General features: G+C 45.7%; 2 protein-coding genes across 9 annotated transcripts in view; both read left to right on the forward strand.

Annotated features, from left to right (window-relative positions):
* The first annotated feature begins 101698 nt into the window (after positions 1-101698).
* Positions 101699-715274, forward strand: LOC138265564 (von Willebrand factor A domain-containing protein 5A-like). 7 transcript variants are annotated; one of them, XM_069213382.1, is made up of 25 exons: positions 101699-102217; positions 157101-157154; positions 196237-196439; positions 242075-242297; positions 250683-250855; positions 281431-281545; positions 283498-283667; positions 307503-307591; positions 342416-342560; positions 460708-460787; positions 470572-470686; positions 483713-483871; positions 484568-484671; positions 486187-486395; positions 489898-489924; positions 498439-498501; positions 562285-562311; positions 564979-565074; positions 565539-565565; positions 568237-568332; positions 571495-571590; positions 595009-595089; positions 663383-663516; positions 710892-711018; positions 711256-715274. In XM_069213382.1, the coding sequence occupies exons 2-25, from the start codon at positions 157103-157105 to the stop codon at positions 711333-711335; spliced, it is 2691 nt and encodes an 896-aa protein (XP_069069483.1). In that variant the 5' UTR covers positions 101699-102217; positions 157101-157102; the 3' UTR covers positions 711336-715274. The 7 variants fall into 7 exon arrangements, 6 of the variants coding, with proteins under 6 accessions (XP_069069483.1, XP_069069485.1, XP_069069484.1 ...); XR_011199384.1 differs by lacking the exon at positions 565539-565565 and having other exon boundaries at positions 571495-571616; XM_069213384.1 differs by lacking the exons at positions 565539-565565; positions 571495-571590 and adding an exon at positions 568796-568822.
* Positions 715275-801908: 86634 nt separating this feature from the next.
* VWA5A (von Willebrand factor A domain containing 5A) overlaps positions 801909-1153433 on the forward strand; it is a 368835-nt gene continuing 17310 nt past the window's right edge. Inside the window, exons 1-19 of one of the 2 annotated variants that reach the window (XM_069213388.1) lie at positions 801943-802170; positions 851600-851657; positions 906677-906879; positions 907324-907546; positions 912376-912548; positions 928122-928236; positions 929301-929470; positions 935110-935198; positions 952188-952332; positions 982865-982944; positions 1007725-1007839; positions 1009930-1010088; positions 1010768-1010871; positions 1034025-1034233; positions 1047821-1047862; positions 1059839-1059874; positions 1062537-1062578; positions 1074388-1074444; positions 1141883-1141978. In XM_069213388.1, coding sequence (XP_069069489.1) covers positions 851606-851657; positions 906677-906879; positions 907324-907546; positions 912376-912548; positions 928122-928236; positions 929301-929470; positions 935110-935198; positions 952188-952332; positions 982865-982944; positions 1007725-1007839; positions 1009930-1010088; positions 1010768-1010871; positions 1034025-1034233; positions 1047821-1047862; positions 1059839-1059874; positions 1062537-1062578; positions 1074388-1074444; positions 1141883-1141978 — 2110 coding nt within the window. In that variant the 5' untranslated portion in view covers positions 801943-802170; positions 851600-851605. Of the gene's footprint in view, positions 802171-851599; positions 851658-906676; positions 906880-907323; positions 907547-912375; positions 912549-928121; positions 928237-929300; positions 929471-935109; positions 935199-952187; positions 952333-982864; positions 982945-1007724; positions 1007840-1009929; positions 1010089-1010767; positions 1010872-1034024; positions 1034234-1047820; positions 1047863-1059838; positions 1059875-1062536; positions 1062579-1074387; positions 1074445-1141882; positions 1141979-1153433 lie in introns of both variants that reach the window. The other variant, XM_069213389.1, reaches the window with a different exon arrangement.

A 1153433-nucleotide genomic window follows, 5' to 3' on the forward strand; every position in this document is an offset into this window, starting at 1 on the left:
TAGGGATCCAGTATCTGGGAGAGGAAGGCTATATAAAGCAGAGGTTTTAACAATGAGGGATGAAGGGATCTGTGAAAGGGAAGACAACGTTTGTGGGCACTAGCAGATGGCAAGGCAGCAGCAGAAACAGCTCCAGCAGCAGAAGGCCTAGGGCTTAACGCGTACACAGAAGTGGGTAGCGGTGTGAAGAAGAGTAGCATGCTTGTACTTAGAGTGGATTCACACCACCAGACCACAACACTTAACAACTGTGTTGATAATGAGATGACGTAGTAGGAGTCAAGCCAGAAATGTTGCAAGGAAATCTCCCTCTGTCGATCTTGGCAAATTCCAGTTGACGGATTGGAGGGAATGGCAGGCATAGGTCAGACACCCACATAAGGCAGCTCAGGCCTGGGAACAGAAACTGTAGAGACTGAGTATAAGCTTTCTGCAATACTGTAAAAAATGAATCATCATTCAGTAGTAAGTCTAACTTAGCAGCATACATTTGAGGGTTGGAAGGCACCGTCATAGGGTGTTCCATTACTATCTTTTAGGGGCTTAATTTATTTGTCTCTCCTGGTACAGCCCTGATTGGCAACAAATCTAAGGGTAGAGCATTGGGCCACTTCAACTGTGTTCGCTATTTTTTCTTATGGATGCCATTATTCTTTTCCATCTTGCCTGCTGGCTCCAGATGATAGGCTCAGTGGAAGTGCTGATCTATCCTAGAGCTTTGTAAATGTACTGCACAACAGTTTAAATGAAGTGTGTACCTCAGTTGATTGAGAAGTGACTCAGGATTATGAATCATGGAATAAAGTCTGTAAGTAAGTTATTTGGAATTGTGATGGATCTGTTCTTGCACAGGAATAACCTTCCACCCACCACAACGTACTAATTATCACCAGTAAATACGAACACGAAGCACACCTCTGTATTGTTGTGTAGCCATTTTAGTTATAGATTCATACACATTATTTTAGCGAACTAGGCCTGCTGCTGTGCCCTTTAACTTAGATATATTTTATCTATTTTTGTTTATTATTTTAACAATATCCACATTTGCGGTCTTGTTTTATTTTCTCTATCTAGCTGTACTTTGTCTAGGCCAGCACTGCGTTCTTAAACAAGACATTTATTTCACTCTGTGCTTTTCTCAAGGCCTCAGTAAGATAGGTTGCCGGCAAACGTGGTAACGCTTTGTCTCTAGTATTCATAGAAACATACACACTCTAACATAGGGATCCTTTCTTGGAACATCAGCTGTTTTATTATAAAACACTACTTTGACCCATGTACGTTAGAGGGAAATTCCAGCCAGATGACCACAACTGTATACTGATGGCCGAGTGCTTTGCTGCAGCTGCTTATGTAGACTATAGGCCTCTTGCTCAGGTATGAGGGTTGATGTCTTCCCAGGGGAACCTGAAGGGCAGAATTAGAGGTTAACCTGCTGTGCTCTAACATAGCCTAGGTAGGAACTATTTTAACGACTCCAGTGACAATATGGTAGCATTATTTTTATGCTTTACTCTCCTTAACACAATTTTAATCCTGTCATGCTTCATCGTCCTAGTTATTGCAGTACATGCTTTATTATCTAAGATGCAGTTACTTCAATAAAACCTTATTGAATTCTATTCTGCCTCTGATTGTCCTTGTATATGTGAGACTAATGTAACTGAGAGAAACAGATAAGATGTGAGTGGCCGCGATTTCCCTGAGGAGTCAATTGTGTCATGTGCTCGTTGCCCAATCATCCCTGCTCTTGGGTGGAGATGAGGCACTGCTAGTCAGCCGGAACAAAACCCGGATTAGGCCGTCAGGTGTCACCTGTAGTAGGTTCAGACTCAGTTCCGCACAATGCAAGTGATCCTCCCGCCCAAATCCAGTAGTCTCATTAGGATAATGAGAGCCTACACAACAGTATCTGGATATATTCCATCTGCAGGTGTACAGAAGTGCTCCAAGGAGGAGGGTGAGCAGTGGGAGTTGTCTTGATCCATTACCCAGCATTATGGCACTGACAGGTGAAAAGGAGTGGCAATGATTTTGAGCCATAGAGGAATAGATGGGCACATACTACTGGGTTGTTGAGGCACATAATATTCTGTCCCTACTGACATGATAAAACCATACAAGGTTGAGGAGTAGAAATTTCGATCCAACCCCACACCCAGTGTTGTCTCTCCACAAACGCCAGGATCTCTTTCCCATTTCTGCTTGGTTCAGCATTGTTCCTTACTCTCAGAGGCTTGTCCCCGCTACAGAGATAAATCTACAAGGAAAAAATCAGTTTGTGCAACATAATAAGAGAACATCAGCATTTTCGGACAACACTGCCTTTCTAGTGGCTGAATCAGCTAGGACTTCCCCTCTGGGCACAACGTCATGAGGATATTGATGGGCAGCACATGTGACTACAGCAGTTTGCTTCAATAATAAATATAAGGCATTGAGTACATATTGTACATAGTGGACATTTTGAAGGGGGTCCCAGCAGATGTCAGGAAGCCCTTTTGCACACAGAGAATCCCAAAGTCTTGAGTTACTCAATACGCAAGATGTAGGCTTGAGTAAGTGCAATGAGCTCAGCCACTTCAGCAGATTTTACATCAGGCAAACAGCAACTCTCCATAATTTAATATACAATATATACAGTGTAGCCTGCACCCAGGACACCCTCTGTTAGACTTTTCATCATTGGCGTGGTTTCCCCTAACTTTTTGCCTCTGTTTCCCAGGTTCTTGATGTGCTCTGAACCAGTGCTAAGGTGCAAGTGCTCCTGTATAAAATGTGTATGTAATTGGCCTTCCATGATTGGTATATTTGATGTACTGGTAAGTCTCTAGTACAGTGCATTAGAGGTGCCCAGGGCCTCTTAATCAAATGATACTAGTGGGCCCGCAGCACTGGTTTTGCCACCCACATTAGTAGCTCTGTAAACATGGCTCAGACCTGCCACTGCAGTGTCTGTGTGTGCAGTTTTAAACTTCCAATTCGACTTGGCAAATGCACCCACTTGCCAGGCCTAAACCTTCCCTTTTCTTACATTTAAGACACCCCTAAGGTCGGCCCTAGGTCGCCCCATGGACAGGGTGCAGTGTATGTTTAAGGTAGGACATATACTAAAGTGTTTTATATGCCCTGACAGTGAAATACTGCCAAATTCGTTTTTCACTGTTTCAAGGCCTATCTCTCTCATGGGTTAACATGGGGGCTACCTTTAAAAAATGATTAAAGCGTAGATTCCCTTTGGGAGCAGATAGACATGTGGAGTTTGGGATCTCTGAGCTCACAATTTTAAAATGTATCTTGTAGTAAAGTTGGTTTTAAGATTGTGTGTTTGAAAATACCACTTTTAGGAAGTGGGCATTTTCTTGTTTAAACCATTTCTGTGACTCTGATGAGCCATCTGTGCTTGGAGGAAGAGGAGGAGTGGTCACTTACACCTGAAAGGGCTGTGCCTGCCCTCACACAATGCAGTCTCCAACCCCCTGGTGTGTGTCTGGGGCCTGGCCTGGGCAAGGCAGGATTTCACAAACAAGAGAGACTTTCCTTTGAAGTAAGCCTACTTCAAAGGCCAAAATGGGTATAAGAAGGGCACCCAAAACCACAGACTTTAGATCACTTCTGGACATCAAGAGGAAGCTCTGCCTGGAGAAGAGCTGAAGAACTGAGGAGAAGTGCTGCTGTGGCTGAGACTGTGCTTTGTGGAGCTATCCTGCAGTTTCTGCTTCTGCCTGTGCAAGAGGACAAAGACTGGACTTTGTGTCCCTTCCTGCTTGTGAAGAAATCTCGAAGGGCTTGTCCTGAGCTTGCCTCCTGTTGTTAAAGTCTCAGGGCCATCAATGACTTCTCCTGCCAGCACCTGGACTCTCTGCTGAGACTCCTGCCCTGCCAAGTGGTGCCCTATCCAGTTCCTGGGGCCTTGGGAGGTGAAGCTGGCAGACCAAGACTAAAAGTCTATGCACAGACCGCCGTGCAGGGAAAATTTGATGCACCTTCCAAGACGTGGCTGAAAAATGACACGCTGCTGGCTTCGCAGCAGAAATCGATGCTCCACCAGCATCGCGGCAGGAACATCATCGCACGGAGCTAGAAGAACAACGCGCAACATCCGCTGACAGAGGCTGTTAACCTTGCAACCCACATTGCGCGGTTTTGCTGAGACCGTACAGCAGGATTTTAGATGCAAACCTTGCTGGGGGCATAAAAACGTCACAACGCCTGCCTGGACCCAAGTGCTGACCGGATTGACGCATCGTTCCCCTGCGGGGAGGCAAAACGACGCACGCTGACCCGACCAGAGAAGGAGAAACGATGCACGAGCTTGATTGAGGGTGAGAAATCGACGCACCGCTTACCTTTTTCGACACACACTCTCCCATGCGTGTTATTTTGACGCTACCCAGGTACTTTTCAACGCTAACAGTGCTTTACCTGTTTTCTCAAGGATTTAAGACTCTTTTTGCTTTTTAATTAATAACTTGACTTTTGTATGTTGGATTTTTGTTGTTTTGGTCTTGTTTTGTTTAGATAAATATTTTCTATGTTTCTAAATCTGTGTTGTCATTTTGTAGTGTTTTCATTAAGATACTGTGTGTGTTGGTACAAATACTTTACACATAGAACTCTGAAGTTAAGCCTGCATGCTCATGCCAAGCTACCAAGGGGGTTAGCAGGGGTTAGCTGAGGGTGATTCTCCTTTACCCTGACTAGAGTGAGGGTCCTTGCTTGGACATGGGGTAACCTGACTGCAACCAAAGACCCCATTTCTAACACCCTCTCATTTCTCAGACATTATGTATCAACAAAATACATCAGTTGACAACTGTAAATGGGGATGTCAGTTAAACCAATGTGGAGATTAGTGACCAGTGCAGTGACAATTAAGCAGTCATGCAGTTCTCCCTCCCCAGGGTGGGAATTAGGCAGGCGGGGTTCAAGGTGGGACAGCAGATAAGAGTGTGATGAAAAATGAAGAACAGTAGAATTTCATATTTTAACAATCTGGTTGTAAAGAGGTGCTGGGTTTTGGTGGTGAGGAGGTGGGCACCAACAGCATGGGGCACAGCAGCAGTCGATGAGGAACTCTATACAATGTTTTCATAGGGTTTAAAAGGATGTGCAACCTTATCCACAAGGCAGAGGTGTAGTGGAAGCCCAAGGCTGCAGAATAATAACCACAGGCCTTTTATGATCCCCACAGTCATGGACGAGTAGCCTAAGTGCAAATCCATTGCTTTCATGACAATACCAAGTAAACGTTTCAGCATAATCGGGAGCTCCAAAAGCTGGTACAAAGATCGATGTTTTACTTGTACAAATGCAATTTTTGCCTCTTTAGACCACTGCAATGGTTCAGGGGTGACCTTTCTGACAGTCTTTGTTGTTGCAGCATAGCCCAAAATCGACACAGTATCCAGTCATAACCAAGAAAGTATGTACCTGGGAAATGATCATTGGATGGGTCAACTTGCAAATGGCTTCAATGTGGTCAGTTGGTAGATGGCACTTGCTGGCAGAGATTTCATGGATGAGATATTTGACTCGGGAGAGGTAAAAGTGCAGTTTCTCTTTTTAATCCTTCTGTCCCTTTTTAGCCAATCTAATAAACAATTAGAGTGAGTCCACCTTGCAGTGTTGTAAAGTAACAGATGCTAAAGGCAGGTCATTAACCTATTGAACTTAAGTAGAACCCAGGGAGAAAAACAACATATCTTGCCCCTTTTTAAGGCTTGGCAACAGATTGATGGAGACTCTGTAAATCCTTGAGGGAGCCTTTAACAGGAAAGTTGAGACCCTCTAAATAGGAATGCAAAGAACAATTGACTCTCTTGGTGTATGCGGATGGAGAAGGAGGAACAAAAAAGGTCTCCTATGGTAAACCATTTAGCATTTGTCAGGTGCAGGAATGAATGGTATCAGGGCTGGGGACCACAGGGAAACTAGGGATGACCAGATTATTTATTGCTCATACATCATTCACAAACATGTATATGTTGGCTTAATCTGCCTTCTTTATAGGCAAAATCAGGGCATTACACCTGCTGACAACAGGTACAGGAACGCCTCACTTAAGGATACCAGCTATTACCGGACTAATCCCTGCCTCAACCTCTGGTTTGTGTGGATTCTGTAGTAGTCTAGATCACATTTTCTGTGGGTCAATCCTGATTTTCAAAGGTTCTATGGAAACTATGAATCCCATATCATTGCCCCCTGTGGACCATAATGTGGGTGTTACCTGGGTAAGCAAGTCTGTTAAATCTGGAGACACTTCATTGTTACTCACACTATGTTGAGAGTTAGTGTTTTCACACAGAAGAGCGAGCACTTCATCCTCTCGCTGCTCAGGTTTTTTAAAATACACTTCTTTAGGGGTGCAAACCAGTGCAATTTAATTTACAAAGGATGTCGTGCCCCAACAGGTTAGCTGGTGAGGTAAGACTGAGTAGGATTGAATGGTCATCACCAATGTGTCCAACGGAGATAGAATCAGGATCTAAGTTGTGATAGGAAACACGCCAGTTAGAAATATTGACTAAATTTATGTACAAGCCCGACAGATGTAAAAAGGTAAACTCAACGTTTTTTAAGGCAGATCTGCTAGGGTTGTTGCCAATGAGGCAAGTGGTATATATACCATTAATAAGATTAATAAGGTTATATATATATATATATATATATATATATATATATATATATATATATATATATAAATATATATATACATAAGGGACCTTCTGATCTACTGAAGTTGGGTATCCATGACACAGTTGGAACCTCTTGGGCGGTCTTAAAATTCAGGATAAGAATTTTGAATAACTTGGTGAAATTCGGATGGATCAGTGACACCAGGTATATTTGACACAGTGTTCCAGCCAACAGATTTCCCATCCCCCAATTGCAGTCATCCAAAACATGATCCTCTCATTACTGGGTTCTACCCTGCTCCTTCCTTTACCCCTTTGCTCTACCTATTTCTTGTTATGCCCTTGTTTCCTCCCTTTGGTTTTGCCATCTGAGGGGTACCAGCCTCTTCCCCTTCGAGTTTGAGGCATGTTTAATTATTTGACAGGCATCAGTTTTGATTCAAAACTCTCTTTCTTTTTCTCTTGCAAAGCCACACACTGGTTTGTAGCAGTCACTAACTCTACTAATGTCTTAGTTTGCCATCCAATACATATAATCATTAACTGACTTCTCACATTCAGTACTGATCCCTGTACAAAGGCAGCACCTACAGCTTCCTTAGCCATCTCTTTCTAACAGGCTATGCCTAAGTACATCTTAAATGCATCCTTAAGCCAGACTAAACAATTTGTGGGTGATTCACCCTTATTCTGTTTTCAGTTTGAGATCTTCGTACAATCTGTTTTCACCGAGAACACATCTGCAACCAAATTCAACATCCTTTTCATAGCTCAATGCCCTGCCATTTCCACAGTGTAGTGTAGGCCACAACAAGTTTTCCACCAGCCGATCTCTACTTCACTACGTACCACCAAATGCAGCAACTCTTTCACATCCATCCAATTCAGTCTGTAAACTTCAAAGACACTCTAATTATTTTCAGAATTGGGTTGGGGTTTGCCTAATGCTGAGAAACTGCTTCTTTAAACTCATTAGGTGAGAGGGATCTACCTCTGGTCTCAGTACAGTTGTGTCTTCAGTCTGACAGGCAAATGATCAGCTCTGCAGCTGCTCATGTAACCTGTCCACCAGTTAGTCAGCTCTCCACTCTAGAGTCCTTTCACGTGCCTCTGATAGCTTGGGCCCCACTTTCTCTTCAGTGTCCTTACCCCATGAGTCTTTTCTGGGGCCACCTTTGTTCCGGCATTGGTGCTCTTCGGTCCGTTGTCCATCCTCACACTGTTTTTCCGATTTCAGTTTTAGGTCTTTGAAAGGAAAAGCAGAAGTCTTTTTTTCTCTATCCACCCATTTCTGCCCCTGTCGCAATTGGGTTCTGCCCCTGCCATATGCTCAGATTTTTTGCTTTTTTTAATAAACTCGGTTTGGACTTTTCACTGTGGGTGAGTATCAATACTGGTGTCTCACCCACAGTAATTGCATGGAAAACAGACTGCACAGGTTTTTTCACTAGTGTCCAACTTTTAACGTAAGGCTGATGTGATGCAGCTAGAATTAGGGGGACGTGGCTGGTTACACATGAACAGATGTGTAGAGGCGTGTGCAGGCTGCACGTGAGAGGCTTCTGTTGTGCACAGCCTGGAAACTGTGCACAGGTGGCCTGGCGCAATGAGGACTCTGCAGGACTAGGTATTCACCTGGGATATGCCTTATAAGGGTAGTGTACATAATAGGGAAAGTCAGTGTGATTTACTGTTTTGTCTATGGTGACACCTCATTATACATATAGGTAGATAACTGCCTTAGAGTGCAGTTTCACTCACCTTTGGCCTACAGAGACCAATGACGTCTTAAACAGGATCCAAGCCCAGGGCTTTTTTCCCCCTGCTATGTCCAGTTAGTTACATTTCTCTCCAACAGCAGGAACAAAAAAGGAGCAATAGGCAGTACCACTCCCAGCATCTGAGGAGGAAGAAGGTGGGGTGGAATAATCTGCATCAATCACTCAGCTGTCAAACTGTACCAGGGATGGGCCTGCCCAAGCCCACTGAATAAAGGAGAGTGCCCAGAAAACTGGAGCCAACCCGCTTGTTGGCTCCCTTTAGAATTCTAGTGTGCAAGTCACTGGCATAGATGTCAGCAAGGGGTGGAGTTGAGACCCCAGGAGCTGATGTGACCAGTGACTTCTGGATGATCCCATTTTGCACTGTCACAGCATGCTGTGCAGTGGGGTTGGGACAGGGATGGAAATGTGACGTGACACCCTAGGATTGGCCAGTGGTGTCTGACATCTGGAACCTTCCTCTACCCTTTAAAAACTCTTGCACAAGGGGGAAACACTCTTTATCTGGTGTTTTTTTTTAAATTTTTGCTGCTGGATCCTGGGACCGCCATGGGGAACTGGAAGGAGGAACTGCCTGACCCCCACCCAGGACAAAGAGATCTGTCCAGTTGACCCTAGGACCAATGGGTCTCCCCAAGGGCCAGTGAACCTGTCCCTCTTACACCCACTAAGGACCACTTGAGGGAAAGCCCTGGACCTTTCTGTGCCCAGGAACAAAGATCAAGAGGGCGGCTGACGTAGGCAACCAGGAAGACCAAGCCTTTTGAGGAACTCACCACTCTAAATGTGAGAAGTGTTGCTGCAACTGCCCCTGGTGGCTAGAGCTCTCCCCCAGGAGTAAACTGAGCGCAGGATTCTGCAAATCGGCCCAAAGTGACACGAGTTATGGTATTTTAAAGTTTGCCCTTTTCTGCCACTGAGTGAGTGGGGCTCCACTGCAGGTTCAGTAAATTCCTCTGGGGTGAGCCAAAACCCGGGGGATGGAGCAAGGAAGAGATATCCCCAAAAATTATATTATTGGGTGAGGGCTTGTTTTGGGGCGCCTCCCATGTTACCTTTCCTCCCCTTGGGGTCCCATCCTCAATCCTGACTCTGTTTAGGGGGCCAAGACCCCATCCCTGAATCCTGCTGCAAGGGGACATCCACATGCTCCACTATGATGTTGGGAAAAAGCCTGTCCCTTGGCCTGAGAACCTAGGGTGCCTGCCCACTAGAGCGGGCAGGCAGAGAACAGCGCTATCAGCTCCAGCGACAGGTATTATGTCAATGTGATGCCCTTTAAGGGCTGTTTGAATAATGCAGTTTGTTGGTATAAAATGTATAAGAAATACCCAAACACAATTTACTTATGACAAATGCCCTATTGGTTCATCATAACGATTTTAAATGCTTTATTGATTCCAATAATGATGTCAATGATTACTGATCACAGTATGTATGTTTTATTATCCTTCATAGTCTAGTTATGCTGGAGTGTTATGTTTTAATAATTGCATCTAGGTACACAATGATTTTAACATGTTGTTTGTTGCTCTTGAACCATGACAAAGCTACTAGACTTACTTGATAGGTTTGTTTCACTCTTTTAGGGAGTCAAAGCTGTTCACACAATGTCATATATGGTATTTTCCATTTGCCAATGCATATATTTGTAAATTATTGCATAGTATTTAGTAGTGTGTGTAATAAATATTCTTCCCCAAAATACTGACTGGACAATCATTTATTGAGTGTTATTATTGCCTACTAGTGATTGGCAATCACTAGCCCACACCACCTCACTTGAATATGCCTTGGAATGCTCCGCTCTGCTATTCTGTGAGAGTCAAGCATTACATCAGAGTGTTTGGTTTCCAATAAGGACAATTGTTGACCTATTACTTTTTGAGGCCATGCAACTAATAGCCCAGTTTCCTATGGCCCCTCTTTGTTGTTTATTCCTTTGCCGTCGGAGTGTTAAAGTGGCTGTCTTTGTTGGCGGTTTCCGCCATGGTCATAATTCCAATTTTTTTTCCGCCGGCTAGTTGCCCGTGATTGTGGAGAGGGCCTAGGACATTGAGGCCCTGTGTGACGGACCCGGCGGCCCAGCTGAGGCCACTCTGCCAGAGGCGACTAGGGACTTGTGTGGTGTGATGCCCTCCCACCCCCCCCGTGGACAGTGGAGTCGGGGAGGACCCTCGGAGGTCTGACAGAGAAGCAGCGACTGCCTGGCGGGCCATCTCCCCGACCTGGGGACTGCGGCCCCTGATTGCTGCTCAGCTGCCAGGGCACAAGTTGGAGCCGGGCCAGCCTTGTGTGCAGTTGGGGAGGCAGGTGAGGAAGTAGAGGACACACTGGGCCCTGCAGCTCCCATGTGGGGTAGACGCGGGGCTTACCTGGGCTGACTGCGCTCTGGTGGCTATGGTGGTGAGGGGCCTGCTGTGATGGCATGGTCACCTCTGGGAGTTTCCCCACTGCTGGTCTTTACCATTGCCGCAGGAGAGGGGGGCTGTCTGTGCCCCCTGCCACCCAGACAGACATCAGCACAGCTGCCTCAGACCTATGTGTCACAGCCCTGCCTCACCCTGCTGGACCTCCTGATGCCCCAAGAACAGTGCATCATTTATAGTTGACTGCCCTGGAGTGGGCGGTCTGCTCGCGCCCCCCTGTGGGGTGTAGCGTGGTCTGGCCCCTGTGGCAATAGGACTGCCCTGGGCCCCTGTCCTCTGATACCGGCTGACCTGCTTTGTTGCTCCTTGGTGGGCCTCTCCTGCGTGGGACCCGGCCTCCCCCATCCTCTGCGGGGGTGACTTGGTGTCCCAAGCCTAGTGGTGACCACTGGAGTCATTTTTCCACTGGCCCACCCTGCTGGGACATCCAGTTGAGATGTGAAAATCCAACACCAAACAATCTAAGTTGTCCTTCCAACAGCACCCCCAGATGCGCACCGCTGACCCAGAGCTCGAAGATGCCCAGCCATGGCAGGCGCAGACAGCTAGCTCCATGCAGGACACAGACATCTATCCGTTCAATGTTCTTGGACCTGAAGGTAAGCCTCAAGGCTATTGACACCAAAATAGATTTACTGACAGATTTGATCGCCTAAAAGACAAAGTAGACAAACATGATGAACAACTTGACCAGCTTAAACTTCGCACCTTGGAGGCTGAAAATGCCCAACATGCTACTGGTGAGAAGCTAGTACAGATGGAAAAAGTCCTGGAAGTGAATCACAATAAGAACAAAGGCTTGGATGCGCGGTCCTGAAGGAACAATATAAGGATCATAGGAGTTCCAGAGTCAACGGTGATGAGCCGCATGGAAAACAACGTTTAATCCATGCTCCAGGAGGGATTGGAGGATGCCCTTTCCAGCATACTCATCGTGGAGTGGGCCCACCGTTTCCCTTGGTCCGCGACCTCTCCCGGGAGCACCTGTGCGGCCCATCATTACCAGCCTTCTCAATTACTGGGACCGCAACATGGTTTTGCACCTGGCCAGGGAGTGACAAACTCTACACTACAAGTGTGACACAACATCAATCTTCCCGGACCTTACGGTAGTGGTCCAGGCTGAGCTGAGGGACTTTTTACCAATTAAATGCTTCCTCATGCTGACTGATGCAAAATACTCACTTCTTTACCCGGCCAAATTCAAAATGTTTCTTTCAGGAAAAACTCACTTTACTGATCCGAAGGCAGCTACTAAATTTGTTAAAACCATTCCGAAAACTGCTCCTCAGCGGTCCCTGGTTACGGGACATACTGAAGCTGATCATTTTAGTGATAACGACTAACTGAGAGCTGTGACCTTCTTGTCTGTGGTGAGCCTCCGCACTGGGCACTGCTATCCCTGAAGGAACTTCGAGAGGGTTGTTTTATTTTACTTCCCCTGTGACTCAAGTTGGGGGGTCTGTCTCGGTGGGCCTCAGCCATGCGCATGCTGTCATTCCAGCCACTCGGCTATGATGTGGCTGGGAGTTGTCCGGCCTCTAGTTCGCCCCCACGTATGTCTTCTCTTTATCATCTTTATCTTGGTAATGTTCGGTGAGAGGAATGGGCAGCTTTGGCCTTATTGGGGGTGCCAATGTGGAATGCTGAGTAAATGTTGTTGTTTACTGCAATTAAACCTTGTGGTACCTTTCACTTTTTCTCTCCCTGCCCATTCAGCACCACTCCACGAATTCTCAAATTGACAGCTCATATTAAGCTTTTTGGGTATTTCTTATCTATCAGGAATTTGCTCCCTACTTGTTGCCTCTGTGATATCTGCCGCCTTTCTTCACCTAGCCCCTCTGTGGTACTCAGACTCACTGGCCCCACCTCGTGCTGTTAGCTTACCACCAATGCATTTGCTCATGCAATCTCTCAGCCACCCCTGGCCATGACTAATCTTACTTATTTAACTTGGAATATATGAAGCCTCAACGATGCATGCAGAGTCCGATTGGTAGCTGCATACATGCACTGTCTACTTCAGGAACTGCACCTCACTACTAATACCAAGACGCAGCTGAGAGCTGGATGGTTTGCCGAGTACCATGTGGCACCCTATTCCAGCTACGCCCGAGAGATGGTGATCATCATTCAGAAGGGAATCCCCTGGCACAACAGAACAGTGCTGTGTGATCCCCTGTGGTGCTATGAGCTTTTAGTTGGCGTGCTGTGCGGCCGCCCATTGTGGCTGCTATCAGTATATGGCCCCAACTCGGACTGCGCCAACGTTTTCGCTGAGGTCTGGCTCTTGGCTGGCACGCAGGGTCCGGGAGATCTTCTGTGGGTTGGCAACTTTAATACTGTGCTAGATCCCGCGGCAGACCACAGTAGTGTGTCCAGACCACCACATCTTAATGTATCCACACTGCTGCACTCACTTATGAGAGAGAATGACCTAATTGACCTTTGGCACCCTAAATACACACTCAACAGGGAGGGCACCTGTATCACAACAATACATAACACTTGGTCACACACTGACTTTTTGCTTGCAACTGGGGATGTTGAGTCTTGGACTTATCGAGTTGTGCACTGTCTGTGCATGCTCCTCGACCATGCTCCTGTTCTTCTGGAATTGCACATCCCCTGTGGCTTCCAGAAATCATTCTCTTGGTGTCTCCCTAGCGGTGCTCTCAGGGACCAGGTCTTCCAGGCAGGAGTCAGAGAAGCCATAGTTGATTACTTCGACCTGAATAGGGCATTGTACAGTCTCGCTCCATCCTGTGGGAAGCATTTAAGGTAGTCATCAGGGGAGTCTTCATTGCGAAACAATTTAGGATCCTTCGGATGCTGCGTCGTGAACTTGCCTCACTTGAGGCAGAACTACAAGACCTTGGACACCAATACCGGTTACATGTTGAAACCACGAGTGCTTCAACCACCCATGGCTCAACAACAAGTTTGTAACAACGACCTCGTTGGTATCACTAATGCCTTTACCACCAATGCCTTTACAATGATTTTTCGTTGTAAAGGCATTCCTGGTAAGGGCATTAGTGATCAGCATGCACGGTTCGAGCATGCGTCCCCCCTAGCCCCACCCCTAAAAATTACCTCGCCCCCACCCCCACAACCACCCCAACCCCCACCCCCAAAATTACGCCAACCCCAACCCCATCCCCTAAAACCTAAAGCACCCCAACCCACCCCTAAAACCTAAACACTGCCTCCCCCTCCCCCAAACCCTAATCACCCCAAGGACCCCACCCACCCACAAACACAAAAAATACCCCGAGTCCCCACCCCGCACCTAAAACCTAAAGCACCCCAACCCACCCCTAAAACCTAAACCCTGACCCCTTCCCCCGTAAACGCTAGTCACCCCGAGCCCACCACCCCACCCCACCCCACCCCCCAAAAAACAGCCCCAGTCCCAGCCCAACCTACCTCCTCCTTCACCGCGTCAATTCCCTTCTTCTGTGCCTGAACCACACATGTACGTGGTTCACACATGTGTAGTTAAGGCCCGAAAACGAGGAAGTAGTGGAAAACGAAAAAAGTTGTTTCTCTTTCGTTCTCCACGACTTTGTGGTTTAGGAGTCGTTGTTTCAGGTGTTTCCCCACCAATACCATAGGACAGAGGACTACTCCCCTCTTGCGCAGATTAGAGCGAAGACAGACAAATTGGAGGAGGTGGTGCAGCGCAAAGTGTGCTATCTGGGGTACGAGGCATAGGCCTGTCATTATGGCGAGAAAGACAGGGCCGGTAGAACTCTCACAAATCTCCTGCATAGGCCCTAGGCTACTAAATGCATGGTTGAACTTGAACATCATCAAACGGATCTTCAGGTCGGTATGGAGGTGGTCCAGCAAACAATGGTTGCCTTCTTTACCTAGCTTTATTCCATGTCGCACCAGGTCACTCCAGAAACCTACACTGACTACTTTGACAGACTCCAATTTCTGTGGCTGGATGATGGCCACAGATGCTATATTGATGCCCTGTTACAGTTATTGATATTATTGAAACAATTTGTGGATTTCGTGGAGAAAAGGCACCTGGCCTTGATGGCCTTACTGCTGCCTTTTATAAGGAATATGCTGAACTCTTAGCACCTTATCTCCTTAATGCGTATGCCAGATCTACCGCAGTGGGAGTCCTCCCCCCATTGTTGAGGGAGGCACTGATCATGACCATCCTGAAGCCTGGTAACGACTTACACAAATGCAACTCCTAATGCCCACTCTCAGTGATCAACATTGACAACAAAATTCTGGCCAAACTGATTGCCTCAAGATTGCTCCCTATGTTGCCCCTCATTACCCGCCTAGACCAATCTGGGTTTATACCGAGAAGGTCTACGGCTCATAATTTACACACCGACTTTGTGGTAGCACAGACTGGCAACCCACTTAGCAAGGCCGCTGCGGTTTTTCTAGATGCCTCCAAGGTGCTTGACCCCTTGGAGTGGTCATATCTATTTTTGCCACTGGCCAAATTCAGAATGAGCACCAAGCTTCTACAACTTATAGGGCAACTGTATGAACAGCCTACTGCCTGTCTGCGTATTAATGGCACTATGTCCACACCCTTCTCAGTGTCGAGGGGCACCCGTCAAGGTTGTCCCTTCTCACCTTTACTTTTTGCCATGGTGGTAGTGCCCTTGGCTGCTCTCCTATGCCAACACCACAGGGACCTTGCATTTATACCTCGGGCTGCGCTAGTATTTATGTATGCGGATGATGTCACACTCTATGTGAAGGATTCGCAGGATAATGAGGACGCCCTTATCAGAGAGTTCCTCTCTGGCATCACGAACAACTGGGCCAAGGTCATCATATTTTCTTTGTCCAAAGCCACCACCCATTCTGTCTCTGTGTTTCCGTTCTGCTGGGTATCAGAAGCCTGTGCAATATTTGGGAATCCGACTTAGCTGGGACCTTGATGAACTATGGAGAGCTAACTATGGCCAGGCAATTTCCTGGCTTTAATGATGGGGCTCCCTTCCACTTTCTTTGACAGAGCAAATAGCACTAGCCAAAATGGTAGTATTCCCCAAGTTCCTCTACTTTGTGAATATTCCTGCGCCTCTGTTGCGCATCTTCCACACATGCCTGTGCTCATGCCTGATCACCCTCGTCTGGGCTGGGAAACAGCCCAGGGTAACTTGGGAACTACTCACTCTTCCCTTTGAGCAGAGGAGACTGGCTGCTTTGGACATGGAACTCTATTATAACTGTCCACAACCACAAATTGCACACTTCTGGGTTCACCCTAAACAATACCGACCACCCACCGAACATGAGCATGACTGCGTTCAAACCTGCCTGCACGCTACGGCATTATACTTGTATACATCACAACCGCGGGGGGGCTTGGACAAGTTGGCTTGCACGACGTGGGCCTGGCATGAGCTTCGGCATAAGGCCCGGTTGAACTCCTTTTTAACCACCTAGGTGCCTGTCCTTAGTCACCCAGCACTACCTTTTACTTAGAAGGTGGGTACTCGCACCTGACTCTGAGCACTGCATTTGACGAATATGGGCACTGTGTACCCAGAGGGTCAGTTTACTGAACGGTAGTAAGCTTTGCAGGAACCTCTTGGCACCCTTATGTACGTACTAACTTAATTCCAGCTGTGCGCTGCTCTTTGCTCCTAACATGGATCCTGAGGCACTCCCAGCGCAGGAGGTGCTGCTCTCCTCACCATCCCCACACCGCTTGACACACTCTTTCCCCTTATTACAGGCTGCGCCTGATCCACTTTAAATATCTGCACCATCTCCATTACACCCCGGCATGCCTGCATAGACTGGGCCTTTGGACGGACACACACTGTCAGCGCTGCTGTGCCCCATGGTGGACTTCCTGCATTTGGCTTGGACCTGCCTCGGTGTGCAGACTTTTTGGCAGGACATTTTTGACATCATTGAGTCCCAGACTCCCCACTGCTTGCGCTGCTCATCTTTGTTAAGGATACGCCCGATATAGGGCAGAGGCTAGCAAGCATGCTGTTGATACTGGCAAAGTGCAGGATTGCAATGTGCTGGGGAGGTCGTTGTGTCCCCTGGAAAATGGAATGGCTCCGGGATGTGGCTTACTGCCAAGAACAACTACAGGCTTAATGGGACTTGATGCCTGCTGGTTCACGCTCCCAAAATATTTGGTCTCCCCTGGTGACTTACCTGAGGATGCATGCTGATGATACTCTGAGACCCACACCACGCTCATTAACAGACCCTAATGCTGGGAACAACTCCACTGCGATTACTGAGCTGCAATGGAGTTTTTATGTTGACATGGTACAGGCCACACCACCTTGATGGACCTGAGTGGCCCATGTCCCCCTCTTAATCACCTTTCACCTCCCCATCCACTCCCCTTCTATAACCTGTCCCTCTTGCGGTACCCACAACTGTTGTGAGGACTTATGTGTACTACAAAACCTATACAATTTTGTGCAGTATACCTGACCTGCTCATCTCTGTTGACTCCTGCCCCTTTTTTTTATCTTCGCCCATGTGTCTGTTTGTGTACCACTTGTTTTTAAAAATTCATTAAAAAAAGTTTTAAAATATGTGTAACTGACCATCACTATTAAGGTTCCAGTGATCTTGAAGCTCGCATTAAAACGACATAGCAATTTAACAGAGTAGGTAACCGTACGTTAGGGCACATATGAGCATTGGTGATGTGCAGTACACATTCATGTATTAAGGCATGTATATATGTTAAATTACGTTCTCAATCAATGCATATAAAGGGCCAGTGGGCCTAATGGAATATCTTTTTACACAAGGCCTTTAAAACTCAAAGTTCTACCTAGTAGTGCATAGGTTATAACAAAATGCAATGGAAATTCTGAAGCAATTAAAAAGGTTCCTGTCCACATTTTATTTCCTAATGATTGATGTTTACATAATATTAAGAGGCAAGAATCTATTGTTACAAGATAATAATTGCCCTACTGTGTGTGCTATTTAAAAAGGAGCGGGGCAGGGCAATGATTAATTGCTTTTGTCAAATTGATTTAATCAACAATAGTAGAATGGTTTACATGAAGAAAGAAAACAAAGAACAGGGAGAAAATGTCAGATTTATAAACAAAGTATTGCTTGCTAGGTAAGTACTCCTCCTTCTGAACTAACGTGATAGTTATCTTTTCTGTTACGCCTTTATTGGCCCTTTAAATGTGTTTTTGAATTGGAGAACACAATTGCTGTTAACGCTGCTTGTGATGTTAGGAATTCAATTTTAAAGAGACTCTTAGACCTTCAGATACAAAATGTTTAACCTACATAAGCATTCTGGGCTATTTTTAAGAAAGCTCCACATGCAACATACTGAACATAAAAAGAACCATACACTGAAGTCCACGAGAAACCAAAACTGCAATTCTGCAATTTTGGTTAAGATAAAAAAACATGAAGACCATTTGTAGGCGTGAGAGTAGTTATTTGTATTTTAATAGCTGTTCTCTTTAGCTGTCTCTTGTGAACGTTAGAATGTAGTGAGAAATAATGTAGTGTAACTAACAATGCCCAGAAGAGACGCTGTGTAAAGCCTAGAATTATAAAAAGGTAAAGCCTCTTCTGTATCTCGTTTAGGGTTAGTGCAAAGAAGTGCTCACACAACACCCATCTTGCAGCACCAAGTCTGCCATTGCTGACTCTACCTGCCGCTCTCCAGCTGCAGCTCTCCAACACACATCTGGGAAAATGTGACCAAAAGTGTAAGTGGCCATTTTCACTTGTAAGAAGGAAACCATTTGGGCGCAAGAGATTCTGGCCAGCTCCGCGTCAGTTCCTCCACTCAGTGGGTGTTCTCCCAGCATTCCAGCTCAAGGGGCGGCCACCACAGCCCCGGCTGGCGCGCCTTGGACTTGAACTGCGCAGGGCTGCAATGGTCCCGCTTTAGATGCCTTTTTGGGATTTGTGCTTTGTTTCCCATTACAACCGTGAACAAAGGCGACTTCTGGCGAGGAGGGCGAGGGAACTGTTTGAATACTGGAACTATTACAAGCAAGGAAGAGTCAGTGCCAACAAGTTATTGATAAATGCTGATAACGTAGTTGAGTGGGTGAAGGCATGTGCTGCAGCATTCTGTGTCCAACATCCATGTGTGCTCACAGTAGTCCTAGGAATTAGGAAAGTATGAGTGCTATTCACAGTACAGAGTAAGCATACTCTAGATAATAGTGCAGCAACAGGGAAGATAGTCAGAAGTGCCGGGACCCATAGCACAGATCTGTGAAAAATGAATGTGTGAGTGAAAGATGCTCCTTGATAAAGCCACCTCTGCCACTTTGCTGTGCTCCGCAGGCACACAACCGAAGACCAGCTGAAAGAAAGATGTCTTTGAGTGAAACTGAATGTTAGAAATGGGGTCTTTGGTGGGCGGTCAGGTTACCCCCTGTCCAAGCAAGGACCCTCACTCTAGTCAGGGTAAGTCACACACAATCCAAATTATCCCGTGCCCACCTTCCGGTAGCTTGGCACTAAGCAGTCATGCTTAACTTAGAAGGCAATGTGTAAAGTATTTGTGCAATAAATCATGCAATAACACATTAGAACACCACAAAAATACACCACACAGTGTTTAGAAAAATATATAATATTTATCTGGTAAGATGCAGGTCAAAACGATCAAGATTCAATAAGTATACGTTGAGATGTCACTGTAAAAATGATATAAAGTGCCTTTAGTCTTTTAAAAAGCAACAAGTGTCTCTTGCAAGCACAAAGTACCTGGTTTGCGTTCAAATTCTAAGCAAGGGACTGCAGAGGAGGAGTTGCGTGGAAAAGGGGGAGGTGTGCAGTGATTTTTCTGGTGCACACAAACGATGTGTCGTTGAGTTTTCACGCAGGGCAGGCTTTGTGTCGATTTCTGGCACGGAGACTGGGATCATCTTTGGGTTGCGGGGTTTTGGGACGCCCCTGGGACGATGCGTTGAAATCTTGGGTGTCCAAGACAAAGTCACAGGGGTTGCGTCGAACCGGTGGGCGTTGTGTGGAAAGTTCTACTGCATGGCAGGCGCTGCGTCGATTCCTCTCAGGAAGTCGGGCTGCGTTGTTCTGGTTCAGCTTTGCATCGATCCAGTGGGCCGTGCGACAAATTTCCAGTCGCAACACTGGTGCTGCGTCGATCTCCTCGTCATGAAGTCGGGCTGCGTCGTTCCGGTTCGGCGTGTGGTGATTTTCTCACCGCGAGGCAGGCTGGGCATCGATTTTCACCGCACAAGGAGTTCTTTTGCAGAGATTAAGTCTTTTTGGTCCTGAGACTTCAGGGAACAGAAGGCAAGCTCTATCCAAGCCCATGGAGAGCACTTCTCAGCAGAGCCAGAGGACAGCAAGGCAGCAGGGCAACAGCAGGGCGGCAGTCCTTTGCAGAAAAGCAGACAAGTGAGTCCTTTGGGCAACCAGGCAGTTTCTCTTGGCAGGTTGCAGGCTCTGGTTCTCCAGTGGTATCTTGCCCAGAAGTGTCTGAGTTGGTAGGGTCAGAGACCCTGCTTAAATACCCAAATGTGCCTTTGAAGTGGCAGAGACTTCAAAGAGTGGCTTAGAAGAGCACAAGGTCCCCTTTCAGTTCCATCCTGTCTGCCAGGGTCCCAGTATGGGGTGTGGCAGTCCTTTGTGTGAAGGCAGGCTACTGTCCTTTGACATGTAAGTGTCAGGCCCTCCACCCTCCCAGCCCAGGAAGACCAATTCAATAAGCAGATGAATGCAAGTGTGACTGAGCATCCTGTGTTTGGGGTTGTCTGAGTGAATGCACAAGGGAGCTGTCAACTAAACAGCCAGATGTGGATTGTAAGGCACAGAAGGATTTAAGTGCAGAGAAATGCTCACTTTTTAAAAATGGCATTTCTTAAGCTGTAGTATTAAATCCAACTTCACCAGTCAGCAGGATTTTGTATTACCATTCTGGCCATCCTAAATATGACCTTGTTACTCCTTTTAGATCAGAAGCCACCACTCAAACAGTATATGAGGGTAGCCCTAATGTTAGCTTATGAAAGGAGCAGGCCTCACAGCGGTGTAAAACAAATCTAGGAGTGCTACACTACCAGGACATGTAAACTACACAGGTACATGTCCTGCCTTTTACCTACATAGCACCCTGCCCTATGGGTTACCTAGGGCCTACCTTGGGGGTGACTTATATGAGGAAAAAGGGTATTTCAAGGATTGGCAAGTACTTTTAAATGCCAAGTCAAAGTGGCAGTGAAACTGCACACACAGGCCTTGCAATGGCAGGCCTGAGGCAGGGTTGGAGGGCTACTTAGGTGGGTGTCACAATCAGTGCTGCAGGACCACAAGTAGCATTTAATCTATAGGGCCTGGGCACATGTAGTGCACTTTACTGGGGACTTGCAAGTAGACTAAATAAGCCAATTGGGTATAAATCAATGTCACCATGTTTTAAGTGAGAGAGCATATGCACTTTAGCACTGGTTAGCAGATGTAAAGTGCGCAGAGTCCTAAAACCAGTAAAAACAGTGTCCAAAAAGTGGAGGGAGGCAGGCAAAATGTTAGGGGTGACCACCCTAAGGCTGTCAGGTCTAACAGTGAACAACACCTTTCCTTACTTCGTTAACTCCATGATGTGACTTAGAAAAAAAGTAACTAAGGAATATCCTTTTCTGTTTCCTTCTCCAGCCTCTTCCCTCCATGGGATGACCTGCAACGCTACTCAGGCAAACACCTGGTGTTTCCATGTATGAATGAAGAAGCTGTCCCGGAGGAAGAAAAATCTAAGCTTAATAATGAGCCTCCGCTGAAAGGAACTCCGCAACACTATGGGGGTCATTCTGACCTTGGCGGTAAAAGGCCTATACTGCCGGTCAGAACTCCGCCATACTACCGCCGGTCTTTCAACCGCGGTATTCCATTGGCAGTACACACCGCCGCGGTCAAAATACACACACAGCTCCAAAACACTGCCACATTGGCCAATTTGAAATACACACACCTGATACACATACACACACCACTCCCACACATCCATACAACTATAAAACACACACCCACATCACCCACAAACCCCTACGACCGAAGATCAGAGACGAAGGAGAGAGAGACACATCACAGAATAGAGAGCTACATCACACAGAGGCACACTACACCATCACACACACCACATAGAAGCACAAAGCACCACACACCAACACACTCATCACCATATACACCACCCCACACCTCATCCACACCACCCCATGGCACCCCAAAGGCACCCACGCTTTTCGGACCAAGAACTCCGGGTCATGGTGGAGGAAATCATAAGAGTTGAACCCCAGCTCTTCGGCTCACAGGTGCAGCACACCACTATAGCCAGGAAGGCGGAGCTATGGCAGCGGATCGTGGACAGGGTCAACGCGGTGGGACAGCATCCCAGAAATCGAGACGACATCCGCAAACGCTGGAACGACTTAAGGAGAAAGGTGCGCTCGATGGTCTCGCGACACAACATTGCAGTGCAGAAGACTGGCGGGGGACCCCCACCCACTCCACCCGAATTCACAGCATGGGAGCAAGAGGTACTAAACATCCTGCATCCTGATGGCCTCGCTGGAGTACACGGAGGAATGGACTCTGGTAAGTACAATCTCAACTACTTCACCCCCCCCAGCATGCTAACCCCCACCACCACCCTCACCCCCAACCCTCCATCACACATCCTCCCTGAGAATGTCTCACCAGCACAACCCACCCAACACCAACCCCTGCATGCCACCACAAACTATGGACACCCATCACCCAAGCATGACCACTGCACATACCCCCTCCCCCAAAACACCCCCACAACACCTCCCCCAAGGGAATGGCAGCACTGGGGGACAAGGGCACCAATCAATGGCACGCAATAGCACACACAGAAACAATAACCATACTCTCTTACCCCATGCAGGACCCGAACGCCAACACACCGGCCAGGAGGGTCCAGAAATGTCCATCCCCCCCCGGAAGAGGCCCCCAGTGATGACAGCAGCTCTGTCGACCTGGAACCTGATGACCAGCCCGGACCATCGGGGACCTCTGGACAGTCGGTTCCCCACACACAGGCCACAGCAGACCCAACCCCCTCTGGGAACAACAGCACAGCTCCCTCCCAGCGGGCCCATGCCTCTGTCTCTAGGACAGGTCAATCAGCGGTGTGTCTGCCACTACAGGGCACCCAGGCTAACCCACCACCCCAACAACAACAGGGACCTGGGGGCAGTGGTAGTGGGCACACCGTCCAGGGGACAGAGGCCGGGGGAAACAGGGCAACTCGGAGGGCTGCTGTGCGACAGGGGGGGGAGGAGAGGCCCAGGGAACCCACTCTCCAAGAGGCCCTCACCACCATCATGGCAGCCTACCACCTCTCCCAAGAGACGATGGCGACGGTACTGGCCAGGTTCCAGGAGATCCAGGCACAGCAGGAGGAACACTACATGGGGTTCACCAATCAACTCACCAACATCTCTACCGCTATGGGGAGCATAGTCCAGGCCCTCAACCGGATAGAAGACACGTTGCGGGACCATGTGGCACCACACAGGGCCCCTGTCACTAGCCAGGAACAGCCTACCACCTCCGCCGGCGCTAGTGGACAGGAGGCCCCACCACAACGACAGGCCACCAGAACCCCACCTCCTGCTGAAGAACAACCACCCCGCAAGAGGAGCCTGAGATCCAAAAAATCGACAGAGTAGGATGTCAAGACCCCCGCCAGCATGATACACCCCCTGAAGTCATCCCACTGTCCCACATTGCCACCCTGTCCAACCTTGAACTGCCCCTGCTCCATCCTTCCACAGGCATATGGACAATGCACTTGTGAGACTGAGAACTGGACTCTGCCATGGCCATTACTCCACCCCCACCCATCACCGTGTTTATATCATGTACCATTATCTAGCACAAAAAATAAATCACTCAATGCACTGAAATCAAACAGGAGTCAGGCTGTATTATTTACAAATGTATAACACATTACCGATCAAATATGTTCTGTTAACTTTGTGCTGAACACATACCGAGATCAATAAGCATTAGTCCATGGGCTAACCAAGCAGTGGGTCATACAGCACTGAAAAGGGAAGGGAAGGGAAAATCAAACATCAGTTTAAAAGAACTGGGGGGTCATAGACAAAGTTGAGAAGCAGGAGGCTTTCAGGAAAAGTAAAATGGCGTGGGTGATTCTTACCTGTGTGCTACTGAAAATACTGTTGGATAACTCTGTCCCTGTTGTCTGTGTCGTCCTCTGAGTCTTCCTCCTCTTCACTCTCCGCAGGCTCCACAGCTGCTTCAACACCACCATCTGGACCATCCTCCTGCAGGAAAGGCACTTGACGTCGCAATGCCAGATTGTGAAGCATACAGCAGGCCACGATGATCTGGCACACCTTCTTTGGTGAGTACATCAGGGATCCCCCTGTCATATGCAGGCACCTAAATCTGGCCTTCAGGAGGCCAAAGGTCCTTTCTATGATCCTCCTAGTTCGCCCATGGGCCTCATTGTACCGTTCCTCAGCCCTGGTCCGGCGATTCCTCACTGGGGTCAATAGCCAAGGCAGGTTGGGGTAACCAGAGTCACCTATTAGCCACACACGTTGTCCCTGTAGCTGTTCCATCACATAAGGGATGCTGCTATTACGCATCACATACGCGTCATGCACTGACCCAGGGAACATGGCATTCACATGGGAGATGTACTGGTCAGCCAAACAGACCACCTGGACGTTCATAGAATGGTAACTTTTCCTGTTTCTGTACACCTGCTCATCGTCTTTTGGGGGGACTAAGGCTACATGGGTCCCATCAATGGCACCAATGATGTTGGGAATATGTCCAAGGGCATAAAAATCACCCTTCACAGTGGCCAAATCAACCTCCTCAGGGAATATAATGTAACTCCGCATGTGTTTCGTCAGGGCAGACAACACTCTAGACAAAACTTTGGAAAACATAGGCTGAGACATTCCAGGTGACATGGCCACTGTTGTCTGGAATGAGCCACTTGCAAGAAAATGGAGGACTGACAGAACCTGCACCAGAGGGGGAATTCCTGTGGGTTGGCGGATGGGGGACATCAGGGCTGGCTCCAGGTGGGCACACAGTTCATGGATAGTGGCACGGTCCAGTCGGTATCGTAGTATGATGTGGCGTTCTTCCATTGTCGACAGGTCCACCAGCGGTCGGTACACGCGAGGATTCATCCTTCTCCTCGCAACTCCCAGCGGACGGTGCCTAGGAATGACAACATGGAGCACAGAGTCAAGCCAATCACTGGTACGTTCACCACAGCTTGCATAGCACACGGTTATCTATGTTTTGAAAGGCGTGTATGTGTGGCAATGCAAGGCCTAGGCCTGTGTGTCGCAGTAGAAATTATGCCATGTGGGCCCTTGAAATGGCGGCTGCCTGACCTGTGAAGTGGGACAGTGGGATGTGAGGTCAATGCGCTGGCGGAGCACACCGTGGCGGTAGGCGGTCGAAGACCGCTACACGGAGCCGCATTGGTTAACATTGAAGCCTATGGGTTTCAGGAGCCAATGACGAGGTGCGCGGCGGTAGCGGTACGCACCGCCGCGGTACGCACCGCCGCGGGCGTGACCGCCATTTTCTATCTGCCTAATCACTCGAGACCTGATCATCCACAGGAGAGGACCTATACTGCAAGTGCTGCTGTGACCTCGGTCTGGAAGTGACAATGGCTGCTGCGACTGGGGAAAGGGCCCCTGCCTTCACGTCTGAAGAGTTGGAGAAGCTCGTGGATGGGGTCCTCCCCCAGTATGCGTTACTCTACGGTCCTCCAGACCAACAGGTAAGTACACCTGGTGCACATGGAATGGGCGATGCCTGTGTGGAGTGGGGTGGATGTAAGTTGGTGGGGTGGGGGGCGAATGAGGAGTGCAACGCACGCCAGATGAGAGCATGTGCCATATGGCAAGGGTGGGGAGGGGGGGCCAATCACATCTAACATGCAGTAAGTTGATGAATGTTTCCTTCCCACCCTGTACATGTCACATAGTTCAGCGCCCATCAGAAAGTCGAGATTTGGCGTGCCATCGCCAAGGAAGTCCGGGCCCTGGGGGTCCACGTCAGACGGGGCACCCACTGCCGCAAGAGGTGGGAGGACATCCGCCGCGGAACCAGGAAGACCGCCGAGTCACTGCTGGGGATGGCCTCCCAACCTAGGAGGGGTGCCAGTCGTACCCTGACCCCCCTGATGTCCCGGATCCTGGCGGTGGCCTACCCTGATTTGGATGGGCGCTTGAGAGCATCACAGCAGACACAAGGGGGTGAGTATCAGCACATTCTGCTATCTTTCTGCGCAGTGGAGGCGTCTGGGTGGGGGAGGAGGGTTGTGGGTGACATTAGGCCAGGGCGCTTTCTGTAGTGTAGTCCTCTCCCTTAGGCATGGCCCTGTGCTCCCAGCCCCCACCTCTGTAGGGTGACAAGTACAGCTATTGATGGTCCAGCCTCACACATCTGCGTGTTTGTCGTCTCTTGACCTGTTATCTTAGTCAGAAGTACTGAGTAGTGTACCCCGAATGCGCGGCTTAGTGCATGAGGCTCCTGTGTCTGTCCTCTCCGCCAACGGTGTTGACATTGCATGCACTCAACCTGGTCTTCTTTTTTCTCCCCCCACCCTTCTTCTTCATCTTCTTGTGCATGTGTGCATTAGCATCATCAGGCGGAGGAGATTTGGCATCGGAGCACGAGGGGGCTGAAAGTCACAAGGCCCCGGTGGGCCCAGGAACAGACACCGAGGGCACCAGTGATCCGGAGGGCGAGGGGAGCACCACAACGGGGACCGGTGGTGAGAGCAGCGACACAGACACGTCCTCGGATGGGTGCTCCCTAGCGGTGGCGGAAACATCCGGGACCCCCGCCTCTACAGGTACAGCCGCCACCCAGTGCACCAGCCCCGCCCTCCCTGCAGCCCCTCAGCCTACGCTCCGTGCCCGCTCGCCCAGGAAGGCGGGTGTCTCCTTCGCCCCAGGCACCTCAGCCCCTGTCACCCCTGCTGCCCTCAGTGCGGAGCTCATTGACCTTGTGAGGACGCTCATTGTTGGGCAGACTACCCTTTTGAATGCCATCCAGGGGGTAGAAAGGGAGATGCATCGGAGCAATGCCTACCTGGAGGGCATTCATTCGGGTCAGGCCGCCCATCAACGATCGTTCACTGCTCTGGCCTCAGCACTGACGGCAGCCATTGTCCCTGTTTCCAGCCTCCCTCTTCTGACTGCCTCCAGCCTGTCTCTGTCTCCTGTTCCTCAGCCTATCCCATCCACACCGTCTGACCAGCCTGCACACACCTCAACACCCAAGGGCAGCTCATCCAGACACAAGCACCACAGATCCCACAAACACTCACCCAAGCAACACCCAGATGCAGACATTCCAAAAGTCACTGCCACCCCTGTGTCCCCCTCCTCCTCGTCTCCCTCCTCCCTCCCTGTGACGTCTACACTCACACCTGCATGCACACCAACATCAGCCAGTGCTTCCATCACCACCATACCCTCCTGTACAGTCCGCACGTGTGCAGTCACCACCCCCACTGCCATTTACACGTCCCCTGTGTCCTCTCCCACTGTGTCTGTCACCCCCTCTTCCAAGACACACAAACGCAGGCAGCCACCCACCCAACAGCCATCCACCTCACGACAGCATACAGCACCAGCACCTTCACCCAATGACAGCACACCTGACTCTCCTACAACCACATCCTCTTCCTCCACTCCCATCACCACTTCTCCTACCCTTTACCTTGGCCCTAAAAAACTTTTCCTGGCTAATCTTGACCTCTTTCCCTCCGATGACCTACCCCCTCCATCTGCAAAGAGTCCCAAGAGCACCACAGCCACCACCAGCCCAGCTTCGGGTGTCACTGTTGTGCATGGGTTCTGGAGCCCACCCTTTGCCAGCAGTGACACCTCAATCAGCAGCAAGGACACATCCAGCCCCCCCCCGGCAAGAGGACCAGGAAACACAAGGGCCGCCGTGCGAGGACTGACACAGCTGCCCCCAAGGAGCAAAGTTCGCCCACTTCACCAGCCACATCATCTAGGGGAGGCAAGGGCCCGAGAGCCCCATCTAAGGAGCGTAAGGGCAGCAGGGCGGAGAAGTCAGGCAGCAGGAGCGTGGAGCAGGTGGGCCCCACATGCCACATCCCAGCTGGAAAGGAGGACACCAAAGGGCCCAGGACTCCGTTCCCGAAGGGTCCAGAAGCATCACGGTCGGAGGGCGACTGAGCAGGGAGTCCAGGCCAGGTCTGGCTCCCTTGACCTACTGGATGTGCACCGCTGAACAGGGCCCGCCGGGGAGAAGAGCACCGCTGAACAGGGCCCGCCGTGGAGAAGAGCACCGCTGAACAGGGCCCCGCCGTGGAGAAGAGCACCGCTGAACAGGGCCCGCCGTGCAGAAGAGCACCGCTGAACAGGGCCCGCCGTGGAGAAGAGCACCGCTGAACAGGGCCCCGCCGTGGAGAAGAGCACCGCTGAACAGGACCCGCCGTGCAGAAGAGCACCGCTGAACAGGGCCCGCCGTGCAGAAGAGCACCGCTGAACAGGGCCCCGCCGTGGAGAAGTGCACCGCTGAACAGGGCCCGCCGTGCAGAAGAGCACCGCTGAACAGGGCCCGCCGTGCAGAAGAGCACCGCTGAACAGGGCCCCGCCGTGGAGAAGAGCACCGCTGAACAGGGCCCGCCGTGCAGAAGAGCACCGCTGAACAAGGCCCGCCGTGCAGAAGAGCACCGCTGAACAGGGCCCGCCGTGCAGAAGAGCAACGCTGAACAGGGCCCCGCCGTGCAGAAGAGCACCGCTGAACAGGGCCCGCCGTGCAGAAGAGCACCGCTGAACAGGGCCCGCCGTGCAGAAGAGCACCGCTGAACAGGGCCCCGCCGTGGAGAAGAGCACCGCTGAACAGGGCCCCGCCGTGGAGAAGAGCACCGCTGAACAGGGCCCGCCATCTCAAGCACCGCTCCGCTGGGCCCTTCCTGTCAAGCTCCGCTCCGCTGGGCCCCGCCGTCTCAAGCACCGCTCCGCTGGGCCCTTCATCTCAAGCACCGCTCCGCTGGGCCCTTCCTCTCAAGCACCGCTCCGCTGGGCCCCGCCGTCCAAGCACCGCTCCGCTGGGCCCTTCCTGTCAAGCACCGCTCCGCTGGGCCCTTCATCTCAAGCACCGCTCCGCTGGGCCCGCCGTCCAAGCACCGCTCCGCTGGGCCCCGCCGTCTCAAGCACCGCTCCGCTGGGCCCTTCATCTCAAGCACCGCTCCGCTGGGCCCTTCCTCTCAAGCACCGCTCCGCTGGGCCCCGCCGTCCAAGCACCGCTCCGCTGGGCCCCGCCGTCTCAAGCACCGCTCCGCTGGGCCCTTCATCTCAAGCACCGCTCCGCTGGGCCCTTCCTCTCAAGCACCGCTCCGCTGGGCCCCGCCGTCCAAGCACCGCTCCGCTGGGCCCCGGCATCTCAAGCACCGCTCCGCTGGGCCCCGGCATCTCAAGCACCGCTCCGCTGGGCCCCGGCATCTCAAGCACCGCTCCGCTGGGCCCTTCCTCTCAAGCACCGCTCCGCTGGGCCCCGCCGTCCAAGCACCGCTCCGCTGGGCCCCGCCGTCTCAAGCACCGCTCCGCTGGGCCCTTCATCTCAAGCACCGCTCCGCTGGGCCCTTCCTCTCAAGCACCGCTCCGCTGGGCCCCGCCGTCCAAGCACCGCTCCGCTGGGCCCCGCCGTCTCAAGCACCGCTCCGCTGGGCCCTTCCTCTCAAGCACCGCTCCGCTGGGCCCTTCCTCTCAAGCACTGTTTATGGTTCACTGTGCCCACCATGCCTCCTCCTTGAGCAGTGGACACTGTCATCCACCAGATGGACTGTGGCTTTGCACTCCCCAGGATGGTGAAGTGGGCAACCCTCCCACTGTAGAGACTTGAGAGACTGTGGCTTTGCACTCCCCAGGATGGTGAAGTGGGCAACCCACCCACTGTAGAGACTTGAGAGACTGTGGCTTTGCACTCCCCAGGATGGTGAAGTGGGCAACCCACCCACTGTAGAGACTTGAGAGACTGTGGCTTTGCACTCCCCAGGATGGTGAAGTGGGCAACCCACCCACTGTAGAGACTTGAGAGACTGGGGCTTTGCACTCCCCAGGATACATCAATGGGCATGGTGGCCCCTTCGTGGATCTGGCGTCGTGGACTCATGTGCTTGTGGTGCCTCCCCATTCCCTTCCCCCTGAGGTGCCTGTAATTTTTTCATCAGATGCCCCTGCAGTGTTCTCTCCAAAGGACTCAGGTCTCCTGTGTGGGCTTTGCCCTTGTGTCGCTACACTGTAGCCCACGGACTGTTCCATTTAACATTCATGTACAGGACTAATTGCCTCGGTTCTCAATGGCAGTGTAAATATTATCATTTTGTTATGGATATTTTGCATAGTTGACCGCTCCATATCAGAGTCTATTTTTTCTATAAATTTTTTGTCCCAATTTATTTCTGTCTTTGCATTCTTAAGGGGGGTTTGGGTGGTGTCACTGTGCATTGTTGCTCTGCATTAGTGTGTACATAGTTTGGGGGGGTGGGGGTCGCATATGTGTGTGGCGTAAGCTTCCCTCCTCCCCCCTCCCGTGTGTCGTAGGTGCAGTACTCACCGTTGTCGTCTGCGCCGGGGTTCGTACTCGTGGTAGATGAGAAGGTAGATGAGAGCAGGTAGGATGTTTAATTCGGGTTCCATGCTGTCCTCCTTCCTCGTGGAGTGTGTTTTGGTGCGCGTTTTCCCGTTCGTAGTCTGTTTCCGCCGTGTTTTTGTCGGCGGGGCTCCGGCCCCGGAAAAGGTGGCGGATTGGTGAGTTGTGATACTGTGGGCGGTACATTGTCTGCCGCCTGCCTGTTGGCGGTGGCCGCCACGCTGTTTGTCTGCACCGCCGCGGCGGTCGGAGTGTTAATGTGGCGGGCTGTGTTGGCGGTTCCCGCCAGGGTCAGAATTCCATTTTTTCGACCGCCGGCCTGTTGGCGGGTTGGCCGCCGCTTTATCACCGACCGCCAGGGTTAGAATCACCCCCTATGTATCACCAGTACTGTAAAGACATGCAAGTTTCTGAAAAAGCATGCAGGACTTACAAGGATGGGAAGAACTACTTTCCAGATAATAGCACCTTTGATCTAAAAAGATTAAATAATTTGAAGAAGAAAGTGAAAGAGCTTAATTTATTCCAACATTTCAGATGGCAAAGCACTGACCTGTTGCTTCATAATCTTGCGCTTAGAATACTTTTTATGCTGACATCCTGATTTGCATAAATATGTCATAAAATTCTTTAAGTCTCCTGAATCTCTGATTCATTTCACACATCAAACAAAGTACATATTCATAAGAAAGATCTATCCAGTCACCTGGTCGAACTTTAACTTTAAATCAGTACACAGTATTAGGGAGTCAGAGGACTCTAGGGCCACAGTTAATAACAGAACACAGTTTCAGGGGTCATAACATACTAGGCTGAGCTAAGTGCATTATATATAGTTGCAAGTTGCTTCTGCCATTATGGAGTTGTCATTGTTGGCCATCCACGCTACGGCTCTGAGGAGATCGAGGAAGTAAAACCCTTATCAATCACTATTGTATGTAGAGTCCAGATCCCCACTGTGTCTGCACTGCCCTGAGCTGTTGAATTTGAATGTCTCAAATCCCGAGTTTGGCAACCTAATGCAGGCATTTATAAAGACACTGTGAGAGACAAGTGACGTACATTTAAAATATGTCTGTCACCAGTGTTTTTCATTTATTGACTAACTGTTGTTGGGCTAACACTGAAAGCATGACGTTAGATGACAGCACATTGGGCTGAAGTGGTCATCAAAGTGGCAAGGCCGAGAAGATACAAAGTATTTGTCAGCTTTAACATGGGAGGATTGGGCTTGCCCTCTTTATGGTTGAAATGAACTACTGAATCTCCGAACATATGTCAGAGTTTCTCTGAGGGGGAGTATGGATGGGTACAATCACCATCCGGTGACTTTGGACAAATCTCTTTATCTCCCTTTTCCTAAAAAAACAAAAAACAAGACTGCCCTAAGATGCAGGCTGGAGTGGTTTAACTCTACATCACTGCAGCTTTAACTTGGCCGAAAAGCTTAATGCTCCTGCCAAAAAATGCCGAACTGACTCCTGGGGTTTGATGTAGATGTGGACACCCCCTGGGGTCGAAATAGCGGGCACTCGGAAGCGGTGTGAGGCCCCATACAAGCTGTTGTGCAGCTGGTGGTGAAGTGAAGCTGTTCGATCTCCTGGAATCTCGGATAGGCCCGTGGCAGAGAGGTGCTCTAGGCCTCTGAAGTGGAGCATGCGGCAAGTGATGCTGCTGCCACTTGGCTGTGATGAGGATGTTGGCCAATGTCAGTGAGCCCCAGCGTTGAAATCTCATTGACCCCGTAGGACCTCATTAACAGATGAACACAGGACACATCGGACTACCCTCGCACCACACCTCCATTGTGTGTCTCACACGTTGATCCTGGAGCACAGGAGATAATTCGCCGAAGATAGCACCATCCTTTGCACAGCATCTTGGCGTAGTACCTTGTGAGTGAAGGAGACACACTTCAAGAAACCACGAATGGCGATGTGAGGATCCACATGCCCCGATGCCTTCGATGGGGTTTCAGAATAGCTGCACCTGATAGGTGGCACATCTCGCTCTTAGTACTAGAAACTTTGTGTTTCTCCAAGCAGGGCTATCTAAAAGGCTCAATCTCGAGCATTCAAGTCTCAATGGGAGCTGTTGCAAAGGGAATTCCATAAAGGGACACTGGTGAGCTGCTGCGATTAAAGAAATCTAACCTTATTTAAGTGAGCCAGTACGTGTATTTATGTGGCCTCGCAATAGGGGAGTTCCCACAGCTCATAAGTAGTGGTGCCTAGCGTTATACTAACTTTCATTGTAGATTCTAGGCGAGGGACATCACCAGACAAGCATGTCATCAGTGCTCCCGAGGCATGTGCAGCACAACATCACCGACTTCATTCGAGTTAACATATCAAAGGTTTCTGTGGCTTCTTGACTTGGCATTATGGCAGCACAAACTACTTGAGCATTAATTAAAGAGGACCTTAAGACCTGCCTGGCTGACTCAAAGGTAAATATAGAAAAGTTATTGGAGAAAAGTATCTGAAAAGGTGCAAGGAAATTACCGAAGTTAAAGCTAATATCGAAGCATTCGGCCAGCGTCTGGTGTCCACAGAAACACAACTCAAGATGCTTTCGGACATGGATAAGTTCAAAAATAACCACCCAGTGTCATGCGGAACACCATCATAATTGCTTAGCGTCTAAGTGTAAAAATGTAGGGAACAGGTTGGGTAGAAACAACAACATATTTAGAAGAAATAGGAGAGAGGAAGTGAAAAGCCCTGATATTGTGATATTCGTTCGATACCTGCTCATCAATCATTACGGCGCAGAATAACCAGACAAATCTAAGAGCAAAAGGCTGCTTTATTAGGACAGGTATGCAGCTGAAAATTATATACATTACATGTGTTTTAACAACCTCACCTCAATATTAAATTTGTTCAGACTATCCTTAAGCCTCCCCTCAACATGAACAACCCCCAACAAACCCTCCAAGCATCCAGCTAAAATTCAGTTTACCTCCTTTCACACATGAACCAACCATTGCTCCCTTGTACACCCTCTGACAACATCTGCCATGCAAGGTCCCAACCCTTCCGGCTTAGTGCGTGCTCTCTATGCTCTTCTGCTACCTATCCTAAGGGATGATAAAAGCCTCAGCCTTTCACTGCCATAACCAATTTTTAGGCTTGGCCGATTCTGCAGGGTCATCCCCAAATCTTTTGCATTCTCCCTCCTGATTTTTTAATTTGTTTTTGCTGGTCTTGAGGACTCTGCAAGTTAAATACACTGATTGTGTCACCCACTTCAGTAGCCCTTTAAACATCTCAGGTCTGCAATTGGAGCCTGTATGCGCAGCTGTTAAACTGCCATTTCAACCTGACAAAAAAAACCTTTTGCAAGGTCCCAAGCTTCCTTTTTAATACATATTAGGCAGCCCTAGGGTAGGCCCTGAACTGCCCAGAGGACAGGGTCCATTGTATTTAAAAACCTGGACATGTACTTTTAAGTTTTACATGTCAGTAGTGAATAATGATTAAATGTTTTTAACTACTGCAAGGTCTGCCTCTCCCATAGGATAATCTTTAATGTTAACATCAGATTTGTAGTCACAATTCTGAAAATGCCACTTTTAGAAAGTTGGCATTTACATGTCATAACCATTTCATGTCTGGAGCCTGATCCTGGGTCACATGACTAGGTGTAGCTGGCAGATGGTCTTAGTGTCTTGCTCCTAGACATTGAGACAAATGGAAGATAGATGTTGTCAGGATGGGGCATTCTGAGTTAATGAGGAGGAGGAGCTGTCACCTACCATACTTACACATCACAAAGGCTCTGCCTGAGCACTCTCGCAAAGGGTTTGCCACTGGTCTCTTATGGCCCAGACAAGCTGGGGCCTGGACAGGGAGGAATGGGATGCCTGACACCTCAGGGACGCAGAAACCTCTAGAAGCTTTTCCTACTTCAAAGTGGGCACCAGGTATAAATATTCGATATCCAACCCTTCAGTGCACTTCTGGACCTGTGGCCTCAGAACATAACAGACTTTCAACAACCTTGAACCAAGCACCTGGACTCTGTCATCTGTGGGCCCTGCCCTCTCAAGTTGTGCCACCCAAGTCTGGGACTCCTGGAAGTAGGCCTGAAAGTGCTCTGCCAGCCAATCTGTGGATTCAGCAGAGCCAACACCTCTCGGGCGTGGCACATCTCCCACAGAACTGACCATTGCCTTTTTCTGCATGAAGCATCACCCTCAAAACTGACCCATCGCCTCTGCTGCTTGTATTTCTTCGATGCAAGGATGTCGCATTGCCTATCGCAGCCCATTGGAGCAGACAAATCTTCATGCAAGGACACTACCTTGCCCAATGCAGTCCAGTGGAACCATCACTGTGCCATGCATCATACTTCTCAGCTGTGCAACACATCCTTGACACAGGACTCCACATCTCAGCAGCCAGGATTAAGGTACTGTGTTCAGTGGAGTTAAGTGGTCCCTGTAACCGCCCTGTGCTCCATCACAGTCAGCCTGAACTTGTGACCTTGTCCTGGTCTGGTATGCCCAGATATCCACAGTTGGTGCTTTTTTGTGCTATTTTCATTAAAATATTTAAAACTGCATAGCTTCAATTCTACTGATTGGATTTTTGTTGTTTTGGCTTGACTCATTTATTACATTTATGCTGTTTTCCTAAATTGGTGCAAGATTTTCTTTGTGTTATGTTTTCACTTTATTATCGTTTGAAGTGTTGCATAAATAATTTAAACATTGCCTCTATGTTAAGCCTGACTGCTCTGTGCCACGCTAGCAGAGGGTTGAGTACAGGTTAATTTGGGATTTCCCTGTGACTTCACCCTGACAAGAACTATGGTTTCTGTTTGAGTAGGGTTTCACCCCTCTCAACCAATAACCCAGGGCCAGTAGCAGGGGCCCTGCACTTGTGGCGGTACCTCTGCCATGAGTAACTGCAGTGCTGAGGTCCCACCACAAATGTAGGCCCTCCATCTCGACCATGGGGCCTCCACCATGAATGCGGAGGTCCATTGTGAATCTGGCCCCACCAATGACTAACACCAATAAAGGAAGCCACGTAAAAGCAAAAGCATGTCTTCCAATGGGCAACAACATAGCGACGGAGCACTTAGCAGCTGGCACACTAAGCAGGAGGAAAATGTTACAGGATATTACCAGAGAACTCATAGCTAAGCCAATTAAATATAAATGGATTCACCCAGAGGACCTAAAAGTCCAGTAGAATGGGCAGGATGCCACAATAACTTCAACCTGACGAGGGATGGAAGTTGCTTAATCTAGAAACCAATGCTGATCATCAATAGGCATTATTTAACGTTTAATTTTGAGGTGATACACGTTGGGATGCATATAGGCCACAGTTGTGGCGGCCATACAGTAACAACTGCAATCAGAAAGTGTAGGAAGTTGGCTCTGTATGTGCTATTTCAAAGTAAGGAATAGCATGCACAGAGTCCAAGGGTTCCCCTTAGAGGTAAAATAGTGGTAAAAATAGATAATACTAATGCTCTATTTTGTGGTAGTGTGGTCGAGCAGTAGGCTTATCCAAGGAGTAGTGTTAAGCATTTGTTGTACATACACATAGACAATAAATGAGGTACACACACTCAGAGACAAATCCAGCCAATAGGTTTTTATATAGAAAAATATATTTTCTTAGTTTATTTTAAGAACCACAGGTTCAAATTCTACATGTAATAGCTCATTCGAAAGGTATTGCAGGTAAGTACTTTAGGAACTTCAAATCATCAAAATTGCATGTATACTTTTCAAGTTATTGACAAATAGCTGTTTTAAAAGTGGACACAGTGCAATTTTCACAGTTCCTAGGGGAGGTAAGTATTTGTTAGGTTAACCAGGTAAGTAAGGCACTTACAGGGCTTAGTTCTTGGTCCAAGGTAGCCCACCGTTGGGGGTTCAGAGCAACCCCAAAGTCACCACACCAGCAGCTCAGGGCCGGTCAGGTGCAGAGTTCAAAGTGGTGCCCAAAACACATAGGCTAGAATGGAGAGAAGGGGGTGCCCCGGTTCCGGTCTGCTTGCAGGTAAGTACCCGCGTCCTCGGAGGGCAGACCAGGGGGGTTTTGTAGGGCACCGGGGGGGACACAAGTCCACACAGAAATTTCACCCTCAGCAGCGCGGGGGCGGCCGGGTGCAGTGTAGAAACAAGCGTCGGGTTTGTAATGGAAGTCAATGGGAGATCTAGGGATCTCTTCAGCGCTGCAGGCAGGCAAGGGGGGGGTTCCTCGGGGAAACCTCCACTTGGGCAAGGGAGAGGAACTCCTGGGGGTCACTTCTCCAGTGAAAGTCCGGTCCTTCAGGTCCTGGGGGCTGCGGGTGCAGGGTCTCTCCCAGGTGTCGGGACTTAGGATTCAAAGAGTCGCGGTCAGGGGAAGCCTCGGGATTCCCTCTGCAGGCGGCGCTGTGGGGGCTCAGGGGGGACAGGTTTTTGTACTCACAGTCTTAGAGTAGTCCTGGGGCCCCTCCTGAGGTGTTGGATCGCCACCAGCCGAGTCGGGGTCGCCGGGTGCAGTGTTGCAAGTCTCACGCTTCTTGCGGGGAGCTTGCAGGGTTCTTTAAAGCTGCTGGAAACAAAGTTGCAGCTTTTCTCGGAGCAGGTCCGCTGTCCTCGGGAGTTTCTTGTCTTTTCGAAGCAGGGGCAGTCCTCAGAGGATGTCGAGGTCGCTGGTCCCTTTGGAAGGCGTCGCTGGAGCAGGATCTTTGGAAGGCAGGAGACAGGCCGGTGAGTTTCTGGAGCCAAGGCAGTTGTCGTCTTCTGGTCTTCCTCTGCAGGGGTTTTCAGCTAGGCAGTCCTTCTTCTTGTAGTTGCAGGAATCTAATTTTCTAGGGTTCAGGGTAGCCCTTAAATACTAAATTTAAGGGCGTGTTTAGGTCTGGGGGGTTAGTAGCCAATGGCTACTAGCCCTGAGGGTGGGTACACCCTCTTTGTGCCTCCTCCCAAGGGGAGGGGGTCACATTCCTAACCCTATTGGGGGAATCCTCCATCTGCAAGATGGAGGATTTCTAAAAGTTAGAGTCACTTCAGCTCAGGACACCTTAGGGGCTGTCCTGACTGGCCAGTGACTCCTCCTTGTTGCTTTCTTTGTTCCCTCCAGCCTTGCCGCCAAAAGTGGGGGCTGTGGCCGGAGGGGGCGGGCAACTCCACTAAGCTGGAGTGCCCTGCTGGGCTGTGACAAAGGGGTGAGCCTTTGAGGCTCACCGCCAGGTGTTACAGCTCCTGCCTGGGGGAGGTGTTAGCATCTCCACCCAGTGCAGGCTTTGTTACTGGCCTCAGAGTGACAAAGGCACTCTCCCCATGGGGCCAGCAACATGTCTCTAGTGTGGCAGGCTGCTGGAACCAGTCAGCCTACACAGATAGTCGGATAGGTTTCAGGGGGCACCTCTAAGGTGCCCTCTGTGGTGTATTTTACAATAAAATGTACACTGGCATCAGTGTGCATTTATTGTGCTGAGAAGTTTGATACCAAACTTCCCAGTTTTCAGTGTAGCCATTATGGTGCTGTGGAGTTCGTGTTTGACAGACTCCCAGACCATATACTCTTATGGCTACCCTGCACTTACAACGTCTAAGGTTTTGTTTAGACACTGTAGGGGTACCATGCTCATGCACTGGTACCCTCACCTATGGTATAGTGCACCCTGCCTTAGGGCTGTAAGGCCTGCTAGAGGGGTGTCTTACCTATACTGCATAGGCAGTGAGAGGCTGGCATGGCACCCTGAGGGGAGTGCCATGTCGACTTACTCGTTTTGTTCTCACTAGCACACACAAGCTGGTAAGCAGTGTGTCTGTGCTGAGTGAGAGGTCTCCAGGGTGGCATAAGACATGCTGCAGCCCTTAGAGACCTTCCTTGGCATCAGGGCCCTTGGTACTAGAAGTACCAGTTACAAGGGACTTATCTGGATGCCAGGGTCTGCCAATTGTGGATACAAAAGTACAGGTTAGGGAAAGAACACTGGTGCTGGGGCCTGGTTAGCAGGCCTCAGCACACTTTCAATTGTAAACATAGCATCAGCAAAGGCAAAAAGTCAGGGGGCAACCATGCCAAGGAGGCATTTCCTTACACAACCCCCCCCCAAACGAAAGAGGATGAGACTAACCTTTCCCAAGAGAGTCTTCATTTTCTAAGTGGAAGAACCTGGAAAGGCCATCTGCATTGGCATGGGCAGTCCCAGGTCTGTGTTCCACTATAAAGTCCATTCCCTGTAGGGAGATGGACCACCTCAACAGTTTAGGATTTTCACCTTTCATTTGCATCAGCCATTTGAGAGGTCTGTGGTCAGTTTGAACTAGGAAGTGAGTCCCAAAGAGGTATGGTCTCAGCTTCTTCAGGGACCAAACCACAGCAAAGGCCTCCCTCTCAATGGCACTCCAACGCTGCTCCCTGGGGAGTAGCCTCCTGCTAATGAAAGCAACAGGCTGGTCAAGGCCATCATCATTTGTTTGGGACAAAACTGCCCCTATCCCATGTTCAGAGGCATCAGTCTGCACAATGAACTGCTTAGAATAATCTGGAGCTTTTAGAACTGGTGCTGAGCACATTGCTTGTTTCAGGGTGTCAAAGGCCTGTTGGCATTCTACAGTCCAGTTCACTTTCTTGGGCATTTTCTTGGAGGTGAGTTCAGTGAGGGCTGTCACAATGGATCCATATCCCTTCACAAACCTCCTGTAATACCCAGTCAAGCCAAGGAATGCCCTGACTTGAGTCTGGGTTTTTGGAGCTACCCAGTCCAGAATAGTCTGGATCTTGGGTTGGAGTGGCTGAACTTGGCCTCCACCTACAAGGTGGCCCAAGTAAACCACAGTTCCCTGCCCTATCTGGCATTTGGATGCCTTGATAGAGAGGCCTGCAGATTGCAGAGCCTTCAAAACCTTCTTCAGGTGGACCAGGTGATCCTGCCAGGTGGAGCTAAAGACAGCAATATCATCAAGATAAGCTGTGCTAAAGGACTCCAAGCCAGCAAGGACTTGATTCACCAACCTTTGGAAGGTGGCAGGGGCATTCTTTAAACCAAAGGGCATAACAGTAAACTGATAATGCCCATCAGGTGTGGAGAATGCTGTCTTTTCTTTTGCTCCAGGTGCCATTTTTATTTGCCAGTACCCTGCTGTCAAGTCAAAGGTACTTAGGAATTTGGCAGCACCTAATTTATCAATGAGCTCATCAGCTCTTGGAATTGGATGGGCATCTGTCTTGGTGACAGAGTTGAGCCCTCTGTAGTCCACACAAAACCTCATTTCTTTCTTCCCATCTTTGGTGTGAGGTTTGGGGACTAAGACCACTGGGCTAGCCCAGGGGCTGTCAGAGCGCTCAATCACTCCCAATTCCAGCATCTTGTGGACTTCCACCTTGATGCTTTCCTTAACATGGTCAGATTGTCTAAAGATCTTGTTTTTGACAGGCATGCTGTCTCCTGTGTCCACATCATGGGTACACAGGTGTGTCTGACCAGGGGTTAAGGAGAAGAGTTCAGGAAACTGTTGTAGGACTCTCCTACAATCAGCTTGCTGTTGGCCAGAGAGGGTGTCTGAGTAGATCACTCCATCTACTGTGCCATCTTTTGGGTCTGATGACAGAAGATCAGGGAGAGGTTCACTCTCTGCCTCCTGATCCTCATCTGTTACCATTAACAGATTCACATCAGCCCTGTCATGGAAGAGCTTAAGGCGGTTCACATGGATCACCCTCTTGGGGCTCCTGCTTGTGCCCAGGTCCACCAGGTAGGTGACCTGACTCTTCCTCTCTAGCACTGGGTAAGGGCCACTCCATTTGTCCTGGAGTGCCCTGGGAGCCACAGGCTCCAGAACCCAGACTTTCTGCCCTGGTTGGAACTCAACCAGTGCAGCCTTTTGGTCATACCAAAACTTCTGGAGCTGTTGGCTGGCCTCAAGGTTTTTGGTTGCCTTTTCCATGTACTCTGCCATTCTAGAGCGAAGGCCAAGTACATAGTCCACTATGTCTTGTTTTGGCTCATGGAGAGGTCTCTCCCAGCCTTCTTTAACAAGAGCAAGTGGTCCCCTTACAGGATGACCAAACAGAAGTTCAAAGGGTGAGAATCCTACTCCCTTCTGTGGCACCTCTCTGTAAGCGAAAAGCAGACATGGCAAGAGGACATCCCATCTCCTTTTGAGCTTTTCTGGGAGCCCCATGATCATGCCTTTTAATGTCTTGTTGAATCTCTCCACCAAGCCATTAGTTTGTGGATGGTATGGTGTAGTGAATTTATAAGTCACTCCACACTCATTCCACATGTGCTTTAGGTATGCTGACATGAAGTTGGTACCTCTGTCAGACACCACCTCTTTAGGGAAACCCACTCTGGTAAAGATACCAATGAGGGCCTTGGCTACTGCAGGGGCAGTAGTCGACCTAAGGGGAATAGCTTCAGGATACCTGGTAGCATGATCCACTACTACCAGGATATACATATTTCCTGAGGCTGTGGGAGGTTCCAGTGGACCAACTATGTCCACACCCACTCTTTCAAAGGGCACCCCCACCACTGGAAGTGGAATGAGGGGGGCCTTTGGATGCCCACCTGTCTTACCACTGGCTTGACAGGTGGGGCAGGAGAGGCAAAACTCCTTAACCATGTTGGACATATTGGGCCAGTAGAAGTGGTTGACTAACCTCTCCCACGTCTTGGTTTGTCCCAAATGTCCAGCAAGGGGAATGTCATGGGCCAATGTTAGGATGAACTCTCTGAACAGCTGAGGCACTACCACTCTCCTAGTGGCACCAGGTTTGGGGTCTCTGGCCTCAGTGTACAGGAGCCCATCTTCCCAATAGACCCTATGTGTTCCATTTTTCTTGCCTTTGGACTCTTCAGCAGCTTGCTGCCTAAGGCCTTCAAGAGAGGGACAGGTTTCTTGTCCCTTACACAGCTCTTCCCTTGAGGGTCCCCCTGGGCCCAAGAGCTCAACCTGATAAGGTTCAAGCTCCAAAGGCTCAGTTCCCTCAGAGGGCAGAACTTCTTCCTGAGAAGAGAGGTTCCCTTTCTTTTGCTGTGTTGCAGTTGGTTTCCCAACTGACTTTCCTTTTCTCTTGGTAGGCTGGGCCATTCTTCCAGACTCCAGCTCTACTTGTTCACCCTGTGCCTTGCACTGTGCTCTGGTTTTCACACACACCAGTTCAGGGATACCCAGCATTGCTGCATGGGTTTTTAGTTCTACCTCAGCCCATGCTGAGGACTCCAGGTCATTTCCAAGCAGACAGTCCACTGGGATATTTGAGGAGACCACCACCTGTTTCAGGCCATTGACCCCTCCCCATTCTAAAGTAACCATTGCCATGGGATGTACTTTTCTCTGATTGTCAGCGTTGGTGACTGTGTAAGTTTTTCCAGTCAGGTATTGGCCAGGGGAAACCAGTTTCTCTGTCACCATGGTGACACTGGCACCTGTATCCCTCAGGCCCTCTATCCTAGTCCCATTAATTAAGAGTTGCTGTCTGTATTTTTGCATGTTAGGCGGCCAGACAGCTAGTGTGGCTAAATCCACCCCACCCTCAGAAACTAGAGTAGCTTCAGTGTGGACCCTGATTTGCTCTGGGCACACTGTTGATCCCACTTGGAGACTAGCCATACCAGTGTTACCTGGATGGGAGTTTGGAGTGGAACCTTTCTTGGGACAGGCCTTGTCTCCAGTTTGGTGTCCATGCTGCTTACAGCTATGACACCAGGCCTTTTTGGGATCAAAGTTTTTACCCTTGTACCCATTGTTTTGTGAAGAGGCTCTGGGCCCACCCTCCTGTGCAGGTTTTTGGGGGCCTGTAGAAGACTCTTTACTATTTTTAGTTTTGGTTGTCTCATCACCCTTCTGCTGGGGAGTCTTTGTGACCCCTTTCTTTTGGTCACCCCCTGTTGAAGTCTTGGACACCCTTGTCTTGACCCAATGGTCCGCCTTCTTTCCCAATTCTTGGGGAGAAATTGGTCCTAGGTCTACCAGATGTTGATGCAGTTTATCATTGAAACAATTACTTAACAGGTGTTCTTTCACAAATAAATTGTACAGCCCATCATAATTACTTACACCACTGCCTTGAATCCAACCATCTAGTGTTTTCACTGAGTAGTCAACAAAGTCAACCCAGGTCTGGCTCGAGGATTTTTGAGCCCCCCTGAACCTAATCCTGTACTCCTCAGTGGAGAATCCAAAGCCCTCAATCAGAGTACCCTTCATGAGGTCATAAGATTCTGCATCTTGTCCAGAGAGTGTGAGGAGTCTATCCCTACACTTTCCTGTGAACATTTCCCAAAGGAGAGCACCCCAGTGAGATCTGTTCACTTTTCTGGTTACACAAGCCCTCTCAAAAGCTGTGAACCATTTGGTGATGTCATCACCATCTTCATATTTAGTTACAATCCCTTTAGGGATTTTCAACATGTCAGGAGAATCTCTGACCCTATTTATGTTGCTGCCACCATTGATGGGTCCTAGGCCCATCTCTTGTCTTTCCCTCTCTATGGCTAGGATCTGTCTTTCCAAAGCCAATCTTTTGGCCATCCTGGCTAACTGGATGTCCTCTTCACTGGGGTTATCCTCAGTGATTTCAGAGGTGCTGGTCCCTCCTGTGAGGGAGCCAGTATCTCTGACTAGTATTTTTGGAGTCAGGGCTTGAGAGGCCCTGTCCTCCCTAGATAGGACTGGTAGGGGGGAATCTTCCTCCAATTCACTATCATCTTCCTCTGAGTTGCCACCCTCAGAGGGGTTGGCCTTTTCAAACTCTGCCAAAAGCTCCTGGAGCTGTATTTTGGTAGGTTTGGGGCCTATGGTTATTTTCTTTAGTTTACAGAGTGACCTTAGCTCTCTCATCTGTAGATGGAGGTAAGGTGTGGTGTCGAGTTCCACCACAGTCACATCTGTGCTAGACATTTTGCTTCTAAAAGTTGGAATACTTTTTAAGAATCTAAAACTGGTTCTAGAATCTAATTCAAACTTTTACAAACTTTTAAACTCTAAAAGAAATGCTAAACAGGATCTAACACAAGGCCCTAGCAGGTCTTTTAAGAATTTAGAAAACTTTTCAAATTGCAAAAATCAATTTCTAATGACAATTTTGGAATTTGTCGTGTGATCAGGTATTGGCTGAGTAGTCCAGCAAATGCAAAGTCTTGTACCCCACCGCTGATCCACCAATGTAGGAAGTTGGCTCTGTATGTGCTATTTCAAAGTAAGGAATAGCATGCACAGAGTCCAAGGGTTCCCCTTAGAGGTAAAATAGTGGTAAAAATAGATAATACTAATGCTCTATTTTGTGGTAGTGTGGTCGAGCAGTAGGCTTATCCAAGGAGTAGTGTTAAGCATTTGTTGTACATACACATAGACAATAAATGAGGTACACACACTCAGAGACAAATCCAGCCAATAGGTTTTTATATAGAAAAATATCTTTTCTTAGTTTATTTTAAGAACCACAGGTTCAAATTCTACATGTAATAGCTCATTCGAAAGGTATTGCAGGTAAGTACTTTAGGAACTTCAAATCATCAAAATTGCATGTATACTTTTCAAGTTATTGACAAATAGCTGTTTTAAAAGTGGACACTTAGTGCAATTTTCACAGTTCCTAGGGGAGGTAAGTATTTGTTAGGTTAACCAGGTAAGTAAGGCACTTACAGGGCTTAGTTCTTGGTCCAAGGTAGCCCACCGTTGGGGGTTCAGAGCAACCCCAAAGTCACCACACCAGCAGCTCAGGGCCGGTCAGGTGCAGAGTTCAAAGTGGTGCCCAAAACACATAGGCTAGAATGGAGAGAAGGGGGTGCCCCGGTTCCGGTCTGCTTGCAGGTAAGTACCCGCGTCCTCGGAGGGCAGACCAGGGGGGTTTTGTAGGGCACCGGGGGGGACACAAGTCCACACAGAAATTTCACCCTCAGCAGCGCGGGGGCGGCCGGGTGCAGTGTAGAAACAAGCGTCGGGTTTGTAATGGAAGTCAATGGGAGATCTAGGGATCTCTTCAGCGCTGCAGGCAGGCAAGGGGGGGGTTCCTCGGGGAAACCTCCACTTGGGCAAGGGAGAGGAACTCCTGGGGGTCACTTCTCCAGTGAAAGTCCGGTCCTTCAGGTCCTGGGGGCTGCGGGTGCAGGGTCTCTCCCAGGTGTCGGGACTTAGGATTCAAAGAGTCGCGGTCAGGGGAAGCCTCGGGATTCCCTCTGCAGGCGGCGCTGTGGGGGCTCAGGGGGGACAGGTTTTTGTACTCACAGTCTTAGAGTAGTCCTGGGGTCCCTCCTGAGGTGTTGGATCGCCACCAGCCGAGTCGGGGTCGCCGGGTGCAGTGTTGCAAGTCTCACGCTTCTTGCGGGGAGCTTGCAGGGTTCTTTAAAGCTGCTGGAAACAAAGTTGCAGCTTTTCTCGGAGCAGGTCCGCTGTCCTCGGGAGTTTCTTGTCTTTTCGAAGCAGGGGCAGTCCTCAGAGGATGTCGAGGTCGCTGGTCCCTTTGGAAGGCGTCGCTGGAGCAGGATCTTTGGAAGGCAGGAGACAGGCCGGTGAGTTTCTGGAGCCAAGGCAGTTGTCGTCTTCTGGTCTTCCTCTGCAGGGGTTTTCAGCTAGGCAGTCCTTCTTCTTGTAGTTGCAGGAATCTAATTTTCTAGGGTTCAGGGTAGCCCTTAAATACTAAATTTAAGGGCGTGTTTAGGTCTGGGGGGTTAGTAGCCAATGGCTACTAGCCCTGAGGGTGGGTACACCCTCTTTGTGCCTCCTCCCAAGGGGAGGGGGTCACATTCCTAACCCTATTGGGGGAATCCTCCATCTGCAAGATGGAGGATTTCTAAAAGTTAGAGTCACTTCAGCTCAGGACACCTTAGGGGCTGTCCTGACTGGCCAGTGACTCCTCCTTGTTGCTTTCTTTGTTCCCTCCAGCCTTGCCGCCAAAAGTGGGGGCTGTGGCCGGAGGGGGCGGGCAACTCCACTAAGCTGGAGTGCCCTGCTGGGCTGTGACAAAGGGGTGAGCCTTTGAGGCTCACCGCCAGGTGTTACAGCTCCTGCCTGGGGGAGGTGTTAGCATCTCCACCCAGTGCAGGCTTTGTTACTGGCCTCAGAGTGACAAAGGCACTCTCCCCATGGGGCCAGCAACATGTCTCTAGTGTGGCAGGCTGCTGGAACCAGTCAGCCTACACAGATAGTCGGATAGGTTTCAGGGGGCACCTCTAAGGTGCCCTCTGTGGTGTATTTTACAATAAAATGTACACTGGCATCAGTGTGCATTTATTGTGCTGAGAAGTTTGATACCAAACTTCCCAGTTTTCAGTGTAGCCATTATGGTGCTGTGGAGTTCGTGTTTGACAGACTCCCAGACCATATACTCTTATGGCTACCCTGCACTTACAACGTCTAAGGTTTTGTTTAGACACTGTAGGGGTACCATGCTCATGCACTGGTACCCTCACCTATGGTATAGTGCACCCTGCCTTAGGGCTGTAAGGCCTGCTAGAGGGGTGTCTTACCTATACTGCATAGGCAGTGAGAGGCTGGCATGGCACCCTGAGGGGAGTGCCATGTCGACTTACTCGTTTTGTTCTCACTAGCACACACAAGCTGGTAAGCAGTGTGTCTGTGCTGAGTGAGAGGTCTCCAGGGTGGCATAAGACATGCTGCAGCCCTTAGAGACCTTCCTTGGCATCAGGGCCCTTGGTACTAGAAGTACCAGTTACAAGGGACTTATCTGGATGCCAGGGTCTGCCAATTGTGGATACAAAAGTACAGGTTAGGGAAAGAACACTGGTGCTGGGGCCTGGTTAGCAGGCCTCAGCACACTTTCAATTGTAAACATAGCATCAGCAAAGGCAAAAAGTCAGGGGGCAACCATGCCAAGGAGGCATTTCCTTACAGAAAGCAACTAAAGGGAGCCTTAAAGCAAAAGAATATCATTTTCGGTACCCAAGTTTGGAACCCTAAGTTGGGACAGGGGCATGGAGGTTGAAGGGGCAGGGAATTTGTAAAAGGCTGGTGTTAAGTTCTCAAACAAATGGCCCATAAGTCTACAAATAAATGAGGTTATCTTCTTTATTAAGATACAAGCTTTGGATACCTCAGCCACAGCAACATCCAGGAACCAACTGCATCAGAATCCCTTTGTCATCCCACTCCATCTCAGCAACTACCCACACATTCTAGAACATACTATCATTAAAGAAGTACAGAACACCACATCACCTCCCTCACCCAAAATTACCAAAAATAAACGTTTTACATTTAACAATATTACAAAACAAAGAATGTAACCAAACAAACGGGGCCAATGCTTTAACCATAGTCTTGTAGCCAAAGAGGGACTCTCTTGATGTGTTGGTTTCTCGCCACACAAATTTTCTTTAATTGTGCATCAAGAGAACCCTAATAGTCCCCTTCCACATAATAATATTTGGCTACCCTGTTCAGGTTCCAGAGTCTATGATCACTAATTTTCACAGCGTTGTTAAACAATTTCACAACTTTCAAGGGCTAGCTAAATTTAGAGATCCTACTCTCCTTTTTTGGAGATTTTATTTTTATTCAATCACCAACATGCACACTTGTTCTTTTGACTGCTTTCCTCTCATCAGAAGGATTTTTCTGTTTCACCATTTTCTCTCTTTCCTTCTTCTTTCACCCTTCTACTTTGCCCACCTGATCATCAACCTCCACCCTTTTCTCATTCACCCAAACATGAACCAGTTCGCTATTGGGAATCCTTCCCTTGAACAGCTGAAAAGGTGTAATACCTGTTGAAGGGCGTGGAGTGAGGTGGTATTTATGCAGTTTTTTACTGATCTCACACTCCCAATTCACACCACTTACTACAGCTTGTTGCAAACTCTCCTTCAACACTTTTATAAACCTTTCCACAACACCATTGCTTTCTAGGTGGTACAACGCTGCTCTTTTGTGTTTTATGCCACTTGCTTTCAAGAACTCTTCCACCATACCTGGAGTCAACTGCACTCCATTTCTATAAGAAGCATTGAAGGAAAACACTTCCTCTCAAGTGACTCTTCCAGAAAGTCTAGCACTACCCCAGACTTCACAGAGTTCACTATCTTGATTTCAGACCAACATGAGAACATGTCGATGCACACCAGGAGATACCTATCCCACGTTTTGATCCTCACAGGACAAGGAGTGTCCAACGCAATATCTATCCATGGGCCAGAGGCTTCTTCTCTCAAAACCATAGGTTGTGTCCTGCACTTTAACACCCTATCACTATGCATGCCCTCTATGCAATTCCTTACCTCCTTCTCGATCATCAAATTCATCCGTGGCCACCAATAGCCCTCTCTGATCCTCTCCTTAGATTTGGAAATACCCATGTGACTGGCATGGGCATTGCTCACCAAATTGTTCCTCACATTTTTAGGAGGTACCAGTTTGCTTCCTCTGATCAACAAACCCTCAACAACAACCAACGCATCCTTCACCTGCTAAAATACTCTAAGATCCTCCTCACACTCACGCTTACCACACCAGCCACCAGATATCATCCATATGACTTTCTGCAACATCATGGCTTCCTTTAAATCTTATTCCAGAATGATCCCTCAGTGATTAGGCAGATGTTCACTTCTTCTTCACACTCCTCACCACCAAAGAAATCTCCCTCTTCTTGAGCCTCATCCTTGGTGTCACACATCCTTGAAAAGCAGTCTGCCAATACACAATTGACCCCAGGCACATTAGATATGCCAAGTTCAAATTCTTGTAGGGAAACTAGCCACTTGTCAAACCTATGTGACACAAATCCACTCCTTTCTTCAAGAATTCCTCCCTAAACACTTGTGATCTGTTTTGATCTCAAACTTGTATCCTTAGACAAATTTCTTTAACTTCCTCATCTCCCAGAAGACTCCCAGCACCTCCTTTTCTATCACTCAGTAGTTGAGCTCTGCTCCCTTCCACCCTCCTGATATAAACAATATGGTTCTGTACTGTCCATTTGACCTCTGCATTAGAACAGTTCCCAATACTTTTGAGCTGGCATCAGTCATCACATAAGATTGATCCCTGGGTTTAAAGCTTCCCATATTTCAAGCCTCATTTAAGTAGGAATTCACACTTTGAAATTTCCTTCCACATTCCTGGCACCAGAGAAACTCTCTGCCTTTTGTCAAAATGCGTTCTGTTTTCCCAGCAAACTGGGGCACAAACTGATTATTAAAATCACCCATGTCATGGAATTTTACTAGCTCCTCCTTATTTTGAGGTGACTGCAGAGGCTTGACGGCTTCCACCAAACGAGTTTTGTGCAAGATGTCAGATGCAGTAATCAAGTGACCTAAATATTAAATTTCAGTCACAATGAATTTAAATTTTTCTGTGTCAGTCCAGAATCTTGCAATCTTGCCAGTACATCCTGTAGTCTACCATTGTGTTCATCCTGGTAAGCCCATATACCAGCACATCATTCTGGTAAACTTTAAGACCTTCAGTCCTCTTAAGAATCTTCTCCATTGCCCTCTGAAACACAAAGGCTGCTGATATTAGCCTAAAGGGAATCCTCAAAAAGTTGATGGTGCCAAATGGTGTAACAAAGCCCATCAATTCTTGGGATCAGGGATGGAATTGTATCTGATGATATGCAGATGTTAGGTCAAGGGAGGGGAAGTGTTTGACACCATTAAGAGAACTCAGCATTTCATTGATGTTAGGCGGTGGATAGTGATCAACTACCACTGCTTTGTTGAGTTCTTTCAGGTCCACACAAAGCCTGGAATCACTATTACACTTCCAAACCATTACAACTGGAGACAGCCACTCTATAACTTCCACCTCCTTTATTATGGGATCATTAATAAGTTTGTCCAATTCCTTTCTCATGCTGCTCTTTTCTGGTAAATGAACATTCCTCACCTTAGCCACCTTTGGTAGTGTATTGGATTTGAGTCTTATCAGATGTAGATAATCTTTAAGACAACCCAACTTATTTGTGACAACCTCAGGAAAGTAATTCATCAACTCCTCACACCCTCCTGAGACGCTTCTGACAGATGGCACCTCTTTAACTCAGACAGAGAGATCTTAACTAGGATCTAAATGCACATACAGATCTCATTGGTGAAACCAGCTGAGTGAATCAGCCTTTATGGATAGATACATTTTCCCTGGTATGATCCTGTCCTTGATCTCAATTGTGCCCCAAAAATACCCAAGTAACTCAATAGGTTCCCCACCATACCCCTTTGGCCTTATATCAGGGCTCAATTACTTTACCTTCCCTTTTTAAATGTTCATAAAAGTCATTTGGAATGAGTGTCACTTTGGCACCAGAGTCAAACAGCATTTTGACAGGTTCATCATTGGCCCTCCGAAAAACGCTCTCTCACTTGAAGAATTTTGACCTCCTAAACAATATCATTATCAACATACTGAATTTTTCTCACTTTCTTCAAATTTCTAGTAGTAGCAATTGGCAAAGTGACTTTTATGTCCACAGTTTTTGCAAACAACTTCCCACCCCCGACAGTCTCTGCTATTTGCCATATGACCCAACTTTCCACAGTGGTAGCATTGGCCCTCAATAACTTCGTAGTAATAGCCCCCTCAGAATTAGATGTGGGTTTATCACACATCAATTTATCTTGCACTGCTTTTTCAGTTGCACTTTCTCCTTTATCAGTAAAAGACGCATCATTGCGAATTATGTCTACACAGGCTTTAGAATGCTCATGCATCTTGGCTGTTGTGAGCACCTCTTGTAAGAATGGATTATCTTTGTGCAACATGCTTTTCCTGCCTTTATCTTACACACATTCCAACATGAATTGGTCTCTCAACCGTTCTTCAAAAGAGGGCCCAATACTGCATGTGGAGGCCAATTTTGTCAGAAAACCAAATGCAGTTCGGGCCTCCCTTTCCAGATATTGTGGGTGTTTCAGAGTGGACGGTCCATGCAAGGTTTGAAGGCTTTGTTGTAGAGAGCCTTATCGAAACGGTGGTCTCTCAAGATGGTGGCTGCCATGACTCGTAGTTGCTGTTCTAGTGTTGCTGCAGAAGGAGGTCTCGAGAATTACAGAAGAGTGTGAAGCGCACGCGTAGCTTCTCTAGTGGTGCACTTTACTGAAGAGAGTTTCCGAGACAGTAGTCCTTTTTGAAGCGGTCGCGAATTAGAGTAGTGTGTAGGGATAGTGTTCATTGTGCTTGTCTGTCGAGCAGCTTAGAGTTTTCCCCTTGGTGACAACAGTGTTCCGGTGGAAATTCATTGTATTTTTTTTTTTAAAACTAAAAAGAACTATGCATTCCTGATGTTAAGGCTGAGGTGATAATCCTGCTCTTGTGGAGAATTGAAACTACAGAGTATTTTCCTTAGATACTCGTGTCCAGTCAGGCAAGTATTTCTATAAAAAGAAAGAGCATGGAGAGCATAGTATTAAGGTTGCAGACTTGACCAAGAAGTTTGATAATTATTCATTACATGTTAAAATGCTGGTACTACATTAAACAAACAACTGAATGAACAGAAGAGAAGCAAATGCCTCTCTACACTGGGGTAGGTTACACAACAGTCTTTCTTAGAATGTAATGTACTGTTTAACTAAAAGAAATAGAAACTAATGAAGAGTGTATTAATGATCCAAATAATGTTACAGCTCATGAAACATTATCACTGAGTCCCTCAGAAAATAGATGAAGTGACAGAAGAGCGCAGTGTAAAAGATGAGGCAATCTCTTCTCTTATCCCCAACCCCTTTCCCCTCCTGGAGCTTTTTAGTCTCCATACATGAAGAATATTGGTGGAAACTTAGAGCTTGGGAGACACATTGAGTTCCAGAATCATTCTGCTCCTGTGAAGTCTGGAAAGTTAAGGTACTGCTCGTGACAAATTTACCCAGTTCAGTGATATATTGTTTCACAGATTCCCTTGCCGTTGCATTCTGATTCTAAAGTGATAGCTTTCCAGTACAGTGGTTACTTTGGGGAAATAATGCAAGTCAAGCTGTTAAGGACAAATCTCATAATCATCCAGATTCACTGAATCACTGTCAGAAAGGTCAGAGAGATGTTCAAATAGCACTTGACATTCAAGCCTTAGACAGTGATAAGGACATTTCCTTTCTGCACTAAGTGAGGTGCTATAGACCCTTCGGTGACCGAAGACTTTCCTCCATTTTAACTATTGTATGGAAGGTCACCAGGTGTTGTAAGAAAAATGGAGGAGCAGTAGCATTTTGCATGATAAATTAAAAGTTTGGCAAAGTATCCACCAAAGAATACAAACAAATTCACATAATAAAGAACACGCACAACATGACAACTTTAGGAAAGGGCACCGCTATTCCACCTCAATACCGTAAAAATAGATATCCAAAACTATACCTGATTGAGTGTATCACAAACCAATACTGAGGTTGGAAGCTTTTCATTTCATACAGTGTCAGTGTGACCTGTTCACATAACAAGAAAACAAATAAAGTTAATTCAGTTCTGCGCACACCCAAAAACTATGATAGAGTTCCTGTGATTCCATACTAACAGTAAATATTGCTTAACAGCTGTAGTACTATGTGTTCAGTGCAGCAGTCACAAATTACCAATCATCAGCGGCGAAGGCGCTAAGGAGACTTTTGATGAAGGGCTGCACTAGCGCAAACTTTTCCTGGTGTACCAAGCGACACTGTGTAGCAGCTTTGCTGACCCAGTGTTGCACAGCGACACAGAAGTGTTAAGATGTTTCACACAAAGCCTCCTTGTTGCCACCCAAATCACTTCCTAGTTCCAGGATTGTATTGCCCATCAGCACAGGAGAATTCCTCAAGAGAATCATTGTGTTTATTCCTGTTTCCTGGTGAAGGCAGCACGCTCAGTTGCAGTACACTCACTCCCCTCCACAGCGTTACACTCTCCACTTTGTGTCTCCTTGTTGCCTAGTGACGGCATCACACCTTGTTCTCCTTGTTACTTAGTAATGGCAGCATGCTCACTCCTCTCTGCACCATCACGTGGTGCGCTCTCGAGCATTTCCAATGCTCCACCCACCCAGACCCCAATTCTGATGAAGGGCTAAACTCTCTTGAGGTAAAAATACCTTCATGTGTAATGAAACCTGGCAGCACTTGGGGTAAATTGTAGATCGCAGCATTGTACAGATCGTAGTGTTGAGGTCTCTGTATAAAATTTTAGATTTTCCCTATGTAGCTCTGCAGGCAGCACGTCACTTGTCTCCAATGTTAAGTTCTCAAACAGGTAGCACACAAGTCTTCAAATAAAAAATAACATTAAAAAGACAGTCCATCAAGGAAGAAAGAAAAGAAAAAGGAGAACATAGAAGGGAAAGAGAGAGAAAAAGGCTAGACGAAAAACCCCAGAGACCAAAAGAAGAAACAATTAAGAAACTATCAAGAGAACCACTTAAGGAGGGTAACAGTGAATAGAAATAATGAAAAGTACCATCTTGAGAACGAATATCAAGAGTCATCTGATTTTCCATGGTCTTCTAAAAGAGGGGGGGAGGGCCTTCCTGAACAACCCACCACACATCTTTTCATAAGTCATATAGAAACATAAATATAATTAGGGTCCAATTGCAGACACTTAGAACCAAAAGGGCAGAAATGGTCTTGATGGGCTAAAAACAGCATTTTTCTGCAAGAAAGAACACAGCAGATAGTCCCCTGGCAAAGTGATTTTGTGATCAAAGGGCAAAGGCACACATTGGAAAAGTTATGAATGAACAGGAGTTCTAGCCACAGAAGAGCAGGACTAGAGGCAGTTTTTGTGGAAATTCTACCAGAGGCTATATGAAACAGAATTTGGGTGGTCCAATGTGATCTGAGCATGGATGTGCAACGGGGTGTGTTGGAAAATGGGTTATTGGTAAGGGCAGGTAAGTACCTACACTTAGCAATAGGCCACTACCTTTCACTTAGGTCCACGTAGGTCTCAGTAAATTAAACCTAGCTCAACCCTTGGTAGATTGGCAACAGGCGACAAGGCTTAATTTAGGAGACAAAGCGTAAAGCATTCAAATATCACAAAATAGTAATTAAATAAAACACAGGAAACTGTTTAAAAATCCAAAACCAATTTATAAATATAGGAAATAATTTTAGCTTAAAAACGACTAGAATTGGATAAAGGGAACCGGAGATATGAATTTTTAAAGAATTAATGCTTTTAGCGCTTAGAAACGAATAGCGCCAATCTGGTCATCTGGTTGCACCTTGATTGGGGCAAAGTCAAAGTTTGAGGCCGACCGCGATGGAGCCCTGCTCTGCTACAGCTCGCAGAAGGCCTCGGTCAAAAGTTTACCTTTGGACTTAGTTGTTTTTCTGGAGATTTTCTTCAGCTGGAACATGTCACCAGTCCAATCTGACCTCCCGGAACTCATCCTCGGATACGTGTTGCGGTAGCACTTGGTGGAGGTTTTTACCTTTGGGCTTAGTCATTTTTTCAAGATGAAAATCCTTCGTCAGGGGCAAACCTGAATCTTGATCCGATGTCCCTGGAGTCCTCTTCAGATACACTGCCTGGGAGGTCCCGGTCAACTTCCTACGTTTGGACTTAGTCACTTTTTCTGAGATTTTCTTCACAGGGACGAACCTGCAAGTCAGACTGGGTCGCGGTTGAGGCAAGCCGGCTAGAGTTGCCGCGGTGGGCCGGTCCCTTTATGGAGCTTTTTTCCAAACGTTCTCCAAACTTCTCGATCTTCATCCAGATATTCCTTTAAGGTTCTTTTGAGGTCCACAGCTCACCCCAAGGTTCAGGAGGCTCTGAGATGATCCTTGAGGGTGCAGACTACAACTCCCAGAATGCACCTAGCGCAAACTCCTTTTTGGCCACTGGACAGTGGTCAGCTGGTTGGTTTCTTCAGGAGTTGGTGCAGGGGACTCTGGTTAGCAGGTTTTCACCTGTAGCAAACAGGGAGTTCCTCTTTGAACCAGTTGAAGCCAGGCAAAGTCCTTCTTGTGGTGAAGCCCAAGTGTGCAGCTGGTGCAGTCCCCCAGACTGCTGTGTCCAGATACAGGCCAGGGGTCCAGCAGGGCAGTCCTTCTTCTCCTGTAATTCTTCCTTGTAGGGATCTGGTAGGGATCTGAGATGTGGGTGCAGGTCTGCCTGGGGGAGGAGATCTTCCCACAACTGGAAGTCGTGGGATTTATTATAACAATTACTTTGATACCAAACTTGAGGTATCTTTCACTTAAGGGGAATTTTAAAATTTAAATAAAGTCTCCACATTCTACCTATAATGGCCATTCACTACAATGAGGGAAAAAACAAATATGGCTGTTTTACCTCACTAGGGCTTGTAAAACTATTTGTACAGGGTCCCTGCTTATAGTTATCACCTATGCTGGGGTCCCTAAACCTACATGCCCTACCATATACTAGGGACTTATAGGTAGGTTAATTTTGCCAATTATAATTAGCCTAATTTGCATACCCACTTAACACAGAGCACTGGCCCTGGGACTGGTAAGCAGTACCCAGGGCACAGCCAAGAGTCAGTAACCACCAGTATCTGTCCAAAAAGTTTGGGGGTGACCAGGGCAAAAAGGAGGATTTTCCTACAGGGTGATTGTGACGGAATGGGTAGAAAAGGTGGATAGGCCAATAGAGAAACAGAAAGATAGTGCTGGCTGTTAAATCAATGAAACCCCAAAAGGCCCCAGGGATAAATGACATTTCTCTGGGCTTCTATAATGATAATGCAGATCTACTGCTGCAACCCCTGTGAAATCATTAACTCTTTTGGCATGAGTGGAAATGTCATTCCTTTGATATGCAGCGCTAAGAACACATTTTTACAAAATCAAGAAAATTTCCTGAGTAGTGTGTATCCTATCACCCCATAGTTGTTTAACTTCTGATGTATTTTTTTCCCAAAACCTTGACTAAAATATTGGATAAATTAAGGCCATCATTAGTAGGGGTGGACCAGATGGAGTTTGCCCAGGGTAGACATTGATTTCAGAATATCTGTATAGCGGGTCATCTTATTGAGAAGGCAAAGTTTAAGCGGATCCTAGCTCTCCTGGTGATGCTGGACACTGAAGGTGTTTGACAGGGCGAGCTGAGACATCCTGAAAGAGGTCATATCCATGATAAGGCTGGGCCACAGAAAGCATGATTGGTTCCTGTGTAACTATTAAACTCCTATAGTTAGAATGCAGGTTAATTGCTTATACTATAGTGAAATTAATTTAGGGAGGGCCAAAAGGCAGAAATCACCCCATCCTTTAATTTGTTTGTGATAGAATCATTAGCACATGGTATTAGAGAGGATCGCAAGATTAAGGGCCCAAAATTTAGACATGTAGAGCATGAGATCAGTCTTTTTGCTGATAATATCTCATTAACTATCATGGAACCCAAGAATAGCCTTCTAGTAGTGATGGATCTGCTTGGTGAATTTGAACTGGCAGCTGGTTTTAGAATTATAATATGGTAATATGAAATACTCAATATTAGTGCCATTGCAACATTTGAAAGAATTGAAGAAAATGACTCCACTCGCGTGGGCTAAGAACTCCATTAGATGTTTGGGTCTCAATATTTCAAATTAATTGAAGGATTAGTTCAAACTTAATTGGCCTAATTTAAAAACGCTTACCCTTAACGAGCTGGCAACATGGAATGGGTCATATGTTACATGGTTGTGCAGAGTCACATAATCAAGATGAATGTCCTGCAGTGCTTACTGTAACTATTTCTATGTATCCCCAAGGCTATCCCATCACAGAGCTTCAATCCCTGCAAACAGCTTTATTATCATTTATATGGGCCAAAGAAAAAGAATGGGTGAGTAAAAAGGTACTCATGACCCCTACAGGGAGAGGGGGAATGGCATGTACCAACATCATTCATTATTATTGGGAATTACAGTTGCACATAATAGTTCAATGGTCCATGTGGAAGCCGGAAAAACATTGGATTCACATGAAACAAGCCCTGGCTCACCCGCCCTTGTGGAGATGGCTGGCCAAGGTGCAAAGGCAACCCAGGCTCTACATATTGGAGATTACTAAATCACCCCTTGAGATATGGGATAAGATACCACTGAAAGAGAAACTTGCCACATTTCCATCACCATACACCTGGCTACACAACAACCCACATTTTACCCCTGCTCTAATATTCAATATGATCAAATAGTATCCGGGACCACTCAATAACTAAGTTCTAGATCAAGAGAATACGTTTAAAAAAAATTATTAAAGCAAAGCTTAGTAAATGTGTTACAGAAAAATGCAAAAAATGTCATGAAGACTCAGATACAGAATACACATTCAGAATCAGATTAATTATTTGAATCTCTCTAGAATGTGTTAAACTCAGGAAAAATACTGACAGCAATCTAAGGTAAAGTCTCAAGGAAATTGGACAATCACTGGAGAAAAATCAGAAGTTGCCCCAATGCTCAAAATGGGCAAAGATTTAAAAAACAAACAATTCAGCTTGACATGATCATGGTTAATACACTTTGGGCAAATCAGAAGTAATATCACAATAGTTAAGACCCTTAGCAATAACCAATTTCTTAGGGTAAAATAAATCTTCCATTTGTTCCCTGAGCACCTGCAGTCTGAAGATGTAAAATAAAATATGAGGAATTTTAAACAAAAACCCACACAAGTAAAGTTATTATGAAATCCTACACTGGAACTTCCAGTGGAAGTCCTTCAAAATGATACATAGGGAACACATTGAAAGTTTCATTCACAATATATGCTTTCTAAATAAAATTATAATTTACGTCATAACACACTGTGGTCTGTGGAAATTGTGAGGAGAGAAGACTTGCAACAGGGATGGCAGAATGAGCAGGATAAACAGAGCATCAGAAATTGCATGCATTTGTCAAGGTATCAACAATGAGGCATTTACCTGAGAACCCCTACTGCTTGGTTCACAGGGAAGAAATGGACCCAACTCCACAGACCCTACCTTACCGCCTGTGTATTTTGAAATGCCCACAAGGGAGCTTGGTAGAGGCTAGGGAAGAGGGCCTGGTTGTTGGGACATGATTGATGCCCTTTTGCAATGGTTGACCTTCAAAAGAAAACAGGAGATACTGTATGAGTACTCAGAATTTTTTGGTATTCTGTTCCTCTCTGCCTAAACAGCCCAGCATCTGTACCCAACCCCTACTACCTGCGAACAGCTGCTGTAGTCCTGACATCCTTCCATTGTCAATGTAATGTTTATGTAACTGCCAATATTTGTGTTTCCAGATTTGTCTCTGAGATTAGGAATCGAAAAGCTGAAGTGCCCAAGTGTGGACTAATAACATAAAAGAAATAAGTCACACAACAAATCTACCCCTCTTTTACCCCAAGTTAGTTGTACAAAGGTTAATAAACGCACTTGCAAACTATTCACCACTGCTGTAGTTGGGTTCTTGTAAAGATTGTGTAAGTTGGTTGGTTGAGTGTTCCTATAGCACACTCATATCAAATGTCTTTAGCACTAGTTCTACCCTGTTAGTGGCATGAGGTAAGTATCAACACTGTTAGTAGCACAAGGTAAGTATCAGCGCAGTTGTATAGAGGATTTGAAAACAGCAATGGAAAGTTCCATAAAAGACAGAGGCATAAGAAAAGTTAGCGGCGTGCTTGCCCCATTTTTTTACGCCAAAGCGGCGCTAATTTAGCAGCATATTTTGATTTTGATGCTAGAGCAGTTTAGCATCAAAGATGTTGACTTACCGTCATTTTTTGGGAGCGCATGGTCACCTTGCATCATTTAACAACAATGATATGCAAAGTAGCCATTGCCTCCTAAAATATTACACTAGGCCTCTAGTGACAAATTTACAACCCAACGGAAAAATGAAACAGACAAAGGACCAGCTCCAAAAAATGGCGCTAAATCCGATTAGCATCAAAATTTTAACACCTGGTCAGACCAGGCATTAAAATGAGACCCACACACTACTACATAAGGGGAACAACCAGAAGGAGCATTGGAAAGCAACAGGACACCATGGAAGTGTTAATCCTACAGCTTGGCACCCACAGAAAGTGACAGCGATGATGCCAAGTGGTACCAGCACCACTGCATCAACCACAAACACCAGCACAGCAGTCTCAAACACAGCGTAGAAGCCTGGAGAGGATCTTTCGCCAGCATGCCACCATCCTGGCCCTCAGGAAAGAAGCGGTGATCAAACTCTACCGTCTGAGGCTGGAGTTCATTGTATGCCCGCTCCACCATGAAGCGCCTGACATCACAGCAAGAGTGTTGAGTCACACAGCAATTCTACCCATGACCAAACTCCTGGCTGTCCTCCACTTGCTGGCATCAGGTTCATTCCAGACAACTGTCGCACAAGTGGGTGGGATCTCACAACCATTCCCCTCTGCCTTCCCTACAAAGGTTCTGGACACTATCATCAGACTCACACCCCACCACATCTGCTTCCCCAACAACCCGGAACTACAACAGGAGACCAGAAAAGGTTTCTACCAGATTGACGGCTTCCCGCATGTGCTGGATGCTATGGACTGCCCCCATGTCCAACTTGTCCCTCCTACAACAATCGAACACCTGTACAGGAACCGCAAACATACCCACTCCATCAATGTGCAGGCCATCACGGACCAAAGTGGACTTATCACAAACATCCTTGCTAAATATCCTGGAAGCGGCCATGATGGTTACATCTTCAGGCACTCCACTATAAACCAACAATTCCAGAATGGACAATATGGCAATGGACTATTTGTAGGTAAGATAACATACAAATCATAACAGTACTTGTAGTACAAACAATACAAACATAACATCAAACATACATGGGCAGGGAAACACAGATGTATAGACCACAACACATAAGCCACATGTCACATTACACTGCATGCAATGCACATCACTCTCCTTATGTACAAGTCCCCGGCACCACCTGACTGACACATCACAGGCAGGTATAGCAATGTCCCCTATGAATACAAAAGCTGGACTCAAACAAATACATGTGTCTACAGGTTCACAACAAAACACAGATCCTCACATATAAAACACTTAGCAAGGAATCACTCTGCTATGTGATTTGCATTGGGCATTCAAACGCCAAACAACTCACATATTGGCACTGCCCCACATTTACTATGCTGTAGAAGTCTCAGGCAGCACTGATATCTATTGCCACCTGAGTGGTCACACCACCATCTACATATCACCTAAATATGATAGGTATACTCATTTCGTACAACTTTCCCTTGTGTAATGCATAGTGCAGCACACATTGAAATACAACATCACCATCAATGAAAGATCATGTGCAGGAATGGACACCTCACAGCACACCATAAACATACCAGTAAATCTCACTTCTCCATGCCATGATATAAGTGTACCAACAATGGATTGTGACAGATGTACTACTGAAAATGTACAGGGAGATGCCAGAAATGCACATGAATGAGGATACATGGAACTTAGCAGGGCTGGACTCCTGATGCAGGGTACTGCTGAATAGCACAGCATGCCCTGTCCTGTCCCACAGCAGTCTGAAAAATCATGCATACATCACCACACATCCCATATAACTGTCCCACATTAGGCATATGAACCTTATGCACATATGTATGTCAGCCAGCAATTTCCAACAACAACATTCTGTGCAAGGGAGGTATTCCTAGGGCAAAGGGGTGGGATTCACATACAACACACAGGGCCCTACACCTGTTACATGGCACACAACACACAAAATAGATTAAGTGAAGGCTCTAAGGGCCACATGTCAGAAAAGTTGGACAGCATCTAAAGCAGTGCTACCTTACTTGGGCACCTTAGCACCCCCTTACACCCAACATGTGTATGCTGTAGTCAATATATGGTGCACCATGGTGCATAGTAGGGGCAATGGTGTCAACATGATGGATGCCATCAATGGACTGTGTATGATAAATGCCAAATGTATGGTGCAAATCCTGCACAGTACACATGCCCACATTTAAAGCAATGGTGTGCCCATATTTATGCATGCTCTGTGCAGGCATCAAACGTACCAGATAAAATATATTCATTGGAACCTCTTCTATACATCTGCACCATTTTAGCTTTAGCCCAATGGGGGAACACACCCTGTGCAAGCATGATGCTTTTCACAGGCATAATGGGGGTCATTACAACATTGGCGGTAAAAGCCGCTTACCGCCGTGCAGAAGACCGCCAATACACCACCGCAGCCGCGGAATTCCACCACAGCTATTATGACACACATCTCGGAATCCGGCAAAATTCAGACACCCACACAAGTACGCCAAACCAAAGGTCAGTGTTAAACTGGCGAAAACAATTCCTCCACCGTCACGCCAACAGAAACACGCCCATGCTATCACGACCCACGAATCCACGCGGCGGTCTTTCAACCGCGGTATTCCATTGGCGGTATACACCGCCACGCTCAAAATACACACACATCTCCAAAACACCGCCACATTGGACAATTCAAAATAGACACACCTGATACACATGCAAACACCACTCCCACACACCCACATCACCCACAAACCCCTACAACCAGAAATCTTGAGGAAGCTGAGAGACAGAGAGCACAGCAATTGAGAACCCCACCCCACAGAGGCACACAACACCATCACCCATACAACATTCCACATACAAAACACCACACGCCACTACACATCACCACACATATCAACACATACACCACCCCACACATCACCCACACCACCCCATGTCACGCCAAAGACACCCCAGGTTTTCCGAGGAGGAGCTCAGGGTCATGGTGGAGGAACTCCTACGGGTAGAGCCACAGCTATTTGGCTCACAGGTGCAGCATACCTCCATAGCCAGGAAGATGGAGCTATGGCGCAGAATCGTGGACAGGGTCAACGCTGTGGGACAGCATCCAAGAAATCGGGAGGACACCAGGAAGAGGTGGAACGACCTACGGGGGAAGGTGCGTTCTATGGTCTCCAGGCACAACATCGCGGTATAGCGGACTGGCGGTGGACCCCCACCTCCTCCCCCACAACTAACAACATGGGAGGAGCAAGTCTTGACCATCATGCATCCAGAGGGCCTCGGAAGAGTCGGTGGAGGAATGGACACTGGTAAGTCAAATCTTAACTATCATAGCCCCCACCCTACCTGCATTCTATCATAAACCCCCACCCTCACCCCCTGCCCTATCACTCCAACTCCTTACTAATGTACTAATAACACAAACCACACATCCCAGCACCAAGCCCTGCATGACACAACTAAGCATGGTCACCCCTCACTAAAGCATGCTCACTGCACATACCCATAACAACCCCCTAAACCATCATCACACAAACCCCCACACAGGAATGCTTGCACTGGGGTACACGCACACCCACCCATTGCACACCATGACACACACATGCAATAATCCTGCTCTTATACCCCTGCAGGACCACTATGGAACGTTACCACACAGGAGGGTCCAGACATCTCCACTCCACCCACAGAAGAGGCCCACAGTGACGACAGCAGCTCTGGCCAACTGGATCCAGATGACCAGCCCGGACCATCGTGGGCCTCAGGACAGTCGGTTCCCTTTGCACAGGCACAGCCGAACACTGACCTTCCACCCTCTGGTAACACCAGCACAGCACCCACCCAGCGGGCCCATACCTCCGTACCCGGGACACGTCAATCAGCGGTGTGTCCACCACTACAGGGAACCCAGGATAACCCACCACCCCAACATCAACAGGGACCTGGGGGCAGTGGTAGTGGGCACACGGTCCAGGGGACGGAGGCACAGGAACACAGGGGAACTGGGAGGGCTGCTGTGCGACAGGGGGCGGACAGGCCAAGGGAACCCACTCTCCACAAGGCCCTCTCCTCCATCATGGGAGCATACCACCACTCCCAGGAGACGATGGCGACGGTCGTGGCCAAGTTTCAGGAGACCCAGCGCCTGCAGGAGGAGCAGTATTTGGGGTACAGGGAGGAGCTCAGAACCATCAGCTCTGGGCACCATCGTAGGGGTGCTGAAGGACATACAAAAGACCATGAGGGACACCGTGACACTCCAAGGGGCCCCTGACACTAGCATCGACGATAAACTGCCCACCACCTCTGCCAGCGCTAGTGGACAGGACGCCCTGCCACAGGACCACCACACCAGCACCCCACCCCCTGCAGACGGACAACCACCCCGCAAGCGGTCCCTGAGATCCAGGAACAGGACAGAGCAAGATGGCAAGACCCCCGCCAGGAAATGAGACCACCCTGATTGTCCTCCTACTGTCCCACTTTGTTACCCTGTCCACATTGGAACTGCCCCAGCTCCACTTCCTATGCCCATATGGGCAAAGCACCTGTAAGACGAATAGACTGGACTCTGCCATGGACATTCCTCCACCATCAACCATCACCATTTTACAACCCCCCTCCATTTTTGAGCACTTAAATAAACACCCTTGAAGCACAAAACAATCTGGAGTTAGTCTGTGATTTGGCAAATTTTTATTATCAATGACAGTGTCAAAATGCGTTCTCAATTGTAATGTCAACATACCTATGTCACACATCACAAGTCCATGAAAGATGCAAGCAGATGACACACGTTGGTAACCACACCTGTGAAACCGTAATGGAAAGGTACAACTCAGTTACCAAATACTGCTACTAAATGACAGACAGGATAGAGGTAGAAGTGTGAAAGTGAATGTAATAGTAAAAAAAAATATTCTCACCTGTGTGTCACTGGAAATATTGCTGCATGACTGACTCCCTGTTGTCTAAGTCTTCTTCCTCAGCTTCCTCCTCATCACTGTCCACAGGCTCCACAGGCTCCACAGCTGCCACAACACCGCCATCTGGACCATCCTCCTGCAGAAAAGGCACCTGGCGTCGCAAAGCAAGACTGTGAAGCATCGAGCAGGCGATGATGATCTGGCACACCTTCTTTGGTGAGTAGAATAGGGAACCCCCGGTCATATGGAGGCACCTGAACCTGGCCTTCAGGAGGCCGAAGGTGCGTTCTATCACCCTCCTAGTCCGCCCATGGGCCTCATTGTAGCGTTCCTCTGCCCTGGTCCTGGGATTCCTCACTGGGGTCAGTAGCCATGACAGGTTGGGGTAACCAGAGTCCCCTAACAGCCACACTCGGTGCCTCTGGAGTTGACCCATCACATAAGGGATGCTGCTATTCCGCAGGATGTAGGAGTCATGCACTGAGCCAGGGAACATAGCATTTACCTGGGAGATGTACTGGTCTGCCAAACATACCATCTGTACATTCATAGAATGATAACTCTTCTGGTTCCTGTACACCTATTCACTCCTGCGGGGGGGACCAGAGCTACATGGGACCCATCAATAGCACCTATGATGTTGGGGTTATGTCCAAGGGCATAGGGGTCACCTTTCACTGTAGCCAAATCCTCCACCTGTGGGAAAACGATGTAGCTCCTTACGTGTTTCAGCAGGGCAGACAACACTCTGGACAACACGTTGGAAAACATAGACTGGGACATCCCTGATGCCATGGCCACTGTTGTTTGAAATGACCCACTTGCAAGGAAATGGAGCACTGATAGCACCTGCACATCAGGGGGGATTCCTGTGGGATGGCGGATTGGTGAGATCAGGTCTGGTTCCAACTGGGTACACAGATCCTGGATTGTGGCACGGTCAAACCTGTAGGTGATGATTAAATGTCGCTCCTCCATTGTCAACAGGTCCACCAGCGGTCGGTACACCGGAGGATTCCGCCATCTCCTCACATGTCCCAGCTGACGGTGCCTAGGAAGGACAACAGCGACCACAGAGTCAACAAATTCCCAGGTATGTACCCACAGCTACACAGAACACAACACCAAATACAAAACTCTTCCTGTATGTGTGTTGAGTGTAGGACTAGGTATGTGTGATGCAGTAGTAAATGAAGCCATATGGGCCCCTGAAATGGCGGCTGCCTGACCTCCAAACTGGGACAATGGGATATGAGGTATCTGCGCTGGCGTTGTACACCGTCGCGGTAGGCGGTCGTAGACCGCGGCGCAATGCTGCATTGGTTAACATTGGACCCTATGGGTCCCAGGAGGCAATGATGAAGTGCGCCGGCGGTGATGATATGCACCGCCGCGGACGTCACCGCCGCGGACGTGACTGCCATTTTCTATCTGTTCAATCACTCGATACCTGATCTTCGACAGGAGAGGACCTACACTGCAAGTGCTGCTGTGATCTCGGTCTGGAAGAGACAATGGCTGCTGCGTCTGGGGAAAGGGCCCCTGCCTTCACTGCTCAGGAGGTGGAGAAGCTCGTGGACGGGGTCCTCCCCCAGTACACGCTACTCTACGGTCCTCCAGACCAACAGGTAAGTACACAGGGATCACGTTGTATGGGCTAAGCCTGGGTGGAGAGGGCTGGATGTCAGTAGGAAGGGGGCAGAGTTCAGGGAACATGAAGGACTGTGAATGCATGTGCCACATGGCAAGGGTAGGGATGGGGGCCACCCACTTCGACGGTGCTGTTGTTCATGACTTCTCTTCTTCCCTTGTACATGTCATGTAGGTCAGCGCCCACGAGAAGAAGGACATTTGGCGTGCCATCGCCAAGGACGTCTGGACCCTGGGGGTCCACCAGAGACGGGGCACCCACTGCCAGAAAAGATGGGAGGACATTCGCCACTGGAGCAAGAAGACAGCGGAGGCTCAGCTGGGGATGGCCTCCCAACGTGGGAGGGGTGCCCGTCGAACCATGACTCCCATGATGTTCAGGATCCTGATGGTGGCCTACCCTGAGTTGGATGGGCGCTTGAAGGCATCACAGCAGACACAAGGGGGTGAGTACACTCTCATTCTGCGGACTTTGCGTGCATTGGAGGGGTCTGGGTAGGGGAGGAGGGCTGTGGGTTTCCCTAGGCCAGGGCGAGTTCCGTAGGCTAGGCCCCTCCGTAATGCAGGCCATGTGCCACTCCACCCCACATCTGTAGAGTGCCAAGTACAGGTAGACATGCCTATGTGTGCGGATGACCACCATAGCCATGTAGGCCAGATCCCAGGAATTGCATCTGTAGAGGCCAAGAGCACGGCGTAGTGCAGGGGGCTGCTGTGTCTGTATTGTCCACCAATGGTAGCGGTAAGCCATGCACTCAACCTGTCTTTCTTCTGTCGTTCCCCCCCCCCTTTTTGTGCTCTCCCTGTTCTTGTGTGCATCAGCATCATCAGGCGGAGGTACAGTGGCACCGGAGTACGAGGGAGCTGCATCCCACATGGCCATGGAGGGCCACACCACAGACACTGAATACACCAGTGGGACGGAGGGCGAGGGGAGCTTCACGTCCGTCACCGGATCACCAAACAGCGGCACGGACTCGTCCGCCGATGGGAGCTCCCTTGTGGTGGCGGCACCATCTGTGCCCCCCACTTCTACAGGTACAGCCGCCATCTACCCTACCAGCACCGCCCTCCCAGCAGCCCCTCAGCCTTCGCCCTGTACCCACTCACCCAGGAGGGTGGGCATCACCTTCGCCCCAGGCACCTCAGCCCCTGCCCCAGTCACCCCTGCTGCCCTCAGTAAGGAGGCCATTGACCTCCTCAGGTCACTCACTGTTGGGCAGTCTACCATTGTGAATGCCTTCCAGGGTGTAGAAAGGGAGTTGCAACACGTTAATGCATTCCTGGAGGGCATTCATTCTGGTCAGGCTGCCCTTCATCGAACCCTGCAATCTCTGGCCTCAGCACTGATGGCAGCCATTGTCCCTGTGTCTAGCCTCCCCCCTCCAACTTCCTCCACCCAGACCCAGTCCCCTGTACCCCAGCCTATCCCAAGCACACCATCAGACAAGCATGCATACACCTCAACACACAAAAGTAGCTCAGGCAAACATAGGCACCACACATCCCACAGGCACTCACACAAGAATCACCCACATACAGACACAGCAACATCCACTGCCTCCACTGTGTCCCCCTCTTCGTCGTCTCCCTCCTCCCTCCCAGTGTCGTCTACACTCTCACCTGCATGCACTACATCGACAGGCACTAATACTCGCATCAGAACACACAGCACCACACCCCGCTCACCTGCATTCACCACCCCACTACCATTTACACGTCCCCTGTGTCCACTCCCAGTGTGTCTGTGACGCCCCCTCCCAAAGTACACAAACGCGGGCACCCACACACCCAACATCCATCCACCTCACGACAGCCTCCAGTACCTGCACCTGCACCCAAATCACCTAAAGTTACACCTCCTACAACCACCTCCTCTTCCTCCACTCCCAGACCCCCTCCAGCTACCCATCCCAGCCTTCGTCAGCAACTCTTCCTCAGCAACTTAGACCTCTTTGCCACCACCCCCACCCCTACAATTCATAGGTCCTGTAGTAGCACCTCAGCCAAAAAAAGTCCAGTACCAGTGGTGCGTGTTAAAGGTGTGTGGAGTGCACCGGCCACCAGGGCAGCCAGTGTGACACGGAGCCAAAGCACTGCCAGTCCACCCCCTGTAAAGCACCTTAAGTTGAAAAGTGGCCAACGGGACAGGGTGAAGACTCCTGGCAGGAAAACTGCTCACAAGGGTCCCAGGGGGAGTGCCGAGTCAGCTGTGACTCCTCCAAAGGTGGTGAAGGGCCAGAAGAAGTCTGCACAGTCTGGGAAGAGCAGCACGGCGGAGAAGGGCGCCATCCTGCGTGGCTGCCGGGACGCCACCGCTAGCACAATCGTCACTGGTCAGGAGACCACCGCCAGAGTCATTGCCCAGGAGGGCAGCACAATCGTCACCGGTCCGGAGACCACTGCCAGTGTCATTGCCCAGGAGGGCAGCACAATCGTCACTGGTCAGGAGACCACCGCCGGAGTCATTGCCCAGGAGGGCAGCACAATTGTCACTGGTCCGGAGAACACCGCCAGAGTCATTGCCCAGGAGGGCAGCACAATCGTCACTGGTCAGGAGACCACTGCCAGAGTCATTGCCCAGGAGGGCAGCACAATCGTCACCGGTCCGGAGACCACCGCCAGAGTCATTGCCCAGGAGGGCAGCACAATCGTCAGTGGTCAGGAGACCACCGCCAGAGTCATTGCCCAGGAGGGCAGCACAATCGTCACTGGTCAGGAGACCATCGCCAGAGTCATTGCCCTGGAGGGCAGCGCTGTAGTCACTGGTCCTGAGAGCACCGCCAGCGTCAGTGCCCTGGAGGGCCCCGGCAGCCACAGCCCCGCTGGGCAATGAGGGACCGTCATGCCACACACCAATGCACAGGCCAGACAGCAAAGTAAAGCACCGCTGAACAGGGCACAGACTGCCATGGCAAAGCACCGCTGAACAGGGAAAAGACCGCCATGGTGAAGACCGCTGAACAGGGCAAAGCACCGCTGAACAGGTCAGAAACTGCAAAGCAAGCACCGCTGAACAGGGAAAAGACCGCCATGGTGAAGACCGCTGAACAGGGCAAAGCACCGCTGAACAGGTCAGAAACTGCAAAGTCAAGCACCGCTGAACAGGGCACAGACCGCCATGGCAAAGCACCGCTGAACAGGGAAAAGACCACCATGGTGAAGACCGCTGAACAGGGCAAAGCACCGCTGAACAGGTCAGACAGCAAAGTCAAGCACCGCTGAACAGGGCACAGACCACCAGGGCAAAGCACCGCTGAACAGGTCAGAAACTGCAAAGTCAAGCACCGCTGAACAGGGAAAAGACCGCCATGGTGAAGACCGCTGAACAGGGCAAAGCACCGCTGAACAGGTCAGAAACTGCAAAGTCAAGCACCGCTGACCAGGGCACAGACCGCCATGGCAAAGCACTGCTGAACAGGGAAAAGACCTCCATGGTGAAGACCGCAGAACAGGGCAATGCACCGCTGAACAGGTCAGAAACTGCAAAGTCAAGCACCGCTGAACAGTGAAAAGACCGCCATGGTGAAGACCGCTGAACAGGGCAAAGCACCGCTGAACAGGTCAGAAACTGCAAAGTCAAGCACCGCTGAACAGGGCACAGACCGCCATGGCAAAGCACTGCTGAACAGGGAAAAGACCGCCATGGTGAAGACCACTGGACAGGGCAAAGCACCGCTGAACAGGTCAGAAACTGCAAAGTCAAGCACTGCTGAACAGGGCAAAACGGACATGGCAAAGCACCGCTGAACAGGGCAAAGCACCGCTGAACAGGTCAGAAACTGCAAAGTCAAGCACCGCTGAGCAGGGCACAGACCGCCATGGCAAAGCACTGCTGAACAGGGAAAAGACCTCCATGGTGAAGACCGCAGAACAGGGCAATGCACCGCTGAACAGGTCAGAAACTGCAAAGTCAAGCACCGCTGAACAGTGAAAAGACCGCCATGGTGAAGACCGCTGAACAGGGCAAAGCACCGCTGAACAGGTCAGAAACTGCAAAGTCAAGCACCGCTGAACAGGGCACAGACCGCCATGGCAAAGCACTGCTGAACAGGGAAAAGACCGCCATGGTGAAGACCGCTGGACAGGGCAAAGCACCGCTGAACAGGTCAGAAACTGCAAAGTCAAGCACTGCTGAACAGGGCAAAGATGGACATGGCAAAGCACCGCTGGGCAGGGAAAAGACCGCCAAATCAAGCATCGTTAGCCCATGTGCAGCTGGGACAGTGACGGAACAGGAACCGTCACGGGGAGCCTGATGCAGTCTGGGCACCAGTCCCCCTCCAAAACCAGTGGAGACTGTTGTCCACTTGAGAGACTGTGGCTTTGCACTCCCCAGGATGGTACAGTGGGCAACCCACCCACTGTAGTGACTTGAGAGACTGTGGCTTTGCACTCCCCAGGATGGTACAGTGGGCAACCCACCCACTGTATAGACTTGAGAGACTGTGGCTTTGCACTCCCCAGGATGGTACAGTGGGCAACCCACCCACTGTAGAGACTTGAGAGACTGTGGCTTTGCACTCCCCAGGATGGTACAGTGGGCAAGCCACCCACTTGTGAGACTTGAGAGACTGTGGCTTTGTACTCCCCAGGATACATCAATGGGCATGGAGCCCCGTCGTGGATCTGGCCTGGTGCTGTAATCTGGCTGAGGTGCCCCCCCTTCCCTTCCCCCTGAGGTGCCTATTGTATTTCTATCTGATGCCCCTGCAGTGTTCTCTCCGTTTGTGGACAGGTATCTAGTGTGGGCCTCGCCCATGCATTTTGGGCCCAGTGGTGCACGGACATTGATATGTGCATACCTGCACTACTAATCGTCATGTATCAATTCTGGAATGTGTAAATATATTTGTATATATTAGCTTACTGTATTTTGATACATTACAATGTTTGACCTGATTTCCTTTTGTCTTTGCATTCTTCCGGGGGGGGGGGGGTTGTTACTGTACTGTTTGGACATGGATTGGTGTGTGTGTTGTAGTGGGTGAGGGTGGGGGTGGGTGTGTTGCGTGTGTGTCCCCCTGACTTTTGCCTCCCCCCTCCCCTATGTCATAGGTGCAGTACTCACCGGTGTCTTCGGCGCCTACGTAGATGGTGATGGTAGAGGAGCAGAAAGACAAGCGCAGGGATTATTTGTAGTTCGGGCTCCATGGTGGCCTCCTTCCTCATGGATTGTGTTAAGGTGAGCGTTTTCCCATTGCAAAAGCTGTTTCCACCGTGTTTTTATCCACGGTGAATCCGCCCCGGAAATGGTGGTGGATTGGCGGGTTGTGATACTGTGGGCAGTACTTTGTCTTCCGCCTGTCTGTTGGCGGTGACCGCCGCGCTGCTTGTCTGTTCCGCCGTGGCGGTCGGAGTGTTAAAGTGGCTGTCTATGTTGGCGGTTTCCGCCACGGTCATAATTCCCTTTTTTTTTCGCCGGCCTGTTTGCGGTATTACCGCAGCTTTAACACCGTCTGCCAGGGTTGTAATGACCACTAATGTGTTGCTAAGGTGCACTAAGTGTTGCACAGGTATTTTCTAAACAATCCACTGTGATTATTTGCCTAGTTGGCCCACAATAGTGTCTACAAAAATGAGGCTAATGTGGTGCAAGGAGGTTCCAGGACCTTGTAACTTTAACCCCCTGGCTCAAATATAGAGAACACTGCCCACATTTTGCATGGGTGAACTGTCAGATAAAAATTCCAATTACAATCACCATGTACCTAAGCCACAACCCATGATTGGAAAGTGCACCACCACAGACCAATGCAACCATACATCCAAACGGGGAACACACACAATACACCACTCCACTCCTAACAAATATGGGCCATGGAACCTAGCAATTGACTAATGTGCATGACTGACACATGTTCTCACATCCCTTGGCAGCTGACCAAGGTTATGCCATCGAGCCATGGGTCATGACACCTTTTGGAAATCCTACAACGGATACAGAGCGGGCCTTCAATGAAACCCACATAAGGACCAGAAATGTTGTGGAGCAGAAATTTGGCATCCTTAAATCAAGTTTCAGGTGCCTACATCAAAGATTTTGACGCATACCATAGTCCTACAAACATCGCAAATTCCAAACTCCTGGCCTCTGCACGTCAACTGCAAGTCGACAGGCCTTGCCAGCCTTCATGGAAAAAATCCACGCATGGCTGTCATGTGTCAAAAAACATGGTATATCAGAAAATATGACGCTTACGCCCAGGAAGTAATGTAACAGGACTTCCTTGCTGCACACATGGTAAAGTAAATTTACTTTCGGTTTTACTTTACAGTCTATTTTGTCTGTGGTTCAGAGAGGTTGTGTGGAGCTGGTGCTGATTGAGGAGTGGTGGTTGGTGAGAGTTTTGTGCTGTGTCCTGTTGTTGTTCATCCTTTTTGTTGTATTTGTAAGTTTTGTGTAGTGTAATTGTCCTGTCATTGTATTAGTATGGTCAGGTGATCGCCTTGGGGTAGTGTGGTTTGTTGGAGTATTTGGGGTTAGATGGGTTTATATTACATATTTTTGGGGTCATTGGTTGCTGTGGAGGGAGACAGTAGGATGTCTGGCAAGGGAAGGGCCCAGCGCACGAGTCCAGATGAACTGGGGTGGGGGTAATTTGGTTAGTGTGCCACTATCTCCCCAACATGTTGAGAATGGGTGGCCGTATCATCATGAGCTACCCCATGAAGGCCAGGAAGCTGCGCTGGGGGAAGGTCCTGTTCCAGCTGCGCAGGACCTTAAAGGTGGACCACACAGACCACCAGATCAAGCACCGGTAGGCAGACCTCATTGCAGGGAAGGTGATCTCCTGGATCACCTGGTGGTGTGGGTTGGCGGACCTGTTGGTAAGTAAACCTGTAACATTGCTACATCCTCTTTTGCATGTGCATGACAGTAGGGCATAAGGAAAATAATAGTATTTCATGAGAAAGGTGAGGACATCAAGGGGCAGATGTAAGGAAAGTGGTGCTGCCCCCAGTCCAGAACCACTTTCCTTCCACCCCTTAGTACCCCCCTACCACCACCATGTTTGCACTATATCTAAGATACGACGCACCATGGCACAGATTAGGGGGCATTTGCGCCATGTTTTTTTGATGCAATTGATGTACTGTTAAGGGCATTCCAATCAATTTGCCTAAAGCCCTCACCAGTATATAGTGGATCATTAACATAAATGGTGTGCCCCCTTTTCAACACATGCTCTGAGCAGGCGTTCAAATGTGCAAAACAAAATTAAGCTAAATGTACCTTTAGGTTTCAATATGCTATTTCTTCAGCCCCCCCCAACGGGCAAAGGCCAACTTTGCATACTTAATGGCTAGTGCAGGCATAATGTAGAAGAAAGGATGATAAAGTTGCACAAGGCATGCATGGTGCCACTTTGTGAGCCTATGGGCAATGTGATGCCTACGCCATGCATGATGTATGCAAGGAGGCCATTCCCCAGTTGGGTGGGCAAATAATGAAAGGCACAGAGAAAACAGAGAAAAATCTTTGTGTAATCATTCTGGCATTTTCTATGCCTGCTCAGACCAGGCATCAAAAGGGCGTACACTATAAATTAGGATGTGCCCCTATGTAGTGTTCCGGGTTCAACCAAATTCTTGCCACTATCCTTGAACTGTATATCAGTACCGTCAACAATTATGATGCCATTGCCCCCTACCCTGCGCCATGGTGCACCTTATCTTATATATGGCGCACACATGGTGGCAGTAGGGGGTGCTAAGGGGTGCAAGGAAAGTGGTGCTGCACTGGGTGCAGCGACTGTTCCCTATTATCTGCTCCTAAGCTTTGCCCAATTAACAGTGACCTGTTCCCCAGTAAGTGTGACGTATGAATCAGAGACATCTATGTATGGGTGAGTCACATTGCTATATATGTTTTTGGGTTCTACCAATGTCTGTGTGACTGACGTGTCGTAGGTGGCAGTGGGTCATTCCGAACCCTAAGTTGACTAGGTCACTCAGCTAAACAAGTGCAATGTGTAACATCTGTCCATGCTAATCTTTGTTCACAAATCATAAAGCTATGTTTTCCTGTTGTGTCTTGGAGGTGGACCTCCAAACTACACCATAAGAGAGGTTTCCACTGTTGAAGAGCTCGATGCAACCAGTAAGTGTCACCTGGTATGTCACATATGTACAGACACTGTTGTGTCTGAGAGAGTTTGATGTGTATTATGCCATGTACAAATGGCATGTGTGTCAATTTCGACACCATCATCTGTCCTTGGGTATCAACATCATGTCTGATGGTATGCTGAGGATGTGAAATTTTTAGAATGTGGCACAGGTGCCAATGTCTGCTGCCATGGATTAAAGGGTCTCAGGAAATGTTTTGTATGGCCACAAACAAACTGATGTCAGTCACGATATGTGTCAGAGGAGCTGGCTCTCTGCAATGCATGGATATAGCAAACATATGTTTTCACAGCACCCGTTCCAGCACTGTGTGCCACATGTTACACAAATTTAGTCCGGACACGGTACAATAAATACCTAGTTATAGCTCTCCAAGGGCCTTTCGTAAGGAGACTCTTGCATCCCCGGTACTACACTGCTCTTCAATAATAAAGTGAGGCACCAGATGTACAAGGAGCTCTGTTGAGAAGGGCAACAGTCAGTTGAGTATTCAGTGAAATTTGCACTCTTCTCTAGACGGATGTGGGACAAGTCAATGGATTGCAGCAAATAAGATGTTTGAAGATGAAACAAAAGGTTTTAGCCATCATGATAGTTGTGAGCAAGCATGATCACATCACATGTGTATGAAATGTGCATGGTGGATGTGTACCTGGTAGTTAGGAGGTGTATTAAGTTTGTGAACAGATAGGGTAAACATGCACTGCACTCAGTGCTGCACCACTTATCTTGCGGTTCTTAGCTATCCACCACCATGTGTGTGCCATATATGATATACAGCACACCATGGCACAGGGTATGTGCCAATCGTGGTTAACATCTTGATAGACATGATGTACTATTCATGGTTAGTGCAAGAGAATCTAATGCTACCTTGGGCTGTACACAGGGGCCCATTGTGACCAATGGTGTGTCCCCTTTTAGTTCCAGCTCTGTGCTGATATTAAAACTAGGAAAACAAAAATGAGGCAGCTGAATCTCTTAGATTGCAGTGCACAATTTAGGCAGTTACCGTACTGGGGTAACGCAAACCTTGCATACATCATGCCTGTCACAGGCCTAATGTGGGGCAAGGGGTGACAAACTGGCACAATACAGGTATTGCACAACTTTGTAGAGATTAACAATTTGGCCTTTTTGTGCCTTATTTGCATCAAGCTTATGACACTAATGTGGTGGAAGGAGGCCCTAGACCCTCTCACATCTTGGCCCTAGTATGCAACTTTGGAGAACCATTATCCCAGTGACATGTGCTAAATACTGTAGATGCTTGCCAAGCAGATTTGTATGGACTTGGGTCTTGTCTTTGTTGTTGGCTTATTGATTAACAATGTGTGTCATCACAAAATGCTGTTTACAATGCATGCTTGTTCTTCCTCTACCCAATGCACTTACTGATGATATGTTCTCCCCATATTTTAGCTGCCACAGTGACTCCAGCGCAGAAACAGAAACTGACTACACATGTAGAAAGGTTCTGACACATTTGCAAGGTTCAGGCTGGTTACAGGAAGGTGGCGAGGAGATACTGCATGGAAAAGCCATCTGGGGCATGGAAGGCCTTCCCTAATGGTAGACCAGCCAAACATCCTAAAACCACCTCAATTACAGGAGCATCCTCAGCACCCAGAGTCTGTGGTGCTCCTTGAGGCCCGGCACCCTCAACATCTGCAGCAATCAGACAGCATCAGCACCATGACAGCCACCACTATCTGCCACTGGGTCCAGCTTTGAGGCAGAAAAGCCAGAAGACATGGCTAAAGGCTAGGTTGGCCAGACTTGAGGCAGACAATGCCTGAAATTATAAATTGCTGACATTTATAAAGAGAAAGCTCAAGAAGCTGTAGGTGTGGCCACTCTCCACTTTCCTGGACCTTCCCTTCCCCAGTGTGCATCGTTCAAAGTTTTAGTGGGTTTTAGGTAGGATAGTGTAGGTTAGTTGTAGGATATGGTTAGTATAGTTTTGGTGTGGAATTTAGGCATTGTTTTTGTTTTGGGGGTAGTTGGGTGGGGAGTTATGTTTATGGGTATATGTACAAAAAATGTAAAAATATATATATATATATATATTTTTTTTTAATACAAAAAATATATATTTGTTTAGAACATAGGATTAGTTAGTATGTGTGTAGTTTAGTTCATGTTGTCATCCTACACTTCTATTGTCTCATAAGGGGGTGTGGGGCAATGTTTTTTGAGTAGTGTTATGTGTATAAGTTAAGTTTAGAATAGCATAGATAGCTGTAGGGTTAAGTTAAGATAACTTAGTATAGGTTGGCTTAGTGTAGCTTAGTGAGTAGGTTAGGTTTTTAATAGTTCGTGTATTTAGGTACCAATAAATCCTGTTATATTTCCGACAATTAAGTGTCCATGATGATTGACTGTCTAGGTGTTCTCATGTCTGCACTGGACAAGTTGGGGTAACGCTTTAGGGTACGCATTCGGAATTGATTTACATATATGACTATGTGTATCCCCAATGACCAAGAACCTGTCTCATTGGCAGGGCTATGACATCAGCTACTCAAGACAGTTATCAGCGCATTTCCTTACACTCTGATTTATAGGGATGCAATATATTTGGCAGGTAATGAAGCTACATCCATTGTCATTGCTACCATATCTCACAATCTTTTGCACATTATATTCCACCTTATTTGGGGTATGACTAGTGGCAAACTGACAGCTGCCTGTCACAGTTGTGAATATGCTTTTCAGTTACTCACATATTTGTTTTATTGGTACATTCATCAGGACAATTCCCTCATACTTGAGTTCGGAACTATTTATGCCATATGTCAACTTGTATGGAAATGTGTTCAATACATGCTTGTGAGGCTCAGTAAGGTGTTTGAAGTCCACAATAGTATTCGTTACCTTTATCATGTTTGAGTCCTAGTGTGTGCCTTTGTGTCTGACAGTAAGCCACACGTCATTTGGTTCTATTCTCATTGAACCTGCTTCACACAATGCAGACATTTATATGAGCTGATTAAACTGAAAAAAGTGCATGACACATGTGATTATGGTGATTTATTTACATGTGCAATTTTATTTTCCTATGCAGTACAATGTCCAGTTCACTTACCCCAAAAGAGCTTCTGAGCCATTTGATGTACATTCAGAGTCCAAGGGTGAGGGACATGCCATGAGACATGTGTAGGAGAAGTGTGCATTAGTGAGGAGGTGTCCAAACTGACAATATAGGTAGGAATTGAGACAGTGACGGTCCATATCAGATATGTCAACAGTTGTTAAGTGAGCAGGGCACATTGCCAGCTGTCACAACACTGGCATGATCTTAAGCACAGAACTAAGGAGATACTGTCCATGTGGCACAAACTGGTGCCACGGGTGGTTTTAGCCGAGAATGTTGTTCCTTCCATATCTTCATCCTCTGATGTGTGTTGTGCCTCCTGTGTCATGGGTGGTGGTGTTGTAGAAGTTGAGGAGGTCACACACACACATATCAGGGTATAGAGATATGGAATCAAAGGTCCCAGCAGCTGCCATGTGTGGGAACACAAGGCATCGCTGCATCAAGGAGGAACTGCTGATTTCTCAACACCACAGCTATATCACGGTGGTAGGCAGCAATGTTTACCCTGAGGGAGGCCACTTCCCACTGTATGGACATCTGGGCATTTTGTATCACCTCAGCCTGTTATCTATCATGCTGCTGCCACTTTGGGAGTGCAATTGTTGAAGCCTCTGTCTGTCTCATGACAGCAGCTATGTCGGCCAGGGACTGCTGGAGTCCACATAGCGGGAGTGGGTGCCTCTGACAGCAGCTGAGTTGTCCTTATTTGGTCTGAGGCACCTCTGCACTCCCTCTAGGCTACCTGCCATGGTCTCCATCCCCACCCACACCTGCTTGTCCATCTCCTGCTGGACTCCTACCACTGTTCCTCTGAAAGGTGATTCTGAGTCCTCAGAGTCCAGGGCTGTGGCAGGACTGGTTGGTGCTGTGTGTTTGTAGTTGGTACATATGGAGGCCCGCTATGCTGTGTGTCCTCCCTTCGACTAGAGATGGTGTCTGGAAGGAACCTAAGACATCCTGGAGAGTCTCTTTATTGATGGTCGGCAGCTGGTCATCCATGTCATCTGTACAATTCAGGACAGGCAGGTTGGCAGGAGGTATGGCATAATTCTCTGCAATGGGACAGTGAAATGTCAGTCTTTGACTCTAGTGGCTGTTGACATGGCTCATCATTTACTTGCTACTGGTGGCTCAGTGACAAGTTACAGACTGCAGGTTGTGGTTGTTTATTATGTGTTACGTTGTGCATCACACATAAGGCAACCTTTCAAGGTATTTGGTGCATTGATCCCATACCACCATATTCCTTGCAGACCCCTTGCCCCAGCCACTGAGACCATGGTAGTACGTCATTTACATTCCTATTCACCATGGTGGACATTCCGACAATAGTCTAATAAGTGATGTCAGTATTTTGGTGCTTTACTGCTTTGGCACCATGAATGATGGCACTAGTGCAGCAAATCACAGGTAGGACCATTGCTTACAATAATTGTGTCACTTTGGGCCAGATGAAGCAAAAGTAGATTTTGCGACTCGGAAATTGCGACTCGGTGCGACTCGCAATTTTCGAGTTGCAAAACCATATGCAGAATGGTGTCTCAGACACCTTCTGCGAGTAGCTATGGGGTCGTAAAGACCCACCTCATTGATATTAATGAGGTGGGTTGCATTTTGCGACCCCATAGCGAGTCCCTGCACTCACAGGGATGGTGGCCTGCTGAAGTCAGCAGACCTCCATGTCCGTGACTGCTTTTTAAATATAGCATTTTTTTTTTTTATTGTGCAGCCCATTTTCCTTAAAGGAAAACGAGTTGCAAATTAAAAAAAATAACGAAACCATTTGGTTTCGGTTTTTCAGAGTAGGCAGTGGTCCACTGCCTGCTCTGAAAAACCCTTTTTGGCAACATTCACAAAGGGGAAGGGTTTACCACCAGTTCGATTTTCGCAGTTTGCACCATGCAAAATGTTTGCTACATCTGGCCATTTGTCATCTGCCTTTAGCAGGCCCCACACATGTGCTAATTATATGGCACAGTGCAACCTTTGTGGATTGTGTGCCCCATTAGTTCATCCCTCCCTACATAAGGGACTTTCCTTACATACAGCATATCTGCCACAGGCATATGATGGTGTAGGGATGTACAATGTGGATCAATGCATGCCTTTTGAGACTTTGTTAATGTGGCACGAGGGGGGACAAGCCTCTGTCCAATCCACCAACCTAGGCTATTTCTTGGATGTCACTTCGGTTAAGGGGGCTACTATGGTGCCATATCTCTTAATGAATCTGCTATAATATCCTGTGAGGCCTAAGAAGGCTCTCACCTCTGTTTGTGTTTTAGGTGGTTGCCAGGTCTTGATTGTTTCAATCTTGGCCTGGAGGGGTTGCACCTTGCCACCACCTACTAGGTGTCCCAAATACACCACGGAACCCTGCCCAATCTGGCACTTACTGGCCTTGATGGTCAGGCCTGCCTGTTGCAGGGACTGAAGCACCTCCTTGAGATGGAGCAGGTGTTCCTCCCAGCTGGAACTGTAGACGGCAATGTCATCTAGGTAGGCTGTGCAAAAGGCATCCTTGCCAGCTAGGACCCCATTAACCAACCATGGAAGGTAGCGGGGCATTTTTCAATCCAAAGGGCATTACTCTGAACTGGTAATGGCCCTCAGGAGTGGCGAAAGTGGATCTCTCTTGAGCCCCTTTTGTCAAGGCGATCTGCCAGTACCCTGACCTGAGGTCAAAGGTACTAAGGAACTTGGCATTGCCAAACCTGTCTACAAGCTCATCAGCTCGGGGGATGGGGTGAGCATCTGTCTTTGTGACAAAGTTGGTCCCCGGTAGTTCATGCAGAACCTAAGTTTTGGCTTGGTACCAATAGGAGCAGCCTTGGGAACCAACACCACTGGGCTGGACCAGGGACTACTGGACTTCTCCATCACCCCAAGAGTCAGCATCTTGGAAACTTCATCCTTGATGCTGGACCTCACTTTGTCTGATACCCTGTAAATTTTGTTCTTCACAGGTGGACTGTCTCCTGTGTCAATATTGTGGACACACAAGTGTGTGAACCCAGGTGTGAGGGAGAACAGGGAAGAGATCTGCTCCAATAACTCGTAGCTGTCTCCCCTCTGATCCAGAGTCAGGGAGTCAGAGAGATTAACACCATCCACTGACCCATCACCTTCCTTGGCAGAGTGGAGGTCGGGGAGAGGTTCACTCTTCTGTTCCATGCCCTCATCTGTCACAAGAAGCATACTGACGTCGGATCTCTTTGAGGCTACAGTCTCTTGTGGTAGAGAACCCTTAGGGGGTTTCTAGGGGTCTTGAGGTCCACTAGGTAAGTGGCCTCCCCCTTTCGCTCCTTGACTTTGAATGAGCCAGTCCAGCGGTCCTGGAGAGCTCTAGGCTCTACTGGCTCCATCACCCAGACTTTGTCGCCACGTGAGAATTCTACCAGAGTGGCCTTCTGGTCATACCACTCCTTCATCATCTCTGGACTGGCCTCTAGGTTGCTCTTGGCCTGTTTCCAGAAATGACGTGTCTGGTTGCGGAGGGCCAGCATGTAACTGACCACATCTGGGGAGGTTTCTTGGAAGCTTTCTCCCATCCCTCCTTTACTATGCTTAGGGGTCCCCTGACAGGGTAACCATAGAGAAGTTGAAAGGGGCTGAACCTCACCCCTTTCTGGAGCACCTCCCTATAAGCAAAGAGAAGGCATGGTAAGAGGACATCCCACTTAAGCCTCATGGCCTCAGGTAGGCCAGTGATCATGCCTTTCAGGGTCTTGTTGAATCTCTCAAGAAGCCCATTGGTTTGAGGATGGTAAGGTGTGGTAAACCGGTAGGTTACCCCACAGTCATCCCACATGGACTTCATGTACGTTGACATGAGGTTTGTGCCTCTGTAAGACACAACCTCCTTGGGGAACCCCACACGGGTAAATATTCCTATCAGAGCGCTGGTCATCACCGGTGCAGTCACTGTACTTAGAGGGATTGCCTCTGGATACCGGGTGGCTTGGTCCACCAAAACCAGGATAAACCTGTTGCCTATGGCTGGTTTTGGGGGCCAAGGGGCCAATGACATCAACGCCCAACGGGAGTGGGACGGGGGGCCTTAAGCCTTTTCCCTGTCTTCCCACTAGCCTGGCAGGTTTGGCAGGGCCTACAGAACGCATCTGAGGCTACCCACATTCGAGGCCAATAAAAGTAGTTGACAAGCCTGGAAAAGGTCTTGTCCTGCCAGGAGGATGTCGTGAGCCAGGCCCAGTAGGAAGGCCCAGTAACACTGGGGGACCACCAGCACACATGCTGCCCCAGTGGCCGGTACCTTAGGCTCACTGTAGAGGAGATCATTCTCCCAATATATGTGGTGATCACCAGAGGCTTCACCTGCTACTTGGGCTAGGGCCTGTTGCCTCAGACCCTCAAGAGTGGGACACTAATTCTGCACTTTGCAGAATTCCTCCCTGTTTGGCCCACCCTCCACTTGCCAGCCAGCAAGCTCAGGCTATTTACCCAGGGTGGCAATATCCTCCCCAGTTGGCTCAGGGGCCTCCTCTTCTGGGACCCCATCAACCACCGCAGGAATATCTGGGACCAATTTCCTATGTCCCTTGCCCTTCCTCTGTGCAGCTGTCTGGGCCATTGTTCCAGGCTCCAGACGCCCTTGACTCCCTTCCCGAGCAGCCATGGACCTTGTGGTCATGCAGACCCATTCAGGCAAACCTAACGTCTCCAGGTGGGATCTGAGCTCTACCTCCTTCCAGGCAGTGTGCTCAAGATCATTGCTTAACAGAATATCTACAGGCATGGCAGAACTCACAGCTACTTTTAGAGTACCAGAATCCCCCCCCCCCACTCAAAGGAAACCAGAGCTACCGGTAGGTGGCTCTCGCGATTGTCAGTGACTATGACCTGGTGGAATGTATTAGGGATGACTTGCTCTGCTGACACCAGCTGACCCCTGACAGTAGTCATACTGGCTCCTGTGTCACGCAGATCCTCCACCTTTTGGCCATCAATGGTGACCCACTGCCTATACTTGGAAGTATTGGCAGGTATGTGTGCTTTGGCACAATTTCCTTATCTCCCAGGGACACTAGTAATACCTCTATCTGTTCCCCCATACTAACTGGGACTATCCCCCCCCCCAAGTGCCACACTAGCCAACCCAGGTGTGTGCCCTCCAGTGGTGGGCCGTGCACTCTTGGGACACTTGGAATTGCCTTTAGAGTGTCCAAACTTGAGGCATTCTAAGCATTTGGGAAAAAACTTCCCTTTCTTCTTGTCAAAGAATCCTGGCCTCTTCTCAGACTCAGGCTGAGACTGGGTACCACCACCCCCTTGGGTATTGTTTTGGGGGCCTTTTGAGAACTCCTTATTTTGAAGTTTTTCTACCCCCTTTTTCTTCTGGTGACCACCTTTGTGGGTGTCCCCCCCAGGTACCTTCTTGAAAACCCTGGTGCTAACCCAGAGGTCCGCCTCCTCGGCAAGCTTCCAAGGGTTAGTCAGCTTAATGTCAGCTAGGTGCTGGCGCAACTCTGTAAAGCAAACACTGAATATATGCTCTTTCAGGATCAAATTATATAACCCCAAATAGTCGTCTACTTTACTGCCCTGCACCGATCCATTCAATGCCTTACTGGAGAAATTAAAAAAGTCTACCCAGTTTTGTGTGGAGAGTTTGGTTCTCAGGGGTCATTCCAAACTTGGCAAACAAAGCAGTTTTCATGGTTGCGTATCTGTTTTGATCCTTAGGATCCAATGCAAGGAGTGTGTCCCTCCCCACTACCGGTACATACCACCACAAGGCCACCCACCCCCAATTGCTCTTCAGAGACCCCATGAGCCCTAGTGCAATTTCATAAGCAGCCAACCACTTATCAATGTCATCTCCCACCACATAACTTGGCACCACATTTTTGGGTATACGAACTTTCCTTTCCCCAGCAGGTCCTGCATGTATGCTGCCAGCATCACTGCTGGACTCAGACTGTCTCACCTTAATATCAAGCTCCTTGAGACTCAGTTCATGAGCCAACAAAAGTTTATTTTCAGCTAAGTCTCTCTCAGCTGCTCCCTCCGCTCTCTCAGCTTCAATTTTTAACTTTGCCATTTGCAGTTGAAACTCTCTCTTTTCCCTCCTTTCCTCTGCGGTTAGGCCATGGCTAGAGACACTGCTCCCTGGTTTAGCAAGGGGCACAATTTCAGGGGTAACATCCTCCATTACAGGAAAGAAATCCTCTGAGGGGCCATCCTCTTGCTCCTCCTCCTCAACATTCTCATCTGAATGGGCTTCTGCCCAGGGCCTCAGCGCGTTTTGGTATTCCTCCTTCCTGGAGGCACCCCGGGTTGGTACTCCCATCCCCTTGCAGAACCCCTTCAGCTGGTTAACAGCGTATGTCTCCAGCTTAGCTAGGCCAAAACCTTCAGCTCCTGCTTGAGACCAAGCCAGAGGCATGTTGAATGAGGATTTAGTTAAAAATGTCAGGCAGAAAACGAAACTGCAGAAAGAGATAAAAAATCAAGTTGATCTTCAACTGTGGGTAGGTAGTGTACATGTAGCTATTGTATTTCACTGCGCAAATACAAGTCCTATCCTCACCCCTGATCACCAATGTTAGAAATGGGGTCTTTGGTTGGCAGTCAGGTTACCCCATGTTTAAGCAAAGACACTCACTCTAGTCATGGTAAGTCAGACACAACCCACATTATCCTGTGCCCACCTTCTGGTAGCCTGGCACTCACCTGCCAGGCTTAACTTAGAAGGCAATGTGTAAAGTATTTGTGCAATAAATCATACAATAACACAGTATAATACTATCAAAATACACCACACAGTGTTTAGAAAAATATAGAATATTTATCTGATTAAATGCAGGTAAAAATGACCAAGATTTGAGAAGTACACGTGGAGATATCACTTTAGAAAATGTTAAAAAGAGTCTTTAGTCTTTAAAAACCAACAAGTGTCTCTTGCAACCACAAAGTACCTGATTTGCATAGAAATTATCCACCAGGGGCTGCAGAGCAGGAGATGCGTGGAAAACAGGGAGGTGTGCATCGGTTTCTGCGGGCGCACACAGACAATGCATTGTTATTTTTCATGCAGCCAGGGCCTTGCATCGATTTCCGGCGTGCCGGCTTGGATCCTCTTCGTGTTGCAGGGTATTTGGACACCCCATGGACGATGTGGAGAAGTTCTTGGAGTGCAGGACGAAGTTGCAGGAGCTGCGTCGATCCGGTGGGGTTGCAGGGAAACTTCTGTCGGACTGCAGGCGCTGCGTCGATTCTTCTTGCATGAAGGTAGGCTGATTCGTTCCGTCTCTGCCATGTGTCGATCCAGTGGGCTGTGCTTCAATTGCTACAGGGTGAGGGGCTGATTTTTTCCTAGTCTCAAGGTGATACGGTTTTACTAAGGATACATGGACTACTGGATGTATTTTGTATGTGTCGGGAAGAGTTAATTTTACTGCAACTGGATTTATTACTGTGCAGATTGGGAAAGGGCCTATAAACTGGGAGGGGAATTTTCTCTTTCCTTTGAGTATTAGATTTTTGGTGGACAGCCAGACTTCATCACCTATTTTGTATTGTGGTTCTTGTTTACAATGGTGACCTGCAAATATCTTTTGAGCTTTTTGGATTTGGCCAGATGAAAGTGGGCCTGCTACAGAATGTTGTTTAAGACAGTGTGGAATTCTTAAGTGGTGGATACTCCATGTTTAATGACTTACACAAGGCCTTTCAGAAGTGGGAAACAAATTGAGTTCCACAATAGGAGATCAGGGCGGAAAGTATCCCATGCAGTCATACAACATTTATCATAAAAATGGAAGCTAGTTCAGAGGCGATAGGGTAATGTTTTCTGCTGGTAACAGTTATTGTGAATAATAATAGGCAATGGGGTGCATTTGGCCGGTTTCAGTGAGCATCCGAGAAAGAATTCCCTCAATGGCAAATTGAGATGCATCTTATTCTGCTATGAAAAAATGAGCTGGATCCAGATGCATAAGTTTGACTGCAGCTGTGAGCTTAGACTTTGGTTCTTAGAAGGCTCTTTCAGGTGCTGGGTCCCACTCAAATTTTATTCCTTTACGGAGGAATCAAATTATATTAGTAATGATGCTAGAAAACTTATCAATAAACCTATAAAAATTGACAAAGCCAAGGAAGCTCAAAATCTGTTTTAATGAGGTGGGTCTGGGCTAGTTTATTATTGCTTCAACCTTTTTTGGGTCCATCCCAACCACCTTGGGGCTGATGATATAACCAAGAAATTCAACCTGTGTCATATGAAATTTACTTTTCTCCAATTTCACATATAGTGAGTGTTTTCAGAGCTGTTGGAGAATGGCCCTTACTTGTTTTACGTACTCAAACATGGCTCTTGAATAAATTAAGATATCATCAATGTAAACCACACAGCAAATATCTAGGAAATCCCTTAATACCTCCCCAGCTTCACGAATGAACTGAAGATATGTCTCATTTTATCCAGCTACGGTACATGCTACACCCTGCACCTTGAGACCCTAACGGGTGAGTAGCTGCACTTTATAAACTCTGATTGATTGACTGATTGATTAATACCTCATCAATAAAAAAATTGGAACCCTGAGGGTCTGATTGTGGTATTCTATTTGTCACCCTTTTGGATTCACAGTAGATGGTATGCCTCACACAGATCCAATTCAGTGTAGATTGTTGTGTCCTTAACCTGCTCTAGTAAGGGGGGATCAATGGTAAGGGATAGCAGTTTTTAATGGTTACATTGTTTACTGTGTGGTAATCAAGGCATGTCCTCATTTCCCCTGCCTTTTTGGAAACAAAAAACAAGTGTGATGACACTGGGGACTTGGAATGTCGGATAAAACATATTAGCTAGGTAAGTATGAAGATGTTCAACCTGCTATTTGTAAGTAAATAAATATGACTGCAGGGAAGTTTGCCTCATGTTAATAAATCTATCCTGCAGTTGTAATGCCTATGTGGTGGGAAGGTGGTTGCTTTCTGTTTATCAAAAACGTCAACTAGGTTGGAGTATTCTTTTGGTATCCCTTCCACAGCTAATACACTGCTGATATGTCATAGGAAGCCATGACCCTGAATCGTGCTGTTTATTGTGGAGCTTTGAAAATACGAGATAGTGCTCAAGTATGTTGAAATGACACATGACCTAATTTATATTTTGTCAGACAGGATATCCCTCACCGTTGTGACAGGGTAACCCATCCGCCGAAATCTAAGTCAGGCCCAAAGACTTTTTTCTACCAGTCAATTTGAGGGTTGTGCATGGTTAACCAAGGGATCCCCAAGATCAGTCAGAACTGTGGTGCATTTATGACATCAAAATGTATGTTTTCAGTGTGTGAGTTGTCGCAATTCATCTGTAGGTTCTCAGTCTGATATTGAATTAGTCATGAAGTCAACTCTTTCCCATCGACTGCCCTGACTAATTCAGGTTTATCTTTAGGGGCTGCCTATATTCCTATGATGTGTAGAAAACAAGTGTCCAAAAAATTCCTGTTGGCTCTGGAGTCTATAAGAGCCTCCACTGCCTTCGATTGCTGGGATTCTGAAGCTAACCCGCCAATGTGCCACTCTGTCCGCCATGGCGGTAGCAGGCGCTGGGCTGGAGATAACCATCTCCAGCCCAGGGGCCGCCATTGTGCCGTCGGTGGGATTATGTCCCTGCCTACCACCATGGTTTCCGTGGCATTCGTAAAGCCACAAAAACCATGGCGGTAGGCCCTTTCAGTGACAGGGAATTCCTTTCCTGTCACTGATAGGAGACCCCCCCCATACCTCTCCAAACATCCACCCCTACATCCACAACCCTCATACATACACACACACACAGATACACACTCATTCACACATACATACACACATGCATTCATCCATTCACGCACACATCCACACACATATCAAAACATATACGCAGACACGCATTCCAATTTCCATACATACACACACTCAAACTTCCATACATACATGCATTCACTCACATTCATACACGCACGCACACAACATGAAACACACACTTGCATTCACACACACACTCACACATACATGCACATCCCTCACACACAACCACACAACACCCCCCATCCCCCTCCCCTGTCGGAGACCCGACTTACCTGGATCCAGGGGTCTTCTGGCAGGAGATGGGACGGGGCACTGCTACTGCCAGCAGCGCCTGCCAGCAGAACACCGCCAGGCCGAATTATTTGACATAATACGGCTGGCGGCGGTACTGGCATGGCCCTGCTGGTGGTAGTAGCACCACCTCACCGCCATCCGCCAGTATGGCCACAGACGGATTTCCACCCTTCTTGTGGAGGAAATCCGGCTGTGGTCATAATATGGTGGACGGATGGTAGCCGCGGCGACGGTCTTTGGCGGTAGGCAGCATTTATCCCCTATCTTAAAATGAGGGCCATAGTCTTTAGTACTTGTTATACCCTCTTAGTGGCACAAGGTAAGTATCAACCCTGTTAGCAGTTCAAGGTATCAGTGCAGTAAGTTAGAGGGTTTCAAAACAGTGATAGAAACTGCCTTAAAAGACCGAGTTCTAGAAATGTTGCAGTGCTTGCTTACATTGGGTACCTTAGAATTGGGTTGCTGTTAGGCCTTGTTGTTGCTCTGGATCTGCAGGGGCTTGTTTATTGTTGCTCTCAATTCTTTATTTCTTTTCAGGTGGCTGAGTGGTGGGTTCCGGACGTAGAGTTGGCTGCAGAATCCTCAAGGAAAAGTGCCTTCTACAAGCCAGGTATGGCCTTAAATACAGGACCAACGCCCAACATGGCTGCTGGGGTTTGCTGAGATCCCGGAAGATCTCTGCGGATTTTCAGTCTCAGCATCAAGGAATTAGGGTGAAAAGCTAGAGTGCTGGGAGAGGCTAAGATTACTGCCAAATACCGACATTAGTACCACAATAAGCTGCCAAATAACTAAATACTCAAGTAACACCAAATATAAGCATAGCATGAATCAAGTAGTAGAACATAACAGCAACACCAAATGTAATCATACCAGAATCATCACGGTAGTGCAGCGTTTAGGGTATGATATATAGTGCACATCAACATTATATATACTGGTTGCACGGGCTAGAGGAGGACTTTTATGAACTTACGAAGTCCTGTGAACTGGGACTCTGGAAACCATGACACCATTTTAATGAAATGGTGTCTTACATGAAAATGTGTCACAGCTAAACTGCATTTCAAATACACTTCTAAATCACATCATTTTGTTTAATCAAGTGCAACATCGTTACTTCATTGAAACAGATATGACCATATGCAACCTAAATATTAGGAATTTATAAAAATGATCTGTCATCTAAAATTGCACAGCAGAAAACCTAACAACATTAGACAGCTCATAACCTTTCAGAAATACCTATCTCTAGTGTCTTGCGTGATTTCAAACGGAACCTTTCTGGCTCCCCGAGGACTCTGTATCAGGTACACACAGAGGAATAAAGACGGGTGATTTACAGCTCTGTGTGTGGCCTAGGCATTCAGTGGGTACCAGGCTGGGGAAGATGCTACAACTGGCGACGAGATAGGGGATAAGTAGCCCGAAGAAGAAAGTGCTCTCCTGGAGAGTTTGCCGTGGTCCAAGCAAACTGCTTGCACGTGCCAGGTGTACCTTCGTCGAAGTGCGAAGTCGACGGTTGGCATGTGTGGAGTCAAATCACAACTCCAGCCAAAAGTGTGTGAATGGAAGGAGAGATTGACGGGAAAGTCTATGCATTGCTGGTCAAGAAACTACAATCAATATCCTACAAAAAGGTACAGTGCTCCAACGCAAAATAAAGTTTTACCAGTATAAGTAATGTAAACGCTAAAGGCAGATTTAACCAAATTTATAAAGCACAGTTAAAGACAATTGTAATTTATCAAATAACACTGCAAACAAAAGCGCTGAAGGCCGATTAACCAGGTGTTAGGAAAGGCAAATTGAAGTGTTAAAGAACAAAAAGAGATGATTTACCCAATCCACTAAAGAGAGTCATCCTGCCATAGCATCACCAAAGTGGCTCAAAGAGAAGCACCCGGGGTTGAGTTAGCGAAGCAGTCCATTTCTACATCAGCCAGAAACTTGGCAAACAGCCGTTCGGCTGATAGAGACCGTCAAGGGCGACCCCAAGACTGGCCCATCACAAGGCCAAGGCCGGGAAATGAATGGAACTGATCCTGCTTTCAAGTCAGAGAGGTTGGGGAGAGCTCCAATCCCGAAGTCAGTAAGTTGACAGTAGTCTACAATGCTGCCATCTTCTTGAAATCACCACAACCACTCGACACCATCAAAAAGCAAACTATTGGTGATAGATGAACTGCCTGGATAGGGACTTTTGAAGATTTCTTGATGCACTTGATACTGGAAGATTATCAAATATCTCAAAACCCTGCTGTTGATGATGTGAAAGAAGTTATAACGCAAATGCTAAGAACTGATGATGAAGTCACACACCGTCAATTTATGAATGCGTTGAATCTCAAATTTAATACAGTACCAAATGTTGACTATCAACAATATGTTTTCAGTCACGAACGTCAAAGAGTTGGTGAAACAATCAATTAATTTGTGGAAATACTCACCACACTCATCAAACACTGTAAGTTCAATTACTTTAATGATGAAGAAGCCATGCAGCTTAGAGTGAGTGATAGATGCTTGTTGATTCATTCAGATGACGAATACTGAGAGAAACTCTTATTCAGGAACAAGTGTTGATGACTGCCAGAGTTGAGGAACATGCTGAAAGACAAGCTGCTGACATGGAGGCCGGAAGTGCCCAGAGCAATTCAGTCATGAGTGTGAAAAGTAATCTGAAACAAAAGACTGAAGGACACAAAGTGATGCCTACATGCAAAAAGAAGTTGTGTTTCAGATGTGGATTTGCTTTTCCACACAAAGGAAAGTGCCCTTCCATTGGTCAGATATGCAAAAGCTGTGGTAAAGAGAACCACTTTGTGAAGATGTGCAGAGCAAAGGAAAAAGTAAGTGCGTCATGGCGTGAAGACAAAATGGCTGCCAGAATGTACCAGAAGCAACATTCGATGCACGCCCACAAGGCAAAGCGACAACATCAGTAGGGGCAAATAGATACTAAATGAAGTTGATTGTTATCTAAATCATAGCCAAACAGGTCTTCCACTTCAATAATAAGTGAAAGTGAAGAAAGTGATTGTGTTGAGTCAATGTTTACCTCAGATAAATGTCCACATGTTGGGCTTGTCGCCTGTGAGGTTAAAAGTCAGCCAAAGAAAAGACGACATGTCAAAGCAACAAAATCGTACAAACACTATCCAAAAATTATATTGAAAATAAATAGATGTTCAATATCTTTTATTATCGATAGTGGTGTATCGATAAATATAATGCCTGAAGAAAAGTACAATGAAGTGTGTCCATTACCGCTGCTTACACAGTCAAAGACCAAAGTGTCCAATTGCGCTGCACTGACATCCCTGAAATACTAAAGGTTAATTCATGGCAACAACTAAACATAAGAAAATAAAGGTACTAGTACCAATCCATGTGCTTCAAGGCACAGCAGCAAGTGCCTGTTGCTCAGTTTCAACAAGAAAGCTGACATGGGACTGATTTCAGTGAATTACAACATGAATGCTCAACATTAAATGGTAAGTCAATTGCCTTCATTTTTCATGGTTTAGGAAAGCTGAAGACTATGGGCCCGGTTTAGATATCGGTGGACGGGTTACTCCCTCACAAAGGTGATGGATAGCCAGTCTGCCAAAATGTAAATCCTGTAGGATATAAAGGCATTTATATTTAGGCGGACGGGCTATCCGTCACCGTTGTGACAGAGTAACCCGTCCGCTGACATATAAAACAGGCCCCATGAAAGTAAAGCTGCATATTATTGAGGGTGTTGGTCCTGTTGCTCAGAGACATAGACGAGTTGCTTTCCATTTACAAGAAGCTGTTGAAAAAAAACTTGAATCATAACTTGAACACAACATTATTGAACATTCTACTGGTCCAACACTATTGGTTTCTCCCATAGTAGTAGTGGGTAAAAAGGACCACGAAGGAGCTGTGTGCATATGTGATGACATGCACCAGGCAAACAAAGCAATTGAATGAGAATGACATCCAGGACCGCACATTGCAGAGATGATAACACAATTGAATGGTGCCCAGGTCTTTTCTCGACTTGATTTGAATAAAGTTTATCATCAGTTAGAACTTGAAAAATGCTGCATATATATATATATATCACAACCTTTTCTACACATATTGGTTTCTTTAGATACAAGAGACATAGGCCCTCATTACAACCCTGGTGGTAAATCCTGCGTACCGCTGTGCTGACGGCCGTCAAGATACCGTGGCCGTGGCAGAAATACGCTACAGGTATTACAACCCACATCTTTAAATACGCCACAATACAGACACCCACACAAGTCCGCCACACCAAAGGTCAATGATAAACTGGTGATAGCAAAACCTACACCACCACGCCAACAGAACTACGCCCACACTATCACGACCCACGAATCAACGCGGCGGTCTGTCAACAGCAGTAATCCATTGGCGGTACACACCGCTGCGCTCACAATACACACACACTAACAAAGCAACACCACATTGGACAATTCAAACTACACACACCTGATACCCATACACACACCACACCCACACACCACTATAAAACACACACACACATTATCCACAACCCCTAACAACGACCTGTTTGGAAGAAGCCCAGAGAGAGAGAATGGCAAACACAACACCAGCATCCATAGGCACACAACACCATCACTCATACAACATCCACGCACCTCAAACAACACACACCAACACATCCCCCCACACATCACCACAGACAGCACCTCACACATCACCCACACCACATCATGGCACCTCAAAGACACCCCAGGTTCTCTGAGAAGGAGCTCATCCGGGTAGAGCCACAGCTATTCGGATCACAGGTGCAGCAGACATCCATTGCAAGGAAGATGGAGCTATGGCGGAGAATTGTTGACAGGGTCAACGCAGCGGGACAGCATCCAAGAACCAGGGATGACATCAGGAAGAGGTGGAACGACCTACGGGGGAAGGTGCATTCTGTGGTATCCAGACACCAGGTAGCAGTACAGAGGACTGGTGGTGGACCCCCACCTCCTCCCCCACAACTAACAACATGGGAGGAGCAAGTCTTGGCAATCATGCATCCTGAGGGCCTCGCAGGAGTAGCAGCAGGACTGGACTCTGGTAAGTCATACCTTTACTACTATATCCCCCCATCCCTACCTGCATGCCATCACAAAATCCTACACCCTCACACCCATCACCCCAACACCCCACAGATGTCCCACTATCACAACCCAAACATCCCAATCCTAAGGCCTGCATGTCACACCAATGCATGGACACCCATCACCAAAGCATGTCCAGTACAGATACTCACCCAGGCCCCAAAATCACCATTCACACAAGGCCAAAGACAAGAAGCCAACCACAGGAGTAGAGGGTAACTCACACATTGGACAAGAGGGCACACACAGATACAATAACTATGCATTTACCCCCCAACAGCACCCCTACCCAATGTCACCGGACAGGAGGTGTCAGACATATCCAGTCCCCCCACAGAAGAGGCCCACAGTGACGACAGCAGCTCTGCACGCCTGGATCAAGAGGACCAGCCCGGCCCATCAGGGACCTCAGGACAGTCGGTTTCCCTGCCCCTGTCACAAACAACCACAGAACCCCCTCCCTCAGGAAACACCCCCACAGCACCCACCCAGCGGACCCATGCCACTGTCCCCAGGACACGTCAAGCAGCAGGGAGTCTACCACTACAGGGACCCCAGGCAAACCCACTAACCCAAGACAATTAGGGACCTGGGGTCAGTGGCAGTGGGCACACGGTTCAGGGGACAGAGGCACAGGACAACAGGGAAGCTGGGAGGACTGCTGTGCGATAGGGGGAGGACAGGCCCAGGGAACCCAGTCTCCACAAGGCACTCTCCAACATCATGGGAGCATACCATCATTCCCAGGAGACCAGAAGCACGGTACTGGGCAGGAGACCCAGCGGCTGCAGGAGGAACACTACCTGGGGATCAGGGAGGACTTGAAGTCATTAACAACACCGGGTCACCATTGCAAGGGTGCTGGCAGACATGGCCAACACCAAGAGGGACACAGTGGCACATCAACGGGCCCCTGACACTAGCCTGAACGATGAACAGCCCTCCACCTCCGCCAGTGGACAGGAGGGCCTGCACAGGACCAACAGGCCACCAGCACCCCACCCCCTGCAGAAGGAGAACCACCCCGCAAACGGTCCCTGCGATCCAGGCACAAGACAGAGATCATTGACAAGACCCCCACCAGGAAATGGGACTCTCCTGATAGTCACCCTTCTGTCCCATTCTGTTACCCTGTCCACTTTCAACTGCCATTACTCCACTTCCTATGCCCCCTTGGACAATGCACCTGTGATGCCAATAGACTGGACTCTACCATGGACATTCCTCCACCATCACCCCAGCTCATTGGACAGCCCCCGCAACTTATTAGCACAGAAATAAACACCCTTGAATCACAAATCAATCTGGAGTCAGTCTGTACTTTCACAAATGTGTTATTGCAAACTTTCAGAAAAATAGCAATGTCAATGTTCATTTTCATATAACAATGTTAGACAGTTGTTGGGCAGCAGTAAACATAGCAGAAGGCAGAAAGTGCTACACAGATCTGTAAAATGGAAAGCCAAAGTGAACTGTCAGGGTCCATACACAGGGGCAAAAATGCAGAATCATGCAATGTCCTACAGTAGTCTGATAATGAGAGGAGCAGTGCCAGTCTCTTACCTGTGTCTCATTGGAAGTATTGCATGATGATGTTGGTTATGTCTTCTTCTTCTGCCTCCTCTTCTTCACTGTCCACAGGCTCCACAGCTGCCACAAGACCAACATCAGGCCCATCCTCCTGCAGAAAAAGCACCTGGCGTCGCAAAGCCAGGTTGTGCAACATACAGCATGCCAAGATGATCTGGAACACCTTCTTCAGTGAGTAGTATAGGGAGCCACCTGTCAGATGGAGGCACCGGAACCTGGCCTTCAGGAGGCCGAAAGTACGCTCAATTATCCTCCTAGTCTGCCCATATGCCTCAGTGTAGCGTTCCTCTGCCCTTGTCCTGGGATTCCTCACTGGGGTCAGTAGCCATGACAGGTTAGGGTAACCAGAGTCACCTGCAAATATAGAGGGACAACTATGAGTCATACACCAACCATGAGGAACTCTACCATAGCCAGACACCTACGTAATCTGTGTTGGGACCTTGGGCTCACCTACTAGCCACACCCAGTGCCTCTGGAGTTGGCCCATCACATAAGGGATGCTGCTATTCCTCAAAATGTAAGCATCATGCACGGAGCCAGGATACTTGGCATTCGCATGGGAGAGGTATTGGTCTGCCAAACACACCATCTGCACATTCATTGAATGGTAGCTTTTGCGGTTTCTGTACACCTGTTCATTCCTGCGGGGGGGGGACAAATGCCACATGTGTACCATCAATGGCACCAATGATGTTGGGGATTTGTCCCAGGGCATAGAAGTCACCTTTCACTGTGGGCAAATCCTCCACCTGGGGGAATACGATGTAGTTGTGCATGTGTTTCAGCAGGGCAGACAACACTCTGGACAACACGTTAGAGAACATTGGCTGTGACATCCCTGATGCCATGGCCACTGTTGTAAGAAAGGACCCACTGGCCAGGAAATGGACTACTGACAAGACCTGCACTAGAGAGGGGATTCCTGTGGGATGGCGGATAGCTGACATCAGGTCTGGCTCCAACTGGGCACACAGTTCATGGATTGTGGCACGATCAAGTCTGTAGGTGATGATGATGTGTCTGTCTTCCATTGTCGACAGGTCCATCGGGGGACTGTATACCGGAGGATGACGCCATCTCATCATCCACCCCAGTGGACGTGCCCTATGGAGGAGAAGTGTGATCAGAGGGTCATACACCACATAGGTTTCACAAGGGTGTGTAAAACAAATGTGATGTAATCTGTGTTTAGCGCTCTATGTCCGTATTCCTGCACAAAACTGCTGTGACGCAGTTAGTTGCCCTGCCATGTGGCCACCTGAAATGGCGGCTGCCTGACCTGTAAGGAGGGACAATGGGAAATGAGGTAACTGTGCTGGCGTTGTACACCGTTGCGGTAGGCGGACGAAGACCGATGCGCAATTCAGCATTGGTTATCATTGGGCCCTATGGGTTCCAGGAGCCAATGACGATGTATGCCGGCGGTGACGGTACGCACCGCCCCGGGCGTGACTGCCATTTTCTATCTGTTCAATCACTTAATACCTGACCTTCAACAGGAGAGGACCTACACTGCAAGTGCTGCTGTGACCTGTGTCTGAAACCGACCATGGGTTGTGTCACTGGGGAAAGGGCCCCTGCCTTCACTGCGGAGGAGTTGGACAAACTGGTGGATGGGGTCCTTCCCCAGTACACTCAACTCTAAGGTCCACCAGACAAACAGGTGAGTACACTGTGAGCATGATGGATGGGACATGAATGTATGGAGTGGCGTCGATGGAAGATACAGGTGGGCAGAGGCCAGCATGTGTGGATGGTCAGTGGATGTGTTTGTGGGCCAGGGTGGGTGGTTGTGGCCAATGAGTAAGAATAACCGGACAGGGGAGTAAAATCCATTCCTACTTTACATTTCCTCTAGGTCAGCACCCACCAGAAGAAGGGTATTTGGCGTGCCATCGCCAAGGAAGTGCGGACCCTGGTGTCTACCATAGACGGAGCACCCACTGCCGCAAAAGAGGGGAGGACCTGCGCCGCTGGACCAAGAAGACGGCGGAGGCCCAGCTGGGGATGACCTCCCAACGTGAAAGGGGTGCCCGTCAGCCCATGACCCCCCTGATGTACTGGATCCTGGCGGTTGCATATCCAGAGTTGGATGGGCGCTTGAGGGCATCACAGCAGCCACAAGGGGGTAAGTACTGTCTCATGCATGCAGCTGACTCTGTATGCTTTATAAGGTTTCTGGGTGTGGGAAAAGGGCTGTGGGTCCGCCTAGGGCAGGGCAAGCGTGCCAGGGTAGAGCCACTGTTAGGAAGGCTCAGTGCCAGTCCAACTTCAAAAGTGGTAGTGACCCTCTACATCTAGTCAGGCTCCTGTGGGTTCCAGGTGTGCATCAAATGGGTATAGCACAGTCCATCATGGGCATGTGATTTCCCCCTGAAATGTTAGTGCATGGCCTAGTGCATAGGGCTGCTCCCTGTGTGTTGTGTCCACCAACTGTGGTGTTGTTGCAGGCATTGACCATGTCTCTCCTTTGTGTCTCCCCCCTTTTTGTTTTGTCACCCTGTCCTTGTGTGCATTAGCATCATCTGGCAGAGGAGCAGTGGCACCGGAGCAGGAGGGAGCTGCAACCCACATGGCCCTGGAGGGTGATTATATGGAGTCTGAAGGCACTAGTGGGACGGAGGGTGAGGGGAGCTCCACGACGGGGACAGGAGGACACACCAGCTCCTCTGATGGGAGCTACTTTGCGGTGCCAGGCACCTCTGTGCCCACCGCAACAACAGACACAGCCACCACCCCCCCTACCAGCACCGCCCTCCCAGCAGCCCCTCATTGAGTTTCCCATGCCCGCTCACCCAGGAGGATGGGCATCTCCTTCGCCCCAGGCACCTCAGGCCCTGCCCCAGTGAGCCCTGCTGCCCTCAGTGAGGAGGCTATTGACCTCCTGAGATCCCTCACTGTTGGGCAATCAACCATTTTGAATGCCATCCAGGGTGTCTAGAGGCAGTTGCAGCAAACAAATGCATACCCGGAGGGCATTCATTCTGGCGTGGCAGCCCAACAGAGAGCATTTCAGGCTCTGGCCTCAACACTGATGGCAGCCATTGTCCCTGTGTCCAGCCTCCCCCCTCCAACTTTCACTACCCAGACCCAATCCCCTCTACCTATGCCTATCCCAAGCGCCACCATCAGACCAGCATGCACACTCATCAACACACAAGTGGCGCAGGCAAACATAAGCACCACACATCCCACAGGCACTCACACAAGCACTATACCCATGCAGACACACCAACATCCACTGCCTCCACTGTGTCCCCCTCCTCCACATCCTCCACCTCCCTCCCAATCTCGTCTCCACTCACACCTGCATGCACTACATCCTCAGCCACTACCTCCATCAACAGCACGCCCATCACCACACACCGCTCACATGCAATCACCACCCCTACGACCATTCACACGTTCCCGGTGTCCTCTCCCGGTGTGTCTGTGAGCCCTCCTCCCCAAGTACACAAACACGGGCACACACCCACTCAACAGCCATTCACTTCACAACAGCCTCCAGCCCATGCACCCTCACCCAAATTCAGCAGATGTACACCTCCTACAACCACTACCTCTTCCTCCACTCCCAAACCCCCTCCATCTTCCCATCCCAGTGTGTCTCAAAAACTTTTCCTAGCTACATTTGACCTCTTCCCTACACCTCCCCCCCTCGTCCTTCCCCTAGGGCTAGGATGTCCAGATCCCAGCCCAGCCCAGCACCTCAGCCACAACATCCTCCAGCCCTGTGGACCCTGCAAGTCCTGCAACATCGCGGGCCTCACCCTTCAGAGCTGCCAGTGCGCCACCTAATGAGGCCAAGGATCACCCTATTCCGCCACCTGCCAAGGTGAAGAGGGGGACAACATGCCGTAAGGACAAGCCGCACCAACCAAGCAGCAAGGCCTCGGCCAAGACAAAAGAGGACAGTGCCAAGGTCCCATCAGCGACTTCCAAGGTGGGGAAGGGACACAAGGCTAAAGGGAAGGCAGCTCAGGGCACGGAGCCTCAGGATGAGGGACTGGTGACACCCCTTCTGCAGGTCAGAACAGCAACCTGTACTACGGTGGACACCGCCGCAATCACCGCCACCAGCACCGCCACCTGCATGCCTGCTGCCTCTGCTCCAGTCCCCAGCATCATTCCCAGTGGGCAGCCGTCCGAGGCTGCAGGAGACGTCCTGGTGTCTCCCTCCACAGGTGCTGACACATGCACCCCCGCCAGCATGTCCGCCGCTATCACCGCCGCAACCACCGCCACCTGCCCCGCGACGTACTCTTACTGTGCCACATCAGCCGACATGGACATCATCCCCAGTCGTCAGCCGTCCGAGGCTGCAGGAGACGTCTGGGACCCTGCACCTCGTACACGAGGCACCACACTCAGCACTGGCAGTACCAGCAGTTGGCAGGCTGAGTCGCTGCAGGCTGGAGTTTGTCTCTGCCTCCATGGAGTATCATGCTATCTGATCCCAGGAAATCACGTGGCTCTGACACTCATGTGCGGGAATGGGAACTACCACACACCATGTAAAGCACTCTGGGCACAAGGCCCCCTCCAGAACCAGAGGAAAACAGCATCCACTACCCCAATCCTCGGCAGGATGAAGCACTCTGGGCACTAAGCCCCCTCCAGAACCAGTGGAGAACAGCATCCACTACCCCAGTCCTTGGCAGGATGAAGCACTCTGGGCACTAAGCCCCCTCCAGAACCAGTGGAGAAAAGGATCCACTAAAGAGACTGTGGCTTTGCACTCCCCAGGACCAAACAGTGGGCAAACCACCCACTTGAGATACTTGTGACACTGTGGCTTTGCACGCCCCGGGACCAAACAGTGGGCAAACCACCCACTTGAGAGACTTGTGAGACTGTGGCTTTGCACTCCCCAGGACCAAACAGTGGGCAAACCACCCACTTGAGAGACTTGTGAGACTGTGGCTTTGCACTCCCCAGGACCAAACAGTGGGCATGGAGCCCCCTCGTGGAGCAGTGGTGCCGTCTCTTCATCCGGCTGAGGTGCCCCCCTCCCCGTCCCCCTGAGGTGCCTGTTTGTATTCGACCTGATGCGCCAGCAGTGTTCTCTCCGTTTGGAGGCAGGTATCATGTGTGGGCTTCGCCCATGAATTTTGGGACCACTGGTCCAGGGACAATGAATGAATGACTATCCGGACTTGTGTAGTTGGTGTACATATGTGTACATACTGATCTGTTACGGACCTGTTTCCATATCTGCATTTTAGATGATTACACACGTTACAATCATTTCCTTTTGTCCTTGCATTCTTCCAGAGGGTTAAGGGGTGTATTTGTAATCTTGCGGCATGTATTTGTGTGTATGGTGTTGTGGGTGAGGGTGGGGGGGCGGGTGTTGCGTGTGTGTATCACTCTCTTTTTCCTCCCCCCTCCCCTGTGTACTAGGTGCAGTACTCACAGTGGTCGTCGCCGCCGTCTTTGTTGCTCCTGGTAGAAGAGGAGGTAAACCGACATTGGTAGCACCTGTAACTCAGGCTCCATGGCATCCTGGTTCCTCGTTGGGTGTCGAGAGGTGTTCCCACCGTGCTTTTGATGGCGTTGGTACCGCCCAGGAAAAGGTGGCGGATTGGTGCCTTGTAATACAGTGGGCGGAAAATTGTCTTCAGCCTGTCTGTTGGCGGTTACCCCCGCAGTGTTTGTTGCTACCAAAGTCGGAGTGTTAAAGTGGCTGTCTGTATTGGTGGTTTCCGCCATGGTCGTGATTCCATTTTTTTTACCGCCGGCCTGTTGCCGGTATTACCGTCGCTTTAACACCGACCGCCTAGGGTTGTAATGAGGGCCATAGTTTTGGTGTGTCATCGGCTGCAGAACTTTTTCAAGACGTCATAAGATGCCTCAAACAGGTTTTTGTGAATGCATTTAATTATAGCGATGACATATTGGTTTTTGGAGCAACATAGGAACACGAGTATCTCAAATACTCAATGATGCATAATTGACCTTGTCGTGGAATAAACTCATTCAACCTCTCAGTAATAAATACAAAAATGTTAAAGCTGAATTGTCCATAACTCAGGAAGGAGTTATACTGTGAGAATCGAGGATCCTGCTTCCAGAGAGTCTACGACAAAAGGTGATTGAAGGGGCTCGCGAAGGACATCGTGGTATGTATGTATTATTGCTACAAAGAGAGCTCTCTGAAACCAAGTTGGTTTACCATACTTAGATGAAAGAGGTGAAAAGGAACTGAAGGCCTGTCACATATGTAATTGCCTGTCAACCAAAGTTACTCAACATACAACTTGGCAGAACTCCCTGAACATACCTGGAAGAGAACAACCATCGATTTTGTTGGTCCACTTGACAATGGACATCATTTGGTGGTGATTATAGATAAATATTCACGTTTTGCTTTGATAGAAGATATTTCATCCACAAAACATGAGTGAGTAATCAAAAAACGTGACAGCATCTTTGCAACATGGGGCATAGCAGCCATTGCAAAGTCTGACAATTGTCCACCCTTCAACAGTTAAAAGTTTAAAGAATTTCTGGAGCATCTGAACAGAAAGCATCAGTAGATCACACCCTTATGGCCACAGGCCAATGGACTTGTTAAGGGTTTTATGAGCATGCTAAAGAAAGCAGTGCAGCGTGCAACTCTTGAGAAGCTTAGTTTAAAGACAGTATTAAACTCTACTTTACGAGCTTATCGTTCGACAGCCCACTCAACCACAGGTGAATGTCATGCTACTTTGATGATCAGGGGGGCAATGGTGACCAAATTACCTCAATGACCACAGAAAGAGATAAAAGTGAAAACATGAGTTGCGCAAGGGACTTGATTCACAAACAGAAAATGACAGTTTATGCAGACAAGAGGTGACATGCAAAAGATCTCTCATTCAGAAAATGAAATTTGGTGATCACTCAACAGTTTTGCAAAAGAAAATCTGATGCTCCTTACAATCTGAAACTTTCCAGGTAGTGTCTACCAAAAGACACACAGTGACTGCCCAGCACCCTGGTATGTCTATTACCAGAGACTCTTCTAACTACAGGCCAGAATTTCATCGTTCTTTTGCTCGGGTTGGTGACAGAAAGACTGATTCTGACAACTCAATGACTGTTGCTGATTCCTTACCATCTTGAATGATTTCCGACATTGAAGATTACAGTTTAAAGCTTCCAGTAAACAGATTGGCCTGACTGACCTACGCACCAAGAAGATTAATTGAAGAGATATAGTTGTACAATATGTAGATAATTGTGTATGTCCAATGATTTTCTATAAAGAATTGAAATTGTTCATTTAACAGAGGGGGCAATGTAGTGTCTTGCATGATTTAGAACATAACATTTCTGGCTCCAAGAGGACGCCGTATCAGTGAGATGTAATCACTAGAATAGAATGTAATGAAAGCTTGGTTAAGAATGTGGGAGTTCACACATACACGCAGAGGAATAAATCCATGTGACTTACATCTCTGTGCATGGCCTAGTCATTCAGCGGATAACAGGCTGGGGAAGACACTACACTATCCACCTTTGACTCTACTAAGGGCCTGATCTCTACACTGTACAACATGATTAGCTTGAGTATCCCCACACCCCAGAAATGGAAATACCAAACACAGTTGAAAGTTAATTAGGATTTGAAGCTGGGAAATGCGAATGGAACAGGAATGATGAGACCTTGGGATTTACAATGCCTTCTCCAAACAGAAAATGGGTATTACTTTCCATATGTACAAAAATCATATTGGGAAAGTAGGAGATTGGAGTGTATTTGCTTCCTGCACCCTGTTGATATGGTTTGTAAACCAGTCATGAGCCATCCTGGGCTACTGTGACCTGCCCATAAACCTACTCCAGAAGTGGCATGATTTGATTGTAATTTTTGGACTTTGTAGGATCAACGCTCAAGTGGTGACTTCCACTGGTCCTTTGTGGCATATTCTCTCTTAATTGGAATAGTAATCATGACCAAGCCAGTAGATTTTTCCACGCTACGGTTTTCTGGAGCCTGTAGTTTCGCACCCAGTGACGCAACTGGGGCGTGGGCAAAACCACCAGGTGCTGGCACCGGAGGGGAACTGAGGGCGTACCCCCGAGTATCGCCACCTTTAGGAACAGCCTCATGATCACGTGACCAGCCTAATAAATACTGGTGGCTGCTGGACGTGGTCAGGAGAGAAGTGGGACTGGTCCGTGCAGCCCACCAGCAACACTATAACATGTGTCACAGAGTTTTATTTCATTCGCACTAGGCCGCGACAAGCTTTAGTGTGCAACATCAGTAGAGAAACACATCAGAGCCTTCTATAAGATTCTTAAATTTGGTCCTTCTACAATGGTTATATGTTACCACTTGTACTAATTCTAATGTATATATGTTGCTATAGTCCTTACAGAATAAAACAGCTGCTTTCTTTTTCAAGTACATTTCCTCTAAATAAAACCAAAAAACAAAGTCTGCAAAGGTATGGACACTGAGTCTCCAAAATGTATGGGGTTGCAGAATTGACATCACGTTCCATTTGACTTCCAAAAGCAACAACTACTGCTTGCCCGTCTAAATTGTCAGCAGTCTCCTGTTTGCTGTTGTGGTTTTTGGGTGGGGTTGTGGGTGGCACCGGTGGCCACTAAAAATGTCAATTAAGGGGGGGCGACAGGGAGGGGGAAACAACTTAAAAAAAAAAAACACTTACCTTTCTCGTTGCCGCAGCTCGCCACAATGCGCTCTTCTTCTGGTGTCCCAGCATTCACTGGGACACCAGCACAGGCTCCCCAGCAATCCTGGTGATGCTTTCATGCTAAACATAGCATGAAAGCAGTGCCAGGATTAGTCTGAGCGGCTCGGACTGCTGCTCAGACACAGTCCTGGTCAGACACAGCCTTGGGATCTGTCCAGTTTCTCAGGCTGGAGAAACCTATGTGCGAATTTAGGTGCACTCTCTCCTCCTCCCTCCGACCTCCCATCACCCAATCCCGCATCATTTTATCTTTCATCTGAGGAGCCGCCCCTGGAAGATGTGGGTTGTCCTACCGTTTTTCTGACATTTACAAGATGCAGCCTTTCATAGCGATTTATTTTCTGATATGAGAGAAGACTCTCCGGGGCGGGAATGTTTGTTTTATGCGGGGAGTGAAAGATTAATAGACAAGCCTTGCTTCGGGTGTTTCTCAGTAGTAAACATCTTCTGCTTCGATGACGTCTCTGCAATGCTGAAGACCAAACAGTGAGAGTCGCAAAGCACTCGGCTTGAACCCGGCTCTTGCAGCAAGAGGAGAAGGAATCACAGGGACACCGACAGGACAGAGAGGCGATCGCAGCAGCACACAATCTAAGCCCCAAAACAGAGCCAGCAGAGGTCTGTGCAGGAGGTGAGCTGCTGCAGGAACCGAGCACACAAGAGTGCTGCAGGTAGGCAGCGCAGCGCGCAGGAGAGTGGCATTTTCATTGTTTTCTTGCGCTACGTCGTTTTTTAAATGAAACAGAAAGGTGACATTCTTGGGTTAAAGGTGTATTACCGTTTTTCCAAAAGGGTGCGGCGGAACGACTCGAGTTCTCCGCTTATCACTGAAGTTTGTCCACCATGCACGACCCTTAGTCATCCCTGTTTCTGGGCTTGTTTATGCTTTAGTATCTGCTTATGAGACGAGTGGATTAAAACCCCTGTTTTTATTTAGCTTACTTTAAAGGGTTAACTGATAACGATAGAAACTCCGAGTCAACCACATAATATAAAGTTTTTGTAACTGTTAACCAGCGGTGGAAGTGCATTAAAAAAAGTAAGGGAACTGAAATGCTTCATGCGGGCAGGGTCAGTGAGAGTTTGGGCGGGATCGGAGTGACTAAAAAAAATATTCTAATTTTTTTTGGCCTTTCACCGTTAGGTAGATACATATAAAATAACATGTAGCTTAAGTGAAAATGACATTTAAAAAAGTTGTTACTCATTTGGAAATGCACTACAGTACATCATGAGTAAACACTGAGCCACAGAATTAAGTCTTGGTTGGTGCAGTGGAGAAAAGTTACTTGTATTTTTAGTGCTTTGAGGTCACAGAAAGCACTGTGAATATATAATTCATTATTTTAAACTTGCGTTAAACACAGTATCAGAAGGACTGCTACAAAGTGTTCAAAATGTTTAATATAAAATGGTACTTCCAAAATACAGATTTTAGTAATTTCCAGAGTGTATGTGATGATTTTTGTTTACATTACTGTCCCTTCAACATCGCCAGGTGTATTAAGCAGGCTATAAATACAATGACAATTAAAAACATGCTCTTCACATACCAGTTGTTAACTCTCTGCACTACCACTGTAAAAAAAAAAATATTTGTCATCACAAAGCTTGAGTGATTAGGTCAGTTAACCCCCTGGGTGCCCTGGATGAGACCAGCTCATCCTGCACCCAGCTCACGGGAGCGCTAGCGCTACCCCCATGAGCCTCCCACCCACACCCTCAGGGCAGGGATGGAAGGGGAATTGCTTCCCCTTACACCCCATCCCCCCACAGCCCCCTCAGTGACACCTGATGACATCCGTGGAAATCAAGCTCTGATCTCATTAGAGGTCACCACGATGCAGAAGAGAAATGCTAACCATTTCTCTTCCGACCGGAAGGTGGGGGCAGGCAGAGGCATGAAAGGAAAGGAAAGGCCTTTTCTTTCATGTCTCTGTAAGCATTTCTGCAGCCCGATTGCGATGCGATCAGGCTGCAGAAATGCCCACTAGACACCAGGGAGTTTGTTTTTATTTTGTTTGTGAATAAGGGGAGTGGCCCCTTGGGCAAGGGTCGCTCCCTAGGGGGGCAATTTTTTAAAATCCTTTTCTGCTCACCTCCCCCCTCCAGGAGCAGATCGGCAAATGTAATTAGGCCGATTTGCCCCCGGGAGGGGCAGAAACCATTAGACGCCAGGGATTGTTTTTTTTTTTGGAGGAGGGGAGCAATCCCTTAGACAAGGGTCGCTCCCCTGAGAGGGACATTATTTTTTAGCCCATTTCTGCTTCCCTTGGGGGCAGGTTGACCTATTTTTATTAGGCCAATCTGCCCCAAGGGGGGCAGAAACCACTAGACACCAGGGATTTGTTTTTATATATAAATGAATAAGTGGAGCGGTCCCTTGGGCAAGGGTCGTTCCCTGGGGGGGGGGGTAAATTTTTTTTAAAGCCTTTTCTGCCCACCATGGGGGCAGACCGGCCTACTGTAATTAGGCCAATCTGCCCCAGGGGAGGAGGGGGGGTGCAGAAACCACTAGGCACCAGGGATTTTTATTTTTTTACAGATGGGTAGTGACCCCTTTGGCAAGGGTCGCTCCCCTTGGGGGGGGCAAATTTATTTTAGGCCTTTTCTGTCCCCCTTGGGGCAGATCAGCCTATTTTTATTAGGCCAACCTGCCCCCAAGGGGGGCAGAAACCACTAGCAACCAGGGATTTTTATTTTTTTTGCGTCAATTTCACGCAAGGGGAGCGACCCCTTAGGCAAGGGTCTCTCCCTTTCTGTCCCCCTTGGGGCAGATCAGCCTATTTTTATTAGGCCAACCTGCCCCCAAGGGGGGCAGAAACCACTAGCAACCAGGGATTTTTATTTTTTTTGCGTCAATTTCACGCAAGGGGAGCGACCCCTTAGGCAAGTGAGGTACCATTTTTATTGGGAGACATCGGGAAACATAGAATAGCAGAACAGGTGTTATTGCCCTTTCTATTTCTCTACATTTTTTCCTTCCAAATGTAAGACAGTGTGTAAAAAAGACATCTATTTGAGAAATGCCTTGTAATTCACATGCTAGTATGGGCTCCCCAGAATTCAGAGATGTGCAAATACCCACTGCTTCTCAACACCTTATCATGTGCCCATTTTGGAAATACAGAGCTTTCCTTAATATCTAGTTTTCACTCTTTATATTTCACCAAATGAATTGCTGTTTACCAGGTATACAAGGAAAACCCATTGCAAGGTGCAGCTCATTTATTGGCTCTGGGAACCTAGGGTTCTTGATGAACCTACAACCCCAAATTTATCCCTGCAACCAGAAGAGTCCAGCAGATGGAACGGTATATTACTTTTGAAAACCTCACATCACAGAAAAAAGTTACAGAGTAAAACGTGAAGAGAAATTGCTTTTTTTCACCTTAATTTCAATATTTGTTTATTTCAGCTGTTATTTTCTGTAGGAAAACCTTGTAGGGTCTACACAAATGACCCTTTGGTGAATTCAGAATGTTGTCTACTTTACAGAAATATTTAGCTTTCCAGGATCCAGCATTGGTTTCACACCCATTTCTGTCACTAACTGGAAGGCGGCTAAAAGCACAAAAATAGTAAAAATGGGGTATGCCCCAGTAAAATGCTAAAATTGTGTTGAAAAATGTGTTTTTCTGAATCAAGCCTGCCTGTTCCTGAAAGCTGGGACGATGGTGATTTTAGCACCACAAACGCTTTGTTGATGCCATTGTCAGGGAAAAACACACAAGCCCTTTTTCCCATTTTAAAAACAAACTCTGCTATATTTTGCCTAATTTCTTGGTCTCCTGCAGGGGAACCCACAGACTCTGGGTACCTTTAGAATCCCTAGGATGTTGGAAAAAAGGACGCAAATTTGGCATGGGTAGCTTATGTGGACAAAAATTTATGAGGGCCTAAGCGCGAACTGCTCCAAATAGCCCAACAAAAGGCTTGGCACCTGAGGGGGAATGGCCTGGCAGTGAAGGGGTTAAAGCAATTACATGCTCCTAAGCATCCTTTACAGTTGAAGATTGAGGCAAGCAGGCACCCTGCCAGTACACTTGTTTAGCTGTCTGCCTGGCTTTGGCTTCACTGCACAGGAGATTCACTGAATGACACTTCAGCTGAGGATTTAAACTCTCCTAACCCACTCAGGATGGTTATCAATTTACAAAAAGTAGGGAAACGGTGTTTCATAAATCCTAAAAGTAGGGGCACATCGTGGTCCTTTGATCCTGTCCACTTCGACCAATGCTGTTAACAGTATGACACCTCTGACAAGAGGATCCACCTTATCTGGGAGACTTTCAGCCAGGTCTTGCCGGATTCCCTTAAATATATGTCAAAACCGGAGGCTCGTATTAACGTTTTCTCTCTTGCATTGAATTCAATAGCAGTCAGGTAATTAAATGGTTAACAAACAAGAAAGAAAACTACAAATCCTATCAGGCTGATGAACAACGGATGGAGGCCACACAGGGTGTCTACTAGAGTCACAGGATTTACCGTGTTCATGAGTGTGTCTCTTCTGCTTTGTCCTGCCGCCTCCGCCAGAGCTCACGTCCTTTTTATAGTCTCTCGGGCTGGCCGTTGCTTGTGACCAGCTGTGGAAAGCTCCTCAGAGCTCAGTTTACCTAGCACAGCTGTCAGGGGTTACGCTTTCTATATGTACTAGAAATCCAGTGCTACCTATTACATTTTACTTATTGTAAAAATAGTGTTAGTGTGTTTGCTTTTCACGGTATGTTTTAGAAAAAGTCATCATATTCTTCTGGGAAAGTATTGTGAATTGTGCTAGTCCGTTTACTTTGCTGCCACCTACTGGCTGGTGGTCATTATAAACCATAAAACAATGTCAGAACAAATGTCTGATGAAACAATCAATAAAAATGAGGTTTTTAAATCAAATTCAAAACAAATTGTAAGTACTTCTGTCTCCACAGCAGTTAATTCCTCAATGCATTCTACTGTCCAGGACATCAGCAGGAGTGTCGTGAAGCAATTCTGGCCCAGATCCTTTCTGCTGGTAGGCGCAGTCTTCCTCACATTATACTAAATAAGGGCACTGATTCATACAAAGTTCATTTCCACTTCAAATCTGTAAAAAAAAAACGTGTTTTTCGAAGGGCTCAATGTCTAATTCCCTGGGACCAGGCAATTCAGCAGATCAAACTGTTCTCAAGATTACTGACGCCGCCTGTGCTATGATTGGAGATGTTTTATCTCTACAGGAAGGTGGTGACAAATCCGATACACTACCCTCTTCTCTAGAGGTACGCAAACATACAGAAAAACTTAAACATATGGATAAAGGTATCCTTTTCAATGAGGATGATGGCTCTGTTCAATGAGGATGACGGGTCTGAAGTCGTTCTATATACTCCGGACACGAATTCCGATCAGACTGATTCCACTTGGTTTCAACCCTCTAAGTGGAAGTTAAAGAAAATTTCAAAGCCAGATTCAGATTTATTGCTCGTTCACCCATTGTCTACAGATTGGTCCGCTTCCTCCCGTGTGGAGGAATATATTAAACATAGGATGCGACAACCGCTTTATAAACCAAATAGAAACAAATGAAATCTGAATGCCCTAGAACTCTCATTGGCAACAAGGTGCTCACAACTCTGACCAGCATCCAAATGTACTGACTTTTTTCTCCAAATATAACAAGGACCCCAAAAAAGGTATTGACAGAGCATTGTCCTCCTATTAAGACAAACTTTTTGGTGCAATGAGCCCAGTGACCAAAACTTTTGAGATGGCAGAACAAGCTAGGGACATTGATCCCAGTGACTTCTCAAACTGGATCCTGCTTTCTAGGCAATGCTAACTCTGCTATATCTCTGGAACGCCGTAAAGGTTTGCTGATTAAAATAGATCCCAAACTAACTGAATTAGCCTCTATGGAAATGGGTCCTCAGGCTAATGGCCTTTTACTTGGTGATTCTTTCATCAAGGACATTTCTAGACAAGTTGATACACTAAGGTCTATCGGCAAAGCACAGCTGTCCCTACGGAAGGTTTTTGAACAGCGTGTTTTCACCAGGACTGGTAGAAGAGGGGGCCGTTCGGCCAGTTGTTTTCACAGCAACAGGTCCCAATATCCAGAAAATCCAGGTCAAACAGGATACAATCACCAACGTCCAACATTCTACCCTCAAAGACAGCGCAGCGGCAGAGGTCGCTTTTGAGGGCAATCCAGATACATCAATGAGAATGGTAAGCATGCAACCAGTTGCTATTGCTCTAGGGGGACCATCATGCTCGGTCAAACCTAACCAGAGATCCTTTGATATTACAAACCGACCAAGGTTATCACATTGAATTTTTAGACACTCTGTATCAGATTCCTCTTCCACACAATATTCAGTTTTCACATGCCTATTCCCTCCTCGTAGATCCAAAGGTTCAGGATTTATTACTCAAACAGGCAATCCTTTCAACTAATTTCCTTACATCAGGTTTTTTAAGCAATATTTTTCTTGTAAGTAAAAAGAACATAAAATGATGTCCCGTCATAAATCTTTGATCGTTCAATCACTTTGTTCTTTACCTGTATTTTCAGATGGAAACTATTCTTCATCTGTGTGATTCTCTTCAGTCCATAGATTGGATGGTGTGTTTGGACTTAAAAGACACCTGCCTTTCAGTCCCAATTTTCCCTCCACATCAAGAGTATCTCCAGTTTCACTTGAGTCATTTTACAAATTCACTGCCTTTCCCTTTGGGTTTTCATCTGATCTTTGGTGTTTCACTAAGCTTCTTAAGCCAGTTATCACACATCTCCCATCACAAGGTATTTGTCTTCTTGTTTATCTGGGCGACATTCTGATAATATCACAGAACAAAGATACTCTCTATTCTTATCTACAATACACAATTATCCTTTGTGAAACTTTGGGTTTTGTCTTAAACCAGCACAAATCCCATCTATCAGCTGTTCAGTCTCTGGAGTTTCTAGGTTTTGTAGTGAATCCTGTGTCCACTACTCTCCATCTTCCATTAGAAAAAATTAAGTTAATAATAAAAGAATTGCCTTGGCTCTTACACTCACCTACCATAGCCTTACGCCACTTAGCTCGGATAGTAGACCTCCTATTTTCATCCATTCATGATATCTTCCTAGGCCCTCTATACTACGGAGCATTACAAAGACTGAGAAAAGAGGCCTTTTATACTCAGATCATATAACCTTAGATCAGGAAACCAAGAGTCCGCATGGTAGCTAGAAAAACATACAGGCCTGAAACAGCACATCAATCTTCAATATGACACCAAATCTTCTTTTAGAATCTGATGCAAGTTTGTCAGGGTGGGCCGAATGTTGCGGCTAATTCTCGACTGGAGGCGCATGGTCAGGGAGGAAGTCTTCAATGCATAGCAACTATTTAGAGCTTTTTGTAGGTTCCTTTGCTAACCACTGTTTCACAAAAGATTGAGTATGGTGCTCCATTCTTCTTAGGATGGACAGTCTCACAACAGCGAGATATATCGATCGTCTCGGAGGTACTTGTTCTCATATTCTGGCAAATCTGGCCAAACAGTTCTGGGAATACTGAGTTCTTCTTCACATTTCAGTCAAGGTGGAGTACCTTCCCGGTTACCTCAACATAGAGGCAGATTGGTTTTCATGTCACCTCAGAGCTCCAGCGATTGGCAGCTACATCTTCCCATATTTCAGAAATTTCAGGCTCTTTGGGGCCCTTTCTCAATAGACATTTTCGCCTCCAGGTTGAATGCACAAATCCCACACTTTTACAGTTGGAGGCTGGTTCCAATGGCTCTGGCATCAGATGTGTTTCTCCAACCTTGGTACAGAGGCCTTCCTTATTCTTTCACTCCCTTCTTCATGGTTTTACATTGCCTGTCAAAGGCACACAGTGAACCGTCATCCCTAGTAATCATAACTCCCTATTGGCCTTCTCAGATCTGGTGTCTGGATCTTTTGCAAATATCAGGATCTGATGAACAATCCCGGTGGGGTCACTCACAATTTCATACTTTCAGGCCAACTACAATTAATGATTTGATGACCTGCCTTATGCAAAAAAGAAGGAAGGACAAAGATTGAAGGGACTGACTCTAATGTAGCACCTGTGTGTCCTCCATCTGTAGTTCATCACCTAAGCCTGATGAGATGTGCAGTTTTCTTTTCTGTTTGTTAAGCATTTATTTACCTGGCTGGTATTGAATTAAATGAAAGAAGGTTAAAAAGCATAATACTTACCTCCATGTCTTTTATAAAATTAGGACTTTCCTACATGTTTACTTGGAAAATCCACATGAAATAAAAGTACAAGTCTCAGAATGGAAAAGTGTGAAATGCCATGACTGACTGAAGGCGTATGCGTGACCCTGGGACATAGAGGATATGTGCCTACATTTCATGGTGATAAACAGTGTTGTGTTTATGTAACACCATATTACATATGTTTATATGTATTACAGTTACAGATGTCAGAGACCTCACGTCTCGGGCTTTGTGGGAGAGACTCACAAAATTTGAGACCTGGCTTATCTCTCACTGACAGCAGGCTAACTAGCATACCTGGTGAGAAGGTGTGGAACCTGAATTGGAAATGCAACTCCAGTCAGAGCTCTTTTGTGGGCAAAGCAGGTCTTGGGAGAAGTAAAGAGTTCTATAAATGATTCCACCACAGGTATCACTCGTGCAGACCTGCTTTAGAGTAGGTCCAGGCAAAATATTTGTTGCATCAAAATAATCTCATGTTACATTTTTTAATGGAAATTCTCAAAATTGTGTTACTACGCACATCTGGCAATTTCATGTCATTTTTCCAAACTATTGCATAATTACGTGAAAGCAAATTACCCGAATTTCTCACAACCCTATTTCAGATACATGAGAGTACTGCTCCAGTACTTTTGTAAGACAAGGGACTAGTGACTATTTGGTGGTATTTTTTTTTTAACTTTCATTTTTTCAATTTTACTGATGTCTCTTTTCATATTTCCATTGATGTCATCGGTTACGTGATGTCAGTTCATGTGATAATTAATTCTCACTCTCTTGAAAAACTTGAGTGCTTTGGCACGTTGCTATCTCCCAACACATTGGAAAGGGCAGTATTGACCTCCAGAGGTTGAGACAAAATCTGAGATTAAAGCCTATCCTGGAGGTCGCACCCAAATTCATATATTTCTAGACCTGGCCATTTGACCGAGTCTCCAATGTAAGCATGACCTATTTTTTGCTCATTTTAATGTGATTTGTTATTACCGGCCATAGCTGCTAATATTTCTTTTAAGCCTCAGCCATTTATGGCTTACTGTGTGAGAGCTTGTAGCAGCTTATGGGACCATCTCTGTACTGCACGAATTATATCAGCTTTGGTCCTATTTCAAGATTTTCTTAGTGGCCTTGGCATCTGCAATACCATCGAATATGTTTTATATGCTTTGGTTGCACCATCCACTGAACATTATCCTCTGCTTGACTTTGGGTGTAATTGACCCCTCAACAATCAAGGTCAGAATTCAGTTTTGGTGTTGAATGGTATGCTGGGGCTGTTACCTGTACCTCTCGGAGAGATGTCCAATAAACCTCTTATGAATAGTTCACTGATGGTCTTCCCCGCAATTGTGTTTTCATGTAATGAATGTGGGAGATTCCCTTTGCACAGAAAACTGTTCCCTTAAAAGGGACGCAGTGACTGGAGCACAAAATGGAGGGTCTCCTAACAAGATGCCTTCATTGTGTTGAACATTGCAACTTCCTTGTTAACTGCTTCAGCAGTAGTGAACCTCAGAAAGCACATTGACATCTCGGGAGGCTTTAGAAAATCCACCTCATACCAGAGCTATACCCGCCAAGCAGCATTACTTCACTTGATTGCAGTATTCCGAGTATGTCCTGTCCTTGGCTGCAAACGTCCTATTCTTTCATGACCTCTCAATCCTGATAACACACATCTCACTAACTACTTACTTTTCCTTCCTGTCTCCCCTGTAGATCGCCTGTGTAAACGTATATGAATAGGCACCTGTAAGGAAATGCCTCCTTGGCATGGTTGCCCCCTGACTTTTTGCCTTTGCTGATGCTATGTTTACAATTGAAAGTGTGCTGAGGCCTGCTAACCAGGCCCCAGCACCAGTGTTCTTTCCCTAACCTGTACTTTTGTATCCACAATTGGCAGACCCTGGCATCCAGATAAGTCCCTTGTAACTGGTACTTCTAGTACCAAGGGCCCTGATGCCAAGGAAGGTCTCTAAGGGCTGCAGCATGTCTTATGCCACCCTGGAGACCTCTCACTCAGCACAGACACACTGCTTACCAGCTTGTGTGTGCTAGTGAGGACAAAACGAGTAAGTCGACATGGCACTCCCCTCAGGGTGCCATGCCAGCCTCTCACTGCCTATGCAGTATAGGTAAGACACCCCTCTAGCAGGCCTTACAGCCCTAAGGCAGGGTGCACTATACCATAGGTGAGGGTACCAATGCATGAGCATGGTACCCCTACAGTGTCTAAACAAAACCTTAGACATTGTAAGTGCAGGGTAGCCATAAGAGTATATGGTCTGGGAGTCTGTCAAACACGAACTCCACAGCACCATAATGGCTACACTGAAAACTGGGAAGTTTGGTATCAAACTTCTCAGCACAATAAATGCACACTGATGCCAGTGTACATTTTATTGTAAAATACACCCCAGAGGGCACCTTAGAGGTGCCCCCTGAAACTTAACCGACTATCTGTGTAGGCTGACTAGTTTTAGCAGCCTGCCACAAACCGAGACATGTTGCTGGCCCCATGGGGAGAGTGCCTTTGTCACTCTGAGGCCAGTAACAAAGCCTGCACTGGGTGGAGATGCTAACACCTCTCCCAGGCAGGAATTGTCACACCTGGCGGTGAGCCTCAAAGGCTCACCTCCTTTGTGCCAACCCAGCAGGACACTCCAGCTAGTGGAGTTGCCCGCCCCCTCCGGCCAGGCCCCACTTTTGGCGGCAAGGCCGGAGAAAATAATGAGAATAACAAGGAGGAGTCTCTGGCCAGTCAGGACAGCCCCTAAGGTGTCCTGAGCTGAGGTGACTCTAACTTTTAGAAATCCTCCATCTTGCAGATGGAGGATTCCCCCAATAGGGTTAGGATTGTGACCCCCTCCCCTTGGGAGGAGGCACAAAGAGGGTGTACCCACCCTCAGGGCTAGTAGCCATTGGCTACTAACCCCCCAGACCTAAACACGCCCTTAAATTTAGTATTTAAGGGCTACCCTGAACCCTAGAAAATTAGATTCCTGCAACTACAAGAAGAAGGACTGCCTAGCTGAAAACCCCTGCAGCGGAAGACCAGAAGACGACAACTGCCTTGGCTCCAGAAACTCACCGGCCTGTCTCCTGCCTTCCAAAGATCCTGCTCCAGCGACGCTTTCCAAAGGGACCAGCGACCTCGACATCCTCTGAGGACTGCCCCTGCTTCGAAAAGACAAGAAACTCCCGAGGACAGCGGACCTGCTCCAAGAAAAGCTGCAACTTTGTTTCCAGCAGCTCCAAAGAACCCTGCAAGCTCCCCGCAAGAAGCGTGAGACTTGCAACACTGCACCCGGCGACCCCGACTCGGCTGGTGGCGATCCAACACCTCAGGAGGGACCCCAGGACTACTCTGATACTGTGAGTACCAAAACCTGTCCCCCCTGAGCCCCCACAGCGCCGCCTGCAGAGGGAATCCCGAGGCTTCCCCTGACCGCGACTCTTTGAACCTAAAGTCCCGACGCCTGGGAGAGACCCTGCACCCGCAGCCCCCAGGACCTGAAGGACCGGACTTTCACTGGAGGAGTGACCCCCAGGAGTCCCTCTCCCTCGCCCAAGTGGAGGTTTCCCCGAGGAATCCCCCCCTTGCCTGCCTGCAGCGCTGAAGAGATCCCGAGATCTCTCATAGACTAACATTGAAAACCCGACGCTTGTTTCTACACTGCACCCGGCCGCCCCCGCGCCGCTGAGGGTGAAGTTTCTGTGTGGGCTTGTGTCCCCCCCGGTGCCCTACAAAACCCCCCTGGTCTGCCCTCCGAAGACGCGGGTACTTACCTGCAAGCAGACCGGAACCGGGGCACCCCCTTCTCTCCATTCTAGCCTATGTGTTTTGGGCACCACTTTGAACTCTGCACCTGACCGGCCCTGAGCTGCTGGTGTGGTGACTTTGGGGTTGCTCGGAACCCCCAACGGTGGGCTACCTTGGACCAAGAACTGAACCCTGTAAGCGTCTTACTTACCGGGTAAAACTAATCAAAACTTACCTCCCCTAGGAACTGTGAAAATTGCACTAAGTGTCCACTTTTAAAACAGCTATTTGTCAATAACTTGAAAAGTATACATGCAATTTTGATGATTTGAAGTTCCTAAAGTACTTACCTGCAATACCTTTCGAATGAGCTATTACATGTAGAATTTGAACCTGTGGTTCTTAAAATAAACTAAGAAAAGATATTTTTTCTATATAAAAACCTATTGGCTGGATTTGTCTCTGAGTGTGTGTACCTCATTTATTGTCTATGTGTATGTACAACAAATGCTTAACACTACTCCTTGGATAAGCCTACTGCTCGACCACACTACCACAAAATAGAGCATTAGTATTATCTATTTTTACCACTATTTTACCTCTAAGGGGAACCCTTGGACTCTGTGCATGCTATTCCTTACTTTGAAATAGCACATACAGAGCCAACTTCCTACATTGGTGGATCAGCGGTGGGGTACAAGACTTTGCATTTGCTGGACTACTCAGCCAATACCTGATCACACGACAAATTCCAAAATTGTCATTAGAAATTGATTTTTGCAATTTGAAAAGTTTTCTAAATTCTTAAAAGACCTGCTAGGGCCTTGTGTTAGATCCTGTTTAGCATTTCTTTTAGAGTTTAAAAGTTTGTAAAAGTTTGAATTAGATTCTAGAACCAGTTTTAGTTTCTTAAAAAGTATTCCAACTTTTAGAAGCATAATGTCTAGCACAGATGTGAATGTGGTGGAACTCGACACCACACCTTACCTCCATCTACAGATGAGAGAGCTAAGGTCACTCTGTAAAATAAAGAAAATAGCAATGGGCCCCAAACCTACCAAAGTACAGCTCCAGGAGCTTTTGGCAGAGTTTGAAAAGGCCAACCCCTCTGAGGATGGCAACTCAGAGGATGAAGATAGTGACTTGGAGGGAAATTCCCCCCCTCCAGTCCTACTTAGGGAGAGCAGGGCTTCTCAAGCCCTGACTCCACAAATAATAGTCAGAGATGCTGGTTCCCTCACAGGAGGGACCAACAACTCTGAAATCACTGAGGATAACTCCAGTGAAGAGGACATCCAGTTAGCCAGGATGGCCAAAAGATTGGCTTTGGAAAGACAGATCCTAGCCATAGAGAGGGAAAGACAAGAGATGGGCCTAGGACCCATCAATGGTGGCAGCAACATAAATAGGGTCAGAGATTCTCCTGACATGTTGAAAATCCCCAAAGGGATTGTAACTAAATATGAAGATGGTGATGACATCACCAAATGGTTCACAGCTTTTGAGAGGGCTTGTGTAACCAGAAAAGTGAACAGATCTCACTGGGGTGCTCTCCTTTGGGAAATGTTCACAGGAAAGTGTAGGGATAGACTCCTCACACTCTCTGGACAAGATGCAGAATCTTATGACCTCATGAAGGGTACCCTGATTGAGGGCTTTGGATTCTCCACTGAGGAGTACAGGATTAGGTTCAGGGGGGCTCAAAAATCCTCGAGCCAGACCTGGGTTGACTTTGTTGACTACTCAGTGAAAACACTAGATGGTTGGATTCAAGGCAGTGGTGTAAGTAATTATGATGGGCTGTACAATTTATTTGTGAAAGAACACCTGTTAAGTAATTGTTTCAATGATAAACTGCATCAGCATCTGGTAGACCTAGGACCAATTTCTCCCCAAGAATTGGGAAAGAAGGCGGACCATTGGGTCAAGACAAGGGTGTCCAAGACTTCAACAGGGGGTGACCAAAAGAAAGGGGTCACAAAGACTCCCCAGCAGAAGGGTGATGAGACAACCAAAACTAAAAATAGTAAAGAGTCTTCTACAGGCCCCCAAAAACCTGCACAGGAGGGTGGGCCCAGAGCCTCTTCACAAAACAATGGGTACAAGGGTAAAAACTTTGATCCCAAAAAGGCCTGGTGTCATAGCTGTAAACAGCATGGACACCAAACTGGAGACAAGGCCTGTCCCAAGAAAGGTTCCACTCCAAACTCCCATCCAGGTAACACTGGTATGGCTAGTCTCCAAGTGGGATCAACAGTGTGCCCAGAGCAAATCAGGGTCCACACTGAAGCTACTCTAGTTTCTGAGGGTGGAGTGGATTTAGCCACACTAGCTGTCTGGCCGCCTAACATGCAAAAATACAGACAGCAACTCTTAATTAATGGGACTAGAATAGAGGGCCTGAGGGATACAGGTGCCAGTGTCACCATGGTGACAGAGAAACTGGTTTCCCCTGGCCAATACCTGACTGGAAAAACTTACACAGTCACCAACGCTGACAATCAGAGAAAAGTACATCCCATGGCAATGGTTACTTTAGAATGGGGAGGGGTCAATGGCCTGAAACAGGTGGTGGTCTCCTCAAATATCCCAGTGGACTGTCTGCTTGGAAATGACCTGGAGTCCTCAGCATGGGCTGAGGTAGAACTAAAAACCCATGCAGCAATGCTGGGTATCCCTGAACTGGTGTGTGTGAAAACAAGAGCACAATGCAAGGCACAGGGTGAAAAAGTAGAGCTGGAGTCTGGAAAAATGGCCCAGCCTACCAAGAGAACAGGAAAGTCAGTTGGGAAACCAACTGCAACACAGCAAAAGAAAGGGAACCTCTCTTCTCAGGAAGAAGTTCTGCCCTCTGAGGGAACTGAGCCTTTGGAGCTTGAACCTTACCAGGTTGAGCTCTTAGGCCCAGGGGGACCCTCCAGGGAGGAGCTGTGTAAGGGACAAGAAACCTGTCCCTCTCTTGAAGGCCTTAGGCAGCAAGCTGCTGAAGAGTCCAAAGGCAAGAAAAATGGAACGCATAGGGTCTATTGGGAAGATGGACTCCTGTACACTGAGGCCAGAGACCCCAAACCTGGTGCCACTAGGAGAGTGGTAGTGCCTCAGCTGTTCAGAGAGTTCATCCTAACATTGGCCCATGACATTCCCCTTGCTGGACATTTGGGACAAACCAAGACGTGGGAGAGGTTAGTCAACCACTTCTACTGGCCCAATATGTCCAACATGGTTAAGGAGTTTTGCCTCTCCTGCCCCACCTGTCAAGCCAGTGGTAAGACAGGTGGGCATCCAAAGGCCCCCCTCATTCCACTTCCAGTGGTGGGGGTTCCCTTTGAAAGAGTGGGTGTGGACATAGTTGGTCCACTGGAACCTCCCACAGCCTCAGGAAATATGTATATCCTGGTAGTAGTGGATCATGCTACCAGGTATCCTGAAGCTATTCCCCTTAGGTCGACTACTGCCCCTGCAGTAGCCAAGGCCCTCATTGGTATCTTTACCAGAGTGGGTTTCCCTAAGGAGGTGGTGTCTGACAGAGGTACCAACTTCATGTCAGCATACCTAAAGCACATGTGGAATGAGTGTGGAGTGACTTATAAATTCACTACACCTTACCATCCACAAACTAATGGCTTAGTTGAGAGATTCAACAAGACATTAAAAGGCATGATCATGGGGCTCCCAGAAAAACTCAAAAGGAGATGGGATGTCCTCCTGCCATGTCTGCTTTTCGCTTACAGGGAGGTACCACAGAAGGGAGTAGGGTTCTCACCCTTTGAACTTCTGTTTGGTCATCCTGTAAGGGGACCACTTGCCCTTGTTAAAGAAGGCTGGGAGAGACCTCTCCATGAGCCTAAACAGGACATAGTGGACTATGTACTTGGCCTTCGCTCTAGAATGGCAGAGTACATGGAAAAGGCAACCAAAAACCTTGAGGCCAGCCAACAGCTCCAGAAGTTTTGGTATGACCAAAAGGCTGCACTGGTTGAGTTCCAACCAGGGCAGAAAGTCTGGGTTCTGGAGCCTGTGGCTCCCAGGGCACTCCAGGACAAATGGAGTGGCCCTTACCCAGTACTAGAGAGGAAGAGTCAGGTCACCTACTTGGTGGACCTGGGCACAAGCAGGAGCCCCAAAAGGGTGATCCATGTAAACCGCCTTAAGCTCTTCCACGACAGGGCTGATGTCAATCTGTTGATGGTAACAGATGAGGATCAGGAGGCAGAGAGTGAACCTCTCCCTGATCTTCTGTCATCAGACCCAAAAGATGGTACAGTAGATGGAGTGATCTACTCAGACACCCTCTCTGGCCAACAACAAGCTGATTGTAGGAGAGTCCTACAACAGTTTCCTGAACTCTTCTCCTTAACCCCTGGTCAGACACACCTGTGTACCCATGATGTGGACACAGGAGACAGCATGCCTGTCAAGAACAAAATCTTTAGACAGTCTGACCATGTTAAGGAAAGCATCAAGGTGGAAGTCCACAAGATGCTGGAATTGGGAGTCATTGAGCGCTCTGACAGCCCCTGGGCTAGCCCAGTGGTCTTAGTCCCCAAACCTCACACCACAGATGGAAAGAAAGAGATGAGGTTTTGTGTGGACTACAGAGGGCTCAATTCTGTCACCAAGACAGATGCTCATCCAATTCCAAGAGCTGATGAGCTCATTGATAAATTAGGTGCTGCCAAATTCCTAAGTACCTTTGACTTGACAGCAGGGTACTGGCAAATAAAAATGGCACCTGGAGCAAAAGAAAAGACAGCATTCTCCACACCTGATGGGCATTATCAGTTTACTGTTATGCCCTTTGGTTTAAAGAATGCCCCTGCCACCTTCCAAAGGTTGGTGAATCAAGTCCTTGCTGGCTTGGAGTCCTTTAGCACAGCTTATCTTGATGATATTGCTGTCTTTAGCTCCACCTGGCAGGATCACCTGGTCCACCTGAGGAAGGTTTTGAAGGCTCTGCAATCTGCAGGCCTCTCTATCAAGGCATCCAAATGCCAGATAGGGCAGGGAACTGTGGTTTACTTGGGACACCTTGTAGGTGGAGGCCAAGTTCAGCCACTCCAACCCAAGATCCAGACCATTCTGGACTGGGTAGCTCCAAAAACCCAGACTCAAGTCAGGGCATTCCTTGGCTTGACTGGGTATTACAGGAGGTTTGTGAAGGGATATGGATCCATTGTGACAGCCCTCACTGAACTCACCTCCAAGAAAATGCCCAAGAAAGTGAACTGGACTGTGGACTGCCAACAGGCCTTTGACACCCTGAAACAAGCAATGTGCTCAGCACCAGTTCTCAAAGCTCCAGATTATTCTAAGCAGTTCATTGTGCAGACTGATGCCTCTGAACATGGGATAGGGGCAGTTTTGTCCCAAACAAATGATGATGGCCTTGACCAGCCTGTTGCTTTCATTAGCAGGAGGTTACTCCCCAGGGAGCAGCGTTGGAGTGCCATTGAGAGGGAGGCCTTTGCTGTGGTTTGGTCCCTGAAGAAGCTGAGACCATACCTCTTTGGGACTCACTTCCTAGTTCAAACTGACCACAGACCTCTCAAATGGCTGATGCAAATGAAAGGTGAAAATCCTAAACTGTTGAGGTGGTCCATCTCCCTACAGGGAATGGACTTTATAGTGGAACACAGACCTGGGACTGCCCATGCCAATGCAGATGGCCTTTCCAGGTTCTTCCACTTAGAAAATGAAGACTCTCTTGGGAAAGGTTAGTCTCATCCTCTTTCGTTTGGGGGGGGGTTGTGTAAGGAAATGCCTCCTTGGCATGGTTGCCCCCTGACTTTTTGCCTTTGCTGATGCTATGTTTACAATTGAAAGTGTGCTGAGGCCTGCTAACCAGGCCCCAGCACCAGTGTTCTTTCCCTAACCTGTACTTTTGTATCCACAATTGGCAGACCCTGGCATCCAGATAAGTCCCTTGTAACTGGTACTTCTAGTACCAAGGGCCCTGATGCCAAGGAAGGTCTCTAAGGGCTGCAGCATGTCTTATGCCACCCTGGAGACCTCTCACTCAGCACAGACACACTGCTTACCAGCTTGTGTGTGCTAGTGAGGACAAAACGAGTAAGTCGACATGGCACTCCCCTCAGGGTGCCATGCCAGCCTCTCACTGCCTATGCAGTATAGGTAAGACACCCCTCTAGCAGGCCTTACAGCCCTAAGGCAGGGTGCACTATACCATAGGTGAGGGTACCAATGCATGAGCATGGTACCCCTACAGTGTCTAAACAAAACCTTAGACATTGTAAGTGCAGGGTAGCCATAAGAGTATATGGTCTGGGAGTCTGTCAAACACGAACTCCACAGCACCATAATGGCTACACTGAAAACTGGGAAGTTTGGTATCAAACTTCTCAGCACAATAAATGCACACTGATGCCAGTGTACATTTTATTGTAAAATACACCCCAGAGGGCACCTTAGAGGTGCCCCCTGAAACTTAACCGACTATCTGTGTAGGCTGACTAGTTTTAGCAGCCTGCCACAAACCGAGACATGTTGCTGGCCCCATGGGGAGAGTGCCTTTGTCACTCTGAGGCCAGTAACAAAGCCTGCACTGGGTGGAGATGCTAACACCTCTCCCAGGCAGGAATTGTCACACCTGGCGGTGAGCCTCAAAGGCTCACCTCCTTTGTGCCAACCCAGCAGGACACTCCAGCTAGTGGAGTTGCCCGCCCCCTCCGGCCAGGCCCCACTTTTGGCGGCAAGGCCGGAGAAAATAATGAGAATAACAAGGAGGAGTCTCTGGCCAGTCAGGACAGCCCCTAAGGTGTCCTGAGCTGAGGTGACTCTAACTTTTAGAAATCCTCCATCTTGCAGATGGAGGATTCCCCCAATAGGGTTAGGATTGTGACCCCCTCCCCTTGGGAGGAGGCACAAAGAGGGTGTACCCACCCTCAGGGCTAGTAGCCATTGGCTACTAACCCCCCAGACCTAAACACGCCCTTAAATTTAGTATTTAAGGGCTACCCTGAACCCTAGAAAATTAGATTCCTGCAACTACAAGAAGAAGGACTGCCTAGCTGAAAACCCCTGCAGCGGAAGACCAGAAGACGACAACTGCCTTGGCTCCAGAAACTCACCGGCCTGTCTCCTGCCTTCCAAAGATCCTGCTCCAGCGACGCTTTCCAAAGGGACCAGCGACCTCGACATCCTCTGAGGACTGCCCCTGCTTCGAAAAGACAAGAAACTCCCGAGGACAGCGGACCTGCTCCAAGAAAAGCTGCAACTTTGTTTCCAGCAGCTCCAAAGAACCCTGCAAGCTCCCCGCAAGAAGCGTGAGACTTGCAACACTGCACCCGGCGACCCCGACTCGGCTGGTGGCGATCCAACACCTCAGGAGGGACCCCAGGACTACTCTGATACTGTGAGTACCAAAACCTGTCCCCCCTGAGCCCCCACAGCGCCGCCTGCAGAGGGAATCCCGAGGCTTCCCCTGACCGCGACTCTTTGAACCTAAAGTCCCGACGCCTGGGAGAGACCCTGCACCCGCAGCCCCCAGGACCTGAAGGACCGGACTTTCACTGGAGGAGTGACCCCCAGGAGTCCCTCTCCCTCGCCCAAGTGGAGGTTTCCCCGAGGAATCCCCCCCTTGCCTGCCTGCAGCGCTGAAGAGATCCCGAGATCTCTCATAGACTAACATTGAAAACCCGACGCTTGTTTCTACACTGCACCCGGCCGCCCCCGCGCCGCTGAGGGTGAAGTTTCTGTGTGGGCTTGTGTCCCCCCCGGTGCCCTACAAAACCCCCCTGGTCTGCCCTCCGAAGACGCGGGTACTTACCTGCAAGCAGACCGGAACCGGGGCACCCCCTTCTCTCCATTCTAGCCTATGTGTTTTGGGCACCACTTTGAACTCTGCACCTGACCGGCCCTGAGCTGCTGGTGTGGTGACTTTGGGGTTGCTCGGAACCCCCAACGGTGGGCTACCTTGGACCAAGAACTGAACCCTGTAAGCGTCTTACTTACCGGGTAAAACTAATCAAAACTTACCTCCCCTAGGAACTGTGAAAATTGCACTAAGTGTCCACTTTTAAAACAGCTATTTGTCAATAACTTGAAAAGTATACATGCAATTTTGATGATTTGAAGTTCCTAAAGTACTTACCTGCAATACCTTTCGAATGAGCTATTACATGTAGAATTTGAACCTGTGGTTCTTAAAATAAACTAAGAAAAGATATTTTTTCTATATAAAAACCTATTGGCTGGATTTGTCTCTGAGTGTGTGTACCTCATTTATTGTCTATGTGTATGTACAACAAATGCTTAACACTACTCCTTGGATAAGCCTACTGCTCGACCACACTACCACAAAATAGAGCATTAGTATTATCTATTTTTACCACTATTTTACCTCTAAGGGGAACCCTTGGACTCTGTGCATGCTATTCCTTACTTTGAAATAGCACATACAGAGCCAACTTCCTACAGCACCCTAGATCTTTACTCTCCTGAGAATGCTTATTTGTGCCAGAGCTTTCTGTGGTTAGCACCAAAGTTTATGTGTGCACTGCCAGAGTGGAGCTTGAATCTGAGCACTAACAGCTGGATATACAGCAGTAAAGTGACCTTAACATCCTCTCTTACAATGCATTCTTTACATACGCCCAGATACTTGAAAGAAAACTTTAAAAATATAGTACCACAATACATTATTTTTTATCAGGAAAATGATATTTGTGATCTTTACTAATCCGTAGTCACAGTTCAAAAAGTATGCCGTGTGAAACTCAACTGTACAATACACAAAATACAATCATACACTGATACATGGGGAGTGTGTAATGTAATCTGCAGAGCAAGAGCTTACACGTCACCTCACCACTATTAAATTGTTTGTTTAATTTATTTACAGTCGTCCTTGTTTATTTATCAGTTCCAAAACAAATTCTAGTCAAGCTTGTTTTTTTATTAGTCGCAAAACAAATTCTGTGGTGTTAGCAGACCTTACCCATAATGAAGATCACCGTCCTATCTTGTCCATGGTGTTGGGATTTGTTGGTCATCTTGCTTTTCCCAAGGGTGGGTGTACAGTAGTATTTGGTCTCAACCACCTCTTTCGACTTGGCCATGGCTGTTTGCAAGCCTCTTTGTCTTTCCCAAGAAAGGGTTCTATATGTGATCTTACTCCATTTTGCCAAAGTACAGGATGTAATTTGAGCCACCCATTCTCACCTTGCCCCCAGTACAGGAAGGAAGGTGAGTATTTTATCTCACCTTTTTCATCAAATGCAAGGGTATTTGGTAAAATCTGCTACCCCGATAAGTGGTGAGGTTTTTTTGTAGGCCTTTCACATTGCTCAGTACGAAAGGGGTTGGCTACCACCAGGGTCAGGGTTATTTCCACCCCCCAGGCATTGCTCTAGGGCAGAGGCCTCCCTGTCTTTCCTGGAGATGGAGAGGATATTTCCAACCCCCTGCTTTGTGCAAGGATGAGGGGAATGCTTGGACCCCTTTTCATTCATGTTTGATATTGTAGTTTAAGTGGGTAGTCAGTATAGCACAGAAGACTATCATAGGTGTCAAAAGCAAAGATGTCAGGCCACCCCAGGGACCAAACATGAGCAAAGCAACAGGGAGTGCCATCCCAACTTGAAAAAGGCAAGTCACAATCAAACAACAGCCAATGTGGCTGTCATAACACTGTCATCATTCATAGCACTCATGTAGAGTATTCCCTGCAATACTACAGCGTACAACAGCATTTTACTGAAAGCCAGTCAGAATTCACTTAGCAATTCACTGGAAAATAATTAAACATTCAAAGACTTTGGCCCTCATTTCGACCTCGGCGGTCTTTTGTAAAGACCGCCGAGGTACCGCCGTGCTGAAGACCGCCAGTGCAGACGGTTTTCCGCACGGCGTATTATGACTGCTGGCAGCCCTCTGTCCTTTTTCGGACAGAGAGCCGCCAGCAACCATACTGGCGGTTGGCGGGGAAGTGGAGGTTGCCCCACCTCCACCGCCACGTCATCAGAACACCACCCACCGAATCACATCCGATGATTCGGTGTGGCGATGTTCTGGTGATGGGGTGCTGGCGGTGGAGCAGCCCCCATGGAGCCCGTCTCCTCCCGGAGGATCAACGGACAAGGTAAGTTGATCGTCCGTTAGGGGAGGGGAGTGGGGGGGGTGTTGTGTGTTTTGTGCGTGCATGGGAGTGTGCGTGTGAGTATGTAGAGGAGGTGAGTGAGTGCGTGTATGCATGCGGGGGGTGTGTTGTTTGTATGAGAAATGTATGCGGGTCGGTCTGTGTGCATGTCTGTTTGTATGTGTGCGGATATGTGTTGTAGTGTATGTGTGTGTGTGAGGGTGTGTGTATGTGCATGTTGGGGTGGGGAGGGTGTGTTTGTATGTTGGTGTTGGGGGGGTGGGAGGGGGGTCCTGCCACCTTTGGGGGGCGGTAGGGGGGTCGGTGGTGTGGGGGGAGGACTCGGGTGAGGGAGGAGGGTGCGGGAGACCCCTATCAATGCCAGGGAGGGAATTCCATGGCACTGATGATGCCTACTGCCATGGATTTGGTGGCGGTTCCAAACCACACGAAATTCATGTCGGTATGCAGGGTCCTGATACCGCCGGCGGTCTGGTGACGGCCGGCCAGCTGGAGACCGAAGTCTCCAGCCCAGCGGTCATCACCGCCTTGGCAGTCGGAGTGGAGAAGTGGCGGATGACCATGGCGGTAACTGCCATGGTCATAATTCCATTTTTTTTCGCTGGGCTGTTGGCGGTATTACCGCCACTTCTCCCCCGTCCACCAGGGTTGTAATGAGGGCCATTATGTGGAAACTTAATTGCACCCTTGCTGCTTTCATAGGAGTTGAGAAGGTCATTGGAAGCAGGTGTTTCTAAAGAGGTTTTATATTTAAGATGAGAATGGAGCACACACGAACAAAGTTAATAAATTCTCCATTATGTTCATGGATCCTTAAACTTAGAGAGTTTAAGCAATTTAGAGATTTTAAGCAACAAACATAGTGTAAAGCAGATGTGGCATCAATATGACAAGTGATAATTACAAAGAATGTATTATTCCATTGGCAAATTTAATATAAATAATACAAATATAACACAATTCCATTAAATAACATACAAAGAATTATGACAAAGCTAAAACTGTACAAAACTAGTGTTACACATAAACACTTAGCAGTGTTTTCTCACACATTGCATATTTGAGTCAATGATAAAACATTTCATCTTTTTCCTTTCCATCCCAATGAAAGAATTGATCTTGAAATTCAACCAAATTCAGCCGACACGTGTTTCGTCCTGTGAAGGACTTTATCAAGGCTGACAAGACAAATGATACAGTCACTTGTTACAACCTGTTTTCCCACTGGTTGTTCAACTTATTACCACCACAACATTAAACAAATACCACAATACAATAACATAGTAATGACACTATAAGTGTCATTCCACAGAATAAAAGTATGCAAATAATTAAAATATACCCTGATGCCACAACAATCACCAGATTATAGATAAAATTTAAGACAAACAACAACCTTACTTCCAGGTGACCCCAATCAGTGTCAATACTATTAAGCACCAAGTACGAAACCAGAAGTTACAAAAACGTGAACCAATAGACACAATACCCTCATGCAAATGAATAATAATCATTATAAAAGGGGGAAATGTGAAAGGTGCCACAAAAGACCAGAGTTAAAAAATAGTCAATGATTTTTCATGCGTGTTCAAAAACCCAGGTTAGCACACTGACAAAAAAGTATTAGAACTATATGTACCTTATTCTTTTTAAGTTTGTTAGATTCTATTCGAATTGGGATTTCCAAATTTCTTGCAAAACCACGGCAAGTCTGTAAAATAAAACCATCAAAGTCCCATATCCAATAAATCAATTCAGACCTATACTAATTAATCAAACCAATCATCCACCAACCTGTACTTATTGGTCTTCAATGAAGTAAAAAATTTGGTATTTATTGGGTGTTTATGGTCACAAAAGCAACCTATATTGTCATGAGTTGGTCAGAGGTAAAAATGTATAGTATCTGTAACAAATCAAACGAAAGTAGAAAGTATTTTAATGAGCATTCAATTATGGAGGTGAGTCCAATAGACTCTCCCCATGTAGTTTAGAGTAACAGAACAAAGAAAATTTAGAAAATAACTTAAAATATATAGGCATATAAGTTTATCTCCCTAACTTGGTAAATTACCTTTATGTCCTGTCCATCATCATTGCATCGAGTAATCCAGCTCTGGGGTACCGGCATCAAACAGCCGAAGCGTTTCAAAATCCATCTTTTTGTAATAAATGAAAATGGAGGAAGGACTAATCCTTTTTCCCCTTCATTGTGAGTCCATAGCGGTGGTTATGAAAACCATCCGCCATCTTGAAGTTCCAAATCGGCATCTTGATAAGTATGCCGACATGAAGAAGGAGAGAGACGAAAGAGAACACTTGGCCCTAATCTCGTTTCTAAAGAGGTGCACTGGATCAAGATTTGCACCACCACCTGTGTATGAGATAAGTATGAGGTAGTGCATCATGCCTTAGTCAAAAGATATCTATGATGGCTGAAGAATTGTTACTGCTGAGACTGTCTGTGGAGAGTTACAAAGCAGTCCCTGCAAACCCCAAACTTTGTCTAAAAAACACATTTTCCTCACATTTCTTTGATAAAAAGTTCTGGAGTCTGTGAGAGCCACAAAATTCCACCCACCCAGTATTCCCTAAAGTCTTTCGATAAAAATGGTACCTCACTTGTGTGGATAGGGGTAGTGCCCGCAACAGGAAACAGGCCAAAACACAATATGGAAGCATCAGATATTTCCTTTGAAAACAGACCCTTTTTAGGTTGAGCACCTCTTGTATATACTTTAGTATATACTTCTATTCTTCTTTGTGGGGTCTCTCCTTTTTTAATGGTTTGTTTCAGTGGCCTTAAAAAATCCTTGCTTGCTAATGGTCAGACCTTGCTCTTTGTCCCACCTTTTCCACAGTTGTACACTCCCCTGGAGTATGGCCCTAGTACTTGTACCCTTCCACTTGTGCCTATGTAGCATGTGCTTAGGGATTACTTTTTTCTTAGGCTAATAGCATTTGACCAGAGCGCTGGATGTTTTAGTGGCTTCAGTCTATTTCTGTTAACAGGACTCTAAATTATGTTGTTCAAATGCTTGTTCTTTTGATTTCCAGCGCAATTGAAAGCAGGTCTGTAAATCTTGTCAGGGTGCTGCTTTCATGTTTGACCATCATGCACGCTTCATGTTAGAACAGCCTGTCTACAGCTGGTCCTTGGCACTGCAGTGACTCTGGTATGTGAAGTCTCACTGCAGGAGCCTACGAGCACAAGCCTCTTGTTAATATTCACAGGACAATGAACATTTCAGGCTGTGTTTACACTTTGTGGGATGGTTCGCTATTGGGTTAAAGGCCAGGCTTGCTTATGTTGTTTTTCCCTAACCCCGTGCAGCTGTAAACTCTCCTCCTTACTATTACCGCCCCTTTTCTCTGTTCACAACACTTCCAAGTGCAGGATATTTTCACTCCTGCCCCTTGTTTTACCACACTCCCTTCCTCCCCAACCAGCCCCCAGCCAGTCCTTTGCGGCACTTGGCACTAGCTTGGTTTTATTTTGCCTTTGCCAATGCTTGATTTGCTTCAGAAGCATTACCAAAGGCTGCATAGCTCCCACGTGCCGGACTCGCACTTCAGAGCTGAGGAGACCCGTCCTCCATGGCTGTAGACATCTCGGAATTGTTGCTGTTGTTACTCCACGCTGGGACATGCAGCTGCTTCCTTACTCTGCTTCTAAATCTCTTATCAGCTCGCAGCCTCTTGTTTACCAGGGCACATGAGCTGAGGTACCAGGAGCCGTTTGTATTGTTTTGGGCGCAGATCTGTGGTAATGCTGTGTTGGAAGGAGAGAGGGCTCCTTCCTATCAACTTCCCACCAGTGCCAGGGAGAGCAGAGAAAGGTGGGCAGGAATTGATAACTCTTGTTGCACGCGTTCTATACATTCTCTATAATGGTGAGTTCAAGTAAAAACATGCGTGCTGTGACCCTATGGCTAAACGCACTGCTACTGTGCATCAGAGACCCATAAAAATCACTGCTTTGCTCCCGGGCATTATCTCAGCTTTATCCAAGCAGTTTAGAAGTGCTGCTCATGTGGAACTGAGAAATCTTTTCTTTCACGTCTTCGTCACACAGCACTTTACAGAGCCCAGGACTGTGTGCAACCCATTATTGAAAAAAATTGTACCTCTGCCAGCAACATGGCAGTAACTTGATTTCAAATATCGCCAAGTAACACACTTCTGCTTTTTGTGAACACTATAAAACAGGTAAATAGTACCTATTTCAGCACATGTGACCTAATGAAATATGTTATAATAGTGCTTAATGTAAGGTCCATGCTCTTCATCTGTTGTGTGCATGAAAAGAAAAGCATGTCAGGCTTTATTAGCACTGGAGTCTTAGAAGAATATGAAAGGATTTGCTGTCTTTTCATCTTTCTTTTCTCATCGTTGTCTCTTTCAATCTTACTTTCATTACTCTTACACTAAATTCTACCAGCACCAAGTTTTACTACTTATACCTCCGGTTACTCCTAAAGATACTCCTACTGATTTTTGTTTCTACTCATAGGTTTCATTCTTACTCTGCTACTTAACCTCTTCATTTTACTTTCTTCTTTCTCTTACACCTCATTTTTGTCCCTACTCTTATATTTTATTATTCCAACATGCTCTTACAGACCATTGCTTCCACTTACAACATGTTACGCCTATTTCCTCCTGCTCCTACTCATTTATCTGCTTTCTCCTATTATGTCTACTTACTGCTGTTCTTTCTTTTTTACTTTTACTACTGTATTTTCGTATTCCCATATTACTGTTACACTTAGTCTTACCTACTGCTACTTACACTCTTACTCCTACATGCTCCTACTTGAACTTACCTTCTACTACTTTTACATATTTCAGCTCTTCTGCTTAGCCCTTTGTATGCCTATTCTTACTCATACTTACTCCTACATGCTGCTATTTACTCCCATTCTTCAACCTGTACACTCTTACATGCTTATATTTTTTGTGCTACTTCCTCCTACTTTTCTTCCCACCCTTCTACTTTCTGCTAGATACTACTTATTCATGCTTGTACCCCTACTCTTGCTTGCATTTTATTCTTTTACTCCTACTTAGTCCTACTTACTCCTATGTACTTTTACCTACCTCTAATAACTCATCTTACTTTTGCTTACTACTGCTCTTCATTACTTCTAATCTGTGCTCTTTTTCATACTCCGACACATAATCTTAGTCCTACTAGCATGTCTAATTAGTCCTGGTCACTTATACTCCTACATCTACTCTTAGCCCTTCTTATCCCTAATTTTACTCTCTCTTACTCCTACCTACTCTTACCATCTTGTTCTTACTCTTAGTTTTTATTTCCAACTATTCTCTCTACTCCTGCCTACTTTCATACTTAGACCTTTTACTTCTATTTATGCATATTTTACTTACTTCCACTCTTAATTGAACCTACTCCTACCTTTCCAAATTTATGCTTACATTTATTCCTGCTCCCACTTCTTCCTACTATTATCTATACACACTCCTGATCTTACTGCCACTAAGTCCAATGTACTTCTGTTCAAATTCTTACCCCATTCTTACCCTACACAGATTCATACTTACTCCTGTTCCTAGAATTACCCCAACTCTTTCTCCTTTGCTTACTTCCGCTTATGCCTTCTCTTACTTTCACATACTCCTACATATACCTTCTATTTCTACTGCTACTCTTGCTCCTACCATTGCTTATCTGCTACCTACTCCTACTTGTTGGAATCTGTGTTTGCTCAGCTCACAGCAGAGCCCTTTATCGCCTATATCCAAACCTTCACAGGGGAGAGGTTTGTCTGCCCTAAAAGATGGCTGCTGTTTAACGTTTGCACTGTCATAAATAGAGGAAGAGCCAGATGTGTTTTTACTGTCTGGATATAAACCTGCTGTTGCACGTTGCTGTAGTTACTAGTGGGTAGAAAATACATGACCAACACTACACAATGAAAGTGTCTAAGCCGGGGTACACGGGAAGAACCTGTGAACCATTGCTTATTCTGGTTCTCTTCAAAAGAGATCACTGATCCTAGCTCAAAGGAGGAACAAGTTACTGATTCCTGATGCCTAAATTAAATTAAGTAGGATTTCTGTGTCAAATTAGGATTTCTGGGTCAAAGCAACACATTACAAATTATTCATTCCCTCTTCAAAGATGCAAATCTAATAGGTAGTAAATATTCCAATTACACGTAAGGCATTCATAAAGTTATGCTTCCTGAGCTAGAGGGATATTGATGTACGGAGTACAGATTCCTAACTCACAGGAGGAGTTGCTGGCTCCCCAAAAAGCAGCTTCAAACCCTAATGAGTCATTATTCAAGATCTACTTCTCTGTGTATGAAACCCTTGCAAAAGAGGTGGGTGAGGACAGAACACAGACCTATGAGGTGTACAGAGAAGGCAGAGCGAGGAAACCTTTGCTTACGCTACCGATCCTAAACATACCTATACGCCCCCTTAACCAATCCCTACATTCTGGACTGCACCACTTACCTGAAACACTTGAGGATACCTCAGTACCTACACTCCCCCAGGCTTTCATCAGGCATAATGTTGCAACCACAATCGTCATTAGTGCGTAAAAGGCTTCTGTAATTAACTGTGCCACATACTTCCACTACACCAATATACTCCACACCACACAATTCCACCCCAAACAATTCCACAATTAACAATTCCAATGCAATGCGCATAATTCCACTCCACACCATAAACATCCACTACACTCCAAACCAAAACACATAAGTAAAAAACATTGACATTTACAGCGCCAATAGCTCTAACTCTTACAAATGCGAGACCTATTGCATTGCAAATACTTGTTTCTAATGTTGGTAGCTTGTGGATTGGGCCTTAGCTCAGCCGGCACCTAAGGAAACCTAGCAAACCTCCACATTTTTGGAAACTAGACTCCTGGGGGAATCCAGTGTGGGTGTCTTACGTGCCTTTCACCATTTTTTTACCCAGAATTCCTTGCAAACCTCAAACTTTGACTAAGAAAAAGCTTTTTTCCCTCACATTTCTGTGGTGGAAAGTCAATTGAAGTACTACAGTATAACTCCCATTGACCTCGATTTGATCTGTTCCTGTTGCGGACACTAGGCCCAGCCACACAAGTAGGGCAGTGTTTTTATTGGGACAATTGGGGAAATCCTGAGTGATAGCAATTTTGTGAGCTCCTCCTGGTACTAGATTTTTCCATCACAGAAATGTAAGGAAATTAGTAATTTAAGGCAAAGTTTAGGTTTGCACAACATTGTGGGTAAGAGAAGCTTGTGGGGTTCATGCAAGGCACACCACTCTGCAAACTCCAGGTTATCTAGTTTTCAAAAATGTCTGTGGTTCATAGGTATGCATGGGTGGCATCACAGCATGGCTCAAAATAATGCAGCTATCCTTATTGCTTGTCTCTCTACAGATGATTTTATGAACTTTTGTGTGGTGGGCTTTTGAACCATCCACACAAATGTGGTACTGTTCTTACCGGAAGACATGTGGGAACTTTGTGGCTCCCCACAGATTCCAGAACCTTCCATCACAGAAATAAAATGTGTGCGTTTAGGCAAAGTTAGAGGTTTGCATGCCATTGGGGTGTTCGGAAAACGTTATTAGATCCACAAAAGCACGCCACCCTAGACTCCCTCAGTTGTCCAATTCTTAGAAATGTACAGCACTATCAATATTCCTTCAGAGTCTATCCACATCCGAAGCACAAATTTATACTGGTTGGTTTTATCACTATCAGTACTAATAGGGTCAAAGCATCAACAGTATTAACAGTATTAACAGTATCTGACTGTTAAACACATCACTTAGCGTTAGTGAGACGTAAAGCTGCCTCAAGGCACAAACCACTTTACAGCCCATTCTCACGCCTTTGATGCATGCCACACAATGCCACATACCCAATACACACAACACTCACATCAACAAACTACTGACACTCAAGGGCCTGTCACATTTATACTTCAAGTGGACGAAAACGACAATCACACTGCTAGTCAGTCACTTATCAGCCTAATATGCGAACACACCTCCTACAAACCAATCAGCACATTCCATCAACCTACAGCTACCCTTTCGGTGCTTCCGCTAGCCAACAGCCAAACAATCTGCCAACCAACAGCCTCACATGACACCAGCCGACAGCCACACTTTCCGACAGCAACACTTTTGCCAGTTGACAGCCACACTTTCTGCCCCATCCCGAAAATCTAAATCATGTCCTAAATTCCTTAAAAAAGCTGATCTGGAAAGACTAAGAACCTTAGGGTTTGGTGAACAGGGTACTCCATCAAAATGCAAACGAACCACATGTTGGCTCTGTTTCTGGATGCTGCTCAATGTTGAAACCTGTTTTGAAGACTGTGGTGGAACTATATGCCAAGTTGTGTATATTAAAGAATCTTCGATGGAGGACTAATTTCAGTACTTTTTTGTGAAATTATTGTGGAGTGTTTGAAATCTACTATTGTACCTTGGCGGACTTTCCTGATTCAGAGGTGGCTCTTTTGGATTTCGAGCACCCAGTATTATTTGGAACTGAGATATGTTTGTTGTAGTGAAGGAATAAACACTGAAAATGTGTGCGTCATAATCCCAGCCACCAATTGTTTGTTTCTTATGAAACATGACACATGTCCCATTGACAATAATGAACAGTGCACTCACTGAAATCTATTTGTAATACGGCAGCCAGAACTTCCTTCACATTTTTGATGGGAGATGAAGGTGGGAAGCGGACAAAAGCAAGATCAATGTGTGCCTCTTTACTGGAGTCAGTAAATACATGGTGACTCAAATCTAAATTTGAAATAAAGAGCCTTCAATTAGAGTTTGTCTTTTAAAATTAGATGCACTAATTTCCAAGGCTGCACAGATACACATTTAATTGCCCATGAAAGATTATGGGCCTGATTTGGATCTTGGCGGTTACAGGTCCAGCACCACTTTTTCAACAGAAATCCAGCCCGCCTCCTTGATGGTCCACCCGCCCTATTTAGATGTTGGTAGTCCTATATACGTCAACCTGCCCTAGTTCTGCCGACTCCGTCAAGGATTCCCAACTGTCTTGACAGTGCCATAGGAAATAGTGGCTGACGGCAGGACTCCCGTCACACTTACCACCATACTGATTTTGATGTGCCTTACTGCCAAGCAAAAAGTGACAGTGTGACCTCCAGTTCTGAGTTGGCGGAAGGTGGGGTGAAAACTCCCCTTTTTCCCCCGATTCTGATCCAGTTTTTGACCACACAAAACCCTCTGTCGCTGCTGCCACTAGACCCTGGAGAAATCCAAACCCCCCCTTCGCTGGACGCAAAGGGAGGGAACCCGCATTGGAGCTCGGGACTACTGAAGACATGTACATGTCACAGTAACTTTTTTATTTACTGTGACATGCATATGTCGGGGACACCAGTGTGTCAGACACGGATGGGGTCACAATGGTACACAGCACATATAGCACACATTCACAGTTGTCATTATGGCTTCAGTGTTCATTGCTAAATGAATGCTGGCACCACAGTGACGGAACAATCACACTTGACAACTATTTAAATGTGTTCACATTGCATGGGAATCTGTAACTACCATGTTGTGCATCGAATTGTGTGTGTGACTCAGGTCGTGTATGTGCGTTTAGCTGGTGAAGGGAGGTATAGTGAGTGATATGGTTGTGTCAGTATGTGTTCCACTTACATTTGGCTTGGATGTTGTTGTGTATGTTGTCTTGCTAGTGTGTGTTGCTGTATGCAACATTCAGGTGAGTGTTGTTCTGTGACAGTCGTTGTGGTGTGTGTACTTGTGCTTGTGTATTCTTGTGTGTGCGTGTCTTTGTTTAGTTGAGTATGTAGTTGTGTTGATTGTGTCATGTGTGGGTGTGGAGCCAATAGTGTGTGTATGTTATGTCATGGGTATACATGTTCGGTGGAATGGAAATTGATAATGGTATGTATGTGGTGTGTTGTGTTGTGTGTGATGCAGGGGACACATATGGCAAGGGCACAGTGTGAGTGTGACTCACCACTATTCCACAGCCACTGCCATTGTCCATTGTCCATTGTGGCCAGCGATGTAATCCCTCGGACAGCAAACCGCCTGCAGACTGTAACATATAAACACAGGTAGCGGGAACCTGCCTGCCTGACGGCTAGAAAGAGAAGTCTGTTGTGGCGGTCTGCGCCTCAGCCGTCATACATGCTTTCTTGTTGAAACTGTATTGTCTATAAACCAAATGGTCCGTATACATAACCAGAAACTCATCCACATATATATCTTTTCAAGGACAGACCAAACATTGAAGAGACTGTCACAATTGTGTGATCTTGTGGCAATGCTGCAGCAGTATCCACAAAATAAAGTGTCTGCTGAAGAAGCAAATAACAAATTCATCTCATAGTCGCTGGAAACATAGCAGTTGCCATCAAGGGGCTAGTAGACCAGTATAAAGACAGTGGTGGCCTCCTTATCAATCCAATCAGTAAAGTTAAGCTCCAGAACTACTTAATCTCATGGAGATTTGTGGGAGTCCACAAGAAAGCTCTGGAGAGGTCTTAAGTTTGGCACTGTTGTCATTTAAAACTGTTCTGTAGACAAATTAGTCTGCTCAATAATAATATCCATAAGCTCTTCATCAATAAACAGGTGGAAGAAATTGACAGACAAAAATCTCTCTGTACCTACTCTACACCCTGAAACTCCACTAAAGGCAGGCAAAACAGACTGTACCATATTTTGGGCAACCCAGGGTTCAGAACTTCCAATGGGAAGACTTCCAGCCCCTGGCTTCAGTCCAGCTTGCTCTTGCTGCACTACCGGCATATCACTGTCCTCCTCTAAAAGAGGCATTTCAACAGCGCTAATAGTGGATTCATGATTAGATGATTCCTCTCAAACAGAAAATGTACAGCCAGAACTTGGTCCTCTGCCTCAGATGCAGCGTCAGTCTCAGTGCCAAGCTCAGAGGTCGTTTCAGAAAGCAAACTTGGAACCTGCAGGACCGTCTGCTTGCAGGCAGCCAAAATGCTTACATATGAATCTAACACAGCAAACACGTCAACAATAAGCAATGCTGTGTCAGATAAGAACTCTATAAACTCAGCTGTTTCACAAAGTAAATTTAACTATTGACATATGATCTGGAAATAAATATCAATACAATCCATGCAGTGAACTTGATACTCTAAAATGATACGACTCACATGCCACAGACAGGTAGACTGAGAATCAACTGCACCTACTCTACACAGACACAGAAAGCACCAAAGATATCCCACTAGATATGAAAAAAAAAAAAAAAAGATTACATACAAGATAACACAATACAGATCTTACACAAATTAAAATGTGAATTTAAAAAAAAAGAAAAAATCATAAGCTAAATATGCTACAGTTATTACAACTATTTAAAAAATACATTCATGGAGGGCAATGATACTCATTTGAAGAAAAGATTACAGAAAGGTTTTGTTACCAAATACATGCAACTGCAGAAACTGCAGATCTATCAGTGCCAAAACACCAAGCAGTAGTTGCCACCAATGAAATCCAAAGATTTGCACTACAGTAAAAAGGAGAAATAAACACTAAGATCACTAATGCAAATTGTGACAAGAAATAACACAGTTAATATTTTAAAACACTGCGAAGTCTGGCCTTGGCTTGGCGCCGATCGGTCACCAAGGTCCGATCTGGTATTAAAGGAAGCACAAAGCAAAGGCAAGAAGTTGGCACCCCAGAGGGGGAATGACCCTTACTCCAGCTGCCAGCCAAACACAAGTCAAACACCAGTTTACACACACAACCATCCAAACGCCAGCCACATACATCCCCAGCCAGGCTCCATTCCACAAACACCGCCTGCAAAAACCTCATTCAAACACACCATCAGCCATACACCAGCCTCACACCAGTCCACACCCACCACTAGCCAAAGAGATTACACACACACCGCCAGCCAAACGTCAGTTCACACACACACACACAGAAACCTATTCCCTGGTGTCTAGTGCTTTCCTGTCTACCTTCTGTGGGCAGATTTGCCTAAGGAAAGTGGGATCTCCCCGAGGGAGAGCAGAAAAAAAGGATGTGTGGGAAATTTACAGAAAGGTTTTGTTACCAAATACATGCAACTGCGCAAACTGCAGATCTACAGTGCCGAAACCCCAAGCTGGAGTTTCCACCCAAAAAATCAAAAGATTTGCACTACAGTAAAAATGAGAAAAAAACATTAAGATCACAAATGCAAATTATGACAAGAACTAACACAGGTAACATTTTAAAACACTACAAAGTCTGGCCTCTGCGCCGATTGGTCACAAAGGTCCGATCTTCTACTAAAGGGGATACAAAGCAAAGGCAAGAAGTTGGCACCCCATAGGGGAAATGACCCTTACTCTAGCTACCAGCCAAACACAAGTCAAACACCATTTTACGCACACAATCATCCAAGCACCAGCCACATACATCGCCACCAGTACAAACCCACCGCTAGCGAAAGAGCGTACATGCACACCGCCAGCCAAACGTCAGTTCACACACACACTGTGGGCAGATTGGCTGTCGCCTAGGGAGAGCAGAATAAAATGACATGTGTGGGAAATACCGGCGAGGGACTCTATACTGAGGGGCTGCGCCACCAACATATAAAAATATAATCCTTGGTATCTAGTAGTTGTCTGCCTCCCCTGGGGCAGATCAACATAAAAAATGTCCCCCGTTGTGGGGGACTGTAAACAGCCAGAACAGGTACCCAAAAATGGGGAGTCACCCATGCCCAAGGACCACTCCTGGGCATACATATACATATACAATAAAGACCCTGCAGGGGCATAGCTTCAGGGGGTTGTATGGAGTGCTAGACCCTGTAATAAATGACTTTTCTAATAAACAGTTGTCTACAGATGCTTTCAGTCGAGTGTGGTGAGATGTCCACCGGATTTCACCAATAATTTTTATATACATTCAGACAGAACACACATACTCTCCCTTTCAGTTTTAAAAGTCATAAAAAATATTGGTCATTTTACAAAATATTGTGTTTTCCCGCACTTAGTACCCCTACCAGTCCCCATTTCTCTCACTTTTCACTGCCCCTTAGGTTTTCCCATGCACCCTGCTTGTTGTATAATGTATTAAACATTATACACCAGACTGATTGACCGAAAATCTGAATCTCACCCCCCCAATCTTACTGACCAAGCCACACCCCTAAGTCCCTGATGGCTAATAGGTTTGTGCCCCGTCCCCCACTGGGGGGGCAGAAAATGGCCAAAAACATAACCCCAAAAATGATGAGCGACCGTTGCCCATGGGGCCACTCTCCAGCATACATGTACCACGAAATGAAATCCCTGGTGTCTATCGGCCTAAGAAATGGCTGATCTCCTCAGAGAGGGGGCGGAAATGGACAAAATAAATGCCCAAATAGGACAAAATAAATGCCCAAATATTATCTGGAGCAACTATGGCCCAAAAGGCCACTCCCAAACATGCAGAAATTTGAAATTCATGGGATCTAGTATGTTACCAATGCCCCAGAGGCGCAGATAAGCCTAAGAAAAGTCTGATCTACCCAGGCGGGTGGGGGGTCACAAAGGAAACATGTGCACCTGAGTGGGAGCAGTCTCAAAACAGGGGTGACCTTCCCAGAGGAGGTCGGAAATAGCCAAAACAAAATACCCAGATATTTTGGGAAGCTACCTGTTCATAGGAGGCTACTTTCTGGCGTTGGCACACCATGTAGGCACTGATGTCATCATCGTGCTGGGGGAGGGCGAGAGAGTGACAGTGTTTCTGTTACCACCCCTGGTGGGTAATACATAACAAAAATAGTCCAATCAGAAGGACCTATACTTTAAGGTAAAGGGGGAATACTAGATTATCCTACTCTTCAACCGTAGCCCAGAGCCCTTTTGACTAGAAGTAGATCAGATTTTATCAATGCAGCACAATGTATATATATATTGTTGTCAATACTTATCACACACACAGACATATACATGCATAGATTTGATATTTTTATATTTAAATCCAACAATATAAATACATTATTAACATAATCTTGCACATGGTTGCCCCAAACCAGAAGACTTCAGAGAGAAGCAAAGAAATTGCTTCACGGAAAAAGTGCTTGTGAGTGAAATTAAGTAGAAACAAAGAAAAAAACATATATACATCATAATCAATACAGAGAAGCCTGTCAGTAACAATTCTGGAATAATATTAATGTAGTCTCATTAAGAAAATCCTAATTGCCCTCCAGTGGACTAATTAACCAAACCAGGCTAGATACAAATGTTGACGTTTCAACCTTGTGAAAAAGGGGCTGGGCTAATTGTAGCCTCAGCAGTGGGTCTTCATCAGGACTCAAATAAAAGAAACAAAGGGAGCAACCTATTGGAAAAGGACGATCATCTCAAAATCTATTAAAAGGTTGTAAATGTGTGTACTGTCTCATACAAATGCTTACATACGAACCCAGGCTGCACAGACCTACGGTGAGAAAACTGCAAAAAATGTCATATGGCAAAGGCCAGCTGGCACTATTTATGACATTTCAGGAGTGTTTCTTCGCTGCCCATCCATATCAAAAGGACATCATCAATATAGCTCTTCCATAAAGTGATATGCTCAAACTTTGGTGTTTCTGCCTCATGTATATAAAGGCCCTCATAATGGTCCATGCAAAGGATCGCTAGGTCCTGTTCAAAAGTCGCCCCCATAGCGCCTCCTTTGGTCTGTAAATAGTAATCCTCTTGAAAGTAAAATAAGTTCTTTGTCATGGCAATCTTAAGCAATCAGCTGTAAAGGTGGTAGGTACCTGTACTGGGTGTGGTTTTTATTTAAAACTTCCCTGATCAGTTCCAAGGCTGGTCTTTTAGGAATGTTGGTATAAAGAGATGTAATATCCATAGTTACTGGAAATTATTCACTAGGATTGAACACCAGATTGTCAGTTAGCTTATAATTTCCATGGTGTCCCTCAGATAGGCCTTTGTGGATTCAACACTGGGTTTAAGAAAACAGTCTACATACTTGCAGAGTGGTTCTAATATAGAGCCACGACCCGATACTATTGGATGACCGGGTAGCTTCTCCAGATTTTTGTGAATTTTAGGGAGAGTGTAAATGGAGAGAGTGCGGGGATGCATTTTTTTCATCAAGTCATACTCCAGTTCATCAAGGTAACCCTCCTCCAATCCTCCATCCGTCACACTCTTAATCAGACCTGTTACTTCCTTAGTCGGGTCAGAATTGAGTTTATTGTAACTTATCCCATCCAACAATTGGTAAATGAGCTCAGTCTTATCATCTACAGTATTCTAGAGCACTATGGCTCCCTCCTTGTGAGCTGACTCTATGACTATGTTACTATATTGTTTCAAAGTCATTTTGGCCTCCCTTTCAGCTTTGGAGATATTGTATTTCACATATCCTCCATTGGAAATAAGGCTCATAGTATTCCTCATAACTACGTGGTTAAATGCAAGAATATTATGTGGCATGAGATGTGCAGGTGGTGTGAAAACTGATGGTGTTTTAAAACCTGCGTTCAAATGGGGTGGTTGTAAGGGGATTTTGTTAAAATTTTACCTTAAATGAACCTTAGGGAAAAACTGGTGTAATTCCATTTTTAGATTGAAGGAGTTAGGTGATGCAGTGGGTACAAATTATAAACCCTTCGAAAGCATCTGTTCTTCTGCTGGTGAAAATTCATAGGTCTTCATCTCGTCCCAGGCGAAGACCGCCAGGGTTGCTGTAGCGGTGTCACCACCGAGAGGCCAGTGGTGAATACCGCCAAATTAGGAGTTTGGCTTCGGCCAAACCTCTGAGCCTCCAACCATCCTGCCAAATTACAGTGTTCCGCCGGGCCGGATGTGAGCTCCTCCAGCATGGCAGATGGCATGATACCGCTAAGTGGTATCACGAGGCGGGAGACCGCCAGCATTTTTCTGCCAGTCGCACCACCAGAAAAAGCTGGCGGCCTTGCACCCTGGCGACAGGAATAAGCATTCCTGTCACCAGGATGCACTCGCACATATGTCCACATACCAGCACACATGCACTCACACACTTCTACACATAGACACCCCCAACTCACCCACGCAAATGCGACATATACACCCATTCACACTGACAAACACTGCATACACGCACTCATTCACTCCCCCAGCGCATACATACATTCACACACCCTCCCCCTCCTCCCAGCACATACATACATTCACACCCCATCCTCCCCAGCTCATACATACATTCACACCCCCCTACACTGCATACACGCATATACCCGCTCTCCCCGTCCACTGACACACACGCACCCGCTGTCCCCATTCACTCCCACAAACACGCACCCCCCTCCCCGTTCACTCACACAAACACGCACCCCCTGTTCACTCACACAGACACGCACCCACCTCCCCAGTCCATTTACATACACATGCACACGCATACACGCACTCATCGTGTCCATCTGCTCAATCGCACTCATGCAGTCAATCACTCACACCTGCACACATGCACTCATGCACTCACCCCCTCCTCATCCACAAACACTCACCCCCTCACCCTGTCCACAATCACTCACACACACAGACATGCACCCACAAACATCCTCCCCCCCGCATTCACGACATTCACACATGCACCATTCACTCATACATGCGTGCACACACACACACACACCCTCCCCCATCAGACAAACCACTTACCGTCCTTCAAGGAGGCCGTGCGAGAGGGGGCAGGTTCTGGCGCTTCCACCACCGGCAGCACCTCTGCATCTGGACACCGCCACACAGTATTACAGGTTGAAATACGGTGTGCGGTCTGTTTTTGGCATGGCGGTACCGCCTCTGCACAGCCGATCACCAGCACGACTGGTATCTGAATTCCACCCGATTTCGGAAGTCAGAGATCAGTCGTAGTAGGGCAGTCTGGCGGTATTTCGACACCCGTGGCTTCAGCGGTCTTTGCAAAAGACCGCTGAAGTCGTGATGAGGGCCATAGTCTGGGAAGTAAAATCTGACCTACCATTAGTCAAAAGGGGTTTGGCCTACAAATGAAGAGTAGGGTAAGCTGAGTATTCTGGTTTTACCTTAAAGTATAGGTCCTTCGGATTGAAACATTTTTGTTATGTATTACTTTTACCCAGGTCCTTCAGGTTAGTGTTGGGTTACCCTTTTCTTATGTATTGCCATTCCTGGTGGGGGCATGTTGCAGGGGCTCATGGAGGGAGCGCCAGAACTTCCCCCTTGGGTGGGTGCAAGGAAGTGCTGGCCACATCCTCAGCACCCAAGCACCAGTTCTGAGGACGTGTCCACCACGTGCTTAGCACCCAGCAGGCTAAAACTCTGTATGTCGTTGCAAATGTAGTCAAAGTTTTACCTATCTAGGTCAAGGGCATTCTTCAAGATTATTGCCCTTATGTGTTTCCTTGTTTATTTTCTCTGTTGTACATGGTGTTCCCTATTTTAACTTTAAAAAAAATATTTTACATGGGCCTGAAAGTTTCATAGATAATGCTGCCTGGCCGTTACAGACCCTTGCAGTGCGCCACAGCCTCCCCTCTCGCTCTTCCACTATATGCCAACACTACATGTAAAACTATTCAAATATGGCCACTCATGTAAATGCTTGTGCATGCAAGCATATTTTTGGGTGATCATCTTTAAATTATTTTGGAGTACTACATAGTCATGGACTACAATCTTTAATGATGTTTTGCAAAGTAAAAGAAATTATATTCCAAGTGTATGCCTCTGAATCTGTGCCGTGCACACACGTGCGTGCACACACTTTTTGTTATACCTGAATAAAAAACATTTAAAGGAAAGGAACCTTGGAAAATCCAATAGCTCGAACCCTCTCCCTCCCCCCCGAATTCACATCTATGGACTTTGCTATTGCTTATTTATCTTGTTTGTTCTCTCATTGGTTCTGTTTTTAGGGTCGAGACTGCAAGGGCATGCACTTGCGCTTATGTCTCGCTTGCAAGACTTTGTTGTTAACTAGAATGGTTTGGAGCTCGCCCGATGTTTACTATTTGCTTGCTTGCATGGCACCACTCTTCATTAAAGCCTCATAGTTGATCACTGCAGTCCTAGCAAAATTTCCATTCCTGTCTGTGAAGCAGGGACCAAGCACTGATTGGTTCTGCTTAATCAATTCCCGTCCGCTGCTCGTGACGTGATCCAGATACTTATTTTCAACTTCAATGGCCCTGCAAACAGAAGGCATGTCACTGGCAAAAAAGTTTTATTTTCTGTAGTTTACTCTTTTCTTTTATTTTGCCAAGTCTTTTTTCTCACTTTGCGCTCATGTTTTTTTGTTTTTGCTTGTGGGCCCAGTTCTCAAAAGATGACGATTATCTTGTTCAAAATATTGCAGAGCGACATTGTTTCTTTCTTATGTGTAATTTCCGAAATTATGCTTTAGAACATAATTGTGCAGTCCACCACACTCCAATCTAATCTACCTCACTCCAATCCACGCCAATCCACACCACCTGAACTAATCTACCTCACTCCAATCCACGCCAATCCACACCACCTGACCCACACCAATCCACTCCACTTAATCCAAGTAGTCCCACTCACTCCATTTGACCCCTTGACCACTCCACTCCACCCCAACCCACCCCACTCCAAACCAAACCACTCACCCCAATCCACTCGAATCCACCACATTCCAATCCTCCCAGCCCACCCTACTCCAATATGCCCATCTGCCCCGTACAGTCCGCCCCAGTCCAATCCCAACAATCTGCCCCACTCCATTAAAGAACAATCTTCCCCACTTCAGTCCCAAACAATCTGCCCCATTCAAATCACAAACAATCTGCTCTACTCCAGACTGGCCCTCACCAAACAAATACAATCTGCCTCGCTCCAATCTGCTCCAGTCCAGTACAAGACAATCTGTCCCACTCAAATCTAAATCAGACCCCCGAACTCCAATCTGCCCATTCCAATCCAAACCAATCTCTCCCACTCTAATCCAAAATAACCTTCCCCATTCCATTCTGCCCCACTTATTTCTGCCCCAGCCAATCCAAGACAGTCTGACCTTCTCTAATCTGCCCCACTTCAATCCAAGACAGTGTTCCCTACTCCTGTGTGTCCCATTCCAATCCAAAACATTCTGCCCCACTCCAATCCAAATCACTCTGTCCATTCCAATCTGACCATTCAGATCCAAAATAACCTGCCCCACTACATTTCAAGCAATCTGCCCTACTACAGTATGCCCCATGCCACTCCAAAACAATCTGCCCCCCTCCAGTCTAACACAATGTGCCCCACTCCAATCTGCCCTGCTCCAATCTAAACAGTCTGCCCCACTCCAATCCAAAACAATCTGCCCCACTCCAATGCAAAACAATCTGCCCAACTCCAATGCAAAACAATCTACCCACTCCAATCCAACCAATCTGCCCCGCTTCAATATTCCCCACTCCAATCCAGAACACTCTGCCCTTCTCCAGTCTGCCCTACTCAAATCCAAAACGCTCTGTCTGCCGCAATCTGCCCTACTGCGGTCTGCCCTACTCCAGTCCAAAACACTCTGCCCCACTCAATCCAAACCAGTATTCCCAACTCCAATCCAATACAATCTTCACACTATAATCTGCTGTACTCCATTCTGCCCCACTCCAATCCAAAACTAAGTGCTCACTCCAATCCAAAACAGTTTTCCCCACTCTAATCTTTCCCAGTCCAATCCAAAACAATCTGCTCCACTCCAATCTAAAACAGCCTGCCCCACACCATTCCAAACAATCTGCCTTCTCCAAACTGCCCCACGCCAATCCAAAACAATCTGCCCCACTCTAATTGGCCGCATTAAATCCCAAAGCATTCTACCTCATCTAATCTAAAACAGTCTGCCCCACTCCTTCAAAACCAATGTGCCCCACTCCAATCCAAAACAATCTCCCCAACTCCCATCCAAAATAATCTGCCCCACTTTGACCCAAAGTGGCCTGCACCACTCCAGTTTGCCCTATACCAACCAAAACCAATCCTCCCCACTACAATCTAAAACAATCTTCCCCACTCCAATCTGCCCCACTCAAATCAAAAAATGATCTTTCCCACTCCAATCTTCCCCAGTCCAATCCAGAACAATCTGACTCACTCCACCCTGCCCCTTTCCAATTCAAAACAATTTCCCCATTCAAATTTGTCTTACTCCAATCCAAACAATCAGCCCTACTCCAGTCTCCCCCACGCCAATCCAGAACAATCTGCCCCCTTCCAATCTAAAACAATCTGCCCCACTCCAATCCAAAACAATCTGCCCCACTCCAATCCAATACAGTCTTCCCCACTCTAATTAAAAAAAATCTGCCCCCATTCCAATCCAAAACTATCTGCCCACTCCAGTCGGCCCCACTACAGTCTGCTGAATTCGATTTAAAAGCAATCTGCCCCACTATAATCCAAAAATATGTGCCCCCACTCAATTAAAAACAAACTGCCCCAGTTCATTTAAAAAAATCTGCCCCACTCTGATCCCAAGCAGTATGCCCCATTCTAATCTGCCCAATGCCAATCCAAAACAATCTGCCCCGCTCCAGTCTAAAACAATCTGCCACACTCCAATCTGCCACACTCTAACCCAAAACAATCTCCCCCACTCCCATCTAAAACAATGTGCCCCAAACAAACCAAAAACGACCTGCACCACTCCAGTCTGCCCTACTCCAATCCAAACTAGTCCTACCCACTCCAACCCAAAACAATCTTCCCCACTCAATTCTGTCCCCTCTAATCCAAAACAATCTTTCTCACTCCAATCTGTCCCAGTCTGATACAGAGCAATCGCCTCACTCCACCGTGCTCCACTCAAATCCAAAATATTTTGCCCCACTCCAATCTGTCCAACTCCAATCCAAAACAATCTGACCCACTCCTATATAAACAATATGCCCTACTCCAATCTCCCCCACGCCAATCCAAAACAATCTGCCTCACTCCAGTCTAAAGCAATCTGCCAATACAAAGCAATCTCCCCTACTCCAACCCAAAACAGCCTGCCCATGCCAATCCAAAACAATCTGCTCTATTCCAATCTAAACCAATCTACCCCAGTCCAATTCAAAACAGTCTGCCACATTCCAAATCAAAACAGTCTGCCCCACTCCAATCCAAAACAATCTGTCCCACTCCAGTCCAAAACTATTTGCCCACTCCGATCCAAGACAATCTGCCCGACTCCAATCCAAAACAATCTGCCCCACTCAATTAAAAACAATCTGCTGCACTCCAGTCCAAAGCAATCTGCCCCAATCCAGTCCAAAACAGTCTGCCCCACTCCAATACAAAACATTCTCCCCCACTCTAATCCAAAACAATCTGCCCCACTCCAATCTAAAACAATACGTCCCACTGCAATCTGCCCCGCTCCAGTCCAAAACAATCTGCCCCACTCCAATCTAAAACAATCAGCCCCACTCCAATCCAAAACAATCTGCCCCCTCTAATCCAAAACCATCTGCTCCACTGCAATTGAAAACAATATGCCCCACTTCAATCTGCCCCACTCCAGTCCAAAACAATGTGCCCAACTCCAATCTGCCCCACTTCAAATCTAAACTATCCTCACTCCAATCCAAAATAATCTTCCCCACTCTGATCTGCCCAACTCCAATATGCCTCATTCGATTTCTAAACAATCGGCCCCACTCCAATCCAAAACAAGCTGCCCCGCTCATTTAAAAACAATCTACCCCATCCCAATCCAAAACAATCTGCCCCCACTCCAATCCCAAACACTCTGCCTAACTCTAATCAGCCCAAGACAATTCCAAACATTGTACCCCACTCCAATCTAAATCAACCTTCTGCACTCCAATCTGCCCCACTCCAATTCAAAACAACCTGCCCCACTCTAGACTGTCCCACTCCAATCCAAAACAATCTTCCCCACTCCAATCTGCCCCAATCCAATCCAGAACAGTCTTACTCACTCCACTCTGTCCCACTTCAATCCAAAACAGTTTGCCCCACTCCAGTCTGTCCCTCTCCAATCCAAAACAATCTGCCCCATTCCAACCCAAACAATCTGCATTAGTCCAATCTGCCCCTCGCCAATTCAGAACAAACTGCCCCACTCAAATCTAAACCGGTCTGCCCCACTCTAATCGAAAACAATCTGTCCTACTCCAATCCAAAACAATCTGCCCCAATACAAAACAATCTGCTCCAATACAAAACAATCTGCCCTACTCGCATCTAAAGCAATCTGTCCCACTACAGTATAAAAAAGTCTGCCCCACTCCAATCCAAAACAATCAGCCCCACTCCAGTCCAAAATGGTCTGCCTCACTCCAATCGAAAACAATCTGCCCCATTCTTATTCAAAACAATCTGCCCCAGTCCAATCCAAAACATTCCACCCACTCAAGTCTGCCACACTCCAATCCAAAACTATCTCTACACTCCAATCGGCCACATACCAATCCAAAACAATCTGCCCCATTCGAATCCAAAACTATCTGCCCACTCCAGTCTGCCCCACTCCAATCCAAAACATTCTGCCTCCACTCCAATCTTCCCCACTCCACTCTGCCCCATCCAAATCCAAAACAATCTGCCCCAATCCAATCCAACACAGCCTCACTCCTCATATCCAAAACAATCTGCCCCACTCTAATCTGCCCCACTCCAATCCCAAAAAAAATCCGTCCCACTCCAATCTACCCCACTCCAAACCAAAATAATCTGCTGCACTCCAATTCATTACAATCTGCCCCACTCCAAAATAATCCACACCACTACAATCTGCCCCACTCCAAACCAAAACAATGTGCCCCACTCCAATCCAACACAATCCGCACCACTCTAATCTGCCCCTCTCCAATCCAAAACAATCTGCACCACTCCACTCTGTCCAGTTCCAGTGTAAAAAACTATCTCCCCCATTCCCTTCTGTCCCACTCCAATTCGAAACATCTTGCCCCTCTCCAGTCTGTCCCACTCCAAATCATTCTGCCCCACTCCAATCCAAACAATCTGCTCTTCTCCAATTTGCCCCTGTTCAATCTGCCCCACGCAAATCCAGAACAATCTGCCCTACTCCATTCTAAAGCAATATGCCCACTCCAAACCAAAACAATCTGCCCCACTCCAATCCAAAAGAGTCTGCCCGACTCAATTCCAAAACAATCTGCCCCATTCTAGTCCAAAATAATCTGCCCCATTCCAATCTGCTGCAATCCAATCCAAAACTGTGGCCCTTATTACAACTTCGGAGGTCTTTTCGTAAGACTGGCGAAAGACTGAGTGCCGAAAGCCCGCTAATGCTGGCGGTCTTAAGACCGACCTATTACGACTGATTTCTGAATTCCAGCGGACGAGGTAAGGGGGTCGTCTGACAAGGGAGGGGGTGTGTGTGTGTGTGTGTGTGTGTCTGCAGGTGTGAGTGCATGTGTAAATGTCGTGATTGCAGAGGGGTTGTTTGTGGGTGCATGTGTGAGTGATTGTGGATGGGGTGAGGGGTGTGTGTGAGTGTTTGTGGATGGGGTGAGTGTAAGTGTTTGTGGATGGGGCAGAGGGGTGAATGAGTTTGTGCGGGTGTAAGCGTTTGAATGCGTGTGTGTATACATGTGCATGTAAGTGGACGGGGAGAGGGTGAGCATGTGCGTGGACGAGGAGGGAGTGCGAGTTTGTGTGATTGGGTGGGGAGAGCGGATGAGTGCGTGAATGCGGTGCAGGATTCACGGCATGAAGTCCTCCAGAATCCTTCTGTATAGTATGGGGAACTAGGTTAATATCGGTTCTTTTGAGAGTAAGACAAAGTAGTCGTAAGTATGTCAGGCATGTAAGTTCTATGAATTCCTGTGAAAGGTGCGCCAGACTGGGCCCCCAAGTTTTGTCGAATTGGGGGAGTCTTTGTTCCTCTGTAGCAGTCAATTTCTCCATGCTGAGCAGGTCACATAGTTTATGGAGCCATTCTAAATGATTCGATACGATGTCTGTGCCACAACGTGCCAACAACACTTGTTTAGCTGCACAGATGGCTGACATAATAGCCCATCCCTGTAAGTATGTCAGTAACTAATGTAGAACATCTGGTAAGCCCAGGAGGGCATAACTCGGGTATCTTGGTATCTGTATAATATACATCTTATCAAGGGCATCTAGGACCTCAGACCAGTACCAATGGAGTTTCGGACATTTCCAAAGAAGGTGGGTGAACGTCCCTTCTTGTGTGCATCCCCACCAGCAATGTGTCTCCCCATCACCCATCCACTTAGCTACTCTGGCCGATGGATAATACCAATAATGCATAACTTTTAATAGGGTTTTCTTCCCCATTACGCTACAGGCTGAGGAGGTGGCCCATTTAAAAATATCTGACCACTTTCGAGGTGTAAAGGAGCGCTCTCATTCCTTTTCACACCGATGCTGTGCTGAAGATTTACAGATAGGTTGAATATTATTGAGAAATACATAGATATCAGAGAGAATGAGTTTATCAGAGCCTCTAGTCAGGAGCCATTTCTCAAATGGGAGCAGAGAACAGCTTGCATGGGGCTTAATTGAGGATTGTGTGGCCCAATGACTAATAGCAAGATATTGCCATCAGGCAGTTTCGGATAGACCATAGAGTTGCTGAATATGAGGGAAGGTCAGAAAGCCTGATTCATCAAAGAGATCACCAATCTTTTTACAATTTGCTTGCAGCCATGCTAAATAACCGGAGCCCTGGGGAAGTCTGGATTATTCATGATGGGAGTAAGGGGGGAAATTCGAGTAGAGAGCTTCTTATTCATCTGTATTTTATCCCACACCCCCATTGTGGCCCTCAGAATAGGAGAGTTATACACTCCTGGTGGTCTTTATGATTTAGGAAACCATGGTATCTTCGTTATATATATTCCTGCAATGGCCTGGTCTATGAAGCACCAATGTTTTTTCGTGTGTGACCTGCTCCACTCCACTAAATACGCAGTTGAGCTGCTTGGTAATAGTGGGTAAGGTGAGGGATCCCCAAGCCCCCTATTATCATCAGTAAGTAAGTCTGTTTCTTGGCAATATGTGGTTCCTTTCCCTCCCAAATGAACTCCTCAATGTGTTGCTATAGCTTCTCTAAAATCTGTGGAAGGGGAGCTAGAGGCAGTGTCTGCATAACATATAGAATTTTGGGTAGTAAAGTCATTTTTACTGCTGTGATACAGCCCAAACAGGAAAGTGTGTGGTTCTTCCACCTGCTGGCCTATTAGTGTCCCTACCCTCTGTTTGGTTGTCTGGGCCCATAAGCGATGTGTTAATAAATGGCCCGCTTTGTTGCTCCCTCCATAGTACTTTTGTTTAGTGCGAAGCAGGGCATATGTTTCTCTGTCCATGGCTAGTTCACATAATTGCTTGTGCACTGTGTTCAGTGTTCTGCGCGTTTTGTGGGATCCTGTACGTTTGTGTTCTACTTCTAACACTTTCACATGTCCTTTGAGGGAAGCACTCTTATCCCTTCGATCTCTTTTGAGTCAGGTCTCCAATGCAATTAGTCGGCCTCGAAGTACTGAATTTAATGCATCCCAGAGTACCGCTACCACTTTATACGGCTGGTCATTGTGTTTTAAAAAATCTGTAATTGCACCTGTCAGTTCGGAGATGTGTGTTTCACTGATAAGGAGTCAGAGGTTAAGACGCCAGGTACACTGCTGTGTGGCTGGGTTGGGGAAAGAGGTTGTCACATGTAGTGGGGTATGATCCGAAAGTGCAGCTGTGCCTATATCTACCTGCATGATATTTTGTAGAAAGTGAGGTGTAGCTAGAGATCAATTTGTACGTATGTTTGCCGAGCTGCTGAGTTAAAAGTATAATCTCTCTCTGTAGGCTGACGAGGTCGCCAAACATCTGTAAACCCATACTCTGCTAATTTCTCCAGGCTCTTCATTAAGAATGCCCCTGTCTGTCCCACTCACTGCAACAACTGGTCAAGTCCAGTATCCTGCACCAAATTAAAGTCCCCTTCAATGAGCACAGCCCTGTCTATGGTGGCACACACTTTATCTAGGGCTTCTAGTATAAAAACCTCCTGATGTTTGTTAGGTGCATATAGTGTAACCAGGGTGAATGTATGCAACTGTAGTGTAATGCGAAGTGATAATAATCTACCAGGAATGTCGACCTGAATCTGTGTCACACTGCCCAAAAAATGGGTAGCCAATAGAATAGTCAACCCTGCTTTTTTCCCATACCCAAAGAGAAGTATTGCCTGTCAAACCTCTTAGAACATAGACATTTCCAATCTGCTTGGACAAAGTGTGTTTCTTGTACTAAACATATTTCACACTTAAGGTCTCAGATCGAGGATAGGAATGCCAAGCGTTTTGCGGGTGCATTAAGCCCCCAGATGTTCTAACTGATAATGTGTACCATTGTGGGTTCAGGATGTAATTACGTTTCTGTGAATCATGTCCCTGTATGTTTGAGGGTCGCCACTGAGTGTCCCAGATGTATCTATGTCAAGCCACTGACAGTTCGTACTGTGTAGGGTGTAGAGGGAAAGGCAAAAATAGATAACATGAAGAGACAAACATATAAACCAAAACAAGAACCACTGGGGTTTACCCCAGTACTACTTTAAACCAATATTATGGGGTCCATGGCCAGGCATCCCAGTCCGTGCGCGATTCCCTTCCTGAGGTCAAGGACCCTGCCATTGGATCATGTCTTCTCAACGATCGGCGATGGTCCTCTCCAGCCTGTCGTCATGTAGCACCATCAGAGAGGTGGAATGCTCATATGTGGAGTCAGTGTATTGCCTATGCTAATCATTTATCTCTCAGTCATTGTCCATATCAGAGGTGTGTTCCTGAGGCTTCAACTGTCAAAGAAGTGCGTCCCTTTCACTACCGCTTTCCATTACAGTAGGCCCCCACTTTTTCCCTTCTTCCTTCTTGTTGGACGTTTGCAACTTGCCAGTAGGTCCATTGCACTTAGTTGCGATGGATGTAGTTCTTCTTCATTTTGGAGCTTAATTAAGGGTAACACTATTTGCGCTTATTCCAATATGCGTACACTGTGGGTCTCTGCCTCCCATACAAAAGTGAGTTTGAAGGGGGGACTCCAGCGATAGTACACTCCTCTCTTTTATAGAAATTATGTAGCTGGTCGTAGTTAGTGGCGTCTCTGTAGGTGTTATGGGTGAGAGGTACTGATATAGTCAGAGCTTATTACCTTCAAAGTCAATGTGGTTGCGATCTCGTGCTACCGCCATGATGATTTCCTTTTGTCTGTAGTAATGCATGCAAGTTAAAATGTCTTTTGGTTGCCCTGAGGATGTAGCCGGTCTCCCTGCTCTGTGAACTCTGTCAATAACAATCTCTTGTGCCACGAGATCGGGTGTAATATGGTGGACTAGTCTGCACGTGTATTCCTCCAGATGCCCTCTGGTTGCTTGCAGCGGAACCCCTTTAATCCTTATGTTTGCTCTCCTAGACCGATTTTCTAGGTCTTCCACCTAGGTCCGCATTCCTATCTTGCAGTTCCAATATTTCATGCCAGTGGGGGTCCAGTTCTTCTCCTTCTGTGTCAGCAGTGCGTTCAAGAGTGTCTACAAGATCCCCTAATTTGTTCACGTCCTTTGTGAGGCCTTTAATATCTCTGGTAAGGTCCTGTTTAAGTGTAGCTATATCTGTGCACAATGCTCCAAAGAGAGATTCCAGGAAGGTCCGTGTAACCGGTTCAGTGTTGTCAGTCGAGATGATGGAATTGCTCATTGCGCTGGATTTCCCCGATTGGGTGTCGTCGTTGGTCTGTGCTGCTCCTTTCCCTGGCGCCTTCATGAGAAAGTCTATATTTGAGGCGTCTTTCTTGTGTGAGCGCGGGCCCACCATGTTCTCCCCTACGCTGCCTTGCGGTATGTCTTCACCGAGCTGCTGATTAATAATTCACCCTAAAAGCACAATATTGTCGTGTTACCCTCGCTATTTCAGGTGTATGAGGGTTTTCTGGGTGGTGCCCCCAAAAAGGCTGATTCATTTAGGGTGCCCGTACGTCGACCTTGGGTGTTGCCAGCCACCTACTCCAATCCAATCCACCCCACTCCAATCTAGTCCAACCCACTCCAGTGCACTCCACCCCACTCCAGTCCAATCTAATTCACATCACTCCAAACCAACCCATTCCAACTCACCCCACCCAAGTCCAAGCCACCCCACTCCAGTCTTATCACTCCAGTTCAATCCACCCACCCCAGTCTAATTTACTCCACTCCAATCCAGCCCTCTCAAATCCACTACAATCCGATCCACTTCACCCCAATTCAGTCCACCCCACTCCAATAAACCCAATCCAGTCAATCCACTACAATCCGTCCCACCCCACCCTTTCCACTCCACTCTACCCCAATACAGTTCATCGCACTCTACTCCAGTCCAGTCCAGTCAACCAGACTGTCTGAGTCCACTCCATCCCATTCCACCCCACTCCACACCATCCCACTCTACAGCACTGGACTCTGCGACACTCTGTGCCACTGAACCACTGAACTCTACTCCCCTCTACTCAATTCTATGAAACTCTAGTCCAACAAATCCGCTTTACAACATTACTCCCCCACTCCACTTACGACACTCCACACTACTAACTTTTAACCATGCTGACCAGCACCCACACTGATGTCCAAAATGGCAAAAACACATTGCCAAACCCACAGCTCTTGTAAAGGTGAGTCCTATTGGCCTTGCCATTGCTTGTTTATTTTTGTACTACCACAGAGATCTTTCTTTTGCTTTCATGTATTGCCTTTGTGTTTCGTTTTTTTAATCTTATTTTTGACATGTATTTATTTCTTCTCTCCCAATACCCAGTCTGGAGCCTCGTTTCCAAGCTTCAAAGTCGGCAGCTTTGGCCTTTATGCCACCTCCTCTCCCCTTCACCCCACCTAGCTCTTACGCCGCTCCTATGTTGCTTCATAGCACTATGGGAGATAGCTTGGGGCGGAGGAGGTGGCATCAAATAAGTACAGAGAAGAGAAGCAAAAGGGGGCATCATTTTATGGCACGTTACTTTGTGGTTAGAATGTAGTTACCAGGATAATATCAATGAAAAAGCTTTTACAGTTCTCTGACAAGAAGCCTAAAATGAGCAGTTGCTTGACCTCTCGATGGTCTGTGTGGCGCAATTCTTTGTGCCCACACTGGCAACCGCCTGTCTGTACATGCACGTGGCCACTCTCCTTGGTGGCCCTTGCGCCAGTCTCTAAAGGCATTATTTAGTCAGGCATATTTGGTGGATCTGGTGTCTTTCCACGTCACTGTACCCCCATTGGTGGTCCTGTCACTGCGCTCCGTATTCAGTATGTTATGTTATGTTATGTTACACAATTTATAGAGCGCATGGCTACCCTCGGGTTTCCCAGCTCTACTAAACCCTAACCACAGAGGGGAAGAGAGTGATATGCAACAAGAAAGGAATAAAAACAACTGGAGCTGGAATAACCAAGTTTTCAAGGCCTTTCGAAATTCCAGTTCTTGCTCCATCAGCCGAAGATTAAGAGGCAGCGAGTTCCACAATTTGGCTCCTAAAAACATCAGAGAGGACCCACCCCATCTTGCTTTCTTTATTTCCGGTACAGTTACTAAAGCAAGAGTAGTGGATCTCAAATCTCTATTCGGCCTATAAAAAGTGGCCAAGTTCCTAAGGAGCATAGGTCCTCTATCATGCAAAGAACTGTGGATATGACATAGAGCCTTAAATTTGATCCGCTGTACAACAGGCAACCAGTGCAAGGAGGCCAATCCAGCTTTCACAGAAGAACTTCTTGGGATGTTCAGTAGTAAACGAGCCGCAGCATTTTTAACTCTTTGTAATTTCTTTTTAACATATACTGGGAAACCTAGAAAAAGGCCATTCCCGTAGTCTAGCCTTGAAAGAATAACAGCTTGCACAATGAGTCTTCTAGCCAGTGCTGGAAGAATAACAAAAATCTTCCTAGGAAGTCTCAGTAAGGCAAAGCAAGTAGTAGATATGTTCATAGCCTGCAGGTCTAGCGTCAGAAGGGGATCCAGACTGATCCCCAGGCTCTTCACATGCTTTTTGGGAGGAGGGAACTCACTAAGTGCCGAAGGACAGGTGCAAGAAATGCCAGGCTTTGGTTCAGGGCCCAGTATCATGACTTCTGTCTTCTCCTCACTTAGTTGCAGTTTACTCTGAGTCATCCAGCTTGAGACCGCTTGCATACAAGTAAGGAAAGCGGCTCCTTCTGAGGTCTCATTAGCAGAAAAGGAAACCACCAGTTGGGTGTCATCAGCATAGGACACTAATGCTAACCCAAATGATTCCACCAAAGAGGCCAAGGGAGCCATATAAATGTTAAACAGTGTCGGACTAAGGGCAGAGCCCTGAGGTACACCACACCTGCACTGTAGTTTGTTTGATAGGAACGATCGATCTAGGACCTGAAAGTATGTCCTAATTGGTTTGATTGTGACTGGTCTTGGTACCTGTCAATGCATTCTGATAGGCGATCCTCGCACTGACTCCAGCATGGCCACTTTGGCGCTCTTTGGTTTGTTATTTGTCATGGCATGTGTTTGCGCTTTGTGATTCATGAAGGCGGTATTGTTCTCTTCGTGAGTATATGCCCATTCATTGGTGACCCTGGCTTTGGTCACACAACGCTTCTTCTTGCACTATAAGAAGTGCAAACCTAGTCATCATTGTATCTTGCTTCATAATCTGTGCTATAGAGTCCAGCAGATGGTGTTTCCTCCTGTCTCCAAGTCCCAAGCACAGGGTTTTATTGTCACAGGTCACTGTTACCTAGTGTATAGTTCCGAAAGAAACAATTAATGACTCCAACTCCCAGAACACCCCAAGTAGTCACATAAAAGACCGGACTGGAGACATGGTGCTTTGATAACATTGAGCGAGGTGACTGCCCAGGCCCGGTACAGTCCGTGTGTATGTGATAATGTGACCTACCCCTGACCTACCGCTTGAACCCGGGTCAGTCTGTTGGTTGCTAGGGTTAGGGTTTCAACAGGACACTGAAGGAAAAACGAGGGCCGCCATAGTTTTGATTAGAGTAGTAGAGCTCTCAATTTCTGAATAATGTTAGGAGGGAGGACTAACTAGCACATTTGAGGACATAGCAAAAAGTGATGTTACCTGGCAATATAATCAGTAACACCTCAGAAGGGACATCAGTAACAGGATAACAAAAAATCCAAATAAATGAAAAAACCTAAAAACTAATACGAAGACCTCGTTAAAGTACACTCGTGCCTCGAGGTCCAAAAAGTAGTGGTGCAGGACCCTGATGAGGCTCCTCTCTTTCCTTAAGGAGGGCTCCTGTGCAGTGGGGTCACGTCACGAAGCCTCGATATCTCACAGACTTCTTGTTCCAGAGCAGAGCTATGAATAGAGCTGGATTTGGAAATCAGTGCTGGCGTCCCCACTTCCGCACCAGGTGTGACATTTAGCCACCTGCTTTCAGTAACACCTCAATGCAATCTCTAACTGTGATTTTCAAGCAAAAGTGTGCTCCTGGGATTGTGATGCAATTTCTAATATTTGGTCTCAAAAAATGGTAACATTTTGGGGGACTGCTGGCAATATTGACAGCAGTCATCTATCAAACTTGTAACTTTTTTTGCTTTTCAGAAACAATCTCCCAAAGGGTTCACTTTTGAAAAATAAAAGACTAATGACCCTGAACCCCCATTATTCTCCCAGGGGTTGGCGGCAAGGCCAGACTGTTCCTACTGGGCATCAGGCATTTCCCTTTCCCTGGGAGGCTGGAAGGGTAAGGGGCTCCTTTTGTAACTGGGAGCATGTTTTGTAGCAGTGCAACAGCTTGAAAAGCACTGCAGAGTTCCTTGTATATCCAACAATTTTCAGTCAACAATAAAATTGGCAAGATAACTCTGGTGATTTTTGTACCTGCTGGAGAGAGATCGGAGTTTTTCTAGTATCAGTTTTGACTCATCTAAGGTAGCGTGCAAGGGTTAATATGCCTGCTGCAAGAAGGTGTACTATCCAGATCACAGAACAATGTTTTATGTACAATGCTCATTGGAATACTGCTTTTGTCACAGAGATAATTTTGTTACTGTGCAGTTCATAAGTTACAATCACAATGTAGCACAATGAGCTGTGAACTGCATCAAAGAGCTTCATGCAAAGTGCATGGTACATGTTAGAAAGGTATGTTTTTGCCAGTCTTTAATGATCCTAGTTCTGCTATAAAGGGTCTGATTGGGTAGAAATAAATTGCTATTAGTAAAGTCAACCCTAACCATTGTGTTAGTTCTGAATCCTAAGTGTATGCTTCCCCAGGCTAAGCACTCTCAAAGAGTGCCTACCAGTATGGATGACTTGAATCCTACACCTTGTAGTCCCCTCTGTCTTATGTAACCTTTTCCATACACCAATTTACATATGTATGATTCATCTTCTCTGTGTGTATGTGAGATGTAAAGTGCTCCAACACCCTATTCTGGTAAGAGAGACGCTATAAAACAAATGAAGTACATGCGAAAGAGGGGCTATGGAGAGAGGAGAGGCACTGTTAGAGTCCGGCCCTGGTTGGGGACAGAGTTGGTTTATTTTTTCTGTATCTCACCACCAAGTATGTCCTGGCCTTGATGGTCAGAAAAAAGGACTTTACACTGTTCACTCTCAATAAGGTGGGTACTATAATGCCCTTCCTCTGACGGACACTATTTCACTGGGCTGTCAGAGGAAGCGTTTTGTAGAAAGAGCCATCCAGGGCTCCTTCGACAGAAGCTTCACAGTCTGCCTGAGGCAGGTGGGCTGAGAGTTTAGACCGAGAGTGTGGAGGACAATGTACTACATCCATTTGTGACTTAGTACCAGGTCCTTAGGTCTTCATAAACTACAATGCCAGAGCAACTCAGGGCTTTTTAGTAACCTCAGTGGAGCTAATGTCAACAATTGATGTGGTCTAATCTTTAAGATGTTGATGTAAACCTGGCTATCTGCTCATCCTCATTCCATCAAACAATGATAATGATAAATGGAATTGTCACCATGTGCGTCATTTTCTCTTTCCAAGCCCAAAATGGTAGCTCTAAGGGTCAATTTAGTTTTCCATGTGTGCTTTCCAAAAAAACATTTTTCTTATGTTAGGTTTAATGTTCTCCTTTTGACTTCTTAAAAGGATGACCATGCCTGGGACTTGGTTGGTCTTCGCTAAACGAGTACAATGTCAATGCCTTTTCATTTCTTAACAGCTGTCACCCTGCAATGATGTGAACAGTTTGCATCTTGGTAGGTCGAAATGATTCTGATCTCTCTTACTTTTAGAGGTAATTACGACTGTGTTTTATGCTGTCTCTGTCTTTTCCACCATTTTGATGAGCGAAAGGCAAGAGGAGGAGGCAGAGGAGAAGATGCTACATCATAATTTGATCAGTGGCCAAATGGAGTCCTTAATGTTTCTTGCTTTTTCACACAGTGATGGCTGACGTAAACCTGTGTTGTGGACTCCTCACAGCTTCCAAGGAACCAGGTGCGTGCTCTTGCCCTATTTGAGTATAGTGTGTATATATCTCATGTCTAGCTCTTTCTTTGTGTGCCTTGGGTTTGACGATCCACCTACTTGGTCAGAGATATTGCTAATTTCTGGGGCTAGGTTGAGATATGATGTCCAAGGGATGAGATTTATTTCATTGTAGATTCACCCTCGTAAATATTTTAGAATGTATTCTCTTTTCAGCTTTTTGACAGCTTTGATATTTAGAAAATTTTATTGGAATCAGTTATATTGTGTTTTGTCTTTTGAAGCTAAAGTACAGGCAGTCTAGAGAAGTTTCCTAAAGACGGCCAGATATGTCAAGATGGACAGTGTCAGCTTTCCAGTATGATGCCTCAGTGTTAGGTTGTAGGAATTCATAATAACAGAGCTCCTTATGAATGGCCCAGTTCCTCAAAATTGAGATACAAGCTCAGTCTCAGCCGAAGTGAGCAATTAAATCTACAGAAAGTGTTTTCTCAGACAAAGGTGGTTGTGAGAAGAAGAGATATCAGTTGAAGCTACAAAGGCCAGGCCTTAAACGAAATGTCTTACATGATGTTTTGCTGAATCTTGCTCGGGTAAGTTGTGTTGCTCGGTTTAATTGCTTCTTGATGCCAAAATGACAGGACTAATTATTCTGGAAATCAGAAACAATTGAATCAAAAACTTCTGGACAATACAGCTAAATATTTGGGGTTATGGTGACATAAAGGATGAAATAGAAATTAAAGTAGGAAATAAATGCTAAACCTCCCCAGTTTTTTAAATAATTGTAGTAAACAATGAAGGGAATTATCTGAATTCCAGAAAATAATGCCCGAGGCAATAGAAAAATAATAAAGAATAGGGCTTTGACATTATTCACTTTCGAGATAAATCACCCAATGCTACCATGATAATTGATGCCAAAAAGACCACATGTGGAACCCCATCCTGGCGGCTACTTGTTACTCTTTGTATAAGATACTTTTATTTGATAGGCTGAATCGGAAAGATGACTGAAAGTCTAAACTTGTGAAGATTGCAGAATGAAAACAATTCACAATGTCTCTAAGCAGAGTGGAGTAACAGCATTCTTCAAGTTTAATTTAAAGGCAAAGAAAGTACCTACTGTGTTAAGGCAGAGGCCATATTCTCTTTTAGATGTTTGAATTATTCTCTTTGGTAATTTGACATTTTTTATGTATGGATAGGGCATTTCAGTCGTATGAACCTAGGCAAAAGGAAGCGCAGTGCTGTAGAGGATCAAAGACAAGCATAAAATCAACAAGAGGAAAGCAGGCTGGATTGTGAATTGTTATGGCGTTGTGTTTTTGAAAGAAGTGAGTCTTCAACTTATTCCTAATTTGGAGCAGTGCAGGGGTGGTCCTGATGGATACAGGAATGTTGTTCCAGATCCTCTGTGCATAGATGGAAAATGTCTGCAGTCTAGTTTTTACACTTCTTTAGTAGTTTCCTGGCTTTGGATTTGCCAAGACCACCAAAGGTAGTGAGCTTGTCTGCAAGATTAACAGGATTGCTGTTTGGTTTGAAAATGATGCAACTTTGTTGAAGATGGTGTGAGCAATCATGGGGAGCAAATGAATGTCCATCAGGATGGGGGGTGATGTGATCATATTTATTCAGACTCTGGATGAGACACTGGATGAGACATGTTTCAACACGTAGGATGGTCCTAAGGGGTGCCTTTGTGTAGTCTGGGAGGGCATGTAGAGTGTATTACCACTGATGATGCTGTATGTGATAATCTGTTAAGATATAGATAAAGTGTCTGCATAGGATCATGGTGGTGTTATCCTCACTAGTACATGAGGTAATGTGCCATTAACACAACATGATAGATAATGCATCAAATAGGGAAACGTCCTCAACAGCGACTCCGGAATAACGATTACCCAAGCAACGCAAGCGTAACCACGCTTGCCGGAACAGCAACTGCCTTTTTCTCTGCCTTAACCTTGCATGTGCTGAACAACGCATATTCGTGGTTAAGGCAAAGAAAAAGTCAGAGTGGATCGGGAGAGGACGTGTCAGGTAAGGGGGGTTGGGGCAGGGTTGGGGGGTAGTTTTTAGGGGTGGGGATGGATTAAGGGCTTGGGGCAAGGTGGAGGGGTCGGGGTAGTTTGGTTTTTAGGGGCGGGGTGGGGGATTGGGGTACTTCTGTTTTTTAGAGGTGGGGTCTGGTTTTTAGGGGCAGGGGTGGGAGGATCAGGTTAGTTCTGTTTTTAGGGGCAGGGTGGCGGTCGGGTAGTTTTGTTTTTGGGGTGGGGGTCGGGGTAGTTTTGTTTTTAGGGGCGGCGTGGGGGGATTGGGGTAGTTTCGTTTTTAGGGCCGTGGGTGGGGGTTGGGTGGTTTTGTTTTTAGGGGTGGGGTCAGGGTAGTTCTGGTTTTTAGGGGCAGGGGTGGGGGAATCAGGTTAGTTCTGTTTTTAGGGGCAGGGGTGGGGGGATCAGGTTAGTTCTGTTTTTAGGGGCAGGGTGGCGGTCTGGTAGTTTTGTTTTTGGGGTCGGGTTGGGGTAGTTTCGTTTTTAGGGGTGGGGTGGGGGATTGGGGTAGTTTCGTTTTTAGGCGTGGGTGGGGGTTGGGTGGTTTTGTTTTTAGGGGTGGGGTGTGAGGATCAGGGTAGTTTGGTTTTTAGGGGCGGGGTGAGGGGATCGGTGTAGTTTGGTTTTTAGGGGTGGGGGTTGGCTAGTTTTGTTTTTAGGGGGAAGGGGGTAGTTTGGTTTTTAGGGGCTGGGTGGGGGGTCAGGTAGTTCTATTTTGAGGGCGGGGTGGGGTGAGGGGTAGTTCTGTTTTTAGGGGTGGGGGTTGGGATAGTTTGGTATTTGGGGGTGAGGGGTCGGGTAGTTTTGTTTCCAGGGGCAGGTGTGGCGGGTTCGGGGTAGTTTTGTTTTTAGGGGTGAGTGCGGGGGGGTAGGGGTAGTTTTGTTTTTAGGGGCGAGGTTGGGGGTGTCGGGTCGTTTTGTTTTTATAGGCAGGGTGGGGGAGTTGGGGTAGTTTTGTTTTTAGCGGCGGGGTGGGGGGGTTGGGTAGTTTTGTGTTTTAGGGGCGGAGGTGGGGAATTTTAGGGGCAGGATGGGGGGATCGAGGTTGTTAGGTTTTTGGGGGTTGGGGTAATTTAGTTTTTGGGGGTGGGGGGTTGGGGTAGTTGGGTCAGTTAGTTTTGTTTTTGGGGGTTGGGGTAGTTTGGTTTTTAGGGGTGGAGGATCGGGGTAGTTCTGTTTTTAGGTGTGGGGGTTTGGGGTACTTTTGTTTTTGGGGTGGGGGATCGGGAAAGTTTTGTTTTTGGGGTTGGAGGGTCAGGGAAGTTTTGTTTTTAGGTGCGGAAGTGGGAGGTTGGGGTAGTTTGGTTTTTAGGGGTGGGGTGGTGGGATCGGGGTAGTTCTGTTTTTAGGGGTGGCGTGGGGGTCGGGGTACTTTTGGTTTTGGGAGTGGAGGTCGGAGACGTTTTGTTTTTAGGGGTGGGGGTCTTGGTAGTTCTGTTTTTAGGGGTGGGGTGAGGGGGTCGGATACTTTTGTTTTTGGGGTGGGGGGTCAGGGTAGTTTTGTTTCAAGGGCGGGCGGGGGGATCAGTTGTTTTTAGGGTGGGGGAGGTCATCAAAGGTTTTAGGGCTCAGGGTGGGTGGGGGGTTTCTGAGGTAGTTTTGTTTTTAGGGGTATGGGGTCGGGGTAGTTTTAGTATTAGGGGTGGGGTACTTCTGGGCCTTAGGGCAGATGGGGCGTGGCATGCCCTTCCCACACATACCTTTACTAGGCATGCTTTTAAGCATGCATGGTAAAGGCATTTGTGGTAAAAATGTGGTCATTGTTCCGACCGCGTTGTTCAGGCATGCGTGGTTCTAGCATTTGTTGTTCCATAATACATTCATCAAATGGCATTAGAATAGCATCATTAAAGAAACAAGCCTTCCTGGGTCAGCAGTAAATTGAAAACAATGAAGGTTTAATACAATTTTAAAGAACCATCTGGCTAACCTCCAGATGAATCCCCTTTAATAAAAAAAAAATAATAACAATGAAATTCAGAGTCAGGATCAAAGTTAATAATATGTTTCATGGCTCACCCAAACAAAATACAGAATACATTCCACATTACTAAGTACCATCCCTTAATTGTTATATCATTGAATGAACTTTGTCATAGATGGGACAGTACAAATCGTTTTACACACAAAAAGTGACGACCTTAATTAATGACTAGTCCCTCAGAGTCACAGTGTGAGAAAGCGGAAAAGGCCTTGAACTGTACATTCTAGAAGTCTGAGTTCACCAAGAATGTGATTTTGCTTCAGACACACAGGAGAAGGGGGTTGTCTTCTGAGCAGTCAGTCACATCCTCTTCAACCTCCCTGATATGGGCCTCTCTGGAGGCTCAGGCCTTGTGATTTTATGCAGTGTTGGGATCTGTTGCAGAGGAGCGTACCGGTGGACAAGTCCCCCTTTATACAGAGGAAGTTAGTGTGCAGGTGCGATTACACTTTCTTGTTTTTGGGAGAGGGTGTGAAAGGTCCTATAGTTCAGGGTACCTGTGTGTGCTGACATCTCCAGTTGTACTGACATACCAATATCCACAGTCTAGTGCAGTGGTTCCCAACCTTCTGACTTCTGTGGACCCCCACTGAATCATTATTGGAATTCGGGGACCCCCTACTGAGACGTTACTGTAAACTGGGGACCTAATCTGTTAATATTATTTAAGTTTCTAAGTAGTCGCGGACCCCCTGAGGAGGCTCCGCAGACCCCCAGGGGTCCCCGGACCACAGGTTGGGAACCACTGGTCTAGTGTGTAGAGGACTCCATCACAAATCCCGAGAGCTACAGCCTATAATACATTTAGAACTGCATTTCCACTGGTAAACAACCAGAATATCATTCATTTGGATGTCAGATGCTAGTTTGGTGGCAGAAGTGCTATCCATCAGTTTTCTCAGAAACGGTAATTTGGAAACTGTTCTGCAATTGAGTAAGATCAAGATTTGTTTTTTTGTTTTTAAAAAGGGTTAGTTTGACAATATTTCTCAGAGCCTGGGAAGACGTATTGCTAAAATGAAATATTTTTGAGTATTGAAGCAGATGCTAGGGGGGATGCACTGTTGGTCAGGTCTCTTTTCGGTGTTCTGTGTGCACACTGTCTGTGATGCAACCTTTCCTATTCTGTATACTGTACCAGATTTATGAAGCCACCATTTCTGCATTTGCAACTGCAACGTGACAGAACTACAGCTGTCGGTGGTTGCAATCCCATAAAATGGAGATCATGGAGGGGACTGCAGGCAGCAGTCTAAGGGACCATTGTATGCTTGCTCCCTTTCCAACACCCCAAAGCTCTAATTTCCTCACCGAGCTCTGTCCCATATGGACAACTTACACTGTGCAAACGGTCACACACTAACAAAGGCAGGGAGTGACCTGAATTGCCTTGTGATCGTCGGTGTGGTTGTATTCATCCGATACATTTCCTGTAAATCATGCGAATGAGGAAACACCTCTTTGCATTGCCCTCAGCCTTGTAATTTACTATGAATCTTAAGGTTAAAATTATAAGTGAAAAAAGTTACTAGTTACTCAGTGTCATTTAATTCATGGCAATTTGTTTATTTCTATGCAAACCATAACATTCTGTGCAGCACTGAATTTGTAAAGGTGAAAATATCTTAATGCACTGCACCCAAGATCAGTGTTTACGAAATGTTTGATAATGGAGACTCTAAAATTAGAGTTTCAAGAAAGATTGTGCGGTTATATTTTAGAGCAAGAAGGAGACCAGGTTAAATCTGCTTTTTTATATGAATATTTTGCTCGTCATTCATCTTTCAAATGGACTATTTTGGTGACTTTCTTCATAGAGTAAGGGATGTCAGTTTCACAAAAGAGTTACAGAAGTGCTTTATGTTTGGAAAGTTAGCTTAAATAGAAACGTGATGTAGTAATTTGGATACTAAAATAATGGGCCTGCTTCACAAAGATAAGTTACACTTTAGAGTATAGTTACACTTTTTACTAAGTTTACTTTTTTCAGTATGCATAAATTCCAAGTGTAAACTTACTACAAAAGTGTATGTTACATGTATCCACCCCCAGAGTAATAAAATTGGTTTGCCCTTGTGACACCCACCCTCCTGTCTCCCTCCCACATTTACTGCTAAAATCTATACTTACATGTGTGGAGACTTCGCAGTCGGGGAAGAGAATTCTCCACATCTAAGTATAGGGAAAACATACATTTTGTTTTATGTTCTGTAATGCTACAAAACATACTATGAAGTGCAGTTTGGAGGGGGGGGTGGCTTGCTAGCTGGAGGTGGCAGACGCTTGATGCTTTATGCCAGCCCACCTATAATCCTGAGCCGTCTGGGAATGTCCCAGGCCCTGGCAATTGAAGGGAACAGGTGCTGGGGCACCAGAGCGCCATCTCTTTGAGGCATTCTGCCCTTTCTTGGAGACACCAGCAGCTCCCTGAGATATGCATCACTGCTGGCTTCTCTCCGCAAGATGGCGACCGAGGCCTGAGGTAGGAGCCCTCCTCGGGGCTTGTGGTAGGTGCCCGGGAGCTGCAGAACGCAGCAGAGGCACTGAGGGGACTAAAGTGAAGGAGAGCCCCTGCTAGGCTTCTACAAACTGAGCTGGCATGGTACTGTATACATGTTAGCACGCTCTGGGCTTATCCATTTCATAATAGTAAGTGTTTGGATGCTGCTTTGAGGTCGATGAACCTTTTGACTCATTTAAATTATATAGATTAACATATTGATTAGTGATACATAAAGCAACAACATTAAACAATAAAATGATAACCAAATGTAGGAAAGTAGTCTTTTTCTAGCATAGTTACCCCCACTTTTGGCCTGTTTGTGAGTGTCAGTGTGTTTTCACTGAGTCACTGGGATCCTGCTAGCCAGGACCCCAGTGCTCATAGATAAAAACCCATATGTCAGTGTGTTTTGCCAGTCTCACTGGGATCCTGCTAGCCAGGACCCCGGTGCTCATAGTTTGTGGCCTAATGTGTATGCCTGTGTAGTGCCTAACTGTGTCACTGAGGCTCTGCTAATCAGAACCTCAGTGCTTATGCTCTCTCTGCTTTTCAATTTGTCACTATAGGCCAGTGACCACATTTACCAATTTCGGTTGGCATACTGGACCCCCTTATAAGTCCCTAGTATATGGTACGTAGGTACCCAGGGCATTGGGGTTCCAGGAGAACAATATGGGCTGCAGCATTTCTTTTGCCACCCATAGGGAGCTCAGACAAACCCTTAAACAGGACTGCCATTGCAGCATGCGTAAAATAGTGCACACACTAATTCACAGCCATTTTCACTGCACTTAAGTAACTTATAAGTCACCTATATGTCTGAGGAGCCAAAATGGCGGCCGGGACGGTCGCTTGAACTGAGCGCTCCGTCTCCGGCTCGACCACAACATCCTGTAGGGCGCCCCTTGGAACCCCGACGCCGCAGCCGAGGCGGTGGCTTGGTCGGGATGGACTGGGGCACTAGCCGCGGATCGGACGCAGCCCGCGAGGTGTGGGTGAGCCGAGGCCGGGCCGCGAGGGGCTTGCGCCGGACGCGGCGACCGGGGAGAGGAGCTGCTTTGGCGGTTCCGGGCGCGCTTCTGCCCCGTACAGCCGGCGCCCGCCTTATTTATTAACGGCCGTAGGTGCTGATGCACCACGACCGCGCGGGCTGAATCAGGTCCGCCGACCGAAGTGGGGTCGGAGCGGGCCGTGACCCGGGGGCGGCGTCCTGTGCTCATCGCGGCGCGCGGCCGGCGCAGGGCCGGTGCGCATGGTTGGAGCTGGCCTGGGGAGCTGAGGCGCCATTTTGGACGACGCAGCAGTGGAGCTGCGACGACACATCCTGCTGCAAAGAAAGGGCACTCCTGCCCAGAACTAAAGTACATTGCAGCCAGTGGCCCAGGAGAGAGCAGAGGAACATGGGCAAGAGCCGGCATTTCACGGTAAGGGGGGAAATATGGGGGGATCAACTCGACCTATGAGGAGGGGACACTCCTGGACTCTTGGCCCCCCCCCACTGCCTCATTATTAGCACAATCCACCCGCGCCCCTCAGGATGGAGACAAGCACCGCTTGAACCCCAAAAGAAAAAGAGCTCAAGCCCAGTATGCACCGCGGGCCTCCACGGGCTTGGTCCTGACAGCCTGCACAGCGCAGTCGGCCGGCGCGTGCTGTGGGCACTGGGGCCGCGCCAGTGCCCCGCGGTTGGCACTTACTTTAATTGCCCTGCGCCAACGCGGAGCCTGCCCGCAGCTCCAGAAGATCTCCCCGGTCCCTTCCGGGCTGCGCCGCCTGCCTCGGCCTTCAATTATGTTCCCCCCTCCCTCTGGGGACACCTCTGGCACCATGCTCCGCCGCCACCTATGAGTACAAGGGTGCTCTCCTCCAGCTGTTACGATCCCCATGCGCACCGGGAGGCACCGTAGATAGCCACACGGGGACCCAACTTCAGACCATCGTGGAATCCGGCGGCCGCTGCACCTATCAGTGAACACATGGCCACAGGCAACAATCACGCATAATCAGGAATACGCTCTCCCTTGGCACTACTGGCCAAATTCATGCCCCCAACGCCGAACGTGCACACCATAACGAGGACATTCAGCAAAAGTTTAACTTACCGAACCAACAGCGCCAAACAGTGCGAAACTACTGAAGATCAGGAGGAGACCCCGGGACAGCTAAAATAGCTGGCAGAGCCAAATCAGCCAAGAATTTGGACCGAAACACCCATGGACCAACACCCACCGACCAACAATCTAACCCGTCCCTACAGTCACTGGAAAACACGTTCATGACGCATTCTGCTCAGTTCGAGAAAGTATTGCAGGCGATCTTGGACACTAAATCATCTCTAGAAAACAGAATCGACGCAGTTGCACAAGACTTGAACCTCATACGATTGGACCAACGAAGTCTAGCTGAAAGAGTGAAAACAGCTGAGGTTGAAATATCCGACTTAATCCCAATGGCGCAAGGAAACCAAAAACAGATCCAGCGCATGGACGCGGAGTTGAAGGTACTCTGGAGGAGATCGGAAGAAATGGAGAGCAGGGCGCGTCGCAACAACGTGAGATTTCTGGGCTTTCCAGAAAGTATGCGGCAAACGGAGTCGGAAATCCCCCTGGAGCAATGGCTAATCAAGGAGGTGTTAAATGGGGCTCCATCTAAGTTCTTCTCAGTTGAAAGGGCTTACAGAATTCCAGGCACACCCCCGGCTCCTGGCCAGCCCCCTAGACCACTGATCGCTAGATTCCTGAACTACAGAGATCGGGGTGCAATATTGCAACAATTTCGCAGCAAAGGCCCATTTAAGTATGAAGATTCGACTATTAATGCATACCCAGACTTCACACAGGAGGTGCAGAACCAACGCAACTCTTTCGTCAAAATTAAACAACGCCTACGAGAACACAACATAAAATATGCCTCGCTCTTCCCCGCGAAACTAAGGGTAGCAGCGGAGGACCGCACCCACATAATCACAAACCCTGAGGATGCCTGGACATGGCTGCACGCCAAGGACCTAGCTCATCCTCAGGAAGACACGGAAGAGGATGAGAAATGGCAAACTCCTGCTGCAAGGAAGCGATCCAAAAGACGAATCAGGGGCCAGCCTAATGACTGGCAAGCGGCAAAAGAAAGGGCAAAAGTGCTGAAAGAGACGCCCTCACACATGCAAAGCAACTGTGCAATTGCTGGGAAACCCCCAGAGCTGGGTTCGGACTCTGACACGGCCAGCTCCACATCTACAATAATAGGAGAACTGGGTGGGCCAAAGGTCACCCCCAGATCCGCAGACGAACTTTAAGCTACACACATCCACCCTGAGAGTCCGCCAGTGATGATGCTCAAAACCGGGAAAACTCCAGTGACTCTGTGGTGCCGTCGAGGCCTGGGGTGAATGCGCCTCCAGCAATGTGTATCTTTGATATAAACAATAAGCTAAGTTATTGGGGGCGAGCGGGGGCGGCTCGCAAGTGGTGGAGCAGTGCTGGAGGGAATAATCTTACGTCCCGAGGGGCGCCCAATGATATTAGCAGACTAAGGGGGTTATTACAACTTTGGAGGAGGTATTAATCCGTCCCAAAAGTGACAGTAAAGTGACGGATATACCACCAGCCGTATTACGAGTTCCATAGGATATAATGGACTCGTAATACGGCTGGTGGTATATCCGTCACTTTACCGTCACTTTTGGGACAGATTAACACCTCCTCCAAAGTTGTAATAACCCCCTAAGTCTGTGGAAAGATGTGAGCCCCTTATAAGAGCCACATCTGGACGATATGAGAATCCCACTATGCAAATCCAACCGGATATGGGTTATTTCACGTGTTTTTAAGTTTAGTAGTCTCACAATAGTTATAAGTAGTAACGGGGATTCATTAAGGGGAGTTGGGGTTAATAGTTTAGTAGGAACGCATGTACCGGAATCACTCAGAACACAAAATGAACAGCTGCACCCGCTATATTTAACAAATACCAGCTATAGAAAGGTAGTGACCAGGTGAGCCAACACCAGAGCCCAGACCCTTAGCACAGGAACTAACCCCCGAAACCCCATATGACGCCTTCCAGCAAAAATACCAAAATCCAGTACACCATAGTAACATGGAATGTTAGGGGCTTAGGGGTGCTGAGTAAACGGACCAGAGTACATGCTCGGCTCAAACGACTAGGAGTGCATATTGCCATCCTACAAGAGACACACATGCTAGAAGGGGACTTACACGACTTGCGCATGAAATGGGGAGGCCTGCTGATAGGCACAACGTACTCGGCCTTCGCGAGGGGGGTGTTGGTTTGGATAGCGGTGGGAGTCCCATTCCTTTTATCGACACATAAGATAGACCAAGGAGGGAGATATGTGGTAGTGGAGGGCAGACTTGACGGCAGACAAATAGCAGTGGTCGGCATATACGCCCCAAACAGTGGTATCACGGGTTTTCTCACCACCCTCACTCCAACATTACTGTCCCACCCCATGGCCCTGGCCGTCTGGGGCGGTGACTTCAATAGCACACAATCTGTAGGATTGGATAGAACCAGTGCCTACCCGAGCACACTAGCCAACAGGAAACCCTCGGGTCCCCTGCAAGACTGGGCAAGCGTTATGAGACTCTACGACATATGGCGACTAGGTCACCCAGAACAAAGAGAATATTCATTCTACTCAGCACCACATACCACCCACTCCAGAATAGATATAATATGGGGCACTCGCGAAATAGGGGCGTTGGTTAGCGAAACGGGATACTTAGCAAAGACACTGTCGGATCATGCGCCATTGAGAGTAACACTGAATTGGGGAAGGACAAGTCAGGCGGTCCCCACCTGGAGGTTCCAGGCGGAGGCATTACAGGACCAAGCATTTGCTGAATCATTGAAAGAATCTATAAGTCAGTACTGGGATATAAATGCTATGTCCGCAACAACACGGGCGACAGAGTGGGACGCCCACAAAGTAGTAGCGCGCGGAGTATGTATATCCACCACGTGGGGAGTGAGACGCTCTTTACAGGCAGAGGTTGGCAAACTAGAGAAGGAACTCAGGGCAGCGGAAATAGCAGTAGCACTAGGGGAAATCCCCAATACGACCCTAAAAGCAAGGCGCTTAAAATATAATGACGCAGACAGCAGACTCCGCTGCCATGACTACAAATATCACTTAACCAGGTTGCAAACGGAAGGGGACAGATCAAGCAGAATGCTAGCATGGCTGCTCCGCGAGGATCAACAGCAATCTCCAATAGGTGCCATCCGAGTGGGCGCACAGGATATGGCTACCACACAAGTAGAAATAAATGAGACGTTTAGAAAATACTACTCAAACTTATACACTAAATGCACCTCATGCACTGCCACACAACTCGAGGCTTTTCTCGCCGATTCCCTCCTGCCCCAATTATCACAAACAGATAGAGAAACAATCGAAACTCCCATAACAATGGAAGAAATAGCAGAATGGAACAGAGCTTTGGCTTATCCCCGGACCGTCGCTCGCAGCACACGACTGAGATATATACAATATAATTACCTCCACAGAACGTACCTCACCTCACATCGACTAACAGTAATCTATGGGGGAGATCCTAGGGCGTGCCCCAGATGTAAAAATGTAGACGCAAATTTGGACCACATGGTATGGGCCTGTCCAGAGATCCAACTGGGGTGGGACGAGGTGATGTCTGACCTGTCGAGACTCCTTAATATGAATCTGACTCCGACCCCTGACAGATGTCTGCTGGGCTTTGGGGATGGGCTGCCATGGGGAAGAGTGGAAACCCGCTTTCTGAGTCTGGCCCTGGTGGAGACAAGACGTTACAACATGGACCAGAGCCGAACTCGAGGTCCTGAAGAGCGAGGAAGGGACGGGACTGCGTCGCCACCCTATTGCGCAGAAATGGGAAGTAGCAATGACAAGCTGGGACAATATAGTGAGAACAGCGGACACAGACACAGACACACCAACGGAAGTGGAGACTGGGTAAACATAGGGAGGGAAGAGATGTTGCCGCACCCTCTAGGACATGGTTAGGGAAGACACGATAAGGCTGAGATTGAATAAAAGGCGGACAACAGGGGATAGAACCCAGGACATTGAGTAACAGACAGGTTGGACACAGTAGACGCCCCACCCACCTGAAATCAGACAAGTCTATGAGTAATGACACCATATATACTGGAAAAGCCAGGTTGTGGCATCCCCCTGCATAAGCAACTTCCACCTCTTACATTGCCATTGTGTTCAAGTTTAAGTTGATTAATGTTTGAAATTAGTTAAACGTGTTGTATAATAACATGATTCTGTTACACCCAGCCAATTGGGCAACCCAAACGAGAAGAAGCACCACTGATATTCTATTCCTGCATAAGTTTAAAGTATAAAGGTTATCAAATAATGAAGTAGAACACTCAAACAATGTAGACAGTAGTGATATTAACACTGTTACGCATAAACACGAAGCAAACGAGATGGTGCTGTAAACAAGATACTGTTTATTAAATAATAAAATGTTAATAAAAGATTATTTAAAAAAACTAAGGTAACTCACTTTAAAAATATGCTGGTGTAATTATCTAAGCTAAAAAGGAAACAAGAAACCACATTTAATTTATACCTCTCCTCATGGGACAGCGGACAGGAAAGTTTTGTCAAGAAGAACGTTCACCTTCTCCCAACATTAGTAGACAGCAGCATCAGGATGGTGCAGAGTTCGGGCTGCACTGGACAAGTTAGCAGTTCATAATTGTTTGGGCATATTAGTACTGAACAGCATAAACTGGAAGGGCATATAGAAAGGATACCTTTATTCTTCAGAAAATAGTTAAGAGTTAGAGGGAGTCAGAAGAAGCAGAGATACTCCGCCACGTCCGAGATCATCAGCATGTCAAGACTGACTGACTGACTAAAAGTTTCAAAAGTCTCTCTATAATTAGAAATGTCCAGGAGTTTTTTGATTGGTCCTCCAGGTGAGCTCATCTTACACACCAGATTCAGCATCCCATGGTAGCCGCCGACACCATCAAGTTTGCAACTTTTCCGTATTTTCTCAGAGAAAGTACATAATCACCTCAATTAATTCATACAGTTCAACCAAAATATTACATTTTCTAATTGATTGTTACTTCAAGATCTTTTGTCATGGAATGCAGGATGAGCTAAACAATTCTCACATGAAGTTAATAAGGCTTTCTGTCTTGTTCAACAGCTAGAACAAATATTGTTACATTGGGCCAGATGTTCAAAGACCTTTTGCATTTGTTAATGTTTCTGATCGGTATTTCGGGCCGTTAAGAAATGCACAAGGCTTTTCTTATGTACAAAGGCCTTTAAGAAATCGCAAATTGTAGAAATGGCCTGTAGAAATCGTAGTTTATGATACCCCGAATAGGAAATCGCAAATAGGGATTTCCTATTTACGATTCCTATTCTGATATACAAAGCATTTCCTAAATGTGACGTGGGCATTTAGGAGATGCAATTTCCACTGACTTGAGGTTGGTGGTAATCAGATGCAATTTAAAACAAAATCACCCCAAGGTGCTTTTTTTAAATTGCAATAGAGCACACACATGCCCCTTAGTTATAAGTGTGCTTTACAGGTGCACCCCTATTATTGGAGGTCACCAAGGGGGGGGCTTTCGCCCTTTGCCATCCTTAATAAGAAATCGCTATTTAGGAAATGCAAAACCGTCCCACTGACTAAAATGCAAAGGGATTTCTTAATAATGATTTTGTAATAGTGATTTCTACTACTGAATTAGGAAATCGCTATCTCCGTACATAGCATTTTGCATTTTTATAAATCTGGCCCTTAGTTAACACTGAAACGTTCTTCATCTCAATACAATAGGTCATTCACTAATACATCACCAACCTAGGAAATAATTCAGATCAGGGGGAACAGATTAAGTTTGCATTTCTTCAATACTACTTCAAAAAAGGAATCTTTAGGGCCTAGTCTACCTTAGAAAGCAAAATACACATTAATACAGTTAATACACATATATCCTATTGCACACATTACAATTTAATCAAATACTGAAAGCATCTTATTTTATTGCAAACATTGTTTACAACATATTAGAACACATTTAAAATATGCATGTATTTTTCTGCACACGTAAACCAGGTTAATAAATTCATTTTAATCAATATGTACAGTTAATTCACGTTCATTTAGTACTTCAATTATAATATTCATTTAATAAAAATACTTTTACTGTCAATTCATTTCAGTAATTCACTTGAATATAAATGCACAATATCTTTCATGTTAAAACATGATGCCGAATACGAATGGAGGCCTCATTGTCCACCATAATTTAAACATGCACATTTACCACCATAAATGTAAGTCACCAAATGCTAACTTCTATATTAGTAAAATTTGATCTCTATCAGTCCCTCCTCTGACGGCAGTTTATGCCATCACAAAATAACTTTTTTTCATTTACAATGAGACAAATCAAAATCTTGTAGTCTGATTACACATAGTTCTAGATCTGCCATAATTGTCAGTTCTCTTCAGGGGTGTGGAATTTATTAAAATATCTACTTGTCCAGGGGACAGGCTGCTTCTCAAATCTACTTGTCCTGTAAAAAGATCTACTTGTCCCTTTGGTGCCATGTAGTGTGCGCCAAATTATGGCAGCAATCTCCTTATGTAAGAGCTCTGATAATAGCCTCTCTGATTATGCCAGGGCTACTACCACAGTAGGGCTTGAATACTTGCAGTTTCAATCCCTACTGTAGCAATTTCCTTATTTTGCCACCTTTCTGCAGATCTGCATGCTGGGGCTGGAGGAAGCAGTAAGCAATAGTTCCAGGGCCTGAATTCCTTTGAGTCTGCAAACCTACTAACCTGCATGTTTCAAAGATTTTCACCAGCTTCTCTCTAATATTTTCCCATAATAAGAAAGGTTGGACATTTATTCCTGACAATGGCAGAATTAGAACTTCTTCCAGGGTTGGGAAGAAAGTGGCTGGAGGGAAAATGAACTTGCAAATGCTCAATAGATTTTCACATGAGCAAATCTACACATGCATATTTACCCATGCTAAAATACAGTTCACAAATATTTTATAGGGGTACGACATATACCATGGGTGCACTTTTGTGACTTTCTTTAAGAATTTGGGGCCACATATAGGTACGTTCAGATTTGCGACCCGCAAATTGCGAGTCAGAGTGACTCGCAATTTGCGAGTCGCAAATCCGAATGTAGGATGGTGTCCCTGACACCATCTGTGATTCGCAAGGGCTTCGCAAATGCCCACCTCATGAATAATCATGAGGTGGGTCGCAATTTGCGACCCCCTTGCGAATGGCGGCCCTCACAGGGATGGTGGCCTGCTGGAGACAGCAGACCACCATGTCTGTGACTGCTTTTCAATAAAGCAGTTTTTTTTTTTTTGTAATGCAGCCCGTTTTCCTTAAAGGAAAACGAGATGCATTACAAAAACGAAAAATGAAACGTTTTCATTTCATTTTTTCAGAGCAGGCAGTGGTCCGCAGGACCACTGCCTGCTCTGAATTTTGTTTTACAGTGACATTCACAATGGGGAAGGGGTACCATGGGGAACCCTTCCCTTTTGCGAAAGTGTTAGCACCCATTTGAAATAGGTGCAAACTGCGATTGGTTTGCGCCCACGTTAGCAAAACATTCCTACATTGCACTGCGAGTCGCAAACAGGAAGGGAACACCCCTTCCTAATTGCGAGTCGCAAACCCGTTTTGCGATTCGGTAACCAGGTTACTGAATTGCAAAACTGGGTTTGTGCATCGCAATGTGCTTTTTGCAAGTCGCAAACAGCGAAAGTCGCTGTTTGCGACATGCAAAAAGCTACCTACATGTGGGTCTTGGTCCCTAATTAGGTCTGGTGTTAACAAAGGCATTTTGTTTTTATTAAACTTCTATTTCTCTCCCTTTCGGCTGGCTTTACTGTGAGTGATCGCATTCTGCTCTTCCACAAGGAGCATATTGGCACACAAAGTAGTTTTGTTCAGTGTCAGGAACTACAGTGGCAATCAGTGACGTAACGAAACTGGAGGGTGCCCCCTTGCAATTAACATGGAGGAGCCCCCTCTCCAGACTCACTCAGGGCAGGTGATGTGCTGAAGGGGCCCCCTGGAGGGCGGCTGCGGGCCTTTGTTATGCCACTGGTGGCAACGTGTGCTTTTAGAGTTCAAAAACGTTTTTTTTTTTTGCCAGTGTTTGTTATAATGTTGAGGGCCTGGTAGCTCCCACAACAATAAAGTGTTACAAAAGCCATGTCAAAACAAGACACGCATTGATGAAACTAAAAGACTTATAAAAATATGTCAGATCAGTTGGCCTTGTCAGTGTTTGTTTATTTTCATGCTTCCCATAATCGTGTTGAAAATGGTTACACTGATTTTCCATTAGAAATATTTTTGGGAAATACTAGCATGCATCAAAACATTTTACTAAATGACACTTCATTTGCATCTAATCAGAGAGCATTCTGGGAGCATTATACTTAGCCTCATAGCCTAAACTTTTCAAACATGTGTATACACGTTTTTTTGTTTTGTACTGGAACCAACGTCAGTAGTGAAGTGTGACCTTAAAACATTTATTTACAGCACTCACCCTAATAATGAAGGCTTTCAAATAGTGAACCATAAATACAAGTTCGAACAGCATTATCTTTTGGAAACACATTACCTCAACTGCAGAGAGAAACTTCCACTTACTGTAAACAGGCAGCCAAAGGGTTTGTGCTGCAGAGGGTTGGGCCTACTTGTTCCAAGGACAAAGTAAACATAAAAACTTGTTGCCCTTGACCCCAAACAAGATGTCCCAGGTGTCGGGCTATAGGAATTCCACATCCCTGACTCTTCATTGTCTGGTAATATCTGTTTCTTATATTCTCCTTTTCCGTTTCTTCCCTCCTTTGTTTATTCTGTACACTTTGGGGGTTATTCTAACTTTGGAGGAGTGTTAATCCGTCCCAAAAGTGACGGTAAAGTGACGGATATACCACCAGCCGTATTACGAGTTCCATAGGATATATTGGACTCGTAATACGGCTGGTGGTAAATCCGTCACTTTTCCGTCACTTTTGGGACGGATTAACACCTCCTCCAAAGTTAGAATAACCCCCTTTGTGTTTTCCAGAAATTGTAAGCCTTGTAAAATCCAAATGTACAAATTATGCACACTGTCACAATTAATAAAGGTTTCAGGATCATCCTTAGAAATCCATTTCCCAAATTTCCAACCCAAGATCCTACCTTTGAGAATCCCTCACCTATTGTTTCTCAAACATTTGTCTGTTTCGTGTTATTCAAGTCATTTTTCAGACTCGTCAAAATAGAAAGGTATTTCTTTATCTCTTTACTGTTGTCAGGTATGTAAGTGCAGTAATGTTGCATCTTTAAAGCTTGGCAGACTCTGCCTTCTTTTGCTAAAAAAATGTCTAATGCAGGGCGATTCTGCAAACCCATTGATTTTACCACATCCATTTCCGTATCCATTAAGAGAATGGTAAATGAAAAACCAGTTTACATCTTATCTGCAATCTTTGATAACTTCCTTGTCATTCAAGATTACATCCTCTTATGGCATAAAAGCTCCAAGATATTTGTTGCAATCTCTGAACTACTCGCTCCTGTTTTAAATCTCATTTTAAGTCTCTGAATCCCTACTGGATTGTCAATGTTGTCTACTTCGTAGATTTTTGGAAAACCCAGTCCTAAATAGCACATTCCATTCAAACCTTTTGGTAGCTTCTAATAAGCATTCTATCCACAGATGTAAAATACACCAGGCACAGCGGGGTCTTGTCCATTTAGCATAAAATCTCATACATTATTAAATAAAAACATGTCTGCATTCACTCATTGCTACAAATTTATTGTCAGTTTTCAATTGCAGCCTCTATATACACAAAGCTTCCCTACATGTTGTCAATCTAAAGCTAAGCCTCCTTGTGTGTCAGATGTGAGGTGAACTGTTTTCTTCTTGGAAACTATACCCTTATCTATATTTTCTTTAATTGCCTTTCTTCTGTCGTCAACTTAATTAATGAACTCCTTTTCTACCTGTGTGAGAAGACATGTTAAATTATTCCGATGTGCATATGCTGTGCTAATAGTTAGTGTAGGTATAAAGAACTCACCTAGTATATCTTTGTTCTTAGCCTCTGCACTGCTACTCAAATGCTGATTAATGGGAACAAAAGAGAAAACTAAATCAAAGTTAGAATAAAAATATTGAATGTACTCTTGATGGTACAGACGTGTTAATAATACGCTGCAACTAATACCATACGTCAGTGGTAAGCTGCGATAAGTGATCTCTTCTTGTACTGACAAAGGAATTTGTGTACACAAATAACAATCGTGCACGTTAAATGTATCCACGTACTCATACAGCAAGCTATAATAAACATTGGAAGATAAATCTCCCTTTGTGTCATCGAAATTAAGCAATCCCTCGTCCTTATACATCTTACCCTGCTTAGATGTTGTCATTCTCTGTTCTGGAGTTGCTGTGCTTTGCATATCTCCTTTCATTGAAACACTCATTCCTGCAATCAATAAAATGCACGCAATCATTAATACTAAAATTAAACCAATGCACACATATTTACGTTTACTCCGTTTACCCAGTCCTGGGTTCATGGCTTCTGTAGAATCAGAGAAAAAAAGAAAAAGAATAAATCCAAAAGCAAAAAGCAAAAAGCGAGCAAAAATCAAATCCAAAACAGCTTTTTAAAGTCTCTTTGCACTATTTACAACAGTTCTTGGCCTTCAAGAAAATTAATCAAGTTTCAACTAAAACAGTTCTGAAAAATAATTCAAAATGTTTGTTTTTAATAAAAACACATTCTGATGATCACTTATGGGCACCTCCAGAGTGTAATGTCTTTGTTGATCAATTTGGAAGGTTATTTCAGAACTCAGTTCAAGTGCAATTTCAAGTTCCAGAATGTTTATCTGAATTCTCACGGTCTAAACAAAAGGCCATCAACTTGTTCTCCCATTCATTTGTGACAAGATATAACCATTTAGGGGAAGAGTATTTGTGGCTTGGCAGTCTTTTCATTCTTTTACTTATAGCTGCAAGTTTATCAGCAACCAGTTCAAGTGCAGATGTAGGCCATTGATCTCCTTTTACAGTTCTCTTTTCGGGTGCAACTGGGTTCACAATGTTTGCTGTGTTGGCAGGATTCAGTTGGTTTTGACTTTTTTCTCCTGCATCTTTGCCTTTGAAATGCTTGCGTTTTCACCATTCTCCACGAGCTCAGTTCAGCCACTTTTCAGTCCTCACAACTTGATTAATCTGAACCCTTTCTGCTGCATTCATTCTTAGAGAATCAGACTCTGTGTTTTCAAGAGGACACAGAACATTGTGTGTACGGGTTGTGTGAATCCAGTTTGGAAGACCAGCACACTTCACAGCTGTTGTTGTCACCAAGATACCTTGATACAGTTCTTTCCAGAATGGCTCTAGGCAAGTCTTCCTTACGTGCTTTTTAATAAGAACCCAATCCCCAACCTTCAAGCTGTGGCACTGTTCTTGAGCCATTTGAACTGTTGCTGCTTCAACCTGATGAGGCAAAGAGCGAATCATAGCAGCTAGATCTTTGCAATAATCCAGCACTAAGTCATCTGTTACATGTTCACAAGTGCATTTGCAGGTACTGCTAGCAACCTCATTGCACGCCCCATAAGGATTTAATGTGGTGATGGGCCTGTCTTCCTGTCAGGGGTGCTACGCATGCTCATCAGGGCAAGTGGCAATGCATCAGGCCAGTTTAACGTTGTAGAAACACAAACCTTTGCCGATCAAGCTTTCAGTGTTTCATTCAACAGTTCCACCTTTCTGTAACTGCAGTGCAATTGTTTCTCAATGTTCAGTGCTGCACACAACAATTTTATGATCTCATTATTAAAATGAGTTCCTCGATCTAGTTACAAAGAAGTTGGGAAGCCAAACCTTGGTAATAGTTCCCTGAGCCGGAGCATAGCTTCAGTAAGACTGTCTTTCCTACATGTTGGATAGGTCTCTGTCCAGTGGGGAAACATGCACACAACAACAAACACATACCTGAACAAGTTGTCAACTCAGTAAAATCAAGCTACATTCTGTCAAATGGACCTTCCTATTTGCCTATGTGGCTCAGATTACCCACTGTGTATTTCCGTACATTCATTTGTTGAAATGTAACACACATACCACTCCTTCAATGAACCTCAATCTGGGGTTGTACCTTGTCTGTTTGAATGTGCGAATCATTGCATCTCTGCCGAGAAGAACTTGACCATGGTACTATCTAGCTATTGAGGTCAACAAACAATCTGGCAACAAAACTTTCCCTTCATTTGAAATCCAGATACCATCACCTTTTCTTTGTACTCATCCTGCTTTACTCCAACCTCTGTGTTCTTCCTCTGATGCCTCTCCACGCAGTCACTTAACTTCATCCCATATATCAACCACGGACATTAAGCAACTTTAATTTGTCTCACTTCCATCACCCCACTCTTCCTTGAAAGTGACGCAATGGATTGCACAATATCTGGTAATATGTTCAGTATAGGCATTGCCCAACGATACATAATCAGTTGATCTCTGGTGGGCTGTGCACTTCACAACTGCAATCTTCTCAGATAACTACAAAGCATTCAATAAACTGTGAATTCTCTCAACATTTTGAATGAAGGATCCTGAAGAGGTCATAAAACGTCGCTAGTTACATAACTGTCCAAAATCATGAACCACACCAAAACCATATTGACTGTCTGTGAACATTGTCACTTTGAGCTGGTCAGATACGCAGCATGCTTGTGTAAAAGCAACCAATTCAGCTACATGGGCAGCAATGGCTCTCTAAAGCCATGAAGCTTCTACTACTCCTGAGAGTGTGCAAACTGCATAACCAGCTCTCAGAGTACCTTTGTTGTCTCTTAAACAGGAGTAAATACAACTTGATTATTCTCCTCTAAAGGAGTGTCCTGAATATCAGGTCTCTGTTTGGTGTACAGTTCAATGACATTGAGGCAGTTATTTTCTATTTCATTAATATCATTTAAATCATTAACATTAACAGGTAACAATGTAGCAGAGTTTAGCATAGAACACCTCTTTATCGTCACATTTGCGGAACCAAGGATCAAGTACTTTCGGGGCCTTTGAATTTGAAATTGACTGTTGTCAACCATCAGCGCAACACCACCACTTTCCACCAAAGTATTTACATTATTATAGTAGCTTTTCCTCACCTCTTCAGACGGCACACCTGTTACTGCATCCCTTGGCGGCTCACTCGTTGGCCAATCAACACTCCCCTTACACTCGACCCACAAATCTGCTGGGACTACAGTCTCAAATAAAGTGTTCAGATCTTCCCATAGGCACTTTGCAAACGTGACAAATCTCTCCGTTTGCTGGTACCACTCCACTGGTTTCTCCCTCAACTTCAGGTAATCATTTGTAAATAACAGTATGTCATTTCTGCTCCGTGGGACACGGACAAAATTTCCTCTCGGAATTTCTCTTATTGGCTTCATTTTTACAGCTCCTTCAGCCTGCTGCACATCATTAGAAGATGCAGTTGGCTTTTTCTTCTGTTCTCTTTTCTGTGCCCATCTAACCTCCTATTTATCTAATGCCCCCTTGTTTGAATGCTTTGAATCAATTCCTTAATACGAATTTTCATTCCAGGTGATCTCATGTTCGCAATGTCTCTCAAATCAAATTCTAATCTGTAACTTCTCTTTAACTATTTGGATTTATTCATCTCAATTTTATATTTCTCAGCTAAATCAGATAGTTTCTCATAAATCTGTCCTGCACGAAGAGTAACATCCTTGCACGTGAAGTGCAAGGATGTTACTCTTCGTGCAGGACAGATTTATGAGAAACTATCATTGTAAGAATCCAACCTGCCCAATTCAAGTGTTCCCTCAATCATTTCATTTAATTCTAATTTTAGTCTATCCATGTTCAATGTCTTTTCCCCCTCTGGGGTGTTTTTCAAACCTGACCCTTCATTTAAATGGTCTAACCATTTGGTTAACTGTTTTGCTGATAACCCTTGTGAACTAATGTTATGACTTTGAGATAGGGGCTGTGGATGATTACAGGATGTTCTCATAGCCTGCTCCTGAGCTAATACAGATGAGCCTGTAGAGCATGGGGGCATGTCATATTAATCAGTGGACCTACCGAATCACATGTCTGGCTAAGACTAAAATAATTCATAGGGGTCATCGCTGATACAGCAGTGCTCAGTCTCTCCATTTCTGCATTAGTTTCAAAAGGAGAATTTATTGCTGATACCAGATTTGGAATCTGTGAACCTCTCTTGTTATTACCCTGGAACAGGAACTTTCAAAGTATCTGGTCCTGATAAATTTGTTTGATTTAGCGGCAGCATTAGTCCTTTACCTTGACCAGTTAATACTGTACCGTGAGCCTGATTTGACTGATTTGTGGCAACATTCGGTGGTGTCATCACTGGGAAATATATAGGCATTGTCTGTCTCTGGTTCACAACTTGTGCAGGTGTCTGTATATTAAGCGTTGACTCAAATTGAGTCATTCTTGCATTCTGAATCGGCTGTGGCATAGCTGGAACTGAGACATTCTGGGCTGTATTAACAATTGGAACTGTTGGATAAACTGCTGATATCGGTGCAACATTAGCAGTAAGTACATTTGGAGTGATCTGAACCTGGCTTTGCACAACTGGAGCAGTGGCAACACTTGGGACTACATTCTGATTTACTGATTCGACTGCATTATAGAATGGAGATGATTCTGTAACAACTGAATTATAAATTTGTCCTCTGAATCACTTTCGGTGTCCACTACCTTTTTGTTTTCTCCTAACCCCTGTTCTGGGTCTTCTTCAGATTTTTTGGGGGTTTTAGCTTTAACATTTCCATCTCCTTCCTGAGTAATTGCTGGGAATAACTTAATTGCATGTAATGTATCTGCTCTCCACATTCTCTGCTCCTCATCCCATCTAGCTTCTGCCAACGTCTTTTCTGTTTTCCTCATTCTCCATTCAAATTTCTGAGCCTCTTTCTGCCTCGCAACTAATTCCCAAATGGCAAGTACTTCAAATTGTGTCGGTCTAGGAAGGGGTTTCAATTCATACAACACCCTCCTCAGATTCTCTAATACTCTTAAACTCAAAGTTCTTTAACAGGAAAAAGCGAAGTCACGTTCCTTCTCAGTTATTCTGAACTACTGATTTACCCAAAGACATGCTGAAACTCCTCTTTCCTCCATTACCTCAAATGCTGGTGTACTCTCAGGTAGAGTAGGCTCACCCTCTCTAACTGGAATAAAAACATCTCCTCTCAGCACGCTTTTTAAAGCTTTAAAAAACTTAATTTTTACACAAATTTAGTTCACAAATTCTACAAAACCAGGAAAAAAATGGCAATCCCACAATCCTATTTATGAGCTGTTCTCAACCTATTACAGTGCAGTCTTGTCCACCAATCCGTGCGTGGCTTTTCTTACCAAATGACCAATCCCAGCAAGGACCAAATTATGTCACACTCTCTTTACTCAGCAGCTGTGACTCACTTAAGAGCTGTCTCATACACTTTTCACGTAAACACCTAAATGCAAATATTGTGAGCACAAAAACCAAACTTGTCTGCTCACTACGGGTATGACTTAATCACTTTGAAAGCTATACGGCTTCATGACCGACTGTGGTGAAAATAAGATTTGACCTGCAAATCTCACTCTGATTGATACGGATTCTCCCTGCGCACTCAGGATTCACCTAATACCAGCCAACAACTCACACACACTCAAGGAATCTACTGGTATTGTCGACAGCGCTCAATCAACCAACACCTCACTGCAGACAATAAATTAACCAATGGTCTCCATGCACTTGTGCGGAACTCCGGCGTTTTAGGCTTCACAGGACCCATAAACCACAACAAACACATGGGCAATTTTTGAGCACAAAGCGCAACATTCACTTGGAGTATGCCAACTCCCCACTCTCTTACTTGGAGTACACAAACTCCCTACTCATTTACTTGGAGTACACAAATTCCCTACTCACTTCATACACTACACTTCACCAAAATTTAGCCAAAAGTGCAACCCTACTCAAAACACAAACCGTACACTTGTAACACAACACTTCACTAAGAACAACTCCCAGTGTGGGCATATTCAGACTCCCCTTTTTATGAGGCAAAACCATATTTCTGCTAGCTAAAAACTGGTATAGACATACGTGAAAACCATAGGTTGACCAAAGCATCTAAAGAGATTAAGGTGGTCATTACGAGTTTGCCGGTTTCTTGGGAAAACCGCCTCACTGGCGAGCGCCAAAACACTGCTATGTTGGTGGTAATCCAACGGCCTTATTAAGATCCACACTGTGGAGTCTGCCCAAAACAGCCAAAATTCGAAACTGCCAGGAAACTGGAGAACGGAAAAGAGGCGGTTCTACCCCCAGCACCAACAGCCCGACATAAATCCTCCCATCAGATTACGATCTGCTAATCACCACTGCAGTTCTTCCATGGTGGAAAGCCACATTGGACATTTGAATACCCCACACCTGACACACATTCACATGCCTGCCTACACACTGCACTAATTAACACACCCCTGCACAACCCACAATCCTTTACAACCAGAACGCCACTTACAGCCGCATACAAGGAATAACTATACAAGATATTACGGAAAAATCTTTTGGCACCTATACACATTTCACCAGGTATACATCCCACACCTGCACAACATACACAACATTCAATTTACTATCACACACAATACACAACAGCCGTCACCCACCCACATCTTAGCACCTACACCTCATCACTAACATTTAATCCCACCTTTTTTTTACACTACCTCACCGTCTTTACCACCACTACCATGTCCCCACAAAAAGAGTGATGATGAGTTCAGTGTCATGGTAGACGGAATTGTCAGGGTAGAGCCGCCACACCTTTTTGGAGCACAGGTCCAGCACATATCAATAGCAAGGGAAATGGAGTTGTGGCAAAGAATAGTAGACAGGGTCAATCCTGTAGGCAGCTGTCCACGCACAAGGGAGGACGACAGGAAGAAGTGGAACGACCTCAGGGGTGAGGTAAGTTACATGGCATCCAGGCACCAGCTGCCGGTACTCAAGACTGACGGTGGGCCCCCACCTCCTCCCCCCAACTTTCACATCTTAAGAGGAGGTGGTATTGGATATCCTACATCCTGAGGGCCTGGCAGGAATCATTGGGGGAGTGGAGTCTGGTAAGTCCCTACAACATTCATATCACCAAAATGTATTGTCTTGCATGTTCCCTCACCACCTCCCCTCCCCCCAAATTACCAAACCACCCACCACCTCTCTGTGCCAAATGTACAAATACCCCTCTCTAGCATGCCATGTGTATACTAAACTCACCTGGGTCCACAGTCCTTGGAAATGGCATGCGAAATGCTGGGAACTCACAGCACTACAACTCCCAGAAGGCACTATTCCACCATAAAGAAAACAAGACCAGTGCACCAAATTAGAGATGTCCTGCAGGTGGCACTAACAAGCAATGTAACCCATCATTAATGTTCCACTATGAAACATTTTATGGCAATGACAGCAATGCAATGGCCCACTCCCACTTCCATTACAAGCAAAACACAGCTACAGCTGAGTGCCCCATGAAACTGCCCTTAGAAAAAGTTCCTTAAGGATGAGAGTTACTCGCCTGGGGTGGAAAACTAGATGCCAAACAGTGCAGTGCAGTACATCCAGATAGAGGCCAATGTCAATTGCTTATTCATATACTGTGTGCCAACTCTGACAGTATTGCTCATTGTTCATCCTTTAATACTGTGTATCATGCCATACACTTCAATAGGCAAAAACTGTAATTACTTATGTCATTAGTCAGACTAAATAAGAGGGTATCAGCAGTCATATAACTACCAACATAGTCAAACAGCTTTGAGCATGGTGTATGGAAATGAAAAATGAAGAGTCTCATCTTGTTCTAACTGAGAATTGTTAACAGCTGTCATTGTTATTTCTGGGGATCATGTTAAGGCACTGTGTGCATCTCACACAACATCACTACTACTGAAACTTAAACATCACTTGTATCACTTACAGCAACTGTGCGTTCCACTTTTCCCATGGGTAACCTTGCCATCGTCACCATGGAGAGGATACCAGAGACTGCCACAACCACTTTGGATGAAGGCCCCAGAAAGTATAACATCCCTGGCCCATCAGTGACACCTGGTCAGTTTGAAACTGTCAACCTCACTCTGCCCCCATTTATTCCTCCCAGCCCTGTTGCATCTACTTCATAGGCAACTATTTGCCACCAAACCTGTGTGCCAAGGACAGTATCTTCCATTGTTTGCCCCCCCAGTACAGGTACCTGAGTCTCCTCTTATCACTCCTGACAATGATGGTCCTGCCACCACTGGGAGTGGTCAGACTGTGCCAGGGGCACTGGCATGTGGGGGTAGGGTGCATGAAAGGGATGGCACCTGAATAGACACACCAACTGTAACACATGTAACTGTACCTACATGATCACTTGCCCATGTGGACTAACGTACGTGGGCATGACCACTAGATCAGTTAAACATAGGATCAACGAACATCGTAGTAATATTAGGTGCGCTCGCTCAATCACTAAATTGAGCGTACATTTTTTGGCAGAAAAACATGGCCCTGATGACTTATGGTGGGTGGTGCTACAAGCTCCTCAATTTACTCACAATGATTCCAGGATCCTTTTTAGGATCGAACAACGCTGAATTTTCAAACTTAAGACACATGTTCTGGGACTCAACAACGACATCCCTTGGGGTAGTATAACATTATGACTAGACATAAGTACCATAGCTCAGTTTTGCACATTTAGTATCACATTGTGAGAATTTTTTCCCTTGGCCATATATACATATTTTTGTGATCTTGGCCGTTCTGCTCTTTTTTGTTACATATATTGTGACTATGCTGTTTCCATGTTTTAGACCATAATATATACCGAATAATTACGTCATTTTTTATGTTTGACATCCTTCTTTCCATACTAAGATATAGCTATGGACCCTAGCTTGCCCTATTTTTGCAAGGGTGGGCTAAATTTGAAAGCCTGCATGTCCTTGCAAATATACTATTAATATTTGACCTGTATGTCTTGTCAATATACCATCTGTATATATATGCCGATATATTGTAGATCGACATTTTCTGCACTAGTCCTGTTTCTATTACAATGACTTCTGTACACACATGACTCTGGACGACCTGTAGGCATGCCGGCCCAGGTACCTTGGACTAGCTCCCTTATTTGCCGCTAGTCGGTTTTATAGTTTGATGTGCCACGTGACCGCGCAAGCCCAATTGGAACGCCAGGAGTACTTCCGGGTTCCGCTGGACTTTGAAGCTCCCTCCGTTTTATAAACGCCGCAACTACGTTTCCCTGCTGTCTGCAGGAGTGTAGCCCCGGGTAGGTTCCCGGTCCGAAACAGTTGTATGAGCAAGTGAGTATTCTCGTCCCCTCTATATATATTTTTTACCTTCACTCCGAGTGATTACGGACTCTGTTTTCTTTGTGTTTTTTTGCCATTTAGCCACAGCATTTGTGGTCGGCATTATGAACTCTGCTTTAGGGACATTGAGTCAGAGTTACCTTAAGATTTATAGTCCCTTACATTATTCTGTTTGGGTTACACTTATTTTAGTTTCTTTACATCATTGGATTATGTGACTTTTTAATCCTGAAATTGAGACTATGTATGAGCTGCCATTTCAAAGGGTTTATGACGATGAATGTTGCATGTATATGCCTCTCTAATTCTGTGCATATTGTATATCTCTGTTCAGTAACACATACCTGTTTCTGGGCGCGTTTATTCCTATGGAGCCTGTGCCATAATTTGGGACGGTGAGCTCATATGTGTTTTTGACTGCCTTCACCTTTTACCATTCACGAGCACAGAGGTTTATTAACACTTGCCTGTTTTTGAAACACAACCTGCTCATTATTATGTGTACCATTGCTTTTTATACTCTACAGGGTGACTTGCTGACTAAGACTGACCTTGACGTGCAGTTGATATGAGTAAGTGACCTTATATGATTTGCTTTATTGTATTCGCATTGGACCTGGTCAAAATCTGTTAGGAGAAGATATGTTTTTGGTCCTGAAGAAGCGTCACTGGACCCTAGGTGGCCACCTAGACGCGAAACATGTTGACCTAGCACTCTAGGAATTTGGAATAGTGTCCATCTTCCTATATATGGTATGTGAGTGCGGCTGAGCATTATCTCTACAAGCACTCCCCATACTCTTTTAATCTTGGCCTGAACCACTTTCTGAAGTATTAAATGTGATGGGTTTGGTTTAGGGCCAATTTTATATTTCACTCTTTTTTCTCTCCTTCACACATCTAGAGTTGGTGTCCACTATAGGCACATTTACCATTGGTAGATAAATCTCCAGTTAAGAGCCACCTCCTTTTTCTAAAAGGGGTGGCCCGTCAGACATTGCAGTGCCGGTCTGATGAGGAGCTTGCCCAGTGATGAAACTTGACATCCTATTGGATGTGTGAGGGCTGTTCCGCTCCTTACGATGCATGCTTCCCTGACTTTTAGGTGTGTTTCTTCCCTTTTTTTGTGGAACAGTGTACTTTATTATTGGTATTGATTACAGTAGGGAGAGTGTACACCGGACCCGTAATCTCCCTGTTCCCTCTTTCATTATTTACATGTGTACATGTGCACAGATAGATAATACAGTACTGATACATAGTAGATGTGTAATCTATCTTCCTTGATCCACATCATATATAGCAGCATGTACCACAATAATGGTGTGATAAATGTTAGTAGAGACATACCATGTGATGGACAATCATGTGGCCTAGTCATATGTGTCTAGTCAATACCTGGTACTGATCATGCATGTTGTATAGGTGACTCCACATCAGACATGGGCTGTCTGTGAATGGTAAATTAGTGTGAACTGAGAGGAAGGGAATGGTTGCTTACTTGCTCTGACTGAAGTTTCATCCCCACTTGTGTTGGGATGGTGGGTATGGAAATAACTTTCTCCTCTTGGCTGTGTCATCCATGCAGGTCAAAGGCCATCAAAAAGAGGGAATCTGGCTTGCCAAGCAAGTGCAGATCCTGGGGGTCCATACCCACTGTAGGAAGCGGTGGGAGGACATGAGGTGCTGGGCCCAGAAGACCACAGAGGCCCAGCTGGGGATGTCCTCCAAAGAAGGGAGGGGTGCCCCTCGGACCTTGACCCCGCCCCTATTGGATCACATTTTGGCAGCGGCCTACCCTAAGTTGGATGGGTGTTTTGAGGGCAGCACAGCAGCCACAAGGGGGTAGGTACTGACTAGACACATGTACATACCTCTGCAGTTCAGTGTATGATGTGTAAGTATTTAAGCTGTGTCAATGTGGTAAGTCCTAAAGGTAAAGGGTCTCCTAGGAACACCTAGGTATACAGTTTATACCATGGATACACAGGCTTGGACATTCAATTGTGTATAGGGACATAATACTCACCTATGTTAACCCTATTGTAGAAAAGCATGTGGTGATGCACATATGACTGTTCCATATGTGTACCACTCAACTATTCCAAATGTACCCTGCTGGTTCATCCTTCCCATTGATCCATAATCCAAATATCCTGTTGGTAAGTTGTTCAGGTCTTTGGCCTCTGTCCTTTCCAATGCCCCTGGATCTAGCTCTATGTGCAGCATAGGGCCTAGCAGGTGAGAAACAGTCCAAATGTTCCTGAGTAGTGAAATAAATGTCAAGTTCATGTCAGTGTGTGATCTCTATCTGAGATTTCACATGGAATACTTGCTACACTTACTCAGAGGTGTGAGGAGATGTCCCCATTGTTAAGTGTGGACTGTACATTGGCACCTGGTATGTTTAATCAGGATGGGCATCCTACAGGCTGAAAATCATGATGGTATTACTAGATTCCTAGTGCAACTCATATCATTGACATGGTAGTTCAGACTATTTGTACCATGTACATGTTATTGTGAATGTAAGTGGCTACCCTGCTATTCACTTAGCCAATGTTGTGTGGGCATACTACATCGGGCAGGACATCTTCTATATAGGTACAATATGCACTGTTTTTAGCCCAAAGTATGTATACATTGGTAATTCCTGCCAGTTTTAAGTTTTGTGATTTAACTTTGGCATACTTAAACCTTTGGTATTCTGAATTTGTTTTGAAGGCTTTTAGTATGACAAACCTAAATTTGCACTGACTTAATTGTGTTGCAGGTGTTGTAGTTGACAATTAAATGTTGGTGAAATGGTATATGTTGTTAGTTGGCTTGGCTCTAGGTGTATGGCTCAATCATGATTACCTTAGAAGTGGTTTATGCCAGTGTAACTTTACTGTAAAGATGTAAGATTACTTATGTCTGAAGTGTGGATAGTGATGTTGGTTCTTAGATAATGGTATTTTGATGTTGACACTCATCATGATATGTTTAACTGTATGTGGCCTTCAGGCACATGACATGTGTCCATTGTATTGATTGTATTGAAGATGTTGGTATGATCCCTGGGGTAAGCCCCTATTACTGTACATGACTGTTTTCTATGTTAGGATCATCAAGATGATTAGGTCAACATAGTCTGTATCAACCTTTGCAACAACACAATTGATACATATGTTGCTAAAATGGATATGGATTTAGATATGCCAAATGGAGTAGGTGCGTCTGAGGTATTTGACATTGTGAATGTTATAGACAGTGACATGTGATGTATGAGATTGCTTAGCAAAATACTGTGTTGTTATTGGAATTTGATGAGGTCACTTTCATGGAACATGCCATCTGGTAATCATCTGAGCATTTGTAGATTTGGAGTATGTATGATATTTAAACCAATGTTAACATTAATTCCTATTGGTGGTTTGTTGTTTCACAGTGATGCTCTGTATAGGGACCCATTTTCATGTTGACAAATCATCTTGTGCAGGAATTGTTTGTGTTGTTTGTGTTATAGCTGTATTGATATGATGGTGATGTTGTGGTCAGATAGTTGGCTTATGTGGTGTGTGACATTGTTGTCGTATATGGTTGTGGAATGTATGTTTTTGTGACATGATGTTGGCTCAAAACTGTTCCTACCTGGGGGTGTTTACACAGAGATGTTATGTTGCTATTGTGTATGGTGTGATGTTAGTGTATCTAAAGAATGTGATGACCCTACCTCTCGCTGTCTGTTTCTCAGCATTAGCATCGGCAGGCGAAGGAGATGGGCAAGCCAAGCCAAGTGGGCATGCTGCTGGCCACGGACCCAAAGTCATGATACCACCGACACCTAGGGATCCAGTGCCCCTGTCCCTGTCAGCCCTGCTGCCTTCACTGAGTAGGCTATTAACCTCCTGAGGTCCATCTCTGTAGGACCATTGTGAATGCCATCCAGGGACTGGCAACTCAAATCCAACAGAGTAATGCACTTCTGGCGGGCATTCACAGTGCACTGGCTGGCCTACAGAAATCCTTTCAGGTACTGGCCTCCACACTGACGGCAGCCAGTCACCCTTTGTCTCCCATCCCCCCTCCACCCTCCTCTTCCCAATCTAAAACCCCTCTTTCCCAACCCAGCCAAAGCACACAGACAGCCACGCATGCATCCACCTCAACATCCAAGGGTAGCTCAGACAAACATAAGCTCCACAAAACACACCTCAAGCATGCACACAAGCAACATTCGGATGCACACACAGCAACAGTCACAACCTGCCCTGACACCCCCACCACCCCCAGCATCACTGACAGCACACCTGACACACCTGCAGATACCACACCAACATTCAGTGATCCAGGCACTACACCAATCCTACCCACAGACAGCACCACAGCAGACCCTCAGACAGCCACCACAGTCACCACACCCACAGACACCCCAACCACTGTCACACGTATATGCAGCACATACACCATACCTGCAGTCACCACTCCATCAGTCACCCACCCACTACAGCATCCCTCAGCACCTCTCCCACCTTATCCCAAGACACATAAACGTCCTCACTCACCTACCCAATAGACACCCGCCACACACAAGTATACCTTGCACAATCATGCACCCAAGACATGCACACCAACACCTCAGACAGCCACTTCCTTTCCCTCCACACCCAGACCCTTTTGCAATGATGGTCCCCGTGTGTCTAAAAAAGCTTTCCTTTTGGATTTTGCCCTTTTACTTACTCCTCTGCCCCTCCTGTGATACCCCTAGACATTCCGTGTCCCTCCCCAAGTTCCCTTTGACCGCCAAGTCCTCCCCTGCCTCCATTGCAAGTCCCCATGCCCCTCCCCCTGCCAAGAAGTCTACCCCTCCGAAAAAAATCCAACCCTCCTCTAAGCCTAAAGTGAAGCCTAACCCGTCTCTCCCAAGCCAGATCCCAAAGGCCCCCCCTCCAAAACCTAAGCCCAAGTCCCTCTGCCATCCCCCCTCCCTGATAGCCCCTGAGGTGCCTACCTGCCTTATGGATGCCCCTACCTGTAGAGGTTACATGGCAGTCAGGAGTCAGGTTTGGGGCACACATCTGTGCACTGTGTGCATACAGACATTTTAACTGGACTGGCCTCTGGCTTTTGATTTGCACTTTTCAAATACCTAAAATATATTTCAGCCAGCCTGTTGTTGGTTCAGTGGTTAAATCTTTGTCATGCATTTCTTTCCCTGGTATGGAGTTGTTCCTCGCCAACATTAGATGTGTGTCTGTATTTGTGTTTGTGTGTGGTGCTTGTGCTACCTGTGTTGTTTAGCCAGTATGTGAGGTTGTGTGCAGGGCTTTTGTCTGACAGTGCAAGGGTGTGTGTTGTGTCATGGACATGTGTATGTTTGACACATTTTATTGTGTTGATATTGAGTGGTGTTTGTGTAGACATGTGTTTGTTGGTGTGTTGTGTGCCTTTGTGTGCTATGACTTTGTGCATGTTTTGTGCATGGTATGTTATATATGATGTTCTGTGTACGTCGATCGGTAAGTACTGTGATTTGTGTAATTGTGTTTATTTGTTCTCTGTTGGTTGTACGTTGTGTTGTATGTGTTATGTGTCCCTAGCTAGTCTCCTCTGTGGGTATCTGCCAATAGATTGAGAATGGTGCGGTTGTGTTGCAGTTGTGATGTGTTGTGGTGTTGTGTGGTACTGTGTGAATGTGGGCCTGTGCAGTGTTTCAGTGCGTACCTGTGTGTGTTTGTGATGTGTGTGTGTGTGTGTGTGTGGTGGCCGTAGCGTAGGTGGTGTGTATGTGCATTTCTGTGTGTGAATGTGACTGTGCGTGTCAATGTGCTGTTACTTGTCAGTGTCGCTCTCGCACCCCCTCCCAAATGTATGGTTTGTATGTGTACAAAAACTGACAATATACAACAATAACAGGTGAGTGTGTGTACTTACGGTTGCTGTCATCGCTGAAGATTCTGCAGTCTTTGTGTGAGCAGGAGCAGCGGGATGACGTATAGTTCTGGTTCCATGGCAGCTCCGGACGAGTACGGCTTCCTGAAGGTGGATGTCTCCTTTTATGCAGATTGTTTCCGTGGTGGTGCAACCGCAGTGGAAACCTTGGCGGAGTGCAACCTCGTAATCTGTCCGGCAGAAGCATGGTCTCCGCTGGTCTGCAGGTGCCTTCTGTCGTGCATAGCGGGCAGACCACAATGGCGGTGCCGGTGGTGCTTTGACTGTATTCTGTTGTGAATACCGTCAATGTCATCAATTGGAGGTCCTCTCTGCCAGCCTGTTGACGGTACGACCGCCAACATGGTGGTCCTGAGACTGCCGAACCCGTAATGAGGAACTAAGGGGCTCATTATGATCCCTGGTGATGGAGCCCACCATGCCAGCGGCGAGTAAAAAGACCGCCACCGGCATGGCGGGCCGAACCTCCATATAATGTACACAATGGCAGACAGCCTGGTGATGGAAGGAATCATCATCCGACAGGGCAGCGCTGCTGCACCTCAGATAATGATCCCTACAGCCACCAGCCTTTCCCTGGCGGGTTCCCCCGCCAGGAAAAGACTGGCGGAAGGGGTGCTCTGGGGGCCCCTGCATTACCCATACTCTTGGCATGGGCAGTGCAGGGGCCCCTATGCAGTGCCCCATCACGCAGGTCACTGCCTGATTTAAGGGCAGTGATCTGCGCGACAGGTGCAGCTGCACCCGCCGCACAGAGGCATTGATGGCTGCTCCATGTGGAGCCGCCGCCAATGTCCCGGCCAGGCATTCTGCTGGGCCGGTGGGCGGAAACAATGTTTTCGCCCGCCGGCCTAGCAAAATGTTCATTATGCGCCAGGCGGGGCCCCAGGGGGGCTGGTGGTCAGTTAAATGACCACCAGCCTGAACACGGCGGTTAACACCGCCGTGTTCATAATGAGGGCCTAAGTCTACTAAATATCAAAAAGAATAGCATAAGTTAGTAAGACCACAATATGCTCAGCAATTTCAGATTTCAAAGCAGATGATGGTGACATCAGTAAATCATCAAAATTCAATCTTAATAATCAAATTATCAGGGCTGGGCCATCCTTAAGTTTAACACAAATTTGGACATGCATGTGATTGAACTGGCTAGCACGTGGGCAAAACAAAAGAAGAGACAAAAATAATTTAGAACAATCTTCTAACTAAGGTAATTCACTATAAAAAATATGCTGGTGTAATTATCTAAGCTGAAAAAGAAACAAGAAACCATATTTAATTTATACCTCTACTCATGGGACAGCGGACATGAAAGTTTTGTCAAGTAGAGTGTTCGCCTTCTCACAACATCAGTAGACAGCAGCATCAGGACGGTGCAGAACATGGGATTCACATTGGACAGGTTAGCAGTTCAGAATTGCTTGGGCATATTATTACTGAACAGCATAAACAAGTAGGACATATGGAAAGGCTGACTTTATTCTTCAGAAGATAGCTAAGGGTTAGAGGGAGTCAGAAGAAGCAGAGAGCTGACCCCACGTCAAAGATCATCAGCATGTCAAGACTGTCTGACTGACTAAAAGTTTCAAAAGTCTCTCTCTAATTAGAAATGTCCAGAAGTTTGTTGATTGGTCTTGTAGGTGGGCTCATCTTACGCACCAGATTCAGCATCCCATGGTAGCTGCTGACACCATCAAGTTTGCAACTTTTCCAGATTTTCGCAGAGAAAATACATGATTATCTCAATAAATCCATACAGTTCGGCCAAAATATTACATTTTCTAGTTGATTGTTACTTCAAGATCCTTTCTCACGGTACACAGGATGAGTTAAACAATTCTCACATGAAGTTAATAAGGCTTTCTGTCTTGTTCGACAGCTACAACAAATATTGTTACTGAACACTGAAACATGTTGTTCATCTTCAATACAACGGGGCATACACTAATACGTCAGCAACCTAGGAAATAATTCAGGTCAGAGGGAACAGAATGAGTTTGCATCTCTTCAGTACTACTGCAAAAAGTAATCCTTCAGGCCTAGTCTAGCTAAGAAAGCCTAAATACATGTTAATGCAGTTAATACACATGAATCCTATTGCGCACCTTACAATTTAATCAAATATGCAAAGCAACTTATTTTATTGCAAACATTATGGCTTATCAAAACACAATTTAAACTTGCATTCATTTTTCTGCACACGTGTAACCCATGTTAATAAATTCATTTAAATCAATACATATGGTTAATTCATGTTCATTTAGTACTCCAATTCTAGTTTTCCTTTAATAAAAATACTTTTACTGTCAATTCATGTCAGTAATTCACTTGAATATAAATGCATAGTATCTTTCATGTTTAAACGCAATGTCAAATACAAATGGAGGCCACATTGTCCACCATATTTCAAACATGCGCGTTTTATATTTCCATATTAATTTCTCTGTTAGGCTTCTGAGTGAAGATCTGTAAGTCACCATATTCTATGCCACTAATGTATTATAAAATGTGATCGCTATCAGGAGTATGGAGGTGCCCAATAGCTGGACTGTGGGCAGAGGTACTAGAGAAATGGGAACATCTGGACAGTGATGCAGAAGAGGGTCAGGATGAGCAAATTGGACTGGTAATGGGAGGCGAGGGAGTCACCTCAGGAGACAGTGAAGAGATTACCACCTGTTTGCAGCTTCCTACCAGAGCCCAATGAGGGTGGCATGCCCACCCCTTTACCTGTTGTGCATGGCGCAAATGTTTTCCCCTATTGCTCCTGGATTCCCCATTTCACTCCGGCTCCCATTGGTCACCCTCCCTCCACGCATCAGAGGATGCACACTTATACCTCCCTTGCTATTTACCATCATGGCCGTTAGGCCACTCCCTGCAACAGTTTTGTTTCTTTTTGATTGTTTAACTTAGTTTACCTCCATGTTTCCTTTCGCCTTTCCCTCACTCCTAAACCACTGTGACATGGAACATGTCCTATATTGTAGGCAGTTACACATACACAGGACTACATTGCTTTGGTCACTGGGCATCTCTAGGATGTGTCTCTGAGGGATGACACTGGGAAGGTACCGCTTGCATTGTTAATATGTGTCAGGAGTTTATTCCATAATAGTCCTTCAATGTGGTGCACACATGGTACTAGATCCCTGGTCCCTTCAGTGATTCCTTCTGATATATCTGAAATTTAAGATCACTCTTTGTTTTATTGTGAAACTGATTACCTGGTTCATAGTGGCTGACTTGACTTATTTTGGGCTATCTTGGATCTCTTTTGTACTTTGTTCATTATAAATGCCAATAAACGTAAGTTTAAATTAAAAAGAAACAACAATCCGCAGTTTGAAAATCAGGCTCGCTAAGTGTAGGTTTCAAAGTTTCTGATTATGCCATTAACGAAGTCAGGAGATCAAAGAGTTCTACATTTATTCTGATTTCTTATTTTGCTTTACTTTACTTGCCTTAGTAGCATTTACTTATTGGTTAAACAACAGTGTTGTTTAACTAGGTTTGGAAATTTGATTGGACTAGAGCCAGAGATTTGTTTAGTGAGCTCTTCCACTGATGTTTGCAAACAACCCCACTCCAGTTACATTGTAGCAGTTCACTTACAGGAATGACATTGGTCCATACGGAGGAATTCAGAATTCCCAGTGTTTTCTGAGGACTTAGGTTGAATTGCTAAAGACATTCTATTAATGAATGCTGTTACACATTGTAAGTATTCCGACTACAGATGGTTGGTCCTTTGCTCTAAATTTCTCTAAAGTGTTGGAATCTAGAAATGTCAGAAGGTTCAAGGACATTTTACTATTTTGTATTATTCATCACTGTAACCCACTACCTGGAATTAAAAACCCAGATGTACTACTTACTGCTTGCAAAAAAACAGTAGCTAATTGTGACCAGTGAAGATTTTTAAGTATGGACCTATCAAACAATACGTCAGTTCTGAAAGATCAGAATTATAGTGTGTTGCAGTCTGATTTACCTCATAAATCTTAATGAGGTAGGTTGCACATTTTGACCATAGTTCAGTCATAAAATACTGATACAGGAACACCTACAACCTGTCCTTTCCTTTGCCGAAACCAATTCAGCATCCATTTGCAATCCCATTTTAGGAATTGGAAAAGCTTTTCGACTCCCAAAATGGGATTAGTACTTAAGAAAAAACATTTTAATGGTCACAAACGCTGACCTTTAAAATGCCAATAAACACCTGGGCTTTATTCCTTTTAATAGACTTACATCTGAGTAGACACTAACACCATTGAGTGCAATTTCTGTATCTGAGTTCCAAAACCCTTTGGAGTTGACCTTGGCTTGGTCTAACTACCCATGGGCTGTTGAGTATAAACAAAGTAATGGCTACCTAGTTTGCATGCAGTAGTATCTGTAGTGCTGAGTCACTAGTGGTAAAAACAAGTATCCAAGTGTTGACTACCCCAGCAGAAGAAAATAGCTCTGGTTATACTAAGTCAGGAGGCAAAATGACTAAGTCAGGTGTGTCCTTTTGTTGTGCTTTAGATAGACAGACAGCTAATGCAGTTTGCTCAGAGAACGTGTGTTTCCAGGACATTAATAAAATGGTTGGACAGTCTCTGGCACACATTGCATTGGGAGATATTCCTGATTGCTCAAGTATGTCCTGATCACTTTAATGATTGTTAAGAGATTTTGTGTTTTGCACATTTCAGTTGCCAGCATAAACTCTTTCTGAGATGCTTTCATTGCTTTTTGCCAAGGCCTGGTTGCCCTGTGTTTTCCATCTTTCTCTGTGCTCAATTTTCCAGCAAGCTAAGTGTTCAAGTTAAGGGTGTATGCTCGCCTTAAGTAACATATTTGGAGTGCTACAGATGTGTTTACTTATTCAACTATTTGGTCTTTTTTCCAGTATTATGTTGGTGTATATATGTTTGTAATATGTTGGGGTTTCACTCATTAGCCAGTGTCTTTTGTGGTATATCAACTGCTCCTTAGACAGGTGTTTTTCTTCTTCTTCTTCATCCAGAATAGTTTGGTGGGTTATGTCAAGAGAGACCTTAAGCATGACAATGTAACATGTTGTTTCTTTTCCAGTTCCTCTCAAGGGTATCTCTGTGGACATCCAGATAAAAGGTTTTGTAGCTGATGTTTCAGCAAACCTCACTTATAAGAATGAGGAACAGAACCCCCCGGAAGCTATATTTGTGTTTCCCATGGATGATGATTCCGCTGTCTACAGTTTTGAAGCTATGGTGGATGGGACTAAAATAGTAGCGGAGATTCAAGAGAAGAAAGAGGTAATGGGGTCACTGTTTCAAAAATGGCCACCTTCGAAACACAGAACTGTTTGGTTTGATGTGGACTGTGTTATGTGAATGGCCATATATACATATATAGTTTGTTATGTTATAACACAATCGGCTCCCAGTCCTTCCGTCCTTCCGTGTGTCAGATAGCAGACAATAACAGCGGCACAACCAAGTCAAGAATGAAAATATTCCATTTAGTTCATCACTCCTTAAAGTGCAAGGTGCAAACAGGAAAAACAGAAACATGTTTCGGCCTGGAGCCTTCTACTGGCCATAGAGTTATGCAATACCAGAGTGTATTTAACACGTGTGATTCCATCCTCCACCAATTAAAATACTAATAGCAGGAGACTGCTAACTATCTCATCATGTGATCACCAAATTGTCTCTCTTCAGTGGAGGTAGGGTTATTTTTCTGGGATATTTATGTTGATGATCATTTGCATATTATTATGATTTTTATTTAGTTTTCTTTTTCTTCCTTATTTTTATTTTGTACATGATGCTTTATTTTATTTATATATTTATCTTAAGAAAAGTGCTACCAGTCCACCCTACAACAGAGTACTACATATGGTCAATTGATATCACCATGTTGACCATTATTACCAACCTTCTAACTAACTCCATATTCTTATGGTTCTTATTACAAAAGAGTGGCCAATTTGGCTAGTTGGACAGTCAAAATCTACCACTTGTCCCTGAGATTATTGGTAAAGTATCCAACAACCTTTGTTATCTGGTTTTTGACCTCCATACCATAGTCCTTATCTGGGAGAAAGGGCTTCATGATCAAAGAGATACGGTTGCTATCACTGATCTCCAACTTCCATAGAAACGATGTTACGGGATACATTTTAGAGCAGATAAAAAAGGGGACCTCCATAAACTTCAGAAGAAGAATTACAACAAATACATCCTCTTCTTATGTTATCATAGTGGCAAGAGGACATCTCAGATCACCCATACCACTAAAGTGCTGAAGTGCTATTATTAACAATAAATTGTATTTAAAAAGTGTTTTATTCTAACTATAATTAAACAATTAACCATAGTTCAAAACAAATATTCTACTTCTTATGAGTCCCATCCCAGTCAGAGCTCTCTAAAGTGCAAATGCTTTGTTTTAACAGCACTATCTTTGGACATTTCCCTCTCTTCTTCCTATATTACCCATACTTTCTCCCATTGGCTATATTATTAAGTTGCTAATGCATCCAATCAGCAATGCTTCTGATTCAGAGGGCACTTGTTACCCTTTTTATCAACATTTGAGGTAGTCCAAAGTAGACTGATGGCTTGGTTATCATCTTTGGGCACAATGTTCTCTTATCCCTATGATAACAGTGGCATTTCACATTGTATCACACAGGTGTAAATACATTCTATTGACAATGCATTTGATTCAGAGAGTATTTTCTACGACTTTCAGTCAACAATTCAAATAATGCATAACAAGCACATGATCATAATAGGTTCAAAGAACCCCAACCATAATAGGTTTAAAGTGCAACTGCATTATTTCTAAAAGAGTTTTCATGGAGCATTTAAGTTTGTTGATTATCCTTCATGTCCATTTTCTTATTAGTTAAATTATTGTCTTCCTTGATGTTGCCAGGATATTTAACAGGATAATGATATCATCATTGCATAGGATCCACACAAGGACTTAAAGACCCCCCAATTGTCCAGTGGATGGTGGCTCTAAGTCTTAAGAGAGCCAGAAACATTCCATGTGTTCAAGATCTACAACTCGACTAGATAATATTCCTAAAGTGCACGTCCATGTTTCAACACAAAACATCGCTGACCATATCTTTTTCTTTTTTCACCTTTCATCAAAGTTCTTGTCATCATGATAGACCAACTATATTTTCTCCATTCAAAATTACACAATGAATTCATTTTGTATATCTTGTTACTGACCCAAACTGCCTCTTTCATATATTTCCTTCCACTGATTCATTGTATTCCTCTATGTCAACACTTCTCTAAGGGGCCACTTATATCACTTTATCTACTTTATAGATTGCCTTACTTTCATATTTTTATAAATGTACATGTAATTCCAAATCTGCATTTAGACCCCATGGAATCTCAGTTCCCAGTAGGATAGTCAATTTTGATTCTGCTCTACGTAAACAAACATATTTCCCAGTCTCCTCCTCTGGGACTGGGATTAATGTGTCGAATTGCCATAATATTTTAATCCAGTCTGGTTCCCAGATGTGTTCGCCATCGAATATGTTGTGTCCCTATTATTAATTGCTCTGAGGTGCTGTAATATGCGGAGTTTAAGTTTGTTCACAGTACTACCTACATACGTTTTGCCTCATACACACTCTAGCACATAGATCATGTATGAGGTGTCACAATTTATTCTTTCCTTGATTTTCATCATTCTTTTATCATGTAATTTAAATGCTGTCATATGTTTTCCAAATGAACATGCTTTGCACTTTATGCATTTCCAGAAACCCATCTGTTTTTGTTTAAACAAATTTGGACCACATCTGTTCTGAGGAGTCTTGTAACTTCTTGTCAGTTGGTCTCACAACAATTGTTTCTTTTTGTAGGTAATCTGTGGGCGGATAATCTGTTAATATGTTTTTAATGTTTCATCTAATAATAAGAACTTCCAATTCTCTTTCAACAGTCTTTTAGTGTTTTGGCTAGCGGTATAAAAATGCATATTATATCTCATCTCATCATATCATAATCCAGCATGGTTAATCTTACAGTTTCCTCCCTCTTACGCTTCTTCGCCCTTCCCATGGCATCACTGAGAATTGATTTAGGATATTCTCTTTGAATTAATCTCTCATACATATCATCCATCTGAGTTTTTAACTTCACCTCTTCTGAACAGTTGCGTTTCACTCTAAAAAATTCACCATATGGCACGCTCCATTTTAAGGCACGAGGGTGCCCATTATTTGCATGTAATAAACTGTTGACAATTGTTGGCTTCCTGTAAATCTTTGTGCATGCCATATCATCATTTATGTAAACACCAATGTCCAGATAGTTCTCTTTGTTGTGCTGATCTCATAGGTGAACTCTAAGTGGTGAGGGTTATTATTGGGGGAGACAGTAAACTTCACAAGGCTTTCCTGTTCCCCTTCCCACAATTAAGAATAAATCATCTATATAAGGTACCCATAGTACCACATGTTCTAAAACTTCCTGACTTTTTTTGCCAAATTTGTTCTGCCTCTCACCATCCCATTGTGAGGTTAGCATATGTCGGTGCAAGTGATGTTCCCATGGCTGTTCCTCTTTTCTGCAGATAATAATTTCCATCAAACACAAAAATATTATGTGTCAGACAATACTGCTGCATTTCCAGTAACATTTCAGTGTGTTCTAATAAGCTGGTGGATCTAGATCTTAACAAATTCCTACAAGCTTTTAAGCCATCCTCATGTTTTATTGAGGTATAAAGGGAAACTACATCGATCGTGGCCATTATACAATTATTTTTCCATTGTATGTTGTTGATTCTATTCAGAAAGTCCATGGAATCCCTCAAATAGCATGGAAGATTTGGAACACAGGGAAACAGAAAGATGTCCACAAATCTGGACGTGTTCTCAAGTAGTGATCCTATGAAACTTACTATCGGCCGTCCAGGTGGTTGGATTTATTTATATGTACTTTTGGCAAGAAATATATTGTGGGGATGATTGGATGGTTCACTTTGAGATATCTAACTTGTTCCTCTTTTAGGTTTAAGAACTCTTTTATTAAGTTTGAAACATTACAACAACACCCACCTACAACCACAGGCCGGTGGGGGAAAAACAGTAGGAAAAAAGAAGAGTAGGGGGTAGAGAAAGAGAAAGACAGGACACCCTGAACAATGAGCCGGTGTCTTCTACGAAAGGGGTAACCGAAGTAGCAGTGATCTCCACAAATGGGAGGATGGGGTGGGTCCACCAGTCAGTTCTGGGGGTTAGCCCCACTGGTCAGCTGCAGTATACGGAGGTAGGAGGGGCAGGACAATTCCCGGAAGTCTGCTGACAAGTATATAATAGCCGGGCCCCACATTTTATCAAAGAGGAGCAGTGTGCCCTTGCCGCTCCTGTCAGCTTTTCCATGCTCATCAGAGCTCACAGTTTGTGTAGCCAGTCCGTGTGAGTCGAGACACTCTCCGAGCCACAGCAGCCCAACAAAAGCTGCTTTGCTGCCCCTAAGGCCAGTGCGCTAGCCCGGTATCTAGGAGAACCGAGCTGATACGTCAGGGGGTTAGGGAGGCCCAGCAAAATGAAACTAGGAAATTGTGGAACGCTAGTGTTGTAAATATCGTCTATTGCTCGCAGGATCGGGCCCCAAAAGGGAGCAATCCTCAGACAGAGCCACAGCAAGTGTGTGAGTGTGCCCCCCCAATTACGCCAGCATCTTCCGTCGCTCCTCCCTCCCCATTGAGCCAATCTAGCAGGTCTGTAGTACATGTAGTGGGCTATTTTCAGAAACATTTCTTTGGTGTTCATGGCGCGAGCTGTCACCCGTGCTCTGTGATGGATATCCCTCCATTCGGGGTCAGTAAAGGCGAGTCCACATTCGGACTCCCATTTACGTTTAGCTTGTGTGTCAATAAGCTGAGGCGGTGTAATCAAGAACGCGTAGATATCAGACAGGAGGCGCTTGTCCGTGTCCCTTGTTATGAGCCACTGCTCAAAGCGGGTCAGGTGCCTACTCGCATGGGATCGTATTGCAGGGGAGGTTACCCAACGATGGACGGCACAGTATTGCCATGCAGCGCTATCCAGTAGACCATATACCGCCTGTAGCCTGTTAAAAGTCATGATCCCGTTCTCTTCAAAGAGATCTCCAATTCTCTTACACTGTGCATCCTGCCATGGTAGGTACGCTGGATCTCTGATCAGAGGAGGGAAGTCAGGGTTGCCGATGAGCGGTGTCTGGGGGGAGATGAGGGTGGACAACCCCTTTGACATCTGCACTCTGTCCTAAGCCTCCAATGTGGCACGCAAGCCCAGGGATACATACACACCAGACGGACGGCGTCCCCAAGGAAGCAATGGCACTTTCCGCATGTGTACACCCGCGACAGCCTGGTCAATAAAGCACCAATACTTTTAGTCTGCAGACGGGCCCACTCCACCATGTACCGCAGCTGGGCAGCATAGTAATAACTCAGCAAGTGTGGAACACCCAGGACGCCCTCCGCCTGCGGTAGAAAGGCCTGGGCCTTTGACATTCTGGCCCTTTTTCCGTTCCAGATGAATTCCCACATTAGCACCTGTAATTTGTCTAGGAGGTGGGGTGGCGGACGCAATAGCAAAGTGTGCATAAGATAGAGTATTCTAGGCAAGAGAGTTATTTTAACCACCGCAACCCACCCCAGCCACGAGAGGCCGAAAGCCCTCCACTTTGCCAATGCGGTACGAGCGGAGTCCAACATCCTCGTATAGTTACTTGCTACTGTTGTGTCGAGTGTGGGGTGGATTCTCAAACCAAGATATGTAATGTCCTGAGCGGCCCAGGAGAAAGTGAGGCCGGCCTCCAGGGCACGCCTCTCCTCTTCTGGGACGGTCAAGTTCAGAACTGATGACTTAGCGAGGTTTGTTTTAAAGCCCGAAACAGCTCTGAATGCTGTCAGCTCCGAAATAATCCCCACCAAGGAGGGCTGAGGCTGCGAAAGCTGGAGCAGCACGTCATCCGCATAAAGAGCCAATTTATGTGACCTGCCTCCCATCGGAATGCCAGCTATTTCAGGGTTGCTACATATACGTTCAGCAAAAGGCTCCATATAGAAAGTAAGTAAGAGGGTTGAGAGGGGACAGCCCTGCTGCGTGCCTCTAAAAATAGGAAACTGCCACAACAGCCTACCATTCACAGACACCATACCTCTAGGCCTATCATACAAGCAATGTACCCAGTCACAGAATCTAGGGCTAAGCCCGGCATGCCGTAGAACCTCATGAAGGTATCGACAATGAACCCTGTTGAAAGCCTTTTCGGCGTTGATAGAGAGAAGAAGCACCGGAATTTGAGCTTGCTGAACTTTGTCCAGTAAATGACATAACCTTTTAGTGTTGTCACTACACAAGCGCACAGGAATAAAGCCAGTTTGGTCCGGGTCGATCAAGCTCTGCATGTACGGTTTCCGTCTGTGGGCCCGGATACCTGTAAAAATCTTAGCATCCACGTTCAATAACGTAATGGGGCGATAAGAAGCACAGAGGGATGGGTCTTTTCCCACTTTTGGGTTCTTCCTCTTTTAGTAGACCCTTGTCTAGCCACACTTGTAACTTTTGATGGTATTCTACAGTGTATTCTTCCATCTGATTTTTCTCTAATTTAATGTAACTATCTTTATCTTCAAGTTGTTTCCTAGCGTCTTTTATATAATCTTTATGTTCCATAATCACTATATTCCCTCCTTTGTCTGATGTTTTAATGATGATTGTGTCATCATCCAGTTAGTCTTTCATTGCCACCCAATCCCCTTTTGTCATGTTTGTGCAGTTCTGTTTTTTTTTTTATCAAAGAGCAATCTTAGTCAACCCATCTATCACTGCTTCTTGAAATAGATCTATCTTATTCTCAGTAGGGAGTTGGGGACAGAACTGTGACTTTGGTCTACATTGGCTTGAGATCGTTACATCTGTTGACAGTCCTAATACATGACATAATTCATAATCAGATAAGTCACTGAGACTTGGTCTTCCTGGGGTCACCTCGGATTCTTCCTCCAAGTCAGAGAGATTTCTTAAAAACCCCATACCCATAGTGTTAAGCGGGAAAATATCTTGGGAATTACTATTGTCACATCTCTCGATATTTTGTTGATTCTTCTGTGCAAAGAACTTTTTCGATTTCAGTTTCCTGGAGAATTTATATAGATTAATCCTGGCAGTCGCTAAGTCTATACCTGCCATTGGACAAAAACTCAGTCCTTTATTTAGTAGTTTTATATGTTTATCATCAAGTTTTTTCGAGGAAAGCTTAATTACCAAATCATCCAGAAACTTCAAATTACTCAGTGCTTCTATTCTCCTCCTCTTTCTTTGCCCTTTCCTCTTCCTCTTTGATCTCCTTGTGCTTTTGCACCCATTTTGCTTTGTGTTCCTCTCCCTCACCGCCTCATTTCCATGTTGTTGAGGCGCATCTCCCGAAAAAATTCCAATCTTGGTCCTAATACCATTGGAAACCTGTCCCCCGAACTCAAATTGGAACTTTCAACATTTGAAAAGGCCTTATCTTGTTCAATGGTTTTGTCCATAATTTGTTTAGTGTAGAAAGAATCAAAGTGTTTTGCAAATGTATATATCCTGCTTGTGGGTAATCTGTCTTTTCTTTGTTGAATTTCTTAGCATTTTCATTTGTATCTTCTTCTCATGTTTCTCTACTCTTTTTTCCATTTCTCCTGTTGCATTTTTTATTTCCATTTCCTTTCTAAATTCCGCTATGCTTGTATCACAAGTGTTTGCATCAATTTTATGAACATTCTGTTGTGTCTGCATGCCAATGTTTAAGTAAATCCAGATCCATATCATTTAATGCTGGTAATGCAAAGATCCTTATTTCCCTAGGGACTCTCCCACATTCAATATATTTTCTTAATGTGGCTTTCTCCCAAAATTTATTTATCTCCATTATTTTTGCTTGTTTCAGTTCTTCAACAATATACTGAGTGGCAACTCACATTTTTTTGAAGTGGATAGTTCTTGCAGCTTTTTACTGCCATCCTTCTCAAACAGGATTTTAAAAATCTGTTCTCATTGAGCTATCCTCTCAGCCATTGTTAGCGATGTAGTGATCCAGACTTGGTAACTCAAATCACTATAAAAAATAGAAGTTCATTAGAAGTTCATTACTGAATATGAGTATGTGATTCTGAGATAAATCGGAGTATACTCTCACTTCCGTTTTGGTTCTTCCGGGAAACCACAGTCCTTTGTGTTGTTTATCAGCTTTTATTTCCTCGAGGGAAAGTTGGGAAGAATGACAGAAGGTATACCCCAGCTCGCTTCCCCTCCGAGACGTCAGAGTCCAGGCCTCCTCCCTGCCCACTCTCTCCTCAAACTCCTGCTTACCGTCTTCGTGGCAAAGGAAAATGTCGGGTTTACCCGCTCCAAGCAGTGACATACATAGCTCGTTCAGGTCCGTCAAACACTTCGCCAGTGCCCAGTGAGATCTGGCAATGCATTCACTTCCTTCATTCGTGATCAACAGATCTCCAATCCATTCCATTCCGCTCTGTCATGAACTCCACCTTGCGCTTACAAATCTCCCATTGTACACCACGATTTGTTTACGTCTTGCTTCCACTGCCTTGCATTAGCATTCTCTCCTGGACATCGTATTCATGTCTGTTTAACGGCTTTCAAAGATTACATGAGTAGAGAAGAAAGAGATAATGGAGTCACTGTTTGAAAAATGTCCCCCTTCGAAACTCAGAGCTGTTTGGTTTGATGAGGACTGTGTTATGTGTAACTGAATGGCTATATATATATATATATCATTATATAATCTCAAAATAAAACCCTTTCAGAGGCAGAGTGATGCATAAATAATGCACAAAAGAAAAGAGAGTGCTGGGTAGTTCCCACATTTAGGTGGAGGGCAGCTCCAGTATAGAGCACCCTGCCACACTCTAGATTTGCTCACCTCAAATGTCTGTTGTTCTAGTAAAGTTTTTAAGCATAAGATTATCACAGTGCTATCCAATGCAAGCTACAAAGTGACAAAGTATTTTGCCAATCATAGAGCAAAGTCTTTAAGCATAGGATTAGCACAGTGCTATCCCTGCCGAGCTGTAAATGACAAAAGCCTTTCACCACTCCATGCACAGTATTACAGCTTTGAATTGGTAAAATACCATCCAAGCCAATTTGGAATTAGCAAAACAAACCCCTGGCATGTGTTTTGCTATCAATATAGCTCTTCAGAGGTAGTTATAGGTAGGTCTGCTTTACCATAGACAGATTGTTTTTTGGGGTGCTAATAACTTTGGCCCCTTTTGATGAATCTTCACAAAACATTCCCAAAAAAAAGTTCATCCACTTCCGCTCCTTCCTGGGAAGTTTTGGGGTAATCAGTCAAGATGTGGGTCCCAAATCCCCATGCACGGAATTGCACCAGATTCAGCAGGAAGCTAGAGCTTGGTCCACAGATTGTGTTTTTACGTAATGTGGTGTAAATCCATTCAGTTGTTTTTGAGATATTAGGGGGTGAAAAATGTAAATATTTGGGCTGTTGGGCTCGCAAGAGTCTCTGAGACTCTCATGGGAGCATACATGTAAAAATAGGGCATTCTGATTGGCCCAGGGAGATTCATTTCCCACAGGTCATCTCGCTTCTGTGGGACGCAGTGAACATTGTTCTGAGCTACTGAGGGCCAATGCACTTGTGCAGTGTTACTAGACACTCCCCACCCAGCTAGTTGACTAAGGGGGTCATTCTGACCTCGGCGGTAAAAGGCGCCTACCGCCGGTCAGAAATCCTCCATAATCCCGCTGCGGTCGCGGAAACCCGCCACGGTCATTCTGACCCGCAGAAGGCAAACCTCCGAAAATCCGACCGCCACAACAGACCGCCAGACCAGCGGTCGGCGGAAAGGTAGAGGTGACAAAACCTCCTCCGCCACGCCAACAGAAATACGCCCATGCCATTACGACCCACGAATCCACGCGGCGGTCATTCAAACGCGGTATTCCATTGGCGGGACACACCGCCGCGGTCAGAATACACACAAACGAAAAAAACTCAGCCACATTGGACGATTTGAATCCCACACACCTGATACACATACACACACCACTCCCACACACACAATACAATATAAAACACCCACCCACATCACCCACAAACCCCTACGCTAAAAAATTCGTAAAGAAGGCAAGAGCGAGACACCAGCATCCCAAAAATAACAGCCACAGCCACTCAACACCATCACCCACACACTATCCACACACAAAACAACACACACCACCACACTCAACTCACTTAAATACACATACTCCACCCCACACATCATACACACCACCCCATGGCACCCCAAAGACAACCCCGCTTCACAGACGAAGAACTCAGGGTCATGGTGGAGGAAATCGTTCGGGTAGAGCCCCAGCTGTTCGGCACACAGATACAATACACCAGCATTGCCCGGAGGACGGAGCTATGGCAGAGGATTGTCGACAGGGTGAACGCAGTGGGACAGCACCCCAGAAATCGGGAAGACATCAGGAAGCGATGGAACGACCTACGGGGGAAGGTGCGTTCCATGGTATCCAGGCACAACATCGCCGTGCAGAAGACTGGCGGAGGACCCCCACCTCAACCCCCACAATTCACATCATGGGAGGAGGAAGTCTTGAACATCCTGCATCCTGACGGCCTCGCAGGAGTCGGCGGAGGAATGGATACTGGTAAGTTGAAGCTTCAATACTGCTTCCCCCCCACATGCATGCCAAATCAGACCCCAACCCTCACCCCCATCCTCGAACCCCACCCTCACCCCCACCCCCATCCTCACCCCCACCCTCACCCCCACCACCATCCTCACCCCCACCACCATCCTCACCCCCACCCCCAGCACACCTATTCCCCACCAATGTCTCACCATCACAACCCACACATCCCAAAACCTAGGCCTGCATGCGTCCACTAAGCATGGACACCCATCACCAAAGCATGCCCAATGCATATACACATCCCCCCCACAAGCCACCCTCACCAAAGCCCCCACACACGAATGCCAGCACTTGGGGACACGAGAACCCACAGATACCCCCATATGCTACACATTGAAACTATAACCATACCTCTATACCCCTGCAGGACCCGACCGTCAACACACCGCGGCGGAGGGGCCAGAATTATCCACACCCCCCACCCAAGAGGCCGTCAGCGATGACAGCAGCTCTGTCGACCTGGACACCGATGACCAGCCCGGACCATCGGGGACCTCTGGACAGTCGGTTCCCCTCACACAGGCCCAGGCCACTACAGACCCAAACCCCTCTGGGAACACCAGCACAGCTCCCACCCAGCGGGCCCATGCCTCTGTCTCCAGGGCGCGTCAATCTGCGGTGTGTCTACCACTACAGGGCACCCAGGATAACCCACCACCCCAACAACAACAGGGACCTGGGGGCAGTGGTAGTGAGCACACCGGCCAGGGGGCAGAGGCCCAGGGAAACAGGGGAACTCGGAGGGCAGCTGTGCGACAGGGGGGGGAGGAGAGGCCCAGGGAACCCACTCTCCACGAGGTCCTCACCACCATCATGGGAGCATACAACCGCTCCCAGGAGACGATGGCGACGGTACTGGCCCGGTTCCAGGAGATCCAGGTACTGCAGGAGGAACACTATCGGGGGTACAGGGAGGACATCAGAGCCATCAACACCACCCTGGTTACCATGGTAGGGCTGCTGCAGGACCTCGTCAACAACAGGGCGGACACTGAACAACACCCAAGGGCCCCTGCCACTAGCCTGGACCAAGAACAGCCAACCACCTCCGCCGGCGCTAGTGGACAGGAGGCCCCCGCACAGCAGCAGCCCACCAGACCCCCACCTCCTGCAGGAGAAGAACCACCCCGCAAGAGGGCCCTGAGATCTCGCAAGAAGACAGAGTAGGATGTCAAGACCCCCGCCAGCAATGGATACCACCTGATGTCATCCCACTGTCCCACATTGTCACCCTGTCCATCCTTGAACTGCCCATGCTCCATCTCTCCACAGGCCTCTGGACAATGCACCTGTGTGACTGTTACTCTGGACTCTGCCATGGACATTCCTTCACCATAGCCCCCACCCACTTGAAACCACCCATCCCATTTTGAGCACTTCAATAAACACCTATTTTGCACCAAAATATCTGTAGTCTGGCTGTGATTTCAATAGATTGTAATTGACATGACAGTGCAAATATGTCCTTGTACATGGTGAAGTCAACAAACAGCTGCCACAAAGCTGTAGTCCATGGGGAAACGAAGCACAGGACTCGTAGTGGGGACCCCAGATCTGAAATAGGGAGGGAAAAGCCAAAACTCAGTCATCATACACTGGGGCAAATAGACAGGCAGCAGAGATGCTGGAGAGTAGTTAACATTTACTAAATTATCTTTGAAATGTTACCTGTGTCCTATTGGAAGTACTGTTCAATGATTCTGTCCCTGTTGTCTGTTTCAGCCCCGTCGTCTTCCTCCTCGTCACTCTCCTCAGGTTCCACCGCTGCCACAACACCACCGTCTCGACCATCCTCCTGCAGGAAAGGCACCTGGCGGCGCAAAGCCAGGTTGTGAAGCATGCAGCAGGCCACGATGATGTGACACACCTTCTTAGGTGAGTACATTAGGGATCCACCTGTCATATGCAGGCACCGAAACCTGGCCTTTAGGAGGCCAAAGGTGCGTTCGATCACCCTCCTAGTACGCCCATGGGCCTCATTGTACCGTTCCTCTGCCCTGGTCCGGGGATTCCTTACTGGGGTCAGTAGCCACGACAGGTTGGGGTACCCAGAGTCCCCCACTAGCCATACACGGTGTCTCTGTAGCTGTTCCATCACGTAAGGGATGCTGCTATTCCTGAGGATGTAGGCGTCATGCACTGACCCTGGGAATTTGGCATTTACATGCGAGATGTACTGGTCAGCCAAACACACCACCTGGATGTTCATTGAATGGTAATTTTTTCTGTTCCTGTACACCTGCTCCCTGTCTCTTGGGGGAACCAAAGCCACATGGGTCCCATCAATGGCACCAATTACGTTGGGAATATGTCCAAGGGCGTAGAAATCACCCTTCACTGTAGCCAATTCGCCCACCTCAGGGAAAATGATGTAGCTCCTCACGGATTTCATCAGGGCAGACAACACTCTGGATAACACCTTCGAAAACATGGGCTGAGACATCCCAGAAGCAATTCCCACGGTTGTCTGAAATGACCCACTTGCCAAGAAATGGAGTACTGACATGACCTGCACCAGAGGGGGAATCCCTGTGGGTTGGCGGATGGGGGACATCAGGTCGGGCTCCAGCTGGGCACACAGTTCATGGATAGTGGCACGGTTAAGACGGTAGGTCAGGATAATGTGGCGTTCTTCCATTGTCGACAGGTCCACCAGCGGTCGGTACACGGGAGGATTCATCCGTCTCCTCGGCCAACCCAGCGGACGGTGCCTAGGAAGGACAACATGGAGCACACAGTCAAGCAACCCACAGGTACGTACTCACAGCTAGCACAGTATACGATTCTCTATGCAGTGAATGGCGTGTCTGAGTGGCTATGCAAGGCCTAGGCCTGTGTGACGCAGTTGAAATTGAGCCATGTGGGCCCTGGAAATGGCGGCTGCCTGACCTGTGAAGTGTGACAATGGGATGTGAGGTCAATGCGCTGGCGTGGCACACCGCGGCGGGCGGCGGGCGAAGACCGCGGCGCAAAGCCGCATTGGTTAACATTGAAGCCTATGGGTTTCAGGAGCCAATGGCGAAGGGCGCCGGCGGTGGCGGGACGCACCGCCGCGGTACGCACCGCCGCGGACGTCACCGCCATTTTCTATCTACTTATCCACTTGCGACTTGAACTTTCACAGGAGAGGACCTATACTGCAAGTGTTGCTGTGACCTCGGTCTGGAAGGGACAATGGCTGCTGCGCCTGGGGAAAGGGCCCCTGCCTTCACTGGAGAGGAGTTGGAGAAACTTGTGGATGGGGTCCTCCCCCAGTATGCGCTACTCTACGGTCCTCCAGACCAACAAGTGAGTTTAATTCAATATGGATTTGGGGCCACTGGCTGGCTTGGGGGCCTGGCGGGGGGCCTGGCGGGGATGGGGGGCATGTTGGGCCTGGCGGGGGTCCTGGCGGGGGGCCTGGCGGGGATGGGGGGCATGTTGGGCCTGGCGGGGGGCCTGGCGGGGATGGGGGGCATGTTGGGCCTGGCGGGGGTCCTGGCGGGGGGCCTGGCGGGGATGGGGGGCATGTTGGGCCTGGCGGGGGGCCTGGCGGGGATGGGGGGCATGTTGGGCCTGGCGGGGGTCCTGGCTGGGGGCCTGGCGGGGATGGGGGGCATGTTGGGCCTGGCGGGGGGCCTGGCGGGGATGGGGGGCATGTTGGGCCTGGCGGGGGTCCTGGCGGGGGGCCTGGCGGGGATGGGGGGCATGTTGGGCCTGGCGGGGGGCCTGGCGGGGATGGGGGGCATGTTGGGCCTGGCGGGGGTCCTGGCGGGGGGCCTGGCGGGGATGGGGGGCATGTTGGGCCTGGCGGGGGGCATGGCGGGGGGCCTGGCGGGGATGGGGGGCGTTGGGCCACTGGAAAGGAAAATGCTGACAAACTTGAACGTGGTATTTCTCCCTCCCTGTACGTGTCACATAGGTCCGCGCCCATGAGAAGATCGGGATTTGGCGTGCCATCGCCAAGGAAGTCCGGACCCTGGGGGTCCACCATCGACGGGGCACCCACTGCCGCAAGAGGTGGGAGGACATCCGCCGCGGGACCAAGAAGACCGCCGAGTCTCTGCTGGGGATGGCCTCCCAACGTAGGCGGGGTGCCTGCCGTCAACTGAGCCCCCTGATGTTCCGGATCCTGGCGGTGGCCTACCCTGAATTGGATGGGCGCGTGAGGGCAGCACAGCAGACACAAGGGGGTGAGTACAAGCATTATCTACTCTGTTGTCGCGCAGTGGAGGTGTCTGGTTGGGGGAGGAGGGCTGGGGGTCCCCCCTAGGCCAGGGCGATATCTGTAGGCTGGGCACCCCCGTAAGCCCCTGTGTCCCCAGCCACCACCCTCAGTAGTTTGTCAGTACAGCCATCCCTGGGCCGTGTCATCCATGGGTGCAGTTGTCAACTCTAGGCGTGTAGGGCATGTTCCACGGAATGCGTAGCGGACCCCAAGTGCGCAACTTAGTGCAGGGGGCATCTGTGTCTGTCATGTCCGCTAACTGTACCGGAGATCCATGTACTCAATATCCCTTTATTTCTCTCTCCCCCCCCCCTTTTTGTTTGTCTTTCTGTGCTTGTGTGCATCAGCATCATCAGGTGGAGGAGAAGTGGCATCGGGGCAGGAGGGAGCTGCATCTCACATGGCCCAGGAGGGCCATGCCACAGAGTCAGACTGGACCAGTGAGACGGAGGGCGAGGGGAGCTCCACGACGGGGACGACTGGACCCTGCAGCGACACGGACACGTCCTCGGAAGGGGGCTCCCTTGCGGGGGTGGCACCATCCGTGCCCCCCGCCATTACAGGTACAGCCGCCACCCAGCGCACCATCTCCGCCCTCCCAGCAGCCCCTCAGCGTTCGCCCCGTGCCCGCTCTGCCAGGAAGCCGGGCATCTCCTTCGCCCCAGGCGCCTCAGGCCCTGCCCCTGTTACCCCCGCTGCCCTCAGTGAGGAGGTCATTGACCTCCTCCGAACGCTCATTGTTGGGCAGACTACCCTTTTGAATGCCATCCAGGGGGTGGAGAGGGAGGTTCATTGCAGCAATGCGTACCTGGAGGGCATTCATTCGGGTCAGGCTGCCCATCAGCGATCGTTCCAGGCTCTGGCCTCAGCACTGACGGCAGCCATTGTCCCTGTCTCCTGCCTGCCTCTACTAACTCCCTCCTCCCAGTCTCCTGTTCCTCTGCCTGTCCCACCCACACCATCAGACCAGCCTGCACACACCTCAACACCCAAGAGAAGCTCATCCAAACATAAGCACCACAGATCACGCAGACATTCACACACGCAACATTCCGATGCAGACATGCCAACAGTCACTACCACCTCTGTGACCCCCACCTCCTCGTCTCCCTCCTCCCTCCCTGTGACGTCTACACTCACACCTCCATTCACCTCACCATCAGCCAGTGTTTCCATCACCAGCACACCCTCCACTCCAGTCCGCACACGTGCAGTCACCACCCCCACTGCCATTTACACGTCCCCTGTGTCCTCTCCCACTGTGTCTGTCACCCCCTCTTCCACACCACACAAACGCAGCCACCCACCCACCCAACAGCCATCCACCTCACGACAGCCTATCCCTCCTGCACCTGCACCCAAAGACAGCAAACGTGACTCACCTACAACCACATCCTCTCCCTCCACTCCCATTCCCACTGTACCTACCACTCTCCATTGTCCCAAGAAGCTCTTCCTCGCCACTACTAACTTCTTTCCTGACCCTGAGCCCCCCCCTCCTTCTCGTCGGGGTAAGAAGAGCACCTCAGCCACCACCAGCCCTGCAGCCCCCTTGACAAGGGTGCAGGGGTATTGGAGACCGCCAGCCCGCATGTCTGGATCTTCGCCCAGCAGCAAGGGGACAGCCAGCCCACCCCCTGGGAAGAGGAGCAGAAGGCGGAAGGGGCGCCGCAGGAGCCCGCCTTCTACATCCCCCCGGACACCACCCAGAGACAGTCACCAGCCACAGCTCCAAAGGGAGGAAAGGGCCACAGGCCCACGACTAAGGAGGGCAAGGGCAGCAAGTCGGAGAGGTCAGGCAGCAGGCCTGCTGCCCAGGAGGAGCCCACAACCCCCATAGCCGCTGCCCCGGGAGGAACCGGCACAGCTGCCCCGGGAGAGCCCACCACCCCCATAGCCGCTGCCCAGGGAGGACCCAGCCCAGCTGGCCAGGAGGGCCCCACCACCCACAGCCCAGGTGGGCAGTGAAGGAGCACCATCCCCGCTGCCCAGGAGGGCACCACCAGGCAATTAGCAGTTGGCCATAGACCGTCCGCCGTCTCAAGAACCGCTGAACTGGGACCTTCAAGGCAAGGACCGCTGAACTGGGCCCCGCCGTCTCAAGAACCGCTGAACTGGGCCCTTCAAGGCAAGGAGCGCTGAACTGGGCCCGCCGTCTCAAGAACCGCTGAACTGGGCCCTTCAGGGCAAGGACCGCTGAACTGGGCCCCGCCGTCTCAAGAACCGCTGAACTGGGCCCCGCCGTCTCAAGCACCGCTCCGCTGGGCCCCGCCGTCTCAAGAACCGCTCCGCTGGGCCCCGCCGTCTCAAGAACCGCTGAACTGGGCCCTTCAAGGCAAGGAGCGCTGAACTGGGCCCCGCCGTCTCAAGAACCGCTGAACTGGGCCCTTCAGGGCAAGGACCGCTGAACTGGGCCCCGCCGTCTCAAGAACCGCTGAACTGGGCCCCGCCGTCTCAAGCACCGCTCCGCTGGGCCCCGCCGTCTCAAGCACCGCTCCACTGGGCCCCGCCGTCTCAAGAACCGCTCCGCTGGGCCCCGCCGTCTCAAGAACCGCTGAACTGGGCCCATCAAGGCAAGGAGCGCTGAACTGGGCCCCGCCGTCTCAAGAACCGCTGAACTGGGCCCCGCCGTCTCAAGCACCGCTCCGCTGGGCCCCGCCGTCTCAAGAACCGCTCCGCTGGGCCCCGCCGTCTCAAGAACCGCTGAACTGGGCCCTTCAAGGCAAGGAGCGCTGAACTGGGCCCCGCCGTCTCAAGAACCGCTGAACTGGGCCCCGCCGTCTCAAGCACCGCTCCGCTGGGCCCCGCCGTCTCAAGAACCGCTCCGCTGGGCCCCGCCATCTCAAGAACCGCTGAACTGGGCCCTTCAAGGCAAGGAGCGCTGAACTGGGCCCCGCCGTCTCAAGAACCGCTGAACTGGGCCCCGCCGTCTCAAGCACCGCTCCGCTGGGCCCCGCCGTCTCAAGAACCGCTCCGCTGGGCCCCGCCGTCTCAAGAACCGCTGAACTGGGCCCTTCAAGGCAAGGAGCGCTGAACTGGGCCCCGCCGTCTCAAGAACCGCTCCGCTGGGCCCCGCCGTCTCAAGAACCGCTCCGCTGGGCCCCGCCGTCTCAAGAACCGCTTAACTGGGCCCTTCAGGGCAAGGACCGCTGAACTGGGCCCCGCCGTCTCAGGAACCACTGAACTGGGCCCTTCAAGGCAAGAACCGCTGGCCCTTTGGCAGACGTGGCAGGGCAGGATCTATCTCGGGCAGGGCTGCAGGATGTCCTCTGGCCAACTTGCCTCCTCCAGTGGCAGTGGGGTCTGTTATGGACTGTATGGACTGTGGCTTTGCTCTCCCCAGGATGGCCCAGTGGGCAGGCCACCCACTGTATGGACTGTTTGGACTGTGGCTTTGCTCTCCCCAGGATGGCCCAGTGGGCAGGCCACCCACTGTATGGACTGTATGGACTGTGGCTTTGCTCTCCCCAGGATGGCCCAGTGGGCAGGCCACCCACTGTATGGACTGTTTGGACTGTGGCTTTGCTCTCCCCAGGATGGCCCAGTGGGCAGGCCACCCACTGTATGGACTGTATGGACTGTGGCTTTGCTCTCCCCAGGATGGCCCAGTGGGCAGGCCACCCACTGTATGGACTGTTTGGACTGTGGCTTTGCTCTCCCCAGGATGGCCCAGTGGGCAGGCCACCCACTGTATGGACTGTATGGACTGTGGCTTTGCTCTCCCCAGGATGGCCCAGTGGGCAGGCCACCCACTGTATGGACTGTTTGGACTGTGGCTTTGCTCTCCCCAGGATGGCCCAGTGGGCAGGCCACCCACTGTATGGACTGTATGGACTGTGGCTTTGCTCTCCCCAGGATGGCCCAGTGGGCAGGCCACCCACTGTATGGACTGTTTGGACTGTGGCTTTGCTCTCCCCAGGATGGCCCAGTGGGCAGGCCACCCACTGTATGGACTGTTTGGACTGTGGCTTTGCTCTCCCCAGGATGGCCCAGTGGGCAGGCCACCCACTGTATGGACTGTATGGACTGTGGCTTTGCTCTCCCCAGGATGGCCCAGTGGGCAGGCCACCCACTGTATGGACTGTGGCTTTGCTCTCCCCAGGATGGCCCAGTGGTCATGGAGTCCCCTCGTGGATCTGGCGTCGTGTACTCAAGTGGCTGAGGTGCCCCCCCTTCCCTTCCCCCTGAGGTGCCTGTCCTATTTTCTTTCGGATGCCCCTGCAGTGTTCTCTCCGTGGAGTTCTTGTCGTGGGACTGGGCCTTGCCCCTTTGCACAGGACCCCTGTGATCCACGGACAGTGGTTGGACTACATTTAGTAGCTGTATATATTTTGTACATAGTTTATTTATTTATTGGGATTACTGGTGTACATATTTCAATATATCTGCCCGTTTAAGATCTCTTCTTTTGGTCTTTGCATTATTTCGGAGGGGGGTGGTTTGTGGGTTGTGACAGTGATCTGTGGGAATGCATTGATGTGTGTGTTGTAGTGGGTGTGGGTGGGTGGGTGTGTGCCGATAATCTTTTCCCTCCCCTGTGTCGTAGGTGCAGTACTCACCGATGTCTTCCGCGCCGCCGGGCGTGCTCCTGGTATATGAGCAGGAATAGGAGTGCGGGGATGACCTGCAACTCTGGTTCCATACTGCCGGAATCTCGCGTGGAGTGCGTAGAGGTGAGCGTTTTCCCGTTCGTAGTCTGTTTCCGCCGTGTTCTTATCGGCGGTGCTCCCGCCCCGGAAAAGGTGGCAGATTGGTGGGTCGTAATAGGGTGGGCGGTACATTGTCTGCCGCCTGGCTGTTGGCGGGAACCGCCGCGCTGTTTGTTTGTACCGCTGTGGCGGGCGGAGTGTTAAGTTGGCGGGCTGTGTTGGCGGTTCCCGCCAGGGTCAGAATTGCATATTTTAGACCGCCGGCCTGTTGGCGGCTTGGCCGCCGCTTTATCACCGACCGCCAGGGTCAGAATAAGGGCCTAAGTCTTATGTCCATACAGCCAGAAACTATGGTTTGAACAAAATACTATTTGACTATGGGCCCTATGGCAGGGCTGACTTGTGCCAGAGAGAGTGTGGTCTTGTGTGGGTATGAATGGGATATATGTGAATAGGTGAAAGAGAGCCTGTGTCATATGTACTTGTGGCACAGGACATACCTTTCCCCATATGTGGAACCGTTATTTGTAAAAATGCAAACATAAAGCTTTTTTTTTAATGGGAGAATTTTAAAGTGCATAATAATGTTCCTCACAAAATATTTCTAATATGGAAAATTTTTCCACTCTTTAAAACATTTCAAAGTGTTGCATTTACAAACATAAGGTATCTTGCACCCAGTGGCCTGTAGACAGTGTGCCACATTCATGACACAAAAATACAGCCATTAATTTAAATGGGAGGAATTTAGAGTGAAGAACATGCTTCACAAAATATTTGTTCTTCACTTTAAATTTCTTCAGTTTAAAAAAAAATGACCGTACTTTGCAGCTATAAATATAGCACAGTATCTACTTGCCACTAGGAACAAGAGGCCTGCTGTTTGTAAATGTGACACTTTGAAATGGGACAAATTTAAAATGAAATGTTAACTTAATCATTAATTTAATACTTCATTTTAATTTTCTCCCATTTAAAAGCATTCAGAAACATCATTTTGGTATCACACTAGTAGACAAGGACTTTTAGTTAAGATTTAAGCTGCTGAGTGCTTCAGTTCTTCACCTCTGTGCCCTGAGGTCATATATCTGACTCCAGCACTACTCATTATCAGGCCTTGCTATCTGCACCCTGAAGATATTATTGTAAAATAAACACTGCCTTCCTTTAACCTAAAAAGGGAAATGTGACCCTGTGCTTATTTAAAAATGAACTCAAGGGTGTGAGCTACACCAAAGGTGTCTTCGAGCTACCGGTAGCTTGCGATCGACTGGTTGGGGACACCTGCGCAAGAGGTCCCGGGAAGCCCAACCCCAGGGCCGAAAACAATTTCTATGGGAAGGGGGGATTCACAGCACCTCCTTGCTGAACCATTAGAGGCCCAGGGAGCCCACCCCATGGGCTGATCTTATTATTCATGCTTCAAGAGGCCCTGAAGAGCCCATCCCCAGAGCTGACATTAGTTTTTATGAGAAGGGGGATGCAGTGTCACTGTCTGCAGCATGACTGGAAGGGAAAATCTGTATTTGCTCTCGCTTGGCAGGAGTATTTTTAAATCTCCCGCCAAGCAGGAGCAAACATCAAGTCTGGAGGGGGGCCCCTTGACCCCTCCCTTTTGAACATGGTGCAAGGCCCGGGGATGGGATCTCAAGAGTTGAAATTATCCTGGGGAGGGGTAACAACTTTGCTAGCCCACAGGGGATGGGGTCCCCATGGTCAAAATCGTCCTAGGGAGGAGTGATGAGTGTCTCCCTCCCCATAAAAATTGTGCCGGGGATGGGGTCCTTGGAGCCAAAATCAGTGTGGGGATGGGGGCTGCGGACCACCTACCCAAACAAGCATGCGGGAGCCTAGGGAATGGGGATAAGAGTGTTGCTCTGGGATGGGGTCCCCAAGGCCTAACAAGGTTTGAGGAGGGGGTCAACATGGTCCCCCTCCCCTTTGTTTAAATAAGTGGCCCCTGGGATGAAGCCCCTAGGACTGATACCAGTTTGGCGAGGGGGACTATGCAGCCCCATCCCCCATTTAATTTAAAGGAAGAAGGGCCTGGGGCCCTCAAGGGCCAGGCCCTAAGGCCAACACCCCACTGTGCACGGCCAAAGACCTTGCACAGTGTGGGGTTGGCTGTATGGGGGATTGTTGGCAGCAGAGCCTGGGTACAGGCCATGGCCCTGCAGCCAACCACAACTGCGCACAGCCAAAGTCAGTGCATGGAGGGGTTTGAATTTATTTATGGTAATCGATTATTAGTTTACGTTAAAAAAATACCCTAAACAGTTCCCTGAAGAAAACCAAAGGTTAAAGTAATGTTATAGTTAGGTGTGTTAGAAGTATATGTTTTTTTTAAAAACCTTAGAAATTCACTGACCAAATACAAAGATTAAAATAGCGTTATAGTTAAGTGAATTTGTTAGTGACAACATTAACATTTTAAACTAAAAAAAAACACAGACATTCACCAATTATGGTTAGCAGCGGTAACTACAACTTGAGCCCCACCACGCACTGCTTATGACCTCACATATGTTGACATCACTCTTAACATGTTCTTTGACATAATTTATGACATCACTGATGAATCTCAAATTACATCATTGATGACATTACTGATGGCATTATCCAAGCTTTTTCTCCCCGCTTGTTGCCGTATAAATTGCCATGGCATTACACATAGCATAATTCACATTGATAATCAACTACTGACATATTGGAAACTCTCATTAAGTACGGTATTCAATCTGTATACAACTGTTCACAGAAAGCCAAAATAGTGAATGCTAATAAACAAATACCCTACTATGGACATCTTTTATCTGTATGAAGTTTGTGAAACCCACCAAACTAACATTAAGAATGAAGTTGATATCAGTAGAGAACTGAGTACTGTAAATAGTGTTTACTCTGTAGAGAGACAGCGGCGGCCCCGGCATATGCCAAGAGGGGGTGGGGGCGACGAGGGGAAACAACATTTAAGAAAAAAAAAATACCTCCGCTGCCCGTCTCCCGCCGCTGTCTCCTGCCGCCTCGCTTCTCTAGTGGTGTCCCAGCATTCTCTGAGACACAAGCTCCCCAGCAATTCTGGAGCTGCTTACATGCTAAGCCTAACATCCAAACAGTGACAAGATTGATCTGAGCAGCAGTCACTGCTGTTCAGACACAAGCGTGGGGTCTGTGCTGTTTTTCCAAACAGCCAGGTTGTAGAAACCTAAGTTCGCATGTGTGTTTGGCTGGCCTCAGATGTGCACTCTCCCCTCACACCTGCCCTGCCCCAGCCACACCCCTCCCTGTACACTGTGCTGACTGAGCCAGCAGCTGAAATTTTTTGAAAAATAAAACAATAGTAAGCTATTGTTTTATTTTTCATCTGATGGCTCAGCCGGGGGGCGACGCCCCTCTGCCACTGCAGAGGAGCCACCCTTGTAGAGAGAATTTATTCTATTTCACACTTTGCCAACAGGAAAACTCTTGAGAAACACACCATAGAGTATTCAAAAGAATCTACTAAAACACAGTGCATATTCTGTGCAACAGTTGTCACAAAAGACACTACTTGCTAACAATAACCAAGATCTTAATGTGCTAATATTGTGGTGAAAACTTTACAGAAAGCCCATCTTCTGAAGCAAAACAAGCACAAATACATAGGTTAGTACCTGGGGTACACACTCTTCTATGTTAAGTATAAGTTATCATTCTGACACTATTTTCTCTAATAACTCAAGCCTGCTTACAAAATGTAGTATCTGCTACGTATAATCTTCCTTCTGTTGGACCTTTTCCTGCAGAACCTAAAAGTTGTGTGGAGCATAATGAATACAAGTCAACTGTCACGTACACACAGAGGTGGTCATTACGATGTTGGCAGTTCCATGACTGCCATGTTGGCGGTCGTACCGCCAACAGGCTGGCGGAGAAGACTGCCAAATCATGACCATGGCGGTAGGTCCAACAGAATACAGCCAAACCACCGCTGGCACCGCCAGTGCTGTCAGATCTCCACAGATGGCGGGAGGCACCTTTAGGCCAACGGAGACCATGTTTCCGCCAGACAGATTATGAAGTAGCATACCGCCAAGGTTTCCGCCGCGGTCACACCACCACAGAAACCCTGGCGGAAACCAACAGTATAAATGGAATCCACATCTGTCTGGATCTGCTATGGAACCTGAACTACACATCTTCCCGCTGCTCCTGCTCGCTCAGCGACTCCGGAACCAGTGACAACGACAATGGCAGCAACCATGAGTACACACACTTACCGGTCACTGTTGCAAAATGGCAAGGTTTCTACGTACACACAGCATACACATCTGGAACTGGTGGTGAGGGCGACACACACACATACTCCTACACTGACAAGCACATTTACACACAGCCACATACACACACGCACAGACCCAGGGCACACATTACGGGCACAACACACTACCAAAATATTCAAAGCCCCAGACACACAGCACTGACACTGTCAAACATAACAACACCACCAAAGTAAACAACTACACAGCAACTGCAACATCTGAACCGCACCGTCAAAACGCCACAACTCACACCTCCACCTAACAAAACATATATACAAAACAACATTACAACACCATAGTACCAATACATACAATCACACAGCCATACAACAAGGCATACGTCACAGCACGCAAACAAACCACACAGCGGTTCGGAAATACCAATCACCACACAAATGCACACACAGTACAACCACACAAGGGAGCACTACAACCCAAACCACAACAGCCAACACAATCGTTCCACACAAATCAACCTAATAGTATGTCCCACACACATAAATGCGAAACACACCATGCCAAGCCATTACTGCTGGAGATATGCAAAGCACACAGCCACACAAGTAGCTCAGACACAACTTAGCACGACCATCACACACACATGACACACTCACACACAATATGAAGCAGGCAAGACCACTACAGCCATGATGAATGAAAGGCAGGACAAAGATGATAACGATGGGAACAACAACTGGCTGGCCCAGATGCCTGTAAATAAATAGAGTTAAAAAACGTTAAGATACCATAATATACAATTGTAAAGGCCTAGGCCAGTCCCATAGTCCAAGGTGCAACATGCACAGCTGGCATGACATACTTCCCCAACTTGAATCCTGACTACTAAATACCTCCACAGGTAGAGGCATGAAGGGGCAGGGATTGGAGGGAGAGGGTGGTGGTGGGGGTTTGGGCCTAGGTTTGGGAGGGAGGGGTCTTTGGGTTGGGAGCTAGGGCTTCGGACATGGCTTAGGGGAAGGCTGGGGACACTTAGGATTGGTAGACTTCTTGGCAGGGGAGGGGCATGAATACTTTGGGAGTCACACGGGGAGGGAGAGAAGTAGGGAAAAGGTTAAATTCCGAGAGGAAAAACGTCTTAGCCACTTGGGGACGGTCATGGCAAAAGGGTTTGGGAGTGGAGGGAGAAGGAGTGCTTGTAGGAGGTGTTTTGGTGGATGTTTTGGGTGCAGGTGTCGTGTGAGGAATGCTTGTGTGGGCTGGGTGTCGGGTGGGTGAGTGTGGGCGTTTATGTGTCTTGGGTGGAGGTTTTAGAGGAGCTAGGAGATGCCATGCTGGATGGGTGAGTGTCTGTTGGGGTGGTGACTGCAGGTTTGGTGGATGTGCTGCATGTGGGTGTGTAAGTGGTGGCTGCGGATGTGGTGACTGGGGTGGTTGTCTGTGGGTCTGCTATTGTGCTGACTGTGGGTAGGATTGGAGTTGTGGCCAGATCTGTGAAAGTTGGTGTGGTGTCTGCTGGTGTGTCAGGTTTAGTGTCTGTGAAGGCGGGGGTGGTGGGGGAGTCAGTGCAGGTAGGTGTTGTTTGTGTGCATGCTGCTGGTGGGTCTTGTTGTGCTTGTGTTTGACTGCTGTATCCTTGGTTGTAGGGGTGGATTCATTTGTGTCTGTCTGTGTGCTTTGGCTGGGTTGGGGAAAAGAGGTTTTGGATTTGGAAGAGGAAGATGGAGGGGGACGGAAGGCAAAGGATGACTGGCTGCTTTCAGTGCAGAGGCCAGAGCCTGAAAGGATCTCTGTTGGCCAGCCAGCACACTGTGAGTGCCCTACAGGAACACATTGATCTGTTCTACTTGAGCTGCAAGTCCCTGGATAACATTCACAATGGTTGACTGACCCACAGAGATTGACCCCAGGAGATCAATAGCCTCACTGAGGGCAGCAGGGTCCGCACTTGCTTGGCGATTGCACGCCAAGTCCCTTTCTTCTGATGGGCGTTCACCTGCATATATGATACAGACAAAAGGAGAAAGTAATGTACACATGCACCATACTAACATTAGTTGACACTACATAACTGTAACAGCAAGTGGGCACAGATACCCATCCACCATGCCCACACGTCTGTACGCTATGCCACATGCATGCATTTACATCAACTAGAGTTAAATGGCCAACTCACTGTTACACACAACACACATCACACATGGCTGGGGCATTGGACTCACCTGTTCATCTGATGCCCCATACAGCTGTTCATACATAGGTAGGACCTCCTTCACTAGCTTTTCCAGCTCTTCCTGTGTGAAGGCATGGGCCCTATCACCTGCAGGACGTGGCATGATGGCTCCCAGAGGCAGTACACTGCAGCACACTTAGTGGAGGTCTGCTAGCAACAGTGACCTGGAGTCAAGTGAACAAGGCTGCAGAAAATGGTGGTCACGACCTCCACGTACAGGACCGTCACCGCCGGTGGTAATTGCCATTGGCTTAACTCCACCATAGGCAGCAATGTTAACTTATGTCAAGTTACACAGCGATTGCGACCACCTACCACCATGATGAACTCCGCTGGTGGACTGAGGTCACTTTCAACTGTCCAGAACAGTAGGTCAGGCACCTGCCATTATGTGCACATGTACTCCATGCATGTTCTTAAGTAAGTGTGTAGTACACCTGATCGACCCTAATTCTATGTGACACAAGTAGTGTGTTTATGAGAGTGCTGCATAATGGGACAAACATTTAAAAATGATCTGTTGTGCCTGTATATATATGGATAGGTCTGTGTAGCTACTCTGAGGTACATAGGCTTCTGATAGTGATAGGTATATTTAGTGACATATGTGTCATCAGTGCAGTACTGCACAGCAACCCACATATGTCCACATACACATGTGTCACATCTCCTATCTGACTGACATTCTATCAGCCAATGTGCTGCAGTGACGATGTCTGATGTCCATTTCTATGGTCTGTAATGTTTATGTCAGCACTGATCCACAGCCCCAGCACATGTAGGTGTCCACAAGTATTTAAAGTGCTGCTGTTGTTTGCCAACTGCATGACTTATTGTTCATTTTCTACTCTCAATTTAGATATCCTGCCATGAGGGGAATGATACAACCACCAGTGTACCGTCCACAGGTAGACCTGGCAACCATGCAGGACAGGCATGTAATCCAGACCTACAGTATGAATCGCCAGACCATCATGGATTTATGTAGACAGTTGGAGCCAGATCTGATGCCAGGCAATCCCAATCCCTATTCCATACCACCCAATGTTCAAGTACTGTCAGTGCTCCACTTCCTGGCCACTGGCACATTCCAGCATACTATTGCTTTAACAGCAGGGATGTCTCAGTCCATGTTCAGTCAGGTTATGAGGAATATACTGTGTGCTTTCTTGCAACACCTGGACAGCTACATCAGATTTACTCAGAGAGCGGATATGGCCAATGTGAAGGGTGACTTTTATCAGATGAGACTGATTCCCCATGTGGTAGGGGCCAGTGATGGCACCCATGTATCCCTGGTCCCTCCCACTGTCATTGAACAGGTGATAGGAACGGGAATAACTCAGTAAACGTGCAGGTGGTGTGTCTGGCAGACCAGTATATCTCCAAATTGACTGCCTAGTGTCCTGGATCAGTGCATGACTCCTACATTATGTGAAACAGCAATGTCTCAACCATGATGGCACATCTACACACAGAAAGGGCCTGGTTGGTTGGTGAGTATGCATTGTTATGTTTCAAAATGTTATGTGACCTGTCATCCCAATCTGCACAATCACAATTGTTTTTGTTCTGCCATTGTGTTCACAGGTGACTCAAGCTATCCAAACCTTCCTTGGCTGTTGACACCTGTGAGGTACCCAGCCATGCCAGGGGATCTCTATTTTAATGAGGCCCACGGGAGGACAAGGCATGTAATAGAGCTTAGTTTTGGCCTCTGGAAGGTAAGATTCAGGTGCCTGGACCTATCTGGAGGTGCCCTCCTCTACTCAACCCACAAGGTTCACCAAATTATCGTTGCCCTCTGCATGCTCCACAATCTAGCCCTGAGGCGTCGGATACCATTACTAGCTGATGAGGGTGAGGCAGAGGCACCTGTGCCTGCAAATGTGATATGGAAAATGATGAAGAGCCAGAGGATGAAGGAGCTGCTGACTGTCGGGCTAAGCTCATCAATCAGTACTTCCAGTGACAGACAGGTATGTGGGGAGGACCCTTTCATGTCTTGTCAGTGCACAATCAGAAGTGGATAGCAGACATTACACCTCCTGACCTTTGGGAAATGTGATGGTATAATGATGTCCTGTGCCTGTACGTGAGTTGTTGTAGCAGACAGAAGGAATGTTGGTAGATAGTATTAGTGGTTCTGCCCTAAAATGTGTTGTGGCAACTGACTCAAACATTCACTTCTCTCATGGACTGGCCAGTTTAGAGCTGATCTTCATGTATTCTCCTGTCGCCAGCTCCTCCCACCCACAGAATGTGGATATCTTCTGTGGGACTGCTAGTTAGGGCTTGGGGTATACATACTCACCAGTCAGTGGTTATAGAGTACAGTTCTGAGAGGTTTTCAGGACAGGTAGCTTGTTCACATGATATTAGGAAGGCCCTGAAGCTTGTACTGTATAGGTCCTATCTAGATGCTCATGATTTGGACTCTTACTACAATAGGCACATAGTCGATTATGTGTACATGTGCTTACTGTTTACTCATGCCTTCCATCCTGATGGTACTCTCTGTCTTGCTCTATTTGCAGATGCCTCAAAGGTCTCTACCCTGGTGTTACTTTGTATTTCTATATTATCCTGTGACATCTGTCCATTGACATTTCTGTTGTCATGTGTGTCCTGCTGAGGGAGCCTCTGTCTGATGGCCATTATATTGCCAGTTGGAGTCAGGGGACCATTACCAGACCACATTTGAGTTAAAGGACATATGTTGCTGTACTATTAAACACACGTGTACAGCAGCTGTGTCCATAAATAATTTATTGTGCATATCAGTATTGTGAGAAGCCAAATCAAAGTGTACAACATAATAAATAGGTGATGAGTGGAGTCACAGGGGATGGATTGATCAGAGTAGCTGCTACAACATTTGGCCACACAGGTCCTGTATCCTTGTCTCATGGGAAAATGGAGTTAGGATTCAGAACAGTCAACAGGGTGTCTCAGAGGCACAAAAAGGTGACAAATCAGGAGTCCCTTCCTGGCAGTGGGTTTGGTCTTTGCATCTGCTGCAGCCGGACCACGTTTGCAGGAGGGCTCTTCTGCTACAGAGAGAGGGGTGTATGAGGCTTGGGGTTCCCCTGGCAGGGCCCCCATTCCACTAGCTGCCGCTTATGTAGAGGGGGCAGATATAACGTTGCTAGTGGAAGGGGCCTGATGGCGGGTAGCTATATCACGCAGGGTGGTGTTGATGTCCTTCAGCACTCCTGTTATGAAGGCCATGGTGGCATTGTGGGCCTGCCACTGCTGCATGGCCTCCTAGTGGTATTCCCTCTGCAGCCTTTGATTTTCCCTCAACATGGTGATGATCTGGCCCAATCTTTCCTGGGAAGACTGGTATGCTTCCAGGTCTTGGGAGATGGTTTCCTGGTCAGTGGAGTCCCTTGGCAGCCCCGTCCTCTGTCCCACAGCATCCCTCCCATGCCCCCTGCTCCCAGGTGCCTATGCCCCTGGCACTATGTACCCACTCCCAGTGTTAACATGGCCATCCTTGTCTGGGTTGTCAAGGACAGACACAGGGCCCTGTACTGGGGGCGCACAATAGTTTGAACAGTCCTTGGAACAGAGGTCTGGGGGCACTTCCTTGGCTGTGATGTCTGAGCAAATGGGGTGGGGGGAATGATGTGGGCAGGGTGAGGCTGGGAAGCATCGACTGACCATATGTCCCAAATGGGCCTGGTAGGTCGTCCCCGTCCAGACATCCAGGCGTGTTGTCCTCACTGGGGCCTTCAAACTGACGAGGGATGGCAGTGTCTGGTATCCTCTCCATGGTGGCAATGGCAGGGTTGTCTGTGGATGGAGTGAGACACAGAGTACAGTTAAGAAAGTTTGTTTGGTACCCTCTTTGTGTGATACAGACAATAGCTTAGCAAGATTCCCAGCAATGACAGTTGCTGCACAGCATAGCTTGGTGGTACATAGGAGTCTGTGACAAGAGTGCCATACTCCATGTTGTGCTGTCATCAATGTTTGGTGCACATGGTACTGCATATGTGACATAAGATCGTGCATACCATCAATGTGAATGCACTGATATAAACAGAAATTTGCTAACCTAAAAACGTATGTCATCAATGTAAATACAGTAAATATTATCAAGACTGAATTAATCTACAAATTATGCATATAAAATCAATATCCCTGCCCAAATAAGGTGACTTAGTTACTTAACAAATTAATGCAACCAGACCTACATAGCCTTCACCTGATTCTCCATGCAATCATCAGGTATCTGGACAAAGCATAAACTATCACTCTCTAGTGTCACTTTTGAGGATCCTCATAGTGAACTTCAACTGCTTGATTAAAAAATACGACAGATTGGTAGCAAAAAGGTCAGTCTAGCCTCATTGTAGTGGGGACAAAAGAATAGTCAGTGCTCTTCTGATTCTTCAGTTTTGGCAAAGTGGGCACCCTGGAGAAATGTTTGTCACTTTCCATTTACTACAAAAACTGTTGAGGGGCATTATACTTGGTATAAATTTAAGATACAGGGATTTCGCTTCTGGGGGGGAAGGGCTTTTGGGGGGCTGGCTCAGTCAAAATCATAAAATCCTTGTAATACAATGAGTCTTTAAAAACTAAAACTCTATTATTCAAATCCCCATTACTGGCTGTATTTAACCATGAGTTGCATATGTGAGTCCAATATCTTTCCTTAAGAAGCGTTATGGAACTTTTCCTAATACTTAAAGGATTAGTCAACAAATCACCCATGCCCAATGTATTTAACCAAGATCTCACATATCTCAGCCAAGGGATGCTATCACTCTAATTAAACTCCAAAATCTGAAACAGTGATTCTTGCAGTGGGAATGGCATTATGTTTGTCCAGACTTGAATCCAGCACGCCAAGGGTCTGAATGCAGCAACATGCGGAATATTGCATAAACCAAGATCTAACCGTAAGTGGGTAAGGGGTGTGTTCTGGGGTAAATTCACAGCCGATCTCATAAAACTGTTTTCAGTTCTTTCTAACACTCCCAAATTATGAGTTCCCCATAACTCTTCACCATAGAGCGCAGCACTAACCCTTTTAGCTCAATAGATTTCCACAGTGGGTCTTGCTGGCCTGAATTTGCATGTTTTCAATTTCCTCAATAGAGCAAAACTCATTTTTTGGTAGAGAAAACAGGCTTTTAGTGAGCTGTTGGGACCATGCTACTGAGTTGGCAAGCCTTACTCCTAGGTAGTCAAATTATTGAACTTGCTCTAGGTACATTCCATCCACCTTTACTTTGCCATTAAACGATTTATTGGGATTGAATCCCATACATTTGACTTTATTGATAGCCATTTCCAATCCCAAATCATTGCAAGCCACAGAAAATCTGTTCAGCAGGTTCTGAAGTCCCACTGGTGTCCTTGAAACCAGTAGGGTATTGTCATCAAAGAAAAGTGAAGCTACTGGTTTACCAGCTAACTTAGCTGGATGTCCACTACACCCAACTAGAGACTCTATGAACCTATTAATATACAAAGTAAATAGAGTTGGGGCCAGGACACACCCTTGCCTTTCACCTCTTTCCATATCAATATGGCTGGAAAGTTCCTTATTCTGGCCCCATCTAATTTGCGCGTAATTATTGTGATGTAACCTTATGATGGTCTGTAAAAGATAATTTGGGATACATAAACCGATCCAAAGTGTCCCACAGTTTGCCCCTGGAAATCAAATCGAAGGCTGTTCATAAGACCACGAAAACCACATACACATGTTCTCTTATCATTAGCACATATTTCCTGAGTATGAGCATACATCTAAACAATTGGTCTGTAGTTCCAGTATTTGCACTAAATCCTGCCCGAAGAGGTGAAAGAGTATTATTTTCCTCTATCCAAAGCAATAGCCTATCTAAGACATGCCTAAAAAACTGTTTTTGAGAGACGTCTCTAAGGCTACCAGGCCTATCATTGGCAGGATCAGATTTATCTCCCTCTTTGAATATTGGGACCACCTCCACCTTTAGCTGTGTATCTGGAATTTGTGCACCTTCCATTATTGCATTAAAATGTGTTCAGAATCACACACCAGACCCCCCTTACTGAGAGGAACATGTCACCCAGAATTTTATCTAGACCTGCAGCCTTATTCCTCTGTAAAGTTAGGAGGGCCCGATTAGTATCCTCCAGACTAAAGGGCACCAGTTCAGACTCCCTCATATTCCAGGAAGCACCCTGACCTAAAGAGCCAGTTATCCCCTTGTTCCTGTGACCTGGAGCAGCATATAAGGAGCTGAAATGCCCTTCCCCTGCCTGCAGTTGTATATGGGAGCCTTCTTTAGTAACCTGCCTCCTAGTGCCTTTTGCCACAAGATGCCAAAACATCTTCCCCTCCTTGTTAATAGCTGCTTGTAATAACTCTCTCAAGTTTCCTCCCACTCACCTCTGGCCATCCTTTGAGCTTCTGCGTACAACATCCTTTTATGGACCATCAATGCTCTACACCCCGTTTTCAAAGCTTCCATCATTTCCCTTCTAGCTACCTCACAGGATGCCATTTGTTTTTATTTTTATTCAAGTAATTTCCTTTCCCCTTACCCTTTAGTACTTGAAAAAAAGAGGGCTTGATGTTTCCCAACATTTTACAGAAAGTGGTCACAACATGATGTTTATCACCCCAACAAACTCTTAACTCAATAAGGGCCCTTGCCACTTCTCCACAAATACTGCCCATGGCCTCTGCACCGCTGTCAATCTTGGGCCATTTAACCCTCCTTCTCTTGTTAGTGGTGACAATGGGGAAAGCTATTACTTCTGTCAGAGAAGTATCAGTCATAGGCTGCAAAAAAGAAATCTAGATCCAGCTCTGCAGCCAAAGCATTATGATCACTATCCAATTTCTCAATAATGTCTCATGTATCTCCAAGTTGGTAATTCCAGCAGGATGTAGTCAATTTGCGTACAACAATTGACCCCCTTAAATGTATGCTTAAGCAGCTTATCCGGTTTAGATCTCCCATTGCAGGCTCATAATCCATGTTTAAGAGTTACCAAAGAGACCTGAAAGGCAACTTTAGATTGTGTAGCGAGATTAGCAGCTCCCAGCTCCGGGATACCCCACACCTGGTCCTCCTCCTCTGAGGCTATAGTCAAATGCTCTGAGGGCTCATAGGTGGTAATGAATTCTCCAGCGACCAAAAGAAGATCATGGCCCTTAGTTTGATCCAACAGGTTGTTCAAAACAGCAATTGTATAGAATTCCTGGTGATGTGAGACAAATCTATTATAAACATTAACCACCAACGCTGACTTTGAAATTCTTGGGTCATATACCATGATTGCCAGTACATCCCTAGATTTAACATCTAGGGGGTCAGTACAACATTGGCGGTAAAAGCCGCTTACCGCCGTGCAGAAGACCGCCAACACACCGCCGCGGAATTCCGCCACAGCTATTATGACCAACATCTCGAAATCTGACAAAATTCAGACACCCACACAAGTCCGCCACACCAAAGGTCAGTGATAAACTGCCGAAAACAAAACCTCCACCCTCACGCCAACAGAAATACGCCCACACTATCACGACACACGAATCCACGCGGCGGTCTTTCAACTGCAGTATTCCATTGGCTGTACACACCGCTGCGCTCAAAATACACACACTTCTACAAAACACCGCCACATTGGACAATTCGAAATACACACACTTGATACACATACACACACCACTCCCACACACCCATTGCAATATAAAACACACACCCACATCACCCACAAACCCCTACGACCACTATTACAGAGAGAAGGCCAGAGAGAGACACCACCATCCACAAACTAGCAGCCACAGGCACACAACACCATCACCCACACAACTTCCACGCACAAAACACCACACACCACTACATATCACCACACTTATCACCACACACACCGCCCCACACATCACCTATACCACCCCATAGCACGGCAAAGACACCCCAGGTTCTCGGAGGAGGAGCTCAGGGTCATGGTGGAGGAAATCGTCCGGGTAGAGCCACAGCTATTTGGAGCACAGGTGCAGCACACCTCAATTGCAAGGAAGATGGAGCTATGGCGAAAAATATTCGACAGGGTAAACGCAGTGGGACAACACCCAAGAAATCGGGATGACATCAGGAAGAGGTGGAACGACCTATGGGGGAAGGTGCATTCCGTGGTCTCAAGACACCACCAGGCAGTTCAGCGGACTGGCGGCGGACCCCCAGCTCCTCATCCACAACTAACAACATGGAAGGAGCAGGTCTTGGCGATTCTGCATCCTGAGGGCCTCGCAGGAGTCGATGGAGGAATAGACTCCGGTAAGTCAAACCATTAACTACCATATCCCCCACCCTACCTGCATGCTATCACATACCCCCACCCTCGCCCCCCACCCCTATCAGTCCAACTCCTCACAAATGTACCAATATCACAAACCACCCATCCCAACACCAAGCCCTGCATGCAACACCAACGCATGGACACCCATCACTAAAGCATGCCCACTGCACATACCCATACACCCCCATAAACCTTTATCACACAAGCCCCCACACAGGAATGCCAGCACTGGGGTACACAGTCACCCACCCATTGCACACCATGACACACACAGATGCAATAATCATGCTTTTCCACCCCTGCAGGACCACTACCCAACGTCACCAGACAGGAGGGTCCAGACATCTCCACCCCACCCACAGAAGAGGCCCACAGTGATGACAGAAGCTCTGTCCAACTGGATCTAGATGACCAGCCCGGACCATCGTGGGCCCCGGGACAGTCGGTTCCCCTCACACAGGCACAGGCCACCACAGACCTTCCCCCCTCTGGTAACACCAGCACAGCACCCACCCAGCGGGCCCATACCTCCGTCCCCAGGACACATCAATCAGCTGTGTGTCCACCACTACAGGGAACCCAGGATAACCCACCACCCCAACCACAACAGGGACCTGGGGGCAGTGGTAGTGGGCACACGGTCCAGGGGACGGAGGCCCAGGAACACAGGGGAACTGGGAGGGCTGCTGTGCGACAGGGGGCAGACAGGCCAAGGGAACCCACTCTCCACGAGGCCCTCTCCTCCATCATCGGAGCATACCACCACTCCCAGGAGACGATGGCAACGGTCCTGGCCAAGTTTCAGGAGACCCAGCGCATGAAGGAGGAACAGTATTTGAGGTTCAGGGAGGAACTCAGAACCATCAGCTCCGCCCTGGGCACCATCGTAGGGGTGCTGAAGGAACTACGCAACACCAGGAGGGATACTGTGGCACTACAAGGGGCCCCTGACACTAGCATGGACGATGAACTGCCCACCACCTCCGCTGGCGCTTGTGGACTGGAGGCACCACCACAGGACCACCACACCAGCACCCCACCCCCTGCAGACAGAGAACCACCCCGCAAACAGTCCCTGAGATCCAGGAACAAGACAGAGCACGATGCCAAGACCCCCGCCCAGAAATGAGACCACCCTGATTGTCAACCCACTGTCCCACTTTGTCACCCTGTCCATATTGAAACTGCCCCAGCTCCACTTCCTATGCCCATATGGGCAATGCACCTATGAGACAAATAGACTGGACTCTGCCATGGACACTCCTCTGCCATCACCCCTCACCATTTAACTTCCCCCTCCAATATTTTGTATGTAAATAAACACACCTAAAGCACCAAAAGATCTGGAGTCTGTCTGTGATTTTGAAATAGTGTATTTGCAATTACAGTGACAACATTTTCAGTAAATAGTAATGTCAACATACCTATGTCACACAGCTCTAGTCCCTGAGGAATCTAAGCAGATGACACACATTGGGACCCACCCCTGTGAAACCGTAAGGGAAAGTGACAACTCAGTGACCATACACTGGGTGAAATCAACAGACAGGATAGAGGTAGAAGTGTAAAAGTACTTGTAGTAGGCAGGAATGTATTCTCATATTCTCACCTGTGTGTCACTGGAAATATTGCTGGATGACTGAGTCCCTGTTGTCAATGTCTTCTTCCTCTGCTTCCTCCTCATCACTGTCCACAGGCTCCACAGCTGCCACAACACCACCATCTGGACCATCCTCCTGCAGAAAAGGCACCTGTCGTCGCAAAGCCAAGTTGCGAAGCATACAGCAGGCCACGATGATCTGGCACACCTTCTTTGGTGAGTAGAATAGGGATCCACCTGTCATATGGAGGCACCGGAACCTGGCCTTCAGGAGGCCGAAGTCCCGCTCGATCACCCTCCTAGTACGCCCATGGGCCTCATTGTAGCGTTCCTCTGCCCTGGTCCTGGGATTCCTCACTGGGGTCAGTAGCCATGATAGGTTGGGGTAACCAGAGTCACCTAATAGCCACACACGGTGCCTCTGGAGTTGACCCATCACATAAGGGATGCTGCTATTCCGCAGGATGTAGGCGTCATGCACTGAGCCAGGGAACATGGCATTCACATGGGAGATGTACTGGTCGGCCAAACATACCATCTGTACATTCATGGAATGATAACTCTTCCGGTTCCTGTACACCTGTTCACATGGGTCATGGGTCCCATCAATGGCACCTATGATGTGGGGGATATGTCCAAGGGCATAGAAGTCACCTTTCACTGTAGGCAAGTCCTCCACCTGAGGGAAAACAATGTAGCTCCGCATGTGTTTCAGCAGGGCAGACAACACTCTGGACAATACGTTGGAAAACATAGGCTGGGACATCCCTGATGCCATGGCCACAGTTGTTTGAAAAGACCCACTTGCAAGGAAATGGAGCACTGATAGCACCTGCACTTGAGGGGGGATTCCTGTGGGATGGCGGATTGCTGACATCAGGTCTGGCTCCAACTGGGTACACAGTTCCTGGATTGTGGCACGGTCAAACCTGTAGGTGATTATCAAATTTCTTTCCTCCATTGTCGACAGGTCCACCAGCGGTCGGTACACCGGAGGATTCTGCCATCTCCTCACATGTCCCAGCGGACGGTGCCTATGAAGAACAACAGCGACCAGAGAGTCAAACAAGTCAGAGGTATGTACCCACAGTCTACACAGAACACGATGCATACACAAAATCTGGCCTGTATGTGTGTTGAGATTAGGCCTAGGTATGTGTGACGCAGTTGGTAATTAGGCCATGTGGGACCCTGAAATGGCGGCTGCCTGACCTGTAAAGTGGGACAATGGGATGTGAGATAACTGCGCTGGCGTTGTACACCGTCGCAGTAGGCGGTCGAAGACCGCGGCACAATGCTGCATTGGTTAACATTGGATCCTATGGGTCCCAGGAGCCAATGACGATGTACGCCGGAGGTGATGGTACGCACCGCCGTGGACGTGACAGCCATTTTTAGCTGTTGAATCACTTGATACCTGATCTTCGACAGGAGAGGACCTACACTGCAAGTGCTGCTGTGACCTCGGTCTGGAAGAGACAATGGCTTGTGCGTCTGGTGAAAGGGCCCCTGCCTTCACATCGGAGGAGTTGGAGAAGCTCGTCAACGGGGTCCTCCCCCAGTACACGCTACTCTACGGTCCTCCAGACCAACAGGTAAGTACACAGGGGCATGTTGTATGGGCTATGCCTGTGTGGAGAGGGCTGGTTGTAAGAAGGAATGGGGCAGAGTTCTGAGTGCATGAAAGACAGTAGGTGCATGTGCCACATGGCAAGGGTAGGGATGGGGGCCACTCACTTTGACGGCGCAGTTGGTAATGACTTCTCTTCTTCCCCTGTACATTTCATGTAGGTCAGCGCCCACCAGAAAAAGGAAATTTGGCGTGCCATCGCCCAGGACGTCCGGACCATGGGGGTCCACCACAGACGGAGCACCCACTGCGGGAAGAGATGGGAGGACATTTGCCGATGGAGCAAGAAGACGGCGGAGGCTCAGCTGGGGATGGCCTCCCAACGTGGGAGGGGTGCCCGTCGAACCATGACCCCCTGATGTTCCGGATCCTGGCGATGGCCTACCCGGAGTTGGATGGGCGCTTGAGGGCATCACAGCAGACACAAGGGGGTGAGTACACTCTCATTCTGCTGACTTTGCGTGCAGTGGAGGGGTCTGGGTGGGGGAGGAGGCCTGTGGATTTCCCTAGGCCAGGGCGAGTTCCGTAGGCTAGGCCCCTTCGTAAGGCATGGCCCTGTGGCCCCCCACCCCACCTCTGTAGAGTGCCAAGTACAGGTATTCATGCACCTGTGTCATCTATGTGTGCAGATGTCGTCCATAGCCTTGTAGGCCATTTCCCAGGAATTGCGCTGTAGAGCCCAACAGCGCGACGTAGTGCAGGGGGCTGCTGTGTCTGTCTTGTCCGCCAACGGTAGCGGTAAGCCATGCACTCAACCTGTCTTTCATCTGTTTCCCCCACCTTTTTTGTGGTCTCCCTGTTCTTGTGTGCATTAGCATCATCAGGCAGAGGAGCAGTGGCACCGGAGCACGAGGGAGCTGCGTCCCACATGGCCATGGAGGGCCACACTATGGACTCTGAATACACCAGTGGGACGGAGGGCGAGGGGAGCACCACGGCGGTGACAGGAGCTGAAACCAGTGACACGGACTCGTCTTCCGATGGGAGCTCCCTTGTGGTGGCAGCAACATCTGTGCCCCCCACTACTACAGGTACAGCCGCCACCCCCCCTACCAGCACCGCCCTCCCAGCAGCCCCTCAGCGTGTGCCCCGTGCCCGCTCACCCAGGAGGGTGGGCATCACCTTCGCCCCTGGCACCTCAGACCCTGCCCCTGTCACCTCTGCTGCCCTCAGTGAGGAGGGCATTGAACTCCTCAGGTTCCTCACTGTAGGGCAGTCTACCATTTTGAATGCTATCCAGGGTGTAGAAAGGGAGTTGCAACAAACCAATGCATTCCTGGAGGGCATTCATTCTGGTCAGGCTGCCCTTCATCGAACCTTTCAAACTCTGGCCCAGCACTGATGGCAGCCATTGTCCCTGTGTCTAGCCTCCCCCCTCCAACTTCCTCCACCCAGACCCAATCCCCTGTACCTCTGCCTATCCCAAACACACCATCAGACCAGCCTGCACACACCTCACCACACAAGGGAAGCTCAGGCAAACATAAGTACCACACATCCCACAGGCACTCACGCAAGCACCACACATACAGACACACCAACATCCACTGCCTCCACTGTGTCCCCCTCCTCCTCGTCTCCCTCCTCCCTCCCAGTCTCGTCTACACTCACACCTGCATGCACTACCACTACAGCCACTACGTCCTGCACCAGCACACCCACCACCACACCCCGCTCACGTGTAGTCACCACCCCCACTACCATTCACACGCCCCCTGTGTCCTCTCTCAGTGTGTCTGTGATGCCCCCTCCCAAGATACACAAACGCAGGCACACACCCACCCAAGTCATCCACCTCACAACAGCCTCCAGCACATGCACCTGCACCCAAAGCCACAAAAGTTACACCTCCTACAACCACCACCTCTTCCTCCACTCCCAAACCCCCTCCAGCTACCCATCCCAGTGTCTCCAAACAACTTTTCCTCTCCACCCTTAACCTATTTCCCACCACCCCCCGTCCAACTCATAGGTCCCGTACTAGCACCTCAGCCACAAAATCTCTGGTACCAGTGGTGCCTGTTGTCACAGGTATGTGGAGTGCACCGGCCAACAAGCCAGCCAGTGTATCACGGAGCCAGAGCACAGCCAGTCCCCCCCCTGTGAAGCACCAGAAGTTGGCCAGTGCCCGGCTCCAGCCTCCCAAGCCGCTCACAGGGGTCCCGGGGGGGGAGTGTGGACTCAGCTGTGACTCCTCCCAAGGTGGGGAAGGGGCAGAAGAAACCCGCAAAGTCTGGGAGGAGCAGCACGGCGGAGAAGACCGCCATCATCCCCACTGTCCAGGAGGCCACCACCAGCCCCATCGTCGCTGTCCAGGAGGACCCCGCCAACCACAGCCCAGCTTCCCAGGAGGGCCCCACCAGCCACAGCCCAGCTGCCCAGGAGGACCCTGCCAGCCACAGCCCAGCTGCCCAGGAGGACCCCGCCAGCCACAACCCAGCTGGCCAGGAGGGCCCCGCCAGCCACAGCCCAGCAGCCCAGGAGGGCCCCACCAGCCACAGCCCATCTGACCAATGAAGGACTGCCAGCCCCAGCCAAGCTGGGCAATGAAGGACCGCCAAGTCAAGCACCGCTGAACATGGCAAGGACCGCCAAGCCAAGCACCACTGAACAGGGCAAGCACTGCTGAACAGGGCAAGGACCGCCAAGTCAAGCACTGCTGAACAGGGCAAGCACCGCTGAACAGGGCAAGGACCGCCAAGTCAAGCACCGCTGATCAGGGCAAGCACCGCTGAACAGGGCAAGGACCGCCAAGTCAAGCACCGCTAGCCCATGAGCGGCAGGGGCAGTGATGCAACTGGGACCGTCACGGGGTGAGTGATGCACTCTGGGCACCAGTTTCCCTCCAGAACCAGTGGAGACATGCATCCACTCCGTCTGTCCTGCACAGTATGAAGCACTCTGGGCACCAGTCCCCCTCCAGAACCAGTGGAGACATGCATCCACTCTGTCTGTCCTGCACAGGATGATGCACTCTGGGCACCAGTTCCCCTCCAGAACCAGTGGAGACATGCATCCACTCATCTGTCCTGCACAGGATGAAGCACTCTGGGCACCAGTCCCCCTCCAGAACCAGTGGAGACTGTTATCGACTTGAAAGACTGTGGCTTTGCACTCCCCAGGATGGTACAGTGGGCAAACCACCCACTGGAGAGACTTGAGAGACTGTGGCTTTGCACTTCCCAGGATGGTACAGTGGGCAAACCACCCACTGGAGAGACTTGAGAGACTGTGGCTTTGCACTCCCCAGGATGGTACAGTGGGCAACCCACCGACTGGAGAGACTTGAGAGACTGTGGCTTTGCACTCCCCAGGATGGTACAGTGGGCAAACCACCCACTGTATAGACTTGAGAGACTGTGGCTTTGCACTCCCCAGGATGGTACAGTGGGCAAACCACCCACTGGAGAGACTTGAGAGACTGTGGCTTTGCACTCCCCAGGATACATCAATGGGCATGGAGCCCCCTCGTGGATCTGGCATCGTGCACTCATCCGGTTGAGGTGCCCCCCTTTCCCTTTCCCCTGAGGTGCCTGTTGTATTTCTATCTGATGCCCCAGCAGTGTTCTCTCTGTCATGTCTGGTATCTTGTGTGGGCCTCGCTCATGCATTTTGGGCCCAGTGGTCCACGGACTATATATGGTGCAATACCTGGACTACTAATCGTGGTGTATATTTTGTTAATAGTGTATATATGTATATATTTGCTTACTGAATTTTGATATATTACAATGGTTACACTCATTTCCTTTTGTCTTTGCATTCTTCTGGGGGGGTTGGGTGTGTTACTGTAATGTTTGGATATGCATTGGTCTGTGTGTTGTAGTGGGTGAGGGTGGGGGTGGGGGTTGGGGTTTTGCCCTGTTTTTTGCCTCCCCCCTCCCCTATGTGGTAGGTGCAGTACTCACCGTGGTCTTCGCCGCCGGCGTTGGTGCTCCTGGTACAGGAGCAGGAAGACTAGCGCAGGAAGAATATGGAGTTCCGGCTCCATGGTGTCGTTGTTCCTCGTGGAGTGTGTAGAGCTGAGCGTTTTTCCTTTGAAATGCCTGTTTCCGCCGTGTTTTTATCCGCGGTGAATCCACCCCAGAAAAGGTGGCGAATTGGCCTGTCATAATAGTGTGGGCGGTACATTGTCCTCCGCCTGTCTGTTGGCGGTGACCGCCGAGCTGTTTGTTTGTACCGCTGTGGCGGTCGGAGTGTTAAAGTGGCTGTCTTTGTTGGCGGTTTCCGCCACGGTCGTAATTGCAAAATTTTTACTACCGGCCTGTTGGCGGTCTTACCGCCGCTTTAACGCCGTCCGCCAGGGTTGTAATGACCACCCTAGTCTTTTCACGTCACACATAGGTTGACATTGACCCATATAATAAGGCCACCTGCAGGCCATCCCCTTGGATACAGAGTTGCTGCAACTCTAAAATTAATATAACCAACCCTATGAACTAGGTCAGTCACCCATGTCTCTTGAAAAACACAGATGTCAAACCCATCTATGAAATTCCCCCACCACTCACAATCTAGTTTAGACTTGATGCCTGCCAAATTCCAAGAAAGAATGATTAGCTTTTTTGAAGGTAGGGGCAGGGACAATTCAATGGAATTGCTTCGACCATTAATCAAGTTGCACCCTAAACTTAAGTTACCACACTCTCATAATGCAAATTATTGGGGGAGGAATTAATTTTGTTTAACTGAAGATCTTCCATCCCAAACACACTCACATCCTGTTAAAATGACACTTCTCCATCCTTTACCTACATGGTAGATGATTTATTATGTTGACATCAATCCAGCTCATCAAGAGTAGCTAAGGGTTCAAATAGGTTATGGGTAGAAACTATAGGGGGTAAAGTTCTCGCAATTAGCAAAGAGTTAGTCAAAGAAGAACAGTCCATCTAAGGCCGGGACTTCGGCTTATAAAAGTAACCGAATGGGACTGCGTGGATGTTTTCAATTGGGTGATGAGATAAGTTCCAACTCAAGGCATTAAGAAGAAATTCCACAAGTTTTGGGGATTTAAAACATATAATTACACAATCTCCCATTACCTCCTTCAGCCCTGTCCAGGGTGTCCTCCTGACCATTTTTATCTCAGTCTGGAGGTTAATAGACCCCCTCCACACAAGAAGTTATCCAGTTCATGGTCTTGTTTTAGGCTAAAAAAGTCCTCAACTGCACCTGGGACATTATTTATTATCATCATTTATGGTGTGCATTCAGGGGGTAATTGCATTAAAAAAACTCTGACCTAACTTCTATGTTAATTGGGAGACATCCATTTATCTCTGACACCCAGAGACTATGGTGACTAAATACTACCTTAGTGCCTGTGTTCCTCTGCTTTACATTAGAAGATGGCCTAGTGAAATTATCTGTTAATCTGGAAGCATTACTGGTCATGGGCAAGTCTCCACCCTGGCTCTGCTGCTCCCCGCTATCACTGATTTGACCATCATTCGCCACACTATTTACTTGCTTCTCTTTAGGGGATATTTGCAAAGAACCCAATTCATTTACAGTAGTTAGAATGCCAACATTACCAGTGCATGGCGAGGACACTAGTTATAGTTAACTTAGGCCGTGTGTTTTAGTTACTTGAAATAGCTCTAACTATAACTGCTGAATTTCTCTAGTTTTGTGTGAGTAAATTTAGAGCCTAACTAGAGCGTCCCTGTAGCCTTTGTTTTTTTCAGTGAATTTCTATGTTTTTTTAAAGTAAAGTAATTTTTATTTCTATGCATCAATCCAAAAACTGCCATGCACTGCTGAAAGCCGTGCCTGATGGGGGTTGGCCACAGGGCCTGGCATGTGGCCATCTCCTTATAACCACCCAACCCTGTGCTGCTCACGGCTTGTGGTCAGTCCCTGCGGCCAACCCCCCCTAACCACCCATCCCCATGCTGCACACAGCCTTTCACCATATGCTGTGGGAGTATGCAGCTGGGCCTGTCTCTCTGGGTGTGAGAATAGTTGTGAGAAGGTTTCTCTGAGTGTGAGTAGGGGTGTGAGAGTGTCTGGCTGTGGGAGTGTAATTGAGAGGGGGTCTAAGTAGATGTGAGAGTGGGTGTGAGAGTGTTTGCCTGAGTGTGAGAGTAGATGTAAGAGGGTGTCTCTGGGTGTCACAGTGGGTGTGAGAGTGTCTCTGTGAATGGGTGTGTGAGTGTCTGGGTCTGTGAGTGTATATGTGAGAGTCTGAGTGGCTCTGTGAGTGGGTATCTGAGTGGGTCTGTGTGTGGGTGCGTGAGTCTCTGGGTCTGTGAGTGGGCACATGAATCTTTGAGTGGGTCTGTTAGTGGGCGTGTGAGTCTCTGAGTGGGTCTGTGAGTGGATGTGTGAGTGTGTAAGTAGATCTGTGAGTGGGTGCATGAGTGTCTGATTGGGTCTGTGAGTGGGTAGGTGAGTCTGTGAGTGGGTGCAGGAGTGTCTGAGTGAGTGAGTGCATCTGTGAGTTGGGGTGTGAGTGTCTGTGGGTGTGTCAGTAGCTGTGTGAGTGACTCTGCCACAAAGGAACCTCACCTGCCCTTTTATCCAACAAGAGTCCACAGCTTTGCATGAAATATCTACCCAAGTGGAGTTCTCTCTGCCTTCTTGGGTAAGTGTCTATTATGTATTCTACTCTACAGCTGCGTAATGGAGCACAAGGAAATTTCACCAATAAACATTTGTGCCTTCGGCAATGTGATTGTTCCTCGTGCATCTTTCTCCAGAATTCTGTGATTACATGAATTCTCCTATAGAGAGGCCAACCAGACTACAAAGAATTAAATCTCCACCAAACCAGAGTGCTTCCTCTTATCTATAGGAAGTAAGTGCTTCTCTGTTTTGTGGAGATGTTCTCATATTCCTCGCGGCCCCCCTCACTCAGCCTATTTTGGCACAGGGGACCCCATCCCCCGGGGCAGGCCATCTGTCCTGGGTGCCCAACAGGGTACCCAGCGTGCAATGGAAACTCAGGGGGAGCCTTAACGCCCCTTGGTCCCAGCCAGCTTCCCGCCACCTGCAGGAGCCGGCATTTTTTATGCACACAGGGAGCTGCTAAATATGCAGCGCCCTGTCTGCAAAAGCAATTGCTTCCTCTATTTCCCAGCCCTTATCTTTACAGGCAGGGAAACAGAGGAAACCTCTGCTTCCAGCGGGTGAGAGAACTTCGACAGCTCTCGTCCACTGCAAGCAAAGTGTTGGCTCTGACTTGGCAGAAACGTTGACAGCTCCTGCCAAGTCTGAGCAAACCCGCTATGTCCCAGGGGTGGGCACTCCGGAATTAGAAGGAGCCAGCCCTGGGTGATGGTGGTCCCCAGGGCCACTATTGGCTCCATGAGGGGAGCCGCGCAGCCACCGTCCAAAGTTAAACAGCCTGGGAGGCGGGGGCCGCGACAGACCTCCTTAATTATATTTTTTTCAGCCCCTGGGAGGTGGCAGTCCCTGGGGCAGGGGTGTGGCTGCGTAGCACTCCCCTTCATTACTCGGGGAGGTTGTGGTCCCCGGGGCTGCCCGGCTCCCCCCGCTTTCATATCACATTTAGCCCTGGGGAGGTGGTGGTCCCCCAGGGCTCTGACGAGGTCATACAGGCCTCTGCCATATCAAATTATTGTTTTTGCCCCGGGGAGGTGGTGGTCCCCAGAGAGTGGGGGGACTGTGCCCCCTCACCCCGCATATTTATCTGTGAATGTCTGGGGAGGTGTGGTCCCTGGAGCTAATACAAGCCCTAGGAAGGGCCCCCCTCTTTTTCAAAGCCCACAATGGCCCCGCTTGACGGATCACCCCAAAACTTTCAGCACAGTAGCTGAACCGATTGAAGTGTAAGTTTTGAAAAATGTTTGAAAATTTATTTAACAGCACCAAACTTATTGGCAAAACAAAAAAAGCACAGTCTATGGATAAAAATGGTCCTCCGCCAGTAGGTAAAATATATATTAAAAAAATATATATATATAGAGAGAGAGAGAAATATATATATATATATATATATATATATATATATACACATTTAGTTAAATAAATGTCCCCACACTATACATCTGTCCCTTTGCTCCTCATTACTACCTTCCTCCAAGACATAGAAGTTCTAAATTCGTTTTGCAACTTTTGTGGCTCACACTAGATGATTTCCATAATGGCAGTAGTTGTAACCCTTTTCTCAAAATTGTAAAGTTGTCATTAACTAGCCTGTTGTATCCACCATCAAACCTGGGCTTATAATTCCTGTCAGGCATGTTCCACTTAATGCATCTGGGTTGAGTTGACTTACACTGTACTATAGGACTGACCTTTGTATGTCTTTTGACCTTTTCAGGCCCAGGAGACATATGGAGATGCCATCAGCCAAGGGCAAGAGGCCTTTCTTCTGGAAGAGGATAGCAGCTCTGGTGATATCTTCTTATGCAGTGTTGGTAACCTACCCCCAGATCAGGAAGCGGAGGTCACACTGTCCTTCGTGAGGGAGCTGCCACTGGAACCTGATGGTGCTGTCCGGTTTGTTTTACCCACTGTCTTGAATCCACGTTATACCCCTCAAGGTGAGAATCAGATGGAAAAAAAGAGAGTCAGTAGAATAAACAAGCATTTATAATGCAATGGGTCTCACATTTGCTCGAGTTAGAGCTAATAGCGTTGTAAATTCCTGACTGGACTTTACTTGCCACATAAATTGAAAATGAAAAGTTAAACAATTGAAATAAGCAAGCAGATTCAAAGCACTCCGGCCGCAATGAGCATGAGTGCGAAGGAGAGACACTAAAGAAAAAAAGAAGTTTGCACGCAGTCAAACGTATCGGCAAACAGGCAATTATCCATATAACAGGGTTGATGGCCAAGGCGATAACAAAATTACCCCAAGGAGGGACAAATGTAAAGCATATACCAATGATAACAAAGGATTTTTGAAAGGTAAGCCCATAAACTAGTGATGGGCGTGCGGTGGGTATGGTTAAAAGCCCACAGATAGATTACAACAGGTCAGAGCGCTTGCGCGCTCGACCTAAAAAATAATCTTTATACAGACTTTAGACCCAGTTTCTCCTTGGGTGTTGGGACAGGTCAAGGAAAGACTATCCAAATGAGTTTACCACCCACACATTTGTAGCTTTTAGGCCCGGGGTTCCCAACCTGTGGTCCGTGGCCCCTCCAGGGGTTCGTGACATATTCGCAGGCGTGGGCTGGCACGAAGGCACTTTTCCAGCTGGGGCCTCGCCACAGAAACACATGCGTATTTTTAGATTTATTACTTCCTTTGTGCAGCAGTTTTAAAAGCACTGCAAAGTTCCTTGTACATCCAGATGCTTTGGGGCAAAAATAAAAGCATCAAGATAACTCTGTTGATTAATGTACCTGCTGGAAAGAGATGGGACTTTTGGCTGGTGTCAGTTTTTACTCTTCTGAGGTAGCGCAGATGGTTAATATGTCTGTTGCGAAGAGCGTGTATCATGCAGAATACAGTATTTTATGTGCATAGCACAGTTGCACAATTGGTTACTGCTTTTGTCACAGAGATTCTTTTGTTACTGTGCAGTTCATAAGTTTAAATTGTAATCTAGCACAGTGAGCTATGAACTGCCATCAAAGAGCTGCATGCAAACTGCATGGCACAAGTTAAAAAAGATATGTTTCTTCCCGGTCTATCATTATCCTTACGGTGCACGTCAATGTTAATCAGTGTGTTATATTCTGAATCCTGAGTTTGTGCTTCCCCAGTCCAAGCACTCTTAGAAAATGCCTACCATATTGGAAGACATGTGAATCCTACACCTTGTAGTCCCCTGTAAAGTGCCCCATCACCCTACACTGGTTTGAAAGGTGCTATAGAACAAATGAATTACAAGTGACAGAGTGCCTATGGAGACGTCCTTCGCCCACACATATTTGCGTGAAAAAGCTGTCTCAGATATTATGTATCTAAAAAATAAAAACAGAAATCACTTGGGAAATGTCGAATCTGACCTGAGGATTCAGCTTTCCTAAATAAAACTAAACATTGAAAATTGGTCGCCGAGATGCAGCGCCAACCTTCCTATGAAAAGTTTTAGATTTTCACATATTTTTTTAATATAAAATAATTATATCTTTAGTAATTCGAGAATTTGTTTGGTGTGTACTTGTTTGTGTATTTTTTGCGAATTACTGTTTTAGTGTTTGAAATTGAAATCGTACACATTGCTTGGGGGTCCCCGGCTTCCAGTAGTGATTTAGTGGGGGTCCTCAGGAGCCAAAAGGTTGGGAACCACTGTTTTAGGTTATTCTGAGTTATGCTTATCTCACTATCTGTGCGTCCAATGTACAGCAAAATGGTTCAAGGAAAACTTGTGTCTTAAATTTGGGAAGGTGCACCAATCTTATCAGCTCCCAAGGTTTGCGTTTAGGAAGGGTTGAAATGGACAGTAAAAGTATTTAAAGTGAGAAATTAAGAACAGTAAAATATTGAAAAAAAATCATAATTTCCATTTCACGCGTGTAGGATTAGGAAAAATAAGCGGAAACAGGCATTATATGTGAATAATTCACAAAGGGATAAATAAGTCAATATGAGTAATTTATGCATGATTTGGAAGAAAACATTCAGGAAGAGTTGTGAACTTTACACATGCATTGGCATACAAATTGCCCAGAGTTGCTCACACATATAAATCTCTAATTTTGCAAATCAGACTCAGGTGCTCATTCCGATACGCCGCCAAACTCAACCTGCCACCTGACCGCTGGTGCCGTTAGGACACAGCCGGCCCTATTACAACTTCCCTGCAGGGCCGGTGGGCGTAAACAGTGTGTTTCTGCCCACCGGCCCTGTGGTGAAGAGGGCCTTAACATTGATTCCGGTTCGTAATCGAGCTGGCGCCAATGGGGCAGTGCAGTGGGTGCAGCTGCACCCGTTGGGCATTTCACTGCCCGTAATTTGGACAGTGAAATGCGCAACGGGGCTGTGCCTGGGGGCCCCCGCCACACCCATTCCAGCAGCTTTTCCACAGCGGTGTGAACCGCCATGGAAAGGCTGGCGGGATGGATCTCGTAAGCCGGTGGGCAGCACTGCTTGCAGCGCTGCCCTGGCGGATTACAACTGCCGGGACTGCCAGGCTGGAGTCCGCCCCCAGCATGGCAGTGTCGGCGGTATTACCGTGGCGTTTTGGCCGCAGTCGGAATTTGGCTGATCGTACCACCTAATTCGGAATGAGCACCTCAGTGTGCAAATGGGAGCTCTTTCTGAATTATACAGAATTAGAGTTGTTTGTATCATATTTAGGATATTTCAGAATTCGCAGAAAAAATAACTAAAATAGAAATATCAGTTAAAGGAAAGTATAAAAAAAAACGTGAATGTCTGTCCCGTACATCCCCAAGATGGACAGCAGAGGGAAAGACCTGAATACATTATCATGAGTCCAATGAACAGACATAGATAATCATAGTGTAGACAATGCAAAAATAAGCCATCTTTCAACTGGAATATTTGATATGCTATAAGCGCTGCCAGCAGCCTCTTCGCAGGCCGCACCTGGGTGTGAGATTTGCCAAGACCCAGCGCATCGTCGGCCATCATCGCCCAGAGGAGGCCGCGCTGTGCCATCCTCCTTTTATTGGCTTCTAAAGAGGTACTGTCTTTTTTTTTCTTGGTTATTCACTGTCAGCCATTGTGCTTTAACCACTTTTGGGAGGTCTTTGTGCTATTTTCTGACCTCTTGCTATGGGGAAACGCAGAGCTGTTCATTTGAATCCAATCCCGGGTACCACCTTGGACAGCTTCCTCCAGCAGGCTGTGAGGTAATTAGCAGGGAAATCAAACTTGCACAACAACACTTATCTCTGTCATCCTCATTTAAAATGGATCTTGAGGTGCCACGGGCCCCCCTGAGTACAACATAGCTGCCACGTGTACCAACTCATCTCAGCAGGTGGAGAGCTCTATTGCTCCAGATATCCCTTCTAATTCTATTAACTCTTGTTCCATCGTGGCTCCTGAGCTTGTGGATTACTCCAAGAGGGCTGAAACTTCTGCAAGTATAGGTGACACGGGCAAGGCAAAAAGACTAGTGGGGGAGAGGAAGAGAGCTGACAAGGGAGCTAAAGCCATAGAAGAGTGTTTCATCTAGCCTAGTTCCTGTTCCCACTCTCGACCCTAGTAGTCACCTATCAAGCAACATCGGAATCCCCACAACCAATTTAGCTTGGGAAATATGCAAGAGGTTGGTGACCTCATTTACATGTGCACTAGGGACATTCTGGCCCACCTAGAAAAGGTTGAGGAAGCATTGACAAAGCTGAAGGGTGCTTTCTTGGAAGCACCCCACAAAGCTATCTCCATCCAGCTTGTGGGCGGTGTAACAGTGACAGCTTCATCTGTCCAGTCCCTTGCTCTAGAGGACCCAGTGAACGTCCCTTTGGTGGGGGAGGAGCTACCTGTTGCAGCGAGGGTAGCGTAAATGTTATTGGGAATGGGCTAGGCTTGCATGATACTTTTGTAGGGGGACGAGGTACGGTACCCCCACAACGCAGAGGGCCTTGCAGCCCAAGAAACAACAGACCAGGGCACCTTCCAATGCCACCTCCTCCCAGGCTTCCCTGCCATTTTCTATTTCCCCCCCTCATCCAGGCATCCCCTTTTGTTATAATTCTGAAAAATATTCCACTGCTGAGGCATGATTCATGTGAAGACCATGATCAACTGATGAAGAAAGTGGTACTCTGGGCCGATGGTAGACTGGGTGGGTCTGAGTTATCTCAAAGCCAATCAATCTTGTCTGCAGAGTCTCTTGGGTGGGAATTACCTCAAAGCTGGATAACAATGACTGCATCGTCATTAACTTTAAAGACAAGGGCAGCTAAAGACATTTTGACTAAACTTAACTTTGCTGGGCCACCCACGTCGGCCATGGAGGCACTCGCGCTAGGTTTCTTCTATAAGCCACTGGCAGGCCTGATGACTCTCCCTATGCCGCCCTGTTGTTCTGTCCCCACCACAAATAGGTTTGCACCATTGGATTAGCTGGACTGGCTTCCTGCCGTCACCCCCACTATTGGCCCATGAATCCCCCTGCCATTAGCAATAGCTCCATCTGCAAAATGGACCCTGGAAGCAGTCAGCTAAGCCAATATATGTAGCCTCATGGAATGTGGCTGGCTTTGCGAGCCAAATGGGGCAGCCAGAATTGGTATAAGTTTATTGAATGTTACACAGTCATTTGTCTGCAGGAGACATGGGTAACAGACTCTGGACCTGATTACAACTTTGGAGGAGGTGTTAATCCGTCCCAAAAGTGACGGTAAAGTGACGGATATACCACCAGCCGTATTACGAGTCCATTATATCCTATGGAACTCGTAATACGGCTGGTGGTATATCCGTCACATTTGGGACGGATTAACACCTCCTCCAAAGTTGTAATCAGGCCCTCTGTATTTATGGATGAGTATGCCACTTATTTTTCACCAGCTATCTCAGGTTCTATGGACAGGGCTCAGGAAGATTACCTTTATCTCTCTTGCATTCCCTGGCCAGGCCTTATGGTCAAGTCTTGGCTCTGTGCATTATCAGCTTATTCTCCTGCAGTGTCTAACGACGCAAATGTTATTAACATCTATAATAATGTTTTTGATTCAACTGAGGTAGAATTGGCCAGGTCAGTGCTTAAGAACGTTGAGAGCTATGTGGTGGTTCTCCTGGGGGATTTTAATGTCAGACCTTGTCAGCTTTCCTCTATCAAAGCCTGTGGTTTGGTGGTTGGTGTGAGGGACCCAGAAGCTCATTTTGCTCACAACCCCCTGTTCACTGGAGGACAAATTCAATGTAGACTTGATGAAATATAATTTAGTTTTTGCTTTCGATGCCTTGACATCGGACCCAGTTACTTCCCCTAGTTTTGTAGGGAGGGACACCTCCAGTTACACTGATTTCTTAGTTTTCTCTCAGACTCTGAGGGCATGGGCATTGGATTGTACTCTTGCTGATTCACCCCTTTTATTATCGTTCTCTAAGAACAAAGCGGTGTTAAGAGCTGGTCCAAGTTGGATAATATTTTTTTTTCTATTGACTTTGGTGGGTTCCTCGCTCCCTGATTTCTTGGTTTGCCTAGATGATAACTGCATACGGGGGTGGATAAGGGCTGCTTGATGGTTTTTACGGAATTTGTAATAAAGCACGTGATTTGCTCTTGGTCCCAATTAAAGCTGGCAATAGGAAGCCTGACAAATGGTTTGATGTTAACTGTACTAAGACCCATAATCAGTTATTGGCGACCCTTAAACGAATTTTCAGGGATCAGCAAAGCTTTAGGGTCCTCTACTGAAGTGCTCGAAAAAAGCCAGAAAGAAAATTATTAGGGAGACAGCCTATACCTTCCTATTGCAGGCCAGTGAATTAAAGGACGGTAGAGTCTTAAGGAATCTGGCATTGACACAGTGATTCCCCCTGAAGCCTGGTTACACGCTTTACAAATCTTTACTTTGACTCTGATTCTGGGGACACTTGCCCTCTTGGAAAAGTTGCTGCTATCTCGCCTCGACCGCCACTAGGCTCCCTCCTGCCCTCCGGTCCTTTGCCTGTATCTCCTGCTGGCTCGGAGTTTGAGCTTAATGAGGTCATATCAGCAGTAGCGAGCAGTAGCCCAGATGAGATTCTTTCTGATCTGTTCAAGGCCAATATACTGCTGTGGACCCCACTCCTAACCAACGTTCTCAATGCTTTTCTACCAGTAGGCCCGCCGAATGCCTGGTTGCATGTCACCATAGTTCCTATTTTAAAAAAAGGCTCTAAAAGTGACCCACAATGTTATCACCGCATTTCACGGATAAATTTGACCACTAAAAGTATGGAGAGAATATTGCTGGACCATTACAAACATGGACTCGTGAGCAAAACGTGCTCTCAAAGCTTCAGTTTGGGTTCTGTCCTGGTCAGGAGACAGTCGAGCAGGCTCTTACCCTATATCTTTTAATCAACAAATACATGGTGTCTAGAAAGGGCAGGCTGTATCTGCCATTCATGGATCTGAGTTACGCTTTCGATTCTGTAAATAGAACCAAATTGTGGAGCATTATGTCTGACATGGGGATAGATCAGAAAATTGTCAACTTCCTAAGAGAACTCCACAACGAAGTAACTGCCAGTGTCAGATATGGCCCATTTGGGGGAGACAACTGCAGCCTTCCATTTTGACGGAGTCTGCCAGGGCTGTGCTCTTGGCCCATTTCTTTTTTATCTTGAAGAACAACTTTTAGATTTTGGTGCAGACTGTCCTTGTATAGGAGATAGCAGTGTCCATGCCCTGATTTATCCTGACGACACAGTTCTAATTGCAAGGACGGCTATTGATTTGCAGCGCTTGCTGGACCACTTCTGCAGTTTCTGCCATGGCAAGTTTGGGCCTGTGAGTTAATCAGTCTAAAACTCATGTCATGGTTTTTGGTGATGGAAGAAGGAGTCTAGTCTTCACAGTTAAAAATAAAAAGTCATGACTGTTCCCACATTCTCTTACCTTGGAATTCCTTTTGATAAGAATCTTACCTGGTGCCCAGTAAAACCAGTAGAGTTGCAGCACTCTCCAAAGCAGGTTGAGACAGTGCTTAATTTGTGCTTGTTGTTTCCGGTTTTTGAGGGCCGGTGCCTATTATTCTGCCTCAAGCATTTGCTGCGAGCAAAAGACACATTTGGGAAAGACGGAGGAAGAGAAAAACGAAAAAGCGTCACAATAACAGTGAGCTGAAGGGGCAGGGAGTGGCTTTAGATGTACTGAAGAGGCCCGAGATGGCTTCCAGATTACGCTGCCTCAGTATTTCGTGCTCGCACATTTAATTGCAGCAGCTGCGTGTTTCAGAGAAGAGCTCTGAGCTCCGGCACGTTTTCATTTACAAATTAAGGACTGGGTTGAGACTGTCCTTAGTTTCGCCACCAGATTCGTCAGGTAGCCCATCGATTAACTCACAGCCATTTGTAAAGCATAATGCTGTGCCATTGCTTCTCACAGGGCAGGTGTTTGGTGCATCAGGTGGGGTTGGAAAGGATTGAGAATTGTTTTATCAAGAGACTGCTGAGCATCCCCAACTTCACCAGCTCTTTTATATACACTGCGAGGTTGGGTTAGGGTGCATTAGTGACACGATGCAACCCATCCTGTGGTTTAGGACTTGGCAAGGAGTCAAACCTTTTTTAACCGGGCAGTTAAAAGGCAGCTTATTGACTGCCTAATTTGAATCAATGCTAAAAAATCCCTTGGATAAGGTATATTTGTAACATTTGTCTCAGTCTGGTCCAGGAAGATAATTTCAGCTCCCCTGTACGCTTGAATGCAAGCTTTGTAAGCACCCCGAAAAACAAGCTTTTATCCAGATGCACAGACGAGAGAGTGCAGAAGGAGGCTGGCCTGTCAACTGTCCAGGCATATGCTGAGATCTCCACCTGCAACGGCATCGAGCCGTATTTAACATGAGCGAGTAGCCAGTATCACAGATGTTTGGTAGTAAGATTTATGCTCAGCACAGATCACTTTTTAGCCTCCCGCCTTCAGTGTTCCTATTTTACCAATCTATCTCCATGCCCTTGTGACGGCCAGACATCTTTTTGCAATCATTGTTAACTGTGAGGATCTGTTTTGCTACTTCTGTTTACATTCAGCGTACCATAAAGCAGAGGGCATCTGTTGTGGCGTAAAGAGCTTTTCATATATTTTTTTATCTGTATTTTATTCTGTGTCTCGTTTACTATTTATTTTATTGTTTTTATTTTAATTGTATTATCAAACATTGATCGAATAAAGATTGTTGAGTCATAATTCTTCGTGTAACTAGAAAGAGCCTGATTTTATGATGATTGATGTTTTCTGAGGTTTCCAATAAGTAATGTTCATTTGAATTCGAAAACATTAACATATCTTCTCAATTTAAATCTCTCAATTTGTTTCGCATGTCTTTTTTTGTTACAGACGTTGAAATGAAGAGTGTCACCACCAATATTCCTCGTGTGCCAACAGAAAAACTTCCCTATTCTCTTAAAATGACTGCAAACATCATGTCCCCTTATGGTGTCAATCGAGTGCAGTCCAACTGTGACTTGACTCCCATAGATTATCTTAAGGAGGACAAAACATCTGCCCAGGTAAAGAACCTCTGCCAGGCTCCTCTCTTTACTAACTAATAATAGTATTGTATGCTTAATAGGTGCTAATCAGCAATAACAATAAAAACAGTATGTTTACCACAAATAATAATAGCTAGCAGTTGAACAGACATTCTGGTTAGGTGTGAGGATGTTGGGTGCCAGCCTCTACTCTGTAATACGAATATCTTGGAATGTGAGCTATAGTGCAACTTATGACCTTCTTGCTTCTAGTTTGGCACTATAAGTGACTTTTGAGATGTGAGCTGCTTTACAAGACCTTAGGGGCGAGGTGTGATTTCCACCCGTTCTTTTGTGGACCTGACTGGCCATCATGCAGCTCTATCTTTTTCAGAAGAAAGGACAGTATACATTGAGACTCACTTAAATATACCAAAGTGTCATTTGCATGAAGGAAGAACATACGGATTGCATAGCCACTTATACTCCCCAACCTGCATAGTCTTCCTGAGTATTGCCATGAGCAGCTCATTTCCAGTGCATCTCTGATCAAAGTGCATCTGCTAAGTGCCTCCCATCAGAGTGCGGTCCTCAGACATCACTCCTCCTGTCCTAATTCTACGTTTCCAGCAGTCAACAATAATTTAATTCACCCAGTGAAATAAGGGCCAATGCTATGCCAGTCCAATGAACAGAAAAGGAATTCCCAGCTGACAGGACCGAAGGAATTTTCAGTGTCGAAGGAAGCTACTACACAGTCCTTTTTACTGAGGGTCAGATACTGCTTAATGGTGCTAGCGCGCCTGGTCCTTAATAAATAAACTTACAAGGGGACGCGCATAGGTCGATGAACCTTTTGATTCACATGGAGTATCCTAGCTAGGGTATGGCTGGTACTCCAATGATCAATACATAGATCAATAACATTAGTCATCAATCGGCAATTAATAAAATGACTACAATGCCCATAACCATCCAGTCATGAATAACCACAACTTGTTATACATTTCGTGCTTTTTATTTCCCTATTTGTTACAATACTAAGTCATAAGATTAATTCCACACAAATTCAAATCAAATCAAAAGAATTCCATCTTAGTTATTATAAGGTGCCAAAAACACAATCTAACCAAAACCTGCATCAAGGGAGCGTTGGGAGAACATGGCGGCTGGCAGACAGCAGCAGAGACGCTGCTGAGCGGGTCGCAGCACTTGATGGGCCCCGGGATATAGAGGTGGAGTGGAGGAGCCCGAATTAAAGTAAAGAGGGCTTCCTTCCCGCTTTTCCCCAGGTCTTACCTCTTTTTTCTGCAGCGCATGCCACCCCGAGTGTGTCCCGATGCGAAGAGTTCCCCGGATCGGGACGTCGTAATTGACGGACTAGACGACGAGGGAGAGTGGAGGTCAATGGAAGAGATTCGCCCTGGAGGTGAGGAGGGTCAGGACCGTCACATCCAGGGTTGCGCTGAGGGGAGTAACTGGGAGCATTCCTGGCAGAGGCAGCACCAGTAGAGGAACGTTGCGAGGCAGACGGAGAGAGTTGGTTGCAGCAAATAAGGGAGAAGAGACGCTCTCCTTCCCTTGTGTACTGGAGGAGCCTACACTGCCAGATAAGTGAACCCCAATTTTTCAGAAGTGGGGAAGAGGGAACACCATCTTGAATACTATTATACTGGGCGAGTTAAGGGGGAATTCTTTACCTCGGCAGATGGTGGAAAGAAAAGGGGACCTTCCCAGTGAAAGGAGTGCCTCTGGGTGTCAGGGAGGCATTAGGGAAAATCCTCCCAAAGAATTTAAAACTATTCCGGGTCAAAAGAAATCCCCGAACCAGACAACATCACGGGGGAGAAAGAAAAATCAGACCTCTACTGCACGACAGCAGGGAGTTACCCCCTCATTGAGGTCTTACTTTAAAGCACAAAACCTAGTTGGTTCTATGGCATCCCCTTCTACCCCCCGGCCTCTGTACTGGGTAAAGGGTTGCATGGTGAGATGGAGGGGGTAGGTGAAGGGCAAATGAATATATCTCTGATTTCTCTGACACCTCAGTGCTCTATGGCTGCCGGGGGGGTGGATCCCAGTTTGCCCTTCCTAGGGGGTCCGGTGCAGTCATTGGACCTTTTGGTGAAGGAGCCAAGAGATTCTTTGGAATGCCCTGGTGGAATTGACTCAGAACATCTGATCTCAGTGGAGTTTGTAGGACCCCAGAGTGTGTTCCCTGATGAGATTAATACATTGACCCCTCAGCCGGGCTCTTTAGAATCCTTGCTTCACTCCCTAACAAAGGAAGTCAGGGAAGGTTTTTTAGTCTCTCAAGCTAATCAGAAGGAGATCCAGAAAGTCTGTGAAGGTTTAGCAAATAAGCTAGACCTTTTGACTCAAAGAACTCAGGCCTTGGAAACTCAAGTTGAACAGTTAAAAGATGCCTCGGCGAAGAGTAGGCAGGAAATAGATGAACTGAAGGGCAAGAACAAACAGGGGTCTGAGAGGTTGGAAAGAAGGTAAAGATATTAAGGCATTTTTGATAGATTGACTGATACAGAGCTGGGCCTGGGAAGGGGCAGAGGCGTTACTGAGTAGTGATATACAGCGCATGCATCAAGATCCTCTCCAGAAAATGGCAAATAGAACCAAACCTAGGAGGACCCTGGTGACATTTCTTACTTATACAGCCAAATAAAGGACTTTGTCACCTGGGTGTCAGACCCACAGGATTTGCAAGGGCCAGGACTGTACAACACCCCTTGGACACAGGACTAGACACTGTCCGCCAACAGTGACAGCTGCTCAGTGGTGGCAGTGGCGGTGCTGGTGTCGGGGCTGGCATGGGTGGGGGGAGGCTCCAGCCCATCCCCTGCAGCATTGGACGGCTGCCCACTGGGGCTTCTGCTGGCATTGGTGCTGGTGGCGGTGCTGGCAATGGTGGGGGAAGGCTCCAGCCCATCCTGTGCATCCTCAGACGGCTGCCCACTGGGGCACCTGGCAGTGGTGCCGGTGGCAGTGCTGGGGGCAGTGCTGGCAGTGGTAGGGAGAGGCACCAGCCCTCCCCCTGCAGCCTTGGATGTCTGCCAACTGGGGCTGCTGCTGCTGGCAGTGGTGCTGGTGGCGGTGCTGGCAGTGGTGGGGGGAGGCTCCAGCCCATCCTCTGCAGCCTCAGACGGCTTCCCACTGGGGCTGCTGCTGCTGGCAGTGGTGCTGGTGGCAGTGCTGGTGGCGGTGCTGGTGACAGTACTGGTGGCAGTGGTGGGGGGAGGCTCCAGCCCACTCCCTGCAGCCTCGGAATGGTGCCCACTGGGGCTGCTGCCGCTGGCAGTGCTGGTGGCATTGCTGGCAGTGGTGGGGGGAGGCTCCAGCCCTTCCCCTGCAGCCTCGGATGGCTGAACCACCATGGTTGGTGGTGGGGGATCAGAATGAGTCCCAACACCAGGCCTCCTGTCCTTCCTGCCTGCTGGTGCAGGCCCCTTGCCCTTCCTTGTCAGCAGCCGGGGATTGCCGCTTGCCCTTCCCACCTGCAGCTGGTGGTGCCTCCTTGCCCTTCCTAGACGATGCTGGTGGTGCCTCCTTGCCCTTCCTCGACGCTGCTGGTGTTGCCTCCTTACCCTTCCCTGTCGCAGCTTATGGTGCCTCCTTGCCCTTCCTTGATGCACCTGGTGCAGGCACCCTGTCAGTGTTGCTGCCTGGTGCCCGGGATCCTCTCCCACCAGCAGTAGCCGTTGACACTACTGTGGCCGTGGACTGGGTGGCAGAGGTGCTCGCCTGGGTTCTGACCATCCTGGCCTGACGAGAAGGACGGGGGGGGAGTGGTAGGGAAGAGGTCAAGGGGGTGAGAGGAAAAGCTTCTTAGGGCCAACATTGGGGCGGGAAGAGGGTGAGGGTTTGGGAGTGGAGGAAGAGGAAGTGGTTATAGGAGGTGTCTGCTGTGTTTGGGTGCAGGTGTATGGGCTGGATGCTGTTGTGAGGTGGATGGCTGGTCGGTGTCTGAGTACTTGCGTTTGTGTACTTTGGGAAGAGGGGGCACAGACACAGTGGGAGAGGACACAGGGGACGTGTGCATAGATGTGGGGGTGGTGACTGCCAGTGAGGGGCGTGTAATGATAGGCGTGATGGTGGTAGTGGATGAGGATGTAGTGCATGCAGGTGTGGGTGTAGATGCTACTGGGAGGGAAGTGGACAAGGAGGAGGAGGGGGACACAGTGGAGGCAGTGGGTGTTGGTATGTGTGCATCTGGATGGTGTTTGTCTGAGTGCCTGTGTGATGATATGTGGTGCTTGTGTTTGCCTGAACCACTCCTGTGTGTTGTCCTGGGTGCATGCTGGTCTGCCTGTGTGTTTGGGATAGGTTGAGGTTGAGGGGAAGGGGATTGGGCAGAGAAAGTTGGAGGGGGAAGCTAGAAACAGGGATAATGGCTGCCATCAGGGAGGAGGCAAGAACCTGGATTGATCTCTGTTGGGCCGCCATGCCAGAGTGAATGCCCTCCAGGAATGCATTTGTTTGTTGCAAATGGGCTGCCAGCCCCTGGATGGCATTCACAATGGTTCACTGTCCAACAGAGATGGATCGCAGGAGGTCAATAGCCTCCTCACTCAGGGCAGCAGGGCTAACTGGTGCAGGGCCTGAGGTGCCTGGGGCAAAGGAGATGCCCACCATCGTGGGTGTGCAGGCATGGGAAACACTCTGAGGGACTGCTGGGTGGGCGGTGCTGGTACAGGGGTGGCAGCTGTACCTGTAGTTGGGGTGGGCACAGAGGTGTCCGCCACCACCAGTGAGCTTCCATCGAAGGAGGTATCACTGTCAGAACTGTCCCCTCCAGTCCCTGCCGTGGTGCTCCCCTCGCCCTCCGTCCCACGGGTGCCCTCACAGTCAGTGGATTCGGCCTCCTGGGCACTGTGGGATGCAGCTCTCCCCGTCGCCAGTGCCTCTGCTCTTCTGCCAGATGATGCTAATACACATAAGGACAGGGTGACAGAACAAAAAGGGGGGAGAGACAAAGGATACCCTTGGTCAATGGTGGCAACAACACCACTGATGGCGTACATGACACACACACAGGGAACAGCCCTACGCCGTAGGCAATGCACTAACAGTCACAATGCTAGTCACCAGCCCATGGACGAGGATACCTAATGCCAATTGCAGCATATCTGAGACCCACAGACACCTGCCCAGTAGTGGATGTCTACTAGCTTGGTTGGAGAAGGTGTACATCAGACCCTGCCGAACATGGGCCCTACCCTGCAATGTTCCGCCTGGCCTAGGGGGACCCACAGGCCCACATCCCCCACCCGGATGCCACCCCACCACGCGCAAGTCATATATTGGGGCACTGTACCCACCCCCTTGTGGCTGCTGTGATGGCCCCAAGTGCCCATCCAGCTCCGGATAGGCCACCGCCAGTATGCGGGTCATCAGGGGGGTCAGGGTTCGATGGGCACCCCTTCCTCGTTGGGAGGCCATCCCCAGCTGGGCCTCCGCCGTCTTCTGTGCCAAGCGTCTCATGTCCTCCCACCCTTTGCGACAATGGGTGCTCCGCCTGCCGTAGACCCCCAGAGTCCGCACGTCCTTGGCGATGGCATGCCATATGCCCTTTTTTTGATGGGCACTGACCTGCAGAGAAATAGACATAGGAAAAGGTATCAGTCAGACCGTCCTGCCTGTAACACTCATGGCCCACCATAGTCCTCACATCCCCTTACGCACAGACATTGCCCACCATACATTTGGCACGCTGCCCAGGGCCCTTCCACCAGCCCCCCCTAAACAAGGCCCTCACACACAGCACTCCATGCATTCATGCCCCATGCATCGTGCTCACCATTGGCCACTGTAACCAATAGGGCCCAATGGTATCCAATGAGGAGTTGCACGGCGGTCATCGATTGCCTCCCACAATGGCACACAACGTCAGCGGAATTACCTCATTTCCACCTGTTCCTCCATAAAGGACAGGCCGACGCTATTTCAGGGGAGGTGGGCAGGCCATGGCACCTAACTGTGTCACAGTACACATAGGCACCATTTGGGCCTATCCAACAATATACTGTTACAGTCACAACATGAAATGCAGTGTAGTGTTTGGAAACATCGAATACTGACCAGCTGCTCACCGTTTGCCCCCTAGATTGCAACCGCTGCGGATGAATAGGAAATGGAGACATCCCCCATGTACAGGCCCCTGGTGGACTTGGCAGCAATGGAAGACAGGCACATTATCCTCACCTATAGACTGGACAGGGCCACAACCACAGAGCTGTGTGCCCAATTGGAACCTGACCTGATATCTTCTATCTGTCAGCCCATCGACATCCCCCCTCTTGTGCAAGTCTTATCAGTGCTCCATTTCCTGGCAACTGGCTCCTTCCAGGTGACTGGGCTTGGCAGCAGGAATGTCTCAGCCAATGTTCTCAATAGTGCTGACCAGAGTGTTGTCTGCCCTGATTAAACACATTTGCAGCTACATCATTTCCCCCCAGGTCGAGGATTTGGCCACAGTGAAAGAAGATTTCTATGCAATGGGACATATCCCCAAACATTATTGGGGCAATAGATGGTACACATATTGCATTTGTTCCCCTCCCCCCCGGAGAAATGAACAGGTGTTCAGAAATCAAAAGAGCTTTCACTCCATGAATGTGCAGATAGTGTGCCTGGTGGACCAGTACATCTCCCATGTCAATGCAAAGTATCCTGGGCTTGTGCATGATTCCTTTATCCTGAGGAATAGCGGCATCCCATATGTGATGGCTCAACTCCAGAGGCACCAGGTGTGGCTAATAGATGAGCCCTGGTTCCCACCCAGTAGGTGTTGGTATATGGGTATGGTGTGGGCCCTAAGGGTTAGTGTGTGTCTAACAGTTGTCCCTTGATGTTTGCAGGTGACTCTGGTTACCCCAACCTCTCATGGCTACTTCCCCCTGTGAGGAATGCCAGGACAAGGGCAGAGGAACGTTACAATGAGGCACATGGGCGAACAAGAAGAATAACAGAAAGGACATTCAGCCTCCTGAAGGCCAGGTTTCGTTGCCTCCATCTAACAGGTGGATCCCTGTATTACTCACCCAAGAAGGTGTAGCAGATCATCATGGCATGCTGTATGTTGCACAACCTTCCTTAAGTCGCCAGGTGCCTTTTCTGCAGGAGGATGAGGCTGGAGATGGGCGTGTGGCAGCAGTGGACCCTGTGGACAGTGAAGATGAGGAGGCAGAGGATGAGGACAACAGAAGTGCAATAATACGGCGATACTTCCAATGATACACAGGTAAGACACTGTAATTTCACTTTACATTGACTGTTTTGTGTTTGACATTGTCACTGGCAGGATGATTTTCCCACTTCTATGGCCACTTACTGTACCCTTTGCCATCTCTATTTCCAGATATTTGTGTTCCACTATCGCTCCTGGTGTGTTGATTGCAGCCAACTACAGGTCATTCCTATGTATACATTACTGTACAGTTGTATTGCAGTGTTTAAAGCTTGTTAAACAAATACATATTTCAATCATTTGACAGACTCCATACTTGTATTTATGTAAATGATGTGTTTTTAAGTGCTAATAAGTAGAGGGGGATGTACAGTGGGCTGGGGTAATGGTGGAGAAATGTCCAAGATATAGTCCAGTCTATTTGTATCATGGGTGCATTGTCCACGGGGGCATAGGAAGAGGAGCAATAGCAGTTTAAGGTGGACAGGGTGACAGTGGGACACAAGGGTGACAATCAGGAGAGTCATATTTCCTGGCGGGGGTCTTGCCATTAGTCTCTGGCTTCTGCCTGGATCGCAGGGACTGTTTGGGGGGTTGTTCTCCTTCTACAGGGGGTGGAGCGCTGGTGTCCTATTGTTCCTGTGGTGGGGCCTCCTGTCCACTAGTGACAGCAAAGGTGGAAGGCTGTTCATCGGTTTGGCTAGTGTCAGGGGCCCGCTGGTGTGCCACTGCCTCCCTCATGGTGTTGGCCTTGTCTGCCAGCACCCCTGCAATGGTGACCACGGTGGTGTTGATTTCCTTCAAGTTCTCCCTGATCCCCAGGTACTGTCCCTCCTGCATCCGCTGGGCCTCCTGCAACTTGTCCAGTATCTGCCCCATTGTGTCCTGGGAATGGTGGTATGCTCCCAGTCCTCCTCCCTGTCCTCACCCTGTCGCACAGCAGTCCTCCCAGCTTCCCTGTTGCCCTGTGCCTCTGTCCCCTGAACCGTGTGCCCACTGCCACTTACCCCAGGTCCCTGATCGTCCTGTTTGTGGGGTGGCCAGGGTTCCCTGTAGTGGTGGACACACTGCTAATTGACGTGTCCTGGGGACAGAGGGGTACTGTGCTGGTGTTTCCTGAGGGGGGAGGCTCTGTGGTGGAATGGTATTGTGCCTGGGTTACCAACTGTCCGGAGATCCCTGATGTGCCAGGTTGCTCATCCAGATCCAGGCGTCCAGGGCTGCTGTCATCACTGTGGGCCTCTTCTGGGGGGGACTGGATGTTGCTGGCACCTCCTCTCCGGTGACGTTGGGTGGGGGACTTATGGGGATGTAAATGCTGTGGTTTTGTTTCTGTGTGTGCCATCTTGTTCATGGGTGTGTTGCCATCTATGGTTGTTATTGCCCTGTCAGCTTTGCCTTGTGTGAGTATTTATTTTGTGGGCTAGGTGATTCTCTCTAGTGTGCATGCTTTAGTGATGGGTGTCCATGCAGGTCTGTGATGGGGGTCAATACATTGGTGTTAAATGTAGGGCTTGGTATTGGGATGGGTGGGTTGTGATGGAGGGGTGTGTGGGAGGTGGTGGAGTGATGGGAGTGAGGGTAAGGGTAGGGGTATGTGATGGCATGCAGGTAGGGGGTGATAGTAATTGAGATTTGACTTACCAGAGTCCAGCCCTCCTCCTACTCCTGCCAGGCCCTCAGGATGCATGATTGCCAAGACTTGCTTCTCCCATGTTGTTAGTTGTGTGGGAGGAGGTTGGGTCCACCGCCAGTCCTCTGTACAGCTATTTGGTGTCTTGCTGCTGTAGAACGCACCTTCCCCTGTAGGTTGTTCCACCTCTTCCTGATGTCATCCCTTGTTCTGGGGTGCTGTGGATAGCTGTGGCTCTACCCAAATGATTTCCTCCACCATGACCCTTAGCTCCTCCTCTGAGAACCTGGGGTGTCGCTGTGGTGCCATGGGTTTTGTGTGAGTGGTGTGGGTGAGGGTGTGTGTGGTGATCTGTTGGGGTGTGTGATGTACAGTGTGTGGATAGTGTATAGGTAATGGTGGTGTGTGGCTGTGGTCTTGTCTGTGGTCCTGCTATCTCTCTTGTGGCAATCGTTTGTATTTGTAAAGGGTTGTGGGTAATGTGGGTGTTTGTTTTATAGTGCTATGGGTGTGGTGTGTGTATGTGTGTCAGGTTTGTGTTATTCAAATTGTCTAATGTGGTGTTGCTTTGTTAGGTTTTGTGTATTTTGAGCACTGCGGTATGTAGTGCCAATGGTTTACCGCCGTTGAATGTCCACTGTGGTGATTCGTGGGTCATAATGCTGTGGGCGTAGTTCTGTTGGCGTAACGGTGTGGGTTTTGCTGCTGCCAATTTAGCACTGACGTTTGGGCTAGCGGACTTGTGTGTATGGCTGTATAGTGAGGGATTGCTATGTGTGTGTCATAATATGGGTGGCGGTAATCCGCTGCGGCGGTGGTATGTTGGCGGCAGTCAGCAAGGTGGTAAGCGGTACTTACCGCCAATGTCATAATGAGGGCCTAAGTCTTTTTTTTAGTTTGATATTAATTCGGCGGCTCCCCATGTGGTCTGGGACTCTTATAAGGCTTTTATCAGGGGAATTTGATTAGCCTGTCCGCTCAGAAAAATAGAGATTATAGCAAGGTAATACAGAGTCTTGAATAGGATATAGCGTGTTTAGAACAAAGGTTGGGAAAATTACAGAGGGAAGGGAAGAATGAAGAATCTACATGGCTTGAATTGTTATCTAAACAGGCCTCGCTGGTAGCCGTGATAGAAGCTAGAGTGAAAGGAAAGTGGGATGCAAGTAAACTAGCTCAGTTTAAGTATGGTGAAAGTGTGGTGAAGATATCGGTGTGGAAGGTTAAGTCACATCTTGCAAGAAATTAGGTAGTAGAGATAAGGGATTCTACTACTGGGGAGATTCTGAGAGAGGCTTCTGAGGTGCAGAATACATTTGTGAGTTTCTTTGAGTCTTTGTATACAGAAGATTTACCAAGTACACCCGCGGACAAGCTGCAAGGCTTCGAGGATTTACAGTTGAGAAAACTTGCCGATGAAGGGAAGGTATCCCTGGAGGAGGAGATTCTATTGGGAGAGTTAGCTCAGGTTATTTCTAAATGTAAAAAGGGGAAGGGAACAGGGCCCAATGGCTCACCAATTGAATTTTATTTAAAAATGCAAACAGTAGTAAATCCGGTTTTAATAAATCTTTTTAATGTTATTTTCAAGGGAGAGAGCCCCCTTCCAAAATCTTGGAATGAAGCAGTGATTACCCTTATTTTTAAACCAGGGAAGGATCCCTTATCTTGTGCATCATATAGACCAATCTCCCTGTTAAATAATGATTATAAATTATTTACTAGTATTCTGGCTAATAGGTTGAGCATAGAAATGAGGGGATTTATTCAGGGTGATCAGAAGGGCTTCTTAAAGGGTAGATATATGCTTGAGTTGTCTCATGAGCTGATCAGGGCAATTGATTTAGCAAAAGCATGCAAATTAATGTTGGCAGTTGTAACATTAAACACTACTAAAGCGTTTGATAGAGTAAATTGGAAATATCTAAACTCTATCCTAGAACCTCTTAATTTTGGAGTGAACTCCCGTGGGGTTTTGGAAAGTATTTATAAAACTCCATCAGCCAGACTAGTGTTTAATGGTAACTTAACTACGCCTTTCTCTATTACAAGGGGAACTAAGCAGGGCTGCCCCCTAGCCCCGTTGTTATTTAATCTTTATATAGAACCATTGGCTCTTATGATAAAAAAGGATTCTCTAATCAAGCCATTTACTTATATGGGCTGGGAGAAGAAAATTTCCTTATACACAGATGATATTATGATTTTTACTGAAAACTTGTTTCGCGCCAGAAAGACTTGAGTCTTTGACGGTAGACTTTGGACAGGTGTCAGGGTACGCTGTGAATATGGCTAAAACAGAAATTATGACGTGGAATATGAATGAAAAACACAGGTTAATAAAAAATTAGATAAAATATTTGGGCATTAAGATCTGTAATAACTTAGAGGATATTCCATTAGAAAATCTAAAATGTGTGGCGCGAGAGATAAATAAACTTTTGTTGAGTTGGTCGCATCTACCTTTGACCTTATACGGAAGAGTAAATTTAACAAAAATTCATATTCTTCCCAAGCTTATTTTTCTTTTTAATATGATTCTGTTACATTTTAAGAAAACAGGGATACAAAAACTTCAGGCAAGAATTGATAGTTTTATTTGGTCTTCTAAGGGGGTTAGGACCGCCAGAAAGAAGCTTAGAAGGAAATATAATAAAAGAGGCATTGCGTTGCCTGATATCCAGTTATATGCTTGGGCCTTCCAGTTAAAGAATGCAAGTGATTTACTATCAGGGATGGAGGGTAGTCACCCGAAGGGGGTCATGTTAAAATGTGAGAGGAGAGACGGACAAAAAGTTATGTACAAATTTGGTCATCCTAACTTTTACAAAACAGTAAGATTGAAAACGTTACAAGTGGACACTTTACTGTGGGCACAGATAAGGAACATTACTAATTTATCTTTTTATAGTGCTTATGCTCCTATATGGGGCTCCCCAGGCACTCCAGAATGCCTTAAGGATTCCTTATTGCTACCCTTGAAGGAAGTAGGCATTGTGGAGTGGGGCCAGGTATTTTAAGAAGGGAAATTAAAATCTTGGGTGGAATTTGCGATAGTGACACAGGGCTTACTATCTAGGTTTAAGTATTATCAATTACAAAGTTGGGCTTATTCACTGCGAGAAATAGAAACTGATACAAATGAACTAGAGGAGTTGCTGATTAATGGTCCAGTTGCTAGGAAAGAAGTAGCAAACTATTATAGATTTTTTTTAGATAGTTTGGATCAGGACTTTCACGGTTCCTTATTGGATGATTTGGCCAGGAGCGAAGAGATCTCCAGACTATGGTCAACTTCTTGGCAGCTCCTTTGTCAGGTGGTGAAGCCTGCATTCCTGAGAAAGAACCACCTTTTTGTGCTACATAGGATATCCTACACTACAATGAAAATAGCTAAATTCAGCTCAGAAGAGGATACGGCTTGTAGGAAATGTGGTCTGACTGGGGCTGATGATGTCTACATGTTTGTGTTCTGCCCTCAGCTTTTGGGTTTCTAGGCAGAGGTTGTTGAAATTTTAGGTAAAGTATTAAAGCTACAGTTAAGATGTACCCCAAAACTAATTCTGTTGGCTGGTCCCCCGGGATACATCATTTGTCTGGTTATAATAGAAATTTTATTGTTTTTTTCTGATATTGTTGGGTAGGCCGGAGATCTGTAGACATTGGATATGCTCAAATCCACCTACTCGATCAGAATGGCTGTATGCTGTAATTAAAATATGTAAATTAGACTTTAGCCGGTCCTGTGCAAGAGATATATAAAAATTATGAAGACCTTGGGTAAGCTGGGTGGACCAGAGTGTTTCCCCTTTCTTTGATGTCCGATGATTACGTCATATGGAAAGAGATATGTCTGTGGAAGGGTTTTCACAGATAAATATGTCTTCTCCTTCCCAGACTTCCTATAATGATTGCTTGGACCCCTCCAGGGACAAAAACACTGGAACACGGGCCCTATTTTATCAGAATGGAAGTATATAAAGCGAATGAGGACACCAAAAAAAAAATTGCATCAAAACATATTCTAAGGCATTAGTAAGATTCAATAGAAAGATCAAAGGTAATAAGTTTCCCCTCTTCATAGAGTTCAGCAAAACAGTCCGTTAATCATTTGTCTCTTAAGTCAGTCCGATTGTCATATAAGAGAAACCTCATCTAGTCCAGATTAGCATCAGCATGTGGGACTTCATGCAAACAATTTAGATCAAGAATTTTGGACAAACCGTCTAGCTAAGATACCTATTTAGACAGCGCAGTTGGTACCTAGAAAGAAAAGGCATAAAGTTATATTCAGTCACATTATCATATCTACCTCAGTATGGATCAGCAACAGAGTGAGTCTTCGTCCTAAAGGCCATCAGTCAGTCAGCATCACATCACACTCACAAAAGTATGAGCCCAATGACAGAATCTCGAATCGCCTTAGCAACATCTAGCATCTGCGTCTGGCATCTGACATCTCTCTCTCCAGTGGTGTAATCTCTGTCTCTCTGTCACGTTGTTATATCGAAGTTACCCAGACTATCCCCCAATTTCCAATCGGTCAATTAATCACCAGTTATGACTCTACCCAATTATTGTTTTATTCCAAATCTATGAATTCTAATATTTCACTGTTCTCATGTCGTTGATTGGTCCGCTTTACGATGTCCTCATTGTCCGGCTCGTCAGGTATCGAAAATGTTGCATCTTCTCCAGTCAGTGCCTTAATTGTTCAAGTCCTGGGGAAGTACACTCAGTGCGCTTTACACTCTTAATCGCTACAATTCTAGTTCTATCATCTCCTGTCCATTGGTTTAAGTAGAGGTTCCAGCTAAGCAAATTTGATTAAACAATGAGCAGTTCACGGTTAGTTCAGCTTGCCAGCATTTTCCATTAAACGCAAATAAATACAGCTTCTGCATGAGGCCTGGTAAAACTATGCCAAGACATTAGCTAAGTTAAGGTCTACCATCATTGCAAAACATAGGTTATATCTCTCAGTATGACACATTACTACATTATCTGTATACGTTTTTCTATATTTCATGTATGCTAGTCATTTTATTAGTACATTCGTGAATCTTGGTGGACAGTCTCCGAGGTCACAATTTCAAACGTGCACATTTATTTTCCTACGTTAATCATTTTCTAACAAATTCACATAAACACTCATTAATCATTTTTAATTAAGTCATTTTGCATTAATAATGGCCTTGTGAGGAATGAAGCTGGACTGATCATCATAGATCAGAGTCTGGGTCACATGAAGCTGTTGTAATGTTATAGTCTTTTCTTCCCATATTAATCATCAAAAGTGGTATGTAGGCAAGATGGCGGCCATGTGAGACGGCTGTTCCGTCCTCCTCCCGGACTAAACAGTGGCGTGCCAGCATGTTCTGGCCCCTTCCTCGTTCCTTAGCGGGGGATAGATTTTGCAACTATCAGAACAGAAGTCTGGTGCATTTTTCTCCTGATCTCGGGATTGGGAGTTCCTTCGGCTCCCTTGGAAACAGCTTGGCTAGGCCCTTTGCTGGCTCCTGTGTGGGAAACTGGCGGTAAGAGCAGCTCTTGTGCTCCGTAAGGCTCAGAAGGCTGCTCAAGCCCCTAAAGCCCCGGCCTGCTGTGGTGGAGTGTGGGAGGAGTGAGGCGTGTATCAGCAGAACAGGCCCCAGCAGCAGTAGGACGGCCAAACTACTCCTAGGGATGAGTGGTCCTGCTTGTGCTGCCGGGGCAGTGACGAGGGTGTCAGCAGTGGAATTTATTAAGAGACCTGCCCGAGGCTTGACCCAGGCTGGTAGAAGGGATGAAACCCAGATCCCTGATGTTTCTGGGTCAGAGCCTTTCCTAATAGTCAGAAAGAAGAAGCCTCGGCAGGAGGCTAGATTCACAGGGGGTCTAGGGGCTGGTCTAAATTAGGACTGTGCTGTCATCTCTGGCATTAAAGGTCATTTGTTAGGAGAGAAAGGACCTGGGGTGTTAAATCCCAATGAGGGGGCTTCACTTGAGGCAATATGGCAAAATATCATGGTCCACCGCGAGGAAACTCAGCAGGTAGCCGGAGGGCCCAAACAGCTAATAGGAAGCTGCAGGGGCTGTTCACAAGGTTGCTAAAGCTTGCTAGGAGTTTTCATAAAGAATGACGGAGGTAGAAAATAGAGTGCTAGCCCTGGAGTCTGAGGCTGATATCAATGGACAGGACTGAGGTACTGGAATCTCAGTTTACTGACAGTCACGGGAAACTTGAAGAGTTCGAGAACACACTCAGGCATAATAACCTAAAAGTGTTGGGGGTTGCCTAGGGAGTTGAGAGAACGTATGGCCATAAATATATAGTGGGATTGTTTAAAAGTGTGTTTCCAGAGTTACAGGTTTCCTTTTAGGTTTCCTTTTAACCAACAGGCCTAACATTTAAAAGCTGATGACAAGCCAAGGGCAATTTTGCTATTCTTTGAGAAGTTCTTACTTCGGCAGGCAGTATTTGAACTGGACCATCCAGATTGCAAGGGCATGTATGACAGGATTCGTTTTTTTGTCAGGCTGGATTTTTGTCTTGCCACAGTAAAAAGGCATTGGCAACTAACACAGATGAATCAGCCTTTCCAGCAGAAGGCTGCTCAGGTCTTCTTGTTGAGCCCAGAAACACTGAAAGTAGTTGTCCAGAAATCAAGGCAAAGGAGTTCCGTGATAGATTGAATGAAGGATAAGTGGATGATGCGGTTTTAGATGGATTTTGATTCTGGAAATTATATTGACATTGGATAAATTCTCTTACTGAGATAATCATAGAGGGAGGCCAAGTTGCTAAGATCTGTTGTTTTTTTGTTTTTTTCTGCTAGTAGGGGGTGAGTTGGAACAGGCTAATATATTTTGGGGATGATTTATGTTTGGTTGCGATCATCAAAAGTAGTCTATACGATTTACAGTCTGCAGTAGTCCTAACAAGTTTAGGAACACTGATTGTAAGAGGTTGTCTCATGTTACAGCGATAGGATTCTGCTGGGACCCAATCCAGCCCTAGTTATTACCCTATTTTGTATTTTAACTCAAGACCAGATGTTTACTGTAGACAGTGACAACTTCATAAACACGTGATGCTACCTGGAGAGATCTGAAATGCTACATTCCAAAAGATGCCTATTCATGGATGTATAGATGCCACATATGTCTCAGAGGTACGTCAATTATATGAACCTGGGTACTTATATTTCCAGCTTGTGCAGCAACAATATGCTGTATGGTATCCTATGAGCGCTCCCAGTTTAGCAGCCATGCTAATAGTTTATCGATCTATCTCCATATAGGTACAGTGTCTGGGAACTTGTTAAGAGCGTCAAACATCACACCCGCCTTTCGCTTACTATTGATGATATCAGCTGTATACTAGGGCTCCTGTGGAAAATCTCTATGTGTGCTCCTTGTCTCCATCATCTTCAATTGAGTGTAGCCTACCTCTCGTAGAACTCGGCATATGCCTATACAGAAACCCCTAAGCAACACCTTAAAAGTCTCCTACTCAAGCGCCAAGGATAAAGTGCTGTTCCACTTCAGTACGAAATATGGCATCTTATGTCTGTTCAACTTTCAATCATCAAGACAGAATAAATCACGTATAACTCCTCCATGTACATCTAAGCTTTGGATAATTAGGCCAAGAATATTCTATCCTTGGAATTACATACCTTTTTTTGATCGTAGTGTTTTTTAAAAATGCATTTCATCCTTATTTCAAGCCAAAGGCCCTCATTCTGACCTTGGCGGTCTTTTCGCAAGACCGCCGAGTTACCGCCGCGGTAAAGACCGCCGACCGCGGCGGTATGCCGCTGCGCGTATTCCGACCGCTGGGAGCGTTCCGCCGGAATACCGCCAGCAGCCACACTGGCGGTCGGCGGGAAAGTGGAGACTGGTCAACCTCCACCGCCACGCCAGCAGAACACCGCCCCCAGAATTACGACCCACATTTCTGTGTGGCGGTCTTCTATTGGCGGTCTTCTGTTGGCGGTCACGTCCCTATGGCTCCCGTCGCCTCCCGGAGGACCAACGCACAAGGTAAGTTGATCGTCCGTGAGGGGAGGGGGTGGGGGGGTGTTGTGTGATGTGTGCGTGCATGGGGGTGTGCGTGGGAGTGTGTAGAGGGGGTGTGTGAGTGCGTGCATGCGGGCGGGGAGTGCTGCTGTGCCTATGGGCAATGTGTTTAGTTCGGCGGGTGTGCATGTCGGCATGTATGTGTGCGGGTATGTGTCCCCGTTGTGTATGTGTGTGTAGGGGGTGTGTATATGTGCATGTTGGGGGTGTGTGCATGTCGGGGTGCATGTATGTGCATGTCGGGGTGGGGGTGGGGAGGGGGTTCGTACCACCTCTGGGGGGTGGCAGGGGGGTGGAGGGTGTGGGGGGAGGACTCGGGTGGGTAGTGGGGGGTGGGGGAGACCCCTATCAGTGCCAGGGAAGGAATTCCCTGGCCCCGATAGTGCTTACCGCCATGGTTCGCACGGCGGTTCCCGCCCGCAAGAAACCGCGGCGGTAGGCAGGGTCATAATACCCTTGGCGGTCTTGGGACGGCCGCCGGGCCGGAGTGCGCAAACTCCAGCCCCGCGGTCATGACCGCCGCGGCGGCCGGAGTGGAGAAGTGGCGGTCGGTCGCGGCGGGGACCGCCGCGGTCAGAATGCCATTTTTAATACCGCCGGTCTGTTCGCGGTCCGACCGCCGTCTCTCCGCCGACCGCCAGGGTCAGAATGAGGGCCAAACTGTGTGTAACAACTGTTTGATTCATTTTATTATCCAGAGTACACAAACTTTGGTTCAAGAAAGACTCGGGCAACATTTTTAAGTCTCCATTACCTGTGATTATTATTCGATTGACTACATTTGCACTAGAGGGAGTATCTTTCCCCTGTTCTCACTGTGAACACACATGTAACTTTCAGTTGATGCTGGGCAGCCTGTGTTTAGGTCTTTGGAGATTTACTAAATCTAGAGGTATAATATACTTATAGTTATACTCATTTCTTGTAGCTCCTTTTAGCCAGCCATACCTAGCTATAGATACAGGACTCATAATGCTCTGGGTTTGATTTTGTTGTGTAGCCATTTTAGTTATAGCTCCATGCATGTTATTTTAGCACACTAGGCCTGCCGCTGTGCACTTTAACCTTGATATATTTTATTCAGCTTCATTTATTATTTTAGCAATAGCCACATTTGCGATATATTTTATACAGCTTCATTTATTATTTTAGCAATAGCCACATTTGCGATATATTTTATACAGCTTCATTTATTATTTGAGCAATAGCCACATTTGCGGTCTTGTTTTATTTCTCTCTATCAAGCTGTTCTTTGCCTAGGCCAGCACTGTGTTCTTGAACAAGACATTTCTTTCACTCTGTGTTTCTCTCAAGGCTGCAGTAAGATAGGTTGCCGGTAAACGTGGTAACATTTTGTCTCTGGTATTCATAAAAACATACACATCCTTATGTAGGGACATTTTCTCAGAACATCGGCTGTTTTATTATAAAAACACTTCCCTGTCCCATACACGTTAAAGGGAATTCCAGCCAGATGACCACAACTGTTTGCTGATTGCTGAACACTTCAACACAGCTGATTATGCAGACTTCAGGCCTTTGCTGAGGTATGGGGGATAATGTCTTCCAAGGGGAACCGGAAGGACAGAACTAGAGCTTAACATGCTGTGCTCTAATATAGCCTAGGTAGGAATTAGTCTATTGACTCTAGTGACAATATGGTAGCATTATTTCCATGCTTTACTTTCTTTGTCACAATTTTAATCCTGTCAAGCTTTATCATCCTGGTTATTGCAGTACATGCTTTATTGTCTACGATGAAGTTGCTTCATTAATACCTTATTGAAACATATACTGCCTCTGCTTGTCCTTGTATATGTGAGACTAATGTAACTGAGAGAAACTGATGAGATCTGAGTGATTACAATTTCCCTGAGAAGTCAATTGTGTCATGCGCTCAGCTGCCCAATCATCCCTGCTCTTGGGTAGAGATGAGTCACTGCTAGTTAGTCAGAGCAAAACCCGGATTGGGGTCACAGGTGTCACCTGTAGTGGTTTAAACTCAGTCCCCGACACCGCAGGTGATCCTGCTGCTCAAATCCAGTAGTCTCATTATTAGAATAATGAGAGCCTACGTGACAATTTCTTCAACCGCTTGAGAAATGCCTGTCACTGTAGGGTATGTTGCTCTTGGGTTTACTTGGCATGTTTTTACTGCAGTTTTGACTCTTCGGATGTTTATTTCCTACTAACCATTTACTTGGATTTTCATTGCTAGACTAACTGGAGATTACTATATCTCGATTATTGGCACATGTCCACCCTTATCATTTAAGCTTACTCGTGTACTTTGGACAGGTTAGTGTATCAACAACTTTTGTGTGAGGACAGTAATATTTTGCGAGTGCATCATTTCACATCTGCACAGTTATCGTCTTTCAGGGTTATAGCCAGATATTTTTATGGCCATTTTTGGACTATTGCATACACCAACAGTGGATCTACGTACTACTTGATAGTAGGTTAGCAAAATTGTTTTGACTTAGTCTCTTTTGGTTAGACCTGGTGCTTTCTCACTCTTTCAGTCATACCTACATGTGGATGTCAGTATCCACACCTTCTATTGTATTGCAATTGGAAACATTTGCCAATTTGCACGGAAACACGATTTGGATTTATTTGCTGGGTATTCGGGATAGCACTTTTGGTGGAACGTTTTGTGTCACCCTGGTCTGTTGACATATTATAATTATACCTACCAGGTTTTTCTCTGTCATCCATTTTCGTTTTACTGTGTTTGGTGTTCTTTATATACTTCTACAGCCTTGAAAAAGTCACTGGTGTGACGAAACACGTGTCGGCAGTTGTGTTGGAAATTTGATTACGTGGAAGAACTGATCACGTCACATAAAATAAAGAAATTTAACTACGCTTGGCTTTTACACTTTTCCTTACCACGTAGAATATTGACAAGTTATTGGAATTTGTTGTGTGTGCATTTCGTACTTTTTGGACTTGTACTGTACAGTGGACCCTTCTGGCAACACTGACTACCAACTCTTTTGCAGTAGGGCTTGCATTCCAAATTGCACCCAGGGCTTACTTTTTGTTGCATACAGACTTGCTCATTACTTTGCATGTCAATTGAATATGGAAGAGTGATTGTAACACTATTACTGCCACTTCTTATGTTGTAACACCCTTTGCTATTGACTGCACACCACCTGTACCCTGTGCATTTCGTCTACACCAGTAGCTTCGCCTTTCCACCATTACTCCTGCCCTCCACCTTGCACTCTGCATTACCCCAGCACCCTGTCCTCCCAATTGAATTCTGTGCTTCATTTTGCACTGTGTGCCCCCTTTCAACCCCATGCTACCCGCTTACAGCTTAGGGTCCTGTTTGCACCTTCTCTTCCCCTTTCCATGACCCTGCCAATACATTTGGCTTTTACTATGGTGAAATGGTGTTCACCAAACTTCACTTATATACAACACGGGTGGAGCATGGATAACAGCAGTGTAAGGTTTTGAAACACAGATACCAGTTACAGGACAGGGTACTGCAGTATAGGCTTCCTCATTCAATTAACAGGTATAACATGTGCAACAGGGAACAATTCCCTGCGTATGCCAAAAAAAACATTCATCTCTGCTACCCTTGTACTACCTTTTTCTTAGTATTACTCTTGCTTCGGAACATCTTTTTAATCATTGTTTGACCTTTAAAAATATATTTTGTGATAAAAGATTAGGGCCTTATTTAGAGTCTGATGGGAGGACTTTCTGTCAAATTGTGGCAGGTATTGTGTCCGCCTTATTACAAGTGCATTATATCCTATGGCACTGGTGATAAGGTGGACACGATATCCATTAAACTCGTGATGGAGGGACCGAAGCCCCTTTTTCTTTCATCTGAACAGAATTCTAACAGAAATGGGAATTTGCAAAATAGTTCTGAGGGGCGATTGGAATCTCACCCCGGATGTGATGTTAGACAGAACGAGCCCCCCTAGATAAGAGGCGGCAGAGACACAACGATACTGGGAGGCACCCAAGAGGATCTTGGTTTCATTGACATCTGGCATTTACTACATGCATCAGATAAGCGGTTTACATATCACTCGGCAGTACATGATACCCATTCTAGAATAGATAATTTCCTTATTTCATATTTATTATCCCACAAGTTCTAGATTGTGACATTTTAGAAATTGCACTCTCTCACATCATGCTCCTTTTATTCTCCAGCTTCATGAGGGGTCTGAAACACCTTTGTAGGAAACTGTGGCCTTTAAACATACCTCAATACAAACTACCAGTAGAATTCACAATGACAAATACAGTTGAAAATATGAAAGAAACCAAAGGCTCAGCATCTTCCCTTTAAAGTTTTGTGGGATGCTGCAAAAGCCACCTTTAGGTGGCAAATTATGAGTGATTCTGATATAGCCAATAAGTGCAGAACAGAATAGCAGACCATTTTAGAAAATGATATAGAAACCCTGACACATGCTCCTTTTATTAATCCAACTGAAATGTCTAGATTGGAAAAGATTAAGATGGGGCCTCATAAACTATATATTTTGAAAGCAAAAAAATGTTATACAGGCTTAAGGCTCACAATTACAAACAAGCAGAAAAAAGCTGGCCATTTCTACTGACTACTGATACAATTAAAACAGAGAGTAGCTATGACAGCTTTTCCAGCTATCTATAACTCTGAAGGTAAGATAATAGCTGAGACTCGACAATACCTAAGACATTTGCAGATTATTATACAAAGTTATATTGCTCATAGATTGGTGATCGCCACCTCAAAGAACAGGAATTCTTTGAGAAAATAGCACTCCTCTGCCTCATTGAACAGGATCAGCTCATACTGGCGGGTGAAATAACAAGGTTGAAATTATGCAAGCAATCTTCAATCTCCCATACAATAAACCACTGGGAGAAAATAGTTTTCATGGGTAATTTTACCGTTGGGTAAAACCAGAAACAATAGTTGCCCTTTATGTGGCCTACAAAGAAGCGAAGGAAACTGGTAGTCCTCTCACTCTGAAATAAAGCTATCATTACCATATCCCCCTAATTATTTTCCTTGGTGTTTGACAGTGCAGCGCCTGTGTGTATTCTTTTCTATGCTGTGTGTGCAAATGATATTCAACAGGGATCATAATGCCACTAAGCGTGCAACCTCTAAGGATGACTGGGGGGCAACCTCTTAGTTTAATTTTTTTTAATTAAATATTTAACTATTATTAGTCTTGCTAAAAGCTACAGGTTTTAAAGAAAATGCTAGATCAGGTAGTGGGACTTCTGAACTAATCCAATATTTCACAATGTGCCAGCATACACAGAAGAATTATTGACCGGAGATAGAAAGTTCCTTTGCCGTTTATTTGTTGAGTGTCATTCTTCTGGTGCATGGTATAATTTGTTGGTACAGGATTAATCATGCTAACCTATGAAATTAAGCCACGTTTTATATCAAGAGAAATATCATCCATTGTGAATGCTATGAGATGAGATGCAATGGCTGTCTTTTGTAATATAGCAACACAAAAGAATAATGAACGGAGTGCTGAAACTTTCCAAACACTCACACCCAGTCACAGATCTGGGTTAAATCCATTGTTCTTTTGTTGCTCACCATGCCACCCCAGTTTGGACAGAGCCATATGCAAATCAGTCTTGACCCTGCTCCCCATGGGAACAGTCCAGCCTGAACTGCTGGACCAGGTCCTCCCTGGATGGAACACAAGCATCTTGGGACCAGTTTCGGGGTATCACCCCCTCGTCAGCCAGACTAGCTTGAATCCAGTGGCACAGTGAGCAAGAGACCCATGTCTGGGCACACCCTGGCGACATAAGGCAACTTTAGCAACACAAAAGAATGATGGATGGAGTGCTGACACTTTTCAAACACTCACCCCCAGTCACAGATCTGAGTTAAATCAATTGTTCTTTCACTCACCATGGCACCCTAGTTTGGACCCAGCCATATGCAGATCAGTCTTGAACCTGCTCCGCATTGGAACAGTCTAGCCCGAACTGCCAGGCCAGGTCCTCCATGGACCAGAAACAAGCATCCTGGGACCAGGTTTTGGGGTATCGCCCCTCATCAGCCAGACTAGCTTGAATCCAGTAGTGAACAGCATTCATAGGAACCTCAACCGAAGAATGGCAATGCTACCAGGCTACCAACATATGTTTAGAGATCAAAAATACAATGAATATTGCAAAAAAGCAGTTTACAACTGCAGATTGATTGATCCAACATGAAAGTCCAAATGTAGCAGAAACATAGCTTGTTTATCACATATCATTGCTGATAGACTCTTACAGTGGCTTAGTATTAATTCCAGACAGTAAGTCATTGCAGTGTCATGGAGGGGCAAGAAAGGGAACTCACACTCCCCTTCAACCTTCCCCACAACTAAAAGTTGTAGAACACTGTTGTTTTAAGTATTTCCCTAGGTGTTAAAAGTTCAGCATGATCCAACAAACATATTTCAAGGCACACATCCCACATCTTTTGTCTGTTTTGCAGACATGCTTCCAAACAACCAATGGGTAAAAACAAAGGTTTTCTAAAGATGTGATGAAAAGGGCAACACTTTTAGTGTGCTACCTGCCTCTCAGACATGTTTTCTGAGCATGCCACACTAACTTCAGCACAAGAGCAGATTGCAATCTGTCCAATTAGAAAGAAGTTATTAATTGAGCCATAAAATGAACTGTAATACACTTATCACCTTGACTTAAATTACCGATTCAGAGCCCAATCCTGCCATGTATGACAGGATCCACTTCCTCTCATTTTAGCAAAACAGCTTACACATCAATAGTCTTCACTTTTGTTTTATTTACATTCTGCTTTTGCCATTTAAAGGTGCTGCTGTTGCTCTGCAGAAAATCCCTTAGTAATGCACACTCATTCAGGCCCTCTGTGCGGCAGTTAATGACAGAATATGTGGCCGCCCAGGTGCGCATCTTACAGGGACCTGTGATCATAACTATCCTTCCCAAACCCGAGAAAGATCCATTATACGGCAGTAACTATCATCTGCTTTCCTTTCTGTATACAGATTCAAAGATATTAGCTACCATTCTCGCCAAAAGTTTCAAACAAGTTAATTCTGAACTCATAGATAATTCTCAAGTTGAATTCATGCCAGGCAGACACTCTTGTAGCCATCTACACACCTTGGTTCACATACTCCAGCTTTCAAAGTAATGCTGAGGAAGACAGAGTAGAGTTAGACTTAGATGCAAAGAAGACCTTTGATGCATTGAATAGAGTTATATGTTCTATACATTATTATATAGGTTTGGATTAGGCAATGAATATATCCCTAAAGTCAAATGGTTATATGAGACACTGTCCGCACAAGTGAACTGTGGAGGTTTCCTTTCAGAATCTTTTTTGGTGCAAAGAGGAACCCACCAGGGTTGTCCTTTATCAACCCTTTTTTCCCTTATTGCACTTGAATTGCCTGTATCAGCAATAAGACAGTGTTCACAAATAGCAGGCATTCCTACACTGGCAGACATCTCAAAAATACTTTTATATGCTGATGTAATGCTATTTGTATTTAACCACCAGCTCCATCTTGACCACTGACTCCATTTTGTTTTTAGCTTAGCTTCATACACGGTCAGTTATTTTTCCACGTACAGCTTGTGCAACATGTTTTCGCTCTCTTTCTCACCAAGGCAAGGACATAACCCAGAGGAGTGAGGGAAAGATAAGGATGTACCAGAGAATGTTTAGAGTACAGCAGGGGACAGTTCGTTCTTAGGAGCGCACCTTGGGATGTGGCCAATCTCTAACGTGCTCTTTCAACACGGACTGGTACAGCCAGCTTTTGAACAACAACAACTTACAGTATGGGAGTAGGGTTTCTAGAATTCTCCTCTCCAGCTTGTTTAAGGTATTTAAGAGAGGAAGCTTGACGACTGGGTTTAGATCGAACTCATTCCGGAAAGGGGACGCCTTTGCATGCTTCATTCCCATTGAGAGTGGTTCTTTCTTTCAGCAGTCGTCTGGGTTCCTGACTTGAAGTTGGCAAAGAGATGATATCCATGTCAAGCCCCATGGTGATGCATTTCTAATTGTTATTTTTAACTTTGCATTGTGCATGAATATATAATTACTATACATAGATATATTATCCATAATTGAAGTAGTGTATTTTCATTGTTTGTTTCTATGATCATTATTATTCTATTGCTGTGATTATTTTCAGAAGTGTATTCGTGTTGCTGCATTTGACCTGCACACTTTCCCTATATGAACCTTGAAAAGTTCCTTAATAAATTTATTATGCAGACTAAGAGTGCTGAATTGTTGCATTCGTTTCATTTAGTCTTGTCTCAGTCTGAAGTATAGCAAAACAGTGGATGACATATCACTCACAATTACTGCTCTACCTACTTCACTCCCTGCACTCATGTCTACCATTTCTCACTTCTTGATCATTTACGGCTACAACGTCAATTGGAATAAGAGTGAAGCTCTTCCGTTGTCCTGAGGTGCAACAAACGCAGCTATCTTTGGCTACAATTTTCAATGGAAAGTGGATCCCCTGAATTATCTAGGTATTTATATCAAAGCAGACTTAGAAAGTATGATTCAAGATAACTTAGATCCGCTTATTGCCAAAACGAAGGTGGACTACGAAAAATGGTCCTATCTTGTCCTTCTAGGGTAGAGTACAGGCAGTGAAAATAATTATAGTGCCTTGTTTCACTTATGTTTTAGGTATGTTGTCTTTGACAGTTAAAATATCAATATTGTGAGACCTTGACAAAGGTATTAAAACCTTTATTTGTGGATCTCTGATACCTAGATTTGAAATCTCCAAATTGATTGCTCAGGGGCGCTATGGTGGCCTTAGTTTACCATGCATTGATTAATGTACAGCCCTTCATTTATCTCAGTTGGATAATCTTTGGCCTAGATTTGATGATCCTCTACTGTAGGTTCTTATTAAAAGACAATCTGTACAGGCAACTTCAGGTTTCCAGATGTTTTATATTCATAAATCGCTTGCTTTACAAATTTCCAGCCCTATTATTTAATCTATGCTTAAGATTTGGATACACGCCAACTGACTATTCCCAGGGATATATGGGAGAGAGCAGCTATTCAAATGTTGGATCACTTACTCACTTTAGAAGGTGAACTTAAAAGTTTCAGATAGAATTTCAACTCCCTAGTTCTCAAGAGGGGAAATACTTACAACTAAAACAAGCTGTGTTTAGTAGATTAGGACTATATCCTTGGATACATGAGGAGTTCTCAGTGTTACAATGCTTAACAATTTGAGGGAAAGACCAACGAGTTGTCTCTGGATTTTATAATCTCAAAGTGCACAAACTACACTCATGCCTATTACTATCACAACTCCACGTCAATAGCAAGGGTTACCTAATGTAGCTTTTTCCGGTGAGGAATGGGGAGAATGTTATTGTGAACATGGATAAAGCAATCAGAAAGGCCAGAATTAAATTTACTCTTTTCAAAATTCTTCATAACTGCTACTAGTCACCACAAAAACTCCAGACAGCAGGTTTACTACACCATTCTACTTGTTAGAGGTGTCCAGAGGAGAACTGCAATACACTACACATTGTATTCCGATGTCCTGTTTCGAAGGAATACTAGTCTTCCATAACTACCTCTCTACATAGAGCTATACATTTGTAAATTCCTTTAACAGAAAAATTAGTTCTATTACATGGTGTTACTGATCTTCCAAATCAAACAAACCGTACATGATGATTAATAGCTACCGCACTCAATGTAGCAGAAGAAATGTGTATATTATGGCATCGGAGAACACCACAGTGCCCTACAGTTGAAGAATGACTTCTTGAAAGGTTTAAAATGGCATCATATGAAAAACTCAGTTACAGATTGCAGGGTAATGATGGAATGTTCATCCAAATTTAAAAACCCTTTCTAGCTTATACACAATCTACTTCTGGTAATACTTGACATTTTGTCTCTGAATAAGGCAATACAATAAGGGAGTCCCTTCCTTTTTCGTTGTTGTAGGAGACTGGCCTGGCTTGTATAGGGTACCAAGGGGTACTTACACCTTGCACCAGGTCCAGGTATCCCTTATTAGTGTAGAGGGGTGTCTAGCAGCTTAGGCTGATAGAAAAGGTAGCTTGGCAGAGCAGGTTAGGCTGAACTAGGAGGCGTGTAAAGCTCCTACTATACCACTGGTGTCATATGCACAATATCATAAGAAAACACAATACACAGATATACTAAAAATAAAGGTACTTTATTTTTATGACAATATGCCAAAAGTATCTCAGTGAGTACCCTCAGTATGAGGATAGCAAATATGCACAAGATATATGTACACAATACCAAAAATATGCAGTAATAGCAATAGAAAGCAATGCAAGCAATGTACAGTCACAATAGATTGCAATGAGGGCACATAGGGATAGGGGCAATACAAACCATATACTCTAGAAGTGGAATGCCAACCACGAATGGACCCCAAACCTATGTGACCTTGTAGAGGGTCACTGGGACTGTAAGAAAACAGTGAGGGTTAGAAAAATAGCCCACCCCAAGACCCTGAAAAGTGGGTGCAAAGTGCACCTAAGTTCCCCAAAGAGCACAGAAGTCGTGATAGGGGAATTCTGCAAGGAAGACCAACACCAGCAATGCAACAACGATGGATTTCCAGACGAGAGTACCTGTGGAACAAGGGGACCAAGTCCAAAAGTCACGATCAAGTCGGGAGTGGGCAGATGCCCAGGAAATGCCAGCTGTGGGTGCACAGAAGTTGCCACCGGATGGTAGAAGCTGTGGATTCTGCAAGAACGACAAGGGCTAGAAACGTCCCCTTTGGAGGATGGATGTCCCATGTCGTGAAGAAGCTTGCAGAGGTGTTTCCGTGCAGAAAGACTACAAACAAGCCTTGCTAGCTGCAAGGGTCGCGGCTAGGGTTTTTGGATGCTGCTGTGGCCCAGGAGGGATCAGGATGTCCCCAATTGCGTGAGGAGACAGAGGGGGCGTCCAGCAAGACAAAGAGCCCACTCAGAAGCAAGCAGCACCCGCAGAAGTGCCGGAACAGGCACTATGAAGTGGAGTGAACCGGAGCTCACCCGAAGTCACAAAGGAAGGTCCCACGACGCCGGAGGACAACTCAGACGGTCGTGCACCTCAGGTTAGAGTGTCGGGGACCCAGGCTTGGCTGTGCACAAAGGAAATCCTGGAAGAGTGCACAGGAGCCGGAGCAGCTGCAAATCACACGGTACCCAGCAATGCAGCCTAGCGTGGGGAGGCAAGGACTTACCTCCACCAAACTTGGACTGAAGAGTCACTGGACTGTGGGAGTCACTTGGACAGAGTTGCTGAGTTCAAGGGACCTCGCTCGTCGTGCTGAGAGGAGACCCAGAGGACCGGTGATGCAGTTCTTTGGTGCCTGCGGTTGCAGGGGGAAGATTCCGTCGACCCACGGAGATTTCTTCTGAGCTTCTAGTGCAGAGAGGAGGCAGACTAACCCCACAGCATGCACCACCAGGAAAACAGTCGAGAAGGCGGCCGGATCAGCGTTACAAGGTCGCAGTGGTCGTCTTTGCTACTTTGTTGCAGTTTTGCAGGCTCCCAGAGCAGTCAGTGGTCGATTCCTTGGCAGAAGGTGAAGAGAGAGATGCAGAGGAACTCTGATGAGCTCTTGCATTCATTATCTACAGAATTCCCCAAAGCAGAGACCCTAAATAGCCAAAAAAGGAGGTTTGCCTACTTAGGAGAGAGGATAGGCTAGCAACACCTGGAGGAGCCTATCAGAAGGAGTCTCTGACGTCACCTGCTGGCACTGGCCACTCAGAGCAGTCCAGTGTGCCAGCAGCACCTCTGTTTCCAAGATGGCAGAGGTCTGGAGCACACTGGAGGAGCTCTGGGCACCTCCCAGGGGAGGTGCAGGTCAGGGGAGTGGTCACTCCCCTTTCCTTTGTCCAGTTTCGGCTGAGGGATCCCTGAACCGGTGTAGACTGGCTTATGCAGAAATGGGCACCATCTGTGCCCATGAAAGCATTTCCAGAGGCTGGGGGAGGCTACTCCTCCCCAGCCCTGACACCTTTTTCCAAAGGGAGAGGGTGTAACACCCTCTCTCTGAGGAAGTCCTTTTTCTGCCTTCCTGGGCCAAGCCTGGCTGGACCCCAGGAGGGCAGAAACCTGTCTGAGGGGTTGGCAGCAGCTGCAGTGAAACCCCGGGAAAGGTAGTTTGGCAGTACCCGGGTATGTGCTAGAGACTCAGGGGATCATGGAATTGTCTCCCCAATTCCATGATCTTAGACATGTTACATGGCCATGTTCGGAGTTACCATTGTGACGCTATACATATGTCGTGACATATGTATAGTGCACGCGTGTAATGGTGTCCCCGCACTCGCAAAGTCCGGGGAATTTGCCCTGAACAATGTGGGGGCACCTTGGCTAGTGCCAGGGTGCCCACACACTAAGTAACTTAGCACCCAACCTTTACCAGGTAAAGGTTAGACATATAGGTGACTTATAAGTTACTTAAGTGCAGCGGTAAATGGCTGTGAAATAACTTGGACGTTATTTCACTCAGGCTGCAAAGGCAGGCCTGTGTAAGAATTGTCAGAGCTCCCTATAGGTGGCAAAAGAAATGCTGCAGCCCATAGGGATCTCCTGGAACCAAAATACCCTGGGTACCTCAGTACCATATACTATGGATTTATAAGGGTATTCCAGTATGCCAATGTAAATTGGTGAAATTGGTCACTAGCCTGTTAGTGACAATTTGGAAAGAAATGAGAGAGCATAACCACTGAGGTTCTGGTTAGCAGAGCCTCAGTGAGACAGTTAGACATAACACAGGTAACACATACAGGGCACACTTATGAGCACTAGGGCCCTGGCTGGCAGGGTCCCAGTGACACATACAACTAAAACAACATATATACAGTGAAATATGGGGGTAACATGCCAGGCAAGATGGTACTTTCCTACAGTTGTCTTCTCTCTTTATTTACTCTTATTATTATTTATATTCATGCTGTTAATATTGACTGTTGAAGATTTATCTATTAATTGTTATTTTGATTAGGATATACTGCTCACCCATTGGACATTTTTTAATTAGCAGGAATATTTCCATTTGTAATGTTATGTTTATGGATTTGTATGATATTATCTCTACTATCCTCTAACTACCAATAATATATGGCTTCATTCATATTCTTTAACATCTACATAATGTCCTCCCTTGTCCACCTCCCTATTTCTTTCTTTTCTGGTTGTCTTTGTGGGTCTTTTTTTAAAGATCTAATTCACAGTCAAATGCATTATGAATATTATCTCCGCTATGGTATCTACTGATCTCTGTATTATGTTTTTTGTGTTTAGAAATCTAAGAAGTTAACATTTCCTAGTATTTTACTGTGTGATCATAATTCTCTTTTTGTTGTGTTGTTTATATTCTGTCATTTGCTTCTCAATAAAAATATACAACAGAAAAAGTGCCTCACAGACAATTTTATGTGCAATCTCCTTAGGCAATGTTAACCAAGAAACCATCACAATGCAATATTTTAATAGTGTACTGCTATCTGATTTACAATAAGAAAATAAAGTTGGGGTATATAGATATAACATTCCTCTATGTTATCCTTATTTCCAATCTATCTCTCTTTGATACTTTCTTTGTCTTCTTTTTAACACTTTCCTTGTCCGAATAACTGTTTTTGTCTTCCCATATCTTTTTTGTTCTCCAGGTGTCACTTGCAGATGACCACAAATTTGACAAAGATGTGGAGCTCTTGATTTATTTTCATGAGGTGGACAAGCCCAGTGTCCTAGTGGAGGCGGGACAGCCAAGTGCAGAATCAGGTTATCTAATCAGAAACACCACTGGCATTACAATCCCAACTATGACGTCATAAGATTGCATCTCTCATTCGTGCTTTCTGTCTCAATGTACCTATGGCATTCTCTCCACTTAATGCATTTTCTTAAAATTAATGGACAACCAATTATATTTCCCACGTATAAGTTGGCAATACCAAATTGGACTTTCATTTTCTAGCCAGTAAGGCTATTAAGATGTGGCCACAGTGACTGCCAAGTTGTTCTCTCCCCGGAGACATCTGGAAATTTCCATTTAAAAACGTATTCAGTGTGATATTGCACTAAAAGGCTGCTTCTTTCCAGTGTAGATAATCCAAGAAATGATTTCTAAGTTCTCTAGTTTAGAAGCTTTTTATGTGCGTCACTTGATCGTGGGCCCATACACATATAGGCCCTCATTACGACCTTGGCGGGCGGCTGAAGCCGCCCGCTAAGATCGAACCGTTGTGCGGCCGCCAATGCGGCTGCACCCCCTCCGCGGCCATTTGGAACTCCCCGCTGGGCCGGTGGGCGGAACCCTAGTTTCCGCCCACCGGCCCAGCAGAGATCTTGGCCGCAACACAGGAGCCGGCTCCAAATGGAGCCGGCGGTGTTGCGGCCGTGCGACGGGTGCAATTGCACGAGTCGCGCTTTTCACTGTCTGCATAGCAGACAGTTAAAAGCTGCACGGGGCCCTGTCAGGGGTCCCCTGCACTGCCCATGCCAGTAGCATGGGAAGTGCAGGGGCCCCGCAACTCCCTGTACCGCCAGCCTTTTCCTGACGGTTCAAACCACCAGGAAAACGATGGCGGTAGGGAGACTCGTAATCCCTTGGGCAGCGCTGCTAGCAGCGCTGCCCTGGCGGCTTACAACTGCCGGGGCCATTGTGGCGGGAAACCGCCGGCCCCGGCGGTGCGACCGCAGCGCTTCCGCCGCGGTCATAATGACCTGGGAAACACCGCCATCCTGTTGGCGGTGCTTCTTTCATAACAGCCCTGGCGGCCTTGGACCGCCAGGGTTGTAATGACCCCCATAAACTTTTAAGTTATTTATATGTAATACTAGCATTTTGCAGCTAAGACACTACTTAGCCTAAACGTTTCTGCATACATTTCAAGCCTTTAGGCAGTTTCCTAAAGTTCTTCCAATAATGGTCACAGATCAAAACGATCCAGTTTTGCATTGGGTTTATATGCCAAATATATTTTCATGTTTCCAAAACCTGCCACCTTTAAATCAGTTTCAGTGTAAAAAATACTTTATGGAGCTCCCAAATAAAAAAATCCAGAGAGTCCGAAGGTGCTTTTCTCAAAACCCCTCAAGCCTTTCTGCAGGTCTATGAACGCATCTCTTATGCCTGATGTTCAACCCACTATCATTAGCCTATAGGTGGACAGCTGGAAATTCTTGTGCAGGAGGTTAAATCTGAGGCAGGCTCCTGCCATGGCCGTTTTAACAAAGATGCCTCTGGGGCCTCTCTAAAACTTGCATTTCTGTGTTTCCCAAGAAGCATGGTTTTCAGTACTGCAAATTGGGTCCCTTTGCTTAATAGAGTTGTTTTAAATTGAAGTTATAATCAGTGAAGCAGAAACCTTACCTTTTTATATCTCAAAGGGAGAATGGTTTGCCTGAGTATCCTATTGCTGGTTCGGAGATACATTAGGGCTAACTGTTATCATCCTACCAGGAAACATATCTTGTGTCTACTGGTGGACTGTCCTATTCAGTCACTGATGCTTGTGTTAAGTTCTACTAGTGACTACAGTCTTTGTTTTGTATTTTGCGGCATTGACTAGTAAATTGTTATGCTGAAAATATTCAGAACTGTTTTTTGTTATTCCATTGTTCCATCTTTTTCCACTTTCCACATTTAGGCTCACTCTTCTTTTTATCTCTGCTTCTTCTTTCTCTCATATTTGTAAGTTTGTAATTGGCAACTTCTCTGTTCCTGCAAGGTTCCCTGATGGCGAATGTAAATCTGATGTTAAATTTTTACCCAAACATCCCGGAGAGCCAGGAGCTGTCCAGTACTGGGGAGTTCATCTTTCTTATTGATCGCTCTGCAAGTATGGGTAGACGCTTGAACAAGGAACTTGGTTTGCCACGGTGTATAGAAAGCGCAAAGGTGAGGCTATGGAGACCTAGTGATTTTAAGCTTGCCTTTTCCATCAAATAAGACAGTATGAAAACCCTTCCATGACCACCTCTTGTGTACAAACCCTTACAAAATAGGTCAACACACTTTCCAGAAAGGAACTCATGCCGGTGCCCAAGTGCAATGGACCACAGGTTGGTTTGCTTTTCTTAATAGATGCAGGGGCACAGGTAAGTGGTGCTCTCATGGACGCTGTGATAATGGGCATGTGAGCACGAGCATGATGAGTTGTTTTCTTCATCTTCTCCCTTTTCTCTCAGAAGATGTAAAATGTCTGTGGGACTTTGTTTGTAATTTATCATCAACTGCTAGAATTTACAAATCTGATTCACAAGTCATGTGAATTCCTGAGATGTTCCAGGGAGCAAATAGTTGAGACTGCATAGTCACGGGTTGGCCTGTGTATTTCTGCCATGCTACATCTTAGCACCATGACCGTCTATCTGCTTGCGAAATCAGTCTTTCATTTTCACAATTTCTAAGTGCCTGCTCCCATACTGAAGGGATTTATTTTTGTTCCCCCCTCTTTGATGGTCATGATAGCAAGATGTTATCTGCTCGGGTTCAGGACCAAAACAACACTTTCATTCTTCTCAAGGACTAAGATCCACAGAGAAGAAAAGTCAATCCTCTCAATTGGAATGGTTATTTAAGGGTCTTTTGGGTTCTGCAGACTGTTGCCCCAGTGATAATTATGAAGACATTTCTGTCATAACCATATGATTTCCTAGAATTCTGAATTGTATGGACTTCCTATAAAAAGTGAGAACTTTCTTTTAATTTGTCCAGCAGTACTGCATTTTTGGCCAGGTGCAGCTTACCCTCCTAATGTATTTTTCAGCATATCATTGGTCCCAGTAGACTGCTACATACATTTCCCTTTTCCAACTTTTGTGGTCAAAGAAAGTATATCATGTTTGGATTTGACATAAGCAATCTTGATTTTCCTGGACAGGAGAGGCCCCTTTGTTGATCCAATAGACTTTCTATCACTTCAATTAAGGGTGGAAAAACTTCAGTCACATAAAGCAGCTGGCCAAGGACCACACATTCCTTGGCTTACTCCTTGGAGTGGGTTCCTCTTTCCGTGGCAGTTCAAGGCAGACCGATTGGCAAAGCAAGAAAGCAGCATGGGTAGCATGGGCAGTGACTTATATTTTCATACTGAGGTGAGCAAAAAGTGAGGGGTGTAATGTTTGAATTAATCTCAACCACTGGTAATTACTCTGGCCGTATCCCATTCTTTCATTATTTTGCCCACTATTCCACCTCATAGTAGGCCTGGCCAATATGCAAATCAGTCTTGGTCCTGCTCCAAAATGAATAGTCTAGCACGAACTGCCAAGCCAGGGCCTTTCTGAACCCGAACATAAAAGTAACCCAAGAACTGGTTTCAGTCCAATTGGGCCTGTTCAGTCAGCTGCATCTTGATCCCCGTGGCACATTGAGCACAGGCCCCACCCATGTCTGGGCATACCTGTCGCATTTAGCACTGAGAAAAATTCCTAAAGATTTTCTTAGATGTTCAAAGGCAGCATGTGTGAGAAGAATTCTCTGTGAGCTATAAACTGATTTCTGCTGCGCTTCCTGACCTGGACTGATATTCAGAATACAATTTGCACTTGATGCTTAGTCCAGCAGTTCTTAACCTGTTGTCCACAGACCTCTGTGGTTCGGCAGCTGCTACTCAGCGGGGTCCGTTTTTGTAGAAAATTAAATAATATGTGCGGATTAATAGATTCTTAAAGTATATGTAAGTAAAAGATCAAAGAGTAAAATTGAAAACTGTAAAACATTTTGTACATGTGAAGGAATTTGAAATTGGAGGTTTAAAATGAAGTTGGTACCTATGGCTTGATTTGGGAGCTTGATGCAGGAGCAGTGGTTGAGAGCAGTGGGCTTCCAATTATGTATTAAAAATGATCCACACTGAAGCTTAACAAACCATACTTCAAGTCGTGAAGGCGCACATCCTCTAAGGGGCATGAGTCAGAAAAGCATGGTCTCTTTCTAAAGTAGGGATTACCCACTGTCTCTTGGTCACCATAGTAGGAAACCGTTACAGCTTCCAGCACGAGATTCTAAAATGTGTTACATGATTAAACATGCTTTTCTCAATTCAAAACTAACTGTTCATAAGTAAACAGAAAATATCAGCTCAACATCATGCTTTTGTGTTCGTTTGAGAGTTAAAATTGTTTATTGAAAATGAGAGTTTCATATTTTGGTGCTATTCTTCCTTTAAGCTATTTTTGTATTCTACAGGTAACAGCTCAGGCCTCTCTTTAACCCCTCCACCATACTGTGCAATAGGTTTTAGTGGTGTTGTTACATTGGAGGTGGGTCTGGTGTCCCACGGCAGAGGGGAACACTCTGTCACAAATACTTCAGACGGGATATCCCTTACATTTGTGACCGATTATTCCATCCGCCAAGTTCTATATCTTGCCCTTGTTCCTTTTCCACCCTCTTCATTAGATCTCATGAATGGAATGATGCAAGTGCAGTTTATATTGACTAGTTGCTCCAGGGGTATCCACCATCTGCCATATTGTTTAGATGTGGATGCGCACAAAGGTCTACTACTATGTGGGCACAGAGTGTTTGCATTTCTGTATGTGGATGGCATGCTTATGGTTATTAGAAACACACTTATACTATTCAAGTAACCATCCCAGATATGGTCACACTCGGCTGCCTCCCTTGTTTTGACATTTAATTTGTGTGATTCCGGTTCTAATAGTGGTCCCTGCTCTACAGCGTGCCTCCCTTTGTTTACATCTTTCAACATACTGTACTTTCCCAGGGCTATACAACAACAATCACCTACACCTCATTTCAACAATGTCCCCTGCATACTTTTAGCCAGGATAAGAGGTAGCTTCTTCTTAGTACAGACGTACATATTGTGGAATAAACTGCCAAAGAAAATCAGATCCATCAACAATCATTTACAATTCATTAGAGCCGTAAAGATGTGATTATTTCCATGTATTATTCACTTACTTGTCTTGTTTGTATATGGTGCTTTTAACCCTATGCTCACACTTCGTTTCCTACCATCTCATACACAAAATATACCTTACACTCTACCGCATCAAGGTAGGAGCACACTCTCCACACTCAACACCAGTACTCAACATTAATAGTTGACACCATGACCATTACCCTTCTCTCATCCATGCACCTGAGACTCTGGACCATTGACCACAGGTCTGAAAAGCACTTTGGGACATCAAGAAAATGTAGAAAAGTGCAATAGAAATACTGCAAAACAATAGGATATGAAACAGTTAACCACTGGAATGTTTTCACTTTATCAATGGCCAGAAGATCTCAACCATCAAGAGGATAGTACTCCCAAGATAATTGTATTTCCTTTTGTCTATTACTATTAATTTAGCACAGACATTTTTTATGGAATTGAAATTGTTAATGACAAGACAGATGTGCAGGAATCACAGCTGCTTACACATGATTCAACATTTCGAATAGACACTTCTAATAAAGGGCCTCAAAGTCTAACAAATCCACTTTGCTAGTATGAAACTAGTACTGCACCATATGAATATTGAGCATGAGGTGTAATATAAATAAAAACAAGAGAAAAAAAACATCCACTTTGCCATAAGCACTTTCAGGTCTTCACATTCTTAGAAAAGGCTGGTTTTCTGCTCATACTTTACTTTAATATTTAGTTCCACTTGGGAGGTGAGAAGGTTGCTTGATTCTGCCATTTCCGCAGCACAAGATATGTCCCAGGCACCTAAATTTTTTAACATCCTACAGGTTCATTTAATGTGGGTTTCACCAAAACCCTAGGTGATAATGGGCTGTGGAAAGCTAAATTAGCCTCCACTGACTAACTGACATTATCAAGGGCATGGAAATGACCAGAAATATTTAAATGAGTTCTAGATTATAGGATCTTCACTATTAGTATGCATATTGCCTACGTAAATACACTAGGTAGATGAGCCCTTCTTGGAACACTGTAAGTAATGTACCTTTGCACCTGCAGACTTTATTAATTTGGCTTGGCGCAGCCCATATATCCATAACTTATGTTTGAAGGTGACTACATTGCACTCTGATGTTCTGCCACTGACTGCTGATCCACTTAGATTTACCTGTTGACATTAATGTGCCATGGCAGGCATCCTAGGCTTGTGAACATGAAGGCTCACAAAAGGATGTCTCAGGCTTGATTGGTAGTAGGTTTCTCTGTTGTGCCAAGTGGATCGTGATAAGGATATATTTCACTAACATGAAAATGCTTTAATCAACCTATTTGACAAGGGTTGTACACCCTGCAGGTTATGGATGGAATTTGAAACTCACATCACCAGGGGAGTAAAGTCAGTCATACCACCTTTACTTTGAAGTTCTGTTATCCTTATGGAAATATATTTGTGCTTACAATGATATTTGAGTGTATTATTCAATTCGGTAACAATAAAGAAGTTAGCATATGCTTTTGGCACCAGAAACTTACTGTTGGCATCCGCCTTTATACTTCCTTATTTACCCAGTTCGTGACACAGTGAGAGTTGTTGTATGTTTCACTGAAGCTTATAAATATAATAAATGTTTGCCTCTTAAGCATTTAAAATCTTGCCCATCTTTCCATCGTATTGTAAGGTATTATCCATCCTCTCTGAAAACAGTAACGATCATATGCCTTCCCTGAAAAGCAAATATCAACCGAGCAGATCCTCACCATGTGCTGCATCATCAAATATCACACTTTTTGTGGCACAATAATTGAAATGACAGCAGCAACCTTGCCTGAACTCTCAGAACTCTCAACTGGCTGTTTGCTCTGCTTTACAGGTGGTAAGAAACTTCCTTCGTGCACCATATGTTGCCACCTCTTGTCAGCTGGTCCTTTTGGACCGACTTGCTGCTTCAGGTGCAGTGGATAGCACTATCATCATTGTAACCCTTGCTGGGTCACAAGGGATTCCAACAGATATTCCTGGGCTGATCTGCTTCCTGCCTTCTGCTTCACAGGTTGCTCCCAAATCACCCACAGGTAAACAACCTATCCTCCGATGCCACTCCATTGCAAGGACTTTTTGGCCTGGTGCAGGAGACCCTCCCCCCATCAAAAACCACCCAGATTACTGTTGCACAAAATGGAGAGCAACTTGAACTAATATTCCATAGACATGGATATGAGGGCTAGTCTTCGGTCATGGAATGCTTACCAGACATGATGGTCATCAGATGCGGTTTGAGTGACTGTATCCTGTTGTAAAATGACAAATCGTTTGGAGTGGTTGAGTAGGAGAGTCTTTGCTTGAGCTCCATAACAAAAGGATAGGTAGAATAATGCTGTAGACAGTCGCCACGCCATTCTACACATGCAGGCTTGGATAGGCATACCTTATTGAGGGTTTCGAATATAAAGGGCCACTTTCAAATAGCTTTTTATGGCAAACCCTAAAAGAAAAAAATATACAGCACTCAATAACTGTCCTTGAACTGATAAGCGAACATGAAACTTCTGCTAATCAGGAAGAATTTACAGTTCACAGCATGGGACTCACATACAGGTGTTAAACCCTTTGCATACAAAAAGGAAATCAGAACAGATAGGATAATCCTTCTTATGAATATTGCACGTATAATGGAGGCTCCTACCACTCGTGTATATGGCCAGAAATAACATCAGAGGCACAAAATAATGTAAGGCAAATCCTTGCCCACCAACTTCGATGGCATGCTTCATCAATGGGCTGCCTCATTCGTCAGTAACTATTTTAGTGATGAATGGAATTGATAGTGCGTCGGTCCTTAATAAGTAAACTTACAAGGGGACGCGTATAGGTCGATTAACCTTTTGACTCGTTTAAGATGTTCTTACCCTAGCTCCAGTATAGAAACAATAAGCAATACACAATAATCAATAATCATTAGTCAAATCAATAATCAATGGAGTCAGTAATTGTCACGCACCATGACCTTTCAGCCATGAATAACCACACCTTTAGTAAAATTTAGTAATGTTATTTCCCTTGTATTAACAATACTAAAGTCATATAGATTAATCTCAATATTTAATCAAAACGCATCAAGAATAATATTTATTAACCAAGAAGATGCAAGAAACACAACCATATCAAAGCTTGAATCACAATACATTCTATAGCATCAGTGCAAATCATTAATAAAGTCAGCTTCGATAATGCAAAGCCATCCATAAGTTCAGCAGAGTAGTTTGTCAATCATTTGTCTCTGCAATTTGTAAATTGCCATGTAGATAACCTCAAATAACCCAGATTAGCATTAGCATGTGGGTCTTCATGCAAAACAATTTAGAACATGAATTTGGAAAACATCTAGCTAAGGAAACAAGACAGCACAGTTGGTACCTAGAAAGAAAAGGCACAAAAATGCATTTCAGTCATATTATCATATTTACCTATCCACGGTATGGGTCAGCAATCAGAATCATTGTCAGGTCATCAATCGATCAGCAACACATCAGGCTCTCAGTCAGAGAGTATGAGCCCAATGACTTAATCTCGAGTCTCTTCTTCCCAATATCGCGGTGAATCTGAATAAGGTCTAATCTCTAGTTCTCTCCTAAAATCTCTCTCCAGTGTGAAGATTTTCCCCTCTGTCCCGTTGTTATATCAAAGTTTCCCAAACTATCCCCTAATTTCCAATAGGTCAGTTAATCGTACGTTATTACTCTATCCAATAATATTTTCGTCCCAAATCTATGAATTCTAATATTTGTCCTTTCACATAACGTTGATTGGTCAGCCTTACGATGTTCTTATCATCCGGCTCGTCAGGTATCAATTTTCTTGTAGCTTCTTCTCCAGTCAGTTTCTTCATCGTTTGCGTCCTGGGAAAGTACATCTCACACATATTACACACGATTGTTGCACTTTTAAGGACAACGTCTTCTGCTAGTCAGTTCTCATGGAAAGCTTCTGCTAAGCATTTTATTAATACAACAAGCAATTCATAGTAAATTCTCTCTGTTGGCATTTTCTATTAAACACTAAGAAATACAGCTTCTGCATGAGGCCTGGCAAAACTAGGCCAAGACACTTGCTAAGTTAAGGCCTAAAATTAATAAGCAAGAACATATTTCATAACTCTCAATATGACATATTAATACATTAATCTAATACATTTTCATTATTTCATATGTATTAATCATTTAATTAGTACCTTTCGTGAACACTGGTGGCCATTCCTCAAGGTCACATTTCTAAGCATGCACATAACTTTTCTTTGTTATTCATATTCTACATAATTCATTATTCAATATACATAACATTCATAAATAATTTCTAATTAAGATATCTGCTTTAGCAGAATCAGTATTCAATATTTACATGGAGTACTTTTTTGAGTGTATGTGATCCATTGTGACGGATTCTAAAAATCTTTTTAGTACTGCCAGGAAATAATTTTATTCTTCAGAGGCTAGAGGGATTGTTAAACAAGCATTGGCAGAGCCAATTGGTTTCACCTATGGAAGAGCTGTTGGCTTTTCCTGTGTGTTGTACACCTGCTTGGCTGCTTTTCAGCATGGCTAACAGCTAGTGGCATAGAGGTGAGGGGGGGAGTGTCATAGAGTGGAATAGCGAAGAGTTTTGTAGAGTGGAGTGGCGGAGAGTGTTGTGTATTGGAGTGGCATAGTGTGAAGTTGCATAGGGTGGCATACACTGGAGTGGCATAGAGTATAGCAGAGTATAGTGGCATAGAGTGCAGTAGCATTACATTAAGTGGTGTACATTGCAGCACTGTAGAATGCAGTGGTATAGATCAGTGGTTCCCAACTTGTGGTCCAGGGACATCTGGAGGTCCGTGAAACCTCCTCAGTGAGTCTGTGACTGCTTAGAAAATGAAATAATATTAACAGATTAGGTCCCCCGCTTTTAGTAATGGCTTAGTGGGGGGGTCTCCCGATTCCAATAATGATTTATTTAGGGGTCCTGGGTTCCAGTAATGATAAAGTGGGGGTCCACAGAAGTCAAAAGGTTGGGAACCACTGGTATAGATTAGAGTGGTGCATAATAGAGTGCAGTGTTGCAGAGTGCAGTGATGCAAAGGATAGTGGCTGAGAGTGCAGTGGCTTGGAGTGGTACAGAATGGAGTGGCATTGAGTTGAGTGATGCAGAGGGCAGTGGTACAGAGTACAGTTGAGTGGCATTGAATGCAGTGGCGGAGAGTGAAGATTAGTCGAGTGGCATAGGGTGAAGTGGCAAAGTGGTGCAGAGAAGAGTAGCATATTATAGCGCTGAGTAGCGTATAGTGCTGTAGAGTGCAGTGGCGTAGAGTGAAGTAGCGTAGAGAGTAGTAGTGTGGTTAGAGTAGCAGAGAGTTCAATGGAGAGTACAGCGTCAGAGTGCAATGGTGTAGAGTGGAGTAGGTGGCGTAGAGAGCAGTGGCATAGAGTACAGTGATGTAGAGTAGAGTTCAGCGGTGTAGAGTGCACTGACAGTGCAGTTGTGTAGAGTGCTTTGGCATAGAGTGTGGTTAAGAGTAGAGTGGTGTAGGATGCAGTGGCGTAAAGTGGAGTGGCACAGAGTGGAGTAGAGTGACATAGAGCAGACTGTTTCAGAGCAGAGTGCAGTCGCATACAGTGCAGTGGCGCAGAGTAAATTAGAGTGGCATACATTGGATTGGTTTAGAGTGCAGGGGCATAGAGTTGAGTGTTACACAGTAAAGTGCATTGGTTTAGAGTGCATTGGCACAGAGTGCAGTGTCTTAGAGTGCAGTGTTGAAGAGTGTCATAGAGTACAGGGGCATAGAGTGGAGTTGTGGAGAGTAGATTGGTGTTACGTAGACTGGCGTGGCATAGACTGCAGTGGCATGGAGTGGAGTGGTGTAGAGTAGAGTGGTGAAGAGTGGTGTAGAGTAGAGTGGTACAGAATAGAGTAGAGAGGCACAGCATGAGGTTGAGTAGAGTGCAGTGGCATAGTGTGGAGTAGTGCAGAGCGCAGCGATGTGGGGTGGTGCAGCGTGGAGTATTTATGGTGTAGTAGCACACTGCCATTACAGAGAGCACTTTTTCAATTGAAATGACCATTACATTTGTACAGGCATACAGTTTTACTAATAAGACTGTACAGTGCACATACAAAAATGTGTGGAAATTGCACCGCTTAGTGCACTGATTCCCAACCTGTGGTCCGGGGACACCTGGAGAGCCACAAATCCTCTTCAGGGGGAAGGTGACTGTTTAGAAAATGTAATATTATTAACAGCTTAGGTCCCCAGCTTTCAGTTATGACTCAGTGGGTGGGCTCCCTGAATTCCAATAATGATTCAGTGGGGGTCCACAGGTTCCAGTATTGATAAAGTGGGCATCCACAGAAGTCAGAAGGTTGAGAATCACTGACCTAGTGTAATATTTGTTTGATCATTTTATAGAATTTGTTACCAACACCCTTCCGAAATAGCATAAAATGTGCTGCATTTGTGTTTCTAATCCTGTTATATTCTGAAATACCTACACAGTTCATTTAAATGTTGTCATGTGCTAGAAAATAACTTTTTCCTACCCCCATCCAGCAAGGTTGTTACATAAATCCTCTCACTTTGAAGTCAGAGAAAGAAAAGTAAACAAGCGCCATCCGAAGACAGTGCCTGACATTTGAACTCTGTCTTTGAATGCACCCACAAATGCAGCAAGATAAGAACAAGATTTACAGGCCTGTTTACATAAAAAAGGGAGGACTCAGAAGGATACTGTAATTAAGGTTTTGACTGGGGAAGGTACGATCTCAAGCTGGACAGCCTAAAACAAATAAAGCTAGCAAATGGAAGGCAAGAAATTTTACAAACCTCAAATCCACTGAGAAGCAACTGTCAGAATGCATTCACAGTATCACAAGCCCTTATGTCATGTAAACAATGCAGTGCTAGTTTAAAAACAAACCATGGAATGTTGTCATTGAGACCCTTTATATGGGTCTTCAAACAATGCACCCATTTTTGTTGTTAAGTCAGGAGGGTCTGTTGATTGTTGGTCTTTACAACCTGTCTAACATTTTCCAGTACTACCAATTTAGGCCCGGAATTATACTTTTTTTTGCGCCTCATTTGCGTCATTATTTGACACAAAAGCGGCGCAAACTTACATAATACAATTGTATTTTGTAAGTTTGCACCGCTTTTGTGTAAAAAAATTATGCAAATGCAGCACAAAAAAAGCATAAATGAGGACCATAATGTCGTATGCAGTATGTTCTTTTTAGGTAATAACTAGTAATGTTAGTGGAGCACAATTTATATATTTTATTACTGGGGTGATCCCTATATGGATACTGGCCTTCCTGGTTAGGCTGCAGGGGCAAGTAATGATATAGAATAGATTATTATTGTTAAGATTTGTGTGTGTCCTGATTTCCTATGGACTGATAGAGCTTAACTTGACAGTTTTAGTGGTGCAAGTGAACAGGCATACTGAGCATCTTCCACACAGGTAGTGTGCACTAACCAGTGGGAGGGCCCATAGAGTGCTAGTCACTGCTAGGCAGTGTATGTCATATGTTTGTTGTTATACTAGTATTATGCAGTTCCTGAAAATTTAGTAGGACTGTGTGTTAGGTCCACAACACTTTCATGACATATAGACTGTCTACTTATGCAATAAGTACATGTTTGTTTGTTCAGCTAGCTCACAGTGCCACATCGAAACCACCAACCCTTGCAGAGTTGTAGATTTTGTTGGTAACCTTGAACATGACCACTCTGATTCCCAGAGAGTTCATGGAAACAGATCTAATCCTTTCATTTGTCACCTTTGCATGCCCAAGGTGTTACAAAAAAGATGTGTTAATGCATTTTCAAATGTTTATTGAAGAGCTCTAATCCTTGTAAATTAAATGTAAACTGCATTTATTAAACAGATGAAACACAAAAATTTTAAAAGCATTATGGTAAAGAAAAACAAACAATTCAACCATGTTAATTGTTAATATTTCTAAAGTTACTCCTATCTATCACTTATTTCTCTATGCCTAAGAGACCATATCATCAGTACCCATCTGCCGGACATGTTGGAATGATCTAACCCCATACCCTTCTAAGGGGGTCATTCTGACCTCGGCGGTAAAAGCCGCTTACCGCCGGTCAGAAGGCCACCACAATACCGCCGCGGCAAGCCGCCACGGTCATTCAGACCCACAACTGCAAAACCTCAAAAAATCCGACCTCCACTGCAGTCCGCCACATCAGCGGCCAGTGGTAAACTGGAGATGACCAAACCTCCACCGCCACGCCAACAGAAATACGCCCATGCCATTACGATCCGCAAATCCACGCAGCGGTCTTTCAAACGCAGTAGTCCATTGGCGGTACACACCGCCGCGGTCAAAATACACACACCTTTACAAACCTCTACCACATTGGACAATGTGAAAGGCACACACCTGAAACACATACACACACCACTCCCACACACCCATTACAATATAAAACACACACCCACATCACCCACAAACCCCTACTAACAAAAATCAGAGACGAAGGAGATAGAGACACATCAGCGAAAATAGAGCTACATCACACAGAGGCACACAACACCATCACACACACCACATAGAAGCACAAAGCACCACACACCAACACACACATCACCACATACAACACCCCACACCTCATACACACCACCCCATGGCACCCCAAAGGCACCCACGCTTTTCGGACCAAGAACTCCGGGTCATGGTGGAGGAAATCATAAGAGTAGAACCCCAGCTCTTCGGCTCACAGGTGCAGCACACCACGATAGCCAGGAAGGCGGAGCTATGGCAGCGGATCGTGGACAGGGTCAACGCGGTGGGACAGCATCCCAGAAATAGGGACGACATCCGCAAACGATGGAACGACCTACGGGGGAAGGTGCGATCGATGGTCTCGCGAAACAACATTGCAGTGCAGAAGACTGGCGGGGGACCACCACCCACACCACCCGAATTCACAGCATGGGAGCAAGAGGTACTAAACATCCTGCATCCTGCTGGCCTCGCTGGAGTATCCGGAGGAATGGACTCTGGTAAGTACAAGCTCAACTACTTCACCCCCCCCAGCATGCTAACCCCCACCCCCACCCTCACACCTAACCCCCCATCACACATCCTCCCTGAGAATTTCTCTCCAGCACAACCCACCCAACACCAACCCCTGCATGCCATCCCCAAACTATGGACACCCATCACCTAAGCATGACCACTGCACATACCCACCCCCCCCCCACAAAACACCCTCACAACACCTCCCCCAAGGGAATGCCAGCACTGGGGGACAAGGGCACCCATAAAACGCAAGCAAATGCACACACAGAAACAATAACCATACCCTCTTACCCCATGCAGGACCCGAACGACAACACACCGGTCAGGAGGGACCAGAAATGTCCATCCCACCCCCGGAAGAGGCCCCTAGTGATGACAGCAGCTCTGTCGACCTGGACCCTGATGACCAGCCCGGACCATCGGGGACCTCTGGACAGTCGGTTCCCCTCACTCAGACACAGGCCACTGCAGACCCAACCCCCTCTGGGAACAACAGCACAGCTCCCACCCAGCGGGCCCATGCCTCAGTCTCTAGGACAGGTCAAGCAGCGGTGTGTCTGCCACTACAGGGCACCCAGGGTAACCCACCACCCCAACAACAACAGGGACCTGGGGGCAGTGGTAGTGGGCACACCGTCCAGGGGACAGAGGCCCAGGGAAACAGGGCAACTCGGAGGGCTGATGTGCGACAGGGGGGGGAGGAGAGGCCCAGGGAACCCACTCTCCAAGAGGCCCTCACCACCATCATGGCAGCCTACCACCACTCACAAGAAACAATGGCGACGGTACTGGCCAGGTTCCAGGAGATCCAGGCACAGCAGGAGGAACGCTACATGGGGTTCAGCGACCACCTAACCAACATCTCTACCGCTATGGGGAGCATAGTCCAGGCCCTGAACCGTATAGAGGACACGTTTCGGGACCATGTGGCATCACACAGGGCCCCTGTCACTAGCCCGGAACAGGAACAGCCTACCACCTCCGCCGGCGCTAGTGGACAGGAGGCCCCACCACAACGACAGGCCACCAGAACCCCACCTCCTGCTGAACAACAACCACCCCGCAAGAGGAGCCTGAGATCAAAAAAATCGACAGAGTAGGATGTCAAGACCCCCGCCAGCATCAGATACCCCCTGAAGTCCTCCCACTGTTCCACATTGCCACCCTGTCAAACCTTGAACTGCCCCTGCTCCATCCTTCCACAGGCATATGGACAATGCACCTGTCAGACTGAGAACTGGACTCTGCCATGGACATTACTCCACCCCCACCCATCACTGTTTTACTTTCATGTACCATCATCTTGCACAAAAAATAAATCACTCATTGCACTGAAATCAATCAGGACTCAGCCTGTCTTATTTATAAATGTATAACACATTTCATATCAATTACGTTCTGTTAACTTTGTGCTGAACACATACCGAGGTCACTTCGCATTAGTCCATGGGTTAACCAAGCAGAAGTCACGCAGTGGGACATACAGCACTGAAAAGGGAACGGAAAATCAAACATCATGTTAAAAGTTCTGTGGGGAAATAGACAAAGTTGAGATGTAGGAGGCTTTCAGGAAATGTAAAATGGCATGGGTGATTCTTAACTGTGTGCTACTGAAAATACTGTTCTATAACTCTGTCCCTGTTGTCTGTGTCGTCCTCTGAGTCTTCCTCCTCTTCACTCTCCGCAGGCTCCACAGCTGCTTCAACACCACCATCTGCACCATCCTCCTGCAGGAAAGGAACCTGACGTCGCAATGCCAGATTGTGAAGCATACAGCAGGCCACGATGATATGGCACACCTTCTTTGGTGAGTACATCAGGGATCCCCCTGTCATATGCAGGCACCTAAACCTGGCCTTCAGGAGGCCAAAGGTCCTTTCTATGATCCTCCTAGTCCGCCCATGGGCCTCATTGTACCGTTCCTCTGCCCTGGTCCGGGGATTCCTCACTGGGGTCAGTAGCCAAGGCAGGTTGGGGTAACCAGAGTCACCTATTAGCCACACACGTTGTCTCTGTAGCTGCTCCATCACATAGGGGATGCTGCTATTTCGCATAACATACGCGTCATGCACTGACCCAGGGAACTTGGCATTTACATGGGAGATGTACTGGTCAGCCAAACAGACCACCTGGACATTCATCGAATGGTAATTTTTCCTGTTCCTGTACACCTGCTCATCGTCTCTTGGGGGCACCAAAGCCACATGTGTCCCATCAATGGCACCAATGATGTTGGGGATATGTCCAAGCGCATAGAAATCACCCTTCACTGTAGGCAATTCACCCTCCTCTGGGAATATGATGTAGCTCCGCATGCGTTTCATCAGGGCAGACAACACTCTGGTCAAAATCCTGGAAAACATAGGCTGAGACATTCCAGATGACATGGCCACTGTTGTCTGGAATGATCCACTTGCCAAAAAATGGAGGACTGACAGAACCTGCACCAGAGGGGGAATCCCTGTGGGTTGGCGGATGGGGGACATCAGGGCTGGCTCCAGCTGGGCTCACAGATCATGGATAGTGGCACGGTCAAGTCTGTAGCGTAGTATTATATGGCGTTCTTCCATTGTCGACAGGTCCACCAGTGGACGGTACACGCGAGGATTCATCCTTCTCCTCGCAAGTCCCAGCGGACGGTGCCTAGGAAGGACAACATGGAGCACAGAGTCAGGCAAAGCACAGGTACGTTCACACAGCTTGCACGGTTGAAGAATCGCAATGGATTGAAAGGCGTGTATGTGTGGCAATGCAAGGCCTAGGCCTGTGTGACGCAGTCAAAATTAAGCCATGTGGGCCCTTGAAATGGCGGCTGCCTGACCTGAGAAGTGGGACAATGGGATGTGAGGTCAATGCGCTGGCGGGGCACACCGTGGCGGTAGGCAGTCGAAGACCGCTATACGAAGCCGCATTGGTTAACATTGAAGCCTATGGGTTTCAGGAGCCAATGACGATGTGCGCCGGTGGTCGCGGTACGCACCGCCGCGGGCGTGACCGCCATTTCCTAGCTGATTGATCACTCGAGACCTGATCATCCACAGGAGAGGACCTATACTGCAAGTGCTGCTGTGACCTCGGTCTGGAAGTGACAATGGCTGCTGCGACTGGGGAAAGGGCCCCTGCCTTCACGTCTGAAGAGTTGGAGAAGCTCGTGGATGGGGTCCTCCCCCAGTATGCGCTACTCTACGGTCCTCCAGACCAACAGGTGAGTACACCGGGTGCACATGGAATGGGCTATGCCTGTGTGGATTGGGGTGGATGTAAGTTGGTGGGGTGGGGGGCGAATGAGGAGTGCAACGCACAACAGATGAGAGCATGTGCCATATAGCAAAGTTGGTGGGGGGGGGGCAATCACATCTAACATGCAGGTCATTGATGATTGTTTCCTTTCCACCCTGTACATGTCAAATAGGTCAGCGCCCATCAGAAAGTCGACATTTGGCGTGCCATCGCCAAGGAAGTCCGGAACTTGGGGGTCCACAACAGACGGGGCACCCACTGCCGCAAGAGGTGGGAGGACATCCACCGCGGAACCAGGAAGACCGCCGAGTCACTGCTAGGGATGGCCTCCCAACCTAGGAGGGGTGCCAGTCGTACCATGACCCCCCTGATGTCCCGGATCCTGGCGGTGGCCTACCCTGATTTGGATGGGCGCTTTAAGACATCACAGCAGACACAAGGGGGTGAGTATCAGCACATTCTCCTATCTTTCTGCGCAGTGGAGGCGTCTGGGTGGGGGAGGAGGGCTGTGGGTGACATTAGGCCAGGGCGCTTTCTGTAGTGTAGTCCTCTCCCTTAGGCATGGCCCTGTGCCCCCGGCCCCCACCTCTGTAGGGTGACAAGTACAGCCATTGATGGTCCAGCATCACCCATGTGCGCGTTTGACGTCTCTTGACCTGTTGTCCTAGTCAGTAGTACTGAGTAGTGTACCCCGAATGCGCGGCTTAGTGCATGAGGCTCCTGTGTCTGTCCTCTCCGCCAACGGTGTTGACATTGCATGCACTCAACCTGGTCTTCTTTTTTCTCCCCCCACCCTTTTTCTTCATCTTCTTGTGCATGTGTGCATTAGCATCATCAGGCGGAGGAGATTTGGCATCGGAGCACGAGGGAGCTGCAAGTCACAAGGCCCCGATGGGCCCAGGAACAGACACCGAGGAAACCAGTGATCCGGAGGGCGAGGGGAGCACCACAACGGGGACCGGTGGTGAGACAAGCGACACAGACACGTCCTCGGATGGGTGCTCCCTAGCGGTGGCGTCAACATCCGTGCCCCCGCCTCTACAGGTACAGCCGCCACCCAGCGCACCAGCCCCGCCCTCCCTGCAGCCCCTCAGCCTACGCTCCGTGCCCGCTCGCCCAGGAAGGCGCGCGTCTCCTTCGCCCCAGGCACCTCAGCCCCTGCCTCTGTTACCCCTGCTGCCCTCAGTGCGGAGCTCATTGACCTCGTGAGGACGCTCATTGTTGGGCAGACTACCCTTTTGAATGCCATCCAGGGGGTGCAAAGGGAGGTGCAACAGAGCAATGCGTACCTGGAGGGCATTCATTCGGGTCAGGCTGCCCATCAACGAGCGTTCACTGCTCTGGCCTCAGCACTGACGGCAGCCATTGTCCCTGTTTCCAGCCTCCCTCTTCTGACTGCCTCCAGCCTGTCTCTGTCTCCTGTTCCTCAGCCTATCCCATCCACACCATCAGACCAGCCTGCACACACCTCAACACCCAAGGGCAGCTCATCCAGACACAAGCACCACAGATCCCACAAACACTCACCCAAGCAACACACAGATGCAGACATTCCAACAGTCACTACCACCTCTGTGTCCCCCTCCTCCTCGTCTCCCTCCTCCCTCCCTGTGACGTCTACACTCACACCTGCATGCACCCCAACATCAGCCAGTGCTTCCATCACCACCTCACCCTCCAGTACAGTCCACACGCGTGCAGTCACCACCCCCACTGCCATTTACACGTCCCCTGTGTCCTCTCCCACTGTGTCTGTCACCCCCTCTTCCAAGACACACAAACGCAGGCAGCCACCCACCCAACAGCCATCCACCTCACGACAGCCTACAGCACCAGCACCTTCACCCAATGACAGCACACCTGACTCTCCTACAACCACATCCTCTTCCTCCACTCCCATCACCACTTCTCCTACCCTTTACCTTGGCCCTAAAAAACTTTTCCTGGCTAATCTTAACCTCTTTCCCTCCGATGACCAACCCCCTCCATCTGCAAAGAGTCCCAAGAGCACCTCAGCCACCACCAACCCAGCTTCGAGTGTCACTGTTGTGCATGGGTACTGGAGTCCACCCTTTGCCAGCAGTGACACTCGATCAGCAGCAAGGACACATCCAGCCCCCCCCCCCCGGCAAGAGGACCCGCAAACACAAGGGCCGCCGTGCGAGGACTGACACGGCTGCCCCCAAGGAGCAAAGTGCGCCCACTTCACCAGCCACAACATCTAGGGGAGGCAAGGGCCCGAGAGCCCCATCTAAGGAGCGGAAGGGCAGCAGGAGCGCGGAGCAGGTGGGCCCCACATGTCACATCCCAGCTGTGAAGGAGGACACTAAAGAGCCGAGGACTCCGTCCCCGAAGGGTCCAGACACGTCACGGTCCGAGGGCGACTGAGCAGGGAGTCCAGCACAGGTCTGGCTCCCTTGACCTACTGGATGAGCACCGCTGAACAGGGCCCGCCGTGCAGAAGAGCACCGCTGAACAGGGCCCGCCGTGCAGAAGAGCACCGCTGAACAGGGCCCCGCCGTGAAGATAGGCACCGCTGAACAGGGCCCGCCGTGCAGAAGAGCACGGCTGAACAGGGCCCCGCCGTGAAGATAGGCATCGCTGAACAGGGCCCGCCGTGCAGAAGAGCACCGCTGAACAGGGCCCCGCCGTGAAGATAGGCACCGCTGAACAGGGCCCGCCGTGCAGAAGAGCACCGCTGAACAGGGCCCCGCCGTGAAGATAGGCACGCTGAACAAGGCCCGCCGTGCAGAAGAGCACCGCTGAACAGGGCCCGCCGTGCAGAAGAGCACTGCTGAACAGGGCCCCGCCGTGAAGATAGGCACCGCTGAACAGGGCCCCGCCGTGCAGAAGAGCACCGCTGAACAGGGCCCCGCTGTGAAGATAGGCACCGCTGAACAGGGCCCCGCCGTGCAGAAGAGCACCGCTGAACAGGGCCCCACCGTGAAGACAGGCACCGCTGAACAGGGCCCCGCCGTCTCAAGCACCGCTCCGCTGGGCCCTTCATCTCAAGCACCGCTCCGCTGGGCCCTTCCTGTCAAGCACCGCTCTGCTGGGCACCACCGTCTCAAGCACCGCTCCGCTGGGCACCGCCGTCTCAAGCACCGCTGCGCTGGGCCCCGTCGTCTCAAGCACCGCTCCGCTGGGCCCTTCCTGTCAAGCACCGCTCCGCTGGGCCCTTCCTGTCAAGCACCGCTCCGCTGGGCCCTTCATCTCAAGCACCGCTCCGCTGGGCACCGCCGTCTCAAGCACCGCTGCGCTGGGCCCTTCATCTCAAGCACCGCTCCGCTGGGCCCTTCATCTCAAGCACCGCTCCGCTGGGCCCTTCCTGTCAAGCACCGCTCCGCTGGGCCCTTCATCTCAAGCACCGCTCCGCTGGGCACCGCCGTCTCAAGCACCGCTCCGCTGGGCCCTTCATCTCAAGCACCGCTCCGCTGGGCCCTTCCTGTCAAGCACCGCTCCGCTGGGCCCTTCATCTCAAGCACCGCTCCGCTGGGCACCGCCGTCTCAAGCACCGCTCCGCTGGGCCCATCCTGTCAAGCACTGTTTATGGTTCACTGTGCCCACCATGCCTCCTCCTTGACCAGTGGAGACTGTCATCCACCTGATGGACTGTGGCTTTGCACTCCCCAGGATGGTACAGTGGGCAGCCCACCCACTGTAGAGACTTGAGAGACTGTGGCTTTGCACTCCCCAGGATGGTACAGTGGGCAGCCCACCCACTGTAAAGACTTGAGAGACTGTGGCTTTGCACTCCCCAGGATGGTACAGTGGGCATGGTGGCTCCTCGTGGATCTGGCGTTGTGGACTCATGTGGCTGTGGTGCTCCCCCCTTCCCTTCCCCCTGAGGTGCCTGTAGTTTTTTCATCAGATTCCCCTGCAGTGTTCTCTCCAAAGGACTCAGGTCTCCTGTGTGGGCTTTGCCCTTGTGTCGCTACACTGTGGCCCACGGACTATTCTATGTACTTTGGTTGTACAGGACTGATTGCCTCGGTTCTCCATGGCAGTGTATATAGTTTGATTTTTGTATATATTTTTTACATAGTTGACGTATATTTGTCCGAGCCTATTATTTACATAAATTAATCCTCACAATTTAATTATGTGTTTGCATTTTTCTGGGGTGTTTGGGTGGTGTCACTGTGACTTGTTGCTCTGCATTGGTGTGTACATAGTTGGGGGGGGGGTCGCATATGTGTGTGGCCGTAACCTTTCGTCCTCCCCCTCCCGTGTGTCGTAGGTGCAGTACTCACCGTTGTCGTCTGCGCCGGACTTCGTACTCGTGGTAGATGAGAAGGTAGACGAGAGCAGGTAGGATGTTTAATTCGGGTTCCATGCTGTCCTCCTTCCTCGTGGAGTGTGTATCGGTGAGCGTTTTCCCGTTCGTGGTCTGTTTCCGCCGTGTTTTTATCGGCGGGGCTCCCGCCCCGGAAAAGGTGGCGGATTGGTGAGTCGTGATAGGGTGGGCGTTACATTGTCTGCCGCCTGCCTGTTGGCGGTGACCGCCGAGCTGTTTGTATGTACCGCCGTGGCGGTCGGAGTGTTAATGTGGCGGTCTCTGTTGGCGGTTCCCGCCAGGGTCAGAATTCCATTTTTTGGACCGCCGGCCTGTTGGCGGGTTGGCCGACACTTTATCACCGACCGCCAGGGTTAGAATCACCCCCTAAGTGTGTAGGTCTGCACACTTCTCTCACTTATCTATCTTCCTACTCAGGATGATGGGTGGGATCAGCAGGGCTGCATCTCAGTCACAGCTCACAGCAGCCTCCAGAGTAGCTCCAGCATGAAGTGAAACACCTCTTACAAACTTTAGCATGGATGCTGCTTAAATGATAAAACAGCATGCTTATAGGACTATGCAAGAGGTGCCGAACAATGTCTTTAATTAGTCTGGGGAGAAAGATTGGTCTCCTCCGAGCAAAATTAAAACAAGCAATTGCGTTCTAATTGTGTGACTCTGGAACAAGTTGTGTAGACTAAAGGCGACAATGCCTACCTGGAATAAATGATTCACAAACTCGTATTAGGGGAAAACATGTGCAAACCACTATTAGAAAAATATGCCAAGTTAAAAAGGAAAGCTAAAATGGAGGCTAAATGTAAGCCCTACAACACTAGCATATCCCTGGCGTTTCATCCTTGCTTGGAAGAGTAAACAGGTAGATTCCAATGGTTCCCTTTACTGTTTAATATTCTCAAAAGTTTTGTTATGATCTTTTTAACTTGACTTGAGATAGGTGAAAATGTAGTCACACAGCTTATTTTATCACTAATAGGTTTAAGATGTGTTTCGAGCAGTGCGTCTCTGTTTCCAGGTCCTATTTTTAGCTTTTTTGATAACCTTATTAGAATATTGGTGGTCAGCCAGTTTCTGGAATAGTTCAGAAGCCTTTTTGTCATATTTGCTTAAATTGGAGCAGTTGTGTCTGATGCGTAAGAACTGTTAGAAAAATATATTATTCCTTAGGGCATGGGGATGGCAGTTGTTGTAATGGAGAAGTCCATTTCTATCAGTTGTTTTATGGAAGATGTCAGTCAGAAACCATGTGTCACTGTTTTTATGTTGATATTGATAAATGACCGTTTAGTCTGACTCGTAGTGTGCCGGTAAATCCATAGTGTTTGAATTCCACCTCAAACTAGTGGACATAAGGACAGGCCACACTCTGTGGTAGTGGGTGACACTATATTCAAAGAAATTTTCCATAAGAGGTCGATGGGAACTCTGTATCTATCACAAAACGTAAGGAGTGTTGTAGGTCCATTCTGGTTTGGAAAGGTTCACTTCTACAACAAGAAGCATTCGTACTTGAGGGATTCTCAAGTGCAGAGCTTTGATGTCAAGACTTAAAAGGATGTTGGTTTCTGCATTGATGATGAGAACCAATCAAAAATGTGTGATTAGGTTGACAGGGTTGAGTTATTCCCAGGCTCAGTTGGTCTGCCGGGGACTTGAAAACTGTGGTTTGTGGATTTAACAAACAAGGAGTATTGGAGTTTTTATCCACCAGAATATCTGCCTCCCGTTTGGTAATCCAACCACATGTTTCTGCTTCTTCAAACATTCTACATATAATGCTTTTAAGTATGGGAGTGAGGTCTTCATTAATGGTCTCATAGTTACCTGTGTCTGATAAAAGTCTGAGACATTCAGCGTTGTACCTCTCACAGGAGAGAATCACTGGTTTTATAACCAATTCACAGTTGCTTTGAAGGGTATTGAATGCCTCTTTTTCATATCTTGAACAAGATGCCCTACATAAATATGCTCACATAGACCCCCTCAGTCCAGGATGTTTTACACTTGCATGGTTGCAGATACAAAGTTTCATCAACATTGCAAAACTATCTTGGATTTTGTCCTCTGTTTATTGCAATTTCTTCTCACCTTTTGCCTCAATGACCAGAAAGGAAGTGTATTGTAAATGGTCCTTCAAGACCCATCAAGTACAGGCTTCTCTTGCATTCTGAAGAAACCCGCTTCAGAAACGCATGAACAGATACACCTGAACAATCCTGCCCTTTTTTTATTGACCAAGTTATGGAATACAAAGGAGAGATAAGCATCAAGTAATATTTTATTGTTGGAGCAAAATTCAAGATTAGAGTAATAAAAGAAAAATAAAAAAGGTATAAATTGAATGTTAATATTCAGCAGATTTAATTAAATTACTTATTGACAATAGTCTGTGTTAAACAACTGATAATAGCTGTACACAGTAACTGCTATTCATCAGTAAAGCACTTCTATACAAAAATGTAATAATTTGTTTTGTTTCCTTCCTAATTTTGGCCCAAACCTATTTCTTCTCTTGATGCACATTCACGTTTTACAACAATTCAGAAATGTTGTTCATCATTGGCTGTCTGCTAGTTGGATGAATCTACCCTTTTCTCAACATTAGTTTAGCAAGTGATAAACAATTAAAACCCTGTTAACTGCTCCACCAGTGATGTCGCCCACTTCAAATAGAATGACCTCTGGGGAGACAATATCATCACCTTGACAAATACTCATAGCCTTCCGTGTTATCCTTCTAGAATTTAGCCAGTACTGGGCAACATGCCAGAATAAGAGGCAGATTGGCCTTGTCCTTATATCTAGGGCAAGACACCAGGGAGTGGCCCAAATCGGATCGCTTTTTTTTAACATTGTATTAAGATCAATGCTAATCATAACTTCTTGGAATATCTCCAATTTTTCTGGAACCACCACTAATTACCATTTTTCCCCTTTAGCTATTGGTAGTATTATGGTTATTTCATCTACAGTAACCCCATGTGTAGATTATCACTTGGGTGGTTGAAAATGCAAAAGTACACTACACCTATGGTGACCACCTCAGTGCAGATCACTATGGACTCTGGGCCTGATTTAGATCTTGGCAAACATGTTATTCGGTCACAAACTTAACAGTTATACCGTTATACCATCCGCTGCACTACAAATTCCATAGGATATAATGCAACCATAATACGGTAGACGGGATATCCATCACATTTGTGACAGAGTAACCACGTCCGCCAACGTTTAAATCAGGCTCTCTGTTTCCTATACTCAACATTTTATCTAGAAATCACTAATATCTGGTTTGTTAGTCTAATTAGTACATTGGAACGAAAATGAGACTAGAGTACACAAAATGTATTAGGCTATGACACAAATATGCAGGTATAGAAACAGTGTGCGTTGTGACCTAAGGGCAGGTGGGCACCCTAACTGTGTCAGAGGCTTGTTGTGGTGGAAATACACTACAAACTGCACAGCCCATTGATTTTGAATTGTTCTTCTACCAAAGAAGTCCCCTCATAAAGTGACTTACTTTACGCTCTCTAATCAAATGTATTTTCAACACTTAAATTAGGAGCCTTGTACAACCCACATATTGAGAGTGAACGTGTGCTAACAAATTATTGATTTATGGCACTAGGTTTATGTAATACCAGACGTTGCATTGTCAGCCCGCAAAACAATTATTTGTGAAGTTGTATGGTTATCTGTAAACCTTTTTTTTAACTACTAAATGTGATAACTGGTTTGTGTGCAAAATAGTTTGTATTTATTGTTCTTTTTTATCCCTTGATGGCTAGAAAGAGGCAAGAACTCCCTAGAGTATCCGGGTGGATTCGGCTCAAGCAGTCAATTTCTTACATCTTCTTTGATTTTAGAGGTGGTTTTTAGGGTGTGCGTCAACAAATTACCACAACCACTCTACTTTTTTATTGTCTCGTTATTGTTGCATTTTTCTGGTGCATGGACTTTCTCTGTGGATGTGTTTGTATTTTAAATTGCCTCCTTTATACTGTTGTCTCTTCCCTAGTTCTTGGTTTTTGTATTTTATTTTTTAGAGCCCGATGCAATTAGTGATGAGTCACCCTTGTGGAGCTAGCCCCACTAGTCAGGGAAAAACACTGGTGTAGCTGGGATATTGGAAACAAGAGCAAACTGATGTCAAGCCAATAACATGCTTGCGTTTATAATTTTAATAATGTTCTGTCTCATCCTTTTGACCTTCAGCAAACAATGGTGCTTCTTCTCAAGAGTTTGCCCCATGGCTGCTACTTCAACATTTTCGGCTTTGGAAGCAATTTCCAGTCATTCTTCCGGTGAGTTGCAGATTTGAGTGTGGAGCTGAGTGATGAAAATTTAATAATGCATCATGAAATATCATTGGTTACAAGTGACTCAATTAATGTTTGACCTTACTTGGCTCAATCCATGGATCTTTTGCTCTCTCCATGTTGTTGAGTATGAATATCAGTAAAGATTTGGTACAGAAAAATATTATTTCCTTTGCTGTCAACTAGATGAACTCTTTCAACGATATAACTTTAAGATGGGTGGTTTTGTTTCTAAATGGCCTTAGCCAATTTGTGCCCTGAAGTAACTGTGAGAATTGTGGTGTATTATGTGGTATGGTTGTGCAACCTTACCATACAATACACTGCCTTGGGTCCAGTCAGGCTCGTTTGCAAAAACTCTAGCTCAACCCTCTGTAGCTTTGGCTTCAAGCAGGAAGGCTTGAACAAAGAAACTAGTGTAAAGCATTTAGAAGCACAAACCCATGAAAAAAAAGCCACACAACACGTAGGCAACCTGACACAAAAAAGATATTTAGTCCAAAGCACAAACAAGCATTAGTAACCATAAAGTTTAGACATTTTTGTAAAGTTTGAAAGAGTTGTGTTCCGCTACTCCGGCCCAAGTGGGGGTGACCATTTCTGCCAGGGAGAAGGTCAGGGTGTCCAATAAGGAGTATTTGAACAATTACCTGTCCAGCAAAGAAGTCTGAAGTCCAGTTCCACACCTTACATCAGTACCACCATAGACTTCACTTGAGTGATCCTGATGCTGGGATGCAGGATACTGAGGATGCTGAATGAGGCTGTGGGTGCTGTACAGGCAATGGAGGTTTCCTGTGGCTATTTGTTGGCCCACGGGTAAGGTGGGTTGACTTTGGCCACAGGGGTCAGTGTCCATCAAAGTCCTCTTTGAGCCAGCAGAAAGCCAGCTGTGGTGTGGCTTGATCTCCATGCACAGTAGGTCCAGCAGTATCCTTTAGTGAAGCCGGGTACCAGTCTTTGGTGACCAGTCTAGACTCAGCTGAAACGCCATGGTCCAGGAGAGTCAGATGCAACTTTTGAACATCAAGAATTGGTCTCTTGGGTTGCCCGACTGGGGGGATACAATGAATGTGGCTACTGACTTTCCAGAAGAGGTTTACTTCAGCTTTGATAGCTACGGTTCTGGTTCCAGGGGGGTCAGCTGACTGACAATTGGAATCTCTTCTTTCTTCTTAGGTCTGGGGCTCTGGAGCAACTTTTCTCTGAGCCAGGAGCCACAGGCACAGTCCTCTCTTTGCTAGCCTATGGTGTGGCAAGTGCAGTCCATCAGTCTGGGTGCCTCTTTTTTCTGGGTCAGGTCTCAGCAGGGCAGTCCTTTTTCAGTCCTTTCTCCAGTTTCATTGTGATCTGAGGTTCTTGGTGCCATATTTATGCCCAGAATGTGCACTGGGGGAATGATGCGGCCACTAGCCTGTGGGTTACTAGGATCCCTCTTGCTCTTTGAGATTTTCCGACTATGTGTGGCATCTAACAATCCCAGAGTGCACTATTCTGCCAGCTCTGAAGATGTCTGAACCCTTCCTTGGATGTTTGGAGCATGGTCGCTCACCCTAGAGCTGGGACTACATGTGGGCCACACCCCATTGGAAAACTGGTTTGGATACTAGTTTCCACTTAATGTTCCCACTGCAAACCTGTCTACCTGAACAAAGGGGCAGCCTTACATGTGTGTCATCACCATTTGCCCACTAAAGGCAGCTTCGCTTTTGAAACTTCCCTTTGGGGCCAACGCCCTGAGTGGCTTCCTGCAAGGGGGAGGTAACACCCACTGTAGCATGCTTCTGTTATTCCTGGGCCTGGGAGTCATTCACACTACTTCAGAGGAGGGCAGAAGGCCATCTGCTGGCTAGCAACTGTGCAAGGCCGCTGGACAAACTGGACAACAGAGTAGTAACTTTCTAAAAGTTACCTTTCCTTAAAAGTGACATTAATTTCGACTTAGGCATCAAGTCTGGTTTAGTGCCATGATTAATTTGATTCCTTGAAGTACCCATTTTATTATTCCCATTCAGACATTAGCCAAACTGAAGGGTCAGCCAGTAACTCTGTATTAGCCAATGGAGCTACTAACATTTCCACAGCAAAAACGTCAATTTGGACGTTTTACTGTTAGGACATAATAAAGGTTTATGCCCTATCACAGCTTATAGGTCATTAGGCCTTCCTTAGGGGAAACATATATATTGTTCAGGGAAGTGGGAGTTTTGCCATTGGTTTAAATGGCAAAGTCAAACTAGCAGTTTTAATACTGTTCTTTCAGGCTGCAGTGGCACGCTGGGAGCCATGTACTTTGTCACATACAGGGTTGCACAGTCAGTGCTGAAGCCCTGAGTAGACACTCTTATCTGATTGCCACAGGTACCCTTTTTTGAACAAACTTTATTGTCATTTGTAAGACAATACAAACCAAGATGGGGGTCAAATTCATATACAGCAACCATGATCAGTGTTGCGACATGTCATCACACAGGCAGCATTACCCTGTGAAGAAGAGAATAACCACAGGAGATTCCAGGTTGCTCTATCCTGTGAGCTCCACAGCATCATCATCTGCTCTATCTCATCAATCACCAGGTCCCCAACTACCTACCCCAAATGTCAATCCCCTCACACAGCTAATTCCCCCACCCAACCCACTCAATAGTGTGTTGACATAGACCAGCACACGTAAGGGAGGCCAGAGTCCTGCAGGACACAGAGTGACAGAGCAATTCTAAGAGGGGAATATCCCAGCATTGAAGCACCTCATGGGACCTGGCCAGTTGACCATTCAAGAGTCCTCCCTTGCCAACTTCCTACCCCCATATCAGTCCTCTGCTACCACTTCAGTATGACACTTCAACCCAAGGGTCTCCCAAGGCTGTATTGTCATCAGAGCTCCTATCCTTCGTTTTCCAGCTCTTCCACCAATGCCTCCTAAGCTCTTGCAGCATCTATGCAACTCACACATATCTTTGCATCTCTCAGGAGGCCAACACTTTATAATCTACCCATCAGATCATCTCTTGTAACCACCCCTCTACTGTGGGAGCCACCGCTGACTTCCATTTGAACATAATTTGTTGTTTAGCCAGGATAAGCTCATAACTTTGTGCTTAGCAGGGTGTGTGTAGTATCTCAATAGGCACAACGCCGGCGACACAGCTATGGTGTGACCCATAACAGCATTGAGCAGGGTAAGGATCTCACCCGAATAGGCCCAGAGCGCCGAACAGCCCCAAAACATATGCAAGAATTATCCCCCTTACACCCCACATTGTGGGCAAGGAGCATTGGTCTGCAGAAAAATCTTATTAATTCTGCCAGCGGTCAAATACACTGTATGCAGAAAATAGAAATTAATTAGTCTAAACCTCACAGTGTGGGCAAGCAGCATTGGTCTGCAGAAAAATCATATTAATTCTGCCAGGGGTCAAATACGCCATATACAGAAAATATAAATTATTCCGACACAGCTATGGTGTGACTCGTGTGACTCGTACACAAGAAAGTGACCCACAGGCAGGTAAAATTCTGGCTGTAGGTCCTCAAACAAAAGCACCTCCCTGGCTCTGTACAAAGCCTCAGCATTACCCATGTCCCTCCCCCCCACAACAGGAACCTACCCTGAGTAGCCACCGACGGACGGTAGGCCAGCCAGCAAAGTGGAAAATTTGGCGAGCATGGGTGCTTCACTTTAGTTTAGAAATATTTAGTCACTGCCTCCAAATCCTGCATGGTCACCTCCACGTTACAGAGTTCCAGTGGCAACCGCACCAGCCATTGCCCAGGCCCCCCCCCAAACAGCATCTTAAGTAACCCCCTCCTCCCACACCCCAGACAGTGCAGTACCCACTGCAGCTGAGCCACTAGATTGTATGCCTGAAAGTCTGGTGCTGCCAGGCCCCCCTCTGCCACCAGTTCCCTCAAAGAAAGACAACAAGCATCAAATCCAGTTACCTGAAAATAACCCTTAAAACCACCACAGGTAATGTACCAAAGAAATATAGGAGTCTATGGAGCACCACCACCTTTATTTCCGCCACCCTCCTTGCAACCAACTGTGGCATGGTCTTCCAGAAGGACATCACCGTCCAGAGGGAGGACAAGGCTATACCTATGTTGCCCTCTACCAAGTCCTCTACCGACCAGTAGATACGGACCCCCAGGCTCCCAGATGACATCCTGAAACAGGTACCCTGTGTCCATGCTCTGCTTTATCGAATACAGGCAGGTCTTACTTCAATTAACTCACAGGCTGAAATATTCCCAAACAGATCCATAAGCTTAATAGCCTTGCCAGGGTCAGACTCCCTATCCTGCAGAAAGAGCAACATGTCTTCCGCGTATAACACGATCTGAAGCATGCCTAAGCGGCTGAGCACCCTGTTGTAATATCTATCTGTTCGAGCTGCACTCATCAATGGATCTACTGCCAGTTCAAATAATAGTGGGGAAATCGTGCCCCTCTCCACCTGATAGGCAAATGAGATCACCCCACTGTTTCGTACCTGTGCCATAGGGTCCATACACAACAACTATGTCCACTTGAGAAAGCCACAACCTAAGCCCATCTGGGCCATCACAGCATACAGGGAGCACAGTCCAAACAGTTGAAAGCTTTCTGAATACCAACAGACATGACTTCATATCTGGGGCAGTCAACAGTATGTAGATCAGTTGCCGTATTTCAAATGCTGTGTTTTGTCCCATTGAAAAACCTGCCTTGTCAGCATGAATCATTCACGTCATATATGGAAGGAGTTGTGCTGCCAGGATCTCACTCAGTATTTTATAGTTGATGTTCAGCATCAACAGCGGCCGTTATACTTTAATGTCTCACTGATCTCGACCCGGTTTAATGGGTGCCTGGCCACTTTATGAACCTTCTCTAGCCGGGGGCCATTGTCTCAATATAGGCAGCATAAAATTTCACTGGAAGCCCACAACCTACCAGGAACTTTGCCCCTGACCGCTCTAATTTCAGGCAGGGTGATGTCACCACTCAGGTCCTCCCCCTCCTTCAGAGTAAGCGCCGGATCAGCAATGCCTGAAGAAAGGCCTGGGCATCAGCCTGGGTGTTCTACCTTGTAGAGTTCAGCATAACACCGTCAGAACACATCATTTTTCACAATTACTTAGGTTCCATCAGCCATATCTAATTCAAGGACCTGAGTGCCCCTTCTGTGAGGATCCACCAACCATGTCAGCAATGTGCCAGCCCTATCTCTCTCAGTGTGAGTGGTAACCATAAACCTCTTAAAATCATAACAGCGGAGATGCTCAATCCATTCTGCTAACTTCTCCTTCTCCAACAGCGCATCCTGCCTCTCAGTGTCCGATGAACCCAACCATCAGCGGAATGCACTGCCTCCTAATCACAGACTTAAAGGTGGCCCATTCTATCAGTGCTCAAGTAGCCGTCCCTGCATTGTCCTCAAAATATTGCTGAACCCCCCTCTCTAATGTTGTGGTGAGAGATTTGGCCCTCCAGATTCTCAACACACAACCTCCAAGAGGAAATATCAGTTCGTAATTAAACCCATGCCAAAGATATAATAATAGGGTTATGATCAGAAGCTGTCCTGGATAAATATCCTGAATGGCCCACCACTGCATTAACAACTGGGGTACAAAGAAAGGTATCCAATCGACATGCAATTCATGCAGCGCAGAGAAAAAAGAATAATCACGTATGTGTAGGTGCGCCACGCTGTAAGTTGCAACCATTCCCCAGTGCCCTTGCTAATCCCTGAATTTTCTTTTCGGAAGCTGGACTGCCAAGGCACCAGGAAGAGGGGTATGTGAACGGTCCAGCAGGGGATCCGCTGCCCCATTAAAGTCCCCCAACCAGTACCACGCCAGGCATATTGGGGGCCAACACTTGTGAGCACTCATCTAGGAACTAGGCCTGAACCATGTTGGAGTCATAGACATTAACCAGCGTAAGGTCCCTGCAGCCTAAGTGCCACCTGAGGAGGACATAGTGCCCTGCTGCATCTACAAACTGTTGTGTGACCTGAAAGGGGACCTCAAGCGCACCCATATGAGAACACCCTGTGCAGAAGCAGAGTGGGTGGTATAGTACGTTTGCTCATGCCACCGCTTATAGACAGCCATATCTTTTGCAGCAGTCAAATGTGTCTCCTGTAGCAGGGCTATCTTGTCCCCCCAATGTTTCAAGTATGCTAGTACTCCAAAGCATTTGATCAAGTTATTGAAGCCCAAACATTCTAGGAGATTATTTTATACTTCTCAAGGGTCCCTGAAGTTAGCACCCTCTACAACCCCTCCCCCCTCACTACAACACAGCCTGCCAACTGCATCCTAGCATTGGTTATAAGCAACAATAAAACACCATACCGAACCCCAGCACGCCACTGTAGGAGAGCAATGCAACATCCCTCCATCCAGTCTAGGCAAAAAAAATCACATAACTACTGTGCCAACAACAGACATGCACACATGAGGACAAGTGGCGACTTAGTATACCTAACGTGGCCCACCCACACCGCAACCATCAAAGACCATCCAATAATGATAGAGAACATAGTAGAAACATTGCCCCCACTGCACCCCATATCAAGAGGACATTTTCCACCACAAGTAGTACACCAATCCCTAAGGCATGGACCTCAGTTATAACCATACATTTCAGATAACACAGTAACCCCTATCATAGGTCACACCATGTCATCCACAGATTGCGAGGTCACTCCGGACCCATCCAATTTGGAACCTGAATGCACTGTAGAGTCTGTGTCCACGTCCTAGTCTGTAGACTGCAAAGAAGTTCAGCATGTTCCGATACCTGCTCTAAGTTCATCAACTGTAGCAATGCCACTGGTACCACAGCTTTCATCTTTTCTAAGCATGTTTGTTCTATGGTGCGGAACCCTCCCTCCTCCCAGATTCAGACCATGGGCTCTGCCAGCCTTGTGTAGGTCGCTGCAATCATGTCAGCAGCCCTCCAGCAGCCTCCGCCTGTGTGTCCAGCCAATCCCACACCTCATCTGTGAAGCAGTGAGTACCCTCCGTCATAGTAACCTTCAGTCTAGCGGGGTAAAGCATTGCACATTTGAGGCCTAGCAGCCGAGGCTGTTTCTTAACATCTATACATAATGAACAAGCATTGTAAAATCAGTGAACATCATTACCTTGTTATTGTCCAACACCAGGTCCCATTTTCATGGACCTTAGTCAGGATGTCGTCTCTGTCCCTGAAATGGAGCAATCTCACCACTATCGGCCGCCGGGGCGCTCCAGTATGGGGCAGCCTCGCCAGTATCCGGTGGGTGCCCTGTAAGGCAAAGAAGGGTAAAAGGCTTTCAGGTGCCACCTCTGTCTGAAGCCAAGACTCCAAAAAGGCAACCAAGTCCGCACATTGCACTGTTTTGGGTAGGCTCACAAGGCTGCTGATTTTATTATGTCCTTCCCTGCCAGTGACATCCTCTACCTGGCATCCTAGCACTCAGGTTAACTCCTCGATCCCCTGGAGTTGCTACTGCAGAGTGAGTGTTGGGGGCTCCAAGACCGCCAATGACCTGTCATTGTACTTGATCCTGTCATCCATCTTCCGCTGATCATCCTGCAAGAGGCTCATATCAGCTACTACAGTGTTTTTCCAGGGACTTCCTAGATTCTCAAATGATCAGGAGGAAGGCAGGTGGGCTCCTCTGACTCTGCCACAGCAGAGGGTCTCTGCTCCTGCAGATCTTCCTCCGCAAGGGGCTGTGGCTCTCCTAGTCTGTCGTCCTCAGCTCCTTTCCATTTTGAGTGCCACCCCAGCCCTGCAGGCCTCACAATGTTCCACCGCCAGTAAGGTAGTGAGTGACCGGCCATGACACAACCAGCTCACTAGGTGACTAGGCATTACCCAAGTCTCACAGCTCAGGCTGGGCTGTTCAAACAAACCCTCATATCAAGCTGCACAAGAGCCCAATCCAGTATGGCTCACTCCACTTCATCTAGGGCCCCAACAGGCAGGGCAGGCATCCCTTCAGGACTGATAAAACAGTAAGCACAGTCAGCCAAAGGTGATTCCACCAGCTCCTCCGACCCCAGTGCAGGGTCACAGTCCCCAGCAGCTCGGGCCTCTCGCCTCCACTAGCCACTTTCACGGTGCCTGCTCCCCGGTGGCAAAGTACCTCGCAGTCTCGTCAGCAGGGCCCCAGACCCCTTGTATGCCATGCCTCAGGGCACCGGTCCACAAGCAGTTCTTGGTCCAGTATGTGGGTATCTCGGCAACTCACCTGATGCTTCCTTCACCACATGGGTCAATTATATGGGTTTCCATGCACTCCTCACTAGGAGGTAAGATCTATGTCTGGTTGTCGGCCACACGCTAGCTGAATACCAACTCCACTCCCAGCAGCTTCACAAGAGGGGTGCCTTGAATTTCTAAGGCTGCTGCCACCCCAAAGGGGCTCCACACAACAGTAGGCAGCCCGTCACTGCTCCTCCATTCTTCATGGCCCGCTGCTCCTGCAGTTCCAGCTGGCCGGTCCTCCCAGCCCCATTGCGTCATCTGCACTTCCGCCAAAAAAGTGGGCCAACATGTAGTCAAGAGGGGCCAATGCGCACAGGTCCCGGGGCCTCAGCATGCCTGGCAAAACCTCTCCAGCCTCACTCCTTCTGTTCGGCCCTGGAGGCCTCAGGACAGCTGATCAAGGCATTGCAGCCTCTATCTTGGACCACGACTACCGTGTGGGTCTTTCGGCCCAGGTTACCATGGCCCGTCAGTAGGGTCCTGGTTGAGTGCAGGAGTTCTGGGAGCAGCAGGGGGTGCAGGATTACCATGGATGGACGGGCAGCACCGGAGAGGTCGCCCTGCTCCATCAGTGCCTAGTCATGTATCACCATGGGTTTCCTTTACGCCATATACTAGAGGCTTATAAGTAAGTAAGCTTATGCCAACTGAAGGTAGTCAATTCAACATCATTTTGGAATGGGGTACAACACTGGTATTGAGGTTTGGTTATCAGGCCTCAGTGTACTCTCAGAGTTGAAAAACCAGCAGTCAGTAGTAGAAAGAGGGCAAAAAGTGAGGGGGAAACCCACAAAATGCAGTAACTATAGCTCGCTCCCTCACCATGCACTCCTGATTACCTCACATAGTATACCACTTATGACATGTTCTGTGACATCATTGATAATATGATTGCAACATCTGAAATTATATCACTGATGACAAAATGTATGCATGGCGTGGGTGGGAGTTACAGTTACTTTAGGGCACTATTCATAGTAAATCGAGATTACTATAACTTGTGAATTTCAATGTTTTTTTCATTTCAAATGGTATGTTTTAACCGTCATTTTCACCTAACTATATTGTTCTTATCGCCTTTGTTTTTTTTAGTGAATTATCAAACTATAATGTCACTTAACCTTTGCTTATATATTACCTAGCGGCAGTCGCCACTAGGTAGTTATACTTAGAACCTAGATTCTTTATAAAAAAAGCATTTTTTTACTTGCCTATATCTATGGCGCCGCTTGACGAATCGTCACGAAAGAAAAAGAAATGTCCGTTCCGTCAGCTGCTGTCTGGAAAGTTTTAGAGTGATCCGTCCACGGGGAGCCGAGAAAAAGGGCGGGGTCCCAAAACATGTTTTTTCCATTCATTTTTCCATAGGGATTTTGAACAGCAATACCACACAAACTACTGGACGAAATTACAACAAATCTCGTGCAGAGATCTGCTTGGCTGATAACACTTCAACAACAGAAGTCTTTGAAGTGTTGTCAGCCATTTTGGGACTCGGCCGAAGCAGAGTCCCAAAACAAAAGTCAAAAAAAAGAAAAGGTGCCAGGGTATGAACAACCTGACCCCTTAGCTCTGGTGGTCAGGTCCCAAAGGGACGACCCCGGCTAAAAAGCATTTTTTTGTTATATTACGAGCGGAGACATTGTGGATCCGCAACTCCGCTGTAAAATAAAAAAAATAATTAGGCTTCTGCCCTTCATTACATTAATGTCCCTGGGTGGGCCAAGTTCCCGGGGCTATTTTATAAAAAAGCGGGCTGGGCTGCTGCCACGGGGACCACAACCCCCCCGGTGCTATGTACACATGCGGCCACCCTCGAGGAACCATTGATGGCCGGCTCCTGCTATGTCCCGGGATGCCCACCCCCGGGCCATAGCTTTTAGCAGTGGCTTGGCTGCAGCTCTGCAGCTGCAGCCAAGCCACAGCAAACACTTTGATTTTGAGAGAAGGACCTTTAAAGCAGGTCCCACTATCAAAAGTCAAAGTTTCATTTATATATCCTGCATGCGTGCAGTCGACAGAGATGAGATGCTTCAGCAAGCACGGTGCTGCTGTTAAAGCAGCTCCCTGTTTGCTGAAGCAATGGCACTGCGAGGGAAGCCTTAGCCAGTAAAGGACTTTTTATTCACTTTTTAAAAATAATATATGTATATATTAAAAAAAGGGTCCGCCGGAGAGCCCTTGAAGGCTCCCTCGTGGTCCCAGAAAGCCCATAAAAGGATAAAAACAATTTAAAAAAAACATAAACTCCCATAGGTACGGGAGAAGGCCACAGACCTGCTGGACTCATTTCCCTTTTTTTAATTAAAAAAAATATAATTTTTTAAAATAATAAATATGTGTATTTTTTTAAATCAAACAAAAATATCTCATTCTAAGTATATGAGATATTAAAGCCTAACAAAACTTCTTTGCCCCTCACTTTCTTTCTCTTTCTGTCTCTCTTTCAATCAATTTCTCCCACTCACACACCCTTACGAACCCACACACAGACCCCCACAGACACTCATGCACCCACTCACACACCCCATGGCACCCTCGTGCACCCACTCACAGACACACTGACGCACCCACTAAAACCCTGATGTATGCACTCTCACACACAGACAGATAATCTGACAACCACTCTCACCCCCAGAAACACCCTCTCACACCTATTCTCACACCCATAGAAGTTGCGGCCAATTCCTGTTGTGCACGGTCAAACGGTCAAAGGGCTGTGCACATCGTGGGTATGGGTGGTTAGGGGATGTTGGCTGCAGGTTCTGACTGTAGGCCAGGTCTTGTAAGCAACCTCACCTGAGCATGGGTGAAGGACATGCACGGTGTTAGGTTGGGTGTTTCTAGGTGTTTGTTCTCAGGGCCTGGCCGTTTGCGGCGGTGGTTGGATTAATGTATAGTAATTAAAATTACTATATGTTAAAACAAAACCACAACATTTCACTTACAAAAAACAAACGTTACAGGGACGTTATAGTTAGGCTCACATTTTAAACGTACCATACCATAGAAATTTACCAATTATAGTTAGAGTTACTGCAAGTAACTATAACTCATGCCCTAAGGTGACTATAAATGATGCCTTTGCCATTCACATTTATTTTGTCAAAAATTTTACTGCAACTATTACATTGATATTATCAATGATGTTATGAAAGACGGCATGATTGCAGTACTTTGTGGGGTAATTAGCATCGCAATGCGAGGGCAGAGTTATAGTTACCTTAGGACATGAGAATACATATATATGTAATATATATATATTCTTCACAGCAACAATCCTTTCAATCCAAGGATGTCCAGGACACCTCCGTAGTGTAAAAGTTGCAATTTAATTTAGAAACTTAGTAACTCCAACGTGTTTCGGCTGTAGCCTTTGTCACGGACCTTTGCCACAATTATATAACACATGAGAAGAGTATGAAGAGTGTCACAGAAGTGGGATTTTATTGCTTTATGAAGTGCAAAGCCTGCAAAACCAGCATCAACTGTAAGAAATTGAAAATACCAGGCAGATTGGAAGAGTTCACCATCAAAGGCAATTTTAACTGCAACACTGTGTATTGTGTGTACTGCCTAATATGCCCCTGTGACAAGATATACATAGGGAGCACGATTCATTTTGCGAAAAAGAGGGTGCTGGAGCACAGACGAGCAGTTAAAAATTATGATAGGAGTTACCCAATAGCCAGACATTTCCACGAAGTACATTTTGGTAACAAGAATTTACTAAGGTTTGTAGTGATTGACCAGGTAAAACTGAATAATCGGGGAGGAAACAGTGAAAGAACTTTAAGAATTCTGGAATAAAAATATATAATAGATTTCTATACATTGGACCCCATAGGGCTGAACTCAAGTGAGGAGATGAGCATACATTTGGGATAAGTCAATAGGCTATTGAAAAAACATGAGCTGCATAGAGGAAGGACTGTTTGATCCTTTTTTAATGTTTTCAGCAAGTGGTTGTGTTTTTCTTTTCTTTGGGGTATTATATGTAATGACAATGGTGGCTGAGGAACAATCTTCGTTTGAGGTAGAAATTGCAGGCGGTTGGTTGGACATGGGGTTTTAAATAATGCGATTTTTTGCAGGGTTCTATTTAATATACTCATTTTGTGGTGTGTGATATCAACATTGCATTATAAATTATGCCCACTAGGGCTTTCAGACAAGGTATTTAATTGCTATTATAGTTTTGATTATTGATGAGTAAAAAAGTATTTTATTGTATGGTAAAGGCATTGATATTGTTGAAATGCTATACTTGAACCTTCAAGATGAGTGGTGTGCGAACTTAATATGGTTCCCTGCTGAGTGGTATTGTTGAAAAGTCGATGCCCAACTATTACGACATGAACATTCTAAGATGGCCGCCGCTTTTCAGTTAACATTTTAATGAGATGCAAGTTTGTCCGTTTTTTATTTTTTATTTTTCATTGGTTATTTAAATCTGTGTGTTACACTCCCACTCCATCCGTGACAAAGGCTATGGCCGAAATGCGTTGGAGTTACTAAGTTTCTGAATTAAATTGCAACTTTTACACTACAGAGGTGTCCTGGTCATCCTTGGATTGAAAGGATCGTCATTGTGAAAGTTTTGGGCATCTTGGAGGCCGACCAGGACCACTGTGCAGAGGCTTCCGCATTCCGGGCATTGTTGGTTGATTTTGAGATATATATATATATATATTTATATATATATATATATATATCACCCATTACCACTGGGTAGTTATAGTTAATCCAGCGTTTCCATCGAAAATGCATTTTTTGTGTTGCTAATAACTTTGGCACCGTTTAACAAACCTCCACAAAGCCTCCCAAAAAAGTGCTATATTTTGCCTAGTTTGAACATGGAAAATTGTGGGGTGATCAGTCAGCGGGAGCCAAGAAGAAAGGGGAAGTCCCAAAACGCAAATTCCGCAATGCATTTTCTAGAGACGTCTTTAAGAAGCCCTACCGCAAAAATTGCTGAATGGAATTACACCAAATTTGGCAGAAAGCTAGCTCTTGGTCTGCAGATTGTGCATTTTTGGGTGTAAATCCGTTCAGAAGTTTTTGAGAAATTTAGGTGTAAAAATAGTTGTATATCTGGACAGTTGGGTCCGCAAGAGTCTCTCTATAGTCTTGCAGGATGGCAATTTAAAAACAGCGCAATCTCACTGGCCCAGGGAGCTTTTTCTCCTAGACCATATTCCTCCAATGGGAGTCAGACCCCTGCAGGAGAGAACTCTCTGATTGGCTGCCAGCATTGTGAGAAAAATATTACTGGCAGCCATTACAGGACTCAGAGATTCAGTCCCCTGTTCTGAATTTTAAAAAAATAACATAAGGGGGCAGGTTAGTGATACTGTGACCCCTCTGCCCCTTGGGGGGACCCATAAGGACCACCCTGGGGCTAAATAAAAAAAAAATATATATATATATATATTTTTTTTATTATTATTATTTTTTTTTTTGTGTGATCCTGTGGGACTCCAGCCGGATTGTGGTAAAAAAATGGTGTCCCAGAGCTACGTTGTTGAATTAATGGGAGGGGGTGTGGCCTCCCTCCACAAGTCATTATAGGTCCTGCAAAGCCAACCCTGGGACCAAAGTGTCAAAAAAAAGGAATAGGTCCAGGGATCCCACCCCCCCAGGCCAAAATGTCCAAAAAGAGGGAGGGTGCAGGACAGCTTCCCTCTACGAGCCTTCAAAAGCCCTGGGGATCCCATCCCCTGGAGTCAAAAACATTTTTAAAAGGGAGGGGACCGCCTCCCCGAGTCTTAAATGATAGGGGCATCCCACTTTCCGGGGCTGACTCACTGGCTGTGTCCTAGGGAGCCCACCCAGGGAACAGAGCTAACTACAACTAGCACCTGCCGCCATGCACTGCTTATGACCTCACATATTACATTACTCATGACATGTTCTGTGACATCATTTAGGACATCACTGATGACATCTCAAATGACATTGATGACATCACTGATGACATCTAGAATGAGTGTGCTAGTGTATTTTATAGTTTACATAGTAGCGGATAACTACCATATTACTTTTCTGCACAGCCTGTGTCCAGCTAATGGGTATAAGTGTTTAAAAAAGCATATGCATCTAATGCATCATAGGTTTGTAGAGTTATTGGACACGTTATAAATCTTTGATTCGAAGAGTAACTTTTTGTGCAACTGGCAGTATGTTCCACACAAGTTTTTTGGTTCTGCAAAAAAGTTACTAACAGGGCAAAGATTCTATGGGGTTGATACTAGGTTTTGTAAGCAGCCTTGAGGTATTAGGCAGAATTGTCTCAGCATGACACTTTCTACATAAAATAGAAGACTGTGCACCATGTACTAACTTGTGTGCATGTGGTTGTTTTCCTTTAGAAGATGGGCCATATTTAAAGTTTTCACCACTGTCTGAAGGTAAAAGGTGTCGTAGTTGGACTCTTGATCTAGGTAAGACTGCTGATTCACAAGCAGTACCTCGCCAAAAATGCAATCAGTAAAAGGTGATTTGTGGCAGCCTTTATGCATGGACTCATGAGTACGACATCTCAGGGGAGTCGTGGTTAAACGAAGATTACCCTTTTCTCACATGAGCAACATGTCTCATCACACACAAGCAATGAAAGAGATGCAGTGAAGTTTTCAATAGGTTTTATTAACAAGAGTGTATACTATTATAAATTGAATGAGCTGCGATGACTACGATAATGAACGATGCAAGAAACAGAATGGTAAAACAAGTCATGAATACAAAGACCCCCACCATCTTGCAATAACCTAAAATGTAAAATAGATGTGAAATAAACCCTAATACCCTGGATGTGTTAATCCTAATCCGCCAGTACCATGTCCATGACAAGAGCCTCCCAACCCTCGATACCTTGGAATGAGGTCTCTAGATCAGACTCCGTGGTGACACGAAGGCTGGGTCAGCATCAAGGTGACGTGTAGCATAGATAGCGTTGATGGCATCCAGTAGGATTCCCTCTGATAATTTTGTCTGTGTGAGATGTATTTATTCAGATCTTGTAGGACCCCTGACGCAGGTATGTTCCCAAAACAATAGATAAGATGGCATGCTTGGGGTGGCAATTATATAAACAATTGCCTGAAGAGGGTCATTATGTTACTGTCACACGAAAGTGGGAAAGTACATGATGTGAATACCTATGTATATTATTATTTATCTTGGATGCTGATAGTGACACCTTTACTGAGTGGATTGATAACATGAAACTAAAACATTTTCCTAACTATAAACATAGCAGCCATTTTGGAAGAAATAATTTAATAAATGTACTAAAACAGAGCAAGCTAAGTAGGTTAGAAGTCACTAGGTGAGGGGGGCACAAGTCTGCAAGCCAGAAGGCTACGCTAAACTCCTGATTCCTATTAAAACTAAATAGGATCCACTACAAAGGTAGAATGATCTTTAGGGCATTCAGACCTTGGTTGTTTTAAGCAAATAGTGACTTTTTTGACAGGTGTTGCAGGAAGTGTACACTGTTCTTAGTAAATACTTTTGAATACTCTGGTGTACTTTTCATGAGAGTCTCGTTGTCTGCAAACCATGCAGTACAGATTACAGCTCTCTCTGTAGAGACCATGTCCTACAGTAAGCACTTTTTTACTCATATCAACTTTATTTTTCAATGTAGGTTCGGCAACTGTGAGGGGTTTGATACAGATAAAAACTTTCCGTAGTAGGACATTAATTTTGGAACAGCTTTTGAGTATCTTGAGGAACTTAGCTTTTTCTGAATAGTTGTATAAATATTGAACACTATGTGCAATAAGGGTTTCCCATATATCTGTAGTTGACTGTTAATGTCAACTAGGCGATCCGTGGAGTGTATGGTATGGAGTAAATGTTGCACATAACACATGCTTGCTCTACCTAAGGGAGTTGTATCTTTGATGGTATTAATGATCCTATATATTATTTTGACCTATTTTGTACTTACTTTCAGGCCTCAAATGCCAACTAGTTTGTTGAGTTATGTGTACAAAAGAAACTTGGATGATGTCAGCTATACCGTCATTTGAGATCTCCTCAGTGATGTCAGAAATGATGTCATTGAACATGTAATGAGTGATGTAATATGTGAGGTCATAAGCAGTGCATGTGTGGGGCACACAATATAGTCAGCTCTGCTAACTATAACTGGTAAATTTCTGTGTTTTTTTAGTTCAAAATGTTAACCTTGTCACTGACATATTCACCTAACTATAATGTTACTTTAATCTTGTTTTTTTCAACTCCAAAAAATTGGTATATATATATATATATTTTATTTTATTTTTTCACTTAAAAGACAAAAGGTTACAGAGACGTCATAGTTAGGCTCACATTTTCAATGTACAAAACCATAGAAATTCACATTTTTATAGTTAGAGTTATCTCAAGTAACTATAACTCGTGCCCTAAGGTAAATATAACTCACGCCCTCACCATTTACAGTTTTTTTCTCAAACTTTTTACTGCAAATTTTACATAGATATTATCAATTATTTTATCAGAGTTGTCATGAGTGCCGTAATTTGTGGAGTAAATAGCAGTGTGTGGCCAACCCCCCTAACCACGTGCGCAGCAGGAGTTGGTCGCGGCCTGTCTCTCTGTGTGTGGCAGTATGTATGAGAGTGTGTATCTGGGTGTGAGAGTGGCTGTGAGGGTGTCTGCCTGGGTGTGAGAGTGGGTGCATCAGTGTCTTATTGGATCTGTTAGTGGGTGCATCACTGTGGGCCTCTGAGTGGGAGTGGCAGGGTTACAGTGGGTCTTTGAGAGTCTGAGTGGGTCTGCAAGTGAGTGTGTGAGCATCTGAGTGGGTCTGTGAGTGGGTGCATTAGGACCTGAGTGGGACTGTGAGTGGGTGCCCGAGGGTCTGAGTGGGTTTGAGTGAGTGCATGAGTGTCTGAGTGGGTTTGTGAGTGGGTGTGTGAGTGGGAGGAAGATTGAAAGACAGATACGGAGAGAGAGAGAAAAAGAGTCAGCGGAGAGAGATAGAGAGTTTTTTAGGCTTTGATTAATATTGTACTTAGAATGAGATATTTCTGGACAAATTGAAAAGAAAAATGTATCATCTTTCAGTATAAACCTTAAACGTTTGAAGTTTAAAAGAAATGAAAGAAGGAAAATTACAACAGACACACCTGGAGTAGAACCCTCAACTCTCATTGTGAGGGTCTGTGACCTCAACCTTTAGGCCATAGGTGAATCCTTACTGTGATGCTTCCAGACATACCTATGACAGTCAACCTACGCACGCGATTGGAAACCAACATGAATGTTCCATCACTAGGAAGGTTTAACTGCCAAAACACTAGTAAATAGAAAACACACTGCCAAGCGATAATAGGATTTGAACCTTCAGCCTATTGAGTGAGAGCAGAAGACCTTGACCATTAGGCCAGAAGTGATTCTGTTCCACTCTGCATCCAAATATAACTATAACATTCTTACCAAACATCTTGCTAGTCTGACTCTTTGAAGTCATTGTATGGAGAGTCTATTACAATAACAATCTCCCTCTCTCTCTCTTCTATCCCTTTATGGGATGGAAGAGAGAGAGAGTGACAGGACCAGGGGGGAGCCTCAATGCCGGCTCCCCACGTCCTGTAGGAGCCAGCATTGCTCCCACAAGCAGGGAGCTGCTTTAAATAGAAGCTCCCTGCTTACGAAGCAATATTTTCATCTTTTTCTCTGCACGCATATTTGCGTGTAGGGAAACAAATGAAAACTTCACTTTCAGTAAAAGAGAGCTGTTTGACAGCTCTCACTTGCAGAAAGTGAAGTGTTTGCTCTGTCTTGCCAGGAGCTGTCAAAGCTCCCACCAAGTCAGAGCAAACAGCTATGTCCCGGGAGTGTGCACCCCAGAACATAGCAGGAGCCGGCTCTGTGGGGTGGCGGTTCCCAAGACCATCATTGGCTCTTCGAGGGGAGACGTGCAGTCCCCCTCCAATGTGTTTTGTCCTGGGGGGTGGAGGTCCCTGGGGCCGGGGTTCTGAAACATCATTGCTATTGTGCAACTAGTGGTCCCCATGGCTGCGGGGGGAAGGAGGGCAAGCAGCCCCCCACATTTAATTAAACATTAGTCCCGGGTTAGGTGGTGGTCCCCAGGGCTTGGGGGTCACTGCACTGCCACCCCCGCAGGAAAATAAGGCCCATATTTATACTTTTTTTGTGCTGCATTTGCGCCACTTTTTAACGCAAAAGAGGTGCAAACTTACAAAATACAATTGTATTTTGTAAGTTTGCGCCGCTTTTGCATCAAAAAACAACACAAATGCGGCACTAAAAAAGTATAAATATGGGCCGAAATCTTTGCCCCGGGCAAATGGTGGTCCCGAGGACTGCAGGGCCAGACGGCACCCACACCTAATTAAATACTAGCCCTGGGGAGGTGGTGATCCCTGGGGCTGTGGGGGCCATGCGCCCCTCCCTGCATTTAATTAAACTTTAGTCCCAGGGAGGTGGGAAGCCGCACAGACACCCCACATGCAAACTATTAATCGCCTGGGGAGGTGGTGGTCTCCAGAGCTCCAGGAGGGGGACCCCGTGTGCCCCCTCCTTATTTTTGGCATAACCCTGAGACCTGGCCCACTGAGGGGGCTTCAGTAAAAGAAAACGGCAGGACACAGCCCTTTTTTTTAAACATCAGAAAAATCTGCAATTCCACGTCTGCAAATTTTTCTGATGTTTTAAAAAAAATGTTTTTTTAGCCCTGGCGGGGCAAGAGAGTTAAGGGCTGAGGGTGTCCCTACCCTTGCCCACATTTTTTTAAATTACTTTTTTCCTGGGAATCAGCGGAAGGAAAGTCCTAATATGGCTGCCAACACTTAGAGGCATATTCATACTCTTTTTGCACCGAATTAGCGTCATTTGGTTTACTCTAATTCGGTTCAAAACTAACTCCATACTTATACTTTGGTGCTAGACCCATCTAGCACCAAATTTATAGAGTTAAAGTCATTTTTTGGAAGTAGAAACCTACCTTGCCCTAATGAGATGCAAGGTCGGCATTCCTGTGTAAAAAATGACTCTATGGCCTTAACGCCATATTTATACTCCTGTGAAAAAATTGTGCACAGGAGGGAGGAGGGGTCAATAAATGGTGCAAAGCTTGCTTTGCCCTGGTTTTTAACTCCTGGGTCAGGGCATGCGTTAGGGGACCTGTGGGCCTATTTCCATGGCGGAACACCATGGAATAAGCCTGCAGGTGTTCTCCCCAGGCCCCAGGGGCACCCCCACCCACACCAGAGAAACTGCGGAGGATGGGGGACCCCATCCCAGGTAAGTACAGATAAGTACAGGTAAGTATTGCATTTTATTTTTTAAAGTGCCATAGGGGGGCCTTTAATGGGCCCCCATACATGGCACAGGGTGCAAGGCCATACCCAGGGGACCCTTGTCCCCTGTGCTGGCCATTGGGGTGGTGAGCATGACTCCTGCCTTTTCTAAGGCAATGATAGGTTTAGCACCATAAAATGACGCACATCTAGTTAGAGTCTTTTTATTTTTACTCTAACCTGCCTAAAGTAATTTTTTGGTGCTAAACCCCCTTCTTCTATACCACCAGCCCTACCCGACTAAAGTCAATTATTTTGACCCTAGCCTACCCTTTACACCTGCTTGCACAATTCCATAAATATGGTGCCCGGCTGGTGCACAGAAATGGTGCAAGCCAGTGCTAAAGATTTTGGTGCAAAACTGCTTTAGTGCAGTTTTGCACCAAAAAGTATAAATAAGGGCCTTACTGCTTGAAGTGTTTGCAGCCAATTGGCAGGGGACAGTTGGATCTACAGAGGATCTGTGTCTCTAGATATCTATATTTTTTTAACTCTGATTTCTCCAAATTGTCTGAAGGGATTTACACCAAATCACAAAAAGCCTGCTTTCTGGATCAAGACCTAGCATTCTGCCAAATTTGGTTTAATTCAATTCATTGGTTCCGGCTGTTGTTGTGTTAAAAAATGTGAAAAGTCCCATTGAATTAACATGGGGGAGAAGTGTTTTTGGACCACCCTTCTCATCCCTGCTTGACAGATCACCCCAAAACATTTGACACAGCAGCTGAACCGACCAAAATATAGGTTTTGAACATTTTGTGAAGGTTCGTGAAGCGGCGCCAAAGTTATTGGCAAAACAAAAAATGTTCTGTCTACAAAATATGTATACTGAAAAAAACAAAGATTAAAGTAATGTTATAGTTTGGTGAAAATTTCAGTGACAATTTAATGTTTGAAGCTCAAAGAACCACTGATATTCACCAGTTATAATTATCTCTAGTAACTATATCATGTGCACTAGAGTAAACAACTCTCTCCCCCGCCCTGCACAGTCTTGCCATTAATAATATCATTGCAGATGTTGCAGTGCAGTGATGTTATCAATGATGTCATAGACCATATCATAAGTGATATAATATGGGGGTAATTAGCAGTTCATGGTGAGGGTGCAAGTGAGTCAATAAACACTGGTTCGAGGACGCCTGAGTGAGAGTTTTTCTTGCTGTGTTCAAGACTATTTGCACATTTTTGGTGGTGACTTTGGCACGCAATTCGCCACCCCCGCACATCATCAGCGGTGAATTATTGTGATGGTGATATATATATATATATATATTTTAATATACATATTTCAGACTGGCGGTCGCTACTCTGAGGATATAGTTAGAGTTTCCAGAAATAGGAATTCCTGGATTTTTGTCCCTTCTTAACTTTGGCCCCTTGACAAATGATCACCAGACTTTACAAACCTATTGCACTCGCTACTTTGGTGAAGGATTGAGGGTTTGGTGCAATTTGTTCAAGGGCGTACAAAGAAAAAAGGTGGTTCCCCAAACACACTTGCACTCCAGCTTACATAGACTTTTCTGTTTCACGTATGGTAAAAATAGTCAGTCAGATTTCCATAAAAGTTCAAAGAACTGCACACTATACTATGTAGATAATCATTTTTCACATGCCAACTAAATTTGTGCAGTAGTTGTTGAGTTTTAAGGCAAAACAACTTAGTGATATCATTAGATGATTGGCTAATGACTGCGTTTACAAAAGTTAAGGGCAGCCGTGTTGTTTTTAAGTGGAGTTTGCCTGTGCTTTGCCTTACGCCTTCAGATCTAAGTATTAGGTTTGGTATATTTCCAATACCTATTATAACTTTAGTAAAGTGAAAATGGTCAGGGAAAAATCTTTATAAGTTTTTATATATTTAAAAAAAACTTTGAAGTGGTTTACAAATACAGGCCCTCATTACAACCCTGGCGGTCGGTGATAAAGTGGCGTTAATACCGCCAGTGGGCCGGCGGTAATACATGCGGAATCATGACCACGGCGGAAACAGCTCATACAGAAAGTCACTTTTACACACCGACCGCCAGGGTGGAGTCAAAAGGCACCATGGAGGTAACCGCCAACAGCCAGGCGGGAGACAATGTGACAATGTTCCTCCCACTGTATAATGACACACTAATCCGCCACCTTTTCTGGGGCGGTACCAACGACATCAAAAGCCTGGCGGAAACACTGCACAGAAGGGAAACGACTCACCTGCGGAGACTCAGGGAACATCCGCACCGCCATGGAGCCCGAGTTGCATGTCTTACCAATGTTGTTTTACGTCCTACTCCACTACTAACATCGACAACGGCAAAGACGACCACCGTGAGTACTGCCGCCTGGCACACAGGTGAGGGAGGGAGGAAAAAGAGAGTGACACACACACGCAACACTCTCACCCCCAACACCATACACATAAGCAAATGCAGTAACATAACGTATTCACCCCATACCACTCAGGAATAATGCAAGGACAACTACTATAGAGTAAAAAGATTGTAATAAGATAAAGTAATACCAAGACGTGCATCCAAATAAAAAAGTATATACATATTTACAATTCAGGAGACACTGCCCAGTCCTCAATGTCCATAGGCCACAGGGCCACATCACAAAGTCAAAGGCCCCACCTCATTCCTGCAACAACATGGAGAGAACACTGCAGGGGCATCAGGTCGAAAATAGCCAAGCACCTCAAGGGGGCGGGGAACGGGGGGTCACCTCAGCCGGAAGATGGTACAATGCCACTGGTCCTAGAGGGGGGCAACATGCCCTTTACTCTGTCCTGGGGAGTGCAAGGCTACATTCTCTCAAGTGGGTGACTTGCCCAATGGCTCTGGAGGGGGCATCATGCCCATTACTCTGTCCTGGGGTGTGCAAGGCCACAGTCTCTCAAGAGGGTGACTTGCCCACTGGATATGGAGGAGGCAACATGCCCTGTGCTTGGCCCTGGGGACTGCAAGGCCACAGTCTCTCAAGTGGGTGACTTGCCTACTGGCTCTGGAGGGGGCAACATGCCCTGTGCTTGGTCCAGAGGAGTGCAAGGCCACAGTCTCTCAAGTGGGTGACTTGCCCACTGGATCTTGAGAGGGCAACATGCCCTGTGCTTTGTCTTGGGGAGTACAAGGCCACAGTCTCTCAAGTGGGTGACTTGCCCACATGCTCTGGAGGGGGCAAAATGCCCTTTGAGCTTCATCCTGGAGAGGTTGAGGTGAGTGGAATGCTTCTCCACTGGTTCTGGAGGGGGCATTGTGCCCAGTGAGATTCATCCTGAGGAGGATGGGGTGAGTGGAAGGCTTCTCCAATGGTTGTAAAGGGGGCATCGAGCCCAGTGAGCTTCATCCTGGGGAGGATGGGGTGAGTGGAAGGCTTCTCCACTGGTTCTGGCGGGGGCATCGTGCCCTGTGATGCAGATCTTAGGGAGTGCAAGGTCACAGTCTCTCCACGCTGGGTCTCATACCCACAGGATTTGCAGGGGCCAGGCCGCACAACAGCCCATGGACGCAGGACTACACACTCTCCACCGGCAGAGACGGCTGCACAGAGGTGGCAGTGGTGGTGCTACTGGTGGAGCTGGCAGTGGTGGGGGGGAGGCTCCAGACCATCCCCTGCAGCCTTGGACGGCTGCCCACTGGGGCTGCTGCTGCTGCTGCTGGTGGCCGTGCTGGCAGTGGTGGGGGGAGGCTCCAGCCCATCCCCTGCAGCCTTGGAAGGCTGCCCACTGGGGTTGCTGATGCTGGTGGCGGTGCTGACAATGGTGGGGGGAGGCTCCAGCCCATCCCCTGCAGCCTCAGACAGCTGCCCACCGGGGCTGCTGCTGCTGGTGGCGGTGCTGCTGGTGGAGCTGATGGTGGTGGGGGGAGGCTCCAGACCATCCCCTGCAGCCTTGACGGCTGCACCACCATGGTTGGTAGTGTGGGCTCCGACTGAGTGCCAGCACCAGGCCTCTTGTCTTTTCTGCCTGCTGGTGCAGGCCCTTGCCCTTCCTTTTAGCAGCTGGGGGTGGCATCTTTCCCTTCCGTTCAGCATCTGGGGGTTGCATCTTTCCCTTCCGTTCAGCAGCTGGGGGTGGCATCTTTCCCTTCCTTTCAGCAGCGGGGGTAGCATCTTTCCCTTCTGGTCAACAGCTGGGGGTGGCCCCTTTCCCTTCTGTTCAGCAGCTGGGGGTGGCACCTTTCCCTTCCATTCAGCAGCTGGCGGGTGGCATCTTTCCCTTCCTTGCAGCACCTGGGGGTGGCACCTTTCCCTTCCTTGCAGCAGCTGGGGTGGCTCCTTGCCCTTCCTGGCAGCACTTGGGGCTGGCACCCTTTCCGTGTGGCTGCCATCAGAGAGGAGGCCAGAGCCTGGATTGATCTCTGTTGGGCCGCCAAGCCAGTGTACATGCTCTCCAGTAATGCATTTGTCTGTTGCATTTGGGCTGCCAGCCCCTGGATGGCATTCACAATGGTTGACTGCCCAACAGAGATGGATCACAGGATGTCAATAGCCTCCTCACTCATGGCAGCAGGGCTAACTGGGGCAGGGCCTGAAGTGCCTGGGGCGAAGGAGATGCCCACCCTCCTGGGTGAGGGGGCATGGGATACTCGCTGAGGGGCTGCTGGGAGGGCGGTGCTAGTACGGAGGGTGGCGGCTGTACCTGTAGCTGGGGTGGGCACAGAGGTGTCTGCCACCACAAGGGAGCTTCCATCACAAGAGGTATCCAAACTGTCCCGTCCAGTCTCTGCGTGGTGCTCTCCTCGCCCTCCGTCCCACTGGTGCCCTCACCGTCAGTGGATTCGGCCTCCTGGGTCCTGTGGGATGCAGCTCCCTCGGTCACCGGTGCCTCTGCTCTTCCGCCAGATGATGCTAATGCACAGAAGGACAGGGTGACAAAACAAAAAGGGGGGGAAGAGACAAAGGATACACTTGTTCAATGGCAGCACCAACACCACCGTTGGCGTACACCATACACTCACACACAGGGAACAGCCCTACGCATTAGGCAATGCACTACCAGTCACAATGCTAGTCACCAGCCCATGGATAGGGACACCTAACGCAAATTGCAGCATACCTGAGACCTACAGACCCCTGCACAGTAGTGGATACCTACAAGCTCGGTTGTAGGACTTTCACATAAGAACCCTGCCCAACATGGGACCTACTCAGAAATGTCAGGCCTGACCTAGGTGCACCCACAAGGCCCACAAACCCCACCTGGATACCACCCCACCAGGCATAAGTTGTAATGAAGGGCACTGTACTCACCTCCTTGTTGCTGCTGTGATGCCCTCAAGCGCCCATCCAGCTCCAGATAGGCCACCGTCAGTATGCGGGCCATCTGGGGAGTCAGGGTTCAACGGGCACCTCTTCCTCATTGGGAGGCCATCCCCAGCTGGGCCTCCGTGGTCTTCCGTGCCCAGCGTCTCCGGTCCTCCCACTGTTTCCGACAGTGGGTGCTCCGTGTGCCGTAGACCCACAGGGTCTGCACTTCCTTGGCGATGGCATGCCATGATCCATTCTTTTGATGGGCGCTGACCTGCAGTGAAATGCACACAGGGAAAGGTAGTAGTCCGACCATCCTGCCTGTTACACTTATGGCCCACCATGCCCCATCCCATCCCCATTAGCACAGATATGGCCCAGCATAGATGCTGCACGATTTCCAGGACCCATCCACCCACCCCCCCCCCACATGAGGCCTTCACACACAGCACTCCATGCATTCACGCTCCATGCATCATACTCACGGTGTACTCACCTGTTGGTCTGGAGGAGCATACAGCAGTCAGTACTGGGGTAGGACCCCATCCACCAGTCACTCCAACTCCACCGAGGTGAAGGCAGGGAACCTTTCCCCAGTCACACGAGCCATGGTCGCTTCCAGACACAGGTCACAGCAGCACATGCAGTGTTGGTCCTCTCCTGTTGAAGGTCCGGTAGCAAGTGTGTGAACAGATAGAAAATGGCGGTCACATCCACGGCGGTGCATACCTTCACCGCCGGCGTACATCACCATTGGCCACTGTACCCTATAGGGCCCAATGATAGCCAATGAGTAGTTGCACAGTGGTTCTCGACCACCTCCCGCAACGGCGCACAACGTCTGCGGAATTACCTCATTTCCACATGTCCTCCATACAGGACAGGTGGACGCCATTTGGGGGGGGGGGAGGCCATGGGTTCTAACTGCGTCACAATACACAGAATAACATTATGGACATATCCCACCACAATATTGTAACAATCACAATATGCGTTGCACTGTAGTGGTTACAATGTACAGATAACGACCAGCTGCTCACTCTTTTTTCCCATAGATTGCAACCGCTGCGGATGAATAGGAGATGGAGACATCCTCCCGTGTACAGACCCCTGGTGAACTTGGCAATAATGGGGGATAAGCACAATATCCTCACCTATAGACTTGACAGGGCCACAATCACTAAGCTGTGTGCCCAATTGAAGCCTGACCTGATATCTGCTATCCGTCACCCCACTGGGATCCCCCCCCCTCTTGTGCAAGTGCTATCTGTGCTCCATTTCCTGGCAACTGGTTCTTTCTAAGTGACAGTGGGCTTGGCAGCAGGAATGTCACAGCCAATGTTCTGAATAATGCTGACCAGAGTGTTGTCTGTCCTGATTAAACACATGTGCAGGTACATCCTTTTCCCCAGGTGGAGGATTTGGCCACAGTGAAAGCTGACTTTAATGCAATGGGACATATCCCCAAAATCATTGGGGCAGTTGATGAAACACATATTGCATTTGTCCCCCCGGCAAAATGAACAGGTATTCAGAAATCAAAAGAGTTTTCACTCCATGAATGTGCAAATGGTGTGCCTGGCAGACCAGTACATCTCCCACGTCACTGCTAAGTATCCTGGGCCTGTGCATGATGCCTTTATCCTGAGGAATAGCAGCTTCCCAAATGTGATGGCCCAACTCCAGAGGCACCGTGTGTGGCAATAGGTGAGTCCTGGTTCCCACCCAGTGGATGTTGGTGTATGGGTATGGTGTGGCCCCTAAGGGTGAGTGCGTGGCTAACAGTTGTCCCTCGATATTTGCAGGTGACTCTGGTTACCCCAACCTCTCATGGTTACTGACCTCTGTGAGGAATGCCAGGACAAGGGCAGAGGAACGTTACAATGAGGCACGTGGGCGAACAAGAAGGATTATAGAAAGGACCTTCGGCCGCCTGAAGGCCAGGTTTCTGTGCCTCCATCTAACAGGTAGATCCCTGTGATACTCACCCAAGAAGGTCTGCTAGATAATCGTGGCATTCTGTATGTTGCACAACCTTGCCTTGCATGTTCTTTTTCTGCAGGAGAAGCAGGCTGGAGATGGCCGTGTGGCAGCAGTGGACCCTGTGGACAGTGAAATGAGGAGGCAGATGATGAGGACAACAGAAGTGATGTCATTTATCAATACTTTCAATGAGACACTGGTAAGACAGTGTTATTTAGCATATCAGACAGTTTGATGTGTGACATTGTCAGTGGCAGGCTGTGGATTCCTACTTCTATGCCCACTCACTGTATCCTTTGGCATCTCTTTTTGCAGATGTTGGTGCTCCACTATAGCTCCTGGTGTGTTCAGTGAAGCGAACTACAGGTCGTTCCTATGTAAACATTACTGTACAGTTGAATTTTAATGTTGAACCTTGTTAAACGAATACATTTTTAAATCATTTGACATACACCATACTTGTATTTTATCAAAGTGTGTTTATTGCAGTGCTCTGAAGAAGAGGGGGTAGTGCAATGGGCTGGGGTGATGATGGAGGAAAGTCCAAGTTAGGGTCCAGTCTTTTTGTAACACAGGTGCAGTGTCCAATGGGGGCATAGAAAGGGGAGCAATAGCAGTTCAAGGTGGACATGGTGACAGAGTGGGACACAAGGGTGACATTCAGGAAAGTCTTATTTTCTGGAGGGGGTCTTGGGAATAGTCTCTGGCTTCTGCCTGGATCGCAGGGAACATTTGCGCGGTGGCTCTCCTTCTGGAGGGGTGCTGGTGGCCTATTGTTCCTGTGGCAGGGCCTCCTGTCCACTAGCGGCAGAGGAGGAGGAGTGCTGTTCTGTAGTGTGGCTAGTGTCAGGGCCCCACTGTTGTGCGACTGCCTCCCTCATACTGTTGGCCATGTCAGCCAGCACCCCTGCAATGGAGACCAGGGTGGTGTCAATGGCCTTCAAGTCCTCCCTGATCCCCACGTACTGTCTTTCCTGCAGCCGCATGTTCTCCTGCATCTTGTCCAAGATCTGGCCCAGCATATCCGGGAACTGTTGATATGCTCCCAGGATCGCTGTTAGTGCCTCCTGGAGGATCGGTTGCCAGGGCCTGTCCTCCCCCTGTCGCACAGCAGTCCTCTGGCTTCCTTGTTGTCCTGTACCTCTGTCCCCTGAACCGTGTGCCCATTGCCACTGACCCCAGGTCCCAGATTGTCTTGGGTTTGTGGTGTGCCCTGGGGTTCCTGTAGTGGTGGACACACTGCTGATTGACGTGTCCTTGGAACAGAGGTCTGGGCCTGCTGGGTGGGTGCTGTGCTGGTGTTTCCTGAGGGGGAGGCTCTGTGGTGGTGTGAGAGTGTTCCTGGGTAACCGACTGTCTGGAGGTCCCTGATGGGCCAGGTTGGTCATCCAGATCCAGGCGACCAGAGCTGCTGTCATCACTGTGGGCCCCTTCTGGGGCGGGACTGGATGTCGATGGAACCTCTTCGCCGGTGACATTGGCTGGGTTACCTGTGGGGATGTAAATGTAGTGTTATTGTTTATGCATGTGACATCTTGTGCATGGGTGTGTTGCCCTCTATGGTTGTTATTTCCCTGGCAGCTTTGCCTTGTGTGAGTTGTTATTTGGTGGGCTAGCTGTTTCCCTCTAGTGTGCATGCTTTAGTGATAGGTGTCCATGCAGGTCTGTGAGTGGTGTCCATGCATTGTTGGTGCATGCAGGGCTTGGCATTGGGATGAGTGGGTTGTGATGGTGGGGTGTGTAAGAAATGGTGGAGTGATGGGAATGAGGGTGAGGGTATGTGATGGCATGCAGGTAGGGTGGGGTGATAGTAGTAAAGGGTTGACTTACCAGAGTCTAGTCCTCCTCCTACTCCTGCTAGGCCCTCAAGATGCATGATTGCCAAGACATGTTCCTCCCATGTTGTTAGTTGAGGGGGAGGAGGTGGGGGTCCACCGCCAGTCCTCTGTACAGCCAGTTGGTGTCTTGCTGCAATGGAACACACCTTCCCACTTAGGTCGTTCCACCTCTTCCTGATGTAATCTCTTGTTCTGGGGTGCTGTCCCACGGCGTTGACCCTGTCCACGATCCTCCGCCATAGCTCCACCTTCCTAGCAATGGATATCTGCTGCACCTGTGATCCAAATAGCTGTGGCTCTACCCGGATGATATCCTCCACCATGACCCTTAGCTCCTCCTCAGAGAACCTGGGGTGTCGTTGTGGTGCCATGAGTGTAGTGTAAGTGGTGTGGATGAGGGTGTGTAGGGTGATGTGTTGGGGTGTGTGATGTGGGGTGCATGGGTGGTATATAGGTGATGATGCTGTGTGGCTGTGGTTTTGTCTGTGGTCATGGTGTCAGTCTTGTGCCAATTATTTGTAGTCGTAAGGGGTTGTGGGTAATGTGGGTGTGTGTTTTATAGGGGTGTGGGTGTGGTGTGTGTATGGGTGTCAGGTGTGTGTAGTTTGAATTGTCCAATGTGGTGTTTTGTTTGAGTGTGTGTATTTTGAGCGCAGCGGTTTGTTCTGCCAAGGGTTTAGCGCCATTAAATGTCCACCGGGGTGATTCGTGGGTCATAATGTTGTGGGTGTAGTTCTGTTGGCGTAACGATAGCGCCAGTTATCACTGACCTTTGGGCTGGCGGACTTTTGTTTGTGGCTGAATAGTGACGGATTGGTGTGTGTGTCATAATATGGGTAGCGGATATCCGCCGCCACATCGGTATGTTGGCAGCAGTCAGCATGGCGGTAAGTGGGATTTACTGCCAATGTCATAATGAGGGCCATAGTGTACTAAAGTCTATTTTCTATTTTTAACATATTTGAATACACACAAAAAAGTCTACAGGGTAGCACATTAATACCTACAAGTTGCTGCTCTACTAAAAAATAACTGTGCAGTTCTCCATAGACTGCTATTAAAACACAAAGAAAATTGTGAATTAAATTCTCCAACTATTACCACTAAAATAAAGTGGTACTAGGTAGTGAGCAACAGTAAAACCTAATATTTACCTATAGCTAAGACCCTCAGCCAGAACACAGCAAAAGGCACACTGCAGAAAGCAGCAAAACTGTGTTATAACCTACATGGCTACCTTTTACCTTTGCTAAAAACAGCCATTAGCCAATACTGACTTTTTATCCCCATGTATCGAGGTATACCACAAACTTACCACAGTACACCGCAGAGCAATACATAACTATGGGGCTCATTATAACATTGTGAGAATGAGTGTGTGAATGCGTGTGTGGATGTGTGAATGAAGGTGCATGAATGAAGGGGGAGGTCTGGAGAGGAGGGGGCGGGGGAAACAAGGGGAGGTGGAGGGAGGCGGATCAGACCTCTATCAGTGACAGGAATTCCCTGATTCCCTGATAGTGCCTGCCGCCATGGTTTTCATGGCGGTAAGGTTGCCACGAAAACCATGGCGGTAGGCAGGGTCATAATCCCGCAGGTGGGCTAGTGACGGCCGCCGGGCTGGAGACTGCAGTCTCCAGCCTGGCAGCCGTTATCACTGTGGCGGACGGTGTGGCCAAACCGCCAATGTCTTAATATGGGGAAAAGTACCGCCAGCCTGTTGGCAGTACTTTTCTCAGTTTTACCGCCGTCTGCCGGGGTCATACTGACACCCTATGTTTTTCAAAACTTCAAACTTTGACACCAATTACACGATTTACACATGCTACCAAAAATGAATATGCACACCTCATAATGTATATTCCTACCAGGTAACATTTACATCCGTTCACACATTTTGGCGCTACAACTGCTTCAATTTACACACTCCAATCTATGCCTCTTCACTCTGTGCCACTTCACTGTAAGCCAATACCCTCTGTGCTAATCCACTGTACTCCACTCCACTGTACCCCACTCCAGTGTACACCACTCTGCTCTACGCTATTATACTTTACAGCACTTTATTCTATGATACTCCAGTCTATGTCACTTCACTGTATGCTCCTGCACGGTACACTGCCCCATTGCACACAGCCTCACTCTACATCACTACACTCTATGCTGCTCTACTCTCTGCCATTCCACTCTGCACCAATTCATTGTACACCACTCCAGTTTACTCCACTGCAGTATAGGCCACTGCACTGTACCACAATCCAGTGTATGCTATATTACTGTGCAACACTACATTCTATGCCAATCCATTACACCCTACACTTCCACAGTCTATGCTGTTCCACTGTCCAACACTGTACTCTACACTGCTCCACTATATGCCACTCCACTGTACGTGACTAGACTGAACCCCACTAAACTCAATGTTATTACACTCGACACTACTCCAGTGTACCCCACTTCACTCTACACCACTGCACTCTACATCTTTTCCACTCTTACACCACTTCAATCTTTGCACCTCCACTCTGTGCCACTCCACTCAATGACACTCCATTGTATGCAACTCCACTTAAGCCCACTCCCTTCTGTGCTTTTCCACTGTACACCACTCACTCTATCACACACTAATCTACGCCATTGCACTGTACGCCATTCCAGTATATGCTGTTCCACTGTATGCCACTACACTGTACGACACTTCAGTCTGGCAATCCACTGAGTACTATTCCACTGTACGCAACTCCACAGTACCACACTCCACTCTATGCTATCCTGCTCTATACACTCCACTATATGCCACTCTACTGAATGCCACTCTACTATACGCTATTCCTTTGTATGCTACTCCACTCTGTCACTCATATCTACCTCACCCTACCCCACTTCACTCTACACCACTCCACTCTATGAAACTCTGCTCTGTAACACTATACTGTATGACAGTAGACTTTATGACACTTTCCTCCATTGTAAAGTACCACACTACACATAGTGACACTCCACTTGACAAAAGTAAACTGCACAATTAGAAAAAAAATTGCATTAAAAAATCAAAGGCCTTTGAAATTCCATGACAAAAACCCAAATGTTAAGGATAAATTAGAGATAGGTAAACATCATTTGTATACAGCCTAAACTACACAAACTTTAGAAATGTTAAAGTCATGGTTATAACGTAAATTTATATTTTACACACCACCTTCAAATTACTGTGAGTCCTACACCTCCGTACACAGTCTTGCCACTTCACTTGCCACACTACATGAACTATAACTCATCCCTTCTTTATGCACTGGTTATACCCTTGCATATTACTTGTTATAGTATGTGAAATCATAGCATTCATGACAACACTTATGACATCTGAAATCACACGATTTACCAGATAGTTAAGTTATATCTCTACCTCAATTTTAAAATTTCAGTTTGTGTAGTTTAAGTTGGATTTGTATAAAAAGAAGAATAAAGTTTTCTTAACTATAATTTATCCTTAACCTTTTTTTCATGGAAAATATATATATCCTCAGAAAATAAAACATTGTTTGTTCAGTGGTTGCACAGCTAACACTGCTGGATTTTCAAAAAGCATCATGAGTGAAGGTTCAGTTTGGAATATGAGACAGTCCTAAGATCTTTTGGGATATGCAGTTATCAGGTGGTATTGTCAGTGATGTTCAGTTCATCTGGTTACAATGATTTCAAACACTACATCCAGAAGTTTTCTCTGGAGTCCAGAAGGTCCTTCTTTAAGACATGTTCTACAAGGACAACTGTCAAGTCTGATAACAAATGGTCCACAAGGTTAAAACAATTAGCTACAGGTTGGTCAGTTTTTTAATTCATTATGGCTGGTTTGTAAATCATCAATGGAGGTCATACACTTTTTGCCATACCAATTGTTTTTTTATAGCTTTCAGACTGAATCACATAAGTAAGCATGTTGAACCACATGTAAGAATAAGTTTAGGATCCAATCTCGGACTTTGAACAAAAAAAGTTACCATTTTAGAACATCTAGAATGACCTAGAAGATGGGCAGTCTGATAGGATAAAATGGTTCTCTGTGTCATAATTTGTGCTTGTTGGAAATTGGCCTCTCTATATGGTCACCCCAAACGTCTTGCCTTCCTCCTCCTACTTTTTGCTCTATTTTTGCTTGTTGGCCTTAGGACTCAGTGCACTTTATCACTGCTAACAGTGCTAAAGTATTTGTGCTCTCTCCCTAAAACATGATTTGATTGGCATATACCTGATTGGAATATTTAATTTCCATGTTTAAGTCCCTTGTAGAGTGGTCTGTAAATTAAATGTTGGCAGCCTTTATTGTGCCACCCACTTAAGTAGCACTTTAAAACATGTTCAAGGCCTACAATTGCAGCCTGATGGCAGTGTCCCACTGTCATGTTGACATGCCAAGCCTTAAACTCACCTTTTATTCCATCTAAGTCATCCATAAGGTAGGCTCAAGGTAGCCCATATGGCTGGTGCTGTGTAATTAAAAGGCAGGACACGTACTTTTAGTTTTACATGTCCTAGTAGTGAAAAACTCCAAAATGTGGTTTTCAGTACTGGGAGGCCTACCCCTCCCATAAGTTAACACTGGGGATTCCTTTTTATATTTAGTAAGCTACAATTCCCAAACCAGAAGTGGTAGATAAATCATTTTTGGTATCTATGAACTTGTAATGATAAACCCTCTTTAATGGTAAAGTCAGATTTATCAGTACAAGTCTGAAAATGCCACTTTTAGAACGTTGGTATTTTTTTGTCCTTAGCCCTCTTTGCCTGCAGCCTGCCTTAGTTCATATGACTGAGCGTAACTGATAGTTAAAACTTTGTGAATTCTCCCCACACAGTCACACAATAGTGGGATTAGCATAGCCTGAATGGGCGATTGACTGACTTGATGGGGAGGCAGCAATAAGCACAGCACAGCCCCACTTGCACCTGAATAGCCTATACTCTGCCACCACACTGCAGGCTTAAGAACCCTGAATTATCAGTGTAGCCAGCTAGGAGCCAGGGCACGGGAGCAAGGAAAGAACCCTTCAGGAAACTTCTCCCAACTTCTAGGAGCATGGCACCAGGGTATAAAAATAGGGCTCTCAGACCGACTGTGCATTTCACTCATGCAACTGCAGAAGGACTGTCAGAGGACTGCCTGCTGATGTGACCTGTTGTGCACTCTGCTTGACTGCTGCTGTAGCTGGACGGACTGCGTTGGTTCCTGGAGCCTCATTGAACCTTCAGAGGCCAGCCCTGCTGCAGAGTCCTGCATCTTCACCTGCACCTAAGGCTTCAGAAGTGGCTCCAAGGGCTAGTTTAGCTGGCCTCCTTTTCAGAGCCTCATGGACATAACAGCCTCCCACAATCTTGAAACCGCACCTGGACCCAGCTTGAGTGAGTCTTGAACCCCTAAGAGGGCTCCATCCACTCCAGACCCTTAGTTGTGGTGTTTAAAGTGCTCAGTTGGTTATTTTCTAAAACTGAGGACTTGCTATTTTGAACCTTAAAACGTAGAAGTTCATAACTCCGGTTCTACTAATTGAATTGTGATGGTTTTGTTGTCAGATAATGTAATACAATTTACTCTATTTTTCTAAATTGGTTTGGGATTTTTATTGTGTTGTGTTTTCACTGCATTGCTGTTTCAATACTGCATAAATACTTAACACATTGCCACTAGGTTTAGCCTGACTGCTTTTTGTGCCAAGCTACTCAGGGTTAGGCATAGGTTAAATGAGTGACTTTTTGTGGTTCACCCTGCAAGGGATTGTGGATTGTGGGATGTTATTTGGACAGGGCTCAGACCCTAGTCAACCAACCACCCGATTTCTCAGTGCTGATGAGAAAAACATAGGGTACGGCATTGGGTGACTGCCTCAAATTTATCCCATATTAACTCCATTCCATTAAATGAGTATTACTTTCATATGCCACCAGAGTGTTCTTTTGTTTATCTTTAACTGTAGCAGTCACAAACAGATTATCACTGGTGCTTTATTTCCTTATAAGTCCCACAAACAGACTGTGAATCAAACCATGTGAATTGTTTTTAATTATTGAGTCCTTTTCTGTATGATTGTTTGCCTTCTCTGTATGATTGTTTGCAACTGTCCTGGCAGTGGCTTGAATCTTGTCTTTTCTTTTCAATATCTCACAGGAGCAGCGTGAAATACACACAGAAATCCATGAAGTCTGCTTTGAAGCAAATAAAAAAAATAAAAGCAAATATGGGTGGCACTAATATTTTACCACCTTTAAAGCATATTTACAGCAAAGCTGAAAAACCAGGACATCCAAGGCAGGTAAATGGTTAAGGACAGCTGGGAAGTAGGAATTGATGGGTATAAGGGGAGGCAAATGGAGAAGCTTTTAAGTGATAGATTGGGGGAATTTCAGAAGTGACAAAAAGAATGAGGAACTGCAAGGGACATGCAAAATTGGATAGGCAGAGGGAGTGTGGGAAAAGGTAGAATTAAAAATGTGTAATAAAAGGATGTTGACTGAGCAGTTCCAAAGCAAATTAAAGATTACAGATAGGAGCACAAATTATTATGTCTGAGATATGGTTATTGGGTATTTTGAGACAAGCATTTCATACTATGCCAACAGTATCTCCTGCTTGTTTCTGATCTTGCACATTAATGTAACACTACTGGTTATGTTATTACTAGTTATGTTGTAAATGCCTATTATTGGGTTGGGATACTCACTGCATAGTGTACAGTCATGTTCCCCTGCCATGAGAGCCCAACTGCATTTATCTAGTGTCCTGGCTTTTTGCTTTGCACTAGCCTCACAAAAATCTAGTGTGTGCACGGAGGCCTAGACCTGTCCCTTGGCATAAATGAGGTCTTGGACCTGTCCTAGACTTGGAGGTACAGGGGCACACCAAGCTCACTGACAGCTGACTACTGCCCATGTCACAGTTTTATTTTATAGAGTGGCAGTGATGGTATTGGTATCATACGTTGTTTACTGGATCCATAGTTGTGGCTAGCCCTATTTACTTGTGTAACAGGAGTGAATGCCTAGATACTACTGCTGTCATCTCAAGTGTATGCTGTGCACGTTGTGGATGTGTCCTGCATGATACAGGTAGCGTGTGTATGAGTGTCCCATGGCTATGGAAGCCTGTGGCTCCATTTTGGATACCCCTTATATACTCTCTCTTTTTTTTCTTTAAACAACTTTTTATTTCATGTCGGGAGAAACATACACAACCTGTCTTGCATCAGTATCTTAAGCATTTGTACATTCACCCTACATACTTTTCACGTTACTTTTCACGTTAATCAACATGTTAAGCTGATTGCCCCTCATCTGTCTGCCTGTGATTGTGCCTTGGTCAACAAGCTGTCTGCTCAGAGTTGCATCACTCTTCTTGGCCTGGTAGTCCATCCCAAATTTGCATTTAACAATCCTGCAATAGCCCCTCACCCCACCCCCCATGCTGCATCCATTCGTTCTGTGGGGTATGTCTGCCCTATAGGTCCTGTCCCATATAGTGCCGCTCTGTCCTATTACACTCTCCCCCTGGGATTTTCGCTTACCCAACGTTCCTTAGCATGAACTTTGTGCAGCTACCCCCTGGTGCATGTTTTTATGCCTCTTCCTGTGGTGGTTCCTCTGGGTCTCTTAGGGTGTCTACTAGTGTACCCCAGGCCTGCGCACCATCAATCGAACCCTTCCCTCGTTTCGCCTCCCGGAGACTCCCCTCTGTCTCCAGATCTGCCTACTTCCTGAACTCTCATCTCCATGCTTGTAAGCAAGGACATCTTGGGGTTTTCCCACATTTCGTAATCTCCCTTTTAGCAAGGACCAGCACCAGCACCAGGTCCTGGAAGCGGCCAGTGACTTTCGTCTTTGCTGTCGGGCAAAACCATCCCAATAGGCAGTGTTGGGCCTCGCAGGAGACCTTGAGCTCTATGCTATCAGTTAGCCTTTCCGTAATACCCCACCCCCAGAACATTCCAAGTGCAGGGCAGCTCCAAAACATGTGGTGAAATTCCGCCCCTAGCTCACCACAGTGCAGGCATCTGTCTGTGTCCCCTCCTCAGAGAGGGTATCTATTGTAGTTATGCTGGTGTCATGCCAGGCTATAAGTCCATGCCTTGTCCCTTCATGTTGTAACTCCTTCATATAGGGAAGGGGTGTATCCGGTCAGTAGGGGACACGTATTCATGCATTTAGGAGTCTGTGCATCCAGCACTGCCGTACGACTCGAAACTCAGCGGTGCCTGCGGATCTCTGCAGGGGAAGGGCGAGCAGAACTCGGGTCAGCATGGTTGCTTCAAGGTTAGCATCTGGACCTCTCCGTCAGGTCTTTGCTGGCCACCTATTGTGTGACCCACTGCAATTGTGATACTAGGTAATAGGCCTCATAACCTCGGACAGCCAGCCCCTCCTTTGTCGTTGGGAGCTGCATAGTGCCTGCCTTGGCCCCATATAAAGCTGGTGATAATCTGATTAATATTTTGAAAGTACAAGGCTGGTATCCAGACCGGGAGGGTCTTGAAGAGGCAGAGCAGTCTGGGCAATGATATCATCTTCAGCAGGGCCACTCGGCCTGCAACCGACAAGGTCAGCATCGCCCAGAATGTAGTTCTGGTCCTAAGGGTCCTGATCATCCTGCCTATATTGCCTTCTAGCAAGTCTTCCAGTTTATGAAACACTCAGACTCCGAGATATTGGAAGGTGTTAGGTTCCCACAGCAGGGATCCCAGTCTTCTGGTGGTTGCCTCGAGTTATGAATAGGGAACAAGCAGGATTTGTTCAAATTGACCCGGAGCCCAACAGCAGTTCATATCGATGTAGCATCGTCCGAGCACTGTCCCTCGCCTCCAAGTCATCAAGGAGGAACAGAAGTGCTATGTGGTGCACTCGATCCCCTAGTAATAGGCCTTGATAGTTACTGCCTGTGAATGCCCAGTTGGTCAGGGATTCCACTTCTAATGCAAAAAGTAGGGGGGAGAGAGAGCAGCCCTGTCTGGTCCCCCTCTCCACTTCCTATCCCCCTGATACCTGTGCGGACTCTAGCCTTTGGGCCTGTATACAACAGGCGGGCCCAAGACGAGAAGTCCTCTCCAAGGCCCTGTTTCCACATGGCACCATATAGGAAGTGTCATTCCAGACTGTTGAATGCCTTCTTGATATCAATTGCTAATATTGACGGCCTCTCCCTCTCTCTATCCTGGTTCCTGAGGATCTGGCACAGCCGTCTGATGTTGTGGCCCGTGCTGCGCCCCGGTATAAATCCTGCTTGGTCTCAATGGACTAAGTGTGGCATGTGGGATAGCAGTTGTGTGGCTAAAATTATTCTGAGGATTTTATAGTCAGTATTTAACATGGAGAATGGCTTGTAGGCTCTCCTGTCATGCAGCTCCTTCCCAGGCTTCAACAGAGAGAATATAAGGGCCTCCTGAGTGGTCGGTTGTAAGAGTTCTTCCTGTCTGACCGCGTTATTCAGGTCACCAGTTTAGGGGCCAAGAGCCCCAAGTATGCAGCATAAAACTCTATGGACAGCCCGTCTGTCCCCGGGACCTTATTCCTAGCCAGCGTTTTCATGGTCGCCTTAATCTCCTGAAGGGTGACTGCCTCTCCTAGTGCCTGTGCCTCTTCTCGGGTGAGGGTTGGTGGCATAGCCGCCCCAGGAATTCCTTCAGCCGCATCTCTGAGAGGTCCACCATCCTTCTGTATAATTTGGTGTAGTAATCGTGAAATTCCCTATTTATATTGTCCTGCCTGTGCAGCCATCTGCCATCATCTGTGGTCAGCTCCACAATGATCGATCCACGTTTAATAGGGGTTGCTAACCAAACTAGGAGCAAACCAGTACGGTCTCGCTGAGTATGGGCTTGCACCATGTAGTTGTGCTAGTTCAAGATCCTTAGCCTCTCAGCCATCTTAGCCACCTTTTCATATGCCTTCAGGACCGCCGCCTGAATCTCTGGTTGTCCCTGGTGGTGTTCTTCCAGCAGTCTGAGGGACTCCTCTAGCAGTGTGCACCAGATTCCAACCGTTTTGGAGATGCAGCTCCCCCTTATTACCATCCATAAGGCAAGTGGTGCAAGGAGCTTGTAAATAAGCCCCTCAGTGCTTAATTTTATATATGCACTTTATTTATTTAGAGAAGTCCATTCTGACCCTGCCCCAAGCATACTACGTCATTACATGCCCCCAGTGCGGCAGTATTATTAAGATTAGTTATTTTCCCTGCCTAGACCTTGACTGTTCGATAGCGGCACTACCCGTCTGTGAAGCATGATGGCAGTCAGCCATTCAAGAATTTACGGAGGCTATGAGCTCATTTATAAACCCCTTGCCCCAACTTAGGCAAAACAAAATTTATGCTGCAGCGATGCAGAACAGTCCCCACCCCCACACCATATTTGCAAACTGGCACAATGGTACCATTGTGGCAGTATGTAAAGCCTTGCACCTCATTATACCTGCACCAGGTGTAATGTATGCAAGGGAGGAGTTCCCCCGCTAGGAGGCCCGCAGGAATGGTGCAATGAAATCTACAAGATTTCACTACGTCATTCTAGCATTAAGGGCAGGCGTTAAAGTGTCGCTAAGCTGTTCTAAATGGGCCTTCCCGAGTTTTGCTGGACTAGTGTCAAACGTTTTGATACTAAAATCACCACAACTGCATCAGAAATTCTGACAGAGCTGTGCTAACGAGCGCCATGGTGCAATGTATTGTAAATACAGAGCTGCCATGGTGTCAATAGGAGACGCATGGCAGTGCAAGAAAACTGGTGCATCGTGATTGATGCACCAGTTTGTTGTAAATGAGGCTCTATGAATGGTAAACCAATTACATCACCTTAATATTTCTTTTTAAATGTGCAATGCGTTGCTCACTTCTTGATTCTTTCATGCTAATCGATTATTGGATTAATTTTCCACCTCGCTTACACCAAAACAAGAGGGCACATACTCAACAGTCACAGGCCCTCTTACAAAGCACGCCCTAAACTACTAATGCGTTGCTCACTTCTTGATTCTTTCATGCTAATCGATTATTGGATTAATTTTCCACCTCGCTTACACCAAAACAAGAGGGCACATACTCAACAGTCACAGGCCCTCTTACAAAGCACGCCCTAAACTACTACGTACAGGTCACAACAACTTTCTAACCCCACAGCTAGGACTCTCAGCACAGCTCCCCATCAGCAGTGACCTCTGCTATGCTAAGCAGGTAGCCCTCTTGCAGCTCTGAGGAGCAGAGGGGGTCCCGCCTCACACAAAGGACTAGCCTTTATCTTTAGCCACGGTGTCCCTTGCTCTGTATAGTGGGTGATTACAGTCAGAGTTGCATAAAAAGACTTGGGGTGCTTTTCCCATCCCATCATACCTGTTATCACATACATTTAAGTGTTACTAGTTGAACTGTGATTATTGCAGATGGATGCTAGCAATCTTTTCCAAAGAAAATCCTGCAGCATCTTGCACCATTCTGTTGCTTTCAAGAGGTTCTCCTGGAGGGCACACATTTTTTGCCACTATGAAGCCACTATAGCACTTATGCTTCAGCAATGAAGAGTGCTGCTGCACACATCCAGAAAGCAGCTAACCCACTGAGCAGCCACATGTCTATGAGTGCTGCCAGGTATAACTTGATTTACTTCTTGTCAAGAATAAGTACTATGTCAAACCTATTTTTCCTTTCACCCTGATTCTTTTTTACTTTCCCCATTAGAAAGTAAAAGTAGAAGAATGCAAAATAAAACAAGAATTAATGATTTACCCACCCCTGCAGGATCACTTCCTAATACGGTATTGAACAAATGGTGCAGCACCAAAAGTGGCATGAGTCCCAGTACTTATGCTTTTTTTTTTTTTTTTTTTTTTTTTTTACAAATTAGCATTAATTTGCTAATGCTCCTCATGGTTGAGGATATGTCCTTCAGCTATCAGTCTAAGTCTTGGATATAATGTTTTTTTATGTCCGTGCTCTGGGCATCGTTCATGTTTTACAAGCTAACAGCAGATGCTCCTGCAAATATGGCATTTGCTGTTCTCGTCCAGTCATTACATATTCCTGCCAATGATACTATAAATATGGAGATCCGCCTCCTCATTCTACATGCTTCAGTGCATAGACCACCCAATTTTACAACTAGTGCAGCGGGTGCAGTGGCATGGTGGCCGAGAGCCTTGAGGGAGCCATTGAACCCCGTAAACTACTGTATTTTATTAGCCCAACAACAGTCAAATTGGTAATTTCCTTTGCTTGTAACAAAGCTCATGGCATCCTTGGTATGCTACTGGCTATTACCACTATGCATTCTGCATTCTGGTCTTTTCAAAAATATTAATAAACCCGAACTGTTATTACTTGCATTGATAAAGGTCGTACCTTCTGGTAGGAGAGTCGATTTGCTCAGGACCGTGCACAGATAAAATTATCATCATTACGCATTACTGCAGTACCACTGACTGAGAAGAAGTGAACCCTCCATCTCCCACTTCTTAATTCATGCAGAACTTCATTCTATCTAAAATAATGTTTTCTATGTGTTTAATTTAAAAACACAATTTGCTTCTTAAATGTAATAGCAACATTTGATTTAAGTGTGTTTAACAGTACCTTCCGTTAGAACGTCATGTGCTTTGGAAATACACAATAGACACACACACACACGCATGCATCAACTGTTTTAAAAATATCCAGGCCCTATATCCATTACACTGTACTCCACATGTTGTTTAGGATTCCCAGGCAAGGGGAGAGGATTCCTTTATAAAAAGAAGGGTCCAGGATGTGCTGCATTCTAAAAGAGATATTAACACTATTAGTCTTCAAGTCTGTGATCTGCATTCTGCAGATGCCTGTAGCAGAGGTAAAGCTTGTTGGTTACAGGTACGTTCAGTCGGGTATTGTGAGATGTCTGTCGGACTCCCCCAGGTAATTGTACATACACACAGGCAAAAACACACACACACACTTTGACTCTCTTTTTTTTTTTATTTTTTACAAACTATTGTGCTTTCTCTCTCAGTACTCCTACCAGTGGGTCCTAAAGCTGTTCAGAGTACATGCACCTCCAATCTTTGTCCTGTTTACTACCCACTCAGAGACATGTTCACATATGTGCAAACTGTAATTGTGGGAAAGTATTTGGAGGAGTTACACTACAGTGCCAAAGGGAAACAAAATGCAGTGCTTAAGGCATGTGGGTGGTACATATGTGGTGGGATGTTAAAGTAAATGAGATGAAAGGAAGTATGTGAAGGAGATAGAAAATATGATGCTAAAGAGGAAAGATATGATGTGCAAGATATGCATATTGAGGATTTCAAAAAGGTGTGGGGAGGAAAGGGGCATATGTGTTTAACAAGTGAGAGACTACAGAGACAGTTAGTGTGAATGGCAGAAACTTTCAGTTCTCGTTATCACAACAAAATCATTATTGCTCATCTGTTTGATACAGGTAACAAGCATTGACTAAACCAATAGGTCTGGTTTGTTTTAGGCAAAGGTCTGTCGTTGTTATGTCTGGATGTGGTAACAGAAAAATCAAAGGTGTCCAAATACTGGTTAGCTTGGGTGCTCTGTGACTCAAGGATTCTTGTTCACATATTTTTTTGCCATATCTTTTTGAAAGGGTTCTTAGTTGCACTTCTTTGGCCATGCAACAATTAGAGCTCCCACACCAATTTCAGCCCTTTGAAAGTACTGGCAATGCAGAGAACGGTACCCACATGTTGTCTGTAGCCTCACCGAAGGGCCAAGATCAAAGTGTGCGCACATCTTTTCTGCTCCTCCGCACAACACGTACATTTAGAACACTCTACATACTATTTGTGGGAAAGTAAAATGACAGTACTCCAACTGAGAATGTTCAGTAAAATAGTCTAATTGTAAACGCCTCGGCATACTGTCCCTTTCTAAATATGGAGTATACAAGCCTGTATGAACAATTCATGTAATGGCATGGGTATCCACATTGCAAACCTAATTCAACACCTTGTTACATGGAGCTGTATGTGTGGAAATGCACCTTTTTCACTCTTGTTGTAAACACATTTATAGATTGGTATTTGCCACAGATTTTTGTAGCTGCGCTCGCACGCATGGGCATTTTCTTGGCACACATAGCCTTGGCTGCAGTGCACAGCGACCTTACACTGCCGCACACAGAGGAAAAAAATTAGAGGGAACATTGGTCTGGTAGTTCTATTACTGAAGTCTTTCTCCAACTAAGGAGTTGGGTCCAACACCTCAAAACCTTATATAGCAAATATGAAAAAGGCCATTCAGCTGTTCCCTCAATAAATTAAAATTCCCTGACTACTCAGTCGGCTACAAGTAATCTAAATCTTACTAATGGTTGCCCAATAAAATTTACTATGGGGTCAACTAGATTGGCCCTTACATATGTGAAAAGAGAGAAAGCTCCTGGTCTGGTCTATTTCATTTGGAGCTTGAGATCTGGACCGCATGTCTGAATTTGTTATCGAATGCAATTGCCCAGTGTAGGAGAAGTTCCTGAAACATGGGGTGGCGCAATCATTGTCCCTATTTATGAAAAAGAGGATTAGGACACCCCTGCTAACTATAGGACAGTTGGCCTAATTCCTAGCTCCTAGAAGATTTTCTGTTGTCAAGTATTAGCCCAGGTCTAAGACAGGATCACAATGTCCTCTCACTCTTCCAGGCAGGTTTTCGGGAGAAGACAGGGACAGTGGACCAGACTTTCCATTTTAGATTACCACTGGGAAAGAGCATTTGTACGTGGCCTTTATGGACATGAGGGTGGCTTTCAACCTAGTGCCGCAGCAAACACTTTGGGAGGTGCAGGATCAGATGGGGCTGCCTCATGGCCTTTTGCACCTCTTAATTAGTTGCATCCAGACATGTGTGCCCAGGAAAGGTGGAACGATCAAGATAGTCTAACCCCCTAGCATCACCATTGAGCGGGGGTACATCAGGGATGTTTACTGGTTCCCACTCTTCTCATTGTTTATGAATGGTGTGGTGGATGATGTGTCTAATTGCCAACACAATACACCAAAAAAAGCTAGTGTGCCTGTACCAGTATTGCTTTTTGCAGATGACACCCTGTTGATTTTGCATCTCCCTATGGGACTACAAAATCTGTTTGATCATTTTGTTGTGTTTAACAAAGGTAGAGGACTTGAAATTAATTCAGGGAAGTCTAAACTGATAGAGATAAATCCCCCCCGCTCATTCAGAAACAATATGACTGTTAAGGGAATCTTAATTGAATAAGTTAAGAGCTTTGATTACTTAGGTGTTAGGATATCAGAGCAACTTACATTGGAGTTACAGCTATGAAAAAGCAGTTCCATTCTGTACAGGCCTGCGGAAATCTCCAGGAAATATAGATTATCATTCAATAGAGTAATTTCCTGGGCACTGGACGTTTACCATGCGATGGCCGTGGGTAGAGCACTCTATGGGGCAGAAATATGGGATATGGTAGACTCTTCCAAGCTCACCCTTACAGAAAATAAGTTTATTGGGTCTTGAGTAAATGTTCCCACTAGCACCCTGCTAATACCTTTAATGTGGAACTTAAAATGGAAAATAATCTATCATGTTGCACTCCTTAAAGTTTTGACCTATTGGGTCAGACGTTTGACCACTTTGAAGTTGACCCCATACAAAGCAGCCTTGCAGGAACTGGTTTCCATAGATAGGATTTTGTTATATCCTGGCTGAGAACTATAATATCCCTTTACAGTGATTTAAGTATGTATAGTTTCTGGGAAGACTATACCTCAATAGGCAGGACCACAGTGAATCAAATAAAGGGTCTGTACTGGGAACATGTACTACAAAGAACATGGTGTGAAGTAAGGTCTGAAGGGCTCGTAGACAAGTTCCTGAACCACAAACCCTTACCATAATTTGAAGCTTATCTTGACAGGATCTCACCAGCAGAGGCTAATTTCCCATATATTCTTTTTTTGCATTGGTACACTACCGTTACAACATTAAAGTGGGAAGCCGGTGGTTCATTTTGCCCTACTAATGTTGAAACTGAAGTACATTTCCTAATATTCTGCCATAAGTACAAGGCCCCAAGAGCCAAATAGATTCTCCCCTCTGCCACAACCTGGGTGTGAAGCAATGCGGGATAGCCATACGCATACTGAAAAATGATACCAACAAAGTTATTGTGTTTGCTTTGTCAGGTCTCTTCGCATAGCTGTGCTGAAATTTGGGCGGTGAGGTGCGCCTGTTATATCCTAAAAGTTATCTGGATTTGCTGTAGTTCAAGATTTAGCACTGATTTATTGCACTTTGCATTTTAGGTTCCTTGGGTAGCCTTTAGCTCTCTCTTCTCAAATTGCAAGTTTTATATGCATTTTATGTATTTTGTATTTTATTTTATTTGTGATATTTTATTGTCAGTTGTTTTTATATGTAATGATGTTGCAGTTTGTGATCATTTATTGTACTGTTATGGTTTGCATGACCGAAATAAAGTAATTATGATGATGAGATCCATGGAACCACAGCTGCCTTGTGCTACTACACATGCTGCTGTTACTTAAAATATGTGACCACTGTGATCCAAAGAAGTAAGGCCACTGCTCATCAGGGCTGCTATGACCCAAAAAGTGTGAATACAGCTCATCCCATGCAACTGTGATCAAAGAATTGTGACCTTTGCTCATCCGTGCTGCTTTGACCCAAAAAACTAGGGCCATGACTCATCCTGTGCAGCTCTGACCAAAAGACTGGTGTGAGGACCTTGCACCATGACTCAGATGCTTGAATCACAAGGGAAAACCTAGCACCCAGAAGCAGGTATGTATGTGGCCGTAATGATTTTCGGCCACTGGGACTACCGCAACTCCAGACTAACTGAAGCATCAATCTGAAAGGCTCTTGGGAGAGGAGACTGTGGGTCCAAGGACAGCCAGCCTCGTGGTGACGGTCAGACCACAGCAACTGTGACAGTCTGACCGCCACATTACAACCCAGGTTGGCGGACCCACCAGGAGACCGCCATTCCCACTGGGAACACTGTTCCTGACAGGGTGATGGCGGTCTGATTTTTACTCAGCCAGGGCAGCGCTAAACTCAGTGCCTCCTGGCTGATTACAACTCACCATAACGCCAGCCTTTTCATGGCAGTCACCTTGCCATAGAAAGGAGGTTAATCTTCACCTTAGCCTTTATTCATTGTACCATAAAGTTTCCTATGACAATTGGAGAACCGGCCAATTCAGAGGAGTTGGGAGAAACCGAGGAGTATAGGAATGAAAGACCAGATTTAGGCACGTTTAGCACAGTGCCCAGTTCATTAAATTGTGCCTGCTCTTATTACTTTCGTAGTATTTGGTTTTGATGTATTATAAAATACTTTTCTTTTTATAAGTAAAGCACTGTGCTGATTAATCTGATATTGGGCTCCAGTGTAATTTTTGTGTTCCGAATTCTAGCACCCCCACACCACCTCCCTTAGAGGTCTGTGACTGCTGGCCTTCGCCACCACTGTAAGTCAAGTGCTGAAGGGTTTGTACTTGACCCAGTATGCATAGCTATAAAAGAAGACACCCAGGGGCATCAGAGACAAACAACCTTAAACCCTACGGTCGAGGCCCAGTAGCCCCTGCTTGGCCTGTGGCCAGTGGTGGCTGGTAATTTTAGGAGGGAGGGGGGTGGGCAGCACACTCACAATTATACTTTCACACATGAACACACAGCTATTCACAACACTCATCAACATTCAAACATACACGCACGCACCAAACATTCACACACACACACACACACACACACACACTTACCTTCAGCCTCGGAGGTTCCAGGAGGGTTGGGACTACTGCCTTCCCTCTCTGACTGACCTTAGTTCACCCAATGAGGGAAGGCAGCAGTCCCAACTCGTCACAGAGTGGGATGGGCCAGTGAGACTGCTGACCCCACCCCACTCTGTGACGAGGTGTCACTGATTGGCACTCACCCTGGGCGCTTCAGGGCTTAAACTTGAAGCGCCCAGGTCGGAGTCAATGGGTGATGCTTCCCCCCGTCACTGAGGGGAAGCGCCTCAAGGCACCTTTGCTGAGCTGAGGAGCTCACCCCCATAGGAGCTGTGACCTCTTCAGCCCAGCAAAGTTCAGCTCAGACAGCCAGGAGTCTGCGCAAATCACGCACGTCTCACCAGGAGTCTGCGCAAATTGCGCATGTCTCACTCCTGGCTGCCTGAGCTGAACATGAAGAGTGTCTGTCAGGCTGATCTTTGCTCAGCCTGACAGGCACTCTTCATGAGGGGCAAAAGTTGGGGGGCCGTGGCCCCTCCACCGTAAAGGACGGGCCACGGCTGCCTGTGGCTCCAGAAGGGGTCTGACAGGTATGCACAACTGTTCCGTTGCTTAATTAATATGTGTAAAAGATAAGAGGAAGCCTACGTCTTTCCATTCAATTCACTGTAACATAAAAGTAAGTTTGTGCAGAAAACTATAGATTTACTATTCTTAACTTCACATCTATGTAGCTAAATATAGTGAACCGCTGCGTATATTTGTACTTACCCTAATGATATTCTGAATCTGTAGTGATATTTTGGCAGCAATATTTTTGCAGGTCGTTTATTAATTTCAGTATTCTGGTAGTAAACTAGACTTGAATTTACTGTCTGACGATCAGTTGGCCATAACAGTAGCAAGAAACTTTCTAGGCCAGAATCTATATGAAACTGTGAAGGCATATTGATTTATTTTTGTAATTTTCAAATCATTGAATATTTTATATAAAATTATGTACTCTAACGTAAAGTATTTTTTGTCCCACAGTTGGTGTAATTTATTGAAGGAGTCCTTCCATAGTTTAAGGAGCCAGTCTTCAGTAGAGTTGTGGACACACTTTATGAAAACAACACCAATGTGTGCTTTTTATAAGGTGGTAGATGTAGGCCTTGCATTTTTATTTCATTTTTATTTTTCATTTAAACAAGTTAATAGTATTTAGTGTTCATAATGTTCTCTTAGATTCTATCTTCTAATTTAATGAGTACATGTAAATCTGTTTTCACTGAAGTAACTTCCTGAAATCATGGCATTTCATTAAAACTATTAAGAGGAGATTAACACCAAATTGTGGATGGACTGACTTGTAGTGCTTCAGGACATTTGTTAAATGGTAAAAATACCCAAGTCCCTCTTTCAGCAAGGGAGCCACCCCCATGGGACAGACTACCAGTCGCAAAAGCCAGATATTTTATAGTTTTGACAGAGTTGTGATTAAACCCTGCCACAGCAACACAGATCCTACCAAATGTTTGTGTCTTCCGTAAAGCGCTATGTCATTGAGACAGACGAAGAGCGGCATCTGGCAAATGTTTTGTGGACTACTTAAATACACCAAATTTATTAGAATCCAACATATCGATCATTTCGATTTTCAATGGCCAGGAAAGAAGCTTGGTCAGTAACACCAGAAGGGTGTGAGCTAAGATTTCCAATCGCGCTGGTTTAAAATACATCATCTAAGAAGCGAGGCCGGAGAGAAGCTTAAGGAGCAGTAAGAAGAGGGGGGAGTGCAGATTTTGAGGGGTACTTAAAACTCAATATTTTGTAAAGTGGCCATGTTATAAGACCTTTAAAACAGAGAGGAGTGTGTGTGTGTGTGTGTCTTTGCCCTTGTGTGAATGTAAAAATCCCAAGTGAAATCTGACAAACACCTCACCATACCGTCTTAAAGCACGTGTACCCAACTGTTTACTACAGTATACGTTTATTAGGGGTGTGTAACACTTCAAACGCCCCCTTTGAAGCTACACCTCTGCTATGGACTAAACAAGTAAATCATAACTACAAAGTCACTTTTGGCAATTGTGCTACATATTCCCCCCAAAAAACTCAAGTCTATGGACATTATGGTTATTCTTCAATCAATGAAAACACTGAAATGCGGACCAGAAGTACACACCCTTTTGTGTTTGCAAACTATGCAGTTACCAAAATCAGACTCCTTTTGGCTACTTCAAATATGTTCCCAAATGGGATTTTTTAAGCACCACCTCTTCCTTTAGTGGACATGGGCTGCTTTTGAAAAAATACTTTCTGGGAATGCAGCTGTAGGGATGGAGGACAGCTGTCCCTTGCAAACTTCCCTCTCTGCTTTCTGAGCCATTAATAAGGGTCACATTGGCAACCTGCCTCATTAGTATTCATTAGGCTGGTCATCTTCTGAACCCTTGTGAATCCACAATTGTGAAGAAAAAAAAACTATTACTGCATACATCACATTGCAAACTGCACACTCATTAGCAAGCCGCACGCACAATTACACACGGTTTGTAAATGGCTGTTCGTACTTTTCACTTTTCATTAGTTATACTGAGCTAGGTCAATCATAACGCTACCTAGTGCACTACTCATGACCTCACATATGTCACAGATGTCATAAAAAATTGATGACATCACTGAAGCTGCTCGAAGACAGTGCTCCCCATATTTCTAAGGGCTAAACCACTGGCCTTACACAGTCAACTTAGGGTGGAGGGGTTGGTGTCTGCCAGGGCTTTTACTGATACTGAAGTAGATAGAGTGTTGGGACAAAAGCTCAGTTTGACTATACAAACCAGATCAGTGACCACAAGCACTTTTTGAGTAAACAAGGATTCACAATATTTCCACATTTTAAGTTAATTCATGTATTTCTTTTCCAAAGCTTTCAATATATTTGGAAAAATGCAGTTTGCCTTTTTGTGTTTGTTTCTTATTTTCGATTGATTCATGTACACACATCTTACTGCATGGTGTGGAATCAACGGTTGCATCTTTTTAGCACAAAGGCCCTCATTACAACATTGGTGGTAAAAGCCGCTTACCGCCGTGCAGAAGACCGCCAACACACCGCCTCGGAATTCCGCCACAGCTATTATGAGCCACAGATCGGAATCCACCAAAATTCAGACACCCACTCAAGTCCGCCACACCAAAGGTCAGTGATAAACTGGCGAAAACAAAACCTCCACCGTCACGCCAACAGGAATACGCCCACACTATCACGACACACGAATCCACGCGGCGGTCTTTCAACCGCGGTATTCCATTGCAGTACACACCGCTGCGCTCAAAATACACACACATTGGCAAAACACTGCCACATTGGACAATTTGAAACACACACACCTGATACACATACACACACCACACACCCATTACAATATAAAACACACACCCACATCACCCACAAACCCCTACGACCACAATTACTGAGAGAAGGTCAGAGAGAGACACCACAAACAACTACCAAGCATCCACAGGCACACAATACCATCACCACATAACTTCCACGCACCTCACACAACACACCACTAAATATTACCCCACTTATCACTACACACACCACCCCACACATCACCCACACCACCCCATGGCACGGCAAAGACACCCCAGGTTCTCTGAGGAGGAGCTCAGGGTCATGGTGGAGGAAATCGTCCTGGTAGAGCCACAGCTATTCGGATCACAGGTGCAGCACACCTCCATAGCTAGGAAGATGGAGCCATGCCGAAGAATAGTGGACAGGGTTAACGCAGTGGGACAGCACCCAATAAATTGGGATGCCATCAGGAAGAGGTGGAACGACCTACGGGGGAAGGTGCGTTCCGTGGTCTCAAGACACCACCTTGCGGTTCAGCAGACTGGCGGCGGACCCCCACCTCCTCCCCCACAACTAACAACATGGGAGGAATACATCTTGGCGATTCTGCATCCTAAGGGCCTCGCAGGAGTAGATGGAGGAATGGACTCTGGTAAGTCTAAGCTTTACTATTACATCCCCCACCCTACCTGCATGCCATCACATACCCCCACCCTCACCCTCACCCCATCACTCCTACTCCTCACAAATGTCCCACTATCACAACCCACCCATCCCAACACCAAGCCCTGCATGCAACAACAAAGCATGGACACCCATCACCAAAGCATGGCCACTGCACATACCCATACACCCCCCTAAACCACCATCACACAAGGTCCCACACAGGAATGCAAGCACTGGGGTACACTGTCACCCACCTATTGCACACCATGGCACACACAGATGTAATAAACATCCTTTTATACCCCTGCAGGACCCCTACCCAACGTCACCAGACAGGATGGTCCACACATGTCCTCACCACCAACAGAAGAGTCCCACGGTGATGACAGCAGCTCTGTCCAACTGGATCTAGATGACCAGCCCGGCCTATCGGGGACCTCGGGACAGTCGGTTCCCCTAACACAGTCACAGGCCACTACAGCGCTTCCCCCCCTCTGGAAGCACCAGCACAGCACCCACCCAGCGGGCCCATACCTCTGTCCCCAGGACACGTCAATCAGCAGTGTGTCCACCACTACAGGGAACCCAGGCTAACCCACCACCCCAACAACAGGGACGTGGGGGCAGTGGTAGTGGGCACACGTTCCAGGGGACGGAGGCCCAGGAACACAGGGGAACTGGGAGGGCTGCTGTGTGACAAGGGGAGGACAGGCCAAGGGAACCTACTCTCCACGAGGCCCTCTCCTCCATAATGGGAGCCTACCACCACTCCCAGGAGACGATGGCAACGGTACTGGCCAAGTTTCAGGAGACCCAGCGCCTGCAGGAGGAACAGTATTTGGGATTCAGGGAGGAACTCAGAGCCTTCAATTCCACCCTGGGCACCATCATAGGGGTGCTGAAGGAAGTACTCAACACCAGGAGGGACACTGTGGCACAACAAGGGGCTCCTGACACTAGCTTGGACGATTAACTGCCCACCACCTCCGCTGGCGCTAGTGGACAGGAGGCACTGCCACAGGACCACCACACCAGCACCCCACCCCCTGCAGGTGGAGAACCACCCTGCAAACGGTCCCTGAGATCCAGGACAAAGACAGAGAATGATGCCAAGACCCCCGCAAAGAAATGAGACCACCCTGAATGTCATCTTTCTGTCCCACTTTGTCACCCTGTCCATCCTCAAACTGCCCCAGCTCCACTTCCTATGCCCATTTGGGCAATGCACCTGTGAGACTAATAGAGTGGACTCTGCCATGGACAATCCTCCACCATCACCCCTCACCATTTTACAACCCCCTACAATATTCAGCACTTAAATAAACACCCTTGAAGCACAAAACAATCTGGAGTCAGTCTGTGATTTCGAAATAGTGTATTAGCAATTACAGTGGCAAAATGCTCTTTCAATTGTAATGTCAACATACCTATGTCACACAGCTCTAGTCCATGAGGAAACAAAGCAGATGTCACACTGTGGCACACACATCTGTGAAATCGTAAGAGAAAGTGACAACTCAGTGACCATACACTGGGTGAAAACAACGGACAGTAGAGAGGTAGTAGTGTTAAAGTACATGTAGTAAGCAGGTTTGTATTCTTACCTGTGTCTCACTGGAAATATTGCAGGATCACCGAGTTCCTGTTGTCCATGTCCTCTTCTTCTGCTTCCTCGTCTTCACTGTCCACAGGCTCCACAGCTGCTACAACACCGCCATCTGGACCATCCTCCTGCAGAAAAGGCACCTGTCGTTGCAAAGCTAAGTTGTGAAGCATACAGCAGGCCACGATGATCTGGCACACCTTCTTTGGTGAGTAGAATAGGGATCCAACTGTCATAAGGAGGCACCTTAACCTGGCCTTCAGGAGGCCGAAGGTCCGCTCGATCACCCTCCTAGTTCGCCCCTGGGCCTCATTGTAGCGTTCCTCTGCCCTTGTCCTGGGATTCCTTACTGGGGTTAGTAGCCATGACAGGTTGGGGTAACCAGAGTCACCTGCAAATGGCGAGGGACAACTGTTAGACACACACTAACCTGTAGGGATATCCCCAGACCCAGACAACCATTCCCACTAACTTGCTTCCAGGTGCTCACCTAATAGCCACACACGGTGCCTCTGGAGTTGACCCATCACATAAGGGATGCTGCTATTCCACAGGATGTCATGCACTGAGCCAGGGAACTTGGCATTAATATGGGAGATGTACTGGTCTGCCAAACACACCATCTGCACATTCATGGAATGATAACTCTTCCGGTTTCTGTACACCTGTTCACTCATGCGGGGGGGTACCAAAGCCACATGGGTCCCATCAATGGCACCTATGATGTTGGGGATATGTCCCAGGGCATAGAAGTCACCTTTCACTGTAGGCAAATCCTCCACCTGAGGGAAAACGATGTAGCTCCGCATGTGTTTCAGCAGGACAGACAACACTCTGGACAACACGTTGGAAAACATAGGCTGGGACATCCCTGATGCTATGGCCACTGTTGTTTGAAATGACCCACTTGCAAGGAAATGGAGTACTGACAGCACCTGCACTTGAGGGGGATTCCTGTGGGATGGCGGGTAGCTGACATCAGGTCTGGCTCCAGCTGGTCACACAGTTCCAGGATTGTGGCACGGTCAAGCCTGTAGGTGATGATCACTTGTCTTTCCTCCATTGTCGACGGGTCCACCAGCGGTCTGTACACCGGAGGATGCCGCCATCTCCTCACATGTCCCAGCGGACGGTGCCTATGAAGGACAACAGCGAGCACAGAGTCAACCAACTCAGAGGTACGTACCCACAGCTTACACAGAACACTAATCATAATCCAAAAATTGGCCTGTATGACTGTTGAGGCAAGGCCTAGGTATGTGTGAAGCAGTTAAAAATTAAGCCATGTGGGCCCCTGAAATGGCGGCTGCCGGACCTGTAAAGTGGGACAATGGAATGTGAGGTAACTGCGCTGTCGTTGTACACCGTCGCGGAAGGCGGTCGAAGACCGCGACGCAATGCTGCATTGGTTAACATTGGACCCTATGGGTCCAGGAGCCAATGACGATGTACGCCGGCTGTGACGGTACGCACCGCCGCAGACATGACCGCCATTTTCTATCTGTTAAATCACTCGATACCTGATCTTCGACAGGAGAGGACCTACACTGCAAGTGCTGCTGTGACCTCGGTCTGGAAGAGACAATGGCTCGTGCGTCTGGGGAAAGGGCCCCTGCCTTCACATTGGAGGAGTTGGAGAAACTCGTGGATGGGGTCCTCCCCCAGTACACACTATTCTACGGTCCTCCAGACAAACAGGTAAATACACTGGGAGCATGCTGTATGAGCTATGCCTGTGTGGAGTGGGGTGGATGAAAGATGGGGGGGGGGGAATTGAGGCGTGCATGAAACGACAGTGAGTGCATGTGCCACATGGCAAGGATAGGGATGGGGGCCAATGACTGTGACGGTGCATTTGGTAATAACTTTTCTTTTCCCCCTGTACAACTCATGTAGGTCATCGCCCACCAGAAAAAAGATATTTGTCGTGCCATCACCAAGGACGTCCGGACCCTGGGGGTCTACCACAGACGGAGCACCCACTGCCGTAAGAGATGGGAGGACATTCGCCGCTGGAGCAAGAAGATGGCGGAGGCCCAGCTGGGGATGGCCTCCCAACGTGGGAGGGGTGCCCGTCGCACCATGACCCCCCTGATATTCAGGATCCTGGTGGTGGCGTACATGGAGTTGGATGGGCGCTTGGAGGCATCACAGCAGCCACAAGGGGGTGAGTACACTCTCATTCTGCTGATTTTGTGCGCAGTGTAAGTGTCTGGGTGGGGGGGTGGGCTGTGGGTATCCCTAGGCCAGGGCCAGTGTGCTAGTTAGGTCCCCTTGTTCTGGCAGACCCTGTGGCACCCCACCCCACCTTTGTACAGTGCCAAGTACACCTAGTCAGGCTCCTGTGTCATCCATGTGTGCAGATGTCATCCGTAGCCTTGTATGTCATGTACCAGGGATTGAACAGTGGAGCCCAAGTGCGCGGCGTAGTGCAGGGGGCTTCTGTGTCTGTCGTGTCCGCTAACGGTAGCGGTAATGCATGCACTCAACATGTCTTTCTTCTGTCATCCCCCCCCCCTTTTTGTGGTCTCCCTGTTCTTGTGTGCATTAGCATCATCAGGCGGAGGAGCAGTGGCACCGGAGCAGGAGGGAGCTGCATCCCACATGTCCCTGGAGGGCGACACTACGGACTCAGAGTTCACCAGTGGGACAGAGGGTGAGGGGAGCTCCACGGCGGGGACAGGAGCTTACACCAGTGACACGGACTCGTCCTCTGATGGGAGTTCCCTTGTGGTGGTGGCAACATCTGTGCCCCCCGCATCTACAGGTACAGCCGCCACCCCCCCTACCAGCACCGCCCTCCCAGCAGCCCATTAGCCTTTGCCCCGTGCCCGCTCACCCAGGAAGGTGGGCATCTCCTTCGCCCCAGGCACCTCAGGCCCTGCCCCAGTCACCCCTGCTGCCCTCAGTGAGGAGGTCATTGACCTCCTCAGGTCCCTCACTGTTGGGCAGTCTACCATTGTGTATGCCATCCAGGGTGTAGAAAGGCATTTGCAACAAACAAATGCATTCCTGGAGGGCATTCATTCTGGTCAGGCGGCCCTTCAGCGAGCTTTTCAGACTCTGGCCTCAGCACTGATGGCAGCCATTGCCCAGTGTCTAGCCTCCCCCCTCCAACTTCCTCTACCCAGACCCAATCCCCTCTACCTCAGCCTATCCCAAGCCCACCTTCAGACCAGCATGCACACATCTCAACACACAAGGGAAGCTCAGGCAAACATAAGCACCACACATCCCACAGGCACTCACGCAAGCATCACACACATGCAGACACACCAACATCCACTACCTCCATTGTGTCCCCCCTCCTCCTCGTCTGCCTCCTCCTTCCCAGTCTCGTCTCCACTCACACCTGCATGCACTACATCTACGGACACTACTTCTATCACCAGCACACCCCGCTCACGTGCACTCACCACCCCCACTGCCATTCACACGTCCCCTGTGTCCTCTCCCAGTGCGTCTGTGACGCCACCTCCCAAGATACACAAACGCAGACACACACCCACCCAACAGCCATCCACCTCACGACAGCCTCCAGCGCATGCACCCTCACCCAAAGTCACCAAACAAACACCTCCTACAACCACAACCTCTTCCTCCACTCCCAAACCCCCTCCAGCTACCCGTCCCAGTGTTCCCCAAAAACTTTTCCTGTCCAACCTTGACCTCTTTCCCACACCTCCCCCACCCTGTCCGTCTCCTAGGGCCCGACTCTCCAGGTCCCAACCTAGCACCTCAGCCAGTGGTGCCTGTAGTCACCGGAATCTGGAGTGCACCGGCCACCAGGGCAGCCAGTGTGGCACGGAGTCACAGCACGGACAGTCCCCCACCTGTCAAGCATCAAATGTTGGCCAGTGCCCGGCGGGAGAGGGGGAAGACTCCAGCCACCAAAGCTGCTCCCAGGGGTACAGGTGGGAGTGTGGAGTCAGCTGTGACACCTTCCAAGGTGGGGAAGGGCCACAAGAAAGTCTGCAAGTCTGGGAAGAGCAGCACGGCGGAGAAGACCGCCATCATCCCCGCTGCCCAGGAGGCCAGCACCAGCCCTGCTGCCCAGGAGGCCACCGCCACCAGCCCTGCTGCCCAGGAGGCCACCGCCATCATCCCCGCTGCCCAGGAGGCCACCGCCAGCACCAGCCCTGCTGCCCAGGAGGCTACCGCCACCAGCCCTGTTGCCCGGGAGGCCACCGCCATTATCCCCGCTGCCCAGGAGGCCACCGCCAGTACCAGCCCTGCTGCCCAGGAGGCCACCAGCCATGCTGCCCAGGAGGCCACCTCCATCATCCCCACTGCTCAGGAGGCCACCGCCAGCACCAGCCCCGCTGGGCCAGACAGGACCGCCAGCACCAGCCCTGCTGGGCCACACAGGACTTCCAGCACCAGCTTCGCTGGGCCATGAAGGACCGCCAGCACCAGCCCCGCTGGGCCATGTAGGACCGCCAGCACCAGCCCCGCTGGGCCAGACAGGACCGCCAGCACCAGCCCCGCTGGGCCAGACAGGACCGCCAGCACCAACCCCGCTGGCCCATGAAGGACTGGCAGCACCAGCCCCGCTGGGCCAGACAGGACCGCCAGCACCAGTCCCGCTGGGCCAGACAGGACCGCCAGTACCAGCCCCGCTGGGCCATGAAGCACCGCCAGCAGCTGAGTCACTGCAAAGGACCCCGCCGCAACAAGCACCGCTGAACAGGGCACTGCTGCCACAAGCACCGCTGAACAGGGCACCGCCGCCACAAGCACTGCTGAACAGGGCACCGCCGCCACAAGCACCGCTGAACAGGGCACCGCCGCAAGTGACAAGGGCACGGACGCTACTGAGTCCGTCACGAGCAGGATGAAGCACTCTGGGCACAAAGCCCCCTCCAGAACCAGTGGAGTATCACATCCACTACCTCTGTCCTTGGCAGGATGAAGCACTCTGGGCACAAAGCCCCCTCCAGAACCAGTGGAGAAAGGCATCCACTACCTCTGTCCTTGGCAGGATGAAGCACTCTGGGCACAAAGCCCCCTCCAGAACCAGTGGAGTATCGCATCCACTACCTCTGTCCTTGGCAGGATGAAGCACTCTGGGCACAAAGCCCCCTCCAGAACCAGTGGAGTATCGCATCCACTACCTCTGTCCTTGGCAGGATGAAGCACTCTGGGCACAAAGCCCCATCCAGAACCAGTGGAGTATCACATCCACTACCTGAGTCCTTGGCAGGATGAAGTACTCTGGGGACAAAGCCCCCTCCAGAACCAGTGGAGAAAGGCATCCACTTGAGAGACTGTGGCTTTGCACTCCCCAGGATGGAACAGTGGGCAACCCACCCACTGTTGAGACTTGAGAGACTGTGGCTTTGCACTCCCCAGGATGGAACAGTGGGCAAACCACCCACTGTAGAGACTTGAGAGACTGTGGCTTTGCAATCCCCAGGATAAAGTAGTGGGAAACCCACCCACTGTAGAGACTTGAAAGACTGTGGCTTTGCACTCCCCAGGATGGAACAGTGGGCAAACCACCCACTGTAGAGACTTGAGAGACTGTGGCTTTGCACTCCCCAGGATGGAACAGTAGCAACCCCCCCCCCACTGTAGAGACTTGATAGACTGTGGCTTTGCACTCCCCAGGATAAAGCAGTGGGCAACCCACCCACTGTAGAGACTTGAAAGACTGTGGCTTTGCACTCCCCAGGATGGAACAGTGGGCAAACCACCCACTGTAGAGACTTGAGAGACTGTGGCTTTGCACTCCCCAGGATAAAGCAGTGGGCAACCCACCCACTGTAGAGACTTGAAAGACTGTGGCTTTGCGCTCCCCAGGATAAAGCAGTGGGCAATCCCCCCACTGTAGAGACTTGAGAGACTGTGGCTTTGCACTCCCCAGGATGGAAAAGTGGGTAACCCACCCATTGTAGAGACTTGAGGGACTGTGGCTTTGCACTCCCCAGGATTGAACAGTGGGCATGTGCCCCCCTCGTAGATTTGGCGTTGTGCACTCAACCGGCTGAGGTGCCCCCCCTTTCCCTCCCCCTGAGGTGCCTGTTTTATTGCTATCTTTGCTATCTGATGCCCCTGCAGTGTTCTCTCCATCATGGTCGGGGATTGAGTGTGGGCCTCGCCCATACTGTGTGGGCCCAGTGTTCCACGGACTTCAATGGGGCACTACCTGGACTACTATTCTTGGTGTATATTGGGTGAGGGTGGGGGTGGGGGTGTTGCGTATTGCGTGTGTGTGTATCTGTTTTTTCCCTCCCCTGTGTCGTAGGTGCAGTACTCACTGTGGTCTTCGCCGCCAGCGTTCGTGCTCCTGGTAGAGGAACAAGAAGATAAGGGCTGGCAGGATCTGTAGCTCTGGTTCCATGGCATCCTGGTTCCTCGCGGGGTGCGTAGAGGTGAGCGTTTTCCCTTTGAAGTCCTGTTTCCGCCGTGTGTTTGTCCGCGGTTAATCCACCCCGGAAAAGGTGGCAGATTGGTAGGTTGTGATACTGTGGGCGGTACTTTGTCCTCCGCCTGTCTGTTGGCGGTGACAGCCAAGCTGTTTGTTTGTACCGCCGTGGCGGTCGGAGTGTTAAAGTGGCTGTCTTTGTTGGCGGTTTCCGCCACGGTCGTAATTCAAATTTTTTTTACCGCCGGCCTGTTGCCGGTCTTACGCCGCTTTAGCACCGTCTGCCAGGGTTGTAATGATCCCCAAAGTACCTTTGATGCATCAAAAATAACGATGCAGGAGGCCTCAGAGGAGGTGATGCATTAGAAAGTACATTTTGTTTCAGTGTGGCATAGGTGATGTGTCAATTCTTTCTTCTGGGGCAATGTGATGGGTTGATTTCTGGATGTGCAGACTTGGCTCCTTACTGCTGTGCAGGGATATTTTCATGCCTAGTGATGATGAGTGGATGAGTGGAAAATCTAAAACGTGATGGGGGGATGAAACAGGTGATGCGTTGATCTGGTAGGTGATGCAGCAATGTTTCAGCCGCGAGACAGGCACTGCATTGAATTTTGTAGACATTCCATCGATATTCCGAGGCAGTGGATTTTCTCTCTCTGGTGAAGTCTTTGATGGCCCTGAGACTTCTTAACAGGAGGCAAGCTCAGTCTAAGCCTTTGAAGATCACTTGTGGAGGGAGGCAGAGCCCTACCAGCAGAGTCAGGGAGCAGCAGGGAGCAGGGCAACAAGCAGGAGAGCAGTCCTTCCAGAAAAGCAGTCCAGATGAGTCTTTTAGGCAGCACGATAGTCCCTCTGACAGAATCCAGTTGTAGGTCCAGAAGTGTCTGATTTGAGGGGATCACAGACTCAGTATATATACCCAAATGTGTCTTTGAAGTGTACCAGTTCCCCTTTCAACTCAGTCCTGTCAGCCCTTTGTATGAGGTCAGGCCACTAGCGCATGCAGCTGTGTGTCCTGTGTTTATGGCTGCCTGGGTGGAATGTTCTAAGGAAGCTGTCAACTAGCACAAGTCAGACGTCGATTGGAGACAGGCTGTAAGGCACAGAGAGCAGTACTTGCGGAGAAATGCCTACTTTCTCTAAAAGTGGCATTCCTAAAATAGTAATGTTAACCAGTAAGTATGATTTCTTTTCTTACTACCATTCCAACCATACAGAACATGACAATACCACTCCTTTCAGATCAGGAATTTCCACTTAAAAGTATATAAGGGCATTTCCAATGATGGCTTATACGAATAGAAGGCTTCATATTAGTGAAAAATGACTTTGGGTATTTTTCACTACCAGGGCATGTCAAACTTACAAGAACATGTCCTGCCTTTTACTTACAAAGCACCCTGCCCTATGGACTACCTAAGGCCTACCTTAAAGGTGACCTATATGGTATAAAAGGGGGGTTTAAGGCTTGGCAAGTAGTTTTTTAAATGCTGAGTTGAAGTGTCAGTGAAACTGTACACCCAGGCCTTGCAATGGCAGGCCTAAGACATGGTTAAGGGGCTACTTATGTGGATGGCACAATCAGTGCTGCAGGCCCACTAGTAGCATTTAATTTACAGGCCCTGGTCACGTGCAGTGCTCTTTACTAGGGACTTACAAGTAAATTAAATGCGCCAATTGGATATGATCCAGTGTTACAATGTTTTAGGGAGGGAGCACATGCACTATAGCACTGGTTAGCAGTGGCAAAGAGACCAGAGTCCTAAAGCCAGCAAAAATGAGGTCAGAAAAAGAGGAGTAGGAAGGCAAAATGCTTGGGTTGGCCATTTTCCAACAATTGTGCTGTACAAAATACATAACAAATCAAAGTTGAGTTCTGTGCATACTGACTGCTTATATACATGATAGAAACATGCAGTTTAACAAAAATATATTGCCCAGCTGAACCACTGTTTAGGTCGAGCTTGGCAGCATGTAGCACTGTCTGCAAGACATTATGGTGGTCATTCCAACCCTGGCGGTCGGTGTTAAAGCGGCGGCCAACCCGCCAACAGGCAGGCGGTAAAAAAAATTGAATTCTGACCCTGGCGGAAACCGCCAACACAGACCGCCACTTTAACACTCCGACCGCCATGGCGGGACAAACAAACAGCGCGGCGGTCACCGCCAACAGACAGGCGGCAGACAATGTACCGCCCACCCTATCACAACTCACCAATCCGCCACCTTTTCCGGGGCGGGAGCCCCGCCGATAAAAACCGATAAAAACACGGCGGAAACAGACTACAAACAGGAAAACGCTCACCTCTACACACTCCACGAGGAATCTGGATAGCATGGAACCAGAACTACACATCCTACCAGCAATTGTCTACCTGCTCCTCTACCAGGAGCACGAACGCCGGTGCAGAAGACAACGGTGAGTACTGCACCTACGACACAGGGGAGGGGGGAGGAGAAAAGGTTACGGGCACACACATACGCGACACCCCCCCCCCCCCCAACTACCTACACACCAATGCAGAGCAACAACTCAGAGTGACACCCCCCAAACCCCCCGGAAGAATGCAAAGACAAAAAAATATGATATCGAAATCCAAAGATATTGTAAGGCTAAGTAAATAAGTAATTTGAACATCCGATAACTATATACACATATGTAAATTGTCCCGTCAAAATTGGCTTACAGTCATTGTACGTGGGCCAATGGTCCTCAACACATGGGCAAAGCCCACACAGGAGACCCGAATCCATTGGAGAGAACACTGCAGGGGCATCAGATAGTAAAACTACAGGCACCTCAGGGGGAAGGGAAGGGGGGGCACCTTAGCCAGATGAGTCCACGACGCTAGATCCACGAGGGGCCTCCATGGCCACTGTTCAATCCTGGGGAGTGCAAAGCCACAGTCTCTCAAGTCTCTGCAGTGGGTGGCTTGCCCACCGCGTTATCCTGGGGAGTGCAAAGCCACAGTCTCTCAAGTCTCTGCAGTGGGTGGTTTGCCCACCGCTTTATCCTGGGGAGTGCAAAGCCACAGTCTCACAAGTCTCTACAGTGGGTGGCCTGCCCACTGTGCCATCCTGGGGAGTGCAAAGCCACAGTCTCACAAGTCTCTACAGTGGGTGGGTTGCCCCCTGTGCCATCCTGGGGAGTGCAAAGCCACAGTCTCACAAGTCTCTACAGTGGGTGGGTTGCCCACTGTGCCATCCTGGGGAGTGCAAAGCCACAGTCTCACAAGTCTCTACAGTGGGTGGCCTGCCCACTGTGCCATCCTGGGGAGTGCAAAGCCACAGTCTCACAAGTCTCTACAGTGGGTGGGTTGACCACTGTGCCATCCTGGGGAGTGCAAAGCCACAGTCTCTCAAGTGGATCACAGACTCCACTGGTACTGGAGGTCTTGGTGCCCAGAGTGTATCGTGCAGCCCTGCCCGACACTGATCCGGGCCTGCCCCTTCTGCCAATGGGCCAGCGGTGCTTGAGATGAAGGGCCCAGCGGAGCGGTGCTTGAGAGGAAGGGCCCAGCGGAGCGGTGCTTGAGACGAAGGGCCCAGCGGAACGGTGCAGAGACGGAGGTGCCCAGCGGAGCGGTGCTTGAGATGAAGGGCCCAGCGGAGCGGAGCTTGAGAGGAAGGGCCCAGCGGAGCAGTGCTTGAGAGGAAGGGCCCAGCGGAGCGGTGCTTGAGAGGAAGGGCCCAGCGGAGCGGTGCTTGAGATGAAGGGCCCAGCGGAACGGTGCAGAGACGGCGGTGCCCAGCGGAGCGGTGCTTGAGATGAAGGGCCCAGCGGAGCGGTGCTTGAGAGGAAGGGCCCAGCAGAGCGGTGCTTGAGAGGAAGGGCCCAGCGGAACAGTGCAGAGACGGCGGTGCCCAGCGGAGCGGTGCTTGAGATGAAGGGCCCAGCGGAGCGGTGCTTGAGAGGAAGGGCCCAGCGGAGCGGTGCTTGAGAGGAAGGGCCAAGCGGAGCGGTGCTTGAGAGGAAAGGCCCAGCGGAGCGGTGCTTGAGAGGAAGGGCCCAGCGGAATGGTGCAGAGACGGCGGTTCCCAGCGGAGCGGTGCTTGAGATGAAGGGCCCAGCGGAGCGGTGCTTGAGAGGAAGGGCCCAGCGGAACGGGGCAGAGACGGCGGGGCCCTGTTCAGCGGTGAAGGTCTTGAAGGGCCCTGTTCAGCGGTGCAGGTCTTGAAGGGCCCTGTTCAGCGGTTCTTGAGACGGCGGTGCCCTGTTCAGCGGTGCTGGTCTTGAAGGGCCCTGTTCAGCGGTGCAGGTCTTGAAGGGCCCTGTTCAGCGGTGCAGATCTTGAAGGGCCCTGTTCAGCGGTTCTTGAGACGGCGGTGCCCTGTTCAGCGGTGCTGGTCTTGAAGGGCCCTGTTCAGTGGTTCTTGAGACGGCGGTGCCCTGTTCAGCGGTGCTGGTCTTGAAGGGCCCTGTTCAGCGGTGCAGGTCTTGAAGGGCCCTGTTCAGCGGTGCAGGTCTTGAAGGGCCCTGTTCAGCGGTTCTTGAGACGGCGGTGCCCTGTTCAGCGGTGCAGGTCTTGAAGGGCCCTGTTCAGCGGTTCTTGAGACGGCGGTGCCCTGTTCAGCGGTGCTGGTCTTGAAGGGCCCTGTTCAGCGGTTCTTGAGACGGCGGTGCCCTGTTCAGCGGTGCTGGTCTTGAAGGGCCCTGTTCAGCGGTGCAGGTCTGGAAGGGCCCTGTTCAGCGGTGCAGGTCTTGAAGGGCCCTGTTCAGCGGTGCAGGTCTTGAAGGGCCCTGTTCAGCGGTTCTTGAGACGGCGGTGCCCTGTTCAGCGGTGCTGGTCTTGAAGGGCCCTGTTCAGCGGTTCTTGAGACGGCGGTGCCCTGTTCAGCGGTTCTTCACATGTGTCTCCAGGGCACCAGATCCGGACAATAGATGGTGTTCACTCGCCATCCGACTTCTCACTTGCGGGCCCTCCGGTGCTGGTGTCCCGTGCCCGTGGGTGTCCTCCTTCACCCCAGGAATGGGGCTGGTTGGGCCCTCCTAGGCTGCTCGCCTGCTGCCAGACTTGTCGGCCGTGCTGCCCTTGCCATCCTTCCGTGAGTCTCTGTGGCCCTTGCCTCCCTTTGTAGATGTGCCAGGTGGCACCCCGCCTCCTGACAGTGCCAGGGTGGTGGCTGTGGAGGCTGCCGTCTCTGTCCTCTCGCGCCGGGCCTTCCCTTTTTTAGATTTTTTCCCAGGGGGTGGGCTGGCTGTCCCTTTGCTGCTGGCCGATGTAGCTGCCCTCGAAGGTGGTGGACTCCAATATCCCTGGACTATGGTCCTTGTAGGTCCAGGGGTTGTGGTGGCTGAGGTGCTGATTGGACTTTTACGAGATGGAGGGGGTGGGTCAGGTGATGGAAAGAGGTAAATTTTTGAGAGGAAAAACTTTTTCGGAGCAATGGGAAGGGTAGGTGGAGTGGGTATGGGAGTGGAGGAAGAGGATGTGGTTGTAGGAGAGTCAAGTGTGCTGTCTTTGGGTGCAGGTGCTTGTGACGGAGGCTGTCGTGAGGTGGATGGCTGTTGGGTGGGTGGCTGCCTGCGTTTGTGTGGTTTGGATGAGGGGGTGACAGACACAGTGGGAGAGGACACAGGGGACGTGTAAATGGCAGTGGGGGTGGTGACTGCACGTGTGCGGAGTGTTCTGGTGGGTGTGCTGGTGATGGACGTAGTGGATGATGATGTTGTGCATGCAAGTGTGAGTGGAGACGTCACAGGGAGGGAGGAGGGAGACGAGGAGGAGGGGGACACAGAGGAGGCAGTGGCTGTTGGCATGTCTGCATGTGGATGTTGCTTGTGTGAATGCTTGTGGGATGTGTGGTGCTTATGTCTGGATGAGCTGACCTTGGGTGCTGAGGTGTGTGCAGGCTGGTCTGTAGGTGTGTCTGGGATAGGCAGAGGAACAGGGGAGTGGGACTGGGTGGAGGGAGTTGGAGGAGGGAGGCTGGAGACAGGGACAATGGCTGCCGTCAGTGCTGAGGCCAGAGCGTTGAACGATCGCTGATGGGCAGCCTGACCCGAATGAATGCCCTCCAGGTATGCATTGCTCCGATGCACCTCCCTTTCTACCCCCTGGATGGCATTCAAAAGGGTAGACTGCCCAACAATGAGCATCCGGAGTAGGTCAATGACCTCCTCACTGAGGGCAGCAGGGGTAACTGGGGCAGGGCCTGAGGTGCCTGGGGCGAAGGAGATGCCCGCCTTGGTGTGCGAGCGGGCACGGGGCGAACGCTGAGGGGCTGCTTGGAGGGCGGAGCTGGTGCGCTGGGTGGCGGCTGTACCTGTTGTTGCGGTGGGCACGGATGTTGCCGCCACCACAAGGGAGCTCCCTTCCGAGGACGTGTCGGTGTCGCTGATGTCTCCACGTGTCCCCGTTTGGAGCCCCCCTCGCCCTCCGTCTCAACGGTGAAATCAGAGTCCATTGCATGGCCCTCCGGGGCCTCGTGCTCCAATGCCACTTCTCCTCCGCCAGATGATACTAATGCACACATGAACAGGAAGAGCAGAAAAAAAAAGGGGGGGGAACATAAAGACATGTTGAGTGCATGCATTGGCAACACAGTTGGCGGAGAGGACAGACACAGAAGCCCCCTGCACTACGCCGCGCACTTGGGGTACACTACTCAATCAGTGAGACCTGGCCTACAAGCCAATGGACGACAACTGCACACATAGGTGACACAGGGCCATGGATAGCTGTACTTGCCACCCTACAGAGGTGGAGGGCGGGGACACAGGGCCATCCCTTACGGAGGGGACTAGCCTACAGAAAGCGCCCTGGCCTACGGATACCCACATCCCTCCTCCCCCACCCAGACACCTCCACTGCGCGCTAAGATAGCAGAATGTGCTTGTACTCACCCCCTTGTGTCTGCTGTGATGTCCTCACGCGCCCATCCAAATCTGGGTAAGCCACCGCCAGGATCCGGGACATCAGGGCGGTCAATTGACGACTGGCACACCTCCTACGTTGGGAGGCCATCCCCAGCAGAGCCTCTGCGGTCTTTCTGCTCCTGCGGCGGATGTCCTCCCACCTCTTGCGGCAGTGGGTGCCCCGTCTGTTGTGGACCCCCAGGGTCCGGACGTCCTTGGCGATGGCACGCCAAATGTCTATTTTCTGATGGGCGCTGACGTATGTGACACGTACAGGGAGAGAAAATAAAATATAAACATTTTCTGCATGCTCGATGTGAGTGCCCCCCCCTCCCCACCCTTGCCATGTGGCACATGCTCTCATCTGTTGTTTGATGCATGCCTCATTCGCTCCCCTCCGCACCGTCATTCATTCACCCCACTCAACCCAGGCATTGGCCACAAGGAATGGTCCCAGTGTACTAACCTGTTGGTCTGGAGGACCGTAGAGTAGCGCATACTGGGGGAGCACCCCATCCACGAGTTTCTCCAATTCTTCAGAAGTGAAGGCAGGGCCCTTTCCCCAGTCGCAGCAGCCATTGTCTCTTCCAGACCGAGGTCACAGCAGTACTTGCAGTATAGGTCCTCTCCTGTGGATGATCAGGTCTCGAGTGATTAATCAGATAGAAAATGGCGGTCACGCCCGCGGTGGTGCGTACCGCGGCGGTGCGTACCGCGACCGCCGGCGCACTTCCTCATTGGCTCCTGAAACCCATAGGGTTCAATGTTAACCAATGCGGCTTTGCACCGCGGTCTTCGACCGCCTACCGCCACGGTGTGCCACGCCAGCGCATTGACCTCACATCCCATTGTCACACTTCACAGGTCAGGCAGCCGCCATTTCACGGGCCAACATGGCTTAATTTCTACTGCGTCACACAGGCCTAGGCCTCGCATTGCCACTCATACAAGCAATTCAATGTATAGAGAATCGTGTACTGTGCAAGCTGTGGGAACGTACCTGTGGGTTGCTTGACTCTGTGCTCCATGTTGTCCTTCCTAGGCACCGTCCGCTGGGACTTGCGAGGAGATGGAGGAATGTTCCCGTGTACAGACCGCTGGTGGACCTGTCGACAATGGAAGAAAGACATGTCATACTGACATACAGACTTGACCGAGCCACTATACAGGAACTGTGTGCCCAGCTGGAGCCAGACCTGATGTCACCCATCCGCCAACCCACAGGGATCCCCCCTCTAGTGCAGGTTCTGTCAGTACTCCATTTTTTGGCAAGTGGGTCATTTCAATCTACAGTGGCCATTTCATCAGGGATGTCTCAGCCTATGTTTTCAAAGGTGTTGTCCAGAGTGTTGTCTGCCCTGATGAAATACATGCGGAGCTACATTGTTTTCCCTGAGGTGGGCGATTTGGCTACAGTGAAGGGTGATTTCTATGCCCTTGGACATATTCCCAACATCATTGGTGCCATTGATGGGACCCATGTGGCTTTGGTTCCCCCCAGAGAAAGTGAACAGGTGTACAGGAACCGAAAAAGTTATCATTCGATGAATGTCCAGATGGTGTGTTTGGCTGACCAGTACATCTCCCATGTAAATGCCAAGTTCCCTGGGTCAGTGCATGACGCGTACATCATGCGAAATAGCAGCATCCCTTATGTGATGGAACAGCTACAGAGACACCGTGTGTGGCTAATAGGTGACTCTGGTTACCCCAACCTGTCCTGGCTACTGACCCCAGTAAGGAATCCCAGGACCAGGGCAGAGGAACGGTACAATGAGGCCCATGGGCGTACTAGGAGGGTGATCGAGCGAACCTTTGGCCTCCTGAAGGCCAGGTTTAGGTGCCTGCATATGACAGGTGGATCCCTAATGTACTCACCGAAGGTGTGTCATATCATCGTGGCCTCCTGTATGCTTCACAACCTGGCTTTGCGACGCCAGGTGCCTTTCCTGCAGGAGGATGGTCCAGATGGTGGTGTTGTGGCAGCGGTGGAACCTGTGGAGAGTGAAGAGGAGGAAGATGACGGGGACGACACAGACAACAGGGACAGAGTGATACTACAGTATTTTCAATAACACACAGGTAAGAATCAACACCGGCATTTTACAATTACTTACAGTCTCCTGCCTCTCTACTGTCTGGCCTATTCCCCCAGTGTATGTTAACTGAGTTGTGACTTTCCCTTCCAATTTCAGAGATGTGGGCCCCACTGCGTGACCTCTGCTTTGTTTCCCCATGGACTACAGCTGTGTGACAGTGGTATGTTCTCATCACTATGTAACTGGACATTTTGGCAGCGTTATGTCTAATACATTTGTTCACAATACAGGCAGACTCCTGATTATTTTTGTGCAATAAGTGATTTTATTAAAGTGCTGAATTTAGGGACATGGTTTAAAATCGGTGATGGTGGAGGAATGTCCATGGCAGAGTCCAGATTTTCTGTCTCACAGGTGCATTGTCCATATTCGTGTGGAAGGATGGAGCAGGGGCAGTTTAAGGTTGGACAGGGTGACAATGTGGGACAGTGGGATGACATCAGGGGGTATCCTTTGCTGGCGGGGGTCTTGGCATCCTACTCTGTCTTCTTCCGATATCTCAGGCCCCGCTTTCAGGGGGGTTCTTCTTCTGCAGGGGGTGGGGTTCTGGTGGCCTGTTGTTGTCTGGGGGCCTCCTGTCCACTAGCACCGGCGGAGGTGGTAGCCTGTTCTTGGGCCATGCTAGTGACAGGGGCCCTTTGTGGTGCCACATGGTCCCGCAATGTGGTGACAATCTGGTTGAGTGCCCCAACGATGGTGCCCATTGCGGAACTGATGCTTCGGAGTTCTTCCCTGAACCCCATGTACTGTTGCTCCTGCATGACCTGGATCTCCTGGAACCTGGCCAGTACCGTCGCCATCGTCTCCTGGGAGTGGTGGTATGCTCCCATGATGGAGGTGAGGGCCTCGTGGAGAGTGGGTTCCCTGGGCCTGTCCCCCCCCCTGTCGCACAGCAGCCCTCCCAGTTCCCCTGTTTCCCTGGGCCTCTGTCCCCTGGACCGTGTGCCCACTACCCCTGCCCCCAGGTCCCTGTTGTTGTTGGGGTGGTGGGTTAACCTGGGTGCCCTGTAGTGGTGGACACACCGCTGATTGACGTGTCCTGGAGACAGAGGCATGGGCCCGCTGGGTGGGAGCTGTGCTGGTGTTCCCAGAGGGGGTTAGGTCTGCTGTGGCCTGTGGCTGTGTGAGGGGAACCGACTGTACCGAGGTCCCCGATGGGCCGGGCTGGTCATCTGGGTCCAGGGAGACAGAGCTGCTGTCATCACTGGTGGCCTCTTCTGGGGGTGGGATGGACATTTCTGGACCCTCCTGGCCGGTGTGGTGGTGTTCGGGTCCTGCAGGGGTATAGAAGTATGGTTATTGCTTCAGTGTGTGCCATATCGTGCAATGGGTGGGGGCCCGTGTACCCCAGGGCTGGCATTCCTGTGGGGGGGGCTTTTGTGAGGGTGGCTTGTGGGGGAGATGTGTATGTGCAGTGGGCATGCTTTGGTGATGGGTGTCCATGCTTTGTGGATGCATGCAGGGCTAGGTGTTGGGATGGGTGGGTTGTGATGGTGAGCCATTTGCAAGGATTTGGATTGATGGGGGTGGGGGTGAGGGTGGGGGTATGATTTGGGATGCAGGTGGGGTGGGGGGATGAAGTAGTGAAGATGAGACTTACCAGAGTCCATTCCTCCAGCTACTCCAGCGAGGCCTTCAGGATGCAGGATGTGCAAGACTTCCTCCTCCCATGCTGTAAATTCTGGGGGAGTAGGTGGGGGTCCACCGCCAGTCTACTGCACCGCGATGTTGTGCCTTGATACCATGGAACGCACCTTCCCCCGTAGGTCGTTCCACCGCTTCCTGATGTTGTCCCGATTTCGTGGATGCTGTCCCACAGCGTTGACCCTGTCGACTATTCTTTGCCATAGCTCCATCTTCCTGGCAATGCTGGTGTGCTGTACCTGTGTCCCGAAGAGCTGGGGCTCTACCTGAACTATTTCCTCCACCATGACCCGGAGTTCAGCGTCTGAAAACCGGGGGTGTCTTTGGGGTGCCATGGGGTGGTGTGGATGAGGTGTGGGGTGTTGTATGTGTTGTAGAGTGTGGTGAGTGTGGTGATGTGTGGTGTTTTGTGCGTGGATATTGTGTGGGTGATGGTGTGGTTTGCCTCTGTGTGATGGTGTTCTCTATTCTGTGCTGTCTCTCTCTGGCTTTCTGTCGGTTTTTTTGGTCGTAAGGGTTTGTGGGTGATGTGGGTGTGTGTTTTATATAGTTTTGGGTGTGTGGGAGTGTTGTGTGTATGTGTATCAGGTGTGTGTATTTTAAATTGTCCAATGTGGCTGTGTTTTGATAATGTGTGTGTATTTTGACCGCGGCAGTGTGTACCGCCAATGGAATACCGCGGTTGTAAGACCGCCGCGTGGATTCGTGAGTCGGAATGGAATGGGCGTATTTCTGTTGGCGTGACGGTGGAGGTTTGGTCATCGCCAGTTTTCCGCTGGCCTTTGGTGTGGCGAACTTTTGTGGATGTCGGGTTTTTGGCGGTTTGCCAGTTGCGGGTCAGAATGACCGTGGCGGTTTACCGCGCCCGCGGCGGTGTTATGGCGGTCTTCTGACCGGCGGTAAGCGCCTTTTACCGCCGAGGTCAGAATGACCCCCTATATATTTAATATGGGCTTCTAACCACACCCACTCTAGCCATCTGTTCTTTGTTGTGCCTGTCTTAAATGCTTTCTTTTTATTGGTCCATTTTTCAAAATGCCCCTTCCTTTTGTGCTGTAATTCCCCTCCAGGAGATTTCACACAGAGAGAACATTGTTGTTGGCCGTCACAATATGTCACGCTTCCTCTTGTTACAGCGTGTGATGGCTCCTCCTCCTGTCTGGTTTTGGTTTTGACTTTAATCCCAGCTGCGATCCTTTCTCCTGTATGTTTTTTTTAACAGTTGAGCCTTGTTTTCCTTGTGTCCGAAATTAACTGTTGAGCCTTGTTTCCCTTGTGTCTGAAATTTGCCTTTATCACACTTTGATACGTTTTTGGTGAAGACCCTCATTATCATTTGAGCGCCACCCGGTGGCATCTTGGCAAGTAGCTCTCAAGATCCTGCCAGAGATGTTATCTGCTCTAGTCACAGCAGGGCTGAACCACTGCCAATTGATTCAAGGGGCACTTGGTAATTGGAAAGGTGTAGAAATGTGGCATGTCATCGCCTGGTATGCCGGAAGAGGATTTAGAATGCACCTAAAGCTTTTATGTGCCTTGTGAAAGAGCATAGCATCTCCCGATTTAGTGCACAGATCTTTGCTTTAATGCCGCACTCTTACGTCCACCATGCAAGGGTGTACATATGTGCATGATGGGGGGCAATGTCCTCCATGTTAGATGTTTGTGAAACATGACTCAAAGGGAGGGGCCAGGCCAACAGTCCATTGATCGCATGTTACTTTCACGAGAGGCTTCTCCAGCAGTAGGGCAGATCTGCAGGCCAGCCTCTAAGTAAATTTTAAAGCATTTAAAGCTGGTCTGAAGACCCTACACACAATTTGTTGGGACACGTGGCGCAGCGGGGTTCTATTGCGGCCAGTCTTCATGTAGGATTTCTGACCCTTTTGAGCGGGCAAGACAGTGAAATAACCAGCCCAAGTAAGGGTGAAAGGCTGCCTTTAATAGGACAAGTTTGCAGTTCTGACACTTTCATTAAAACATTTTTCAATACAAAATTCATAGCCTCACTAATACATAAAACAACAACCTATCACCCAACCTATAAACATCCCCTCCCAACAATAAAAATGCACCAACATATTCTCCCAACTTTCTTTATTTCATCCCCAGCCTTTCTCCCCTGACCCAACCATGGTCCCCCTCTGTCAAAGTTAATTCTGCAGTGTCCCCAACCCTTGCGGCCTGTTGTGAGCTTATTACTTCCAGCCATCTGTCCAAAGCGACAACCTAAAGCCTCAGAACCACAAACCCCTTCCCAAAAGCAGAACCTAAGACTTTTATTTTAAAAACGGGGGAGGGTGGATGGGACAAGGAGAAAAACTACCAATGGCACCCTCCTCTACAGGACCACAGTGTCATAATGGCGCAAAATGGCCCCCACTTACTAAGGGCTCCTAAGCCCCGTCCTAACTATAACCCATCAGTCAGGACCTCCCACAGGCTGGAAAACAACCACTCGCCCGAAGACACCAGGGGTGGACATAGTTCAGATGCCATCCGCAGGAGCCCACATTTTGGCTGTCACTGAAATCTAGCTTTAAGTTGCCTGGGTGGGAGGGGTAACACACGCCCAGAGAATTGAATGCTTTATTATGGTGGTGCGTTTGTGTGTTATCAGAATACACAGCTTTAGCTGTCAGCAGCCATTCTGCAAGCTCTGTGCTTCGCTAATGTGTGCTCTCATTGGGACACGTGCACGAGTACACTCTTAGTGCTGCACTGTGTTTTCCCAGATTGCTGACCTTTACAAACGTAAATTTAAGAGGTACTGATATTGTTTAGAGTACACCTGTTAGCGCATCAGACCTTAATAAGTAAACTTACAAGAAGCAAGAATAGGCTGATGGACCTTTTGACTGCGCTTCGAGTTTTTTCCACCATATTACCCCGTACCAACACAGATCAATTCCAATAACAATCAATTACATTAACAATCAATAATAGTTTCCACACAACATGACCTCGCAACCATCACTAACAACAACTTTATGTAAAAGTTGGAATGTTTATTTCCCTATATTAACAATGCAATTGTCATGTAACTTAGTCTCAAAATCAAATGATAAACATACAGAAACAACACTGGCTGACCAAAGCTTCAAAAGAATCCCAATCTAATCAAAGCTTTAGCTACTACACGTTCTAAGGTTACAATACAAATTAATAGCAAGAATAACTGTGCAAACAAAATAGCATACATTTAAAATTCAGCAAAGAGAAAACATCAACAGTTATTACCGATGGCGAACATAAACGGTGAGGCCTGTGACTAAAATCAGATTAGCATAGCATGTTTGGGCTTCATGCAAAACAATTTAGCCACCCAAATTTAGAAAACATCTAACTATGGCTCTATCAAAAGTAGTGGTTGGTACCTAGAAACAAAAGCAAAGAGACATATGAATCAATAACATTGTCGGTCCTCAATATGGATCAGCAAGCTATGACAGTCTTCGTTAATAGGACATCAGTTCTGGTCAGCAAGGCATCAGGATTCAGCATTAGAGTTCAGTAAAAGCAAAGTCTCTTTAAGTGATAAAGATAAGAACATCTCTGTCCAGGACGGTCAAGAAAATAATGGCCTCTCTCCTCTCAGTGCAGTCTGGCTAACTTATATTTCCTAAAACTATTTCCCATGTCCCTATTGTTTCAAACAATCGCATGTTCACAGTTAGTGCAATGAAATAAAACCTCAAATCAAAAGTTCCACTAGTACGTGGTTCACATGTCGATGATTGGCTCCTCTTCTTCCGTTCTCGTCATTGCGCTGATCAGGTAACAATATTGTTGCAGCTTATTCTCCAGCCAGTACATCCATTGTCTTCTCCTGGGAAGGTCAGTCTCACACATACTACATTAAACATTGTTTCCTAGCTAGTACATCATCTCCTAGCAAGCAGTTCTCATGAGAACGGATTTCAGCTAAGAGCACTTAGTCAGCACAGTAGAAAATCACAATTTAATTCTCTAAACAGACATTTTCTAAGTCACTTAAGAAAAGTAGCTTGACATGAGGCCGTGTAACTAGGCCCAATACCTTGCACCTCTCGGTGCAGTCTGGCTAAGTTAGATTTCCTAAAACTATTTCCCATGTCCCTATTGTTTCAAAGAATCGCATGTTTACAGTTAGTCCAATGAAAATAAAACCTCAAATCAAAAGTTCCACTAGTACATGGTTCACATGTCGGTGATTGGCTCCTCTTCTTTCGTTCTCGTCATTGCGCTCGTCAGGTAACAATATTGTTGCACTTATGCTCCAGCCAGTACATCCATTGTCTTCTCCTGGGAAGGTCAGTCTCACACACACTACATTAAACATTGTTTCCTAGCTAGTACATAATCTAGCAAGCAGTTCTCACGAGAACCGGTTTTAGCTATGAGCACTTGGTCAGCACAGTGGAAAATCACAATTTAATTCTCTACACAGCCATTTTATAAGTCGCTTAAGAAAAGTAGCTTGACATGAGGCCGTGCAACTAGGCCCAAGACCTTGATAAGTTAAGCCCTAAGATTAATAAAGCTAATACATGATACATAACCCTCAATATGGCATATTACTACATTAGTCAAATATTTGCTAAATATTTCATATTAATAAACCATTAATAAGTACACTTCGCTAATACTGGAAGCCACTCAGGTAGGCGCACCTTCGAATGCGTGCTTTATTTTTCTCTATGTTAATACATTTTCTATACAAATGCAATGCTCAGAATACATGAATTAACATGAATAAATGTAATAATAAACTCGGCGTTAACACAGCTGAATGGTATTTTTTTGTTTGCATTTATAGACGTTAGATAAAGGGGCAGTTGCTTGAAATGTCTCGGGGAAAATGCAGTGCGTGCTCCATAAATGAATCCCATGCATGGAATAGGGTGTCTCCTACTTTTGTCGAAGACTCATTTTGTAAAACACGCTGTTAGTTGCCTTGGCTCGGAAACCGAGCTCTGAGCTATAGCCACAAAACGCAAGTGTATGTGGCAGTGAAATATTTGACTGGGACAGTTGTGAATATAATACTAATGACCCTTGGAGATGGAGCCTATAGGTAGCTGTTAGAAATATTAGTTGTGAGATGTTTAGCACACGTAGGTCGCTGCTTTTCAGTTTGACGATGACTAGGTCATGAGAACGCCATTCTAGCCCAAATATTTCATATTGAAATTAACTTGAAACAAAAACTAATATTTAGGAGGGCACGGGCAAATTTGTACTTCCGTGTGGACGTCTATTGGCCAGCGGCGTCGTATGCTTCCTTTGCTTGCCCTTCGGTGCTCCGGGCACTGCCCTTTATCTACCTCTCATTTGAGGGGTCCTGCAGGTATCTTCAGGAGCAGGATGTAAGCAGACTCGTACGGCTGTGATTACATTATACAGTTTCCACTTCCCACAAATCCTTCGCCGCAAGCAGCTTGTTAATGAGCTAAGAGAAGTGCTAAGAATCTCTCTGATGTTTCTGGGGTTGTGGGTACTTGGTGGTATTTTTGATACTCTTGGAGTTATAGTGATTCAACGTCCCTGCACATCCGACTGGTGTATTTTTGGTACCTCCGTAGACATATGATGACATTTCATATGTTGGAAAGTACAATGCATCTTTAAAAAAATATTGTGATGTATTAATAATCTTAGTGTAGATTTATGATGAATTTGTATATTGGTACGGTAGTGTTTCTGTGGATTCACTACTAAGTTAAATAATGAAATAGAATTGACGCCCTTCTCATGTTTGTTTGAACACCTTGTTAAGTTTGGTTGACCTTTCTGGTTTATTTCTCCTGCTACTCCTCCGTGGCTGTCTTGTGACTTTTTTGGAGAATTGTGTTAGTCAGCCAGGAACTCTGATGGTGGGGTGGAGGTGGTATTCTATTGGAATTAGCATGAACGATTTAAATTAGGATGCTAAATGGCAACATTGTCAATTTTGGCTACAGATAGAGGAAGAAGGTAAATGGAAGTGCTTTAGCTATATGTAGGGTCACTTGGATTATGTGGCAGAAAAAGACCAAATGATGAGGCAGGGTTGACTTATTTATGTGGCCAAATAAGTCCAGTTATGAATTTATGATGTCAATAGCTCTAACTCAGGCAAATGCGAGACCTATTGCAAATTGTTGTTTTTAAGAATTTACTAATTTCCTAGACCCTGGTAATGCGTCCCTTTATGATAATTTATTACACATCAGGACTCGTTTTAGGCCAATGAATCTTTTGACCCAGTTGAGAGACACCTTAGGACGAGATAGCTAATCAATATGTCAATCAATACCTCCATAATGTCATCAATATTTATCATAACAACACATTTCAAAGTCATTAATCAATTCAAAACTCTACCATGACCTTGCAGCCATGAATAACCACACCAGTTTAGTAAAATGTTATAAGTTTTATTCCTTATTTATTACAAATCTATTAGCAGATGCGTTAATCTCAAAACCAAGAAACATAATAACATAGTCACGATATGGCAACTTTGGTAAGATTTCATTAAGGCGAGAATCACAAACATCAGAACATAACACGGCATAAACATAGAACAATTTAGCAGAGTGTCAATAACGCATCAGTTCAACAAAGCATAGATTCGGTTGTTTGTCTATTTGCTTCAGTTTAGTGAACACCTGTCCTAACCACTGATTAGCATTAGCATGTTGGGCTTCATGCAAAACAATTTAGAACACTAATTTGGAAAACATCTAACTAAGGTCCCTGTCAAAAGTAAGCAGTTGGTACCTAAAAAGGAAAAGCAAACAGACAAATCACAATTGCATTGTCATAATTACCCTCCAAAGTTTAGGTCAGCGCACAGGTTCAGTCTTCGTCTTCAGGACATCAGTCAAGTCGCCATCAGTCAGTACTCAGTTCCGGGGAAAAAATGGGCACTTCCCTCATAAGGAGGTTAAGTGTAATATGGGCAAAACTAAGGGCGAGGATGGTTTTAGTAAAGCAACCAGTCACCAAACAGAGGGGGTTATTCTAACTTTGGAGGAGTGTTAATCCGTCCCAAAAGTGACGGTAAAGTGACGGATATACCACCAGCCGTATTACGAGTTCCATAGGATATAATGGACTCGTAATACGGCTGGTGGTAAATCCGTCACTTTTCCGTCACTTTTGGGACGGATTAACACCTCCTCCAAAGTTAGAATAACCCCCAGAGTGACAAAGTTTCTGGATAAAATCAATAGCATTCCCTAACCCACCTAAATGGCTCCCCGTGTCATGGGTTTTTATCCCTTTTTCATCGTACATTCCCCCAAAATTCTATTGGACATTTGTTATACCCCACTATCTTTAACCTATCAGAAAACACATTAGGTCACCTAACTCTTCACCCCATATTATTTTACAGGTTTTTGATTGGTTCTCCTGTTCGATATCCTCAGAGGTGGCACGTCCGGTATGATTTAATCCTTCTGTAATTCTTTGCACATCTTTTGGTCAGTAGCTCAATTGTCTTCACCGGTTTGAATGACCTTGACCATTACATTAATCTACACTGTTTCATTTTGTTTTAACATTATTCTACAAGCAATGAAAAATTCATGGGAACGGATCTAGCATGGTTACATTCGTCTTCTAGTTTGAAGAAAAAACAAAGGTTGTGTCCTTTTGTGAGTCAGCATACTGCAAGATAGGAAAAAATACATTTAATATGAGAGCGAAGCAGCTAAACTTCGGCTCATGCTAACTTAAGGCCTAAAAGGATTTCAGCACAAATTCAATAACACAATTATTGCTAATTAGTATAACATATCCAATATATTGATACATAAACATTTTATTATCATTATTAGTCTGCGTATGTATTGGCGACCACTCCCCGTGGTCACGTTTCAGGTGCACGTTTAAGCAAAATTATTATTACAGTTTCTATGCGGCATTATCACACATTAATTCATAAACATTTCATGTTAATATAGATTATATAAGCTACGCTCTCTCAGTCCCTCCTCTGATGACGTTCGTCATCACACAAAACCTTTCCCTTAATTTTTCACCTTGCGCATAATGCGCATTTCAACATCTTGTCCCTTGTGTGAACTTTCCCAAATTTCATTAAACATTTTCTCCCTTTCACTTTCCTCATTCCTTTTATTTCTGTTTGTCCAATTTCTTTTAATTTTGTCATTGAATTTGCATGCTCCCCATAAACCTAATAAACAGGCCAGAACAATTAATAGACCCCCTAATGTTTTTGCAAGTACCCCATTCCAAATGTTGCTAAACCAGCTCCCTACTCTGGCAATTCCTTTTCCCACGTTCTCCCACACTCCAGGTTCCTTCAAATCCTTCAAATCTGCACTATCTTGAGTTAGGTTAGTAAGCATACCTCTAATCTTTTTACTATTGTCAGATATATATGAGCAACAATGACGCTCGTTGAGCATCTTGCAGACTCCGCCGCACTTTGCTAAAAGAATGTCTAAAGCAAACCGATTTTGAAGAGTCATAGCTCTTTCCGCAGCAAGTTCAGTATCCATCTTGAGTATAGCCCCTGTTAAATTTGTCAGCATGTTATCCACAATAGTAGATAACTTTCAAATCTTTATGGAGTTTAAGATAACCCCTACTGAAGGAATTATGGCTCCAAATATGTTGCCCACGACAGCAGCCACTGTCTCTCGTTTTTGTCTAGCATGTTGTAATTCAGACGTTTTAGGTATTTGCTTTAAGTCATCAATCTGGTAAATCTTTGGGAAAACTATTCCCAAATAACATGTTCCATACACTCCCTTAGGGAGACGGTAATATGCATTAAGTCCACAGATATAATAGATTCCAGGGATCGCTGGATCCTGTCCATTTAACATGAATGTCCATTTACTCTGAAACAAAAACACATGCCTGCATTCACTCATTCCCACAAATAAAGTGTCATGTTCAGATTTCGGCCTATACATACAAAGCCTTCCTACATGTAATGCATCTATAGCTAGTTTGCCTTGCTTCTTTATTGCGGTGTAAGCATAATCATTTGCATATGTGCGTTTTTCTAGACCCTTTTCTTATCTTTCCTTCAGTGCTTTGCATCAGTGTGATCTAAAAAGCTTTTCTCTACAGGTGTCAATAAGCAATTCAGATTATTGCGGTGTGCATAAGCTGTCCCAAATGTAAGCGTTGGTTCAAAGAAACCTCTGACTAATTTTATACTATGCTCCTTAGCTAACTTGTTCAGAAACTCAATCACAGGTACAAAAGAAAACACCACATCCAAATTTGAATAGAAGTATTACACATGCTCTTGATGATAGAATCTTGTTAGTAGCAAACTACAGCTTATCCCGTATGTTAGTGGCAAGCTATGGTAGGTGACTCCTTCTACTCATTCAGCAAACGATAGAAGACATTAGTGGAAAGTTCCCCTTTTGAGTTAGTTCCCTCATGCAAGTGTCTTGCACCCTGCTCAAACTTTTCCCACAGTGTTAATGTTGCAGTTTTGGGTTTTGAAGCATTGTTAGTCGCTTTCTTATCCAACCACGGCATTCCCACAATCACACCTACAATTATTATTGCATACACAATACCTAATATAAGACTCAATCAACCACACACCTTACCCTTTTTGTTACTACCTCTATTATAAGCCATGTCTGTAAAGAATTAGATAGCAGAATAGCTTCAAAGCAAATAATCAATCTGAGGACGATATATAACTTTTTTTTTTTCTTGATGCAAAAGTCTCTTTCTCTCTGCGTGTATTTACAGCGTTTCACTCACTCCAGGACCCCTTTTGTCAATCAGGTTAGCAGCTTGTCATAATCGGGTTTTCAAAGTCAATTCAGGTTATCAGTGTCACATCCGGTAATTTTATTAGTCTCTTTCTTAGTTTTTCAGCTTTCTATTTTCCTTTTCAAATTTCAGTTTTAACACAGTCTCTTTCTCTGATTTATTTCAGGTACCGTAATATTGGCCTGGTACTTCTCAATCAAAACAGAACGCCAAGAATTCTTGTTGCCATTCGGATGTTGTTGCATATGCCCATTCGGGACCTGCGTACCTTCTATTTGCGGTTCTTTTCCTTTTCAATCTGCGTTCGCCTTGCAATTCTCCTTCACTTAGATCCTCTATTCGGGATGTATCAGTTTCTTCTGTTATTGTTTCACCTGGTACAACCCTTTCTTTCGCAGCCTGCTTCTCTGGCCAGTTATCTCCCTTATGCATCTTTTTCCTGCTTGTCCTTTCAGGACACTGAACAGCACCCTCCTCTTGTGCAATGGTGTTTTCTCTTGATGGACCTACAACTGGCTCAGGGGATGCCGGTGTGCTTTGATCTCTCTCTACTTTTTCTCCTTCTTCTTCTGGATCTGTAACGGGTTCAAGCTCTAACCCGTATCCCTCTGCTTCTGGGAGAACCTCTCCTTGATTCAGTTCTCCTGCTGCCTCTACTGAGATAGGCACATTGTGTCCTCTCTCGAACGTGTTCACTGTTTGAGGGACTAGGCGGTTTTCAGTGGGCTCTCCTACAGTCTCAGTTCCCCGTTGGCTATTTTCAGGCCCTGAGACTTCCTTCTCTGTAACTCTTGAGTCGGAAACTTCAAGTTCCTCATCAGTTGGACATGTTACCTTCTTTGTGTGACTGGCATGTATCCAGTTTGGAACACCTGCACATTTCACAGCAGTGGTTGTTGTCAGTATTACTTGATATGGCCCCTTCCAGCGTGGTTCCAAACACAACTTTCTTACATGCTTCTTGACAACCACCCAGTCACTGGCTTGCAGGTTGTGACCTGGATCACTGATCGGTGGCAATTTGTTGGCCTCCACCTGGTGGGAAAAAGAGCGAACCACATCAGCCAAACCTTTGCAGTAGTCCAACACCATATCATCCGTGATATTCACAAGAGCATTTGCAGGCACTGCGGGCAGACTCATTGCTCTACCCATAAGGATCTCATGTGGTGATAGTCCTTTCTTCTTATCAGGGGTGTTCCTCATCGACATCAGTACTAAGGGCAATGCATCTGGCCATTTCATATTGGTAGCTGCGCACATCTTTGCCATTCTCGACTTAAAGGTACCATTCATCTGTTCCACTAATCCTGATGCTTCAGGACAGTAACTACAATGCAGTTTCTGTTCGATGTCTAACGCAGCACACAAAAGTTTAATCACCTCATTGTCGAAGTGTCTGCCCCTATCTGATTCTATAGAGACCGGAAACCCGAACCTGAGTATTAGTTCCCTAAGCAGCAGTTTTGCAACTGTGAGACTGTCATTTCTACATGTGGGGTAAGCTTCAATCCAATGGCTAAAGACACACACAATCACCAACACGTATTTCAATCCTCCACAAACAGGCATTTCAATTAAATCCATTTGCATCTTGCTAAATGGACCGCCAGCTCTCCCTAAGTTACCACAGTCCCTTTTCCGGCATTCATCTGTTGACAGATGATGCACCTGTGACAAGTAACCTCTGCGGCATGTCTGAATTTTGGGTTAAACCAATCAATCTTGAATGACCTGATCATTGCATCTCTCCCAAGATGTGCCTGTCCATGATAAAGCCTTGCAAATTGCGACAGTAGACTATTTGGTAGAACCAATTATCCCTCCTCTGAAACCCATAAATCATCAGCCCTTTGTACACATTGCATTCACTGCCAGGAGCGTTTCTCCTCTTTACTAGCACGACCCTGTAGTGTTTTTAGTTCATCTTAGTATATCAACGACCCTTAATGCAAGGTTCAGGCATGTTTCATTTTCAGTCTGCGGTAACAATTCCCACTGATCCTTGAACGATATACAGTTCAATGCGCAAAACTTCGCGACTTGATCTGCATAGACGTTTCCCATGGATATGAAATCTTGTGACTTAACATGAGCATTGCATTTCACCACGGCAATTTCAAGAGGTAACTGAATCGCATGTAACAAATCCTTAATTTTTTCACCATTTTTCACAGCAGAATCAGAAGAGGTCATAAAACCTCTCTGTGACCACAATTGGCCAAAATCATGTACAATTCCAAATCCGTATCTGCTGTCAGTATAGATAGTGACTCTCAGAATTTCAGCTGCGTGGCATGCCTTAGTAAGGGCAATTAGCTCTGCAACTTGTGCGGGGTACACTCTCTCGAGCCAGGAAGCTTCAATAATACCAGCTATGGTACACACAGCATAACCAGCTCTCGGCATTCCGACTGAGTCTCTCAAACAGGATCCATCAACAAACATAATGCAGTAATTTTCTTTTAACTGCGTATCTTGAATATCAGGTCCGGGCTTGGTACATAGTTCTGTTACCTCAAGACAATCATGCTCCACTTCCTCTTCATTATTAATCTCGGTACTCTCAACAGGAAGTAGAGTTGCCAGGTTTAATACAGTACATCGCTTCAGTGAGACATTAGACGCCCCAAGATAATTGTCTCATATCATGTGAGTCGGGCATTTCTCATGTGCTGAGTTTTAGTTCGAGTTAACAGAATTTCAACTGAATGTGGAACCATTACTGTCAAGTGATGTCCCATCACTATGCCTTCACACTGCGTGAGGCTTTGACCAACTGCTGCAAGTGCGCGCAAACAACCCGGTAAGGCTGCTGCGACGGGGTCCAAGGTAGCTGAAAAATATGCTACAGGGCGGTTTGCACCTCCATGGACCTGTGTCAGGACAGACAAAGAACAAGCATCACGTTCATGACAAAACAGTAGAAAAGGTATCGTGTAATCAGGCATACCCAAAGCTGGTGCCCTGCACATGCACTCTCTCAATTCCATGAATGACTCAAGCTCTTCTTTGGATAAGGTTATGGTATACGGTTCATCCTTAATCTCTTTGCCTGTCAGCTTTATCAATGGTTTAGAGATAATTGAGAAGTTGGGTATCCACTGGCAACAGTAGCCCACCATTTCCAAAAACATCCTGACATCTCTCTTTGTTGTCAGGGGGTTCATTTGCAAAATAGCTTCCACCCTTTCCTTTGATATTCTCCTGGACCCTCTCTCAATCAAGTGTCCTAAGTACTTCACCTCTTTCTGACAGTACTGCAGCTTCTTTGGCGACACTTTATGTCTGTTTTTTCCCAAATGATTCAGTAAGGGAATTGTGTCATATTTACAGTCATCTTTTGTCCTGGACGCAATCAGCAAGTCGTCAATGTACTATACTAGAGTTGAATTGAAAGGCAATACTAGGGATTCAAAGTCCTTTTTCAATATCTGATTGAAGATAGACGGTGACTCAGAAAAAACCTTGAGGAATTCTGCACCAACTGTACACCTTGTCCAGGAATTTGAAGCTGAATAAAAACTGGCTGTCCTCATGAAGAGGTACAGAAAAGAAAGCTTGTGACAAATCTACAACAGTGAACCATTCAGCATCACACGGAACCTGAAACATGATCACTGCTGGGTTTGGCACTATGGGGCAACATTTTACCACAATCTCGTTTATTTTCCTCAAGTCCTGCACAATTCGAACCTTCCCACAAGGCTTTTTCAGACCCATTATGGGTGAATTACATGGGATGCTCAACACTACCTTCAGGACTCCTTGTTTTACAAAGTCTGCAATTATTTGCGATACCTTAATAAGGACATCTTGTGCCATGTGGTACTGCGGCACCTGGGGAAACACTGCATTTGGCTTTACTTGTACTTTAACTGGTTCCACTCCTTTAATCAGTCCCACTTCCTTTCCGGTCAAATACCACACCTTCTCCGTCACTGTTCCCTGTAACTCGGCTGGTAAGTCAGTCACTGTAAGCATCGGGAATAAGGTTATCAAAGGGTAATCTTCATTCGCAGTTTCTGTCTCTAACTCTGAGAACTGACCATCATCCCCTTCATCATCACTGTTTGTCTGTACCTCAATTCCATCATTGGAACAGGTAATCGAGCATTTCGTTTTGCACAGTAAGTCTCTTCCCAGTAGGGACACAGGACTTGAATCGCAGACTACAAACTTATGCAGTCCCTGGAAGTTGCCAATCTCAACTTGCACTGGATCTGTAATCGGATTTGTCAAGTACTGGTTTGCTACTCCAAACACCCTTATGATATGTCCTGAAAGTGGTAACTTTGGAACTTCTGCACTTATGACTGTAGAGCGTGTAGCTCCGGTATCAACCAAGAAGGAAACCTTGTGTCCCATTACTTTTCCCTCTACATAGGGTCCCCTCTGATCTACTTCTAGGGACGCTGCAAGCCTGCACTCTTCACTGTCTGAACTGTCATCCGACCATTCCTCATTCATTCCATATTCACCACGCAATGGGAACTGCTGTACTGTATTATTTTGGCTCATCACTTGACCTGTGACCTGCTGAGGAAGCATCACCTGTTTCTGTCCCATTGGAGCTAATGATAGTTGCATTTGCTGTCTAGGTACCATGGGAACCTGCTGTTGTACTTGCTGCATTTGCACTGGTTGAACACGCGGCATTTGCATTTGCTGCATGGGCTAACCATGTTATTTTGGAAGTTCGGATTTCGACTTCTCAGTTTTGGACCTCTCATATTTTGTAATGTACCGACATTAGTGCTTTGTTGAACGACACCATCCTGTACCACATTTGGGCATTCCTGCTTCCAGTGCCCCACGCCCCCGCACGCGTGACATGGTGACATCCTTTTCATTCCTTGCGCATCATTTTGAATCACCACAGTGTTCAAGTCTGGACCACGAGTTCCAAAACTTCGACCTCTCGGTTGTCCCTGAAACACTCCATTCCCTTGCGGTTGCTGCTGTATCATCTGCTAAATTCCATTTCCCTGCATACCTGCCTGTGCTGCCCTTATCTGCATCACCATCACTTTCTCCTTCAGTTTTCTCTGCTTTAGCTCAATCTCGTCACTACAGTATCTTGCGTACTGCAACACCTCATCAATCGGCTTCGCTTGCCAACAGATCAAATGATTCTTAATCATCTGGCTAACATCTGGTCTCAGCCCTTCAACAAATCTGAACACGAGATGGTTCATGTCTTGCGGCTCAATAGTGTCAGTACCACTGTAATGTTTGAATGCCTTCAACAATCTCTCATAGTAAGTATGTATCGATTCTTTAACCTCCTGTGAGGTCCGGTCGATTTTCTGCCAATCAGTCACTTTCGGCGATACTTTCTGCTTCAAAAGCTCAATTACCTTGTGATAATACTTAATCACTTCCTCGGATGGTGCTTCAGTCACCTTATCCCTTGCCGGCTCCTGTGTTGGCCAGTCTACCCCTCTCTTGCACTCAAGCCATAAGTCGGGCGGAACAATGATCTCAAACAAGGTATTCAAATCTTCCCAGAGACACTTCGCAAGCTTCACAAACCTATCTGTTTGCTGATACCACTCTATCGGCTTCTCCCTCAACCTGGGATAATCATTTGTGAAAGATAGGATGTCTCCCCTGGACCATGGTGCATGGATTAGAACCCCACCAGCTGTTTCTCTCATGGGTAACATTTTTACTGATTCCGTATCCGGTGAAGCTTTAGCTTTACTCGATCCCGGACTGTCACTTTTCTCCTTGTCTCTTTTCTTTGCCCACCTGCCTTCCCACTTTTCTAAAGCCCCCCAAATTTGCGCACTTTGCAGTATTTCCTTTAAATGTGCTTTCATTCCGGCAGACCTCATATGCTCGAAGTCTTTTGAATCAAAGTCTAACCTGTAGCTTCTTTTCAAGTGCTTGGTATTCTCAATATCAATATTGTATTTGTCTGCCAGGTTCGCTAATCTCTGATGTACCTTACCTACTTCTTTAGTGATCTTAGGGCACAGATATCTCAATTCTGCTTCGGTGTATGACTCTAATCTGTTTACCCCCATTGTTCCTTCCACTAATTCAGTAGCTTCCACGCCCAGTCTCACAAAGTTCAGATAATCATCTCTCTCCAACCTTTCCGGTTCTACTGCAGTTACTGTAGTCTTTTGTGAAGCATAGGTCTTCTCTAACCACTCATTTAACTGTTGTACTGTAAAACCTTGCAATGAAATGTTCCCTGCATGCATCATTGGCGACTGTGAAGCATTCGTACTTATTGTCTGTGGTGTTAGTACTCCTAGCCCTGCCTGTCTCATTGCCTCCAATGGTGCTTCAGCCGGGTTAAGGTCTAACAAAGACCTGGGTTTTTCGACCAATTGCTCAACTGGGGAGTTCCTATGGACCTTCCTCTTATTACATCTTGGGTCACTACTCCCTGCTCACATATACCAGGCTTACCTTGTGCATACAATGGCACCGGTGGACCAACAGTAATTGGCAATGATACGGCTGCTGGTGTCTGACCTGGTCCCATACCTCGTGGAGCAGCGACCCCAAAGGTCTGAATCTCTGAAGCCGGGGCAGGTATTAATGGAGGTCCTGCTGCTGGTTTATATCCCGGTATCAGTTGTGGCTGCGGCTGGGGCAGCAATTGTGAAGTTGGCTCAATCTGCACTAACCTTGATTTTGTATATATCGGGTCAGATTTGTAGTATTCTCTAGTACTGGGACGTCTGAATAGATTCTCTGTATCTGCGGGGGAGGTTGCAACTGTATCTGCATGTCTGGCACAGTGGGTACACTGACACCATTCTGTATCGAACCCGTATCACTAGTCTGTGCTGTATCAGTAACTCCCTTCTCCTGCGTCTGGTTCCCAGGACCAGCACTAGTGCTCGGGACATTGTCACTTACCACATAAGGTGGCAGGCGATCATGTAATAACTGATTTAGAAGTTCTTCGTTATCTAAATCATCTTCTTCTTACCAAGATCTCTTAGTCTCTTTAGGCTTACTAGAGTCCTTGTCTGTTTTACATGTGGCTTTCTTCACCTGCGTCTCATCTCCCTGTGTTATTGCTGGGAACAATTTTAGTCCGTCAACTATTCCCCGTCTCCACATTTTGCTCTCATTAGCCCATCTAGCTTCCGCTAGAGTCTTTTCTGCCATTTTCATTCTTCTTTGGAACTTCTCTTGTCTCTGTTTAAGAGCCATTAAATCCCAAATTGCTAAAGCCCCATACTGACCTGGCCTCGGAGGTGGCTTCTGAACACTTAACATCTACCTTAAATTCTCTAGAACTCTCGTATTGAACGTCCCGTGTTCCGGAAATGCCAAACATCCCTCTTTTTCCAATTTGTGCTACTGTTTCATCCATAAGCAAGACGCATTACCTTTTTCCTCCATAACTATATAAGCTGGAGTACCCTCAGGCGGTGTAGGCTCCCCTTCACTCGCCATAATGTATGTGTCTCCTTTCAGAGCGCTCTTAAAAGCTTTGATAAAGTTCATCTTTGTGTCTTTTCTTTTGTTTGTATTTAATCAAGAAGTGTCTTTAATTCCCAGGACACTCTTCACCCACCTTTCTCTACCTATTAGCTCTTCAGGGGCGGCACCCAATCCGTGCGCGACATCTCTCAACAACTGACCTATCTCAGCGTGGCACCACTGACGTCATACTCACACACTGCAGCTGACAAAGTCTTGCGGCTCGTCCGCCCCTCACTGGATTCACACCAAACTAATGCAAAAATTTACTGCGAGCACATTAACAATAACAACAACACAAATTTGCCGGTTTACTACAGGAAGGGTAACACATTTGCTTCAGAACATTACAGAGATTTCACTTGAAGCCTCGGCCGCTACTCTCTCCTTCTCAGTTCCCGCACCCGCAAGCAGAATTCGACCTGCAAATCCTACTCTCGACTTGTCAATAGTTTGCTTTAGTGCACTTTAGAACTTGCCAAATCTCCATCGAAGGATTCACACATACAATTTGACTCAAACTCGACTTGTCAGCCACGCCTAATTGACCTATTTAAATCGCACAAATGACAACATAAACCTCAAGTGTCTCCTACACGTGTCAATATACTCCGGAGTCTTAGACCGCGACGGGTCCGTACATGAACAACCAACCAAGTGGATAAATTTAAGAACAAAGCGCCACACTTATATGAAGTATGCCGACTTCCCTACTCTCATACTGCGGAGTACGCCCACTCCTACTAAAACAACATCTGACCTAAATACATACAAACCTCACAATCACCTACAAAATGCATAAGCTGAGCAAGCGCAAATCCTACACCACACATGCTAGAACGCCGAGAACATCCCCAACTCACTTAGGCAGGCTCTGAGATCCCGTGAAAGTCATGGTGAATCTAGAAACACATCATACCTCCAATTTGCATTATCGCAGAAAAACAAATTAAACAATAATACTCCGTCCTAGGGCCCCAAAGGGCCAAACCGTTGCTCTGCTACCAGAACTGGTAACGCGTCCCTTTATGATAATTTATTACACATCAGGACTTGTTTTAGGCCAATGAATCTTTTGACCCAGTTGAGAGACACCTTAGGACGAGATAGCTAATCAATATGTCAATCAATACCTCAATAATGTCATCAATATTTATCATAACAACACATTTCAAAGTCATTAATCAATTCAAAACTCTACCATGACCTTGCACCCATGAATAACCACACCAGTTTAGTAAAATTGTATACGTTTTATTCCCTATTTATTACAAATCTAAGAGCAGATGCGTTAATCTCAAAACCAAGAAACATAATAACATAGTCACGATATGGCAACTTCGGTAAGATTTCATTAAGGCGAGAATCACAAACATCAGAACATAACACAGCGTAAACATAGAACAATTTAGCAGAGTGTCAATAACGCATCAGTTCAACAAAGCATAGATTCAGTCGTTTGTCTATTTGCGTCAGTTTAGTGAACACCTGTCCTAACCACTGATTAGCATTAGCATGTTGGGCTTCATGCAAAACAATTTAGAACACTAATTTGGAAAACATCTAACTAAGGTCTCTGTCAAAAGTAAGCATTTGGTACCTAGAAAGGAAAAGCAAACAGAAAAATCACAATTGCATTGTCATAATTACCCTCCAAAGTTTAGGTCAGCGCACAGGTTCAGTCTTCGTCTTCAGGACATCAGTCAAATCGCCATCAGTCAGGACTCAGCTCCGGGGCAAAAATGGGCACTTCCCTCATAAGGAGGTAAAGTGTAATATGAGCAAAACTAAGGGTGAGGATGGTTTTAGTAAAGCAACCAGTCACCAAACAGAGTGACAAAGTTTCTGGATAAAATCAATAGCATTCCCTAACCCACCTAAATGGCTCCCCGTGTCATGGTTTTAATCCCTTTTTCATCGTACATTCCCCAAAATTCTATTGGACATTTGTTATACCCCACTATCTTTAACCTATCAGAAAACACATTAGGTAACCTAACTCTTCACCCCATATTATTTTACAAGTCTTTGATTGGTTCTCCTGTTCGATATCTTCAGAGGTGGCACGTCCGGCATGCTTTCATCCTTCTGTAATTCTTTGCACATCTTTTGGTCAGTAGCTCCATTGTCTTCACCGGTTTGAATGACCTTGTACATTACATTAATCTACACTGTTTCATTTTGTTTTAACATTATTCTACAAGCAATGAAAGATTCATGGGAACGGATCTAGCATGGTTATATTCGTCTTCTAGTTTGAAGAAAAAACAAAGGTCGTGTCCTTTTTTGAGTCAGCATACTGCAAGATAGGAAAAAATACATTTCATATGAGAGCGAAGCAGCTAAACTTCGGCTCATGCTAACTTAAGGCCTATAAGGACTTCAGCACAAATTCAATAACACAATTATTGCTAATTAGTATAACATCCAATATATTGATACATAAACATTTTAATCATCATTATTAGTCTACGTATGTATTGGCGGCCACTCCCCGTGGTCACATTTCAGGTGCACGTTTAAGCAAAATTATTATTACAGTTTCTATGCGGCATTATAACACATTAATTCATAAACATTTCATGTTAATATAGATTATATAAGCTATGCTCTCTCACCTATTGCATTGCAAATTGTTGTTTTTAAGAATTTCTTGCTATTGTGTTAATAATTGGCATATAACTGATAAGTTTAGATATGACTGTTACTGATGGGAGGAAATAATTTGTTCAGTGTCTTGATGTTGCTCTCTTTTTTTAATAATGCTACTCAATTAATGAGGTGTCCGTATGGTGTACGATCAAGAATTCAAATGCGTGACACCTCAGAGCAGAGCAAAAAGCAGGAGTGTACAAAACAGTATACCTATGACTTCATGTCCATTCCAATATTCTAAAGGCTTGTCATACAGTTAATACAAAATACAACATTGGGTATAGAATCAGAGGAGCAGCATCCAACAATAGCGGATGTGCTCTAAAAGTGCTCCAGTGACCGGCCTGATAATTAGCTCTCATCCCGAATGGGGGGGAGTGGTAAATGGTACCTTTACCAGGTGGAGGAAGGGTAGACTACTTCCCGGCTCACCAGTAAGGCTTGGTGAGAGGACGGTGCTGGCACTCAGCACTCTGCAATTTTTGGGACCCATGGCGAGAGTGTGAAAGCCCGTGGGGGGTCATTCCTTTAGCCCACCACACTAACAGAGGAACCTCGCTCAGGATCAGCTGGAGGTGTGTCAATTATGCCACATACTGAGGACAGAGCCTCCCTTCCTTGCTGCCTGGGGTTGATTGACTCCCTGAAAGGCTGGAGCAGCGGCAGCCCTGGCCTGCTGTGAACCTGGGGTTTTCCTGACTGGGCCTGGCGCTGTCCTTGGCCCTACTTGGAGCATCTCAGTGCTATCGCAGGTGTATTAATAAAAATTATTAATAAGTGTTCATGTATTCTGAATAACTAAGTTTGTGTAGAAAATATAATAACGTAGAAAATGAATGAACGCATTTGAAAATGTGATTACGAAGAATGGCCACCAATGTTAAAGAAATGTACTAATTAATGATACAATAATATTAAATATTGAATATATGTTTGATTAATGTAGTAATATGTCATTTTAAGGGTTATGCAGTAAGCTTTAGCTTTATTAATTGTAGGTCTTAACTTAGCGAGTGTCTTTGCCTACTTGCCAGGCCTCATGTAAAATATGTATTTCTTAGTGTTTAATAAAATGGCTGTCCTAGAGAGTTAAGCTGTGATGTCTATTGTATTGTTTAAATGTGCTCATAACAGAAGCTTTCTCATGAGAACCGACTGCTAGAGGATGATGTTCCTGCTAGATGTAACATTTTGTGTGTAATGTGTGTGAGACTGACTTTCCCAGGAAAAGAACAATGAAGATACTGACTAGAGTGGAAGCTGCAACAATATTGTTACCTGACAAGCCAGATGATAAGGACATTGCAAGACAAACCAATCAACGACCTGTGAATGGAGTAATATTAGAATTCATAGTTTTGGAGTTTTAGTTTTATTGGACAGAGTGTGAACATACAAATAACTGACCAATAGGGTTTTGGGGGGTAGTTTTAGCAGTTTTGACTTAATAGGATTCCACTGAGAAGAAAGCATGCATTTGTAGCCAGAAATTCTGCCCTTACATTTTGCCCATTATGCGTCTTGACAAGAGACGTGCTTAACTTTAATGCCTAGAGACTTTACGATTTCTGAACTTTGATGCTGAATCCTGATGCCTTGCTGCTTGACTGATGTCCTGAGGATGAAGGCTGACTCTGCTTTGCTGATCCCCCTTGAGGATAGGTATTATGATCCAGACTGTTGAGTGTTATGCATTTGCTTTTTCTTTCTAGGTACCAACTGCACTGTTTTGCTAGAGCCATAGTTAGATGTTTTTCCAAATTAGTGTTATTAAATTGTTTTGCATGAAGCCCAACATGCTGATGCTAATCTGATATTAGTTAAGGTTCCTTACTAATGAAAATATGATGACAGGGATTAAGGCTTGATGAACTTCTCTTCAAAACTCCATGTATATAATCACATTGACTCAGTTGACTTTGTTACTGATTTGCACCATAACCTTAGAATGTGTTGTAGTTCAAGCTTTGATTAGATTACGTTTCTTCCGCCGCTTTGGACAGCCAGTATTGTTTCTGAATGTGTTTCATTTGATTTTGAGATTAATCTACATGACCTTAGCATTGTTAATATAGGGAAATAAGTATTCTAACTTTTACTAAAAGATGTGGTTATTCATGACTGAAAGGTCATGGTGTGTGACAGTTACTGACTCCATTGATTATTGATGTTATTGAATGCTAATGATTATTGATTATTATGTATTGATTATTGATTACATACTGGGGCTATGATAAGAACATCTTAATTGCCAGTCAAAATGTTCATCGACCTATTCGCGTCCCCTTGTAAGTTTATTTATTAAGGTCAGACGCGCTAACACCAGTACTCACCCTATGGCCCTGATCCCAGAAAACAAAGATAGGATTGGGCGACCTGCAAGAGGATGTGGCCAAATCCGACCCCTGGACCTCTCCTGGAGTGTAGTTGTTAGATTGCGGATGACTGTGAAGCAGACCCTTCTATAGGACACAGTGGTGTGCAGCAGAGGAGCCTTGCTTCTTACCTACACTGTGGACTGTGGACAAGGTTCGTCACAAGGCCCTTGATTCCTTTTTATTGTTGATTGCGGCAGTTAGACACTTAGGAGCCATTGTAACCCCGCTGCCTGACAACGCTACCCAACCCCCCAGCACCACCATTCTAAACTTGGCTTGGTCCCACTGCAAGACCTGGGGGGGCTGGAGGAGACGAATCGTGGTTGCTTCCTGAGGCACTCCCTGTGGGGCTGTGCCTTTGGTCCCTCGTATAGTCACTTCAACAAGGCTGGGAGATGAACCCCACTAGGCTACTTCCTCACTATTCTCAGTGACAACCACTGACCTAGATAGTTTTCATTCAGTGGACTTCCCCTGTATTCTGGAGAGCTACAGCTGTTTATTTGAACCCTATTCAAACCTCTGGATGGGAAGCCCATCTGGGCAACGTCCCTGTCTTAATCTTAACTACTGGAGAAGTAGCCCTCCTTGAAACTATTTGGGGCCCCATTCAGCTGTTCATGACGACCCCAGTGATGACAACACACTGGACCTCTGCTTTCTCTCCCTCTGGGTGCCTTGTGGTGTCAATATTGGACTGTCTTAGGCCACACATTCACCTCCTGAGAGTTTCACTGGGAGATAGACCATCCAAGCAATGGGCAGACCTAGACACACCTGCAATGTGCAATCCAGGATGAGCCCAAGGAGAACATAAGAGACCTTGAGGAATCCTTGCAAGACTCAAGCTCAACCATTACTAAAACCCTTGTGACAGTGGATAAACTGGACTTATAAATTATTGGCAATCAGTGTTACCACGTCAGCGCTGTAGACCAAGGAAGCATTATTTTCCCTCGGCCTGGGAGGTCTCTGTGAGTACCAATGCAAACATAAGGAGAGACTCCACAACAATGAAGCCTTCCTGAAATAACTCGTCCTTTGTGACAACACAATGATGAAAGAGCTGCAGAAGTTATATGATCAGAGAGGAATAACTTCTGGATAGTGGTCCTTCTGGAAAATGCAGAAGGTACCGACTCAACTTGATATATTGAAAATTAGTTGAAAAAAACTTGGCTGAAGGGTCCCCTCATAGTGAACTCTGCCATAGAGATGATATTCTTCACCTTTACAGTTGTGACACACAACTGAAGGGCCTCATTTGTGGGATGAAGGAAAAACTTTGGGAACTTAATATAAAAATATATGCAATTCTGTTTCCTGCTCGATTTCTTGAAGGTGGTTGAGAACCAAAACACCCATTTCTTCACATCCCTAGGAAGGTCTGGACCTGGACTGAAATCCTATATTGCCTGCCTTCCATTAACCAGAGAGGCTTGGCCCCTCCTCGGAGACTGCTTCTCCCTCCACATGACCCAGGGGAACTGCCGCAGGTTTGTGGGGATGATCCTGAGGAAAGAGCACGCTCAGGAGGGTGATCAAGCTGCCCTAGATTCTGCAGCAGCAATGCATGAACCTCCTAAATACCCAACTTTGGAAGCATTAGTGGAATCCTCCTGAGCGTCAGATTCCGCAGACTGTGTGCTCTCCTGGTTACTCCTCAAAATGCTGTCAACCTTATTTAGAATTCAATCCCAGGACTGGATCCAGGTTCTTTAGTGACCCACATTATCTATCATTCATTCCTGATAGTTTCTTCAATTTGTAACTTTTCCACACCCTTAATGCATGCCTTCATGCTTAATTTCCTGAGCTTCCCCAGGGGCTCTCTGCCAACTCATATATCAGTATACCCTCCATTCCCATGGATGGTCTAATGGCCTGGTCCTGTTCTTTGCCTTAGCACTCGCAAGCCAGACCTTAATCCCCAACTGTCTCAGTGGCTACCCTATACTCACCAGTTTAGACCTTCTGTTTAGAAGATGACAGCTTCCTTGAGAGTACATACACTTTGACTCTTTTCATTTTTGCCTTAGCCTTCTCGTGCTGAATTCACAAGTTTATCATATATCCACCTAGGCTTTCTTACTGTTTGGTCAGTTGACAGTTCCTTCACTGAGCTATTATTGTTATTGTTTGTTGAAGTCAAGTCCTGCCCTATATTAATAATCCAGTCACCTTACTAACCCTAGCATCTACTTACTAGGAGAGAGAGTGGGTGCACTATTATATTTATTTTTGTTGACACTATATCTCCCTCATAAATACCTAGCGTCAGTACAAATTGATTATGTGGAATATAAGCGGCAAGGGTTCAATCTGTAAACACCATAAAATACAGGTGCAAGTAAAGAGACACAGTGCAGGTATAGTTTACCTTCAGGAGACTCACCTGAAATTGGTTGAGGGTGACTGACCTTGATGCAGATAGATGAGTCAATTATATAATTCCTCATCTTTCTCCTTTGCTCTTGGGGCTGTGTCTGGATACATCCATATGTCAAAGAGAAGGAGCCACTTGACCTGGGTGGTCGATTTGTCATCCTTAAGGCCGAATAGATCAACTTCCCCTAGTCCTCAGCAGCATATATTCCACCAAACACCAATCAGTATTTCTTTCTCCAAACACTTTCGCTGAAACTAATAGACTGGATAGAAATACCATAGCTGATCAAAGGAGATTTTTCCTACTCACTATCTGTTTATTAGGTTTTCAACTATCAGTACAGTAAAATAGCATGGAGTTGCATAGTATTGTTGTCACTTCTGAGGCAAACTTTATACATATATTCCGTTACAGTATTCTACAGTTGCAACATATAGAAAAGGTATAGCAAGCTATGCAGATGGCGGCCAAAGAGGCCCAGGGTAAAGGAGACAGGTCGGTTACTCCCAACACATATGGTGCCCCCCTGTCACTATTTTCTGGGAGGAAATCCTGGGCCATATTAAGAACACACTGGGTGTAGGAAGTTGGCTCTGTATGTGCTATTTCAAAGTAAGGAATAGCATGCACAGAGTCCAAGGGTTCCCCTTAGAGGTAAAATAGTGGTAAAAAGAGATAATACTAATGCTCTATTTTGTGGTAGTGTGGTCGAGCAGTAGGCTTATCCAAGGAGTAGTGTTAAGCATTTGTTGTACATACACATAGGCAATAAATGAGGTACACACACTCAGAGACAAATCCAGCCAATAGGTTTTTATATAGAAAAATATCTTTTCTTAGTTTATTTTAAGAACCACAGGTTCAAATTCTACATGTAATATCTCATTCGAAAGGTATTGCAGGTAAGTACTTTAGGAACTTCAAATCATCAAAATTGCATGTATACTTTTCAAGTTATTGACAAATAGCTGTTTTAAAAGTGGACACTTAGTGCAATTTTCACAGTTCCTAGGGGAGGTAAGTATTTGTTAGGTTAACCAGGTAAGTAAGGCACTTACAGGGCTTAGTTCTTGGTCCAAGGTAGCCCACCGTTGGGGGTTCAGAGCAACCCCAAAGTCACCACACCAGCAGCTCAGGGCCGGTCAGGTGCAGAGTTCAAAGTGGTGCCCAAAACGCATAGGCTAGAATGGAGAGAAGGGGGTGCCCCGGTTCCGGTCTGCTTGCAGGTAAGTACCCGCGTCTTCGGAGGGCAGACCAGGGGGGTTTTGTAGGGCACCGGGGGGGACACAAGTCCACACAGAAATTTCACCCTCAGCAGCGCGGGGGCGGCCGGGTGCAGTGTAGGAACAGGCGTCGGGTTCGCAATGTTAGTCTATGAGAGATCTCGGGATCTCTTCAGCGCTGCAGGCAGGCAAGGGGGGGATTCCTCGGGGAAACCTCCACTTGGGCAAGGGAGAGGGACTCCTGGGGGTCACTTCTCCAGTGAAAGTCCGGTCCTTCAGGTCCTGGGGGCTGCGGGTGCAGGGTCTCTCCCAGGCGTCGGGACTTTAGGTTCAAAGAGTCGCGGTCAGGGGAAGCCTCGGGATTCCCTCTGCAGGCGGCGCTGTGGGGGCTCAGGGGGGACAGGTTTTGGTACTCACAGTATCAGAGTAGTCCTGGGGTCCCTCCTGAGGTGTCGGATCTCCACCAGCCGAGTCGGGGTCGCCGGGTGCAGTGTTGCAAGTCTCACGCTTCTTGCGGGGAGCTTGCAGGGTTCTTTAAAGCTGCTGGAAACAAAGTTGCAGCTTTTCTTGGAGCAGGTCCGCTGTCCTCGGGAGTTTCTTGTCTTTTCGAAGCAGGGGCAGTCCTCAGAGGATGTCGAGGTCGCTGGTCCCTTTGGAAGGCGTCGCTGGAGCAGGATCTTTGGAAGGCAGGAGACAGGCCGGTGAGTTTCTGGAGCCAAGGCAGTTGTCGTCTTCTGGTCTTCCGCTGCAGGGGTTTTTCAGCTAGGCAGTCCTTCTTCTTGTAGTTGCAGGAATCTAATTTTCTAGGGTTCAGGGTAGCCCTTAAATACTAAATTTAAGGGCGTGTTTAGGTCTGGGGGGTTAGTAGCCAATGGCTACTAGCCCTGAGGGTGGGTACACCCTCTTTGTGCCTCCTCCCAAGGGGAGGGGGTCACAATCCTAACCCTATTGGGGGAATCCTCCATCTGCAAGATGGAGGATTTCTAAAAGTTAGAGTCACCTCAGCTCAGGACACCTTAGGGGCTGTCCTGACTGGCCAGTGACTCCTCCTTGTTATTCTCATTATTTTCTCCGGCCTTGCCGCCAAAAGTGGGGCCTGGCCGGAGGGGGCGGGCAACTCCACTAGCTGGAGTGTCCTGCTGGGTTGGCACAAAGGAGGTGAGCCTTTGAGGCTCACCGCCAGGTGTGACAATTCCTGCCTGGGAGAGGTGTTAGCATCTCCACCCAGTGCAGGCTTTGTTACTGGCCTCAGAGTGACAAAGGCACTCTCCCCATGGGGCCAGCAACATGTCTCGGTTTGTGGCAGGCTGCTAAAACTAGTCAGCCTACACAGATAGTCGGTTAAGTTTCAGGGGGCACCTCTAAGGTGCCCTCTGTGGTGTATTTTACAATAAAATGTACACTGGCATCAGTGTGCATTTATTGTGCTGAGAAGTTTGATACCAAACTTCCCAGTTTTCAGTGTAGCCATTATGGTGCTGTGGAGTTCGTGTTTGACAGACTCCCAGACCATATACTCTTATGGCTACCCTGCACTTACAATGTCTAAGGTTTTGTTTAGACACTGTAGGGGTACCATGCTCATGCACTGGTACCCTCACCTATGGTATAGTGCACCCTGCCTTAGGGCTGTAAGGCCTGCTAGAGGGGTGTCTTACCTATACTGCATAGGCAGTGAGAGGCTGGCATGGCACCCTGAGGGGAGGGCCATGTCGACTTACTCGTTTTGTCCTCACTAGCACACACAAGCTGGCAAGCAGTGTGTCTGTGCTGAGTGAGAGGTCTCTAGGGTGGCATAAGACATGCTGCATCCCTTAGAGACCTTCCTTGGCATCAGGGCCCTTGGTACTAGAAGTACCAGTTACAAGGGGCTTATCTGGATGCCAGGGTCTGCCAATTGTGGATACAAAAGTACAGGTTAGGGAAAGAACACTGGTGCTGGGGCCTGGTTAGCAGGCCTCAGCACACTTTCAATTGTAAACATAGCATCAGCAAAGGCAAAAAGTCAGGGGGCAACCATGCCAAGGAGGCATTTCCTTACACAACCCCCCCCCAAACGAAAGAGGATGAGACTAACCTTTCCCAAGAGAGTCTTCATTTTCTAAGTGGAAGAACCTGGAAAGGCCATCTGCATTGGCATGGGCAGTCCCAGGTCTGTGTTCCACTATAAAGTCCATTCCCTGTAGGGAGATGGACCACCTCAACAGTTTAGGATTTTCACCTTTCATTTGCATCAGCCATTTGAGAGGTCTGTGGTCAGTTTGAACTAGGAAGTGAGTCCCAAAGAGGTATGGTCTCAGCTTCTTCAGGGACCAAACCACAGCAAAGGCCTCCCTCTCAATGGCACTCCAACGCTGCTCCCTGGGGAGTAACCTCCTGCTAATGAAAGCAACAGGCTGGTCAAGGCCATCATCATTTGTTTGGGACAAAAGTGCCCCTATCCCATGTTCAGAGGCATCAGTCTGCACAATGAACTGCTTAGAATAATCTGGAGCTTTTAGAACTGGTGCTGAGCACATTGCCTGTTTCAGGGTGTCAAAGGCCTGTTGGCATTCTACAGTCCAGTTCACTTTCTTGGGCATTTTCTTGGAGGTGAGTTCAGTGAGGGCTGTCACAATGGATCCATATCCCTTCACAAACCTCCTGTAATACCCAGTCAAGCCAAGGAATGCCCTGACTTGAGTCTGGGTTTTTGGAGCTACCCAGTCCAGAATAGTCTGGATCTTGGGTTGGAGTGGCTGAACTTGGCCTCCACCTACAAGGTGTCCCAAGTAAACCACAGTTCCCTGCCCTATCTGGCATTTGGATGCCTTGATAGAGAGGCCTGCAGATTGCAGAGCCTTCAAAACCTTCCTCAGGTGGACCAGGTGATCCTGCCAGGTGGAGCTAAAGACAGCAATATCATCAAGATAAGCTGTGCTAAAGGACTCCAAGCCAGCAAGGACTTGATTCACCAACCTTTGGAAGGTGGCAGGGGCATTCTTTAAACCAAAGGGCATAACAGTAAACTGATAATGCCCATCAGGTGTGGAGAATGCTGTCTTTTCTTTTGCTCCAGGTGCCATTTTTATTTGCCAGTACCCTGCTGTCAAGTCAAAGGTACTTAGAAATTTGGCAGCACCTAATTTATCAATGAGCTCATCAGCTCTTGGAATTGGATGGGCATCTGTCTTGGTGACAGAATTGAGCCCTCTGTAGTCCACACAAAACCTCATCTCTTTCTTTCCATCTTTGGTGTGAGGTTTGGGGACTAAGACCACTGGGCTAGCCCAGGGGCTGTCAGAGCGCTCAATTACTCCCAATTCCAGCATCTTGTGGACTTCCACCTTGATGCTTTCCTTAACATGGTCAGACTGTCTGAAGATTTTGTTTTTGACAGGCATGCTGTCTCCTGTGTCCACATCATGGGTACACAGGGGTGTCTGACCAGGGGTTAGGGAGAAAAGCTCAGGGAACTGTTGTAGGACTCTCCTACAATCAGCCTGCTGTGGGCCAGAGAGGGTGTCTGAGTAGATCACTCCATCTACTGTGCCATCTCTTGGGTCTGATGACAGAAGATCAGGGAGAGGTTCACTCTCTGCCTCCTGATCCTCATCTGTTACCATCAACAGATTCACATCAGCCCTGTCATGGAAGAGCTTAAGGCGGTTCACATGGATTACCCTCTTGGGGCTCCTGCTTGTGCCCAGGTCCACCAGGTAGGTGACCTGACTCTTCCTTTCTAGCACTGGGTAAGGGCCACTCCATTTGTCCTGGAGTGCCCTGGGAGCCACAGGCTCCAGAACCCAGACTTTCTGCCCTGGTTGGAACTCAACCAGTGCAGCCTTTTGGTCATACCAAAACTTCTGGAGCTGTTGGCTGGCCTCAAGGTTTTTGGTTGCCTTTTCCATGTACTCTGCCATTCTAGAGCGAAGGCCAAGTACATAGTCCACTATGTCCTGTTTAGGCTCATGGAGAGGTCTCTCCCAGCCTTCTTTAACAAGGGCAAGTGGTCCCCTTACAGGATGACCAAACAGAAGTTCAAAGGGTGAGAACCCTACTCCCTTCTGTGGTACCTCCCTGTAAGCGAAAAGCAGACATGGCAGGAGGACATCCCATCTCCTTTTGAGTTTTTCTGGGAGCCCCATGATCATGCCTTTTAATGTCTTGTTGAATCTCTCAACTAAGCCATTAGTTTGTGGATGGTAAGGTGTAGTGAATTTATAAGTCACTCCACACTCATTCCACATGTGCTTTAGGTATGCTGACATGAAGTTGGTACCTCTGTCAGACACCACCTCCTTAGGGAAACCCACTCTGGTAAAGATACCAATGAGGGCCTTGGCTACTGCAGGGGCAGTAGTCGACCTAAGGGGAATAGCTTCAGGATACCTGGTAGCATGATCCACTACTACCAGGATATACATATTTCCTGAGGCTGTGGGAGGTTCCAGTGGACCAACTATGTCCACACCCACTCTTTCAAAGGGCACCCCCACCACTGGAAGTGGAATGAGGGGGGCCTTTGGATGCCCACCTGTCTTACCACTGGCTTGACAGGTGGGGCAGGAGAGGCAAAACTCCTTAACCATGTTGGACATATTGGGCCAGTAGAAGTGGTTGACTAACCTCTCCCACGTCTTGGTTTGTCCCAAATGTCCAGCAAGGGGAATGTCATGGGCCAATGTTAGGATGAACTCTCTGAACAGCTGAGGCACTACCACTCTCCTAGTGGCACCAGGTTTGGGGTCTCTGGCCTCAGTGTATAGGAGCCCATCTTCCCAATAGACCCTATGTGTTCCATTTTTCTTGCCTTTGGACTCTTCAGCAGCTTGCTGCCTAAGGCCTTCAAGAGAGGGACAGGTTTCTTGTCCCTTACACAGCTCTTCCCTTGAGGGTCCCCCTGGGCCTAAGAGCTCAACCTGATAAGGTTCAAGCTCCAAAGGCTCAGTTCCCTCAGAGGGCAGAACTTCTTCCTGAGAAGAGAGGTTCCCTTTCTTTTGCTGTGTTGCAGTTGGTTTCCCAACTGACTTTCCTGTTCTCTTGGTAGGCTGGGCCATTTTTCCAGACTCCAGCTCTACTTTTTCACCCTGTGCCTTGCATTGTGCTCTTGTTTTCACACACACCAGTTCAGGGATACCCAGCATTGCTGCATGGGTTTTTAGTTCTACCTCAGCCCATGCTGAGGACTCCAGGTCATTTCCAAGCAGACAGTCCACTGGGATATTTGAGGAGACCACCACCTGTTTCAGGCCATTGACCCCTCCCCATTCTAAAGTAACCATTGCCATGGGATGTACTTTTCTCTGATTGTCAGCGTTGGTGACTGTGTAAGTTTTTCCAGTCAGGTATTGGCCAGGGGAAACCAGTTTCTCTGTCACCATGGTGACACTGGCACCTGTATCCCTCAGGCCCTCTATTCTAGTCCCATTAATTAAGAGTTGCTGTCTGTATTTTTGCATGTTAGGCGGCCAGACAGCTAGTGTGGCTAAATCCACCCCACCCTCAGAAACTAGAGTAGCTTCAGTGTGGACCCTGATTTGCTCTGGGCACACTGTTGATCCCACTTGGAGACTAGCCATACCAGTGTTACCTGGATGGGAGTTTGGAGTGGAACCTTTCTTGGGACAGGCCTTGTCTCCAGTTTGGTGTCCATGCTGTTTACAGCTATGACACCAGGCCTTTTTGGGATCAAAGTTTTTACCCTTGTACCCATTGTTTTGTGAAGAGGCTCTGGGCCCACCCTCCTGTGCAGGTTTTTGGGGGCCTGTAGAAGACTCTTTACTATTTTTAGTTTTGGTTGTCTCATCACCCTTCTGCTGGGGAGTCTTTGTGACCCCTTTCTTTTGGTCACCCCCTGTTGAAGTCTTGGACACCCTTGTCTTGACCCAATGGTCCGCCTTCTTTCCCAATTCTTGGGGAGAAATTGGTCCTAGGTCTACCAGATGCTGATGCAGTTTATCATTGAAACAATTACTTAACAGGTGTTCTTTCACAAATAAATTGTACAGCCCATCATAATTACTTACACCACTGCCTTGAATCCAACCATCTAGTGTTTTCACTGAGTAGTCAACAAAGTCAACCCAGGTCTGGCTCGAGGATTTTTGAGCCCCCCTGAACCTAATCCTGTACTCCTCAGTGGAGAATCCAAAGCCCTCAATCAGGGTACCCTTCATGAGGTCATAAGATTCTGCATCTTGTCCAGAGAGTGTGAGGAGTCTATCCCTACACTTTCCTGTGAACATTTCCCAAAGGAGAGCACCCCAGTGAGATCTGTTCACTTTTCTGGTTACACAAGCCCTCTCAAAAGCTGTGAACCATTTGGTGATGTCATCACCATCTTCATATTTAGTTACAATCCCTTTGGGGATTTTCAACATGTCAGGAGAATCTCTGACCCTATTTATGTTGCTGCCACCATTGATGGGTCCTAGGCCCATCTCTTGTCTTTCCCTCTCTATGGCTAGGATCTGTCTTTCCAAAGCCAATCTTTTGGCCATCCTGGCTAACTGGATGTCCTCTTCACTGGAGTTATCCTCAGTGATTTCAGAGTTGTTGGTCCCTCCTGTGAGGGAACCAGCATCTCTGACTATTATTTGTGGAGTCAGGGCTTGAGAAGCCCTGCTCTCCCTAAGTAGGACTGGAGGGGGGGAATTTCCCTCCAAGTCACTATCTTCATCCTCTGAGTTGCCATCCTCAGAGGGGTTGGCCTTTTCAAACTCTGCCAAAAGCTCCTGGAGCTGTACTTTGGTAGGTTTGGGGCCCATTGCTATTTTCTTTAGTTTACAGAGTGACCTTAGCTCTCTCATCTGTAGATGGAGGTAAGGTGTGGTGTCGAGTTCCACCACATTCACATCTGTGCTAGACATTATGCTTCTAAAAGTTGGAATACTTTTTAAGAAACTAAAACTGGTTCTAGAATCTAATTCAAACTTTTACAAACTTTTAAACTCTAAAAGAAATGCTAACCAGGATCTAACACAAGGCCCTAGCAGGTCTTTTAAGAATTTAGAAAACTTTTCAAATTGCAAAAATCAATTTCTAATGACAATTTTGGAATTTGTCGTGTGATCAGGTATTGGCTGAGTAGTCCAGCAAATGCAAAGTCTTGTACCCCACCGCTGATCCACCAATGTAGGAAGTTGGCTCTGTATGTGCTATTTCAAAGTAAGGAATAGCATGCACAGAGTCCAAGGGTTCCCCTTAGAGGTAAAATAGTGGTAAAAAGAGATAATACTAATGCTCTATTTTGTGGTAGTGTGGTCGAGCAGTAGGCTTATCCAAGGAGTAGTGTTAAGCATTTGTTGTACATACACATAGGCAATAAATGAGGTACACACACTCAGAGACAAATCCAGCCAATAGGTTTTTATATAGAAAAATATCTTTTCTTAGTTTATTTTAAGAACCACAGGTTCAAATTCTACATGTAATATCTCATTCGAAAGGTATTGCAGGTAAGTACTTTAGGGACTGCAAATCATCAAAATTGCATGTATACTTTTCAAGTTATTGACAAATAGCTGTTTTAAAAGTGGACACTTAGTGCAATTTTCACAGTTCCTAGGGGAGGTAAGTATTTGTTAGGTTAACCAGGTAAGTAAGGCACTTACAGGGCTTAGTTCTTGGTCCAAGGTAGCCCACCGTTGGGGGTTCAGAGCAACCCCAAAGTCACCACACCAGCAGCTCAGGGCCGGTCAGGTGCAGAGTTCAAAGTGGTGCCCAAAACGCATAGGCTAGAATGGAGAGAAGGGGGTGCCCCGGTTCCGGTCTGCTTGCAGGTAAGTACCCGCGTCTTCGGAGGGCAGACCAGGGGGGTTTTGTAGGGCACCGGGGGGGACACAAGTCCACACAGAAATTTCACCCTCAGCAGCGCGGGGGCGGCCGGGTGCAGTGTAGGAACAGGCGTCGGGTTCGCAATGTTAGTCTATGAAAGATCTCGGGATCTCTTCAGCGCTGCAGGCAGGCAAGGGGGGGATTCCTCGGGGAAACCTCCACTTGGGCAAGGGAGAGGGACTCCTGGGGGTCACTTCTCCAGTGAAAGTCCGGTCCTTCAGGTCCTGGGGGCTGCGGGTGCAGGGTCTCTCCCAGGCGTCGGGACTTTAGGTTCAAAGAGTCGCGGTCAGGGGAAGCCTCGGGATTCCCTCTGCAGGCGGCGCTGTGGGGGCTCAGGGGGGACAGGTTTTGGTACTCACAGTATCAGAGTAGTCCTGGGGTCCCTCCTGAGGTGTCGGATCTCCACCAGCCGAGTCGGGGTCGCCGGGTGCAGTGTTGCAAGTCTCACGCTTCTTGCGGGGAGCTTGCAGGGTTCTTTAAAGCTGCTGGAAACAAAGTTGCAGCTTTTCTTGGAGCAGGTCCGCTGTCCTCGGGAGTTTCTTGTCTTTTCGAAGCAGGGGCAGTCCTCAGAGGATGTCGAGGTCGCTGGTCCCTTTGGAAGGCGTCGCTGGAGCAGGATCTTTGGAAGGCAGGAGACAGGCCGGTGAGTTTCTGGAGCCAAGGCAGTTGTCGTCTTCTGGTCTTCCGCTGCAGGGGTTTTTCAGCTAGGCAGTCCTTCTTCTTGTAGTTGCAGGAATCTAATTTTCTAGGGTTCAGGGTAGCCCTTAAATACTAAATTTAAGGGCGTGTTTAGGTCTGGGGGGTTAGTAGCCAATGGCTACTAGCCCTGAGGGTGGGTACACCCTCTTTGTGCCTCCTCCCAAGGGGAGGGGGTCACAATCCTAACCCTATTGGGGGAATCCTCCATCTGCAAGATGGAGGATTTCTAAAAGTTAGAGTCACCTCAGCTCAGGACACCTTAGGGGCTGTCCTGACTGGCCAGTGACTCCTCCTTGTTATTCTCATTATTTTCTCCGGCCTTGCCGCCAAAAGTGGGGCCTGGCCGGAGGGGGCGGGCAACTCCACTAGCTGGAGTGTCCTGCTGGGTTGGCACAAAGGAGGTGAGCCTTTGAGGCTCACCGCCAGGTGTGACAATTCCTGCCTGGGAGAGGTGTTAGCATCTCCACCCAGTGCAGGCTTTGTTACTGGCCTCAGAGTGACAAAGGCACTCTCCCCATGGGGCCAGCAACATGTCTCGGTTTGTGGCAGGCTGCTAAAACTAGTCAGCCTACACAGATAGTCGGTTAAGTTTCAGGGGGCACCTCTAAGGTGCCCTTTGTGGTGTATTTTACAATAAAATGTACACTGGCATCAGTGTGCATTTATTGTGCTGAGAAGTTTGATACCAAACTTCCCAGTTTTCAGTGTAGCCATTATGGTGCTGTGGAGTTCGTGTTTGACAGACTCCCAGACCATATACTCTTATGGCTACCCTGCACTTACAATGTCTAAGGTTTTGTTTAGACACTGTAGGGGTACCATGCTCATGCACTGGTACCCTCACCTATGGTATAGTGCACCCTGCCTTAGGGCTGTAAGGCCTGCTAGAGGGGTGTCTTACCTATACTGCATAGGCAGTGAGAGGCTGGCATGGCACCCTGAGGGGAGGGCCATGTCGACTTACTCGTTTTGTCCTCACTAGCACACACAAGCTGGCAAGCAGTGTGTCTGTGCTGAGTGAGAGGTCTCTAGGGTGGCATAAGACATGCTGCATCCCTTAGAGACCTTCCTTGGCATCAGGGCCCTTGGTACTAGAAGTACCAGTTACAAGGGGCTTATCTGGATGCCAGGGTCTGCCAATTGTGGATACAAAAGTACAGGTTAGGGAAAGAACACTGGTGCTGGGGCCTGGTTAGCAGGCCTCAGCACACTTTCAATTGTAAACATAGCATCAGCAAAGGCAAAAAGTCAGGGGGCAACCATGCCAAGGAGGCATTTCCTTACACTGGGGTACCCCATACCAGCAGAATATTGCACAATCATTTCAGGAATACGACCACTTATGCTAACAGCGGCAAGCCATGCCGATTGGTACCTTGTCTGCAACTTAACAGGATCAGTGAAGTAACTAAAAGCCCTAGCCTAGAAAACCATGGCTGCCCCCTCTGTTGAGGCTTGGTTTATATGGCTGTGGCTCATCTTAGACATCATGTTTATTAGACCTCATGAGTTTACATGCAGAGATATGGGCATGACCACCATATGTGTTGGACGTCACTGATATCTCCAAAAGGTAACCCAGGTCACGGGAAACATGGAATGCAACCGTGCGGGGCTATGGTACCACAGTGGCAAGAGCTTATACACTGTTTCTTGCTGTGAAATACTCCTGTAATTTTTTGGGATCTCCCGCCAGAGGAGTTCCCACTGTTTCTGGGAGATGCCCAGGGTACTATCTAGCTCCCATTTAGCTTGATAAGGACAGTGGGGGAGTAGGCGGGACTGCTGTAGAAAACTGCACGTTTTGGAGATGAGGCTTCTATATCCCTCAAAGCCATGCACCAAGGTCTCAAAGGGCTTGAGGGTCCGCATAGAACCTGCAGTGCTAGGGTAGAATAGAGCCAAGTGACGAAGCTGGAAATGCTGATGCTGAGGTTTATCAGGAATACCAGATTCATATTTTCACTGCTCAAAGGACTTGATGGTTAGCCCATGAAATGGGTCCTGCAAAGTTCTGCAGTCACCCGTCTCCCAGTCCGGGGGAGAGCAGGCGTGAAATTAGGGTTACGGGCTATAGGGATATTCAGGGAGGGAAATGAGGTTAGGCCTCTCCCGACCACCAGTTTGTCCTATATTTCTAGGACCCATCTGGTCAAGGTCACCAGGTATGCACTACGGGGGTGATGCTGCCTCAGGCTAGGTCCCACAGAGGTCTACTGGCCATCGCGCAATCCATGTGCAGCCTGTGCTTTTCATAGGCCATGACCACCCGTTCAGAGATGTAGCGCAGATAGGCAGCCCAGTAGTTGTCTAGGAGACTGGGACAAGTGACGTCCCCACATTTTCTGGGCAGCATCAGGAGAGTATTTGAAATGTGGGCTTGCTTCTCCTTCCAGATGAAGGATCAGAGGTCCTTTTGCATGTGTTAAATATCAATAACAGGGATAGGAGTAGGAAGTGACTGTAAGAGCTTCAGTAGTCAAGGGAGGACATTCATTTTAACCACATTTATTTGCCTCAGCCAGGAGATATGAAGTGTCTTCCATCTCCAAAGTTCTTCCAGGATGGCCTTACGAAGAAGCGGCCAATTGGCCCGGGACCAAGTCTGTAGGGAAGAGGTGATAATGAGGCCAGGGTATTGTATGGAGCCCCCACTGGGAGGGGGCTATTCTCGATAGTTGCGAAATCTGGTACTGCAGGATGGATAAGTTGAGTATTTGAGATTTAGCCAAGTTAATCATATAAACAAAACCATTTCAAAGGCGGGAAAGCTTTGGACCAATGCGGGAAGAGATGTTTCCGCCTCTGTCAGTGCTACAACAGGTCATCAACAAAGAGCAGGACTTTGTTTTGCTGTGCCCGGAAAAAGTTCAGTCTTGCCTTCGGTGGATGGCCAAGTGTTCCACCACAAGGTCAAAAAGCAAAGGGGATAGGGGATAACATTGCTGGGTGCCCCTGCGGAGAGCAAAAGATTGGGTGGTCTGGCCATAATCATTTATTGTAGCCGTGGATGCAACAAAAGAGGTCATAATTTAACTGTTCATGTTGGGGCCCAATCTTGTGTAGGACCGCACGCAGGAAGACTCAACTAACCCAGTCAAATGCCATCTCTGCGTCAAGGGAGAGATGGCAAGCCAGGATACAGTGCATTCGAACCTTTTCGACTAGGTGGGCAAGACGCCTAATGTTGGAGCCTTGTCTTTGCTTAATGAACCTGACACTTGGTGTGTGCCAAAGGTTGCTGTTTGTCCGAGTGATCTAGGGAGCAGGTTTCAAACAGGTGGTGCTCCTGTGTTCCAGCTATGGATATGGAGGATATGACACCCCTTTTAGTTGCCTTAAAGCCATCCCAGAGCATGTCGGGGGAGTGTCCGGCAGGACGTAAAGCTTGAAGTATTCAGTTATCGCTTCCTTAATAGAGGCTGTGTCTACTGGTACGCACAGTCTCTGGGGGCACAAACGCGAGCGGTGAGGACCCAGTGTGAAGGCCTCGTGTGGAAACCATGTGAGCTCAACAGGGGCATGGTCTGAGAAGGAGATGTCTGAAGGCTGGGCAGTCTATATGCCGCTCAGGAGCAAGTGCATGAGAAATACGTATTCAATGCAGAGGTCAGACAAGTGTACGTGTGAGGAAACGTAGAAGTCCCTCGCATCTGGATGCAAGTACTGCTATGAGTCGACTAAGCCTGCATCTGTAAATGCCGTTTGGAGCTGCCCTGGAAGTGAGACGTGCTCCTGTCTAATTCAGGGTCCTAGACCAAGTTGAAGTCCCCTCCCACGTTAAGGTTTTCTCTAGCAGCACCCAATTGGTCCTTAAGCACCCTTCGCAGGAATGTGTCCTGTGCTTGAATCAGTGTATCTTGAATAAGGAAGGTCAAGACAGAGTTTCCTCTTTCAACCGTTAAACTACGCCCTCCCAGATTTCTTGTGGTCTCGATGTGTTGGAATCGGAGTATGCCCAGTGTTGACAAGGGTATCGGGGTGGGTTATGCAGTGACAGTCTTCCCAGGCAGGTACGTATCCTGCAGGAACAATTGGTATTGCTGGAGAAAGTAGTGCAAAATTTGTTTTCACTTGTTGGGGGAATTGAGTCCCCTGTCATTCAATGGAAAGAGTTTAAAATTGGTTAGGGACCCAATGGTCTATAGAGGGTGAGCAGCACAGTAGAGGAGCAGTGTAATTTCCCATGGAACCCCACCCCGAGCTCTAACAGGCATGTAGCTAGGAGGAAAAGAAAAGGAACGTCGAAAGCACAGTATAACAAAAGTGCTAGCGAGCCTAATGTGATGGGCTTCTCCATCAGTCGGCAGACAATGAAACCTTTCTGTCCCCACAGAGGCATCACCCTTGACGGAATAAAGCCCAGTAGAAATGAGGGAGGTGGTAACCAGGACAGCATCTAACAAGGCAAAAACTGTGGCCTGGGGTGTGGTGGTATATATTTGACAGTGTATAATAACAGTAAAAACAATAGAACAATAAGGATAAGAAAATGTCTGGCTGACGTCCGTGGGCACTGCAGCAATAAAGGGAGCAAGATCAACATGCTAGTGCATCCTGTGAGGGCTGCGCTGTCTCAGGCGAGTGTAGTGTGGCATTCATCATGTTTTATCATTAGAGGCCTGTGAATGTTCCTTTTTCATGTTATGCAGGTGCGATAATATGTCCTCTTTTGCTTTATGCAGGGCTTTCGCTTTGGATTTGCAGTCCGGACCACGGCTGATGACTGTGTGCCAGACAGGATGCCAACCGTCCAACCTCTCGGGCAGAGGGAAGGAGGGTGTCCAGCCAGGCAGTGCCTCTCGCAGACCCAGTAGACATTTGGCCTCGGCCATCTCTCTCACCAGTTATTTTTTGCCAAGAGAGTAAGAGAAGGCCAAAGGGGTGAGTCCATTGTTACTGAAGTCCCAAATCAAGTAGCTTCTCTTTTACTGGCTGAAAGTCCTCTCTTTTCTTGAGCGTTAGAAGGGAGAGGTCCTAGTAGTTTTTCACCCTATGGCCACGAAAAGACGATGTCAGCCTTCCACCGCACGGCTCTCAGAATGGCTTCCTTATCCTTGAAGAAGTGTACCCTAGTGAGGATACCTAGGGTGCAATCTGGGGGACCGGCTATTACCATGATGTGATGTGATGCACCCTTTCCAGGATAAGCGGTTAATCTTCTAGCCCTCCCCGGATGGCCCAGAGCAAGCTCCTGGTGAATGTCATGATGCTGTCTCCTTCCGCTCCCCATAGGATGCATCCGGAAGGGGATGCTGTATCTGTGATTGTGATTGTTGAGATCCTCATAATTGGCCTGTAGTTCAATCTGTTGCTCTTCCAGGGTGACCATGTGGTGCCATAGCATCTCCTGTTCCTCCACTCATGACTCCATTGTTCGCCCCAAGACGTCCACTCTTGTGCCCATATCGGTGATGTCCTTGATGTAGCTTTTGTAATCTGTTTGGAGGGAGCGAATCTGGAGTCCGATGTTATTTAGAAATTTCTGCATGTAGTCTTGCATGATGGGGAGGGAGGTGGGAACTCCCTTGAACTGTGAGGACATCTCACCCCGCCACTCATGTCCACAGAGACAGATTGGTACAAGAGGGAGACATGCAAGCTGTCCCTGGTTGCCCTGCCCCATGACATAGAAGGGGAGAAAGCCCCTGATGCAGGCCGGGCATTGATTGTCAGAGGTAAGGGAGGAACGGCACTGGCACAAATTGATGTCCCACGGCTGCATAGTGAGTTATGATCTTGGTCACGCAGGTTGGGGCAGCCAATCGAGGGGCTGCAGCAGCGATAACAGAGGGACAACTGGTTCCGCTTGTCCCCTACAGAAGCAGTATAAGCATTGCCGGTGGGCTCCCACCTGATGCTTCTATAGCTCTTAGAGCAGAGTCCAAGGGACGGAACTGTCAGCGTGCCCCGTGGCCATCAGGGGCGTATGTGCCAGGTCACTGCCGCTGTGAAGCCCCAGGGCCTTTCGCTCCTGAGCAGGTGTGGGGGGGGGAGAAGTTTAAAGGTACTAGGCAGGAGGAAGTCTAACTATTCATCCCACTGCTTAGTCCATGGGAGGGTCAAACACAAAACACTGTCAGAGGAGCACCCCCAGCCATTCAAGTGCAGTCTTTCGTTGCGGCCCCTCAGGATCACCAAGCTGAGTCCAAGCAAGAGCCCCTCCAAGGTCCATGGCTTAGACCTGTCGTCAGGGCAGTCAACGTGTGGGAATCCTAGAGTGGTGGCTTGCAAAAAGCAGCTCAGCCCAGGGTACCCTCCGTGGGTAAGAAAAAGAGTGCACCGGCATGCCGGGTCAAGTTTGTCTTTCCCGGGGGCCTCTCTAGGGTGTTTAGGCCAGAAATCTGGGTGGGCACCCCAAAGACACCAGACCCGCTCTACACTGTTTCAGCCCCTGTGTCCTGCCACCACCAGGATTGACCCCCCAACATACGTTTAGATAGCAGTTCAAACCCTCTCACCTGACAATGCAGGCCTCCACCGGGAGAGTCGCTGATGCCTCCAGTGCATGCATGTCTGTTGCTTTGTTGGGCAGGGAGGCGCCATCCGATGGTCAAGCCTCACCAATCCTAGGTCCATGGGCCTCTCTCCAAGCCCACTGATGTTGCTGCGGTGGGGCCACCCAGTTGCAGGATGGCAGCCAGGGCCTCTAATCGATCGCAGTGTGACACCGCTCCCAAGTGCCTGGGGCCTCTTCTCAGTGCCTGCCGCCTCAGGATGGGAGTCCCACCTCAATATTGTTGTTCCATTGATGCCTGCATTGGGCTGTTTCAGGTGATGCCTAGTTGCTGCAGCCGAGCCCCTGTGGGGTATCTTCCTCGTTACGGTGGCTGCTCTTAAGCATATTTGCCTGGGAGCAAGCGGGGTGGTGCCGCTTCCAATACCACTCACCTGTTTGCGGTGGGGGATGCACACTAGCTGTGTCATCACTGGGGTGTCGCTTGGGCCCCCGGGATTCCTTTTTGCCATTGGGTGGCACTGCGTTAGGTACACTGTGGCGCCCCTGACAAGATGCCGGCAGTGTTTAGGCTTGGGGGTCCAGGAGGATGTTTTGACATTTTGCCCCTAGAAAGCGGGCATCTGGTCAAAAGCAATACATGGTGCTGGCCCTTTTAAGCACCCGCGCCACTCTTCTGGACGTGGGAGGAACAGCCCTGTCCCACCACAACGAGCCTGAAGATCCACAGGAATGCGGAGCTCAGGTGGACAGCATCCTACTTCATTCCAAGTCAGGTCATCTCAAAGGGGATTTTAACAGATGTAGCCCTGGATCAATCCCATCCACCCATTCACCCATTTACTGGCAATCTCCAATTCCAGCACCCTGGACTCCTGCTTCAGGCCTAGGACCTTGTGAATTGTTGTCTTGTACATAATGGGCAATGCACGGAATACTCTTATCTTTCACCCCATTTAGGCTTTATGTTAGATTAGAGTTCGTGGTGTGGTCTGGAAGACGTCAGCCATACATCTACCACATCACATACCTATCAAATACTTTTTCCCTTCACAACCACTAGGAGATGTGGCTGTCCTAGGGCAGGATCACTACTCCCATATTGTCCTAGCATATGCAGCTGCTTGGGTAGAGTGTTTGATTTTGGACACTTCAGATTTATTAGTCAAACTCCAGACTTTACCACATTGGGGTCATTGTTGATCTTTGTTCCGTTTAGATTTACTGTTCCCACTCCAAACGTAACTACATTGGAGACAGTATGGACTTTGGGGAGATGTAATTTGTTATTCCCCTGCAAACTTAAACACTTTAAGAGAGTGCTGGAATTTGTTGTTTATATCTATATTCCAAGTCCAAACTTCACCACATAGAGGAATGTGTTGAACTTTGGAGGAGGGGTGTCAAATTTACTATTCTCACTCCAAACTTATCCACATTGGGAAAAGTGTTAGATTTTGATAGTACAAATGTACTATTCTCACCCAAAACTTAATCAATTTGGAGAAAGTGTTGGAATTTGGGGAGGTTACATTTATTATTTCCACTCCAAAATATAACCATATTGAGGAAAGCATTGGACTTTCTTGTGTGTGAGGCAAACTTGCTATCCCCACTCCAAACTTAATGACATCAGGGAAAGTGCTGAACCTTTACATTTAAAAATTAACTACTACAACAAATTTTTAATAAACATCACACTTAAAGGAAAAGATTACAGAAATACATTGTAATTATCCAAAAAGGTAAACCATACAATATAAAAAATTAAATTGACAATACTACCAAAATAATAAAAATAGCAAATATTTGTAATAACATTCACATTAATAACTATAATTACTTAAAAACAAACAATATAAACAATGAAAATTGTTAAACAATCAATAAAAAACCATGTTGTAAATTATAAAATTAAATTATATAAATTTAGAATGCTGAATCTAAAAAATACACAAATTACAAATATGCGTATAATACCCAGAAATGTATTCAAATTAATTAAATTAAGTTACTAAAAAAAAAAAATAGTATTATCATTGAAAACCATTATATAAAATTATATGGAAAAAATGTAATAACATGTAAAACAATAACAATATTGAATAGGGACATTTCTTTACAAAATTAAAACTTTACATATAAACATTTGAATTTTAGACAATTAAAAAATACATCCATAAACAAGAAATACACAAAATACACTTAAAAAATATTCACTATAATACACAACAATAAATAAATTAAATCAGCAATTGTTTTATCTGCAATATTTTGAACCCACAATATGTAAATGTTTGTGTCTCATTATTATTATTTCCATAGCATTTTGTTGGACAGCACATAATAGAAGAAAATCTTTGTTTTCAAGATAATGCTGGTTTGAGAATGAAGTTCTGTCTAGGTACAATTTGAACAGCTTTTTTTTCTGAACAGAACATGTGTGTCTATACAGGTTTGGCCTATTCTGAGAGTGTTCCTAAGGTAAGGTGCTGCACCTTAGATGGCTTTGGAAGCTTCTTTGGGTGGATCTGCAAGTTTATTGTTTCTATTAACAGATTCTGAAGACTTCTTAGGTTCTTATTCACATCTGATAGCTTTAGTGAGTGGCAAAGATATTCAGGTTGTTAAAGAAAGTGGGCCTCATTACGAGTTTGGTAGTCCTGTGACCACCATGTTGGCGGTCTGACTGCAAACTGTCCGGCGGAGAAGACTGGTGCACACAGAAGACCGCCAAAGCACCGCTGGCGCAGTCAGACCCCACAGACAATTCGAGCCACCATCAGTTCAGAGGTGACCATGTATCCGCCAGACTCATTACGAGGTTGCACACCGCCAGCAGTTCTGCCGTGGTCGGACCACCACGGAATACCAGGCGGACACGAACATTGTAAGAGGAGTTGCTCACCTACAGGAAGCCATATCCATCCGGAGTTGCCATGAAACCAAAACTAGACGTCATCTTGCTGCTCCTGCTGGTAGAAAGACAGCAAAATCATAGCAGACGAGGACAACAACAACTGTGAGTACCCACTCTTACCTGCTACATTTGTAAAATGAATGTCGTTGAACTGAAACATAACATACCACAGGGAGGGGGTGCGAGGGCTAAACTCACATGTAACAGTACAGTGACACACACACTCACACACAGCAGCAAATCCATCCACACATACACAGCATGCATACTGCAGCCAGCACACACACTCACATCACATCTCAAGGACACACAGTTACTCACAGCAACTCAGCACAGACCCAACCACACAAATACACATACATCGTACAAATTCATAACAAGAACACTACAACCAAACAAATATAAACACATGTCAAACACTCACCTCTGACTCTGGCCAGGGACTACACACACAAAGAACACAATGTACAATCCTCTGTTATGGAACACACGCAATTACACCTTCACACAACCTAGCAATCAACACATTCATCTCACACACACATTACACCAAACCTATCATGCCATGCACAATACACACAGACTCAAACTGTCTAAACACACAAAGCCACACAGCACTACACAAGCACATATCATCACCAACACAACACACTACCATGACAACAACATTTCAGCTATATGCACATACCCATCATACAAAACTCACCCTATCCCTGGGGAATGAAATCACTGCACACAACCTCACAGACTGCTCAGACAATACAGGAAGCATCAAGCAAAACACACACACACATATACTGGCACACGACCAATGTCAGCCAGGAACAGCTCAAACTTGGGAAAGAAAATGCAGGACAAGATGTAACTAAAAAGCCAACAACTGGTTGGTTATATTTATGCAAATATTAAATATGAAAATATGTCTCTGCAAGGCCATATGACAGTCCATTGTCGATGACAAACCGCACCGAAGGCACAAAATGGTGCCCCTTCTTGACTCATGACTGCCAGTAACCTCCACATGTATGGGCATCAAGGGGGCAGGCAGGCACCTCAGGGATTGATGTGGGGTGGTGGAGAAGGGGAGGGGTTTGGGGTTAGGCTTGGGGGAGGGTTTAGGGTTTGTTTGGGAGGTGAGTTGCACCATTCTGGGAGTGGTGGATTTCTTTTTAGCGGGGGTAGAGGCATGGGTGCTGGCAGGGGGATAAGGGAGGCCTAAGAGGTAGAAGGTATGGCCTTGGAGAGGGAAGTGATCCTTTTAGGGGTGTCATGGGGGTGGAATAGGCAAAAGGTCAAACTCAGAAAGAAAAGTGTTTTTGGACATACAGGGATGGTCATCTGAAGGGGGTTTGGGTGTGGAGGGTGAGGGAGTGGTTGTATGATGTGTCGGTGTGGGTGTTTTGGGTGCATGCTTGTGGGAGGTATGCTTGAGGGTGGTGGGTGTCTGTTGGGTGGGTGAGTGTGGGTGTCCATGTGCCTTGGGCTGAGGGGGGTGGAGGTGCTGGTGGATGCGGTGGTGGGTGGCTGTCTTTTTGGGTGGTGACTGCAGGTATGGTAAATGTGCTGCATGTAGGCATGTCAGTGGTTGTGGTGTCTGCAGGTGTGGTGACTGGGGTGTATGTCTGAGGGTCTGCTGGGGTGTCTGCAGGTGTGCCTGTGATGCTGGGTGTGGTGGGAGTGTCAGGGCAGGTTGTGACTGTTACAGTGTCTGCAAGTGGATGTTGTCTGTGTGGTGCTGGTGGTCTGTCTTGTGGTGCTTATGTTTGTATGTGCTACCCTTAGATGTTGAGGTGGGTGCATGCCTGTCTGTTTGTGTGCTTTGGCTGGGTCGGGGAAGGGGGGAATCTGATTGAGAAGAGGAAGGTGGAGGGGGGACGGTAGACAAGGGGTGACTGGCTGCCATCAGTGTGGAGGCCAGAGCCTGGAAAGATCTCTGTAGGCCATCCATTGCACTGTGAATGCCCTCCAGGAATACACTGCTCTGTTGTATTTGAGCTGCCAGTCCCTTGATGGCATTCACGATTGTTGACTGACCCACAGAGGTCAACGTCAGGAGCTTAGTAGCCTCCTTACTGAGGGCAGCAGGGCTAACAGGGGCTAGGACAGAGGTGCTTGCAGCAAGGGAGACGCCCATCCTCTTGGATGAGCAGGCACGGCCAACTGGGTGGGGGGCTACAGGGAGGGTGGTGGTAATAAGGGGGTTGCGGACAGAGTTGGTGCTGGGTGGTCCACAGATGAAGACGTGGACCCTGCCTTCCCCATAGCACTCCTCTTGCCCTCTGAGCCCCTGGGTCCCTCGGTGTCGGTGGTATCATGACTTTGGGTCCCGTGGCCAGCAGCTTCCAAACTCGGCTGTGCCCCATCTCCTTCGCCTGCCGATGCTGATGCTGAGAAACAGAGGGAGAGAGAGAGGTAGGGACATCACATTCTTTATATACACTAACATCACACCATACACAATAGTAACATAACATCTCTGTGTAAAACACCCCCAGGTACGACAACTGGGGGGGAGCGGACAGAGATGGTGATAGAATGGCGGTGATAGAATGACATTGGGCTACTGTAATGAGGGGACTGCATAAATGAGTAACATGCTTCCAAATTCATAGTTATGTGCACACCTGAGTGCTATAGATGGCTGTGGTACTTCAATGTGTACACAGCAGATCTGTGATATTTTGCACTTAACGCATTGTCAGAGCTGACATACTGTGCACTAACTCAATCACCTGGTAAAAGGACAACCATTCTTGAGGCCTGTACTTACACCCTTGTGGCTGCTGTGCTGCGTTCACACCCCCATCAAACTCAGGGTAGGCCACCACCAAAATGCAGGCCATTAGGGCAGTCATGGTCCAATGGGCACCCTGTCCTCATCGGGAGGACCTGAGACCCTGGGCCTGGAAGACTGCAGAGGCCCAGCTAGGGATGTCCTCCCACCTCCTCCGAAAGTGACCGCTCTGCCTGCTGTGGACCCCCAGGGTCCACACTTTCTTGGCGATGGCATGCCAGATTCCCTCCTTCTGATGGACGCTGACCTGCCGGGATGACAAATAAAAATAAAAGATTGTCATGTCCCCATGTTCCATACTAAAACAGGCAGGGTAACTAAATAGTACAACTAGCCAAACACTGACTGTCTTGAACCTTCACTAATGGATGAGCATATGCAGTCAGGCAAATGTGAGGTGGACACAGACAGACGATATGTTTCTCCAACCCCAGTTTCCATGTTATCACATATGACCAGACAGCAAACACACATGCCAATATGGTATTTCAGCAGGAGTCCGGTATACCATCTCCACTAACCCTGTGCAACAGTCACAAAGTGGGTCAGGGAAAATACATCAATCAGTCTCCACAATGTCTCAGGTCTCAAAATCTGTCACCAAACATAGATACATGACCAGGAACTCATCTCATTCTATCACAACTTTGGGACCTTACAGACTTTGAGGACAGATTCTGAAATATTGCTCATCAGCCTTTGTTTAGTAAAACCAAATATAGTTGAGCTCATAAAAATAATTTTGCACATGCTGCACTTACCTGCTCCTCTGGTGCACTTTAGAGCTGTCCATACAGGGGTAAGACCTCCTATACCAGCTTCTCCAGCTCCTTGGGTCAGAAGGCAGGCTCCCTATCACCTGTAGGACGTGGCATGATTGCTCCCAGAGGCAGTACACAGCAGCTCATATTGTGGAGGTCTTGCTGGCAGCAGTATCAAGAGTCAAGTGAGAGATGAAGTATTGAAATGGCAGTCACGTCCGCCACGTAAGAGACGTCACTGAATGCAGTCCACGCCATTGGCCCAAGACCACCATAGGCAGTTATATGTTCAAATGGCAATATCCACTGTGGTAGTATCCCCCTACCACCATGAAGATTTCAGCCGGCAGTCATAGTTCATTTCCTGATGTCCAGTTCAGTAGGCCAGGCAGCTGCCTTTTTTAAGGACCTTAGATGGTCTGGAAAGTTATTATTGAGATGCGCCACAGGGTCTGAAACATATCTAGTCCATGGTTTTCAGTTCTGGCTATGAGCAACCATATTACTGAAATCCGATTTGAATACCTGTTGTAATATTCATGGGATGTGAGTTATGCATCACTGGTGGCATAGTCTGCACCATCATGGCAATTAGTTAGATGGTATTTGTGTATATAATATGTGAAAACATGGTAAGAATGTCATCACTGAGACCTTCATTAACATGCATATCCATTTTCAAGTCACAATTGAGGAAAGGGGATGACATTGCAGCAATAAGCCATTATTTCCCTAGGTATGTCCTGTGTACCCTATTCTTAATTTCATATGGCATGTCCAAGCATCATGTGTGACATATATTTTCACACTTACAATTGACAAAATGACTGATAGACATATCTTCTTATTCCCCTTCATCTAGTTACCTGATATGAGAAGTGTCAGACAACCTCCAGTGTACCGTCCACTAGTATACCTGCAGACCATGGAAGATTGACATATAATCCAGATCTACTGCCTGGATAGGCAGACAATCATGGATCTCTCATCACTTGAAGCCAGATCTGATGCCTGCCATTCGTCAACCCAGTAGCATTCCACCCATTGTACAAGTCATGTCAGTGCTACACTTCCTGGCTACAGGCTCCTTTCAAAATACTGTGGCCCTAACTGCAGGGATGTCACAGCCTATGTTCAGTTTGGTCTTGAAGGATGTCCTTTCAGCCCTGTGGAAACACCTGGACAGCTACATCGATTTCCACTGCGTGATAATTTGGCACATGTGAAGGCAGATTTTTATGCTCTGCCACACATTCCACAGGTGGTAGGAGCCATTGATGGTACCCATGTAGCCTTGGTTCCCCCAGGTGGCAATGAACAGGTGTATCGGAACAGGAAGAACTTCCACTCCATAAATGTCCTAGACATCTGTTTGGTGGACCTCTACATTTCACAAGTATGTGCAAAGTACCCAGGTTCAGTTCATGATGCATTCATCATGCGAAATAGCAATATCCCACAGATGATGACACAACAGTACACAGGGAGGGCTTGGCTGGATGGTAAGTCATATGGGTAATAAGTGTTAGTATTTAATGCCTGCTGTCAAATGTAGGATGTCTAATATTTATGTTTGCACACATGTAATGGTTCCTTACAGGCGATTATGACTACCCAAACCGTCCATGGTTGTTGACACCAGTGAGGTACCCAACCTCGCCAGGGAAAGTTAGCTTCAATGAGGCCTACAGAAGGACGAGGCATGTCGTGCAGTGGACTTTGGGCTCCTAAAGGCTAGATATTGTCGCATTGATAAGTCAGGTAGAGCCCTCCTCTACTCACCTGCCAAAGTTTGTCAAATCATTGTTGCCTGCTGTATGCTCCACAACCTAGCCCTGAGACGTCAGATCCCATATATACCAGATGAGGGGGAGCCAGCAGTTCTAGTGGGGGAGAATGCAGAATTGCCAAGTGAGGATGACAGTGATGAGGATGAAGGTGGAGACAGACATGCAGATCGCATACATGAGTACTGCAACTGACTGAAAGTAAGTGTTGTTCAGTAAATTACTTGACCCAGTGGGTATTTGGGGGGCTTAGAGATGTTTTTGAAGGGTCTTTGTATGGCCATCAGACAGCTCAATAGTTGCTTAGCAGTACATAGCTCAGGTGTGCATGCAAAATTGTATGGAGTTGTGACTGTCGTGATGATCTCCTTTGTTACTGTTTGCAAATAGCACACTCACTGTAACTATTGTATTTAGAGCATGCATTTATGGCCACCATTACACCATTACCTGCCTATAGCTTTTCTAATACATTTATGCTTTGCGGATTTCTTCACAAGGTCATCCTTATGTGGTCAAATCTGAATTGTGTCACAGACAGGTGAGATTTGCAGGTACGACATGTGAAGTGAACATGGATTGATCCAGGTACTATATGGCATCATATTGGCGGTGTCTGAGTTTCATGCCCAGACTGTCAGGACAGTGGTATGGTAGTGTACTATTCCACACAACAGAACTGTGTGACATGTTGTCTGGGTCCAATGGTGTCATATGTGTGGTCTTCTGTCTCTGGCACATGTCATCCTGTGTACTCCATCTGTACTGACCATGGTAAGTAGAAGGTTCCATGACTGGGTTTAGAAGTACTGACCTCTGTCAGTAATATGGGATATGTTCATTTGGGAGGTAGGGTATGGGTATGTGATAAGGCTTTAGTTGATGATACATTGAACCTATTTGTTTGCCTATTTGGATAGACAAACTCTGACATATCCCTAACTTCAGTAGTCTGTGGGGTGCCTGTTATTCACACCTATGCTGATGTTTTACATTGCGAAGCTATACAACACTGTGTGAAATTTGGCATGTTATCAACCTATGTGCTGGAAAGTGCACTAAGTAGGAAAATAAGTTAGTCCAGTTGTACAATTATACATATGTTCGACCCAGATTCAATAGTACATGTGAGATAGGACTAAACGGATTTGGAACATATGTGAATATCATTTGTATGCAACATTTTTCTCAGTTAACTGTTCAATATAGCTAAGAAATTACTCACAGACATGCTATGTGTTTTAGTTGTGTTTATTTACACATGCAAAATGAAGTATGAGGATTGGGAAGAAACTGTAATGTGCAAACAGTGAAGGGTTAAGTCATGGTGGATGTAATCATCAGGGTAGCTGCAACAACAATTGGAGTCTCAAGTACAGTGTCCCTTTGCCTTTGGAAAATTAATAGTGGTGGGGTAACAGTCAACATGGTTATCTGTCACACAAAAGGGGAACCAATGAGTAGAGGATTACTTCCTGGCAGTGGTTGAGGTCTTGACATCTGCTCCTCCTGGATGTTTAGGTGGACGACCACGTTTGTGGGAGTTCTTCAGTTACGGAGGCAGGGGTGTCTGAGCCATGTCCTTCCCCTTGCAGAGTCTCCATTCCCCTGGCTGGCACAGATATAGAAGGGCCTGATGTAATATGGCCAATGGAAGGGGTCTATAGTGGACATAACCTACTCAGGGTTGTATTGAGGTCTCTCAGCACCCCTGTTAGGGAGGCCGTGTTGGCACTGTGGGCCTCCCACTTTTGCATGACTTCCTGGTGGTTGTCCCTCTGCAGCTGCTTTATCTCCCCCATCATGACAAGGACCTGGCCCATCACACCTTGGGACTGTTGGCAGGCTCCAAAGACTTACGCAATGGTGTCCTGGCCAGTTGTATCCCTAGTATCCTTAATCTGCTGGCCCATAACATCCCTTCCACCACCACCCCACGTGCCTGTGCCCTTGACACAGTTTGCCCACTTTCACTGGTGCCAGGTCCTTCATTATCTATGTTCTTTAGTGGTGAATCCAGTATCTGTACTGGGAGGCACATGATGGTATTAACTGTCCTTGGGACATAGGTTTGGGGGTGAATGGTTGTCTGGGACGTCGAAGCAGCAGGGCTAGGAGTAGTAGATGTGGGCAGGATGAGGCTGACAGGTGTAGACTGACCAGGTATCCCAGATGGGCCAGAGGCATCCTCATTGACCTCACATCCAGGGATGTTTTCCTCACTGAGGGCTTCATTTAGGGAGAGGTGGCTGTCCCGGGTGTCCTCTCCATGGTCACAATGGGTAGGTGACCTGTGAAAGAAGTGGAACAGACTGTTACAGATTGTAATGTAACATGTGTTATCAAACTTTGAGAGACAGATATGCTTTCAGCCATTTATAGAAAGGCTTTACTTGATCTCCTGATATGACAGTGACACCTGCTTTCAAATCTGGGGTACACCTATATCGGATACAGGGCATTCCTATATCATACACCTTACTACAGGATATCAGTTTAGCTTGGCAGTTGGAGTTCTGTAGATAGACTCATGTCTTGTCTGCTGTGTAGCTTGATATTGTTCATGTTACTTCCCAGTTAGCAGTAGTTCAGTGATGAGTCACCAGACAGCTGATGAATGTAATTGAACGCTGACCTGTCAATCATCTTATGAGTGACTCTTCTACCTGGCCATATATATCAGGTTATTTCTAGTACAGCATACTGGAGATATGTGTGTTCCCCCCAGGTAAGTGTCTGTCAACGAGTGATGGGAGGTAAAAAGGCCATTTTAGCAGAGGACACAGCAGTAGCTGTGTGTTGATGATATTGCACTGGCAGATGCCCATAGCATTACAGTCATTGCCCTAGACTGTGAAATTGTGGGTCATTCAGGTGGGATGAGTCGATTGTGTAGCTGACATGCAAGTCTATTTTCATTATGGTACACTGTTCTGGTTTTCTCAATGGTAGAACAGTGCCTGCTGGGAGTTGTAGTGCTATTAGTCCCTGTATTACCCACACCATACACCGTCACTCTGTTCCCAGGTGAGTTTAATTGACATGTGGTATGATAGAGAGCTGTTTTGGACAGTTGGACACAGGGGTGGTGAGTGAGTTGTCTGTTAAGATATCAAAAGGCTATCAGTGGGCATGCAAGACAGAACCTTATGGTGATATTCCCAGTGTTGTTTCTTACCTGACTCCACTCCCCCAGGTATCCCTGTCAAGCCCTCAGGATGCAGGATGTCCAAGACCTTGTCCTCCCATGATGTCAACAATGAGGGAGGAGGTGGGGGCCCACTGACAGTCTTGCGGACTGTCAGCTGGTGTTTGGCTATGGAACGTACCTTCCCCTGAGGTCGTTCCACCTCTTCCTGATGTCCTTTCTTGTGCATGCATAGCTGCCTATAGAATTCGTCCTGTCGACTATGTTTTGCCACATCTCCATTTTCCTGGCAATTGAGGTTTGTTGGACTTGGGCTCCAAATAGGTGTGGCTCTTCTCTGATGATTTTGACCACCATGACCTTCAACTCATCCTCTAAAAAGTGGGGATGTTTATGTGGGGACAAGGTAGTGGTGGACGACACGAAAAGGTATTTAAACTGGTAATGAGGTGTGGGTGCTGTGTTGTGAATGGGTGACAGGTGGTCTGTGATGTGTGGCGAAGATTAGTGTGATAAGTTTGATGTACAGGTGTGGGATGGGTGGTATTTGGAGTGGTGAGGGGTGCCTATTCTATGGTTCCTAAATTCGGTGTGGCCTCTGTCTAGCTGTGTATGTCATTTTTGATGCAAAGGACTGTGGGGTGTAAAGGGGTGTGATTTATAGTGCAGTTTGTAGGTGTGTCGGGTGTGTGGGTGTGTCTAAGGTATGTGGAATTCAAACTATCCAATATGGTGTAGTGTATTACAGTGTAGACCACTGCAGTTCGCACCACCATTGGTTTTCCACCATGGAAGTACTGCTATTGTGATTTGTGGGTCGTAATTGGATCGGAGGATTTTTGTCAGGGTGGCAGTGCTGTTGGTGGAACCGCCTACTTCCTGTCCTCCAGAGTCTTGGTGGTGTCAGAATTTTGGGTGGGTTTTGGCGGCCCTGCATGTGTAACTCATTATACGGCGGTCTGTGTGACTGCCAATATGCCGGTCTTTTGGCGGCCGCCACCGCAGCAGTCTTATAGTCAGACCACCAAACTCGTAATGAGGCCCATAATGCGTCAAAGGTGATGCATGCTAGTTTGAATTTTGTTCAGGGTGGGCCTAATGGAGGTCCCCTAAAGCAGAGGTATTATAGTCCCATTTTCTCCTGTGCAATGTAAGTTTTACTGCTAAATAGAGAACAGTTTTGAGCAGTGTTTGCAAGAGTATTGGGGGGCCCAGGATAAGAGTCAATTCTGGCTAAAACCTGCAAACCATTGCAAAAATTATTTGACTGAAGAATCGGATGGATATTTTCATTACAGCATGAAGCAATGCTCTCTCTTTGCATGCCGCTTGATCTATTTGAGTAGACACAGTTGAATGAGAGTTAAGGCACAAGCCTTGTGATGTATTGCTAAGAGAAATAATTAATTCATCACAGTGCAACAATGCAGCTCTTCATAGCCAGTCTTTTTAAAAAGTCTGATTTTAGTGTTTTTGGGTCAATTAAACAGATGAATTCTTTCACTGCAGAGTTAAGCTTGAGTAGATATGCACAAATCCAAATATGTAAGTTTGAAAGGTATTTTTTCAGTAGTATGCCCTGCATTTAGCAAATCTTTAAACCGATCCTTATTTCTTTAGCATATTGGGGAATGCCCATGCTTGTTTGCCCTAATTGGATTCTAATTGGCTTCACTTATAGACTGAACAATATAAGTGCTACCACAGACCTCTGGGGAATACCACATATAATACACCAGGAATGGAGGTGAAATAGAATAACCAGACTTGTTGCTTACAGTTTGTCAGGAACAAGGTAGACCAGTTCACGACTTTGCTCAGTATGCACAAGATTCTTTCCAGAACTGGGGGCGGTGATGATGATTGATCATATCAATGGCCGCTTGCTGATAAATCTAGAAGGATGAGTAGGTAGGCAGCATTATCGTCCAACCAACAGTGAATATTGGCTAATATTTAGAGTTAATGAATCACACTCCCATTATATTACTTAGAATTACATATTTGCACCACATTTACAGTACTATTGTATACTTGTTGCACAAGTTTCTATATTGGTCTTTGTTTTACAAGATGGACAATTTTCCAATAGTATTTATAAAATATGTTTTTTACCCAGCTCCACTAAAGATCATATTTAAATTCATTTTTTAATTCACATTCACGTTCATCTCCCCTGTTGTCCCTCTGAGTCAATGCATTGAGGCCTCTGACCTTCTTCAGGAGAAATCATTTAAATCAATTCATGTGAAGTGCAGAAAGCTTGCGGTGGCAGAGTTCTTCGAAGGTTAAGAGAGCACAATAACAGCAAGGTTAAATGGACAAAGAAGGAGCACACATACGAAGCATGGTGCCTTCTTTTCAAGGTGAAGAGACTAATATAAATAAGTCTTGTTGGAAAATGGGTTATTGGTAGGGCAGGTAGGTACCTACACCTAGCAACAAGCCACTAACCTCCACATAGGTACAGTTAGGTCTCAGTAAATTAATCCCAGCTCAACCCTTGGTAGCTTGGCAACGAGCATCAAGGCTTAACTTAGGAGACAAAGTGTAAAGCATTCAAATATCACAAAACAGTAATCAAATAAAACACAGGAAACAGTTTAAAAATCCAAAACCAATTTATAAAAATAGTTTATATTTTTATCTTTAAAATGACACACAAACGATTAAAATCGGTTTAGGGGAACCGGAGATATGAATTTTTAAAGAATTACTATTTTTCTAGCGCTTAGAAACAAAAAGCGCCAATCGGGTCATCTGGTTGCACCAGGACCGGGGCAAAGTCAAACTTTCAGGCCGACCGCGATGGAGCCCTGCTCGGCTACAGGTCGAGGGAGGCCTCGGTTAAAAGTTACCTTCTGACTTAGTCTTTATTTTGAAGTTTTTCTTCACCGGGACGAACCTGCCAGTTGAATCCGACCTCCTGGAGCCCTTGTCCGGATACGCGATGTGGGTTTCCTCGGTGGAGACTTTTACCTTCGGACTTAGTCGTTTTTTCGAGATGAAAATCCTTCGACCGGGGTAAACCTGGATCTTGATCCGACGTCCATGGAGCCCTTCTCGGATACGATGGCTGGGAGGTCCCGGTCAACTTTTTACCTTCGGACTTAGGGGGTTATTCTAACTTTGGAGGAGTGTTAATCCGTCCCAAAAGTGACGGTAAAGTGACGGATATACCACCAGCCGTATTACGAGTTCCATAGGATATAATGGACTCGTAATATGGCTGGTGGTAAATCCGTCACTTTTCCGTCACTTTTGGGACGGATTAACACCTCCTCCAAAGTTAGAATAACCCCCTTAGTCTCTTTTTTGGATGTTTTTCTTTACCGGGACGAACCACGAAGTCAGGCCGGGTCGCGGTTGAGGCAAGCCGGCTAGAATTTCCGCGGCGGGTCGGTCCCTCTCTGGAGCTTTTTTCCAAAAATTCTCAAATCTTTTCCAAACTTCTGGGGCTTCATCCAGATGTTCTTTTAAGGTTCTTTTGGGGTCCACAGCTCACCCCAAGGGTCCAGAAGTTCTGTGATGGTCCTTGGGGGGTGCGGACTTCAACTCCCAGAATGCACCTGGCGCAAACTCCTTTTTGGCCACTGGACAGTGGTCAGCTGGTCGCTTTCTTCAGGAGTTGGTGCAGGGGACTCTGGTTAGCAATTTTTCACCTGTAGCAAACAGGGAGTCCCTCCTTGAACCAGTTGAAGCCAGGCAAAGTCCTTCTTGTGGTGAAGCCCAAGTGTGCAGCTGGTGCAGTCCTTCTGAGTGCAGGTTCCAGGTGCAGGCCAGGGGTCCAGCAGGGCAGTCCTTCTTCTTCTTTAGTTCCTTTCTTGTTGAATTCTGGAGGGGATCTGAGGTGTGGGTGCAGGTCTGCCAGTTTTATCCTTGCTCCTGGGTGAAAAGCAGGGGGGTCCTAGTTCTCCAATCAGGGACAGGGTCGTCCCCCTGTGATGACCACTTCCTGGGAAGTGTGGCAAAAATCCATCCCAGAAGGCAACAGTCTCTAAAAATCCAACATGGATGAATCTGATTTTTGGAGGTTACATCTGGCTGAGCCCACCCACTGGTGTGGCTAAAAATCATAAACACACCCCTCTCCTGCCCTCTCCTAATCTAATCAAGGGGGCACCTAATTGTCTGGGGTTGCAGGATGTGGGGGTGTTGCTGGGTGCTGCAAATGTCCTTCTCTGCCTTTGAAGACCAGTTTGGCAGCCCTCCCCCTTCCTGCCTCACCATCTGCTGAGGGGAGATTCTCTCCCCCAAGCACATTCCTTTGTGTGAAGTCTGGCCACTTCACACCTCATCAAGGCAGCCTGGCAGAAGCTGCTGCAGGCTGGCCAATCAGAGCACAGCAGCAAAAACAATGCAGAGCTGAAATTGGCAACTTTTTAGGTAAAGTCTAAACTTTTTACCTGGACAAGTTATATTAAATCCAACAACTGGAAGTTGTGGGATTTATTACAACAATCAATTTGATACCAAATTCTTGGTATGTAACATTTAAGGAGACTTTAAAATTTAAAATAAAGTCTGCCCATTCTAGCCTATGAAGGCCATTTACTTCAATGAGGGAAAAACGAATTTGGCTGTTTTTACCTCACCAGGGCTTATAAATCTATTTTTATAAAGTCCCTGCTTATAGTTACATGGCACCCAGCCCTAGGGGCACATAGGGCACACCTTAGGGGTGACTTATATGTAAAAATAAGGTAGTTTAAGACTTTGGAAGTACCTTTAATTCCAAAGTCGAATTTGCATATAACTTTAATTTAAAAGCAGCCAGCAAGTCAGGCTTGCTTTTAAAATGGCACTGGGCACCTCAGCAGTGCACCTAGGTGTGCACCACCTATGCTGTGGTCCCTAAACCTACATGCCCTACCATGTACTAGGGACTTATAGGTAGGTTAACTTAGCCAATTATAATTAGCCTAATTTGCATATCCATTTTACACAGAGCACAGGCCCTGGGACTGGTTAGCAGTACCCAGGGCACCATCAAAGTCAGGAAAACACCAGCAAAAAGAGGAAAATGGGGGCAAAAAGTTATGGGGCCTCTGCAATCAGCCCTGTTTTCTCACAAGTCTGCTCAATATAGCACAAAAACAGCACTCAAGGAAGATGGACTTGGTGCACCATGACTCTAGGTGTGCTGGAGGAGCCCGACTCTGGGTGTGCTATTTAATTTATTAAACGTGGGTCTCAGTGCAAATGCAGCATTGTCTCATGCAGACTAGAAAACGTTCCACAGACCATAGAGATTTGATGTTGGGTAAGTCTGGGCACTTGTGAACACTTGCAAACAAATGCAGGGAACATTCCAGTCCCACTAAATCACATTGCGTCTAGCCCACAGAGTGTTTTTGGGTGCCTACCTTTCCATTGTACCACTTTGTGTCCTTATTGGACACCAACTAAATGAATGCTGTGTTCCAATCAGCTCTTAAGAAATTTTGCTTAGTGTACATCCATAAAGGTATACATTTTGAGGATCCAAACTGAAAATTGACAGGTTTTTGAATGCTTATTTTGCCAGACATATATTTTTTCTTTTCTTTGTATGTTTAAGAAGTATTTTGTGTTAAAGATTTATATAGCCTGTTTCTGACTTCTTAATAGAATCTGTGCTTACCCTGCAAATTACCACAGCTAATTTATCTATTGTCCATTGTGAGAAATTGGGTTGTTGGTTGAGTGGATTGGTAACACTGCTCAAGCAACAGTCACAATCCCCGTCAGGGTGAACTACAAAAGCCACTAAATTAACCTGTGTGTTTTACCCTTTAGTAGCTTGGCATAAAAGCAGTCATGCTTAACTTAGAGGCCATGTGTTTAGTATGTATGCAGAACACAAACAGAAATAAAGTGATAACACAACACAAGAAAAATTCCACATCGATTTAGAAACATAGGGTACATTTTAATAAATTATTTGACACCAAAACAACAAGACTCCAGTTAATAGATCCAGAGTTATAAATGTTTAAACATTAAGGTAAATCTAATTCCTTAAAGTTCAAAGCGCCAAACCTGTACCTCTAGTCGCTCAAGACCTGGTCAAAGTTTCTAAAAAAAATGGCCAACTGGGATGGAATACGAGTCAGATACAAAAAGTGAATTGGACCCGGTGGGCACTAACCTTCATACTTAGATGAAATTTCAAGGAAAATGTTGTGAGAAAGTATAGTTCAGGGAGTCAATACTGCAGGGGTTATCTGTAGAGGGAGCTTCATCGTCAGGTAACCGCTGGACGAAGTTGTGGTGAAAATGTCTTTGTTCTGAATTAGTCACTTTTTTACAAGTCGAAAATCTCCAGCGGGACGCAGCTGGAGGCTGTAGCCAATGGAAATTCTAGGAGGCCTCATACCTCTTTGCTGAAGGGCCGATTAACAGATATTGCTGCTGTGGAGATGAACAAAGTGGAAGCTGCTGAAAAGTCAGGCCAACCAGCCATGCACCTTGGGAGTATAGATGAGCAGGTTGGTCCCAGTCTTCTCTCAGTTTTCAGAGCAGTTTTTAGCCTAAAAGTCCTGAGTTTGAGATTTGTTTATCTGAGCACCTTTTTGCAGCATCAAGGATCCAGGGCTGGAGTGGCATCCCTTGGGGTTGTTAGAATTCACTCACTCTAAGTGCTGGTTCAGGATGGTTGGAGCCTTTTCTATCCCTGAGGCTTTGATCAGAGGCCAGCCAAAAAAACGTTGAAGTCACTCTGTTAGTCCTGGGTTCAACAGAAGAAACAGGGGTTAAGCAGCAGGGCAGGACTCAGAGGGTCCAAGGCAGATTTCAGGGGGCAAAACAGTCCTTCGAGGTGAAGCAAAGCAGTCTTGTGGTGTACACAGCAGGCCACAACAGCAGCAGGCAGTCCTCTGAGTGTCGTTCCGAGGGTCAAGAAAGTGAACTGAAGAGTGGGTTTGAGGTTCCTATTTTTATACCTGGTGCCTTCTTTGAATTGGGATGAGTTTTACATAATTCCCCTTGAAGTGCTTGAAGTTTCCTGACTCTGCACTTGGTCCAACCTGGCTGCCTAAACAAGGCAGAGATGACAAGCCCTTTGTGTGAAGGCAACACCAAGCCTGTTTAGTTGCGAGTGGGCCCGTGCCCAGCTCTGCCCCCACCAATCCTGCCCATTGATGGCTCATCCAAGTACACCTAATGCCACTACAGTGTGGCTGTCTGGGAGGAATATATACAGTCCAGCTGCCAACTATACATTGAGTCATGTGACCCAGGCTGCAGGTTTGAAAAACACAACGTTCAAAAAAGCGGCATTTTTCAAAATTGTAACTTAAAATCAGACTTTACCATTAAAGAGGAATTTAATTACAATTTCTCAGACACCAGACATGACATTTTTACCTATTCCCAATCAAAAGAAAGCACTTATTAAATATAATAAAGCAACCCAGCGTTATACTATGGGAGAGGTACACCTCAAATTAGTGAAAAAATAATTTAGGAGTTTTTCACTACCAGGATATGTAAAACTTAAAAGCACCCTGCCTTCTGGGCTACCTAGGGCCTACCTTAGGGTATCATATGCAATAAAAGGGGAGTATAGGGCTTGGCAAATGGGTAAATTACCAAGTTGAATTGTCAGTCTAAAACTGCATTCAGCCTTCAAAGGCAGACCCGTAATATGTTTTAAGGGGCTATGACAGTGGACGGCACAATAAGTGCTGGAGGCCCACTAATAAAATTTAATTTATAGACCCTGGGCACATGGTATACCACTGTAGAAGGGACTTTTAAGTGTATTGTATATGCCAATCAGATCTAAACCAATGTTACCTTGTTTAGAGGAGATAACACAAGCACTGTTTAGCAGTGGTAAAGTACACAGAGTCCTAGGGGCAATAAAAACAAATTTCAGCAAAACGTGTAGCGTAAATTCAAAATGTCTGGGGTAAGACCAACCTAAAGCTGCTAGGTTTAACATCCATGTTGAAAGGATAAAGGAAATCTGTGGCAGCATCACTTAGTGCAGCTTCTTTAGTAATATCTGACACTAGCTTTATCTTTCAAAGCATTTATGTTGTTTAACAAATTCGCTCAAAATCCATGATAGTTGGTGAGAGTAAATTGGGATAGGTTTTTAAGTAGTTGCTGAAGGAGGCTTTGGCCCACAGTCCTTATCAGTGCTTAACAGCTAGGGTCCTGTGTTAATTGAAGACTGATTCTCAAAGGATATAGAAAAGGCAGAAATACTATCCCCTAAATGTAGGAAGTTGGCTCTGTATGCACTATTTCAAAGTAAGGAATAGTATGCACAGAGTCCAAGGGTTCCCCTTAGAGGTAAGATAGTGGCAAAAAGAGATAATACTAATGATCTATTTTGTGGTAATGTGGTCGAGCAGTAGACTTATCAGAGGAGTAGTGTTAAGCATTTGTTGTACATACACACAGGCAATAAATGAGGAACACACACTCAAAGACAATTCCAGGCCAATAGGTTTTTGTATAGAAAAATATATTTTCTTAGTTTATTTTAAGAACCACAGGTTCAAATTCTACATGTAATATCTCATTTGAAAGGTATTGCAGGTAAGTACTTTAGGAACTTTGAATAATCACAATAGCATATATACTTTTTACATAAAACACATATAGCAATTTTCATAGTGGACACAGTGCAATTTTCAACAGTTCCTGGGGAGGTAAGTTATTGTTAGTTCTTGCAGGTAAGTAAACCACCTACGGGGTTCAAATTGGGGTCCAAGGTAGCGCACCGTTGGGGGTTCAGAGCAACCCCAAAGTCACCACACCAGCAGCTCAGGGCCGGTCAGGTGCAGAGGTCAAAGAGGTGCCCAAAACACATAGGCTTCAATGGAGAAGGGGGTGCCCCGGTTCCAGTCTGCCAGCAGGTAAGTACCCGTGTCTTCGGAGGGCACACCAGGGGGGTTTTGTTGGGCACCGGGGGGGACACAAGTCCACACAAAAAGCACACCCTCAGCAGCGCGGGGGCGGCCGGGTGCAGTGTGTAAACAAGCGTCGGGTTTGTAATAGGAATCAATGGGAGACCAAGGGGTCTCTTCAGCGTTGCAGGCAGGCAAGGGGGGGGCTCCTCGGGGTAGCCACCACCTGGGCAAGGGAGAGGGCCTCCTGGGGGTCACTCCTGCACTGGAGTTCCGATCCTTCAGGTCCTGGGGGCTGCGGGTGCAGGGTCTTTTCCAGGCGTCGGGATCAGAGAGTCAGACTGTCGCGGTCAGGGGGGAGCCTCGGGATTCCCTCTGCAGGCGTCGCTGTGGGGGCTCAGGGGGGACAACTTTGGTTACTCACAGTCTTGGAGTCGCCGGGGGTCCTCCCTGTAGCGTTGTTTCTCCACCAGTCGGGTCGGGGTCGCCAGGTGCAGTGTTGCAAGTCTCACGCTTCTTGCGGGGATTGCAGGGGTCTTTAAATCTGCTCCTCTGGAAACAAAGTTGCAGTCTTTGTTGAACAGGGCTGCTGTTCTCTGGAGTTTCTTGGTCTTTTGGAAGCAGGGCAGTCCTCTGAGGATTCAGAGGTCGCTGGTCCTGGGGAAAGCATCGCTGGAGCAGTTTTCTTCTGAATGAGGGAGACAGGCCGGTAGGGCTGGGGCCAAAGCAGTTGGTGTCTCCGTCTTCTCTGCAGGGGTTTTTCAGCTCAGCAGTCCTCTTCTTCGTAAGTTGCAGGAATCTAAATTCTTAGGTTCAGGTGAGCCCTTAAATACTAAATGTAAGGGCGTGTTTAGGTCTGGGGGGTTAGTAGCCAATGGCTACTAGCCCTGAGGGTGGGTACACTCTCTTTGTGCCTCCTCCCAAGGGGAGGGGGTCACATTCCTATCCCTATTGGGGGAATCCTCCATCTGCAAGATGGAGGATTTCTAAAAGTTAGAGTCACTTCAGCTCAGGACACCTTAGGGGCTGTCCTGACTGGCCAGTGACTCCTCCTTGTTATTCTCATTATTTCCTCCGGCCTTGCCGCCAAAAGTGGGGCCGTGGCCAGAGGGGGCGGGCAACTCCACTAGCTGGAGTGCCCTGTGGTGCTGGAACAAAGGGGGTGAGCCTTTGAGGCTCACCGCCAGGTGTTACAGCTCTTGCCTGGGGGAGGTGATAGCATCTCCACCCAGTGCAGGCTTTGTTACTGGCCACAGAGTGACAAAGGCACTCTCCCCATGTGGCCAGCAACATGTTTCGAGTGTGGCAGGCTGCTAAAACCAGTCAGCCTACACAGGTAGTTGGTTAAGGTTTCAGAGGGCACCACTAAGGTGCCCTCTGGGGTGTATTTTACAATAAAATGTACACTGGCATCAGTGTGCATTTATTGTGCTGAGAAGTTTGATACCAAACTTCCCAGTTTTCAGTGTAGCCATTATGGTGCTGTGGAGTTCGTGTTTGACAGACTCCCAGACCATATACTCTTATGGCTACCCTGCACTTACAATGTCTAAGGTTTGGCTTAGACACTGTAGGGGCACAGTGCTCATGCACTGGTGCCCTCACCTATGGTATAGTGCACCCTGCCTTTGGGCTGTAAGGCCTGCTAGAGGGGTGACTTATCTATACTGCATAGGCAGTGTGAGGCTGGCATGGCACCCTGAGGGGAGTGCCATGTCGACTTACTCGTTTTGTCCTCACTAGCACACACAAGCTGGTAAGCAGTGTGTCTGTGCTGAGTGAGGGGTCCCCAGGGTGGCATAAGATATGCTGCAGCCCTTAGAGACCTTCCCTGGCGTCAGGGCCCTTGGTACCAGGGGTACCAGTTACAAGGGACTTACCTGGATGCCAGGGTGTGCCAATTGTGAAAACAAAAGTACAGGTTAGGGAAAGAACACTGGTGCTAGGGCCTGGTTAGCAGGCATCAGCACACTTTCAATTCAAAACAAAGCATCAGTAAAGGCAAAAAGTCAGGGGGTAACCATGCCAAGGAGGCATTTCCTTACACCTAGGTATACTTGTGCCTTTGTGTTGGTTTTTGACCTGTTGGGGGGGTTCACAAGGAATGTATTCCAACTTTACAACGTTTGTTACTAAGAATTTTTTACGTATTTTTCTTTTTATTAAGGAAAGGTACATCCATAATATATGAGTAGCTCAATTTACAATCAGCTTTTACAATCATCTCTTTAACATTTCATAATAAAGTCAATATTCATATAGAGAAAACATTTCCCCAGTTCCTTGTCCCAGACAATCAAAGCATATTTCATTATACCATTGTTATCAACAAAGTTCTCTTTCTAGCAGCAAGAGTAGTTTATAGGCTTAACAAAATAAATTAAAATCTTCATAATAATTCCCCTCCTGTGCCAAGGTGAAAAATGGGCAAACATCATGTCTTATAAAGTGACTGTGCTTCTCAAAATGTAAAACTTAAAGCGAAATTCCTTTATTCACATAAATTGGCAGTGCTTATATATTTCATACTCATTCTAAATCAAATACTCTATCAATTTAACCCTCTGTTAACGTGACAGTTCTTTAAATCATAAAATCTGTCTCCTACTATCATGACTAATTTCTCAATTTTCTACAATATACTGACTGGCTGGCCTACCCCCCACATTTTTGGTAACTCATTCATGAAATCTATGGGGTGGCTGAAGATTTCCAACTGGTATTTACTAGTGACCAGGCTCAGAGCACAGAAATAAATACAAAATGTTTTATATATTGATCTTCTAACCTTCCCGTATTTAATAAGACAAGGAGGGTCACTTTAGGAGAGGCCAGATTAGCCCGCCTTATTGTGATTCTTGCAACTTGAATTATACCCCCTCGAAAATGCCTATAAGGTACTACAGGACCAGACCATATACAGTCTATCTCCTTCAGAGCTGCATCTGGGGCACTTGCAGGCAACAGAGGGAAACATTTGGTCAGAGCCTGCGGTGTAAGATATAACATTCACCCATTAAAGAATGCAATGCGCTGTAAATTAGCCCCTCTAAAATGTGAATAGCTTAGATCAAAATAGCTTTTCCATTGCTCTTCTCCTAACTGGATCCAGGTATGCTGTGCGCATTTTAGTCTCATCATTTCTGAGGTTCCTGCAGAATTTGGTTTCAGATACTGAAAGCAGAAACTGAGAGGTAGGTTAACTTTTTCTTTTATAAACAGCTTCTTTACAAGACTCTGAGAGGAGTTTAATTCTTGTCTGACTAAGCACCTGACCGGAGGGAATACTCTGTAACAAACCTGGCTGATATCCCGCCATCCCCATAAGATATAATAGGATTGCAATTCAGGTGACCAGATATCCGTCACGTTTTTGACGGAATATCCTCCTCCACCTAGATCTAAATCAAGCCCTACATTTTGTTCTTATTTGGGCCTACATACAAAAAAATTAAGTGCCCATGAAGTAATTTTACTAGAAAGAGATTTTGGAAGGATTGTAAACTAGCTTCCTGTTTTTGTAATCAATAAATCTGAAATTTGCCTGTTGTCCCTTAAGTCAAACTAAGTGACAAATGGTGGCAATACCACAAAGGCGGTTCAAAATTTATGACAAGAACTTTATATCTCCCAATGGCATTGTCTGCGCCAGAAGTGACACGTCCAATGCCTATATAGGTGCCACCCCAGCGTGCTGTAGTCAGTTTTTTTCTTTCCGTGCCAGTCAGCGCTGTTTCAGAGAGAGCTACCCTCAGTTAGTTTTTGACTGTCTTTTTTTAGCTTTTTGTTGGATTTTTCTTTTAGACTTGTCTCCTCTTGTGGCAGGGATGTTCACGAGGAAGGCAGTATTCAAGCCCTGTGGTGCCTGTCACCTGCGAATGTCGGTGAAGGAGGCGCACCTCATCTGTCTCTGGTGCCTTGAGCATGAGCACGACCACAAGACCTGCATCGATTGTCATGCCATGCACCCCAAAGCCTTGAGGAATTGATTCCTCATGCTCCTTGGTGCTCAATGTGCAATGTCGCAATGGTCTTGATCCCAGTCGAGAGGAAGGTCCTGGGTACAGTCGTAGAGCCATAGAGCCTCATCACAGGCAAAGTCATCCCACTCCGGTAAGTGCCACAAAAATAAGGAGAGTAAGAAGTTGATGAGGTCTTCGACTTCGACCCATCTGTCGAAGTCATCTGATGAGATGAGGGAGTGTCATAATTTGAGGCTTGACTACGCAGTTGAGAATGCATCTGGGCCGTCTCTGCGCCTTCATGAGTTTCCGGTAGCCTGTACGACCCCTGACCAATTCTGAAAATTCTGTGCAACTATGCGCCTCGTATTTAGTTCACGAGGGACCCCTCCTGGTTTAGTGCCGGTGGGTGAGCCCTTGGTGCCAGTCGGGCACCTGGGATCCATAGATGTATCCAGACTAGCCTGGTAGTGCCATCTCAACCTTCTCCGACACTGATTCTACTGTTGACACCCATTTTTTTCATCCTTGACTCCGACACTTAGCCGGAGCGGGATCATGCAATGCTGACTCTGAATGGAGACATTCCCTTCAGGCCAGAGCCTCAGACCTATTCTTATGGGCTAGGAGTTGGGGAAACCTTCACCTCCCAAGTAAATCCTGGCGCATTTTCTATCACCCCGTTGGATAGGGAATCCAAAAGGCTAGACACCTTGAGCAGGAAAATGTTTTCTTCTGCCACCTTGGCATTGCGGTCTGAGAACACTGCATGACGTTTGGGCCATTGCTCCCATTCCCTGTGGGACTCGGTTGTGCAGGTGATGCCCCTGGTCTCAGAGGAGGCATGAGCCATACTCTCCCAAGCTGTGACTTATGGGAGACTTGCAGCTAAGTTCACAATCAGATGTGTCCTGGACATGACCGACTCACTGGGCAGAGCGGTTTCTTTTTGGTGGCCTTACGGCACCATGCCTGGCTGAGGACAACTGTTTTGAGGGATGTCCAAGCTTCGCATATGCACATGCCCTTCGATGGCTCCAGTCTCTTCAAAGATACTGCCCTAGAGCACTTACGGCAGCAGAGCTACAGCCAGGTCCTTGGTCCTTTCCACAGCACCCCCGCCAACCCCAGTCCACCTCTTTCTCCTTTTGTGGCCAACGAAGGGTTGTCCAGCCGTGTCTCTACCCACCCAGCCACCATGGCCCGCAAGCTTCCCATCCTCTGCGTGGCCAAGGACACAGCAACCACAGACCCCATGGGTCAGGCAGTCAGAGATCAGCCCAGTCCACTATCCCCCTGGTAGCTGCAGCCTCCAAGCATCTTTAGTTTGCCATCCAACCATCATGGACAACCCGTGGGTGGCAGGATACTCCATCATCTGCACTACTGGAGGTCAGCAACATCAGACCGCTGGGTTCTTCAGATTGTCTGAAGGGGTTTACTTCCTCCCCTTCATGAGTACCACTCCACCCATGCCACCCACTTACGACATGCTGACGGAGGACCATCTTTCTTTACTCTGCCAGGAAGTGACAGCTCTCTTTGCCAAGGGGGCAATAGGGAGGGTGCCGGCATCAGAAGTAGGTCATGGTTGTTATTCCCACTATTTTCTGGTGCTCAAAAAGGTCAGAGGACTTCATCCTACCCTAGACCTGCGTGCTCTCAGTTTCTTCTTGAAAAAAGAAGAAATTCAGAATGCTGACACTCGTACAAGTCTTGCCTGCCCTGGACCCGGGAGACTGGATGGTGGCATTAGTATTGCAGCATGCTTATTTTCACATCCCTGTCCTACCTACCCACTGCCATTACCTGCAGTTCACTATAGGTCACAAGCACTTGCTGTGTTGTTCTTTAACCTATCAAACATCCCTCTGGTCTACACCAAGGTGATGATGGTGGTTACAGCTCACCTGTGGAGATTGGGGGTACCAGTCTTTCCCTATCAGAACGACTGGCTGTTGAAGGCGGCTTGTCCCAAATAGTCGGCTTCCACCTTCAGACTACGCCGAACCTCTTATTCATTGGGGTTCACTTTCAATATGCCAAAGATGCACCTGACGCCTTCTCAGATGCTCATTTTCATCTGAACTTTTCTGGCTTATCTTCCCTAGCTGTGTCTCAAGGATATTCAGGCTATGATACCAATGTTTTGGTCTCTATCCTGCGTTTCAATTAAACTGACTCTGAGGCTGCTGGGCTTTATGGACTCCTGCATCCTGCTTATGACACATGCCCACTGAGATAGGTGCACTCTGCAGTGGGACATGAGGGTCCAGTGGGCGCAGCATCAGTAGAATCTTTCCGACATGGTCCAGATCTTGAAGGACACTGCAAAACATCTGCACTGATGGTGGTTAATGAACCACAATTGGGTCAGTGGCAGACCCCTCTTTCTTCCCTCACCATATCTGATGGTAGCGACAGATGCATCACTCCTGAGATGAGGTGGCCATCTGGGAGAGGTGGAGATCAGAGGCCTCTGGTCTGCGGTGGACTCCAAACTCCACAACCACACCACTGCCATGTAGTACTGCTACAAATAGGGCTGGGTGGGGTCGTAGACCCTTTGTCAAGAGGCCCTGCACCTCTGTATTTGACTGAAAGATCAGGGCATTTCCCTGGTGGTTCAACACCTAGCGGGCTAGGAGAACGCCAGACCGGACAACCTCAGCTGAAGATGCCTAGTGGACCACAAATGGGGTCTCCATTCAGAGGTGGTGCAAGGTTTTTTTCAGCATTGGGGAGTGCCTTGGTTAGATCTGTTCATGACCGCCAAGAACGCACAGTCAGGAGTTTTGCGCACTGGAGTTTCCAAGGTGGGTCTCAATCAGACGCTTTCTGTCTCAAGTGGAACTCAGGCCTCCTGTATGCCTTTTTGCCCATATCACTCCTGCCCAGAGTTCTCAGGAAGATCAGGAAATGCCGGGCCCAAGTCAACCTTGTGGCTCCGGACTGTACTTGGAGAGTTTGGTATCACAAGCTGTTAAGCATGGCCATTGGTACTCCGAACAGGCTTCCCCTTCGGGAGGATCTTCTGTCACATCAGCAGTGGAGGTTTCGCCACCCGAGCCTGGGTCCTTCATGCGTGGAGACTGGGTGGTGACAGTTGACAGCATTAAACCTTCCCCCTGAAGTCTGAAATGTTATCTTGGCAGCCCGGCTCCCTCCACCTAGACTGTATACACCGGCTGTTGGAATGAATTTGTGGCATGGTGTGCTGAGAAACTTATCTGCTCCCATTTCCCAGGTTCTTTTGTTTCTCCTTACACTATCCCAACAGGGCTCTGCTTTAGGGCACCTTAAAGGGTTTTCATCTACCATCTCTGCCTTTCTGTGGCTGTGCCAGATCAGCCTTTGCGCTTCAAGTCCCCTATTGTACATAGATTCCTTAAGGGTCTACAGCACAATTCCCCCAGCTCCCTTTGTTATGCCTTTATGGGACCTTTACTTAGTTATTACTTTATTAATGTGCACTCCTTTTGAGCTGCTTCACTCTTGTCCTCTTAGGCTCATCATCAAGACGGCCTTTCAGGTGGCAAATACATCTGCCCAGAGCGCCAGTGACCTATCTGCACTGGCCTCTTAGTCTTCCTACATCTCATTATTCCCTGACAAACTGGTCCTTCAGACTTGAGCATCCTTGTGGTCAAAGGTAGTCACCCCGTTCTACGTAGGCCAGTCCATCACTTTGCCTACCGTTTACAGTTCACCTCATCTCTCTAAAGAAGAGGAAAGACTCCACCTGCTAGACCAAAAAGAGTGTTATAATTCTACCTTGACTGCACAAAACTGTTCCAGGTGGTTGTGGGGTACCTCAGGGCCAAGTTAGGGACAGCTGTGCAGAAACGGGCCACCTCCCAATTGATTGTGCCCTACATTAAAATCTGCTACACACTGGTGAAGAAGCAACCCCCTGAGGGTTTGCATACCCATTCGACCAGAGCCACCACTGCGTTAACATGCGGAGTTCCGGTCCTGGACATCTGCCAGACAAAACTGTGGGCATCTCTGCACATGTTTACCAAACCCTACTGCCTGGACAGTCAGGTCTGTAGGGATGGACAGTTTACCCGTTAGGTCCTGCAGGACCTTCTAGTGTGACATTGTTTCACATACCCTCATCCATTGAGGCATTGCTTGGGTATCCATTCGAAGGTAAGGAATCTGCAACTAGAAATCCCTCTCAGATGAACAAGTTACTTATCTTCTGTAACATGTTATCTGGTATAGGCTCTATCTAGCAGCATATTCCTTGCTGATCCACCCATCCTCCCTCCTCTGCAACAGATTTCTAGGGTCAAAGCTGTTCCCCTTTCAGGGCCCTAGTTTTTCACACCGGTGGTCAGTGTGCTTTGTGGCTCTACACTTGTTAGAAATGGTGCCTCTAGTTGGAAGTGGTTTGTACCCAGTCGAAGTATGTACCCTCACTCTAGTCAGGGTAAGGGAGTCACACAGCTAAGATAAACCCCTGCTCACCCACTTGGTAGCTTGGCACAAGCAGCCAGGCTTATCTTAGAGGGAATGTGTAAAGTATTTGTACACACACAGTGTAACACAGTGAAAACACAAGGGTACTCCACACCAGTTGAGAAAAATAGCTAGTATGTGTCTGAACAAGTCCAAAGCACCAATAATCTAACATACACAAGCAAAGATATGAATTTTCAAAGATTAAATCTCATTATAGCACTTAGAAACACAGTAGCTCTCCCAACAGTCCAACACCACTGTTTTTCCTTTTTCTTTTTTTACAGTTTATTAGTTGTCTAGAATTTCTAAACAACTTGCATATATTTAAATATATCTATAATATATATATATATATATATATTTATATATATAAAAATAAATTCTAAACAACTTACATATATTTATATATATCTATATTATTTATATATATATATATATTCTAAACAACTTACATATATTTATATCTATATTATTTATAAATAAAAAAAAAATAACGTATATAGTTATATATATTATTTATATATATATATGTGTGTGTGTGTGTATATATATATATATATATATATATATATATATATATATATATATATATATATATATATATTCTAAACAACTAATAAACCATAAGAAAAAGAAAAACTTACCTTAAAATTCGTTGTTCAGGCAATTGTTATTCAGGCAAAATCATTGTTTAGACAGTAGTTGTTCAGTACTTCGTTGTAGAGACTTTTTAGTTGTTTAGGAGTAGTGGTTCAGGCAAGTAGTGGTTTAGACCTCGTTGTTCAGGATGTTTCCCTGTTTCCCCAACTACCCATGTGATGAAAGGGCATTTTCAAACTTGCATTTCCCTGCTGCTAGAGAGCCACAGGCACCTGGAAACCTGAGGCAGCTATATGACTTCAACAACAGGCAATCCAAACATAGAAGAACAGTTTACCTAACCACAGTCCCCAAACTGAGAAAGGATGCTCACGAGGATACTGATTAATTAATCAACAAGGTTACGCACTTGCTCAGATCCACAAGAGGTTGTTTATCCATAGTGACGTCTGATGTGAAGAAAGCTATGAAGATTTCTATGGGTTCCTATTTTTTTGACTGTTGTTAGAAATAGGGTCTCTTGTTGGCTGTGGGTTGCACCCTATCCTAGTAGGTATCCTTACTCTAGTCAGGGTAAGGGAGTTATGTAGCTAAGATAAACCCTGCTCACCCCTTTGGTAGCTTGGCTCAAAAGGTCAGGGTTATCTCAGAGGCAATGTGTAGAGTATTTGTACACACACACAGTAACACAGTGATAACACCACAAAAGTACCAGTTTAGAAACATAGCCAATATTTATCTGAGTACAACAAGACCAAAACAACAAAAATACAACATTCACAAGCAAACATACGATTTTTTAAAGATTGAATCTCAGTATAGTGCTTGGAAAGACAGTAGCTCCAACTCTGGCTATCACGACGTCTTGACTGAGTCATTACCCCCGGTCGAACGCCACTCGTGGGGGAGTGTGGGACGGTCATGGAGTCGTATGGACCGCAGGTACAGTACCTTTGGTAAACGATGAGGAAAGAAAGATATTGCACGGAGTTGGGGTAGTGGGATGTCGCTGGAGCCGTGCGATGTCAGTTCCTTAGTGCCACCCGGGGAGGTGAACCATTGGTTCCTTTGTGCTAGTCAGGGGAGTTGAAGCGTCGGTTTCATACAGTGTCAGGGTAGGTGATGTGGCGTCGGTTGTGAGGTGTTGGTTTCTCATGACAAGGCACAATTGATGAACCTGGCAGATAGACACAAGGCGTCTAATTTGTGGTTTGCAATCACGCCACGGGTCCACAGGTGCTGCATCGCAGTCAGGTGCCACAGGTGTGGGTGACATGGCGCTCTGGCAGGACTGAGGTGCTTCAGTGGCATCAGGCCTATGGCTTGAGTTGCGGTCATCGCAGTAAGCGGAAACCACGGCTCCTGTGCAGGCACTGGCACTGAGTCAGTCAGCAGCCCCCGGTTCCGAAGTCACTGTGGAGTCATTGTGCTTAGTTTGTCCTTGGTTGTACCAGAACTCACTTCCAATGGCAAAACAACTGGATTTGGTACCACTTGGCATGTCAGGACTGTCAGTAGAAAGCCCAGGTGCTGGCAGATGAAGTCTTTTATGTTCCTGAGACTTCTTAACCGGAGGCAAGCTTAGTCCAAGCCCTTGGAGAAACTTTGGAAGCTGGATGTAGAAAGCGAAGTCCAGTTCTTTTACTCCCAGGACTGAAGAAGCAAGCAGCAGGCCAGCACAGCAAAACAACAGGCAGAGTGGCAGTCCCTCCTAAAGCATCCAGCTCTTCTTCCTGGCAGAATATCCTCAGTCCAGAAGGATTCTAACTTTGCGGTGTCATAGGTCCAGTACTTATACCCACCTCTGTCTTTGAAGTAGGCAAACTTCAAAGAGAAGCCTTTGTAGTGCACAAGACCATGATTTCCCTGCCCTGGCCTAGATACACTCCAGGGGGTTGGAGACTGCTTTGTATGAGGACAGGCACAGCCCTATTCGTGTGTGTCAGCTCCTCCTACTACTCTAGCTCAGAAAGACCCATCAGGATATGCAGGGCACACCTCGGCTCCCTTTGTATTACTGTCTAGAGTGAATTCACAACCATCCCAACTGTCATCCTGACCCAGACATGTATTCAGCAGACAGGCAGAGGCACAAAATGGTTAAGTAAGAAAATGCCTACCAAAAGTTGTATTTTTACATTAGGAGAGCCCAAGCTCGACATCTCTATCTGCTCCCAATAGGAAATTACACTTAAAAGATATTTCAAGGCAATCCCCATGTTACCCTATGGGAAAGATAGGACTTGCAGTAGTCAAAACAAATTTAGCAGTATTTCATTATCAGGACATGTAAAACGCGCCAGTACATGTCCTACCTTTTAAATGCACTGCCTCAGTCTAAACCCGGAGAACCTGTAAGTGGTATACATTCCATTATCTCTGAACAGCAAATTAAAATTTATAATTCTGAGCTGAATTCGACTGATTGTCTGGGGCAGGATGCTGCTACTAAGGGAAAAGCAAACTTTTCAGTTCTCCCTTCTAGCATTGTGAAGTCCACTACAGGAGATTTTGATGTATGGGGCTGTCCCATGTCGACTCCCAGCATCATGATTATTCAATCTAAGGACAAAGAGCGGGAGTGTAGTAGCCTGTCACAGTCATCCACCCAACAAGATGGACTTAATCTAGTATCATAGAATTTGGCTGGGGTTAACTCAAAGTTAAATGACCAAGATTGGCTGACATTTATAGGGTGGCATGATGTCTATTTCTGTCGTGAAAGCAGAAATCCCTAAGAAATTTGGACAGGCATTAGGAGGGCTGATGATTTTAGTAAAATGTGTCATTGTATGCTTTCACGAACTGTTGAGTATAGATTCTTTTGATCTGCTGGGTCTTTAGCTTAAATTCCTAACAAGTTTGAACTTGTCTTTTTTATGTGTATGCTAGGGCTATGCCCTCCCTTAGTGACTCTCCAATTATTTAAAAAATAGATGATTTAACTGATATATACCAACATGCGGCTAGAGTTATTGTAGCTGGTGACTTGAATGTCTCATTTGAGCCTTCACCACTTATCGGTCTTGTCACCAAACCAAAGGACGAACAGTGGGGTATTCCCAGTCTTACTGGTGCACTGCAGCGATATTTCTCTAAAACTGCCATGCAGATTATGTCAGTGGTGGTGGGACGAGGGCTGAGAACGTGCAATGGAAGAACCCGATCTGATCTTGGTAGAGGGGTTATGTTTAAGAGGGGCCGCCAATCTGTTTTTATTGATTGTTTTACTTGATGTTAGTCTTTGGCCTAAGCTTCTTGATATGGAGGCCGTTCGTCACAGTAACTGTGATCACAATTCCCTGGTTATTATTTTAATCAGGAGTGATTTTAAAAGATCATCATTATCCTGTCCTGCTGCATGTTCAGCACCTATTGTAGCAAATAACTTCAGAAGAGTTTCTTGACCTACAGTACTGGAGAATAAAGAACTAGACGCTGAGATGTATCAATGGTTTGTCCATTTTACATCAAAGTGTAAGAATACTTCTGAGTCTGTCATTCTGATTTTAAATATTCACAAGCATCTTTTTTAGCATGCTGCAAGGAATCTTTTTTAAAAAGTCGCGTAGTAAGTCAAAAAGATGTCTGAATGATCCGAAGTGGTATTCACCAGACTGCAAATTGGCCAAACAGGCCCTAAGAGGGGCTTTTAGAGAATGTAATTGTTTAAAAATGTGTGAAGCATGTACTCGATATAAAGCAGCGCTCAACCAGCGCAAGTGCAATTGGGAGGATTAAAACTGGCAGGACATGCTACAGGCCCTGAAAGTTAAGGACAGTCAGGCATTTTAGGGTATACTTACTCACTGGATCGTTGACAGTATAGAACCCAGGCTTAATCATTTTCAGTCTAAGAGGTGGGAGGAACACTTCTCTGAACTCTACGCATAAGCTAGCCTGAATGAATATTTGCTGAGTCTACCAGTATTTCTGGGGGTCTTACTCCAATAATATGCAACAGGTAGATTGCAAGTGTTTCCTTTAGATTAGAAGACACCCTTTCAGCTATTCAAGGCCTTGAAGCCGTAAAGGCACCTGGCCCCGACCGTATCCCTGGAAATGTGTTTAAGTCTGAATCCCAGTTTTGGGCCTTTTATCTGAATCTCTTGTCAAATGCGATTGCAGCCGGGCAAGAGATCCCCGATACTTGGAGGGGAGCTTAGATAATCCCCATTTTAAAGAAAGGAGATGCAGGATACCCCACTAATTACAGGCCTATTAGCCTGATCAACAACCTGAAAAAAATCTTACCCAGGCAAGTGCTCGATAAATTACAAAAATGGATGGCTGTCGAGCAGATACTGTCCCCTTTACAGACAGGGTTCCACGCCAAAATCAGCACTACAGATCAGGTTTTCAAATTTTCCCTATGTCCTCCTCAGCGGTCAGAAATGATATGTTGCATTTGTTGACCTCTGTGCTGCATTCAATTTTGTGCCACGCGAGAAGCTCTGGAAAGTGCTAGAAGATATGGGGGTACCCAGAGGCTTATTAGACCTCCATATCTGACTTCATGAAAATAATTATGCACATGTTCATTGGGGGGACAAGGGCGAATCGATAGAGCGGATTTGAAAACTTCACGGAGTTAGGCAGGGGTGCGTTCTTGCGCCTACTTTGTTCACCCAATATATTAATAATGTGGTAGAGGAGCTAGAGAACTGTGTTAATGATTCCCCTATCCTAAATGGGGTAAAGATACCAATACTGCTGTTCGCAGACAACTCACTGCTAAGACTCCGATGGGTCTCCAAATACTGCTAGATAGATTTTGAGAGTTTTGCAATTAAATGGGTTTAGAGCTGAATGTAGCCAAAGCAATGTTTATCATGTTTGGCAAGAGCGCAACCAGGAGCAGTGCCATGAAGATTGGGTCTGATGTACTAGATAGGGTGTATAGTTTTGATTATCTGGGAGTGACGCTAACAGATAAGTACCACTGGGGGGATCATATCACTAAAGGTTCACTTACACTGTCCCATAGATCCAAAACCATACTCCGATTTTATAAAAAGACAAATACTCATTATATTTCACCTGCCCTGGAATCTTATCACGCCAAGGCACAGAGTGCTGTCCTATATGGAACAGAATTTGGGGTTACAGCGATACTCACAAGTTGACTATAACAGAGAATAACTTGTCAAGGGCATTGGCATTTGTTCCTGTTAGCACCTCACTCACCGCATTATACCACCACTTAGACCTTAAACGTGTTTCAGATTTGGCCCATCTGATGCCCTTAATATTCTTGATATCAATTTGGTCGACCTTAGAGTTTTTTTATTTTAGAGCCTCCTTGTGCGGCTTAATAAAATTAGATCACACTCTAAAGGTCCCTTGGCTTAGATTTATTTTTAGCTCATGCAGAAAAATTGAGATTACATAATGTGGGGATACCCTGAATCAGTCGGCAAAGGAGATAAAATAGTTTTAAAAATGATCTACTGGTTTTACGTGGAAGAGCCTCAATTAACTAGGGGCAATTTGGGACACCTGACAGAAATGTTTTTGAATGTAAAGCCCCTACCTGATTACGAGAATTTTTTAGATACTATAACACCACCCCTGACTAAAAGCTTATATATTAGATTCAGATATGGTAGTCTTCCTTTAAGAACATTTCATAGAAACTAGAGGGATGATCATGCTGTCACCCTTTGCCCAGCCTATGGTGCCGATCCCGAAACAGTGGATCATGTCATGTTTGTTTGCCCAGGGTACCACGTGTATGACGTAAATGGCTACATTGTCATTCGGGATCACAAGATCTTCTGAGGCACAGCACATCCGGAGAAATGACACATGTGGCCCGATTGTATTTTCTGTTAGTCGTTTTTTTTTTTTTGTTTAATGTCTAACCTATCCGGGAGAAGACTATGAATCATTCCCCAATCTTGCCAGTGTGATACTACCCGGGACAACGATTGTGGCTTTAACTACTTGCACTTTAGGCTAATTGCACTTTGACCCTGGTTTATATTGTAACATACAATGGGGGAACAGTGTGTTTTACCAGTGGGTGCGTAGGTTCCAAATATGTTCTATTGTTTTTATCATTAGTTGTCATGGTTTAAGCTATACATACAAACCCAGCTGTCCACGTAGAGTGTTTTAATGAGGAGTCCGATTATTTTTATGATCATGGTGTTTTTTTAGATTTAAATCTTTGCACTAAATACATATGTCTATTAGTACCATTTTAAAAATTCGGTGTTGCTGCGAACTGTTTTAACAAAAGGGAACATAAGGAATGGTTTTTGATTTAGTTTATGCACTTCATTATTGTTGATAAGGCAGAGGTTACAAACAATTGTTAAGTTCCTGCTGACATTTATCTTTGTGTGGTTTTATGCATTTGAATATGTCTCATGCATGTCACGATTGTTTTTATGTATACTTTAATGGTTTATATCCTCAGAAAGTTTATTTGAATGAGTCTAAAAGCGGAACCCACGCTACATCACTTTGCTAGAGTTCTAAATTCTTCTTGACCACTGAAGGGAGTACTCTGCAGTCTACTCAAAGACATGCTGTGAGAGTAAGAGTTGTGTCTCCATAACAGCCTGTCTCCCAGATGGGATCTCCCCTGAAGTCTGCGCAGCTTGCTGAACAAAGCTTGGGTTAGCTTAACCCCTAAAAACCTGCCTGCCTGTCAGCTCAAAAAGGGTGGGCCTTGCCCTGAAGGAATAGAGACTGTCAAGGAAGAGAAGCTGATCTGTTTTCATGGTTTGGGAAACTCCAAGAAGAAGCTGATTGGCAAGAGGGAACTTCACCACAACTGCCCCATATCATCAGGGGTCATTGGGTCTCCCAGAATGTGGTTCTCAAGCTGAACATCATAAAAGAAACTTTGAGCAAAGCAACAGCATCTTGTCGGACTCCACTGCAGCCCAAAGGTGCCACAGTCAACATGACAAGCCACCTCAGAGGAGCCATTGCCACTGAAGCAGGAGACCATACCTGCCCGGAGGCAATAGCTGGAGAAGAAGACAAACACCCAGAAGACCAGCCCAGAGCCTTTTTTATGCCAAAGAAGGCAAACACCTACAAGTCCCAATAGAGTCTGCAAGTGTTGTGGCACACAAGCCTCTGCCAGTCCATCCTGCCATGCTAATACCGTTAGTGGTCCAAGCCAGGTGTTCAAGACTGCTGCTCAATTTGATTGATCCCAAAGAACCTGCTGTTGTAAGTCTACATGTGCACCCTTCTGTGCAAGCAACCTGCATCTCCACTGAGCAGGTAAACTTGAGACCCAGCCTTCAGAGATTGAAAGACTGTATTGCAAACAAATGTAAGCCTCAATAGGAAGTTGTCTTTATCACTGACATTCTTGGATTAAGAACTGTTCAAAAAAGTCTTTCCGGGACCTCCAGTTGGAAAACAACTTTCACAATAGCAAATTTTACCAATACCTTTACCTGTGTCAAACACTTACACAACATCAAAACACTTGATCAAGATTTCTGAATTTAGTCTATTAGAAGACAAGATCCATGTGGGCCCATTGGGGGAAAGTTGGGATATCCTGCAAATGTAAATCATTGATCATTCACTCCCCTGTTCCTTTTGTGACCCTGAAAGCACAGTGGGCTAAATTGGTGGGTCTGTTGGCCGATTACAATTGGAGGGAGGCGCTAAGGACCCCTGACACTGGCCATGCCTTCTCGACTCTTCCTCTTCCAACATAATTATTTGTATCCTCCTATCTTATTTAAAACTCTGGTGGGCTGGATGGTGCCCTACGGAAGAGTGCTTCCAATGCGCCTGGAGGCAGAGGGGAACATTTTTCATGTGGCCTAAGACCGCTCTATTATCACTTTACTTCACACAATGTGAGGCCCCCCTTTTCCCCACAGTTGCCTGTTCCACAAGTCAAGTAAGTCAAAGCTCGAATGAATAATGTTCACAAAAAAACATTCTATAGATTGTACGCCAATTGTTGTACTGTCCAGTCCAATCCAGAAATGTATTGAATCACGTCTTCAAATTTTACAGCATCGTCCATGGAAATACACTCCGAGCCAACACGTGTTTCGTCCTGGGAAAGTCCTCTATTCCCCAACGACTTCTTCAGGGCTCTACATTATAAGCAAATTATTTACATTAGAAACCAAAATGCTCATACTACAATGTTAAATAAAATATATAGGTCCCCTTCATAGCAATTTGACAGGTCCCAAAGTTAAACAAGAGGAAAGATTCCATCCGTTGTGAAAAAAAACCACAAAGATATATTAAATTAGCACACCCACATCACCAATCAAAGAGTCACCACGTGAAATCAATAGAAGTGCTACCAGTCACCAAGTAAACTGCATTCCACATGCAATTCCAAAACCGTGTAACAGTGTAGTCAATTCCATCGTTCACCAGAATAACAAACCCTGTACCAATATCAAAACGCCCAATAGATACTGTCCAGGACTGAATCCAGTGAAATAATAATGAACATCCACAAATAACCTGTATTGAATTTGGTATAACTCCTAATTGTACCTTATATGCTCCAGATTCCAAATACTTTTAAGTCCCTTCCAGTAATAGACACTGTTCCTCATATATCTGCTCTGTATAAATACATCACCCCTATTCAAGCAAGGAAGAGTAAAAAATCCATTTAAGTATATAATGAATAGTCACAAATCCCTTAGCAGTTGTAGCTCATTCTTAATTACAGCCAAATGGCAAAAAAGGAAAAACTCAAACCAAGTATCTTACATCAGGCTCCTTGTTTACTGTATGCTCGGTATTTGCAAACCGTTCCCATTCAAAACTATAATATAAATAAACACGTAGAATCTAACTTCAATATTAATCATTACTTCAAAATTTAAAATCTAACAGCCTCCACCATCAGAGAACACCGTTCTATAAGCACTTACCTAATATAATATAATCCGATCAAGAGACGGCGTTCAGCTACTTCGGAACGCCATGTTGCGAGTACGCATCACAGCGCGTCTGAAAACGGAAGTTAAATACACTTCCGGGAATGCAGCAGCAGCTCGCATTCCCAACATAAAAGACGGACTGTAGTCCGTTGTTTACAAAAACGAAAGTAAAGTGCCAGAAATCGAGATCATATATCAATGTACCTAAATACGGAGGCTAAATGAACTTCTCGAAAGCGCGTAACAACTTGCCATCAAACAATAAAGACGAACTGCCGTCTATTAATATAAAACGGGACTAAACAATATCACTGAGTTTCTGAATAGGAAAACACAATTTAAACAACAAATTACTCATACCGTGTAACCATAAGTTAAACACAGCCAAATGAAACGAAATGATTAACATTTCATATTTAATTGACAATTAATTAATTATCCAATCGAAAAAGAAATCTCTATCGTGAAGAAAAAAACAACATAATCGATATAGTTTCTCTAGTCCACTTCGTCTAATAGAGATGTAAATTAAGTAGCAACTGAATAAATTGGCACATATGATACTCCTGCTCATTCAAGAGAAGAAGAAAAAGCCACCTCATATCAAAAAGAAAAAGAAAGAAGAGGCCATCTATTCTCATAAAGTACTATTCTACTTACAAACTCAGCCCTGAGCAGTACTCAGATTTATAACTGAATTATATTTCACCTACTAAATTACAAAAAACATTAAACCTAAACTTACAGTCATCCTTGTTTAAATCAGAGCGCCCATCTCAAAACCACGTGATCAAGAGAAATCGACAAAATAGAAATAGAAGTAGAAATGGTTTAGAACCAATCAAATTGTAAAACCCATAAATTTCATATGTTTTAAATTGTTGTAGCAGTTTTATAATTTGAGAATCTTGGTTCATAATTACATTAACTGTAAACATAAATTAAATTTTAAATTAAAATTTAAACCAATAGCATAACATCATATCAATGCACCTTAAATTGAATCTGAATCACATATATGTTTCGTGTTATCCTTGATCACCCAAGAAGAATTCCAACTCCCTATCTGAGTTAAGGCCCGATTCCACAGCCCTCAATCTCATTATCCATAATGCCTCTTTCCTACGTAGCATTAATTCTCTATTAACCCCTCTCGGATCACGGGGAACATGTTCTAATCCAAAAAATTCAAAATTTTTATGAATTGATTGTGAGTTACAAGTTGTAATATGAGCAACTAATGGATATCTTACATCACCATTTTTTAGCATCCGAATATGCTCCCCAATTCTTGCCTTTAGTGGGCGTATTGTACTTCCCACATATATACGGGTACATTTGCATCGTATTACATAAACAACATGAGTGGTGTTACAGTTAATCATTGTACAAATTTTGTAAACTTTCCCATCCAGAGAAAATTCCTTAATTTTGTGGCATGCCCAACGACATGTTCCACAATTACCACATTTGAAAAAGCCCATTGTTTGTGTAGATAGCCCATTGTTTGTGTTGGAAGACCAAGTAGTAAAACTAGGACTCAATATATTTCTCAAGGTCCTTCCTTTCCGGTAAGTTGTGAGCACTCTTTCTGGTATTAAATTTTTAATTGACTCATCATGTAGTAGTATATTCCAATGTTTAGCCGCGAACTTAACCATAATCAAAGAGGCATCATTAAAATCCGTTATGAGACGTACCTTATTAGATTCATCACTCATATTCTTCCGATTTTTAGTTCTCAAGGTATCAATCCTGTTCACACTTCTACTTCTAGATTGTGCTTTCTTGATCACCTTATTAGAGTAGCCACGTGCTTTAAATCTTCTACCCATATCGTTTACATGATACAAGAATTCATCATCCAAACTGCAGTTTCGTCGTGCCCTTATCATTTCACCAAAGGGAATAGAAGCTATTTGATGTCTCGGGTGTGCACTGATGTTTTTCCCATGAAGCAGCTCCCACAATGGCTTTGTGAGCCGTTTGAGAGAACGTCTAACACTCTGATGACTAATATTAAATGTTGGAGCATGCCCTCCATCGCTGAGTCTGTGGTGTTTTCTCTGCAACACTAGTCGCTCAGCAATCCAACATCAGATGCTTACCTCAGTCCCTCTAGTTCATTGTTCCTTAGCTCGCAGCCCACCGCAGCCAAGGATGATGACGATATTTGGACCAATCACAAGATATAGTGGCTTCCAATAAGCGTGCTATCTTTGAATACTGTTTATTTGCTCATGTATGTCTTTTCCAGACAACCCAGGGCCCATCCTTTAACAGTTCTTCCGTGGTTGAATTGTCCTTCAGAGTGAAATTAAAGGGGCCATCCAGCTAATATCATCCAAGAAAGCAGTGTTCTAGACCAGTTACTATCGATGATTGTTAGAGATGGAGAGCTGGGCAAAGGGAACTGTGTTTTTCCATACACTGAATGACCTATAAGGTGTTAGGATGAGAATGGTATATTCTGGGTTTAAATATGATTAGTAATTAGCACGTGTACGTGTCAGCTCGCAGGCAATGGAACATAAACATCACCGTCCTGTAAAAAACACACACATTAACTTTGGACCTGTTATATATATTACTTCTCCAAGTAATGCTACTCAGTGGGCCTAAGTCGACTTCAGTGGAAAAAATGGAAGTAGAGAAACAAAACTTAAAAAGAAACATTATTACATACAGACGACCCTGCTCTCAGTAAGCCCTCTCCCAAACAAGGGGACTAACAGCCCTTCTTGTACACTAACTGAACCCCAGAACCACAGAGTACCCCAAAGTGAACCTCAGTATTTTTCTCAGAATGCCGCCACCCAGTGTGCAGAGTCAGACTATCCAGAATGACACTAGCGGGCTCCACATGAGAGAGAACTAAACGCATCCCTTGAATTCAATCTGCAGGGGTAAACTGACTGATGCCACCAAGCTCTTAACCGCAACATATTTCTACACTGCACTCAGGTGTTTCTTTTTAGCTTAGAGGATATGTTTAGAAATCAGGGAAGAAAGGGAGCTTGTTATCCCTCACTTTATAGTCTCCCTTCTCGTTAGTGCCATCAGCATCTGGGCCCTCCTCTCTCCTCTGCAGAAGTTGACTAACATAGTGCTGCATGCGGTTCTATTGCCAGTTACCACAAATTGAAGCCGAACCGCCTTCTCCTGTTTCGGCATATTAACTTTACCAGAGTCCTGTATGTTCCCCAACACCTTATTTATGTATATTTCTAATATCTTGGCCATGAGCCCAAGGACTCTGAGGAGGTTCCCTCTACCATAGGTTATTAGGTTGTTCAATCTTGGCTTTCACCCTGAAATTCCCTTAGTTGCATTGGTGGCACATCCAGCATCAGTGAAGTAGTCTCCTCTGAGCGATGATCCAGGTTTTGGATCCTATCACACTTGTCTCTTACACCTGTTTAGTACTCTGAACTTGTCCCAAAAGGTCCTTAAATTTGCCTTCCACATCCATCACTGCATTCTGTATACTAGTCATCTTTACAGCCAAATGCAAAGGAAGCACACTAACCAGGTGTTCAGGGGTCCATAAAACATCACACAGTCCCATGTCATTGGTTCTCCAGCTGGTCTGAAAAAGCTCTTCCAATTTTACCTCTCAGATAGGCTGAGTCACAATATATTTAGCTATGGCGTGAAGCACATAGGTTTTACCACTACAAGGCCTATGAAGTGTGTGTTCAAACCAGTGTCATACCCTGGCCGGAGCAAGTTTGATTTTATTACCCATTTTCTGCTAGTTCAAGTCTGCCTGATGCCAAACCATACTAAATTATATGTCAAACGTTAGCAATGTAACACAAAAAAGAGAAAATAGGTATTGCTCCACACTCCAAAAATCATTACAATGATAAAAGGTAGAGAGAGTGGTACTGGCAGGCAGAGAGGCTCGGATAGAGAAACAGGATGAACAGCAGTCAAATAGATAGAAAATTAACTTTCCCTGGGGACTTTTGGAAAGCTGAGGCCCTAATCAATTGCCTAGTTTGTCCACGCCTTAAAATGTCTCTGTTTCTAACACTGGGTCGCTCTATCCAAATTACCTTGCTGAGATGGTGTGAACCAGAGGCTTGATGTCTAAGAGTAGAGACCGTAACAGGATGGGACTCTCTCAGCACTGTTGTACTGTCCAGCAGATGCACCCACGTATGGTCCTGTCATCACCTTCACTCCAGATCTCCCTTCTCACCTTAGAGCTCCACTACCAAAGTGACCATGCTCATTCCTCTGCTATTCTACTTATGCTGCAGAACACAGACGGTTTTTGATGGATGTTATCGGGCAGGAGTGGGCAGACAGTTAAGAGTCAGTCCAGGTCAGAAATGGCAGCAGCAAGGACCACTTTTCACAGCAACCATCTTTCTGATTAGTAGATTCTGTGTTTTCTGGTGCAGATGCTGAAATCTAGAAGTCATAACCAAAGAGCCCCCTGTGTTTTTTGTACTGGCTCGACAATTCTATGAAGTAGATTAACATTTCTCTATCCAGACCTTAAAAGGGCAAGCTTTATTTTGAAGTGTTACATTTACAAATGTATGTATGTTATTGTGCAGTGGATGGTACAGGAACTACAAAGTGTTACATCAAGTAAAAGCATGTTATTGCTTCAGTGGCTTATGTTGAAAAACAAACTACCTTTAGTTGGAGGTTTAAAGGTTATTCTTGTAACATACTGGACGATTTGACTGGACGATTCGTGCCCCAAAAATGCCTCAGCTATTCTCGCCAAAACTTGGTCTTTCTAAGATAATTCTGAAGAACTAAAAGGACAAATTGAGAATGTATTTAGATATTTTGTAAAAATGCTTTAAGATATTACTGGTGTTATTAGTTGTTAGGTGAGACATGTTAGGATGTTATGTTATATTGTAGGGGCTTTGTATGTTTTATTTACGTTTTGTACAGTGCCCAATCGAGCTGTGAGGTCTAATGCACACTTTATTAAACTACATAACAAAATTAATGAAAATATCCTTTACCAGATATGCCTCTTCCAATGTTGTATAATCCTGTGTTTTTGTTAAGTGTGCTGAAAACAGATGTCTGCATCAAATGTTTATGTTATTCCCTCTTCTGATGACTTTCCCCCTCTGTAGCTCTTTGTATTCACAGATGGAGAAGTCTGGAACACTAAATCAGTGATTGCAGATGTTCAGGCCAACAGCTCTAAACACCGGTATGAAAACTCTGATCTTTATCCATCTTACCTAGCATGGCCTCCCGTCAGTAATCATAACACACATCACACTGTCCCAGCATGCCTTATTTTTTTCAATATGCTCTCACTCTATTGTATATTTTGTCATGGAGTATTTCCTTTTATACCTTACAATGCCCAGTGGTTTAGTTTGATTCATTATCCCAGCATGACAAATATCCCATCCCCCTTTTTACTGTATACTTCTGGACTCTCACATTTAACACGTTAGAAGTCGGGGACATCCCCTCCCGAAAAGCGCACTTTAACCTGCCAATTATGGTGATATTCATTAAGGGCTAATACAGTGTCTTTCCACCCTTACTTTATTACAAGAGAATTGATGATCTCTGTTAAGGCTTTACATTGTTTCTTACTTGAGTCATAATGTAACATGGGCTCCAAACAGCTTCTTATGAAGGTTCAGTTATTATTGCCATCTAGTGGCACCATGTTCTACTATGACACTTGGAACAACTGAACTGACATTTGTGTAGAGCAAAGTTAATTGTGTCTGTGATGGATATTTCTAACCAGTGATTCCTCATCTTTAGAATATCCCCAGGCACTAGACTTGATCTGGAAAACTTCAACAGCAGTGCTAGCATGTGCCAACAGATGGAACCGTGCAGCTCAGTGGTGGCTCCACATCACCACAGATGGTGGAGCCACATATATTCAGTTTGTTTCTTTCATGCCCTGAGATGCGGATCCATAGTTCCCAATTTTGTTGGTTCTTGTACGACTTTCAGATTCAAATGACAGTGTGCTAGGGAAATATCTCCAAGGCTCCCCCCACCAACACCACTGAAAACTATAGGCTTCAAGCCATGCCAAGATTGCAAAAGGCTGGTGTTTGTCACTCATTTATACCCAGTTTGAATTGAGAGCAACGGCTCCAGCCACGACTGATTGTACCCTTTGCACCCCAAGGCAATTTGAGACCGGGCTTTGAAACTCTGTATTGCTCAACACAAAAAAAGGTCGCAGTTGATGCACACGTCCCAGATCTACTACAAGTTGCGGGCCTGGTCCCATTCTCTGAGTAGCTGCTGCCACCACTTGACATCGTATTTATGACCAAATCCATGTGGAAGAATGAGACAGCGAACCATGACTCATCACTATCCTGCCCATCGAATTCTTCCAAAAAGGCACATTGATGTCACAAGAATTGCATCCCTTCCACTTCTACACACTTGCAGCCAATCTCGCAACTGGTGTTGACGCAACCCGAATTCCTTGCTCCATTGTCGACCCCCTATCAGGACACACCTTCAAGGTTTCCATGCTACTGATTGTTGGTGCCATGCTGATTCCCTCTGGTGTGTCTTCGGGTCTCATGGGGCCACACGGGCACCAGTTGGATTATCACTGGTGGGACCTCCCTGCAGTCACTGACTGTTTCCTTGGACCCATGATGTGGCCCATGCTGAATCTCGTACAGACTTCCACTTTGCCACCTAGAGCCACACTGAATTCACCCACTCCACTACCGACAATGACCCCGCCGACGTATGACATAGTGCTGATGCTTATGTCAGACTCCAAATCGACATAAGCTTGTATTTGACTGATGTCACACTGTGAAATAAATAAAGGGCAATCCGTCATCATACAGCCTTAATCTGACAGACCTCTGACAGACAGACCTCTGACTAAGCACACCGATCAAGAGTCTCCATACTGTTCATGGCTGTGACTCTGATCCTGTTCAGGAGGAGCTTCTTGCTCCTTTGGACACTGATGATGATGGGGAGGTGAAAGGGCTGTTGCCCTTCATTATACTGGACGGTGTTACTTACCCTATTTCCTAGTTCTGATGCCCTTTATGTTGCCTTACGAAATGCAAGTGGTCTTTATTCTTCTACAGAAACAAAGCTTGATTTACTGCTTGGCCCACCTATAGAAGAAAGTGCTTCATTGCTGTGGTGTTTCGAAGGGCAGCTGAAACACTTGGTTTACAATTACTCTCCATTGAGACAGAATGTTAATCCCAAACCCCTGCTCACTTCTAATGATGCTGTTACATCTACATGGGCCAAACGTAGTTCTTACCTGCCAGCCATCCGACTCTAGCTCAGTGGCATAGACCTGCTTCTAGTGATCCAGGTTTTCTTACTAAACATCCCAGAGAGCCTTACACTTCAGGCCTTGAGAAGAAAAAATGAATCCCATCCAGTGAATCTTCTGGATAGTGAATCCAAGAGGATTGGTGCTTTGTGGAGGATGCTCTCATCAGCCAGCCTCAACTTTAAATCCATCAATGAGGTCTGTTTTTTCTGTAAGCATACCCACACTGTGTGGGATGTAGCTAGTGAGATTTTTACTGCAGTCCCTGAGAACCTTTAAGCCTCTGTGCCTCAGAAAGTACAGGTTGGCCAAGATGCAGTGAAATATGCCATCCGTGCTGGGCTGGATTATAATGACTGCCTTGGCAGAGCTATTGGCACCAATGTCGTGCTCAGGAGTCATACCTGGATGTGGTCAACCAGTTTTTCTGGTGAGGTATACAAGCATTTTTAATGGATATGCCCTTCAGTGGGTGTAGATTATTTGGCGACAAGGCTAATTCAGTGCTGGAGCCCTTTAAAGATAGCTGCACAATAGGCCAGTTCCAAGGTGTCTTGATGTCACAGAGATAATTCCCTCAACAGTTTTGAAAATTCTGGGGTTGCTCCAGGGAGTTGACTTATAAGCAGCGTCAAACCTCTCACCCTGTAAAGCAGCAGTCTGCCCAATCCTTTTGGAGGTGTAGACCCAGTTGCAACTGAAATCATACAGGCCTGAAGGGGCAGTAGTGTTCCAACTCATCATCTCCTGCTGCAACTGCTAACAAGCCTTTTTAGTTTGCCTATGAAAATCAAACAGGGCCACTTGTAGGTAGGGTGTGTTACTCATTACCTATCTGGGAAGCAATTGCATATGCTACACGTATCTTGCAGATCATTTAAAGGGACTACAGCCTTCCATTCATATCACCCCATCTCCCCCAACCACAATAGTCCAGGTTTCAAAGGAGCCCTATGCAACCCTGATGCAGAAAATGACTCTTCTACTTTCCAAGTTGATAGTTGAGTGGTTCCCAGTCTCGGATAAGAGGGGACTACTCACGCTATTTCTCAGTTCTGAAAAAGGAAGGCGGTCTGAGGCCCATTCTGGACCTTGGCCAGTTCAAGATCTTCTCTGATGATTTAGATCCTGAAGATTGGATGATGTCCCTGGCCCTTCAGGAGGTTTACTTTCATATATCCATCCTGTAGTCCTGCAGGCATTAGCTGCGGTTCCAGGTGGACATATTTTGCTGTGCTCCCCTTAAGTCTTACATCAGCCCCTTTGGTGTTCACGAAAGTGAGGTGGGTGTCGTTGCCTATTTTTGGAAGTCATGGATTCAAGTTTTACCCATACCTCAGTGTCTGGTTGCTGAAGGCAGGGTCATTGCTGTCAGTTGTAGACCATCTCCACGTGATTGCTGAACTCTACTTATTGCTGAGGTTCACTGTGAATGACCCAAAGTCCCACCTGAGCCCCATTCAGAGACTTCCATTTATTGGGGCAATTCTAGACTATGTGGCGTTCATGACCTTTCCACCGCCACAGCAAGTGGACATTGAGGGTATGAGCCCAATATTTTGAGATCAGTCCCCAGTCTTTATGAGGTTGGCCCGCAAGGATTCTTGGTTTAATACAGGCTCCGCATTCCCAATGCCAGGTGCCACATGCAGGTCCTACTATGAAATCTCAAATTCCAGTGGACTCAAAATCACTGCTGCCTCTCTGATTAAGTTTGGATGTCAAAGGAGATGTCTTGGGACTTTGTAGTGGAGGCTTGTGGAGACCAATCTGACGCACAGTAGGCTGATACAGTTGTGACAAACACAGCACTGCTGGGTTGGTGGAGGACATCTGGAGGGGGGTGAAGATCATAGGCATCTGGTCTTGAGCTGAGAGACAGCTCCATGTAAATCTTTTGGGTCTGCGTGCGAAACTTATGACCCTAAAGGCCTTCCTGCTTTCCCTTTAAGGGAGACTGGTGCAGGTACTCATAGAAAGCACAACCTCCATATGGTACTGCAACAAGCATGGCAGTGTGGGGTTCTGGACCGTGTGCCAGGAGGCCTTACATCTCTATAAGTGGCTGGGCCAACAGGACATCTTGTGGTTACCAACCACTTAGCTGGGTCCCCGAATGTCAGTGTAGCTGAACTGAGCAGGCATCAGCTGATGGATCACGAATGGGGTCTACACCTAAAGGTGTTTCAGGATATCTTCGATCAGTGGCGAATGCCCTGGTTAGATCTGTTTGCCATGGCTGAGAATATGCAGTGTCAACAATTTTGCAAGCTGGAGTTTTTTCTAAAGTATTAGTTAGGAGTCATATTCAAGTTGGAATGAAATGAGAGACTTCTGTATGTTTTCTCATCACTACTTCTCATGCCTTGTGCCTTAAAGATCAGGAATTATTGGGGCCAAGTTGTTCTAATATACCCAGACTGGATGAGGGGGATGTGGTAACCAGAGCTTTTGACTGTGAGATTCTGCCCAGAGATCATGTTTCTGTCTTAGTGGGACCTCCTGTCTCAACAAAAGCACTAACGTTCTGCACCTAAACCACTACAATTACCACTTTCAAGAATAGAGGTTGAATAGCAGCACTTAAATGCATTTGATTTTCCAGCCGAGATGGTGGATGTTCTGGCTGCCAGAAACCCCTCTGTGACAGCCATCTAAGGCGTGTGCTAGGACAAATTTGTTGTCTGGTGTGTTGGTTGAAATACTGACCTAATACAAGCAAAACATTCAAACATCCTTCTGTTTGTTCTTTCATTGGGCCAAGAGGGCCATGCTGTTGGTACTGTAAAATGTCATTTGTCAGCCCTTTCGACTATTTTGTATTTTCCTGACCAACCATCCTTGTTTAAATCACCAGTTGTGATGCGCTTTATTAAATGTTTGATACACGCATGTTCATTCACAAACTATTTGTGGTGCTCCACTGGAGCAGCTAAGTCTGGTCTTCATCTTTCTAATGCGCCCTCCCTTCAAGCCTATGCACAGCTGCTCCCTGAGGCTTTTGATGCTGAACATAATCTCCATTGTATCATCTAACCATGTGAGTGAGTTGCTGGCATTATCTGTGCAGCCACCATATACTATATTTTCCCTGTACAAGCTGGTACAGGGGACCCAGATGTCTTTTCTCTCTATGGTTGTGACCCCCTTCTATGTTCACCACTCATTCACCCTTCCGATTGTCAATGAACAGCCTCACCCCTCATCAGAAGAGAAGAGACTTTGGGCCTGATTACAACTTTGACGGAGGGGGTTAATCTGTCCCAAATGTGACGGATATCCCTCCTGCCGTATTACGAGTCCATTATATCGTATGGAACTCGTAATACGGCGGGCGGGATATCCGTCACATTTTGGATGGATTAACCCCCTCCGCCAAGGTTTTAATCAGGCCCTTTGTCTCCTTGATCACAAGAGTCTGTTCAATTAGCAACATCAATCAGATGAATCACCACAGAATAGCCAATCAGCTTCTTGAGTTCCAAGAAGGACAGGGCAGTGCAGAAGAGGGCCCTTTCAAGGTGGATAGTTTTCTGCATCAAAATTTCATATGCACTAGCCAAAAAATAACCCCCAGAGCCTGAGGTCACAGCCCCACCAGGGGGCAAGGCTACCATGATGGAGCTGGTAAGAGAGGTGATATCTGGCAGGCTGCAACCTGGTTGTTAAGGCATACGTTCACAAAGCACTCCTGCCTTGACAGTTAGGTCCAGCGGGAAGGTCACTGCAAGACATTTTAATCTGAGTCAACTTCCCAGACCCTCCACCTGGAGAACATGGTACTTTGGTATCTATTCTAACCATGAGGAAACAGAAGTTAGAAGCATCCATCAGATTATCAAGATATTTACCTTCAGTAACAGTCTTTCTGGTAGATACTCTAACCACATGATCCTCACTTCCCTCCCACCTTCCCATCCTGTGTAGTGGCCTCTTTCCACCTTCAATTGCTTCCAAGTTAAAGATCTGCACATTGTCTCTAACAGTTGTTCAACACTCCATGTCGCCACTCTGAGGTGGCACATATAACAGCCATGGTGGCACACAGAAACGCTGCTGTTGAGGTTTTTCTTATCCAGTCTAGCACCTGGGAATATTCTAAAAGTGAAGAACCTGCGGTTATATAAACTGTCTACCAGACGTGATGATTCCAAAGGTATGTAACTCATTCCTTTCTAAACATTTTTCTTGAGGTTGGGTTTAGTTTTTATAATATGACAGTAAGTTTTTTTCTTCCATGAAGTTGCATAATTGAATAGTGCTCTATTTTTCATTCGAGTTTACTAACACTGGACAGTTGGAGGTAGGCTAATAGATAACGGGGTCTGCTGGATGGAGGTTTGCCTCTTTGATGTGGGACGTCTTGGGAATAGGTGACTGATGTAAGTTGTTGAAAATGTTTCTTGGTGGCTTGATAGCAGTTTGTGACACAAGGAGGTCCTTGAATAACTTACAGTGACAGGAGTGTGACAGTGAACTAGCTGGGCCAATTGCCTTGACCAGTTTCTAAAATTGGGTGTCTGTCCTGAAATATTCTACTAGCACATTTTATTTTGAAATGTTGCCTATGGCTGTGACATTGCAGGAAACTTGAGAGTGACAGACTTTGTGATAGTGTACTTCAGATTGTAAAATTCTTTGAGAATGCTGCGAGCTTCCCTGGTAGAGCATTTGGTGTTGGAAAACTGTTAGAGGAAGCAGAGCCTTCTTGAGGAAAGATTTGTGCATTCCGGTGAGATGTTTGAGTCGGGTTTTATTTATGTTGGGTGCTGGATTTCTTCCAGTGGGCCACACTACTCATGGATTTTCAGCAGAGGGTGAGCAACGACAATATGTCTCAATGAGATCATTTACACCTGCAATGTTACCCCCTGCAACTCCACAGCTAATACCCAAGCTGATACCTCATGCGCATTGTCTGTGCCCTCTCTCCTCCTTCCTATCTGTGCCCTTATAACTTCTCTCTCCCCTCTGACTCCTTCTGCCCACCCCGCCGCCAAAACTCGTAATCAGCGCCCAGTTCTGAGCTCTGCCAATGTCTGTCAGATCGTACCACCCTAATCCACTCAAACAGCAGAATTTCCTCATAGCTAATGCTCGGCACCAGTATCGCCCCCAACCTGGTTATATTGTTTTCCCAAAGTTATTGACATTCAGACACAGCGAAAACAAACTTTATCGGCTCATTAAGCAACAACACACGGCGCCCTGATACACAGGCCCAAGGTTTTTATATACTTGTCTTTCATCACTGTTTATTGCTCATTTTCTATTTGTACGACGATGTCCACTGTATCATTGTGCACTGACTTCATCCTAATTTCAACACTCTTTCCTTTTAAAACCCAATACAAACATGTTTTAAAAATGTTTTACAAGTTCGTGAATTGTTGTGTGGAAGTCGGTTTATTGTATCGAGGGCTTCTGTTTCTGGAGTATCATCTGGGACTAGGCAAGTAGTTATGTTTTTACTTACTTTTTCTAGAAAAACAGGTTGGATTTCACGTAGATGGCCAGCTGGTAAAGGGAGGGGGCATAAGCTTTTTAAGATCTTTTTGAATACCCAGGATGCTGCAAGAGATCTATTTGACTATTCTTCAGTTACCAGGTCTACAAGAATTCAGGTTGAGGGACCAGATGATGTGATTTCTAGTAGTAATGGGATAAAGAATGTTATTACAAAGGTCTTCTTTCATCACTGTCCACTGAAAGAAATAACATATTTATTTTCTTTTGTCAGGAGTGGAGGTACATTGATTGAACTGATGGGTTTAGTTCGTGCCTTTGCTCAATCATTTGCCACCTAAAAAACGGCAGTGTCTAACCATTTTTAAAAAGAAGATGCAGACAATGCCCACCCGACAATGAAATAATTTCTGTAAATTCAGAAAAATAAATGATTTTATCCCTTCAAGAAGTAAAAACATAAATGGGATCAATAAAACATTCCTGGATATATAAAGTTTGTGGTAAGGAGTATCCACAATCAAATCAATATTTTGCTTAACTCCATACTTTATGGACAATTATTGCTGCATCATTAAAGGTGTGGGCTTGTTTTAATTCAGTCAGGATTCACGAGCAGTAGGTCATCCACAAGAGGTACCAATAGGGCCTAGGGGCAGTCTTGTTATTACATTTTTCATGTTCACGTTGAACTATTTATTGCGTGTAGTTGCTGGAGCTTCGGTGGATTATGAACAAATGGTTATTTATTTTTCAAGGTATTTAAACAGAAGTCCATGGAGGTAATGTAGGGGTCGCCAGGAGTCACACCTGCGACCCCTAGCTTGCCCTTTGCGACCGCTGGCACTGGCTTTGCGACCCCTGACCTCAGAGGTGGCAAATTCAGTGCCAGGAACACAGTGCAGCTCGCCCTTATGGACGTCAGTCAGGGCTCCACCCCCTTTGCTTTTTGTCAATGTTTTATTACACTAATAGTGATTCATAATAAATAATTCACTATTAGTGTAATAAAAATGGGAATATGCCCTTTCATGGCAGCGGAGGAAAATCAAAATTCTTTTAAATGTACCTTGCGTGCGTGCTTGCGGGTGAGTGTGTGTGTAAGTGTGAACGTGGGTGTTTGTGCAAGTACGTGTCTGTGACTGAAAGTGGAAGTCAAAGGGCCCGTAATGTCACTTCTACTACCGCTGGCATTTTGGTGAATTGACGCCCATGCACGGAACTAGATATTTGGCAATGTACGGAATCACAAAATGTTAAAGTAGTTTTCAATGTATTTAAAAGAATTGTGTTAACAATTTTAATGAGTTAGCCGTTTTTGGAAAGCAAACACACTTCCTCTACCTGTGAAGTAGAAATGATTCTGATTGTGATTACCGAGTTCCTTTCATCCACTCAGGGCAAAACCTCATCAATGGAATTTGGGTTGCCCTCTTTCATTTGCACTAAAACGAATGTTTTTCTTTCCACATTTAGTGCCGTGTTCTTATGTTTTAAACTTTAAGGCGCTTTTTTTGGATCAGTTGATCGGCTGTCGTGCTTTTACCACAATTCAGATGTTACGTTGTGTGTGTGTGTGAGTCTGTGTGGGCGCGCGTGTGTGTGTCTTTATTATTCTCTTGGGGTGATCTCTTGCGCGTGAGCGGAGATTATCTAAATGTAGGCTGCCCGTGATTTAGTTTACTATTCTGGTTATTGATAACTGTGTAATCCCCATCCCTTGCTTTTTGCGTGTTGTTAGTTTATAATTAACAGTCTGCTTGGTTTACTCCGGCTCTCCCTCGGGTTCCATACATCTGTTTTTGTACAATCAGTACATCCATGGAGCTATTTAGGAGAGCAACTGGAGAAAATGGAAATGCAGTCAGTTGTTAGTAAAGTATCTTGGCTGGATTATAACCTAATTCTGTGGTTATTTGGATTTTCATTGGAAATATATGGTTGGTCAGATGGTTGGCTGAATAAACAGATTAAGCAGCACAGGTACGCCTCTGATGTTTGGTGGGCTGGATAGCAAGCCATTAAAATGGATGGCCATTTGGTTGATTGTATGTTTGGTAAATTAAACGGATGAGCAGCTGTTTGGATAATGATGTGTTGATGGTACTTGTGATTCCCATCACACATATCCAAGCTTTTCTCATATATGATTTGAGGGTGACACGAAGAAGCTATGATCACCACCAAGATTTGTCAATATTTTGTCTTGTCTGTTGCTTTACAGAGGTTTTGCATTTGGGATTGGACAAGGTGTCTCCACAGCTCTAATTAAAGGCATTGCTCGAGAAGGCCACGGCACATGCGAATTTATCACTGGGAAGGAGAGGATGCAACAGAAGGTGCAATTCTTATTTTCGCTTCGGAATATATATTATTTGACATGGCATACACCTCTTACTTTCTTTTGCTCATTCCACATATTTAGTCTGTCTTTCCTCCCTCTGTCTCAATCTTGTATGTTCCTTTGAATATTATTCAGACTTTATTTAGTGGTTTGGCTGAAAAATAATAATCCATTCTTAACCTACAAATAATGCCAAGTAAATGTAAAAATCTTCAAAATTTACAGCCAGTCGAAAGGGTTACTTTTTAATGCATTTAAAGATGTGATAGAAATTTACACAGAGAACAGGAGAAGTTTAGAACATCAAGATCGGAAGACTACAATGCCCAGTCTCAAAAGTGTATTTCTTTTTGTGTTAATAGTACCTTCAGCGAGCTATAGTTTCTCAGCAGGGATGTGATGATGCTAAACGGCAAGCACTTTGAAAGAGCTTCAACATGATCAGTTCCGTAATGCTAGCTCGCTCACCCATCAGAAGCAAACTATATGGTTAATTGTAAACCAGATTCAAACATTTTATTTTAGAAACCAGGCAAAATACAGATGTGTAGGTGTAATTCTTTTCATAAACAACTTTTATTGAGTTTTCAGAAGAAAAGTCAGACACAGCACAATTAGCCTCGAAGGCCAGCACCACATAATGAACAAGAACAAGCAGGCACTTTACAATAGTTAACGGCCAATTACATTCAAATTGCCAAACATGGACAGCAGCAGGTTCAAAGCCTCAAAGAGTGTTCATAGTATTTGTCCCAACCACTTCCCCCATACTTTATCGTGTTTGCGCAGGCAACCCTCAGCTTCATAGACTGGCTTCTCTAGCTTGCACACCAGTCCACCCCATTGCCACCTCGAGAGGGTAGGTGTTGTAGTTGATTTCCATCCGGTTTCCATGCCTCTTTTAGCCACAATCAAGGCGGTTCCTACAGAAGTTTCGTTCAGCTCGTGTGCCATCTATACCTTCCATGACTCCTAGCAGATGCACTAATGGGGGCCGCAAGACCTCCCAACTCAAAACCTCTGCAAGCTTGCTCAGCAGCACAGACCAATAGTGCTGAATTGGAGGACATGTCCACGTCATGTGAAAGAAATCTGCGGGGGCTCCTGCACACCGGGGATATGTGAGGTCCCGAAGTAGCCCGCCCAGTGTAACCTAGCTCGTGAAAGATATGCCCCATATAGGTAATATGTTTGTACTAGTCGTAGACGAGACAACATGGTTATAATTCTGAGAGCCAATAAGACATCACACCAGTCTTCATCCTCAACGGGTCCCAACCACTGTTCCCATCAGCCTGTGATGTGACGTAAGTCACCTGGAGCATTACTAATCAAAATGTTATATATTTGCAACACTCCTCCCTTCCCCAGAGCTCTCATCAGAAGTTTGGCCTCAGGCAGACTATATTCAGGGAGGGAGTCAGTGAGGGTAAGATGTTTATGCAGAGCGTGGCAGAGTTGGAGATATTTGTAAAATTGGGTGCAAGAGAGCTGGTATCTAGTTTGTAGGTCTTGAAAGGATTGCATGTGTGTTCCCACCCACACATCCCTGAGATGGGATATACCCCATAGGTCCAATTTGTCAAAACCTTGCAGTGCTGCTGGTTCTTGGAGCCAGGTGCGCCGCCAAAGGGGTGTCTGCTCTGTCAGGGTTTTAGTCCAGCGGCTATGCCATAGGGCCGCTCACCATGCTATGTAAACCACTCTGATCACCAAGTCCACACTACTAGGGATCGGGTTTGCCATATAGCAGATCTAATATCTAAGGAAAGCTAAAAAAGGAAAGTTTGAGTCGATACGCCGGGTCTGACCACCCCGTTAAACCAATCATGTATTACTAGGAGCTGAGTTGCCAAGTAATATAGATAAAGGTTAGTCATACCCAGCCCCCATCATATGGGCCCCCCTGACAGTGCTGCAGTGCAATTAGATGTCTGGAGCCGCACTAAAGGACAATATTGCAGCTGTATCCAAGGCACGGAACTAGGATCGCTGCAGGGGGATCAGGAGATTCTGAAAAATGAAGAGGAACTGTTGGAGGATTATCATTTTATATAGCGCTATGGGACCCAGGACATTCAGTGGGAGGGACCGCCACCTCACCGGATCAGCCTTGGCTTGCTGTACTGGCAGGGTGAGATTCAGGGTCCAGGCCAATTCGGGAAGGAGAGCAACCCAGATATTTATGGCTCAGCCGGCTAATGGGCGCTGCCTCTTGCCAGGCAAAGCAGTCTCAGGATAGTCAGGGGTACCAATAACGACTTAGATGGATTCATGTGGAGCGCAGAGGCCTCCTCAAAGAATCAAAGAAGTTGGAAGCAGCATGGACCACTTGTAACGGGGTCTGCTAAGTAAAGGAGGACATCATCCACATATAGGGTTATGCGGTCCTCATGATCCCGGTGCCAATTCCATCCTTGAAGAAGAGGATTACCTCTGATCAATTGTGCAGGTGGCTCAATTTCCAGGGTAAAAAGGAGAGGGGACAGCCCTGATGGGTCCCTCGATGAACGGGAAATGTGTAGGAGAGGGTTCAATTAGTTTGGACACGAGCTGTGGGATTCACTTATAAGGCCTGTACCAGTCTACAGAAAGAAGGTCCCATGCCAGTACGACTTAAGATCAACTGCAAGTACCTCCAATACACCGTGTCAAACGTCTTCTCAAAGTCGATAAAAAATAGGGCTAGGTCAGAAGGCAGTCGATGGTGCTGGGCCTAGGCCACATGAAGTCGGCGGATACAACATCTCGTACCGCGGTTTGGCATAAACTTGCATTGGTCAGGATAAACTAGGAGTGGCAACACTCTTTTTAGGCAGGTTGCCAGGACTGTGCCATAAATTTTAATATTTCCGTAAATAAGTGAGATTGGTTGATAGCCTGCACAGGACTGGGCTGAGGATAAATCTTCGGGATAACCACTATGCTGGCCATGTCCTAGTCGGGTGGGAAGGTACCCAAATGGTCAACCTCACTATAGAGGGCGAGGAGTCAGAGAGTCAGGATGTCTCAAAACGCTGCATAGTATTCGGGCCAGGAGTCTTCCCATCGGCTAGGGTGGAGATCTCTGAGGCTATTTCCACACTCGTAATAGGCCCATCCAGTATTTCTTTTTCAAGTAAGGTCAGCCAAGTGAGGGACACGTCCTCGAGGAATTGAGCAGAGTAGTAGTTGGGATCAACGTCCGAGGAGGCTGCATAGAGTGACTGGTAGTAGCTAGCGTACGTTGCAGCCACCTCCAGGGGCGTATTTACTTTATTACCCCCAGCATCCATGAGTTTGGACACAATTCTGGATATTTTTGGTGGTGGGAGGCTAGCCAATAAAGTAGCTTCCCATTTTTACTGCCCCAGCCATAGATCAGGTGGTGGAGGCCCGGCAAAGATACTTTGGCGGCCTCCATCAACTGGCTGCGTATTTCCTTCCATATTGAGTAGAGGTGACAGGAGTCCATTTCCGTGGGACGCTCTTCCAAAGTAACCTCATGCCGGATGGCCTGGGCCTCTAGTAATTTGCGATAACCGTGTCTGCTCTTGGGATCATATAAAACCCTTAGCGAGGCCTCACAGCACTGCCTTACCTGCCACCCAGAGGACACCAGTCGAGGAGACTGAGCCATCATTAGGAGCGAAATACGGCTGAAGTTCTTTCCGCAAGTACTGAACGTAAGGCTTATTTTGCTGGTGCCAGGCGTTGAGGTGCCACATGGGGCGGGTCCCCGCCCCACGGTATCCTGTGATGAGGAGGAGAGGGGCTTGATCCGAAATGCCCCTTGAGAGAATCTCAATGTGGGTAAGGTGTCAGCAGTCTGGGGCGGGCATGAGGAGAAGATCTATTCTGGACTGTATGTGGTGTGCCACTAAGGTGTGAGTGAATTGTCGGCATCGTGGATTACATCGCATAGCCCCAACAAAGTCAGCCAGTCCGATAGGTGGTGTGCATTAGTGCATCTGGAAGTGGAAGGGGGACTGGATGTGTCCTTCACAGGTTCGAGGACTGTTGTAAAGTCTCCCCCTATCAATGTCAGCCCACGGGGTAAGACCAGTATTAAAGATCTCCCAGGAAGATGCAGCGAGCCGCTGGGGGTGCATATACACTCACCAAATTGATCATATGCCCCTCTAATATACCTGTAAGGGCCAAGAACCTTCCCTGTTTATCTTTCACCACCCGTATGACCACCGTGGGGAAGGTACGGCAAAGGAGTATGGCCAGCCCTCTGGACCTTCGGGTAAAACTTGCATGATGGACCCTATTGTAACCCTTGCGGGGCAGGAAGAGGTAAAAGTCCCCCAAGAGATGGATCTCCTGAAGTAACAAAACATCCGGATGGTGACACTGGGCGACGGCAAGCACCGCCGCATGTTTCACTTTATCCAGGAGGCAATTAACATTCCAGGATAAAGCTTGAACGGGCCCTACCATGAGTTGCATCAGGTGGATTGGAGTGTCGCAGGGAAAGACCATCCCCTACTCTTGCCCAACCGCCAAGTGCCAAACCTGTGCAGACCAATAACTTTGCGGATGCAAGGGGAGAAGTGCCCGCCCCTTGGAGGTGTGTGCTCATACTTGTAGAAAACTCAAGGACAAGGTAAAAAACATATACCCAAACCAACAACAACATGAACTTATGATTCAGTTTATACTTCTTCCCCCAATCCCGGCCCTCCCCATACTTCCTCCCAGAAACATCTGTCGCCCGTATAGAACAAAAATTCTCTAGAACTCATAATATAAAACTGATGGACAATGGCTGACCCCTCTATTATGTAGGATTACATTTAGCCTTCACCTCAACGTAGAAAGATTGAATAATGAACATGCCAGGTCGCTGGGCACGGTTCCTGGAAAAGTATTAAAGTGTGGGACCGTGAGGCAACCCGCTCAGGGGAGTTTTTAGACCTGGCAGCTTTTTGGCTGCCCTGTCTTTTTGCCTTCTGACTTTCTGTTTTTATGGTGTATTGGACTTTGCTGGTTTATTGTCTCTGGGCACTTTACCACAACTAGTCAGTAATAAAGTGCAAGTGCTCCCTACAGAAATTGTACTGTTGATTGGTTTATCCATGATAGGCATATTTGATTTAGTGGTAAGTCCCTAGTAAAGTGCACTAGAGGTGCCCAGGGCCTGTAAATCAAATGCTACTAGTGGGCCTGTACCACTGGTCGTGCCACCCACATTAGTAGCCCTGTAAACATGGTCTGACCTGCCACTGCAGTGTCTGTGTGTGCAGTTTTAAACTGCCAATTCGACTGGCAAGTGTACCCACTTGGCAAGCCTACACCTTCCCTTTTACTATATGTAAGACACCTCTAAGGTAGGCCCAAGGTAGTCCCATGGGCATGGTGTAGTGTATGTTAAAGGTGGGATATGTACTTATGGGTGTTACATGTCCTAACAGGGAAATACTGCTGAATTCGGTTTTCACTGTGCAAGGCCTATCCCTCTCATAGGTTAACATTGGGGCTGCCTTTAAATATGATTAAAGTGCAGATTCCCTTTGAGAGCAGACAGAAATTTGGAGTTTAGGGTCTCTGAACTCACAATTTAAAAATGCATCTTTTGTTAAGGGTTGTTTTTAAATTGTGTGTGTTGAAAATGCCACTTTTAGAAAGTAGGCATTTTCTTGCTTAAACCATTCTGTGACTCTGCCTGTTTGTGGATTCCCTGTCTGAGTCAGTTTGACAGTTGGGCTGTTTGCACCTCTCTCTAGACAATGACACAAAGGGGGCTTGGGTGTAGCCCGCATAATCTGATGAACCATCTGTGCTAGGAGACGGGGGAAGAGTGGTCAGTCACACCAGAAAGGGATGTGCCGGCCCTCACACAATGCAGACTCCAACCCCCTGGTGTGTGTCTGGGGCCTGGCCTGGACAAGTAAGGATCTTGCAACCACTTAAGACTTTCCTTTGAAGTTTGCCAACTTTCAAAGGTAGAAAGGGGTATAAGTATTGGACCCAAAACCCCAGACTTTTAGAATTTTTCTGGAATCAAGAGTAACCTCTGCCAAGGAAAACAGCAGAAGGAGGAGTACTGTCCCTTTGCTGTGTTGCTTTGCTGTGTTGGCCTGCAGTTGCTGTGTCTGCCTTAAAGATCGCAAAGGGTGAACTTTGCTGTGTATCCTGCTTGAGAAAGATCTCCAAAGGCTTGGAGTAGGGCTTGCCTCCTGTTGGAAGTCTCAGGGACACAAAAGACTTCAGTTTCCTCGACCTGCAGCACTAGGAACTGTGTGTTTTGTGCTGCCCCAGAGGACAAACTACTGCGTCGCTGTCAACGATGCCACTGGCTTGCACTGTGACCTGCTGACGGCGCACAGAGCCATACTGCCCGCTTCGCACCACGACCCTGGTTCACCGACACCGTCATCGGAGGACTTCCTGAGCCGCTGCTCACACCGTGACCTGTGGGCCCCGCACTCTGGCATTGCCTGCTCACACCACAGCCTGGGCTTCCGCGACGCCACTGCTCCTGCTGACACCGACGCCACTGCCTGCACCGTGGCCTGTTGACACCACTCGTGAGGTGCACGGAGCACCATTCCGTCCCGCACCGCAGCCCAGGTCCACTGACGCCAGCACCATCGACTCCAGAGTCGTCAACAGATGTCCCAGTCTGCACCACGACCCATGGATCCTGCACAAAGCCCGTCCCGTAACACACTGCGGACTGGGGCCTACCGATGCCACTGCCTGCACCGTGACCTGGTGACACCGCACGTTGCACTGCCCCGCTTCACATCGCAGTCTTGGTCTTACCGACACTGTTGGACGACCGTCACCAAGCCGCTGCTGGCACCGTGACCTGTGGGCACGGCACGTCCCGCTTCGCACCGAAGCCCCGACGCCATCCATGCCAGCGCTTCTGACTTCATCAGCCCGGAGCTCGATCTGCAACGCGTGTGACTTCAAGGGCCCAACGACCCCCGCACCGACTCCTGAACTGACACCGCAACCCCAGTGACGGCGCTCTCCGGAGCTCACCGCGAGGATCACAACGCCCTGCAAATCCAAGGTACTGTTTGCGGGTCTTCCCAACACCGTAACTGGCCCGACGTCGCGGCTGGCCTGAACAGTTGGTTTTGTTGATCACAACGCCATGGTAGCCCCAGGTGGAGCTACCGACTTCAAGGAACTGTATTTTTAAGTGAAACCTTGCAAAATTTATAACTTTATTTGTGTATGTCGGATTTTTTACGTTTTGGTCTTGTTTTACACAGATAAATATTGGCTATTTTTCTAAAACCGGTGTGGTGTCCTTTTGTAGTGTTTTCACTTATTACTGTGTGTTATGTGCAAATGCTTCACACATTGCTTCTGAGATAAGCCTGACTGCTCATGCCAAGGTACCAAAGGGGTGAGCAGGTGTTATCTGAGCTGGGTATCTCTCTTATCCTGACTAGAGTGAGGGTCCCTACTTGGACAGGGTGCAAATCGACTGCCAACTAGAGACCCCATTTCTAACAAGAGGACCTCCCCAGAGGTGTCCCCGGGACAGAGTTCGAAGAAGCAATTGCAGTGCCTCTTTCGGCATTTGTCAACAGAGGAGATCCATTGCGGATCCAGGGTGATGGGGATACTGATATGGATTGCTGGAGTGGCCTCCGCCGCCGGGAGCGGGTGCATTTCCGCCAAGCCCTGGGTCGGGGAGCAGGGCGGTCGGAGAGAGCCAATGGACACTCCTCCATAAGCCAAGCCCAATCGGAAACCGATTTCTCAAAGAAGCATGTTTTATTGGCGTAGACAGTTCTAAGTCGAGCAGTGAGAAGAAGCTGGTATGATATCCCCATCTCCCTGAGTTTCTGCTTGACATCAACATATGACCGGCATTGCCGTTGGACTTCTTTGGTGTAGTCTGGAAACAGGAGGACCTTAGCATCTCCGCAGCAGAGATTATCTCGAGCCCGGGTCTCCTGTAGAACCATATCCCGGTCTCGAAAATTGAGATATCGGACTATCACTAGTCTGGGTGATGAACCCGGAGGTGGCTTAACAGAGAAATCACGGTGGGCCCACTCAATTGCAAACCACTGCGATATTTGGGTGGAGGGTATCCAGGTTTTAAACCACTTCTCAAGAAAAAACACCATTGGTTGGGTCTCCACATTTTCAGTGATGCCATTTATGCTCTCAACATTGTGCCGTGAGTGGTTCTCTGCACCTTCAGCTTGACTGTGCAGGTCCGAGGTAAGCATGCGGAGGTCTGAGACCTGGGATTTGAGGCCCTTAACATCGTCTTCCACAGTGGCCATTCTAGTTTCTGCCTCAGGGTTGTATGACACAATAACACATGCAAAAACAAAGCATGCCTGAACAACACAGTCAGAACCACAACCTTGTCTTAACCACACATGACTTTACCATGCATGCCTTTACAACAAATGGTGTTGTAATAGCATATGTGGTAAAGTAATATGTGTGATAAATGTCCCCCTTGCCTTGCATCCTAATGCGCCCCTGTACTTAAAACTACCCCACCCCCACCCTGAGCCCTAAACCTAAAATCTACCCCAACCCTGCTCTTAAAACTACCCCAAGGCCTAAATCCACAAAATTGCCCCGACCTGCCGGTCTCCCTACCCTTAAATCTAACCCTCGCCCCACACCTGAACCCCAGAACACATCAGCCATCCACCACACCCCTGCCCATAAATCAACGCTGACCTGAGGCCCAAATCCACTACACTACTCCTACCCCCATCCCAAATCTATCCCGACCCCCCACTCTGCCCTGAGGCCTAAATTCCAAAAACTACCCCAACTTCCCTCGCCTTGAGCCCTAAACCCCCCCCATCCACACCTCAATACCTCCCCAAACTATCCTAAACCCCCCACCTAAATTTAAACAATTACCTGAGCCCTAGAACCCGTCATGCACAACTAAAACCCCCCCTCCCAAAACTACCCAGCCCCCCACCCCCGCCCTGAGGCCTAAATCCACTAAACTACCCCCCAGCCTGCCTGCCCTTAAATATACCCCGGCCCTGAGCTCTAACCCCCCCCCCCACGCACCCCTAAAATAAAAAATAAATCCCCCAGCCCCATTTACCTCAACCGATTCTTCTTTCTGCTCCTTCCTGCTTGCCTACCCATTCTCCCCCACCCTGAGCCCTAAACTCCTCCGTGCACCCCTAAAAACCTCCCCCCCGGCCCCATTGCCCTTTAATCTACTTGACCCTGACATCCACCAAACTACCCTGATCCCCCCCCAGCCCCTCTGCCCTTTAATCCACAAGGCATGCACCCTAAATTCCCCCACGCAACCCTAAAATAAAAGAAAAAACTCCCCACCCCTAAAAAAAAAAGCCCTACTTACCTCAACAGATCCGTCTTCCTGCTCCTTCCTGCTTGCCCACTCATCCTCACAGCTAGATGCGGCCTGCCTTAACCACGCAAAGACGTAGTTAAAGCATTGCAATGTTATTTGTATTTGACCACCGACTCCATCTTGACCACTGACTCCATTTTGTGCTTAGCTTCGGGTGACGTCACATCAGTGGCGCAGGTATTTTTCCACAAAGCTTGTTTTCTACACTGAATGTGTTTTCACTTTTCTCATCAAAGCAGGGAACATATTGTGGGGGATTCAGAGGTGATAAGCGTGTACCAGGGTGAGAATGTTTTCAGCAGAGAAAGGTACAGCTCTGTCTCAGGAATGCACATTGTGGGCTGGCCAGGTCTTTTGCGTACACAGACCAAGTACAGCCAGCATTTGAAGTCAATAACTGAAGGGAGGGGTCGATTGCTAGAATCTTCCTCTTGAGTTAATTCATGGTATATAAAACGGGGAGAACTGAGCACTGACACAGAGGAACTCATTTTGGGAGTGGACGCACTGCCCAATCAGATCCTGTCGGGTAAGTTCTGCTGTCTCAGCCGTTCAGGGTTCCCTGCCTTGGTGTTGGCAGGGATGATGATGGATTCGACCCCCATGGTGATGCATTTTAGTTATGAATTATATAGCTTGGCTGTGCACATCCATTCTAACCACCCTAATTTTCAGTTTGACTGCTGCCTGTGAGGACTGGATCACCTGAAGGATTGTGGCTAGGTCCCCCAATGGATGGGTTTTCACGCTCAATCCGGCATCCCCCAGGTGGTCCGCAGGTGGGCTAGTGGAGTACTAATCCATGAGTGTCTGGGTGGTTGAGGCGCAGGTCACCTTGTCCTTGCCCATGTCAGTCTCTGTCACCAGCCAGGAGTGCGCTCTTTTGAAACTCAGCCCGCATATCACTCTTTGTGGCAGCACGAGCAGCTTAGTCTGAGGGAGAAGACCGGCGCCCCCACCTAGGGAGGTGAGAGCATGGAATGGTGGAGTAGCCCCCAGACGGTAGGGGCACCAGGGGGAAACCCCTGGAACCACAGCAGATGTGTTGTCAATGTAGGGAAGGGGGGACACCATATCGAACCCGCCACCCCAAGGGACTAGTAGGTGCACAAGAGTTCCTACGTCCCAAGGCAGCAGCACAGACACAAGATTAAGGCTGACTCAAGGCATGGTGCCCAGGCTCAACCCGCTTACCGCCGTCTGCAGCACCACAAGCTGAGTCTTGGGGGACACAGGTGAATCCCAATCTGAAGAAGCAAAGGTGATGAAGCTTGACGTATCACCCAGGTGGGGTCCTCCTCAAATCCATCGACCAGGGTGTCTTCAGTACAAGCAAGGAGGTGGGGGACCACAGACATCCCCCCCCGTACCCAGACTCCAAGAGGTGCACCAGAGTCAACACAGCACATGGCAGCAACACGGTGAGAGTCACAGCGGTGACCGGGGCTTGGCAAAGAGCACAATGGCGTCACCTGTCAAAGGCAGACCTGCAATCCCGAGGGGGATGTCACACATGTCGGCCACCAATCCCCTCCAGTACCTGGGATGGGTAGAGGCTCAGGGCCCCACTCCAGACGTCCCCCGCTGACCTCCCCCAGCTCTCAGAACCACTCCCACAGGCCGGGACAGGTTTCAGGGTGCTCCATACGTGACCCAGGTGCCCTCACCTGGGCAGCGGGCAAGCACTGCTTGATGTGTGCCAGGGCCCAGCCAGCGTGCTGAGATACTAGGCCCCTCTCTCCCTCTGCCCTGGCCCACCACTGTCCCCCAGGCCAGGCGGGCTGCACAGTGCCTCAGTGGCATCCACCAAACTATGCAGGCACCGGCAGGAGTAGGCTGTAGATCGCAGGCATGTGGGACTGAGGGTCACCATGGGTCCCCCCGGTCCACAGGCAGCGCCACTCCCCTGTGCCCAGCGACAGCAGATGTACAGCCCACTGTCTCCCCCTCTGAATCAGCTCGATCCACGGGCCTTCGGTGCTTCAGCAGTGAACGGGCGAGAGGAAATAGGTGGGGTGGGTATGGAGGGCCCCACCACAACACTCACTCAGCTCCCTCCGTGCAGTGGTGGGGTTCCCGGGTACTCCGAGCCCCCAAGGCAGCTCCCTTCTTGAGAGAGGCATGGCCTCGGCAAGGCTCTTCAGGTGCTGGTCACCATTTTGTAATCCCTCCGGGCCATCGGGAAGCCCCGCTACAGTGCTCTCCTCGCTCCCACAGCACCACCTGATCCACAAGGGGGGTCAAAGAGGGGCTCCCATATTCTGCAGGGAGACTTTCCCGGTCCGGGATGGCGGTGAGCTGGGCATAGATCAAGGCAGATGACAGAGTCGTCCGGAGCACTTTTAAAGTGCGACCGCCATTTTGACGCCGTAGCGTAGGTGTAATTTAATCACATTTCAGAGCCCATTCAACAAGCCATCCTCCTAAATGAACTATAGCTATTATTGGCTATTGAGAAGAAGTTGACATACTCAGTTATATGTCCTTACTACCATCACACCTCAAATCAATTTAGGCTTGAATAGAATATCGGAGTTCTGGGGAGTTCAAAAATTATTATATGTTCTTGAAAGATGTGGTTGAAAAGTTCAGGATTTGATAAGTTTGTCACTGTGAATTTTGAATGATAAGAAGGAATTAAGATAAAAGATAAAAGCCTGTGTTTATTGCCAATTAACTCAGTGTGAAATACCCCAAGTATACAGATCACAGTTCATTGGAGATCGAAAATGAGGTGGACCTAAGAAAAAGGTTAGGTTTAGTTGATTGTAGTTTCACTATGTTACATAAAGTATTGTTGTATAGCACTCAGACGGACAACTCATCAACCAAAAGATATCACACAGAGAAGACACCATGAGATATAGATGAAGATTGTCAGCATCTCTGTTTCTAAGTAACAAATCCACCAAGCCCTTGAAGTCCTTGGACAATTAATCAATCAATCAATCAGTAGATTTGTAGAGCGCTTCCTGTCACCAGTGAGGGTACCCAGGCGTTGGCAATGTCCAGTTCAACAGCCGAATAGCCAGGTCTTCAGGGAACTCTGGAAGAGGTGGGGAGGTCTGGAGATGAAAGGGTAGCTCGTTCCATGTCTTCGCTGCTCAGTAGGGGAAGTAGTGACCTTGGCATCTGCTACTTTGGCTGCAGGGAGTGAGGGTTAGAGAAAGGGAAGCGGAGCGGACATGTCTGGTGGGCTAATAAGTTCAGTCTGGCTGCGGCATCTTGTATGGTCTTCAGTTGGAGGAAGTGAAATGTGATTCCTGTGTAGAGAGCTTTGCTATAGACCAATCGGTGGAGATGAGGGCCTTGGTGATGGTGCGTCTTGAGCTTTGGGGTAGCCATTTGAATATCTAATGAACCATGTGGAGGATGAAGAAGCAGATTTTGAAGAAACCTTTAAAACAGTGTCACAATATTAACTTGCTCTACTTAAGCCAAGGGCTTTGAAGAATCTTATGTGTGATGAGAAAGTATTTGATGACCCAGTGGGAGCAGGTGTTGGGGTTTTACAATAAATAAACGTTTTGAAATTTCGATTCTCTACTGTCTTTTTTTCTCTATTCTACATATTGCTATTGTAAATAAATATTGCTGCAGCTAAATAAACTCTGCAGCTTGCACAAACATCTTGGTATGTGCATCAATCCCTATTCCTTCTCTGAATGAATAGCACACTACTATTTTGCTTCCTTACAGGTCCTTCAGACCTTGAAATGTTCCTTACAGCCTGTGGTGAAATATGTCTCTCTGAAGTGGACACTTCCAACTGGTATAGAGTCAGTACTTCTTTCCCATCCCCCAAATGCTATCTTTAGTGGTCGGAGGTCCATTGTTTATGCCCAGTTGAAAGGAGAGGTGAGTGTGCAGAAAACTGTGTGGGGACTTAACTTGTTCTTGAAGTCTTGTGCAAAGAAATATGCTTTTATGTGTCCTGCTTTATTCACTTGGATACCTCTACCCCTCTCTATTCACACATTATGTATTGTTATCCTCTTTCCAAGTGCTTAAAATGTTACTAGTAAAATATTTTTGCATCCCATAGTAAAGTATACAACGATTAATACAGTGCCTCAGGTTCTCTTTCTCTTTCACTAAGTGAAACTCTACTATGGAGAAAGACTCTTGGGTGTGAAATTTCAAGTCATTGACTTAATCTTGGATGGTTGACGTGTGGAATTCAATCATCCCCTGACGTTTATTTCTCTAAGAATCCTTTTTTGTTAGTGTTTGCAAAATAATCCACCAGGATCATGACGTTATGCCCAACTTTTCTGACTATATATGCAATGTTTTGTTTTACATGATGTTTCTGACCTGACCGAGGTTGTTTACGTGAGTAGTTCTAACTCCCTATCAGATTTAAAATGTGTCCTTGTTCTTTTTTTAATGCCAACTACTCTAATACTGAGGTTGGTGCAGAAAAAAAGTTAAATACATAAATACATATTGACTTTAAGATTTGCATTAGTGCAAAGCGACATTCTCCTGTGATTTTATCATTCTGACTCTCTTTATTGTTATCTTATCATTTTCTCCCTTTGCATGGCGTAGATTGATCAAGCAACAAATGCTGAGGTTTATTTGGATTACACATTCAAGGACGAGAACGTCAGGAACCCACTGCAGTTTTCTCTTCACCCAGAGGAAGAGTCCAGGTATTACCTCAATGGTCCCAGGCCTATGTGGGCTGATGGCTGGGTCAGGAGTACCTGTCACCCCACAACATCTGCCAGTTTACTACAAAATGCCTTGATACGTTACAGCTAATGTGTGGGCTTTTTTACTCAAGTTGCTGATAAGTATACAGCAGGCTTCTCTGCAGAGCCGCTCGGGACCTACTAGTAGATCTCCAGCTACCTAGAAGTAGCGTTGCTGTGTGCGGTCCGCCTACTACATTAGAAACTTTTGCTTGATTGAAACAATATATATATGATTACCAAATTTGAAAAACGTATATTTAGTATGAAAATGTGTGTAATTTCAGATCCCATAAGCTGATTTTTGGTTGAATATCCAAAATGTAAATTTCATTTTTGAGCAATGAATCATGCAGTGTTGGGGAGACACTTATGACTAATAGTATTACCTTGATACCAAGTGCACAGAGGCATAGCTGCTATGTATCACAAATTGAGCGGCACTATAAATTGATAAAACCTTTTTTACATTATTGCTGGTAGCACTATGTGATGAACTTTGGTACTAGTTCTGGTAATCTTGCATTCTATAAATGATGGTTCATTCATTCGTTCACTCATTCATTCACCACTGCTGGTAATCTTGCATTCTGCGGCCACTATTTTAATATTGTCCTATGTGGTCGCTATCACAGTACTAATACTATTAGTATGTCTGGATGAGTTTCAATGTACAAAAGTAGCGCTTATTACAAAAAAGGTTGTAGACCCCTGATATACAGAGAAAGGGGAGCATGTTTATCACAGGATCACTTTCCTACCAGCTCTGCGTACCCTGTACAATCAACATGTACAGCAGGTGTGACTTAAGAGGAGAAACATTTGGCCAGAAGTTCATTCTAGAGTTCTGGATAAACCAAACGATGGTGCTCACGTTTTAGGAAACATAGTGATCAATCATTACCATCTAGATACTGCCACTGCAAAACCAATAAGATCCTTACAGTCCTGACAAGAGTGCTTCTTATGAGGAGTTACAAGAAGACATCCAGGATCTGGCTAAGGGTTCTTTTCCTTCTAAAAGTAACATTGCTAGACGTCATCATCAGGCTGTAAGTTAATACAGAGAAGTCTGGTATATGCTGTTCGAACAACAGGTGTAGAGATTCCCCACTGTCCAATAAATGCCCGCACAGCTGCGCATTTCCTGACTCTGAAAAACGTCTTCTGTCTTAGTTTTTCAAATAGGTGGGACAAGTTCTGTGACAGAGAAACTCCTTTAGCTGCTCCTCCCGATAGACCCGTTTGTAGTGAGGTTCCTATTAAGAATGTGTTTTCACTCTCTCTATGGAAGCCACCACATGAAATGCCAGTCGTCCAGGTGGAATGTTTCACAGTATAACTTTTTTTTGGTTGGGTGCGTTCTCAGTCCCTAGTAAAGATGTCATTATAATATACTGAATTTTACACTTAGACTCTTTCCTAGTGCACCCTGTGAATGCAAAAGCAGCTCTACGCTTATTCTTTTCCTAGACTCCCCATTCACCGTCTTGCAGCAAAGAATGTGATTCGAGACTTGGAGACAGGAACTGACAGTGATGACAAGGATGTAAAGAAAAAAATTCTGGAGACGAGTCTGCAGTCTGGAGTCATCTGCTCACTCACAGCGTTCATTGCGGTAAATAAAGACTTGAACCAGCCCATCCAGGGGCCCCTAACGCAGAGGTACATGCCACCGCAACGTAAGTGCAGATCGATGCTGGTCATTTCAGAATGAGAATCATGCTTGGTTTTGTGAAAGTGTGAACAGGAGAAGAGCTGTAGAATAAAGACCAGGATATAAATGCCTCGTTTTGGAATTAACTGAGTGATTTATTAAAACCACCACTTGAGAGTTGTAGCCACAACGGGTCAAGTTTGCACTTACAGATTGTAATAAATATTAATGCCCATGTTTCTTATTAACGCTTTATGCTGAGTGATGAACTGTAACAAGGAGCTGAAAGTTTAGTATAAAAGATGTTCCTGTTTCACAAGTTTGCATTCATTTTACAATTTGTTTTGGGGTCTCAGAACTCTTGGTATCAAAAATGTGTATTTTTATAGCGCTAGTGCTAGCTATCACAGTTTTGGAGGTTTGTAGAGCTGGGCATAAGAAAATGTATACATTTTATTGACCTAACAAAAAATGAATGCAGAGTCAAACATTTTGGATGGAAACGTGTCATCAGGTTGTAGAGATTAAATTAATCAGGCCAACTCTTATGATTAGGACACAGAAAGAACAAGTGAGTTGGAGAAGGAGCAGTAGTATCTGAAGGGAAGATGTGCAGGGGGAAAAGTGTGAACATTAACAGGCAGAGCAAGGCAGATTGGTACCTAGCTTGACCCCAAATCCATCGATTTTGAAAGTTGGAATGTTGTTGACAGTTGTACATTTAAGTAAACGTGATCACTGTGCATTTGGTTCGTAGGCCATCCCTGGGGCTGTGGGGGATGCCGACAAGCCCCACATAAGTTAAATATAGTCCCAGAGAGGTGGTGTCCCCGGAGCTGCGGGGGAACCTCGGCCCCCCGCTTTAATCTTTATCATCACCCCAGGGAGGTGGCGATTCCTGGGACAGCAGGAGGGGGGCCAGCTGCCCCCACTTTATCATAATTTATCATAAATTCATAAGCTAACTATAACGTCCCTGTAATGATTGTTTTTTAGTGAACGTCTGAGTTTTTTTTACTCTATTTCCTAACTATAACGTCCCTGTAACCTTTGTTTTTTTCAGCACATTTAGTTTTTTTTTTTAACGTTAAGTGGGATGCCTATCGCAGTGCACGGTGGGGAGGGGTTAGATGCAGGTACTGGCCTGGAATTGTGCTGCCTCCACCCAAGCTTGCTGCTCCTGGCCCCCTCCTTGCAATCCATTGTCCAAGTCCATTCCCCTGCGCCCTCATAACAGCTCTGTGTGGCCATTGTTCTGCTACTGCCCTTTCCGCCTGCCCTGAACAGTTAGCTTGCTGACCTATCCACCTCCTCCCTACCCTCTATTGTTCGAGTCTATACACCAGCTGCCTCCCTCCTGCCCTGCATGGGCCCATGTGCTGCCACTGTGCTCCACTTAGCTTGATGTTACTGCCCAGTCCTCCTGCCCTCTGTTGCCCAATTCTGTGCCCCATGAAGGCCCTTCTTCTTAGCCTCTGTGCTTAGCTTGCTGCTCATACTCTCCTTACCCCTGCTCACCGATGTCTGCTTGCATGCCCCTGCGCCCTCCGTTTTTTAGTGACTATATAAATCTATATATATATCACTATATCACTCCATTAATTTAATCCCTTCTGCTCCGGTCATATACCTGTTTTTCTATATATATATTACACATGGCTTGGCAGAAAACACATTAAATCCAGAGTGAGTGATATCACCATAAAGCAGAGGTCTTCAAACTGTGGGTCGTGACTCCCAGGGGGGGCCGTGGAGCCATCGGAAGGGGGGGGTGCGCATTCCTTAGCCACTTCTGCCTCAAATCCAAAACGTTTTCATTTTGGAAAATGACAGCCGTCCTGGGACGGTTAATTTTTATAGTTAAGAAACCTTCAGCTGAATTGTCATTCAGTGTGTCTCCTGTTAAGTGAATCCAAGGGATGGGCAGACATCTAAAGAAGTGTTCTTGCCAGGGTGCTTACTTGCCTGAAATAAATGCAAATATGCGCTACCAGTTAATCTGCAAATGTAAACTGTAATCTGAAAATGTAAAGGATGCTTGGGAGCCGGTACTGATCGAATCACTGGAAGCTTTGTGATGACAAAGATCTATTCCTTTTGAGTGCTAGTAAAAAGAGATACCAACTTAACTGTGAAGGGCATGCTTTTAATTGTAATTGTATTTACATAGTGTTTACTACCCCATAGGAGGTGATGAAGGGGCATTTATGTAAAAAGATTGTATTACATATGGTCTGCATAATATTAACATCTATATTTTGGAAGCACTATTTTATGGTAAAACATTTTGCACATTTTGTAGTAGTCTATTTTATAAAGTGTGTAATGCAAATACAAAATAATGACTTACATAGTTACAGTGCTTTCTGTCCTCTCCGGTTACACTCAGACCTCTGCAGTGCATTAACTAATAGAGGTTTCATAAAGGACTACAGTGCATTTCCCACTGAGTAACAACTTTCTTTTATTTATTTAATCTGGATGTTATTTTATATGTAGCTACCTGACAGTGAAAGACCTAAAAAAACTTACAGAATATTTTGGAGCTTATTTATGAGAGGCCTGCATCACCGGAGCATCACTTTTTTTGATGCCCGGCAGCACAAGCCTGTCAATCACAACTAATCAACCACCCTATGTGGCTTTGCATGTCCTCATAGATATCGAGAAAGGCAAAGCAGCGCAAGCCACTGCGTTGCCTTACTCTGCGCCAAGGAGGCACCCAATGGGCATTGCGGTGGCTGCTCCCACACAACACCCATTGATTTTGCCGCTGCCCCAGATTTTCAAAATCACGTAAACTGGAGCAAATGCCAAAACTTTATGCCTCCCCAGAGCAGACATAATGAGGAGAAATGTTTTAATTTCTCCTTGTTTTTTCCTCTTTTCCTGGGTGTTGCATTCTGCAGCACACATAGAAAGAGGAAAATGCCTCTCGGGATTGTTTTTATGCAGGAAGGTGCCCCTTCCTGCACAAAAACAATCAATCCTACCTACATTGGAGATAGGCACCAATTTGTGAGTCAGCGCAGGGGTAATGGACAGGAGTGCACTGTATTTCATAAATGTGGTCCATTCCTGCCCTTTTATATTGGCGTAAGGCAGTGTAGCAAGAAGACTTGCGGTGCTTCCCTACGCCAATTCCTCATAAATGAGGACCTTTGTTTTTAGCCACACCTTTGACCACTCCATCACACTCACTGACCTTTGGTTTGCTAAACACTGTTTAATATTATTTCTTCACCCTAAAAATGATTTGCAGTGGGAACTGGGGACATTTATGATTGTCGATTATGACGAGTACCAGGTTCTAGACATTCTTTTCAGGAGGGGTCATTACGCCTAAACATTTTTCTGAGGGGATCCCAGCATCAAAAAGTTTGAAGACCTCTGCCATAGAGGAATGGATGGTGTTTCCTATCCCAGCATAGACACTGCATATTTTGTATGTATGTACATCATAGTTTTTTATTTTTACTTGTTTATTAATTTAATTTTGAATTCTTTTTCATGAAAACGGGACCCAGAACTGTGCCTGAGGGAGTATCATCTGGGTAGGTATAATTCATTTCAGTTGTAAAGCACTAAAATGTAGTTTTATGAAAACTTATTGAAGGAGTATTCATTAAACCAAAAAGTTATGTCCTAAATGTATTTATAAACAAGATGACTTAACCTCGAGTAATTCTATTTTTATACCTAAAAGACTCTAAACATGTTCAGAAGGGCTGACCTTATTTTAATACTGTCAGTAAGAATCAGTGAACTCAGTAGTAGAAATGTAATTACCTTCTGCTACTACCTGATTCTGCGGCGTTTGAACAAAATATCAAATAATAAATATTGTGATACCTAAATATTGTGTCAAGAATGTCTCGAGGTCCACAATATCATGGACAGTAATACTGGAGCTAAGAATAGCATTTATGTGTTGTTTATAATATCATAAAAAATATTGTTAGATAAAATGTCGTATAGAATATCACTTTTTGTGCTTTTATGTGTATTATCTTGTATTTTGTTGTATTTTAGTTATTTTTAAATTTGTTTACTAAAACATTTCATTTATGTAAATAGTGATTTTCTTAAAGTTTCATTAATGTGTATAATTCATTTTTAGGTCATTGTGTTGACATAACATAAAAACGTGGTTGTGGGATGTTGAGTTTTTAGGGGCTCAGGATAGGAGATTTTTTAAATGTGTATACTTACATATGATGTTATGTGTAATTTTTATTAGTATGGAAATTAATTATTTAACATTTAAAATTTTTACATTTTTTTTTAATTTTTAAATAATGGAACTATTTTAAAAATAATGTTATTTTTTGGTACTAGTGTGTTAAAAGTCATATTTTTATTCATTTTATAAATAAATTGTTATTATGTTTTACTATGGAGTATATATTTTGTCTGTATCTTTTTTAGTGTCTACTACCTGCTTTTTGGTATTGATTAGAATGGGAATAGTAAATGTTAAGTCTTTAGTGTCCATCACCTGCCCCAAAATTGTTTAGTTTATAGTGGGAATGGTAAAAGGTACTCCTTTAGGGGCTTATTTACAAGCCCTTGGGACAGGGCAGTACAGCAAGTAACCTTGCTGGGCTGCCCTGTGCCACTGGGAAAGGGCAGAAATACAGAATATCTACAAGATACAGTACAATTCTGGCGCACAATGGGCTGCCTCGTAATGATGCAGGCACCCTTGCACTATGGTGCAAGGAAGCCTGCTTCGCAACCAGGATTGGTTTTGTGCAGGAAGAGAAATCTTCCTGCACTAAAAAGAATCCATGGGGACATTTTACCCTTGCTATATGTGCAGTAGAGTGCAGCACACATAGAAAGAGGAAACAAACAAGGAGAAATAAAGATATTTCTCCTGGTTGCACTTACCCTAGGGAGGTGTAAAGTTTTGATGCATTCCCTGGTTTACAGATTCTTGTAAATCTGGGAATGCATCAAAACCCATTGGTGTTGCATGGGAACACCCACCACAATGCCCATGTACACCTCCCTGATGCAGTGTAAGGCAAAGCAGCGACTTGCACTGCGTTGCCTTACACTATATCTACAAGACCATTAAAAACACGGAAAGTGGCTTTGCATGGCCTTGTAGATATGGGCCTCCACTATGCCCCACCTGTGAGTCACAAAAAGTGACGCCCCTGCGACACACATAGCTTGTAAATAATACCCACGGTGTCCAACATCCTTCCCTAAAATTATTTAGATTGGAGTGGGAATATTAAATTTGACCCCTTTAGTGTCCAACACTTTCCCCAAAATGGATTATATTGTAGTGGAAATAGTAAATGTGACACCTTTAGTGCCCAACTTCTTCCCCAAAATGGTTACTTTTGTAGTGGGAATAGTAAATGTGATTTCTTTTCTGTCTAACACATTCCCCAAAAATGGTTTAGATTGGAGTGGGAATAGTAAATGTAACCCCTTTAGTGCCCAACACCTTCCCTAAAATGGTTTAGTTTGGAGTGAAATTCAGTATATCCGATCCCTTTATTGTCCAACACCTTCCACAAAATGGATTAGAGTAGATTAGAAATAGTAAATGGGACCCCTTAAGTATCCAACACCTTCTCCAAAATGATTTGGGGTCCGATTACGAGTGCGGCGGTCCGACCATCACATTACAACCCTAGTGGTCGGGCCGCCTGGGAACTGCCAGCTCTGCCAGGATCTCAGGTGGCGGTCGTAATCCTCAGGGCAGCACTGCTTGTGCTGCTTGCAGGGTCATGAAAAGGCTGGCGGAGAACAGGTGCAGGGGACCCCGGGGGGGGGGGGTCCCTGCACTGCCCATTTACTTAGCATGGGTAGTGCAGGGATCCCCCTGGCCAGCACCATCACAATGTTCACTGTCTGCTTTGCTTTGCAATCAGTGAACATTGCAAGGGTTCTTGTGCACCCTGCAGGCTACAGCATTGCCGCAAGCTCGATTACAAGCCAGAGACAATGCTGTAGCCTGTTGCCCGAAACTCAGATTTCCGCCTGGCGACTTAGCAGGTAGCTCTTAATAACACCGACGGGGAGGTTGCCGCAAAGGTGGCGGACAACCTTTCAGAGTTTGCTCATAATAGGTCTCTTAGTTTGGAGTGGGAATAGTAAATATGACCTCTTTAATGTCCAATACTTTCCCCATAATGGTTCACAAAATTGTTTAGATTTGAGTGAGAATAGTAAGGCCCAGAGTTCTGGTGGCCTAGCTCCATTCCAACACTGCATTAGCATCATTTCTGTGGTGCTAATGTGGCATTGGAAGGGCAAAAACGCTGTGCCATATTTACAAAGTGGCGCAATGCTTGCATTGTGCCACTTTGTAACCCCTTGCGCCACTTTATGCCTGCGCCAGGCATAATGTACGCAAGGGGGCGTTCCGGCGGTATGGGGGCCGAAAAATTGCACAAAGGAATCTATGAGATTCCTTTGAGGCATTTTTATCGGCATTTTTTAACACCTGCTAAGTGCAGGCGTTAAAAAGAGGCTCCCATTGTGTTCAATGGGTCTCTGTGTGCTTTGCAGGATTAGCGTCAACATATTTGACGCTAGTCCTGCAAAGCGCCAGACTAGTGTAAAAAAGTATGACGCTAGTCCTCCTGAGTACGTTCATGGTGCACCATAGTTTAAATATGGCGCACACATGGTGGAGTTAGGGGACGCTAAGGGGCGCAAGAAAAGTGGCGCTGCACAAGGTCCGGCACCACTTTTCTTAAATCTGGGCCTAAATGTGCAAATGTCTTATATGTTCAACATTTATATTACTTTTTTACTTTTTATAAAACATTTTTAACCCTTTTTTCATATATTTCCATTGTTTTCTATTGGGAGATAGACTTTTTTTATTTCATTTAACAGCGATGTTTCTTTACCACTACCTTCTATTTTGAAGTCTGCTTGTCTCATTTTTAATCTGTTTTCCTGGAAGGAGGTCACAAGAAGGTTTTGCTGTTGATCAGAACAGGTAACACCTTTTTAAACGTTTTTTAGGGTTTTGAGGATAAGGGGCATATAAGGGGGAGTTGTAGACTTTAGTTATTGTGTTGTTTTGGGGGGTTTCTTAGATTTACTTGTATTTGTTGTAGTGTCATTCACGAGTGTGTTGGTGTAGGTGGACTTTATTAGTAGTATATTGTTACTCTGTGTTATATTATAGTATGTTATGTGTTTTTTCAAGATTAGGGGCCTGATTACGAGTGAACCGCTGTACTGGCAGTGGTGGTCCGATCACAACATTAGGATGCTGGCGATTAACTGCTATAAGACCGCCGCCACCGCCAGGATCATGGATCCTGATGAGTTGGCGACGGTGCAATTCGTGGTCAAGCGAGGCGGAGCTGATGTCAGCACTGCTGTGCTAATCACGACTTGCCTTTCCATGGTGAAGACCGCGCCATGAAAAGGATGATGGAAAGGCAGAGACGGGCCACAGGGGAGCTCCTGCACTGCCCTTGCCCATGTCGTAGGTAGTGTAGAGGTTAGCACACTCAGACAGTGCGTATTCCGAGTGTGCTTGTGGCACCAACAGTGCAGGGACATTGGCCTCCGCTCTCCCTGAGAGCCAAAGCCAATACCGCCACACTGTTTCCGCTGGCCAGCCTGTCAGGGAGTTCATATTATGGCCGTGGGGAGGCAAGTGGCTTGGTGGCATCCTCCCCACTGCCGTATTGGCGGTCCGGCAGTCGGACCACCTATATCGTAATCAGGTCTAAGTGTGATGTATATTCTGTTTTTGAAGTTACTGTTTTTTGCAGCTGGGTATTGTGTTTTACTTTTCAGGTTTTCACTTGCCAGTGTCTTTTATTGACATTTGGAATTAGCTTTAATTTAAAAGGACATCAATTTTGATTTCTAATAAACCAGTATTTGTTACTTTGTTTTCCTTTTTTCAGGTTTTGGGGGGTGTTTTTGTTTTTATACACTTTTTCAGATTTTTTTTATGTTTCCTTTTATGTTATGTTATGTTGTTTTAGGTAGATTTGTATGGCACAGCTTATCACCCATGAAGATATCCAGGCATTGGAGCAGGAGCATAGGTCTGGAGATGCTCTTAACGGGACATCCAGGTTTTCAGCTTCTTGCGGAAGTCAAGAAGTGGAGAGATGATCCTGATATATAGAGGGAATAAATTCCAGCTTTTAGCTACAATGACAGAGAAAGAGCAACCTCCTGTCTTGCTTCTGTGGATGCGGGGAATTTGTGCGAGGGAGAGAGAGGTGGAGCATAGAGGACTAGGGAGTTAATAGAGTTGGAGTCGGTCATTGAGGTCGGCTGGCCCTGCATTAAAGAGAGCTTTGAAGGCATGGATGACATGCTTGAATTTGCAGCATTCCTTGAAGGGAAGCTTTTGCAGTTCGTTGAGGAAGGGTGTGATGTGTTTATCAGCACTTCAGACCTCGTCGATAGATTGCTTTTGGACTAGTTTATTTAAGCATTTTTTTGAGCTTTCAGTTTTTTTTCGTTTTTGGTTGATTATACATTTTCATTACATGAATACGGAGGGGGATTTACTGTTAATAGAAGAGTAAGTACTATTTAAGTATTTTTTCTGGGTGGGAAAGGTTAAAATTTGTGAATTATGTCAGTTTTATTTGGTTGATATTTGTTAAAATATATTTTATGTGCTGCAATTAATTTTACACTATATTTTATGTCATTTGAAATTTGTGGTTGATGAGATTCATATTTTTAATGTAATTAATATACATCATATATTTATTCATCGGTCTTATTTCAAATTGTAGTTTTATTTATTTTACATCTGATGTTAATAATATGTATAATATTTAATTAAAAATGATTTTGTTATGCTTGCTTGGATTATGTTTTTCATTTTCTGGGTTTTTTGCAGGTTATGATTTATTTTATAATAGGGTTTTGGCTGTTGATTCTAAGTAGTGTACGCCTTTGCTGTTTATAAATAGTTTTAGCTTACATTATAGCATGTCATACATTCTATTGGTTTGTTTTTGCTAATTTTTAGTTTAATTTGGCAACTGATTGTTCCATTCATAATTGTTGGTAGCTTCATTCTTTTTGTAGAGGTTCTATAAATTTATGGAGTGTAGGTTGGGTTAAGCCCAGTGTGGATTGGAAGCTATTGTGCTATTCTACCACTGTGATGTTTGATTTGACTTACTGTGCCACTGTGCTGTTATAGACACTCCACCATGGTATTCAGAATTTGGGTTGCTGTCTGTGTCCTGAGTGATGCAGTCTGCCAACCCAAGTGTCTTTAAGATAATCCATTAGGTTGCTTAGTTTGTGTTTGTTGTGTTGATAAAAAGGACTTTCTATAAGTGTATTGTAAAGGTTTGCTACATTTTATTTATTTTCAAAGGCAAACAGACTGTTTTTATCATATTCTACACTAAGGTTTGGCAGTCCGACCACCAAATTAAGAGTTTGGTGGTCGGACCGCCAAACGACCACCGTCTCAGCTGGGAACAATGTTCCCAATGGGCTGACGGCAGTGCAGTTGAGAATCGGCTAGAGTGGCGTTGAACTCAGCGCCGCCCTGCTGATTACGACCTGGTTCTGTGCCATGAAAAGCCTGGCAGAGAACAGGTGCAGGGGTGCACAAAAGGCCCCTGCACTGCCCATGACATGGGCAGTGCAGGGGTCCCTCTGCCCAGCACCCTTGTAATGAGCAATGTCTGCCTTGCAGACAGCACGCATTACGAGGATGCTGGTGCCCCCTGAGTGCGGCAGCATTGCTGCTGGCTGAATTACAAGTTGAAAACAATGCTGCTGCCACTTTCCTGCTGGGCTGACAGTATCTGCCCTTGAGCCCAACGGGACATTTGTAATGGGGCTGGCAGGGAGGTCCTCAGTGAGGCTGCTACCTCTCCGTCGAAAGACATGTCCGCCAAGCTAGTAATTAGCCCAATAATGCAGATTGTTGAAGATGTCTCCATGTGATTTGATTTGAAATGTTAATGTTAGTATCAGCCTTGTATGGGTGTGTGTGGGTAATGTTTTAAAATGGTTTGAATCATAGCTTGTTCAAAATCAATTATTTTATGTGTGCATGAGTTGCTTGTTTTAATTTTAATGTGGTTTAACAGGTCTTAGTAAATACTACTTTATTTATTTGTTAGTAGGGCATATATGATTGATATATTTGTGTGTTGATATTTACCATGTTTGGTCTATATCTGAGTGAATGTTTTGGGGCACATTTTAATGGTCCAAACCATCATCCATGTTTGACAATGGCTTAAATTTATTAAGTTATTTTATAGAAAATATTAGGATTTGTTATCATTCTTTAGGTTATCACATAAGAGGAATGGATCCTCATTATGTGTGTTTGTTAACAATTCAGGTGTTTGTATATCTTTGTATCTTCTAGGGGCAGGAGGGGGATCACTTGTGGCTTTTTTATTTCCTGCAGGTAAGCGTTTTAAGGTGGGAATAGCTGGTAGTTGGCCTGTGCTGTGTTGCAGACTTTAGGGAGTATATCTTTTAGGATTTAGTTGCGGGCTCTTGAGAACTAGTGGTAACTTCTCTTATTTCTTGCAGTACACATATTACTTCTATTTCTGTCACATTTGGTGGGTGGTGGTGTTCCCTTACATTAATTACAAGATCATCTTTTGTAGTGGCCCTCCCATAGCAAGCATTAGAGTACTAATAGTAAATGTCCAATTTACAGTTTCCATCATTGTATTTTCTTGGTTGTAAGTATAGTCCATGTGAGATAATAATTGCTTTCCTTTCTGTGAAGTATCTTACACTTTTTGTCATTATGTCTAAAATAGTGTAATCACATTCAAAACAATGCATCTTTTTTGTTTTATACTTACATTTATATTCTTGCTAGATATTGCACACTTTCTTGGGAGGTTTTCCTTTGAGGTTTAAAAAAAGTGTGCATTACTTTTATTTTAAATGTTAATTTGTTGGTAGTTAGTGATGGTGAGTTAGGTGGGTTTTATTTTTTAACTGTTTTAGCATGAAGTCCTGTTTAGTAATAATTTTAATGGAGTTACTTTTTGTATGTCCTTGTCCAGATATGTGACTGGTTTGTTTTTCAGTAGATTAGCAGTTTTTCTATGCTGTAGTACCTAATTTATAATAACTAAATGTAAATATATAGGAGTAGTAGAGTGCTTTGTTAATTATTTATTTGTCATTTTTAAATGTAATCAGTATTATGCTTTAGCTTCAATATATACTTACTTACTTTGCAGGATGGTTGTATATGCATATCTCCACTCCTATTTTCTGGTTCTGGTTCAAAAATGTAGGAGAGTCTCCTCTTCTTGCAGCTTTTGTGGTTTTTAGAGTAGTACGTTGTTAATATTTATGTTTTATTACTGTTGGTCTAAATATTTGGGTGACTATACTGCTTAAATTTGTTTATGGTTATTTTTTATTGGCTAGTTTTCTTTTGGTTTGATTTTTTCAGTTATGTCCTTTTATGGTGAACTCTAATGTGCGTTTTATAATGTTTAATTGAATATGTATTTAGTTAATTCTGCTTTTATTTTATTATAAATATATATATATATATATATGTTTATGTTTTAAATATTGTTTAAATGTTGTTATTACAAGTAATTGTTTCATTGAGTTTCTAATGTATTTAGTTTTAGTTTTATTTTGGGTGATATATATTAATTTTAGCAATCTCATATATTTATTATGTTGTTATAATACATCTATATGTTGTTTAATGTTTATTTTCATTTTTTGTTTTACGTAACTCTGTTATTTTTATGTTTTGTAATTATAATTTATTTATTTTGGCAAATATTAACTTAGTCTTTATTGTGTGAATCAATATTTTTTATGTTTATTTAAAGGCTACAGTATTTTTGTTTCTGATATTTTTGTTATCCATTGTAGAGGGTATGGCCAGGGTCTTATTGTTTCTATGAATTACTAGGAACCAGACTTATTCTGGTGTTTTCAACTCTCTTTATTGAGTGTTGTTTTGGTTTTTTTTTCCGTAGTTTCATCTTTCTGAGTTATCTGGTCTCTTTGACGTCCTTTCTCTCCTTCTCTTATCGGTCTCTTTCCACTCTTATTTTCTATTCTTTTGTCTTCCTTAGTTGGAGAACATAGTGACTCACGGCACTCAGACATGGGACAAATAACAGAGGATTGTACATCAGGTAAGTGTATTTTCTTACCAGGTTTAAGGGTAGGGTGGTGTGTGTGAGGAGTTGGGGGTTTTAGGAGGTGCCCACCAGTCTAAGGTCCATGCTTTCCCCTGGTTCCCACACCTCAAGTCCCTTTTGAGTCTCCTCTTATTATGGGAAGGAAAAGTACACGTGCTCCTGCTAGTGTCCCCCAACCAAGTTGGTGCAGACCCCCCTTCCAGCCACTCCACCCCTCACACTATTCTATTGTTCTAGTGAGTGGTCTTTCCTAAATAAGGACTGTACGTGGAGGGATGTGGCAGGTATCAGAAGTCTTCAGCTGCTCTCCGTCCTCCTGGGCCTTCTCGAGGCTCCGCGCTTCTCTCTGCTCGTTCACTGTATGTGTTGCGCCTCCCCCTCCACTTCTTTCCTGCTCGGGTCTTGTGTCATCCCTCACGCCTCCGTCCTGCTGGTCTCCCTCTTCTCTATGTCTTCCTACATGCCCCCTCCCTCTTGCAGGCTCCTTTTAATCCTCTCGTCACCCGGAAGCTTTCAGGTTTTCTGGGCGATTAAGGTCCGGATGTCCCCCCCCGGGTCACTGAACCCGTGGCAGAGTTGTGGCTGAGTCGCTCCTTTCTCTAGGGATCGCGACCCTGTGACATCCATATTTGTGGGAAAAAAAACTGTATTTATGACAGCTGTATTTTCGTTATGGATATTTGTGTTTTTCTTAGTTATGTATAGGAAGCCAATATTTTGGTGAATCAATATTGTGAGCATAAATTTTGTGATTAGTAACAGATAATGTATTTTATTGAGGAGTATCAATATTGTAAGCATCTGTATTGAGTGTAGTATTAGATCATCTGTTTTACTGAGGAGTACAATTTGTAGAAACAATTGGGAGTATTATGTAGTATAAACTGGACTCTTAAATGAGCCGAAAGAGGAAGTGAATAGGCTGATGCCACACAATCTGCGCTTGTAGGGAACATTTAATTGAAATTATACTATCTGTGGGTTTAAATTCCTTCAGATTAATTTCTTTTCTCTAGTGTGTGAAGAAAATGTGTACACAAATTTTAGTTATTCCTTTTATGAAAGGATCTTTTAGTTTTTAGAAGCTGTGCATTGAACGATTCCTTCTACAGGAAATTGATAGGATTTCCAGTTCACAAGTTTGGAAAATTTCTCCATTTCTGAAGTATGTAAGAGCTGCTTTCTTGCAGCATGGGACACTCATTTGTGGATTTTTTACTTGGAAGGTTTGAAGGAGAATTGAAAATGGGTGGTTAATGTTTGCAAATTAAAAGGAGCAAACCACACTCATTAAATCAAGAATGAGTATAATAGGGCACTGTTATCCTGTTTGGAATAACTCTAGGATCAAGGTGGAGAGCAAAAAGTGCTGTAGGAAACTTTTTTTAGTGACGGCATTGAAGATATCTAGTGTGTTCAAGGATGAAAGATTGTTGTCTTTTAAATGCTTATAAAAACTCCTGTTGAAGCCAGTGATAGAAAAGCTTTTTTTTAGGGCACCAATTTACCCAGTACTGAAATAGAATAATTGTCATATATTAAAAGTTTTTTTGGGCACTGGAAGATTTGAACAGTATCTAGACTTTACAAAACAATAGGGCAGGGCTGTAGGAATGTGTTTTGAAAGCTCATTTGGAATTGTATCACAACACTACACAGCACAAGAAAAATCTCACTCCAATTTAGATAGTAGTGTAATTTTTTATAAATAAAATGACTCCAAAATAGTAAAACTCCAATCACTGAGCCAGAGTTATGAGTTTTAAATGTTTTAGATAAAATAGTGGCAAAAGGCTAGAAGATCCAACTGTGTGTGTATCTGGTCACCCTGGACTGAGACAGAGTCACATGTTCAGGCTGAGTACAAGGGAGTGCAGGCTTGGTACAGGGCTGTGATCGGTCCACTGTGAGTCATACCTTCCTTGATGCAAGTTCTGCACTGCTTCACTTTGCAAGGCTTCACTTCTCTCGGGGCAATTTCCATTGAAGCTTTCAGATAGTCTTTGTGGGGCTTTGCGTCACTCAGCGTCAGATTTTGATAAGCCTTTGGTTTGGAGCTGCGCAGCTTTGCAAGACCTTGCGTTGCTTAATGTTGTATCTGGTGAATCCTACAGATAGACAGGGAGAGGGACACTGTGACTCCAGCTAAGGGTTAAGGACCTTGCTGAGAGCACAATGGGGGTTAGAACTCACTCTTCTCAACAGAGAGGAACAGGTTAGGTCCAGTGGGTCTGTTTAACTGAGAAGCAAGATAAGCCTCAGGAGGTTTTTTTGTGTCCCTGTAGCTTACACATGATGTCAGCCAACTGTGCCTTAGAGTCACTCTGGGTAGCCTGGGATCAAGGAAAGCAAGTCCAATCATCCTTCAGACAACAAGGCAGACCTTCCAGCAGCAGGACAGTCCTTCTGTCAGCAGGGCAGTCCTTCTTCTGAATCTTTCACAGGTCCAAGAGTGGCCTGATGAGAGGTTCTGAGGGTCCCAGTTACATATTGGACAGCAGTCTTTGTGTGGTGAAATTCCCTTACCTAGCCACATAACTGGTTCTGATCAGTTCTTCCACTTCCCTTGTTCTGTTCCAAACTGTCTAGGGTGACAAAGGCAAGGGCATGCCTGGTGTCAGGTTTCTTTGTGTGTACTGCAGACAGTGCCCTTTGAAATATATTCAGGACACGGTATAGCTCCTCCCCAGCCATCCTGCCAGGAAGACTCTCTCCCCTCACACCAAGGCTTCAGTTTGTCTCACTGTCTGGAAGCACCACACAACTCGCAACAGCAGAGCCATTCACAGTCATGGACTCAGGACAGTGGCAGAAAGGCACATTTGGTTTGGGACAAGAAAATGCCAACTTTCTAAAAGTGGCATTTTCAAAATGTTAACTTTAAATCCAACTTTACCATTAAAGAGGATTTTAATTATTATTAATTTGAGGGTAAATGGCGTATCACTAGCTACTCACAATCTGAAATGAGTACTCATTAATTGTAATAAGGTAACTCACTGTTAGGCTATGGGAGAGCCAGGCCTTACAACAGTGAAACATGGCTTTAGCAATTCTTCACTGCCAGGACATGTAAAACTGAAACACACATGTCCTACTTTTTAACTACCCTTCACCCTGCCCCTTGAGCCTGTCGGGCCTACCATGGGGGTGATGTATAAGTATTAAAATGGAAGGTTTAGACATGGCAAAAGATTTATTTGCCAGGTTGAAGTGCACTGCAGTGACAGGCCTGAAACGTTTTAAAATGCTACTCATAGTTTGTGACACAAAGAGGTCTGCTGCCCGCTAGTAGCACTTAATTTACAGATCCTGGGTACAGGAAGTACCAATTATAAGGGGCTCACAAGTGAATCAAATGTGCCAAGTAGGTGTAAGCCAATTTTCCAATGCTTTAAGGAGAGAGCACAAGCACTTTAGCACTGTTTTTTAGAGCAAAGTGCACAGTCCTAATGCTGAATACAATGAGTTTAGCAAAGTAAGGGACTGAACACAAACATTTCAGAGGAACACCACACAAAGGATACCAGTAATAATAATAATAATAATAATAATGACAATAACAACAACAATTGTTGTAGTTGTTATTATTGTTAGTGTTGTTATTGTTATTAATATTGTTATTGTAATTAATATTATTGGTGTTTTTGTGCAAAGTTTACATTTAATAGCTTTTAGTATTGTGTTTCTAAGATGCATTTCATAACTTTCATCTTGTTCTTACTAGACCGATTTAGTGTAAATTTGTGAGAAAGAGGTAAAGTGTAGGCGAATATCATTTAATTTAGAGGAGTATGAAAAGTCAATGCATCTAGAAGTTTTATGCAAACATACAAATGCATGGTGAGAGGAGTAAGATTATTATGCGGTTAGGAAATGTTATATTTTAGGGGAAGAGCTCATAGAAGGCTAAAGAGGCAATTTGATTTAGTGTTTGGTCGGCAATAAGAAGTAGCTTCTGGATGAGAAGTGGGTGGTAGCAGGAGAGACATCTGATAGGGACAAAGGTAGGGTTGATGGTTCTTACATGTGGGCAATGGCCACATACTGTATTGTCTTCATATTTCGTTTGGCTGCCAATGGTCAATTGACTGTCAATGTATAGCTCGATTTTAAGATCTCTTTACAAGATAATACTTTGCAAAATTTGCAAACCCTTTAAATTGTGCAAGGGTTGATGCTGACCATTCACATGAAACTTAAATAGAACTCCTCCTAATCCCTCCTATCAAGTTCAGTCTTGGATCAGCTTCAGAAGCATTCTCATTTGTAATCCTATTGGTATTGAGAGTGCAAAGTTGTCAAGATTTCATTCTTGACAAATGATTAAACCTTTAAAACAAAGTCAAGGCCAAGAGCCCATGATTCCATTAGAGGCTACTGTTGGGAGATCAGACATCTACTGTCCTGAAAAAGACCTTCTCACTCTAGTATAATCTGTCAAGATTTGATTATGGCACCTTACCCTTCTCAGGCATAACTAAAGTGCAGCCAGCATCTATGAGAGCAATGTTACACACTTTAGTGCGCTTTGAACCAAAACATTTTTACCACATCACTCCTGCTTCAATCCTGCCCAATCAAGAAAAGTCACTGTATAAGACAGAATGTCTCACTCGAAGTCTTACACATAGGCATCCCTCTCTACCTGACAAAAAAGTTGAACATCTTTGGAGGGCAGAGATACCTAAGCTGTACAATATCCCTTCTACTTGAACTAGTATCATACAAAAGCCATGTACCATGACACAATTTGTAACAAGGTAACAAGGAGGGCAGCCAAAATGTATAACTCATTCCCACAGCTCACTGCAGCATCACATCCCTGGCAATGTATAACATGGATCCGAAACTCCTCCTTTATCAAAGGGACTTTAACCAAGTTCCTCGTTTTCAGTTTTTCCATCTTTCTGCTGAATAGATTTGTTTCACAGTTTACCTTCTAGACTCTCCCTTTCATCAACTTTGTTACACCTCTCATTTATACTCACACACCTCACTGCCTGCTGTTGTTATTTTTCCCTGAATGAGCCAAAATATCCTATATAGACTTTGGGGGTCATTCCGACCCCGGCGGTCAAGGACCGCCGGGGCCGGGGATGCGGGAGCACCGCCAACAGGCTGGCGGTGCCCCGCCGGGCATTCTGACCGCGGCGGTTTGGCCGCGGTCAGACAAGGAAAACCGGCGGTCTCCCGCCGGTTTTCCGCTGCCCTTGGAATCCCCCATGGCGGCGCAGCTTGCTGCGCCGCCATGGGGGATTCTGACACCCCCTACCGCCATCCTGTTCCTGGCGGTTCGCCCGCCAGGAACAGGATGGCGGTAGGGGGTGCCGCGGGGCCCCCGTAAGAGGGCCCCACTGTGTATTTCAGTGTCTGCAATGCAGACACTGAAATACGCGACGGGTGCAAACTGCACCCGTCGCACATACCCACTCCGCCGGCTCCATTCGGAGCCGGCTTCCTCGTGGGGAGGGGTTTCCCGCTGGGCTGGCGGGCGGCCTCCTGGCGGTCGCCCGCCAGCCCAGCGGGAAAGCCTGAATGGCCTCCGCGGTCTTTCGACCGCGGAGCGGCCATATGGCGGTTCCCGCGAGGCGGGCGGCGGCCTTTAGGTAGCAATGGACATGGCATATACTGTGTAAAATGCCAACCCACGGTCTTTTGTGTGTATTATTTAGATACTGCAATTTTCCATCCTAGAGATGTATCAGTGTTCCACTACCATTAGTTAAGTAACCTAGCATCTCCATTGTAGAGTGTTCTATTGCTACTTGACATAGTGTCATTTAAAACTGCAAAAGTAAATGAAGTGACACAAAGATATGAGCACTTATGTTGGTATTATGAAGTAGATTCACAGAGGGTTATCGGAGTCAGATTGTGGCAACTAACGCTTTTAACTGTTCATTTCCTGAGGCTTAACCTTACTTTTGAGCCCAAAATGGAGCACCACATTAGCACTTTACTCAGAGAATTTGAACAATCCAAGGCTTACTCTCTAACTCAATGTTCTTGTCATTGCTTCGTCTTTGAAACAGAAGTACTTTACAAAATCACACACAGTGTAATACTGTACACAATCCTTTAAGCATCAGCAGATTATGTTAGGTGTACACACAACTATTAGAGTCTGCTAGGGAGACAGTCTTTGGGCAACCTCTTATGGTACCTGCTTGCAAAAGTTCTAAACAGTTACTGTGGATCTTCTTGAAATGACGTTAGGAGTGGCCACCCTGGTTGAGAGCCAACCCTTGTGTTGTACTTATTTCAAATAGACTTTGTTGTCACCACTATTTGGGTTTTCACGAGTTGCCCACTACCTTTGTTGGCCTTTCAGTGGTTAAAGTGAGCTGGCAGTACCCACTGTCTCTTGTGTTTGATGAGGCAGCACCTCTCCACATGGTGTGATCCACCTGGTCCTCTGAGTGCAGAGAACAGTAACTTCACCGCAATCCAGCCCACTTGTGCATGAGCAGTGGTGACAGAATAGTGGAACTGTTAATAGTGCCCCATCTGTCTAGGAAAAGAGGTGCAATGGCTTTGAAGTTTAATCCCCTGAATGGATGTCCCTAGAGTTAAGTGATAGTAAACAACGCTAAGAGAGAGTCCCAACATAAGAAAAAAGGGTTTGAGGGTGTGGGAACAAAGAGGAGACAGAACCCGCCTTTGTGTGTAATCCATCCTGTTTTAGGTTTAAAACTATAACAACTCATAAACCCCCACCAAAAGGGAATTAGCCCTTATCAGGGTAAACATATACACACCGATGAATACCTACATGTCCACAAACTAAAATGTCATTCAAAGACAACAAAGTGAGAGAGAATTTGTCAGTTTTTGTCTCTTCTTGAATGAGTGAACACAATGATCCTTTGTTATATAGGACAGCAGCAAGAATTACTGACCTACATATTGGCGGTCATTATGACTTTGGCGGTCTTTGAGCAAGAATGCCAAAGGCACGGGAGCCAGAAGACCGCCAGTGCTGGCAGTCTTCCGCCCACCATATTACGGGTACTGCTGGATTTCCGCCACATTTTGGGTGGAAATCCAGCAGTAGTTGTGGTGGTGGGTGGAGGCGCTGGGGCGGTTCTACCACTAGCCCCGCCCCACCAGAAGGACTTTGCCGGCCGTATTATGTGCAATAATACGGCCTGGTGGTGTCCGGCTGGCGGGGCGCTGCCGGAGGTGGAAGCACCTGTTCCCGTTCCCTTCTAAACAACCTCCTCCCCAGACCAGGTAAGTTGATCGTCCGACAGGGGAGGAGGGTGGGAGGTGTTTTGTGTATGTGTGTGAGTGTGTGTTGTCTGTGTGCATGAATGTGTTAATGCGTGGTTGTATGTAAGTCTGAATGTAGAAGTGAGTGCGTGTATGCATGTAAATGTGTATGCATTTAAGTGTGTATGCGTGTGTGCATGTATGCGTGAATGTATGTGTGTGTGTGTGTATGCAAGTATGAGTGTTGTGGTGAATGCGAGTATGGATGCATGTGGGTGAATGCGTGTATTTTAGTGTTGGTGAATGAGTCTATGCGTGGTGTGTGTGGGTGTCTGTGCATGATGAGTGGTGTGGGGGGCATTCTAACTGGAGGGGTTGTGGTGGGAGGGATTGTACTTGCGGAGGAGTCGTCCGCCGGTGACCGGGGAGAGATTCCCTGTCACCAGTAGCCTTTCCGCCAGGGTTTTTGTGGCGGTGCTACCGCCACAGAAACCCTGGTGGAATGGCGGCTCCTAATACCACTGGCGGTCTTCAGTGGACCACCGGGTCAGAGAAGCTTGTCTCCGGCCCAGTGGGTCCGACCGCCCTGGCGGTATGATCGGAGATGTGGCAGGTTTGCAGAGGCCAATCCGCCACACTTGTAATGGGGCGGTCTTCACCACCAGCCTGTTGGCAGTGAATCCGCCACCTTTGTGGGTCATAATGACCCCCTTATTCTGTTTGCATTGTCTTATTCAGTAACTACACTAAAATGTTTCTTTTTACTTTCACCTCTGCCAGTTTAGTGTGCTTGCATTAAAGGTTCAGGGTTTAGATGAATATATTCAGGTCTGACATTATAATTTCAAACACTGCACAGTTACCTGGGAACATTAAATCATATCTTCTGGTTGCGTTAAAATTAGTCACTGATTGTTGAAATTGCTGGGTCAATATGTGCTGTCACATATTCCCACGGGCACAGAATGAGTAAAACTTTAAAAAAAACAACGTTTTATTGGGTTTTCCAGTACACAACCCAATGCAACAACAATCACCATCACACCTGCGCGATCCAGTCGTGATTTACCAGTATCTTCCCACCTTCCCCCCCTCCCTACCCCCACCAGATCCAGGCACTATAAGAAATCACATTGGAGAGCTGCTGTGTGCTTCCCTAGGTGTTTCAGTAAGCCTCATTTTGTATGGGTGCGATCGTGAGTAGTATGCTATGTGTACAACCCGGAACTGCACCATGCAGAATCCCAATCTTATGGCAATTTTGCACATACCCTGCAGTGCCTCTTCTCATTCCTCTTCTTCTAATTTACCTAGCTCTTGCTTTCACTTTGTTTTTAGTTTCTGCAGGACATTTGGATAGTTGTTAAGTATTTTTGTACACTACAGACACTGCTTTTTTGGTTAAAGGGACCAGCAGTAGCCTATTTTCTAGGGCACAGACTCCACCAGCTGTGTGCCATAAGAAATATGAGAGTGAAAGGCATGTCTGGAGGTATCTGTACCATTCTGTGTCTGCTAGTTGGTTATCGCTACTTAGGGTTTCATAGGAGATCATCTATCCACACATCCATAGGTCGCCCAGCTTGAGATCCATATTGTGTTTGACTATGCAAAGACTTTTACGTTGCCTTATAGAGACCATTGTGTCTATACGGAATGGCATCTTCTCTGGGGGAAAGACCCTGTATAATAGTATCCACTAGCCCCCATAGCGTGTCTATCCATCTTGAGGGCTGGCTCATCGTGGGGCCCCAAACACTCAGGTTTTAACTCTTCATAGTTGCTCAGCCCACAAGTCCATTTTTTATATTTGGCCCAGCTAACTCCTCGTCATATGTCCCCCTTGTTAGCTTATGGAGCGCTATGCATGGAGGACCACTGCTCCAGAGCAGCAGTCTTAGCTCAGCATCTACTTTCTGGAAGAAGTCAGCTGCTGTCCAGTATGGAGTCAATAAAACTCTTTTGATACATCAGACTCCTTTTCTCAAAAGTCAGTAGTGACAGCAGACCTGCTTAACAGCCCTGTTTTTTTAAATATAATTGTATTCATTTTTTGTAAACATTGCCATGTGGCACAACAATCCGTACGTAAATTTTGTCTGAGAAATCCTCAGCCTTTAAACATTTGATGCAAGGTGTAGTGACAGGCATCTGTGAAAAGTGTATTGTCACTATGTGCATTTGACAATGATGAAAGCATTACACAAGAGTTTTTGTACTTCAGAACAGCACACTAATTAGAATTATTGCTTCAAAAAATGTGTCCCATTGTCATGAGTGACACATTCAGCTAATCCTGACTCTTTATTGAAAATGTTTTTGAGCTCTTACTAAATATAACATTTTCAAGTAACAAAATACAACAAGCTATCAGTCAAGACTGACTTACAGTTTTACACTTGACATGGGGACACTTGGTAGCTATGACTCTTCATGCAACAATATCAGCATCACTTTCATGTAGCCAGGCAAATAGTATAGAAAAGCAGTGTCAAGCATTTGAAAGGATAACGTGCTGCATATTAATCTTGTGTAATTCAAATGATAAGTTTTGCAAGGTACTATACCGTTGGCAAAGTTGACCACTCCTACAATATCATAATATTTAACAAAGAGTGACCAGGATTTTTTGTATTAACAACATTTGAAGATAACAATTTCTTACTTTCTTAATCCCCTAATAGTCATGTAAACTAGGGAAAGCCTAGAAGGAGTGAGTGTGAAAGATAATGAGATGTGAGAGAGGGCATTTGAGATTCTGTAAGTATCAGTGAGGGTGCAATAAATAGACTGAAATACCTTAAGCCCATTGGACACAATATCATTGGGAAGACAGTACCTACTCTGCGATACTTCTTCTCTAGATTAGTTATGTACCTTAAAAACTTAAAAAATCACTGCACAAAGCAACTTGTTTTGTAAACACCTGCAAAATATAGCTCCTGTTGATTTTGGGGTTCAGCAGCTGAATAAATGCTGATAGACACAGATTTTAAACAATTTGGAAAACACAGAGAAAACACCACTGAAATCCACAAATGATATACACTGAAAATTATATAGCCTACTTATATGCAAGAAAACAGGCAAAGCAACAGGTAAGGAGGTCTTTCTAGTTTCTGCAATGGGGGGGGTGGGGAGCAGAGGGGCACATAAACCATAGATGGAACCCAAGTAACAAAAGCGAGGTACACAAAGCTAGTTCTGACTAGAGGCATAGCCTCTGGGGCTCCTTAGGGGGTAACACCCCCTAATAAATGTATTTCCTTGTAAATAGTTGGGTAAAGGTGCTTTCAGTTGGGAACGGTGGGGTGTCTGTCGGATTTCGCCAGGAATGTCTACCTAAACACAGACAAAAACACACACACACACAATCTCATCTCTGTTTTGAAAGTCTTCAAAAAGTTTGGTTATTTTACAAAATATAATTTTTTCTTTCACTTAGTAATCCACGTTCATCTCCCTTTCCACTGCCCGTTTAGCCCCTCTCATGTGTCCTGCTTGTCGTCCAAGGCATTTTAACATTATATGGCATTGTGATGTTTGGAAGCTCTGAAGATCACCCCACCGCCCAATCTTACTGACCAAGCTATGCCCCTGGTTCTGACTGTACTGCATCGGCTGGCCCGACGGAAGGAGTATTTCTGCAGTCCTGTTTGTATGTTCATCAGCCACCACGACCCTGGCTTTCTTTCAGACTCCATAGTCTCTGTTTCTCCATCGTATATGTTTTTTCACACGTCTCTTCTTTTGTGTTTTCCCGCCCAAAAACCTGACAGAATCTGCTAAGCATACACAGTGCCTGCACCAGTTGAGGAGGCTACAGTGAAGTCAAGGTGCTTGTGGCCCAGCGGATCTTGAAGCTTGGGTTCCTCCTCCCTTATCCCTATGAAGAACTTTCTGATTGAAATGCAGGGCACGTCATTGGAAATCATTACATTCAATGGAGAGAAATGGGACCAAAACAAAGGCAAAAAGCCTCCAGTAGAATGTCTATTGATTGAGATCTTTGCTTCTGTTCAGGAAACAATGTTCCACAAACGGCATGCACAATCCTGAAAGCTGCAGACAGTGATACATACAGTATTGTTGCAGACATTTTTAAATAAGACAAGAAAATAATATGGTCTAATTTAGAGTTTGGCAAAGCAGAAGGACCTCCAAAATTGGCAGTCCTCCTGCGGGGTAAAACTCTCAGTTCTACCCCTGAAGTCGGAATTGGGAGATGCTCCAGGTTTACTCCAATGAAGCCTGTGATGGCTCAACCCATTTAAACCTTTGACTTGGGAGCAGGGATATGAAGAATGTCCTATAGCCCCATGGAGAAATCTCCTTTCTCATCAGGGCATTTATTTTTTTAACTAATTCTCACTTTGGAAGTCTGCTGAGCTGCCATTGCAAAAGTGGCGCCCACTCAGAAAACATTTATTGCTGTGAAAGGAATATCCATCTTGGAGACAGATATCCCTGCCAGGCAGGTGGAGATCTCTCAATAGGGCAGATTGTTCTCCACCACCTTGGTAAATTGGTAGGCCTTATGCCAGTTTCTAAACAATAAACAACAAAAGCAATATACCAAATGAATCAGAGGAGTGTATGCTCTGAGCAAGAATTGTGCAGTGGCAGCTACAGTCTTGGGAATGTAAGGGGATTTCTACTGTCAAAATTAAATTCATAATCTTGCGCAATTCAAAGCATCTTGTAGCACAGATATATTGGGACCAATTTGGTATCTTTTTGCACAACAGAATAAAGGATGTCCACAGTAACTGCTTTGAATACCCAAGACGTCTGATCCATTAAATGGGGTGAAGAAATGGTAACTTTGTTACTGTGCATGATAATGGAATAGATCAATCTCACATAAGTATTTATGATATTTCATTTGTATACATATATTAATGTGTAAATTCCTAGAAACATTCCTGATCTCTTCTTATGGGGAAGCTGTTTGTTTTTGTTTAGGGCCAGAGTCAGAAGGAAGTTTCAAGTTTGCAATGAGGCACACTTTGATGATGAGTCTACTAAACAGTTTTCCAGTCCAGAATGAGAAATGTACACTAGCAGACCAATTGACAAGACTTTATCTCACTAGATTATGTGGTACAACTCATACAGGCACTATGAAAAGCCTTGAAAAAGGCCCAGGCACTATTTGATGCCAGTAAAACATGAATTGGCTAACTATTATATGCTAAGCTGTAACAAAACAATGTTGATGGCTTACAATAAAGCATAAATTGAAATAAATCTCTTGAAACATGTTACACCATAGAGTTATTCTGTCAAGGATTATAAGAACAAAATTGGAAGTCCACTTCCGGAAATAGTAAGGGCCGTTCCTTCTACCTGGATAGGGACCACTGTTGTGCCTGTTGATGTCAAGGTACAAAAACTTTGGTTGACGGCTGCCATCAGTTTTAACAACCATTCACCAAAATTTAGCAAAGCTTTTGTTTTTCAGTGTTATTGAAAAGAAAATAACTAGTGACTCCGACACCCAGGGAGTATTTTCTCTGAGTGTGAGGGTCATGGTTTGCTTTTTTTCTGTCCCTCACTAGCAGATTTTAAACTGGTCATGAAAAACAAATAAAGTACATAATACCGTCCACCCTAAATAGGGCTAGCTGGGTACTCCTTCGGACTTTGGAGCAAGCAGTCAGTGAATGGAGTGAACGTGGGCTCGGCTGACGGAAAGATTATGGTCCACTCAACTCTCAGTGAGGCAGGTAAACTGAGGGTTTGACTGATTGGGTACTCCATCGTGTTTTTCATGGAGTGCTATGTTGCCAAGCTCTAAATTTGACCTTATATGCCCAAAAAAATAATTTTCAATAGTTTCCTCGAAATTGTGATGCATCCTTCCTACAACTCAACACTTTAAGGGCAAATTATTAAACAATTGTATGACTAGCACCAGTTTTCAAGAAAGCACCCTTTAAAAAAAAGAATAGTTGACCTTCTTTTGGTAAGAAGAAGTTGCAGACCCTTAATATTAGTTTTTTTTTCTATTTCAGAATTCAATGCAATGTACACAAGTGGTAAATATACCAACATTCATACCCAACTTAAAACATGCAATTTTGTATTTATTAGCAATGACAGAAGACATATGCATTCTGTTAGATAATATGAATTTATGATATTTGTTTAGCATGAACAATGATTTTTCATCAGTGTAGCTTGGTTTCATCTAGGAGCAGATTTGTTGTACATCAAGCCAGGCTGCATTAGGAAAACTAAGCAATGGCAAAGCCAAGAGGTGTCTGCTTGAAAATGCTGATCTATTGGCTTTACCATTGCTTTTATTTCAAATGCATGCTTGTGCATGTTTCGAGTCGTATGCGCATGCTTGGCTGGCAATCTTGGAATGGGTTTTCTATTCACTCCTTAGTTCACCCAGAAGCCTTCGCAACTTTATTTTCACAAAAGATAGAGAGCCAAATTTGTATCCTTTTTTTCCCGCATTTTAGGGAGTCCACCAACCCAGTGTTTTCAGATTCTCTTGAGGGAAACCGAGAAATAGCCAAGATATAGGAATTTGTTTTAAAAAATGGGAGAAAAAGTGCTCTTTTTCTGGAAATTGCATTATCAAAAAGTGTCGTTCGCTAAGACCACCATCTTTCCTGCTTGGAGGGGCAAGCATAATTCAAAAAAATTGCCACAGCTTTTGCATTTTTCTTACAGGTTGTTGATTTTTCTTATTTGTTTCTGGTTTCTACCTACTTGCAATTTGTTGCGGTAACACATGTGAGACCTATGGGTGAACCAGAAAGCTTTACATTTCTGAAAAAACAGACAATGTTTGATACTCAGCTAAGGGTCACTTGTGTAGATTGCTCAGGGATTTCACAAAAGAAATGAATTTGTGAAATCAGAAATAATGTAACAAATAAGAAGTTATGGATGACAATGTTTTCATCTGTAATTTTTCGCCAATGGGCGATTTAAGTAATTAACATAGCATTACATCCATCAGTCAGTCCCTTCTGGCTGCAGGAATATATAGGTGGTCACGATGACAATGGCAGTAACTGTTAAAGTGGCAGTAATACCGCCAACAGGCTGGTGGTAATTACTGCCAAATCATGACCATGGCGGTGATAACTCCCATAGACAGGCAATATACCACACCAACCGCCAGGGCGTTAACACCACTCACCACAGCGGCAGCCATCAACAGCCAGGCGGAAGACAAGGTACTGCCCACCATATAATGACACAGCACACCGCAACGATTTCCGGGGCGGTACCAACGCCCTCAAAAGCCTGTCAGAAACAGAACACAGAAGACAAAACACTCACCAACAGAGACACAGAGAAGATCAACGCCGCCATGGAACCGGATCTTCAAGTCTTCCCGATGCTCTTCTATGCCATGCTCCACCTGGAACACCAACACCGACGAAGAAGATGGCGGTGAGTACAGCCGCCTAGCACACAAGGGAGGGAGGGAGGAAAAGGAGAGTGACACACACACGGACAATGTACACCATTCACACACACACCTGTTTGCAAACATCAGGATAAGCTACTGTGGATCTTCCTAAAAAGGACTTGGTAATACAGTTAGTCCTTGATGAGGACAACCTTGTTGAGGGCCAACAATTACATTGTACTTTCTCCATTTACTATGAACTCTGTCCCCTCTTTTAGATTCGCACAGGTTGCACAACACTTTGTTTCCGTTTGATTGATGAAGAGTGTGGCAGCAATTCACTCTAACGTTTGGTGGGAAGTAATACTTCACATGCTGTGCTCTATCAGATTCTCTGCATGCAGGAGTCTGTGTCTGCAGACTGGCCAGGTCAACTTATGTCCCAGCGGCATTTATGGTATGGCACTGTGAAATGGATAAGTGAATACGTCACCAGCATCCATCAAGGAGGCTGCTGTGGAGCTGTGCTGCTCACTTCTCAGCAGATCTTGAAGCTTGGGTTCTTCTCCCTTTAGTCATACCAAGACATTTCTCATTGAATTGCAGCACAAGCTTCAATTTCCAATTGGAAATCTTTAGAAAATACATTAGAAAATGTGACCAAAACTAAGGTCAAATCCTCCAGAAGAGCGTCTTATTAAATCTTCAATAATATTCCAGGCAAGATGTGCCACTTGTGTGGGCCAGTGATAAGTCTCTTATTATGATCAGGGACCACAGACACCAGGTACAAACACAGACACGATGTACAAAGCTGCACACAATGATACATACTGTATAATAGGAAACATTTTCAGTAACGTATCGTAAATAATACAACAAAAGAGCTAGGCTCTGATATCAAGTTTGCCGGAGTGGAAGGTCTGCCACAAATCAATGGTACTGTTAGACTAGCACTTCCAACACTCGATTTTGATTTTGGTAACTCCACCATAAAACGAGACCTGGCAGCTCTCCACCTCCAGGATGCCAAGTCACAGTGATATTTTGCCAACCCTATTTTGGGTGGGTTGACTGTCACTCTTTTTCCCTGCCTATGACTGCACTGCAAGGTAGGCATAAAAAATGCAGAATCTCCCCAGTCACAGGCTGAAATCTCCCTGCACGTCAGGTCCATTTATGTTGGTATTGAAAAACGAAACGTCTCCTCTGGGAGTTTATTTTGTCAATGCAAAAAACATTTGCAGAGTGGGTGCTATGAATGCAGTGCCCACTTGGCAAGCCTTCAGGGCTGTGAAGGGAGCCTCTGCTGTGGTGATTCCGTTCACAGCACAGAGATTCCTGACATGCAGGTGGGGATCTCTCAGTAGAGCAGATTGTCCTCCGCTACCATAAGCCTAAATGACCCTAATAATCTGGACACAGAACAAAAGTGAAATAACAAATGAACCAGAAGAGAACTAACCAGAACGCAGCAGTCAGATGTGTCCTCAATCCCCTACTCCAGACTGACATCACACCACACCTGAGGACAGTCCACTGGCACCCAACAGACAAATACATACAATTCAAAACGCAGGCCTAGTCTAACTGAACAGCTGCATACATTTCCACCATCCTCCCAGCCACGTTCACTGGGCTGCACTCTTACTAGCACACATCTGTTAGAAATTGGGCTTCTGATTCTGATTGGCAGAAGTATGCACCCTGTCCCTGCTGGAACCACAATCCTAGTCACCGTAAGTTTTAAACATACCCTAAATGAATCTGTGCTCACCCCCCGGTAACTTAGCACAGACTAGTCTGGCTTCACCTAAGAGGCAATGTGTAAAGTATTGGTGCAACACTTCAAACAGTAACACAGTGAAAACACCACAATAAGACCCCACACCAGTTTAGACAAATAGCTTATATTTGTATGAACAAAACAAGACCAAAACAGCAAATATCTAATAAGAACTTGAGATATTAAGTTTTAAAGAATACACTTAATTATAGTGCTTAGAAGCATAAAGTGCTAACCGGGGATATCTTGTCATGCTAGACCAGGTCAAATCTGAACAGTCATGCTGACCATGCTGGAGCATGGGTCAGATACAGGGACCAGCCGTGGCCTGCTGAAACCGTACCTTGGTTCGCGGTTGCGTCCATGTCGAGAACAAGATGCAAGTAGCAAAAGAGGAGCCGCGTTGTCGTCAATACTAGGAATGTAGGCGACGCGTCAGATCTGATGCTCACAAAGTCAAAGATGGTCTGGAATGGAGCTGATGCACCATGCCAACGCGATGCTCTGTCCTCGATCCTCTCAGCAGCTGCGATGCATCGATAGAGAGAAGCCAGTTCTGAGCGGGTCAACAGCATTGCTACATGGATTCTGGACTGGAGCAGCACTTTATACTCACTTCCATGGACCCAGAACTGGATTGGCACCACTCTGCAGGGCAAGGCTCTGAGATTGCAGAATCCAGGTGCTGTAGAAGATGAGTTGGAAGTGTTTTGTGTCTTTGAGACTTCAGAAGAACAGGCGGTTAGCCAGCAGTTCTTCTCACCCAGGCAAGGAGGGAAGCACGCGGCAGCAGGTAAGCACAGCAAGAAAGCAGCTCTTCCCCAGCAGCAATCCAGCAGAGTAGCAGTCCTTGTAGCAGCACAGCAGTTCTTCTTGGCAGAGTATCCACAGGGCCAGAGTGTACTGAGTTGGTAGGGTCAGAGGGCCAGTACTTGTACCCAGTTGTGCCTTTGAAGTGGGGGTCTTAGAAGTGCACAGATGTATGTTTTTGGTGCCCTGGCTGCAGAATCCCTACAGGGGGTATGCAGCCCCTTGTGAGGTGACAGGACACAGCATATTCAGGTGTAAGTGTGAGGCTGTGCCCAGCTCCTCCCTCCTGTCCTGCCCAAGATGCCCCAGCAGGATATTGATGGCCCATCAGTCACACATAAGCACCCTTGGTGTGTGACTGTCTAGAGGGAATGCACAAAGTCCAGCTGTCACCCCTCCCTGATGTGTATTGGAGACAGGCTGGAGGCACACAGGGCTAAGAGCAGAAAATGCCAACTTTTTAAAAGTGGAATTTTCAAAATTGTAACAATAAATCCGACTTTACCATTAAAGAGGATTTTTTATTGCAATTCCATAGTTACTAAACAGGACATATCTACTCCTTCTCAATTAGGAATTAAAGCTTATTAAATGTAATAAGGAATCTCCAATGTTATCCTGTGGGAGGGGTAGGCCTCACAGTATGTAAAACTGATTTAGGAGTGCCCAAATGGCCCTTTCGTCAGGGTACTAACTAGACTTTTTGCCTACTTTCTCTTCATTTTCTGACCTTGTTTTTGTTGGCTTTAGGACTCTGTGCACTTTACCACTGCTAACCAATGCTAACGTAATTGTGCTCTCACTTTAAAATGTGGTAATATCGGCTTTTCCACAATTGTCAAATTTAATTTACTTGTAAGTCCCTAGTAAACTGGCACTACATGTGCACAGGGCCTGTAAATTAAATGCTATTGGTAAGCCTGCAGCGCTGATTGTGCCTCCCACTATAGTAGCCCCTCACACATGTCTCAGGCTCGCCAATACAGAGCCTGTGGGTGCAATTTTAAATTGCCATTTCAACCTGGCAAGTGCACCCACTTGCTAGGCCCAAACATTCATTTTTATTACACATAAGTCACCCCGGTAGGCCCTAGTAAGCCCCTAGTGCAGGGTGCAGTGTATTTAGATAGTTGGACATGTGCTTGGTAGTGAAAAACAATTATATTAGTTTTTCACTACTGCAAGGCCTATCTCTCCCATAAGTTAATATTGGGATACCTTGAAGCCGCCTTTAAATGTAACTTCTAATTGGGAAAAGATAGAACTTTGGAAATTGGTATCTCTGGACTCAATTTAAAATCACAACTTATGGTGAAGTCAAATTTTAAATTGCAAGTTTGAAAATGCTGCTGTTTAGAAGGTTGGCTTTTCCTACTTTAACCATACTGTGTCTCTGCCTGTCTCTGAATACATGCCTGGGGTGGATGACTGCTGGGCTTTTTGCATTCCCTCTAGACAGTCACACACAATGGGAGCTTAGGTGTGACGTAATGGGTCATTAACTGTCTTGATGGGGGCAGAGCTTAGCACTGCCCCACTTACACCTGAATTGGGATATGCCTCTCCAAACACAAAGGGCTGCATAACACCCTGTTGAGTGCCTGGGGTCAGGGAAGGAAGGCCAGGGGCCTTCTGATCTTGAAAGGCCTCTTTGAAGTCTCCCCACTTCAAAGGCACAGTTGGGTGTAAGTACTGGACCCCAAACTCCACCAAATCAGTACATGTCTGGACCAGTGGATACTCTGCTAGGAAGAAGGGCTGTTGTACTCCCAGGAGGGACTGCTACTTTGCTAACTTCCTTAATGTGCTGGCCAACTGCTTGCTGTATGCTGTAGGGGGGCTGCCACTGTTCTACCTGCATTGCTGTGCTGGCCTGCTGCCTGCTGCTTCCTGCCTGGGAGTGAGAAGGACTGGACCTGCTTCTCTACAACCCGGAACCCAGAGTGACTCCAAGGGCCAGCACACTGGTCTCCTTTTACCTGAAGGCTTGGGGACACAAAAGACTGCCAACCAACCTACTTCTGCACATGGACTCTGCCATCTCTGAGTCTGCCCTGCCAAGTGGTACCACCCCAGCCTTATACCCTTGGAAATGAGCCTAAGGTGCTCTGCTCTCTGTCGTCCTCATAGAAACCTCTGCGAAGCCTTGCATAACTTCTTATTGGATTTTGTTGTGTTGCTATTGATTTATTCAGATAAATATTCTCTAGTTTTTCTAAACTGGTATGGAGTCCTTTTGTGGTGTTTTTACTGTTACTGTTATTAAGTGTTGCACAAATATTTTACACATTGTCTCTTAAGTTAAGCCTGACTGCTCTGTGCCAGTCTACCACAGGGTGAGCACAGGTTAATTTATGTTGTGAACCTGACTCATCCTGACTAGGATTGTGGTCCCTACTTGGACAGGGTGCATACCTCTGCGAACTAGAGTGCCAACTTCTAACAGGACATTAAAACTTAAAGGTATATGTTCTGCCTATTAATTAAGTAGCACCCTGCCCTATAGACTAACCAGGGCCTACCTTATTGGTGACCTATATGTAATAAAAGAGGACTTTAAGCCTTGCCAGGTCGACATGGCAGGGAAAAAAGCACACGCAGACTCTGCCATGGCAGGGCTGAGACATGTTTAATGGCTACTTGAGTGGATGGTACAAGCAGTTCTGTAGACCTACTAGCAACATTTAGGCCCATATTTATAGTTTTTTTGTGCCGCATTTGCGTCACATTTGGACTCAAAAGGGGCGCAAACTTAGAAAATATAATTGTATTTTCTAAGTTTGCATCGCTTTTGCCTTAAAAAATGACGCAAATGCGGCGCAAAAAAGTATAAATATGGGCCTTAATTTACAGGCACTGGGCACATTTTGTGCACTTTACTAGAGACTTAGAAGTAAATTAAATATGCCGAATGTGGATATACCAATCAAACCATGTTTAGGGGAGAGAGCACCTGCACTTTAGAACTGGTCAGCAGTTGTAAAGTGCTAAGAGTCTTAAGACCAACAAAAAGAAATCAACAAAATGTGAGGCAAAGCAGGTACAACGTTTGGGGTAAGGCCACCCTAAGGCTGTCAGGTCTAACAACATCAGGCAAAGGATATTCCGAGATCGAGCCTTTTCATTCATCACTCATAAAGCATGGAACAGTCTCCCACTCCATATGAGAGCCTCCCTCTCTCTTCTAGAGTTCTGCTAGAAGCTGAAGACATGGCTTTTTGAGTAAGTCCCCCTCTGAGTGCTAGCCTCACACACCTGCAAAGCTTTGGGATACCCTTACGGGTCATGGTGCGCTATACAAATACAGATACCATAACGTGCTGCAAGAACAGAGCAAGAATTCTGCTGTGTGACTAATCATCATTATAAAGAAGAATGTCACAGTAGAAGCTACTTCATATTCACAATGATTCTCATTCCACCCACCGTTTTAAATGAGGTGAAGAGATGATAATGTAAATCTTTCCTGGATTCACATGCTGTGCATTATTCCACTAACCAGGGTTGAGTTCCCATTTTTCCCCTTTTTATCTTTTGGACATTGAACAGTTGGTATGTAGTGCCACCTCCTATGACTTTGGACTAACACCAACAATAACCCAGTTTGTGGGTGTCATCTTTAGGTTCCTTTTTTCCTTTTCTTGGTGACCTGTCCTGCTTTGAGATTCATTATCTGTCTACTCTATAATTGTGATCCCTTTTTGAATTATCAATCTTCTCCATTGAGAAGCTCATCTGTGAATTCAGAAAATTTCTCAAGCTGCAAACCTGTTGTTGTAAGTAGGTATTTTTTTCTTTTACAGTATGAATTTGTTTTCAAATGCTTTGCTTAGATTAAGTAGTGGTATTACCTTATGGTGGGAGGCAGAGTACAAGTGCCAGCCTTGCCAAGTACCATTTTAGTGCTGGTCTCCACATTCCAGCACTAAAATGCATTAATCACGCATATTACAGCTCTTCAGGGATGAGGCACTGCAGGATATAATGAAACAAAAGCAGCCAGCTCTCTTCAACTTGCTTTGAGTCATCAGGGACGTAGGGTAATCATAGTATATCAAAAACATAATACCTACACATCATATACAAGCAGTGTTATATACCAGCTGGTAGTTTCTTTGTAACAAAATGATCATTACAAATCAGCAACTATGGTGCAGTGGGTGCAGGAGAAAGAACGTGCTCTGTGCTTTCTTATATGTGATACACACGTCAAAATATTAGTCAGAGTGCACATCTAAAACAAAAACATATTAGCCTGTTACAGAGTGATCAACAGTGCAAATAGGGTGTTGAACAACAGTCGACATTTTGATCCATTAAGTGGACGTCGAGATCATCATCAGGACTCATAGAAATCATTTTGGGAGCCTAACATATGAGGAAAAAGCCTCCAGGCACTCAGGTTTGTCATGCAGCAGATGCAGGTGCAAAAGGAATCCACAGTTAGAGGAGCCAGTGTCACAGTGTTCTCTCAATAACAGTGCAGTGCTGTCTGGGGACAGCAGGTGCATGAGGGAGAAGGAAGGGGGGCGCCTTCAATTAAAGGATGTCCTGGTGATCACTGTGTGCTGCAATTAGAGAGTTAATTCTTGAGAAGCTCGAATGGGAAGTGCCCCAAAAATAAACAAGTGTCCTGAGAGGAGGTATTACAGGGAGGGGCATAGCTTGGTCAGTCGGATTGTGCAGGGGGAGGGCTTCACATTTCTCGACAATCATGCTGGCATATAATGTTAAAAAACTTTATATGACAAGAGCGGCTTATGAGGCAGTGGAAAGGGCGAGATATGCAGATTGGTAGGAGTAGTGAGAGAAACACAATATTAAATAAATAGAGATGAGAGAGTGAGTGTGTTTTTGTTAGTTTGTGCGTGCATAAATCCCAGATAATATCCGACAGACACATCACCACACCCGAATGAAAGCTGCTGCACCCAACTATTCTCACAAAATACATTTATGAGGGGGGTGTACCACCCAACCTAACCCCTTTACCACCCTCTCCTGACGCAGCTGCACCCCTGAATGCATGGAGCCACCTGATCAGTGGTACACAGAGGAGCTTGGGCTCACTGGGATGATGAACCTGACATCTGCTTAAGGGATCAAAACATCAACTGTTGTTACAGACCCGATTTGCACTGTTTAACAATTTGTAAGAATGCTGACACTGTATGTATAGGGGCCATTGTTCTGATATACCAGGTAATTTTCAAGCCTGCCCAAGCACCTCGGCCTTACAATCATCTCTGTCTGCCCCAAGCCTTGTTTGAAGGTGCTCTTTAGCGCACCCTGGCAGTGGCTGAGAAAGCACTTCTGAATGCCAAAGGCAGGTTCAGCAGACCACCAAACTCATCCTGGGTGTAATAGAGGCAGTGTCAGAGTGTGTGGTCGGGGTTTAAGATGTGGCTAAAAAGGATAAAATATTCTGTAAATATATTTTAGTCTTTCACCTTCAGGTAACTGCATATTAAATCACACATACACCTCATGTATAAATGCATTTTAAAGTAATCAGTAGAAAGTGCACTAATTTACATTATGAAATCTCAATTTCTGCATGAAATTGCTGCAGATGTCTGTGTTTAGCCATACAAAAACAAAATTTAATCCTATTAAGTGCAGTGGAGGCTAATGACTTGTTTATTTAAACTGCAATGACATCCCAGCCTGAGACTGAGAAGTCACTGTGAATATGCAAGTAATTATTTTAGAATTCTATAAGACACAATATATGGCTGCCATAAAATTCAGAAACAGATATAGGGCCTCATTACGACTTTGGCGGTCTTTTATCAAGACCACAGCATTGGCGGCTGCCTAAAGACTGTCATGTTGGCAGTAATCCAACCGCCGCATTAAGAGTCACATTGTGAAGTCCACCAAAAAAACAGCCAGAATTCCAAAACACCCAGGACACTGAAGGACGGAAAAGAGGCGGTATTACCACCAGCATAGTTAAGCATAGCATGGATAGTTTTAATACCCCACCCTGACACACATCCACACACCAGACACACCTACTCAAGCACCATATAACACACCCCTACACAATCCACAATCCTTTGCATCCAGAACGTCATACACATACACCGAGATGCCAAAATAATAACATTTAGCTCTTCAATACCATAGGCACACATACACATTTCACTCAGCACACATCCCACATCAGTAGCACACACAATCCGCTACAACCATGTCCAACTCACATTGCAGCACCCACACCACATCATTTACCCAGCACTGCACCCTTACTCTCACAACACCCTCACACACCGTCTACACAACCACGTCCCCACAAAAACACCCATGTTATACTGATGATGAGTTGAGGGTCATAGTGGATAAAATTGTAAGGGTAGAGCCACACCTGTTCGAAGCACAGGTCCAACAAACATCTATTGCCAGGAAAATTGAGTTGTGGCAAAGGATAGCCAATAGGGTCAGTTCTGTAGGCAGTCATCGTCGCACAAGGGAGGACATCAGGAACAGGTGGAATGACCTACTGGGGGAAGGTGTGTTCCATGGCATCCAGGCACCAGCTAGCCATACAGAAGACTGGTGGTGGGCCCCCACCTCCTCCCCCTACCTTTACATCATGGGATGAGAAGGTCTTGGACATACTGCACCCAGAGGGCCTCATAGGCATACCAGGGGGACTGGAGTCTGGTAAGTACCCACAACATTTATGTCACACAATTGTCTTGTCCTGCATGCTTCCACACCACCTAAACCCACCCAATTACACTATTTACGCCACTACACCTCTCACCAAATCACCTAATACCCCTCTCTGGCATGCCACCTCTCCACTGAGCCCAACTGCCCTCACAACCCTTGGAAATGGCATGTGAACTACAGGCTAATATTATCACTACGAATTTTAGAATGCACTAACCCATCATTGTGGAAACCTCGAATGTGGACAACACATCACATGGAATGCATGTACAACTCAGTTACTAGCTATACCATCTAAATTGTTCCAGTGAGGACCAACACATGGCAATGACAGCAATTAAATGGCAAACTCACAATAGCAACCAAAGCAAAACACAGCTACAGCTGAGTGACCATTCATACTCGCCACAGATAAAATATCCAAAACCAGTAATAGACTGACCTGGTTTGGAAAGGAAGATGGCTGAGTCGATGCACATGCACAACATCAACATATAGGACAATTTTCCTTGCATACCCACATACTGTGTTCCCACTAGGACACCTTTGTGCATTGTGCAACTTTGATGTGTGACATCTAGCAAGCCTGACTAGTCACTAGGTAACAGAGGTGAACAGTTATTTCAATAATCAAATAGCCAGATCCCATGTGCCATGCAATCTGTACCATCCCAGTATAACAACTCCAAACATGGAGCATGGAAATCCAGTCACAGAGTAGTATGTAAAACAAAGGTATGCTGTGCAGTAGCTGTCAATTTAATTGCAGGAAATCATGTTAGGCCACTCTCTGCATCACACACAAATGCAACTAAACACAACGTATACTGAACTCTTGTCTCACTCCCTCCATAGGTAACATTTCTATTGCTACCATGGAGAGGATTCATGAGTTTGTCAGTCCCCCTCAGGATGAAGGCCCCAGTGAGGCCAACTGCTTTGGATGTCTGGACACTGACAAACAACCTTGCCCATCTGGGACACCTTGTAAGTCAATGACTCTCAGCCTCACCCGCCCACAGCAACTCCTACCAACCCTGTTGCATGACATCTTAGGCAACCATTTGACCCCAAACCTGTGCCCCAAAGGCTGTGTCTACCATCTTGTGCCCCCCAGTAGAGGTTCCTGTGTCTCGTGTTGTGACCCCAGACAATGATGGACCTGCAACCACAGGGGGTGGGCACAGACATGTGGAGGTAGGGTGTGTGGGAGGGATGCTGTGGGTCAGACGATGAGGGTCTCAAAGGGACACCACTGACCAGGAAACCATCTCTCAAGTCTTAGGACCATACCAAAGTTCACAAGACAGGATGGGCCATATCATCACACTGTTGGGGGGAAATCAAAGGCTGCAGAGGGACCACCACCAGGAAGGCATGCAGCAATGGCAGGCACAAAATGCCCATCAGGCATCTTCCACTAGAAATGTTCTTCTGCTCCTTCAACATCTGTGGCTGCTAGTGGAATGGAGGCCCTACCAGGGGAACCTCATGCCTCAACACCCCTCCCTCTGTAGCTGAAGAACCCTCCTGGAAACATGGACGTCTACCCAGACATCCAGCAGGAAAAGATGCCAAGATCAAACCCACTGCCAGGAAGTGAACCTCTCCTGATTAGTCCCCCTTGTGTGCCACAGTCTCAAACCTAACTCCATTTTCCGATGTTACAAGGACACTGGACTTGTGTTACCAACTGGTGTAGCAGCTATCCTGGTGAAATTGTCCAGCATAATTTCACCCATCACTGTTATGTACATATTTATCAGTAGTATTGTTACAGTTTACTCTTTATATGCAGAATAAAACACACTTAAAAACACATTCTGTGCATCCATTTACAATAGTAATGCATGCCTATTTTTTGTGGTAATCCCCCCGTTTCGATCAGACATTATAATGGATATCAATTGGAGACACCTTCAGCAGGAGACTCTCTACAACAGAAATGTTACAGGATAGATGTTAAACAGGTCGAATTCCTGGTCAATACAAATGTATAGTCAATATTGCAATAAACACATACAGCATGACAGAGAGTACCATCAGGATGTATGCAATTGTGTCATAAAATGCATAGACCCAGGATACAGATATCAGGCTCATAGTAATCTAATTACATAACAAGTCCAAAGTGATAGGTCCTCTGTATCACCTGATATAGGCACTTCACATACCCATACCATAGTTTATAATTCACATATCCCATGGAGCATACAAAGATCAGCACAGAGGAACCCAGAATTGAAAGCATACACTAACATTGGTCCCATACCTGCACGTTTGTAACTCACCTATGTCAGTCTACAGTGACATGTGCATTGGACTGCAAAGTCAGAACAAAATGAAATCTAGGTACAATGCAGATCACTATTTATTCCACCTATTGTGAAGTGAGAGGCTATGATCCAACCTTAACACATGTGCCAGAGACTCCTCCAGACCCATGATACATCATTTGACATTCTTCTCTACCCCAAAGGAGAAAAAAGTGGAGAAACCATTTACCACCCCAATCTTATGATGGTTACATCATTAACCTTACACCCTACTTACATTAAACTTATATACTCAGGTATCTGTCATGTACACCTCTCATGTCTGTCAGCAATTCCCAGCTGTTTCTGACACAGTATTCCTCAAGCCAGGGTTGCAGAGCCAACAGGATGTAGGCAATCTGTAAGTGAAAGGGAAAGAGGATAGGACATTGCACATAACATACCTCAGATCTGGGAATACATTACCAGAAGTGTAACTTAGCATCTGCTACAATAAGATATGTGAATGCAGAACAATCTGTCCAGTACACAATACAAACTTTCAGTCTGCATTCACAACTCACTCATAGGCATTGGAGCTAATTACACCCCCACAGAAGAAGCAAGAAAGGAGGTGTGATGCCACATATCTACATCTGGCTTCACACTAACATCTCTACAATAGGTCTAATTCACATACCTGTGTGTCAGGTAAAGTACTGATTGATGAGATCGGCCCTAGAGTCACCAGCTCCATTTTCCTCTGGCTCTTCATCACTTGGCATATCAGCATTACCAGCCACAGCTTTAGCTGGCTCCACCTCATCTGCTATCAACAGTATATGAAGTCTTAGGGCTAGATTGTGGAGCATGCAGCAGGCAACTATTATCTGACATACCTTGTTGGGCGAGTAGAGGAGGGCACCTCCAGATAAGTCCAGGCACCTAAATCTTGCCTTTAGGTGCCCAAACGTCTGCTCAACTACATGCCTTGTCCTCCCGTCGGCCTCATTGTAGAGGACTTCCCCTGGAGTGGTTGGGTACCTCACTGGTGTCAACAGCCAAGGACAGTTTGGATAGCCAGAGTCACCTGTGAACACATTGTGTAGGCCTGACATGCTATAATGTGATGGCAGGAGACATAAATCGCAAATACACAGTTCCATGGTAACTTACCAACCAGCCAGGCCCTCTCTGATTACAGTCGTGCCATTAGGATACTTGAAGTATACACCTGTTCATTTGCACTGGGAGGGACCAAGGCTACATGGGTACCATCAATGTCTCCTACCACATGTGGAACATGTCCCAGCTCATAAAAGTCTGCCTTCACATAGCCTAAATGCACTTGGTGGGGAAACCTGATGTAGCTGCCAGGTGTTTCAAAGTGCACACTGTTCATTCTTCAAAACCAGACTGAACAGGGGCTGACATCCCTGCTGCAAGAGCCACAGTATTGTGGAAGGACCCTGTGGCCAAGAAGTGTAGCACTGACAAAACTTGAACAATGGGAGGTATTCTAAAAGGATTGAGAATAGCAGGCATCAGATCTGGCTGCAACTGGTCACATAGACCCATGATGGTATGACGATTCAGACGATATGTCTGAATGACTTGCCTTTCCTCCATGATGTTCAGGTCTACCAGTGGACAGTACACTGGTGGTTGTCTTACTCTCCTCATGGCAGGATAACTATGTGAAAAAAGTAAACACAGTATGAGAAATGCAGAATGCTTACATCTATTACAGCTATTTACATTCCTCACTCTTAACAGCTGTCAAGGACAGCTACTACATCTGACATATACTGTACCGCACATAACTATGTATCTTAATTGACCCTCCTTGTTGCACATTCCCAAATATAACAATGGGATAAACTTTTGTAGCTATTGTAACTGTTAATGTATGAAAGACTTAGCACTTATACATATATGCACATATTGTTGGACTTAATTGTTTTATTCCGACAAATAGTAACATCTGAGTAGCTGTACAGAGCTATCACCACACGTCCTCACACAACACAGCTTATATTGCACATATGCACAATATGTCACCCAAACACGAGGGCAGTACGTACAGATGTATAGCACAAAAGAGGGTAAAGTATATGATTCAGAGTTGGAAACAGCAGCATACATGAAATGTGCTCAAAATGGCAGACACCTGACCTACTGTACAGGATAGGTGGAAGTGACCTAAGTCCGCTGGCGGAAGTCGTCATGGTGGTAGACGGTCACAGCTTGCCATTGGAAGACATTGCTGTCTTTTGCGGAATAGGGCCAATGGCGATGTCATCTAGTGGTGCCCGTGACCTCCATCTTCTGCAGTATTGCTCACTTGACTCCTGACACTGCTGCCAGCAAGACCCCACTACCTGAGCTGCTCTGGAAGCTACAATGCCACATCCTGCAGGTGATAGGGCCCTAGCCTTCACCCCAGAAGAGTTTGACAAGCTAACGGAGTAGGTCCTACCCCTGTATGGACAGCTGTATGGAGACCCAGAGGAGCAGGTGAGTCCAATGTCATAGAAATGCATGATATGTGTTGTGTCAGACAGTGTACAATTGATGTGAACTCGTCAAGGTGTTGATGCATGCAGATGGTATACTTTGGAGGTGTGTGAGCAGAGAGTATGGTTATGTGTGCCAACTTGATGTGACTGATCTGATGTGTACTGTCCACTCCTATTGGTATGGTGCATGTGGACATGACCTTCTCCTTTTGTCTGTGTCATCTACGCAGGTCAACCCCCATCAGAAGAAGGGGATTTGGCGTGCTATTGCCAAGCAAGTGTGGACCCTGGGGATCCACAGCCGGTGGAGCACCCATTGTAGAAAGCGGGGGGAGGACTGGAGTTGCTCAGGTCAGCTGTAAGTAAAGTATGTATACACATGATGTCATGTTGTGGCTCTGATTCAGCATGTCAGATGAACTGGTATGAGCCCTCATAAGACATTATAGGATCTCCATGGTCTGTTGTTGTAACTATGCTCTCTCTGATTGTCTGTGGATGTATCATGTATGCTAGGTAGCTCACAGTTCCAGTACATGGAATCATGGTGTATTTGGCAATGCCTGAGAATAGTGACTGCGGTAAATCCTGTCAGATTTGGTACACGTATTGACATTGCTGTTCTCAGACATGGAATATCAAATTGAGATGGACACTGTATGGGACTGCCACATGTTGTGAATTCATCAGTGTATGTTGCCATTGTGTTGGGTATGTGCACAGTGATCAGCTAGGCATGTGATAGGAAGACTAGGTGCTGTCTCATATGTGATGAGAAATGACATTCCTTGCATGGAACATGACCTTTGGTGATGGACTAGGCAGGTGTGTAGTCGGAGTAGCCATGATTAGGGATTATCTGTCAACTGCATTACCTTTGACTGATAACTTGAAGGACAGTGATGTGTTGTATGGTGATGAAATATGTGCTTTGGCTAGGACATGATGACCATACTGCCTTTGAGTTACAGGTGATTTGATGAAATAGCAAAGTAGTGTTCAAATACTTGGCTTATGATCTTGGTGCACAAATGACAAATGGGGTAGTTTGAAAATTCATATTTGGACATGATGTGGGATCTGAGGGTTTTAAATTGTGAATTCCTTGCAGGCGATGTGTACTTACAGCTCTCTCCCTCTATCTCCCTCCCTCTCTTTGTGCATCAGCATCGGTAGACAATGAAGACGGGGCACAGCCGGCCATGGGATCAGGAGTGCTGAGACCACTAACAGTGAGGGACCCAGTGGCCTGGAGGGCGAGGGGAGTGCCACGAGGCGACAGGATCTGCATCATCATCATCGGAATCCTCCTCCTGTGGCCACCCCCTGGCAGTGGCGGACCCATCTGGGACCACTCCAGCACCATCTTTGTCCACCACCCCCCTTTCTACAACCGCCCTCCCAGTAGCTCCCTACCCAGTGGTCCGTGGGCATCTCCTTTGCCGCAGGCACCTCTGCCCCTGTCAACCCTGATGCCCTCAGTGAGGAGGCTCTTGACCTCCTGAGATCAATCTCTGTGGGTCAGTCAACCATCATGAATGCCATCCAGGGACTTGCAACTCAAGAGCAACAGAGTAATGTGTTCCTGGACGGCATTCACGGTGTACTGGCTGGCCTACAGATATCCTTTCAGGCTCTGGCCTCCACACTGACGGCAGCCAGTCACGCTTTGTATTCCGTCCTCCCTCCACCTTCCTCTTCCCAATCCCAAACTCCTCTTCACTGACCCAGCCACAGCACACAGACAGACAAGCATGCATCCACTTTAACATCCAAGGGTAGCTCTGACAAACACAAGCACCACAGGACACACCACCGGCATGCACACAAGAAATATCCACCTGCAGACGCTTCAACAGTTACAACCTGTCCTGATACTCCCACCTCCCCCAGCATTACAGACTTGACACCAGACACACCTGCAGACACCACACCAACATTCACAGATCCAGCCACTACACCTATCTTACCCACAAACATCACAAGAGCAGACCCTCAGACATCCACCCCAGTCACCACATCTGCAGACACCACAGCCACAGATTCGACTACTTGCAGCACATCCACCATACCTGCAGTCACCAGCCCAACAGACAGTCACCCATCCACCACAGCATCTCCATCGCCTACACTCACCCACCCAACAGACACCGACCACCCACAAGCATACCTCGCACACACATGCACCCAAAACATCCACAACTACACCTCTTACAACCACTCTCTCTCCCTTCACACCGAAACCCTTCTGCTATCACCGTCCCGTATGACAAAGAAAATTTTCTTCTCCGAGTTTTCCCTTTTCCCTACTCCTCTCCCACCCCGTGATACTCCTAAACGTTCCGTGTCCCTCCCCACATCCGACCCTACACCTCGAAGACCTCCCCTACCCACCAAGAAATCAACCCCTCCGAAGAGTACCCAAGCTTCCCCAAAGCCTTGACCTAAGCCCCTCCCCTAAACGTCAATCAAAAGGTCCCCCTCCCAACCCTAAGTCCAAATCCCCTCCCGCCTCCCCAACCCCTGAGGCGCCTGCCCCCTTGAAGTCCCTATCTGTGGAGGTTACATGGCAGTCAGGAGTCAAATTGGGGGCACTAACACGTGCTTTGTGTGCATGTTGCACACACATTTGTTGGACTGGCCTCTGGCCTTGGACATTGATATTTCATTTATGGTGATAATATATATTAGGACCAACCTGTTGTTGGTTTCTACATCATATCTTTGCCCTGCATTTCTCTACTTAGGGCAGTTTCGGTCTTGGCTGACATTGTTTATTTGTGAGCATTTGTTTGTCAGTGGTGGTTGTGCTACCTGTTTTGTTTGAGCAGCATGTGTGGCTGTGTACATTGCATTTGTCCACGAGTGATGGGTGTGTTGTGTGATGGCCATGTGCATGTTATAGTGCTGGTATCGTGTGGTGTTTGTGTTGACGTGTTAGTTGGAGTGTTGTGTGCCTTTGTGTGCTTCAACTGTGTGCATGTGGGTGTATGTGGTAAATGGTATGTCTGGTAATTTGTGAAGTGTGCTTGTGGGGTATGTTATGTGCTGCCTTTTTTGAATGTGTGGTTGTGTGTGTTTGTTCCCTGGTGGTGATACTGGGTGTTGTATGTATGATTTGTCAATGGGTATTGTCTATTATGTGTTCTTGAAAATGTTTTGATAATGTAGCGGTTGTGGTGTAGTTGTGTCCTTTGGTGGTGTTGTTGTGTGTTACTGTGCCGGTGCTGTGTATCGGGAGGTTGGTGTATGGTTTAGACGTGTGTGTGAGATGGCCGTAGGGTGTGTACCATGTATGTGCGGGTGTGAATGTGGCTGTGTGTGAGTGTGTGTGTGCCAATGTGGGGTTAAGTGTGTCGCCCTCGCCACCCTTTCCCGATTTGTATGTTGTGTGTGCGTAGGTACTTTGACAAAATACAACAGTGATAGGTATGTGTGTGTACTCACGGTTGCTGTTGTCGTCGCTGTTTCCAAAGTCGTTGGGCGAGCAGGAGCAGTGGGATGATGTGTAGTTCTGTTTCTATGGCGGCTCTGGATGAGTATGGCTTCCTGAAAGTGAGTGTCTCCTTTTATACAGTTGGTTTCCGCCTGGGTTTCTGTGGTGGTGCGATCGTGGCGTAAACCTTGGCGGTGTGCAACCTAGTAATCTGTGCGGCGGAAACATGGTCTCCACCGGTCTGCAGGTGGCTACCGTTGACTGTGGTGGCCAGCGGTGTTTTGGCTGTATTCTGTTGGAAGTACCGTTTTGGTTATAATTTGGCGGTCTTCTCTGCCAGCCTGTTGGCAGTTCGACCGCCACCGCCAACATGGCGGTCCTGGAACTGCCAAATATGTAATGACCCCCTTAGTGGTTAATATAAAAAAAGTGCTTTCAATATATATATATATATATATATATATATATATATATATATATATATATATCTTTAGTACTACACAAAGGTAATTGCATATAAAATAACATATGCCTTAAATGAAAGAAAAATACAAGTTAAATAATGGGTAGGAAATGCACTCCTTTGCATTATGAAACATCACTTGGTTAATTAAATCAGTAATTAAATCAGTACAAATGTCTGTGTGTAACCAGAGAGAAACATAATTGAATCCTGGTTGGTGCAGTAGTGATTAGTGAATTATCTATTTATAGTGTTAAGAGGTCCCAGCCTGTGACTGAGAAGGCGCTGTGAATATCAAGTTATTGCTTTAAAACTATATTACACGCAGTATTGGTCACTCAAAGGTATTACTCATTTGGCGGTATAATGTCATTCATCAGTATACCCAAACCATAGAAATGTCACACATTAGAAATCTGAAAACTAGGAAGCTATGAAATGAAAGTGTGGTTGTAAAACGGTGTCTTGAATACCTTTTGTCCCATTGAGCCTCTCTATTGACGTGGATGTCAATACAGTAGTGTTTTGTAAAGGTATGGTTTGATGACCACATGGCAGCCATGCATGTATCATTTATAAAACTTTGCTATAAAGGCTAGTGTGGACCCCTTTTACCTGATAAAATGTGCTTTTGATGTGCAATCCAGCATTGTTCCTGCTGATTTGTAGTTGGGTTGGGTGGTTTGCACCATCAATCTTGAGATTGTTGAGTTTATGACAGTAAACCTCTGTTTGCAGGCATAAATGTAGCAAAGAACTTGGGCCTAATTTATATTTAGGTGGACATGTTACTTCATCCCAACGGTGACAGATATTGTGTCCACCGCAAGATATAAATTCCTTTGTATCCTATAGGATTTAGATTTCAGCAAAAGGGGTTCCCATCACCGTTGTAACCCTTACTTCGAAATATAATCAGACCCTTATTGTATTTTCTATTTTGTTTTTTTTCTTGCATGTAGTACACATGGAGCATTCATTAACTGTGCTAGAACAAGGTAAAGGTGTTAAAAGGATGCACCATGATTTTAAGAATAGTGTTAGAGAATTGTATTACTTGCGCCAGTGTTCAAGTGCTCAAGACAGCACCCTTCAAATAAAAAGAGCATTGCCTTCCTTCAAATATATATCTTCTTTTGGCAACAAGGGGAATTTGCAGAAACCCTAACATTTCTTTTGTCTTTGTTCTGTTTCTGCAGAATGCATAAATTCTATGCCTGGTAATTGTATCAACATCAGTACCTGATTAGAAACGTGTCATTTTGTATTTAGTAACAATGACAGAAGGCTTGTGCATTCTCTTATGATGTCTTGAGCTACATAATAGGGTTTTGGCAGAAGATTCTCCAACTGATTCCATTGAGGTGCAGATGGTCCTAGAAGAAACAAGATGGGCTTAGCTATTAAATAACAATTACAGGAGAGTCCTAAAGCTGGGAGAGAATGGTCATTGGAAAGCTTTGGTTAACAATATTCCTTAAATGGTATCTTGAAGCCCGGTCATTGCACGGATCTTGTGGGGTTTGTAGCTATTTATAGAGGGCAGAAGTACTTTTCTCAAAGACACAATACTGTACACAGGGGCATATTTATACTCCGTTTGCGCTGAATTTGCGTTGCTTTTTTCGACGCAAATTCGGCGCAAAACTAACGCCATATTTATACTTTGGCGTTAGACACGTCTAGCGCCAAAGTATGAGGAAAGAGCGTCATTTTTTTGCGTGAACGCCTTCCTTGCGTTAATGAGATGCAAGGTAGGCGTTCCCGTCTAAAAAAATGACTGCGACGCAAATGCGTCGTATTTATACTCCCGGGCAAAAATCACGCCCGGGAGTGGGCGGGGCAAAAAACCCCGCATTTGCACCTCTTTTTAACGCCTGGGTCAGGGCAGGCGTTAAGGGACCTGTGGGCTCAAAATGAGCCCACAGCTGCCCTCCCATGCCCCCAGGGACCCCCCCTGCCACCCTTGCCCACCCCAGGAGGACACCCAAGGATGGAGGGACCCATCCCAGGGACATTCAGGTAAGTTCAGGTAAGTATAATTTTTTATTTTTTTAATATTTTTTTTTGGCATAGGGGGGCCTGATTTGTGCCCCCCTACATGCCTCAATGCCCAATGACCATGCCCAGGGGACATAAGTCCTCTGGGCATGGCCATTGGGCAAGGGGGCATGACTCCTGTCTTTACTAAGACAGGAGTCATGTAAATGGCGTCTGGGCGTCGTTAAAAATGGCGCAAATCGGGTGGAGGTGATTTTTTGGCGTCAACCTGACTTGCACCATTTTAAGACGCCCTAACGCCATTTTCCCCAACGCCGGCGCTGCCTGGTGTACGTGGTTTTTTTCCACGCACACCAGGCAGCGCCGGTCTGCTAGCGCCGGCTAACGCCATTCAATAAATACGGCGCCCGCATGGTGCTTCAGAATGGCGTTAGCCGGCGCAAAACTTTTTGACGCTAAACTGCGTTAGCGCAGTTTAGCGTCAAAAAGTATAAAAAAAAGTATAAATACGGGCCACAATGTTTTTAGAAAGGGGTAAAATCATCCTCGGTGTTCCAACAACCTTCAGCTATTGCTGGGGAAGCAACCTATACCGTTTCCATGAAGCAACCTCTTATGGTACTCTGCTTGCAAATGTCTGAAACGTTTACTGTGGATCATCATGAAAGTGTACTTGAAATAATGTACTTTTTGGGTGAGTCATCCCTGTTTTAGATCACCACATGCGCTGTACCACCTCCCTATTTAGTAAGAACATTGTGCTGTGATTCTTCCAGGTTACACAATGCCTTTGTTGTCTATTAAGAGGCTGAAGAGTGAAGCCAATACCCACATTCTCTGATGTTTGGTGGTGTGCTCTGGACAGTTCACTCACTGTAAGGGGCAGTTTCTTCACCCAGGCCCAGCTGACAAGCACTGGTTATGTTGCTTGTATAGAAAAATAGGTAAGCAGACCCAGCTCCAGATGAGGAAGCTGTAGCGGAGCCTCTGTGCTTGCCGTTTAGCAGCTCTTGAAGCATAGGTTCTTCCTTGGACTCAATAAAAAAAACAGCACTCCAGTGAGTGAGGTGACCACCCCTCGTCATAACAGTTAGTACTTCGTTCCTGATGCAGGCCTCTTATTAATGTAGGATTTCCTTCAACACTCTGGTATATTCTTAGGTCGGACTGCAGCCCATCTTCTAGCACCTCTTGACTTTTCATTGCTCATGTTCACAATGAAGTTTGCATAAACTTGAGTTCCTCAGTATGCCGTTTTCATGATTACCTAAAGTATTGTCTCCTTTCCACTTTGTGACTCTTTGGCATCACCCTCACAGAGTGGTGCTGGTCTTCCCCTTTTCAGCCCATGTAAGACTTGTGGCAAGAAAAGGCTGCATGTGGATGATCCACACAAAAACTGCTTATACTGCCTGTATCCAGAACACCAGGTGTAAGACTGCAAGATATGCCGTACTTTCTCTGCAAAAACCCTCAGGGACCGTGAGGGTAGACTTTTAACATGGCTACAGGCAAAATCCTGGTGCTGGTCTTCCCCTGGTGCTGCAGCTGGACTTTTTCAGCTCATCCTGCCTCTGCTCTTTCACTGACCTTCACCTTCTGTGCAGCATGTTTCTCATGCAGTAGCCCCTCTGGTGCAATTGTTCCGCCAACCTGAGCCCAGCCAGCCCCTTTTAACAATCCCAGATTATCCAGTATTGGATCTTTCATAAATTTATATGCTTGAATCATCCCCGTCGTCGAAGTGGGAGTCCCATGGTACATGAAAAGCAATAAGCACTAAAAAAAATTCCAAAGGCTATAATGTTAACCCAAATGACTCATATAGCCTATCTCTGTCCTTTTGTGAAAAGGACCCATACCTGGCTGCTGGCCAATCAGGCACCAGCACCCTCTAGAATACTCTCCAGAGAGGCTCTTTCCCTCAGATTTTCTACTGAACGTTGTGTGAAGGGAGTCTCCCTGAGCTCTGCTCAGTTTTCTACTTCTTCAGAAGATTTTCTCTCAGCAAACCTCAAAAAGATGTCATATTCTTCTACTAAAGGCCTTTTCAGCCCATGTAAGACCTGTGGCAAGAAAAGGCTGCATGTGGATGATCCACACAAAAACTGCTTATACTGCCTGTATCCAGAACACCAGGTGTAAGACTGCAAGATATGCCGTACTTTCTATGCAAAAACCCTCAGGGACCGTGAGGGTAGACTTTTAACATGGCTACAGGCAAAATCCTGTACTTCAGGTAAGGAGAGTGAGTCAGAAAGGCCACATAAAAGGTCCGGAACTGAGGACCTGGTTCAGGCTGAAAGATCCAGAAAGTGTAAAAAAATGCATCATAAATAAGGTGCAAAAGGCACACAGGGCTCAATTTCATCTGAGCCATCCTCTACTCGGCAAAAGGAGTCATCACACTGTTCTCCTTCATCTGAGCCTTCTACCTCTAGAAAGGTGTCTATCAAGATCAAGTCGACAACGGCACCACAGTTGACGACAGTGATGACGACAGCAGTTTTCACATCTACCGTCTCCACCACCTCGTCGATGAGATCGTCATCGATTACGACTACATCGATGTCCGTGGTAAAGGCTCCTATTCCTTCCATTAAACCACCGTTGACGAAGGCTCCAAAAAAGACTTTGTCACTCAAGATAACGTTGACGCCATGGTCGATGAGAACATCGTCGTAGATGACCCTTGACCCAAGGGTAGGTCGCTCCCCCTGCCGCTGCAGCTCCTCCAAGTTCCCGAGTTCCTGTGTTCCTGAGACCCACCTAACTGTAAGTACCCCCCTCCTTCCAGCCCCTCGCCCTGCCCCGCGCCACTCACCTTCTCTCCTGCTCCTGCTTCTTTTCCTCCTCTCTGTCTCTTCCTCCTCGCTCCCCCTCTGCAATCTTCTTCTGTGTTCTTCTGTTCTTCTCTTCTGTTCTTCTGTTCTTCCCTTCTGTTCTTCTGTGTTCTTCCGGTCTTCTGTGTTCTTCTTCTCTGTTCTTCTCGGTGCTTCTGTGTTCTTCTTCTCTGTTCTTCTCTGTTCTTCTCTGTTCTTCTCTGTTCTTCTCTGCTCTTCTGCTCTTCCGATCTTCTGTCTTCTGTTCTTCTGTTCTTCTGTCTTCTGCTCTTCCGGTCTTCTGTTCTTCTGTCTTCTGTTCTTCTGTCTTCTGTTCTCCTGTCTTCGGCTCTTCTACCTCCTCCGTCTTCTTCCCCCGAGCCTGCCCTCCTGCTCCTTCCTCATCCCCCTCCCTCACTCGCCTCCCCCTCTCTCACCCCTAGCTAACCCGTTCGCTATCTACCTCCCTCACTCCTCCTATCTTCCTATCTCTCTAGCTCCCTATCTCACTATCTAACTCCCCCACTCTCCACCTCCTCCTACCTACCTATCTGTCTATCTATCTATTTCCCTATCTATCGACTTCTCTATCTATTTTCTCTATCTATTTCTCTATCTCTCCCCCCTCCCGCCACCCCCTCTACTACCTATCTCCCTATCCTCTCACTCTACCTCTCTCCCTCACCCACCTCTACAACCCCCCCTCCCCTATCTTCACAACCCTACTCCTATCTCTCTCCCTAATCTCCAAACCTCCTAACACTCACCCTCCTCCACCCTAAACCCCCTCCCCCAGCTCCTCTCACTCTACCTGTCCCCCCCCTCCCTCGCGCTTTCCCGCCGCGACCTCCTGCACGCCCCCGCCCCCCAGCTCCCATTCGCCCCCAGCTGACCCCTCCCCCCCCTCCTACCTCTTATGGCGGCCGCTGCGCGACAGTGGTAGCGACCCTTGACCCAAGGGTAGGTCGCTCCCCCTGCCGCTGCAGCTCCTCCAAGTTCCCGAGTTCCTGTGTTCCTGAGACCCACCTAACTGTAAGTACCCCCCTCCTCCCAGCCCCTCGCCCTGCCCCGCGCCACTCACCTTCTCTCCTGCTCCTGCTTCTTTTCCTCCTCTCTGTCTCTTCCTCCTCGCTCCCCCTCTGCAATCTTCTTCTGTGTTCTTCTGTTCTTCTCTTCTGTTCTTCTGTTCTTCCCTTCTGTTCTTCTGTGTTCTTCCGGTCTTCTGTGTTCTTCTTCTCTGTTCTTCTCGGTGCTTCTGTGTTCTTCTTCTCTGTTCTTCTCTGTTCTTCTCTGTTCTTCTCTGTTCTTCTGCTCTTCCGATCTTCTGTCTTCTGTTCTTCTGTTCTTCTGTCTTCTGCTCTTCCGGTCTTCTGTTCTTCTGTCTTCTGTTCTTCTGTCTTCTGTTCTCCTGTCTTCGGCTCTTCTACCTCCTCCGTCTTCTTCCCCCGAGCCTGCCCTCCTGCTCCTTCCTCATCCCCCTCCCTCACTCGCCTCCCCCTCTCTCACCCCTAGCTAACCCGTTCGCTATCTACCTCCCTCACTCCTCCTATCTTCCTATCTCTCTAGCTCCCTATCTCACTATCTAACTCCCCCACTCTCCACCTCCTCCTACCTACCTATCTGTCTATCTATCTATTTCCCTATCTATCGACTTCTCTATCTATTTTCTCTATCTATTTCTCTATCTCTCCCCCCTCCCGCCACCCCCTCTACTACCTATCTCCCTATCCTCTCACTCTACCTCTCTCCCTCACCCACCTCTACAACCCCCCCTCCCCTATCTTCACAACCCTACTCCTATCTCTCTCCCTAATCTCCAAACCTCCTAACACTCACCCTCCTCCACCCTAAACCCCCTCCCCCAGCTCCTCTCACTCTACCTGTCCCCCCCTCCCTCGCGCTTTCCTGCCGCGACCTCCTGCACGCCCCCGCCCCCCAGCTCCCATTCGCCCCCAGCTGACCCCTCCCCCCCCCTCCTACCTCTTATGGCGGCCGCTGCGCGACAGTGGTAGCGACCCTTGACCCAAGGGTAGGTCGCTCCCCCTGCCGCTGCAGCTCCTCCAAGTTCCCGAGTTCCTGTGTTCCTGAGACCCACCTAACTGTAAGTACCCCCCTCCTCCCAGCCCCTCGCCCTGCCCCGCGCCACTCACCTTCTCTCCTGCTCCTGCTTCTTTTCCTCCTCTCTGTCTCTTCCTCCTCGCTCCCCCTCTGCAATCTTCTTCTGTGTTCTTCTGTTCTTCTCTTCTGTTCTTCTGTTCTTCCCTTCTGTTCTTCTGTGTTCTTCCGGTCTTCTGTGTTCTTCTTCTCTGTTCTTCTCGGTGCTTCTGTGTTCTTCTTCTCTGTTCTTCTCTGTTCTTCTCTGTTCTTCTCTGTTCTTCTCTGTTCTTCTGCTCTTCCGATCTTCTGTCTTCTGTTCTTCTGTTCTTCTGTCTTCTGCTCTTCTGTCTTCTGTTCTTCTGTCTTCTGTTCTCCTGTCTTCGGCTCTTCTACCTCCTCCGTCTTCTTCCCCCGAGCCTGCCCTCCTGCTCCTTCCTCATCCCCCTCCCTCACTCGCCTCCCCCTCTCTCACCCCTAGCTAACCCGTTCGCTATCTACCTCCCTCACTCCTCCTATCTTCCTATCTCTCTAGCTCCCCATCTCACTATCTAACTCCCCCACTCTCCACCTCCTCCTACCTACCTATCTGTCTATCTATCTATTTCCCTATCTATCGACTTCTCTATCTATTTTCTCTATCTATTTCTCTATCTCTCCCCCCTCCCGCCACCCCCTCTACTACCTATCTCCCTATCCTCTCACTCTACCTCTCTCCCTCACCCACCTCTACAACCCCCCCTCCCCTATCTTCACAACCCTACTCCTATCTCTCTCCCTAATCTCCAAACCTCCTAACACTCACCCTCCTCCACCCTAAACCCCCTCCCCCAGCTCCTCTCACTCTACCTGTCCCCCCCCCTCCCTCGCGCTTTCCCGCCGCGACCTCCTGCACGCCCCCGCCCCCCAGCTCCCATTCGCCCCCAGCTGACCCCTCCCCCCCCCTCCTACCTCTTATGGCGGCCGCTGCGCGACAGTGGTAGCGACCCTTGACCCAAGGGTAGGTCGCTCCCCCTGCCGCTGCAGCTCCTCCAAGTTCCCGAGTTCCTGTGTTCCTGAGACCCACCTAACTGTAAGTACCCCCCTCCTCCCAGCCCCTCGCCCTGCCCCGCGCCACTCACCTTCTCTCCTGCTCCTGCTTCTTTTCCTCCTCTCTGTCTCTTCCTCCTCGCTCCCCCTCTGCAATCTTCTTCTGTGTTCTTCTGTTCTTCTGTTCTTCCCTTCTGTTCTTCTGTGTTCTTCCGGTCTTCTGTGTTCTTCTTCTCTGTTCTTCTCGGTGCTTCTGTGTTCTTCTTCTCTGTTCTTCTCTGTTCTTCTCTGTTCTTCTGCTCTTCCGATCTTCTGTCTTCTGTTCTTCTGTTCTTCTGTCTTCTGCTCTTCCGGTCTTCTGTTCTTCTGTCTTCTGTTCTTCTGTCTTCTGTTCTCCTGTCTTCGGCTCTTCTACCTCCTCCGTCTTCTTCCCCCGAGCCTGCCCTCCTGCTCCTTCCTCATCCCCCTCCCTCACTCGCCTCCCCCTCTCTCACCCCTAGCTAACCCGTTCGCTATCTACCTCCCTCACTCCTCCTATCTTCCTATCTCTCTAGCTCCCTATCTCACTATCTAACTCCCCCACTCTCCACCTCCTCCTACCTACCTATCTGTCTATCTATCTATTTCCCTATCTATCGACTTCTCTATCTATTTTCTCTATCTATTTCTCTATCTCTCCCCCCTCCCGCCACCCCCTCTACTACCTATCTCCCTATCCTCTCACTCTACCTCTCTCCCTCACCCACCTCTACAACCCCCCCTCCCCTATCTTCACAACCCTACTCCTATCTCTCTCCCTAATCTCCAAACCTCCTAACACTCACCCTCCTCCACCCTAAACCCCCTCCCCCAGCTCCTCTCACTCTACCTGTCCCCCCCCCCTCCCTCGCGCTTTCCCGCCGCGACCTCCTGCACGCCCCCGCCCCCCAGCTCCCATTCGCCCCCAGCTGACCCCTCCCCCCCCCCTCCTACCTCTTATGGCGGCCGCTGCGCGACTGCGCAGCGGGCGCGCGCAGCGGGCACGCCGCTGGCGCGCCAGAGGCGCGCCAGAGGCAAGCCCGTCTGCGCCCGTCTGCGCCTGGCCCGCGCCCAGCGCCACGACCCCTGGTCCCCAGCTCCCCCAAGCCCCGCTGATCCGCTACGACCCCACCACCCTCCACGCCCTCAACCCAGGGCGCTCCAAAACCTGCTTCCTAGCTCACCCCAAACGCACCCATGGACCCTTCGCCTGCAACTCCTGCAAACGCATCTTCCACCACGCAACTACCACGACCACAAGCCCACGCGCCATCAACCACCTCAAGTGCATCCTGATCAACGCTCGTTCCGTCCACAAGCACGCCGTTGAACTTTGGGACCTCCTGGACTCCACAGCCCCGGACGTCGCCTTCATCACGGAGACATGGATGAACGCCTCCTCTGCTCCAGACATCGCTACCCGCCATCCCCGAAGGCTACAAGATCTCCAGAAAAGACCGCACCAACCAAGTAGGAGGAGGTGTCGCCATCATCTTCAAAGACTCCATCAGCGTCACCACCTCCACCGAAGACCCCCCCCTCGCCGCTGAACACCTGCATTTTCAGATTCGCACCGACCCAAGGACCACCCTCAGAGGATCCCTCGTCTACCGTCCTCCCGGACCTCGCGCCTCTTTCAGCGACGCCATCGCCGACTTCATCTCCCCGCACGCCCTCGCCTCACCGGACTACATCCTCCTAGGCGACCTCAACTTCCATCTGGAACAAAACAACGACCCCAACACCACCACCCTGCTCGACAACCTCGCCAACCTCGGCCTCAAACAACTGGTGAACACCGCCACCCACATCGCCGGACACACGCTCGACCCTATTTTCTCCGCCAGCAAACACGTCTTCTTCAGCCACACCTCTGCCCTACACTGGACCGACCACAGCTGCGTCCACTTCACATTCCGACGCGAGACCTCCCACCTCCGCACTCAACCCATCCCTCATCGACAGTGGAACAAGATCCCTGAAGAGCAACTCTTCTCCGCTCTCGCCGCCAACCAACCCACCCTCACCACCGACCCCAACGACGCAGCTCTCAACCTCACAAACTGGATCTCCAACTGCGCTGACAACCTTGCTCCCCTCAAACGCACGCATCGACAGACCAACACCAAAAAACCTCTCTGGTTCTCTGACACCCTCAAAGAATCAAAGAAAACTTGTCGTGCCCTTGAGAAGGCCTGGCGCAAGGACCACACCGCTGACAACATGACCGCCCTCAAGAACGCTACACGCGAACACCACCACCTGATCCGCACTGCCAAAAGGAACTTTTTCACCGACAGACTAGACAAAAACAGCCACAACAGCAGAGAACTCTTCAGCATCGTCAAAGAGTTCTCCAACCCCAGCGCCAGCGCCAACGCCGTCACGCCCTCACAGGATTTGTGCGAATCCCTCGCCACTTTCTTCCATCGCAAGATCAGCGACCTCCACGACAGCTTCGGACACCAGACCCAACCATACACCACTGAACCCGCTTCCCCGGACATCACCCTCAACAACTGGACCCACATCAACACGGAAGAAACCAAATCCATCATGAACTCTATCCACTCCGGCGCCCCTTCGGACCCCTGCCCGCACTTCATCTTTAACAAAGCCGACGACATCATCGCCCCGCACCTCCAGACCGTCATCAACTCTTCTTTTTCTTCTGCTACCTTCCCCGAATGCTGGAAGCACGCTGAAGTCAACGCCCTACTAAAGAAACCTACGGCTGACCCAAGCGACCTGAAAAACTTCCGCCCCATCTCTCTTCTACCTTTCCCAGCCAAGGTAATAGAAAAGACCGTCAACAAACAGCTGACCACCTTCCTGGAAGACAACAACCTGCTCGACCCTTCACAAACCGGATTCCGAACCAACCACAGCACGGAAACCGCCCTCATCTCAGTCACAGACGACATCAGAACCCTGATGGACAACGGTGAAACAGTCGCCCTCATTCTCCTCGACCTCTCGGCTGCCTTTGACACCGTCTGTCACCGCACCCTAATCACCCGCCTACGCTCCACCGGGATCCAAGGCCAGGCCCTGGACTGGATCGCCTCCTTCCTCGCTAACCGCTCCCAAAGAGTTTACCTCCCTCCGTTTCGCTCAGAACCCACCAAGATCATCTGCGGCGTACCTCAAGGCTCATCGCTCAGCCCGACACTCTTCAATGTCTACATGAGCCCCCTCGCCGACATCGTACGCAAGCACGACATCATCATCACCTCCTACGCCGACGACACCCAACTTGTACTCTCCCTCACCAAGGACCCCGCCAGCGCCAAGACCAACCTACAAGAGGGTATGAAGGACGTTGCAGATTGGATGAGGCTCAGCCGCCTAAAGCTGAACTCTGAAAAAACGGAAGTCCTCATCCTCGGCAACACCCCGTCCGCCTGGGACGGCCCTAGGCACCGCACCGACCCCCGCAGACCACGCCCGCAACCTCGGCTTCATCTTGGACCCTCTTCTCACCATGACCAAGCAAGTCAACGCCGTGTCCTCCGCCTGCTTCCTCACTCTCTGCATGCTCCGCAAGATCTTCCGCTGGATCCCCGCCGACACCAGAAAAACCGTGACCCACGCCCTTGTCACGAGTCGCCTGGACTACGGCAACACCCTCTACGCCGGGACCACCGCCAAACTCCAAAACCGCCTGCAACGCATCCAAAACGCCTCGGCCCGCCTCATCCTCGACGTACCCCGCAACAGCCACATCTCCGCACACCTGAGACACCTGCATTGGCTCCCAGTCAGCAAAAGGATCACCTTCCGTCTTCTCACCCACGCACACAAAGCCCTCCACAACAAGGGACCGGAATACCTCAACAGACGCCTCAGCTTCTACGTCCCCACCCGCCCCCTCCGCTCCGCTGGCCTCGCACTTGCTGCCGTCCCTCGCACCCGCCGCTCCACGGCGGGTGGGAGATCTTTCTCCTTCCTGGCGGCCAAGACCTGGAACTCCCTCCCCACCAGCCTCAGGACCACCCAGGACCACTCCGCTTTCCGGAGACTCCTAAAGACTTGGCTGTTCGAGCAGCGATAACCCCCCCTTTCCCCCCTAGCGCCTTGAGACCCGCACGGGTGAGTAGCGCGCTTTATAAATGTTAATGATTTGATTTGATTTGATTTGACATCGTCTATGAAAATCCCATTGACTGCAACACCGTTGAAAAGAGCTCCGTCGGCTACATCACCTTCGACAAGGATACGGTCGACGAGGCCGCCGTCGACAAGACCACCGGCGACGACTCCACCGTCGATGACACCACCGTTGACGAGACCGTCGTTAATAGAAAAATCATCCACGAAATTAGTGCCGTCAACGGGACCATCGTCGTCGACACCATCGACGATGCCAATGGTAGCTGTGAGTCAAATGGATGTTATTCCTATTTCTTCTGGGTCTCCTGATCTTCACGCTACAGTTAAAATCACAGCAATGTCCAGGTCTGCAATATATCCTCAGGATACCTCACCAAGTAAGGTGACAACCTTGCTGCCTAGTAATCTGCTGGACTGGGAAGAGTTAGATGAGGGCCATTTGGGGATGCACACAGCCCATCCCAGTTGCATGTCAAGTATCAGGAGGAGGATGATGATGAGTACGATCAATACCAGCCTTATTACTTCAGTGAGAGCTATTATGAACCTCCGTCTCAACCAAGAGACACTGTCCAGATGCCTGCCTACTTGACTCAGGACTTGCAGTCAATTTTGCAGGATTATAGGAGGAGGTTCCCAGCTACAGCGGAGGAGCAACCACCCCTTCCAACTTCTCCTGTTACACCAAGGAGTGTACCTCCACCTCCAGCTACTCCTAGGATGACTCCACAATCTGTGTTAGCCGCTCCCCCTAGAGATGAGGTTTCGACGTCTGGGGAAGAAGAAGGTGAAATTTCAACACCACAGCATCCTAGTGAGGAATGGGACGACTATCTAGCCCCTACTCCAGCTCCACCACCTCCTCATCCTTCAGATTCTCCACTGGAAGATATAGGTGGTTTTCACAATTTGATGGATAGGGCGGCCACGCGTTTCCACTTGCCAACATTGGTCTCGCAGTCTCAATGCTTCCTCCATGACTTTAAGGAACAAGCAAGGAAGTCTGTGAGGGCCATCCCTATCATTGACTTCATTTGGAGTGAGGGGATCAAGATCATGCAGAACCCGGCAACAGTTCCACCAGTGCCACAGAAGCTCGACAAGAAATATAAGGCAACTCAGGACTCTCCGGCATGCTTGACTGGCCATCCAAAACCAGTCTCTGTCATCTCTCAAGCTGCTCAAAGGCGTTCTAAGAACCCGTCAGTGCCTATATCTACTCCTCCTGATAAAGAAGGAAGCAGACTGGATAATGTGGGCAAGAGATTCTCATCCATGTCGGCCATTACTCTTCGAGCAGCTAATTCCCTGGCGATTTTGGGTCGCTATGATCGCCAGATTCTCATCCATGTCGGCCATTACTCTTCGGGCAGCTAATTCCCTGGCGATTTTGGGTCGCTATGATCGCCAAATGTGGTCGGATATGAATGCTTTCATGGACCTCATTCCGGAGAGCAAACAAGCAGAGGCACGAAAGATCCTAAAATAAGAGAGCGTACGTCTGAAGAAATAATTGACTGCGCCCTGGATATAGCCTCCACCGGTTTACACCAATTGGCAGGAGCTGCGGTATTACGCCGCCATGGTTGGTTGAAAGCCACCTCTTTCAGACCAGAGGTACAGTCCAGAATTCTTGACATGCCGTACGACGGAGAATCTCTCTTTGGCAAACACGTAGACGACGCATTGCAGGCCATCAATGCTGACACAGACACTGCTCGGTCCCTGGGTACTTGCAGTACCTGAAGCAGCCCTATTACAACATATTGAGGTTCCTGCCACAGGCAGTATCAACACCCTCAGTACAGACCAGCCTATCAGCAACAGTATAGGCAACCATCCACTGCCTCATACGCCAGACAGGGAGGAAGGAGAAAGCAGAGTTCCCAAACACGGAATCAACCTCAAAAACAATGATTCTTATCAGGCACAGGCTACGCTTCCCCAGTATTCACGGAGCCATCAAGTGGGAGCGAACATCTCCAATTACCTCCAGAATTGGAAAAGCATAACATCGGACAAATGGGTGCTGGATATAGTGGTTCGAGGTCATACGTTGGAATTTATACAAGAACCACCACACCATCCGCCAGGAAAATCCAAACCGCTTCATCTTCGCCTGCTTCAGCAGGAGATGTTCCTGATGCTCGCCAAGGGAGCGATAGAGGAGGTTCTGGTTCAGCACAGAGGACTTGGGTTCTCTTCCCGGTTCTTTCTAATAAGGAGGAGGTCAGGGGAATGGAGGGCGATCCTAGATCTCAGGAAGCTGAACAAGTTTCTACGGAAGCAATCCTTTCATATGATCACGCTGTCGGATATCCTGCACCTTTTGAACCTTGGAGATTCTATGGCAACAATGGATCTCCAGGATGCTTATTTCCACATACCGATACAAGTAAACTATTGCAAGTATCTCTGCTTCACTGTGGCCGGTGTCCATTATCAATTCAAAGTCCTCAAATTCGGATTGAAGTCAGCGCCACGATTTTTCACAAAATGTCTTGCCCCAGTAGCAGGCTTTCTCCGCAACAGGGGTTTTGAGGTGTTCCCATACCTGGATGCCTGGCTGATAAAAGCTCCTTCATCACAGGTAGCGTCCAAGGCTACAAACGTCTGCCTATAACTGTTTCGCAGTTTGGGACTAACGATTAATTTCCAGAAGTCAGTCACTCTTCCTACATGCAGGATAGTCTTTTTGGGTGCAGAACTCGACACCATTGAAAACAAGGTGTACCTCACTTAGGCACGGCAGTAGAAACTAGCCAACTTGGCTCCTAGGCATGATTTCCTCATCCATCGTCCTGGTTCATCTAGCAAGATTGAGAATGAGACCTTTGCAGGAGGAGTTACTGCTCCAATGGACCCAGTCACAAGGATCCTTTGAGGATTTGATAAGTATTACACCAAAGATAGTGAGGGCATTGCAATGGTGGTCTCAAGTCAACCATCTCTCTCAAGGGCTAACCTTTCTCACACCAATGACAGACTTCATCATCACAACAGACGCTTCATTGGAAGGTTGGGGAGGTCATTTACAGGACATGTCCATTCAGGGAAGATGGTCAGACACGCAGAGAGGAATGTACATAAATCTGATGGAATTAAAAGCAATTTTTCTCACGCTCAAAGCATTCCTTCCACGGATTACAGGGTCATCTGTGTTGGTCCGTACGGACAACACAACAACCATGTTCTATATCAACAAACAGGAAGGAACAAGATCCCTCTCCCTCTCAAGGGAAGCTCAATCTCTTTGGGACTGGCTCACACAGCACAACATTTGCCTCAGGGTGGAGCACCTGCCAGGTGTCAACAACGTCCTGGTGGACTCTCTCAGCAGAACGGACAACAGCCATGAATGGGAACTCGACCAGAGGGTACTGGACAGCATCTTCCAATGCTGGGGACGGCTGACCCTGGATTTGTTTGCAACCAATCAGAATGCCAAATGCCAATTCTCCCGGGGTCGTGGGGAAATGCTCTTTCAATGAGATGGTCTGGGATCTTTGCATTTGCTTTTCTCCCCATCCCATTAATTCCCAGACTCCTGAGGAAGAAGAAGTCGGAGGGATGCAAGACGATACTCATAGCGCCCAGGTGGCCCAGGCAGTATTGGTACACGGAGCTTCTACTCCTGTCGGTGACCAATCCCAAGCACCTTCCCTGCAACCACAACCTTCTCACGAAGACTCAAGTTCAAATTCTTCATGCAGATCCAGCATCTCTGCGATTGCACGCTTGGCTCCTGAGTTCCGTGAGTTCCAGGGTATAAACATTGTGGAAGAATGCAGACTGATTTTATCTAGGGCAAGAGCGGACAGTACAAATAAGACGTACAAACTCAATTGGAAGAGATTTTGTGTCTGGTGTTTGCAGAGCAAGTTCCATCCATTAAAGATTGAGCCGGAGCAAATTCTCTCATATTTTCTCACCCTGTCAAAGTCTGGGCTATGTCACGCATCTGTTAAGATCCATTTGACAGCTATAGCTTCCTATATGCCCTCGCTTGGCTCATCCAAAATTAATAAACAGTTCATGAAAGGCCTCTTTCGCACTTTCCCTCCAGTGCGTTCACCTCCGCCTGAGTGGCATCTGAATGTAGTCCTGTCCCAGCTAATGAAAGCTCCGTTCGAACCCATTCACAGAGCGGAACTCAAATGCATCACATGGAAGGTGTCAAGTCTGCTTGCTCTTACTTCCACCAGAAGAATCAGCGATACACATGCCTTTACTATTAAGGAACCTTTCCTTGTCTTTTCAGATGACTTTGTCCTTCTTAGGACTAACCTGAGGTACATTCCTAAAGTGCCCTCATCCTTTCACCTGAATGAGCCGGAAATATTAAGAACTTTTTTCCCGAATCCATCAACAATCGCAGAAAAGACTCTGCATTCGTTGGACATCAAGTGATGCCTGAAATTTTACCTTCAAAGTACCAAGCAGCTTAGGAAGACAGATCAGCTGCTGGTATCTTATGCTCATGGACGGCAAGGGGCAGGGGTCACTAAGGCCACCATGGCCTGGTGGATTGCATCTAAAATTCAGTTTTGCCACACGAAAGTAGGAAAACCGTTGACTAAACTCCCGAGAGCGCACCCCACAAGAGCTGTCTCCACTTCGGCTGCTTTGTTTCAGGGTATTTCTCTGGATAAAATATGTCAGGCTGTGACATGCAAGACTACATACTCCTTTACGCAGCACTACTGTTTGGAATCGTCACAGGGAACTGATTCTCTCGTTGGTCAGGTGGTCTTACGTCATCTTTTCCACTAGGTGAGAGCTTTCCTTTAATGTATAGACATTATTCTGTCACGTAGGCTCTCATTATCCTAATGAGACTACTGGATTTTTGGGCAGCAAGATTGTTCACAGTATGGAGGACTAAGTCTGACCCACGGCGAAAGACCCTTGTCACCCCAAATCCGGGTTGAGCTCCGGCTAACTAGCAGTGCCTCATCTCTCCCAAAAGGAAGAGACAATTGGGCAGCCAAGCGCATGACATCTTAGTGCTTCCCAGGGAAGACGTGGTCACACAGGTCACAACCAGTTCTCTCATACACAGTGCGGTCTCATGTATAAATGACAAAGACAGTTTGAGTTTTAAAGATTGGTTTAAACGACTGCATTTTAGATAACAAGGCTTGAGCCGCAATAACCAGAACCATACAACACAGTAGGATTGAAATAGTAACGAGGAGAGTGAAACATTACAATAATGCTATCATAGTGCAACTAGATTACGTTCTCTCTCTAAGTTATACTTTGAGCACAGCATGTGAAGCTATAAGCCTGCCTTTCAGGTTCCCCCGGGAGGACATCGACCCTCATACCTGAGCAAAAGCATGTGATCTGGATCAGCATCTGCAACAGGGCAGGCAGCATCTAGTTGTGGGTTCCTGGTTGGAATCTCCCTCTTACGTGTACCAGGACTAGAAAGTGTTTTTATAACTAACACGCCAGTGTTCTAAGAAACGTCCCTACGTAAGAATGTGTACTTTCTATGAACCCTAAAGACTAAACTTCTACCACGTCTATCGGCAATGTACCAGACTGTATCCTTGACTGAAGCACAGAGCGAGCAAGAATGTATTGTTTGAGAACTTCAGTGCTGAAGTAAGCTAAACAGTGTGATAGAAGAAAATAAAACAAGACCGTGAAACTGGTTATTGTAAAATAACAGTGCAAGGCTAAATAAAATGCATCTAGGGCAAAGTGCACAGAGGCCTAATACTTTAAGCAAACGCGCAGAAAGCTACATTAAAAATGGCTACACTACACCCTCCCCTTGTTGGTTGAAAGTGGTTTAAGTCGAAGCTAAAAATGCCCTAAGCTAAAAGATGATTAAAGCCCTATAGAATTTCAACAAGTCAAGCGGACACCAAAGCACATTAATCCTCAATTTAAAACTAAGCATGCGGCTAAAGCCGAATTCATATACAGTGTCAATTTAGACTAAATTCAATTCAAACAGTGGTCATGGAAAGCAGGAGGTTCTCCACTTCAGCAGATGACAAAACCGGAAACTCCACGCCAAAGACTATCAAGGAGCAGGTGTGTTCCAAAGCCCCAGTGTCAACCAAGGCGGCATCCCGTACAGAGCCGGTGAACGAGTTAATATCAACTTCCTCCAGGAAGGGTATCTCGTAATCAGCCTCCCGAAGCAAATGCAGCCGCAGAGGGCATGTCTGGTAATGAGCCCTCATCGGGAACATCAACAGATCAGCATCAACAACTGGGGGGCGTTGCTGTGAGAGACAGACGTCTAGTGCATGTTCCAAATCGCACCAACGGCACCGAAACACGGGCTGCACACAATCCATAACCGGTCTGAATGGCAGGGACCAGTCACACTCCAAATGTTCCAGGAGTGTTGCTCCAAAGTGCTGCATTATGCGTTCACGTCACAGCTGCGCTGATGAGAGCTCCCACATTCGTCCTTGTTAAGGTGGGACAGACATTGCGGAAAAATAACAGCAACAGCAAAATGCTGGATAATAAGGCCAAAGTTATTGGAAATCCCCCAAAAATGCTTCAGAAAATTGAATGAATAGCCGAAGGTATTAAACCAAATATGTAAGAGAAGGTGTGAACAAAACGGCTTTGAAAAAATGTGCTAATCCAGCCGAGCTGGACGCATTAAATATACATCCCACGAGTTCACCAAAGTGGCTAGAAAAGTTGGTATTTAACAGGGACTGTATTTCCTCTGATGACCTTGCCACCTGAAGTGCGTAGGTCTCGCGTGCAGATGTAAGGGCCACATGCTTCTGAAACAATAAAGCCTTTAGTCTACTTAACTTGTCAAAATTCACCTTGGAAGTAGCAATGTGAGGCTAGATATCTGCTACCTCCCTTAATTTAGTGGGGGGAAACAACACACTCCCGCAGCAAGTAACGACCTTAGTGACCAAACAACGTAAACTATTCCGGCCCGCACGCCACAACAGTCTTCACTATTGAGGAGGACGTAGCTGCCGTTTGAAAGCACCTGGAAACGTGCGTTTAATCAAGGGGGCCGGAACTCCCTTCAGATAGCAAGCCAAGTTCGTAACCGAGGCATTACATGCCACAGGCAAGGACAGCTGCTTACAAATCATCAAATGGCTGACTGAAGTCTGGCATTCGCTACCGCTAAGAAAGACCTTTTTTATGCCATTGAGGCATTTGTACAAGAAGGGAAGCTCCCACACCTCATGGATATAACTATCTCCCAACTTCTCATATCTGCCTACCGGAACATGTTTCAAACAAGAAGTGAACTGTAACGTAGAAATAGGCAGATTAATAACCCCGTGTATCAACCACTCTGCAGAGGGGATCTCGGCCACGGTAAAAGGCAATCTTTCTAATTTTTTTATGTTGAGCATGACATAAGTCGCCTCCTTCGTAGCCATTAGTTGTTGTTGTCGCATGAAATTAAAGGAAAAAAATATCTCCCTGGCACTGATGTGCTGCCACGGAACGCGACCCGCCTTCAATGTCTGAAGTGTCCAACCCAACTGCATAACGGGCCTGATCTGACTTTGTCCATGATATAAAGAAGACATATCAGATCATATAATGTATATAGCAGAAGAAACAATGTTGTTAATCATATATATGCGGTCGGACAAGTTGTGAATTCCATTATCCACAACAACTAATGCCTTTTTCAAATTTTCCCGATCTATCTGCCTTAACCGGGCTGCAGCCTCCTGCTGGGAAAGATTCCATATTTCATTGTATACTTCATACAAGAAACGCTTCCTACGTGGTGTCTTCTGGCCTGACAAAAAATCTTGTAAGTCAGTGTTATTAGACAGGAGAGTGAGATGTGTCTTAACTGCATCTAGCGAGGATGATTTTAACCATTGTTGGCACAATTTCCCCACACTATATGTAGTACTTATTTCAGCATGTTCAGGTGATATATAGCGAGGGTCTGACCTACTCATCCGGAAACCCCCCGAGGAGGTGACAAAATGTTGATGACACCCATTGGTGTCGATGGGCCACAATAACCACCGCCCGGACGTGTCATTGAAGTGTTAAATGTACCATTCTGGACCCAGTCCGCAAGCTCACTAAAAGTGGCATTTATGTATTTCTGCCAGTTAATAATTTTTGCAGGGATAGGTATACTAGGCATGTTCAATTCTCTAATTGTTGCTAAGCCCAAACAGCTAGTCTGTTGTACTGTTTCATTTAAAAAAATCATTTGGACGGGAATGAGACATGCTCTAAACAATGTTTCTCTACCCTTTGTCTGCCAATGTTTTGTTCCCCAAACACTTTTCAAATCAACATTATTTGACCAATATTCATAACCTTAAATTGACAGTCGGGAAACAAAAGAAAATGAGTATATGAATTTCATATTAGTCAATAACATTTGTTTATCTTTAGACGGAGTTAACCTAAAATAATATGACTTAGCATTAATTTGATGATGACCAGAAAAATACGTAAATTTGTCAGAATAAGTTTTGTTACTCCCCTGCGGGGGAGTCGGGCAATGCTCCCATTGCGTATAGTCAAATATCGTTTTTGGACAACTTGCTTTGTGTATAAAATGGTGCCCATAATAATTATAGCAAAACATGTCACCATAATTGTCTTTAAACTGGTAAACATCTTCATTTTCATAGACAGTATAATATTGTAAATCAGTCATCATGGAATCAACTGTCTTCACATCCCAATCATCAGATACAATGCCTGGTATTACTATATCATTCATATGTAACTTTAGGGCATATGGTATTTGAACTATCTCAGTCGGACCGCATATATCAAACATTACTTTATCCCACACAATCCCATCTGGAATTGGCACTGCAGAAATGTTCACAAAGGACAAGTCTCTTCGAACCCTATGTGATGAAAAATGCGGCTTCAACACCTCCCCAGCTGTTCAACCGCTGATCTCTCAGGAAGAAAATGACCATGTATCAACAGAAAAAAGGTAATTACAAACCCTATCCAGAGAAAAAAATGTTAGCATAGTCAAGAAGAGCCACAGATAGTTCCATGGAAAAACAAAATACGTATACTTAAGCCAACACATCAGGTTACGTGGACCTGACAGGACAGTAGTCGAAGAGGCAAACGAGGCCGATAGACCATCGTTGTTGTTGGCAAAGTAACCAGAGGCAGTTTGTGCAAAAGGTGTTGCCTATTCAATGGAGGAGTTGGTGTTTCTCGCGGTGGTACACTGTAGATAGCACCATCCGTTACATCAGTAGTCATGGTGACTTGATCAACCGTTTCTAAGTTATTGGTTGTTAGTGGAATTAATGCGAGATCATCATCCACCCTCCCCAAGCTCGAAGAGGCTACAGTGTTGGTATAGATGACTTGAAGCAGAACATCATCCCCAGTAGCGAGAGGGATACAGGAACTACTGGTCGTTCCTCTTGGTCTGCTGTGTAGAATCAGCCACATGTTGTAACTTGACATTGTCAATAGCAACAAAGCGATTTTCGTTGGCACCTGGCAACGGTGGTAAAATAACAGCTCTCGTTCCGTGTATCCCCAACACAGGGACTGGTGCTCGATAAAAAGTGCCAAATTCTTTTTTCACTGCAACCTTTTCACCCAAAACATCCCCAACTCTGGGAATCCAGCCGGTAGATGTTACGGGCACATCCTTAATTCCTGTGGAGGCAGCACTTTTAGAAGAGTTATCTTCACGGAACTGTTGTAATTCCTGCAAGACAGTGACACGATCATGTATGTCAAAAGGTGTTTCCGACGCCTCCACACCAGGACCATCAAGATCCGGAACAAACATTTGTGTTCCAAACAGGCACTCATATGAAGTACGACCCCCCAGGGACCATCTAGGCAGGTTATTTAGTGCTCTCTGAACTCCATACGGGTGGGTTAGCCAACTACGACCAGTACCTAAGACTCTGGCTGTTAAGGATTGATTTAAATCGCAGTTTATTCGCTCCACAACAGAGTTTCCCTTGGGATGAAATGGAGACGAGTACTGGAGCTGGACCCCCAACGAAGCCATGGTGTCCCTGAATGCCCTTGAGGCAAAAGCAGGGCCCTGGTCCGAATGGAATGCCGCAACTGCATATGTACCGACAAAGACTCGCAAATCTTTAATAACAGTCCGAGCGACAGCCGAGCGCTGTGGCCACACCCACACAAATCTGGAGCAAGAATCAACAGTGACTAGTATATATTTGTATGCACTATCCGGTGTTAGCGGACCGCAATGATATAAGTACACACATTGTAATGGTCTGTTGGATATTAAGAGGGGTGTCTGCGGCGGGCGCTTAGCTGTTGGAACTTTAATTTGTTGACAGATGTCACAAAAAAGGACATACTGCTTAGTCTCTTTATAGAGACCAGGCCACCAGTAACGGGCCTGTAATAGCGAAATTGTGGCGGTCACGCCAGCATGTGCAGACGCTACTCCCTCATGCGCTGCTTTAATCAACTGTGGTCTTACAACTTTATTGGGGATGTCGCGTACACCTACGCTAGGTATTTTAGCCTCAGTGTTCAGCATACTTCCCATGAAGTATTGTTATTTATTAGGAAATCCTTTAGGATAAAGCGTGCCATCAACCGTAGCTTTTATGGCAGCCAGAATCTCTGTGTCTGGTTTGGAACTCAAACAAGTCACTGCAGCTACAGTGGCAACCACCACTGCCGACTTTGCGGCTTCATCAGCCAAAGTATTCCAAGCAACGTGTATTCCAACGCGCTGGTGTCTTAGTGTATGTACAACATGGACTTTGGGTAGCGTCTCTTTCAGGTCTGCTACCTTCCCCCACAGTAGTCTGTGTTTTATGGTGTTGTCTTTCGAATCTCTGAACCCATTCAAGCGCCAGTCATGTAGGTATTCATTAAAAGACTGGACGCAATAATACGAATCACAGACAATCAGTGTAAACTGCGTCTGTATGTTCTAATGCCATCAGTAGAGCTTTTAGCTCAGCCAATTTTGCCGTACAATCCCCTAAGGTCTGTGTATAAGTATGTTGGGTGCAGAATTTCTCCCCCTCCATATGGCCGCTCACTACTGCACATGCAGCCGAATATTGGTGTTTTGTCCCAACCGCCGGTTGCGCAGAGCCATCGGTGTACATGACTACTTGATATTGATCAATAGGCAACGTGTCAGCGGGAACTGGATATTCAACTTCATATTGCAGAAATTCTTGAGTTTGTAATTTTGGGTCAAAAATGTAATCTACATCAGTGGCTGTTAAAGACGTAGCCCATTGTATCCATCGCGGGTGCAGTGCTATTGCGTTGGGAACGCTAGCTTTTGTAACAGCCTTGAGGGCCGGAGTTGGGGGAAAAGACAATAATGTGTTTTCCCTGGGCAAGAGTTCTTTCTTTAATGACAGCCATCTGCACAGCAGTGAGAATTTTCTCTGTGGGTGCCAATCGTTGTTCAGCAGCCGAATACTAGTGGGACTTTTATCCAATCGGGACTGTCTCACCTTCATTAAATGTAACATACGTAAACCCAATGGCCCCAGCTATCACCCTGATGACCATATTCGTCTTATTGTCCCGTGTATGTAAACGTTTTGCGGCTAGTAGATCTGCTTGTAACTCTAGAAGAGTATGTGTATGTTCAATTATCCAGAATTTGCTTGAAAAATCAGGACGGATTAATTCATATAAAGGTTTAATGCGTGTAGCATAATCAGGAATGTATGTTCTGCCAAAATGTAGAAAGCCCAATAATGACTGGAGTTGCTTAATCATGTTAGGTGGTTGCAATTGTGCACACTTTTCTAAGAATTGGGGCGCTAGGCTCTTACCTTCATTCGACAGTTCGTAACCCAGGAATATGACGCTGAGGAAAGCAATTTTAGATTTTTTTAAGTTACATTTGTAGCCAATTTTGGCAAACCCTACAACAATGCGGGCTACTCGTATTAAATGTTGTAGCAACTCGTCATCCGTGAGATATATATCATCTACATATGACAATGCTTCAGGGTCTAATTCGTGTAAAATTGCAGTAACATGAGCCGCAAACAGTCCCGGGCTGTTCTTTTACCCCTGAGGCAAACTGCAGAATTTTTTCTGGGAGCCGAACGCGCTAAAGCTTGTCAAATCCCTGCTTTCGGGTGCTATATTCTGGCAGAAGAATCCATTCGAGATGTCTAAAGTCGTTTTATATTTTTTCCGCACAATGTTGTTCATCAGTGCGGCACTATGTGAATTTTGTATAGCATATGTACGTGTATGTCCGTTCAAATGTCTGTAGTCTGAGACCATTCTATATGAATGGCCCGGTTTAGCTACAGGGAATAAGGGATTATTCATCGGTGAGACACAGGGTTCAATTACCCCCTGGTATTCCAGTTGTGTAAGTATTTCCCTCACCGGTGCCCTTGCTTCATGTTTTATGTGATACTGCAGTTGTGGCTGAGGTTCACCTTTAATCGGAATTACATGATATGGAGAATCCCTATACCACCCTACATGATTTCTATATAAGGCAGGTGCTTGTGCTAGAGCCCATTTGATGCAATAGGACTCTGCGAGTTCCCCTGGAACAAGGGGCGAAAATGAAGGTTTAATAACCTCCTCCCCAACTGGGCCGGTGCGGATAAAATCAGGCGGCCAATCTTGTTCAGCCAGCAAAATGTCATATATCTTGACTACACAATCCCAAAAGATTGCGTGTATAGTGCGTTCAATGTCTCCTTCCAATTGTAAAGTCACTGTATACACCCTATCGGGTTGAGAGACACGCATATCTGCTGTTTCAACTTGTATGAAGTCATCAGTTGGTTTCACCTCCAGATGCTCTAGAAGATTCTAGTGAACTATTGTGGCCTCTGCCGTGCTGTCTAGCAGTGCTAGTGCCCATGTCTTGTTCTTCAAGAGAACTCTCTTCCTGAGTGGCATGTCTAACTGAGGCTGCCGCCACCTTTTTCTTTTTAAACTGTTGTTTGATTGTATCGGTTTTTCTTCCTTCTTGACAGAAACCTCCTAAGAGCGCTGTGATTCCTGTCTCGGTTTCACGTACTCTGTTCTCCGCTCTGACCACCCACCTCTCTCATTTCTCTTTTCCAATGAGTCCTGAAAGGAACGGAATTGGCGTGTATAGGTAAATTGATATCTATCAGGCGTTTTCAGATTATCCCTATTTCTGAGATTATACCTATTCTGCGGGGTCTCCGTACGTGGAGATTTTCCCCTTTCTTTTTTAGGTGTCTGTTGTTTTTTCTCCCAGCGCTTCTTATTACCCTCAGGTTGCTGTTTAGCATTTTCTTTACAAACTTTCCTCTGAAATTGAGGTTTTTGCGGTCTAGCCCCTAGGCTAACTCGACCGATACTGGAATATGTTTACACTATTATTTTTGGCAGCTCCCGCTCCTGATCTTGTTGCGGGACGCTATGAAGACGCATACGCACTGCAAGTGCAACTGCTTCTCATTTAAGATTACTTAGTATTATTGAAGAAACCGTGGCAAAGTTGCCCATCAGTTGCATTCCTAAACCTAAGGCCGGGGCAGCTCCGTATTCATCCTGTATCTGTTTAAGCACTTCCGGTAGGTTGGCCAATGTCGGTGTACCATGTGCCGTTGTATAGAGCGCGGCAAATACCGTGCCCCATGTATTACAATGTTCCACTGTGGGAACCATGCCAAATGGTAAACACATAGTTAATATTCTATGTTTGTCCTGAGGTCCCTTATGGGGAAATACCGCCTACAGCGTATTGATTTTCTGTGCAAGCCAAAATGGAGTTTCCTCCCGTTTTGCTGGAACCTTACCCATAATAGAGTGTACAGTCACAGGGTTTATACCTGGTGTTACTGCATGTGGTTGTGCTGGAGCAGCACGCGTTGGGTTTGTATTTAGTGTCTGCACCACAAATTGTACTAAGCGTCTATATGTAGCCGTTAATTCTGTAAATAAACGACGAACTTCAGCCACCGCCATATTTGCAACCGCAGGACGTAGTGTATATGTGGCCAATAAAGGCCAGGTTGGACCATCATTACTTAGTGGACCTAACCTTACTGGTAATATTGTATGGGGTAGGGCGCCATCAAGCCAGTTATTATGTTCTTGATAAGGTATCTCCAGGTATGCGTACGCCCTGTACTGGCCAGGCACGTTCGCAATCGTATATGTGTGAAATGTATTTGTGTTCACATCAACTGCTGGAAATGTGACCCAAGAGTAAAAAAGTTCTGTTTTATAGGCTGCGTGGGCGGTCACCACAGACGTGACTGGACCACCCTGGATGTGCAAGCAAATGTGCTGTGAGCGGTTGTCTCATATTAAGAGCTATTTGTATTACCTGGGGATTCGCCATTAGAAAAACAGCGAGAGTTCAGAGAAGGCACACTAAGACGGGGTCTTTCCTTTTAAGGTTCAAGCTTGAACAACCATCCGCTGTAATTAGGGATACCTATACCGCAGTGGTTGAAGTCCTCAATGCCACGGACGTCTCTGCTACAGGAACTGAGGGATCATTATATTATATGAGACCGAGAGAAACTGGTGGACCCGAAAATCAGAGCCAGACCAGCCAAACGTTGGCGGCGCCATGTTGCGTAGGCTCTCATTATCCCAATGAGACTACTGGATTTTTGGGCGGAAAGATCGTTCACAGTTTGGGGGACTAAGTCTTACCGATGGCGAAGGACCCTTGTCACCCCAAATCCGGGTTGAGCTCCGGCTAACTAGCAGTGCCTTATCTCTCCCAAAAGGAAGAGACAATTGGGCAGCCGAGCGCATGACATCTTAGTGCTTCCCAGGGACGTAGCGGTCACACAGGTCACAACCAGTTCTCTCATACACAGTGCGGTCTCATATATAAATGACAAAGGCAGTTTGAGTTTTAAAGATAGGTTTAATAAAACGACTGCATTTTAGATAACAAGGCGTGAGCTGCAATAACCAGAACCATACAACACAGTAGGATTGAAATAGTAACGAGGAGAGTGAAACATAAAAATAATGCTATAATAGTGCAACTAGATTACGTTCTCTCTCTAGGTTATACTTTGAGGACAGCATGTGAAGCTCTAAGCCTGCCTTTCAGGTTCCCCCGGGAGGACATCGACCCTCATACCTGAGCAAAAGCCTGTGATCTGGATCAGCATCTGCAACAGGGCAGGCAGCATCTAGTTGTGGGTTCCTGGTCGGAATCTCCCTCTTACGTGTACCAGGACTAGAAAGTGTTTTTATAACTAACACGCCAGTGTTCTAAGAAACGTCCCTACGTAAGAATGTGTACTTTCTATGAACCCTAAAGACTAAACTTCTACCATGTCTATCGGCAATGTACCAGACTGTATCCTTGACTGAAGCACAGAGCGAGCAAGAATGTATTGTTTGAGAACTTCAGTGCTAAAGTAAGCTAAACAGTGTGATAGAAGACAATAAAACAAGACAGTGAAACTGGTTATTGTAAAATAACAGTGCGAGGCTAAATCAAATGCATCTAGGGCAAAGTGCACAGAGGCCTAATACTTTAAGCAAACGCGCAGAAAGCTACATTAAAAATGGCTACACTACAATTCTATATGCAATAGTCTATAGTTGCTATGCAATTTTGTGATATATATATATATATTTCTTTTATGCACATAGTACAAGATTTATAAGCATGGTATTTGGTAATATGTTTTAAAAGGATTTCTATGCTCGCACAAACCATCCACGGCAGGCATGAAGTTTATTAAGAGTACTGCTGGCTATTCAGATTCAAGCATGTGAATTTATGAAAGATCCAATACTGGATAAGAAAACAAGTAACTTACCTGTAACTACAGTTAACCAATATTGGTATCTTTCATAAATTCACATGCAACCCACCTTCCTCCCTTTAGACGCCCGCATTTCCTTCTCAGGTCATGGTCTTCACTCTTGTGCTAGATAATCTGAGGGAAAGAGCCTCTCTGGAGAGTATTCTAGAGGGTGCTGATACCTGATTGGCCAGCAGCCAGGTTTTGGTCCTTTTCACAAAAGGACAGAGATAGACTATATGAGTCAGTTGGGTTAACATTATAGCCTATGGAAGATTTGTTGGTGCTTATTGCTTTTCATGTACTGTGGGACTCCCACATCGACGACGGGGATGATTCAAGCATGTGAATTTATGAAAGATGCCAATACTGGATAACTGTAGTTACAGGTAAGTAACTTGTTTTCTTTCTGGTCCTGAAACTGGAATGGGAGTTAGTGGAGAATACCCCAACCCTGGAGCACAGAGAGTGTCTCAGTCACCACTGGTGTAAATATCCTAAACTCTGGTGGAAAAATCTTGTCACACTGGCTAAAATTGTCTGTCCCATAATTTACCAAAGTTGCAGACAGTAGTTATATTTTTCAACAGTCTGCTTTAAGACTGTTTCTGGGCAATTCTGGCCCTCTTGATTATTCAGCACAGACTGGTACAGCCAAGCCCCAACCCACCAACATCCTCAGCCTCCTCTCTCCAACAGAAACCTCCCTCGACCAACATCTCACTGTATGGGAACAGCTCACCAGATGAACACCAAAGCCATCATGAACTCCATCCACTCAGGAGCACTGTCCCCACCACTTCTTCAACCTGGGAAGCAACAAGTTCAGCTACCAACTCACCACCATCCCCAAATGCATCCATCACCAAACCCACCCTTCCCGATGCATGGAAACCCTCACAAGCCAAACCTCTCCTCAAACCCTCAGCAGACCCCAACGAACTCTAAAATTAGCACCCCATCTTGCTGCTCCTGTGTCCCACCAAAATCCTAGAGAATGCAAACAGCCGACCGCCCACAGAACACCTGGAGAGAAACAATCTAATAGACACCTCCCAATCCAGCTCCATGCCAACCACAGCCCTTATAGCTGCCACGGATAGCATCCGCATCCTACTCGACTGAGGAGAATCAGATGCGCTGATCCTCCTCAACCTCTACGCAGTCTTCAACACCATATCCCACCACACATTCATCAAGAGACTGCACCAGTCAAGGGAGATGCATTCAGACAGATTGCATCATTCCTCTCAGGATGTACGCAGGGAATCCACCTACTGCCCTTCAACTCGGAACCCACGAGCACCATATATGGCGTTCCTCAAGGTTCATCCCTCAGCCCCAGCTTCTTCAGCACCTACATGACACCTTTAGCAGACATCGGCAGAACCCACAATATCAACACCATATTCTATGCCATATTCTAGGACCCAGACAAACTTCCACAGCTGCATGAAGAACGTGGCCTACTGGATGTAGAGCAACTGCCTGAAACTCAGCACTGACAAGACTGAAGGGCTGATCTTTGGCAACCACGCCTTCACCTGTAACGACTCCTGGTGGCCCGACGAGCTCGGAGCCACCCCCACACCTAAGAACCAGTCCTTCATCCTTGGCATCAACCATCTCACCATCAAACGGCAGATTATCAGTCTCCTCTGCCTGCTTCCAGACACTGCACATGTTCTGAAAAATCATGAGGAAAACAGTGGCTCAACCCCTAATCACCAGTCATCTGGACTAAGGCAACTCACTCTACGCAGGAACCACCACTGAACTCATAAGAAGGCCCCAGACTATCACAAGCCACTCACCTGAAGTCCAGGGGGTTCCTATTGGGTTTTGAGCCCAACGCCCTATAAGAACTAGCCTCGTCAATAGAGAGAAGAACACTGAGCCGTCGGTAGTTCCCAAAGGGAAGGGGTAATGGGATAGAGAAAGAAGACAAACCACCAAAGCAGGATGCTTCTTCTAGGTCGGGACACGGGTAGCCTGATGACCTCTGGGTATCACTGGTGACTGTCAATACTGGAAAGGTCACTCGATCAGGCGAAATGCCTGTAGGAACAGAGCACATTTAGTGTCCTCAAAGTACTAAACCCACGGAGTTTCAGCAATAAGTACAATGATACATAACCAGAACATTCACTCTCAGGCACTAGGGCTAACTGCTACCAAAATGTAGTCTCTAGAGGGACAGTCACAGTCATTAATGTATATTAGTCTCTTCAAAGCTGTTTAACTGTTACCAACAATAGTTGTAAATGCACTCTTGTTACAGCACACTAATACTCAATCAGATGAAGGAAACTGGCATGTCTTTATACACAATGTTGTATTGATTGGCTTCAGATCAGTCTCAGTCATGTGAGCACAGACGGGTCTCAGTCTTTCCTAAAACACCGAGCCTTGATGAAGCCAAGGAACTGGAGATTTTTATGATCTGTAAAGATTGTTACGGTGTGTTTTGCCCCCATTAAATGATGCCTCCATTCCCCAAACACCAGCTCGATGGCCAACAACTCCCTTTCTGCCACCGTATAATTCTGTTATTCTGGGAGTAATTTCTTGGAGAAAAAGGCACTGGGGTGCTGATGACCTGTCTTGGGATCTTTTTGTGACAACACTCTACTCACATCAACCTGAGAAGCATCCTCTTCCACAAAGAAAGGCTGGTCCGGGTCGGGATGCTGTAACACAGGTGCTGAGGTGAATTTGTCTTTTAGGGTTTGAAAGGCCTGAGTTGCCGCTTTAGGCCAATGAAGGGTCTATCCCTTGCGTAATAGTTGGGTGATGGGTGCTACGCTGTCTGAAAAGTTAGCAATAAATCGGAAATAAAAGTTGGCAAAACGGAGGACTCGCTGGACATCCTTCATGGTGGTGGGTTCAGGCCAATTTTGGATGCCTTCAACCTTTTTTGGATCCATGGTTATTCCAGCAGGGTATAGGAGGTGTCCAAGGAACTCCAATTATTGAGCATAGAAGGTACACTGATCCAATTTAGCAATAGTGAGTATTCCCTGAAACGCTGGAGGATAGCACATACTTGCCGAATGTGTTCTGCCTCACTGATAGAATAAATGAGGATGTTGTCTATATAGACCACAGCACAGATATCCCAAAAAATCTCACAGTACATTGTTAATTAAGTACTGGAAAACCGCTCGGGCATTGGACAGACCAAAGGGCATAACGGTATAATCAAACAAACCAAATGTAGTTTAAAAGACCATCTTCAATTCACCACCCTCTTTGACCTGTACAAGATGGTAAGCCCCACAGAGATCTGACTTGATATAAATGTCTGAATGCCAGACTTGGTCTAGAAGGACTGGAATGAGTGGTAGAGGAAATCTGTTTTTCACTTTGACCTTGTTCACTGCCCTGTAATCTACATGTGTCCTCATTCTCCATTCTTCCTAGGCACGAAGAAAAGTGGAGAGGAGACAGGTGAGGTTGAATGTCGTATAAAACCAAGTTGTAAGAGCTCATCTAAGTATTGTTTGAGGTATTCGGTTTCTGGCTCTGTGAGCACAGGAACTCTACTGCAGGTCAGTGTAGCACCTGATAGTAGATTAATGCAGCAGTCACAGGTCCTGTGAGATGGTAACTGGGTCGCTTCGACAGGATCAAATTCGTCTTGGAGCTTTGAGTGGAAGGGCATTGTGAGAGGCCCAGTGGCCACACGTGTTGGAGTGTTATCAAATCTGGGTTGCTTCCTGGTAACATGTCATCTGTCAATACAGGGAGTCTAAGGTAACTGTCCTAAGCGCCCAGTCAATCTTTGGGTTGTTGTGTTCTAACCAGGGTACTTCCAGAATGACCCCAAAGGTATGTGTGTCTATGACATCAAATGCTAACTGTGCAGTGTGGCCATTGTCATACAACAAGGTCAAAAGGTTAGTATGATATGTGATAAGACCAGATGACAGATCTGAACCATCAACTGCACGGACTGGTTCTAGTTCTTGCTTTAAGATTTTTGGAATGCCTAATTTTTGTGCAAAGATTAAATCAAAGAGGTTTCCTGTGGCACTTTAATCAATTAATATAGGGAGGATCTGCCTTTGTTGTGTACTTAATATGAGAGTTACGCGAATAGTAAGATGTTGTGGGATTCTGGCTATGGTGTTGGCTAAATACTGGGAAATCTGGTGTTTATCCTTTCTCGACCAGGTGATCTCATTCCCAATCGAGAGTTCTAGTTTTCTTGTATCTCTAGATTCTCTGTAGAGGCCACCGTCTTCCCAGTTTTCTTGGGTTAGAGGTACATTTGTGGTAAAAATCCCCAGCCTTACAGCAATAAAGACAAAGTTTCAGCTTAAGCTGGCGATCTTTTTCTTCGACAGAGTGTGGGCCTCTAAGTCCACCTGGTTGCGTGAGTTCTGTATCTACCATTTTGGACTCAGTGTCTTTTCTCTCAGACTTCACAAAAATTACACTAGTATCTCCCTTGGGTCTTTCTCCCTTGCGTTCCCCACCCAATGATCAAGCTTCACCACTAAGTCTGTATAAAGATGGAACAGTCATCGGGCAAATCAACTGTGTGGGATAGGGCATCATTTAAGTCATCTTGCAGACCTCGGTAGAGCAGAGATGTCCTTTTTTCCTTTGGCGAGCGTGTTTCCCCCACCAACCGGTTAAAGGTGGTAATATAGGTTAAAAGATCCTTTGTCCCAAGTTTAATAACTCGTTGTTGCTAGACTGAATGAACACGTTTGGCGAACAACCAGGTCATAGCTGTATTAAAAGCCGGCCAGTTAACAAAAATGGGATCACTGGTCATGATCAATGGTATGGACCAGTTAGCAGCCACCACGCCCAGATGAGAAATGGCAAAGGCGACCTTAGCTGTGTCACTGGGAAAGGGTTGTGGTGTACACAAAAAGTGTAAGTGGCCTTGGCTAATGAAAACTGCAAAATTAGCACTGTCCCGAAGAAACAGAGATGCCAATGGGACAGGTACAGGTATGGTCAGATTTACTTGGAATAGTGTTGCTGGATCTGGAATTGAACATGGTGGGACCGTGCTTTTGTTCTTGTCCCAAAATCTAGCTGGGCTAATGAGGGGGCGACTCCCTTTTGAAGTAGATTCTCCCAGTGGGTCAAACCAAGGCTTGAACGTGATAATACATTTCTTAGTTCTGAGTTTTCCTCTCTTAGTTTATGCATGTATAGCTGTAAGGAATGTAGAACCTGAGTAAAGTCCCTAGCTCCTGCTTCGTCAGCACCTAGGGCCTAGCCCAAGTCATATGTGTGTATCTAATTTTGATCGCCCACCTCACCCAATAGGTACTTTAGTTTTTGTGGCTTGGCCTTCTGTTGCAAGCCACTCACCTCAATTCCAGAGGGTTCCGATTTGGTGATGTTTGAACCCAACGCCCTATGAGAACTAGCCTTGGCAACAGAGAGTGGAACACTGAGGTTGTGGTAGTTCCCAAAGGGAAGGGGGGTCAGCATAAACAAAGAAGCCAAACCACCAAAACAGAATGCGCTTTCTTGGTCTCAGGGTGCCACTGGTGACTGTCGATACTAGAATGGTTACTCAATTGGGTGTATGCCTGTAGGAACAGAGCACATTTAATGTATTTGAAGTACTAAACCCAAGGAGTTTCAGCAGTAAGCACAATGATACATAACCGGCACATACCTCGATTACCCACTTAATTCACTCTCAGGCACAAGTTGAATTAAGGGCTAACTGCTACCAAAATGTAGTGCCTGGAGGGATAGTTACAGTCATTAATGTACTGTTTAATTAGTCCCTTTCAAGTTGTTTAACTGATGTCAACAGTAGTTTTAAGAGCACTTGTGTTACGGCACACTAATGCTTAATCAGATAGAGGCAAATGGCATTTTCTGAGCCCAGATGTTCTTGCCCTATACATCTATGTTGTATTGCTTGGCTTCAGATTAGTCTCAGTCATGTGAGCCCAGACTGGTGTCAGTCTTTCCTAAAACACAGTTGTTCATTCTGGCAAAACTTGCGCTTGGCTATGGGTGACTACAATCACCATTAAATGCCTTGTTATTGACAATTTTTGCAAAGTTGGAGGAAAGTGTTACCTTGAGCCTTTTTACAATTACCCTCACTTAGCTTTTTCTTGTCTCTTACAGGTCATGAGGATCCGGCTGGAAGCGGAAGGCCTGGAGTGGGAGATAACTCTGGAGAGGTGGTTAAAGCTGGAGGCCAAATCGGGAGCTCAGACGCAGGTGAGTGGAATCTAACAATGAAGAAGGTACACTTATCCAACTTAGAAATAGTGAGTATTCCCTCAAACCCTGAAGGATAGCAGATACTTGCTGAATGTGTTTGGCCGCACTGTTAGAATAAATGAGGATGTTGTCTGTATAGACCACAGCACAGATATCCAAAAAAATCTCACAGTACATTGTTAATAAAGTACTGGAACGCCTCTCAGGCATTAGATAAACCAAAGGGCATAACGGTATATTCAAACAAACCAAATGTAGTTTGAAAGACCGTCTTCCATTCATCACCCTCTTTGACCTGTACAAGATGGTAAGTCCCTCAGAGATCTAACTTGGTATAGATGACTGAATGGCAGACTTGGTCTAGAAGGACTGGAATGAGCGGTAGAGGAAACCTGTTTTTCACTTTGACCTTGTTCTCTGCCCTGTAATCTACACTTGTCCTAATTCTTCATTCTTCCTAGGCACGAAGAAAAGTGGAGAGGCGACAGGTGAGGTAGAATGTCGTATAAAACCAAGTTGTAAGAGCTCATCTAAGTATTGTTTAAGATATTTGGTTTCTGGCTCTGTGAGCACATGAACTCTACTGCAGGGCAATGTACCACCTGATAGTAGATTGATGCAGCAGTCAAAGGTCCTGTTAGGTGGTAACTGGGCCGCTTTGACAGGATCAAATACATCTAAAAAAACATGATAGAGCTTTGATAGGAGGGGCATTGTGAGAGGCCCTGTGGCAGCATGTGTTGGAGTGTTATCAAATCTGGGTTGCTTCCTGGTAACATGTCATCTGACAATACAGAGAGTCTTAGGTAACTGTCCGAAGCGCCCAGTCAATCTTTGGGTTGTGGTGTTCTAACCAGGGTACTCCCAGAATGATCCTAGAGGTACATGTGTCTATGACATCAAATGCTAACTGTTCAGTGTGGCTTTTGTCATACAACAAGGTCAAAAGGTTAGTACGATACATGATAAGACCAGATGAGAGATCTGAATCTTCAACTGCACGGACTGGTTCTAGTTTTTGCTTTAAGATTTTTGGGATGCCTAATTTCTGTGCTAAGATTAAATCAGAGAGGTTTCCTGTGGCACTTTAATCAATTAACATTGAGAGGATCTGCCTTTGTTGTGTACTTAATATGAGAGTTACGCGAATAGTAAGATGTTGTGGGATTCTGTCTATGGTGTTGCCTAAATACTGGGAAATCTGGTGTTTATCCTTTCTCGTCCAGGTGATCCCATTCCCAATCGAGAGCTCTAGTTTTCCTGTATCTCTAGATTCTCTATAGAGACCACCATCTTCCCAGTTTTCTTGGGTTAGAGGTACATTCGTGGGTAAAATGTCCAGCCTTAAAGCAATAAAGATAAAGTTTCAGCTTACGCCTGCAATCTTTTTCTTCGACAGAGAGTGGGCCTCTAAGTCCACCTGTTTGCTTGAGTTCTTTATCTACCATTTTGGACTCAGTGTCTTTTCGCTCAGACTTCACAAAAATTACCGTAGTATCTCCCTTGGGTCTTTATCCATTGCGTTCACCACCCAATGATCACGCTTCACCACTATGTCTATAAAGATGAAACATCATTGGGTGAAACAACTGTGTGGGATAGGGCATCATTTAAGTCATCTTGCAGACCTCGATAGAGCAGAGATGTCCTTTTTTCCTTTGGCTAGCGTGTTTCAGCCACCAACCGGTTAAAGGTTGTAATATAGGCTAAAAGATCCTTTGTCCCAAGTTTAATAACTCGTTGTTGCTAGACTGAATGAACATGTTTGGCGAACAACCAGGTCATGGCTGCATTAAAAGCCGGCCATTTAACAAAAATGGGATCACTGGTCATGATTAATGGTATGGATCAGTTTGCAGCCACCCCGCCCAGATAAGAAAGGGCAAAGGCGACCTTAGCTGTGTCACTGGCAAAGGCTTGTGGTTTACACAAAAAGTGTAAGTGGCATTGGCTAATGAAAACTGCGAACTTGGCACTGTCCCCGAAGAAACAGAGGTGCCACTGGGACAGGCATAGTCAGATTTACTTGGAATAGAGTTGCTGCACCTGGAACTGAACATGGTGGGACCGTGTTTTTGTTCTTGTCCCAAAATCTAGCTGGGTTAATGAGGGGTTGAGTCCTTTTTGAAGTAGATTCTCCCCGTGGGTCAAACCTAGGCTTGTAAGGTGATAATTCATTTATTAGTTCTGAGTTTTCCTCTCTTAGTTTATGCATCTATAGCTGTAAGGAATGTAGAACCTGAGTTAAGTCCCTGGCTCCTGCTTCGTCAACACCTAGGACCTGGTCCAATTCATATGTGTGTATCTGATTTTGATCGCCCACGTCACCCAATAGAAACTTTAGTTTTTGTGGCTTGGTCTTCTGTCACAAGCCACTCACCTCAATTCCAGGGGGTTCCGATTTGGTGATGTTTGAACCCAGCGCCCTATGAGAACTAGCCTCGGCAACAGAAAGTGGAACACTGAGGCGGTGGTAGTTCCCAAATGGGAGGGGGGTCAGCATAGACAAAGAAGCAAAACCACCAAAACAGGATGCGCTTTCTTGGCCTCAGAGTGTCACTGGTGACTGTCGATACTGCAATGGTTACTCGATTGGGTGTATGCCTGTAGGAACAGAGCACATTTAGTGTATTTGAAGTACTAAACCCAAGGAGTTTCAGCAGTAAGCACAATGATACATAACCAGCACATACCACGATTACCCACTTAATTCACTCTCAGGCACAAGTTGAATCAAGGGCTAATTGCTACCAAAATGTAGTGCCTGGAGGGATAGTTACAGTCATTAATGTACTGTTTAATTAGTCCCTTTCCAGTTGTTTAACTGATGTCAACAGTAGTAGTAAGGGCACTTGTGTCACGGCACACTAATGCTTAATCAAATAGAGGCAAAAGGCATTTTCTTAGCCCAGATGTTCTTGCCCTATACATCTATGTTGTATTGCTTGGCTTCAGATTAGTCTCAGTCATGTGAGCCCAGACTGTTGTCAGTCTTTCCTAAAACCAGTTGTTCATTCTGGCAAAACTTGCGCTTGGCTATGGGTGACTACAATCACCATTAAATACCTTGTTATTGACAATTTTTGCAAAGCTGGAGGAAAGTGTTACCTGGAGCCTTTTCACAATTACCCTCGCTTAGCTTTTTCTTGTCTCTTACAGGTCATGAGGATCCGGCTGGAAGCGGAAGGCCTGGAGTGGGAGATAACTCTGGAGAGCTGGTTAAAGCTGGAGGCCAAATCGGGAGCTCAGACACAGGTGAGTGGAATCTGACAATGAAGAAGGTACACTTATCCAACTTAGAAATAGTGAGTATTCCCTCAAACGCTGGAGGATAGCAGATACTTGCTGAATGTGTTTGGCCTCACTGTTAGAATAAATGAGGATGTTGTCTGTATAGACCACAGCACAGATATCCAAAAAAATCTCACAGTACATTGTTAATAAAGTACTGGAACGCCTCCAGGCATTAGATAGACCAAAGGGCATAACAGTATATTCCAACAAACCAAATGTAGTTTGAAAGACCGTCTTCCATTCATCACCCTCTTTGACCTGTACAAGATGGTAAGTCCCTCAGAGATCTAACTTGGTATAGATGACTGAATAGCAGACTTGGTCTAGAAGGACTGCAATGAGCGGTAGAGGAAACCTATTTTTCACTTTGACCTTGTTCTCTGCCCTGTAATCTACACGTGTCCTAATTCTTCATTCTTCCTAGGCACGAAGAAAAGTGGAGAGGCAACAGGTGAGGTAGAATGTCGTATAAAACCAAGTTGTAAGAGCTCATCTAAGTATTGTTTAAGATATTTGGTTTCTGGCTCTGTGAGCACATGAACTCTACTGCAGGGCAATTTACCACCTGATAGTAGATTGATGCAGCAGTCAAAGGTCCTGTGAGGTGGTAACTGGGTCGCTTTGACAGGATCAAATACATCTAAAAAAACATGATAGAGCTTTGATAGGAGGGGCATTGTGAGAGGCCCTGTGGCAGCACGTGTTGGAGTGTTATCAAATCTGGGTTGCTTCCTGGTAACATGTCATCTGACAATACAGAGAGTCTTAGGTAACTGTCCGAAGCGCCCAGTCAATCTTTGGGTTGTGGTGTTCTAACCAGGGTAATCCCAGAATGATCCTAGAGGTATGTGTGTCTATGACATCAAATGCTAACTGTTCAGTGTGGCTTTTGTCATACAACAAGGTCAAAAGGTTAGTACGATACATGATAAGACCAGATGAGAGATCTGAATCTTCAACTGCACTGACTGGTTCTAGTTTTTGCTTTAAGATTTTTGGGATGCCTAATTTCTGTGCTAAGATTAAATCAGAGAGGTTTCCTGTGGCACTTTAATCAATTAACATTGGGAGGATCTGCCTTTGTTGTGTACTTAATATGAGAGGTACGCGAATAGTAAGATGTTGTGGGATTCTGGCTATGGTGTTGCCTAAATACTGGGAAATCTAGTGTTTATCCTTTCTCGTCCAGGTGATCCCATTCCCAATCGAGAGCTCTAGTTTTCCTGTATCTCTAGATTCTCTATAGAGACCACCATCTTCCCAGTTTTCTTGGGTTAGAGGTACATTCGTGGGTAAAATGTCCAGCCTTACAGCAATAAAGATAAAGTTTCAGCTTACGCCTGCAATCTTTTTCTTCCACAGAGAGTGGGCCTCTAAGTCCACCTGTTTGCGTGAGTTCTGTATCTACCATTTTGGACTCAGTGTCTTTTCGCTCAGACTTCACAAAAATTACCGTAGTATCTCCCTTGGGTCTTTATCCATTGCGTTCACCACCCAATGATCAAGCTTCACCACTAGGTCTATAAAGATGGAACATCATTGGGCGAAACAACTGTGTGGGATAGGGCATCATTTAAGTCATCTTGCAGACCTCGATAGAGCAGAGATGTCCTTTTTTCCTTTGGCTAGCATGTTTCGGCCACCAACCGGTTAAAGGTTGTAATATAGGCTAAAAGTTCCTTTGTCCCAAGTTTAATAACTCGTTGTTGCTAGACTGAATGAACATGTTTGGCGAACACCAGGTCATGGCTGCATTAAAAGCCGGCCATTTAACAAAAATGGGATCACTGGTCATGAATAATGGTATGGATCAGTTTGCAGCCATCCCGCCCAGATAAGAAAGGGCAAAGGCGACCTTAGCTGTGTCACTAGGAAAGGATTGTGGTTTACACAAAAAGTGTAAGTGGCATTGGCTAATGAAAACTGCGAACTTAGCACTGTCCCCGAAGAAACAGAGGTGCCACTGGGACAGGCATAGTCAGATTTACTTGGAATAGAGTCGATGTATCTGGAACTGAATATGGTGGGACCGTGTTTTTGTTCTTGTCCCAAAATCTAGCTGGGTTAATGAGGGGGTGAGTCCTTTTTGAAGTAGATTCTCTCCGTGGGTCAAACCTATGCTTGTAAGGTGATAATTCATTTATTAGTTCTGAGTTTTCCTCTCTTAGTTTATGCATCTATAGCTGTAAGGAATGTAGAACCTGAGTTAAGTCCCTAGCTCCTGCTTCGTCAACACCTAGGACCTGGCCCAATTCATATGTGTGTGTATCTGATTTTGATCGCCCACGTCACCCAATAGAAACTTTAGTTTTTGTGGCTTGGTCTTCTGTCACAAGCCACTCACCTCAATTCCAGGGGGTTCCGATTTGGTGATGTTTGAACCCAGCGCCATTTGAGAACTAGCCTCGGCAACAGAAAGTGGAACACTGAGGCGGTGGTAGTTCCCAAAGGGGAGGGGGGTCAGCATAGACGCAGAAGCAAACCCACCAAAACAGGATGCGCTTTCTTGGCCTCAGAGTGTCACTGGTGACTGTCGATACTGGAATGGTTACTCGATTGGGTGTATGCCTGTAGGAACAGAGCACATTTAGTGTATTTGAAGTACTAAACCCAAGGAGTTTCAGAAGTAAGCACAATGATACATAACCGGCACATACCTCGATTACCCACTTAATTCACTCTCAGGCACACGTTGAATCAAGGGCTAACTGCTACCAAAATGTAGTGCCTGGAGGGATAGTTACAGTCATTAATGTACTGTTTAATTAGTCCCTTTCAAGTTGTTTAACTGATGTCAACAGTAGTAGTAAGGGCACTTGTGTCACGGCACACTAATGCTTAGTCAAATAGAGGCAAATGGCATTTTCTTAGCCCAGATGTTCTTACCCTATACATCTATGTTGTATTGCTTGGCTTCAGATTAGTCTCAGTCATGTGAGCCCAGACTGTTGTCAGTCTTTCCTAAAACCAGTTGTTCATTCTGGCAAAGCTTGCGCTTGGCTATGGGTGACTACAATCACCATTAAATACCTTGTTCTTGACAATTTTTGCAAAGCTGGAGGAAAGTGTTACCTGGAGCCTTTTCACAATTACCCTTGTTTACCTTTTTCTTGTCTCTTACAGGTCATGAGGATCCGGCTGGAAGCGGAAGGCCTGGAGTGGGAGATAACTCTGGAGAGCTGGTTACAGCTGGAGGCCAAATCGGGAGCTCAGACGCCAGTGAGTGGAATCTGACTATGAAGAAGGTACACTTATCCAATTTAGAAATAGTGAGTATTCCCTCAAACCCTGGAGGATAGCAGATACTTGCTGAATGTGTTTGGCCTCACTGTTAGAATAAATGAGGATGTTGTCTATATAGACCACAGCACAGATATCCAAATAAATCTCACAGTACATTGTTAATAAAGTACTGGAACGCCTCTCGGGTAGTGGACAGACCAAAGAGTATAACGGTATATTCAAACAAACCAAATGTAGTTTGAAAGACCATCTTCCATGCAACACCCTCTTTGACCTGTACAAGATGGTAAGTCCCTCAGAGATCTAACTTGGTATAAATGACTGAATGGCAGACGTGGTCTAGAAGGACTGGAATGAGTGGTAGAGGAAATCTGTTTTTCACTTTGACCTTGTTCTCTGCCCTGTAATCTACACGTGTCCTAATTCTCCATTCTTCCTAGGCACGAAGAAAAGTGGAGAGGCGACAGGTGAGGTAGAATGTCGTATAAAACCAAGTTGTAAGAGCTCATCTAAGTATTGTTTGAGATATTTTGTTCCTGGCTCTGTGAGCACATGAACTCTACTGCAGGGCAATGTAGCACCTGATAGTAGATTGATGCAGCAGTCAAAGGTCCTGTGAGGTGGTAACTGGGTTGCTTTGACAGGATCAAATACATCTTGAAAAACATGATAGAGCTTTGATAGGAGGGGCATTGTGAGAGGCCCAGTGGCAGCACGTGTAGGAGTGTTACCAAATCTGGTGTGCGTCCTGGTAAAATGTCATCTGTCAGTACACAGAGTCTAAGGTAACAGTCTGAAGCGCCCAGTCAATCTTTGGGTTGTGGTGTTCTAACCACGGTACTCCCAGAATGACCCCAGAGGTACGTGAAAAGGTTAGTGTGATACATGATAAGACTAAATAAGAGATCTGAACCATCAACTGCACGGACTGATTCTGGTTCTTTAAGTTTTTTGGGGTACATCATTTCTGTGCTGAGATTAAATCAATGACGTTTCCTGTGGCACTTGAATCAATTAACATTGGGAGGATCTGCCTTTGTTGTGTACTTAATATGAGAGTTACGCAAAAATTAAGATTTTATGGGATTCTGGCTATGGTGTTTGCTAAGTACTGGGATATCTGGTTATTTTCCTTTCTCAACCAGGTGATCTCATTCCCAGTTGAGAGTTCTAGTTTTCCTATATCTCTAGATTCTCTGTACAGGCCACCGTCTTTCCAGTTTTCTTGGGTTTAGAGGTACATTCATGCGTTCAATGCTCAGCCTTATAGCGATAAGGACAAAGTTTCAGTTTACGCTGGCGATCTTTTTCTTCGACAGAGAGTGGGCCTATAAGTCCACCTGTTTGCATGAGTTCTGTATCTACCATTTTGGACTCAGTGTCTTTTAGCTCAGACTTCACAAAAATTACCCTAGTATCTCCCTTGGGTCTTTCTCCCTTGCGTTCACCACCCAATGATCAAGCTTCACCACTAAGTCTATAAAGATGGGACAGTCATCGTCAAATCAACTGTGTGGGATAGGGCATCATTTAAGTCATCTTGCAGACCTCGGTAGAGCAGAGATATCCTTTTTTCCTTTGGCCAGCGTGTTTCGGCCACCAACCGGTTAAAGGTGGTAATATAGGTTAAAAGATCCTTTGTCTCAATTTTAATAACTCGTTGTTGCTACTCTCACGGGTGGTAAGCCGCATTCTACAAGTACAGATTGATTGATTGATTGACGGTTTTATGTTGCAGGGTACTAGAAAAAAAGTGTGATGCTGCATGGGAGTCACTTGTTATAAGAAACCCAAAACAAGGGTACAAAGAGAATGCTGCTGTCTCACCTTACTACATTTTAATATGTAGTAGATAACCTTTCCAGTAAACAGTGAGTCTGGAAAGTGCAGGGAAAACTCCCTAAGCTTCAAAGGGGCCTTCTTTCTCTCCTCTATGCCGAAACGTCTGTCCCACTATAAAGGATCCCTTGAGTGTTCTGGTGGAGCCCTGCAGTTCATATCTGCTGTTTGGGTTCTCTCCAACACTTCATATTAGGTGCCGGGTGGATGAGTATTCTTGTTGGATGAGCATTGGCTGTGCCCACATGTGTGCTCTTGACCCACACGCATCCTCAATGCATGCAAATAACTATATACACAACACATCCATGTTCAAGTTGACTCTTGCTATGCAACTCCAGTAAGATTTTGAGGCAATTAAAACATTCTGTACAACTCGAAGAATACTCATGCAAGGGGCAGCTCATTTCAATAGATGTAAAGGGCTCTTCAAAGCTACAGGAAATTGCATTGACTCCAAACCTGGCACTCCTGCACCACAAAATCCATTGACTAGTGCAATACGAACAACAAATTCTTTAAGGCGAAAATTAACTAGAGCAGACAGGATGGCAAAGACACTAGGCTGTCAACTGTTGTTCTGCTAATACCACCCAGCAGTTCATCAAAGTATTCACACTTCATTAAAGTCACCATACATGACCTCTCACGATTTCATGACTCTTTAGGCCACATCATATTGAGACAACATCTTCCTATCATCGTTGGGATGTTCAACACTGACAGCAATGACTCATGTCCTAGCACACCTCATCTCGGAGGTATTTGACATCATCAGCTACCAAGCCCTGGCATGGGTTCATTTTAGAGTCTTTCTCTGGCACACATATTTTAGCTTTGGCTGAGGCCTGTGCCCTTTTACCTAATTACATACTCTATTTTCATGTATTAATTTTATTTCATTTTAGCACAGCCTGCTTTTAGCGGGGATGATTTATTTTCCTTAATCAGTTGTTATTCTGCGAAAGTGTTGTTATTACTGTAATTTTACAGATTATGACATTTCACCATGTACCTCTGCCCAAGACTGCTTAGTATTGCTGCCGCAAGAGTGCACAAACAGCCCAACACTTAGACACATGATCACTTCTGGCCTGTCTCTCAGAACGCAAACACATTTTATTATAAAAATATCACACAGGTCAAAGAAAGTTAGAGAGGCCACTTCAGCCCTCCGTGCTCTATGCCGTTTCACTGCTACTCTGCTGAATTCTGCCCCGTCTCTGCAACCAACCAATGAAACAACAGGCAGACCCCTATTTTCAGGTAATGGGGGCGGGTTGTCCTTCCATGAAGTAAGTACGGACAGATTTGGGCTATCACCACTATGTGCTCATTTAGAAGCTAGACATTTGGGTAGGATTTCTATGCACATGTTTATTCCAACAATCTAGGGTTGTTTATTTCCTTTTCACTTATGGTAACGATCCTGATTGTGCTATAGCTCATCTTCCTAATAAATGCAGCGTATATCTTTTATCGTAGATTGCAGTCTTTTCAATAAATGCATTGAAAACTGGCCTGCGTTTCTTTGTCTGCCTATGTGCGTGAGAGCTGTCCTAATGAGAGAAACAAGAGAAAGGGGTAAGAACTGCCAACCACCACTTCCCTGCGGAGTCAAAGGGTGTCATGGGTAAGGCTGCTACAAATCAGCTTTACTTTCTAGGTTTGGGTAAAGTGCTGCTAGCTAGCCGAAAGGGTTAGGCCTACAGTTACCAAACGGTGTGGGCTTGACTCAATCACCCACAAGTGGTGGTGCTGCCGCCCGAAACCAGCAGTCTTGTCCCCATGACAAGAATCCTATGACAGGCCTTCATAACAACCTAACTTCACACATAGGTTTCCACAATATCATTTCCATATTGCATATCTGCACAGAAAGTGACATCACTGGATTTCCCATCATTAGTCTGCACAGGAAGTGAGTTCACTGGTTTCTAGCCAAAATCATCTTTGAAACAAGCCAAGTAAGAGGACTATAATCCACCTGCACAGTAAGTGACATCTCTACATTTCCCATCATCCATCTGCACAGGAAGTGACTTCACTCCTAGCCTTCTCCCTTCTTCAATCAACTCTACAGGGTGTCTCATCATCTGGGTGACCCCATCAGATGGTTTGCACTGACCTTATCATCACCTGTTTGGGCCTGGAGGGGCCTTGGGCCAGAACAGCTGTTGCACTGAAACCAACAAGGTAAGATATAATCACGTACCTCACCCAGCATCCCATATTGCCATTCCCAAGAATCACACCCACACCTAGATGACCCAAACACTCACCTAACATTCCCACAACACATAGGCTCAACCTCGTATGCATCCCACTAAATACGACACACCCTCAAACTACTGAACACACATTTCAGCTCATGCTCATTAATGCTCGCTCTGCAGTACTGCATACAAGTAGGAGGCCTCGCTGTCATTCATACATGCTCCTAGCTTCTGACCCACAGACAATAAGTAACATTTAGCTCCACTGAGCTGCTGACAAGCCATTTCCCTCTCTCTATTTCTCAGACCTCTATCATCCACCTCATCTAAAGGGTTCAAGGCAGAACCAGAATTTCCTTAATGAATTCTAAGATCTTTTCACCACCTTGTCAATCCAGCATGCCCACACAACCCTCTTGGGTGACTTCAACTTCCCAAACAACCCAGGCACAAAAAAACAAGATACTTTGGCCCATATTTATACTTTTTTTGCTCCGCATTTCTGTCATTTGTTTTATGCAAAAGCGGCACAAACGTACAAAATATAATTGTATTTTGTAAGTTTGCGCCACTTTTGCGTCAAAAAATGAAGCAAATGCAGTGCAAAAAAGTATAAATATGGGCCTTTGTCTGCGACCTCATTGACTTACTCAAAGTGGTACAGCATGTCACACAATCAACGCACTCCAAAAGCCACATCCTTCACTTTAGCTTCTTCACATCACCAACAGTCCAATGCAAACTACCACTACCACTGGACTGGACAACCACTTTGCCATCCCTATCTCCTGCTTCATCATCTTACCAACAAACCAAGGTCATCTCAAAAGAGAAGGTCTGTCAAAGACTTATCCAAGGACAACCAAATATTGGACTCAGCTCTCCCCCTATTAACTCCACGCCATAACCCTTCTAAACAAATCAACCCTTTTTTTGAAAACTACATGAAGATCCATGCCCCGGTTAAAAGATGCAAGCAAAGCCTCCTGCACCCTGGAAATCTAAAGCCCTTACTGAAAATAAACAATCCATTTGCTGACAGGAAATAAACATGCTAGAAAAACAGGACTTCTGATGCCCTCGTGATACTGAAACCCTTTCTCACAACACGCAGGCAGCTTGTCACATCAGCCATAGCAAAGTACTATACCAACACCATCAATTAAGCCACCAACAGAAAGAGAACACCCTTATAGACAACCAATCACTGAATCTACCTCTTTCCAGGCCCACCTATCCCTCACTCCACAGAAAAGTGCAATGGCATCAACCTCTTCTCCAGTGAAAAAATATAGAAGGTCTCACAGCACATTAATATACACCAAGTCTGCTTCATCTTTTATGCCCTCCCATAGGATAAGCAATGGTCAGCCTTCAAAGCCTTATTCCTCATAGATCTCATCAACATACTCCACTACTTCAAAGCATCTTCCCATAAAGATGAAGTATTACCCCGTCTTTCATCAAAATGCAGTCTGTGGACTCTCTCTCACCCATACTCACCATTGTCAATGGCGTAAGACAGCCTAGACTCTCCAACCCCCTAATGACACCTACACTAGACCCTGATGATCTTGACAACTACCAAACCATCACTCACCTACCATTCATCTGCAAAATCATTGAAAGAGCAGTCTAAATTCAACTGTAATAACACATCAATGATAACTATCTCTTTCATGACTATCAGTCTGGCTTCAGAACATGCTTCAGCTTAGACATCATAGATGTTGCCCTCCTGATCACAAATGAATATGGACCCTGCCTCCTCTCATATGCACCCTAGCATTTCAAATGGGATTCACTTCCACTGCCCTTGACTGGTTCTCCACCTACCTTTCAAACCAACACCAGTTTGTTTACATGGTCACCTCCAGGTCCCAAAAGATCCCTAACACCTGTGGAGTCCCCTTGGGTACTATACTGTGTCCTGAAATCTTCAACCTCTACATGGAGCCACTGGGTGCTCTGCACACAGATTTCAGCATAACAGGATCAAGATTCACCAGTTTGTCAGTGATACGCAGCTGTACTCTCTGCCCTGCTCCATTGCCTTCAAGGCTCCACACTGGCACCCCTTAAGAGCATCCAGCATGTAGTGCGCATGTCATCCTTGGTACATCACCCCGATCCTGATGAAATACTATTAGCTCCCCTTGCCAGACCGCACAAACTTCAAAACTAGCTGCCTTATATACATAGCCGCCATGAATAGCACCCCAGTTATCTTGCATCCAAGCTCATCATCTCTGGTGGTTTAAACAACTGAAGCCAGGACACTAACACCTAAAGCCAGGACACTAGCAGACTGCAGACTAAAAAGTGTAGAAAAGAAAAAAACAAGGCAGCAGGCCTTTTCTGTCTGTGCCCTCAGAATCTTGAACATCTCCATGGACTGCCTGAACGCTGTATGGAAGAGTTGTACACTCACCTCTTTGAAGAATATTACAGTACAATGCATTAACCATCCAAATTCCAACAATCTTGCCTATCACTCATTGACTTTATGCTTTTCTTTTACCCCATACAGTGCTCCACTGCCTTTTTACTAGGATCAGGCTAAAGAGATACCATACATATACATACATGTATACATACATACATTCATGCATACATACATACATAAAAACGTATTGGAGTGGTTTCACACCCTACCTGACTGATGTATGCATAGTTTGCCTTTTTACTAATTTTTGATAACAAGGCATATAGTACATGGCTCACATACATCTGTCCCATATGGCATTATGTATACATAAACTTAATGCAACAGTGTTACTGGGAGCGCATTTTTAATGCTACAGTATGTCTGACTCAGGATATTTGGAAGTGATCCCCCAGAGGTTGCACAGCTTTCAGATTTGCAAGGATAACCACAGGCCTTGTAGATTGTTGTTTTTAATGTTTAAGACATCAGTCCATCCTTCTCTCCCATTCCTCTGCAGGAAGCCTATGACATACCTTCAGTATTTGTTTTTTCTCTTACCTAGTAGACATCCCTTACCCACTAAAGTGATGTCTTACAATGATCCACCAAGCTCCTATACTACGCTAAGGAGTATCAGCTTGAGGATAAATCCATTGATTTTCCCAGGAGCTGCGTTAAGTATATTTGATGTTGTGCAGTATCGTTGGATTACAGGACATCCCCAAATAATATGGAAAAAGCTGAGAAAAAGCTGCATTCACTTTGGTGGCATCTATGTTACAGCAGTAGAAAGGTGTTCTGCCCATTTTCCAAAGGACAGATATATAGTAGAGTCTGTGGAGCTAGTGAAGTGGGATCAATGTTGGTCTGGCGAAGGTGGCCAGTTCTCATGGATCCATCAGACTCCCTTCAGTCTCCTCTCTTAGTGAGTCCAGGTCACCCTTCCTTTTGAATCTCAGATTAGATCTAGGGATTTGCGCACTAATGTTTGATACGTTTTCGCGTTGGGCCAGTAAAAGGAGGCTTGGCAGGAGAGAGGTGTTTTCCTACTCTCTCTGCCTCCGTAACATAGCAAAACAAAAGACTGCATGGTAGACAAGCATGTTAATGTCCCAGCCTGCTTTGGCAATCTTTGGCCCCCAACACCCCCCACAGTGGAAGGCATCTTCGCTCACCCCAAACACAATATCCCAATTCAACCCCGGGGCATCCATCACGCACAATTAGCGTGAAATACATGATGCTGGAATGGAACAGTTACTTTAGCCTACTCCACCAACCTTTAAGGTGGGAGGTGAACAGAGGGGGCTAAAGTAAGAGCACCCCTCCAGCACCATGTATTTGACGCAAGAAAGCAGAGCGGCCGGGTCGTGACAGAGGTTGCAACTTTGAAATTAAATATGCACTCTCAGGCACTAGACATTTGTCCTCCCTGCTCAGTGCATTGCTGGTTTGCTGGCCCCACATCAGGACCACGTTATTTATGTGCTAGGCAATGTTTAGGGCCTGTTGAAAAATGCCGCAAATTTTGCTTTTTTTATTTTGAGGGTACAAAATTTGCCAAAACAAACCGAAAAATCATGGGGGGTCTGACTGGGGAACCAGCTTCAACTCTTGACATTGGCTCAACATCCTGTGATTCTGGGCCAATCAGTTAACCTTCCTGTTCCTAAAAGACCTTTTATAATATAACTGGTGCTCACCACGGAAAGCGCACCCATGCAAACTATATTAAAACTGCAACAAAATGCAATGAGGAGGATTCCAATTTACACCTCACAGTACAATTGATGTCCATGTATTTTGTGGGGCGGTCATTTACTGGGAGCATTTTAGCCATGGTGTTATTTGGAGTACCGAAAATGTATGGTAATCCCAGAATGCTTATCCTTCCTCTGATTCATTTGTACTCTATCCGTGACATGTTATACATGTGCAGAGTACATCTAAACTCAAAGATTTGAAGGAACCTTATTGCATGATTAATTAAAACCATCACAATTTATTAAAAACATGTGTCTTGTATAACGCACATAATTGAAGGCACTCTAATATGTGAGGATGGACGTAAAGAAGGCTCTGTGAAATAAACTGTTTGTCTAGGATCTCACAATTTGGTAATGTAGAAAAGCTTGGATCGGTCCCTGTTCAAGTTTCACACTGTACAATTTCGACACTAGATGGGTATCTCTTTCTGACACTAGCTGTTAGTGCTTTTTCTGTAATTCTTGGAGGATGAGTTTAGAGCATAGATAACACTGCCTGCTGCCCAACAATGCTAGGTTGATGACGTGACCAGTTTTGCACTGCCCAGTTTGGGCACAATGCCTCTGTTGGATTTCAGGTATTAAGCAGGGTTTAGCCTTGTGGCACAATAATCACCTTTATGCTACTTTGGGCCCCCTCCTTCTACTCAGGATTACTGCCCACTGGGTCCCAACCTGCCTTCGTGTACTGCTGTGCGCCAAGATGGCTTCTCTAAGTAAGGCACTGGGAATAGCAATACTGGAAAAGATCTGTTTAAGCCCAAAGATTAACCATGGCTTTGTGTTTTGGGGAGCCGTTGAAGATGTTTCATCTGTGTCTACCGCCCATGACTTTCCTTTCTGCAATTGTGCATAACCTGGCTGATTCCAGTGTTGACTTTGTCCATTGCAACAATTTATGTTGCGTCGATCTATCTGGTTATAAATACAGCCATGCTTTCCTGTATTTGGTAGGAGTAATCGCATTGCTGCATTTCTGCTTAATTTAGGTGAATTTGATGTTTTGTTTCGGGGCTGATGGTTTTGTCTGCTTTCATTATTCACTGGCCTGGATGTTGGTTTGCATGGCTTCTAACCTGTAACACTGATCATGCTTTGTTTTCATTGCATTTTTATGACTTTCATTGGCTTTGCTTCAACTGATATGTTATCCTTTATTTTCATTTTGAACCTGGCCATTTATAGAGGTCAAAGAACACGTTGACTGATAAGTTAATGTCTAGCAAGAGTAGTGGAAAACTCAAATCCTGATCACTGCTTTGAATCACTTGCGAGAACCTGTAGCTCGAAGTGTCACAGTGGAACGTCACTCATACACACACTCAAATGTCACAAATAACCAATCTGAAAAATTGGCAGCTATGCGTTAGTTCTGTCAACCGTGCCACCTCAGAAAGGGCCCAGCCATGCAAGTCAGTCTTGGTCCTGCTCTAATAGGAACAGTTTAGCCCAAATGCTTGGCCATGTCTCCTTTAAATCCAAAGGCAAGCCTACTTGCTCCTCTCCAGTAGCAGACCTGCCAACTCACACGGTGCCACTGTGTGACATATGATATCGGCTCCCTTCACACAGTCACCCAATGAGGAGCCGATATCACATGATGTCATGGAAAACAAGCTGAAAACGACTGTAAACAGTGGAATTTCAGCCTGTTTTCTAGGTTTTTAACTGCAGAGGCCATTAAAGAGTGTGAAAACAACCAAGGACTTCCGCACCAGGCCAGCAAGCTTTTTCTCTTTTTCTTTGGAGGAGGGGGTTTGGGGCAGGGCTGGGCTAAAAGTACCTTGTAGGTACTTCTCGCATGAGTCCCTGCACCCTCCAAGGCCTCACTCCCTTCTCACAGGTTTTTTTTTTTTTTTTAGTTGAATGGTCTTCAGTAGGAGGCAGCTTGATTCTAGTGGTAGAGTGAGCACATGACCCTCATCCTGGCATTCACATTGCACTTAAGGCTTCAAACTAAGGAATTGAAAAAAGAGATGGGGTGGAATCCTTCAGATAATCTTAACAGTTCTTAATTATTTAGGATTGCACCACAGATCATCGTTTTTTTTGCCCACCATGCCACCTCAAAAAGGAGCCCAGCATGTTGCTTGTTTTCCTTCCCGGGGGGGGGGGGGATTTGCCTGGCAATTTGGGTTGGTATTTCTGTTGAGGAGCAGGGTCAGTACTGATGTTCATAAGACTATCCTCTGTCTAGAGTGGCATGGTGAGGGAAAATGATGGACTTAAGTGCGGCCCGAGTGATCATTTGTGGCTGAGATGAAGTCAAGCATTCCATCCATCTTTTTCTCATGTACTCCAGCAATTCAGTGCTACCTCTGTCAGTGATGGAAGTGTTTTAGGTATTTGATCTCCATAATTAATTCCCAGTGGTTGACAATCACCCAGTCAGTGCCATGCAAGGCAGAAGGCTGGGTCTTCCCTATGTCCAAACATCAATTCATTTGCAATAACTAAGATGCCCATTAATATAGACCAGTGTTTCCCTGGGCTACAAGACGATTTTTGGTGGGTCAAGAAAGTCGAGCAATAAATAAAGATGTAGGCTGGTAGTCTGTATCTCCTCCACAGTGAGTGTCCTGGCCTCCAGTGCCTTCTGTGCTTTCAATTACCACCATTTCTCCACTAAGTGTCCTTATGTTCAGACTGCACATACCGTGAGAATGCTCAAATTTTGGGCATGGTCTCAAATCCCTTCAGGTGCCTCACTCAAGATTGACAGCCGCGTCTGTCATCTAAGGGCCATCCTCTGAAAGGGGTCCCAAAAGTTGGAGGTCCCAGTCACAAGTAGAGCTTGTGTTTCTTTTTCTTTCGCTTTTCTCCTTGCAGTGGACAAGGTCTGAGTGCAGGGGCTGATGGACGCCCTCCTGGGTTGTGAGGAGCAGCCCCCGGTGCTCAGAGGAATCAGGCATGGAATGTGAGAGCAGCACGAGGAACCAGGCCTTCGCTAGGCAGGGGTAGGTACACACACGAGAGTCAAGTGAAAGCAAGAGATTGTAGACCAATTTTGGCAGTTCTGTCACAGTTGACAAACAGTGAAGCCGACAGGAGCCCAGGGGAGTACTCAGTTGTCTAGAACCACTTTCCAAGGCATCTACACGGCAGGACTACAAAGCCTGCAATCCCTGCTGTGTGCCCGGAAGAGGGGCTCTTCCCACTGGATGGGCGCATAATATGTCGTCACTCTGTCCGTGACATGGGACACAAGGCTGCACCAGTACAGGATTACAAGCCCACAATTCCAGCTGTGCTCCCAGCAGAGGGGCTTTTTACTCTATTCTGGACTGGCGCATAAAGCTCTAATCATGCCCTGTGAGGCTGTGGGAGACTGGTAGCAACATGGTGAAAAGGAGAGCTGCAAGTTGCTGCCCTGAGGAGCTAAATCTGGGTGTTCTCAGTATTGCTTCTTGTCTCTCTGATACACTGGGCGTTCTAAATAAAGAAATAAATAATGTAGAAGAAAGACCTTAATCCAAGCACCAGGAGGCAGTGGTGAGAAAAGAGACTGATAACGCACATGACTGGCCGACAGGAGAAGTAATAGATGAAAAATCTTTACATAATGACGTCGTCCTGCAGGCTATTGCTATACCTTGTGTATTGGAGGACCCTTTGGAAATCGAACATGCCTCCATAAAAACAAAAACCAGCCGCCAAAGTAGCCATGGTTACTCAAAAAGTGGGCAAGTAGTTCTGATATTTCATGAGGGAGCTTGCCAGTTACCAGGTTTGGTCTGGTTGGTAGGTGCAGTTCAAACAAGGATACCTCACCGGCCACAGTAGCTGATAATACAAGCCAGCAGTCTTGGGTGGCTTGTGGCCTACAGCCAGAACTAAGGGTATCAGGGACGGTAGGTAGGGAGGATACATGTTTGCACTGACTACCAGAGTGCATGCAGTACTTGATTGTTTTAATCCCCCCCCCTTGGTTCATGGACAGTTTTTTTCATCAAAAGTTTTACTGCAAATATTACATTGATATTATCAATGATGTTATCGAAGATGTCATGAGTGCCGGAATTTGTGGGGTATTTAACAGTGCATGGTGAGGGCGGGAATTATAGTTACCTTATGGCATGAGTTATAGTTACATAAGATAACTCTTACTATAAAAGGTGAATTTTGATGCTTTAGCGCGTTTAAAATGTGAGCCTAACTATAACGTCCTTGTAACCTTTGTTTTTTTAAGTTAATTTCTATGTTTTTTTAATTCTATTTGCTTACTATAATGTCCCTGTAACCTTTGTTTTTTTCACTGAATTTCTATGTTTTTTTTTAAACATTAAGTTATTTTCATTACTTCATGTTAATCCAACCACCACTGCGCACAGCCTTTGGCCGTGCCTTGCTGCAGTTGGGCGCAGAGCCTGCACCCAAACCCTATAACAACCAACAAAATGCTGCACACAACCTTTGGACATGTGCAGCAAGGGTTGACCATAGGGCCTGGTCGACAGACTTGCAGCTGACCCCAATAACCACCCAAGCCTACACTGCATACGGCCTTTAGCCAATCTCGGCCCTTGGGATCCCATCCCCTGGGGCCCGGACTAAACTTTTAATTTTTTTAATCGTATCTAAAGGTCCTTGGCAATTAACAGGGAAAAAAAAGTTTTTTTACACCCCCAACACCACCCCTTTTTTCGGCCCCCGCTGGATGGTTCACCCTGAAAGTTACTGTGCACAACAACAATCACCGGCTCACTTTTTTGGGGTGGGGAGATTTCATGAAGATTTCTCAAATGGCGCAAATATATAAGCATGTCAAAAAACGCCTTTTCTATTGAAACTATACTTTGTTCCTAACTATAACTACCTAGTGGCAACTGCAACTAGGTAATTTTATTAAGAATGGACAATCAGGGGCATCGGTTTAGAAAATGGCCAGCCTTTGGTGGTTATCACTGGAGTAGGAAATTATAAGATGTGCTAAGTATAACTCGTGGCGACTCGTCAGCTATTGGGATTTTCTTTGCAAATATTCCAGTCGCTCCCTAGGTAAAGACCAAAAACTTGAAAAATGTAACTTTGGTTTTGTTAGCTAAAGAGTCATACAATAAATGTAAGCCAACTGACTTTATGACAGCGCTTTTCATAATATACTGAATGTCAGGCAATGTTTCATTTCCTGTGACAGCCCCAAGGAATTGTATTTTGAAGCTGAGTCTATAGTATTTATTGTATTTAAGCACAATATACTGTGTTTCGCATAATAGATAATCACCCTTTTAAAAATCCTTGACAAAATAAAATCATGCTCGTGCTGCTATTAATACATGACATTCGCTGACTGTTAATTAGTGGATGGAAGTGTCAGTCTTAAAAATTTTATTCAATACTTTTCGGGCTGCTGTAAATATTTTGTTAAAAGGAGCTAGCCAAAAAACATTATTGCATTGCACTAATGAATTGTCGAATCGTTATTCATTTTAAAATGAATACTCTTTCCCTGGGGATAGAACAAATAGTTGGAAGGGAGTAAAGATTGCCTCCATGTTCTGCAGCTGCATACTAGGGGGAAGTAGAGGATCAGCTATATTTGGTATTAGTCTGCAGACACTACGATAAGCCGAGGAAACGCCTCTAAAGGTGTGCAAATAGTAAATTTCATGGTGGGAGTTATTTACGTTATTTGCAACGTGGAGACACAATGTAATTTACACTGTTGGTGGGTCTGTTAGATTGGCACCGTCAATTTGCCCTTGACTTGAAAATCATTTAATAATAACGCATAGCAGTAATGAGGGTGAGTTCAAACCACAGTAGTTATCGCCGAGACACCTGTTCCTCCTTCGTAATAAGTGACTACTATTTTAACATACTGAGGCCCATATTTATACTTTTTGACGCTAAACTGCGCTAACGCAGTTTAGCGTCAAAAAATTTAGCGCCGTCTAACGCCATTCTGAAGCGCCATGCGGGCGCCGTATTTATGGAATGGCGTTAGCCGGCGCAAGCAGACCGGCGCTGCCTGGTGTGCGTGGAAAAAAACCACGTAGACCAGGCAGCGCCGGCGTTGGGAAAAAATGACGTTAGGGCGTCTTAAAATGGGGCAAGTCAGGTTGAGGCAAAAAAATCGCCTCAACCCGATTTGCGCCATTTTTTTACGACGCCCAGACGCCATTTCATGACTCCTGTCTTAGTAAAGACAGGAGTCATGCCCCCTTGCCCAATGGCCATGCTCAGGGGACTTGTGTCCCCTGGGCATGGTCATTGGGCATAGTGGCATGTAGGGGGGCACAAATAAGGCCCCCCTATGCCACCCCAAAAAAATAAAAAAATATAAAAAATCATACTTACCTGAACTTACCTGAATGTCCCTGGGGTGGGTCCCTCCATCCTTGGGTGTCCTCCTGGGGTGGGCAGGGGTAGCAGGGGGGGTCCCTGGGGGCAGGGGAGGGCACCTGTGGGCTCATTTTGAGCCCACAGGCCCCTTAACGCCTACCCTGACCCAGGCGTTAAATAGTGGCGCAAATGCGGGGTTTTTTGACCCGCCACCTCCCGGGCGTGATTTTTGCCCGGGAGTATAAATACGACGCATTTGCGTCGCCGTCATTTTTTTAGACGGGAACGCCTTCCTTGCATCTCATTAACGCAAGGAAGGCGTTCACGCAAAAAAATGACGCTATTTGCCCATACTTTGGCGCTAGACGCGTCTAACGCCAAAGTATAAATATGGCGTTAGTTTTGCGCCGAATTTGCGTCGAAAAAAACGACGCTAATTCGGCGCAAACGGAGTATAAATACGGGCCTGAATTTTAAAGATCTATTAATTTCAAGATGTTAATCTAGGTTGTAAATTTCGAATTTGTTTTCATATATCTGGATTTTATCTGTTGTGACTTAGGGCCAGATGTACCAAAATTTTTGCACGTCTCAAACAGCAAATTTCGCTGTTTGAGACGTGCAAAAAGCACATCGCGATACCCGATCCCCTTTTTTTGCGAATCGGTTACCTGGTTACCGACTCGCAAAATGGGACTGCAAGTCACAATGAGGAAGGGGTGTTCCCCTTCCTAATTGCGAGTCGCAGCGCGATGCTGTATTGCTTTGTGACCGTGAACGCGGTCGCAAAGCAATCACAGTTACCACCAGTGTCACACTGGTTGTAACCCATTAGCAAAAGGGACGGGGTCCCCATGGGACCCCTTCCCCTTTGTGAATGGCATGGAAAACATTTTTTCAGAGCAGGCAGGGGTCCTGTGGACCACTGCCTGCTCTGAAAAAATGAAATGAAAACGTTTCATTTTTTCGTTTTGTAATGCATCTCGTTTTCCTTTAAGGAAAATGGGCAGCATTACAAAAAAAAAAAATGCTTTATTAAAAAGCAGTCACAGACATGGTGGTCTGCTCTCTCCAGCAGGCCACCATCCCTGTGAGTGCCGCCACCCGCAAGGGGGTCGCAAATTGCGACCAACCTCATTAATAATAATGAGGTGGGCCTTTGCGACCCCCCTGCGAGTCGCAGATGGTGTCAGGGACACCATCCTACATTCTGGATTGCGACTCGCAAATTGCGAGTCAGTCTGACTCACAATTTGCGAGTCGCAATCCAGAACTTTGCTACATCTGGCCCTTAATGAAGTACTACTGAATAGTTGTGATGGGAATTGTAAGCCATTTTACAAGAGCCATATGAAAATGTATTTTACTACAGATAAGTTTATAAAATGGCCCAGTGTTAAATGTTGAAAAGGTGCTTGCTGGGGCTGTATGATATTATTCTTTCATGGTAATGATATAGTAGTTGTTGTTGACCTGTTGTTTTAAGGCATTACCTATCACACATCATTTACTGGCATTGTTAATATTTATGATAGCATTAATTTTTTAATTTGGAATCCTTTTAGAAACTTCACAGGTTCAGCAGTTAAAGCTCCAAGCTTTGTTCCAGCTTTGCTCATAGTGTCATCACCCATTAGAATATGTGCCTTGATGAGAACACTGGGCATCTCTGGGACAAGTTTCTTGTAAAGAATATGAAGCAGGATTATGTGTCTTTTCTCACCTGTTCCATAACGTATCCACAACTCTGACAATCCTTGTCTTATGAACATTGAAAGAAATCTAAGCAGCACAATAATAACATCTGTGTCATTTGACAGTACAATGACTCGATTGGAACCATTTTGAACAGCCCACTCAATGTGTGGCATAACACGAATGTTAGCTTCCTCCCATTTGCTGTTATGTTCTTGAACACTATGGCCTGTACTTTTTCAATATATCTCTGCAGGCACAAACTCCTCATTGACAATCATTCCATTTACAATAATTGGAAATTCAGTGTTCACTGAAGCATCAGCAGTTTTGGCAAGTTAACATCTCCAAGTTCATCTTGTTCTAAGTTGATGACCAGAATTGATCAAGTTGCACAGGTATAGGTGTCGAATGTTTGATGCAGGCAAGGTCAGTTGTTCCACTTGTAGACATTCTTCTGATTTTCTCACATTCTTTAACAGATAGTTCAAGATAATTGTCAAAGACAATGTGCAGATCTTGCAAGGTGCACACTGACTTTGATATCTCTAGGACAGTCTGAACAACCTCTACAAAGTTTTGCGTGGATGAAATCTTGACCATTTGCAATTGTGACAAATAGGCCCTCATTATGATCATAGCAGGATGCCCCGCCGCCAACCGTGCCGGCGATCAACAGAAGACTGTCAGTGGCAGCGGTCGGTATCCCACCAAATAATGATGCCAGGAGCCTCACTGCCATTGATGGAGGTGAGGGCCGCCAGGCACCATGCTGGAGGTCGGTGGCAGGGATGGATACTGCTCCACGCTCACCGCCACATCAGTCCAGACACCGCCATGCCTAAAATGATGCATTCATAGGTGTGGCAGTGTATGGAGAGGTGGCGATGGCGGTGGAGCAACATCCAGGGAGCCCATTCCCTCCCAGAGTAGCGTGACGGAAGAGGTAAGTGCTGTCTAAGAGGGAAGGGGGGCAGGGGGTCTGTGTGTGTGAGTCTACGAGTGCATGGGGGTGTGCATGAGTGTATGCGTGGAGGAGGGATGTGTGTCTGAGTGTATGTAGGCCTGTGTGCATGTAGGTGAATGGGTGCATGAGGATGTGGGGGTTTTCGGTTTGGGGGGACCTGTATGTAGGCGTGGGGGATGCTGAGGGTCGAGCAGGGGGCCTACAGGGGGTTTTGGGGGTGGAGTGTTGGGGGTCAGTTTTCAGGTTCGGGGGTGGTGGTGAATCTAGGGGCTTGGGGGGGTAGGTGGGTGTGGTGGCAAGTGAGGGGCTGGTGTGTCAAATACAGGTGACAGGAATGTGTATTCCTGTCACCTGTATGCTTTCCGCCAGGTAATCCTGCCAGGAATTCCCTGGTGTAAATGGGATCATAATCCCACCGTCGGTCCGGCCTACACCGCTGGGTCAAATGTGCCTACAGTCAACCCGGCTGTCGATTTTGGCCTGCAGTGGGTGGTACTGAACTGGTTGCTTTGCAGCCAGTTCACTACCGTGTTCAGAATGTGTCGGTCTGGACTGCCATGCCGTTGGCGGTAATGACCGCCACAGCCGGTGTGGCAGCCCAGACCGCCATGTTCATAATGACCACCATAGACCACATCAAAAGCAGTTTTCAATGAGGATACCTTTTTAAATTGAAATTCTTCAGGTGAAAGGTTTTTTTCGAGCTCTTGTATGAGTTTGTACTTCACTGGTTTGGTTGCAGCATCTCCATCAAATAATGAGTTTGTTGGAAGAAGTTCCATCCATCTCTCTATGTGCATCCAAAAGTTTTTTTTTGTAACCTGTTTTGTAGTGGCTGGAAGTTTAGCTTTAGTGATTATGTCTAACAGCTTTTTCTCTTTCAATACAAATCACTCCTGCTTCAGTTCTGCGTGTAGTTTCGAACCATACTCCAGGACATCAAGTATACCTGTCTTCATATCCTTTTCCACATATTGTTTGGTCATGAAGTTGTGTAGTTCACAGGCTCCGTCATTTCCAAGGGGTTTCCTTGCTGCTGCATGGAATGAAGAAGGTTGTCAACATATTTATTAAAAGGTACCCCTCTGTTTCACACAAGTTTGTGGTGCGGAACAGTTTCACAATTGTCCATTAATTTTGAATGTGTCATCTTTCTGAAAACTTTGCAAATAGAAAAGACTTCATGGTGAACTAGCTGCCATTGAGCAATATTTTCACTTTTACGTGTCTGACTAACAATTCCCTTGGAGCTTGTGATCTCTGGATTGTCTGTTCCAACTTAATATCTGGAGCCACAGCTTTGAACCTTCCCTCTCTCTTTTACCACAAAATGTATTTGGATACATTTTTTGTAGATGTATGTTTTTTCCACCTCTAGCTTCTTCACTCTTTCCATGTACTAGGACCCTTATCTCAGGTAGTTTATGCAGTCAGATTTGCAAATACAGTAATCATTGACTCCACAGTCTTTATATGCAGCTCCCAATCCCCCTCCCAATGAGCATGTACCAAATTTTCTCTAGAGCTATTATGTGTAAAACATTTCCCCAGTACTTGCAACGTTCTGATTTTAATTCACGTTCTTTGACAAACTCTACAAACTTGGTTTTCAGGTTTTCTAACTTTGAACTGGGTGCACTGAACATTGCCTGGCTTTGCATTAGGTCTTTGGAATAAAGTGTACCCTGTGCCTTTGTCACTTCTGAGATAGGTTATGCAAAAACTATAAGATATGCAAAACCTAATTTGTCATTCTTGTTCCAGACAGCATTCCAACGCAATGTTTCTATAGCCTCAGATATAATGAGCATACGTTGTAACAAACAAACATAATTAGTTCTGCTCAATACTGACTGGACAGTTTTGTTTCCAAAGATCTAAGTCTATGCCACATCCACTGAAATAACTTTCTGCACACCGCACCGGTGAAAACGGCCATCATTGGATAAAGATCATCAAATTATTCTGGATTGCTCACAAAAGTGTCAGCTACAATACAGAAAACACCTTCATTGCAGAAAATTGTGAAGATAGGCTAGTCTTCAAGCTGAGCACGCACATTTTGGAATTTTATTTTAAGCTTTGTATACTGTTGTATAGTTTGTGACTGGAAATGGTACTACTGGTAAAAACCCAACCTTTTTCAGTGGGGCAGTATTCTAGGAGATCAGATCATTAATTCTAGCCCATTAAGGAACTGGCTTTTTGTCAACCTTCAGTCTGCACAAAATAAGTGATATGATAAATTCAGTTAAAACAGCTTTGAGAACTGCAGCATCAGGTAGAAGAAGATCCATGTCCACAGCCACTTTGGGATGTGTTGATGGCTTATAGTGATTTTATACACATTGGCAAGGCAGCTGGGTTATACGTTTGCAGCTTCGTTTGTTTATGCCCTCAGCTATTTTGCTTGTTTTCCAGCAGGTACTTTATTGGTACAGTCTTGAAAAAGCACCATGGCAGGATCATGTGTGTTGGAGGTTCCAGACAAAGAAGAGCTGTCTTCAACATCAAAATTATCAAGAACACCAACTGTAAATCCTTTCTTGGTAAAGTGACTTGGAAGTGGGTTGTTGTCGGATTCACAAGATTTTACAGCATGAGCTGCTAACAAGTTCATACTCCATACTATGTCATTATAACTTGTTGATCATCCAATCCTATTCGTTGAAGTGATTAGCTTGCTACTTTGCACTTGTCATGGATTGCGTGGGCAGTCATAACGTGTAGCGGAGTTTTCTTTTTGCCGTGATGTAATTCATAAAACATGATTTGGAAAAGACAGTATAAGCCTGTCTGTTTATGGGATTTTCTTCCACCTCCTCACTTATATCATCACAGCCATCAGCAAAGTTGTCTGCTTCTGTTACGATCTCAAGAACTTTACTTTGCAAGACTTTTGCTTTGCTGATAATAAACAATAATGTAAAAAATGTTAAGGCATCATCGGGCACTCTTGTTGACTCCCATGATTTGTGGAGCTCTGGGGCATCACAAAATGTGTCATTAAGTCTAAAATCTAAGTCTTTCAGGGTGTTTCTTAAAACGGTTCCTTCTGATATTAATGCATCCTGTGATCTTATTTTGGCAGCAAGAATTCATGAGTCAAATCAGCTGAGAACACCATATTTGACTCATTCTTTTTGTTATACTGACAAAACCAATTCTGTCATGTACATTCTCACCAGAAAAATCTTGATGATTTTATTATGGATCAATACATTTTCATCAATGTTGACCATTATTTCTCTGATCTCACTAAGTGCCAGCACTCGAGTGGCTTTAAAACTTGATTTGCTTTTTCAAAAAGTGCAAACTTACCTGAAGGCTGGCGGTTACGTTGCTGTTGGAAGCTCATCGTACATTGATATTTTCTAATGTATGCACAAATGCAGTTCGGGTGGGCATAAAAATCCGCTGCAATACATTCACCTCGCTGTTTAGATCAGCTACAAAAACTTCATCTTCATAAAAACATGTTTGCCCTTTGAGACTCGCATTCTCTGTACTTTGTTTTTTTGTCAGTCACTTGGGTCCTTGTTCTGGCTAAACCACAAAGAACACTTTGCGGATGCTTTCTGATCAATTGTTGGAGGTGGCCGAGGGGCAGCCATCGACCTTCTAAGTGGATGGGCATTGGGTTTGGTTGTCATCGCTTTCTCAGATGACTCAGATTCATGTTGTGATTCACTGGTTTCTGCTATTTTTGACAGTTTTTTTTAAAGCTTTGTTCCATGGTATACGACAGTGATAAAATATTTGATCCTTTTAACCCATCAGTTTCAAGCTTTTATGAACTTCATCTTGCTGTATATCTGCAGCATCTCGAACTGTCTTCTGTCCAGTCGCAGTTAATGTTAGCTTTTGTTTTGGATCAGTTTGGCACATGATAAATTTTTCTTTCTCCTCAGATTTTGTAGTTAGCAACACTCTGTCAGGACGTAATAATCCTCTGCTACTACCTGCTTTGCCCATGTTTATGAATTTGAATCAACGGAAAACCTGAAACAAAAACAAAATTAAAATAAATTACCAATATGATGGCTAAAACACATCAATTTAGACCTGCCATTTTGAAAAATGTCGATAGGGTTGCTCTGAGGAGTTTTATTCTGTCTCTATAATACCCCAAAACCTATGTTTTGACACCAAAATGAAGTATATATGTCTCATGGTTCCTGAAATATTGCATCATAACTGTAACACATCAGCCATTTTTAAAAATGTCGTCCAGAAGAAAATCGGTATTAGCAATGTCTACCCAAGCTAAATGACTTCTCTAAAGATTTAAAAACACAAATCAAAAGGAAAATCTCTAGACAACAATTTTTTGGGGAGATATATCAAGGGGCCAGGACTTTGTGTGTCTAGGGTAGGATAAGCTCCTGTTGAATTCATGATAGATCTGCGGCTGGGTTAAAGATGTCATCTAGTCTGGAGTAAGATATGTTGGATGCTGAGTATTATGTGTTTGTTTTCTCTTGTGTGTGCCATGTGTGAATACATTAGCAAGCTCACTGATTGTGCCTAATCTGCTAGGATCGTGTTTCTATGAGCTTCAGGTCATTGCGGACCATGTGTGTCTAGTAATTTGTCCATTATTGCATTAATGTCACCCAATATGACTATCAAACTGTGGGAGAGTCCTGCTAGCAACATGGAATGGTTGTTGAGGACTCTTCTTGTCAGTGAAGGTGGGGCATAGACACGCAAAAATGGCCACCATCTGCCCTCTATTTGGCCTGTAAGGGATATCTAACATTCTATAGGGTGTGTTTATTGAAACACACCCTAAGGAAGGACCCCCAGGGGAAAGGACCACCTAAACAGTAGTGTAGCTTCTCTTCACCCTTTATGAAAGCACAACTGGAATACCCTATCATATCCATATCTATTTAGAACGAGGCGCTTAGGGGTAGATTTATGAAAAGTGGCACGGCACATAATGCGGCACCACTTTCTTGTGCCCCTTAGCGCCCCCTAACACCACCATGGTAGCTCTGTATTTAAAATACGACACACCATGGCGGTAGTTAGGGTGACTAGCGTCATCATTTTTTATGCTAGTCCGGCGCTTTGCAGGATTATCGTAAAAAATGATGACGCTAATCCTGCAATGCATTCAGAGGGCATTGTATTGTATTCAATGGGGGCCTCTGTTTAATGCCTGCACTATCTATGAGATTCCTTTGCACCATTTTTACAGCCCCCCTAGCGCCAGAACGGCCCCTTGCATATATTATGTCTGGATCAGTTATAATATTGCACAAAAGGGTTACAAAGTGTTGCAATGCAAACATTGCGCCACTTTGTTAATATGGATATAAAACAGCAAGATTCAAATTATTTTGTAGGCTTGCCCGCTATGTCCCAATTTATAGTCTCTCATCAATGGGCTAATAGTCATATATCCATAGATATAGTGCAGGCTGCATCTAGAATCGTCAACATTTGGACCCTATTATGAAGTGTGTGATTTCATTCCATCTAACATTGTCTTCATCAGAATTGGGTGTGGAACAACCTGTATGCAAAAGTATATAATGTCAGGCCTCATGTGTTAACAAGTAATACACGATCGTGGAGAACCGTGAACCTTAGGTGGGACTCACCTGGAGTCTGAGAGAGGCTCATTAGACCTTCTTTTGGAAACAAAAACATATCCCTCAAATGTACTAGGTGATTGATTCCACTGGGTACCAAAATGATGGCTGGATGTGCTTGTCTTGTATAAGGGCACCATGCGAGGACGACTCCTAATAAAATAATAAAGCTAATTTGCCAAGAGTGTCACAATCAAACTTTTGTATAATGAAAAAAGGGCAACTCACTACAGAACTCGACCAATTATAGTGCCAGATGATTTAGATTTGTTGCATCTCAAATTGAATTAACTGAATAAAATGAGGAAGAATTAATGACTAACAAGCAAATCTGTCCAATATAGTGACGAGGTGATGGAGGTCTTACTGTAACATACCTCCTTTTTACTAGAACTGGTCCTGCTCAGTGAGATGTCTAGAGTGGTGCGATAATGAGGCAATGAGAGGAAAGAACAGTTCTATACCATGTTTTTGGATGAATGCACACAGAGTAAGGAGTGCAGTGGAAAGTGGTAATGATGATTTCAACTATATAGACTAGAATCCCCTTCCTATCAAGTAAATCTTTTCTGTTTTATTTTCATATTTGTTCAAGCTCCTAAGAAGAGTAAAGGAGGCTTCTTTGGATGTTTTGGAGGCTTCACAAAGTCCAAGGGGTTAAAGCAAAATAAATCAGGTAAGGCCCACATTTATGCACACTGTGCTCCAAGAGGGGAGCTTCATCTTATGGAGTCATTTATTAAGTGATTTACTCCATGATTTTCTTAAGCACCAGTATGGTGGTGTAACTTACATGAAGATCTACAATGTTCATTTTATCTATAAATAGCAGTGTAATAAAAATGTCAACTCAAGTAAAATAAATTGTTTTTAACAATTTCTTTGAAAAGAATCAGTCTGGACTGAAGAAAGGTGAGTGGTAGTCAAGCCTATATGTTTTCAGCTATATCTAAAAAAGTATTGCTACTGTGCCTGCTTTGTAGGATTGGTTTCTGAGAGCCAGCTCGATTTATGTGCGACAGTGTTACCCTCCAGAGACGATATGTTTGTTAACCGTAAAGAGATGGATACCGAAATTTATATTTTAAATTAGCAACATTGAATGTTAATTCTGATTACACAGGTCGACAGTATAAATTTCCCTGAAAGACCAATTAGTTCAAGGCACCTGGATGACTATATCGTAATAGTTTCAACCTGCACTGAGGCAATGTTTTTGTAGTGACCATAGAGAATTGTGAAACACTAGCTAGTCTAAGATTTGCAAAAGAACCCCTCTCATGAGGGAGTGAAGGGTCTCCTTATAAAGACAGAATTTTAAATAGATGCATTATTTCTCTAACTAAATGAGATGTAACTGATATCTTATTATATGTTGAGATCACGCCCAACAGGTTACAGATGGTCATCCTGGCGGGGATGACTTATACTTTCATTCTGCTATGGCCAAAAAATGAGTAGCACTGAATGGGACATTTAGATGCATTTTGATGTAGGCATACACTTGGTTATTTTATTTCATAATCTGTTAGTTATTTTCTATGCGCTACCAATGTGTCCATTCCATTCCAGTGGACTTGATACTCATTAGTTACGTGTTCATTCCTTATTAATGTGATTGTATTTGTTGGAATGAGGTATTAGGACCACTCATCCACTGCCTGCTGACCAGACCAAGAACCGAACAGCACTTCCGGTCAGCGAGGGCCTGTGTATATAGGCGGGGGGTCAGGAAGTGGGGATTGACAGGATTCACCCAAGAAGGAAGAATAAAGGTCTATACACACTCACCTTGTCTCCGCGTTGTTCTTCTGGCGGGGCCCGACTATACTAGAACTGGCGGCAGAGGTGGGGAATCGGACACTGTAGCCAATCACGTACACCTCTGCCTGCCGTCCTGGCAGCCTCCTGATCGCAGGTGGAAGCCTCAATGCTGGCGGCCAGCTCGGCGTACATGCCAACTGCCGCCCGCCCATTGCTGCCTGAGCCACCACGACGCGATGACCTTCAAGCAGCCTACATGCTGATGTGCCATTTTGCTGCCCCTCCTGCAAGACTGCAACATTGCGCTAAGTGCCGCTATGCCCCAGCATTTGTGGCATTCAGGGACGCCACGGCTTCATTGGGGGTCCAACTCTAGTACTCGTCTCCATTTCATCCAGAGGGAAATAGTGTTGTGGAGCGATTAAACCGTGATTTAAAGCAATCTTTGACAGCCAGAGTCTTAGGTACGGGTCGTAGTTGGCTTAATTACCTGTATGGAGTCCAGAGAGCATTTAACAATCTGCCTAGAAGGTCCCTGGGGGGTGGAAATTCATATGAGTGCCTATTTGGAACACAAATGCATGTTCCAGATCTTGATGGTCCTGGCGTGGAGGTGGCTGAAACACCTTTTGACATAAATTAACGTCTCACTGTCTTACAGGAATTACAGCAGTTCCGTGACGACAGCTCTTCTGCCAGTGCTGCCTCCATAGGAATTAATGATGTACCTGTAATGCCTACAGACTGGATTCCTAAAGTTGGGGATCTAGTACGTGAAAAGGTTGCTGTGAAAAAGGAATTTGGTCCTTCTTATCAGGCACCAGTCCCAGTCTTGGGAATACACTGTACCAGAACTGTCATTCTACCACCGTTGGCAGGTGCCAAAGAAAACTGCTTTGTCTCCATCGACAATGTCAAACAACACAATGTGGGTGATCCTATACAGCCGACCAAAATGAACAGCCAGAGGTTCCTGAATCCTTCCCACTACTGGTCAAGAAGTTCCTCTACAAGTTGTAAGCAGCAACACTGACACCTCTCCGAGCTTGGGGAGGGTGGAAAATGATCTTGCATTGGTTCCACTAACAACAAAATTACAGTAACAACTGATCGATTTGACACAACTTCGACACAGACAGATGGTGCTATTTATTCGGTGCCACCGTGGGAAACACCAACTCCACCAACTAACACAGCTCCAGTTTTTGCACAAACTGCTTCTGGATATTTCGCCGACGTCAACACTTACATTTTGGACTCATTCACCTCTTCGACAACTGAACTGTAAAAAACATGTATGCTGATAAATTGGCTTAAAGTAACGTATTTCGTTCTTCCATGGAACTATCTGTGGCTTTCCTTGACAGTACTAGCTTTCCTGCTTTGGATTGGGTTTGCCATAGCTTTCTTTTTGTTAATACATGGTCATTTTCTTCCTGAAAAATCAACAGTTGAACTGGTGGATGGGGTCCTAAAACCACATTTTTCTTCTCACAAGGTCAGCCGAGACTTGTCTTTTGTGAACATTTCGTCTATACCCATTCCTGATGGGATTGTTTGGGATAAAGTAACATTCGATATATACGGCCCTACGGAGGTCATTCAAAACCACGTGTTTAAACTTTCAATGAATTATATAATAATACCTGGAGTTGTTTCTGATGACTGGGATGTTCAAACAGTTGATTCTATGATGACCTAATTGCAGTATTATACTGTACTTGAAAACAAAAATGTTTATCAATCTAAAGAGAATTATGGTGATATGTTTTGCTCTAATTATTATGGGCACCATTCCAGCCACAGAGCAAGCACCCCAAAGACTGTTTTTAATTATACACAATGGGAACATTGCCTGACTCCACCACAAGGGAGTTCCAAAACTTATTCTGAAAAGTTTACATATTTTGCTGGGCACGATGTTAAAAATGCTGAGTCGTATTATTATAGATGGCATCTACAGAAAACATACGCATACTATTGACAAAAACAAAATCTATATATTCGGATTCCTTTGTTTCCCAGTTGACTATAGAAGGCTATGAACATTGGCTGAAGCCGATTGACTTAAAAAGTGTGTGGGGAACTAGACATTGGCAAATACGGGGGAAGGAAGCTTTATTTAGAGCATGCCTGATACCTGTTCAAATGATATTTTCAAATGAAACTGTACAACAAACAAGTTGTTTAGACTTAGCAAAGATTAAGGAATTAAACACGCCCAGTATACCTGCCCCTGCAAAATTTTATAAATGGCAAAAATATAAAAATGCAACTGAAGATCAGCTTGATGAATGGGCCCAGAATGGCACATTTAATGTTTCACTGACACGTCATGGTGGGTGATTATTGTGGCCAATAGATACCAATGGGTGTCACAAACATTTTATCAGCTCCTCAGGGGGTTTTAGAACTAGTAGACCGGACCCTTGCTATATATCATCTGAACATGCGGGTATCGTTACAACATACAGTGTAGGGAAACTATGCCAGAAAACGCTTCGTATATGAAATATATAATGAAATCTGGAAGCTTTCACAACAAGAAGCTGCTGCCTGGTTAAGGCAAATAAACCAGGAAAATGTAAAAAAGGCATTAGCTGTTGTAGATAATGGGATTAATACCCTGTCGGACCAGATATACACCTTAAATAACATTGTCTATTCTGCTATAGACATTATACAAACAGATATGTCTTCCTTACATCATGGACAGAGTCAGCTGAGATCCATTAGGCAGTTGGGTTGGACACTTCAAACACTGAAGGCGGGTCGCGTTCCCTGGCAACATTTCAGTGCAAGGGAGATATTTTCTTCCTTTAATTCAATGCGACAACAACAACTAATGGATAAGAAAGAAGCAACTTATGTCATGCTAAACATTGAAAAGTTAGAAAAGTTGCCTTTTACTGTGGCTGAAATACCATCTGCTGAGTGGTTAATACACTGGGTAATTAATCTGCCTATTTTCACATTTCATTTCACCTCCTGTTTAAAACACATTCCTGTAGGGAGATATGAAAGGCTGGGAGATATTTACATCCTTGAGGTGTGGGAGCTACCCTTCGCATACAAATGTCTTAGTGGCATGAAAGAGGTCTTTCTTAGCGGTAGTGAATGCAAGACTTCTGTCAGCCATTCGATGGTTTGTAAACAGCTGTCCTTGCATGGGGCATGTAACGCGTCTGCAGCAAACTTGGTTTGTTATCTGAAGGGAGCTCCAGTCCCCTTGATTAGACCTACATTCCAGGTGCTTTCCAACGGCAGCTGTGTTCTCCTCAATGGTGAAGACTGTTGTGGGATGCGAACCGGAATAGTTTATGTTGTTTCGGCCTCTAAGATTGTTACATGCAGCGGGAACGTACTCTTTCCTCCCACTAACATAAAAGAGGTAGCAGACATTTGGCCTCATAATGCTGCTTCTAATGTGAAATTTGACTAGTTGAACAGACTCTTGGCTTTATTGTTTCAAAAACATGTGGCTCTCACATCTGCACGTGAGACCTACGCACTTCAGGTGGCAAGGTCAAAAGCAGAGATACAGTCCCTTTTAAGTACTAACTTTCCGAGACACTTTGGTGAACTCGTGGGACGGATATTTAATGCATCCAGTGCTACTGGACTCGCAAATGTCTTTAAGGCTGTTGCTTCTGGTTTTGTTCACACCTTCTCCTCCATATTTGGTTTAATACCATCAGCCATCCACTCAATATTCTCCAGTATTTTCGGGGGATTTCCAATAACTTTGGCTGTAATAGTTGGCGTTTTACTGTTGCTATTTTTTATGCGCAATGGCTGCCCTGCCGCAACAAGGAGGAATGAAAGTGCTCCCATCAGCGCAGCTGTGTCGTGAACGCATGATGCAGTATTTTGGAGCAACACTCCTGGAGCAATTGGAGTGTGACTGGTCCCTGTCATTCAGACCGGTTTTGCATTGTGTGCAGCCCGTATTTCAGTGCCTCTGGTGCTCTTTCGAACATACACTGGAAGTTTGTGTTTCTACGCAGAGCTTGCTTTCATTGGACGCTGATCTGTTTATGTTCTCGCTGAGGGCTCCTTACCAGACATGCGCGTTGAGTGTGCGTTTGCTACGGTAAGCTACTTAGGAGTTGCCCTTCCTGGAGGATGTGGCTCTTAACTCATCATTGGGCACACCACAGAATGCCGCCTTGGCTGAGGCTCATTCTATGGAACACGACTGCTCCTTGGTCCTTCTCAGCGATCCCTTTCCAACTTTAACACCTGCCGAAGTGGAAGATTTCCTGTCCTCCATTGTCCCGGAATCGATTGGAAATACAAAAAATTACTCTGACTCTTAAAATGTGGTCCTCTTTAAGCCACATGTTAATATTTTAAATTGACCTTTTATATGCTCATGTGTCCTTTTAACTTGTCATTTTTGAATTTTTTTATATATATATATCTTGGGTTTAGTTTTAGCAGCTTTTATATATCTATTTAGGCTTTGAACAACCTTCAACAGACAAGGGGAGGGTGTTGTGTAGCCATTTTAGTTATAGCTCCATGCATGTTATTCGAACATAATAGGCCTGCCTCTGTGCACTTTAACCTAGAAATATTTTATTTGTCTTTGCTTTATTATTGTTACAATAGCCACTTTTACGGTCTTGTTTTATTTATTACTATCTAACTGTTTTCGCCTAGGCCAGCACTACGTTCTCAAACAAGACATTCTTGCTCACTCTGTGCTTCTTCCAAGCTTGCAGTAAGATAGGTTGCCGGTGAACGTGGTATAAGTTTAGCCTCTGACATTCATAGAAAATACACATTCTTACGTAGGGACATTTTCTCAGAACATCAGCTGCTTTATTATAAAAACACTTCCCTGTCCCTTACACGTTAGACGGAGATTCCAGCCAGAGAACCACAACTGTATGCTGATTGCTGAATGCTTCGCAACAGCTGCTTTTGGAGACTTCAGGCCTTTGCTCAGGTATGGGGGATGATGTCTTCCAAGGGGAACCTCAAGGGCAGAATTAGAGCTTAACACGCTGTGCTCTATCATAGTCTAGGTAGGAATTAGTCTATTGATTGTAGTGACAATATGGTAGCGTTATTTCTATGCTTCACTCTCTTTGTCACAATTTTAATCTTGTCATGCTGTATCGTCCTGGTTATTGCAGCCCATGCTTTGCTATCTAAGATGCAGTACCTTCATTAAAAGCAATACTGAAACATATACTGCCTCTGTTTGTCATTGTGTATATGAGACTAATGTAACTGAGAGAAACGGATAAGACCTGAGTGACCACAGCTTCCCTGAGAAACCAGTTCTGTCATGCGCTCGGCTGCACAATCATCCCTGCCCTTGGGTAGAGATGAGGCACTGCTAGTTAGCCAGAGCAAAACGCTTCGTATATGAAGTATATAATGAAATCTGTAAGCTTTCACAACAAGAAGCTGCTGTCCGGTTAAGGCAAATAAACCAGGAAAATGTAAAAAAGGCATTAGCTTTTGTAGATAATGGGATTAATACCCTGTCGGACCGGATATACACCTTAAATAACATTGTCTATTCTGCTATAGACATTATACAAACAGATATGCCTTCCTTACATCATGGACAGAGTCAGCTGAGATCCATTAGGCAGTTGGGTTGGACACTTCAAACACTGAAGGCGGGTCGCGTTCCCTGGCAACATTTCAGTGCAAGGGAGATATTGTCTTCCTTTAATTTAATGCGACAACAACAACTAATGGATAAGAAAGAAGCAACGTATGTCATCCTAAAATTGAAAAGTTAGAAAAGTTGCCTTTTACTGTGGGCTGAAATACCATCTGCTGAGTGGTTAATACACTGGGCCATTAATCTGCCTATTTCCACATTTCAGTTCACCTCCTGTTTAAAACACATTCCTGTAGGGAGATATGAAAGGCTGGAGATATTTACATCCTTGAGGTGTGGGAGCTACCCTTCGCATACAAATGTCTTAGTGGCATGAAAGAGGCCTTTCTTAGCGGTAGTGAATGCAAGACTTCTGTCAGCCATTCGATGGTTTGTAAACAGCTGTCCTTGCATGGGGCGTGTAACGCGTCTGCAGCAAACTTGGCTTGTTATCTGAAGGGAGTTCCAGTCCCCTTGATGAGACCTACATTCCAGATGCTTTCCAACGGCAGCTGTGTTCTCCTCAATGGTGAAGACTGTTGTGGGATGCGAACCGGAATAGTTTATATTGTTTGGGACTCTAAGATTGTTACATGCTGCGGGAATGTACTCGTACTCTTTCCGCCAACTAACATAAAAGAGGTAGCAGACATTTGGCCTCACATTGCTGCTTCTAATGTGAATTTTGACAAGTTGAGCAGACTCATGGCTTTATTGTTTCAAAAACATGTGGCTCTCACATCTGCACGTGAGATCTACGCACTTCAGGTGGCAAGGTCAAAAGCAGAGATACAGTCCCTTTTAAGTACTAACTTTCCGAGACACTTTGGTGAACTCGTGGGACGGATATTTAATGCATCCAGTGCTACTGGAATCCCAAATGTCTTTAAGGCTGTTGCTTCTGGTTTTGTTCACACCTTCTCCTCCATATTCGGTTTAATACCATCAGCCATCCACTCAATATTCTCCAGTATTTTCAGGGGATTTTCAATAACTTTGGCTATAATAGTTGGCGTTTTTACTGTTGCTATTTTTTATGCGCAATGACTGCCCCTCCGCAACAAGGAGGAATGAAAGTGCTCCCATCAGCGCAGCTGTGTCGTGAACGCATGATGCAGTATTTTGGAGCAACACTCCTGGAGCAATTGGAGTGTGACTGGTCCCTGTCATTCAGACCAGTTTTGCATTGTGTGCAGCCCGTGTTTCGGTGCCTCTGGTGCTCTTTCGAACATGCACTGGAAGTTTTGTCTTTCTACGCAGAGCTTGCTTTCATTGGATGCTGATCTGTTGATGTTCTCGCTGAGGGCTCATTACCAGACATGCGCGTTGAGTGTGCGTTTGCTACGGTAAGCTACTTACGAGTTGCCCTTCCTGGAGGATGTGGCTCTTAACTCATCCTTGGGCACACCACGGAATGCCGCCTTGGCTGAGGCTCAGGCTATGGAACACAACTTCTCCTTGGTCCTTCTCAGCGATCCCTTTCCAACTTTAACACCTGCCGAAGTGGAAGATTTCCTGTCCTCCATTGTCCCGGAATCGATTGGAAATACTAGAAATTACTCTGACTTAAAATGTGGTCCTTTTTAAGCCACATGTTAATATTTTAAATTGACCTTTTATTTGCTCATGTGTCATTTTAACTTGTCATTATTGAAATTTTTTATATATATATCTTGGGTTAAGTTTTAGCAGCTGCTTTTATATATCTATTTAGGCATTGAACAACCTTCAACGGACAAGGGGAGGGTGTTGTGTAGCCATTTTAGTTATAGCTCCATGCACGTTATTTGAACATACTAGGCCCACTGAGCACTTTAACCTAGAGATATTTTATTTGGCATTGATTTATTATTGTTACAATAGCCACTTTTACGGTCTTGTTTTATTCATTTCTATCTAACTTTTTTCGCCTAGGCCAGCACTACGTTCCCAAACAAGACATTCTTGCTCACTCTGTGCTTCTTCCAAGCTTGCAGTAAGATAGGTTGCCGGTGAACGTGGTATAAGTTTAGTCTCTGACATTCATAGAAAACACACATTCTTACGTAGGGACATTTTCTCAGAACGTCAGCTGTTTTATTATAAAAACACTTCCCTGTCCCTTACACGTTAGACGGAGATTCCAGCCAGAGAACCACAACTGTATGCTGATTGCTGAATGCTTCGCAACAGCTGCTTTTGCAGACTTCAGGCCTTTGCTCAGGTATGGGGGTTGATGTCTTCCAAGGGGAACCTCAAGGGCAGAATTAGAGCTTAACACACTGTGCTCTATAATAGCCTAGGTAGGAATTAGTCTACCGATTGTAGTGACAATATGGTAGCGTTATTTCTATGCTTCACTCTCCTTGTCACAATTTTAATCTTGTCATGCTGTATCGTCCTGGTTATTGCAGCCCATGCTTTGCTATCTAAGATGCAGTACTTTCATTAAAAGCAATACTGAAACATATACTGCCTCTGTTTGTCATTGTGTATATGAGACTAATGTAACTGAGAGAAACGGATAAGACCTGAGTGACCACAGCTTCCCTGAGAAACCAGTTATGTCATGCGCTCGGCTGCCCAATCATCCCTGCCCTTGGGTAGAGATGAGGCACTGCTAGTTAGCCAGAGCAAAACCCGGATTAGGGCGAGAGGTGTCACCTGTAGTGGGTCAGACTCAGTTTCCCACACCGCAGGTGATTCTGCCGCTCTAAATCCAGTAGTCTCATTAGCATATTGGAGGCGGTATGATTAAAAAGGGGCTGCGGAAGTGGGGGATGTAATGTACCTGACTTCCTAGTCTACATGTTTTGGAGCCTTACCCCTGGGCTCCTCTTCAGGACTAAGGTGGACTCCCTGGTACCACTCCTTGTTTGACTACCTCTAAATAAAGCATAAATAATACTTAACACAATAACAATAAAACAAAAGAGGCATAGTTATCATAGCCCCCAAACAACATATATAGTGGCCCGTTACAAATGGGGGCTATGATAACTATGCCTCACTTGTATTTCCACAGGTATTAATGACGGACACCATAAACGATAGGTGTCATCTTATGACACCACATTAGTAAGGTGAATTGCACCATATCAAAGAGCATGTATTTTTTATACTTATGCCACGACAGTCACTTCGCAAGTGTCTGTATGAATGGAAACATCAAGGCGGACAGGAGTCGTCTTGCTTGACCACGCATGGCTGTGAGTCACCACACACAGCATGTGGAACCATGAAATCGCAACTCTTCTGTCGACTCTGATGCCCAGTACAGGTGGTACAAATGAACGCCTCTACCTCATGTCAGACATCCCAATGCCAGAACACACAGTCGAACACGTCCAACTAGTGGACAAACACCAAATAAAAAAGACGGCAACTGTGGAGATTCAGGTCAAAATCACATCACGTGATTTATACTTGACAGTGGAGCCACATGCAACATCATGTGCATGTCAGAATATGAGAAAATAAAACAAAAACCGTCGCTTTTGCACTCCACCATTGATGTGTTCACATGGAGAGGGGAGAGACAACTGGTAATTGTGGAGATGCTCACATACAACATTATGTCCAAACAAGAAGAGATGCATGTCCTACGGGGCGATGTCCCAGTGCCATGTCTGCTCAGCAATGTCACGGTGCAAGTGATGGGCCTCCTCGCCATGACATATCACATTGCAGACTGTCAAAACATCTTTAAAGACTACCCTGTGCATCTCAAAGAACTCAAGAAGCTAAAGGATGCGCAAGTCACCCTGCACTTCAACAAAAGTGTCAAACCAGTAGCTCAAACCCACCGCAGACTTCCTATACACCTCAAACTGCAGGTAGAAGAAGAACCGATAAACTAGCTCGCACATCATCCAGCCCGTGGAAGGACCAAACATCATGGGTGTCACCCATTGTAACTGTACCAAATAAAAACACACAAAAGACACAAATCTATGTTGACATGTACCTACTAAACACTGCCATAGAAAGAGACTGATACCCGGGCCCTCATCTAAGTAACATGATCAGCTGCTTCACTGACGCCTGTACCTTCTCCACGCTAGGCTTGTTCAAAGGCTACTATCAGCTGGAACTAGACCCACAGACTTGCTATATTACCACATTCTCCACCCACCTCGGACTGTTCCGTCACAAGCGCCCAAGATTCGGAGTGTCATTGGCAGCAGAAATATTTCAGGAGACAGTGAGAAGGATAATGGGACCTATAAAAACTCAATAAACTACAGCAACGCCATCTTAGTATTTGGTTGCGAAAACGAAGAACATGACTCAGTACTGCAGGAGGTGTGCAAGCTGACACTAGAGACAGAAAATGAATCCCCATTTTCAGGGGACAGATTTCACAAATTCATGGCATATCTTGGAGTGCACTGTCAGAAGATAACACCATTGGGGCCTCAAGCCAATGGCATAGTGGAACGGTTCATAGGCACCATAAGGAAAGCCATACAGCGAGCAAAGCTAACACAAATATCTGTAGGCCAAGCATTGTGCCAAGTACTTTGGGACTACTGAAACACCCGGCACTGCTCCACAGGGTGATGCCTGTCAGAACTAGTGCTGGGAAGAACAAGTAGGACTTGTCTGACTTAACTGGACACCAAGGCACCGATGGATCATGAAAACGCTGCAGCATGTGACGGAGAAGCCAAGATAAAAATGAAATGCTACACTGATGCTTGTCCTCATGCCACCGGGTCTAGCCTGCACCTTGGAGACTGGGCTCTTGTGCGCCAATTACAGGCACGGAAATCCATCAGCCCTTTCTCAAGCCGGCCTCTGAGAATAACACAGATCAATAGGTCAATGATCACGGCGGAGGCTGGGTCCCACTCTTTCACCAGAAAAAGCTCTCACTTCAAAGAGTTCAGGTCGTCAGATGATGAGGAAGGAGAACCATGGCCCAGGGTTGGTCTGAAGACCCCAAATGCAGACGCTGGAAGCTCAGTGGAAACAGCGTTGTCAACTGTGGACAGCCATCCCTAGGCTGAAGACACAAGTGAAGACATCGGCCACGAAAGGGGGAGATCCCACCTAATGAGAATGAGCCGGAGGCCCAAAAGACTGATTGAAGAGCTACAATGACTGCATCATTCTCTCTCTCTCTCTCTATCTCTTCTCTTCTCTCGCTCTCTCTCTTTCTCTCTATATTCACATATGTCAGGTCGCAAACAAAAGGTGGGGAACATGCATATTTTGTCAACAAAGGGGTAATGTCGGAATGAGGCATTAGGACCACGCATCCGCTGCCCGCTGACCAGACCAAGAATCTGACACCACTTCTGGTCAGCGAGGGGCTGTATATTTATGCTGGGAGGTGGGAATTGTGAACAGACAGGATATACCCATGAAGTAAGAATAAAGGTTGCTACCCACTCACCTTGTCTCCACTTGGTTCTTATGGGGGGGTGCGATGATACTACAGTATTCAGTGTCCCAATTTTTTTTGTTTCAACAATCAGCCCAACAATATTATATTCCATCCACCCTCTGCTTGTTGTATGTCATTTACACTTTCTTGAGTCTTACTTATTGAGCTTCTCTTCTACAGCAAAACAAAACAATTTCAGTAAAAGTTATTAAACGTTTACAATACCGATAAGTATTACAACTAGCAAACATTATATCATATTCTATACAACTTTACTTTATCTTTCCATAACTATTACATGTTCTCTCAAAAGAAAACACTTGCCTCACATCCAGGTCTTGCTCCAGCGAGTTCCAGAACATGCCATAAGTCTTGTGGTTTCTGATCAGATCTCCCCTATCTTTAGGCACACAGCTTCCCTCTTCATGAGTTTTTTTTAGCTTTGCTGGTGTCAGGTAGGTACAATGCAAGTAGCTTAACTGGATAAGCATAACTTTGGCATTACATGAATGAGATCACTACCTTGTATCTTTCATTTTGACTAATGGTGATGGTTTTGCACAGAATAACACAAAAAAATCGAATGGCACAGTTCCCAGTGTCCTTCCACCTCTTCAAGATTGTCTTTCAAGATTGTATCTATAAATCAGTTATCAATCTGGTAGAGACTACTAGCTGCAGATTCCTTACCTTAGAATATTCCCAAGGCATCAGACGGAATCTGGAAATGGGATGGCTGGATCAGGAAATTTTTGATGAGAGGCGCCCCTGAGCGCCAGTAGGTGGTGTCATTTAGCTCCGCATGGCAGTGTCAGCGGCGTCCACTCAGGAAGTGACGTGCGCGGTGCTTATATAGGTGCCACCCCAGCATGCTGACATGAATTATTTTCTTTCCATGCCGCGAGTGCTGATCCAGAGAGAGCTACCCCCAGTCACTTCTTAACTGACCTTTATTCAACTCTTTTGTTGAATACTTTTTGAGACTTTGGGCCTGATGTAGAGTTTGTCAGATGGGGTTACTCCATTACAAACGTGATGGATACCCCGTCCACCGTATTATGAATCAATTATATCCTATGGACATCGTAATACAATGGCCAGGATATCCATCACGTTTGTGACGGAATAATCCATCCTCCAAACTCTAAATCAGGCCCTTTGTCTTCTGCTGTGAAGGATGTCCACCAAGAAGACAGGGTTTAAGCCTTGCAGAGCCCGTCACTCCCAGATGTTGGTGACGGACTGGCAGATGGTTTGCCAGTGGTATTTGGAGTGCAATCATGATACCAAGACACACAAGGATTGCCGCTCCCTGCATCCAAAGGCACTGAGGGAGTGGTCTCCCAAGCTCCTTTCCACCTGATTCCATTTGACCCCATGATATTCTATATCTCAGTCACGAGGAAAGTCCTGAGATCATTTGCAGAGTCGTACCTGACGATCGTTGTCCCACTACAAGACATCAGGAAAGTCAGGTAAGTCCCACAACAAAAAGGAAGTCGAAGCGCAAACCTTTCAATGAGTTGCAGGGCCATTGGCACATGAGGCCTTCCTCTGTGGTGGAACCTACACCAGGCTGTATCCACCACTCCCTTAGTTTCTGGTGCCTGAGTGACCCTCACCCAACTCCCAAGAGGCCATGCAACTCATTTTTGCGTGGCCCAACCCCTCCGGAGTGCCCTTGGACCACACAGGTCTGGGAGGGGCCACTACCGGTTTTCTGTCGGCAGGTTTGCACTCTGTTCCATTCAGGTCCCAAGGATCCAGTGATGGATCTGGAGCAGCACAGGTCGAGCAACCTCGACCTTCCCCGGCATCCTCTCGAGTGCAGACAGCCCCGGCACCACTGATGCCATGAGGTGGCGCTGCCGCCATCATATTCCTGACTCCAATACGAAGCCTGACGGGGATTGTCCAATGCCAGCACCAACCAGGGACATACTCCCCCTATCAGAGCCAGTGCCTTGACAGTGTCGCGTCGGTTCTCATTATGCTAATGAGCCTACTGGAATTGGGAGACAGGATCACATGGATTGTGGCTACATAGTAGAATTCCACACCACATGATGCCTGTCGGCCTAATCCGGGTTTTCCGGCTAACTAGCAGCACCTCACCTTTGGCTGAGATGATTGTGGCAACTGGGCGCATGACAAGAAGACTCCTCAGGGCAATAGTGGTTGACAGATCCCATCTCTTTCTCTCAGTTACCAAAAGTCTCATACAGGCAACGACAACAGAGTCAGGATATAGTTCAGTGAGGATTTATTGAAGTAACTGCGTCTTAGATAAAAAGGCATGTATTTCAATAACTAGGATGATAAAACACAATAAAAGCAAACCAGTGATTAACAGAGTAAAACTCAAGAATAGTCCTACCATATTGTCACTAGGAGTAATGTATATGTTTCTCCTACCTAAACTATGTCTGAGAACAGCGTAATAAGCCTAATCTGCCCTTCAGGTTTCCCCCTGGGGTACATCATCCCTCATACCTGGAGGAAGAAGCCTGTGGTCTAGAGAGACACCGTCCCCATGTGGATCAGGGATCCGGTCATCTAGGAAGGTAGCTGCAGCGAAGTGGTCAGCAATCAGTATGCAGTAATGGTCATCTGGCTGGAATCTCCCTCTAACGTGTCTGGGACAAAGGGGTGTTTTTATAATAAAATAGCTGACATTCTAAGAAATAGTCCCCATGTATGAGTGTGTGCTTTCTGTGAATGTTTGAGACACAGCATACCACGTTTGTTGGCAACCCTATCTGACTGTAGCCTTGGAGAAAGCATAAACTGAAATAAATGTCCTAATAAGAATGTGATGCTTTCCTAGGTGAAAGTACAATGAGATAAAGAAAAGAAAATAGCACCACAAATGTTGTTATTGCTAGAAAAACAAAGCAATGATGAATAAAATGTAACAGGGTTAAAGTGCACAGCGGCAGGCCTAGTTAGCTTAAGACAACATGTCTAAAACATGGCAAAAATAGCTATACAACAACTGGCCTAGATTGGGTGATGATTTTGAGGATATGATGGATATCAGCCATTAGGAGATCTCAACAACACCTGGTATGAGGATCTGGCAGAAGCTAGTTGACTGGACACAACCCCAGACAGTGGCCTGGTCTCTCCCTCTACCATGGCTATGGAGGAGGGTGCTTCATTTGCAATGGTGGTGTGGAGAGTGCCTGAGGTCCTGGACTTTCCGCTACCCTCAGTGGCAGTCAAGACAACCGTCTTGATGGAGGTGCATCAGCCAGGAGTTGCCCCAACCGAACCATTACTCCCATTTTGAGGAAGCCCTTCCTGATGTACTAATCAGGGCCTGGTCCAAGCCCTACATAGGGGCTCCTGTACATTGGACAATCATCTGCCATCATCGCCCTGACCAAGGGCACTCAAGCACCCCACTCTGAAGAACCTGGCGGTCCAGGCCTCCACCTCCAAAATCAACCCTGGCGCATTCCCTACCACTCCACTGGATGTGCTCTTCTGCCAGCCTCGCACTGCTGTCCGTGAACACCACATGCCTCTTGGGCAATACTCCTGTACAACCTCTGACTCGGTTGCGAACGTACTGCCCATGGTCTCGGAGGATGCTCAAGCCATACTCTCTCAAGCAATTGCTGATGGGAGGGATGCAGCCAGGTTCTCCATAAGATGTGAGCTGGCAGACTCGCTTGGCAGACCAATTTTAGCACAGACACCATGACTGTTTGAGAACCACTGGCTTTTCAGGGGATGTCCAGTCCTCACTCATGGACATGTCCTTTGATGTCTCCTGCCTGTTCGGAGAGAAGGCGCGCTCAGCGCTGGAGCACTTTAAGGACAGCAGGGCTAGGGCCAGATGCATGGGCCTTTCAAAGGCCCTTCGCTAACCCCAGTCCCCCTTCGGTCTCTCTCCTAGCCACGGAAGTGGCTTTCAACTGCGTCTCTACGCTGCCAGCTTCCACAGCCAAAAAGTTTCACAATCTTTGCATGGCCAAGGATTTGGTTCCAACAGACCACATGGGACAGGTAGCCAGAAGTTGAGCCAGTCTACCAGCCCCCTCTCCAAGCAGCCACAGCCTCCAAACTCCTTTAGTTTGCCTTCCAACCATCATGGGCATCCAGTGAGGGACTGGATACACAATCACCTGCACCACCAACTGGAGGTTAGTTTGATCTGACCTTTGGGTTTTGCAGCTCATCTAAAGGGACAAATCCCTCCCTTTTGTGACCACCCTCCAGCCATGCCACCCACTTGCAACACGCTGATGGAAGACCACCTCACCTTACTCCATCAAGAAGTGCTGGCTCTCTTGGTCAAGATAGCAATATGAAGGTAGCAGCATCAGAAGTACGTCATGGCTGCTGTTCCTGTGACTTTCTGGTGCCCAGGAAAGATGGAGATCTTTGTCCTGTTCACGGCCCGCACCTTCAAAATCAAAATGTGCACACAAATCCTACCAGCTCTGGACCCAGGAGACTGGATGGTAGGTTTGGAATTGCAGGACACATATTTCCACATCCCTGTCCTGCCTGCCCACATACATTACCTGTGGTTCAATGATGGGTCAAGAGCACTTTTATTTTGCTGTGCTCCCCTTCTGCCTTACCAGCACCCCTCGGGTGTTCACGCAAGTGATGGTGGTGGTCGCAGCTCACCTGCAGAGGTTAGGGGTTTCAGTCTTCCTCTACATCGATGATTGGCTGTTGAAGGCAGGCTCACCCCAGGCAGCCGTCTCTCACCTCCATACTATGGGGAATATTCGCCATTCGGTGGGGTTCACTATCAAAGTGCCCAAGCCACACCTGGCTGCTTTTCAGATGTTCCTCTTCATCTGAGCCATTCTGGACATGGTGCAGTTCCAGGTCTATATCCTGAGTGGCAAGTTCAGGATATTCAGGTTATAATAGCGATGTTTCAACCCCCTATCCTGGATTTCAGTGAGACTGCTGGGTCTCATGGCATCCTGCATTCTCTATGTGGCACATGCCTATTGACTTAAGCTGGCTCTACAGTAGGGCCTGAAGTTCAGGTGGGTGCAGCATCAGAGGAATCTCTACAACATGGTCTAGATCTTGGAGGGAACCGCATAAGGCGTGGTGGCAAACAAACTGCGATTAGGTCAGTGGCCGACCTCTCTCCCTTCCCCAACTAGAGCTGACTGTAGTGACAGATATATCACTCCTGGGCTAGGGCAGCCATCTGGGAAGGGTGGAGATCAGAGGACTCTGGTACCGGGCGGAATCCAGGCTAAACATCAATTTGTTAGTGATCTGATTGGCATTGAAAGCCTTTCTTCTTTCAATCATACAGAGGCTGGTGAAAGTGTTCACAGCCAATGCCAAAGTGGAAAAACTCAACCTTTAATGCCTATCGGATCACCAATGGTGTTTGCATCCAGAGATGATGTTAGGTCTCTCGTAAGAGGAGGGAGAACATTTGTTAGATCTGTTTCCCTCCACAGAGAACGTGCAATGTCAGCTGTTTTGCGTGCTGGAGTTTCTAAGGCAGCTGTCACTTGTAGATGCCTTTCGTTTCAAGGGGAGCTCCGGCTTCCTGTACACCTTTCCGCCTACATGAGCATCAGTCCTGTGATCAGGCTGGCTCTTCGGGAGGATCTTGAGTCACAAAAACGGGGCGGGGTTCTTCACTGTAACCTGAAAACGCTTTGCCTTCATGCGTGGAGATCGAGAAATGACAATTGACAGCTTTCAACCTTCCGCCTGAAGTCTGCAGTGTTATCTTGGCTGCCAGTTGTCCCTCCACCAAAATGGTATGTGCCTGCTGTTGGAGCAAGTCCGTGGCATGGTGTACAGACCAACATATTGACCCTTTGCCTGCACCAGTTTCCCACGTTCTTCTGCTTATTTTTTCCTTGGCCCAGCAGGGCTCTGCTTTGGCACCTTGAAGGTTTATCTTTCTGCCATCTTGGCATTTGTGCAGTTGCCTGACCAGCTATCATTTTTTAAATCCCCTATTTTATGTTGGTTTTTAAAAGGCCCCCAACATATGTTTCCACCAGGGCCTTTTATTATGCTCCAATGAGACTTGAATTTAGTTCTTAAATTCCTAATGTGCGCATTATTTGAGCTGCTCCACCACTGTCCACTCAGACTCCTCACCCTTAAGACAGCCTTTCTGGTGGTGATAACATCTGCACGGAGGAGGGTCAGTGGATTACAGGCACTGCTTGCACATCCTCCATACCTGACTATCTACCCAGAGAAGCTGGTCCTTCGGACTCAAACATACCTTTTACCGAAGGTGGTAGCTCTAGTTCATGTATGCCAATCCATCACTCTGCCTTCTTTGTTTGCTCTGCCTCACCCCTCTAAAGAAGAAGAGAGACTCCATTGGTTGGACCCAAAATTAGTTTTGTCAATCTACCTTGAGTTATAGGTGGACGATCAGCTCTCCGTGGAGTGTGGCAGAGCTAAGAAAGACAAGGTGGTGCAGAAATAGATCATCTCACAATGGATAGTACTGTGCATCAAGTTCTGCCAAGCACTGGCCAAAAAACAACCTCCTTAAGGCTAACAAGCTCATTTTACCAGAGCCAAGGCTGCAACCAGTGCGTTAGCTGGCAATGTTCCTGTCCTGGATATCTGTCAGGCAACAACCTGAGCTTCCATTCACATGTTTACAAAGCACTACTGTATGGACAGTCAGGTTCGGCATGATGGTCAATTTGCCCTGTCGGTCTTGCATGACTTTTTAGTCTAATCATTTTTGCAGCCCCAACTCTGAAGAGGTATTGCTTGGGTATCTATTCTAAGGTAAGGAGTCTCCGACTAGAAGTCTCTAATAGATGAATAAGTTACTTACCTTCAGTAAGTCCTTAACTAGTAGAGACTCTGTCAAGACCCAGATTCCTTACCGACCCTTTGCATTTTGCCCGCGCTGCGAATGGATTTAATTGTAAAGGGTTGTCCCCCTTTGTAAGGGTCATAGCTTAGCATGCCAGTGGTCAATGTTCCTAATGTCTTAACACTTCTGGCATGAAAACGTGCAAAATGAAACTGACATCAGTGCGTTGGGGTGGCGCCTCTATAGTCTCTTCCAGCACAGACAATGCCATGTGGAGCCGAACACTGCCACATACCGGTGCGCAGGAGTACTGCTCATCAAAAGTTTCCTGATCCAGTCTGATGCCTGAGAAATTTTCTAAGGTAAGGAATCTGCAACTAGAATATGTCTCTATGTGATAAATCGTTACCCGTGGTAAGTAACTTGTTCATCATTGTAAAAGCCAATGGCAGGTGAAGAAATAAGATCCACAGGCACCAGACATCAAATAAATAGAAAGTTATCATGCTACCCTCTATTGTTAACCCGCCTCCTCCGCTCCTCTGGACTCGCACTCGCTGCTGTCCCTCGCATCCGCCGCTCCACGGCGGGTGGGAGATCTTTCTCCTTCCTGGCGGCCAAGACCTGGAACTCCCTCCCCACCAGCCTCAGGACCACCCAGGACCACTCCGCTTTCCGGAGACTCCTAAAGACCTGGCTGTTCGAGCAGCGATAACCCCCCCTTTTCCCCTAGCGCCTTGAGACCCGCACGGGTGAGTAGCGCGCTTTATAAATGTTAATGATTTGATTTGATTTGATTATTGTTGTATTTTCATTTCAGTACCTCAAAATACATTATTTGTTCAGTGGAGAATTTTCAAAGAATGTCCATCAGAGAGTGCATGATTCACAGCAAACTCTCTGAAGCTGATTTCGCACATGACCTTCATTCAGTGCATTTCAATTTTTCAGACTTTAAGGTGTTTTCCATCTTTGTGAAGATATAGCTAGCTGTTAACTGAGGAATGCTGGCAAGCAAATTCGTATTCATTTTACCTTGGTTTCAGAGACGCTTTGAGGCAAGGGCAAAGTGGGTAATTGCCCAAGTCCCTAAAACATTTGAAGTGGTTACCTTATAAGTGAACTTTTCCTGTATCATACTTCTGTCTATTTCTCTATCCAAGCTGTCGTCAGAACATTACACAGTACTATTACTCTGCTAAGACCAGCAGTAGTCACATAAAACACACAGGTTACTGATTATTCTGCAACATATGCAGTAGTCAGGAAAACGTTACAAAAGAAATGTACTTGTCATAAAATCAACATAAATGCCATACCAGGTACATCAGGAAGTGTACCACAAGTCCTGAAAACATATTAGCATAAAATGCCCATATCCATGGGACTTGTAATCTATCTGCAGGGCCTTGCGCTCCTGTTCTTGTTATACCAGGGAGATGATATCTCCCACACCCGGCTTCACCTAGGAATTCCTGTGCTCTGATCCATAAGAGGTGTGGGGGGATGGAATAGTCCGGCTCTTAGTGAGATGGGGCCTTCATTAATACCTTCGTCCGTCCCGTAGCGTAATGCCCCCACAATTACAGGCCTCCCCCTTGCGATCCGAAAAATATGCCTCGGTGCGGGGATGAGACAAGAAGAGCCCGCAACCAGAAAGGGAGACGGTCCAGCAACGTTACTGAGGCCGTGGGCTCAGTAATTGTTTTCTATCCTCCCACTCGGCCGCACGTACCTCTCTTGCGGTCGGGGGCGGTATCCTCGACAGCCCTCCCAAGAGTGAGTCTCCCCCACTGGAGAGGAAAGGAGGGGGCACACCGCAAGCTCACCTGAGCCCGGTGCCTTACCCTCCCAGCACGCCCGCACCCGATCCTAGTGCGCAAGTTCTTCCCGGGCTGCTGTGGTGAATCTGGACTAGAGGAGGGTTCACTGGTGCCTCGAGGGTGCTCTGTCCTGCACACCTTGCCCCGGAGGCTCCTTTCGGAGCACGCTCGCTCCAGACTTCATCCTTTTGTGCCCCAGGCACAGCGCATTTCGGAAGTGCTTTAGCAATACCAGCTGCCCGGGCCGCAGCAGTGATTTCTCCGGTGCAGGATTGCTGGCAATGCCCTCCAGACACTGGGGTAAATGAAACCATGGCACTCACAAGGTGCTTTAGGCACAAGAAGTAGATCGCTCACAAAGTGCTTGGGAGGCTTCCCACACAGCGCTGTCCTTGCACTAGGAAGCCAAGGGTCCCCGGAGACTGGGGCCACAGTACCCAGCCTCTGGGGACACAAAGCAAAACACAAGCCGACAGTGGAGAGGGAGACCAACACCCCACAGGCAGGTAAGGGTGATCTCCAAAACCAACAAAGCAAAGTCAGTCCAGCCCAAGCCTAGGGGGGGCAGCTAGTCAGAAGGGCAATAGAAGCAGAAAAACAATCCTGATGAGTCCTTTGTGCTCCCTGGTAGAAGCCAGGCAGCAGGGCAATACATAGAAGGGCAGTCCAGATGAGTCCTTTGCGCCATCCAGTAGCCTCTCTGGCAGGGGTTTGGTCCCAGTTCCAAAAGTGCTCTAGAAATGGGGAAAAATCCCCTTTACTAATACTCAGTTTTGCAAAGCATTTTCAATGAGGAGGCGAGGACGTTCCAACCAGTTACAACTGGTTCTAAGAGTGTCCCCTCTCTCCTCCAGCATAGGCTTCAGACATCAGTTTGAGGTAAACAAGCCCTTTGTGTGAAGCCAGGGCACAGCCTTTACAGATGCAAGTGTGCCCGCCTCCCCTTGTCTCAGCCCAGGAAGACCATTCAATATGTAGATTCATCTCTGTGACATCTCCACCCTTCCTGTGTACAGGCTGTCTAAAAAGTATGCACAAAGCCCAGCTGTCACTCTGCCCAGATATGGATTGCAATCAAGCTGCAAAACACCAGTCCTAAGCACAGAAGAATGATAACTTTCTAGAAGTGGCATTTCTATGATGGTAATGAAAAGTCCACCTACACCAGTAAGCAGCATGTCTCACTACCATTCCAACCATACCAAACATGCCTACCCTACCCCTCATAAATCAGACATTACCCCCTAGACATAAGGCAGGGCATTTCTAATACAATCCTATGAGAAGGCAGCACTCACAGCAGTGAGAAACCAAATAGTCTGTTTGTCACTACCAGGACAGGCCATGCTACCAGGCACATGTCCTGCCGTCTACATACATAGCACTGTGCCCATAGGGCTAGCTAGGGCCTAAAGTAAGGGTGACTTCTGTGTAGTAAAAGGAGAGTTCTGGGCCTGGCAAGTAAATTTAGATGCCAGGACCCCGAGGCAGTAAACTGCCCACACATGCCCTGCGGTAGCAGGGCAGAGACAGGGTTGAAAGGCTACTTCTGTGGGTGGCACAAGCTGCGCTGCTGGCCTACTAGTAGCACTTAATTTACAGGCGCTGGTTACAGCGTACCACTTAACAAGGCACTTACAGGTAAATTAAATGTGCCAATCAGGTATAAGCCGATCATACCAAGTTTACAAGGAAGAGCACAAGCACCTTAGCACTGATTAGCAGTGATAAAGTGACCAGGGTCATAACGTCAGCCAAAGAGTCCGAAAAATTAGGAGGAGAAGGCAAAAAGTTTGGGGAATGGCCTTCTAGAAAGGACCAGGTCCAACAGGTTGCACCTCGGGATTTGAATTAGTTGAACATTTTTTATAAAATGTAAAGTTCTTCCAAATAGGGTGACCAAAATATTATCCCAAAAGTATGAAGTAGGAAGCAGAGTTTTGTTAATGCTGGTGATACTGCTTTAAAGCAAGAGAGAGAGAAAAATTGCTTTATTTTGTGTTACTTTTGTGGGCCACTCATATGGACCCAAGAAGCTCAGTGATCCTAATGCCTAGGGTGCTTTTGAGAGACTTCTATGGACCTTACAAATTCAATAGTGAGGGGTACCAGTTTCAATGTTGCCGATACATCTTTTAACCAGAGTCCATCCTGGCCTTTGTTGACTTAAAGAGGAAACAGATTTAGCAGTACAATTAATTGCAACCTAACATGGAAACCCCCAAGAGATGCAACAAGTCACTCTGAAAATCTTTAAGGTTGACACAGGGCTTGTAGATGGTGGTCTGGAAACCAGACAAAAATAGTTGCACAGGTGTATTGATATCCCTTCTTCCAACAGAACAGTTCTTCCAAAAGAACTCTTCCACTTTCTCTTGCAAATGTGTGATAAAAAGGTGCTACACATTGACATAATGTATTCTGTGTTGGCTAACTATGGACCTACAATTTCTACAGGGTTTACAGTGTTGAGGTCTTGGTGCAAAGTAATCAGTTTGATACATGTGTCTGGCCATTACTCTGCCAGATGCAAATGGCAGGTACCTTTAGTAGGACAAAGAACATCTTCAACAACATAGAACAATGGAACAATGCAGGGCGTATTCTTCCAGGACCGTTTCCAATATCCAGCCAGTGATGTTTTGATAATAAAGTGCACTTGATTGGTCTACCATTAACAAAATGCATTCACAGTCCTAATAAATAAAATGCATACAATCCCATGCCCTCCAATAAACATAAAACATGGGCACCATGACTTTCATTAGGTGTTTTTGTTCCACCCACTCCATTTTCACAGGTGTTTAAGTTGGGACACTGTAGTGGTAGTTGCCAGCCAAGTCAGCTGCCAGTGCTACTATTGAAAGACCATCTGAAGATGGGAAAAACATGTTGGTTGGCATAATGATTGCTCTTTAGTCTTGCACCACAAAGTGCCAGGCAGCTGCAGGCAGCTGATACGTTTTAATATGATGGTTCTGCAATACTGGAAGATGGGCACATTGAAGTATGCAGCTTTTCCTATGGGGAAACAGTAAATCCACTAGCAGACAAGAGTCCTTAAATTAATCCTGACTATTACAAGTGACACCCCCAAATGTGGGCTAGCATTGTATGTATGTATGTATGTATTTATGTATATGGCATTTCTGCAACTTGCACCTACCAAAAATGCAGCAGATTGCTCTGCATGGTCAAAGACAACCATAAAATCAACAAGTTAGAGAGGAAGTGGGTTGTGATGTAGTGTTCTTTAAAGAAGTGTATCTTCGACCCTCTCCTAAATTGGAGCAGTGTTGAGGTGGTCCTGAAGGATACAGAGATGTAGTTCCAGATCCTGGGTGCATAGCTGGAAAAGGCCAGCTGTCTTGATTTGCCTTTTTTTTAATTCTTAGTCTGCAGTTTGATGGTATCCTGTTTGCGTGTGTGCCAAAAACCACCAGAGATGTTGAGTTTGTCTGCAAGATAAGCAGGTGTATGGTTGTGATGGCTTTGTAAATAATGCAACCGGTCTTCAAGATGGTGCGGGCCGGCAAGGGGAACCAGATGAGTTCCATCAGCCTGGGGATGATGTGAATATATTTCTTCAGGCCCTAGATGAGACATACTGTGGAACGTAGGAAACCCCTAAGGGATTAGCATTCTGGTGAAGAGCAGTTCTCATTGGTATGTTATTTGCTGTTAGTAGTGGTTGACATTAAGTTGTTTTGGATATTTTTGTTTGGCTTCAAAGTGGAGGAAAATTTAACTGATTAGATCATGATACCTGATGACAGACTGTTATTTATCCTACACTACATGAATAGACACACTGGGGTAGAGGGATACCAGTGTCTGACTTATCAGAGGAATCACCTACGAGTGTTGCTTGAGATAGATCTGCTTCATAATCGCAGTAAGTTACTTTTAGAATGGTTTTGGCATATTGCCTGCATCCTTTACTGAAAAATACAGACAATTGGTGGTTCCATCAGGCCAAGCATCCCCTTGTGAGCCTTAGTTTGTTAACTTTCCGGATCTAGCCTTAGTCAACCATCCAGCCACTTCTGACATTAAAATGGGTAATCACTCTATAGGTGTTGGAGTAGTAAGTGGATTGTAATTTGCGTGGCAATAATTTGTGAGCAACAAAGTTTGCCCATTGTTCTTTGAGCAATTCACTTGTCTAGTTACCCTTAAGAATGCTGAAACGAAAATAGTAAGATTGTTGCAATCCTGAAACTTAAAGAGCTGTAGTTCATCGAAGAAGACAGGCAAAGGTAAAAACATTGATGACTTTTACTGGGATTTTGGCTAGTTGAATTTGTTGGATTTTGCACACTTGTTTCAGGAGTTCACAGTCCAAGTGGCCTGATCCTGGAGTAACAATTTATCCTCCACCATCTTCTGTAAATATTGGTCCATGTCAGGTCAGCAATTTCACTAATACCCCAATACCATTTGTGACACTGAGTATTTCTTCATAGTAAAGGATGATGTGTGCTGAGACAGCGCAGGAATGTTGATCTTATTGCTAGGATACGGACAATGAGGGTATCAATCAAATCTGTAGAAAAGCACCAGAAGTAATGCTAGAGGCTGCTAACCCTAACTTCCCTAAATTGTAGCCCAGATCCCTACGCTATGGGTGTATGTCCCTCTCTATAGAGCAGTCTCAAGCACCTTTCTCCTCTGTGTTCCCTGGTTTTACACTGTCCTTGTGTTCCCTGACCAGGAGGACTGTAATGCAAATGGTTGTGTCCCCTTTTCTTAGAGTGGTGGTACTCTATCAGGACACAAGGAATCCGGGGTACTCTTATGTTCAAGGCATGTGTGGCTGTAGATACACATGATCTGCATACTCCTGCCATCTAGTGTGTAATGATATGTGAGTTTTGACCACGGACTCCATGTTGCACTTAGCCTAGCACTACACTGTCACATTAGTGACCACCAGCTTCATTTTGCCTATTGACTTTATTTTAGCATTAGCCACTGCCACGTTAAAATCTGCAAGTATTTTTCCACGTTGTACTGTGCTCATGTTTTTATTCTTCGTGTTTTTTCCACCAAGGGCTAAACCTGATAAGAATGTACTCAGACAGCAAGAATGGTCTTATTTTTAATTGGCACCTTGGGATTGTGGCCAAGTCCTGACGTGTTATTTTCAAAGCAGGCCTAAAGCAATCAGCATTTTTTGAATAAAGAAACCTCTTCAGGGAGAGGGAGGTTCTAAAATGTTCCTCTCTTGTTTGTTCAAAGTATAAGAGGCTGGTACCAGATGGACCGGGGACAGAGAGTGTGTGCAGATCTCAGGCACATCCAGGACTCTGGAGCGTGCCATCCTTCCCGTGAGGATAATTGATCTCTCTCTCCTCGATCGATTCTGGGATCTGGTGATCTGATGCTGAATAGGAGGGAGATGAAGCAATGATGCCCTTTTCTCATGGTGATGCATATTTTTTAATTCATTATTTGCTTTGCATTATAATATAGATACAAATATTTGCTGTGTATATTGCAGTGGAGAATCATTTGCACATTCTTTCATTTCATTACTGTGATCATTTTTTAACATGTGCTTTCAGTATGCTAAGCTCCTTTTAGGAACCTTTCGCAGTGAAATAATAAAGTCTTCTTTGGACTAAGAAGCACATTCCAGATATTTTTGTCAGTACATGAGTGTTTCAGCTCGGCCATTAGTGAAGCAAAATATAGTGTTGGGTCTGATGTTATGCAAGAAGTTTTTCTTTAAAGAAGTCTTTCGAGTCACGAGGCAGAGTGACTCTTCCTCTCTGTGATAATGTGCAGGGGTATCGATTCTATTGTTAGATTGTTTTCTCTCTGCCATTGGGTTCGGGTGTGTGTGACTTTGCTCTGTTTTCAACTTTGTCACGGTTCAGTCTTTAATTCCACATACTATCCCTTCCATCTGCATTGTTTCAGATTGCATTCTTTCCATCTACATATAAACCTAAATCCTCACTGGTTCTATCCCCTTCAACAGCAGACCCTTTAGGGCCTCCCTTTAAACTCCATTTCAGTTCTGCACAATGCCCTGCTGGCGATGGATTGCACGCCTTTTGGTTACTGCCCGCGTAGCCATGCGAAGTACCCTTGCACTGACCAACACTCGATTTGCAATGTGTGCTTGTCCCCTGACTACATTGAAATGGGTTGTGATGCGTGCAAGCTGTTCGATCCAAAAAGACCCTTCGAGATCATAGAGCACATCGCCTCGAGATGTCCTACAGAGCCACCGATGACACGCCCGACATATTTGTGAGAAACAGGAACAGCCATCGGTTGAGGAAGAGGAGACCTCCTCCATCGACGAAAGTTCTGGCTCCGAGCTCGAGGTTCCCTCTGAAATAGAGGACATTACACCTGCTCAACCTGTGAGTACAGCATCCCCTTTGCCTGGCCACCAGACCAATCCAGCCAAAACACATTTGCCACTTCTGGTTTCAGAAACGGAGGCCTGTGGTCCATCACTGCTGCCTAGCTATGGTCGGCACCTAAAAACTGATATTGACGCCTCGTCTTCGGGCTCGGTCTCAAAAGCACATTTGAAAGTCGAAAGTCTCTGTTTCAACTTAATTGGACCAAGAGCAGCAATCCGCACCGTCTTTACCTTCAACCACCTCAACGCCAGGGGGACCTTCCACCTGGAAGCCAAAAGCTTTGGAGCCAAAGACTTCAAAGCCAACCTGTAAGCCTGGCCCGAGCCACAGGTTGAACCAATCCTAAACAATTTCCATGAAAAAATGGATACACGCCAGAAGAAAATCCACATCCAAGGTGCTACTGGATGGTTCCTGTCCAAAGCTCCCTCTCCACATCCTAAAAGGAAGCTTACCTTTGAAGAGGTTTTGAACATGCCAGTCCCTCCTAAAAAGAAGACTGTTTACAAGGCTACTAGCTCTCTACCCCTACTATATCCCATACCACCTCCACCTCCACCACTTTCACCCCCACATCCACCTCTACCACACTCGTGCACTACCATCTACTACTAGAGAGCCTCCAGATGTCTCACCACAGGGTTCCCCATAGTCAGATACAGATGGGTATGAGGGGGCCACAAGATGATGACCCTTAAGAGTTATGACACCGATCCCAATGCTGACACAGATCCTGACCTTTATCCTGAATGCCTTTCTCCCCCTGATGATGCTGCCTCTTACCAGGTGGTTATAGTTAGGGCTGCTGCATTTCATAATGTAGAGCTACATAAAGAGCCTTTAGAAGATGACTTCTTCTTAGACATGCTCTCCACCAGACATAGGGCTACCTAATCCTTTTCCATGTCAAAAGGCATGCTTAAGCATAATGATGAGATATTCAAAGGTTCTGGGCGTGATTTAGAAGTCGGTATAGGAATATTCAGTCACAAACATGGCAGCTATGCTGTCCACCGTATTACAATCCAGTTCTATCATATGGGGATCATAATACGGTGGACGAGATAGCCGGCATGTTTGTGACGGAGTATTCCCTCCGCCAACATCTAAATAAGGCCCTCTATTAGGGCGCGGGTCGTAACACCTAGGGTAGATAAACAATATAAACCTGCACCATCTGACCCTATTTACAGTAAAGGCCAGCTACCGCCAAACTCTCGAGATGCCACCAGTCTGCAAGTATGCCAACTCTCAGGCCAAGGGATATACCCCGCCGCCTAACAAGGAGAGTAAAAGAATAGATGTTGCGGGGAAAAGGGTTGTAGCTCAGGCCGCCAACTGTTGGCGTATAGCCAACTCACTAGCTCTTCTAGCACGCTATGACCCCGCCCACTGACACAAAATGGAAGAATTACTCCAGAATCTCCAAGATTAAAAACGTGGCCAAAGCAGCATTTTCTGAGGGAAAAATTATCACTAACACTTCCATATGGTGCGCATTAGATGCTGCTGACACTTCAGCAAGGGGAGGAAACACAAGCATTTTACTTAGGCGTCATGCTTGGCTCAGAATCTCAGGATTCAAACATGAGGTTCAACCAGTGGAGTTAAACATGCTATTTGATAAGGAAACTCATTTTGGTCCTCAGGTGGACTCCACGTTAGAAAAGATTAAAAAGGACACTGAGAAGGTGAAAGCTATGGGAGCCCTCCAAACATCTGCTCCTCATGGCACTTTTCATCTCCCAGGTTATATTGGAGCCTCAAAATTCACCTCTTCTGAGACCTCCACTTCCCAGTAAAAACAGGAAATTCAAGGCTCCTACTGAAAGGGCTACTATTGTGGCTCCTATAGAGCTAACAATGCCAGACGTAGAGGTAAGGGTGCCTCACCCCATGCAGAAACCCCCTCCATCAAGCTGTGACTATTCTCTACTATCCTCTGTTCATATAACACCTGTTGGGGCAGACTACACAATTTCCTACCCACATGGCAATCCATCACATCAGACAAGTGGGTATTACCACACCTCCCAATACCCACTAACATTCACAGACTATCACACAAGCATCATACATTACTCAAACAACAAGTTCAAACTCTTCTCCTCAAAGGAGCTATATAGCTTGTCGCACCTCAACATCAGGGCTCCGGGGTATACTCTCTGTACTTCCTAATCCCCAGAAAGGATGGGTCCTTATGACCAATCTTAGACCTCAGGCCGTTAAACAAATATATGCTATTAGAGCTCTTCCACATGGTCTCCTTATAAGATGTCATTCCACTCCTTTAACAGGGCGACTTTATGACAACACCAGACCAAAAGGACACCAGTTTCCACATATTAGTGCACCCAGCTCACCCCAAATACTTACGATTTGTCATAGGAGGCAAACATTATCTATTCAAAGTTCTCCCCTTTGGGGTGACCACTGCACCCCAAGTGTTCACCAAATGTCTATCTGAGGTAGCAGCCCACCTACGCAGACGAATGTCCATGTTTACTATATCTGGCAAATTGGCTTATCAAAGCCAACACTCATCACTAATGTCAACAACACACTCAGATGATAATAGTTCTACTCCACAGCTTAGGATTCACTGTCAGCATTCCCAAGTCTCACCTGCATCCATTACTGGTTCAGCCATACTTACGGGCAATCCTAAATACACAAATAGTATTAGCCTACCCCAATCCCGCAAGAATCCAGAACTTTCAGGCAATTTTGCCCCAGTCTCAGACACACCAACAACTCACAGTGAGGACGGTCATGCGTCCTTTGAGGATGAAGGCTTCCTGCATTGCCATAGTAACCCATGCACGACTACTCATGCGTCCGTTACAGGAATGTTTAGCTTGACATTGGTCTCAGTCACAGGTCAGTTAAAGGATCTAGTGTTGATAGACCGCCAAACGCATCGCTCTCTGAGGTGATGGAATACCACTAACCTGTTGAAAGGGTGGCCTGTTCGTGAACCTGATCCCCACATCACTCTCACAATGGACACATCACAGACGGGATGGGGTGCACACCTACAAGATCTCACAGTGCAGGATTTCAGGGATGCCAAGCACTGGAGTCTCCACACCAACTAACTAGAGCTTTGAGCTGTTCACCTAGAATTGAAAGCATTCCTACCTCATCTCACTTTCAGGGTTGTCCTAATCTAGACAGACAGTATGACAGCCAAGTATTTCCTACATACTGTCTCATCTGTCTCAGACCATCTGGGAGTGTGCCCTACTTCACGACATTCACCTCTTTGTGGAATATCTTCCAGGAACAGACAACAATTTTGCAGACCTGTTCAGCAGGATGCAACATCAAGTCCATGAATGGGAACTCAACCAACAAGTCCTTCTCCCATACGTCCAGAGGTGGGGGTTTTCGCAAAAAGACCTTTTTGCAACGCAGAAAATTCTAAATGCCCAAACTTTGCCTCCAGGTTGTCACACCCACTATCCAAGGGCAGCACACTATGGATGAGTTGGTCAGGACAGGAATATTTGCCTGTGCTTTTCCACCTCTCCCTCTCTTTCCATTTCTGTTTCAGAAGCTCAGGCAGATGCCCCTTAGAAAGATCCTAGTAGCTTGAGCCTGGGCTCATCAACCCTGGTTCACAACACTCATAGACCTATCTGTAATTTCCTACAAGAAGCTCCCCAACGGGCCGGACCTTCTCACTCAGAACCATGGACAAATCAGGCACCCAGATCACAAATCTCTCAACCTAGCACTTTGGCTCCTGAGGTCATAGTGTTTGGTTACCCTAACTTGACACAATAATGTATGAACATTCTTAAGGAAGCACATGCACCCACCACTAGAGCTTGCTTTGCAGCAAAGTGGAAACGTTTTGTTTGCTGCTTTCACTCGAAACAAACTGAGCCCTTTAATGCCACAGTTCAAGACATTGTCTGCCAACTACTTCACTTACAAAACGCTGGGTTACCATTCACATCTATACTGTTACATCTTTCTGCAATGGCTGCCTATCTGTAAAATAGATAGCACCTTTCTTTGTTCAAGGTCCTAGTGATTAAAGCCTTCATGAAGGGACTCAAACGAGTTATTCCACCATGGGTTCCACCCGCACCTTCCTAGAACCTCAATATCATCCTCACAAGACTCATGGGCCCCCAGGTTTAACACCTACACTCATGCCCCCTTAAATTTCTTTCTTGGTAGGTGGCATTTTTAGTTGCCATCACTTCACTTAGACATGTTAGTGAGCTCTAGGCTTTAACCTTGGAAGAGCCTTTCTTCCAACTGCATAGAGAGAGAGTGGTTCTTCGCACAACCCTAAACTTCTCCCTAAAGTGGTGTCTCAAGTTAACCTCAGTCAATCAACTGAATTGCCAGTTTTGTTTTCCCACAACCAGATTCTGTTGTGGAAAGGGCTCTTCATACATTAGATGTTAAAAGAGCACTTTTGTTCTACATCAGTGGAACTATAACTTTGTGTTGCTTTTTCACCTCTACACAAAGGCAACCCTATATCCAACTCAGGCATTGCCAGATGGATAGTAAAATGCATTCAGACATGTGATGGTAGGGCTAAAAGACCTATACTCTTTCCTCCCAGAGGACACTCTCCTCGAAAAAAGGGAGCACCGATGGCCTTTTTAAGAAACTTTCCCATAGCTGACATATGTAAAGTATCTACATAGTCCACAGCACACCACTTCACCAAACATTACTGTGTGGATGTTTTAGGATGCCAACTAGCCATTGAAGGACAGGCAGTGCCATATACCCTTTTCTAAACAACCGCAACACCGATGGGTTAGCCTGGGAGGGACTACTTTACAGTCTGTGCAGAGCATGTGAATCTACAGCAACACATGCTTTGAACAGAATATGTAACTCACCCTGTAAGCACCTGACATGTATTGCTGTAGATCACATGCACCTACCCTCATCCCCAGAAATCTGTGGCCATTACAGTTTCACTTTCTATTTCACTATATAGTTAGCATGGTCTTCTTATTACTTACACCTACTTTACACTCCTTTCTCACCCGCCTCAAACAATCTGAAAATGGAGTTGATACCCATGTGCATTATCACTGAGAGGAGGAGTCGCACTGCCTTCTGACTCAAAAGACTTCGTCCAAGAAAAACAACTTGCACACCTCCATACCCAACACTAGATGGCAGGTGTATGCAGAGCATTTGAATCTACAGCACTACATGCCAAGAACAGATGCTTACAGGGTAAGTAACATAATCCTTTTTATTTTTGCAAAGCCTTCAGGTAAGGCAGAGGATTGCATGCATATGAAAGTCTTCATCACCCACTGGCTCACCTATGGACCACAGCAATCCTGACTGTAATTGAGAAAAAGCCAACAACTCTGACTTCTGTGTCCCACCTTCACTGTTGTTAAATCATAAGCAACAAAATACTCCAAACAGCCCAGCACCAACAGCAGACATCCACTCCAATGGACACATGCAAGTAGGCGGAAGACTGATGTCCAGGCCAGTTTTTGTCATAGTAGGGCAGTTTTCTTCAAGTGCAAGCAGTGTTTTAACAATGCATTGCTTCAAGGGTGGAAAACCATCAGAAAGCATGGTGAAGTGCCACACTCCGTCTTTTCCAAGAAGTATAATTTTCAGAGAGGTTAAGGATCCTATGCTAATTTTGGAAATGGATGGAGACTTTATCTGGTCAATAGTTGCACTGAGCCACAAACCCCATGCACTCAATCTGTGAATCCAGGATGAAGATCGCTGGTTCATCTCCCAGGATCCAGAGTTCATTGTTGGCTGTGGACACAGAGAATAATAGTGCTATGATGCAATAACTTGTTTTAATTGGGACCTAAATACAGAAAACTTCAGTACATCCAAGTCATCACTGGGTGGAAATGTTGACTTAATCAATACACCCGGCTTGTAGAAACTGCTCTGAATGATTGTACATGTGAAAGGCCATGCCTCGCTCAATTAGAATGGTGTGGCTGCATCCACGCCCCTTTAAATGGACCTTCACTCCAGATTCAAGTTGCTAGATTGCCTTAGAACTTTAACAGCTTACCAATCTAGACATCTATGAAGTAATTTCCATAGAGAATAGTGACTGAAAATGTGCATTAAATGTCTGTGCAATAACAGCCTTGTTAACATACACCATTACATTTTCCTCTTTTTATGTCTGAATGTATCTTGTACCCTCTTCCCTCTTAATACATCATGGTAGCAGTCTGCCCACCTTATTCCTAAACCTCATAAATTCATTTCATGCAGCAAATTGTTGTACACCTGATCACTTAACAATGTGCCCATATTCTTCTTTCTTCTTCTTCAATTGTCGCCTTGTCTGGGGTGAAGTTGTGGCTGTGAATTATCAAGTTGAGACAGATCTCTCTTTCAAGATCTCTGCAGCCTTTCTTTCTCCTCTCCCATTATCGCTGATATGTCCTGTCCCCTCATAACCATCGTAAATGGTTCCAAAAGCGTTACCACCTACTCCAGTGACCCTACATTATCTTAAAAATATTTTTCAACAGTTTTCTGCTATGAATCGGTGACCTACTTATTCTTTAATTCCCATGGGTTTAATTTCCAGCCATCCCTACTGATATTATAACTAGAGATCAAATCCATGATTTTGGCCATATGATTTGCAATTATCCTTGTAATATATTCATATAGGGTGTGTGTGTTATTTCTTATAAATATATTGTGGGAACCTGAGATAAAAGAGAACTGCCTAGTCTCCTAGTGGGTGAACCTCCAGATGTCAGATATTCCCATGACTGAACAAATACCTTTACTTTTAGGTATTCCTTCTCTTATTTTATTTGTGCCTGCTGTCCTATCCCATTGGTCATTCATTGTTAGGTTGAAATCCCCTTCCATGATCAGCACAGCTTTGGGAAGGTAGAGGAAAGGTTTGGTCACCCTTTCAGCGTAATCAATTGGAGCTTATATAGTGAAACAAATGCTAATTTTTTCCAACTCATGTACCTATCACTGCTACACTGCAACTATCTAGATCAGTCGTTTTGTCCTAGATAGTGAATGGAGTGGGATTTCTAAGGATGATCACCACTCCTCTCAAGCCACTTGTATAAGCATCATGTGCCATTAGAGTATACTTGCTGTGCCCTATAAATGCTCATGTTACCACCCAGTTTACCTAGGTGACTTTCCTGAAGTAATATTACATGTGGTTTATATATTAGGAATGCTTGAAACAGTACTTCACTGCCCATATCCTCCTGCTAAATCCATTAATATTCCATGTGAGCACTTTAAGGCCTTCTTTTGTGGCATCCTTTTCATGTTTCCTACCCTAGTTCTCCTTCTCAACTGAATACCGTATGTATTTCATTAGTAAATGTTGCGCATATCACCTGGTCATTATACCTCTCATTGAAACAGAAACTGAAAAAACACCATCTTGTATCTCCCTAGCCCAGTCCCTTGTTCAACAGGGATAAAACATCCCACTATCATATGCACAAAGAGCTAGTTGCCTATCCACAAAACAAAATAACTTTAAGGAAATGCTACTGGTATTACAATAACCCTTTCCCTCTAGGGGTTAGACCTGGTACCCAGCTGTGCGGTACATGATGATATAGATAAATGGTTTTCTGCATATGAGATAGCTCTGAACATGCATAGGGTCCCAGAGGAGGACAGACAACCAGAAGGAGCAGCCTGAGGAAACACGTCCTCCAGTGGGGAGGGATTCCCTTTTTACATTAGAGGTGGGTGACCAGATCAGATACATTCCAATAAAAGTTATTTTACTCACCACATTTTGGCTGGCTCCTGCTAAGTGTCACATCAAGTTCAGGGAGAGCTGGAAATTTCCAAGCCCATGGGTGGATTTCCTGGACCACTCCAGGAAGGCACTGAGTGGTTGGGTGAGAGGCAGTAAAGTGAATGGTTTTAATGGACTGTACAATCTAATGTTGAGGGTGCACTTGCTCAGTACTTGCTTTACAAAGTTGCATCAACATCCAATTGATATCAAGCTAACTGACCCCAAGGAGCCTGCAAAGGAGGCAGACTTCTGGGTCAGCACCAGAGTGTCCAAGAAGGTATCTGGAGGGATCTCCAAAAGGGTGGTCAGGTTCCCCATTAGAAGAAAGAGGGAGGAGATAAAAACAAACATAAAGAGTTTTCTAAAGGCCTACAAAATAGCTCACAGGGGAAGGAGACCCAGCCCCAACATGACCAGAAAAAGAATGGGTTTTTTGATAAGAAGACAGGGACATTTGCCTTCATGTGCAATGAGTGCTACACAAAGTGAGATGCCACATGTCCCCAGAGGGCACATCCCCCACTGGCGGGCAGATGTAAGGGCTGACCTGAATAGCTCTTGAGTGGGAGATTGTCCCAGTTACTAAGAGGCTAGAGCAGAGTTTACCCTGGTGTGCCTGGGCGACAAAGAGATAGTGCCCAAAGCCAGCATGCCTTAAAATACTTCTAAGTACAAGCAGAGAATAACCATGAGTAGGCAGAGGGTGGAGGCTCTGAAGGGCACAGAAGCCAGTCTGACTACTGTAAGTTGTCATCTGGTGTCCTCAGATCAGGTAATCCCCAATACATTCCACTAGGTTATCGTAGCAGACAACAGTGAGAGTCACTTTCCAGGGGCTCTGTTTCCCTTTGGGTGGCGGTCGGGAGGTCACAGGTTCTCTAAAAGTAGCTGTGAGTCCTGCAATACCTGTAGAATGTCTGCTAGAAAATGATTTTGAGCACACACTCTGGAAGGAAGTGGAGCCTAGGTCCCACCTTGAATTGTTAGGGTTGCCTGAGTGGGTGTGCCTGACCACCAAGTTCATTGCAACCCAGGAGGGAAGTGAAGGAGTCCTGGAGGGTAAATGTCCCAGGCAGCTTCCAAAAAATAGAAAGGGCACCTGCAGTGGCTTGGGCCCGGATGGAGAGTTTTATCCCTGTGGGGTTCCCCACAGAAGTATTGTCCGACACAAACGTCATGCTTGCATATATGGCATCAATGTGGGATTAGTGAGGGGTGATTTAAAAGTTCTCCACATCCCCCCACCCCACCCCCTAGACCAATGGGCTCATTGAAAGATTCATCAAGACCGTAAAGGACATGATTATGGGCCTTCCTGAGCCCATGAGGCAGAAGTGGAACACCCTCTTACCACGCCTGATTTTTTACTAAAGGGAGCTGCCACAGAAGGGAGTTCATTTTAGCCTCTTTGAGCTCCTCTATGCCCAGTTTGGTGAAAGAGGGGTGGGAGGAAGCTCCCAAGAATATAATAAAGGAGGCAGATACATGCTGGCTCTGTCAAACCAGAAGGCCTTTGAGAATATCGAAGATACCCAGGAGGTGGTAAAGCTCGGGTATGGCCACTCTGGTTGAGTCTCAACCTGGACTGAAAGTGTGGGTTATGGAGCAGCTGAAGCCCCGGGCCCTACAAGATCACTGGTTGAGGCTTTATGAGGTGAAGGAAAGAAAGGGTCGAGGAGGTCACCTACTTGGTGGGCCTCAAGAATCCAAGGAACCCCCTGAAGGCTAATCCATGTCAATCTCCTCAAACCACACTAACAGAGGTCGGACGTCACCATTTTCTTGGTGACAGATTATGAGGTGGAAGACAAGAGTGAACCTCTTCCCGACCTCCTGTCTTCTAAGGAGCTGGATAAGTCAATGAACGGTGCCAAACTCTTTCCTACCCAGACTCTACAGCAACAGAGAGATTGGTGCCAGTTGTTCTCCTAGGAATTCATAGTGCAGACAGATGTTTCGGAGCATGGCATAGGAGCTGTACTATTACAGTTAAATGTGGAAAGGTCTAGACCAACCTGTAGCCTTCATAGGAAAGAGGTTATTCCCCAGGGAATAGAGGTGAAGTGCTAATTAACAAGAAGACTTTACTGTGACCAGAGCACTAAAAAGGCTGAGACCATACCTGCTTGGGTCTCACTTCCAGGTTTAGACAGACCACATGCCCCTCAGATGACTAATGCAAATCACAGGTGAGAATCTCAAACTGTTGAGCTGGTTCATCTCCCTAAAGGTAATTCACATCACAATGGAACACTGCCCTGGGTCAGGCAACTTCAATGCTAACGGCCTGTTCAGATTTTTCCGCCTTAGTGTTGAGAACTCCCATGATGATAGGTAGTTCTACCCACTTTCAGCTGGCATGTCACATGTTAGACCTGACAGCCTTGGGGTGGACTTCCCCCGTACTTTTTGCCTTCTACCCTCCTGCCTTGCTGAAATTCATTTTTGTTGGCTTTAGGATCCTGTGCACTTTTACCACTGATAACCAGTGCTAAAGTGCTTCTGCTTATTCGTTTAAACACAGTAAAATTGGCTTACACCCAATTGGCATATTTACTTATATGTCCCTAGTAAAATTGTACTATAGGTATCCAGGGCCTGTAAAATAAATATTATTAGTGGGTATGCAGCACCTATTGTTCCACCCACATAAGAAGCCCTTAAATATCTCAGGCCTAATTTTGCAACCTGTGTAGAGTTTTAAGCTACCAATCTGACTTGGCAAAAAAACAAAAAAAAAAACGTTTTTGACAAAAGTCTAATCAGTTCTTTTTAATACATATAAGTCCCTTCTAAGGTAGGGCCTAGACAGCTTACAGGGCAGGGTGTATTGTAATTAAAAAGTTGAACATATACTTTTAAGATTTACTTGTCCTGGTAGAGAAAACCTATTACATTTGGTTTTCATTACTGCAAGGCCTCTGTCTCCCACAGGCTTCATTAAGTGATAACTTTAGATTGGGAGTAGGTAGGGATGTTAGGTTTGCACTCAAAAGAACTGTAATTTTAAATCATCTTTAACGGTTAGGTCAGATTTTAAGTCACAATTCTGAAAATGCCACTTTTAGTACATTGGCATTTTCCTGTCCTAAACATTTGGGGGCAGATTTAAGAGCTCCTAGCTCCACCTTAGTGCCACCATAGCACCATTTGTTTTACGCTAAGGCCGCCCCAAAGGGCAATTTTGTCTGCTCCAGGGATTACAAAGTGGCGCAGTGCATGCATTGTGCCACTTTGTAAACCCCAGAACCACATTATATCTGAGCCAGGCATAATGTATGCAAGGGGGGTATTCCCCCATTAGGGGGGGCTGAAAAAATGGCACAAGGAAATCTAAGAGATTTCCTTGCACCATTTTTTTCAGCACTTTTAACACCTGCTCAGAGCAGGCGTTAAAAAGAGACATGCCATTATTTATAATTGCCCCCTATGTACTCCGCAGGAGTAGCACCAAAATGTTGGCGCTACTCCTCCAGAGTACATCAATAGTGTAAAAAAAAAAAAAATTATGCTATTGCCACCTGCCCTGTGCCATGGTGTACTGCATTATAAATACGGCGCACACATGGTGTCTGTGGGGGGGAGCGAAGTGCAGCACCACTTTTCTTAAATCTGCCCCTCGGTTCCTACACCATGTATCCTGGGTAACATGGCTAGATGTAGTTGGCAGTTGTCCTTTGTGTATATCTCATAGAATACCAGAGTCTACCAGGGAGTCATGCACAACCGCGCAATTACTTTTACATGTCATGTCTGCGCAAGCTTCAGAAAATCAGATGGCATGACAAAGTGCTGGATATGGAAGTCCTTTCCAGAGTCAGTCTGGAGTCATTTCATACACTGCTGATGAAAGCCAAGACAAGAAGGGCTGGGCAGATTGTCAGAATGTCAGATGAGCATATCCCCAAACAGCTCTTCTATGGAGAACTCCCTCGAGGAAAGCACTCTCAGGGAGGAAAAAAGATACAGTTCAAGGATTCATTAAAGGCCTCCCTGAAGTCCCTCGAGGTAAACACCGCCACCTGGGAAAGCCTTGCACTGAACCTTACAGCATGGTGCAGAATCATTCATTCAGACTGCCAAACCTCCAAGGTGAGGCGTACTGCTGAGGCCCAAAGAAAGTGTGAGCTGAGCAAGTCCAGAGCTGCCTACACATCACCAACAGTGTCATCACAATGGATTTCACACTACCCTAGTCCTAGTCTGAGGGCAATGAGGAAGGAATTTCCAGCGCCATCTTCAAAGATGGCGCCAGGTATAAAATAGGAACGTCAAATCAGCCCTTTAATACAATCCTGGACCTGTGGACTCTGCAGAAAGGGGACTGCCCTGTTGCTAGAAGACTGCCCTGCTCTCTGGGTAGGAAGCTTGGACCTGTCCCCTTCATCCCAGGCTGAGTGACTCCAAGAGTGAGTTGGCAAACCTCCCGTCCTCAGCTTTAGGGACACAAAAGCTCCAGAGGCCTCTCTGCAACTGCCCAGCTGATCTGCTGCCCTGGACCTGCAACACGACCTGCCTGAGCCCTGCTGGGTTCTGATAGAGAGAGTCCCTGATCCCCAAGAGGTGCCTCCCCTGGTCTTGGACCCTTGACTAGCACCAGAGAGAACTCCCCCTGACCAAACTGATGGTTCTGTACAATTGCAAGCTTCATTGGAACCAACACCAATTGTGACCAAGTCCCTCAAAGCCTTGCTGCACAGCTTCATCAAAACTGAATCTGTGTAACACAAAGCCCCACTGCACAGCCTCATCAGAACCAACCCGGATGACTTGAAGCCTTGCAGAGCAATGCCGCACAGAGTGTGCACCATGGACATAAGGTGCATCTCTCAGAGGGCCCATACTCGGTCCGGTGCCCGGCCTGTGCTATGTTGCAGTCAGCTTTAACTTGTGACTTTATCACGGTTTAGTGTGACCAGATAAACTCATATGGCGCTTTGCACCTTTTGGCGGTTCTTTTATCTTAACATTTAAGATTCAAAATCTCTGGTTCTGCTGATTGAATTTTTGTCGCTTTGGTCTCAAGTTATTAATTAAATTATAATCTGTTTTTCTAAATTGGTGTGGGATTTTTCTTGTGTTGTGTTTTCACTTTATTACTGTTTGTCTGCTGCATAAATACTTTAAACATTGCCTCTAAGTTAAGCCTGATGCTTTTGTGTCAAGCTACCAAAGAATTAAGCATGTGTTAATTCAGTGACTTTTTGTGGTTCACCCAGACAAGGATTGTGGTTGTCGCTTGAGAATGGTTAACACCACCTCAACCAAGGACCACATTTCTCACAGGCTGCATTATCCGAGTTGATCTGTCTGTAATACCATCCTTAATAAATAAGAAAAAACACTCGTCTAATCTAGTCTTTTTTTCAGTGGCAGCGAGTCTCACACCAGGACCTTTGTATGCATTTTGGAAGCTGAATATCCTTAAAGTAGCGGATCAACCACCTGTAGCCTTTTGGTTTGTACCTCTCCTCATCTCTTCGTGATCTTCTTATGTGGTGCTCTTTGTCATTTCAACTGCTGTGCTGTGATTTAATTGTTTTATGCTCTGCTTTCTGCATTGTTCCTGCCGCTGCTCAGACTGCTCCTCCGTGCATAGTTATGTTGCTTTGGTATCACAGGTACTAGGCGCCACATTGGTTGTGGCAATCTGCATGTGATGTCCGAAATTACACATGCTTCATTCAATTCTATTCTAGTCTATTCTATGGAATTTATAAACCGCATGGCTAGCCAAATTGGGCCTCCCAGTGCCGAAAATGTTCGGACACAGAACTTGTCAGCTTATACGAATAGCCAGGTCTTGAGATCTTTCACCTTCTGAAGCCTAATGGATAGGGAGTACCATAATTTGGGAGCCAGGAAGGAAATGGATCGCCCACCCTTTCTGTTTAAAAAAAAAAATATATAAAGATCTTTATTGATTTTATTGCTGTAACAACTTAATAACAGGTCACATCTGCAACATTGATATGTCACTATTGCATTATTCCAGACAGGTCTTCGACAGAGCATTCCCTTAACACATTGTACACTCCAGGGAGTTCCACATTTAGCTGCTAATGTCGTGCTCATGAGACCACTCATTATTAGACGTCACAAAACCCTCTCTATTTACCCCACACTTTATTATACTTGGCTGGACACCCTTGAAGCCAGCTTTTCCTGCTGAGCACACCAGTCTACTCCCTGACTCCACCGAGTAAGTGTTAGTGCTACCTCCAAACTCCAGTTGGCAGCTATGTCACACTTTGCTACCAGGAATGCTGACACCTACTCCCTTGAGGAGACCCAAAAGTATTGGCAACGGGGCCATCTCCACAGCCAGTACTCTGGAAAGTTCAGCGGTCACTGCTCGCCAGTAGGCCTCTATGCACGGGCAGGCCCACACCATATGGTAAAAGTCTGCATTGAGTCGTGAGCACCGGAGGCAGGCAGAGTGGGGTTGAAGACCTGCTTTTTGCATTCTGTCAGGGGTAAGGTATGCAGCATGCAAGTAATATGCTTGTAACAAATGGAGGCGGGAGGCTATGGTCAGGTTCCTTGGGGCCATCAAGGGATCCCGCCATTCCTCGTCCTCCATCCGCCTCAGCCAACCTTCTCAATGCTCTCTGAGGCTCGTGGGCGGTTTTGTCATGTTGGTGATCAGGGAACGATATATTTGGGACACCCGCCCTTCCCTAAACCACCCATCAGGACCTTCGCCTCTGCTGGGCTAAACTCAGGGAAGACTGTGCCAGCCTGGACGTGAGCACCCAGTGCATGCCAGAGCTGCAGGTATTTATGTGACGGAGCCTTTGAGAGAGAGTACTGCTGTTGCAGTTCATGAAAGGACAGCATGTGAGATCCCACCCAAACATCCCCTAGAAGCGAAATGCCTATTTTATCCCATTTAAGGAACCCCTCCAAAGCGGAGACTTCACAGAGCCATGTTCCTGCCACAGTGGGGTCTGCTGGGCGAGGTTTGCCCACCACCCTGTTTCCATGGCAGGTCCCCCACCGGATGAGGAAGGGGTCTGAAACCACTTCATTTACCAGTACTCGGGCGGTCGGGTTGGAGTAAAGGAGCTGCACCAGTCTACAATATCTAGGACCAATCCGTGCTTTTATGAGCACCTGGAAGAGATACGACCAATCAACCATATCGAATGCCTTTTCAAAGTCTATAAGGAGCACCGCCAAGTGTGGGGGCAGAGAACGGCAGTAGGCCAGAGCTGCATGAAGCTGCCAGAGGCAGTGCCAGGTGCTTCTGGTTGGCATGAATCTGCATTGATCTGGGTGAAGTAGGGAGGATTAGGGAGGGTAGCAACCTCTTTAGCCTAGTAGCCAGAATTGTGGAGAGAATTTTTATTTTGGTATTAGGGAGCAAGATGGGGTGATAGGCAGAGCAATGCACTGAGGGTGGGTGGGACTTCGGAATCACTACAATCACAGCTTGGTCGAGGTCCACAGGGAAGTTTCCGGCTTGCTCAACTAAAAGACCACCCACACTTGCCGTACAGCTCCTCTGGGAAATCGTCGGGGCCTGGAGTCCTGCCCGGGGCCAGTGCCAAGATAGCCTCCCTGATTTCCTCCAGTGTTATTGATTCATCAAGGTTCTTTTTTTCTGCAGCAGAGATTCCGGGGCACGTCACACAGCAGTGGGGCCTCCCCTTTCGACTGGGGTCACTGTCGCCCGCATAAAGCCCAGCATAGTAAGCAGAAAAGCCCTGGCAATAGACCAGGGCGCCTTCCCAGAGCTGACCAAATCAACAATGATTTCGGGAACAATTCTACCAGCTAGGGGTCAGACGCCAGCCAGTGAAGCTTTTACCATTCTTGTCTCCCCACTCATATATTCGGGCAGTCGAGGTGAGCCACATGTTCTTCACAGATTCAAGGGTATGATAACAGATTTCTTCCCTAATTAACCCCAGTTGTCTGGTAGCGGTTGCATGGTTGGTGGGGGAGAGCTGCATTTCTAGACGTAATGCCCGGGCCTCAAGTCCCGCCACTTGCTAGTTGTTCACGCGCTCTCGCACCCTGAGAAGATGTGTAGCGTGCCCTCGAAGGGTGGCCTTGCAAGCAGCACATAGTGTGCCCGATTCCACACTGAGCCAACATTGTGTGTGAAGTAGTGGGTGAGTGCCTCTCTCAGGGCCTAGACATAGGCACTGTCCTGGAGGTACAAAGCATTCAAGCGCCACAAGGGACGCTGGGTCTTGTCAAGGTTGCCTATCTGCACAAGAATTGGTGCATGACCAGAGATCCCGTATGGGAGTATCTGCGTGTCTGTGACCCACAGGACAGCTGGAGCTGGCATGAAAAAGAGGTCTATTCTTGCATACATGTGATGCACCGCTGTCCTGTGCATGTATTGCCATATTCTGGGGTGCCAAACCCGCCATACATCACAAAGGCCCAGATCGTCGGCCCAGAGGTGCAGCTGCTTGGCTCGGATGCTCCGACTCACTGACTGTGTACCGGTAGCATCAGCCTCCGGGTTCATGACCGTGTTGAAGTCACCCCCCAGGAGTGTTAAGCCTGGGGGGAGTTGCTCTATAACCTCTTGGAGGGTCTCTAGGAACCGTTCTTGTGCGCCGGAGGGGCATACACACTCAGAAGGTTAACCAGTTGGCCAATCAGTGTTCCAGACACGGTCACATATTGACCCTGCAGGTCTAGTTTAGTTGTAGTGGTCACCATGGAAAGCTGGCGATGCAGTAGTATTGCTATTCCCCTAGAACCTCTGCAAAAAACCTGCATGGTATACCCTATCGTATCCACCCAGTAAAAGCATGGGGCTTCGAGTAACCAGCAGGTGTGTTTCTTGGAGCAACAATACAGAAGGAGCAAAGCGACGAACGGCGCCAAAAACTGCAGACCGTTTAACCTTATCTAGGCATCTGTTGACATTCCAAGAAAGGACTGTTTTAAGGAGCCCAGGAGTATGCAGGGAAACAGGGTTCGATTGCATTTAGGACTTCAGATGTGTCAAGATTCCCAATGGAATAGATCTGTGGATGAGAAGCCCCTCTAGGAGGGTTGTGTGCATAAGGTAGAACTAAAGTTATGACGCGACCACCTGAAAGAAAAATGTTGATACATTGGAAACACAACTGTAACTTACTCTCAAAACTTACTGCAAATAACTCAAACCCCCCCCAACTGCCCTCAACCCCATACTTCCATCCCTGAAGCATCTGTTGCACAAGAACACAACCGAAAACCCAAAACCAAGGTGCTTGTAACAGGTGTGGATTGGTGGACCCCTCCATGTAGTCGAAGTTCTGCAATAAAGCCCCTTTCACATCTCCCATGTCAGCCAGGAGATCTCCCTCTATCTCTTCTACATCTGCAGGGGATCAATGGTAGTTCTTCGCCTCATAAGGGTGAGGGGGTTTGGCTAAGGAGATAATTTGCTTGATCTGGCAAGGGCTGCTCCTCTTCCGGGTGGTCGGAAGAGGGTCCAGCAGAGTCCCTCCCAGGCGACCGAGTGCGCCCCTTCTCACGTCTCGGTCCCAGCAAGTCCCCTAGCCTGGATCTATGGGAACCCACTGGGCAGGGGGAGTCCCACTCAGGCAACATGATGCTCCTTGGTGAGCCAGTCCCAGGCAGTCTCTGGCAGGTCAAAGAAGAAGGATTTTCCATCCAGCAGGACCTTGAGGCGAGCGGGGAACAGCAGCATATAGGAAAGCCACATCGCTCAAAATTTTTGTTTAACCACTTCATACAAGCGGCATTTATTCTACACCTCACACGTGTAATCTGGAAAAATTAGAATTTGATGGTTTTCCCATCGGAGATCAGGCTGCACTCTCGCTTCTCTGAGGATGCCATCTCGATCTTTAAAATTAAGGAACCTGTCACTTATTGGCCTTCTTTGCTCAACTGCAAACCAGGGGGACAGCTTTTGCTCTGACTACCAGGTTCGAAGCCATTGTTCCAGAAACTCGGCAGGCTGGGCCTTCTCCACCCCTTCCGGGAATACTACAATTCCAAAGCTGACCTACTGACAGACAGAATGGAATGCCTCAAAGAGAAAGTAGACGGCCATTAAGGCTGACTTGACCTGCTGGAATGCCGGTCTTTCGATCTAGATGATGGATAGCATGCTGCAAGAGAGAAACTGTTGCAGATGGAGAGGGTCTTAGATGTTATCCGTAGTAAAAATGAGGATTTGGAAGAGAGATCCAGAAGGAACAATTTGTGCATTCTTGGAGTCCTGGAGTACACCTTCATGGGTCGAATGGAGGACTACGTGGAGGCCATGATCTTCTCCATTTTTGGTGATGCAATGTCAGCCTTGCTGGTTAATGAAAGAGCGCACAGATCCCTCAGTCAGCGCACCCCTCTGGGTGCACCTGCCTCCCCTATTGTTACTCAATTACTAAACTGTAGGGATCAGGACACAGTATTCAGACTGGCTCATGACAAAAAAAACATCCAATATCAGTGCAATGAACTAACCATTTTCCCAGACTACATGCTCGCCGTCAATATTCCATTGGCTTTTCCGGGGATGTCCAAGCATCGCTTATGGACATGCCCTATAATGGCTCCCGTTTCTTCGGAGGGGAGGCGGACTCAGCTCTAGTGTGCTGTAAGGACTTCAGGGCTATGTCCAAGTCTTTGGGCCTGTCTATGGCCCCTTGCCACCCATAGTCCTCCTTTCGCCCATTTTGTGACCATGGAAGGGGTTTCCAACTTCGTCATTAGCCTCAGAGCCACTGTTTAAGCAAACATCCATACCTTTTTGTTTTCAGGGATGCTGTTCCAACAGACAAGAGGTCGGGCCAGTCCAAAGCTCCGCCGAGAGCCACAGCCTCCAGGCCCCTTTAGCTTGCTCTCCTACCATCATGGGCTTCTAGTGGGGGACATGAAACGCCATCCTCTGCTCCACTGGAGGTCAATAACATCAGACCATTGGGTATTACAGATTGTTCAAAGGGGCTACTCCTCCCCTTTGTGGTTGCCTCTCTACCCATGCAACCCACTTACGACTGGTTGATGGAGGACCATCTTTCCTTTCCCTCAAAATGCTGGCTTTCTTGGCCATGAGAACTTTAGAGAGGGTGCTGCCATCAGGCAACATGGTTGCTATTCCCACTACCTTCTGGCGCCCAGGAAGGATAGAGGCCTTCTCCCTATACTAAACATGTGCCTTTTAAATCTCTTCCTCAAACAAGAGAAATTCAGAATGTTCACCTATGCTCCAGTACAGTCTGCCCTAGACCTGGGAAACTAGATGGTAGCATTTGATTTTCAGGAGGCATATTTTCACATCCCTGTCCTGTCCGCCCACAGACATTTCCGGGAACACGGCCATGGCGTAGGTTTGCGGCGCAGTATTACCAGTGCTAACAAACATCGATAATCTACAGACCTGCTTGTTCCCATGGAGCCCTGTCCTTAGTCAAGGATAGTTTCTCCCAGTTTTTAGCTATTTGATATAGAACTGATGTGAGTAATGTTTCACAAACTGTTTATCCCTTTTTTTTTTACTATATTATCATCATAGAATAATGTGCAGTTCACACTGGAAGTCTAGGAGAAGGTTGTTTTGTTTAGTCCTGATGAAGCGCCAAGTGATCCGTTTGGACTTGGTTAAGGCGCGAAACATGTTGATTTTTTTGTAGTAGTTTAAAGACAATTTTCTTTCTCTACTCTTTTCGGGGAGTGTGGGAACATTATTTCCCTTTCACTCTATGTGGTTTTTAATCTTGACTGGCCCCTATTTCGCTTAATAAAATCAATTTTTTGATCAAGTGCTGTGCCAATTTTATACTCTTTCTTTTCTCTCCAGCTCCTTTTTTTCTGCAACTAATACGTCTAAATTTGTTCCTATTTTTCTACACTTTTGAATGACTTTTCACTAAAGATCCTCTGGCAAAGAGCCCCTCTTTGGGGGGCCCGTCAGACATTGCAGTGCCAGTCTGACATGGAGCAAGCCCAATGATGAAGCATAACATCCCATAGATGTGTGAGGGCCTTTGCTTCTGCATTCTCGATTGCCTGAGAGGCCTGCAGTTTCCTCTTCCTTGGAACAGTGTACTTTATGTTTGCAATGCCCACGGATATTACCTGTTGATCATTGTGGACCGCCATCACTTTCAGTTTGCTGTGCTTCTCTTCAGCCTTACCAGTGCTCTCAGATGTTCACCAAGGTGATAGCAGAACACCTGCAGAGATGTGGGGTTCCAGTCTTCTTCTACCTTGACGATTGACTGATGAAGGTGAGCTCACCCTAGGCGGTAATCTCCCACCTCAAGAGTACAGCGAACCTCCTGCTTTCACTGATGTTCACTATCAACGTGCTGAAGTCACACCGGACTATCTCCCAGATGCTTCCTTTCATCTGAGGTGTTCTGGACATGGTGCAGTTTCAGGCTTTCCTCCAGAACTGTGAGTCCAGGATAGTCAGGCTATGAAATTGATGTTTTAGCCTCTATCCTAGATTTTGGTGAGACAGACTCTGAGGGCCGTATTTATACTCTGGTTGCGCCGAATTTGCGTCGTTTTTTTCGACGCAAATTCGACGCTAAACTAACGCCAACTAACGCCATATTTATACTATGGCGTTAGACGCTTCGGGCGCCAAAGTGCCCGGAGTGAGCGTCATTTTTTAGCGTGAACCCCTTCCTTGCGTTAATGATATGCAAGGGAGGCGTTCCCGTCTTAAAAAATGACTCCCAGGCCTTTACGTGGTATTTATACTCCCGGGCAAAAGAGACACCCGGGAGTGGCCGTGGCCAAAAACGGCGCATTTGCGCCGCTTTTTAACGCCTGGGTCAGGGATGGCGTTAAGGGACAAGTGGGCTCAAAATGAGCCCAGAGTGCCCTCCCCTGCCCCCAGGGACCCCCCCTGCCACCCTTGCCCACCCCAGGAGGACACCCAAGGACGGAGGGACCCATCCCATGGACATTAAGGTAAGTTCAGGTAAGTATTTTATTTTTTATTTTTTGTGGCATAGGGGGGCCTGATTTGTGCCCCCCTACATGCCACTATGCCCAATGACCATGCCCAGGGGACAGAAGTCCCCTGGGCATGGCCATTGGGCAAGGGGGCATGACTCCTATCTTTACAATGATAGGAGTCATGTTGATGGGGGATGGGCGTCGAAAAAAAATGGCGCAAGTCGGGTTACGACGATTTTTTCGACGTAACCTGACTTGCTCCATTTTAAGACGCCCATACGCCATTTTCCCCCTACGCCGGCGCTGTCTGGTGTACGTGTTTTTTTTCCACGCAAACCAGGCAGCGCCGGTCTGCTTGCGCCGGCTAACGCCATTCCATAAATACGGCGCCCGCATGGCGCTTCAGAATGGCGTTAGACGACGCAAAAATTTTTGACGCTAAACTGCGTTAGCGCAGTTTAGCGTCAAAAAGTATAAATATGGGCCTGAGGCTGCTGGGTCTCATTCCTGCATCCTGCTGGTAACACATGCATGTTGGCATATGTGGGCTCTGCAGTGGAATTTGAAGTTCCAATGGCCGTAGCATCAGGGGAATTTCTCAGACATGGTCCAGATCTCGGAGGGAACTGCAAAAGACCTGCATTGATGACTAAGTTGCAGACCCCTCTCTCTTTCCCAACCAGAGCTGACAGTAGGTGACAGATGCATCACTCTTGGGCTGTGACGGCCAACAGGAAGAGGTGGAGATCAGAGGATTCTGGAACTCCAACAGAGTCTGGCCTCCACATAAACCTGTTGGATCTCTGGGTGATTCACTTGGCATTGAATGCCTCTCTACCCTCCATCAAGGGAAGGCTACTGCATGTGTTCAGGGACTCCACCACCACCATGGGTGGGATCATGGGCCCTTTTCAAGAGGCACTGTGCTTCCGGACATGGCTGGAACAACAGGGCATTTCTCTGGTGGTTCAATACCTGATGGGCTCTCTGAACACAGGGACAGACAAACTCAGCCATCGATGCTCAACAGATCACGAATGGAGCCTCCATCTGGAGGCTGTGCAAGGCCTCTTCCAAGAGTAGGGAGAGCTTTGGTTAGATCTGTTCGCCACCGCCGAGAAAGATCAATGTTAGCAGTTCTGTACACTGGAGTGTCCAAGTTGGCTCTCACTCGGAGATGCTTTTGGTCTCAAGTGGTGCTCTGGCCTCCTGAACACCTTTATGCCAATACCACTCCCGCTCAAAGGTCTCAGGAACAACTGGGCCCAATTCATTCTTGTGCCTCTGGACTGGGCACAGAGAGTCAGATATCCCAAGCTGTTGAGCACAATCATCAGTTCTGCGGTCAAGCTTCCTCTTTGGGAGGATTTTCTGTCTCGGCAATATGGGAAGGTTGTGCACCCAAACCTTCACACACTCCACCTTCCTCCGAGGAGATGGAGCAGCAGCAGTTGACAGCTTTCAACCTTCCTGACAAATTTCTGTGATGTCATTCTGGCAGTCAGGTTTGTCTCCACCAAATCGAAATATGCCTTCCAACCTTACTTTCGTGATGTGCACTCCTTTTGGGCCATTACACAACTGCCCTCTTTGGTTATTAACCATCCAAAGCACCTTTCTGGTGGCCATTACATTGTCCAGGAGGGTCAGCGAGTTGCAGGCTCTCAAGGTGCACTCACCTTACACAACTTTTTATCCTGTGAAACTGGTTCTCCAGACATGTGCCTTCTTCCACCCAAAGGTAGTCACTCTTTTCCATATAAGTCAGACGATCACCCTGCCTACCTTTGTCCCGCCTCATCCTTCTACGAAGAGGTGAGACTCCACTGTCTGGATCCAAAAAAGACCTGATTGCACAAACAAATTACGGGTGGATGACCAACTCTTCCTAGGGTACGTTGGAGAGAAGAAAGGGAGTACTGTGCAGAAACAAACCATCTCCTGATGGATGGTGTTCTGCATAAAAAATCTGCTATGCATTGGCCAAAAAGCAACCATCTAAGGGCATGCACATTCATTCTACCAGAGTTATAGCTGCGACCACTGTGTTAGCTTACTGATTTCCCATCCTGGACATCTGTCAGTCTGCAACGTGGGCTTCACTGCACATGTTCACAAAGCAATATTGCCTGGACAGTCAGGTCTTTCGGGATGGGCATTTTCCCCTTTTGGTCCTACAAGACTTTCTGGTCTACGTTATGTTCGCAGACCTGCCTCCGGAGAGGCATTACTTGGGTATCTATTCCAGAGTAAGGAATCTTTGCCTGGAAGTCTCTAATCTAGAAGTCTTTATCAGATGAACTAGTTACTTACCTTCGGTAATGCCTTATCTGGAGACTCTATCTAGCTTCAGAGGCCATGCATAGTGGGGTGCTGGGTGCCCATGGGAGTTTGAGTGTCTGAGGGACGGTCAAAAAGTCTGATTGGAGGCCAGGCCCGGCATCCAACCCCCTGCTTAGCCATGCACAGCTGTGGGCTTTGCCGCAGGTTCCCCCTGGGGGCTGGATGTATGATTAACTTTGAACAAGATCAAAAAACACAAAACTTCATCTTAAAATGTGGTTAAAGTAACTTTTTACATAGTTATGGTAATAAGATTTTAGACTACAATACAAAACAGAATTTACCTTTAAAATATATGGGTTAAAGTGACACTATACTTGTAGGAAGTTGGCTCTGTATGTGCTATTTCAAAGTAAGGAATAGCATGCACAGAGTCCAAGGGTTCCCCTTAGAGGTAAGATAGTGGCAAAAAGAGATAATACTAATGCTCTATTTTGTGGTAGTGTGGTCGAGCAGTAGGCTTATCCAAGGAGTAGTGTTAAGCATTTGTTGTACATACACATAGACAATAAATGAGGTACACACACTCAGAGACAAATCCAGCCAATAGGTTTTTGAATAGAAAAATATATTTTCTTAGTTTATTTTAAGAACCACAGGTTCAAATTCTACATGTAATATCTCATTCGAAAGGTATTGCAGGTAAGTACTTTAGGAACTTCAAATCATCAAAATTGCATGTATACTTTTCAAGTTATTCACAAATAGCTGTTTTAAAAGTGGACACTTAGTGCAATTTTCACAGTTCCTAGGGGAGGTAAGTATTTGTTAGATTAACCAGGTAAGTAAGACACTTACAGGGCTTAGTTCTTGGTCCAAGGTAGCCCACCGTTGGGGGTTCAGAGCGACCCCAAAGTCACCACACCAGCAGCTCAGGGCCGGTCAGGTGCAGAGTTCAAAGTGGTGCCCAAAACACATAGGCTAGAATGGAGAGAAGGGGGTGCCCCGGTTCCGGTCTGCTTGCAGGTAAGTACCCGCGTCTTCGGAGGGCAGACCAGGGGGGTTTTGTAGGGCACCGGGGGGGACACAAGCCCACACAGAAATTTCACCCTCAGCGGCGCGGGGGCGGCCGGGTGCAGTGTAGAAACAAGTGTCGGGTTTGTAATGGAAGTCAATGGGAGATCTAGGGATCTCTTCAGCGCTGCAGGCAGGCAAGGGGGGGATTCCTCGGGGAAACCTCCACTTGGGCAAGGGAGAGGGACTCCTGGGGGTCACTTCTCCAGTGAAAGTCCGGTCCTTCAGGTCCTGGGGGCTGCGGGTGCAGGGTCTCTCCCAGGCGTCGGGACTTTAGGTTCAAAGTGTCGCGGTCAGGGGAAGCCTCGGGATTCCCTCTGCAGGCGGCGCTGTGGGGGCTCAGGGGGGACAGGTTTTGGTACTCACAGTATCAGAGTAGTCCTGGGGTCCCTCCTGAGGTGTTGGATCTCCACCAGCCGAGTCGGGGTCGCCGGGTGCAGTGTTGCAAGTCTCACGCTTCTTGCGGGGAGCTTGCAGGGTTCTTTAAAGCTGCTGGAAACAAAGTTGCAGCCTTTCTTGGAGCAGGTCCGCTGTCCTCGGGAGTTTCTTGTCTTTTCGAAGCAGGGGCAGTCCTCAGAGGATGTCGAGGTCGCTGGTCCCTTTGGAAGGCGTCGCTGGAGCAGGATCTTTGGAAGGCAGGAGACAGGCCGGTGAGTTTCTGGAGCCAAGGCAGTTGTCGTCTTCTGGTCTTCCGCTGCAGGGGTTTTCAGCTAGGCAGTCCTTCTTCTTGTAGTTGCAGGAATCTGATTTTCTAGGGTTCAGGGTAGCCCTTAAATACTAAATTTAAGGGCGTGTTTAGGTCTGGGGGGTTAGTAGCCAATGGCTACTAGCCCTGAGGGTGGGTACACCCTCTTTGTGCCTCCTCCCAAGGGGAGGGGGTCACAATCCTAACCCTATTGGGGGAATCCTCCATCTGCAAGATGGAGGATTTCTAAAAGTTAGAGTCACCTCAGCTCAGGACACCTTAGGGGCTGTCCTGACTGGCCAGTGACTCCTCCTTGTTGCTTTCTTTGTTCCCTCCAACCTTGCCGCCAAAAGTGGGGGCCGTGGCCGGAGGGGGCGGGCAACTCCACTAAGCTGGAGTGCCCTGCTGGGCTGTGACAAAGGGGTGAGCCTTTGAGGCTCACCGCCAGGTGTTACAGCTCCTGCCTGGGGGAGGTGTTAGCATCTCCACCCAGTGCAGGCTTTGTTACTGGCCTCAGAGTGACAAAGGCACTCTCCCCATGGGGCCAGCAACATGTCTCTAGTGTGGCAGGCTGCTGGAACCAGTCAGCCTACACAGATAGTTGGTTAAGTTTCAGGGGGCACCTCTAAGGTGCCCTCTGTGGTGTATTTTACAATAAAATGTACACTGGCATCAGTGTGCATTTATTGTGCTGAGAAGTTTGATACCAAACTTCCCAGTTTTCAGTGTAGCCATTATGGTGCTGTGGAGTTCGTGTTTGACAGACTCCCAGACCATATACTCTTATGGCTACCCTGCACTTACAATGTCTAAGGTTTTGTTTAGACACTGTAGGGGTACCATGCTCATGCACTGGTACCCTCACCTATGGTATAGTGCACCCTGCCTTAGGGCTGTAAGGCCTGCTAGAGGGGTGTCTTACCTATACTGCATAGGCAGTGAGAGGCTGGCATGGCACCCTGAGGGGAGTGCCATGTCGACTTACTCGTTTTGTCCTCACTAGCACACACAAGCTGGCAAGCAGTGTGTCTGAGCTGAGTGAGAGGTCTCCAGGGTGGCATAAGACATGCTGCAGCCCTTAGAGACCTTCCTTGGCATCAGGGCCCTTGGTACTAGAAGTACCAGTTACAAGGGACTTATCTGGATGCCAGGGTCTGCCAATTGTGGATACAAAAGTACAGGTTAGGGAAAGAACACTGGTGCTGGGGCCTGGTTAGCAGGCCTCAGCACACTTTCAATTGTAAACATAGCATCAGCAAAGGCAAAAAGTCAGGGGGCAACCATGCCAAGGAGGCATTTCCTTACACAACCCCCCCCCAAACGAAAGAGGATGAGACTAACCTTTCCCAAGAGAGTCTTCATTTTCTAAGTGGAAGAACCTGGAAAGGCCATCTGCATTGGCATGGGCAGTCCCAGGTCTGTGTTCCACTATAAAGTCCATTCCCTGTAGGGAGATGGACCACCTCAACAGTTTAGGATTTTCACCTTTCATTTGCATCAGCCATTTGAGAGGTCTGTGGTCAGTTTGAACTAGGAAGTGAGTCCCAAAGAGGTATGGTCTCAGCTTCTTCAGGGACCAAACCACAGCAAAGGCCTCCCTCTCAATGGCACTCCAACGCTGCTCCCTGGGGAGTAACCTCCTGCTAATGAAAGCAACAGGCTGGTCAAGGCCATCATCATTTGTTTGGGACAAAACTGCCCCTATCCCATGTTCAGAGGCATCAGTCTGCACAATGAACTGCTTAGAATAATCTGGAGCTTTTAGAACTGGTGCTGAGCACATTGCTTGTTTCAGGGTGTCAAAGGCCTGTTGGCATTCCACAGTCCAGTTCACTTTCTTGGGCATTTTCTTGGAGGTGAGTTCAGTGAGGGCTGTCACAATGGATCCATATCCCTTCACAAACCTCCTGTAATACCCAGTCAAGCCAAGGAATGCCCTGACTTGAGTCTGGGTTTTTGGAGCTACCCAGTCCAGAATAGTCTGGATCTTGGGTTGGAGTGGCTGAACTTGGCCTCCACCTACAAGGTGGCCCAAGTAAACCACAGTTCCCTGCCCTATCTGGCATTTGGATGCCTTGATAGAGAGGCCTGCAGATTGCAGAGCCTTCAAAACCTTCTTCAGGTGGACCAGGTGATCCTGCCAGGTGGAGCTAAAGACAGCAATATCATCAAGATAAGCTGTGCTAAAGGACTCCAAGCCAGCAAGGACTTGATTCACCAACCTTTGGAAGGTGGCAGGGGCATTCTTTAAACCAAAGGGCATAACAGTAAACTGATAATGCCCATCAGGTGTGGAGAATGCTGTCTTTTCTTTTGCTCCAGGTGCCATTCTTATTTGCCAGTACCCTGCTGTCAAGTCAAAGGTACTTAGAAATTTGGCAGCACCTAATTTATCAATGAGCTCATCAGCTCTTGGAATTGGATGGGCATCTGTCTTGGTGACAGAATTGAGCCCTCTGTAGTCCACACAAAACCTCATCTCTTTCTTTCCATCTTTGGTGTGAGGTTTGGGGACTAAGACCACTGGGCTAGCCCAGGGGCTGTCAGAGCGCTCAATTACTCCCAATTCCAGCATCTTGTGGACTTCCACCTTGATGCTTTCCTTAACATGGTCAGACTGTCTAAAGATTTTGTTCTTGACAGGCATGCTGTCTCCTGTGTCCACATCATGGGTACACAGGTGTGTCTGACCAGGGGTTAAGGAGAAGAGTTCAGGAAACTGTTGTAGGACTCTCCTACAATCAGCTTGCTGTTGGCCAGAGAGGGTGTCTGAGTAGATCACTCCATCTACTGTGCCATCTTTTGGGTCTGATGACAGAAGATCAGGGAGAGGTTCACTCTCTGCCTCCTGATCCTCATCTGTTACCATCAACAGATTCACATCAGCCCTGTCATGGAAGAGCTTAAGGCGGTTCACATGGATCACCCTCTTGGGGCTCCTGCTTGTGCCCAGGTCCACCAGGTAGGTGACCTGACTCTTCCTTTCTAGTACTGGGTAAGGGCCACTCCATTTGTCCTGGAGTGCCCTGGGAGCCACAGGCTCCAGAACCCAGACTTTCTGCCCTGGTTGGAACTCAACCAGTGCAGCCTTTTGGTCATACCAAAACTTCTGGAGCTGTTGGCTGGCCTCAAGGTTTTTGGTTGCCTTTTCCATGTACTCTGCCATTCTAGAGCGAAGGCCAAGTACATAGTCCACTATGTCCTGTTTAGGCTCATGGAGAGGTCTCTCCCAGCCTTCTTTAACAAGGGCAAGTGGTCCCCTTACAGGATGACCAAACAGAAGTTCAAAGGGTGAGAATCCTACTCCCTTCTGTGGCACCTCTCTGTAAGCGAAAAGCAGACATGGCAAGAGGACATCCCATCTCCTTTTGAGTTTTTCTGGGAGCCCCATGATCATGCCCTTTAATGTCTTGTTGAATCTCTCAACTAAGCCATTAGTTTGTGGATGGTATGGTGTAGTGAATTTATAAGTCACCCCACACTCATTCCACATGTGCTTTAGGTATGCTGACATGAAGTTGGTACCTCTGTCAGACACCACCTCCTTAGGGAAACCCACTCTGGTAAAGATACCAATGAGGGCCTTGGCTACTGCAGGGGCAGTAGTCGACCTAAGGGGAATAGCTTCAGGATACCTGGTAGCATGATCCACTACTACCAGGATATACATATTTCCTGAGGCTGTGGGAGGTTCTAGTGGACCAACTATGTCCACACCCACTCTTTCAAAGGGAACCCCCACCACTGGAAGTGGAATGAGGGGGGCCTTTGGATGCCCACCTGTCTTACCACTGGCTTGACAGGTGGGGCAGGAGAGGCAAAACTCCTTAACCATGTTGGACATATTGGGCCAGTAGAAGTGGTTGACTAACCTCTCCCACGTCTTGGTTTGTCCCAAATGTCCAGCAAGGGGAATGTCATGGGCCAATGTTAGGATGAACTCTCTGAACAGCTGAGGCACTACCACTCTCCTAGTGGCACCAGGTTTGGGGTCTCTGGCCTCAGTGTACAGGAGTCCATCTTCCCAATAGACCCTATGCGTTCCATTTTTCTTGCCTTTGGACTCTTCAGCAGCTTGCTGCCTAAGGCCTTCAAGAGAGGGACAGGTTTCTTGTCCCTTACACAGCTCCTCCCTTGAGGGTCCCCCTGGGCCTAAGAGCTCAACCTGATAGGGTTCAAGCTCCAAAGGCTCAGTTCCCTCAGAGGGCAGAACTTCTTCCCGAGAAGAGAGGTTCCCTTTCTTTTGCTGTGTTGCAGTTGGTTTCCCAACTGACTTTCCTTTCCTCTTGGTAGGCTGGGCCATTCTTCCAGACTCCAGCTCTACTTGTTCACCCTGTGCCTTGCATTGTGCTCTTGTTTTCACACACACCAGTTCAGGGATACCCAGCATTGCTGCATGGGTTTTTAGTTCTACCTCAGCCCATGCTGAGGACTCCAGGTCATTTCCAAGCAGACAGTCCACTGGGATATTTGAGGAGACCACCACCTGTTTCAGGCCATTGACCCCTCCCCATTCTAAAGTAACCATTGCCATGGGATGTACTTTTCTCTGATTGTCAGCGTTGGTGACTGTGTAAGTTTTTCCAGTCAGGTATTGGCCAGGGGAAACCAGTTTCTCTGTCACCATGGTGACACTGGCACCTGTATCCCTCAGGCCCTCTATTCTAGTCCCATTAATTAAGAGTTGCTGTCTGTATTTTTGCATGTTAGGCGGCCAGACAGCTAGTGTGGCTAAATCCACCCCACCCTCAGAAACTAGAGTAGCTTCAGTGTGGACCCTGATTTGCTCTGGGCACACTGTTGATCCCACTTGGAGACTAGCCATACCAGTGTTACCTGGATGGGAGTTTGGAGTGGAACCTTTCTTGGGACAGGCCTTGTCTCCAGTTTGGTGTCCATGCTGTTTACAGCTATGACACCAGGCCTTTTTGGGATCAAAGTTTTTACCCTTGTACCCATTGTTTTGTGAAGAGGCTCTGGGCCCACCCTCCTGTGCAGGTTTTTGGGGGCCTGTAGAAGACTCTTTACTATTTTTAGTTTTGGTTGTCTCATCACCCTTCCCCTGGGGAGTCTTTGTGACCCCTTTCTTTTGGTCACCCCCTGTTGAAGTCTTGGACACCCTTGTCTTGACCCAATGGTCCGCCTTCTTTCCCAATTCTTGGGGAGAAATTGGTCCTAGGTCTACCAGATGCTGATGCAGTTTATCATTGAAACAATTACTCAATAGGTGTTCTTTCACAAATAAATTGTACAGCCCATCATAATTACTTACACCACTGCCTTGAATCCAACCATCTAGTGTTTTCACTGAGTAGTCTACAAAGTCAACCCAGGTCTGGCTCGAGGATTTTTGAGCCCCCCTGAATCTAATCCTATACTCCTCAGTGGAGAATCCAAAGCCCTCAATCAGGGTACCCTTCATGAGGTCATAAGATTCTGCATCTTGTCCAGAGAGTGTGAGGAGTCTATCCCTACACTTTCCTGTGAACATTTCCCAAAGGAGAGCACCCCAGTGAGATCTGTTCACTTTTCTGGTTACACAAGCCCTCTCAAAAGCTGTGAACCATTTGGTGATGTCATCACCATCTTCATATTTAGTTACAATCCCTTTGGGGATTTTCAACATGTCAGGAGAATCTCTGACCCTATTTATGTTGCTGCCACCATTGATGGGTCCTAGGCCCATCTCTTGTCTTTCCCTCTCTATGGCTAGGATCTGTCTTTCCAAAGCCAATCTTTTGGCCATCCTGGCTAACTGGATGTCCTCTTCACTGGGGCTATCCTCAGTGATTTCAGAGGTGTTGGTCTCTCCTGTGAGGGAACCAGCATCTCTGACTATTATTTTTGGAGTCAGGGTTTGAGGGACCCTGTTCTCCCTAGATAGGACTGGTAGGGGGGAATTTTCCTCCAAGTCACTATCCTCTTCCTCTGAGTTGCCACCCTCAGAGGGGTTGGCCTTTTCAAACTCTGCCAAAAGCTCCTGGAGCTGTATTTTGGTAGGTTTGGGGCCCATTGTTATTTTCTTTATTTTACAGAGTGACCTTAGCTCCCTCATCTTAAGATGGAGGTAAGGTGTGGTGTCGAGTTCCACCACAGTCACATCTGTGCTAGACATTTTTCTTCTAAAAGTTGGAATACTTTTTAAGAATCTACAACTGGTTCTAGAATCTAATTCAAACTTTTACAAACTTTTAAACTCTAAAAAGAAATGCTAAACAGGATCTAACACAAGGCCCTAGCAGGTCTTTTAAGAATTTAGAAAACTTTTCAAATTGCAAAAATCAATTTCTAATGACAATTTTGGAATTTGTCGTGTGATCAGGTATTGGCTGAGTAGTCCAGCAAATGCAAAGTCTTGTACCCCACCGCTGATCCACCAATGTAGGAAGTTGGCTCTGTATGTGCTATTTCAAAGTAAGGAATAGCATGCACAGAGTCCAAGGGTTCCCCTTAGAGGTAAGATAGTGGCAAAAAGAGATAATACTAATGCTCTATTTTGTGGTAGTGTGGTCGAGCAGTAGGCTTATCCAAGGAGTAGTGTTAAGCATTTGTTGTACATACACATAGACAATAAATGAGGTACACACACTCAGAGACAAATCCAGCCAATAGGTTTTTGAATAGAAAAATATATTTTCTTAGTTTATTTTAAGAACCACAGGTTCAAATTCTACATGTAATATCTCATTCGAAAGGTATTGCAGGTAAGTACTTTAGGAACTTCAAATCATCAAAATTGCATGTATACTTTTCAAGTTATTCACAAATAGCTGTTTTAAAAGTGGACACAGTGCAATTTTCACAGTTCCTAGGGGAGGTAAGTATTTGTTAGATTAACCAGGTAAGTAAGACACTTACAGGGCTTAGTTCTTGGTCCAAGGTAGCCCACCGTTGGGGGTTCAGAGCGACCCCAAAGTCACCACACCAGCAGCTCAGGGCCGGTCAGGTGCAGAGTTCAAAGTGGTGCCCAAAACACATAGGCTAGAATGGAGAGAAGGGGGTGCCCCGGTTCCGGTCTGCTTGCAGGTAAGTACCCGCGTCTTCGGAGGGCAGACCAGGGGGGTTTTGTAGGGCACCGGGGGGGACACAAGCCCACACAGAAATTTCACCCTCAGCGGCGCGGGGGCGGCCGGGTGCAGTGTAGAAACAAGTGTCGGGTTTGTAATGGAAGTCAATGGGAGATCTAGGGATCTCTTCAGCGCTGCAGGCAGGCAAGGGGGGGATTCCTCGGGGAAACCTCCACTTGGGCAAGGGAGAGGGACTCCTGGGGGTCACTTCTCCAGTGAAAGTCCGGTCCTTCAGGTCCTGGGGGCTGCGGGTGCAGGGTCTCTCCCAGGCGTCGGGACTTTAGGTTCAAAGAGTCGCGGTCAGGGGAAGCCTCGGGATTCCCTCTGCAGGCGGCGCTGTGGGGGCTCAGGGGGGACAGGTTTTGGTACTCACAGTATCAGAGTAGTCCTGGGGTCCCTCCTGAGGTGTTGGATCTCCACCAGCCGAGTCGGGGTCGCCGGGTGCAGTGTTGCAAGTCTCACGCTTCTTGCGGGGAGCTTGCAGGGTTCTTTAAAGCTGCTGGAAACAAAGTTGCAGCCTTTCTTGGAGCAGGTCCGCTGTCCTCGGGAGTTTCTTGTCTTTTCGAAGCAGGGGCAGTCCTCAGAGGATGTCGAGGTCGCTGGTCCCTTTGGAAGGCGTCGCTGGAGCAGGATCTTTGGAAGGCAGGAGACAGGCCGGTGAGTTTCTGGAGCCAAGGCAGTTGTCGTCTTCTGGTCTTCCGCTGCAGGGGTTTTCAGCTAGGCAGTCCTTCTTCTTGTAGTTGCAGGAATCTGATTTTCTAGGGTTCAGGGTAGCCCTTAAATACTAAATTTAAGGGCGTGTTTAGGTCTGGGGGGTTAGTAGCCAATGGCTACTAGCCCTGAGGGTGGGTACACCCTCTTTGTGCCTCCTCCCAAGGGGAGGGGGTCACAATCCTAACCCTATTGGGGGAATCCTCCATCTGCAAGATGGAGGATTTCTAAAAGTTAGAGTCACCTCAGCTCAGGACACCTTAGGGGCTGTCCTGACTGGCCAGTGACTCCTCCTTGTTGCTTTCTTTGTTCCCTCCAACCTTGCCGCCAAAAGTGGGGGCCGTGGCCGGAGGGGGCGGGCAACTCCACTAAGCTGGAGTGCCCTGCTGGGCTGTGACAAAGGGGTGAGCCTTTGAGGCTCACCGCCAGGTGTTACAGCTCCTGCCTGGGGGAGGTGTTAGCATCTCCACCCAGTGCAGGCTTTGTTACTGGCCTCAGAGTGACAAAGGCACTCTCCCCATGGGGCCAGCAACATGTCTCTAGTGTGGCAGGCTGCTGGAACCAGTCAGCCTACACAGATAGTTGGTTAAGTTTCAGGGGGCACCTCTAAGGTGCCCTCTGTGGTGTATTTTACAATAAAATGTACACTGGCATCAGTGTGCATTTATTGTGCTGAGAAGTTTGATACCAAACTTCCCAGTTTTCAGTGTAGCCATTATGGTGCTGTGGAGTTCGTGTTTGACAGACTCCCAGACCATATACTCTTATGGCTACCCTGCACTTACAATGTCTAAGGTTTTGTTTAGACACTGTAGGGGTACCATGCTCATGCACTGGTACCCTCACCTATGGTATAGTGCACCCTGCCTTAGGGCTGTAAGGCCTGCTAGAGGGGTGTCTTACCTATACTGCATAGGCAGTGAGAGGCTGGCATGGCACCCTGAGGGGAGTGCCATGTCGACTTACTCGTTTTGTCCTCACTAGCACACACAAGCTGGCAAGCAGTGTGTCTGAGCTGAGTGAGAGGTCTCCAGGGTGGCATAAGACATGCTGCAGCCCTTAGAGACCTTCCTTGGCATCAGGGCCCTTGGTACTAGAAGTACCAGTTACAAGGGACTTATCTGGATGCCAGGGTCTGCCAATTGTGGATACAAAAGTACAGGTTAGGGAAAGAACACTGGTGCTGGGGCCTGGTTAGCAGGCCTCAGCACACTTTCAATTGTAAACATAGCATCAGCAAAGGCAAAAAGTCAGGGGGCAACCATGCCAAGGAGGCATTTCCTTACAATACTTATGTGTTAAAATGGGATAAGAACTAATGTTCAAAAACTGAAAAACCACTGAAATTCACCAGTTGTATTGTAGTGAACTAACTATAACTTGAGGCCCCGTCATGCACTGCTGTTGACCTCAAGTATTACATCACTTACAACATTTTAAATTACATCATTGATGACATCATGACATCTCCAGTTACATCAATCATCATTTATATTGCTATTCACATTAGTCCATAAGCTCTTAGATTATTTTAAGAAAGAATGTTTTTAGTAGTTGACCTATAGTCATAGACAGCATAGTTACTGTGTGTACACGTGTGTGTGTGTGCACATAGAATGGAAAAAGCATACGCCCTGGTGACAAGTGTGGTGTGCATGCTGAAAGATATATGCTGCCAGGCCTGGACTGGGAAATTTTGTCAGACCATCTCCTGTATGGTGTGTAGCGGTTGAGCACAGCGAGAGAGCCTGACCACTACAATTTAGGAAGAAATTGTAATTTTTCATTATATATTCAATTGTATCAGCTTTTGCAAGCATAAATTTTGACCTCACAGTGCACCAGAATACCCAGCCACTGAAACAATGATAATAAATCATTTGTTTCATGTGTGTGGGTTATAGGTCCAATTAGAAAATCTGCATATAAAACATCAAACTGCAGTTAAGATTTCCTTTCAATAAGTCACGCCGTCATTGTGCAAAAAAAGACACTGTAGACATATTGAAAAGCAATTTCGGTATTGATGTATTAACAAGGAATACAAAGATGGTTAATCATGCCATCTTCTAATCACACCACAACTTGGATTGCCATGATTTACAATACATATATTCCTCAGTTACTGAATCATTAGGTGATTAACACAAGAAAGCCTGAATAGACAATTTAGTCCTTTACGCTAGCCATTTATAAGCCCAAAGCCTCTAAAGTCTGATCTGGAGCCAAGGTCACTGTGTAATGACGTGTGAGCAGGGGGCTTCTCACTGAGGGAGGTCCAGGGCCGTCTTTAGCTCTGATGGCTGACAGTGAAACAATATTTGTTGGGGCCCTTCAGTGATTCCCTCACTATCACCCCCCAACAGTGCCACTCACCTCTCCATAGTCCCTCTTACATATATTTCATTTGTTTTAAATCTCATCATATACCAGTGTATCTGCGTATTGAGTGCCGAAACAGTTTACATCACTCACACATACAGATATGATGAATCACACATGTGTAATTCAGTGTATAGAAAATGTTACATAAGACAAAGGGTAACTATAAGGTGTAGGAGTCACGTATCATCTATACTGGTAGACATTTTTTAAGAGTGCATGTTCTGGAGAAGCACAAACTCAGGATTTAAAACGTACAATAGTGGCTGGGTTGGCTTTGCTAATAAGAATGCACATATACTCAAACAAACTTTTAAAAAAATCAAAATTAGGATATTGAAAGACTGGGAAAAAACATAACTTTCTAACCTGTACAATGCAGCTTGCATGCAGCTCTTTGATGGCAGTTCATTGTTTACTGCTATATTACAATTGTAACTGCAAGTAACAAAAGATCTCTGTGACAAAAGTAATAACACACATAAACTAAAGCTCTGTGAGCTGCATGGTACATGTTCTTTGCACCACCCAAGTTCTTTGCACCAGCCATGCATAACCTCTGTGCTACTTTAGTTGAATCAAAACTGCCAGCAGTAACATTATTCACAACAGATATCTTGACACTTTTATTGTCGCTTGAAAACTGCTGGATGTTCAAGGAACTCTGCATCTGTTGCTTTTAAACTCATAACAAATGTCAAAAACAGTTTTCCTAGGAGGAAAAACAAAACCAGCACCCGCCCTTCCAGCCTCCTGAGGAAACACCCAATGCCCATATGGTGCACAGTTTTCAAACTAGTAAATTTTAGGGTGCAAGCAGTACTCCCTCTTAAACAAGGCAAAGGCAGAGCACACCTGGTTTGGACTGCAAAGGCATGTTTCAAAGTAGATTGTGGCTTAAACCCAAATATCCTTGCAAACTGTGAGAAAACCCAAAGCTGTTTTTAACAATGGATTAACCATTAATGGATGTCTGGGCACGGACCCATGATGAATAGTTTTATTCTATTTATTTTTTTCTATGTCACATTAAAATCTCAAGTTCAATTTACAAGCTCATACTGGTCTCTAATTCGAATTGCACTCCTAATACAATTTAACACAGCGTGGCACAAATTAATTGTGGTTAGCTTCTTTAATAATTCCATTGCAGGGCATTGTTGTCTAAACTCCCCTTGATGCCATAGTGGAGTCAGAAATGGCCATCTTGGATCTGCATAGAGTGGACAGAACAAAATAAAGTGACAAGTGCTTTGTTTGGTGATATGATCACAATAACAAGGGGGTAAGTCCCGCAGCCAAAAATATTGTGACGGGAATGCTACTTTAAAATGGATCAGATTGAATCTAAAATATGTTAAAAGAAGCCAGTGATTTGGGTTATCTATCCATCTCAAATATGGTTCCATGGCCATAACTGTAACAATCTGTGGGTAAAGGTCCACCGATTTCATATCCAGGACACCTCTTGGCCTCTTCTCCCCACAGCGGGTTGCATATCTGTCTTTGACAATCAACTTGGCATTCCTTGGAAGAAATGTGGGGGAATTAAACCAGTCAATTAAACCTAAGTCTTGAAGGCCCGATTTTACATACATCAACCACGGTATCTTGTTCACATTATCTACAGCTAGACAATTCAGCATACAGGCTCTAACTAAATCTGCTTCTGGGTTTTGCCAACACTTTATCCACAATAAGAGTGTCAAGACTTTTATTTGATAGGTTATGTACCTCTTTGTGGCATATACATTTTCTTTTGTTGAAGAATATATAGTAATACATACAAATACTTTTTTGTTTTCCTAATAACTTTACCACTGTTCAACAAATCTGCATGAAACTTTCCAAAACAAGTACATCCACTTTGGGTCCTTCTTGGCAAGTTTTGTGCAGATCCTTTAAACGAAGAAAAAGGGAGTGGGGCCCAAAATTGCTGTTTCCTACTTAAGTTCGATTGGATTAAGTGTTTTACAATACAGAAATAATGGCTGAATGGAATTATACCAAATTGAATACAAAGATAGAACTTTTCTCAAGGAGAGTGCTTTTCTTGGTTAGGTGTGAATCCGTTGAGTAGTTTTCTGTAAATTAGCTTTGAAAACGTTGTGCGAGTTGGTCATCAAGAGGTTAAATACTAGAGATATCCAGACCAATAATTTGCACAAAACATGCCAGTGAGCAGCTATAGTTAGCTTACTCAACCAAAACTAATACATTTCAGTGTTTTTTATGGTTTGTTTTGTCACCAAAACTGCACTCTAAATGTTTTTTTTTCTGTTAATTTTAGAGGTTTTTATAACAGACTTTCTGGAGTTATAAGCATAACTTCACTTAAACCTTTACTTGGAGAAGTAAGGAACATTTACATGTAGCACTCTACAATGCTACCAACACAAAACAAATTATTGTCTCAAAAGTCGGGTTTTCTAGCAGAGTTTTTAAGCAATTTGTAAAGTATAGCAATCACTTGTAAGGTTAACCTGATATTGTGGGATAGCTGAGAGAGGCAGGCAGGACAGATCCCACATGTTAAAGAGTATACAGCGACGTTTTAATAGCCTTACGAAAGGGCAGATGGTAAGTGGATGAAAATTGCAGTTTATTTGTGACTAAATCTGAGAAAGCTCATGAAAATAATTGCTTCAGAAGTGTAAGCCAATAAACTGTGGCCATGTGAGGTGTTAGGGGAATTTCGAAGAAAATCAAAATGGAGACCAACAACCATGGTTTGAATTCATTGAAGGTGGGATAGGAGCTTAGCAGGTAAACCCAGAGAGAACCAAATACAGTAGTCCAGTCTGGATAAATTCATAAACAGGACTATTATTCACCTAGGTAAAATATGTAACAAAGGAAAACCTTTCTAAGTGAAATGGAGTTGGTAGCAGCAGGCTGAGGCAATTTTGCTTTTTCTGAACAGAGAGAGATGAGAGAGAGTTTTGTTCAATCCAGGTTTCTAAATTGCATACTTCTGTTACTGGAATAAGTAGAGAGTCCTAGTCTATTTCCCACCAGTCAGAAGGCCAGAAATATGTTTTCCCAGACGTAAGATCTCTGTCTTGCCTGTGGTGCCTTTAAGAAAGTTATTGGTCATCTCTGTAACAACAGCAATCAGACAATTTAGGACCCTGATTTCTGAGAGGAGTCATTCTGACTGATCAATATTTGCTTGCCTTCAACATAAGTCATGAAAGGCAAACCATAGGTGCAGCTAAGATGCTCCAGAGGATAGATCTAGAAATTAAATAGTATAGCTGTCAAAAAAGCCCTGAGTAACTACATGATCTAGCTTCCTAGATTTATAATGAAAGGTAGTAGATTAGCTGTCTGGGTTTGATCATGACGATACAATTTATCCAGTATTGGGATTTTCATTGTATCCCTATCGGAGAAATGAGACACAGTATCAAGAGCCACCCATTGGTTGAGTATGACAAGGACCACCACGTGTCCCTTGCCCTCCTAAAGGTGAATGTCATTCCAAGATGGAAAAAAGGGTGGTAGCCGTGCTGTATAGAGGATGACTAAGCGTAATCGAGCATTACAATCAAGAAATGGTGAAAATTGAGTATTAATCTTCTTTTCAAGTGTTTTGATTTGGGAGGATTTTTATTTTTAATAGCATCATTTTGAAATTTAAGTGTGTTTCTTTAAAATTAAGTACAGTCTTCCTGCATAAAGTAAGACTTCTTATATATGAAAGCTAAAATAACTAACACTCATGAACACACCTTCAAATAAACACATTTCCAACTGTGACCCTAAATAGGTTTAATCCTAGCACTTGGCCCAATACCCTTAACCAATAACCTCCTAATTCCTATGCCCAATACCCATATCCCCAAACCCTATACTAAGACCCTTACCTGTTTTCCCCTAACCTTTAAAGCTAAGCCATTAGCCCTTAACAACTATCCTCTTTACCCTAAACCTGTAAATATAAAACTCTTAAATCTTAACATTGAAGCTACAGGGTGTAGCGTGCTGTATGTTCCCACAGTGGTTTGAGCGCGAGGGGCGCGCAGGTGGCATGCTGGCCGCAAGGGGAGGAGGAGGGGGGGAGAGGAAGAAAAAGGAAATAAGGGCCGATCCCCAGCGATCTATTACGTCATTTTTCCAATTTTGGGTTTGATTTGATTTGATCTGGTGTATCTGCGTCCTGTTTCTCACTGCGTCCCGCTATCTCTATACCACTATTGTTTCGGCTGCTCACTGCTGTGTTCATTCATTACTGCATATCCTGGAGTGTACAATCAGTGCCTCCATTTGCGTGTGTTCCCTATCAGCATTATCTTATTGTTTTATCAAACCTATTCGCTCATTCCCTATAGCCTTATCCCTTTACCCTATACTGTTAACCTTTAGCCAATACCCTTAAGCCTTACACTTTTACACCGTGAACCCAAAGCTATAGCTGAAACGCTCAACCTTATACCCTATGCCGAAATTCTCAACCTTATACCCTAAGCCCTAACCCTTGATCCTGCATCTTTAACTCTGTGCATCAGTCCACAGCCCATAATCCTATGCCCTTAATCATATACTCTTAACCCTTACACCACTGACCACCTACCAGAAACCCTTAATTCTTTAGCCAAAACCTTACACCCTTAACCCCAACCACTAAGTCGATACTCTTGACTCCTCAGCCCCATATCCTTTCACTTAATCCTGTACCCTTAACCCTGTACTTCTAGCACCTAGCTCGTTATTAACCTCTATATCATTAACCCTATACCAATACCCGTTAACCCCAACCCATAACTCCAAACATCTTAAGGTCAAACCTTATACCTCAATCCCTAACCCTGTAACCCAAGGATTTTTTTTTTTTTAAATCTATTTTATTGTTTCAGTCAGTAAGAAAATACAATTGTGTTCCCATATATACACAGTTACACACTTATTTTTCGGTGCTCCAGATCTAATTACACTCGCATTTCTTTTGCACACTCGGCAGTATGATTGCTACTTATACATTCAACTGAAATTATTTAGAAACATTGTTAACATAAGAAAAATTGTAAAGGAAGAGAGGATAGAGAAAGGAAGAAAGAAGAGAAAAGAGAGATCATGGTCAGAGGAGCCGCTCGGGGGGTGTCCACGCTTCCTATTATAAGAGCCACTCCGTAGGAGGGGGTGTAGCGTGCTGTATGTTCTCACAGTGGTTTGAGCGCGAGGGGCGCGCAGGTGGCATGCTGGCCGCAAGGGGAGGAGGAGGGGGGGAGAGGAAGAAAAAGGAAATAAGGGCCGATCCCCAGCGATCTATTACGTCATTTTTCCAATTTTGGGTTTGATTTGATTTGATCTGGTGTATCTGCGTCCTGTTTCTCACTGCGCCCCGCTATCTCTATACCACTATTGTTTCGGCTGCTCACTGCTGTGTTCATTCATTACTGCATATCCTGGAGTGTACAATCCATTTGCGTGTGTTCCCTATCAGCATTATCTTATTGTTTTATCAAACCTATTCGCTCAAGGGGGTCGCTAACCCGAGGATTTAACCTTGTAACCATATACCTTTAAACAGGATACCGATACTCTTAACTCCATTACCATTAACTCTATTTTCATACTGTCTTTACTTCAATATATATTAGGAACAAACACTTAGGTATGTGTCCCTATTTTGAAGTATTTATTTTTCGAGTTAATAATTGAGAATGTTCTAGTTAGAAGTGTTGCTATCAAAGTTTTGAAGCAATATTAAAATGTAGTGGACTTTGGTGACCCATCTTTGTTATTCATGCTTCTGTACATTCCTTCACATAAACACTGGGTAAAGGGGCTCACCGCCAAATTACATCATCTGGTTTAGGCCTCAACCACAACCCTGTGTGCAGTTACATGATTGATATCATTTTAAGATTTGTTTGATCAATGCCCTAAATAGTGGTTTCTCATCTGCACTCAACTAAAACAAAAACAAAAATAACAAATAAAGTTGTAGTCCTTACGGTGCACTCTCATTGCTGCTCTTTTTCCAGGTCCCAGGTCATTACTTTCATTTTATCACTGGTTTTCTAGCCCCTCCAATACTGTTTTTCTCTCAGTAGCTAAGCAAGCTGCTCCATTTCGATGCTTGACTCTGCAAGTACAGCTAGACTGAACAGTCAAGTTTAACTTCAATCGTCCTACAATAGTGATGGAAAAGGACATGTTTGATGAGTCTGGAGGCCACTGTTTGTTGTTGTTTTATATACCAATTTCAAACTGATAGCTTAATCCGTGCCCCAGTTAGGTTATTGTTAACCTGGTCCTTATAAGGTAAATGTTGGGAAAAGCCACTCTGTTACATTGTTTTCTGTATTTCTCTCTTAGATGAAAAGGAGACTGACTCCGTCTTCAGACTCATCTCCCTTCAGAACGCTGATGGCTCATGGAGTTTAAATTCTGATATAACCAGTGCCCTGGGACTAACTGAAATGGAGCTCAAGGCAAATACACTTGGCAAGGTAACAATAGAAATAGTAATGTATGAAATTTGGAAACTTGGCACAAGTGTATATTACAATTTCATGAAACCTTTTTCCTGCTCATGAGTGTAAGAGAGACTATGTTGTTTGAGAATGAGAGTAACTTCTACAATGGAAATGACCCCATGAACAAAAAAGTGATTTTGTCAAACAATTTCTCATGTGAATGAAAGAATATAAGCCATTTTTTAATAATACTGAGATATAAGACTAACACAGCGAATTTACGACATCACATTTTTCTAGCAAGGTTGGTGCTGGGGGTAGTAGCATCCATGCCCTTCCAAGGGGCCTGTGCCTGTATCTAGGAGGATAAGAGACTTCTCCTTACTCGACACGAGATGTGTGTTGACATGTTTCACTTCACCCTCTGGGTACCTCAGGTGTCTTATAGATTTTCTGAGTTTGGTTACACAATTTAAGTCACTCACAGAGATTGAGCATGTGTTAGCACGTCGGTCCTTAATAAGTAAACTTACAAGGTGATGCATATAGGTCGATGAACCTTTTGATTCGCATAGAGTATCCTAGCTATGATTTGACCAATGTTCTTAGTAATCAATGCATAATATTAATAACTATGAATCAAATCATCAATCAATAGTCAATGAAAGCATGGAGCATCATACCATGACCTTTCAGCCATGAATAACCACACCTCAGTATACGTTTTAGTAATTTTATTTCCCTATTGATTACAATTCTAACACATGAGATTAATTCAAACACAATTCAATTCAAATAAAATCCACCATCAATTTGTTAGAAGACGCCAAAAACATAATCTAATCAAAGCTTGCATCAGAGTACATTCTAAAGCATTAACACAGGTCAATAAAAGAATCAAAGACAAAAAGTCATTCCTGGTCATGAAGTTCAGCAAAACAGTCTGTCAACCATTTATCTCTGTAATCTGTCAACATCATGTAAGGAAACCCTCATCCAACCCAGATTAGCATCAGCATGTGGGGCTTCATGCAAAACAATTTAGAAAACAAGAATTCTGAAAAACATCGAACTAAGATCACTATTTAGACAAGGCAGTGTTACCCATAAAGGAAAAGCACAAAAATGCATTTCAGTCACATTGATTGGTCTGCTTTACGATGTTCTCATCATCCGGCTCGTCAGGTATCAAAAATGTTGCATCTTCTTCTCCAGTCAGTGTCTTAATTGTTTGAGTCCTGGGAAAGTACATATCATGCATGTTAAACATTATTAGTTACATTTCTAGAGACATCATCTCCTGTCTGTCGGTTCTCACAGCAGCTCCAGTTAAGCATTTTATTAAAATAATGAGCAGTTCATTTTGTCAGCATTTTCCATTAGACGTTAAGAAATTCAGCTTTAAGCATGAGGCCTGGCAAGACTAGGCCAAGACACTCGCTAAATTAAGGCCTACAATTATACAAAACATAGATTATAACTCTCAAAATGACATATTACTACATAAATCTAATACGTTTTCAATATTTCATATATATTAATTACTCATTTAGTACAATTCGTAAATACTGGAGGCCATTCTCTGAGGTCACAGTTTCAATTGTGCACATTTATTTTCTACGTTATTCATTTTCCACCAAATTCATTATTCAGAACACATAAACATTCATTAATAATTGCTAATTAAGTCATTTGTGTTAACACATGTGATCACTTTATCATTAATATACAAAACATGATTGTTAATTATGTTTTATAGGTCATCACAGGGAGCGGGATAGTCCCCCCATGACATAAGATAAATACCATTAGGTTACATTAAGAAGAGAAGTATAATTACCCTCTTAGTGAGAACTAGGTACTTTAGGTCCTGATGAAATACCGTACTATCCATAGGGACAGATAAGGCACAAAACATGTTGACCATGATATTTAGAATGTAGATAATCAGTACACCCAATACAAAGTGGAAAGTTAAGGAAATCTTTGCACCAATGGGGAGTTAGGTCATTGTACCTTTTCCCCTTCCTTTTGGTTTTAATCATCACAGAGGTTCCCACAAATACTGTGAATAAAGACCTGGTTTTGGTTCTTATAGTCATTTTTAGTCTCACATCATCCAGTCCTCTTTTCGTTTTCCATTCCTTCCAGCAACTACGATCAAAAGATCTTCAGTAAAAAGCCCCTGCTAGTGCGCCTGGACCTTAGTAAGTAAACTTACAAGGGGATGTGTATAGGTCGATGAACCTTTTGATTCGCATGGAGTATCCTAGCTAGGCTAATGGTAGTCACACTAATGATTAACACGCAATTCAATAAACACTAGTCATCAACTTTAATGAAACAGAAACATAACACCCAATGACCCTCCGGTCATGAATAACGACAACTCACTATACGTTTAGTAGTTTTATTTCCTATTAGTTACAATACTAATTCATGAAAATGAGTTCAACTTTATTCACGTCAGCAAATCCGTATTAATTCATTTCAAGGCGCCAAGAACATAATCTAATCTAAACTTGAATCAGAGTACATTCTAAAGCAGTAGCATAAGTCAGTAATTGAATCAGGGTTGAATAAGTCAACATGAGTAGCAGAGTTCAGCAAATCAGTCCGTAAAACATTTGTCACTGTATATGTCAATGTCCTAGAATAGGAACCTCATCTAACCCAGATTAGCATTAGCATGTGGAACTTCGTGCGCAAACAGTTTAGAACATGAATTTGAAAACATCTAGCTAAAAGAAAAACTATATAAAAAAAAACAACGCATTTGGTACCTAGAAAGAAAAAGCAAAAAAGTTAATTCAGTCACATTGCCTTAGCTACTTATCCACAATATGGATCAGCAACAAAGTCAGTCTTCGTCTTCAGGTCATCAATCGATGAGCATCTCATCAGGCTCTCAAGAGCATGAGTCCAAAGACAGAATCTCAAGTCTCTTCGTTCTCGTAGTGTCTCTCACACTCTCTGGACATTCGCCTAACATCTCAACTCTCCCCTTCTGTCTTGTCATTATATCTAAGTCACCCGGACTATCCCCCAATTCCTAACTGGTCAATTAATCACATGATTTTGCATTATCCAATAGTCCTTGTTTTCCCAATCTATAAATTCTAACATTACACAGTTCCCATGTAGTTGATTGGTTCACTTTATGATGTCCTCATCATCTGACTCGTCAGGTATCGATAATGTTGCATCTTCTTTTCCAGTCAGTGTCTCCATTGTTCAAGTCCTGGGAGAGTAGACTCTGAAGCTTTACACAGTCCTTGATACAAATTTTGATTTTCTCATCTCCTGTACATCGATTCACGCATAAGATTTTAGCTGAGCAGATTTTATTAAACAACGAGTAGTTCATGGTCAGTTCAGCACATCAGCATTTCTACATTGAGCGTTAATATTCGGCTTCTGCACGAAGCCTGGCAAAACTAGGCCACTACTTCAGCTAAGTTAAGCTCTACGATATAATGCAAAACATACGTTATATATTTCAATATGACATATTACTACATTATTTAATACGTTTTTCTATATTTCATACATGTTATTCCTTTTTATTAGTACATTTGTGAATCTTGGTGATCACTCTCCGAGGGCACATTTTCAAACATGCATATTATTTTCCCCTATTAATCAATTTCTACAATTTTCTTTATTCAAAATACATAAACATTCATTAATACTTTTTAATTAATATATTTGATCTAGCAATCCCTCTTCTGATGACTAAATATGTCATCACATTACTTTACCATCAATCATTTTCACAGCTCTGTCTCTTAAGCATTTAGCCTTCTCCTCAAATCTTCCCTATAAATTCTCTCCCTGTTTCATTCTTCCCTCCTCTGATTATTTTAAGATCTTTTCAATTTAATTTTTTGACACAATTTACATGAACCCCATAATCCTAATATGCAAACAATCACAATTAATATTCCCTGTATGATTTTTAATAATACCCCAACCCTCCATGATCAACTTCTCCACCCTCAAAACCACCATACGCAAACATCATCAACTCATCCAAACCACCAAAAGGGCTTACTACAAAGAACGCATAAATAGTAACTCACATAACAGCAAGGAACTCTTTACCATCATCAAAGAGCTCACCAAACCCAAATCCTGCAACATCGGCCCCACTCACACACAAAACCTTTGCAACTCCCTCTCCAACCACTTTCACCTCAGAATTCTAGACATACACAACAGCTTCACACCACCTGCACCCACCATCACCACCACCAACACGACCAACAACACCACACACCCCCACTCCAACCAACTGCACACCTGGGCCCCTACCAATGATGAAGAAACCAAAAAAAACATGAACTCCATCCACTCAGGCTCCCCCACAGACCCCTGCCCCCATCACGTCTTCAACAAGGCCAGCCCAGTCATCGCTCCCCAGCTCCGTGCCGTAATCAACAGCTCCTTCGATGCCGCCACCTTCCCAGACTCCTGGAAGCACGCCGAAGTAACCCCACTTCACAAAAAACCCAAAGCAGACCCGGATGACCTCATGAACTACCGCCCCATTTCTCTTCTCCCCTTCCCTGCCAGGGTCGCTGAGAAGCTAGTGAACGCCCGCCTGTCTCACTTCCTAGAGGAAAACAATGCACTCAACACCTCCCAATCTAGATTCTGCAAGAACCACAGCACTGAGACCGCCCTCATTGCCTGCACTGACGACATCAGAACCAGAGTTGTCAAGGGCGAAACTGTCGCACTCATCCTCCTGGACCTCTCCGCAGCCTTCAACACTTTTTGCCACCAAATCCTCAGAACACACCTTTTCGACGCAGGAATCTGACACAAGGCCCTGGACTGGCTCTCCTCCTTCCTCGCCGAAAGAACCCAGAAACTTCGCCTCCCTCCCTTCCAGTCCCCAGCAACCAAGATCATCTGCGGGGTCCCCCAAGGGTCCTCCCTCAGCCCTACCCTCTTCAACATTTACATGGCCCTGCTCACCAACATCCTGTGCCCTCACGGAATCACCATCATATCTTACGCAGACAACACCCAGCTAGTCATCTTCCTCACCAGGAACCCTACCACCGCCAAGACAAACCTCCATGCCAGACTCCTCGCTACCGCCAAATGGATGACAGCAAGCCACCTCAAACTCAACTCCAGCAAAACCGAAATCATAATCTTTGGCCCTAACAAGACAGTATGGGATGTCTCCTGGTGGCCCACCGCCCTAGGACTCCCCAACACCCTCCACCCATGCACGCAATCTCGGCATCATCTTAGACTCATCTCTCTCCATGGCCCAGCAAATCAACTCTATAACTTCCTCCTGTTTCAACACCCTCCGCATGCTACGAACGACCTTCTAATGGATCCCCATAGAAACTAGGAAGACCGTCACCCATGCACTCATCAGCAGCATACTAGACTACGGAATCGCCCTCTATGCTGGTACCACAGTCAAACATCAGCAGAAACTTCAGCGGATCCAGAACGCAGCTGCACGTCTCATCCTGAACCTCCCACGCCATGAACACATCTCCGCCCACCTCAGATCCCTTCACTGGCTACCCATCAGCAAAAGGATCACTTTCAAAATCCTCATCCACGCCCACAAATCCCTCCACAACACTGGACTAGCCTACCTCAACGAAAGAGTGAACTTCCACACTCCCACTTGTCTCCTCCGCTCTGCTGCATCCTACGCACCACCTCCGGAGGCAGATCCTTCTCCTTCCTTGCCTCCAAGAACTGGAACTCCCTCCCCACCAGCCTACGCAAGACCCAGGACCTCCTGACCTTCAGAAAACACTTCAAGACATGGCTTTTTGAACAATAAATCGTCATCCCTCCTGCTTATCCCCCCTCCCACAGCGCCTTGAGACCCTACCGGGTGAGTAGCGCACTTAATACATTTTTTGATTGATTGATTCCAAATGTTACTAAGCCAATTTCCCACTGAAACAAATCCCTTTCCAACTTTTTCCCAAACACCTGTTTTTTTCAATTCCTTCAAATCCTTACTTGAGTTAGTCAGGTTAGTAAGTAAGTCTCTTATCTCCTTACTATTATTAGGTATATAAGAACAACAATGCCTATAGTTAATCATTTTACAGACTCCGCCGTCCTTCGCTAGAAGGATGTCTAAAGCAAGATGGTTTTGAAGAGTCATAACTCTATCTGCAGACAATTCAGTATCTATCAAGAGTATTGCCCCTGTAAAACTTTTCAACATGCTATGCACAATAGTAGACAACTTTGGAATCTTGATCGAGTTCAGGATGACACCCAGTGAAGGAATCACTGCACCAAATATATCTCCCACAACTGCAGAAGAGGATTTCCTCCTCTGTTGCTTATGATGTAATTCAGTCAATTTTGGAAACTTCTTTAGGTCATCTATCTGATCAATCTTTTTCTAATTTCTCCTTTAATTCTTTTTTCCTATCATCAGAATGCCCTAAAGAGCTTTTCTCCAATGGTGTAAGCAAGCATGTAAGGTTATTTTTATGCACATATGTAGTTCCAAATGTTAGTGTAGGTTCAAAGAATCCTCTAACCAATACTATATTATGACCCTTAGCTACTCTACTCAAATACCCAATAATAGGGATGAACGAAAACACCAGGTCATAATTAGAGTAAAAATACTGTATATACTCTTGATCGTAGAACCTTGTTAGTAGCAGACTACAGCTTATCCCGTATGTTAGTGGAAGACTGTGGTACATAACTCCCTCCTCTACTGATGAAGGAATTTGCGTACACACAAGACAATCCCCTGCATCCATCGTCTCAACATATTCACTCAACAAACGATAGAATACATTAGAAGAAAGCGCTCCATGAGCATTAGTATAGTCATTCAAATACTTCTCATCTAACTTAAACTTCTCTAAAGCTGTTAGTGTAGTAGTTTCAAAAGCAGTAGCATGGATGGCTCCTCTTTCATCAAGAATAGACATACCCACAATCAATACAATGAACAAAATCCCACACATAATCGCCAATCCAAATGCTCATATATTTACAACGCCTAGCATCCCTAAATTGATTTTTTAACTCAGCCATGATCTGTATAGAATCAGAAAACAGAAGTAGTTCTTATAAGGTGCAGCAAAAATAAAAAATAAGGAAACATTTTTTTTTCTCGCAGTTCAGTTTCACATCCAGGAACCCTTTTCCTTTGTCAAAATCGATTAGCAGCTTGTCACATCAGGTTTTCAATGTCAAATGAGGAGTTCAATGTCTCTTCTAGTTTATTTTCAACAGTCTCTTTATTTTATTTCAGATTGGTTCAACAATTCAGATCCTTGTTCACCTTCACGTTACATCAAAGTACTGACTCAGAACCTCTCTAGCAAAACAAAAGGACATAAACTCGTGTTGCCATTCATTAGTAGCTGCATATGCCCATTCAGGACCTGCGTATCGTCGACTTGCTATTCTCTTTCTTTTCAACTTTTGATCACCACTTAGTTCTCCTTCACTCAGTTCTTCTTTTCTCGTAGTATCTACTTCCTCCTCTGTTGTTTCATTTATGACCACTTCCTTTCTTTTCTCTACTTGCGATTCAGGCCAATTATCTCCTTTCTCGATCCTTCTGTCAATATTCTTTTCAGTATTGGACTCTTCTCCTTCTCTTTCTCTATGGTGTTTTCCCTTGATGGACCTGCAACAGGCTCGAGAGGAGTTGGATCACTTTGACTTTGCTCCGTCTCAACTCATTCCCCTTCATGGTCTGGCACTTGCTCTGTATGTTTCTCAGCGCTGGTTGCTTCTGGGAGGACCCCCCGCTGAGCTAGGCTCTCCCGCTGTATCCGTTGAGATTGATTCTTCCGCACCCTCCTGGAATTCTTCACTTTCGTCTTTTACAGGGGTAATAGAACCATCTTCCACAATCTCTTCTTCAATTTCAGGCTCTCTTGGTTCTTTTTCTGGTTCAGGGGCGACAACCTGTTTCACTGTTGTTGAGACCCTCAAAAATGCTTCTTCATGATCCAGTGGGCATGCCACTTTCTTCGTATGACTCACGTGAATCCAGTTTGGGAGCCCTGCACACTTCACAACTGTCGTAGTTGTTAGGACCACCTGGTAAGGCCCTCTACAGCGTGGCTCTAAACATGTTTTGGGAACACGTTTTCGGACAATGACCCAGTCGTCGGCTCTCAGATTGGGCCCTGGATCGTGGATGGGTGGCAGGGTAGTGGCCTCCACCTGCCGAGAGAAAGAGCAAATAACATCAGCCAAGACCCTTGTGTAGGAGGCTGGCCTGGCTTGTAGTGGGTACCAAGGGGTACTTACACCTTGCACCAGGTCCAGGTATCCCTTATTAGTATAGAGTGGTGTCTAGCAGCTTAGGCTGATAGAAAATGTAGCTTAGCAGAGCAGCTTAGGCTGAACTAGGAGATGAGTGAAGCTCCTACAGTACCACTAGTGTCATATGCACAATATCATAAGAAAACACAATACACAGATATACTAAAAATAAAGGTACTTTATTTTTATGACAATATGCCAAAGTATCTCAGTGAGTACCCTCAGTATGAGGATAGCAAATATACACAAGATATATGTACACAATACCAAAATATGCAGTAATAGCAATAGAAAACAGTGCCAACAATGTATAGTCACAATAGAATGCAATGGGGGCACATAGGGATAGGGGCAACACAAACCATATACTCTAGAAGTGGAATGCGAACCACGAATGGACCCCAAACCTATGTGACCTTGTAGAGGGTCGCTGGGACTGTAAGAAAACAGTGAGGGTTAGAAAAATAGCCCACCCCAAGACCCTGAAAAGTGGGTGCAAAGTGCACCTAAGTTCCCCAGAGAGCACAGAAGTCGTGATAGGGGAATTCTGCAAGGAAGACCAACACCAGTAATGCAACAACAATGGATTTCCTGACGAGAGTACCTGTGGAACAAGGGGACCAAGTCCAAGAGTCACGATCAAGTCAGGAGTGGGCAGATGCCCAGGAAATGCCAGCTGTGGGTGCAAAGAAGCTGCCACCGGATGGTAGAAGCTGTGGATTCTGCAAGAACAACAAGGGCTAGAAACTTCCCCTTTGGAGGATGGATGTCCCACGTCGTGAAGAGTCGTGCAGAGGTGTTTCCGTGCAGAAAGACCGCAAACAAGCCTTGCTAGCTGCAAGGGCCGCGGTTAGGGTTTTTGGATGCTGCTGTGGCCCAGGAGCGACCAGGATGTCGCCAATTGCATGAGGAGACAGAGGGGGCGTCCAGCAAGACAAAGAGCCCACTCAGAAGCAACCAGAACCTGCAGAAGTGCCGGAACAGGCACTACGAAGTGGAGTGAACCGGAGCTCACCCGGAGTCACAAAGGAGGGTCCCACGACGCCGAAGGACAACTCAGGAGGTCGTGCACTGCAGGTTAGAGTGCCGGGGACCCAGGCTTGGCTGTGCACAAAGGAAATCCTAGAAGAGTGCACAGGAGCCGGAGCAGCTGCAAAACACGCGGTTCCCAGCAATGCAGTCTAGCGTGGGGAGGCAAGGACTTACCTCCACCAAACTTGGACTGAAGAGTCACTGGACTGTGGGAGTCACTTGGACAGAGTTCCTGAGTTCAAGGGACCTCGATCGTCGTGCTGAGAGGAGACCCAGAGGACCGGTGATGCAGTTCTTTGGTGCCTGCGGTTGCAGGGGGAAGATTCTGTCGACCCACGGGAGATTTCTTCGGAGCTTCTAGTGCAGAGAGGAGGCAGACTACCCCCACAGCATGCACCACCAGGAAAACAGTTGAGAAGGCGGCAGGATCAGCGTTACAAGGTCGCAGTAGTCATCTTTGCTACTTTGTTGCAGTTTTGCAGGCTTCCAGCGCGGTCAGCAGTCGATTCCTTGGCAGAAGGTGAAGAGAGAGATGCAGAGGAACTCTGATGAGCTCTTGCATTCGTTATCTAAAGAATTCCCCAAAGTAGAGACCCTAAATAGCCAGAAAAGGAGGTTTGGCTACCTAGGAGAGAGGATAGGCTAGCAACACCTGGAGGAGCCTATCAGAAGGAGTCTCTGACGTCACCTGCTGGCACTGGCCACTCAGAGCTGTCCAGTGTGCCAGCAGCACCTCTGTTTCCAAGATGGCAGAGGTCTGGAGCACACTGGAGGAGCTCTGGGCACCTCCCAGGGGAGGTGCAGGTCAGGGGAGTGGTCACTCCCCTTTCCTTTGTCCAGTTTCGCGCCAGAGCAGGGCTGGGGGATCCCTGAACCGGTGCAGACTGGCTTATGCAGAGATGGGCACCCTTTGTGCCCATCGAAGCATTTCCAGAGGCTGGGGGAGGCTACTCCTCCCCAGCCCTAACACCTTTTTCCAAAGGGAGAGGGTGTAACACCCTCTCTCTGAGGAAGTCCTTTGTTGTGCCTTCCTGGGCCAAGCCTGGCTGGACCCCAGGAGGGCAGAAACCTGTCTGAGGGGTTGGCAGCAGCAGCAGCTGCAGTGAAACCCCGGGAAAGGTAGTTTGGCAGTACCCAGGTCTGTGCTAAAGACTCGGGGGATCATGGGATTGTCTCCCCAATGCCAGAAAGGCATTGGGGTGACAACTCCATGATCTTAGACATGTTACATGGCCATGTTCGGAGTTACCATTGTGACGCTATACATATGTCGTGACATATGTATAGTGCACGCGTGCAATGGTGTCCCCGCACTCACAAAGTCCGGGGAATTTGCCCTGAACAATGAGGGAGCACCTTGGCTAGTGCCAGGGTGCCCACACACTAAGTAACGTAGCACCCAACCTTTACCAGGTAAAGGTTAGACATATAGGTGACTTATAAGTTACTTAAGTGCAGTGGTAAATGGCTGTGAAATAACGTGGATGTTATTTCACTCAGGCTGCAGTGGCAGGCCTGTGTAAGAATTGTCAGAGCTCCCCATGGGTGGCACAAGAAATGCTGCAGCCCATAGGGATCTCCTGGAACCCCAATACCCTGGGTACCTCAGTACCATATACTAGGGAATTATAAGGGTGTTCCAGTATGCCAATGTGAATTGGTGAAATTGGTCACTAGCCTGTTAATGACAATTTATACAGAGAGAGCATAACCACTGAGGTTCTGGTTAGCAGAGCCTCAGTGAGACAGTTAGGCATCACACAGGGAACACATACATGTAGGTCACAAACTTATGAGCACTGGGGTCCTGGCTAGCAGGGTCCCAGTGACAGATAACAAACATACTGAAAACATAGGGTTTTCACTATGAGCACTGGGTCCTGGCTAGCAGGATCCCAGTGAGACAGTGAAAACACCCTGACATACACTCACAAACAGGCCAAAAGTGGGGGTAACAAGGCTAGAAAGATGCACTTTCTCACACCTTGCAGTTGTCCAACACCATATCATCTGTAATGTTTACAAGTGCATTGGCTGGAACTGCTGGTAGTCTTATTGCTCTGCCCACAAGGATCTCATGGGGCGATAGCCCTGTTTTCCTGTCAGGTGTATTTCTCATCGACATCAACACCAAAGGCAATGCATCTGGCCATTTCAGATTCGTAGCTGCGCACATCTTAGCAATTCTTGATTTCAAGGTACCATTCATCTGTTCCTCTAGTCCTGAGGCCTCAGGACAATAGCTACAATGTAACTTCTGCTCAATGTTTAGTGCTGCACACAAAAGCTTAATCACTTCGTTATTGAAGTGCATTCCCCTATCTGATTCTAAAGAGATCGGAACCCCGAACCGCGGTATCAACTCTCTAAGCAACAGCTTCCCTACTGTGAGGCTGTCATTCCTTCTTGTAGGGTACACTTCAATCCAATGACTAAAAATGCACACAATCACCAATACTTCAGACCTCCGCACGCAGACATCTCAATGAAATCCAGTTGCACTCTGCTGAATGGACCCCATGCTCTTCCAATGTGTCTCAAATTCACCACTGTCCCTTTTCCCACATTTAGTTGTTGACAGATTATACAGCGATGACATACTGCTTCTGCTGCCTGCCTAAATTTAGGATTGAACCAGTCACTTTTGAACAAACGTACCATTGCATCCCTCCCAATGTGTGCCTGACCATGATAATACCTGGCCATTTGTGACAATAAACTATTTGGTAGGACCATTTGACCTTCGGAAATCCATATCCCATCAGGCCTTTGAATACATTTTAATTTGGACCAAAGTCATTTCTCTTCTTTGTCAACATTATTCTGTAGTGTTTTTAACTCTTCTAAAGTGTCGATCCTCCTCAATGCAAAACGTGTACATGTATTATCTTCTGAGATCAGTTCCCACTTGTCTTTGAACGATATACAGTTCAATGCTCAAAACCTTGCGACTTGATCCACATATCCATTTCCCAGTGACACATAATCCTGTGTTTTTAGAGGTGCACTGCATTTCACCACTGAAACTTCTTCAGGCAACTGTATTGCATACAGCAACTCTTTTATTTTGTCGCCATTTCTTACTGGTGTACCAGTAGAGGTCAGAAAACCCCTTTGTGACCACAAATGACCAAAATCATGAACAATCCAAATCCATATTGGCTATCTGTGTAGATAGTGACTCTCAATCTAGCAGATACATGGCATACTCTACTAGGAGCTACCAATTCCACTACCTGTGCAGAATATACCCCTCAAAGCCAAGAAGCTTCTAGAGTAACTGTAATGGTGCACACAGCATATCCTACTCTTAATGTTCCTGTACCATCTCTGATACATGAACCATCAACAAAGACAATTTGGTCATTTTTCTCTAATCTTGTATCTCTGATATCAGGTCTTGGTTTTGTGCACAACTCAGTTACCTCAGGACAATCACGCTCAATGTCTTCTTCTTTTTCAATTTCAAGAGTATCACTCGGAAGTAATGTTGCTGGGTTCAGCACTGTACATCTATCAATGTTACATTTGGAGCACCCAGAATGCTTGTCTCATACCTTGTCAGTCTGGCACCCATCAAATATTGTGTTTTTGTACTTGTCAGTAAAACCTCAACCGAGTGAGGTACCATTACCGTCAGAGGGTATCCCACTACTCCCTCGCATTGTGAAAGGCTTTGGTCAACTGTGGCAACTGCACGCAAACAACCCGGTAAGGCTGCTGCAACAGGTCCAAGGTAGCTGAAAAAATAGGCTACTGGGCGATAAGCACCTCCATGGACCTGTGTCAAGACAGACAAAGAACAAGCATCACGTTCATGATAAAACAATGTGAATGGCTTTGTGTAATCAGGCATTCCCAACACTGGAGCCCTGCACAAATTCTCTCTGAACTCAGTGAACGCTTTCATCTGATCCTGGTCTAAACTAATGTGATCTGTAACATCCTTATGTGTCAGCTGCTGCAACGGTTTGGCAATCTCAGCAAAATTTGGGATCCATTGATGACAATAACCTACCATTCCCAGAAACATCCTGACATCGCTCTGTGAAGTCAGGGGACCTCTCTGCAGTATCATTGTAATCCTTTCTCTGGAAATTCTCCTTGACCCTTTCTCAACTTGGTGTCCCAAATATTTCACTGATTTCTGACAGTACTGCAATTTCAATGGTGACACTTTATGTCCAAATTTTCCCAAACGATTCAATAGGGCAATCAAGTCATACTTACACCCGTCCCTTGTTTTGGAAGCAATGAGTAAGTCATCAATCTATTGCACCAGAGTTGATTGGTATGGCAATTCCAATGAGTCCAAATTCTTTTTCAAAATCTGATTGAACTAGGACGGTGAATACGTGTACCCTTGAGGAAGCCTGCACCAGCTGTAGACTCTGTCTAGGATTTGAAACTAAAAAGAAACTGACTATCCTCTTGAAGAGGCACAAAAAAGAAAGCTTGTGACAAATCAACCACTTTGAACCATTCTGCAACGCATGTAATCTGAAACAATATTACTGCTGAGTTTGGCACCACAGGACATCACTTGACCACCATGTCATTCACTTTTCGCAAGTTTTACACAATTTGCACTTTCCCACAAGGTTTCTTCAAGCCCATTATTGGTGAATCACTTCTTTCAAATCCCCTTGTTTCAGAAAATCTCCAATTATCTGTGCCAATTTCATCAGAACATCTTGTGCCATGTTATACTGTGGAAGCTGCGGGAACTCTACATTGGACTTCAAAGTGATCTTAATTGGCTCCACTCCCTTGACCAAACCCACTTCTTTACCTGTCAGGTCCCACACATTTTCCTGCACTGTTCCCTGCAAGTCTGCATGCAATTCTTTTACAGTAAACATTGTGAAAAACTCAATCAATGGGTACTCTTTATTAGTGGTTTCATTATCAGTTTCAGGAGTTTGTTCTTCTTCAACATTACCATTCATATGGACCTCTATTCCAGCGGTTGAACAATTAATCGAACATCGGGTCATGCACAATAAGTCCCTTCCCATTAGGGATACTGACTTGAAACGCAGACTACAAACTTAAGCAGTCCCTGAAAGTTGCCAATCTCAACCTGTACTGGATCTGTGATCGGATTTATCAACGGTCTATTTGCTACCCCTACAACCTGAACTGTTCTGCCTGAAAGAGGTAAATTCTGAACTTCTGCACTTCTCACTGTAGAGCGCTTAGCTCCTGTGTCCACTAGAAATGAGACCCTATGACCCATCACCTTTCCTCTCACAAAGGGTCCCCGTTGATCTACTTCTAATGAGGCTGCAAGCATACATGGCTCCTCATCCGAACTATCACACATCCATTTGTTGTTTATTTCATTCTCGCTGTGTAATGGGAATTGGTGCACTGTGTCACTACTTCTGTCTTGTCTCTGACCTGTGACATGCTGAGTAAGCATCATCTGTTGCTGCTCCATCGGGGCATGAGGTATCTACATTTGCTGTCTAGGTACCATAAGAACCTGCTGCTGCATTGGTTGCAACTGTGTTATTTGTGCACGAGGCATTTGCACTTGCTGCATGGGTTGAAAATTCTGCACTTGATTCTCATGTTATTCTGAAAATTCGGATTAAGTCCTCTCATTCTAGGGACTTTTACAGTTTGAAACGTATTGACATCACTACTTTGCTGAACCACACCATCCTGCACCATCATGGGACACTCCTGCTTCCAGTGTCCTACGTTTCCATAAAGATGACACATCTTTTTCATCCCTTGCACGTCATTCTGAACAACTACAGTACTCAAATCCGCTCCACGATTCATATTGATTCCGCATCCTCTACCTCTCACCTGAGGTTGGAACATAACAGTTCCCTGCTGCGGTATCTGCTGCACAAAAGCTCCCTCCACTCCTGTTTGAGCTGCCTTGACCTGCATCACCATCGCTTTCTCCTTCAACTTCTTCAGCTTCAACTCAGTCTCGTCACTACAGTATTTCGCATACTGCAACACCTCGTCAATCGGTTTTGCTCGCCAGCAAATCAAATGACTCTTAATCATCTGACCTATTTCAGGTCTCAGTCCCTCTGCAAACGTGAACACAAAGGGGGTCATTACAACCCTGGCGGACGGTGTTAAAGCGGCGGTAAGACCGCCAACAGGCCGGCGGTAAAAGAATTTGAATTATGACCGTTGCGGAAACCGCCAACAAAGACAGCCACTTTAACACTCCGACCGCCACGGCGGTACAGACAAACAGCACAGCGATCCCCGCCAACAGACAGGCGGAAGACAATGTACCGCCCATAGTATCACAACCCGCCAATCCGCCACCTTTTCCGGGGCAGATTCACCGTGGATAAAAACACGGCGGAAACAGCTTTTGCAATGGGAAAACACTCACCTCTACACATCCCACGAGGAAGGAGGACTCCATGGAGCCGGAACTCCAAATCCTACCGGCCTTTGTATTCCTACTCATCTACGAAGAGCAACAGCTGTGCCGGCGAGGACAACGGTGAGTACTGCACCTATGACATAGGGGAGGGGGGAGGCAAAAGTTAGGGGGACACACACCCAACACCCCCACCCCCACTCCACCCTCGCATATTACAACACACACACCAATGCATACACAAAAATCACAGTAACAACCCACACCCCCCCCCGGAAGAATGCAAAGACAAAACGAAATCAGTCCAAACATTGTAATGTAGCAATATAAATGTCTCAAAAATATTCAGATATTTTAGAAAATCATACAAAAGTATATATATTCCGAGAAGTAGTGCAGATATGCACATATCAATGTCCGTGCACACTAGTCCAAAAATGCATGGGCGAGGCCCACACAAGATACCTGTCCACACACGGAGAGAACACTGCCGGGGCATCAGATAGAAATACTACAGGCACCTCAGGGGGAAGGGAAGGGGGGGCACCTCAGCCGGAGGAGTGCAAAGCCAGATCCACGACGGGGCTCCATGCCCCTTGATGTATCCTGGGGAGTGCAAAGCCACAGTCTCTCAAGTCTGTACAGTGGGTGGCTTGCCCACTGTACCATCCTGGGGAGTGCAAAGCCACAGTCTCTCAAGTCTCTACAGTGGCTGGCTTGCCCATTGTACCATCCCGGGGAGTGCAAAGCCACAGTCTCTCAAGTCTCTACAGTGGCTGGCTTGCCCACTGTACCATCCTGGGGAGTGCAAAGCCACAGTCTCTCAAGTCTCTACAGTGGCTGGTTTACCCACTGTTCAATCCTGGGGAGTGCAAAGCCACAGTCTCTCAAGACTCTACAGTGGGTGGGTTGCCCACTGTACCATCCTGGGGAGTGCAAAGCCACAGTCTCTCAAGTCTCTACAGTGGCTGGCTTGCCCACTGTACCATCCTGGGGAGTGCAAAGCCACAGTCTCTCAAGTCTCAACAGTGGCTGGCTTGCCCACTGTTCAATCCTGGGGAGTGCAAAGCCAGAGTCTCTCAAGTCTCTAAGTGGGTGCTTTGCCATGGCAATCTCTGTACTGTTCAGCGGTGCTTTGCCATGGCGGTTCTGGACTGTTCAGCGGTGCTTTGCCATGGCGGTCTCTGGACTGTTCAGCGGTGCTTTGCCATGGCGGTCTCTGGACTGTTCAGCAGTGCTTTGCCATGGCGGTCTCTGGACTGTTCAGCGGTGCTTTGCCATGGCGGTCTCTGGACTGTTCAGCGGTGCTTTGCCATGGCAGTCTCTGGACTGGGCATTGGTGTGTGGCAGGACGTTCTCTGGACTGGGCATTGGTGTGTGGCAGGACGTTCTCTGGACTGGGCATTGGTGTGTGGCATGACGTTCCCTCATTGCCCAGCGGGGCTGTGGCAGCCGGGGGCCTCCTGGGCACTGACTCCGGCTGTGGCGGTCGTCTCCTGACCAGTGACGATACTTGGGCCCTCCTGGGCACTGACTCCGGCCGCGGCGGTGGTCTCCTGACCAGTGACGATACTTGGGACCTCCTGGGGTATGACTCTGGCGGTGGTCTCCTGACCAGTGACAATACTTGGGCCCTCCTGGGCTATGACTCTGGCGGTGGTCTCCTGACCAGTGACGATACTTGGGCCCTCCTGGGCACTGACTCCAGCCGTGGCGGTGGTCTCCTGACCAGTGACGATACTTGGGCCCTCCTGGGCACTGACTCCGGCCGTGGTGATACTTGGGCCCTCCTGGGCACTGACTCCGGCCGTGGCGGTGGTCTCCTGACCAATGACAATATTGGGCCCTCCTGGGCTATGACTCTGGCGGTGGTCTCCTGACCAGTGACGATACTTGGGCCCTCCTGGGCTATGACTCTGGCGGTGGTCTCCTGACCAGTGACGATACTTGGGCCCTCCTGGGCACTGACTCTGGCTGTGGTCTCCTGACCAGTGACGATACTTGGGCCCTCCTGGGCAATGACTCCGGCCATGGCGGTGGTCTCCTTACCAGTGACGATACTTGGACCCTCCTGGGCTATGACTCTGGCGGTGGTCTCCTGACCAGTGACGATACTTGGGCCCTCCTGGGCACTGACTCTAGCGGTGGTCTCCTGACCAGTGACAATACTTGGGCCCTCCTGGGCTATGACTCTGGCGGTGGTCTCCTGACCAGTGACGATACTTGGGCCCTTCTGGGCTATGACTCTGGCAGTGGTCTCCTGACCAGTAACGACGGTGCTGGCGGTGGCGTCCCGACTGCCGGGAAGGATGCCGCCCTTCTCCGCCGTGATGCTCACACCAGGCTGTGCAGACTTCCTCTGGCCCTTCCCCACCTTTGGAGGAGTCACAGCTGACTCTGCAATCCCCCTGGATCCCCTGTGAGTAGTTTTGCCTCCAGAAGTCTTCACAGGGTCCCGTTGGCCACTTTCCAATTTCAGAGCCTTTACAGGGGGTGGGCTGCCAGTGCCTTGGCTCCGGGTCACACTGCCTGCCCTGGTGGCCGGTGCACTCCATACACCTTGAGCACCACTGGTACTGGAGGCTTTTTGGCTGAGGCGCTAAGACAGGACTGATGAATTGGAGGGGGGGTGGGGGCAAAAAGGTCAATTTTGCAGAGGGACAGTTTCTGACGGACACTGGGATGGGTAGTTGGAGGGGGTCTTGGAGTGGAGGAAGAGGAGGTGGTTGTAGGAGGTGTCACTTTATGTGTTTTGGGTGCAGGTGCAGGTACTGGAGGCTGTAGTGAGGTGGATGGATGTTGGGTGTGTGGTTGGCGGCGTTTGTGTACTTTGGGTGGGGGCGTCACAGACACACTGGGAGAGGACACAGGGGACGTGTAAATGGGAGTGGAGGTGGTGAGTGCAGGTGAGCGGCTTGTGGTGCTGGGTGTCCTGGTGCGATTTCTGGTGCCTGTAGCTGTAGTGCATGCAGGTGTGAGTGTAGACGAGACTGGGAGGGAGGAGGCAGAAGACGAGGAGGGGGACACAGTAGAGGCAGTGTGTGTTGGTGTGTCTGCATGTGGGTGATGCTTGTTTGAGTGCCTGTGGGTTGTGTGGTGCCTATGTATGCCAGAGCTTCCCTTGGGTGTTGACGTGTGTGCATGCTGGTCTGTAGGTGTGCTTGGGATGGGCTGGGGTACAGGGGATTGCGTCTGGGTGGAGGAGGTTGGAGGGGGGAGGCTAGACACAGGGACAATGGCTGCCATCAGTGCTGAGGCCAGAGATTGCAGGGTTCGCTGAAGGACAGCCTGACCAGAATGAATGCCCTCCAGGAATGCATTACCGTGTTGCAACTCTCTTTCTACACCCTGGATGGCATTCACAATGGTAGACTGCCCAACAGTGAGTGACCTGAGGAGGTCAATGGCCTTCTCACTGAGGGCAGCAGGGGTGACTGGGGCAGGGCCTGAGGTGCCTGGGGCGAAGGTGATGCCCACCGTCCTGAGTGAGCGGGCATGGGCGAACGCTGAGGGGCTGCTGGGAGGGCGGTGCTGGTAGGGGAGGTGGCGGCTGTACCTGTAGAAGTGGGGCGCACAGATGGTGCCGCCACCACAAGGGAGCTCCCATCGGCGGACGAGTCCGTGTCTCTGGTTGGTGATCCAGTGGCCGACGTGAAGCTCCCCTCGCCCTCCGTCCCAGTGGTGCATTCTGAGTCCGTGGTGTGGCCCTCCGTGGCCATGTGGGATGCAGCTCCCTCGTGCTCCGGTGCCACTGTACCTCCGCCTGATGATGCTGATGCACAAAAGAACAGGGAGAGCACAAAAAGGGGGGGGAGACAGAAGAAGAACAGGTTGAGTGCATCGCATACCGCTACCGTTGGCGGACAATACAGACACAGCAGCCCCCTGCACTACGCCGTGCTCCTGGCCTCTGCAGATGCAAATCCTGGGATCTGGCTACACGGCTATGGTGGACATCTGCAAACATGGATGTCACAGGGGCATCTATACCGGTACTTGGCACTATACTGCGGTTGGGTAGAGTACCACATGGCCTGAATTACAGAGGGGCCTAGTCTAAGTATTTCTGCCTGGCCTAGGTACACCCACAGGCCTGCTCCCCCACCCAGACCCCTCCACTGCGCGCAAAGTCCGCAGAATGAGAGTGTATTCACCCCCTTGTGTCTGCTGTGATGCCCTCAAGCGCCCATCCAACTCAGGGTAGGCCACCGCCAGGATCCGGAACATCAGGGGGGTCATGGTGCGACGGGCACCCCTCCCACGTTGGGAGGCCATCCCCAGCTGAGCCTCCGCCGTCTTCTTGCTGCAGCGGCGAATGTCCTCCCATCTCTTCCGGCAGTGGGTGCCCCGTCTCTGGTGGGCCCCCAGGGTCCGGACGTCCTTGGCTATGGCACGCCAAATGTCCTTCTTCTGGTGGGCGTTGACCTACATGACATGCACAAGGGAAAAAGAGAAGCCATTACCAACTGCACTGTAGATGTAAGTGTCCCCCCTCCCTACCCTTGACATTTGGCACATGCATTCATGTTCCCTGAATTCTGCCCCTTCCCTCTTACAACCAGCCCTCTCCACCCAGGCCTAGCCCATACAACGTGCTCCCTGTGTACTTACCTGTTGGTCTGGAGGACCGTAGAGTTGCGTGTACTGGGGGAGGACCCCGTCTACTAGTTTCTCCAACTCCTGAGCAGTGAAGGCAGGGGCCCTTTCCCCAGACGCAGCAGCTATTGTTGCTTCCAGACCGAGGTCACAGCAGCACTTGCAGTGTACGTCCTCTCCTGTCGAAGGTCAGGTATCTAGTGGTTGAACTGATAGAAAATGGCGGTCACGTCCGCGGCGGTGACGTCCGCGGCGGTGCGTATCATCACCGCTGGCGCACTTGTTTATTGGTTCCTGGGACCCATAGGGTCCGATGTTAACCAATCCAGCATTGCGCCGCGGTCTACGACCGAGTCCCGCGACGGTGTGCAACGGCAACGCAGTTACCCCACAATCCCATTGTCCCAGTGTAGAGGTCAGGCAGCCGCCATTTCAGGAGCCCACATGGCTTCATTTACTTCTGCGTCACACATAGCTAGGCCTACACTCAACACACATGCAGGAAGGGTTTTGTGTTTGGTGTCGTCTTCTGTGTGACTGTAGGTACATACCTTGCAAAAAATTTACTCTGTGGTCGCTGTTGTACTTCTTAGGCGCCGTCAGCTGGGACATTTGAGAAGATGGTGGAATCCTCCGGTGTACCGACCGCTGGTGGACATGTTGACAATGGAAGAGCGACATTTAATCGTCACCTACCGGTTTGACCGTGCCACAATCCAGGAACTATGTACCCAGTTGGAGCCAGACCTGATGTCACCAATCCGCCATCCCACAGGAATCCCCCTTGACTTGCAGGTGCTGTCAGTGCTCCATTTCCTTGCAAGTGGGTCATTTCAGACAACAGTGGCCATGGCATCAGGGATGTCCCAGCCTATGTTTTCCAACGTGCTGTCCAGAGTGTTGGCTGCCCTGCTGAAACACGTAAGGAGATACATCATTTTCCCTGAGGTGGAGGATTTGCCTACAGTGAAAGGTGACTTCTATGCCCTTGGACATATCCCCAACATCATAGGTGCTATTGATGGGACCCATGTAGCTCTGGTCCCCCCCCCACAGGAGTGAACAGGTGTACAGGAACCGGAAGAGTTATCATTCTATGAATGTACAGTTGGTCTGTTTGGCAGACCAGTACATCTCCCAGGTTAATGCTATGTTCCCTGGCTCAGTGCATGATGCCTACATCCTGCGGAATAGCAGCATCCCTGATATGATGGGTCAACTCCAGAGGCACCGGGTGTGGCTATTAGGGGACTCTGGTTACCCCAACCTGTCCTGGCTATTGACCCCAGTGAGGAATCCCAGGACCAGGGCAGAGGAACGCTACAATGAGGCCCATGAGCGGACTAGGAGGGTGATCGAACGCACCTTCGGCCTCCTGAAGGCCAGGTTTAGGTGCCTCCATATGGCAGGTGGTTCCCTATTCTACTCACCAAAGAAGGTGTGCCAGATCATCATCGCCTACTCGATGCTTCACAATCTTGCATCGCGACGCCAGGTGCCTTTTCTGCTGGAGGATGGTCCAGATGACGGTGTTGTGGCAGCTGTAGAGCCTGTGGAGCCTGTGGACAGTGATGAGGATGAAGCTGAGGAAGAAGACAACGACAACAGGGAGTCAGTCATACAGCAATATTTCCAGTGACACACAGGTGAGGTGGGTGATGTGGGTGGGTGTTTTATATTGTTGTGGGTGTGTGGGAGTGGTGTTTGTATGTGTATCAGGTGTGTGTATTTGGAATAGTCCAATGTGGCGATGTTTTGGAGATGTGTGTGTATTTTGAGCGCGGCGGTGTGTACCGTCAATGGAATACCGCGGTTGAAAGACCGCAGCGTGGATTCGTGGGTCGTAATAGCATGGGCGTGTTTCTGTTGGCGTGGAGGTGGAGGATTTGTTTTCGCCAGTTTAACACTGACCTTTGGTGTAGCGGAGTTGTATGGGTGTCTGAATTTCGGCGGATTCCGAGATGTGTGTCATAATAGCTGTGGTGGAATTCCGCGGCCACGGCGGTGTATTGGCGGTCTTCTGCACAGCGGTAAGCGGCTTTTACCGCCAATGTTGTAATGACCCCCAAAGTGTAATATGTCCTTCGGCTCGATCGCTTCCTTACCACTGTACTCCTTGAATGCCTTCAACAATCTTTCATAGTATGTTTGTATCGACTCCTTTACTTCCTGTACTGTCCTGTCAATTCTCTGCCAGTCAATATTTTTAGGTGAGATTCTCATCTTCAGGAACTCAATCACCTTATAATAATGTTTCATCACTTCGGGTGATGGTGCACCTGTAACTATCTCTTTCTGGTTCACTCGTCGGCCAATCTACTGCTCTCTTGCATTTAACCCACAAATCAGGTACACCACTATTTTCAACAGAGTATTCAGGTCTTCCCACAGACATTTCGAAATCTTCACAAATCTATCTGCCTGCTGATACCACTCAACCGGTTTCTTCCTTAGCTTTGGATAATCACTTGTGAATGACAGAATATCACTCCTGTGCCAGGGCACATGAACAAACTGCCCTGGATCCTTTTCTTTCTGAACACTTTCAGACCCTTCTTTGAATCTTGTTTCTGTTTATTCTTCTTCTCTGCCCATCTGCCTTCCCATTTTTCTAATGCTCCTCAAATCTGAGCACTTTGCAATAGTTCTTTAAGATGTGCTTTCATCCTAGCTGATCTCATGTGTTCGAAATCCTTTGCTTCAAAATCTAACGTGTAACTTCTTTTCAAATGCTTCATTTTCTCAATTTCTATGTCATGCTTCTCTGCCAAATCTGCCAATTTCTTATGTATCTTGCCCACTTCTCTCGTGATTCTCAGACACAAGTATCTCAGCTCTTCTTCAGTATAGGATTCTAACCTATTCACTCCTTTTGATTCCTCGACTAGTTCAGTTATTTCTGTAGCCAGCCTCACACGATCAATCTGCTCTTCACCTTTAGATGTATTTCGTGGAGTATTCAGACTGTCTAAGCACTCATTTAACTGCTGTGCTGTCAGTCCCTGTAATGAACCATTACTTGCATTCGGCAATGGCACCTGTTGTATCACTGCACCTGGAGTTTGCGGTGTCAAAAGCTCTCTGACTTACACTCTGGCCATTTATGGCATCTGGAAGCGCCACAAGTGGACTAAGGTCCATAAATGATCTAGATCCGTCTAAGATCTGACCCATTGACAAAACTACCTGCACATGCTCTATCACCCCCCTCCTCATGAGGGTTTGTGACATTTTGCCCCTTTCTCCTGTAATCGTCTTTTTCTGCGCAAATAATGGTACTGCTGTACCAACAGTAATTGGCAACGATATTGCATCTGGTGCCGCTCTGACACCCGCATTTTGTGGAAGGGCTACTCCCATGTTCTGATTCATCACTGGTGTTACATCTGACTGTGCCCCTATCATTGGTGTGAACATCGGCAAACCCTGTGGCTGTGCCTGAGGCATCAACATTGGAGTCGGTTCAGTCTGAATTAACATCGGCCTTGGAATCACTTGCTCTGTAGGCACCACTAAGTTTGAAGTTGTCTCAAGAATTGGTTTCTCTGGATAAACGTCTCTGTACCGGTGGTGGGTGCATCTGCGCCTGGACTACGGAAGTAGTCACAGCATGGAAGTACTCTGTAGTACCCCTTGTACCTGTCCATTATCTGTTTGCACTGGTCCTGCTGTCCCTGACACTTAAGCTGGGGCAGTTGGAGCAGAACTAGTACTTGGGCCCCCCTCGTGCACCGCATATGGTGGAGGTCTCTCCCTCAGCATCTGAGTAATAAGATCCTTGACATCTGAGTCTTCTTCTACTATGTAAGACTTTTTCTTCTTTTTACTCCTTGATGAACTCTTGTCACTTTTGCTAGTCTCCTCTTTCCCTTCTGACTCATCTTCTTCCGTGATAGCAGGAAACACTTAACATCCTGCAATGCAGCTGTTCTCCACCTCTTCTGTTCCCAATCCCATCTTGCCTCTGCTAGGGACTTCTCTACCTTCCTTATTCATCTCTGGAATTTGATTTCTTGTTGCTGTCGCGCTATGAACTCCAAGACTACTAATGCCTCAAACTGTGCTGGTCTTGGTTGAGGCCTTGTCTCATACAGCGTCATCCACAACTGATCCAAAATTTTCAAATTAATTGTTTTATACTTTGGAAATGCTAAAGCTCCCTGTTTCTCTGTCAAACTGCACCACTGCTTTAACCAAAGACATGGCGCAAAACTTCGCTCCTCCATCACAATATAAGCCGGATAATTTTCCGTTGGGGTAGGATCCCCCACTGTTGCCTTAATGTATGTATCACCCTTCATTGCTCTTTTAAACGCTTTGAAAAAAATAAACTTTCTCTGTTGTATTTATTCGATTCAATAAGGAAATGACTCTTACTCCCAGGATTCCTTCACCTGCCTTCTCAATCAATTGTTTCTCACGAGAGCTGTCAATCCGCTCGCGATTCTTCTTACTAACCAACCTATCCCAGCACAGCTCACTCTGACGTCACACTCAAACACTGCGACTGACAAAGTCTTGTGGCTCGTCCTCCTAATCTCCAACTCACACAAAACTAATGCAAATTGTTGCAAGCACTAACCAAAAACCAATAACCAAAAGCAAACCTGCTGGTTTACTACAGGAAAGTACACAATCTCTTAAGAGACACTACGGATTTTCACTGATGGCCCTTTCGCTCATGCAGCTATTCCTCTTTCTCAGTCTCCCACATTCACAAGGAAAATTCGACCCCCAGATTTCACTCTCAACTGATCAATGGATCTGTCCTGGTGCACATAGGAATCGCCAAATCTCAGTCTGAATTTTCTCTTACTCTCTTGTTACACACACTGACTTGTTGACCACACCCGATCAACCTACTAAACCAGACAGATTACAACATATAACCAAGTATCTCCTACACTTGTCAATATACTCCGGAGTCTTAGACCATGAAGTGTCCGTACATCACCAACAACCACATGGACAATTTTTGAGTACAAAGCGCCACTCAAATGTGAAGTTCGACGACTTCCCTACTCTCATACTGCGGAGTACACACACTCTTACTAAGCTTCAACTGGAGTACGAGACTCCCTACTTCCCTCACATACTTCACAATTCACCTGCAATTTGCATAAGCTGTGCAAGGGCAACCTATCACTTTCACACTATCACTAAAGCACCAAGAACATACCAAACTCTACTTGCAGGATCCAGGATCTGGGGAAGTCATTTCTGGACTTAAGGGGACATCATCTTTGCTACAGTTGCGATTTCAGAAAACTAAATTTAATTCTAAAAAAATGAATAACTAACCCTAACTCAAACTACCACCATAACCATTGGTCATCAAATAACTAGTTCTCCAAGGAAACTAACCATCCTCTCCTACCAAAACCTGCTAGCGCGCCTGGTCCTTAGTAGGTAAACCTACAAAGGGACGCGTATAGGTCGATGAACCTTTTGATTTGCATGGAGTATCCTGGCTAGGCTAATGGTAGTCACACTAATGATTAACACGCAATTCAATAAACACTAGTCATCAACATTATTAAAACAGAAACATAACACCCCATGACCCTCCGGTCATGAATAACCACAACTCACTATACGTTTAGTAGTTTTATTCCCTATTAGTTACACTACTAATTCATGAAAATTAGTTCAACTTTATTCACGTCAGCAAATCTGTATTAATTCATTAGAAGGCACCAAAAACAAACATAATCTAATCAAAACTTGAATCAGAGTACATTCTAAAGCAGTAGCATAAGTCAGTAATTGAATCAGGGATTAATACGTCAACCTGAGTAACAGAGTTCAGCAAATCAGTCCGTAAAACATTTGTCACTGTATATGTCAATGTCATAGAATAGGAACCTCACCTAACCCAGATTAGCATTAGCATGTGGGACATCATGCGAAAACAGTTTAGAACATGAATTTGAAAACATCTAGCTAAAAGAAAAACTATATAAAAAAAACAGTGCAGTCGATACCTAGAAAGAAAAGGCACAATAGTTAATTCAGTCACATTGTCATAGCTACCTATCAACGATATGGATCAGCAACAAAGTCAGTCTTTGTCTTCAGGTCATCAACCAATCAGCATCTCATCAGGCTCTCAAGAGCATGAGCCCAATGACAGAATCTCAAATCTCTTTGATCTCATAGTCTCTCTCTCTCTCTGGGCATCTGCCTAGCATCTCAACTCTCCCCTTCTGTCATGTCATTATATCAAAGTCGCCCAGACTATCTCCCAATTCCTAATTGGTCAATTAATCACAAGATTTGCAATATCCAATAGTCCTTGTTTTCTCAATCTATGAATTATAACATTACACAGTTCCCATGTAATTGATTGGTTCACTTTATGACGTCCTCATCATCCGGTTCGTTGGGTTTCGAAAATGTTGCATCTTCTTCACCAGGCAGTGTCTCCATTGTTCAAGTCCAGGGGAAGTACACTCTGAATGCTTTACAAAGTCCTTGATACAAAATTTGATTCCCTCATCTCCTGTCCGTCGATTCACGCATAGGATTTTAGCTGAGCAGATTTTCTTAAACAACGAGCGGTTCATGGTCAGTTCAGCACGTCAGCATTTCTACATTGATCGTAAATATTCGGCTTCTGCACGAGGCCTGGCAAAACTAGGCCACTACTTCGGCTAAGTTAAGCTCTACAATATAATGCAGAACATATGTTATATATTTCAATATGACATATTACTACATTATTCAATACGTTTTTCTATATTTCATACATGTTATTCCTTTGTATTAGTACATTTGTGAATCTTGGTGATGGCTCACCGAGGGCACACTTTCAAACGTGCACATTATTTTTCTACATTAATCAATTTCTACAATTTTCTTTATTCAAAATACATAAACATTCATTAATACTTTTTAAATAATATATTTGCTCTAGCACCCCCTTGTGGGGGCCTGTCAGGCATTGCCGTGCTGGCCTGACGAGGAGCAAAGCCCAACAATGAAGCATGTCACCCATAGGTGAGTGAGGGGATTTGTTCTAAACTACGGATATGTGATGATCTAACAGCCCCACACTCAATTGGGCGAGTGGAGCTTTTTGCATCAGAACAGTGTACCTGTATTTGTAAGCAGATACAATTCAGTCAGTCGGAGGAGTAAACCTTTCCTCAAAGGTATAAACTAATTGTGGCCTTCCAATGATTACAAATCCACCTACGTAACATAGCACAAATGGCCGACTCCAGCAACCTAATGTTTTATCAACTACATGTTAGTTTCCATCCTATTATGCTTCTTTCTTTCTGCTTCTCTAACATACCAAAATACCTTCTGGAATTGACAGTTGCTGTCAAGGACGGGACACTGTGAAGGTCTTCCTAGCTCCCTTCTGAATTCCCTAATGGAAGAAAAGTCTTCCCAGTAGCCATGGTCCCACTCTGCACTTTATATACATAGGAACATTGTCAATTACTTTTCTTAATAGATTCCCAGGTGGAGATAGAGCTACAAAGGGAAAAGAACTTCTATGGGAATCTTGATCATTCTTGACTGAAGATAGTAAGTAATATAATGTTCATAAGCAAGGCACCAACCCCTTCACCCGCACCCTCACCCCATGAATCAGGTTATGGAAAAGAGCCAAGCATTCATCTTCCAAGAATGAAACGTAATAGAATCTGACTGGCTGGACTGTTCCTATTGGAGTGGGGTCAAGACTGATTTGTAGGTGGCTGAGTCTAATCCAAGATGCAAAGTGGGCAAAAAATGAAGTGTTGGAATGCTACCAGAGCGATTGCCAGTGGTTAGACTTAATGCACATGCAAGCATCCTTCTATTACCTTTTGTGTATCTCAATAAGGATGGATTTCTTCATATGATTTTAGACCTGCGCCCTCTCAACTTCTTGCTCTAAAAGGAAACATTCAAGATGCTCACACTTGCCCAGGTCTTGTTTGCCCTTGACCCTGGAGACTGGATGTTGGTGATGAACCTGAAGGATGCCTTCGTCCATATCCTCATCCTACAGGCCCATTGGTGCTACCTGAAGTTATGGTTGCACAGGAGCATTTTCAGTTCACTGAGCTCCCCTTTGGACTCATCAGTGCTCCTTCTGTGCTCACAAAAGTGATGGCAGTAATCGCAGTGAAACTTTGGAGGACAAAGTTCTCTGTATTCCCGGACCTCGAGGACTGGCTGTTAAGGCAAGCATAACCCTGGCAATCGTCGACAAGTTCCAGATCACTGTGAACCTCCTGTCATCTTTGGTTTCACTATTGTTAGACCTAGTATCATTGAAGTTATTTCGCCCAACTTTTTGCCTTCAGACCTCCTGTTTGCTGAGTTTATTTTTGCTGGTTTTATGACTCTGTGTACTTTACCACTCCTAACCAGGGCTAAAGTGCTTGTGCATTCTCCTTAAAACATGGTAGCATTGTCTTATACCCAATTGGCACATTTAATTTACTTATAAATCCCTAGTAAATGCCACTTCATGTGATCAGGGTCTGTAAATTAAATGCTAAGGGGGCCTGCAGCCCTGGTTATGCCACCCACTCAAGTAGCACTTCAAATCTGTCTCAGGCCTGCCATTGTAGCCTGTGTATGTGCAGTTTTAAACTGCCATTTGACTTGGCAAGGCAAACCTTTTGCCAGACCCAAATCTTCCTTTTTTAATACATATTATAAGTCAACCCCTAGGGTAGGCCCTGGACAGCCAGAGGGCAGAGTGCCATGTATTTAAAAAGTTGAACATGTATTTTTAATTTTTACGTTTCCTGGTAGTAAAGAATTAGTTTTGCACTACTGCAAGGCCTACCTCCCCCAGAGGATAACATTGGAGTTACCTTATTACATCTAATAAACTGTAATTTCCTATTCGCAAAAAGTAATTAGGTTGTGTTTGGCGTCTTTGGAATTGTAATGAAAAATCCTAACCTATGGCAAAGTCAGATTTTAAATTACAATTTTGAAAATGCCACTTTTAGAAATTGTCCATTTTCCTGCCTTAGCCTTTAGATGCCTAGAGCCTCTCTCTGGGTCACATGACTGGATGTAGTTGACAGTTGGTCTTTGTGTATTCCTCCTAGACAGCCACACAAAATGGGGACCTAAGATGTTCCTGGATGGGCCATCACTGTCAGGGTGGGAGGGAGGAGCTGCTCCCAGCCCTACTCACTCTTGAATAGACTGTGTCCTGTCACCACAAAGGGCTACATAGCGCCTGTGGTTAGTCTGGGGCCAGAAAGGCAGGGCACTTCAAAAGGCCTGCCTGTAGAAGCCTTTCCCCACTTTAAAGGCTCAGCTGTGTATGCACTGGACACTAGATACCACCACTTCAGTACATACTCCTGGTCATACTCTTAAGAAGGACTGCTGTGCTGCTGAAAGGGCTGCTGTTCTGTTGGACTGCTGCTCTGAAGGACTACTGCCCTGCTGTGCTGACCTGCTGACCTTTTGCCTGGGTGAGAAAGATCAGACCTGCATCTCTTTAACCCAGAATGATTCCAAGGACTAGTTGGCTGGCCTTCTGATCTGAAGCCTCAGGGACACAACATGCTTCCAACAACGTTGCACCTGCACTTGTACTCTGTCATCCCTGAGTCTACCCTGTCAAGTGATGTCACTTGAGTCCTGGACCCTTGGAAGTGGGCTTAGGGTGTTCTACCAGCCTCTGTGGATCCAATTAAACCAACTCATCTCCTCTACTGCATGCCTAAACCCAAGTAGAATCAATGCATTGATGCTACTACATGGATTGGAACCATCACAAAGACCCGTACTGCATCATAGCCCAATGGAACTGCTGCTGCGGGATTCATCAGGAACTCGCAGCCTCGTAGATCCTTTAGATTGACGCATCTCCCCGACTGTGCGCCACATCCACAATGCCAGACTTCGAATTCCAGGCCCCGAAGATGGAAGATGGAATCCTCAATGAAGATTCAGGACCTCGGACCGCAGCCTCACTGCATTTCGGAAACTGATGCATCACGTTGGATGTGCAGGTCAGATCTTTCAATTTCTCTGCAAACCAGGATTTGAGGTACTTCGTTAGGCTGGCCCTGTAGCCAGCCTACACTCCATCGCAAACAGCCTAACCTTGTGACTTTGTCCTAGTCTGATGCGACCAGATTTCCACAGTTGACAATTTGTGGGCTTTTTTTGTGTAATTTTCACTAAAATCTTTAAACTTGCATATCTCTGGTTCTATTGATTGAATTGCTGTTGCGTTGGTCTTGTTTCATTTATGAAAGAAAGTTATATTCTTCTCACATAGTGTGGGATCCTTTTGGTGTGGTGGTTCTCCTTTATTACTTTTGAACTGTTGCACAAATACTTTACAAATTGTCTCTAAGGTAAGCCTTACTGCTCAGTGCCAAGCTTCCATAGGGTTGAGCACAGATTAATTTATGGTTGGATTGTGCCCCACCATGACAAGGATTGTGCCTGCTACTGGATAAGGGCTCACACCCCACTCTACCAACAACCCAATTTCTTGCAGCTATCAATGTGCCAAAGTCATACCTGACTCCTTCTCGGAGCCAGTCTGGACACTGTTCAGTTTCATGTCTTTCCACTGGAAAGGATAGTACGGGAAATTCAGGCTGTGATCCCTGTCTTTCAGCCTCAGTTTTGGTGTGGTTGACTCTGAAGCTGCTGGGACTGATGGCCTTCTGCATCCTTCTGGTATACCATGCCAGGTGCCATATGCAGTGTCTGCAGTGGGATCTGAAGTCTCAATAGGACCAGCATCAAGGGGATCTCTCCAACCACTTCTATATTTCAGAGGAGACTGCAAAAAACCTGCAGTGGTGGTTACTAGACCGCAATTCGGTCAATGGTATACTGCTGTCCTTACCCCACCCAGAGCTGACAGTGGTATCTGATGCGTCACTTTGGTGCTGGGGTGGCCACATAGGAGAGGTCGAGATCAAAGGCCTCTGCTCTTTGGTGGAATCCCGGCTCCATTTCAACCTTCCAGAGCTGAGGGCTGTCTGCTTGACGTTAGAAGCCTTCCTTCAGTCCATCTAGGGGATGCTGATACAGGTGCTTATGGACAACATAATACTATATGCTATTGCAACACACTGAGAGGGCTGAGGTTATTGACCCTGAGCTGGTAGGACTGTGCCTCTGGATATGGCTGAACCATCACAGAATTTTAATGGTGCACCACCTGTCAAGATCTTTGAATGGGAGAGCGGATGAGCTCAGACATCAATGCTGAGTGGACCACAAGTGGCAGTTACACCTTGAGGTGGCGCAAGGTCTCATTTGTGAATGAGAAAAACCTTGGCTTGATCTATCCGCCGCCACCAAGATTGCACAATGTCAACAGTTCTGCATGTTGGAGTTTCCAAGTTGTCTCGCATTAGGGGATGCTTTCTGCTTAGGGTGGAACTCAGGACTGCTGTATTCCTTCCCACCAATACGTCTTCTAACTTGGATTGTCAAGAAGATCAGGACTGACTGGGTCCAAATCATCCTACTGGCTCTGGATTTGGCACAGAGGCTATGGTATACAGAGCTCCTGAACATGAGCATCTGTCCGACCATCAGACTGCCCCTCTTGGAGGATCTGCTGTCACATCAATGAGGCAGAGTTCACCCCTGGGCCTCCGCAATCTCCACCTTCATATTCGGGAATGTATTGGTGGCAGCTAAGCACCTTCTACCTTCCCCACAGAGGTAGTTTATGTCTTCTTGGCAGCCAGGCGTCCCTTGACCAGGACTGTATATGCCGGTCATTAAGATGAATTTGTGGCTTGGTGTGGGAACATGACAGGTAGACCCTCTCCATGCAAAGTTATCTTATGTTGTATTATGTTTTATCATGTTTTATTGTTTGTTTTAGTTTTAGATTGACAAGGCTTTGCTCTGGGCACACTTAAAGGGCATCTTTGGCATTTTCAGCCTTCTTATGGTGCTAGACCAGCCCTAACCTGTTGTGGTGTGTTTTTTGAAAGGCCTACAACATTAGTGTCCTTCCTCTACCTTTGTTATGCCACACCCGGGCCTTAATTTGGTCCGCACATACTAGATATCTACTCACTTTGAGTCGCTTCACAGCTATTCTTTGTAGCTTCTTGACCTCAAGACAGCTTTATTCATTGCCATAACATTGGTGCAGCATGCATAAGCTTGAGGCTCCCTGCGTCAACCCGCTGTAAACCACCTTCTTCCCAGACAAGCTGGGGATACATATATCCTTCTTGCCCTAGTTTGTGGTGCCATACCACATTGGTCAATATTTACCTTGCCAGGTTCTTTGCTCATCCCTCTCTTCAAGAGACGCTACCACTTGGACTACATAAAAGCACTTACCATTAATATCGATCGTAGCAAAGGACACCAGTTGGACGATCAGCTAATTGTGGGGTTCACTGGAGTGAAAAAAAGGCAAGTACATTCATAAAAAGGACTGTCTCCTGCTGGATCATGCTCTGCATTAAGATTTGCAACGCACTGGCCAAAAAGCAGCTCTGAAAGGACTGTGAGCTCATTCCACCAGGGTCAAAGCTTCTACCACTGCTTTGGCATGCAGATTCCTACCAGGTAGATATGTGATCCTCACACCATATGTTCATGAAGCACTATTGTCTTGATAGCCAGGTTCTCCGAGAGGATCATTTCACCCACTTAGACTAGCAGGACTTTCTGGTTTGAATCCATTAGCAGACTCAAATAAATAGGAGCTGCTTGATTATCCATTCAGAAGCTGAGGAATCTGCTGGAAGAAGTCTCTATCAGAGGAACAAGTTACTCTTGGTAATGCTCTTTCTGGTAGAGACTCTCCCTAGCCCCAGACAATCTAGGAATATATTGTACGAGTTGCTTGTTTTAGTTATCTTTTCTTTACATATAATCAGTACATTCTGTTCAAGGCTAGGAACACAGTACACACAATCCTAGTGCTTGCATTGCCCAATCTCAGACAGCTTCCAACACCTAGAAATACAATTGCATCAGAGCTGTGCCTCTAACACAGTGTCATTCCAATTATATAAATGGTGCACTGAGCCAGAAGGGGAAGTGGCACTCCAGCCGCAAGCATCTTGGGACGAACGCTGTGTTCGACATGCAGCTCTGCTGGTGCCAAAAACTTCCTGAAAGGGTTGCCATTCATTCCTCAGGCTGACTTCTGACGTTCTGCACGTGTGGGGGCAAAGGCTAGACTCTTAGATCAGGCAGTATAGGCTTAGGGTTACATAGAAATATCTAGAAATCATTTACCATGGTTCGATTGTTCATTCTCATTACCATGTTCATAATGCTGGTTAGAATGGTTTGTTTCATCTGCCTAAATATCACAGCTCATTCTCTCCATGCAAGACTACGATTGATTCAATAAATGTATTGAAAACATTTCTTCTACTTCTTTGTGTTTTTGCCTGGGCATGCATGAGTAATACAACTAAAGGGTGAGCTCTGTTTCCAAGACAAGCACAGGGAATTTGTTTAGTCTCTGAAGGACCAAAATATCATATGGGACCTGACCCCAAGGAATTCAATCAGGAACTGGAATGGAAGAAATGTTCACAAGGGACAGGTCTCTTCGCACTTTGTGAGAAGATGAAGGAGGCTTCAACACCTTAGCTACCAGTTCTAGAGCAGATTATTCTGGGAGATAATGCCCATTTATAAGCAAGAAGAAAAGTCAAAAATCCAATCCATAAGAGTAACGAAGGTAATGCAAGTAGGACCATGGAAGGATCAGATAAGTATGTTTCAACCAATGAAGAAAATCACATACACTATGAAGTGATGTGTGAGGAGAATCAGAAGAGAAGCTGTCAATGTTGACAAAGTAACCAGGAGTAGTCTGCCTGAATACAGGAGCCTCAACAGGTGTGTTGTGGTTTGGCTCTTGCTCTAGGAAAGACTGCTGGTTTAAGGATGATGGTACTAATGCTTGTAGGTGACTATGCCTGTCAAACTAAAATTCGCAACTGACGTCCCAACCCTACCGGATCACAAGCAACACCTCACTAAAATCCCAAACAGTAAGTGGTGATTTGTGGCAGCCTTTACACATGGACTCAAGAGTGTGACATCTCAGGAAGTGTTGTGGTTAACTGGAGATTACCCCTTTCTCACATTAACAACATGTCTCAATCAAACACAGGCTACAAAGGAGATGCAGTAAAGTTTTCAATAGGTTTTATTTAACAAAACTGCAAGCTACGATGAGTTGCATGGGCTGCAATGATTAGGATAATGAAAAATGCAAGAAACAGAATTGTGAATATGAGAGTCATCAATACAAAGACCCTCACCATCTTGCAATAACATAAAATGAAATGAGACATGAAATATGTCCTAATACCCTAATGTCATGTACCTAATCTTTTTATCCCAGCATTTCTTATTACCCTCAGGTTGTTGTTTGATGTTATCTTTATTTGTTTTACCCTGGAATTGAGGATTTTGTGGTCTGTCCCCTAGGCTATCTCGACCAATACTTGAATAGGTTTCTGCTATTATTTTAGGCAGCTCTCGTTCTTGATCTTGTTGCGGAACATCACGAAGCCGCATGCGCACTGCAAGTGCGACTGCTTCCCCTTTAAGGTTAATTAAAATGATTGAGGACACTGTGGCAAAATTGCCCATTAATTGCATCCCTAAATCTAGGGCTGGGGCAGCCCCATAGTCATCTTGAATTTGTTTCAGCACTTCCGGTAAATTGGCAAGTGTCGGTGTACCGTGTGCGGTTGTATAGAGCGCGGCAAATACCGTACCCCAGGTATTACAATTTTCCACTGTAGGGACCATTCCAAAGGGCAAGCACATCGTTAATATTCTGTGTTTATCCTGAGGTCCCGTATAGGGAAATAGAGCCTCCAGCGTATTAATTTTTTGTGCTAGCCACAACGGAGTTTCTTCCCGTTTGGCGGGTACTTTACCCATAATCGAATGTACAGTCACAGGATTTATACCTGGTGTTACTGCTTGTGAGTGTGCTGGAGCAGCACGTGCTGGGTTTATATTTAATGCTTGCATCACGAATTGTACTAATCGTCTATATATTGCTGTTAACTCAATGTATAAGCGACGAACCTCAGCTACTGCCAAACTTCCAACAGCAGGATGTGGTATATAGGTGGCCAATAAAGGCCAGGTAGGACCGTCATTACTTAGTGGACCTAACCTTACTGGTAATATTGTATGGGGTAGGGCGCCATCAAGCCAATTATTATGTTCTTGATAAGATAGAGGTATCTCTAAAATTGCGTACGCTCTGTATTGTCCAGGTGCGTTCGCAGGTGTATACTGGTGAAATGAATTTGTGTTCCCATCAACTGCTGGAAAAGTGACCCAAGAGTAAAAAAGTTCTGTTCTATATGCTGCGTGGGCGTCCACCATGAATGTGACTGGACCTCCCTGGGCCATTAGGCCATTTGCTAATAAGTGTGCTGTGAGAGGTTGTCTCATGTTAACAGCTATTTGTACATGTTGGGGATTCGCCATGATAGTAACACCTATGAGTTCAGAGAAGGCACGCCAAAATGGGGTTTCCTTTTAAAGTTCAAGCTTGAACAACCGCCAGTTGTAATAGGATTACCTACACAGCTGTGGTGGAAATCCTCAGTACCACGGACGTCTCCGCATACGGCATTGAGGTGTCATTATATATAATGAGACAGAGATACTCCGGAGGACCCGAAAATAAGAGCCTGACCAAACGTTGGCGGCGCCATGTCACGTAGGCTCTCATTATTCTAATGAGACTACTGGATTTTGAGCAGCAAGATTGTCCACAGTTGGGAGACTGAGTCTGACCCACAGTTGGTGACACCTGTCGCTCCAAATCCGGATTTTGCTCTGGCTAACGGGCAGTGCCTCATCCCTCCCGAAAGGTAGAGTTGAATGGGCAGCTGAGCGCATGACATATCATACTTCTCAGGGAAGTCTTGGTCACTCAGGTCGCATCCGGTTCTCTCATTCACAATTTGGTCTCATATATAAATGACAATGAAAACAGTATAAGTTTTAAAGATTGGTTTAATGAAACGACTGCATTTTAGATATCAAAGCGTGAGCTGCAATAAGCAGACCAACACAACATGACAATATTAAAATGGAGACGACGAGAGTGAAGCATAAGAATAATGCTATCATATTGCCACTTAAAGTCGATGGACTATTTTCTATCTAAATCATAATTTGAGGACAGAATGTTAAGCTCTAATCCTGCCTTTCAGGTTCCCCTGGGAGGACATTAACCCTCATACCTGAGCAAAGGCCTGTAGTCTGCGTTAGCATCTGCAGCGAAGCAAGCAGCATACAGTTGTGGTTCCCTGGCTGGAATCTTCCTCCTAACGTGTAATGGGACTAGGAAGTGTTTTTATAATAACACAGCTAATGTTCTAAGAAAATGTCCCTACGTAAGGATGTGTATTTTCTACGAATGTTGGAGACTAAACTTCTACCACGTTCACCGGCAATGTACCAAACTGTAACCTTGACTGAAGCACAAAGTGATCAAGAATGTGTTGTTTGAGAACACAGTGCTGGGCTAAGCAAAACAGTTAGATAGAAGAAATTAAAACAAGACCACAAAATTGGTTATTGTTAAAATAACAATGCAAAGCTGAATAAAATATATGTAGGTCAAAGTGCACAGCGGCCTAGTGTAATAAACTAACGTGCATGGAGCTATAACTAAAATGGCTACACAACACAGCTAGTCTAGTGCTTGGTTCCTGTAGTAGGCTGAGCTAAACCATCAGTATATATAATGTATTTATAATCATCAAGGGGCAATATGTAAATGGACATGGTGTATTCTTGTCCATATTGGTGGCTCTGGATATATCATCAACACAGGACAATGCTTCTGGATCAATATCATGCAAACACAGGCCGCAAATAGTCTTGGACTCTTCTTTTACCCTTGAGGGAGGCGACAAAAATGGTGTTGAGAGCCAAGCGCAGAGAATTGGTCAGATCCCTGTTTCAGGCGCTGTGTTTTGGCAAAAATAATAAATATCCATGGTTTTTGTATTTTTTACGGACAGTATTGTTCATTAAAGCCATACTGTTTGAATTGTGGATTGCAATTGTGCATGTATGACTTTTTAAGTGTCTGTAATCTAAGACTATTCTTTAGGAGTGGTCTGGCTTAGCTACTGGAAACAGGATTATTAATGAGAGATACTCAGGGTTCAGTTAGTCCCTGGTATTAGAGTTGTGAAAGAATCTCTCTACCTGGAGCTTTTGTCAAATGCTTAATTGGATATTGAGGTTGCACTTGCAAGCTTGACCTTATGGGTGTAATTTGACAAGACAATTCCTTATCCCAGCCGATATAGTTGCAGTATAATGCCGGGGCTTGTGCAAGAGGCAGTTCTGCGGTATATGCTTTTTTTACTTCTTCAGGAATAAGGACTGTGAATGATGGTAATATTACATTTTAATTAACACAAAAGGATGATGGACAGAGTGCTGAAACTTTTCAAACACTCACCCCCCGGGCACAGATCTGGGTTGAATCCATTGTTCTTTTGCTCCCCATGCCACCCCAGTTTGGAACCAGCCATATGCAAATCAGTCTTTAATAAAGCTCTCCATGACAACAGTCCAGCCCGAACTGCTAGGCCAGGTCTTCCCTGGACCAGAAACAAGCATCCTGAGACCACTTTCGGGACTCACCTCTCAGCAGCCAGGTTAGATTGAATCCAGTGGCACACAGAGCAAAAGACCCACATCTGGGCATACCGTTGCCACTTATAGCAGCTTTAGCAACACAAAAGGATAATGGATGTTGGGTTGAAACTCAAACACTAACCCCCAGTCACAAATCTGGGTTGAATCGTTGTTCTTTTGCTCACCAAGCCACTTCAGTTTGGACCCAGCCTTATGCAAATCTGTCTTGACCCTGCTCCCCATCAGAACAGTCCAGTCCGAACTGTGTTGCTAATATTACATCTTCCGGTGGCCAGCCCCTTTCAGCCAAGAGAATGTCATAGCTAAGTGTTAAATTTTCACAGAATATTACTTTTATTGTGTGCATTATGTCACCCTCAATCTGTATATTTAATTTGTACAGTCTGTCGGGAGGGGTGACCCGCTGATCCAGATTGCGACTCCTATGTAGACATTACTTGCTTTCACATCCACACTCTTGAAGATTCTGGCAATCTATCATGACCTCTGCCACGCTTTCTAGCAGTCATTGGCCACATCCTGTTCTGAATTAATGCTCTCTGTAAGTGTGCCTTATTTAGCCGAAATTACTGCAATCTTCTTCTTTTTGAATTGGGGTTTTTGTTATGGAAGTTTTTCTTCCTTTTTTATGATGATGTGAGATGAGCGTTCTGAGTCCTTTTTTGGTTTCACATACTCTTCTTGTTTGCACTCTGACCACTCCGCTCGCTCGGACCATTTGTCAGATGAGTCCTGAAAGGAACAAGAAGGACGTCTATTATTATAATGATACCTTTCAAGTTGTTTTAAAGTATCACTGTTACATAAATGATAATGTTTTTTGGAGCTCTCCAACTGGGGAGACTCTCCCTGTGACTATTTTTTCTTTATTGTTTCTTTATTTATCCAAGCATCTATTAGAAGACTCTGGTGCTTGCTTGGTATTGTTTTTGTCAAAATTACCTTTAAGCTGTGGCTTGTTTGGCCTGACCCCAAATTATCTCAACCTATAGATGCATAGGTGTCCGCAATACTTTTTGGTAACCTGCGCTCCTAGTCTACCAATGGAACCCGCTCAAGACATTGGCGAATTGCCAGTGCTGCTGCTTCCTCTTTAATATTTCTTAAAATAATTGAGGATGTTGTGGCAAAATTGCCTTTTAACTTCATCCCTAAATCCAGAGCAGACGCATCCTTGTTTTTTGTTTTTTAACCTGATTATTAATACATGAGGCAAAACAGCGAGTGATGGTGTACAATGAGTAATGGTATATATTGCAGCAATAACTGTACCCATATAGCACCATCATCTATGGAGGATATCATTTCAAGTGACAAACACATGGTGAGAATTCTTTGTTTATTTTGAGTCCCGTAAGGGGAAACACTGGTTCAAGCTGGTTTGTTTTTTTAACAATCCAGGATGGAATGTCCTCCTGTCTGGTGGGGACTTTACCCCAAATAACATTGATAGTTACTGGGTTAATCCCAGGTGCAGCCAGTTGTGGTTGGACAGCTTGAGCAGTCACGCTGGGGCAGCTGTTCGTTTATGCATAACAAACTGTGTTAGAGGTCTGTATAGTCTATCTAAGGGCCTGATTTGGAGTTGGAGGAGGGGATTACTCTGTCACAAATGTGACAGATGTCCCGTCCACCTTATTACAATTCCATTATAGTCTATGGAACTTATAATATGGTGGACGGGATATCCATCATGTTTGTGACAGAGTAACTCCTCCACCAAACTCTAAATCAGGCCCTAAATTATTATATAAGGAGCACAAATCTCCCACAGCTAAATTCTGTTGGTTAGGATATGGTCTGTCCCCAGCTAGAACTGGCTATGTGGCCCAATCACTACTGAGGGGACCCCATCTAATGTTCTCTAAAACATGTGGTAGGGGGCAGTGGAACCAATGTTGATGTTCCTGAAAGTTAAGGGTATTTATAAATCATGATATGGTGTGCATTGGCCTGGTACATTGTGTTGGAAATGGCCTTTCTACAAGGTCACCCCCAAACTTTTTGCCTTCCTCCTCCTCTTTTTCTGAGCTAATTTTTGCTGGCTTTAGGACTCTGCGCACTTTACCACTGCTAATCAGTGCTTAAGTGCATATGTTCTCTCCTTAAAACATGGTGACATTGGCTCATACCAAATTGGCTTATTTAATTTACTTGTAAGTCTCTAGTCACGTGCACTACATGGGCCCAGAGCCTGTAAATGTTACTAGTGGGCTGCAGCACTGGTTGTGCCACCCACATAAGTAGCCCCCTAACCATGTCTCAGGCCTGCCATTGCAGGGCCTTTGTGTGCAGTTTCACTGCCACTTCGACTTAGCATTCAAAAGTAATTGCAAAGCCTTAAACTCCCCGTTTTCTACATATGTCACCCCCAGGGTAGGCCATAGGTAGCCCATAGGGCAGTGTGCTATGTAGGTAAAAGGCAGGACATGAACATGTGTGTTCTATATGTGGTAGTGTAAAACTCCTAAATTCGTTTTACACTGCTGTGAGGCCTGCTCCTTTCATAGGATAGCATTAGGGCTACCCTCATACACTGTTTGAGTGGTAGATTCTGATCTGAAAGGAGTAGCCAGGTCATATTTAGTATGGCTAGAATGGTAATAGAAAATCCTGCTTATTGGTGAAGTTGGATTTAATATTGCTATTCTAGAAATGCCACTTTTGAAAGTGAGCATTTCTCTACACTCAAATCCTTCTGTGCCTTCCAATTCACGTCTGGCTAGGTTAGTTGACAGCTCCCTTGTGCATTTCACTCAGACAACCCCAAACACAGGATACTCAGACACACTTGCACACATCTGCATACTGACTGGGTCTTCCTGGGCCGGGAGGGTGGAGGGCCTGACACTTACATGTCAAAGGACAGTGGCCTGCCCTCACACAATGGACTGCCAAACCCCGTACTGGGACCCTGGCAGACAGGATGGAACTGAAAGTGTACCTTGTGCACTTCTAAGCCACTCTTTGAAGTCTCCCCCACTTCAAAGGCACATTTGGGTTTTTAAACAGGGCCTCTGACCCTACCAACTTAAACACTTCTGAAGTTAGACACTTCTGGACAAAATACCACTGGTGAAGAAACTCTGAACCAGACCCTGCAACCTGCCGAGAGGAACTGCCTGGCTGCCCAAAGGACTCACCTGACTGCTTTTCTGCAAAGGACTGCTGCCTTGCTGTTGCCCTGCTGCCTTGCTGTGCTCTTGCTTGGCTGAGAAGTGCTTTCCAAGCGCTTGGATATAGCTTGCCTCCTGTTCCTTGAAGTCTCAGGGCCAAAAAGGCTTCTTCCTGCAAAAGAACTCCTTGTGCGGCGAACATTTTATGCACAGCCGGCCAGAAACAACGCACAGCCTGCATCGCGGTGAAAAATCACCGCACGCCAAACCAGAATGGCGCAGCCCGGCTCCCCGAGAGAAGATCAACACAGCGCCAGAGTTGCGACCGGAACTTCGATGCACGGTCCACTGGAATCGATGCATACCTGAACCAGAACGACGCAGCCTGACTTCCAGCGAGAAGAATTGACGCAATGCATGCAGTGCAGCAGAAATTTCCCCGCATCGCCCACAGGATCGACGCAGCTCCTGTTACTTTGTCCTGCATGCCTAGGAGTTCTCTGCATCATCCCCGGGGCATCCGAATATCCCACAACCCAAAGAGGATCCATGTCTGTCTGCCAGAAATCGACGCAAAGCCTTCCCTGTGTGAAAAATATTGACTCATCGTCTGTGTGCGCCCGGAGAAACCGACACACCTCCCTGTTTTCCACGCATCTCCTCCTCTGCGGTCCCTTGCGGAGAATTTGAACGCGAACCAGGTACTTTGTGCTTGAAGAGACACTTGTTGCTTTTTAAGAACTAACGACTCTTTATATAATTTTCTAAGTGGTATCTCAATGTGTACTTATTGAATCTTGATTGTTTTGACCTACATTTACCAGATAAATATTCTATATTTTTCTAAAAGCTGGGTGGTGTATTTTTGTGGTGTTATACTGTGTTTTGATTTATTGCACAAATACTTTACACATTGCCTTCTAAGTTAAGCCTGACTGCTCAGTGCCAAGCTACCAGAGGGTGGGCACAGGATAATTTTGATTGTGTGTGACTTACCCTGACTAGAGTGAGGGCCCTTGCATGGACAGGGGGTGACCTGACTGCCAACTAATGACCCCATTTCTAACATTGGTGATCAGCGGTGAGGATAGGGCTTGTATTTGTGCAGTGACATACAATAGCTATGTGTACACAACCTACCCACAGTTAAAGGTCAACTTGACTTTTTATCTTTTTCTGCAATTTCGTTTTCTGCCTGACATTTGTAACAAAATACTCATTCAACATGTCTCTGGCTGGGTCTCAATCAGGAGCTGAAGATTTTGATCTAGCCAATCTGGAGACATACACTGTTAGCCAGCTGAAGGGGTTCTGCAAGGGGACAGGAGTACCTACCCAGGGTGCCTCCAAAAAGGAGGAATACTGAAAGGCGCTGATGGCCTGACCAGAAGCCCATTCAAATGAGAATGTTGAGGAGGAGGGTCCAGGGGATGGCCCCTCAGAGGATTTGTTGCCAGTAGTGGGGGATGTTACCCTTGGAATTGTGCCCCCTATTAACTCAGGAAGCAGTGTCTCTAGCCATAGCCTGACCGCAGAGGAAAGGAGGGAGGAGAGAGAATTGCAACCACAAATTGCAAAGTTAAACATGGAGGCAGAGGAGAGGAAAGCAGAGAGTGAAGCCAAACAAGCTGAGGCTGAAAGGGCTTTGGCTGAAAATAAACTTTTGTTGTCTCATGAACTGAATCTCAAGGAGCTGGATATCAAGGCGAGACAGTCTTAGTCCAGCAGTGATGGTGGCAGCATACAATCAGGACCTGCTGGGGAAAGGAAGGTTTGTATATCCAAAAATGTAGTACCAAGTTATGTGATGGGAGATGACATTGATAAGTGGTTGGCTGCTTATGAAGTTGCACTAAGGGCTCATGGGGTCTCTGAAGAGCCATGGGGGGGGGGGGGTGGCCTTGTGGTGGTATGTACCGGTAGTGGGGAGGGACACACTCCTTACATTGGATCCAAAGGATCAAAACACATACGCACCCATGAAAACGGCTGACATCTGAGAAATACCGTCAGAGGTTAAGGGACAGCACCAAACTCTCCACACAGAACTGGGTAGAGGTTTTTGATTTCTCTGGTAGGGCACTGAATTGATGGGTGCGGGGCAGTAAAGTAAACAATTACACAGGGTTATTTAATTTAATTCTGAGAGAGCATATGCTCAGTATTTGTTCTACAGAGTTGCGCCAGCACGTTGTTGACAGTAAGCTGACTGATCCTAGAAAGCTTGCTGAGGAGGCGGACCTCTGGGTTAGCACCAGAGTGTCCAAAAAGGTACCTGGGAGTGACCCAAAGAAGGGTGGTTCCGGTTCCCCCCAACAGAGTGAGAGGGAGGTTCAAGATGACCTAGACAAGTTCCAGAGTAAGGGGGGAAGAAAGGGTTCCCATGCCCCATCTGAGAAACAGGTTGGTGGTTCAGGTGGGCGGTGGCCCAAAGCATCAAATTCTCAACCCTGCTGCTTTGAGTGCTCCCAGATAGGTCACAAGAAAGGGGACTCTGTCTGTCCAAAGAAATCCCCCATTGGTGGGATCGCTACAGGGGAGGCCCATGTGGTCTTAGGGGAAAGTAGTCCCCATGGGGAGGTCGTAGACCATGCCTTCATCTCCTTCAGTTGGGAGGTAGACTCAGAGGGTAAGCTGGTGATCCCTAAGGGTGGAAGACGTCACTTCCACCAGGTGGGAGTGAATGGGGTCCCAGTCACCGCTCTGAGGGACACAGGGGCTAGTCATACCATGATGGTGGAGAGGCTAGTTTCCCCAGAACAGTTCGCCGACCAGGTGTGTAGGGTTACTCCAGCCCTTGGGGAGGATTTCACCCGCCCCATGGCCCTGGTGTCCCTGGAGTGAGTTGGAGAGGTGACTCAGAGGTGGGTCATAGTTAGTCCGCAGCTGCCCATTGACTGCATTCTGGGAAATGAGTTACCCCTAGTGGCAGAAGAACTAAGAGGGTTGACCCCTAAGGGTGCCCTGACAGTTCAGTTGTCTGGCAGTACCACTCCCCAGAGGAGGGTACGTGAGCCCAGATGTAGGGTCAAGGTGAGGGAGGACTCACCATGTCCCCTGTTCAGCCTCAAGATACAGACCCTGGGCTGATTGACCAGTATCAGGGTCCCACCACTGAACTGGTGGGAGGTAGAATGGAGATGGGATACAAGACCCCTGGGGCTATTGCCCCCTATTCTGAGATGCCCCAGAAGCCCCTTGGGAGCTCCCTGCCAATGCCCTCGCTGGAGGAGAAGCTCATCCAAAGGCCCCCTCAGGGCCTCCACTTTGCAGTGGATGGTCTGGGGCCTGGCTCCTGACACTGACAGTTGTCAGTGGCCTTGTTTGGTTACTGTCCTTGTGGACAGAGTTTTTCCTGGGTTGGGGACAGAAGTCAGACCCAAGGGGTGGAACGGGCCACATCACTTTGTTGGCCATGGTGGTACTGTCTGCATATTGGGATGCATCTGTGAGCAAATTAAAGTTAAGAGCATCACAGATGGGGTCCTCAGATGAAGAGAGGGGTTCCCCATGGGTCAGTTCAGTGGCCCCAGAAAGTATAGACAGAGGAGCCTCACTGAGTTCAGAAAGGCGTAGAATTGGCACGTGCCCATGCAGTAGTGGGCCATTATCCATGTTCTATCACATTAAGCAGGGAAGTCCATCAGAGTGTTGATTAGCCTACCCTGGCTTTAGGCTGGAAGGGGGATATGTTGGAAATGGCCTTTCTGCAGGGTCACCCCCAAATGTTTTGCCTTCCTCCTCCTCTTTTTCTGACCTCATTTTTGCTGGCTTTAGGACTCTGCATACTTCACCACTGCTAATTGGTGCCGAAGTGCATATGCTTTCTTCCTAAAACATGGTGACATTGGCTCATACTCAATTGGTTTATTTAATTTACTTGTAAGTCCCTAGTCAAGTGCACTACATGTGCCCAGGGTCTGTAAATTAAATGCTACTAGTGGGCTGCAGCACTGATTGTGCCACCCACATAAGTAGCCCCCTAACCATGTCTCAGGCCTGGCATTGCAGGGCCTGTGTGTGCAGTTTCACTACCACTTCGACTTAGCATTCAAAAGCAATTACAAAGCCTTAAACTCACCCTTTTCTACATATAAGTCACCCTTAAGGTAGGCTCTAGGTAGCCCATAGGGCAGGGTGCTATGTAGGTAAAAGGCAGGGCATGAACATGTGTGTTCTATATGTCCTGGTAGAGTAAAACTCCTAAATTCGTTTTACACTGCTGTGAGGCTGCTCCTTTCATAGGATAGCATTAGGGCTACCCTCATACACTGTTTGAGTGGTAGATTCTGATCTGAAATGAGTAGCCAGGTCATATTTAGTATGGCCAGAATGGTAATAGAAAATCCGGCTTATGGTGAAGTTGGATTTGATATTGCTATTCTAGAAATGCCACTTTTAGAAAGTGAGCATTTCTCTGCACTCAAATCCTTCTGTACCTTCCAATCTACGTCTGGCTAGGTTAGTTGACAGCTCCTTTGTGCATTCCACTCAGCCAACCGCAAACACAGGATGCTCAGTCACACTTACACACATCTGCATACTGAATGGGTCTTCCTGGGCTGGGAGGGTGCAGGGCCTGACACTTACATGTCAAAGGACAGTGGCCTGCCCTCACACAATGGACTGCCAAACCCCGTACTGGGACCCTGGTAGACAGGATGGAACTGAAAGGGGACCTTGTGCTCTTCTAAGCCACACTTTGCAGTCTCCCCCACTTCAAAGGGACATTTGGGTGTTTACACAGGGCCTCTGACCATACCAACTTCTGAAGTTAGACACTTCTGGACAAGAACCAATGGTGTAGAAACTCTGAACCAGACCATGAATCCTGCCAAGAGGAACTGCCTGGCAGCCCGAAGGATTACTCTGACTGCTTTTCTGCAAAGAACTGCTGCTCTGCTGTTGCCCTGCTACCTTGCTACCCTCTGGCTCTGCTGAGAAGTGCTCTCCAAGGGCTTGGTTCCTTGAAGTCTCAGGGTCAAAAAGACTTCATCCTGCAAAAGAACCCCTTGTGCGGCGAAAATTCGACGCACAGCCTGCCAGAAACGATGCACAGGCAAGTCACTGCAAGCTGAACCGGAACAACGCAGCCCGGCTCCCTGAGAGGAAATCGACGCGGTGCCAGCGTTGTGACCGGAACTTCAACGCATTGCCCACTGAAATAGACGCATAGCAAAACTGGAACAACGTAGCCCGACTTCCTGTGAGAAGAATCGACGCAGCGCCTGCCGTGCGATAGAAAATTTCCCACATTGCCCACTGGATCGACGCAGCTCTTGTGACTTGGTTCTGCATGCCCAGGAATTCTCTGTATCATCCCCGGTGCGTCCGAATACCCCGCAACCCGAAGAGGATCCAAGTTTGCGCACCTGAAATCGATGCAAAGCCTTCCCTGCGTGAAAAATATCAATGCATCATCTGCGTGCGCCCGGAGAAACCGATGCACACCTCCCTGTTTTCCACGCATCTCCTCCTCTGTGATCCCTTGTGGAGAATTTGAACGCAAACCAGGTACTTTGTGCTTGCAAGAGACAGTTGTTGCTTTTTAAGAACTAAAGACTCTTTATATCATTTTCTAAGTGATATCTCAACGTGTGCTTATTGAATCTTGATCGTTTTGACCTATATTCTATATTTTTCTAAACACTGTGTGGTGTATTTTTGTGGTGTTATACTGTGTTATTTCATGATTTATTGCACAAATGCTTTACACATTGCCTTCTAAGTTAAGCCTGACTGCTCAGTACCAAGCTACCACAAGTTGGGCACAGGATAATTTGGATTGTGTGTGACTTACCCTGAATAGAGAGAGGGTCCCTGCTTGGACAGGGGGTAACCTGATTGCCAACCAAAGACCACATTTCTAACACATTGGCTGCTGTGTATGTCTGAAATGTGTTTGCATTAGCATCTACTGCAGGAAAAGTGACACTAGTAAAATACTTCCGTTTTGTATGCATCGTGAACCTCAACCATGAAGGTAACATCTACACCCCTATTAGGTAACCCAAAATAAATATAAATGTACTGTAGCACCATGCCTGCAGTTAGCAGGAATATGAATTGGATTCCCCATTTTAATATACGGAATTCAGAGAGGGAAGTACTAAGGTGGAGTATTGTTTTAAAGGTACAAGCTTGAACAACCTACAGACAAATATAGCTGCTTCCTATAACGCTGAGAAGGTCTTAATTCCTCAAACCATGGATGTCTTTGTTTTAAGGTGAATTGGGGAACTTGGGCACACAAAGAAGCTTCTTAGGAGATCCGTTAAATATTAAATACGTACTTGACCTATGAACGTTGGTGGCAACATGTCCTCACCATCTTTCCCTCTCACCAGGATATTGATTCCACAGTTTGGGCAACTGTTTTGGCACTGATCTGTCTTCACAGCACTAGCATTGACCGCAGGGATGAGTGGGAGCTACTTGAATGGAAAGCACTGTCATGGGTCAAGGTAAAGGCAGGTAAGACACATAGCTGGAGAATGTTCTCGTACTCTGTCTGGATTAGGACATGTATGTCTCTTTTTAGTATTCTTCACTTAATTTTGTGTGTCCTTGATTCCTCCACTTTCACCATTGCATTTTCTTCACCCTCATTTCTTACCTTCCTGGCTCTTCCCCATGACAAAGTCACTTGAGGTACAGCAGCCACTGTTTAATATTCCTACTTCTAATTGATTTTGTTTTCTTATTTTCTAGGTTCTATTCTGGGAGGGTGTATAATGGCTGGAAACTCCCTTCTGAAGGCATCTGTGGAGGCTAAAGTATTTGGGATGTGAGCGGCTACACTGGATGTTTCTGCTTCTCCTTCGCATCCCTGAGCTTGAGCTGATTTCTTGTTCCTTTCTGTTACATCCTTTTGCTAAAAAGAAATGTAAACTTTAAGTACACCTGACCTGAGCCTTTCAGAATATGTGAGCTCCACTGTCTGACAATAGCATTTTGATAGGCACTTTACAGTCTCCACATTGTGATATAGTTGACTTTCCTGAAGCTGCATTATGGGCTGTTTCTGAGTCGCTGGAGCAATATTTCTACGGGAGATACCACGCCTGTAAAGTAAAATGAGTTCCTGCGCACATTTTTCTCTAGCTAAAAGCTCGGGGGAATCAGCCCAGAAACTGGCCGAGAATAGGAAACCACATACAGTATTAGATCCAGCAATTCTGAGATACTGGTCTGAGACAGTAACTTCAAGCCCAGCATTTCCTACTGCTCTTACCAGATATTTCTGAAATGGACAATACAGGGCCAGACTTTAAATTGGTATATTTTTATCAAAGTGATCACATCTGTATCAGGTATCTTCAGCAAACAGTAGTTTTCATATTAAAGTCCTAAGCTGACACGTTTTGCAACCTCATAGTAGGCATGTAAATGTTAAACATAGCCATGAAGAATGGTATTCTGAAAAGCCTTTGATGTGCCTTTCATCAACTGTTTACTCCATAGGGTTTTCGAACTGTTAATCAGTGCAAGCTCTATTTGAATTTAGCGATTCTGCAGTTTTATATAAGTAATACATTTTCTATAAACAGGCCCAATGGAATTATTTGGTATGGGAGGAACCAAATTAAGCAGCAGTGTTTACTAAATTATGCACAAGAAAATGCAAATTATGCTGCAAAATCCAGCACATTTTGTAATAGTATCAGTCATTTTTTTGTCATTTTTACACGTTTGCACTGTCTGGACAAAGCGTTCGCGGAACTGGTACTAGTTTAACACTGAAATACATCAATGCACAGCTGAAAGGTTGTTTGTCAAGTGCCTTCTGCTGCACAGCAACACGCATTGCCATATTTTTATAAACTTTTGATCCATTTGAGAGAGAAACAATTTTTTTGTTAAAATCTACAAATTATGCAACAGATGTTGGATTATGTGGCAAATGCGGGAAATCCATAACTATGCAAAAAACACCACAGAATCGCATAATTCGAGTGACTCAATCTTCAAATAATAAAGCCATTGCCAAAATTAAAAAGATTACGGAAATAAGCAATGGAACTCGTAATCTATGGAAACATGCAGTTATGTTTGTTTTCAATTGAAATCAGGAATGCGAAGTGCGAGGTAAAGAGCAAAACATATAACACACTGGTACCGATGTGATCAAGCCCAAAAATATCTATGATCCACTTTACATGTTCTTGCTAGGTAAGGACATGCCACCTGCTGATTCTGTGTAGACAAATGCAAACTGAATACAGTGCACTTGGTAGAGATTACACAACACACAAACTGTATAGAGTTACACATCACCCACATTGTAATCCTTTCAATCTCCATCTCCTAAATGTAACTGACTCATGCACAAGTGACAGATATGTAAGGAAGGCATAAAAAAACGTAGGTGATGTAAGGCTAGCACAGCATGTACAGCTACCTCTGACAAACACGAGACAAAAATGGGCATGGGACACTCTTCTCAGTTAGTTCCTCTTTCTTTATTCAAAATACTTTTTACACCCTATATACCGGGATCACAAAGCAATTAATTAGAAGAACATGAACCATCCAGAACTCTGCAGCCACACTCATCGTCAACTTCCCACACAGAACTCACATTACACCATGCCTCAAGGAAATATACTGGCTTCCAATACACAAACGTGCTGAATTCAAACTTCTCATACCCATTTTCAAGGCACTCTACAACTCAAGCCCTAAACTATCTGAACAGTCGCATCTCCTTCCACCAACCATCCAGATACCTCTGTTCAGACTCATACTCGCTAACATCCCAGGCTTACACAGAACCAGATGAGGAGGACAAGCGTTTTCTTACATCTCTCCTAAACCGGGGAACAATCTCCCTCTCCACATCAGAGCCTCTTCCTCTGTTCTAGAATTCCGCAAGAAGCTGAAGATCTGGAATTTCAGTTTACCAGCCTTAAATAGGTAGGGCTAGGCACACACACCTACAACACAGCCCCAGGATACCCTTGCCGGTGATACTGCTGTATACATATTCACATAGCATAACACAGGACACTTGTCCAACACATGTTTATATGCTATGTCAATGCCAAAGCCATGTATCTGTACAAATCATGAAGTACTGTGTGCAAATTGCAGTTGATGTACTAATTTGAAAACATTGAATAAAGTTATAAAAACAAGACACAAGGAGTTCAGCATGTTTGTCACTGAAAACCTACGACCTCAGGTGGGGTTCTTACTGCCATAATGTGCCCACAAATTTCTCAAAAATTAACAGGCACATTTTTGTTCAACTGGACTCTGTGAGTTGAAAAATAAGTGATCTACAACTGTAAATATGGGTAACAGAATACAACTACAATTGTTAGTGTGCAGAGAGTACGTAGAGGGATTGCTTACAAATAGAATTGGATTTTCTGTGGTGGAATGGTAGTGCAAGCTTGCTAAAGGTACTGCGGACCCATTCCTTTTTACCTAGTTCTATTCCTATGATGACCTTGTACTTTTTATGTGATCATTTGGGATGCAATATGTTATATCAGAGATGTAAACATTGCACTATCACTAAATACACCACTTTAATAAACACCTTTAGATCAGAAGCTTGTCCCAGAAATCCAGAAAAAGTATTCCTTTCCTAAGGGGTACACATACCCTTCTTGTGGGCGCTCTTTTTCATGTCAAGTCTAAACTCTTATGTACTGTTATGTACTGAGTTCTCAGATGTTGTGCGGGATTTTCACTTCTCTCATCACTTAAAAGGGTACCTACTTTTTTAGATCTAGAGTACATTTGTGTCTGACATTTTCTTTACCACCCTCAGTCAAAAGGAAGATCTCAAGCATAGTTTTAAGAAGGAAGCCTTTTATGTCACCAGTTCTCTGTAGACATCTGTAGCTTCCTATTGCTATCTTAAAAAAAACTCTTTGAATTCATCAGTATAAAAAAGGAGAGTCAGCAAAGTCATGCTACCTGAGCACTATGGAGTTGAACGGGCATGTGGTGAATCCTAGACAGTGCTACACAGGTCAGAGGAAAAGGATGATTTCAGCGTTTAGATAATGAATAATTTGTGGGTTTATTCAGAAAATGCCAAATTCCTTTTTCTGCTTCTCTGTTCCTTCTTATAGCCAAGTTTGATCGGGAGGGGTAAATCTATTTAACATGGTGTCAATAAAGATGTTGCATATCCATGTTACTAATTACTAGGCAAATGCTTAATGCCCTCTTCCCATAATGCTTATTGGAAGTCTTTTATGGTGGCTTCACCCACTATACATAATGGTTCATATACTATTAAGGGTCACTTGCCATGAATGCCTTTGAGAATGCTAACCTCCTGCTGATGGTGACATTTTATTTACTTGTAATACTTCATCAAGTCATTATCTGCAGTTATCAATCAGAGCCTATTTTATTTGCTATACTGTTGGTGTTACATTGTGCTCTATTTTTCCCTTTAGCTCCAAGTGATATTATCTAATGCACATATTTTCTATTGACTGATGGAGATTTACCGTCTCCCTCAGGAACACTTTTGAGTAATATGTGGAATTACCTAATTGGCTTTATGCATTGTGATGTGTCACGGGATTAAACTGTGCAACCACCATTTTTGAGTACCCATGCAGGTTCCTGAGCATGTCTAAAGCATGGAGGCATTCTCAGTGGGAATGATGGAGTGTCTCTTTTCATTCACTTATTGCTCATAGAACTTGAATATGGCTATGTCTATTACCTGCTCTGTTGTCTGTTATGTTCTGTTTAATCTAAATATTAAATAACAATATAAAATAGGGGCTTTCACTTGTATTATTTATTCAGATAGTCATTTGCTCATTGCACATCTCTGAAAATTTAATTTGTACCTTATTGTGAGACACCTGCAGCGTCACATAACTTAAAGGCACATTCCATTTTGGCAAATTTCATGTACTGAAAGCCCTTGATTGCCTCCTCTTAAACATAATTAATACCATATCCAAGCTCTTTTCTGCAACCGTGCAATAAACTTCCTACGCAAAAATGTACCTTCCACAATTGTGTGCAGCAAATTAATTAAACCATTCCTTGCTATATTTTGCCTAGGTTTGAACACTATGGTGCCTGATTCACAAAGGTAAACTTGGACGTGTGGTCTAAACTTAGACCAAAAGTCTAATGGCCTGATTCACAAAGGTAAATTTAGATGTTTGGGCTAAACTTAAACCAAACATCTAAGTTTATGACTTTGGGAATTCACAAAGGGTATTTGGGAGTACTATCTTTAGGTCTGCACTCGGTCAGAGATCTGCCTGAGTTCGGACCTTAAGATAGTATGAGTAAATGCCCTATGTGAATTCCCAAAGTTGTAACTTAGATGTTTGTGTAAGTTTAGAGAAATACTCTAAGGTTACCTTTGTGAATCAGGCCCTAAGTTTATGATTCATGGTATTCACATAGGGCATTTAGGAGTAGTGTCTTTAGGTCTGCACTGAGGTGGATTCTCTGCACTCGGGCAGAGTTTCTGCACTCAGGGCGAACTCTCCGCACTTGGGCCAGAGTAAGTTTACTTTCATCCTGACACACCTGTGTCAGCGCCTACCATCCTCCCACCAAGCTACAGCGGAAACTCCTTAGCCTGATAGCCAATCCCAGCCTTGCTGCAAAATAAAAGCAAAGCTGCCGCAAAGAAACCCTTTCAGACTTTTCAACATGTTGCTGAATGTGTTTGTTGGTTGGCCCCTTGACATGCGACAGGACGATTTGAGAAGGAGGAGGAGAGGAGAGTGGATTCTTAGACAAAGGATAAACCTATTTGGGATCTCCAGTGAAGATGTCAGCACCAGATACTGTTTTCCCCCAGATGTCATCTTGGAGATGGTTTGTGAGTGGTAGCAGAATCTTGACTCTGTGACCAGCTACTCCCATGCCATCCCAGCCTATGTCAAGATCCTAATTTTTTTTGCTACAGGGTCGTTCCAGAGGGTCTCTAGTAAACTTGTAGGCATCTCTCTGGGAAGCCAGTCCCGATGCTTGCATCAGGTACTGAGCTGCACCAATACGAGAGCCTATCTCCACATAGGAATTCCCCATGCACTGGCCAGAAGGCAAAGGTTAGCCAGGATTTTCTACCTCTTCCTACTTCCCACATGTGCTTGGTGCAATTAATTGTACTCATGTGGCTCTTCAGCCACCTCGCCATAATGTACACATCATCTGCAATAGACCCCGCAGGAACTCAGGCAACATGCAGGGTGTCTGTGATGCCAGTGGTAGCATTATTGAAGTGAATGCAGAGTTCTCAGGCAGTACCCTTGACAGCTATGTATTCCGCAGGTCACCTCTTGCCTGGCAGATGCAGCTGGAGAGTTTGGCAACATGTGGCTACTCCGTAAGTACCAAGCAGTTCAGAGGAATCATATGTATACATGTTTTTCTCTATACACAACCATTATACAACACTAATAGTCAATCCACATACACGCTTCAAACAGACACAGCATGTACCATTTCATACATCATGTACTGTACAGATGCAAGAGGGACATATACAAATATTTCCTCATTAACCTCCTCAGGTGATGCTGCATATGCATTTCCCTCATCTCCTCACACCATACAGACGTACAACCACTGTACTTCGGCAGAGGTACAAAAGGGCGCACATACCTACACAAGCTATTATAGAGTGCACTTTCAGTCTCCTGAAGTTTTGTTTCTGTTGCCTTGACTATACAGGAGGGGGTGCTGCTGTGCTCCCCTTGAGTTGTGTGCAAGATAAACGTAGCTTGTTGTGTCTTGCACAACATAGCATTAAATCATGCCTTCCACATACCTCTAGATCCTCTCTGAATCCAGGTAACAGGGCCATTGTGCAAAACAGAGGGCAGGGTATGCAAGTGCATGACCAGCTGGTTGACACTTTTTTCATCTGAGCAACCTGTTGTGTTACGGCCTTCATGTGGTTTGCATCCTGTTGTCAATGATGATAGTTGGACGTTTAACACTCTGTCCATAAATTCTATCCTGACACTACTTTGTAAGCCATACATAATGTCTGTAAACAACAGTCGTTGACAAGAGTCAAAAGATTGGCCATGCAATATGTTATGTGCACATGTCTGTGATTACTGTGGACAGCATATCTAAGGACTCCATTGCCTCATGGGATTAAATGTCAGTGCATGTGTGAGACCTCCCTGGATAGATTGACATTAGGGTCTGATTCACAAAGGGCCTCTGCCATCGGGCGGAGGTGCCGCAGTTGCTGGGCAGTCTCCATACTCAGGGCAGAATCGCTGCAATGGGATTTCTCAGTGCAGAGATCCTGCCACAAGTTCAGAGTCTCCCCCACAACTAGAAGGCCTCCGCAACGAGGTCATAGGCCCTATGTGAATCAGGCCCCATGTATGTGTGCTGCAACTCATGTGGTTGAGGGGCCATATTTATGTTATGTGTACCCAATGGTTCAAGAGAACCTGTATAATGACATGGATAGTCCATGATCGTAGCTGCCATGTTTGGCAGCTCCTTGTGTGATGTGCCACTCAAGGCAGGCCTGTTGGTAATTTTTGTGGAAACTGGGACTTGTGTTCCTATTTCACTATGGAATGATAAAGACTACAAGTTCTAGAATTAAAGGTGATCCCCTGGGCTGGATTAGCACATCATTAATGGACCTCGGATAGTTGGCAGTGCTGTGGGATTAGAAATTGTTTCCCTCATTAATCTGATTAACACCTACTGCCCCCATTCAGATTGGCTGGGCATTTTGTATTGTGTGAAATGCAGAATGCATTGCACATGCAATTCTAATGTACCCCTATGAAATGTCACAGTCTTTTGTTAACAGATACCTTGCAAGACATATGATGTGGAGTGGCTGCTACAGTCTGAGCTGGTAATGTTGAACTTAAACACACACTCTGCCCTTATGACACATCTTGGCCCATCGCAGATACAAAGACACACTATCATACAGCAAGCAGTGAATTAACTCCAGATCTTGTTTTATGCTGCAGCACTCATCTATTCCTCTGGCCACATATAATGCTAAATGAACCTATCAAGCATCCCCTCAGTTAGTATAGTCATATCAGTATCACAAAATATGTGGCTGCCTTGTCCTCAGGTCCCTAAGCCATGTTTGGGGAGGTGAGTTCAACAGTGCAGCAGGATGGCAGAGGGTCTTGCCTGGAGGCGAGACTCAGAATGAGCATAAAATGGCTGCCTGCACCTCCCTGTATTGAAGGGGGTTTGGAGTGCTGGTCTCTACTGATGTTGGACAAAATACAGAAACACATGTATGGGCCTGCGTCACAAAGGGCCCCTGCACTTGTATTTCCCAAAGTGGAGATCCTGCCACAAGTGCAAAGATTCCCCCATGACTGAGTGGCATCCACCACGAGTGCAAAGGCCCTTTGTGAACCAGGCCCCATGTGTCTAGGTATAAACAGCACTACCTGCCCCAACTTTGCTGAAACACTACAGTCAACTTTGATGTAAGCGCAAAATGTGGACCGCACATTCCATGATGCAAAGGGGCAAACTGTGTTGGGAAGTGATGTAATGTGTACCCAAAGCCTCTTCCCTTCCTGAATTGGACTTCCTGCTATTTCTTAACATTTTCTTTGCTGTATTCCTGGAAAGAATCCTTGTTTTCCGGCCCTTGTGTGGGGTTTCGGCCCTGAATGCAGAGAGTACTCTCCAGATGCAGAAATTCTGCAATTGGGCCGGAGACTCCGCACAAGGGGCAGAAAACAAGGATTTCATACATGAAATGACAAAAAAGAAATACATGAAGGAAGTTGCAGGCAGCCATTTCCTATTCAGTCTAACTCATCCTCACATCCAGATAAGATCATCTGCCATCCTGCTAATCTGTTTTTCCAAACTGTCCGCAACATGGCTGAGGGACTTGATGAGAAGCCACCCCCTTTCAGTGAAGGTGAATTGAACATATTAGCTGAGGGTGTGCTTGATAAGAACTCTCAGCTTTATGAGGGTCGATAGGACCAGCTGAGCAATGCAGCGTGCACCAGACTTTGGGCTGACATAGCGGAGCGCTGCAGTGAAGTAGGTGTGTACCACCGGTGGGCCAAAACATGCTGTAAGCGCTGGGAGGACCAGAAGCGATGGGTCAGAATCAAGGAACTGGAATTATTGGGCCTGACTTTTCAGTCCCACATGCACAGGCTCACCTTACACCACTATACAGGAGGGTCCTAAGGGCATCCTGGCCGTCCCTCCATGTTCAGCAGGGGAATTTTTAGCAGGGGACACCTACTATGTGCATGACCTGCATTGTGTGTCTGGTAGTATGATGTGAGTTATGACCGAGCTGTACCATCACGTGTCTTATGTCACCATTCACGTAATCTGAGTGATTGCTGCAGTAGTCATAAGGCCAATTCTTTGTTGGAGCATATTGAATGCACTAACCACAGTGCATTCTGGGGCTTGTAGTGTATGGAACACAGCTGGGCAAAGGACCCTCATAGTTGCATTTGTGTGAATAAATGCACTGCCAACACCACAAATGGTGAACCAAGGGCCTTATTACTGATGTGTGTAATGGAGGAGGAATAGGCCAGACAATTTCCAGTGTGGGGACGAGAGGCCGTTGGGTGTTGAATGCTGTATCAGGCATACATGCAGTGTGTGTCTTATGTCACAGTTCATATAATCTGAGTGATTGTTGCAGTAGTCATGAGGCCAATGCCTCATTGGGGCCCATTTAGGCCCATATTTATACTTTTTTAGCACCGCATGTGCGTCCTTTTTTTGACGTAAAATCGGCACAAACTTACAAAATACAATTGCATTTTGTAAGTTTGCACCGATTTTGCGTCAAAAAATGACGCAAATGCAGCGCTAAAAAAGTATAAATGTGGGCCTTAATGCACTAAACAGAGGCCATTCTGGGACATGTCTTGTTTGAAACACAACTGGGGGAATGACCCTCACAGTTGCATTTGACTGAATAAATGTGCTGCCAACACCATGACTGGTGAATCAAGGGCATTATCGCCACTATGTGCAAGGGGGATGGAATGGGCCAAACAATGTCAAATGTGGGGACGAGAGGCCTTTGGGTGTTGGATGATGTATCATGTGTGCCTTTTGTGTGCTTTTTCAGGTTAAAATGTGATATTATGTGCCATAAACTAAATGCTGACTTTATGACGCTTGTCTCATTCAAAATTATACCAACATTTCCAAGTGCGACAAAATACACCCATCTTCCCAATAGTTCATATTTCATTTGTAATGTCTAGGTAGCTGCACTGACTATCCACATGTGCTAACCAGTGTACAGCACGACATGCTAACTGTGGCACTTGCCATGTACAGTGTCTGATGTTGTCAAGGGATATTCAGATCGTTATATTCACATCTTAATTAAGGTCATATCTAAGTCTATCCAAGGCCTTTGTTGCATATGTACACCCATTTGTGTTGCGTTAGACAATGCTACACAGCAGATTACATTTTATAGTAAGTGTAAGATTGCTGAAACTGCACATTGCAGGATAATCCTAAATCCATGCTTATGTGTGGGTATTTCCATCCAGACTGTGCCTCATCTCCACTTGTAGACTGACATTAGAAGATGACTATGTAGCCATGTCAGAAAACACTGATTGCAATAATGCTGAAGGGGACGGTTGGTCAGTACAGAAGTGTATACATTCCAAAATTGTGAAAGATGTAAATTATGAGTGAATTCAGAACATCACAGTGATAGTGTCCATACTTTTGGCTCCCAGACACATTTAGTTGGTTAGTGAGATCCAAGGAGAACAAAGTGTGCACTTGCTTCATGTAGGTATGTGCCTTGTTATGACTGGTACACCGACTATATTATGTTTTGCCTTCTATTTTAGTGGATCTGTCTGGCCAACAACACAAGGAACAGAAACAGGGGCAGAGCAGGACATCCTCGGGGCGTTGTCGGCCACAGACTCTTTCCACCAGTGAAGAGGAGAAGGAGGGACCTGGAAGATCATCAGGCAGGGGTAGTGAGCTCACCCAGTCAGAGCCGACAACAACTGCAACAGACTGGGTGGAGGCTGAAGACACTGTATGGGGGTCACCAAGCGGGGGGGATGTGACTTTCCCCCTGACACAAAAAAACTTGACACAGCTGAGGTGTCTCCAGAGCAGGCCCTATCACCACCTGGGCTTGTCCTCGACCCCTCCCTACCTCTTGAGGCCCTCATTTAATCAGGGCCTCCAACTGCACCCACTGCCACTAGTCTGCCACCAAATGGCTGCCCAAAAGATCCCAGGGAAAGTTCTGTCCGACACCTACACCCCTTGTGTGCAACCCAAACCCTTTACTGTATGTGGATGCATCCCAGGAAGTGATGGTGGCATCTGGGGGGGGGGCATATATATGTCCTCTCCGATCCTACTGCACATCTGCGATGAACTTCTTAGGTTCTAAGAGGAACCTGTAAGAGACATGGCCACCTCACTGCCAGCATCACTTCCTTGGGTGCAGCCATATGTCCATATATGTCCTTTCAGATTCTACTGCGGATCTGTGATGAACTTCTTAGGTTCTGAGAGGAACCTGCAAGAGACATGGCCACCTCACTGCCATCATCGCTTCCTTGGGCACAGCCATGTTGTCTCCCTAGCACAGTGTCCCTCCCTAATCACTCTCCATGTGTCACCCTGTAACCACACTGTTTCCCCTTGCACCCCTCGTACCCCTCATGTGTCACACTCATGGGGTGTCAGGTCCTGCACCAGCCAGCCAGGATGAGTCCGCAGACGTAGAGGATCTCCACATCATGGAAAAAGAGGATGACAAGGATGAGCAGTGACTAGACTATGTTTGGACTGTGGACTATTTGTTTCCCTGTTATATATGGACTTGTTCCCCTGACACTTCTTGACATATTTTATTTTATCGTTGCCCAACCCTGTCCAGGTCCCCTTGCACATTTAGTCTGAAGACCATTATTTGATTTACTATCTCCCATCCCAATGGGCTGTTATTTAATTGATTTTTATTTTTTTACAAGAAAATATAGTTTAAAAAATTTGAACAGAATCTCTCTGTCTTGTAGTTCATTGTATATACTGGATTAGAAGTATGGAAGTTTACATCAGGAGTGGTTTAGCAATGCTTTCCACATGATACCTTGTTACACAGATAGTCCTACAAATCTACATAACTAATTGACCATCATCACCTATTTCGCAACTTGTGAGGAATATCTTTAATTGACATACATTGGGGGGAACATATTTTACAGTGATTGGGGGGGTCTCTCTTGCAACTTTTCAATTGTGGGGGTGAGGACTGCTGTGAGTAAATGGGTCTACCGTGTTGGTGTGGGTGTGTGTAGTACATCTGTTTGTACAGGTGGGGGAGGTGCCTGGACAGGATGAGGATGCCTCTACAGGTGGGGGCGGTGTCTGGACTTGGGGGGAGGTGCCTGGACAGAGGGTGATGGTGGAGGTACAGGTGGGGAATATGACTGGGCATGAGGGGACATGGTTGTACAGTGGGTGGCATGTGCAAGGGGGTGGTGTCTATGAAGTCTGGGGTTGTGCCTGTGCAGGCTGGGATACCACTGTCTGGGTGTTATGTGGTGCAGGTAGATGTGTTGGGTCCCCTCTATGTGTTGACCGTGAAGGGAGACTTTGGATCAGTTTCAGCATACTCTCCATCATCTTCATGGCCAAGGCATGGTGTCTTGCAATCTCTTCCGTATGGATGGTTACAATGTAATTTCTCTTCTTTTTCATGTCTTGCCAGGATGTATCTGTCCTGTCCAAGACTTGGGTCAGCCTGTCCACCTCCTGGGGGAAATGGTGCATGTCCTGTAGTGAGTCTGAAATATCAGACAGAGTAGACCCTTTGGCACAAATTCCCTGCCTCACATCTGCCTGCTGTTGGAAAACATCCTCCTCCCACTGGCCACCATGAACGTCTGTCAACCCCCTCTACATGGGACAGCCTTGAATACGACTGTCAGGTCCACCAGCGGTGGAGGGGTGGCGGTAACAGGGGGGAGGCTCTTGGGGGGTGATTGGTGCCTAGGGGCTACCTACTCCTCACCAGTGGTAGTGGGCCCCTCAGACGGTGGAGAGAAGGCCTGGGATGTACTCTCATTGAAGGAGTGTGGACAGGAACCAACACATCTGATCTAGACGTGAGGGGTTTATGGTTGTCTTGGGGTAGATGAATGCTGAGACTGATTAGCTGACTGCTGGGAAGGGGCAATCCTCGGGTGGAGTTGAAGGCACTATGCTGGCCAGAGCAGGTGTGGGGGCTTAGATGTTTTGCCCAGTGGACCAACAGTGGTGGCTAGGTGGTCAAATGAATCCGCTGCAAACAGTGACAGATCTTCTTCATCCTCCTCTACTTCCTCCTCCTCTTGTGCATTACTGGCAGGTGAAATGGCTGCTTGGAAGAAAGAGTGGGTTCTCCTCTTGGATTGTCCGTCACCCACCACTGGTGGAAGGTTCTTTTCCTAAAGTGACTCATCGTCCTCAGCACCTGAAAGACAGAGGTTACAACAGGATAAGTATTTGCCTTAGACTATCTTGTGGTGCATTACAACGGTTGAGTAAAATGATCTTTGCATCGACGGATGTTCCACATGTGACCCGGTTTGTGTACACCTACACGTGACAGCTCACACCTCAGCATTGAGGTTTTCAGTGGAGATGCAAAAGCAAACTCACCAGCTCCAACTACAGCTCTGCGTGGTATTGAGAGCCCCTGTGATGTCAGCTACTGAATCTGGCTCCTTGAGTGAGTAGCAGAAGATATGGCCCCCGAATCCAGAAGCTTAAGAAGGAAGTGACACCATACTAAATGGTCTGCATGACTTATATGTGAACATGCACACTTGACGCACATATTCACTGATTTATGTTGGAAACATTTTACACACCAACTACAGTTGCTTTGCTAAAGTGGCTATACCTGCTAATTTCCTTCCACAAGGATTTGGTTATTGTGCATGATTTGGGAATCAATAGTTTACAACACTATATGGCACTCTTACCTGATGGACGGATGCTAGTGGGTTTGACTGCTGCAGCCAGGAAGTCTCCCAAACCTCTCAATGGTGTTGTCTGGATCAGTTAGGTAGTCCTGACAGCAGCTGTAATGTGACATTCGTGTTCATATTTAAGTGCAAAGGATAATGATAGTTATTTTACATGAATGTGTCGTAGGTATGTACCAGTGATAGGCAATTTACAGATGTGGTGGCATGTATCCCTCCTGACCTTTACATGTGGGCCCCTGTTCAACAGCAGCACTGGGCAGCTGTGAGCTCAACAGGGCGCTGACATCAATCACATATCACATTACCAGGCAAAAGTGTACTTGAAGGCTATAGATAGTTAAAGGCAGTAAGTAACTAGGGTGTTCTGCACCTCGTAACTTTGGATACTCCTTCATTTATAGGGGCATCATGCATCATAAATATGATGTGGTCTCTTTAAATTTCTAAAGGAGTGTTCGTCAATGTTCAGACCTTTGCACAACAGATCGTGTCAGTCCATTGCAGACTAAAATTTGGATATGTATCATTATCAACCAAGACTTGGGTAACATTCATTCTTCTACCTCCAATGCCCATTGTGGATTGGGAAGTCAAACATTTGTGCTGTGCACCTTGTAGGTGGCCTGTAATCCCATTATACATGAACAACATCATATTCTATTTTACCTGACACTGGATAAGGTTTTGGACAGCACACACCCTGAAGTCATGTATTTCAAGGCTCTCGCATATTGTATTATGGAGGAAGATGGGGCAAAGTGACACTCAACATTTGGCTAGGATTACACATTTTGGTCAAGTGGAGAAGTTGGGATGATCCCCACCTTTACTAGCTTCACATTGTGCAGTTCCACCACCAGATTCATGGTTCACTTCCTCTACACCCACCTTACCAGTCCCATCCACCCTCCCCAACTGCAACCCTGCTGGCATCAGCACAGTTCTCATACACATCAATTACCATATATTTTGGGCCCTTGGAGTTTGTTAGCAAGTATTCATGTAATGGTCTCTCAACCCAGTTGTTTGTACTCATCTTCATATGAGACAATATGAGCAATTAAGTAAGCACTATACTCACTTACCCTACATGTTGAATCATCTTTTCATTAAGTAACATGTTATGACGTGGTATGCTGTTGTGAGCCATATGTGAGCATATGAAGATGAGAGACAACAGTGATATTAGACACACACCACATAATGCTGATATTTAGTCCACTTGTTAGGAGCATAAGCATTTGGTAAATTCATTATTAAGTATACTTACCAGAGTCTGACATCCGTCCAAAGTGTGGTGCCTGACCAGATGTCACACCACTGGGCATAGCAGAGATCACTGTGGGCTGTGTGTTTTCTGGATGTCACACGGCCTACGATGATATGTGTTTCCAGTTTATATTCAAGTTGACACATGTAATGCCAACATTACCTAGTTCATTTCAAAGGTCTGGGACTGTTGATTGATTCTATGTCATATATCTGTGGGTTGTATGATCACAAGTTAAGAGTCTGGACTCTCTCCTGACCATATTTACATGCCAGAATGTGCTAGTGGTTGTGCCCCATAAAGTTGCCTCCCTGCTGGTGCAGAGACCTCTGTTGCAGTGGGTGACTGTACTCTGGCTGTACGTGGCAATAAAAAGGAAAAGTCACCAGATGTAACAATTTTGTTTTGAATATGTGAAACTTGTTACAGATTTACACACTTGCATCTACATACCAACAGTTATAGTGAGTGAATAATGCACATAATCTGTTGCCACTGACCAATATTAGATGAATAAACCAACAGTGATGGGACACTGTGTGAAACTGAGGAATTGAAAGTTGGCATTTCCATCACAAAGGATTCTGGGACTTGTAGTGCAATGAACTAACACACAATTGTCTGACTCACCATGCAATTTACACATTTTTGGGACAATATCCATAGTCACATTTGTAGTGTATCGCAGACAATTATTATCATTTAGTGTCTTTGGGCCTGATTTAGATGTTGGCGGATAGAATACTCTGTCAAAACATGACAGATATCCTGGCTGCAGTATTACGATCCCCATAGGATATAATGGGATCGTAGTACAATGGATGAGATAGCCATCAAGTTTGTGATGTAGCATTCCCCTCCACCAACATTTAAATCAGACCCTCAGTTACATTAATCACATATTACATGGCACCACCTTGAGGTCATCACTCCTAGGCAGCCCAAAGAGCCAGTGGAGTTGGATGGTGGGGAGGACATCCCTCTCAAGTGGGGTGAGATGGAGGCTACATTCACTTGGTCCAGCAGGGGGAGCTACGACCACTTCTGTCGTGCAGTACTTCTTCACCCACCTCTTTCTCATCCTGCCACTTTTTTTTTAAAGTCTGACTGTACACACTGTCTCCCCCAGTGCAGTGACCGCATTAGCCAAATGCTGATATAGGGCTGTCTTCTTTGTGTGTCACTGCTGCTGTAAAGGAGTAGACCATGCAGTCTTTTTTAGTGCCTTACAAATGAGTATCATGGTGGGCTCAACCCGGTCCAGGTCCCCTTGCCCATTTAGTCTGAAGACTAAAGGCACAGAGCAGGCCGGTAAAAAGTTAGTGTGGCCAAAACAGGGCTTTGTTTGTGTGTTGCTTTTATGTGGTTTGTAGTGCTGGGAATGCAGGGGGTGTTAATAGTCTGCAGGTGTATGTAATTACACCTAATCCTGCCCAAGTGCGGAGATTCCACCTGCATGCAGAGATTCAGTCCGAGTGCAGAGGCTACCCTGTATGCAGAAACTCTGCCCCGAGTGCAGAGAATCCACTTGAGAATGTGGAAACTCTGCCCTGAGTACAATGTATTTACCTGGGAATGCGCAGAGAATATTTGTCAGTTGGGCTTCACCAAGTAAAGTGTCTTAAATTGTAGCCCTGTTAAAATCTTTGCTTGTGCTTCCCTAAGTGCTGACATATTTTGAAATATTTGTACAGTTCTTCCCAAGTGCGGAGATTCCACCTGCATGCAGAGATTCAGTCCCGAGTCCAGAGGCTACCCTGAATGCAGAAACTCTGCCCCGAGTGCAGAGAATCCACTTGAGAATGTGGAAACTCTGCCCTGAGTACAATGAATTTACCTGAGAATGCGCAGAGAATATTTTTCATTTGGGCTTCACCAAGTAAAGTGTCTTAAATTGTAGCCCTGTTAAAATCTTTGCTTGTGCTTCCCTAAGTGCTGACATATTTTGAAATATTTGTACAGTTCTTTTACAGGTATTTAAATTTGTGTGTTCAGAACGATCAGGCTGCCTAGCATCACAGTGTATAGGGTGTCTGATAATGTCTTGCATAGGTTTTGTACTGGGAGGTTACTCTTACAGTACAAAATACTATTCTTAGACAAACTTGAAATATTTTCACACTTTGGATATGTGGTGTGCAGCACAGGGAATTAAAAGCATTTCTTCAAGGTAACACCAGTCTCAAAGAGGCATTATTTTTTGGCACAAAACCCTACCAACCATTGTTAGTAGGTAGGGCTTTGCATAAAAAACCATAGGTGGTTGCACAGGAATGCCCATGTACCACCCATGGACTGCTCCCTGTGTCACAATAATGCAAAGCAGTGCAAAGTACTGCTTTCTGTTACCTTGAGTCAACTTATGAGGAGAGTAAATTCCAAATCAACATTTTGGCTTGGTTTGTGTCACTTTTTTGATGCAAACCCAGTGCAAAATGTTACAAAAAGTGCCCCTGGTGTTTCTTTCTGAGTTTAATTTTCAACATTTTAATTCCAATTGTCCAATAAACATTCTTGCATGTTCGACCCCACCCCCCAACACCCCGAAGAGGAATCACAGTTGCAAATATGTATTTCACAACTGCAACAGGGTAATTAACATATACAAACTTCTGGGATTTTTGTTGTTGTTCTAATCTATTTTCTACCTATTGTGAATGACCTGAGGCCTTTTCACTAGTTTGCAACGAATACATTCCATGAAAACAAATGTGATGAAGAGTCTGTGTAGCCAAGAAAAAAAAGGTTATCGGAATGGTGATCCAAGAGTCTGAGGGCACCACCCCATGTATTCCTACTCTCTCCTTTCGCTCCCTCCATGGTGGTTTGAGACCCACTGTTCACAATTTTGCAGTTTATGGATCTACTGATCTACCTTGGGTTCAGTTTAGGATTTTCTTCTCACTGCTGTTCCTCTTTGTGCAAGCACTATAAAAAGTGATACAAAATTTGGTAGTCAACTTGCCTAGTTTTTGTTTGTGACCACACCCAATAAACACAATTTGGGGATGAGTACCAGTGTCCATTTTGACAACCACAATATTTTCCATGTAATGTCTATCCTCAACTCACCTACAACCCTACACTACCACCAGATATCAATGAAAGACTCTCTGCCACAATGAAATCTTGACATTTCTCATTTATTTCTGGATTCATTTTAAGCATGAGATTCATAGTGTATCAGTTTAAAACATGCATTCATTTAAATGTTTCTGCAATTGGCATGTGAACTGTGCCACTGCATTAAATCCATAGGATGCCCTAGATTTCCAACTACCTCTCAATTTTACCATCCACTTTTTTGACCTAGGGATACGAACGCAATATAATTTCGACACCAATCTCTCACCCTCACCAAATTGCAATATCACAGTGTTAGGTTAATGTAATTCTGAATCCTTAGACCAGCCAGTGCATATGTTATGAAATCTTGTGGCAGTACTTGCACATATCAAACATGTGCGTAATGTATCCACTATTTAGTGGAAATCAGCCCTCATTTTAAATGTGTGAGAGAAGAGTAGGGGAATCACAGTTGCAGGTATGTATTTCACAACTCTAACAGGGTAATTAACATATACAAATTGCTAGGATTTTTTGTTGTTGTAGTCCATTTTCTACGTATTGTGGGTATTGGATTTAGTTGTGCTTCAGCCAGAAGCGTGAATGCTAGCAGTGAGTGGGGTACTATAATATCTTTGATCAAGCTGCTATGTCCTCATACTCTTCCATAACCCAAGTCATCACATATCGTTAAATAGATGCTTTGTAGTTTCCTTGAAAATCTGAGACCCACCATGCAATGCTAGTTAAAGTGAAGCTAATGCAATCCAAGACACAGCTCCCGCCCACTCGCCCCCCCCCCCCACCACGCCCCCCATAAGCCCTGCAACGGCAGCATCAGCAAAGTGTTTTTCAAAGAGTGTTTCTTGAATCTCCATAGGCATACACCTCAGTACTGGAAATAATCTAGGATCATAATAATTTTGTCCACTGCTATAATCCAACAGAGAAATAAAGAACTTCAACTAATAGTTAAAGGGCCTCCTAGTCTCTCAATCAAAACAGAAACATTTGTATAATACACTACTTCCATTTTCATTTGGATCGCTAGCTATCTGAAGGGAGATCTGTTGGGTTATGTAGAGGAGTCACAAAAGGTATTTTCATCAACCCCAGCAAACGACTATATCACTGCTTTGAGGCAGTTTACTTGGAATCCACATACAGCACTATATTGTTGTAAAATTCGGGCATCTGCTGAAATAGTGCTACATAGTGCACACTGTCGAGCAGCTTGTCCTGCGTGAATCAGAAGACAATATGCAATTGATTCCCCACCAGTATGCCCTTCTACTTTGAATCTCAGCCTCACCAACTGCTCCAGTGGGTCAACCAAAATGCAGATATAGAGGTCAGCAAAAGACTACTTTCCTGAGCTCCCCTGCCTATGGGCTACTTTGAACAGATTTGATTGTCAGTCTGTACTCTGGCACGAACATCAGTAAAGAGAACAGAAACCTTTTCGAGACAGATAACTTCAATCCAAAACACTTCACAGTCTCTAACATCAAAAGCCATTCCACTGTGTCAAAAGCTTTGTGAGCACCTAAGATCATATGAGCTCTAGTGCAGGATATTTCTGCAACAGCTTCATAAGCAAAAACAGGAACCTAATGTTTGTAGTTGTGAATGTCCGACTTTAAACAACCTACTTTCTAGGAGTTTCCTCAATATCTAAATATTTATATTAATTATGCATACAATTGGTAGGAATTGTAGGGTAGAAGGTCTTTCTCGAGTTTCAGAAGCAACAAAATGTTTTATTTCCTCATGGTTTAAGGCAATTGTACTGAAGCACTTCACTGTATACATCTAGTTACCTGGGAGGCAGTATAACTGAAAATGTCATAAACGTTCAATGGCAAGCAGTCTGCACCTGCGGTTTGGCTCATGTTCATATTTTTCAGGACCCACTTTATGACATCAGAATCTAGAGATTGGGTTAGGTTGCATCTCAATTTATCATTCAGTGCTGGGACAATTGCATTCTCTAGCAGTCGCGGTCCGCTTCGCTGGAAAGGAGCGGGGCCAGTGCAGCATGTAGGGATGGATGGCACCTAAAATTTTATAAATTTACATTTAAAAAAAACAAAAAAACACTTACCTTTTCAGAGCGGTCCCCTTCCCTGCTGGCTGCACGCAGGCACAGGCTCCCAGCCTCAAAGCAGTGTCAGGATTGGCTGGGAGCGCCCTGGCTGTGATCTCCCAGGCAGACTGGGAGCCTGTGCAGACTCTCTCGGCTGGAGAGAGCCTACCCCGCTTGTGTGTTTGGCCAGTCCGTGCCGGCCTGCCAAACACACTTGCACAGTGAGGGGGAGTGTTGAGCACTCCCCTTCACAGCTCCTCACTCCAGATGCCCCGCCCCTTTCATATCCCCTTGTTGTGAAAGTTTTGCAGCTTCTGCTGCTGGCGGGGGGCATGGGGGTGATGCTCCTCCGCCCTAACGGAGGAGCCGCCCCTGTTCTCTAGTAAATCAAGGATTCATTCAGTGTCTTTACTGATTTGTTGGCTGTATATGTCTTCGTAGAAGGCCATGAATCTCACTCTAATAATGTTGGGCCCTCTCAACTTATCACCATCTCAAATCTTTCCGACCATAACTGCCTTGTTTCCACTGCCTCTTGACCAGCAAATCAATCAGGAGACCACCTATATCCCTTACTGCATGTCATCCTATCCGACCACATATGCTTGATAGCCACGATCTGTCTATGCCATATAATTCATACTTTTTCTCTGAGTACTCTTCGAGATGCATGTCCCACTGAGATTGATTCCTGTTCCTTTTCTAGCCTTGTAATTATATATTAGATCTTTCTTTGTTCCATGTATTGTTACATTAATATTCCACCTATTGTGACCCAAAAGTCTTCCCACAGGGTAGATCGCTTGTCTGGTGAACATTTATGTTAAAAAATAATTGCCATTTTTTCCTATACGATTGGTGCATATAATGTTCCATGGTGTAGTCGCGAAATGGGTGTAAATGTTATATGGCTTACAGCTCCCAAATTTACTTGAGCTGCTTCTGACTTGATAAAGCCATGTTTAGATGTTTGGACTCTAGAAATCAGCAGCAGTTGACTGCCACGCCTAAGCAAAATCTATGGCTGAATCTCTTTTGTGGGTAGGATTAAAAAGAGTGTTCACACACTTCACCATGTTGGGCTCTCCAAACTTCTGTTGAGGTCATTTCATTCTCAGCTCCAAGAGTGTGGTGGAATCCATGCTTTGTTGGTTTCTTAAGTATATGTTGTCATCTAATTTGGAATTCAGTATACAGTTAAAGTTGCCAAGGCATGTTATCCTTTACACAGGGTCTTTTTCTAGCAGGTCCTCAAGGTTGGTGAAACATTGTCTATATTGGATATATACAACAAGAAAATCACTGTCATACAAACGCCAGTTATTTCAGTTATAAAAGGAGTGATGTACTTGTGACAATAACTCTGTACTTTCCCACAATAACTGTTCCTTAGCAGAGAAGGTTATCTGATCTATTAATTTCGTTTGCATTTTTTTTGTTTTCCTGCTGGCGTGATGCACTTCCTGAAAAGTACATTCTTCCCTTCTTCTACAGAGGCATTTTCAGCATTTTGAATCCTTCAGTAATTTCACAATGTTTTAATCTATACCTGGTACTGCCAATTATACATTTATGGTAGCCCTCCCAGTTTATACTCCCCCCACCGCCCCAGGGAGTTCAAGGCTCCCATATGGACGTGGAACAAGGCTGGCTCAAAGAAAGGAACCATTGATAGTCATAATACCCTCCATCATCTGTCAACAGTTGTGTGGAGGGGCAAACTATGCCAAAGACCTGGTCAAAAAGGGAGGAAAAGCGAAAGAGTGATCAGAAGCATCAGTTATACTCCAAAGTGTCTCCCACGACTATCACCTCCACAGTCCTATTAAGAAAGAAAGATTCATTTACACTCGTTTCTTGAAGAAAGAGAAGTGTTGTACAGTTGCTATAGTGCTGTATATGGAACGGTGTTTGTCTTTGCCTTAAAAAAAAACTATTTTGGAGGAGAATTTTTCCACCTACAACCAAAAAATTGTTTTCTCACACAAAAAACCTTAATTTAACTGTTTTTTTCAAACATATTTTTTACACTTTATAAAGATTAAATGTATCCTAATATAATAAAAAAGATGATTTAAAGATGCAAAGTACCACAATTTTGATTACTCTCAGATTTTTTTGGGAGCCATTGTATGGTGTAAAATATTTTTTTGTAATCATTATACATTTTTTATGAACTTTAGTTTCTTTTTCATTAATCCTTGTTCTCAGATGTGATACTGTCACAGTTCTGTTTCTGACTCTGGGAGGCACAGTTCACGGGCCACCTGCAGCTTCATGGTTTTTCAACTGATGCCTCTGAACTTGACAGATCCCAGAATACACTGCCAAGTTTTCACAGCACCTGGCCCCCACTCTGCGATGATTTCCATAGTACTAGCCCTGCTGTACCTCTTCATAGCCTTGTGAAAGTATGAGGTTGCAAACACGCCTTTTCATGCAACTCTTGATGGAACCCTTTGAAGTAGCTTGGTGGGTGACAACACTATTTTGTTATTAACCTTAGTATGACGTTATTTCACCTTTCAACTGTGTATGTTTAAAGCATTCTGATCCGAATACGAGGGGATGTTTAACACGGTAATATTTAAGTAGGTGACTTTGTCTTATTGCTGTCTCCTTCCCGCTATGAAAACTCTATCGACCCTGCCAGAGAGGCAGCTCAATTAATGCCTGGCATAAAATGGTGATGGGCAGGTAACACGTTCGATCTAGGCTGGGATAGCTAAGATAAGCACAATATATGTAATATTAGTGACTTATTTTGCGCTGTTCTGCATTTAGCCTGTAGGGCAAGGCAGCACCTTTTCAAATTTGCTTCCCTGTTCATTCGCCCTCTCACTAATTCCGGTTTCCATTTGAATCCCGTTGCTCCCGTCTCTTTCTGGTCCCTTTTGCTCACTTTCGGTGGCTCTCTCCTTTGTGTCTTTTTCTTTCCCACACCTTATTTTGCCTGTCAGCCTTTGAGTGTTCTTTCCACAAACTTTTTGCCTTCACTTCTCCTGCTTTGCTAAATTAGCTTTTGTTGGCAGTAGAACTCTGTGTACTTTATCACTAATTACCACTGCTAAAGTGTTTGTGCTATCTCACTAAGACATGGTAAAATCGGTCTGCACCAGATTGGCACAATTAATGTACTTGTAAGTCACTAGTACACGGCACTATATGAACCCAGGGTCTGTAATGTAAATGCCACTAGTGGGCCTGCAGCACTCATTGTGCCACCTGCTTAAGTAGCCCTTTATTCATGACTCACGGCTGCCATTGCAGCCTGTTTCTGCAGTTTTCTACTGCCATCTCGACAGGACCAAATAAAACTTCTGCCAGGCCTAAAACTTCCTTTTTAATACACATAAGGCATCCATAGGGTAGGGGTAGATCTTAACAGCCCCTGAGGCAGGGTGCACTGTATTTAAAGCGTTGGACATATACTTTTAACTGTTACATATCCTTTAGTGAAAAACTCCTAAATTCCTTTTTCACCACTGCAAGGCCTGCGATTCCCATATGATAACATTGGGTGACCGACCTTATTACGTTTAATAAGTGATAATTTTCATTTGGGAGAATTGTAATTTAATGGCAATATTGGATTTTAAATCGCAGTTCTGAAACTTACACTTTAAGAAAGCTGGCATGTTCTTGTCCTAGCCAATTGCTGCCCACAATCTGTATCCTGGGTCATGTGACCAGGTATAGTTGACAGCTGGTCTTTGTGTATTACTTCCAGACAGTGAGACATGGGGGGAATAGGTACTGGCAGGATGGGCCCCCTCTGTTGGGATGGGGAGAAGCTGTCACCTATCACACTTGCAGATCACAAAGGCTCTGCCTCAGCACAATCATGAAGGGTTTCACACTAGTCTTTTGTTCCCCCAGACAAACTGGGGCCAGGGCAAGGAGGCAAGCAATTCCAGATTCCTCTGTAGGGGGAGGACTCTAGAAGCTTCTCCCACTTCATAGTGGGAACCAGGTATAGGTAGTGGACCCTAAGGACTCAACTCTTCAGTACTCCCCTGGACCTGTAGAAAATTCAGAGGAAGGACTGCTGTGCTGCTCCTCTGCAAGAAGGACTGCCCTGCTACTCTCCTACCCTGCTATCTGATGGGGAAGGGCCTGGATCTGAATTTTGAACCCAGGAGCACCTGAGTGACTTCTATGTTTGTTCGCTGGCCTCCTGATCAGAGCCTCAGGGACAGAAAAGGCTCCAGCCACCTTGAACCCTGCACCTTGATTCTACCTGCTGTGAGTCCTAACCCCAAGATTGGTGGCCCTCTAGTCGTTGGCCATTGGACGTGGGATTGATGGTTGTCTACCAGCCCAGATGTAGTCTGTACTAGAACCGATGCTGCATGCTGCAACCCGACACAGCTCCCTGCAGCACTTACTCAGAACTTACACAGCACACCGCAGCCACGACACAAGGCCCCATCTCAGCCTTCGCAGCTCATTGGAACCGCTGCATCCTCAATGCAGTCCTTGCAGCTTCTTATTGTAATTAACACAGCTTCAACACAAAACCGGATTGCAGCCATCGGAGCTCATTGTGATCTCTGTTGTGAAAAGCATCCTCAGCGTGCACCTTGCATCTCTTCTTGGTACCATCACTGCCGGGTATAATGCTCCACAACCAGGATTTAACGTAATTTCTCAGCTGGACTAACATGGCCCCTGTATGCGGCCCACACTTCATCGCAGTTGACTTTGCCCTGGTCTGGAGAGACCAGATAACCACAGTTGGCACTTTGTGCTTCTAATCACTAGTTTTATCCAAATCTTTAAACTTGTATATTTCGGGTTCTACTAATTGGACGTTTGTTGTTTTGGTGTCAAATAATTTGTTGAAATCTACTAAATGTTTCTAAATTGGTGTGGGATTTTTCTTGTGTTGTATTTTCACTCTATTCCTGCATTCAGGCTGGATAAATACTTTACATATTGCCTCTAAGTTCAGCTTGACTTATTTTGTGCGAAGCTACCAGAAGGTTTAACACAGGTTAAATTGTGGTTTGTTTGTATTTTACTCTTGACAAGAATTGAGATTGCTGATTGAGAAGGGTTGCACCACCCTCAACCAGTAGTGTAGTGTCTTACAACTTGCTTTTCCATCCATATTGTTTTTTTCTGTAGTCTCCTATTTACCTTTCTGTCCATTGATCTTGCTTGTTACAGCTCACAGGCTTTATGTACTTGGCATTTCATATCTAGTCTCCCCATTCAACAGTTCTTAGGATCCTCCGTTATGCCTTTCTCAGTTTACTATCCAGCTTTACTCTAGGTACTCCCTTGTTCTTGATTGCTTTTCCTTGTTGTTAGGCCTCTTATGCTTGCCCTCTTGTGCTTGGCCTGTAGCTTGGTCTGTCTTTCTAGAAAGTCCATTCTTCTGTCCTTGTTTCTATGATCTTATCTACTGCAATCTGAGCATCTTTACTCGGAGCAATTTTCTGTCTTCTCTTCACTTTGTACTGATTATGGGCTCTTTGGCCGGTGTATAATCTTTGTACTCTTGTGAGTTTAACTGTTGTCAGTTTGTACAGGTATTGGCTCCTGGTTCACAGACAGCAATACTTACCCACATTCTTTGTTGTATTCTTAATCTAACATCGTCTCAGTCCTTACTGAGGTGGTCACACCGCCCCAGTATCTTATAGATAGCTTAAAAGCTACTCCTGCCTCTTTCCCTTTCTTCACACTTCAGTTTCCCCTGAATCACCCAAGAAAGTGGAGGAAGACTGCATTATTTCCTGTTTTACCTGCTGTTTGCTTCATGTCCTCACCACAAACCTGGCTGGGCTTGGTTTTATTGTTTTATTTTTCTGCAGTGTAGAGGGTTGGCATTAGGGTGGTACGACCCTTGCAGCTGCACCAGGTGCTGACCTCATGCTGCGCTGCGTTTAGAAATAAGTTATGGGTTTAAAAGCACCTGCTACAGAGTTCCTTCTGTGTCCAACAGTTTTCAGGCACAAATAAAAATGTTGAAATAACTATAGTGATTAACATTCCTACTGGAGAGGTATTGGAGTTATGTCTAGTGGCAGTCTGACCCATTATAAAGTAGTGCAGAGGGATAATATGCGTGCTGCAAGGAATGCATACCATGCAGATCACAGAACTGGATTTTATGTGGATAACTCAGTGGATTATATCTTTTATCGCCAAGATCATTTTATTACAACAAATCAGAAGATACAATCCTTATATAAAACGGTGAAATACAAACCAGTATCAAAAAGCTGCATGCAAACTGCATAATCTAAGTTAGGACATTGGGGGTCATTCCAACTTTGGTGGGCGGCAGAGGCCGCCCGCCAAAGTTCCCCCGCCGAATGACCGCCCCGCGGTCAAAAGACCGCGGCGGCCATTCCAACTTTCTCGCTGGGCCGGCGGGCGCCCTCCAAAAGAGCGCCCGCCGGCCCAGCGGGAAAGCCCCTGCAACAATTAAGCCGGCTCCGAATGGAGCCGGCGGAGTTGCAGGGGTGCGACGGGTGCAGTGGCACCCGTCGCGATTTTCACTGTCTGCTAAGCAGACAGTGAAAATCTTTGTGGGGCCCTGTTAGGGGGCCCCTGCACTGCCCATGCCAGTGGCATGGGCAGTGCAGGGGTGCCCAGGGGCCCCACGACACCCGTTCCCGCCATCCTGGTTCTGGCGGTGAAAACCGCCAGAAACAGGCTGGCGGGAAGGGGGTCGGAATCCCCATGGCGGCACTGCAAGCAGCGCCGCCATGGAGGATTCCCTGGGCCAGGGGAAAACCGGCGGGAAACCGCCGGTTCCCCTTTTCTGACCGCGGTTTTACCGCCGCGGTCAGAATAGCCCTGGAAGCACCGCCAGCCTGTTGGCGGTGCTTCTGCGGCCCTCCGCCCACCAGGGTTGGAATGAGGGCCATTATGTTGTGTTGGAGCGAAACGTTTGGTAATGCTTTAATGGCACAGAAGTCAGCACTAAGGCACATATTTCTACTTTTTTAGTGCTGCATTTGCGCCGTTTTTTAATGCAAAATTGGTGCAAACTTACAAAATACGGTAGTATTTTGTAAGTTTGTGCTGCTTTTGCATCAAAATATGACGCAAATGCGGCGCTAAAAAAGTATAAATATGGGCTAAGTTACTTTGTATTCGCATTTAAAAGCATTCGCATTTAAAAGCCTAAAACGTATTTTAAAAATGTTCACATTTTAAATTGTGATGGACATAGTGCCTACTATGGCAGTCATTGTGCCCACCAGAACTGACAATTTGCTAACATGATTAAAAATGTTGAACTATTTTAATCATTAGAATGAATTATTAATAGAAGAAATGAATATGATTGGGGCGTGGCTTGGTGCCGTATGAAGATGGCTGCCTTTTTCGGAACTCTGTGATGGCGGCGGGAGCGAGGGAGCTGGCTCGTTTTTCAAAGGTATTTTTTATAATACTTTTGAGAAAAAAGTTAGGGGAAGATGCCTGGAGTGCAATATTCACCTTAGAATGACTTCAAAAGTATTTTTTATGCCCTAATTCATTGAAATAAATGGCGGGCGTTTGAGGATTCGAATGCGACCGCCATGTTGTTTTTATTTTCACCCCACAAATTTTTTTTTTCTTTATAAATTGCTACCTGAGAGATTATTTCTGCACTTTTTTGGCCTAAAAGTGTATGCTTCTGCACTTTGCTCTTCGTATTCTGCTTTTTTACAGATTTTGTCCAGTATATTTTCTATTTTGGTCTACTTTCATTTCTGAGGTGTATTTTTACTTCATACAATACAAGATTTACTACACATCGGGCAAAACTGTATACTTTTGCTTATGGGCAGATCTTGCAACCTTCAATTGACGAATAACAAAGTACAGAGTAATAAAAGTTCTGATAATATTCCTTTGTCGAACTAATTTGCTCCTTTGTCAAATATGGAGAGTACAGGGGCTACTAATCTTGATATTACACCTTCAACGCCTGTTTCTCCCTCTACTGTTGTTAATAAAATATCATCCAGGCTTCCAGTAACTGTTTCGACAACCACAAATAAGAGAGCTAAAAAGGATCCTCCATCTCCTATTAAAGTTGTAGATACTATATCTATGGAGTTACTTCTTGAGGAAATAAGGGCTCTCAAACCATATATGGAAGGTACAAATAAACAACTATAAATATTGGACGACAAATGGTCTAGTGTGGAGAACAGAGTTTCTCTTGTGGAACAAAGAGTGGAAGTGCTTGAGGACTCAGTTGTGTCTATTAAGTCTCTGCAATCTGAAGTCATTATGTTGAAGAAGCATGCAGAGGATATAGAAAACCAGAACCAAAGAAGTAATCTACGTATTTATGGTCTACCTGAAGGAACTGAAGGTTCAGACTCATTATCTTTCTTTCAGTCATTTCTGCCCAAACGTTTGGAGCTGCCTACTTCTCCTGCTTTAAATATACAAAGAGCACATAGACTTGGTCATCCTTCACATTTGGCTTCAACGTCAAAGAAACCAAGGGGAATACTTTATTTTTTGTAATATGTTGACCTGCTAAAGGTTCTCAGAGCAGCAAAGGCTAATGGTCGGGTCATGTGGTCAGGTTCCAATCTCTTTTTTGCTCAGGATTATGATAAATCAACGGCGGATAAACAAAAGAAATTTCAGGATATGCATCCACATTAAAGTTGCTTAATGCTCGATATGGCCTCTTCCATCCATGTTGTTCAAGGTGACTTACAATAATAAGGCCACAATGTATGAAGACCCAGTATTACTTCAGCAATTTATTGACTCTTGTAGAGGTGAAAAGTTGGACATTTCTAAAATATAAAAAAAATTGCCTATTGTATTGATTTTTTCTTGCTTTTTCTTTTTTATTTCTCTATTTAATGGTTATGCCCATTCATGGTTTATGTATTCTTAGGAGTGACAGATTATCTAAGGGATTTGAATTTCCCTATTTTCCTCTCTTTTTAGATCTTGCTTCATTAACATATCTGTTTTTTGTGGTAGAAGCCTGAGTGGCCTGGTCCCTCTTCCCTTCAGTGTCTGCAGACGTGGAGTGAAGGTTGCGTCGTCTTCCCTTTGTGGTTTCACCACCCTCACAATTTAGTTGTCTTTTAGGTATGTTTTTATTACTTGTTCTATGTTTTTTTATGGTTTTAATGTTTCCTTCTATATTGTATTTTGTTTGCTTTTTTGTTTTCCATTTCCTCTTCTTTTACTATTTTTTCCTTCTTTCCTTTTTCTATTTCTATTTTCACCTGTTCATAGTTCTATTCTTCTCTTTTTGTATGTTAAATAATTTCTACCGGTTCAATTTTTCTATAATACTAGTTGGTTAATTTGCATTTATTTATGGTTATATTATTTCTTCTTTATACTATATGACAATTAGAGTACTTTCATGGAATGTTAAAGGTTTGGGATCCCCACTAAAGCGTCAAAGAGTTTTAACACATTTTTTAAAAATGAGAGCTGATATTTCCCTGTTGCAAGAGACTCATATATTAGATAATAGGGTGGCCAAACTTAAAAGACAACGGGTAGGTCATGTTTTTTCATCTCCGGGCACGGAGAAGAGAAACGGAGTTATTACACTGTGCCATAAAGCTTTGAATATTTGGGATATTTCTCAAGAATTTGATGTGATGGGTAGGAGGGTTTTAGTTTCAATATATATTAATAAAGTACATTTAACTATATTTAATGTTTATGCTCCAACCCAACCTGATAAATCTTTTTGGAATGAAATATTAGTTAAGTTAATGACTCTGTCAGATAAATATTTAATTTTTGGGGGTGACTGAATATGGTTATGGACCCTTTTATTGATCGTAAATCCGGCTCTACATTTGTTCCATCCACCATATTTTCTCAGTTTACCTCTATGATTAAACAAAGAGCATTCACGGATGTTTGGAGATTGTGTAACCCCACATTACAGGAATTTTCCTTTTTTCCCCTGTACATTCTTCCCAATCAAGGATTGATTATTTATTTGTCTCACAGCATCTCGTACAACATGTTTTGGGTTCAGAAATTTGGTCTATATTAATTTCGGATCATGCTCCAGTGAGTTTGGATCTTGATCTTATCGCACAAAACCAGCCCAGTAATAGATGGAGATTTAATAATTCATTACTTCTTGATACTAATTTTACTCAGCTTTTTGAGAAGATTGCAACACAATTTTTTGTAGAAAATGATACCCCTCAGCTATCTGCTCAAATCATTTGGGCACTTTCAAAGCAGCTTCTAGGGATTTTATTATTTCTTAAGTTGCCATTAAAAGGAACACGGCTACTAAAAAATTACAGCATTTGATGGAGCGTATCAAACAATTAGAGAATCTATATTACTCTTCCAAGTCCACAAGTTGCCTTAATGAATTACTTCAAGCTAAATTTACTTTAAATACAAATTCAACTGATATTGCTAATTCTTATCTTCTCAAATCGAGTGCTAAGTACTATGGAGGCCAAAACAAATCAGGAAAACGTTTAGCAAAGTATCTTAAAATTAAAAAAAGATAGAATAAAGATAGATTCTATTTATAACTCTTCCAATTTTTTACTACATAAGAATGAAGACATTTTGGGTGAATTTGTTCATTTTTTCACACAATTATATACTCCTGAATCCTACCCCACACAGGATCTTATTGATAAATATTTGTCTACCATTAATCCAACTGTACTTCCCTCTTCTGAGTTTTCTGCTCTTGATAATGATATTTCCATTAAGGATATTCTCAATACTCTAAATCTTATTAAGAAAGGTAAAGCTCCAGGCCCAGATGGCTTTACTATTGAATTTTATTTACATTATTCTAAATTATTAATTCCAAGATTATTTCAATTTTTTACCTATTTTGTTAATGCAAAAACCTCTGGCAGTTCTTTTCAAGAGGCATTGATAGTTATTATGCCAAAAGATAACAAGGATACAAAGCTTTGTAAGAATTATAGACCTATATCTCTAGTTAATTTAGACTATAAAATATTTGATAAAATTATTGTTATGCGTTTGGAACTGATTCTCCCTAAATTCATTGGTAAAGAGCAGTCTGGTTTTATTAAAGGACATCTATTATCTGACAACACAAGATTATTTTTTAATATTTTAAGTAAGTCTGATGTATAAGGACTCTCTTTTGATCGTGTTAATTGGCTCTTTATTCTTGCAACGCTTTCATGGTTTGGCTTTGGAACTAAATTCATAAATCTAATTTTATTATTATATTCTTCTCCTAAGGCTGCTATTTTTCTAAATGGTCTCATCTGTCCCTCTATCTCGCTTTATAGGGGAGTCCGTCAGGGATGTCCATTGTCACCGCTTTTATTTGTTCTTGCCTTGGAACCCTTTTTATTGAAACGTAGAGCGAATCCAAATTTACATGGTTTCCAATATGGGGAAAGACAGATGAAATTTTCGGCTTAGGCTGACATCTTACGTTTTATATTGAATCTGAAATCTTCACTTCCTTCCTTTCTATTTGAAGTATAGAATTTCGCTTCTATTTCAGGATATAAGATAAATAAAGATATGTGAGAAATACTTCCTTTAAATAAATTCTGCCTTCCTGAAAATTTTAAATCTTCAAATTTTCACTGGAACAAAGATAAAATTAAATAACTAGGTCTTTGGTTTAACCCTTCTTTTAAAGATACAATTTCTTGTAATTTTTTGCAATTATTTTCTGTTCTTGATTCTCTTATATCTAAATAGAGCCCTTTATTTTTATCCTGGTGGGTAGATTAGATTCTCTTAAAATGATGTTACTTCCTGTAATTCTTTTTTATTCATCAAACATTCCAATTAATATCCCCTGTTTTTTTTTTAAGAAGCTGAACTCTATTTTAACTAAATTCTTATGGAATAATAAGTGACCCATAATGTCCCTCCAAAAGTTAATGTGGCCAAAAAGCCTCGGAGGGGTTAACTTTCCGAATCTCTACTCTTATCATATGGCTTTTTCTCTTAAGCAAGCTTTTTGTTTATTGAAGGAAGATGATTCTTCTTTTTTACCTTTATGGGTTGAAGTTGAAAAGTCATTCATTGTTCCCTTTGTATTTCCAGAGGTATTAACTCAGTCAAATAAACCAACATCTATCTCACTCCCAATTTTGAACAACTCATGCAGAATTTTGCAGCCTATTTTTGCTTCATACAGGAAAGATAGAGTACACTTTCTAATTTCTAAATTCATCAATTTGGTACAATAAGCTCATCAAGTTGAATAATAGAACCATCTACTGGAAAATGTGGCATTTGAAGGGGTTAAGATGGGTGCATCAATTATTTGAAAATGATTCCCTTCTTTCTTTTGTACAGGCACAACTTTTTTATTGGTTTCCAACCTATTTATATAAACAAATGACGCTCTAATACAGGTTGTAAATAGTTCATATCAATCTTTTCCAGTTCAGCAAGCACCTTTGGCCCGTCCTTCTCCAATTAAGAATCTGCTATTACAGTCGAAGTCAGCCTCTTGTATTTATCAAACAATTACAGCTCTTCCTGTTGATAGCCCTAAATCAACAATAGAAATACAAGGGAAGAAAGATTTGGATGTTTCACTTTAACTTTCTTTATGCCTCGATCAGGTCAGCCCAATCCTCTAGCTCATATTCTATCTGTAGTCGTGCTTGCCATTTAGCTTTGAGGGAGACCAAAAGGGGGAAAGAGAATAGGTGGCAGTTCAACATGCTATGCATGCCAGACACAAATCCCCGGGAGAGACCCCATGTTTTTAAATAGTGGAGTACGGGGGAGCGGAGAAGCTGGCAAGGAGAGGTCCCCATGCGGTGACGCAGACAGTGTTGGAGCTGTAGAAAGCGCCACGAATGGTGGGCGGGCAGAGCAAATTCTTCTCGGAGGTTCGCAAATTATTTCAGTTTGCCATTGACTAGAAGTTGGTCAATGCATAAGAGGCATTTCTGACGCCACTCCTCCCAGTTTATTGCTTTCTCTCCTATTGACAATCCTGCGTTGCCCCATAAAGGAGCCTGATCATGTAGCAAGGGATCAACCCACAGTAATCAGTGCGTTCATTTCCAAGAGTTCCACATGGCGTGGATCATGGGGTTGATGGGCTGAGGGAGGGTATCTCTCGTGCCGTAGAGTACATTGAGGCCAGACAGGGAGTGCAGGATTGTGCATTCCGCCGACACCCATAATGGCGGATCTGGAGCCCCTGGTAGCAGGAAGACAAGTTGTGAAAGGTGCAGCGCTAACGCATAGTGTTCCACCGAGGGCAAGCCGAGCCCACCGCATTCAAGCCGAGCAAGTAGTGTGGCTTTGGACAACCTAGGACGCATGGACCCCCAAACAAAGGCCCGCATGTGACTCTCCACCTCTCTAAGGAGAGTCAGAGGGATTTGCAGGGACAGCGTTCCCGGAACATACAAGAACCTCGGCAGGGTCACCATGCGCACCGCCTGCGCTCTTCCCCACATGGAGAGACCCAGGTGTGACCATTTGTCGAAGTCCCTCTTCGTGCTGGCCAGGAGTGGGTCTAGATTGTCCGCCACCATATGTTCCAGGCCTCTGTTAATATAGATGCCCAGGTATTTAAGGCAGTACTGTTTCCATTTAACCGGTAAGCCTGTATGGTCGCGCTAACTGTCACTGGGGAGATGGGGAGTGCTTCGCTTTTATCCCAGTTTATCTTGTAGCCCGAGAGTGTTTCGAAGTCAGCTAAGATTGATCAAAGCGCTGGGAGTGACTTTGCTGGATCAGAGAGTGTGAGCAGTATATCGTTTTCGTACAAGTATATGGTGGAGCAGCCGCCAGGGATGGGTATGGCGGTGATTAGCTGCTAAGGGTTCCACAGCTAGGAGAAATAGTAATGGCGAGAGAGGGCAGCCTTGCCAGGTGCCTCGACTTATGGGAAACACATTGGACAGGAAACCCCCGCAGTTCACCTGTGCTGTCGGCGAGTCATACAGCAAGTGTACCTAAGTGATGAACCTGGCCCGAGCCCAAATCGATTTAGAGTTTCAAAGAGATACCCCCACTCTTTTCTATTGAATGCTTTTTCAGCATCAAGGGATAGGGTGATGGCTTCTGCCTGTGAGTCCCGTGCCGACCAGAGGGAATGCAGTAGGGTTCTTAGATGATTCCGGGAGGAGCGACCAGGCACGAAGCCCACTGGTGTATGGTGGATAAGGGATGGTATAACTTTCTTGAGGCGTGTTGCCAGACTTCCCGCCAGAATTTTAATGTCCCCATTGAGGAGGGAGATGGGGCGGTAGCTGGCACATAGGAGAGAGTCCTTCCCTGGCTTGGGTAGGACTGCTATTGAAGCTTTGTTAGAAAGGGGAGGCAAGGAACCTGTTTGCTCTGCCCCACGGAAGGCCTCATAGAGAGAGTCCACTGTTTTTTCCCCATACCATTTATAAAATCTGCCGCAAACCCGTCCTCCCACGGGGCCTTGTGATAAGGGAGTTCCGCAATTGCCTGCTGATCTCCACCTCCAGAAGTGCCCTTCCTGGCTCCAAGAGACGAGGTAGCTGTGCCTTTTCAAAAAAGGCATCCAGTTTATTATGGTTGTCTTCAGCTGTTTCGGGGGTATACAGATTTTGGTAAAATCGCCCAAACTCATCTGCTGTCGCCTGGGGGTGAGTGATGGTCGTGCCGTCCGAGCCACATAAGGCTGGGATAGCTAAGGCCGCTTCTCTTTGGCGGAACAGGGCAGCCATTAAACGCCCCTCCTTTTCCCCATTTTCAGAATAGCGTCCCTTCAACCACTGTAGCGCATATTCAGCTTGGGAGGTGAAGAGAGCGTTTAGTTCCATTTTCCCCTGCTCTAGTCGGCGCCGGATAGGAAGGGAGGGCGTTGCGGTATGTTCACGGGTAGTTTGACCTATCCTTTCTTCTAGAGCCTGCTGATGGGAGCGTTTCTGGGCATTAGAGAGGGCAGCATCCCTCATGGGCTGTCCTCGTATCGTTGCCTTTGCCGCAGCCCATAAGAGTTGCGGGGAGGAGACCGAGCGCTTCTTATTGAGCAGGCAGGTAGTGACATGGGAGCGGAGTTGGGCTTTCCCCTGTGGTGTTCGGTACCTGCCAGTGTTGAGACGCAAGGGTTTACGTCTCTGGGAAGTCAAGCCCAGGTCAAAAGTCATCATGACCGGAGAGTGGTCCGACAATGCGGCTGTTAAAATCTGGGACATTCCTATCATTGGGACCAAGCTGTGTGTAGTAAGGAAATAATCCAACCTGGATTGAGACCCATGGACAGACGGGACAAATGTGTATTCTCGATCACGCGGGTGAGTGAGGCGCCAATGATCCACCAGCCTGTGGTCCAAGAGGACGTCCCCTAACGGAGCCCTATCCGCATTGTTGCCTAAATCTAGGCCACTCGTGCGATCTTAAATAGCATCCTGTGCCAAGTTCCAATCCTCAACCAGTCAGTAATGTGAGGCACCAACCTCGGTCAGCAAGCGATTAAGAGAGAGGAGGAAAAGCCATTTGGATCCCGTAGGGGCATATTGTGTGAGCGCCCAATTTGAGCTTTGCGAGGACATATTGACCCTCTGGATCAGACCAGGTTTTGAGAAGCCTGAATTGCAGGGACCGACGAATGAAGATCGCTACCCCCCCACCTTCTCCCGGAACCGTTGTTTCTGACGTGCTCTGCCGGCGCCCCATTGTAGAGTGCCGTACCTACCCAATCTCTGCGTAGCTTCTCCGATTCCGATGGGGAAAGGTGCGTTTCCTGCAAAAGGACGATGTCTGCTTTTTTGGATCGCAAGTAGGACAAAACTTTCTGTCTCTTGATGTAGTGCGTTAAGCCGTGGACGTTCCAAGATATGACTGTCAATGGAGAGGCTGTCCCCATATCAGGGCCAATTCCGTCTGGTCGCTGTGGGCGGCAAGTCCCCGCTATGGCAGTCCCTCAAGGAGTGGAGGGCATAATACCGATGTAAAGCCTGAAGGGATCTTGGGATGGGTAGGGATATGATGGGGCCTCTCGGTCAAGGAAGCAGAAAGAGAAACACAGAGCGATCAAGAAGGTGATGAAGGGAAGACAGAGAGAAAGGAATAAAAGTAAGATAGAACAGTATAGAGTGGAATAAGAGAGGCTGGGTGGGTAGAATAGAACAGAATAGAATAGATGAGAGATAATAGTAGAATTGAAATGTAAAAGAATGAATGCATGTAGCCGGGATACGATGAATACCGAGGTAATCACCTCACTGAGTTAGGTCCTGTTAGACTGCGGGTTGGAACCTGTGTGTGTCCCGCCCACCAGATGTGCGCACACAGTGGGGGGAGGGACCAGCACCCGCCAGCTGGGGGCAAGTGAAATAGCATGCGGTATTCGGAATGTTGGAGGGATAATAGAGGGAGAGGGGGTGGAGTGGTGGCAGAGGGAGGGGAGAGGAGGTGGATGGAAGAGGTGGAGTATCAAAAAGAGGTGGGTAGGAGGGGAGGGAAGACAACAGCAACAGTCCTGTGATTACTTATTCTTTCGGGTCAGCGTAGACTGAGGGGGGACTCTGTGGGGGGGCATCGACAAATGCATCTCCGATTGTCGAGTTGCTCCTTCAAGTACTATGTGCACTGATCACCTCTGCCAGCATCGTGTCTGTTAGATTGGTGGGGGCCCAATCAGTATTTCGTGTCCCGTCTCCCAGTTTATCTCCACCACTATCATATGGGTCCTTGCCAGGAGGTGTGGTGGGGAGAGGAGGGAAGGGCGAGAGGTACAGAGAGGAGCGTGCTACGTCTGTACAGTAAGACCTGCGGGGTTGGTGGGGGAGTGTCAGACACATGCGTGGCACTGGACCGCAGGCGGGTGGCAGGAAAGTAGGAAGTGCGGCTGGTCTGGAATGCCAGGTAAAAATGGGGCCCTACCATGTCCTTATTTCCAAGTAAGAATCCTACCGCAACAATCCCACAACCAGAACGTAACAGCAGGTTAGGTGTAGACATGGTCACGAGTCCGGTCTGGTGTATAGAGTGCGGGGAGGGCCACCGCTCTGGGCAACTAAAATGGAGGAGTGGGAAGGGGGAGAAGAGGAGGGCCATAGAGCAGCCAGTGAGATAGGGGGATGGGGGAGCAACATTACCTCAGGTCTAAACCCTGCGCGCTACGAGGACCCCCTCGCTATTCTTTGGTCAGTGTCGGTTCAAGGGCAAACCGTGCGGCAGGGAGAATGTGCATGGAGCTAGGCCGATAGCGGGGGTTCTGTCCTCCAATCATATTGTGGACATCAGAAACATAATAGCTGAGGTGGTGTATAACTTGCCTGGGGCAACAGGGGGTAAAAAGTGAATGGGATATGTACGATACGCGCGAATCCGTACTTAAGAACAGAGTAATGGAGATAATAGAGCCTACACATACAGTCATCCGTTGTGGCAGCCATATATTCAAATTGAAAATAGAAGAACAATATCAATAGTAACAATAGAGCAGTAGAGCTGTAAACTATGGCTATGACAGAAACAGTCACATTTGGAAGATATGAACGGGTTACTTAGCCGTCCATTAAGCATACAAATAGAAGAACAATATCAATAGTAACAATAGAGCAGTAGAGCTGTAAACTATGGCTATGACAGAAACAGTCACATTTGGAAGATATGAACGGGTTACTTAGCCGTCCATTAAGCATACACTCCGTGTGTACCGTCGGGGACCCTGGCCGCTTCAAGGAGTCCTTCATTGCAGTCAATCTAGAAGAGACATTTGTTTCAAGGCAGAGCAGGACTTGTCCCTGCCTTGTTTCTGGGTGAGGGCAATCACAGCCTGAAGGGCATGCTCTCTACCTTCCTGTGATTTCTGTGAACGGTTGTAGGTTCTGCCCCTCTTTTGCGTAGCAGTGTGTGCCATAGGCTTATGAGAGTCAAAATGGGAGGAAGGGCCATCCAGGGCAGGCAAATTTGACATCAGGTGTGTGGGTGAGTGGTCCATAGGATGGGTTGCAAGGCTTTCCAAAAAAGATCATAGGTCAGCTGGGCCTAGGAAGTCTCTAGATTTGCCATCCTGTGTGATCCACATGCGAGCTGGCTCGAAGAGGCCGAATTTGATGTTCAGATTCCTTAGTTGTGGGCAGAGGGCCAGGAATGCTTTCTGTCTCTCATTTATTTCTCGTGAAAAACCCGCGGCCCTTTGGATTTCATGGCCCTCCAGAGAGTAGGGGCCCTGGGATCTGGCTGCAGTCGTAACCTGCTCATGGCGTAAGAAACAAGCGATAATGGGACGGGGTTTGTCCACTTTGGCCCTATGGTAGGACCGATCCTGTGGGCCCTTTGAAACTCCAACGGCAGGGGGAAGGCAAGGCCAGTGAGAGCGGGTAGTAGGTCTCTGAGGAAAGCCCCGACATCAGAGCCCTCCTGGTGTTACGGTATGCCAAAGAAACAGACATTGTCCATCCGACTCCTATCCTCCAGGTCCGTAATTTTGCCCGAAGGAACTGTAGCTCTGAGTCTTGCTCCCTAGCTCTGAGTCTAGATCCGGCAGCGTTGCAAGGTGACCTTCGATGGACGTGAGATACAGGTCTAGGTCTGTGACCTTGTTTTGAAAACTGGCTATGTTGGCCGGAATGGAAGTAGATGCCGTTGAAAGGTCCGTGATTTTCAAGTCCATGGCTTCCAAGCGGCAACCCATGGCAGTAATTTCCTGGAGTATGCGCTCTGTGGCATCAACCCGGTGAGGGTCGGTAGGTGGAACTGCAGAGCTGGAGGGGGTCTTTGGTGATGCCATGGGTTTAGGCTGCGCAAGAGCTTCCGAAAAAAGCAGTTGGCAGGAGTGTTTACCCATTGGTTTGCCAGTGGGCATCTTTGCCCAAGAAGGAGAATTCTGCAAAACACCAGAGCCGCACTGTGCCGGAGTGAGGGTGGTGTAGCAGTGTGGGAGCTGGTAGTGGTCCCTTGCGCAGGAAAACTGGTGCCAGGGTCGCACTGTGAATGCTGAGAAGCAGGGTGGGCGTAGGGTTCAAGAGGTGCTTGATGCTAGCTGACCCCCATGGCGTCGCCAGATAAAGTGCCCCGTTAGCTGCCCCCGATGTTTGTTGGTTTGCTATCTGGTCAGACGTGCGTGCAAAGACGACACCTTTAGGTGCTCGATTCAACTTGGCTCCTGGGGATCAGATGGGTCAACTTGTGGCGCAGGGCCAGCGTGCAGGCCGACAAGGCTCACCTCTTGCGGGTGATGGACCCTCCAAACAAGAAAGTTCTCTAGGAAGCTCGACTTCTAGATGGCCGTGATGAGGGCCGGTGGGCCGAAGTGTAGGGGCTTAGGCAGTCCCTTTTGCCGACAACCACCTCCCAGAGGGGTACACCACTGCGTGTACCAGCTGCCTTTAGTCCGTGCGGGGGAGAAGGTGGGGTGGAATGCGCTGAAGGGAAGGGTCCCAATAAGGGCGTCAGTGGCTCACCTCGTCCCGCAGCTTTGGTTGGTATCTGATGCGGCACGTGTTGCAGCCGTCCCTGAGAAGGTGTTTTGCCATGCTCAAGACGGGAGGTAGTAGACGGCCTGTCCACATCAAGGCTGCCTCCCAACTTGCTGTCTGTGGGCTGGTATGAGTCCAATGGGGATGGCGGACAGCGTCTTCCCCCACCGCTGCCGAGCGCAAGCAGTCTCAGTGGGTCTGCGGCTGACGGTCACTGCCTCTTCGGAGGCAAAATCAAGATTGCGGTCTGCCGCGAGGCAGAGGGCCGTGGTGTGCTGTCGACTCTCCCGCCCCTCACAGGCGAGCAACGATCCAGGTGGCTGTCTCTGCCGGGTTAGGGAGGGAAACGAGGGGTTCGGGGAACACTTTCGACAGACTATGGCCCCTCCGTCTTCCCCCGGCACAATCCGGCGAGCGGAGCTCTGAGTACAGGCAGCCATTCTTCTTCGTGGCCAGACCACGCCCCCTGAACTGCTATTATATTATTTTACTCATGTCATCGAATGTATTTATATCTTTTAAATATTGTATTCATTATCAATAAACTTTCTCTTTAAACTTAAAAAAAAAGAAATGAATATGATTTATAATGATTTATGAGTTATTAGTATAAAATTATATGTGTGCAGATAAACAAATGCTCATCTCTGCCATATATGAAGTAATGATTTAACAAAGATTGCAATTAATATTGAAATGTTTTTGCATATTTTGATGATATATTATTAATGCTGAATTCATAAGTTTGCATACTATGTGTGAAAATATTAATTCATTGAATTGTTTGTGTTAGCATAACTAGGCCTGAAGTTTTCATATTGCAGTAAAATGAAATGTCAAGACATTTCCTTTCTCTCTAACATGAATTTTTCCATTACCTTGTTTCAAATGAATAGTAAAGAATTCCATTGCATTATGTGTACTTTTTTCCTCATTGACCTTGAATATGGTACATCAAGAGCTGGGGATTGGGAACCAAGACAGACACCATTGTTTTATTAAATTCTCACATGAGAACTGTTGGACCTATCGTGAGCCATGAGAAGATGTTGGAATGTATCAAGTGATGTACAGAGTTGCTGGTATTTGCCAGTGTCACACAGAAGGAGAAATGGCTTCACCAGGATCTGGGAATCATCATCATTGTTGCAAATTAATTGAATATTGTCCTTTTTGTGTGATATGGACTCATCAAATGGACCAATCAAACTGTTCAGAGTAATTTCAAGTAGGGAATGGGCTCATAAGTGTTAGAGCAGGAGCACCTTTGAATCATGACCTGATAACTTGTCCCCTGGGTGTTTCCTGATTTACATGTGCAGCCCGTGCTTTGCACTTTTCCCCCTTATGGTGTTTTTGATTATCTTTACTGATGATCTACTGCTTTGCTGACAAATCTGAAATTGCCCCAGTCTCCTAAATTGCTTTAACTGTTGCTTAAAGGTTAAAACTAACAGGTTTCTCTCAAACTCCTCATAAACACATTGAACAACAGAAGATGCACGCTGAACAGGAGATAAAGATTTAGAGAAACAGCAGTTCTGAAAACTTACCCAATCTCTGGATAATGTCCTCACTGTGGAAAGACATCTGGATCTCTGAATGGTCTGAGCAAGATGGACTCTGTGACCCTTATTTTTCAGTACACAATCTCAACCTCCAAAAGGAGACTGTTGTCAGAGAAAATGGCACCTTGTAGCCAGAAGAGGAAATAGAATGAAAGGGATTATCCAAAAAAGAGACAGGGACATAGATTGCAGGATGGGGAACCTAAACTCTGATAGCCAGAAAGGAAGGGCCATTATCAGACCTGCAGCCTCCACTTGAATTATCTGCAGAATACAAGGAATAATATCAATAGGAGGAAAGGCATAATGAAATAGGACCAAGGTATAGACAGAACATCCATCTCCAAGAAACTGTAGCGGGAAATATAGTAAAACCTGGGAGGGTGTGTGTTGTCTAGAGAGGCAAATATATCTAGAAATGGTATCTCAAATCTCTGGACACATGGCCATGAAGAGTGGCAAAGATATAAGTCTTGAAACTCTGCTCAGCCTCTCTGCCTGGAGGTTGTCCTCATTTCTGATGTGAATACTCTTCAGAGAAAACTAATGAAGTTTCACAAAAGCACTTAACTTCGTTGCCACCAGATTTAGAGCCATTAACCTGGTCTCCCCCTGCATCTTTATATATAGATGATCAGTCCAGAAAAGGTTAAAAAATTAGCAGTGTTCAAAGAATTGTAGACCTTTCAATTTAAACACAAATGACAGTCCTTGGTGTTCCATCTGCCCGAAGAGGAAAATCTTGTAGAGGTGTTCCCCATCTCTTTGAGCAGGCATCTGCTGTTAAAAACCAGAGGAACTCACTGATGTATTGGTAGGCTCTGGTAAGAGATTCCAGCCTTAACCACCACTGGAAAGGAAGGAGAGATGAATAGTCACTGGAATCAGTTTCTCAAAGTTTTGAGAAGCAGGATATGAATACTTGAGAAGATGAACCAGAAGTGGCAAAATAAAAAGGTGAGTCAAGGAAACAGAAACAAACACAAAACCATGTGTCTGCACCATTCACTAGAGATCAACTTGAACTTGAGCATGGGTAACACAGAGGTAAGTACCAGTCTTAGTCTATATGTTCTCTATTGTCTCTCTCTCCAGGAAGGGACAGTAACCCCAAGTGGGTTCTGAATTGGGCCCAATTATTTTTTTCCAGTAGATTGTTTAACATTTCAGAAGATTGAGGAGCAACCAATGGTGCACAAGACATATGAACAGAATCCAGACCTCTCCAAGCTTTTTGCTTTAATTGAGCTTGAAGAAGTGTGTCATTCAGGTAAGAAAGACATTTCAGCCTTGAAGATGTAACAGGGCAAACAAAGCAGCTATCATCTTGGCAAACACCCCTAGAAAAGATCTGGTTTCAAAGGGGAAAGCCTGGAACTTATAATGAGTCCCTAACAGATGGAACCTTAGAAACTTAAGACGACATTGAGCTACATGGCTATGAAAGTAAGAGTCCATGAAGACTAATGTGATTATGAGGGCTCCTTTTGGGAATTACAGGAGTTATACTCTGTAGAGTTTACAACTGAATGGTTTGTTCTGCTTCCATTTGTTGACTCCTCCCAAATTAATAATTAATCTCAATCCTGTCAATTTCAGAAAGGGAAGATGATACAGTATACTCCCATACCCTGCTATATAACTTGAATGATGGTGTCCTTCTGGTGTTGTTAACAAGTCTGACCTTATTGGCTTATTGCAATTTGTTGATAAGGGGACATGTATATGAGGCCAATGAACCTTTGGACTCATTTAAGATGTTCACAGTCTTAAGTCTGTACATATCATGTATATCAACAAAACAATCAATAAAATTCTTTAGAGTCAGTAAATTTCACACACCATGAGACATTTGGCCACGAATAACCATACCTTTAGTATCAATTAGAAAGTTTATTTCCCTAAATTAACAATGCTAATATCACGTAAATTAGTCTCCAAACCATATGATATAAGTACAAGAACAACACTGGTTGACATAATCTTCTAAAGAATCTCAACTTAATTAGAGCATTTACAGTCAGTCCTTCTAAGATCAGAGTACAAATCAACAATAAGAGTAATTGCGCAATATAAATAACATACATTTGAGATATTCAGCAACTGAGTGACATCAATCAGTATTTTAGTTGAGCGGAAGTAAATCCCTCTAGCCTCAGATTAGCATCAGCATGTTTGGGCTTCATGCTAAAAGTTTTAATCAACATACATTTCGAAAACATCTAACTATGGCTTGTAGGAGGCTGGCCTGGTTTGTAGTGGGTACCTAAGGTACTTACACCTTATACCAGATCCAGTTATCCCTTATTAATGAAATATAGAAGTATTCTAGCAGCTTAGGCTGTCTAGTGGTAGCTGTAGCAAAGCAGCTTAGGCTGAACTAGGAGACATGCAAAGCTCCTGCAATATCACTAAAGTTACACAGTACTTATACACAATAAAAGACAATACTCAGTGTTACCAAAAATAAAGGTTGTTTATTTGGGTGACACAAGGCCAAAAATATCTTAGAGGCAATACTCCTTCTGGAGGTAAGTATTATACATAATATATACACTAGACACCAAAATAAGGTGAGTAATTAGACATAGGATAGTGCAAACAATAGGAAATGATATAGAATGCAATGGGAAAAAATAGGTCTAGGGGCAACACAAACCATATACTAAGAAAGTGGAATGTGAATCATGGATTCCCCCCCTAGACAGGTGCAGTGTGTAGAGAATCGCTGGGAGAGTAAGAATACAGCAAAGGTAAGTAAAATACCCCACCCAGAGCCCAGAAACGCAAAAATAAATTACTGCAAGTTTCCTTAGGACACACTACAAGTCGTGATTAGACAAGAACCAAGCAAGACTGCAAACAACAAATGGTAGATTCCTGCACCTGAAGACCTGCAAAGGAAGGAGACCAATTCCAGAAGTCTAAAGAAGTTCCAGGAAGGACCGGAGCCCATGCCAACCCAGAAGAGGGTGCAAAAGAAGAGTCCCCGGTTGGACGAAGACAGCAGAAATGCACCCAAGGAGGATGTCAGTGGGTTCCTGCATGATGCACTGGATGTCCCACGAAGAGAAGTTGGATGGAGGCCAGTTTTGGCGCTGGATTCCTCCAACAAGCCTTGGTTCCGGCAAAGTCACGTTTTGCGTCAAAGTGGGGCTGTCTGGACCGAGGAGGGACCTGGGGGCCTCAACTCTGTGTAAGGAGGAAGAGGGGGCTCTCAGCACTTCAGAGAGCTCTCAGAAGATCAGTCAGCACCATCCTTTGTAGTGCTGCACCGACGGCATTTTGCACCTCCTTTGTCCCACAGGGACAAAGGAGGTGCAAAATGCCGTCGGTGCAGCACTACAAAGGATGGTCCCACGACTCCGGGAGTCAACTCAGCGAGTTGAGCGTCGCAGGATAGAGTGCTGGGAACAAAGGCCAGGCTGTGCATGAAGGAATTTTGCAAATAGTGCACAGAGGCCACAGGAGGTGAAGAAGACGTGGTGCCCAGGGGTACTGTCGTTCTCAGACTTCATGATTGCGGGGACACCATTACACGTGTGCAGTACACATAGGTCAATACCTATATGTAGCTTCACAGTGGTAACTCCGAATATGGCCATGTAAGGTGTCTAAGATCATGGAATTGTCCCTCATTCCAAATCTGGTATTGGGGAGCCAATTCCATGCATCCTGTGGGCTCCACCGTGGACCCCCCAGGGTGCCAAACAAGCTTTCTGAGGCTTGCACTGCAGCTTCTACTGCTGCCACCTCACAAACAGACAGGATTCTGCCCTCCTGAGGTCTGAGTAGCTCAGTCCCAAGAAGGCAGAACAATACATTTCCTTTGGGAGGAGGGTTTTACACCCTCTCCCTTTGGAAATAGGTGTTACAGGCTTGGAAGGGGTAGCCTCCCAGAGCCTCTGGAAATGCTTTGAAGGGCACAGATGGTGCCCTCCTTGCATAAGCTAGTCTATACCAGTTCAGGGGCCCCAGTCCCTGCTCTGGCCTAAAACTGGACAAAGGAAAGGGGAGTGACGACTCCCCTGTCCATCACCACCCCAGAGGTGGTGACCAGAGCTCCTCCAGTGTGTCCCTGGCATTAGCCATCTTGTTTTTTAAGGTGTGGGGACACTCCGGAAACCTCTGAGTGGCCAGTGCCATCAGGTGACATCAGAGACCCCTCCTGATAGGTGCATAGCCTGGTAGGTCGCCAATCCCCCTCTCAGGGCTAATTAGGATCTCTCCTCTGGGTGTTTCCTCAGATTCAGCTTGCAAGACTCCTCCAGGAATCCTCTGCATCCTCTGCTTCAGCTTCTGACTGTCGGATCAACCGCAGACTGCTCCAGGAATCACTGTAGCTGCAACAAAGTATCCAGGATGACTCATGTGACCTGCAACTTCAGCTCCAGCCAGCATTTGCCACAGTTTCCAAGGTGTGCACACTTTGAGGACTCCCTGTCTTCACCCTGCACCAGAAGAACCGAAGGAATCTCCCGTGGAGTGACGGAGTCACTTCCCTGCTACTGCAGGTACCCTTCTGCGGCGACGACCGGTTCTCTAGGACTCCTCTCCAGATGATGAGCATGCTCCCTGGAACACAGGTGGTGGACCGACTTGACCCAGACTGTCCTAAGGTCCAGCTGTCCACATTTGGAGGAGGTAAGATCTTGCCTTCCCAGTTTGTGACAGTACCCCTGTGCACCATGTCATCCCCAGCTCTTTGGGCTTCTTTGCACTTCTTCCAAGAATCCTTTGTGAACAGTGTAGCCCAGGTCCCCAGCACTCCATTCTGCGATGCACAACTCGCTGAGTTGTTCTCCAGCGGCATGGGACCTTCTTTTGTTGTGCTGCACCAACCATACTTTGCATCTTCTTTGTCCCCTTGTCCTGGGACCCCTGTGGGTGCTGCTTGTGGGCTCTCTCCAGTGCTGAGACCTCCTCTGTCTCCTCAGTCTGTGTTGAGACCCCCAGGTCCCTCCTGGGTCCAGGTAGCACCATTTTGACGCAAACCGCGAACTTGCTTGAACCAAGGCTTATTGGACGAGTCCAGCAACTCAAACATTTAACACCATTTAAGGGGGGGGTGAACAGGCCTATGGATTAATGCTGCGTCACAGGATAAATAGGCACATACTTCACAAATTAAAATGTCCCATAACAATATTGCACATTGCGAACTGCTGTTGTCGCTTCATTGTTCAGTTTGTGACAGCCTACTCACTCTTTTGTCCCTTAGATACCTACTGCTGTGGATGAATAGGAGATGGAGACATACACCTGTGTACAGACTCCTGGTGGACTTGGATACACTGGAGAACAGGCACATAATACTCACCTATAGACTGGACAGGGCCACAATCACAGATCTGTGTGCCCAATTGGAGCCTGACCTGATACCTGCTATCCGTCACCCCACTGGGATCCCTCCTCATGTGCAAGTGCTATCAGTTCTCCATTTCCTGGCAACTGGTTCGTTCCAAGTGACAGTGGGCTTGGCAGCAGGAATGTCACAGCCAATGTTCTCAAATGTGCTAACAAGAGTGCTGACTGCCCTGATAATACACATGTGCAGCTACATTGCATTCCCCCAGGTTGAGGATTTGGCCACTGTAAAGGCCGGATTCTATGCAATGAGACATATCCCCAATATAATTGGTGCAATGGATGGAACACATATAGCATTTGTGCCCCCACGCCAGAATGAACAGGTGTTCAGGAATCGTAAGAGTTTCCACTCTATTAATGTGCAGATGGTGTGCTTGGCGGACCAGTAGATCTCCTACATCAATGCTAAGTATCCGAGGTTGGTGCATGATGCCTTTGTCCTGAGGAATAGCAGTATCCCAAATGTGATAGCCCAACTACAGAGGCACAGGGTGTGGCTAATAGGTGAGCCCTGGTTCCCACCCCGTATATGTTGGTGTATGCCTGTGGTGTGGGCCATATGGGACAGTGTGTGGATAAATGTTGTACCTCAATATTTGCAGGTGACTCTGGTTACCCAAACGTATCATGTCTGCTGACCCCTGTGAGGAATGCCAGAACAAGGGCAGAAGAACGTTATAATGAGGCACATGGGTGAACCTGAAGGATCATAGAAAGCACCTTTGGCCTCCTGAAGGCCAGGTTCCAGTGCCTTCATCTAACAGCTACTCACCCAAGAAGGTCTGCCAGATAGTAGTGGCATGCTGCATGTTGCACAACCTGGCCCTCAGACAACATGTGCCTTTTCTGCAGGAGGAGGAGACTGGAGATACCTCTGTGGCAGCAGTGGACCCTGAGGATAGTGAGGATGAGAAGGCAGAGGAAGAGGATGTGGACAACAGAACATCTGTGATACGTCAGTACTTCCAATGACACACAGGTGAGACAGTGCAACTTTAAATTTCTATGTCTTTGGTTTTATTCTGTGTGGCATTGGCATGCTGGCATTTCCCACTTCTTTGCCCACTTACTGTTACCTCTAGATATTCATTTTGCAGATGTTGGTGATTTGACCAATTCTCTTGGTGTGATCACAACAGCCAGCTACAGGTCATTAATTCTATGTTCATTCTTTGTACAGTTCATTTGCAATGATTGTAGCTGTTTCAATCAATACTTATTTGAAATCCATGAAATACTCGTAGTTGATTTTTATCCAAGGGTGTTCATTGTAGTGCTAATATATGGAGAGGAAAGTGCAATGGGATGGGGTTATGATGGAGGAAAGTCCAGGGCATTGTTCCAGTCTGTTTTGTAGCTCAGGTACATTGCCCATGGGGACATAGGAAGGGGAGCAATGGCAGTTCAAGGTGGACAGGGTGACTTAGTGGGACACAAGAGGGACTATCTGGAGAGTCTCATTTCCTGGTGGTGGGCTTGGCAAGTGTCTCTGGCTTCTGTCTAATTCACAAGGAACGTTTGCGGGGTTGTTCACCTTCTGCAGGGGAGGGGTGCTGGTGGCATGTTGGTCCTGTGGGGGGGCCTCCTGGCCACTATTGGCAGCAGACGTGGGGGGCTATGCAGATGACCGGCTAGTGGTAGGGGCCAGCTGGTGTGACACTGCCTCCCTCATAATGTTGGCCATGTCTGCCAGCACCCCTGCTATGGAGATCAGGGTGCTGTTGATTGCCTGCAAGTCCTCCCTGATCCTCTGATACTGTCCCTCCTCCAGCCGCCTGTTCTCCTGCACGTTACCTAGGATCTGGCCCATTGCGTCCTGGGAATCTTGGTAGGCTTCCAGGATCTCGGAGAGTGCCTCCTGGAGAGTTGGTTTACTGGTCCTGTCCTCCCCCTAGCGCATAGCAGTCCTCCCAGTGTCCCTGTTGGCCTGTGCCCCTGACCCCTGAAGGGTGTGCCCACTGCCACTGACCCCAGGGCCCTGATTGTCTTGTGTGCGAGTTGTGGCCTGGGGTCCCTGGACAGGTGGGCACACTTCTGATTGACGTGTCTTGTGGACAGAGGTTTAGGGATGCTGAGTGGGTGCTGTGGTGTTGGTTCCTGATGGGGGAGGATCTGTGGTGGTCTGTGACTGGGCTTGGATGACCGACTGTCCAGTGGTCTCTGATGGGCCAGGTAGATCATCCAGATCCTGAAGTCCAGAGTTACTGTCCTCACTGTGGGCCTCTTCTGTTGGGGGACTGGATAGTGATCACACCTCTTCTCCAGTGACATTGGCTGGGGTACCTGTGAGGATGCAAATGATGTATTATGCTTCATGTGTATGTCATTTGTACACCCCTGGTTTCCCCTCTATGGTTGGTGTTGCCCTGCCAGCTTTTGCTTGTGTATGCTGGTGTATGGTGGCATTGTTAGTTTCCCTATGCTGTGCATGCATGCTTTAGTGATGAGTGTCCATGCAGGGCTGTGAGGTGTGTCCATGCATTGGTACAGCTTACAGGGCTTGGCATTGGGATTAGTGTGATGGTGGAGTGTGTGGGTTGGAGTGGAGTGATGAGAGTGAGGGTGTGTGATGGCATACAAGTATGGGGGCTGATAATTGTTGAGAATTGACTTACCAGAGCCCAGTCCTCCTCTAACTGCGGCCAGGCCATCAGGATGCAGTATTGCATAGACTTGCTCCTCCCATGCTGTGTTTTGTGGGGGAGGAGGTGAGGGTCCCTCGCCAGTCCTCTGCATAGCGAGCTGGTGTCTTGCTGCTATGGAATGTACCTTCCCCTGTAGGTCATTCCACCTCTTCCTGATGTAGTCCCTTGTTCTGGGGTGCTGTCCCACGGCATTGACCCCATCCACAATTCTCCGCCATAGCTCCATCTTCCTTGCTATTGATATCTGCTGCACCTGTGCGCCAAATAGCTGTGGGTCTACCCTGACAATTTCCTCCACCATGACCCTTAACTCCTCCTCAGTGAAAAGGGGGCACCTTTGTGGTGCCATGGGTGTTATGTGCTGTGTGTTGGTGAGGGTGTGTTGGGTAATATGTTGGGGTGTGTGATGTGGAGTGCGTGAGGGGAGTATGGGTGTGAGTGGTATGTGGGTCTAGTTGTCAGAGTGGTCTTGGTGTCAGTCTCGTGCAAATGATTTGTATTCGTAAAGGGTTGTGGGTACTGTGGGTGTGTGTTTTATAGTGGTGTGGGTTTGTAGGTGTGGTGTGTGTTTGAGTGTCAGGTGTGTGTTGTTTGAATTGTCCAATGTGGTGTTGTTTTGTCTGGGGGTGTCAATTCTGTGCGCGGCGGTATGTACCACCAGTGGTTTACTGCAGTTGAATGTCCACTGTGGTGATTCGTGGGTCATAATGTGATGGGCGTGTTCTGTTGGCGTAACGGTGTGGGTTTTGATACCGCCAGTTTATCACTGACCTTTGGTCTGGCGGATTTATGTATGTGGCTGTATTCTGTCAGATTGGTGTGTGTGGGTCATAATATGGTAAACAGATATCCGCCACCGCTGCGGTAAGTTGGCGGCCGTCAGTGTGGCGGTAAGCGGGATTTACCGCCAGTGTCACAAAGAGGGCCTTAATGTTCTTCCGTTTCCTTTCGTCAGTACATCCATTGTTAGTTCCTGAGAACATTACTTTCTCACACATCTCAAGTTAATATTTGTAACAATTTTATTACATTCATGTTTCTATACACATTACCTAATAATCAGTTGCTTATGAAGACAGGAAAACATTTGCTAGTTTATAAGATCTGGTCACCCTTCAAAATTTGAAACAATTAACTTCTTAATTATTTAACAAGCATGAGATCATATTTTTATTCTGACATTGCATTTTTCATATAAACAACAGTGCAATTATAAGGCTTAGGCCTTGTTAGCTTGAGGCCTACAGTTAATTTAGGCTAATACATACCATTTAATTGTAAGTATGACATATTACTGCATTTTATCATTAATATAAACTCTAAATAAACATTAATATCTTTTAATACAACAATTTTTATATTAAGTGGTGGCCATTCAAGTGGGCACATTTTACAAGTTACATGGGTATTTTCTATGTTAAATCATTTTCTATGCATTTCCGGAATGCAAAATACATAAAATATCTATTAGTAAAACTGCAGCCCTCACAATCCCTCCTCTGATGACTAAAATGTCATCACACAAATTTACCCCACAAAATTTTATTTTCAAAATTTAGTTTCTTGTATTTTCTTGTTTGTTCGTTTCCCTCTTGAATTTTTCCAAAACCAGTTTTCCATTTCAATTTCTTCCCTCCTCTGATCCTTTTTCATCATCCATCATCATTTAACTTTATTTCGGTAAGTAAAAACATACCATAAAAGTACAATACACATCAAACAATTTTTTTTTAAAAGCAAGAGAACACTAGAGATAAAAACACAGTAAAGAAGTTAGGAAAGAATAAGAAGAATTTGAAAACCAAGCAAAATGAGCAACAGGATGAGCACCTCTTAATAATGAAAAAGTCCACTCAACAAAAAAAACGATTCCATAAATCAATAAATAATCAATAATATAGTGAACCAATATCTAGGTCCTGCAAAGTAGAGGTTAAAATCATGCATCCAATTCAATAAATATACATAAATACATCTAAGAATTGGTACCCAATCGTGTTCCTTAAAAATTTCTAATCTTAACTGGCAGATTAATTTGAAAAATTTTCCACTGATAAAACTATCTGGACAGATGAATCACAGTTGAAAATTCTCTCAGCTTAAAAACAAAAGACAGGTTCCATAGATAATAAACAATCAATAATATAATAAACCATTATCTATATCCTACATGGTAAAGACTAAAACCATGCATCCAAATTCAATAAATATACATAAATAAGACAAAGCATTAACTACCCAGTCTTATTCCTTAAGATTGCTGATCTAAACCGCCAGATTGATTCTAGAAATTTTGCCACTGGTAAAACTATCTGGACGGATGAATCACATTTTAAAATTCTCTCAGCGTGAAAACAAGACCTGACCCCTATTTGTTTACAAAGCGGGATGAGCCAGAGAGCTCTTTGTTTATAATATGCATGGCAATGAAAAAAAACATGTGAAACAGACTCTTCACTTTTGCAACCCATCGGGCAAAATTTTGATCAAAATTTAGATGGAACTGGACCATTTGTACGTTAAGGAGCACAAGGGGAGAGACCCAATTCTGAACCTAATAAAAAGGGCACGAGCAAATTGAGATAACGCTGCATCCATAAAAGGCTCAAAGTCATAATGGCATTTGACAGATAAAAAATTATCAGACATAGACAGCGGGACAGAACTGGAAAATTGGCCAATCTGGACGTTATGCCAAAAAGCATCCTTTAACAGCTGTGCAGCATTTTTAGGGATGGAATTGGGATCCTGCCAATAGGACCCTAAGCAAGCTGGGTGAAGGATCGTTCAACAAAAACACACCATTTAATTTTGCTAGTAGAATCACGGCCCACCAAATTAAGAAGCCCACAACGAAAAGGAATTAGGGCATCTGTTGTCCACAGCCGGATCCAAAACAGCAGAGGCCTTAAAGCAGCAATCTGCGAAATTGAGAAAAGATTTAGGTCCATTCAAATGGGCAAAGATGGTGTGTTAGAGGGGACCTTTAGCAGCATTTTTAGAAACTGATTTTCTGCCCTTACCAAATTCGCCAAGTTGCAGTAACCCCAAAGTTCAGCACCGTATAGGGCACCCCCCCTACCTGGAGATTTGTATATTTTGAGGGCAGGCGACATTGCAAATTTGGGAGATCTAGAAGCAAATCTTGCAATGCCACCCACCCTTTGTTTCAAGCACAATAGAGATTTTTGGCGATGAGCGTACCAGAGATGTGAATCTTCCACTTTAATGCCTAAATAATCGAAGGTGCCCACTCTTTCCAAGGGAACACCTTCTAAATATACGGGCCTCTTCATTTTATGCCTGGTGTCCCCAAAGACCATATATTTTGTTTTTGCTGAATTGATTGACAACCCATGGTCGATACAAAACTCCATAAATCTGGAGAGCAATCTAGAAAGGCCCATAGCAGTACGCGAAAGTAGCAGAGTATCGTCCGCAAACAAAAGAGAAGGGAGCTACTGCCCACCCGTGCACGGGGCATCATTTTGGCAATCTGAAAGGTATGGCAAGCAGGCATTAATAAACAAAAGGAACAGGGTAGGCGCCAAAACGCACCCCTGCCTCACACCATGTGCAGTTGGAAAAGCTGGAGTCAGATCGCCAGTCACACCCCAGCGTACTTTGGCACAGTTGTCGGAATAAAGATCCTTGATAATATTAATCATAGAACCCGGAACACCAGTAGTACTGAGGACCTCCCAGAGCTTGGCACGCGGGACAAGGTCAAACGCAGATTTCAAATCAACAAAGGCCACAAATAAGTGGCCTTGATCTACGTCTACGATCTTCCACTTAATGGTATTAAATCGGAAGATCTGATCGATGGTACTGACCTTGGCCCTAAATCCCGCCTGGAGATGACTTAAGACCTGGTTTTCCGTTATCCAGTGTTTTAATCTAGATAACAGCTGGAACGAAAATATTTTCTGCAAGTTATCTAATAGACTAATAGGTCTATAATTCTCTGGGGAGCTCTTGTCTCCTTTTTTGTGAATGGGGACAATAATTGCCATCTTCCACGAGACCGGATAGGATCGAGTTGCCATGGCAGTATTCGATACCCTATTGATATACCGGGTCCATACAGGGGCCCTACCAGATCTTTGAGCACAAATTGCCATCTCTGTTTCTTTTAAGGTAAAGGGCGCCACATCAGGCTGGCACAGTGCACAATCTGTAAGAATGTCATAAAAATCCAACCGAGAGACGTCCAATTTCCCAAAATGGGAGAGCCAAATTTCTGAATCAATATGACATTCAGGAGTAGATAACAGGTCAGGATCTCTACGCGAAACCAAGGTCCAAAAGAGTTTTGCATCGCGAGCACTCGTCGTCTCTGCCAGACACTCCCATAGGTTTTCCTCATATTTGAGTTTCGAAAACTTGCGAGTAGACACATAGGGGGTCATTCTGACCCTGGCGGTCAGTGTTAAAGCGGCGGCTAACCCGTCAACAGGCTGGCGGTCAAAAAAATGGAATTCTGACCATGGCGGGAACCGCCAACACAGGCCGCCGCTTTAACACTCCGACCACCACGGCGGCACAAACAAACAGCGCGGCGGTCACCGCCAACAGCCAGGCGGCAAACAATGTACCGCCCACCCTATCACGACTCACCAATCCGCCACCTTTTCCGGGGCGGGAGCCTCGCCGATAAAAACACGGCGGAAACAGACATTTCCAATGGAAAACGCTCACCTCGACACACTCCACGCGGAATCGGGACAGCATGGAACCGGAACTCCACATCCTCCCAGCCATTGCCTTCCTGCTCCTCTTCCAGGATCACGAACGTCGCCGCAGACGACAACGGTGAGTACTGCACCTACGACACAGGGGAGGGGGGAGGAGGAAAGGTTACGGGCACACACATACGCAACACACCCACCCCCACCCTCACCCCCACCGAAATACCTACACACCAATGCAGATTAAAAAGTCAGAGTGACACCCCCAAACCCCCAAAACAAAAATGCAAAGACAAAAGGCAATGATTGTAAAAATAGAACTATATTATAGCAATAATTAAGTATAGCGAACTTAGCAATATATAAAGAATTATTACACATCTAGAACTATATATATACAAGTAGCAAAAGTCCGGCACAGTTTTGCAAAGTTCAAATGTCCGTGGGCCAATGTGCAGCAACACATGGGCAAAGCCCACACACGAGATCGAGTCCATTGGAGAGAACACTGCTGGGTCATCACAAAAATAAAATACAGGCACCTCAGGGGGAAGGGAAGGGGGGGCACCTCAGCCACATGATTCCACGACGCCAGATCCATGAAGGGCCTCCATGCCCACAGTGCCATCCTGGGGAGTGCAAAGCCACAGTCTCTCAAGTCTCTACAGTGGGTGGATTGCCCACTGTGCCATCCTGGGGGGTGCAAAGCCACAGTCCATCAGGTGGATTACAGAGTCCACTGGTCATGGAGGAGGCATGGTGGGCAGAGTGCCTCGTGAAGCCCTGCCCGACACAGATCCGGGCCTGCCAATGGGCCAGCGGTGCTTGACAGGAGGGCCCAGCGGAGCGGTGCTTGAGATGAGGGCCCAGCGGAGCGGTGCTTGACAGGAGGGCCCAGCGGAGTGGTGCTTGAGATGAGGGCCCAGCGGAGCGGTGCTTGACAGGAGGGCCCAGCGGAGCGGTACTTGAGATGAGGGCCCAGCGGAGCGGTGCTTGACAGGAGGGCCCAGCGGAGCGGTGCTTGACAGGAGGGCCCAACGGAGCGGTGCTTGAGATGAGGGCCCAGCGGAGCGGTGCTTGACAGGAGGGCCCAGCGGAGCGGTGCTTGAGATGAGGGCCCAGCGGAGCGGTGCTTGACAGGAGGGGCCCTGTTCAGCGGTGCTTGTCTTGAAGGGCCCTGTTGAGCGGTGCTTGTCTTGGCGGGGCCCTGTTCAGCGGTGCTCCTCACGGCGGTGCCCTGTTCAGCGGTGCTTCTCACAGCGGCCCCTGTTCAGCGGTGCTTCTCACGGCGGGCCCTGTTCAGCGGTGCCTGTCTTGGCGGGGCCCTGTTCAGCGGTGCTTCTCACAGCGGCCCCTGTTCAGCGGTGCTTCTCACGGCGGGGCCCTGTTCAGCGGTGCATGTCTTGGGGGCCATGTTCAGCGGTGCTTCTCACAGCGGCCCCTGTTCAGCGGTGCTTCTCACGGCGGGCCCTGTTCAGCGGTGCCTGTCTTGGCGGGGCCCTGTTCAGCGGTGCTCCTCACGGCGGTGCCCTGTTCAGCGGTGCTTCTCACAGCGGCCCCTGTTCAGCGGTGCTTCTCACGGCGGGGCCCTGTTCAGCGGTGCCTGTCTTGGCGGGGCCCTGTTCAGCGGTGCTTCTCACAGTGGCCCCTGTTCAGCGGTGCTTCTCACGGCGGGGCCCTGTTCAGCGGTGCCTGTCTTGGCGGGGCCCTGTTCAGCGGTGCTCCTCACGGCGGTGCCCTGTTCAGCGGTGCTTCTCACAGCGGCCCCTGTTCATCGGTGCTTCTCACGGCGGGGCCCTGTTCAGCGGTGCCTGTCTTGGCGGTGCCCTGTTTAGCGGTGCTTCTCACAGCGGCCCCTGGTCAGCGGTGCCTGTCTTGTGTTTCGAGTGAACCAAATCTGGCCAATACTTCCCGCTCAGTCAGCATCGGACCTTTCCGTTGCGGGGCCCTCCTGTGATGGAGTCCTGGGGCCCTGGGTCTCCTCCGATACCCCCGGAATGGGGCTGGTGGGGCCCTCATGGCCAGGTCGGCTGCTCCCTGCCTTTTGCGCTTTGCTGCCCTTGCCCTCCTTGGCAGACTCTCCGTGGCCCTTGGCTCCCTTACCCGATGTGGCAGGTGACGGTGCACGGCTACCCTCCTTGGGGGCAGGCGTATCAGGCCTGTCGCGCCTGCCCTTCAGTTTTTTGGTCCTCTTTCCAGGGGGGGGGCTGGCTGTGCCTTTGCTGCTGGCCGATGTCCCTGCCCAAGGAAAGGGCGGACTCCAAAAACCAGGCACGACGTTCTTGGGAGTTGCTGGGCTGGTGGTGGCTGAGGTGTTTTTGGAACTCTTACGAGATGGAGGGGGTGGGTCAGGTGAGGAAAAGAGGTTCAGTTTAGAGAGGAATAGTTTTTTAGGAGCAATGGGAAGGGTAGCTGGAGTGGGTATGGGAGTGGAGGAAGAGGATGTTGTTGTAGGAGAGTCAAGTCTGGTGTCTTTGGGTGCAGGTGCTTGGGCTGGAGGCTGTCGTGAGGTGGATGGCTGTTGGTTGGGTGGCTGCCTGCGTTTGTGTGGTTTGGAAGCGGGGGTGACAGACACACTGGGAGAGGACACAGGGGACGTGTACATGGCAGTGGGGGTGGTGACTGCACGTGTGCGGACTGGTCTGGAGGGTGTGCTGGTGAGGGGTGTACTGGCTGATGGTGGTGTGCATGCAGGTGTGAGTGTAGACGTCACAGGGAGGGAGGAGGGAGACGAGGAGGTGGGGGACACAGAGGAGGTAGTGGCTGTTGGCATGTCTGCATCTGTATGTTGCTTGGGTGAATGCTTGTGTGTTCTGTGGTGCTTATGTCTGGATGAGCTTCCCTTGGGTGTTGAGGTGTGTGCAGGCTGGTCTGTAGGTGTGGATGGGATAGGCAGAGGAACAGGGGAGTGGGACTGGGTGGAGGGAGTTAGAAGAGGGAGGCTGGAGACAGGGACAATCGCTGCCGTCAGTGCTGAGGCCAGAGCATTGAACGATCGCTGCTGGGCAGTCTGACCCGAATGAAGTCCCTCCAGGTATGCATTGCTTTGATGCACCTCCCTCTCCACACCCTGGATGGCATTCAAAAGGGTAGACTGCCCAACAATGATGGTCCTCAGGAGGTCAATGACCTCCTCACTGAGGGCAGCAGGGGTGACTGGGGCAGGGCCTGAGGTGCCTGGGGCGAAGGAGATGGCTGCCTTCCTGGCCATGCGGGCACGGGCCGAAGGCCAAGGGGCTGCTGGGAGGGCGGAGCTGGTGCGCTGGGTGGCGGCTGTACCTGTAGTATCGGTGGGCATGGATGTTGCCGCCACCGCAAGGGAGCTCCCATCCGAGGACGTGTCGGTGTCACTGACGTCTGCACGGGTCCCCGTGGTGGAGCCCCCCTCGCCCTCCGTCTCACTGGTCATGTCGGAGTCCGTTGCATGGCCCTCCGGGGCCATGTGAGATGCAGCTCCCTCTTGCGCCGATGCCACTTCTCCTCCGCCTGATGATGCTAATGCACACATTCACAGAAAAACAAAGAAAATGGTGGGGGGGGGTGGAGAAATAAAGACAAGTTGAGTGCATGCATTGGGGACACCGTCGGCGCTGAGGACAGACACAGAAGCCCCCTGCACTACGCTGCGCACTTGGGGTACACTACTCATTCACTGGGACATGCCCTACAAGCCTATGGGCGACAACTGCCCACACAGAATACACGGGTCCATGAATAGTGTTACTAGGCACCCTACAGAGGTGGGGGGCGGGGGCACAGGACCATACCTCACGGAGGGGCCTAGCCTACAGAAATCGCCCTGGCCTAGGGATACCCCCGGCCCTCCTCCCCCACCCAGGCACCTCCACTGCGCGCAAATATAGCTGAATGTGCTGGTACTCACCCCCTTGTGTCTGCTGTGATGTCCTCAAGCGCCCATCTAAATCGGGGTAGGCCACCGCCAGGATCCGGGACATCAGGGGGGTCAAGGTACGACTGGCACCCCTCCTAGGTTGGGAGGCCATCCCCAGCAGAGCCTCGGCGGTCTTCCTGCTCCCGCGGCGGATGTCCTCCCACCTCTTGCGGCAGTGGGTGCCCCGTCTGTTGTGGACCCCCAGGGCCCGGACGTCCTTGGCGATGGCACGCCAAATCTCGATCTTCTGATGAGCGCTGACCTATGTGACATGCACCGGGGGGGTAAAGAAACATCATCACTTTTCTGCATGCTCGATGTGAGTGGCCCCCCCTCCCCAAACTTGCCATGTGGCACATGCTCTCATCTGTCGTGCCATGCATTCGTCATTCGCTCCCCTCCCCTCCATCGTACATCCACCCCACTCATCACAGGCATTGCCCACTATGCATTGGCCCCGTGTACTCACCTGTTGGTCTGGAGGACCGTAGAGTAGCGCATACTTGGGGAGGACCCCGTCCACGAGCTTCTCCAACTCTTCGGAACTGAAGGCGGGGGCCCTTTCCCCAGTCGCAGCAGCCATTGTCACTTCCAGACCGAGGTCACAGCAGCACTTGCAGTATAGGTCCTCTCCTGTGGATGCTCAGGTCTCGTGTGATTAAGCAGAGAGAAAATGGCAGTTACGGCCGCAGCGGTGCGTACCGTGGCGGTGCGTACCGCGACCGCCAGCGCACATCGCCATTGGCTCCTGAAACCCATAGGGTTCAATGTTGTCCAATGCGGCTTTGCGCCACGCCAGCGCAATGACCTCACTTCACATTGTCACACTTCACAGGTCAGGCAGCCGCCATTTCAAGGGCCCACATGGCTTAATTCCTACTGCGTCACACATGGCTAGGCCTTGCATCGACACTCATACAAGCCATTCAATCCAGAGAGATTCGTGTACTGTGCAAGCTGTGGGAACTTACCTGTGGGTTGATTGACTCTGTGCTCCATGTTGTCCTTCCTAGGCACCGTCCGCTGGGACTTGCGAGGAGGAGGAGGAATGTTCCCGTGTACAGACCGCTGGTGGACCTGTCGACAATGGAAGAACAACATGTCATACTCACCTACAGACTCAACCGTGCCACTATACAGGAACTGTGTGCCCAGCTGGAGCCAGACCTGATGTCACCCATCCGCCAACCCACAGGGATTCCGCCTCTAGTGCAGGTGCTGTCAGTACTCCATTTTTTGGCTAGTGGATCATTTCAAACTACAGTGGCCATTTCATCTGGGATGTCTCAGCCTATGTTTTCAAAGGTATTGTCCAGAGTGTTGTCTGCCCTGATGAAATACATGCGGAGCTACAACATTTTCCCTGAGGTGGGTGACTTGCCTACAGTGAAGGGTGATTTCTATGCCCTTGGACAGATTCCCAATATCATTGGTGCCATTGATGGTACCCATGTGGCTTTGGTCCCCCCAAAGGACAATGAACAGGTGTACAGGAACCGAAAAAGTTATCATTCGATGAATGTCCAGGTGGTCTGTGGTCTGTTTGGCTGACCAGTACATCTCCCATTTAAATGCCAAGTTCCCAGGGTCAGTGCATGACGTGTACGTCATGCGAAATAGCAGCATCCCTTATGTGATGGAACAGCTACAGAGACAGCGTGTGTGGCTAATTGGTGACTCTGGTTACCCCAACCTGCCTTGGCTATTGACCCCAGTGAGGAATCCCAGGACAAGGGCAGAGGAACGGTACAATGAGGCCCATGGGCGTACTGGGAGGGTGATCGAGCGGACCTTCGGCCTCCTGAAGGCCAGGTTTAGGTGCCTGCATATGACAGGTGGATCCCTAATGTACTCACCAAAGAAGGTGTGTCATATCATCGTGGCCTGCTGCATGCTTCACAACCTGGCTTTGCGACGCCAGGTGCCTTTCCTGCAGGAGGATGGTCCAGATGGTGGTGTTGTGGCCGCTGTGGAGCCTGCGGAGAGTGAAGAGGAGGAAGACGAAGAGGGCGACACAGACAACAGGGACAGAGTGATACTGCAGTATTTCCAGTAACACACAGGTAAGAATCTACTCCTGCATTTTATTATATCTGTAACAGTACTGGCTCTCTACTGTCTGACCTTTCACCCCAATGTATGGTAACTTAGTTGTGAATTTCCCTTCCTATTTCAGTGATCTGGTCCCCACGGAGTGCCCTCTGGTTTATTTCCCCATGGACTACCGCTGTGTGACACTGGTATGTTGTCATCACAATGTAATTGGACATTTTTGGTTGGTTATATCGAATACATTTGGTTTTAAAAAAATAAATAGCAGACTCCAGATGGTTTTTGTGCAATAATTGTGTTTATTGAAGTGCAAAAATTGGTGTATAGTTCAAAAAGGGTGATGGGTGATGGTGGAGGCATGTCCATGGCAGAGTCCAGACTCTCGTTCACACAGGTGCATTGTCCATATGCCTGTGGAAGGTGGAGCAGGGGCAGTTCAAGGTTGGACAGGGTGAACAAGTGGGACAGTGGGATGACATCCGGGGGGATCCGTGCATGGCGGGGGTCTTGACATCCTACTCTGTCTTCTTCCTAGATCTCAGGCCTTTCTTGCGGGGTGGTTCTTGTTTTGCAGGGGGTGGGGTCCGGGTGGCCTGTTGCTGTTGTGTCGGGGCCTCCTGACCACTAGCGCCGGCAGAGGTGGTGGGCTGTTCTTCCTCCATGCTAGTGGCAGGGGCCCTTTGGGGAGCCACATGGTCCCGCAATGTGGTGACAATCTGGTTGAGTGCCACCACGATTGTACCCATTGCGGAACTGATGCTGCGCAGTTCTTCCCGGAACCCCATGTACTGTTCCTCCTGCATGGCCTGGATCTCCTGGAACCTGGCCAGGACCGTCGCCATCGTCTCTTGGGAGTGGTGGTACGCTCCCATGATGGTGGTGAGGGCCTCTTGGACAGTGGGTTCCCTAGGCCTGTCCTCCCTCTGTCGCACAGCAGCCCTCCCAGTTCCCCTTTGTTCCTGGGCCTCTGTCCCCTGGACGGTGTGCCCACTACCACTGCCCCCAGGTCCCTGTTGTTGTTGGGGTGGTGAGTTACCCTGGGTGCCCTGTAGTGGTAGACACACCGCTGCTTGACCTGTCCTGGAGACAGAGGCATGGGCCCGCTGGGTGGGTGCTGTGCTAGTGTTTCCAGAGGGGGGTAGGTCTGCTGTGGCCTGTGGCTGCCTGAGGGGAACCGACTGTCCAGAGGTCCCCGATGGTCCGGGCTGGTCATCAGGTTCTAGGTCGACAGAGCTGCTGTCATCACTGGGGGCCTGTTCTGGGGGTGGGATGGACATTTCTGGACCCTCCTGGCCGGTGTGTTGGCGTTCGGGCCCTGCAGGGGTAAAAGAGTATGGTTATTGCTTCTGTGTGTGCCATGGCGTGCGATTTGTGGGTGCCCTTGTCCCCCAGTGCTGGCATTCCCTTGTGAGAGGAGCTGTGAGGGTGGTTTGTTGGGGGGGATGGGTATGTGCAGTGGTCATGCTTAGGTGATGGGTGTCCATGGTTTGTGTTGGCATTCAGGGGTTGGTGTTGGGTTGGGTGGGTTGTGCTGGTGAGACATTAGCAGGGAGGATATGTGCTGGGGGGTTGGGGGTGAGGGTGGGGGTGCGGGTTGGCATGCTGGTGGTTGGGGTGGATGAAGTAGTTGAGATTAGACTTACCAGAGTCCATTCCTCCACCTACTCCAGCGAGGCCCTCAGGATGCAGGATGTTCAAGACCTCTTGCTCCCATGCTGTGAATTCGGGTGGAGTGGGTGGGGGTCCGCCGCCAGTCTTCTGCACAGCGATGTTGTGTCTTGACACCATCGTCCGCACCTTCCCCCGTAGGTCATTCCAGCGCTTTCGGATGTCTTCCCGATTTCTGGGATGCTGTCCCACAGCGTTGACCCTGTCGACGATCCTTTGCCATAGCTCCGCCTTCCTGGCTATTGTGGTGTGCTGCACCTGTGTGCCGAAGAGCTGGGGCTCTACCCTAATTATTTCCTCCACCATGACCCTGAGTTCTTGGTCCGAGAACCTGGGGTGTCTTTGGGGTGCCATGGGGCCGTGTGGATGAGGTGTGGGGTGGTGTTTGTGGTGATGAGTGTGGTGGTGTGTGGTGTTTTGTGCGTAGATGTAGTGTGGGTGATGATGTTGGGTTCCTGTGTGTGTTGTGGTTTGCGTTCCCTATGCTCTCTCTCTGTGTATTGCGCCTTGTCTCTGAATTTCGATTTGTGGGGGTTTGTGGGTGATGTGGGTGTGTGTTTTATATCGTATTGATTGTGTGGGAGTGGTGTTTGTATGTGTATCAGGTGTGTGTATTTGTAATTGTCCAATGTGGCAGTGTTTTGGAGATGTGTGTGTATTTTGAGTGCAGCGGTGTGTACCGCCAATGGAATACCGCGGTTGAAAGACCGCCGCATGGATTCGTGGGTCGGAATGGCATGGGCGTATTTCTGTTGGCGTGACGGTGGAGGTTTGGTCATCTCCAGTTTATCGCTGACCGCTGATGTGGCGGCCTTCAGTGGAGGTCGGGTTTTTGGCGGTTTGGCAGTTGTGGGTCAGAATGACCCTGGCGGTTTACCGCGGCCGCGGCGGTGTTATGGCGGTCTTCTGACCGGCTGTAACTGCCTTTTACCACTGAGGTCAGAATGACCCCCATAGTTTCTTCTCGCATGTATAATGGCATCCCGGTTCTTTGACTTTAAAGCTTTGGACAGAAGATTCTTGGCCACCCGGCACTTTTTATCAAACCATTTGCACTTAGGTGCAGAGGATTTCAATTGGGTTTAGAGGATTTAGTGAAAAGCTCCTTGAGTTTCGCAAAAAAAGCTACATGGGAAGACATAATTTCCGAATGAGATAATGCAGTGAAGTCCTCAAAGAGCTGGTGACAGGACACAATAGCGCTGAGCTTATTGTTAAGCAGATTAGATTTAAAAAACGAGGGCCACTTTACCACACGCCTATTAGTGGACAATTCTAACAAATCATTGGGGTCAGCCGCAACAGTAGGCAGGTCGTGCTCTGAAACTAGAGCTGCATTGTATGCAATTTGTAAAGGGGCATGGTCACTAGTATGGGGAAGACCCACCTCTACGTTAATTATAAGATGCCAAACACGAAGATCTAAAATAACGTAATCCAGAAAACTGCTATAACATCCTCTGAAAAAAGTGGGCCTAGCAGGTTTGTCGTTTGGAAAAATCGGCCATTTCCAAAACGAAGGCCGTATGTGAGTGCAAGGTCTATTATCTGTGACGCCCTGGGGGAGGAAATAAGTGGCATAGATTGAATTGGAAGCGGGGGAACATTCCACACTTCATCTTCAGCCTGAGTGGACTCAACAAAGGCTGAGTCAAGTTCAATTTGAACATTAAGGTCGCCTGCGATGCTAACACGATATTTAGAATGAAGTTCAGATAGAAGATTGTGCAGCAGATGGATAGTGTCGGACTGTTGGTTAGAAGGGCCTGGTCTGTTATAGATATTGATGCATTAACACAGGATTACCAGAATTTGGCCGTATTGCTATGGCTAGAATATCACAAGAGTCGACACAATTTCCTTTACCCTGCCCATCTCAGACAGCTTGACCCAAGTACATAGGCCCCCGTCGCCCTTCCCCTAGGAGCTTGGATTGCCTTTTTATTAAATGAACAATAACCTTGTCTGTACACACAATCCGTTGCCCAGGTTTCCTGAAACATGCAGATGGAATAGGATTCAACATAAGCCCCCCACTCAGAGTCAAACAGTTTACTCTTGATGCCTGCCACATTCCAGGACAATAAGTTCCCTGAAGCAGGTGGAATGCTACAAGTGGGCATGCCAGAATCAGCATTCAGAGCTAGATTAAAAGTTGCTTTAGGAATGCAGGATGAAGCACTTAGAGTGGGACCGCCCAAGCTGATTAAAGGTCTTTGAAGTGGCGAGTGTGGAACACTAAATTTGCAGGAATTGGGAGGGCGTAGTCAATCCACATCAGATGTCTCCCCTAAAGAAACGGGGTCTCGGGTATCAGCACCTTTAGGGTTGCAGACCAAAGCAGCCCCATCAACAGGGAAAGGCAACAAACCAGGAAAGGCAGCAGAAACTGGAACATTACAAGGATTTTTCTTGACCCTAAGAGGATGAACCGGCGGGATCTTTTAGCCCGGATCAGGCAGACATTTTCTGAAATATATATCCGAGTCCGTTCTTAACATATTACGGACTTCCATCTGCAAGAGCCCCGTGACTAGCTCAGGATTAACGAAGTTAATTTTGATAGTGTCCCGCCCACCTCGACAGCCACGCACACGGGAGGCAAAAGCAATATCGGAATGGATAATAGAGGCACAGCCCCTGGTGTGGCGAATCCAATATGACACCTTGTTAATAAGAGAGGAAGTGCCTTCCCTGATGTGGGATGTAAGAGGAGGGACATTTCACAAGTAAATGCAGTTTGGATTAGACACATGAGTAGGATGGGCCACAAATTGGTCAGAATTAGGAAAAGAAGATGTCAAATGTGCTGACAATGGGGCCAAATGTTTCCCATGAAATGGCTTGTTGGAGGGGCCCTTGTTAAGATCCCCAAGCGATGGAGAAGTGACTGGCAATACAACCGGAGCCAGTGGACAGGAAGATTGAGCTGGTGCTGGAATCAGAGTACACTGAGAAGATGAATCAGATTTTTTGAGGAGTTTGAGGACTCCCTCTGAGGATGGGATCAAGAAAAGTAGCATCCGAATTATCAACTAAGCCAGGTGGAGGTGAAGAAATGAGCAAGCACGACTGCCTAGAAGAGCCAGGAACTTGGGCAGAAATCTTCGGAGGCTGAGCATCGGTAGGGATATTAGGACCTGATTTTAAAAACGGGAGTAGGGTTCCAGGTTTCAGTCTCTTACAAGCATTACCGTCCTTTTCCTTAAGAATAGATTCCACTTCCTCAATTAAGTTGTCAATTTCTCTAGATTTCTCTAGAGCGCCTTATGCTTCCCCATGCTGAAAAGAGAAAAAGAGGGAAAACTCGCTCCGCACCCCTGAAAAACACAGCAAAAAAAAATAAAACCTAAGGGATGTGGCCCAGCCCAGCCTCTTCCGGGCACTGACGGGCAAGGACAGGCCCGCCCTTGGCCCGGGCGCGGCCCGGGCGCGGCCCGCGAGTGGGAGGGCTGTAGTTCAATTTAAAGGGCTCCCAAGCCCTGGGATCAGCCCCTCCTTCCTGGCAATAGCAGCGTCAACTTCGCGTGCGTTCCGCGAGCGGGAGCGCTGTAGTTCAATTTAAAGGGCTCCCAAGCCCTGGGATCAGCCCCTCCTTCCTGGCAGCAGCGTCAACTTCGCGTGCGTCCCGCGAGTGGGAGCGCTGTAGTTCAATTTAAAGGGCTCCCAAGCCCTGGGATCAGCCCCTCCTTCCTGGCAGCAGCAGCGTCAACTTCGCGCGCGTCCCGTGAGCGGGAGCGCTGTAGTTCAATTTAAAGGGCTCCCAAGCCCTGGGATCAGCCCCTCCTTCCTGGCAGCAGCAGCGTAAACTTTGCGCGGTTCCCGCGAGCGGGAGCGCTGTAGTTCAATTTAAAGGGCTCCCAAGCCCTGGGATCAGCCCCTCCTTCCTGGCAGTAGCAGCGTCAACTTCGCGCGCGTCCCCTTCCTTTTTCAATCTTTTCATTTTAATCACATTATACAATTTAAGTTTTCCCCATATTACAATTAAGCAAATCACAACGGCTAAAATCACTTGTATTATTTTCATCAATATCCCTTTTCCCAAATTGCCAAGCCAATTCCCCACAGAAACGATGTCTCTTCCAACATTTTCCCATAAACTTAGTTCAGTTAGTTCTTTTAAATCAGTTTTATCTTTGGTTACATCGTTAATAAGACCTATAATTTCTCTACTATTATCTAGAATATATGAGCAACAATGTTGCAGACTGAGTATTTTACAAACTCTGCCCTCTTTTGCTAAAAGGATGTCTAACGCAAGGTGGTTCTGAAGAGTCATAGCTCTTAATGCAGCTATCGCTTTATCCACTAGTATAATGGCTTCTGAAAAATCTGTCAACATGTAATCCACAATAGTAGACAATGTTTGAATTTTAATAGAATAGAATTCAGAACAACTACTACTGAAGTAATTAATACTCCAAATATGCCTCCAACAATGCCAGAAACTGATTCTCTCTTTTGTCTCTTATGATGTAATTCAGTCATTCTTTGGTAATTTGTTCAAGCCTTTAAGGAAGTATATTTTTGGGAAAACTATCCCTAAGTCACATGTGCCATACCATCCTCTAGGAAGACGGTAATATGCATTTGATCCACAGATGTAATAAACACCTGGAACGGCCGGATCCTGACCATTCAACATAAATGTCCATTTATACCGAAACAGAAATACATATCTATATTCACTTGTTTCCACAAACACCTTGGCAATCCTAGATTTAGGCCTATATACATAAAGCTTTCCTAAGTGTAGCGCATCTAAAGCTAATTTTCCTTGTGTTGCTGTGTCACTAAATGCATGATCATTTCCTGGTGTCCTTAATCGCTAACCCTTTTTCTATCTGTGTTTTTAATGCCCTATTTCTGTCGTCTGTGTGATCTAAATAGCTCTTTTCTACAGGTGTAAGCAAAAGTCAGATTATTCCTATGCGCATAAGCAGTTCCAAATGTGAATGTAGGTTCAAAGAAATCTCTTACTATTATTACGTTATTATCCTTAGCTATTTTATTCAGATCTGTAATTATAACAACAAAGGAAAACACCACATCAAAATTGGAATAGAAATACTGGATGTTTTTCTTGTTAATAAAAGACTACCACTTATGCCATAGGTTAGAGGCAGACTATGATATGTTACTCCTTCCTCGACGGAGGCTGAAATGTGTGTACAAACATAACACTCTTTCACATCCATTGCGTCAACATACTCATGCAATAAGCAATAGAAAACATTAGAAGGAAGTTCTCCCTGTGTGTCATCTACGTGCAAATATTTCTCATCTAACCTAAACTTATCTACATTTGAGAGAGTAGTTGTTTCTATAGCTGTGATAAGGTTGGCCTCATTCTCATCAAGAACAGTCACACCTACAATCAATACCAAACACAATATCACACATACAATTGCCAAACCAATACCCATGTATTTACAGTATCTATTCTTTCTACCTTGCTGGTCAGGGTTACTCATGGTCTGTAAAGAATCAGAAAAGGGAAGCAATAGAAATTATAGCTATGCAGCAAAAATCAAAGACAAAAAAAACAAAGAAAATTTTCAATCTTCTTCAGCAAGTTTTGACAGCTATCAGCCTTTCTCTCAGGGCCCTTGTCAAAAATAGGTATCTTGTCAAAATCAGTTTAGCAGCTTGTCAAATCTGGCTACCAAAAATGTCTCTTCCGGTCAAATGCAACAGTTTATTTTCTTTGTACTTCCTCAGCTTACACATTTTCAACAGTTCAGTTGATCAGTTCTCTTCATGTGCCAAAATATTAACCTGGAAAATGTCAATCAAAACAAAAACACAAAAATTATTTCTGCCACTTACTGGTAGATACATATGCCCATTCAGGACCTGAGTACCTTCAATTTCCGATTCTCTTTCTCTTTAGCTTTCGATCCCCACCTGATTCTCCTTCATTTAAGTCTTCATTTCTGGTGGTATTGACTTATTCCTCGAATGTTGTCACTTTAATCACCTTTTTCGCTTTCGGTTGTGATTCTGGGCACTTGTCTCCTTTCAATTGTACTCTTGTGCCTGCTCTTTTCAGTGCTGGACTGACAGACCTTCCTTGGCCTGCAATATCTTCTTTTGATGTACCCGCAACCGGAGGTGTCAAATCTATGTGGCTTTGATCCGCCTCAACTCCTTCCCCGTTGGGTCAGTCATGTATTTTATTTGTTTTTCTAGAGCGTCTGCTTCTGGGAGAGCCCACCTTTGACCAGACTCTCCTGCGACCTCAGTTGAGAATCCTCAGCAAATCTCAAATTTAGCAAAATAATCACACTTTTCCCACATTTCTGTGTGGGATCACTGCACCAGGACAAATTTCCTACCACCCAAAGTTCCCCTCAGTCTACCAGTAAAAATGATACCTCACTTGTGTAGGTGGGCCAAGTGCCTGTGACAGGGAAGAGCCAAAAACATGTTGAAAGTGAGGGGGAACCAAAACGGGTACAAAAGGGCAGTTTTGAAAAAAAACATTTTTAGGCTGACAAGTGTTGCAGCATTTTTATCAGTATAGATGAGACAATGCTGGGTGGGTAGGAATTTTTTGGATTCCTGCAGATTCCGGAAGGTTTCATCACGAAAATATGGAAAAAATATGGGATTTCCAGCAAAGTTGGAGGTTTGCAGGGCATTGTGGGTAAGAAAATGGTGCGGGTGCATGTGAACCACACCACCCTGGGCTCACCCGGATGTTTAGTTTTCAGATGTGTCTAGGTCTTGTGGATTTTTCTACATGGCAGCATCCCAAAGTCCAAGCTCTCATGGCCCAAATGTAAAACCAAAACCCAAAATAATCAAATGTCCTCTTGCTTGCCATGGGATAAGACATTTTAGTGTGTGGGGGGAGAGCTGAAAGATTGTTACCCCCTTCAGTCGGGATGGGGGCATAACCATGCCCATACTGGTTGGTAGCCACCACCACACTATTTTTTTTTTAATTCTTGGCATCTAGTAGACTTTCTGCCCCCGGGGTCTGGATCGGGGGTAATTGCCCCAGCTGCCCACTGGTGGGCAGAACAACTTTGGCCCCATTTATTTGAGGTGGGGTATGGCCATACCCCTACCCTCTTATTTTGGTAAAATAAATCTTCCCTGGTCTCTGGCGGGCTTTCCGCCCCCCTTGGGGGCAGATGGGCCTTCCAAAAATAGCCCGATCTGCCTCCAGATCCAAGGGCGGCAGATATGGCCAACAGCAATGTGCCTCCATGGGGAGCGACCCTTGCCCAAGGGGCTGCCCCCTCAAACAAAACAAACACATACACACCCACCAATCCCTGGTGCCTAAGTAGTTTCTGCCCCCCCGCGGCAGATCGGCCTAATAGAAATAGGCCGATCTGCCCCCAAGGGGAGCAGAAATGGCCTAAAAAAATTTCCCCCCCCCAGGGGAGCAACCCTTGCCTAAGGGTTCGCTCCCCATATACGAAACAATTAGGTAAACAAAAAAAATATATCCCTGGTGTCTAGGGGTTTCTGCCCCCCACTGGGGCCAGATAAGGCCTAAAAACATTTTGCTCCCCTTATGTATAAGTATAAATTAAACACAAAATCCCTGGTGTCTAGTGGCTTCTGCCCCCCCCCCCCCGGGGGTGTTGTGTAGCCATTTTAGTTATACCTCCATGCATGTTATTTTAGCATACTAGGTCTGCCGCTGTGCACCTTAACCTAGATATATTTTATTCAGCTTTGTTTATTATTCTTACAATAGCCACTTTTGCGGTCTTGTTTTATTTATTTCTATCTAGCTGTTTTGCTTAGGCCAACACTACGTTCTTAAACAAGACATTTTTGTTCACTCTGTACTTCTTTCAAGGCTGCAGTAAGATAGGCTGCCAGTGAACGTGGTAAAGGTTTTGTCTCTGACATTCATAGAAAAACACACATCCTTGCGTAGGGACATTCTCTTAGAACATCAGCTGTTTTATTATAAAAACAATTCCTTGACCCTTACATGTTAGAGGGAGATTCCAGCCAGAGAAACAAGACTGTATGCTGATTGTTGAACGCTTTGCTACAGCTGCTTATGCATACTTCAGGCATTTGCTCAGGTATGGGGGATGATGTCTTCCCAGGGGAACCTGAAGGGCAGAATTAGAGCTTACCATGGTGTGCTCTATCATAGCCTAGGTAGGAATTAGGCTATTGACTCTAGTGACAATATGGCAGCGTTATTTCCACTCTTCACTCTCCTTGTCACAATTGTAATCTTGTCATGCTGTATCGTCCTGGTTATTGCAGTACATGCTTTGCTATCTAGGATGCGGTTGCTTCATTAAAACCTTATTGAAACATACACTGCCTCGGTTTGTCATTGTATATGTGAGACTAATGTAACTGAGAGAAATGGATGAGACCTGAGTGACCACGATTTCCCTGAGAAATCAACTGTGTCATGCGCTCGGCTGCCCAATCATCCTTGCCCTTAAGTAGAGATAAGGTACTGCTAGATAGCCGGAGCGAAACCCGGATTAGGGCGACAGGCATCACCTGTTGTGGATAAGTCTCAGTCTCCCACACCGCAGGCGATTCTACAGCTCACAATTCAGTAGTCTAATTCGAACTACGCATGACGCCGCCAACGTTTGGTCAGGCTCTAATTTTCGGGTCCTCCTGAGTATCTCTGTCTCACAATATGCAAAGACGCCTCAGTACTATATCCGGAGATGTCCATGGTATTGAGGATTTCCTTCTCAGCTAAGTAGGGAATACCTATCTGACGCTGGAGGTTGTTCAAGCTTGAACTCTAAAAGGAAAATCCCCATTTGGTGTGCCTTCTCTGAACAAATTGACCATTATGGTGAATCCGCAACAGGTAGCAATTGCAGTCAATATGAGACAACCCCTTACTGCACATTTATTGGCACATGGCTTAACGGCCCCGGGGGGGGGCAGTCACATTTGTGGTGGACACACATGCATCTTACAGAACAGAACTTTTCTATTCTTGGGTCACATTTCCAGCAGTTGATGGGAACACAAACACATTTCATCACTATACACTTGCAAACACACCTGGACAATACAGGGCATAAGCATATTTAGAAATACCTTTATCTTATCATGAACAGAATAATTGCTTGATGGCCCCCGACCCCACACAATTTTACCTGTTAGGTAGGTCCTCTAAGTAATGATGGTCCTACCTGGCCTTTATTGGCCACTTATACACCTCACCCTGCTGCAGCAAATTTAGCGGTAGCTGAAGCCCGTCAATTATATACTGAGCTGATGGCAATATATAGACGATTAGTACAGTTTTAATGCAAACATTAAAAACAAACCCAGCACGTGTTGCTCCGGCGCAACCACATGCAGTAAAGCCAGGCATTAATCCTGCAACTGTACATTCGAAATTCCATTTTGGCTAGCTCAGAAAATAAACGTGCTGGAAGCAGTATTTACCCATACTGATCTCAGAATCAACACAGAATATTAACAATGTGCTTGCTATTTGGGATGGTTCCCACAATAGATAACTGTAATACATGTAGCATGGTATTTGCCATGCTCTATACTACCGCGCACGGTACACCGACACTTGCCTATTTACCGGAAGTGTTGAAACAAATTCAAGAAGAATACAGGGCTGCCCCGGCCCTGGACTTGGGGATGCAATTAATGGGCAATTTTGCCACAGTACCCTTAATTATTTTAAGTAATCTTAAAGGGGAAGCGGTCACACTCACGGTGCGCATGCGGCTCCGGGACGTTCTTCCACAGGATCAAGAACACGAGCTGCCTAAGATTATCGCGGAGACCTACTGCAGAACTGGTTGAGATAGTCTGGGGGCCAGACCAACAAAACCACAATTCCGAGGTAAATCTAATAAAGATTTTACTAAGCAAGCTCCTGAGGGTAATAAGAAATGCTGGGATGAGAAACAACAAACTCCTTAATTAGACAGCGTGGCAGAGGTCACAATAGTTCTCCGGAATCTTCTAGAGCATCTGGAGGTGAAAGCCACTGTGGACTTCCTACAACTAGAAACTACGGACATGGGTGTCTCCATGCCTGACAGGGTGTACAAAGTAACGTTACAGTTAGAAGGAGAAATTTAGAAGGAGAAATTTAACACACAATAGACACAATCTTTTGGGATTGCGTGGTAAACATATACAATATTTTGTTGGCCGAACAAGATTGGCCACCTGAATTTGTCCGTACATGCCCATATGGGGAAGATGTTATTAAGCCTTCTTTCTCGCTCCTTGTTCCGGAGGAACTCGCAGAATCCTACACCATCGGTTGGGCATTGGCGCAGGCACCCGCGCTATATCGCAACTACGTAGGTTGGGACAAAGAACCCCCCAACCATGTAATTCTGATTAAAAATCAACCCAAATATCCAATAAAACATGATGCTAAAGCACCCGTGAGAGAAATTCTCACACAACAGGAGTACCAGGGCGTAATCGAACCCTGCGTCTTCCCAATGAATAATCCTCATTCCCAGTAGCTAAACCGGACCATTCATACAGAATAGTCTTAGACTACAGACATTTAAACAGTCATACACGCACATGTGCTATACAAAACTCACATAGCCCAGCACTTATGAACAACATAGTGCGCAAAAAATACAAAACAACACTGGACATTTCCAATGGTTACTTCTGCCAAAATATAGCACCTGAGAGTAGAGACTTAAGTTTCTGTGCACTAGGCTCCAGAAAACGTTCTGTCATTTACCCCAGGGGTACAAGAACAGTCTAGCACTGTTCGCGGCTCGTGTGACTTGCACGACATTGACCCTCAAGCATTGTCCTATGTAGATGACATCTATCTCATGGACAATGAATTGCTACAACATTTAAGACGGGGAGCCCGCATTGTTGTGGGATTAGCCGAGTTCGGCTACAAACTCAATTTCAGAAAGACAAAAATAGCCTTCCTTACCATCCTGTTTCTGGGACATGAGCTATCGAGTGAAGGAAAGAGCCTAGTGGCACAATTCGTGGATAAATGCGCACAATTACAATCTCCAAATACAATTAAAAAACTCCAATTCTTATTGGGTTTCCTAAATTTTGGCAGAACTTACATTCCCGATTATGCATCACGCATAAAACCATTATATGATTTAATATGTCCTGACTTTTCAAGTAAATTTTGGACAGTCGAACATACACGCTTTCTCAGGGACCTGCAAACGGACATGCTTGCAGCACAACATTTAGACAAAAGGGACAACAAAACACATTTGGTCATCAGAGTAATTGCTGGTGCCATCGGTTTCACCTATGTAACTTTCAATGAGGGTGAGACAGTCCTGATTGCATACAAATCGGATTTATACTCTGCAGCAGAACAACGCTTTGCTCCCACTGAGAAAATTCTTACTGCTGTACAGATGGCTGTCATTAAAGAAAGATCTATGGCCCAAGGCAAACGCATTATTGTTGCTTCTCCGATCCCAGCCCTTGAGGCTGTCACCAAAGCCAGTGTTCCAAACGCTAAAGAATTACATCCACGTTGGATACAATGGGCAACGTCTTTGACAGCCACTGATGTAGACTACATTTTTGACCCAAAATTACAAACTCAAGAATTTTTGCAATATGAACTAGAATACCCAGTTCCAGCAAACACATTACCTGTTGATCAGTATCAAAGAGTCATGTACACCGATAGATCAGCGCAACCTGCAATTGGCACAAAACACCAATACTCTGCTGCTTGCGCAGTCATGAGTGGCTACATGGAGGATAATACATTTTGTCCCTAACATACGTATACGCAAACCCTAGGGGATTGCACAGCGCAACTAGCAGAGCTAAAGGCTCTGGTGATGGCACTGGAACATACGGATCCGGCACAGCTAACACTGTTTGCTAGTGATTCGTACTACTGTGGCCAGTCCTTCAATGAATACCTGCATTACTGGCGTCAGAATGGGTTCAGAGATTCTAAGGGCAACACCATTAAACACAGACTTCTGTGTGGGAAAGTAGCAGATCTGAAGGAAACGCTACTAAATGTCCATGTTGTACATAAACTTGGACACCAGGGCATTGGAATACACATTGCTGGAAACACATTGGCTGAGGAAGCCGCAAAATCAGCAGTAGCTACTGCCACTGTTGCTGCAGTAACCTGCTTAGGTGTGAAACCAGATGATGACATATGGACTGCCGTGAAAGCTACGGCTGAAGGTACGCCCTATCCAAAAGCATTTCCTGCTAAATATTCTTACCGAATGGGAGGCTGCCTAACCTGCGGAGTCCAAAATACTAGGCGTAGGGGTTCGAGAAATGCCCAACAGAGACATAAGACCAAAGTTGATTAAAGCAGCACATGAGGGGGCAGCATCTGCCCATGCTGGTGTGGCGGCTACAATATCATTATTACAAGCCTATAAAAGAGGCCAAGCAGAATGTCCTTTGTTATGACATCTGCCAACAAATTCAAGTTTCCGCCCACCACAGACACCCCTCCTTATTTCAAACAAACCATTACAATGTGTGTACTTGGACCAGTGTGGTCTCCTAACACCGGACAATGCATACAAATACATCTTAGTCGCTTTTGACTCCTGCTCCAGATTTCTATGGGTGTGGCCACAACGCTCGGCTGACGCTCAGACTGTTATTAAAGATTTGCGAGTCTTTATCAGTACATATGCAGTTGCGGCTTTCCACTTGGACCAGGGCCCTGCTTTTGCCTCAAGGGCATTCAGGGACGCTATGGCTTCGTTAGGGGTCCAACTCCAGTACTCGTCTCCATTTCATCCCAAGGGAAATAGTGTCATGGAATGATTAAACTGTGATTTAAAGCAGTCATTAACAGCCAGAGTCTTAGGTGCGGGTCGTAGTTGGCCTAATCACCTGTATGGAGGTCAGACAGCACTTAACAATATGCCTAGAAGGTCCCTGGGGGGGGTCGTACTTCATATGAGTGCCTGTTTGGAACTCATAGGTATGTTCCTGATGTTGATGGTCCTGGCGTGGAGGCAGCAGAATCACCCTTTAACGTAAATGAATGTGTCACTGTCTTAAAGGAATTGCAACAGTTCATTGAAGACAACGCTTCTGCCAGTGCTGCCTCAGCAGGAATTAAGGATGTACCTGCAACGCCTCCAGGCTGGATTCCTAAAGTTGGGGATCTAGTACGTGAAAAGGTTGCTGTGAAAAAGGAGTTTGGTCCTTCTTATCGTGCACCAGTCCCAGTCTTCGGAATACACGGTACCAGAACTGTAACTCTATCACCGTTGGCTGGTGCCAAAGAAAATCACTTTGTATCTATCGACAATGTCAAGTTGCACCATGTGGCCGATCCTGCACAGCCGACCAAAAGAAACAGCCAGTAGTTCCCAAATCCCTCTCACTACTAGTCAAGAAGTTCCTCTACAAGTTGAAAGCAGCAACACTGCCTCCTCTCCGAGCTTGGGGAGGGTGGAGAATGATCTTGCATTGGTTCCACTGACATCAAACAATACAGAAATAACTGATAGATTTGACACAACTTCAGCACAGACGGATGGCGTCATATATTCTGAACCACCATGGGAAACACCCAATCCACCTACAAACACGGCTCCAGCTTTTGCACGAACTGCTTCTGGATACTTTGCTGTCATGAACAATAATGTTTCGGACTCATTCACCTCTTCAACACCTGAACTGTCAAAAACATGTAAGCTGATAAATTGTCCTAAAGCAACTTACTTTATTCTTACATGGGACTATCTGTGGGTTTCCTTGACTGTACCTGCTTTCCTGCTTTGGATTAGGTTTGTTATAACATTCTTTTGACTAATACATGGTCATTTTCTTCCTGAAAAATCGACTGTTGAACTGGTGGATGAGGCCCTAAAACCACATTTTTCTTCTCACAAGGTCCGTAGAGACTTGTCTTTTGTGAACATTTTCGCCATACCAATTCCTGATGGGATTGTTTGGGATAAAGTAACATTTGATACATACGGCCCCACAGAGGTCATTCAAATACCATATGTGTTTAAACTTTCAATGAATGATATAATAATACCCGGAGTTGTTTCTGATGATTGGGATGTGAAAACAGTTGATTCTATGATGACTGAATTGCAGTATTATACTGTATTTGAAAATGAAGATGTTTACCAATCTAAAGAGAATTATGATGATATGTTTTGCTACAATTATTATGGGCACCATTTCATTCACAGAGCGAGTACCGCAATGACTGTTTTTAATTATACACAATGGGAACATTGTCCGACTCCACCACAAGGGAGTCCTAAAACATATTCTGAAAAGTTTACTTATTTTCCTGGGCACGATAATAAAAATGCTGAGTCATATTATAATAAATTGCCACCAATAGAAAATGTACGCATACTATTGACAAATACGAAATGTATTTATTCGGATTCCTTTGTTTCCCGATTGACTATAGAAGGCTATGAATATTGGCTGATGTCGATTGACTTAAAAAGTGTGTGGGGAACTATACATTGGCAAATAAGGGGGGAGGAAGCTTTATTTATAGCATGCCTGATACCTGTTCAAATGATACTTGTAAATGAAACTGTACAACAAACAAGTTGTTTAGGCTTAGCAAAGATTACGTAATTGAACACACCTAGTATTCCTGCACCTGCAAAATTTCATACATGGCAAAAGTATATCAATGCAACTGAAGATCAGATCGATGAATGGGTCCAGAATGGCATGTTTAATGCTTTACTGTCACGTCCTGGCGGGTGGTTATTGTGGCCAATAGATACCAATGGGTGTCATAAATGTTTTATAAGCTCCACTGGGTTTTAGGACTAGTAGGCCGGACCCTCGCTATATATCATCCCAACATGCGGGCATAGTAACAACATACAGTGTAGGGAAATTATACCCGCAATGGTTGAAAAGTTCCTCACTAGATGTGGTTAGAGAACACCTCAGTCTCCTGTCTAATAACACTGACTTACAGGACTTTCTGTTAGGCCCTAGAAAACAACGCAGAAAGCGCTTCTTATATAAAGTATATAATGAAATTTGAAAGCTTTCCTAAGAAGAACTGTTGCCCGGTTAAGGCAAATAGACCAAGATAATTTACAGAAGTCATTAGCTGTTATAGATAATGGGATTAATACCCTGTCCGACCGGATATACACCTTAAATAACATTGTCTCTCCTGCTATATACATTATACAAACAGGTATGTCTTCTTTACACCAAGGACAGAGTCAACTAAGGTCCATTATGCAGTTGGGTTGGACACTTCAAACACTGAAGGCAGGTCGCGTCCCCTGGCAACATGTTAGCGCAAGGGACATATTTTCTGCATTTAATTTAACGCGACAACAACTAATGGCTAAGAAAGAAGCAACTTATGTCATGCTAAACAAAGAAAAGTTAGAAAAGTTGCCTTGTACTGTGGCTGAAATACCATCTGCTGAGTAGTTACTACATGCAGTCATTAATCTGCCTATTTCCACACTACAATTCAAGTCCTGTTTAAAACACATTCCATTAGGCAGATAGGAAAGGCTGGGAGATAGTTACATCCTTGAGGTGTGGGAGATACCTTTCTCGTACAAATGTCTCAGTGGCATGAAAGAAGACTTTCTTAGCGGTAGTGAATGCAAGACTCCTGTCAGCCATTTAATGGTTTGTAAATAGCTGTCCTTGCACAGGCGTGAAACGCGTTAGCAGCAAACTTGGCTTGTTATCTGAAGGGAGTTCCAGTCCCCTTGATTAGACCTACGTTCCAGGTGCTTTCAAATGGCAGCTATGTTTCCCTCAATGGTGAAGACCATTGTGGGATGCAAGCCTGAATAGTTTATGGTGTTTCAGTCTCTAAGATTGTTACATGCTGCGGGAACGTACTTTTTCCTCTCACTAGATTAAAAGAGGTAGCCGACATCTGGCCCCATATTGCTACTTCTAATGTGAATTTCAACAAGTTGAGCAGACTCAAAGCTTTACTGTTCCAAAAACATGTGGCCCTCACATCTGCACATGAGACCTACGCACTTCAGGTGACAAGGTCGTCAGCAGAGATACAGTCCCTTTTAAGTACCAACTTTCCGAGACACTTTGGTGAACTCATGGGATGAATATTTAATGCATCCAGTACTACTGGAATCACACATTTCTTTAAGGCTGTTGGTTCTGGTTTCATTCACACCTTCTCCTCCATATTCGGTTTAATACCATCAGCCATCCACCCAATATTTTCCAGTATTATCGGGGGATTTCCAATAACTTTGGCTATAAAAGTTGCCATTTTGCTGTTGCTACTTTTTCTGCGCAATGACTGTCCCACCGCAACAAGGAGGAATGAAAGTGCTACCACCAGCGCACCTGTGTCATGAATGCATGATGCAGTACTTTGGAGCAACACTCTTGGAGGAATTGGAGTGTGACTGGTCTCTGTCATTCAGAACGGTTTTGCATTCTGTGCAGCCCGTGTTTCAGTGCCTCAGGTGCTCGTTCAAACATGCACTTAAAGTTTGTCTTTCTACACAGCGCTTGCTTTCATTGGGAGCTGATCTGTTGATGTTCTCGCTGAGGGTTCATTCCCGGACATGAGCATTGTAGGAAGTTTGCTCTGTATATGCTATGTCAAAGTGAGAGATAGTGTGCACAGAGTCCAAGGGTTCTCCTTAGAGGTTGATAGTGGCAAAATTAGATAATACTAATGCTCTATTTTGTGGTAGTGTGGTCGAGCAGTAGGCTTATCAGGGGGTAGTGTTAAGCATTTGTTGTACACACAAAGGCAATAAATGAGAACACACACTCAAAGACAACTCCAGGCCAATAGGTTTTTATATAGAAAAATATTATTTTCTTAATTCATTTTAGAACCACAAAATTCAGAATTCAAGTAAGTACATAAATTGTAAGGTACTTGGCATAGGTAAATATGGAACTATGAATTAAAACTGTAATGTACACAGTTTTTGTAAAAATGGCAATAAGCTATTTGAAAAGTGGACACTGCAAAAATCAACAGTTCCTGGGGGAGGTAAGTACAAGTTAGTTTATCAGGTAAGTAAAGCACTTACAAGTTCAGTCTCCGGGGCATAGGCAGCCCATCATTGGGAGTTCAAGTCAACCCCAAACACCCAGCACCAGCAACACAGGGCCGGTCAGGTGCAGAGGTCAAAGTACGGCCCAAATAACATAGGCGCCTATGGAGACTAGGGGTGCTCCGGTTCCAGTCTGCTAGCAGGTAAGTACCTGCGTCCTCACGGAGCAGACCAGGGGGGGTTTTTTGGGCACTGGGGGGGTCACAAACAGGCACACAAAATACACCCTCAGCGGCACATGGGCATCCGGGTGCAGTGCGTGAAGTAGGTGTCAGGTTTTAGGTTGAAATCAATGGAGAGACCCGGGGGTTAGTCTGGCGATGCAGGCAGGGCACAGGGGCGCTTCTTGGGCCAGCCATCGACTGGGCAAGGATGAGGGCTACCTGCTAGTCACTTCTGCACCGGTAGTTGGTTTCTCTCGGGCCTGGGGACTGCTGGTGAAGTGCTTCTTCCAGGCGTCCAGTTCTTTGTTACCGGGCAGTGGTGGTCAGGGAGAGCCTCTGGATTCTCTCTGCAGGCGTTGCAGTAGGGGTGCAGGGAAGATATCTCAGGGTGTCCACGTCTTTGGAGTCGCCTGTGAGTCCTCTCTGCAGTGTTGGATCTTCTGAACATGAGCCGGGGGCGTCGGGTGCAGAATGTTGGGGGCTGACGCTTCCGGAGTGAGGCTGGAGTCCCTTTAAGGATGGTTTCTTTGTTTCTGTTTGAACAGAGCTGCTGTCCACTGGAGTTTCTTGGTTCTTTGGTTGCAGGGCAGTCCTCCGAGTCCTCAGAGGTTGCTGGCCCCACTGGATGCCCCACTGTGCAGGTTCTTTGAGTCTGGAGACAGGCCGGGAGGGCTGGGGCCAAGTCAGTTGTCGTCCCTGTCATCTCTGTGGGGCTTTCAAGTCAGCAGTCCTTCTTCTTGTCGTAGGTTATCAGGAATCTGATTTCCTGGGTTCAGGGTCGCCCCTAAATACCCAATTTAGGGGTGTGTTTAGGTCTGGGGGGCAGTAGCCAGTGGCTACTGTCCTTGAGGGTGGCTACCCCCTCTTTGTGCCTCCTCCCTGTGGGGAGGAGTGCACATCCCTAATCCTATTGGGGGAATCCTCCAAAGCAATATGGAGGATTTCCTAAGGCAGGGGTCACCTCAGCTCTAGACACTTCAGGGGCTGTCCTGGCTGGAGGGTGACTCCTCCCTGTTTTTCTCATTATCTCCTCCAGACTTGCCGCCAAAAGTGGGGGCTGCGTCCGGGGAGCAGGCACCTCCACTAGCTGGAGTGCCCTGGGGCACTGTAACACCAGGCTAGAGCTTTTGAGGCTCACCGCCAGGTGTTACAGTTCCTACAGGGGGATGTGTGAAGCACCACCACCCAGTACAGGCTTTGTTCCTGGCCAGAGTGCACAAAGGCACTCACCCCATGTGGCCAGAAACCCGTCTGGATGTGGCAGGCTGGCAGAAACTGGTAAGCCTAGCACTAGTAGTTGGGCTGGTATACAGGGGGCGTCTCAATAAATCTCACACTGGCATCAGTTTGGATTTATTGTGCTGAGAAGTTTGATAACAAACTTCCCAGTATTCAGCGTAGCCATTATGGAACTGTGGAGTTCGTGTTTGACAAACTCCCAGACCATATGATCTTTATGGCTACCCTGCACTTACAATGTCTAAGAACTGGTTTAGACACTGTAGGGGCATAGTGCTCATGCAGCTATGCCCTCACCTGTGGTATAATTCACCCTGCCTTAGGGCTGTAAGGCCTGCTAGAGGGCTGGCGTATCTCTGCCACAGGCAGTGGGTTGTGGGCATGACACTCTGTGGGGAGTGCCATGTCGACTTAGTCTTTTTCTCCCCACCAGCACACACAAGCTGTGAGGCAGTGTGCATGTGCTGAGTGAGGGGTCCCCAGGGTGGCATAATACATGCTGCAGCCCTTAGAGACCTTCCCTGGCCACATGGCCCTTGGTACCAGGGGTACTATTTACACTGGACTCATCTGTGTGTCAGGGCTATGCCAATTGTGGAGACAAAGGTACAGTTTAGGGAAAGAACACTGGTGGTTTTATATATATTTAGGCTTTGAACCACCTTCAATCGACAAGGCAAGGGTGTTGTGTAGCCATTTTAGTTATAGCTCCATGCAGGTTATTTTAGCATACTAGGCCTGCCTCTGTGCACTTTAACCTAGATATATTATATTCAGCTTTATTTATTATTCTTACAATAGCCACTTTTGCGGTCTTGTTTTATTTCTTTCTATCTAGCTGTTTTGCTTAGGCCAGCACAATGTTCTATACAAGGCATTCTTGTTCACTCTGTACTTCTTTCAAGGCTGCAGTAAGGGATAGGTTGCCGGTGAACGTGGTCACTTTTTGGTCTCTGACATTGATAGAAAAACACATATCCTTGCGTAGGGACATTTTCTTAGAACATCAGCTGTTTTATTATAAAAAACACTTCCTTGTCCCTTACATGTTAGAGGGAGATTCGAGCCAGAGAAACACAACTGTATGCTGATTGCTGAACGCTTCGCTACAGCTGCTTATGCAGACTTCAGGCCTATGCTCAGGTATGGGGGATGATGTCTTTCCAGGGGAACCTGAAGGGCAGAATTAGAGCTTAACATGCTGTGCTCTATTATAGCCTAGGTAGGAATTAGTCTATTGACTCTAGTGACAATATGGTAGCGTTATTTCTATGCTTCACTCTCCTTGTCACAATTCTAATCTTGTCATGCTGTATCGTCCTGGTTATTGCAGTACATACTTTGCTATCTAAGATGCAGTTGCTTCATTGAAACCTTATTGAAACATATACTGCCTCGGTGTGTCCTTGTGTATGTGAGACTAATGTAACTGAGAGAAATGGATGAGACCTGAGTGTCAGCGATTTCCCTGAGAAATCAACTATGTCATGTGCTCGGCTGCCCAATCATCCTTGCCCTTGGGTAGAGATGAGGCACTGCTAGTTAACTGGAGTAAAACCCGGATTAGGGCGACAGGCATCACCTGTTGTGGGTAAGACTCAGTCTCCCACACCGCAGGCGATTCTGCTGCTCAAAATCCAGTAGTCTCATTAGAAAAATGAGAGCCTACGTGTTAGGAGCAGATTGGCCTAATAAAAATAGGCCGATATACCCCAAGGGGGGCAGAAATGGCATAAAAGCTATTTTGCCCCTCTGAGGAGCAGCACTTGCCCAAGGGGCCGCTCCCCTCATTCAATTAGAAAAAGAAACAAAACTCCCTGTTATCTAGTGGGCATTTATGCTGCCCGGTCGCATCACATAAATTTGGAAAACATCTAACAATGGCTCTATCAAAAAGCTCAGTTGGTACCTAGAAACAAAAGACAAACCAATAGCAAAGACATTTACAGATTTGGATACATTTCCTTATATGGATCAGCAACCGGTGATTAGTCTTCATCAGGAGGGCATCAGTTCAAACAGCATCAGCAACAGGACATGAAAGGGGTAATGGTTCAGGAACAGGGACTCTAATCTCTCCGAACCATTTGGCTAAGATAGGCAGCAAAAGGCACATCAAGCTCTAAGCATTGAGCGCAAGAGTGAACACCAGCATTAACGCATGGAGCACAAAGATAACAATAGAGTAGAATCTCAGCATGGAAGTGTCGAAGTGACCCAAAGAAGAGCTCATGAGAGTGGCCACGCAAGTTCTGAGTGCAGTGCGGTTAAGTTGAAGTTGTCCCACGTTGTCATTCGTCAGAAAGTCATGCGATAGCCATTTAGTCCAATAAAATTAGTATTCTATATCAGAGATATAACTAGACAGTCTCTACAGGTGGGTGATTGGTTCTTCTCCATTAACGCATATTGTTTGATCTGTTAAAAAGAAACATTTAATGTCATTCCGTTTCCTTCCGTCTGTACATCCATTGTTAGTTCATGGGAACATTACTTTCTCACACATCTCAAGTTAATATTTGTAACAATTTTAACACATTCATGTTTCTTTATGCATTACCTAATACAGAGTTGCTTATGAAGACAGGAAAACATTTGCTAGTTTATAAGATCTGGTAAACCTTCAAAAATTGAAACAATTAACTTCTGTATTATTCAGCAAGCATGAGATCATATTTTTATTCTGAGACTGCATTTTTTATATAAACGACAGTGTAATACTAAGGCTTAGGCCTTGTTAGCTTGAGGCCTACAGTTAATTTAGGCTAATACTAGCATTTAATCGTAAGTATGACATATTACTGCATTGTATCATTAATATAAACTCTAAATGAACATTAATATCTTTCAATGAAACACATTTTATATTAAGTGACGGCCGTTCAGCAGTGCGCACATTTTACAAGTCACATTTTATTTTCTATGTTAAGTCATTTTCTATGCATATTCAGAATACAAAATACATAAAATATTCATTAGTAAAATTTCAGCGCTCACAGAGTAAAGACTGGATCGCTGACAGCACTGCAGACTTCTAGACAGAACTGTCAAGACAAGGAGTATGTATGACACCACAATTTGGTGTAATGGAGGAGATCAAATTGAATTACCTTCCTTGACCACTTGTTGCTCCATTTGCCAACGCACAAGTAAGCACTACATGAAGTATAACACCAGAGAGAACTTTCCAAGGCTTCCATTAACGAATGGCCCACCTGAGTAGCCTTAAAGAGTTTGTTGAACTCAGAGATAAGAGACTGATTGGCTTAGGGCTTATATTTTCGTGCCTCATAAAGATGTGATACAGCATAGATCTTCTTCAGCGCAGAGTCAATTTTCCTTTCTGCAGGATACTTCAAAGCAAACTCTTCAGCCATCAATGTATCAATTAGCAGCCTGACCACTACAGAATTCACTAACCTAGGTTATGGGAAAGCCTTATCTATATTGTCAATGGTATGACTTTTTGCATAAATCTTGGAATATTGATCATTTCTGGTTCCTTCCATTGCTTGAAAATCACATATAGAACATGTTGGTGCAAAGAAAGATCCAAGGACAGTGCCCTCTAGACTTAACAGTGGTTCAGCAAATATACTAAGCAGATAATAAGCAGGAAATGCCAAATTATTCAAAGTGTTTGACAGGATTTCAGGCAAAATCTCTCTGTGTATATATTTTTGTCTTCGTTCCGAAGAAGGAACTCCCAACACCTCCATTCAGAGGCAGACAAACCCCACACCTGCCAACTTCACCAAAAACCACACAGTATGAGGAGGGGGTGCGGCCTCCTGCTGATAAGCACCTAGGAGGCACTTTTGCCCCCACCCTGGCCCAAATCCCATCCTCTAAAAAAAGAAAAAAAGCTTGCTGAGGCTGCTGGCAATGTTCTCAGGTGTTTCACACCCATTAATGGACATAGGCAGTTAAAAGCCTCTAAAGACAAGGTGAAAACCACTGTTTATAGTGGTTTTCAGCTCATTTTCCCATTCTCCGTGTGATATTGGCTCCTCACCGGGTGACCGTGTAGTAGGAGCCAATGGTGTGTGTCACATGGCGGCACTGCATGAGTTGGCAGGTCTGAAATCCACCTGTGGACCACTGTGTACCACTGACCTGTAAGCGGGAGTGGCGGGGCAGGAATCTATTTACCAAATGTATACTCTTAATATTGACTTCAAATTCTTCTTCGGAATATTCACCGCATCTCCCTACCTGCTTTCCAGGAGGGGAGGGATACTCTGAATAAGAAGAGTCCACCACATAATGCTCCTTCTTACTATGTATGCCTATAATTCTAGTTCGAATAAAGCAAAAATAGTGAAACCACTGCAGTACATATATACCTCGAAAATAAACTTCTGAATAAAGCCTCAAGAGGCAAGTAATGCAAGTGAAAAAAGGGAATGGTTGTGCATGCCTAAGAGCAGTCAATGCACTGCTCAATACGAATATCCATGCAAAAAACATACCCAGGACCACAGAGAATATTTACCTAGGGTGACCACCTCCCTACAGGTCATTAGCAGACACTGTTGGGGCCTTGCAGCCATATCTACTGACTAACCCTGTGTCATGGAGAACCGGTTTGAAGCCTGGCCTTGACTCAGCATACTGTAAAGTCCGGCAAATCTGTCTGTGCTATAAAAAAAACAAAATACTTTTGCTGTGTGCGTCTCATGTGAAGAGCTCTTCTTTGTTTGGAAAAAGGTTTGCGTTATATAAAACTGCCCAAAATAAAGTATGAATTCTGCCTGTTATCCACTCTATAATCTTCAAAATGTGCAGACAAATTGAGATTTTCCTAGTCTTGGTGTCAGAAAGGTTAGTTTTTATTAAAGACATAGAGGCGAGTATTATGCTTTACTTTTCTCACTTTATTGAATAGCAGCCAAGAACTTCTAATCCCAGAAACTCTGGGAAAAAACTACAAAAACACATCACAATGGGGCTAACCAATCACATAACAAGCCCCCTAATAACCATCTTAACTGAGAGCACCAAGTCCTCTTTTCTTGTGAAAGTCAGTCAAAAGAATAATCCGAAAAGAACCATAAAATTGCATAAAGAGTCAAAAGGGCAGAGAGGAAGTCCTTTCAGAAATCCTTGAAGAATGGATAAGAAGCCGCAGGAGAACAGGAGGATCCATATGAAGGTCCCGGAATAGGAACAGTCGAAGGTCGATCAGCCGGAAGCTGTGGTATTGGTTGAAGTAGAGGCCACTGCTAAATAGAATAGGGAGGGTTAAATGAAGAGGCATAATACTTGCCTCCATGTCTTCAATAAAATCTAGCCTTTATGACACCAAGGCTAGGAAAATCTCAATTTTATTACAACACCGGAGGCTCATATTATGCTTGTTTAAAGCAATGCAATAACAGTTTGTAAAGAGTGATCAACAGGTTTACAACAGAAGGTTCTAAATGTACTAATGTTTGACCAATCTGCAGACCTGAGGATGTCATGTAAACTAGCTCCACCACAAAAGGCACGAGAAGCCGTAGCTTCTCTAACGGAATGGGCACCATAAGAAGTGGTAGGAATTCCAGCCAGGGACATAAGCCACTTCACCCAGCGAGCTAAGTTGGGGGTTGAAACAGGTTTATGGGGTTTCTGAAAAGAAATAAGTAATTGAGATGAGGAAGGAACCCTGAGATCTGCAGTTCGTGAAATGTAAGTTTTTAAGCAATTACCCACACACAGTTTAGGTTGAAAGGGAATAAAGGGGTAAAGGACAGAAGACAAACTGGTCTTAGTACGTCTAAAGACATTAAAATACACACCTAAAGCAGAAAAATGAAAGGAGGAAACATCCAGAGCCTTGACATCTGAAACACGTTTGATAGATACTGAACAGAGGAGCATGGTCAATTTTGCAGCCAAATGTTTCAAGGATAGATCAACGTTGTCGGGCCATGAGATAAGAAGAGGAAGGACGGAGTTTACATCCCACATGGTATTGTATTTGGGGGTTGGAGATTTTAAAAAACAAACTCCTTTTAAAAGCCGGCAAACCAAGGGGTGTTCCCTTACAGGTCTACCATCCACCCTGATGTGTTCTTCAGATATTGCAGATCTGTAGGTATTTACAGTACTGTATGGCTTACCTTGAGAAGCTAAGGAAGCAAAAAAATTTACCACTAAGGTAACATCTGCTGAAACCGGATTGGAATTCCTGTCCACACACCAACTACACCATACTGACCATGCAGAGCGGTAGACTCTTGAAGTACCCGGACCCCATGATTGCTGGATGAACTGGATAGCTTCCTCTGAAATTCCTGGGGTTCTCCAGGAAGCCCCGAAATTCTCCAAGCTATGAGATACAGGGAACCTTGCAATATGAGGTTGTGGGGAAGACCTTGAGGGTTCCAGAGAAGATCGGGGAAGGGAGGAATCAGGACTGGAAGGTCTGAAGTGAGTTCCAACGGAGTCGGATACCAAGGTTGAGACTGCCAAAATGGAGTGATGAGAACTAGAGAAGAACGTTGTCTGCGAGCGTGCGCTAGGACTCGAGCGATAAAAAGGAAGGAGGGAAAGGCGTACAGGAGAGAAGGAGCCAAACTTGAAGGAAAGCATTGGTAGCCAAGGCTAAAGGATCTTGTTTCTAACTGAAGAAAGTTGGAAGTTGAGAGTTGAGCCTTGAGGCAAAAAGGTCTATGGATATGGTACCGAAGATAGAAGAAAGGAGATTGAATATGGAAGGGTGAAGATGCCAGTCACTTGAATCTTGGGAATATCTTGAGAACCAATCGGCCACTACATTCAGATTGCCCGGAAGATATTCTGCCTTGATTGAAATGTTTTTGTGGAGGCAAAACTCCCAGAGACTCTTGGCCAAGAGAGTCAAGGGTTTGGATCTTGTTCTGCCCAGGCGATTTATGTACGTTACAGCCAATAGGTTGTCCATTCTGAGAAGAATGGAGCACTTTACTCTGTCTTTTGTAAAGGACTGCATGGCAAAGGAACCTGCAAGCATCTCTAAACAGTTGATGTGCAGTGACGACTCCTGAACGGACCATGGACCCCTAGTTGAGAGTGGACAACATCTTGCGCACCAACCTGTCAGACTTGCATCTGACTCTAACACAAGATCTGGGGCAGCAGAGAAAATTGTTCTCCCGTTCCAGGCGTCTAAATGACTCATCCACCATGTAAGTTCTTCTCTGGACTCCGAATCTAGGGTAACCTGGTCCGAATAGGCGAGACCTTTCTGAGGGTGACGGATTTAATACCTCTGAAGGACTCCGTAATGAAGGGGAACCGGAAATATGGCTTAGATGGAGGAAGAAAGAAGGCCTTTAAGATGAGCTAGCGCTCTGAGGGAAGAACAATGGAGAGACAAGGCATGACGAATCTCTTTCTTTATCAAGGAAACCCTGTGCTGGGAGAGTTGAAGAAGAGACTCCGTAGTGTTGACAAGAAACCCCAGGAACACGAGAGGGGGGATTAGAACCGACTTTTGAAGATTTATGAGGAAGCCCAAACGAGACAGGAGGTCTTGACAAAGGTTTAGCTGTGTCACGAGAGAAGACTTGTCCTGAGCCATAATAAGGAAGTCGTCGAGGTAGACAATGAGCCTTATTCCTTGAGCTCTGAGAAAGGCCACCACTGGTTTGAGGATTTTTGGTGAAACACCTAGGGGCCGATGAAAGACCGAAAGGAAGTGTTTTGAACTGAAAGAAGGAATCTGCCCACTGGAATTGGAGAAAGTTTCTTAAAGAGGGATGGACAGGAACTGAAAGATAGGCATCCTGAAGATCTATTTGAATCAACCAATCGTTGTGTAGGAGGAGATCTCTGAGATGGAGGATAGTTTACATCTTGAAATGATGGTATACCACAAAATTGTTGAACTCTTTTAGATTTCTAAATGGACAATGTTTTTTGTTTTTCTTCTCAACCAGAAAGATGGTGCTGAGAAACCCAGAAGGGTCAAAAGTCACTTCCTAGATAGCCTGTTTTAACAGTAAGGATTGTACCTCATTGTGAACAAGGCGAAACTGGTCGCGAGAAAAAAAGAGAGGACGAGGAAGAAAGGACTGACAAGGAGTTTGGTATTAATCTATGCAATAACCTTGAACAGTTTGAATTACCCAAGGATCCGAGGTATAGAAAGCCAAGCATTCAAACATAGGCCCAGTCTGCCTCCTACTGGAGGAAGGCCAGAACTGGAAGTTTTTACCTGCAAGTTGCTCTCCTTTGGCTCTGTATCCCCTGTTGCATCCTCTGCGGAACCTGTAGGGATAGAACTGTGGTTTGTCCCCCTAGTAGAAGTCAAGCTGTTTGGCTTGGGAGTAGGGGCCTCTGTTGAGGGATTGCCCTCTTGTTGAGAAGAGGCCGGCAAACGACTCCTGCCTTTACCGGCCCTTCCAAAAACCCGATGGGAAAAAATCCTCTTTATAGAGGAATGGGCTTTGTCCAAGGAGTTGAACGTAGACACATACTTGCTCATTTCCTTAATAAATGAGTCACCAAAAAGGAGGCCATCGGCATTGGGACCCTCCTCCTTGGAGGCTAAAGAGCTGAGTTTCGGATTGATTCTAAGAAAAATCTCTATCGTCATTCTTGCTAAATGTAAGCATTGGCATTGCCCAGCATACAAATCGTTCGCTGAGCCCAGTTGGAAAGGATCTCCGGATCAACTTGCAAACCTTCCATTTTTGCTTCCTCAGCCAGATCAAAGATCCTAGTCGGAGGTCCAACCAAGTCCAGCAGTCTATCCTGGCAGTTAGACCAGGAACGATTGACCCCTTTTTGGGATCTTTCCCAGATTTCGTAAAAAAGAGAAGCATATTGGGGTCGATGGCGGGGGTATCAGCCACCCTGAATGGAAGGGAGGGCCTGGGGCATTCGGATTTTAGTTTACTTCTGGATGACTTATCTAGAGCACATCTGAGATAAAAAGAAACATAGTCAGAGACATGGTCAGAGGGAAACCATTCTGAAGAATTAGGATGGTGAATAGATGTGGGGTCAAACATGGGATCACCATCAGGATAAACCAGATCCTCGGGCACTAAGTGAGGGGAACTCTCATAAGGAGAAATTTTACGCCTTTTCTCCGAAAGCCCATCGAATATGTTATCACTGAAAGTATCTTGTAAAACATCGTCCCTATCACTGTCCATGTCCCGTAAATGTAAAATATTAAGAGGGGAGGAAGGGAGTCCCGAAGAATTTGCCTCTCGGGTTGGAGGCCCAAACTTAGTGGAAACGCCTTTTGAGGGCTCATGAGGGTGAGCTGCACGTTTCCTTCCTCTCAAAGGAGGGTTAACCTTGGATTTCTGAAGCATCTTTGATATAGAAGCTTCTACATTTTTAGATATATCCAGCATAGACACAGAAACAGCATGTTGGACCGAATCCTTAATTAAGGATTTTAAATTGTCCTTTATGGACTGAGTTTGCTCATTCTCAGACATAATGGGAATTAGAATGGAAGAAAAAAATGTAATGGTTAAGGAGAAATATTTAAATGTCTAAAAAGATGAAAAACTGTGAAATGAGGGAATAATCTGGCAGAAAAAGGGTTCATTCCTTCGTTGTAGAAGAGGGGGGAGTGTCCGGTTATGAAAGGGCTGGCCGGGAATGTGGTATGGGCGGGGAGAGGGCATTACGAGGCACGGAGTCCTGAGGAAAGCCCTCACCAGTCGAGGAAGACTGGGGGAGACTCCTTCGTTACAGTTGTGAAGTTGCCGGACAACCCCAGCGCAGTAGAATATACGCGGAACAAACAACGCGAGGTAGGAATACCTGAGGGGACCGAAAACAAAATTTTTTAGAAACGTTCTAAATGGGCTGTATGCGCAAACGAGCGCATGAAAGGACTCGTGAGCGTGCATACAATCAGGCAAAGCGTGAAAATAAGCGCGAGTGAAATACCAAGAATATAAGCACAAATATATATTTATAATGTATAAATAAACTATAATAATGTATATATAAAACGGCAAGCAGGGTACTTATCTTGACTGCTAGCAGCAAAAAAAGAGGACTTGGTGTTCTCAGTCAAGATGGTTATGAGGGGGCTCGTTATGTGATTGGTTAGCCCCATTGTGATGTGTTTTTGTAGTTTTTTCCCCAGGGTTTCTGGGATTAGTAGTTCTTGGCTGCTATTCAATAAAGGGAGAAAAGTAAAGCATAATATGAGCCTCTGGTCTTGTAATAAAAATCAATAACCTTCCATCTCAAAAAGAGATCCCGATTTACTGGCTGAACTGCAGTTTGAAAATTGAAAATTTGGGATAAATCACAGCATCTCTGCTTTACCAAAACTGTGTGAAGCTAGGCAAATACTTCATTTCACCGAACCTCCTTTTTGTTTATTATCCCATATCAGAGCCCCTTCCAGTAGCTGTGTTCAAGCTGTACAATGTACAAAAATCTCTCGTGATCGATTTAATACCCATAATGTTCCTCCAGCTATAAGACCCTACTCCATATATAGGGTATGTATAGCAAATGACTTGCCTCTTACTTCACTCAATATCCTTGTTATCAGGGCTGCGGCAGGAATGTTACTGATACATGTTTAGAAACTCTATCTTTTAATACTTTTATCTGATGTACTAAGATGAACCGTTAGAGTGTTAAAGAAACTTCGTCGTATTCTACCACGATGTTTGTGGCATGATTTACAAGCCCATGGTTCAGCTCGTGTACGGACTCTTCGAGCAAGAGGTGACATTTAGCTCGACTCTGCTTTAATCTGCTTTCTCGCCCACCTCTAGTTGGGACCCAAGCCCAGCAGCAATCCCATACTGCTTGTCTTCGTCTCAGTCATAAAACAGTAGAAAAGAACAGAAAGGGTAGTATGTGACCTAAAAGTTTACAAACCCCAAGTGGCTGTGGTCGTCTACCAGAACGCTCAATAGTCTATATTCTCCTGTCCGGAGATGGGAACACCTGCAAACTCCCATGATTTCTTGCCTTCTAGCAGCATACGCCAATCCTCTCCTGACATTATTTTAAAGGGACTACTGTTATAGGACAGGCGAGGTTCATGCGACAAATCACGCGCCGCCTTGAGCGGATTTAAGCGAGACATAAAAAGCAAGCCAAATTGTAGTTTGCAAAAATCATCTTCGCCAAATCTACTAAAAGTGACATTTTGCTTGCGTGCTGTATTCACGCACTAGCACGAATGTTGATTTTTTCAGTTCCTTCCAGACGTTTTCAAAGTGCATATTTTGCTGTTTTGTTCCTACATGCTATAACAAAGCTCCCCGTGGTTTGTTTGCTATCTGCGGGGGTTGGTATTTTTTAGACACGCCCTGCCATGAGTCAGACGTTGGCCAAAGTCCAACGTTTCCTAGCAGTGGGCCGAGCATTTAGGGGAAGTGTTTCTAACTAGTTAAAATCGCTGCTACAGTGACTTCCAGAAGTGCAGCAAAAGTGGCAGGTTAGATGTGCCTAGGAGCAGAAGTGAAAGTCACAAGGCGCCCTGCTTGAATCTTGCAGGAGGAAGCATTATAGGAACACACGAGGGAGCAGTGATCGGTGCAACAGCAAATCCGACACCGGAATTACAAAAAGATCGACGTTTGCGCAGAAGGTGAGCTGCTTCCAGATGGAAGCATACAAGATGTGCACAGTCCAAGAGTGTGGTGGCTGTGGAGATGGGTATTTTCTTCTGTTTGCTCTCGTCATTTTTTTCTTTTTTTTTTTATCGAAGCTGGTTATGTATGTTCCTGGATTTAAAGGTGCATTGCCGTTTTTCCAAAAGGGTGCGGCATCAAGAGTCATGCGCTTATCACTGAAGTGTGTCATTCTGCGCTTCCCGGAGGCGCGTCCCTGCCTATCCCGTTTCATGCCGTTAATTTTACACCAGCGTCTACGCACGAAACCAGTTAGATCTTAACCTTGTTTTTGTGCGAAACATATTTAACATATCATTTAGCCTACTTAACCCATTCGCTGCTAGCGTACTTCCATGGCACTGGGGTGAATACAATCAACATACAACAATTGTCACATGGGACTTATGTAATTACTGATCAAATATTGCAAAATGAACAGGTTGTGAATAAATGAATCAATAGTGCAGATGACCCATGCTCACTTAAACATACAAAACACATATGTACACATATTACAATTGCACCTTAAACATTTCCCAATGACATTGCCCGAGTGGTAAGTCTATATGGTAGGCTGTATGTCAAAACTACTCCCTTCACTCATAAGTCAACTTAAACCATGTGGGAGAATATTGTTAATGTTTCAACCCGGACTAACTCAAGGGGGTCTCCTCAGGACGCCGTCGTCCACCTCACACACATATTGTCGAGTCAAAGAATGACCCCAAAGGTCAAACCTAGGTGCCCCAAAGGAAAATGGATGTCTCCAGCCTGAAGATACTTCCTAGTATTTGCATTAGTGCCAAATTTGCTGTAAGTCGACTGCTGGAGGGCTAGAGGTCTGTAAACAGGAGGCAGGCAGGCCCAAGGATTGAAAACCTATGTCCCAGGGGAACTCATCCTCCTCCCTCCAAGTTTTCCTCAAGGGCTTAAAGACAATTTGGATTAGAAGCCCCGATTAAAATAAGTCCCATGTGACTATTGTTATATTTAGATAATATAATAATAGCATAGAAACACATCTGTTTTGGAAACTACTTGTATGAGAGTGCTGATGTGATATGCAAGGAGATCATTAGTCATTTCTCTTAGTATTACATGAAATATTATGTGTTCATCTGTAGAGAATGGAGTACCACAAAACACACAACAGTGCTTGGAGCCTCCCTGTTTTATACTACAAACTGTAATCATTTAATAGTTTCCCTACTGCATACTGCAAGGAGAAATGTATTGCTAAATCATTAAGAGGAACAAAAGGATTTACGTAAAACAATGGCGGTGTCCACATGTAATAATTGATGTAGAGTTGACCATATATTGAATATAAACGATATTATTGTCCCAATTTATTCTTTACTGTTAATACATTTTGATTTAAGATCTCCTGCAAGGTTCTGTTTCTCATGTGAATTACAGAGGTAAAGGTTTTATTCAGACACCTAATTTTCCATGTATTCACAATAATTAAAGATCACAACAAATCGTTTAAAAAACTTTGTTCTTTAGTTTCTTTTATTTCATCATAAGAGTGCATATAGCACCGCTGAATTTATTAAGTTAACAAAATCTAACGTGAAATATGCCAGTGCCAGTGAAAGCTGCAGAACGTAAACCGTGCTTATGATTCCACTGTTTGCCTGCAGTTCTTGGAGTTGCAAGTGGTGATTTTTGAAAGTGGTGAATTGTAATTTTTGTTCCCGAATTGTAGAGATTAAAGTGAGTGGGCCTGGCATCTTCTATGTCTACCCTGATGAACATTTTGAAAAAATGGGACCAATAGTGCATTTTAAAGAAGGTTTTTCACATACATTTGCTAAAAAGCCAGAGGCTCTGCTCTCATTAAATATTCAAGTCTTTCATGATGTGCCAGGCCAATTTAGCCTGATGCTCCCAAGAGTTCACGCTATTATTTCCAAAATGTGCTTGAGATGCTCCCATACGACAAAAAGTACCTCCATTGTGTCTGATACAGCATTATGTCATGGGTACTTCACATATGTCATCTGACCCTTAAGTCTAAAAATTACATACAGTATGCCACTGCCAGAATGTTGCCATTAGTGCCACCCATAAACCGTGGGTGATCCATATGTTTAAAAACCTCTAGTATGTCAGGGACAGCACTTTGTCATAATTGCCCATTCCTATATACCATGGTTGTTCTCCTTTATGCCAAAAATGACTTTCAATGGGCCAACATTTTGACAAGAGTGGTCCCAAAGCCAAGAATTAAATTCAGTACTACGGCACTTGTCCCCTATGCCACAAGCTGCATCTAGTATTCCAATGCCAGGATTTTGTCATAGGTTTCTCCATATGCTAAGTATAACATCTAGTGTGCGCTCGTTTGCTAGCATTTTCTCGCAGATGCTTGTCACACAAAGAACTACCTCCGGAATGGCAGGGCCAGAATTGTGCCATGGGTGTCTGCTTAAGTCAACACTTACCTTCAGTCCAGGGTCAAGGACACACTCAGAAGCATAACACTACGTTCTCACTCATGCTCACATACATTCTTATTCATTTTCACTAACTTGCACTCATTTATTCCTACTCACATTTGTGCTTGCTCACTGCCACTTACTCTCACTCATTCTTGTTCACACTCATACTTATCCATTCTCACCCACATATTCTCACTTTTTTGCAGTCACTCTTTTTCTCACATTCTCACTTACTGACTCACGCATGCTTGCTGACAGTTATGGGCACATTTACTAAAAAAAAAAATAGCAAGATGCAGCACAGCAACCAAAGAGGGAAGAGAGCATTGTAGAGCCATATGTACTAAAATATGGCACTGGTGCTCTCTTCTCCAGCACTGGTGCACAAACTGGCTCCCTGGCATCATGCACACATACTGTTGCAACATGGTGCAGAAGTATGTGCATGATGTCTAAGTTTTGTACTTGACAGTTACACTTTCTGTACAAAGTACACAATACTGTGCCTAGACAGACTTCAACCCATTGGATGTGCACTGTATAGTGCAGCACACATGGAGGGTGTCAAAGGTTAGAACAAATTAAAACATTTCTCCAACTTAACAACTGCCTCAAGAAGGTGTTATTTTTGGTGCAGTGCCCTGTCTAACATTTTTAGTAGACAGGACTTTGTTTCAAAAACACCAAATTGTAGAGTGAGAACACCCATATAGCTCCCAGGTCATACTCACATGGTGCAAAGTAGTGAAAAGCAGCACAAATGATTATTTGTGCTTCTTTGAGGCTATTTTCCAATGTAATAATAGTTTTGCAGTGAAAGCAAATAGTTTATCATGACTTTGCACCAGTTTGGGTCATTTTGTGTGACTTTGCAGTGGTACGAAGTCTTGACAAACTCTTTCAGAACCGTCACACAGGAACAGATAATTGAGGTTCAGAAGAACGCTTGCAGCCCTGGTCCCTGGTGCTAATGAACCTGCTGCATCATTGGCAGGCAGTACCCTGTCCCCACTCCCACAGTACACACGCTCAACTGCAGCATGCCTCAGACACAAACGAGTGTTGCCAAAGGGCCATTTACTTCTGACATTAATATTTTAATATCCGCAAACAGAGAAAATCACATAAAGCCTGCATTTTTTCCCTTTTCAGTACCTACTTTAAAAAGTATTTAAAATAAGTATAAAAATAATGTACTTTAAAATGTGTTTAAGAGGTTCCCTAATGATCCCAGACTACGGTTGCTATCTGGCATCTTTTCTCATGGCACCATTAATATTTTAATGTCCCAGCCGGTGAAAAAATAACCAAAATCACCAAATGGCAGTATTTTTAGCCCTTACCTGTACATATATCAAACTGCAGATATAAATAGAAAACACTTTCAAATGTGTTCTAGAGCGGCAAAGATTCCTGACTAATAAATAAAGACAGAAAAATCATGTTACAAATGAATACATTCGATTTTATTCATAGTTCTGTTTAGAATCATGACCAGGTCTTTGCACACTCTTAAAACTACAGAAAATGGAGGTTATCTTTCTTTTGGAAATGTGGCAACCCTACCTATTAATGATAATTAAGTGAAAAATAAAACACATGGCTTGCTGTCTGTACAGAGGAATCATTTCACAGGTGCGTTCTCCATGGCCACTTCTGTCAACGGGGAGGGCCAAAGGTCATGTTTGGTTGGGCCTGGCCCACCTGCTAGAACCAGACTTGCCACATAAGCTATCCACGCCAAATTTGTGTCATTTTTTCCAACATCCCGGGGATTCTACAGGTATCCAGAGTTTGTGGATTCACTAAAGGGGACAAAGAAATTATCCAAAATACACCTACATTTTTTTTTTGAAAAATGGGAAAAAGGTGCTGCAGAAGACAGTGTCTGGCTTTTTCCCTGTAAATGGCATCAACAAAGGGGTTTAGGTGCTAAATTCACCACCTGCCCAGCTTTCGGGAGCAGGCTGACTAGAATCAGAAAACCAAATTTTTCAACATAGTTTTGGAATTTTACTGGGACATGCCCCATTTTTTTAGGTTGAGCCTAGGCAGTGCATGCGATCTAGCTTAGTGACCTGTTGTAGTTGGTTTGTGCAGTTCAGCTCCACTCATTGTATACCATTGCTTTTCATTTGCCTATGTCAGTGTCCTTTAAAAGATCTTGCTTACTAGTAGTCAGTCCTCCCTCTTTGTCCCTCCTTTTTTTCTTTTGTTCCTCCCAGGGAGCAGGGACTAACTACTGTACATTTCCACTTTGGCTCTTTATATCTTGCTTTGAGGGACTACTTCATCATTTCTTTGTTGCTTCTGTTACACTGTGGGTACTTCAGGCCGTATCTGCTTGTTTTTTTTTCCTGAGGAGGTAGCATGTGTACTGTTGCAGTCACTGCACCCGTTTTCACTATTCCTCCCTCCCATCTCCTCCTCCCATATGCTGCACTCCCCATCTCCCCAGTGCCTTTCCAAAGCAGCGTTTTCCTTAATCAAGCTGCGCCCTTCATGGCAAAGCGCCTCATGTTTATACATGGTGGCCGCGCTCCTTTCTTTTATCAGCACAGCGCCTGCTTAATGCCCACTGCGCTTCATGGAGCAGTAAAGCGAGTGCCGTGTTGATAAAAGAAAGGTTTGTGTCTGTTTCCTCTGACCTCAAAATGGCTGGTCAGCTACAAAACATGGCTGTTAAGTGCAGCGCCCCTCTGTGCCGTCCCCAACCCCCTCACGACGCAATCGGTATTTACCATTATCTGGGATCTTTGTTCAATAGTTATCTGCAGAGCTCTCCTGCTCAACGTCTGTCTTGAAATATTAATCATGGTAACATCGAGGGATTGCACTCATGAAGGAAGAACAGTAAATGCATAACTCGGTCAAATAATCTACAGTTATACCTGTAGCTTTTGATGTGCTTTGCTTATGGTTTGGAACCTTAGTCTTTACCAGTTGTCAGCGAAACAGATGCTATTTAGAAGTTTGGGCCGAGGACTGAAGTACGTCCAGCTTCTTGTATTTGAAACTTTGGAAGCAACTCTGAAAGAGCTTAGTTGTGTATGTTAGCTCAGATAAATAAGTCAACTTCTCTGCTGCTTCACGACTGTATGTTTAATTTGGTTGCAGAGATATTTTTACCATTTATCTGTGAATGCATTTGTGTCTGAGTTACTGGACAGTGTTTCCCTTAACCAGGCTGCTTCCTTCATGGCCCGCTGTGCTTCGTGTTTCATGAAGCCGCGAAGCGGTGACAGCGTATTGATAAAAGAAAGGCGCGCACCCGCTTCCTCCAACCTCAAAACAGCGGTTCAGCTTCAAAAAGGGCTGTTCGGCTTTGGCCCCCATCTGTGCCGTTCCTGCACCCAACTCCTCCCACCACCCCCAAACAGCTTCACGACGCAACCAGTATTTACCAATTTCCAGGCTTCTTTGTTCCATATTTATCTGCAGAGGGCTCCCGCTGACCGGCTGCCATGAAAAATTAATGAAGGCGCTATTGAGTGATTGCAATGAATTCCACTTATGAAAGCAGTTTTTTTTTAAAGTACGGTAAATGCTAGCGCTTACTAAATGTGCAACTCTGTCAACTAATCTACTGATACCAGTAGAGTCGCAGTGAATGTCATTTTGATGTGCTTTGCTTACGGTTTGAAAACGTAGACTTTGCCAGTTTGTAATGCGTCTCGCTTGCTGTATTTGACATTTTTGTTACAACTCTGAAAGAGCTTACTTGTGTATTTTAGGTCCGATAAAAAGTCAACTTCTCTGCTGGTTCACAATTGTATGTTCAATTTGGCTGCAGATGTATCTTAGTACTTGTATATGACTGCATTTGTGTCTGAGGTACTGCGCTTTTAAGACTACAGGGCATTTACTATATGAGCCGCGTGACCTTTGGTTGGGCTTCTTTTCAGCTGTGAGTTTTGGTGCAGTACCATGAATGATTATGTTGGTAAACTTCAGTTTTTTCTTGCACTGTCCATGGCGTACTCGTGTGAGCAATACCCCTACATTCTGGTACTTGTGATACCCTTCCTCTGCCAGACTGCTCTGCCCAGTGGCAGATGTGACTGTAACATGAGCCCTGTGCTCAGACTTGGTAGAGTCACATCATGTCCTGCTTTCTATCAAATTAAATTACAGCAATATAATAGTTGAAGATATGCATGCTGGACAGTGAAGTTACTTTACTGCATCAAGAGGGAATTCACACCTTCTCCTGATTATTTGTAAAAAGGTCTGAGATGAAATTTAATAATAAGATGTAAACTTTTAAAGAGTTCCATGGTTGTATTTATTTGATTGGACCTGTTTTGTTTATGGTAGGTGCCTGGTGAGAAAAGATTTTCTAGGTGAGCTGTTTTTGCATCATGTAAAGTAGATCACTCTGCTCCAAAGTGCATGGGAAAGAAGAACATATGATTGCTCTTCCTGGTAACTTACCATGAGTAGTCATTGTAGGAAACAACATTCAAAGGTATGTGACTGACATACCACATATTTCCACTACACAACATCACACCATGCTACACAATAAACAATTCCAATCCATCACATCTTTCCCTTGCGCTTCCAACAACCCTGTCAACGCTCCCCAATACACCCACTGCCCCTCTCATCTCTCCCTCACACTGCCAATATCCACTCTCATCTCCAAATCCCACTGCCCCCTCTCATCCCACCCTCACAGTTACTGTCTCCTCTCTATACTGCCTGCTCACACATACCAAGCACAGTGTCTTTCCCATGCCTTTTCAAGGTTTCCACCCCTCAACCCATACTCTCCTCCACTTCTTAGAGTGTCTTCTGCGTACATAGGTCCTCCCTCTTTTTGCGTCTGTGCCAAGCTCTCCCCTTCTTTCTCTCTTTCTTACACACTCTTTTTGCTCCTCTGTCTTGAGTTCATTCACCACTTCCTGCACAAACTATTATCCTTCTTTATCCTCCTTTCTATCTTTTCTGTGCAACTCGCAACACATCTGTTCACCATGCCACATAATTCCACTTCACAAATATACTCCACACCACACAATTCTACTCCACATCACATAATCCACTGCAATGCAAACCAAAACACGTAGGCAAAAGACATTGGCCATCAGTACAACATTGGCGGCAAAAGCCGTTTACCGCTGTGCAGAAGACCGCCAACACACCGCCGCAGCAGCGGAATTCCGCCACGGTCATTATGACCCACTGCTCGGAATCTGCCAAAATTCAGACACCCACACAAGTCTGCCACACCAAAGGTCAGTGATAAACTGGTGAAAACAAAACCTCCACCGTCACGCCAACAGAAATACGCCTACACTATCACGACACACGAATCCACGCGGCGGTCTTTCAACCGCGGTATTCCATTGCCGGTACACATCGCTGCGCTCAAAATACACACACATTTACAAAACAGTACCACATTGGACGATCCCAAATATACACACCTGATACACATACACACACCACTCCCACACATCCAATACAATATAAAACGCACACCCACATCACCCACAAACCCCTATGACAAAATTACAGAGAAAAGGCCAGAGAGAGACACTACAAACAACTACCAAGCATCCACAGGCACAGTATACCATCTCCCGTCATAACTTCCACGCACCTCACACAACACACCACTAAATATCACCCCACTTATCACTACACACACCACCCCACACATCACCCACACCACCCCATGGCACAGCAAAGACACCCCAAGTTCTCTGAGGAGGAGCTCAGGGTCATGGTGGAGGAAATCATCCGGGTAGAGCCACAGCTATTCGGATCACAGGTGCAGCACACCTCCATAGCCAGGAAGATGGAGCTATGGCGCAGAATAGTGGACAGGGTCAACGCAGTGGGACAGCACCCAAGAAATAGGGATGACATCAGGAAGAGGTGGAACGACCTACAGGGGAAGGTGCGTTCCGTGGTCTCCAGACACCACCTTTCGGTACAGAGGACTGGCGGCGGACCCCCACCTCCTCCCCCAACTAACAACATGGGAGGAGCAAGTCTTGGCGATTCTGCATCCTGAGGGCCTCGCAGGAGTAGATGGAGGAATGGACTCTGGTAAGTCAAATCTATTACATCCCCCACCCTACTTGCATGCTATCACATACCCCCACCCTCACCCCCGTCACTCCAACTCCTCACAAATGTCCCAACATCACAAACCACACATCCTAACACCAAGCCCTGCATGCAACACCAAAGCATGGACACCCATCACCAAAGCATGGCCACTGCACATACCCATACACCCCCCCTAAACCACCATCACACAAGGACCCACACAGGAATGCAAGCACTGGGGTACACAGTCACCCACCCGTTGCACACCATGGCACACACAGATGTAATAAACATCCTTTTATACCCCTGCAGGACCCCTACCCAACGTCACCGGACAGGAGGGTCCACACATGTCCACACCACCAACAGAAGAAGCCCACAGTGATGAAAGCAGCACTGTCCAACTGGATCTAGAGGACCAGATCGGCCCATCTGGGACCTCTGGACAGTTGGTTCCCCTGACACAGTCACAGGCCACCACAGAGCTTCCCCCCTCTGGAAACACCAGCACAGCACCCACCCAGCGGGCCCATACCTCTGTCCCCAGGACACGTCAATCAGCAGAGTGTCCACCACTACAGGGAACCCAGGATAACCCACCACCCCAACAACAATAGGGACCTGGGGGCAGTGGCAGTGGGCACACGGTCCAGGGGACGGAGGCCCACAAACACAGGGGAACTGGGAGGGCTGCTGTGCGACAGGGGGAGGACTTGCCAAGGGAACCCACTCTCCACGAGGCCCTCTCCAACATTGTGGGAGCCTACCACCATTCCCAGGAGACGATGGCAACGGTACTGGACAAGTTTCAGGAGACTCAGCGCCTGCAGGAGGAACAGTATTTGGGCTTCAGGGCGGAACTCAGATCCATCAATTCCACCCTGGGCACCATCGTAGGGGTCCTGAAGGAAGTCCTCAACACCAGGAGGGACACTGTGGCACAACAAGGGGCCCCTGACACTAGCCTGGATGATGAACTGCCCACCACCTCCGCCGGCGCTAGTGGACAGGAGGCACCGCCACAGGACCACCACACCAGCACCCCACCCCCTGCAGATGGAGAACCACCCCGCAAATGGTCCCCGAGATCCAGGACAAAGACAGAGAACGATGCCAAGACCCCCGCCAAGAAATGAGACTACCCTGAATGTCACCCTTCTGTCCCACCTTGTCACCCTGTCCATCCTCAAACTGCCCCAGCTCCACTTCCTATGCCCATTTGGGCAATGCACCTGTGAGACTAATAGACTGGACTCTGCCATGGACATTCCTCCACCATCACCCCTCACCATTTTACAACCCCCTCCAATATTGAGCACTGAAATAAACACCCTTAAAGCACAAAACAATCCAGAGTCTGTCTGTGATTTTGAAATAGTGTATTAGCAATTAGTGACAAAATGCTCTTTCAATTGTAATGTAAACATACCTATGTCACATCACACAGCTCTAGTCAATGAGGAAACAAAGCAGATGTCATACAGTGGGACCCACATTTGTGAAATCGTAAGGGAAAGTGACAACTCAGTGACCATACACTGGGTGAAAACGACAGACAGTAGAGAGGTAGTCGTGTTAAAGTACATGTAGTAGGCAGGTTTGTATTCTTACCTGTGTCTCACTGGAAGTATTGCAGGATCACAGAGTTCCTGTTGTTGATGTCCTCTTCTGCTGCTTCCTCGTCTTCACTGTCCACAGGCTCCACAGCTGCCACAACACCGCCATCCGGACCATCCTTGTGCAGAAAAGGCACCTGTCGTCGCAAAGCTAAGTTGTGAAGCAAACAGCAGGCCACGATGATCTGGCACACCTTCTTTGGTTAGTAGAATAGGGATCCACCTGTCATATGGAGGCATCTGAACCTGGCCTTCAGGAGGCAGAAGGTCCGCTCTGTAATCCTCTGAGTCCGCCCATGGGCCTCATTGTAGCATTCCTCTGCCCTTGTCCTGGGATTCCTCACTGGGGTCAGTAGCCATGACAGGTTGGGGTAACTAGAGTCCCCCTGCAAATGGCGAGGGCAACTGTTAGACACACACTAAACTGTGGGAATATCCCCAGACAACCATTCCCACTGACTTGCTTTCAGGTGCTCACCTAATAGCCACACACGGTGCCTCTGGAGTTGACCCATCACATAAGGGAAGCTGCTTTTCCACAGGATGTATGCGTCATGCACTGAGCCAGGAAATTTGGCATTCATATGGGAGATGTATGGTCTGCCAAACACACCATCTGCACATTCATGGAATGATAACAGTTTTTGAACACCTGTTCACTCCTGAGGGGGGGGTACCAAAACCACATGTGTTCCATCAGTGGCACCTATGATGTTGGGGGATATGTCCCAGGGCATAGAAATCACCTTTCACTGTAGGCAAATCCTGAGGGAAAACGATGTCGCTCCGCATGTGTTTCAGCAGGGCAGACAACACTCCTGACAACACGTTTGAAACATAGGCTGGGACATCACTGATGCTATGGCCACTGTTGTTTGAAAAGACCCACTTGCAAGGAAATGGAGTACTGACAGTACCTGCACTAGAGGGGAGATTCCTGTGGGATGGCGGATAGCTGACATCAGGTCTGGCTCCAGCTCGGCACACAGTTCCAGGATTGTCGCACGATCAAGCCTGTAGGTGATGATCACATGTCTTTCCTCCATTGTCGACAAGTCCACCAGCAGTCTGTACACCGGAGGATGCTGCCATCTCCTCACATGTCCCAGCGGATGGTGCATATGAAGGACAACAGCGAGCACAGAGTCAACCAACTCAGAGGTACGTACCCACAGCTTACACAGAACAAGAATCATATTCCGAAATTTGGCCTGTATGAGTGTTGAGGCAAGGCCTAGGTATGTGTGACGCAGTTAAAAATTAAGCCATGTGGACCCCTGAAATGGCAGCTGCCTGACCTGTAAAGTGGGACCATGGGTAACTGCGCTGGCGTTGTACAACGTCACGGTAGGCGGTCGAAGACCGCGGTGCAATTTTGCATTGGTTAACATTGGACCCTATGGGTCGCAGGAGCCAATGACGATGTACGCCGGCGGTGACGGTACGCACCGCCGCGGACTTGACTGCCATTTTCTATCTGTTCAATCACTTGATACCTGATCTTCGACAGGAGAGGACCTACACTGCAAGTGCTGCTGTGACCTCAGTCTGGAAGAGACAATGGCTTGTGCGTCGGAGGAGTTGGAGAAACTCGTGGATGGGGTCCTCCCCCAGTACATGCTACTCTACGGTCCTCCAGACAAACATGTAAGTACACTGGGAGCATGCTATATGGGCTATGCCTGTGTGGAGTGGGGTGGATGAAAGATGAGGGGAGGAGATTGAGGCGTGCATGAACCAATGGTGAGTGCATGTGCCACATGGCAAGGGTAGGGATGGGGGCCAGTGACTGTGACGGTGCAGTTGGTAATAACTTTCCTTTTTCCCCTGTACAATTCATGTAGGTCAGCACCCACCAGAAGAAGGATATTTGGCGAACCATCGCCAAGGACGTCCGGACCCTGGGGGTCTATCACAGACGGAGCACCCACTGCCGTAAGAGATGGGAGGACATTCGCCGCTGGAGCAAGAAGACGGCTGAGGCCCAGCTGGGGATGGCTTCCCAACGTGGGAGGGGTGCCGGTCGCACCATGACACCCATGATGTTCAGGATCCTGCCGGTGGCGTACCCGGAGTTGGATGGGCGCTTGAGGGCATCACAGCAGCCACTCTCATTCTGCTGATGTGTGCAGTGGAGGTGTCTGGGTGGGGGAGGTGGGCTGTGGGTTTCCCTAGGCCAGGGCGAGTGTGCTAGTTAGGTCCCCTTGTTCTGGCAGACCCTGTGGCACCCCACCCCACCTGTGTACAGTGCCAAGTACACCTAGTCAGGCTCCTGTGACATCCATGGTTGCAGGTGTCGGCCATAGCCTTGTAGGCCATGTCCCAGGGATTAAACAGTGGAGCCCAAGTGTTCGGCGTAGTGCAGGGGGCTTCTGTGTCTGTCATGTCCGCCAACTGTAGCGGTAATGCATGCAGTCAACATGTCTTTCTTCTGTCGGTCCCCCCTTTTTGTGGTCTCCCTGTTCTGTGTGCATTAGCATCATCAGGCGGAGGAGCAGTGGCACCAGAGCAGAAGGGAGCTGCATCCCACATGGCCCTGGAGGGCGAGACTATGGACTCGGAATTGACCAGTGGGACGGAGGGCGAGGGGAGCTCCATGGCGGGGACAGAAGCTGACACCAGTGATACGAACTCGTCCTCTGATGGGATCTCCCTTGTGGTGGCGGCCATATCTCTGCCCCCGCATCTACAGGTACAGCCGCCACCCCCCCTACCAGCACCGCCCTCCCAGCAGCCCCTCAGCCTTTGCCCTGTGCCCGGTCACCCAGGAGGGTGGGCATCACCTTCGCCCCAGGCACCTCAGCCCCTGCCCCAGTCACCCCTGCTGCCCTCAGTAAGGAGGCCATTGACCTCCTCATGTCCCTCACTGTTGGGCAGTCTACCATTTTGAATGCCATCCAGGGTGTAGAAAGGCAGTTACAACAAACAAAGGCATTCCTGGAGGGCATTCATTCTGGTCAGGCGGCCCTTCAGTGAGCTTTTCAGACTCTGGCCTCAGCACTGATGGCAGCTATTGTCCCTGTCTCTAGCCTCCCCCGTCCAACTTCCTCCACCCAGACCCAATCCCCTCTACCTCAGCCTATCCCAAGCACACCTTCAGACCAGCATGCACACATGTCAACACACAAGGGAAGCTCAGGCAGATATAAGCATCACACATCCCACAGGCACTCACGCAAGCATCACACACATGCAGACACACCAACATCCACTGCCTCCACTGTGTCCCCCTCCTCATCGTCTCCCTCCTTCCTCCCAGTCTCGTCTACACTCACACCTGCATGCACTACATCTACAGCCACTACTTTAATCACCAGCACACACACCACCACACCCCGCTCACGTGCACTCACCATCCCCACTACCATTCACACGTCCCCTGTGCCTCTCCCAGTCTACAGTGCATGCACCTTCACCCAAAGTCACCAAACGAACACCTCCTACAACCACAACCTCTTCCTCCACTCCCAAACCCCCTCCAGCTACCAGTCCCTGTGTTCCCAGGAAACTTTTCATGTCCACCCTTGACCTCTTTACCTTACCTCCCACACCCCGTCAGTCTCCTAGGGCCCGACTCTCCAGGTCCCAACCTAGCACCTCAGCCACAACATCTCCGGGACCAGTGGTGCCTGTAGTCACCGGAAATCTGGAGTGCACCAGGCAGCAGGGCAGCCAGTGTGGCACGGAGCCACAGCACGGACAGTCCCCCACCTGTCAAACATCAAAAGTTGGCCAGTGCCCGTCAGGAGAGGGGGAAGACTCCAGCCACCAAATCCGCTCCCAGGGGTACATGTGGTAGTGTGGAGTCAGCTGCGACACCTTCCAAGGTGGGGAAGGGGCACAAGAAACCCAGCAAGTCTGGGAAGAGCAGCATGGCGGAGAAGACCGCCATCATCCCCGCTTCCCAGGAGGCCACCGCCAGAACCAGCCCTGCTGCCCAGGAGGCCACCGTCATCATCCCCGCTGGCCAGGAGGCCACCGTCATCATCCCCGCTGGCCAGGAGGCCACCGCCATCATCCCCGCTGGCCAGGAGGCCACCGCCAGCACCATCCCAGCTGGCCAGGACAGGACCGCCAGCACCAGCCCAGCTGGCCAGGACAGGACCGCCAGCACCAGCCCAGCTGCCCTGCCACCGCCAGCACCAGCCCAGCTGCCCTGCCACCGCCAGCACCAGCCCTGCTGCCCAGGAGGCCACTGCCAGCACCAGCCCAGCTGCCAGGACAGGACCGCCAGCACCAGCCCAGCTGCCCAGGACAGGACCGCCAGAACCAGCCCAGCTGCCCAGGACAGGACCGCCAGAACCAGCCCAGCTGCCCTGGACAGGACCACCAGCAGCTGAGTCACTGCCAAGGACACTGGCGCCACAAGCACCGCTGAACAGGACAGTGCCACCACAAGCACCGTTGAATAGGACACCGCCGCCCCATGAGCGCCAAGGGCACTGACGCTACTGAGTTTGCTACGAGCAGGATGAAGCACTCTGGGCACAAAGCCCCCTCCAGAACCAGTGGAGATTGACATCCACTACCTCAGTCCTTGGCAGGATGAAGCACTCTGGGCACAATGCCCCCTCCAGAACCAGTGGAGATTTACATCCACTACCTCTGTCCTTGGCAGGATGAAGCACTCTGGGCACAAAGCCCCCTCCAGAACCAGTGGAGATTTACATCCACTACCTCAGTCCTTGGCAGGAAGAAGCACTCTGGGCACAAAGCCCCCTCCAGAACCAGTGGAAACTGTTATCCACTTGAGAGACTGTGGCTTTGCACTCCCCAGGATTGAACAGTGGGCAACCCACCCACTGTAGAGACTTGAGAGACTGTGGCTTTGCACTCCCCAGGATGGAACAGTGGGCAACCCACCCACTGTAGAGACTTGGGAGACTGTGGCTTTGCACTCCCCAGGATTGAACAGTGGGCATGTGGCCCCCTTGTGGATTTGGTGTTGTGCGCTGAACCGGCTGAGGAGCCCCCCCTTTCCCTTCCCCCTGAGGTGCCTGTTTTATTTCTATCTGATGCCCCTGCAGTGTTCTCTCTGTCATGTTTGGGGATTGAGAGTGGGCCTCGCCCATGCCGTGTGGGCCCAGTGTTCCACAGACTTCAATGGAGCACTACCTGGACTACTATTCTTGGTGTATATATTTGTTAATAGTGTATATATATTTCTTCATACTGGATTTTAATATATTACAATGGTTACACTCATTTCCTTTTGTCTTTGCATTCTTCTGGGGGGCTTGGAGGGGGCGTAACTGTAATGTATCATGCTGTATTAGTGTGTGTTGTAGTGGGTGAGGGTGGGGGTGGGGGTGTTGCATGTGTGTGTCCCTGTTTTTTCCCTCCCCCCTTCCCCTGTGTCATAGGTGCAGTACTCACTGTGGTCTTCGCCGTCGGCGTTGGTGCTCCTGGTAGGATCTGGAGCTCGGGTTCCATGGCGTCCGGATTCCTCATGGAGTGTGTAGAGGTGAGCGTTTTCCCTTCGAAGTCCTGTTTCCGCCGTGTTTTTGTTAGCGGTGAATCTGCCCCGGAAAAGGTGGCGGATTGGTAGGCTGTGATACTATGGGCGGTATATTGTCCTCCGCCTGTCTGTTGGCGGCGACCGCCATGGTGTTTGTTTGTACCGCAGTGGCGGTCGGAGTGTTAAAGTGGCTGTCTATGTTGGGGGTTTCTGCCACGGTCGTGATTCCATTTTTTTTCCCGCCGGCCTGTTGGCGGTCTTACCGCCGCTTTAACACCGACCGCCAGGGTTGTAATGACCACCATTGTCATTTACAATGCCACTAGCTCTAACTAGCAACTGTGACACCTATTGCATTGCAAATGCTTGACCTATTTTTTGTGCTTTCAATTTCTTTCCAGTTAGTGACAGAAATGGATGTGAAACCAGTGGTGGACCTGGACAGCTATACATTTCTGAAAAGTAGACAGAGTTCTGAATTCAGCAATGGGTAATTTGTGTAGATCCTTCAAGTTTTTCAGGTAGAAAATAACAGTTGAAATAAAAAAAATATTGAAATTGAGTTGATAAAACAGCCATTTTTGTTTGCGTTTTCATCTCTAACTTTTTCTAACTACGGCAGATTTCCTAAGGCAATACACCGTTATGCCCGCTGGACCATTTTGGTTGCCGGGATATATAGGGCTTGTAGGTTCCACAAGAACCCGAGGTACACAGCGCCAATAAATGAGCTGCATCTTGCAATGGGTTTTCATTGTGTACTGGTTATAAAGCAATTCATTTGATAAAATGTAAAGAGTGAAAAATAGGTATCAAGGGAACCTATGTATTTTTTAAATGAGCATAAGTTAGGGAGTTTAGAAGCAGTGGTTATGTACGTATCTCTGAATTTGTGGGTACCCATACTAGCATGTAGATTAGAGGGTATTTCTCAAAATGACTTATTTCTTACATACTGTCTTACATTTGGAAGGCGCAAATGCTGAGAAAGACAATTGGCAATAACACTTGTTCTGCTATTCTGTGTTCCCCCAAGTCTCCAGATAAAAATGGTACCTCACTTGTGTGGGTTGGCCTAGTGCCCGCGACAGGAAGCGACCCTAAACACAAAGTGGACACATCACATTTTTCCACCGAAAACCAACTTGTTTTCAGGTCGAGAGTAAGGCCTCTTGTATACTTCCTTGGGCTTAAAGCCATTTCATTTGTACGTCTTTGGGAGCAGGACTGACTACTATGTAATTACACTTTGTCATGTTTATCTGTCCTTTGGGGGACTTTTTTTTCTTGGTTTCCTGCAGGTGTTCTGCAAAGCTTCCCTTTTCACTTGCAGAACTATCTTTCTCTCAACTAACGTAACCATGTTTTTCCTGCTTATGTGTCACATGCTTTACTTAATCTGCATCTCTCTGAGTGTTTGCTTTTTCCAGGATGTTGTTACAGATTTTTTTTTTTGTTTCAGCAGGCATATTATTCTTCTCTCCCCTCCCTCATAACCTGAATGCACAGCGTAAAACTCTTCACAAAATGAGAGCCGTGCTTAATTTTTAAGCACGGCGCCCAAAAGTTTTGGGGTTGTGTTAAATTTAAGATTGCAGGGTGCAGTACCTTATGTGGCCAAAAGAGGTCCCAAGGTACACCTAGGGGGCAGCATGTGGTACTTCACCCTTTCACTGCTTTGTGCCCGTTAGAACAGTAAATGTTGCAGGTTTTATTCAGTCAGCATATTAGAAGTGTAAAAACGTTAACATAATCATGTTGTTTCTGCCTACATTTCACATGCTTTACATAATCTTGCATTCTCTGAGTGTTTGCTTTTTCCAGGATGTTGTCACTTTTTTTTTTATTCTCAGCCAGCTTATTACTCTTGTTTCCCCTACCTCATAACCTGTTTCCGATTTTCTGGTTCTCCAGCGCTTCAAGGTCATACGAATGGCAATAGCGCTATACAAATATAATCACTCCACTGCATACAGAAAACGTAAAAAAATGACTAGAGCTCTAACTTTCAAAACTGCGAGACAGATTGCATTGGAAATGCTTGTTTGCAATGTGCCTAGCTGTGGATTTTGGGATCTATCCCAGCCGGCACCTAGGGAAGTCTAGCAAACCTGATTTTTTTTTTTAATACTAGGCACCTATGAGAATCCAGGATGGGATGGCTTGGATGACTTTCACCATATTCTTTTTTTTACCCGGAATCGCTTGCAAACCTCAAAATGTTTATAACTTCTGTGATGTAAAGTTCTGGAATCTGAGGGGAGTCACAAACATCCTTCCACCCAGCATTTCCCCTGGTTTCTCGGTAAAAATTGGTACCTGACTTGTGTGGGTAGGCCTAGTGCCTGCAACAGGAAACAACCCAAAACGTAACATGGACACATCACAATTTTCCACTGAAAATTGACCCTTTTTTGCCATGTGCCTAGCTTTGGATTTTGAGCCCTATCTCAGCCGGCATCCAAGGAAACTTTGAAATCTGTACATTTAAGGGGTCACTTGTATGGCTCTCACCAGGTTCTATCATCCAAAATCACTTGGAAACCTTAAAATCTGTCTAAAAACACATTTACCTCACATTTCTGTGATGGAACATTCTGGAATCTGAGGGGAGTGTAGGAAGCTGGCTCTCTATATGGTGCTCTAAAAATAATTACTCTGCAGGGAGTTCAGTGGATCCCCAGTTGGCTTTCAGAGGCAAAATTAGATAGGACTAATGCTCTATTTTGTAGTAGTGTGAGTGAGCAGTTAGGCTTATCTGAGGGCATTTGTTGTATTCACACACACACATACTCAAATAATAAATTTGAGACCAATTTAGAAAACTAGCACTTATTTTTAGATATGTTTCTTGTTTCAAAAATTGACAGCACAGTTTCAGGGTTCTTCAATGTTACCTATGGAGGAAAACAATGTTCAGGAAACACAGTTAACAATTACTTATGAGGCCAATCTCAGAGAGTTAAGGTAAGCACTGGGCACTCATCAGAACCACACCAGCAGGTCACTCCAGGTGGCAGTGGGGCGGCCTAGTGCAGGAGTTCAATAAGATGTTGGTGTGCCCAGTGGTTTTCCTCGTGAAAACAGGCTGCAGGCTCTGGCTAGGGAGCCAGTTGGAGACAACAAGCAGGTATGTTGCAAACGTGGGGTGCTCGGGGACGTAGGTGCACCTTTGGTCCTTCACTCCAGGGGCGACAAATGCAGGGGTGTCCTTAGGCGTTGAGTTTCTTCGTCCAGGAGCACTCATGGTCAGGGGTTCCTGCGTGTTGAGGCTGCAGGCGTCGTCGGGAAGTCCGGCAGGGTAGTGGCCCAGGGTGGATTAAAGCTCATGGGAGCTGGGGAATGTCATTGGCACCGGTGACCCACCTCAGGTTGAGTTGTGGGCAACTGGTGTAGTGGTTGCTGGAGTTGTCTGGTTTTCTCTCACCACAAGGCTGCGGGAGCGCTGCACTGTCCTCTCAAGTTTTTTTTTGCACGCAAGCTGTTTTGGGTAACCTTTACAGTTAGAGCAGATTATGCCACAAACAAACGATGTCCAAGCCCCCAACCCCCCCACCCCACCGCTCCGTCATGAGCACCGAAGGGGCTAAAGGGGAGGCTGAATGACACAAGTAGGAAATCGAATATCGGACTTAACCAAGTTGTACAACTTTATGTAACTTCCAATCCCAACTGTCAGACATATCTGACAGGTGTTTTTTTTTTACTTTCTGGGGAAAAACTTGTTGTAGACTTTCGCTGTGGTTGCAAGACTGTTGGATTTTGAGCGGCAGCACTGCCGAGTGACTGAATCCGATCCAGCACTGTGTGACTACTGTTGGCCTAACCCTGCCGGCTAGCTAGCTGCACCTCACAAATACCAAACGTGGAAGTGATTTGTGGCAGTCTGTCGCATGACACTCAGACCCCTCAGGGAAATGGTGGTGAAGCAGATTGTACCATTTCTCCCAGATATAGAAGTCTCGTACATGCAAAGGCAAACCAAAGCAGGATCTTGGTTCAATATATATTTTATCGAAGCGACTGCATTCTACGTAAAAAGGCAAGAATTACAATTATGTGGATAATGAAACACAGCACTATTGCAGCAGTGACCAACAAAGTGAAGCACAAAAAGACTCCCACCATATTGTCACAATAGTGTCCCTTATATCGCTACCTACACCACTAAGTTTCTACATGAGAGCGATAGCAGTATTATCCCTAATCCGCCCATCTAGTCCTGGGAAGGAAGCCCAGTCCTCATACCTGTGTAGAGGTAATGAAGGGGTCTGTTTGTCTGCTGGCAGTCCTCCTACGTAGACAAAAGAGTAAGCGTGAGGTTTCAGCAGAAACTGTAACGACGTGCAGCATGAGATGGTAAGCTGGCTGGAATGTCCACTCTGCCTTATATTTGGACAGCCTGTTATTTTATAATAAAACATGGTGGCGTTCTGGTGGTAAATTGTCGTGTATAGCCTTGGAGTGAGTACAGGATGAAATGTTGTGCAGAGAAATTAGTAACAATTCTGCGTGGAAGGGCAAATGATAAAACATTGCCACTAAAATGAAGCCTTTGCTAAAATATTGAGAGAAATAAAATTGTAAGTAACTATCTGAGAGAATACAGGCCTCAGACCCAATCTAAAAATAAATGTTCCTACATAACATGTTAAAGTAACCTCACAACACTGTCGGTCAGGTCTGTCTTTTTACTTAAAAGTGAGTTACATGCATTCAACGTTACATACGTTCAATAGCTTTGTGGATACATTATGTTGCTATCTCCTAACTTAGTGGTCTGACATACATGTTATATATCCGTTCATGTGCCTTTAGACCTGGCCATCTCTGCATGTCCCAGCTAAAAGCATGTTAGGCCTTTATTTCCTATTTCATTGTTTGTTATTATTAACTGCACTGGTAGAAGATCTTTCATGGAAATTACACATTTATGGCTTATTGTGTATGTTCGAACTTGTAATGATGTAGGGAGGAAGGTACCTGTACTGAGCAAATAACTTTGGTATCCTGCACTCTTTCAAGTTTATGGGCTTGCTTTTTGTGTTTTACCCCCAGTGGCCTGGACATCTGCAAGACCATTGTTAGTGCTCCAGGTGTTTTGGTTGCTCCAGCAGCGGAACACTAGATCAGCTGGATTTATGATGGATGAAAAGTGTACCCCCAGCTTTTATGGGAGAAACTAGCCATCAAGATATTGCCGGCTGATTTTTGTTTGCAGTTTAATAATATGCAGAGTACCTTACTTGTACCTCTGGGAGAAAAGTTTACTCTTTATTGTACAACAGACAGTGCTCTTTCCACGGCTGGTATTACTTGCTACCTCGCCTCTGATCAACTGGGAGCCGTGGAGCCTTGGAGCGGGGGGATTACCTCAGAGCCTATCTTTATGTCTCCATGCTAGCAACACCCTCCCTCCCTCGGCGTAGTAATCTTGCCGGTATTGACACTGGTTATTTGGTGTTCCTGGGTTCAGCGGATCAGAAAGCACTTTCCCGGCAAGTGCGAAAAGCTGGTGTCTGGCCACCTGTTGGCTTGCACCCCACCACTCTGACGGAGGTGGGAGGAGTGCAGTGGAGGTAAAAGTAATTCTTGACCATGGTGGCAATTCTTCAGAGTACAAAGAGAGCCGAGGCAACAACAAGCTCTTCCTACTCTGACCTCACCTAAGTTCAAGGGGTGCGGGAGGAGCTTTAGTGCCCTTCCTGAGGGTCAAGCCAGTGAAGGGCAGAAGCCTTCTGGCTAGGTTCATGTAGAGCTTGCTCCTCATTGTGCTCTCCCCTGCACTTGGACCCAGTTAAAACGCAAACTTCCTCCTATCCCATCCCTGTAGTGCCACTACGTGCAAGCTCCTAAAGAAACACAAAACCACATGGATTTTCAGAGGCAGTAACAGCACCAGTGAGCACTTGTTAATGAAGTTGGGTGATGAAGTGCAGTGGTGTCATTTCAAAGGCATCCTCTCTGAGGAAAACTGACACAGCTACATCAAGAGAGCCCTCTCTTGTTATAACTGTGTCTAGTGTGTTGACAGATAGATCATATCCATTCGGTATCTACCTTGCAAACACTGCTGGAAGCTAGAGGCCCTTGATCCAGCCTTCACGGTAGCATATGTAGCTACTAGAAGCCACTGAAGTGGCCTTGGTGCAGGTGCTTGCCTCAACCGGTCCTAGCTCTTCCAGCTAACCCTCGAAGGTATAGTTAGGCCCCTTGTCTCCTGAATGGTACTGCTTGCTGTCCACTCCTCTACACAGCCTGGGATCTCGTACATGGGGGCTACAGCCATATTCAGGTAAGGTCAGAGGGAGTTGAGACTAGTACCTGTCGTTGCTGAGGGAGAAGGGGCGTGGGGAAGGGTGTGTGCCTATAGTGCTGGGGCATGCTTGGCTGGTAGTCTGGGTGCAGCTTATTGCCTCTTTAGCAGAGTGTACTAGCTGTTGATGGCTCATGCTAATAAAGTAACTCCCCTTGCGAAGGAGGAGAAGCCATGCTAGTCAAGAACTTTCACTCTGGGAGATTGGTCTATACACATGCTTGTAAAAAGACTAAAGCCAACTCTCTGAGAGATAAATCCCTGCATGTTAATTATTTGAAAGAGTTAAATGCAATTTTCAACCTTTTATGCTAAAAAAGAATGTTGGAACTCTTAGGTTGGCCTTGGCCAAGTCAGTTCCAAAAATGGCACCAAAATCCGAGCCCATCATGGTGCCTGTATGTTGCTGACACCCGATAACTTGAAAGGGTGCATGTATCACATGAAACTAAAAACTTTAGAAAAGTGTCAACATGTCAAGGAAAGTATGAAGATCAAGGAAGACCGTAAAAGACAAACTTCAAAGAGGAAGAAACAGCTTTACCTTAGGCACAACAGGGGAGAGTGGGGAGAATATTTTAAGAGTAAAGGGTTGGAACATCCCTCTCCCAAATGCCTTTAGAACCTACGCCAAATATCCGAGCTGAGGGCGCTTTAGCTTCTTAAATCATGACCCTCCCACAAGAAGTCCCTACATGTTCTAGAACCCTCATGCTAAAATGTTCTGTTCTAAAGTGAGGGATAATGTTGTCTATAATTATGATATGATGGGGCTAGTCAGGGAGAGTATCTAGTAGAATCCATTGAATGTGACTTTGATGTTTTAATTTATTGCCATTTTCGACCATGAATTTCATTTGAATAGGTCTTTTATATTAGGCTGTTCCGCAGATATATCTGAACTTCATATAGTTCAAAGCAACAGTCTCTCCTGGGTCCAAATTACAAATCAGGGGGCAAACTGCAGGGCTAGAGTAACCTTTAATTATAAAGGGGTTTCTATACTAGTACTAAAGAGTGACAAGGTACGCTTATGCAATATTTATGTTTTTCCTTTACAGGAAGAGACGGATATTAGAATATCCCCACAAAGTCCTTTGGTGAGGACAACTACCCCCTAGATTGCCTCCTCTTAGACTCCTTGCCAATCGAAAAACGACTTAACTTACGGGTCTCGTTTTGGAAAAAGGGATGGGAGGGTTTCCCTGTTTGGTGAGAAAGAGGAGAAGAAAGCCTCGGTCCTAAATGCTGGAGTGGGCTTGCAGAAGTGCTCAATTCAAAGTGTTTCATGGGGTTAAATTGTAAAAATAAAAAAAAGAAATAATAATAATAATACAAAAAAATTACCTAGTAGTAATCTTAAACTGGTTTCTTGGAATGCGGCTGGGTTACTGAGGGATAGTAATAAAACCTTTATTTCTGTACAGTTGAGAGGCTGATGTAATATGCATTCAAGAAACCTGCCTTACAAATAATTGGACTTTTAGAAGGGATACTTTGTTTTAAGCTGCCCGCAACCTCTTCTAGGAATAGCCATGCAAAAGGAGGCGTTGCAATACTGCTGAGTGCCAAATATAGTTGGACATTTAATTAATTCACAAAAGACTCAAAATTGATCTAAGCTTTTAAAAATCTTTCTTAGGGTGAGAACAAGAAAATGATGAATCATTCTTGGTAGGCAATATCTACATCCCATCAGACCCTTCTTAAGGTCGATTTGTTACAGGCATGTTTTCCTTTATCTCTAGTATTATGAAGAGAGAGGCATGTAAACTTTTAGTATTAGTAGGTGACTTAAATGTAAACATTTCCAATCATGCGATAAGGTCATTCGCAAATGTTCCCAAAGAGGAAGCTTTAAAAACTCTCCCGCAATTTTTCCTCCTAACAGTAGAATAGGTAAAAGGATTACTACTGCTGGAAGTTTTAAGGGACAATGTATTCTTTAATAGTAAATGGAAGAATAGTGAACAATGCTTCTGCTAATTTTACATATAAAGCTTCTTCTAGCTGCTCTATTATTGTTTTTTGTGATCATTCCATTTTTAACATTCAATATGATTTCTGACATGAATGTTTCTGCTAATCCCTATAATGACTACAACTTGGTTTCCTGCATGATTGAGGTTGTTCCAAAGGAAGAAGGACCCTGGATTCTCAAATATATAACAGTGGGGTTTGAGAGATCAAATGGTATCCATTGGAATTCCAAGTCATCTGGTAAGCTAAAATAAACCGAATTAATAAGGGTTCTGCAGCTTATGGGCTCTAACCCCTTACTAAAGCATGCAAACTATATGACAGTGTTGGTCACCACCTGTAAAATAAACAACTCCTCTAGGAGACTGTATTCTAACTCTGTGTCTCATATAAATAGGGAGATAAATAGACTAATGAGGGCCCAATATGTCGCCATCTCCACAGAACGAGGTAAATTAATTAATCTCCTGGGGAAAAAAAACATTGTATGAAATTATCCCTTAAAGAGGAGAAGGATGACCATAAATGGTTTCAGCTAAAAGAAGCAGCCTCTTCCAAAGATTATCTCCAACAGTTGTAGTACTATAGAAAAATCCCTCCCAATTCCGATAAGAAAACAGAATGGAGAGCATATGTAGAGGTGCTATACTCAAGCAATGCTGCTGCAGAGTTGTCTTCCACAGACCATATCCCCCCTGCATACTGTGCCCCAACCACAAGCGAGATCGAGGTTGTTATTATGTGAATGAGATTGTCTGGGGCATAGTTATTAAACGGGAGACTTCTATTTTGGGACGCATATCTGACTCCCCTTTTTGCCTATTGTTATCAACACAGAGTTAAACAAACCCCCCTCCTGGCCCGGAAGCATCTTAATACCATAACTAAAAAAGGGCCCCAATAATCTCCCCTGTAATTATTGTCAAATAGCCTTTTTTAGATGTGGTAGGGAAAATATTTACAAGGAGTATCCTGGAACATCTCACTGAGTGGGTTGAAGAGGACAAGATTTCCCTATAGAACAAGCATGTTTTAGGAAGAAACATTGTACGCTTGATAATATTTTCATGTTGAATCTTAAAGCGAAAACGTACGTTTCCATTCGAGAGCTTACGGTATATGTGGCATTCATAGACTTTTCCACAGTGTTAGATAGGGTGGACCGCCGAACATTGTGGAAATAATTAATGAAACTAGGCATGCCCAAGACACTCCTCTCATTTGTAATTGCTCTTCATTGTTCCACTTGGTGTCAGGTGTTGCTTGGTGGGGATGGTACTCTATAATCCCATCCAAAAATGGTTGAAACAGGGTTGCCTGTTGGCTCCACTACTTTTTAGGTTGAGGTTAGCAGCGCGCAGGCAATGCTTTTCCGACGTGTTTGTATGTATCTGGGCTTTTAACCACATCCACTGCAGGCCCATCACTATCACTCGTTCATAGGCTTGCTTTCCAAAAATCCTTTGTTTTAGTTGGAAACTGTTTTACGTTTGTCCTTCCTTAGGGTGATTTTGTTACCGTCTTGGCCATCGACTCTGTTACATGGATAATTGCACTTTTGCCAATAACTTTGATTGCAAACAAACTTCTTTTTCATTTTTTCTCTCTCTTCGCGCTCTCGGCGGCATTTTGAATCAGCTCGCTTATGTCAACTGTTTTACTTTTTATTTTCAGTTTGTGTGGCAAGAAAAGTCTAGTTAGGAATTTACAATGCTAATAGCTCTACCTCGAGCAAATGCGACCCATTGCATTGCAAATGCTTGTTTCATTGTATTTTTCAGACCTCCCTGACAGTCTAGCAACTAACAAGGGGGATGCCGCAGGACAGTTGATCGATCCCTTTTCCTGCTTTTGCAGTCCTGGATCTAACCCCCCAACAGACTGTATAATAGTTTGGCTTCATTACAGCAGTTTGCCACCCTTCACTTTTTGAAGATCAACGTCCCAAAATGTGTTATTCATCTTCAAAATAGGAAAGCTGGTAACATCCTTAATTGTGTTTGGGTTTTAGGACCGAAGAAGCTGGAGGTAGTATATTCCTATCCCTAGCTGGGGATAAGTGTAGCAGGTAGCATGTTTGAAAAGATTCATATTAATCACTGTTCTTCCAAAGCTTCCTTACATGTCAATGAGTTGCGAGCTTTTGATAAAACAATGAGTCAGAGACATTTTCTTCATTTGTTATCAGTTTTTCAGGCAAAAGTTGCTACGACACTATTATATGCCATTGAATCGATTAATATGTTGAAATGGGATTTCATAGAGAAAATGGAGGGGCAAATGTTACATAAACTTTGTAACTTGAACCCATCTGTTCCGGTGCCTGCCTTAAGATTGGAGTTTGGCTTAAGTTGCTATGTGCAAGGGCTGGCTAGTGTGATTTGTTGGGGTCTCAGCTTAAGAAGAGTAAAGTGGACTCCAGTCTAAAGGGCTTTTTGCACACTGAATTTTTTGGCTCAGAAGTAGGAAAATATAAAATATACAGGGAGTGCAGAATTATTAGGCAAGTTGTATTTTTGAGGATTAATTTTATTATTGAACAACAACCATGTTCTCAATGAACCCCAAAAACTCATTAATATCAAAGCTGAATATTTTTGGAAGTAGTTTTTAGTTTGTTTTTAGTTTTAGCTATGTTAGGGGGATATCTGTGTGTGCAGGTGACTATTACTGTGCATAATTATTAGGCAACTTAACAAAAAAAAATATATACCCATTTCAATTATTTATTATTACCAGTGAAACCAATATAACATCTCAACATTCACAAATATACATTTCTGACATTCAAAAACAAAACAAAAACAAATCAGTGACCAATATAGCCACCTTTCTTTGCAAGGACACTCAAAAGCCTGCCATCCATGGATTCTGTCAGTGTTTTGATCTGTTCACCATCAACATTGCGTGCAGCAGCAACCACAGCCTCCCAGACACTGTTCAGAGAGGTGTACTGATTTCCCTCCTTGTAAATCTCACATTTGATGATGGACCACAGGTTCTCAATGGGGTTCAGATCAGGTGAACAAGGAGGCCATGTCATTAGATTTCCTTCTTTTATACCCTTTCTTGCCAGCCACGCTGTGGAGTACTTGGACGCGTGTGATGGAGCATTGTCCTGCATGAAAATCATGTTTTTCTTGAAGGATGCAGACTTCTTCCTGTACCACTGCTTGAAGAAGGTGTCTTCCAGGAACTGGCAGTAGGACTGGGAGTTGAGCTTGACTCCATCCTCAACCCGAAAAGGCCCCCCAAGCTCATCTTTGATGATACCAGCCCAAACCAGTACTCCACCTCCACCTTGCTGGCGTCTGAGTCGGACTGGAGCTCTCTGCCCTTTACCAATCCAGCCATGGGCCCATCCATCTGGCCCATCAAGACTCACTCTCATTTCATCAGTCCATAAAACCTTAGAAAAATCAGTCTTGAGATATTTCTTGGCCCAGTCTTGACGTTTCAGCTTGTGTGTCTTGTTCAGTGGTGGTCGTCTTTCAGCCTTTCTTACCTTGGCCATGTCTCTGAGTATTGCACACCTTGTGCTTTTGGGCACTCCAGTGATGTTGCAGCTCTGAAATATGGCCAAACTGGTGGCAAGTGGCATCGTGGCAGCTGCACGCTTGACTTTTCTCAGTTCATGGGCAGTTATTTTGCGCCTTGGTTTTTCCACACGCTTCTTGCGACCCTGTTGACTATTTTGAATGAAACGCTTGATTGTTCGATGATCACGCTTCAGAAGCTTTGCAATTTTAAGAGTGCTGCATCCCTCTGCAAGATATCTCACTATTTTTGACTTTTCTGAGCCTGTCAAGTCCTTCTTTTGACCCATTTTGCCAAAGGAAAGGAAGTTGCCTAATAATTATGCACACCTGATATAGGGTGTTGATGTCATTAGACCACACCCCTTCTCATTACAGAGATGCACATCACCTAATATGCTTAATTGGTAGTAGGCTTTCGAGCCTATACAGCTTGGAGTAAGACAACATGCATAAAGAGGATGATGTGGTCAAAATACTCATTTGCCTAATAATTCTGCACTCCCTGTACATTTTCCAGGGACTTTACCAATGCACTAAACCAATATGATCTACAGGAAGCAACACTGGCATCTTTCTCGTGCACCCAACTTAAAAGTTTCTTAAAAGATGCCTCGAGTCATATTAGTCAGCGATTGGACCTAACATACTGTAGGTCTAAGGAGAAGTGCAAGGTGGTGATCTCTTCCTACCACTCTAAGGTAGCTCAGCGGTACCTGCCTTGGAATCTGGAACATGGTCTTCGCTGTTTCTGGACATTATTACAAATGAACTTGCTCCTGCTTAATGTGCTAACAGCGAGTTAGCCTAACTCCGGAGATGAAGGGAATGTGTGCAATTTGTACAATATGTAGATAGGATTTTAATTGTGTGCTTTTTTTGCGCCACACTGATTAATTTTAAGGCCAATGTTTTTAAAGTATAATATTCAGTTGGTTGTGGCGGCCTGAGAATTTCTAGATTACCTGAAAAATGAAGTTATTTGTGCAAAAGTCCTTTTTTTAAAACGTTTTTTAAAGTGTATATTACTATGATTTATGCCTGTCACTATATTTCGTTTTATGTGTACCTCTTTTGAGTTCCAGAACATAAATAAATAATTTAATTGAATTGAAAGAAGTTTACTGACCCTCTTGTAGAAAATCTATTGATACCTTTTTGGTGCTCCTGATTTTGTTTTGTGTATTTCATGTGAGGGCATCCACGAGGACAAAGAGACTAGAACAGTGGTTCCCAACCTGTGGGCCGGGGACCCCTGGGGGTCCGCAAAGCCTCCATAGGGGGTCCGCGACTGCTTAAAGAATTTAATAATATTAGGTCCCAGCTACCAGTAATGACTCAGTGGGGGTCCCCGGATTCCAATAATGATTTAGTGGGGGTCCCCGGGCTCCAGTATTGATAAAATGGGGGTCCTCAGAAGTCAAAAGGTTGGGAACCATTGGTCTAGAACAAAAGATAGAGGGTTTTCCCCCAGGTTTCAGCAGTCAGTTTGGGCACACCATCAAATTGATATTCTAATATCTCTTAATATAGTCTTAAGTATAGTTTGTTGCTACTCATGATCTGTTATACAAACAAACTTAGTGCTCAGGTTTATGCCTAAGAATGTTTTGCATTTATTTCTTCCTTTATCAGGGCATATGCAGCAATTCCAATCCACTTTAAGCCCATAGGCTGTGAAAGTGAACAAAACTGCTGTGACTTTACTGATGACAATTGATATCCATAGTTAATATCATAATTGTGTAACAGTGATTCAGCATTTATCCATGAAAACCAATGAACATAGAGGCAGGACCACAAAGTTGGCAAGATTTTTTCCCTTTAGATTGCCTTTCTCCGAGTGACTACGACAACCTGCATTACCACTTCATTCCTCTATTTCGGCTCAGACCTTATCATCATAACAAAAAAGTACTTCAGCGCTATCCTTTTGTCTGCTGTGTGGAAAGCACACCCTGTTATCCCTGTCAGTAGCCTAATACCCCATGGCTTCTCAACACGCTTTCCACTGATCATTTTCTGGTCCTCCCTGTCTCCTCTTTAGAAAGGCATTTAAAGAAGTTTCCTACAAGATGGTTTTTTTGTAGTTGGCCACAGCATATATATGCCTGGGTGGCAAGAGTTAAGGGTCATCAAAGCTTTGTCATATGAGTTGCAAATCAGTAAAAAACAAAAAGCCATCTGACTGCTGGCTTAACTCCAGTAGCCCGTACTGCCTCGGGACAGTGAAAGAAAGTTTACTCCAACAGTGTGCATTTTACTCCATCAGTGTAAACCTGGCGGTATCCCCACCTGTAAATCGAGCGGGCAGACCGAGAGCTTGGCGGAGATGGTACTCCATCATTGTTGCAATGGAGTACCCTCTTTGCCAAACTCCAAATCAGCCCCTCATTGATTTGGCTTCTTTCAGTAACCAGCGTCATCTAGTAATCCTTCTACCTAGAGGTTTCAATCCCCATTATACCATTTTGGTTTTTGATTTTGATGAGCACTGCAAATTTACATCCTTAACTTCGGAAGAGGGAACACATTAATTACTATATTGCTTCAAACATTGAACTCCATTGATTGCAGATGGGATATCTAGACTTAGCTGAAACCTTGTATGCCATGTCAGCAAAATTATATAAACCAGAGTCTCCAGACTTAAAAGGATTATAGTACCTTACAGTGTAAGTACTCTAAAGGTGTTAGGGGTTATATCTCAGCCCCCAGTGCTGCTTGCACCTTCTGGTTATCTTTGTAGTCATCATTGTTCTAATATAAAAAGACATGTGAACCTGAGACAATTTACCTCTTGTATTACATTAACTTTTATGGTGCGTGATTACTGAGTTTGTTATTTGATTTCCAAATCTACTTGTACTTAGTAGAAAGGGACTACTGGGCAAATCCAAGACTGCAAATGTTCCAGCATATTCAAATGCCCTCTCTGATAGAATTATTCTTGGAGACCACATACGCGACATTAGTCGAAGATAAATTGATCATTTTTAGGATATGGTCTGCCAATAGAGACATGTTTACATCTTGCATGTCAGCTGTGGGCCAGGAGGCAATCTTAGGCAACATGGCGCTTCAGAGCTTAAGAGTAGGCTGTGCAGTGTGTGAGGCAAGTCACCAGTAAATGACAGTGTCTGCTATAGATACATCCCAATAGAATTTCTCAGTTCCGGACCGGAAAAAAAGGCCTCACAGATGATGTAAAATTAGTTGTGAATCTTGTTTTTTTTTTTTTTTTTTTAATATTTTTATTGGTTTTATGTTTCAAGTATGCAATACAAACTATGATTATCAATAGCAGGATCACTTAAAGCATTATACAGTGTTTAACCATTTAACAACAACCACAAACCCCCCCCCCCCCCCATTGAATACATCTCGGAATCCTACCAATCCTACAGTATCATTACTTGCTGCAATTGCCTGATGCTTGACGTGTGTGGACTATCTTCGGGGGTGTTCGCGAGTGCCCAGCGTGGACCAAATGCTGCCGGGCCTATGTATTTTGCCTTCTGCCAGGGGCCCAGTTTAGGCTAGTGGGCGTAGGAGGCCCCAAGAGTGATACCACGCCCTGTGCATTGTTGGTGATCCTACATTAGAGAGCTGATGGGGCATGAATACAGGGGGGAAGGGGGGGAGGGAGATATTGGGGCCATTGTGGCCGACTACCCTGCGGGCTGTGCCTCTATTATGGGAGACGTGGGGAGATTTCTATTGTGTGTGTAGCAGGTGTGTATTCACTGATTCATGGGGGCATATTGTCGTTTTTGGCTTCAAGTTTAGATACCAGGGTGTCCCAGGTGGAACAACCTGTGTGATACCGCCCCTCGCGCGTCAGTTTCTTTAGTACCTGGTATTCTGTGCGGGCCCACCGCAGTATTAGGATGTACCAAGATTTACGATCAGGAGCGCTGGAGGCTTTCCAATGAATCGCTATCAATCTCTTATACATTAAACAGGCAAGGTCAACGAATTTGTGCAAGTGTTTTTGTTTTTTAGGTCTCTCCCTTAATCCCAGTAAACAAGACCCTGGGTCTGCTATAAGCACAAGCCCGTTAACTCGGAGATCTCCCGTACCACCTCCAACCAGGCTGTTTGTATGTTGGGGCAGTCCCATACCATGTGGTAGAAGGATGCTGACGCTGCTTTGCCTCTGGGGCATACTGGCTCAGAGCCAGGGAACATTCGCTTTAACCTGGCTGGGGATAAGTATGTTTGGTGCGTGTAATTAAATTGAGTGTACCTGAATCTTGGATTTCTTGAGACGCCCCGGGCGTGATACAAGGCTTTTGGCCAGTCCGCCTGTAGGATTGGGGCGGGAAGTACAGCGTTCCATCTCTCCCGGGCTTTCTCCGCTTGTGGCTCAGGAGATTTGTTTAGGATTTTGTACAGATTGGATACTATTTTTACTTGGTCATTATATTGTAAAAGATGGTGTATCACGGGGGAGACCGCTGGTTCCGAGGTGCCTGCCCCCCACATCTTTTTTATTGCGTGGCATATGGCATGGTATGTCAGGAACTGGCCGGGGCCTATCTCCGTGAGGGCCTGAAGAGCCTCAAACGACATAAGCTTGCCATCCTCAAAGTAGTCGCCCACTGTCTGTATTCCCACCTCCATCCATGCCCGCGGCGCCCGCATTGCAGCTGTAATCCCCCCCATTAGGTAGTCCAATGGTATGTGTGGGGAATAGGGGAGCGTGTCCGCTCCACTTTGCACGTATTTAGCCCAGCACGTGTGTGCCACCGCAAGCAGTGGGCTGACGTGTTCCGACTTAGGGTGTTTAGATGTCAGCCATCTTATCAAGGGGGTCCCCTTCAGCCAGGACTACAAGCCCGTAGATTCTGCCTGTGCTGGCCTGTGGATCCAGTTTTGGACCCATTGCAGCTGTGCAGCTGCATAATAACGTTCGAAGTTGGGGGCTCCCAGCCCGCCCGCGTCTACCGGCTGTTGTAGCGTGGCTAGGGCCACCCGTGCTCTGCCTCCTCCCCAAATGAGCTGCAACAGCGCTGTGTTTAAGTTTCGGAAAAAGCTTTTGGGAACGGTTATCGGTAGGGCCGCAAAATAGTATAGGAGTCTGGGTAGGATCAACATGTTTGCGATCGCCACCTTGCCAGGCGGCGAGAGCGGGAGTTTGTTCCAGAACTGCAGTGAGACTTTTATAGAGGTCAGCGCCCTCCCCAGATTTCCATCTCTCAAGTCTTCAGTGTTGTGGTATATGTTTATCCCGAGGTATTTGAACGTTTCCGGGCACCACTTTAGACGCCCTATCTGAGGAGCATCCTGATTCGTGGGTAACCGCCCTGCCAGAGGAAACGCGCACGACTTTTCCCAATTTACCACTAGGCCTGACAGGTCTCCGAACTCAGCCAGTAAGGATATCACCGAGGGAACGAGTGCACGGCCATTTCGGATATATATTAAGGCATCGTCTGCGTATAGCGAGATCGTGTGATAGAGCCCGTTCCTGGTTATTCTCCATTCGTGTTCCATAAGGCGTACTCTTGCCGCTAGAGGTTCCATTGCCATAGCAAACAGTAGCGGGGATAAGGGGCAGCCCTGCCTCGTACCCCGGAAAATCGAAAAGCTGTCTGAAATCACCCCACCCGTCTTTACCCTTGCGCTTGGGCTGGAGTACAATGTCCGGACTCAGCGGATATAGTTGGGACCAAATCCCATGCGGGCCATTGTAGCCAAGAGGTAATCCCACTCGAGCGTATCGAAGGCTTTTTCGATATCTAATGAAAGCACTATTTCCTCTTGTGTGTCACAGGGAGTATCCCCCATTATGCCCAGTAGTCTGCGAATATTTAGAAAGGTGTTGCGCCTCGGAATGAAGCCATTTTGGTCTGTATGTATCAGTGAGTGCATGAGGGGGGCTAATCTGTTGGCTAGTATTTTGCCTAGTATTTTACAATCTACGTTTAGAAGTGATAGTGGTCTATAGGATTTGACATCAGTGGGATCACAGTCTTTTTTAGGGAGTACCACTATCATAGCTTCTCTTTGAGATGCGGGCAGGCATTCATTAGTCCACGCCTCTGCAAACACCCTTAAAAGATGAGGTTTCAGGCAAGCCAGATGGGCTTTGTAATATTCCGACGGGAGGCCATCTGTGCCAGGCACTTTATTTCTAGGCAGCTGTGCAAGGGCTAATTCTATTTCATCCATTGTCATGGGGGCTTCTATTTTTTCTCTATCTATTTGTGATAATTGCGGCATTAGGGAATCAGCGAGAAAGGCCTCAAGTTGTGAAGTAGTGCATGAGGTGCGTTTGGTGTATAAGTTTGAATAGTATTTCCTAAAAGCCTCGTTTATCTCTGCCTGCGTAGTGGCCATAGCTTGAGCACCCACACGTATGGCCCCTATTGGAGATTGCTGTCTATCCTCGCGGAGCAGCCAAGCTAACAATCTGCTTGATCTGTCCCCTTCTGTCTGCAGCCTCATTAAGTGATAGTTATAGTCATGGCAACGGAGTTTGCTATCGGCGTCTTTATATTTTGAGCGCCTCTCTTTTAGGACAGCATGAGGGATTTCTCCTAGTGCTACCGCTATTTCTGCTGCTCTGAGTTCCTTCTCTAGTTTGTCGATCTCCGCCTGCAAGGAGTGTCTCACACACCACGTGGAGGATATGCATACTCCGCGTACTACCACTTTATGGGCGTCCCACTCTGTCGCACGCGTAGTTGCAGACATGGCATTAATATCCCAATATTGGCTTATAGATTCTTTCAATGTTTCGGCGAATGCCTGGTCCTGAAGTGCTTCCGCTTGGAACCGCCAGGTGGGAATCGCCTGACGTGATCTACCCCAGTTCAGTGTTATTCTCAGTGGTGCGTGATCTGACAGAGTTTTTGCTAAATATTCCGACTTGCTGACCAGTGTCCCTATATCTCGGGTGCCCCATATTATATCTATTCTAGTGTGGGTGTTGTGCGGTGCTGAGTAGAATGAGTATTCCCTTTGCTTTGGGTGACGTAGTCGCCATATGTCGTGTAGACTCATTACACTTGCCCAGTCTTGTAGGGGGCCTGTGGGTTTCCTATTTACTGGTGAGCTCGCTTGGGTACGGGATCTATCCAATATTGCAGATGGTGTGCTGTTGAAGTCACCGCCCCAGAGGGCCAGGGCCATGGGGTGAGACAATAATGTTGGAGTGAGGGTGCTGAGAAATCCCGTAGTACCACTGTTTGGAGCGTATATGCCAACCACTGCTATTTGCCTGCCATCTAGTCTGCCCTCCACTACTACGTACCTTCCGCCTTGGTCTATTTTATGTGCTGTTAATAAGAATGGGACTCCCGCCGCTATCCAAACCAGCACCTCTCTGGCATAGGCCGAGTACGTTGTGCCTATCAGTAGGCCTCCCCAAGTACGTTGTGCCTATCAGTAGGCCTCCCCATTTTGTGCGCAAGTCGCGTAAGTCCCCTTCTAGCATATGTGTCTCTTGTAATATGGCAATGTGCACTCCTAGTCGCTTTAGCCGTGCATATACTCTGGTCCGCTTGCTCAGTGCCCCCAGTCCCCTAACATTCCATGTCACTATGATATACTGGTTTTTATTGTTAATCCCGGGAGGCATCCTACGTGGTTTAGGGGACAAGTCTCTGCGCTTAAGATCTGGACTTTGGTGTTGGCCCACCTGGCCACTACCCTTCTACAGCTGCTATGTATTAGATATAGCAAGTGCAGCTGTTTATTTTGTGTTTTGAGTGATTCCGATACATGCATTACTGCTAAACTACAATCCCCAACTCCCCACACTAAACCCCCATTGCTACCTACAACTAGCGTAACACTACTAAACCTAAACACACATAAACTGACCCATATCCGGTTGGATTTGCATATTGGGATTCTCATAACTTCCAGATGTGGCTCTTACAAGGGGCACACATCTTCCTGCAGACTTAGGGGGTCATTCGGCCAGGGTCGGCGGGAGCACCGCCGACAGGCCGGCGGTGCCCCGCAGGGCATTCTGACCGCGGCGGTTCGGCCGCGGTCAGAAGAGGCAAACCGGCGGTCTCCCGCCGGTTTACCGCTGCCCTTAGAATCCCAAGCTGCGCCGCCATGGGGGATTCTGACACCCCCTACCGCCATCCTGTTCCTGGCGGTTCGCCCGCCAGGAACAGGATGGCGGTAGGGGGTGCCGCGGGGCCCCTGGGGGCCCCTGACGTGCCCATGCCAATGGCATGGGCACGGCAGGGGCCCCCGTAAGAGGGCCCCGAAAAGTATTTCAGTGTCTGCTAAGCAGACACTGAAGAACGCGACGGGTGCAACTGCACCCGTCGCACCCCTGCAACTACGCCGGCTAAATTCTGAGCCGGCGTCCTCGTTGCAGGGGCATTTCCTCTGGGCCGGCGGGCGCTCTTTTGGAGAGCGCCCGCCGGCCCAGAGGAAATGTCTGAATGGCCGCCGCGGTCTTTTGACCGCGGTGCGGTCATTCAGCGGCGGTACCCTGGCGGACGGCCTCCGCCGTCCGCCAGGGTCAGAATGAGGCCCTTAGTCTGCTTATAACATTAGGCGCCCCCGGGACGTAAGGCCACACTCCCCAACGCCGCCCGCAGTCTATCCCCCGCGCAACCCCTGTAACTTAGCTTTGCTATTATATCAAAGATACACAATGCCTGGGGAACGTTCACTCCGGTCTACAGCAGCGCCTCAGAGTCTCTGGAGGTCTTCGAGCTTCGAGCAATTTTGTAACCAACGGGCCAGCGGAGTAGGCATATGCGAGTTAAAGTTCGTCTGCGGACCTGGGGGTGACCCTTGGACCGTCCTGCTCTCCGGTTAATGTAGATGTGGAACTGGCTGTGTCGGATTCCGAGCCCTGCTCTGGAGGTGTCCTGACAGTTGCAAGGTTGCTTTGCATGTGTAGAGGCGTCTCTTTCAGCACTCTTGCTCTTTCTTCCGCCGCCTGCCAGTCATTGGGCTGGCCCCTAGCGCGTCTCTTGGATCGCTTCCTTGAAGCAGAAGTTTGCCATTCCTCATCCACTTCCGCCTCTTCCCGCGGGCGAGCTAGGCCCTTGGCATGCAGCCATGTCCAAGCATCTTCAGGATTGGTGAAGATGTGGATGCGGTCCTCCGTCACAACCCGTAGTTTCGCCGGGAAGAGCAAGGCATATTTTATGTTGTGTTCTCGCAAGCGTTGTTTGATTTTAACGTAGGAGTTGCGTTGGTTCTGCACCTCCTCAGTGTAGTCTGGGTATGCGTTAATAGTCGAGTCTTCGTACTTGAAAGGGCCTTTATTGCGAAATTGTTGAAGTATTGCATCCCGGTCTCTATGATTCAGGAATCTGGCGATCAGCGGTCTGGCTGGCTGACCAGGAGCCGGGGGTCTGCCCGGAATTCTATATGCCCTTTCCATGGAGAAGAACTTGGATGGAGCCCCATTTAACACATTCTTGATTAGCCACTGCTCCAGGGGGATTTCCGATTCTGTTTGCCGCATGCTTTCTGGGAAACCCAAAAATCGAACGTTATTGCGACGCGCCCTGCTCTCCATTTCTTCCGATCTCCTCCAGAGCACTTTCAGTTCCGCGTCCATCCGCTGAATCTGTTTTTGGTTACCTTGGGCCATTGGGGTTAATTCGGATATTTCGTCCTCAGTTGTTTTCACTCGCTCAGCCAAATTACGATGGTCTACGCGCAGGAGATTTAAGTCTTGTGCAACTGCGTCAATTCTGTGTTCTAGCGATGATTTAGTGTCCATAATCGCCTGTAATACTTTCTCAAACTGAGCAGAGTGCAATATGAGGGTGTTTTCCAGTGACTGTAGGGACGGGCTGGGCTGCTGGTCTGTAGGTGTTGATCCATGGGTGCTACGGTCCTGGTTCTTAGCTGACTTGGCTCTGCCGGCCATTTTGGCTGTCCCTGGATTACCTTGCGTGCAATTGTTTCACACTGTTGGGCGCTTTCGATTAACTACTTAGCCTTTTGTTTTGTGTCCCCGATATGGTGTGAGCGTTGGCGCTAGGAGTGTGAGAGTATCCGACAGGAGCGAGGAAGAGATATTTCTATTGTTGCGTGAGCGGTGTCTGTGGCGGCGTGGTCAGTGGTAGACGCCACCGCCGCCGAGCCCCACAGGGCAGCGCAACCCAGTAAGCTCGACAAGGGGAGCCGATGCCCGGGACCACGGGCAGCCACTGCGCTGGCGAGTTAGATGCTTGCTGTTCATGTACAGTCCGTGGGGCACAGGCGCGCGCCGGCCGACGGCGCCGTGCGAGTTAGTTAGGCAGAGTCTGCAAAGGTCTGCGGCACGCACTGGGCATAAGCCCTCCGGCGCTGTTGCCTCCACTATAAGGGGCACAGGACTGTTGTGGGGCCGACAATTCGGGGGGGGGGGGAGGGGGTGCCCAGAGGTTCAATAATGTCCCGGCCACGTAGATGAAGCTACCCCCTCCAGCTGACCCCCCCTTACCGCAAAACTCTGTCCTGTAGATGTGCTCCTTCACTTCCCTGCAGTCCTCCAGCCGTTGTGTTTTTCCTTTTTTCCTCTTTTTTTTTTTTTTATTAGTCCAGGGCAGGAGTGCCCTTACTGCCCAACGAGATGAGCCCCTCCTGGGCCGCCGCAGGGATTCCTTGAATGCCGCCTCGATGTCCTGTTGCCCTGATCCCACAGCTCCTGCTCCCACCCCGCGCTGGCCGACCGCCTGCGACGCGAGGGCTCAGGGCGCCGCCCCCGGGTCCCGGCCAGCGATGTACCGGGCCCGGTCGGCGGCTCGAAGTCAATAAAGGCGACCGCGGTGCTGCGGCACCCGCGATCGCTCCAAAAGCAGGGCGGCGCCGGCCGCGCAAAATGAAGGCGCGGGTAGAGCCGCCGTAGCGACTCCACCCGATCGCCTTGTTCAGGGCGAGTCCTTCCTGGCCGGTCTCCGGGCCGAACTCCTGACGGGCCCGAGCCCGGCCCCCAGCGAGAGCGCCGGACCGTCCCGGGCTGACCCCCGCCTCGAGCGCGGCCGCGAGGCCCCGAGGGGCACCTTTCAGGATGATTTAGATGAGGCCCGGGATGGAGCGCTCAGTTCAAGCGACCGTCCCGGACGCCATTTTAGCTCCTCCTTGTGAATCTTGTTTATGTGTTATTTTTTTATACACAGGGCACTTGGCTTTTTTCTGATATGTACTAACTTAATGCATAGCAGTTTGGCGGTGTTGGGATGTGAATGTTTCCTGCATGACATACAGTTGTGCCCCTTCCCCCTCGTGCCCAAACTGTATATATCTGTGATCTGTTATGTTTTAGATTTTTGATCATGCCACTCACCAATCCTGTGTGAGTGCGTTGACCTAGGCCTTCTTTGACAATGATAGGTATTATCCTGAACCAGGATGGGTGCTCCCTCATGGTGTCAGATGACTCCCATCCCTGTTGCTGGTTTCATGCATGGAGTGTGGTGGTGCTAGCATAAACATGGTTGGGTAAGTATAGTGACAGGCCTTTTCAACAGTGATACGTGACTGTGCGTTTACCTGCCCATTCATCTAAAGTTCTGTAGCTCACGATGAACCCAGAATTCTGAATGTCGACATCCTGTACTTTGTATGTGTGCATGTGTGCTACAGTACATAGCGCGCTGTCCACGAAAGACAAAAGTTTGCAGTTTCCATTTTAAAAGCCCGCAGACTGAACCAGAGTACAAGATGAAGGAGAGGGCATTTTCCCCTAGCCATCTTAAGTGTATTACTGGCATCTTCTAGATGGGATAAGAGAACTCCAAATGTTATTTTGAGGAAAGAGGAGAAATCCAATCTGATGGAGTAATTACTGGACTGTCCTGGGTGCCAAGACAATCTGCCTGTAAATGAGCGAATGAAGTGCCAACCCTGAAAAAGGAGCTGATTGTGGAAAGGACTACCTCAACTGACCCTGTCAGAGGGTCTATCTGACAGAGAACCATTAACCTGGTGCGCTGAAGGAATCAGTTATCTCTATCTTAGCTACTAAGGTACCTGGAGTGGTGTGCCAGAGTGGTAGGTCCCACCGAAACCTGGATAAGCAACTGCTAGTGGCCCAAATGCGGCCGAAGATGGATTGCATGATCATGCCACTGCCAAAATGTGCCATTGAGTCAGGACTAGTCCTAAAGACCTTGTGACCATAGATTTGCCGAAGGGATGACTCATGAAGAATTTAGGTGATCCCCTCGAGGCACTGCATGCCTTAGATGGTGCTTGGTGACCGCCTCAATAAAGAACCAGCACCTAAGGCATGTGACTATCACGCTTAAGTAGTACCAGGTACTCACTGGCAAACCAGAATGTGCTGTTCCATGAGGAGTGACATACTGCAAGCTGCCTTAGGGAAGGCCGCCAATAGAAGCCCCTGCAGAGACCCTAAAGTCATGTGCTGTGCATCCAGCTGACACACAGCTCTGGGTAAGACTGCTGTGTGTCACCTGGAAAAATCCTGCTGCTTTAGAAGGTGAAACACAGCCTGTGCTCCTCCTACAAACTGGGTGAGAGACTGAATGGGCATAATCCTGAGATCCTAAGTAATAAAATGAAATGGGGATTGGGGGAGAGGAAAATGAAGCATGATTTCTAAGCCTGAGTACCCTCACACTAACCTCCCTGAGATGTCTGTGACAGCTTGCACTTGCTACCATTGACAGTCAAGGGCCAAAAAAGGTTGTGTTTGGCCCAATGTGCAGAACCACAGTGAGACAGGCCCTGAGAAAGCAGTGGCATAAGGCCTCAACCCTAACTGCTGTTGCCCAGGAGCAACACCTGCCCCGTGGGCTCCTGAACGGTTCTGACAAGCGATGATTGAAGGAATGGGCAAAATACTTTAACCCTCTAAAGTCCACGCAGATAGACCACAATGGGTTCTTTGCAAATATATGGACTGTTGCAACCTAACAATTCCAAATGTGAATACTGTAAATTGTAGCACTGCTCCTTGAGATGACTGACTTCCAGCCACTTCAAGTTTGTGTATGTGCTGATTGAAATTGTTTTATGTACAGTTGATGAGCATCTCCCTTTTGTGACTACTATTTCTAAAACATTGGCGCATCCTCAATAGTGGCTCATTAAATATTCCCCAACCCATGTTTTCACGTAAACGAGGAATGAGTCTTAGAGACATGCTTGAACACCCCAGCCCACGCCATCTTCGTAGTAAACCAGAAGATATCAACTAACTACCACTTCCATGTGGGAATTGTACTGTGTGCCATCTAACAAAGGTCACTAAACAGGTCACCTTTAAGACAGCACAACATGGGACATTAGAGACTTCTCCAATTGTAACACTCAGCGAGCAGTATACATGATCACTTGCCCATGCAACCTACATTATGTGTGGATGACCACCGGCAAGGTTAAGACTCGCATCTGCGAACACAGTAGTAACCCGAGATGTAGATGGGCTACGACAAAAATGCCCACTCATTTCAAAGAGAAAGCACACACAGTAGAGGATTACCAGTCGGTTATCCTAGAAACGCCATAAACAGATTAATTGTGAGTCTACACTGTTTGAAAAACAACAATGGAGTTACAAAGTGAGAACCAATGCAGGTTAAAGAATAAAGGTTTAATTTGGAACCACTAACTGGAGCAGGCAGCTTGGTCCAAAGGATTACATCAACTGCCAAGAACTCTGAACTCAAGAATTCCAATTACATACTCGAGGAACCATATGGTTGTCTGGGTTCCTTGTCACATGCTCAGCATTCTGACAGCCTATTTACAAGGTTAAACATATTTACAAGGTAGAACATAACACATGGGTTTATAAATTGCGCACACACCAATATGGCCTCAATGAGAACATACCTTGGAGCCAGCTGACGAAGTATTAACATCACATTAAACATTAGTCGGATATACATCTCCTGACCGGTACACCTAGGCAGTGCAGAAGGTCCTATGTCAATCTCATTCCTTTACATTCCTTAGTGTCACAAAGAGCAAACCGTCCACAATAAATATTAGCCACTCACATATACGTCACCATCATAGTATGAAGGAAACGAGTAACCTTTCGTCAAACACAAGAAAGAATCTCCCAAATAATTACCAAAACGATATGGGAGTCCCCAGTTCTGCCTCTGTAAGCCCATGAAGCCCCAGTGACCTCCGTGCAATTACAGGCACCCACAAGGGATACCTACTTTTAGGGTCCTCACGTGTCCCTCTTCGTTCCACGGGAGGCCGCCATGTTGGGGAAGTTAGCGGTCTGGACGTTAGCAGTCTAGTACTGCACACTTTAGCATGCCGAGATGCAAGAGCTGCTGCACATTTAAACTCTGCTCCCATGTGAGCATTCAAGTTTCAGACCCTGGGGAGGTGAGCATTGAGGAAGTAAGTGCCTTTTGAACATTGTTTACATGGCCCTACAGATATGGTAAGATGAAGTGATTCTAAAACTTTGCCATATCTTTAGTGTGTGACTACAAGTACACCCTCCTCCCGGAGGAGCTATGATATGAGACTCTAAATATTACTGAGTAGGTTACACATGCACCATGTGTGTGCTGTTTGGTGTGTTTCATGTGTTTACATGTTTTAATTGTAGTATGTCTTGTCCTGTTGATTGTGAGAGTAATTTAGTCTCTCAGTCCTGATATACACAAGCGCCGTTTCCCACGAGTGGGGTGCAGTTTGCAAATAGGTGGCACCACACCCACAAACAACACATATAGTGGCCCATTACAAACAGGGGCTATGATAACCATGCCTCTCTTGTATTTCCACAGGTATCAATGACGGACACCGTAAACAATAGGTATTATCTTATGACACCACATTAGTAAGGTGAATTGCACCATTTCACAGAGCATGTATTATTTATGCTTTCAATAGAGGAAGTCAAACAAGAAGTGGGACCAGGGAGTCCACTTTGGTCCTGAAGAGGAGCGTAGGGGTAAGGCTTCGAAACATGTAGACTAGGAAGTTAGGTACATTACATCCCCCGCTTTGTCAGCCCCTTTTTAATCATACCGCCTCCAAGAGATCTATTAAATCATTGGAATTACTAGGAGACAGGTATTTTTAACTCACCCAAGACCCCACCACTCCTATCCCTCCTGTGATTCACATTGAGGAGACTACATCAGTGCTCCCACGTATCCTGTAGGTCGTAGCACACCCCGCTCTGTAGCGGAACAGGAAGAAACCCAGTGATGAGGCATGCCACCAAGGGGTAACCCTGGTGGGTGATTTTTTTTTTACTGGAAAATCCTTTTTCCTATCCATGTCATTCTTTTAGATGGGCCTCTTTTGTAATGTACTATTTCTAAAAGGCAACCGGGAATGCATGAAAAGATCATCTAGTGGGCTTAAGGGCTATGAAGGATTTTGGGAGAAGACACAGAATGGGCAAGTAACATATGCCAGGACAATTCTTTTGTACCTGCCAACTGTGAGATTGCTTAAATTCATAAATGTATGTTTTTTTAGGTTCACAAATGCACAGGCAAGAAAGTAAACAATTTACAGTTCCTTTTTGTTTAATAGTAATGTTTATGTAAATAGTGTTCCACATAATTTTGCTTAGTAGTGGGAGGGGGGTTAAGTCCAGGTTAGTGGAAATAACTTGACAAATGAGACTGGATGTGAGAACCATTTATTTTAGCTTCAGATGAAGCCTAATGGAATGTTCCATCTGTAGCTGACAAATCACGTTATCATTAATTCATCAAGAACTCTGAATGCCTTGGGATCATCTTGCCAAGAGAGAATAAAAAATAAAAAAACTAAGCCAGAATAGGTCATGAGCAGAGATTATGAGCAATAAATGTGCAGATTATTGATGGGGAATTAGATTTTTTTCGAATAGAATGTATACTTTATTCCACTAAAAAATACTGGAAGGGTAAGACTAGATTTTTCAAGAATTGGAAAGCCAATTAACATCTAGAATGCTTAGCAGGTAGAGCAGCAGGTGTAAAGGAGCTCTCAGGCCATTGTTGGTTGTGGTACAAGGCAGGGTTTCCTTCCCGAATATCCGAAGTGTTTCAGACCATAAATAAATGGGCATGGTTGACCAAGACATCTCCAGTGTAGGAACACAATACATGGCAACCTGTGCAATTGTCATTTGGGATGTAACTTTACCTGTGGCAGATCGAATTTGTGTTGTCTTTTACACGGGTGAACCGCAACAGACTTGACATTGCCATTGCCATCCTAATTTGGGATTGAGACACATCTGATAGTTGCTTTTGAAGTCTCTCCCAGCAGATCTAATGGCCCCATTTTGGTTGCTCTGGTTGACTTTCTAGGGATGTACATATCCTGAAAGAGAACTGCATGTGGGAAGGTGTGTAAGCATCTTTTTCTCTTTGGCAAAGTGGTAAAGACGTAGAGACACTTAAAAAAAATGGGCATTTGTTATCCAATGCAAATTGGACAGTAGTGGAATCATTCTCTAATATGAAAACGAAGCTCCTCCATATAGGTCTCAAAATCTCTTGGGTTAAATTGTATGGGGTTTCTTCCCTGAGAAAAAGTCTGAAAGATTTAAAATATGAAGTACACTGTCATTGGTACGTAGAGTACCTGTTTCCCACGTAGCATGCGCCTAGCATGTAAGTGTAGTTCAAACTAATGTAAGTTCAGAATGCAATGAATGCCTAACTCTTGGGAGATCGCATTTCATCTGGGGACGTCTGACATAGAGCACATTTTCATAAGGATCCAGACTGCTTAAAGTGGCCAGATAATCATTTTTGTGAGAGCTGAGTGACCAGCATATATCATGTATGTCTTTGGCTGAAAACGCTTAACTTTTAATCTCAACACAGGGAACTCTTTTATGAGCTCCGCCTTACGTCTTGAAATTGTTTAACTTTCTTTCCTTGGTAATCATTACCACCAGGAAATTCTAGCCTTTGTGGGGGGAAGATTAAGAAATACCCCTCAATAGAGTTGAAATGTTTAGTAGGTTAATGGGCGTTTTCTATTAAGGAGGTAGTGTACTGACCCTTGCTGGGCCGGTATTGCAGGCCTTGCACGCGCTTGCAGAGACAGAGATCACATGTGCTCATATAGTTGGGATCAAAGACCCTGTGCGGTCTTGCCCAGTTTATTTTATAGCCTCTGGCCACACCTGGCCAGAGGGTGGTGCAGATCCCTTCCAGTGTCACAATAAACTCCCGGCAACTAGACTGGCATCGCACAGTTTGTTACATCCCTCTCCAACTTGGTTCTGAAAATCTTGCAATTGCTCATAGAGCATATATAGTCTTTGAGCTGCTGGCTCGGCTGTGGATTGGGCCAGAGACCTGGTTGTTGAGGCGGGGGTAGGCAGTCTTCTTCCTGCGTGGCAGGAGTCCCACTAGCCCTGGGGGTGTTGCTAGGTGTTTAGTCGCTGATCCCAGAGGGTTATGACTGCCAGTTCTGGAGTCCGCTAGCTGATCGTGCCATGCCTGGCCAGAGGGTGGTGCAGATCCTTTCCAGTGTCACAGTAAACTCCCCGCAACTAGACTGGCATCACATAGTTTGTTACAGGTTGGAGCAGGTGGGTTTAAACTCTTTCAGAGTTAGCTTCTAGCCACATTTCAATGTATCTGACTGGTTGGAGGGGTAGTGTAAAGCTGCATAGCCAGTATTTCCTGCCAGCCTTTCTCTTGGTTTGCTCATAGCTTTGGAAGGTATTCAAGGCCAGTGGATTCCTGAACTAAGGTGCAGCCACAGCACAGTGAGTGGACCAACCTGTTGCACCAGTAAGGAATCTGAAGCCAGCTTCTAAAATGTAGTGGTTTTTTTTCTCTTTGAATTGTTTTTGTATATTTTAGTAGCCTTTAGTAATAGCAGGCATGAGTATTGCTAAAGCAAAACCTGGTGTAATACCCCACTCTGATGCTACATTAAAAGGTGGTTTTGAAACCTCCAAACAATTGCAGTGCCATTATTTGCACATTTCCTAGTTGAGGGCTGTGCATAGAAAGCTGAGAATTCTCCAATATAGCAAGGTTTCTCTACGGAACAGAGTTACATTCCTCCAATCAATGCTGCTTTGTTATAATGCACAATGTTTCAAGCATATTATATGCAACATCTGCTCAAAACTTTAATCACAGTGGTCAGTACCCACTTTTTAATACCGAAAACAATCTTGGCACTCAAATTTCATGTCTCACGGAAAGAAACACGAGTGACGTGAACATTAATTTTGTCTGAAATAGTCCAGCGCCAGCCTAAGGAGACTCTGGGTCTAACTGCGAGTGGTTTGGGAAACATGGTACTATACAGCATACCTCATAAATAACGATACACCAATAATATTTATCTGGTGCGATAAAGGGGTGCCTATATTGAGTTTCCGGGAAATAACATGCAGATTTTGGTGTTCAACCCACCAAAGTTCTCATGGCATGATAAATGCCCTACACATTTCCCCCATTAATTGTCGGCAGAATTTAGAATCCAGAATTTAATGAAGTTTGAGGTACCAAATATCTCACAACTTGTAAGTCCGACCCATGCACAAAAAAGGGTTAACACATTGGTCGGCATTCACCAGTCCACCCATAATCCGCCCCTAGTTCTGCATGGACATAGGTACAGAAGGCGCAAAGGCTATATTACTTTGTGAATCATGTGGGGAACTTATTTACCTGATTTTTTTTTTTCTTTTCAAAACAACTTATTATAAAATGGTTTTACTAAAGTATAGGCAGAACATTCCAAGATGGCCAACATTGTATTCCCTCGCATAAACGTTCAAGCTTGACCATCATATAATGTTTTTTTGGACAAATTATAGCAAAAGCCATTACAAGATGACCACTAGTGCATCTGTATGCATGTACACTTACTAATATCCATCATTTAATGTTTTCTTTTGTACTTTAATAAAAAAAAATGGCAATAGCTTAGCAATGAAAGCCAGGCCTATCGACTTTGCCAATGCTTGTTTAGCCTGTTTCTTTCACCATTTTTTTATCTTGTAGCTTTTTGGTTTGGCACTGGCATGGAGCTTTCTCTTCTCCTAGGATTTCATTTATTTCACTATCTTTGTCTCCTTGTGACTTGTTTTTAGTGGCGTGCAAGTGCTGCTTTTCCAACGTGTTGTTATGTATCTGGGCTTTTAACCATGCCCACCTCATTCCCATCACTGTCACTCATTGTGGGCTTGCCTATCAAAAATCATTTATTTTCGTTGGTAACTGCTTTACGTTTGTTCCTCTGTGGGGGGGGTTTAGTTACCACCTTGGACATTACCCTTGTTGCATGGCTAGTTGCGCGTTTGCCAATAGGTTTGACTGCGAGCGAACTTCTTGTTCCTCTTGTGTCCTGCCTCATGCTGATGCCGTTGCGCTGTGAATCAGCTCGCTTATGTGAACTGTTTTACTTTTCATTTTCAGTTTATGTGGCACGAAAAGTCTGGTTAGGAGTTTACAACGCTAATAGCTCTAAATTGAGCAAATGCGAGACCCATTGCATTGCAAATGCTTGTTTTGTCCTGTCCCAGGACTAGGTCAAAATGGGGACCTGGATCACTGCTGGGCATCTACCATTAGTTGCTCAAAATTTCTATATATACCTCATGGAATGCTGAAAGACTCCCCCTCAACCAAATTAAATGGTTACAATAATGAATGTGATTGGCAATGGCAAGTGGGGCATATTTATTTATTTATTTATTTTTTGTTATAACATGCCGTTGATTAGTATCTACTCAAAGCCATTGTTTAAGCATGTATAAAGGAAGAACACATTTAGAAAACTATACTGAAATGTAAATAAAGCAGAGAGCACTCACAAGTTTGATATTGAATCAAACATTCAAATGACATATACAGATTATCACATGAAACAACACATCTGTACAGTTCAAGAAGGATAAATACCACACGAAGAGATGGCTGCTTAGTCTGAAACTTCCTAATCTTAAATTTTAAATACCTTTTATGGCCTACAAGAGGAACATGCATTCTTAGGTTAAAAAAAAATAGAACTCGGTATCGCCCCTTCTTCAGTGACCTGTAGCACAGTTGTAAGTTTCAAAAATTGCCTTTTGGAAGTCTCGCCAGATAGGATACTGTTTCAGATGTTTAGGATTGCTAATGTGTTACTTTCTATGTGACAGAGATTCATGAAACACGTTCCTGGTCAGTTGGCAGTAAGTACATTTCATTCACAGGAATTGTATTTTCAGTGTAGCAGTCGTCGTGATAGTATGCAGTAAAATAGTTTTGCTACCTTTTTAACTGTATAAACACTTAGGGGGTCATTCTGAGTCTGGCGGGCCAGACTTCCCCCCTCCAAAATACCGCTCCGCGGTCGAAAGACCGCTGAGGGTATTTTGGCTTTTGCACTGGGCTGGCGGGCGACCGCCAAAAGGCCGCCCACCAGCCCAGTGCAAAAGACCCTTCCCACGAGGACGCCGGCTCAGAATTGAGCCGGCGGAGTGGGAAGGTGCGACGGGTGCAGTGGCACCCGTCGCGTATTTCAGTGTCTGCAATGCAGACACTGAAATACAAAGTGGGGCCCTCTTACGGGGGCCCCTGCAGTGCCCATGCCATTGGCATGGGCACTGCAGGGGCCCCCAGGGGCCCCACGACAACCCATACTGCCATCCTGTTCCTGGCGGGAGAACCAGCAAGCTGCGCCGCCATGGGGGATTCCCAGGGCAGCGGAAAACCGGCGGGAGACCGCCGTTTTTTCACTTCTGACCGCGGCAAAACCGCCGCGGTCAGAATGCCCTGCGGGGCACCGCCAGCCTGTTGGCGGTGCTCCCGCCGACCCTGGCCCCGGCGGTAAGGAACCGCCGGGGTCAGAATCAGGCCCTTAATATTTTCTAGAAAAAATAGATCTTTTTCTTTTCTCTCCCTGAATGTGGGAAGTTTTGATTACAGGTTTTAATAGTTTTAGGATACATTTAGACTTGTCAGCTTAAATGTAGCATTGTTACATTTCTGCTGGTATTAGACGACGTAGGACCATATAACTAACAATGTCCAAAAGGGCATTGGGCTTTTAGCCTCTGAATGGAGCCAATGTCAGAAGATGGTGTGATCTTATGATGTTGAAGTGGTTGGTGGTGAATCATGTGACATGTACTTTCACTTTTGATCAAACATTGATCCTGAGGAGTGGAATTGCCATCTGCCTCGGTTCGTGTATAAGCCAAACTGGTAACACTGAGGGTCAAAGCGGGTGCAGTGGCTATTTTGTATTGCGAAAATATATATTTATTTTAAAGTGCTGCCACCTAAAAGTGAAAGCTGCATGCTTACATTAAACTTTTACATTCAAATCACAGGCAGCTACAAAGTTGCTCTGTCACTTACACACTTTACAATAGCATCTTTAAAAAAGAGATGGAAAATAAATCCCCGCCTGACTGAGCACCTATGGTGTAAATAGTGGATATTGAAAGTTAAGATAATAAATACCTAATGTGTAACTAACCGAACGTTTATACCTGTATCTAAACCTAAAGAATACCTATACCTATACCTATACCAGCTTTGACACTGAAGATAAGGGAGTTATTTTTTATTTGGTTGTGAACAATCTGCCCACGGTTTGTGTGGCCATTCAAAGTAAGGGGAGCCAATGGGTAAAGTGGGCAGACACATTGCCACAACATTGTATGCTGTGTTGGACTGATTGAAGCAAAATGTGAATGACAATTTAACAGACAATGAACTGCAACCACTCGTCAAAAGTCTCTCCAGGTATGTCTTTTTTTTTTTTTTTTTTTTTTTTAAACAATAGCCTGAAAAGCCAATCTTAAAAACTTGTTCTCCCAAATCGGGTCAAAAACCCTTCATTTGACTTAACAACCATTAACCTGTCAGTGTGTGCAGCTTGTGTCTTGGTGATCTTACCTAGCGATTCCTATCTCTTTTACTTCGAGAGAGAATCAATCCTGTCTTCTCTATTGTCTTCACCATTTCCATTATCCATCTACCATATTTAGGCAAAGGAGTGGAAGGGGAAAAGGGAAGGAGAAAGAGAAAATGTTGCATCATAATTTAGATTGTGGGCAAATTAAGTGCCTAATGTTTCCTACTTTTTTCCTCAGGCAGTGATGGCTGACATAAACCGCTGTTGTGGACTGCTCACAGCTTCCAAGGATCCAGGTGCGTGGTCTTACCCCTTTTTAAGTACAGTGACTATACATGGCTCAAGTCTTGTGTACAGACTCTGTGTGTTTTGTATTTCATGATCCTCCTGCTTGGTTTGACAGTGGTTTTACTCATGACAAAACAGTTGAAGAACGACCCACCTCCAATTAGATGTTCTCATAAAGACTGTTGTACGATACAATTAACGTCACAAATAAATGAATATGAAGAAACATACCTTTCGTTATTTTTGTTTATTCAAAGTTTGCTTTTATGTTTTTCTAAATGATTTAAATAGCATATTTCAACTGCCCAATTCCCCAAAACAATTAAGAAATCATACTCACAAACTAATATATGCCATTCACACCCAACAGGTCATACTCAACTATAAACCTGTAAAAGCATAGATAAATTCAGTCTTATCCATTACCCAATTAATTTGTTCAGAACAGATCATCAAAATAACAGCCATGATGTAGGTGCTAACAAAGCTTATATGTTGTACCATATCACATGATTAGATTTACATCGCTGAAAGGTCAAGTAGAAGGTTACTTGAACAGTGTTTGCTACATAAGTCAACATAAAATAGAAAAAAACACTTAAATACAACAAAGACTCTATATGTTAACTGTACGACTGAAATGTAGGTGTCGACGCACATTTCAGTCTCCATTGGTCAACCGACCATACACCATCCTTAGGGCGCAAACATATGCGTCAAGCGAAGATTCAAACACTAAATCGCAGGGATGCGAGGCAGCCCAAAACAATTATCTGAGTCCCACTAGTACAGGTCCTAATGATTGTGTGTTGGGGGTTACCTTATGGAACATTTTATGCGAAATTCAGTAGGCCTAAGTTGGTTATGGTGACAATCCAGTGATAAAAACTTAGGACTCACCATATCTTTTATCATAAAAAGTTATGACAAGGACAGTATTGTGAAAGTCAGTAGGTGGATTATCATTTTACGTTGTTAAAGGCTGTATACAAATATTTTGTAACCTTCAAAAGAGAGGGGGCCCACAACACCAAGGGGTCAGAGCACCATATCAACACTAAAATAAATCTCCCCCCTAGAGACATCAATCACCTTGTCAGTATTCAGGCATACAACTCACACCTCAGGACCTCACCAGTCAAAACGCATTAATGCCGAAAACGTACCAGGTGAACAACGTCAGTTTTGCACAAAGTTTTAATATCACCTTGAAAACCCCCGAATTGGAATTTGTAGACTGTGCAGTACATTAATGCATCTCAATAGAGGCTTTTCTCACAGAAAGGGCATGTCTCTCCTCACATTAAGCAAATTATTGTATAAATGCACTAAACCTCCTACCCCACAATACAGCATTATAATCAGTTAAAATCGCAAATACATTTTCTAGAAAACAAGATGAAAATAAACATGTAACTAGGAGAGAGAAAAAAGACAGTAAACATTAATTTATTCAGTCTTATGTGTTGCTCTCATTTATATGTTTATTTGTGATTTGCCTGCGTATGTGCAATACAGTTGGACACATTTGGCTATGGCACCAAGCCAGTGGTGAAAGCTATAGGCTTCATTGGGTCAGCTGGATACATTATCTTAGATGCCATAGGTGTGATTGGTTTATTATAAAAAGTTACAATATAGGTAGTACGCTTGAATTATGTATTGAGAAATCTGCTTATTTGAGCCAGTAGGTGTTTAAGGGTAGATTAATATTACACTGTTGAAGGCCGTGGACTGTTCACTGAGTCTTACAGATTAACCTAGCAAGTAAGGGCTGCCAGTCTTGGTTACTATTTCAAATACATTCCTGGAGTAGAAGATTTGCACTGTGATAATCCCTGTTGAGTTTCTTCAAAGGGTTTTATAATGGTTTGCCATCTGTCATTTTATACATATTTGTTGACTAATGCCTGATGGCTGCTTTATGAGAAAGCGTATGTAATAAGCCTGAGTTGGTGACAGTCACAAGCCAAGGATAAAGGTCATAGGCCTGCTTGGTTCATTTGGGAACCTTATGCCAGTTGTCATAGGCCTGATCGGCTTTCAATGAAAACATATGACTAAAGTAATAGGTCTCGCTTATTTATTGTGAAAAACATATGAGCGGCTATAGACCTTTAAGAGTGGATTGTAATTACACTGTTTTAAAGCTTTGTAGACTGTTAGTGCATAACCTAGGAACATTGCTATAATATGTAAGGGATCTGTTGGTGTTAAGTCTCTGAAAAAAACGTGCAGTTAGATTTCTACTGTACGAATCCTCATTAGACCCTCTTAGAAGGGACTGATATTGTTCTGCAAACTCTAATTTTGCACATATTTCTGACTATACTTGATGGTTACCTTCTAGAAAAAATAATGCCCAATATCTCAGGAATCAGTTTCTTATGGTGATGACCAACAATAGAGGATATGAGCTTGATTGGTTCATTAGCACAGGTTATGTCTGATGCTGAAGGTCTGATCTGTGTATTATGAAAAAGTACAAAAAAAGCAGTTGGATTGGCTTAACAATTGTAAAAATTGTATGTTAAAGCCAGTCTTACTTGGAGGATAGATTGATATTACAATGTCTTAATGCCTGAATGCATGCACGTTCATACATGGAAACTTACAGATTACTGTAGTAATCAAATATATTGATGTTAACAGACCCATTGATGTTAACAGACTTGGGGGTGAAACTAGAGATTTAGAAGATTTGAACTATGATTATCATTGGCAGACTGTTGCATAAGGGTGTGTCAGGTGTTGATGTCGTCTAGGCCCTTGCATAAAAAAACTGGGTCAGCTCTCTCTCTGTCAGTTTGTGTTATTCACGTTTTGCTTCTTCCCATGACTGCGTAGTGCATGAATGGATAGTTTAGCCCATTTCTATAATCCCATGCACATCTGCCTGAAAATGAGTATGCTTCAGTGTCTGCACCAGTGGCCTTTGTGAGAAAGTAAATTATTAGTTAGGATGGATAGTAATCGACCACAAGTAACGATTTTACTGTTCTTGTTAGGTGTAATAAAGATGCGTTCATTTAAACCTGAGCTCAACCCCTGGCAGTTTTGCCACAGAGCACGCAGGCTTAATTAATGAAAATGTGTAAAGCATTTAGAAGTATCAAACCAGTTAAAGTCAAAAACACAGTCTATTTTTATAAATGGTGAATAACTTAACAAAATGACACCAAAATGACAACGATCAAATAAGGGAAACCGGAGATAAGAATTCTTAACTTTTAAATAAAAATAGCACCAGAAAGCATTTAGCCTAAATCAATGTCATCTGTTTGCGTTTGACTGGGATCTAGGTGGAAATTAAGGTTGGTCTGCAATGAAGGGCAGGTCAAATGGATAAACCAGGAAATCAGATGTTGCACTTTCCGACTTGGTCTCAGAACTGGAAGTCTAAAATCCTCTACAGCGCACAGCAGACCATGTAGAGCAGACCATGGCCGATAATGGCTCCATGAGCCCAGATAGTTGAACAAGGTTCTGGTAAAGCTGTCGACTTTTGGTAGATAAGCTCTGAGCAGGAGAAAGTGAAAAATCATGCCTATGGATGGTTCCTTGTTGGCCGGATACTTTGCCTGTTGAAGATTTATACATTTGGACTTGGTCACTTTTTTGGAATTTGATTCCTCCAGCTGGGCAAGGCTGCAAGCTGTAGCCAAACAGGGTTACGAGGCCAGATACCATTTCTGCATCATTTTACTGAAATGGTTTTGCAGCAGTGGAAAAGATCCAAGCAGAAGCAACCTAAATCTTTGGCCCAGAGGCAACTCACCTTCATCGGATTAAGTTAGCAGATTCTCCGGTGGTCTCTGGAGCCAAAATGTTTCTAAGTCTTAGATTCTTAAGGATGTTAGGAGTACACTTTGACACTGCCAAGGATCCCAGAACTACAGGAACCACACATGGGGTCAAGACGTACTCCAGCAGAGCCACTAGCAGTCCAGGGCAAGTCCAGTTGGAATTGGTCAGGTGGGCTCTTCAGTAAAAGGGGCTTCTTTCAGATTTTTGTAGCACTGTAGTTTAACAAGAGGTAAGCAAAGTTGCCCCCTGGGGGCCTCTTCTTTGTGCTAGGTTAAAGTGAAAGCAGATCCAGCTCTTCAATCTCTTCATAAGTTTCAACAGCCAGTGCAGCCCTTCTGTTTTCCACAGGTCCAGTAGTGTCTAAGTAAGACACCCAGGCGTGCCACATTTATACCTGGAACTAGGTGGTTGTGGTGGGGAGGAGGGGGTTTCCTGGCCCTTCCTTAACTAATAAGGAAAACGATCAGAGGGATAACTCTATTCACTTTTGCAGCAGTTCATGTTTGCCTTACAATAAACAATCGTACACTGGACCTTTCTTCATAATTCAACATGGCAAGATCCTTTTCCTCTCCTTGGAGCCTGGGTGCCCACACCTGAGGCGTGGCCAGGGAAATGAGCAACCCCTCCTCTGTGGTTGCTTCAAACCACTTCTGGGTCAGCTCCCCTCCCAGAAGGATTGATACCTCCTGACTGGGGGAACAAAGAAAGCCCCTGCCCAGAGGGTCAGCTAACATTTGACTGTAACAGAGTAGGCCTCTCTGATGTTAATCGGAGCAACAGAAACACCTCCCCAAATCCAAGTCCTTTGTACTGTCCTAGGAGCAGTTTTCACATCTCATCAAGAGGCCTGTTCAGTTGTCAGACAACAGTTGGAGCTCATGCAGATGGGCCTTAGGCAGGGAAAAGGTAATTATCTAAAAGTTCCTTTGCCTTAAAAGTTATTAGAACCTTTATTTTACCATTAAATTGGACTGTGAATAACTATTAAACTTTTTAATTATTATGCAGAAGTACCAAAGCACATTGAAATTAATGGTAATGGCCAACATAGATTCAACTCTGAACACGCTGCTCTTCTGTGAGAATATTGTTAACCTCATCAGCACTCGTCTTGGGAATAAACCATTGCTTCAATGAGAGTTGAATCTATGACTGTTGGACTTGTCATTACCACTATGTTCAGTGTGCTTTGGTACTTCTGCATATTAGTTGTCCGTTCAGGTTCTCCTGCTGGACATCTTTCACCCAATTACACATTTACATGTCCTGCTTTTAAATACCATACACCCTGCGTTATGGGCAGTAAGGCCTAGTTAGGAGTGACATTTTAATATTTAAAGGAAGATTTAGGCCTGTCAAAAGGTGTTTTTTTGACTGGTTGAATGTACAGTTTAAAACTGCAACAGACAGGCTACAATGGTAGGCTTGCAGTCATGTTGCACTGCTACTGTAATATGTGGCACAGTAGGTGCTGCAGCCCACTAGTGATGTTTAACTTGCAGACCCTCCGTACAGCTTGTGCACTGTTCAATGGACTTAGAGGTGAGTTAAGCATGACGATTTGGATTATAACCAATTTGACATGTTTTTGGGGTCACAGCACATTCCTTGTGGCCTGGTTATCAAAGTCCCAGTGCAGAGTCAAATTTCCAGCAGCATCATTCCACACAAAATGGGTATGACTATGCAAAAAGGCATGCTTCAACAGCTTGTCTTTCAGTTTTCATTTCTTTCCTTTCTGTTTTGTAGGAGCATCCATCTCCCCTGATCTGTCAGTCTTTTTGCCTTTAGGTCATTTCATCTATAGTGTACTCCATCCTGTATCTAAAGTTTGAACCTATTTTGGGATGGGATTGCTCGTGATGTACCAAGTTCCAAGAGGGCCACTGTTTAGAAGGATTGAGATGACCCCCCTTAGTTTGGCACCACATTGACACAATATACACTTAAGCATTAGATGATGGCTGTCTAGTATGATATTTAGTAAGTGACCACCGTTGAATTGTATTGTGCATTATGTTTAATTCCGAATTGGCAAACTCATTGCTTCTAATTGTGGTGTCAATTTTGGGACGTTAATTCAATGATACACTGTGTACAATACCATTGCAAAACTGATGCCCAATACTATGTTTAGTTTTATTTTTGTATTGCATGCCTATGGCCATAAAGTTTAGGTGATGGCATATTTCATTTTTTCTTTTTTTATTCTTTTCATTTATCTCTCACATGCATGTTGAGTTTTGTTTCTGGTGTATTGTTTATGGGTCAGTGGCTGAATCAAAGATTAAGTAAGTAGGTGCTGAATGGATGGGTTTTAGAAGTGCAAGGGTGAGTATCATAATGTATGTATATGCTTACATATTGAGTGCCTGAACTCATCAGTGACTTAAGAAGAACATTGTTACAGGCCACACCTATTGGCATTGCCAGTGCTTGTTTCACCTTCCTGTTAGGGTCTCCACACAGACTACTCACTCTGCGGACCCTGGAGATATCCACTAGTCACTTTGTACTTCCAAGCATGACACTTTACCCATTCTGCCATGAACCATTGAGGTCTTCAAAGCCAACAGTTCAGGCACAAACCCATCCACTGGAGTCACTGGTGTTGCAGGGTGCTCCTTACTAGAGCCAGCTCTACACCTAAATTTGGGAACTTCCCAAAGTTCTCCTTTGTTTTTTGCATAATTTATGCGTCACTCTATCCCTGAAAGGGCCTTGGTTTGACTTATAATGGGTGCTCCCTTGTGTCTGGACAAAGCTATAGTCTGTGTTTTACACATAAGACTCACAGGCTTAGTTACCTAGAGGAAAGCACCCGCCGGCCCATCAGAGACTATGGCCTCCAATATCCTTGCAAGGAATGCCAATCCTAAAATGCATGGCAGGGGTCTTGCGCCATTAAATGCAATGGACAGTGTGGAAGTTGCAGTGTAGGCAGAACACTTCCTAATCAGATACTGTGTTTTGACTCTACTCCGTGCCTTTTTTTTAAGACATCCTACCAAAGCAAGAATTTGTTTTTGAAAAACTGAAAAGTAGGATACACGGTTCATAGGGAGTTCTCTCCCTGTGTCGCAGGGAAATCTAGTGATGGCCACTATTACCTAATAAAGTCATGTTGATCATCACTATGACCTGGTGACTCTGTGGCAGACAACTGTCAGGTCCATGGTTTCCACTGGCAGGGCCAGCTAAGTTAAGGCCTGTGAAAAACTGCTGTTCCTCTGCCTCTATATGAAGTGGGGTAACCTCAAGTGGTACAGAACAAGTGAAACAACTAATGTATATAACTCTTTCTGGCAAACTAAATACTCCCTCTGTATTTAGTTACAGGTGCCCTGCTTGTAGGGGCCAGAATTTTTCAGGGGTTTCGGGGTGCTGGCAATAGTGAAAGAGAAGGTAGAGCACCCATAAATCTATCCCCTACTGGCACCAGATGTTAGGAGCCTATATCACTGAAGAAGCCATTTGGGGAAACGATTATTGGTTGATTAGTGCACTCACAGGACTGGGAAAGAACAGCCAGTAGTCCCACAAGCTGGACCAGGAAAGTGTGCGAACTGGGGTTTTGTCTGAAATGACGACTTACACCTTAAATGTAAATATTTGCAAGGTCTAGAGTAACGGTTGCTGAGATCATGGCGGCTGTTGCTAACAGGACACTCCCCAAATACCTAGGTTAAAGAGGTGGAACAGATGTGTACATATAGGTGGGGTGAAATAAGCAGGTGCTGGATCAAATGGTGTTGAGGATAGCATTGTACTGGTCTCAGAAGATGCTGGCACACCTTTCTGTATAGGTCTTTGAATGCATCTTTGTAGATACAGCGCCTTAACTTCGAGCTTATATTAGCTTTTGTTTGGCAATTCTGGGCAGCTAGACTGCAAACACCTTGTGACCAATGTGCGACTCACTCCCTCAACAAACACTGCCATCCCAACTTCAGTAAACTGCACCTTGCTCCTCCTTCTCCTAGTGAGGAGCAGTCCAGGTTACTCTTCTTAAACTACAACAGGACTGCCCAAGGTTTATGCTTAGTTCTGGGGCGGAGGGAGAACAACAATCCAGAAAGGTCTGTTGCAGGCAAATATCTTCTCATGGCCGATAAACATTTCTTTGAAGACCTGATTGACTGCAACATACTGAGTTCACTGACAAAGTGTGCATGTACCTAGAATTCTTTCACATATCATTTTTTTAAGCTTACTTAATCAACAGCTTTACAAACAAGCTTCACCTGCAATCATTTAAATTCACAAGTACATTTATGAAATATTTTAGAATGATACATTTTCTTCTCTGAATTCCAGTTTTTTTAAATCATCTATAAAAGCTCATTCCCCTTGTGGAAAGCATTTATTTTCCCTTGTTTTTATATTCTGCAAGTTTTCTTTTTCCTTTTTTTTTTTTTTTTTTTTTTAAACAAGGTTTTTCCTACAGCCAACACATTCTAACACCTGGTTAGCTGGTTAATTCTAAGTTAAAAGAAACCGCATACAGAGAGTCAGTCAGTCTGCAGTGGGGAGCAAGCGAAGGATTTTCAAGTAAGGAAGGCAAGTCATTTTGTTAAATTCCGAGAATAATATACGTATGAAAGGATCCCAATCCACAGGATAATCATCAACTCTTTTTTCGAGAGCAAGTGCCAACTTCCTTAAAATTGCGACCCTGTTTAAAGAGTCGCAAATTGGGACTCTCTAACTAAGAAATCGCAAATAAGGAATCCTTATTTGCGATTTCTAAAGCACATGTAAGAAGCAATTCCTTAATGCGAATTGGGCATTAAGGAATCGCTATTTGCCACTAAGTTGAACTTGGTGGTAACCATGTGTAAATTTTAAAAATGCATTTTTTAAATTTACATGTAAAGCACACATACCCTTTTGGCATGTGTGCACCTTACATGTTGTAAAAAAATATTTTGGGGTGCAGTAGAGGGGACCTAAGGACCCCAGCACCCTGGACTTTGCATTTCCCAAAATTGCGTATTCCAGTTAGGAATTTGCAATTTTGGAAATGCAAAAAAATCGCAAATATGGGACTAGATGCGAATGGGGCTGGTATCAATTTGCAGCGCCCGGGACATCTTGTTTGGGGTCAAGGGCAACAAGTTTTTATGTTTACTTTGTCCGTGGCCAAAGAGGCCCAACCCTCTGCAGCACAAACCCTTTGGTTGCCTGTTTACAGAGAGTGGAACTCTCTGCAGTTGAGGTAATGTGTTTCCAATAGATAATGCTGTTCGAACTTGTATTTATGGTTCATTATTTGAAAGCCTTCATTATTAGGGTGAGTGCTGTAAATAAATGTTTTAAGGTCACACTTCACTACTGACGTTGGTTCCAGTACAAAAAATAAAAACGTGTATACACATGTTTGAAAAGTTTAGGCTATGAGGCTAAGTATAATGTTCCCAGAATGCTCTCTGATTAGATGCAAATGAAGTGTCATTTAGTAAAATGTTTTGATACATGCTAGTATTTCCCAAAAATGGAAAATCAGTGTAACCATTTTCAACACGATTATGGGAAGCATGAAAATAAACAAACACTGACAAAGCCAACTGGTCTGACATATTTTTATAAGTCTTTTAGTTTCATCAATGCGTGTCTTGTTTTGACATGGCTTTTGTAACACTTTATTGTTGTGGGAGCTACCAGGCCCTCAACATTGTAACAAACACTGGCAAAAAAAAACCAAAACGTTTTTGAACTCTAAAAGCACACGTTGCCACCAGTGGCATAGCAGAGGCCCCGCAGCCGCCCTCCAGAGGGCCCCTTCAGCACAGCACCTGCCCTGAGTGAGTCTGGATAGGGGGCTCCTCCATGTTCTTTGCAAAGGGGCACCCTCCAGTTTTGTTACGTCACTGATTGCCACTGTAGTTCCTGACACTGAACAAAACTACTTTGTGTGCCAATATGCTCCTTGTGGAAGAGCAGAATGCAATCACTCACAGTAAAGCCAGCCAAAAGAGAGAGAAATAGAAGTTTAATAAAAACAAAATGTCTTTGTTAACACCAGACCTAATTAGGGACCAAGACCCACATGTAGGTAGCTTTTTGCATGTCGCAAACAGCAACTTTCGCTGTGTGCGACGTGCAAAAAGCACATTGCGATGCACAAACCCAGTTTTGCGATTCGGTAACCTTGTTACCGAATTGCAAAACGGGTTTGCGACTCGCAATTAGGAAGGGGTGTTCCCTTCCTAATTGCGACTTGCAGTGCAATGTAGGATTGTTCTGCGAACGCGGGCGCAAACCATTCGCAGTTTGCACCCATTTCAAATGGGTGCTAACACTTTCGCAAAAGGGAAGGGGTCCCATCATTGTGAATGTCACTGTAAACATTTTTTCAGAGCAGGCAGTGGTCCTAAGGACCACTGCCTGCTCTGAAAAAATGAAACGAAAACGTTTCATTTTTCGTTTTTGTAATGCATCTCGGGGCTGCATTACAAAAAAAAAAACTGCTTTATTGAAAAGCAGTCACAGACATGGTGGTCTGATGTCTCCAGCAGGCCACCATCCCTGTGAGGGCCGCTATTCGCAAGGGAGTCGCAAATTGCGACCCACCTCATGATTATTGAAGAGGTGGGCATTTGCGAAGCCCTTGCGAATGTAGGATGGTGTCAGGGACACCATCCTACATTCGGATTTGCGACTCGCAAATTGCGACTCGCTCTGACTCACAATTTGCGGGTCGCAAATCTGAACCTACCTACATGTGGCCCCAGATTCTTAAAGAAAGTCACAAAAGTGCACCCATGGTATATGTCGTACCCCTATAAAATATTTGTGAACTGTATTTTAGCATGGGTAAATATTTCATTTTCCCTCCAGCCACTTTCTTCCCAACCCTGGAAGAAGTTCTAATTCTGCCATTGTCAGGAGTAAATGTCCAACCTTTCTTATTATGGGAAAATATTAGAGAGAAGCTGGTGAAAATCTTTAATACATGCAGGTTAGTAGGTTTGCAGACTCAAAGGCATTCCAGCCCTGGAACTATTGCTTACTGCTTCCTCCAGCCCCAGTATGCAGATCTGCAGAAAGGTGGCAAAATAAGGAAATTGCTACAGTAGGGATTGAAACTGCAAGTATTCAAGCCCTACTATGGTAGTAGCCCTGGCATAATCAGAGAGGTTATTATCAGAGCTCTTATATAATGAGATTGCTGCCATAATTTGGCGCCACACTACATGGCACCAAAGGCACAAGTAGATCATTTTACAGGACAAGTAGATTTGAGAAGCAACCTGTCCCCTGGACAAGTAGATATTTTAATAAATTCCACACCCCTGTAATAGCATTTGCGATTTTAAGAAATCTCTATTACCGAATTGCAAATTTGATACATTGCATTTTGCGAATCAGAAATAGTGATTTCTTAAAAATCGCTATTTCCGAATCGCAAAAAGCATTCTTGATACATCTGGCCCTTTGTCAGTGTCCCAGAGTGCAAGTATCGCCTGGTGTGCCATGCTTGGAGTCAGCACCATGTGTTTACCTCCTTGCGAATAGAGGGGGGGGGACATCAGTGGGTTGGGGAGCCCTAAGATTGTGGGAGAGACGTTTGAATGCCCTGTCTGTCACCAGGTTGTCTAGCACCAGGTCCCAAAAGCATTTGTTTGGGGCAGTTCCATATTAAATGGATTAGTGCCCGGTTCCCCTGAAACCCTTCCAACATGTCGTTGAACGCCCTCTGCGGCACGCGCCAAACCTGGGCAGAGTGGGGTACCAGTAAGCTAAAATCTAATATGCTGTCTCTACACTTGATATATTGTGTGCTGTGTGTCCTGCTCTGTGGTAGATATCTGCCCATTCCTTGTCAGTAAGAGGTTGGCTGATCTCTTTTTTCCCATCGCACTTGCATTGGGGAGCGTGGAAAAGGATCCAGTCTGCTAAGAATGGTGTACTGCTCAGAGACCAGTTGCTGATCGCCATCTTTCCTGATGAGCCATTTTTCAAAGTTCGTCAGAGCCTTTCTGCATGGGGGCACACGTTAGGGTGAATCACCCAGTGGTGAACTTGTAAGTACTGCACTCAATCTGCTTCCTCCAGTGCATACTCAATTTTGAGCCGCTCAAAAGGGATTATCCCTTGGGAGTCAAATAAGCAGCCTATCTGTTTGCAGCCTCTGTCTCACCAGCATTTGAACTGATCAAGTTATAGTCCAGGAGTAAACTCTGGATTCTCAAGGATAGGCGTCAGTGGGGACAGGGAAGGTCGTCAGTCCTGCCTTTACCGCCACAGCATCTCACGCTCGTAAGATAGCATTTGTTACAAGAGAGGAGTAAAGACCCCCAGGCCCTGTGTTTCTTGGGGAGCCAGTGTTCCTTCCAGATGTGGGAGCTGGCCACCACATGGTCCATGAAGCACCAATGTTTCTCAGTAAGTGGCCTGCTCCGTTCCACCAGGAATCACAGTTGCAACACCTGGTGGTAACTCAAGACGCAGGGCTCAGCCAGTCCACCCTCTCTCAGCAGCCGATAAAGGAGCTGCTTGTGGAGGCGCGCTTTATTCTTCCCCCATATAAATCTGCTAATGCCAGCCTGTAAGTAGTGGAGGGCCTGTGGTGGCAGGGTCATGGGCAGCACGTGAAATAGGTACAGAACGCGAGGTAGTGTGGTCATTTTGACAGCTGCAATCCTGCCCAGCCATGAGAGGCCCAATTGTTCCCAGTTGTTTATGCCCGCCTTTATTTGCTTGGCTAGATTGCTACTGTTTATGTTGATAGTCTGGGAAATCGAATTTGCTAATTGGATGCCTAGGTACAGGATATAGGAAGGAGCCCAACCAAATGGGAAATGAACCTGGATAGAGGCCGCAGTCTTGGTCGTAACCGTGAGGTTGCGAATCTGCAATTCTTGCATGTTTCCTTTGAAACCAATGACGTCAGAGAGGTTAGAGTGGTCTTGGGCATGGAGCAGCCAGGATTACATCATTGGCATAGAGGCTGACCAGGTGTTGTTCATCGCCAAACATGATGCCTGAGCTATCCGGGTGCACCCTCATGTGTTCGGCCAGGGGCTCCATACACAGAGCGAATGGGAGTGGAGACAGGGGGCATCCTTGGCCCGTCCCCCTGACCCATTGGGAAAGGTAGTGAGCTAAACCCGTTGACCCGTACTGCAGCCCTAGGGGTGCTATAATGCTCCTCATCCACCTCAAGAGCTGGGGTCCAAATGCAAGGGTTTTGAGTAGGTAAAACCAAAGTACTCTATTGGAGTCTCTGCATTGATACAAAGGAGAAGAGCTTTGTTATGGGACCTCAAGATTTTGTCAGTCAGGTGGTAGAGGGGCCTAGTATCATCTCCGCATTGCTGCATTAGTATGAATCCCGCCAGGTCTGGGTAGATCAATCCTGGTAGGAGCGGGTTTAAGCAGTGGGCCAGTATGCTGGTGAACAATTTAGCATCCACATTAAGCAAGGATATGGGTCTTTAAGACCCGCAGAGGGCAGGATACTTGCCCCATTTTAGGGATGACTGAGATGGAGGCCTCCAACATGGAGTCCATGACGGTTCCAGCAGACGCAAAAGAGTTACATAACCAGGTGAGGATAGGGGCCAGCTCACTGCAGAAGGTTTTGTTAAATCTGGGTGAGAGATCATCCGGTCCAGGGGATTTCATAAGCTTGAGACGGGCAATGACTGTGGAGGAAGTCAGGGGGTGGAACGCCAGCTATTCAGACGGGTCCGTTAGAGGACCCATCTGTGCTGCATATAGCATCTTGTAAAAGTTAGGAAAAGTGCCTGCAATCTGCATATCCGAGTGTGCCTCAGTAGTGGGAGTGAAATGGACAACCCGGATGAACCCTGAGTGCATCTTGGTCCATAGACGGTGAGCAAGTGTTCTACAAGGACGGTTGCTTCTGAGGTAGAATTTGTGTTTTAGTTGAGTTACTGGATTTTCAGCCCTGTTGTGATCGAGGCGCTTGAGATATGAGCACATTCTCTCCAGTTGTCTCCAGATCTGCGGGCCCCTGTGCGCTTAGGAATAGCCTCTAGTTCTAGTACTTTCAGCTCCAGTGTTGCTTGCTCCTCCATCCGACGTCGGTCTTCATAGGCTGATATAGCAATAAATTCTGCTCTGACAACCAGTCGTTAACTGCTAAATAGTCAGCTATGGTCTTCTGGATAGTGACTGTCGAGGGGGGCATGTAGTAGAGTGCCTCTTAAGCACCAGCGTGGACTATAGTATAACAGGGATTAAGTGTGGAAGGTGAAGGATAAGGGTGTGTGGTCTGAAAATGATCTAGGGACAGCAATAACTGTCTGCATTGCCGGGGTTGCCAGGAAATGATCAATCCAGGCGTAAGATTTGTGTGCAGCAGATTAAAGGGTAAAATCTCTGGTGCCCGGGTGCTGAGAGCACTGGACATCTACAAGGCCACACTCCCCCAGCCATTTCAAGCCTGAAGTTGAGAATGCCCATATTTGGTCCGACTGTTGGGCAGATTGGTCTAGATTATTGGCCATGACCGGGTTTAGATTGCCCCAATCAGGCTAGCCGCATCCGGGGTTTGAAGGAGTGGGATGAGAATGTTTAGGATGCACAATTCTTGTTGGTCATTGTGGGCTTACATGCTAGGGTGAAGTGGAGGGTTTCCAGCTGGAGCCCGTACGCAACAAAGCACCCCAAAATCTTGGTCACCTTAGTGAGTATGTTGCCCTTAAACTGCACTGAAAATAGAATGGGCCACCACCCCCTTTTTTAGCAGAATTGGTAGAACACAGCTGGAGAAGTTTCCTCGAGTAAGCATAGATCGCTGCCAGAACGCTCAACTAGGGAAAGTATTGCTTTTTACTTCGCAGAGTTCTTAAGGCACCCAACATTGAGGCTTGTGACTTTGAAGTCCAGGAGTGTTGGGTAGACAGATGCGAGAAGAGCCCCGAGCCCTGAATGGGATAGTGTGCACCCTTAATGGATAGAGGAGTGTGTGGTAATGCTTAAGGTTAGGTCTACCCAGATGCAGGATTGTGCTGCTGTGTGCTGAAGAAGGAATAGCATCCCATACAACAAGTAAGTAAAGAAAACAACCTGAAAGAAACAACATATGAAAAAGTCCATCTTTGATGGCAACCTACACCATCGGCCTGACGGCAGAGAGGAGATGGTCCTATCCGCCGAGAGGGGGGGGGGCTACATAGGCATCACACTAGGGATGATTGCCCCCCTGCCCTTAAGCCACCCTCCTGCCCAAAACGTTTGAAGCAAGATGCAGTTCAATTCCAATCATAAGTGTTCCCCCAAGTTGTCAGTTGCCCTTGATAGGACTGAAGCACTGCTTGTCCCTCCCTAGCCATGGAGGCGGTGTCCGGCTTGGTGGCTGGAAATTAGCTCTTGATGGATTGCCAGCGAGATGCTATGTGTTTCTTGAATCCGGGGCTCTATCCAAAGTGTCGGTGGCGGCAGGTTCCATAACATCAAGAAGTTTGGAAGTATCTTTAAGAGATCGGAGATGGTGTCGCTTTCTGTCTAGACAGAATATGAGTCAGAAGGGTTGGCCCCAGGAGTATGTCACACCAGGTTTACACAGGTGAGCAGTGATGGAGCGGAAAGATTGTCTTTTTTGCTGATAAGTCGTGGTATAACATGGGTGCGTGACCTTGAAACTGCAGTGGGTAAGTCTCTTGTGCTTTGCAAAGTGTAAGTTCTTTCGTTTGGAAGTTGTGGACGCAAACAAGGATATCGGCCGGTGATGCTCCCTCCGGCCTCATGGGGGCCCATGTAATGCACTTGATTGAGCTAGAGGTCTGAGTCCTGCATGTCACCTTGGATCTGTCGGAACAGCGCTCTGGTATATTCCTTGAGATCTGAGCCCTCTGCACGTGTGAGGACCCCTCTGATCCACGCATTGTTCCTCTGTGAGCGATTTTCGAAATCTTCAGCGTGGGCGTGAAGTTAGACATGTTGCTTCTTCTTGCACAGGACCTCCTGCTGTAAACAGTCATCTTCCTCTCCTCTGGTGGTTTTATGATTTTCTTGCGTAGGTCGGCCAAGAGATCCCTCTTTACCTCAGGCTAGTCGTCACGGATTGATGTGAAAAGGGCTTCCAGAAAGGTCTACGTTACCCGGCCCTCACCATTCTCCACACCACCCTGAAGGCCAGTGTCTTGAGCCATGGGTTTGCCATACCAAAGGGCACAGTGGCTTTGGTGAACAAGTCTTTGATTGAACATTCCTTTTTTTGTTTTGTAATTATTTATTGAGCATAATACAGAAATAAATTCAAAACAGAGAAGGTATATAAAGTGCAGTAGGCTAAATGGCACCCGTTTTGGATACATGTTCATAGAAATATTGTCACAATCATAACACAGAATGTGGTGGCACGATGGTGTATCGTGAACCGTTGGTGTACGTTCTTGTCCAACAAGGAGAGGTGGGGGACAGTCTGTTCTGAGGTGAGGGCGTATTTGCCAACTGGTGCAGGCAGTCCTCGAGGCATGGAGTATATTTCCTGGTGCGTTAGGAGGGGAAGTGTGTATTGCATGAGTGTCTTGGTCTCGGGAAAGAGGTGACATATATTCTCCAGGTTGCTTAGATGAGCCTGGAAGGTGTGTGTGGAGAGTGTGTTGTGTTGCAGCAATCTGGGGAGCATGGGCCCAGGTGGAAGATAGCAGAGTATGCCCTGTGGTCCTCAGTCATGTCCTACATGGGTCGGTGTTGGAGGGTGTATGAGTGGGTCTACTGGGGGTTGGGGTGGTATCTGTTTGCTATTAGGACATGCTAATGATACCCTAAGTATGTATGGGTCTGGGAGACAGGGATGATGGAACAGTGGAAAATAGTAGGAGGGGAATGGTGGGGGGGGTGGCATAAATGGAAGGGGGAGGGGTGGTGGGGTCCGGCTTGGGATGTGTGTGTAATGGTGACCGGGGCGAACATAGTGTGTGAAGAGCATGTCCATGAATGTAGAAATGAGAACCTTTAGGTTACTGTATGTCGTCTTGCTCAGGCCCTATCGGTTATAGAAGCGGTTCCCAGATGGCTAGGAAGGCTTCGAGATTGTAGGTTATAAATGGTGCTTTCAAATGCGCTGTCTGGTACATTGTCCTGAGCCATTCGCCTTGGGTAGGAGGTGTCGGGAAGTGCCAGTGGCTCAAGACACAGAATTTCCCCCATAGTAAGTGCAGTGTGTAGTAATCAGGATGGTGGGTGTGTCAGCGTAGGGATGTTACTGGTCTCATGAAATAAAATCTGGGGCTATTAGAGTGGGACATGGAGTCGGGGTATCTCATGTAGCGATTTTTCCCACCTCCTCCCAGTAGTATGCTAGTGAGGGGCAGTCACAAATGACATGTCAGGTCGCAGTGGTTGGCTGGGCAGCGGCAGCACCGGGCAGTCCTGCTGCTCTCAGTTTGGTTGGGGGTCCAGTACCAGTCATGTAGGGTTTTGAATAGGCAAAATGTAATGCGTTCCTCTCTGGTTCCTTGTTCGTGTGACTCCTGGAGTTCCGCCCATTCCTCATGTTCGAATTCTGTTTGTAGTTTTGTTTGCCAGGAGGTGCGGAGAGTATTTAAGAGGGGGAGGGAGAAAAGATGACGGATCAGAAGCGAGTGTAACCCCAACATCACCCCACGATGTTTGCCCCATACTCCTACATAGGAGAGCACTGGGGAGGACGGTAGGGACCATGGGCAGCGTCCCAAGCGTTGATTGAGGCAAAGCTGTAGTTGCATATATTTCCAGGCTTCACGGGCGGGGAGGCCGAATTCTGCCTCTAGTGCAGAAAATGATTTTAAGGACCCGGCAGTAACGATCTGTCCCAAGTGTGTAATGTCTGCATTATGCCATTCCCTCCAGTCTAGTGTTTGGTCACCTATGCAGAGCTGGGCGTTACTCCAGAGCGGTGTGTGTTCATGGAGATGGGTATCTACAACAAATAGTCGGTGAGTGCATAACTAGGAATTTATCATTGCCTGTATGATCGAATGGGTAGACCGGGTCCTTGTCTTGACATCACCATATATCAAGTCCATACTGTGTGAGCTATCAAGGAAATTGCATTCTATTTGAACCCATTGTAGTGCGTCTACTGTCCCCGGCATTAGGTAACTGAGTTGTGATAGATGGGGGGGACAATGCGTAGTGTTGCACGGAGGGGAGGCCAAAGACCTCCACAAGAGCGATGTGCCATCAGTTTTGCGCTGGAGAGGCAGGGTCTTGTTGTGCCCAAGACAAATGCGGGTAGGCTATGGTCAATGGCGTGTAACATGGGGAGCGGAGTCAGGAGTTGACATATGTAAAGCGGGGAAGAGTCATCATCCATACTGCCTGTAATCTGCCCCATACATACTGCCTGTGCTCTGTCCCAAAGGGAGAGACCGAGGTGTGACCATTTCGCGAAATCCCCCTGAGTGCATTCAATCAGTGGGTCCAGGTTGTCAGCCATAACGCGGTCCAGGCCCCTATTTAGGTATATGCTCAGGTCCTTGGCTTTGGTAGTAGGGCGTGATATAGATAGCGCTTCGCTTTTGTCTCAGTTGATCCTATATCCTGACAACAATGCAAAGTCAGAGAGAAGGTCCCGTAGTTTTGGGAGAGAGTGTTGTGGATCCGTTAGGGTAAGCAGTATGTCGTCAGCATATAGGTATTTCTTGGATGTGCCCCCCTGGTACTGGAACACCCGGGATAGCCGGGTCACCTCTGATGGCCACTGCCGGTGGTTTCATGGCAAGGAGTAACAGGAGCGGTGAGAGGGGGCAACCCTATCAGTTGCCTCATCTAACAGGAAAGGGTCAGACGCAAAGCCCCCGCAGTTCACATGTACCATTAGGGACTCATAAAGCAAGCGTGCCTTGGCAATGTAGTCATCACCCAGTCCATAATAATGTAGCACTTGGAAGAGGTACCACCACTCTATTCTGTCAAACGCTTTCTCAGTATCCAGAGATAGGGCGAGGGCTTCAGTAGGTACGTCTTTAGCGGACAAGAGTGTGTGGGCCACTGTACGTAGATGGTTTCTGGATGAGCAGCCAAGTACGAACACCACCTGCGAGTGGTGGATGAGGGATAGAATGACCTTTCGCAGCCAATTAGCCAGGACCCCTGCCAGGATTTGAATGTCTCTGTTCAAGAGGGAGATTAGCCTATAACTGCCACAGGACAAGGGGTTTCAGGTGGTCCGCTATGGTTGCCCTGTTGGAGATAGGGCCAAGGATGTCTATTGAGGTCGCGTCTCGGAAGGCCTTGAATGGGGAGCCCACTACATCTGTTCCCTCCCATTTATAGAATTCGGGAAACCGTCTTCGCCTGGTGCTTTGTGGTACGGGAGTTTGGTGATGACCTCGCAATTTCCTCCTTACTGATCTCACCCTGCAGGAGCTCTCTACCTTCCTCTGTAAGTGTGGGCAGGTGAAGACATGTTAGAAATGCAGTAAGGCGTTCAGGGTCTGTCGTGGATTTGGGGGGTGTAGAGGTCCCAGTAGAAGTTGGCAAACTTACAGACAATGTCCTGGGGCGAGTAAGAATGTCGCCGTTGGCGTTTTGTATAGTTGGGATGGCATGGGCTGCTTCCTGTTGGCGTAGTTGTGATGCCAAGAGGCGGCCCGCCTTTTCTCATGTTTATAGTGACGCCCTCTCAGCCTCTGGAGAGCATATTCAGCTTGGGATGTGTAGAGTGTGTTTAGGTTCATCTTGGCCTGTTCCAGTTTTCGCCTGGTAAGTGGGGAGGGGTCAGTGGTATACAGACGCATATAGTTCACTATCTACGTTTCCAGTTCTCTTCGTTGTGAATGGCGTTTGGCGTTACCGAGGGCCGCATCCCTCATCAGTTGGCCCCGAAGGGTCGCCTTTGCTGCTTCCCATAACATTTTAGGGGAGGAAACGGAGCCTTTGTTAGTGGTGAGATATGTGGAGATATGTGCCTGTAATTGGGTTTTGCCTTGAGGGGTACGGTAGCGGGAGACATTAAGTCACCACAGTTTTCATCCTTGGGAGATGAGTCCAAGATCCAAGCAAGGAGAGCTGGTGCGTGGTCAGATAGTGCGGCCGGCAAAAGTCGGGAATCGCAGACTAATGCCACTATCCTCTGGGAGATCAGGAAGTAGTCAATCCTGGATTGGGAGCCGCGGGTCGTTGAAATTAAGGAGTTTTCATTGCCCCGTGGGTGGGCCAAATGCCAGGAAGGGCTCTATCCGCCTGGTTAGAGTGATCTAAGGGGTCCGTGCGGTTGAGGACCAGGTCAATTGCGAGGTTCCAGTCTCCACCCAGGATATAACGAGAGGCACCGATTTCGGTGAGGAGGCGGTTGAGAGAAAGAAAGATCGCTTGTTCCCAGTGGAGGCGTAGATCGAGCCCAGACAGAGGACCCTGTCCGCTATCTTGACTTTTGCTAAGATATAATGACTATGTGCGTCGGACTATGTTTTCAGGATGGTGAAAACTTCTTAAAGAGAATGGCGACGCCACACTTCCTGGTCAGTCCTGACGCAGAGGTGGTTGGGCAGCTACTATGAATCGATCTTCCCACCCGGTCATGGCGTAGTTTATCAGATTCAAGTAGAGAGATGTGTCTCCTGTACTAGGGCAATATCCGTTCTCTGGGACTGCAAATAGGCCAATACCTTCTTCCTTTTGATACAATGGGTGAGGCCATGGACATTCCACAAAATAGCTGTCAAGTTAGAGGGGGGAGTGGGTGAGTTAGTCTGAGTCATCCGGTTAATAAGGCGGGTAGCCTGTGGTGTGTGGGAGGCCCCTTTGTATCCTGTGAGGTATGGGAGCTGGTAGAGGGGGAGCTCATGAGAGCAGGTGAGTAATATTTGGTGTGAGTTTCCCTGGCCCTTAAGGGGAATAGCTAGTGCTGTTGGTAGAGGGAGATAAGATGTACACGCCTTGGTGTGGCAACCGAATAGGACATAGTGTGCGGGCTAGAAGGGGGCGGGGGGAGGATAGCACTGATTGGGTGGGGTTGAGGAGGTCGAGGGGATACAGGTGGGGAAGGGTGGTCGAGGGTAAGTGGAAGGGGTTCAGCAAAAATGTATCTGGGGTGAGGCAAAGATGATATTGCTGTGTAACTACAGGGAGTGCAGAATTATTAGGCAAATGAGTATTTTGACCACATCATCCTCTTTATGCATGTTGTCTTACTCCAAGCTGTATAGGCTTGAAAGCCTACTACCAATTAAGCATATTAGGTGATGTGCATCTCTGTAATGAGAAGGGGTATGGTCTAATGACATCAACACCCTATATCAGGTGTGCATAATTATTAGGCAACTTCCTTTCCTTTGGCAAAATGGGTCAAAAGAAGGACTTGACAGGCTCAGAAAAGTCAAAAATAGTGAGATATCTTGCAGAGGGATGCAGCACTCTTAAAATTGCAAAGCTTCTGAAGCGTGATCATCGAACAATCAAGCGTTTCATTCAAAATAGTCAACAGGGTCGCAAGAAGCGTGTGGAAAAACCAAGGCGCAAAATAACTGCCCATGAACTGAGAAAAGTCAAGCGTGCAGCTGCCACGATGCCACTTGCCACCAGTTTGGCCATATTTCAGAGCTGCAACATCACTGGAGTGCCCAAAAGCACAAGGTGTGCAATACTCAGAGACATGGCCAAGGTAAGAAAGGCTGAAAGACGACCACCACTGAACAAGACACACAAGCTGAAACGTCAAGACTGGGCCAAGAAATATCTCAAGACTGATTTTTCTAAGGTTTTATGGACTGATGAAATGAGAGTGAGTCTTGATGGGCCAGATGGATGGGCCCGTGGCTGGATTGGTAAAGGGCAGAGAGCTCCAGTCCGACTCAGACGCCAGCAAGGTGGAGGTAGAGTACTGGTTTGGGCTGGTATCATCAAAGATGAGCTTGTGGGGCCTTTTCGGGTTGAGGATGGAGTCAAGCTCAACTCCCAGTCCTACTGCCAGTTCCTGGAAGACACCTTCTTCAAGCAGTGGTACAGGAAGAAGTCTGCATCCTTCAAGAAAAACATGATTTTCATGCAGGACAATGCTCCATCACACGCGTCCAAGTACTCCACAGCGTGGCTGGCAAGAAAGGGTATAAAAGAAGGAAATCTAATGACATGGCCTCCTTGTTCACCTGATCTGAACCCCATTGAGAACCTGTGGTCCATCATCAAATGTGAGATTTACAAGGAGGGAAAACAGTACACCTCTCTGAACAGTGTCTGGGAGGCTGTGGTTGCTGCTGCACGCAATGTTGATGGTGAACAGATCAAAACACTGACAGAATCCATGGATGGCAGGCTTTTGAGTGTCCTTGCAAAGAAAGGTGGCTATATTGGTCACTGATTTGTTTTTGTTTTGTTTTTGAATGTCAGAAATGTATATTTGTGAATGTTGAGATGTTATATTGGTTTCACTGGTAATAATAAATAATTGAAATGGGTATATATTTTTTTTTGTTAAGTTGCCTAATAATTATGCACAGTAATAGTCACCTGCACACACAGATATCCCCCTAACATAGCTAAAACTAAAAACAAACTACAAACTACTTCCAAAAATATTCAGCTTTGATATTAATGAGTTTTTTGGGTTCATTGAGAACATGGTTGTTGTTCAATAATAAAATTAATCCTCAAAAATACTACTTGCCTAATAATTCTGCACTCCCTGTATATCAGTGTGAGTGGAGGAATCGGAGGAGGATGTTTTGATTGTAGGTGCCCAGGTGAAAGGGGGGCATGGTTATATCATTTCCGTTGGGTGACCATAAGGAGGAGGTATTCTGCCAGTGGTCCAGACTGGGGGGGTCATCAGGGGTGCCCTGCTTCAGTGTGTAAGTAGCATTCGTCAGGGCACAGGAGGTCAGCTGGTGTCCAAAAGTCATTTGCCCCATACGGTGTGGGTTAGGGTCGGTGGAGTGGGGGGTAGTCGAAGATTACACTGCAGGAGCGGGAGCCTTGAATGGGCAATGCAAAGTGTCAAGCAGTGGGAGGGGGTGAAAGTGAAGAGAATAAGTCCAGGAGACTGTGAGTAGGGAGTTAAGCTTTTGAGGTTGGGGGGGGGAAGCCTCCGGGCTCCGTTGATGACTGTGACCCACTGGATGGGTGGGTCATAATCCTTATCATGCCAGCTGAGACCTGATTAATGAAGGTCCTGTGGCAAGGGGGGTGGGATTTGTGGTGGGGGGAGGGATGGAGATTCAGGTGCGTGTTTGTGGTGGCTGGGGGAGTGTGTGAGACAACGGACAACAAGTAACTGACAGTACCCCAACATGGATGCAAAAGCAAGCAACATTATGGGCCTGATTCTAACTTTGGAGGATGGTGTTAAACCGTCCAAAAAGTGGCGGATATACCACCTACCGTATTACGAGTCCATTATATCCTATGGAACTCGTAATATGGTAGGTGGTATATCCGCCACTTTTGGGACGGTTTAACACCGTCCTCCAGAGTTAGAATCAGGCCCTATGTGTCATAATTCACAAACCTATCAAAACCATCAGAAATTGCGCCATTAACTGTACACGTAGGACCTAGAGCGCTGAAAGCTATGGGTAGCCACAGTCTCTGGATCGCCAGACCACAACATTATACTCTGTTTTGCGTTACATTTATCCAGTCTAGTCTTGAGAGGTGGTGGATAGAAAGTCTTGCGCTAGGTTAATCAGCTACCATGCGAACATGGTGGGGATGGCACTCAGTCCCATGTTGAAGTGGGTTTCAGCAGTGGTCTAGATTTATCTCTGCCATGGTCTTGGGTGAGGTCTGCCACTTCCTGGAGAGCTGTTTCCCTGTCTTCATATGATCGGGGAGGTCGATCAGTGGGCCTGTTTCTCTTAGGAGAACGAGGTCCCGATCCAACCGGGCCCGAGGTCCCGATCCAGCCGGGCCCCGTCCTGCTGCATGGTGCCGGGGTTGGGAGAGTGTCTCCTGCAGATACTGGGTGATCCTACCGGTATCGAGTGCGGGGTCCATGGATTGTGGTAACAGTCTGTCTAGAAATTTGCTTAAGGCTTGAGGGTCAAGAAAGTCTTTTGACTTCCCATCTTTCGTTATCCACATGCATGCCGGTTCAAAGAAGCTAAACTTGATGTCTAGTTGGCGAAGTTGGGGGTGCAATGCCAAGAATGCTCTCTGCTTATCATTGGTATCACGGAAGAAGTCCGGGCCAGTCTCCGCTCTCAGCCCTCAAATCTGTAGGGCTCATGCGTGCGAGCAGCGGTCAGAATTTATCGAACCTGGCTGTGACGGAAAAGGCAGGCTATGGGGTCTGTTCTCCTGATCTTTACGCAGAGGTCCTAAACGTTGTGCCCTTTGGAGTTCCAGCGGGGGAGTAAATGTGTGGCCTGTGGTGATGGGAAGGGTATTGATGAGGAAGGCTTTGACATCTGTGCCCTCAGCCCGTTCCATGAACCCAAAGAAGCGGACATTATCTCTGCGACCCCGGTCCTCGAGATCCGTGAGTTTGTCTCTGAGATATTGTAGTTCCTCGTCCCTGTTGGATGAGGAATTGAAATGATCTTCTATGATCGAAAGATGTTGGTCCAAGCTCGTCACCATATCCTGGAAACTAGCAATGCCATTGGGGAAGAACCTGGATTCCGCTGTGAGGACCGAGATCATGGTGTCCATGCCCTCCAGCCTCCTGCCGACAGCAGTGATTTCCTGTAAGATGCGTTCCATGGAGCTATCAGGTTTGGGTGGCAGTGTGTGGTTTCTGACGGGTTGGGCAGCGAGGGCGCCAGGGTCGCTAGTGTGGTCTGGTGATGTGTAAGGGCCTCTGGGAAGAGGAACTGGTAGGCTGGTTTGGCAGTAGGTTTGTCCCCGGGCATGATCTTGGCGTGGTGAAGCTGTCGGAGGGAGGAGGACGTCTCTCCTTGTGTGCGGAGCTGTGATACAAATTACTGCCACGTTGGGGAGGCTGTACGGCTGGGAGGTTTGGTACTTCGGTGTCACCAAATGGTGCATGTCAGCAGGGGGCCTCAATGTGGGGGAAGGGCCCACAAGGGGTCACGACCACCAGCTGCGAGGAGCGAGTGCACAATGGTCCATATGCGCTAGGACTTCGGAACTTCGGGCTGAGGCAGTGAAGCTGGATCTTGATGTGTTTGGGCCCCCCCGAGTATGTCTCAACAAGTGGGGCAAGCAGCTCTCAACTGGGGCAGTCACAACCACACCGTTGCAGCTCGGTATTAAACGCTGTTATAAGGCGAGGTTGTGGGCCGCTCCCCTAGGGCCTCATGAGGATGGCGGTGGGGAGGGGGGCCTCCAGGGTCCAGTCACAGGAACAGTCGATTCTTGTCGCTGCTATGTGTCAAGAGGTGGTCTTTACCTCATATGGAGCAGCCATTTCGTCCCCAAGGTCCCTCCTCTGCGTGGTGTATGGTGCCCAGGACACCCCGCTGTTGAGGGCTCCTAGAGTGCGTTCACTCCATGGGTGGGCAGTTGTAGACAAGGTCGGGGCCCAGCGGGACCCTGAGTGCTATGTGTGGGCCCTCTTGTATCATGTAGGAGCCCCTCAGTAGCCTTTAATTGTGGGGAGCTGTGAATGGGGAGGAGGGGAAGGGGTGCCCCTACTGCAGCCCCACTCACCTTTGGTCCAATCCTCCCCCTCCTTGGCGGGTCGCTGCTGTCTCGTGGGGCCACCCAGGCTGTGCTCCGAAAATCGAGCCTGGGGCTCTGGTTGGTCCGCTAGATCCCACGGTCTACTCGGTGGCTGCGTGGAAGGTCACGCCTAGTCTGCCGGATCCTCGAGGCCAGCAGTCCCGCTCCAAAAGATAGGAACAGTGTGCTGATCGCACTCCTTCGGCTCCACGGGTCCTCTGCCGCTGTCACAGGCCTCTGGTGCGTGGAGCTCTTCCTTCAAGTGCCCATCTCTGTCGGCGGCCAGGCACAGCATTCCTTTTTAGATTTGGCAGTGGACATGATGAGGGCCCAGGCGAAAACAACATCCGAGGAGGTAGTCAGCCGATGTTGGTAGCAAGATACAGGCGTCGCTGTGCCAACGGGACCTTCGGGCATTGCAGGATGACTCCGGGGTGGCAGAGGGCTCCACCCCGTGTCTGTCCCTTTGGTACAGGTGAAGTGCTGATGGTCTGTCCCCCAGCCTATGATGCCGTTTCCTTGATCCCCGGTGAGCCCCCGCAGCCAGGTGATAGTTCCTGATGGAGGGCAGTAGAAGGTCTAGCGTTCCCAAGGTGTGCGCCGAAGCGTGGCTCACCTCACTAAATCAGAGCACTGGTGCGCAGGTTGCAGTGATTGGTCTCCACTGCACGGCCGAGTCCCCACACCCAGCCCGCCAGTTGGGAGGAGGAGAGGATGGGACACCTCGTTGGTGGCCCCACTCCTCGGGAGGCGGTGGGAACAAGAAGCAGGGGCCCACTGTGGGAGAGGGGGGCTTCTTTGTCCACCGCCCCTCACGTGGCCAGGCGAGTTCCCACTCCCTTACCAGTGCTTTTGGAGGCAGTAAAGAGGCAGAGGGGGCGGGTTCACTCCCTCTGCTGAGCCCCCACAAGCCAGCAGCAATCCAGGAGATGGGTTGTGATGCCGCCAGCAGCTTTCCGCACCAGGCCTGCTGGCCGGAGGGAGCAGACCCCCCAGGTCCACAGGATCTGCACTGTGCTATGGGCAGTGGCAGAACCAAGAGGCGAGGGTTGCTGTGGAGAGAGGGGGACCACTTGTCCCCATAATCCCCTGCCTTGTGTGGCAGCTGGGCCCCAGCCACTGCCTCGTCTCGGTCAGTGCCACAGTACGTAGCACTAGGCCCAATGCTGGGGGAGCTCCCTCCGTAGAGCTCCAGCAGGCTGACAATATCCCACCAGCGAGGAGAGCCCAGCAATGCCCAGGTGTAGGAAGTTGGCTCTGTATGTACTATTTCAAAGTAAGCAATAGCATGCACAGAGTCCAAGGGTTCCCCTTAGAGGTAAGATAGTGGCAAAAAGAGATAATTCGAATGCTCTATTTTGTGGTAGTGTGGTCGAGCAGTAGGCTTATCAGAGGAGTAGTGTTAAGCATTTGTTGTACACACACAGGCAATAAATGACGAACACACACTCAGAGACAATTCCAGGCCAATAGGTTTTTGTATAGAAAAATATATTTTCTTAGTTTATTTTAAGAACCACAGGTTCAAGATTTACAAGTAATACTTCAATTGAAAGGTATTTCATGTAGGAACTTTAGGAACTTTGAATTAGCAAAATAGCATATACAGTTTTCACATAAATGGCATATAGCTATTTTAAAACTAGACAGTGCAATTTTCAACAGTTCCTGGGGGAGGTAAGTGTTTGTTAGTTTTTGCAGGTAAGTAAACCACCTACAGGGTTCAAGTTTGGGTCCAAGGTATCCCACCGTTGGGGGTTCAGAGCAACCCCAAAGTTACCACACCAGCAGCTCAGGGCCGGTCAGGTGCAGAGGTCAAAGTGGTGCCCAAAACGCATAGGCTTCAATGGAGAAGGGGGTGCCCCGGTTCCAGTCTGCCAGCAGGTAAGTACCCGTGTCTTCGGAGGGCAGACCAGGGGGGTTTTGTAGGGCACCGGGGGGGGGGGGAGGGCACAAGTCCACACAAAAAGTACACCCTCAGCAGCACGGGGTCGTCCGGGTGCAGTGTGTAAACAGGCGTCGGGTTCGCAATAGAAATCAATGGGAGACCAAGGGGTCTCTTCAGCGATGCAGGCAGGAAAGGAGGGGGCTCCTTGGGGTAGCCACCACCTGGGCAAGGGAGAGGGCCACCTGGGGGTCGCTCCTGCACTGGAGGTCGGATCGTTCAGGCCCTGGGGGCTGTGGGTGCAGTGTCTTTCCCAGGCGTCGGGTCTTTGAAGCAGGCAGTCGCGGTCAGGGGGAGCCTCGGGATTCCCTCTGCAGGCGTAGCTGTGGGGGCTCAGGGGGGTCAACTCTGGCTACTCACGGTCTCGTGGTCGCCGGGGAGTCCTCCCTGTGGTGTTTGTTCTCCACAAGTCGAGCCGGGGGCGTCGGGTGCAGAATGCAAACTCTCACGCTTCCGGCGGGAAACGTGTGTTGTTTCAAAGTTGCTCCTTTGTTGCAAAGTTGCAGTCTTTGGTGAACAGAGCCGCTGTCCTCTGGAGTTCTTGGTCCTTCTAGATGCAGGGTAGTCCTCTGAGGCTTCAGAGGTTGCTGGACCCTGGGAACGCGTCGCTGGAGCAGTGTCTTTAGAAGTGGGGAGACAGGCCCGTAGAGCTGGGGCCAAAGCAGTTGGTGTCTCCGTCTTCTCTGCAGGTTTTTCAGTTCAGCAGTCCTCTTCTTCTTAGGTTGCAGGAATCTATCTTGCTGCATTCTGGGAGCCCCTAAATACTCGATTTAGGGGTGTGTTTAGGTCTGGGGGGTTAGTAGCCAATGGCTACTAGCCCTGAGGGTGGCTACACCCTCCTTGTGCCTCCTCCCTGAGGGGAGGGGGGCACATCCCTATCCCTATTGGGGGAATCCTCCATCTGCAAGATGGAGGATTTCTAAAAGTTAGTTTCCTCAGCTCAGGACACCTTAGGGGCTGTCCTGACTGGCCAGTGACTCCTCCTTGTTTTTCTCATTATCTCCTCCGGCCTTGCCGCCAAAAGTGGGGCCGTGGCCGGAGGGGGCGGGCAACTCCACTAGCTGGAGTGCCCTGGGGTGCTGTAACAAAGGGGGTGAGCCTTGGAGGCTTACCGCCAGGTGTTACAGTTCCTGCAGGGGGAGGTGAGAGGCACCTCCACGCAGTACAGGCTTTGTTACTAGCCACAGAGTGACAAAGGCACTCTCCCCATGTGGCCAGCAACATGTCTGGTGTGTGGCAGGCTGCTAAAACTAGTCAGCCTACACGGATAGTCGGTTAAGGTTACAGGGGGCACCTCTGAGGTGCCCTCTGGGGTGTATGTTACAATAAAATGTACACTGGCATCAGTGTGCATTTATTGTGCTGAGAAGTTTGATACCAAACTTCACAGTTTTCAGTGTAGCCATTATGGTGCTGTGGAGTTCGTGCATGACAGACTCCCAGACCATATACTCTTATGGCTACCCTGCACTTACAATGTCTAAGGTTTTGTTTAGACACTGTAGGGGCATAGTGCTCATGCACTTATGCCCTCACCTATGGTATAGTGCACCCTGCCTTAGCGCTGTAAGGCCTGCTAGAGGGGTGACTTATCTATATCTGTAGGCAGTGTGAGGTTGGCATGGCACCCTGAGGGGAGTGCCATGTCGACTTTGTCGTTTTATCCCCACTAGCACACACAAGCTGGCAAGCAGTGTGTCTGTGCTGAGTGAGGGGTCCCCAGGGTGGCATAAGACATGTTGCAACCCTTTGAGACCATCCCTGGCATCAGGGCCCTTGGTACCAGAGGTACCAGTTACAAGGTACCTGGATGCCAGGGTGTGCCAATTGTGGAGACAAAGGTACAGGTTAGGGAAAGAACACTGGTGCTGGGGCCTGGTTAGCAGACCTCAGCACACTTTCAAATCATAACTTGGCATCAGCAAAGGCAAAAAGTCAGGGGGTAACCATGCCAAGGAGGCATTTCCTTACACCAAGGTGACAAGGATTGCTGAAGGCAAGGTCTGCCCGAGACCGCAGAGGCTCGGCCGCGCCACTGCTCACCACTCGGCGTCCGCCATCTTGTCGTTCGGGGTGGCTGCACCTTTAAACAGACCAATGCTACAGGTGCTGTACAGGGGCTGCGGTGTCCGTTGAATGGAAGCCGTTTGTACCGTAGGGAAGCGATGTCTGTGGGGAGCCGGGGGAGTCTTTTAGGGCAGGCAGGAAGGGCGCTTCTGGTCGCTGAAAACGGAGAGACAGGAGATCACATCTCACTGATCTGCCATCTTGGCCACGCCCCCGTCTTCTTCCCCCATTGTCCAGAACTGTATTTTGCACAAGGACATCTGTTGCACATGGACATCTTCCATTGCAATTGTTCAACGACTGACAAAGCTGTCAGTTTGGTTGTAACCATTTGCAAAATTTCCTGTGAATTAGGAAGGAGGAATGTTTATTTTCCTTGTGATTTGCAAAGAATCTCAATTTTGACATTCTGAGTTATAAAGATACTAGTGACTCTCAATGTCATTTAACATTTTGCTTTTTTTGAGTGCTGGTAGACGAGCTGAGAGAGAAGGTAACGGGAGCCACAACTTGCAGGCCTTTTAAGTCCTACATTGCTGTTAGAGACTCCACACCCTGCAGAGAACACTATGTTGTGCCAGTGCCCCACTTTTCTAGTATTTCTAGTTTGAACATTACCAACTGTATTTTATTTAATTGTGTATAACTCATACCTTACAGAGAACACGTTATTTACAATTATCCATATTGAATTGAAAAGGGTAAACATCGTAGGTACGAAATGCTGGGTTCACGTTGTGATAGTTAACCTAGTGGCAGCATGTTGTTGCCATAAGATTTGTATTGATACAGTTGCTCAAGCGCTTTACGAACAGGTAACATGGTGCTCCATGGGGCTCTGTTGCTCCCAGGCATTCGGCTTGCCAGCCCTATACTCGGACGTCTTCAAATTTGACCTTTTCTGTACTTGTGTTCACTCCACAGCCCACCCTTCCCTTAGTTATTTTCAGTCTACAGGAGCTATCTGGACGTGTGTGAACAATGCTATTGAACGTACTTGCACCTGCTTGAATATCATTTTCCTTCACATGAATTATTTGTTGTGGGTGTTTGGTGTTGGTAGTCCACAAATGTATGGTGTCATTTCATAGACCCCAGGAGACCCCTTTCATAGACCCCAAGAGTATGCAGGATACACACAGTGGCTGGGGCGAGAGTCAATAATAGCTTCATCCCTTGCGTGTGTGTGTGTATGTGTATATATATATATATATATATATATATATATATAGCAAGATCCAAAGGTTATAGGTACGTTTTGGGAAGGTTCTGAATTCACTCGTACAGAACTATAGAAATTCAGCAGTTATATTTATGGTTAACTCGAGTAACTGTAACTGGCGCCCTGAGGTAACTGTAACTGGCGCCCCCGCCATGCACAGTTTTCTCATCAATATTTTGGTTTCAAATGTTGTAGTGACAATACCAATGATGCTATAGAAGGTGTTATCAGTGATATAATACGTGGAATAATAAGCTGTGCATGGCGAAGCCGTGGGTTCTAGTTAACTTAGGGTGCGCGTTCTAGTTACTTCAGTTAACCATAATTATAACTGCTGAATTTCAGTGGTTTTGTGCAAGTAAATTCAGAACCTAACTATAATGTACCTGTTACCTTTGTTTTTTTTTTTTTTTTAGCACACACAAATAATATAACCAGTGTGGCACACAGCCTTTAGCCGTGTGCATCTGGAGTCGCCGCCTGGCCTATGACCAGGCCCGATGGGCAACCCTCCTGCATGCACCCAAACCCTTGGGCCGTGCGCAGCATGAGGTTGGAGGCAGTGGGTGCTTTTTTTTTCTTTTTTTTTTCTTTCACTTACTTTTTTTCTGGATCCGCAGATCAGACGGGAAAAAAAGGGCAAGTTTTTGCCCAGGAGTGTGTCTTATGAGGTTAGGATTCCTGTATGCTGATCCTTTATGTGTTTTTGCACTCTTTTCCCACCCCCAGCCGATGGGACAAACAAAATGGCGGCCACAACTTTTCTGTCATGTTGGGGCCAGCTTATCCAGGCCTTGCTTTTCCCCCTGGATCCGGATTTGCAGATCCTCTGCATTTCTAGATATTTATATTTTTTACTTTGAATAACTCCAAACTGAACAGATTTATGCCAAATCACAAAAAGCACAATGACAATCTACACACAGAGATCTAGCTTCCTGCCAAATTTGGTGTAATTCTGTTTAGCAGCTTGGGCTGTAGGTGTGCCTAAATACCCTATGGAAAAATGAATGGGAAAAACAAGTTTTGAGACCCCCACACCTTTTTCTGCTTTACGGATCACCCCAAAACTTTCAAGAAAGCTGCTGAACAGACTGAAGTATACATTTTGAAATTTTCATGAAGATTCGGCAAACGGGGCCAAAGTTATTGGCAAACCAAAATACGCTCTTCCTATGGAAACTAGGTCCTAACTATAACTACTTAATGGTGACCGCCAGTAGTTAATAAATATATATATGTATGTCAGCAAATTAATGAGGCCACAACATACGATACAATCAAATGCAATACTGTACCATGCAATTATACTTTATACTATACCATGCAAAGCTAGACCATAAGATACCATACTCTCCAATGACATACCACACCTATTCTATACAATGATAGGGTATATCATAGCATACCCTCCCATACCATGCAGCAACAGGCCATACCATACAATCACAGGCCACACTATACCACAATATACTATACACAGACAGGCCATACCATACTCTGCAATGACAACCCTTACCATTCCATACTATACAATGACTTGCCATACCATAACATGCAATACTATAAAATGACGACATACTATACTATACAATACTATGAAAATACATCCCATAGTATACTATACAAAAAATGGCCATCCCATACAATACCAGGCTATGCAATACCATACAATCACAAGCCATAACCTGCAATACTAGACTATGCAAAAGGCCATACCATACTATGCAATGACATGCCACAGCATACCATACCATACAGTATAATGAGAAGCCATACCATGCCATACAATACCAGACAATGACAAACCATACCACACCATACTACACAAGAACAGGCAATACCATATTATACAATGACCATACAATATATTAACAGGCCATACCATACCATGACATATAACTAAGAAAACAAATGGTGACAAGCATTTATGCATGCCTGTGTTGGTATGTACTAGTGCATAATAGCCATATCTATTGGCTTAGTTAAAACTTGTTTTTAGGACTTACAGAGAGCTTTTAGCTGTCAAAAGACCTCTTATGACTTTCTTTTGGTTTAGGGTCAATCCATTGCTTACCATTTATTTGACTTTATTGTCACCCTCATTTGCTTGCTTAATTGACATCATATTTGCCTTTCCCTTCCTTGCAGCATAGCTTCTTTACCATCATTTTGCTTGGGTGACTTCTATCCTTTTTCAACTCTCAATTAGGGACCTACTTTTTCCCCCTTAAGTACCCCTTTAAAGTACGTTTCTTCTTGTTCTCTCCCTGGTGTACTACTTGACCCCGTTTTGCATATCCACCCTTCCCTCGCATGCTCCATGTTGCTCTATTTTTTTACACACCCTCAGTTCATCCATTGTTTATCCTGCCTCACTTTTTTCTAAACCAATCTTTTTGTGGAACGCTTTCATCCAAGTCAAAATAATACATGCAGCATTTAAGAGATGGTAGTGTGGTGGACACACATAAAAAGTGAGTAAAAGAAAACAAAAGCAACCACTGTTATTCAAATTGTGTTGTCATTTTCAGGCTGATGTGTCGTATGTTGCAGTAATTAAGGAATATCAACATCACATAAATGATAACTCAGTTTTCTTCCCAGATCCCTCACTATTATGCCTAATGTGACAAACCAAGGTGAGTGTGATGGGAGAAATATGAAAAACCAAGATGGGAAGTGTAAGACCTGGCATCCTTGGTGTGGTTTGCCCAAACTATTTGCCCTCTGACCTGTTTTTCGGACTTATTTTTGCTGGCTTCTAGGATTCTGTACGCTTTACCACTTCTGACCAGTACTAAAGTGCAGGTGCTCTGTACTCTAAAACATGGTAACATTGACTTAGCCACAATTGCCATATATTTAATGTACTTGTAAATCCCCAGTAAAGTGCACTAAGTGTACCCAGGGCCGGTAAATGAAATGCTACTGGTGAGCCTATGGCACTGATCATGCCACCCACTACAGTACACTGCAGAGCTTGAGTGAGCTATTTGAAATTGCCATTTCGACCGGGCAAGTGTACACACTTGCCAAGCCCAAACCTTCCTTTTATTACAGTCGCCCCTAAGGTAGGGCCTGATTACCCCCAAGGGTGGGGTGCAGTGTAATTAAAAATGTGGACATATACTTTTAGTTTAACATGTCCAGGTAGTAAAAAAACCTCCTAGATTTGCGTGGCCTATTTCTCCCATAGGTTACCATTGAGATTCCCTTAAAACGCTTTTAAGTGTAAGTTCAATATCAGAGAAGATAGAAATGTGGAGTTTAGTGGCTCTGGACTCCAACTTAAAAATCACAACTCATGGTGATGTCGGATTTTAACTTTAAGTCTGAAAATTCCACTTTTACAGAGCTGGCATTTTCTCACTTTAACCATTTTGCACCTAAGCAGTCTCTGAATACACGTCTGGGCTGGGCTGAGTAACAGCTACACTTTGTGAATTCCCACGAGAAAGCTGCAAACACAGGACACTTGCATGCATTCATCTGCATAATGATGGGTCTTCCTGGGCAGACACACTTCAATAGGTGGTGCCCTGTCTCCCCACAAATCACTGATTACACTCCACAGATAGTCTAGCAAACAGGGCTAGGATGAAAGGGACTCTTGTGCACTTCAGAGGACTTCTCTGAAGTCTCCCCCCACATTAAATACATTTTGGGGTATAAGTACTGGACCCTAAACCTCACCAAACTAGTTCCCTTTGTAGTCCAGAGGGGACTCTGCAACCAAGAGGAGCTATGCAGCCAGGAGGGACTACCACTTTGTCACTTCCTTTGCTGTGTTGACCTCCTACATGCTGATTGCTGTGCTGCCAGGAGGGGGTGCCACTTGGCATTGTGCACTGCTGTGTTGGCCTGCTACCTCTGCAGTGAGGGAGGACTGTCCTCTACAACCTCTACTCCAGCCTGAGTGACTTCAAAGGCTTGCCTCCTGTTTAAGTGCTGTGGCTGGACTCTTCTACCTGTGAGTCTTGCAACCCAGGTCAGCGATTCGCTTTCCAACCTGCAGAGGGGTCGCACAGAGGTCGAATGCTGCGCTTTCTAACCTACACGCTGAAAAATACAAGGAACAGTGCCCGCGCAGATGATGCTTCAGTTTCCTAACACCATCACAGCATAGAGGGAAGTCCTTCCAGCGCGGGTCTCAACAACATTGCCCTGGATACCAGAATTGCCTGGTGACGCTACAGCAGTCTGCCCACAACCACAGCCTCTACACTGCATCCTACAACCTTGACAGCCCCTTCCGAAGGGAACAACAACATAGATACTGCCTACGAGGCTGTTGACACCCCTGCGACTGCTTTCGGGCCTTGAAACCAGGCCCGGTCAGCATTGGCTTCCTCCACCACAATGTACTGTGTTCAGTGGGTTCCGTGGAGTGTGTTGAGCCTTTCCTCCCTCCTCTGTGAGCGATTAGACACGTGTAGTATTGTTTTGCATTCCCTATGAAACTTGCCCGTATTGTCTCCATCTGGGACGACTGGCAATCCCGCTCAGCATTCAAACTCTGTGTTTACATAACTTTTGGAGCACTGTTCTGCATTCAGTGAGAATTTTGATTGCATTACTTTGGTCTGGTGCGACCATCAGTCCTATGCAATATTTAAACACTGTATCCACTTGAATACTTTTGAAAGTGCATAATCCCTGAACCATTGATTGGATTTTTGTTGTTTTGGTCTTGTTTTAATCAGATAAATATCTATTTTTCTAAACTGGTGTTGAATCTTTTTGTGGTATCTTTCACATTGTTACTGTAGTTAAGTGTTGCACAAATACTTTACACATTGCCTCTTAACTTAAGCCTGACAGCTCTGTGCCAAGCTAGCAGAGGGTACCGCAGGTTAATTTAGGGAGTGTAACTGACTTACCTTGACTAAGATTGTGGTCCCTTCTTGGACAAGGTGCATACCTTTGCCAAATAGAGAGCCTATTTCTACCATTGGTGATGAGCGGTGAGGATAGGACATGTATTCGTGCAGTGCCTTACAATAATTTGGTGTACACTAATACTCACCACTAGACCAATTTGAATGCCATTGTTTCCTACTCTCTTCAGTTGGCATTTTAAATTGTTCAGTTCTGCCTAATAGGTATTTGTACTCTAAGTCATGTCTCTGGTTGGAGGGCTTCCAAGCTTGACAATTACATTGTGTCCCAGTTCAAGGATTTCTGTAAGGGTTTTGGGCTGTCTGCAAGGAGCAAAAAGGCAGAATTGCAAAACAGGAAGGGAGACCCATGGGGAAGGGAAAGTGAGTCTAGGTGGAGTGAGGCAGCCACAGAGAAAAGTTGTTTCACTGTGAGGGGAAAAGAGAGTATTGGTGGGAAATGGAGTTTTCTTCTTTGTGCACCCTGGGTAGGTGAGGGCAAGTACAAAGGAAAGCCTCAACACTTCTTACGTCTCACTGGTGACTCTAAGAGCTGAAGAGTTCTTAGTCTTTGTGGGGGTGAAGTAGAGGAACTTCAGCTGTGACGATTAGCCAATGAGAAGTTGCCAACAGGCTGTAAACTTTCGGAAAGTGAGAGCTTAAGATATTTGTTCCATTACTAGCCTAGGTTGTCACCTGTTGAACCAAAGGGAAATGGCAGGTGTTCCCTTCTGGATCCAGAAAATGCGATGAGTTTTTTAGCTGCCCTAGATATGTTGTACTAATGTCCAGTCTGCTCTAGTATCCCCTCTAACTGTGTTGGTTGTAGTCCCAGAATGAGAATGCTAGGGTCCGCTAAGACAGGATACCCTAATGTCCCTTTATTATGACCTAGGATCTTCTAAAAGGTTTGGATAACAACACTGGACCACCAGATGTGCAAAAAATCACCAGGTGGCTGTGCTACCCAGCATAGTGTACAGACTGAGGTGTACATTCTGCTCAGTCTGATGGGAGTCGAGTACCATTGGTATGTTACCTTGTAGACTAATTCTTTGATTTTCTTAAAGAGTATGTCCTCATTTATTTTCCTTATGTTTTCTAGGTTACTATTAGAATAAATACCTAGTTATTTGAGCTACATGGTTTGCTGTTGCAGTTTAGTCTTGCTAATGATCGCTGGTAAAGTAAGGTTATTTAGAGGGAAAATTTAGATTTTTTTTCAAGGTTTGGGGAGTAGCCTGAGACCCACACGTAGGAATTAGCTGCAGATAAGATCGCTGAGATGGCTGTTACAGCCTTTTGAGAAAATATGAGTACATTGTCGACATAAGGGGCAGTTTTGTGGGGAGTGTTCCCTATAGTTTTGACTTTTATAAAAATGTTGGATCTTATTGAGACAAGGAGATGTTTGATGACTAAGAGATAAAGAAGGGGAGAATGGGACAACCTTGTCTTGTAGCCCATTAACTCTAATATAAGCAAAGGGTTGGGAATATAGTGCAAATGTCTTACGGATAAAGGTTTCCCCAAGGTTAAATTTATGCATGGTGACAGCATTTAGAAAAGGCCAGGAGACCTTATCAAAAGCATTCTCTGCATCTAAGACCATGGCATTGTAGAAGATGTTAGAGGTTTAGCTTGTTCAGGGATATGGCAGAAAAGTCTAATGTTATCAGAGCCATTCCTGCCTTTTACAAAACCAATTTGTGATCTGTAGATGAGGGATGGAAGACTTCTTTCCAGTCTGGTCACCAAGATCACGTTTAGGAGGGAGATAGTTTTTGAACACTGTGGCATCCTTCCCCTCTTTTATGAATCACGGTAATGGGTGTTTCGGAGGGTGTACCTCTGATTTTACCGGTTTTCTCAATGAGCATGAAAAGGTATTTCAATAGAGGAATTAGTTAATTTTGGAAGGCTTTGTAAAAGCTGCCATTAAAGCCATCTGGCCCAGGTACGTTACCAGGTTTAAGGGAGTGTATAGCTTTCGTAATCTCCGAGTGGAAGAAGGGTTGATTGAGGGAGATGTAGTCGGACTCAGGGAACTGGGAGCCAAATGATCTCCAGGTATTTCTCACAGTCTGTTTTTAAAAAATTTTTTTTATTGGGGACAAGGGTTTGGAGGTCGTTCTAGAATTCCTAAAATCCCTTAATTTCTAGTGCATCAATGATAGTTGTTCCCACCTTGTTCTTGATACATGGGATGCAATTTTAAGTAGTTTGCTAGTGCCCTGCCTGCTTTGTTGTGGTCTTGTGTGCACTCTGATACTTAGCAGCTTGTTATGGTCAAATGTTAATGTTTTGAGTTGTAGTAAAAGTTCCTGTTTTTATTAGCTGAGAACTCCTTTTCTAATTGCTTAATTGACTGTTGTAAATTATTGATGTTTTTGTTCGTATGTTTATTTAGTGAGGTCACCTCTAATTGTATCCTTTATGGCATTCCATAGGGTTTCTTTATAGATTTCATTGTTGTCGTTCTCATGGAAGAAGTTGACAGTAGAGCTTCTTATTTTGACAATAAGAATAGGTTTATAAGGACTTCTTAGGGGGGTTCTGACCAATTTGTATGTTCACTGAAACGCAGACATGGTCTAAAATTAGTATTGGTTCATGGTAGCTGGGATAAGTACATTGTTTGCCCTTATGTATTTGGAACATATTGTGTGGATGTAAATAGAATGCAAAATCACTTCCAGTTGGATTGTGGAGGCGCAATATGTCCTTCAGACAGTGCTTTTGACACAGGGTCCTCATTTGTTTGTGCTTAATTCGGTTTGTATTTGCAAGCGGAGTATCTATTCAGAGCAGCAACCAGAGGGAGGTTAAAATCTCCTGCTGGGAGACTACCAGAGACATTTGATAACTCACATAGTTGTTTATTTAAGGACACTCAGAATTCAGGGTCATCAGCTGTAGGGACGTAGATATTGGCGGAATGGAGAGGTGTTGTTGGTTTTAACATTTGTGTTTAGCAACATTCCATTGTTCTTGTGGGTATGGTCCACAACCTCTTAAGTTAGCTTTTTTAGTTATAAGGATGATGACCCAATTTTTCTTCCTTATGACGCGAGAGGTGGAAATGCTCTGTGTTCCTTGGTATCGACAGGAGTTGCATTGTTTGTGTCCTGATTTAGTTTCTTGCTAAATAATTATATCACCCTTGAGTCTAGAGCAGTAATCCAGGATCTGTCCTAAGCTTGATAGGGTGGTTGATATCTTTGGTGTTGAGGGAGACTACTTTAAGTGGTTTAGTAATTGTGGTTCCTAGATGGGGCTAAAGAATCTGAAGCAGCACATGGCGCGTTTGGTAGTTGGTCATGTAGTGGAAATAGTAGTTTCAAATATGTGTAAGCGCGCTGGTGTTTGAGGTGTGATGGCCTCCTCTTTACACTTTGTTGACATATAGGCCAGCTGTCATTGATGAGAGATTTGAAACTTAATATTGTGACATCTGCAGGAGGAGAAGAAAGATTCTGAGAAAGGAGAAGAGACAGGACAAGCCGAAAAGGAATAAAGGAAGATGATAGGTAGAGAGGAAAAAGCCCTAACCCTCCCGCTGAATACCTTCCGGGAGATATGAGGAGGTGGATGTCAGAGGGATCTGGCTACTTGAGGGAGGGAATGGGAGTGGAGAGAGAACAAGAAAAGGAGCAGTCAGCCCGAAGAGGGCACAGATAATAATATAAACGTGTCTCTTATGCGAACATCTTCAAACATATTATCTCTAATCTGCCATATCGAAGAATAGCTGTATTGAGTTGCACAGAATAACAGAAAGTAACATTAACTTGTTCTATTACAAACATCTTTAAGAAGTTAGTCGTAATCGCTAATTTAGAATCCTGACTATATCTAATTTGATGGAATGTGTTACCCGTTTATGGGTAATATGTGAAATATATAACACCGGGCTACACCAGCATTATAATTAAACAGAGAACATAACTGGTAAATAGGGCCTAGTGAATTTGGCTTGAGCAGCATAATTGTACCAGCCATTTACTGTATTGTTAAACCTTAACATTCTAATGGTGAGGTTTAACAATGTTAACTGTCTATTCCAGTAGAGATAGCCATGAGTTATGGAATATGGCAGTAACAGATGTGTGTGTGTATAGGGAGTTGCAGCGTAATTAGCAGTAAGAGTTGGTGGTCTGAAGTGGTTAGTGCTGTGTTAGTACTATTTAGGAGTGAAGGTGATAAAGAATAATGTTCTGAGAAGTAAACATTCCCTGTGGAGTCTTGTCGTTGTGATCTGCATACGTACGTATGTATGTCATTCCTTACATGTTGTGGAATCCGTCTGGTATGCAGAAGGGGTAGGTTTGTGTGTTAGACTAAAGAGGGTTACTTAGGTAGCAATATAAGTGGCCTCTAGAATAGACATTATAGGATGGGTGACTATACACAGAACCTCTAGGCTTATGTAGAAAGAAGTGTTATATGCTATTTTTGTTGAGTTTGGTTGTTTAAGAATGTTTCAAGCTTTAAGTTTTTCCCACTTTTAATATTCTCAATTTTGCCGGACTTGCACAAGAGAAGATGAATTTCATAAATTTCAGTCTCTTTTTTTGAGCCAAGAATCTTTTCCTACAAAATCCTGTGTCTTTCGCATAGTCTTGAGATTTGCCGATTTTATAGGTCTTTCCAAGTTAATGATTTTAGGGATCATATTTGGTTAAGGATGTTCTCAGTGTGTTCGTATCTCAGAGGCCCGAAGATCATGGGAAGAGTAGATTTGAGGCGTTGGGAGGATCTGGTTGGAACTCTGAGTCATTTTGATTTCGAATTCTGTTTCAAAGTCAATTTTAAGAACTTGTGCTATCCAGGATTCTAGGAAAGTCATGCAACAATCATATTCATTCTACGTTTTCTCAGGAAATCCAAAGATACTAAGATTTCCTCTCCTGTTCCTGTCTTCGAAGTTTGTGATTTCCCTTTTGAGGATTGTCATATGTTCTTCATTAGCTTGTAGTTTTTTCTGTAAGGTGTTAGATTGATCTTCGACCCGGCCGACTCTACTCTCGGCTCCATAACTCTTATTGTTATGGTTTGAAATTCTTTTCTGAGCTCATGCATATCAGTTTTTCGGTTGTCCGTATTGATCTTGGTTGGCTTGTTAGATCATGTCGGGCATATAGTGTCTCCAGAATAATGTCCATGTTTGATCCCTGCTCAAGTCTTCTTTAATTGGTGAGTCCATAATTGGTGGATCAGATTTAGATAATTTTTGTCCTGGTTTGTGTTCTCTTTGCCTCTGAGGCCAGCCATATTCAGAGGTGTGCCTATTATGCTGGTGTGGGTGATATCTTGAGACCTAGGGTTGAAAGCTGGATCAGGTCTAGTGATCTGAAAACTGTGACCCTTAAGTTGTGTTTGTTGTCTAAGATAATGCTTCAGCTTTTACGAAAGCACACATGTTAAAGTTCGATGTTAATGCTTATTAGCTTTTTTGTTCCTGTTGGTTGTTAGCAGGGTTTTGTCTCTTTGTTTCGTTAGGAGTTGTTGGTTTTGTTGATTGCCTAAGGTGTTGACTGGTTGGCAGTCTTTGAAGCAGTTGATGTTGTGCATAAGATGCAGCCTGGGTAATTTTAGATGACTGCCAAGATTTCGTGCCAGTAGTTACTGTGAGGTCAGCAGTGGCCTCACTTGTTTGTTATCCTTGCTATAACCTCGGCTATAGCAAGACAGCTGCGTTGAGAGTGCTATTTCAGATTTCAGCATCTGTGCTATGTGTCCATGAGTGCGGAGGCCTAGCGAGACACTGCTTTTGTTGTGCTACTGGTTATTTTATTTTAGGTTAATGAAGATAATTAACTTTTCTAAATTTATTTTATTAATATTCCAGGTTAAAAGCCTGTAGTGCCTATTATGCTCAGCACACAACGATGTTGTCTATGTTCACTAGACCTGGGTCAATCGTACGTCAATGGGCCATGACCTACAATGGGCGAGTAGGCCGGAAACGTCTCGTTAGCTTCTGGGGTTTGCACAGGCCAGGGCATGGTGGTTCCTAAACACAGTGGATATATGGTCCTCAGTTCCAAGAGGCCTTGGTTATTATGGCCTCAAGCAAGGGAACATGTGGGTGTGGAGGCTTAGGAGCACTGACGATAAGCACGGCGACAGCAGTAACAAATTGCTCAGGCAGCATCCGGTGGTGGTTAGCGGCTTACAAACAGCCTTCTGGTAGTGGAGCAGCTTGTATTGCAGAGACTCTCTTTAAGCAGGCTCGGCAATTGTCTGAATCGAAGTCAGCACTGGCGAGTCTCGGGCATAGCTGACTTTATATTTTGGCAGTACAGTAACAGAAAATAATGGCAGTTGCAGGTATGTAGGAATAGTTTGCTTTACGAGGGTGGATGTGCGGCAAGCAAACTAAGCAGTAGATTTAACATGTGTAGCAAGTGCTCTGATTAAAATGCCCTTCTTCCCACACACTGAGTTCATCACGCACTCTCTGCATCTGGTTCCCAGCTTCATGTTCCTCTACTGTCAGTCCTTGTACACCATCAAACAATTTCCAACATTTTCGTCCTTGTAGTGCCTCCTTAGCGTGAGAGAGACATGCATCGGACATTGCAGCTTCTTTGCGCTCCTCCAGTGATGGCGCTGTCAGACAGGGCATCTCAACAACCATTCTGACAAATACTTAAGCTCCCTGGTCATCATTGCCCTATGTACTCATGTCAGCTGCCTGAGGCTGTCACGAGATAATTAGCAGGGTTGTTCACTCCAGGTTGATAAATTACCTCGAAGGAGTACTGCTGGAGTTGCACAGCCCACCTTTCGATTCTCGGGGTCTGTTCCTCTTTGTGCCAGAAAACAATGGGCGTGGCTTAGGGTCAGTCACCACGCAGAGGTACAGGTGAAAATTTATTTTCAGGCCCACTGGATTGCAAGGGCTTCTCTTTCTATCTGAGCATATCTTGTTTCCACTTCGGTGAGAGCTCTGCTTGTATAGGCAGTGAGAACCCAGACCCTTCCATTTCTCTTCTGTAGTAGTACAGCTCCCAGTCCCACCACAATAAGTTCCGACTGTCTCTTGGGGCTGAAATATGCCATGGTGGCATCGTGGAGCAGAGCCTTCTTGAGCTCCCTAAAGGCTTAGGCACTGTTCCATTTTCACAGGACGTCCTTCTTTGTTAAGGTTCGTAAAGGGTCAGAACGGGTGGCCAAGTTGTGACTAAACCATCTGCTGTATTTAGCCATACCCAGAAACGTAGGAACTTCTGAGGGATTCTGGGGAACCGTGGCTGATTTGGTGGCCTCCACCTTCTTTGCGTCCACTTGCAGCCCTTCATTCGAAAACCGATAGCCAAAGAACTTTGCTTTGTTGGTGTAGAATGAGCACTTTGGATGATGGAGAGTCAGTCCACACTCTGCCAGGTGTTTCAGGGTAGCTCTCAACCGAGAAGGGTGTTCTTCAAGTGTGCTTGAGAAAATCAAGATGTCATTGCTCATGTTGATCTCACCCACCAGACAGCACCTCCTTAATGGCATCCTGAAAGACCTCAGCCACGCACAGTATTCCGAAGCTAAGACATTTGAATTGGTGAACACCTATATGTTGTGATATATCTATTTGTCTTATCGAGCAGTAGTTGGTGATAGCCTGAGTTTAAGGCAGTCTTGGAGAATCATTTGGCTCCATTCACGTCTGCTATGATCTCATCAGTTGTTGGAGTGTTGTGCCTCTCCCTTCGAATAGCTTTATTGGGCAGCATCATATCGACTGGCTGTTTGGACTTCGGGGCTATGACCAGAGGTGACACCCATGGCGTTGGGCCAGTAACTGTTTTCATGACTCCTAGCTGCACCAGCTGACTCAGCTCCTTTTCAACCAAGGGACAGAGATGAAACAGCACTCGTCTGTGCCTCAGAGTCGCATTGTTTCGTCAATGTGGGGTTTCACTCGTACACCTTTCAGGCCTGCCCAGCCCTCTGAACTGTTCTGGGAATTCATTGAGGATGCTTTCAGCATGAGACTGATGTATCTGACATGCAAAGAAGACTAACCCTAACTGTTCGGCTGTGTGACAGCGCAGTGAGGTGGCAGTATTTCTATTCGTCACATGGAATTTGCCTTGCGTCTTCGTGTCTCTGTTTTCCGCCTCCACTTCAATGACACCCATCACAGGGATGAGGTCCATGCCACCATATGTGTAGATCTTGGCCTTGGTCTGCTGGATTTTTGGTTTTGGATCCAGCTTGAGGAATTGCACACAGTCTATGACATTGACCTATGCACCCGCGTCAATAAGGGCACTTATCTTGACTCCACCAATTCGTACATGGCACATAGGGGAGGTTTCTTACATTGATTGTCTCTGCCATTGAATGATATATTAAACACCTCATCATCATCATCGGGACGGCTTGTTTCTGCGCTGTTCAGGTATGACTGTTTTCCTTCAGTGTCTTCCAGCAATAGCTGCCGAACGTTCACGTTCCTCCTTCCTCTGGTGTTCGCACCGCACAGTATGCTGTGGCTATGGCAGACTTTCACAAAATTGTATTGACAACTATATTTCAGACAGGCCTTTCCTTGAGCAGGGCATACACTAGGTGATTCGTGCTTCAGCCCACATTTAGAACAATTCTTATTGTTGAGATTAATACTGGCACCTCTCCAGGGTCTAGCATGGCGTTTTTGTATTATGTCTATGTGTTTCTCTTAACTTTTACCACACTAGATGTCGTTGGAGTACTTGCGATCCGTGTTAGGGCCAACTCCATGTTTCACACACTGGTGTCTGCCAACCCGTGTGATCTGGCCAGGATCAATATATCATCAAGAGTGATGCCAGGCTGTCGAAGAATCACCTTCCAGAGGTTAGATGACCGACATCCTTGTATCAGTTGCGCTATAATCTCGTGAGGTACTCGCCAACTTGTGTAGCCTTGCAAAGAATGTGTCTACAGACTCCTCTTCTCCTTACCTGGTCTGCTGGAGCTTGAACCTTTCATAATCCGGATTTAACTGTGGATCGAAGTGCATACTCAAAGCTGCTATGGCTGAGTCAGAATCGCTGTTGTCTCCCTTGTTGGGTATGTTTTCAAAAAAATCATAAAGTTAATTTCCGCCCAAGTGCATCATTAGTGATTGTTTGACCGCACAATTGGTCCAGCGCATGGCGCGAAAATAATGTTGCAGGCGTGCAATACACTGACGTAATATTGGGGCAGCAGTTGCCAGATCTGCCAACTAGCTGAATGGGGGTAAAGATGTGACGAGTGCATGTGTGCAATGCTTTGGCATTGGAGGTACAGCCCCTTTGGTTGGCACCAACATATTGCCTCACTTTTTTCTTGGCAATGTTTTTTTTTATAGATTCTATGAAGTTGCCTTCTCCCCTAGTGTTCTTGTATGTTGATGTGTCCCCTCCTGGTCCATATTATCTTTACTTTCTCTTTTAAGTCTTTATGGCAGTCTTTATGGTAGCTGCACCACTCCTAACGTACACTGTTAGCACATAGCCTTACTTCGCTGAGCCGGTACAGTTTGTTCTCTTTGTGGCAAAACTCTGCTCTCTTTCCGTGCCATGAAGGGGTTGCTTAACAGGCACACGCCTTCCTTTCGGGGCCTTCCGCTACACGCCGCTCGAGTACCCGTCGCAGGACAGACACATTAGCAGGCACACACACACACACACACATGCATAATGATTTTACCTAGTGCACATTCTCGGAATGCAGGGCTTTTGCACGGTGATTCCACCAGAGGTCGGCCTGGGTCAGACTGCACTCATACGGACTGTGATCTGGGCTCTATCGCCAATCACTGCACTTTTTCTACCTTCCATCTACCAGGTGGGGGAAGGGGGAGGGGTTGTGCTGCTGTTGCTGTTGGTCCTCTGCCGATGGTGAGTGGGCACAGCTCCTAAGATAACTGCTGCAAAAGAGTCTGCCTGGGCGGGTGAGCGAAAGCAGTGATGCTTCTCTCCCAGGAGTCTGCAGTTTCAACACACCAGGAGCCCCAAATGTGTCTGATTAGCTGCAAATGAATTTGGGGCCTTCAAAACTTATAAAAGGATGTGATATGGATGCAATCTGGTGCCTCCTACCTCATTCCTGCCTTTTCAAAACTCCCCGAACCTGGATTATTTTGCTTTTTTTCTTCCTCCCCCTCAAGCTTCTCTGTTGCTCTCCAGTCGACTTTCTTTTTCTCCTAAGCGCTCTGTTGACTTCTACCCTACTCTATTCCACCCAGCTAACCCTCCGTTGCTTCACCATCCCTTTTGGCCCAGGTGCAATTTTTTTTTGTTTTCAATTTTTTGGTGGTTCAGCAGCTTCCAATTGCTGGTATAAAGAAACTGCTTTTGCACAAGTGTGTTTTATTTAGCACTCCCAAGTGGCGACTGTTGTCTTATAAGAGTACAGAAAAAAATTAATACATTGCCACCAGCATCATATCCTATGCAGATGCAAGTGTCTTCGGACGTAAGCACTTATATGGAATGATATGGCTGGTAGCAGCATGATAGGCATGAAGATGTTTGTGTCGTTGTGCTCTTTTCCTTTACTTTTTTATGACAGATAGCATGGGCAAAGTTAACAGGTTAAAAAAGCATGTTTTGTTGGTTTTGCCAATGCTTGATTTTTATTTGGGCTTTGTTGGTGACTTTCTCCATTGAGTTAAGGATGTCCTGTTTCACAAAAAAAGTTAAGCTAGTGCTTTATGTTTGAAAAGATGGCTCTTTGTAGAAATTACGGAGTCATTCATTTGGATATGAAAATATGAAATCTATTAATAAGAGCTGTTGGATCACATCTTGTGATATTGGGCCATTAAAGCAATTGAGGGGATCAAATGGTTCCCCATGTTTTCTGAATTCTTACTTGGCTTTTTGATAAGCATTAACTTATAGGGTATAAGACAAAGTTGTTCATCGGGGTCAGAAAGTAGATATCAGATTAATTTTCAACGATTTTACCTGGATCTTCTGCTGATGTTGCCAGCCAGTGTTCTAAAAGTCTGAGAAAAGTTGAATTATATGAATATTCTTTTTTTTTTAATTTTGAGATGGGGTCAAATATTACCAGTGGGTAAATAGCACCTCTTGTCCATTTCTACATTCCTGGCCTACGTTGTACTCTTTTTTTCCCTCCATTGAATTTAACACCTCAGGGACAATGGAGTGTACATATTTTGGTTTGCACTTCCTCATGAACATAAGGCCATGCTGGTAAAGTGGACCTTTCCCCTCATCCGCTCCAGGGGGCGCCCTCAGCAAAACTGGTAGGTGGTTGACAGGGAAGACTGGACCCCTCCATGTACTTTGCAGTGGGCCCCCACTCAAGTTTCATTATGCCACTGCTTCACCCACTGGAGAGGGTTTCTTGAACCGCCCTTCGGTAAAATCAATTCAGTTTCACATAGCTGGTATCCATCACTCCCTTATTAGCCTGTGTGTTGTGGTTGTGATTGAGTGCGCATGGCTGAAAGTCAACTTCTTTGTGAATGGTGTACTATTCGATCATTTATTGATTTAAGCTTAGTATTAAGGTTCTCCTTCATGTGTCTTCATCCGTGTAAACATGATTAACTGGCTTCCTATAATCTGCGAAACCATGCTTTAGATGTTGGTACTCTTGACTTCCCAGAAAAACTAAACTGCCATTATTTTCTGTTTCATTTTCCCTACTAGAGGAGGAAGCCATCAGAGCTGCTCCTGCTGTAGTAAGCAGTCTTTATGCGTTTTGTTTGGATGTGGTTTTCCATGGGTGGTTTTATTTCAGACAAGTGAGCATCTGGTTTGGGTTCATTGTATTTGTCTTGACATTGGAGGAAGCCCTGTGATATCCACCATGAGGAGACCTCCTACCCGGGCTTTGTTTTTCTGTTCACTTTGACACCAGGATCAAGTCTAGGTCAAAGTAGAAGCCACACAACACTATCCTTGTGACACTGAAGTGGTGTTACAGGATGGAGGTCCGGAGACAGTCTCCTCAGCAAGGGCACGCATAAGACCAGCCAATTGAGGTGTCATGGGTGGAGGATTACCAACTGAGTAGAGCCTATCCAAGAACAATGAGAATGTACAGCCTATGAGTCACTAGAATCTGTGAACACTGAAGTCGCGCTTCATCTGCTTCTGTTCAACAGCCGGAAATTCTGCTTCTGTTACTGTGCTGGCACTGTCCCTTCATCTCTAACATTGTGGATACCATTATCGTTACTTCCTGTATTATAGTTTCAGTCATATCCAGATTTGAAGTTCAGGAAGCACCGAACCTTGAAAGGACTGCTAACCTTTTGTCCATTAGGTGACCAACAGTTTGGTTCATGACCCTGGCCAAATTGATGCATCTGCAACGTAAACATGTCAACCGTTATCAGCCCTTACTAAGACGAGGTATATGACTTCCTTTGGGTACCAGTTGAAATCTGTCCTGTGGTATAAATTGACACACTGAACATTGACTGAAACCAGTTTATGACATCCGCTGCTTCAGGCAACTCTGCCTGGAATCTTCTATTACCCAACTTGCCTCTTTCTGAAGCAGTGATATGGGGCTACATGAGCATAGTGGATGTTTCTAATGTTGCTATTGCAGTCATAATACAGAGACATAATTGTGACTAGGTCACTGCAGCGCCCTTACACGGCTGTCCAAGTGTCCCCGAGCTAGGCTTTATTCACACACCCTGGCACATCCGATAAATTGGCCAGGAAATAGAAAAGAAAAGCATTTAAGCTCCTGGGCCCCTCATTTGAAGGCGCGGAGGCATCTTCCACTTTGTAAAAGCAAGGAGAAATAACAAAAAAAAGACAAAAATCTACATAACGGGAGGATGAGGTCCGGGAAAGAAAGGGCTCTTCAGCCTCAACCTAAGAAAAATAAGAAATCAAATAAACTCTCGTCCTCACCTACAACTCCAAAAGGGGAAGGGAAGCCAAAGACAATACACCAATCCTTGATCTCCCCCATAGCCCCTTTTTTTGTTAGGAAACAAAGATCAGGAAACGTTTTCAACAAAGCTGACTTACTGAAAGAACCCCTTGGATGTAATTTCCTCCCTACCTAATGGTGCTGCGACACTACCCCACCCAATTTCCCCCCAAAAAAGCAAATGTAGTCTGCTAAATGAGCAGGATGACATAAGCAGACTCAAGGAAAGAGAGGGGACAGAGAAGACTACCTCGGGAGATAAAACTAACCAAATGGAAGATAACATCAATGAAAATGACTGGGGCTCATTAAACGATCTGGAGTTATTGACCCTCCGGTCATCCTCACCTTCCCCCGATACTTCTAACTTACCTCCACTGGTAAACCAAACCAATTTCCCCGATCTAGATACCAAACCCCCGTTGGAGGTAAACATTATTAAAAGAGCAGCTGATCTCTTTCAAAGTGAATCTTCCCCAGGGTTACAAGGCCATAGCAAAACAAATGCAACAGATCTTCACTCAGAATCTGAATATAACCTGGAGAAACACCAATGTCAAGATTAGGATCTGAGCTCTACCATGCTCAATTGTAATAAGTCTTTCAATCATGATATGGGGGCGCTCCCGCAATTACATACAATTGGAACCTCAGAAATTAAAACGAATAGTTCTCTTTTTAGAACCAGATCCCCAAATGCATCTCTCATATTAAAAAGGTTAATAAGGGAAGATGAGGAGGACGACAACGAAAATACCCCTCCACCACCAAACACACAGGACCGACTGGATCAAAATGCGGTATGGGACATTTTCTTCAAAACCTCACAGCTAACGCTGGATGCTTTAGCTTACCAGTCTTCAAAAATGGATGTCCAGGTGGACATACTGAATACTATGGCCAAATCCATAGCAGGCATTGATCAGAAACTGGCAAATTTAAACAATCTGATTAAGAGAGCTCATAATTTTGCTGAAATTACAATAAATTACTGCACCTCTAAGCCAATAATCAACAAGTTGGCTTCCATCCAGAAGCCCTAAACTCATTGATTACGAACCTCAAAGACAATTTAAACAAGAGACCTGATGAACAAACCACAACCGAAGAGCCACCCTTGGATCAGAGGGAGATAAGGGATTCCAGAAACTTGGGAGATGGAGCATATGGGTGCCTTAGGAAACAAACTGACAAAGTGGCACAAGCCCAGGAGGAATTTAAACGTGATCAGGTTGGAGATCATAACGTAAATACAGGCCCCTCTATTCTCCCCGAATCAGTAGGGACTCTGTCTCAGCAAGTGAAGTCTCTTACAAAAAGACAAAAGAAACAACAAAGAAAAGCGAGAAACAAAAAAGCAGTAATTCCACCTGGCCCAACGGTAAAAAATCTGCGTCCCACCCTAAGCCTGGACACAGAAGACGATATGTCCATGTCAAATGACTCCTCGACAACTATAAAGGGAATATTAACAACAAATAAACCTTTTCCAATATTTAATACCAGAGTGGGCCAAACCACACGTATGACCCTAAACTTAAAAGGAAAAAATTAAAACGCACAATCTCCTACTGTGGGGGATATGATAATTAACGACCAGCAGACTACACTAATATTATCTGAATTAGGCCAATCAGAAATGGCTTCTCAGGTTACAAACCTATACCAGCAGGAGAACAAAGACAAAAAAAGCCTGACCCCTAAAATAAGCAGGAGGTATTTTGAAGAAGAGGGCACAATAATCAGGATCACCAACTCGAGACATGCTTATCCCCAAGGGGCTCAAATTGGAACCCAACCAGCCCAATATCGGCGAAAAAAAAGAGAAATGTCAAAACTACCTCGGGAGGATGACTACTCAAACAGATTAATAACAAAGCAAATGACCATAAAGTCAAAACGGCCTGACAGAGTAGTAGAAGATCTAAGGCTCGCCCAACTTGGTGAACAGGAGGAGGAAATAGGCAGCCTGACCCAGGCATGTCAAATGACTGTTTACAACTAATACTGGAACCTCAATACCAGTCTAGGGGGCGATTTGACATTTTGAACAGGGGAAACATATTGAAGCTGCTACAAGTTACTCCAACACTAAAAGATATCAAATCCACTGATATCGTCTCTATAGAGTTCGTCTCAGTGGAAAAGAAAAGTAAAGGCGTCCCTAACAAAGCAACTCTGGTAACCTGGAGGACACCATTTCTGGTAAAAAGAGTGGTTGATGAAAATTTTGCCTTTCTAAAATGGGGAATTAAGCTCAGTACTCCCAAGCAAATTGGTTACCCCGATCCGTTAGAGGAATACAAAAACCCATAAAACCAACAAATATTAAAAGAGTCGGGTAAACCCTTTTCAGTTCTTAGGTCGGCAATAGGAAACACCAAGGGTTACCCTCTAGGGGGCACTCCTTTTAATATGTATCCTTTAGTACACTCTGAACCAGGCCAGATATCAGATCTAACTTATTTAGAAAAACGTCACTGACTAGTAAGTAGCAGGGCGCATAACATGCTAACAAACCGATATAATACCCCCTTTCAGGTCTGCTCATGGAATATAAATGGGGACAGACCGAACACAAACCAAAAAGATCTCTCAACCCTACTGAAGAATTTCCATATCATCCTCCTTCAGGAGACTTGGGCTAAAAACCCTTTTGAAATCGATGGACATATTGTTTTTTTTCCCCAGCAATAAAGGAGAAAAAGTACGGCTATTCAAAGGGGGGCCTTGCTACGTTCATTTCAGCAGGTTTAAAATTATTGTGTACTCGAATATATGTCGAAAACAAAGATTTCCTGGTAGTGAAGCTAAATGGGTGGCATAGTGATCATTCAAACCCCCTCCTCCTAATCAATGTTTACATCCACCCAGATGCCCAATCCAAAAAATACATGTCATCGAAATTGATAGATATAATCGTAACTGCCCATCAAGATCTAGGCCCCCTGGAGCTTCTGATAACTGGGGATTTCAATCAAAAATTATTAAATCCCTTTGAAAGGGATACACAAACCATTTTGCAAGATCACCTCTGGGCTGTACCACAACAATCTCTGGGGGAAATCGAGAGAGGAAAAGCTGGTATGCCAGCACTCAATCTAGTAAAAAACTTTGAGGCACTTGGGCTCAGAATTCTAAATGGGAGATTCCCTCAGGACACTCCGCCAGCACCTACCTGCTACGCTAACCAAACCCACACAATAATTGACTATACTGTGGTCTCACTATTTCTGCTTACTTTAATTACAAAGTTTTTTATCATAAAATCAGACATGAGTGATCATGGCCTGCAATGTCTGGAAATAGGATATGATCCTTCTACTCATAACTCTGCACAAACCATGCCAGGAGACGTCACAACAATAAACTATAAAAAAACTCTGATGGTCCGAAAACTAAAGGAATCTTTAGGGGTCCGATCAAGGGCAATTTTTGCACAATGTAACATGGACATAACCAGGCACTCAATAGAAACTTGGTTGCTGTTCCTAAACAATTTTGTGGTTAGTCTTCTTGTAGATCAACCACAAAAGAGACATTGAAATAGGGCGCGGGGTGCAAATACAAACATAAATATAAATTATTCAGCGCATATCATTAAATTAAGGAAAGAAAGAAATAAAGTATTAAAATTATACAATAAAGACCCGACAAATGGCTGTATTAAGGCTGACTTAAAAAATGTAAATAATGCTTATCGGAAACAACTATGGGAACATAAATACCAGAAACATCAAGACCTCTGGGCAAAAGCCCTATTTCTAAGTAAAAAACAAAATACTCAGGGTTTTTGGAAAATGGTCAATGAATTGAATAAGGCCCGAGCATTTTGTTTAGTTCAAATATCCCGGAACCCATCTGGGTTGACTATTTAAATCAACACTTTGATGAATCCAAGCTAGTTGATAAAATCTTAGAAGTGGCTACAGAAAAGTCCAGGGAAAATTATATCAAAATCCCTTTTCGTCCAAAAGGAAAACAAAGAAATAACTTTCTGAGCAACAGAAGTTAGCAATTTAATAAAAAAGGTAAAAATGGGGGTGCTCCCGGCCCCAACGGGATCCCGAACGATCTGTTTAAACTAGATTAGACTTACTGGGGTGAAAATCCTGCCCCTACTTTCAATCATTGTATAGCGTCAAGAAGTATTCCCAAATCCTGGAAAGGAGAGATAATTCACCCAATATTTAAAGGAGGTAACAAAACAAAACCTGAGAACTACCGACTAATAACTCTAATAGACGTAGAAGCCAAATACTACGCAGGTCTCTTACTGGAACACCTCCGTAGCTGGGCAGCGGAAAATAGTATTATCCCTCCTAATCAGACAGGATTTATAAAGGGCCTAGGCACTGCTGCAAACATATTAACCTTATCAATGATTATTGACAAATGCAAACACAAAAAACAGCCCCTGTATCTGTGTTTTGTGGACTTTAAATCGGCTTTTGATCTGGTCCGGCGACCTCTCTTATGGAAGAAACTAGCTTCCTGGGGAATACCGGAGACTTTATTAAAAGCCATACAGCAGCTACATACAGAAACATGGGTAAGAGTCAAGGTAGGGGATGGCTCCTTCCTTTCAAGGAAAATAATGACAAAGCAGGGATTGAAACAGTGTTGTGTGCTGGCCCCATACCTTTTCAATCTCTTCTTATCCGATTTATCTGTGGAATTAAACAGGGTAAATGGGCACTCTCCAAAGCTCGGCGATATGATTATTTTAAATCTCCTATACGCCGATGATGTGGTTCTCCTGAGCCAAACTAAAGTAGGATTACAGCGACTCATCGTTAAGATATTTGATTACGCAGAGCAGATTGGAATGGAAATTAACCAGGATAAAACTAAAGTAAGGAGAATTAGTAAAAAATCCTTAAAAATCAAATGGAGCTCACAAAGAGGCCCTCTGGAACAAGTAAATCCGTACAGATACCTTGGTGTACTTTTTGACGAACGCTGCTCCTTTTTTCCCAAGAAACAGGAGTTATATAGAAAAGGCGACGTGCTATTATTCGCTTTCCAAACTTTAAAAACATCCCTAACCAGCCCTAGCTATCGGCCCCTGCTTAAAGTCATTGCAACCACGCTAATTCCAACTAAAGCGAAGCTCTGTGTGGGCAAGACGCTACTATCCTAAATAAAATCATTGGAAAAGTCTTTAGGTCCCTATTTCAGCTACCGGGATACACCTCATTAGCACAAATTAGGCTGGAGTTTGGCTATGTAAACCAAAGCATAGACAGAAAAGCCAGCTACATCAAAGCCTGGAAACAGTTACAGCTGGCAAAGGAAAATCCTCTCTGTCCTGCCCTTTGGAACGAGATCAGCTCAAACACCGCAGCCACTGGGCACCGGTACTTAGACCAGGCACTAACCGACCTAGGGGCAGTGGAGTTATGGGACTCAGATATCTCTTACACTTCTTTTAAAAAAAAATTAAATCAGATTGCGAAAAAAAGATCACTAATCATGGACAAGGATTTACTAGCTACTAGATCACACTTGTGGATGATCAGCAACGATTACAAACTTTTAAAGCTTCTGCCATACCTGGAGGCAGGGTGGACCAAGACAGATAAAGATCTTTTTATTAAATATAGATTTGGGATTATTCCGGGCAATGCCCACCTAGTCCCATGGGAACGCTCTCTAAAAATCCTGCAGTGTAGGCTATGTTTAGTTTGTATTTGTAACGTTTACAAAATTGAACGCAAACTTCTATTGAAGTCATTATATAATCAGAGGGGTATACGGTCTTGCCGGCAAGCAGTGATTGCCTGCCTCAAACCCCAGGATATTGTTTTAAATGCAAACTTTTTGAAGTTTCTACACTTGGTATCTCGAAAAACTTCCAACGTTAGAGGACAATTAATATAAAAAATCTTTGCATAGGAGTGTGGAAACCCTTTTTAGGTAATAACAGGTTTTGGTATGCTTTTTATCATCTAAATTGTAGAATGTAAAACTTATATTTTGTATTGAAAATGTATTATTTTTTTATAGGATAACGTGACGTATCGATGTATTGAATTTTATTAATTACGCATCAAGAATAAACTTGTAACTTGGTCACGACCAGGAAGCAGCTTGGTGGACTATATTTGCATAAAATGCAAAAGCAAATCAGTGTTAGTGGTGAAAATTTGGCATTGTAGTTTAAGTAATGAAACTTTTGGACCGTCAACTGAATAGTTTGCATTTGGATGATGGTCGATAATCTGGTTGTAATCTGGTAAATTGCACAGTTATTTGGAAGTTTCTTGTTCTGGAAATGTCAGTTACCAACATAAACAATCTATGATGACAAGCAATGGAATTATCTTAGAAACATGCTATCTTGTTGACTTTTGATCTTGTTTATTTTACCGTTCCTTTTTGGTTTACATTGTTCTTGTATGTTATGTATTTTGAGTTTTATATTGGATTTATGAAAGATACTTGGTGTGATGCAAATGTGTTTACTTATGCAACTATTTGGTATTTACTGAAATACTTTTCTGGTATCTTTAGGTTTGTATTGTGCTGCGGCTGGTCTCTCACATTTGCCTGTGCCTTTTGGTGACATATCTACTGCTGCATAAATAGTTTTTTTCTCTTTTTCTATTTCTTAATAGTTTAACGGATGATCTCTCAACCACAGTGATATGATGTGACATGTTCTTTCTTTCCCAGTTCCACTTAAGGGTATCTCTGTGGATGTCCAAGTAAAAGGCTTTGTAGCTGACGTTTCGGCGACCCTCACTTATAAGAATGAGGAGCAGAATCCGTTGGAGGCGGTATTTGTGTTTCCGATGGATGATGATTCAGCTGTCTACAATTTTGAGGCTATGGTCGATGGAAAGAGAATTGTAGCAGAGATTCAAGAGAAGAAGCAGGTAATTGGGCCTCCTTACTTGCTCCTTTGTAATATTATTTCCTCCTTAAATAGAAAAACGGGGCATATTTTGATTGTGAGGGACCTCATCCTGCAAATTCACAGTGTTGGAAGAATGGCTATGCATATTTTTTTTAAATTAGGTTCTCCTCACCATATTCTGTGCTATTAGAATTAGTTGCCAGCTTGCTAAGATTAGTTCTAGGTATATGAGCTACCAGTTACTTTTACATCTTTCTTTACACATATTGAAAGAGCCCCATCAGAACATTAGTTATAGGCTTATTGTAAAAAAAGTCATAGACTAGTTCTACATTACTTATTACTTTTATGCTCCAACTTAATCTTGTGAATCTTAAAAGTGTGGCATTCAGGTTATGTCACATATGATGGGTTGAATCCACTGTAAAAGTTAATCTGTTTATCTGTCTATTAAACCTTAAAGGCCCAGGAGACATATGCAGATGCAATCAGCCAGGGGCGGGAGGCTTTTCTCTTGGAGGAGGACAGCAGCTCTGGCGACATCTTCTCCTGCAGTGTCGGTAACCTACCCCCAGATCAAGAAGCGGCAGTCACTCTGTCCTTCGTGCAGGAGCTGCCACTGGAACCCGATGGTGCTGTCCGATTTGTCCTACCTACTGTCTTGAATCCACGGTACACCCCACGAGGTGAGAGAACAAGGAAAATGAGGCAGGCATTGGAACTGAAAGAATAAGCCCTATACAGACTTTATGTTTAGTGTCTCTTCAGGAATCCTCTTTCAACACTAAGGCCCTCATTACAAGGCTGGCGGTCATGAGACCGCCAGCCTCGCTGTGGCAGTCCTACCGCCGGGGAGCAGGCAGTAAGGACCACATTACGAGTTGCAGATGCTGAGCCTCCACAACCCCGCCTGGCCTGCCGGTATGGTCAGACCGCCGTGGCCGGCGGGGAGCACCTCCAACCCAGAGGCAGCCTGCCATCTGGATTACGAGATTGCACACCGGCAGGCTTTCCTTGGCGGTCACCCCGCCACGAAAACCCTGGCGAGCACGTACCCGGTGTCAGGAATCTTCATTTCTGTCACCAGTACACAGATACACACATGCACAGTTCCCCCCACCTGTCCACACACTCACAAATGCCCCTCACCCCTTCACGCAGGCATACATTCACATACACACCCATTCAGCAAACGCATACATGCACTCAGGCACCCTCACTCACTGACAGTAAACAACACAGACACCCCCACTCACTTGCATTCATCCATACAGACACGCACATACACTCGCAGACACGCACGCATTCAGCATCACCCCCCTTCAGACATCCACTTACCTCTCCCATCGAGGAGGACATCCAGGAGGGGATGGGTCTTCCCTCGCTGCCATCACCACACCAGCAGGACTCTGCCAAGCCATATTACAGCTCGTAATACGGCAAGTGGAGTCCTGCTGGTGTGGCGGTGCTGGCGAGGGAACAGCCTCTGCACCGCAGAGCGCCAGCACGGCTGCTGGCTGCTTTCCGCCTCAATAATGGCGTAAAGCAGCCAGCACTCGTAATATGGTGGTCTTCTGGCCGCTTGCATTGGCAGTATGCTGGCTGCAGCAGCTTCGGCAGTCTGTCAAAAAGACAGCCAGAATTGTAATGAGGGACAAATTCTTTGAAACAAGGTTAATCACATGGGAATAGCTTTCAGCTTCTTATTCCCTACCTTGTCAGTTTCTATGAACACAAGTAATTTAGTTCTATTTTATGTTTTTACTTGTTGGATTAGATTGCATTGCATGACTTAAATATTTGTGCTGGCTGTTTACTAGTAATGGTATTTAATTCCAAGATGCTCTCTAATTTGATTTCAGTCTAATCAAAAAAAATATAGACCCTCATCATTACATTGGTGGTAAATGCCGCCTACCGCCGCGGAGACGGTGGCCAAAAGACCGTCGCCGCGACTACCATCTGTTCACCAAATTATGACCACAGCTGGATTTCCGCCACAAAAAGGGCGGAAATCCGGCTGTGGCCATACTGCGTATGGTGGTAAGGTGGCGCTGTTACCACCAGTAGCGCCACACCAGCAGACCGCCGCCAGCCGTATTATGTCAAATAATACAGCCTGGCGGTGTTCTGCTGGCGTTAGCAGCGCCCCGTCTCATCCCCTGCCAGAAGACCCCCTGGATCCAGGTAAGTCTGGTTTCCAACAGGGGAGGGGGTGTTGTATGTGTGTGTGTGTGTGAGGGGGTGTGCATGTATGTGTGTGCGTGAATGCAAGTGTTGTTTGCTTGCGTGTATGCATGCGTGTGAGTGCGTGTATGAATAGGAATGTGCATGCGTGTCAGTGTGAATGTGTGTACGGATGTGTGCGAGTATGAATGGATGCATGCGTGTATGTCTGTATGAATGAGTGTGTGTCTGCCTGTGTGTGTGTGTGTGTGGGGGGTGGAAGGTGGGAGCGTGGGTGAAGAGCAGGTGGGGGGTGTCTGGGGAGTGTTGGGGGGAAGAGGGGGCCGCCTATCATAGGACCTACCGCCATGGTTTTTGTGGCGTTACGAACGCCACGGAAACCATGGCGGTAGGCAGGGTCATGATACCGCAGGCAGTACACTAGTGGCCGCCGGGCTGAAGATTATCTCCAGCACAGCGGCTGCTACCGCCATGGCGGTCGGAGTGGTACATTGGCAGGTTGGCTGCAGCCAACCCGCCAATGTCATAATGTGGCGGTAAGTACCGCCAGCCTGTTGGCGGTACTGGCGCCACATTAGCACCGACCACCGGGGTCATAATGACCCCCATAATGTATTGTACTTTTTAACTAGACTCCACACCTCCATTTTGGCTGGAGGAGAATCTGCTTGCTGGTGGTCGGCTAACTGAAGACTCAAGGTTCCACCAGATTCTGGATGCTGAACATTCAGCACCACAGCTTGAACCTTGTGCAGTATGTTTATTCAGTAAACACCCAGAACCTGATTAAAGGTGTAGAGCTGAACATTTGTTGGACGTGTGCCTGGAAAAAGTCATGATATGCTCATGCATACAGTGAATTATTCACAGTGGTGAAATAAATGCTCTCAAGTATGTTGTGTATGCATATTGTGAGCTAGACATGTACATTGTGCACATGCACATTTCCTCCCAGAATACAGTAGCGGGCATTCCAGGAGAGTATGGCGAGTGGTCAAAAAAAGATAATGTAGGTGAGTTTGTCATCATATGTTTTTACTTTTAGGCTATTCACAGACATTCCTGTGTCAGTTTTTGGGTCTGCTTTATTTTGTAGTACACCAGGTAGTACTACTTACTGCAAAATTGAATTCACAGACCTACAAGTGTAAATCTCTAGCTTCACATCTCCTATCTTTTCTGTGGAGCTCCGCACACATGAAAGTATACTATTTAGTAATAAATGTGCGAGATACTGGGAGGAGTTGCTGGAATAAGGACAATGCTCACTACTAAATGTGAGCAGGGTTTTAGGGAGGAGTAAGAGGGGGTTGTGAGGACTTAGGAGTGATTTAGGGAGGGGCAGACACCCATCCCCAAAAGATTCACAAACTGCACATCTTAAGTTCCAGCAAAACATACCCAAAACAATAGTTGATGTACTTCAGATGATATCTGGAGTATGTCCAGCAACACACTTGGCCTCCCACTGGTACTGCAACACCCTCCCATAGAAAACAACCAGGGGTTTACAATAGAATACAACAGGGAATAATGTTAAAGTAAATTCTTTTTTCTGACTTTCTAAAAATGTATGTATGTTTAATTTTAATGTTAAAAAATTATAAATAAAAAATAAATATTATTTTAAGGTAAGACACTTTAATAACCTGAAGTATAAAAATATATGCCTTGTATTGTTTTTGAAAAATAATTATAATAATGTAGATTACATCTGTATATACATTTTTGTAATTTGTAATACATAGTAAGTAAACCTTATAATTTTTAGGTGGCATTTTTTCTACTAAATCTTTTTTAAAGTCATTTTAATTTAATATATATAACTAATTCAGACTTAAGTTCATTTTTATATTTTGTTCTAAATGTTAAAATAAATATTTAAATTAATTTACATTATTATTTCACATAAATATTTGCACAATTTTCTTTTTAGAGTTCAATAAAGTTTTTTCCTACACTTTTCCACAGGGAGATCTCTGCCCCGATGGCAGAGAACTCTGTCCCCATGTGAAAACTTGGTAATGTTAACTATGTGTAACTATTAACTTAACTTTGAATTAAACATTTAGTAAATTTAAATATATTAAATTAAATAAATTTTTCAAGGTTTGTTTAAACGAATCCCACCTAAAGCTGAATGTTCATATATAAAGTTTTTGCAAAAACATATGTATATATATGGTAAATTAAAAGGTGTTCTTAATATTGAACTATATCATCATAAAAAATAATATAGATAAACATTAACTTAAATATGTATGTGTAGTTATATACATTTTTAATAAGTCAAAATAAATTATTTATTTTAAAATATTAGTGATGAGATTCTATTTTTAAGTTGTCAGTGCCCCCGTTGTTTTCTGTGGGAGGGTGTTGCAATACTAGTGTTGGCCATAGGTAGTGCTGGACTTATTCCAGGGTCCTTTTTGGCTGTAGTAACTTTACAGTTGTAAATTTGGCTATAACTCCTAACATGTAACTCTTTATAGTAGACTTACACTCTGAAATGGTGGATAGTCAAAAGTAGTGCATTTACTACAAAATGTAACAGTGAATTCCCACATGTAGGTTTACACAGATGTAAATTTACTTGTGTGAAAAGACCCAATTGACTGTGGATTTACAATGAACATATAAGTGGTAAAATGCACCGATATAATCAGTTGCTAAAGGTGAATTGAACTGTAAAAATATTTCAATGATGGAATAAAGCACAGCACAATATCTTAAAAGAATTCAACATTTACACTACACATCTGTGAGATTAGGAAAATAAACCTAAGTCAGCATTTGTAGGTTAGCAAGTGTGATTTATGCATGACAGAAGAGAATGTTTGTAAATAGTAAAACATTTTTGAACTTTTCCTATGAATAGGAATACTTTAATGCCCGCGTGGCTTCCACATGTTAATCTCTAATATTGTGAGTCAGTCCTCGGGGTCTGAGTCACAAAATTGGCTAGAGTTTGACTTGGGTATAGAGGCATTTCAGGATTTGGAGAAACAGTGACTACATTAAAATAGCAATTAAAATATAAACAGAAACATGGCAATATCTGCCTCTTTGGTACTCATGAAGTGAAGTTGAAGAACTGATAAATTGTCTACAACAGGCCAGTGAACAACCCATAGATAATCGAAGTGTAGACAATGGCAGACTAAAATCTATTGTATTTAGGATTTAACCCTCTTTCTGCGATTTAAGTGAATTGCATTGTTTTAATTTGTTTTCTAATATTCAGTGTTCATTTGAACTGGAAAATCTGAACATAGCCTCTCCTAATCTATGTCTCTCATTTTGTTTCTGATATCGTTGATCTCAACAGATGTTGAGACGAAGAGTGTTACCACAGGCATAAATCGCGTACCCACAGGAAAACTTCCCTATTCTCTTAAAATGACTGCCAACGTCATATCCCCTCATGGTGTCAATCGAGTGCAGTCCAACTGTGTCCTGACCCCATTAAATTACCTTAAGGAGGACAAGACATCTGCCCAGGTAAAGTACTGCTGGCAGGCTTTCCTCTATATGAAATGTTCATTGTATTGTGCACAACTTAACTGCCAACTAACAATAACACTAAAACATGGCAATACATTTATCATAAATAATGATCATTAAGCAAATGTTATGAATATGTGTGTGGAAGGTGTTGGTGTCAGTTTAAGCTTTATTAAAAACATCTCATTATTTGATATATATCAAAACTGGTCTGTGACCAGCTGATATTCTGGCACTATGAAGTGACCATGGTGATGTGCAGTCCTATGTAGATTCCTAAGTACATAAATAATAGAGGATATTCCACAGCAATTACCGAAGTGCTGGCTATTATTTTCTTTTTATTCATTGGCATTTACAGTAATACAGCCATGCAACTGATCATCAAACAGTAACTCAATTCAGTGATGGAACAAACAGAGCTCAGAAACAGACCAGATCATGTATTTTGGCTCCCACACATCTGTATGGTTAATTGGAACAGCACATCTACTGTAACAATTCTCTAAATTATATAATAAAACTATAGCACTAGAAGATACCCAGGCTTTAAGGGGCTGGCAGGGATCTATTTGCTTGCTCCACTGAGTATCTGCCACAGTGTTTCTAAAATAACACGTTTCCAGGAAGAGCTCTACTGATGGGCCTCCCAATCACTCAGAAAATCCAATAAATGGTAGGTTGATACTACTTGACTTACCTTCAGGTTCCTGTACCCTTCCTTTTAGTGTATGCATGGTCTCCTGCGGGTGCATGATCTTGTTTCTTATTTGTGGCATATTTACAGTAATTGCCCCCCCCCCCCTCCCCTCCTAAGTAGTCTTTGTCCCTGAATAAAGAATAGTCTTCTCTATAGGTAAAGAGGTATAGTGCTCAAAAGCAATGCAAGTTTTGAAAACAGCACTCAAGCTGTTGTAGGGGGCATCCTTTGATCTTCTTCCACACTGCACAGGTGTTTGTGCTGAGGATTCAGGAATAACATTCCTATTTGCAGCCGTGTACTGCAGCATCTTGTTATTCAGCATGAGTGTGTGAGGTTTGACCTTAAGCATAATGGATGCTGCCACAACCAGACACTTCAGCCATCACAGCTAGCAGAGCCAGGGGAGTGAACATCAGCAGCCCCGACCAGAGATGGAGGCCTATAGAAAGAATAGATTAAGTCCATTCCTTTAATAGGTAACAGCAGTCAGAGCACATGAGAGGATCTCCATTCATATCTTGCCATTGTCATGGCAAGAAGGGGCCAGATGCCCCTATCCCTCTTGAAAAGGATCAAGGTAGTGTGTCAAGAGCAATGATCACTCCATTTATGTTGTGCAGGAGTAGCAAACCAGTTCATGCTGCCGGTCTGGCTCCAGTATGCAGTGGTTCATCCCATGGTATAACAGGTTACACCAAATAAACCATAGAAAGGTGGCTGAACAGAAGAGTAGTGTGTTATGTGGGGGAGTTTCAAAGATAACTCACCTGAATCTGTGCTATTAGATGCTGTATCTACTTTATTCAGAAAATACTTAAGTTAAGAGGATGCTGAGCCGTCACTGATTAGGACCTACTCCTTACCCCCACCATCACAACTCTCATGGAGCAGGCGGCAGTGTCAAAGGAGCTCTGAAGTGAGGAGACTCAAGGAGGTCTCCTTTAAAATTGTGTATCAAAGACTCTTACTGTCTCCCTATGGCGACCATACATGGACACACAAGAGCAAATTATGATCTTTCATATCCTGATTCTTGTTGGTATATTTCATGTCTCTAATGGAATTACCCAAATCATTGGCATTTCATAAGGACGTATGCATGTATGTGATAAAGTGTGTTTATCCTGAACATTAACCAAGTGTACTTATCTTGTGTGAAACTGTATGTGTGTTGGTTTCATTCAACACATCCGATCTGAAATACAGGAAAATAAAAGCATAGCGCCTTGATAATTGAATAGATACCACTTCAGGCAGCCGTCCTAGGCAATTTGGATATGGCTGCCGATACGAGCAATCACATTACTTCTCAACTCTTCTCTTGTGAGCTCACTGTAATGCAACATAAATGAGCTGTTGCAAGCTTCTATGCAAGCATAGCTGTTTCATACAACATGTCAGCTGTATCCTAAGTACAGTATTACCTCATACAATGTATAAGAATATCTTTATTCAGTCTCTTGTTGTACCAAGGTTTATAAGATTGGGTTTAATTCCTGAACTAAACAGGTGGGGACTACTGACATTTTTTACTGTTGACACTTGCTCTCAATACTTGGAGTATGGATGGAGACACATAACCTGGGCTAGTTTGTCTCCCACTTGTAGCAGTTCAGTCGCTGTTAGTCGAATGCTGTATTTACAGCTGAGCTTGTGAAACCTAGTGATGATGGCTTACAATTCACATGATTGGGCTCAATGCAGAACGCTTGATGTATGCACCAACTTATATGTATTGAGTCAGCTAGATGCTCCTACTTGGTAGGGGGATAAGGGTATAGTTGAATCACATATATCTGATGGAGACATGTAGGTGCAGATTCCTTACCTTACAGTTTCCTAAGGCGTCAGTCAGGATCTGGGGATTTTTCTAGACCTGTATTCCTGTGTGCCATTAGGTGGCATCGATCGGCTTAGGTGGCATCGATCGGCTCCATGTCGGTTGTCGTTCAAGCTAGATATGACGTTGAGGGTCCTATATAAGTGCCAACACGGAACGCTGATGTCAGTTCTTTTCTTTCCTCGCCAGCTAGTGCTGATCCGAAGAAAGAGCTACTCCTCAGTCACTTTTGGACTGGTCTTTTTCCGACTTTTGTCAAAGCTTTTTTAAATATTTCTACTCTGGGTGTGTTGAGGAATGTCTTTGCTTAACACCGGGTTTAAGCCTTGCGGATTTTGCCATTGGGCGATGTCGGTGACGGAGCTGCACCTCGTGTGCTCTGAGTGCAGGGCCATGAACCCGAAGGTTTTGAGGGAGCGGTCCCTAAAGATGATGGCTGCCCGGCGCTTGGCTCTGCGTAAGTTTTGATCTCGGTCATGAGGAAGGTCTCAGGATCGGTCCCAGCGTCCCCTCACCCCTTCTTACACCCAAGTCCTCGGGACGTTTGGGTAAGTTGAGACATAAGAAGAAGTAGAAGAGAGCAAAATGTTCTTCGACCTCACGTCGTCAGTCGGTCGACGAGGGAGTGGGAGCATCGTTGATCTAGGCATTCATCTGTGGGGCGTGCACCTGTATCCAACGTTGTGCCTCCCTAGTTTCCAGGAGCCAGAGCGATCCCTGCCCTACTTAGTCATTTTTGTGCAGTCTGACTCCTCTGGCACACCTTTTGGTTCTTGCGGCATCTGAAAGGGCCCCTTTGGGTTCCGTACCTGCAGCTTCGGCCTCTGTTTCGAGGGGCACCCCTGGATCCATTCCATTCCATTCCTGGATCTGAGACAGCGCCGGTCGTACCACCTCGACCTTCCCCGGTGCCAGTTACGACATCAACGTTCCTGGCACCGCCCATGCTCCCGGATGGCATCTCCCTTTACTTGATGCCGTCTCCATCACAGATGCCAGATGGGTGTCATGCAATGCCTACTCCGGGGTTGGCCCCTATGTTTGTTCCTGAGCCCTATACCTATGGACTAGTTTACGGTGAAGAATCAGAGGGGTCACTGAGCCCTTTAGAATACTATCTCTAAGACCCTATGGACTGGTGTATGGAACTGGGTGAAGACAGTGGACTGGATACCTCCCCAGATACTGACATGCTCTCTCTCCCTACCGTGGCTACGGAGGATGTAGCTTCGTTTTCAGTGGTGGTGCGGCAGAGGTCCTGGACTTTGTGCTGCCTTCTGTGGCAGTCAAGACTAACCTCCTGACAGAGGTGCTTCAGCCTGGGGCTTCATTCTCTGAATACCTGCTTACCTGTATTGAAGCTGTTCGACCTGGCCCTTTTTACAGCATCATCCCCAAACTTTTTGACTTCCTCCTCCTTTTTTTTTTTTTCGACCCCTTTTTGTTGACGTTAGGACTCTGAGCATATTACCACTGCTGATCAGTGCTAACATGTGCTCTCCCGTCTAAACTTGGTATGATTGGCTTACACCTGGTTGTCACATTTAAATTACCTGTAAGTCCCTTGTACAGTGGTGTCCCTTATACCCAGGGCTATTAAATTAAATGCTACGAGTGGGCCTGCAGCGCTGCCGCGCCACCCACAGAAGTAGCCTTTCAAACCTGTCTCAGGCCTGCCACTGCAGTGCCTGCGTGCGCAGTTTCTGTGACAGGGACCTGGGATCTAAATTTACTTGCCAGGGCTGGAACTCCCCTTTTTTTTTTTTTTACATATGAGCCACCCTTATTGTAGCCCCTAGCTAGCCCTATGGGCAGGGAGCTGTGTATGTAAAAGATCGGACATATGTCTTTATGTCCTACACGTCCTAGTAGTGACAAACTGCCCTTGTAGTTTCTCACTCCTGTGAGCGCTGCTCCTCTCATAGCATTGCATTAGAAATGCCCTAACATATGTCTAAGTGGTATTGTATGATCTATGAGGGGTGGCGTAGGCATGTTTGGTATGGTTATAATGGTAGTGAGAATGCTGCTTACTGGTGTAGGTGGATTTTTATTGCAATTTTAGGAATGCTACTTTAACAAAGTGGGCATTTCTCTGTGCTTATGACTGGTGTTTTGCAGCTTGATTCCAATCCACGTCTGGGGCAGGTTAACAGCTAGGCTTTCTGCATACTTCTCATGCAGCCTGTACACAGGAAGGGTGGAAGTGTCACAAGAGTGCATCTGCATATTGAATGGTCTTCCTCGGCTAGGAGAGGTAGAGGTGGGATACACCTTCATCTGTAAAGGCTGTGCCCTGGCCTTACACAAAGGGCTTGTTTATCCCCTACTGATGTCTGGAGCCAGTGGAGGAGGAGAGAGGGGACATTCCTGGAACAGTTTGGTGCAGGTTGGAACCCCCTCTTCCCTTTTTGTGGATGCTGCACAAAATTAATACACGTACAGGGGGCAGTGTACCATATTTTTAGAGCACTTTTGAACTAGGGACTGAACCTCTGCCTGAGGGACTGCCACTGGAACTTCTTGTTATGTGTGCTGGTCTGTCTACCCCCCCCCCCCCCATTTGTCCCCTCCAGTGCCTCCCGAGGAGACCAGCATGGCGGGATCGCTGCGTCTCACTATGTGCATTTATGTTGGTGATGATGACTAGCCATCTGGGGAACGTTCCATTATATGGGCATTCATGATGATATCTTGCCATTCGTGATCTTGCATTTTGACGTGCATATTTAGTGATAATGATGACCTGACTGCTGCTTGTGTTTCAGAATTGTAATAACCTATGTGTTTACCTTACTACTGCTTATTTTCACAGAGTACTAGTAATCTGAGTAATGTTCTGACAACTGCTTGTGTAGCAGGGTGTTACTGATACATGTTGTACTTGGTCTAATGATTTATGTGCAATACAGTTTATTTTATATAACTTGTGTTTCCTTTGTGGTGTATTATTTGTGTCACGTGTGTTGTGTGTGTCGTGCAAATGCTTTACACATTGCCTCTGGGATAAGCCTGACAGCTCGTGCCAAGCTACCAAACGGGTGAGCAGGGGTTATCTTGGGTGTGAAACTCCCTTGCCCTGACTACAGTGATGGGTTCTGCCTGGCTTAGGTGCATACCCTAGCCACCCAGGAACCCCATTTCTAACAGAAGCCCTTACAGATGTCCTACTGGGTACCTGGCCCAAATCCATCACAGGGGCTCCTCCAAGCTAATCTTATGGACATGCCCCTTAGCACCCATCTCTATGGAAAGTAAACAGACCTGGTGCTCAAGCGCTTCAAGGATTCTCGTATTACAGCCAGGTCCTTCGTCTTTGAGGTGGCCCCTCTTTACACTCAGTCTGCTTTTTGCACCTTTCATGGAACTACTGAAGGAGCACCAAGCCACGTCTGTTCCCCTCCAGCCACTGTGCTGCACAAGCTGCCCAGCGTCTGTGTGGCCTGCGATGGGGGATTCACTGTCCTTGTGGGTCCTGGAGCCAGCGGTCTGGCCCATTGGCTCTGCAGATTCCTCCAAGCCTTCCTAGTCTCACACTTCCCCACCAGGGACCATTCGGAGACAGGATCTGCCATCACTTGCTCCGCCGGCGGTCCATCACATCGGATGGGTGGGTTTTGCAGATAGTTCAAAGCGGTAAGAGGCTACTCCCTCCCCTTCAAGACTAACCCTTCATCCATGCCACCATCCTACAATCGGATGACAGAGGAACACTTGGCAGACTAGGCTACGGCTCTCTTGGACAAGGGAGCCAAGGACAAGGGTCTCCACCCTATCCTGGACCTTCAGTCCCTCAATCTCTTTCTCAAGAAGGAGAAGTTCAAAATGCTCACTCTGGCTCAGGTTCTATCTGCCCTGGACTCAGGAGACTATGGTAGCATTAGACTTGCAGAACACTTACTGTCATATTCTCGCCTTGCCTGCCCACAGATGTTATTTGCAGTTCACAAGCACTTTTAGTTCACCATGCTCCCCTTTAGGCTTCCCAGCACCACTTGGGTGTTCCTCAAGGTGATGGCAGTGGTTGCAGCTCATCTACACAGATCAGGGGCTTCAGTCTGCCCCTATCTTAATGACTGGCTGTTGAAGACTGGCTTGCCCCAGGCTGTTGTCTCATACCTCCAGACCACGGTGGACTGTCTGCATTTGCTGGGGGTTCACTATAAATTTGTTGAAGCCACACTTAACTCCCTCTGCGACGCTTCCTTTTATCTCAGCTATTCTAGAGACAGTGCAGTTTTGGGCTTATCCTCCCGAGGGGAGACTCTACAATATTCAGGCTGTGATACTCATGTTACACTCTCTATCCAGGATTTCAGTGAGAATGACTCCAAGGCTGCTGGGCCTCATGGCCTCCTGCATCCTGCTGGGGACACATCAGATGGCATATGCGGGCTCTGCGGTGGGGTCTGAAGTCCCAGTGGGTGCAGCGTTAGGGGATTTCTCCAACTTGGTCCAGATCTCAGAGGGAACTGGGAGAGATCTGCAGTGGTGGCTAACGAACTGTGATTGGGTCGGAGGCAGATCCCTCTCCCTTCCCCAACAGATGCGTCTTTCCTGGGATGGGGCGGCCACCTGAAAGTGGCAGAGATGAGACATGTGGTCTCTGGCGGAGTCCGGACTCCACATCAATCTGTTGGAGCTCCGGGCGATCAGACTGGCATTGAAAGCACTTCTTCCCTCTCTTAAAGGGAAGATAGTGCAGGCGTTCACGGGTAACACCACTGCCATGTGGTACTGCAACAAGCAGGACAGGGTGTGGTCTTGGACCCTCTGTCAAGAGGCTCTGCTCCTCTGGACATGGCTGGAACAACAGGATATTTCCCTGCTCAACATCTGGTGGGATCTTTGATCGCCAGAGCAGATGAACTCAGCCAACAATGAAATCATGGGAACACAAAGGCCAGGTCACACACCAAGTGAATCTCCGTGTAGTGGATCCAAGTGGTAATTCAAGAATTGAGTCGAAGTCCGGCAAACAGTTGACACTGGATATTTATTACAGGTGAGAACAAGTGGTCAGAGTTCCAGTCAAATGACCACATACAACACAAGTCCAAACCGCAAAACATCCGACAGATGTTTCGTCTCCTAGACTTTGTCAAGGCTTCAGCTTTGCGGACATATGTAAGTGAAGAGAAGTACTTGCCTGATACCGACGCGACCGGCGCGGTATTATTCCACGCTTAATTAGGCTTATCATGGCCCTCTTTGCTACCTGGACTCCATATGATTGATTCACTGTGAGATCAACATCAATCATTTTTTTGGAACTCCTTTGTACTTCTCTGATTTCTGGGGACAGGGACTCCCTTTCAGGGCCTTAGTTTTGACGCACCAGTGGTCAGTGTTCTTCATAGCTCTGCGCTTCTGGCGTGGAAAGTTGTGAAAAGAAACTGACACAAGAGCGCCAGGGTGGCACCTATATTGGGCGCGCAAGTCATACCCACTGTGGATGATGACGGACACGCAGCAGATTGATGCCCTAATGGTGCGTAGGGGTACTGCTCGATAAAAATATCTCGGTCCACACTGACGCCTGGGGCAATTCTAAGGTAGGGAATCTGCAACTAGGTATGGTCACTACCAGATAAGTGTTACTGTGTTAGGGAAACTACTTTTCCAACCCTCCTCATAGTGACCCAAAGAAAACACAAACATCAGGCAAGGCTCCAGAACAGATTTAATGTTTGTTATGGTACCAAGGTTTATTGGCAAGCCAAGGCAGAAGGCAGACACACATCCCAGTGTTACGTCTTACAAGCTGGCATCTTTTGCCCTGAAGCATATAAGTCAGGCAGTTATATATGTTAATAAGTGCTGTCTCAGCAAAATCCCAGAAGGGGACACAGTCCAAACATGGGAAAGCATATACAAAAAGAAATGCTGCATATACAGAAATTCAAGATCACAGAGTAACATTGTACATATCACAGTGTGAGCAGAGACAAGTGAACAGACCACAGGTGGACCCTAAGGAAAAGGGGGCTGGGTTGCTGACTAGCAGAACTTAAAGTGTGAGACCGAGCTAAACGTAACAACGTGGCTTGGAGAAGTTAATTTGCACAGCAGGCGTAGGTGTCAGAGATGTCAGCAGGGAAGTCTTGGGGCAGTGAATGTGGAGGAGTGGAACCTTTCTGTGAATGAGAGGAGCAAGCATCATAGTAGGGGAAAATGATCAATAGCTTACTGGGATTCAAATAATGAAGGAGAGTTTTGGAACTAAAGTTTCATATCTATAGTAATGTACATACATGGGAATGTATATTTTTTTTCAACATACTGAAGGTAAGTAACTTGTCCTCCTTGTCTTTTTATATGATAGGATATTTAGGGCCTCATTATGACCCTGGCGGCCGGCGGTAAGCTGGCAGTAACACCGCCAACAGGCTGGTGGTGTTCCTCCAGCTATTATGACTGTGGCGCAATAGCCACAGCCATACCGTCGGCCCCTCCACTATACCGCAGGCTTCTGCCTGGCGGTCATAATCCCCAGGGCAGCGGTGGAAGCACTGCTGCTCTGGGAATTATGAGTCCCCACCAGCCTGGCCACGGCGGTAAACACTGCCATGGAAAGACTGGCGGTAAGGGGGACTTGGGGTGCCCCTGGGGGCCTCTGCACTGCCCATGCACTTGGCATGGGCAGTGCAGGGGCCCCCAGGCATAGCCCAGTTGCGCATTTCACTGCCTGAATTTCGGGCAGTGAAATGTGCAATGGGTGCTACTGTACCCGCTGCACATCAGCATTGCTGCCGGCTCTATTACAAGCCAGCAGCAGTGTTGATGTGACTTTTCTGCTGGGCCAGCGGACGGTAACACTGTTACCATCTGCTGGCCCAGCGGAAAAGTCTTTATAGGGAGCCAGAAATACTGCCAGCACTGGCGGTATTCTGGCTCCCGCAGCCTCAGCGGTCTTCTGAAAAGAATGCTGAGGTTGGAATTAGGGCCTTAGTCTGGTGTACCTTAATAAGATTTGCCGAACTCAGATGTGAGTTGTAATCACAAGTAATTTACACCTCATAACACATAGTACCACAAATGGGTGGTGTCCTAACACCGGTGTCTCTCACAAACATCTGGTGACCCCTTCTCTGTTTCCAAAGAAGCATTTTCCTATTCTTGGGCGAAAGTTATTAGTTTCACACTAAAGTAAAGGCATCAACAAGTATTATGCTTTAGACATAGGCCCACCCTAACACACACTCACACTGCTTAATTGCCTTCTGCTGTCTGTTTCATTGTCCCGCTGAACTGTTCCATTTGGTCCTGTTCCCTGCCACTTGCCTTTGTCGTGTCAAAAGGACAGAAAAAGCTGCCTCATAAATGGGTGACTATTTCTGCTGTCCTCTCTCAGCGAATCATCGCTGGGCCGACGCTCCACCTATTATCTGTTCCAGGGAATCCTTCGCAGTTCTTCTCCAAGCACAAGTTGCACCCCTTGAACTGTGCTTTACACTTTTTTCATTCTCTGCTTCTTCTTGCAGGATGTGGTTTACTCTTGGAGGCTTGACTTCTGTCTGCTTCCATTTTCTATCAACTGTACCCCAGGTTTTCCACTGAATCATGAGCTTCCCATTTTCACTATTACATCCTGCCTTACCCCTTGCGTTTTGCACTGCTCCTTGCGCCCTATGTGGCCACTTGAATTCTATGCTTCTCTGTAAACTTTGTGTTGTGTTCCACCTCTGTACTTCACCCCAAGTACACTTTTGTACCCTTTGCACATTTTCTGCCCCTTATCTTCATAGTGTCAAGCCCTTTTGTTTTTTCTATAGTGAAAAGTGGTTAACCACTAACATACAACACATTTGCAGAATGGATAGCAGCAGTGTGAGCTTTTATAAAACAAAGGTCAGTTACAAGCAGGAGACAGCAGGTTAGGTTTACACATCCACAGTAGTTCAAGACTCCCCTTGTGTGTGTCAAAGCAACACCCGCTGCGGTTGCCCATGTGTTACTTGTTCCTAGTGCTATTCAGGATTGGAAACATCTTTTTAACCATTTTTCCCGTCACAAATACATTAGGCTGTGAAAGACTAAGCACTTACTCTTCCCTTACATCTGTAACCGCTGCTTTCATAAATGCATTATCAGTAAAGGGTCCTAAGCTAGATCATGTTCTCCAGCCTCATCCAAAGGAAGTGCTTGAGATTCACTGCTAGTGTTGCAGCAACATGGCGTACCAGGCGTGCTCCTGAATGTTAGCATACTGTTGGCTCTGTGGTTAAGATACTGAAGTACACTGAAAAATGCACCCGTTTGTGGGGTTTTTCCAATCTATAAATCAACATTAGGTTGCTAACAGGGAGTGCAAGTAAGAGATTACCGCTCCAACATGCCGAGTAGAGTCAAACTTAGACACAGTGTGGGAGTATGATGCAAGTGCAGGAGTATGATGCAAGTGTGCACTGTTTCAAGTAGCATTGCATGGGGGCACTACTGTACTCCCTCTGTGTAGCAGCATGACCAGGCAAGCGTCGGTGCAAAGAGAAGTATATTACGAGTAAATTACACATAATAATCTGAACACACTAGATTGGGACATCCGGGCGTTTTTGCTATGCCATGGATATAATAACCTTAACCACAAGTAAAAAGTATTTCAGGGACGTAGATGACATAAACGTTGTACCCGTTCATGGTTTGGCGTTCATAGCAAGAGTTGATGCCTTCCTGAGCCACTGCTGTATGTATGCGTCCCTATTACAGCCACAAAAGTGTTTACTATACCGTGTTCAGAGACTCCGTATATGGGATGTAGTCTAATTAGACAGGAAAGCTGTCACTTCCTGAATGCACCTCATTGGGCCATTCAGGTGTTTTTTCTGTAACTCGGATATGCCATGGAAATAATTTTGGCTGCAAGTAAAAAGCATTTCGGGGACATAAATGAAAGAAAAGTTGTGCTTGTTTATCGTTTGCGTTTGGAGTGAGAGTCTGTGTATTTTTGAGTCACCTCTGTACGCATGCAGACAAATGACAGTCACAAAAGGGTTTCATACGTTGTATTTGGAGACTTCTCATATGGGTTGTAGTCTAATTAGCCAGGTAAACTAACTGCAACAATTTGTGGATATAGTTTTATTTTTATTTCCTTAAAGCGACAATTGAATTGGAAATATGCTGCATTGCTATCGTACATAGAACAAGGATACATTACCATTAGGGTTCTGACAGATGATTTCCAATGAAGTGAGTAAATTTAGTTTCAAAAGTGACTAGGACTAAAAAGGATAATGGCATCAGCCGTGACTTTACATTGTTTTTTAACTTTCGGGGAGAAGCCTTCATAGAGTTACCTTGTTGGGATAAAGACTGGCAACCTGCGTTACCTTAGAGAAGCCTTAGGGCATTTGTTTGCCTTTTTATTTGTGTTGGTAAGGGCCTTTGAGTAATTCTGAATTGCATGCTCCTAACTCCTCAGGCTCTGTAGAGATCAGAACATCCATTATAGTGCATGGAACGTATGAGCGATTTAGGAATGACCACATGGTTGTAAATACTTCATTATATTCACAAGTCTGGGTGATTGACATTGCATGATGGGATCAAAGCATGAAGAGAGTATTCCATACCCTTACCAAGCACGCAATAGGGGAAGAAAACACAGAAAACAACTTCGTTTTATATGTAGGGCTTAGTGAGTTTTGATTTATATTGTTACAGGTCAAGATATTGCAATTACTGAAGCCTGAGGCTTGTGGCATTCCTGAGGAAGGCGTTATGCCGAAACGCACGTAGAACTAAATTCTGTTTGAGCCACACCAATTAGTAATTGAAAAAGTAATTGAACTTGAACCACAGCGGTGTGAAAAAATCGTTTGAATTAAATCCAATTGGAGCAACACAAATTTGTAATCGAAGAGTTGAAATTGGGCCACACCAATGTGGGATCAACGTATTTGAGAACATAAATGAAATGGCTTTTGAGCTTGAGCATCTTATTTATGAGAGAGAGAGAGAGAGAGAGAGAGAGAGAGACTGTGTGTGTGTGTGTGTGTGTGTGTGTGTGTGTATATGTGTATATATATATATATATATATATATATATATATATATATATATATATATTCTATTTTTATTTATGTTTCAGAAAGAGTTGTGGGAAATGATTTCACTTTATTAATAGAGTGTTTTTGTAAATGCTGCATTGCTATGTTTGCGCAGTTAGTATGTTCTTGATAAAATTATATGAAATGTGTGTATGGTAACAAGTGGGTTTGGTTGTGAGGCGTGGTTGGGTGAATGATGAATGGATTGAGTTTACAAATGAGGGCAGCGGGCTGTAAGACTGTATTTTTGGATATATATCCTTTTGATGTTATTTTTTTTTTATTGCTTGGTAGATTGAACATTACCTGTGATCTATTAATATTGAATTGCCAAATAAATGAAATATGATGTTGCTTTTAGCTGTACATGTATTATTTTAAAAGTTGAAGACTGTTAAACGTATATAAGTTAGAAGTGGTGGCCCGGAGGCTTTTTTGTAATTTTCTTTGCATTTTCTCTGCCCCAGGAACTGGTATTTTACATCAGGGGTCCCTTGTTTCACACATTGTTTACTTCTGTTGGCCTTTACATACTTCCCAAGAATTAAGGACAGATTTAATGCCAGTGTCCAAACCAGGCTAGAACACATCCTGGACTTCAGAAAAAAATGATTTTCAACAGCCAATTCTTCCAATTTACCCAAAATCTCACGCCCTAGAATTTTTGCAGAGGAGTCACGTAGCAAAAATAGGGCAGTAATTAACAGGGAGGTTCCTATTACTTTCTTGTATATAGGCACTACAGTTGATTCCCTCCAGGAGACGGGGAACCTGTCTTAAACACTGCTCTTACTACAATAGTTAATAAAGGGGCCCAAGAAGCTAAATTTTACTTTAACAAATCTACTGGCACTCCATCAGGACCCGGGGCCTTCCCAGCTGCAGCTCTCGAAATGGCGTTTGACACATCTGCTCTGAGGATTGACTCCTCGAGCTATTTATCGTCAGTTACTGGGGGATTTACTTCAGCTGATAGGGAAGGTCGATTTTCACCCAAAGAGCTCTGATTAAAGATTTGTGGAAAATGGGCAATCCAGTCACCCTCTGGTATGTGGCACTCCAAACCTGTGGCTGGAACATCTGGAAAAAAAGGGTTGGTTTCTAATCTCCCAAAAGACTCTACAATTCTTATTGTAAACAAACTCAGTAGTTTTCCCACACAACTTGGACGTCTTAAGTTAACCACTCTACAGTCCCCAGGTATGTCTTGAGTTGCTGAACCAATCAAACTAACCCTACGTGCCATAAGGATGTCATTTCCGTCAGTGATGTAAAGGTTTCTATTTCCCCCAAGGCAGTAGATAACTTTATTTAAAATTTGATCCCAGCTCTCAGCCTTTAGTTTGACTTCGGGGTGGTACTCCCACCTTGACCACAACATTAGGGGTGAAATTTAAGATTTCTCTCTGCTGGTTTTGCTCACCATGGCTTCGGTTCCTCTCTTTAAAGCGCTGTATTGCTCTGAGATGCCCATAGACATAGTATTTCTTGCACCTTATATTTCCCCCGTCCAGAATCAGGATTTCTGTTAGTAAAAGCAGCGGATGCTGAGGTGCTCACCACCCCTGGGGGGAAAGGTGTAGGGTTCTTGGAAAGCTGGGAAAGTTGAGACTGACCGCACGGGCACGTATAGCAGGGCCATCAATAGTTTGATTGCTAATTGGGCTGGGAATTTGCATTGGGAGAATGAGTGTAAGATGCTACTTGGTCCTCTATTGTAGCCAAACGCTCCATAATTGGACAAAGCTCCTCAGCCAAAATCGACTTAAAAGTATTACAAATCTCCTCAGTTCATAAAGTTGTTCTGTGGCAATAAGGCCAGCCCCCTATCTGGGTTCGACCTTGATATTTGTTGTTTTGGGCCGATAGATGTGCTGGCCATCTGTTTCTGTTTGGCAGCTGGTTTGGGGCTGGGAGGAAGACTGTTAGAGCAGGGAGAAGTCAGGCGGGTACTCAGAATTTCTCTTGTTGGCATGCCTTTATAAAACTGTGCCCCTAACACACCTGTTCCGACCTCCTCTGCCAAACCTCCCGCGTAACAGCTGCCAATGAAGTCCCGGTGATAATACCCCCAAACCACTCCCCTGACCCAGGGGAAGTCTGTTTTGGGTTAAGGCACTCTTGGTGGATACCACCCCAGTCACTCTTTCAAACATCATCTCAACACTGTTTGGCTTGAGCAGTGGGAAGCACACCCCAGACTTTCCTTTTAGCCCACAGTATGAATATGCTCACCTTTCAACTGTGTGAGGTGTAGACAACCACTCAGAGGGGTGGCCCAGCCTTGTCCAGCCGCGTACGGGCGCAAACGGGCCTGCCCATGGCCTGGGCTTTGCCCGGGCAAGGCCCACGCGCGTCCCGCGCTGAGGGAGTGCCGAGTGCCTTTTAGCACAATGGCGGGAGAAGACTCCACCCACTCAGGCAAGTGTTGACACCTTGTCCTCCTGGCGCTGCTGTGGTTGGGGGAATGAGTCTCCTTAGGTCCTTGGGGTTCGGGCATGGTGTACACCCCTAAAGTAGACTCAAAGATGTTCTGCGCTGCAGGAGTGCTGTGTGCCTTTTACCGCAATGACGGGAGAAGGCCCTGCCCACTCAGGCAAGTGTTGACATCTGGGCCTCCTGGAGCTGCTGTGGTTGGAAAAATGGATCTCCTTAGGGAATTGGGTTTGGGCAGGCTGTATGCCTCCAAAGTAGACTCAAAGATGTGAGCTGTTTTAAAAACAAGATGCTGTGATATGTGGTTTCGGGCTGGAATAACATTCTGCCTATGAATCTCCTTGGTACATATCAACTGGTTACAAGCCCATCAATTGCAGAATTTCAGTACTGTACAGCTAAAATGGTTTACATACAAAAAGACAATAAGGAAAGGGTATATATTTCTCTCAGTATTGTATCCTTATATTTTACGTCTCTGTAAAACATTTTATATCCCCATAACCTTTTTGTCTTACTGTTCCTTTTTCGTTCTTCAGGTGTCTCTTGCAGATGACCACAAGTTTGACAGAGATGTGGAGCTCTTGATTTATTACAATGAGGTGAACAAACCCAGTGTCATTGTGGAGGCGGGACTACCAAATGCAGCACCAGGTTAGCCATTCAGAAAGCCCGTTCTATTAAAATCCTTACATCTCTCACACCTACTTCCTCACTTGATCTGCCTCTTACAATTCCTCTCCTTAGTGTGTTTTCGTACAGACAAATCGAACGACTGATTGTATTTGCCATGAGCACATTGATAAGCTGGTGTGTTCATTTTCTAGCTTATTAAACCAAGATTCAAGATGACCCTCCACATGCCACCATGATTCATACACATCAGAAGCTGTTTTCAGTGCAATTGAAATGTTGGGATGAGAAGAAGCTGCATGTTGCTCTACAGTGGACTACCCAGATACACATTTTCTAGGTTCTTTCTTAAACAATGTGTTCCAGTTTCCCTACTCAATTAAGGGCAGATATATTCATATAGACGCTATAGGTAAACATACGGAGCTAGCCTTCCGCAGCTAAGAGCACTATTTGGCACACGTTTCTCAAAATATTCCCTTTGTTTAGGCAGTTGATAAAAAATGTCATCAACTAGGTTTCACAGGGCTTAAACAAACACATTTTGCCCTAATTCTATATGCCAAACAATATATTCAAGTTTCTGAAAACCTGTTTCTTTTAAATTCCTTTTCAGTGTAAAAATAACTTGTGGGGCTTCCAATAAGGTAATAAGATAGTAAATAAAAATGTAAGAGAGCTGGCAGGGTTTTTATTCAATACCCCTCAATCCCTTCTGTAAATCTGTCCAAAGGTTTCATATGCCAATTCGTAATCCCACGTTCACCAGTATGTAGTTTGTTTGGTGTAAATTCATTGTGAGGAGGTCATGTTCAATGTGTGCAACTGCTGTGAACCTTTTAGCGATTATGCTAAAGTGGATTTCTCCAGAGTGTACAATCTTTGTTTTGTCTTTTGCTACATTGACTAGTAAAACTTTATGTTGAACATATTCACACATAACGTTTTGTTCTTCCTTTGTTACCCCTTTGTACATTTCCGTCTCACCTTTTTTTTAATCTTTGCATATTTCCTTCCTCGTTTGTGGCAGCTTGTAATCCCCAGTTACTTATATTTTAAAATGACTATTTTTTTGCTTCCGGAAGGTTCCCTGATGGCAGATGTAAATCTGATGTTAAATTTTTACCCGAACATCCCGGAAAGCCAGGAGCAGTCCACTTGTGGGGAGTTCATCTTCCTCATGGATCGTTCTGGAAGTATGAGTTGCAGTATGGGCAGTGAATTTGATTCGCCGCGGCGCATAGACAGCGCAAAGGTCAGACTACAGAGATCTAGTCATTTCATGCTTTCCTCTTCCTTAAATACAGCATGCTAATGTCACATTGGCCCTCTTCCATGGGCAAGATCTTACTAAACAGATGCTATTACTTTCCAGTGGGTGCCCAAGTGCGTGGCACCAAAAGGGTGGCTTCTCTTTTTCTGTAGAGGTTGAGCCACAGAGGCTGAGCAACAGAAAGTGTTGTAGCGGCTTGGGTTCATAGGTAGGAGTCATCGTCTTTTCTGAGAGATAGTATAAACTCGGTGGTATAGAGAAGTCATGGCAGATCAACCTTACTATTTCCAAAAGCTGTGCCCATGCTGAAGCGCCTGTTAATGCAAGGACAAAATGCACAGCTGACGGTACCACCCCCCTTATCTTCATCCCTTGGCTCAACAGCTTCACATGCTAGCAAGGCCGGTTCACTGAAGAGGGCACAGAGGCAATAACTTGACTACTTGGGCCCTCATTATGAGTGGCCCAGAGTAATTAATCCCTATTATTCTCCCCCCCCCCCCCAAAAAAAAAAATACCTTTACCAAGGTCCTCAGTATTTCTTTGGATGGGGAAATAACGTGCATTGGATGTTTTGGGGAAATAATATGCTGGAATCCTGGTTTCCGCTATCGTTCAGTAGCCGAGGCCTCTATGTGAAACATATACCTTTTAATTCTGATTGGCCTGGTCGCTCTCTTCACCGGGCCCATCAGCATTAATGGCCCACTCATAACAAGGGCCTAATTGGTGACCTGCATTACGTACTGCCTCTTCTGTCCCTCAATGTTTTTACATAGAACAAACGAGAGAGAGGCTCAGTGAAGCCATCAGAAGGCCTCTTTCTGAACTGATGATTGTAACTGTAATGTGAGTAGGGTCCTTCGAATCTCGTTCAGTTGCTTCTGTTGATGGTTTTATTCATTGTGCATTGTAGTTTACCCGCTTATTTACTTCTGCATTTAATAACTGGATCCTGCCATATAGAACTATTTACATAATAACCCCAAGGACATTCCCGAGTTCACCACTTTATTAAAACATGTGATACCAGGCAGTTTTTTCTTTCCCTTGTCTCGTTGGCCAAAATTACCCGCACATAAACATGAACTGAGAACAAGTGTGAGTTGTCATGTAGAGGTCAGGGAGAGCAGAGGTAACCAGTCTGTAGCAGAATGTGAGTGTTTCTCGCACATACTGACTCTGAAGCATCTTAGGCAACTTGGAGCCTTGTTTCTCAGCACGTTAGTCACGCAGCCGCCTTCTGAAGCGGGGATTTCCCACTAGCAGTTGGTGACCTCACAGGGAAACCGTTACAGCTTCGAGCACGAGATGCAAAGATGTGTTACACGATTAAAGATGCTCTTCTCAACTACAAGCTCGCTTATCATTCAGGTTAGAAAACAGCTCAATGTCACATTATTTGTGCGCATTTGAGAGTTTACTAAAAAAAAGAGGAATCTTTACATTTCTAAACGTATTTACTATTAAGGTACTTTTTGATAAACTGCAAAATGCAATCATTTGTACCCTCACTATCCCTTTCCATACCACTGTGGAGTAGATTATAGGGTCATTTCAACATTAGAGATGTGCTCAGTTTGTCTTCCGTTAAGAAGGTAAAACGACTGACTAAATTACTCTGATTATTCCTTCTCTGTTCTGTTATTTACTCAGCGAGGGAGCGCTAACCTTTCTTGCGGTACGCAGTATAATCAAGTAATTTGTTGATTTCTGACTGCCATATTTACCCCAGACCATAAGTGGGCCTGCACCCACAAACTGATGACCTTGTGCCAAGCTAAATATCCAAGAAAGGCTAGGTACCCCTGAGAGGCAGAGCAGGACATAAGTAGTAGGGTGAGGATGGAAGCATTGAAGTAATGACAATTACAATCAAGTAATGCAAACCTAATCTCATCTCCTTACTCATCTCACACCAAAGCCTTAATTGCAGTTCATAAACAAGCATTGGCAAAGCCAATAGGTTTCATCTATGCCAGATCTATTGGTTTTGTCAATGTTTTTTTACGTGTTTCACAAAAGCAAACTGCTGTGCAACATGGTTTTAAGTAAAAAAATAAAATAAAATAAAAAGCGATCTGACACTTGTTTTAAGTCAGCTAGGTACTAGTCAATTATATTACCACAAAAGGAGATGGTCAATGGGAATTCTCAACCTTGAATTGAATTAAAGTGTGTTCTTGTATCTTAAGTACTCTGAGTCTTGAGCATAACGAGGTATGTACTGAGACTATGTACTATCCTGAATTCTGTGCAGGAATTTTGATGTTCAGCTCTGTGTGACTTAGGACATGAAGGGAACTAAGGGGAGCCATGGTACTGGAAGGAGCCGAGCCACTGACAAGCAGCAGGAAACAGAGGAAACCGGCCGGTGACTTCTGTCTGCAGTGTTTGCTAACTGAGAATGACAGAAGTGGGGCAAGCAAGAGCTCCATATATACTCCTCCCCCATTTCCAGTCCAGTGAAGTGAACACGAGGGCGGGGGTAGGAAAGACATGGGGGTGGGGGGGTGGGACAGTGGGGTTTGGGGTGAAAGGGCAGTTGACTAAAATCACAGGGAGCGGGAGAAGCCAAGTGAGGGGGGTGAATTTGAAAGCGGCCAGCGGGAGGTGACATGGATAGTGGGGTAGTTTTGACACCACGGGGGGGTTAGCTACACAGAGAGAGGGAGGAGAGTGGGGATGAAGGAAAGGGACTATAAAACGCAGCCACTCTCTTTGCATGCTGGTAAATAAAGTACGCACAGAAAACACATCCTTTTAAACCCGCTAATAAGCATAGATGAGTGCGTTGACATATAAACACTGCATACGCTCGGGCAAACACACACACACAAATGAGTAGGGGCACAAACATGCGCACAAGAGTAAATAGGTACACATACGCAGACATCTAGCTGTAAAGACAGACCTAGCTCACCTCCCCTGACAGGCATCCAGTTTAAACTGCACCCATGAAGTGAGGGATTTGGTAAAACCGAGTCCTGTGCAAACAGTGTATTGGCCTTCGCTCTTAGAACGAGGCCGGGGTCTGGTTATAAAGCTGCACAATATTAAAAGTGAATGTTGGCTGCACACACTGATAAGGCAAACAACAAGAGGTGAGAGTTGGCGAGCAGTGAAGGGAAGTAGGTGGTTGTGGGGACAGGGCTGCCATTAACAAAAGCGGGTGTAAAGACCTATTGTAGTAATTGAATAACCAATTTTGGAATACATTGAGGCAGGGCCAGGCACCAATGACCAAAGGAGCACACATGTTGGTGAGAGCCACACCACATGGATGTCCTTTGAGAAATCGGAACAGAAAGAGATACTGGAAGGAAGTTACCCAGATATTAAAGGTACACTCCCTCACCCTGAAACGCATACATCTTCACAGACTAAAAGGAGGCAGAAACCAGGGTAACATCTCCCCAAACTATTGCAAGTTACTTTTCCTTCTCTCTAAAAACAGACCAGATACACCATCTTAAAAATGAAAATATCAACACTTCAGGCACTCTTGTTCTGCTTCGTCGCAAATCTCTCATCAATGGGTAGAATAACTGAAATGATAATTGCAAACCAACTCCAACCTCGTCACTACTTCTTATGGTATTACTATAAAAGTTTGAGAACGTGCCATACAAGTGGCCATTGACACTTATCACTCGATAAATAATTGAACACATTTGTCACCTGGTTCTTTGCTGAGTTCTTTGTATTTGTTGATACAGTGGACCTCTTAACCCTCTTTACCATCCTCACAAGCAAACAAGGGGACCCAGGAGATAATCGTGATCTGCCTCCTGCCTTACAGGTTGCTTCTAAATTGTCTACAAGGAAACCATCCTAATACCCCCCAGACTGTCAGTGTCGGGGTCATCCTTGGCCAAATTACCTTTCGTTTATAGATGGAGACTAGCCAGCTCTTTAGTGTTGTTCTCAATCAAGTACAGCAAAATGTATCAATATTCACAGAGACCTGATGTATGTGGGCCAGTCTAGGGACAGAGGCAGCTTTCCAGGTAAGATGGATATCAAATGCAGTTGGGGTGTGAGTGTCTAGTACTAGTATTGCTTGATCTACATGATATAACAACAGATGGAATATCCTGAAAGATAATGGTCACTGCTTTCCCATATCTGCAGCAGTTATGTGCCATTCTGGTGCCTGAAAGTCTATTCAGTAAAGCTTGGAGAGGAAAGCGTCATTGGATGTTTTCCGAAAGTATTGGCCCGTCCTGGTAAAGGTCATGGTAGCCCTGTGGCTAGTCCATCTACTCTTACATCAGGGTGCTGGGTGCCGGGTGTCCCATCTTAAATATCACAGGCGTCGGCAGAGCCTCTTAAGGAGAGAAAAAAGGGACTTTTCCAGAGTTACATGGAAGTGGATTCAGCCGCCCTTTTCTTAACATTAGTTTAACACTGACAAACAATTAAAGCCCTGTTTGCATAGCCACTCATCTCTTTAGCCTAGTCAAAAACAAATAATCTCCTGAGAGATATTGAAGTCTCTCCGATGAATACTTTTAACGATCCCATGACACCTCCCAGAACTTAGCCAGCACGGGGCAAAATGTCTGCAATAAGAGTCCCTTTGGCCTTATCCTTATAATATCTAGGGCAAGACATTAGAAAGATGCCCAATTTTGGCCCCGTGATTGAGACGATCTACCATAGATGTAACTTGTTGAAATCTCCTTAGTTTTTCTAGAATTGCCATAAATTAGTGTGGTTCTACCTCTTATAATTACTAATGCTATGGTTGTTGAGTCTACAAAAATACCATATTTAGATTATGACATGAATGCTTGATATTACAAGAGTACACTGCACCAAATGTTTATCCTAATAGAGGACACTGCAGTTCTGTTTAGACCAGTGGTTTCCAGTTTCTGTTCCACCAAGGAAGTCCTGATATAAAGTGACTTATATTCCGCTTTGTACCATGTTGGATCTTCAATACATAAATTAAAGGCTGCAGGAAAGCCCATATACTGGGATGACTCCTGTCATCTGTGAGCTAAGAACCGCAGCTGTACTATTTAATGACTGATTTCACCATCCTACATGTATGTTTTATGTGTAGTTCGGTGAATAAATCAATGGTCATCTTTTAAAATGATTTCTCATGGCTTTAAATTACTGTGTTTAATAATTGTACTTAACTGATAATTTTGCTGTCCCATTATAAGTTAATCATAGTTTAAATTCTTGGTGTTTAGAAATAGTTAAAAGCACTCTAGACTAGCAGGTCGGGTTGGGACAAGCACCGTCATTTGTTTTGTTACATTATTTTAGACACTAAGAACCATATTTAGTGTGTGCTTCAGTGTATCACCGCTGCTACTATATACTGGTATAAGCCTATTTCGGTTTAAGACTTTCACTGTGGGTGACCTTGTGTTTCAAATTGTTACACTGTTGCCTTACTTCCAGTTGTTGGCTTTCTTTCGCTTTTCTTTCAGTAGACCCAGTCATATCAGTGAAAGGTCACCCTTGTGGAGCTAGCTCCACTAGTTCAAAACAATTGGCATAGCTGACCTGTTGAGAAATAAAGAAAAAACATTTCAAACCAGTGACCTGTTTGCATTTTAACTTTTAATGCTGTTCCATCTCATCATTTTGTCATTCAGGAAACAATGGTGCTCCTACTCAAGAGTTTGCCCCTCGGCTGTTACTTCAACATTTTCGGCTTTGGAAGCCATTTCCAGTCATTCTTCCCGTGAGTCTCAGGTTTGAGTTGAGAGTTGATTATTTCCTGTTAGATCAAAAATATGATTTGTTGAGCATGATACAATTATTTTTTGTCCATGTTTTGCGCTCTCCATAGATGTATGAGTTGTTCACCCTGTATACCACTTAAGGGGTAGTAGAGAAGAAACAACTGTGTTGTGCTTTAAACTTGATTGCCTTTTTGCCCTGATCTGGTCTCAAGATAGCATTGTCTTTAAAGCGCTTTAATAGAGACCTTCAGACTATCTTGCTCTACAAACTGATAGACCCTGTTCAGATTATGGGTTCTTCAGTAGCTTGATCAATTAAGTGACTTAGGTGGTCATTACAACCCTGGCGGTCGGTGTTAAAGCGGCGGTAAAACCGCCAACAGGCCGGCGGTAAAAAAATAGAATTACGACTGTGGCGGAAACCGCCAACATAGACCATCATTTTAACACTCCGACCGCCACGGCGGTACAAACAAACACTGCGGCGGTAACCGCCAACAGACAGGTGGAAGACAATGTACCGCCGATGGAATTACAACTGGCCAAACTGCCACCTTTTCTGGGGCGGATTCACCGCGAACAAAAACACGGCGGAAACAGGACTTCGAAGGGGAAGCGCTTACCTCTACACATCCCACGAGGAACCGGGACGCCATGGAACCGGAACTTCAGATCCTGCCAGCCCTTATCTTCCTGCTCCTCTACCAGGAGAACGAATGCTGGCGACGAAGAGCACAGTGAGTACTGCACGTACGACACAGGGGAGGGGGGAGGGAAAAACAGTGACACACACACACACAACATGCAAACCTCCCACCCCCACCCTCACCCACGACAACACACACACACACAAATACAGCATGATACATCACAGTTACACCCCTCAACCCCCCCTGGAAGAATGCAAGGACAAAAGGAAATTAGTCAAATGATTGTAATATAATCAAAGTCCGTATTAAAAAATATATACATATATAAAGATATTCACACTATAAACAAATATATACAAGAAGAATACAAGTCCAAGGGATTCCACCATCATAGTCCGTGGACCACTGGGCCCAAAAGGCATGGGTGAGGCCCACACACAATACCCGAACAAGGTGGAGAGAACACTGCTGGGGCATCAGATAGAAATAAAACAGGCACCTCAGGGGGAAGGGAAGGGTGGGGTCAACGCAGCCGGATGAGTGCACGACGCCAGATACACGAGGGGGCTCCATGCCCAATGATCAATCCTGGGGAGTGCAGAGCCACAGTCTCGCAAGTGGATAACAGTCTCCACTGGTTCTGGAGGGGGCTTTGTGCCCAGAGTGCTTCATCCTGCCAAGGACTGAGGTAGTGGATGTGATTCTCCACTGGTTCTGGAGGGGGCTTTGTGCCCTGAGTGCTTCATCCTGCCCAGGACTGAGGTAGTGGATGCCTTACTCCACTGGTTCTGGAGGGGGCTTTGTGCCCAGAGTGCTTCATCTTGCCCAGGACTGAGGTAGTGGATGTCATTCTCCACTGGTTCTGGAGGGGGCTTTGTGCCCAGAGTGCTTCATCCGGCCAAGGACTGAGGTAGTGGATCTCCTTCTCCACTAGTTCTGGAGGGGGCTTGGTGCCCAGAGTGCTTCGTCCAGCTCGTGGCGGCCTCCGTAACGTCTGAAACTTTGGCGCTCACTGCCCTGCGGTGCTGGTGGTGGTAGTGTCCTGAGCAGCAGTGCTGGTGGTGGTAGTGTCCTGGGCAGCTGTGCTAGTGGCGGTGGTGTCCTGGGCACCGCTGCTGGTGGCGGTTGTGCCCTGGGCAGCGGTGCTGGTGGCGGCCCAGACTTGCTGGTTTTCCTGTGCCCCTTCCCCACCTTGGATGGTGGCGCAGCTGTCTCCACACTCCCAACTGTACCCCTGGGAGCGGCTTTGGTGACTGATTTCTTTCCACTCTCCCAAGGTGCACTGGCCAACTTTTTGTGCTTTACAGGTGGGGGACTGTCTGTGCTCTGGCTCCTTGCCACACTGGCTGCCCTGCTGCCTGACGCACTCCAGAAGCCGGTTACAACTGGCACTGGTCCCGCATATGTTGTTGCTGAGGTGCTGGTTTGGGACCTGGAGAGGCGGCCCCTAGGAGTCGGAAGGGTTGGGGGAGGTGAGGGGAAGAGGTCAAGTTTGGCCAGGAAAAGTTTTTTGGGAGCACTGGGATGGGTAGATGGAGGGGGTTTGGGAGTGGAGGAAGAGGTAGTGGTTGTAGGAGGTGTACAATTGCTGACTTGGGGTGAAGGGCTGGAGGCTGTCGTGAGGTGGATGGCTGTTGGGTGGCTGCGTTTGTGTACTTTGGGAGGAAGGCTCACAGACACACTGGTAGAGGACACAGGGGATGTGTGAATGGTAGTGGGGGTGGTGACTGCACGTGAGCGAGGTGTGGTGGTGATGGACGCAGTGGCTGACGATGTAGTGCATGCAGGTGTGAGTGTAGACGAGACAGGGAGGGAGGAGGGGGACACAGTGGAGGCAGTGGATGTTGGTGTGTCTTCACGTGTATGATGCTTGCGTGAGTGCCTGTGGGATGTGTGGTGCTTATGTTTGCCTGAGCTTACCTTGTGTATTGAGGTGTGTGCATGCTGGTCTGATGGTGTGCTTGGGATAGGCTGAGGTACAGGCTGAGGCTGAGGTACAGGGGTTTGGGTCTGGGTGGAGGATGTTGGAGGGGGGGAGGCTAGAGACAGGGACAATGGCTGCCATTAGTGCTGAGGCCCTCCAGGTATGCATTAGTTTGTTGCAACTGCCTCTCTACACCCTGGATGACATTCAGAATGGTAGACTGCCCAACAGTGAGGGACCTGAGAAGGTGAATGGCCTCCTCACTGAGGGCAGCAGGGGTGCCTGGGGCGAAGGAGATGCCCACCTTCCTGGGTGAGCGGGCACGGGGCAGTGCTGGTAGGGGGGGTGGCGGCTGTACCTGTAGATGCGGAGGGCACAGAGGGGCCTGCCACCGCAAAGGAGCTCCCATCAGAGGAGGAGTCCGTTTCGCTGGTCTCAGCTCCTGTCCCCACCGTGGAGCTCCCCTCGCCCTCCGTCCCACTGGTGAAATCAGACTCTGTTGTGTCACCCACCAGGGCCATGTGGGATGCAGCTCCCTCCTGCCCCGGTGCCACTGCTCCTCCTCCTGATGATGCTAATGCACACAAGAACAGGGAGACTACAAAAAAGGGGGGGAAGACAGAAGAAAGACATGTTCAGTGCATGCAGTACTGCTACCGTTGGCGGACACTACAGACACAGCAGCCCTCTGCACTACGCCATGCACTTGGAGTTCCCTAATCAATCACAGGGACATGGGGTACAAGGCTATGCATGATTGCTGCACACATGGATGTCACAGGAGCCTGACTAGGTGTAGTTGGCTCTGTACACAGGTGGGGTGGTGTGCCACAGGGCCTGCCTTAAAAAGGGACCTTGCCTACTAAACTCGCCCTGGCCTAGGGGAACCCACAGCCCACCTCCCCGACCCAGACAACTCCAATGCGCGCTGAATCAGCAGAATGAGAGTGTACTCACCCCCTTGTGGCTGCTGTGATGCCCTCAAGCGCCCATCCAAATCCGGGTACGCCACCGCCAAGATTCGTAACATCAGGGGGGTCATGCTGCGACGGGTACCCCTTCCACATTGGGAGGCCATCCTCAGCTGAGCCTCCACCGTCTTCTTGCTCCAGCGGCGAATGTCCTCCCATCTTTTCCGGCAGTGGGTGCTCCGTCTGTGGTAGACCCCCAGGGTCCGGACGTCCTTGGCGATGGCACGCCAAATGTCCTTCTTTTGGTGGGCGCTGACCTACATGAAGAGTACAGGGGAAAAAGAGATGATATTACCGCCCGCACAGTCATTGGCCCGCGTCCCTACCCTTGCCATGACGCACATGCATTCCCCGTTGTTTCATGCACACCTCATTCTCCCCCGCTATCTTTCAACCACACCACTCCACACAGGCATTGCCCATCCAGCATGCTCACAGTGTACTTACCTGTTTGACTGGAGGACCGTAGAGTAGCGTGTACTGGGGGAGGACCCCATCCACTAGTTTGTCCAACTCCTCCGTGCTCAGACACATGAGCCATTGCCTCTTCCAGACTGAGGTCACAGCAGCACTTGCAGTGTAGGTCCGCTCCTGTCGAAGATCAGGTATCAAGTGATTGAACAGAGAGAAATGGCGGTCACATCCGCGGCGGTGCGTACCATCACCGCCGGCGTACATCGTCATTGGCTCCTAGGACCCATAGGGTCCAATGTTAACCAATGCAGGATTGTGCCGCGGTCTTCGACCGCCTACCGCAACGGTGTACAACGCCAGCGCAGTTACCTCATATCCCCTTGTCCCACTTTACAGGTCAGGCAGTCGCCATTTCAGGGGGCTACATGGCATTATTTTGGACTGTGTCACACATATCTAGGCCTTGCTTAAACACTAATACAGGCATATGTCGATGTGGTACATTTTTCAAATAAAGCTGTGTTTACGTACCTGTTGTTTCACTCTCTGCTCGCTGTTCTCATCCATAGGCACCGTCCACTGGGGCATGTGAGGAGATGGCGAAATCCTCTGGTGTACAGACCGCTGGTGGACCTGTCGACAAAGGAGGAGCGACATGTGATCATCACCTATAGACTTGATCGTACCGCATTCCAGGAACTGTGTGCCCAGTTGGAGCCAGACCTGATGTCGGCTATCCGCCATCCCACAGAAATCCCCCCTCAAGTTCAGATGCTGTCAGTACTCCATTTCCTAGCAAGTGGGTCTTTTCAAACTACATTGGCCATAGCATCAGGGATGTCCCAGCCTATGTTTTCCAACGTGTTGTCCAGAGTGCTGTCTGCCCTGCTGAAACACATGCGGAGCTACATCGTTTTCCCTCAGGTGGAGGATTTGCCCACAGTGAAAGGTCACTTCTATGCCCTAGGACATATCCCCAACATCATAGGTGCCATTGATGGTACACATGTGGCCTTTATTCCCCCCCCACCCCCGCAGGAGTGAACAGGTGTACAGAAACCAGAAGAGTTACCATTTGATGAATGTGCAGATGGATTGTTTGGTCGACCAGTATATCTCCCATGTGAATGCCAAGTTTCCTGGCTCAGTGCATGACGCCTACATTCTGAGGAATAGCAGCATCCCTTATGTGATGGGGCAACTCCAGAGGCACCGTGTGTGGCTATCAGGTGAGGACATGGACCACATACAGTGTGACTAGGTGTCTGGGTCTGGGGATGTCCCTATGAGTTAGTGTGTGTCTAACAGTTGTCCCTCGACATTTGCAGGTGACTCTCGTTACCCCAACCAGTCATGGCTACTGACCCCAGTGAGGAATCCCAGGACAAGGGCAGAGGAACGCTACAATGAGGCCCATGGGCGAACTAGGAGGATTATAGAGTGGACCTTCGCCCTCCTGAAGGCCAGGTTCCGGTGCCTCCATATGACAGGTGGTTCCCTATTCTACTCACCTAAGAAGGTGTGCCAGATCATCGTGGCCTGCTGTATGCTTCAAAAATTGGCTTTGCGACAACAGGTGCCTTTTCTGCAGGAGGATGGTCCAGATGGAGGTGTTGTGGCAGCTGTGGAGCCTCTGGACAGCGAAGACGAGGAAGCTGAGGAAGAGGATATCGACAACAGAACTACGGTTATTCATCAATACTTCCAGTGAGACACAGGTAAGAAGACAACACTGCCTGCTACATCTGATTTAAATCTACTACCTCTCATCTGTCTGTCATATTCACCCAGTGTATGGTCACTGAGTTGTCACTTTCCCTTACGTTTTCAGAGCTGTGGGTCCCACTGTGTGACATCTGCTTTGTTTCCGCATGGACTAGAGCTGTGTGACATAGGTATGTTGACATTACATTGGATATAGCATTTTTCAACTGTTATTGCTAATACACATTTTCGAAAGCACTGACAGACTCCTGATTGATTTGTGATTTAAGGGTGTTTATTTATGTGCAAATTAGTGGATGGGTGGGTAAAATGGTCAGGGGTGATGGTGGAGGAATGTCCATGGCAGAGTCCAGTCTATTAGTCACACAGGTGCATTGTCCAAAGGGGCATAGGAAGTGGAGCTAGGGTAGTTTAAGGATGGACAGGGTTACAAAATGGGACAGAAGGGTGACAATCAGGGTGGTCTCATTTATTGGCGGGGTCTTGGCATTGTTATCTGTCTTTGTCCTGGATCTCGGGGACCGCTTGCGGGGTGGTTCTCCATCTACAGGGGGTGGGGTGCTGGTGAGGTGGTCCTCTGGCGGTGCCTCCTGTCCACTAGCGCCAGCGGAGGCGGTGGGCAGTTCATCGTCCAGGCTAGTGTCAGGGGCCCCTTGTTGTGCCACAGTGTCCCTCCTGGTGTTGACAAGGTCCTTCAACACCCCTACAATGGTGCCCAGGGTGGTGTTGATGGACTTGAGTTCCTGTTTGAAGCCCAATACTGTTCCTCCTGCAGCCGCTGGGTCTCCTGAAACTTGGCCAGTACCGTTGCCATCATCTCCTTGGAATGGTGGTATGCTCACATGATGTTGGAGAGGGCCTCGTGGAGAGTGGGTTCCCTGGGCCTGTCCTCCCTCTGTCGCACAGCAGTCCTCCCAGTTCCCCTGTGTTCCTGTGCCTCTGTCCCCTGAACCGTGTGCCCACTACCCCCAGGTCCCTGTTGTTGTTGGGGTGGTGGGTTAGCCTGGGTTCCCTGTAGTGGTGGATACACTGCTGATTGCGTGTCCTGGGGACAGAGGGATGGGCCCGCTGGGTGGGTGCTGTGCTGGTGTTTCCAGAGGGGGCAAGTTCTGTAGTGGCCTGTGCCAGTGTTAGGGGAACTGACTGTCCCGAGGTCCCAGATGGGCCGGGCTGGTCATCTTGATCCAGTTGGACAGAGCTGCTGTCATCACTGTGGGCCTCTTCTGTGGGTGGAGTGGACACGCCTGGTGCCTCCTGTCCGGTGACGTTGGGTAGGGGTCCTGCAGGGGTGTAAATGCATGATTATTGCATCTGTGTGTGCCTTGGTGTGCAATGGCTGGGTGACCATGTACCCCAGTGCTTGCATTCCTTTGTGGGACCTTGTGTGACAATGGTTTAGGGCTCTGTGTGGGTATGTATAGTATACATGCTTTGGTGATGGGTGTCCATGCTTTGGTGTTACATGCAGTGCTTGGGATGTGTGGTTTGTGATATTGGGACATACGTGAGGGGTTGGAGTGATGGGAGTGAGGGCGAGGGTGGGGGCATGTGGGTTGGGGATGAAGTAGTTAAAGGTTAGACTTACCAGAGTCCATTCCTCCTGCGACTCCTGCGAGGCCCTCCGGATGCAGTATAGCCAAGACCTGCTCCTCCCATGTAGTGAGTTCTGGGGGAGGAGGTGGGGGTCCGCCGTCAGTCCTCTGAACCGCCAGGTGGTGTCTTGAGACCACTGAACGCACCTTCCCCCGTAGGTCGTTCCACCTCTTCCTGATGTCATCCCTAGTTCTTGGGTGCTGTCCTACTGCGTTGACCCTGTCGACTATTCTTCGCCATAACTCCATCTTCCTAGCTATGGTGGTGTGCTGCCCCTGTGATCTGAATAGTTGTGGTTCTACCCGGATGATTTCCTCCACCATGACCCTGAGCTCCTCCTCCGAGAACCTGGGGTGTCTTTGTGGTGCCATGGGGTGGTGTGGGTGATGTGTGGGCTGGTGTGTGTTGTGATGTGTGGGGTGATATTTAGAGGTGTGTGGTGTGAGGTGCGTGGATGTTGTGTAAGTGATGGCATTGAGTGCCTGTGGATGCAATTGTTGATTCTGGTGGTGTCTCTCTCTGGCCTTCTGTCGCAATTGTTGTCGTAGGGGTTTGTGGGTGATGTGGGTGTGTGTTTTATATTGTATTGGGTGTGTGGGAGTGGTATGTGTATCAGGTGTGTTTATTTCGAAATGTCGAATGTGGTTGTGTTTTGTAAGTGTGTGTGTATTTTGAGCGCGGCGGTGTGTACCGCCAATGGAACACCGCGTTTGAAAGACCGCCGCGTGGATTCATGTGTCGTGATAGTGTGGGTGTATTCCTGTTGGCGTTACGGTGGAGGTTTTGTTTTCGCCAGTTTATCACCGACCTTTGGTGTGGCGGACTTGTGTGGGTGTCTGGATTTTGGAGGATTCCGAGCTGTGGGTCATAATGACCGTGGCGGTATTCCGCGGCCACGGCGGTGTGTTGGCTGTCTTCTGCACGGCGGTAAGCGGGATTTACCGCCAATGTTGTAATGAGGGCCTTAGTGTATATGCAGAAAATAGTTCACATGTCCTGTGAAATATGGGTTTAATCATAATGGTAGTACCTAAACTACTCTGCAAATCTTTACCATGGTCAGAGTGAAAAGGATTATAGTGCAGTGGAGGACCAAATTATTCTGTAGGATAATCCAAACTATGCTGCAAGAAAAGTGCAAGTAATGTGGCTGATTTTCTGGCACTACTATGTGTAATGATTTTAGCAACAAATACCATATGATGTGCCATTTTTATGTGGCAAGTGAGGTAAACCTATAATTATGTTTTAAAGCATCGCAGCCATAGAATTGAATAATTCTACTGGCCCTGCCCACTGCCCGTTGCTTTATCAACAATCTTTAATGAAAGGGGAACAAAACCTAAGCATTCTGATTCCAATCAGCACCCATTGTTAGCTTTACCCGAAAGAAGAAACCTTCCACAGTCTCAAGCAAGCTGTGTTTTTTTTTAATAGTGCAAAGTTTTTCTTCTAACATTTTACATTCTGACAACATCATTAAGTACTGCTGTCTTTATTTTATTGCCAATAACCAAACAGTATAGACCATGGTTTCTCTTACTATTTTAAGTAATCATTTCGCTATTTGAGAATATATAGTTCGATGGCATCTGTCGCTGTAGATACGCATGTTTTGCAATAGCTCGCCATCTGGTGTTGGGCCGGAGTGTTACAAGTTGTTTTTCTTCGAAGAAGTCTTTCGAGTCACGGGACCGAGTGACTCCTCCTTTTGTCTCCATTGCGCATGGGCGTCGACTCCATCTTCGATTGTTTTTTTTCCGCCATCGGGTTCGGACGTGTTCCTGTCGCTCCGAGTTTCGGAACGGAAAATTAGCTAATTTCGGAAGATTTTCGTCGGTATTGTTGCGTTCGGGATCGGCGTACTTAGATTCCACACCGCATCGAAGATCGAAGAGCTCCGGTGCCCTTCGGGGTAGTTTTTCGATCCCCCGTCGGGGCCTGGTCGGCCCGACCGCGTGCTGAAGAACGCCGATGGAACGGACCCCGTTCCGTTTCTGCCCCAAATGCCACAATAAATACCCCTATACAGACCAACACTTGGTCTGTAACCTGTGCCTGTCACCTGAGCACAGTGAAGACACCTTTGAGGCCTGTCGTGCGTTCCGGTCCCGAAAGACACTCCGAGACCGTCGAGCCAGAAGACTTCAGATGGCGTCCGCGCCGACAGCCCACTGAGAGTTCGAGGAGCAGGAAGAGGAAGGTACCTTCTCGATCCAAGAATCGGACTCCGAAGGATTCGACGATACACAAACCGTGAGTAAGACGTCGAAAACCACACAGAGAAACATTTACAAGGCCCAGGGGACGCCACTGCCATCCGGCCATGGCTCCACCCATAAATTCGGTGACCGACCGTCGGCACCGAAAAAGGCCCAAACAGTGCCGAGGTCGTCCGACTCCGGTCGAGACACCGGCACGCAGCCTTCTCGGGACCGAGAAAGTGCTGGAGACAAGCCTCGACACCGAGATGCCGGTGTGGACACGGCTCGACGCCGAGACAGCGGCACCGAAGAAGATCGACACCGAGAGGTTTCGGCCCCGAAAAAGAAAAAAGTCACCTCGGAGCCGAAAAAACACGCAGACAGGGTTTCGATGCCGAAACAAACTGCAAGCGACCCAGCTTCAGGCTCTTATACAGAAGAGCACTCGCTAACCTCCCAAATGCAAAAGCATAGGTTTGAGGAAGAGCTACAAGCAACTGATGTGGACCATACGCAAAAGCGTATCTTCATACAGCAGGGGACAGGAAAAATAAGCACCCTTCCCCCCATTAGGAGAAAGAGAAGGTTGGAGTTCCAGACTGAACAGACACCACAACCAAAAGTGGTGAAAAGAGTTACCCCACCACCCTCTCCTCCGCCCGTGATTAACGTCTCACCAGCACGAACTCCATCACACTCCCCAGCTCACACCACCATAAGCCAGGGTGACCAAGATCAAGACGCATGGGACCTATACGACGCCCCAGTGTCAGATAACAGTCCGGAGGCATACCCTACGAAGCCATCTCCACCAGAAGACAGCACCGCGTATTCTCAAGTGGTGGCTAGAGCAGCACAATTTCACAACGTAAGCCTCCACTCAGAACAGGTCGAGGATGATTTTTTATTCAACACACTCTCCTCCACCCACAGCTCATACCAAAGCCTGCCTATGCTCCCTGGTATGCTCCGGCACGCGAAAGAAATCTTTAAGGAGCCGGTCAAAAGTAGGGCAATCACACCAAGGGTGGAAAAAAAGTATAAGGCGCCTCCTACAGACCCGGTTTTCATCACTACACAGCTGCCACCAGACTCTGTCGTTGTAGGAGCAGCTAGGAAAAGGGCCAACTCTCACACATCTGGAGATGCACCACCCCCAGATAAAGAAAGCCGCAAGTTCGATGCAGCTGGTAAAAGAGTCGCAGCACAAGCTGCAAACCAGTGGCGCATCGCGAACTCCCAGGCACTACTTGCGCGCTATGACAGAGCCCACTGGGACGAGATGCAACATCTCATTGAACATCTGCCCAAGGACTTACAAAATAGGGCAAAACAAGTGGTTGAGGAGGGACAGACCATTTCCAACAACCAGATCCGCTCCTCCATGGACGCTGCAGATACAGCTGCACGGACAATTAATACATCTGTAACTATCAGAAGGCATGCATGGCTCCGAACGTCTGGATTTAAACCAGAGATTCAACAAGCAGTTCTCAATATGCCTTTTAATGAAAAAGAACTGTTCGGTCCAGAAGTGGACACAGCGATTGAGAAACTCAAAAAAGATACGGACACTGCCAAAGCCATGGGCGCACTCTACTCCCCGCAGAGCAGAGGGAATTACAGCACATTCCGTAAAACGCCCTTTCGAGGGGGGTTTCGGGGTCAGAGCACACAAGCCAGCACCTCACAAGCAACACCGTCCAGTTACCAGGGACAGTATAGAGGAGGTTTTCGGGGACAATATAGAGGAGGGCAATTCCCTAGAAATAGAGGAAGATTTCAGAGCCCCAAAACCCCTACTACTAAACAGTGACTCACATGTCACTCACCCCCTCCACACAACACCAGTGGGGGGAAGAATAAGTCATTATTACAAAGCATGGGAGGAAATCACTACAGACACTTGGGTTCTAGCAATTATCCAACATGGTTATTGCATAGAATTTCTACAATTCCCTCCAAACATACCACCAAAAGCACAAAATTTGACAACACACCATTCCAATCTCCTGGAGATAGAAGTGCAGGCACTATTGCAAAAGAATGCAATCGAATTAGTGCCAAACACACAAATAAACACAGGAGTTTACTCACTGTACTTTCTGATACCAAAGAAGGACAAAACGCTGAGACCAATCCTAGACCTCAGAGTAGTGAACACTTTCATCAAATCAGACCACTTTCACATGGTCACACTACAAGAAGTATTGCCATTGCTAAAACTACACGACTACATGGCAACTTTAGACCTCAAGGATGCTTATTTCCATATACCAATACACCCATCGCACAGGAAATACCTAAGGTTTGTATTCAAAGGAATACATTACCAATTCAAGGTACTGCCTTTCGGATTAACAACCGCACCAAGAGTCTTTACCAAATGCCTAGCGGTAGTCGCTGCACACATAAGAAGGCAGCAAATACATGTGTTCCCATATCTAGACGACTGGCTAATCAAGGCCCATTCGTTAATACAGTGCTCAAATCACACAAATCATATCATACAAACCCTCTTCAAACTAGGGTTCACCGTCAATTTCACAAAATCCAAAATTCTGCCGCGCAAGGTACAACAATACCTGGGAGCCATAATAGACACATCAAAAGGAGTAGCCACTCCAAGTCCACAAAGAATTCGAAATTTCAACACCATCATACAACGCATGTATCCAACACAAAGGATACACGCAAAGATGGTACTACAACTCCTAGGCATGATGTCTTCATGCATAGCCATTGTCCCAAACGCAAGACTGCACATGAGGCCCTTACAACAGTGCCTAGCATCACAATGGTCACAAGCACAGGGTCACCTTCTAGATCTGGTGTTAATAGACCGCCAAACTTACCTCTCGCTTCTATGGTGGAACAACATAAATTTAAACAAAGGGCGGCCTTTCTAAGACCCAGTGCCACAATACGTAATAACAACAGATGCTTCCATGACAGGGTGGGGAGCACACCTCGATCAACACAGCATACAAGGACAATGGAACGTACATCAAACAAAACTGCATATAAATCACCTAGAACTTCTAGCAGTTTTTCAAGCACTAAAAGCTTTCCAACCAATAATAGTTCACAAATACATTCTCGTCAAAACAGACAACATGACAACAATGTATTATCTAAACAAGCAGGGGGGGACGCACTCCACGCAGTTAAGCCTGCTAGCACAAAAGATTTGGCGTTGGGCAATTCACAACCAAATTCGCCTAATAGCACAATTTATACCAGGGATCCAAAATCAACTCGCAGACAATCTCTCTCGAGATCACCAACAGGTCCACGAATGGGAAATTCACCCCCAAATTCTGAACACTTATTTCAAACTCTGGGGAACACCTCAGATAGACTTGTTTGCGACAAGGGAGAACGCAAAATGCCAAAACTTCGCATCCAGATACCCACACGAACAATCCCAAGGCAATGCCCTATGGATGAACTGGTCAGGGATATTTGCTTACGCTTTTCCTCCTCTCCCTCTCCTTCCTTACCTGGTAAACAAACTCAGTCAAAGCAAACTCAAACTCATATTGATAGCACCAACTTGGGCAAGGCAACCCTGGTACACAACGCTGCTAGACCTATCAGTAGTACCCTGCATCAAATTGCCCAACAGGCCAGATCTGTTGACACAGCACAACCAAAAGATCAGACACCCAGATCCAGCATCGCTGAATCTAGCAATCTGGCTCCTGAAATCCTAGAATTCGGGCACTTACAACTTACCCAAGAATGTATGGAAGTCATAAAACAAGCCAGAAGGCCATCCACCAGGCACTGCTATGCAAGTAAATGGAAGAGGTTTGTTTGCTACTGCCATATTAATCAAATACAACCATTACACACAACTCCAGAACATGTAGTGGGTTACTTGCTTCACTTACAAAAATCTAACCTGGCTTTCTCTTCCATTAAAATACACCTTGCAGCAATATCTGCATACCTGCAGACTACCTATTCAACTTCCCTATATAAGATACCAGTCATTAAAGCATTCATGGAGGGCCTTAGGAGAATTATACCACCAAGAACACCACCTGTTCCTTCATGGAACCTAAATGTTGTCCTAACTAGACTTATGGGTCCACCTTTTGAACCCATGCACTCCTGCGACATACAGTTCCTAACCTGGAAGGTGGCATTTCTCATCGCCATTACTTCCCTAAGAAGAGTAAGCGAGATTCAGGCGTTTACAATACAGGAACCTTTTATACAACTACACAAGAATAAGGTCGTCCTAAGGACCAATCCTAAATTTTTGCCAAAGGTTATTTCACCGTTCCATCTAAATCAAACAGTGGAACTTCCAGTGTTCTTTCCACAGCCAGATACCGTAGCTGAAAGGGCACTACATACATTAGATGTCAAAAGAGCATTGATGTATTACATTGACAGAACAAAAAACATCAGAAAGACTAAACAACTATTTATTGCATTTCAAAAACCTCATGCAGGAAACCCAATATCAAAACAAGGTATAGCCAGATGGATAGTTAAATGCATCCAAATCTGCTACCTTAAAGCTAAACGACAGCTGCCCATTACACCAAGGGCACACTCAACCAGAAAGAAAGGTGCTACCATGGCCTTTCTAGGAAACATCCCAATGCAAGAAATATGTAAGGCAGCCACATGGTCTACGCCTCACACATTCACCAAGCACTACTGTGTAGACGTGTTATCCGCACAACAAGCCACAGTAGGTCAAGCCGTATTAAGAACATTATTTCAGACTACTTCCACTCCTACAGGCTGATCCACCGCTTTTGGGGAGATAACTGCTTACTAGTCTATGCAAAACATGCGTATCTACAGCGACAGATGCCATCGAACTGAAAATGTCACTTACCCAGTGTACATCTGTTCGTGGCATCAGTCGCAGTAGATTCGCATGTGCCCACCCGCCTCCCCGGGAGCCTGTAGCAGTTTGGAAGTTACCTTCAATTATTTATATATGTATCATCTCAACCTTAAATAGGTGCATACTTAGTCACTCCATTGCATGGGCACTATTACTACAATTCAACTCCTACCTCACCCTCTGCGGGGAAAAACAATCGAAGATGGAGTCGACGGCCATGCGCAATGGAGACAAAAGGAGGAGTCACTCGGTCCCGTGACTCGAAAGACTTCTTCGAAGAAAAACAACTTGTAACACTCCGGCCCAACACCAGATGGCGAGCTATTGCAAAACATGCGAATCTACTGCAACTGATGCCACGAACAGATGTACACTGGGTAAGTGACATTTTCATTATGGTTCTACACATGCATCTCATGTTTCTTGTAACATTTTTAAAGCAGCTAGGAAATTATTCATATATTATAGATGATAGATGTGCTTCCACTATCCTTGCAGCGATACATCCTGCCTTTTCCTGGTCTGGTTCTTTGTTTTTCTTCTAGTGGCTTTGATATCTGTGAATCCACTGGAGAGGCTTCATATTGTTTTTTTTTTTTCTCCAGCAGTCGCACACCTGGCTCTGCTGAACTGGTGTCTTAGTCAGAGTTAAACTTCCACACATGGGCTACTGATCCCTCAGGAGGCTGTGGGAGGCTGATTTGTATTCAAGGGCACACACCTTTTGCCTTTAGCCGTGGGAGAGGTGTGTAGATGAGGAACTCAATAAAAATGGTTCACTCGCTTATAACTGGCACACTACACTTCCCTTACTGAGCATGCAGTTGGTGGCTGCATTATTATATGCAATATATATGTAAACCATTTATTCTGAGAACAGTATTCCCTGCAAGTAAACATCATGCATAACACAAGATGGTATTCTGTGCATCAGTGCTAAGGACATTACTCATTCCTGGTCATTGGAGCACCTTCTGTGGCCTGCCAATTATACACTCTTATATGGTTTTGTCAGTCTGGTTTAATTGAATCAAGAGCTCTTCCCAAGAGTTATGGTGTAGATGCAGCTTATTCTGCTTAAGCAGAGCATCCCCTGATCTGGCCGGCATTAACTTAACTTTAGCTGAGATATAAGTCCTGTGACAGGGGCATAAAGCCATTTGGTACTTTCCAAATCTTCCAGTGTAAGTAGTCGAAGAAAGAACATGTGAAAATGTTCTCTATTTGGCTTAATGTAGGGAATGTACCTCCCATCAGTGTTTCTAGTCTTAGCTAAATGCTGCCTAAAAGTACTTTGTACTTGTTCTTGGCCTTGTACGAAGCTTGGCAGTACTAGGTCGGAGAACAACAAGCCAGGGTCAGGACACCCTGTTGGTGCTTCCCCCATGGCGAAGACTGAGCCCTTGGCCAGAGGGGGAAGGTTGATGCAACTGGGCTGTCTGGTGTCGAGAGGAGCTGTTCTGATAGACCCAAAACCCAGATGACTGAGGAGACCTGTCGAATGTACTTATTCAAGGACACAGCCCACTCGGCAGTTACTGCCGATCTTCAGCCCGACTGATTTAGACTTAGCATCACATGCCTTTCCATCAGCTGTATTACAAGAGGATTGAGAATTCATCAGAACCTTCAAAGCACTGCATATTCAGTTAAGCCTGTATTTCCTCCTGAATGTGCTCCTCTCTGGCCCTGGCCTCTATTCTATAGTGAACACCTGGGACAGTGTCCTAGTAGTCCATGAAGAGTTTGGTCTTCGGGAGACCCCACTGATTTTTGGAGTAACCTTAACTACTTTGCCTGACTCAAGTGGAGTGCTAGAGTTGCCCTCCTTTTATCTCAGAAGCTTTGTGTGCCTTTCATTATGTGTATGGTCAGGTCACTCTGAGTTGGCAATCATCCTTTAGTATGGCTACTTAGCTATTGCAATTACTTAGTACTGTTTTTCTGTAACTATAACCAAGGTGTCACTGCGCCCAATAGATGCCACCCCAGAGCATCCTCTGGGGCACCCAGGTCTTGTGACTTCCATTCCACCCACCCTCCCAGCATTAAAGAACTTGACTCCAACATGCCAGTTCCAAGATACATTCAGGGCTACCAGTCATGACGTACCAATCCATTTCCAGGTACTCTTAGGCACTATGCTCTGACTTGCACTGTCTCGACTGTAGAACTCAAGCACCGTTCAACTCGAGCATATAGAGTTTATAATTTTGTTTCTTGAAAATAAAAATTAAATGTTTCATTTGTACTTTTAAGTTCCCTTGCATTTCACATCACTAGCTTCTGTCATTGGCAATAGAGGGTTCCTCGGGGTAAAGTGCTATTGTTGACTGTGGTAATATTGTTGCTTTAAAACTATGAGGATGGCCATGAGTGACTGCCTCTAATGTATCCCATATACCAATATAGTTTCCCTTCCATGAAATGGGCATTACTATGATACTGAGTGTTTTTGTATATTGTATCTGTGTGTTATCCACCACTGTCAGTCAGAGATCAGTTAACAATAGTGCTTTCTTCTATCATACCCCCTGTGCCAGAATGTGTTGTAAACGTGTGAATTGTTTTTAATTCTAAGTAGTTCTTTACAACTGTTGTTCCACTGAGCCTTGTTTTTCCCATACCTCACAGGGATAGTGTGGAATACACCCAGGAATCCATGAAGTCTGCTCTAAAGCAAATAGAAGAGATGAGTGCAAATATGGGAGGCACTGAGATTTTAGAGCCTTTGAAGAATATTTACAGCAAAACTGAAAAAACAGGACACCCAAGACAGGTAAATTGGTAAGATGATTGGGAAGTAGGGACTTTTGGGATGGAAGAGAGGCAAGTGAGGAAGATATGAAGTTTTAGATTGAGGATTGCAAGATGTAAGAAAAGAATGGGGAGCCAAATGGGAGATGCAAACTTGGATAGGAAAAGGAGGTGTAGCAGGAGGTTCGGTTGTATGTCATTATAAAAACTGAGCACTTCCAATGGAAGTCTTAGATCACAGACTTAAGGAAAAAAGATAGTTTCTGGGCTGCAATATCCTCCTGTTGATTTCTGATCTTGTCCAGTTATGTAAAAACAGTATTTATGTTGTAAGCGGCCATGCAACATTAACTGGTTGCAGAATTAACATTAATAAAACATGATAACACTTAAAACCCAAACAATGCAGGGGTTGTATAAAGTGGCCATCTGCTGTTTCTGCCTCTGCGGCCTCCTTGGTGCCCGTTTACCTTACTGTTGGCTCTCTGTGGGCCACCATCCTGCCCTGAAGACACTCCCTGTTCCATGGCTCCCATCCAGTCCGATTGATACCGTGACTGCGTCCAGCAGCCCCCCGTGACCCTGCCTACTGCCAACCCCTCCACGTGCTACTGGGTCACCTGCAGCCTCTTCGTGAGTTTCTGCCCCATGCCAGCACAGTTTGCTGGGCTCCCCTTCTTCATTCCCCGGGAGCCACTCTCATGCACCTTCACCTCTGTAGACATTCATTACCCTGCTGTCCACTTCCCAGGGTTTATATCAAATCTGCTGCACCCCTGCACCAAAGTTGATTAATCTGTCCCTATGTTTGCGGACATCAGGAGAGATTTATAATAAAAAAAAAAAACTAAAAACTGAGCCCACGGATCAGAGAGGTGTTTTGCTAAAACTCCCAATCAATGGGGTCAGTTTTTTAAATTTACATCTGTCCGACACTCGCAAGTCTTAATAAAAACTGCCTGCAAGTGAGGAGTTTAATATAACTCCCTCTGCCATCCTCTCTAGGGATGGCAGCATTACAAAGCTCTGCCGTTGATTAATTCCTACTGTCACCTTGCCCAAGAGCGGCAGTAGTATTTGCAGCTCACCTTGCCAGGTCCCTGGGTGGAGTGGGGGTATAAAAGTATTTTTTTTAAAAACCAAGAGGTGTCGCATATCCCTGCGTCCTGTTATCCATGGAGAACAGGGCACAAGAGTAGGTATTTACTACCTGATCCACTTTTTCTTGGGTCACTAAGAAGCGGGTTTATTTTTGCCCATCCTTGTTCTCTTTTCCTTATGGCCCTTGGCCTGCACTATGCTGTGGGGCACATTTTTTCATGCCCGTTGTAAGCATTTCTGCTGAGTTGAAAACTTCTTTGATTAGGGTAAGCGAGGCAATTGGGGTGCCTCGTAAAGTGAAGTGCCCATTGTCAGTTCCGGCTAGCATTAACGTCTGTACAATATGGCAAATATATTGCTAAAGAAATGGGTGGAGCCTCTTTACAACATGCAGTAATGATTTGGCTTTGGATACAACATAATCTATTTGAGCACCACAGTTTCATGGGCGTTAAGGCACAGACGTAATGATTCCAGTTTGTTAGTAAGTGAAATAATCATACAGCCCTTTTTCAAGCCAAGCTTTATTGAATTTACTTCCTTGGGGTCAACAAATTAGAATTAATTCTGTTTCCTGTGGGTTAAGCTTGAGGGGAAACATCATTTATAACAATGCCATTACAACGCAGTGCAGTTACCACAAAGCCATTACCACTCATATGCATTTACCACGCATACGTTTACCATGCATGCCTTTACCATGAATATACCTTTACCACACATGCCTTTACAACAAATTTCGTTCTAAAGGCCTATGCGTGGTAAAGGTTTTAAAGGTAAATGTTATTTTTTTTTTTTATTCTGTAAAGGTATGAACGGTAAAAGTGCATGCCTGGTAAAGGTTTTCCAGGTTAAGTACAAGTATTTTAAGTGTGTATGTGTATATATATATGTGTGTGTGTGTGTGTGTGTATATATCTATATATATATATATATATATTCGGTGGCATGTGTAGCTGCAGATACACATGCTGTGCATTAAACCTCTGCCATCTAGTTTTTGGGGCTCGGAGTGTTACAAGTTGTTTTTCTTCGAAGAAGTGTTTTCGAGTCAAGGGATCAAGTGACCCCTCCTCTTCGGTTCCATTTGTGCCTGGGCATCGACTCCATGTTAGATTGTTTTCTTTCCGCCGTCGGGTTCGGACGTGTTTCTTTTCGCTCAGAAAGTTTGATTAGGAAAACTTTAAAAACGCTTTATTTTCGTCGTATTGTATCGATCGGTTTACATCTTCCATCGACACATCGGTACCGTCAGAGAAGACAACTCGATTCGACCTTCGTGGTGTGCGTGCCCAACTCGGGCATAGTCGGGCCGACCGCGTGGAAGCCTCATGGACCGGACTCCATTCTTGTTCTGTCCTCGGTGCCACGCGAAATATCCTTATACAGACCAACATCTCGTCTGTAATTGTTGCCTTTCCCCAGATCATCGGGAAGAAAATTGTGTGGCCTGTCGGTCCTTCCGTTTCAAAAAGACTCTTCGAGGCAGGAGGGCATGAAGACTCAAGATGGCGTCCAGAAGCTCCAAACATCTCTACGTGGAGGAGGAAGAAATCATGCAGACGGCAGTCTCCGTTCGAGGTTCTGACTCCGAACAGGAATCCGAAGAAGACAGACCGGTCACGGCAGGACAACATGTGAGTACACCTGCCCCTGTACCATCACAAAGACAGAAACATAAGGCCTTGGGTACGCCACTGCCGGAAGGCCATGGCTCTGCCCGAAAAATGACTTCCGGTGACCAAACTTCCAGTTCGGTGTCGAAAAATGCCACTACTCCAAAACCATCGGAGGCAATAAAAAGCTCTGTTTTGGACTCGAGCAAACACCACTTTTCGGACTCAAATTCAAAAATCCCTTTCGGAGCCGAGAACATCCACTACACCATCTTTTTCGATACTGAAAAAGCCGGCTTCGGAGCCGAAAAGGGCAGGTTACACAGAGGAAGCATGGACTTTCAAAGAAACTAAGAGAAAGCCACAAAACCTCTGAGGAGGGGTCACAAGTACAGCCAATACTTGAAGTAATGGATGAAAGGCAAGCCGGGATTCATATCCACAAAGAAACAGGCAGAATCCTAACAGCACCTCCTCTAAAACCTAAGAGAAAGCTAGCCTTTCAGGAGGAATTGGACACTATGCAGCCTCCAGCTAAAGTGCAAAAGCCACCACCTCCTCAATTTTCTCCTCCTCATTCTCCTCCTCACTCTCCTCACCTGCATACCTCTCCTCTAACCAGTCCTACACCAGTGCAGTCACCATCATACTCTTTTGACTCACAACAGGACAATGTAGATCCATGGGATCTTTATGATCCAGATCCCATTCCTAGCAATGACCCAGACAGCTATCCCTCTAAGCCTTCACCACCTGAGGATAGCACTGTGTACAATCAGGTTTTAGCTAGGGCTGCAGCATACCATGGGGTCACCATGCACACTGAACTGTTAGAAGAGGATTTTTTGTTTAATACCCTCTCTTCCACACATTCCAAATATCAGTGCCTCCCAATGCTCCCAGGCATGTTAAGACACGTCAATCACATATTTAATGAGCCAGTTAAGGCACGTATAGTTACGCCCAGGATAGAGAAAAAGTACAAACCACCTCCCTCTGATTGTGATTACATAACACAAGTTCCTCCAGATTCGGTAGTAGTCAGCACTGCCACAAAAAGGGCAAACTCCCAGTCATCAGGAGATGCACCCCCACCAGACAAAGAAGCAGAAAGTTTGATGCGGCGGGAAAAAGAGTTGCATCCCAAGCAGCGAATCATTGGAGGATAGCTAACTCACAAGCACTGTTAACTAGATATGACAGGGCCCATTGGGATGGGATGCAAGACATAATTCAGCATCTCCCCAAAGAACATCAGAAGAGGGCACAGCAAGTAGTGGAGGAAGGGCAAGCCATCACCAATAATCAAATTCGATCTGCACTAGACGCAGCAGACACCGCTGCAAGAAGTGTCAACACTGCAGTAACAATAAGAAGGCATGCATGGCTCAGGTCCTCGAGCTTTCAACCCGAAATACAGCAAGCGGTGTTAGATATACCATTCAATAAAAAACAACTTTTTGGCCCAGAAGTTGACACAACCATTGAGAAATTGCGCAAAGATTCAGACACTGCAAAAGCAATGGGTGCACTATACTCCACACCATACAGGGGATCCTTTCGTTTCAACAACAGCAGAAGCATCCACATCGCAGGCAAAAACAACATACCAAACACAATACCAACGAGGTGGTATTAGGGGCACATATAGGGGGCAGTATCCCAGAAATAGAGGGGAATTTCAAACCTCTAAGCAAACTCCACAGCACCCCAAGCAGTGATTTGCCTCACCCCCTTCCACTCCACACCTCTCCTGTGGGGGGGAAGACTACAACAGTTCCACACAAATTGGCAAAACATTACCACAGACAATTGGGTACTATCAATTATCCGCAGTGGTTATTGCCTAGAATTGATACAAACTCCCCCAAACATTCCACCAAAATCACACAAACCATCAACAGAACACATCAATCTGTTACAGGAAGAAGTCAAATCGCTATTACTCAAACAAGCATTAGAACCCGTGCCACAAGTTCAAATAGGGACAGGAGTTTATTCACTATATTTCTTCATTCCCAAAAAATATGGCACCCTCAGACCAATATTAGATCTCAGGAACCTCAGTCTTTACATTGTGTCAGAACATTTTCACATGGTAACTCTTCAAGATGTTATCGCAATACTCCAAAAACACGATTTTATTGCAACATTAGACCTCAAGGATGCGTATTTTCATATACCCATCCATCCTGCGCACACAGAAAATATCTCAGGTCTGTCATTCCAGGAAAGCACTATCAGTTCAAAAGTGTTACCCTTCGGAATAACAACAGCGCTAAGAGTATTCACAAAGTGCCTAGCGGTAGTCGTGCCTACCTAAGAAGACAAAATATACATGTCTTCCCATATATAGACGATTGGCTAATAAAATCAAACAGTCATACGCAGTGTCAAAACCATACGCATCACGTTATATAAACCCTGCACACGCTAGGGTTCTCAATAAATTACCAAAAGTCGCATCTACAACCTACACAAATACAACAGTATCTGGGTGCAATACTAAATTCTCAAAAAGCGCTAGCATGTCCAAATAGGCAAAGAATACAGGCATTTTTAAATATAATCACACATATACAAACGAATCAACAGTACACTGTCAGATTTGTCATGAAGATTTTAGGGATGATGGCATCATGTATTGCAATTGTTCCACACGCAAGACTAAACATGCGGCCCTTACAACAGTGCCTTGCACAACAATGGTCACAGGCACATGGTCAACTTCAAGATCTAGTGTTGATAGACCGCCAAACATGCATGTCCCTTCAGTGGTGGAATCCCACAAATCTAAACAAAGGGCGGCCATTTCAAGACCCTGTGCCTCAGACCATAATTACAACAGATGCATCAATGATTGGTTGGGGAGCTCACCTAAACAATCACAACATTCAAGGGCAATGGGATGCCAAACACAAACAGCTACAAATCACTTAGAGTTGTTAGCTGTCTTCCTAGCACTCAAAGCTTTTCAGCCTCTTCTCACACAGAAGAATGTCCTTATCAAAACGGACAACATGACAACCATGTGTTACCTAAACAAACAAGGAAGGACACATTCGTCCCAACTCTCCCTTCTAGCCCAGAAAATTTGGAAATGGGCAATCCACAACCAAATTCACCTCATAGCACAATACATTCCAGGAATACACAACCAGTTGGCAGATGTTCTCAGCAGAAATCACCAACAAACACACGAGTGGGAGATTCACCCTCAAGTACTTCAGAAATACTTTCAACAATGGGGAACACCAAACATAGATCTGTTCGCCACAAGCGAAAAATGCAAAATGCCAAAACTTCGCATCCAGGCACCCACATCCCTTATCCAAGGGCAATGCTCTATGAATCAATTGGTCAGGGATATTTGCTTACGCTTTTCCCCCTCTCCCACTCATTCCCTTTCTAGTCAACAAATTGCGTCAAAACTCACTCAGTATGATACTCATAGCACCAACATGGGCCCGTCAACCGTGGGACACAACATTGTTAGACCTGTCAGTAGTACCACACTCCAAACTCCCAAACAGACCAGACCTGTTGACACAAAACAAAGATTTGGCTCCTGAAGTCATAGAGTCTGGATACTTACAACTACCATCAGAATGTATGGACGTTATTAAACAAGCAAGAAAACCCTCTACTAGACAGTGCTATGCTAACAAATGGAAAAGATTTGTATATGACTGTCAATTTAAACAGATTGCCCCTCTTACAGCATCAATACAGGATATTTACTTCATTTACAAAAATCTAATTTAGCATTCTCTTCCATAAAAATACATCTTACTGCAATTTCAGCATATTTACAAAATATACAGCACAGCTCCTTATTTAGAGTTCCTGTTATTAAAGCTTTCATGGAAGGCTTAAAACGCACACCTCCAGTTCCCTCTTGGAATTTAAACATAGTGCTAACGCGACACCATTTGAACGTATGCACTCATGTCAGATGCAAATTTTAACGTGGAAGGTTGCATTGCTAGTCGCAATTACGTCTCTGGGAAGAGTCCGCGAAATTCAAGCCTTCACTATTGAAAAACGGTTCATAAAAGTTTTGCCAAAAGTCGTCTCGCCTTTTCATATAAATCAAACAGTGGAACAACCAGTCTTCTTCCCACAGCCAGAGTCTGTGGCAGAAAGAGCTTTACATATATTACACATTAAAAGAGCACTAATGTACTATGTAGATAGAACAAAACCATTCAGAAAAACTAAACAGCTGTTTGTAGCTTTTCAAGAACCTCATATAGGTAACCCCATTTCAAAACAAGGATTCGCAAGATGGGTTGTAAGATGCATCCGAACATGCTACATTAAAGTGAAAAGACAACTCTTAGTTACTCCAAAAGCACATTCTACAAGGAAAAAAGGTGCTACAATGGCTTTTTTAGGGAATATACCAATGGCTGAAATATGTAAAGCATCTATTTGTTCAACACCACATACATTCACTAAACACTACTGTGTAGATGTTTAAGCAACACAACAAGCCATAGTAGGTCAAGCTGTACTCAGAACATTATTTCAAACAACTTCAACTCCTACAGGCTAACCACCGCTTTTATGGGAGGACAAACTGCTTTGTAGTCTATGCACAGCATGTGTATCTGCAGCTACACATGCCACTTAATGGAAAATGTCACTTACCCAGTGTACATCTGTTCGTGGCATGTTCCGCTGCAGATTCACATGCACCCTCCCACCTCCCCGGGAGCCTGTAGATGTTTAAGTTAACAACACTTGTGCATATGTATATACATATAGAGAGAGATTTGCATGGACATCTCTTTTCTTTTTCACCTATATACTCTATCACTCCTACCTTACCCTTTGCGGGAAAACAGTCTAACATGGAGTGGATGCCCATGCGCAATGGAACTGAAGAGGAGGAGTCACTCGATCCTGTGACTCGAAAACACTTCTTCGAAGAAAAACACCTTGTAACACTCCGAGCCCAACACTAGATGGCAGAAGTATAATGCACAGCATCTGAATCTGCGGCGGAACATGCCACGAACAGATGTGCACTGGGTAAGTGACATTTTCCATATATATATATATATATATATATATATATATATATGACCTAGACTAGATAGTTATAGTTAGGACCATGTTTCCATGGAAAAAGTGTTTTGTGACTTGCCTAAATCTTTAACACCGTCTGACGAATCTTCACAGTTTTTTTTTTTAAAGTTGCCCCAGTGATTATTGTTGTACACTGAAAGTTTTGGGGTGATCCGTCAAGCGGGGGCTTAGAAAAAACAGGTAGTCAAAGTTGCGTTTCCCATGTTAATTCCCATAGGACCTTTAGACACGACTACAGCCTGAACCGCTGGACGGAATCACACCAGATTTGGCAGAAAGATAGCATTTGGTACGCAGATTGTGCTTTCGCTTATTTGGTGTAAATCTGTTTAGGTGTTTTGGCGATATTAAAGGGAAAATTTATTTAGATATCTCTGGACGCGACAACTTCGTGAATAATGACGAGCTCGGGCAGGGAAATGCACAGCTCTGATTGGCTGCCAACACGTCAAACCAGGAAGTGTTGGCAGCCATCTTGGGACTTGGCTTCAGCCGGGTCCCAGAACAAAATGCAAAAAAAAAAAGAAAGGGACCAGGGGAGTGACAACCTAACCCCTTAGCTCTGGTGGTGGGGTCGCAGACAAATATCCACCCCCTGTTTCCCCCCCCCCCAAGAGCTACACATCAGCTGTGGTTGGATTAACATATAGTAATGAAAATTATTATATGTTAAAAAAACCTTAGAAATTTACTTAAAAAACGAAAGGTTACAGGGATGTTATAGTTAGGCTCACATTTTAAATATACAAAACCATAGAAATTCTCCAGTTATAGTTAGTTACCTCAAGCAATCTGATCTAATACAGATGCTCATTGCTTTTCAGTGGTTGTATCTCTGTCTATTGTTGTTACTGTCTTCTTACCCACATGTTTATTGTTATCAGAAATACAACTTATGAGGTTCTTTGCAGGGTGGTTGGTCTTTCCTAATTTGTGTGTGTGTGTATATTACTGAGACCTCTATAACAGAGAGGAACTCAAAGGAACATTTTTACAGTCTTGCTGATGATCAGCAGCAGCTGGAAATATAGGGCACAGTGATTGGATAGCATAATTCTTGGTGTGAGCTGCTAACTTTTAGCTTTGGAGAGAATTCTGTGCCTAGTAACCCACTTATGTCCCAGAGATGACCTGTCCTTCCTGGATAGTCATCATGTTTTCTTGTGAAAGCACAAGGCAGGGCTTCTTGCCTAAAGAAGGAGCAGGCATTAGCATGGTCTCCACTGTACCTGAGGCCATGGACTGACGACTTCTTGCCCGCAAGGTTACTACCAGACTTGTTATCCATTGTTTAGCTGCAGAGTGCTGCTTGGTACGATGGACACAAATTCACCTCGGGTAGCACGCATCTAGGGTAAGCAGTCCTGGACTAGTACCCTATCACATTTCTCTTTCTACATGTTCAAGAATGATAAATCTATTAAAGACCATGACATGCGTTAGGGAGGCTTACTTGTACATAATATCACGCTGGAACTCAAAAGGGTCATTTTTTACAAGGATGGTGACGGTGGTTCAGATAATACCTATCCTTTTTAATCTATGCTAAACGAGGATGAAGAAGCATTTAGGCTGGAGGTGAGAATCCTATCAAGTATTCCCTATACTGCACTGTTAGGTGAGGAAGCTTGGAGTTCCCTGAAATGTCTTGAGCTTTTCTCCTCCTTTGCTTTTAGTTTCCAGATACAGTTGAGAACCAGTTGTTGCTCTGTCATGCCATGATTATTCCTTTTTGTGGGTAGATTGGGTGGGACCCTTCGGAATTAGCCTCAAATTGTCTGATAAGCTTTTGGTGAACAGTTAGCAGGTCAAGGCAGTTCCCATCTGACCCCGTTCCGCCTTATTCTCCGTGGCCTTCCCTAGCATAAGAAAGGGCGTGCAAGAGGGATAGAATGCTCTACAATCCTGAACTTGCCAAGAGCTGTAACCAAAAGGAAGAGATGAGAGTGGTATGAAGCGATGTTCAAATTTACATAAGCAGCTGTAACTAGCAGAGAACTAGACATTCCCCTCAGGCATATGGTACCCTTTCATTGGATCTTTTGTAAGAGAGACAAATCACGAAGATCACTTGTAACAGAGAGGGACATACTCATGAACATGTGTGCGCATAGTCTCTTTCTCTCTCCCTCTCTCTCCCTCCCTACCTCTCTCTCCCTCCCTTTTTCTCTCCATCCCTCTCTCTCCCCCCCCTGTCCCTCTCGCTCTCTATTCAGTCCAAAAAAATATAAAACTTACTCTACGTTGAGAAACCGAGGCAACTGGTAGAGCGTCACTTACGAGCTAAAGCATTGACTAGCGTTTTCAAACCCATGCAGTCCTTCTACACAAATGTAGTCTGGACTGTCAAGTAAGGAATATTGTTATACTTTAATATTGTACCTAAAACATTGAGGACAAAATTATCGAAAAGTAAATGCATATAGGGAAGTACAGATTTACTTTTCTTAACACTTGTCCACATACCTTGAAGATATATACTTTGTCAAGATGCATATGTGGACCAAGTTATATACAATCTATACGTGCATACCTTTCAATTGTTTTGTCCTCAATATTTTGGCTATTATATTAAGGTACAAAGGTATTCCGTACTCAATAATCGGACCCACACCCTTCTGCACAGACTACAGTCAACAGTGCCATTGTCTCACAGAAACAGTTTAGTTTGCAGTCTTTCTGTCCAGACACAGCCAGATAGTAACTAGCCCAGTTAACAGATGTGTTATTACATGACTCGCTAGCGCTCTCACCATTCAGTATATACATCAGAACCCTTATGGGAATTCTTGGCAACCATCCGCTTCAATTCCATTCCTGTGTGAGCAACACCCAAATCAACATTAGGGTGTCTGGGGAACCAGCGAGTCTGTACAGCAAATCCAGTGGCTTTCAGGCTATTGAAGTCTGGCTCGGTCATAGTAGTCTCAATCTGAATGGCTTAAAAACTGGAATTCTCATTATCGGCCATTATTATCATACCATGATCCAGAAATGAGTAGTAGCCACCGGAGATTCTCAGTGCTGGCATCTCTCCTCTTGATTAACCTCCTATTAGACACTTGCAATGCTCCTTCTCTAATGCCCTTCGGAAGCAAACTCATAATCTCCATTGTCCATTATTGGAGCTGTTCGAATGTGCTCTGATGAACTGTAGCTTTGTATAATGCACTTAACAATTACAGACTATGCAGTTCCCCAAACATCAGTAAAGTTGTATATTTTTCTCACACAAACACTGTAATTTATTACATTGTTGTTTAATATCTCTCTACTCATACATGTAATGGCCATGTATTGCTGCTGTAATCCTCGTAGCTCCTCGAAGCAATTCAGACATGCTCTATTTCCCTTATAAAGAAATCATTCTAGACAACCCTGTTCTATTTGGAAGTGCTGATTGGGAGCTCTTTACTATTTATTTGTCCATAGCCTTCCCTTGTTAATTGTGCTCTGATGGAGCCGCTGTCTGCAATGCCTTACTATTCTTCCTGTGTGACGTGTTCCATAGCAAATGTACTGCATTGACGGAGTTGCTGCAAAAGCTGCAGGTCTTCGGTGGCTGCTCTGAAACATCTTGACATATGACTGCCTTCATCTGCCGACAGGCCATGCACTCTCCCTGCAAGGGCTATTGTTCTCAATAATTTTGCTTGGGCCCGTCCATTGCTTACTATTCATTGGCTGTCATTCTTCTTTGCTGTCTCCTAATTGGCCAGCATGTTCCAAGTGTGACTTCCTTTTCTTTCTGTGGCTCATGGACCAAGCACAGATTGCTTCCTCTTGAGTAGTGCCTGTCCGCTGCATGTGCTGTGATTGAGGTACTATTTCTTCTTCCCCTCCCACCCACCACTTTTCCATGTTGCTTCTTTCTTCTCCCACCCACATCTCTGTGTTGCAGCCCCTTGTCCTCCCAACCCCCTCCTCTTCATCGTGGTTGCCCTTACACCCACCACTTTCACTTATTTCCCATCCAAGGAAAAATTCTATGATGCGGCTCCAGGGGTAGCTGTGTCGCAGCGCTTTTTTCTAACTTTACTTTAGCCATGCTGCAAAGCAACATGCCTAAAATACATTGAAAAAGCCAGTAGCTCTCGCATATGTGAAACCTCTTGATTTTGCCAATGCTTGTGTTGTCAGCTAGTTGGAGTGCCAACAGTCACGGTTGCTCCGAATCTAAATCACGTTGGCTCTTGCCCACAGAGTGCTTTTGGCTGCCTGCCTCTCCGCTGCACAACATGGTGCCCTCATTTGACCTCAGCCCGAGGGAGGCTGGTTCCAGTCAGCTTAGTTTTCTTCCTGACATTATGAGAATCATAACTGAAACTCTTAAAGAATTTGATACTTCGGTTTCCGTTTCTCAAATGCAACAGGTATTTTTGTATTTATACACCGAAATACGTTATAGATGGATATGGCCTGTCCTGGCCTCTTACTGAAACGCCACAGCTGACTTTGCTTTTGCTTCTGCTGAAAGAAGGGGGCAAAGGCTCATGTAACCTGAGTCTCGGTACCTGTTTGAATGCATTTATAATGTTTACAAAATGTTCTCAACAACTGTGATGGCGGGTGGGAGTGAATAATGAGTGAATAAAAAATAAGGTTCTCAGCAGCTGCCAGAGGAGGCTTCGCGTTACAGACCATACCAGTGCTCACAAGCTGGACCCACTCCCTGCGTCACATGGATATGGAAAAATCTGAAATATACTCCCCTGACTTTGTTTACACCTGCCTTTGAATTAATTTCTGACTTGTGTGGAATTCACAAAGATTGTCCGGCGTTGTCCTAGAAAGTTACTCAGTTCTTGCTTTGCAGGAGCACTTGAACTTTTCAAGGTTTATGTGGCGCTTGATGGTTAATAAATGTTTTAGAAATTAGCATTTCGACATGTAATTTTTTTTCCTCTAAATGAAAATATTTTCCTTGTAAAAAGATAATATCGCTACCCCTATGAAACATTGGTGTCTTTTTCCTTACTCCTGTCACGAGGCAGTTCTAGGAATGTAGAATGAGTACAGAGATTCTGTGAATACCTTACAAACATATGACTGATCGTCCCATTTTGCAGGTCACTTCCCCACTGATCCATCCCTAACCTTAGATTAACGATGGCGAGAAGTCCAGTATACAGACAGTTTTTCCTTTGTTAGAAAATGTATAGCTAGGGATGGGATTTTGCACAATCTTACTTTCAGTGTACAAATGTAAAATTGCATAAATCCTAATGTTGTGAATCAGGTGGGGAATTGACTTTGTGGATGTAAAGACGTTCCCAGTTAGTCGTTCGTGACGATGTTGGAAATAGTCGGACCGGCAACCCACTTTAGGCATGCCGGTATACCGCCATTTTAGGTGGCTCCACTCACTTGCAGGACAGCAAAGTAAACTGTAGAGGTCTTGCACTGAATTATTGCACGGAATCACATGAAGTGTCGCTGCGATCACAGATATGTATTGTGAGCAGTAGGCATGTATCACCACTTCGGGGGTGTACGTTTTCTATAACCACAATATGGATGGCTAAACCACCTTTCCATACAGGTATGGCGGCAAATTGCATTTTTGGGCTGGTGTTAGCAAAGACCTTTTAAATGTACTAAAATATTATAATAGGGCTGCCAGCCACCTCTCTTCATCCAGTGGTCTCTTGTTGTGTCATTCACGTTTTACTCCCGCCCACTGCAGCATACAGCATGGGAAAATGAGTCAGCCTGCTGAAGTCACTGGTTATCTTCACTTTGAGTGACTACATTTTCCTCTCACACCGAGCACATCCACACACAAACTAGTTCTCTTCAGTGCCAGTATTCTTGTTTTTACTTTTTCATTACTTTAGTGTTTTCTTTCTTTCTTTCTTTCTTTCTCTTTCTTTCTTGAACTTTCTTTCCCTCTTTCTTTCTCTTTGCCTCTTTTTTCATTCTTTCTTTCTCCTTATTTCCTTTCTTTCTCTGTCCTTCTGTCCCCTTTTCTTTCTCTGTTCTTCTATCCTTTTTTCTTTCTCTGTTCTTCTATTCTTTTTTCTTTCTCTGTTCTTCTATCCTCTATTCTGCTTTCCTTCTTCCTTTCCCCTTCCTTTCTTTCTTGCTTTCTTTCCTGCTTGCTTTCTTTCCATCTTTACTGCTCTTTCCTTCTTCCTTGCCTATTTTCTCTTTCTCCCTCCCTCCCTCTCTCTCTCTGCTTGAAGTCAGTGCCGGACCTGTGTTAGTAGCCAAGACCTTTCGTTTTTTTACTAAAATGATGTGTATAGCAAAGTTACATATAGGGGGACAGACTTCATCCATTAGCCTGTGGGTGGTGCCATTCACATTATTATTCCACCCACTGCAGCATGCATTTAGGGGAAATAGATCCGCACACTTCAGCCACTGGCTGACTTCACTATGTGTTTTGGCATGCTGCCCTTTCACAAGGAACACATAGTTCCCTTCTGTGCCAGGGAGTACTGTGGTAATGTGTGTGTTTTTTTTTTTAAAACCCAAAAACATTTTTCCTCTGGCAGATTATTTTTTTGCAGATTGATGAGGGCCTTGCATATACCCAAACGATAATGTGTTGAAAAAAAACATGACAACGCATAATTTCCAGAAGGTTGGCTCCAACCCCAGACTTATGGGCCTTGCCAATGCTTGTTATCCCTTGAAGACACTCCCACAGTAGTGGTGCAAGGCACCTCAAGTAACATTTACAGCTGTTGCTGCCAACCTCAAATGTTGTTCACAGAGCTCCACCAGTGAGTCTGAGGTTGTTTCTCTTGCCGTACCTGCCGATTAAAAGCCAGTCACAAATATATTTCACTGCCAGTAGTTCTCTGTTCTTGATGTCTATGCCATAGAAATAATACATTTGCGACAGAATAGTCGTAGTCCACCAGTTTCTCAAGGGTGATAAGAACAAATGGACCAAGCACATGGCACAGGGACTTCAATTTAGTTTGATGTCTTCTTAGAATAGGGTTTTTTAATGAAATTAAGTCTAGATGAACCAGGATCTTAAGTGTTTACTGTGTGCCATTGTCGAATTTTCCATCAGAGTGACAACAAAATGTTTGGGTGGTATTTATGTATTTTGGGTTCAATCTACAAGTTTGAGGGTCCGCTCACAGACAGTAGAACATGGTAATTGCAGTCCCATAACACCACCTGTATAACTCCAAAAACATTAAAATGGGTCTGTTGTGTATTTTTTCTCAAGTGATTCTACTCAGTTTGTCCAGTGGATCTCAATGACTCATCTCCTTCTCTAAAGCCACAGCTGGGATGTGAGCAGGACCCCTAGTACCTTGAGATTCCCCCATGTCCTCCAGGTTATCAAGTAGTTCATTCTTAATATATTTATTTTGTTGTGACATATAAATAACAAACTAAGGTGCAAACCAGCACCTGGAACAATTTTACAACATCAGAGGTAAGCAGGACATCACAGTATCAGCATACGTGGACTACCTACAGGGCATCAAGCAACAGATTTGGTGAAGGATAAGATTTATGGATAACCTAAATGACATTACAGTACAAACTTGGAGCTATGTCACAGTGCATGACTGGTCTCATCATCAGCAAGATCCAGATCGTAGTGTTTTAACCAGCTCCCCCAGACCTCAAAGAGTTTACGTGGGAATCCCCTATTCTTATAAGTGACTTTCTCTGCCGCCATATACATGTCTATCCCCGCCTTCCATTTACCTAAGGTCGGGGCTTCTGGCACCCCCGAACGTCTTGAACGTCTCTCTTAGCCACCATCAGTCCCAGGTAGCAAAAGAGGAGTTTAGCCTGTGGGACAGCCACATCAGATGTGACACCTAGTAGAATGTGCTTGGGCTTGAGAGGAATGTCAACTCCGCGTATGTTGCTGGAGTTCCCTTTCCACCCTTGACCAATATACCTGAACAGCTGGGCAGTCTCAAAGCATGCACACAGTTGCTGCATCCCACACTTCCCATTTTGTGACGTCATTAACGGTCCCAGTAGACGCGATGTAGTAGCTTGAGCTGTATCAGCCTCAGCCTGTACTTGATGGCCAACTCCTTTCAGGGCATCAGGGCCACCTCCCAGTCCACATCATCCATCTCTCCCACGTTCATCACCGACCTTTCTTTCAGCTTACCCAGTGTGTTGGGCATGCTTTTGTTGAATGTTTTATAAGTGAGAGAGCTCACCTTTGTTTTAAGCTTTCCCATGAGCAACCTACACTCAAGGTGAGTTTATTTGGGTATGTGTAGTTCTCCAAGGCCTTCTGTCTGCCAAGTTGCATGTATTTTAATTATTGGTTTGTGCAAATTTGGTAGTCCCTCTGTTGGAAGGAAATGGAATAAGGTTTCCATATCTTCCAAGACGTCACCGATCTGAATAATCTCATTCCCCAAATCCCTTGAGTTTCCCCACTTCCCCCATTATCACCCCCTCTCTCATAGGCATTACTTAAGACACCTTTTAGCCCATCCTATTTATCTAGTGGCTTACTTCCAGGCCTCCAATGTCACCTTAATTGCCGGCAGAAACTGTCAGATGCCCTTCCTTCTGTACATATAGTGAAGGTGCAACGGTGTGAGGAACTGTGCTTGATCCAACCTAAAGGTTGAATGTCCCGGAGGTGCGAACGTTCAGTCGTTTATGGCTGCCGGATGTGCAGCCCATTAGTAGGCCCCGGCATCTGGGAGGGCTATCCCACCTTTATATGGGTTGCGCTGCACAAACTTGAGCGCTATTCTAGGGTGCCTCCAGTTTCACAGTAGACTCCTCAGTTCCCCCTCTAATTGGGCTAGCATATCCTCCGAGGTTTTATAGTATGTGTTCTGTCGTGTATATAGGAGTTTAGGGAGTGTGATCATTTTGAAAATGGCTGCCCTCCCCAAGGGCATTAGGGGCAGAGCACACCAGCACACTGCATCTTCTTGAAAATTCTGTAATACCTGCCCCAGGTTCTTGGTCAGATACATCTCTCTATAGGGAGCCACATATATGCCCAAGTACTGGAAACCTTCCATTTCCACTTGGAGCCTCTGAGGGAGGGCAGTCAAGTCAAATGAGCCGGATGGCTGGCAAAGTACTGAAATCCCAATTTATGTTGTGTCCAGAGTGGGTGACATAAGTCCAAAAAGTCTGGAGGACGTCTGGGATTGTTGTTGTCAGCTCAGTGACTTATAAGAGTATATCGTCAGCATAAAACAAGACCATTTCCTCCTCCAAGTTGGCATCAGAGACCCTGAATCCCAGGATGTCGGCATGAGCATGGATCATGCAGGCTGTTAGAAATGGGGTCTTTGGTTGACAGTCAGGTTACCCCCTGTTCAAGCAAGGACCCTCACTCTAGTCAGGGTAAAAGAGAATCACCCTCAGCTAACCCCTGCTTACCCCCTTGGTAGCTTGGCAGAGCAGTAGGCTTAACCTCAGAGTGCTAGGTGTAAAGTGTTTGTACCAACACACACAGCAACTTAATGAAAACACTACAAAATGACACAACACCGGTTTAGAAAAATAGGAAATATTTATCCAAACAAAACAAGACCAAAACGAAAAAAATCCGACATACACAAGTCAAGTTATGAATTTTTAAAGATTAAACTCAAAAATAGCGCTTAGAAACAAAAATGCTACGATGAGATGTTAACACGGCGTCGTGACGGAGTCGTTCCCAACAAGCTGACACCAGCGGCGCCGGACACGGAGTCGTGTAGACCCCCAAGTACAGTACCTTTGGTGAAGAGTGAAAACAAGCCGATGCGCGAAATTGGGAATCGCGGCGTCTGTGCGAAACGTTGAATCCGTGCACTTCGAGCGGCGTCGGTCATGACGTGGTGCGGCGACTTCCACGGAGTCGCGGACTTCAGCGGGGCTGCTGCGGTGTCGGGCCTGCAAAGAGCGTCGCGTTCCAGCGAAGGTCACGGCGTCAGGTGCAGGCGGCGTTACCGGATTCAGCAGCGGCGTCGGTCCGAAGTCGATTATCTTGGATTTCCACAAGCTTTCCTTTCAAGGGCCCAGGGACTGGGTAGGGCACCACTTGTCGGGGCAGGAGTCTCTCCAGGGACTCCAGGTGCTGGCAGAGAGAAGTCTTCAGACACACACCAGGGGGTTGGAGCTGGCATTGTCAGAGGCAGGCACAGTCCTTTCAGATGAGAGTGACCACTCCACCCCTCCCTCCTAGCAGAGATGGCTAATCAGGAAATGCAGGTTAAACCCCAGCCCCCTTTGTGTCACTGTCTAGTGCGAGGTGAAAAGCAACCCAACTGTCAAACTGACCCAGACAGGGAATCCACAAACAAGGCAGAGTCACAGAGTGGTTTAAGCAAGAAAATGCTCACTTTCTAAAAGTGGCATTTTCAAACGCACAATCTTAAAATCAACTTTACTAAAAGATGTATTTTTAAATTGTGAGTTCAGGGACCCCAAACTCCACATGTCCATCTACTCTCTAGGGGAATCTACACTTTAATCATATTTAAAGGTAGCCCCGATGTTATCCTATGAGAGAGACAGGCCTTGCAACAGTGAAAAACGAAGTTGGCAGTATTTCACTGTCAGGACATATATCCACATTACTATATGTCCTACCTTATCCATACACTGCACCCTGCCCTTGGGGCTACCTAGGGCCTACCTTAGGGGTGCCTTACATGTAAGAAAAGGGAAGATTTAGGCCTGGCAAGTGGGTACACTTGTCAAGTCAAATTTACAGTGTAAAAATACACACACAGACACTGCAGTGGCAGGTCTGAGACATGAATACTTGTGTGGGTGGCACAACCAGTGCTGCAGGTCCACTAGTAACATTTGATTTACAGGCCCTAGGCACCTCTAGTGCACTTTACTAGGGACTTAATAGTAAAACAAATATGCCAATCATGGATAAACCAATTACATACAATTTACACAGAGAGCATATGCACTTTAGCACTGGTTAGCAGTGGTAAAGTGCTCAGAGTTCAAAAGCCAACAGCAACAGGTCAGAAAAAATAGGAGGCAGGAGGCAAAAAGATTGAGGATGACCCTGCATAAGCAAAGAAGGCCAAGACCTTAATTATGAGGGCAAATAGCAAGGAGGGCAGGGGGCCCTCAATCGGGAAGGCCAATGAAAGGGTACCGTTATCCCTCACCTGCTGTGGGGGCCTCATATAATAATGTTGTCCACTTTCTATAGTTCGGGCTGAAACCAAATTACTCTAGTGTTTGGTGAAGGAAGGGCCAGTGGATTGCATCAAATGCCTTTTCGGCATCCAACACAAGAAATAGATGTGGCTCCTCACTTTTGGATACCGTGCATCCAATTATTCAATAAATCTACCAGGGAAGAAGCCAGGCTGTTGTCTTTGTATGAACGGAACCACAACTGTATAACTTGCAACTGGTCTCAGGCTTACCCTTCTGATATACTACGGTAATGGTAGCACTTTGTAGGTCAGGCTGTAGTTCTCTCTTGTCCCCGGCCTCCAAGAAAAGGTCCAACAAATACGGCTTAGTATTTCAGCATATCACTTAATGAATTCATTCAGAAGGCTGTTGGGCCCTGACTGTTTCCCTCGTTTTAGTCTTGAGATGGCTGCCTGGACCTTGGGGAGTGTGATCACTTCCTGTGGTGCTGCTCAACCACCAGCGGGCACCACTGGGATATCTACTGTGTCTAAGTAGTCCTTGATGCACTTGCCATCAGACAGACAATGCGCCCTGTAGAACAACCCATATAGTACCTTGCAAATACCTCTGCTATGTCCCTGTCCGACAAGTAGGCTGCCCCAGACTCATCATTGGTAGACCACACCCCGCCTCTGCTTTCCTCCTGCTTAACCATGCTAGCATCTTGCCCGCTTTGTCCCGGACATTGTACAGGCGATGATGTGTCACTAATATATGTTTCTTTACTTCCCCCTGCGCCAGATCACAGTATACTGTAAGGAGCACCTCAGTTCTTTGGAGAATCTGTGGGTCCACCCAAGGCCCAGAGGGCTCCTCCAGGTGTAAAAACTTGTGCTCATTTTCTTCTACCTCCTCAATCTCTTGCTGATCCATGTGTGCTGTTATGCTCTGTGCCCTGTCTCTGAGGACTGCCTTATAGGCCTCACAGAGAGCTCTTGCTGAGTCCACGACCCCTTGTTTTCCGTGAAGTAGAGTTCCATTTCACTGTGTCCTACAAGTCCCATGCCTTTAGGTTCCAGCCCATGCCCTGAGTTGTCATTTCCTACCAACCGTAATCCAGAGAGGCAGTTGGTCAGGCAATCCCCATGCCAGGTGTTCAGAATTGTCCACAGTGGCCACCTCATCCGCAGGGGCAAATACGTAATCAGTCCTAGAGAAGACCATGTGTGTCCCCAAGAAATTTGAATAACCTCTTCCTCCCGAATGGTGGCGCCTCAAAGAGACCCTACTTGGCCATGAATTGTGCCAAGAGGGTGCCCCTAGGGGAAACTATAGCTCTTCCAGAATGGTCCAGATCCGTGTCCAGGACATCGTTGTAATCCTCACTTACAATAGGCAAGGAGGAACAGCACTGATTTCTCCATGGTGGAAGCCTGTAACTGGGAGGAGTATAGACCCTTATCAGAGTGATCTCCGTTCTCCTTAAAGTCCCTGTACCCTTTCGTAGCTCCTGTTCTGATCCACCTAGGTCCACATCACCCGAAACAGATGGCTCTTTTTAATCAGTATAGCCAATCCCCTGGAACTGGAAGTGAACCTTGTATGTGCTTAAAGTTGTGTATGCTCCCCTTCCCAAGAAGCAGCACTTTGTCCCCAACAGATGTATCTGCTAAAGAAGGACTGTGTCTGGCTTCAGGCGTCATATATATTGAGCGACCAGGCCGCGTTTAAGCTTGTTACCCAGTCTGTTACTATTCAATGATAGTATGGAGTACTGCATGTCCTCCATCGATCTAACCTGTCCATTAATGGATTGTGTGGCAATGTCCAAGTGTCTGCTTGCCCAAGCTCTAAATGTGATGTGTCTATGGATGCCCCCTTCTCTACAAACTGGATGAAACCTTCAAAACACCTGGGTCTCCTCCTTTCCCCCACCATTCCCCCAACTCCCCTTTTAGCACCCTCCACAAATGTAGAACCTAATGTCAACAGAACAACCACTCATAAGTAAGTTCAGAGAGGTCTGTAGCCCGAGCAGTCTCCTGCCACCTCCAGTATGCCATCCAGTTGTACTTCTATGTGCGCAATCTCTCCATCCTGGGTCCTTCACCATCGCTGTCGTTCAGCCTACCCGCTAGGTCTTCACCTGAGTCTTGCCTCTCTTACACCACCTCCTGGATTCTGGCCAGACCCAGTGCCATTCCGGTAATCTAGCCAGTCCCATGTCACCCACAGGGAGCTGCAGAAGTGAGTGGTCCCATTCTAAAACCTTCAGTATGGCCTTGTATAAGAGGTTGAGTTTCTGCTTAACAGCCCGGAATTACTTTCTTTGGGCCAGGGCCCTGCATGTGTAGTCAGGGAAAGTTTGTTTCATGGTCCCTTCAAATTAAGGGTCCCCATTCTTTCTGGCCCACTGCAGTTTTGTGTCTCTGTTCCTATAGTTAAGAATTTTAACAATAATAGCCCTTGAGGGGGTGGGTGGTGGAATGGGTCTCCAGGCAGAGGACTTCTGACCAATCCTCTGTATGCTCTTTCTATCACAAAGAAGCCAGTCAGGGACCCATCACCCATCAATCCGGTGAGTCGTAGTTTGAGGAAGAGCCCCGTCGCCTCCCTCTGCCCGCTCCAGGAATCCCACAAAGCACAGATTGCAACACCTGGATTTCCCTTCTGTGTCCTGCAGGTACTCATCAAAGCGATTAGCTTGCTCTGACAAAGTGTACACCGTAGTCGTCAGTAGTTGTACCTCATGCGTAAGCACCTGCACCTATCCCTCAGTCTCTTTGGAGCGCTCCGCCCCGGGCCATGTGGAAGAATGTGGCTTGGCACCAGCCTCTCCCGGTGGGTATCTCACGTAGTGTGGAGGCCACCCCCTCCCTTACAGCCTTCCTTTGGTGGTGGACAGCCAGACAGTGAACATAAAGGGGGTTGGGGCAAAAGTGATCTTTTCCTGCACTCTCTGTAGCCCCCAGCTCAGGGTCCTGTTTCAGGGTCTCTTGTGCCGCACAGTCAGGCAACTCGCTTGGAGGGGAGCGCGCCATCAGCCGCAGGGTCTCCTGCGTGCCTCAGCCCTCCCAGGTGGTCCTGCATCAGGCTCTCAGTATTGGTGGGGGGAGAAGATAAGAGGAATGCCCCAGTCAAGCCCCTAAATAGAGTGCAGCCTAGGGTCTGGTGGCGATCACTACGCGGGCAGCCCAATTCGAGTTGGGGTGCCCTGCGGTTTCAGACCGCACTTCCCAGCGTCTTGTCTCGTCTCCCTTGTCTTGGGGCCCAGCAGCAGGTGCAGCTGTTTCTGCCGGTGATGCTGGGCTGTCTGACTTTCCCGGCCGCACTCTTCGCTGCTATGCCTGCTCTTCAGTGATCAGGCCTGCTCCGCTCAGCAATGTCCCCGCAACGCTGATCGGTCTTTTGGGGGGTTCCCCTTGCTCAATCCCATTGCAGCCTCTCATAGGAATTGAGGTGTGTTTGTCATGCAGGAAGCCGCAGGATTTTGCTGGACTGCAGCAGGGTGCTGTGGAGCTCCAGAATAGCACGTTTTATGGGCCATTTTGCCTGGCCTCACCCCACCAAGTAATTCATTCTTGTCCATTCTTATGATGATGTCAATTATATTGAAAACAATTCCTGTTTCTGGATCCTAAATACAGGTGGCTCTTGCTCCTTTTCAGCACTCTGAACCCAGCCCAACAGGCCCTCCAGCTAGCTTTCTACAGCTTTCACAGCTTCTGTGTTTCTCATTTTCTCGTACAGATCTGAACACAGTGGTTTGATTGAGTACAGCACAGCCTTTTCACCAGTTGTTAGTTCTACATCATCCATGGGGACCTTAGGACCCCTGTGATGTTCCTGGGTCCTAGCCCTAGTGTGTGGCAAAGGTAACTCTTATTTGCCTTTCTGCCATTCTGTTCCAGATTCTTCCACATGCTGTAAAACAAGTATGTTTTGCCCATAAGGTAACATAAAAGATTATCCACCAAAGGGTCCTATCTGCTGTACATTTCAACATTAGGCAACACAATCCAGAACATCATTGCCTTGGGTTGTGTGCACCGGAGGCTCCGTGTCTGGGAACAGAGTCCATAACAAGATGGGGCTTTCAGAGCACACACTCTTCACCCATTGCAGATCATATCATAACATTCAGTCCAGGTCTCACTGTCCACCCCACACACAACTTCCAATGCTAGTTTCTGTGCTGCCTCAGTTAAGCTACAGTCTCAGGTGCTCACCGGCCTCTCTTCACTGCATTCCATGAGGTGCGTGGCCTCAGCGAATTGCCTTCTCTGACTTGTTTAGTTTCATGTACCTCACAAACCAAGGGATAAAGGCAGATGGGAGCGTTGGGGGGAGAGGGGGCGCAACAAGGCAACAATTCTGCTAGGGTGGGCTTATTATTATGTTAACAGGCAACATCTCTGCTAGGTTGGGATCATTATTCTGATGTTGTCGGATGAACTGGCAGGATCCTACAATTTTCCACTGCTCCTGGCTTGTGAAGTTATTGTAAGGCTGTGAGAGACATAGGAAATTTGAAAACCACACACCCAGCGAACAAGGCTTGAGGTATTTGCCCTAAAAATACCTCCACCTTACAATCTGGCCAGTGCTTTCACAGATTAGCTGACCTGCCACTCTCCCCATCTGTGAGGGGTTTGAGTGGTTGAAGAATATGAACAAACCAGGAGGAAAGCAGTAGAGTGCTATTGGGCTGACAGTTTAAAAATGGTAAAAACGGTAACAAGGACCTAGCCCAAATATGGCTACTGTGAGGACAGAATTGTTTCTACATCACTCATCACAGAAATTGGCAGATGCTGTCTGCTATTGTAGAAAAGATGATCTCCAGAAGTGAGACTCTGAAAACCTTCACTACCTTCAGCATCTAGCTACAGACAGTAATAACTGGCTGTTCCCTAAGGCTAATGATTTCCATACAGTACAAGGTCCTTTATTGCAGAAAGATAGACTCATTCACTTGCCATTAACAAGGCAGTGAAAGGACTTTTCAGTTTCATAAACATCACATGCAGAGCATTTTGTGACCACAGTATGTCCACTGTTAACATTATAAGCATTCCAGTCAGAGGACTCTGTATTAAAGCTGACTTGAAGAACTCAATGACGTATGTAAAATTCTCTCATGCAGGGCTGGAAAGACATGCCTTCTTTTAAAGTCTTACCTTTGCAAAAGTATATTCTCTTGCTTATTTGACAGAAAGTTTAGTTTTTTACATATAGTAAAAGTATCTTGATGCTTTAGTACCATGTGTATTATGAGCACAACATCATGGATGCTTTGACTGTACAATTCCTGCTACAGTCAAACCTCTTGCTATTGCAGAGTTCGTGAACATTGCTACTGCAGTAATGTCTCAGCTGGCGTCGTCAACAACTGGTTTGCTTAACACTGGTCTGGAAAATTACAAGGATACTTTGAGAATGGATTCAGATGTTTCATAGAAATGAAGACTACTGGTATTATTAATATATTGGTGTTCAATGGCATATGTAGTTGCAGATACACATGCTAGGCATATAGATTCCAACATCTAGTGTTGGGCACAGAGTGTTACAAGTTGTTTTTGTTCGAAGAAGCCTTTTAGAGTCACGGGATCGAGTGACTCCTCTTCTCAGTTCCATTGCGCCTGGTCATCGACTCCATTGTTAGATTGTTTTCTTTCCGCCGTCAGGTTCGGACGTGTTTCCTCTCGCTCCGAGATTTTGATTCGGAAAACTCTAGAAAACCTTACCTTTTGTCAGTATTGTATCGATCGCGTTCTTCATCTAGCATCGAACCAGTAGTACCATCGGAAAACCACTTTGTTCGCCCTTCGGGGCGCGCACGCCTAACTCGGGCCTATTTGGGCCGACCACGTGGAGAGCATGATGAATTGGACTCCATTCCGATTCTGTCCTCTGTGTCACACTAAGTACCCATACACAGACCATCATTTGGTTTGCAACCTCTGCCTTTCTCCAGACCATTGAGAGGAAAACTGCAAGGCCTGTCGATCGTTCCGATCGAAAAAAACTCTTAGAGACCAAAGAGTAAGAAGGCTGGAAATGGCGTCGAAGAGCGGTGAACATTTCGACGTTACCGAAGAGGAACAGACGCAAACAGCAGTCTCTATCCGAGACACAGAGACGGAGCAGAAATCCAAAGACGACAGACCCTTCACAGCTGGCCAGCATGTGAGTACGTCTACCTCTGCACCCCCACACAAAAAAACAACAGAAGGCCTTGGGTACACCACTGCCAAAAGGCCATGGTTTGGCACGGAAAAAGACTGTCGGCCCTTGTGTTCAGCACCAAAAAAGGCCACACCTCTGACTACTTCGGAGTCCACAAAAAAGTATCAAGGGCTCCATTTAGAACTCCAGCAAAAAACTGTAATTTTCGGAGTTGAAAATTAGAAAGACAGTTTCAGAGCCGAGACCTTCCACAACATTTTCGATACTGAAAAAACATCAAACTTCGGAATGGAAAAAGACAGGTTATACAGAGGAGCAAGGACTTTCCAAAAGACTATGAGAAAGCCATAAAACCTCTGAGGAAGAGTCGGACATTGAACCAATTCTGCAAAATATGGATGAGAGACAAGGATACACATCCATAAAGAGACAGGATAATTATTACAGCACCTCCTCTAAAGACAAAGGGAAATCTGGCATTCCAAGAGGAACTGGACACTGCACAGCCCCCAGCCAAAGTGCCACAGCAAAAAGAGAAGCCAGCACCTCCTCAGTCTTCTCCTCCTCATTCTCCGCACCTACCTACCTCTCCTCACACCAGCCCTCAACCAATGCATTCTCCAACACATTCATTTGCTTCTCAAGAAGACATTGTTGATCCATGGGACCTTTATGACCCTGATCCCATCCCAGAGAACGACCCAGACACTTACCCCTCTAAACCATCTCCACCTGAAGGTACAGTATACAATCAGGTTATAGCCAGGGCTGCAGCCTATCATGGGGTAACCATGCACACAGAACCATTAGAGGAAGACTTTTTGTTTAATATGTTATCCTCAACACATTCTAGCTACCAATGCTTCCCAATGCTACCAGCCATGGTAAAGCACACAGACCACTGTTTAATGAGCCTGTGAAAGCAAGGATAATCACACCTAGAATAGAAAAGAAGTATCAGCCTGCACCCTCTGACCCTGATTACATCACCCAACAGGTGCCTCCCGATTCAGTAGTGGTTAGTGCTGCACGAAAGAGGGCAAATAGCCAGTCCTCAGGAGATGCACCCCCTCCTGATGAGAGCAGGAAATTTGACGCTGCAGGAAAGTTGCGTCCCAAGCAGCAAACCAATGGAGGATAGCTAATTCCCAGGCACTACTAGGCCGTTATGATAGAGCCCATTGGGATGAGATGCAGGATATCATACAGCATCTCCCAAAAGAGCACCAAAAGAGGGCACAACAGGTAGTAGAGGAATGGCAAGCTATCAGTAACAACCAGATAAGGTCTGCCATTGATTAGGCTGATAAAGCTTCAAGGAACGTGAACACAGCAATTACCATTCAAAGACATGCAGGGCTGCGCTCCTCTGGTTTTAAACCAGAAATCCAGCAGGCTGTGTTAAACATGCCTTTTGACAAGAAACATCTTTTTGGGCCAGAGGTGGACACTAGAATAGAAAAATTGCAAAAAGACTCTGATACAGCCAAGGCAATGGGTGCTCTCTATACTACACCATATAGGGGGTCATTTCGTAAGCCTCAGTTTTGAGGAGGTTTTAGACCACAATCCTCGGAAGCATCAACTTCACAAGCAAAACCAACTTATCAAACCCAGTACCAACGAGGTGGGTTTAGAGGCGCATATAGAGGACAATACTCTAGAAATAGAGGTAAATTCCAAACCTCGAAACAACCAGCAACACAACCAAAACAGTGACTTTCCTCACTCCCTTCCACTCCACACATCTCCTGTGAAGGGGTGGGCGGGGGGGAGACTACAACAGTTCCATGCACATTGGAAAAATATCACCACAGACAACTGGGTGTTATCAATTATCCGCAATGGCTATTGCCTAGAATTGATAAACACTCCTCCAACTGTTCCACCAATGTATCACAAATTAACCCCAGAACATACAGTTCTGTTACAACAAGAGGTTCAATCTCTACACTCAAACAAGCAATAGAATTAGTTCCACAGTCACAACTAGGAACAGGAGTTTACTCACTATACTTTCTAATTCTCAAAAAAATTGCACCCTCAGGCCAATATTAGACCTCAGGCCCCTAAGCCTCTACATCCTATCAGAACATTTTCACATGGTAACTTTGCAAGATGTTATCCCACTGCTACAGCAAGACTTTATGACAGCCTTATACCTCAAAGATGCGTATTTCCACATACCCATCCATCCAGCTCACAGAAGATACCTCAGGTTTGTTATACAAGGAAAACACTACCAATTCAAAGTGTTACCTTTCGGCATAACAACAGCTCAAAGGGTATTCACAAAGTGCTTAGCAGTAGTAGCAGCTCACCTAAGAAAACAACATATCCATGTATTTCCATATTCAGACAGTTGGCTAATAAAATCAAGCAATGGTACACAAAGCCAAAATTATACATGTTACGTGATAGAAACTCTGCACACCCTAGGGTTTTCTATAAACTACCAATAGTCACACCTTCAACCAGCACAAGTACAACCGTATTTAGGTGCTATCCTAAATACTCAACTAGCTCTAGCATATCCAAATACACAAAGCATACAAGATTTTCAAAATCTAATTCCACTTATACAACCAAATCAACAATACACTGTAAGATTTGTCATGAAAATACTAGGAATGATGGCGTCTTGCATTGCAATAGTCCCACATGCAAGATTAAACATGAGGCCCTTACAACAGTGCCTTGCACAACAGTGGTCACATGCACACAGTCAACTTCAATATCTAGTATTGGTAGACCGCCAGACACATATGTCCCTTCAGTGGTGGAATCGGAGCAGCTTAATCAAGGGGCGGTCATTTGAGGACCCTGGGCCTCAGACCATAATTAATAACAGATGCATCAGTGATTGGTTGGGGAGCTCACCTAAACAATCACAACATTCAAGGCCAATGGGATGTCAAACTGAAAAGCTACACATAAATCATTTAGAGTTATTAGCTGTGTTCCTTGACCTCAAAGCTTTTCAACCTCTTCTCAAATAGAAGAATGTTCTTATAAAAACAGACAACATGACAACCATGTATTATCTCAACAAGCAGGGAGGGATACATTTTATTTCAACTGTCCCTTCTAGCCCTAACAATTTGGCAATGGGCAATTAACAATCAAATTAATCTATTAGCACAGTACATTCCATGGATAGACAATCAGTTGGCAGATGTCCTCAGCAGAAATCACCAACAGACACACAAATGGGAGATTCACCCTCAAGTACTTCAAAAGTACTTTCCAAAGTGGGGATCATCAAACATAGATCTGTTCGCAACAAGCGAAAATACAAAATGCCAAAACTTTGCATCCAAGCACCCACATCCCCTATCCAAGGGCAATGCTCTGTGGATCAATTGGTCAGGGATATTTGCTAATGCTTTTCCCCCTCTTCCACTCCTTCCATTTCTGGTCAACAAGTTGCGTCAAACTTCACTCAACATGATACTTATAGCACCAACATGGCCACGTCAGCCATGGTACACAACACTACTAGATCTATCTGTGGTACCTCACTCCAAACTCCCATAGACACCAGATTTGTTAACAAAAAACAAAGGTCAAATCAGACATCCAGACCCCAATGCTCTCAATCTAGCGATTTGGCTCCTGAAGTCATTGAATTTGGATATTTAAAACTCCCATTAGAATGTATGGAAGTTACAACAAGCACGTAAACCCACTACTAGACAGTGCTACGTAAACAAATGGGAAATATTTGTTTATTGTCAATCTAAAACCATGGATCCTCTTACAGCATCAATACAAGACATTGTATGTTATTTGTTTGATTTGCAAAAATCAAATTTAGCTTTTTCCTCAATAAAAATACATCTTACTGCAATATCTGCATATTTACAAACTATTTAAGATAGTTCTTTATTTAGAGTTCCTGTTATTAAAGCTTTCATGGAAGGCTTAAAACACATCATTTCACCAAGAACACCACCAGTTCCAACATGGAATTTAGATATAGTACTTACCAGACTTATGGGACCACCTTTTGAACCCATGCACTCTTGCCAAATTCAATTTCTAACATGGACAGTTGCCTTCCTTGTGGCAAATACTTCTTTACCGAGAGTAGGTGAAATACAAGATTTTATTCTTGAAGAACCTTTTTTCCAAGTACACAAACACAAAGTTGTACTAAGAACAAATCCAACATTTCTACCAAAAGTAGTCTCACATTTTCACATCACTCAAACAGTGGAACTGCCAGTCATCTTCCCACAGCCAGATTCTGTGGCAGAAAGAGCTCTACATACATTAGATCTCAAAAGAGCTTTAATGTATTACATAGACAGAACTAAACAATTTAGGAAAACAAAACAACTTTTTGTAGCTTTCCAACAACCACATACAGGCAATCCTATATCAAAACAAGGTTTAGCAAGATGGATTGTTAGGTGTATACAAACATGCTATATCAAAGCAAAAAGACAACTTGTCCTCACTCTTAAAGCACATTCTATAAGAATGAACGGTGCAACAATGGCTTTTTTAGGAAACATACCAATGGTTGATATATGTAAAGCAGCTACATGGTCAACACTTCATACATTTATTAAACACTACTGTGTAGGTGTTTTCCCACAACAAGCCACAGTAGGACAAGCTGTCCGGAGAACATTATTTCAAACAACTTCAACTCCTACAGGCTAGCCACCGCTATTTTGGGAGGACAAACTGCTTTGTAGTCTGTGCGTAGCATGTGTATCTGCAGCTACACATGACATTGAACGGAAAATGTCACTTACCCAGTGTACATCTGTTCGTGGCATGTTGTGCTGTAGATTCACATGCACCCTCCCTTCTCCCCGGAAGCCTGTAGTCGTTTAAGTTAATACATTTGTACATATGTATATATATTTACATTTGCATGGACATCTCTTTTCTCTTATATACTATATCGCTCCTTTCTTCACCCTCTATGGGAAAACAATCTAACAATGGAGTCATTGACCATGTGCAATGGAACCGAGTAGAGGAGTCTCTCGATCCTGTGACTCTAAAAGACTTTTTTGAACAAAAGCAACTCGTAACACTCCGAGCCCAACCCTAGATGTCGGAATCGATATGCATAGCATGTGAATCTACAGCACAACATGCTACAAACAGATGTACACTGGGTAAGGGATATTTTCCATATAAGGCATGTTCGAGTTTTGTATTTTGGTTTGTATTTTTTATCCAGTTTAAATTGTAATTAAATGTTATTTAGTGCCTAGGACACGTTTTAAATCAGTAAGAAAATAAACAATTACACATACATTTTTACATTTCCAACATCTTAATTTCTTAATCTTGACTTGTCCAGAAATGAGATGTAGAAACAGATGAGAATAACCTGATTTTTAAAAAACTCTTCTTCACCAGATACGCCACTTCACTGTACTGTTGTACTGTTTTATTACAGATGGTAACATTAGTACCTCATGTTATACGCTCTTCTGATTCTTTTTTTTCCTTCCACAGCTCTTTGTTTTCACAGATGGAGAGGTTGGGAACACTAAAGCAGTGATTGCAGAAGTCCACGCCAACAGTTCTAAGCACCGGTAAGAAAATTCTGATCTTTTTCTCACTTTCCCAGGACAGCCTTCTCCTTCTGTAACCCATGATTCAATACCCCTCTCCCTGCTTTCATTTTACTCTCCATTATCTCCTCTCCTAATCTGTCCCATATCCAATAACATCCTTTTTCCTTGGCTGGTCAAGCATTTACAACTTATTGCTGTATCTCAGAAGCACCATACCTTCTATGTATCTTCCACGTATGCCAGAATATCTTGCGTTTTAGATTTCTCTGCATAGTATGCCTGACTCAGTATTCTATACCAGTATGCAACATACCATGGTTCTCCTTTTTATAATGGTTTGTATCTGTTCGGAGTCTGCAGCATCTCATCCTCGGTGACACAGTTTAATATACAATGATGGCTAATACAGTATTTTACATCCTTCCATTATTACGGAATAAATGCTAAGAGAAGACATCTTGAAGTCTGGAATATAGGGTAATTCTAAGGTATGATGGACTACATTATGATTATGGGGTAGTAGACTGGATTGCTAAATTGGTGATTGAATGGGTACACTGTTGGAAGGATGTTAATTTGAACTCTGCTGTCAAACTTAACTTTCTTGGTTCCGCAAATGAATTCAGATAGTTGGTAAGATGGATCTTCTGACAAATAGCCTGTCTGTAACCGATCTATTTGATTGGATGGCAGCACTGCTAAATAGTTGTTTGGTATTACATTGGACTGAGATTTTAAAGTCTTTAGTGTGCATGTGGGTGGATTGGTTTGTGTATGGGTGTGGTGTAACTGTAGAGTTCTGTATTGTAGTTCTCATTATGTAGGATTGTTGTACTGAAGAGGCAGTATAGCCCATTGCAGATGGGCAGCATATTAATTGGTTTATTGTACTAGACTGGAGGGGCATAGACTTGTTTTGGCCTGTGTTTGATATGCTTTGATGTTGTGTGTGATGACTTGACTTACGGTGTTATTGTTTTTGTGCCTTGGTGTGTCATGGAGCAAGGTGGAGAGAAATGTAGAATGCTGTGATTGGGTTGTGTTTGATTGGAAGGATGTGTATCTACACTGTATCCTATATGGTTATTAATTTGGTGTTCCGAATGATTGGCAGAGGCACCTCAAATCAAGTCACTGCCAGGGTGTAACTATGCTTATGCATGGAAGGGTGTGAAAGAGAGTGAGAGAAGCTGTACATGTGCTTATGCCTAATATCCTGGTTTCCTTAGATGAAAGATGGTTCCTTGCCTTGGATGTCATAGTGGGTAATGCAGATAACTTTGATGGCGGAACTTCTGGCCTTGTGTAGGCAGTGAAGAGCTTGAAGGGTGAAGGCGATGCGGTCAGTTAGCCAAAAACTGCCTTTTGCGAGAACTCTTGAAAAGGAAGTGGTAGGTCCCTGATGGTAGGTAGTTGTTGAGAATGGTTGTACTGAAATAGTGAAAGTGCTGTTTACAGGATGTCATTGAAGGATTTGGCGAAGGGGCAGGGTTTAGCTGATGAGCCAGCTGGATCCTTTACCTTGAATCATTTCGAGGATTGAGTTGATTGAAATAAAACTGGTGTGTTGTCTGCTGGTTTGCATCGTCCTGAGGTTAGTCTGAGTAGGAAAAAAGCCCTGCGTCTTCTGAAGTGTTTTATCAACATCTGTGACTTTAAGGCAAAAATCTCTGTAGTGATGGTACACAAGGCTTGACAGTGGCTTTCTTTGTGAGGATGCCCTCTAAGTTGCTAATTTCTGTGAGAATTCTCTGATTTACCTTAGTTGGACATTTGGTGTTGGAAACCCCTGGGGGTTAAAGACTCTTTTTGCCTTCTTGATCGAAGGTTTGTATATCCTATTAAGATATTGCTAGCATGTTTTGACATGCTAGTTGATAACCTCCTTGAATTGCCTTTAAATGCAGTAGTTCGCTCCCTTTGACTTTTATTTTAGAGAACATATTTTCTCTGCTCTATTTCTTAAGTCTACTAGGGCAAGTGTATAGGTGTCTAGTCTATTTTTTTAATTTGATTTATTGTTTGCAAATCATGATATTCATCTCATAAAGGCATCATGGTGGTAGGGGTAAGTGGTGGTCAGTGTAATGCAAAACGAAAAAATGTCCTTTAGGCAAAAAAACTAAAATATAGATAGGAGAGTAAAACCAATTGAGAAAAATTCACGTCAGGATGTATTAACAGGAACAGAAAAATTTTCTAAGAGCCAGATAAAAGTGAATAGTTCTGAGGTGTATAGGGAGATTATTACACCAGTTAGGGACCAGGCAGCTGAGGGAGTGCCTTCCCATACAAGCCCTCTTAAAGCACGTTGCAAATAGTAGATTAGCATTAGAACAAAGGTTACTTTCAGGCAAGTGGTGCCCAAAACTGTCTCTTATCAATATAAAGTAAGATGTACTTTCTGATGGATACTTTTAAAATTATTTCACAAACATCTTAAGGGGAAGAATGAATCCTTGGAACATAAATTACCAATACTTTGCTATATGATTTGTCATTTCCCTTATTAGGTATAAATTGCTTTCTTGACATACCAAATCCTCACATATATTTAGCTTTTGCAATAAGTTTTTTATATATACAGAACAGTCTTTTTAAATACAATACTCTCATTCTGACATAATCACTAACGTTTTCCAAACAATAACATCATTTTGTACAAAATTAAACATGTGGTGTCCTTGTTTCACACATTTGATACAGTAACAGTATTTCTTATTCAATCCTGGTTCAATGTTCCGAAACCTATATATTTATCTGTAGGAAATATTACATTTTTCCTTATCATATTGCATGATGCTGTATGGTCTCTTGAGAACAACTCTATTTGGTAGGTGGCTTCCTTTATGAAGTGTCGACTCATTTCAGCCCCCTCTATCCCTTTCTTTTGGGCCTCATCAGGACTTGTACAAGGACTTTATTGTGGTCGGTTGCCAGGTGCCCTTGTGGTAGTACTTGTAAAAAATAAATGAGAAAAAAAAGTGAAGCAGCTAAATCACACTGTGATTCTGTGGCAGGGGAACGGTTTAAGGTACCCAATGTGTTGAGTGGCTGTCCCTTGTGGGAGGCCCGCCCATACAAAGGTATCCCTGGTAGGATCCTGCAAGTGGTAAATGGTGTGTTCCCCTCTGATATAGAAAGGCAATCTCTTAAGCATTTCTTTTCGATGTCTTTGTATATCCTGTGCATAAGGCACAGGATTTTGAAAGAGATCCTCTGCCTAAACAATGCCAGTAGATTTGAGTTCTGTCTCGTGAGACAAGCTTGCAATGTTTAGGGGTGTGGAATTTAATAAAATATCCACTTGTCCTTGGGACACGATTCATAAATCTACTTGTCCTGTAACAAAATGCACTTGTCCCTTTTGTGCCATGTAGGGCGAAGACAAAACATGGCAGCAATCTCATTATGTATGGGCTCTGATAATAGCCTCCCTGATTATGCCATGGCTCATACTATAGTAGGGTTTTAACACAAGCAAATTCCTTATTTTGTCACCTTTCCACAGATGTACATACTTAGGCCCTTATTACGAGTCTCTGAGGTCCTGGGACCGCCAGACTCGGATTGGTGGTTGGACCACTGCCAAAGCAGCGGTCCAACCTCCACATTATGACCGTGGCCACGCCGGCGGTCTTAATCCACCAGGGCAGTGGGATTAAAAGTCTCATCTCCGTGGGCTTTTGCATGACGGTTCCACTGCAAAGGCTGGCGGAGACGAGGCCACATGGGGGCCTCTGCACTGCCCATGCACTTGGCATAGGCAGTGCAGGGGCCCCCATGGACAGCCCTGTCGCGCTTTTCACTGCCTGAATTACAGGCAGTGAAAAGCACGGTGGGTGCTGTCGCACCTGATTCCCCGCAAAATTGCCGCCGGCTCGATTACGTCAATGTTGTGGCCTGTTTTCCACTGGGCCAGCAGGTGGAAACAGAAACTCGTAATAAGGCCAGCGGGTGGAAAACCGGAGTGGCGCTTTTCCAGCTCAAAGAGTTTGGGTGGGACCCATAATGAGGGCATTAGACTGCATGTTTTAGTGGTTTTTACCAGCTTTTCTCTAATTGTTTTCCATGTTGAGAAAGCTTGGACATTTATTTCTGACAATTGGGTGAAAAGTGTAAGTGCAGGGAAAGTGAACTTGTAAATACACAACAGATTTTCGCATGTCAATTCTAGGCGTACATATTTGCTCCAGTTAAAATGTATTTCACAAATATTTTCTAGGAATACCATTTCCTTGCCTACGTCTGTAAATTCGTGGTTATTCATGAGTTGTAAATCTGCATTAACAGTGAGGGCCCAGCAGCTCCCACAACAATAAAGTTTTACAAAAGTTATGTCAAAACAAGACATGCATTTAGGAAAACAAAAGGCTGACGACCAATGTCAAACCCACTGACTTTGACAATGCCTGTTTATTTTCATGGTTCCCATAATCTTGTTGAAACTAGTTTCACTGGATTTTCAATTATGGATAAAAATGTTTAGAAATACTAGCATGCATCAACACATTTTACTAAATGATGCTTCAAAGAAATGGTACCTAGAATTTCACAGCAAAACGTTTTTTCCCTCATTGCATTTTTTAATAAAGGTCTTGATTTTGAACTCAAAGAGTCCTAAGTATTGCTTTCAAGCTTTTCCAAATATTTTCATCTAATCACAGAGCCTTCTGGGAACATTATACGTAGCTTCATATTGTGCAACTTTGCAAACGTGTGTACACATTTTTATACTGGAACTACTATCAATAGTGCTGTCTGAGCTTACTACATTTCCTTAGCACGCTCACCCTAATAATAAAGGCTTTGCATTAATTAAACATAAATACAAGTTCAAACAGCTTTAACCTATGGGCACAAGTTTTACCTTTACAGTAGACAATGCCCTTCCCCGATCCATAATGTGGTACAGTAAACTGGCAGCCAAAGGGTTTGTACTGCAGGGTATTGGGCCTACTTGTCCCAAGGTCAAAATAAATATGAAAACTTGTTGCTCTTGACCTCAAACAATATTTCCTGGGTGCCGGGTTATAGGAATTCCACACCCCTGGACATAGTTTAGTGTGCAACATTCTAAACTGCAGAATTCTGTGTTTGTTTCAACTTGGTAAAGCTCCTGTCTGGCAAGTCAAGGTACAGTATGTTACAGTAGTCCGTTCTAGAATATGTGCAGATACCACTTGCCAATCTGGTCCGATGAGCAAAAGGGGAAGAATTTTTATTGAAGACATCCAAGTCGATAGAAAAATAATAACGGGACAGCTTATCTGTGGAGGCTTGAGTTGGAGAATGTTTTGAGTTCCAATAACTTTATTTTGAAAGCTCACTGCACTACCATTTTAAAGAGTCAGTGTAGATTTTTTTTTAAATAAATAAACTACAGAACTACTAAACATACACTACCTACTAATGTGGTAACATTTGAGTTTACAATATCAGAAATACATGAATAATTAAAAATCTGTTTGAACAAGGCCTAAGGTTTTATCCAGATTTCCTTTTCAGTTAACAATCTAGTTTAAGAAACCCATGTTAAAAAGCTGCGTTTAACTGCAGTTTCCTAGACAAATTAGTGCAGGCTATGTTATTGAAATATGGGGGGGATGTAACTTTTAGATTACACTGTCCTAGTGCCGTCCAGCTCTAAACATTTACAATCATTAACAAATGTCAATGTCTTTCCATATTTTGTGAATGGGTCTATTTGCTCCTTTATTTCATAGATCATCGCTTCAGTTAGAATTGTGTTTACCATGCCAGGGTGAGTAGCATCAAATCAAATGTGAAATGGCTATGGTGCATTTTGGATCTGTGACTCATGCTTTCATACCATGTATTCGCTAAAGATTACTCCATCTTTGTGACAAAGAAAAGTGCTGAAGACACCACAACCAAGGTCACAGATCCAAATAATACAAAATATGTTTCAATATATAGCATAAACCCTTTTCAAGAAGTTGTAGTGACCTTAATATAAGATGTACAATTTAGAAAATGTGACGTTAAAAACATTCTTCATTAAGTCTCCAATGCTGAAATGGATTAACTTGTCAGGTGGTAGTCTCTCTTGTTTATGAATTTTCTGTAGACCATCAAATGCCGTAACTCTGGGTTACTCATTAATAGGTACTAAAATTCTGCCCGAAACAATGGTCCTTTCTCAACCCAGGAATCAAGAATAATGTTTAGTTATTGTGGGTTTGTCAGGATCTGTTGAAGCTCCTTCTGTGTTCCTGTATAGAATGTTTTCATTATTTCTCCTCCATAATCCTTTGCTTTCAGAATCATCAAACTGCCCATTTCGTCAGCACTTTTTATGGTAATTAACTTGTCAGTCTTGTAGTGTTTTGTTTTCTAACAAGTAAATCTTTCACATTCACCCGTTACACTTTTTCAAAAGGATCTCTCAACACCAGTTGGTGAAATGAACGTGAACTTGTTTCTTATATTGCTACCTAGAGCCTGATCATTTCTGATTCCAAGATCTTGTATAATGTCCTTATCTAAAATTGTTTCTGGTTCCAGGATTACAGGATCTGCTAAGTTTAATATGTCTTTCTTTCAGAATTTATTTGGGTTTGGTTGTATTCACTACATTACTGGCTAGCATTCTTTTCTTGTACTGCAAAAGGTTTTTTTTTTATTTCACTTTTCTTTAAAACGTGAATGTGTCAGACTTTAACTGTACCAAATGTACTCTTACGCTCAGCATAATAGTGCCCTCTTTTCAGAACCTTCACTTTAGAAAGGTTACATACTATAGGTCTTGAATGTCGTTTCTGTCCTCAGTGGCCCAATCTGGTCTCTATGCTTCATTATAGGGAGCCTTCCCCCACTTTCTTCTCTGTGTTGTTTTTCCAGCTCCTCTTATATGTTAACATATATTCTTCCCCTTGCTGTGTTTCTTTTTTGATAATTCCATTCATCTAAAAATGAAAATGTGGGGCCTGCCTCACTTCTGAGTGGCCGGAGTCACTTACAAATGAGTGTACTCCCACTTTCTATGCATTCTAGGGTTTCTTTTTATACTTCTATTTCTCCCGAGATTATAGTTTTCCGGCAGAAAGAATGCAGACAGTTGCTGTTGTAGTCCCTCTGGTGATTTAAGAATTTTCTTTTTTTTTTTTTTGCTTTAATTTTGTCTTGCAGAGCCAAAAGGTTGTTTTAATTGAAACCCTCTACTTTAATTGCTAGTTTTCACATTTTACCATTAGCTCCTGTTGAGAACTGTCCCATACTACTACTACTTATTTAGTGATAGGTTTCATTAGTTGGCTCAAAAAATGCATTCTTTATCCTGGGGGTGTGATATTTCATTCTTACAAAGTGGTGAAAATAAAAATAGAAGCATAGAAACACTCACTGATGGAATTTGGCACTCTAATTCCGTACAAAATCAGTAAAATCCAAGACTGTTTGGACCATTAATAATGGAGGTGAACTGAACGTATATGCTGCAAGTGTATGGAACACAAACAATCCTGGTGACAAAATATGATGTGAAATTGTAACAGCCCCATTAAATGAAGTAAAAAGAATATTGTCGATTTTGAGAACTTCTTTCCTGTTCAGTCCTTAGATGGGTATTTGATGTTAACATGTATATGTATTCGGTCATTTTTAACAAAAAGGTATCAGTTTGTCTGAAAAAAGTAGTCTCTGTGCACTAGCTATTCACAAATGATATATTGTGTTGTACCAGTAAAGATAATGTGTTTCTGATTGGCATTTGTGGAAACATTGCTAGTCAAAATGTAAGTTCATTGAGTTATTACTTCTTCCTTTGAACTACCTGGATATGCATACAATTTACATTTTGTAAAAAGAATAACAAAAGTTCTTAAATGCCTCCTATGCTCCCAGTTTGTACTGTCTAGTTGAGTAGATTAATGTTTTGTCGGGAAGCACTTGTGGCATAAGCATTGTTAATGGACTCTGGTGTTAATAATGCTACAAAGACTGTGTGTTGGAACTGATTTGTGGCATCAGCACATTTGAATGTGTGTGAAATCAGATTGTGCTGCAGCAAACCTAAAAGTGGGAAATTGATTCAAAGTGATAGATGTGGTGCTGTGTGTTGATTGAGAGTGATCTGGTGTTGTGCATCCATTCAGGGTTTGTTTTACTGCATTTCCGGGTCATCATAATGTTCATAATACATAGCTTTTTTGCAGCTGGATTCACATGCTGTGCACTATTTCTCCATCTAGTGGTTAGGTCTGGAAAATTGTGTTCTAGGCTTTTTTTTTGTTCCCCCTGGAGCGTTGTCGACCACCATTTGGTGCTTAGTCCGTCCTTCGTGTCACATCAGATGGCACCCCAGACATTCCTGTGTGTTGCTGCCATCATCAGATTTTTTTTCCCACTCTTGGGTCTGAAAGCACGACGGGAGAGCTCAGAAATGTTTTTTTAAGATACATAATTTTATTTTATTTTTTTAAAGAAAAGAACGAAGCTCGGAAGACTACGTCGAAAGAGAAAGCAAGAGGAGAACAGAGACCTCGCCACACCCCACTCTGAGAGGCCGCTGGGAATCAGCCTTGTGCCTCGCCGGGGGACACTGCAGAGAAACACCTGCGGACGCAGTAGGAGTCACTGGAGGAGCAAATAGGTCCCACCACCGACTGAGAATGAAGACAGAGTGGGCAAGTAAGGGCCATTGAAAATACCCTTTTTAAGTTTAGCCCAAAGTGCCACCACAAGTTAGCAAAAAGGGAACCCCACGACGTCTGCAACCTTAAGCAGCCCAAAGACCACAGGGATGGAGACTGCAAGGCCTGCGCAGAATTTGTGCCAACAACTCTGAAGTAGGATGCAGGCAAAGACTGGAACACTATACCATGTCCCAGAAGCAGGATTCACTCCTCCACCTAGGCCTCTCGAGCAATGACGAGGAGAATGTGGAGGAAGCAGAAACAGCGAGAGGGGGTAGACTCGGACGTTGTAATATTAAAGCCACAAACTGAGAAAGTTCTACTGCAAAAGAAGGGGTTGAAGGACGTCAGAAAGAAAAAGGCAAAACCGTCAAAGGGCTTGTACCCTAACCCCTCTGACAAAACAACAAAATCAGCCTTGGCACTGAAAACGGCGGTGACGTAAGTTCAGCAAAGACAAAAAGAGCCATGTTGATCCCTACCTAAGGATACAGAAGGCCAGAAAGCATAATCGAAAGAATCAACGAAAGACCCCAAATGCGAGGGACAAGGCAAGAACATCAAAGATGGCGAAACCCATAGACCCCAAAAAGAAAGCTTCAACAACAGACAAGGCAGATCTACGGTCACAAGACCTTGAAAGAAAGAAGAGAAAAATTGAGGCAGAAATGACCACTATTATCCAGGGAAAAAAGAAATTCGACAATTATTTGAAGAAATTCCACATCCCAGCGAAAACTCTGGCCTGGGAGTAGGCTGAATCGGTGCTGGAGGCATCAACAACCCCAAAACCACTCAAGGAAGAACAGGAAGAGTGCTTTGAGGCAGGCGATGAGTACGCTCAAGGCTTCAATGATTCCAGCCATCTTGAGGACACATGGCAGGATCTTGACGTTGATTCACCGGAGGAGGGTAGAGAACTACCCATGGTGGCCATCTCCACCTGATGGCTTGGCCATGTACAACAACCTAGTAGAAAGGGCTGCAGACACCAATGGGGTGCAGCTGGAAGAAGAGGCGAAGGAGGGATCATATTTCCTCCTAGAGACACTACTGCCACCCTAAAAGGGAAACCTTTACTTGCCCATGCTGCCCAGCATACTGGATCATGGCAAGGAGGCCTTTAAGGAACCAGCTAACGTGAGGGCTCTCACGCCCAGTGTGGAGAAAAAATACAAGTACTTCACGCAGAACCTTAAATACATCAATGGCAACCTCCCCGCAGACTCAATTGTTGTGACCACTGCGAGGAAGATAAACAACGCGCGCACCTCCACGGGTCCACCTCCAGAGAAAGAAAGTAAGAGGCTGGACTTGGTGGAAAGAAAAATGGAAAGGGAGACTACCACGCAATTGAGGATAGTAACTCCAATGCCCTCATGAACTGCTATGGACACCAGCAAAGGCAGGGACTCGAAGTCCTCATGCAGCACCTCCCTGAGGATTACAAAAGGAGGGCCAAGGCGATAATTCAGGAATGGAAGGGCATTGCAAATACATGCCTAAAGTCAGCACTAGATGCAGCGGATGCGGCCAGCAGACAGATGTGCACACACAACCCTAAGGAGACACGTCTGGCTTAGCATCTAAGGATTCAAGCCTGCGGTACAGGCATCAATAATAAATATGCCATTCATAGGGGACGCCCTATTCAGACAGGCAGTGGATGACACCCTACAACAAATAAAAAAGGACAATTAAACGGCAAGAGTAATGGGCGCTCTGCAGTTGAGGGGAATGCATAAAATGGGCACCCCAGTAGAAGCCCCACAGGCAGAACTCCATTCATTAGAGGGCAGCAGCAAAGCCAGCAACAGGGGCCTTCCTTTCAACACTCAACCGCAGCCTTACCAACAGTGGCAGCATCCAGCAAGACAGCCCTTTTGAGGAAGGGCAAGAGGAAGAGGACAAACCCCCAGTGGTGGAGGATCTTCAAACAAGTGACTGTCAGGTCAAGGACGCCCAACACATAACACCAGTGAAGGGCAGAATCAAGAGGTTCCTCCAGGAATGGAGAAATATCACCACAGACAAATGGATCTTAAATATCATCCGCTATGGATACTGCATAGATCTGACAAGCAACTCCCACAAAGACCCCCAAAGGTGAGGTCCTTCAAGAGGAAAGAACTCAAACAAATCAGAACAGAGATGAAAGAACTACTCTTAAAAAGAGCCATAGAACTCGTGCGAGCATGAGAGGGGTACAGGGAACTATTCACCATATTTCCTAGTGCTAAAACAAGATCTAACCTTCAGGCCAGTCCTAGACCTCAGGTTCATAAACAAGTTCATACGAACACAACACTGCAAGATGACAAGCTTACAAGAAGTAATCCAACTACTGCAGGAGGGAGATTACATGGCTACCCTAGACCTAAAGGATGCCTACCTACATATCCCGGTGAACCAAGGCCACAATAAATATCTACGGTTCATGTTAGACAAGGAACACTATCAATTCTCAGTGATGCCCTTCAGTATAAAATCTATGCCAAGAGTCTTTACCAAGGCGGCGATTGCGGAGGCTACGGAACTTGAATTGGAGGCAACCCCGATGACTTGTCTTTTGGGAGTGGTGCGTATGCTGCGGGGTAGGGGGGTTGTGTACAAGATGACCAAATATGGAGGTGATATATTCCTACATGCTTATGTTATTTAATGCCTGGTCTCATTAGGATGTGGGCCGGGCCCATGGGATTAAGGATAAGATCAGTGTTGTGGTTATGACTTCACTGACGGTACTCTGGTGTGTTCCCCCTCGGGCATCATTATACATTGAAACATCTTGCTTTGCTGTAACGTGCACTGTGTTGTATGTTTATGTTGGTTTGCAGTTTCTCAAACTAAAATAAAAACAGATTATAAAAAAAAAAAAAAAAATGCAAGGGATCCACGTTTACCCATACTTGTCAGCTGGCTAATAAAGGCACGATCAAGGAGCAAATGCAAGTGGAATGTACAAACGGTCATGCACATGTTATAGCTCCTGGGGTTTACGATAAACCAGAAGAAGTCATTACCTAAAACAGAACAGGTAAAGGTGTTCCTAGGAGCCACACTGGACTCCAGAAGGGCTAGGACGCACCCAGGCCAGAAGAGGGTAGAAGCCATCAACAAACAAACTCATCTGTACCAGAGGGGTCAGTCTCTGACAGTGAGGACTGTCATGAAACTCATGGGCACGATGGCATCTTGCATACCATTGATCCCTCATACAGGATCACACATGCATGCCATCCAGGAATGGATCTGCAGCAAATGATCACAAGCCACAGGGAGCTGGGAGGGTCTAGTAGTTGTCACAACAAAGGTACAAAGGGAGATACAATGGTGGAAAACAACAAACATGAGCAAAGGGAGAGCTTTCAAGACACCAGCTCAGACAGGCAGAACAGTTCTGATACAGACAATACAACCACCATGTTCTACCTGAACAAACCAGGGGGAACAAAATCCTTCAATCTGTCAAAGTTACCCCAAGACACCTGGCACTGGGCAACACAGAATCTAATAACTCTCCAAACAATTCCCCTACCAATAGAACTCAACACAGAGGTAGAAAAGAGAACAGCTCGCACAAGTGGGAACTAAAGCAAGAGGTCATTCAAGGACTTTTCAACACCTGGGGCACACCAAGGATACACTTGTTCACCACAGCAACAAACTCAAAATGCCAACTCTTCGCATTGAGGTTTCCACACCCCCGGTCAGAGGGGAATGCCGTGTCAATAAATTGGTCAGGGAAATTTGCATATGCCTTTCCACCAACTCCCCTAATCCACAGGTTGCTGGAAAAAGTCATAGAGTCAAGGAGCTAAAGAATCTTCACAGCCAAGGCAAGGCAGGCCTGGTACAAAGATCTACTGGAGATGTCCAGAGGACAGATGATCTCACTGAAACCAGTGAAGGATCTATTGACAGTACAACTCAGCCGCACTTATCCTAGCAGCTTGACTCCTGAATACCGACACCTACAACTCCCTCCAAGGACAATGGAAATCCTGAGGGGAGCAAGGAAACCAAGCACATGGAAATGCTACACACTCAAATGGAAGAGATACATCCATTGGTGCACAGACAACAATAAGATGGACTCAAGGGCACAACAGAACACAGTAATAATATACCTCACCCACCTGCAAGACAGTGGCTTCACCTATGCTTCATTAAGGGTACATCTGGCAGCAATAGTGGCATACACTAGGGGCACATCAGGATCCAGCCTCTTTACATCCACAGTAGTAAAGAGATTCCTAGAAGGATAAAAAAAAGTAGCACCACCAAGATCAGCACCAACACCGTTATGGAACCTGAACACGGTGTTACCTCAATTGATGGCAGAGCCATTTGAACCTATGCACAAATCAGAACTAAAATCACTCTCCCTAAAGACAGCCATCCTAATAGCAATCATATCGCTACGCAGTCCATGAACTGCAAGCACTAATGATACAGGAACCTTACAGATACACAAGGGCATGGTGGTCCTCAGAACTAACTAAAGGTAGTAACGCAGTTCCATGTCAATCAAAGCATACTGCTACCGGTTTTCTTCCAGGAACCAAAAAAACAAGCACTTCACTCTCTGGACATTCGAAGGGCCCTAATGTACTACCTACAGGAGACAAAAGTATTTTGCAAAGGAAACCAGCTTTCCGTGTCATTTGCCAAAGCAAACAAGGGATCGCCAGTATCCAAAGCAACTATCGCCAGATGGATTGTTGCCACCATCCAAATCTGCTACGCAGAAGCAGGGAAACAGCTAACTACTAAACCCAGAGCGCACTCAACCAGAAAGAAAGGCGCAACATTGGCAGACCTGGCAAACATACTTATTGAGGAAATCTGCACCACAGTGACCTGGGCATCGCCACACACCTTCGCAAAACACAACTGTGTGGACATTCAAATGAATAAGGAAGTACAAGTAAGACAGAAGGTACTTCAACACCTATTTGCCAACATTTCACCACAGCCAGGCCAGAGGAGGGGATACTGCTGTTTAATCTAATGCACAGCATGTGAATCCACAAAAGGATTCATGCTGCAAAACAAAATGGATTCACATGCGATCCACCCACCTCACCTGAAATGGGATAGGAAGCAAACAGGTGGGAAAAACACAAAGGAGGAACAAAAGGGTGAAAAAGTAAAAATACTCTGAAGATGGAAGCCACGCACAGAAACTTCTAGGGCACTGTCTGACGCCACACAGAGGACAGACTAAACACTAAATGGTGGTTGACCATGCACCGGAGGGGGAGGTGGGAGATTGGGGGTTTGGAGGAAACTAGAGCACAACTTTCTGGACCCAACCACTAGATGACGGAATAATGCACAGCATGTGAATACAGAAAACTCTTCAAGCTGCAAAACTACTTCTACAGGTGAGAATAATTTAGTTTTTCATTATTTGTTCATTACAGACTTTATTAGTTTTGGTATGAACACAAAAGTCCAAGTGCACACATTGCAGGCCCTCGCAAGAGATCCCCAAAACATTATAACTGTGTGCCGTGTTCCACGTACTCCACCCCCTGAGCTCATGCGTCTCCAGTGCCTAACCTGTAATATGTCCACCATTTCTCCAATATCTTCTGCTGTTTCCTGGAGCATCTTCGAGCTAGGTAAATAGGCTCCTCCAGCTTGCCAGAGCGGACCAATCCTGACCTCTATTCCCTCAGAAGTGCGGCATCTGGTGACCTCCTATATTTAGTCACGTCTCTTTTTGCCAGCGTTGTGCCCAGCCCCACCAAGGTTCCGTCTCCCCTTGTGCCTCCCATCTCATCCACCAGGTTGAGCAATGCGATTCTGGATGAAGCCTCAAGCATGTGGCCCAAAACCTCCAACAGAGTCACAAATATGGACAGCCAGTATTTCTGAATAATAGAGCCCCACCATACCATGTGAAATAAGTCACTTATGTTTCCACAACATCTAGTGCATCCTGGGTCTGGAATTTTGTGGGATTTCCATAAAGTTTGTGGTCTGTACTAGATACAGTGTAAATATTTCAGTTAAACAAAGCGCAGCCATGCTGAAATGGCTAGGATTATGCACCATGCAAGCCTCTCTCTATTTCACCTATTCCTGCCAGCCCATCCACCCCTCCCACTGCTACTTCAGAGGTGCCAATGGAAAAGGGCTCGGGCTCTGTAGATCTGGGAGGTGATTTCCTTGGTCAGCGGTCTCATGAATAGCTGGGCCTCAAAGAGATTATAATCGGGGGCTCAGCCAGCGCCTCTCGTTGCCCAGAGATCGCGTGTCGAAGTTGGAGGTGGTTTAAAAATTTAGATTTATGGAAGGAAAACTCCATGTGGATGTCTTGAAAGGAATTCAAATGATTACCTTCCCAGATACCGTGAGATGCTGAAATTGTCCCAACCCTAAAATCCCCTCAAGGCGCTCCACCCATTTCGTCCATTTGCCCTTCATAGAGGAATCTCTAGTGATACTCGCTGGTCCCACCCCGTCTATTGCAGGGCGGCAGGCAGACTCAAAATACCACTATAGTGACCTCTGGCAGCGACAAGGGCATTGCCGTGCTAAAGCATACCCATGAGGTTGTTAAGCCTAGCAATGATACCTGTATCCTAAATGAGAGCTTTGCCCATTTCCCACCCGCCCAGTTATTCACCACCACGGTGTGGACCTCCCGTACTAGAGCCCGAAGTTGGCCATGGCTAGACCCCCATTGAAAGTTGAGCGAACACATTTATGAAAGGAGATCCTTGGAGGTGTGTTGGCCCAAAGGAATTTCCGTGCTCAGGAAGTTATGGTAGTGAATCAGTGGTTGGGGATGGGTAATAGGAAGGTGTGAAGGACATAAAGGAGTTACAATAAGGCCATCATTTGGAAAGGGCCACCCTTTCCTTAGGCTTGGATTGTGCAGTGATGGGGCGAAGGTTGAGGTGCCTTATGAGGTCTGGCTCCTATGTCATATGGATCCCCAAGTAGCGGTAATGTAGGTGCTGGATTGCAGGGCAGGGTGCTAAGTCTTGTCATCCCTATCTTCCCTAAAGGAGACCAGGAGTAATTTAGATCAGTTCACCCTCAGTCCTGACATGCCTCAAAGGCACCAGGGATGGATATGAAGCGGAGTGCGGGCGCTGTCAGTCATGCTATGATTTATGGGACGGCGTCGGCATAGAAGGCTATTCTATCCTTCAGTGTTCTCCCCAGTCAAATCCCTGTTCTTGGGCATGTCTTCATACCCATGATGGTAGAGTGCTATGGCCATGGCAGACAAAAGGGAAGAGAGGGGACATCCCTACCTTGTACCCTGGTGGATTGGGAATATGTGGGATACCACTCAGTTCACCCGCACCTGCGCTTGTGGCCTAGTGTATAAGATTTAGATATATGACTGGAACCGGTGTTGCAAACTCATTTTGGCCAGCACCTCTTGGAGAAAGTCCCAGTCTAAGGAGCTGAAATTCTTCTCAACATCGAGGAGCATCAATGTTGTGGCACAGTGTAAGTCCCTGAATCCAGCCAAGGCAGGGGAAACCCTGCAGATGCAGTATCTGTTGCGGCATAAGGAGTTAAAAACATATTGGGTCAGGAGGACCAGTGTACTGAGCACCTATGCCAACTGCCTCACTAATATTTTAGCATACAGTTTGACCTCGGTATTGATTAGAGAGGTGGGTTGTTGCACTGATTCAAGGGCCTGTCGGGTTTCAGAAGGACAACTATGGTGGCCATGTTTATTTCCGGTGGGAAGTGGCCGCAATCTACTGCCTCTTGAAGCATCCCCAGGATGGAGGGTAAAATGCGTTTTCGCAGCCTGCAGTTTTTGCCCAAGGTGCGATCCTGTAGGGGTGGCGCAGAGCTCCTCCTCAATCGTGGCTGTTTAAGAGACTCTTTCAGTGGTGGTCAGCTTGGGCAACAGGAGATCTGTGAGTAACGAGCTACGTGACTCACATTGGGATCGAGGACTTGCAGCGTAAAGGGTAGTAGCCTGCAAAGGCAGTGGCCACAGCATGGCCAGTCATGGCACGTGTGCCGTCTGGGTTAATTATATTGAGCATTACCCTCGAAGCCCACTCCCTAGTGGCCAGCCAGTGCAAGAGCTTTCCCTGCTCTGGGGGGGATGGAGCTCCAGGCATCCCTTTAGAAAAGTGTTGCTAACCGGTGTTCGAGGGGGGTATAGTCACACCAGATGTTTGCCTATATTATTGGACAGCACATCTTCTCATTATTAAGGATTGGTGGTTGGTGGGGGGAGGAGGGTTCTCAAATATGGCCTGTGCTCTTGAGGGGAGGGCCATAGGACTGCAGGGCCTGCCATATTTGCTATATGAGAAGCCGTACGGGGGTCCTGCCCTTGGCGACTCAGTGGGTGCTGGAAGCTTGGGTGGCTGCCAAGAAAGCCACTGGCTAGATGGACAGGCAGACTTTGGAAACTACGCTCTGGTGGGGAACCTGTATTCCACAAGTTGATGCCCTGCTCGGTTTTGCAACATGGAACCATTAGGATTTCGACTTTGGGGGATGTTTTAAATAACAGGATATTTAAACTCTTCCAGGAGTTGTAAGCAGACTATGCTCTACACAATACACAGTGTTTTAGGTACCTGCAACTTCACCATGCCCTAGTGCCAGTGCTCCGGGCAGCCCTGGTGATCCCAGAGGTCTCGCCAGTGGGGACTAAGCTTCTCCTGAAAAACATCAGAGAACATAAATTATCCCAGATGTACATGATGCTGCTACGGAACATGCCTGACCCAATTGTGGTGGTCCGCACGGCATGGGAGAAGGAAATTGGGGGCTGTAGGATGACAACTGGAGGGAGGCACGGGAGGTAACCAAGGTTATAGCCTCACAATTTAGATATATACAATTAAAACTGCTCAACCATCTATACTGTACCAGGGCTTGGCTCCACCGCATGTGTTTAATACCAGGTGATTTGTGCTTGCTGTGTGTGCTTCCGGGGACTTGTTTCACATGTTTTGCCATTGCTCCGCCATCTCTCTCTTCTGGGGGGTGTTTGCAGGGGTATTTGAGGGCGTGTTAGGCTGGAGTGTACTGAGGGATCCTAAACTGGTGCTCCTACATGTGTGGTGCTCATATGAGCTAGAGGGCATGCAATGTCGGAGGGTGATCCTACGGTTGGGCCTCATAGTTGCCAAGAGTAATGTTTCAAAGGCCTGGAAAGATGTGGCTGCTCCCTCGGTCGAGGGATAGGCTAAAGACATGGACTTTTGAATGGGGTTGTTATAACACATATATAAGGCACGGGGGAGCCCACGGAAGTACTATAAAATATGGAAAGGTTGGCAGAGGCACAGGGAATCCAGACAGGCCATGGATGAAAGCAACTTTTGGGGGACACATGGGGTATTCGAAGATCACAGAAGAAATGAGTGCCAAGGACTTTTATATGAACGGGAACTGTGATACGGTCTCAATTACTTTCCGCCGTTCGAATAGACATGATTGAAATGTTGATATGCAATGATGAGATGCCTACTGCCATATGTTATTAATGTAGTGTGCGATATTGTCACACTATGGTCAAAAAAATAAATAAAGAGTTTACTCCAAAAAAAAAAAAGAGCTTGCCCAACTTGTCCCCCCCACTCGTACACTCTACCGGCTGAGGCTTCCCAGCATCTGCGGTCTTGTCCAGACACATTGACGCAGGTCAGCCCTCTCCAAAGCCAGGCAGCGGCTCAGTAGTTCTGGCAGATTTACCCCATTGTGGTTTTCAAGTCTTAGAATTAAAGTCTCCAACTGCGCTGTTTGTGTCTGAGTCTCCCAGACCTGGTCCCTCATAGTGGACTTCCACAATTCCCAGAGCATCCCAGGTGAGTCTACAGTTACCTGGAAGGACTCTAGATGTGTCTGATTGAGTTGTCTGTCAGTGAGCAACCAGGTGTTGAGGGGCCAGATTTCTCTTCTCCCTCCTCTCCAGTGATTACTAACTGAAGGATCACTGGTGTGTGGTCTGCTGTTTGTAACAGGAAAACGTCTATACGAGAAAGGGAACCATGTACTGCTGATGCATGTGTGCATTCTCATGCTGAGAGATTCCAAGTTCGCCAGGTGTCGCAGAGCCCCAGGCTTGGGGTCCAGTTGGTCAGTCCCCTGCCTTCTCTGGGGTCCAGTTCGGGAGCCCAGAGAGAGTCTAAAGGATCCAGGATGTCAAAACTGCTCCCAGTAATGAGCCTGCTGAGAGAGGTAACACCAAGTCCCTAAGTAATCACAATTTGGAAGTAGCAAACTGAGGGGGGATGTATATCCTTAAAAGGTTGTATAGTGAGCCCTCCACCAAACCCTACACAAGCATGAATTTCTGACAAAGTGTCTCAGGTCACATGGTATACCGCCATTTGGTAGAGAGCTGCGGATAAGACTTGCCACTCCATGGAAGCCAAGGGCAGAGCGTGCGTGGTAAACTCCAGTGTACCCATACCTGGCAAAAAATGTGCAGTTTGTCCCCATGAGGTGTTTTTCTTGCAGCATTATGACCTGAGGACCATGTCTGTAGAGAAACTGCAGGACAGCTTCACGCATAATATGGTCTAACAGGCCCTTTACGTTCCACGTCATGATTGTAAATGCTGTCATGTGGGGTCATGTGGAATCGTGTTGAGGGTGGCGAAACACATTATGGGTTTCCCAGGTTTCGGCTACTTCCTGGTGAACTGTATTGTAAGGGTGTGACCTGTGGTAATATAGTGTTGTAAAGCATGCCCACCTTGTGTGGTCCCAATTTATTTTATTATAAACCAAACATTATAAACAAGAAACCAGACCTCTTCCCCACACCTCCCCCCATACTCCTCCCCCAAATTGAAGCATCAGTCCCCAAACTCAATTCCCATCTCAATAATGTGTTCAGTAGCAGTGGCTGTTCTCAAAGACTCTGGGCTGGGGCTCCTGGTGGCTAAGAACCATGGACGGATAAGATGGTACTGGTGTGCAAATGTGTGGTATAGTAAATTAGGGTTCCATATTCCCTCCCTCAATGTAAATTCAGTTGTTACCTTCCTTAACCAGGGGTGAGGTCTTTTAGGTGTCAACAATCTCTTTTGAGTGAGGGGCTCATTTACTCTCCTTTTCTGAGTCCGAGGTGACTGAGGCATCTTTACGGTTGCATTGAACAATGCAGGATCACTTCCTATGCATGAGGTTGCTGCTTTCAGGAGCCTTGGGGCCACAAACCGGATGGTCCAGCCATGGCTGATTCTGAAGCCGGGGTCATTGGTTAGTCATTCATTTCCAGGCCTTGTCTGGAGTGTCCAATAAATGGGATTTGGCCTCAAAGATGACACCCAGGTGCATCAAGAAGAGAGCATGTGTTTACAGTGGGCCTGGACCTGTCTAGTATAGTTGGGGAGCTCCATCATCCAGCCTGACTGATACATGAATTGGCCCTTAGACCTTGCCTCCCGCAGGAATTAGTCCCTGACCCAGTAATTTAGGATCTTGGCAATTATGGGATGGGGTGGTACACCTGTGCTGGGTTTCTGAACCAGAGACCTTCGTGATCGTTCAACAATGAAACATGTTGACAGTCGGTTAGGGTCAATCCAGGATATGGGACAATGTTCCAAAAATACTTTAGGTATTGATCCCTCCACCCCCTCACAAAACCCAAGAAAATGGAGGTTGCTCCTGCAGTTTCATTCTTTTAGCTCTGTCAGTAAGGATCCTGGAGGTCAAGTTAATTCGATACACCTCAGTTTTATGTTCACAATTCACAGATGTACCCCTCGGCCTCAGAGCCGCTCGCAATAGCATTGCAGAGATCTTGGCCCAATAAGCCCACGTCCACTTGTACCTCCTCTATCTTGGATTCGAGGACCAAGCATGAATCCTGGATCACCTAAAGGATTACTTTGGTGGTTACTCCTCCGTGTGCCTCGGCTGCTTGAGTTTCTTTGCCCTGGTCCTCATGGTGTCCGTCTTTGGGGTCCATAAACTGGAAAATTTTACATTTGGTGGGGGTCATTGTGTTTCTGTTGTGGCACATATTGAGACTTAGAGTCCTGATGTGCTTGTTTGACAGCTCTCCAGTGGTCTATAAGGGCCCTGCAGCATGTAAGTTGCACTGAGCCTGGCCCACCTGGTAGCCAAAGTGCTGGCGGCATGAGCTGCTGAAGCCAGTGTGATATAGGCTAGGAATGACAGCCCTTACCATCTCTTGGTCCCTCCTACAGTCTTTTGGGAGTGGTGGGCCTCAGACGCTGTTGATCGCGCTCCCTCTGTCCTCCATTGACACTCTAGCATGGGCCTAGGCTCTTCCTGCACCCTCCGATGCCTCTGCATCTCTGGTGAGCCCAGCCTCTCTCCCAGGCCCAGCAAACTCCAGCAGTGGCAACACATCCTGTGCCCGTCATGGAAGGTGCCACTGAGTACAGTGTGCCGCTGGGCCCGCACTGCCATTCCCCTCACGACTGCTGCTCAAGGGTGCCCCCTGTCGTGTTCCTGGGGGGTCCAAGTCTGGATAGTTGGGCCGGCTATCACTGCCCAAGCACGATGTCTGAAGCCAAGCAGTGGGTCTTCTCCTGCCTGTCGTGGCTGCAGTGCTACTTCCCTGTCCCTTCATGGAAGGCACTGCAACGTGCAGTGTGCTGTAGGCCCCCTCTGCCATTCCCCTCACAGCTGGCACCCAGGAGGGTCCAAGTCTCACTCCTAGTTGGGCCCAGGTCCGCATGATAGGGCTGTCAGCCTCCGCCAACGCACAGTGTCTGGGGGTGTATTGCAGGGGCCCAGCAAGATAGAGGGTCTCCACTCTCCTACAGTTGCCTTGGAATGCACAGCTGGGTCTCCCAAACAGGCCGGCCACTTCGCTGTCAGGTTGCCCAGCCACCGCACTGTACCCAGTAGCCATGCTGGGCCGCCGCAACTCGACCATGTCCTCTCGGGACCTGGGCCTTCAGTGGCTGACCGGTGAGGGACAGGCAGCATGTCAGCACTGCTGCCATTGGTTGTGGTTCGATAACTGAGTAGGATAACATGATAACATGCCTCCCTCCTGCATATGCTTAACATAACTTCCCTAGATGACATATAAGACTAATCCAAAAGTTAATTATGGCTAGCACCCTTCACCTCACTGCTAATGCTTCTATATCATTCGCAGTAGTAACCAGATTTGGGATTCTGAGAAGGCTTTTTTTATGTTCACTCTCCCCTTTCTCTGTGCATCTCCTCTGAAGATGATGGTCAGATAGAGCTGCATTTCTTTGAGGTGTGGCTCTACATGTATTTTCTGTGCATGACTGCAAAAACACTACGATTCTATGATAATGGCACTAAGAAAGGTGTTTTTCTTGTAGTCAAGTTGTTATCTGGAAATTTTTGCATATCCAGTATGCACGGTCTTTGCAGCTGGTTGTGCTCAAGCATGTACAGGCCTGTGCAGTTTCATACTGAAATTTCATGCTGTGTGTTATTATTTGAGGTGATAAACTGTTTGCTTTGTGTTTTCTGCTTAGTTTTTCAATCTCATTTTTGCAAAGAACCATGGCACTTCCTGGCTTACTACTGCAGAATCAAACTGCTGGTCTAACAGTGCAAAAGCTACTGAGAAAACGTTTAGGGGAGCTAAGATGGGACATTATGTAGGCAAACAGTTAGTGGGCTCTGTATTAATACTAAAACCCCATTAATATGCTTCATAAAGTTAACACAAAATACATTATTTTTAAATACTGAAAGGACGCGATGTGGACACCGGCTGCTTGAGGGGCGGGACCTTTGGCCCCTTTAAATCTGAATCTGATTTGCGCGCCCGCGCTGTGGACACCAGCAGCTTGAGGGGCGGGGCCTTTGGCCGCTTTAAATCTGATTTGCGGGACGCGCCCAGGTGGGCCCGTCCTGCGCCCGTCAGAGGCCGGGCTGGGCCACCCCCCTTTCATTTTGCCGAGGATGGTGAGTTTCTTTTTTCCTTTTTGGTGACTTATTATTGTATTAGTCCCTGGAGACTTTTTTGCCTGAAGCCCTTGTTTTAAACTGTGTATCCTGCTGCTGCTGCCCTCGGTGAGGAGCTATTGTTTGTTAAATGGGGCGGAAAAAGGGCCAACTATCTGGAGCCATGAGTAGGGGAGGTGGCAGGCATGGTAATGTAAATACTACTTTGGACACCTTTCTTGCGAGAGCGATGGGGGTCGTGACCAAGGAAATTGACTTGGCGGAGAGGAGGCTATCTATGGAGATGGAGGATTGGGGACATGTCTCATTAGCCAGTGATCCCCCAGTGGCTTTGGAGGAGGAGGGGGTGGTGGTCCACCATGGAGGAGAGCTGTGTGCTGTATCAGAGCGTGACCATGCAGAGAAATTAGGAGACTCTGGTGACCCAGGGCCTTCAAGAAGAAGCAAACGGCTTTTGCTGTCTTCTCCTGCGGTCTGTCCTATGGATAAGTGCAGTCCCCTGCCAAGGAAGAAAAAGACACTGAAGAAATCTGTCTCTAAAACGAAAGCTTCGCTTGTGGATAGTTCCAAGGAGCTATATGGCGGCATAAAATCCAGCGAGCTAATGGGCTGTGATGCAACCATTCTTTTGCTAAAGCTGAAGGAGATGATTGAGGGTATTTTGACACCTGTGATGGCAAAATTATCGGTGATAGAACAAGCAGTTACTCAGCTAGGTGAACTAAGAAGCCAAGGGAGCCATCTTATGGGGGGGGTGTAAGGCCCTGTGTTGTGTATCTCATCCTAGTATGGATGAGAATCTACAGGAGGAAAATGCTGGGCCCTTGGGAAGTTTGCCTCAGCATCTAGATAACTTGTCGAGTTCTGGGGGACAAGGTGCCTGCATCCAATCTGTGGTGGCCCCAACTTCTGCCCCAACAATGGGCAGCGGGGCCCGGAATGGTCTTAGCCTCGGAAAACAGTCTGACCGTGGTTCTGTGGCGGTTGGGGGGTCCTGCCCACTGCCGATTGGGAAGCCCAATCAAAATCCGCTGAGTAAAAAGCCTTCATTGGCCCGTTTGGATCTCCCTCCGGCATGTGCCCCATATGTGGTAGTACTGACAAATGTTCCTGCTCTGGCCCGTGGGGCAACAGAATCTACAGCTCAACTGAAAAATAAAACTGGCCATTGGCTAAGTAAAAACTGCAATACTGAAGCTGCATAAAATATTGTTCAGAATAACAACAAGTAGGTGGGGTTGTGTTGCTTCAAAGCAGTTTCTGCAGTACATATGGAACAGATTTAGTCTCACTGCAGTGTATAACTTGCAGACCTAAATAAATTATGAACACATACTGCTGAGAAATTAAATATGTGAGCTTTTTTGTTCAGCCTGTATGCCTGAGCCTTAAATGGAGTAGAACTACCACGTTTAGCACCGTTAAGGGCAGTCCTGGTATGCACAATCTCCTCCGGCTGCTGCAGTTGAATGGTGGATAATGGAATACATTTTGTTTATTTTGAAATGTCCTAAGCATGGATTTACAGGTTTGCACAAAATGTTACATCAGTGTTGTTTAATCATTCATCAAAGATGGTGCTTAAAAATATTAAAGATTATTTCACCATTTTTGGAAAACGAACAAGCAATGTCATTTGTACTTTCAGCACAATTTACGTTTTCTCTTTTTTGTGTGCGTACATGATTGAGAGACAAATATTCAATGGTTGGGCATAAGAATGTTGTCGTTTAAAAAAAAATTTTTATTTAAGGATTCGCCTTAAAGATGTGGGATGGTGCTGCACATGCATAGGTTGTCAGTGACTTTAATTACCATTTCTGTTAGTGATAGCTGTAATCTTCTCCCACCAGGTTTTCTTGACCTAATGTTTGTTTAACATAAGTAATTTGTCTGATTGTTTAATCTGACTCTGAACTGGGGATTATTTAATCCTATTTTTGCATGTTTATGCCTTTGCTCAATTAAATACTAGTTGGTGAGCTATTTTGAGAGCAATTTGAGAAAACAAAAGTGAAATTAGTTGAATGTATTTTGTTTGGATATTAACATAATCATATAGTTATTTACAATATCATTAGTTAGGATGTAGATGGTTAGAAGATATGCTGACTCAGCTAAACAGATAGACTGTTGATATCTGTGGTCTAGCCAGCCAGGAAGTCTAATGATTTATTCGGTGTATGTTAGGTGGGTTAAATGGATGTGCAGTTCTTTGGGTGATTTTTGTTTTTATGTTGCTTTGCAGATGTTTTGCATTTGGAATTGGAGAAGGTGCATCTACTGCTCTAATTAAAGGGATTGCTCGAGCAGGTCACGGCACATTCGAGTTTGTCACTGGGAAGGAGAGGATGCAACCTAAGGTAATATTGTTGTTTCCATTGAGGTTATATTTTGGTAGGCATGCCAGAGACCTCTTATCTTCTTGTGAGCAATTTAGTGGTGTAACAAAGTGGGATGGGGACCGTTACAAGATATGTTTAAGGGCTTGCCACACTCACGTCTGCAGGGGCTAAGGGGGCTCCCCAACTACTTATAAGCCTAAAGGCCCGCCCGCACAGTGGGGTCTGCGGGGCTTCTGTTACAACCCTGTTGCAATTTAGCCCTGCTTTTCATTTTGTCAAAATCTTTCCAACTAACACTATTTGGTCTTTTTGTCTCTATCACTCTTGGTTATTTTCATTTTAATATTATTTGGGCTTGATTTGGCAAGAAGATATTAATACTTTCTTCGACAAGCTAATAAAACCAATACAATTTTTTTAAAAAAATCTCATAGACATTTTAAGCATGAAATTCCACTTTAAATGTATTACATCTAAATGCCTTCCAAGAATATGATCAGTATGGGCATATGCACCAAGAACCTGAGAATTTCCCAACATCAGGAGCATTGGCTGAATGGCCTTGGTTGGAAGACTCATTTATGCATAACAATATCCAGCCTCCGACGGTTCTTTCTTCTTGTGTTGATAATACCTTGAGAGAACTATAGTTTCTGGCAGACTCTAAAGATGGTAAATGATAGACACCTTAAATAGTGCTTTGACATGATTAGTTCCAAAATACCTGCTCACTCAACCATGAAAATTACACTATACAACAAATTGTGAACCAGATTCAAAATATCAAAGAAGTTAGAGCAAATACAGAAAACTTGATAATACGGAATTGCTACAGCCCAGTCTCAAACCAGTTAAGACAGGAATAATATTGCAAAGGTCAGAAGAGTTTAGGAATTATTTTTTTTTCTTCAGACTTTGGGGGTGCTATATACAACACTTGCCAAGTTTGTCAATGTAGATGTTGAGTGATAAGAAGGAGTTGAGGAAGAAGCCAAAAATTGTAGTTATTGAACCCACATGTAAGAAGAAAGAAGTGTTAAAGACATAGTTGATTAAGAAGAGAAGATGAAATGGACCTAGGAAAAAGAAGTTCATTTGAATGTTCAAGCATGTGACAAGCTTTTGTTCATAGCACTGAGAAGGACTGCTTATCACCTGATGGATGTCGTCCAGAGAGGGCACTATAAACTGTAGCTGAATGTTTTGCGTGACAATTTACAGTGACCACATCCTGCAACTTGCTAAAGTCTTCCATAGCCTAGGGGTTTTTGCATCCATGTGGCATGTGCAGGCGCTCAGTTGATACGTATTTAGAAAAGGGCTAGAAGAAATATGATTTTGCAATAGAGTAATCACACACTTTTGAAAAACCTTTTAAAATAACTTTTGAGTCCGAAGGTGATTTTGTAGCAAAAAAGAATACCTTTAGTTGGTTTTCGAAAGGCTTCAAAACCGCTTTGTCAAAAGGATTAGATTGCACTAGACAATGGTTTCAGGCACATTTAAAACATTTTCACAATATTCAGTTGGTCTAATTTAACCAGTGAATTTAAAAAAACTTAGAATGTGCTGGCACTTTAAAACAGGACCATATAAAAGAGCAGGTATTGGAGTTAATTAAAGACACAGTGCTGTCATAATACAGAGAATTGCAGTTTTCAAAACAGTTTTTGTAAATTTTTTGTCTATTGCCTTTGCAAATATTAACACATTAGGCAAATGTCTAGGTGATGTCTTCTCTGCAGCCCTCCACCTGCTCCTGCCCAGGGCTAAGGTTTGCAGCTGGTAAGAAGGATCTGGGACTCATTGATGTAGAGTTAATCTTGCCTCTCCTGATACCAGAAATATGTTTCACTCTTTATATCTATTTATAGGACGGAGTGGTATTTATTTTTAACGCCTTTCTATTTTTCTTTCCTCCTCAGTCTCAGACATTCTCCTTTCCTGAGCTGATATTCTGCAATATTTCACTTATACATACAATATTGTCTTTATATACCTAATTATTTTAGTTTATTTTTCTAACAGTATCTCTAGGTAAAAGTATTTACACCAATATCCATTCCTTCTCTGAAGGCATTACATACTACTATTTTGCTCCTGTGCAGGTGCTTCAGACCTTGAAATGTTCCTTGCAGCCTGTGGTGAAAGATGTGTCTTTGAAGTGGACGCTTCCAACTGGTGTAGAGTCTGTGCTCCTTTCTCACCTTCCTAATGCCATCTTTAGTGGTCAGAGGTCCATTCTTTATGCACAGTTAAAAGGAAAGGTGAGTATTTAGAGAGTGGTGCATGACCAATTATTATTAGTGAACCACTGCAGAAATATATATGCCTCAATATACCATACTTTATTCACTTGGCAACTTCTACTCCTCCACCACCACACACTGTATCATCACTGGCTTCCCAATCAATTAGGACGTCACTAAGCACAACTCATATCACTGTAAGCCATAATTGGCTCGCTAGTGGAGAATCTGCTCTTCTAATAATTGAAAATGTTCTAAGTATGAAAAAGGCTCTAGGGTGTTGAAGGGTCTTCCAGTTGTTGGCCTTACCTTGGATGGATGAAGTGTGGAGTACAGAAGGGAGCACTGTGTCCATCCTTCCCATGTCCATTATTTCTGCAGGAATCATTTGTTTGTGTGAAAGATTTTTGTCTCTATTATTTATGCCCACCTATTCCAACCATTTATGAAGTATGTTTTTTTCTCATTGATATGTCTGACCTACTCTGTCTACCCGACTAGTTATGACTCCCTGTCGCATTTAAAATTGTCCTTGTTCTCTTTTGATGTAAAGCACCCTGATACTAATGTTGGTGCAGAGTCTAATGAAAAACAGTTCTGTCTGATCTCGACGTTAATGCTTAGTGAAACTCTCCTTTGATTTTGTCACTCTTACCCTGTTTTTTCTCCTGTCTTTTACTCTCGTGGTATCGTTTAGATTGACCAAACAACCAGTGCAGATGTTTCTTTGGAATACACGTTCAAGGGCGAGAGCTTCAGGAATTCACTACAGTTTTCTCTGCAACTGGAGGAAGAGTCCAGGTATGGTCCAAGAGTTTATTCTACTCTCCAACTATTATACAGCTTATTTTGAAAACCCTTTTTAAACTAAACTCTAAAATCGTGGTTGTGCATTATAGAGTTTTTAAGGTAGCCTGTAAAACAACAATTGGTTTATGTATTTCGTTAAGAGTTTTCATACACTATGCGAAAATGCAAACAGCAGTGCATACTCAAATCTCAATGGATACAAGCATTTGACTAGTGCTCAGGAAGCCATCCCTTATAATAAATTACCATTTTGATCATATCTTTGCGACCTACAAACCAAAGAAGTTCAAAATGTACAGAGAACGTCTCAGTTGGTGAGTCATGAGAGCCTATGTTTTCCCCAAACACTGTCAAAAATCTAACTTGCTCCTGGAAATATTATTAGCTCCGTTATTGTTGCTATTTTAAAAACAATAAGCTTATTTTTTAAATTTTCTTACACTGATTGTAAACAACTCCATCGCTGTTCAAAATCTTTTGACTACCTGGTGAAAGGGTGTCAACTAATCTTTACAAGACAATGGTACATCTACCTACCTTTAACATCTGATTAGTGGTCTTAGTTTTAAACGTTTCAATCAATGAATGTAAATCACTTAGTGGGTATAGTTACGACTTTGATTTAAATTCTTTTGACTGGCTGGTGAAGGGCCGGCAAGTTGTATTTTAAGCAATGGAGAGTCCCTTGATTGATCTTAAAGGGACTGCTGCTTCATAGGATTCTCCAGAGCAGGTGTTTTCACCTGCCTTTAAATTCTGTCCTTCACAAAACTGGAAAGGCATTGATTACCAAACAGTGGCAGTTATCTATGCAGGTTGTGGGTATGTGAACATTTATTGTACGAGGGTGGAGTGATGTTGAATAAAGAGTGTGAGAATCATAAGGTCAGGAGTGCCTGCTAACATTTGAATCTGGGTTCATGATAACTTGAACATGCTGCACTGATAAGTTTATAATTAGAAGTTTCCATACTAGTCCATTGAAATGGCGTTGTTTGAAAAGGAGAATGGTTTTTAACCTTAATAATAGTTCAAAAAGATTTACTTACTCTACCAAATATTAATGATGTATTTATTTAATTGTTATAGATTTTATTGAGGCTTCCTTGTCTGCTTTTTGTTTGATGGACGCGTGATAGATGTAGGTGAAACTATCCACATATACCGAGGGAGTGACAAAAGAGAAAGTAGTTGTGAGCCAAGACGGAAAGTCAGCTTTTGTAGGGGAGAGGTGGGTTTCAGGTGTGATGAGGGTTTAATGTTTAAATAAATAAATGTGACTACAATTTCATATCCAGGTTTATGTTAAAATGGTCTGTCCAATCATTATGTTGTAATCTGTTTTGTCAATCGGTGTTCATGTTGAGACTGAGCACCAACCCATGGAACAGTATTGTGTCAAGAATGGATAAAGCATTTATATCGTTCCAAACTGAACATTATACCATGAGTGTATTTCCAGGAAATAGAGCTTACTGAGTGGTTAATAGGTAGAGCTAGCATTTGTACATGCCTTACATTAGTTTATATAAGACTGGAGCAAAAGCTGCCTTACTACTATAGAACAGGTGCTTTCCTCAAGATAAGCAATCTCAGATGAACACTGTCTGAAATAAGAGATATTCCAGGGCAAATTAACATGCTGTGGAGTTGTTCCACAAGCTGGTTACAAAGAATCAGGACAAAGAACTGATACCCTTGATATAGTAGTTTCTTCTGTCCTTGATATCTGTGGCCAAGGTGGAACTTGACCTCTTTATTTTAGGAACATAATAAAATTGTTTTAATTAAAACAAAACTCTCAGTGGCTTTGAAATAGGAGTGCTTGAACTGGTGAAAAATGTTGTACAACTAAAAAAAATGATTTGGCGGTATATGTAGGCCCTAAAGGTAAGAAACTACCTCTTACAGATATGTTTTTCAGCAAAGTGGTGCACAAATTAAAGTAATTGATTTCAGGTGTATGCAAAAGTTTGATCTTCCTCTCTCATGCCCATTTATGGAATCTATTTCTTTGATGAGATGAACTTGAGTTCTTTTGGCTGTTTTCAGTTTTGCGGTATTATCAGTGCATGGGTTCATGTAGCAAACTGCTCTTGAACTAAGCCTTTTTGCTCAAGAATTAGGATAAGAGAGGAGGTCCCCTAACTCCTGTAGATATTGAGCAGCGCATTTGGCCAAGCACCAGAGATCTAAAAAAACAGATTGGTTTCAACAAAATGTTATTAGATGTTGAAAAGGCAATTATTGAACAATGGTATGGTGATTAGGTAATTATACATCCATTACAGGCATACCATGGTTATGTATTTGTTAAGTACACTGTGGCACGTAGATGATCACCCATACAAAATGTTAACAATGTAGTCCAAAAAGAGAGAAAAACCTGAACAAAATATGAAAGTAAGGAGATAATGCAAAGGGGGGAGCAGAGTAGAGAGTAAGCAGAGTAGAAGGATGAGGGTTATGGGGCAGGGTTCTGGGGAGGGGAAGGCACCCTGATTTTGTTGAGAAACATTGACATTGTTTGAATGATGGGCGAATAAGTCTGCTTGGGTCCTTGATTATAGTTTGTCATTTTTTATTGTAGTTTAAACTTTTCTGTGGAGGTTCCTGGGGGAACATATATTTGTTAGTGTTTTCAAGATTTTATTTTGTTTTGTCCATTTAATCAGAGGTGTATGTTAAGGGAGTTATTGACTCCTCTTATAAATTGTGTCCAGATCCACCACAATTGTATTGAGATTTGTTTGAGGATGCCAACTGATTCCTCACCATTTTCTGTCACACTTGGGGTTCTGTCCTAATTCATCCACTTAAGAACCATTTTGCACACTTCCCAGAAACAGGTGCTCTTCAAAGCACAGCACTCAAAGCAACAAATATTATTATCTTGAAAGATGGAAAGGACCCAAAAGACCCTAAAAATTACTAACCAATATCTCTATTCAATACTGATTGTAAAATATACAATAAAATTCTAGCCATTAGACTTGACTTGAACAAGCATGTCTGAAGTTTTAACATAGGTTTTGCCCGTAGATGATCATGGATAATCATGTATGAAGATCATATAGGGGGCAAGATGGTAGTATATCATAGCAGTCCATACCCTCTCAAGTTCCTTATCATACCGATTACTGTTCCCTGCTCTGAGGGCCTAGACCTCTCCAGGAGTTTGTCCACCACACAGTTGAAGTCTCCTTTCATCATCAGTGGGATGTGGCCCACCATCAGCAGCAAGAGCGCAAGGCTGTCTAAGACACTGGGTTGCATAGTATTTGGGGCATATATTGAGAGGACAGCCAACAGTTTGTTATCTTACCATTAGCAGCAAACTATCTTGACTCATGAATATGCTCTTTGCATGGTGTCGATGATACCCCCAGTTTGATCCAAATCTGGACACCACTAGCTTATGATGAGTAACTGATGAGTATTTTTTGTTGCCGGCTTGGCCCTTCCTCTTTCCCACATTATAGACCAGACAAAAGATACCTTACTTTTTTCAACAGTGATGGGGACTTTTTGTCTTTTCTTTTGCATGAGCAGTTCACAATTGTTGTAGTTTATCAGCCTATTGTGGTTTGCATAAGTTGGAACACTTAGGGTATTTCATGGGTTGGTTCCACGTTCAACTGTATTGCATGGTTTGGTTCCACTGTGGTATTCTATAGGAGGTCTGTTGCAGCAGTGGAGCCAGACAAACCTGTTTCCTGCATGGTCGGAGCAATGATAAAGATGAAGCTGTATTTGTACCGATTATGCTTCCGTGCTTTTTTTCTGGCATGGGAACTACCACAACACAGTCTTGTCACTATCATCTGCAAGAAGCTCTGCTGTCCCAGGAGTTGTCACTGGAACCCTATTTGCACGTTCAACTTAGAAGAAGTTAGATAATCTGTTGGGAGCCAGCATTTTGCAGAACCAGTCTTTCAGGATCGGTTCCATATTATGCCTTTTTGGGTAGGCCATCAGCCTCATATTGTTAAGTTGGCGAACTTCTTTCCACCTCTTTGGCATAGTAATCGGGTATCTGATTATTTCTTAGGGGTTTGTCACCTATGCATGCATGCCTTCAATATCAAGTCCAATATTCTTGCAGCAGCCTCAGGCCAAGGACCATCAAGTTTATTTTGAGATCTAGGGCTCCCATGTTTCCTGTATGGGTTGCAAAGTATTGACCAGCTTAACTAATAATGCCAACATTGTGCATTATTAACAGTCACTGTTGTACCAAGCATGAGTTTTTCCTGTTTGTTCTGGTTTGAGTGGCTTCCCAGTCTAGGAATGAGCTTCTGCGAAGTGTCTGTGCTTCTGCAGTAACGTTGTTGTACTCAACCAACAACTGGTCCAGCACACAGTGCTCCAGTCATCGTCTAGCAGTCAAAGCCCCTCACCCCATCCGCCCTAACCCCCTGACCCAACCTAACATTAAAGGAACCTATTAGCTTGCACATGAAGTCGTAACAAGGAACAATAATCAATAAAATTGTGCCTTTTGCAGTGGAGCACACAGTAGTTTCTGGAAGTGAACCATACTGGATGCTTTGATCGGCCCATCATTAATTTACAACTAAATGTGTTCCCCAAGCCTCACCAATAATAAACATTAGTAAATGTTCAGGTGTACCCGGGCAGGCAAATGGAGAGATGAATGAACTGGTAATTTAATTCCCTTCTACTAAACATAGTAGTTTTCAGTGTTTACTGTATTTTGATGTCAAAATACAAATGCATGTGTGGTTATTTTAGACGGGAGGGAATCTCTTTATGGTCTTTACTGGTGATTTGACCTTGAACAGACCATTGTCCATTTACAGACAGACTTGTTCCTACTCGCAGTTCAGATATGTTGATAGTAGAAAACTTTGAATGTTTCACTAAAACAATAATGCCGAAAGAAAGAACATTCTACTTAAATGTTGGTCTTCCTTTTAATACCAAGAGGGCTTTCCAGTGTGCATGTTTTGCTTTGGAAACTCATATGCTGAGGACCCACAGTAAATTTCTTGTCTGCCATTCTACTTCTGTGACATGGGTTGTGACATAGAATGCACTTTGGGGCATCTTGAACTTTTTGAGTGACAGGGGCTGAGGGTAGCCTGAGGAAGGCTCGAGTTGAAATGTAAATCTCCATTCCACAGCTTTGGAGTTTTCCCCTATTCAAATGCCATGAAATATTCCTGATTTCTTCTGTATACTTAACATGGCAGATTTAAGAAACACATTTATTGAAGAAGCCTTTCTAGCTCATTGTATGGGTCTTTTTGTGGTGTTCAGTGTGTTACAGTGGTCTTCCCTAGGAGTCTGTCTTCAGATAGTTACTCTGTAGTCTTGTGCCAGGTTGTTACCCGGTATATCTTTATCTTTATTTTTTCAACCTTAGATTGTTTTCACATAATGTAAAATCACTTGATCAAATGAGATTTAATTACGCTTTTATTCTAGTTTGTTACGTTTCATTTATTATGGCACGCAAATCGCACCAGAAGGGGTATCTCGGCACTGCTAGACATGCGGAAGGGAAAGCAATGTTAAAACAAAGTAGTCTTGAGCATTTTTCTGAAGGGGAAATGGCCAGCATAAGTTTGAATTTTGTGTGGCAGTTTATTCCTGTAGACAGAGGCCAGACATGAAGAGGCTCTACCTCCTGCTTTTGTTCTCTTTACACGAGGAATTGTGAGAAGAGCTTTGTCGCTAGATCTCAAATGTGTTGCCAGACAAGAAGGAGTAACCTTCTGTGCAAAGTAAGTAGGGCCTAGTCCCATGAGGGATTTATGAGTAAAACAGAAAGTCTTAAAGATTTTTTATTTTATTTTTTAATCAACAGCCAATGTAACGATTTAAGAAGAGTTAATGAGGCTGTGCCTGATGGTTGATTGCGTATAAGCTGAGCTGACTACTGGAAGTTTTGCAAGGAGGTTGAAGTTAGCAGAAGCTAACCAGGCAATGCAGTAGTCCAGCCGACTAGTTATAAGCCTTTGAACTAGGGTTTTTCTGGAGGAGAAAGTTAAAAACGGGAGGGCTTTCGTTAACATATATAGAATGTGGAAACAAGTACCTGTCGTAGGAAGACTTGCTCTTTTATGGTGAGCTTGTGGTCAAATCGGACACCTAAGTTTTCACCACCTGTTTGGGAGTGGGTATGGGGCCCAGTGTGTCTGGCCACCAGTTGTCAGCCCAGAATTGTTGGGCTTTTCCAAACAGCATCATCTCGGTTTTAGCTGCATTCAATTGAAGGCAGGTAAGAGATATCTAGGCAGCAATTGTTTTCATGCAAGAAATGAAGCACTGCTTGGTAACTGCTGGATCTTTATTAAAGGAGATACCCAGCTGTGTATCATCTGCTTAAGAGTGGATCTCCAATCATATGTTCTAACAATATTTTGCTGGGGGGGCAACATAGATATTGGAAAGTGTGGGGCTTAGTCAGGAACCCTATGGGACACCCTTATCAATCTACATCTGATAGAGACTTCTAGTTGCAGATTCCTTACCTTAGAATTTCCTCCAGGCGTCAGACTGGATCAGGAGATTTTTCTTTGAGCAAGACCCTTGCACGTCGGTAGGTGGCATCGGTCGACTCTTTGGTCGTTGTTGGCATCGTAGTCGCCGTGATGATGTTGGGAGTAGTACGTAGACGCTGCCTCAGCGCAGTGACGTCAGTTCTTTTCTTTCCGCACCACAGGCTGATCCGGAGAGAGCTATCCTGGTCTATTTTTGGACTGAATTTGACCGGTTTCAAGCCCTGCGAGGACTGTCAACGCATGATGTCAGTGACAGATCCGTATCGGGTTTGTTTGTGGTGCCTGCAGCGCAACCACGACCCAAAGTCGTGCTCCCAGTGCCGGGCCATGCACCCAAAGGCCTTTAGAGAGCATTCTCTCAAGCTGATAGCAGCCCGGCGCTCGACTCCGCGTAGATCCCGATCTCGCACAAGAGGAAGGTCTCTAGACCGTTCGCGGAGCCGCCACCATTCGTTTTCCTCCAAATCTTCGGGCACAGGTAAGAAGAAAGAGAAGTCTAAGCGGCCCGTCACTCTTCGACTTCGCCTCGTAGCTCAGCTGATGCGACGAGGTAGGAGCGTTGACGCTCAAGGCCTCTGTCCTCGGAGTCTGCTTCTGGGTCCGTTCCACTCTTACCTGAATTTCCGGGAGCTGGAGCGACTCCCACCCAACTTAAAGAGTTTTATGAGGCCATGCGCCTCATTTTTGGGAAGACCGACCCCGATATGGTACCTTTGGGTCCAAGGGTTTCGGCCAAGGGGCTTTTGGGTTCCGCACCGGCGGCTTTGGCTCTGGCCACTGAGGTCCCCTCCGGACCCTCTGCGGATGCTGGTCGTACCACTGAGACCTTCCCCGGCGCTGGTTCAATTGTCAACACTCTCGACGCTGGTAGTGCCAACTATCGACGTCGACCTGATCCTTATCCCCGACGACTCGGAGTTGGAGTGGCATTGGACGACACCGCCTTTGTCCTCGATGGGGCCTACTCACCCCAGGTCAGATTTGGACCCTTTTCGCTATGAGTACGAATTCGGAGAAGGCGTGGAGGGGTCCCTGGACCCTTATGAATACCAGGATGACCCATCTTTAGGATGTGCACAGGAATTAAGCGAGGCCAATGGACTGGACACTTCTCCAGATGCTGGCATGCTTTCGCCTCCTAATGTGGCTGCGGTGGAGGGAGCTACTTATGCCATGTTGGTCAGCAGGGCGGCTGAGGTCCTTGGTGTAGGAAGTTGACTCTGTATGCACTATTTCAAAGTAAGGAATAGTATGTACAGAGTCCAAGGGTTCCCCTTAGAGGTAAGATAGTGGGAAAAAGAGATAATTCTAATGCTCTATTTTGTGGTAGTGTGGTCGAGCAGTAGGCTTATCAAAGGAGTAGTGCAGTGGTTCCCAAACTTTTTCGATCCCCGGCTCCTTTGACCTATTGGCCGTGTTGGCCACGGCTCCCCATTATGTTACTTTTTTTTGGCGGGTGGGGGAACGTAATCCCAGCCTGTACCTGTACCTACACTATTTACAGTTTGACTTCTTAATTCTCTCGTTCAGGTTCCTGAAAACCATTTATTTTAAATTATTTCTTTTCTTTTGTCATAGGGATATTATTAATGGTACTCTGGCGCCCTCCGCTGGTCACAATAATTAATGCAGGGGGTTTTGTTTCCAAAACCACGGTGAAAAGCTACCGATTAAAAGCACCTCCGAGTGGTTTCCAGACTGTGTGCGGCGCCCCTGGCTAATTTTGACGGCGCACCAAGGAGCCGCGGCGCACAGTTTGGGAACCACTGGAGTAGTGTGAAGCATTTGTTGTACACACACAAGCAATACATGAGGAACACACACTCAGAGACAATTCCAGGCCAATAGGTTTTTGTTTCGAAAAATATCTTTTCTTAGTTTATTTTAAGAACCACAGGTTCAAGATTTACAAGTAAGGCTTTAAATGAAAGGTACTTCACTTAGGAACTTTAGGAACTTTGAATTAGCAAAATAGCATATACAGTTTTCACATTAATGACATATAGCTATTTTAAAACTAGACACAGCGCAATTTTCAACAGTTCCTGGGGGAGGTAAGTGTTTGTTAGTTTTTGCAGGTAAGTAAACCACCTGCGGGGTTCAAGTTTGGGTCCAAGGTAGCCCACCGTTGGGGGTTCAGAGCAACCCCAAAGTTGCCACACCAGCATCTCAGGGCCGGTCAGGTGCAGAGGTCAAAGTGGTGCCCAAAACGCATAGGCTTCAATGGAGAAGGGGGTGCCCAGGTTCCAGTCTGCCAGCAGGTAAGTACCCGTGTCTTTGGAGGGCAGACCAGGGGGGTTTTGTAGGGCACTGGGGGGGACACAAGTCCACATAGAAAGTACACCCTCAGCGGCACGGGGCGGCCGGGTGCAGTGTGCAAACAAGCGTCGGGTTTGTAATGGAAATCAATGGGAGACCAAGGGGTCTCTTCAGCGATGCAGGCAGGCAAGAGCGGGGCTCCTCGGGGTAGCTACCACCTGGGCAAGGGAGAGGGCCACCTAGGGGCCGCTCCTGCACTAGAAGTCGGATCCTTCAGGTCCTGGGGGCTGCGGGTGCAGAGTCCTTACCAGGCGTCGGGTCTTTGAAGCAGGCAGTCGCGGTCAGGGGGCGCCTCGGGATTCCCTCTGCAGGTGTCAACTCTGGCTACTCACGGTCTCATAGTCGCCGGGGAGTCCTCCCTGAAGTGGTTGTTCTCCACAAGTTGAGCCGGGGGCGTCGGGTACACAGTGTCAAGTCTCACGCTTCCGGCGGGAAACGCAAGTTGTTTCAAAGTTGTTTCAAAGTTGCTTCTTTGTTGCAAAGTTGCAGTCTTTGGTGAACAGAGCCACTGTCCTCGGGAGTTTGTGGTCCTTCTAGATGCAGGGCAGTCCTCTGAGGCTTCAGAGGTCGCTGGTCCCTGGGGCAAGCGTCGCTGGAGCAGTGTCTTTAGAAGTGGGGAGACAGGCCGGTAGAACTGGGGCCAAAGCAGTTGGTGTCTCCGTCTTCTCTGCAGGGTTTTTCAGCTTAGCAGTCCTCTTCTTCTTAGGTTGCAGGAATCTGATTTCCTAGGTTCTGGGAAGCCCTAAATACTGAATTTAGGGGTTTGTTTAGGTCTGGGAGGGCAGTAGCCAATGGCTACTGTCCTTGAGGGTGGCTGCACCCTCTTTGTGCCTCCTCCCTGCGGGGAGGGGGGCACATCCCTAATCCTATTGGGGGAATCCTCCATCTGCAAGATGGAGGATTTCTAAAAGTTAGAGTCACCTCAGCTCAGGACACCTTAGGGGTTGTCCTGACTGGCCAGTGACTTCTCCTTGTTTTTCTCATTATCTTCCCTGGAGTTGCCGCCAAAAATGGGGGCTGTGTCCAGGGGGCGGGCATCTCCACTAGCTGGAGTTCCCTGTGGCATTGTAACACGAAGCCTGAGCCTTTGAGGCTCAGGGCTAGATGTTACAGTTCCTGCAGGGGGAGGTGTGAAGCACCTCCACCCAGAGCAGGCTTTGTTTCTGTCCTCAGAGAGCACAAAGGCTCTCACCACATGGGGTCAGAAACTCGTCTCTCAGCAGCAGGCTGGCACAGACCAGTCAGTCCTGCACTGAAGAATTGGGTAAAATACAGGGGGCATCTCTAAGATGCCTTCTGTGTGCATTTTTTAATAAATCCAACACTGGAATCAGTGTGGGTTTATTATTCTGAGAAGTTTGATACCAAACCTCCCAGTATTCAGTGTAGCCATTATGGAGCTGTGGTGTTCGTTTTTGACAAACTCCCAGACCATATGCTCTTTATGGCTACCCTGCACTTACAATGTCTAAGAATTGGTTTAGACACTGTAGGGGCATAGTGCTCATGCAGCTATGCCCTCACCTGTGGTATAGTGCACCCTGCCTTAGGGCTGTAAGGCCTGCTAGAGGGCTGGCATCAGTGTGCATTTATTGTGCTGTGAAGTTTGATACCAAACTTCCCAGTTTTCAGTGTAGCCATTATGGTGCTGTGGAGTTCGTGTATGACAGACTCCCAGACCATATACTCTTATGGCTACCCTGCACTTACAATGTCTAAGGTTTTGCTTAGACACTGTAGGGGCATAGTGCTCATGCACCTATGCCCTCACCTGTGGTATAGTGCACCCTGCCTTAGGGCTGTGAGGCCTGCTAGAGGGTTGACTTACCTATGCCACAGGCAGTGTGAGGTTGGCATGGCACCCTGAGGGGAGTGCCATGTCGACTTAGTCATTTTCTCCCCAACAGCACACACAAGCTGGCAAGCAGTGTGTCTGTGCTGAGTGAGGGGTCCCTAGGGTGGCATAGGACATGCTGCAGCCCTTAGAGACCTTCCCTGGCATCAGGGCCCTTGGTACCAGGGGTACCAGTTACAAGAGACTTACCTGGGTGCCAGGTTTGTACCAATTGTGGAGACAACGGTACATTTTAGGTGAAAGAACACTGGTGCTGGGACCTGGTTAGCAGGGTCCCAGCACACTTCGCAGTCAAGTCAGCATCAGTATCAGGCAAAAAGTGGGGGGTAACTGCAACAGGGAGCCATTTCTTTACACTTGGCCTTGAGCTACTTATTGTAGAGGTCAGCGCCAACTATTGACGGAGGTGCTTCAACCAGGGGCTTCCACATCTGAGCCCCTTTTGCCATTCAATGAAGCCCTCACCGATGTGCTTTTGGGTACTTGGTCCATAAACAAAACAGGGGCTCCTGTGAAAAGGACTATCACACGCCGCCATCGTCCCGCCCTGAAGGACCCTAAATTCCTGTCCCAACATCCCACGCCTGAGAGTCTTGTCATCCAGCTGTTTTCGTCCTCCAGTCTAGCGCTGCAGTCCGTGAACACCGCATGCCTTTTGTGCCGCTATACCCACTCTCTGTGGGATACGGTTGTGCACGTTCTGCCCTCAGATACCGGAGGAGGCCTGTGCTACTGTCTCCCAAGCTGTCAACAATGGGAGAGATGCAGCAAAATTCACGATCCGATGTGGGCTGGACACGACCGACTCTCTGGGCAGATTGGCTGCTATGACGGTGGCCTTGAGACGCCATGCCTGGTTGCGTACTTCTGTTTTTTCGGTGGGGGGGTCAAACAGTCTCTCATGGACATGCCCTTTGATGGCTCCCATCTCTTTGGAGACAAGGCGGACTTGGCCTTGGAGAGATTCAAGGATTCCTGGGCTATGGCGCGGTCCCTTGGTCTTACCGCTGCCCCTCACCCCCAGCAGTCTGCTTTTCACCCCTTTCGTGGTCACAGAAGCGTCTCCCTGTCGCGTCTCCCACCCAGCCACTGTGCCACCCATGCTGTTCAGCTGCTCCATGGCCGGGGACGTGGAATCCCACATGGGCGTGGGACAGGGAACCAGAGGTCTGCCCAGTCCACCCCTGCCCCCACTGCAGCCTCCAAACCCTCCTACTACTTCCTCAAGAAGGAGAAATTCAGAATGCTCACCCTGGCTCAGGTTCTGTCTGCCTTATACCCAGGAAACTGGATGGTAGCGTTGGACTTGCAGGATGCTAATTTCCACATCCCTATCCTGCCTGCCCACAGACGTTACCTATGATTCGTGACAGGTCACGAGCACTATCAGTTTACCGTGCTCCCCTTCAGCCTTACCAGCACCCCTCGGGTGTTCATGAAAGTGATGGGAGTGGTTGCAGCTCATCTGCGCAGGTTAGGGGTCTCAGTCTTTCCCTACCTCGATGCCTGGCTGTTGAAGGCAGACTCGCCCCAGAAAGTCGTCTCCCACCTTCAGACTACGGCGATCCTGCACACGCTGGGGTTCACTATCAACGTGGCGAAGTCACACCGGACTCCCTCTCAGACGCTCCATTTCATCAGAGCTGTTCTGGACACAGTGCAGTTTTGGGCTTATCCAAAGCGAGTCCAAGATATTCAGGCTATGATTCCGATCTTTCAGCCTCTGTCGTGGGTTTCGGTGAGACTGACTCTGAGGCTGCTGGGCCTCATGGCCTCCGGCATCCTGCTAGTGATACATTGCAGGAAAGTACCATCTTGCCTGGCATGTTACCCCCATATTTTACTGTATATATGTTGTTTTAGTCTATGTGTCACTGGGATCCTGCCAGGCAGGGCCCCAGTGCTCATATGTATGTGCCCTGTATGTGTTCCCTGTGTGATGCCTAACTGTCTCACTGAGGCTCTGCTAACCAGAACGTCAGTGGTTATGCTCTCTCTGCTTTCCAAATTTGTCACTAACAGGCTAGTGACCAATTTCACCAATTCACATTGGCATACTGGTACACCCATGTAATTCCCTAGTATATGGTACTGAGGTACCCAGGGTATTAGGGTTCCAGGAGATCCCTATGTTCTGCAGCATTTCTTTTGCCACCCATAGAGAGCTCTGACAATTCTTACACAGGCCTGCCAGTGCAGCCTGAGTGAAATAACGTCCACGTTATTTCACAGCCATTTACCACTGCACTTAAGTAACTTATAAGTCACCTATATGTCTAACCTTCACCTGGTGAAGGTTCGGTGCAAAGTTACTTAGTGTGTGGGCACCCTGGCACTAGCCAAGGAGACCCCACATTGTTCAGGGCAAATTCCCCGGACTTTGTGAGTGCGGGGACACCATTACACGTGTGCACTGTACATAGGTCACTACCTATGTACATCGTCACAATGGTAACTCCGAACATGGCCATGTAACATGTCTAAAATCATGGAATTGTCACCCCAATGCAATTCTGCCAACCCCTCAGACAGGTTTCTGCCCTCCTGGGGTCCAGGCAGCCCTGGCCCAGGAAGGCAGAACAAAGGACTTCCTCTGAGAGAGGGTGTAACACCCTCTCCCTGTGGAAATAGGTGTGAAGGCTTGGGAGGAGTAGCCTCCCCCAGCCTCTGGAAATGCTTTGATGGGCACAGATGGTGCCCATCTCTGCATAAGCCAGTCTACACCGGTTCAGGGATCCCCCAGCCCTGCTCTGGCGTGAAACTGGACAAAGGAAAGGGGAGTGACCACTCCCCTGACCTGCACCTCCCAGGGGAGGTGCCTATAGCTCCTCCAGTGTGTCCCAGAACTCTGCCATCTTGGAAACAGAGGTGTCCGTGGCACACTGGACTGCTCTGAGTGGCCAGTGCCAGGAGATGACGTCAGAGGCTCCTTCTGATAGGCTCTTACCTCTCTTGGTAGCCAATCCTCCTTCCTAGGTAGCCAAACCTCCTTTTCTGGCTATTTAGGGTCTCTGCTTTGGGGATCTCACCAGATAACGAATGCAAGAGCTCACCAGCGTTCCTCTGCATCTCCCTCTTCACCTTCTGCCAAAGGATCGACTGCTGACTGCTCAGGAGGCCTGCAAAACCGCAACAATGTATCAAGACGACTACTAGCAACCTTGTATCGCTTCATCCTGCCGGCTTTCTCAACTGTTTCCAGGTGGTGCATGCTCTGGGGGCAGCCTGCCTCCTCTCTGCACCTGGAGCTCTGAAGAAATCTCCTGTGGGTCGACGGAATCTTCCCCCTGCAACCGCAGGCAACAAAAGACTGCATCACCGGTCCTCTGGGTCCCCTCTCAGCACGACGAGCGTGGTCCCTGAAACTCAGCAACTCTGTCCAAGTGACACCCACAGTCCAGTGACTCTTCAGTCCAAGTTTGGTGGAGGTAAGTCCTTGCCTCCCCACGCTAGGCTGCATTGCTGGGTACCGCGTGATTTGCAGCTGCTCCGGCTCCTGTGCACTCTTCCAGGATTTCCTTTGTGCAGAGCCAAGCCTGGGTCCCCGACACTCTAACCTGCAGTGCACAACCTCCTGAGTTGTCCTCCGGCGTCGTGGGACTCCCTTTTTTATGACTTTGTGTGGACTCCGGTTCACTCTTCTTCCAAGTGCCTGTTCAGGTACTTCTGCAGGAGCTGCCTGCTTCTGTGAGGGCTCCCTGACTTGCTGGGCACCCCCTATGTCTCCTCGTCCAGGTGGCGACATCCTGGTCCCTCCTGTGCCACAGCAGCATCCAAAAACCCTAACCACGACCCTTGCAGCTAGCAAGGCTTGTTTGCGGTCTTTCTGCGTGGGAACACCTCTGCAAGCTACTTCACGACGTGGGGCATCCATCTTCCAAAGGGGAAGTTCCTAGTCCTCTTCGTTCTTGCAGAACACCAAGCTTCTTCCACCCGGTGGCAGCTTCCTTGCACCCTCAGCTGGCATTTCCTGGGCTCCTGCCCACTCTCGACACTATCACGACTCTTGGACTTGGTCCCCTTGTCTTACAGGTACTCAGGTCCGGAAATCCACTGTTGTTGCATTGCTGGTGTTTGTTCTCCTTGCAGAATCCCCCTATCACGACTTCAGTGCTCTCTGGGGGTAGTAGGTGCACTTTACACCTACCTTTCAGGGTCTTGGGGTGGGCTATTTTTCTAACCCTCACTGTTTTCATACAGTTCCAGCGACCCTCTACAAGCTCACATAGGTTTGGGGTCCATTCGTGGTTCGCATTCCACTTTTGGAGTATATGGTTTGTGTTGCCCCTGTACCTATGTGCTCCTATTGCAATCTACTGTAATTTTACATTGCTTGCATTACTTCCTTTTGCTATTATCTGCATAATTTTGGTTTGTGTACATATATCTTGTGTATATATCTTATCCTCATACTGAGGGTACTCACTGAGATACTTTTGGCATATTGTCATAAAAATAAAGTACCTTTATTTTTAGTATATCTGTGTATTGTGTTTTCTTATGATATTGTGCATATGACACCAGTGGTATAGTAGGAGCTTTACATGTCTCCTAGTTCAGCCTAAGCTGCTTTGCCATAGCTACCTTCTATCAGCCTAAGCTGCTAGAAACACCTCTTCTACACTAATAAGGGATAAGTGGACCTGGCACAAGGTGTAAGTACCTCTGGTACCCACTACAAGCCAGCCCAGCCTCCTACACACATGCCAAATGGTATATGCGGGCTCTGCAGTGGGACTTGAAGTTCCAGTGGGCGCAGCATCAGGGGAATCTCGCCAACATGGTCCAGATCTCGGAGGGGACTGCAAAAGACTGCAAAAGAACTGCAGTGGTGGCTTTCGAATCCGAATTGGGTCCATGGCAGATCCCTCTCCCTTCCCCAATCAGATCTATCCGTAGTGACAGATGCGTCACTTCTGGGTTGGGGAGGCCATGTGGGGAGGCGGAGATCAGAGGCCTCTGGTCTCCGCCGGAGTCTGGGCTCCATATTAGCCTTCTGGAGCTTCAGGCTTGCCTTGAAAGCATTTCTTCACTCTCCCAAAGGGAAAGTAGTGCAGGTGTTCCCAGACAATACTGCCGCTAGGTGGTACTGCAACAGGGCGGAGTAGGGTCCTGGACCCTTTGTCAGGAGGCACTACGCCTCTGGACATGGCTGGAACATCAGGGCTTTACCCTGGTGGTTCAACATCTGGCGGGTTCTCAACGTCGGAGCGGGCAAACTCAGCCGCCGACGCACAGCCGATCACAAATGGCGTCTCCATCCGGAGGTGGCGCAAGGTCTCTTTCAGCAATGGGAGGAGCCTTGGTTAGATCTGTTCGCCTCCGCCATGAAAGTGCAATGTCAGCTGTTTTGCATGTTGGAGTTTCCAAGGCGGCACACGCTTGGAGACGCTTTTTGTCTTGAGCGGAACTCTGGCCTCCTTTACGCCTTTCTGCTTATACCACTTCTGTCCAGACTCCTCAAGAAGATCAGGAACGACTGGGTTGGGTCCAAGTCATCTTGGCGGCTTTCGATTGGGAACGGAGCATATGGTATCCAGAGCTATCGAGTATGGCCATCGATCCTCCACTAAAGACCGCACTTCGGGTGGAGCTTCTGTCACAGCAGCAGGGGACGGTGCTTCAACCGAACCTGTCCAATCTCCGCCTTCATGCATGGAGATTGAGCGGCAACAGTTGACGACTTTTGATCTTCCAGCCGAAGTCTTTGATGTTATCTTGGCAGCCAGGGTTCCCTCCATCAAAACGGTATACGCCGGTCGTTGGCATACATTTGTTGCATGGTGCACCAACAAATCTGTTGATCCCCGCTCTGCCCCTCTATCTGAGGTTCTTTTGTTAATTCTTCGTTTGGCCCAGCAGTGCTCTGCTTTGGGCACCTTTAAAGGGTATTTATCTGCCATTTCGGCCTTTCTTGGGTTACCTGATCAGCCCTCACTCTATAAATATCCTATTGTGAGTAAATTCCTAAAAGGTCTCACCCATTTATTTCCTCCCTCTCCATTTATCATTCATCAGTTGGACCTCAATCTTGTCCTTACTTATTTAATGTGCACTTCCTTTGAGCCGATGCACAAATGCCCCTTACGTCTCCTCACTTTCAAGACTATCTTTCTTGTTGCCATCACTTCTGCTCACAGGGTCAGTGAGCTTCAGGCCCATTTGTCCAAACCTCGATTCTTGTCTGTGCACCCTGACAAAGTGGTGTTGCGTACTAAGGCTTCCTTCCTCACCAAGATTGTTACACCTTTTCATGTAGGCCAGTCCATTACCCTGCCTACTTTTTACGCACCCCACATCCTTCCCATGAGGAGGAGAGACTCCACTGTCTGGACCCAAAAAGAGCATTGGCGTTCTATCTTAATTGTACTAAAGATTTCCGGGTGGACGATCAACTCTTTGTCGGGTATGTGGGTGCGAAAAAAGAGAAGGTGGTGCAAAAACGCACCATCTCTCGATGGGTACTTCTCTGCATCAAGATGTGCTATGCTTTGGCCAAGAAGCAACCTGCTGAGGGCTTGTGCGCTCATTCAACCAGAGCGACTGCCCCTTCCACTGCGTTAGCACGCAGAGTTGCTGTCCTTTACAGTCAGGTCCTTCAGGACGGCTACTTTGGTTGTTCGGTCCTGCAGGACTTTCTAGTATGATCTTGGTTCGCAGCCCACCTCTGGGGATTGCATTGCTTGCGTATCTATTCTAAGGTAAGGAATCTGCAACTAGAATTCTCTATCAGATGTACAAGTTACTTACCTTCGGTAACAAAATATCTGGTAGAGACATATTCTAGTTGCAGATTCCTTACCGACCCACCCATCCTCCCCGCTTGCAAACTGATTTTTAGGGACAGGGATTGCCTCTTCAGGTCCTTAGCTCTGGCGCACCAATCTCAGTGTTCTTAGTGGCTCTGCGAAGTCAGTCAAAAAAGAGACCATGGTAGCTCTCTCCGGATCAGCGCATGTTGCGGAAAGAAAGGAACTGACGTTACTGAGGCGGCGTCTATGTACTATTCCTGATGTCATCACAGCAACTACTACGCCCGTGGAGTCGACCAACGCCACATACCGACGTGCAAGGGTATCGCTCGAAGAAAAATCTCCAGATCCAGTCTGACACATGGGGGAAATTTTAAGGTAAGGAATCTGCAACTAGAATATGTCTTGACTAGCTATTTCTTTACAGAAGGTAAGTAACTTGTACTTAAATGCTGATTTGAAAGGGCCTAATGAAATAATTTGTATTCTGTTACTTAGGTAGTCCTGGAGCCATTTTAGGGCTATTCCTTGGCTGCCACATACCTACAGTCTCTACAGCAACTTAGGATATGACACCATATCAAAGGCAGTGGAAAGGTCTTAACAACACCAGCATTGCGGGCGTGTCTGAGTCGAGGTCCAAACTGATGTAGTCAGTTACTGCCACTAAGGCAGTTTCTAGGCTATGTGCTGCACAAAAGCCTGATTGTGAGGGGTCCAGTATACTGTTTTTCCTCAAGGTAGGTAATTAGTTGGTTGTTTATGAGCCCCTCCATGACCTTGCTGAGCAAGGGGAGAAGAGAGATGGGCCTGTAATTAGACAAGTCAATTGCTGAGAGATGGGCCTTTTTTTTTTTAATGGGCCTTACTTGTTCTTCTTTCCAATTCAATGGAAAGGTCCCTGTATTGAGTGATAGATTGAATAAAGAACATATAGCAGGTGTCAAAGGTTCAGCAAGGAGTGCCACTATTCTTGGAGGGCAGGTGTCTGTAGGTGAGCCCGATTTTACTTTCCTGAGGCTCTTGGTGAGTTCCTCTGGGGTGAATAAATTGAAACCTGATAAACCCTCAGGGTTTATGAAGGGGAGGACAGTGAAGGAGGATCCAGGTAATCTTGGTTGATGGGCCTTGAAACATTGGCACAAATGTGATTGCTTTTCTGCTCAAAATAATCCGCTAAAAAATCAAATAAGAATTGTGATGCAGACAGGACAGGATTACAAGTCCAAGGGATGGTGAATTCCTTCAAGGCTTAGTAAAGTGCCCTTGTAGGAAGTTGGCTCTGCATATACTATTTCAAAGTAAGAAATAGTATGCACAGAGTCCAAGGGTTCCCCTTAGAGGTAAGATAGTGGCAAAATTAGATAATTCTAATGCTCTATTTTGTGGTAGTGTGGTAGAGCAGTAGGCTTATCAGAGGGTATTGGTAAGCATTTGTTGTACGCACACAGGCAATAAATGAGGAACACACACTCAAAGACTTACTCCAGGCCAATAGGTTTTTATATAGAAAAATATCTTTTCTTAGTTTATTTTAAGAACCACAGGTTCAAGATTTACAAGTAATACTTCAAATGAAAGGTATTTCACGTAGGTACTTTAGGAACTTTGAATAATCACAATAGCATGTACAGTTTTGGCAAAAATGGCAATAAGCTATTTTAAAAGTGGACACAGTGCAAAAATCAACAGTTCCTGGGGGAGGTAAGTAGAGGTTAAGTTCACAGGTAAGTAAAACACTTACAGGGTTCAAAGTAGGGTCCCAGGTAGCCCACCGTTTGGGGTTCAAGGCAACCCCAAAGTTACCACACCAGCAGCTCAGGGCCTGTCAGGTGCAGAGGTCAAATAGGTGCCCAAAACACATAGGCTTCAATGGAGAACAGGGGTGCCCTGGTTCCAGTCTGCCAGCAGGTAAGTACCCGCGTCCTCGGGGGGCAGTCCAGGGGGGTTTTGTAGGGCACTTTGGTGGGGCCACAAGCAGGTCGCGGTCGGGGGTAGCCTCTGGATTTCCTCTGCAGACGTTGCTGTGGGGGCTCAGGGGGGTAGTCTCTGGTTACTCACGGGCTCGCAGTCGCCGGGCAGTCCTCCCTGTAGTGTTGGTTTTCCACAGGTCGAGCCGGGGGCGTAGGGTGCAGAGTGGAAAGTCTCACGCTTCCAGCGGGAAACGTGCAGTCTTTAAAGTTGTTTCTTTGTTGCAAGAAAGTTGCAGATTGTTGAACAGGGCCGCTGTTCATGGGAGTTTCTTGGTCTTTGGTTGCAGGGCAGTCCTCTGAAGCTTCAGAGGTCACTGGTCCCTGTTGGATGCATCGCTGTTGCAGTTTTCTTTGAAGTTGGGAGACAGGCCAGTAGGGCTGGGGCCAAAGCAGTTGTCGTCTCCGTCTTCACTGCAGGGCTTCAGGTCAGCAGTCCTTCTTCTGGTTAAGGTTGCAGGAATCTAGTTTGCTAGGTTCTGGGGAGCCCCTAAATACTGAATTTAGGGGGGTGTTTAGGTCTGGGAGGGCAGTAGCCAATCGCTACTGTCCTTGTGGGTGGCTACACCCTCTTTGTGCCTCCTCCCTGTGGGGAGGGGGGCACAGCCCTAACCCTATTTGATGGAGGATTTCTAAAAGTAAGAGTCACCTCAGCTCAGGACACCTTAGGGGCTGTCCTGACTGGTGGGTGACTCCTCCTTGTTTTCCTAATTATCTCCTCCAGCCTTGCGGCCAAAAGTGGGGGAAGTGGCCGGAGGGCAAAGCATCTCCACTAGCTGGGATGCCCTGTGGCGTTGTAACAAAGGGGGTGAGCCTTTGAGGCTCACTGCCAGGTGTTAAAGGTCCTGCAGGGGAGGTGAGAAGCACCTCCACCCAGTACAGGCTTTGTTCCTGGCCACAGAGTGACAAAGGCACTCTCCCCATGTGGCCAGCAACATGTCTGGTGCGTGGCAGGCTGGCAGAAACTAGTCAGCCTACACTGGAAGTCGGTATGTTTTCAGGGGCCATCTCTAAGATGCCCTCTTGGTGTATGTTACAATAAATTGCACATTGGCATCAGTGTGCATTTATTGTGCTGTGAAGTTTGATACCAAACTTCCCAGTTTTCAGTGTAGCCATTATGGTGCTGTGGAGTTCGTGTATGACAGACTCCCAGACCATATACTCTTATGGCTACCCTGCACTTACAATGTCTAAGGTTTTACTTAGACACTGTAGGGGCACAGTGCTCATGCACCTATGCCCTCACCTGTGGTATAGTGCACCCTGCCTTAGGGCTGTAAGGCCCGCTAGAGGGGTGACTTACCTATGCCACAGGCAGTGTGAGGTTGGCATGGTACTCTGAGGGGAGTGCCATGTCGACCTAGTCATTTTCTCCCCACTAGCACACACAAGCTGTGAAGCAGTGTGCATGTGCTGAGTGAGGGGTCCCTAGGGTGGCATAAGACATGCTGCAGCCCTTAGAGACCTTCCCAGGCATCAGGGCCCTTGGTACCAGGGGTACCAGTTACAAGGGACTTATCTGAGTGCCAGGGTTGTGGCAATTGTGGAGACAAAGGTACAGTTTAGGGAAAGAACACTGGTGCTGGGGCCTGGTTAGCAGGGTCCCAGCACACTTTCAAATCATAACTTAGCACCAGCAAAGGCAAAAGGTCCGGGGGTAACCATGCCAAGGAGGCATTTCCTTACAGCCCTGAATTAACTTTTTTTTGTATTATGGCCCTTCATGAGTATCCCAGCTCTGATACCCAGCGCCAAGCAGAAAGTGAGCTGTTTACTTCTTATTATGGCTGGAACTAAACATAAAATAACAAAATTACTCTTCAGGAGCTGCAAGATGTGGCCTCAAGAAACTCTTTGCCTATGGTAGACTTAAGGAACTCATCTATGTCCTCCATCTCTCGCCCATTCCAGAACAGTTTGATATTTGTTCTGGTTTTCTCCCAACTCTTTCACTTCTGGAACAGATATTTTGCTTTTCTGTTGTAGTGAGGGAGGATCTATTTCCTCAAATTAGATGTCTTCTAATAGTGCTGCAGCTGCCTCATCTGTTTCTGTGAAAATTTGGGACAGGATCTCTAAAAGAGAGCAGAATTCCACTCATATGTCTAGGGATGAAAACTAAAAGTTAATTCTGTTAAATTAATCAAGGTTGGGAGCGATATAAGTTATATGCTGTGCTTATTCCCGATATCCTTTTCATCTCCTTTGCTGTAGTCGGGGTCTGTGTTCTTGCTGGCAGCTCGAAAGGTATCACTTGCTTCCTTTGTGGATTCTCATCAGGAAAGGTTACAAATGAAAGCTCATCCACAAGAACCTCAGCATAGGGTCCCTATAGGCAAAGTCCTCATCCTCAGAGGCTGCACAGTTGATGACTCCATCATTTTGAGCTGCTCTGCCATTGGTGAATTTGCTGTCCAGATACGTCTGCTTTGAGTGGGAATCATCCTTGCTTGATTTGCTGCAGCCCATGTTCTCAAGCAGGTACTGCCAGTACAGGAATCCATGGTCTTACCATACACAATTTGAGATTCAGATCCCTCATGTTGAGTTATTGTTTATGACCTTCAGTCATTGAACCCTACTGCATGTGCCGGATGTCAAACAAAACAGATAAGTACTAATTTATCCTTATTGTGACAGTGTTGTTGGATCATGATGATTTTGAATTACGTGTAGAGCATATGAATACTAATTTAATCTATTGATGTTTGTTGTTGACTTTATTCAGCGATATTATTTGAACCATTCCTTGTGAACACCTGCCATTTCGCTAAACGCACGTACAGTCCGTCCCCTATTTTTATCATTGCCTATTGCAAGTACATCTTCACATGTCGTGACCTGATGTTTGATGTGGGAGATAAAGGAAATGCTTACATTTCTACTTAAAATAGTGTATTAAAACTCCAAGGTTTAGATTCTCACCTACGGACTTTTGATTCCACTTGACTCTCTATAGTGGTTACCTGAGGGCCCTGTCTATGGAAAAACACTGACTCTACAAAGGGTGCAATCAAAATTGCTGTCCTAAGGAGAATTATGAGGCGATTTTATGTCTTTCTGGCAAATAACAGAAAATTCAGGGAGATGGTGTTAAAAGCCTTTAATACAAGATTAGTTATTTTTATCACCCCCATACCATAGTTTCAGAAATTCACATAGAGGCTTTTTTAGCACTTAATATGTAGGGTATTTACTTTCCATTTTTCACTTCTGATATCTATCAGTGCTAGTATTTTCCTGATATTTAATTGCATTTATCAAAAGTATCTTACAGAGGCTCTGACCGGTCTGAAGCAGTTTGAATAGTAGTCCATAGTTTTTAATTACTGGCACAGTAGGGTTGGTGACGCAGCACCTGTCTGTTTTCCCTGCTCCTCGATCCACATACTACATAGATGGCTCGAAGGGCTAAAGATTTTCAGGTTAATTCAGAAACAATTAGATGCTGTTGGGAAGACCACTTTCATGGCCACTGTTGTCCCCCATTGCCACCTACAAATGTTGTACAGTCTTTAACCATTTAGGGAGTACCTGCCATTTAGTGAGTACCTGCCAGCAAGTAAGAAGGCAGATGCCAAAACCATACCAATAGAGGAAGAATTAACCACATGGAGTACTAAGAATGTATTCTATCACAATAATCTGCTTTTGGCAAGTGACATATTTTTGTTTACCCTTAATAAACCATTAACTATGGTAGTTCTCTTCCTAGACTCCCCATTCACCGACTAGCAGCAAAGAATGTGCTTCGCGACTTGGAGACAGGAACTGACAGTGATGACAAAGATGTGAAGAAAAGAATTCTGGAGATGAGCCTGCAGTCAGGAGTCATCTGTTCACTCACAGCATTCATTGCGGTAAACAAAGATTTGAACCAGCCCATCCAGGGGCCGCTAGTACAGCGGAACATACCGCTGCCAGGTAAGTAGAGAATTGAGTCAAATTATTTCAGAGGCAGAGTCGTGCTTGCTTTTGTGAGGGTGGGAAAATGAGAAAACTTCAATGAAAGACGAGACTGAATTCTTGGCATAAATTACCTGATTTCTTAAAAGTACTACTTTACGTGTCTTTGATGGAACTCAGGGTGGTTGTTCAAGGACCTGTAGACATGTAGGGGGTGCAAGAAGGCAGGTTTGCACTTAACTGATAGCCTAGTAACATGTAAATGCCCACATTTTTTACAGTGCGACCAAGGACTGCAAAGTTAGCAGTATTCACATAGTAATTTTCCCAGATTCAGGATCTTACATCAATAATGTCAACTTGTTAATGTTTTTCAAATCTCTTCGTTTCAAAGCTGACTACTTACACACTAGTTCATATTTCAATATCAATGTTGTGTGGAGAAGAGGGTGCACATGGCAAGTGATGTGGCCTATTAGCAAGAGCTGCTGACTATGGAAAATAGGGAACACGGTTTAAATCCGAGCATGGGTTCAACATACTGTGATTGTGGGCAAATCACCTACTTTCCCAGTGGCTAAAAAATAGGGGGTCTCTAACAATGTATGATTCTGTCTATGCTTTAATGTCCTTAGGCAACGTTTTACTTTGTTAGATGAAGTATTTTAAGGGATAGAAAAACAAAAATGTTATTTTATATGGAGCTTGTTATCAGAGTCTTGGAGAGTTGTACACCTGTACTTAAGAATTGTGAGGATTACACAACATAATTTCTTGAATTGATTTTAACTGAGCGAAAGTAAAGTATACAGAAAGTCATAGCTGGAGTTCTTGAATTGATCTCAGTCATTGTCCCATTCCATTGTTATTTTGTACACCATGCCACCTCAGTTTGGACAGAGCTATACGCAAATCACTCTTAACTCTATTCCAAAGGGAACAGTCCAGCCCAAACTATCAAGCCAGGTCTTCCCTGAACCGGATCACAAGCAACCCACGACCGGTTTCACCCTTATTATGGGCTCGGCAGCAGTGTATAGCTTGGTTCCGGTGATAGTGTGCACGGGTCCCACATTTGGGCTCACCTGTCCTACTACGAGTGACACTCTACAGTATACAAAAAGTTACGATTGGAATGCTTGAATTAATGTTATTAAATTAATATAATTAACTTTACCCTAAAATTAACATGACATCTGATACCAGGAGGACAGCAGTCCTATAGCCACTGGCTTTCTAAGAAGTATGTTTTCAACTGCTAAGACAGCTGAGATTCTTCCTTCATAAACTAAGTATTTCCCTCAACTCTAAATGCAAAGGAGAACCACGAGGAATGTGAATTGGCATTCACTGACTTATGGCAGTTGTTCGATTAGGCCTCTCATAATAACCCTCGTACTCAATTTCTAATTCAAACTACTGGCTAACAGATTGTAGATCTAAATCTTTCAAATCCTTTATTCAGATTTCATCCATATTGGAATTCAAGTAAATACAAACAACACAATCCCCATGTTTCAACCTGGGTGAGGATTTGACATTGCATCATTTCTGCATGTCACTTCATTTATAACCCTGTTCATTAGCCCAAATACTTTTTTCAGAACTTCAGAATCGGCACTCACAGGGTAAGAACTGATTTAGCATTTCTTATGAATCTGAATAAATATGCCCAAACATAAACATGCTTCTTCAAACAACACAAACAGTCAGCATTCTTGAGAAGAGAGAAATGGAAGGTATAAATTGTTGGGTGACCTTCTCCTATGAATTGTTGAGGTAAATTAAGAGATCCAACACATTACTTTGAGGACCTTATTTAAAAAGCCCAGGGGCTAATATACCTCAGTAGATGCATCCATGAGTGAACATCTAAGGCAGTGGTCTTCAAACTGTGTAATGCGTACCTCCTGTGATCTAAATGTTTATCGCTTGGGCCAACCTCAAGCTAGCATATGCAGTGTTGATGTTGATGTTGATTTCATGTTGCAACAAATTGGGCCCTTCGGATAGGCCATGTTGTGAATTTTCAGCATCCTTCCTGTTCCCTCTGGTGCACCTTTGAGCTCTAAGGATCTGGAAAGCAGTCAGTCGATATACCACCGGTGGGTTTGCACTTTGTGCTGTCTGTACCTTCACAACTCACCTTGGGTGCTACTCCAGAGCTGTCTTCCATTCCGAAACCTAACACCCACGATGTTTCCTGCGACATCAACCCAAAATGCTGGCAGATAACCCATTTTCATTTTCTTCTCGACTTTGAGCTGAATCCAGACAGCTTAGCCGTGACAGAGGTCATGTCTCAACGTCACACAGACAATATCTGTCCCAGTTCATTCTGACTCAAACAGTATCACGACTTTGTCTCGGAGCAGCACCATAGTGCTCTAATAACGTTTCAGTTCAGACTGTGATCAGAACCAGCCACTCTTTGGGAATGATAGTGGTGATGAGGGCTAGTATGCTTATGTTTTAATTAATAGATTAAAAGGGTTGAGAGTCAGCACCAGGGATGTGTGAGTTTCATAGGACTATAGTCCTTGGGCAAGGAAAAGAAACCTTCACAGGACAAAGTTCAAAGTCATAACCATAAAGGTGAATTCAGATTTAAGAATTGCTACAGAAGGCAAAAAGAAGTTAGTCAAGTTCAAATCAGTAATGCATAGCTGCATTGCATGCATAGCTGATGTATTAGGCAAGGAAACTTTTTTTTTTCAAAAATCCATTACACACTGGGGATTTTACTGGGCCATGATAAGATTTTATCAGCTATACCGTGCGGTGAAAGGGTCTTTAATGAGATAACAACTTTTATTAGCATTGTCTTGCAGAAAGCTTTAAAATAAACAACTACTTGTCAATCCTTTACAAATTGGTAAAATGTATAGTTTTGAGAAAATAATTTGACTTTAAATCTAGGCCTACAGTACACATTCACACTAAAACACATTCTTTAAACTGACATTGTTAGCAAACTCAGTTTCAGTTTTTGTCTTTCACCAATAATATCTAGTAATACTTGTGCTAATTAGCAGTAACTCCACTTTTGTAATGTAATTCCTGCCCATCACATTGTTTATAGTTATTCTTTTGATTTTTTTTGTAATTCTAAGAGTCAGAATTTTCCAAAATCTGTGAAAATATAGTGACCACCGATATGAAGTCATAAGTGATCTTACAGACCACAAATCTGGGTCCTTTGGCTGAGAGATAAAGTTGGACAATGTAGTAACCTGGACTTTCCAGGGCATACAAGGCCAAGCGCAAAGGGAGTTGTGTAAGCGTTGACACTAGATACCTTATAACATATTTGTTAAACTTTTACAAACAGTGGAATGTCCAGCCAGCATTGTTACTTTGTTAACTGAAAACACTTTTCCAACACATGTCTATAAATGTAGTATTAACCAAAACTGATCTATTGAAATGTCATTTTTCAATAAAAACATAAAGGATCAACAATAAATTTGTAACCACACAGGGTACCCAGTTTAAACTCAAAATATAATATCTTTGATCACTGCAGATCTTAATATGGTGTTAAAAATGTATATAGATAGCTTTCCCACAAGGGAATCACTCCCACTAAATACCTCACACCAGGGTAATGATATTTACCAGTATTGAAAAAAACGCCCTACCCTATTCCGTACAACTTAGAACCAGGGCCTCCTGGTTTGGTGGTGTTTTGTGTTTCCATCTTAACCTATCCATATTTGTATTTTCTGTGTTTTATGGATATTGAACATATTTTCTGGTTGCATGAAAAAAGTTTCAGTTATAATTGTTCATGTCTTATGGAAACTTTTAGCCACAAACTCCTCAACTTTCGAGTATCTCCAGGCTCTAGACTGTATCCAGAAGATTTAAACAGCATTGATCCAGTGCGCAGGTAGGTGACATTGAGTGGCAGTGCACCAACCTTGTATTACTGTGGAGGTGACAAACAGAGCCACATATAAGCACCATCTAAGCACACTGACTTCTGTCCCTTTCTTTCTGTTCCAAGGCTTTCTTCCAGATATTACCATGTCAGTTGATGAATTTCTTTTGTCAAAATCCTTATTTCAGTGTGCAGGGGAACTAAGTCTCCTTTTAAAATCACAGAGATTAAGCCCTGTATGTACTGTATGTGACAGATACCCATAAGCTATACCTCTGGTGTTTGGGCTTGATTCAAAACTCCAAGGGCCAGAAGTATCAAAGCTTTTTGCGTTCTCAAACGGTGCGAATGCCCGTTTGCGAAAAGCCATTTCAGAATGTATCAAAGGCATTCTGAAAGCAATTTTAAGGAATTGGTAAAATAGCGATTCCTTAAAATTGCGATCCTGTTTCTCTAAATAAGAAATCGCAAATAAAGATTCCTTATTTGCGATTTCTAAAGCACATTTAAGAAGCAATTCCTTAATGCGAATTGGGCATTATGGTAACCATGTGCAAATACATTTTTTTTATTGAAAATGCATTTTTAAAATTTACATGTAAAGCACACATGCCCTTTTGGCATGTATGCACTTTACATGTGTTTAAAAAAAAGATTTTGGGGTGCAGAAGAGCGGGCCCAAGGACCCCAGCACCCTGGACTTTGCATTTCCAAAAATTGCGAATTCCAGTTAGGAATTTGCAATTTGGGACATGCAAAATATTCGCAAATATGGGCCAACAGGCACCCTCTCCCTGCACCACCCAGAGCTGACTGTGGTGACAGATGCTTACTGATGGAATGGGATGGGATGGTCATCTGAGAGAGGTGAAGATCAGAAGATTCTCGTCTCTGGTGGAGACTCATTTTCATATCAGCCTGCATGAGTTCCTGGTCATTCACCTGGTGCTGGAGGCTTTCCTGCCATCCTTCAAAGAGAAGCTAGTCCAGGTGCTCTTGGCCATTACCACCACTATATGGTACTGCAACAGCCATGGCAGAGTGGAGTCCTGGGTCCTGTGGCAGAAGACACTCAGTCTATGTAGCTGGCTGGAGCGCCAGGGTATTTCCTTGGTCATTAGCCACTTGGCAGGAGTTGGAGCACAGTATGCCTTTCTGCTTCTTCTATCTTGAGTTCTGAAGATCATGAATGTCCAGGTCCAAGTCATCCTAGTGGCTTTGAATTGGGCCATGAGAGTTTGGTATCAGAAAAGCTGGGCATGGGCCTCTGTTCTCCAGTCAGGCATCCACATCAAGAGCATCTCTTGCCACAATAGCAGGGCCCTGCACCCGAACCTATGCAATCCGCACTTCCAAGCATGGAAATTAGTGGTGGCAGTTAACGGCATTCACTCTTCCTCCCAAAGCTGTGGATGTCATCCTGGCGGCCATTGTCCTTCTACAACATCTGTCTACTCTGGGTGCTGGACACGTTTGTGGTCTGGTGTGGCATCTACAATACTGATTCAATACATGCCAAACTGTTGGATGTCCTCTAGTTTGTTTTATCTCTAGCCCACTGTTAAAGGTTATTTGTCGTTCCTTTTGGCCTCTCTACAGTTACTGGACCAATTGGCCCTGTTCAAATGACCAATGGTGGTGAGATCTTTTTCAAAGATATGACGTATTTTTTTCATCCAAAACCATTTGTGATGGTTGCAGTGGTGCTGGAACAATTTGTAGCATGGGGGTGCTGCTGACAATGTTACATCACTGAAGTCCTAGGGATTGTGAACATCAAACCGTCACACTACAAACAAGTAGAGCAAATGAGCAATGTTATTTCAGCAAGAGAGTGGTAAAGGTGTAATATGTAGTTAGTGTTGCATTGTATAATACTCGCAAATGTATTAATAAAGCATGGTCTGGTAATGCACTTTCATTTAGAGACTGCACGTTTTCCCTGGAACGTTTCACTAAATTTGCACAGACAGACAGTTTTATTGATACAACTACATAGTGCACAAACAATATGTGGAAACCTGCTTTTATTGCATATTTGTCTTTTGCACATCATCAAGTAAAGTGGTTTGACATATTTTGATCCTATTGAAATCTTTGTTTCCATCATGCTTCAGAATTGCAAAAAAGCACTTTATTTGTGCTTTCCTAAGTGCAAATATATTTTTATATATTTGTACAGTTCTTCTATAGGGATTTATTTTTTTGTGGTAAAACAATGACAGCCTACACCCTTTCCTTTCACACCAGCAAGAAGTTCACATAGTTGCATTAAGCTGTACGAGAAAGAAAAGTAAACGGCTATCTCCATGCTAAGAGAAAAAGCAGCAGTTTTTCGGAAGTCAGAGTGACACTTAAGCTCTGTCTTTGAAAGCACATCAAATGTGACAAGGTATAAAACAAACTTAAAGGCATTTTTATTTCTCCTTCACATTCTGAACTCCATCATGGTTATTTTGGGGGGTTCTGCAACACCCACTACACCCTGACTTCCGGAGCCTATGAATGACAGAGTAAGATTTCATTTTGGTCATCACTTTCATAAAGTGCTTGCAAATCAAACCCATGCAGAGCTGTCACTGTGTTCTCGGTAATGGTCACTTCAACTCATTGCGTAAGTGAGCTCCAAGCAGTCTTGTTCAGCTGCCTTACACCACCTGTTTTTCCAGATAAATCAATGTTGAGAACTAGGGAGATTTTTAGCAGAAGTGCCACTGGAATTATGAGACTTTGCAGCCACAGCTTTTTTCACATAATTATGGATTTGCGGCATGTGCCACAATAATGCATCATCTGCTGCATAACTGCAGATTTTAACAAAAACAATTGTTTCTAGCTCACGTGGCGACATATCCACGTGCAATGGAGGGCCCCTTGCAGTGGTTAACTGGCCATCTTTTATTGCTTATTTCTACATTTACTTGTTAAATGGACACTAATGAGGTGAGGTCTTTGCCCAGACAGTTGGACCATGTACAAAAATAAAATAAATATTGAACACTATCACAAAATGTGCAGAATTAGACATAAGTTGCCTTTACTTATTATTTGCTGAATCTAATGTATAACAAGCAATGTATACGTGAAAACAGTTAAAAAAAAAAAAAAAAAGGAATCATATAGAAGGCACAGGAATGTAGGAAGCCAAGTACATCAGTTGTAGATAGAGTACCATACAGACTGGTGCTTGTACGCCCTGCATCATGCCTTACGAATCGTACCAAGGAGAACCCATTAGGAGTATTTTTTCTCTCTTCCTATCCAGTCCCCACTATCCACCCCATCCCCAAATTGCTCTACCACCCCACACCTTTTCCCACTTCCTGGGACATCCTCTACTCTTATAAACCACCTTCTCTGCTCTCTGGCACCAAACCAGATCTGCTTCCCAGTCAGTGAATCGTGGAGGGGTGGACTTTTTCCCAGGACCATGCAAAAGTTCATTTAGCCACCCCTGCTTCCAGTGCGGCCCATATGGCGTCCAAGGGGATAGTTTAACCTAAAACCTGAGGCATCTTGCCAGTCACTGCCTGCCAATAGGTTTGAATTACTGGACAGTCCCATAGATTGTGGAAAAAGGTGCCTTCTAAGCCACAGCCTCTCAGACACAACGACCTGTCAACTTGTCCTTTTTTTATGAAGGAGGATCCTGGAATAGTATGACCTGTAAAGGATTCTCAGCTGTACCAGTTTGAATCTAGCACGGATTGCTATCTCCCTTGGGCTCTGTAATTCCGCCAACCAGTCATCATCCTCGATCTCCCAAGTTTTTGAACCATGCCTCCCTCAATGGCACTAGTGCATCAGGTGAATTATTTTCCAGTTTCTTATACATTAGCGTGTTGGCCTTGGCAGTCAGGGGCTCATTGAGTATGTGTCTTCTAGAAGAGTGGCTTCTTATTATTGTTCTCCCTCAAGGATATGGCATCTAAGAGCGTGGCCGAGTTGGAGGTACCTATATTTTCGGTCTCTGTCAGTTCGTATTCCCATCTGAGATCTTTGAATTGTATGACAGACTGCCCTCTCCAGACATCTCCCTGGTGCTCAATGCCTATTTTTCCCAACCTGTAAGTCTGCTCACTCCAGTTAACAAATCATACTCTAAGAGGAGTCATATCAGTGACCCTATTTCACCAGCCCAGGAAGCCAGTGACTTCTCTCCATGCCAGTACCACCATTTGAATGTGAGTCAGTAGATCTTGTTCCAACTGCCGGTGGTATATTGCTGTCATATAGCCCCTCTTGCCCATCCCTGCTCTATACACCCTATAGGCCGGCTCTTCATGGTCGCTAAAAACCCTCTCATTCACAACCACCCTATTGTGAGGCCCAATAGTATCTGAGGGTGTCTGAGATAGCCAGCCCACCATCATATACCCCCCTCAGGAGTTTGCATAGCGCAATGCGTGCGCTATTACAATTCCATAATAAAAGGAGAATTTCATGATCAATCAGCTGGAAAAGCTCCTTGGAAAACCTAAAAGGGTAATTCTGGAATTAATAAAGTAAATGCGGGAGAGATGTTATCTTATACAATGCCAACCTACCCATTACTGGTAAGGGCAACATTCTCCAATGTGCCACGTCCCCATCGAGTCTTTCAATTTGCTGAAGTGGGTTCTTGCTTAGGAAGTCCTGCGGCTCTCGTGATATGGATCCCAAGTTAAAACCCTGCCAAGGTGACCAAGACGTAGCGCAGTGGACATTTCTGGGGGCTTTTTGATAGTGGAAATATTAAGAATTTGGACCAGTTAATTTGGTAGTCCAAGTGGTCTCCAAATGTGCTGAATATTTGCAGTATTCTGTTGATATAAAGAGCTGGCTGAGTGAGGTATAGCATAGCATCATCTGTGGAGAGGGAGATGCTCCCTTTCCAGTCCTCCACCCAAGGTGCCCTTTCTTGCAGCATAATTTAGTCAACCCTGCCACATAATTTGGTGCTCCCATGTAGCATAATTCCAGTGGCGCTGGTCAGAACTGCCTTTCATGCTGGACAATCTCGTCTTTCTAATGCCTCATAGCTCGAAGGAGTGTCTCCATTGGTTAAAGCTAAAAGAGGCTTCAGCTTCTACATAGATCCCACTAATCTCAGTGGGGTGAACAATTATCTTTCTGTGTTCTGTGCAGAACAGGACTCTGACAAGGTGGATAGTCCTCTGCACTAAAATTTGTAATGCATTGGCCAAGAAACTGCCTCTGAAAAGACTTAAGGTTCATTCCAACAGGGCCAAAGTTTTCACCATGTTGTTGGCATGTGAAGTGTATGCTCTCGCGATTGTTTGGGGCTGCTACATGGGTGTCAGTGTACCCTTTCACAAAGCACTGCTGCTTTGATAGCCAGGTCTAACTGGGTGGTCATTTTGACCGTTTGAAATTGCAGGACCTTTTGGTCTGAGCCATTCCACAGACCCACCATTTGGGGAGTTACTGCTTTGTTATCTTTTTTAAAGGTGATGAGTCTTCGGTTAGAAGTATCAATCAGAAAAACAAGTTACTTACCTTCAATAACTCTTTCTGTTGGATGCTCTGACTGCACATCTCTCATTGCCACCTCTCCCTCCCATTCTTGGGAATTGTCTCACTTTCATTCTAAAAAGATCCCAATTCAGGAATTTGCACACTGGTGCCACTAATTAATTTTGGGCACCTCCTCCTTGGAGCATGGAGAAAGTCAAGAAAGAAACTGATATCAGGAGGCATGGCCGGCGGTGTATGCCGCTCCCCTCTGCACATACAGGACATACACAGTTTGGGGCAGAGCCGCAGTATGCCACCTATTGGCATGGGGGAGCAATGCTGTTTAAATTTTCTTGATCATTTTCTTGATCATGTCTGGAATTGGAGTATCCACCACAAACAGCGTTGACAGAGGTAGGTAATATGTTCATTTATTTTATAGGATGCACTCTAATGTGAGCACCTCTGACTCTGATGACGTGACCTTTTATAGTGCTTGCATTTTCCCTTGTTATCAGGGTTTTACATGTAAACATACAAAGGAGACTACTTTCCAATTGTATTTAACCACGAAAATAGAAAAAGAGAAAACTTAATTATGGCTCTACTGTTCAAGACAAGTTATAGCTAGCCGGTCCTTCTGCCACAAGTTTACCCCTCTTACTATGATGTTTCTAATCCCCAGCAGATTGTGATCACTACTAAAATTACAAACCGCATAATGAATACAACCTGTTTAAACCTTCAAAGGCACAAGAAATCTCTGTGTTCACATTCAAGTGTTCTTTGACTAGGACCACTGCTTTGATCCTGCTTTAGCATTAGGTTTTTACATTACCTTAAAAGTAGGACATGTTGTGGCCAAAAGATTCTGGGTACACCAGTTCAATGGTTTCATTTCCGAAAGGACAGCTCTAAATACTGATATGGATGGTCCCAGTTCGGACCCTCAAGATAAATTGTTTTTTTTGGGCCATCAAAGCATAGGGCTGTTAGCAGGAATGCACATGCATGCTTAGAACTCTGTATCCAGGTGACAAGAAGGCCAGCTGGATGCTGGTTGCTCTGCGTAGACAGATAGGGTAAGAGGAACCACAAAGGTGGCTCTGGGACACTTCTTCTGGCACTCATGTCACTTAAGGGTGATGAAGGCTTAAGTCCATGCCAGTTGGAGTTTTAGATATTGGGAAAGGACAAGGTGACCAAGCCATTTCAGAAAGATAACACAAATAAATATGGGCCTATGGAGATAACATGCTTACAAGTCAACACTTAACTCATCTGTAGGCTAGTCTTGGGCAGCCATCCTCTGGTTTGTGGTCAGGGTTAGAGAGGGCTTTTCTATGCTCTAGTCTATTGCACCCCTCTTGGGCCTTGTTGTCCCTCATTGGTATGCAATCATGACAACTGACATCACATAGAACATAAGGAGTGTTTAGCTATAATTCTCAAGCAAAGCTTGAATTGTCCAGGTACATAGTATCTATTTTTTTTTTTACATTTTATTTTGTTCTTGCTTTACTAGTATTATACCATTCTAAGATTGTTGACGACCATTGTGCAGTATTAAACCAATAACGACTCTGACATAAGAAATGCTGGGAAAAAAACCTGTAACAATTTCAATTTGTTTGTTCTTTGACTAACCAAGGTATCCTCCACAACAGCTATTTGGACATGGGGTCCTTTCCTGTCTTAGCCTTCTTCTAACAGGAGGCTGTGCGGCCTGATAGTAGTGCATACTGTTTTTGATCCAAATTCCCCTAAATTCAGAATTAGACACTGAACACAACCCTTCCTTGCACTCTTTCTCGCCAGATGTATGATTCATACAGCTTTTGGGGACTCTGCCATACCCAACCATGGGTGTAATGCATGAAAGGTACAAAGCATGCTGGTTAGGTATTCTAGTCTTGTCCCCAACTATTCTTCCTTAGCAGAAAAATCACATGGTTTCACGAACTGTACTATGAAGAGATTATGTACATTGTGCACTGCAAATTCTGTTCCTCATCTATCATTTAGTTGTCACTACTTCTTCTTCCAAGTATCTGAGGGCTACATAAAGGCTTCATTTTACATTTCCCTGTGCACAATATCAACTATAGTACTTTCTAACTTCGTCACACTCACTACCTGATGAACATCAAGTTCCCAGAACAATTTCTTGATGGACATGCTTGGAGCTGTTAGGGCCAAGAGCACCTCATCTATAAACATTGTTGTTTTGAAATCTTTCACTGTCTAGTTTTACCCTCTTTGTGCTCTGGTTCTCTTATTCAATGTTTTAGATGCTTTAGCAAGATCTGAAACATCAGAAGAAATAATGGGTATAACGGTCTAGTGCTGCTGTAAGTCCCTACACTTTCTGATAAGTTCTGTTAACTCTGTCACTGGTGAGTGGTAGCCTGCTATCATCCACCATAATAGGGATTCTCTAAAGCCCCTGTTCCTTTTCGCAACTCATGACAATCCATGCTCCATCCTATTGAAAGCCTTCTTGGGGTCCAGGGATACCTGCAACACTTCTCTGTTATGCTACTCAGCTGTGTCAATGAGGTGTACATCTTTTAGTATTATCACTAGTTGCCCTCCCTTTAATAAATCCCACCTGGTCCGAATGTACCAATAAGTCATTCTTGAACAGGATTTTGAAAAAGAACTTATAACTAGTACTAAGCAACAGAACTGGCTGATAAGAGAAGTGCAGAGGTGAGCCCTTACCTCATTTCAGTATGAAGGAGATGGCAGCCTCCCACAAGGTCAGTGTGAGTTTGAATACAGTAAGAAACTCTACAAGGCATTCTATTAACTTGCAAGGAAGGATCTTATACAGTCCTGCTGAGAACCTGTCCATTTATGTTTTTCCCTGCTTGAGCACTCTAATCGCCAGCTATCTATTTTCCATTGTTATTGGACCTTCTAAGTGCATCCTCTCTGCTGACAGCCTTAGCTAGATTTACAGAGTGAAAGTAATCCTGCCTCACAATTTCTGTTGTGGATTCAGCCAAATATAGCTTGCTCTAATGCTGTTGAAAAATTCTGTTTTATCTTTGTCTCATTATGTATGCACGCACCTTCCTTTACAGTGCTTATGATATCAATTTGTGATTGTTAGACTTTCAGCGTACCTGCTAATAACTTTCCCACTTTTGGCCATGCACATCGTGGGTTGGCCACAGGGCTCGGTCCTTGCCTCGACCCACTACTGCTGAACACTGCCCTTTGGCACCCAAGCAAAGGATGGCCTCCTTTTTTTCCCCTTGTTTTTGGTTTGAGAAGCACAGTTATGATTGCAAACCAACATAGGTTCCTGGATCATTGGACTGTTAGCAGGTCCACAGACCATATTAACAGGAATGTGACCTCTGCAAGAGACCCTCTAGCACCTACAATCTTGCTGTGAGCCCTTCCTTCTGGTTTGCAAATTCTTCAACAAAACATCGTTTTTGAAAATTATTGACATAAGTGTTGTTAACTGTGCCACCGGTGAGTGGTAGCCCACTGTCATCCACCATAATGGGAATTCTCTAAAGCCCCTTTTCCTCTTCGCAACTCATGAAAAAACATGTTCCATCCTATTGAAAGACTTCTTGGTGTCCAGGGATACCTGTTCCACTTCCTTTTGGGCCCCAACCACCGATGTCCTTTGGGGCCCCCAACCACCTGTGTATTTTGGGGTCCCCACCCACCTGCACCAGGGATCAGCAGATGCGCTTTCCGATACCTTATGGTCCTTTAGCTTCATTTTTAGATCTTCTTGACTACATCTTTAACATGTAAACTCTTTTCAATCCATCGCAAAACATTTTTTAAATTCTAATTTCTCAAAAACTACTGAACGGATTTACACCGAAGTAAAGAAAGGCACATCCTTATGTACTTTTATGCCAAGTTTGTTGTTTTTTCTGTTTAGTTTTTTTCTGTATCAGAGAGCAACTATTCTTATGGGAATTAAAGTGGGGGAAAAAATATTTTGACAGCCCCTATTTTTGCCCCGCCCAGATGGAGCTACACGCAACTTGCCAGTGTGAACCCAAATTGGTTGGACTTTTTTCATTAGTTTCATGCAGAGTTGTCAAATGACACCAAGGGTATTAATGAAACAAAAATTCCTTTGGTAATGAAAGTGTGACCAAAACGGAACTACATAGAAGGCATTCCATATATACATTTCTACATTCTACATGCATGCGTTATATATATTAGGTTGCTTGTTTAGTTTTACTTGACTGTTAATGTTTTACAATACTTTATGTTGAAAGGTGGTCGGCAGTATATGATGGGTCTGAGACATGCTCCTATGGGTAAGTCTGTTTCATTACATTACTAAAAAACTAAAATGCTAGGTATTGAAACATGTTGAAGGCAAATTCATTAACCCAAATAGCATAAATTTGATTGATCATTAAGATTTTTAGAATTGATTTAAGACTGAATATTAGTTGTTATATCCCTAATAGGATTTAAATTATTTCGATACTCTACAGAGGAAAAACTATCTGTGACCTTTTCATAATTCACAGTAGTTTGGCAGCATAACTGGTTTCTACCATTAATCGCTTAAACATCCAGCTCCTGTGAATTTTTTTCGGTGAGTTTGTTGTGGCGATTCTTTCGCACTGGGACGCCCTATTTCTGCAGCCACATGCTTCATAAATTATACACATAAGCCGCCTAGGATTTATACACCCACTGAAAACATGAAGCATTAGAAAAGATTTAGCATTTCTAATATTGTCTTCCTTGATTTTTAAATTTTCAATAAAAAGTGATTTAAAAAAAAAGGAAGGATTGGGGCGAGGGATATAGGGCCAGATGTACGTCCTTCACACAGTGTTTTTGCGACTTGCATTTTGCATTTCTTTGCACCTAGCAAACGCTGATGTACAACAGTGTCTGAGACACTGAGATTCCTAAATGGGTAACAAAAGATCTGCCTCATTAATAATTATGAGGCATGTCGCATTTTGCAACCCATTGGAAATTGCTTGCACTCATAGGAATGGTGACCTACTGGGGTTAGCAGACCACCATGTCTGTGACTGTTTTTTACATAATGCATTTTTTTAAATGCAGCCTGTTTTCCTTAAATGAAAATGGGATGCATTTCAAAAATAAAAATGAAAAGTTTTCTTTTCATTTTTTTTAGAGCGGGCAGTGGGAGCACTGCCTGCTCTGAAAAAATGTTGGTTTCCCCATTCACAAAGGGGAAGCAGGACACCTTCCTGTTTACGAATGCCTTACTACCAGCTTGAAGTTGGTGGTAATCTGCAAATGTTTACCAACCACATTTCCGGTCGCAAAACATTCTTACATACCAGTGTGACTCTCTGTTAGGAAGGATGCCCACAACAAGCCCCTTCCTAATGGCGACTACAAACCCTATTTTGCGAGTCAGTAATAGGTTACCAACTCACAAAATAGGGTTGGTACTTGCCAAAAAGCATTTTACCAGACACAAATGGCCCGATGGTCCGTTTGCGACCGGTAAAAAGTAAAATGCTTCTTTGTACATCTGGCTTACAGAGTAAATTCAAAGTAAACTTAAGAAATGGATAAAATGACCTAAAACATTGGGCAGTAGTTCATTAATAGGTGAAAGATTATCTCTCTATCTCTATTTCTCTGATGTCCTCAACTGTGATTGCCGTGCACTATTCTCCTATTATAGTTTTTTTATATGAAAAACTATATGTTCATTTCCTTTTCAATTTAACATCCATATTCCATTTTGTTGTTTTTTTGCCATTATTTTTTGGCATTTTTTATATTTCTGTTCTCTGAGGTATTTTCTTATGTTTTTATATATTTATTTCTTTATGTAATTTTTTTTATTGAGTGCTTCAAATATCCCTGCTACAATTGGAGAGCACTCTACAAATCAAATAGTAAAGATGTATGATGCTGTAAAAGTTTGGCAAGGGACAACTATTATCCCAGTACATGCATAACAATATGCCACTAAAAGTGAATAATGACAGCACAATCTAAAGCCAGAAAATAGTCAAGAATTTGGAGTTTGGAGCAGGGAAAGGGTGGAGGCATGAGAACAAGGAAAGAAACAGCTAAGCAGAAAAGGGTCAACAATAAGAGATAAAAGAGAGACAGAGGCAATCAATTTTGACAGGAAACAGTAATTTTAGATGCTAGCTGTGAAATGCTTTTTTGAGGTCACATATAAACATGGTCAGAAAGGTAACAAGTGTAGTATGTTTGGCATTGTGTCCAAATCAAGGGGACCTATTAATGGTGGTGATCATCTTGAAGTGAGGGAGTTTATGATGTAATAAGGATCTAGCTTAATTTCTCACTGCTTGTAATTAGTCTGGCTGCGGGTGGAGTCTATCCCTGATGGTTTAAGGTGAGTCTGCAGAAAGCAGTTGATTAGGCTATTATCATACTCAATCTCAGATATCACAAGTGCATGTTCAACTGATTTGGGATCCCTTTTAGAAGTGAAAAGGGTTTGGGATTGCTAGTAGCTTAACTTGATAGGTTACATTTATATTGATTTATTTAATATAACGTCCAAAATATAAAGACTTGATCATCCATAAACCAAGTGACTTAGTAGAGGCCCCAGTGTTGGGAAGGATCTGCTCTTTTCATTTAGTATTCAAGTAGTATTGGGGGTTTCTTGTTCTTTGTTTGGTCATAGTATGAGAAACTTAATCTTTGTGTTTCTCGTATGTTCCATGTTATCTATCCAGGTACTGACCTCCTTGAGACACAGTGTAAAATATATTGAAACATTCAGATCTACTGATCTGCTACTGGAACTGGGTGTAATCTGTATTTGATGGTGATAGGCAAGGCTCTGGTCAGGGTTTCAGCAATAAGTTGAATAGGAGGGGAGCAAGAAAGAAAAATAGAAGTTTTCAGTCAATAAAAAGCTGATATATTGTGCCCTATTAACCACATAGGATCAAAAACAATAAAAAAAAAAAAGAACCTTCAATACCTGTTCTGCTGCTTAGGATTTAGAGGATGATGAGATGATTGTTAGCGTTGAAAAAAGCAGATAATGTGAGGTTCACAAAGAGGTAAGATTTTCAGTCAGAAATCCTTAGGGTGTCACCAACAATTTTGAACTTTTATTACTGTGTCAGTTGGCCCAAATGCTGGTTGCCAGAATAAATTTTCTAGCTGATTCATAGTACATCTTTTCATGAGGAAAGGTACCAAGTGATAGGTTTAGAATTTTCCAAGAGATCAGGATCAACATTCAGTTTTTATATGTGAGGTGGGCTGGAGTGACTTTAAAAAGAGACCCTTTTGTAGTAGAGCTTTGCTACGTTGTTTTAAGAAAATTCGGGTTTGGTCTGGTAGAGAAGTTTCTTGTTGGACTTTGTTTCAGCATAAAGTGCAAAATGCATAGATTTCATGTTGAATGCCTCCATTTCTTTTCAGAGGTATAAACAGTGTTCTACTTGCTGTTTGCTAAACTATGGAGCTGTCCTCTGAGTTGACATGAATTCGAGCCAGCAAGGGCAAGTTCAGGTACTTTATTGGATGACCAAGTAATTGGGATCCAGGTCATGGTGGCTGATGGAAAAACCTGCTTGAATTTTACCAATCAGTTTTTTTTTTTATCCGTTTTTATGTCTGATACTGTTGCAAACATCGTTATTCTTGATGGGGTGGGTGTTAAGTTGAACGATGAAAGGGATAAGGGATTAACGGGATCAGTCTTTAAGGAGGGGCTGAACAACTGGGCTCCGTCAAAAGTTGTGATCTCTATTTGAGTCCCTGAGTTCCTCAATAAAATTGTTTTTACCAGGCAATGAGGCAAAGTATGTGCACACTGATGAGAATATATGTGTTGCAAATGTCTGTTACCAGAGCCTGGAATTGTGAGAGTCTAGAGGGAATCTACAAATAACTTATATATCACCTCTCTGTACATTATTTGAGATTGTAAGAACTTACTTAACTAGTTGTAAAATTTTAAAAAATGGCATGAGGGCTCTGTCAGGACAATGATCTCTTTATTCATCTAGGAGAAATGGCATTGGAAGTGGCACTGGCAGATCGACAGTTGATAATAGCTATTTGATAAAGACTTCTAGTTGCAGATTCCTTACCTTTTGAATTTCCCCCAAGCATCAGACTGGATCCGGAGAATTTTCTGAGCAGTATCCCTGCTAGCCATTAAGTGGCATTGATCGGCTCCTCGTCCGCGCCAGATATGACATCCCGGGTCCTATATAGGTGCCACCCTGTCACGCTGATGTCAGTTCTTCTCTTTCTACGCCATTTAGTGCTGATCCGAAGAGAGCTACCCCTCAGTCATTTTTTGACTGGCTTTTTCTGACTTTTTCTCAAAGATTTTTTCAATGTTTTCAGCTACTGGTGCGTCAAAGATGTCACCAGAAAGACTGGGTTTAAGCCCTGGGGGTCCAGACCTTGACAGATCCGCACTTCATGTGTCTTTGGTGCCTGGTGCACGACCATGACCCGAATTCATGCTCTGAGTGTCGGGCCATGCATCCAAAGGCTTTGAGGGAGCAGTCCCTTAAGCTGATTCCGGCCCAACGCTCTACTCCAAGCAAGTCGAGATCCCGGTCGAGAGGAAGGCCCGGGATAGGTAGCCTAGTCCTCCATTATCGTTGTCCCATTCCAAGTCCTCTGGGTGATAGGATAAGTTGAGGCACAAGGAGGAAAAGAAAAAGTCGAAGTGTTCTTTGACTTCCCCTTGTCCGTTGGCCAAGGAGGGAGCATTGATGTTCTAGGCCTCTCTTTGAGGTGCCTGGGCCGCCTCCGTGCCTCCCAGAGTTTCAGGGAGCCAGAGTGACCCCTGCCCAACTCAAGGAGTTTTATGAGGCCAACCGCCTAATTTTCTGTCCCATGCCCACGGGCGTGGCCAAACCCATTCTCAGTGCTTACTCCAACACAAAGCTAAATGGGTGACTCCGACGCCGGCAGGAACCTTTCATCCTATGTTGGATCCTGACCCCCTTTCTTCTGAGCTAGGGTATGTTGAGGAATGGGAAGGGTTGTTGGACCCTTTTTTAATGCCAGCTCTAAAACCCTTTGGCTGGTGTACAGATTTGGGTGAGGCCAGACGACTAGATACTTCTCTGCATACTGGCCTTCTTTCTTCCTCTATCATGTCTACAGAGGAAATAGATTCCTATTCCATGGTGGTGAGAAGAGCAGCTGAGGCCATGGACCTTGAGTTGCCTTCGGTGGCTGTCAGGACGAACCTCCTGAAAGAGGTCCTTCAAACTGGAGCTACCTCCTCAGAACCCATTCTCCTCTTTAATGAAGCTCTCACAGATGTCCTACTGGATACCTGGTCCAAACTCAGTAGAGGGACTCCTGTGAATAGGACAGTTGCCTGCTGCTTTCACCCCGCTTCAGGGGACGCAAGCTTTCTGACGCAACCCCCCCCCATCCTTGAGAGCTTGGTTATCCAAGCCTCTACATCCCAGGGCATGTTCACTTCTGCACCCCCAGGTAGGGAATACAAAGGATTGGACACACTTGGAAAGAAGATTTTTTCTTCCACCAGATTAGCGTTGGCGGTCCATGAAAACTGCATGCCTTTTGGGCCGTTATTCCCACATGCTGTGGGATACAGTTGCGCAAGTGCTGCTCAGGTCCCAGAGGAAGCCCGGGCTGTACCCTCTCAGGCCGTTGCTGATGGGGAGACACAGCAATGTTCACCTTCTGTTGCGGACTGATCACAACAGACTCACTAAGCAGGGCGGTTTTGTCGACAGTGGCCCTGATACACCACGCCTGGCTGAGGATGTCTGACTTTTCAGGGGATGTACAGGCTACTTTGACATGCCCTTTGCTGGCACCTGTCTCTTCGGAGGCCAGGCAGACTCGAAGCTTAAGCGCTTCAAGGATTCTCATGCTACGGCCAGGCCCTTGGACCTTGTGGCAGCCCCTCACCCCCTCAGTCTGCCTTTTGCCCTTTCATGGCTGAGAGCGTGGGATCCACAGACCTCATGGACCAATGAGCAACTTGTCTGGCAGTCCGTGGCAGCGGCCTCTAAGCCTTCCTCATCTGACTCTCCATCAAGGGCCAGCCAGAGGCAGGATCCGCTATCACCTGCTCCATTGGCAGTCCATCACATCAAGACAGGTGGGTTTTGCAGATAGTTTGAAGGGGCTACTCCATCCCCTTTGAGACTACCCATTCATTTATGTCACCATCCTGTGACCGGATGACAGAGGATCTCTTATCTCTTCTTCACGAGGAAGTTACAGCTCTCTTGGCCAAGGGAGCCATAGAGAGGGTTCCCGTGCCAGAAGTAAGTTGTGGCTGCTATTCCTGCTACTTTCTGGTACCCAAAAAGGACAAGAGTCTATGCCCTATCCTAGACCTTCCATCCCTCAATCTCTTCCTCAAGAAAAAAAAGTTCAAAATATTCACTCTGGTTCAGGTTTTATCTGAAATGGACCGAGTAGACTTGAAGATAGCTTTGGACTTGCAAAACGCTTATTTCCACATTCCCGTTCTGCCTGCTCACAGACATTACTTGCGATTCAAGGTGGGCCATGAACACTTTCAATTCACTGTGCTCTCCTTTATGCTTACCATTGCTCCTCGGGTGTTCACCAAGGTGATGGCAGTGATTGCAGCTCAACTGCGCAGATCAGAGGATTCAGTCTTCCCCTATCTCGACTACTGGTAGTTGAAGACTGGCTCGCCCCAGGCTGTTGTCTCCCATCTCCACACTACGGCAAACATCCTGCATTCGCTGAGGTTCACTCTAAATGTGCCGAAGTCACATCTGAATCCCTCTCAGACACTTCTTTTCATCAGAGCTGTTCTGGACACAGTGCAGTTTAGGACTTATCCTCCCGACCTACAAGTCCAGGATATTCAAGCTATGATACAGATGTTTCAGCCTGGTGGGGTTGTTCACCATTTGTGAAGATGCTCTGGGCCTCTGGACGTGACTGGAACAGAAGGGCGTATCCCTAGTGGTTCAACATCTGGTGGGCTATCTGAACACCAGAGCAGAAGAACTCAGCCAAAAATGTCTACCAGATCACAAATGGCTTCTCTATCCGGAGGCAGCGCAAAGTGTCTTTCAGCAGTGGGGAGAGCCTTAGTTACATCTGTTTGCCTCTGCAGAGAACGCACAATGTCAGCAGTTTTGCACGTTGGCGTTTCCAAGGCGGCAGTTGTCACTTCTTGTCTCAAATCGAACTCAGACCTCCTGTCCTCCTTTTCGGCTATTCCACTTCTGCCCAGAGTCTTCAAGAAGATCAAGAATGACCGGGCCCAAGTAAATCAAGTAATCCTTGTGGCTCCAGAATGGGCACGGAGAGTCTGTTATCCCAAGCTGTTGAACATTGATCCTCTGATCAGACTGCCCCTTAGGGAGGATCTTCTGTCCCAAAAGCAGGGGAGGGTTCTGCACCCAAACCTGTCAACTGTCCGCCTTCTTGTGAGGAGATTGAGTGGCAACAGTTGACAGCTTTTGACCTTCCACACGAAGTCTGTAATTTAATCTTAGCCGCCAGGTGTCTCTCCACCAAAACGATATACACCTGTCGTCACAAGAAATTTGTTGCATGGTGCAGAGACAAGTCTCTTGACCCCCCTCTCTGCCCCTCTCTATGAGGTCCTATTGTTTAACCTTTCTTAGGCCCAGAAGGGCTCTGCTATGGGCACTCTCAAAAGGGTAGTTGCCAGCTATTTCTGCGTTTTTGAGTTTGCCTGATCAACCTTCTTTATTTAAGTCTCCTATTGTTAATAGGTCCCTTAAAGGTCTTACACATCTATTTCCTACATCCCCAATCATTATGCCTCAATTCGATTTGAATCTGGTTTTGACCTTTCTGATATGAGCTCCTTTCGAGGCTCTCCACCATTTTCCTCTCTGGCTTCTCACTTTGAAAACAGCCTTCTTTGTGGCCTTTACATCTGTTGAGTGTGAGTGAGTTACATGCATTGTCATCTAAGCCGCCCTACATTTTTAACTGTCCTGACAAAGTGGTGCTTCGCACTAGGGCCTCCTTGCAGCCAAAAGTGGTTACACCCTTTTATGTAGGCCAGTCGATCACCTTTCCTACTTTTTACTCACCCTCGCATCCTTCTAAGTAAGAGGAGAGGCTCCACTGCTTGGACCCAAAAAGAGCGTTGCTGTTCTGTGTTTATCATACAAAAGAGTTCTGGTGAATGATCACCTCTTTGTCAGTTATGTGGGTGCGAGGATAGGTTGTGCAGTGCAGAAGCCGACCATCTCCAGATGGGTCTTACTCTGCAAGATCTGCTATGCACTGGCCAAAAAGCAACCTCCTGAGGGCTTGCGTACTCATTCTATTTGAGTTACAACTGCGATCGCTGTGTTAGCATGCAGAAATGTGGGCATTTCTGCACATGTTTCCCAAACACTACTGCCTGGACAGTGAGGTCTGTAGGGATGGGTACTTTGCCCGTTCGGTCCTGCAGGCCTTTCTAGTTGATCTTGGTTTGCAGACCTACCTCTGGGAATGGTATTGCTTGGGTATCTATCCAAAGGTAAGGGATTTGCAATCAGAAGACGAACAAGTTACGTACCTTTGGTAATGCCTTATCTGGTAGAGACATATTCTAGTTGCAGATTCCTTACCAACACTCTGCAAACTGAATTCTAGAGATAGGGACTCCCCCTTAAGGGACTTAATTTTGACCCACCAGTAGCCAGTGTTTCTCACGGCTCTGCTCTTCTGGTGTGATAAGTTGTGAAATGAAACTGACGTCGACGTGCCGGGGTGGTGCTTGTATAGGATCCACAACATCATATCTGGCGTGGACGATGTACATAACAGACTCTGAGACAATCGATAACAAACAGTGCGCATGGGTACTGATCAGAAAATTCTCCAGATCCAGTCTGACGCAAGGGTGAAATTCAAAGGTAAGGAATCTGCAACCAGAATTTGTCTCTACCAGTTTAGACGTTACTGAAGGTAAGTAACTTGTTCGATGAGGTTACTGGAGCAATAAGATCTCACTCTTATTTTGGTATATCTAGTCTAGAGATTTTCAGGGTGGGTGCAGAGATTGGGAATGCAGGTTTGAGAGAGCATCATCAGGGTTCACGTCGGAACCAGAATGATGGAAGAGGTTCTGTGGGTGGGCTGTCAGAGAAAGTTATGATGAAATCAGAACACAGTGGCTAACGAGAGAGAAGACCTCCATCTAACCTTTTCTCCATAACAGTCAGTTAAAAAGACTCTCTAACATCGCCATTTGGCCTTTTAAAACCTTTCTGAACATCTCTATCACCTAGACCATCTAGAGATCGCCCGCCATTGTTTGACATTCTAAGCATATATCACCATCACAGCTTTAGACCCATAACCTGACAGGCACTTCTGACTCCCTAAACTAAACCCAAATGAGATTCAAGACCCTGAAGATTCTAATAGCGCTCGTTGTCACCTTTTGGGGCCCCGTAGGATGCTACTTTTTGTAGTTTGGGGCCTGCTACGCTTGAAGGTAAACCAGACTATCCAACACACATATAACCTCTGGACTGCCACCTCTCCTGACCATTTCTTTCATTGGCTTGGCCCACTGACTCCTTAGAAATAAAGTCCAATTGTTAACCTCAGTTGAGTCTTGAGCTTGTTGACCACTCACTCAAGGATGGCTATCTTTCCAGCCCACTGCTCAACTCAGCCGAATCATATCTTGATTGATCTAAAAATCTGAGCTTAAAATCCGGGTGGTGAGTGGCTCTAAACCATGGTTACTTGATTTTCTCCCCTATTCACTGCGAACAGATTGCACTCATCTCAGAATATCACTGCCACCTTGGAATGCAAGCCAGCAAAGTCATCCACTAGATAGGACATCTACTCAGTGGCCACCTGTGATCACCGTGGCCTTACTTTCTGTGCTGGACATAGTGGATCCCATTATGATTATCTCTGGCAGGCATACCAGATTCCCTCTGCATCACAGGGAAACATGTGTGACTTCCCCCTAGTCCAGACTACAAACTAGACCACTCACCCCTATATTACACAGTACCATGGGCATATTGGATTTCCCTTCTGCCCAAAAACTGGGAATCCCAACTCTTCTACCCAGACCAACCACCAGTGACCCCTCCATCTGCGACGCAATTCTAGTCTTGCATATTATTGTTATATGAGCGCCAGGACACCTTTTGGGAACAGTTGTGCTCTACAAATGGAAATATTAATATTAGTACAGCTGTAATCTGACTTTCATAGTCTAGTGAACGTGCTGGAGTAAATAAATAATAAATGGTTGAGCAGACTTAAGACAGAGATGGTTCCCTTCCTTCCTATCCACTGGGCAGCAAGTGGTGAGGCTTAGTAACTGTTTTTTCTAAGGGGGCTAAAAACCCTTGTGGTTTACCTCAAAGATTGATCATTGCGCCTTCTCTCTTCAGCTTATTATTAGAGAACTCTGAAGCTGGAGTGGGCAGGTATGTTCTTCCAGTGATATGCAGATGATACAAAAATTTACCTGAAAACCTCTTCTATTGCGGACCTCTCTGCATTGTAAAACAGAATTCATCCACTTCTTACCTTCACAGCAAAACAGAATGGACCCAATTTACTCAACCTTCCGGTCCATGAAGGTTTATCACCATAAATGAACAATGGTGAAATCCGTCCATTTCATCGTAGAAGCCTCACTGACACCTACACCATACAATAATAAAATAGTTAAAAATTGCAACTTCTTCCTCCATTCCCTCATGAAATTAAATTCCTCATGTCTGTGCAGAATTGACAATAATATTCCATGTCCATGTGGCTTTCAGCTGCAATCTCAAGAACTACTCTAGCAGCTGCTCCTCAGCCATCCGGAGTACTGCTCAGTCATTCTTCACCCTGAAGCAAAAAATGTGACATCACCCCGTTTTCTCAGAGGTTCCACTGGCTTCATTTAAATGCAAGGGTCACATTAACACACTGATACCTTGCCTCTGGAATAGCCCACCATAATTCTGTTCTGCTACTAATCTTCAGAGACCTGAGAAACCTTGCAACTCAAAAATCTCTGTGGACTGAGGCTGCTAGGTTCTGAACCTTTGTCTGGAATTGCTCCTCTCATGAAACAGCAACTCCAACCTGGAGCTCTCTTCAGTCAACATTAAAAGACAACTGTCCCTCATTGCTTTCAAGAAACAGCTTGAGACACATCATTTCCATCTATTCTTGGGATAACCTGAGGCCTCTCTCTTCCTGCCACCACTCATACATGTCTCTCATTCTGTTCTGCCCTTCATAACTGGACAATATTAAGAAGGAGAAAGGTGACCAAAACAAAGGGCATTCTGTCCAGTAGATAGTCTGATGACACCTTTGCTAATATTCAGGGCAAACCGTACCACTTGTGTAGGACTGTGATGAGTCGGTAATTATGAGCAGGAGCCTCGTATACCAGGTACAACGTAGAAAGACACACACAGTGATACATACTGTATAATGAGAACCATTCTTAAGTAACTTACAGTGAATGAGGCATCAAAGAAGCAATCTGGATAGAGAAGCAAAGTGGGACATCACTGAAGCTGGAGGAGCATGTGTGTTGCTTTGCTTGAGTAAAAATGATCCTGTATGGCTACTCCCCAGCGGTAAAAACAATGTCATGAATGATAAGGAGACTGTTACTGGCAAACCAATTCTATGTCCAAATTTAGGATTTATTTGCAGCATACAAATTACAGCTTTTCATTAGTATACAAACATTATCATGCAAGCATATAATTTCCAGACCCATGTTGACCTAGATCCCGGTTTTGTTTTGGCAATGAGCCAGAAGGTCAACAGCTTTCCAGTTTGCCACAAGACAAACTTAAAGAGGATGAGTCCGCTATCAAACACATTAAGGAAGAACTGATGAAGAAGATTGTATTATTGAGCTAGTATATAGAAGGCACACTTTACAAAAATACAATAAATTGCAATGCAATAAATTAAACTTTACACCACACTCCTCGAATGCTAAACTATATGTTTAGAGAGCTAGAGATTCTGTATTTGATCATTAAGAAATAATCACAAAAACACCTCATGTCATTAAAAACATATCAGAAAAAATGCATAGCAAGCTAATATTGATAGAGAAGAAAAGCAATTCTAAACAAGCTCATTAAGAAATATTCAGTATCCATTAGAAGTTATAAAACCATTGCACTTGGCTAAATTGGATCAATACAGAGCTAAAGTTGAAATTTGTAACATAAATTCAGATTAATAACTCCAACCACACTATAATATTTGATTTATTAGCAATGAGAAGCTGTAGAAGCCTTAAAGTTAGTTTTGTTTTACTTCTATTTCAGCATGTATGGCTGCGGACTCCAGTGTTTCTATGGCAGGTAAGCTTACAAAGATTGATATTTAACTTTGAAACAATTAATTTTGTATTTTTATTAAAAAGACTGAAGACATAACACAATCAGTTAGATGGTAAGAGACCATAATATAGGATTAAGAATACTGATTTAATTTTGGTCTAGTTTGGTTTCATCTGTGAAACAAAAGAAAATATACTTCAAGCCAAGCAGCATTAAAAACAATAATACTAGAGAAATATTATGTGAATATAAATTTGTTGCAGATACGAATCACTGACTAAAATGTTCTCGATTATCAAGGTTTTTAAAAAAAAAATTATACATTGCAGACCTACTTATTGTTTCTGAATAATTGGTTGAGGCACAAATCTTCTTTTTAATAATTTGAGATGTTGGTGGGCTTCCTTTGGAGCTAAGCATTGAGAATCGGTCTACTGTGCCATGTACTGACTGTATTTGTGAATTATGCTTGTCCTGGAGTTCAGAGTTTGAAGGAGGTTATGTTTGATTGTCCTCCCTTGTCTATCTGAAGGACACTTTATTTTCAAAGAATGTCCCTAGATCATAATATCCGGACAGTAACTTTTAGTGCTGAATCTAACCTATTTCTTTGTTTTGAATCAGTAAGGTATTTCTTTTCATTTTTATCTATATGTGGATAATTAGATTTTTAACTTGCCTTTTGATTGTGTTTTCAAGAGTTTGTTCAGTATGTGTTTTGAGTATTGTGTGATATTGTTTATGCTGGCTTTTTTGTGAAAGTGTAACTGTAAATAAACTGAACTAATCATCTATTCTAGAAAGACTGTTTACCAGTGCACTGGTGAGTGATGGGCTGTTTATCTCACCAATAAAATGGATATAGAAATGTATTGTACGAAAGAAATAGCACCTTATAAAGTTTTCATGTTTAACATACCAAAATTCTTTTTCCACATGTTATATTTTGACAGGTTTGATCTAGTGACATTTATCAGGGATAACCCCAAGCACGCCAACTTTAGTGTACCCAATAATTACTGAGTGTGGTAAACTCTGCATCTTTTGTAATTGTGTTTCATGTGCAGACACAGGTTTGTTTAAGGGTTCCAAAATAACAAGATGCTTGGAGTTGAAGCCTATGATTTGAATGTACTATATGCCATTTCGGTGGACACGTTGAAAAAAACAGAAGCTGTATCACATGTGAAACAGAGCGACCTATATGTAATGTGGGCCCTGGTATACAATTAGCTTCCTAAAGTGTACAACAATAAACTTGGGCAGGTTTACATGTGATAACATGAGTGCAATATTTAGCGAAGTACCTTCACCATCATGGTACTTGTTGCCTTCCTCTGTGACCTCTCCCTTGAAATGCCAGTAAACCTATATTTAGCAGTAGAGGAATTGAATCTCTTGTATTCACTGCTCTGCATTGTCTTGTCCAGAGCAGAGAATAATTTTCCTACCAACCGTGCTGACATGTCATTTGAGCTTAACCTTTACTTTCATGGAGTTTTTTTTTTTAGTTACGTCACATATTTGCAGGTAGAGTACTAGCCACAAAGTTTGAACTTCGCTCTATTTTAGAGCAGATGCAACATCTACAGCTACTATTAACAGCCCTAGTAAGATCATCTACATTGCCCACTTATACCCAGACAGATATTTAGGCAACGGCCTAAGTTGCATCACAGCAAATGTGCATTGAGCAGACCTTAAAGATGAACAAACTTGCAAATGACCAGACATAGATATGATAACGTACAACACAGCATCTGGATACCCTCATGGATGAAAAACTGTGCATCACAAGGACTGATTGAAGATTGTTTCAAGTTGTGGCTACTTCGCATTTGCATTTGGAAGACAGTTAGAAATTGGGAGTGCAGATGTAATGACTTGTGGACCTTTCCAAAGACATGAAGGAATAATGTTAGATGTTAGGTAATCATTTGCTAAGTGTTAAGGGCTCTAAAGGTTAGACAGACATCCGTAGCGTTATTCTGTGCATTGGCACAGACGGTGAAAACATTTCCTTGCTTTGGGTATTTGCTTTTCTACATAGACCATAAGTCAATCTGAGAGCATGGTTTTGAATCGTGTGTACCACATTTTTACTATATATCTTCAGAATTGCTAGCCTTTATCTGCCAAATGTTTTCTGCAGTTTGCTGAAAACCAGCCGCGTTCATGGATTCCTTCAACTCAAAGCACTACTTTTGAACCAAATTAGAACAAAGATGTGTTTGCAGCCAAAGCTTTTTGTTCAGAAAAATTATTTTGCCACATTTGAGCTCTGATGGTTACCCCGTTATGATGTATAGTTTCTTTGTTCATGTAATTTTGAAGCCATGCACATTTGCTCAAAGATTTACTGGTAACTACAACATATAATTTGTACACAAATATTATTAAGAAAGTCCTAACCTGTATTTTCACGGTGCGCATTTTGTTTACTTCACAAGCCAGAGTTCCTGGATATCTCATATCTTCCATGGGTCAGAAATTGAGTTGAAAACTCTGTTAATGAACACAATAAATATGTAGAGATAGGCAAACTCCATTAATTCAACAAGTGCCTTGAATACACCCTTACAAAAAAGATGTATCTCCATCACTCCTCTTATATAGAATTTTATATTGGTAATTAAAAGCTGCAGAAACCTTAACACTTTTTTGTCCTTTTCTTCTGTTTTAGCTTGTTTTGACATGTCTCCTGTCTGCCCACCACCTCTGCTAGGTAATCTGTCTAAAAGTGATGCCCACCTGGGAACCTGTTCTTATTTTATTTGTTGGTGACTGAATGTCTCCTTCTGGGATTAGTCCTCACACTTCCCAAAAGCAAAGTTGGTACTCTAAATGAAACACACAGTTTATAATGACCTTATGAAAAATATACTGATGGACTCATGGTGGGATAGGGGCAGTTAAATCTCCTTTGATGTTCAGTATTCAGTATTGTACTTTAACAATCAAAATATTTGTAGCCTAACCCTATACGTGCCTTTTTGAAATACTAACAGTCGGGTGTTTGGTGAATCCCTTAGATTCACTGTTCAGCCAAGACATAGTTTGTGTAGAGAATCTTTATTTGAAACTTAAGCCCAGTATTTATGAACAAAGTTTTTTTTCCTGACAAAGAAACTATCCAGTTGGATTCTAGTCTTTGTAGTTTGCACAACATCACTTGATTACTGCTTGTGACTAAGTAAGGTCTCAAATAAAAAATATGTTCCATTACTGTTCATCCCCATTTCATTTTCATATTGTGCCCATTGCAGTGTAAATATAACTCCTATCACGTATTCCACTCCCATTGAATCGCCTAGCAATTACAAAAGATTTACTTGTACTTCCTTCAACATAACATATCAAATTGGGAATGCTCCTGAGGTGCCCTATGGACTACAAAGAATAAGCAGAACTCTGATACAATAGTTTTAACGTGTCCTCCTGTTCCTCCTCATCAGATTCTGGCATTTGAGAGAAATAAATGTTTGGCCTGCCTGCTTTATTAAATGTTAATTAAATATATATTCGTGGTTACTGGAGTCCTGGGCAAAATTTCATTTCACTCAAACTGCTAAAAAGAAAAAAAAATGATCATAGATGGCAATGTCCAGACTAAGCCATGTGACAGGACTAAGCTACGTGAAGTGAAATACCTATATACTTGGAATGATTATGTAAAGTGCTGAGGCATGCTGCAGTTTTCTTTTAAACCATTAGAGGATATTTTGCAGAGTGAAATTGGGAATGATCCCACATTTCAACTGAAATGCCTGTGTGTGCATTTCAGCTGTACAAACTAAATGGATGGTATTTGTTCTTAAGGTAACAGTGTTTATTTCATTTTTAACAAATATTTTAGCCAGCTTCTTAAAACTTGTATCTACTTTACAGTGGGGGACATTTTGGCTAGCTCACAGTAAATTAGTAAGGCATCACAAGAACCAAATGCACATTTAATTCAGAATGTATGAAAATAACTTCCTTCCGCTATAGAAATGTCTGCCAATCAGGTTTCCATATTAGAAGCAGATTGAGTAGAAAGGTATTTAACCACTTTCTATATTTGGACAAAGAGACTTTACGGCATAAATCAGAAGAAAGAGAATACCAGGCCATGGCTGTGGCTTTGAAAAAAAAGGTCAGTCACCCTAGGTCACTGCCATCGCCATGGAGGTAGCAAGAAGGAATTATTAGTCTCATTAGACTCCGAGAAGAGCTCTAGCCAGCCTGTACCAGAAGAAGTTAGAAACCATGAAGTAGGGAGCATTCTTTTAAATTTCCTAGTGTATAATTACCAGTGGACTTGAAGATCACTCAGCTGAGGCTCAGGAGCCAGTGCAGTGGCTTCAGTAAGAAGGTGATATGGTTGTATCTGTTCAGACGAGTAATCAAGTGAGAGACTGCATTCTGCACCAACTGTAACTGGTTTATGAGTTTTTCAGCGGCTGCTAATCAAATTGAATTGCTGCATTTCACCTGAGACTGGACCTGCTCATTAATGAATGGAATGTATTATGCCTTCCAAAAAAATAGGAGCGCAACACCTTTGTGACTTTTTGTTCAAAGAGAAGTTGCACAGAAATCACAGATGAGGGAACAGGATCTTTTATTTGTGGTTACTGAAGAATTTACACAAAGACTGTGTCTTGTGTGGTCTTAAGTAGCACTATGTTATACGTTTATTTAGTTTTTACATTTATTTGAGATTTAATTTAAAAAACATACTAAACTAATAAATCAAAAGTACCTAAAAACAAAAAAGTAGTAAATTATGTATGTTTTACCATCTTCATATACAAAATACAAAAAAACTGCAGGTAGTGCCTCAATAACATGTTTGTAAAGGATGTACTGGTTGCACAAATTGTAAAACTTTGCTGCATGCAGATGATGTAGTTTTAGTCTGTGACAATGATGATTCTATTCCAGCTGATGTGATAGAGATTTCTGCCACAGATTGCTTACCTTAAAATTATCCCTACGAGTTAGACTAGATCTGGAAAACTTTTCGAGCAGTACCCTAGCGCACCAGTAGTTGCCGTTATTTGGCTCCGTGTGGCATCATCTGCAGCGGAAGTGATGTGTGCTGTGCCTATGTAGGTGACACCCTAGTGCGCTGACATTAGTTCTTTTCTTTTCCTGACAATCAGCACAGATCCAGAGAGAGCTACCATTTAGTCATTTTTGACTAGCGCCTTTTCCAACTTTTGTCAGTCCTTTTGAGATTATTTTCCTGCTGTGACAGCAGTGCCATCTAGGAAGACTGGCTTCAAGCCCTGCTGCACTTGTAACTGACAGACGTTGTTGATGGACCAGCATCTTGTATGCGTCTGGTGCCTCAGGCATGACAGCAACCTGAAGGCCTGAACCGATTGTCGAACCATGCACACCAAGACTATGAGGGAGCGATTTCTCAAGTTCCTGACGGCTTGTCATGTGACTCCAAGACAGTCTCATATCGGTCAAGGGGAAGGTCCCAGGAGTGGTCGTAGAATCCAAGATCTTCATTGCACACAAAGTCGTCTGGTCACACGGGAAGTCCTGCAAGAAAAAGAAGAGCAAGATGTCAAAGAGATCTTCAACTTTATCCTGTCTGTCAAAGTCTTCCTATGTGATGAGGGAGCATTGTCATTCAAGGATTGGTTCTGTGGTTGAGCCAGTACCAGGGCCTGCTCTGCGCTTTCCAGCTCAACTTGGATCCACAGAAGGATCCGGAACGGTGCTAGCTGTGCCACCTCAACCTTCTGCGACTGTGGCCGCAACAATGATACAACCAGTGCAGTTTGTGCCCCCTGCGGTCCCATCCCCATTCTGATCCCCAACATCGAGTGGAGCCTTGCCCTCCAGACTGGAGCCTGAGCCCTATTCTTATTGACTAGTACTTGAGAAGGAATGAGAGAAGTCGCTGGCCGTGATGAATACCAGCCCCTTGACCTGGACATGGACTGGTGTGAGGATTTGTGGGAGGCGAGTGGACTGGACACATCTTTAGATTCTGATATGTTTTCTCCCCCTACAGTGGCTACGGAGGAGGGCGCGTCTTTTGCAATGGTGGTGAGTAGAGCTAACGAGGTCCTGGACCTGACCCTACCCTTAGTGTCAGTCAAGCCTAACATCTTGCCAGAGGTGCTTCAGTCAAGAGTGGCTCTCTTCGAACCGTTTTTTCCTTTTTTATGAAGCACTTATGTCCTGTTTGGGACTTGGTCCAGGCCCAACACAGGGGCTGTTATGAACAAGACAATTGCTGCCGCCATTGCCTCACTCCGGGGGACCACCATTTCCTCACTTAAAACCCTACCATGGAGAGCTTGGTGGTCCAAGCCTCTATTTCCCATGTGAATCCTGTTGCATTTTCTACCACCCACCTGGATAGGGAATACCAGAGCTAGACACGTTGGGAAAGAAAATATTTGCTTCCACCAGCATGGCACTGTGGTCCGAGAACACATGGTGCCTTTTGGGCTGTTACTCTCTCGCTCTCTGTATGGGACTCGTTGCGGAGGCGATACCCATTGTTCCAGAGGAGGCAGGTACCATACTCTCCCAGGCTTAAGCCAATGGAATAGATGCAACTAATGTCACGATTTAGTGTGGACTAGACAACGCCGACTCGCTGGGCAGAGTGATTTTGTCAACAATGGCCTTGAAGCACCATGCCTAGCTAAGGACAACTGCCTTTTCAGGGTATGTTCTAGCATTGCTTATGGACTTGCCTTTTGATGGCTCCTGTTTCTTCGGAGACAAGGCAGACTCAGCGCTAAAGTGCTTTGAGGAAAGCAGGGCTACGGCAAGGTCCTTAGACCTGTCCATGGCCCTTGGCCAATCCCAATCCTCCCTTCACTCCTTTTGTGGCTACGAAAGGGGATTTCAGCCGCATCTCTACCTTACCAGCCACCACGGCACACAATCTCCCCAGCCTCTGTGTGGCTAAGAACGCGGTACCCACACGCCTTATCGGTCGGACAGCCAGCCCACAGCCGTAGCCTCCAAGCCCCTATAGTTTCGCCCTTACCATCATAGGCAGGCAGTGGGAAGCAGGATAAGGCCTCACCTGCCCCACTAGCGATCTAAAACATTGGACCAATATTTTTTGCAGATTGTTTGGAGTGACTACTTTCTCTGCTTCACGCCTGCCCCTCCACCTATGCCATCTGCTTACAACGGGCAGATAGCGGGCCATCTCTATTCACTCTGACAGGAAGTAATGACTCTCTTGTCCAAGGGAGCCATAGAGAGGCTGTCGATGCCAGAAGTAGGTCATGGTTGATACTCTTGCTACTTTCTGGTGCTCAAGAAGGACAGAGGCCCTCATCTTCTCCTAGTCTTGTCTCCTCTAAAACTGTGAGACTGGACGGTAGCGTTGACCTTGCAGGTCGCATATGTCCACATTCCCCTCCTGCCTTACCACAGGTGTTACCTGCGGTTCACAGTGAACCACTAGCTCTTTCAGTTTTCTGTGCTCCCTTTTGGCCTTACCAGTGCCCCTCGGGTGTTTACCAAGGTGATGCCGGTAGTTTCAGCTCATCTGCAGAGGTTAGGGGTTGCAATTTTTTCTGTGCTCCCTTTTGGCCTTACCAGGGCCCCTCGGGTGTTTACCAAGAGTATGCCAGTGGTTGCAGCTCACCTGTAGAGGTTAGGAGTTGCAATCTTGCCCTTTCTTGACAACTGGCTGTTGAAGGCAAGCACGCTGTTGTCTCCCACCTTCAGATTATGCCAGACCTCCTGCATTCATTGGTATTTACTGTCAACATGCCGAAGTAACACCTGACTCCATCTCAGATGTTCTCTTTCATCAGAGCTGTTCCGGACACAGTGTAGTTTTGGGCCTGTCTTTCCGAAAGTCGAGTTCAGGAAATTCAGGCTATGACAGCAATGTTTCAGCCTCTATCCTGCATTTCACTGAGACTGACTCTGAGGCTGCAGGGTCTCATAACCACCTGCTTGTGACACATTATATGCGGGAGCTGCAGTAGGGCCTGACGTTCCAGTGGGTGGAGCATTAGGGAAATCTCACAGACATGGTTGAGATCTCGGAAGGATCTGCAAAGAATCTGCAATGGTGGTTTACGAACTACGATTGGGTAAGCAGCAGACCCCTCAGCCTTCCCCAACCAGATCTGACATTAGTGACATATACGTCACTTCTAGGGTAGGGCGGGCATCTGGGAGAGGTGGAAATCAGACACCTTTTGTCTCCATTGGAATTTAGACTCCACATCAACCTTCTAGAGCTCTGAGTGATCCGGCTGGCATTGAAAACCTTTCTACTCTGCACCAAGGGAAGGCTAGTACAGGTGCACACGCACATCACCACTGCCATGTGGAACTGCAACAAACAGGCCTCTGCGCCTCTGGATATGTCTGGGCACATCACCAGTGGTTCAACACTTAGTCTGCCCTGGTGTTCAGAGAGGCCGCTAAGTCAGCTGATCATGCCTAGCGGCAGACCGAAGTTATCCTTGTGGCTCTAAACTGGTCTTGGAGGGTTTGGTATCCCAAACTGATGAACATGGCCATCGGTTCTCCAATCAAGCTGCCTCTTCGGAAAGATCTTCTTCTGCAACAGCAAAGGAGAGTTCTCCACCCGAACCTGTCAACTCGCAAAGGAGAGTTCTCCAGCCGAACCTGTCAACTCTCTGCCTTCTTGTGTGGAGTGGTGACAGTTGACAGCTTTCAACCTTCCACCCTAAGCCACTGATGTTATTCATCAACCTTTCTATGCTTGCCTAACCAGCCATCCCTCTTCAAATCCCCTATTGTACATAGGTTCTTAAAAGGTTTGCAACATATGTTTCCTCCTTTTCCTTTTATCATGCTCCAGTGAGACCTGAATTCAGTCCTAAGTGTCTTAATGTACGCTCCCTTTGGGCCTTTACACAACTGTCCTCTGTGGCTTCTTACCATGAATCTTTCCTACTGGCAAAAACATCTTCCCAGAGGGTCATTGAGCTTTTTCTTCCAAGCCTCCGTACCTAAACATCTATCCAGATAATCTGGTTCTCCAAACTAGACCTTCCTTTCTGTCGAAAGTCATCACTCCATTTTATGTAGGCTAGTCCATTACTCCGCCTACATTCTATGCTCCACCACATCCCTCTAAAGAGGAGGAGCAACTCCACTGACAGGACCCAAAAAGAGCGTTATCACTGGACCTTGACCGCACAAAAGAGTTCCAGGTGGATGACCAACTCTTCGTGGGGTATGTTGAAGAGAAGAAGGCAAAGGTTGTGCAGAAGCAGGCCATCGCCTGATTTGATCGTTCTCTGCATTAAAATCTGCTACATATTGGCCAAGAAGCAAACCCATGAGAGTTTTTATGTTGATTCCACCAGAGCCAAGGCTGCGACCACTGTGATAGCACACAGCGTTCTGGTCCTGGACATTTGCCAGACAGCAATGTGGGCTACCCTGCACTTGTTCTGTAAACACTGCTGCTTGGACAGTTAGGTTCATGGGGATCAGCTTTTTGCCTGTTTGGTCCTGCAGAACTTTTTGGTTTTAAGTTTTTTAATTATTTTGCTGACCCACCTCTGGAGAGGTATTGCTTGGGTATCTATTCTAAAGTAAGTAATCTGCGCCTAGACGTCTCTATCAGATGGAAAAGTTACTTACCTTTGGCAACACCTTATTTTGTATAGATGCTGTCTAACTGCAGAATCTTTACCAACCCACCTATCCTCCTCACTCTGAACAGATGTCTAGGGACAGGGCTTCCCGTTCACACGGCCCTAGTTTTCAACACCAGTGTTGGTGTTCTCCGTGGCTCCTTGCTTCTAGCATGGAAGGTTGCAAAAAGAAACTGACATCAGCACACTGTGGTGGCACCTATATAAGCATCACACACTTCACTTGTGGTGCAGAGGACACCACCACTGCGGTACTGCTTAAACATTTCTAGATCCAGTCTGATGCCTGAGGATAGTTCTAAGTTAAGGAATCTGTGGCTAGATAGTCTGTACCAGACAAGATGCTACCGAAGGTTAGAAACTTGTCTTTCAGAAAGTTTTCAATACATCCATCCATATCGGATTATGGGGTCAACTGGGGAAAGTCATATGTGTTGATCCTCTCTCTCTTAGTAAGAAAGATTCCGATAATGTGCTGTGACATTTCAGATTGTAACTGGAATATCTTCTTTGTTTGGGAGCGAAAATATTTTTTCAGATCACTGCCTGCTCTGAAAAAAATGAAAAGACAACTTTTCATTTTTGATTTTGAAATGTATCTCGTTTTCCTTTAAGGAAAACGGGCTGCATTTAAAAAAAAAAAAAAAAAAAAAAAAAAAAAACTGCTTTATTTAAAAGCAGTCACAGACATGGTGGCCTGCTGTCTCTAGTAGGCCACCATCCCTGTGAGGGCGGCCATTCCCAATGGGGTCGGAAATTGCGACCTACCTCATGAATATTCATGAGGTAGGTCATTTGTGACTCCATTGTGAATTGCAAACAGTGTAAAGTACACTGTTGTACATCCAGTTTTGCGACTCGCAAATTGTGAGTCGCTCATACTCTGTTTGCGATAGCAAAACCGGATCTTTGTACATGTGGCCCTTTGTCTTCGTAGGGTAAAACCACATATAATTAATTGATATCCGCATGAACACATGAGAGAGGCCAAAGGGGATGATCTTGTCAGGTAGTCTGTTGTCTTCCTTAATGAGAGAGAGCAACAATTAACTGGGTATCATTCACATATAAACAGAATATTGGCCCAAACTGAAGCAAAAGTGATGCAAGTGGGAGCAGGTAAAATTGAACAGAAACTGAAATAGAGCAGAACTCTTGAGGGACACTGCAGGTGAGAGGTTTTGAATCTGAATCTAAAAAAGAGACCTATTTGGATCTGTTGGTAAAGACGAATTTAATCCTTAGAAGAAAACTGTCCTGCATCCAGCTTCTTCAGGCATAGGAAAGAGGATGCTGTCATCAGAGGTAGTGGATGCTGCAGAAAAGGTTTCTAATAAAATCAACAATACCTGAAAAAACAAGCTTCCTTAAATCATTTAGTGTGGATAGTAGTGCAAATTTATATTGTATCCCAGACAAACATCTACCTCAGAGTCATTGAATAAAGAGTTCTGTTCGATTAGCTGTTGTAACTGAAGTAGGACTATTTTTTCTACAAGCTTGCCCGTCTAGGTAAGGAAGGAAAGTAGATGATAAATCAGTTGAGCCTGCAGGATCTAATGTACGTTATTTAAGCAGTGCTTGTTCACTGTTGGAACAGATTCATAAAAGTTCACCTTTTGCATGTATGTATGTAGTTTTTGTTCTTTGGACAAATTAGGGAGTGGAAATATTAAGTGGCACAAAACCCTATCATTGAAGAATTCAGTGCCTAGATATCACATTCTGTTCCAGCTGTATGATTTGGCTTTTTGTGCAGTACCTTCCCAATCAAGGCCTGTGCTCCATTCAATCATAAATAAAAAAGCCTAGGGATGAAAAAATAAAGTTGAAAACATCAAGTGCCCCACCATGTAGGCCCCCAAAACCAAAACCCACCGATCCTAAACCTCACACAGTGCTGCTGCAGGAAGGATAAGTGCACCCTTACCCTAGCTCTTCCTAAATAGGTACTTAAAGCCTAATGGACTATTAAACTGATTGCAAAACTGTGTTGCAAATTCCACCCCTACTTTTGCACCCAGCCTTTAATTTTGTGATGTGACGTATGCACTAAAAGTCATGCTGCAAAATCTCACATCTCTGGAGGGGGAGGTTGCAGAATTACCACCCTAATGAATGTTAATTTGGGGGGGGGGGTTGCTCTTTGGGGACGGCATGCTATTGACTCTAAAAATTAGGGATGGTGGCCTGCAATGAATAGCAGATCACCACTCCTGTCTTTTACATTCACAAATGGGCAAATTAAAAAAATATATATATAAAATAAGCAGCCCCTGTTCCATACATGAAGCAGTGCTGCTTTACAAACATAAGTTTCTCATTTCAGACCACTGCCTAGTTCCCGTGAGGGTGACAAGTCTATGCCCTAAAGGGAATTGGTCCCTAGAGAATTAGTTGCCGCCTCCCTTCAGGTGTTGGTGAGTGTTCAATGGTTTGCAACTGGAATTGTAGTCGTAAACCATTGAAAAATTGCTTACCAATTCACAATAAGGAAGGAACTTCCACTCCCTCTCCCGCACCCTTTCTTAATTGTGATTTGGTACGGGTCATACAACTTATTTTAAGATTCAAAAATACCTTTTGAACTCAGGAAATGGGTTTTATATATACAAAATAGACCTTTTACAGTTGCAAACACTGATTTTGCGAATTGCAGGGTTTGCAACCACAAAAGGGCTTTGTACATTGAGCCAAGTTTTCGGATTGCGGATGTCATGTCACTTGTGCTCTACCAACATTCGCAATGTGCCTTACATGGACAACTATAACTGAGGTTTATCCTAGACAAGGCAGGCATGCACAGTGGTGTCTTGTTTAGTTATTTTATGTCCTAGAAGGGTCATGGGAAAATACTCCTGTGACTGACACCTGAGACCTGACCACACACTTCAGAAGCCTCTATGTGCCTTCTGCCTCTAAAGCAAGCAGCTTAACAGCTGTCATACATGTTGATTACTATCCCCGCAAAACACACACACACATCTCCTATGCAGAGCCTCATTAATCCCTTTCACATCTCTGTCATCACACGTACAACCCTAACACAAAACACTGTGATCTCATCAACATAGCTTGAATCCGCTATTCCCAACATCATCCTGTTTAGAGCTGGTATTATCTTTGAAGCTTTTTAAGACAAATGACATCAGACAACATAACATATTTCACTTGCTGTCATAGCAGGACCAATAACATCTGCTAATTTTTCAGATTCAACCATATATTCCAACCTAACATGCTCACCCACACACCAGTATGGACCTGCTCATCACAGTTCAAGCCGTTAGCTGCTTTATATGCAACTCCTAGATCTTCTGGCTTGGAAAACATTCTGCACAACTCCAAAACTCAGGTCAAGTTAATGTCCTAAGCCAAGATCATTAAAGCTGCCTCTACTAAAAGCAAAGCTCTCTTCAAATCTATGAAGCACTGCGTTCATTCTACACCAAACTACCTAACATAACATTCCATAGACTGGAATAGCATGATCAACAACATCTTCAAGGTGAAGATTGACAAAATCAGGTAGCACATCAATGCTATCATTCTTACTATAACACTGTGTAAAGCATCACAGTGGTCAAACTACACACCTGGCCTTAATCAATCTCTCAAGACTCTTTAGCTCTCCGTAGGTCACGTCATATAAAGAAACATCATTCCATCATCATTGAGGACACTGACCTCCGATAATGACTGCATGTATCCTCATCTACTTTGACATTTCCGAAGGTTTTGACATTATCAACCACCAAGTCCTGCTTAACGCTCTCACTTCACCGAATGGCTCCAATTACATGATCTTGCAGTGTTTTGAGTTTTGCCTAATTAATGTGTACATATTGCAGAATTAGCATTAAAGTCCCATTCCTTGTGTACATGGGTGGAAGAATGTCTCCACTGCCACCCTTAGAGATTGTACTTGATGGGGCTTCACCACTCATCAAGTGACTGATAAAGTAAGACTGGATCACTCCTACTCTCTCCATTTCCTCCTGCATCACATTCAAGATTTGTTGCATCACCTTAAGATTGCCAACTGCTACATGCCATTCCACCTTGGAGACAATCTCAGGATTGCCAGCGGTAAAGGCAACACAGGCTGTAATGACTTTGCCAGGCTTGAGACAAAGAAGTGCATAAGGGGAGAACACAAAGCTTCTGAAATGCATCCATTATCTGGAATGCTATTCCTCTGCAAATATCTGTAACAATCCTGCACTCCCAGAAGGATTTGGATGTCATATTGTAAAGGCACATCATGTGTACATAGAAATATATACCTACTGCTTCCTCACTTGTGTGTAGGAATACGGTCTTGGTCCTTTCACACACCTAACTTTACCACCTCTCCTTATACACTGTGCACAATTTCTTTACTAGTGTGTTGGCATTCTCTAACTATCCTTAGTGTAGTAATTTGTATTAGTTTCACCATATTTATCATTAAACCATCTTGCTTGTATTGTTTGGTCTAAGAATTGTAATTTTAAGGATGATAATGTAATTCAGGTTAATGTGATTCATAATCTTTTTGATAAACTCTAAATAAAGATTCAGAACTCCAGGGAATTCCAGAGTAAAGCATGGCAGCACAAAATGTTCAGTTTCTGCCCCGTTGTGTCAGCATCTATTCCCACACTATGGTGTCCAAAGTCATTATGAACTAGAGAGGTAGACGTTGTCAACTCCATACCAGTATGGACAGGCAAGATGACCGTGATGGAGAAAAAGTAGATGGGCGAGACAACTAGGGAAACGAGCAGATGTTGCCCATTTATTTCTAGACTTGTATAATGAGTAGGGAGTACACTGGGAAGGGATCATGAGAAGTTGTAAGCTGTAAAGACCCTGTATCCGTCTAAATTAATATCCACTTGTTCTTCTTTGTTATGTCATTTTTTAAAGCTCCTATGATGATGAAAGGCGGCGGATTCATGTGCAGGAAGATTGCGAAGAAGTCGGGTAAGAAGAGAGTTTTGCTCAAATTCACACCCACTTTCCTCCTAGAAAGAAATGTGTTCTGTTGGAGGTAGGGATAATTGATGTATTAACTTAAGCATCAGCAGGGCCCAGCTGCTTCAGTGTTACAATATACATTTAGTGCACAATGGATGTAAGCTCACAAAGATGCTCAGTTTGTTTGCCTTTTACCATTATATGAGGTGAACAACCATAACATAATTATGATTTCACAGAAGTACCTTTGTCTGGGAGATACTACTTAACGTCAAAACACCTGTCTGCCAGTGTCAAACAACTAGTGACATATAATGTAGTAGCATGATTAAAGGGACCATTAAGAATTTTTTGATGCATTGGTAAAGTATTTCGACTCTTGACTGTGTATAGGATTGCCAGGCAAAAGTCAGAATTTAAAATGTATGTGGTCTATCATTCACTAAATATATCCGGGCTCAGAAATTACTAAATTCTGTCTAAAGGTGTGTAGTTTTTTGGTATGTATGCTAGCACGGGTTCCCAATCCTTTAATTCTTCTGAGGTTAAAAACCAAGTATCTGTGAATTGAGCAAGAATTATATTTATTATCTGACTGCCTACACACAGTTCAGTTCATGGGTCATGCTATATAAGTTGCTCTTAATAGTATTATTAACATTATTGTTATTTGTAGTAGTAGTGTTCTACACTTCCTGGGTTAGAGTCATTTCAACAAAAGGCATGCCCCCTGGTCTAAGTTATTTCTCATTTCCTGTGGTGCAGTCAGCCAAGATCCTCTTATAAGCCAGAATTGCTCACATCTGTACACTATAGGGCGAGGTGTTCAGTGTTAAACCCACATGTTCTAGGATCTTTGCCAGCCAAATGCTTGCCTTGGATAGCGGGGTGTAGTGTTTGTCCACTGCAGATCCTAGGGTAAAGGGCTCTTAGCTAGTCATCTCCATCTCCTGGATGTTTGCCACCTGCTTAGTCTTGTAATAATGCCCACATCTCCTCTTTGTGGGATGGGGATGCTGCCCAGTATTAGACCACTCTCTGGGCCAAGGCAAAGTCATCTTCCCACACTGTGAGGTCATTGTGCACGCCAAGAAAAATCATAAAAATGTTACTAAACCTGCAGGTCGAGTAGCTTGAATAATCTACTCGACCTAACTGTAATGTACTTGACCCGGAAACAGGTCTCAAATTGTGTGTTCCTAGGCAAATATTGTATTTTACAGTCGCCTTTTTCTTCATTCTCACACAAGTGCACCTTTAAATATGTGATTTCAGTATTTCTGCTGGAAAAAAAATTCTCTTTTGTTTGATTAAATACACTAAACGTTTGCTCCATGTATAATAAATGTAGCCCCATATAGGGTACACATGATCCATGCATGACTTGCCTCTTAGTTTACTAATAGCTTTGCCATCAAGGCTGGAATCTTTCTCAGTTTGTTTAAACACTCACATTTAATAAATATATTACTAAAGCATGATGTGATAGCGGACTGTCATTTACAGACAGTAATTTTCTAAGAAATGTCCAAAAACCTTCCCACTAACTTGCAGCTTTACTGATAAAACCATATATTGTATTGACAATTATCTGTGAAAATTGGGTTCAGAAAACATTTATCATTTGCACATCACCAATAAAATGTGCTGACTTTTTTTCATCCTAATAAAATATTTTTCTCATCACACAGAAGTACAAAAAATGGTCTTTCAGAGCTACTGAAATATATTTGGCCATGTTTGTAAAGTTGACTTTGTTTTATAAATGTTGTGTGTTAGGAAAAACCTGTCTTTCACTTCACATAGGTCACCTTACAAAATCCTGGAACTCTGCAGTCACAAGGAAAAGTATTTGCATTGCAAGAATACAAACTGACTTTTGACCTCTGTCTCTGAACACAGACGAAATGTGACAAGAATAAGATTTAAAAGCATCTTAATTGCTAATTCAGTTTCTGACTGATCAGAACACCTGTTCTTTGCCCACTCGCCAGAAGGGTCGAGTGGAATCTAAAAATAGCTCGACCTCCTAAAATAAAACTTGCCATAGCGAGTGGTCGAGTATATTTTTCGAGCCCTGCTGTGTCACCTTTTGCCTATCACAATGTCACACAGCCTTCTGCCTTTGGGCAATGCCACCTTCTGGGACATCTAGCTTCTGAACCCCACACTGTCCGCTCCATTTGGGCATTGCCACATCTAGTTTCGAAGCCTTTCAGTGCATGTTTCTGGACCCTACTGGTGCCTTCAAGTCTAACACTACATGTACCTTCAGAGCCTTTCATTGTCTATCTTTAGGTTCACCCTTACTTCCCTAATTTCAGCTGACATCTAGTTCCAGGTTCCTAAGTGTCTGTACCTGGACCTCAGCCTTGGCCTTCAGAGTCCTCCACTCTCTGACCCCAGCCCCTACTTGTAGCTCCCTGTCTTCATCACTGAATCTAACTTCAGAGCTCTTTATGTCAGTGCCAGAGCCACTCATCAGTCTTGGCACTTGAAGCAGTGAAGGGCCTTGCTGACATCGAAGAGGTGAAGCGTGACTAGGCTACTACCCAACCACTTTCCAGAATCTGCAAGCTTCCACAGCCATGCTTGCCTCATTAGCCCAGACAAGACTAAACAGTGTGTGAAGGGAGTGTGAAGTTCTTACAAGTGCCACATGTAAGATTGGGCATTCGCTTTTGTCAAACAGCCCCTCTGCTTTATTTGCACTTGCTCTCTCTTCTCTTACTCTCACCTACCTCTATTTCCTCTTTACAGCCTCTTATCTTCTTCCGACAGTCAACGTTTTGTGCAACTTGGTTCTCTTTCCTTCTCTTCTCATTCTCATGAGTCTCCATTCTCACCCGAGTCCCAAAATTGTATTTCCATCCTCTTGCTTTCTCTCTCTTACATTCCCTCCTCCTCCTTGCTTCTCTATCTCTCACCTTTTCTCATCAGGCAACATTCCCTTTTCTTTTCAGCGCAGGGTTAAGATTGTGCCTGTGGGAGTGCAGGCCAAGGTGTAAGTGAAGGCTGAGTTGTGTGCCTGAGCGAATGTAGGGTGAGTGGTATGCCTGCGTGCTTGAGTGTAGTGAGAGTAGTATCCTTGCGAGTGTGGGGGAGGATAGTGCCCAAGTAAAGTGCAGAGGGTAGTTAGCCAGTCCAAGTACAGGCGAGCAGTGTGCCCATATGGGTGCACAGTCCTAGTATTGCTGCATGCTTGAAACAGGAAAACTGGTTCAGCTTCACTGTCATCATCTGCTGTACATAGTACTGCTGCCATAACGATGTTTCAGTAGGTCAGTAGGAAGGACTGTCAGTCAGTCTGAAGTCTGTCAGTGGGGATTGGGAAACGAGGGAGAAACTGCAACTTATGGGAATTGTTATGGTGAGTGATGGCAATCAAATGGAAGAGATATATTCTTCTGGTCCATTGTTACTAAGGAAGAGCAAGGAATTCCTGAGAGAATGGAGTTACCATACTCTAACTGAGAGAGAACTGCACCACTGTGCAGAAATCATTAGGTTTTAGGGTACATTCGGGAGGCTCTTGTAGTGTGAGCCCTATGGGAGTTCATTGTAGATGGGTGTTAATTAAAAAAAGTGATTTCTCCTACTCTACTAGGAGGGGGACGAAGTCGTAGATTTGCTTGCATCTAGCCTGTCCATACTGAATTTGGATTCATGAGACCATTTACTAAAGATAATAATTGTTTCCTGAATTTAGCAGCCAGAAATGTATTGACATCCATTTGTGAAGGTTTGCTAATCATTTTAAAGTCAGGAATATCCTGCGGTATTATTATTGTTAGATCTATTAGGTTTTGTCTGTATATTTCTGAATCGCCACCCGTCTTCTCCATTGAGTGTCTTCGGTTCCATGTTCAGGTTGCATAACATAGATGCAATAATAGATTCCTTTGTGATACTAGGATAAGATCCGATGTGGTATTGGCCAACTTACTAAGGGTTCTTTAGGATGAGAAAAACTGCCAAAAGACCTTCTTTTTAAAACCAGGCAGGATTCAAGGACAGAGATGAGCCACTTTTGATCAGTTGTATCAAACACTGCTGAGAAACCCATCAGACCGAGCAGGCAGGCCATCACCTTTATCTAGCATCCAGTGAATATTATCCAAAATTGTAAGTGTTACAGTTTCAGTGCTGCACTCTTTCCAAAAGCTGTATCAGTTGTGGCCAACAGCTTTTCTTGTACAATCACTAGCTTGAAAGCAATACTGTTCGATAACTTTTCCCAACCATGGTAGCGGAAATTGGAAAGTTAATTTGGAAAATCTTGAGGGTTTGTTTAAAAGAGGAGTGATTTGACCCATCGTCAGGGAACATACCACTGTTAACAATACATTTAATAATAATAAGGGAATAAGGGAAGGTGAGATACCAGCTTGGATGATGTCCTCATGTTAGTAATTTGCTTAATGAATCTGTTAACTGTGATGAGTTGTTACATGATTATGGGATTGAAGTCAAACCAGGTGTTTTTTTTTTAAGCGATAAAGCTGAAGTGTTTTACTGTGGACTATCTGTTTTTTTCTGTTAATTTCTGGATTTAAATAATTTTGTTCTAGAAAAAAATGAGGAATTCAGTGTATTTGTCTTTGTCTGGAATTGGTATTTATGTAGGAAGACTTTTCTTAATTTGAAATAGTACTTTTGTTTGTATTTCAGAATTGTTAATCTTTAGTTGGTGATTCTTAGCTTTTATAAATTGCAAGCTTTTAGTTTTTCCCGGCATTTGGAAGAGATACACTGAAATGGTTGTATCATTTTTCCCCATTTGTCTCTCTAGTTACTTGATGTCCTTTATTTTAAGAAATAGTAATCTTTAGAACGAGGGACTGTAGTTTTTAGAGATATTCCTCATGATTCCATGTGATTAGGTTGAATCCTTTTAAATCTTTGGTGACAGTCCTGATCACGTACCACCATCTACAGCATTTGCAAGATGTCTTGAAGTCTTAATTAAAACATCTCATTAAAACAAATGTATGCAAAGGATTCATGCATGCAGAGAGGGCTTGAGAAATGATGTTCAACAATGTGATTAATTAATCCAGCCAATCAACTTTTTTGGGATCCAAGATTGAATATGACTAGGTCAGTGTTTTGACCTTTGATGTGGAACAGGGGTAAGTGGTTAGTTTCAGATTTAGTTGCGATAACTGTTTCTGAAGGGCATTAGCTTAGGTATCAACAAGAGTTGCCCCAATCACCTAGTAAGCATTGTGAATATTTAGCGTGATCATTTCATACTTGTGTTCTGTGATGTATTTAGTAAGTTCTGCAGTGAAGTTACCATAGCATCTGGGAGTAAGATGAATAGTGTTTATAAAGCAGTTAACTCTTTAATACCTTCCTTACTACCTTAAGATTTTGATGGAGCCAGACTAAAAGATGAGATTTGTCTTACATATCAGATTTCTAGATGTATGAAAGAAGGCTGCCACTTAACGCCTTTTGTCCTGTTAGATCCGACTGTGGTATAGTAAAGAGGGACCAGAATGTCTATGATTGTTTGATTGCTTGAGAATGAGGGCCACACCAAGATTTGTGATGCATGTTTGCTGATCTACAACTTTGTAGTACACTTTTGATTTTGGGAACACATGACACATTGTCTAAGAGTTAGTCAGGATGTTTTATGATGTGTTTTTGATTGTTTAGATTTCTTCTTGTGTCAGTTGGCACGTGGATGGGGTTGATTTTTTTGTAGGTGCCAGGAAGAGAGGAATCTTATTTTTGTAAGCACATGTTAGGAGGGGGATGTGATATGTATTACTTCATTTTACATAGTTTGAGAAATGTTCATACGTTGTTTGTTTCCACAAAATTATATTTTAAAGTCAGATAAATGAAAATATGATTTCAGAATGGGCAGTTTTTTACATTTCTTGCTGTAGATTAAATTCATTCTAATAAATTATTTTCTGCGAAATTTGAGGACATCCATATAGTGCCCTGGCTCTAACATGATTTCAGCTTCTGCTGTTTTTAGGCAAACTCAAAGTGCATTCTGGGATTTATAGGTTTGCCTTTAATACTGGCTGTTAACTATAAAGCCAGAACTGCTGAAAGTGTCACATGCCAGCAGCCTCTATGCTGGTGACCTCTGGCTCATTTCAGAACTATGTTCCTTACAGTGCTAGGTAGAGAGGCCAACAGCTGGTGGCCTAATTAAAGACGAGGGCACAACATCTGGCATATGGTTTGATTCTAAGGAGTTTTGGCGTGGTGTTATGTAGAAAGTGGGTGTGTTTGGTGTGCCTACAGATTTTTGCAGCTGTGAACAGAGGGGCATGATTTAGAGTTTGGTTATCTGAGTAATCTGTCACAAATGTAACAGAGATCCTGTGCATTATATATCTAATGGCTCATGTAATTAGGCATGCGGATATATGTTAAGTTTGTAACTCAGGACCATGCCACGCATGAGATGTTTTAGAGACTTTTGTATAGAGATACAGCTTGTAGTCAAAACAGCCTATAATAATTCAAACTCCCGTCTTTGGCACACACTTCTACAGCCTTATATTCTCATCTGTTTTGTCACTTACACCAAAGAGATATGTTTACTGTCTGATGGCTTTTAAAATGGATACCTCTATTTTGTTTGCCATGGTATAAAGTGACATAATCTTCTTACCAATCATGTCTCTGATTTCTAGATTATTTGGTTTGAAATAATAATACACATTTTGGGAGAATGTTCAGCTTTTTAGGCATGCATAATTTGTATGGCATGTTTAGTTTCAGGCAGTTGTCATTCTATTCTTTTAAGAAAGTGTTATTGCATTCTTGCAAGTGTCATCTGTAATGTCTCAGAATGCTAATTGAGCTCTAACCGGAGAAGGACTGTTAATCAACAAGAAGTACACTAAGGTTGACAATCCAGAAGCAAATGAGACAGTAAGTGGACTTGTGTCAATCCATCTCTTCCATAAAAGAGGTTTCCCTTTACGGAGAAGCATTTTATTGTACCAAATGGGGCTTTGAAGAAATTGCTGAGATGTAGAAGCATTGGAGATGAGAAGTGGTTTGATCAGAGAACAGGAATGTAATATGAGTGATGGTAGCCAGAACTTAGGAGGTTGGGACATATAGAAAATCTGTTTGTGGGGAGAAAGGAAATATCATGGAGGATTCTAATTCAAACTATAGTTTTGGTTCTGTGGTGGTAGAATCAAGAATAAAGGACTGAATCTACTTAATACTGAAAGCCTTGTGATGAAGATGGAAGTCAGGGAAGTTAACACCACCTGCCGATTTCGGAGGTTTAAGTCTGTTCAATGATATGCGTGACCTTTTACTATAAGACTTTAGATCAACTAATAATATTTAAAAAGATATGTGAATTATCCACAATATTTCTGTGTTTTGACAAAGCCAGACTGTTCCTTGGAAACCAGATCAATTAGCCAAAGGGCAAGGGCTTTAGCAAACATTCTGCAATCTAATAATCAAGAAAGTAGGGCAATAATTTTGACTTACGGTCAAGTCTTGATCTTTTTTGGACTAATACATATCATAGCTTCTGTGAAAGAGCCAGTGGATGAATTTACAGAGAGAAATTAATAAATATGTTTTTAATACGTTTGAAAAGCTGAGGAAATATGATCCAAGAAAATTGTTTGGTAGCATTTTGTAAAACAATCTGTTGTGCCAACATCATTGGTTATTCGAGGAATTTGTGATTGTCTTTATATTATTTTTTTCCTTTCTACCTTGCCAGCAAGGCACCTGCTTTGTTTTTGCCACCATAATACTGAGCATTAACTTTAGGACGTGTACCACATGCTCTCTCAGTAGATAATATTCTAAACTGTATCATTGCTGCTATGAGCGTTTTTAAATCAGTTTGATATTTTTTGGAAGTGTAATAAGCATGTTTTAAGTGTTTGATATTAGTTGATAGGGCTGTGATTTCTTTTTCCTTGAGTTTTTTCGTAGATGAAACATAATTAATTCTAAATCCTGTGGATGCTTCCTTAAAAACATTGCATACAAAATGAAAGGAGGTGTCACCGTTGTCATTCTGTTAAAACAATTGAGGCAAAGGACTTGAAAGTGGTGAGAAAGGCTTTAGCTGAGAGTAGGGAATTATTGAAACGCTATCTTGATTTGTGATTATTGCGTTTAATTTCAAGATCTGTCAGAGCAGGGGCATGGTCCGAAATCAAAATTGATCCTCTGAATGATTTAAATGTTGAAGGAGATTTGTACTTACAAATAAGTAATCAATTCTTGTTTTGGATTGATGAAGGGGAGAATAAAAGGAATAAAAGATGCTGGTTAAATATTGTCCAGGCATCAGACAGACAGTAGGATGAAACAGTATGTTGGAAAGCTTTATGAGGTGAGAACTTAGTAGAAGGAGATTGCTGTAAGAAGGGGTCTAGTACCTTATTGCAATCAACACCCATTATGAAATTCTGTGAATGATGTGTGATTTTGTGAGAAACTGATGTCCAAAAATCAGGGTGTGGGTGTGTTGGACCATAAACATTAAAAAGAGTGAAGGGAATACCATTAATAATAAGCTTAACTAATAACCACCTGCCTTCCAAATCGCTTTCTTGGGAGCCAAACAAAATATTAATACATTTGTGGAATAAGACGATAACTCCACAATGGATAGAAGGTGAATATTACAAGCTAAACACCCAACATTTCTTCAATGAAGCAGCCTCTTTTTCATTGAGGTGCGTTTCTTGAACAAAACTAATTTGACATTTAAGGTTAGATAAGTGTGAAAATACTTGCTGACGTTTAACCAGGTTCTTTTGGCCTTTAACATTCCATAATTGATAAGACTTCTAGTTGCAGATTCCTTACCTTAGAATTTCCCCAAGGCGTCAGACTGGATCCGGAGATTTTTCTCCAAGCAGTACCCTTGCGTGCTGTCAGGTGGTGTCAGTCGACTCCACGTCCGTCGTTGGCACCATGATGACCCTGTGTATATAGGCGCCACCACGTCACTCTGCCCTCAGTTCTTTTCTTTGTGCGCCAGCCTACTCGCAGATCCGGAGAGAGCTACCCTCAGTTGTTGTTTGACTGACTTCGACTGCTTTGTCAAACTTTTTGACCCTTGTTGGTGTGTTGAGGATGTCATGGAAGACTGGGTTTAAAAACTGTGACTTCTGTCACCGAATGCAGTTGGTGACGGATCTGCACCTTGTGTGTTTGTGGTGTCTGGAGCGCAACCAAGACCCGAAGTTGTGCCCAGAGTGTCAGGCCATGAACCTGATAGCTTTTAGGAAGCGGTCCCTAAAGCTCATGGTGGCCTGGCGATCAACTCTGCATCGCTCCCGGTCTTGTTCGAGAGGAAGGTCACCAGACCGCTCGCGGAGACACCACCACTCTTCTTTGTCCCACTCGAAGCCCTTGGGACACTTGCGTCACAAGAAGAACTCGAAGAAGGCCAAACGTTCGCCGACTTCACCTTGTCTCTCGGACAATGCTTTGCGTGAAGAGCGTTGATGCTCTAGGCCTCTGTCCTTGGAGCCTACTTCTAGGTCGGCTTCGTGCCTCCCGAGTTTCCGGGAACCGGAGCCACCCCTGCCCCGCTTAGAGAATTTTAATAGGTCATGTGCCTAATTTTTGGACAGACGGACCCCCTGCATTGCCTTAGGGCCCTGTGGGTTTGAATGGGGTCCTTCTGGTTCCGCATTGGCGGCTTCAGCCCCGTCTCCGGAGTGCCCCTCCGGATCTGTGCTAATGCCTGTAGTGCCAACGTGACCTGTGCTGGCAAAGACGTCGACACTCCGACGTCAGTTGGGCCCATGACCGATGTCGACCCAACACTTATCCCTGATGACCCGGAGCCGGAACGACATCGTTCAACACCAGATCCGTCCTCGATGGGGTCTACTCACCCCAGATTTGGATCCTGACCATTTTTCTTATGAGTAAGGGTACAAGGAAAGTTTAGAAGGGTTGCTGGACCCTCCTGAATACCAGCTAGAGTATCCTGAAATGGACTGGGCACAGGAATTGGGCGAGGCTAGAGGTCTAGATTCTTGCGCTGGCATGCTTTCTCCCCCTACGTGGCTATAGAGGATGGATCGTCCTATTCCATGGTGTTCAGTAGAGTGGCTTAGGTCCTCGGCCTCACACTCTCTTCTGTGACAGTCAGGACTAACCTCCTGAGGTGTTTCAGCCTGGGGCTTCCACTTTGGAACCCCTATTACCCTTTAATGAAGCCATGACAAATGTCCTACTGGGTTCCTGGTCCAGACCCAGCACAGGGGCTCCTGTGAATAGGACAATCGCCCGCCACCATCGGCCTGCACCGAACAGCCCTAAATTCCTGACCCAACACTCTACGCCTGAGTGCCTTTTCATCCAGGCTTCTTCTTCATCTGGCGCATTCCTATTCACACTTCCGGACCCGGAATCAGAGAGCCTGGATCAGCTTGGGAAGAAGATGTTTTCTCCCTCAAGTCTGGCATTGCGGTCCGTGAACACTGCATGCCTTTTGGGCCGCTACTCCCATACCTTATGGGACACGGTTGTGCAGGTGCTGCCACATGTCCCAGAGTAGGCTTACGCCATCCTTTCTTAAGCCATAGCTGATGAGAGGGATGCGGCCAAGTTTACAATCGGTTGTGGTCTGGACACGTCCAACTCACTGGGCAGATCGGTTGCATCCACGGTGGCCTTCCTGCGCTACGCCTGGTAGAGGAAGTCTGGCTTTTCGGGGGATGTCCAACAATTTCTCATGGACATGCCCTTCGATGGCAACTGTCTATTTGGAGACCAAGCGGACTCGGCACTCAAGCGTTTTAAGGAGTCCCGGGCTATGGTTCGGTGCCTTGGCCTCGCAGCCACCCCTCGTCCAACACAGTCTGCTTTTCGCCCCTTTCATAGCTTCGGAAGGGGATCCTATCATGTCCTTTCCCTGCCTGCCACTGACCTGCGTATGCTGCACAGCCGCAGAAGCGGGATCCCACGGGCACGTGAGTCAGGGAGCCAGAGGTCTGCCCAGTCCACCCCGCTGAAGCCTCCAAACCCTCCTAGTCTGTCGCACCGCCCAGGACCAGTTGGAGGCAGGATCCGTCATCACCTGCCCCACTGGGAATCCATCACAATGGACAGGTAGGTTTTGCAAATAGTCTGACAAGACTACTCCCTCCCCTTCGAGTCTACGCCTCCGACCATGACATTGTCTTACGTCTGTTTATCGGAGAATCATTTGGAACTTCTCTGAGAGGAAGTTGCGGTTCTCTTGGCCAAGGGAGCCACAGAGAGGGTCCCTGTGCCAGAAGTAGGTTGTGGTTGTTATTCCTGCTACTTTCGGGTGCCCAAGAAGGACAAGAGCAGCAGTAGGGGATGGTTCTCCACCTAAACCTATCCGGTCTCTACTTTCCTGCGTGGAGATTGAGAGCAGCAGTTGACAGCTTCCACCCTTCCGAGCAAAGTCTGTAATGCTATCTTGGCAGCCAGGCATCCCTCCATCAAACAGTATACGCCTGTCGTTGGCACAAACTTGAGGTATGGTGTTCCAACAAGTCTGTTAATGCCCTTTCTGCACCTCTGTCTGAGGTTCTACTGTTCATCCTCTCTCTTGCCCAGCAGGGCTCTGCTTTGGCCACCCTACCTGCCATTTCTGCCTTTCTCAGACTGCCAGATCAACCTAGCTTTGTTCAAGTCTCCCATTGTTGAGAGGTTTCTTAAGGGACACACCCATTTCTTCACACCTACACCGTTAATAATAATGCCCCAGTAGGATTTGAACCTGGTTCTTATCGATCTTCTGTGTGCCCCTTTTGAGCCACTACATAATTGCCCTTTGTGGCTCCTCACACTAAAAACTGCTTTCATTATAGCCATCACCTCTGCTCACAGAGTGAGTGAGCTTTAAGCTCTTTCTTTAAAGCCACCATTTTTATCTGTCTCTCCTGACAGTGGTGCTTCGTACAGTGGCCCCCTTCCTTCATAAGGTGTTTACGCCTTTTCATGTAGGCCAATCCATCACTTTGCCTACTTTTTACACGCCTCCACATCTTTCTCATGAAGAGGAGAAATTCCATTGTCTGGATCCAAAAAGTGCTTTGACGTTCTACCTCAATCGAACCAAACATTACGGGGTGAATGATCATCTCTTTGTAGGATATGTGGGTATGAATAAAGGATGGGTGGTGCATAAGCGGGCCATCTTGCGATGGGTGTTGCTCTGCATCAAGATGTGCTACGCTTTGGCAAAGAAGCACCCAGTAAGGGTTTACATGCTCCCCCACAAGGGCAACTGCTGCCACCACAGCGTTACCATGTAGAGTTCCTGTTGTGGACATCTGGCAGGCAGCAACGTGGGCATCTTTGCACATGTTCACAAAGCATTACTGCCTGGACAGTCAGGTCCGCAGAGAGGGCTACTTTGGCTTTTTGCTCCTGCAGTACTTTCTAGTATGATCCTAGTTCGCAGCCCACCACCGAAGATGGTTTTGCTTGGGTATCTATTCTAAGGTAAGGAATATGCAACTAGAATTCTCTATCATATGAACAGGTTACTTAACTTCGGTAACAAATTATCTGGTAGAGACATATTCTGGTTGCAGATTCCTTACCGACCTGCCCATCATGGCCGCACTACAAACTGATTTCTAGGGACAGGGATTCCCTTTTCAGGGCCCTAGTAATGGCGCACCATTCTCCGTGTTCTTCATGGTTCTGCCCTACTGCAGTGGAAAGTCGTGAAAAGAAACTGATATCAGGGCGCCATGGTGGTGCCTATTTGCGACTGTTACATCATCACAGCGACCACAAAGTCAACCACGGACGCAGAGTCGACCGATGTCACCTGACGTGTACTCCTTGAAGAAAAATCTCCAGATCCAGTCTGACGCCTGGGGGAAATTCTAAGGTAAGGAATCTCCAACTAGAACATGTCTCTACCAGATAATTAGTCACAGAGGTAAGTGACTTGTTTGTTACAACTCTTAAATTTACTGCATGAACAGACATGGCAATAATAGATCAACATATGTGAAGGCAAGTACAAAATATATTAGAATTTAAAACAATAAGAGGATAGAGAACAGAGATAAAAGGTAGGAACTGAGGAAAGAATAGAGGAAAAGTGGAGAATCAGAAAACTTTGAATAAGAGCTATACAGGGAATTACAGGACAGAATGTTTCCGTAATTGTAGGTAACAAAAAAAAAGAATGACAAAATTGAACATCCGAAGGGACGCGCAGGAGCGGAACACCTAAGGAAGATGCGTCTGACTAGGCTCCGAACGGATGTAATACTTTACATTAAACTTTAATAAGCAGAGACATTAACATTTAAGGAAGAGGAGGGAGATGCCTATGAACAGGGCTCACGTATGGGAAACACGTAGGTATGGGGATATCTATCACAAGTCAGTACTGAAAAACAAAGGGAAAGGAATATTAGGGTCAACATCATTATCTTATGTATACAACCTGAAAGAAATAACCAGTTATTTAGTGAAACATGGAAACCAGAAAAGATATAGTAAAGTCATGTTATAGTGTTTGTATCTGTTTCCATATCTTCATGACCTAGTTGATAAAGGAAAGTCTGCAAATCATCTGGTTCTTCTAAAGTACATTGTTTTCCCTTATACGTGATTTTAAAATCCATGGATGTAATAACAAATCATATTTTATGTTTGAGGATTTCATCTGAGGTCTTATCCTGAGAAGTTGTTTTCTTTTGGCACTAGTGGCAATAGAAACATCTTGTGTAAAGTAGACTTTATTCTCAGACCAAAGTAAGGTGCAAAGTTGTCTAGCCGCTGATAATATTTGCGATAATCCCTCTGGGCCTAGAGCTTGAGAGATGAGCTCTTTGAATACAGAGAGGACTTTGATTTTGTAGGTAAAGTATTGTAGGAATAGCATTCTGCAGAAAGGCAATCATATTAGTACCTTCTGAATTCCCCAGTATGCCATATAACCTAAGATTGTTCCTGCGATTCTGATTTTCCAAATCCTCTGCAGATTACTTAAATTGCGAAATTTCTTTTAGAAGACCAGAAACATTAGGCATGGAATCTTCAACATCGCTAACTCCTTGTTCAATGGAGGCGATGTATTGATCATGAGAAGACCATTTTTATTCAGTACCCTGTATCAAAGTACTTGTTTTAATGACAAAAGGCTTTAAGGCTCTAATTTCCTCCATAATATCTTCGAGAGTGAAAGCAGAAGGTGACTTGGAGGGAGGTTCAACATCTTTTTAAGGCGTTTTACTGGTCCTGACAGTTTCTTGGAAATGGCATCTACCGCAGATGCTGATTGAGCCACTTTATGTTCACAATCATCTTCCATAATAGCTTAAAGATAGTTTGGGCTAATGTCTTTTTGATGATGAGGTTTCCTGATAGTGGGTTTCGCAGTGGAGAAGGATGTTAGTATTACATGTTAGCCTATGAGGCTTGCCCATGAAGAGTGGGTGTACAAGTATCTCGTGAGAACTTGGACATGGTTTTTCACACTAAAACACTGAAATTAGCAGCCCCAGGATTGAAGTATGTGAGTCTTAACTAAATAATCCTGGTAGGCAACTGGGAAAAAAGCCTTTAAGCCAGTAGACAGGAGTAAATAATGAGCAGCAGAGTTGATGAAGAGAAACAAGAAAAAGTTATTTCAAAACTCTGCTTCCATGGCTTTAAATCTTCTGCATCCAAATATTCCATTATTTATGACAGACATCAACTATTAGCAAACAGGAAAACTGGGGATGTACTTGCCACAGAATTTACCATAAATGCAGAATTTACCATAAATTTAAATAGTACAAATTCCCAACTCCAGGAAACATTTAGCTGTAACATGTTGAAGGGGTTCCTGCATACATTACTACTTTTATATGAACCTTATTAGTCAGACTGTGCATTCCTTATTGAGTAGAGATAAACATGTTACATTTGCTGAGTGAAATTTAAAATATAACCTCCCATGTTGTCACAGCTGAGATACTGAAACTTTTCTCGGGGTGAAGGAGAAAAATCCAAAATTGCAGCCAGAATCGTGAAGGAGTCACTCATGTTGGGAAAATCCCCTCTAATGTGCTGGTATAAAGTAAAAAGAGCCACAGAGCAGCTGTGCTCAGCTTCCGACGTTGAATTCTGCCTTTAATGTCAGGAAAAGCTGCTGCTCCATCCTGCCGTTGGAGCCGCTTGGGAGTTTCAAAGGCAGGGGGCCACCTTGTGTGACATCCATGGGCTCTCCCTCAGTTCTATGTGTTAATGCAGTGAAACCACTAAATGGTCAACTGTAACCCATGATAGAAGCATTTATTAGGGCTGGTGATAATCCTGATGTTGAGCAGCACCACTGGCAGTGAGTTGAGTAGGAGAATCCTTGCAGGCTTATGAGCCCATGATTGTTTGGAAGTGGAGAAGTGCTGTAGACAGGAAGATGCGGAGCACATACCTCAACAACCAGCAAAATTCTGAGGGTTGTCAGAAAGAACTGACCATGATCAAAAGGCCTCTGAAGATGTATGACTGGGCTAGCTTCCCTGATGGAGCTCTGATCCAGTGAAAAGGCAGCCTTATTGTTGGAACAGCCAGGTAGAAAACGTGAGGAGGTGTCCCTAGCTTGAAGGCAATAACTTTTAAGCAGGTCGAACACTAGATTTATCTGCACCCCACAACACCGTCTGAGGTGCGTGCCAGTAGGGTAGGCCATTTCTCAACGACAACAGATGTTTCAGCATAATGTAAACCACCAAAAGCAGTCAACATAGGTGGAAAATAAAAAGACTGAACACATGAATACAAGATCTGATATCCTGATCTGAGGACTGTGCAAAACTAGTTTGCTCACTTGCACACTGGCCCGTGCCTTCCACTATATTGCACACTAGCTCTTGCCTTCCACTATTTAGCACAGCACTATGTGGCTATCTTACGTACTGCAGTGGATAAAACTGATTTCAGCAACATTCTCTGTTACTTCTGCCCCTCAAATCCAACTACAAGCTTTGGTAAATGATTGTTTCCATACCTCAGCATGGATGGTGATGCACCCTTTCGCACATCCTTTGTGAAAATGGTCAGTTGTCATCTTGCAATGAGAAGTGGACGAGAGTATAACAGAGGAGGTATAAGTGATGCCTGTGTCCTGTTCTTCTCCCATCTCCTTGGCCCACCCCTTTCTATGTCCATTTACCACTCTCATTTTCCAGCCTGTATCCACCACTGTCTCCCTGTTAGTGACTCCTCTGATAGGTTAGACCATTTATGTGAACAAACCTTGGTACAAAATTCACCATTTGCCACTGATATTGTTCCACATTTTCTTGGAAGGGAGCATCTGAAACTCCATTTAAAATAGGCTAATTTGTTCCTGAAGTGGGTATTTACATCACTCCCTTTTAAAAGTTTTTCAGCCATCACTGTTTTTAGGTAGATCTCATACTGATACAAAAAACAGTAGGTGGTGGCCACAGTGTCGTTAGGATCTCTCATCATCCAATGTTTGCCATTGCTAGTTTTGTACCTGTGTTTGTTGCAAGGTGAAGTCCCATGTACAAGACAAGTTTTTAACCATTCTTTATTTGTGCCATTCCTCTCTCTCTCTCTCTCTCTCTCTCTCTCTCTCTCTCTCTCTCTCTCTCTCTCTCTCTCTCTCTCTCTCTCTCTCTCTCTCTCTCTCTCTCTCTCTCTCTCTCTCTCTCTCTGTCTCTCTCTTTAAATGGCTAGGGAAGTGAGACGGGCAGCAACCCTGATATTTTTTACTTCAGGCTACCTGTCTCACTCTTGTTTTGTTGTTTATGATTTCCGTTGTATATGGGGAGCTCCCCCATATGCCTGTTCTTTTTTCTTTAGAGGTGGGGGTCCCCTTGCCTTGCCCCTTTCACCATCTCCTCTTGTTGTTTTGCCCAGGTCTTTCATCGCCTGTTTCTGCCACATTATTTTGTTCAGCGGTTAATTGTAGGTGGGTAATTATCCTGCATGATTCAGTACGAGGCTGGAAGGCCTTAGACGCGCAATATGCAGTGGAGTGAGCCAGTAGTAGAAGTGGGCAATCCCTGCAAAGACAGAGAGCAATATCCTCCTAAGAACAATGTTGGGCCCCAGCGCATATTTTATTATTTTGTTTATAAACTAAGCACTGGAAATTCCATATTTCAGTCTTCAGAGGCATTAGTCTTGGAAAACAATAGGGCGTACCCAAGGGTTTTGATGTAGGTGTCTGTTTGAAATAATGTCCATTCGTTCCTTAAAAAAAGCCACCAACTAAGTACCAAATTTCAAATAATTCCATCCTTGATATCAGAAGAGCTTTGACCCTACACCCAACCTCTCATGCTGCCAACCTTCCAAAATGCACAGCTGTTGGCTATGAGCAGCAGAGTGGGGCTGCAGGGACTGGCTTGTAGCCAGGCTGCGCACCTAACCTCTCGTGCCCAAACCTTTCTAAGCATAGTTTGGAGGCATGGACATCAGGAGCTGAACACACAGCTTGGTCTGCAGCCAAGCCTTGCACTCATCCCACCATATATCCAAAACCATTGGTGCAGAGCCAGGCCCTGTAGACCACAGTCAAGCAGCTAACCCAGCTGTGCACAGCCTTCAGCCTTGGACGGCAGGGGTTGACTGACGGACGTCCCCTTGACCAGGTCCTGCTCTCAGCTTTCCTTGCAGTCTAAACCACAAAACACAAAGGGTTAGTTATGTCCATCAGTTGGCGTCGGTGCTCACTGTGTTGAAACAAGGACGTGCAAAGTAATACTTCTCAGTCCCTCCAGAAAAAAAGGAAAACCACAAGCACCATAGGAATTAATTCACCCGTTTCCTGCAAACCACTGGCTTGCAATGCATTTTAGGTCAACAAGAAGGCTTTCTCAAAACAAATGTGCATTGTTTCCCAAACAAACAATGTTCATATCATGGGAATGAAAAACATACTTCTGTGTCCTTCACAAGTCTTCAGATGACCAAATCAAACATTTGATTAAAAACATGCATAAATATATAGTCATTCATCACATTTGTTGTCAACTGCTTCTTGTTATAATATAGCCTTAGAGCCGCCGTAATGGACTATACTAGCTATTAAAGGCCCGCTCCAGAGTTAAAGGGGTAACAAGGGAATGGGCCTTTAACGGACAGCATAGCCGGCTAAGGCAGGCTCTAAGGCTATTAGAACATTCCACCCAGAGAGGGCAGAGTTTTCTAATTATTCAAATGAAGGCCTCACAGTGCTCGAGGAGGTTAAAATCCCTTCGGGCTCTGTGAGGCCTTAGTTCACAGCAACAACTGTGAATAACATTGCAATGTTGGAGCTCTGGACTTCTACCGGCCATTAGAAGCCCGGAGCACTCCATTGTTTTCAGTGGAGCTCCCAACATTCCAAGTTTCTAATTAAAGGTAGATACCAATCTTTCTTCTTCAATATAAAGTTCTTACAGACGGCAGAAATAGATTTTGCGCGACATGGATAGACTACCAATCCCAGGGTTATTAATTAGTGTTAAGGCATAAATAAGAGTTGAGGTGACTTACTCTGCCAAATATGTTTCCGCTCCAATCCCTGTGAGTGAAATTAATAAAATTATAGTTTTTTTCTTGCATGTTTCATGAAACCTTCAGATAACTTGTATTAATTGACAGCAATACCACACATACAGACTGCATCCAAAAGATCGACAAACATTAAGCTCCACTGGCAGACTGTGTGCTAGTATGTCCATGTTCATATACAAATGATCATAATTGTGCCCATTTCAGAGCCTTTTCACCATCTGTTCTGGATAAACCTACACTATCTTTGAAATTATCAGCCACATTATTCCACATGCTAGGTTCTACCAAAATGTACTAATACATTGACATCTATCTTCAGCCTACAGTATTCTTGCAGTTCAATTACAAGATGTATCTCAGTTCCAAATTAGGTTGAGTCTGTTCAGTGTCTTGTTTCATTTGGACATGACTTTGTATTTGCCATGTCCACCCACATTTGATGTATAATGTGTGTTAAAGTTACCCAGTGCTTAATTTGTAATTACATAAGTGCCAGGACCCTCATCAGGAGGGCACTGCAGCTTGCACCGCCCTGCCAGCACTGCCAGTGACAGAACCAACTCAATTACTAACCATCATACCCTATATGTGTTACAATTCAGACTATCCCATGTCCCCAAAGCTTTAAGAATGGCTTGGGTGGGCAGGTGTTAGCCATTTTAATGCAAATTGAATTAATAAACAACAGTTTTTGGTGCTGACCTCTAAATTATATAAACAGCATCACAATGTGACTAACTGTCATAAGAGCCAGGTTTGACAATTAAGTGCTGGTCCACCATAAACCACCTGCTCAAATTCAGCACTGAAGTCACCATCTTGTTATGATAAGTGCTGTTATGACACATGCTTTTCAAGTCAGATGAGATAGATACTTTAAATGTATTCATTTAAGAATTGATCTCAACAGTTCAGACCTGCACAGAGATTTTGATTACTTCTGAAGAATACATGAAATTATGAGTAATTTCTCTCTGAATGTTGGCGCCTCTGTTGAAAGTTCATTTCAATGGAATTCAAGTTGGTTTGCAGTGAAAAAATTGCATCCGGCAATTTAATGGCTTATCTCTATGTGCAGAGACTAGGGAATTATAAAATCACATGACCCTGTGCAAAATGAGTCTCGTACTGGGTGAAAGAGGTCTTCTTTATCTAAAGTCTTTGAGAGAGGTTGGCTTGTGCTTGTCCGCTTTTAGGAGCGTTCCGTTACCATACTGCTACAGTGTTGACAAATGGACTACTCCTCAGGCTGAAAACTGAGCATACCAGAATATCCTTTTTTGTCATTATGGTTAGTTTTCTGAGAATATTCTCAAATTACATTATTTGTCACAACACAGTGCATAGTAAGGTGGTGAGTTACAGTTAGTGTTGTCTACTCAGCAAGCTGAAAAGAGTGTGTAACAAGGTCCGCTACTTACAATAATTTAAAGGTGGTGGTAAAATTGTAACTGAAAGTCATAACTATAACTTTAGAATTTTCAGTTTGTGTAGTTTTAACTGGGTTTGTATATGGAAAATATGTTTTCCTAAGTATAGCTACCCTTTAATGTTTTTTTTCCCATTGAATTTCAAGGTTCTTAAATTTTTTTATTAAAAACGTATTTCAAATCCCAGAGTCCAGTGTCGCAAGTGGAGAGTTGTTATGTGGAGTGTACTACAGTACAGTGGAGGAGAGTGTTGTAAAGTCTATTGTCCTAGACTGGAGTATTGTAGATTGGAAATGAGTAGAGTTTAGTACCGTATCATACAGTGTAGTAAAGTGTGATACAATGTAGTAGCATGGTGTCTCATATAGTAGAGTCAAGTATCTTAGATTTGAGCGGCAAGTTGTACAGTCATATGGCATGTCAAACAGTGGAGTGGGGGGGTCGTAGACTGTCATAGAGTAGAGTGTTTTAGAGTGAAATAGTGTGAAGTAAAGTGTCATAGAGTGGAGTCTCATCAAGTGGAGTATCGTAGTGTAAAGTGGAGGAGAGTGCTGTCATATAGTGGAGTGGCGTATCATAGAGAGAAGTTGAGTGTGGTGTGTTCAAATGTCATACAGTGTAGTACACTGGTGTACAGAGGATCGGCATAAAGTGGAGTAGAGTGTCATAGAGTGTAGTACAGTGTTGTAGAGTGGAGTTGCATACAGTGGAGAAGAGTATTGGACAGTGGAGCGGCGTAAAGCGAAGTATAGTACAGTGGCATAGAGTGGGATAACGTGTAATAGAGTAGAATGGAGTACACTGGAGTGGGATAGTGTAGAGTGGAGTAAAGTGTCATAGAGTGTAGTGGCGTGTTGTAGTCTGAAGTGGTGTAGAGTGGAGTGGTGTAGCATACAGTCAAGTAAAATGTCATAAATTGGAATCTCATGTTGCATAGTAGAGTGTAGTGGGGTGTCATATTGTACTGGAAAGTGATGCAGACTACTGTAGAGTGGCATTCAGTCTGTTAGACCTGTCAGCCTTAGGGTGGCCTTCCCCAAACATTTTGCCTGTTTTCCTCCATTGTGTCTGAATTTTGTTCTGTTGGCCTTAGGACTGTTGCACTTTACCACTGCCTACCACTGCTAAAGTGCTTGTGCTTATTCTCCTAAACATGGTTTGATTGTCATATATATGATTGGCATGCTTAATTTATATGTATGTAAGTCCCTTGTAGAGTGGTATACCTTATGCCCAGGGCTTGTAAAATGAATGATACCAATGGGTCTGCAGCACTTATTGTGCCACCCACTTAACTAGCATCTTAAAACTTGTCCCAGGCCTCCCATTGCAGGCTGAAGGCAGTGCCCCCTGCCATGTCGACTCGGCATTTAAAACCCCTTGCCAAGTATTAAGCTCCCATTTTATTACATGTAAGTCATCCCTAAGGTACGCCCTAAGTAGCCCATAGGGCAGGGTGCTGTGTAATTAAAAGGTAGGACGTGTACCTGTTAGTTTTACATGTCCTTGTAGTGAAAAACTCACAAATTTGTTTTTCCTACTACTGGGAGGCCTACCCCTCCCATATGGTAACATTGGTAATTACTTACTAAAATTAATAAGTTGTAATTCCTAAACCAGAGGTGGTAGATGTGTCATGCTTGGTACCTATGAACTTGTAATGATATTACCTCTTTAATGGTAAATTCGGATTGATCAGCACAAGTTTGAAAATGCCACTTTTAGAAAGTTGCCATTTTCCTGCCCTTTGTGCTTGCAACCTGCCTTCAGTCACCTGACTGGGTATAATGGACAGTTGGGACTTTGTGGCTAAACCCCAGACAGTCACACAATAGTGGGACTAACAAGGCCTGAAAGGCCTTTTTACTGGCATTATGAGGGCGGAGCTGAGCACAACCACACTCGCATCTGAACTGGCTGAGCTCTGCTGCCACATAATAGGCTTAACAACCCGGCATTGTCAGTGTAGCCAGCTAGGAGCCAGGGCAGAGAAGGCAAGAATTTCCTGGAACTTTAGAAAAGCCTTCAGGAAACTTCACCATCCTTTTAGGAGCAGGGCACTAGGGTATAAAAATAGGGCTCTCAGACCTGCTCCTGAGCTCACTACTGGACCTGCGGAAGGACTATCAGAGGACTGCTGTGCACTCTGCCAGACTGCTGCTGTACCTGGAAGGACTGCATTGCTGCTTGTAGCCTCCCTGGAACCTTCAGAGGCTAGCCCTGCTGCAGAGCCTGGCATCACCACCTGCACCCAGGACTTCAGATGTGAGTCCAGGGGTTAGTCGAGCTGGTCCCCTGTTCTACGCCACAGGGATTTAACAGGCTCTCACCATCTTAAATCTGCACCTGGCCCCAGCCTGTGTGATTCCTGAACCTCCCAAGAGGTCTTCATCCACTCCTGAACCCTTGGTTGTGGTGTTAATGGTGCCCGGAGGACTTGAACAACATTTTTCTCAAAAGTCATTTAAGAACCAGAGGAGACTGGGACCAACCTGCTCTCCTCTCTGCCCGAGGTGCATCGCTAGTCGGAATGACTTAACAACTTCTCCAGCTACATTCTTCTCCGCAGCAGCAAATAATTTTCAGCCGCTACTTGCGAAAGGGGTAACCGACCCTGTGGAACTGTTTTCAGCTACAGCCTCCTGCTTCGTACCTCTGGAGGTTTTCGACTTCCATCTTGACGGCTAAGTCTGAAGTTAGAAATCTTCACTGTGACTTTGCTCCATGGCTATCCAATGACATTGCTCCCTCCTTGGACACTCCTGCAGCCTTGCCCTGCTGACCTTCTACCTTCTCAGAGACTTTTTCTTTAAAAACCTTCTAAGTCGGAAGGTAAGTGCTGAACGTCCCCAATACACTTTGTGTATCTGACCTACACTCCATCTCTGTCGGCCTTAATTTATGACTTTGCCTTGGTCTAGCGCGCCCAGATATCCGCGGTTGACGCTTTTCGTTTTTAAGTGTACTTTACACTTAAAAATTTGCTAATTGGATTTTTATGTTTTGGTATCAAATAATTTATTACGGGTTTCTCAATTTTTCTAAATTAGTTTGGGATTTTTATTGGGTTGTGTTTTCACTGTGTTGCTGTTGGTATACTACATAAATACTTTGACACATTGGCCCACATTATAACATTGGCGGTAAATGCTGCCTACTGCTGTGCTGATGGCCACCAACATACTGTGACCGCGGCGGTATACCGCTACGGGTATTATGACCCACACAGAGAAATCCGCGACTATACAGACACACACACAAGTCCGCCAGCCCAAAGGTCAGTGATAAACTGGCGGTACCCAAACCCACACCATTACACCAACAGAAATACGCACACAGTATCAGGACCCACAAATCACTGCGCCTGTCTTTCAACTGCGGTAAACCATTGGCAGTACGCCGTGCTCAAAATACACACACACTAACAGAACTGCAACACATTGGACAGTTCAAACTACACACACCTGACACCCATACACACACCACAACCCACACACACACAACACTATAAAACACACACCCACATTACCCACAACCCTTTCAACGAAAAAAAAGATTGCCAACTGATAGAGAGACAAGCCAGGAGCACCCACTCAATCTGAGCCACAGAACACCATCACCCATACACCATCCACCCACCTCACAGCACACATCCCAACACACCACCCCACACACCCTCACACATACCACTCACATCACATCTATGGCTCCACAAAGACACCCCACGTTTCAGAGAAGGAGCTTAGGGTCATATTGGAGGAAATCATCCTGGTAGAGCCACAGCTATTCAGATCACAGGTGCAGCAGACGTCCATTGCAAGGAAGATGGAGCTATGGCAGAGAGTTGTGGACAGGGTCAACGCCGTGGAACAACACCCAAGAACCAGGGATGACATCAGGAAGAGGTGGAACGACCTACGGGGAAGGTGCGTTCCATGGTAGCAAGACACCAGGTAGCTGTACAGAGGACTGGCAGTGGACCCCCACAACTAACACATGGGAGGAGCAAGTCTTGGCGATCATGCATCCTGAGGGCCTCGCAGGAGTAGCAAGAGGACTTGACTCTGGTAAGTCAAATCTTTACTATTATATCCCCCACCCTACCTACATGCCATCACAAACTCCTACCCCTACCCTCACCCCTACCATCACCCCCATCACTCCATCACCTCACATATACCCCACCATCACAACCCACCCATCACAAAACCAAGCCCTGCATGCCACACCAATGCATGGACACCCATCACAGACCTGCATGGACACCCATCACTAAAGCATGCACATTAGAGAGAATCACCTAGCCCACAAAATCACCACTCACACAAGGCAAAGCTGACAGGGCAATCACAACCATACAGGGAAACACACCCGTGCACAATATGGCACATGCAGATACAATAACACTGCATTTACATCCCCACAGGACCCCCAATCAACGTCACCGGGGAGGAGGTGCCACCAACATCTAGTCCCCCCCCCCCCAAGAAGAGGCCCACAGTGATGACAGCAGCTCTGTACGCCTGGATCACGATGATCAACCTGGCCCATCAGGATCCTCTACACAGTCTGTTACCCTGCCACACTCCCATACCACCACAGAGCCTCCCCCCTCAGGAAACACCACCACAGCACCCACCCAGCTGGCCCATCCCTCTGTCCCCAGGACACGTCAAACAGCAGTGTGTCCACCACTACAGGACAATCGGGGACCTGGGGTCCGTGGCTGTGGGCACACACGGTTCAGGGGACAGAGGCACAGTACAACAGGGAAGCTGGGAGGACTGCAGTGCGACAGGGGGAGGACAGGCCCAGGGAACACACGCCCCCCCGAGGCACATGCAGGGATCCTGGGAGCATACCACCATTTCCGGGAGACCTTGGCGCCAGATACTGGCCAAGTTGCAGGAGACCAAGCGGCTGCAGGAGGGACAGTACTTGGGAATCGGGGAGGACGTCAAACACATCCACACCATCCTGGTCACCATTGCTGGGGTGCTGGCTGACATGGGCAACACCATGAGGGAGGCAGTGGCATACCAACGGGCCCCTGACACTAGCCACACCGAAGAACAGCCCTTCACCTCTGCCGGCGCTAGTGGACAGGAGGCCCCGCCACAGGACCAACAGGCCACCAGCACCCCACCCCCTGCAGAAGAAGAATCAACTCGCAAACGGTCCCTGCGATCCAGGCAGAAGCCAGAGAACATTACCAAGACCCCCGCCAGGAAATAAGACTCCTGAATGTCACCCTTCTGTCCCACTCTGTCACCTTGTCCACCTTGTACTGCCATTGCCCCCCTTCCTATGCCCCTCGGACAATGCACCTGTGATACAAATAGACTGGACTCTATCCTGGACATTCCTCCACCATCACCCCAGCCCATTGCACATCCCCCTCTACTTATTAGCACTTAAATAAACACCCTTGGAACAAATACAAGTATAGAGTCTGTCAAATGATTGAAATATGTATTAGATTAACAAGCCGTAAACATTTCAAATCATATGTACAGTGATATAAACATAGGTATGACCTGTAGTGGGCAGCAGTAAACACACCAGGAGCCAGAGTGGGGCACAGAGATCTGGAAATAGAGATGCCAAAGGGTACAGTAAGTGGCCATAGACATAGGAAAATCAGGCTGCCATGTCCAGTTTCTAACACAAAACTGCAATGGGAAGTGAAGTTAGTGTCTTACCTGTGTGTCACTTGAAGTACTGTTGTATGAGTAAGCTTCTGTTGTCCACATCTTCTTCCTCTGCCTCCTCTTCCTCACTGTCCACAGGCTCCACTGCTGCCACAAGACCATCTCCAGGCTCACCTTCCTGCAGAAAAGGCACCTGGTGTCTCAAGGCCAGGTTGTGCAACATGCAACGATGATCTGGCACACCTTCTTCTGTGAGTAGTACAGGGATCCATCTGTCAGATGGAGGCACCCGAACCTGGCCTTCAGGAGGCCAAAGGTTCTTTCAATGATCCTTCTTGTTCGCCCATGTGCCTCATTATAACGTTCCTCTGCCCTTGTCCTGGCATTCCTCACTGGGGTCAGTAGCCATGAGAGGTTGGGGTAACCAGAGTCACCTGCAAATATTCGCGGGATACCTGTTAGACATACACTCACCCTCAGGGACAACCCCACACCCATATACCTACATCAACTGGATGGTGATCATAGTCTCACCTATTAGCCACACTTGGTGCTTCTGGAGTTGAGACATCAAATACGGAATGCTGCTATTCCTCAAGATAAAGGCATCATGCACAGAGCCAGGATACTTGGCATTCACATGAGAGATGTACTGGTCCGCCAAACACACCATCCGCACATTCAGAGAGTGATAGCTTTTTCTATTCCTGAACACTTGTTCATTCCTCCAGGAGGGGACAAATGCTACACGTGTACCATGAATGACACCAATAATAATCCTCCATCTGGGGGAATACGATGTAGCTGTGCATGTGTTTCAGCAGGGCAGACAACACTCTGGTCAACACGTTTGAGAACATAGGCTGTGACATCCCTGATGTCATGGTCACTGTCGCTTTGAAAGAACAACTTGCCAGGAAGTGGAGCACTGACAGGACCTGCACTGGAGGGGGGATACCTGTGGGCTGGCGGATAGCTGAAATCATGTCTGGTTCCAATTGGGCACAGAGTTAATGGATTGTGGCCCGATCAAGTCTGTAGGTTAGGATAATGTGTCTGTCCTCCATTGTCAGCAGGTCCCACAGGTGTCTGTACACGGGAGGATGTCTCCGTCTCATATTCATCCTCAGCGGTTGAAGTCTAGGGAGAAAAATGGTGAGCAGAGGGACATATTCACACATCTATTGAAATAATGATGCATCTCTTCCTTTACAGAAACAGTATGTGAATTCGAAAGTCAGTTGATGTGCCAATCTCTGCTGTGACGTAGCTAGATGCCATGGCCTGTGCCCCCCTGAAATGGCGGCTGCCTGACCTCTGTGGAGATACAGTGGAAATTAGGTAATTCCGCTGGCGTTGTGCGCCATAGCGGTCGGCGGTCGATGACCGCCGTGCAACTTCCCATTGGTTAACATTGGGCCCTATGGGTTCCAGGAGCCAATGGCGATGTACGCTGGCGGTGACGGTACACACTGCCGCGGACATGACTGCCATTTTCTATCTGTTCACTCGCTTGCTACCTGACCTTCAACAGGAGAGGACCTGCACTACAAGTGCTGCTGTGACCTGTGTCTGTAAGCGACAATGGCTGAAGTGTCTGGGGAAAGGGCCCCTGCCTTCACTTCAGAGGAGTTGGAGAGACTGGTGGATGGGGTCCTACCCCAGTACACTTTACTCTATGGTCCTCCAGACAAGCAGGTGAGCACACTGTGAGCATGATGCGTGGGCCATGAATGTATGGAGTGCTAAGTGTGTCAGCCTCATGTGGGGTGGGCTGAGGGGTCCTGGGCAGAGTGCTGCATGTATGGTGGTCAATGTATGTGCGTAAGAGGATGGGAGGGATATGGTGGACCATGAGTATGACAGTCCGGACGGTATGACTAATACTTTTTCTGGTGTCTTTTCCCTGCAGGTCAGCGCCCATCAGAAAAAGGGTATTTGGCGTGCAATCGCCAAGGTGGTGCAGACCCTGGGGGTCTTTGACAGGCGGAGCACCCCCTACTGCAAACTGTGGGAGGACCTGCGCCACCGGGCAAGGAAGACGGCGGAGGCCCAGCTGGGGATGGCCTCCCAACAAGTAAGGGGTGCCCGTCGTACCCTGACCCCCCTGAAGTTTTGCATGCTGACGGTGGCCTATCTGGAGTTGGATGGACGCTTGAAGGCATCACAGCAGCCACAAGGGGGTTCAATCTGATTCAGATTCCTGACTTTGCGCGTGTTAAGGTTTTACCTGGGTTGGGTATGTGGGCTGCGGGTGCCCCTAGGCCAGGTGCGACCATGGCAGGGTAGGTTCTTTGTTGGGCAGGCTCTGAAGCACTCCAACCCCAATAGTGTTAGTGGCCATCTACTACTGGGCAGGGTCCTGTGGGTTTCAGGTGTGCAGCTAATGGTTTTAGGCATTGTACTCCACAGGCTGGTGACTAGCTGTGTAACTGGTAGTGTATGGCCTAGTGCATAGGGCAGCTCCCTGAGTGTTGTGTACGCCAACGGTAGTGGTGTTGCTGGCATTGACCAAGTGTATCCTCTGTCTCTCATTCCCCCCCCCCCCTTTTTGTTTTGTCACCCTGTCCTTGTGTGCATTAGCATCATCTGGCGGAGGAGCAGAGGCACCGGTGACGGAGGGAGCTGCATCCCACATGGGCCTGGAGGCCGAATCCACAGATGGTGAGGGCACCAGTGGGACGGAGGGCGCGGGGAGCACCACGACAGAGACAGGAGGGGACACTACAGACAGCGACTCCTCCTCCGATGGAAGCTCCCTGCCAGTGGCGAACGCGTCTGTGCCCACCCTAACAACAGGTACAGCCGCCACCCCCCGTACGAGCACTGCCCTCCCAGCAGCACCTCAGCGTGTTTCCCATGCCCGCTCACCCAGGAGCGTGGGCATCTCCTTCGCCCCAGGCACCTCAGGTCCTGCCCCAGTCAGCCCTGCTGCCCTCAGTGAGGAGGCTATTGACCTCCTGAGATCCCTCACAGCTGGGAACTCAACCATACTGAATGCCATCAAGGGTGTTGAGAGGCATTTGCAACAAACAAATGCATACCTGGAGGGCATTCACTCTGGCGTGGCGGCCCAACAGAGAGCATTTCAGGGTCTGGCCTCTGCACTGATGGCAGCCATTGTCCCTGTCTCCAGCCGCCCCCCTCCAACTTCCTCTACCCAGTCCCAATCCCCTCAACTCCAGCCGATCCCAAGCACACCTTTAGACTTGCAATCGCCCAAATCAACACACAGAAGTGGCTCAGGCAAACACAAGTACCACACTTCATCTCACAGGCACTCACACAAGCACCATCCCCATGCAGACACACCAACATCCACTGCCTCCACTGTGTCCCCCTCCTCCTCGTCATCCACCTCCCTCCCAGTAGCGTCTCAACTCACACCTCAATGCACTACATCCTCATCCACTACCTCTATCACCAGCACACCTATCACTACACACCCCTCACTGGCAGTCACCACCCCCACATCCATGCACATGTCCCCTGTATCCTCTCCCACTGTGTCTGTGACCCCTCCTCCCAAAGTACACAAATGCAAGCACATATCCACCCAACAGCAATCCACCTCACAACAGCATCCAGCTCATACACCTGCACCCAAACGCAGCAGACTGACACCTTCTACAAGCACTCCCTCTTCCTCCACTCCCAAACCTTCACCCTATTCCCGCCCCAATGTCCCTAAGAAGTTTTTCCTAGCCAACATTGACCCTCCCCTCCCCCATCACCCCCCGTCCTTCACCCCGGGCCAGGGTGGCCAGAACCCGTACAAGCACCTCAGCCACCAAGTCCCCATCTGCTGTGGTTTCTGCAGCTGTCAGAGGCTCTAATGGGGCACCCGTCATGCCAGCCAGTGTGCCACCAACCCCTGCCGAGGCCAAGAAGATTCCGCCACCTGGAAAGGTCAAGAAGGGGACAGCATCCAGCAAGGAGAAGGAGCCACAGCCACCCAGCAAGGCCACGTCAAAGACTCCAGCTGGCAGACCCAAGGTGACACCACCATCTGCCAAGGGCAGGAAGGGGCACAGAACACCAGCCAAGGCACTTCAGCCGCCCGAGCCTGCAGGTGAAGGCCTGGTGGCTACCAGCACAACTGCCACACTGCGGCCAGCCCAGTGGGCAGCCGTCCGAGGCTGCAGGGGAAGGGCTGAAGCCTCCTCTCACCACTGGCAGCACCGCCACCTGCACCGCGGCCAGCACTGCCGCAAGCACCGCCACCTGCACTGCTGAAAGTAGCACCACTGCCAGCAGCCCCAGTGGGCAGCCATCCGAGGCTGCAGGGGAAGGGCTGGAGCCTCCCACCAACACCGGCAGCACCCGCACCAGCACCAGCACTACCACCACTGTGCAGCCGTAGCCAGCGGCGGATGGACTGTAGTCCTGCCTCCATGGAGTATCATGCATCCTGGCCACTGCAAATCTCGTGGCTCTGACACCCAGGTGAGGGACTGTGACCTTGCCCCATCCAGGATGAAGCACACTGGGCACAAGGCCCTCTCCAGAACCAGTGGAAGAAGGCATCCACCCACCCTATCCTTGGCAGTATGAAGCACACTGGGCACCAAGCCCCCTACAGAACCAGTGTAGGAGCCACCCACTTGACAGACTGTGTCTTTGCACTCCCCAGGACCAAGCTGTGAGCAAACTACCCACTTGAGAGACTGTGGCTTTGCACTCCCCAGGACCAAGCAGTGGGCAAACCACCCACTCTAGAGACTGTGGCTTTGCACTCCCCAGGACCCAGCAGTTGGCAGACCACCCACTTGAGAGACTGTGGCTTTGCACTCCCCAGGACCAAGCAGTGGGCATGGAGCCCCCTCCAGGAGCAGTGGAGTTGTACCATCTTCTGGCTGAGGTGCCCCCCACTTTCCTGTCTCCCTGAGGTGCCTGTGTGTTTTCGACCTGATGCCCCTGCAGTGTTGAGGCAGGAGTCAAGTGTGGGCTCGGCCTATGTGTTTTGGCTCAGTGGGCCATGGACATTTTGAGTGGACATTGTCCCCCCTTGTGTAAATATTGTATATTTTATAAATACTGGTTTTGAATTCTAAACGTATTTATAACTATATCTAATATAACACTAATTTAACTCCATTCCTTTTGTCTTTGCGTTATTCCTGAGGGTTACGGGGTGTATATGTAATGTTATTGCATGTGTTGGTGTGTATGGTGTTGGGGGCGTTGGGTGTGTGTGTAACTCTCTTTTTCCTCCCCCCCCCACCTATTTCCCTGTGTGCTTGGTGCAGTACTCTTTGTGGTTGTCGTCATTGGTACTCCTGGTATATGAGCAGATACCCCAGCATCGGAAAGATTTATAGCTCGGGCTCCATGGCGTTGTGGTTCTTCCTTGAGTGTCGAGAGGTGAGTTGTTTCCCTTCAGAACACTGTTTCGGCCGTGCTTTTGATGGCGTTGGTACTGCCCCAGAAAAGGTGGTGGATAGGCCTCTTGTAATACAGTGGGCTGAACCTTGTCTTCCTCCTGACTGTTGGCGGTTACCACCGCTGGGCTTTGTTGCTACCGCCATGGCGGTTGGAGTGTTTAAGTGGCTGCCTGTGTTGGCGGTTTCCGTTGTGGTCATGATTCCATTTTTTTTACCCCCTGCCTGTTGGAGGTGTTACCGCCACTTTACCACCGACCGCCAGGGTTGTAACGAGGGCCATTGTCTGTAAGTTTAGCTTGACTACTTTTTGTGCCAAGGTACCCAGGGTTAAACACAGGTAAAATTAGTGGCTTTTTGTGGTTCACCCTGGAAGGGATTGTGGCTGTCGTTTGACCAGGGCTCATACCCCAGCCAAACAACAACCCAATTTTTCACTCAGTCTAGATTCTTTTTGTAGAATGCAATGTGTACAAAACAGTAATGTAGAGTGTTGTATAGTGGATTGGCATACCGTGTTATAGAGTACAATGCCATTGAGTGGTGTACTCCATACCCAGAACCCGGAACCTCGCCTCTTTGAAACGAATCTCACAGAGGAGATTAGCTCCCTGGAACTCATGGATAAACAAAGTCAAAGCAGCAGCTGGCCATCTTGAGGGGACAACTCCTGGCTCACAGGACCAACAAAGCGTAACGATCCCTTCTAGCACTCAAACAAAAATAATATGATGGCGGTGACAAAGTAGGCACTATTCTAGCTAGCAGATTTCAGCAACAGCAGGCTAAAATCCGAACAGAGGGAGATGTCTAGGCTGTCAGAAAATTTGATAAACAGGAAAGTTTCCGAGCATTTTACCAACATTCATACATTGGGGGAAGGGACAACCCGCTATTGACACCTATCTTAAGGACTGCCCATGGAAGCCCTTAGCTCTCACCCTCGCTCAAGACCAGGAGCAACTTTCCTCTAAGAATGAGCTGTGTAGAGAGCTCAAAGAACTTCCAAAAGGGAAAACACCAGGCCCAGACGGCCTCATACCTACATACTTTTCTACACTGTTTTCTTTCGCTCGCCGTGCGACCACCTACTTGAACCCTTTTACCCCAGAAAATTGGCCTCTCCCCGATGGTGTCCCATGCCAAGATCACACTCATCCCAAAACCTGGCAAAGACCCAACCCTTTGTTCCTCCTGTCGCTTAATAGCCCTTCTAAATAGACGCACACATCCACACTAAAATGCTGACACGCTGCCTTGAATCCCTCATGTTGGGCCTGATAGAGCCTGATAAAGTGGGCTTTATAAAATATTGGTAAGACCCTGATAACCTCCACCGGCTTGCCCACCTGGTTGAGAAAGGCCACAGACACAATATCCTGGCCTTGCTAATGTTATTGGGCGCCGAAAAGGCCATTGACAGGATGAGCTGGAAAATCTTACAAGCCATCCTCATAAAATAAGGGTTGGGTCCCAACATGTTTAGCAGAATTTTGGCTTCCTATGTAGCACCTACATTGACTATTCTAGTCAACCCATCCCTTCCTGATCCCCAGAGGCACTCAGCTGTCCTCTATCCCCCTTATTATTTGCCCTAGCTATTGACTCCCTGGCCATTCACTTTGACAGGCCCAAGACATAATGGGTATCCCCTTCAGAGGCCAAGATCATAAAGTCTTACTCTTTGCTGATGATCTGCTCCTTGCTCCAACTCAGAGGTCTTCAAACTGAGTGGCGGGCCTCAAGTGATCCCGTGGGGCACCAGACACTGGCCAAAGGAAGCATTATACAGATAACATACCTTTGTTTTAAGCAGAAGCTTGTTATTGCATTTTTAAAAAGGTAACAGTACTTAACTGCAATATTTAAATAGGTCTAGACATATTTAAACATTGCCATTTTTATAAAACAATTGTGAAAAATTCTGAGGGGGGCCCCAATGATTTTTATTTTTCAACTGAGGGGTGTGCGGCATTAAAAAGTTTGGAGACCACTGCTCTAACTGAACCGGAGATCTAACTTCCTGCCGTGACCCAAGCGCTTCAAGCCTTTGAGACAGTCTCTGGGTATAGGGTTAACATGTTCTAATCACTGGCACTGAACCTCACTGTCCCACAACCCATGCTCCTGCATCTCCAGGCACCCGCACCTTTCTGTTGGTCTCTGCACTCCATCATATACCTTGTCCTGACCATTACCAGTACTCTTAATACATAGTGCGTGCAAATTGGCCACACCTCTGCAGGTTGACCTTAGAATGTCTCCACTGATGGATTTCTTGGTTAGGCCGCATGAACATAGTTAAATTGAACACCCTCCCTAGATTCCTCTATTTCAGTCTCTCACCACAGAAGTTATCAAAAGGCTTCTAGGGGACCTTAGTGCTTTCATATGGAAGAGGAAACGGACAATATCTCTTATGCTTTACTCATGCTTCCTAGGAACCAAGGCAGGCTGGCATGTCCCAACCTTCAGGATTACTACTGGGCTGCCTATCTCATCTTCATCTCGAAAGGGGTAGTTAGAGAAAGTGAGAAACATCGGATACACATGGATAGAGTGGTGGCCTCCAGGCTGCTGGGGATCTGGGCTGGCTCTTGAGACACCTGCACCCACGGAGTACCTACAAAGCGATCCTGGTGAATACAGTGCTGGAAATAGGGGACATGCTTGCAATAAGTAGAAACATAACCATATTCCCCATCCCAAATACCCCAGTTGCGTGTAATCCTGACTACACACCTGCGCTCCCCTGGGACTCTTTCCCAGCCTGGATCAAGGGTGAGTGTAGAATATTGCAAGATCTCTTTAAGGAAGAATCTATTAAATCCTTTGAGCAATGTAAAAATGAATTCCGCCTTCTCAAAACTGCAAGATTCCAATATCGCCAACTGTGGCACTGAACACTATATCCCTCCAATGCCTTATCAGCTACCAGTACTCTTGCCCACTTTGAAACACTAGTCCACAATTTCAAGGGCACCTGAGGCTTAGTATCCAAGACATACGCAGTACTGCAACAATCCTGCTTACTTCCCAGCCAGCCATATCAGAGAAAGTGGGAACTCAACAGCACCCAAGGTATCACAGGGAAGCGGTGAGAACACCTGTGGTGCGACACCCCAAGGATACATTGAAGTGCCTCACAGCAAGAAACCACCTACAAATTCATGACCAAGTGGTACTATATCCTGCGAGCTGCGCTCCATATATACGACAGCATCAGCCTCTTGTTGGAGATGTGGAGAGCAGCAGGTAGATTTTCAACACATATGTTGGATGTGCCCACCCGTTGCTATTTTTTAGAAAGAAATCCTCAGTCGCATTAAAGACACACAGGATTAACCAGTTCCAATGGACTACTTGATGGTTATCTTAGGGCTGCATCCTCTGACACTTCACACAAAGGCGTATACAGATTAATACCTGATACAACACAACACAGGTGCAGCGAAGCAGCTAATAGAGCTTGCCTGGAAATCCCCCAAAGATTCGCCAACAGCATCCTGGTTCATGAGGCTCTGGCATACTCTATCAATGGAACACATGACCCACAAGCTATCTGGCTCTGAGAAAAAATTAATACGCCTCTGGCAGGTCCATTTAGACCACATGTCTAGGCTGGAGTATCTCAGCTTTCAGCCACCCAGACTCTGTGCTTTACACCTATTTGATTAATCGGGGATCAAGTGGTTGAGACCCTCCTACCCCAGCTGTCACGTCATTTAGAGTGGCACATCCTCACCACCCAGGTGGGCCTATCTTTCCACTACTTACCTTATCTTTCCACTGTTTCAATTACATCACCACCTCAGCTAAGGACTTGCATTCCAAGTTATCCATCCCCTTTTCCCAAATCTCGCCCCTAGTTTCCAAGTTGGGCAAACTTCCTTTTCCTCCATAGCATACCCAGGCATGATCCATCCCCTTCTTCTCTCCTGAAAACATTTGTTATACATTAAAGCCACAAGTAACGAAAGCATTAGCTCAATTTCCCCCCTATGTAGAAGTGGCTACAGCAACTGGACATTTCACGCTCTCTCCTCGATGTAACCAGCAAATTAAAAAATTACCCACGAACCCTGATCAGCATTGTACATGCTACCTGTCATTTATAACAATCTCACTGTTATAGCTATCTAATAGAGACTTCCAGTTGCACATTCCTTACCTTAGAATTTTCCCCCAGACGTCAGACTGGATCCGGAGATTTTTCTTTGAGCAATACCGTTGCGTGTCGGTAGGTGGCCTTGGTCGGCTTCGTAGGTGTCGTGTTCACCGTGATGACGTCGGGAGTAGTACATAGATGCCGCCCTGCGTAGTGACGTCTGTTCTTGTATTTTCGCGCCACGCGTTGATCCGGAGAAGAGCTACCCTAGGCTATTTTTGGTCTGAATTCAACCGTTTTGTCAAAGTGTTTTGTGTGTGACTTTGGTGCGTGGAGATGTCCCCGAAGACCGGGCTCAAGTCTTGTGAGGAATGCCATCGGACGATGTCGGTGACGGATCCTCATGGCATTTGTCTGGTGCCTCGAGCGTGACCACGACCCGAAGTCGTGCTCCAAGTGTTGGGCCAGTGACCCGAAGGCTTTGAGGGAGCGGTCGCTAAAGCTAATGGCGGCCCGGCACTCGACCCCACGTAGGTCCTGGTCTCGCTCAAGAGGAAGGTCTCGAGATCGGTCGCAGAGTCATCACCACTCGTCTTCTTCTAAATCCTCGGGTCAAGGTAAGAAAAAGAAGTCGAAGAAGTCCCATCACTCTCTGACTTCGCCCCGTTGCTTGGCCGACACGGGACGAGCGCCCACGCACTAGGCCTCAGCCCTCGGAGCATGCGTCGGGGATGACTCCGCGCTTCCCAGAGCCGGAGTGACCCCCGTCCAACTGAAAGAGTTTTAAGAGGCCATGCACCTCATATTTGGGCGGGCCGACCACGATACGTCTCCTTTGGTCCTAGGGGTTTCGACTCAGGGGCCTTCGGGTTCCACGCTGGCAGCTTCAGCCCCAGCCACCGACGTCACCTCCAGATCCGTGTGCAGATCCGCACCGGTGCCAGTCGCACCCCGAGACCTACCCCGGCGCCGTTCCTGACATCAGTAGTGCCCACTATTGACATCGACCCAGTTCTTATCCCCGACGACTTGGAGTCAGAAAGGCGTTGGTGGAGCCTATTCGCCCCAGGTCGGATTCGGACCCTTTTTCCTATGGGTACGAATATGGGGAGGAATTTGAGGGGTCCCTGGACCCTTATGAATACCAGGATGACCCTGCTATGCACTGGGCACAGGATTTGGGCGAAGCCAGTGGTCTGGATACTTCTCCTGATGCTGGCATGCTGTCTCCTCTTACCGTGGCTACGGCGGAGGGAGTAACTTATAGTATGGTGGTCAGTAGGGCAGCTGAGGTCCTCGGCCTTGAGCTACCTACTGTAGAAGTCAGGTCTAATCTCCTGACGGAGGTGCTTCAGCCTGGAGCTTCTACTTCAAAACCCCTTTTACCATTCAATGAGGCCCTCACCGATGTCCTTTTGGGTGCATGGTCCAAACCCAACACAGGGGCTCCTGTGAACAGGACTATCGCTCGCCGCCAGGCTGCGAATGACCCAAAATTCCTGTCCCAGCGCCCCACGCCTCAGAGTCTTGTTATCCAGGCTTCCTCTTCTTCAGGCGCATTCCCTTCCGCACCCCCAGATAGGGAATCCAAAAGGCTGGAACAGTTTGGCAAGAAGTTGTTTTCTTCCTCCAGTGTAGCGCTGCGGTCTGTGAACACCGCATGGCTTTTGGGCCATTATACCCACTCCTTGTGGGATACGGTTGCACAAGTCCTGCTGCAGATACCGGAGGAGGCCCGTGCTATCGTCTCCCAAGCAGTGAACGATGGGAGAGATGTAGCAAAGTTCACAATCCATTGTGGGCTGGATACGACCGACTCTCTGTGCAGATCGGTTGCACCAACAGTGGCCTTACTGCGCCACACCTGGTTACGCACTTCTGGTTTCTCAGGGGATGTCCAACAGTCACTCATGGACATGCCCTTTGATAGCACCCGTCTCTTCGGAGACAAAGCAGACTCGGCCTTGGAGGGATTCAAGGATTCCTGGGCTACAGCTCAGTCCCTCAGTCTTTCCTCGGCCACTCAACCACAGTCCGCTTTTTGTCCCTTTCGTGGACACGAAAGGGGCGCCCTGTCGTGTCCTCCACCCAGCCACTGTGCCACGCTCGCTGGTCAGCCTATGCGTGGCCAAGGACGCGGAATTCCATGTGGCTGTGGGACAGGGAACCAGAGATCTGTCCAGTCCACCTCTGCCCCCGTTGCAGCCTTCAAACCCTCCTACTCTGTCCCCTCACTCCCGCCCAGTTGGTGGCAGGATCCGCCATCACCTGCCCCACTGGGAACATATCACCACGGACGGGTGGGTTTTGCAGATCATTTGGAAGGGCTACTCCCTCCCTTTCGAATCTGCTCCACCACACATGCCACCATCCTTCCATCATCTTTTGGAGGATTATTTGACGCTTCTCCGCCAGGAAGTCGTGGCTCTCTTGGCCAAGGGAGCTATAGAAATGGTCCCGGTGCCAGAAGTAGGTTGTGGTTGTTATTCCCGCTACTTTATGATACCAAAGAAGGACAAGGGCTTACGTCCTATCCTAGACCTTCGGGACCTAAACTACTTCCTCAAGGAGGAGAAATTCAAAATGATCACCCTGGCTAAGGTTCTGTCTGCCTGGATGGTAGCGTTGGACTTGCAGGACGCTTAATTCCACATCCCCATCCTGCCTGCCCACAGACGTTATCTACGATTCATGGTAGGTCACAAGCACTTTCAGTTTACCGTGCTCCCCTTCGGCCTAACCAGCGCCCCTTGGGTGTTCTCGAAAGTGATGGCGGTGGTTGCAGCTTATCTGCGCAGGTTAGGGGTCTCAGTCTTCCCCTACCTCGACAACTGGCTGTTGAAGGCAGACTCGCCCCAGACAGTCGTCTCCCACCTTCTGACTACGTCGAACCTCCAGCACACGCTGGGGTTCACTATAAACGTGCCGAAGTCACACCTGACTCCCTCTCAGACGCTCGCTTTCATCATAGCAGTTCTAGACACAGTGCAGTTTCGGACTTATCCTCCCGACAAGCGAGTCCAAGACATTCAGGCTATGATTCCAATCTTTAGCCTCGGTCTTGGATTTCGGTGAGACTGACTCTGAGGCTGCTGGGCCTCATGGCCTCCTGCATCTTGCTAGTGACACATGCCAGATGGCATATGCGGGCTCTGCAGTGGACCTGAATCCGAATTGGATCCACGGCAGATCCCTCTCCCTTTCCCAACCACATATCTCTATAGTGACAGATGTGTCACTTCTGGGTTGGGGCGGCCACATGGGAGAGGCGGAGATCAGAGGCCTCTGGTCTCTGGCAGAATCAGGGCTCCATATAAATCTGCTGGAGCTCCAGGCGATCCAGCTTGCGTTGAAAGCATTCCTTCCCTCTCTCAAGGGGAAAGTGGTGCAGGTGTTCACAGACAATACTACCACCATGTGGTACTCCAACAAACAGGGCGGAGTAGGGTTCTGGACCCTTTGTCAGGAGGCACTACACCTCTGGACATGGCTGGAACATCAGGGCATTACCCTGATGGTTCAACATCTGGTGGGTTCCCTCATCGCCAGAGCAGACAAACTCAGCCATCGACACACAGTCGATCACGAATGGCGTCTCCATCCGGAGGTGGCACAAGGTCTCTTTCAGCAGTGGGGAGAGCCTTGGTTAGATCTGTTTGCCTGTCAGCTGCTTTGCGCGTTGGAGTTTCCAAGGTGGCACTCGCTCGGAGGCGCTTTTCGTCTCGAGTGGAATTCAGGCCTCCTTTATGCCTTCCCGCCTATCCCTCTTCTTCCCAGAGTTCTCAAAAAAATCAAGAACGACTGGGCCCAAGTCATCTTGGTGGCTCCGGACTGGGCTCGAAGAGCGTGGTATCCACAGCTATTGAGCATGTCCATCGATCCTCCACTCAGACTGCCTCTTCAGGTGGATCTTCTTTCGCAGCAACAGGGGACGGTTCTGCACCCGAACCTGTCCACCCTCCGCCTTCATGTTTGGAGGTTGTGCAGCAACAGTTGACGCCTTTTGCCCTTCCACCTGAAGTCTGCAATCGACTAAAACTGTATTAGCCTGTCGTTGGAATAAATTTGTGGCATGGTGTACCAACAAATCTGTTAAACCCCTTTCTGCCCCTCTGTCAGAGGTTCTTCTGTTCATTCTTTCTTTAGCTGAGCAGGGCTCTGTTTTGGGCACCGTTAAGGGGTATTTATCTGCCATTTCCTCCTTTCTTAGGCTACCTGATCAGCCCTCACTCTTTAAATCTCCTTTTGTGAGTAGGTTCTTAAAAGGGCTCACCCAGGTATTTCCTCCCACTCCATTTATCATGCCTCTGTGGGACCTTAATCTTGTACTTATTTATTTGATGTATACCCCCTTTGAGCCAATGCATAATTGTCCCTTGCGGCTCCTCACATTCAAAACTGTCTTTCTGTTCGCTATCACCTCTGCTCGCAGAGTGAGTGAGCTTCAAGCCCTTTCCTCAAAACCTCCATACTTGTCTGTACATTCTGACAAAGTAGTGTTACGCACTACAGCTTCCTTCCTTCCTTCCTAAGGTGGTTACACCATTTCATGTAGGCCAGTCCATCACTTTGCGTACCTTCTACTCACTCCCACATCCTTCCCATGAGGAGGAGAGACTCCACCGTCTGGACCCAAATCTGGGAGGACGCTCAACTCTTCGTTGGCTATGTGGGTGCGAAAAAAGGGAAGGCGGTGCAAAAGAGTACCATCTCACGAGGGGTGCTTCTTTGCATCAAAATGTGCTACGCTTTGGCTAAGAAGCAACCTCCTGAAGGCTTGCGGGCTCATTCCACCAGAGCAGCTGCTGCTTCCACTGCGTTAGCATGCAAGTCAGGCAGCTACGTGGGCATCCCTGCACACATTTCCTAAGCATTACTGCCTGGATAGTCAGGTCTGTCGAGACAACTACTTTGGTCGTCCAGTCCTGCAGGACTTTCTAGTATGATCTTGGTTCGCAGCCCACCACCAAGGATGGCATTGCTTGGGTATCAATTCTAAGGTAAGGAATCTGCAACTAGAAGTCTCTATCAGATGTACAAGTTACTTACCTTCGTTAACAAAATATCTGGTAGAGACATATTCTAGTTGCAGATTCCTTACCGCCCACCCATCCTCCCCGCTTGCGAACTGATTTCTAGGGACAGGGATTCCCCCTTTCAGGTCCTTATCTCTGGCGCACCAATCTCAGTCTTCTTAGCGGCTCTGCGCTCTGGCGTGGAAAGTCATTAAAAGAAACTAACGGCACTGCGCAAGGGCGGCGTCTATGTACTACTCCCGACGTCATCACGGCGACCACTACTCCTACGACGCCAGCAAAGTCGACCGACGCCACCTACCGACGCACAAGGGTATTGCCCGAAGAAAAATCTCCGGATCCAGTCTGACGCCTGGGAGAAAAGTCTAAGGTAAGGAATCTACAACTAGAATATGTCTCTACTAGATATTTTGTTACTGAAAGTAAGTAACTTGTACTACTTGTCTTATTGTGTCTGAATCTTCTTGCATTGTTTACTAATGCCATGACATTGGTATATGCTGTGCCCTCCCTTTGTTTTTATATTGTATTGTGAAAATACAATAAATTAAACTGTGAACAAAAAACAGAAAAGTGTTGTATAGTGGAATGCTGTACATTGGAGTGTATGAGCATAGTGTAAAGTATAGAGTTGGACAGTGGAGTGTACAGAGGTAGAGTGAAGTAGAAAGTCATAGAGTGCCATGAAGTGTGGTAGACTTTTATAGAGAGGAGTTATATAGCGTGGAAGAGTGTCATCCAATGGAGCTGTGTAGACACGATTGGCGTACACGGTAGTGGTGTCGAGTGGATTCTTATAAAGTGGAATAGCTTACAGTGCAGTACTGTGGAGTGGTGTTAAGTGGAGTGGTGTAAAGTGGAATAGGGTATAGCGGGTTAGCATAGAGTGGGGGAGCATACATTGAAGTGGCATAGCGTAGAGTTGAAGAAACATGAATTGGAATGGTTTCTCATACAGTATGGTGGAGTGCTGTGTCATACAGAGTTGGAAACTTTGTAGAGTGTTGTACAATTGAGGTGTACAGGCATAGAGTAAGAATGTAAATGTGGACAAAGGAGTGTGCAGGGTTAGAGTGGAGTAGTCTAGTAGAGTGGCATAGAGTGCAGTAGAGTTTTGTAGAGTGGAGAAGATTCCACTGGAGAGTCGTAGAGTTAAGTAGCATAAAATGGGGTGGTATAAAGTGGAATGGCGTACAATGGAGTACCGTAGACTGCAGTGGCGTAGAGTGTAATAGTATATAATGTAGTAGCCTACAGTGGTGTGGTGTACAGTGAAGTTGTTTAGACTGGAGTGGTGTATTGTGGGGTGGAGTAGAGAGTAGATTGCATACAGTGTAGTGGTGTACAGTGGAGTGAGGTAGAGTGGAATACCATGCAGTAGAGGGGCAAAGATTGAGGTTGTGTACAGTGTAGTTGTACAGAATGGAGTAGGGTAGAGTGGAATAGCTTAGAGGGGAGTACAGTGGAGTGGCATAGAGTGGAATAGCTTAGTGTAGAATAGAGTAGAGTGGACTGATGTAGACTGGAGTAGTGTACATTGTGAGCTGGGTAGACTAAAATAGTGTTTGGTGAAGTAGCATACTGTGCAGTGGCGTACAGTGAAGTTGTGTAGACTGGAGTGGCATGCACTGGAATAGGGTAGAGTGTAATAGCATACAGTGGATTTGTGTCCAATTGAATAACATAGAATGGAGTGGGGTAGAGGAGAGTGGCATGCAGTGGAGTCTCATAGAGTGGATTAGCATATAGTGGAGCGGGACACAGTGGAATAGCTTAGAGTGAAATGGCATAGAGTGGAATAGCGTATACCGGAGTAGCATATAGTGAAGTGGCATACACTGAACAGGCGTAGAGTGGAGTTTCATACAATGTAATAGCGCAGAGCAGAGTGGCATAGAGTGGAGTTGTGTACAGTTTAATAGCATTGAGTAGAGTGGCGTAGAGCGAAGTGTTGTACAGTGGAGTGGGGTAGAGTGAAGTAGCATAGAGCGGAGTGGCATAATGGAGTTGTGTAGACTGGAGTGGTGTACAGTGGCATTGGGTAGAGCGTAATAGCATACAGTGGAGTGGGGTCCAATCGAATAGTACAGAATTAAGTGGTGTAGATTGGGGTGCCATGTACTGGAGTAGCGTTGAGTGGAGCAGCGTACAGCAGAGTTTTGTACAGTGGGGTGGCATAGTGTATAATAGTGTATAGTGGGGTAGCGGACAGTGGAGTGGCAGATAATGGAGTGGCATATAATTGAGTGACATAAAATGGAGTGGCACACGGTGGCGTGGGTAGAAGAGCATACAGTGAAGTGCCATACATTGGAGTGTGGTCCAATCCAATACTATAGAATGAAGTGGTATAAAGTGAAGTGCCATGCACTCGAGTGGCGTAGAATAGAGTACTAATTCCTATCTTTGGTAATACTAACTGTAACTACAGAGTGGCAATTAGGTTTAATGTGATTTCTTTCTTTTTATCTTTTGTATTTGTTATGTATTTGTTCATTGGTTTACATAATCATGTGACCATAAATGTGTCTTTTAGTTGTTCATGTAGTAATTCTAAAACGTTACTTATTCAGTCTAGTTTATGTGTTGGGCTTCCTTGCTACTTTTAGTAGGATTGTGCTACATATCAAACCCAAAGTGAATGAAAGCCAATCATTGTTATAAAAATAAAGATTTTTTTTTTCCTAGTTGCCAATTATCATGTCGTCCATTTAGTAGTTTATGAACTTCTCTGCTAGGTCACTTTTCCATTTTGTTGCACAGAAGTACATAAGGAAGATTGTTTCTGTTTGGCTTGTTGGGCCCAGTGTTATTTTGTGAGCTATAGGGCATGCAAAGAAAACGTATGTTGATTAAGATGTATTCTATTCATTATGTATTTGCTTATAGGTTTCCATTAGCATGTGACCATAAATGGTTCTTTCAGTTGTTCGTGTAGTAAACCTGAGACTTCACATATGCACTCTACCTTATTTTTTGGCCTTCTTTGCTACTTTTAGTAGTATTTTGCTACAAGATATCACTAAGTTGAAAAACCTTATAGCTTAACATTTACTTACTCTACTTAACTGCAGTACCCCTTCAGAATAATCTGCGCCTCCTAGTAGGTAACACTGTCAGATTTCATTAAACCGTAGCTGACGGTTTTTGCGCTCTGCGAAATACAAACGTCTGTGGAAAAATGCATTGAATTTGAAGCCCGTCTTGGAACCACCTCCCATATTTTCTTTGCACCCCTTTGACCAAATGCTGCAAAACTTGCAGTATGCCCGAAATGAACAGTGGCAGCAGGTTTGCAGAGTTCCACGCACATTCATCAAACTGGTGCACGGTTAGAAAGGAACAAAAGTCTGAAAAATTCCTATCTTCTCTGGTCATACTAACTATAATTACATATCAGTGAAAAAACAAAGGTTACAGTGACATTATAGTTAGGTTCTGAATTTACTCGTACAAAACCATTCAGCAGTTATAGTTAGTTCTTTTAATTAGCTAAAACTTGCACCCTAAGGTAACTATAACTCGCGCCCCCGCCATGCACAGTTGTCTCATCAATAGGTTTATTGCAAATTTTGCTTGTGGCTGTAAATGCTTTGGGTGTGTGCATGTGTGTGGTATGCTTGTGTTTGGGTGCTGTCTGTTGCATGTGTGAGTTTGCGTGTATTGAGTAGCTGGTAGGTGTAGGTGCTGGGTGATGTGGGAGTGGTGGATGTTTGTGAATCTTTTGGGGTGGTGTCTTCGGGTATGGCAGATGTGTCCGTGTGTGTTAGGGTAGTGTCTGTAGGTATATTTGATGTGGAGAATGTATCTGTGAGTGTTGGGATGGTGCCTGTGGGTAGGGTTGATGTGGTGGATGTGCCTGTGAGTGTTGTGCTGGTGTCTGGGGATATGCTTGATGTGGTGTGTGGGTTGGTGGGAGTTGTGTGGTGGCTGATGTGGTGTCAGTGGGTGAATTTTGAGTGCCTGTGTGCTGCGGTTTCTTGTGGTGCTTGATATGATGTGTGCTGCTTTTGTGTGTTGATATGGGTGCGTGGGATTCCGAAAAGGGAGGTGGGGGGGAAATGTGGGGAGTGGATCGCTGCCGTCAGTGAAGAGGTCAGAGTCTGAAAAGATCTCTTTAGGCCAGACATGTCACAATGAATGCCTTCCAGGAAAGAATTGGTCTGCTGAAGTTGGCAGGCAAACCCCTGGATGGCTTTCACAAGGGCAGTGTGCCCCACAGAGATACTCCTCAGTAGGTCAATAGCCTATTCACTCTTGGAAGGAGGGGTAACAGGGGCGGGGCTGAGGTGCCTGGGTCCAAGGAGACGCCCACCCTTCTTGGATGAGCGGGCACGGCCAACTGTGTGGGGAGTAACAAGGAGGTTGGCAATAGAACTGTGGGTCGTGGACAACGATGTTACAGGAGCAGGTCCTGATCGGTCCGCCACTTTCTAGGGAGTGGCACTGGACGCAGAATCCGATGATGAAGAGGTCTCTCACCCTCTGGCCACTAGGTCCTTCCGTGTCAGTGGTATCTTGACTGGAGGTACCGTGGCCAGATGCTATCACACTTGGTTGTGCCCTGTCTCCTTCGTTTGCCTGGGATGATGCTGCAAATACAAAGAGAAAAAGGGTCACCAAATGTTCCTGATCGCACTTATCCAACAGCTGTGACTAGCAAACATTACCATGACGTCAGGTAGGCCCCAGCAAAGAACTGCATCAAAGTGGGTCCTACATGTACCATACCATATGCATGCATGCCACCTGAACTGTCAACAGTTGCCCGCTGGAAAATCAGGATGTAAATCACAGTAACCATTGAATAAGTAGGAGAACACATCACCTTCAGTGCTTTGCCTTATAAAGCATACCTCAGTTACCTGTTGTCATGCAATAGTAGGCTAATGCCAAGTGCATTCACACTGCTCCCACACAAGGCCATGCACACATCTATTTGTCACACACAACAATAATAAATGATCCTCAAAAATCCTGCCATTTTGCTGATAGCAGTACAGTTGCCTGAAAAAGGGGACATGGAAATACTCATGTCACAAAGAAAACATATCAACCATGCACACTCCACCATGTGTAATTTGTCTTAATGGAGTCATGGAGGTAGTACTAATGTTGCTCAAATATACTACACATTTGGTATGGAAATGTACACTGTCGACAAAATGTGCAATTATCAGGAAGATCTGTCTCTAAAATCCATAACACAATGAATCAACAAGCCTCAGGGAAATCACCACTACTGCTCAGCACCCCTGACAATGACTTACTCTGACTAAATCAATGCTTTGTATGTTGGAGTACTTATAGAAGACCCACAACATGTTGCCAAATGTGAAGCTACATAATTATCGGCATTTTGGTCCTGCAAACCCAGATGTCCGTGGATGGATGGTTGTACATAACCACATGTGATTCCAACATAACTGCAAGTTACTCCATGATACATGCCAACAGTCAGTTAACAGCCCTTCCTCCTTACACATGTGCAGTTCACTTTTCCACATGATGCCACATCAGTGGCATGTAAATGCACATTGTGTGTCAAACCTCCGTCCTACCTGTATTGTCCCTCATTGCTACTACAGTTGTACATAGTAAATGACATGCAATGACCGGTGAGGGCATGTGTGAGACAACAATCAATGGTGAAACACTCCTGTGTATGTGGCCCCACATGAAATGTAACACCATTGCATAGGTCCAATTCCAAACACAGTTTGGCGTGCACATATATGTGACAGAATACAGCAATCATTCCATGCACACTGGTAGACCATGCGTGAAACAGCAGTGTACACATCTTGACAAAAGAGAAAGGGACACATGCTAAATTGTCAGGTCAGCACAAGGCATGTTGGCAGCAGTGATGGCATCTAAATCATGTCAATAGACATTCCACACTTACCAAGGGAAAGTTTGGATATGTAGCTGCACACAAACAACAATGTAGGCTCTGTCACATATATGATGGCCACCTTAACATGACAGACCGTAGTGAGGCACCCGCACTCATCACATACTGAAGACAAGTGGCCTCTAGGGGGCAGATGCCAATTTACTCACCTAACCAGACACATGGCTGAGGACAGTGATCCATCACTTCTTTTTCTTTGGCAATTAACACTGTGGAGTAGTGGTATGTTGCATAGAATGTACACCCCTACAACAACAGATACTACTTGATTGGTCACTGAACACAGCCATGTGTCGTCCCTGGACAGCAACATTTGTTTGTGGATTGTACCCAGTTGTGTCTTAGGTCCCTGGGCTAATAGGCAAGGCACATCAGTATGCACCTCTTTTCATATCTACACAAACAGTTACTCATCTAGTGTGTCACACATGCCACCCCCCCCCCCATTGTCAGGGGGAGATGGCAGAACCTAACACATCAACTTGGTTATGTGACAGACAGGAATATTTCCTGTACTCACCCCCTTGCGGGTGTTGTGCTCCCCTCAAACGCCCATCAAGGTCTGGTTACGCCACCACCAGAATGCGGGCCATGCGGGGGGGGGTCATGCTCCGATGGGCACCCCGCCCATGTTGGGCAGTGATCTTCCGGGCCTAGCGTCTCAGGTCCTCCCATCTCGGCTGTGGACCCCCAGGGTCCGCACCTTCCAGCGATGGCTCTCCAAATCTCCTCCTTCTGATGGCTGTTTACCTGTATGGATGCAAGAGACAAATCAAGCAGTTACAAACACACATTTTTGCACAAATGGTTGTGTCACACACGTCAGAAACACAAAGCACAAAATGTCCAATTTGTGAACATACCACAAGTGTAAAGCACACTTGCCAATAGGTACAGGGACATGACTACACACTTTTGGATTCATCTGCAGACTAACTACCCTGTTCTTGGCCTACAATGACCAAACAAGTCTACTGACAACAGGTAGCCCATGCTCCAGCAACATGTACTGTGATGTGAGCCAGAATGAAACACTACACACCAGTTTGACTTCTGAAGGGTAAACTCCTTAGGCCTGGCTGCACCAACACATTTACATTCAGCAAGATTGGCTCACTTCATACAGTCCCTACAGGCAACTACCATAGTACAGACTTCAACCTTACAATTGGATGACAATGAAAGGGCTGGCATGGAGGGTGCGGCAGATGTCTTCCCTATGCATGTGTGGACATGTGGACTACCAAATGCAGACTCATGCCACTTCAGGGTGGGTTTCTGGGATATGTATCCGCACCACAGAACACTCCTTTAGACTTATGTTTCTAATCTACTGAGATGGCATCCAACACACAAAGGTAGGTATTGTACAAGTTCTCCTATGTAACCAAGCAACTGAGTCACATGTCATGGCCTCCCAGGAATCTACACACTCCCTGCACTGGGGGTCTGTCATTTGTGCAGTAAGCCTAGTCAAGGCTGGTCCAGTAAATAAACAGTTGTATCAAAAACGGAAAACGACCCTTTGTCAAGCGACGTGTCATTCTGGAGACTTATTCTAGGCTTATCAAGGCCTGCTGTTTACAATTTGTTTCAGGATTACATTTACTATTCTTAAGAATTTCAGGACTTTTCCTAATACATACACTTGTTTTCTGTTTTTGATACAACTGTTTATTTACTGGACTATCCTTGAATAAGTTGTCTTGTGACAAAACACATGTCGGCTGTATTCTGACTTTGGATTTGCTGAATTAATTTCTGGTGTCCTCTTTTGTGAATTGTCAACTGTAATATCCGTGAGATTGGAAGAACTCCATTTGAAGTACCCAGCTTTTCTTAAAACTGGACTTACTTAACACAATAGACCTTTCAAGAACCGGATGTGCGCTGGCTGTTTCTGTTTTGGTAATTCTATTAAGGTTATTAGATCCCACTTCTTCCTCTCTCTCCTCCCTCCTAGGTTCTCTGGCATCAAGAAACTCAGCATGGATATTGAGGAGTTTGTCCCTAAAGAAGCCACCTACTTTATCACAGAAGTCTTCTGAATTTTCCAGGTCATCTTGTGAAGGAGGGGATGACAGCATCTTGGCTGTTTTAAACAATTAATGCTGGATGTTTATAGCTCCCTAATATCCTGGGAAAAGAAGGCAGTCCTAGCTTTCTTTATGGCTCTCTTGTAACTATTCCATAAGTCTCTAGGTATGAATTTATTCTCCAAGCTAGGGACTAATCTCCACCATCTTTCTAGCCTCCGACACTATCTTTGGAGAGTTTTGAAGTCTTCGGAAATTCATAGCGTTGATCTTTTACTTATTCCCCTTTTCACATTTCTAATAGGTGCTACTTCATTCAGTGCAGTTAGAAGCCAGTTATTCAGACTTGCTGCAGGTTCAATCTATACTATCCCCCACCTTCCAAAGGGGTCTGGCCAATTTTTCCTCTAGCACCAGTCCTGAAATACTGCCCCATTTTCTAGCCACAGTAAGAAACATCACACGCTTCTCAGGGAATGAGAATAGAAGCAAAATGCATCACAACAACAATAAAAGTTTAATATCATCGCAACCGCCATTGTAGTGTGTTGCAGGGCACAGATGGCATATGACGGCGGTGCGCGGAAAATACTGTCACATTTCGAGGGGCAGTCGTCTAGCAGACAGTAGGGTGTTGCCCAAATCCATGTTGGGGGCACACGTTGACAACCTGTGTAGTTGTCAGCTGTGATGTGGACTGGGTGTCATGTCTATCCACTAGTGCTTTGCCAAATGATATTGTTGGCATGCATCATGTATGTAGCTGTAAACACAATGACTAATGTTCCAAATCATTTCTTATCAAACATAGGTACCCTGGGAGAGGAGGGATGCTACAAATTCCTGTCTACCATCCATTGCCAGACCTTCAGACCATGGAGGAATGCCACAATATCCATCTGTACCGTCTGAATAGACAAACATTAGTGGATTTGTGCCATCAGCTGGAGCCAGATCTGATGTCAGAACAGTAATCTATACTCCATACCACCCATTGTACAAGTCATGTCATTATTGCGCTTCCTGGCCACAGGGTCCTTCCAACATATACTGGCCTTATCTGTTGGTATGTCCCAATCTATGTTCAGTCTGATGTTGAAAGATTTCCTCTCAGCAATGTTGAAACACATTGACAGCTATATCAGGTTCCCCCAACGTGCGGATTTAGCCAAGGTGAAAGCTAACTTCTGTGGTTTTGCCAGCCTCCCACATGTGGTGGGGGCCATTGATGGCTCACATGTTGGCTTGGTGCCACCACAGGCCACTGAACAAGTCTATTGGAACAGAAAAAAACTTCCATTCCATCAACTTGCAAGTTGTCTGTTTGACAGATCTCTATATCTCATTTGCATGTGCTGGCAATGAGGACCCTATATTGCAGGCAACTGGGCACACTTTGCTTCAAACCTTCTAGGGTCTTTTCATTTACAATTTTACCAAAATCACAGTTCTTCAATGTTTCTAGTTTAGACTTTTTCAATTTATTTCCCATGTTTCAACCTCCATTGACTACAATCCAATGAACCATGTATGTAGTGCTTTTCTCTTATCTAGTTTATAGCACTTACATAACACACCAGAAACGCACTTCTGAGTTCAAAGAAGACTTTTATTGTTGTTAATTCTTCCCCACGTAAATGACGGATTAGTAGATTTCAAACACACGTTAATGAAAACAAAATATATCAGTTTGCAATATACACAGCAGGTTATATTTATAAGATATTGAATGCAAAGCAAAACAAATACTTCACCGTGTGGGAAACTATTTACAGCTTCATCTTTCTAGGGTCTGCAAGCTGATGACTCCCTGTCAGCTGCGAGAAAGAGATTCATCTACCCACACGGGATGCTGGCAACTGGCGCCTAGTTCCAGCACGAAGTCAGACAGATTCGAATCTGAATCTCTGCAGCCTGTGACATTCGTTACAAAGGTGTGCCACCTCCTCTCAGACTCGGGAAAACTGAGCAAGCCTTTGGAGACTGGCCAGGTCTCGAGACTACTCCTCTTCCCAGGCTCAAGCGGAGAAAAACAACCAATGTACCCTCTCTTATCAGGTCTAGTCTACTGTGAGAAAAACATCTTGGTTCATCTTGTGCAAAAACACAGCTTGAAAAAATACAGCTTGGATTCTCAACTGCAATGTCTAACTCCACGTTAAAGGCAATAGGCAGCTAACCTAAATATCAAATGCAATGTCTAGTGTCATATCAAAGCCAATAGGCATCTGAGCTGAATATAAAATGCAATGTATAATATCATGTCAAAGCCAATAGGCAGCTGAGCTGAATACAAAATGCAATGTATAATATCATGTCAAAGCCAATAGGCAGCTGAGCTGAATATAAAATGCAATGTATAATATCATGTCAAAGCCAATAGGCAGTTGAACTGAATACAGCACGTAATATCTAATAGCATGTCAAAGCCAAAAGGCAGCTAAACTGAATACATCATGTCAAAGCCAATAGGCAGAATACAGAATGTAATGCAATGTCAAAGCCAATAGGCGGCTAGACTGGATACAGCATGTCAAAGCCAATAGGCAGAATACAGAATGTAATGGCTAATGCAATGTCAAAGCCCATAGGCGGCTAAACTGAAGACAGAAAGTAATGGCTAATGCCATGTCAAAGCCAATAGGCAGAATATCTAATAGCATGTCAAAGCCAATAGGCGGCTCAACTGAACAAAACATATAATGTGCTACTAGTGAACATTGAGCAACTAATATGCGCATTGGTGAAACACAAAGTCATTGGTCAAACAAAACTTATCAAATGGCAGTACACATGTAGATTAACAGCCATCTGAATATGTGATCAGCAATGAATGGATTCACATAATATTAGCAGTATCATCCATTGAAACAATGTCGCAATCTCAAAAATAACCCTTCATCAGGGGTATCTAAAAAAACTATAAAAATCCCCTAAGTAGTTAAAGTGAAATCAAGCAAGTATAAACTGCTAAATACATATGAACGAAATTGCTCTATATGACTATGCATGCCTGTGTGTTTAAAAAAAAAAAAACTTTGCAGGTAATGGGACCCGGGCTGTCCCCCACTTTTTGCTGTGATTCAACTACCCCATTATTGGTGAACCGCGCAGGCAACATTCATCATGCTAACTCTCACCACCGCTGGTATGTGCGACAAGCAAGAACACATACTTGTGAAGCTGCTATGTCAAAGTGTACTATTGTATGAATATGTAAAGAAAAGGCTTGCCGCATCCCCCAGAAGTAAATGCACAAGCTTTTAACCCTTCCCTCCTGCCTATCTTAACTTCTTTAGACAGTCGATAGGTGCCATTGCTATACGTGCGAGTTGCAACAAGTAGCACTCAATAGAAAATCGGCCAAATGCACTAAAACAGTGGCTGCTACAAAGTCTATTGCCACATATCCTCAAGCAATACAATTATTAAAACATTTCTGAAATGACATAACCCTAGGCACGTGACTGGAAAATATACAAATAGAAAAACAAACGTAATGGAAACAAAATGCTAGAAATGGTTCCTGTCACTCCAGTTCCCACAATCTCTTCCAAATTTATGTAATTGATATGTTCAAAGAAAACCAGTATATTACAGCTTGTCATGCATCCGCTTGGGTTGCATGCTCTGAGGTCTCTTGATCCAATAGAATTCCTTTTGAGACAGCTGCTTTTGTTGGCCACTATCTGCCTTGGCTTGCACTACCTCCAAAATCTGAAATCTTCATTGAAAAAATGTTATGACCTGCCTCTTGCCAATGAACAGCCACATTCGAAGTAGAAACTTCATTGCATATGTTACTTTTATGTTCTCATATCCGCACATTTAACTTTCGCTCCGTTTTACCACATACATTTTTCCGCAGGGGGATATCAAGACGTAAATAACATTCCTGCTGTTGCAATTTGCAGTGTTTCAGTTTTATGAGAGTGCCTTTCATAGGGTGTATCGCGTGTCTCCTGTAATTACGTTATTGTAATGTTCATAGTTCAGACAGTTCTGAGTCCCCTTATATGGACCATCTTGTTTTTGTTTCCTAATCAATAGAATTTCCTTTACATTTCTCGAGCGGCTGTGAGCGAAATACAGGTTTTTGACCGTACAATCCTTGAAAATCTGGTTCATTAGTGAGAATTTACCATATTTTGAGGATTTTCTTAATGGAATGGGCTTTGGTTGAATATTTAAGAACACAAACCAATCTTTGGGAACTTTCTCTTGACGTTTTTTCCAATAAGTTCTTCCATTGTAATAGTTCCACTCGTGAAATTCCTCATATGAACTCGATAGTTTCTCCGGATCTGAGATGATTCTTTTTAATATGATAAATTGTGAATAAATTGAGTGATTATTCAGAGAAGATTGATGAAAACTGTTGTACAACAGGCTATTGTTTTTGTCTGTATGCTTAGTAAATGAAATTTTGTGTTTGTGGATTTGATGAACTTGATGTAATCACTCCTCCTATTTAAGATATTAATGTTCTCCACTAATGTCAGAGGACTGCCTCTCTATGTCTCAACATCTCACGTGTGTGCCCTTTTACCTGGATAAGCCCATGATTCCTATATAATGCGAAACAGCACCATACCCCAGCTGATGTCACAACTGTGTCCAGAGAGGGCCTGGCTGGTTTGTAAGTCACATCTGTCCTGATTGTGTGTGAGCAATGTCAGGTGCTACAAGCATTAAGTGAGTGACTCATTGTTGCACTTATGTCCTTAGCAGGAGACTCAGAATATCCAAACTGTCCTTTGTTATTGATGCTGCTGAGGAATACAACATCAGGTGAAGTCCACTTCATTGAAGCCCATGTAAGAACACGGTGGCCAGTGGAGCTGGTTTTTGGGCTCCTGAAGGCCAGATTTCACCGTCTGGACTGGTGGAGCCCTCCTCTACTCACCCATGAAAGCACAGTTCACTGTGGCATGCTGCATGCGCCACAACATTGCCCTGCAGAGGAATATCCAGTACATCCCAGAGGAGGGGGAGCCTGCAGTGCCACCGGGTGAGAATCCGGAAATGCCAACTGAAGATGACAGTGGTGAAGAGGAATGAGCGGACTTGGAGAAGATCTCATCCAGAGCTCCTTTTAGTATGTCATGTGATGTTATAACTGTGAAAGTACAATGAACTGTAGTTGTGGGAATGAATGGAGTGTAGTGTTTTTGAAACAGCTAGGGAACTGATACTCTGCAATAATTAGCCAAAGGCTGATTGGTATGATAGCTCTTTACACATTCCCACCATGATAATTTGCTTTGTTTGTGCCAAATTCCTTACAGTGTACTTTGTTTTCCAGATGCTTGCTATGTTACTTGCGTCATATGTATGGTTTCACGCCTATGCTCCTTGTTTTGTTCTTTATTCAGGTACCTTCACCATGGAACCTTCATGTGTATGGTATGTGATATGGTTCAAGCTGATGACATAAACCACTTCAGTGTCTATTCTACCGGACAGTGTCTGCCTTATCCCTTCCTTCCATGGTCTGGAGGTCTGTCCCTGTAAATATGTTCATTTACTCAATATAGGTCAATCATTTATGATTCCCAATTGTTCTGACCTACTGACAGCCTATGTGCTGAACTCTGTAATAAATGCTTTACTTTGACCAGACACTTGTATGCATGTGTTTGGTATGGGTGTACTCCTGAGCTGGAGACTGTCTACATGCAACATATACCATCTTGAACACGTACCTTGGATCACCATCGTATGGTTCACATGGTCTGACATATCTACATTGTGAAATATGAAAGAAAAACCAGCAGACAATGAATCATTGATGGGTGATTTTATTGAGAAGCTGCGACTAACAGAAAATACATGACATGATTCAACCAAAAGAAATATGTGACAGGGTCAGTCATGGTAAATGAAATGACTGGAGTAGATGCCACACCATTGGAAGTCCAGAGTACTCCTCCCATTGGAAATAGAAGGTGTGGTTCAGGATCAGTCCATAAAGTGACTTTGTAACACACAGAGGAGGTCCTTAAGGAAGGGGGTTGTTGCAGGCAGTGGTGGATGTCTTGCCATTTACACCTCCTGGATTATTTGCTGGATGTCCCTACTGGTGGGGTGGGGGAGAGCCAATGAGGGAGGGGCATCAACTGCTACAGAAGCAGGGGTGTCTGTGGCTGGTTGTTCCTCTGGTAGGGCCTCCCTTCCTGTGGCTGCCTCTGATGTTGATTGGCCTGCTGTTGAGTCAAAGGAACGGGTAGACTGGTTTTGAAAAGCCCTGCTCAGAGTGGTGTGTATGTCCCTAAACATACCTGTTGGGGAGGCCATGTTGGGATTGTGGGCCCCCATCTGTTCACAACTGTCCCTATGCATGTCCCTGATGGAGTCCTGGCCAAGAGCAGCTCCAGCGGCGTCACCCCGCTGCACCACTGCACCCCTCCCACGCACCCTACCTCCACTGGCTGTGCCCTTGCCACAAGGTTCCATCTCCAACTTGTTCCTGGACCGTCATTGACATATGTGAAGCATGCCAAAGCAATTTGGCTCAAGCAGCTGATGAGATGTGCAGATCAGTTGCACTTTGGAGGATGGCCTGTAAATGACATTTAACCACCAGTACAGCCAACACAGTGGAGAGGCAAGATATGGCTTTGAGTATTTGGAGGCCTAGTTTAGTTGGTTGCAGGCAGACCCAGGACTTTGTTGTATATGTGAATGTTGTCATCATGCGCACAGTGCTGTATCGATGTGTCTGCTGCTGCTACCAATCTGGTGATGCAGCTTGAGGCCTTAGGAATACTTGTGGTACACACTGGGTAAGGTGTCATTCCTATTCTCAGTAGTTGCATTTTGGCTTAGCAAGTCAAAATGGAACTAGGTAGACAGATAAGTCCCTAATTTGAGTACAATCTGCATCTTGGTCACTCCCAGGTGAATACAATTCAATTTTGAGTTCACAAACAGGGGTATTTGGACAAGTGAGCACTGGGCTTGTGTTTGCAGTTGCAGGAACAGGGCCTGCTGGGAGTTGCAGTCAGGTCACTTTCTGTACTATGCACACTATACAAATGATATCCTCTCTGCTGAGTACACTTCATTTTGGAGTTCACAAACAGAGGTATTTGAATAGGTGAGCACTGGGCTGGTGTTTGGAGTTACAGAAACAGGCCCTGCTTGGAGTTGCATTGCGGTCACTCTCTCTACTCCCCAACACTTGTCAGATGCACTCTTCCCCCCCCCCCCCCCCCCCCCCCCCAGGTGAGTACACTTCATTTGTGGGTTCACTAACAGAGGTATTTGGGAAAGTGACCACTGGGCTGGTGGTTGGAGTTACAGAAACTGGGCCTGCTGGGAGTTGCAGTCAGATCACTCTCTCTACAAATGGTATCCCCCAGGTGATTACACTTCATTTGGGGGTTAATAAAGAGAGTTATTTGAACAAGTGAGCACTGGAATGATAGTTGGAGTTGTTGAATCATGGCCTGCTGGGAGTTGCAGTCAGGTCACTCACTCTACTCCCCAACACTCGGCAAATGTTTGGTATTATTTATCTGTATACAGGATGCATTTAGGTTTGAGTATACATTTACATTTTGGGACATACCAAGAATCCTGGAATGTTTGTGTTATTGTGAGATTTATAGGCATACACCATTTGGACATATGGGATGTAATGGGCCTTGGCAGAAGTGATGTTGTATCCAATTATACAGACTGACAGTATTTAATCTCAGATACTCTGGGTATTGTATGTTGGTATGGTACATGAAGTAGACAGTGGCAAAAGCTGAGCTGTGGGCATGCATGACATTTCATTTTTGTGACAGTTTTTGTTGTTGTAACTTATTAGCCTCCACTCCCCCAGGTATTCCTGTCAAGCCCTCAGGATGACCAAGACCTTCTACTCCCAGGGAAAGAGTTTTAATGAGGCATTGGGAGGGCCACCGTTCGTCTTCTTGGCCTGCAGCTGGTTCCTGGAGACCATAGAACGAACCTTGCCCTTGAGGTTGTTCAACCTTTTGCTAATGCCCTCCTTTGTGCGCACTGTGGTGCCTACAGCATTTACACTGTCAACTGTTGTGTCCCACATTTCCATTTTCCTACTGAGGAGAGTGTGCTGGACTTGGTCTACCAACAATTGTGGCTCTACTCTAATGATTTCATCCACATGACTCTCAACTCATCCTCTGAAAATCATTGGTTATTGGCCCGTGACATGACTGGAAATTTAGGGTGTGACTAAGTAAACAAGACAAGTATTGGGATAAAAAATAGAGAATGTGTGTGAGGGATGTAAAATGGGATGGGCAAAAAAAGAGCTGCCTTATGACAAAAAAAAAAGGACAGCAAGATGTGTGGCCTGTCTTGCTGTGCTGCAGTGGAAAAATGATTGCGGTCTGTAAAAGGGGTGTGTTTTATATTGTCCTTTGCAGGTGTGTCCACTAGAGCAATTGTGTCAGCTGTGTTGTTTTGAATTCATCCAGAATGCAGTTGTCTGTTACTTTAATGACTGTGGACCGTGGTGGTCGACCACCATTGGCTAACTGCCGCCAGGAAACCACCAATGCCACTGTGTGATTGTAATGGTCTTGGTGGTTGGCTGCGGCGCTGTCGGTGCTGGAAGACAGACTGCCTACATAGGAGTCTGCCCTTTTTGCTTGGTGGACGGAGGTCCTGCCTGTACTAGTCGTAATACAGCGGTCTAGGGACTGCCGGCAAAGAAGTCTTATTGGGACCGCCAACAAGACGTTCTGGCGGTGTGACTGCAAAAGTCGTAATCAGGCCTTAAGTGTGCTCCTAGCTAGTGGGCCGTTTAAAAATGCTCCCACCAGCTACAGCAGACTTGTGTTCTGTTTGCCTGCCCACATTGATGCGGGAAGAGAAACAGATGACACATTTGTCTCTCCCTGAGGAAGCAGCATAAGTAACTGCTCCCTCTGCTTTGGAGCAGTTGCTGCTCCTGTACTATGCGGGTTGTCAGATGGGGCTACGGGGGCCCTGAGGCTTCCTCTGTCACCCCCAGTGTGTGCTTGGTGAATGCGGTAGGTGGGCACTGGGGCACCCACCTATTTATATTGGAGAACATTGGGGTGGGGTCACTGGGGCATGAGAAGGCTTGGGTATGGGGGCCTCGTGGCGGGGGAGCGCAGCCACCCTCTTTTTGCTTGTGTGTTTCATTTGGTGAGGTGCTGGGGAATGGGGGCCTGAGAAGGCTCTGGAGGGCGGCTGCTTGGCCCCTCTCCTTTTTTGTTATATTTGGCACTGGGAATGGGATCCATGAACCTAATAAGGCTCAAGGAGGGGGGCCACGCTGCCCCTCATCTTTTTTATTGAGTAAAAGGGGTAAGCAAGGCCTGAGAAGGACTGGGGAGGGAGGCTGCGTGTCCCCCCTTTTCTTTTCTGTTGTCTTTGGCCCTGAGGATGATGTAATCGGTGCCTAATAAGGCTCGTGGAAGGGGGATCCATGCCGCATTCTCCATAATATATATGTTTTGGTCCCATGGTATGGGGTCCTATGGGCCTGAAGGCCAATCTTATGCTGCTCACGCCAAAGGTTATATGCAGTTTGGGGTTGGCAGCCTGCTTGGGATTTGGCAGCAGGCCAAGCTGTGATCAACCCCCTTCTCCAGCTGCTTATGACCAAAAGAGTTTGCTGCCTCTAGGGAGTTGGAAGCCGGGGCTGGCTGTAAGAGAGGCCCTGCGGCTAACCACACACAACCCAAGGCTGTGTGTGATGTGGGGTTTGGCTGCCTCCGGGTAGCTGCCAGCAAGGAGTTTGACGCAGGACCTGACTACAAGCCAAGCCCTCCTATCAACTGCATGCCAAGCGCGGCGAAAGGCTGTGTGCAGTGTGTTGTTGGCTGTCTGCAGGGTGGGGTCGGCTGTCTCCGGGTGGTTTGGCTGCAACCGGGCCCTGTTGCCACCTCCTGCTGTGCACGGCCAAAGGCTGCTTTTGTGGGGTTGGCGGGGCTGCCTTTACGTATGCTAATAAAACATTTCTTTAAGTAAACGTTTTTTTTAAAAAACTATAAATTCACTGCTAAAAACAAAGGTTGAAGTAATGTGATAGTTGTGATAAAAAGCTCTGTTTTTGTTTAAAAAGAAAAAAAAACTTAGACTTTCACTGAAAAAAACAAAGATTAAAGTAACATATAGTTAGGTGAACGTCAGTGACAACATTTACGTCGTGAATTTAAAAAAACACAGAAATTCACCATTTATAATCAGCAGAGCTCATATTGCATAGTATTTTTCAGTGTGGAAAAATACATATATACAAAGTGCATACACAAAACCATAAAAATATAATAAATTCAGTAACAAAGTTTATTAATCAATTTGGTTAGTGAATAAAACATTAAACATTTAAAACCTCAAAAACACATTTTTTTAAAACACTATAGAATTAAAATGCTATTGTTGGATCTCAGTGCCACCTTTGACACAGTGTCCCATAATATTCCGATTGAAAGGCTCTGGAACTGTGAAGTGGGCCATAAAGCGCTGAGCTGGGTGTAGTCTTTTCTGCAGGGGTGCACCTTTCAGGTGTTGCAAAACCCCTAACAGTCAAACGTGCTCCCATTGAAGCAAGGAGTGTCGCAGAGTTCCTCCTTGAGTTCAGCCTTGTGCAACTTCTAGGGGAGGCCATTGAATGCTGTGGGTTTACCATAATCTCATATGCGGATGGCACGCAGCTCATCAGCATGCTGTCATAGAATTCTTCCCACATGGCCTCTTCTTTATGCCTCTGCCTCGCAGAGGTTGCTAGATGGATGGAGTTGAATTGCCCTAAGCTCCACGCTAGGAAGGCTGAGGTTCTGACTTTGGGCAATCATTCGAACACCTAGTCCCGAATCTTGGCATTTGGTTTGATGAAAATCTGCCTTTTGACAGCCAATCAACTGCAGTGGCAGGAAAATGTTTGGACTACTCAAGATGTTGAGAAAAATTCTGTGTTTCTTGCCAGAGTTGTCAAAAACAGAAATTCAGGCCCGGATTGTGTCAAGACTTGACTATTGTAACATTTTGTACCTGGGAGTCACACAGGGTTAGATTAAGAGATTGCAGTTTCGTACGAAACACTGCTGCACGGCCCTTATTAAACCTGGTAAAGCGTGTGTCGATTGGGGCTCTGCTTCAGAAACTTCGTTGACTTCCTTGCTCAAAGCCTTGTGTTATTCTCACAAGGCATTTGCCAACAAAGGTCCACGGTACCTCCAAACATTTGTTAGACCATATGTACTATCAAATAATTTAAGATCTGTATGGGATATGTTGGAATTTGTTCTTAAAGTAAACAGAGTGCACATAGGTGCTATTTTGCACTGAAATTCTGGAATGCTCTGCCCCCGATGGTTCGTCAGGCCCAGTCAGAATGTCTGTTCAGAAAAAAAAATCAAAACTTGTTTTTTTTTAGCTCAGGATTTATGGGGGTTTAACAGCTGCATTTAGGCTTGCGGATGCCTTTACCTAGTGCTGCGACACCTTACAGGACTTAGCTATGCACTTTAGAAATCTCGGGCCAGATGTATCATCAAGGCCATTTGCGATTCGGAAAAAGCAATTTTTAAGAAATCGCTATTTCCGACTCGCAAAGTGCCATGTATCACATTTGCGAATCGGTAATAGCAATTTCTTAAAAATCACAAATGCTATTACCGATTCGCAAATTGCGATACCGGCCCCTTTCACATCTATGGGCCTGTTGGCCCATATCTGCAAATTATTTGCATTTCCAAAATTGCGATTTCTGAACCAGAAATCAAAATTTGGGAAATGCAAAACCCCAGGCGCTGGGGGCCTAAGGCCCCCTCTGCTGCACCCCAAATTCTTTTTTTGGGACATGTAAGGTGCACACATGCCAAAAGGGCATGTGTGCTTTACATGTACAATTTAAAAATGCATTTTAAATGCATTTTTAAATTTTGCTCATGGTTACCACCAAGTTCAACTTGGTAATTAGCGATTCCTAAATGCCAAAATTGCATTAAGGAATTGCTTCATACATGTGCTAAGGAATCGCAAATAAGGAATCCTTATTTGCGATTTCTAATTTAGAGAGTCGCAATTTGCGACTCTCTAAACAGGGTCGCAATTTTAAGGAATCACTATTTTAGCGATTCCTTAAAATTGCGTTCAGAATGTATTTTATACATTCTGAAATTGCATTTTGCATTCGCAAATGGGCATTCGCACAGTTTGCAAATGCAAAATGCTTTCATACATCTGGCCCCTCATTATTATAATATGTAAAAAACAGACAATAATAACATCTGTTTATCCTATATTATGAAAACTAATAAAGTCTTAAGAATGTGGGATCTACTGTTCCTACTCCAGTCAGTGCAACAGTAGGGAAAGAGGTGGACTTCTAAGGGGCTAGATTTACTATTCCCACTTCAGTCTAAGGGATAGTAGGGGAAGCAGTGGGCTTTGAGGGGTTATATTTAGTTAACTATTCCTTCTCCAATTAGCATAACAGTAGGGAAAGTGTTGGTATTCAGAGGAGTCAAATTAACTATTCCCACCCTTGAATAAACATCAGCAGGGAAAGTGTTTGACATAAAATGATTACATACATCAATACAAATCATATTAAACTATTTACAAAATTGAACACTTACTACAAGCATTATTAAATTAGAGTACACAAGAAATAAAAACAAGTGTTATAATAAGTTAACGTATAGTTAAAATAAAGAAAAGAATTAGTATACTTCACCAACTGCAAAAAATAACTCAATAAAACATCATTAATTTACATAATTTAAAAGAATAAGTTAAAAATACTTTTAAGAAACAAATATCTCAGAACCAAGTTCTCACAAGCACTTACCATTACATTTTTATTTTTTCTTAAAAATATAAATATACACTACATAAATATATAAATTAATATATAAAAAAAACTGTCCTGCTCACCTGACAAAATAAGTCAGTATTAAAAAATAAATATTTGATAAACTTATACAAGTAAAAATACATATTAAAATAAATAAAACATTAAAGCGATTACACAATAATTAAGAAATTTATTAATATATAGGTTTACAAAAAATAACATATCATTTAAAAAACATTTATTTAATTCGACTACTCACCATATTCTCCTACAATCTCAGCAAAATATAACTTAAATCAGTATTAAGCTATGTACATAATTAACAAATGAAATAATTAAATAAAAACAAATTATTCATATTTCTAATGTTTTAAAAATTAATACAGCCCCCACCTTACACATCCCAGTACTAATATATAACTGAAATAAATTGGTATTAAACGAATTGAATAATTAACAATAAATTATATGTTACAATTAAAAAATAATTAGCAATAAATGAAAGTTTTTATAACTTTATCTTCAAAACCTGTACCCTGCAAACCCAGTTCAAATATAACTTAGATTAACAAAGAATAAAACTGTATTTAAAAATTTAAATTAGCTTTTTACATAAAATATACTACAAACATTTGCACAATTAATAATTATAAACCTAATTACAAAGGAAAAGTAAATTTTAATAACTTCCCACCCTGTCCCCCCACAAACCCAACAACCCACTACAACACTTTAAATCACTAATAACATTCAAATTTAAGAAAAACACTTAAAATAGCAAACTACATTTTAAAAAATTAATTACAATTAAACCAACAATACTTACAACTAAAATGAATATAATTGCTAAAGCTCATTAAAATAATTTAAAAACGATGGGGGTCATTACAACCTTGGCGGATGGCGGAGAAGCAGCGGTAAGACCGCCAACAGGCTGGCGGTCTTACCTTGGTATTATGACCATGGCGGTTACCGCCATGGTCAACTGCCAGTTCTCCGTCCCTCCCGCCAGGGCGGAGACGACTGCCGGGCTGGAGACCTGGGTCTCCAGCCCGGCAGCCGTCAGTATACCGCCGGCGGTATTTGGACCCGGCTTACCGCCGTGGATTTCCAGCAGTTTCAACCGCCATGAAATCCATGGCGGTAAGCACTATCAGTGCCAGGGGATTCCTTCCCTGGCACTGATAGGGGTCTCCCCCACCCCCACCCCGACTCCCTCCCCTACACCCCCCCACCACCCCTGCTACCCCCCAAAGGTGGCAGGGCCCCCCTCTCCACCCCGACCCCCAACATAACATTACTCACACACACCCGACACGTATGCAGGCACCACCAACACACACACGCACACACCCTGACATACATGCCTATATCCACACACACAATCAGACACGCACACCCACATTCAAACATACACGCACACATCTATACAGACATACCCACAGCCATACATGCACTCATTCCCATACACACAACACCCCCGCAAGCATACACGCATGCACACACCCCCTCTACATACACACACGCACACCCTCATGCACGCACACAACACACAACACCCCCGCACCCCCTCCCCTAACGGACGATCGACTTACCTGGTTCGTCGATCCTCCGGGAGGGGACGGGAGCCACGGGGGCAGCTCCGCCGACACCACACTGCCAACAGAACACCGCCACGGCGAATCACAGGATGTGATTCGCTGGGCGGTGTTCTGTTGGCGTGGTGGTGGAGGTGGAGCAACCTCCACTTCCCCGCCACCCGCAAGTATGGCTGTTGGCGGCTCTCCGTCGGAATAACGACGGAGAGCAATCAACAGTCATAATACGCAGAGCGGCAAACCGCCTGCGCAGGCGGTCTTCCGCACAGCAGTCCCTCAGCGGTCTTGCAAAAAGACCGCCAAGGTCGTAATGACCCCCTGTATTTTTACACCTATATTATTGAAAACAATATTAAAAACGATCTTCTTAAAAATACTACTTAACAAAAAAATCAGTATTGTTGACAATAATATTCTATACCAAGATATTTTTGCATCACAACATTTTTTCCAATATTTTGGAGTTGTTATATTTTAAACTCAATGTTTTGTCCAAAAAAGCATACAAATGCGTGAAATCATTGTCCATGATAACAATTGCAGTAGCAAGGCAGATAGGTTGCTCCCTCCTACTGGGACAGACCCTGAGGATTATCTGTAACCCTAAAATGGTAATGGGCTCAATACTTTGCCATATTCGAAGTTGAATTGCACTTTGGGGCCTCTAATAGAGGAGATAGCTTATTTTACAACAGTCTTAACTACTGTTAAGTTTTTTGAGTTGCCTCTCCGCATGGAGGAACATAAGTCAAACCTTCAGGTAGCCTCTTCGAATTCAGAGCCATTGTTTACAATTATTGAAGTGCTTATGCCCTGCGATGAACGACCTGGGTACCGGCTCCCACTGGGATTCCCCAAATTTCTAGCTGCTCCAAGTAGAAGCCAGTGTCCTTCTCCTCTGCCTCTCCTAATTGGGAGTTGAAGTGGATAGAGACCATGGGGGAAGAAGGTATTATCTCAGGGGTTCTTGCCCTTGGTTCCACCACTGCGACATGCCTTTTAGCAAGGTATTTGCGTGAGCTCTCCAAGATGACGCAAATAGTCTTGCATGGCTTTTCAGACTACCTTCTTTGTTTTGGTCTTTCAGGATAGCCAAGATGTGGTAAATCCAATCCTGCACTCTGGGCTGGACACGTAGAGTCTGTGGCAGTCACTAGAGCACATCGACAGCCATCTGCTGCCATGCCTGGCTTCATTCCATGGCCTTTTATGGATATGTGAGGGCGGGTTTGAGGGACATGCCTTTTGATAGCGTGCGTGTATTTGTGAAAAAGCTCAGACCTAAAGACCTTTAAGCAGTGCTGGGCTACCGTTTGTTCCCTGGGAGTGGCCTCCCCGGTTCGTCAGTTCCACTGGCAAAACCAGGGCCATGTAGTTTCCCAAACGCCAGCCATTCCTGCCATTCGAACAGCAGCTGAACTTATGTCTCCAGCAGTACAGAGGACATGGTGGATCCAAGGATCAACTTGGCCAGCATAGCCCTCTTTCTCCTACTTTTGGCCTGCACCACCTGCAAAACTGCTTTAGCTCACACTTGAGGGAGCACAGGCAGCCTCTGAGAGGAGGGTATCACACTATCAGGTGGGGCATGGCGAGCCATTACCTTGGACCACAGGGCCTCCCAGATTATCAATGGGCTACTCCAATTCCATTTGTCAAAATTGTTCCTTTGGAGGAGCAGTCTTCCATCTTCTAACAGGAAGTTTAGGCCTTTATGAACAAAGGTGGGTCTACATCAAGAGATCGGACAGGGATATTACTTCGACCATGTGCACGTGCTCAAAAAGGACCACAGAATTCATTCTGTTATCAATTGTCGGGTCCTGCTTTTCCTCCATAAAAAGACATTAATGATGCTTACTGAGGTCATTTTGTTTCTGAAACTAGGAGACTAGATGGTGTCCCTCAAATTGCAGGACACATATTGCCTCACACCTGTCCGGCAGTTGTGCAAGTAGTACCTATGTTTTGTGGTGGGATTCTACCCTCTACCACATTGTGGTCGTCTGATTTGGGCTTGCTTTGACTCCTTGAGTGTTTGCAAAGGTGATGGTGGTGGTTGCGGCGCATCTTCGTAGGGTGTGGATAACTTGTTACTGAAGACAAAATCACAACAGCTGCTTTCAGACCACCTGAAGGCCCCTCTTTACCTTCTGTTTGACCTGGGTTTTTGTCAGCGTGCCCAAATAGAATCTGGAACCAGCACCACTCTTCCACCCATGGCCTTTCTACCTCCCCACACGATTAGGGTCATCCAGGACATGATTCTAATGTTTTTGGGGAGGGAACTCTTACTCCTGTCCTGGCAGTCTTTTGCCTAGAGGGACTCCTAGCTTCCTGCACCTTGTTTCTTCACAGTCTTGAAGCCACATGCATGCCCACCATTGGTATTTTTGTTTCAACTGAGTTCAGCATTGGGGTGGACCAGCAGAGAGTAACCATATTTCTCTCAAGGCTGTAAAATGTCTTCAGTGACTGTCATTGGTGAGAAATCTCATGGGTCGAGATCCTTCTGCTTGCTGTCAGCAGTGGCTACAGTGGTGTCAGATGTTTATACTCTAGCAGACATGGAGATCAGAGAACACTGATCTTCAGCAGAGCAGAGTTGTATAATCCTGCTTGAGCTTCAGGCAATCATTCTGGCGCTGAAGACATACTTGCCATCCCTTTGCGGTCAGTCAGTTCAGTTCAGGTCTCCTAGACAACATGACCACAGTGTGGTACATCAACAACTAGGGTGGCGTGGGCTCAGGCCCTCTGTTTCTGGGAGCACTGAGGGTGTGGGCTTGGGCTGCGGCTTAGGAGACGGGTTGGAGGTAAATCACCTGGAATGATCCCTGAACATGAGGACCGATGCACTCCTTCAGCGTCGAGTTGCCATCCATCATTGGTGCCTCCATCCAGAAGTGGTTCAATCCATCTTCACCTTTTGAGGCACACCTCTGGTGGACCTTTTTTTCCACCAGGGAGAATGCTCACTGCTCCCTGTTTTGTGTCCTCCAATTTCGACTCCCAGATGCTCTAGGAAATGATTGCTTCTGAAATGGGACATTCCTCTCTAGAACACATTTCCTCTCATTCAGCTGATTCCTTGGCATCTGAGGTAATTGTGTCCTGACCAGATGAAAATGATTTTCATCTTGCCGGATTAGCCACAGAGAAGACAGAAAAATGGATCTGCTGTATTTGTCCTCTTCCGCTCAGAGCATATCTTACGGTACAGTTGGAGGGACATTTTCTGCATCCAAACCTCCAGAACCTCCACGTTAGTGTCTGGAGATTGAGGGGGACAACATGAGTCTGTTAGAATTACCTGCAGAGGTAGTGGAGGTCATCCTATTAGTGCGTTGCCCCTCCGCAAAATGTTGTTTTTGGCTGTTTCATTCATTTTGTGTCCAGCTGTCCTAGGGAGAATATTGACCTGACATGTCTGTCAAATGTTTTGCACTTTCTCTTTCTCATCAAAGTTTTCTAGTGGGCAGTGTGAAAAGTTATTTTTCAGCCATTTGAGCCTTTGTTAATTTAGTTGAGTAGCCTTGAGTGTTCAAGACCCCAATCATCATGTGATTTCTCAAAGGGTTAACCTACATGTTCCCTACATGACCATGCATAATACATTAGTGGGACCATAACTTGTTGACAAAGAATTAAGTGAATGTCTAGGTTGAATGCCCAAAAACTATTCTTATTTGTAGCTTTTGGTTATTAAATTTTGACATTGATGCACGTAACCCACAAGATAAGTAGGGAGGCGTGGGGGGTTAGGCCACATATAAAAACTTGAGAGACAATAGCTACCAGCATGCAGCCCACACCATAGGGCTTGCAAGCACGGGGACCGGATGATAAAGAATCCAATTCCATCATATTCATATATAAACACACAAATTTGTAATACATTCAAGGTGTATGAGTAGCCCCAGTTCTGAGAACGAGACCATAGATTATTTTTAAATTAAGAGGGCCAGTAGGTAGCTTTCCGTGTGGGTTGCAGGTAGAAAGTACTAAAATCGCATCTGTCACCCTGTGACAAAGTCATATACAACATCTTTCAGGGGGATTGTGGTTCATGTCTTATTAAGCAGGGAAAGATATTTGGTAGCACCAGGGATTTAGAGTACTAGAACAATTTATTCCAAGTTTAACAGCAGTTTGATGGCCAACATCAAACAAGGCAAGGTGAAAAGCTATTAAAGTTACAGGGACACAACAAATTGCAAAAGGTTCTTTTTTGCAGTGCAACTGTATCCTGCTGTGACCTCTACTTGCCACCCTGTGAGTCTCTAAGTGCCTCTCTAAAGCCCCCCAGTACATCACAAGATGTCCTGGGGGGCTTCAGAAGTGTACTCCTGTGGTGGATTGGGATTTAAAGGACTCAAGTCAGAAGGTAAAGATAAACCTAGATTGTGTACCTAACCTGTGCTTCCTCGCCGTCAGTGTCAAATTGCATCTAGGTCCTTTTCTACCAGGACCATTGACTAATATTGGCACTTTGTGCTTCGTGGCGCTATTCTTACATAAATCTTTTAACATTCATATCTTCATTTGCTCTTTCTGACATTATTTTTTTCATTTTGTTTACTAAATTTTACTCTATTGTTCTAATTCGTTTGGGGTTTTTATTGTTTTACATTTCAACTTTATTACTGTTTCAGTACTGCATGAATAATTTACACATGCCTCCTAGTTAAGCCTGACAGCTTTGGGCCAGGCTATCAGAATGTTAAGCACAGGTTTATTCATTCACTTCAGTCGTTAACCCCAACAAGGATTGAGATTAATTGAAGTGAGTTCTCCTTCCAAAACACCTAATACCCCAATTTGTTGTAGTAGCCTTCAAGTGTTTTCATTTTTTGTGGCATATTCACACAAATGTGATGTTTGGCTTTGTGAGCTGGGGCGAAGCTTTCAACCATAATAAAAATCTGTTAGGCCTGAAATAGCAGCTGTGATATGTTTTATTTTACAGCACCTCCTGCAGCTAACCGATCTACTCAGCCCTTTGGAGGTATCAGCTTGATGCAAGAATATTCAACATTCAGTGCCAGCAGTGGCGGTATTGCAGGTACGAACTAAATAGTGCCCAGATGGTCTCACTCTCCTGCCGGAAGCCTATTCTCCAGGAGGAAGGGTGCCTGTATTATTGTGCTCTCTTTCAAATGTAAGTGTGTTAATTATGAATGATGTGCAACAAGGCAAATAACTGACAAGTTTATATAACCACTTTTGGGCACCCGTGCCTTTCACAGACAGAAATAAATTAAAACATAAAAAATATTGTTCTTCAGATAATATTAATAATGGCAAAATAGGAAATCGCTAAAAATTGACTTGAAGAAAAAGTTTGCAGGAAAGTGGACTCTATAATTGAAATTATTACTGTGTGTGCCTGAGCTGTACATCCTTCAATTATCTGACCTTCAAAAGATTGGGATAATTTTGATTGAAGCAGTAGAACAGTGAAGGCAAGTATTAGTTATAAGCCTTCTCCCAAAATGCTGCCTCAGGAGAGGGAGGGCGGATCATCTGTTTATTTTGTTAAATATCAACTTTTTTATTGGTAAGAGAAAACAACTTTCCTGTGTTTGCTGATTGTATAAGAATGAAGTAATCCTTTCCGGGCACTTTGCTGTGTGCCCATTTTCAATATTGAAATGTGCAACATTTTTGCTGGCTCAGTGCTATGCGAACTTTCACTGGTTGAGAGGCAGCTTTTGACTAGCCAAGGCATTATTGTCTTAAGGATTTTTAGCCTAATCATGGGTCTCAGTTGTCTGCCTAGGCAGACTAACTGCCTTGTCTATAGGATACAACGGGCTGGTATGTTTTGCTTTCTGTGATTCAAGCCCCTGTGTCTTCTGTTTCAACTCAGTCGCTCTTGAAGAAAAATATACTTACGTTTGGTAATTCTATTTCTAGTGAACTCTCTCCCTGTACCTGCAGATTCCTCACTGATCCGCACACGACCCCATCCTAAGGAGCAGGCTTGCTAAACTTAGTGTTGCACAATGCATCTCTTCCATCTCTTCAGGCTTTTTTCCACTTCCAAGATTGTGGAAAAACAGAATGAGGACTGAGAGAACATTGTGAAATCACTTGTTGAGGCACTGCTAGAGAAAAGGTGGAACATCTGCATCACTTGCTGGCGCGAGAGAGCTATTTCATTAGTTCCAATCCAGTCTGGCTCCTGGGGAAAACAGAGTTGATGAGGAATCTCAAAGTAGTTAGAGTATTGACCAAAAATATGGTTACCACAGATAAGTAACCTTTTTGGTGTAACCATTTAGGTATATATGTTCACCTTAGATCCTTCAGATTTCTGAGCCATTTCACCATTGGCCCAATGTTATCCTTTAGCGAGACAAATTCCTTGTTATAGAATGTCTCTCAAGGTTCGTATCCTTTGAGATGTCTACGATCACAAATTTTGTATGGACATTTTGTCGTCCTCTAGAGCAGATATTTGTCTTTTTGACCTCATGATATCACTGGTTTCTCTAAGTATGAGGAAACATTTGGTGCCAGGAACAGTGTCAATTCAAACTATTTATGTCCTCTACAAACAGTATTAGATTAAACAACCTATGGAAATAAAACATGTTTTTGTTAATTTGTACAGTTTCAGAAAAATACACTGTTACTTGACTCTGTGAGCATTTGATAGTAGTGAGATCCAGGTTTGTGAACATGCGTAGACAGGTTTGATGTATTTTTAAGAATATAAGTTGTAAGGGCGGGGCTTATATGATTATATGTAACCCTCCTGAGAGAATGAGGTTTTTGCCATGTAAATGAGCACCCCACTAGGTACATGGTAGGCTAAGAAAGCAATTTTGAAGATACTCCTAATTTATTTTTAGACATTTATCTGCAAACAAGTGGGAGGGTCAAAACAGAGATTGGCTCCAGAGGTCAAAAGATCTGTACCATGCTCATTGTCACAGTATTTAATAGGACCAACCAAAAACATTTACAAAATCAACCAATTCACAACCAGGTGTTAGACCACCACAAGAAAGTCAACTGCAGACTGTCCAGCATGAAAAGCACTTTAAAGTAGTGCTTCCCCATCTTTTTAGAACCATGACCACATTTTTAGTACAACAATCTTTTGCGACCCACCTTACTTTAATGGACATGAGGCAGATTATTTTTTTTTTTTATGTAACTTAAGAGTTGTGTGGTAGCGCACTGTAATTTTCAGACAGCACATTTTCCATTGTAATGGCCACTAAATATGTGCAGACATACTGTTTTACTAATAAAACTATATTGCACACAAACAACAATGTGTGGAAATCTGGTTTCAGTGAATAGTTATCACTTGGGCCTCACCAAATAATGTGTTTTGATTGGTTTTGATCCTATTAAAATCTTTGTTTCTCCCACGCTTCAGAATTATAAAAAAAAGTATTTTGTTTTTGCTTTCCTAACTGCTGCATGTGTACAGCTTGTTTACAGGTTATTTACTTTTTGTAGTGTGTTGCAAAAAATATCCTACATCTTTTCCTTTCAAGCTCCTTGTACCTCAGCAAGATTTTCACATAATTCACTTTACTTGTCTTCCTCTGACTGCAAAGTGACATTAGTTTGTAAACACAAAATCTCATGTTAAAAATAAGCAGCAATTTGTCAGAAGGCATAACCTGACATTTTACCCTTGTCTTTGAAGCACAGCAAATATGGCATGATAAATATTGTATTTAAAGGTATCTTTATGTATTGCTTGGAATTTCATTACCCACCAAAAATCAGCTCTCCGTTTGGAGAACTCTACGCTGGATCTTTTTGACAGCAACAGCTTGGAACTCACAGAACCATACAAGGTAAGGAACACAGACTAAGACATGTCACACATCTTCACTTTTTCCCCCAAAGATAATTACCACAACCCATACTGACAAACCAGGGAAACAAACATGCCCTACTAATGGAGAAAGGCACACAGAGACAAGAGCAACAAAAGAATGTAGAAAAACGATTGGACAGCTAGAGACACCAAGCTGAGTAATTTTAAATATAGTCCTCTAAATAAGTAGACCTCCTCCGGATTCTCTTCTTGTCAGGATAATGATCAACTGCACCAAGCACATAAACCACCATGATCAATTTTCCACCTCCTGTAGCATTATTTCTGACCCCTTTGAACATTGGTCTGAATATCTTGACCCGTTGGATTTTTGCCCAGAAAAGCCACACGGCTCTAATTCCCAGTTTGCACAACTGCTGTTTTACCAGCATTGTTAAACAGCTTTACTACTATTCATGGTTTAATGAATTCGGACCATGACCTAGCCTTCACAGGCACCCATGTAAATTCCAACCTAGTCACCCACTCTCATTTCACAATTCGTTACAGTTTTTCAAATTAAAGTACTTCTTTCTTTCCCCTAGCTTCATCTCCTCAGACTTCCTCACTCATAGCTCAGTAATACCATCACCTAACATTTGTTCCACATCATTCACCCTGGAACTATTTTCAAGTTAGGTGTACGATCTCAGACTAACCCAAAAGGAGTCCTACCGGTTAGCACTATCAGCTTTGTTCTTCCAGTCTAAACCTTTGATTCTAGTCAGCAGCAAAAAAGAACAAGAAATTAACATAAAAGGATATTTCTATGTGGTCATTGAGTCCCTAGTCCTAGGTAAACATTATTTGGCTATGAAAAGGGATAGTATTTTGGGTTGACCCTATCAAAAAGAGTTGGGAGTCTCTCTGGATCTTAATGCCCAACCACAAGTGGTTGTGGGACAACTGGAAGATGGACGTGAAGATTTTGCTGAAGGTTTCCCAGAAGCATTTAAATCCAAATTGGGCTGTTTTAAAAATCATATACACAGAATAAAACTCAAAGAAGGTGCCATTTCTGTAGTTTCCAAGGTAAGGAAAATGTCACTAAATTTACAATGCTTTGTTTGTAGTAGACTGAATGGGTTCAGTGCGGCAGGGATAATAACTGGTCAAAGCCACCAAATGGTTGGCTTCTGTGGTGGTTGTGAAGACGACAAGTAGGCAGCATTTGTCTTATGAGGAACTCTTGAAACACCTGACCAAATGCTCATTCTACCCAAAAGGGTTTAATTCTTGAAATGATACTTGGGTACACTTGTAGAAATCTACCCTGATAGAATTGGGCAATAAAGATACCAATCTATTTTCAAGCACTTGATGTAGATTTTGCAGTTATTTCTGAGCATTACTCTGTTTCACTTTCTGTGTCCTGGACATCGAAGGCCTAACCTGCCTCTTACATTAAAGATGTTATATGTAGACATTAGCACTGGGGCCAATTTCATATGTCATAACATAAGGACTTACTTAAGAATTAATTGGAACATACTGACTTACTAGTCTTAAAGTTTCCCTCTGCCAGTGGATGTTGAGCACCTCTAAATATGCATCCTGTGTCTCCATGACTTATTCCCAAATATAGGATCTTATCAAAGTCCCTGGGAAGCTTTGTCTTGCTCATCATATACCAGTTCACAGTCAATAACCCCTGGGGGTTTGTGTGGGATGAGTATATACAATGGTGATCTTCCCCTTACTAACGTTCATTGGATATCATAGCCATTCTTGTATGTTTTCTGCCTTAGCTTCTAGAAGGCTTGTTTTGTGGCCCAGGAGCATATTTAAGTGGCCAGTCAGTCTCATCATGCTTCAATGATCCAATCAGTGCTTCCTTCTCTGTCAGGGCTGTTTCCTTCTTCGCATTGGCTACTATTGATATCAAACTTTCTCTAAAACTGGTATCCCAGATAGTAGCTTTTGAAACATCTCAAGTCCCCGTAGTATGGAGATATTCCCTTATGGCTGATCAAATCTAGGTCCAGTTTTCCCCACCCTGTAGAAGATATATGCCTCCTCACTATCTTTGGTCTGAAAATAAAGAGCTAGACCTGCATATGTATTAAGAGTGGCTTGGTACAATATTGTGTGAATGTCTGTTTTGGTCATAATACATTAGAGACAAAAAATAGTTTCAGTGAAAATGACAGATGGACAAGTGGAAAAGGGTTAGCCTGTTTTCCTCAATGTTCATGGCCCTCAACACATCAGCAAGCTCTAGGTTCAATACTACTTCCTCAAAGTTTGTGAAAAATACTGTTTGAGGCATGTGTGACTGCAGATAATGTTCATGCTTCTGCCATCTAGTGTTGGTTGGGGTACTATGACTCCTCTTGCTCGTAATGCGCATGGTTATCAACTCCACTGTTAGATTGTTTTCTTTCTGCCTTGTTCGGATGTGTGCTCCCATGCTCCAGTTTGACACAACTGCAGTGCTCTGTTAACTCTACATGGTTCCTTCCATCCATCTGTATTATTTCTCAATTGTGTTAGTCTTTTCTCTTCATCTCAGGTCAACAACTCTGGCTTCGATCAGGCAACTTTTGGACCAGCCTCACCCCAATGTGGGCCTTCGCACTTTCAGGCCTCTTTCCGTCCCCCAACCATGTCTCCTCACCATGCCTCCACAGTGATGGAATGGACACCATTCCGCTACTGTCCTCACTGCCACAGGTAAATAACTTTGGATCGACCTCTATCAGGTCTGTAAGTTTTGCCTGTCTCCTAAGGACCAGGTTACCTGTGACGCCTGCCACTCCTTCTGCTCCAAGAAGGCCCTGCACAAACGCCGGGCTAGAGATCTCGATATGTCGCGTACGAGTGGAGATGCCATCCAGACCACTTTGACCCTAAGGAAATCAAGGAGGAACACCACCTACAAACGCCAGCTGCAGAAAAGAAAGCTTTCTCCCCCTCTCTTTCCCCCTCCAGTGCTTATCTGGAGATTGAGGATCTTCCACCAGCACAGCCAGCCATTAATATTGTACTTCTTCCCTCTCAACACTGCTCGCAAGTTGAGTAGCCCCTTTCCAAGGGTCGTCCAGCCTCTTTGGAGCACCAGAAGCAGATCACCACTGCCTTCAGGTCATATATGACTATCAGCTTCAAACGTAATGCTCAGCTCCAAAGAAACCATTGAGGCTGACTGCTTCGTCACTGCCCCCACTGGCCTTGTAGTCGACCCGACCACCAGATCTGAAATCGAAGTTTGCATCTGAGTCAAAAGTCTTGGTGCTGACCGCGAAGACTGGCCTCAGGTGGGTGCTGTTGAGCCGATCCTCTATAAACTCCAAGAGATTGACGCATGACAAAAACACTTGGTAATACACTCTCACATATGCAAGATTCTTGCCTGCCCTTTGGGACCTGCGGCTCAGCCGTCCAACCCACAGCTGTCCTTCAAGGAAACCTTGGACATGGCACATACACCCAAGCAGCGCAGGAAAGCAGACAAGGCAACCATTCCTTTTTCTGTCACCACCATCTCACCCTACTCCTCAGTGCTTACCTTTCCCACCCATTTCTCCAGGTGACCCTTTCCCTATACATCTCAGGGGTCACCTCATGGAGTAGGAGGGAGTGGATATCTTCCACTCTCCTCCGCTAGGTGATCCCTGGGACTCCGATGATGCTGACCCACCGGGGGACACAGATCCTGACCTGTACCCTGACTGTCCCTCCACTCCTGATGGCTTCACATTCTACCATGAAGTCATTGGTAGGGCTGCCTCCTTCCACAAGTTGAATCTCCACACTGAGCTTTTGGAGGCACATTTTCTTTTTGAGACCCCGTCTTTCACCCACCGCTCCACCCAGTACCCGTATGCTCGGGGGCATGCTGCGTCACACCCTAGACATCTTCTCCGGGCACACCGTCTATGCCAGGGCCATCACACCCATGGTGGACAAGAAATACATAGCTTTTCCTACTGACCCCTTAGTTGGTAGCTCCTGCATGACTCACTGGTTGTTACTACTGCCCGTAAAAGAGCTAACTCACAGGCAACGTGTGAGGACCTCCACCAGATAAAGAAAGCAAATGTATATAGACGCTGTGGGTACAAGTTTAGCTGTGCTGTTGGCTAACCATTAACAGATTGCCAGTTCTATTGGGCTGTTCTCCAGATATGATCATGCCCATTGGGATGAATTGGAGGAGCTCCTCCAACATCTCCTAGAGGATCACAGGTAAAGGGGATATGAGATTGTCTCTGCGCAAAAGCAGAGCTCCATCACTATCATCTTCTGTGCATCTAGATGTTGCGGACACTGCATCTAGGGGGGGGTCAACTCCAGTGTCCTTCTGTGCAGGAATGCCTGGCTCTGTACCATGAGCTTCAAGCTGGAAATCAAGCAGAACTTGCTTAACCTGCCGCTGGAAAGTTAACATCTATTCAGGCTGCAGGTTGGCCAGTTGCTGGAAAAAATAAAGATATAGAGACAGTGAAAGCCATGGGCAACTTTCAGACATGTGCTACTTGCATCTCTTTGTTGCACGCTCTACCAAGAAGGCTCAAAGACCACCTCGCCTGCAGACCCCATGTCTTACCAGCATTCCCAGCAGTCCTCCCCTAGAGGCCACTTAAGAGGATCCTACAGAAGCAACAACCCAAAAGACTGAGGTAAAAGTGTCTCTCCACCAAAGGCTCCACCACTAAGCCCTGAGTTGCCTCTCCTTTTCCCCGGTCACTGAACACCTGATGGGTGGCACATCCAAAAGTTCTTTCCCACTTGATGGAATGTCACCTCCGACCAGTGGGTGTTAGATAGATTATCCAACATAGTTATTGTCTGGAGCTTATTTCCATGCCTCCGACCATTCCACCTTGCAAACACAAACTCTCCTCAGAACACCAAAGACTACTCAGGAAAGAGGTTCAAGCGCTCCTTCTCAAAGGGGCCATAGAACCTCTCCCCAATCATTAGCAGGGTACAGGAGTGTACTGTTTGTACTTTCTGATTTCCAAAAGAAACGGTTTGCTCCAACCCATTCTGGACCCCAGACCACTAAAAGAATATATTCTTTCAGAGCAGTTCCACATGGTTACTCTTCAGGATGTCATCCCGCTGCTGCAGCAAGGTGACTTAATGGCTGCTCTTGACCTGAAAGATGCTCAGGTTTGTTGTCAGGGGAGATGATTAATAGTGCAAAGTGCTCCCCTTTGGGGTCACCACTGCATCCAGGGTGTTCACCAAATGCCTTGCAGTAATGGCTGTTCGTTTGTGCAGACAGGGCGTTGATGTCTTCCCCTATCTGGACGACCTGGTCATCAAGAATCAGAAATTCTGCAAACTCACAGGCAACACAAAACTTCCTTCACAAGCTTGGGTTTACCATCAATGCTACAAACCCCTGCCTCCAACCTCCTCCAGGTGCACCCCTACCTGGGGAGCAGTCTTCAGGTCAGAAGTTGGCATGGCCTATCTAAATGCTGCCAGGACACAGTCCTTCTAGGCACTGATCCCACATTTTCAACCAGACCACAAAGTCACGGTCAGGACACTCATGCTCCTCCCTGGCATAATGGCCAGTGCCCCATTCCATTGCAGGAGTGCCTAGTGCACCTCTGGTATCAAGCAGTGGGTCATTGGCCCAATCTAGTGTTAATTAGCCTCCACACTTGTCGCTCTCTATAGTAGTGGAACACCAACAAGCTGTTGCGGTGGCGGCCTTTCCTCAACCCAGTTCTGCCAAGTACCATTACAATGGACGTCTCTCTTACGGGATCTGGTGTTCATTTACAGTACCTGACTGTACAAGGCCAGTTGGAAGCCAGTCACTAGGGTCTTCCTTCACATCAACTACCTGGAACTGCCAGCTGTTCACCTTCCTTTGAAGGGCTTTCCTTCCTTACCTAACTGGCAAGTTAGTCCTCATCAAGATGGACAACATGATAGCCATGTATTATCTTCAGAGACAAGGCGGCACCCAATCTCCCCTGCTCTCTTTCCTTCCTTACCTAACTGGCAAGGTAGTCCTCATCAAGATGGTCAACATGACAGCCATGTATTATATTCAGAGACAAGACGGCACCCAATCTCCCCTGCTGTCTGCTACAAGATCGATCTGCTAGCGGAGTAACTTCTGTGAGTGGACAGCAACTTTGCCAACCTCCTCAGCAGGTTGTGGCAAAAAGTCCACAAGTGAGAGCTCCACCTTTAAGTCTTCCTCCAGTACTTCAGCCATTGGGGGTTCCCAGAGATAGATCTTTTCACCACTGTAGAAAACACCAAATACCCAAGCTTTACCTCAGTTGAAAAATGTGAACACACACACTGGCCACAATAAATTTCCCTCACGAGCTAGGGTTCACCATCAATGCTACAAACTCCTGCCTCCAACTCCTTCAGATGCAGCCCTACCCTGGAGGGCAATCTTCAACTTATACATTGGCTTGGTCTATCCGCATGCTGCCCGGATACAGTCCTTCTAGGCACAGATCCCACCTTTTCAAACATACCACTAAGTCACGGTCAGGACAGTCATGTGTCCCATCGACATGATGACCTCCTTTATTGCTATAGTGCCCTATTCTGAGTTACACATGTCCGTTGCAGGAGTGCCTATTGCACTAGTAGTATGAAGCGGAGGGTCATTGGGATGATCTAGTGTTGATCATCCTCTGCACTTGTTGCTCTCTGTAGTGGTGAAACACCAATAAGCTGTTGCAGGGGCGGCCTCTCTTCGACTCAGTACTGCAGAGGACCATTATAATGGACACTTCCATTACGGGATGTGGTGCACACTTACAGGACCTGATTCTCCAAGGGCAGTGGGAAGCCAGTAACTAGCATCTCCACGTCAACTCCTTGAAACTGCTAGCTGTTCACCTTGCTTTGAAGGCTTTCCTTCCTCACTTAACCAGCAAGGTAGTCCACATCAAGATGGACAACATGACAGCCATATATTATCTTTAGAAGCAAGATGGCACCCGATCTCCCCAATTGTCTGCTACAGGATCCATCTGCTAGCAGAGTACCTTTTGCAAGTGGACAGCAACTTTGTTGACCTCCTCAGCAAGATGCGGCAACAAGTCCATGAGTGGAAACTCCACCTGCAAGTCCTCCTCCACTACTTCCTCTTCACCATGCTAGAAAACGTCAAAAGCCCAAGCTTTACCAGGAGAAGCTCTGATCCAAGCCAGTCATAAGGTAAGGGCAGACCAATGGGGCACCATTGGTGGTTGAAGTGCAACCCAGGAGACTTCGATGTTGTTGGTTGCCGTGCCTCAGAGTCCAAACTAAGAGGTGCAATTGAAACCTGTGAGTTTTCTCCCGTCGGATGCGGATAGGACCAGGCCATGAGCTTGATCTTGGTGCTTTGAGGGGACATCCAGAGGCACTCTGGGTGTTAATGCCAGGCACTAGCTTGTATCTACTGAGCCTGACATGTGCTACTGGTGTGCTTTGGGACAGTGGCTGCCAGAAGTGTAGTAAACTGGTTTGCAGGCTCCCAGGGGGAGTTTATATCCCCCACCCAAGAGAGGCAGAGAACCCAGCTAGAAACACTTCAGCAGGGCGCCTGTGACACCACCTCCAGCTGGACTTTACCTAGGTGTCCTTCATTTTGGAGCTACGTATACCTGATACAGCTGAAGCCATCCAGAGCTCTTGTAGAGTGGTGAAGCACCACTAGCCATATGGATAGCTGTTGGTTATAACATCTGCATTCCACACCTCAGACAGACCGTGCATGATGCAGACTATATTTGGCACTATGGTGAGTGCTGGCTGCACAGATGACCCTGACAAACTCCGGGCTAAAGATTGTCTGCAGAGCAGGTACTGGAGGTGGGTTGATTATAACCTGCTTTTAGCTGAAAGGTATCTGGCCATTCCCCTTTGCTGCAAATGGCTGGTTAGAATTGGATGAAACTGCAGATGGACTCTTCCTGGCTACCCTGATGCTGCAGATCCCTGCTGCTATCAAACTGCTCATGTCATTCTTGAAGTGGGTTAGGTGAGTCCGACGATGTTCTGTATCCTAGTCATTGCTGCGGCAGGCCATCAGCGGTTGGTACACAGTGTGCAATCCCCCTCCCTCCTCCCGCTGCCTGGGTGTTTTGCTTTCACTAATGACCGAGCTGACAAAAATCTCTGGAATGCACCTCTAAGTTCAAAGAAGAGATTTATTATTTCACCAGGAGGTTCCTAAAAGGAGATTAGCATGTTGAAAGAACAGGTTTAAAAATAGTCACATACCAAAATGATTCTCCACTGCAATATACACAGCAAATATATGTACTTATATTGTAATGCAAAGCAGATAATTAAGTAAAGATGCATCACCGTAGGGCCTGCCAAGTTCTTCATCTTTCTCATGCCAGCAAGACGATGACCCCGTTCGACTGCGAAAGAGAAAGAGATCTCCCCCCTCACAGGAAAGATATCAGGCATATCTGGGTCTTTTTATATCTTTTTTAAAAAAAAGTGCTTTCTGGAAAAAATCCCCTAATTTCGCAATTCAAACATGCTGGCTAGTTTAGGTCAGGGTTGAAAGAAACAGGTTGGAACTGGCCAGTTTCCCAAGGTGTCACTCAAGCCTAAGCCGTTCCCTGCTGTACCATAAACATCAGTCTAGTACATCCTTATCATGCTAACTGACTAACTCCTCCATATTATGTACTAGCTCTTCAGTGTTAATATGTCCTAGCTCTTCGGAGAGAAAGAG

Source organism: Pleurodeles waltl, chromosome 11 (assembly GCF_031143425.1).
Source record: "Pleurodeles waltl isolate 20211129_DDA chromosome 11, aPleWal1.hap1.20221129, whole genome shotgun sequence".
NCBI classification, from domain to species: Eukaryota; Metazoa; Chordata; class Amphibia; order Caudata; family Salamandridae; genus Pleurodeles; species Pleurodeles waltl.

What these genes read in the sequence shown, in the direction of transcription:
- LOC138265564 (XM_069213382.1), top strand. Translation starts at nt 157,103, where the DNA reads ATGGCTGACGTAAACCTGTGTTGTGGACTCCTCACAGCTTCCAAGGAA. An exon ending in ACAGCCAAGTGCAGAATCAG is followed by an intron (nt 281,546 to 283,497) that starts GTTATCTAATCA and finishes TGTTCCTGCAAG; the next exon opens with GTTCCCTGATGGCGAATGTA. An exon ending in CCTGAGGGAGTATCATCTGG is followed by an intron (nt 489,925 to 498,438) that starts GTAGGTATAATT and finishes TGTCTTCCTTAG; the next exon opens with TTGGAGAACATAGTGACTCA.